At 45.7% G+C, this 1,129,911-nt stretch overlaps 10 protein-coding genes and 2 non-coding genes across 13 annotated transcripts; 7 read left to right on the top strand and 5 right to left on the bottom strand.

Annotated features, from left to right (window-relative positions):
• Positions 1-3,441: 3,441 nt before the first annotated feature.
• Hmgn1 (high mobility group nucleosome binding domain 1) lies at positions 3,442-9,473 on the bottom strand. Its single transcript, XM_051191956.1, has 6 exons — positions 9,323-9,473; positions 9,164-9,193; positions 9,042-9,071; positions 8,604-8,654; positions 5,669-5,791; positions 3,442-3,812 (listed from the first exon to the last, which is right to left on the bottom strand). Exons 1-6 carry the CDS (start codon positions 9,335-9,337, stop codon positions 3,768-3,770), a joined length of 294 nt encoding a protein of 97 aa, XP_051047913.1. The 5' UTR covers positions 9,338-9,473; the 3' UTR covers positions 3,442-3,767.
• Positions 9,474-19,694: 10,221 nt separating this feature from the next.
• On the top strand, positions 19,695-27,493 carry Get1 (guided entry of tail-anchored proteins factor 1). The gene is made up of 5 exons (XM_051191958.1): positions 19,695-19,809; positions 23,633-23,798; positions 24,674-24,741; positions 26,675-26,789; positions 27,405-27,493. The coding sequence occupies exons 1-5, from the start codon at positions 19,708-19,710 to the stop codon at positions 27,476-27,478; spliced, it is 525 nt and encodes a 174-aa protein (XP_051047915.1). The 5' UTR covers positions 19,695-19,707; the 3' UTR covers positions 27,479-27,493.
• Positions 27,494-30,490: 2,997 nt separating this feature from the next.
• Positions 30,491-53,253, bottom strand: Lca5l (lebercilin LCA5 like). The gene is made up of 9 exons (XM_051191957.1): positions 53,172-53,253; positions 44,939-45,014; positions 43,492-43,823; positions 39,837-40,351; positions 38,317-38,454; positions 34,378-34,462; positions 33,246-33,349; positions 32,804-32,921; positions 30,491-31,370 (listed from the first exon to the last, which is right to left on the bottom strand). Exons 2-9 carry the CDS (start codon positions 44,941-44,943, stop codon positions 30,703-30,705), a joined length of 1,965 nt encoding a protein of 654 aa, XP_051047914.1. The 5' UTR covers positions 44,944-45,014; positions 53,172-53,253; the 3' UTR covers positions 30,491-30,702.
• Positions 53,254-58,664: 5,411 nt separating this feature from the next.
• Positions 58,665-80,484, top strand: Sh3bgr (SH3 domain binding glutamate rich protein). The gene is made up of 8 exons (XM_051191955.1): positions 58,665-58,795; positions 63,517-63,702; positions 70,039-70,119; positions 72,987-73,058; positions 73,625-73,696; positions 77,285-77,323; positions 77,794-77,902; positions 80,126-80,484. The coding sequence occupies exons 1-7, from the start codon at positions 58,751-58,753 to the stop codon at positions 77,869-77,871; spliced, it is 573 nt and encodes a 190-aa protein (XP_051047912.1). The 5' UTR covers positions 58,665-58,750; the 3' UTR covers positions 77,872-77,902; positions 80,126-80,484.
• LOC127227578 (U6 spliceosomal RNA) lies at positions 71,768-71,875 on the top strand. The gene has a single exon (XR_007834997.1). It is a non-coding gene; the product is annotated as a U6 spliceosomal RNA (small nuclear RNA).
• Positions 80,485-151,710: 71,226 nt separating the features above from the next.
• B3galt5 (beta-1,3-galactosyltransferase 5) lies at positions 151,711-154,116 on the top strand. The gene is made up of 2 exons (XM_051191952.1): positions 151,711-151,785; positions 153,113-154,116. Exon 2 carries the CDS (start codon positions 153,113-153,115, stop codon positions 154,037-154,039), a length of 927 nt encoding a protein of 308 aa, XP_051047909.1. The 5' UTR covers positions 151,711-151,785; the 3' UTR covers positions 154,040-154,116.
• A 32,391-nt stretch (positions 154,117-186,507) lies between these two features.
• Igsf5 (immunoglobulin superfamily member 5) lies at positions 186,508-227,013 on the top strand. Of its 2 annotated transcripts, XM_051191950.1 has the most exons (9): positions 186,511-186,766; positions 190,523-190,600; positions 201,191-201,508; positions 206,062-206,361; positions 211,371-211,502; positions 215,507-215,531; positions 218,993-219,093; positions 220,573-220,646; positions 226,290-227,013. In XM_051191950.1, exons 2-9 carry the CDS (start codon positions 190,543-190,545, stop codon positions 226,383-226,385), a joined length of 1,104 nt encoding a protein of 367 aa, XP_051047907.1. In that variant the 5' UTR covers positions 186,511-186,766; positions 190,523-190,542; the 3' UTR covers positions 226,386-227,013. The 2 variants fall into 2 exon arrangements, with proteins under 2 accessions (XP_051047908.1, XP_051047907.1); XM_051191951.1 differs by lacking the exon at positions 211,371-211,502 and having other exon boundaries at positions 186,508-186,766.
• Positions 227,014-353,635: 126,622 nt separating this feature from the next.
• LOC127227382 (NADH dehydrogenase [ubiquinone] 1 beta subcomplex subunit 4-like) lies at positions 353,636-354,023 on the top strand. The gene has a single exon (XM_051191673.1). It carries the CDS (start codon positions 353,636-353,638, stop codon positions 353,975-353,977), a length of 342 nt encoding a protein of 113 aa, XP_051047630.1. The 3' UTR covers positions 353,978-354,023.
• Positions 354,024-368,400: 14,377 nt separating this feature from the next.
• On the bottom strand, positions 368,401-874,820 carry Dscam (DS cell adhesion molecule; the record flags this gene model as incomplete). The annotated part of the gene is made up of 33 exons (XM_051191959.1): positions 368,401-368,898; positions 382,933-383,235; positions 385,040-385,237; positions 393,909-394,058; positions 397,129-397,244; positions 404,327-404,357; positions 414,790-414,966; positions 417,774-418,064; positions 418,791-418,979; positions 421,839-421,937; positions 423,344-423,507; positions 425,239-425,356; positions 427,255-427,408; positions 444,442-444,575; positions 449,296-449,451; positions 454,936-455,082; positions 456,550-456,790; positions 468,076-468,146; positions 476,545-476,712; positions 482,353-482,481; positions 482,986-483,082; positions 484,980-485,176; positions 534,150-534,323; positions 549,597-549,716; positions 560,608-560,886; positions 580,377-580,652; positions 581,393-581,689; positions 585,778-586,053; positions 587,012-587,290; positions 590,928-591,074; positions 769,965-770,111; positions 784,137-784,454; positions 874,379-874,820. Coding segments are annotated over 33 exons (6,441 nt in total), but the record flags the coding sequence as incomplete, so codon positions are not given.
• Positions 811,228-811,333, bottom strand: LOC127227586 (small nucleolar RNA U13). Its single transcript, XR_007835002.1, has one exon. It is a non-coding gene; the product is annotated as a small nucleolar RNA U13 (small nucleolar RNA).
• Positions 874,821-1,024,031: 149,211 nt separating the features above from the next.
• Bace2 (beta-secretase 2) lies at positions 1,024,032-1,096,336 on the top strand. Its single transcript, XM_051191960.1, has 9 exons — positions 1,024,032-1,024,370; positions 1,060,802-1,060,890; positions 1,066,651-1,066,867; positions 1,071,188-1,071,316; positions 1,072,395-1,072,529; positions 1,073,754-1,073,855; positions 1,080,707-1,080,856; positions 1,083,227-1,083,395; positions 1,095,876-1,096,336. The coding sequence occupies exons 1-9, from the start codon at positions 1,024,071-1,024,073 to the stop codon at positions 1,096,127-1,096,129; spliced, it is 1,545 nt and encodes a 514-aa protein (XP_051047917.1). The 5' UTR covers positions 1,024,032-1,024,070; the 3' UTR covers positions 1,096,130-1,096,336.
• A 7,260-nt stretch (positions 1,096,337-1,103,596) lies between these two features.
• Positions 1,103,597-1,120,111, bottom strand: LOC127227566 (interferon-induced GTP-binding protein Mx1). Its single transcript, XM_051191961.1, has 13 exons — positions 1,119,934-1,120,111; positions 1,117,861-1,118,053; positions 1,115,982-1,116,119; positions 1,115,386-1,115,540; positions 1,115,022-1,115,160; positions 1,113,453-1,113,651; positions 1,112,711-1,112,789; positions 1,111,601-1,111,723; positions 1,111,148-1,111,289; positions 1,109,740-1,109,898; positions 1,108,096-1,108,172; positions 1,106,710-1,106,943; positions 1,103,597-1,104,442 (listed from the first exon to the last, which is right to left on the bottom strand). Exons 1-13 carry the CDS (start codon positions 1,120,060-1,120,062, stop codon positions 1,104,212-1,104,214), a joined length of 1,998 nt encoding a protein of 665 aa, XP_051047918.1. The 5' UTR covers positions 1,120,063-1,120,111; the 3' UTR covers positions 1,103,597-1,104,211.
• Between the last annotated feature and the right edge of the window lie 9,800 nt (positions 1,120,112-1,129,911).

Raw genomic sequence — 1,129,911 nt, forward strand, 5'->3', positions numbered from 1 at the left:
GAGGCTGCTGATCAACCATGAGGACTGGAGTTTGTTTTGGGTCCCAGCACCCACACGACAAGCCAGGTGTTTTGCCCCAGCTCTGATGTGGGCAGAGACTGGAGAGGTTCACTGGGGCTTGCTGGCTTTCCAGCCAAGACAACACAGCTCTATCCCAAAGATACCGTTGGAAATGACAGAGGGCACCTGACATCCTCCCTGGCTTCTGTACATGCATACAGGCACATGTAAACAACACATACAGATAGAGGAATCTTTGGAAAAAACATTACTTAATACTATGTGTACTTACATGTGTCTGTGTGGACCTGTGTGCGTATGAGTACAACAGGTGCCCCTGCAGGCCAGAAGCATCAGACTCCGCCCCTCACCCCCAGAACTGGAGTTCTAGGCAGTGACAAGCCATCTCACATGAGTGCCAGGAATCACTGGGGTTTCTTGAGGACCTGGGTTTAATTTCCAACACTCACACGAGGATCACAACTGTAACTCCAGTTCCAGCGAACAGGCACACTTCTGACCTCCAAGGGCGCTCGCTAGGCATGCTTGTGGTGTAGACGCACATGCAGGCAACAAGATTTAGACACATACTATTGGTGTTATACTTAAATGTCCCCACAGGCCTACAGTTCTCAGCTGGCAAGGCCATTTGGGGGTGTTTGGACCCTAGCTGGAGGAGGGGGGTCACTGGGGGAGACTTTTGAGGGTTAGGGTTATTTTTAGCAGTCGCTCAGCTGCCATGCCTTTCTTGTCTGGGTGGACAGACCCTCTGGCTGTGACCCCAAAGTAAGCTCAGAGACCCACCTGCCTCTGCCTCCAGTGCTTGGGTGAAAGGTGTGAGCCACCACCGCCCAGCCAGTTTTCATTTTCTTCATGTATCATTGTTTTGTCTGCATGTGTGTGCATGCCCCATACATGTGTGCCAAGTGTCAGATCCTTGGAACTGAATCCAGGTCATTTGCAAGAGTAGCAAATACTCCTAACATTTTTGGATAGAAAGATACCCCACTAGTGACTCTTCTTAAGGTCGCACCTCCTTTTAGAGCAAACACTCTGGCCATGGCATCTTTTTCTCTGTAAATTGTTTCGTTTTGATGATGACTAATACCAAGACCCATCCACGGCAAGGGGGAGGGCTTACCTCAGCAGCTTTGAGGCCACTTCACCACACAGACACATTCAATTAACTTCACTGAACTTAATATCCAGTTCACATTGGTTTCAAATAAGCAGCAGAAAGTAAAAAGTCAACAATAGTTAAGGCTTAAGTACATTTCTTTTGGAACACCTCACTAGTACCAACAATCCTGCATATTTAAAACATTTTTGTCTTTAGTATTTTGCCTTCTCATGTGTGTGTGTGTGTGTGTGTGTGTGTGTGTGTGTGTGTACCATCTGTGTGCTTGATATCTAAAGACTCCAAAAGAAGTTTATGATCTCCTGGAGCTGGATTTACCCATGGCTGTGGCCACCATGTGGGTGCTGGGAGCTAAACCCAGGTCTTCTGCCAGAGGCTCTAACTGGGAACAAGGGCTTGGGGTTTTAAAAGTTCAGTTTCCCTCCCCAGTGACATACCTCTGAATCCTTCTTTCTCAAGTTCCTGCAACTGGGGATGCATTCAAACATGAGCTTAAGGCGGCATTCTCATTCAAACTACCACAAAAGCCATTTCCCATCAAGATAATGGGCATCTTGAACAGGAGTGGTCCACTCCAAGGACCCCCTTACATGGTTAACGGTTAAACATTTTTCCCCTTGTTCGACAACTCTCAACAATACAGTTTCAAAGTAAAAACCCATCAGGGATCTAGAGTGCCCAGCTTGCCGCTCATCAGGGACACAAACTACAGCAGTCACCCCAAGCCCCACCACTTCTGTGAAGCCCTTCGACCTCTCCGTGTTCTTGCCATGGTGGCACATGGTGCCACATTCGGTGGCAGTCAGGTACTGGGGAATGGAGCAGCAGGTAACATACTTATCACCGCTTTCCGACTGACAAATGCTTACCAGATACTTAGCCACAAGCACAGCACGAGACTTGTGTAGTTCCTGGGTGCTGGGATGAAGGTGCTTGACATGTCAGGGTTATATCCCTTTGTTGTTCCAGATCGTCTCGAGCGACACACTGGTGGTGCTGATGGATGGCTGACTGCACACACAGGTCTTCCTGTGCTGTGCTGCTCTAGGGCACAGCAAAGATCTAATAAAGAGCCATTTAACATATTGCCTGTATGTATGTGTGCCATGTACATTCCTAGTGCCTGTGCAGCTCAGAGATGGGCATGATTGCCTCCTAAATTAAATCGCATCTGAATGTATAGGCCTTTAATTCCAGCACTTTAGCGGCACAGCATGGGTTACGTACATAGTAAGTTCTAGGACAGCTAAGGCTGTGTAATGAGAAGCATGCAGAGCTAGGCTCGGATCCCCACAACTCCCTGGCTGAGAAACTCATCTTTCAGGAATCCTTCAGCCTCAACCCCTAAGGCAGTCAGGCTAGATGCTATTAGACCCAGCTGTAGAATTTTTTCCATATTCATTCCATGGTGTTGGGGAGACTCCAGGGCAGTTTAGATGTTGGGCAGTTCCAGCCCAGATATTTTCCTATATGTTCTTACTCAGGAATATACATTTAACTAGGAGAGGACTTCCCCAGCATGTAATGCAAGAAAAACCAATTCAAAGTCATCCATGGCTAGTAAAGAGTCCAGCCTATTTTGCAAGACCTACCCAGCTGATCAATAACCCAGTTTCCAGTCATCAGCAAGTTCAACACATGTAAAGTAAGTCAGAGGTGGCGCACAACTGCACACCCTAGCACTCCAGACACATAACCTCACACCAAGTATGCGTCTCAAGGGTTAGAGGGGCCATGTGTGAGGACACATCCCTTTAACCCCAGCACCTAGGAGGCAGAGGCAGAGGCAGGCGGATTGCTGTGAGTTTGAGGTCAGCCTGGCCTATAGAGTGACTTCCAGGATAGCCAGGGATACACCATTAAACCGACCAGGCACTTTCAAATACACTTTCACAACTGCAAGTTTATTGGTTGAGGAGCAGAGTACAGAGACATTTCAATTCTTAACACATGCACCCCATCTCTGAAGAGTCAGACACTGTGTTCACGTACCCCCAAGAGCCACGTGTTGTTTCTCTCTGAACTTATTCCAGTCATGTTCCGGCCTCACACGTGTCGGGTTTTCCCTAGTAACACTCAAGTGCTCCCAACCCTCAACCCCACTGACTCACGATTTACTGACACACACAGTACATACTCAGAATGTCCACTTTTCACAGGCATTATCACAGCTGGTAGGAAAATGGACGGCCAAGACCATCAGAGACAGTTCTGACAGGACAAGGACCGAGGAGTGGTTTTTTAGGAAACGGTTCTACTAGAAACACGAGACCAGATACAATTCAAAATATTGCAGACACAAATTTACCACTTAGTATGCTTTATGCTGTAGAATATAAAACTAGCCCCCTCTACGGAATGTTATGGTGACCCCCGAGACAGTCACAGCCTCTCCTGATTCAGCATTTTATTTTCTGGTTGTACCAAAAAATAAACAACCAGCAAATGATTTAACCTCTTAAAAAAATCATTTACACTTAAAAAATGGGATGAGGTGAGATTTCCTCTCACCTTTTAAAAATGTTTCTAGAGCTACTAAAAAACTCGCATTTACAAAATAGTTGATAAAAATATTCCTCTGGATTGTACAAGAAGGGAGGCAGGGACCACTGACAGACAAGATGGATGGTTAGTCGGACTTGGCTTCTTTCTCTTCTGCTTCAGAGGCTGGACTCTGCAAACCACAGGAAAAGCAAAGATCAAGTACGCCATATGCCACAATCTCCACTACTCAACACAGTATGGGTGCACTTAGAAACGTGCCATTTTCTTTCTAGAGACACAGTCTCTCCACATAGCCCAGTCGTATCTTAGAATGTAGATCAGGCTAGCCTCGAACTCAGAGATGCACTTCCTCTGCTCCCAGAGTACAGGGACTGAAGGTGTGTGTCACCATGCCTGGCCATCTTTTTGTTTTGTTTTTGAAGACAGTGTTTCTCTGTATAGCCCTAGCTATCCTGGAAATTGATTTGTAGGCCAGGTTGCCTTCAGAGACCCGTCTGGCCTACCTCTCAAGAACTAGGATTAAAGATTTACGAACCTCCATCCAGCTAAACTCTCTAATTGAGAAGCAAATACCTGACAGAGAGTCAGTGCTACACAGAACCCTGCTACAATACTATTTTAGCAGGAGGCTGGCTGGCTTGGTGGGTAGAGCTAATCCTCAGCACCCACACAAATGCCAGATGGGTGCTGCAGTCCACCTGTAATCTCAGCACTCAATCAAATAAAATAGAGAATAACAGCCACATTGACCTCTGGCTTCTATGCACACTGGGCATACACAAAACTGAACATTCCAATTTGCCTTCCTACGCTCAGCAAATGTAACAGAAGGTTAGAAAAGTAACTATACGCTTGACCAGGCAGTGGTGGTGCACTCCTTTAATCCCAGCACTTGGGAGGCAGAGGCAAGAACATCTCTGGGTTCAAGGCCAGCCTGGTCTACAGAGCAAATGTCATGCCTCCAAAGCTACAGAGAAATTGTCTCCAAAAACAAATCAAAAAAGACTGTACGCTTAACAAAAGCTAGATGGAGGCATGGTGGCTCATTCCTGATATCCCAGCAGTTGGAGGCTGTGATAGGTGGATAAATTCAGGATTAGACTACACAGAGACTGTCTCAAAAGAACGAAATAGCTGGGCCATGGTGGTGCATGCCTTTAATCCCAGCACTTCAGAGAGGCAGAGACAGGTGGATCTCTGAGTTCCAGGCCATCCTGGTATACAGAGCAAGTTTGAGGACAGGCTCTAAAGCTACAGAGAAACAGTCTCGAAGAAAATCAAAACGGGCAAAATCATCTGTTATCAAACCTTTTATTGCATTCCGAGTCTTTTCCTCACAGCTCATGAACAGACTGAAACCAACCTTTTTTTCTGGACTGAGTTATCGCTTAGCCCTAGATAACCAGTTATTCTTTAGAAAAATGAAAACAAAACCCAGATTTTTTTCTTCTTCCCTTCGGTTTTTTGAGACAGGGTTTCTCAAACTCAGAGATACACCTGCCTCTACTCTAGTGTGTTGGGATTAAAGGCAGGCCCAACTACCTCATGGCCTAAAATCTACCATTTTTGTCACAGGGGAAATGAGTCTAATAGTTTCTGTGCCCAGAATTTGCAAACAAGGAGCCCAGCACAAGACCACTGCAGTGTAAGGCAGAGAACACTAGTACGTTTGTTCCAGCAAAGCCTTACAAAGTAACTTGGGAAAATCTTTATGACCTCTGCATTCCATTCCCAGTGAAATTGGCATAATTTCTTATTTACACATTGAAATTCACCACATTCGAATAAACCGCAATTCACAAAAATAAAAAAATATATAAAAAATAAAATCTGAACCAGGTGGTGGCACATACACCTTTAATCCCAGCACTCAGGAGGCAGAGGCAGGAGGATCTGAGAGTTTGAGGACGGCCCGGCCTACAGAATGAATCCCAGGACAGCCAGAACTACACAGAAAAACCCGTCTGCTACAGGAAAGATCCAATTTAGCATCTGCTGCTCAAATCAGCGCACGCACACACCCACCTGGTTCTCCGTTTCCCCGTTCTCTGCAGGCAGGTCTGTGGTTTGCTGGGCGGCCACTTCGGCCTGTTTGCCTTTTGCTCCCCGCTTCCCTTTTGTTTGCACCTTTTTGTCTGATGATTTATCCTAAACAGGAGTAAGAGAATACTTTAGTAATCTTTGTGTCAGGCCAATGCAGACTATCCACAACCGGTATCACAACATACACCAGGAGCCAACCTCAGCAACTCAATTAGCCTCGGTACTGGACAACCTGAGTCACTCCAACTAGGAGTCAGTGATTCCTAAGACCTGCCACCACACCTCATTCATTAGCAGGAATTAAACCTAAAGCCTATGCTGTAGTCTTGACAGCCCCACAGCTCAAGACCACATGAGATTAAATGCAAAGGCCTTGAAACCTTGCCAAGCCTGCAATATTTTTTAAGCTCCAATAATCCAAGTTCCACACAACCACCCGTCTTGACAAGACTTGAACTCATGTATGTCGACCATTCACCTCAACAATAGACTATGTTGTAAGGTCATGTTGTCAATCCTACCAAACAGTCCCTTACTTGATACCATACAATGAGTAGTTAAGATCAATTCTGAGTTACCATTTTCACTTGGATATTATAGAATCTGAAAAGCACAGGTTATTAGTATAAAGAGATAACTTGGAATATTAAGCTCAAAAAAACCAAAACCATTACCAGCATGAAACATATTTTTGGATTTTAACTGGCTTATAGAGGAGGAGCCTCCTAAAAACCGCAAATAAACAAAAACAAAGCAACAAAAAAGCACCAGTTCTCTGTAAAGACTGTAAAAGCAGGTCGTATTTAAACTACTCCCAGGCTGGACCACCAAGCAGGAGGACCCAGTTCACCAGACACATGGAAAGAGAATCAACTTCAAGTTCTGATATTCACACAGGTTGTGGCACAAACACACACACATCAATAAAAGAGTACAATAAAAGCCAAACTCCTTACGGTGACTTACATGATTCAAAGGGTCCCAAGATAAACAAGCCAATCAAGAATGTAAGGGAACATGGGATTCCATACAGCAGGACGATTATTAATAAAACAGTACCGTCTTTTCCTTTCTTTTAGGGTTTTCAAGACAATATTTCTCTGTAGCTTTGGAGCCTGTCCTGGAACTCCCTTTGTAGATCAGGGAAGTCTTGAACTCACCAAGACCTGCCTGACTCTGCCTCTCAAGTGTTGGTATTAAATAGAGGCAGCCAACATTACACACAAGTCTTCCCCCCCCCTTGGAGACAGGATTTCTCTGTTGTCCTGGAACTTACAGACAGTCCCCAACTCCCTCCTGAGTGCTGGGATCAAAGGACTATGCAGCTACCATTGCTGCAGCTGGGCATTAGACCCATTCTTAAATGGGTCCATTATTGCTTCTGTATTCAGCTCATCAGCAGGTATAGACTTGGGTTTGATCCCACCACTCTAAAATATGTAAGCCCCACGTGTTGTATGCACACCTTTAAACCCAGCAGGCAGAACGCACTCAGGCAGTATTGTGGTCAGCTCAGTTCCATGACTGGGCAGGTGCAAAGACCTGATAAAAGAAAGACCCCTTGCTCCTTCCTGCTGTTCTCCTGGGCAGACAGGACTTAATACCTACTAGATGAAATAAACCAAGTCTTCCTATGTACGATTAAGCCTTCAAAATGTTTGTTTTTAAAGAGATGACACCAAGAAGTTTATGTAAGCTGGGTAACTAAGGAGAAGGCTTGTTAAAGATGCTCATTAGAGGGAGCACTTCCCCACTCACCTCTCAAAAAGCAAAAAAAAAAAGCTACACATGCTGCCCCAAACACACACTGGGAGGCAGAGGCAGGCCCCCACAAGTTTGAGGCTAGCCTGAACTACCACAGAGTGGGTTCCAGGTCAGCCAGGACGGTTTGGAAGAGAAATCCCATCTCAACAACAAAAAAAGAAAACAAAAAGCTAAATAGTGTACACCTAGAAAATAGGGGGGAAGCACCAGAGAACTGTACACCTGATTGATGTCGGGATTCCCACGGTTTTCGAGCATCAAGGTCTTAGCTCGTATTACCACATCCTGACGATATGTTTGAAGAGACCACAGACTGGGACTGGGCAGAGACCGTGGTGCTCTTCCAGAGAATCTAGGTTCAATTCCCACAACTCACTTGGCTCAAAACTTGTTAGGTCCTCTTCTGACCTCCGTGATCCACATACATGCAGGAAAAATATTCATCCACACTTAAATCATCCACTCAGTATTGGGGAAACAACTCAGTAATTATTCAGGTTTACAAAATGTTCTTAAAAAACAAAATGCAAGGCTCAGGGTGGGATGGCACGTGTCTTTAATCCCAGCACTTTCGAGGCAGAGGCAGGAGGATCTCAGTGAGTTTGAGGTAGGCCTGATATACAGGACAGCCAGGGCTATCATATAGAGAAACCCTATCTTGTAAGAAAAAAAAATCTCTTAAATGACGTGAACGCGTCTGTGCAAGTTCGGGCTGAGCCTTCAGAGGCCAGAAGAGGTTATCAGACCTTATTTATCCCCTGGGGTTATCTGTCACTTGAACAGACCCAGGTCCCTTCTGTAAGAGAAAAAAAAGAAATCAGTGTGCGTGCTTAACCAGTGAGTCATCCCTCCAGCTCACCATATTCCTCCGAGTTTCTGAAAAAGGTCTGTATTTGTATATGAGTGTAGGTGCACAGCATGTACCTGGTGCTGGAAGTCAGAAGAGGGTATGACTGACACCTCTTAAAGATGGAGTTACGCATGCTTGCGACCCGCCCCGTGGGTGCTGGGAACTGGACTCTGCAAAAACCAAATGCTCTTAGCTGCCCGGGATGCACCCAGACGCCCCGCCCCAACCACCTTCTAGAAGCCACTTACAACACTTCACCTAAGCGGCCTGCCTGGACGCCTGGACATCCGTTTAGGAACCTACCTTCCCCGCAGCCTTTTTTGGCTTCGCGTCCACCTTGGCAGGGGCGGGCTTCTGGGGGAGGGGGAAAACCAAAAGGTGAGAGAGTGGCTCTGCAGACTCCCGGCCCTGCAGACCCCCTGCAGGCTCGCCCGCCCCTGCAGACCCCCGGCCCCCGGCTCTCCCGCCCGCCCCTGCAGACCCCGGCCCGCCCGCTCCCGCCCGCCCCTGCAGACCCCCGGCTCGCCCGCTCCCGCCCGCCCCTGCAGACCCCCGGCTCGCCCGCTCCCGCCCGCCCCTGCAGACCCCGGCTCGCCCGCTCCCGCCCCTGCAGACCCCGGCTCGCCCGCTCCCGCCCCTGCAGACCCCGGCTCTCCCGCTCCCGCCCGCCCCTGCAGACCCCCGGCCCCCGGCTCTCCCGCTCCCGCCCGCCCCTGCAGACTCCCGGCCCGCGGTACTTACGGCCGACAGCCTCGCGGAGCGGCGCTTGGGCTGCGGAGAGGAAACGCGGCGTTAACGACGGACGCGGCGAGCGACACCCCCGCCCGTCCCCCCGGCCCTGCCCGCCCGAGGCCCGCGCTCACCTCCGCCTTCGCCGCTCCATCCGCGCTGACCTGCGGGGAGAACAATGCGGCCGCGTGACGTCACGCCCGGCCTCCCGCCGCCCGCCCGCCCGCCCGCACCCCCGGCCGCTGCGGGGCCCGCACCCGCGCCAGGCCCGCACCCCTCGCCGCCGCGCTCACCTTCCTCTTGGGCATCGTGGCGGCGCTGGGCGGGAGGCGCGTGCGATGCCGGACCCGTCGCGGAGCTGCGCTGCCTGGCCTCCACCGCGCGCGAAATGCTGCGACCCGCCGCGGGGGCGGTGGGAGAACCGGATGGAACCGGATTGGAGCCCGCCCCCTCCTCCCTCCTCCCTCCCGCCCCGCCCCGCCAGGGCCGGACCGCCCCCAGCTCCCATTGGCTGCCAGGCCCACCGCGCCCGCAGGCGCCCTAGCTCGCGTCCTCCAATAGGTCCGCCGGCCCGTCACTCCGCCGGCTCGGGCCCCGCCCCCGGGCCCCGCCTCCCCTCGCGCGCCGAGGGGCGGGGCCGAGCCGGCCGACAGCCAAAGTGCGGTCTGCGCGCCGGTTGGTGGGCGCGCGTCACGTGGCCGCCGCGGCGCTTTCCCACAATGCCCCCGGGCGCCAGGCGCTCGCTAGGCGAGCCTGCCCCGGGAGCGTGGAATCTGCTGGAAGATGGTTAGCGTTCGGGGGATGCCTAGGAGGGGTTTGTTGCCATTAGCGCGTGGCGGCGCGGGCGCGGGGGGCGGGGCCGGGGGCGGGGCGGGCTGGCGCGCGCAGGCGCAGCTCCTCCCGCGCGCGCTCCCTGGCTGCCACCCCCCACGCTGGAGTAGTCCGCGCTTCTGAGTTTTTGTGACGTTGTAAAGTTTTAGCGTTTGCAGCTGGTCGGGGTCTCGGGCTGGAGTTCATGCCGGCCCGCGTGCATCATCCCGCCGTGGCTAAGTCTGCGCGGGCATCGCGCCTGCCCCCTCCGAACCTGGTGCTTAGCCCCGAGTCCCGAAGCCGGGGCGATCGCACGTTTGTTTAACTGTTCTTTGTTTAAGGAAAGCAGTTAACAGTGACCACCCTGCCAGAAGGGCCGGGTAGGGGACTCCTACCTGCAGCCATATTACCGCCACGCATGTCTTTACCTACTGTGAAAACTTGTGTGTAGTGCTGAGAATTCGAACCTTTTACTTCTTGCAGCTTTTATGCTGTTTATGCAAGGGCTTTAATCCCCCTACCCAGTAAAACCTTGTTCTCTACAAGGCCCGCTGCTGCGTTCCACAGGTTAGAAGGCCTGAAGTAGTGGACCGAGTCTTTTCGGGCTAACTGATAAGACTTGTGAGGTCCAGCTGCGAGGTGGTAGCACAGTTGGTCCTGAGGACCAGTAACTTAACTGAGATTATTCTCTGATGTAGTAGGCCATGCGGTTGAGGACACGGGGTCCCAGCATGAGCCTGACCAGAATAACACTCAACAGTCTAGCTAATGCTGGCAGTAAGGTGATCAGCCATAACTGATACCAATTGTCTAACCCTTACCCCAACCCCCAACTTACCCCTGGTTGGTTGACATGGAAATAAAATTATCCCAAGGCCATGAAAAGCCTCTCCCTCACCTACCCCCCCCCCCCCGCTCCATTCAATACAAAAGAGGATACAGCTTCCTTCAGTAATGTAGAACTACCTCTGTGAGGGAATTAACTTGGCTCTCCAGCCTGGAAATGGAATTCTTCAAATGACCTAAGTATTTAGTCTATCTGGGAACTGAGTCCCCCAAGGTTTCGATTTCCAGATTTCCAGAACTGGGGTCCATTTGACCTTTATTAACATTTACCCAAGGCCAGTATGAGCTGTCCGCTCTTCTCTGTTATAGGCATATATACCTGGAGGATAACAGAACAGTATACAGAGAATGGGGGTGTGGCTTTCCATTGAATCAGAGGAGGTATGTTTAGTCAGTCCATTACTACAAACAAACCAGGTGATTTGAGGGCATGCTGTAGGTACCTTATCCTTGGTAGAGGATGCATAAAAGTGTAATTCCTAAAGGCATTTTTCTAGCCAGGCTTCTCTACAACCTGATTTACTGACCCCTGTCCCATCTCTAGACCCATAATGTCCCCGGAAGGGACATGAGACAGTAGAGATCAACTCTAAAGATAGTTTCCCTGTCTGTGGTTTTTCTGAGATTCCCCTGTCCAGGTTTGGGGCTGACGGGGATTTGTGTCTCCTAAGTTAGTAAACTCTGAGCATTTTCATCTTTGTCTTTAAGGGGTTTGAGTCCAAGCCCATCTGGCCTTGTCCTTAGCGACCTTTCCCACCCCACATAGGATGACCTAAGTCACCTTCCCAGATCCAAGAGAAGGATAAGTCTGCCATCTGGCAGCACCCACCATCCTTGTTACCTGTTTGGCCAGTTTTCATTTCTCCAGTCAATCTCGCCCCAGGGTGTAATCTCTGCAGCCCAGTAAACTGGGTTACCAGGACTGGAGAGGCCTCGCATTAGACCTGGGGGGGGGGGGAGGGGTTCCATGGCTGACTGATTAAAGCAAGCCATTTTCAGAAGTGCACATGGGACCCAGCAGCGGATTGCCTCCTGCTAAGTCGGGGTTTCAGAGAGCAGCCCCTCACTGCCTTTTGAGGTCCCTTTTACGGGGAAGGGTTAGGGTAGAACAGCTGTTGAGATAGCGGGCTGTTAGCACCTGGACAGAAGTGGGAGGGGGGCTGGTGCTCGGGGCTGCCTGTGTGATGGAAAAATGCCAGAATCCATCGTGTGGGAGGGGAGTCATCCAGGTCTCTGGGAAGAGACATTTTCATAAGGCGGAAGGACAGTTGTGTATCCCAGGTTCAGGAGTGCAGCATAGGTTAAAAAAAAAAAAAAAAAAAAAAAAAAAAAACACAGTTTTTCAGGATACTTTAGGCTTGTTCTTGTAAGGTACGGGAACAAAAACAACACACAACAATGTGGTGCCTGTTCTGGTTTCACACTCACTGGTTCTGGGACCGCTCACTTCCTGTGTGGTTCTATTGCCTCTGGCTGCCGGGGAATCCCCTTTTTGGTGGCTGTGTTTTGGGGACAGCTCAGTCTCCCTTCCAGTTCAGATCTGTTTCTCCAACCAACAGAACTGACCAGAGAAACACACAGAGAGAAACACACTCCCTGAGTAGGGTAGGCACAGTCATACGGAGAGAGACATGGAAAAGACAAACCGCAGTGGCCGCCACACGTTCAGACACCGGAACAGACTAGGGGAGTCGGGAGATTTCTCACACAGGATCTATGGGCATGTCTGACGACTTGTTTCCTAGCCACACATAATAGACCAGACTTAATTCCAAGCAGTCAGTCCAGATGACTTTTCAATTTCCTTCTTCTCTCTTCTGGGTGACACAGGATTTTCTTGGGGCCTCTCAGGGTGCACACTTGCTAAGAGTTGTCCCTACCCTGTGCACTTTTTCCCACTCCTGGGGTCCAGAGGCCCTAAGTGTCTACATCCAGTCTCTTACTGGGGCCTCCAAAATGCAGTGGGGAGCCCACCAGAGAAGAGCACTCAGACACAGTTTATAGTTAATTAAAAATCTTTATTCTAGCAGGCTGAGATGATTATACTCAGATAGTCATGACCTAAGTATAGCCCCAAGCATTTAGACCAAGGGGCTTTTTAAAGGCAAACCCCACATCCTGGTATCTGGCTCTGCAGCTACAGGGGCACTGTCAGTTTAACAGGAGCTAAGATAAGTTAGCTGGGATGTCCTGGCCTTGGCTTCTGGAACGGAGTTGAGTAATCTTCCACGGGATGTCTCTGTCAAAGAGATCAAATCCTAGTTATGGCCTGAGCAAGAATACGAGACAGGGCCCTCGGCAATGCCTCCCCGTCACACAGGTTCACGTCGTCCAGGGATGTTAGCTGGAGTAATAGTCTCTTTCTTCATAACCCCTAACAAATTAAGTGGGTTCTACAGAAGAACGTTTTAATGAAGTATGATCAGCTGGAATTGTAGGGGAGGAAAAGTCATAGCAGCACTTGGAGAAAAGGTTGGAAGCAGGCCCATTAGCCATCATTTAGGGCAAAGTGCCTTGAAATTGAGCAACTGCATAGAAAAAAAAATGAGGGAATCTTTAGACCCTCAACTATGTGACTCCAATTAAAACAAAGACTTCCACCTTCCATTTTCAAAAGAGCTGACCGTTCTCACAAAAGCCTAACATTTTTAGGGTGTCTGTACTCTTGTCCACCATTTTCAACTCTCTCTCTTGTCCCTGCAGTAGGCTGGGCAACCCTCACTTCACAGCCACATTAATTGCCAGGCTGGCCTGGAACTCACAGAGATCCGCCCGCCTCTGCCTCCCCAGTGCTGGGACTAAAGGTGTGCGCCACCACCACCTGGTACCAGCTTCTTTCTATCTGGTGAGAAATACGTTCCCAAACCCTCCCAGTAAGGCTTCCCTTAAATGCCTCATCTGTCCTTTTTAACTTATTTGTGCACTGCAAACGGCAATCTGAAGGGCCTCTGGCAGGGCAAGCATGGCCCTGTAAGCCTTCCCCTTCTCCTATTCCCTCTGCCTTGCTAAAAATAGATCACCTTCCTAAAGCTAGACACCGACATCCATTCCTTTATTTGGCCACTTCCTCCCCTCTGAGGCTGGACCACCAAGCCCCAACCATCAAAGTATTTAAGCCCAGCAATCAAAAGACTCCTTCTGGCCACCCTAATTAACCTGTCCAATCAAAATCAAACTCCTCATCCTAACATGGTGTCTCCATTTTCCTGTATGAACTGTCATTTGCCTGTGGGGCACACCTGTCCTGTCCCTTCTCTATCCAGAGGCAGTTGTGTGTCCCTCTGGGGCAAATATCCTTCACCTTCTCCCTTTTCCCTCTTCCTCTACATCCTGCCTTTGTCTCTTATTCCCCTCCCTTTGTGCTGAGAACGTGGGTCTTGGGGTGTCCTGCGCACACACCACGCCTTTCAACAGTTCCCTGCAGGAGCTTGTTTAAGATTGATTAACCCGCAACTGTGATCTTCAGCTCTGACCAGAATAACAACCAAAGAGAAGAACTTCGTTGTTGCTGTTTTGAGTCAGGATCTAAGGTAGCCCACCGTGGCTTCCAAGTCAGGGTTGCCTGCCGCAGTGTCCTGAATTCTAGGCACACACCACCGTGTCTGCCAGCAAAATGTTCTCCTAACAAAACCCTCACCTTTATACAATGAAAAGTCCTTTCCTGGAACTGTTGTAAGTATATCATTTTGATACAACAAAGGACAAAGCAAAGCGTCATAACTTTTCTATCATTAAGTGACATAAAATGTGGTTTCTATTTGAATGCCTTTTCATTTTTCTCTTTCAGAGAAATAAAAACAGGGCCTGGAGAGATAGCCCAGCAGTTCAGAGCACTTGTTCTTGCAAAGGACCCAGGTTCAGTTCCCAACACCCACACCAGGTGGCTCACAACTTCCTGCAACTCCGCAGAGACCCCGCAACCTCTCTGGTCTCAGCTGGCACCTGCACAAATGTAATTCTCATACTGTTGAAGAATATTACTGTGGTGATATCGCACTTATACACATAAAGCATGTCTGAAGAGCAGAGGATGGAGCTTGCCACTAGCTAACCGTGGAGGTATGTGCAGACAGGAAGTGAGATGGCTAGGCGGAGAAAGGATGTTAGAGGGACGAAACAGGAGCTCGCGCTCTTTTCCTGGGGAAGCTGCTTGCTTCCTTGCATCTGGCTGGTGACTGCATCTCTGCCTGTCCTCTTTTCCTGGGGAAGCTGCTTGCTTCCTTGCATCTGGCTGGTGACTGCATCTCTGCCTGTCCTCTTTTCCTGGGGAAGCTGCTTGCTTCCTTGCATCTGGCTGGTGACTGCATCTCTGCCTGTCCTCTTTTCCTGGGGAAGCTGCTTGCTTCCTTGCGTCTGGCTGGTGACTGCATCTCTGCCTGTCCTCTTTTCCTGGGGAAGCTGCTTGCTTCCTTGCGTCTGGCTGGTGACTGCATCTCTGCCTGTCCTCTTTTCCTGGGGAAGCTGCTTGCTTCCTTGCGTCTGGCTGGTGACTGCATCTCTGCCTGTCCTCTTTTCCTGGGGAAGCTGCTTGCTTCCTTGCGTCTGGCTGGTGACTGCATCTCTGCCTGTCCTCTTTTCCTGGGGAAGCTGCTTGCTTCCTTGCGTCTGGCTGGTGACTGCATCTCTGCCTGTCCTCTTTTCCTGGGGAAGCTGCTTGCTTCCTTGCGTCTGGCTGGTGACTGCATCTCTGCCTCTCCTCTTTTCCTGGGGAAGCTGCTTGCTTCCTTGCATCTGGCTGGTGACTGCATCTCTGCCTGTCCTCTTTTCCTGGGGAAGCTGCTTGCTTCCTTGCGTCTGGCTGGTGACTGCATCTCTGCCTGTCCTCTTTTCCTGGGGAAGCTGCTTGCTTCCTTGCGTCTGGCTGGTGACTGCATCTCTGCTTCCTCTCCCCGGAATTCTCCTACCCCGTAGCCCCACCTGTATTTCCTGCCTGGCTACCGACCAACCAGTGTTTTTTATTAAACAATATGAGTGACAAATCTTTACAGTGAACAACATCATTTCCCCCTTTTTCTTTTCAAAACAAGAACCCTGAATCTAATCTCCTTTGTTTAGCTTTTTTCCTGACCATTACCTATAACAACTTGTAACCAACATGTTAAAACAATGATAAAACATCTGTAATCCATTTTTTGGGCATGTGGTTGTAGTTTTCTAGGCTACTTCTTGCTGAATTTGGGATTATGATCGAGTCCTGACTGGAGTACTCTGAGAGGCTGGATCATCTCAACCAGCAGCCTTGAAGCTGTTCTAGATGCAGAACTCAGAAGAAACTGCAACAGAGGTGTTCTGAAATGTTGGATCATCTGGGCCATCCATTTCCTTCGGAGAATTTTTCAGGGTCCTTCCTTGACAAAACTTTATTTTTCTAATGCAGAATGAATCCACAGCCTCTCATTTTCTATGGAAATAAAAGCAAAGCCTCTTCTCCAAAGTAACATATCTTTTGACTTCAATTTTGAAGTAAAGGCATTTCAAAATGTATATGTTGGATTAATCCAGCAACATGTGTAATCGAATGTCTTTTGGCAGCTGTTTCTTGCTCTTCAGCAGTCAGACAACTCAAAGACAGCACAACACACAGGACCCAGAATCTCTCTGTATTTTCCATCTTTATGTGGCTTTTTGTTTGTTGTTGCTCTATTTGTTTTTTTCTCCCCCTTTGGTTTTTCAGGTCAAGGTTTCTCTGTATAATAGTCTTTGGCTGTCCTGTAGATCAGGCTGGCCTCAAACTCACTGAGATCCCCCTGCTTCTGCCTCCCAAGTGCTGGGAATAAAGGTGTGTGTCACTACTGCCTGGCCTTACTTTTTAAAGGACTTTCTCTATCCATTTGCTTTTCTCTCCCAGGCCTACATATATTTTTTAAACACACCGTAAAACGTTTAGAGTTTTTGTTTTTTTTTAAAAATCTGAATCAGTCTTTACTGTTTATCTATCTTTTTCTGATCACATGAGTCTTTAATCTGCTAAACAGCATGTCTAGCTGTTAGCAGCTCTGCCCCATTCCTTGGCTTCCTGAGAGTGTAGCTTCATAGCGGAGGCTTTGCTGGGAGCCAGGTTTATAGCTACAACTCTTCAGAGTTTGTATGTTCATGTCACCACCAAGAGACATGGCTACTGGCTGCCTATAAACCTCATTTACTTGTTTGGTGGCAGGGCCTTTTAATAGAGCCTTGTGGCTTTTGCCTCTAAGGCTGAGTCAGGAATCCTGTCTTAAAGGAGCCAAGCCTCTGATTGCCTCTTGAAAACAGAGCCCACCTGAGAAAATGCTGCTACCAAGAAGTCGTGCTTGAGTCTGTCCTTTTGAGTTTAGAAATCCTTTTTAAGCTTTTGTCAGTTTTTATGTGGACATTCTTGCCAGATGTTTAGACGCCACATGTAAACCCAAGTTTCTGTCCTGCCCAGTCCTGCAGTCTTTCAGTTCCAAATAAACACACGGAGGCTTACATTAATTATAAACTGTTTGGCCTATATTGTTCAGGCTTATTGCTAACAAGCTCTCATTTATGTTTAGCCACATTGTTTGGTAATTTTTCTCAGTGAGGTATTCTCATCTTGCTTCCTCTGCATCTGGCTGCCAACTGTGTCTCTGCCTTTCCCCTCCCCCGAATTCTCCTAGCCCAAAGCCCCACCTATATTTCCTGCCTGGCTACTGACCAATCAGTGTTTTATTGAAACAGTACGAGTGACAAATCTTTACAGTGAACAAGAGCACTGTCCCACATCATACCCCTTTAATTGTGTAAAGATGTACTGCATTTGTCTAACCTCGCCTGCCTAAGGCACCTGATTGTTCTAATAAAAAGCTGAATGATGGGGGATGTCATTCTGTAAATGTGCTTCCCTTATTGGTTACTGTATAAAGCTCTATTGGCCAATAGGAAAGCAAGATAGGCGGGACTAGGAGACAAGGAGGCTTCTGGGAGATGTAGAGAGTCAAGATGGAGGGACTTGAGAGAAGAGGTTTGGACCCTCCGATAAGATAAGACCACATGGAAACACTTAGATTGATAGAAATGGGTTAATGTTTAAGACAGAGCTAGCCAATAAGAAACACAGCTTTATATCTAATACAGCGTCTCTGTGTGTTATTTGGGGCTGATGCGGCTGTGGGATCAGGCTGGTGGGAAACTGCCTGTAACAGCTGAAAATTCAATAGCTCAACAGTAGAGGGATAGGTGGGGTTGGCAGGCAGAGATTAAGTGGGAGGAGGACTCTAGGTGTGAGAGAGAGAAGGGGGAGGGGGAGGGGAGACAGGGGGCGGGTCGAGGAAGAAAGCAAGGGAGAGACCTATTGCCAGCCGGCCAGGAGGAAAGCTGTAAAGGGAGACAGACATACAGACAGAAAGAAAAGTCAAAACTCCCGAGTCAAAATATAGATGAAGAGAAACAGGTTAAAGTAAGCTATAAGAGCTAGCTTGGGTGGTGGCTCAGTGATTAAGAGCACTGGCTGTTCTTCCAGAGGACCCGGGTTCAGTTCCCATAACCCATGTGGCGACTCACAACTGTCTGTAGCTCCAGTTCTAGGGGATCTGACACATTCATGCCAATGCACATAAAGTTAAATTATTTTCTTAAAAAAGGAGCTAGCTGGGTCATGGTGGCGCATGCCTTTAATCCCAGCACCAGGCTTTAGAAGGCAGAGATCATGTCCTGGCACCTCTCGATTGGCAGGAGGAGGAGATTTGCACACACAGGAAGGTTAAGAGAACCTGTGTTAGCCGGGGCACCTTGACCTTGGGTTCCCAGGTCATCCTGGGTAATTTCCCGTAGGATTCTCATCAAGGTGGTCAAATTGTAGTTAAACCTGAGAGGGCCTGTGCAAGAATACAGATGGAGGAACCTCTGTGTTGTGATGCCCTGTCGTCATAGCAGAATAAATAAGTAAATAAGATCTCATTAGGAGTTCTGCTTACCACGACCTGTTCCAGATCTTGAGCGATGCTTTCAACTTTTATATATATATTAGAACGCAGTCTTCAACTGAGAACCGAGAGAGGTCCACAGGAACCAAGAGCCAGGAAGAGCTGCTCAGCGGCATGTATGTATTACATGATACTCACCGGCAAGTTTGTTATCCTCAGCACCTCCTTCTCAGACTCTGACATGGCAGAAAAGACATTTTATCGCTTTATTCACATGTAAGTGAATCGGGGTTTTTTTTTTTTTTTGGTTACAAATGCGTATTATTGTCTAATTTGGTTAATTTTACACACTATAAAACTCCCCCCCCCCCTTTTAGTAAAGTGTACTGGTGGGACCTAAGACTCCGCACACGGTTGGCAAGTCTCAACCAGTCGCTAAGTTGATTAATGAACTTTTATTTTTCGAGACAGGGTTTCTCTGTATTGCTTTTAAAGGAATACTAATTTATATGTTGTTCGTGTTCTCTAGTGTTTAGTTTTTTTTAAAAAAAAAATTTACCATGCGACAGCTGTTTATAAAATACTTCCTTAGAATCAGGTTTCTATACATGCCGAGGCTTATCCTAAAATACATTTATTTAAGAACAAAAGTGAAAAACGAACAAAGGATAAAAGTGGGTTGCCCGGCGGTGAGTGAGGGCGCACATCTTTGGCGGGCGGATCTCTCTGAGTTCGAGGCCAGCCTGATCTCCTGAGCGAGAATGAATGAACGAATGAATAAACAAATGTGAGTTAACTCAGCAAGAACACAAACATTTCCGGGCAACTGCAGCACCGGTTCTTACGGTAGCCGGGAAGGGGAAAAAAAAGGCAAGCGGGGTCCTGAGTAGCGTCCGTCCGCTTCGGCCGCGGCAGAGGAGGTGTAACGAGCAGGCGCAAGAGCGGCTGGATGCTCGGTTGCCATGGTGCTGCGGACGCCGGCGCAGGCGTAGTTGACGACGCTTTGTCCCAGGCGCCGCTGCAGCGGGGGCGGGGCCCGCAGTGCGCAGGCGCAGACGCTGGGACGCTGGCGGGGCGGCAGTGCGCAGGCGCAGGCGCAGGCGCCTCGGTCCCCATGGCGCTGCCGTAGCGGTACAGGTTGGTGCGTGGGAGCCGCGATGAGCGCGGCCGAGGCGGACCGCGGGGCGTGGCTGCTGGTGCTGAGCTTCGTGTTCGGGTGCAACGTGCTGCGGATCCTCCTGCCGTCCCTGTCCTCCTTCGTAAGTGGCCCGGCCTGCTGCGAGGCTCCTTCAGCCCCGCCGGCCGTGCATCCCGGTCCCCTTCTGCCATACACGGGAGGAGAGCACGCTGCGGAAGGCTGAACCGCCGTGCCCTTCTTGCCCACTCGCGTTTCCTTTTACTCTCTGCTTGAACGCGTATGTGCGCTTTTGCCTGCGTGTGTCTAAGTGCATCACGTGTGTCGCAGTCAGTGCCTTTGAGGTCAGAAGAGGGCCTCACGGCCGTGAGCCTCCCCCCCCCCCAATCGGGGTGCTGGGAACCGAACCCGGGTCCTCTGCAAGAGCAGGAAGTGGGCTTACCTGCTGAGCCATCGCTCCAGCCTTGGGAAACGGCCTTTATAATAAACTAGTGAGCAAGAACGCTTCCCTGAGTTTTGGTGCAGCATACCATTGGAGCCGTGAGAAGGGCCGAAGGAACTTAACTTGAAGCTGGGCTGTGTGACTGACTTGGAGTGGTGACTGGGAGGGAATTGACCCTGACTGCCGGTTGGAGTGCAGAGAGCCTACACTTTGGGGACCACAGCAGCCCTCTGTGTGACTGGAGAATCCCGAGACATCAGTGCCTTCCTCTCCTCTCCTCCGTGTGGCTGGGGAATGGATGTCTTAAATAACCTCCCTAGTGCTGGGATTAAAGTTGTGTCCCATCACCGCCGGATCTCTCTAGCTTGTGGCTGACTTTGCTTTAATAAATCAGATAATATATATCACCACACATTACCCCCGCCCATCACCCCCCCTCCCTCCCCCGATTAGAAGGACCAAGTGTGACAGATTGACAAGAAGATAGTTGGGTTGGAAATGCAGCACGACACCTGGACGTGGTGCTGCCATCGTCACTGATTTCCTCCTGGTGTTCCGGGCCTCAGAGCGGACAGGAGGGGTGAACACAGTCAGTGCTGCATGCACCAGGGTGACTGCTGGGACCGGGCTGATGCTTGGCCTGGATGGAATTTTTCCGAGGGTCTCCCCTTTAGCTTGGTTACAGCTCTCCTAGGTGAGACTGTCTAATTCATAAAGCAGGGGATCCAGCCTTGTGTAAGAGAAGGGGAGGGCCAGGCAGTAGTGACTCACGCCTTTAATCCCAGCACCCAGGAGGCAGAGGCGGGTGGATCTCTGTGAGTTTGAGGCCAGCCTGGTCTACAGAGCGAGTTCAAGGACAGCCAGGACTGTTGCAGAGAGAAAGCCTGTCTTGAACACACACACACCCTAAAGGGGACACATAGGACACACTTCACATGCATGGGAGCCACACCGCCCAGGTGCCCCTGCCTGAACTGACATGTGCAGGTGGGGTGAGGCTCTTCTGACATGCACGGGGCACACAAGGGGTGCAGGTGCCCGTGTGGACTTCCTGACAGATCCTGCTTTGCAGGCAATAGCATGCTGCCTGCACACATGCCTCCGGGGCCTGGCTGGTGTAGCCTACCTCTCTCTGTGTATTCAGAGGTTTCACTTTTTGCTCTTATCCTTGGCCAGCTCCTTCCTAGAGCATCTTCCTTAGAGATTCCCTTTCCACACACCAGCCTCTCAGCAAGGCCTTGCTATGAGATTTTTGGTTTTATTTATTTCTTTTGAGGCAGGGTTTCCCTGTGTAGCCCTGGCTGTCCTGGAAAGTCACTCTCTAGACGAGGCTGGCTTCAAACTCACAGAAATCCGCCTGCCTCTGCCTCCCAGGTACTGTGTTTAAAGGCTTGTGTCACTGTGACTGGTTGGGACAGGAATTGTGGCTTCCAGGTGTTAGGATGACTTAGCAACCTAACAAGATCTACTCCTGGAGCCTTGGCTGAGAGGTGTGTTCCGTGGGTTAGGGTGAAGTGCTTGGCTGACAGGGCCCTGTAGGGGAACCAGCCTCCCTGGAGGTTAGCCCAGCCCAAGGAGTTGCCCTAGGTGACTCTGGTACCAGCGGAGAACAGCAGGCCTCTGGACTTGCTGTATTTGGGTCTTGGTCGCTTCCTGAGATGAGATGGATGTTGGAGGCACACCCACGCTGCTGACCTGGGTTGGTCATTTCTGTGCTTGCCTGTGGAATTCCAGGAGGGAGGAGCTGGGCTGTGCCGTTCGGGCCACCGGCTTTCAGGTCTGTCTGGCCCATGGGTTGTCAGCAGTAGAGTAGGGTTTGACCCTTCCCGGAGCGACTCCACGTTCACTCTTGGACGAGCAGTATTGTAGCAGGAGCCTCGTGTACTTGCCCTGGTGGAAGGAAGGAGGCCCAGCTTCTGTCCTGTGTGTCTCTGGATGCCTCTACCTCCTGAGTCATCACGTTAAAAATTTCAAACTTACTTAGTTCTCGGATTCTGGGTGGGTCTGGCTCCAGGGCATCTGTGAGTCTGAGTCATCTAGAAGATGGCTTCTTTTCCGTTTGAGATAGGCCCCAAAGTGTAGCTCCTGCTGGTGTGGAGGTGGTCCTTGCGCTCCTGCTGCAGCTTCCCAGATGATGGGGCCACGGGCGTGGGCCTCCAGGGCCGGCAGTGCTCCTGGTTCTGAATGACAGCCCTGCGACTTTAAAAACAAATGGTGTGTGGGAGCTGGAGAGATGGCTCAGTGGTTAAGAGCACCGAAGCTCTTCCATAGGACCGGGCTTCAGTTCCCAGCGCACACATGGCAGCTCACAACTGTCTGTAACTCCATTTCCAGGGGACCCGACACCCATGGCAAAAATACCAGTGCACATGAAATAAAAATAAATAAAATTAAAAAGCCCCACCAAAAAATGGTGCATGGGCTTTAAAGTTATTGTATGTGTGTGTGTGTATTTGTCCTGCATGCATGATGTATGTTTGCATAACACCTGCATGCCCGATGCCCATGGATCCAGAAGAGGGCATTGGATCCCCTGGGACTGGAGCTACAAATGATTGTGAGCCACCATGTGGGTCCTGGAGACTGAACCCCGGTCAATCCTCTATTTAAAGGGGAAAAAAATGCTTTTAACCAACCACTTGAGTGTCCCTGCAGCCCGCCCCCCGTGACTTTTAGAGTCGTTGGTCCATCCTTGATTTCGCCTCCAGGGTGGGCCAGGCTGGAGTAACTCCACTTGAGTGGTGGGCAGTGGGCAGCAAACAGGCTGTTTCGCATACCCTCTCCCTTGTACCAGCCTCAGGCATGACGCAGTAGCGAGCTCACTGTGTGCCTGGCCTGTGTGTGGAGGTAAGGGTTCGGTTCTGGCTGTCACTGCGGCTTCCCGTTTGTGTGGCGAGCACTTCCGCTCGCTTTTCATCCTTAAGAAGCTTGGACAGATGTGCACCTGCAGGGGTTAGTCTATATGGTTTAAATCCCCCCCCCCAACCCTTGAAGGTAAGTTGGCGGCCCTTTGGCGAGTGAGCTGAGGTCTTGGCACCAGTGTCGAAAACGTCGCCCGGTCTGAAGGCCTTGCTTCTGTTTGCGGCGCTCTCTCCTGAGTCTGGCAGGGACTGTGCCCTGTCTGCAGGGGTACTGGACTTCATCTCACCCACTGGTGTAGCCCTTCCCTTTGCTGATGAGCCCAGCCACCTGCCTGGCCTGTACCTTCCTGCACTCCACCTTCCCGGGACAAACTGACAGTTGGTGGGTGCCACCTGGTGGCCACTGTTGTCTTGCTCTGGTTTGCCTGGGGGTGGGGCTGTTTCTGTTTCACAACGTGACTCCCTCCCCAGTGTCTTCCGGCAGCACCTAAACCGAGTAGTAGCTGGGCCTGTTGGAAGGTCCATCTTGGATTAGTCCTGTAGGGAGTACATAGAGTCAATCGGCTGGGTCTTGGTGAGCACGTACAGAGGGAATCCACTCCTCTTTAAGCTGAAGGACACTGACGCCAGCCTCCTCCCGCCAGGTTTCCAGGGTGCTGCAGAAGGATGCAGAGCAGGAGTCGCAGATGAGGGCGGAGATCCAGGACATGAAGCAGGAGCTGGCCACCGTCAACATGATGGACGAATTCGCCAGATATGCTAGGCTGGAAAGGAAGATCAACAAGATGACAGACAAGCTCAAAACTCATGGTACGTGTCTTGCAGTCACTTGTAGCCTGGCAGGTGTCATGAGGGCTGATCGGGGAGGGCCGTTGTGTGTGGACTTGAGATGGCCTCGCAGTGATCCGACCTTGTATTTGTATAGAGGGTCTCCCCCACAGCAACCCACTTCTCCTTATCTGCTGGTAAACATGTGTCACTTTACTGAGGGGGGTCCAGGTGAAGACCGCACAGTGGGTCCTCAGGGCACTTCTTCCCACAGTGTGTAGGCGTCAGGGAGCAGCTCCTGTGCCGAGTGCTCCGAGGTAGAGTCAGGCAGGTCTCCTTGAGTTCAAGGCCAGCCTGGTCTACATGGTGAGTTTGAGGCTAGCCACGGCTAATTAGCGTGTGCTCTGTCTCCCCCAAGTATGTGTGCACACACATGTGTCTCCAGAGTGCATTTGTCTGTCCTTCGAGGCCCTACTGGGCTTGTAAGGTAGAGCAAGTTGCACACTGTAGAACAGGCCTGTGCAGGCCTGGGAGAGCTGGACCCCTCCTGCAGGTTAGGGATGTCACAGGTTAGAAAATGGAGATGGCGTTGAGTCCCTTTGGTAGGTGGCAGGTGCGTTAGAAGGAGTCTCTGATGAGTGGCTTGCAGGGATCCCAGGATGCAGTCTGAATAGGCTTGTACATAAATAATGGCGTAGTGATACATCTTTTTAAATTTTGTGTTAGCATACAGAATAAGGAGTTTCACTGTGGCATTTCATACTTATGTGTTGTACTTTGTCCTGTTCAAAATTCCTGTTAATTATTTTGTTTATGATGAGAAGGTGTTTTATAAGGGGAGATTAAGTTTCTGTGTATTTAGATATTTTCTTTAATTTGCAGGACTAGTTCATGTTTCACCTTCTTTTTCCTTTCAGTGAAGGCACGGACAGCTCAGTTGGCCAAGATCAAATGGTTTATAAGCGTCGCTTTCTACATACTGCAAGTGAGTGTGGCGTCGCCCGGGCTCTGCGTGTGTGTGTGTGTGTGTGTGTGCGTGTGTGTGTGTGTGTGCGCGCGCGCGCGTGTGTGGGTGTGGGTGTGTGTGTGCATGTGTGAAGGTGTTTTTTCTTGTATACGGAGGCCAGAGGTGGATGTTGGGTATCGTTCTTGATTGTATTGCTCTCCGTCTTTATATACGAGTCAGGTTCTTTCACTTAAATAGATTTAGCTAATCAATCTAGCCAGCTTGCTTAGGGGACTCCTGTCTCTAACTCCTGAGCTCTGAAATAAATACGGGCTGCTTTGTGCTCATGCATCTATGTGGGTGCTGGGGATCAGAACTGCATGGTAAGCTCTTTACCTGCTGGGCCATCTATCCAGCTCCCAGCTGTGAATTTCTAAGATTGAAAAAAATATATGTCTCTGTTGGAGACCTAGGTTCTCAGAGCTGGTTTGCCTTGCCCCACCCCAGAAGCTCCTGGGCTCCTTGCTCCCTGGTGGTTATAAACAGTGCTCCCCATCCTCCAGGTAGGAAACCAACTTTTTTTTTTTTTTTTTTTTTGAGATAGGGTTTCTCTGCATAGCCTTGGCTCTCTGTAGACTAGGCTGACCTCAAACTCATAGAGATCCGCCTGCCTCTCCCTCCTGAGTATTGAGACTAAAGTAAAGGCATGGGACACCACTGCCTGGTAGATTTTTTTAAAATTGATTTTCATGTGTGTGGGTGTTTTGCCTGCATCTACGTCTGTATAACATGTGTGTGCCTGGTGTCCTTGGAGGTCAGAAGAGGGCGTCGGATCCTCTGGGACTGGGTTTAGAGACAGTTGTAAGCAACCCTTTGGGTGCTGGGAATTAACCCAGGTCCCCTGCGAGAGCAGGCAGTGCTCTTAAATGCTGAGCCATCTCTAGTCCACCAGCCAGTTTTCCTCATTACTTGGCCCCTGGCGTTCTTACCTTCTTGGGATTGTTGGTGCTGCTGGGGTGAGGCTGCACAGCCTCCGTGAGTGACCTGGGCTTTTAGTGCTGGGGGGGGGGGCGGTTCTTTCCTGAGGTAAAACACTCTTGCCAGCTCCCCTAAAGATGAGGTGTGGAGAAAGGCTGAGGAGAGTTGGCTTGAGGCATTCTTACTTGATAAGCCTGTGTTCCACAGAGAGGCGTCTGGCTGGCCCCCTCTTCAGCCTGCTCATTTGAGCAGAGCAGCTGGAGCAACAGAAGTTGCTTCTGGGAAAGAAGTAAAACAGATTTCACCGGCTTTGGAACTAGAGGGGGTGGCGGAGGGATCACCTCTGCTGTGTAGGGAGGACTGTGCTTATTAGGATCTTGGAGTCATGACTGCTTTTATATTTGGCACATAGTTTAGCTGCACATGATAGACATTGTGGGCGGATTCAGTTCATTTAAATAGTGGATTGTGGCTTCTTTGTTAAAGGGTGAAATGTCAGTTCCCAGAATAAGGCCCACCCACCTGTTACCAGTGAATGATGTTTCACCTCAGGTCCCATGAGTGTGTGAGTGTGTGAGTGAGTGTGAGTGAGCGTGTATGAGTGTGTGAGTGAGCGCGCGCGTGTGTGTGTGTGTGAGTGTGGTGTGTGTGTGTGTGTGAGTGTGTGAGTGAGCGTGTGTGTGTGTGTGTGAGTGTGGTGTGTGTGTGTGTGAGTGTGTGAGTGAGCGTGTGTGTGTGTGTTAGTGTGGTGTGTGTGTGTGTGAGTGTGTGAGTGTGTGTGTGTGTGAGTGAGCGCGTGTGTGTGTGAGTGTGGTGTGTGTGTGTGTGAGTGAGTGTGAGTGAGCGTGTATGAGTGTGTGAGTGAGCGCGTGTGAGCGTGAGTGTGTGAGTGAGCGTGTGTGTGTGCGCGCGCGCGCCCGTGTGTCCTCACGTGTGTGTTCACCGGGCGGACTGACCGGGGTGTGAGGCCTCCACTCACTGTATCTTCCTCCAGGCAGCACTGATGATTTCCCTCATCTGGAAATATTACTCCGTCCCTGTAGCTGTGGTACCCAGCAAGTGGATCACCCCGCTAGACCGCCTGGTGGCCTTCCCTACTCGAGTAGCAGGTAGGCAGTAGAGGAGATTAGACTTCCTCCTCAGCATCTCCTTAGCAAGCTGCGCCTCCTACCTCAACCTTTTGGGGTCTGGAGAAGTCGCTTACAGATCATTTGAGTGCTGTGGAGCAGAGATACAGCCCTGGCACACAGAGGCTACCATCTCCTCCCTGTGGCTGCCGCACTGAGTAACTTGGTGCTGTTGGCTGTTGCTTTTGGATCTTAAAGGTGTTTCTGGTTGTGGGGTGGTTTGAGACAGGGTTTCTCTGTGTGACCCTGGCTGCCCTGGAGCTTGCTCTGTAGACGAGGCTGGCCTCTAACTCAGAGGTCCACCTGCCTCTGCCTCCCGAGTGCGGGGATCACAGGTGTGCACCCCCTTTTTTGAGAAGTGACACAGAAATCGTGGTATAGGGTGTTCTGACTTCTCTGTCAGGAAAGGGACATTAGGCAGAACCCACTGTTTGGGGTGATCCAGCTTGGTGCCCAGTGCACCCTGGCTGTGGTCTGTGGTCTGATGGGTTCCTTCTCTTCCTCCTCAACACTTGGGATTGGCGCCTTCCTCCCCGTAAGTTGGTGTCACCAATGTGTTGCCACCGTATCTTCTGACACGAGTTTCTTTCTCTTTAGGTGGAATTGGAATCACCTGTTGGATTTTAGTCTGTAACAAGGTTGTGGCTATTGTACTCCACCCTTTCAGCTGAGGAGGAGATGAGCAGCGTCAAGGCTTTACAGAAAGGATGCCATGGAAAAGATCTGAACGCAGAAGCCCACAGGCTCTTGCTTGTGTTTGGAATATGTTTGCTTTTGTTTATCACCTGGGAGGCTTGTTCGAGTCAGGATATTCTTTTCTTGTCATTGAGCCAGGAAAAGACCAGTTATGACACTCATGTGTCGTTGACCTAGTTTTGGATCCACTGTGGGGCATTTGCATGCTGGCACTTGCGCTGGGCATGGTTTGGTTCTGTCCGCAGCCGCAGAGACTTTCCTAACAACTCCAGTAGAAAAAACACATTTTTTTTTTTTTTTTTTTTTTTTTTTTTTTACTAGAGTTTACTAGAACTCTGCTTTTAATTTCATGAAGTTCACCTGAAAGTGACACTCATGGACGTTGCCTGCCCCGAGTTTGAAATGTCAGGTTAGACCAGGCTCAGGGTGTAAACGTGTGAAAAGTATCGCCATGTGTCCAAGCCTATTAGTTTTTCATAGTGGTTCCTACATGTGTTCACATGAGACCACCCTACATTGTTTTTATTTAAAGAATTTCGAATGAAGTATGTCTTTAAAGCGTTGGGTGTTTATGCTGTGTAGAGTGGAACAGACTTAAGCAGGTTCCAGTTCATCTGAAGTGAGACTCATTTGGCTCATGAACTTACAGGCAGAGTTCTGCCAAGTCTGGGTGTTTTGTTTTTGTTTTTGTTTCTAGACAGAGCCTCTCAGTGCAGTCCTGGCTGTCCATGAACCCACAGAGATTCACCTGCTTCTGCCTCCCAAACACTGGGGTTAAAGGTGTGCACGGCTACACCTGGCCCCAAGTCTGTTTTTGAAGCATTTTTCCTAGCTACAGCCTTACTGCGGGGCAGTGCCCCAGGGCCTGCCTGGCCTGGAACTCACTACACAGACCAGGCTGGCCTGGAACTTAAAGAGATCCACCTGTCTCTGCCTCCCAGCTGCTGGGATCAAAGCCTAGCACTGGGTTTTGAAGGATCATATTTATACCCTTTTATGTTTCCTAATGACCTATCTCATAAATAGCTTGTTTTTCCTGACTGACTGTACTGTGAACAGGCCGAGTGTAAGACCCTTTGGTTTGTTGTCAGATGGAATACCCCCAGAGCAGGCTGCAGAGTCCACTGACTTAAACTCGGCAGACACTGTAGACTTTCCTGGTACCAAGGTTACTTGGCTGCATTTATAAAGGGCACAAAATGCCATGTATGTATGTATGTATGTATGAATGTATGTATGTATGAATGTATGTATGTATGAATGTATGTATGTATGAATGAATGTATGTATGTATGAATGTATGTATGTATGTATGAATGTATGTATGTATGTATGAATGTATGTATGTATGTATGAATGTATGTATGTATGAATGTATGTATGTATGAATGAATGTATGTATGTATGAATGTATGTATGTATGTATGTATGTATGAATGTATGTATGTATGTATGAATGTATGTATGTATGAATGTATGTATGTATGAATGTATGTATGTATGTATGAATGTATGTATGTATGTATGAATGTATGTATGTATGAATGTATGAATGTATGTATGAATGTATGTATGTATGAATGAATGTATGTATGTATGAATGTATGTATGTATGAATGTATGTATGTATGTATGAATGTATGTATGAATGTATGTATGTATGAATGTATGTATGTATGTATGAATGTATGTATGAATGTATGTATGTATGTATGAATGTATGTATGTATGTATGTATGAATATATGTATGTATGAATGTATGTATGAATGTATGTATGTATGAATGTATGTATGTATGAATGTATGTATGTATGAATGTATGTATGTATGTATGAATGTATGTATGTATGTATGTATGTATGTATGTATGTGTGCAGTGGTAGGCATAAGCAGCATGGCCAGGAGGACCTGTCCGGCAGCTCCAGCATTCTTACCACTCAGGAACCACTCGGCCCTGAGAAGGTTGGGACAGCCCTGAAAGCTGCAGGACCTGGGCATCACTTAGGCGTCATTTTGGTTTGTTCCCAGATGTTAGTGCCGCCACATGCATAACTTGTGTTCCCCGTGTGCACAATGTGTGTAAGTCTGAGTGGGGCGTCACTGTGTCTTCTCCTCAGTATTGTATTTGTGTAAAACTGGGTAATAAACATTGAATTTACAAGGCAAAGTGTGCAGTGGGAAGCATGCTCTGTCCTGCCCTGTCGGTTTCAGGCTCCACTGTTAACCTGCTTTTAGGGTTTCCAAGAATATGGTCCATGTTTATGAGTGTTGGTGTATGCACTTAACGCCTCTAAAAAAATTATAAAAGGAAAAAAAATCAGAAAAGTCAGAATTATTAACCTGCTGTAAAAATTTTAATGTTTTGAGGCAGGGTCGTCCTGTGCAGCCCTGGCTGGCCCGGAACTCACCATGAAGACCAGGCTGGCCCAGACTCAGACCACCGTGCCTCCGCCTCCTGAGTGTTGAGATGTAGGTGAGTAGCACGGCCAGCGGCATTATCGCACTGCATTGCCACACTCAGCCCTCGTTCGCGTGCAGTTTCTCAGAGTGTAGATATTCAGGGACCTGTCCCAGGTTAGGAGTAGGTTTCTCTTGTAACAAATGAAGGCAAGTTTGGCGTAGGCTGGGAGTGCAGACCCTTTATAGCTCCAGCCAAAGTGTGACCTGAGCATACAGTTGTCTTAGAACAAGAATAAGAGAAAAGGACATTATGTATCAAAATAATAAATCTCCACAACAAAAATACCCAGAGGGGCTCTCAAAGGCAGGCGCTTGCATGTTCTCAGCCCTGCTGAGCAAGAGGTCAGCAGGGGACTCATGACGCCAAGCTTGAAAACCGATTTTTTTTTTTTTTTGAGTCTGCTGGCTATCTTGCTGGCCAGTGCCTCTTCCATGCAGTCTTGACAATAGTCCTGCGGACCAAGAGTTGCTGTGAGTCCCAGATCTCCAAGCTCAGTAATAAACCAGTCTTCTTGAAAAGAGAGGACATGTTCTACCTTTATAATAAAGATGTAAGTTTGTATTTAAAATGTTACCATTGATCAAGGTACAGTGGATTATTTTATTAGATAGCAATAAAGCAAATTACCCAAATTACCCAAGTACTAAAACAGACACTATGTAAGCCCTCACATGGTAAGTAAGATTAAAGGCACTTAACTAGTACATAAACCAGAGTGTTTGAGGCTACCGTTGCATTTAAATAACTGTTTTCCTGTTTCCTTCGGCGGGTGAGGCCTGGATGGACCGCACCACAGTGGCTCTGGAGTCCCCGAAGGCGTTGCTTGCAGAGGCCTGGCCCGGCCTGAGCTGCTGGGCCTTGCTGGCCCCTTCGCCATTGGTGGGGCCACCCCTGCCCGCGAAGCCTGCGCCGAACAGCTCCTCCATGAGGCTGCTCTTCTTGTCCCGGAACGCCGTCTCCTTGGCCTTGGCCCTGGCCGCCTTGCCGAACGAAGGCTCATAGCCCGCAGGCTCCAGCTGCAGCTCCTGGTCGCTGCGGTGCTTGCCGACGCCGTGGCGGCAGCGTGGGCTGCCCGAGGCCTGCACGCAGGACGTGGGCAGCCCGTGGTGCAGGTTCTCAGTGGCCTCGGTGAAGGAGTAGTGCTTCCGCGGCCGAGGGGTCTTGATCGGGCCGGGCCCGGGCTCCGCATCATCGGCCTCTTTGGCCTCGAACATCTCCCCCACCTGAGCCGCTGCCCTGGCTGGGACCTCGTCCTCTGTGCCCGTGGCGGCCTCGCTTCCCCTGGGAATCGGCTCTGCTTGAGGTGGGATGGCTTTCTGCTCTTGATCTTCCCTTTTCTCTTCTTGCCTCCTAATAGTTTCCACAGAGGCTTGTGGTTTTGGGTGTTCAACCTCCATTGACGAATCTGCATTGGGAAGATAAGATTAAGCGCCCTCAAATGGCAGACAGAAGCAGTACCCCCTCCCAGGTGTGCAGTGGCCCAGGGCCTGAGTGAGTGATGCTATCCCACCAGAAAGCAGAGTCCCAAAGCTGGGGCGTGGCTGTGCCAGAATGTACCCCAGCACTGTGGAGTTGAGACAGGCAGGCCCCTGGCACCGCTGGCGGGCCAGGCTGGCCTAAAGGGAGCTTCCTTCAGCGATAGCCCTGCCTCGAAGCGATGAGGCCAAGAGTAGGAAGTCATTGTGGCCTGCCGGTCTCCACTGATGAATTTGGGGCTGAGAGTGTAACTCAGAAATGGAGCACTTGCCCAGCATGCCTACGGTGCCAGGTGTGATGCCCAGCTCCATAAAACCAGCCAGCTGCAGAGTGGAAAACCTCAGTGGATTTTCATTTGAGGATGGCATGTTAGCACACCTGTCTAGACTTCCAGACAAGCCACTGAAATGACACGGGGTGAACACGCCCAGGGCACTGGCACACAGAAGGGATTAACACAGGAACCATTTCCATTGGAAGCTGACGGGATGGCCCACCGCTGGGTGCGTAAACTGGCAGTTTCTAGTGGAACTTAACTGGATGCATCTCATGTCTAAGAACAAGCCTACACAAACACATGGCTGCAGGACTGTGTGTGCAGTGTAAGCGTGCTTTATAGTTCAGTTACACACTGCAAATATGCCAGAGGAACAGTTGGTGCCATCATGCTGGTGTCGGGGTTCTGCGCAGCTGTGGGTAAGTGGCCTTAAGGGAATGGTGATTCTACACTACAACATGAGCTGTTGGTGTGTATGTGCGTGTGTGCGTGCGCGTGCGTGTATGTGTACACACCTAGAACCGTGCCTCACCATAGTATATGCTCAAACAGAATCTGTCACATGAGCTGCCCTTTCAGAGGACCTGGGTTTAATTCCCAGCACCCATGCGGCAGCTCTCAGCTGTCTGTAACTCTAGTTCCAGGGGATCCATCATACTAGGCCGCATGTGGTGTACATATCTCTCTCTGCATGCAGGCAGAATACCCATATATGTTAATAAAAAATAAGTGGAAACATTAAGCAAACCCTGCTCATGGGGAATGCAGTGACTTAGGAAGGGTTGCCACCACCGTTGCTATTTAAATGATGGTTGACATCACAGCAGAAACATGGCCCTGCCTGGCCCTCCCTCTACTCGGCTCTCAGGCCTGAGGAAGTAAATGCTCAGCCTTGCTGGGTTCCCCCAGTTCCAGAGCTGGAAGTTAGGCATGGTGATCTGAGGTCTGGGGGCGTTCCTTCTCAGACCTCTGCCTGTTTTGGATCTACCCACAGGAGTGTCCTCTCCAAACTGAGTGGGCCCTGAACTTGCTGTGAGGCCCATTATGCCTGGCAGGAGACCCTAGACAGTTAGTTGTTCAGTTACCTTCATGTTTTCTGTTAGACTCCTCTTGCTTTGGTAGTTTACATACATAGTGAGAAATTTCATGGTTTATTTCAGTTGATTTTTCTTTATGACCAATGCTTCCAATTGTCTTTTTACCCTATAATTTAGAAGAACAGTAAAAAGTGTGTGTTTAGTATGTAAAAGTATAATTTTAAATTACATTTAAAAATAAATATCCAAGCTTTTTGTATACAACAAAAGTGACTGCTTTTTAATAATTCTCCCCTGCTCAGAGACAGAGTTTCTTGTCTAACACTCCTGGCTGTCCTGGAACTCAGGGTAGTCTTGAACTCAAAGAGTTCCACTTGCCTCTGCCTCCTAAGTGTTAGGATTAAAGGTGTGAACAGCCACACTCAGCCAGCTGGTCTCTTTTTGTTAAGACATTTTTTTAGACAAGTGCAGGATTTCAGAGTTCTCATACCTTCGTTGTCCATGGCGGGACATCTGACTTTTGAGTTTCTTGGTGTCTGACATTTACAAATGGCAAACTTTTTCTGTCTGCTTGTACTGATTTTGTTGAAGAAACTATAAAATAGGTAATTATATGTGAGAAACATTTTATATTCAGAAGCTTTACTGCTTTTGAATACAAAGTAACTCTTAAACATGCAACATAACCATACAATGTAATATTACAGGACTCATTTTATAAATAGGCAACACTCCTTCTTTTGTCTTATTTTAGGCCTCAGATGTCATGAGCATCTTGGTGTTAAGGGGAAACCAGTGGGTGCTGGGATGAGGCAGTGTTGCTGTTTTGTTCCTCTGGTAAAGGGGTTGTGGGAGGCCAGAGCTCCTGAGGGCTGCCGAGTAGATTGTTCACAATGTGAACAAGAGCCATGAACACTGAAACTTTCTCATGTTGACAGGAGACACACTGTCTTTTCCTGAAGGCGTTACTCAGGGTTACAATCTGGAGTGAAGGGAGGCCAAGATATTGGAGGTTGCTACCTTTGAAAGCAGACCTGGCTGTTACTGCCCTAGAGATGAGGCTTCCACAGTGCCCTCTCAGCAGAACCGGAGGCTGGGAGGGATGCAGTCAGTGCCTGTGAGCACATGTCTTCTATAGCTAAATGCAGGACAGGACCAGTCTGGAGCCACCATGCTGAACCAAGGGAACTGTGGACTTCTAGAACGAGATCTTTGCTGTTGTGATAGGGACCTTGGTGTGTGTGTGTGTGTGTGTGTGTGTGTGTGTGTGTGTGTGTGATTCTGACCAGAGTGATGGTTACACGGCTGTAAGCATTTGCCTAAATGTGCTGACACTGAAGGCTGTCACCAGTACAGGCTGTAAAATGTCCTCAAACAGCCTCCTGTTAGAAGATGCACACTGGCTTCCACATGTCCTTCGAGGGCCGTTAGGCAGTCAGTCATATTGCTTCTGTCTCATCTGAGGTGGAGCAGAAGGCACTGAGCCCAGCAGGAACATGAGCATTGCTGGTTCTTTTGACTGTATCACAACTTCACTTTTCTACAATCACAGGCCCTTAAAGGTTCCCTATGTCAACCTGGAAAATATGCCCAGACACTTAAAAACAGAGACTAAGACATACCTTTTGGGTAATCTTCCTTTTCATGTAAATTTTTAAGTATTCGATTAGTGTAGATGTTCTTAATTTCCAGCTCACGATCCTTCTCCTGAAAAAAGCCACAGTGTCAGTTTTCCACAAACAATTGCTTCACAAAGCTTGATTTAAAAAGCACTGCTGGCTATGGCAGCCACGGGTTACACGCTGTCATTTAAAAGTGGGATAAAGCTTGGGGAGGTGGTGGTGGCTGCGGTGCACACCTTTGATCCCAGCACTCGGGAGGCAGAGGCAGGCCGATCTACAGAGTGAGTTCTAGGACAGCCTCCAAAGCCACAGAGAAGCCCTGTCTCGAAAAAACAGTGAAACATAAAATCAAAACTCAGCCCTCAGTCACTCCCCATACTTTATTGGACAACAGAGCCGGCTTCTGTTGGGCTGTGCTGTGGGTAAGCCCACAACAGGAAGCCACTGCTTAGCTTTATACACAGACATTAATACTTTCGAATAATGGCAAAACAAAAGCTTTCTAAGTCTTAACTTGTTGGGGGTAAGAAAATAACTAAGGACCTAATGTTCTTCCTGACATTATATATTGAGACAAGCCTGCCTGACTCCGTCACTGTCTCCCAGGCCATCTCCATTTACCCTTCCGACCATGAAGACATGTCAGTGAAGCCAACGTTACAGACCTCTGTATGTCTGACCTATAGAATGTAGGTAGGCTTTATGCTCTTACAAGTTTTTTTAAAAACTGTTTTTACATGTGTTTTTGAATGTTTTGTCTGAACGCATGTGTGTGTACCACGGTGAGCCTGCCCTGTGTCTGCAGAGGCCAGAAGGGGGGATGAGACCCCCTGGAACTGGAGTTATAGATGGTATGAGTTGCCTTGTGGCTCCAGGGCTGAACTTGGGGTCCTTTGTAAGAGCAGTCAATGCTGTTAGCCTCTCACACATTGCTCGTCCTTTATTTTTATGCCCTATTTAATCATAAAATTATATTTTTAGCTGGGCATTGGTGGCACAGCCTGGTCTACGGAGCAAGTTCCAGGACAGGCTCCAAAGCAATACAGAGAAAACCCTGTTTCAAAAAACCAAAAAAAAAAAAAAATTATTTTGATATGTATGTAAATGGACAAGAAGTAATATCTTTTCTAGAATGCATGTTCCCAGAAGCAATGTATTATGGTCCTGCTCTCTCATAATTTGATATTTAGCCCAGAGACTGGAAATTCCATCAGAAGTGGTTGTGACAACCTAAGCCCATGAAGGCCAGGAGAAGGTGCTGGATTTCCTGGAATTAGCTAAGATGGTTGTAAGCCACCATGTGGGTGCTGGTAGCCAAGCCCAAGTCCTCTGCAAGGACAGCAGGTGCTTATAACTGATGTGACATCTTCCCAGCCCAGAGTGTTTGCACTTACACCGTGTTAGGTAAAGGTTTGTGTTTACAGGAACACACTTTCTGGTGTCTGGAAAGCTCGGTCCCGTCTTTTGGTTTGATGCAAACATAGTTCAGCAGACAGATTGGCTACTGGTGAGCTGATGGGTGCAGTGTGAGGGATAGTCCTCCTTCAGGCTTCAGAGAGAGAGGTTCAAGTTACCCGTGACAGAGCTGGGCCACACTAAGGCAACAATTTTGGAACACGACCCAGGATACTTGTGTGGTTAATCAACAGAAGAAAGGTAGACCATAACTGAGAGCAAATGTCATCAACGCTTGTAGGAGGGGGTAGGAGAAGGTAGCATCTTGGTAGGTGCTCCCTGGGGCTTGAAGGTCGCAACATCTCCCTTGGGAGCTGAGGAAGGCTGACATCCATCGAGTGTGTTGTATCCTTCATTGGTTTTTCTGTTTGATGTCCTCAGACATGGCTTTTATTGCCCATGTGCTCCTCACCTGTAATCAGATGTTTCTCTCCCATCCACCAGTTCCCAAATAGCGACACGGAGGCTTATATTAATTACAAATGCTTGGCCAATAGCGCAGGCTTATTACTGACTAGCTCTTACATTTTCAGTTAACCCATACATATTCCTTATTTATGCTCTGCCACATGATGGTGCCTTTATTAGCATGGCATGTTCATCTCCTGGCGACTCCTGTGACCCCGCCCTTCCTCCTCCCATCATTCTCAGGCTGGCTCTCCTGCTTAACGCCATCCTGTTCAGCTATTGGCCAGTCAGCTTGTTTATTAAACCAACCACAGCGACATATATTCACACAGAGTACGGAAGGGTTATTCCACAGCACTCACCTATAATTTCTTTGTGGGAATGTATCAGTTGGCTCATGATGGTTCCTGCTCAACTTTTGCTTAGGAAAGTGGAGTCACCCAGAATGAGGCACAGCCCAAAGCCACTGTGCTGCACAACATGGGGTGACTTAGGGCAGGGCACAGTCTGAACCCCATACCAGGCAATAGACAGCTCAGACTCACTCGCTTTCTTCTGCGCACCCACCGCCTCTGACTCCACCCAGCCCTGGAGAATGCCAATCAAGTCCTAGTTTTCACTTAACCTTTCAGTATTTCAGGATCTACAACACAAAGGAGAGTTTACAAACCTGAGCACAAGGTTGGGCAGTGGTGCCGAATGCCTTTCTTTAATCCCAGCACTTGGGAGGCAGAGGCAGGTGGATCTCCTTGAGTTCGAGGCCAGCCTGGTCTACAGAGCGAGTTCCAGGACAGCCAGGGCTGTTACACAGAGAAACCCTGTTTGGAAAAAAACAAAAACAAAACAACCCCCCCAAATCTCACCGAAACAAAAAACAACACCCCCAAAATCTGAACAAAATAAAATTATACCTCTAAAATTAAAGTATCGATGCCATCAAATCTATTTTTCACATTTTTGCAATTGTCTTTCAATATTTTTAGAGTTGGTCTGAAATAAGGTCCAAAGTGTCATGGTGAATTACCTAGTGTTCTTTATCTGAGGGGCCGCACACCCACCTTATTGGTGTGCTTTGCCGCTCGTGGGGCAGGCATGGGCAGATGAGCGTTGAATGTTGCTAACAGCTTTTCTGGGAGCCTTTTACGTACTCACTGGAGCTGTGTGTGGTCTGAATCAGGGTAGGCTGGTTTATGGATTCTCTTGTGTTCATGGCAATTAATAGCTATTGACTAGAATTATTGGTTCATTGGGAATTCAAAACCAGTGGTGATATTCTGGCCCTATTGTTCCTTATTCTTTATTAACTGGGATGGTTTTTAAGGAGAAATGGCCCCCTTCACACCTTTCGGTTATTTGGAGGCAGAGTTCACGTGGGAAAGGTAAAAAGGTGAATGAATCTTTTAAAAATGTTTTAAAATGCTGGTTCCCTAGTCGCTGAGCCACTGGTGTGCCACACACGTGTGCACATGTACATGCCTGGTAGGTGATATGCAGAGGACAGAAGAGGGCACGGGATGGTTCTCCTCAGACACTATATTCCTTTGAGGCAGGGTTTCTCCTTGAACCTGAGGTGCCTGTTTTCTGGGCTAAGCTAGAAGCTAGCAAGCCCCAGCAACACCCCTGTCTGTGGCTCTCTCAGAGCTGAGGTTACAGGTGTGCATGGGGCACCCAACTTGTTGCATGGATTTGAACTCCAGTCTTCATGATTGCACAGCAAATGCTCCTAATTGTAGAGCTTTCTCTCCAGACCTAGAGTTTTGTTTAAGAATGATGGATTCTTGGATTTGATCATTTTCAACTGTTCAATTATTATTATTATTATTATCTCTCCTCTCTCTCTCTCACACACACACACAGACACACACACATACACACACACACACACACACACACACACACACACACACACACACACGTTAACATATGTCTGTGCTAAGTCGCCTGGGAGGGCTTTCCCCCTGTACTTCACCACCACCGATGTATTGGGTTTCCATACTTGAGCCTGCTTTGTGGATGCGCTGCTGCCCCTGTTGGGAGACCCTGAAGACACTGTGTTGGGAGAAATACCTTAAATACCTTAAGCTTCTGCTGTAGCTGTCTCACTTCCCCCTGCAGAGTCTTTGTGGCCGTTTGAGCTGCTAGCGTCTTCCGATTTTCTTTGGCCAGCTGCCGACCAAAGGATCGATTGTTCAGCCTCAGCTGTTTTTCCAAGTTCTGAAAACAGTATATATTTCAACTACTCTGTAGCCAGCGTGGCGTCATGAAACTTGACTGCAATGAAACGAGCTACATTTATGACAGGTGCAAAATTTCAACACAGCTTTACTCGCTGGCTTAGGGGACAAACATTAGAACAAAACAAAACGGAAGTCCCGGATCTCAGGGCTGGAGAATAAATATATCTTCTCAGCCCAATGCCCAAATGGTCCTTTCAAACTCTGGACACTGATAAGAAAAAATATTCAAACACATCGTGAAGAACCAGCAAGTACAACCAGAGTCAAACCTAACCATGGGACCCAAATGCATTGTTCTGCTGTCCCTGGCTCCTTTGCTTAGAAGGTCCAGCCTCAGTGTAGACCATGATGGGCTGGGATTCCTAGAGAACAGACCTGAGGGTTGTAATGGGGATCCATGCCACCCTCTACAGGGCTGGGCTGTAAGACGGGGGGCGACAGACACCGCTGGGGGGCCCAGATGCTGACCTAGCTATAGCAGAGTGACAGGGACTACTCAGTGCTGCTGGTACCTAACACCCATCCCATGGGAGACAATTTTCTTTGAAAGAGAACTTTTCCAGCAGAACAGTAGCATGAAAATGTGGATGAAACAACCTAGTACTTATGGTAGAAAGTATTTGTCACCATCGAGTGTCGAAGAGTTGAACAGTACATCGGCTCCATCTGTATTCATGTCCGTGAAGATCACGTGACACAGGCAGGAGCCTGTGTGATTAGGGCCCCCTCCCCACTGTCTCTTCTGGTCACACCCCTGGCTTTTGACAACCAGGGTCTGTTGAGGAAAAAGTCTATGCACCCATCTCTTCAGTTACTTTAATCCCACTCCTCCCCTCTCCCCTCACCCCTGTGCCCTTCCCCTTCCCCACCTCTGTCCTCCTCCCTCCCTTCCCCTTTCCTGTCTTCTTCCCTGAGAAACATCATTTTGAAACAACAAAATGTGTGGACACAAGCCTATAACCTGTCAGACTGAGGGGAGACAATACAAGCAAAGGGAGCTTAGACAGACAGACAGGCAGGCAGACAGACAGACACAATGCTCTGGCAAGGGGAGGCAGCTTCAGTAGGAGCTGAAAGCAGGTGTTCATTTTACAGGGTGAGTCCCACAGCACACAGCACACAGCACACCTTCGGTTCGCAGGAGATGCCCAGTGTGGCCATCAGACCAGCTGCTTCCAGACAGATGACACCACCTGCTCACTCGGGCTCACTCAGCTCTGAGCCTTGAGCTCCTCCTTCCAGCCCCGCCTTCCTCCCCACGGTGGGCGCAACACTCACAGTGTGTGGCGAGGGTGAGGTGGCTGGCAGCCCCTGCGTGTGACTTGAGCGTCCCCCCTTCTCCCCTTCTGAGACACAAACCTGTATTTTTTTGTCATTTGCCTCCATTTTGGCTGTAAGAACAGTCAGCCTGTTAGTGAGCTCCTCTCTTTCTGCGAGGTTCTTGTCTTCCGAGAGTCTCTGCAGGGCCTGCAAGGCATCTTTGGTCCTCAGCAGCTCACTGTCAGTTTCTCGGAGTTTCCTTGACACGGTTCGCTCCTTCTCCTGGGACTTTCGAAGCAGCTGCCGCAGGCTCTTCACCTCATTCTGGTGCTTCACTGTGATCTGAGGTAGATTGTTCTGTGAGTTCACGTATTTCCCGATGGCCTTCAAGTGCCTGAGCTGAAGCTGTTTCAGGAACTGGTTTTCTATGACGGTGGCTTCCAGCTTCCGATGTATGTCGGCTAGCTCGTTCTTCAGCTCCTTGATCTTATGAAGCCTGGCTGACAGTATTCGGTGTGTCATGGCGCCTCTTCTTTTGGCAATCGTTTGGACCTGAGAGTTGAAAAACGAAGCGTTCCAGATGTGCTTTTTCTCCGCTGGGACGTCCTTCTGGCCTGTGTGAGCGACAGTGCAGACGGTTAGCCACAGCGCACACAGGCGTATGAATATGCACAAGCATGGCGACCCTCCAAACACGTGTAAACGCCATGGCACAAGGAGGCCAAACAAGGCCCGCTGAGTCTGCCTGCTGCTGACTAGGCCCTTTACACACACGTGTCTCAGTGACACAACTCTTCAGTCCAGTTGCATCTACTTTGTATCTGCAGCTTTATTTTAAGTCACCCAAGGTTATATATACAGCCATGAAGTGACAGAGAACGGATTGAAAACTACACCTTAGGCGCACGCCTCTAGTCCCGACATGCGGGAGGCAGAGGCAGGAGGATCTCTGTGAGTTCTAGGAGACCAGCCTGGTCTGCAAGAGCTAGTTCCAGGACAGCCTCCAAAGCCACAGAGAAACCCTGTCTCGAAAAACCAAAAAAAAAAAAAAAAAAAAAAAAAAAAGAAAAAGGAAAAGAAAGAAAAGGAAGACAGAAAGAGAAAACAAAACTACATCTTGGTGTCTAAGTCCTGTGTTTAGGTATCTGCTATAAAAGTTACTCAAAAACCTTGCCAGGAGTAGAGGCATATCCCCGTATCCCCGCACAGCCTGAACTGAGATGCCATTTCAAACAGAACACAAATATTAAAATCTTGTGCTGGATGGTTTTATGTCAATAGCACAAGGTGAAGTCATTTGAGAGGAGAGATACTCAATTAAGAAAAAGCCCCCGCAAGATCAGGGTAGAGGCAATCCTGTAGGGCATTTTCTTAATTAGTGATTGATTGGGGAAGGCCCAGCCCATTTTGGGCAGAGCCATCCCTGGGTGAGTGGTCCTGGGTTCTATAAGAAGGTGGGCTGAGCAAGCCAGGAGGAGCTAGCCAGTCAGCAGCATCTGTCCACGGCCTCTGCATCAGCTCCTGCCTTCAGGTCCCTGTCCTGTTTGAGTTCCTGTCCTGTTTGATGATGAACAGTGCTGTGGAGGTGTCAGCGGAATAAATGGTTTCCTCCCCAACTTGTTTTTTGGTCCTGGTGTTTCACTGCATCAATAGAGACTTCAGTGTGACATATATCAGATATTTAAGCCATCACAAAGTTCTTCCAGTAAGTTCTGAGATGACTCTCTTCAGTCAAATGTTTTTATTTATTTATTTTTAACGTGTATGAATGTTTTGCCTGCATTCATGCATGTGCACCACATAGGTACCTGTTGGATTCCTAGAACTGGTTGTGAGCCATCATCATGATCTTGAGAATCAAACCCAGGTCTTATACAAGGACGAATACTCTTACATGCCAAGTCACTCTCCAGCCCCTCGTTGAATATTTTTCTTTCCTCCTCTTAATTCGGGTTCCAGAAGCTGGGTGTTCAAAGGCTTGTACATGAGGGGCTCTATAATGCCAGGGCCTGCCTAACCATGATGTCATTTGCTATGGTCACTTCTTTGAAATGCTCCAGGCTCCTGACAGCATCTCAGCATGAAATAAAGAAGTGGGTTTCTCATGTTCCATATGAGGTTCTGGGACTGGATGAGGTCCATCCTTGCCCTACTAGAAGGGGGATTTTAGCCCTTTGAAACCCTGTTGAAAGCTATGGGTATTTCTTTCTGGGAAAGCTCAGAATACATACAGATCTCCAAAGGTGTAAGATGTCTTGTGGCTCACAGACACACCCATCTTAGAAGAATGACTCCTCCCACTTCAGTTCTGATGGAGAACTGAAGGGCCTACTTATCCTGACATGGCACAGAGCATCCTGGAGACCTGGTATCAGCAGGCTGGGGACAGGCAGTGAGTAAACATGGCAGAGGTAGAGGAGACCCACAACAGTAGGTTCTCCATCAGCTCCTTCCAGCTGCCTTCCTAAGGAGTACATACTTATCGTGCATTAATAAGGATGGGGAAAACAGGCTGAGTAGATGTTTATTCAGGGAGAAATAACTTACAACAGAGACAGATGAACGCCATTAGGTCCCCGTCCCAAGGATGCCTCCGGATGCTCTCTGTCCCTGTCCAGCAAGCAAGGGAGCGCTCAGGGCCCTTTCCCCGGACCTAGTAGTTCCCCCAGGTCACATCCGCCCCTGTCCCCACCCCAGTGGGCGTGGTCAGTGCCCGTTGCCTCAAATAGACAAGAGTAATCCAGCAGGAGGGATGGGGTGGCACAAGGCTGGTTCTAACTGGGACAGCAGTTGATGTTGTTAGTACTTTTAAAGTCCACAGGGAAGCCAGGCAGTGGTGGCGCGCAACTTTAATCCCAGCACTCGGGAGGCAGAGGCAGGGGCAGAGGCAGGAGGATCTCCGTGAGTTCAAGGCTAACTTGGTCTACAGAGTTCCGGGACCGTCAGAGCTACACAGTAAGATCTTGTCTTTAAAAACAAGAAAGTTCAGAAGGAGCAGGCATCAATAACAGCCCAGTGAGTGGTGTCGGTGTTAAAGATTGGCAACACCCTCACCACACTTGGGACACTGTCTTCTTGGGGTGTTAAGATAAGACACTGACATTTCATTGACTCTTTAGCTAAGACCAATGGCTAAAAGCTAGAACTTTGTATTTGTGATGAGGTTGCCCATTAACTAAAACCGGAGCCCTCACAATTAGCAGGCTTGGAGGGTCAGCTCTGCTGGGACAAGGCTACAGCTTCTTGTTATTATATAATTACCCTTAATTTATCTGTTTCCCAGTTCCTTCTATAAAAGTTCACCCATTGTGGGGGTTTGAAAGAAAACGGCCCCCAAAGGAAGTGGCACTATTTGGAGGTGTGGCCTTGTTGGAGGAAGTGTGTCACTTTGAGATCTCTTTTGCTCAAGGTTCCCTCAGGGGGATGTCAGTCCACTTCCTGTTGCCTACAAGCTGTAGGATGCTCAGCTCCAGCACCACGTCTGTGTTCTGCCATGCTCCTCACTATGATGAGAATGGACTAACTCTCTAAAAACTGTAAGCCAGCCCCAATTACATGTTTTCCTTATAAGAGTTGCTGTGGTCCTGGTGTCTCTTCACAGCAAGAGAGACCCTAACTAAGACAGCTGTGTATGGGATATTCAGGAACATACACCTGTAGCTGACTGTGGACCACTACGCGATACTAGCATTAAACAAAGGTGTCGCCGTGGCCAGGGCTGCAGCCTGGCATGGACGTCTGACTGCTTGCTTACCTTTAAGCTGGGGCATTTTAGAAATGCTATACTTTCTTTTCTCTTTTTCTCTCCCCAGTGGCTGCTGTAACTGATGTCTGCTGGCGGTTGCTTCCGAGCACTCGGAAAGAAAGCCTTCTGAGTAGTCATAGTGGGATGCCAGGCTTCTGTAGGAGCACTGCGACCTGCTGTAATCTACGCTGCCATTAGAAGGCCCGCTGTTGCGGGACAGGTCGCCAGCGTCTGGGCTACTCCTGCCTTCTGCAGACCTCCTGCTGCCTCCTAGTGCCAGGCTGGGGAAGTGCTCATTTGTGTGTGCATTTGTTGTGTCAGCCAAAGACATAGTCCACAACCTAGCGCGAGAAAACCATGCTCAGTCTGTGGACCGTGGCATTAACACGGGCCCATGCTGTGGTGCATTTTCTTTACTACAGTGATTAGTTAGGAATGTCAAACAGTAGCCTCCCCCCCCTTTTTTTTTTTTGAGACAAGGTTTCATTGTGCAGTCCTGGCTGGCCTGGAACCTGCTATGTAGAATAGGTCAGCCTCAGAGTCACAGAGATCTGCCTTTCTCTGTCTCCCAAGTGCTAGGATTAAAGGCTGTGCCACCATCTCCAGCTCAGAACAATATATTATTAAACAGCATTTTCTGGAACGGTCTCGATTTGGTCTACATGTAGTATAGGACCTTGGGGTCAAACTTTGAAATATTCACAGGGTTTATAAAACTGTATCTGATAACAACACCGGCAACTCTTTTTGGATTTATTTATTTTTATGTGTATGATTGTTTGCCTGTATGTGTCTGGGCATCACATAGTACGCAGTGCCTGTGGAGGCCAGAAGACAGTGTCAGATGCCCGGAACTGGAGTCACACATGGCTATTGTCTGCTGTGTGTGCTGGGAAGTCATCGCCCCTTTTAAAGGTGGAGCCCAGAACAGCATCACTTTATGTTTAAAAGAGGAAAGCAGAGGCATTGAGTCCCCTTTGCTCATTGGCTCTTCCTTCTGAAGGGATCTGGAGCCCAGCCCAGCATTATTAAACATATTTTAAAAATCTATTTACAGATGTGGACGTCAGAGGACAACTTTGCTGGAACCAGTCCATCTGGGCACCTTCATGCTGTCAGGCTTGGTGGTGAGCTGCTCTAGCTACTTAACCTGCCACCTCTGACCAGGCTGGCCTCAGCTTTCCCAGCACTAGGATTATAGGCATGCTGTCATGGTCAGCTAGGTCTTATGGCTTGTTAAGAGCTGCTGAGTGACCTCAGAGGTGGGTTCTCTCGGTGTGTGCTATCGCAACTGAGCATCCGAAATGGATAGGGCAGGAAGTCACACACAAGAAAAGCCCCCAAGGCATACACTGAGCACAGTTAACTTGAGCTGGAGCGCAGAGGCTCAGTACTTCTTAATGAGGCTCTGAGTAGGGCAGATCAGGCTCCTGGAAGTGCTTGCCTAGTAACCTACCTCATCAGTAGGATGAAACAAACCAATCCATCGCAGGCATCTCTAAAAGCATCGCTTTTTCATTCAGTTCTCAATTCTGTTTTATCAAGAAAGCAAGAGAGATATTAACTGATGTAAGGTCCTTTGCAACAGGAACACAAAACTCTCTACTAGGAGCTTCGGGTTCTCTGAGTTGGTTTCTGCCTTTTGGCTGCATATGCTTAGTGCTTTAAGCCTTCTCCTTGGTTGATAGAATGTGTTATGCAAATCATATTTCCCCACTAAGAGTCTGAGCCATATGACATGACTAGAGACACTAGCATTGGATTAACTGTTGTCTCTACGACGTACAGACCATGCATGTGCCCAAAAGAGGAGGCTCCGATAGGTCAGAGAGCGACCACCCAAGCTTTGCAGCTCAGGCCTGGGTCCTTTTCTGCTTCCACAATGTGGACAGCTAATAGAACTTCACATAATCCCAGCACAAAGAATTCTCCTCCCAGAATTCTCCTTTATGGGTAGCAGTGGCAGCATTCCAGGCAAAGATCCGGAGTTAGTTAGCACTGGGTGATGAGGTACTGCTTACATCAGGAGTGTTCCAAATTAACCCAAAGCTTGCTAATAATGTTACACGTTTTTTTTTTCTTTTTCTTCTTCTTTCTTTTTTGAAAGAAGGTTTCTCTGCATAACCACCCTGGCTGGTCTGGGACTCACCTGCCTCTGTCTCCTGAGTGCTGGGATTAAAGGTGTGTGCTGGCTTGAATGTTTAGGAGTTTTATCTAAACATCCATTTATGAACTGAGCAGTGGCCAGCTATGGTTTGCATGTCCAGGCTCTGTGGGAAGGGCTTAAAGACTCTTATTAGGTGAGTGAAGAAATTGAGTAAAGAAAGCCACTACAGCCGTGAAGCAGCCTCACGTGACTATTCACGTAATCAGAGGTTAACCTAGCAGTTTAAAACTGGCGAAATCCAAGTTCCGTTTCCTTCTATGCTAGTCACTTATAATCAATGCTTTTAACTTGAATTTGTCTAGTTCTGGATTGGGGCCACTCGTTAACTGTTTTAACAGGACACAGAAGCAGCAACCTTGCTGTCCACTACTGGATGCTGAGGATCCTTGGAATCTGACACCAACTGATTTGGAGAAACAGACAAGTGATTTCTTTGACAGATCATCTTACCCCTTCCTTGAATTAGGGAGCAGTTGAGCCTCTCTAGGGATAAAGAAGGGGATCACAGCCAGCCATGTTGAAATTTGCTTTAATCTTAGTGTTGGTGAGACAGAAGCAGGTAGATCTCTGAGTTCAAGACCAGCCTGGTCTTTGATTTTTTTGAGACTGGGTATTCCAGATCTTGCTGTGTACAGACCAGGTTGGCTTTGAACTTGATGAGATCTACCTGCTTCTGCCTGTGCTACCTATGACTCCTGGCGGATGAGGAGGTCAGAGTTGGTTCTGTTCTATCTTTACGTGGGTTTGGGGGGGTGTTGAACTCAGGTCATCAAGCTTATGTGGTATGTGTATGTGTAGCGCATGTGTCTGGTGCCCTCAGAGGCCAGAAGTAGGCACCAGACTACCTGGAACTGGAGTCACAGATAATTGTGACCTGACGTGATGCTGGGAATCAAACTTGCATCCTCTACAAGACCAGCCAGTGCTCTTAAGCACTAAGCCATCTCTCTAGCACCCACCAAGCCTGTTTCTTGATGGTAAGTTTACATGAACATAGTTCAGAAAGCACAGAGATGGAACATTAGTGTTCTGGGATTCCCTGGACCTGTAGATATACTAACTACACTATACTAACATTTCTACTGCTGATGCTGAATACGGCTGTTTGGGTTCACCTGTGCCAGGAGACAGGGTTAAGGCCCATCACTGGCAACGTGCGCCAAAGAGTGACAGTAGTTTCGGCTCTTGCAGGCCACTGTGGTCGGCAATGAGATGTGCCCTGCAGAGCGCCAAGTGCTCTCTAGAGTTTATAATATGCTACATTCCAGTTTCATCACTATCTGTTATAAGTCCCACATGGGAATTTCTGGTTGCATGGCACACAATGTCCTGGCTCAAACCCCAGTGGACTTCATTAATTAGTACAACCAGAGAATGTTTCTTTACTGCTTGTTAGGTTCCGGGTTAGAAAAGCAAACTGTCTTCAAGATGCTGAAATAAGCAAGTCAGTGCTGCCCAGCACCTGGCTTTGCTCTGTCAAATCTGAGGAATGAGTGTCTAGTTTGAGTTCTTTTAGCATTTTGAACCATTGGCGCTTATCGTATGATGGTGTCTGCATTATTCGCTTGATGAACATTTTTGTCTCTGTAGTGCAAGCTGCACAGGTTTTTCCTTGCTATCATGACCCAGAAACACAATCCAAAATGGTACCAGCTGTTACAATGAAGACTCTGGTTGGTGTCAGCTCAGGGACTGCACCAGACCAAAGGGATCACTGCTCACGATGGCAGCAGACCTTTGTGTTTGTCTGTTATGGAGGGAGACATAAGAATCTTATAGATCAAGGCATACACATGAATTATGATTCTACACTGTTTTTTTTAATCCTGATTTTGCAATAAGGCAGATTAAAAAGAAAAAAAAAAAAGCCTGTACTGAGGTATTTAAGAAGGAGTTACTGCATACCTGTTGCTCTTTTTCAGACTCATCCCCTAAGGTGTCTGGAGATGAACCATATACCTCATGCGGAGCACTCTTCACCACGGGACTCATCAAGTTTCCAAGGTAGGACCTTTGACATGTTCTAGTCTCTTTAGACAATAAAGACTATTTCAGAAAACCCTATAATATTACAAAAGAAAAACGTTAATCCCATTGTTGCTATGGTTTCTTGTCCCGACAGGTACCAGTGCCTCTTCAGCCCCAAATAAGCACACAAAGGCTTATTAATTATTAATCTGTTGGCCGAATGGCTAGGGCATCTTATTGGCTAGCTCTGTCTTAATTATTAACCCATAACCACTACTCCATGTGTTTCTACATGGCCGTGTCTTACCAGAGAGCATGTCCTCTCCTCCCAGTCCCTATATGGTGTCTCCTCATGGCCTCTCTCTGACTACCTTTCCCAGAATTCTCCTTGCCGCCTCGTCCCAAACAGTGTTTTATTCATCGACCAATAAGAGAAACAGAAGGACGTCCTCCATCAATCTCACAGACACACTTGTCTAGGAACAATATGCATCTACCATCTGCCTGAGGTGGGTTGAATGAGGAGGCTCGTCTTCAGGCCTGTATTCCAATGCAGGCGGTGGAACTGTTTGGGGAGGACTAGGAGGTGTGGCCTTTACTAGAGGAGGTGTTACTGAGGGTGGTCCTCAGGCTTCCGGATCAGATGTACAGTGTCAGTTACTATGTCAGTGCCACGCTGTCTGTTTGCTGATGTGCTCCTTACCATGGTGGTCATGGGTTCTAGTCCTCTGGGACTGCAAGTCCCAAAAGTAAGGGCTTTCTTTTATCAGTTGCTTTGGTCGTGGTGTCTCTTCGTAGCAACAGTAAAGTAACTAAGGCACTGTCTATGTTCGTTTGCACTATAGATCACTGTGTACGTCATACATTTTGGCCTTCTTTTTCCAAGGAGAAATCAGCTATTGGCAGTTGTAGTCACTCTTCTTAAAACTTATTATGTGTCTGGGTCTTCTTTCTGCACCATGTGTGTGCCTGGCGCCCAGAGGAGAGAAGAGGGAGCTGGACCCCTGGAACTGGAGTTACAGATGGTGTGCACCACCATGTGGGTGCTGGGAATTGAACCCAGGTCCTTTTCTACAGCAGCCAGTGCTCTTAACTATTTCCCCAGACCCCAACTGCAATTATTTGTGACTGCCAACTTGACAGGATCTAGAGTCACCTAGCTGGGCATGACTGGTGAGGGTTCTTCTACAGATTGATTGAGGTGGGAAGACCTACCCTAGACATGGGTGGTACCATCACACAGGCTAGGGGTTTGGTGGGTAAAAAGGAGAAGGCTAGTTGGACACCAGAGCTTACTCCCTCTGCTTCCCGACTGGATAAGATGCGACCAGACAGGGTCTCATGCCCCTGCTGCCTGGCCTTCCCCGACAACGACTGCCCCTCAGACTGCAGGCCCAAACAGTCCTCTCCTCTCTAAGCTGCTTGTCAGGAACATGGCATTGCCTGGGAAATGCCTGGCTGTGCCAGGGGACAGCTGTGTGAAAGTAAGAAAGTAAGACTGCAAGAGTCATACAGGAGCCCGTGCTTTAGCTGCCCGATCCTTTCCCTCAGTGTTCAAAAACAAAACAAAACCCTACTGTACCATGTGTTACTATAAATGACAGAATGTCAAAGGAAAGGCCTGTTGGCATGACTCCTAGGCTCTTGGTGTTATTTTAAAGCAGGGATACTGGTTGGTGATTATTACATATGATTCTTCTCAGTGGGTCTCATAACATACAAGATTCTGACCGTTAGGATTATAACTATAGCCCGCCCCCTTCCCCCAGTGCTTGGGGTCCACCCAGGACCCTGTGAGAAAAATCCAAATACTGTGCACTGAAGTGATTACTAACTCCTATGTACAGTTTACATGGCAACAACTGCGTTTCTTTCTCACATTATCCTATGGTGAGGTAACTGTCAGCCATGCCCTGTCTTCAGATCCCTGTCCATACGCCCTAGCAGGCAAGGTCAGTGGGAGCAATGAGTAACTGTGCACAACGTGACAAGAAGTCCACCACAGACTAGATGGTACCTGCAAATCCCAAGTGAATTCCTTTTTTCAAATTTTTATTTATTTATTATGTCTATACAGTGTTCTGGCCAGAAGAGGGCAGCAGATCTCATTACAGATGCTTTGAGCCACCATGTGGTTGTTGGGAATTGAACTCAGCACCTCTGGAAGAGCAGTCAGTGCTTTTAACCACTGAGCCATCTCTCCAGCCCCCAAAGTGAATTCTTAATGCATTCCTTACCCTAAAATAATTATCTGATGGATTTGATCTATACATGTTAAAAAATATCTTAAATGAAAATACGAGATTTTGGCTGGGTGGTGGTGATACACACCTTTAATCTCAGCACTCAGAAGGCATATTTCTGTGAGTCTGAGGTCAGCCTGGTCTATACAATGAGTTCTGTATAATAATACAGAGAAGCCCTGTCTCAAAACCCACCCTTACCCCACCCCACCCATCCAAAAAAGGAAAAAGAAAACACAAGATTTGGCTGAAATGGAAACACTCAATAAAACTGATGACATGTAAATGAAAACTAATTTCCTTAATTTATAAAGAACTTATAAAGCAACCCTTTAGTAAATGAGGCAGAGGCCAGGGCATCTTCTGGGACAGTTAATGGCCCCAAAAGCTCTTCCCTTAGCTTATACACCGTACTGTACTGGTGAGGAGGGTCAGGATCCTAGGATTTTAAAGAAAGCCTTCCAAACACAGTATCTTTTGATACTGTGTCTAATCTCTGGTTGACAAAGTTGCTACGGCAATGGCTTCTAAGGTCTGACTCTAAAATCTACAGGTGACCCAGGCATAGTGTAGCGCACCTTTAAACCCAGCACTCTGCAAATGGACTGGGCCGGTGACCTCTGATTTGAAGCCCGCCTGGTCTACACTGTGAGTCTCAGGCCAGTCAGATTTGCACACTGAGATCCTGTCTCAAAAAAAAAAAAAAAAAAAACAAAAAACAAAAAAAACAAAAAAAACAAAAAACCATCAGTGAAACACATTTTTCCCTCCTCTCCTCTCTCAGACAGAAAGACAGGCAGACGCACACACCCATCTTCAAGAGTTACAACACGAGAAGTGTCAAGTTCCTATCTTTGGATGGTTATACACTGGCTTTGTGGGTTTGATCATTTAATAACTGCATGCATTTACTCAGTTTTGAGTTCACAGACACAGCAAATTCTTGCCTTCAGAACTGGAAGCCCAGCCTCTCTCCTCCCACCTGGTGGTGGCAAATGCGGTGCCATGCCCTGCACAGAGGACACTGGAATGGGCTCCAGGAAGACTACAGGTCATCAGAGAAAGGCCTAGCTCCTCTCAGTTTACTTTTCCCCGTGTTTATTTATTTATTTATTTATTTAACTATTATTTTCCTTATATTTCAATGGAATTGTATTAGAACACCTAGCAATTAACGTCAGTCTTGTATGTACTGGACGCTCATTTCATCCACTGTTCTAAAACGTTGTGTGCCAGGCGATGTGTCAGGAGATGATGATGAACACAAAGGCAAGTGAGCAGCTCTGGGGGTATTCCCGTGCAGGCAACAGACTAGTCTCAGGGGCTTGCTGTGTTGTAGAGAGATGCACCTCTGGGAGGGTTACATATGCGGGAGGAACATGATTCAGGAGGGATTGTGGTCCTCACCACAGGTTCAAGCAACAGGGCCAACTGACCAGTGAAACCTCTAAATAACCCTGTCCACAGCCGTCAGTGTCTGCTCCCCAGGGAGGGTGAGGCCTTCTGTGGGGAACACTCAAAGTCTGTCATATCATTTGGAGCAGGGCCTAGGCCTTCTACTAGTAAGGTTTTATGGCATGTGGAATTCATGCTTCCCATAGGTAAAAAGATTTTTAGCTATGGAAAGCTGAATGACATGAAGTGGCAGGACCCACCACCAAAGCTAGGTGGTTTGTGAGGTATTGTGTGAAGGGCAGAGGAACCCTGGTTTACAATGGACGAGGTTCCCGTTCAGTCCGCTGTGAGGCCCTGCTCACAATTGGTGAGTTGGGTGTGCGTCTAAGTAATTTAAAGAAGTGATGGCATTCAGCTGAGTGCTTATGGTTAAGGGCTTAAAGCTGTAGGCACGGAGGAATGCTTGGTATCAGGGTCTAGGAGGCCGGAAATGGACACTGACCTTGAGGACCCCATTGTTAAGGATCCTGGGAGAGAAGGGATGAGGGTGGAATGAGCAGTTAGGGTTAGGAGGCAGCTCTGGGTTTCACTTTCCTGTACAATTCCTTTTAAAGTTCTCTCCACAGTTTGAATCCAGGGGACTCACATTTTAATTGTCAGCCCTACCATGCTTAGGTAGTCTTGCCTTATAATTGGGAATTTTCAAAAATATACACTAAGATATTGGTTTTTGTTTTCTTCCCCCCAAGACAGGGTTTCTCTGTATAGCCCTGGCACTCAGTCTAATTTACAGGGATCGGCCTTCCTCTGCCTCCCAAGTGCTGGGATTAAAGATGTGTGCCACCACCACCTCCAGGCCTAAAATATTGTTTTTACTTACGGGAAACATGAATTTCCATATGCCACAAAACCTTACTAGTAGAAGGCCTAGGCCCTGCTCCAAATGCTATGACAGACTTTGAAGATTACCCCCATGGAAGGCCTCATCCTCCCTGGGGAGCAAAAGAGGGATGGGATGGGGGGTAGGTGGGTGAGGGACAGGGGAAGAGCGGAGGCAGAGGGAACTGGGATTGACATGTAATTCACTTAAATTAAAAAAAGGAAAAACAAAACAAAAAACCCTTACTAGTGTACAAAATGGCCATGCTCAAGTAGAGAAAGGGCATACCCTGGAATCTGGGTACTAACTGTAGTGACAGCGGGGGCTGGGAAAAAAGCCACAACTATTGTGAGAGGGTGTGCTGATAAAGTCAAGCTAGACACCAAAGCTCGGTTAAGTGCAGGAATGGCGTTTCCAGCAACCGGGTGGGTCATGAGTGTGACGGGAGCCTGGCTGCAGGGTTATCAGGCACCGTCTTGGTGACTGAAGGCTGGCACTGAAGGACAGGGTCAGGGCTGCGGCTCTGCGTGTACACGTTTTTTGGGCTCGCTGGCGTTTACGTGGGCCTTGCAGTCTCTGGAACTGGATGGAGTCATCCATCTCAGTGATTGGTGTAAACAGAAAACAGATTCAATGTCACGTCACGCAGGCCAACAAGAAGCTGGCCCGATCCGGATTAACTGTTTGCTGCCAGGGTAACTTTACGGCACTCGGGTGGAAAAAACAAGCGGGGGAAAGGTTTAGCCTCCCCAGGGCCGCGCTGGGAGGAAACGCTAACCCGCCGGGTGGTAAATGCACCGCGGGGGTTCGGGATTCCGATGCGCGGGGCACGGCCGCGTTCTCCGCGCTTTGGGGACAACGACCAGCGACCCCCGGTGGCGGGAGCTCCGGGGCGTGCAGGCCGCTCTTGCTGAGCAGGGGCCGCCGGCGCTACGTTACCAGCTCCGCCGAGGCCCGAGCGGGCGAAGGGGCCCGCGACGCCCGGCGCCGGCTGCCCGGGACCACGACCGCGGGGCGGGGGCGGCAAGGCCGTTACCTGCTCCGCGCTGCTCCCGCAGCTGCCTCAACCCGGGCCCTAAGGAAGCGCGGGCGTCGCCATGGAAACCGCGCGGGGCCTCCTGGGACCGGAAGCACAGGCCGCCCTCCCCCCCCGCCCGCGCATGCGTACTTGGCACTGCGAGAAAGATGGCGGGCGTCGGCGAGGTGCTGTGCGCGTGCGTACTTGGCGTTGGGGCAAAGACGGCGGCTTTCGGCAAGGTGCACGCGCACGCGTACCTGGCGCCGCGGCGAAGATGGCGGGCGTCCGCTAGGCGTGCGCGTGCGTACTCTGAGCCTGGACGCCCACGCCCACCCCCGGGCGTGGGGGGGGCGGGGCGGGGCGCCGGGCGCGCGCATGCGTGCTTGGGTTTGTGGTCCTGCACGCTGGGGAGTCGGGAGAACGGCGAGCAGGCTGTCTGTCCCTGCTAGCTTGGTTTTGTACGTGCGGGGGCTTCTTGCTAAGACTACATGCGAGCACAAAAGCAATGGAGAATTTACAGACAAAAGAGTCGCTCGGGCCGTGCGGTTTGATCGTTGCTAAGCGCCCGTTACTAAGAAGGGCAGGTGGTTTTTAATAGTTTTTGTCGGTGCTGCGCAAAACAATAGCAAGCCAGGATTCTCACCTTCCAGGGAGGAGGTGTTTATTCTGGAACTAAGTACGAGTGGCCATGAGCTGGGCGCCACAGATTTCTCACCTCAGATATCATGTTCCCAACATGGTAAACGTTTTGTGAAGTTTTCATAGTTACAGGACAAAATAAGTCATAAGTCACTTGTGAAATATCGGATTCCAAGCCCGGTACGGCAAACCAGGGACATCTGTAGGCCTCAGGTATCACCGGGACTGTGGAAGCCAGGGGTCTGTTTGTACTTCCCAAAACGATTTACCTGGCGGTCATGAAAACGTTGTGTCAATGGGGCTTGTGCTAAAGACTAAAGATAGCCCAAGGCACTTTGGTTCCAAACCAGTGGTGATCCATCTAGCCACAGTTATGTAACCTACTTAGCCAATCGGACGTTAGAGTCTTTAACGTGGGTGTGGTTTTTCTTTTGGGGGGCCGGGCAAAGTTCACAGTGCCCATTATCCGTATTTTGTAACCGCGCCCCTCCCCCCCCATGGAACCAGGTGCTTTAGGATTTCGATGTTTAATTTTCACTACATGATCCAGACTGGCTTCAGTCTTATTAACCCAGCCTCCTAAGTGGCCTGGTCTACCAGGGCCCAACCTGACCTTTTAGCTGACACGCCAGAAGAGGGCATTAGATCCTATTGTAGAAAGTCGTGAGCCAACATAGGGTTGCTGGGAATTGAACTCAGGACTTCTGGAAGAGCAACCAGTGCTCTTAACCACTGAACCACCTCTCCGGTCCTCTCAATTACTTTTATATATATATTTTTTTTACCCACAGTGTCTCTCTCCATGTATAGGCCAGGCTAGCCTTGAACTCTTCTGAAATCAGTCTTTCTCTGTTAAAGATATGTGTCACCATGCAGAAAGTCATCTTTTGTTTTCAAGTGCATGTAGAGTCAATTTTGTACTTGTATACTAATAATCACCCTCCAGGAATTTAACCCTTGGTTTCCTTTTCCAAAAATGTTGGAATTACAGTCTGTCGTCACTGTCTGAGTTACTTTTGTATTGCCATTGCGATTGCTAAAGAAACTCCCTTTTATGCCAGGCACCCATCTTGGTGCTCACTAGCTGTTTGTCTCTGACTCCAGTCCCTGTAAGATAAGTGCCCAGTAACCCTGACTCACTGACACCCCCAACCAAAAAGTGTGCAGCCATGACCACTTGTAATGGTATAACTAATTGCTTTTTGGCTTCTGTAACCCTGCAGACATTCAGGGACTTTTGAGGTTGCCTTGACTACCTGATCTTGGCAGAACAAATAGCCTTCGGTTGGTTGTGCAGCTACTCAAGGCTTTTGCCTTTCGAAATTCTTCCCTCACTCCCCTTTGCGTGGAAATCTCAACTTTGGCTCCAAGACGGTTGTCCTGGTAGCAGTAATTAATAAATCTTTTAATTATAATTGGATTGATTCTGTGGTCCTTTCCCAGTGGTCAGGAACTCTATAACACCGTGACCGCAACCAAGGCACCCTTCCCAGTGGCACACTTCCTCCAACAAGGCCATACCTCCTGATAGCGACGCTGCCTACAGCCCTACGGGGAGCCATCATTTTCATTCAAACCATCACAGTCATGAAAAAGAGCACAAACATGGCAGAACTTCACTTGTAAGTCATCACTCAAGTGGGAGCTAAGGTAGGGTCTTCTAGATCAAAGGAGGGGCGAACGCACAATACCCAGAGCAGCTATCCCTTCAGCCAGCATCATTCCCTCCGCGGGCCTTGCAGATGGCAGTTGGAGGGGACGCCGTTATTGGACACATGTTTTATTCTCTGAGCAGGGGTGTGTGTTCTCCACAGAACACGAGAATGCAGCCACAGTTTACAATTCTAATGTGCACAGCCATTAGAAAATACGCCTAGCTTTAGTACAACCATCCTCAGTGGGGGTGGGGGAGAAATAGAATGTTCATTTAACGGGCTTTAAGATATAAAAAGTGTTTTTGCGTGTAAGAAAAATAGCTTATAAACAGTGCAAGATATTTTGAAAACAAAATTGTAACACGGATAATAAGAACCCATTGACAGAGTTCTTACCTCTACCAAGGCTAAGACCGGGTGTGTGTGTGTGTGTGTGTGTGTGTGTGTGTGTGTGTGTGTGTGTGATCCTATCCTCAGAGTGACTGCAATGCTGTCCAGATCTCAGACAGCTCCCACAGTCTGTTCCTCTCTAGTGCTGGGATTAACTTCATGTCTTCCCAAGTGCTGGCATCAAGGGTGTGAGCTCTGTTTCTCTTCTAGAGAGACTCATTCTCATGTAGCCCTGGGTGGCTTTGAACTCACAGAGATCCATCTGCCTCTGTCTTCTCAGAGCTGGGGTTAAAGGTGTGGCCACCACTGTGTGTCCTCTATGGTTAACTAGTAGCTTAGCTCTGCACTCTGATCTTCAGGCAAACTTCATTAGATCATAAACAAAATATCACTACCAAAATAATAATCGGTTTTAATCTTCAGAGGCCTTAAAATAAAAAAAAAAATAGTTGAGAGACAAGTTCGCAGAGGGTGCTTCTATCTACATGGAGGACCTAATTTTGGGAATTGTTAACTTTGCATGTTCAAGTCTAAGCTCATTTTTTGTTTTGTTTTGTTTGTTTTTCGAGACAGGGTTTCTCTGTGGCTTTGGAACCTGTCCTGGATCTTGCTCTGTAGATCAGGCTGGCCTCGAACTCACAGGGATCCACCTGCCTCTGCTGGGATCAAAGGCGTGCGCCACCAAAGCCTGGCTTCATTTAAAATTTCAAGCTTTATTCTTTGACAATCTCATATGTGTATATAAAATATCTTGATTATATCCACCCTTCTCCCCCTAGGACTTCCCATCACATAATCCTCCCACTTTATGATTATTTATTTACTTAACCCTCTGAATACAGTTAGTACTCAGTGTGGAATCATGCGAGAGCACACGGGGAATCTTCTAGTGCCCACACTCATAAAGAAATGGCTTTGCTAGCAGCCACGCATTGCCAATAGCTTCTTAGCTAAGGATTGGGTCTCAGGAGCACATCCCCTCTCCAAGCTGGGACTTTTAACTGGTTTGATCCTGTGCAGTCTTTACGTGGGTGACCACAGCTGCTGTGAGTTCATGAGCTGGACAGCCATGTTCATGCCCAGAGGACATTTCAGAGCCCTCCTCTCCAACCTCTGACTCTCACATTCTTCCCTCTCCTCCTCCTTTCATGTTCCCAGAGTCTTGGCAAGAGGGTTGATATAAATAAATGTCTTGTCTGTGACTGAACCCTTCCAGTTGCTTGTTTTCAATACTTTTTAATGGTAATGTGTCTCTGATTTAACCACTGAAATAAGCTTATATATGACAGGAAAGAGTGGGGTGAGCAAGCACTGGCAACTAAATAAGAGGGTGGGGAGGAGGGTGGGGAGGAGGAGGGTGGGGAGGAGGAGGGTAGGGAATGATAATCTACAGATGTATGAAGTAGCCTTATGAAACCTCATTTTGTAACCTAATTAAAAATAAAACCATCAAAAGAGTTTGAACATTAGTGAGCGGTGCGGCTCCTTGAAGCCTCGGGACAGTAAAGGAAAACCTCAGTACTGGACACGGGTTACCTCCCTACGAGTCAGACAGACCCCAGAGGCTCCCCAACCAACACGGGCTATTGCCGTCGCTCTTGCTGCTCACTAGAAATAGCTGGTGAGACCCCGTTACTAAAGTCAGCACACACCTTGGTTAAAGAGAAATCAGTCTTGAGCTGACCATGAAACTCTACATTCTGCTTCTGGCTACTTCCATAGTCCTGGAAGGTGCTGTTCAGGGTGCTGCTGGCAGAAAAGACATCAGCCCACCCAGCGCTGGGCCCTTCGTGCTACAATACAAACATGCCAGGCAAGACTGTCCATCGGGGCAGCCCTGCCCTCCTGATTGGATTTGAGACCTGCCCCACAGGAAGGAGTACAAATCCGTGCCTCCGGAAGTCACCGGCCCTAGGGGAGAAATTACTGATGTTGTTTCTCTAGATGGTCTTGTTGTCACTCTGTCTTCTAAACTGCATATACTTTTCCTTCCGCTATGAGGTTCCGGGGGGTAGGGGTGTAGGGGTGAAGCTCAGGTAGATCGTCAGGCTTGGAGGCAAGTGACTTCAGCCCAGTGAGCCATCACGTGAAACCCATCAAGAGAGTCTGGGCTCGTACCGTCTGTGCTTCTTTACTAGTTTTGTATTCAGATTTTTGTTTTTAAAAATGCTATTCAAACCACCTGTGTAAATAAGACGCGCTGGAGCTTGCTATAAACATCCCCATACCCCCCCCAAACCACCTTTAAAATAGGGATGATAATTTGCTAGTTGCGGTCACCCGGGCGGCCGCGGCTATTTCTCTGCCTCCGAAGGCGTCAGTGAATTTTTACAGCGCCAGACAGCTGGTAGAGAAACAGGCCACTCATAAAGGGATCTCTGTCGTGTGACAGCTCACTGGATTAAAAATAATAAAATAATAATAACCTTGTAGAAAACTTAAACAGGAGCTGCTCTTTAAGTGGCCACTGCGGCCGGCCGTTTGTCCAGAGCCCTCCTGGACAAGGCGGCTTTTTCTGGACTTTTCCCTAGGCTGCCCCCTCTTTGCCACAGCCCCCGGGTTCCCCCAGGCTCCGCCTCCCCTGCACCAGGCATCTCTCCATAAGTCTGCGATTGGTGCGCTCTCGAGCTCCATCCTGGCCTTTTAGGGACTGTTGTCCGGCCTTTAAAAGTGGTAAGGGAAAGGGTCCAGCGGCCGCTTTTATCAGCCAATCATTTCCCTGACATCCCAGACGCAGGGGAAACCCAGGATGCGTCCCAGTTGCTCCGTCGCCTCTGGGTTGGAGGGCAGGGCTGGGAGCCGACCAGGCACCGGCTCCCCAGGAGAGCGAGCGAGCGAGCGTCACCTCGGGGTTTGTCTAGTGACTTCCCTAGCAGGGGTGTGTTAGGGGGAGTGCTCTTCCCGACTGTCGAAATGGTTATCAAAGTGTTTGTTGCCACATCTTCTGGGTCCATAGCGGTAGGTGTCTGGGGGCTCTGTGGGCTTTTCTTCCTGTGCGGACTTTTTTTTTTGTTTTTTTTTTTGTTTTTGTTTTCTTCTGGAGGAGTGGGCATGCCCAGGCTTCAGTCTTGAATTTCGTTTTTTTTTTTTTTTTTTTTTTTTGGGTGTGAGTCAACTTCACACCGCAGCGAGCATGATGAGTGTGCCCTTGGTTTTTCTCGTTTGTCTTCACGGGGCGTTTGGAAAAAGTGTGTGAAGTGTGTAATCCGGCAGGTGGGCGTAAAAGGTGCCTGGAAGGAGGAGTGTTCCAGGCTCGGTTTCAACCTGTGCTGTGTCCTGTTGGTAGTGCGGTGTGGTATTATTTACCGACCGGCCTTTTTTGAGTGCTTTACCATTCATTCTGTAAGACGCAGACTAAAAAAAAAAAAAAAAAAAAAAAAAAAAAAGACCACAGGTCGGGGAGAGCTGACTCGGATCGCCAAAATGACCTCAGGGCGTAATTCGTCCCGTATTCGGAATGGCTGGAAGCATAAACCTAGCGGGTGTGATGCTATTATTTGTGGAAAATGATGTCAGAATGACAACAGCAAACCCATCTGAGGCCACAGCTCTTAAACTCTCTCAGAGTGTGGGCCCAGTTCCATACCGTGGCTTTGCCTGGGTTTCTGGGTTTCTGGAGACTACCCATCTCCTGATTCGGGACTTTCGTTCTCTGCCTCTGTGTAGACCTACCTGCCAGAGAAGGGCAATTCAGGGACTCAGTTCTAGGAATGAATCAGAGATTGACTTCAAGCTGGAATTTAGTTTCTGCCTGGAGTGAAGTTTTGGCCAGTGTTTTAGGAGAAAGGGAGAGAGGCCGTGGGAAGAAAATAGTTTATTAATTCTGAGAGTTAGAGACCAGAGAGGGGGCTGTTTCCTTTAATAACTACTTCCTAGAGGGTCTCAGGTTGCAGCTGGAATTCCGACAGTCTCTCAGGAGAGATGTTTCCTGGTCTTGGCTAGGTACCAGCCCCAACCACAGCTTGACTCGGCCAGCACTCCCAGATCTAAACATTTAGGAGTGTTTCCAGAGAGGGCAAGCAGAAAACAAAAGAGTTTGCCAGTTCCACCCACCCATCCCCCGATGGTTTCTGTGATTCTATTCATTCTGTAGGACGTAGACTTGGAGATAACAATCCCCTAATGACCTCTGACCCAGAATAGGACAAAAAGAGGAGCTCACATCTCGAATGGAGAATTCCAAACACAGAGACTGCAAATGTAAATCTTTGGTGGCTGTTGATGACTATGGATATAAATAATATATGGATATAAATAGCAAGGGCACTTTTTGTTTTTGCAGTGATGGATTTAAAACTGGGGCCTCACACATGTGTTGTAAGCATGCTAACTTACCATTATGTTACATCCTGAGAGTGCATGTTTGGGTTTTTCAGATTGAAAATATTTTTTCAAGAACAATGACTTTGGAGTGGGTTTTATTTGTATTTCTTTTAAAGGTTGAAAAAGTAATTTATTTTATGTGCATTGGTATTTGGCTGCATGTATGTCTGAGTGTAGGAGTTAGATCCACTGGAACTTAAGTTACAGACAGCAGTGAGCTATCATGTGGGTGCTGTAAACTGCAGGCATGTGCCTGGTGACCATAGCATCCATAAGAGGCTTCAGATTCTCAGGCCTGGTTTACAGTTGGCTGTGAGCCACCATGAGGAATCCAACCCAGATGCTCTGGAAGAGCAGTTAGTGTTTTTAACCATTGAGCTGTAGCCTCAGCCTCTTCTCTGTTCTGACTGTGTGGTTGTTTATATTCTTTAGACAACAGGGATTAAACCCACAGACTTCTTTGTTTTGTTTATGGTCCTGCATTCTAGAAGCCTGGCAGTCTGTTTTGGCCTTGGAGATTCTGGAGGGTCTCCCTTCTCTCAGGGTCTCAGAGTTGCTGAGTTAATTGTGACTCCTTAGGCAAATGTTTCAGTGCAGCTTGTAACTCTGTAACCTTGGAGGAGGTATTTCTCCTTCCTGAGCCTCGATTTCCTTGTCTGTAAAATGAGGATAAGAATAGTGTTCACCTCATAGCTGGGTCATGAGGACTCCTGAGGCACCACACTCGGGTGCCCAGCACCGTGCCAGGGCCTGACTTGTAAAGTTTTGTGTAGTCATCGCAGCTGTTCATGTAAGTTGCCATTCTAATTCTTATTAGCCACCATTAACTGATATTAATGAGCATTGTAGTTGTCATCATTATTAGTTACTGTGATTATTGGCAACTGGTTTTAGTAGCTCTAGGGCTACGATCATTATGTATTAGAAGAACTGTCTAAAGTCAAGGAGGCAGAAGGGCACCTTAGACTGAACTGAGAAATCACCACCCCACATCTGTGCCGCCGAGTGTTCAGGAATGGGGAGTTTCACCCAACAGCTCCTTGGCAGGAAAACTGTGCAAGGGCTACTCACGTTCCTACTACACGTGTGTCGGGTGGTCTCCGAGGTCACATGTTCAGGAGATAGATGAATTCTGGCCCAACAGAAAAATAGCCAGCGATCTCTTTGATAGGAACTGAATACATGCTATGCATCAGCCCCATTGTAGCAATTACATTCAAAGATCTGGGCCACGTTGTACCATGCTCGAGAGGATTTTGGCCTAAGGGGACACGGGAAGCAGGAAAGGGTGTCTTCGCCCCCTTCCTTTCTAGAAGGCTGCCGCTTCTAGAAGAGGAGAGAGGATAGTCTTTACTGTTTCCAAGGCGTTCATTCCCTGCCGTGACAACCCTTATGACAGACAATGGGGACTTCCAGCTCTCTGAGTCCCTTCTCCCACTAGACTGACGGTGTAAATGTGACAGGAAAAACGGGACTCTTGTGCGCATGTGCGCACGTGTGTTTGTGATCATGTGTGTGCATATATGCATGCATTGGCACACACACGCAGAGACCAGTGGAGGACGTCCTGTTCTATCATTACCAGCCTTAGTCGCTTGAGACGGGGTCTCTCACTGAGCTGGGAGCGAGTCCAGCAGCCTACAAGCCCCAGGAGCCATCCTTTCTCTGCTCCCCACAGATTGTGGGTACATGGATGCGTGTGGCCACACCCTGCTTTTTTATTCCCGTTCAGGGATCTGAACTTCTGCTTGTGCAGCAAACACTCATCCATTGAGCTCTCTCTCCCTCCAGCACCCCCCATCCAACCCCCAAAAAGAAAAAAAAATTTTTTTGATCCTGGTGTCAGTCTTGGGAAACCTACCAATTCATTGCAAACTTGTTAACGTCCGCCCCTGGCTCCACCCACCAATGGGCGTGGTCAGTGCTACAGAAGGAGACAAAGTGAATATCCCACTACAAGTAGCAATGAGAGCATGTATCTGGCAAACCAGGCATGGTAGCACACTTGTAATCCCAGCACTCAGGAGGCCAAAGCAGGAAGAGCATGCGGTTTTTTTTTTTTTTTTTTTTTTTTTTTTTTCCGGTCAGCCTGGGCTACATAGCTCGGACTGTGGTGAGACCCTGTCCCCAAGCAATACCCCAAGAGTGAAATCCCCACATGCTGGCATGGCCAGCCTAACTGGGAGAGAATGGTATGTGCTGGCTGCTCAGCGTGTGCAGGCGCTCGGCTACCACACAGAATACATGGCCACACATGGTCCCGCCGCGTTGTCGCCAACACCCCAGAGGAAGGTGTCTCTGTGTCTGCTTTGCAGACGAGGGAATCAGAGTCCCGAGCCCTTGCCTGAGAGCAGCACCGTTGGAGCTAGGACATAAGCCCATCTGGCAGGCTTCACGCTACAGTATGGTGACGTCACTTGGAAAGTCTCCTCACTGTATCAGACAATAAAGGAGAGGTGTCAAGTAAAGGGCTTTGGGAGGTGTGGCTGTGGATTCTCAGTCACGCTGGAGTGGCCAACAGTGACTGGTTGACCTCAGGACAGAGACAACGTTTAAACGACACAGGATAGGGAAAGAGTTCTAGCCTCCACCGAGGTCCCCAAGGCTCCAAACAGTGACCCAGCCCCCAGGGATCTCCAGGTCCTGCAGACCTATCCCTCAGGACAGACAGCCAGTGTGGCCTGTGGAAGCAGCAGGGCCTTTGATGTCTCAGCGGGACTCGGGGAAGATGTGAGGTCTTGAGGAGATCTGCTGGGGTGCCTCGAGGACCACTCTCCCTCTCCCGGTCAGGAAGGGGAGGAGCCCTCTGTGGCTGTGTGCATGGGGGTCAGCTCAGGAGGCTACCTGGAGACGAGCAGCCCTTTGGGAGGAAGGCCCAGTCAGAGTACTTGAGCAAGGTCCCACCAGGGGGAGGATAAGATAGGTACCCACCTGCCCCCTCCTTCCCGCTCTGAGCTTGACTCTAGGACCCTTTCTTCTCTCGAGCTCCCAGGCCAGGCCTCCCCATCTTGTTCCAGACAGTCCAAGGAGATTGTTTTAAGTGGTGTTTGGTGAGTCCAAGGGCAAACGTTTCTTCTGTTTCCTTGGTGGGGGGGCAGGTGCTGGGAACAGCGCTTAGCATAGTGTCAGGAACTTACTTGTGCCAGGACCCTTTGCCCCTCTGTTGGTCCTGTCTAACAGAAGGGCGTGGCTTGATTGTTCCCTTTGTTTTGATGCTGCACACAATTGTTTGTGCTGTGTAGTTCAGCTGAAAGGAAATGACTGAAGTGTAATCGTGTCAGCAAAGCAGGATTCAAAAGCAGCCGTAACACAGCATTATAACGCAGTAATGATTATCTTCCTCTGCCCTTCACCAGATAAGGAAGAAACAGCAAGAAGTCGTGGGCTTTTTGGAAGCCAATAAGATAGACTTTAAGGAACTGGACATAGCTGGGGATGAAGACAACCGGAAGTGGATGAGAGAGAACGTTCCCGGGGAAAAGAAGCCTCAGAACGGGATTCCTCTGCCTCCTCAGATCTTCAACGAAGAGCAATATTGCGGGGTGAGTATTCATCGTTCTTTTGCGCATTTATCATAATTAATTAATGTATGTGGTTTGCATGTGTGTGTGTACCTTCCATGCGTGTGTGTGTGTGAGAGAGAGAGAGAGAGAAAGAGAGAGAGAGAGTGTGTGTATATGTAGGCCAGAGGTTGACACTGGGTGTCTTCTTCAATCACCTTCTACGTTGTTTTTTGAGGCAGGGTCTCTCACTGGACCCGGAGCTCATTGATTCAGCTAAGCTGGCTGAGTTGTGTGAGTCAGCCCCTCCCTGTCCCCTGTCCAGCATGAACAGACATGAGCTGCTGTGCTCTGCTTCTAACATGGGTGCTGGGGACCTGAACTCAGCACCCCGTGGTTGCAAGGCAGGCACTTTATCCACTGACCCATCTGGTCATTCCCTGTTTGCCAGAAATTGTTTAAGGCAGATTGTTTTTTGAGACGCCGTTTGAGATCGTTCACACATGCCAGGTCACGATCTCTTTCTTCTATCCATCCAACATTTAAGAGTGAGAAGTTGGTGGAGCAAGCTGTACAACGATTCAGCAGATCTGGGGGCATTTTAGGTTCTGTATTTTGAAGGATAGAAATAATTTGTTTACACAAAATCTGCACTTTTGGTAGAAAGGGATGGATTTTACTTAGCCTTGGGAAGTGCATACTCAGTGATAAATTCTTTTATTTATTTATTATTTTACATGTGGATCCCAGTTCCCTCTCCCTCCCTCCCTCCCTTCCACCCTCCTTTCTTCTCCCTACCTTTCTTTCCCTCCTGCCCATGCCCCCTGATCCCCTCTCTCGTCCCATTCCCCCCACCCCCACTCCACAGGGAGGGTTGTGCCTTCCAGGAATGGTGAACAAAATCTATCAAGTCATTTGGAGTAGAGTCTAGGCCCTCCCCACTGTCTCTAAGCTAAGGGAGTATCCCTCCATGGGGAATGTGCTCCTGAAGTCCTTTTGTGCACCAGGGATGCATCCTGGTTCCACCATCAGAGGTCCCTTAGACTGCCCAGGCCTTGTAACTGCGATCCATGTTCAGGGAGTCTGAGTCAGTCCCATGCTGGATTCCCAGCTATCAGTCTGGGAGCCCATTAGCTCCTTCTTGTTCAGGTCAGCTGTCTGTGTGGGTCTCTGTAGCCTGGTCTTGTCTTCCATCTCTGCATCTGGATTCCAATTCGGCTCAGTGTTTAGCTGTGGGTTTCTGCTTCTGTTTCCATCAGGTACTAGATGAGGGCTCCATGGTGGTAGATAAGTCAGTCATCAATCTCATTATCAGGGAAGGGTATTTATGGTAGATAAATTCTTAAAAATTGACTAGCAGACGGGCAGTCCTCATGCCAAAAACAGGGTGAATTTGTTCAAACTCACCCAGTTAGTTTAAATGTGTTCTGAGCATTTGATGACAATGGCAATTTTCATTTATATTTAATTTTTTAAATCACCTTTATTTTGTGTGTGTGTGTATATGTGTGTGTGTGTGTGTGTGTGTGTACGTGTGTGTGTGTGTACGCGTATGGCTGTGTGCAAGCCATGGCATATGGGTGTGGAGGTCAGACGAAATTTTTGGGAGTCAGTTCTCTCCTTCCCCATGGGTTCTGGGGATTAAGCTCTTATTGTCGTACATGTCAGACTTTACACGCTGAGACAGTGCGCTGGCCTGACACCCTCATTTGAAGGACTTCAGAGTTTATTTCAACATAAAGCCGCCTTCCACAGACTTTACAGGTTCTGCATAAGAAAGCAGATTGCTGAAAGGAACCATTAAAGAACAAAAACAAGCCCGTGGACTTTTGCTATGAGAAGTGGGCATACATACAGCGGGTCCTTCCTCCTATGGGGGAAGAGGGTGCTGTCAAGCAGAGGGAATTGTCCCGGGTGCGCTGCGTCTGGGATCTGGGCCCAGGTGCGGGATATGTGGTCACATCTGTGCTCCTGCCTTGGAGAGCTGTCTGTCCTCTCCATCTGCGTTAACCAGACACAGGCTGACCCCTGCTGTTGAATGCCTCAGTCTCACTAGATCCCACCCACAAGAATTCATTCACCAGTCACCTGGCTCAGCGCTGGGAACCAAGATCATACAAGCACACAGCCCAACATACTCACCACATGGTCTTGTGTGTGTGGTGTGTGTGTTCTTGTGTAGGCGTGGCTGCATGCCAGAGGACAGTCTTGGGTTTTGTTTCTCAAGCACTGTCCATCTTGCTTGTTTGAGATGGGAGTCTCTTACTGACACGGGACTTGCCCAGGCTGGACAGTAGGTGCTAGGATCCACCTGTGTTTGCCTCTGTGGTACTGAGGTCCTGGGTTTCTTTTAAATGGGCTCTGGGGATGGAACTTGTGGCCCCAGGCTTGCAAGGCAAGCCCGTCATTGATTGGTCATTGTCTCCAGACTCACTGTCTGCTCTTCTGCACAATAGCTTTTGGGCTCTCATTTGAAGTATGAATTGTTGCTCCTAAGGGACTTAGGTTGCCTGCCTGCAGCTGCACTAATGGACTGCCACACGCTCTGTGGCTTAAAAATATCAGATATTTATGCTTTCACAGGCCACGATCATACTGGTGCATGTTGGGGCCTTCTGGAAATTCTTAAAGAGAGCCTGTTCCATTTTCTCTCCCCCTAGTTTCTCAGGTTTGCCAGCAGTCCTTGGTTTGTAGAAGTATTCCAGATGTGGCTGGCCTCTGGGATCCTCCCTGCGTACACACAGAGCCTCCACAGGGCCTTCCTGTAAGGATGGAAGTCACTGGAAAAGACTCTATGGTCTTATCACAGCCACTATAGCTGCAAATACCTTACTTCCAAATAAGGTCGCTTTCTGGGGTTCCAGGTGGACAAGGGCTTGTGGGAGAGGCGCGGGACTGCAGGAATTTGCAAGGCTAGATTAGCTTCTTGAGAGGCTTACTAAAAAAAAGCCTGGTGGGTGAGAGTGCTCTCAGCCTGATGTGGTCAGTACATGATATGGGGGAGCTTTTACTTGGGGCCTCCCAGAGCGGAGAAAGGCTTTCTTCTGTGAAGAGAGCCCTCCATCCAGTGAGGTGGCTCAGTGGGCAAATGGATGTTGTTGGTTTTCCTCTTTGCTCTTTTGGGGGCCTGCAACCCAGCTCCCAAAATAATTACACACAGAGACTTAACTCTTTATTTTTTATTATTATTTTATTTAATTTTATATAAAAGTCCAATTAAATGAAAACAAACATTTATAGACAATATTTGGGAATTTGGGCGTCGTTCTTTCCAAACTACTTCCTGCTGGTAAGGGGCGCTGTCATGGGGGATTCGAAGAAGATGCAGAAATCCTGGCTGTAGTCTGTAGGGCTGCTTTGTCCAGCTGTTTTGAAAGTAGGATCACCTGGTACTCTGTTTCAGGCGGTCTGGCGTGATCAAACCACATTAGTCTGGAAGGAATCCACATCTTTTCATTTTCTGTGGAAACAAAAATAGAAATCCTTTTCCCCAGTAACTTGTCCTTCAACTTAAATTTTGGAGTCAAAGCATTTTTTTTAATTTAATTTATTATTTTACATGTCGATCCCAGTTCCCTGTCCCTCGCTCCCGACTTAACTCTTTCTTATGGATGCCTGGCCTTAGCCTGGCTTATCTCTAGCCAGATTTCCTTCACTTAAATTATCCCATCTACCTTTTGCCTCTGGGCTTTTCCCTTTTCTTACTTCTGTATATCTTATTGTTGCGCTTACTCCGCGGCTGGCTGCGTGGCCGTGTGGCTGGCCGCTAGTGTTGTCTTCTCCTTGTTCTGTTGTGCCTCTTTGATCTCTCCTGCCCACAGATTTCTCCATCTTTTCATTCTCTCTGCCTGCCAGCCCTGCCTATCCTTTCTCCTGCCTCTCTATTGGCCGTTTGGCTCTTTATTAGGCCAATCAGGTGTTTCGGACAGGGAAAAATAACACAGCTTTACAGAGCTAAACAAATGCAACATTAAAAAAAATGCAACACATCTTTGCATCCTTAAACAAATGTAACACATCTTAAATTAATATTCCACAACAAAGCACCCCTGCCAAGCCTGATGACCTGAGCCCTGTCTCTGCACCCCGTATGGTTGGAAGAGGACTCCCAGGAGCTGTCTGCTGACCTCCATACATGCACGGTGGCATGCTCACCTCCCACAGTAATATATGAAATCAAAATAATAAAAGATGAGAGAATCCATTCTCCACTCCACTCCCACAAAGAGAAGGCTAATGCAGGAGACGGTTATGGTGGCGAGGAATTTTGTTTTTTCTGCAATAGATCCTTTAAAATAAGATAAAATTTACTTACTTTTACTTTTGAAATTTATCTCTCTGTGTGTGCTTGCACCCATGCACCCGTCTGTGCACATGTGTGTATGCACAAAGTACCTTCAGGGGCCAGGAGAGGGCTTCAGACCCTCTGGAGCTGGAATTGCAGGTGGTGTGATCCATCTGATGAGGCTGCTGGGGACTGAATTCAAGTCTTCTGCAAACACTCTCAACCACGGGGCCATCTCTCCAGCACACCAGTGCCTTTCAATACGAGAGAAGTTAGAGAAACCCATACTTGCACACACTGAAAGATGAAATGATTTCACAGGGTCTTCACGGTTATCTACAGTCCTCCTAGCTGAGCTAGCTCCACGCGCCCATCTGGGAGGTCACGGGGGCTTTCTCTCAGAAGGGCTCTGTCCTTGGCCTAATTCTCTGCTACTGTGTGTGAATTTTTAGCCATGTTTAAGCCAAGGGCCCGGTGGATTTATTTTGCCCTGGCCTCAAAGTATAAAGTAGGTGCTCCTGCTTGGAGGCAGCCAGTGTCGGTAACTTCTTGTTTGAAACGTTCTGTGTGTATTTGTAGCCTCTAAATATAGGAGCAAGGGCCGGGGCCAGAGCAATCTCACTATATAACCTCTTCTATTAATATATTTTAGGAAACCATTTGTCCACTCGGCTTCATGAAACCCTTGGAGATGCCAGGGTGGCTGGGGAGGTGGCTCTGCAATTAAAATCTCTGTTTGTTCTTGCAGAGCTACCTACTTGGTAGCTTCAACCAGCTGTTAACTGCAGTCCCAGGGGATCTGATAGCCTCTTCTGGGCCCTGCAGACACCAGGCGTGTACACAGTGTACAGACAGACATGCAGGCAAAACACTCATGAAATAAAAATAAAATGGCATAAACTGGCTAGTTTCATGTCAGCTCGACACAGGCTAGAGTCATTTGGGAAGAGAGAACCTCAATTAAGAAAATGCCCCGCCAGATTGGCAAATGCCCCACCAGATTGGCCTATGGGCAAACCTGTGATGCATTTTCTCGACTGTTTTAAGTGGGTCCAGCCTGCGGTGTGTGGTGCCTCCCCAGGCAGGTGGTCCTGGGTGCTGTAAAGCAGGGCTGAGCAAGCCATGGAGAAAAAGCCATGGCATCAGCTCCTGCCTCCAGGTTCTGCCCTGTTTGAGTTCCTTGTCCTGACTTCCCTCTAATAGATTGAAAGCACAAGCTGAAATAGACCCTTTCCTCCCCAAGTAGTTTCCAGTTATGGTGCTTCATCACGGCAAGAGAAACTCTAAGATGCTGTCGCCGTGTCCTTCCCCATGTTTGGAATAAAAACGTGGCCATTCAGGTGGTCTCACTGGTTCATGTGGTCAGCCCCGTCCTGAGCCCTATGGCAGCAGCAGGTGTGGGGGCAGGGCAAGCAGTATCTGTCTCTGCACCAGGACGCGCGAGCTCCGGGTGTCTGGGAGTCCTGTGCATCTGCTGTGTAGAGCAGATGAAGCTGTCCAGCCGAGAGCCATGGCAGGCGGTATCAGAGAAAGACAACACCAGGTGGGCAGCCAGGCACAGTCAAGGCCAGGTTGGCCGCCCAGGAGGGAATTCCTGCCGGAAGTAGCAGGCATGTCTGCCAATGACAAGCTGAATCGGGCTGGGGTAACTGCCTAGGCTTGGGCACAACCGAAGAAGAGTCAGTCACTGGCATGAGTCGTTAATCTAGATGTGGATGTCCCTGGTATTCAGGAAAGTGGGGGAGGACAGACTGCAAATGTGGGGAAAAGGCTTCTCTACATCTTGTCATTACAGGCTCTGTGTACCTGTCCCTAATCACCCCCTGCCCTCCAGCAATCTTTCCTCAGTTCTCTCTCTCTCTCTCTCTCTCTCTCTCTCTCTCTCTCTCTCTCTCTGTTCCTTTGCTTTGTTTCATAGCTTTACAGCTTAGTTATCAGTTAACAAAGCAAGCCAAGAGGATGTTTTACATTTGATGACTGACAGATAAGGGGGCTGGGTTCACTATATATATATATATATATATATATATATATATATATATCCAGCTGCCAAGTGCATAACGGTTTAAAGTATTCTCTTTCTTTGCTTCAAGGATTTTGACTCTTTCTTCTCTGCAAAAGAAGAAAATATTATTTATTCATTCCTTGGCTTGGCTCCCCCTCCAGGGTCAAAGGTAAGCTTGAACGCCCAGTATGGGTCCAGTACAGGCTATCATAAAAGATGACAGGAACTGGCAATCACTGGTGCTCGTCAGTGGTGCTCTAAGCCAACACGTGGTTTTTTTTTTTTTTTTTAAAAAAAAAGATTCATAGAATGCATCATGAATTTACATGTCACCCTTCTATGGGGCTCTGCTTTTCTCTATACCATTTCAGTGTGTGTGTGTCTTCATTGAGGAATTATATGCAGAGATACAATACAAAGGTTTCAACCAGATAATTTTTCAGTTATGATTTTATAATATTTAAGAAACATGAAGGCACTCAGGAGGCAGAGGCAGGTGGATGTCTGAGTTTAAGGCTGGCCTGGTCTACAGAGAGAGTCCCCAAGGCAGCCAGGGCTACACAGAGAAATCCTTTGTCAAGAAAACAGCAACAACAAAAAACAAAACAACCCCCCCAAAAAAAACAAACAAATGAAACATGAAGGCTAAGGGTGACTCTGAGGGGCCAGCTCAGTGTGATCAGCTAGGAGGAGGCCCTGGGTTCAGTTCTGAGCATTGGAGAAAAGAATAGGAAAGGGTGGGAAAGGTGTAGATCATTGTGTTGAGTTACACAAGTCCGTCCATGCACGAGGCCCAAAAATGTACCCAGCTACTTGTGTGACTGTGAAGTTACATTGTCACAACTGACTTCTCATCTAGTCCTGAACGCATACTCTGTATCTGCCCTCAGTCTAGTGATTTCTACTTAACATGGATTTGCTTTTTTGTTCTGATAAGAAGGGGACAGAAAGTGAGCTCTAGAATCAAGCACAGTATAGCTTTCATCAGTGTTTCTCTTTAGTGTTGACTCCTTTTTGTGTCTAACCAATGCATCTCCTCTTTGACTGTGTGTATAACCAATGCATTTCCTCTTTGACTATGTATAACCAATGCATCTCTTCTTTGACTATGTCTAACCAATGCATCTCTTCTTTGACTATGTGTAACCAATGCATCTCTTCTTTGACTATGTCTAACCAATGCATCTCCTCTTTGACTGTATATAACCAGTGCATGCTGACAAAGCTCAGCCATGAATATGGAGTTCTAGGTAGAGATGGGCTTCACCCTCTTCACTGACCACTGCATTCCTTACTCTGACTTCCAGAATAGACTGTGAACTGGAAGTGTGAGCCAAATAAACCCTTTCCTCTCCAACTTGCCTTTTGGTGTTTCCTCACAGCAATAGAAACCCTAACTAGGAAAATTGGAAGTTGGGCAACTCTGTAAACCCCCAAAGGTAATCCCCAGTGACTACTCGCTTCACCAAGGCTCCACCCTCTAAAGGTATCATAACCTCAGAGCCACCAACAGAGGACCACGTGTTCACACACAGGAGCCTATGGGGGGACATTTCTCATACAGACCACCACATGGACATTGACTTTAAACTCTAAAAATCGTATTCAGGACTGAGCCTAGAGCTCATTTATGCCAGGCAAATATTCTGTTATGAGCTATAACCCCAGCCCCAACCTGTTATTTTACATCATATATAAAATTAAATCATAGATGGATTAGAAGGCTATATTTTAATAACAAAGAAGGTACAGAACTATTAATATATTCTATAGAAAAAAAAATTAAGATAAATCTGTCTTCACAAAAAGCTAAACCCGTGCTTACTTGGGCAGCACAAATACTAAGATTGGAACGATACAGAGATGCTTAGCATGGCCCCCCGGGCAAGGATGTCACACAAATTGGTGAAGTGTTCCAAGGTCAGCTGGGCTACATAGTGAGACCCTTCTCAAAAACCCATCCAAAACCTTTAGAAATAACTCAAGGAAAATGGTCAAGGTACAAACGAAATTGTCTGAAAAGACAATGCAAGTGATTAAAAGTATGCATGCCCTTTCTTTCTAGTAACCAAAGAGATGTGAGGACAGACAGAACTCTATTTCCACAAACACACTCATACTCATTCAAAAGCACAACTGTGTCAGTTGGTCACGAGGCTAAAGAAAAGGAGGATGTTCATGTATTACAGAGGAATATCACACCTTTAGAAAGGAAGCCTGATAAAAATATCCCCACCATTTTAATTTTCCATACTACACTGTTAGCCATAGAGTCAGAGACACGGGAACATGTTGACGATCCATCAACGAGAATATATTTGAATAAATTATCATGCGCTTAATATTAAACAAAATGGATTAGGATGGTTTTACTTCACCTGGATAAATATTACGCTAAAAAGTCGTGAGGCATAGCATGCCTTTGTTTTTGTTTCAAAGCCCACAAAAACAGGAAAGTAACAAATTCACTCAATAGCTAGTACGTAGCAGAATGACGCTTACATAGCAAATATTGAAGACTAATTGTCATACGAGGATGGCAACAGAGGGTGTGTTTGGAAAGTGTTTGTCATGAAGATAGCCTGATGTTTTACAAAGTGTGTGTGTGGGCATTTCATTCATTACGATCATCATGTGGGGGCTCTGATGTGGCTCTGTCCCGAGCTTGTGTTATGATGCTGTCTGCTTTCAGGCTCTTAAAATTATCTTAATTTTATTTTAAGTGTATGGGTGTTTTGCCTGCATATATGTCTGTGCATTATGGACACGCCTGGTGCCCGCAGAGTCCAGAAGAGGGCGCCGGATCCCCGGAATTGGCATGATGGATGCCTGTGAGCTGCCGTGTCCTCTGCAAGAGCAGCTCCTAACCACTGAGCCTTCTCCCCAGCCACAGCTTTTATACTCTTGCTACTGCAGTGCGGGTGGCAATGACTTCATCTGTAGGTGGGGCCCACTGTTGCAGTGAGTGAGGTGAACCCTGAATGAGAGTCATTGTCCCGAAGAGAATTTTCAAGTGTTTTCAACTATTTGGTGTAGGCGACAAAGTCTGAGGAAGCGTCCTCCCTTCCCAATGGAGATGTGGCGGGAGATGCAGAAGGCGCTGCAGAGGTAAGGGCAGTTGCTGCCAGCGTCCTCAGGGTGGCGGCACGGGCATAACATTTCTTCTTCTTTTTTTTTTTTTTTTTTGTCTATCTATGTCTCTCTCTCTGGGTATCTATCATCTATTCACTTACCTATATATCATCTATCAATACTTACCATTTCTCTGTATCATCTGTCTTCCATCTACCTATTATCTATACTATATCTCTCCATATACCTATTATCAATTATTATCAGTCATGCCTTTTATCTACTTTCCGTCCACCCGTCCCTTTACCTGTCTACCTTGTTCATTTATATTCATCCGTCTACGCATCTGTCACCCTTCACTCAGTAGTTTATGGCTGCAGCGTGCAGGCAGTCTGTTAGAGCTTTTGGGGAGCTTGTGTCAGCATCTAAATGACCGCGCCTAGAGGAGGTGTCTGTTAGCTTCACTCACCTGACGTGGCTGAAGTGGGAAAAGCCACACAGCAGGTGTGGCCAGCTGTTCCCTTGGGAGCTTCCTTCGGCTGGGGGTGGGGTGGAGGGGGTGGTGAGGAAGGTCAGTGGTTCTGAGTTTCTTTCCTAAACAGGGGGCAGAGAAGGCCGAAGGAGGCCCGGAAAGTGAGGCGTACAAAGAGGACAGCGACTCCCAAGAGAAGAATGTGAGTGTTTGCTCAGCTCACAATGGTTTTGCCTCACCTGTCAACCACTGAACTCCTGTAAGGTGCTGAGCTCACAGCTTCGAGAAAGAAAGTGGGTGCTGATGAGAGCATAGCTGGAGGGAACCAGCTGCTGTCATTCCTGTTTTAACTGCTGTGGACCAGGTGCTGAGGGGGCCAGAGGGAGGACCCTCAACCGGGCGTGGTGGGAAGCAGTCCGTGATGGGCACATTCGTGTTCTTGCTCGGACACGGGCCCTCATTCCTTGACTTGAGAGATGAATAACTCCTTGTGAGCCTCCTGGGGGAAAAGGGCCAGGGCATTCGAGTGTTAGCAGAGCAAGCTCCAGGACAGCAAGGGCTACACTGAAAAACCCTGCCTTAAAAAAAAAAAAAAAAAAAAAAAAAAATATATATATATATATATATATATATATATATGTGTGTGTGTGTGTGTGTGTGTACACACACACACACACACACACACACACACTTCAAAGTGCCCCATCAGGGTAGGACTTTGCCTTCCCATTCGCTCCCTCCTAATCACTGGGGTTCTACTGCCCGGCATAGGGCAGTAGCTCAATTGACCCATAAAACTGAATATATTTATCAAATACCACTCCTGCTTCCAATCCTTCCTAAGCTGAGGTCCAATATATTAATTTCAAAAGCTTTCCAACATAAGCTCACAGGGCTAGACAAAAATCTCAACGAGGCAGCTGTTAAAAGGCCAACCACGCACATTGCCTGGACTCAATGTTATGGTTAGAAAATTAAATACATAGACAATAGCGTTATAAAGAGAGCAGTGGGTGCTGGGCCAATGACGTCAGGTGACAGGTGCTCACAGGACTGCAGACAGGGCGCGAACCGGCGCCGAAAGTGTCTTCTGATTGGTCAATAGCCCGGCAGGGATATAGGTGGGACTATCAGGCCAGGAGAAGGTTGGGGACAGGAAGGCAGAGAGAGAGGCCATGAGGACACGCCATGGAGAGACCAGGAAGATAGGACACACCACGTGTTCTCTGGTAAGATAAAGCCATGTGGAAATACATAGATTAGTAGTTATGGGTGAATAACTAAGAGAGAGCTAGCCAGCAAGAAGCCCTAGCCATCGGCCAACAGTTTATAAATCAATACAAGCCTTTGTGTGTTCACCTGGGGCTAACCGTCTGTGGCGCTGGGCTGGAAAGAAACTCCAGCGGCACAATGCAGCTCTCCGTAGGAGCCACCAGGAGCAGACATGGGGACCGAGACATCTTAGACCCTTCACGGCAGCTGCTTCTGTTGGGAACTTAGCCAAGATTTGGGCCACTGGCATGGCACAGGACATAACCACGGGCAGGTGTCAGTGGTGACGAGTGTCAGACATGGGTGTCGACGATGCTGCTGAGGCCTGCCAGTGCGGTCTGAGAGGACAGCTAGCCCTAGAACTGGCAGGAGAGAGAACTGGCCGTGTCCCCTGCGTCTTGGGCCCGAAAGCTTTTTTCATCCACGATGGCCTTGACAGAGGTCACTTTTGTGAGGAGCACCGCCACGGTGGTGAGATTTCAACCATGTGTCACCAAAGCCCAGGGCTTTGAGATTTTCAGACGAAGAGCACCAGCAGGCAACAAGCACGACTCAAAACAATTTGGCCTTTTCTTCCTGTAAGAAAACTTTACCTTGACGAGAGCCAACGCACACACATGTGCCAGTTGTAAAAATTCTCATAATGTTCGAACTGAAACTCTCCCATAGGGAGGCTAGGCCGGAGGCCTGCAGTCCACACCAACCCACAAGGCTCCTGGGCAGCCAATGCCACCCCAAGGCCTCGCCAGCCACATTCCCACCATCCCTTACGGAGTCCCCACTCACGTTACCCCTGATGCTTACATAATCTCCACATCATCTATCATCTCGCTGTCCCTGAGCATCAAATCTCTTTAGGAGCAGGTCCTGTGCACATTTCGGACTTGCTGGGACTTGTAGGTCCCCTGAACGCTGAATTCAGTGAGTTCCCTTCCCAAGGCCGCCGGGCTTCATGCCTCAAGTTCCCAGTGACACAGAGATCCACCCGCCTCAGCCTCCCCGAGCGCTGGAATTAAAGGCGTGTGCCACCACTGCCTGGCCTTAGAGGCTATTTCTAGGAGACTTCTTAGCAGGTGACTTTCTCCAGTGAGTGTGTAGTCCAGGAAATTAAGGACTTTTTAAGAATTGGTAAGGAGGGCTGGGTCCCTCTTCTGCTATTAATAGTTACCTAAGGTTGAGACCAGCGGTTACTGTAGTAAAACATCCCCCACCGTCATCCAAGCTGGCCCTGTGGTTGCCCCATTTTTAATGGCGCCTTGTTTCACTTGGATACGTAAAGTTCTTGGCTTTATGAACGCGAGACACTCTTCAGAACTGATAGCCCTATGGTGCATATAATGGCGTTTAATCTGATGACCCGAGGATAAAGAGAAAATGCAAGTTCTCTGAGAGGCAGATAGCAGGGATGTGTTTCTGCTCCCAGACACTTACTTGTGTTTATAGAATTTAGCACTTGGTTCCACCAGCAGCAGGATCCTAGAGATCCCGAAAATAAACAAGGGACAGATCACACTCACAGGGAGCACGCGGAACAGCCAGTGACGGCCGTGGGAGTGGATCTCAGGCCTGCAATTCAGCCTTCTGGGTTAGGAAACGTCTTTCCCGAAAACCTGATTTTGAGCGGCTTGCTGGGGAATCTCATAGGATTCAGTTTTGCTGAGTAAGGAGGGAGGAGGAGGGAAGCCAGATGGTAGGCAGCCGTGGGACGGGTTTCCGCCATTGTTTTAAACTATAAAGGAGATGTTTAGTAGGAACTCCAGGAGAGAGTCATCAAGGGAACAATGGCCTCTGGGGTCTCCACATGGGAAAATCTTTGATGTAGGGAACAAAGGGGATTTCTAGTTCTCATAGGTTCCTGGGGATGGGTTGGAAGAGTAGACCAGTTCCCTACCATGTGGTCCAGCCTGTGGGCTGGGAGCCAGAAGGCCAGAAGGGGTTAAATAAGAGAATAAAGTCACCCTGGAGTCTGGGCATCAGGGGGATGGACTTGTCCCAGCTGCTGGAGGGAGGGTGTGTGCAAGTCCACGATGGTGTTGCTTGCGGTTCCAACCCAAGAGAGACAGGCGATGGCCTGCTGTACCCAGGGTGGTCACATCCCTTCTCCTAAAGTGACAGTGCCTTTTAAGGTCTGTAGCCTAACAGCCATGCCAAAGCCATGAGTTTGAACGAGAGAAAACGGGGGAGGGGGACATAGGAGGAGTTGGAGAGAAGGGAAGGGGAAATGATGTAATCATCCTCTCACTGGCCTTTGACTTCCATGAGCTGTATTGTAGCTGCAGCAAAGGCCCACTTGTAAGGCTATAAAGACAGAAAAGACATTTTCATTTTGGTCAAAAAACTTAATTGCTTGCTTGCATCTCTGACGTGAATGGTGTTAGATCATCATAGCTTTGCTGTCTACACACCTTGAGGATAAGTAATGTCCTGCTCTTTCAATGAGCTTCCATTTTATTATAGTTTGTTTACTTTACAAATCCAACTTAAATCTTACTCCAGTCTTTTTTCTTTGTGGACTAAGGAGGAAGACGGAGAAGAGGGAGAGAGGAAAACAGAAGGGGTACGGTCTGCCATCTTTAGCGGCAGGTTTCATCAGCTTAGTGGAAACATCTGTTGGTGAACCAGTGTTGCTTTTGCTACATCCCTCTCGTGTGTGTGTGTGTGTTCGTGTGTACATGTGTGTGTATGTATGTGCATGAATGTGTGTGTATGTGTGTGCATGTGTGTATGTTTGTGTATGTATGTGTGTGTATGTGTGTGTGCATGTGTGTGTATGTGCATGTATGTGTGTGTGTGCATGTGTGTATGTGTGTGTATATAGTGTGTGTGTATGTATGTGTGTGTATGTGTACCTGTGTGTGTACTCATGTATGAAGGCATGTATATGTGGTGACTGAAGGTCGGTGTCAGATGTCTTCAGCTGCTCTGTCTCTTTTGTGTGACCTTATGAGTTCCCAGCTCTGGTCTGGCATCTTATTCCCATTGTGTCCTTATGCATCTCAGTAATGCTGTGATTTTTGTACAAACTAGACAGAAGAGGTAGCAGAGGAAGGAGCAGAGGGAGAGGCCGAAGCTGAGGAAGAAGCAGGAGAAGGGGAAGACTCTTAGGCCTTTCAGGCCGGCTCTTCACCTTCCCCAGGTAGGTGCACAGTTCTGGGGCTGAGCGGCTTGGTCCCTGTCGGCCTGTGTGACCTCTCACACACACCTGTGCCGACCGCTCTGGGCACCGCAGGGCTTCAGACTCCGGTGTCCAGAACTTGGCACTAGCGCATGATGGGGAAAGGAGCATGCTGACAGAGGTGGGTTAGTGTGCACACATTTCCTCCTCTACACTGTGCAGCGACAGCGGCTGCTTCCACAGGATACAAGGACAACATGTCTGCAAAGGACAGCTTGTGGCTCCCGTAGTCCTTGTGACCCAGTCTGAGGCAGAGGAGTTTTTCAGAGCTTCCTCACTGTTTTTCTGCCACAACTTTAAAGCAAAACAAAAACCAACCAAAGGAAGAAACCTGAAAAGTGTTTTAGTCTCCTTCCTGTCTATATCACACACACATACGTGTGTGTGTGTATGTGTGTGTGTGTACAGCATGGATACTCTCCCTCAACATTCTCACGGACAAGAAGCTGTTATCAAGATGGTTTAACATGGGCAGGCAGTGATGGCCCACGCCTTTAATCCCAGCACTTGGGAGGCAGAGACAAGAAGATCTCTGTGAGTTCTGAGACCAGTTTACTCTATAGAATGGGTTCCAGGACAGGCAGAGCTACACAGAGAAAGAAAAAGGGGGTTAATATGTTTCCTTGGAGTTGGTGGGAATTTCTGTCACAGTGTTATTATTTAGACAATAAAACTATTATGTTCTGTTTATGTTACAAAGTAGACGTAGGCCACAGCTTGATGCTTCCCTATGGCTTAGGTTCAGACTGTTGACACACAGACCTCTACTTTAAGGTCAGCTGTCTGTCTGTTGTTAAGGAATGACTTTGGACTCATATTTAAGGAAGAGGCAGTTTAATGAAATTTCATCTGAACAGTTGGGAAAAGAATGCAAAACTGATGGTATTTATCATCGAGCCAGCAGCCAAGCAAATGGCCACAGAGACAGAGCCTCCCGAGCACCGTGAGAATCCACCGATACTCACGCCGCTTGCAGGGTTCCTTAAAAGCGATGCAGTTTTAACCTGACGATGATAAAGATACTGAGCATGGAATGGTACAGCAGAGAGAGAAATCTTCCTATTCAGACCGTGTCCAGGCCCAATTCCAAAGCTAAATAGAAATGAAAGAACAGCATTTTGTCTGTTTCTCTGAGGGTGTAAGGTTGGGAACTCAGCACATAATAGTCTGTTAGGTACCTGGGGGTGTGTGTGTGTGGCAGAGTGAACCAGGCAGCACACTCTGCTTCACCCTTGGCAGAAGTGTGTCATGGTTGGTGGCAGGATCAGTCTCTGGGAACCACTCAGCTTCCAGAGGCAGACCTGTCCCAGTGCCTGGGGAGTTCATGCTCACTCGGTTTGAAAACTCGATCTGCTGGAGAACACAGCAGTGAACAGAACAGTGAAGACAGGCTCCTGTCCAGTTTAGAATAAGAATCCAAACTGGTGCCTGAGTCTGAGGAGCAATAGTGTACAGTATTCAGATTCTGTTTTGTTGTTGTTTATTTTGTCTTTTGCAACAGGATCTCATTCTGTCACACTCACTGGCTTGAAACTCCCCACTTAGACCAGGCTGGTCTAGAACCCACAAACTCACAGAGATCCTCCTGCTTCTGCCCACTAAATGCTGTGATTAAAGGCAGGTGCCACAATGCCCAACACAGTGTTCAGATACTGAATTCTACCTCCCCGGGCTGGAGAGATGGCTCAGTGGTAAAGAGCACTTGCTGCTCTTCCAGAGGACCCAAGTTTGGTTCCTAGGATCTACACTGCCTGAAGCTAGCTCCAAGAGACTTGACTTCCTCTTCTGGCACCCATGGACACCCTCATATGTATATGACACACACTCACGCACGTAAAAATAAATTAGTAAATAAACACTACTTCCCAGTGCTTGCCACTCAGCAGTGCCTCCTAACATAACCCTGCATTGTTGAAGTTCCCTCTTAGGGATTACTTAATTGCAGGTGTAGCTTTCCATGAACAAACGGGGGGGGGGGGAAGCTAATTAGAGCTACCTTTCTTCTACGTTAGCTCTGACAGCCAGTTCAAACCTGGCTTGTTTTTTTTGTTTTTTGTTTTTTGTTTTTTTTTTTTTTAATGAAAGAAATGTATTCTGTCTTCTCTGCCTTGGGGCTAGAATTGGTAAACTGTGGTCACGCCTTCCCAGATTGTGCTGAGTCTTCTGATGTTTCCTTTCTTTTAGGATATCTGAGCCACAAGGCCACATTTCAATTCTTTCCACTAACTTGATGAAATCTTGGGCTCGAAGCCTGCACCCTTCTCTCAGCATACCTGGGTTCACGGAGGACTTACGCACAAGGCGTACTTGGGTACGCATGTCACTGTATCCACGTGAAGCTAAATGTGAAGACTGCACACAGCTGTGCCTGCAATCCTTGGTCTTTGCTTAACGTTTGTTTCTATTGCTTAGCACAAGTAGACCTCCCATTGATTCTCTGCAAACAGGAGCTGACCGTGGTGCAGAAGGAGTAAGTGTGTTCTCTGTGTTGTACTGCTTGTTTTCAGCTTGGCTTTCAAAACAAAACACTTCCCAGAGAGCAATCATGAATAAAGAGCAATCATAAATAAAGATTGATAGCAAGAATCTATCCAGTCTTACTGTTTTTTCCCCCCTTTCCATCTGCTCACATCTATGTCTCTTTGTGGACTGGAACTTGCTCTGTCTGTTCAGACCAAGTTCTGTGTACCCGGAGATACTTTGTTGCACTAATTGGTTCAGGTTTTCAAATGGCACTGACTGGGTTGTGTCGCATCTCCTGTTGCACAAAGTGCTGTGTGCCTTGTCTGTGGAGCCTGACTGAGGTGAAACACTGCCACAGGCAGGGATGTGGCTAGGGCTAGGTGTCTGCAGCCTCATGGCCTGTGCATTTCTGAGGTACAGGAACAGGCGCCTCTGCTCAGCAGGATGCTGATTGATTTGTAGCCATTCTGCCTCACTGGGAGCTGTACCCTGGGGTGTGGGTCAGAGACAGCTACTGCAGTCACCTGGCTGTGTTTTGGGTAGGCTGGGCAGCAACACAATGCCTACCTGCCCATGTTACTTTTCCAGAGACCTGTTTCTTCCCAGTGACATTCTGTGGCTCTCCCGTCGCCCTGTCATTCCAGGCAGTGCTTGATGCCTCTGTCTTCTCGGGGGAGGGTTCTGTCTTTGCTGTGCTGTTCCTGTCACAGTCACTGTGTCAGTGTCCCATGGAGTGATACGGACTTTTTCCTGCAGCGTTTAGGAATCACGGGGAGTCTGGAAACTCTGGAGAATAGCTCTTTTCTTGTTACCTTGGTAACAAAAAAGAGACATTTTGAAGAGAAAGTTATTCTTCCCCAGATCATTGAAGTAGCTTCCTTTAAAAACATTCCTCCTTTTGCTAAAAGCAAGGCAAGAGACTGGTGGAATGGAAACTCGCTGACTAAAAGTTAATTCCTCTGTCTGTCTGTCTGTCTGTCTGTCTCTGTCTCTCTTACTTTATTGCACTGGATTATGTTCTAGTAGCATTTTAAAAAGCAGCAACTCCATGTACTTCTTGCTGGTGCTTAGGGCTGATGTTCAGTCCTTCCTCAGTTGAGTCAGAGTGAAGTAATCTAGGCTCGCTGACAATTCACCTCCCAGTTCACAGATTTTTTTTTTTTTAGGCAGGGGGTGGAGGTGGGAGTGAATTCCACCTCCCAGGGAGGGGTCATGTCTTGAGGAACAGCAGCTGAGGCTGACCTCTTGTCTCCATAAGCACATGCACCTGTGTACCCACAATAACTCAAAATTCCACACTGCAACGAAACACAAAACAAAACCAGGAACCCCTCTCAAGAGATTGACTGATTTTACGGTAATCCGATGGGGCTGGGAGATTAAAGCGTTTGATTAGTCTAAAGAAGGCCCGAGCATTCAAGGTAAGATTTCTAATTAGAAAATCAATGATACAAAAGCTAATTTAGTTTTTTCAGCCCCTCTTCCCATTGATTGTCCTCCCTTCCGTCCGTTCAAGAACCTGCCTCATGCACTAAGGACAGCTTGTTTTTGTGATCCAGATTACTGTAGAACAGGCAGACAGTGAGACGTTCTGTCTGCAAAGCATCTTGGGGAATCTGTGAGTATTTTCTCAGAGTCCTCCAGTCCTCAAACCGCTGCCAACACAGGAAGTGGCCCAAGCTGTAATAACAGAGAATTACCCTTAGGTGGCGACAAAAGACAAGCTTCTTAGTCGGGTGTCGCAGCCCCTAGGACCCTCTGCATGTTTGTCCACTGCAGGGTGCTGCGGTGTGAAATCTGCTGTGTCTCAACCAGAAAGAAGGAGGAAGACAGCAGGCAAGATTAAAATTTGTGAGCCAACAAGCACAACATTTACAATGCTTTTATCCAATTTGTTTTGCTCAAGATGTTGTGCAGGTCTAAAATTAATACGTGTGATATGAATATATTATCTATAAACACACACATATCAATCATGAAATAATGGGTTTCATGATGGCGTTTTCATACATACATACCATACATTTTTTCTCCTTATTGTAACTCCTCCCTTAATTTATTTTCTTCCTTCTTCTTCTACTCCTCCTCCTTTGTTTTGTTTGCTTTTTGAGACAGGGTGTCTCTGTAGCTTTGGAGCCTGTCCTGGATTTGTAGACCAGGCTGGCCTCGAGCTCACAGAGATCCATCTGTCTCTGTCTCCTGAGTGCTGGAATCAAAGGCGAGTGCCACCACCAATGGACTAAATTTTTTTTTCTTTAAATGTGTGAGGTTGTCTTGGCTTCATGTACAACTGTGCACCCCATTAGTGCCTAGTCCAGAGAAGAGAGAAGAGGGAGTCAGATCTCCCAGGACTGAAGTTTCAGACAGTTTTGAGCCACCATGTGGGTGCTGGCAATCAACTCTTGGTCGTCTGGGAGAGCAGCCAGTGCTTTTATCCACTGAGCCGTCTCGCCACCCCAACCCGTTTTCCAGCCTGGTTATACCTGGGTATGTCCTGCAGAAGGGTCGCTCAGAACTCATCTAATGCTTAGTTGCGGGATACCACTGGACAGTTGCCACGAGTTCCTGGTGGCAATTTTTAGCAGTGATAACAAGTTCTGTGTGGGAATGACTCGGGGAGGTGACAGGTGTCTAGATCTTGGGGAATGTTTGGTTGGTTGTGCAGCAGGCCAATTTTCTCTGTGGGCCCTTGCTAAAATATTTGTCTAGGGGCCCTAGACAACCCTAGCAAGCTAGATTTAGCCACCTGTCCGCAGCGGCCAATTAGAGACAAAGGAAGGGCTGGAGACACGGCCCAGCCAGTTAAGAGCACTGGCTGCTCTTCCAGACACCCAGGTTCAATTCCCACACCCCCCGTGTTGCTCACAACTGCCTAACTCCACTCCCAGGCACTCTGACACCCTTCTCTGGCCTCCATAGGCATGTGACACACTCATGCGTGTCTGGCACACAGGCATACATGCAGACAAAGCACATGCATACAATAAAGATAAATAAATATAAGGAATGGTAGGTGCAAAGCAAAGCAAGGGATTTCATTCAAGGTGTTAGGACGCAGACCAGACCGCTGCACAGGCCATGACTGCGGCAGCCTCCCCCTCCCCTGCCCCAGCAGCTCCGTGAACCTGAAACTTCCTGACAGGTTCTTCAGGTGCCTGGATTTTCCTGGGGAGGTTGCCAGGCCTGACACATCAGAGGGCTACTGACCACTGTTGAAGAATCAGGGATGGCCTGGTTGCTGGCTCCTATAAGGAAGGCTCCTGACTCAGCTCTATGATCCTGAACTCCTCTGAGGACCTGTCTAACTGCTGTCTGTCCATCTGCTCATGGCGTTTATAACTATTGTAATGAACTTCTTACCCCCAGATGTCTGTCTCCGTGACTTCCCTGAACCATTTCACGGACATGAGGTTTAAGTTTAAACAGAAGTGACCGTATGCACAACTGAGCAGTCCTGGTCGAGGTGTGGGTTCTCCTGTCCTAGCCCTAATCTCTCCTGCAAGATGCTTTCCACAAGTTGTCAGAACTGTATGAAATTTCTTCTTATGGTCCAGCTTCCACCTCTGGCTGGCCCCAGGCTTCAGCTTTTTCCTCCTCCCAGCCCAAGATCCCTGGGGAAATTCCTTCAGGATAATTGTCTCTGTAGCCTGACGGCCAAGTGAGGGACACTCATCTCTTTGTAGTATCTTGGTATCTTCCAGGGAGGTTATGGCTTTTCTGTGAAGAAACTGAGAGTCAGAAATCCAGTTCACCTAAGTCTTCATAGCTAACAAAGGCTGGGGAAGGGACACCAGACGTTTCCTGGCTTGAACAAGCTGTCTTCTCACAGCTTGAATTGACTTTTGTGTCCGTATAAATAATGCACACAGTTCTCTGCTCTGGGATGGGCTGACTGCCCTGGAGCTTGTGTGTCTTTCTGAGCAAAAACAGCCACTATCTTCATGGGATCCCCAGGGACTGCTAGCAAAAGATCATCACAGCCCTGCTTGTCGATTGTTGACATCCCCTATAGTGGGAGGGACCGGGGGCAGCCATTGGACACTCTCTCAAGATTCTGTCCTCTTCTCCAAGCTATTTGTGTGCAATTCTGCCCCAGCTAGCAGGGCCTCCTAAGTCTGAGGAGGTATTTAGTTTATAGGCTGGGGGAAGACTTCCATCTATGGTGACTTGAGGAAGCCATCATCCATGCTGGGGTTGCTGCCTTCTAAGGGACTTGATCAGGTCCTTCCTTTTCTGTGACAATTAAGGGATTAAAAGGCAAGGAATCAGGCAGTAGTAGGAAAAATCTCAGACTCAGCAGACAGGGTTATCCGGTAAAGAAAGGCAAGGCTTTTACTGGGGGTGAGAAAACACAGACACACAGGCACATAGACACACAGATACACACACACACACACACACACACACACGAAGGGAGGGAGGGAGGGAGAGAGAGAGAGAGAGAGAGAGAGAGAGAGAGAGAGAGAGAGAGAGAGAGAGAGAGAGAGAAGAGAGAAACCCTTTGCAGAGCAGCCTGAGGCCTAGCCTCTCCAGCGGGCTGGGGGTTTTAAGGGTCTTTGAGATTTTCTTTTCTTATTTTAGGGTTGGTCAGTTTGAACCAAGACAGGGAGGTCGACAGACCCACAACTTTGGGGTAAACATGTCCCGATTGGGGCCTTAAACTGATCGGAAAGCCCATCCGGTCTTTGTTTCAAGCTTCCAGGTTTTGTCTCAAGTCAAAAGGATGTGTATAGAAAACTTTAAAAGTCCAGCTTCTAAAATTTTCACTCAGGGTTCAAAAGAAAAGGAGCCACAAATAAGCAAAGGAAAAGACTAGAATCACATACAATTGTTCCCCTGTGTGTACTTTTCTTCTTCCTCTTCTCATTTTTTTCTCCTTCCCTTTTTCTCCCTGGTTCTTGGGGGGGGGGGTACGGGTATGTATACATTTACAAGAGTAATTCTTTTTTTTTTTTGCAGTACAACTTGAGGCCTGGGTTTCTCAGGGTTGGCAAGGCAGATAATTACACACAGCAGTAAGCTAAAACTGTTAGGAGAAACTTTTAGCATCAGTTGCTTAGGGCTGTGGTTCAAGGAGAGGGTCTAAGTTCGATTTGCACAGGAAACAAAACCTGGCACTTTCCAGCGCTCTGGCCTCAGTGGCAGCACAGGCCTTCAGAAAAGTTTGCTTTTCCCTGAGGATGAGCAAATGGGCTGGTTACCTTTGTCTTTGTCTTCTCAGGGGAAACAGGAGGGGGCAGTGAATTTCCGAGCTAAAGTCTTGAGTTAATAAAACGAGAAGACGAGAAGCTTTTAGTGCATTAGATCGGGTGTTCGCTTCTCTATCTGCCAGTGAGGTAAAACCAGGGCATGCTTATTTTTTCTGTCTATCTAGGCAGCTGTAAATCAACAACTTTGGGTGTGTAGTAATTCTATGTCCTTGGATATCTGGGAATGCCTTAGGTGGGATGCTTCTGCCTGGGCCCTAAACACTGACCAATGCCTGTCAATAAAGATAATTGCAGGAAGGTAGATCTCTGCAATTGCCTGGGACCTGATAGTGGGAGACACACCTCATACATAGCTAAGGAATATAATCAGTAAACTGGGACTGTTAATGGAGAAGAGGTTTCACACGTAACATCAGCAAACTCCAAGTGCATGGGAGAAATTGTTCCCAGTAAATGATCAGATAGTGCTAAATTGTGGGAAGTGAATCCCAAGTTTGTTGCGGAAAGGAATAAGCTACACATAAAAATTACTTATAATAGTGTGACAGGATGTGGTTAAGTATGTCTAAAAGTTAAGGTTTTGAGTTATCAAAAAAGGGGGGTGTTAGTTGAGAATGCTAGTATTATCTATTAATCTTTGATTAATGGTATTATTTTGATTAATCTGTATAATGATGAAGTATTGTTAGAGAAAGTGTTTACCTGTGTTAGCAGTAAGCATCTTCTGTAGGATTAAGGCTAAGGTTGAAATTGGCTTAATAAGTCAAATTTGTAATCAAGGCAATAATAAACCATCCTAGCTACGGGAGGACAAGGCCAACTATCTCAAAATATACATAGCAATATTTTCATAGCAGAACAATTGTCAGAAATATATATGGAGAATGTCTGATTATATAATATATATATATATATATATATATTACAGGATTATGAGCAGAATTTATACAATTAGTAATAGGGTATTTTTAAAAGACAGTTCAGTCCCTGGGCTGTAGAGTTCAATATTTAAAAAAAAAAAATTGGGGGGGGTGACATAGGGGTATAGAAGTCGCTCATGGTTGCTTCCTGCTGATATGGGGTTTAGTTGGAGGTCTTGAAGGCTGGAACACAGTGGAAATCCAGGAAGAGCAGGCTGTTTTAGGCGGGGAACTTATTGGGTGGCATAAGGGGAGTGTCTAGGGTTTGTAACAGTCTCAGGATTGGTGTACTTTTGGGCTTGGATGACCTGTCCTGTGTTGATTGGTTAACTGGTTGCTATGGCCTATAAGGCCCTCCCAGGGCGGTTGCTCTGCTTTGCACTGTTAACATCACATTTACTATAAAGTGCCACACACAGGTCAGCTAACTTCTGATTGGTTCCTTGCCACGTGGGTTAGGGACTGGGAGGAGGGGCAAGGTCTGGCAGGCCACGTGCAGAGTCTTTTTTGCAGCCTGGCTTGGTGGCTGCTTAAGGGGGTGGGGAGGAGGATCTTCAACATATATATATGGATATATTTGTATAACTGCCTTTTTTTTTTTTGATCCCCTAAATGTGCCAAGTATTGAAACTTTAACACGCCTGCTTCTAAAATTTTCGCTCAGGGTTCAAAAAGAGGAGCCACAAATAAGTGAAGGAACTAGTATCTGAGGGAAAAAAGAATCGACTCACAATTGCTCCTCTGCATGTACCTTTCTCCTCCTCCTCCTTCTTCTCCTTCTCCTTCTCCTCCTCCCCCCCCCCTCAGACATGGAAGAAGCCAGGACTTATCTCTGGCTGCTCTCCCGATCTGTCTCCTTCCAGGGATCTGTCTAACTCCTAGTCCCTCAGGGTCACCCATTCTCCTTCCCGAACCCTTGGCTCGAGCTGTGTAAGTCAGCCTGATGAACTCGCTGGTTCCCCACATGGAACTGTGGCTTTGGTTTGTCGCTGGGACCTTCTGAGGAGCGGATAGGAGCTGTTTGTGTCTCCCCAGGGAACAGACTCATCTTTTGACCGTGCTCTAGGATACCAAGTGGTCAGAAATTGCTTGTGTTTTCACCAGCTAGGTTGAGGATACAGATTTATTCAGGTCTTAAGCTGGAAGGAAACAGTGTAGACTTCTCAAAATCCCCATTTTTTTTGACGAGGAGACATCTGAGGGGTTTTACGGCTGTCCCAGCTGCAGATTTCCCGTCCCTCATTCATGTCTTTGCAGCTCATGTGGCAGAGTCCTCCTGCGGCACTGGGGTACCTGTTAAATGTACTAATTGTGCTGGGTGTGGGAGTGTCTGCCTTCTGAGCACCAGTGAAAAGGACAGATTACTATGTATCAAAGGACAAGGGGAGGTGGGTGGTATCAGGTCTTGGTTTACACAGAGCACTGAAGCCCTCAAAGTGCAAGATCAACCATTTTCTTCCAAGCAAAACACTCCTCACATGGCTTATTTATTCCTAAAAAACAAAACAAAACAAACAAACACACACACACACACACACACACACACAATAAGGTATACACCATAAGCTCATATTTGAGTCTGCCTCGGTGTGGTGTGGTTTCATTATGTCTCTCTGATGGCAGTCTGCTGCATACAGGCTCTTAGTACCACTGGGTTCCCTGGAGCCTCTGCAGGTTTTTTTTTTTCTTTCTTTCTTTTTTTCCTGCTGCCTGCCCATGCAAGGTCCCCTTGGATGCTACTATTCTCTAGGACCTCTGGTTCTCTTTAGGGCTTGCATTAGTCCTTTTCTCTCTGCTGCGACAGAATAAATGATGGACGCCACTTAAGGAAGGATGGGTTTATTTCTGCTCATGCTCTGAGAATGCATTCCGTCGCAGAGAAGGAGGTTTGGCGACAGCTGTGACAGCAAAGCGTGAAGCCGCAGGTGGAGATTGTGAAAGAAAGTTCCGGAGAAGGACCGAAGCGTGCACTGAGCGCTGATTAGATCATCAGTGATGTGGGAAGCTTGCGGTGCTGCAAGTCCAGAGATAAACCGTCGCAGTTCGTCTTCCTCAGGACTGACCCGACGTCTTTGTGACCACTAAGTAGTTCCTGTGGAAGGGATGAACCGGATAACCATGCCTTGATCTATGACTTTCTTTGTTCTCTTACTACAAAAAACTCCTTGGAATTGTTACCACATTGAGACACGGGATTTGAGGCTACCTGAATCTGTGTTCCTGGACTGTGGCCACTCATATTTGGCTCTGGAGTAAACCCTGCCTTATCTCCTTTGAGGTGAGACCTGTGTTTTTATGCTGGGGCTTACTTTCTCTTCCCACTTCTATTCAGTCCCACACCCCAGCTCCCTGAAATTCGCTGCTGTCTTTTGCTCTTCAGTTAACCTTCTCAGGAAGCTCCCTCACAGACCTGTCCAGAGGCTCAGGTGTGTCTCCCGGGTGACTCCAAGCCCATCCCACCTGACAACTGAATGTAGCCCCATTGCAAGGTACTGTGCGTTCTCATCTCAAAAGGAATTTATGGCTATTTCATGTGAATTATGCTTTTTGATTGGTCACTAGTAGTTCTTATCTGATTATATCAGTAATTTTTTGTTTTGTTTTGTGTGTGTTGTGGGGGAGGGGGACAACTTTGAGAGTTGGTCCTCACCATCAACTTTTGTTGTGGAAAGGGAGGGTCTCTTTTCCATCTCTTATTCTATTTGTATGAGTATTTTGCCTGCATGTCTGTCTGTGTTTCCTGCTCACCCTTCTGTCCCCCAGGCTGGCTGCTCCACCACTTTCTGGCATCTTCTGCTTCTGCATGCCATCTCTCCTTAGGAGCACTGGGTTACAGATGTTTGTTACTGTATTTGGCTTTGCGTAGGTTCTAAGGATTTGAACTTAGGTCCTGAAGCTTGCACAGCGAGCCCTTTCTTTACCCACTGAAATGTCTCCCCAGCATTTTTACTTTACTGAAGCTACTTTTCATGTGATTCCCCGGGGGAGACGTGAAGTAGATACGATGCTGATGTCAGTGTAAAGGTGACTATGCCAGGGACACAGCACTCACGGGTCTTCAGAGTCAAAGAATGAACCCAAAAGAAAGTATGTGACTACAAATAAAAAAAAAGTAAACTTGTTTTTATACAAGATCTTAAACTGGGAGGCACCCCATGAATTGTGTTGCTCAATCAAAAACTCATAAGTTGAGCAATTACAGATGGCTTTGCAAAGGCCAGTTTCCATATATCATGTGTGTATATGTATGTGTCTGTGAGTGTGTGAGCGTGTGTGTGTGTGTAGTTGCTTGTTTGTGTCTGGGTACATATGTGTTTAGAGATGTGAGCATATGGGTGTACATGGTGTGTGTGTGTGTGTGTGTGAATGTGTGGTGTGTGTGTGTGTGTGTGTGTGTGAATGTGTGTGGTGTGTGTGTGTGTGTGAATGTGTGTGGTGTGTGTGTGTGAATGTGTGTGTGTGTGAATGTGTGTGTGTGTGAATGTATGTGGTGTGTGTGTGTGTGTGAATGTGTGTGTGTGTGTGTGAATGTGTGTGTGTGCGTGTGTGTGTGTGTGAATGTGTGTGTGTGTGTGAATGTGTGTGGTGTGTATGTGTGTGTGAATGTGTGTGTGTGCGTGTGTGTGTGTGTGAATGTGTGTGGTGTGTGTGTGAATGTGTGTGGTATGTGTGTGTGTGTGTGAATGTGTGTGATGTGTGTGTGTGTGAATGTGTGTGTGTGTGTGTGTGTGTGAATGTGTGTGTGTGTGAATGTGTGTGGTGTGTGTGTGAATGTGTGTGGTGTGTGTGTGTGAATGTGTGTGTGTGTGTGAATGTGTGTGGTGTGTGTGTGAATGTGTGTGGTGTGTGTGTGTGTGAATGTGTGTGGTGTGTGTGTGTGTGAATGTGTGTGTGGTGTGTGTGTGTGTGTGAATGTGTGTGTGCGTGTGTGTGTGAATGTGTGTGGTGTGTGTGTGAATGTGTGTGGTGTGTGTGTGTGTGAATGTGTGTGTGTGTGCGTGTGTGTGAGAATGTGTGTGGTGTGTGTGTGTGTGTGTGTGTGTGTGAAGGCTGGAGTTTGAGGATGGGCGTTTTCTTTGCTTGCTATATACTGAGGCAGAGTCTCTCACTACAACCCAGAGTTTAACGATTTGACGGGTCTAGCTATGCAGTTTGCCCCCAGGGATCCAGTCTCTACCTTCTGAGTGTTGGATTTAAAGGTGGGCCACCACTCCTGACTGGTGTTTACCTGGTTGCTGGGAATCCATACCCCAGAACCCAGGCTTATACTGCGAGCAGTTTACTCACTGACAAATCAGTGTTGTGTATTTGACACCAACAACGAGTCATAGAAGCTAATTTAGTAGCCTGCCGTTCAATTCGAATTTTTGTTTTATTTTTCCTGAAGATTTCGTGTCAAGGTTTAGAGACCCACTGTGGAGGGCAAGCCTGGTAACCATGGCAACACCATCACCATCCACAAAGTAGCTCCCAGGACTCAAGGCTCTCGGGCTGGGGTGGAGGGGTCAGTTCCTACAACAAAGGGTTTTCTGTTCCAGTGGGCACAGGAAGGCTCCTGTTTGTGATGGTGGCCGGGACAAATCTTCGGGCTGATGACTCCAGAGGGAAAATGTAAGTCTGTCCCTTGGTTGTTTATGAACAGGCAAGTGAAAATGCTAGCCAGTAGAGTATGTCCCCGAGAGACCCAGGCATCTTCTTAGCAGTCACAGACTCTCCCTCACGTCGGCGCGGTCAGTGATCTCAAGCTGTGTGTAGTGTGGACACCCCTCCCCCCCCAGTTGCTTTGCTGGGTGCTTCTCACAGACGTGAAGCTGCCTTAAAATTGGGTTCTGAGGTTGTCCTCTGCTGCTGCATCGTCAAGGACATTAAGTGTCCTTTGGTAACCACCCGCATGCTCCAAACTCAAGGCAGAGTACACCCCCAGTTAATGCAATGCCCCCCCCCAGGAGTGTCCAGTCCGAGGCACTGCATTCCCTCAGAAAAAGAGGAGAGTGTGATTTGAGAAATCTAGTGATGTGAAAATGTGTCTGAATTCCAGTTTGTTTTACCCCAGGACAGTAGCTGCCATGCAGGTGTCAGTGCTGAGGTCAGAGACTTCGTAGTCAGAACATGGTTTTCCTTCCCTCCCTATCTTCTGCATGTGTCCAACCATGTTTTGGAAGAAGGAGACCACTCTCTGTTTTTAAAATGCAAATGACAGTGACCTTAGGAATTGGACCATGTACGGAGCAATGACTGTTGCTCTGTTGGTCAGTGGTGGTGGGGTCCCCGGGGGCTGGATGTTTCCAAGGATGGCTCAAGGTTGCGAGGTAGCCAGAACGCTTAATTCAAAGCAGAGTGGTGGTGTGCAAATGTGTTTTATGATTATTGTCTGGGGATTTTCTTTTATGGGAGTCAGAGAAGGAGTTTGATTGACAAGGGCACAGCACAGGCAGTTAAGTTTTGATTGACAGGCCTGGGTTATGTAAGCCTTTGATCCCTTCTCAAAATACCTCTGATTTTACTCTTACATGCATCAACTTTTCCATAGGCACAAAGCCATAAATATGGGGACTCCCCCTAACGGTTCACTCAGAGGATACCCCAAACCAGTCGAGACAGAATTGGCCCATTTTTCTGTGGTTCTGGCAGGTGGGAGGTAGGAATTTATTACAGGGTGTGCTTGAACAGAAACCTACAGCCTCCATCTGTACTCAGCTGTATGTGTATGCATATGGAGGCTGTAGGTTGCTTACAGGTTGCTAGTAGTATTGTTCGGACAGGACTGTGTGTGGTACATAGAGTTCAGGGTCCCAGGGGCATAGAAGCTCCTTGAAGGGCAGAGACCTACTCAAGACCTTTCTCTGGAGGTTTTCAGGCCCCCAGGCGGCACATCTTGTGGTTGTTAACATACTAACTGGCGAGGCAAAGATAAAGTTAGAGCAACCTGTGAGAAGTGAGTCCGAGGTGAGCGTGTAGTCATCCCTTACCTTCAGTAGCTAAGGAAAGCGACTGCTTCTCAATGAGGCATGTCTTCTTAAACTTACTATTTCCTGTCAGCATCCAGGCTCACCTTGGCCCTGCTCCTTGGGAACCTGGCAAGCAGTGCTCTGGCTCTGTACAAAGGTCTCTTTAAGAGACAAGCTCCACAGATTTCTCCCTCTTTCTGCCATGTGTCTGAAGAGGCAGGTCACTGTCTCTCTCTCTCTCCCTCCCTCTCTCTCCCTTCCCCTCCCCCGGATAACCTTTCCACACCAGAACTGACTGACGATGATGGCATATTTGTCTTTCACCTGCCGTGGGGTGGGATCCAAGGTCCCACCTCACGATGCACTCGTAACATTTTCTCTATTATATTTAGCTTGCTCTGTTGCAGACTCACTATGTATTTAACTTGACCTTGAACATCTGATCTTTGTTTTGTTTCATTTGAGGCAGGATTTCTCTCTGTGTAGTCCTGTCTGTCCTGGAACTCACTCTGTAGACCAAGCTGGCCTCAAACTCATAGATCTGCCTGCCTCTGTTTCCTGAGTGCTAGGACTAAAGGTGTGCACCACCACTGCCTGGCTTGATCTTTTAATTTATTTATTTTTTAATAAAAAAAATTTCACACTGTAAAGTTTATTTTTATGTGTATAGGTGTTTTACATAAATACATTTTTGTGTACCATGTGTCCATGAATGCCAGAAGAGGGCTTGGATTTTTTGATGCTGGAGCTATAGACTGGTGTGAATCATTGTGTGGGTGCTAGGAATTGAACCTGGGTCTTCTGGGGAAGTGGCCACTGAGTGCCATTTCCACAGACCACTGCTGATCCTTTAGTCTTTTCCTTCCAAGTGCTGGGTTGCAGGGTTGTAAGAATGCACCTGGATTCTCCATTAGGTACATTTAAAAAAAGATTCATTTATTTATTATGTACACGGTGTTCTGTTTGCATGCATGCCTGCACGCCAGAAGAGGGCATCAGATCTCATCACAGATGGTTGTGAGGCGCCATATGGTTGCTGGGAATTGAACCAAGGTCCTCTGAAAGAGCAGCCAGTGCTCTTAACCTCTGAGCCATCTCCCTAGCATCGTTAGGTACATGCTTAAACAGGATTCCAACAGTTTAAACAGTGTCACTATGTACATTTTAAATACATGCAGGCAAATGTCACCGAGACCCTGTCCCTGTACTGCAATCAGTGGTGAGCAACAGCCTGTTTCTGTATCTATACTTGAAAGTTTTGTCAACCTTGAAAACAACTCATATTTAAAATTTTACCTTGGTGGCTTTACTTATGAGTCAGATTAGAAATATATATTTAGCTGTTTGGCTGTCTCTTTTTTGTTGTTGGGGTATGTGTGTGCCATGTATGTATGCATGCACACACCTGGGTGTATGTGTGCTTACCCTTGTGGGCATGGGTAAGTGTGTGGAGGCCAGAGATTGTTGCCAGAATGTCTTCCTCAGTTGATTTCCCACATCCTCTCTTTTTTTCTATGTATTTCTTGTTTTTAATGATTCATTTATTCTTGTTTTACTTGCATTGGTGTTTTTCTTGCATGTGGAGTTACAGACAGTTGTGAGCTGCCTCTCGGGTGCTGGGAATTGAACCTGGATCCTCTGGAAGAGCATTCAGTGTTCTCAGCCGCTGAGCCAACTCTCCAGCCCCAGCCACCTTCTCTTTTTGATGCAGGGCATCTCACTCATGTTTCAGCTAGCTTGGCTGGTCAGTGAGCCCCTGGGATTGTCTGCTTCTGCCCCATCCTAGTACTGGAATTACAGATGCTTGGTGCCTTGTCTGGCTCTCCCATGGTTCTGAGGTCCTGGTTCTTGAGTAGCAGCAGCACTTAGCCAGCTGTGAGCTACCTTTTACAACTTCAGTTTCTTCCTCGGTTGATGGCTGGGTCATCAATCCTGAACTGTTCTTTGTATAGTGAAAACAAAACAAAACTTTTATCTCCAATTGACTGAATATCCAAACAAGCTTAATCATCCCTTATGTTATGGTCTCTGTCCTATTTGGCTTTATCAACTTGACACAGAGTCATCTGAGAAGAAAGCCTGTAAGCATTTTGATGGCTTGGATGGGATGGACAGGGACTCTGGCACTTGGGAGCCAGAATATGGAGTGTTATGATGGAAAGGTATTCTGGCACTCGGGGAGTCACCGAATACCACAGGTGACAGTAAGCATGGAAGCTCACAGCCCTGCTTCAGGAAAACGCTTCCCCAGCTCTGCTCTGGCAGGAGAGGGTTTCCCTAGAGAAGCTGTTACATTTCAGCTCCCGGTGTAACAACTTAGCTTTGCATGTTCCACTCAGGGTTGTCTCTGCGTCTCTGCTCCAGCAAAAGCAGCAAAAGAAGGTCTCATCCAAACCTCATTCAAGAGATTTATTGGGAGAGAAGAATCCAGGAGAGTGGCTGCCTTCTGCCATAAGCTGAACAGACATGAGGTTTATATAGGACTTCTTAGGGGATGGAGTTTTCCTAGTGAGATTTCCAGGGCGGGGATTGGTCAGATTTCAGTCCTTGAGCTCAGACTGGCTAGATCTCGTGCTCAGGGATTGATTGGTTTTCTGCACAGGTTTAGGGTCAGATTTGGCTCTGGTTTCTGGGCCAAAGTGTGTTTTTTTCACTGGTCTTTTTTAGCCTTTTGGCTCTAACTTTAGGACTAGGGAGTATTTCTTTCACTGGCTCTGATTCCAGGGGTAAAGTGTGTTTCTTTGGAACTGGTTTCAGGGTCAGGGTGCATTTATTTGGTTCTGGTTGCAGGGCCAAAGTGTGTTTCTTTGGAACTGGTTTCAGGGTCAGGGTGCATTTATTTGACTCTGCTCAGGGTGTATTTCTTTAGTTGTCTCTTTCCCCTTACAAAGCCTTGATTGAGAAGTTTCCTAGACCAGACTGGCCTGTGGACCTGTCTGTGTGGGGTAGTTGTTTTGATTATTAACTGATACAGGAGAGTCTAGGCCACTGTGGGCAGTGCTGGGCGTAGGCAGGTGGTTCTGGGTTGTAGAAGAAAGCTAGCTAAGCACGCACCAGCGAGTGAGGAAGCCAGTGAGTAGTGTTCATCTGTGGTTTTGCCTGGGATTCCTGCTTCTCTCAAGGATGGGCTGTGACTCCGAAAGTCAAACTAAACAGAGCAAACTCTTCCCTTCCCAAGATGCTTTAAGTCACAGTGTTTTAACCACAGAAACAGAAAGGAAACTGAGACACAGGACACTCTGCCCCCAGTGTTTTTGAGACAACATTTCACTTTGTAGCTAAGGCTGGCCTCCAAGTCACGACAATCCTCTTGTGTTAGTCTGCCATATACCGGGATTACTACAGGCTTGAGCCACCCTTTGTGGCCCTGTTTTCCCTCTTACAGAAGTTAAAAAAAAAACGGTTTTAAAATCGCCACTCCCTTTATGGTTTGTCTTTAGCCTGCAGGACATCTTGTCCCGGGGTGAACCTTGTTTGAAGGCAACAGTTAAACCATTAAAGAACAATGCCTCTACCCTGACTTTATCCCATAACATTTCAGGAAACCTGAAATATCTACACCTTGCCACTCCTAAAATGACACTCCCTGGAGCGTCCCCTGAATGCTGAGCTGCCGAATGCCTTGGTGGCATTGGCTCAGAAACAGGTACCTGATGTGTTGAATGGCCCTTAATCTGGTCATCTTCAGGGTAACTGCTCCTGGATCTGGACACCGTTGGCAGCCAATCTCCCCAGGTGGCAATTTCTAGGACAGCGTGCAGGGAGACAGCTTCTACCTGCCTTTCTTTTCTCCTTAGCCCTTAGGACAGCCCTGGGGTAGGTAAGGGGTATAGGAATGAGTTAGGGGGATTAATTTCAACACTAAAAAAATGCAGTGTGACTTTCTTCCCAGTTCCCCCACCCTCCCCTCCTCCCCTGTTCCCCCTACCAACCCCCATCCCATCCCCTTTCTGCTCCCCAGGGAACAGACTTCCATGGGGAGTAAAGCTACAGGTAATTTATTTATTTATTTGTTAGTTTGTTTTTTGAAGCAGGGTTTCTCTGTATTGCTTTGGAGTCTGTCCTGGCACTCACTCTGTAGACCAGGCTGGCCTGGAACTCACAAAGATCTGCCTGCCTCTGCCTCCCTAGTGCTGGGTTAAAGGTGTGCACCACCAGCACCCAGTGCTGTGTGACTTTCTTGGGGTAGGTGGGTTAGGTAGAACACCAAGGACAGATGGAAGTCCAAATCCACTTCGGTGAATCCGAAGTTCATTCGTTTTACTTACAGGAGTAGAGATGAGGAGTTACTTGCAAAAGTGCAGGCAACCTCCCCAAACGCAACCTCCCCAAACAGCTGGATCGCTTAAAAAAAAAAAAAAAAAAAAAAAAAAGGCTCATCCCCAGCATGGATGACGACCTCGTGAGAAATGCATCGAAGAGTCTCTCCTTCAGGCAACCTGTGCTTACTCTGTCAACCCCTGAGATCATGTGGATCTGGGGCCCGATTGGGATTGCACATGTCCAGTAGGGGACCAGGAGGGACAGTGGGTGAGATCTCAGGCCAGGGTCTAGTTTCCATGCCTCCGCCCTCCTCCTATGGGAGCGCACGACGGGCCTGTTTTTTGAAGACTCTCCAGCAGGCAACTCAACAGCTGGTCTTACTGGAAGGTGGCCATGGCCATGACAGCATTCCCCAAGATGGAAGAGTGGGTTAGTCAGCCATATATAAGTTTTCCTTAGCCTAAGTTACCCTTTTGGCCTAGAAACTTGCCTCGGGTTCGAGGGTTTGTCTATGAAGCTTCAAACCAGGCTGTGGTCTCCAGGAGGGTTAATATATCCGAGGAAACAAATGACCAGAAACTCTGTGATTTTTAACAGCAAAAACCTTTTCTATAACCTGTTCTCTCTCTCTCTCTCTGTATGTGTGTGTGTATTTGTGTGTGTGTGTGTGTGTGTGTGTGTGTGAGACAGAGAGAGAGAGAGAGAGAGAGAGAGAGGCAGGATGCACTCTGGAAAGCAGAAACGTGCATCTGAGAGGTCTGAAGGCCATCCTCCATCCTCGCCTGCTGGGAGAGATCATTTGTGCCCTTCCCAGGTGGCCCTAGCTTATGGCAGCAACCAATCCCATTTCTGCCTCTTCTTTACACATCCTTCCCTCTTGTCTCTATGCACCCTCCTCCCTCAAAAGGACCCCAGACTCACTCTGCCATAAGGAGGTCTTGCCTTGAGATCCTTAACATAGTTACTCCTGTAGACAGTTTCTGTTCTGCCAGATCCCACCTGGTCCCACCACACTTCAGCCCCAAATAAACACAGAGACTTACAATAGTTATGAACTGTTTGGCCGATGGGTTAGGGTTCCTGCTGGCTAGCTCTTTCTTAATTATTAACCCATAATACTAATCTACATATTTCTATATGGCCTAATCTTACAGGATAATGCCGGCATCCTATCCTCCTGTAACTACATGGTGTCTCTCCCTGGTGGACCCTCTCTTTACGTCCTCTCCCCAGAATTCTCCTCATCACATAGCCCCGCCCACACTTCCTGCCTGGCTACTGGCCAATCGGTGTTTTATTCATCAACCAATAACAGACACGTAGATACAGAAGCACATCCTCCATCATACGTCTTCAGAGACTTTCTCTGTAATGTCACACTTAGAGTTCCAAGTGGGCATGAACTTCCCCCCATTATTACTTTATTATTGCATCTGTGTGGATGGTTTGCCTGCATATATGTTTATGTATCATATGCGTGTATGTATGCTGAGGCCAGAAGGGGCGTCAGCTGTAGGGGCTCACGCCTGTAACCCCAACAATCAGGGAGTGGATGCAAAGGAGTAAGACCTTAAGGTCGTCCTTGGCAACTGTGGTTTTGTTTTTGTCAATGTGTAGCAACCTGTAAGGAGCCTTAATGGAGGTCTGTGTAGATCACGTTCGCCTGAGGTTGTATCTGTGTTCCTGTCTCGGTTTGGGTGGTTAATGTGTGAAGATAAGAGCTTAACAGTGAACAGTCCTGGACTGTAAGAAAGAGAAGATGAGTGTGTGTAACACCTGCGCGTTCATCCTCTGTCCTCTCTGGACTGTGGATGTGACCATCTGCTCCAAGTCCCTGCCTTGCCTTTTCTGCGTGACTGGGATTTGTCAGCGGAATAAACTCTCTCGAAACTGCGACCCCGTCACAGCCACAGGAAGAAAGCTAGAGCAGGGCAGCCTTTGTGCACGAGACCTTGTTTCAAAAGCAAAGCAAAGCAGAGCGAAGAAAACACGTCTTTCTTTCGTTAAGCGGCATGTCTAAGATTTATCTGTGTTAATGTGGCGTCTAACCTGCGACTCTTCCCAGTTGCTACTTCTGATTCTCCAGGAGGGAGGTGTCTTGGTGATCTGTTGCTGTGAGCAGACCCTGCAACTCCTATGAAGGAAAGCCTTTAATTGGGGCTGGCTTACAGGTCAGAGGTTTAGTCCATTGTCATCATGACGGGAAGCGCGGTGGCGTGCAGGCAGATGTGCTGAGGAAGGAGCTGAGTGTCCATATTGGCAGGCAGCATGAAGAGAGAGAGAGACACACACACACTGGACCTGGCTTGAGCATCTGAAACCTCAAAGCCCACTGCCAGTGACACACTTCCTTCAACAAGGCCACCCACCTTCTCCAACAAGTAAGAAGTGCCAGTCCCTATGAGCCTATGGCGACCATTTTCATCCAAGCCATCACACTACCTGTCCCTTCTCCTAGTGGGACTAGAGCCTAGAGTTTCCCATCGCACTAACAAGAGTACTGTGATCCTTTCCCTATGTCATCACAGATGCTGTGCAAAAAACCCCAGGCATAGGGTCTGAATCACCTGGCCTCACCTTGGTTGAGCTGGGCCAGGCTGCTGGACAAATGTTACCTGCTAGCAGTAGAGCACAGCTCTACGTCCCCATCTCCCTGTCAGCTTGGCCCAGCCTGCTGACTGGCACGAGGCTTATAGGTGTGAAATGCTCCTCCTGGCATTAGTTTGCTCGTCCCTGGCTGCCAAATGGCTTCCTATTATTGCTTCCCAAGCCTCCCTTTTGGCCACGCCACACCCTCTGCAATCTGTGGGCATTCATTTACTGCTGGAGTTGCAGTTTTCCCTCTGGTCCTCTGGAACTTTAGGAAGCTGACTTAGCTCTTGATAGGCCTTTTCCCCTCCGCTTCCAAGTTCCTCAAAACACTCCGCCAGAATTTACGAGGTTGAAGGTGGAACGGCGTCTTTATTCGGCTGCTTGTCATTGAAGAGTCATTTTACATGGATCCTTGGCTTACTCATGCTCACTCACGAGGGTCAAGGGTGAACCCAGAGGCCTCAAGAGAGTTCACCTCTCTTCCTGCTTCAGTTACCGGGAATCCACGCCCTCTACAAAACCAAGGCCAATGCCCAGTCTCTATTGAACGCTGGCCCGTGACACCGTGACTCGCTCCAGTCCGCCTTTATTCACATTTGGCGTTCGTGGTAAAATTAGCAGATTCCTTTAGTGTGTGTCCACTGACAGCCTTCTCTGGCTGTGACGTGAGTTTTCCGTGAGAAGCAATGCTGTGTGGAATACCTTGACAGGAGACGAAGCAGTCTGCAAGTCTACGGATGGTGGTGTTGGCAGAAACATTACGTGCAGAAAATGAAAAAAAAAAAATCCATGACCATAACAAGTATCTACTCCAACAAAGACCAACTGTTGCCTTTTCCACTCTGTGGTCCAGTGGAGTCAACCTGACACCAGGCTGATCACCCTGGGGAATAGTGCCACATCAGGGGCTCACTGTTGTTTCCTGCTTCCAGCAGATCTGGCTCTCAGCAGCGGCAGTGGCTAAATCAGCCTTGGCGAATGGAAGTTCATGTTGTCAAGCCTCCATCTCTGCCGCCTTGGCTGCTTTGTTAAAGGACCCGTTCGTTGGTTGACGGCAGAGATGACCAAGGAAAGAGGCTCACTGCCCACAGATAGGCCATCACGCAGGACTTCCTTTAGTGGTATATTTAGGTCTTAGGAAATGACCTCTGGGAGATGACACAGAAGATCTTCAGGATTTGGTCCTAGACAAGGGCTCAACTTGTTGCCTGGTCCCCCAAATTTCCCAGTCTAAGAGGGGCTCAGAGCAATTCTTTGGTTCCCTGGATGCCAATGTCACATAATTAGGAACGAGCCTGGGGTCCTCATTCCAAAGTATGTGGGCAAAGCAAAAAGTTCTACTTCCGCAGAAGGGCGCATTGATATGTCAGATCGGGCAGTCAGGCATGCACAACAGGTGTGCAAAATGGTCAGAGTTTGGCCTCGCTCACATGGTTAGTTCTAATTCAACAGCCAGCAGAGGCAGGAGAATCTCTGAGTTCGAGGCCAACTCGTTCTACAGGGAGTTTCAGGATAGCCAGAGCTACACAGAGAAAGCCTGTGTTGCCTCGAAAAACTAAAAACAAAACAAAACAAAAACCCAACCAGCCAAAGCACCGCCACTACAAACACAGCACTACTTGAGAGAGCGGTGTGCGTCCTTGAGCATATCTTCTGCTCTTGAGAAATGCTGACCCTGAAGGGATTTGGATTTATGCCAACCTGTTTCTTTACATTTTAAAAAATGGGGTTTTGTCTTATTTAATCCTGATTAGGAAAGACAGCTCATTTCTTTCTCAGTCCCCACAACATCAGCCTTGAGGTGTTTTTTTTTTTTTTCTCTCTCTCCTTTTTTCTAATGTGTGCTTATGGCAACACATAACCATATCCGTTTGGTTGATTTGTTTTGACTTTGTAGACCAGGCAACATTCTTGCTATCCACACATGTAACTGCATACAGGAAGATCAGTTGTCTCTACCTCTCCTTTAAAGAACTCTTTACTGATCTTGGGCCATGAAGACTTCTTGTGCATCTCATTTAAGAGTTTTATACCTTCTAAAGTTGTTCTATACTCTCCTTGGAGTTGGATTATGTGTGATGGGAGGTAAGGGTTGTGTATGCAGGTTATGATTGTAGTCACATCTAACGACAGAGACTCCGAATGCATGGAGTCTGGGCTACAACATCACTCAGCAGAGGTTCACTAAGCTGTGACGTTACAGACAATGCAAGGTTCAAAGCAGCTGTTTTTATGCGATTTCCTCTGCTTGCTGAATTTTGCTGTTTTTTTTTTTTTTTTTTTTTAACGTAAGATCCTAAACGTCTAAGATCTGATTGTAGTCTCTTGAAAGAGACAATAACTTACAAGGAATAGAAGTGAACAAATAAAATGCTCGAAGGGCTTGCAAATCATACAGATAAAGCATGTCTGCTTAGATGAGCTCAAGTCCAGAAATGGAGTCATTGCTTCCCAGAACTCTCAGGGTATAGGTAGAAGAGAGAAATTTGGGATGGACCTGTTAACGGCCTGCTAGATTAATGTTGACCTATGAGCCAGTTGGCCCAACTCTGCTAGAAAAATCCTAAAATGTAGATTTCCAGGACCAACTTAAGATCATGACCAGCTTCATCAATCTATTACATGGGGCTGGAGACGTGGTCAGAAATTAAGGGTACTTGCTGCCTCTTCCAGCCTTGATCCTCAGCACCGGAAGAGCGGCTCACAACCATCTGTAACTTCAGTCCCCGGTGATCTGACACCATCCTCTGGCTTCTGTATGTTATGCAGTGCAAATATACATGTATGTGATGATGTAAGGGCTGGTTCACCAGGGAGAGTTGGTGGTGATCTTCCCACAGGGCGAATGTGATAGAGTTGGGCGTGACTTGGATGAATCCATAATTAATTACACTCTGACGTGCTTGAGTTCTCTTAAATAACAGAACAAACAAAACAGCAAGGGTTTGACTGGCATTATAACAGTCTGGCATCCCTGACGGGGTAAGAAAAGCCTGCCCTCCAGCTGTTTGTGTGTGTACTTGACTTCAGATGCTTGCACAAGATAGACTATTGGACAATCCCCAACACATTAAAAATGATAAAAATAATGAATATATTCTCAGACTAACATGGAAACCAAAGAAACAAGTAACGGAAAGGTATCTTTAAACAATCCTCAGACATTTGGAAATGAGAAATAACCCACATGTCAAGAAAGTGACTATAGAAATTAGAACACATTTTGTCTGCACTGAGTATAGAAAAGAAAAAGTCGCAAGAATCGGTACCTTTTTATAGAAATGGCAGCTATTAAAATTCAGTTTAGCTGAATACATTTTCATAATCTTAACTCGTATGAGAACAATGTTAGCGTAAGACCAGCAAAGCAGGTGCAGAACCTCAACAAGCCCAGGTTGATGAGGTGTTCTCTGGGGGAAGTAAGTTGCATGTTGCATAAATCAGAATCTTATGCTAGCATTTTTTTTCATATTGTTATTAAATCAAATAAATGTCTAATTTATAATGCTTCATCCTGACTAAGAATATTCCTTAAAAATCCCTCTCTCCCCTTTCTCTAAAATGTCAACATCTGTGAGTTGGTAGCCTTCCTTCTTATCCAAAAGTCCTCAGAATAACTGACCAAGGAAATGCAATTAGTTCTAGCTGAAACCTTTTTCATTTTAGTGCTGCAGATTCAGTATGGATGCTTTACTTACAACACACGGAGAGATGAACTATTAATTTCTCCCCCCCTTTGGAAATTCTGTTTTGCTTAAAACTTATATAAGTGCTTAAAAGTCTCTATCAAGAAACTAGAACAAAAGACTTTGAAAATAGGATTTACTAGTTTTTTTTTTTTAATTAAAAAAATGGGTGTTTGCTTGAGTGTTTGTCTGTGTACCACATGTGTGCAGAAACCTGATGAAGTTATAAGAGGGCATCAGATCCCCTGGGACTGGAGTCACTGACATGTGGGTGCTGGGGACTTAGCCTGGTTCTTCTGGGAGAGCAGCTAGTGCTCTTAACCACTGAGCCACCTCTCCAGCCCCAGAACCGATTGACCTTTTCTACTTGTTAACTACCCATCTGAATGAGAGTTTGCAGATGATGACAAGGGAGGGTTGGAGGATGGGAAGAGCTTCCTCAGGAGATGGTGTAGCAGTGTTAAATCCTCCAAGCTCAGCTTGCTCTGACAGGGGACAGCAGAAGGATTATCCTTCCAGGGACAGAAGGCAAAGTCCAGCAAAGAGCAACACCAACTAAGACTGACATCTCAGCTGACTCAGTGCTCTCAAGAGGGAGTGCCAAGTCTCAGTGAAGATTGCCACTAGAGTTACAAAATGACCCGAGTGCTGTGAGCACCGAGCTCTGCATCCTCTATGAGACAGACACAGGAAGCCGGGCTGTGCACTGACCACGCCCACTGGGGCATGGGACAGATGCCTGAAAGAAGATGGGGCCCCACATCATCGTTTCCACTTGATTCAATCTGATGCATCTGGACTACAAACATCACCCTAAAACTGGTTGGGACTTGAGACAACTCCAGACTAGCTAGCAGAATGGTGCACCACCTTCTTATTACACCCTGGCCAGAGTTTCACATAAGAACTTCAGTCAAGCATTTCCTGCCACGCAGAGACTAGCTACAAATGTTACAGCTAGTGCCCTCGAGATACTCTGCTCCCATGGAGTCATCATTGTCTCATTTCAGCAGGAAAATGACGCCCACTTTCCCCATTGTTGGCATTAAGGGATAATATTCATCTGCATAAGGTTGGGTTTAGTTACTTAGGGTTGGGTATGGAAGGTGATGCTCAGACTCGGGTATCTTTTTAAATAAGTATAGGGTATGGGTGGGAATTATTAGTTACGTACAACTTACACTGTTATAGATTCTTATATGTTGTAACTTATGTAAAATTAAGTTTGTATTCCTTTTCAGATGATTTGTATATTATATTTTGTCATATTGTGTAACATCTTTCTGTTTATGATGTTTTGTGCACAGTATCTTTATCATATTCTATGTATGTATACCTTTACATATGTTCTAAGCATTTTGTATATTGATACAATTTAGGATATTTTTTTTATCATGTTGCATATTATACAGTTCTACCTCTGGTCAAGACATTTCAATTCTACCTCTGTTTAGAGATTTACATTATATATGTATATAGTTATATTGCTAAAATCATTGTCCTTGCTAAACTACTTAGGGAAGTTTCAACCATTTGTACTGCTATGTTCCTGAGTATTACAGATTATCTTCACCCATGGTTCTTATACCTATGAGATTAGTCAGACATAGATGTTTGATCTTCAAACACTTCATAGACCTGCAGAACATGGCATGTAAATGTTTTAATATTAGTACTTCATTGACATGAGACACAACTGCTCCTGACAGCACTGAGCTATTCCTGAGAGTATGTTGGGCACTGATGTTGCTCCATCTGGAGTCCATTTTCTCTTTGGCTAATGGTTTCTTGGGCAAAGAACTGCCCTCACCTTGACTGACTTTGACATACCTACTGTGCTTGCAGGAGACATAGAAGACTGCTGAACCTTGCCAGTCAGGGTAAGACAGCCTTTCTACCTCCTTCCTTCTGTGTTGGTCAGTCAGATACTTTAGGCCTTAGCCAAAACTGGTTGCCTTGATGTTGCTGTGAGACTTTAGGTGACTGTCCAGGTAGCTTGCTGTTTCTGTCTTCTCTGCACCTTTTGGAAGCTGCTTACCTGCACTTCCTGCCTACCCTAGTATTGCCATCTTCCTTCTCAAGTCTTTGATGAGGTTGAAGATTAGACTGTCACAATTATTGTTCTCTCTTCCTAGATAGAAGTATTAGGTACAAGACTTTCAAGCTTAGGACAACTCTATAGTAATCTCTGTTGTGCCTTCACCCTAGGACTGGATATGTAGTTCTTGCCATTTGTTCTTTTTACCTCACTGGCAATCGGTGTTAAGTTTAAATGGTCTTAATTGTCCTTTTCCTACAGCATACTTGATATTTACTGTCTTTGCATATAGTTTTCCATCAAACCTAAATCCTTTCTTTAGACTAAAAGGAGAATTGTAGTGTGATATCTACCCCGTCCACACCTGTTGCATTGACCACGCCCATGGGGGCATGGGGACTTGTACAGGCGTGACCTAGGGGGACTAGGTCTGGGGTCCTGGACCTCAGCTGGCTCTCTTACTTCCTGGTCGGAGACAGAGAGCATCCAGAGTCATCCTTGGGATGGGAACCTGCGGCGGTCATCTGTTTCCGGTGTAAGTGATTTCTCCCCGAATAAACATCCATCAGACAATATTTTGTCCTGGAACCTTATTTACCACACTTTACCAGGCCTTCCTGCAGAGTTCCTGGGAGGGTGTGCATTTCTGCTCACAGGTTCAGGGTCTTCATCCCAGCCTGGCAATCCCAGGAGGCTCTCCAGGCAATGGCAGAATATACAAAGACCACCAGTACTAAGTAATAGGAAGCTAAATTTTTCCATGCTGACAAGGTCAGGAATGGAGTCTCGGCTCTGGCGACACGTTGATTTCTAACTTCCAGTTCTCATGGTTATCAGTCATTGACTGGGGTCAGGAGGGCTCCAGGATCCCTGCTGGAACCAGCATCCACGCATGCTCAAGTCTCTGTCAGAAGATGATGGAATATTTGCATAAATCCCACGCACATCCTTCTAGACTCTCAGCCATCTCTGGATGAATTTGCACAGCTAATACAATTTAAATAGATGCTGCACTGTATGGGTTTATGGGTTGACAAGAAAGAAAAAGTCTGTATATTCAGAACAGTACAATTCAAGTTGGTTGGATCTGAGTATGTGGAAGCCGTAGACAGGAAATAGTGGTAGAGTCTGGCCCCTTAGTGCATGCCTTTCTCAGGAGTGTAAAGTTTTCCTGTACTTCTTCACTCATGGGGATCCTGACTGACCAGTGGTGTCCTGCTGGGAGAGACAACTGTGTCTCCCAATGTCTGGGCATCGTGAGCCTCATCCTTCCCTGAACTCTCTGGTCTCCATCTACACGATGCACCTTGACCTTTAGTGGCAGGTGGCCGTCCTCCTTTAGTAAATCCTGACCTCCCTTAATAAATAATGTTTTTGTTTTCCTCTTAATACTCTCTACATGGCCACAGAAAGACTACAGATGTGGCGTGGGGCTAATTTTATGTCAGCTTGACACAAACCAGCTATCAGGGCAGGAGCCTCAGGTAGGCAAGCATGTAAGGCATTTCCTTAATTGGTGATTGATAGGGGAAGTCCAGCCCATTGTGGGTGTGGCCATCCCTGGGCTGGTGGTCCTGGGCTCTATAAGAAAGCAGGCTGAGCAAGCCAGTATGCAACTCCCCACCCTCCAAGACCTCTGCATCGGCTCCTGCCTCCACCTTCCTGAACTGCTTGAGTTGCTGCTAGGGACTAATAATGCTCGGGTTCTGTGTGATGGTAGATGGTAAGCATCGCTAGCCACAGAGGCTGAACAGTGGTGGAGCAGAATGATGCTGCGGACTGTTATATGGAAATGTGAGTGAAATAAACCTTTGCTCCCCAAGTTTATTTTGGTCATGGTTTTTAAATCACAGCAATCATAACCCTAGGTAAGACACGCGGCTCCTAAAGTTCCCCTTTCCCCTCTCACTTCGATATTGAACCTGTATGACACAGAGCCGTACTTAAGCAAAACAAGTGAAAAATTAGACGGGTTAAAACTTTATTGCTTCTTCTCGTCCTTCTTTCTGGAGAGTCCCAGGTTGTACGAGTGTACTGTTGGCTTCTGATTGTCTAGAAACATCTTGAGTTTTCTTTTTCCTCTCTTTCTTTTTTCTTTTTCTTTTTTGTTAATACGGGTGTTTACTGTGTTTGTAGACCTAGCAATGTTCAAGTCACCCATGAGACCAATTTGTTCCAACTGTGTCCCTCCACAGAACCTCAAACACTCGAGACCGCCACTATTTGTGAAAACACATCTTTAGACCTTGCATTGTGCCTCAGTCTGCCTTTAGCCAGAGGCCTCAGGAGGGGCCACCCCTGCTGACATCTTGTTCTCAGACTTCCAGTCTTCAGGGTTGGGGACACATGAGTCTGGTTGATAACTTCAGTTGCTAGGCAGATACACACACTTTTCATGCGTCCATTCTAGTTTCTGGCTCCCCCGCCCAGGCAGTACATTAGTTTCTGTGTTCCTCTCCCCATCCCCATTGTGAAGATGGGTATATCTTGGCTCAGCTGACCCTTGGCCCCAGCCTGGGAAGCCCCGAGTTTGTGAGCCAGCATAGGAAGCCCCAAGGCTCAGTGAGCCATGATGGAGACCACAAGTGTGTAGATACGTAAGTCAGGCTCAGCCTTGACTGGTAATAGTGGTGGATAAGAGGTAAATCATGGTCCAGAGGGCACCCAGGGCGGGTTGTCAGGGGGAGGCCTCAGTGTGCGGACAAGAGGTATGATGGAGCCCGTGGGGAGAGGAGCTGGCTATCCCATGTGTGTCTGTGTGTTTTCCTCAGCTGGTCTCCTGGGAGGGAACCAGCAGGGGTGCCCTCCTGGCCATACTACTCTCTCTCCTGACATGATTCCACTCTTACCCTCCTGGGGTCAGATACGCCTTTTCCTTAAGGAGCCGGCATACACCGTGTGTTTTTAATCTTAGTGTCCGGCTCTGCCTCTAGCATTGTAGTAGGTTATGTGTTAGTCAAATGTGGTTTGTGTTTATGACTCACGGGTCTCTGACTTTGCACTGTTGGCTTTGTGGGGTGTCTGGTGTCTCGGTTAGGGTTTCTATTGCTGTGCTAAGACACCATAACCAAAAAGGACTTGGGGAGGAAAGGGTTTATTTGACCTTGCAGCTCAGAGAGAAGACAAGGACAGGGCCTGAGCAGAACATTGCTTATTGACTATCTCCTCATGGCTTGTCCAGTTTGCTTTCTTTCTTTTTTTTTTGAAAATTTCATGTGCTATTTAAGTCATAAATTTCGGCATTAAAATATGACCAGCACACAAGTAATAATTCTAACAATATTTCAAAATACCCCCACATTCATCACTTCCGTAAAAACCATAATCTGTTTTTAAAATATTTTCACAGAAGAAATTTGAGGAAATACAGAAATAGAAAAATGAAAAGCAATAACAATTTTTACATCTGAAACAACCAAGCTTAACAGAAAAGGCATTGATGGTTTGATGGGCTCCATCTTAACCGCAGAATTACAAATGGATTCGCAAGTTTCGCTCCCATGTTAATTCAAGTATTTCCTCAAATGGTTTAGGCATTAGCATAACTTTCTGTCAATGTTAAAAAGTATAGAGCATAGTTAACCTTCAGACTTCGCTTGAAAGTTCTTGTTAACTATCAAAGCAACCTATTTGCTTTCTTATACAACTCAGGGCCTCCTTACCCAGAGTTGGTATCACCCGCAGTGAACGAGGCTTGTCAGTCTGGCCGGGACATTTTTCTTAGTTGAGGTTCCCTCCCTTTTCCCAAACACCTCTAGCTCGGGTCAAGTTGACATAAAACTAGCTAGTACTTACTGATTAAGGTGCGAAAACCAGGCTGGGTTTGTGGCAGGCACTTTAAACCTGTGTTTGGAGTCAAAGGGGGTAGGTAACTTGAGGCAGGACAGAGGGTGACTCACAGTCACCCAGTAAGTACATTCTCCATACCTAGTGCTTTTAGGATGTCTCATGGTAACTGGTCAAGCGTAAAGGTATATTCCGTAGCTTCCTCTTGGCTTGTCCTGTGGGGCGTGGTCAGAAGAGCTGGGCAGAGTAAATTATTGACCAGCTCCTTATCCGTGAGAGGATCTGGGCATGGTAAAGTGGCTCTTACCATCTGTTAAAAGGTAGATACCAGGAAACTAATGGTGTGGGCTTAGTGATGTCATTACCTGGGCTCCAGACACTTCAATCGCTTTCTTTAATATAAGAGCAACGTTTCTTTTACCTGGGCTCCAGACACTTCAATCACTTTCTTTAATATAAGAGCAACATTTCTTTTACAGTGGCTTCTCTAAGATTAAAAGTTTTGGCTTTGAGCTGGGTTGTGGTGGAATTCCAGCACCGGGGAGGCTGTTTCAGGACTGTCAAGGCCAGCCTGGGCTACTTAGTGGAGTTCCAGGCTTTCATGGAGGAAAGGTGGAGAGCAGGGTGGATGAATTTGCTTTCTCTGTCTACAGGGCAGTCCTACTTGCCTGTTTAATCTATCTTCTATTTGTCTGTCTATCTATCTATCTATCTATCTATCTATCTATCTATCTATCTATCTACCTACCTACCTATCTATCTGTGTATCTGTGATTTTACATGAAGCAGAGTCCAGTTCCCAGCTCTCACGATGGCCTGTAACTCCAGTTCCACGGGACCTGACTCTCACTTCTGATGTCCGCAGGCACCCGCATGTATGTGGTGCACAGAACACTCATGCAGGCCGGACACTAATACACACATGGAGATGGAGGTTTCTGTCCCACCTGGACCCACAGCCTTTTAGCCTCAAATAAACACATGGACACTATATTAATTATTAAACTGTTTGGCTGATGGCTTAGGCTTCTTATTGGCTATCTTTCTCCTAATTATTAACCTATTTCTATTAATCTATGTATTGTCACGAGGCTGTGGCTTATCTATAATCCAGCTTATTACTCTTTCCTGTGTTGCATGGTGTCTCTCCCTGGCAGCTCCTCTCTGCCTTCCTCTCCCCAGCTTTCTCCTGGTCTGGTAGCACCTCCTCCCTCTCCCCCTTTTTACCTCCTTCCCTCCCCCACCCCGGCACCGGCCCAAGCTTTCTGCCTGGCTACTGGACAATCAGGGTTTTGTTCATCAAACAAAAAAGAAATGTATTTACAGAAGGACACCCCCCCCCATCACACGCAAGATAGAAATAAACGTTCAAAAGAAAGCTAAGGAGGAATTAGGTGTGCTAATAAAGTATTATATCACAGTGTCCAGTCCTCATTGCGATGATGCTATTTTACCTCGGCCAATGCTTTGACTTCTCTGTATCCATTTCCCTCATCTGCAAAGCGCCATCTGCCTTACGGGAGTGCGGTGAGAAGGGAGTGAGTTACTATTCCAATAGAATCACGAACGACACAGTTATTATAGCAATTAACAACAACAGTTAATATTTTGGCTTTATAAAGGCACTGAAATACGTTTCCCAAATAGCCCTTGATTAACTCTTTTTTTTTTTTTTCCCCCATGTTTCACTCAACAAGATCAACCACAGAAAATGGGTCTCCCATCATGGTGTTGTTTGGATCCACCAAGAGGTGCTTTTTTTTTTTTTTTTTTTTTTTTTATTTGTGGTGTACACAGCCACTCCAAGGACAATAGCTTGTCAGATGAGAGGAGAGGACCCAGAGGACTAGGCCTAGTCTTTCTACCCCTTCCTTCTCCTCCTCCCAAGGGGCTGCTTGTTTAGTGAGCAGCTTCAGCACACGGAAGGCTTGTGAAAAGAAGCCACAGGTTCAGTCGCTAGCTGGTCTCAGTTTCAGGTGTAAATAATACATTCTGCCGGCTGGCGCTATGGGCCCTCAGAGGTCATGCTGGATGCCTGTAAACAATGCCTTGACAGCTGCAGCTTTCTGGCGGAGGATGGCCAATCTTCAAAAGCTCTCTTTAGCGGCTTATTCCTTAAAATTTTTATTAGTGTATGTTGGTTTTACTAAGTGGTGTTTTGTGACCTCTTCATGACAATGTCCCATGCTCTTCGCTGCAGTTACCCATCATTTCATTGTTCATTCAAGCATTTGTGGGTGTGTCATCCCAGCTTTTCAGACAGCTGACAAGAAACTTCTTGTCAGGCCTGTTCCTGTACCCTATCACATGGACCAGCCATAAAGGACTGTTGGAAATCAGCAGCCACGGGAGATGCCTGGGACACTGGGGTGACAAGCTGTTTGGGCTTCCTCTTCCTGGAGCTTGCTTTCTGCATTTTGCACAGGGGTCCAACCGACCAGCATAGAGAGCCAGAAATGGAAGGGAACCGGCCTGCTCTCTGGCCCAGAGCGGTGGGAAGGTCATAAGATGCTGTCCCTGCCATCTGCTGAACGAAGGCCACCTCTGCTAGTTTGTTTCAAGTCCACACACCTTATGTAAGAACCAGAGCTTCCAACTTTTAAACAGAGAGCAGCGGATCGAGCCCTGCTGATGTGTCCCTGTGTGAACCTTTGTCCTGCACTGGGAAAGCTGCTGGCTGCCACTCTGTCCTTCCTGCTACTCATGTAAGTGTGTGTGCATACGTGTGTGTGTGTGTGTGTGTGTGTGTGTGACAAGCATGCGTTCATCATGTTCGGTTTTTAAAGGAAAATGTGAGTTCTGGGTTTCGGAATCAAGCCCTCATCCTTAGAGAATAGTTCAGTACATGAAGCTAACAAACAGTTGGTACACTTCAGGCAAGCGTGAATGGCGGAAGGTCTCATCTCTTTCCAAGCTGTTTGCAGAATCACCGAAAACCTCCTTATCTCTCTGAACATGGACTGGATTTCCATGTGTGTCACCAGCTCACCCAGCGCTACCAGGTGGCTTTTCCAATAACAGTGACACTGTCTCTGAAGAAAGGGTTTCGGGAGAGGGTAGTGGATGCATGAGGAAAGGCTTTGAGGGGGCTGCGGCTTCTGATGTGACAGTACAACTTGGCAGGTATAGAGACTGCTGCATCGTCAAAGGAATAGCTTGTTATTTTGGAATGATGTTTCCCGTTTCCTGCTTAATTGCTCCAGCTATGCGCTTTTCAACTCTGCTTCTAGAAGGTTCTATAGAAAGTCCAGGCAGTCCTTGGGTCTGATTGACAGCTAGAGCCGTCTCGTCTCTCTAAGCTCTGGTTCTCTGTATGTGCATTCCAACTGTTAGTGTCAGAGAGAAAGATATTTCTCATTGTGTGTGTGTGTTATGTATATTCTTGGCTAGGAACATGTCTACATATGTGTGAGTTCGCCAGTTCATGTATGTAGAGGCCAGAGGGATGTTGATGTTGGATGACTTCGTCAGTTACTTCCAACGTTATTTTGTGAAAGTCTCTTAGTGAACCTGGAGTTCATCTAGTCAGTGAGGCTGGACAGCCAATGGATTTAAGGGATCTGCCTGTTTGTGGCTCCCCAGTGCCATGGCATCCAGCTTTTTACATGGAGGCTAAGGATCTGAACTCAGGACCTCATGTTTGCACAGCAAGGACTTTACACACTGAACCACCTCCCCAGCCCCGGCCCATATTGTTTCCATCCTCTCTTCTGGAATTGCTGTAGAAAGGACTAATGGGATAAATCTTCTGTTTGCTCGTACTCAGGAGGAGAGAGGTTCTCCTTTCCCCCAAATGAGCACTGATGGTGTCATCTTTGCATTGAGCAATTTTCTTAGCAGAAGACCATTTGTTCTGAAAGCAGAAGATGAAGTGATAAGCATTGAAGGCGGCAGAAGAAACAGGCAGCATGTGGGGTGCTTACCACATTCTAGGTTCTGGTCTCAGTTCTACTTATCTATCTGTTATTAAATGCATTCGGTGCTCCGTTGCTTTGTCTACCCTCATACCACTTGTCTGAGTGCCCACATGGTTCTTTCTGATGCTGTTGATGTAAACAAAATACCCCGAGAAAAGCAACTTAATGGGGGAGAGGGTTTATTTGCCTTACAAGTCCCAAGTTATAGTTTGTCAACACGGGAAATCCAAGTGTCAGGAACTCAGAGCAGTATGTCACATCACATCCACAGCGAAGAGCAAGGAGCAAGAGATTTATGTGTACACACTCAGCTTCCTTTCTCCACTGAATAAAAATCACATTGGTGTGTGTGTGTGTTGGTCACATGTGGTACAGTACGTGTGTGTGTGTGTGTGTGTGTGTGTGTGTGTGTGTGTTGGTCACATGTGGTACAGTATGTGTGTGTGTTGGTCTGTAAGGAGTATTTGTTTTCCTGCCCGCCGCCTGGTCTGTCCCAATTAACCCACAGAGACTCTGTATTTGATATTATGCTGTTGGCCAGGTGCTAGTTTCTTATCGGCTAACTCTGTCTTAATTATTAACCCATTTCTATGTATTTCCACGTGGTCTTACCGAGAGCGGAGGAATGGCGGTTCTGTTCTCTTCAGGCTCTCCATCTTGACTCTCCTTACTACTTCCTCTTTTCTCCTCGTCTCCTAGTCCCTCCTATCTTCCTTTCCTAATGGCCAACAGTGCTTTATTCATTAACCAGTATGAGAAACATATACAGAATGACACCTCCCATCATTGGTCACATATGGTACAGTACGTGTGTGTGTGTGTGTGTGTGTGTGTGTGTGTGTGTGAAAGGACAACTTTTGGGAGTTATCTCCTACTTCCATGTATACCCATACAAGCACCGTTAGTAGCTAAGCCATCATGTAGGCTCTTCCTCCACCCTCATTCAGTTTAGAACTTTCTGCCTAGGGAATGCTGCCACCCATAGTGCTCGAGTCTTCTTTCCGCAGCCAACATGGTCAAGGTAGTCCTCCACAGATGCGCAGCAGGCCACCTGACCCGACAGTATCTCACCGACACTAGAGTTCCCAGGCAACAGTCTCTGTTAGCCATCACATGGTTGCTCTGAAATGACATTAGTAAGATAGTGACGGTCCTTGCCACCTGGTGAGAAAGGCAGGCATGAAAGCAAACAAACATACCACGTTAGGAAAGCCGAGTGCAAGGCTCCCAGGAAACGCACAGGCTTTGGCTGCATGGCTACTCGATGGTCCCTGCAGTGGACTGGAATTGGTACCTGACCTTTAGATGAAGAAACCAAGGGGGTAGAGCCAACGTCCAGAGTAGGATGGCTACAGACAGTCGGCCAACCCCTTCATGTTGCAACCAAAGGCGTCCTGTCTCTGACTTGGAACTTCTGTCCCAAGATTCCAGACGGATTTTAGTTTTGAAGACCTTTGACTCATCTTAGGGTTAGACTTTCCAGAACCTTCCCCAGATGTCAGAGAGCAACCCAAGGCCGAGGGTGTGGTGTTTTGTACGGACAGCTAGGCCAGTGGCTACAAGTAGATTGTCCGTGTCTAAGTGTGACAGTTAGCTTTAATTGTGGACTTGAAACAATCTAGAACCACATGGGGGGAGATTCTTTATGAGGGGCTTTTCCAGATCATGTTGGTCCATGGTGGTGGTGTGTGTGTGTGTGTGTGTGTGTGTGTGTTTGTGTTGGCACTGCTCCTTGGGCAGGGGACCCTGGGTGCTATAGGAATGGGAAGAATTTCTGCTGCGGGGTGACTTGCTGCTTCAAGTTCCTGCTGAGGCCGTGAGCTAGGAGCCAGGCTGTCTTCATTTGCTGTTACCAAACCGTCAGCTCATCAGGCTGAGCAGGTAGGGGCCCCATCCCGACTGCCTGGGAGGGGCTACCTCCTGTCCTCAGGCTACCTGGCCTTCCCTCTAGAGATAAAGTATAACCTTTCCTCCCCAGGTTGATTTTGTCAAGGCACTTCAACCGCAGCACCAGGAAATAAGAGAGAGACACTAAGTGTGGAACAAATACTTCTATTTAAATACAAACTCTAAGGCGCTTTGTTGTGAGCAAATATGCTCCACTGCGTTCTTTACTCTTTTGTCCCTATGACAAACACCCGAGGGAAACTAGTTGTGAGGAGGTAGGGTTTGTCTGAGTCATGGTTGGATCCTCTGAAGTGAGGCAGGGCACTGTGTCGTAGGAGACTGCTCCCTTCATGGCAGCCAGGATGCAGAGGGAGAGCAAGTGGCCAGAGTCAAAGGGCTAAGGAGATGGCTCAGCTGTGTCTCAGTTAGGGTTTCTATTGCTGCCACAGAACACCATGACCAAAAAACAAGTTGGGGAGAAAAGGGTTTATTTGGCTCACACTTCCATATTGCTGTTCATTATAGAAGGGGGTCAGGACAGAAACTCAAACAGGACAGGAACTTGGACGCAGAAGCTGATACAGAGTGGTACTTCTTACTGGCTTGCTTCCCATGGCTTGCTCAGCCTGCTTTCTTATAGAACTATGGACCCCCCAGCCCAGGGATGGCCACACCCACAGTGGGCTGTGTCCTTTCCCATCAATCACTAACTGAGAAAATGCCTTACAGCTGGATCTCATGGAGGTGCATCCTCAGCTGGGGCTCCTTCCTCTCTGATGACTCTAGCTTGTGTCAGGTTGACACAAAACCACCGGTGTAGTAAGGAAGGTGCACAACAAGCCTGATCCTGGGTTTAGCTCCTCAGAACTCAGCCGTGGAGGTGATGGTTTGTAATTGTGGTGCTGCAGGGTACAAAAGGGAGGATCTCAGACTTGCTGGCCACACAGTCTAGGCAAAATGGCAAGCTTCCATGATAGACCCTGCCTTAATAAGTAAGGTAGATGAGGGAGATGCCAGACATTGGCCTCTGTACACAGATGTGTGCAACACACACACACACTCTGTCACACACACTCACACACACTCTCTTACACACTCACACACACACACACACTCTCTCACACACACTCACACCTTTCCAGGACACACCACCAGTGATTCATTTCTGTCACCCTCTATCTCCCATCATCTCCCATCATGGCTATCGAGTGACAAATCCATCAAGGGACTAAAATCACTTGTCAGGTCAGAGTCCCGGGGATCCAGTTCCTTCTCCAAGAAGCCTTTAAAGGCAGGAGCCTCGGGAAGGGCACTCCGCTTCCCGAGCATCATCCCATTCCTGTGGCTTCAGAGGTAACCAGAGGCCTCCAAAGACAGCCTTCCTTCATTAACCCGACCCTCCTCCTCTCCAGTGTGATCTGTTCAACTTTCCAGAGAGCAGACTCCATCACCGAGCCAATGAGATCCACCTGCTTACAGGGATGAGGGCCACTCACATGGCAGCACCTACCATATGACTGGCCTTAGCCTTGCCTCTCTACCATCGATAGGGGCGGGTTGCAACCAATGTGAGCCAAAGGGAGACTATAAAACCCTATCTACTCTGCCACCCCACCAAAGGACCCTGCCAGGCTGGGTCCTATTTTTCCTATTGGACTAGTTATTAGGGATAAGCAGCTCCAAATGTTATGATAAGGCAGGACCTTGTTGGATTCCATGGTGGGTGAGGGTGACCAAGTCGGAGGGACAAACATACCAGGCAGACAGAGCTTATTGACAAGTTTTAATAGGAAGGGGAGGGAAGGAGGAAGGAAAGAGAAAAGAGGTAAAGAGACACAGAGAGAGAGGACAGAAGAGAAGAGGGAGACAGGAAAAGTCCCGTCTGCCCCAGGGGGAAGGGGGGAGGGCAAGTGGACAGGGGTCTTTCTTTTCAAGGGGTCCTTTGCACCTGCATGGAACCCTGGGCTGACCGGGGCACTGCCTGAGTGCATTCTGCCAGGTGACGGTAGCAGGCCAGCACAATGCCCGAATCCTTACAGTAGTGGTTCTCAAAGGTAGACAATTTTTCTCTCCCTGGGACATTTGATGATCCAGAGGCATTGCTGGGTGTCACCTGTGTGTCTGTGATGCTTGCAGGAGTGGATGGGTACCAGGGATACTGCTAAACAACTTACCACACAAAGAAAGGATGGTGAGACCCAACAACCATCACTCCAGCTGAGGCGGGGGGTGTGCTGTTCTGCGATGACTCTGAAGGACGGATATTTTGATTGGCAGTCCTTGGTACTAGGTTCTGGAGAGGGTTTGGGTCGTGACTGGGCACACGGTGGGGACGCACAGAGAAGAGGTACAGTTTGCATAGCTCCCAGATAGCAAACCCACCCTCATGACAGAAACAGCACAGCTCACAGCCCAGAACGGTGTGAGAATTTCAGACTCTAAACTTTGGATCAGGAGCTACCTACCCTCTTACCAGATGCCTCCAAGGCCCAAGACCAAGCCTAGCTCATTTCCCAGAGGGCTTCCCTGGTTCCAGAATTTGAATACAAGAACCTATCCCATCTGTTGTCTGCTGTTAGCCCATTTCCCACACAGGAATATAGAGTCCCAGGCAGTTACGTTCCCATTGCAGGCCTGGGTCTGGCTAGCCCCTCTTCCTGGAATACTCTCTCCTTATCCTCTCCTGGTGTCTTCATCCTCCTGGTCTCAGCCATAACTCTGCCCAGGACAGGACTTCACCCCTGTAACTCAGGCTGCACCCTCAGAGAGGATGCCTAGTCCTGGTCCCCCCCCCCCCCCCCCCCCGCCACAGAGAACCTCCGCAAAGTGCAGCATAATGTCACAGCCGAACCCAGCATTTAAACTAAGTAAACACAGAGACAAAGACAGGAAACACTCCTGCCTCTGGTCATATCCCTCTGCTGCTTGAGGTCCACGAACTGTTAGAACCAAGGTGCCCCTGGCTGAGAGGCTAATGGGATAGACAGGGAGGTCAGGGAGAGTCAGGACAGAGAGATCAGGTGTGGAGGGAGGTGGCCACTGCCCTGAACCCTGTGGTTAATCCAGCCCCCCCCCCCCGACTGCAGGAGGCTCTGTACAACCTGGTTCTGCTTGTGCACCAGGCCCTGGTTACCCCAGGAAACTGAGCTTCTGCATGAAGCCCTGCGCAAAAGAGCGTGGGAGCTTAATAATTGTGGGTGATGGCGGTGCTTTGCTCTGCTCCCACAGAGACTGCAGTCCCTACAACCCACACATTCTGCCCCTCCTTCTCTGAGAGGATTTCATATCATTCCAGCCGTCCTAAAACTTTGCTCCAAATCACTAGCCCGGGAGCTCATTTGCCTTTCTGTAAAACAAACAAACAATGACATGCTAACTGTAGGCAAACAAGGCCTGGCATTGTTCTGAGGCCACTAAAGACAGGACTTTTGGGGGAGAAGTGACACCCTCTTGCTTGGGATGGGAGCTGTTACACCAAACGTCTTTGGAGCATCCCAGAGATCTCACTATGTGATTCAGCTTAAAGAGTGCAGAGTGAAGCAGTGTTCAGTCGGTAAAAAAACATTGTGCAGTTTTGTAATGAGGGCACATAAATAAATGGACATTTTTTTTTCCAGGCCACAGAAGGGTCTGCCAACACATTTGTATTCCGTTCCACTTGGCCTGTGGCAAGGGGGCACTCCCCAGCACTGACCTCTTAACTTTCTTGTACCTCAGTTTCTGCATCTGCAAAACGGATGCAGGCGCCCCCCCCCCCCAGGTTCTTTGACCTTGCACCACAAATGGTCTTAGACTCTCCCTCCCCCTGCCTCCCTTCCTCTCACTCCCTCTTTCCCTCCCTTCCTCCGCCTCTCCCTCCCTCCCCCACCCTCCGCCTCCCTCCTCTCTTTCTCTCTCTCTCTCCCCCCACCCCCTCTTCTCAGAGATGAAGGAGTGTCGTGGTCTTTGGAAGCCTCTGGGGTCTGGGAAACTCGGGACCCCAAAGCTTGGCCTGCTCTGGAATAAATTCAAAGTTAACTTGGAGACTGTCCCCTGGGAGGGCCAGAGCGCAGAGCCAGCAGCGGGCCCCTGCAGAGGATCTGCGTAATTGCTGGTGCCAGAGACCGATGCTCTGGCCAGCGCTCTCGGGAGGCGGGACCTTCGCAGATAGTTCCTGCTGCTTCTCTGCAGCACAGCTAGAAGGTCTGTGGTCCCGAGGCCCAGGCGCCCACTGACCCGTTGCTGCGCTGTGGGAGTCAAGCGCACCTCCTCCCGCCACTGCGCACCTATCACAGTCCCTGAGAGCATTGCCGTGTGCTCCGCCCACCTGCAAATGCCTGCCCAGCCGGCGACCGCCCCTGCCTGGACAGCGCCTGCGGGCCGCTTGAGCCACAGCTCTACCCCTGCCTTAGCTTCAGCTGGACGAAGGTAAGGGATTGCGGGGGACCCCAGGGCGAGGGTACTGGGGACCGCAGGGCAGACTGACATCCATGTATTCCTTCTTCCTTTAAAATTAAGGCAGAGATGTCACGGAGCTTGGTGCCAGCTTGGGTTCACCGACAGAGACTTGCATACTACACACCACACTGAAGGAAGTTGTGCTTCTGGGGTGGGTAACGGCACACACATAAACGAGGGTTACACATCATATGGACACGGCACATGATTCAAAAAAGCTGCCCGAAATGGAGAAAATAACATCAATCAAATCAAATTCTACAGCGTGTGGGCCCAGGGCTGAAAAAAAAAAAAAAAAAAAAAAAAAAAAAAAAAAAAACCGAGAAAGGAAAATCCATCTTAGCCAGCGGTGACAGCCGGGGTGACAGCCTGGGGTAGGGGTGGCTTTTCTGATCATTTCTAAATATCAGGAGTATTTTAGGCTTGGTAATCAACATTTTCGGGGGGGGGGTTAGGGGAAAACTGTGCTATGATGTTTACCAAGGGTAAACATCACAGGTTTCTAACTTTAGGGGAACAGTCAGCTTTCAAATAATGGAAACGAAATCAGAAGAAAGCTGCTGTAAATTTCTTCTTCACTTTTCTATTTGCTCAACAAACTAAAAAAAAAAAATTCTGCTACGTGTATACGCATCACCTATGCTTGTCCTTCATTTACTATTTCTGCCCTGGGCCAAAGGGATGAGGGGATAGGTTTTAATCAGGGGAACCCTGGGGGAGGGTCTCCCTCCAGTCAGTGCTGGGGTACCCAGTGATTATTCTTGCCCATTTCATGAATGTAGGGAATTCTTAGTTGAATGGCTTCCTTCCTTCCTTCCTTCCTTCCTTCCTTCCTTCCTTCCTTCCCTCCCTCCCTCCCTCCCTCCCTCCCTCCCTCCCTCCCTCCCTCCCCCTCCCTCTCTCTTGTTTGTTTGATACAAGGTTTCTCTGTGTAACATTCCTAGCTGTCCCGAAGTCCTGAAACTCACTATCAAGACCAGGCTGGCCTCAAACTCACAGAGATCTGCCTGCCTCTGCCTCCCGAGTGCTGGGATTAAAGGGGTGTGCCACCGCCACCACCACCACTGGATTCGTGTATAATGAATTTTTTTTCAGTTAAATTATAGCTTTGGGCAAGGAGTATAGCTTAGTGATGGAGTTGTCCCTGGCATGTGGGAGGAGGTTCCAGCTCAGTATTCAGAACTGAAAACAACAAAAAGCTTGTCTGTTTACCTGCCGGTCAATCATCCACCCAGACTTGCATATGCTCTATGTACCTACCTCATCTTTTTCAGTTTCTTGAGTAATATGCAAATTTGTCTTTAAAGAGATCATGTATGTCTTCAGGAGTGACTGTGCAGAGGTCTGTTTTCTGTTACCTTCAGTTTTTTTTTTTTTTGTTTGTTTTTTTGTTTTTTGGTCTTCTCTTCCCAAGTTGTTCATCCAAAAGGGAGAAGCTCAGGGCTGGGCTGCTGGCATCAAGTCCCGGAAGTGATCTTGGGGACCATGCTCTTTCTTCTTCCTCCTCCCCATAAAGGACAGTTGTTCCTTTATGAAGACTCCTCTCAACAGATGTCCCTTCCTTTGTGGGCTCTGGGCAGGTGATCTGAATATACAATGGGCATCTCTGAGCCTGGATCTTATAAGGCCAGGTGTTCTGGCATGCTGCGGAGTCTCCTCTTGTCTGGGCTCTCCTCCTGCTCTCATTCGCTGGTTACAGGCAGTGGCCAGAGCAGAGGGTCCTAGAAGGACCTCCAGAGGCTCTGAGCTCAGAGCTTGCTGTCTGTCCTGTTTGCCCATTTAACTGGGGATTGGAGCCTATTTCTCCCGGGTTTTCTGTCAGGAGTAGATCTTGGTCCCTGGTGCCACCCAAAGATCCAGTGGCTTTAAACATCTGCCTGATGTCCCCAGATAAGGGAGTTGATTGAATCCTTCCTTGAACTTGACATAACTTCAGCTACCAACCATGTCTTTTCCTGACTCTTAAGTATCAGCTATCAGAGGTTCACTGCATTGTGTGTGTGTGAGTGTTTGTGTGTGTTAGTGAGTATGTGTGGTGTGTGTATATGTGAGTGTGTGTGAGTGTGTGTGGTCTGTGTATGTGAGTGTGTGTGTATGAGTGAATGTGTGAGTGTGTACGTGAGTGTGTATATGAGTGAGTGTGTGTGAGTGTGTGTGAGTGTGTATATGAGTGAGTGTGTGTGAGTGTGTACGTGAGTGTGTATATGAGTGAGTGTGTGTGAGTGTGTGTGAGTGTGTATATGAGTGTGTGTGAGTGTGTGAGTGTGTATGTATGAGTGAATGTGTGAGTGTGTACGTGAGTGTGTATATGAGTGAGTGTGTGTGAGTGTGTGTGAGTGTGTATATGAGTGAGTGTGTGTGAGTGTGTACGTGAGTGTGTATATGAGTGAGTGTGTGTGAGTGTGTGTGAGTGTGTATATGAGTGTGTGTGAGTGTGTGAGTGTGTATGTATGAGTGAATGTGTGAGTGTGTACGTGAGTGTGTATATGAGTGTGTGTGAGTGTGTGTGTGAGTGTGTATATGAGTGTGTGTGTGAGTGTGTGTGTGAGTGTGTGTAGGCTGGGGTAGGGTTGGGGGGTGGGGAGGGTGGGCGTGGTAGTTGGGGAGTGACCTCCAGTACTCAGTTTTCTTTTTTCCTGATCCTTATTGCTTGTCTCTGCTTTCTTCCCTGCCGTCGGGGAAATAGATACCTGGCAAGTGATTCTTTTTTTACTTTCCTGATTTAAGGCTGTCCTCTGGCTAGGCTTGGGGGGTTGTACCCCATCAGGCTTTGTGGTTGGCCTCCTGTGAGTTTGAACAACACTTTCCTTTGCTTCTGGTAAGAGGGGATTATCTGGGCTCATGTCTGAAGCTGCAAAGTGAAAGGGTAGGTAAGATGATGGTCGAGTGTAGTGAGATGTTCACTCTGTCCCCACCTGTCCCCACCTCCAATGGGCGTGGTCAGTGCAACAGGTGCGGACACAGTGAACATCTCACTACAGTAGAATTTTGGTGAAGTCACAGACTCTCAGTTTAAAACCAGGATCACGAGAGCAAATGTCACCAGGCTGAACCCTGAAACAGCGGTGACCAGCTGTTCTGCCAGTTGTGTGGCATGCAAAGGTTAAACCCTGGACTCTGCGAACCATAATCCTTGGGTGCTAGCTGTTAAGTTAGTTTGTATTCCCAACAGCACAGCCGATTCCAGATCAATTCTGTCTGGTCTGGATGCCATGTTGACATATCAGGCTCATTCTGATTTCAATATAACGATAGAAACACACCTAGAGGTGTTGAGAAAGATCTGAACATGTCCAAATTAGGGAGGAAAAGAGGAAGCACCTTTACTCATGGAAACCTGCCCCACTCCCATGACAAACTCTGATGCCAGCATGCATGCCACACCCCTTATAACTGGGTCTGAGTGAGTGACCGCCCAGAGCACACCCTTGCCCTGGGAGAGTAGAAGGGTGCTTTGGTGTGTAAGCTGACCTGTGCTCATCATTGGCTGTCTAGTGAAAGTTCCAGCTGGCTCTCAAAACAGGTTAGCCTTTGTAAAATGTACGGAGTAGGGAAAGAACCCGCAGGCCTAGCCGTTTTGACAGAACTGTATAAAATGAGGACATGATTGCTCCAAGGTATGGCTGGGGAGGAGGTTTTTATTGTAGGTATGAGGGGGCATACAGACAGAGAGGTATCTGGAAGACTTCAGAGCAGGAACAGAAAGTGGTAGACTAGACATGACCAGTAGGCTGATCTGGGGTTTGAGAAGAGAGGACGGGGAGATGTTTAGGGGGCAGAGTTAGAAGGGCTGAGAGAAAGCCACAGGAACTGAGTGAGCCAGCGTGGAGGCCAGCTTGTGCTTTGGTATGCTAATAGGCACCACAGATAGCCATTTGGACCTGATAAAAATAACATGGTATTGAGTTGAAAACCATGATCAAGAGTTCATAATGTAACTTAACGATATTCACTTGGTAAAGGTGACAACCAGACTTCTATATCTTATTTTGAATTCCGTTCCACATCCTCAATAAGAGCTAGAAGTCATTTGGGACCCAAAAGGGCTAAAAAATGTAGTCGATCACTCCTTGTTCCCTATGTGCTCATGGAGACAGCAGAACTCAAGCAGATTACTCCAACCCTGTACCTCGGTTCTCTCCGTCAGCACCATAGAGGGTGATAACATCATTTCCCTGGGTGCCTCCATCAACAAGGATTATTGCAACCGCCATTTACCTATCATTTTTCCAAGCTCTCTGCCAAAACTTGCGTGGGTATGGGAATAATATTAAAATAGCCTCTCAAATCATAAAATAACTTGGTTTTAAGAGCAATTGCCAGTTGGTATGACACATATACTTTGGGGCGCAGTTGAACGGCAAAAACAGAGACCGGAGGACACAGTGGTGAGTGTGATGACTCAAGTTTGGATTCTCCTCCGTGTAGCTTTTGATGTGCTGTGTCTAAACTCCCTTCCCAGTGTTGCTGCTCAAGGCTGTCTATTTCTCTTTCTTGCAAGACCTCATTTCTTTGCTCCCTAGGGGTGTTTTAATTTCCACATGTCAGCTCTGCAAGTCCCTGTCTGAATCTCCTGGGTCTCTTGTCTGTTACCCATGCCCATTGTGTTTTGCTGACCCGAGGACTCCCGGTTTCTCTGGGGAGCAGTAAGTTACCTGGCTTGCCTTTGATCCACTTCTGGGGGAGTTCCTTCTTCCAGATTTAGCCCTGTTTCACAAGGGCAGGGTCACCTGCTTGGCTGCCTCTGTAGGTGCACGTTAATTTGACCATCTGCCACTGCCTTCCTTTTATATGGGTTTTATTCGCATTCTTCTCAGAGTTTCACTGGAGCCCCGAGAGAATCACAACCTCCTTCTTTGTTGTCCCAGGCTATGAAAAAAGGGGAGAGGCATCAGGCAGTGTGAATAATTGCGGCGGGCAGATTGCTTTTCAAGGCCACTCAGGTCAGGCAGGAATCCAATTTATATTTCTTAAAACTGCAAACTATCTCAGGCGTGTTGAAATGTCGGAGAGCAGCAGACAAGCTATGTGTGAGCATGTCCCTGTCACATAGGTGGCCATAAAACATTGCCTTTCATCTCTCTGCCCACCTTTTACCCTCTCCCACTGTTCTAGATTCTTCCTCCATCCTCCCTCTGCGTGTGTTTGTATCTTTACACGTGAGTCCTGTGTGCGTATCTTGACATGCGTGTCTGTATCTCACGTCGCTACCATTATCATGCTTTTGAAAATTTGAAATTACGCTACCGGCATTAAGGCATAGTGCTAATTTCTGCATTTTCATCCCTATTGCTAGATATTTAGATGTTTTACATCTTTATATATAAAACACAGTGGTGGGTACTCCTGGTCTGTCTCCTCTTGCACAAGTGTGTGGTTTCCTGTAGATTAAGGATCTATGTGTATGAGCATAACTGACTTCCAGTGCCTATCTGTCTCCATCAGTCCTAGATCCTGAAGGATGCTACTTGGGAGGGTAGGGGGTTGCACTAAATTACACTCCCACCAACCATATGGTTCAGTAACTCCTCAGTGCATGGTTCCCCACAGCTTTGCCAACATTTAGAATCACTGGACCCTTATACATTTGTAACTCAGTCTCATTGCTTTAATATGTATTTATACAATCTGGGCAGTGGTGTTACACACCTTTAATCCCAGCACTCTGGAGGTAGAGGCAATGGAGCTCTGTGAATTCAAGGCCAGCCTGGTCTACAGAGTGAGTTCCAGGACAGCCAGGGCTACACAGAAAACACTGTTTTTAAAAAAACCAAAGAAGAGGAAGAGGAAGATGCATTTACTTTATTCTAACAGAGCTGGTTGTGTTTTATTTATATATTGGTATTAGCCTATGATTTATCTGTCTCTTGTTTATGTATCAATCTGTCATCATCATCTAGTGATTGATCTATCCATCTTTCCTCTATCTTTGACCTTACCATCTATATTTTCTTGTCTATCATCTATCCGTCTATCACCTATCAGTCTTGTATCATCTATGTATCTATCATTCGTCTCTTTTCTATTCATAATATATACCATTTATCTATCATCTAATATCTACCTGGTATATCTATCAATCATTTTGTAATGTATCTATCATCTATCCATATCTATTACCTACCAGTAGTCTATCAGCTATGTTTTCACTAATCTATCATCTACTATTTATAATCTATATAATTTATCTACTATTTTATATCTTTTTGGTATATCTACTATCTACCTGTCATCTACCTATCTTTGATTTATAATCACGTATCATTTCTCTGTCATCTACCATATACCGATTTATAATCTATTTCTCATCCATCATGTATTATCTATCTATCTATCTATCTATCTATCTATCTATCATCATTCATCTATCTAATCTATCCTCATCACCTACCTGTCTCTATCTCCTTGTCACTATAATTAAATACTTGATAAGACACAAGCAAGCTAAGGTCACAGTCTAGAAGGCACAGTCCCTTGTAGCAGGGAAGGCATGGAGAGGGGACCAACTCTTACCTTGTGGAAGCAGGATGATAAGGTCAAATCACACTAACCAAGCAATATAGAGCTTATACAAGGAGGAGGCCAGGCTACAATTCTTAAAGGCCAGCCCCTACCTTACTCCGCTGTGCTGCCACACCAAAGGGCCCATTGCTTCCCTAAGACAGGGCCAGAAGCTGAGGACAAACCCATGCGGGAACGTTTCACATTCAAATTATGGATGTCTGCCTGTCTGCCTACCACTGTGAGTGACATGTTTGTACCTTCTGTCCACTTTTCATTGTGATATCTCTTTCTTAATGGTTGCAGAAGCCTGTTAGAGCCTTCGTTTGCACTTCGTTTACCTCCTTCATTTGGGGCATGTCCTGCTACATTCTATCAAACCATAGCTTCTCGTGTTTTAATTTCATTTTACATATGGGTTGTGTTTTGTCTTACAAATTGTTATTTATTTAATTTGAAGCCTAGATTGGCTTCAGACACTAGGTCTTTCTTCCTTAGCGTCCTGAATGCTGGGATTAGAGGTGTGAAAACTTTCTGCTGAAATAAATGTGTCCATGTGCACTCACAGACTTCACTATAGAAGCCACCAGGAAAGCAGCTTCATCTGTGTTTTGCCTTAAGAAATCCTTTGCATGCCGTTATTGAAGACACTGTGCTAGAGGAATTGGCCACAGATCAGATTGCAAGCCCCTTCTCACTATACACTCAGGGAATTATTTGGCATGTATAGCAACAAAGTTAGGTTAGCTGGAGTTACCTGTGTCCTACACAAAGACTAATATTGATGGGCAAAGAATGGAGTAAAAAGGTGATTAAGGAATGAGATGTCAGGACCTCCCTTTCTTAGAAGAGTTAGCTTGTGCAGAGCCACTATGATGTATACTATGACCAAGGAAAAACAGAATGCCACGATTAGACATATTAACAAATTTTATAAAGATGTAAAATGTAAACATTTTATTATCCAAGAATCTGAATAATAACTGTAGGAGCTTTGGCCTGAGGATTTTTCTTGGGCACCCTGACCATTAAGAGTTAATAATACACTGCTTAGGACATGCCAATATGCCTGGGCTGTCTTGAACATTTTTGTTTTGGTCTAATGTCCCTGTAGCCACAAAAGCAACTACCCGTGGACAGCTTGTCATATGCCTCTAGATTCTTAAGAGATGGGTTATGGGGTTGATGAGTAAAGATGGTTTTGAAAGACAACTGTCTTATCAGTGATGTCAAACTTGAGGGGAAATGATTGGAAATGATAACGCTGCGCTGTCATAGTTTATTAATGATGAGCAAGAGCAAGTGAAAACGTATCCAAAAACCAAAGATGGTATGATCTATGTTTCGGAACAACATGAATGTAACCCTGCTTACTGTATAAAGAAAGAAGCACTCAGGCTGCTAGTCAGTCAGGGTGCAAGATTCTCCCCGTCACCATGGTCTGGCTCACCTCCCTCCCTTAACTACAGGGGATGTGCTTCCGTCCTCTCCGTCCATCTCTCCTAAAATGAAGCTAAGTATCCCGTGTCAATTCCTCTGGCATCCACTCATCCTCAGACCCTATCACACAGTGACACACTTCCTCCAACAAGGCCACACCTCCTGTCGTGCTACCCCAGTCTATGGGGCCATACAAACCGCTACATTCTACCTCCCAAATACCGGGGTAATTGGTATGTGTCAGCATACCTGGCCATTCTGTTTCTTTGAAATCAGTTGTATCACACACACACACACACACACACACACACACACACACACACACCCATTGTTGTTCTTTTAAAAATTTTTTTTCCCAAAACTTGTCTCTAAGTCTTTCTGGGTTGTACTTAGAATGGAGGCAGATCAACTTTACTGTCTGCCGGTTCTTTGCTTATTTAAATTCTGTTTCTTGGTTGACAAACTGTGAATTCGTGATTTGCTATAAAGTCATTTCTGATTTGGAACTTATTGACAGAATTGGTAATAGTATTTTGTTTGTTTGTTTTGCAAGACAGGGTTTCTCTGTGTAGCTCTGGCTGTCCTGGAACTAGCCCTGTAGATCAGGCTGGCCTCAAACTTAGAGATCCGCCTGCCTCTGCCTCTCAAATGTTGGGATTAAAAGTGTGCTCCACCACTGCCTGGCTAGTAATAGTATTCTAATAGAAGCGGTTGTTTTTTTTTTAAATTTCTCTACAATTATGGATATTTTCCATAGACATGTTCCCCACCTTTATAACTTGCTTCTGAAGATGTTACTTAAGCTCATATATAGCTCATTTTCTCCATTCTAATAACTTTATCTTAAAAATTAATTGTCTTTAAAAAAAGCTTAAAAACTTTTGCCTTCGTTGTTTTGGTTATTTTTATTTTATGCATTGGTATTTTGCCTGCATGTGTGTCTGTGTGAGGGTGTGTGATCCACTGGAACTGGAGTGAAATACAGTTGTAATCTGCCATGTGGTGGCTAGGAATTGAACCCAGGTCCTATGGAAGAGCAGCCAGTGCTCCTAATCTTTGAGCCATCTCTCCAGCCCTTTATGATACCGTTCTCTGAGGCAATTGGGTGTGAGTAGATCATTATGTGTTTCCTGTTTGTTACATTTTCTTCAGCTATATTCTGTATTTTTTTTTTTTTGTCTTCTTCACATACTGGAAACTATGTTTCCATCTGTGTGATGTTCATCTTGGATTCTGAATCCTGCCCTTTAGCTATGTATAATACAAGATGTTGTGTTCACATTTCTTTAATCATCAAGGGACCTCTTTGTCTTGTCTGTATTGCCCAGGGTTTGGTAAACATGGTAGTCATTTTAATGGGCATAAACTAAACTTAATCACATATTTGATCCATTCCTATGCTTCTTTTTCTTTTTGGCACTTTAAAGGTAGCTCAGTTTCATTTGTTTAGTGTTAAATCTGTGCTATCCGTCTGTAAGCAGAAGAAGACTCTGCATCTGTTACACATACTGAACGCAAGTTACTGAATCGAGAGGGAGGATGGGTTGTAGGAAAAGTGGGAGAGAAGAAACAAAGAGCTGACTATGTGCTGCCTTGCTGGGAGCTTCAAGGCTATTCTGCTTCCCAGGGAGGGCATAGGTGGCTGATATGGGGCAGGATCTTATCCCCAAACTGTGACCACTTTGGTACCAAAGAGTACCAAAGTACCAAAGAGGCCAAGACATATTTATAGCCAGCCCATTACTACAGACTCACACCATTCATTGGATTTCCATGGTGCCCTTTTTCAGCCTTTTTTTTTTTTAATTGAAAGCCTTAGATTCATCAGTATCAGTTTGAATGGGTGCACTGTAGTATTTCCAGGATGCCACCAGGTTAACTTTAGCTCCACTTAGTCTCTTGCTGACTTTCTTAAATCACTTTTGGTTTGTCTTCTCTCTTGTGTGGCTCCCCCCCCCCTCCAGTCTGTTCAGTGCTGCTGTCCACAAGGCTCTAGCTTCAATCCTATTTTTGTCTGTAAAAGTAAGAAGTCTCTTCCTTCAGCTGTCAGCTGTGGTTATCTCTGCCTCCTTCTTGATCGGTCCCATGGCTTGGTTATATTGCTTTGCTTTCTTCTCCTAACACAGAAGCTCTTTTAGCTTACCCACTGTAGTAGACATTCATCTCTGCAAATGGGTAGAAGTGGAAGGAATCTCAGCCTCTTGCTCTGTGTTCTTTTGCACGCCCCACATCCTGTAATATATACATGGGTTTATGCAATGTCTTGTCCCAGTATATCTGTTTATAATCTTTGGAGCAAGGATATGTGAACTGAAGTTCCCTGGAAAAGGAACATACCTATGTGGGAGAGCCTTCAGAACTTCCTGATTGTGTAGAGTTGGAATGTTAGAGCACAAGAGATAAAATTATCTTACATCATCATGAGTCTCTTTAATAGCAATTTATCACCCACCTCTGTATCTAACCTAAGATCTTTGAGTATCAGGTAAAATTTTTGTAATGTATAAACTTAAGGGGCCATTGGCTTTCACCAACCCAAAGTTAAGAATGTTATTAGGTAGCATCTGAACCTATAGCAAAGATTTTCCCATTCAGCTATAAATATGCCATCTCTACCAATGTACCATATATATATATATATATATATATATATATATATATATATATTTGTTTTTGTTTGTTTGTTTGTTTTGTTTTGTGACTATTAAAAGTAAATGTAACTACTTCCACAGTGGAACATTATTTGGGACAATGTGAATTTATATCCCTTGGCCATGATCACTCATATTTTGCTCATAATAAAGTCTCTCATTCTTTTTTGTAGCGAGAACTATGTTCTATGAAAACAGCTACATGGATGGTAAGCTTTCTACATATGTGTTTAGAGATAGTTCAATCATGGTTTCACTTTTGCATGTTCATTTATCTGGGTATAAAAGTTCTTGCCTGGCAAATATTTCCCTTCAGCATTTTGAAGATATACTTGGCTTATATTTATTTATTTATTTATTTTTTAATTTTACATATTAGTCCCAGTTCTCCCTCTCTCCCTCTCATCCAGCTCCCTCCACCTTCATCTCACTCCAGTCCCATCCATTCCTCAGAGAGGATATGGCCTCCCATGGGGAGTCAATGAAGTCTGTCCCATAACCACACTGAGACCTGACCAAAGCCCTTCCCACTGTGTCTAGGCTGAACAAGGTATCTCTACATAGGAAATGGGCTCCAAAACCCAGTTCACGTACTAGAGATAGATCCTGGACCCACTGAGAGTGGCCTCAATCCCCCACTGCCACCTGCATTCAGGGGGTCTAGTTTGGTCCTATGAAGGTTCTGCAATTGTCAGCCAGGAGTAGTGAGCTCTCACTGGCTCAGGTCAGTTGTTCTGTGGGTTTCTCCATCATGGTCTTGATCCCTTTGCTCATGTTATTGCTTCTTCCTCTCTTCAACCGGATTCTGGGAATTTGACTTAGTGGTTAGTTGTGGATCTCTGCACCTGCTTCCATCAGTTACTGGATGACAGTTTGACAATTATGGTAGTTCTCAGTCTGATTATAGGGGAAGGCCAGTTCAGTCTCCCTCTCCACTATTGCTTAGAGTTTTATCCCCTCACTCCCAATTTACTCAGGAGATCTAGTCTATTTCCCCTTCCTAGGAGGATTCATGTGTGTCTCTCCTAGGGTCCTCTTTGTTACCTAGGTTTTCTAGGGTTGTAGCCAATAGGCTTGTTGTTCTTTGCTTTATGTCTAATATCTATTTATGAGTGAGTTCATATATATTTATCTTTCTAGGTCTGGGTTACCTCACTCAGGATGGCCTTTTCTAGTTCCATCCATTTGCCTGCAAATTTCAAGATGTCATTTTTTTTTTTAACCACTGATTACTACTTCATAGTGTAAATGGTACCCCATTTTCCTTATCCATTCTTTGGTTGAGAGGCATCTAGGTTGTTTCCAGGTCCTGGATATTATGAATAATGCTGCTATGAACATAGTTGAGCAAATGTTCTTGTGGTATAAGTGTGCACCTTTGGGTATATGCCAATAGTGGTATTTTCTGAGAAACTGCTTTCTAGAGTGGATGTACAAGTTTGCATTCCCACCAGCAATGGAGGAGTGTTCCCCTTACACCACATTCTCTCCAGCATAAGCTGTCATCAGTGTTTTTTGTCTTAGCCATTATGATCTGTGTAAGATGGAATCTTAGAATTGTTTTGATTTGCATTTCCCTGATGGGTAAGAATTTTGAGCAGTTCCCTAAATGTCTTTGAGCCATTTGAGTTTCTTCTGTTCAAAATTCTCTGTTTAGATCTGTACCCCATTTTAAATCAGATTATTTGGTATTATGGTGTCCAGTTTCTTGAGTTCCTTGTATATTTTGGAGATCAGTGCTCTGTCAGATGTGGGGTTGGTGAAGATCTTTCCCCATTCTGTAGGTTGCTGTTTTGTTGACTATGTCCTTTGTCTTACAGAAGCTTCTCAGTACCAGAAGGTCCCATTTGTCAATTGCTGCTCTCAGTGTCTGTGCTACTGGTGTTATATTTAGGAAGTGGTCTCCTGTGTTGATATGTTTGAGGCTACTTCCCACTTTCTCTTCTATGAGGTTCAGTGTGGTTGGATTTATGTTGAGGTTTTTGATCCATTTGGACTTGAGTTTTGTGCATGGTAAAATATAGGAATCAATTTGCATTCTTCTACATATGTTGACCTCCAGTTACGTCAGCACCATTTGCTGAAGATGAGTTCTTTTTTCCATGTATAATGGAATGTCATCCTCTTTGTGAAAAATCAGGTGTTCATAGGTGTGTGGGTAAATATCAGGGTTTTCAGTTCAATTCCATTGGTCCATCTGTCTGTTTTTATGCCAATACCAAGCATTTTTTAATCACTGTAGCACTATAATAAAGCTTTAAGTCAGGTATGGTGATACCTCTGGAAATTCCTTTAATGTACAGAATTGTTTTGGCTATCCCAGGTTTTTTTCCCCCATATGATGTTGAGTATTTTTTTTTTTTGAGGTCTGTGAAGATTTGTGCTGGAATTTTGATGGGGATTGCATTGAATCTGTAGATTATTTTTTATAGGATTGCCATTTTTACAATGTTAATCCTACCTATCCAAGAGTATGTGAGGTCTTTCCTTTCTGATGTCCTCTTTAATTTCATTCTTCAAAGACTTAAATTTGTTGTCATACAGGTCTTTCACTTATTTGGCTAGAGTTACCCCCAAGATATTTTATGTTGTTTGTGGCTATTGTGAAAGATGATGTTTCCCAGATTTCTTTTACAGACTGTTTATTATCTGTATATAGGAACATTACTGATTTTTTTTTTTGGTGTCTGTTAATCTTGTATCCTGCTACATTACTGAAGACATTTATCATCTATAGGAGTTCCCTGGTAGAAATTTTGGGATCACTTATGCATATTATTAAATTATCAGCAAATAGCAAAAGTTTGACTTATTTTTTTTCCAATTTGTACCCCTTGATCTCCTTCTGTTGTCTTATTGCTCTATCTAAAACTTCAAGTACTATATTGAGTAGACATGGAGAGAATGGACAACTTTGTCTTGTTACTGATTTTAGTGGAATTGCTTTGAGATTCTCTTCATTTAGTTTGATGTTGGCTGTTGGCTTGCTGTATATTGCCTTTATTATGTATAGGTATGTTCCTTTTATCCCTGGATTTTGTCAAGGGATTTTTAAGCATCTAGTGGGATGATCATGTGGTTTTATTCCTTTCATTTTGTTTATATGGGGAATTACATTGACAAGCTTTCATATGTCGAACCATCCCTGCATCTCTGGGATGAAGCCTACTTGATCATGGTAGATGATTTTTCTGATGTGTTCTTGGATTCAGTTTGCCAGTATTTTATGGAGTATTTTCACCAATGTTCATGAGGGAAATTAGTCTGTTAATTCTCGTTCTTAGTTGCATCTTTGTATGGTTTGGGTATCAGGGTAACTATAGCCTCATAAAAGAGTTACAGTGTTCCTTCTGCTTCTATTGTGTGTGACAATTTGAGGAGTAGTGGTATTAGCTCTTCTTTGAAGTTCTGGTAGAATTCTTCACTGAAACCATCTGGCCCTGGGCTTACTTTGGTTGGGAGACTTTTGATGGCTGTTTCTAGTTCCATAAGGGTTACAGATCAATTTAATTTGTTTATCTGGTCTTGATTTAATTTTGGTATGTGGTACATATCCAGAAAATTGTCTATTTCCTTTAAATTTCCCAATGTTGTATAGTACAGATTTTTGAAATATGACCTGAAGGTTCTCTGCATTTCCTCAATGTTCATTGTTATGTGCCCCTTTTCATTTCTGATTTTGTTAATTTGCATGTTCAGAATTGAGACTTCATCTTGATTGATATTTCCTGTGATGAATATGAAATGTCCTTCTTCATCTCTTTTTTTATTACTTTTAGTTTGAAGTCTATTTTATTAGATATCAGGATAGCTACATCAGCTTGTTTCCTGGGTCCATTTGATTGGAAAATGTTTTCCCAGCCCTTTACTCTGAGGTAATGTCTGTCTTTGGAGTTGAGATATGCTTCTTGTATGCAGCAGAAGGATGGATTCTGTTTTTGTATCTCTTCTGTTAATCTCTCTCTCTCTCTCTCTCTCTCTCTCTGTGTGTGTGTGTGTGTGTGTGTGTGTGTGTGTGTGGGCATGCGCGTGTGTGTATTCACGTGTGGGTGGGTGCATGTACAGAATAGAAGTGGGTGTTTCCCTCAGTCACTCTCCATTTAATTTTACTGGGGTGGGGTCTCTTGTTGAATCTACAGCTCAAGGATTTAGCTGCTATTTCAGAGGACCCACATTTGGTTTCCCACAGACACATGGTGACTCACGATCATTTGTAATTCCGTCCTCAAAGGCACCACTGCCCTCTAGCTAGTCAGGGATGCCTGATCTCTGCCTCTCTATACGGAGTTTTCTGTCCCATCAAGTCCCAACACCCTTCAGCCCCAAATAACTACACAAAGACATATTAATAACACTGTTGGCTGATGGCTAGGGCTTCTTACTGACTAGCTCTGTCTTAATTATTAACACATTTCTATTAATATATGTATTGCCAGGAGACTGTGGCTTATCTATAATCCTTCAAGTTATTCCGTGGGCAGCATGGGGTCTCTCTGCCCTCTCTCTGCCTTCCTTTGCCCAGCCTTTTCCTGGTCTTTCCTGCCTGGCTATTGGCCAGTGTTTTATCCATCAAGCAGTAAGAGAAACATACATACAGAAGGATGTCCTCCATCTTTGGGATTCCAGGTGAATCACTGTGACTACCAACTCTTTCAAAAAAAATAATTTACATACCGACCACATTTTCCCTTCCCTCCTCTCTTCCTGCTCTCTCCCTCCTACCCCTCCTACCCCTCCCCCATCTACTACTCCTCTATGTTCCTGTGAAGAGAAATAGATGAGATTTCCTGGGTGAGCTGGGGGTTTGATAGAGGGGAGGGGATGGGCGATGCTTGCCAAGCTTTTACACAAGTGCTAGAGATCTGAACTCTGATCCTCACACACTTCCAGCAAGATCTTTATCCACTGAGCCTTTTCCCCAGTTCCTCACTCAACTGGTTTTTTGGTTGTGAGCCTAGCCTTTAACGGCTGAGCCATCTCTCCAGCCCAACTCAACTGGTTTTTAAACAAGTAGGATATACATTATCAACAAAATCCCTTGACAAAATCGCTACTTTGGGTTTTCGTGGGAAAACACTTCCAGCATGTTCCCTAACAGCCAAATTGGAAAGCCAGACACATGTGGAAACTTAGGAGGCCTCTTTCTACAAAAAACAGGAGGACTTTCTAACAAACCTATCAATGTTTAACAATTTTAACAAGGTTGTAAAATGTGTCGTCTGTTAGCTGTGAATCATTTCACAGTAAAATCTGTAGATTTCCTAGCAAAGTCATCTCCAGTGCAGGCCGTGTGTTTGCAGCCACACTTGGAGTGATGTGAGTGTGAGAAGCTAAACTGAGATGCCACAAGTAACCCAGATGCTGGGGTGGACAGACCCAGAGTCTGGCGTTCTGTCTAAACCCTCTTTGACAAACGGTTCCCTGCCATTTCCGTCTGAGAGGTAAGATGAAGCAGACACCAACCTAAGATGGGATACAGTTCTGAAAACAGGGCCCTGCTGTCTCCAGACCTTCTGCAATCACCTGTCTTCTGGTCATAACAAAGAAATGGAGATCTAGGGCCTGGAGTGATGGCTCAGCCGTGAAGGACACTGACTGCTCTTTCAGAGGACCCAGGTTCAGTTCCAAGCACATAGCTGGTGATCTACAATAGTCTCCACACCCTCTTCTGACCTCTGTGGAGACTGCACACATATGGTGCACAGACAAAATGCAGGCAACACACACACACACACACACACACACACACACACACACACACACACACATGATAAAGGCTAAAGGAAGGTCTGGGAGGAAGGGAGGAAGAAGCCCACCTCGACAGAAGGAGGTGTGATGTTCCTGTGGGTAGAATTTCACCTAAGGCTGCTGTGGCCTGTCCCACTAAGAGCATGAAAGCAACATGCTACAGGAATGCAGACAACAACATCCGTCCTACCAACTCTCCTGACCCAAAGATTGCCTCTGGAAAGCAGCCTCTGTGCTTTCTCTTAGAAGGCTGATTGATGGATTGCTGGGCGCAGGAGAATGGTCGTTCCCACCCCGCTGTGATAAGGCATCCCCAAGTTAAAAGGGGAAAGCTCAGTTTAAAAGGGTGACTTCATGCTATGTTGTGACATTGACTTTCCTGACTCTGGGGAAACCAGATCAAGCTAGTTAAAGGGTATTGCTATGGGACACCTCACGCAGTCTTGAGCTGTGATCTTGGTGTAAATAGTTGTAAGCAATGCAGTATCTATGTACAAATGCAACTTCAAAACATGATTCTGGAATATTCTATATTCTGTAGTTTGTTTTCTTAGATAGCCTACAGATATACACTTAAGGCTTTCAGTTTACCTTTCATCTTTTCTTCGACGCTACAGATCAAACACCTTGTGCATACCGGGTAAGCACAGTACTGCCAAGCCATTGCATTGTTTTTGCATTCATGTTCATGAATGAAGAACCTTGCAGTCACCCTGTTTTTTTTTTTTTTTCCTTCATATCATGACACTGACACTAAACATGCTGTTTGCAGAGAATAAAGTTTGTGATTGATTCTAAAACCAAGCTTCAAAATGTAGAGTCTTTGCTTTAAGGCAACAATAGCTACTTGCATTTGCAAAGTTCTTCTTAGTTTACAAATCCCTTTCCCCACATTTGCTTTATTCTGTAAATAATTCTTGTGGTGCAATATCATCTTTCTTACTTTAAGCTTGAAGACACAGAGGCTCAAGGTTTTAAGAAACAGGATGGTGTAGGTGGAGAAGCCCCAGTACTGGGTGAAGCTTCACAATCCTGCCTATGGGGTGACTAGCCTGGGTTGTCACTATACCACTGGGGTTGAACCATTGCGAAGCCCTGATGCTAGCTGACTTGGTTCACATACAGTATCTTAGTTCGCCTTCTACTGCTGTGAAAAACACCATGGCCATCAGGAATTTTGGGGGGAGGAAAGGGTTTATTTTATCTTACACTTTACAGTTTATCATCAGGGGAAACCTAGGCAGGAAGAGCTTAAGGCTAGAGCCACAGTTAGAGATGGAACTAGGTTTAGGATTAGGGTTTTGATTGGGATTTAGTTAGGGATGGGTTTGGGATTGGGATTAGTGCTAGAGCTAGGGTTAAGGTTAGTTTAACGCTCATGATTACATTAGGGTTAAATTTAGGCTTAATCTTGGATTTGGATAGGGTTTGGGTTAGGGTCATCTTTTGCATTAGGGCTAGCACTAGGGGCATAGTTAAAAGTTAGAGTTAGTTTGGGTTCTGGTCATGGATGCCTTCTGTGACATAGGGATTCACCTGGGATTTCCTTCTCGATGCCCTGAGGGCAAGGGTATCTGGACATCTCCCCAGACCCTCCTCATTTAAATTCTCATTGTCCACCCACACAATTCCTCAATGCTTTCCCTTCACCTACATGTGACCACTCTCTTGGCATACTGGCTACCTGGATGCCTACAGCAGAAAAAGAGATCATCACATATTGTGGGGAATGTGTGCGGGGGGGGGGGGGAAGACCATGTACAAAGAAATTGCCTCTGACAATTCTATCTGAAGCTTATTAAGCCTGGTGTTGCCTGTGCAGACTGCAGGAGGAAAGGAAAACGGCAGTCAGTGAGTCACCCAGGGGAATAGTCAGAGGACACACAGCCACCAAAGAGCCTGGGAACAGAGGAAAAGGTAAACCACACATGCATGAGTCAAAATGGGGACTCAGAGAGGTTGGTGACAACATTATACACAATCGTTCCCTACCATGCCTGCATGCTAGCTGACCGTTCTCCCTGCCTGAAGGATTGGAACGTGCTAGAAGTTGAATGAGTGTTTTTGAGTAAGGAGTGGGGACATGAAGAAATCTGTGGCTGGCTAAAAGGGGGTTAGGTTGGCTACGTCATCTCCAGGTATGGAGGAGGGGAGCCACTGGGCTCTGCAGCCTGGAGAAGGCAGGAGTCAGAGGCTGATTTCTCCGTGTTCTTGGGCACAGCACTTATGGCAGGCTGTGAACTGTTTCTGAACCTAGTTCAGTCTCTAACTGTAGCTCTGTCCCTAAGTTTAGTTCCAGCATCGACACCAGCTCTGGTCCTGGTACTAAGCTTAAGGGCAGAGAGAAAGACAGAGAGAGGGAGAGGGAGGAGAGAGGGGTAGGAAACGATAATTGAAAGCCAAATCTTAACCATAATCGTTATCTTAACTCAGTCCTAACCTTAATCCTACTTTAACCCTAGACCTACAGTTAACACCACTGCACCACTAGTCTGAGCCCTAGCAGGAGTGAGCATGGGCTTCTCCTATAACGGTATACAAAGTTCCACCTACCTCACTTTAGGTGACTTACTTAGCATGCAAGACAGGATGGTACCAGTCTTCTGTAAAAGTGGCCGTCACTGGAAATCGGGTCAGTCAACCTGCATTTCCTGTCTATTGGCTGGAGGCAGCACCCTGACCCCAAGGTTCAGGGCTTATAGGAGGCTCACCATCGCCGTGCGTGAGGGAACGTGTCCCTGAAATGTGGAAGGATTTCCACAGCCCTTTACACCTGGTCCTGCGTTCTGTGTCAAAGCCTTTTGTATGGTTAAGGATCTTCAGCCCCGAGTAGGGCTGCTTCTGGGGAGTCACCCCTCCCAACAGATGAGGAATCTGGGTCCCTCAAATCCAACAGCTTGTTGGAGGTCTCCGTGGTAGACAGCAGAACATGGGCTCTGCATTCCGGAGTTCAAACCCATCTCCAATCCCCGTTGGCACATGCTCCAAATCATTGCCTTTCTTCCAGCCCCAGACTGAGGCCAGTGTTTTGTCGCAGATAATCAGAAGAATGCCACTAGCCCAGAACTCCTCCCTTTGCAGCTGGCTGTCACCAAGAGAGTGGTTTTGTAGGAATCAAGTTCCAGCTGGCCCTCCTCCTGAGGAATGACCTTAGCCAAACACTTTTTATCTCTCAACTCTATCTCTCAGTTTTTAATATTTATATTTATTTTACATGTGCAAGTGCCTCTCTCTCTCTCTCTCTCTCTCTCTCTCTGTGCATGCACATGCAGATGTGTGTACCATTTTCGTGTAGAAGAGGATGGTGGCTGGAAGAGAATGTTTGATCCCCTGGAACAGGAGTTACAGACAGTTGTTAGCCACTGTGTCTATACTGGAAACCAGACTAAGGTCCCCTGCAGGTGCATCAAGGACTCTTCAATCACCAGGCCACCTCTCTAGCCTCCCCAAGTCTCCCATTTTTAAAAGATGTAATCTGAAGGCTGGTGGACTAATCAGAAGAGACGATGTTCGTGGAATACTGTAGGGGGTGAATAAATTCTAGCTCCCCCTTCTCCTCCAGCATGACAAGAACCCAGTGGTTTCCTCCGTACTCTCTGGAGTGTCTTGCTTGTCTTGAAGGTGGAAGAACAATTCTGAGCCACAGAGACATTTCTGTGTCATTTTAAACATCATACTGGCATTCCCATGAGGCTGACTATGCCTCACTATCTCTGTTTGCAACTCCCTTCTTTGTTAGATGATTGGCCCCGATTACAGCACAGTCAGAAGAGACCATGGGGCCCAGGGGGTCTAGGCTCAGGGTGATTGTTAAACACTGTGCTTTGTAAGTCATGGAGGAAGGTTCCTTTGAGATGGAATCTATGTTGCACACAGGGAAAGATACTGTTGCTATTGTGTCTATGGTCTGGCCCTCAGGTACCAGTGGCACAGTTTTCTTCACTGATACCTTTTGGTTTTCTTTCCAGTCTGGGGAGTCAGTTCCTTGGTTCTTATACAGTAAACACAGCACAGCATTCATCCCGAGGCAGGTCCTTTTTTTTCCCCCCCTCATGTCCTTCCTTCTTCATTTCTCAGCAGCGTGCCAGAATGCACAGACATTGCATCGCCTTCTTGACACAAGCCAATACCCCAGCATTGCCTTGGTTTGTGTCCCAGTGTCTGTCTAGCTCAGATGCATGTAGGTCTTTGAGTTTCCACACCGTGTGGGAGATGCCGATGTAGCTAAAGTGAACAATGATGCCTACATGAGGTTCTCTGTTCAGAGTCTCTGCTGGCCAAAGGCAAGCTGGGGAGGTTGGACTTTTGATTTCTGAATAAAGATAACTAGTTGCTGATCCCAGCTGATCTAGCCACGTTTCCTCCTAGGCAACAGTGTTTGAGACATGCCATGAGCCAGGTCAGGTAGTGGTCAAAGGAGGGGGCGGGGGAGAGAGAAGAGTAAGCATTCCATGTTAGCCTATACCCTTCCATTGTCACCAAGGAAGAAATACTCCCCAGGGAAGTTTTAGCCTTGAATGCTGATCTGGCAGCTGGTGGACACACATGGTTACACACTTATTCTTACTCCCTGAATTCTCGGAGCCAAGCGCTTATGATAACATCAGTCATTAGTGCTCTTTTAAACGTTCATTTTCAACAGAAAGAAGAGAAAACAGGTAGTGTGATAAAAGGGCCTTCCACTGCTCGGGGAAGCTAGCAGCTCTGGGGAGACACTGGAGCACCCCAGTGTTAGGGATGGTTCTTCCCTCCAGCCTGGTCCCACAGCCTCATCAGCCCCAAATGAACACACAAATGTTCGTTACAAAGCTCTTGGCAGGTGACTAGGGTTTCTTATTGGTTAGCCCTGTCTTGACTATTAGCCCATTTCTATAATCTAAGTATATCCACATGGTCTTATCTTATGGGAGAAGGGTCTGGACCTCTAACTCCTTTTACTGCTAAGCGTCTCTGCAGAGGGGAGAGCGATTTCCTGTTTGTCCCTGCCTATATCCTGATTCTGCCCAGTCACGTCACTTCCTGTCTGGCCATTCAGTGTTTTATTCATTCATCAACGAGAGAAACATATACGCAGAAGAACATTCCCCATCACCCCAGTGTTGAATTTGTCCCAGAAGCACACTGGGTCTCTAATCACACCCACCAGCCCCTAAGCCCTACCCCACAAACAGCAGGGAGAGAAACACATGCCTACTTCTTCTCTGCAACAAAGCAGGCTCACCTCTCAGAGATCATCAAGGTCTCTAATGAAACATGCAGAAAGCAAACATACCCGACTCAGTGAACATTTCCGTCAGCAGTCTGCATAAACCCTGTCTTTGTTTCCAAGTGGGGAAAAATGTACCAGAACCACGAAGCGTGACTGGGAATTTGGAGACAGGAATCACTTCCCATCTCATCTGCTGTCTCAAAACTTTCCCTTGGGTGGCTGCGCGCTGAATCGTCTATCCCGGGAAAGTCTACAATAGTGAAAAATGTAGATGGATGAGATCTGTGGTCCTCTGGAGTTACCAGCTAGTGAGAAGGTAGGCTCTATAAAGCACAGATGGGATACAACCTCATATTAGAGCCACAGAGCACAAGGCTGTAAGTGCCCGCTTGAGCTTACTTACTTACCAGGCCAAGGTCACCTGATACAGCCGCAAGGAATCAAATCCAGCCACTTGGAGTGGCCACAGCACAGCAGAGGCTCTGACGATTTTATTGAGAGCATTTGGACTTTTTATACCTTCATCAGAAGCAGAATATAATGGCAGTTGCCAAGATCAATACAGTTGTAGTTGCCAGGAGTCAATGAAGCTTGCAAGCTGCACAGGGCACAGGGGAGAAAAGTCTAAGACCAATTGTCCTGTCAAGTGTCCACGCTTCCTTGGCTTCTGAGGGAAACACAGAGTAACCTGAATGCTTCATTGTCTGAGGGAATGCATTGGTCTCTCAGGAACTGGATGGCACATTGTGCTCCAGGAGCCAGGGCCTCTGATTGGAAAGACCTGTGATGCCTGCCTCTCAAGGCAGCTAGGCCAGGCCAACTCCATGGTTCCCTGTACAACACATTGGCAATGTGACTTAGCCTATGAAGAAAGAGCTTCACTTAGGAGCTGGCAGTTAAGGGAGACATGTGTCAGTATGGTAGAGGTGGGTGAGCATGGGGTGGTGGTGGGAGCCATGCTGTCACCCTTGGTAACGGCACATCGGTGTGTTGCAAATGGAGCTCCTTAGACGGCATGGCCCTTTGGAGAATCCCATCCATTTGGCAAGGACCTATGAATACAGTACTGCAAACTCCTGCACTGATCTCTAATTTTGCTATGCTTATTCTTACGGAAACTCTTAGTTTTGCCTTGTTAGTCCTGATTATGATTGAGTTTACTGGTAACAAAAGTCTTTTATAGAAAAAAATTACATTTCTCTGATCTGTTACAGAAGCAAGTTTCTCCAGCTGTCCCTGGCTACCTTGCAGTCATCCTGAATAAGTAGGAGGAACTCACTAAGTTTAATTACTCAATACCAAAAAAGAGATAAATATATTCCAAAGAACCAAGAAAACGGTTTCTTAAAAGATGACATTGAAAACCTATAGGAACACAGTAGGAAAAAGAGATAGGACATGAAAGGTCAGACATTTCTCCTGCACCAGGATACGAACACTAGAGATATTTTTCCAATATCAAAGTGTCGATAAAGGAATCTAAAGCTCCTAGTTCCCCTTAAAGAAGTGCATTTAGAAATTCCTAGGAAGAACAAAGAAACTTAGTCTCAATAGTTAAAGAGTTAGGTTTTTAATCATTATTCTGAGAACATATATATTAAAAAAATAGGATTATAACTGCAATCCATACAATAGAGTTGACACGCAGATCACTCAGAAACTGGTATACACCTGAAAATGACACTTTAGGCCTCGCAATATATCCAGCTGATCTTATATTGTCAAGAATTAATCACACGGTTCAAATCTCTTACTTGGTAACTGCATGGTTGCTGCTGGCTAGGGCATAGTATGCATGAGATGTACCTAGCTAGATAAACACATTTAGGTACCTAGCTAGATATGTACATTTGGCTTACTGCATAATAATATGGGGTAAAGTCAATGATGTCAAGGGAGTAGGGAGAGAAACTAAAATGTTAATGATTCTTTAATGTGATTAAAGAGAAACGCTTTGTAACCGCTCATGCTTCGATGCATTAGAACTTGAAAAAGAACTGAGCTAGTTGGGGCCACCGTTTGAAAGACAACCTGTGGTCAGACTACTCATTTTTCACCAACTTCACACATCCTTTCTGTGGCACAAGAACCCCGCTGGAGCTGGACTCCCGGCAAAAAACTGGTGTGAGGGCTTGGAACTGGGTAGTCACCGGGATTAGACAAATAGGCTTGCAGACCATGGGAGCCACGTTGGTCAGAGTGCTGAATTTGTTCATCAAAAAAGCCATGAGAGTTAAGTTGGTTGCATGGTTAAAGACAAAGTGCTTGCCTCTTGTTTAAGTTACTTTCGAATTGCTGTGATAGGATATCATGGCCAAAGCAATTTCCCTTTCTTTTTTGGTTTTTCTATGTAGCTTTGTAGACCAGGCTGGTCTCAAACTCACAGAGATGCACCTGCCTCTGCCTCCTGAGTGCTGGGATTAAAGGTGTGCGCCACCAATGCCTAGTGGCCAAAGCAATTTTTAGAAGAAAAAGTTTATCTAGGGCTTACAGTTTCAGAGCTTGAGGCACACCGTCTGGAGCAGTAGCTGAAAGCTCACATTTGATCCACAAGCGTGATGTAGAGAGAGCAGATGGGATGGGGATGGTATGAGCTTTAGAAACCTCAAAGCCCAACCCCAATGGCATACCCCCTCCAAGGCCACACCTCCTAGTCCTTCCCAATGAGTTCCAGTTGAAGACCAAGTATTCAGATATATGAGTGTGTGGGATGTCGGGAGCGGTCATTGCGGGGCTGCAATCAGAGCCAGCAGAGCGGCCCCAAGTCCGTACCTGAGTGGAGGAGTGTGGATGAGGGAAAGACTAGCTATAGATAATAAAGAAAGACAGAGACAGAATAAAGGTCAGGAGGGTAGATCAGTCAATACTGAAATGCCACAATTTTATTTTTCACCACTCTTATATACCTTAACCAAAAAGGGGAACACAGTATCATGTATATGGAACAAACAGACTTTTCTTCCTCACTTGTTCTAAGGGTTCTGTAACCACACCTTAGTTCTAAACTTCTTGTTCTCTAGCCTTGAGGTCAGAAGTAGCCACACCTCAGATCCAACTTCTCCTTCCTTAGCCTTGAGAGTCAGGCGTAGTCACAGCTCAGATTCAGATCTATTGTTCTTTAGACTAAGATAGCTGAAACATCCTTCTGTAGCCACACCTTTGACCTTTAGGTCTTATGACTTGCTGACAGCTTTGAATTCTCTGCCCTTGTGCCAAGATGGAGTGCATCCATCTTTATGGGCACCCACAAATTCCCCTTTCTTAATATAATTAGAAAATACCCGTGCTTCTGCTCTAGGACAGATGGTTGTGTCTGTCTTATATAGTTTTCTTCAACCTTCCAACCTTACCCGTCATGGGAAGCACACATTCTGTCATGTGTGCCCTGCCTTAGGTAGCTTGGAGGCAAAAAGACTTTACCCTTTACCCGTCTCTGACTACCAGCCTCTGTAATAAAGAACATTAGGGGATTGTGCAAAGCTCAATGCCAACATACCTGAGCCAACTTTTCATCAAGAGTTCACAAACAAGCACGATAATGCATATGCTTTTTTGTGGCTATAGCATCTCCTGCAAAAGTAGAGGATGAATCAAAATAAAATGGCCTTTTAAAAGTGGTCTGGGATGTCTTGAGTGGCTTTTGCTATATCAAAATCTAAATCTGCCTATCCAATTGCATTGTATCTAATGATTCATACCCATAATGTCTAAATCTTAACAGAATGAGCTATTTCATTACAACATATCTAGTATAAAAGGTTGTAAACATTAATGATTCCAGTATGTTTATTAACAACTGACAAATAATTGACTAAATTACAATTCTCATAATTTCAATTCAAAGGACAATAAAATTTTTTCATGGTGAATAAAGTACAAACAACTCTACAATTCTGAACACTTTCTTTTTCTCTCTCTAAAGTCCAATGTACTGTTGCTTATCATTTCCAAAGATAATTTTGAGATACCATGGTCCTTGAGTATTAAATATTAACTGCAAAACTTTTGTTCATTGTCAGCTCAAATACTGAAGATGGACTTTTGCCCCACACTATGTCCATAATAGCTCCGAATTGTCCCAAGATGTGGTGCAGCTAACTGATCAATGCAGCGGGCTTGTTGGGAAATTGGAAATTTCCAACCAAACTGAAAGTCTCTAATCTTCTTTCCTTCTGAAAATCTCGAGTCAATTGTTTTCTTTCTCAGACTGTAGAGTCAGGAACACAGGTTCTTATCAAGCCTCACTCTAACTGGCTTGGACAGGTTTCTGAGGTGGTCTTAGGTTTGGTTTTCCTCTGTTCCAGGCATCTCACCAAATGGTCTGGCAGCCACCAGGCTTTATTTTTTTCCTGTGAGAAAACACAAATATGCCCTCGAACCCATTTTAGGATAGTGCATGGATCTTTCCATTTGACTTGAGCAAAAGTTGCTTGAGTTCCATCATGCCAGAATCTGTCCGAGGCAGATTGCTCATGGACATCCACATTTAAGAAAATTAAAATGAGGAGTGCATGATTTAATGAATCATGTGGAGACTGGGGGCACAACTCCCCTCTCCTTATTTTTAGAACTTGTGTTTTCAAGGAGCTGTGAGCACACTCCACAATTCCTTGCCCCTGAGGGTTATAAGGATTGCCTGTTCTGTGTTCAAATTTCCATTGAGCACAAAATTGTTGAAATGCTTTACTGCTATATGCAGATCCATTGTCCATCTTTATAATTTTTGGAACTCCCATGTTAGCGAAACATCTTAAACGTGACTTATCACATGCTTAATGGCTTCTCCAGTTTGTGCAGTGGCCATTAAGAAGCCTGAATATGTATCTATGTATCGACTGCCACATGCACATATTTTAATATGCCAAATTCTGCAATGAGTAACATCCATTTGCCATAAATGATTAGGAAGCAGGCCTCGAGGATTTACTCCAGCATTAGTTATAGGTAAATATTGTGGACACACATCACATTGTTTGACAATTTGCCGAGCCGTCTCTGTAGTTAAACCAAACTGTTTTCTTAAACTATTACTATTTTGATGATGAAAGCTGAGTGACTGATGAACTAATTCTACCTGAGATAAAGCAACCATTTTTGTCAGTCTATCAGCTGACTCATTACCTTCAGCCAGTGGGTTGGGAAGGTTTGAATAGGCTCTTATATGACCCACAAAGCACGGTTATTTTCTTTGATGAATGGCACTCTGAATTTGCTCAAATAGTATTTTAACCTGATTATTACTAGTTCCAATGTACAGAACTGTCTCTATAACTTGAAGAGCTCTGAAAACATAATGACTATCAGTATATAAGTTAAATGAATCATTCATTAGAATGAATTAGAACAGCTTATAACTCAACTATTTGAGCTGAAACTGGATCGTTCTGTACTACATATTCTTTTCCATCAATAACATAAGCTGCTTTCCCATTAGAAGAACCATCAGTAAAAACTAACATAGCATTTTTTATAGGATTACTCCTTACAATTTTAGGGAATACAAAAGGATGTATTAGCGCAAATTGCAACAGTCTATGAGCTGGAAACTGATATCAATTTTTCCCAAAAACTGAGCAAAAGCATTGCCCAAGAATCACTGTTTTGAAATAACCAATCAACTTGCTGTTTGGTATCGGGAACATGTATTACGCTTGGTTCCCTGCCAAAATATCTCCTAGATTCCATAAGGCATTTTTGTACCAGGCAAGCTACTGCTTCAACATACGGATTTAACACTTTGGCTGGGGAAGCAGGTACGTGCAACCATAACAATGGTCCCCTTGCCATAACACAGAAGTCGGACTATGCTGTGTGGGAAGCACATAAGCCTCCCATGGTTTCGCATAGTCAATACAGCATATCTGTTGATGCTGGATTGCATTCTCCAATTGTAGGAGAACTTGTCTACCCTCTTTAGTTAGCTGTCTAGGTGAATTGGGATCACTATCTCCTTTTAGGATATCGCTTAAAGGTTTCAAATCACCAGTAGGTGCATTGAAAAAAGGACGTTATATTCGAATATTTCCCAATAACTTCTGAAAAATCATTCAATAATTTTAAGCTATTTTTTTTCTAATTTTTAAGGCCTAATTTCTTTAGGATGTAAAATATGCCCAAAATACTTTAGAAAACCCTTTATGGGCACCCACAGTGGGACATTTTTATTCAGTCCTACACAGGGGTTCAAGGAATCTTTATTTGCTTTATTTCACTGGAGTTTGGTGCTCAAGGACCTAATACAAAATTCTCATAGTTTCTGACTTGGATGCTCAAAATACCCAGCATGGCTATTGATGTTATTCTGCAGAACCTTAAAAACATTTTTTTTGGTAGCTTTTAATTAGTTTGTTTGGATTTTGCTTTATTTATTTTTAGTGTATTGAAGTCATCAACTAATTTTTCCAAAACAAAAACAACTCAACCTTAAATCTGAAAACATTTTTTTTTTGTTTGTTTCTTTTTTGGCACTGCGGATAAACTCTGGTCAATAAAAATTTCACTATCATCTGGGGTTTTGTTAAAAAAGGAATACAGCAGAAGTCCCATGATCGAAAGACACGTTGTGTGCACCACACTGGGCGAAGGCTCAGCTGTTCGCTGCATGCAAAGTCGGTTCTTTAAAGAAGATGATTGACAGGTGATAGAGGTGGCCGGGGCAGATTGCAGGCTGAGGGACCGATCTTGAATGCAGCACAGATACCCACACCTGTCTGTGCTTCCAGGCAAGATAAGATGACCTTTTCCTCCTCCAAGAAGGAGAAACCTGAGGTCCAAGTGCAGTGTCCCAGCAGGAAGCCTCCCATCTCCTAGTCTTGAAAGGAGCAACACTCCCTCAGAGATAACCCCACCCCTGTAGGATCGGGAGAGGTGTCCCATGACCGTTGGAGATGATTCCTGCGCCAACTGTGTTCTTATGTTAGTTTTCTCAGATAAAATGTAGGTCAGCTTGCTCCTCTAGTGAACACTTAGCTATCAGCATTAGATGCCAGGCCAGATATACCATCGTACGGCTTTTAACAATGGGACCTGGGGATCCAATTCAGGCACTTATGCTTGCTTAGTGGATGATTTACCAGCTGGGCTGTCTCTCCAGCCTCTTGGGATGTATTCTTGATAGTTTGGGGGAGAATAGACCATGGTTGTTCCTGTGGTCCTTTCTGACTCAAGGTAGGCTGCTGCTGCTGTCTTTGGCAGGGTGAGTGAACAGTACAGGCAAACACAAGCTTTCAGTGGGTTGAGGATCCATCTACGGGGGGTGGGGAGTGGGGTGAGGGGAGGGGGAGGGAGGGGTGATGGCGCTACAAAAAGGGAACCCCACTCTGTTGTGTGGGTTCAAACTCTCCTCAGACATTCCCACCATCTTTCCCCCTAACGATAAATCACTCATCCAAAAGAACAGTTTCCCTCAGTGTCCCCCTTGGGCCCTGAGAAGTTTTCAATACAATGCATAGTCAGCTTTAGCTTTCCATCTCAAAACAGCTGTTTGCCTGGGTCAGCCTGGTGTAAACCGAGTTGTATGATATCATGGCTTTGTGCCTCTGTCTGCTTCCTATGTGTTCTGGGTCTGGTGCCTCCTCCACATGCTTCCAGAAGAATCCTTTTGCTACCTCAACCACATGGCCCACCCACCTTTGAGGGCCTTGTATTAGTTACTTCCATTACTGCAACAAAAAGCAACTTATGGTAGAAATCTTATTTTGGCTTACGATTCCAGAAGGTAAGTTCAGTATGGACTGAAATCTTTGTTCTATGGGAAAGTTCTTATAACCCACCTTGTGCGCCATTTTGTCATGGAGTTTCCCGCCCAGTTCTGTAGCCGCCTTTCCCCAAAGAAGCACAGTGACGCCATATTAGTTACAAAGCTGTTGGCCGAATGACTAGGGCTTCTTATTGGCTAACTCTGTCTTAATTGCTAACCCATTTCTATTAATCTAAGTATTTCCACATGGTCTTATCTTAATGGAAAACGGTCCGGGGACCTGTTAACTGCTCTGTCATCCTGCATGACAGTCCTCATCTCCTAGACCTGCCTATCCTGTTGCCCTATTGGCCACAGGGTTTTATCCACTGACCAATAAGATAAACATACACAAAAGACCATTCCCCATCAGGAGGGGTGGCAGCAAATGGCCAGAGCTGGAAGTTGAGAGATCACATCTCAGCTGCTCATAGTCATCAGCAAGAATTGGAAGTGGTGCAAGGCTACAGACCCCCCCCCCCCCAACGCCCAGTGACATGCTTCCTCCAGCAATGGGGGACCAAATATTCAAACACCAGAGCCTACGGAGCAGGGGTGGGGGGCATTTCTCATTCAAAGCCTCTCAGGTCTCGCTGGCAGGGTTCTCGTAAGATAGGGGACTCTCTGCATATGCCGGTCAGGGGTCACCAGGGAAACACTTGAACGCCCTGGAACTGATTATGCAGCAGTGGCTCATGGTTACAGAGGCCACAGATCTGCAATGAGGGCTCAGGATGGCTGTTGGCTTAGCTCCAATCTGAGCCCTGAGGACAGGGAGCCCCGGGAATCAATGGTGTAAATTCCAGTCCGGAAGCCAGCTACCACAGCCACAAAAAAGGAAGGCGTTTCACCTGAACACAGGGAATGGCTGTCAGCTCACGGAGGCAGGGGTCTCTCTCTTCACTGTCCCTTTGACCTTACCAGTTCCTCAGCTGAGTACAGGCGGCTCGCCTCTCACGGGGCAGGTCCACCCATTCAAAAGCGATTTTCACTCCCAAACACCGGCTCAGACACATCCAGAATAATAGTTGACCAAGTGTCTGAGAGTAGCCCGTGGCCCAGTCAGGCTGACATAAATTAGTCATCACATTGCAGGAGCCGGGCAGGCTGCTCTGCCTCATTTGCAAATGCCCTGAACTCACCCAGTGGGCAAAGAGCTGGATTCCAGCTATGAGCTTAGAGCTGATTGCCCGTTTGTGTTCCGGCATTGGTGAAGATTTCACCCTCCCCTGCCATTCCATGAATGCTTGGGTAACTATGAAGGATGCCGGCTCCATCTCGGTCTTGGAGATACTTTTCCTCAGTGTGTAGTTTCCACAGCTCAAATAAATATTTCATCTTTAAGAAGAGAACAATGTGGGGCCTGAGGCCTGCCCTCCTTGTAAATCTGGGACTGTCTTTCTCTGAGAAGGGCTGGCTCAGTCTCGCCTGGTAATACTGGCATGGGATTAATTGGGGGAACCATTGCTATCCTCTGGCTTCAAGCTGTGCATGACCTGTGAGTTCATTCCCTGTGCAGCTCGCTTAGCCATTATCCTCGTTTTCCTCTCTGCAGAGAGGATCTTTTTAGATTCCACAGTTTAAAGATTAAGTGACTTAACACTAGCCATTCATTTATGCCACAGTGCCCACATTTGGTTGACTCTACACACAGTGCCCAACTTTACCTGCTTACCAGAAGCTTGAGGCTGCAATCTGAGGATACATAGTGCCCTTCCAGAAAAAAAATGCTGTCCTAATCTATATTTCCTGATGGTTCAAGTGTCTTCTTCACTCCACATGGGAATATAGTTTCTTGCTGATTCTATTAATGACAGGAAAAACGGCGCAGCCCTTCTGGGAACAGGAAACCTCAGGGAATGCTGACATTCGGTGTGGCATCTGCTTTGGCCATTTGATTTGGTAGAAGGGAGTAAGGGAGGAGAGAGCCCACCCCTGGGAGTTTCAACCTCCGTGAAGTGTCTAGAAAAAAGGTACCTAGCAGGTAAAGGTACTTGCCACCAAGCTTGATGACGACATGAGACCTGGATCGGTGTGATAGAAGGAGAGAACTAGGCTCCCAGCAGGTTTTGGTCTGGCATCCACACATGCACTGTGGTGTAAACACACACACACACACACACACACACACGACTTTTAAAGATGCAGTTTTATTTACTTTTAACATTATGCATATGCTTGTGTTTCTGTGTGGGTTTTCACAGAGAACATCGTTGCCTGCAGAAGCCAGAAGAAAGCTGGAGCTGGAGTTACCGGGTGGTTGTGAGCTGCCTGACGTGGGTGCTGGGAACTGAACTCGGGCCCTTTGTGAATGCTTCTCTGAGCCAGTCTCATTCAAACCCCCCACAGTACCCTCTCTGACCCCCACAGACTCGTAGCTGTACTGCCCTGCAAAAGGGATCCAGCCCAACCGCAGAAGCCCCCGAAGTCCTTCTCAGTCTCAACACACTTTAAGGCCCTTCTGAGACTAAGGCAATCTCTTTACTGTGACCCTTGTAAAAATAATAAAAAAGGCATATTATATACCTTCAATGTGCAATGGCAGAGGATGTACGTTTCCATCCCAAAAGGGAGGAAAAGGCATAGCGAAGAAATAAAAGCAAGATGGACACCGAATGAAGCAAAGTCCAAATCCTGTAGCTCCGTACCCGATGCCACTGAGCTTAGCTGCCCCCTCCAGCTCAGCTCCCTGCAGCTCTTCTTGGAAAATGTCTATGGCTCTGGCGTGTGTGACATCTCAGGGTCCCCATGCAACCCAGGCTCCATTGAAGCAATGGTCTCTTAGGGCTTCTAGCTCTAGCAGGAACTTCCTTCCTTACCATATACTGCCTGACCTCATGGGCTCTCCTTAACCACAGAGGAAGACTCCATAACACCTTCACTCAAGCAGCTTTCTTGCCTGTAAAGCCAGAACCACATGGACAACAGTTCACACATCCTCCAATCCTTCCCAGATGGTTCCACCAACTGATGACAAAGTATTCAAACACGCAGGCCCAGTGAGGCCATTCTTACTCAAGCCATCCCAGGCGAGGCCCAAGAGGATTCCCAGATATCTGTTTGTTACTGTAGGCAGGTGGAATTGTGCGGCTGACTCTATACCTCAGTTGTATCCACTTTTTGAAGTCACAAAAGTTAAGGCCAGGAATGCAACTTACACACTTGCTCAAGGTCACAGGGAGAGGGCAAAGGGCGAAGTAAAATACGAACAACTTGAACTCTGTCGTTACTTATTTATTTATTTATTTTCCTCCTAGTTGTTCCTGAGAGACACGACCTTCATTTTTGGTAGACCGACCAAATCCAGAAGATTGTCTCACCAACTGCTCTTCACAAGGAATTCGTTTCCTCGTGGCTTCTACCCTGTTGGCTTAGCCCTCTGGACAGAGCTAAGTTCTTACCCAGCAAAAGTGAGTGTCTTTCTTTCTCAGTGCTATAAGACAGACACTGGTGATTCCCAAACTTAACCACATTCCAGGCTTCTAGGATTTCAAGGTAACTGTGCAGAATCAGAAAACTGGAGATGCTCCTGTGTTCATTACCTTTCAAGTTGTTATGACCAAAATGCCTAATGAGAAATGACTTATGAGAGGGAGGATTTACTTTGCATCCTTTGTGGTAGGAAGGTACACATACCACTGCGAGCAGCTTTGTAGCTGTGGTAGCTGGAGTGTGAGCCTGCTTGCTTGCCTCTTTGGATCAGGAGGCAGAGGGAGGACATGAAGTGGTCAGTGCCAAAGCCTCAACGCTCATCCCCCAGGACTCATTTCTTGTTAGCCAGGCCGCAGCTCATGGAGGGCCTTTTACCTAGAGGGCCTCTATGACCTTTTACAACAGCACCGTCAGCTTCAGACCATGAGTTCAAACACAGGAGCCTGTCAGGAACTCAAATTGTTACAGACAGCTTTTTGAGCATGCTTAATGAGAGCACAGGAGTCTGTGGCCGGGCCCGTGCGTGACCCAGAATGCACTGCTTCCAGTCCTACAGGCTGTCTAGCTGCATTATGTCATTCTTTGTCATGGAGTCATCAGAGATCACAGCTGAGGATCTGTTGGGAGATCTGGTCCCATCTAGTGAAGGACAAGGAGTCTGAATATACCATCAGTGAAGGGCTGGCAGTTCTCAGGGCAGGAACCAGCATCCGGAATCCCAGGACTCTCAGTGTGGTACTGAGAGCCAGCATGACAGCTGTCCTGTGAGCCTCACTGTTGAGGCATAGCCACTATTTCTGTGTGCTGAAAGATTCCAGAGTTTTTTAAATGGTGGATCTCTTTTTCTATTTCACCTACCTGGCATATCAACTCATACTTTTTAAAAGTTCATATATATATAAAATGATGTTTACTTGATTCACAATTCCATTTCCTTAGAAACATCTACTTTTCCTTTGCGTTTGGAACTTTTTGGGTAAATTTTCTAAGTTTATGCGTATGGACTTTTTGCATGCATGTTTATTTGTGCATCGTGTGTGTGCGGTGCCCACAGAGGCCAGAAGAGGCCTTTGGATCCTCTGGAACGCCAGGTCCAGGTGGTTCCTGGTAGCAAGTGTTCCTAACTACTGAGCTGCCTCTGCTGTCCTGTGTTGGGAACTTTCAAATACTTCTCTGTTAGTTACTTGTAAAATATAAACTCTGGCCACGGTGCTAGGCTTGGGACACCGGAATGGAGCCCTCTGATCTTGTGTTTGGGTATCTGTTTCTCTTTGGAGACCTGGCAGTTTGTCTTTGTTCTTTCAGATGACCTTCGTGAAGATGAGGCTGGTTTATGCTTGCCTTCTGATGATGGGCGCACTCTGCTTGTACTTCAGCATGGAGCCTTTCAAAGAATTTCCATTTGTCCTCAAGAAGGATCACGGGAAGTTCCTCCGGCTTCCGGATATCGACTGCAAGCAGAACCCACCTTTCCTCGTGCTGCTGGTGACTTCATCTCACAAGCAGCTGGCGGCTCGCATGGCCATCCGCAAGACGTGGGGCGGAGAAACAGAGGTACAGGGACAGCGCGTGAGGACCTTCTTCCTTCTGGGGACCTCAGACAGCGCCCATGAGATGGACGCCACAGCCCAGGAGAGCGAGCAGCACCGTGACATCATCCAGAAGGATTTCAAGGATGTCTACTTCAACCTGACCCTGAAGACCATGATGGGCATGGAATGGATCCACCACTTCTGCCCTCAGGCAACTTTCGTGATGAAAACAGACTCAGACATGTTTGTGAATGTTGGCTATCTGACTGAACTTCTGTTAAAGAAAAATAAGACAACCAGGTTCTTCACGGGCTACATAAAGCCCAACGACTTTCCAATCAGGCAGAAGTTCAACAAGTGGTTCGTGAGTAAGTTTGAGTATCCCTGGGACAGGTACCCGCCTTTTTGCTCTGGGACTGGCTATGTCTTTTCCAGCGACGTGGCGAGCCAAGTGTACAACATCTCGGACAGTGTTCCATTCCTCAAGCTGGAGGATGTGTTTGTCGGGCTCTGCCTGGCCAAGCTGAAGATCCGGCCCGAGGAGCTCCACACCAAACAGACGTTTTTCCCCGGTGGCTTACGTTTCTCCGTGTGCCGCTTTCAGAAAATTGTGGCCTGCCACTTCATGACGCCCCAGGACCTGCTCACTTACTGGCAAGCAATGGAGGCCTCTCGGGAACAGGATTGTCCTTCTGTCTGAGGGGAGCCTGTGGCACCTGGGACAAACTTCTGATAACCTTTGGTGATGCTTTGGGGAAGATCTGGGGTGGCCTTGCTGGGAACGGTGAGGGGTAGAGAGAGGAGGAGGAGGAAGGCAAGGAAGGTGCTTGCCCTGCACAGGCAAGAACGACTGTACAGTAATCAGAGTAACGGCTTGTTCCCACTTGGCACCCTAGAGCAATAACAGAGCTCATCTTTCAGGCTTTTGCACTACGTTCTCAGTGATTGAGACATGCCTTCATCTGCTCATTTCAGGACTCAGTGTACTTATGAAGCCATGGATGGGATCATTCCCATTTTACAGGTTAGGAACTAGCAGCCAGGGTCACTTACTAGTCTAAAGACTCACAGCCTGCGGACGGAGCGAGAAGGAGGATCAAGGGCTACCGGAATTCAGTTGGTGGCCCTTAACTGAGCATCCCATTCTTTGGGAGAGGGTGGTGGTGGGAGAGGCTTAGGGTGGGTGTCTTAAAGCTAACTAGCATCCTTCAGTCCCTTTCCCGGAGTCTCCTGCTCCTCGCTTCCAAATTTTTGTGCTTTTATAAAATGCCAAGCCTGGGACCCAACCAGCTTTCTCATGCCTCTCCCTTCTCTTGAATGATGTAGCTAGGCGCGGAGTCTGTTAGCCACTTGGTACCCAGTGCATCTTCAGTATGGTCCCAGGAGACACGCATGCCTGCAGACACTAGCTCACCTCCGTGCTGGAAGGGAACTGGTTATATGACCACATAAACCAGGCCGAGAAGCTAGCCATTGCTGAGCCTTGCCATATAGCCTGCCCGACCACACTGCTGAAATTCCAGTGAGGGTCACATCTCCTCTGAACCTTCTGGGGCAGCGGGTCTCTGCAGAGGATGCACTGATGCACTGATGCATCCTCTGCATCAGTTGCAGCCCCGGAGCACTTCAGACCTAAGTTCAAATTCAAGGCATAGGCATGGTCTGTATGCGTGTCCAGGAACTTTGCTGGCACCTAGGCTGGTCCAAGCTCCTGGGATACAGAGCATGGAGGTAGGCCCAGTCTAGGGGCTCTTCCCCCCAAGTCTGTGACCCTTCCTGACCCTGACTTTTCACAATGGATTTATCACATGATCGTAGATCAGCTGAGTGCTGTGGTTTGGAATTTAAACCTGAAGGTTTTCAGAGCTGGGGCTCATGGCCATTCAGCCAAAGCGACCAGGCATGTAGTCTTGCTCTGCGATTTGGGAGTGATGGCTTTCCTCACTTTGTGTCTTGCTAGCTTTTAACTGTGCTCCTGGAGCAAAAGCTTCGCGTGACTGTGCAACTGTCAGCATCGCGATGTGCTCTCATCTGAACTCAGGAAAACCCACCCAACGGTCAGAGCACCGTTAGGTTGGAGGAGGCTGGAAGCTGCCTCCAGGGTCTCATTCCCACACTTGTTCCTGTCCTTCCTCTGAATCTCTTCCATAACTCTTATGTGTGTGTGTGGGGGGGGGATTCTTCTGTATGTGACATTCTTCAAAATCATACGGCACCACGTTCTGACCCTTTGTTCGGAATGTATAAAAATCTGAGCAAGGCAAAGAGAGAGGGTGATTGTCCCCTGGTGTGTCCTAGGAACGACATGCACCATCGAAACCAAGCGCAGGCAGGCAGATCTTCTTTTGATGGAGGGGAAGCTGAGGCTTGTAACAGCATGGTGGCTTTGTGAGTGTGGAAGAGCTGGCATCGGAACTTGGCACCTGCCGCTCTGCCTTCTGTTTATTTGCTCGTGCATTAGCCATATTTGTTCACTGCATTAGACACACAGTTCACGAGCAGAGAGCAGACCCGTGTGAGCGCTCAGTGCCAAGAAGATCGTCTGGCATGGGTTCTCTTGGTGTAGTCACAGTGCCCTGGAGCAGAAGCAGGTGTGGTCACCTGTGCCCACATTTGCGGTTGTGTTGGAGATGACAGGCACACTTTGTAGGTAGCCATACTCCATGACTCACCCCAGAGCCCAGATGTGGTGGAGACCCAGCCCTCATCCCTTCTCCACTGGCACGCCATTAACACACCTACCCATGTGCTTACCCTCTCAGAAGCTTGGGGCTGGTGTTACCCAAGGAGTGACCAGCATCTCCCTGTACCTGCTCCCTGCCACCTCCGTCCTGGGTGTTGGCTTGAGTGTCGGTCTACTTATTCCGGGTTCTGCTTGATTTCTGTGACTTGGCCCTGGGGTTTATTCATGGACTTCTCACAAATCATTTGTTTAGACTAGCTTTACCGTGAAGTCATGTGCATTTCACACATGCACGACAGATGGCCGGTCCAGGGGTGTCTACATGTGGGACCAGGCTAGTTTTATCACTTGGGATGTGACAGAGTGAGTGCCTCTGCAGTGTGTGAGGTTGCCTTGATCTCCCATTTTTTGCACAATCAGCTAGCTTCGCACTTGTCACAAGGCAAGTGTGTGCCAAAGGCCAGGTGTGCTACGGTGGTGGACTTGAACTGAAGGAGCAGCACAAACCCAGAGGGTGTCTTGAACCCCAGCCTCCAGGCAGCAGAGAAACGCCCTGCTCAGGGAGCAGAGCTTTTACCATTACAATTGCAGCAGCAGAGGCAGCACTGAAGGGTCGGCCACCAGCCTCAGGATTTTGTTTTCTTTCTTTTTGAAAAGAGCAAAGCCAGGCAACCCTATGGATTGCCCTCTGAGTCTGCAGCCTCGTGGCAGACTAAATAATTAATGAGCCGAATTTAATATGGTAGCTGCTGGGCACTGTTTAAAAAATAGATGAGATGAGATGTTATTTACATTTCCCCCAACCCTCCATTTGGGTAGCGTTTACTTTCTCATACCACGTTTTTAAAGTCAAGAATTAATTTCCTGTATTCATCACACTGGGACAGGCATTTTAGCCTTTTCTAGGCTGGGGCTCTCCTGGTAGTTTGGGGCTTTTACTCCTCTCTCTGGCTGGGACTTTGGCTCCCCTGCGGTGCGGTGGGGGAGGAGACACCTCTAATTATGCAGAGGTCCTAAGGGGACTTCTCAAAGGAGGTGTCTGACACCAGCTAAGCTGTGAGGTTGCTGGCCTGGGAGTGGACACCCGTTTCCCTTCTGGCCTGGGTAGGATGGTTCAGTGGGTTAAGGTGTTTGCTGCCAAGCCTGGCAAGTTTAGTTCTGTCCTTGAAACCCACATGGTAAAAGGAAGAGAAAGGACACGTGTGTGCAGGCATAATAAATAAAATGCAGGCAGATAGAATTTGTTTTTGCAAAGGCTCCTTCAAGCACTGACCTCCAAGGCTCTTTGCTTGTTTTTATTTCTTTGAAGCGCTCCATGAGGCAAATCCCTGTGCATGAACACAGGCACACGTATGTTAGAAGTAAACACCCAATTACACCTCCAGGGTTTGCAAGGTGCTTTCATTTGGCTGAAAGCTTGATAGGAAAGTTTGTTGGGGGCTTGCCTCAGGCATCTCCAGTTCCCTGCCTTTTATCCTAACTCCCAGGATAAGACGGATCCTCAGAAGTGGCCTTAGATTGTTCCTGGAGGTGAAGAGTAAAAACCCATCCAAGCTCAGGGTCGAGATGGGCTGCATGCACCCGAGGTGTTGGAATGAAGCATAATAATGGCAAAAAAGGTTTTAAAAATCAATTAAAAGCATTGTTCTCTAATTCCCAGGCATAGCCATTTTAAATACATGTCGAAAAATGGATTCTGTGTGTGTGTGTGTGTGTGTGTGTGTGTGTGTGTGTGTGTTATCACCTTGTGGTTTTTGGTGCTGGGGAATGGAGCCCAAGGCTGCACACGTGAACTCTCCAGCCCCTGTTGAGTTGTTTCGTGTCATGCATTTTGCTACCTCCTCCTACCTCCGTGCAAGGAGGTCACAGGGATCAGCTCCTGATGCCTGCACTTCGGATGCTGTTCTGGGTAGTTGTGACTGTTAACTTGACACAAGCTACAACCACGCTTGAAGGGAGTTTTAAAGAGAAATATCTCTTTATTACCAATCCATGGAGGAAGACCTAGCCCACTGTGGATGACACTGTCCCCTAGGGAGGGTGTCCTGATCCATGTGAGAGGACAGAGCTAGCCAAGGGCAAGCAAGGATTCATGTGTTTATCCTTTCTCTGTTGGGAGCAAGGATGTGCCCCAGGGCTTTAAGTTCCTGCCTTGACTCCCCTGCAATAACAGACTGCAACCTGCAATTGTGAGCCAAATAAACCCTTTCTTCCCTAAGTTGCTTCTGTCAGGGTATTTATCACAGTAACAGAAATGCTCAGCACGCTGCCCGAATGAATGGGTTCTCAGACCTCCAAGTCCCTAGCTGTCATCTCTAATGCCACACACACCTCTGTCCCAGACAGAGGTGAGTCCAGGAAGCTGTGAAGCCCTTCTTACATTCTGCAACAGGAAATATCAGAGGGGGAGAGCTGACTCATGTCACCTGGTCGCACAACATAAGAAATACTCCCCCCCCATGACGGGAAGAAAATCATTCAAAACTGAGGATGCTTTGTGATTAAATTTGATTTCCCAAAGAGGGAAAGAAAAAAAATTAAACATCTGTGTAATTCAGTGGTGTTTGAAATTGTCATTTGCTGATACTGTATTTTGGGAAGGGGTATATGTATTTATGATTTGTTAATAATGATATTTATCTTTAATAAAAGTTTAATATAAGCACCATAATGTATGTGGGTGGTTCTAACTTACAGCTCCTCTGAAGTTAGCGATATCCGTATGATCTAAATTGGGCTATCTTTTTCCCCCCCATTGATGTTTGTGTCTGGAAAAAAAAAAAAACATTTTTTTTTTTAATTTGGCTTTGACTTTGTCTGCTTAGAAAAGTATTGCTGAAGGGTCTTGCTTATCTTTGAAATACAAGAGGACTTCTTGTTTGAATCGTGCTTTTGGGAGCAAAGCCACAGAACTCTTCAGTTTGGAAGGCTTCCAGGGGCAGTTAGCATTAGGGCGAGCAGTGTGGAGTAATTACAAATCCAGACAGTGGGCAATCGTCCTTTGGAATTCTTTTCTCTGGCATATTTTTCTATTGTTTAAGCTTAAGGAACTAATCTTATGAATTGACCGAGCCTTCAGTGTCTTTGGTAATTAATTGCTTTTGAGGTACAGTTTGGATCCTCCACCTCTCATGTGTCACTTAGATGGAAATAAAGTGGATGGACCAGAAGTGGCTCCCCTGACTTTAGCATGACTGTCATGCTGCAGCCCTGGAAATCTCTGGACCCATGATCCGTACTGCTCACTTCCTCTGCCAGCTTTAGAAACCAAACAGAAGCTGGAAGCATCAGGGAGGGCCACAAGGCTTTGTGTGGAAGTGCAGGGATGCTTGGAAATGGCTCCTCTCATTCTCCTACTCACCCCTACACCTGGCCTCTCTATGACAATGTGGAGACTGTCCGCTGTCCCCTTAAAGGCTGGCCCTGGGCCACCTGCAGCCCCTCTAACTAGGCTCCCTTTGCCATCTCCCATCTGCAGCTCTGCTAACCATCTCTCAGCACACAGCATTCAGCACACAGCATGCTCTCTCTCCCTCTGCACACAGACAGTTTTCCAGACCGCCCCCTCTCCAATTCTGCCCCCTTTCTCTTTTTCTCTCAGTGCAAAAACCCTTCCAAAGAACAGACTTCCTCATGCTATCTGCCCTAGCGTTTTCCCTTCATCCCAGTATATCCTGAGCATCTTGGTGGAGGGACAGCCCCCTCCCTCTGGTAACTACGCGGAAGGACAGAGTCCAGCTGCTCCTTTCCTACCTCCCAAGGCACCGCATGCCTACATTCCTTCACATTGTGACAAATGGAGCGGTCTGCACTGGATTATTAAGAAGTCAGAGGAGGTCGTAGGGACAAGGCTCGGTGAATGCAGTGCTTATCACATGAGGAAGAAGACCTGGGTCTGTATCCCTAAAACCTACATAAATCTGGGAGCAGAAGCAGGTGTCTATTATCCCAGCTTCCCTACTGTGAGATGGGAAGGGGAGTCTCCTTGGAAACTTGTAGGCCAAGTGGCCTGGTATACAAGGTGATAGACGCCTCAAACAAGGTGTAAGGCAAGGACCGATATCAAAGGCTGTCCTTGATCTTCACAGGTGTACTGTGACACCTAGGGGCTAGAATTCACTCACACACACAGCACACACACACACACCCCACACGTGCACACACAGACACACACACACAGATACAGACATACAGACACACACACACTCACACACACCCCACAGATGCACACACACACACCCCACATGTGCACACACACACCCCACACATGCACGCACACACACACACACACACATACACACACAGAGCGAAGGAAACCAATTGTGATATAATGATTTCCTTTCCATTGGAGGAGCTTGTTCTCTTTCCACCATATGGGTTCTAGGAAATGCTTGGAACTCCGGGTTAGCAAAAAGCCACTGAGTACTCAGGGCTTAACTGTGGGAGTTTGGAAGGTTAGACTGCTGAGATCAGATTAGGCAATGGAGGCCTGACTTGAGAAGGTCCAGGGAAATTTGAGAGTTTCTCAAAGAGTCCATCAGAATTATTCGTGTGAACTAAGAGCCTGTTGTGTCTAGCCGTGTGAGGCTGAAAAGTCAGATGTGATAGAGAAGAGACCAGCATGAAAGAGAGCCTTCTGGAAACATAGCCACAGGGTCAACACACAGAAGGAAGCTGCGTGCAGAGGGGGCGGGCAAAGCTGCATCGGATGCTGGCAGCTGGTCACGGGCAAGGGCCTTCCACCTGGTGCTGGTTTAAGCAGCACGAGACCTGAAGAGCTAAGGGGATCATGGAGTGCAGCTGGGGCTTGCCGCCGTGACAGACAAGTGCAGCCTCAGTAACAGTGAAAACCACAGCACCGAAGGGGTCATGGAAAGAAGCTGAAGCTTGGGCTGTGTGGCAAAGTGGGAGTCCCCAAAGAGACACCAGGAAGCCATTCATGAAGGTGTAGCCCATAGAGACCTCAGTCCACTGGAGATGCCGGGACCACAGGGTGTCCACCGCGTATGGCGCTGAAGGTGGCAGAGTCGGCCAGGCGAAGTAAGTCCCAAGCCCTGGTAGGAAGTGGTAAAGCCTCCTGATGTGGGTGCTGGGAACTGAACTCAGGTCTCCTACAAGAGCAGCAAATCTTCTTAACCGCTGAGACAATTTCTGGCCCCGTGTGTGTGTGTGTGTGTGTGTGTGTGTGTGTGTGTGTGTGTGTGTGTGTTAAAGATTTACTTTATGTTTGTCTGTATACATATGTGTGTGCCACATATGTGCATGGTCTGCAGAGGCAAGGGAAGCCTGGATTCCCTGGAACAGGAGTCACAAAGAGCTGCCGTGTGGGTGGTGCTGGGAACCGAATCTTGGTCCTATGCAAGAGTCAGCCAGTGCTCTGAGCCACTGAGGTTTGGCTCTAGCTCTTAACTTAGTTTTGATTTTCACGGGAGTCTGCAGTTGAGAGACTTTGAACTCTTTTTAAAAAAGCCTTTTTTTTTTTTTTTTTTTTTTTTTTTTTTTTAAAGAACTTGAACAGTGTTGAAAATTTTTAAAGCCCTTGAGAGTTTTAAAGTTATATTATGCTTTATATTGTGTTATTTACAAGAGATCTTGGAGATAAATAAGACACAAAGGCTATGGCTTAAGAGGGGTCAACTGTGACGGTTAGTTTTTTTGTCAACCTTGCACAAGTTAGGTCATCTGAAAAAGAGGGGACTTCAGTTGAGGAATTAACCCCACCAGCTATTCCTGTGGACAAATCCTCCGGGACTTTTCTTGATCACTGTGGGCGGTCCCGACCCTGGTAGGCGGTCCTGGGTTGTATGAGAAGGCAAACTGAGCAAGCCCCAAGGAACAAGCCAGTAAGCAGGTCTACTCTGTGGCCTCTGCTTCAATTCTTGTCCCCAGCCTCCTGCCCTGACTTCTCTCAGTGATGGGAAGTGACCTCTCTGAGAGTTGCCAGCTGAAATAAACCCTCTCCTCTCCAGGTGGCTTTCAGTCCTGGCGTTCATCACAGTGACTGAAAGGGACCTGGGTTGTGACGGACGTGTTTAAGAAAGAGAATTAGGGCTGGCTACATGGTGCAGTGGGTAAGGGTGCTTGCTGCATGAGCCTGACACCTGAGTTTGATTCCTACGATAGAAGGAGAGGATGTGAATAACAGAAGTCGTCCCCTGACTTCCAAATACATGCTGTGGCACACATATGCGGCATACATGACAATAATAAATAAAACATTTAAAAAAAAAACCCCAGGAAAATAAAAAAGAGTTAATACTCTCAAGTACAGAAGAAGCAAAATAAAGATAACAATACTAATACTAATACTAATACTACTACTACTACTACTAATAATAATAAATGGAACACAGAAAGTGGACATAGAAATCAAGAACATGGCAGTAGAAAAAAAAAAATCTTAATGATATGTTCCCATACGCCAGAAAGACAACCTGATCAGGTGGACAGACTGCTCCTCTCTCCAAGGGTAGTGACCTGAACTTTGTCACATGGTTCATGGAGCAGCAAGGGTTTCTAGAGGATGTATCTCGTCCTATAATGTTGTAACAAAATACCCAAGGCTGAGACACCTGTAAAGAACAGCCATGTACTTCGCATAGTTGTAAATGCCAAGAAGCCCAAGATCAAGGGCCTGTCATCTGCCAGACTTCTGGTCAACCAGTGCCCTGAGCCTCATCAACCTGGTGGTAGCCTTGTGACCCTGGTGGGCTAGCACAAGGTCGTGGGCGGGTCTGGGGCTGTCTCTGACCGAAGCGTCTTGTGTTTTACCTGGGCTGTCCCGGAATGTTCCTTGTTCTCTGGGTTTAGTTGCGGAATCTACTGACTCAGGTTCACCCTGAGCTCCTTTGTCAGATGGTGCACATTGATTCTCTGTGACACGGGACACTGCTCTGCTGCTGTGGTTATGTTGTGAGTGTGAGGGGGAGTCGATTTCCGTTGCGTGTAACCGTATACCCTAATTACCGTGTACAGAAAGCCTACAGAAAAAAAAAAAAATAAAATAAAATCAAACTTCACCGGGGAGGGGGGTGGAGCCAGAATCCCATCTTTAAAAGGGCCTTTGAGGACCACTGACCTTCACTGCTGTGGAACTCAAGCAAGAGCTCCACCGTCTTTTGTACTTTGCATCTCTAAAGTGGCATCAGTCACGTTGGAATTGTTCTCAGCAGCAAACCATAGGTGAGGTCCCCACTAAGGGAGGGGCTCACTTGAGTATAGGTGTGCCCCCATGGACACAGTAGCTGAGGTATATGTATGTACCACTATGTGTGTTAGCTATAACTCAGGAAATGATGGTCGCCAGGGTTCCCCTCTCCGCCTACCCGAACACCTTACCCAATGTAAATGGTTGCCATAAAACAGGACTGGTAGGACATAGAAAGAGTTTTAATTTGGGGAGGGGGGAGGGCAGCTATGTATGGAAACTCAGATAGAGGGCAGCTAGAGCTGAGAGGGAGGGTTCCAGATTTATTTAGGCTTTTATCTCTGTTAGATATGTTTTTAAAATTTTAATACAACTTTATCATATGTCTCTCCTTTCTCCTCTCTGCTTGCTTGCAAATTTATGTGGCCTCTTTTTTCTTCAGTTGTGTATGTGTGTGTGTGTGTGTGTGTACATATGCATACACAAATTATTCCTAAAAACATAATATAACCCGGTTTAAGGCCAGCCGAGCCTACGGTGTCAGAGGTCAGGGTTTGACAGGTTGCCTTACTTCCAAGCCTAAATGAACCAGCCTGGCCTCCTGCAGCTGAGGTTGTTTTCCATAACACACCTCTCCTTCTGGGGTGAGACAGAGCCCAGGTGGGTGAAGGGGTCCACTGGAGGAACAGACCCTCTGCCACCTTGCAGGACCTAGAGAAGGCAGAGGCCGGTCAGCACGGTCAGCAGCCACCAGGCTGAGATGCTGTGTGGCCTAGCTGCAAGCGAGGGAGGGCGGGTGTGTGGAGCCAGGGCCTGGGTGTAGGTGCTGTTTTATTGCATCTGTGGAGCTATGTGTGTGGCTGAGGCTGTGGTGTTAGCAATGGAAAAGAGTGAGACAGGAAGTGAGGAGAGCCTGGGACTGGAACCTACTGCCTCGTCTGTGGTTGTGGTTGCTGCTGGTGGCCATGGCAACCTGCACTGAGGAGAGCGTCCTGAACTGTTTGTTCTTCCGGTTTTGTGCAAATTCCAGGTTTGCCAGCTCTACTCTGGAATTATGCAGAGGAAGCGGTCATAGGAAAAACGGATCTAATTCGATCACTTGGCATCATGGAAACCACTCTTAAGTGTTGAGGCGGTGTTCCCAGCACCGCTGACCTTGTACTTGTGGGGAACCCCAGAGCAAACTTAGCATCTTAACAGCCATCTTTCCTACTACTGTCTTAGACACAAACATACTGGTAATTTTCCATTCCCTTATAACTGTTTTCCTGTTAACCATATGATGCAGCCTGACCCTGAAAGAGTCCCAGCTGCAGACTTATCATATAGCAAGTTATCTTATAGCAGAACACCTGCATCCTGCTTGGAAGGACATTCTGCCTTCCTCATGTCCTCCCTCTGGCCCATTCCATCATTTCTCCACTACTTAAACCCTGTGGTTATATTCATTAATCGAGACTTGATCAGAATACCGTCTTGTCTCTATCTCTCTCTCATCTCTCATCCCCCTCATCCTCCCTCCCTCCCTCAGGATCCCCGTCGACTGACCCCGTGGACCCCGGGCAGGTACAAAAGGAACGCTGCTTATCTTAGCAAAATATTGAAAACGGTGCTCACATTCAAGGAAAAGAAATGTGTAATAAACAATGGGAAAATCATGCATCGGTTCAGGAATAAAACACATGACTGTGGAGTACTAAGCCGTGCATAGAAGGCTAAGACGTACCGCACGGATATGCACAGACTGAGCAGGGAGCAGGTGAAGAGTTCGAGCCTCAGCTTCACCCAGAGCCCGCTGTCCTGTAAATTTGACTCTGTGGCCTATGAATATGTTTCATGGTCACACACGGAAACTTAACTTTAAAAGTAATTTCCAAAAACCGAGGGACAAAATGAAACACATAGACTCTGTTGTTGTGTATTGATTTTGTAGTGGGATTGCCCGCTCGGCAGCCATCCCAGGACAGTAGTAATTGTTCCAGATAGTGACTTTAAGCCTACCACAGGGGTGCTCTCTAGTTGTAGCAGGTGTGAGGGTGAAACCTTGAGCCAATGGGGCATGGAACCAGGGGTTTGGGTGCTGCTAGGAGATGCCAGGCTGAACACATGGCACACTCTCCTTTTAAAGCCCGCTCTTGCTTTCATCTAGGCTACAAGCCTAGAAGCCACTAGTGATCCTTCAGCAGTACAGACCCTTACCGCCCCCTTCTGTGGCCACTCAAACAAAGTGGGCTAAAGTTCTCTGCAGGGGCGACTCATTTCAGATGTGAGACCGGATGTAGAGGATGAGAGTCAGCAGGCAGGAACTGTGGCAGGACTCAGGCCATCATCGAGGAGCTGTGCTGGGGGTGGGGATGTGTACCATGGACCACCAGCAGCAGCAGCAGCTGGTGAAGACTTTCCGGCTGTGTTAGCATCCAGCAGAAGCCAGAGGACCATGGTCTGAAACCACGGAAGCTGGAAGCCCAAAATGAACCCTTCCTCCCTTTGAGGGTGGGGCGCATAAGGGCACTTTTGCACCCACAGTGTGGAAAGGGATCTGCATGTGTATATTGTAAGTAGCCTAGGACATGGTTGATGGCTCATCGGCCTCAATGCCCAGGGGGGTAACTGGAGTAACACAGGGTTAAATCAATGTAGGCAGATGCTAATTAGACTCAGTATTCTAAGACCTGCCTGAGCCAGGTATCCAGAGAACAGGGAAGAATGTAAGGAATGAGAGGAGAGAGAGAGAGACAGAGAGAGACACACAGAGAGAGACAGAGAGAGAGACAGAGAGAGGGAGAAACAGAGAGAGAGAGGGAGAGAGAGAGACCCAGAATATGACTGTGACCACATAAGCAGAGGGGCAAGACTGGGCCTCGGAAGGACTGACTGCCCTCAATGATGTCAAGTCTGGATGTGTGGCTATAGGATGCAAAGGCAGAATTTTCCTGTGGTGTTAACCTGCCTTCTTGGGTCTCTGTCACCGGTGGCTGTGGTAAAGGCAGCAGGGGGTCCGCCGATCAGCTCTGCCTGAAGCTGTCCTGCCTGGTGTCTTTTCACAGTGATGGGGACTACAAAGCCCTTGCAGGACGGGCTCACAGAAGGCTCTTGTTTCAGCTGCAGAGAGCAGGGGTGTTTCCTCCTTCTGTGGTGAGACTCAGAGGAGCCTGTGGACTGCTTTAAGGTTTCCAGAGTTAATTGGCATGATGGGGAATGACGCCCAGCTCCTCTGAGCCTACTGAGCCTTTGCAAGCTCCAGTGCTTTGGACACTGGTTAAAAGGTAGGTCCATAGGAAGTATCTTCATGGCACAACACAACCAGAGTAGTGCAAGCTGTCTGCTTTACAGCCCCGGCTCTGGAATTTTTCCAGGAAGTTCTTCCTAATGAGCCTCCACATCTGCCTGGGATCCCTGCCTGCCAGTTCCCAGGTAGTCCTGTATTACCCAATAGCAACAGAAGAGGACTGGTAAGGTGACTCAGAAAGGCCCCTGTTGCGCAATCATGAGGACACGCGAATGTCCAGAACCCCATAAAGCAGCTGGCTTTGGTGGCATGAGCTTGAATCCTCAGCACTGGGGAAGCAGACACCGGAGGATCCCCGAGGCTTGCTGGCTGGCCTGTCTAGCTGGATCAATGACTGGTCCAGTGAGAGACCCTGCCTCAAAGAGTAAGGCAGAGAGTGATGGAGTGATACACCTGTCACCAACATCTGGCTTCTACATGTGTGTGCACATATGTGCACAGGTGTCAGCATGCACACATGAGCATACACTCACACTCACACACACACACACACGCACGCACGCACGCACGCACACACACACACACACAAAGAAATAGCATCACCGAATCTACATATAGCTGATAGCATCTCCTAGCCTTCTTTGCAATTGGATTAAGATCATGTGATCAGTTATAGTCTTCTGGGTATAGCGCACAGAGTATGTGAGCTCACAGTGCTTTTCCCCCCATATCCTTGGTGGTGGTTCCGGAAGCCCCTTGCTGATACATTAGAGCTTCAAGTTGGACGCGGCTAAGGGCTCAGAACTATGGAGGTGCTACCCACTGAGAGAGACAAAATTAACAATACCCGTGTACGAGATCACAGGCGGTTCCCCTGCGATGTGTGAGTGTACTTCTAGGTGATGTTTCTTCCCTGGAGCTTGGGACCAGTGCACCCTGCTTTCCTATTGTGGGCAGTTACCACTATTAAATACGAATGTCATCAAAGACGAAAATGGATAAAAATGAGACCATGCCTGTAGCTTTGGAGAATTATAAAGAGGGGGGTGGAAATAATAAATACAACCTGGGAAGATGGGAGGAAAGGAAGGGTCAGAGGTTTGGATGACAATTTGCCTAAGGGAACCTGTGGTCCTTCCTATAGTGAGGGTGATGGTATGTAGGTCCCTTCTGTGGGTGGCAGCCCTTCTGATACTGCCTCTCAGGCACTGTCACTTAGTTTACAACCCGCAGGTCAACACCTTTGAAAGAAGACGAAGTGATTAAAAAAAAAAATTTCTCCAGGCAGTTAAGGCAATGTGCCGGCAACAAGGGGGTTTATACAGGGTGGGTTTAGCACACACCTCTCCCTTCAGATGACGTTCCGTAATGAATTTGCACACCATCAATGATTAACTGTGTTTCTCCCTTTGTTCCTTATGACAACTCAGATGAGGTAAAAGGTTAAGATCCCTGTGTTCTCGGGGGGGTGGGGGTGTGGGGGTGGGGTGTGGGGGTGGGGGTGGGCATGATTTCCTATGAGCCCATCCTTTCTTTCCTCAGATTTTTTTCTTCTTGATGCTAGTTGGCTGACTGGCTATGAGCTGTGCTGTGGCTGCATGTGTCCCTGGCTGACTGCCCAATGATCCTCGTACCCCTGTGGATTCCCTGCAGTTAGTCCAGGAGCAAATCCTTCTGGCCTGTGACCCAAGGCAGAAGGCAACTGAGAGACAGTGAAGCCTCTTCTGTCTTTTTCTCTGCTGAGGTGACATTGGGGGTCTTGGGTCCCTGACTGAGGCATGGTACACTTCCTGTCAGTGAAAATGAGTCCAACTGTGTCAGGGTACTGTGATGCCTTATTTTCAGCGCTGTCAAAAAATGTCCCAGCTTGTGAGTCACACACAATATTACTTGTTGTTCAGGGTTTATAAATGCATCCCAAAGAGGCGTCTGCTGAGGTTTCTGGAAAAGATTAGCACTGACATTGGGCTGCAAAATATTCTTGAAGACTTTGAGTGTATTAAGAAAGTGGGTTTGTAGATTTATAGGCTTATACGAGTTTTTGTTTGTTGTTGTTTTTTTTCGAGACAGGATTTTTCTGTGTAGCCCTAGCTGTCCTGGAACTAGCTCTGTAGAGCAGGCTGACTTTGAACTTCATGGATATCCACCTGCCTCTACTTCCTGAGTTATGGATTAAAGGTGTGTGCCACCACCACCACCACCATCTGGCTGAGTTTTATTACAGGAATAATTTTTAAAGATTAATTATACTAACCCAAATATTACCCATTCACAGAGTCAATTCCTCCGTGCTGTAAGACCCACAGGGAATGCCAACAGTAGCCTGTGCCTCCCCCTCCTGCCCCAGCCGGGGTGGGGGGGACAGCTTGTTGCTGCTGGGAATTATGACATGCACACTCATGTCAGCCAACAAGGGATCTGCTCTGTGATGTGTGCTGCCGTGATGGGGCTGGTCGGGTTCTTCACAGTCTTCTTGCAGTGGGGGGCAATGTGCCAACACTGGATTTATTACATGTTATGGCATGATAAGGCATAGTAGCTTTTGATGGCGGTCATCTTCTGTAAGAAGGAATAGGCTCTAAGATGAGGTGAGTGTAGTCAGTAAGTACATGGGTGTATCACTTCATGTTTGTGCATTATTGACCTCAGGCATCATGAACTATTCACAGGTGTGTGTTAGGTGTTTAAAAATTGCGTATTATTCATTTGTGTGTGTAAGAGAGGGAGAGGGAGCAGGAGAGGAAGATGGAGAGGGAGGACTCTGTGAGAGGAATCACACTCAGGCTGTTGGGCTTTGCAGCAAGCACCTTTACCAACACTGAGCCATCTCTCTAGACCCCATGTGCTTTTCTACGATGGGCGTCATTTTACATTTGTGAGTTTTTGGGTGTGCTGTGATGTTGGTGTGATGTCTTCTGGGAAACGCATTTTCAGCTTCATTACAATCTTCCTGGGATAGTCTGTCCTCGATGGAAATGCCATTTCATTATACAGGGGTGTTTCTGAATGAGACACTTTAATTATTACCCCGGGCATCTTAGCCATTCTTTCCCAACATTCTACTTAAGCAGTCAAAGGTTTAGCTACTGTATTTGTTAGTTTTGCATCTGGTGAAAAGTCCCAGAGTAAACGAACAACTCAAGGGAGGAAAGACCAACTTTAATTCTTTTCTTTGGTTTATTAGTGTTGAATTCTATTGCATTGTCTAAATGTTTTGTTTTGTTTTGGTTTTTTTAAATCCATCTATTAGAGGATATCTAGTTGATCTCAGTTTTTACAAAACGTAGAGCTGTTATAAACATGCCTTTGCGTTGTACGAGTTTAAGTCCATTGGGCCAATGCTGAAGAGCGTGGCTGATCGTGGGACAGTTGCACTAGTCCTGTGAATGCCTAGGTCTGCCTGCGGGTTGCAGAGGAACAACAGTTGCTGTTCCAGGGAGTCACAGCACTCAATGGAGTCGGTGTTCTGGGCTAACCATTCTTGAACTGGTATTTGTTGGGTTTTATTTCTACCGACAAAAGTGATGTGTGCTAAATTATCCTCAAGTCGACTTTCACTGAATGGTTTTTGATCAATTCTTATACAAGGTGAAATATGGAGGAAACTTGAAGCCTGTGTGGTTTGTTAGTAGTTACGAGGGAATTCAGGAGGAACATCTGATGATCGGTGCTTGGTCTTGCTGTGAAGTTACACGGCTCAGGACTGAGCTTCCAAGCAAGATGGCTGAGTTTGTCTGGTTTTCTGTTTAGTTTAACAGTCGCAGTTGACATGGAGACAGTCTGTTCTACTCTGGAGCTATCAAAACCGGCCCTCCCACTCTATTTCTGATGGACAGATGAACACTTTGTGTTTCTGCTGTGAACACTCCTTGCTGAGTCTCCCATGACTCATTTATTTAGAAAAGTTTACTAAATTGTTTTTCTCTCCTCCAATTCCTCCTCACCTCCCTCCCTACCCAACATCATCTTCTCTGATTTCCCCTTTCCCAGAAGGTATCCCACTGCAAACAGCTTCTTGGTTAGGAGCATGACTTTGTGTTCACTTCTTGGTTTAGTGATGCCATTCTGTCTGATTTGAACTTGGATAGGTCTGTGTGTACTGTCACGGTCTCTTGAGTTTATAAGTGTATGTGTCCTGATGCGTCTGGAAGACACTTTTCTTAGCTTTGACTCCTTTGTTTGCACATGATTCCTAGGACAGAGATGCTGGGAATAACGTATTTCCAATACCAACATAAAGCATCAATTGGTTTCTAGCTGGGCTTTACTAATTCAGGTCCAAAAGGGAAGCTGAGAGGTCTCGCTGTTTAAAAACCCCACGTCACCTTGTATTCCAAGCAAGTCAGGGTCTACCAGTGGCAGAGGTGTGGTAGTTACGAGGGAACTCAGGAGGAACATCTGATGATCGGTGCTTCGTCTTGCTGAGAGGTGCTGAGACAGGGCTGATGTTATACTGGCTTGAGAATTTAGGTTTTTGGACGCGGTAACAATTTGGTATTTAGAGTGGACATGAGTCCTTAGAAGAATGAGCTATGGTAAGTTGGACACAAGCTCCCCAAAGATGCCCACGGCTACCCACAGCAGCTACAGTTCTACTTAGACACTTCAGGTAAGAGCGAGCTTTTCTAGATCTGTGTAGGCATGGTCATCTTTTTTTTTTTTTTTTTTTATTCTTTATGTCTTTCACATCATGTACCTTGATCCTATCCATCTCCCTGTTCCTTTGTATTGCCCTCTGCCCTTGTACCCATGATAATGGCCAATTGCCCGGCACCACAAGGCTGTAGTCGGGCCCAGTGTTTCCTTTTTGGCGCCCAGGGTGAAGTGCCCTGGGGCATGTGACAGGATCATCTTGATGAGGGCCTTGTGTCTGTGTTTAGAATAATGTCCTGAGATTTCTTTCTCTGTCTCTGTGTAGCGTATTTTATTATTTTTTTCCCGTGGTTAAATAGTGCTGCGTGGCATGAAAATATCCAAATGTGTTACTTCGTGTTCCATGGTGTGTACATTAACATCTTTTCTGGTTTAAGCTGTTGTAAATAAAAGCTGCTGTGACTCATTCAGGTCCTCATCCTGTGTGGGTGGATATTTACATCTCAGAAAACTGAACCACTGGGGGGGGGCAGGTTCTGCACTTTATATTGGCTTTTGGTTGGAACTGTGTACAAAGATTATGGACCTTAAGACTAAATGAATATAACCCTCATAAAGTATGATTGGTGTTTTTGCAAATATTCTTGAATGCACGCAAAGCTCTCATTCACATGGCTCAGAGTGGGGCTGCATCAGCTCGGATTGTAGCAGGATGCATACGAGAAACAAATTTTCTGACTTCTAGGAAGATAAGATGGCAACTTGCTTGTCTAAGATGTTTCTAGGCAGAAGTCCTGTGGCATTTGTCTGAGTAGACTATTACTTTGTTACAATTTACCACAGACTCTAGTCCCTTAAGCACCCTCCCTTGGATCTTGTTCAACTGCTAAATTGCTTAGCAAACAGTTCCTGGAAGGAAGTGTGAGCTAAACATGGAGACATAACAAATTCGTGGCTAATGAGGCCAATTAATGAAGCTGTGTGAGTAGAATTCAGATACCAGTAACTCAGGAGGACCAGCAAGTTCCTAAGATGCTAAGTGAGCTGGTGGGACCAAAGGCTGACACTCAGTACCATGTGTCACAGCTCTGAAAGACAGGCTCCTTCCAGTCACATGGCCCCTGGTAGGAGAATTTTTAAGATGAACTTCACAGAAGGGAGGGGTGTGGTAAGCTAAAACGGTAAAAGAAGAGATCTTAGTTCTGAACACACCAGCAGAGCCTGATGCTCAAACTTACCTATCTTAGCATTAGTCTAAGGAGAGAGAGGCTAGTGGGAAAACTAAATTTCCCCTCCTGGGTAAATAGAATAGAGATGGGAAGACTGCAGAGCCCCAGCCAGGACTGTGAGGGAGTTCTGAGGCTGCAGAGCCCTAACCAGGACAGCCAGGACTGTGAGGGAGTTCAGAGGCTGCAGAGCCCTAACCAGGACTGCGAGGGGGTTCAGAGGCTGCAGAGCCCCAACCAGGACTGTGAGGGGGTTCAGAGGCTGCAGAGCCCCAACCAGGACAACCAGGACTGTGAGGAGGTTCAGAGGCTGCAGAGCCCCAGCCAGGACTGTGAGGGGGTTCAGAGGCTGCAGAGCCCCAGCCAGGACTGTGAGGGGGTTCAGAGGCTGCAGAGCCCCAGCCAGGACTGTGAGGGGGTTCAGAGGCTGCAGAGCATCCTTCCCAGGCGACTCTGCTGGTCTCTGCTTCTTCCAGGGGGCTTGGCTTCTCAGCACTCTTTACTGTTTGCATACTTAGGGAAGGAGAGGCCTAGCGAGTCAGGTCAGTTTCAGGGACTCCCTGAAGCTATTTTGGGGTGATCGATTCCTATAATAATGAGATTCCCTGTAGGGTGGAGTATTTCAAGTTCTGTCGGAAACTGATAAACAACACAAATGTATGTATCAATAAAGATTTTTGTTTTTTTTTTAAAGAGAAAAAATAGGGTGATTATTCCTTGCCATATCATCACTAAGAATACATATACATATATATATATATATATAAATGGTTTAAATCTTACAAGAAAATTGCCATAGATTATGAGAAATCTTGGGGGCCAGAGGCAAGGAGGTTGGGTGTATCTGGGAGGAGCTAGAATGACAATTATCAAATGCGTTGTATAAAATTCCCAAATAATTAAGATGTATTAAAAGACACGAGAAACCAGTTACTCTAGTCCTCATTGTTTTCAGTAAGTTGACCAACTCTGTATCAAAAATCCCATCAGCTCCCAAGTCCCACCCCACCCTCATCACCCTGGGTCTGAGTCACCCTAGGGTAAGTTTCAAAGTGATGGCTGTTGGCTGGGAAGCTGGCCAGCACTCTTGCCCATGGCTTTGGGCACGGAGGACGAGCTGTGTACCCGACAAGGCTCTTACCCCTCCCCCCTTGAGATCTCTGTTGGGTGGATGAGGTGATGTCTCTTGCTCATGTGCGTGTGATCTTGAAAGAGGACAGAAACACGTGCTCACTGGGCTGGGTCCGAGTGCTCACACATATTGGTGAGCCGAGTTCAGCCAGGGAGCAGTACTCTCTACCGAGTCGCATGTCACACTCTACTTGGGATCCACATTTGCTCTAGTGATCCTCTTACACATTTTATGGCTTACAACCCATGACAGAACCATCTGATTCTGCGTAGGATTTCCCCCAAGCTTGTTAAAACGCTCGTTCATTCCCACCAAGACCTGGTAGAGTGCAGTTTCTATAGGGCAGAGGCCTGGTGTCTCTACTTCTTAAGCAGCCCCCTCCCCCCAGGGTGATTTTATGCTCCCCAAAGCTTGGCTATAGGGATGCTGTCAGTGAGTCAGAGGATGCAGGAAGTTGCTCTATCCTGGAAGCCAATGGCAGAACGGGAAGGATGGTGGTGGCTTTCACCGAGTCACATGGTGTGAGAGGAGAGAGTAGAGAGTTACAGATAAGAAACCAGGAGACACTTAGCAGTGAGAGGAGGGGCAAAAGGTCCACCCCTGCTGCGTGAGGGGAATGGCTGATTTAGGGCGAGACTGCAATGGGTGACCCTGCAGTGCCCCCTGTTGGTGTGTGCACAGATAGCACAGGAAGAGCCCTGCAGTAGCAGGCTACCTACTGGGTCTCTTGAGTTCTCAGGGTATACCAGTTGGCCAAGACTAACTATGCCAGGTATAACCATGCTGCTGCTCTGCTTCATTTCCAAAGACTGAGCAGGGATGTCCTTAAGAGGTAAACGTCGTAATAAACAAGCATTTTCACAGGCACTCGTAAGTTTATCTCAGTGTGGAAGAGCAGGTCTGAAGGGACTCACGTGTGTGGTTTCTAAGTGGCAATCGAAGGAAGATGCCAGATGTGGAAAGGGCTATAGCTCTATAGTAGAGCCTGAAGTCAAGGATGGCGATGCCTCTGGAAGTTCCTTTATTGTACAGGGTTGTTTTGGCTATCTTGGGTCTTTTGTTGTTCCATATAAAGTTGAGTATTGATCTTTAGAGGTCTGTGAAGAATTGTGCTGGTATTTTGATGGGGATTGCATTGAATCTGTAGATTACTTTTGGCAAGACTGCCACTTTTACTATGCTGATCCTACCTATCCAAGAGCATGGGAGATCTTTACATTTCCTGGTATCTTCTTTAATTTCCTTCTTTAAAGACTGAAAGTTCTTGTTACACAAGCCCTTTACTTATTTTTATCTTATATGTATCGATCGGCAGGCATGTTTGTCTGTACACCACATGCTTGCGGTGCCTACAGAGGCCAGAAGAGGGCGAGAGAGTCTGGAACTTGAGTTGCAGACAGCTACGAACCCGAGCTGCCTTGTAGGAGCTGGACATTGTAATCCCCTGGCAGAGCGCCGGCCAGTGCTCTAACCAACTGAGCCATCTCTCTAGCCCTGTGGTAAGGGCTTTTACTCACTGAGCCATATCAGTGTCCCCAAAGCCCAGTCCCTTCACCGATGAATCGACACTTAGAGTGTCAGAGAGCAGAGGGATATGGATAGTTTGTGGTGACAAGACCCAGAGAACACTGTATATCCCAGCAGTCACCAGCCCTTGAGCACAGACTCGGTATCACATAGAGATGCCCTCTGAGACCCATGGCCAATAGATGCCATCTGAGCCTGAGGCAGAGGGAGGAGAAAAGGCCTGAGAGAGATAAACTTGTTGACTGCGTTTACCCAGAGGCAACACAGTTTACATTAAATTGCTGAATATTCTGTTAGAGGAGCCCTCTCAGACAGAGATTACATTTAGGTGCATTAAACATAAAAACATGGATGCTGTTTTTATTTTGTTTATGTTACAGCGAAAAAAAAATAGCCCAAAAGCAACTGTAAGGGGCAAAGGGTTTACTTGACTTAAAATTCCAGGTTACAGCCTGCCATCGTAGGGAAGCCAAGGCAGGAATTTTGAGGTGGCAGGTCACATCCATGGCTGAGAGCAGAGGGAATGAACACATTCGTGCCTAAAGTCAGCTAGTTTTCTCCACTCATATGTAGTCCAGGATTCCCTGCCTAGGGAGTAGCTCCATCCACAGTGGACTGAGCTCCCAATATCAACTAACAACCGTGACAGCAGTCCCCACAGACACCCTGACGGCGACCCTAATCTGTGTAGTGGCTCACTGAGATTCTTTTCCTATGTGATTTAGACTGTGCAAGCTGACACTTCAGTCTGTCAGCTAGATGCTCAGCTCCACACCTTTAATCCCAGTACCCAGAGGCAGTAGCAGGCAGATCTCTGTGAGTTCAAAGTCTACACGATGACTTCCAGGGAAGCCAGGGCTATGCAATAAACAACCCTGTCCAAGAAAACAAAACCACCCAAACAACATCCCCAAACCCAAACCAACTGAACAAAACCCACAAAAAACTCCTATGAAAACATCAAACCACTCAACCCCCACAGACCAACAAAGGAATAGATCTAAGCATGGATGCTGTACCTGTTGTTCACCTGAATTTTGTAAATTGAGACATGGATTCCTTCAGGCTTGTGGTTATATGCCAGGCACCGTGACAGGTAATTTTTACCCATTAGGTTCTTGATCACTGAACCATCTCTCCAGTCCCCTGAGATTCTAAGGTTCGTTGCATTTCTTTCCTGAATTCTGACTGGGACCCAACTCTGTTTCACTAGCTAGGTGTGAGGGTTCTTCATTGTCAATGTGGCTGGTGTTAGCATCACTCTTGGAGTGTGAGTGATGGTCTTCCAGAGACTTCAAGTGAGGGAAAACCCCCCTTTTTGTAGCTATCATCATCCCGTGGCCTGGGGTCCCAGACCTGAATAAAAAGTGAAAATAAAGAAAGGGACTGAGTACCGGAGTTTATCTCTCTCTGCTTCCTGACGGGACACGCTATAGTCCTCCTGAGTTTCCTACTCCATGCCTTCCCTGCCAAGGTACACGGTGTCCCTCAAAACGTGAGCCTTTCCCCATAAGACGATTTTTTTTGGGGTCAGGTGTAAGGAGTACAGATTTTTCCTCCCGCCTTTATGATTCTGGAGTTCAAATGCAAGGTCAGGTGCTTGGTCTTCTGGTAAAGGTTGGCGTGTAGCATGAACTGCACAGAAGTGAATGGGGGTGGTGGTGGCCAGGGTCCCACAATTCCTTCTGAGAGTATATCACAATGACCAAAGGACTTCCCTACGGCACCTGCTGGTGCCCAGGCTGCTACCTACGGATGTGGCATTTAACCAGAGCCTGAAGGTACACCACACACATTCTCGAAACAGGCACCTGGTATTCATGAGTACAAAGAGTGCCCCAGGTAGTACTGAACTGCATCATGAAAGGAAGCAGAAACACACTTCTTAATATTCAAAAAATTAAACACAGCTGGTGGGTAGTCATTCATGATTTTTCTATAGAAGTGGAGTCTATAGCTTGTGTTTTTAGGGTGAGCATTCACAGAACATCTGGCTCACCCGTTCACACAGAATGAAACAGAATGTGGTGTGTGTGTAAATTGTGGTGTGTGTGTGTAAATGTGGTGTGTGTGTGTAAATATGGTGTGTGTGTGTGTGTGTGTGTGTGTGTGTGTGTGTGTGTGTTTTGGGGACAGGGAGGGAAACGGCCCAGGGAAGTTACTAAATTAAAATTTCAATGCTGCAGAGATGGCTAAGTTGGTAAAGTGCTTGTCTTGCAAGCATGAGGACCCAAGTGTGACCTCCGAGTGTGACCTCCCAACCCCAGACCCCCCCCCCCACAATTCCAGGTGTAGTCACATGCTCTGGGGAGGCAGAAATAGATTCCTAGGGCTCACTGGTTCCCCAGCTTAGCCAGGTGTGGTGACATGCTAGTATACTCAGCTCTCAGGAGGCAGAAGTAGATTCCTAGGGCTCACTGGTTCCCTAGCCTAGCCTAATTGGCAGGCTCTGGGCCAATGAGAGAGCCTGTCTCTAAGGATGGCACCATCACCAAGGATGCCTCACAAAGTTGTCCTGTAGCCTTCATCTCGTGCGTGTGTGTAACACACAGACATACAGAAACACACACACACACACACACACACACACACACACACACGGATATACATTAAAAAAAAAACTATGCACAATTTTAGTTTCTCACCCTGCAGTGCCATCTGGTGGCATCAGTAAAGCACTGCATTCCAACCTGTGCCTGTTTATGCTTGTCTGCAGTAGCCTCATCACACTAACTTGAAGAGTTCTGAATGGAAAGTGGAAAACAATTAATAATCCCTAGAGTGCCAAGCGTGGACAATTCCCGTCGAGAACAACTGCACCCTGGAGAGGGAAGAGTGGCCCATTGAGTCAGTGAACACGCTGCTCATTTCAAACGCTGGAAGGTTTGACTCTTAGGTTTACTTCACTAATGACCTCCCATGGATTGTGGAACCACCAGGTAAACCATGGGGAAGATAATTACGGATCATTAGTGACTACCTAAGGTTGTTTTCAAATGTTCAGAGGAGCAGCAAATACCCATATGGAACCCAGGTACAGCAGCTTGCTCCTGTAATCCTAGCACTGGGGTCAGATCCCTAGGGCTTACTTACTGTCTGCCAGTCTAGTCAGTCAGCACCCGCAAGGTTCAGTGAGAGACCCTGTGTCAAAAAGCAAGGTGGAGAATAATGGAGGGAGATTCCTGATGTCAACATCTGGCCTCTGCGCGCGTGTGCACACACACACACACACACACACACACACACACTTGCATCTATACACACAAACAAACACAATCAGAATAAACGAAACCTTTACGAAAGTGAGAGATTGAAGACATGTTATTTTTTTTTATTTTAATTAGTTAATTTTTTAATGTGGCCATATGAACTGAGGTTGGCAGAAACAGAGGAGGAGGAGTAGTCGCCTCAAGAACTGTGACCTCAATCAGGGTCACTGACTATGGCCCCCTCTCTGTGGAAGAGAATCATACTTGATATGCAGAAGTCTGTCACCTGAAGATTCTTCCTTTTAAAAATAGCATTTGATATTTGATTTTTATCATCAATTCTGTGTGTGTATGCACACCATGTGTGGGTGCTCATAGAAACCAGAAGAGGGTGCCAAAACTCCAGGAACTGGAGTAACAGGTGCGTGTGAGCTGCTGATGTGGGTGCCCGAAACTGAACTCAAGAGCAGTGAAGGTTCCCTTACGTCTGAATTGCACGTGGCCCAGACTAACCCTGAGCCACAGGTGATATTTGCACACGAAACATCCGTGGCATCTTGTCAGGCTGTGAGCAAATGAGACAAGGTTTTAGACCACTTGGATATTACTCTTTTCTCTGTTCTATATGGTAGCTGCATATCCGCCTGGTGGGATTTAGAATCATCTAGAAGGAATACCTCTAGGTGTGGGTCAAGGATATTTACTGAGAGTATGCATTGAGGTGGGAAGGTTGCCCTCAGAATGGACAGCACCTCCCAGCCAGTAGCCCCATTACAAAGAGGATGCTGTAACCAAGAGACATAACCCAGGGGCTCTCACGGAGGAAATGCATCATGAGGAGGCTTCAAGTCAGGGATCCGGGTGTCAGGAGCCACACTCCCTCCAAAGCTGTAGGGGAAGGGTTATTCTGGGCATCTTCAGGCTTCTGGCGACACAGACCTTCTTTCTAGTCTCTATCTGACACTGCCTGGCTTTTCTGGGGGTCTCCCCACATGGTCTTTCCTATTTGTGTCTCTGAGGCTCACTCTAATAATAACCTTGTTTGAACTCGACTAGTGAGGAATGACTCCATTCCCAAATAAGGAGACATCCACAGGTACTGGCGGTTAAGACTCGCTCGTCTGTATTTCAGCTCATAACGGTTTGCTTGATGGATGTTTCTATTTGAAGCCAAAGTAAATTCAATTCTCCTCCCCAGAAACAAGAAGAGTCCCTTGGAAGCTAACAAAAACATCTGGAGAGTTTTGTTTCCTCAGCAACCAGCAGCTCTGGTGCAAGTACCTACGGCCATAAAAGGATGGCATGCTCGTTTTTCGGCATGCATACCTGTGTGGTGTGCCCGAGGCAAGATTCATCAGTAAAAATAGGACAGAATAAACCAGACTAGGAGGTCCCAAAGGCAACCTATGGCCTTCTCTCTTTTGTTTTCAAAACACATTTTGCCTTTGAAAACCTAATATTCTCAAGGCCAACTCTCGCTTTGCTTTTTGACAATTAAGAGTATGGACTGTGTGAGACTTTCAAGATAACTACCTAACGAGGGAGCTCCTGGTGTAGGGCCAGGGGACAGGTAGAAGTCCCCAAATGTAATACATTCTCTTGGAAGATCTGAAGGGGGGGTGGGGTTGGGGAGAAACACCAATGTTGTTTCAACTCTTTCCCAGGGAGACAAAGGCAAACATATTCCCAAGGCATCAGTGATAAACTAGGTATGATTGTGCCACATCCAACCTGGGGAGCCTATGAGTTTACCGCTTACGGAGCCTGGGTGACTCTCACCCAGCAAGGATGATGGCTTTCTCACAGGAATGATGTCTGGCCTCAAACAAAGAGATCCTCCTGCCTCTGCCTCCTGAATGCTGGGATTAAAGCCACATGCCGCCACCACCACCTGGGCAAATTCTTATAAGACCCTGTCTTAGGGTTACTACTGCTTTGATGAAACACCATGACCAGAAGCAACTTGGGGGGGGGAGAGTTTATTCTGCTTACACTTCCCATAGCCACTGTTCATCACTGAAGAAAGTCAGGACAGGAACTCAAACAGGGCAGGGTCCTGGAGGCAGTTGCTGATGCAGAGGCCGTGAGGGGAGTGCTTATTGCCTTGCTCCTCATGGCTTGCTCAGCTGATAGAACCCAGGACCACCAGCCCAGGGGTGGCCCCACCCACCGCGGGCTTGGCCCTCCTCCATCAATCAGCTGGATCTTACGGAAGTATTTTGTATTTTTGGTTGTGAGCCCAGCCTTTAACGGCTGAGCCATCTCTCCAGCCCTGGAGGTATTTTCTCAATTGAGATTCCCTCCTTTCAGCTAACTCTAGTTTGTCTTGACAGAAGACCAGCCATCACTGACTCTGAGCAGAGAACCAAGCCACAGCAGCCTAGACTTGTGGTCCCCAGAATTTCAAGGCACTGACTGGGAACTGCCCAGGGTGGGCACCACATGTGTGGTGCAAGTCTAGCAGCTTCCATCTCAGAAGAAATGGCCCTGGAGACCTAGCTCCATGCTGAGAAGGAGCCCCTGCAGCCTCGTGGAAGGATCCACATGGAGATAGACCAAGGCCCTCAGATCACCATAACTAGGCTTCTTGGCTGCACCAGCCTGGCTCTAGTGCATTTTTAAAAAATGCGAATGGCCCCATAGACTTACATATTTGAATGTTTGGTCCCTGGTTGGTGGAACTGTTTGGGAAGGATCACACGGTGTGGCTTATTGGAGGAGGTGGGCTTTTGAAACCTCAAAGCCTGGCTGCAACTTATGGATCAGACATGAGCCGCTGCTACTGCCCGAGCGCCATGCCTGCCTGCCCACCCGCCCGCTTGCTTGCCAGCCACTATACTCCCAGCCCTGATGGTCATGAACTAACCCTCTGAAATGGTGAGTAAGCCTCCCACTTACTTCTTCCTTTTATAAACTGCCTTGGGCGTGGCCTCTTCAGAGCAACAGAAGAGTAACAAAAACAGTCCAACCCTGTGACTGAGCCTCCTTAGAAATGGGACCCTCTGAAACAGAAGGGCATCAAGCAGTGTCAGATGGTTGGCCTTGACTGCCAACTTGGGAGGATTCAGAATCACTCTTAACCTCCTCCCCACTCCCTGTAGGTGTACATCTGTAAAATCCTTTCAAGAGATTAACTGATGGGGAAGGACCCGCCCTCCGAGCAGGCACCTTCCAATGGGCAACCTAGAGACAGAGCGGTCCAATGAGAGAGCAGAGTTTAACTGCCTGCGCTTGTCTTGACCTTGCAGCCTCTCCAGCTGCTACCCCATCAGAGTCCATCTTCTCTAGCCTTTCTTTCAAACGGGCTGAAGACTGGAGACTCCCCGCACGGGGTTCTAGGCCTTCACTGCTCAATTGGGTCTACTGAGGGTTCAGCTTCCTGGACTGAGCAGCTATGGGGTTCTAAGCCTCCTCAGGTGCAGACAGCCATTGCTGTACTTCCCAACTCCTATCATTCAACAAAGAAAGCCCTATATATACATACGTGTCCTGTCGGCCTGTTACTCTAGAGGACTCGCCTATTGTTCCTTCCTAGGCTACTTTGTTGACAGACTGTTCGTTTCTGCAGCCACCAAGATTGGTGGTGCTGGAGTAGATGGAATTTTCTGTTGCTTGCCACCAACGGCGCTGGTTATGCCCCTGGTGACGAGGTTGATGCTAACGGTGGCGCATCCATTAAAGACCAAGCTTCTCAAGGGAGGATGCAGCGTTTGCAATCCCAAGGCCACACAGCCTTGGTCTATGGTCCTCCCAGGTGTGGGCAGAGGGCGTTCTTAAAACTTACGGCTATAGGAGGATTTATGAGCCTGGTACTGGGTATGCCACACTCAGAAAAAATAATGCCAGTAGCTCTGCCAAGGGTGCAATGGGATGAACCACCTCAAACCACTCAGGTGGGTCTGGAACTGGGCTGGGAAGGAAATTAATTCTATCCCCGGTGTTTTGACATATGGCTCTAATTAAATGCAAATGCAAAATAAAGAAAAAACCCACAAAAATGAAGCCCCCACCTTGTTAATATATACACACCCATCTCAGTGTTAGTTTTTGGAAACTGGGAACAGCACAATGCTGAACCATATGGGTGTTCCTATAGTCCCTGTGATACATTATAATGTCATTGTGACCATGTCACATAATATTATGGTGCCATTAAAACGGTGTTTGTGAGTAGTTTTTAATGGTATAGAACAATGGTTTTAATAGTCATTTAAAAAACACTATTCTAAAGCATTCAACTGTGCCTACATCTTAACTATTAGAAATATTTTAATTAAACAACTATACTTTTCCATATACTATATAGGAGGACATACTGGTTTTTAAATGGCAATTGCTATATTCATAAAACAGAAATGCTAGTTAGCTACTCAAAAAATAATGCCATGAGAAAACAGAAGCGTATGCATAACTTGTGGCTACATGGGTATATTAGCGGTCCAGGACTGGTAGTGGATGTTGTTAGTGGTCCAGGACTGCTGGTGGAAAGGATGGCAAGTGCTGCTTCTTAAATCAGCAGTGTCTGCCAAGGACCAGGCCATTTGCTAATACTGCAGACCTCACAGTGATTTATGAAAAAAAAATCAATTTTAGGGCTGTGGCTCAGTTAGTAGAGTGCTTGCCTAGCGAGCTTGAAGCCTGTGCTCAAACCACATAAGAGCTGGGTGGAGAGATGGAGGAGCAAGGTCAGTCTTGGCTACAAAGTTAGTGTGAGGCTAGCCGTCGGGGTCCATAACGAGGGGTCTATTTCATCTTGCCTCAATATCAGAGAGTTCAAAACTGTCCTTACACCTGTAAGTCTGTAGCTTGGCTGCTAAGGGATGTTTCTGCCTTGGTAGCAGACATCTTTAACAACAGACTTGGGCTCAGGTGTGTTTAGTCTTGACCCTGAAGGCTGGATGGCAGGTGTGGCTACCAAATACCTGGAGGATTAAGGGAAAGAAGTCTGTTTGCTCCTTATACATGGTAACAAACTTTACGTTTTAGAGCGGCTTTATGTTCACAGTCAAATTGAGCAGAGGACACCAAGAGTCATAGACCCTGGCCCTCTCCATGTGCAGTTCTTACCACTGCCCTCTGAACAGTGGGCCTGTGTGTTGACGGTGAATGCATTGCCTTTCATACTCACCTTGTTTTCTGCACGGTGGACACTCTGGGTTTGGGCAAACACCTGTACTGTGACATGCATTCAAATTGCATGCTTGCTGACACAGCTCTCGCCCTACTCCTGCCAACTACTGAGCTTTCTATCAACTTTATAGCATCAACTGCATTTTCTATGCAGAAATCATTCCGTGAACCTTCCTCTCTGATTCACTCATCACTCACACAGATTAAAATCTCCATGCCCTGGGTGTGGTGAGTGTTAGAACTCTCCTATGACATCAGCTCACAAAAAGGTCAGTGGCTGAAACCTATTTCACATGCAACTAGCCTTGCGGCCTCTAGAGGGCAGGGTACGCTCAATCGTTAAGAACAACACACTTGGGCCTGGCCAGTGCATACCTGTAATTCCAGCTACTCAACTGGCTGAGGCTGGAAGCATCCAAGTCCAAGGTCTGGCCTGGACTACAGGATGAGTTTCAGCCAGCTTGGGCAAGTTAGAATCTATTTGGAAATAGTAAAGGAAAGGGTGGGCATCAGATCCCCTTTGCATTCGTGAGCTGCCGGGAACTGAACCTGGGTACCTGGGTCCTCTGGAAGAGCAGTCAGTGCTAACTGCTGAGGCATCTCTTCTGCTCCTGGATTATAATATAGCAAAGGGTTAGGATCTGGTTACTAAATCACTACACCATTACATTTTAAAACATTACATATTTAAAAAAAATATGACAGACTGTTCATAGTGCTTGTCAGGTGTGGTGGTCTTATATTCTGTTTCAAAAATTTCCTCCTTTTTGGGTCAGTGATATGGCTCAGGGGCTTCTGATAAACCCAAGAACTTGAGTTCAAGCCTCAGAACCCATGTGGTAGATGCAGAGAAATGACTCCTGCAAATTGTCTACACACACACACACACACACACACACACACACACACTACATACACACAGACACACAATCACACATACACATCACACATACACATACACACACATACACACACAGACACACACATCACACACACAAACACACACACAGACACACATACATCACACACATCACATACAGACCACACACATCACACACACATCACAATCTCACACACACACACACCATAACGCATATATACATGCACCATACCACAAACACTATAAGAAATTAAAAAGACATTTTCTCCTTTTCGCTTTCCTTATTTTCTTTTGTTTTTTGTTTTGTTTTTTTCAAGACAGTTTTCCTCTGTGTACCCCAGCCATCCTGGCCTTGAACTCACAGAGATCCACCTGCCTCGGCCTCCTGAGTGCTGGAATTAAAGTGTGAGCCACCACTGTCTGGCTCTTTTCTTATTTTCTACAGTAAACACGTATCAGATCTTTAATAAGGAAAATAATTACAGCTTCTCATTAAAAATTCACGGTGCTTATTTATGTGGGATGGTGAGCTCACCGTGGGTTTTCACTTTCTTCTTCATGTGAAGTTGAATCTGATAGCTCAGGGGTTAAGAACACTTACTACTCTTGTAGAGGACCTGGGTTTGGTTCCCAGCATTCTCAAGGCAGCTTGCAACCATCCATAAATTCCTGCCCTGGGGAACTGGCTCCTTCTTCTGGCCTCTGTAGAGAATGCAGGAATATAGTTCACATACAGACATGCAGGCAAACACTCATACACTTTAAAAAATGTTAAAAAAAAAAAAAAAAAAAGAAGGTTGTCTTGAAAGTCTGGAGTGACACGTGTTGAAGATTTTATTTAACGCACCACTTAATGAGGGAGCTGGCGTGATCTGGAGCAGAATCACCCGGAGTTTGAAGAATGCTTGTTGCCCTTGCTATTTTAGACATGGTCGCTGTCCCACAGCTCTTCCTAAGAACTCAGATGCCCCTACACTCCAGTACCGATGCAAAGCTTTGCCCTCTGTGCCTCTGTATAGCCAAATATAGAAACAAGCCTGGCTAGGCCTTCTGGAACCTTCTGTGGGTACATCTAAGCCCACCCCACCTCTGCCTCTTCACAGTTGGGGCCTTCTAACCTCTCCAGGTTCCACAGAGGCCCTGGCTTCCTTACATGCTGCCTGGTGCACATTTGTCCCTCCACCCCAGGACTGACTAGTTGTATCCTCAGTCCAGCTTCCTTCTCTGACCATCTAAACTCAGTCCTGGCTTCCTGGGGCTTCCCTGGGCTTCCCTTTACTCCTGACTTTCCTTCAGAGCCTCCCCAACATCGGAATAGCCTCATGCCTCATGAATATGCGTTATGCAGATCTGAACTTTGTGAATTTAAAAATAGCAAGGGCTGAAAATATCACTAAAGTTTCTCTTTGTGCTCAGACTTAGAAAAGATGCAAATCTCCCAAACACACACACACACACACACACACACACACACACACACACACACAATGCCGCAGGGCAGCAGACCTTCCGAGACACATTGTTAGAGATCCCTAGGTAGAGTTTTCTTGAAGAGGGGGCGTCTCGGCGGAGTAGAAAGAGGTCATATAGGGGCTGTAGAGTGGACAAATGCTCCAGGAGAATGTGATCCATGGGAAAAGACATCTCTAGGTCCAGAGTGAGTAGGGGATGGATAGTTTATTCTGAGCCAAATGTGAGTCCCAGAATGGAAGGTTCTATAGTGGAAGCGGCCACATGAACTTTTTTTTTTTTTAGATCGAAGAACAAAAGGCAGCCAATGAGTCAGTCAGACACATCGGTGGGACACTGGGAAGGCATGGTACCGTTGACCCTGAAGTCTCTGTTACAGGTTTCAGGTCCTATCTGACAACAATCCCAGTCTTAGTTTGGTGGAAGCAATGGTCTACTAAGTTAATAACTCCAATTCCAAAGGCTTTTTTTTTTAAACTTGATAAGCCAAAAGGATGTTACAGACACAGAGATGGGTGATGAATGGTTACCAAGGGAACTAAAGGTAGCCCAAAATAAGTTAGGTTTTGATCTGTAACATGCTCACTCCCCACAACCAAGGATTCCTACTCTGCCTGTCAATCTGCAAGGGGAAACTTTCTCCAGGAACCTCAGCTCATACTCCTAAAGGCTGTCAGGCCCAGCTCACCCACCCCCTAGGGCTTTGCTTCTCTGGCTGTCCTGGTTGCTCAGGGGAAGGAACCGGTTTCACCAGACCTTGGACTAGAGGCAGGTGGATGGCCAGGCCAATGTATTTTGGCTCAGCCTTTGGGGCTGTATGAGCCTGTCAGATTCCAGCTGGTGGCAAAGGACGACAGAACAGAACGTGGATATGGGCAGCCGTGACCCGACCCCGAAGGGCCGGAAAAGGCTCCACAGAGGAAGAGTGGACGCTCCGCCTCTGTGTGTGAGCCTGGGCCAGGACTTCCTGTGTTTGGACTGGCTAATGGTTAACAGGGAATGTCCCCGCAGCTAGGGGCGCGCACACCATTCTGCACCCTCCGCATTGGTAGCCTGGGCCACTGACAGACAGGACAGGGTCACTTCCTTCCTGTTACCGGCTCAGGAGTGTCCACTCACAAGTGTTCCTGTGTTTGCAAGGAGTGCAGTCAACAACCAGGAAGCCCCGTGGGAATGGAATACAGAGATTTACCTGCTTGAGGTAAGGGAGGCGAGGCCAGTGCCAGCGCGGCTCTCCTGGATCGAGCCTTTTTCAGGCGGGTTTCTTCTCAGGGCTCTGTGGGTGCCTGGTAGACCATTGGTGGGGCTCCCCACAAAAAATGCCCAGAGTGTTTGCCTTACAGTTCCACTGGGTTGAAAATTAAACAGGGTGGTTGCTCTCAGGGTTCAAAAAAAAAAAATCCCAGTAATTTATCAATGAGCCTCCCTCACGCACGTAGTTGTTCAGGGGACACGCCAGGGCTCTGGTGGAATTCAGAGGAGGGTCTGTCTGTCTCAGAGTCGCAAGCTTGGACAAGCTTGCAGATTTGACATCTCCCCTGATGAGTATCTTCATGGGGGTGCCATTGGAGTTCTGAGGGGGCAGGCCACGAGGGAAGGCGGGCAGGGCCCCAGTGAAGAGACAGGCCCCTGTCAGTGATGGGGCAGGCGCCCAGTGAGGTGCAAGACCCCCGGGGAGGAGGGACATTGCATCAAGGAAGCCGTTCAGCATGCAGGTGCACAGTGGCAGGCTCCAAAGTGCGTCAGAAATGCTGGGCATCTTTGCACAGGAGGTCAGGCGGAGGAAGCCTCTTGCTCAGCTTTCCGCCAACCAATTCTGCTATTCCGGAGACTGCTCTGCCCGAAACAGCGATGTTGAGACCTTCTGCACGTTTTCAGCAGCTCAGGGACAAGGAGCATACGTTATGAGACAGCAGATTCGTGGTCTTTATTTCAAGCTACTCGGGAGACCTGTCAGGTTTTCAGAGTGTTTTTCCCTCCCAACTTGTCAGGCCAGTGAGCAGCGGGTAGGATGTTAACAAAATTTAACAAGACTTAAGTTTTTGAAAAGATGGCAGTTTGTTTTCTTTTTAACTAAAAGTAGGTCCTTCAAAGCTTTCTTCAGGAAAATCAACGAGAAGTTGAATCTCACGTTTGGACGTTTTTTTTTGTTTTTGTTTTTTTTTTTTTTTTTTTTTGTTTTGTTTTGTTTTTTTGTTTTTTATTTTGCTCTTTTGGGGACCTGCTGCTCAGTTCTCAGATAAATACACGGAGACTTATTCTTACTTATGAATGCCCAGCTTTAGCTTGGCTTGCTTCTAGCCAGCTTTTCTTGTTAAATTATCCCATCTGCCTTTTGCCTCTGGGCTTTTACCTTTCTTTATTCAATATACTGTTCTTCTTACCACGTACCTGGCTGTGTGGCTCAGTGGCTGGGTGCCTGGTGTGTCCATAACTTCTCCTTTTCTCATTCCTCCCTCTCTTCTCTTTCCTCTCTTTATTCTCTCTGCCTGGCAGCTCTGCCTCTCCCTCTCCTGCCTGGCTATTGGCTGTCCAGCTCTTTACGACACCAATCAGGTGTTTTAGACAGGCAAAATAACACAGCTTTACAGAGTTAAACAAATGCAGCTCATCTTTGCATCATATTTTAAAAAAGCGATCGTGACACATCTTAAAATAATATCCCACAGCATTTAGGTAACCGCCCCCACAAAGGTTTTAGCTAAGGATTTCTGTTCTAAGTCCATATTTAATTATACACGTGATTTTGGCTGCCCCGGGAAATGCCCATTTTTGATGGTGTCACTGGAGGCACACAGGTATCACGTCCTGGTACAATGGTCTCACTGCTGGCTCCTGGATTCTGCTGCTGGCCTGGGACAGCTAAGGGGCAGCTGAGATGGCTGGTCTATGGGACAGACAGAGTGACACTGGCAAAGAGGAAGCTCCCGAGTTCTTCCTGGGTTGAAGGATGTGCCCTTACTCTGTAGCTGACCTGCCTCATTTATCAGTGGTTGGAGCATTTCCTCATGACCTTTGCTCACCCCTCACTGCAGTCTCAGTAATGATCAGTGGCTCTCAGTAAAACATCCAACCATCAGGCTGGGAATAGTGGCACATACCTGTAATCTCAGCACTTGGGAGATGGAGGTAGGAGAGGAGGGTCAGGAGCCAGAGAACATCCTTTGTCCCATAGTGTCTCTGAGTCCAGCCTGGGCTACACAAGACCCTATCCTAAAACAAAACAAAACAAATCAACCAACCAAAACCAAAACAACAACAGAACGTGCAGTTTCCAGAACTGGGCAGCTCAGTTTTCCTCTTCTGCCGGTCGGCCGAGCATTCCAGGTGACTGATAGAGCAATTCCCTTGCGAACTTGTGTTAATTGAGCTTGAAAATCAGCAGATGATTTGGTCATCCACTTTGTAAGACTGGATCTGGGCTCAGGGCTCAGTCTCAGAAGGTTGAGACTTCAGCAGCAGCAGCGTGGCTGCCAGGTGACCCTGTGGAGGAAGAACATTCTTGAGTTCTGACTAGTGCTTCCTGCCCACAGTGGAACACTACCTTAGTGGAGGTGTTTCTACCCTAAGTAAGGTAGGAACGTGGGTAGTTAAAGCTCAGTGCACGTGTGGAGGTTTGAAAGACATCAGAGAGACAAAGGGGTAAAACCCCATCCTAACCCCCTCTCCTGAGCCGGGGTACCTGGGGATGAGTTTAGGTATAAAGGCTGAGTCCCAGGCCTCAGCATCTTTGAGCTGCCCCGGAATGAAACTCTGACTCTCATTTCTGAGGTATGCATAGCCTGAGAGGTGGTAGTCATTTCCTCTGCCAGTTTGGACTCTGTGCTGGCTGTGGTGCTTCTGGGCCCAGCAGAGAAGAAAGGAGAGCAGAGGACTGGGCAGGTGTATCTGCATGTTACACAATCCCACCACCAGAGTCCTGCAGGGATGCAGCACTGCTCGGCTCAGAGAGACCAGGCGTCAGGAGGGTGTGGTGTCTGCAGGAGGCCACAGTGGAAACTTACCTCCCATGTCTGTGCTCTGCAGTTGAGTGCTGGAAAAGAATTTAGGTAGTGACAGTTGCTTCTGCAGATGGCTCACGATGATTCGATTCAGTGTGCAGCAAGTCAGCGCCAAGCTCTCCAGGGGGACCCACTGTGCCCTGAGAAGGGAGAACAGGAAGAAAAAACTGAAGGATGGGGGGGGGGTGAGCATGAAGTCATCAAAGAAGCAGGGGTCGGAAGGAGGGTGGACCCAAGGCCAAGTGTCCGACAGAGCTCACTGCGTCTGCCTCAGCCTCCATGAGAATGACCTTACCCTTGCCACTCTGCCCTCGCTCCGCACGGAACCCTCTCTGTAGTTCCTCAAACATGCCCAGCATGGTTCCACCCCAGGCCCTTTGCATCTGCCATTTCCTCTGCTGCTCTGCTAACATGCCCATGGATGCTGCCAGGAGCCCATCCATGACTGCCTGCTCGAAGTGATGGCTAACACCGGTGCCCTGTATCCTTCCGATTCTATCTCCATTCCCGTGCCTCACTGCCTTCTAATTGCCTCTACAATCCTTCCCTCATGAGGTTGTGAGCTCATGATGGACAGGGCATAGAAATGAAGAGTAGATAACAACACCGTGCTCTTTGGCCAGGAACTCCGAGACGGGTTGTCCTGCCGGACATGTCAGCCATACGTGGGCTTAAAGCCAGGCAGTGTGCTTCAGGGGTTCTCTAAAGTGAGCTACATCAGCGTTCTTGTGTGTGTGTGTGTGTGTGTGTGTGTGTGTGTGTGTGTGGTCTGTGTGAACACAGTGATGGGTCCAGGCTCAGTTTCCCACCCGTGGCTCTGTGATGAGCCCCGAACGCATCTTCTGAGGGAATACTGCCTGCCTAGAAGGCGACTCCCCAGAGGTGTCCAAAGTGTCTGAGCAGCATGGTAGATCCTTTTGGCTTTAAACATCACCTGCTCCTTCCTCATCTTTCAGGTAAGGAAGATCATGCTGAGATGGAGGGAAGCTGGGGAGGTGTCCTGGCTGTGCTGGTCATCCTGGCTGGGCTGACAGGTAGGTTTAGTGTGTGCGTAGACCGTTTGCAGACTTCAAAAGCAGGGCAGGAGGGAGGAAGGGTGAGCAGAAGATACAGCAGCAGGGTAGGCTATCGTTGGTCCTCCTCAGGCACTCCCCTGCATCTCTGTCTCACGGCCACCCCTTCAGGAGCTTTCATTCCTGTTGTAACTCTACCCCAAGAAGGTCCCCTTGGTGCCCCGACCCCCAACACGGCCCCCATTAGGACTTTCCCTTACCTATTCAGTACCTGAGGTTGTCTCATTAATTGTTTCGCTTTTTGAGATGTCTTTCCCGCTTGCTTCTTCTCCTCTCTTCAGTCTCTTTGTGTCTTTTAAAGAGAGCCTGGCTCGGGTGTCTCCTGTCTGTGTCTTCTTGACTTTTGTGATGTCTGTGGTGTGATCCCAAGCCTCATAAATGTGGTACTTCTTTTCTGACCACAGCCTTGCCAATAGAAGTCCTTCAGGACATCAGCTGGGGTAGATTCCTGAGGATCCAAGGCCCATTAGAGTGGGCTGAGCTGACTCCGAAGGTCTCCCAGTCCCCAGAGTCTGTGGACCCAGTTTGGGTTAATTACGTCTTGACTCCTTGACTCCTCTGAGACCTGGCTTCTCATTTCTCTGTTTCTAGTATGGCAACTCGAAGGCTTGCTGTAATAGAAGAGCAGAAGTAAGGCAGGGACATTTGCAGGTACCTTGAACGTCTTGTCACAATCTGAGCCATCCTTGTCATCGCTTTGGAGACAAGAACACCCAATGAATGAATAGCTCTTTCTGTCCCTCCTCTCCCCAAATGTCCACAGTTCTACTAACCGTGCGGGTGGCCGTGTTCAGAAGGATGTGCTGTCCATTCTGGGTGGGTAGATGCTGAGCTTTAAAAGCCTGCCTGTGACAGTGTTAATGGGCAGGTTTGTGAAATTCCACTTTTGGGTGTATTTGCAAGTGAAGCCTAGGAGCTCCTGGCTGAGGAGTCCAGAGGCAAAGGTCTAACAGCACACAGGGAGAAGTAACCTGCAGGACATTGCTCAGTAGAGTGAAGAGGAAAACCCTGTCTGAGAACAGTTTAGGAACTGAGCTTGGAGCTAATATGCCTCCCATAGTCCACACTTTAGGGGTACTTTGAGGTTACAAAGATTCTTTAAAGACTGAGAGAACTGAACTCTGGACTTAGTTTTTCTGATATAAATATATTCATATATATATATATATATATATGAATATATTTATATATAATCAGAAATATATATAAGTATATATATGAACTCTGAAATAGATATATAGTTTTAATATGTATATATTTATGGATATTGAGCCTTAAGTATTGGTTTGAGTCAAGATGGATCTGGCTTGAGGTTTGAAGATGGCTGAATCAGGAGGGCAGAGTATTATGGGCTGGTTTTAGAGTTCCCAGGAAGAATTTATAATATTTCATCCAAGAAAGCCTTGTGGCTAATTGAATCATCACTTACAGACTTAGCTCTACATGCCCACAGGGCTCTTGCAAGCCTTTTCCTCCTCTCTCCTTTCTGTTCCTCTCTTCTCTCATCCCCTCCTTTCTCCTCCCTACCTTGCCCTTAATCTTCTGGCGTACATAGATCTTGGTTACCTCATCTGTTTGCTCAGCAAATATTCACTGAACTCCTGTTATGTGAGGCATAGACACCAGAGCTTAGAGCCTAGTAGGACAAATAGTCATTGAGTGAGAACAAGACAAAAATAAAACAAACAAAAAATTCACCATTGTGACAGTTGCTTTGAAGAAAAACTTCTCAGTGGAGAGCTGATGGTAGGACAGTTTAATAGAAACAGGATGGTCTGGGAAGGTGTTCCCCAGGTAGCATATGACTGGGCCAGGAACCCAGGAGCAAGTGAGACTGGATTCCAAGCTGTTCATGTGCAAATGGCCCTGGACCAGAAAGACTTGATAGATTTGGTACTTTAAGAAGATCTAGTGGCCTAAGGGTAGAGTTGGGACAAACTGAAGATAGAGAGAAATTGCTGTGGGGATGAGTTTGAAGGGCTATCTGGTCTACCCCAAGTGATGGGACTCTTAGATGTCTGGAGTATGGAGGTAGGGTGGGGATGGTCTACACAAACAGATACCTGTTTTGAAATGCTCCTCTTGGCTACATGTGCAGAAATGTTTTTGGTGCAGCTGGTGGCCCAGAAGTGACATTGGCGTTTTCTGTCCTCATCTCAGGAGCCCAGCAGACCATTCAGACCTGCCTGGCGATCCTCCCAGAATCCCCTACTCTCTTCAGTAGGTTCCAGCATATAACATGGTTGATTCTCTCTCCTTCTGAAGGCCTGTCACCAGGGCAGATCTCTCTGTCCTCTACTGTCCATCCTTATTGCTTTCCAGCTGTTCGCCACTTGTCCAGCCTGCTTTCCCATTCACTACAAAGGTCAAGTAAGAAAGGGGCAGTGTGGGGTCTGCGGCTGTAGCATGATGTGAAGATAGAGAGTGGAGGAAGCTACACTGGACTAAGAAAATGGAGAGGTGGTTTGTATAGATGGTAAAGTTTCTCATGTCAAGGAGATTGTTTCCTGTGTGTGTGTGTGTGTGTGTGTGTGTGTGTTTGTGTGGGTGTGCATGTTTGTGCATGCATGTGGAGGTCAGCGGTCATGCTAGGGTGTCGTTCTTCAGGATGTTGTCTACCTTGTTTTCTAAAGACAAATTGTCTCACTTTTACCTGGAACTTGCTGCGTTGGCTAGACTGCTTGGCCAGTGATCCCCAGGGAAACCACCTGTCTCCACCTCCTCAATGCAGGAACTACAAGCATGCACCACCACACCCAGTTTTTCTATGTGGGTTCTTGGGGTTAAACACAAATCCTCATGCTTACACAGCAAGCACTGTCCTGACTGAGCTGCACACTCAGCTCCGGAGTCAGTTTCAGGGGATCAGCAAGAGGTGCAGAAGTTGGCTAACCCTGTTCCACAGGAGCCATTAAAACTGCAATAATGTCAGGGTAGGGAGTGGGAAGAAAGGGGCCCCTGCTCAAGTTCAGGGGTGGCAGGGAAGTTACAGACACACTCTGTAGGGCATGAGAGAAGCCCTGCTCTGCCAGCTGAAGAGTGTGGGTCCCACAAACCGTATAGGAGAAGAAACTCCTCAAGGAACCTTGCAGACACCCCAGTTTTGTTGAGTGACACCTAGAGAAAACTTGCAGGTAGGGGAGACCCCGACTTTTCTCAGCATCCCATTCATACCTTTCTTTGCTCCCCAAGAAAAGAGAGTGGAGGGGAGGAAGGTGAGAGCAGAGGCATGTGGCTGAGTAGAGGTCGTATCTGCAAGGGCTTTACCATGTTTGTTTGCTCTGTGCGAGGCATGGTCACCCGTGCCCTCAACAGTGATGAATCAATCACTTGAGGAAGAAGCAAGGCACGGTGGCTGCACGTTCCTCGTTACAGGTGCAGCTGGTGGGTCCAGAGGGGGCCTCGCTTTGCAGGGGACTGTGCTTAAGGCTCATTGCCACCTATTTCATTGGAAGGTCAGGTGGTGGAGTGTCTACCCGGCATGCACGTGACCCCAGGTTTGTTTCCTAGTACCATATTGAAAGACCCCCAGAGACCCCAAGAGTTTGGAGCCTGTCAGGGGGAAGGCCCTTGCCCCCAAGAGACGAGACCAGACCACTGGATGCAAGTGCAAGAGGTTGTTTATTGTTTACACAGGTACCTGTGGACGCTTCAGTCTTTCGGGGGGACTGAGCGTGCTGAGGTTAAAACTCAGGCAGTTTATATAGGGTTGGGGTGGCAAGAAGCAGGCTTACAGAAGCAGAAGCATGGTTACAGGGATTTCATTGTTTCATCTAAATGTTGCAGTTGTAGTTAACCAAGGACAGTTGGTTATTCGGGTTGGGCACAAAGAATACAAAGAATTCAGTTATGACTATCTCAGCATACTGGACACTGTCCTGCTGACCTTGCTTTGGTCCAAGCTACAGACCACAGATATCTGGTTGGCGTTGGATGAGAGCAGCACCTGGTTCCCTCCTGTACTTTTTTCATAGTTTGACCTTGGCAAATTAGCAAGAGCAATTTAAACAGGCAATAAGCATAGTGGGGGTCTTTCATTCCCCCCTTTTTCTATAAAATGAATAAAACCCTTTATTCATGGTTTTTCAGTTTTTATTTGTTTTAATTGCTGGTACTGCTGGGTCAAAACTAGGGCCTGAACAACTGACAAGTGTGTGTGTGTGTGTGTGTGTGTGTGTGTGTGTATTTTTGAACAGTACCAGTCTATTTAAAATGCATCCAGGCAGCAATCCTGTCTACTTTCAGGGCGGTGGGAGTTGTCAGGAGCACAGTGTAGGGGCCCTTCCAGTGGGGCTCTAAGTTCTTAGTCTGATGTCTCCGAACCCAGAAGGAATCGCCAATCTGGAAAGAGTGGGGCTGACAAGAGGTTCTTTGTTCCTCCCGGGATGCGGCTGCCAGAGGTTTCCAGACCTCTTCTTGGACTATCTGTAAGGCTCATAGATGCACCTGTATGGAAGGGGTGTTTGCAAAATCAGAAATGTCAGCATCAAAGAATGATACAGCTGGCGGTGGACTGTCATATAGTATTTCAAAGGGAGTTAGGCCATGAGGGCCTGGAGTGTTTCTGGCCCAATAGAGGGCCAGAGGTAGGAGTTGTACCCAGTCCTTAAAGCCAGTTTCAAGCGTTAATTTGGATAAAGCCTCCTTAATGGTTTTATTTATTTTTTTTCTTACCTGTCCTAAACTCTGGGGTCTGTAAGCACAATGTAGTATCCAATTTATCCCCAGCAACCTGGCCACCAGCTGACTTACCTGGGAGATGAAGGCAGGCCCATTGTCTGATTCTATTACCTGTGGCATCCCATATCTGGGAAAGATTTCTTTTAATAGTTTCTTGGTGACCATTTTTGCAGTCTCATGTTTGGTAGGAAACGCTTTCACCCATCCTGAAAAGGTGTCTATAAAAACCAGTAAATATTTATAACCATACATTCCAGGTTTGACTTCAGTAGAGTCTATTTCTCAATGGACATCAGGCCTATGGCCACAAAGCCGGGTCCCAGAATTCAGTTTGGTTTTTCCTTGGTTTATCTGGGCACAGGCCAGACAGTTAGCAGTTACTTGTTCCAGTAATAAATTCCGATTGGGAAGGTAAGTTCCAATTTCTTGTTTATCTAGCAAAGTTTTCATATTTTTGGCGCTTAGATGAGTCAGTTTATGGAGGTGGTCTATTAACATTTTTGCCATTTTTATAGGCAGTATAGTCTTTCCTTGGTAGACCCAGCATTGCCGATTGGGGTCATAATCTGCACTTAGTTTCTGAACAATGTCCAAATCCGTTTCATCATAGTCCCAATCTGGAGTCTTAGCTGTTTCCTTTTCAGTCAATATGCTAATAGTCAATAGTTGGGGGCTTAAGGCTGCTTGTTTGGCTGCTTCATCAGCCAGGCGATTTCCTTTTGCCTCCAGGCTTTCCCCCTTTTGATGTCCAGAGCAATGCATTATGCTCAATTTTTTTTAGGAAGGAACAGGGCCTTTAATAATGTCAAGATTTTATTTTTATTTTTAATTTCTTTGCCTTCTGATGTTAAAAGGCCCCTTCTCCGATAAATTTCTCCATGGACATGGGCAGTGGCAAAGGCATACCGGCTATCAGTGTACACATTAAGCTTCTTACCTGTTGCCATCTGGAGAGCCTGAGTCAGAGCAAAGGGTTCAGCTCGCTGAGCAGAGGTGCCTCCTGGGAGTGCAGTGGCCCATATGACCTCTGAGGCATTTGTCACTGCAGCCCCTGCCTGTCTCTCACCATTTAGCAAGTAGCTGCTGCCATCCGTGAACCAGGTGTATTCTGCATCTTTCAAGGGCTGATCAGGCCACATTCCATGCATCTCTGCAAGGATCTGCTGACAGTCATGGGAGGCTGGTTCCTCCAGCAGTGGTAACAAGGTGGCTGGGTTCAGGGTTATTATTAGGGGTGGCTGTTGTATGGCCAGCCCATGCCCCCTGTTTCTGCCCAGGCCAGGGGGTGTTGTTTTAACCATAAGTCCATTCCTTCCTGCTGTTCAGGAGGCTTTTTAAAAAGTCTATATTCATTTTTCAATTGTAAAGTCAATATTTTAAGTGGAGCCCCTTGTGGGCCAGAGACTTTAGCTCCTGGTCCTTCAAAATGGATCTGGGCTTTTAATTTAGTCAGTAGATCTCGACCCAGTAATGGATATGAACAGTCCGGTACATGCAAAAAGGAATGTGAGACTTTACCTGATGCGAGATGAACTTTTCTCTCCGTGGTCCATCGGTATTGTTTTTTTCTGGTGGCTCCTTGTACCCAAGCTGTTTTGGTACTCAATGGCCCGTTCGTTTCGGTGAGAACTAAATGTTGGGCTCTAGTGTCCACCAGGAAGGTGACTAGCTGCCCCCCGACTCTTAAGGTTAGCCTGGGCTCAGGGGGGGGGGGCTCCTGGCCCCGACTGCCCTAGTCTTCATCTAGGGCTAGAAGCTGAGTTGGTCTTTGGGGTCCGTCCCCATGCCTCTGATTTTTAGGTCTCTTAGGGCAATCTTTGACCCAATGGCCTTTTTCTTTGCAGTAGGCACACTGGTCTCGATCTACCCTGGGCCTCCTTTTTTTTTTTTTTTTCCTTTTCTGACTTCCTGCACTATGATTATTCTGAGCTACAGTGGCCAGGATTTTGCTTAATTCTCTCCGGTTCCTATGATCCCTCTCTCTCTCTCTCTCTCTTTCTCTCTCTTTTTTTTTTTCTCTCTTTTTTTTTCTCTTTCCCCCCTCTCTTTTTTTTCTCTCTCTCCTTTAGCTCCTTCTTAAACTTGTCCTCTCTTTCCTCCTGCAACTTTCCTAGTCTTTTTTTTTTTTTTAATCTCAGGTGTTTCTCTCTTTTTAAAGATCTTTTTTGCTTCCTTTACGAGATCCTGCAGGCTATAATCTTATAAATTATCTAGTCTCTGCAACTTAGTCCTAATATCTGGAGCCGACTGCCAAATGAAAGCCATAGAAACATTGCCCCTTTGCTCGTTACTATCAGAATCAAAGGGTGTATACATACGGTAGGCTTCCTTTAGCCTCTCCAAAAATGCAGTCGGAGTTTCCTCCGGTCCCTGGGTTATCTGTCTTACCTCAGCCAAATTCCTGGGACAGCGTCCCAGGCCTGCGGAGACCCGCTGTGAGTAACTGGCTATAAAGTCGTAGGTGTTAAAGTCCCAGCAGGGACGATTTAGGGGAAAAATTTCCTCAATTTTATTTGGCAACTGAGTGGGCTTTTTTATCATCCTCTAAGACGGTTTCTCCCAGGAAGATGCGTTGTTATTTTTTTTTTCCCCCCGAGGTTAGGAGGACCTGCAAAAGCCATATTCAAGTAGGTTAGAGAGCTACAGGGTCTTTGGAGAAGGAGGGGTTGTTAGATTTTTCAATTATAAAGGTTGGACGCCAAGAAAGACCAGTATTGAAATTGAAATTGCCCTCCTAATCCAGCAGCCTGGCGCAGGGGAAAGGCTCAGCAGGTTCCTTCGGTGGCTGGCTCCCTTTGATCTCGGAGTCAGCTGGCTACCGGGGAGTCCAACACAGTTTTTTTTCCTTTAACCAACTGATTGTGAGCTCGGCTCTGTACATCATCAATGATCTAAAATAAACTTAAGGGGGTGGTTAAAGATTGTTTCATATTTTCTTCGAAATAAAGAATCAGACAGATAAACAGAACAGACAAAACACATAGACAGCCGGCACAAAGACACGCTGCGCGTTTTCGGCCGTAAAACCGAAACCAGATACTGAGTTGGAGGCACAGAGGATCTTAAGCCCCCTGGCCCCCCCAAAACCACGAATCCCTGGGACTCGTTGTGGGCCCCGAAAAATCGGGTGCCCCAGATCCCTGAGACGTCTCCCAGGGTGGCGGGTAGAAGTCCGAGCTCGTCAGCTCCTTCTCAAGCCGCCTACAGACTCGACTAGCCTAGCCGATTACCGATCGCTGCGCAACAAGCAACAAGTAAAAGACATATGAACAAGACAACAAAGAACAGAAATTAAGCGCTGGCCAGCTTACCTCCCGGTGGGTGTCAGTGTCAGTCTCTAGGGGGAAGGGTCTCCAATCTCGGTGGAACCTCCAATGAAAGACCCCCAGAGACCCCAAGAGTTTGGAGCCTGTCAGGGGGAAGGCCCTTGCCCCCAAGAGACGAGACCAGACCACTGGATGCAAGTGCAAGAGGTTGTTTATTGTTTACACAGGTACCTGTGGACGCTTCAGTCTTTCGGGGGGACTGAGCGTGCTGAGGTTAAAACTCAGGCAGTTTATATAGGGTTGGGGTGGCAAGAAGCAGGCTTACAGAAGCAGAAGCATGGTTACAGGGATTTCATTGTTTCATCTAAATGTTGCAGTTGTAGTTAACCAAGGACAGTTGGTTATTCGGGTTGGGCACAAAGAATACAAAGAATTCAGTTATGACTATCTCAGCATACTGGACACTGTCCTGCTGACCTTGCTTTGGTCCAAGCTACAGACCACAGATATCTGGTTGGCGTTGGATGAGAGCAGCACCTGGTTCCCTCCTGTACTTTTTTCATAGTTTGACCTTGGCAAATTAGCAAGAGCAATTTAAACAGGCAATAAGCATAGTGGGGGTCTTTCAATATATTCAGGCGTGGTGGCTCACGCTTGTGTTTCGGGTTCCTGGGCCCGGGGGGGGAGGAGGGGAAGAAGAGTTCAGGCACCTCCTTTCTCATCACATAAATTTGGGGCGCGTGTGTGGTCATTGACCCCCTCTTTTAAAAAAACCCCACACAAAAAAAAAAAAAAAAAAACGGGCGGGAAAGATGTCCTATTTATATTTTTACTTCTTCTCTTTCTTTTTTTTTTTTTTTTTTCCCTCCTTGTTTTTTTAGGTACTGTGTGTGGGGGGTTTGCTTTGTTTGGGGTGTGTTTTTTTTTTGTGGTTGGTGTTGGGGGGGGGGGGTGTTTTTTTTTTTTTTTGTTTTTGTAGCAAAAGCACCTCCCCTCCCCTCCTACTACCTTCCCTCCTTTTCTTCTCTTTTCCCCTCCCCCTCCCTTTTTTTTGGGGCTTCTTAGGCTCTGTGTGCTCACCACTCATCCTGTTTTTACACTGGGACAGACAGTGAATGGGGCTGGGGTTTCCTTTTCCCTGTGACATGTGTGTTAGTCTGTTTTCTTCAGTTTGATTGCAGGTTCGTGGCTGGAGTTGACCCAGTGTCTGTAGCTTCCTTGGAGTCTGTCCTGGTTGATTTTTGTCTCCTTGACTCTAGCCAGAGTCAACTGGAGAGAGGGAACCTCAGTTGAGAAATTGACTCCACTGATTGGCCCATTGGCAAGTCTTCATTAATGATTGATGTGGGCAGTGCAACCTCTGGGGAGGATGTCCTCATTGGTATAAGAAAGCAGGCTGACCAAGCCGTGGAGGGGAAGCCAGTAAACAATGCTCCCCCCATGGCCTCTGTATCAGTTCCTGCCTTCAGCTTCTTGTTTTGGCTTCCATTAATGGACTGTGACCCAGGATATGCAAAATGAAATTAACCCATCCCTCTCCAAATTGCTTTAGGTCAGTGTCTTATCACAGCAAACAAAGAGTCATTTCTAGTGTCCCCCCCCCCCCCCCCCCCCCCGCCTTTGGACATTTTGTTTGTTTTTTAGCTGAAGGTCAAGAAGGGTGTGAATCATCAGTAGGAGTTGGCCCAGTGGCCATAGAGAAGATCCACTCTGCAATAGGCATTAGGAACACATTTTCTTTCTTCTTTCTGTCTTACCCTGGGAGCGGTGGTGTGCACTCAACCACTAAATTAGTTCAGGTATCTTCTTGCCTTGTCCTAACTCTGCCTCTTCTAGGCAAGCTGACCTCTCCTGGCCTTATCATCCCTGATACCCTTCCCTCCGCTGGTCCTGGTGTGTGTGCAACCCTCCTGTCCATCCGTGAGTTCCCGAACAAGGAAGTTCTGCCTCACAATTCATTCTGGGTGATCATGAGATGCTCAGGTTTGGCTGTCTGCCACTGAATGGCTCATGCCCCGGGGATGTTCAGGGCTCTAATCAGTCTCCTTTAGGGACTGTATCACATTCAACTTTCAAGGTAAGAAGAAGAGAACTGCTGGCATTTGCCCCGCCCCCCCCCCAATCCCCCATACAAGGAGGGCTAGCATGTTAACTCATAGGGATCATCTAACACCAAGGTAACCTATCCTGACCGATGGGCTGGAGTGAGTGAAGAGAAGCCAGTGGGTCTCCTGAGTGACTGGAGCCAGCCAGGAGTCGGCAATTCAGGGTAGCAAGGCCTGAACTCAGCTCCCAATTCTACTGCTGTGGCAGTAAGTCCTGAGTGTCCCATGGACAGGACCCTTGATAAAGTATGTCTGCAAAAACTCTATCTTAAGTGCCACATTTTGTGGCATGGGTGACTGGGAGCTTGTAGGCAATGGTGTTCAAGTTAGCTGAAGGATGTGTGCATTGGCCTTGTATCTCCTCAGGACCAATAAGGCAGAGAGGCCGAGCCTTCAGATGGACAGTAAGAGCATGACAACCTGCAAACAAGCGTTCAGTGTTGTCATTGACATATGTCAGCTAATTCATTTACTGCCCTGAAAAACTGGTTGCCTTCTAGCGCCTGGATCCAGTTATGAGATCATAGAAGGTCCGCAGAATGTAACAGTCCTAAACGGCTCCGAGGCTCGTTTCAACTGCACCGTGACCCACGGCTGGAAGCTTATCATGTGGTCCCTCAAAGGTGTGGTGGAGCTGAGTATCACTTCCCAGCAACCCATCATCACCAATGACCGCTTCACCTCGGTCAGCTACAACAGGAGTGACCGCTTCATTTCCGAGATGATCATCCACGACGTGCAGCCCGGCGACTCGGGACTTGTGCAGTGCAGCCTGCAGAACAGCAATGTGTTGGGATCTGCCTTCCTCACCGTGCAAGGTGAGCCAGCTACAGGGCCTTCTGAGGCCCACAGCTGCGTCATGACGGCTGGGGTCCACCTTCAGGTATGGTGGCGCATATCGTGATTCTGAACCCATGACGGCTTCGCGCTTATTTGTTAATGTCTCTCTGTCCCTGCATCCTTCTTGCATGTATAGTCTAGGCTTCATTGTTCTGAATATTTTGAGAGAATTCTGGCTTAGCTTATGTCGCCCTCCTCCTCCTCTCTTCTTCCCTCTCTCCCCCCTCTCCTTCCTTCTTTCCCTCCCTCTCTCCCTCCCTCTTTCTCTCCTTCCCTCCTTTGCTGTTTGACTCTCTTTCCTTGTTTACTCCTTTCTTCCCCTCCCCGCTGTGAGACGGGTTTATCGCTTTCCCATCTAATCTACTCCTGTGGTGTCTAGGTGTGTAACTGCCTTTCTGAAACCACCTCCTGGAGCTCTTCGTGTAGCTGATTTGGACAGTTGGTGGTGGCAGCACCGGAACACATTACCCGTGTGGAAGGGTGCTTTGAACGTCTCTGATCTATTTTTTCTTGCCCCAGGGACCATAGCTGTTATGGTCAAAGGTGTGTGTTCTTCAAATGCACCATGTATAGACACTAGTCTATACTACCATAACATTTTTTCATCTGTAAGACCATTACACAATGAGAAAGGCAAAAGAGTGTGTTTTATGACACTTTAAGATAGTCTTACCCAAATCAAGACTCCTTGATACTTTTTGAAAGTGAGTTTATATATTATTAGTAGAGGTTGTGATTAGTGGATTACAATTTCCTTTCAGATTTTTTTGTTTGTTTTGTGGTGTTGGGGTGTGTGTGTGTGTGGGGGGGGATAAAGACCAAGTCCTTGTGGTCTTTATCCACAGCTCTCCGTTTGAGTTGGGCCTTGTCCCTGGGTTTCTAGAGTTTTTATTTCTGTGGCGGCATTTCTCATGAGAACAAGCTGTGCCTTTGAGATTATTTTTTTTATATCCTCTTATTTCCTCACCCCAGTGAAATCCCAGATTCTGTCTGTTGTCAAATCAAATGTGATAATATTTGGTGGAAAAACATGTCTATATATTTGTATTTGTATTTAGAAATGATTTTTACTTTAGATATCGAATTAAACTGGTGATTCTTTACGTTGGGGTATCTTTAACTTGTGTGGTTTAATTAATGGAATAGTGATGTCTTCTAAGTGGTGATTTACACGAAGTTACTTAGAGCTCTCAGTTCAGTTTGCATGCCTAGGGTCTCTGATAGTAATTCAGTTATAATGGGAAGAACACAGGACCTGAGTTCTGCTGTGGTCTCTGTCAGTTGTCAGCCAGGGAGACCCCTGCTCTGGCTCCTTCCTTCCTCTGTAAGGTGGGATGAGGCTCCTCTACTCAGCTCACACATCTGCTGTGAGGATCAGGTGACAAAACCACCAGTGACTTCAAAACTTTGCCCATTTAGCTTGGGGTGCATCCAGCTGGGCATCCAGAGTGGTCAAGCTAAGCATCCAGAGTAGTCCAGCTGGGCATCCAGAGTAGTCAATCCAGGCATCCAGAGTGGCTCAGCTGGGCATCCAGAGTGGCCCAGAAATGAGGGCTTGGGAACCTGGCTGCCTGGGTTCCCATTCTGTCTTTGTTGTTTAGAGCTGCATGGTCTTAACAAAACACACAATGACTTTGGCTCTGGTTTACTCATCGTAGGGCTGTTGTAGCATGGGGGGTGTGTGTGGGGTGGGGTGTGTGGGGTGGGCCAGTAGAAAAGTGTTTTTTTTTTTTTTTTTTTAAATTCCAAGAAAAAGCATGCTTTCTAGGTACTGAGTAGGACCCAAAGATGAATAGAAAGAGGCTGGCTGTAAGGAGTAAGGTTTTTCCTCCCACCGCCAGTCTTGTCCCGCCGCCACGCCAGCCCCAAATAACTTACAGAGACTCTGTATTTGATATTATGCTGTTGTCCAGGTACTTGTTTCTTATCGGCTAGCTCTGTCCTAAGTATTAACCCATTTCTATGTATTAATGGCATCTCCCATCAGCTGGCTCAGTTGGTAAAGTGTTTGCTATGCTAACATGAGAGCCTGAGTTTGATTACCCCCATAACCCAAGTGGGAAATCTGGGTGTGGTCGTGCACACCTGAAATTCCAGCTGGTGGAGAAAGGCAGGTCATTGGGGCTTGCTGGACAGCCAGACTAATCAAATTGGTGAAATTCTAGGCTCAGTGGGAGACTCTGTCTCAAAAACTAAAATGAGGAATCATTAAGGAAGATGCTTAATATTGACCTCTGACCTCTACATAGGCTCTCTCTCTCTCTCTCTCTCTCTCTCTCACACACACACACACACAAACACACACGCACACACTCTATTTTATGAGCATCAATGCTTTGCCTGTATGTATGTCTTGTGAGGCTGAGGTTACAGACAGTTGTGAGTCGCCATGTGGGTACTGGGAATTGAACCAGGGTCCTCTTAACCACTGAACCATCTCTCCAGCCCCCTCCACATGCTGCACTGGTCCAGCTGTTGCCCAACCTGCCATTGACTCGAACATACTCTTGCTTTCTGAGGGCCAGAAGGACCTGAGCTCATGCCCCTCTGTCATTATGTGAGGCAGTTACGTCCCTCCTAGGGCCTGCCATCATCATTTTTTTTTGATGTTTATTTATTGTGCACAAATATGTCACAGCATGCTTGTGAGAGTGGATTCTCTCCACCCACCACACAAGTCTTGGATCTCAAACTCACAGCACGAGGCTCGGCAGCAAGTGACTCCAGAGGGGTTGACAGAAGAGTGAATTTAATGATTTAAGCCACCCCCCACCTCCTTGACTCAGTTACAGGAGTGTGCAAGGTTAGCACAGAGGCTCTAAGATAGCATCCAGGCCCTCCCCCACTCCAGGGCATGACTTCTTGCAGTGGCCTAACACGCTAGTGACTTTTTCAGTTCAGTTTTCCTGCCTGCAAAGGGAGCTTCATGCTGCACGCTGGAGAGATCTTCTAACTCACACTGTCCACGTTCTTGACTATAATGACAAAAACAAGTCACGCAAGGGGGAAAAAAAAATCCAGTCACGTGCCCGATAGGACCATGGTCTAGAGGGAAGGGGAGGGAAGCCCTCACTGTGGCTTCAGGCTTGCTAGTGAGTTTACCTTCAATAAAACACTCCTGTTTGAGTTTTGGCCTGGTGCCAAAGGATACCCACGGTTATTTAAAAAAGCTATTCAACACTCTGTGCAGTTCTGGCTGCATTTCTGTGGGAAGTCAAATATCTTCCTGTACTCTTCAAACAAAGCAATCCCGTAACATACAAATGAAGCTGCCAGCTTGGAAATCTAGGCTGAACATAACAGATTTGCATAGATAGACGTTGCCCCTAGATTTAGTTTTATTTATTTTTTTTTTTAAAAAAATAGTTTAAAAATACAGTTTAGGGGGAAATGCTTTCATTTGCATCAACATGTAATGAGATACGGTTGCTATTTTTAAGTAAACGTTTTAGAACAATTTTATGTAGCTGCTGTCCACACAAAGGAAGTTCTTTGGAGTCTCTGGTGGCTTTGAAAAAGGAATCGAAACCAGAGTGTTTGAAGATCATGTATTCTGGTCAGATCTTCTACCTTTAGAAAATGCAGAGATGGGGGCTCTGAGATCCCAAATTTCAGTGCTTTGCTCCGAGTGTTGGAGTTAACAGAGCAGAGCCATGGAGGGGAGCAGAGTTTTCTGTCCTGTGTTTTTCTCCATTGTCTCAAGCGGCTGGGGGGTGGTGCCTTGTAGCATGTTTGACTGTGAACATTTGAATGCACATGTGTGTCACTAAGGCTGTGTCTTTGCCGAGAGACAACCTTCAGGTTATTTTGGTATTGTCAGCACATGTAAACGTCATTTTCAGATGGGTTCCTTGCAGTGTGAATGCTGCCATCGGCAAGGAGGGGGGGGGGCGTTCTTTAAGAAAACGTTGATCTAAGTCATTAATTCTGAAAGTTATAGCTCAGCTCATAGTCGATTTGATTTTGATGTAATTTATAACTAGAAACGTATTTTAACGGGATGTTCAAGGCAGTTCATTTTTAAAGTTTACTATTGGGTGCACGTGCCTGCCTTCCCTGCCCATGGGAGCTGGAGGCAAGAGGATCTAGAGTCCAAAGCCAACTTTGAGTGATATTCGGGGCCAGCTTGGTCTACATGAGACTTTGTCTCAAAGCAAAACAAAGCAAAAGACAAAAAAAGTTTATGACTCCAAATTATAAAATGAAGGTGATTGGCTCAGACTTAAGGGAAGAGATTTTCGGGGAATAGAATACAGATTATTTCCTGTTTTGCTTCTGTTTCCAGGATTGCCTAAGAGAATCCTTGTAGCTCCATGCCAGAGGCCATTGACTTTTATTTCCCATTATTCTTGGGAGACACCTCAGCAGGTACTTATAGATATGGCAGATGAAACCTGAACTGCAAGTTTCCTGGGATAGACACAGCCTTTCTGGGGCTTGGGAAGAAAGTCTCATGAGATGTAATTTGAAGCTAAAATTGGGGAAAGTCAGGAGGCTGTTATACTTTAGCTTGCTTCTCTCTTCTCTTTAGTTATGGGGACCCTGGACATTCCTAGCAACAGCCTTGTGGTCACCCAGGGTGAACCCTGCAATGTGACTTGCTATGCCCTGGGCTGGACGCCACTCCCAGACATTTCCTGGGAGCTTGAGGTCCCGGTAAGCAATTCCAGCTACTATTCTGTTCCGGAACCGGGTGACCTTATGAGTGCCTTGAGTATCCTGGCTCTCACACCGCTGGGCAACGGGACATTGACTTGTGTGGCAGAGCTGAAGAACCTGCAGGTCAGCAAGTCCTTAACTGTCAACTTGACTGTGGTTCAGCCGCTGCCTGGTAAGTGAGCCTCTTGCCAGCCAGAACGCTCATGGGAGGGTCATGGTCACTATGCCTGTACATGGCCACCCCAGATTTTGACCGTGATGTTGGGTGGAGAGGGTGATGAGGTAAATCCAGTACTGTGAGCTTAGTGAGTCTATAATCTCACCTGTTCTTGAGAGGTTTTCTTTTTCCTAATTGCAAATGAACCATTGAAAAGCCCTGTCCATCACTTAGATATGAAGGCAGCAGATTCAGAGACAAATACTTGACTTAATGTTTTTCAAAAATAAAGCTGAGTGTGGTGGCTAATGCTTACAGTCCTTGGCTTGTAAGCCAAGCTGAGGCAGTAGGCTTGCTGAGAGTTTGAGGCTAACCTGGCTGTGTAGTGAGAGGTTCCAGGGAAGCTGGGTTTGTAAAGTGAGATGGTCTTGAAAACCAAAAATAGCATCTCATTGTCTAACTTGACTTGATGGACACACTTTAAAGTTTTTTGTTCTAACTGGATGTTTCTCTCCTGCCCTCCAGTTCCCGAATAACCACTCAGAGGCTTAATGTTAATTACAGACTGTTGGGCTAATGGCTCAGGCTAATTACTGACTAGCTCTCACAATTAAATTAACCCATTTCTACTAATCTGTATCACCACCTGCCTGTGGCTTACTGGTGTATCATCACCTGCCTGTGTCTCCCAGACTCTGCCTTCCTTCTCTTTGTATCTCTGTTTGGATTTCCTGCCTAACTATATTCTGCCTGGGCATTGACCAAATCATCTTTTTTTTTTTTTTTTTTTTTTTTTTGTTAACCAATGGTAATGAAACATATTCACAGCATGCAGAGGGGCATCCCACATCACCTTGTATTCTAGAGGAATATATACAGTGACATAGCAGAAACTTTAATGACCTCTGGTTCTTTAAGGGCCCTGTGGAGCCTGTGAGCTCTGAGCTGGCATGGGCAGGGGTTCAGGGGTACAGGAGTGATGTGGTAGGACATGAAGATTTATTGTGTGTGTGTGTGTGTGTGTGTGTGTGTGTGTGTGTGTGTGTGAAGGATGCTACTGGCCATAAACCCAGGGCCTCATATGTGCCAGATAAGAGATGTACTAGTGACTGCAACTCCAGTCACCCGAGCCCTGGAGACTCACAGTAAATCCCTTATCTTATGGAAGAGGAAGGGAATCCTAGAGAGAGGCAGGGGGAATCTCTTTAGTTCCCTTTTGTTATTTCAGCCTTCCTCGTATTGTAGAAGGAGCCTTCTGACCCCCAACCTTCATTTTTCACATGGCTCCCACGAGTATGTGTGTCCATATCTCTGTCTCTCTTTCTCTGTCTGTCTGTCTCTATGTCTGTATCTCTCATAAAAATTCAGTTTTATTCTGCCCATTATAGTCTGTTCCTATTCTTCTTGATGTTTAGCCTGGTTCAGGGTCGCCCGCCCCCTCAGGTGTCCTTCTGACATTTTCTTATTAGCGTTTGGGCTCTTGCTCAATCAGATGCTCCATATTCACTGTTTTGCCCCTGTCCAACCCAGCTCTCCTCTAAACTACTTAGAGACAATGAAATCTGGTCCAGGCATTGACAGGGAAGACTGAAAGACAAAATTCTGTTGGCACCAAATAGACCAGAACTGACTGTTGAAAACCCACATTTCACCAACATGATGAGTTAGCATGGCACTCCGGCTCGATGGATGGCCCCTTCTAGTAATGAATCTTACAGCTTGGCTCTCTGCCATCTTCTGAAGGGGGAATGGGAAGGGAAGGGCACTTCATTCTTCCTTAACTGGGACTGCACCTTAATCACAGCAGCTGTAGGCCAGAGGATGGAGGAGGAAGGCTCAGTGGGTGGGCAGCAATGAGCCTTGCTTTATTGGACTCATTTGCAAAAGGGTAATTCGTTTCTAAATTATTCATCAAGATCAGAGCAGCTGGTATCTTGCTCCATGTCGTGTGTTTTATTAGCTGCAGACCTCGGTCACCCTTGGCTGTGGAGCTAGAGGCACTGGGGTCAAGTTCGTGGAGGGTGGAGAGGTGAGCCACCTGTGAGAGTTACCAGACTCCCTTGGGGGTGGGGACCTCAGTTCCGGTCCCGCATCTGCACCACAAGGCTCCTTAGATCGAGCTTAGGAAGCCCAATGGACTCGGGTCATAAAGTGTGCTCTACCTTAGGGATCAAAAGCTCCTCTGAAGCAGTTACGTGGGAAGCCGATGCTTGTCTTCAGAGCTGGTTTCTCACTTACAGAAAACCCAAATTTTCCTAGTTACTGAAATTATACACCTGTGGGGCAGCAGTCCACCACGTTAGGTAGAAAGCAAAGCCCCTTCATCGTGTGTTGGGGAGAGGTGTGAATGAAAGCTTAACTCCCTCTAGATAGGACGCTGGTGATGCACCAAGGAAGTCATTTCATCCAAAGTCTACTTGGGTGCACCAAGGAGTTTATTGCGGTTACCTTACAGGAGCACGGATGACTCAAATGCATCGTCATCTTGATGATTTGGGAGCACTGTGTCCTTGGAACTCCCTGCACAGCTTGCAGGCAGTTCCATTGAAGGACCTTCCTGAAATTGTTTGGGAAGAACCTCGTGAGTCTTGCAACTTTCCTCACCTTCCCTAGTGTTACCAGCGCCCCGTCATGCCCAACAAAGAAATCTTCAGGTGTACAGCGTGGCTCCACCTGTGGCCCTCTACTAAACAAAATAATCCATGTTTCATATGAATAGAGGAACACATGTATACACACATATTTAATAGGAGAGAAATGAAGAACACTGTTAAAATAAGATACCTGTGCAGTTCCAGTGGTGTCTTAGGCTCCCTGATGACCTCAAACATGATAGACTTGATTACAGGAGATTTGAGTTGAAGTGTGAGACTCCAAGGAAGGCTGAACTTCCAGAGAAGAGTGGTCACAGCAAATAGGAAGTGAAAACGAACCACCTGGCTTCTGATACCCATACTGTTTCAATGAGGGGCTGTTGAGTGAGGCTGGGTATGGTGTCTGAATTAAGGAAGATGACAGTGGGTAATACCACAAAGTCCCCCATTCCCTTCTGCACGTTGTCATCAGCCCCAAGAGGTGGTTTTCCCCCTTACACATGCACACAAGGAGAAAGCAGGCACTCTCTACTCAGTTGAGGAAGGTTGTTGGATCCAGCCTGGTTTGACAGAAGGTTGGGATGTCAAATAGGGGAAGGAGAGGCCATGGCAGGAATGACTGAGTAGCTGATAAACATGATGCCCTAGGTAGGGAGAATTCAAGCCTATCTCTTAACGTCAGGAGCCAGGCCTCTCTCTAACCCCAGTTAACTCCCTTATCATGAAAACTTGTGACATTTGCAAACTTGGGTTTGGGAAAGAGTCCATCTAACTCGATGTGGATTTTGTACACATGAGTCCCACCTCAGAAACTTTCACACACATTTCTTGAGTCAGAACAACCTGGTAGAGCAAGACTTGTGGCTGGCAAATGAGCCAGAGGCCAAAGGCAACCCAGAAAGTAAACAGGGGCCACAAAAGGAACTAGGTCCTCTGATGGGAAGCCCAACATGGCTGACAGTTGAGAGGCTTCCACATGGAGATCTGCTTTTCATCTGTACTGTGAATATTGAGAATGTAGCTCTGGACTTTGTAATCTCATTATTGTGTTCTTGGGAAGGGAAGCATAGACCTATACCATAGTGGGTTCTTGCTTGCTTGTGATTTTTTTTTTTTTAATGTATCTGGGTTATTGCTTTCCTGTAGTTCTTTATGGAGTTGGATTTTTTTGCTTACCTGTGGCTCTTTATGCATCTGGGCTCTTGCTTACTCTTGACTCAGAACTGGGGCAGAAGTGATCCTCTGTAAATATTCTATCTATATGGGGAGAGCTCCCAAGAGAGATTTTCCCCATTAGCTTCCCCTGCCCCCTGCCATTGGTTCCAAAGTGAACCCCATGTTCTTTCAGAGGAAGCCTGTTATTTTAAACATTCTAGAGACTAGCCTCTACTTTGTTTTCACTGAACTACCAGTGAGGCAGGCACGGTTCCACAGATCAACACGGTTATCTGTTAGTTTGACTTGTGTGGTTCCTGTTTGGGCACAGAGGCATGAAAAGGTGTTTAAGGCCCCCTTGGGATCATCCTTATTCTTCCTATAAGCCAGGACTTTCAAGGATGGTGGAAATACTCCACCTGGGTTGATTTGACACTTGGGATGTAGGCAGTACAACTAAGAAGCTGTTATATTCAATTATATGCATTGAATTTACATGGCCACCCAAAACCAGCATGTCAGCTCTGAAGACATGGTTACAAAGACCAAACAAACAGAACGACAAAGAACCAAGGTCATTTTTTAAAATTTCCTTCCATATTTTCCTTTCACCCCCTGCCTTTGCTGCCTCAGTATACCTTTGTCTTACTCCATGCCTACTAGACAAAATAAGAGGGCAAAGTAAGATTCTGATGACGTCATTGTCACAAGATTGAGAGGAAAACTCACAGGGCTGTAGGAGAAATGCATTTAGTGGTAGGCTCTGGAGTGGCCTTGGGGAAAGCTGTGTGCTCAGGGCCATTTGCCCTCCATAGGGTATGCCTATCACCTTTGGTTTATGTACTCTCAGAGCATGGGAACATGGATGCCAGAACCCACCATTCTCTTCTGCACAGTTCTGGCTAACCAAAGGCTGTCCCGTCCCGGCATGGAAATGAGAACTCTAACCCTTGGGAGTTGCCTTGCTGGCTTACCCTTACCCAGTTCTCAGGAATGTGGGATGTTTAACCAACTGATAATTGGACCTGGGTTACAAAGCAATTACTTGTGCCAATAAATACTGGGATGAGAGATACTGGTAAGGGCTGAGTCATTAAACACACAGAGGGAGGTTGGCTGAGAATACCCTGCTGTAGTAGGCTGAAGAGTTATGATGTTATTGAAGATACAAAGCAATTTAGATCCCACTCGAACAAATGAGCCTACGAGGTACAGGTGTCACTAAACTCTGTTTTTTTTTCTTCTTTTTCTTTTTTTAAACTCTCGCCATCGTAGATAGTACTGGCTCATCCCTGCCGACCTGGGCCATCGCTCTGCTGGCAGTGGCCTTTTCCTTGCTCTTGATCCTGATCACTGCTCTGATTATAGTATGCTGCTGCTGTGGTGTCTGCAGGAGAGAAAAAGAAGGTATCGTTTTTTCTGTGTGAATTTCTGTGGGGCTTAGAACTTGTGGGACAAGCAGTCCAAGTGAGCGAGTTTATCGACTTCTTTGAAAGGTGAGTTCCACTACAGTGAGATGTCACAGCATCGTGGCAGATGACTGTCGTCATGTAGGCAAAGGACAAGAGCTGACAAGGGATGTGTGCACACTGTTGGCTGGAGTGTGAACAGGCATGGTCACCGCAGAGGTTCCTTAGAGACTAACATGGGAGCCATCTCTCCCACTGCTGCCTGAATATCCATAGGGAATGAAACAAGTGTTTCAGACACGTATGCCTTCCCGTGTTCACTGCAGAGCAGTTCATGATAGATCAGAGATAAAAATCCCTTGTAAGGCAGTGCTGCACACATGTGCACACACACATGTACCTATACATACGAACACACACACATATATGTGTACCATATGTGCACACACATACATATACACACATGAACACACATGCATACATACATGAGCACACACAGAGACATGTACACACACATGAGCGCACATACAAACACATATATGAACATACATGTGTATAGCATACTTAACGTTTATTCACACAAGGGGATACCATTTAGCCTTTAAAGTGTAGAAGACCTGTTACGTGGGACAACATTAAGAGAAATGAGTCAGTTAAGGAAGGACAAGTGTGGTGGGATCTTGCAGTTGGACACACACAAGCAAAGTGGAGTAATGGTTTCCAGAGCTGGAGATGAGGGACCGGGACATTCTGATTAAAGGATACCAGGCTTTGTATGGAGTGAGTATGTCCTGAAGACCTGTATTAGTCGTAACCTAATCGCAACGTGAAAATAGACATTTAATGCTTTTTTCCTTTAAAAAGTGATTTGTGCATGGAATGATGGTTGTATGGATCAGCGTCATCTAGTAATTTCCCGATGCCTACCACATCAACTTGTCACAAAGTACCTGCAAATATGCAAATATATATACATATAATTTCCCCTCCACTCCTATTCTGCCTTAATGAGCTGGGCAGAGGTAATAGCAATGCTGAACAAAGTAAAACTGATACTAAGGCGAGAAGCTTTCAGTCTTTGACAGGAACCATGGGAAGGAGGCAGGGAAGAGATGGTGGCCATTCCCCTAGGACCTAGGGAACCCCACGCAGAGGCCAGGCTGACCCACATTGGAGAAGGTGGCCAATGAAACCTTCTTGCAGATACCTGGGTTTCTAGACTTCTGAACTCATTTGCAAGGATAAGCGGCTGTGGCGATATGTTCTTTACCATGCAGGTGAGGGTGGCTGCAGAGGTAATCAGGGAAACAAGGCACACGCTGAGTTAATGGAAATGTGAGTGAATGGGTCTGTGGAGGCAGTCCCATCTATGTGGAAGCTGTGGCTGGTCTGGAGGCTGGGGTCTAGAATGAGGGGGCTTGTTACAGAGTTTGATAGTCAAAACTTGTGTGACAGCCCAGAGCTCTCTGAGTGCTGAATCTTTGTCTTTTCTCTGATTTGAACACTTTCTGCAGTTGAATTATTATTATATTTTTGTAAGAGCTGAGAATGATGTTTGGGTGCCTGTCACTTGATTTGCCTTGTTAAATTTGTGAACACTGTGTGTGTGTGCCAGGTGCCATCTACTGACTGTTTTCCATTGATCTCTCTCAGCGAGACACGCCAGGTAAATCCCATGGTCTATCCTAAGGATGGGGTCTGGCTGTAGCTCCTTCATGGATCAGGCTTTGATTTGGGTGTTAATTTTATTCCTTGGAAAGTGGAAGTTTGCAGATCAGTGAAAGCCTATCTGTGAACTCAAGGTGAGACTTTTGTGTGGCCGACGGACCCATTCTTCACCTGCTGTTTTATATGGGAATGGTTGAAATGGTCTTCTACGTCATCAAGAAGGCACTGGGGGTTGGGCAGTGCCTTCAGTTGGGGATTCTTGACATGACATTCATGGACTTGGTGGAGAAGTTCTGATGGTTGAGATTTTCTCCTTCTCTTAGCCCAGTGAGAGGATTGTTGGTGGGTGTTGTTCCATAAATGGTCTGAGTGGTTTCTTTTTTTAGTTTGCTTTTCCATAAATGCTGCCCTATAGATTAGTTGTAAAAAATTTAAAATGTGCATTAAGAGTCCCAAGCCAGGTGCAGTGGCTCGTGTGTGTGATTCTAGTACTCAGGAAGCTGAGGCTGGGGGATTGTCACAACTTTGAGGCTAGCTGGGCTTATACAGTGAATTGCCCGCCAGTGTGATCACATAGTGAGACACTGCCTTGAAAAATACTTCTGTGATGCATCTTAGATTTTTGTCCTTTACGTAATTTCAAGGTGAAAAGCCCACTCCAGTGTGAGCTATTTATTTCCTTCTCTTGTCACAAGAAGTCTAAGGCTGTGAACAGACACCCGCCACAGCCTGCTTACAATGTTTACCCTGTCCCATGAGGTCAGATGTGGCTGCCGTGAAATTATACTAACACAGTAGCATAAACGTAAAAATCAGTGACCCTCTGAGTTTTCCCAATATGATAATTTCAATCCATAAAATATATTAAACATTCCCACCCCACCCCTCCCAGGAGTGTTTTCTGGTGCTTTCTTTGCTGGCACCTGGGGAATTCTCCACGTGCCTCTGGTTAATTGAGAACTGACTGAGGATGGCTGAGGGTCCTGCTGACCCTGCTCAGAGGCCTTGGAATGGCAGTGTGGAGAAGATGACCCCAGATCATGCACCCTTTCCCACCTGAGTGGAAACATGTGGCTCATCCCATCACTGGAGGATATCGATGGGGGGAGACTACGATGCGGATAAAAGCGTTTCTGAGTTTAGTTTGAGACCTGAATCAGATGGTGTTATTACAATTTAAAACAGGTGAGACTACTACCTAAAAACATAATAATAAGGGAAAGTGATATTTTCCAGACCTCAGCAGAGCCTGGCTAGGAGACTGAGGGTGTGAAGGACGTGAACTCTGCACATCGACTGGGGAAACTTGGTGTGTGGCTTCGAGTTTTAGATTCCTGATTCCCTCTTGTCCAAGAGTCCATTGGTTGGTACCATTGGCTAGGGAAGGAATGGCGGGTTTGTTGTGTGTAGTGACAACTGTATGAACGGACACTGGTCATGCCTGTGAAACTGATCGGAAATGGATCTTAGAGTAAAGCTCTCAGGGTGTTGGGTGAGATTATTGTAGCGTTGCCTAATTGAAAGCAGTTCCCAATTGTAAGGTCCCTCAATAGAAACCCTTTCAAAATTAAAAACAGAAACACGCCTACATTACCATTGTATATATGTGTTATATAGCCATGCCAAATGCAGGTTTGTTGGTTTTGTTTGTTTGTTCTTTTGTGTTTTTGAGACAGGGTTTCTTTATGTAGCCCTGGAGGACCTGGAACTAGTTCTGGCCACCAGACTGGCCTCGAACTCACAGAGATCCACCTGCCTCTGCCTCCAATGCTGGGATTAAAGGTGTGAACCACTGGCAAATGCCGTGTGCATAAAATGGAGAGTCAGTTAAAAAGAAAGAAAAGAAAATGGATCTTAGTATTAAAGAATGAAGATATGTCAACATCATGGTGTCTTGCTTGATGGACTAGAGTAACACTAGTGTCTGTATCCTAGACTGTTGTAATAGTCATATGAGGACATGCTCTACATGGTTCCGGTGGGTTGGTACACAGCAAGCAACCAATGATTAACGTGGCTGGCTGGGTTACTTAGAGCGCTTCTTGGTGATGGATCCTGGACAACACTTGGGTGTCAAATTTAATCAGCATTCATTGGGTACACAAGGGGCATCTACTATCTACCTACAGAGTATTTATCTTTCTGATACTGAGCCTGTTGTCCTTGGCCTTAGTAGTTTTCCTGACTCAGTGCAGGGTTACTTTTAAATACGGACTGAGTCAAAGTGAGATTCCTCAAGTCAGCGAGTCAATAAAAACTGATGAGTTATTTTTAGAACTACTACCCTCATCTTGTTAATGTGTTTCTTCCTCCCCACCCTCTTTTGTTTTTCAGAATCTAGTTATCAAAATGAGATAAGGTAAGTTGGAAACTTCTTCATCTTTTTGCTAAAACAAAACCAAGTAACCATGGCAACACTCAAGCATGGGACTATAGGGCTTGGGGGGGGATTATGTTCCTCAATAAATACTCAAATCAGACTCTCTGAAAAACATGTCAGTCACAAACTCATAAAGCGAGCTGTCTACAGAGGGCTCCCTTAGGATCTCTAGGGAGGTGGAGGTTTGCTGAGCACCTGACATTTGCAACTCTCTCCACAAGAGGACACTGTGCCCTGTGACTGTGGGTGGTTGTTGTCCTTCCTTGAGCCAATGCACCTGCAGAGATTGCACTGGGACTCGACAGGTATGTTGCAGGGTAGCTAGCTATGCCAGAAGGATGCCTATAAGGCATGTGGCATTGCTTTGGTACACACGTTAGACACCGTGACTCGTCCTGGCACTAAGAAGACAGCAGTGAAGATTCCTCTCATTCCTGCACCATCCAGAGTGTCTGCAAACACGTTTGAGGGAGCGAAGTCCAGATTCACAGGAATTCACGCTAGCTGGTGTGTTCATATGATTGCACAGCAGCCTGTGCGTTCACAGGAATGCATGGTAGCTGATGCGTTCACATGCACACATGGCAGCCGGTGTGTTCACAGGCATGCATGGTAGTTAGTATGTTCACAGGAATTCATGGTAGCCAGTGTGTTCATGGGAATGCATGGCAGCTGATGTGTTCACAGGCATGCATGGCAGCCACTGTGAATATCTGTGGTACTTCCAGAGTTACAGTCACCCAGCATGTTTCAGCTGCAGCACTTTAGCTGAAGGTGTCTGAAACCTTCAGTGTTTATTAGATAATTTAAAGTTTCTAGGCTCTGAGATTAAAAAAAAAAAAAGCCCCATGAATGGACGTGTAATGGTTACCAAATGACCGGTTCTTTCCATTCACCCTCTGTCCCTGGTTAAAACAAAACAAAAACAAACCAAAAAACCAAACCCGGTTCTGAGAGAGGCAGCTTCATTTCTGAGGCATCATGCAGCCACAGTCTGAAAGCTGCCCTGTGGGGCCTGATGTGAGGTGAGGGAGAACAAGGAAACAGATCCTGTGCAAATTCTAGCATTCCTCTTGACCGTGGGCGCGAGGAGGGTCACAGCCTGGATTCCCCCTTGTCCTCCTGAGAAAGGTGATTGCTATCACAACCTTTGGTTCTATTCTCAGGGTCTCACGGGACTTCAAGGCACAGTTGAGCAACCCAGAGTTATTTAGCAAAATGGCGGAGAATGACGATAGGCATGTGTAGCCATGGCAACAGCTAAGCCCCCCCCCCCAATCTCCGCTATACTCATACCTACCCCTTAACAGCTGGGTGCTGCTCCCAGCTCCACACAGGTTTCGGTCTTGCTGGTTTCTTACTCACCATGGTGCATGTCTATGCCTTTTCCATTTTGTGACTGAGGGTTCTGTGACATTTCCCACATTCTGCTCATGGTGGAGTCAGGGATGTAGACAGGGCAGCTGTTGCCAGGGCCAGGTCTCTCATCTATGTGCAGCCCCTGGTTTAGAATGGATTGCCTTGTCCTAGGGGCATAATGGTGTCTCACAGCCTGTCTGATATTTCCCTTCCCATTTTTTTTCTCCAGCCACTTAAATATTTTGTGTTAAAATAACCATACATATTTTTATTGAAGGTTCAGTACCTTCAAGGTTTAGTGTAGAAAAGAAATTAAACACAAATAGACCGAGAAACAATGTTAATGTCACCTTTAGCTCCATTGTCTAGAGGTAATTGCTATTACCTATGTTTGTGTATGTTCCTGTGCAGGTGTGTGTGTGTTCACATGTACAAGCAGACACATACATGCAAGCATTCTGTACAATCTGGACCCTAGCAACTGTTATCTAATTGTGTGTTCTTTTTATCTGACACTATTTTGAAGGTTTTATTTTTTCCTACTAACAACACTTCGGTTTGGTAGTTTTTTTTTTTTCCTCAGATGGTTTTAATTTCGTTGTTTATGAAGATTGTGTATGTAGTTTTATTATCTGCCTTTTCTGCTTGAATAAAATCATAAGTAACCATATCAGCAAACAGTATAGAAGTTAAAACAGTTTTATTAGAGGGGCTGGAGGGATGGCTTAGAGATTAAGGGTACTTGCTGTTCTTGCACTGGACCTGAAATTCAGCACCCATGACAGGCAGCTTATGACCACACACAGCTGCAGCTCCAGAGGACTGGACAAACCCTTTGGGCATCTGCAGTCACAAGTTTGAACCCACACACAGGCACATACATATACACTTAAATTTAAAACGTCTTTGGACATTCTTGTTAGTTAGTATAGATTTGTTTTACAAAGTGATGGGTTTCATGACATTTTCATTCACAAATGTAAGCGGAGGGATGTATACACAGTATGACTGAAGTTCTCAAGCGTCTGTGCTATGGCCTCGGCCAAAGTTCAGAACTAGCGAGTCAGTACCCCACGAGGCTGTCTCAGACTCGCCTTAGATCATTAGATCCATGTAAATGAATCGTCACACATACTCATCCAAGCATGCCTGCCTTCCAGAAGCTTTCCACAGTGAGGCCCATCCACACTGCCATGCGGCTGGAGATATTTTCTGACGACACAACGCCGTGTTCTAGCTGTACGTGGGACTCAGTCTCCTCAGCTTTACGTGGGGGCTTTGATGGTTTTCCGGTTGTTCCACTCTGAAGGGAATAGCGTTCTCTGTGTGTTCTCATGTGTCCCCGTGGAGAGCTTGAGTGCCCATCCTGATCAGAGTTCTGTGCATCTCCATAGCGGCGAGAGGCTGTGGACACATGGTAGCTATGTGTTCCAGTTTCGAACCAATGGCACCGCTGTCCAAGAGCAGTCTAATGTCCACTGTCCCCTGCTGTATTAAGAGCTTTCATCTATTACATTTTTATGGGCAGCGTGGAAGCCTGTCACTCGCTTACGTTGGCCCCTTGGGTTGTCTGTGGCTCATGGATGACCCGTCTTCTTTCAGGCAGACCTTCGCGTGTATCATGACTGTTTTCTTAGCAAGTGCCCTTAGGAGTTGAGGAAGAACATTTCCTTCTCTGGCTATCCATCATCCAAGTTCACTCCCCTAGAGGGGAGCTGCACCAATCTTTGCTTTATTTTGGGGACCAACCCACTTTTCATACAAAGGGGTACACGGTAAATACTTTTGGTTTTGCCAACCATGAAGTCTTTGGCACAACCACTGAGTTCTGTTACCGTGACGCAAAGGCAGCACCAGAAACTGTGACCACAGGCAAGTAATCCCTGGGTTTCAACAACGGATGGTGGAGTAGTTGGGCTCAGGGGTCATAGGTTACTGACCCCTGATTTGCTTAGGGGCTTTTGGGAGTTGAGCCCACACATCTGCCATGATGAAACCCCATCCCTCCCTCTCACTGCAGGAATGCACAGGCTGTCTACCTCTGCCAAGCAGAAGCTGTAACCAAAATGCTCTAATTCCAGGAAAACTGCAAACACGAAGCCAAACAAAACAGATCCCGAGACAAGGTTCAAGAGTGGAAAGGAAAACCTTGGGTACAGTTCGGATGAAGCAAGGGCTGCACGTGAGTACCAGGCAGGGATCAGGAAGACCTTCAGAGGAAGATGTGTGGATTGCCTGGACACCAGCTCCTCAAACAGAAAAATCTATTCACTGGGGGCAACCATTGTTTGGATAATATATATATATATATATATATATATATATATATATATATTTAGGAGAAGTTGTAGAGTTGGAAGCAGACTTAGCAGTATTTCTCTGCTTAATGCCGAGACAGAATAAACGTTAAAACAGCAGTATTTCTCTCAGAATAAACGTTAAAAATTAACTTTCAAGGCCTTTACTCCCCTTTAAAATTATGGGACGGCTCTTTAAATTACTGCAGGTGATTTCTTCCGAACTTAACCCAATTCAAGTACAATTGACAGGCAGAAGTCTGCTCCTGATCAGTCAGACAGGATGGCTGTTGGAAGGCTAAACTACTTTGAGAAGTCGTTTCCGCAATCTCATTTGCGGTAGTGACAATGGGGTAGGGACTCTCTGTAGCCAGTAGGCTTTGAAAGGATGAGGTAGGAGGGCCCGTGACACACACCAGCCCTCAGCACCTAGAAAGGGGTCTCAGCCACATGGGTTGGCAAAACAAATCCCAGGGAAAGACCCTCAGCCAGTTGGCCCTTCCTAGGATTGGGGTTCTGGTTTTTTAGTATCCCCATTCTTTGACTTCACCCCAGCTGGCTCCTTTGTGCACTCCAAATTCTATGCGTCACATTAAAAAGTGCCACAAAGCATGAGCTGCTGCACTTGAGGAGCCCCAAGCGCCTTCAAGGATTTCTTGCTATTGTTTATTCATTAGTGTTTTGAGCATTTTGCGAGTATCTTGACCGAAATCATGACTTAAGCCCAAGCTGTTCCGCCCCATCCTCAATGTGCCTTGTGTTTATTTTCCTCGGTCGAGCTACTGAAGCCATGGGTCATCTTGTGTCTAGATAAGGCCAACGGGTGAAGGAAGGAATTGATTTTTGCGTCAGTTTTCCTTATTTTTGTAGCACACACATAAAGCATGGAGTTCTAATCCTTTGTAACGTAAAGAGATAAATAGCTGTGTACTCACAGTAATTTATCTTCCTGTCACCTGTGGGGCACTGGGCTAAGCAGCCAAGACAGGCAGGAAAGGTTCATTTTTGGCTCACGGTTTCAAAGGCTTGGGCCTGTGTTGAACAGAGCATCATGGAGTGAAGTCTTAACTAGACAGTACTAGGACGCAAAGAGAGAGGGAGGAAGAGGCCAGCGATCCAACATTCTCTTCAAAGACGTCTTCCTTCCCTATGACCCAACTTCTTTCCACTAGGCTCCACCCCTTGAAGGACCCATCATTTCCAGTAGCCCAAGTCTTTACAAGGCCTTGAGGGGCATCCCATATCAAAACTGTAGAAATTATTTTATGTCAGAAATACTTAGAAATCCTAATTAATTATTAAAATATGCAACCTGATTTCTTAAAAAAAATCACGTATTTAAAAAAAAAATTCTTCTATTGCAGAGATTGCTTCTCTCCCTCCTAAATCTGGTGAAGTCAGCCTTCAGGGACAACGCAGCCATATCGCTCCTTATCAGGTATTGTAGAACATCTGGGACGTACATTGAATTTTTTAGCAGTTAAGAATGCATACTTCTGATAGGTACACGCTGAATATTCATGATGGAAGAAGGGCACTCTTCCCTACCTCTGTTTCAAGCAGACAGCCTATCAGGGACAGGGCGGAGAGAGGAAGTATCTCTTGCTTTCCTATAGCAGTGGCTTTATGTCCAGTTGATGGTTTGGGAGGATGTACTCTGACTGGGGAAATAGTCACCTGAACCAACAAAGTCATGAGCAACATGCAACTTGCTGTTTGTTCTCTTTGACAAAGTCTGTAAGACCTGAGTCAGCTTTGTTGTCCCAGCTACCTGGAATCTGCATAATCCACATCTATATTGGAACCTCTTGATGGAGATTTCTGTCCCACCTGGTCCCACGGCTGTTTTTCCCCAAATAAACACACAAAGACTTATATTAGGTATAAAATGTTTGGCCAATGGCTTAGGCTTCTTATTGGCTAGCTCTGTCTTAACTATCGACCCATTTCTATTAATCGATGTATTGCCACAAGGCTGGTGCTTACCCATACTCCTTTGGCAGCACGCATCCTTTCCTCGCTCCCACATTCTCCTCATCTAGTTGCTCCACCTATCTTCCTACCTGGCTACTGGTCAATCAGTGTTTTATTCATCAACCAATAAGAGAAACATATATACAGAAGGACATCCCCATCAGGGGCCTTGGGTGCTTTGTCTCAAGGAAGGATGTTGGGTGCTGGGTTTTGAAAAGCAGGAGAATAAATGTGTTTTGCTGTGCATGTGAGGTCTATGGCCGTGAGGTTGTCAGTGGGCAAGATCCTGTTGGGCCTGGAGTTTGGATGGAGAAGGGAAGAGTCATTGGTCAAGAGTATGGCCAGAACCATTTGAAGGTTGGAGCTGCCACTGACAGAGATTGCTGAGGGACAGAGGGTTTGGGTACCAGACTCGGTGGCCCTACCTTGGTGGGGGTCATGGGTGACTGAGGGGCTCTCTCCCACTCAGTTACAAGCATGGTGTGTAAGTTATGATTTCTGTTGCTGTGACAAGATGCCCGGCAAAAACAACATAAAGAAGGAGCAGTTTCTTTTGGCTCACCGTTTGGAAATACAGTCCACTGTGGCCTCACAAAGCAGGGAGAGATGGGTGCTGCTGTGGTACCTCATTTCTCCGTCTGATTCAGTATGGGACCCACCTCCCATGGGATGGCAGTCTCACATTCAGAGTGGGTCTTCTCTCCTCTTAAGCCTCCTTGAAAGCACCTCATAGATATACTCAGAAGCGTGCGTTTTAGGTAATTTCAGATTCAGCCGTGTTGACAGAGAAGAGAAGCCATCCTGCATGGATACCCCAAGAGCACACTTCAGAAGCCCCCCACCTCCCCAAGCTCCTTTCTGGTTGTCTTTTTCCTATCAAGTGTTTCCTGTAGACAAGCCCAAGTATTTGCCTAGGAAGAGATCCGAATCTGGGACCACTAGATAATTTCGTTCGTAATGTGTCTGGTGTGAGTGAGGAAAATGGGAATGCCAGAGCCTGGATAAGAGAATGGGGAATGATATTTCAGAACTGCAAGGCTGTTCTGAAAATACTCAGGGAGAGTTTTGGGCTACTAACACACATAGCCAGTTAAGCGATGTATTGGTGGAAAAAATAGGGTAGTGGCTGTGGTGCTGAACCTGGTGATGGTGATGGTGTGTGCTGTGTTTCCTGAGTGGTTTGCAAAGATTCAAGGTGAGCTGAGCTTCGGCAAAGAGTATTGAAGTCCATACAACACCAATCAGACCCCAGAGAGAACTGTCTTTGCCTAGCTAGAAACTTAGTGAAGTTACTAAATGTCTGGTTCTTTCTATTCCCAGTGGGGTGTTTTAAGGGAAGCATACCTTGAGAAGGGCAGTCAAGTTTAACCAAAGGGTGTCTGTGCATTGCCTCTAGGCAGTCCATTCTGAGTAGCCAGTGAGCTCGAGGGATGCTGGAGGGAAGGGATGTAGCCAGGTGCACAGCTATTCCCCGTGTTGGGCTTGAAAAGGACATGTGAAAGTTTCCAGCGTGGCCACAACCATTTCTTACAGTGAAGGATGGTTCAGGTGATCCTTAAGTCCAGAGGTTCCTTTGTAGAGCTTCCGGAATCAGGGGCCATGTCCTCATCGCAGTCTAGTCTGGGAGTCTTTAGGGGGTGGTGGGTATTCATATCTTGTAAGGATGTTATAGTCTGCCCTCCAGTTCTCTCCCACCCTGTACTGGTCTGTGCTTCTGCAGTTAGCCTCAGTGTGGCTCTAATTCAGCACACACCATCTCACATTGACATGGGAGCATTTCTGTACATGCACGCCCATAAGTGCTGCCTCTCAGCTCTTCTCCAGCTCAAAATGCTGGCCAGTTAGAGTTCAGGGTTACTGAATACAAGCTGTGCTGCTTTGCAGAACCCTCCTCCCCACCACCTCCTACCCAGATTATAAACCAAGCTCTCTAGCTGTGAGCTAGCCAGCCTGCAGCTGGTACTCTTCCTAGTCTAGGTGATTGGGGAGCTCATTGGGGCAGATAAATGGCCTATACATAGAGACACAGGGTGCCACCAGCAACTGAGGTGCCTGGTTGGTGCTAATAGACCTTGGAAGAGGCAAATCTTAATTCTGTAAAGAGCACAGCAATGCCAAGCGGGAACTAGGGCTATGTAGAACTCAAGAAACTGCAGCATTGGGGGCTATTCAGAGGCTTCCTGTCAATGCCCCAGCTTTACACACATGAGCCTCCATCTCCAGGCTGGTGAGAGCTGCCAAATGGGCATCTTCTCCCTGGCCAATGTGGCAGGATTCTAGTTACGGCCTAGATCCAGCAGTTACCCTACAGGAGGCTCTGTTTTGGAAGGCTAGGAGACCCCATCTCCCATAACTCATTGCTGCTCCTTATCTTTCTAGTCAATGTCTAGAGTGCTGGTGTCCACGCTACCATGGTGATATCATGTGAGGTTGGAGGTGATGCTCTTGGGTCAGACCCTTCCTCATCTTCTAATAGTTTCAGTATAAAGTCCTTGTAAGTCTTCAGGAGGGTTAGGGATTGTCATAGGGACCGAGTCTTAGGGGACAGGTGGTAGCTACAAGAGTGTGCCCCATATAAGACCAGCCATCGTGACTAGGAGCTTCAGGAGGACAGATGTGGGCCAGTCACCACAGAAGATGGTGAGCTCTACCAATGTGGCAAGATGCAGGCTCCTGGAAACACTTAACCCTCTGTTGCCTGGAGCACTTTCTTGCCCAATCCCATTTCAGCTTTTTCCCATTGTGGGGCCTTCCCTGAGTACTGGAGTATTAAAGATTTATTTATTTCGCGTGTATGAGTGATTTGCCCACAAGTGTGTGTGTGTGTGTGTTCCTGAGTGTACAGTACCTTGAGAGACCAGAAGAGGGCGCCAGGAACCCCAGAAGTGAAGCTATGGAAGGTTATGAGCCACCATGTGGCTGCTATGAATGGGACTTGGGTCCACTATGAGAGTAGAATGTGCTCTTACCCACTGCGCACCTCTTCAGTCTCGGGGGGGTTTGACTTAGGGGTGTATATCCTGATTCATGCCACAATCTGATAGAGACCTGGGGTGATAGGGGATGTCCTTCTGTATATATGTTCCTCTCATTGGTTGATGAATAAAACACCGGCCAATAACCAGTAGAGACAGGAAGATAGGCGGGGCTAGGAGGCGAGGAGAAGGCTGGGAGGCGGAACAGGTCCGGACCTTTCTCCGGTAACGGTTTTATAATTATTATAGCGTCTGTGTGCTTTTTTGGGGCTGAGATCTGGCGGAACAAGAAAACTCCAGCAGCACCGGGGGATGTTTCCAAATGCTGGATGCTTGGATTCCTAAAGAATACTTGCTGAGTATGAGGTGCACGTGGCACCTTTAGATGTCTGGTACCCCTGGCATCTCAGTGCAGCCTAACCCAGAAGCTCTTGGGGCCTCTTCCACACTGTCTAGATAAGATCAGGCCTAAGCAACAGTGTTTTCAAAGGTTTTCTGGATGGTCTGCTTGGGGACGGTGTTTTTGTAGACACAGGCCTGTTTCCTGAGTGAGGCTCAAACACCCATCTGTGGAAGCTTTTTTGTCTTGTGTTTTGTTTTTGTTCTCTGGTATTGTAGATGGGTAGAGCCCAGCCCAGGCATTGCACGTCTGGCAAAGTTAGAAGGAAAAACGATTATCAGAACGGACACATGCTGAGTGTGACCACTCTTCATTGCTGGCTTCTGTCGCGATGGGGTGTGTGGTTAGGGCATGGAATAGGCCATTGATTACTAGGTAGGAGCTTGTTGGGTGGTAGGGGGAGCTCAGGTATGCTATGGTCAACACATGTTAGGACAGAGTGAACAAGGATTTAATTTTCCCCACAAATCACAACCAGCTCATAGGACAAATGAACTCTTTCTATTTTGGTCTAAAACCATGGGTTTTAGCTTTATGAATGATTTGTACCTAGATGAATATTTAACACAAATGGCCATCCTTCCTTCCTTCTCTTCTGGGCCTTCACTTTCTGTCAATCAACGCTTCTGCTTTTTTTTTTTTTTTTAAATCTCTTTACCATTCCGTGTACGAGGGCACATGAATGTTTCATAACCCGGCTTGTGCCTTGCCCGCTAATCCGTTCCTCCTGTTGAGATAAACAGAAATAAACCCGTGATAAATTTAGAAAGCGGCGGTGCATTTATGCAAACCAGCCCCAGCTCAAACAGAAGCAAACAACTGCAACACCCTCCTGCACCCCAGCAGAAGGCGCCCTCCAGAGAGACCCTGGCGTATTCAGCACCATCCACCAAGCAGGCGGCCTTTCCTTCACGCGCGCGCACGCGCGCGCGCGCAGGGGGTGGGGGCTGCCAAGGGAAGCCACACCGCAGCTTGAGACTTACCCCCCCCCACACTCAAGATCCACAGCATTCTACCGCAGCTGAATAATTCATCCTGCCCCGCTGTATTATTTAAGACATTTGATACGCGTGCTGTGTCCCCCAGTCTGAACTGCTGCCCTCAGGGCTGGCTGAGAGGATGGGTGGCAACGATTCTTTGCTTTTGGGGCAGGGTCTTCTCCCTGTGTGCCTCAGGTTAATTTGAACTCACGATCCTCCTGCCTCAGTCTCCCAGGCGCTTGGCTTATGGGGCTTGTGCGCACATCTTCCTAAGGGTGAAGTCACTGGCCCTGTAGAGGAGCCCAGGTTAGTTCTGGTTCTGAATGAGAAACCAGCCACTGCACAATACCACAGGAGACACAGGGGCGGAGGATTTCCAGTCAGCTCTTCTGCTTTGCTTTTGCTCTTTTAGAAGGAACGTGTGTTATTTGAAGACCTCCGCAAATATCTTATGTTTAAAACCAAACCAAAAAACCCCAAAACCCTACCAGGTAAAGCAAGGACTTCCACAGGAAAACTGGAAAACAAGACAAAGAATCTTGGCATCTGTAATTTGGTTTGGTAAAAGTGGGTCTTGGATTCTTGGAACGAGTTTGCTCTTTGGGCTTGGAAAGCACCTAGAGTGAAGGAAAAGGAGCAGAGCGTGCGTCGCTATGCAGTTGTTCAACCCTGCTCCCCATACTTCTCAGGTGAGTACTGTGCCTCTGGCCCAGCCAGCGAGCGCACTGACCCTTCCGCCTTTTTTAAAACAGGCACACAAAACACGCCAGCCCAGTGCAGCAAATCATCCACGGGTTTCCTTTGACACCGCGAGTCCTCAGAAGGTCAGAAATGCAACTTTAGTGTAGTGAAGACTTCTCACGCCTGCGCTGTGTACACATCCATCAAGGCGGTGCCATCTTCCTCTCCATCCTGAGACGAGGCCCCAGCTTTGCCAAAGAGGCCGCCTCGGAGCCACCGGAGCTGATGTTTCATGGTGACGGGAAGAATCAGTTTTTTCCTCCACACCAGGGAGAATTTGATTTTGAAATGTCTCATGGTTTTGGTGAATCCCTTACTTAAAGTGACTGAGTAAAACCTGAGGGTCTATCATGGAGATATCTAACCCTTATGGATTGACACTCCTGCTTGCTGATCCAACACAGGGCAGATAGGACCGATTCTGCCATGACACTCAAAATGTTTGTGTTTGTTGTCCTAGGTCATGGGTAAGATGCTATTGATGTGTGTTTTATAGATAGGGACACTGAACCAAGAGCTTAATGATTAGAAGCAACTGGATCTCTTTTAAGTGGGCTGGCGGTTCGGAACTCAGCCAGTTAAATAAGAGGAACTCAGCCAGTTAAATAAGAGGAAGTGGAATGCCAAGGTGGATGTCCAGATGACAGTTGCGGGGCTCCCTTATCCTTTTCTTCATGTTTTTGGGTGAATTAGGTGTGACTTCTGTCTGACAGGGGCAAAGCTCACATTCTGCCAGCATCATTCATATATATATATATATATATATATATATATATATATATATATATATATACACAATATGTGTGTATATATATGTATGCACACACATATATTAATAATATATATTAATAAAGAGAAAGCAAAGCACCTTGTTTTGTTGTTTTGTTGATGTAATTCATCCTTTGAGGACTTTAGATGCATACAGTGTGTTTTGATCCATTCTGTGATCAAACTCCTCCTCCAACTTCTCCCAGGCCCCCACCATGTGCCAACTTCATGTCCTCTCTGTTTTCAATCAGTGTTACCATACATGCATGGGTGTGGGGCACAAACAGCCTGATATTATGGAGGCATTTTCTTAATTCAGATTTCCTCCTCTTGGACGACTACAGCTTGTGTTAGATGACATGAAACTATTCAGCACATCCTCCATGCTGGGATGTTGACTGGCTTGGTCTTGTGCAGGCAGCCATGGGTGCTGAGTTCTTGAGTGCAGTGGCCCTGTCGTATCCAGAAGGCATTGATTTTTACCAGTCCTCCTTGACCTCTGGCTCTCACAGTCTCGCCATCCGCCATCCCCTCTTCTGTGAGGGTTCCTGTGCTGCAACTTTGTGCTGCCTTATTAAGCATTTTTTTTGCGTTTGTGTATTTTTGCCTGCATTAATGTTTGTGCCCGTATATGCCAGGAGAGGGCACTGGATCCCCTGGAAGTGGAGTTAAAGATGTGGCTGTGAGCTGTCATGTGGGTGCTGGGAATCGAACCTGGGTCCTCTGGGAACCTGGGTCCTCTGGAAGAACAGTCAATGCTCTTAACCACTGAGCCATCTCTCCAGCCCTCGTGTTGACTTTCTTAATGCAAAGATTTGGGTGGTAATCCAAAGACTCACAGTATTTAGAAATGAAGCGGTTTCCAAGAAGGAGGTCATGACACTTCAGTGCACCTGTGGTTTGTCTTCTCATACTGTGTAAAACCAACACAGGTGTTAGGATCCAGGATGAAATCCCTGCCCTTTCCAAGTCCCTCTTACACCTAGGTTTGCTCAGTGAACTTCACTTCCTACACCTGGTACAATCACCCCAGAGACATGACCATTATTAATTATCTCAAGTTCCCAACTGGTTGGTAAAGATTTCTCTTGTGGTTAGCAATTAGTCTCAGGTTTAACTATGCTACTGCGAAGGCAGAGTTTGGCTTTTGACAAATGTCAAGACTACCCTTTGAAGACTGAACAAATGTCTGTTCTCCCCAGATAGCAAGTCTGTGACAGACCAAGGTATGGATACCCTCCAAGTCCAACTTGGTGAGGCATGGGTTTTACTGGAGTTACTTACAGGAGCAGAAATCACTCAAAGACCGCTATCATGGGTGACGGCTCACAAATCTGGAAATGTGGGGCATACTGCACAACCTACAGACAGCTCAACAGGTTGTAAAGTGTCCTTCCCCAGCCCGGCTTGTCTATGAGTGATCCGTGGCCATCTTTACTGCTTATATACTCATGGGAAGGGGTCAATCTCAGGGACTCCTTGGAACTATCTTGAGTTGTTTACCTCCTGTCTTAAAAGCTTCCTTAAAGGATGGGATGTTTCAACGTCCAGTAAACATCTTGTATTACAGTGTTTCCTTCGAAAATGGAAGGTTTTAATCTTGGAGGAAACTGCTACTCAACCTCAGACTCTAGTGAATTCTGTTAATTATTATTAAACGAAAGATCAAGATGGTATTCCTTGCCACTCAGCACGCCTGCTTGTACAGAGCCGAATAGCACTATTTAAGTTATTTAAACTAAATAGGATGCAAGATCTTTTCCTTCGATTATGCTAGCCCATGTCAAAGGTTCCACAGTCCTTGTGGCCAGTGGCCACTGTATGTAGACGGTCAGATAACAAGCTTTCATTGCTGAAGAAAGCACTGTTGGACAGTACTAACTTACAGAGAGCTACTTGGGAATGACCTTGATATGCTATGGGTTCATTCACACAAACACAGTCTGTGTTTTCTTCCGTGTGAAAGCCTGCAGCCGACTGGTTTCTATTTAGGGATCTTGCAAACCCCAAGGCAGCTCTCAGCTCAACATGGTGTTTTGCTGATGTGTTAAAAGCATCTTTCACTCAGCAGTGCAGACAGCTGAGGCAGGCTCAGGAGGCTGGGGTGTGTGAGGAGGCAACCAGCAAATGACATGGACAAGGTTGTTTCCCCAGAACATAGATGAGGGTCTCTGGTGATGAAATATGGTTTTAAAACAATCATCCCTCAAAGCCCGCACCATCAAATCCTGGCTAGAGAAATGGCCGTTTGGCTTCCTGACTGATCTTTCTGGGGCCTTCTCTAGTTGACTTAGAGTAGGACCGGAGTGGCGATGACGATAACTAGAAACATTTCCTCTGCTCTGGGTGGCTCTGACCTCACAAAATCATCAGGGAGGTGAGAGTTACTGGCGTCAAAAGTAAACGGAAAAGTAACTGAAGGCCATGGCAGACTAGAGTCAAACCATCAGTGTCTCGCCCCTGACGTCGAAGCGTTTAGGACACGCTGTTTGAAGATGGAAAACCCCTTCTTACGCAAAACAGATGGGTGCCCAAGAGCTCAGAGAGGGAAGAAAGCAAGGGGAAGTGGTAAGCGAAGGCTCGGGACGATGGGGGAAAAGCCGAAGGCCTTGCTGGGGAGGGGCTCTCCTTACCTCCTATTGTGGAACAATGGAAGCAAAATGTTGGAAGTAAAAGGCAGCCACCCATGAAGGCAGGCGTCAACAGAGAGTGGAAATGTAAGTGCAGATATGGCTTGAGGCTATTTTGTTCCCTAAAACTCCTGCAGGGGCTTAACACTTCCAAACCATATGTTAATGGTAGCAAGAGGGTAGAAACTTAATTTCAGTATGGTGGCTAACACTGGGGCTTTTGGAAAATTATCAGATTAGACAAAGTCATCAGGTTGAAGCCGCCATGGTCTTTTGTGGTCCCTTTATAAGAAGAGGGAGAGAGCCCACACAGACAGACAGATACCCATGAGATGTCACAGACAGACAGATACCTATGAGATGTCACTGAGGCAGGGGCTCACCAGAGCCTGAGTGTACTGCCTGGCTTCCAGGCCCCCCCCCCCATGCTACCAGCTAAATATGCCCGCTTCATTATCAAGCATGCTGCACCATGTATTTTGTTATGGTAATGTATCAGTTATTTTTTCTCAGAATGCCTGACCAGAAACAACTTAAGGAAGAAAAAAAAAAAATCTTACATTGGCTTACACAGCTGGGCGATACATTCTGCCGTGGTAGGGAAGACATGGACTTAGGAACAGGAGGCAGCAAGAAACAGAGAGTAGGCCCTAATCATGAGTTGACTTCAAACCCAGGCTAGTTCCAGGACATCCAGGACTACACAGAGAAACCTTATCTCAAAACAAAACAAAACAAACAGAAAAACAAAAACAAAAAAAGAGAGAAGAAAATTAAGTCAACTCATGGAATGATGTCCCCTCCCAACCCCCATTACCACGGTGTCTGCTCTGCCAGCCGGCCACCCTTTCCCACAGAGCCTCAGTTTGCACTGCATCCTTCCTGGGAGGTGGCCTGATGACAGAGTCCCTCAGCTGGCCGCCTTTTCATTTATGGTTCACAGTCTGGTGCAGCTTCCGTGTCACAAACGTGGAGCTGTTGCTCCGGGAAGGTGGCTGGTGCTGTGGCTCTCACAGTTCACCGGGACCTCTCCTGTCATGACTGACTACCTCAGATGCTACAGGAAGTGGAGGCTGTGGATACTGCCCTCCCACTTGTGAAGTAACAGCAGTGCAGAGACCCAGCCCTGCAGTCGGTAAGTCCTGGGGTGGTGACAGTGGCTGGGAAAGGGGCAGGCCACAGCGCTCAGATCCTGGAAGACCCCAGATGAGCCCTGGGATCCAGAGGCATGACTTCAGCCTTCCCCTTGCCCACCAGAGGCCTTGAGGACAGCTCTTCTGAGCCTGACCATGGTGGGGAGGCGAGGGTTATCTGGGCCAGAGTTCCACACCGCATTGTTCCCTTAAGCACAATGCTTACCCAGTGTGACATCTACCAGGCCTTTTAAAGCCTGAGCACCCAGGGAGTCTCGTGATGACACTACTGGAAAACATACATGCTGGATACACATGCATACTACACACATATATGCTACATATACACACACAACTCAACATAAGCACACACCACACACACATATGTAATAGACACACACGGGCATGAACACGCATGCCACACTATCACATACACTACACACATATAATTGTATAGACACATACTCACAGGTGTATGCATACTAGCACACTCCAGACACGTGTACATATCACACGTGTGCATGTGCACACACACGTATCACACCAACAGGACACACAGTCTCTCACACAGGTGAGTCTGGAAGTAGATTTATCTTCTTTAGCTAAGGGATTAGCCTAGGCAAGAAGAGACAGACAAAGCTGGCCCCTGCAGATAGCCCTGGGAATTTCCCCCAGAGCTCCAGCCATACCTGGACCTGTTGGATCTCACAGCCGCCATGGAGGCCCAGAGAGTGTGTGAGACTCTAGAGCCAATGCTGGAGGCCTGTGTACCTGTACCTGTTCTTTAATCACCTGACCACCCCCCTCCCTCTTCTCAGCCCTGGGTATCCTTAGCATGACCCACGGTTCTCCCCGAAGGTTCCAAGGTGCCTCTCCTTGATGGGCGTCAGTACAGAAGGGCTCTGACTGGGGAGTTTTGAAACAGTTTTCTTCCAGATACTCTAGACTGGGGGGGCCAGAGGGGGAGGCCACAGGATCCATACCAGGGCTGGGGTCAGGTAGAGCCATTCCCCTGCAGCTTGGAAAAACCTAACGCGGAGGTGTCCTCTGTGAGAGTTACAGGGACAGGGCCCCCACTTGGCCCCTTGGAGGCCTTGGCTCAGCTGGAGGTTCTTCAGCTCCTTATCAGCTGTTTCTAGGGACTTCTCTGGCAGGCACACCTTTGTCTGGTGCTTCCTCGTCTGACCCAGCTCCCGGGAAGGAGTGGAGTGGCCTGTGGCTGGCTGGTCGCCCTACTCACGGGCCTTTATCTCAGTGCTCTGTGCCACACCTGCTCCCAGCAGTGATGGAGCCATCTCACGGGGAGCAGTGGGCCAGCGGGAGGAAGGGCATCTGCTCGGGACAGCAGTCTGGACACAACGAAGGATTCCCCAACATGTCAAGGATGGGTCGGGATCCAGGGGTCAGTGGGCAGCGGCAGGTTCACGCCGCAGACGTGGGGAGGTCTGGCTTTAGGTATGGGCACCAGTCAGAGAACAGAACAGCACAGCTCAGCTGGCCCTCTCCTCTCCGCCTGCCTCCACCCTCCTCTGACATCAGACTGCAGTTCCTTCAGCTTTCGAAGTGGGTGAAAGACCAGCGACTTCCCAGGAATCCTCCGGGCCTCCAGGCCCAAATGGAACTGCTGAGCACCCCAGCTTCATGGACTGAGCAACTCCTGGCTTCTCAGCCTCTCCAGTGTGTAGATGGCTGTTGAGATCCCACTGTGTAAATTGATCTAATGAATTTCTTTTTATAGCATAGATTCATCCCCATTGGTTACTTTCCTCTCTAGGGCCATGATTGACACAATGGAGTATATGGTGTCCTGGGGTATACTTTCAAACATCATTACGTTTTATTTTGCTACTGAGGCATTGGTCCCAAAGAGTCAATCAACACAGTATTTAGGAGTTCCCCAGAACTGAAATCGATGGTCAAGCCCAAAGGAGTCAATTTTTTTTTGTAGTTATAAAAATGATCAGCTTCCATTTCATGAAAACGTGCTTATGAGATTTCTTTGTTTCCTTTTTCTTGTGTCCAGATTTATTTGACTAAACTCAGTCTGAGTCCTTGGACCTTTGGTTCTTGTAAATGCCATAAAAGGTAACTTTATTACATTCTTTCTAAACCTTTAATTTCTCTTACATGCTTCATGAAATGATGGGCAAAGTTCCAAATCCTGATAAGATTCTGGAGTCCTTATGTTAATACATTGCATTGTTGTTGTTGAATGTGTACTCTCTCATAGAGAATTTAAATTCTAAAATAAGTACACCAAAATTAAGCCTTAGAAGGAAACTGCCTCTCTATTAATCTGTCTATATGTCTGTCTGCCTATCTATAACTATCATCTATATCTATGTATCTATCATCTATGTATCTATGCATCCATCATCTATCTACCTATCATCCATCCATCCATCCATCCATCCATCCATCCATCCATCCATCCATCCTTTATCCTCTCTTTGCTAACCTGCCCTCCATGCACTCTGGATTTTTGTAGATATGGTAACTGAGCCTGCTTATATACCATTCTCCTAGTAAGGATATTATAGGAAGTAGAATAGTGATCCCTTGCATCTCTCTCTTTACAAGGCTGTAACGTTGATTTGTGTTTGTTACTTGTACTGTTTAGTTCTTTAGTCAACTTGACACAAGCTAGAGTCATGGGGAAGAGGGGACCTCAGTTGAGAAAATGCTTCCATCAGATTGCCCGTAGGCAAGTTTGTGGAGGCATCGTCTTGATTGACGATCGATGTGGGTGGACCAACCCACTGTGGGCGGTACCACCCCTAGGCAGGTAGTCCTGAGTGGTAAAAGAGAGTAGGCTGATCAAGCTGTAAGCATGGCCCCTTTCTCTATTCCAGCTTTCAGGTTCCTGTCCTCAGGTCTTGCCCTGTGGTGATGGAGTGTGACCTGAGAGCTGTAAACTGAGACAGACCCTTTCCTCCCAAAGTTGCCTTTGGCCAGTGTCTTATCACAGAAACAGAGACATAGCTAGAGTAGAAATTGGTACCAAAGAGTAGGCTATTACTGTGACACACCTGACTACATTGTTCTGCAGGTAATTCTGGAAATATTTGCAATTTTGGGCTGGAAAATCCACTGCTACTCAAAACTACATGGGTTATTTGTTGGAGCTTGGAAGCCAACACTGAGAACATTCTAGACAGTGGAAGCTAGGCTTGGAAAGTTTATCAGAGTTCCCTGAAGACTCTATCAGGGACATTCATCTTATATTTTAAATTAAGAATTTGGTTTCTGGTCATCTGGAGTTGGAGAATCATCTGGGATTAAGAAGAAACCAGAATCGCTAAAATGAAACCTTTGCTTTCCTAGGGCAATCAGTGTTGGTCAGCTGGAGCTGAGGAGAAATTAGTGGTGATTAAGAAGAGTCCAGCATCACTGAGGTGAAATCTTCTGGGGATATTTTCTCAGGGTCAGCACATAGAAACTGTAGTCCTAGGAGGCCATGGCTGCATCTTGAACTGGCATAAGAACTCGGTCATATGTAGGAGTCTCCCAGGTGGTCCTTGTTTTGAAGATGTGAAAGGGTCTTGGAGAGCAGCTAAGGCTTGGTACTGTGTGACAGAGTTAGAGTGTCCCTGCTTTCAAGGCAGTGCAACCTGGGGGGGGGATGGAGCAGATAATTGAGGAGGCTAAAGTCTCAGGCAAGAGCCAACTTTATTCAGGGCCTCAGGCAATTTATACTCTGAGGGTTAAGACGGTCACACAAGTAAAGTTCTCATGAGTTCAAGCTGTGTACAATGACAAGGACAGGCTGATGTATGTGGCAAAACATTTAATCAAATAACAGCAGCAAACAATAATGACTAAGTAATTGGAAGTATGCACACTCCTATCCCCACACCTGGGAGGAGCATGTAATGCATTCCAAGAGCAATTTTTTTTTTTGAAGAAACCGAGGATACAAGACTCTTGTTTTCTTGGAGTTGTTTTCTCACATAAATCTATTCCTGGACTATGATCTGACACTAGAGGACAGGCCGGGCGAGGGAAAGATGGTAAAATGAAGCCTCAGTTGCAGGGATGACCTCAGAAATGGGAGGTGCATGGACAGTGGGTGACCACCAAGGGCAGCAGCAGGTTTTTGGGGTGAACCCATCCTGAGCCTGTGAGGTGTCAGTGGAGAGGTCTAGATGGCAGTCAGTGCTGCCATTGGTTCACATGAAGGTCACCGGAGATTTTGACAGCGTGGGCATGCTACCCATCAGCTGTAGAGGTGTCCGAGCGATGTTTAATCTGAGGGGCTTAACACGTTTTGATTCTATTCGACTTCCCACTTGCAGGCATGATCAGGAAGGAAGCAAGGCAAAGGACTGGTCTGGAAATGAGTCTGAGAATATCTCAGAAGGAGATCTGTCTTTTAAAGTGCATTTACACACAGCCCAGTTTTAATTTGCACGTTGGTAGGGTTCCTCTTGTTCCCACGGTGTACCAGACGCTGTGCTGGGGGTGTTCCTTGGAACCATGTGAACTGGAAAATAGTCAGATGTCTACCCATAAAAGCAGGGACTAGCCAAGACACACCAACAAGGCAACAAGGGTCAGGAAAAAATCAACGTGAGCCCCCAACAAATTCTGCCACCATGACAATCTAGCGCCTCCTGTCCTCCTCCTTGGAAACTTCTACCGACTTTTCCTTTATATTCTTTGTTTTCGCTTGACACATAATGTTTGCACAGATATCCACAGTGCAGTGCCTGCTTGGAATCACGTGCACATGCTGATCCTCCCGGGGAAATTTCCATATTCATTTCTTCAAAGTTTTATCCATACTGTGAATACTTTCAAGACCCCATCCCCTAGTTTGAGTTTTATAATTCATTATTATAACCTCAGTCTCTTCTTCCAAGGTCTTGTGCATGTTAGGCAAGTACTCTACCACTGAGCTACCCCTTGCTTCCCTGAAATGTTGAATGCGAGCAAACTCACCTGGTTCAGGTGAGCCAGTTGGGCTTAGGAAGAAGACAGGAGTGAAATTCAGGACGGGGGTCTTCCTCAGAGACCAAGCTTATAGGTATGCTTTTATCTTTGCTCCTTCTCTAACCTTCAAGAAATAATTATTGAGGCCTTTAAAAAACTCATTAATTCCCTCATCTGCATAGAGATTGGAATTTGTTAACTGATCATTAATGCATTTCCCCCTTTTAATTAAATTTCATTGCCAGAGGAGAGCATGGGTATTCTGGGGAGATGCATAAAAGGACAGAAAGCTGAGTTAGTCCCCGTGACAGTAGTGTTTGGGGTGGGGACTTGGGTAGTTGTGTGTGGGCTTGAAGGCCTAATCATCCTGCAGTGAGTGGGCATCCCTGCTAAGGAGCAATTGTCTGTTCCCAGTGCCCATCGCTGCATGTCTAGCATCTACACACACCTAGACTTCCTCAGACACTAGGAATGAATTGTGAGCAGCCTTCACTGAGCTCCCACCAGGCCTAGGAAGTGATTTCCATGAACTGTTAGGGGCTCAGGGCTGGCTGCTGGGTCTGTAATCCTGCTGTGTACCCTTGTGGCTCAGGTAAAGCCCACTGACTGCAGATGGGCAACTCAGCGCACCAGCTTCAGTTCTGGATAACCTCATGGGATGCTTACATAAAAGCCATCACCCAGGAGCTCCCTCACCTGTCAATCCACAGGGATGCAGGCATTCATGAATTCTCCTGGATCCCCAGGATGCTCAGGCCAAGCCCAGAAAGTCTAGTGGTCCCCTGCTATCCTCTGCTTGACTCCCATCTGGCAGCCACTGGTCATTTCCCTCTTCTCTTTGGTTTAAATCAGGTGGGGAATGCTTGCTGGGTTTGAAAGCAGAGCAGACCTGGGTGAGGGGACCCCTGTGCACCCCGATCTCGCTCACGTGCAACAGAACGTGGATCCAGAGCCAGGCTTCAGCGCCTCTTTTAGAAAATGAAATTAAGCTTCTTGACACTTCACACAAATGTGAAGCTGTCCCTCTTAATTTGACTCCACAGTGTGTGTGTGTGTGTGTGTGTGTGTGTGTGTGTGTGTGTGTCTGAAGTGGGCAAATGCAGCTTTTATTGTTCAAGGTCATTTTTTGATAATTAAAAAAGGAAAGTTATCAGTGAAGCCAAAAGCTGTTACTAATTAAAATTTTTCCTCCGTCCCTCCCTACCTCTCCTGTCTCTCAACAAGTACTGGGATATGAAATAGAGCTTTAAACATGTAGTGATCTACTACTGAGCTACACACCAAGGTCACACTTTACCTTTTTTTGTTTCTATTAAGTTTTTTTTAAAAAATTGAGACAGAGTCCCACTAAATTGCTCAGGTTGGCTTTCAGCTTACTTTGTGGCCCAAGCTGCTATTGAATTTATGATCTTCTTGCCTCCTGAGCAGTGGCGGTCATAGGCTTGCACTACCAGGCTCTGGTAGCTTAATTTATAATGTTTCTTCTTTCACTTCTACTTTGAAACTGGTCTTATTGTGTTCCTGGAGACACCACCAGGATCTCCTTTTTAATTGAGCATCTGAATTTAATATGTAACACTATCACAATAACATTTTAAAGTTAGAACATGGCTGCTCTTGTACACACCCCCCCCAATTGTGAATGTTTTTACATTCCTCTTCTTCATGGGTGATGAGGATAGCTGTTTTCCTTCCTTGTGTTTGAATTGCCAAGGTGAACTATTTCAGATGAATTATCGCCAATGTTTTATCTTCATCAAGGATAGAATTGCTTCAGCCTAGACTACCGGAATTAGGCTCCAGAGGAATTCCCAGCCCTCAGAGCTAAAGGAACCACGAAAGTAGTAAACATCCAGCTGTTGTCCTTTGTTTTTGTAAGTGTTAGATATCGTCATTATGATTTAACTTATTAGAAAGACAATGCATCATGTCTGTTACACAATGAAGATCAGATTCTTAACTCATCAGACACTTAGGGGAAAGTTTTTGAGACGAAAGGCAGAATTTCCCAAAACTTTTTTTTTTTTTTTTTTTTTTTTTTTGCCAAAGTTGACTTCCAAGTTGACTCATGAACATTCTAGAAAACTTCAAACTCTTCAGAGGTATAACCTGCTCCTGGGGACTCCTGGCGTTACATTTACCTTGGTCTAAATTATTCATGGCCAACACTCTTCTGTGCTGGCTTTTGTTGTTATATAATTTTATAAACTTGACACAAGCTAGAGTCATCTGGAAAGAGGGAATCTCATTAGAGAAAATGCTTCCATCAGACTGGCATGCAAGCAAATATTTTGGGTATATTTTCTGAATTAATGCTTGATGTGGGAGGGTCCAACCCACTGTAGGTGAAGGCACCATGGGCAGTTGGTCCTGGGAGGTATAAGAAAGGTAGCCTGGAGAGCAAGCCAGCAAGCAGCATTCCTCCATAGTCTCTGCTCCAGTTTCTTCCTCCAAGCTTCAGCTCGACTTCCCTACATTACTAACTGTAAGCTGTTAGATGAAAATAAATCCTTTCTTCCCAGGTTGCTTTAGGTGACATTGTTGATCACAGCAATAGGAAGCAAACGAGAATAACCTTAACTTCATTTTTCCTAGTATTTCTTGGGCCGAGAAGAGGCCCATTCAATAACACTATAGTCTAAACTCATTGGCAATGTGTGTGTGAGTTGGCCTGTGTGTGTGTGACACAACTTCTATTTAGACTAAGAGCAAGATATCACCACGTAGTGGGGCCGATGAAGGTAGGAAATGACATACTGACATTGTGGGTAGTTTCCGTGAGCTGTCACCCATGTTAGGGTGGGTTTTTCAGTGGTGTGGCTGCTTCTGAGTCATCTCTGTCCGTGTTGGTAACTCCAGTGAGAGCTCATCGGCTCACCGGGACTTTAGTGCTGTCATTACATCTGTCTGTCGTTCCCTTCCAGGGTCGACTCCTTGGGAAGAGTCTCTCACACAGCTCTAGAGCTGGCAGCCTTCAAAATGTTTTGCTGTCAAAATGTCTCTGTGCGTCTACTGCGTTCCAGGAAATTATGGCCATTGGTCTTCTGAGGAATGGTTGGAAGCACCGGTGCCCCGTCTGGTAGTCTGTGTGACAGTGGATTCTGTTGGATGGGGTTGGCCATCTTTCAGCCAACTGCCTCTGGGCCTGCCAACTGCATCCAACCCTGAAACTGGACAAGGAAGCTTAAGTCTTCTTTGTGTGTGTGTGTGTCTTCTCAGAAAAATTTATTAATAATAGCACAGAAAAACAAACACATTGGAAAAGAGTTTTTTTTAAAAAAATATTTATTCTCCTTTCATATAATACACCCTTGACCATAGCTTCCCCTCCCTCCACTCCTTCCAGTACCCCCTACCTCCCCTGTCCCTCAGATTCACCCCCCCCCCCCGAAAAGGTCAGGCCTTCCAGGGACATCAACTGAACGCTGCACAACAAGCTCCAATAAGACTTGGCACAAGACTGAACTAGACTCCCTTAGTACAGGTGACAGTGGTGTGACTGGGACAATGTATGAGGCCACTGGCAGTGTCCAAGATCTAACACTAATGCACAGACTAACTTAGTGGAGCCCATTCTGTATGGAGAGATGCCTTGCCCAGCCTGGACACGGGGGTGCGGGGTGGGGAGGTGCTTTGGTCCTGCCTCAACCAGACGATGGGACAGACTTAGCAGACTTCCTAGGGGAGGACTTACCCTCTCCATGGAGCAGATGGGAAGTGGGGGGGGGATGGGAGGAGAGGAGGGAAGGGGAACTGGGATTGGAATGTAAAAAATAAATTAATTAAAAAAAAAAAAAGAACACTTGGCACAAACCCTTACATCAAGGCTGGATGAGACAACCCGGTAGGAAGAAAAAGGTCCCAAGAGCAGGTAAAGAGTCCCTTCAAAACACCAAGCCAGGAAGCTTAGGTGCTCATTGCTATGGCTGGGTCAGTCTCTGTACAGCCAGCCACCTGTGATTTCTCATGTAATTTCACATGGACCTCTGTATGTGTGTTCTTACAGATCAGTGTTTCTCAACTTGGTACTGTTGACATTCTGAGCCAGAAAGTCCATCCGCCCTCCCTCCCTCCCTCCCTCCCTCTCTCTCTCTCTCTCTTTCTTTCTTCCTTTCATTCTTTTTATGATTGCAGGACAATTTCACAAGGGCCTTGATCCACGGCCACGGGGGAATGAGAGGCTGGGATGGAGCAAATGGGCTGACTCTGGAAGAATAGTTGCTGTATTTCCTGTGCAGGGGTTTGGAGCTGAGGCGGATGATAGAATTGTCTTGAACTGGGTGGGACAAGGGAGCCAGGCTTCCCGGGGAGTGGCACCTCTGCATGGTGCAGTGGCTTGCAGGTGGTAGCCTTCTGCTGAGTCCCATCTCTGGGAACACTGAGCTGAGCACGGAGTCCACTGCTGGTGTCCACAGCTGAGCGAACATTGCCCTTGGTATGTGAGGTGGGGGGTTAGAGTGTAGGACAGAAGCCATCCTTGACTGTGGCCCGGGGGGGGGCATTGTCAGCTTGGGAAGCTGCAATAGAGTACCACAGACTGGAGGACAAACAGCTGGAATTTATTGACAGCTGCAAGTCCGAGGCCAATGAGTCAGCTGCTCTGGTTCCTCTCAAGCCTCCCTCCTTGGCTTGCAGACAGTATCTTCTCATGATGGTCTCATTACTCTGGGCATGCGTATGTCCCAGTCTCCTCTCATGACCAACCAGTCATGCTGGATTGGACTTATGTACTTGTTTGATCCTGCTCATCTCCTTAAAGCCCTAGTTCTAAAAGAAGGTTGGGGGCTAGGTCTTTGATATATCAAATTCAAAGGAACATATATAAACAAGTGCCGTCCCCAGCCCCCGGTGAGAAGGTTGGGGACACTGTGACGTGTTGACCGGAAGGCTCTACCCGCTCCACAATGGTAAATAATTAAAAACACAACACGGCACGATTCTGTGAGCTGCCATGGATACAAGGGGTTGAGGCACCTGCCAGCAGGGCCCACATTGCAGCCCTTGGCAAAAGCCATCGGCCTTTGTGTCACAGAGAAGGTTGCAGGAGTGATAGGCTGGTTCTGTGAGCCTCGCAGACAGCCCTGGGCCCCAGGACAGTCTTACTCCGTTAATTGGGCTGAAAGACACTGCGGGTTACAAAAATGACCTTTTCCCTCTATAAACAGGGAATAATTCAAAGCTCAAGAAGACGGCCGCTCCGGGTGAGTCTGCAACACTTGAGCTCAGAAGGGGAGCCATGTTCCTCCCCGACAGCTGTCCCACCAGTCCCTCCCCCCCTTACCCTCATAGGATGGGAGAGAAACAACGACCCCGCCCAGCGTCAAGGCGGGGTGGAAGGCTGGAGGCATAAAACACTCATGATTTTAGATGAGAGAGAGCCATAGAGGAGGAAAAGGGGGAGAAGAAAGAGGTATGCAGGGGTGGGGAGGGGAGGGAGTGAAGAGGAGAAGACGACAGAGGCAGAGGAAGGAAAGCTCAGCAAACCCCTCATAGCGTCAGTGAGCAATAAGGCGCGCACGCGCATCCATTACACAGCGGCATAAATGGGACCCGTAGTGTATGGAGATGAAGGACAGGGCAGGACTGCTGAGTCACATTGTCTGCTAAGCCCCCACCAGGCCACAGCCTCCTATATCTGCGGATCCATTTGTCCCATAAAGGCAGCAGAGCTCAGTGATCTAGGGTTGGAAGAAGTTTGATTTGCTAGAGTTTAAAAAAAAAAGTTTTATAAAGCAGGCTTGAAGCTGGCAGCATAGAGAATTTTGAAAGACCCCTTATCACTCGCAGAAGAGAGAATTCTGACGTGTCCTTGGGAAGCACATCTGGAGTTTTCTTTCTTGCATTAGCCTTCACAATTGGTGGCCGCTGGAGTGTCTACGTGTTCTGAAGTTGTTTTGGGTGCCCGTTCCTTGCTGGGCTGTGTGACTCATAAGAGCAGGGTGGGAAGGTGTGGCGCCCGCCCGGCCAGAGTACCGAGCTTGGTGGAGGGTGTTGGGATTGAAACACTTAACAGACCACCAGGAGAGGTGAAGAGGAAGCTGCTGCCCTTTATTACAGAGAGTATATACCCAGGCCAGGGGATGGGCTAAGCATAGGAGGAAATCATGCACCGCCCACACCCGGGGTCAAGGCATGGGCACTGCACACCGGAAAGTTATGAGAACCACCTTGTTTGATCAACCTTGAGAGCACGGGAGTTCTACAGCTGGTCGGGGAGGAAGAGAGCTGTGAGGGACAAGTACTTAAATCTCCCAACAGGAGGGCCTGGCCTCTCTCTCCCTCTTTCAAAGGGTGTAAAGCCCAGATAGGCAGTGGCACACATTGGCATGCCATGACCATTGCCACATGCTTCTAGGAGAACTCCACAGAGTCATCGGAACCAGAGAGTCCGCTGGCTTGGAGCCCAGTGACATCCAACAGGTTGGTAATGTTCAAAGTGGCCGAAAGATGAGAAACCAGGAAGGAGCCATGGGCTCCCCCCGTTAGAGGCGAGGATGCTGGGTCCAGGGACTGCAGAGGTGCACAGGACTGTCCTGGAACTTGACAGGGGAGCAGCCCAGGCAGGAAAAGAAGGGGCATCGTGGAAGTTGGAAGCTATAGATAAGTCCTGCTGAAGTCCCTTTGAGGGGTGAACTGTATTCTTTGTTAGTGCCAAAGCTTCCTGTGCAGGGATTGAATGTGCCCGTGGGTACATAGAGGCACCTGAGCCATAAAGCACAAAGATGCCAGGCAGTAAAATCAGGAAAAGGGAGGGAGGCTGGGGGGTGGCTCCTCCCTCCCTCCCTCCCTCCCTCCCTCTCTCCCTCCCTCTCTGGGGGTTGTACCTGGAGCCTTGCACATGCTGGCCTAGGTGTCTCCTGCTGAATTTCTTATTTTTGGACAGAGGCTCACTAAGCTGTCCAGGTTGGTTTTGAAACTGACATCCTCCTGCCTCAGCTCCCAAGTAGTTGGGGTTCCAACAGGCCTTTATGTAGCTGGGATTACATGAGGCCTGGCTTTAAAAATCCCCCTCCGAGTCTGAAGGATGATGCATTTGACGTAAAAGTCTGGCTAAAAGCCCCCAATCAAAAATAGAGTGTGCCTATGGCTTCATCAGTTTCTTGGCTCAGCTTGGCTACCTAGGCAAGAGCATGTCTCTACTGCATGAGTACACACACACACACACACACACACACACACACACACCACACACACACACACACACACACACCCCACAGCTTACATCAGCAGAGGCAAAGTCTTAGTATCTCTGTTACCTGTGGAGGAAATCGGACACTGAGGGCCAGACAGGCTTTGTTACACCCTGGATTCAGGTTCTGGGTTCCTGGTCCGTGTGGCATCTACTGTATGATGTACTGTTGTGTGATCTATGGGAAGCTGCTGGTTGAGTATCCATGGGCTCCCCATCTGCAGAGTTGGAAGGAGTTGTCTGAAGAAGCATTGCACCTAAGGGGGGGAAGGCTTTAAAAAACTATACTAGAAACCAGTTTGTTTTACATGTCAATCCCAGTTCCCTCTCCCTCCCCTCCTCCGCTGCCTCCCACCAACCCTCTATCCCATCCCCTTTCTGCTCCCCAGGGAGGGTGAGGCCTTCCATGGGGGATCTTCAAAGTCTGACACTAGGGGAGGCGTTTTCCCCCTCGTCGTTATTTTCCAAGCGTTTTTTTGTACAACTGCCACAATCTACAAGTGAACCAGGATGGCAGAAAGGACACAGAGGGTGGGTCCCCTGCCAAGACGACGCCATTTCAGACAAGGAATTGGAACACAGTAGGTTTTGACATCCATGGGGGGGGTCCTGGAATGGCTCCCCTCAGACACTGAAGGACATCGGGACGTAAAAGCAAACAATAACCAAGATGACCCTCAAAGAGCGAGTAGGATAAGAAAGTCTGGGAGGTCTGGATGGAGTGAATGATATATGTGTGTGTGTGTGTGTGCGCGTGCGTGTATGCATATGTATGTGTATTCGTGTGTGTATGCATGCAAGCATGCATGTGTTTGCATATATGCGTGTACCTATGTATGTCCACATGCTCGTGAGTATGTGTGTGCATGTTAAGTGTGTGCACACGTGTGTGTATCTGTCCCTTATCACTGTTTCCCACGGTTCTCGCTGACTGCTTGTCAGAAACAACCAGAAAGGCTAGAGAACATCTACCTAAGCCCCAGGGTCAGAGATTCTGAGATGTTGACTGTGGAGTTCTTTTAATTCTCAGGCTGGTTCTCCAGGGACCCTACAGCCCTGAGGATTCCCTGGCTGCCTTAGGAGGTGCTGGCTGTGGACTTGGTGCCCATGTGCAGGTGGCCCTTGCCGCTAGCATTTGGAGATACGGTAGCTATGTGCTTGGCGCCTACTTACTCACAAGCATGTGCCTCAGCTTTCACAGGCGAGTGTGACCGTGCCTTTGTGGGCACACCTGGTTTCGCTTGTGTGTACCTGTCTCAAACACAACACATGCAGCTCCATACTTACTTGATCGGGCTCACACTCAAGACACTGTGGGTGGATGTTAGGGACCAAGACTTTTCTGTGGTCCCTCCTTGGTTTGTAGATGGTGACTTCTCTCTGTGACCTCCACAGGGTTGTTTTCTCTATGTGCTTTTCTCCTGATCTCATGAGGACACCAAGAATTTTGAACTAGGCCATCCTTACAGCCCATCTGAGCATTGCTTAGCTCCGTGAAAACTCTGTGCCCAGAGCTACTCGGGATTGGTAAATTGGGAAGTTGTGACCAATTCAGGCCATGACAGTTCCCAACTCCCCTTCCATATTAATCCCCAACAATTGTACATCAGACTCACTAATGCTGCAGCCCAGCCTGGCGTGTCCAATCTAAGCCTTTTCTCTTGGGATTCTAGCATCTGTTTCTTCTTCCCCAATCTGCAGGCACACATATTGGTGTGTGTGTGTGTGTGTGCATATGTGTTTGTGTGTGCATGTGCACACATACGTGTGTGCATGTGCATGTGTGTGTGCACATGTGTGTTTGCATGTGTGTGTGTGTGCTAATAGGAAATTCAGGCCTGCTGTAACCTTTGGTGAGCAGGTAAGGACTGGCTCTCAGTGACTTCTCTGCTTTTCCTCTCTGAAGGAGCCCAGGCTCTAAAAACCCACATGGAACTCAGAAGTTTGCCACCGAAGGGTTGTGTTCTCACCATATGGCACCTGGGGTATATATTTCCAAGTGAGGCATCTCCTGGGAGGGAGGGAGTAGTTGCATTCCTGAAGCTACATGGTCCTCCTCTGAGAATGAGTGAGCTTCCTTTTATCTGGGCTGTTTGCAGAGCATACGGCGCTATGGTTCTGAGTCTACTTCCAGGGCCTGGGGATACCTAAGGATATTGTGATCCTGAGCCTTCATCAGGGTGAGTTGGGAGTGCATAGGGGAAGAGGATGCGCTGTTTACTAGTTTGTATACACACAACTAATTTGCGTATGATGTACACACTAGCGTATGTGTGTGCACATACTGCATATCATACTGCCCACGCCTTTCGCTCTGTGAAATGTATATTCTGGTGAACATCCAATGCTTCCATTTGGAAGGTATGGTGCCCATGGCGTCATGGGTACCCATAGGGCTGTAGGCGAGGCTCTGGCCTTCCGCATTCTGTTCCCATTCACACCCACATGCGTGGACGAGAGCTCTCAGTAGAGGGCCTGGCTTTGCTCCTTTTCCTTTGGAGACGCATGGAAGATGGCTGTGCTGCTGGCATTGGGAATGTAAGGCTGACAACTTGGGAATGGTACAGCTGAGCGGAGGAAATATACAGAGGGGTGGAACACACCTTCCGGGTGCAGGGGGCTGCTAGGACAGGCACCGGGGACACCAGGGAAGGTATCAGGGGGCACTCTGCCTGGTCTTTCTGGTTATGTTGATGCCAAGTGGGATCAGCTAGGGCATAGGTGGTGAATACTTCTCATCTGGCAGATGCTACATCACCAGTATGGATATCAAGGCCAAGGACTGAAGGGAAGAAAAAGCTTCTAACCCACAAGGCTAGATGGGACCAGGGTGAGGAGCCCAGGCTGAGAGTCCTGTTTGCTGGCTGGGACTTCAGAACCCTAAGCGAGAGAAAAGCTGTGCCCCGTGCCCCCCCCCAGCCCCACCCATTACTGCCCAGTGGGACTCAGGGTTGTTAGATTCCCAAGGTCACAACAGAACTGGTAAACTCTGTCTGAGACTGCTGCCCCCGAAAGGGAGGGCGGAGACAGTTGCTGGAAGCCCGGGAGGGACAAGAGCCATTCCATACAAGGTTCCCTTTGCTCTTCATTGGGAAGCCAAACCCGTAAATTACAAACATGTAAGATACGCTCCCCGAGAGTGTGAATCTCATACCCCCCAATACATCAACTGTGGCCAGCTGTGTGCCTGTGACTGCTATGTTTATCCCTCCTCTAGACTGAAAGCAAAGCAAAACCTTTCAAAGCAACAGGTTTCCTTACGGCATTCACATAGTCCTTAGTTTTGGTTGGCCTCCCCCACGCCCTCTTCTCCACCATTTCCTTGACCCTCTACCTCATTTATGCTGCCCACGTTCACGCCACAGGTTTTATTTTAGCCTCCTCATCCCTGTCCATGGGACACGCCCTCATTCATCTAAACCTGCATTGAGTTGAAGTCAGGATCCCCCATATCAGCAGGAACGTTTGCCCCCACTCTGAGTCTGGCTCACCTCACTATAGGATTTCCCACTTTCAATCCATTTCCTTTTCTTCCGTGACTGAATAAAACCCGCGGTGCCACAGCTTAATTGCCCACTCATCTGCTTGTGGCTGATTCTCTTTCCTTGCTGTTGTGACCAGAGCAGCCTTGAGCATGGGTGAGCAAGTATCTCTGCGGTAGGGTAGGGTGTAGAATCCTTTTAGGCTGTCCGTGTTGGTGTGTTTGTTCCTGGATGGAAGCTGAGCAGAATCCTGCCACGCAGTTCCACTCTGCTCCACTAGGTGGCTCTTTGCACTCTCGGATGTCTGCGGGCGTTCAGACAGGTGAATGCATCTCATTGGCTGGCGGGAAGCATGATGCCACCCAGCAGCTCTTTTTAAGAGAAAAGCCAGGACCAGAGAAACAGCCACCCCTGAGCATTGCCTTCTGTGCTGGTTCTGTGGGACGTAGCTGCGGAGTCAGGCCAACATGAGTGAGGTAAGAAATGCTTGCCCTAGCACAGGGAAGCCGGGGAGCGAGATGGACCTGCGCCTCTGGGAATCTCAGACACACGAAGGGCGCCCAGTGGGGCTGAGGGGTGGATAGACCCTGCCATCATTTGCTTTGAGGATAGCGTCTCCTGATAGCTTGGTGTGAATGGCAGCGGTGGAAATTGGTTAAGTTTACAACTTTTGAAATTAGCCTTAGAAAGAAAAAAAAAAGGTTAGGTATGTTGTTTTTGATCTATGACTTTGGGTTTTGTAGCTCTGAAGGGAAAGACGGTTGCTCGATTATCCCACGGGGGGTTTGTGCTTTTTCCAGGGAGCGTGTACTCACATGTTTCCTTGGGACACAATCTGAGTGTGAGCAACCTGGGAAATCCAGCCTCGGAAGACAGTGGGGAATGGGAGTGAGGATTTGTGTTGGGGTGGTAGCTCTGGTGGAGTCATTGCCTGTGACAGAGAGAGCTTGGCATTAATCAGTTAACTAGTGCCCCAGGGAGCCTGCAAAGTCCAAGGTGTGTGTGTGTGTGTGTGTGTGTGTGTGTGTGTGACAGAGAGAGAGAGAGAGAGAGTCAGACAGACAGACAGACTGACTGCCTGCTACCTTTGAGGTACAAACCAGGCAGAAGTGATCATTTCAAACTGAAGACCCTTTTCCGACTGTGTGTACATAGAACATGTTATGCTGGGGAAAGCTGTCCGCTTACATATTCTCCTTTGAAGAAGAGCTTGTAATCTCCTTCCCCCATGAAGATTTGGGGTTATACAATGCCAGCCTCCTTTCAGCTAGAAGCCCAGGAAGCCAAGTCTGTTTACATTTTCCCCTCCGCTGATGCTTAACTACTTTGAGAGATATGTTATCGTCTTTGTATTTTATTTAAGAAAAAAAAAAAAAGCGTTTGACAGATGGGCGATCTCTTTTTTTGGAAGTCTAGAGTAGAATTAACAACTTCAGGAATCGAATGCCTCCTCGCCTCCCCGCGGATGGCTGGCTATCCCCTCTTTGATGGGCGGCTTTGGATGCAAACGGTGCAGGAAGAAGGGCGAGGTGGTGGTACATGCTGCACTTGTGGGACAGAGCCAAGAGCTTGGGGAGGGGGAGAGGGAGGGGGTCTGGACTGGGAGATGGGAGTCTCCTGGCAACCCTGGGGACAGGAGCCACAGTGACAGCCATTGGTTGCCTCATGGTGTAAATCCCAAGAGCGGTGCCAAGCACTCCTACACGCGTCTCCTTCTGTGAGCCTCTCAATACCCTGGGCAGTCTGTGACAGTTGGGGAAACTGAGGCATGGAGAAGTGGACTAGCTGAGTCAAGGCCACCGGTTAGCCATCAGGAGATCCAGGATGAGCCTTGTCACACCCAGGTAGTTAGTACCAGGTTCCTGGTGATGGCCGAATGCACATGGGGCTCTTCGAACAGCTGGGGCAGGGAGGGGCAGAAGGAGGTGAGTATCCCGGGAGAGGAAGTTGTGGTTCTGAAGAGCAAGGGCATTGAGGGCAAGGTCTCTTTTCCTTTATGTGTGGAGGAGGGGCTTTCTTCTGTGCTTCGTTAAGACTTCAGGAGCACGAGGCTCAGAGAAAACTCGCCTTGCCTCTCCTGTGTCCAGTTAGCCACCTGGGACTGTGCCCATCCTCTCTTTTCCCCCTGAGGCTCATGCCCAGGGAGGTCCTCCAGTGCCTCCTTGGTCACTCAGCAGATCTCTTCACTGCGTGGGTCTCCAGGGAGCAGCTTTGTCCCAGAGCTCAGCCCACAATTAGGACCACAACCTCCTTTCTGCTGAACCTGTAATTAGGGCAGTCTCAGACAGCCACCCAACCCAGCTGTCACAGCCCGAGTGCTCACTCCTTTAACTCCCATGGGTAAATGTCCCTAAGGTGCAGACTCTGCTACTGTGTTCCCAGTCCCTCAACACCCCATCTTGGCTTCTTATCCACACCACTGCTCCTGATCCCCTCCCTGCTGGCCCAGTCTCCAAGTCCCTGGGTGGTGGTTTTCCTTGGAAAAGAGGAATTTCGTTTGACTAAAACTTAAATCTGCTTTAAAATTTAGTAAAGGGGATAAGCAACTATGGAACTAGGAAGGGCTGAGTCACAAAGGTTTTCTTTAATTGGATGAACTGCACACATGGCTTCTAGTGTTGACAATTCCTAGGCAGGACTGGAGATGCACAGTCATTAATGCACTTATATGACTAGTCGTCGGTCAAAGCAGAGGCGTTGGTTTCTCTCTGCCCTCAGGATTATTTGGGGACAGGAGCTGTGCGTGTGTGTGGTGTGTGTTAAACCTCCTTCTACAGCTCTCAGGGTTTGTTGAAACTCCAGAAACTGCAGAAATCTTTAGGCTATGCCTTTGAGTGAATACAAACTGAGGCTGGACAGAAAAGACCCCAAAAGTCCAAAGGCTCCCTGAGGCCAGCTCTGCACTTGGGGGACGTTTGGGTTCGAAGGGGAAGGGGCGGCAGTAAACTGGTCTTGCAGCTGGCTTTAAACTGGGCAACTTGACACAATTTGGTTTTCATGCCTCAGACGGGCAACTTGACACAATGTGGCTTTCATGCCTCAGACCCGTTATCTATTTATTTACCTACCGCAGGGGGACTGACGTGTGTGGTCACGTAGAGCAGTTTAAGTATAGCAAGGAACTTGAAACGCCATGCTTTGTTGGTATTCATGGGAGACCTGCCCTTTCCTAAACAGAAAAGGAGAAGGAGTGGATGGGGGGGGGGAGCAGGGGGTGAAGGGGGGAGGGACATGGAGGAGAATAGGGAAACTATAACCTGGATGTAAAATAAAAAAATAAATTTATTTAAACAACAATAACTAAGCATAGCAAGCAAATAAAGTCCAAATTTAGGGCAGGGTGAAAATGAATGGAGTGTTTTTTTTTGGGGGGGGGGAGGCGGCATATGCTTTTTGTCAGATGTGCTTGGGGCAATCTAGGAGATGAACTGGGAGATTATTTTGTAGGTCTCTAAATATAGGCTTAGGGCTTGTGACCACATTTGAAATCTCCCCATCAGGGCCCAAGTATACAAAGGGGAAGATGGAAGAGTCTTGCTCTGGGAGCAAGTATGTCATCCTAGGCTCTCATCTGGGGGTTTGTTTTTAAGTGGACTCTTCAAAACAAAAACCGACAAACAACTCATTTAGAAGAGCCCCGAGTGAGATTTCACTGGAGAATGGATTTAAAACATAACATGCACTATCAGCCTGTTTGGAAAGTGTTTGGCGAGACAACCCCATTATACAATACATCAGACAATAGCTGTTAATTAGACATTAGACCCTAAGCCTTCCTGGAGCCCTGTCTTGGGCTCTCTGGTCGTTTTGGCTTAGGTGGGATGGGTTAGCCCAGGGGCCAGACCTTTGTTCCAAAGTGAAAGGGCTAAGCCTGGTGAAGACATGGTTGACCAAAGGCATCCAAGGGCATATGTGCACACACACACACACACACACACGTATCTCAAGCACTGAAAGAGATCCATTGCCTCTAACTGTAACAGTGATCTGTAGGAAGGCATAGAAGATTCATGGGCTTTACAATTACAAGTAGATACTGTTTAAAAATATGTAACCTTGTCTTGGGGCTTCACAAAAACAGATAAAGAGATGAAAGGCCCCAAGGTGAGAGCTAGCTCTGTAGTCTAGGCTCTTAGGACTCTACTGCCAAAGTGAACTGTGGGCCAATGCTCTGTGGGTGATTGGGTTTGGGGAAGGGCTGTGTAGGTTAGGCCAGTGGTTAAGCATGGATTTCGAGAGTTGCAGACAAATACAGTGTTTGCAGTGGAAGGCTGAATGGCAATTTGATTTCTTATGCAATTCTATCCGTGAGCACATGAAGTAGGGGTATGGAAAGATCTAGTGAGAACCACTTAGTGAATGTTTATTACCGTATATTATTTGTACAAAGGGATGTATTTCACAATGTCATTTTCAGATGTGGACTCTGCTCATGTTAAACCACACAATGGGTGGACGTTATTCTCTCCTTCAAACGGGGGATATTAAGTCTTGTTGGGTAGTGATTACAACACAGGCTCCAAGGTTAGGCACAAAAGCATGTTTTCAGGACTGGTGGTCATAGTGGATTTTCCAGCCTGCATCTCATTAACCAAGCTCAAGATTAAACCACCCAGTGTTTCCTCTCTTGAATTCTAAGAATGGATGGACGCAAGGTGCATTGTTATTATTATTAATTATTTTCCAGAGAGAAACCCTGAATAAATGACTCACCGTTGGTTTTATTAAAGGTTCAGTGGAGGTCGTGTGATCAGCATGAAAAAGAGACCAATCTGTGTCTGTGTCAGGCAAAGCCTCTTGAGTCTATGATGGACACAGCCTCTGTGCTAGCATTTGGATTGTAATTTCTTCTCTCAGTGTTCCGAGAGCTCTTACTCTAGTGAAATTTGTTTGTGCTTCCCCAGTTCACGGTCTGCAGGGTGTAGGAGCTGTTTAAGCATAAGCAGAACCACCGGCTTCGGGCTTAGGGTTTCTCACTAATTTCTGCAGAGAGTTTAAAAGGCTGCGGGCATACAGGTTTGTATTCCATTTGTGTGCTGGCTTCCTAAACCCAGCCCAAGCCAGCATCCTCTTAAGGCTGTGAAGGTTTGCTATATGGACTGACGCATCCTTTTCCTACCTGTCAATCTGCTGCTGGGGAAAGGCCCAATCAGGTTGTGTCCAGCAACTAAATGAATTAGCGGGATTCCAGTGTGGATTATCAGCTGCTCTGACTCATGCCCCCCAGGGTTTTTCCTCCAGGCATTCTTATTGATGTAGGGGGTGTCAGCAGGGGACATAGCCCTCCAGCCCCCCTCCATGTGCCCCTCAGATCTTTGGAAGTGGGAAATGGGGATCTGACCATACATGCTCCCGAGGGGAAACCTCAGGAGAAAGAACACTGGACATTTGGGAAATGCCAGGAAATTAGGAGAGCTGAGAAGAGAGGTCATCTCAGACGTCTGTTAACCTCCTCTGAGACTGATTTGCTTCAGGAGAGTTGTGTGGAATCTACAAAAAGAACGTGGATAGATAGAGCCAGGGTCAGCTGGAAATCGGCTCTACCGTATTGACACAGGATAGTCTGGCTGTGTGAGAGGAGAAAGTCTAGGCAGATTTCATTGTAGGGCGTCTGGCATGGAGACAGACATGTAAATCGCAGCATATTGTTGGAGGAAAAATATGTCTAAACAGACGGAAAGCAGGTTGTAGATGTAAATATTTTAATCGGCAGTTAAAATTAACTATCAATAATTATGAAATTGTAGCAGCAATGGAAGCAGGTATTTTACTTAAAACATTTGATTGGTTTATTATCTTATTATTATTAATGTTACTTTTGTGTGTTCATGTGTGTGTGTGTGGGGTTGTGTACTTGTGTGTGCACATGGAGGATGCCAGAGTGTCTAGTGGTACTTACTCTTCAGTCCACCTTTCTTTTGAAAATGGCTTGGAGCTTACGAGTTGGCTGTGCTGGCTGGCCAATGAACTCTGCCTGCCTCAGCCTCCTAGTGCTGGATTACAGGTGCCCACCGCTGTGTCTGGCGTTTTATGAGAGTGCTTGAGATTTGCACTGGGGTTCTCATGCTAGCTTGCAAAGTATTTCGCTGACCGAGTCATCTCCCCAACACCAAATTTTCCTACTTTTGGTACCAAAATATGTTTGGATGTTTAAATACCTTAAACAGGACCATGTCAGTACATGGAAAGTGATCAGCTCAATTGCATTTTCTTGGGGTGCTCTAAGGAAGAGCCCTGTTTATACCCACAGCCCTGTGACAGACCCCTGCCCTGTTGGCCTCAGCTTTCATCTTGGCTTATGCTGTTTCTGGTCTTTAAACTGAAGCCAGGTATGTGGACACATTTCCCTTCAGTTGAGTAGAAACATGAGAAAGTTTGTAGGTACAACAAACAAAACTAGCCTGCCACACGCCTCAGTGGCCCAAACCCATACATCTAACACCTATTTCCAGGGCTGCTTAACATGACCGGTTCAGCCTGTGTTACACACACCCGGCGTTAATTTGCTTGTCATTGTTTGTGCCTCACAAATAGTTCTAAACCTCTGTGTCAGGACCTCACGGCACAACTTGTCATCCAGTTTCCGAGAGGGAAAACACTTGCCCAGATTTATGGCATTGCCAGTGGAGACATCAATCACCCACTAAACCTCCCATGTTTTCTATTTTGTTCTTAACCTACCACCTTCTAAAGGAAACAGAGACAGATTAGAATCACAGGGCATGGAAGCAAGTCTCCATGGACAACGGGACCCATGCACTGAGCATCTGGTTGGGGAACAGGGTGGTGTGAACGATCCACCCTGAGGAAACAGTTTTCACAGCGAGAAGTAGTGACTGGGCACAGGAGAGCACATCTTTCTGTATGGTTTCTGCCTTCCTTTTAGACAGCCTTGGCTGCAACAAGACTCAGATGTCTCCAGCCACCCCAGTCTGTTTCTGACCCTGCAGTAACTGGACTGGGATTTGGGCTGACTTGAGAGATCCTCCTGACACTAAAATCCAAACCTGTTTAGTGAGGTATGACCAAAGAAATCTGTGACCCCCAGAGCACCATACCCATGTCTTGGCCAAATGCTTAGCAAAGTGACTAGCTACTATTTTATTTTATTTTACATAATTGCTGGAAACAGCAATGCACATGAACATTTGTCTAAATCAAATAGGAGTGAAAACACAATAAGGAAACATATGCCCCCCCATTCCTAATATTTTTTTTTTTTAAAGCTGATATACAAGTCTATCACGTGAGTAGATTCCAATACAGAAAAGTGAATAGAACTTGGCACATAGCTCAGTTGGTAACGTGCATGCATCAAGCTGGGACATAAATGCATAAACAGGACATGGTCGTGCAGATCTGTACCGCCACCCGTGGGTAGACAGAAGCATGAGCATCACACGTTCAAAGTCATCTTTGCTCACATAGCAAGCTGGAGGCCAGCAGACAAAATGTTAAAGATTTCCATCTACTCTAACTCGAAGTTTCCTACATGTGTAATATTCTTACTAGGTAGTAACTGTTTCTTTCTGGGTTGTTTTCTTGAGCCCGGCAGACGAGCAAATAGTACCTAGGGTTTTCTTGTCCTAATTGTACACGTTCTTGAGTCCATGAACTGGTCACACGCCCAGCCTGAAGAGTGCTGTGTTCAGGGCTGGCATCTGCACTGATGAGGGGCGAGGGCTCAAGATACTGTGGCAGACACAGAGATGCCCACAAAGGACAAGAGCTCAGAAACTTCCTTTAAAGGTTCTGATCTCTTTCCACATTTCAAAGAGTTTTCCAGGTGGGACAGCACACCGGAGTTGCTATAGCCAGTGATTTGCTGCCCGTCTGTCGGTGTGTTTGAGGACCCCTCCTACCTCTGACTTTCCACTTAGCTCATCGCCCTAACAATGATGCTGTGGTCAGCACTGTTTGGATTGCTCAGGCCTCTTGTAGATACTGACAGGGCAACAGAGTCATGTCTCCCAAGGACCTCAGGGTCTCTAATATTCTGTGTGGTTAAACCCCATCATTGACAAGTTTTGTACATGCATGCACACACCCGTTTTGTTTCTTTTACAGTTGTGCTTATGTGCTGATGTGGTTTAGCTGTGCCCGTGGCACGTGTGTATTAAAAAGACACTTAACCTGGAGCAGGGAGGTGCAAGTAGTTAAAGACAGATGGTGTGATCTGGGTTCTCTTCATGGAGCATGAGGCATCTGACGTGGCACTTTCAGGGCATGCCATCAGGGAGGGTATCAAGGACAGTTTCCAGCGACGAGAGAGAGTCCCATGACACCCCCCTAGAAAGGGAAAATCTGTATCAGTCCGGGTGTTAGCTATTTATGAAGCCCAATCTTTAATGGCTCTCCCCGTAAGCAGATACAAATGTAAACCCTCAATTGTCTTCACTCTCCGTGATTCTGACAGTGACTCACACCCTCAGAAGTATTCATACAGTGGTCTGGGTCAGTGATGTCCCCAGAGTTGTGCTGCGTTCATGCACAGATGAACATGGTGGCTCTGCTCCTGCGCTGGCTTGGTGTTACTTTAAGAGCTGTTGACACAGGGGAAGACTCCAGCGGCTGTATACGGATGTCAAAGGCTTGAAGGAGGCTGTGTCAGTCACATCATTCAAAGTGGACATTTTCATTTGTTATCTGTCATCTATCCACCCACCTACCTACCATCTAGCTACTATTTGTCTACTAATCATCCACCTATCTAACACCTATCTATCTGTCTGTCCGTCTGTCTATCTATCTACTATCATCATCATCATTATCTATCATCTATCATCTTTCTGTTATGTCTGTCTGTCTACTTCTATCCATCTACCCATCAATCTTCAAGGCAAGTCCTTTCAGTATCACACAGGCTAGCCTCCTGGGGACAAATGACCCTCCTGCTGCAGCCTTTCAAATACCTGGGACTTACCAGCACTTTCTACTGGCTTGAAAACACTCATTTTTCATTAGGAGGCTGAGTGACCTGAAATTAATCTTGTTGAAAATCCCAGAGCTCTTGAGGAGAAAGCTGGTGTTGTTTTCTCTTCCACATTTCTCATCCTATTAAATTTCTCATTTTCTGTCATATTCTGGAAGCTACCCATTACCTTTTATATTGGTCTCACATCCACTTACGTCTCTGCAAGAAATAATTGGAAACTGCTTAGTCCTGGGTATTTTTCTTCATCTCTAGCAAAAAAAAAAAAAAAAAAAAAAAACCCTTAGAAGTCTGGACAAAGCCGACTTTCCCACCCAGGTCTCCTCCTGGCTTCCCAGGGGTTTATTTTCTGTTCTGATTTCTTCGCCCCCATGTCCCAGTCTTGTTAACTTTACTATCCCTATGGAATAGTTTGTGGAGACTCTGTGGGTGAAGTTCACTTTGATCTTACCGAGTTTTTTTGACTATGACTTTAGATCAACCATTTCCAAGCCTCACTCACCTCCCAGGGCACTGAATAAGAAAGACTCTTCTATTTCCCCAAGAATTCTGGCCCTTGTCCTGGTCATAGCTGTTGTATGTATCATCGGCAACCACGCATTTAATAAGTCGTATCACTTCCTGACCTACAGGAGTGTGATGTTATAAGTGACTGTGTCTTCCATACTTTTTAATCCCTAGCACACACAACATTGAACTCCCACTGGTGAACATCTGGCCACCTGTCACACACTGCCCCTGACTCTTACAGTGTCAGGGGAGAGACAGAGCCACATACGACTGATTCTATTATGGCTTCCACGTGGAGTACAAGTGTCAGGGAAGTAGTAGGTGATTTGTCACTGTGCAGGGCTATGAAGGAGAGGTGGGACCTGCCGAAGGAGGGGAGAATTAGTTACAGATGAGGTTCACAACAACAGTTAGTAGATCTTGGAGTCAACTGGGAAGTCATCAATAGTCATGCTGCATGAGTGGGTACACACTTACCGTCATGCAAGTCATGCTATACTTAATTTCAAGCTCCGTGTCTTAGTGTCTTTTCCTGTTGCCATGATACAGAGCTCTACTAGAGGAAACTTAAGGGAGAAAGGGTTTGCCCCAAGTATAGTCTATCATGACATGGAAGTTATAGTAGCAAGCGCTCAAGGGAGTTGGTGACACCACATCCCAGGTCAAGACACAGAAAGGGAATAAAGCTAAGGAGATTGTCTCCTTTTATGGAATCTGGGACTCCCTGCCTAGGGAATGGTCCCTGTCCATTGTGGATCCAAGATGGGTCTTCCCACATGAACTAGCATAATCAAATGACCTTCCATCCAGAGACTCCTTCCAGGAGTTTCTAGATTTCTGTCAGGTTGACACTAGCCACGACATGCCCCAGTGTGAAGAATGTCCTAACACATACAGGACACATTCCCATTCTTACTAATAATAAATATGGTGTCTCCATTGAATTTCATATCACATGAAAAATCCCCTGTGATGCACACAGATAACCAGAGTGCAGTCAACAGTGTTTCCCCCCCCCTTGGAATTTTACATATTGCTCTATTTTGTAAATACAATTTACAAATTGTGAGAAATCTGGTGAATTTAGACCTATCTGCAATTCATCTTTCAGGCTGATTCATGAGGGCATATGGCTACATTCTCTGAACCTTAGGGCCCCAGGTGGCTTCCTGACCGCCATTATTATTATTCCGTTCTTTTTAGGCGTTGCCCTCGGATGGACTCAGCTTCTATTTATAATTCAGTCCCCACATCTGCATTAGCCCTGTGAAAATCTCTAGCAAATACAGGGCTATCTCTCAAAAAAAAAATTCTCTCTTCCTGTCACTGTTCTTCACATTAGAAATGTAGGCTATTTTGCCTCTTTTTGAAGAATATTTCTTAAAATAGCTGTAGCAATTTGTCAAACACCCTCCACCAAGCGCCTCCCGCAAGTTCAAGTTCATAGCTGTTTCCCTCACCCCCCCATTGAGATTTTATCTCTCCTGTCTTCCAAACTGGCCTGTTTCATTCTAGGATTCTAGGGGCCCCCCTTTTTTATTTTTAAATTAAATTCTTGTGTCATCATTTCTCTGCTGAGTTCTTGCTGAAAGTCAGACCTGGGGGAGGCTCATGTGAGCATTTCCCTACAGTTGAATTCTAGATGCAGACTTTGATTTTACACACACACACACATACACACACACACACACACACACACACACACACACACACAGAGCCTGAAATGACTTTAGGGCTTTGAGAAGTGGCCTTGGGGACCCCTGTTCTAGCTTGCTGGGTCCCTTCAAAATCACAGTGCAGAAGCAAGACCTGGGCTGTGGCTGGAAGTGACCAGCAGATCTAGCAGAATGGAGGAGATTCAAGGACATCAACTATTAAGCCCACTCCTTGCTCTTATTTCTCTCCCGTGGCTCCTCAGAAGTGTTGTAGCTCAAGGTTGGGGCACCTAAGAGGAATGGGATCAGGGTGGTGACAATTTGTGGGGGTAAAAAAGATACAAATTTCCTTGCTAAACTTTCTTAAGAATATTAGGAAACAACATTAGACCCAATTTGAGGTCATTTTTAGGGTGTAGTTTGTCAGAGTTGCCTAAGTCACTTTACCCTGTGGACAGCCCTGGGTAGACATAGGAGCCTTGGTAGATTTTTTTTTAATGAAAAAAAAAAACACAAATTAAAAAGAAAATGAAAGAAATGAAAAATGAACCATAATTCTGTCTCCCTGGCTGGGTATTTGGCTTTAGACACACAGTCTATAGTTTCCATGTGAACTGGAAGGCTTTGCGATGGCCTATGTCTGCCCTAGAAACAGGCATACTGGGTCTTTTTCCCAAGTCTGGAGAGGCTTCTGGGCTCACTCTAAGAACCCTAGTGTGTGATGCTCGAATAAGAAATTAATTTATTCAGGGGTCAATTGGCTAACCCTGAGAATTGTCTGAGCAATGAGGTTATGGAATTGACTAATGCTCTCTCTCTCTCTCTCTCTCTCTCTCTCTCTCTCTCTCTCTCTCTCTCTGTGTGTGTGTGTGTGTGTAGGTTATCACTCCTGACTTTTCCACGTGGGCTCCAGGGATCTGAAGTCATGCCCTTATGCTTGCAAAGCATGAGTTATCTGCCTGGCCTCTGGCCAGTCCTCTAATCTGTCTTGTTTTTTAAGTATTGAACTATGACAGCTAATTTAGGACAAAGCATTTTCCTTTCTTCTGAAAGTATACAACCTCAGCCTTCTACCGTTTTTGTGAAGTTATTTTCATTTAGTTGGGGGGAAAAATCTGGCAATTCTTTTAATACCAAAAAAAGAAAGTCTCCTGCTTTGGCAGCTTGGCATAGTCTTCCGAGGGAAGTACATTTAGCACCACACAATGCTAAAAAAGCATCTGCATTTAGCAGGAGATCAGGAAGCTTTGGCTCTATGAGGAATGGTGTTCGCACAGGAGTTATGAAGTTCACAACCATGTTACCCATAGATAGGCCAAGAGTCACCAAGGGCTTTTCCCACTCTCAGAGCCCTGTGCTTACAGGTGCCTGAGATCAGCCTGTGAATCTGGTACCATGCTGACTCCGCCCACAGGGGTTTTCACCATCAGGCTCTAAGACAAGCTTGTTTGAAATGTGCTTAGCCCATCTTGTTCCCTAAAATGTCCCAGATGCCACCCTGCGTAGAAGTGCGTGTAACATCATCAATTTCCTTGTGGTCTTAAAATGAGGGGGCACAGATGACCCCAGTCTGCATGCGGATGGACTGAGTGATCTGTGTCACAGGTGGTAGAAGGCACGTCACGGTCAGGCCCTTCGTCTTCTGAGCTAGGCTTTCCACCGTGAAGAGGCAAGGTTAAGGGTCAAGCGCTGGGTCTGTTTAAATTCCATCATACCACTTGGTAGTTACATCCTTGGGTGTATTTCTGGACCTCTTCCCACCTCAAGCTTTGCAGGTGTCAGCTGGAACTCTGGTATTGTACCTTCCACAGGGCTGGCTCTCTAGCAGTGCCGAGTTGATGTGAACATGTAGTCATTTGCATTTGAAGATAGAACTGATAGAGGAAATGAAAATGTGCTTGCCAGATTTGAGGTAGCATCCATTCACTCAGCCATACTCTGGGGTCCCCCTGTGCAGCAGTGGATTCGGCTTGTGTCTTCTCTTTCCTCATATTCCTGTGTGTCCACTTGAAGAAGTTGAGCATAGCAGTTGGTCTTCATTGACTCAGCCACATGAGGATTTATGTGATAGCCAGATGTGGATTGATCTGTCAGCAACCTGGGTAGGTGGCGGGCACTCAGGGAGGAGCGGAGAAAGATTCTCCCAGCTGTGTGTGATTTCATGCAGAAATTATGATGGCTGACTTTTGTTATGAACTTGATGACATTTATCCTGGACACATCTGGGAGGGAATTTCTGGGTTAACTAAGGTAGGAAGGCTCACTGTCAATGTTGGTGACATCTCTGATGTTGGTGATGTCTCTGAATAAAAAGGAGAAAGTGAACTGAGTACCAGTGTTTATCTGTTTCTCTTTCGTTCATCTGTCTGTTCCTCCTTCCATCCTTCCTTCCTTTCTTGTTTTCTCTCAACAGAGTTTCTCTGTGTAGCCCTGGCTGGTCTGGAACTCACTCTGTAGACCAGACTGGCCTGGAATTCACAGACATCCTTTGCCTCTGCCTCCCTGAGTGCTGGAATTAAAGATGTGCAACAACACTACTTCCCAGCCATTTTCTGCTTCTTGACCATGGCATAACCAGCTACCTCACCCCTTACCACCACTGTGGACTGTACCCTCTCACTGTAAGCCCTGAAACTGTAAGCCAAAGTAAACCCTTCTTTCCATTGTTTTTCTCAAGTTAGCAACAGGAATGGTGACTAATGCAGTGGTGTCCAGTTACTCTGTCCCTCTTTGAGTACACCCAGCCCAGCACTTTATAGGGCGTGTCTATGCCGCAGTGGATGGTGGGAGAGGGGAATGATCTTGCTACCGTTGATCGCAGTGAAAAGATGCATCCCTCTCTGTGGCTAGTTTCTGAAATCCCAATTGACCCCACATGAATTTTCTGCTCCTCAGCCTTGGGTTGTAAGAGAACCGAAGGAAATCACACCTTACAGAGGGGGGCAGGCAGAGTTCGTGCTTGTCTTCATTGCCTTACAGAGTGGCTTTCATTCACTGAGTCCTTGAAAATGGCTCCTCTGCCTGTTGGCTTTTTCTCCATCGTCACAAGGTTAACGGCCTCAAATGAGCTGCTGTAGGTGAGCCTTGATCCTGTGGCTGCGTTTGTCTTTGCACTGAGAGTTGTCCACCCTCTTTCTTACTCCTGCCCTCTGGCTGGTCATCCATCACCTCTCGGAGCAGGGGGAGAGGCAAGTGTCTTCTGTCCTGCTCTGTTCCGTGGGTGTCAGGTGCCTTCTGAGTGCTCCGTGACAACACACTCATAAACTGTGGATATCCGAGTGCCTCTGCCTTCTTTGTGACACGCAGGACGAGCATGTACATGGTCTTTACCCCAGCGACCTTCGGCGTGAGGGTACTCTAAGGAAATGCCGCAAAAGCAGTCAGTCAGTGGGGGAGATGGGTAGGAGGAATGGGGTTTCTTTGGATGAAGAAAGTGTGACATTATACATCCTGGGAGTTTTCAAGGAGGCCCGAGGGTGGATCAACCTGACAGTTCTTGTGACCTTCACCCAACCTCAGCAACTGAGTCCACATGTGATGGAGCCATTCAGTTACCCAAGTTTTCCATCCTCAACTGCGTTCTGGCCATCAGCGCATCTCCCCCTCTGCACTGCCCCTTTCTAGAAAAAAAATACAATCTGTAATTTGTACCAGATATCGGAAAGCATATCTGTGGCAGAATCAGGGCTCCAGGAAACCTTCACCGGGACCAACAGCTGAAGAAATGACCCAGGCAGAGGCTGTAGCTTAAACATAGTGTTCTACCTTTGGAGTCTCATAGTAGCTGCGGGGACATGCTGAATTTCATGCTTCTCAATTCTCCTTGAAGACGTTGACTAGGTATAGCAACCACGATGCCCAGGCACACACATTGCATCGTTCAGCCATGAATAGAGCATGGATAGACTGGTTTTTTACTTCTAGCCATGACCTCATCTTCTTGCCTCAGTTGCTCGAATGGTAGAATCGCAGGTCACCATGCCTGTCCCTTCCCCTCCAGATTAAACCCCATGACCTGCCCCTGCTCCTGAGTCTATGTAACTACATTTTGGGGCCATGTGGAGAAACATCAGACACCTTAGAGCAGACAGAAAATGAGCCTTGGGACTAGTACTGGGCTTGGCTCTACGGGGACGATGTGCTTTCTCTGTAACTGTGTCTGTGTCCAAATTGTCCTTCTCATGAAGACACAGTCACACTGGATTAGGACTCGAGAATAGCCCCCGTCTTAGCTCAGTTACCTTGCGAAGGCCTCACACCAAACTGCTTACCTGCTGGTGTGTACAGCACCAAACACACAATGCTGTAAAACTTAAGGTGAACTTTACATAAAGGAACATCCAAACCTTCTGTCATCCCTTTCCAGCGACAGTGGCAGTGCTATGCTCATCACTGTTGAGTCTTTGGCAAGCTAAGCTGAATAAACAAAGCCAAGTGGTGTCATTGGCACAGAGGTCACACATGGGCAGGACAGCTCGGAGCTATGCGTTCCAAATGAGCTTGAGGACGTGGTCCAGACTCTGACACATGGTCAGATCTGTGCAATTGGAGAGCTCCACACAGACCACTGGCTTGTATGTGCTCTTTCACACTGCAATGTGCACCTGCGACAAAATTACATCTATGTGGCACACAGCCACTTCTGTACAACAGACCGTATGTGTGCTCACAAACAAAAGACGCGAAGAAAAGATGCTGGGCTGTCCACAGGACTTCGCCGCGGTTATGGTTAGTTGGCTCTATATATAAGTGAGATTTTTTTTGCTTTCTTCCTTGCACATAAAAATCCCAGGAAGTTCTAGAGGACGGCCATTCCCACTTTCACAGATAGAAAACTGTATTCTCTGAAGATAGGCAGAACGAAGGCTTTTTTTGGTGTGTGTGTGTGTGTGTGTGTGTGTGTGTGTGTGTGTGTGAGTACTAGTTGTTTTTAAATTGTGCATATCTCTGAAAGTACTAATTAAAAAATACACAATTGTGAGGTAGTAGAGTACACAGTGAATTTCATTGTGGTAACCCTTGAGTGCCTATACATAAGGGTCTCTTTGGAGGTTTTTGCTGGAATTACAGGTGTGCCATTTAATTACCTTGCCTTTGGGTCAGCACAGGTGCTTGGAATAGGATCCATGCTGTAGTCGGAGTTTTTGTCTCTGAGTTGAGAACCAGGACACAAAGAAAGAATAGCAAATGTGAAAGAGTTTGCCTTCAAAAACCTCATCACTTTTTTTTTTTTTAACCTTTCCAGCTGAAGTTTTCTTTTGACGTTAATTTCTGCTCCTTTAGGGATTAAATTAGCAGAGCTTTTAATGCTCAAAATTTGGAATGTTACTAGAGGAAAATTATGATTTAAAAATATCAGCAGCAAGAAATTAAAGCTATTCTCTTCTCGTCATAAAATGCAGGCATAAAAGTCTCTCCTGCTCTTCAGGCAAACCCAGGGACTTTGATTGGAAAGGTGCCTTTAATGACATGCTTTTGATGTCCCTGAGAAGCCACTTGCTTAATGATCACCGTGGCCCCAAGCGCTCATCAGCAACATGCTGGCTGACCCAGCTGTCTCCTGCTTCCCTGCTCCTTTAGACTCTGAACATCTAAGAGGTTCCTGGTCCTTCATCAATAAAACATTACACGTAATACCGCAGAAACACGCCTTTTTGTTTCCTTATAAACACGGGGATCAAAAGCAAGCAGAGAAGAACTTTTAGAAGGGCTTGCTGTGATAATTGGGGAGGCTTCTCATTTGATTTTTCTCCTGTGTGGGATTTTGATTCTACAGAGAGGCTGCAATATCCGAACCTTCATTGCCCCAGAGTGCAACATGATATAATGGCATGCAGATTTAAGCTCCTCGCTTTATTTATGACTCATCGGAGGGGTGGCTTGTGAAGAAGCTGCGATTGTAGGGGAGCTAGGGACCCTAAAGCTGTCAGAATGACTATTACGACTCTGTAATGCGAAGGCAGACAGTGCCATGGAGAAAAATAACAAAAGAGAAGGTGCATCGTGGCCGGGGTGGGGTGGGGCCGGATGGTACAAAGCTGCATTGGTAGCAGGAGCTTCCAAGCCACTGGGGCAATGACATGGATGGTTCTCTCCTTTTCTTTGTGGATTCCCTGAAACTGGTTGGTAGGCAGGGGCCAACAGAGACCAGGGACCAGGAAGGGAAGGTGGAATGCCGAAGAACGCCTTGCAATCAGGACTCACACTCTCTTTACATGGGGAAGCCATCTATTGGATGGACCCTGATGATGGCTCTTGGAGAGATGCCATTCACAGATGACCCGAGAAGGGCATGACTCAAGGTCCAGGTCCCTGACATGTGTCCAGAAGGGGAAAGCTGTGAATATCTCTCATCCCTGGGCAGTGGGTATTGAGAATGAAATGCCTTGCCAGTGGGTAGCCCTCTGCTCATAGTCTGAGTGAATGAGGAGCCTATGCCCAGATCTCTGACCACTAAGTGTTCTGGGCTCAGAACACTCCGCTCACATGTTAGTTAGGTTGGTTGCTTTTCTCTCTTTGACCCCTCCAGATTGTGAGCCAGCCAAAGTGGAATCTCCAGGACCCAGCCCAGGCCTGGCTCACTGAAGGCAAAAGCAGCTGATTTTGGAAGAGTCACTGCCTAGGCTGGGCTCTTGGATGCTGGCTGAGCATGTCAGTAATTGGACTTGATTGTCATAATATGTTTGTGTGTACATCTTTGTGAGTGCATGTGTGTGTGTGCATGCATGTACACATGTGCGTGCATGTGTGTACATGTGCACATGTGTGCGCATAGGTGCCTGCAGAGGGCAGGAGAGGGTGTTAAAAACGGGAGTTACAGGCAGTTGTGAGCCACCTGACTTGGGTGCTGGGTCCTCTGTAAGAGCGGTACTCACTCTTAACTGCTGAGTCTTCTCTCCAACCTCCCGATACAATCCTTTAATTTTTTGAGCCAGGAGGACACTAAAGTCCTCTAACTGGGATTTCCCTAGCTAATCAGCTGTGGGAAGCTGACATGAGACCCATGAGGACCTGCTTCCTTCCACCCATGAAGAGCTTGGCCACTCGATTGAGAAGACATTTCTCTGTGTTACGCATTCCTTGTCCCTTAAAACCCAAGACCCCTGTACAAGGGTTATTTGCATTTTTCCAAAATTGCCAAACAGATAAAATCCTCTTCCAGTGTTTGGTGGCTGAGGAGACCTGGATGTGTACAGCCTGGAGGAGGTTAGGAATGGCCTGCACACTTTAGCTCTCCAAGAGGCTCCTTGTTTCCTAATAAAGTAGCTTTTGAAAGGGATGACTGTGTGTGTGTGTGAGAGAGAGAGAGAGTTTTTTTGTGTGTGTGCATGTGAGAGGGTGTGTGTGCACACGTATACAATGATAGTGCACTTGTGTAGGTCAGGGGACAAGATTTCCAAGAGTTGTTTCTCTCCTTTCATTATGCAGGTTCTGGGGTCAAAGTCAGATCATCAGGCCTGGCAGATGCCCTTTACCTGCTAAGAAATCCTTCCGCATCCTTTTTTTTTTTTCTTTTTGAGGCAAGGTCTTATGCAGTTCAAGATGGACTATAATTCATTGTGTAGACCAGGCTAGCCTTGGATTTATAACCCTTTTGCCTCAGTCTGCTAAGTGCTTGCTTTGTAGAAGTGTGTATCCTTATGGGGCTGGACCCAAAGTTTGACCAATGGGAATTCACGTTACATTTCATACCCTTCAAACTTCAAATATTAAAGAAGCCATTTCCTGAGGATGTACTTCTCATTCTAGAGGGCACTCAGACAGATGGGTTTCCAAGTGAGCCCCGTGTCTCAAGTCGGAAATTAGCACAAATAATGGCACTGCTTTTGCTAATGTGACCCCTTTTGTGTAATACAAATGGAATACTGGTGTCACAGGCATGGGCAGTAAAGTGGCAGGTGGTCCTGTGACTTCAGGAGTCTAGAAATCATGTAACAAAACTCAGGAGGTAACAACATCTGTTCTTGTAACTACGGCTCATGATGCAACGACAGCTTTAACAACTACCCTGCGTTGGCATATCTTTCTGAACTGTGGTTATAACTGGCTTTCTGGAAACTTACACTTGCTTCAGGGAAGCACAAGGACTTGTGTTTTCTTGGCCACATGGGAGCCCAAGGTGGAAGGACAGGAGGACAGAAGGACATAATCTCAGTTCTAGCCTTAAAATTGTAAGTCTTTGCTTGTGCCAGCTTAAACACCGCACTCAAGTATCTATCTTGGTTACTGAGTTTCTTAGTGCGCCTATGTATTTTGTCCCCAGGGCATAGTCCAGGCTCTTCATCTTGCATGGTGGTTTTGCGGAAGGGTTCTCAGGGAATAATAGAAGGCCGAGATGTTGTTAAGTCCATTATGCTTAAAGGAAACATAATCAGGGTTTTCAAGAGGCGTCATCAGGGTGTTGCTGAGTGTGCTAATGACGTTTCATTTACTTTTCTACTCAATGTGATGCGGTGTTGTCAACATGTGTGCTCTCGACTGTGGCTCATAAGTGGTAGACCTATATCAATATTCATTATACATGGTGGATAAGCAAACCCAGTGCCAACTATTTCCTAGAAATTGATATGATCTGTTCAACCTATGGACATCTACTATGAAGGAACCATTCATGGTTTTGTAAGTAGGCTGCAAACAATACACCCAGTTAAGCTTATGTGCTGAGTCATCGGCCTCCTTCCTAGGTGCCACTACAGCCCTTACCTGTGAGGGACTCCGTGGCCAACAGTTCTGTGTGGGCTTGGGCACATGCACAGTTGCAGCTCATCATCTCCTGTCCACTCCTCCGTCTCCCTACGCCTCGGGACCTCGCCATCAGCCCGGGTCCATGCCAGGGGTGAAATTGCACAGTCAGAGGCTTTGGGAATTGATGCTTTGTGGGGCATCTCAGATCAGTGAGACAGACGTGCTGGGTGGTAACGCCTGTGTCTCCCCTGCCCCTCATCCTCACTCACAGCCTGCACAGCTCTTGAAGGTGACTTGCACCTAACCATGGCTAGCCTGAGAAAGCATCCTAATAATGAATGCCTCTGTCTACTGCCTCTCACCCACTCATTCACTTCACTCATCACCCTGGCTAAAAGATAAAGCACAAACAATGGTTGCCTCAAACTCTGCTTTCTGGGAAATCCAGACTAAGTCACACACACATACACAAACACGCACACACGCACACACATGCACGCACGCATGCACACATGCATGCACGCATACATGCACACATGCACAAACAAATGCACACACACATCATACCATATACATAACACACACACACATATCCCATACCACACACACACACATACACACACCATACCACATATATACACACATACATGCACACACACACACTCACACACTCACAGACACACACCATACCACATATATACACACATACACACCATACACATAACATACACACATGCACACCATACCACATACACACACACACACATATACACACACACATACACCACATACCATTGAGCCATTTCCAATTTCCTAGAAAAGGGACAGAATTCCTGAATATTAAACAAGGGTTTGCCTGTTCATTGTGTTTGTTTCCTTTAGTGCTTGATGTAATTATAATAGATTATATCCTTAATGTTTTATTCAGTGGACAATGTAGTATCAGGATGACGATGTCATAGTTGGAGCTGGTGTGGGATGGAGAAAAGAGCTGGCTCTTCACTTGCCTTGGGGTGGGAGTGGGGTGGAATGAAAAGGCAGCCTCCTTCCCAAGCGTAGGGGCTTCTATCGCTTCATTAAAAATAACATTTTCCCTCATTCCCCTCTAGAGGATGACAGTTGTCTGTTCATCCATTCACTTACCTACCTGCCCATCTATCCATCTATCAATCATCCATTAACCTATCTTCCCACCCACCCATCCATCCATCCACCCACCCACCCACCCATCTATCTATCTATCCATCTATCCATCCACCCACCTATCTATTCATCCACCCATCCATCCATCCACCCACCCACCCACCCATCTATCTATCTATCCATCTATCCATCCACCCACCTATCTATTCATCCATCCATCCATCCATCCATCCACCCACCCACCCATCTATTCATCCACTCACCCATCTATCCATCCACCCACCCATCTATCCATCCATTCATCCATCCATCCATTCACCCATCCATCCACCCATCCATCTATCCATCCATCCATCCACCCACCCATCTATCTATCTATCCATCCATCCACCCACCCATCCATGCACCCATCCACCCACCCATCTATCCATCCATCCATCCACCCACCCATCTATCTATCTATCCATCCATCCATCCATCCATCCATCTATCTGTTGATCAATTGATCTATCCATCTGTTGACCGACCCACCCATCGATCCATTGATCCATCCATCTATTTATCTATCAACTAATTTACCTATCTACCCCTATACCCATCCATCCATTGATCTACCTATTAAATGATCCATCTACCATCAATCCATCCATCTATCCATTTATTGAGAGCCATTTATTTCATCATGGTCCTTGTGCTATATATAAACTTAAAAAAAAAAAAAAACAAAACGAAACAATCTAACTACCATCCAAAATTCAGCCCTTTATTATTGGTCTGACTACTTCTTCATATAATCCAAGTGTTCTTGATACTTGATACCTGTGGGTGCCAATGAGGTCACATTAACCTTAAGACATGAATTCCCTTCTTTGGTTTCCCTGGCTGTGGTGGTGAGTCAGGAGACACTTGACAAGCAGTGTGAAGAGACACTCCTACATGGTGACTAAGAGCAGGACCTGAGTGCCTGGTCTTTAGGTTTTATAATCCTGGCTCGGCACGTCTCAGCTTTGTGGCCTTGTGCAAAGCTCTGCTTTGTGTCTTAGGTTACAAAGGGTAAACTGAGGCTGCTGAAGCTGATGGGGATACGTACCTCAGTAAAGAGGGTAAACTGAGGCTGCTGAAGCTGATGGGGATACGTACCTCAGTAAAGACGATGCCAGAATTCACAGTCTGACAGCCCCAGGGCCTGGCCTGAATCCTCTTTTCCTTAGTCCATGGACACTGGTCACCCCACGTAGCGGGACAGTAAAGTAAACATGCATGAGGAGCCGACTCTGGGGACCCTCCACGGTCCTCAGTCTTCCTCTGAAAATATATTTTTTTTTAATGTCAGGTTCATTTTCTGATCTGAGAGAGCATCTTCCATGACATCTATCACCTCCATTTTGTTCCCATCATACAAGAGCCGGCATAAAAACCTGAAAGAATGGCTCTTTTTTCTCTCCCATGCACGTCCTACTCCGCCTTCCTCTGGCTTCTAAAATGTGATCTTTTATGGAGCTGGGTGTCATTTATGGCTTCTGAGAGGTATTGGTGTTTAAGGCATTTAAAGATGACAGGGCTGGGCCCGCACCCTCTTTACTCTTGCATCCCATTTAATTTATCTTTATTCTGCCCTGAGAAATCTCACCTTTCATTCTGCACAATTTCCCTCTTTATCTCCATCCATCTATGAATTATTCACGGAAGGGCTTAGACGGTGGGCTTGCTCATACCCAGGGTGGCGGCTGCATCTCTGATTTGGGTGGTTCAGTTTCCTTCAGGAGCCACACGTTCACCAGCTTTGTATGACAGAGGACAAGAGGAGACATCGAATTAAGGACAGACAAAAAGAAATGGCCATCGGTACCTGTGCGTTTGCTCTAGGCAAGGAACGTGCTATCTGGCTTAAGCTAAGCTGGCTATGTTACAGCGTCCTCCAGGTAGGGGATGAGTGCCAGGTTGTCTGTCTGGGGGTGGGGGGTATGGAACACTCTTAAGTCTGTCACTGTGGAAACCCAAAGGTTTCAAATTAAATATGAAGGAGGGGCGGATTTTCTGTGAACTCTTCTTTCTGCCACCCCGTCTTTCCTCCCTGTTCTTTCCAGAGAGGTGTTTGTCTCACTGGGTGGAGCATAGCATCTCTGACCAGGTGGATGTTTGCTTTCAACTTAGCAAGGATGTGGGCCGAGGGTGTTGGTAACACACTGGGATGGTGCCCTTTGGTGTTCTCTCTTGGGTAATCATTTCCTCAGGGCAGAGAGCATTGGTAGGACATTCCGATATCCGTATTTATCATTGACTCTATTTGTTTAGAACCTGCATGAGCTATGTTCATGAGTCACCATTGACCAACTAACCCAAAGATTCCTTGTGACAACGTTGAGCACTGAAGGGCACTGACTCCTCTCCTAGGAGATTGTTTGTGGGCTGGTTTAGGACCCATGTGTGAACTCTGAAGACAGCATTACTTCTTAGGGGGTCACTTACGGTGGCTTGTCCCTTCTGGTGGCTGTCTGTCTTTCCATGAGCCCTTTACTGTGGTTATGTCATGGTGGTGACTTCCACAGCACACCTTTGGCTCCATGCTTCCTACTGGCTCCATTTCCTTCTCCTGGAAATTAGAGTCATTGCAGCCTCTCCCTGTCTTCTCAAACTGATGCTTCCTGACAACTTTCAAACAATGAATTGACCAGATCCAGCTTCCTCCATGGGTCAGAGTAACTGCCCAGGACATGATAAGCTTTGAGGGTACGTGTCTTCTGTTTATGTGTGTTATGTTTCACATATGACTCAAGGACTCTCGGGGAATCTCCCAGACTGACACAAATCTAAACTTAAAAGTTATTTCTTAATACTGAATGTATTTAGGGATGACTAAACTTCACTACATACCTGAATAAAAATGTCAAAGAATAAAAAAAAAAAAAAAGATACTAAAAATATGGCTCATGATGTTTTCCATACTCTTGCCAAATTGGACAAATGGAAATACCCAGGACAGACAATGATATACAAAGTGGATCTGCAGTGGGAAGGAATGATCAACATAAGAGTCCCTACAATCAACGTTAGTTAGAGTCCCCTGTGGCCGGAACAGAGTGGCGTGAGGGCAGCCCTGGGTTGGCATACAGCCGCGGACACGTCTCTCCTTTTTGGATGAGGTTATGCTCAATCAACAACCCTCACCATCTGGCTTTTCATGAAGCTTCTAAGTTGTATTTGGCCAGCAGCAGACACCAAAACGGGAAGTGGTATTCAGCATCAGCAGGTCCTGGCGAGGAGTCACTGTTTCGTGGTCTTGCCAAAACTTGTGCTATAACTTGCTTAGTTGTAGTGACTCTGATATGAGAGATATTTGCATTAGCAGAAAAGACAAAGATAGCCCTAAATACATCTGATCATTCCTTTTCTTGAAATGTTTTCTTTTTGTTTCCCTTCTAGAGACAAAGTGCTGGAGCGACCAATGGAAAAGACAAGACATCGGGAGATAACGGTAAGATGGCAGGAAAGGCCCTGCTGCCCCGCCCCGCCCCGCCCCGTTCGCATCTCTCTGGGCATGTGTAACTCCGAACTATGCCTTCCACCCAGATCAGCTTGCTATTTGCGCATGTGCTGCAGTTTAGGGTGGCTTTTAGCAACTCACAGCGAGAGCGACCCATGGTCGGGCTTTACAAAGGGAAACCGCCGCCGCCCAAGCAAGCTAAATGTGATGGCGAGAGCAGTTTCCTTCCCCAAAGAGGACTCCCATTTTGGGCAACATGTTAATTACAGTGCAAATATAGTTCTCTGCTTTCTTCATTAGGGTTGGTGAGAATCCACCCGAGTTGTCGTGAGGCTAAAATGAGATAAGTGTTTTGAAAACTGCGAAATGCTCCGCTCCTGGACAGAGGCTGAGAAGCTGGGTTCTGCCCTCCTGAGCACTCAGAAACCAGCAAAGGGCTCTGTGGTGGTGCTGGAGCAGGAGTCTTGCTTTTACTGCAGAGAGCCACCCACAAATAAAACTGAAGGGTGCTGGGAACACGCACCTCCCCTCTCTCCAGGCTCCCCTGGGAACGGTTGCAGGAGTGAGCTTCATATTCGTATGGACACTAAACACTGGTTTGGAAGAGCTGGGTTTGGGACAGAGGACACTGCCCAAGAGTGAGCCCCTTTACCCACAACACCTGGGGACTGCGCTAGATTCTGGATGTTCTTAAATTTTATGAGTTGCAAAATGTGATCTCCTTTTGTGGAGAACTCCCTTCTGCCTCCAGCTGGGTGGAACGGGCGTTGGTGTCCCACCCATCAAAGTGTGGGTAACAAATGAAAGTCCAGAAGAGAACCTTCTCCTGGTCAGGGCCAGAGCTTATCAAAGTGGGGGGGGGGTGAGAAGGAAGGACGGTGGGTCTTTCTGAACCTGAGGGTGTCTCATTTTATGTCCAGAAAACTCCTGCCTCCCGTGCAGAACTGAGGGGGAATGTGGGACACTGTTAAGGAGGTCAGAAAGCCAAGGAAAGGGTAAGAAGGAGCTCAAAAGGGAGAAGAGAGGCAGGAGCTGTTAGTTCTAAATGAGGGAGGGGCATCTGTCTGTCTGTCACACCGTCGACCCCTCATTGAGGCTTCCGTTGCTTTTCCTGGTCACACGTTTATATCCACCCTGTCAACTGATGTTTGTATCCACAGTCTCCCACAGCGTCAGGATTGGGGTGTGTGTGTGTGTGTGTGTGTGTGTGTTTTCAGTTCAGTTACTCCTCTGAGTCGCCAACTTGTTACTATAACTTCACTGTAACCCCAGGAATGCCGGAAGCCCTCACAGTGCATATTGGCTTAACTGGAGACGCTTCCTTTTCTGAAAGTGGCAGTAGAACACATTTTAAAAGTTTGCCCATTACTAAATAGGAATAAATATATGTTCATTCAAGAGATTTTTCATTCATGAAGACCCCCTATTTTCAAAGCACCAGACATGTCTAGTGCAAAAAGCAGAGGTGTTTTACGTCTCTTGCTAAAGCCTGCTAACAGACATTTTCCTGTCTGCTTATGCATGCCTGTTGCAATGGCCCGTGATGTACAGCTTTTGGAAAATTCCACCATGTACCTGGGAGAGAATGAAAGCTTAAGATGGGAATAAAACCTTTTTATGACCCATCTGCATCGTTTATAATATCTTTTATGAGATTGTCCCTGGCCCACGCTTTGAGCCTCCTGTTCCAGTATGAGCCTGGGTAGCTGAGTAGCCCGGAGCCTGCAGATGATGCATGGTGATGGCCAAGTCACCACAAGGTCTCCTGTGACCCCTGCTGCTGTACACTGGCTTTTTCCTGCCATGCCACTGGCCCTTTGGGGCCATGTCTGCATGTCCTGGATGTCCTGGGCTTTGCACGCACAGACATGATTGGATCTTATGGAGGATTCACCTTTCTGCTGTTCAAAAGCTAGAATTTCTGCTGGCCAGCTTTAATATATATATATATATTTTAATTTTTTAATTATCTAAAATTATTTACTTTTTAAATTAAAAGTTGGTTCTCATCAGTAGATGTGGAGTGAACCTCTTTTGGAGGTATAAAAATTAGCCAAATGAAAAAAGTCAAGACACTGTGAATAAGGCTTTTCATTATAGAAGCACAGATATTAAGAGATTTTCTTCTAACTGGCAAAAAGGAATTAGAGATTATTTGATAATTATAGGATAATAGCACTGTTTAGATCCATAGCATTGTAAACAAGATATACGGTATACCTTACTTTGAGGAAAAACTGCCTACATATAATGTATTTGTATAGGATACATTTTTATATTAGTAGGCCTTTTGGAGGCTTTTATCTCTAAAAATGAGCAAAGACAAAGGCTAGCAATAGTCCAAAAAAAGACTGAGCTAAAATGTTCCAGAAGTAGGGTAGAACACATTCCCCTAAAGAGTTTAAGTTAACTAATTTCTTATTCTCAAATTTCTGGATCATGGAATTTCTGTTTTAGCTTAATATTAAATCACATTAAAATTCAACTTACTTTACCTTGTCAGAGCAATTACCAAGGGAGATCTATTATGTTAATGTATGTTTCCTGCTAATATTAAACGAAGCTGCCTACACGTGTTAAAGGAGCGAGGACCCGTGAGAACAGACACGTGCGGCATGAAATACCAAAGGGCCGTGAGCTGCATAGCAGTCCTTAATATAAAAGCAGGATTTCCCAGCTCTGTTAGTGTCTGCAAGCCGACATGCTATTATCCTAAATATGGATTTAGTTGAGGCCTCTGTTTGGAGTATAAAGGCATGACATCTCTGAGAGTGATCTGTGGGCCTTGAAAGGATTTGCACCACGAAACACTGGTGTCTCAAAGCTTCGGAAAGGGATTGGCTTCTGGGCTGGGCTGACAAGGTGTAATTGAGGCCACCCCTAGAGGGCTTTTGGCTAGGGATAAGGTTTCCAGCAATTCTTGGTGTAGCTGTCATCGTAACATCTATTGACACAAAAATATGACTCCTATCTGTTTCTTACTGTCCTGAGCACTCTCTCCTGAGATATCAGCCCGCTGCAGCCCAACATCCCTGTGTTTGTACAGTCATTTAAAGTATGGTGTTAAATTTAAAATTTTAATTTAAAAATGTTTATTTTTGTTATTTTTAATTGTGTGTGTGTGTGTGTGTGTGTGTGTGTGTGTGTGTGTGTGTGTTGGGAACTGTGAACATGAGTGCAGTTGCCGGCAGAGGCAGCTTCCTCTGAAGCTGGAGTTACAGATGTTTGGAACCATCTGATGTAGGTTCTAGGGATTTAACTCAGGTCATCTGGAAGAACAATAGTGTGTTAACTGTCTCTCCAGCCCATGGTTGGCAGTTTTTTAAAAAAAATATTAGGATTTTGAGTTCTTTGCTGTGTATATATGCAAGAACATGTGGGTGGACGGTATCTTCCTCTACCACCTTCTTCTTCTTCCTTCTTCTTCTTCTATTCCTTCTTTTTTTGAGACAAAGAGTTTGTCACTGTACCTAGAGCTCACTGCTTTTGCTAGGCTAACTGATCAGTGGACGCGGGAGATCTGCCTGTTTCCATCTTTCCAGAACTTTGTGTACACAACTGCACCGCCAAGTCTAGAAAATTCACATGGGTCCTGGGGATAGAACCGAGTCCCTCACACTTCTTCAGCAAGCATGTCTACCAATGTAGCCATCTCTTCAGCATGGACACTTCCACGGCTCTATGGACAGAGCCCCTGGGCTGTCTGCTGAATCAGACCCTGGGAATCACTTCCTTCTGATGTAATTTTCCACTTCAGTGAAACAATAGTTCATGGCCCCAGTGACAGATCTTTGCCATCTAGACAGCAAAATTAAATCCAAACATGTTTATAAATACAGATGCCGTCTGAATGCATATAACTCATTACTAATCGCATATTTGTTCTTGCAAAATAATATCTCTTTCCTGGATGTTTGACGTGTAACCTGATATTGGACACTCAGAGAGACTCAGGCTAAGTCTCTGTATTGATGAATGTAAGTAGAGAGATACCAGGAGAAGAGCATCTGCCGGGGGGGGGGGCTTCCCATCAAAGGAGAGCTTTATGAGTGATAAACCTTTGGGAAGGCTCTGCTGCTTGCTCGAGCTAAACCGAGTTTCTAAAACTGGAACAGAATTCTCCTTGACTTACTGAGCTATGATGAATTGTTTCTAAAGATTCTGCTCTAAGAGCGAAAGGCAGATAAACCCACCTGGTTCTAGAAAAGAGCAGCTCCCTGCTCTGAAGGGCAGTGTTGTGTCACTATGTTGGGGGGGGGGTCACCCTAGAGTTGGGGATCCTGTAATGAGAGTGAACAGTGCAATACAGCCTCAGACTCATAATCTAGAGGCTTGTCTCTCCTTTCGGGGCTGACGCTGTCACGGAGAAGTTTCTAGTAGATGTGTGGATATTCAGGGAGAATTAGAGATTTTTCTATGATTGCATGGTCACTGATGATGAAGGGAGCAGTCTATTGTATTAGGTTCTGTCCTCTACGTATTTTTTGAATGCAATCCAGATACTAGGATTTCAAATTTATATTACCTTTACTTGAGAGAATCCCCCCACTGGTACAGGAGAGAATACTTTACTTAGTTTTCTGCTGTCACGTAGCTGGGGAAGGTGACTGCGGAGTCACCCTCGTATGCACAAACACGCACGCGCACACACACAGACACACAGACACGTATACTACCATTAAACTGAGTGTGAGTACTAAAATAAGAAATGGAATCAAAATATGCACGCCTTTGCCCTCCTCTCCACACCTTAGTTTTAATGTCGCCCACTAGCCACCAACAGACTTTTCTTGCTTCTTGGTGCATGACAGGTTATCAAGACCTACATGCCGACGTGGGCTGATCGTGCCTGGGATCAGTTTAATCCATCATCGTTTGATTTGTACAAGCATGTGATGTGAGAGGTCACATTTGCAGGGGTGGGCAAGAGGTGACGCGGGCCTCATTTCCATGCTCAGGAGGGAAGACCACTGTTGGATGGTACTGTCGAGGTGATGTTGCATCTGTGTCTAGGACGGCTGACATGGAAGTAAGAGGAAGAGATGTGATTTCAGGAAAGGCTACTGGATGTCTCTCACCCCAGATGCCTCTAAAAGTCATGTGGCCATGCTCGACTTTACATAAGGCACAGAGACAGGGCGGCACAAGCTTCCTGGGGTGCAGTTGTAGTGTGAGGAGTCGGGGACAAAGCTTATCAGTGCATTTGCAAGGTAGGTGGAGGCTGGACCTTTAGTTCCCACTGAGGATCTGACTCCACGCACATTTCAACTCAGTGTTGAGATCTGAGCTTCTCTGGAAAGGGACAGGGACAGGGACAACCTTAAACATACTTCAGAGGCACGTTGTTTATAACCAAGATCGCACCCGGCTATGGAAAACTCCCCTCCATGAAGACATCAATTTCCACAGTGTATGACGTCTCCCAGGCCACTGAGCCTTTTCTGTCTCTGCTACTGCGGTAAATTCTGCACTGCAGAAGCCAGGAGCCCCTGCGGGAGGATTGGGAGAGCAGCTGTGCATACCATAAAAAGAACCTGTAAGCATTCGGGGTGAAATTCAAAGCTCTCTGGTCTCCTCCATCTAGGGTTTCTTGTATCTCCTTTTTTCTTATTTGAAGCAATCAGTTTACACACACACACACACACACACACACACACACACACACACACACGGGAGAGGGAGAGAGAGAGAGAGAGAGAGAGAGAGAGAGAGAGAGAGAGAGAGAGAAAAGAATTTCTGAAACCCAGGGATGAGTCCTTTGTGCCGTTGGCTCTGAGCCCACTACCAAATCTGTATTCCAGAAGGAAGGGATGGATGTCCAAGGTTGCTTGTAATATTGATCCAGATGGGGAAAGAATGAAATTGGAATTGCTTATTAAGCCAGGCCTTTAAGCCATCAGGGTCTGGAAGAAAGCCTGCTTACATGTAGTATTTTTGAACAAGTGGCTGATTTTGTGTGAAGGTTGTCTTGGGTTAGCACTGACTGGGTTTATTGCCATCAATCTGAGTTGGCAGAATGACTTTTAAAAAAAGCTGTTTTGCCCTTTGAGTTGAGCAATGTTGTGACTTTGATACAAGGAGCATCTCAGAGAAACTTGATGTTTCTCTTCTTTGGAACGAGTGCATTTGACATGTTGTTAATCACGTGGAGGAACGTGCTGGGCCCTCACCCTCCGTTCCTCTTCCTTCTTCCCTCTTCGCCCCTGTTTTTCACCCATCTCCCTCCCTTCCTTCCTCCCTTCCCTCACCAATTTCCTTCCTTTTTTCCTTTCCTTCCTCATTCTTTCTCTCCATCTTTTCCCTTTTGACATTGAACAGTGTTTAAGAAGACTAGACCAGATGGATGTCAAACTATACTTCACACCATATGCATTAATGCAAATTCTGAACTGATAATTGGTGATCAAGGCTGCTGTGGGAGATCTTCTTTCTAAGCCCTCAAAAATCCCGGGTTATAACCTGGGAAGATATTGACCTCTGCCCTTTGGAGTTCTTTCCCAAACAGGAGACAGAGCAGCTTCAAATTCCACTTATCATGCAATAATTTAGACATCTCAATGGACTTTGATTTATAGCGCTAGGGTTGGACACCACCTCTGCCTCTGAAATAGCACATGTCTTTAAATGAGCTGACCAGTTTTGTAGACAGAAGGGCATCCAAAAGCAGAACAGATGGTGGCTTGTTCGCTTTAAATTTCATTTTCCCATAAGGGTCAGAACAGAGGGGATCCTCCCCAGCTTTGTACCCCAAACCTGCCTGCTAGGAGATTTTACCACTGTCTCTCCTTATCTGGGGTCAGATGATGCCTGAGCTTTGCTTGTGTTGTGGATGGAGGCACGCTAGGCTAGAGCAGGTACCCTATCCAGACCAGCGCCTTCTCTGCATCTGATCCCACAATTTGTATGGAAATAGTATTTCCTGTGTGCTTGCAAATCTCTCATTTTTTTCCCCAGTAGGTGAAGCAATCCTAATCTTATTTAGAGAATTTATTTGTTTTTTTTTTTTTTGTTTTTTTTTTTCAGGCAATGGTTTCCCAGAGGTGAGAAGTAGTCTGTGTTTTAGCCTGGGCTACGTGATAAGGTGGCTCAGATGAGTAGGCTTCATGCTAGGGAGGTTTGGCAGGGAGCAGCAGGCATGTGGGGATGCTGGGGTGCCCCTGCAATGTCAGCCCTCAGCAGGTGCCCTGTCTGATGTCCTTAAAGAGTGGGCCTCCCTCATGAGCTGGATCTGTGTCTCCAGCTAACTTTGTAGGTTGGATGGAAGCTGGTCTGCTCCAGCTCCAGGCTCCAGGAAGGAAGGTTCAGAAATTCTAAGAGAAAGCTCTCTAAATACACCTTCTGGGGAAAGCCCTTGGGAGAACTGTTGGGAGCTTATATAAATTCCTCTCAACTAAGTTGTTGGCTTCTATAGCATTCACAATGAGTAAGAAGTCAGCTTTTGGTCAATACTAATTAATCATGAAGACCGGGCTCAATATTTTGCTCTGTCCAATCAAGTAGTGGTAGATTTTGTTCTTCTACAATCTTACCCTCCCCTTAAAGGGGGGGTCTCCCTGATTCTGAAGGTGACCGGTTTTCGTTAGCTTTAGGCAGGCTGAGAACCAAGTTATCTGTCCATCATATTTTTAATAATTACTTCAGAATGAGATGGTAGAGTCTTTGGCTCTTTGCTTAAATCGAGCCCAGTGAACTGGCCCACTGCACCATGGCTTTGTCTTGTAGGTGTGCAGGGGTGTGCAGGTTGTCACACACCTCTTACAGGCATCCAGATTGCAGAAGCCATGGGAAACACAGAGCAGGGTTTGTCTTGAGAGTCCAGCGAGTCCACCCTGTCTCTTTCCCACAGGGCCAGTGGCGTTCATTGTAGGGGAGGAATGGGGGCTCGTCCCTTGTTTTATTTTATAAATTTTATTAAATTAGAAACAATCTTATTTTACATATCAATCCCAGTTCCCTCTCCCTCCAGTCCTCCCTTGCCGCCCACCTCCCCCACCTCCCATCCCCCATCCACTGCCCAGGGAGGGTGAGGCCTTCCATAAGGGAATTATCAAAGTGTATCAAGGCTGAAAGAGTAACCCTAAATAGGGAATGAGCTCCCAAAGTCCATTCATGCACTAAGGATAAATACTGGTTCTACTACCAGAGGCCCCATAGACTGCCCAGTCCTCCTTGCTGACACCCACATTCAGGGGGCCTGGTTTGGTCCTATGTTGGTTCCCCAACTGTCAGTCTGGGGCCCATGAGCTCCCATTTGCTCAGGTCAGCTGTTTCTGTGTGTTTCTCCAGCCTGGTCTTGACCCCTTTGCTCATCACTCCTCCCTCTCTACAACTGGATTCCAGGAATTCCGGCTCAGTGTTTAACTGTGGTTCTTTGCTTCTGCTTCTGTCAGCAACTGTATGAAGGTTCTAGGATTAAGCAGAGCATCAAACCACATCCTGTGGGTGCAGGTGCTTTTCACAGCTCTGCTGTATGCTCAGGAGGCCAGCTCTCGACAGGCATCCGATCCAAATTTCATTCTTTAAAAGGTCCATCGACCACACAACGCTCGTTTGAGACTCTGTTTCCATTGTGCCGCTGCTAGGTTGCTATCTTGGTTCAACACAGAGGTAGCTAGAAGTGTCTTGACATTAACAAATAACTCAAGGACTTGAAATGGTGGTAGACACGGTTTGTTATTCACTCAGAAAAAAACGTCACCAAAGTGAGAGGCTCAAGAAATCCGAACCCTGGGGTTCACTTAGGACACCTGTGAATCATCCTGGACTGCAAAACATCACCAAGTGGGCTGCATGAGATTGTCTCAGCAAACAAAAAGTAAATGCAAGCAAGGGGTTGGGCAGACGGTTCAGTCAGTAAGATGCTTACCACACATCCACGAAGACCTCAGTTTGGATCCGAGCATCCACGTAAAAGCTGCGTGTCGCGGCATGTCGTGTCGCGGCATGGGCCTGTAACTCCAGTACCGGGGCAGAGACAGGGAGAACCCTGGAGTTTTCTGGCATGGCCAAATTGGTGAGCTCTGGGTTCATTGAGATACCTCATTTCAAAAAAATAAGGTGGAGAGTAACCAAGGAAGACATTGAGTCCTGACCTCCATATACATGTGCGCACACACATGCATGTGCTCCTCCCACACACTTGAGAGGAGCGTTATACACATGAGTATGACACACAACAATGCCTGTGTGTACAACACACACACACACACCTGCATGCACACACTTGTTACAGTGGTGGAATTTGCAGGCGTACCCCGGCTTTACTGAGTAACTGGGAAGAGTGTGAAGGGGTTGCCGTTGAGCTTAAGGAAGCAGAGAGGAATCCTGAATTTAAAGTTTGGATGCAGATTCTCTGGCCACTGATCACACCTAGGTAGGCACACACTCACAATACACCTGGTGCTTACAGAGCTCAGGGTCAACTTGATCCCTGCATGAGCACCCCCTGCCATGCTGGGGGGGGACTCTCCCTGAAGAGGAACAAGTGTCTCCTAAGCCGGAATCTGAATGCTACTCAGAGAAGAGCTTTCCCAGAAGGAACCGAAAAACCTCACAAGACAGGAATACATTCAGCATAGAAAAAAGCCAAATCAAGGAAAATGGAAGGAAGTATTAATTGGGTTCTCTTTAATTCCCCAAATGAGGCACAGAAGGCCTGTCTGCTATTTTTATTTTAATGAGCTTGGCCGAGACTCCTGGATCCCTGTAGGTGCTGGTAGTGGCTTTATTTGATTTCTTGCTTGGATCCCACCTTGTGGCAGATTAACGGTGGCTACCAGTTATTTGACATCTGGCAAAGTTCGCATCTGGATGAGTTCTGTAACTCATCAGACCCTGAGAAGCCAGCACGTTAGTCAGAGCCCAGCCTCAGGATTGGCAGCATCTGTTATCCTGCTTGCGACTCATCCGCGGAACAAGCCGGTTGCCATGTAAGAAACCCAGCTACCCTGGACTTCCAGGCTAGTAATATGGACCAGCTACATGTATAAAAACCATCTGCTCATGGCTATTCCAGCCACGGGTGAAAAGCCGCGGTGAAGAGGGTTTCTCTCATCTCCCTCCTCCCCTCCCTCCCACTCCTTTCTTCCCTTCCCTTCTTAACCTTCCTCTCTTCTCTCCACCCTCCTCACATCTTTTTCTTCTTTTATTCTCTTCAGTCATTCATTCATTTATCCATCCAGTGTCCCCTTATTTACTGTGTACTACACTCTAATCAAACGTGGTGATGAAATATTGTGTGTGTGTGTGTGAGAGAGAGAGAGAGGTCTGAAATGGTAAAAAAATACCTGTTGTGGTCCCAGGAAAACACTGGGAACACTCTTCATGGATACTACAACGTGCCTCTACCGTGAGGGAACTTTCTACCGAGCCGTGTGGCTGAGCTGAGGGGAACACAGGGGAGAGGGTGTGCCATCTAAGACTTGCCGTGAGATTTTGCAGGGAGAATCCAGAGCCCGGAGGGGTGTCGGGGGTGTTTATTAGGACACTGGGCACGATGGCATTGCAGCAACGTAGCTACAAGACTTAGCAAATCAAAGAACAGCATGCTCACTCAAATTTCAATTTCAGATGAGCTTAGAAAACATCTTTAGGATGCACCTCATGCGCTGTTGGGGATATGGTTCTAGCAAAACCATTTTACATCTGAGATTAAAATTCCGGTAGTCATTCTAGATTGTGTCAGGCAGCCCCAGGTGAGGAGCAAGTGAGGGGATAAACAGCCACGGGCTGGAAAAACCCCAAACAACACCACAGAGCCACTGTGGGAAGGAGCAGAGAGAGGGTTGGAGAGCCAGTGAAGAGAGGGCACAGGAATGGCTGAGCGGGCCCCCGGGGTCCAAATTTAGTTTCCCATGATGCACTTCTCTCTTTCAGTGTTGGACTAGATCACTCTAATTAAATAATGGAGCCATTTGTAGGAATGCACGCATCTTCACAGAGACAAAGCAGGCAAGGTGATGATCCGACTTCAGAAAGAAATAAAACCCACTTTCCCTCCCCGTATGTGGACCCCTAGGTTAGATGGCACATCCCTAGCATCCACTTTGAACCCTCATCCCCACTGACAGGTTATCTAGGAACAAAGCGGGCAAGGCAGCCTGAACGACGGCAGACTCTAGTGGATCCGGGCAACTGAGAAATGGAGAAGGGCAGAGAAATACATTGTCCCAGCAGGTCAGCTTCCTCGGAGCCCATTTGGAAAGAAGAGCAGCTTCTAGACTTCTACGGCTGAGGACCACACCCTGTATGCTTGGAGAGCTCAGTGGCTGTGACCACAGGCTTCTAGGGAAGCTGCCTTCCAGTAGGCTGATAGAGCGCTTGCGGCATGCTCCCCCCCCCCTGAAGGGGTCTGTGGATAAGCTGTGCTGGTCCACAAGGAAGCTGGAGGGTGCTGCTGCAGTGACCACTGCCATGCCTCCTGCGCACAGCCTGGGGTGCACAAGGCTGGGCTAGGGTGTATTTAGTACTGATCTCTCCCAGTCTGCCGTTGAGGGAAGAGATGTTAACGTTGGCCTTGACCTTGCTGGGGAGGATGGAGGAGCCATCTGCTCTCCTTCAGGTCTTTCTTGGCTGCCTCAGATTTGGAACCTTGATTTAAACTTCTAATTAAACCGAAAGATCTACAGCTTAAAAGCACGGCAGATGACCATGACTCTCTGTTAATCAAATATATCTCCTTTTAGTCTCATCTCTCCTCTTGCCATGTAGCTAAGAATTGTTTTTCTCTACACTGCAGAGAGGCTGAAAGGAACAGGACCTTGTTTGTTGTGAAAGATGCCTGGGAGATCCAAAGAGGAAGAGAAACAGAGGTGGTCAGTGAACTGAGAATGAGCAGTTTACGAACCTGACTTATCCCAGCGTTAATTGGAAGGTGTTTGTTAGTATTGCGGTTGTAGTTCAGAAATTGTGGGCTGATATTCTGTCTTTCACTGTTCCTCTGCAGGTAGGGTTTCAAATATCTCCAACTTTGTGCAGCCTTCTACTCGTGGTACAGTTTTTCAGGCGACTCTTTTTCCTGTCACAACCTTTTGGGCACCATTACCATGAACAAGAAGACACATCATTTGCCTATTGCTAGATTTCATTGAATGAGGTTTAAGAAATTTTATCTTGTATCTGCTCCCCCTCTCCTCCGGGGTGATAGCGAAGTCAGTAAAACGCTTGCCTTGCAAGCATGAAGACCCAACTTCCATTCTCTGAACCCATGTAAAAAAGGGGGGAAAAAAAGCCAGGCTTGGTAGCACTCGATTTTATCTTAGTGCTGGGTAGTAGAGACAGGAGGATTTTTGATATTCACTGGTGAGCTGGCTTGTCTTACTCCATAAGTCCCTTGCCAAAGAGAGACCCAGCCTCAAAGAAACTATGTGGATAGGGCCTGAGGAATGGCCTCTGATCCACTGGCTTCCACACGTATGCACATACATCCACACATATACCTGCACTTATGAGCACACACGTGATTATATTTCCCTTGGAAGTTACCTTTCTCCCGGTAACTAAATATGAGCTGCTTCTTAGAAACTCTTGAGGTTCCTTTGCATTCTGGACATGATTTTCTTACCAGGCTAAGCTTCCCCTTTCCTGTGTGGATCATGGGTTAGCTGACATGCAGATGACTGGTAATGGATTCAGATCCGCAAACAGTTCACATGGGTTTAGAAAACACTCCTAAAAATCCCTGGTTATGTTGCATGTATGCCTTCTGCTACTTCTGTGTATGACTTCTTCAATATTTCTAAGCACATTCTTTCCTCCCTATTGTCCTCCTACTGCAGACCCTGCAGATAGCTGAAAACCGAGCCATGCTCTGGCATTCATTTAGGAAATAGTCTCCTCAGATATCAGAGATAATTTTGCAGCTAATGCTGAGGGGAGCAGAGTGGTTTTTGTTTCGGCACTTTCCACTGCAGCCAGCTTGTCTCCAGGAAGGTTCCATATGCATCAAGAAAGCCCACCCCTGGGCCCACAGCATCGCAGTGTTTGGGCCACCATTAGCTGGTGATTTTTGGGACTTCAGGTTGCCATGTTTCAGTGCAGACATAAACTCTCTGGCAGTTTGAATTGATAAGTGCTCAGCAGAGTGCAATTTCCCACCAGTCCATAAAACAGAAGAGATTTTTATAGTGAGCATTGAGGATGGCTGGAACACCAGAAATGGCTTGTGAAATCGTTTTGTTTTGTTTTTTGTTTTTTTTGCTGATTATCAGGTACCTGCTGGTCACTGACGGAGCCTGGCTGCTCTGAGCCCTGTAATTGTTTCCTAAGACTTTCCTGAGAAAGACAAATGTTCAGGACAGACCTCTCCTAGTCTATCTGTGGGTTAGCTGTCAGCATACTGTCCCCTCCTCGCCAGTGCAGGTGCATTTCAGCAGAGGCCTCTCAAGCCTCTCTTTCCTTCTTGATTATTACCCTAACGATAGCAGGCTGAGCCTGCTTGTTCTGAGATCTGGCCATACCACCATATCTGACTATTGATTGGAATCCAAAGAGATCATGCATCAGGATCCAAAGGCTTATTTGTCCCTGTCATCTTATGCCACAGTCACTTGTTCTAGATTCCCCTGTGATAGACCATTGTATTCCTCAAGTCTTTATTATCTCCACACTGTCTCCTTTCTCATTCTGATACTTGATGAGTTTGTGGCTGGCTCTCCTCTTTCTCAGAACACTCTAGAATATCATAATCCCCTTTCCTTCTTTTCATGTGTACATGTTGTATGGCATATGCATGCATATGTGTGTCTATGTTTCTATGTGTGGTGACTGTGTGTGTGTGTGTGTGTGTGTGTGTGTGTGCACTCATGAGTACATACGTGTGGAGGCTCCAGGGTGATGTCAGAAATCTTTCTCAGTTCCCCCCCCACCTTCCAGGATCCGTCAGTCGAGCTCAGGTCTCAAGCTCAGGTTGGTCTAGCTAGCCAACCTTATCGGTCCTGATTCTAACTTCAAGGCTGCAATTATAGGTGAGCCTCGGCACCCACAGGCATTTTTATCTGGGCTCTGATGATCTTAATTCTGGTTCTCTTGCAAGTGTGGCAAGTACTTTAGCTGCCGAGCCATCTCCCAGCCCTGAATTTATTTTTCTTTTTCATGTATCAAGAGAATGTTAGATATGAACTCAAATAAGAGATATGGCAGAGGCGGTGGAGGGGAGATAAATGGGGGAGAGGGAATGCTGAGCTGGGGAATCTCAGTGAACACACAATGACAAATAGTTATTTTCATGTTTCAACAAAACGGGAGAATTTGGTCTAGTGTTTTAAAGAAAAAATTGTTAATCTTTTTATTTTTTGAGAATTGCATACAATATACATTTTAATCATAGTCTTTCCCCAACACACACCACACCACACACACACACAACACACACACACACAATCACTATCACAGAATCTATTTTGTGTTGGCCGGCTATTCCTGAGCATGGAGCCTGCCTGCCCTGGAGTGAGTGTGTTGATATACCCACGCCACGCCACTGAAGAAAACTGCCTTTGCCTTCCTCTACCAGCTGTCAGTCACACACAGCTTCTTGGGGGGAGGGGACTTTGTGCTGTTTTCCTCTGGAGTTTGTCTGACTCAAAGTTGCAATAAAATGACATAGTGCCACACCCATAGTTCAATGCATCCATCACTCGACTCTCCTGGGGTAAGCCACTTGCAGTAGAAGGTTAATACAGAGACCCACAAACAAACCATGTGCAGCCCGGGAATGTTTGCAGCCCTCGGCCATGGACGGGGATGTCTTTGTCAAACCTCTTCTATCAGGGATCAGGGTTCCACATGGGAGACGAGGCAGGAACAGTGTTAGAGCCAGAGGTGATGAATGATTGCAAACACAGCGCGCGGCTGATGCACACGTGAACTCACAGAGACTGTGACGGCACACATAAGAATCCAACCTGCAGAAAGTCGCATTCCCAGCTGGCTGACTGCTGAATGTGAAAAGGGGTTTCTTTTCCTGGACATTACTCCTGTCCGCACGCAGTTTTTCAGGGTGGCTGCTGGGTCCGTGACCATTCTTCAGACGGGCGCAGGCGTAGACAGCGACATCCCCCGACACATCACAGACAGAGGGGGCTTCTCCCACAGCAGTGATATGGACACCTACAATTAAATTTCTGCTGTTTTTTTCAGCCAGAATATTTGCGTTATCTTTTATAGTTTTGTAATTGTTTTACCTGTCAACCAAGGCAGCATTACTTACCTCCAAGCTTTATTGAGCATGTACCAGAAGGGGTCACAGCCTGCCTGCCCTGGTTCTGGTCACAGTTTCAAGTGAGAATTACTAGTTGAAAGATTATCGTGTGCCTCTTTTTATTGATACTCAAATTATGGCTCTGTATGGAAGAGCAGAGTGTAATTTTGAAGTTAGCAGCTAGATATGCTCGTGGGAGAGTGAGCTAAGGTCTTAGAAGACATCGTGAGCAGATACAAACACCAATCTTATTTCTGTTCACACTTCTCATAGTTGGACAAACCCGCAAAAGCCTGCCACTTATATGCCTGGACTTGAAATAGCCGGTAAGGTTTCCTCGGTCGGTCATTCACAGTGGGTGAAATGAAATTCCCTGCTGTACTTTTCTAGGTCCAGCTTAAAATGATTCTTGCCAGCTGGGTGGTGGTGGTGCATGCCTTTAATCCTAGCTCTTGGGAGGCAGAGGCAGGTGGATCTCTGTGAATGAGGCCAGCCTGGTCTACAGAGAGTTCTAGGACAGCCAGGGCTACACAGAGAAATCCTGTCTCAAAACAAGCAAAACCGCCTGTAACAATAACAACAACAACAAAACAAAAACAAAAAACCAGCAAAAGAATGACTTTGCAAAAGGTGGGCTGTAACTGCTCTTGGGAGATGTTTCCATTCTATAGCACACTAATGTCAGATGCATTTTAAAGTATTCTAAATTCTAAAGTCTAAATTATAACCCTTGCCCGTTCCAGTTGCTTATACTTTTGACATAGACAGAAAAACTCCTATTACCTCTGTTAATAATTACGACGTTTCAAGGCATGGTGTTTTAGAAATCTGTTGAAAAATATGTGTTTAAGTTTTTAATTTTTTTTCTTTTATTTCATGCATGTGAACGTTTTGCCTGTTTGCCTGTCTGTGTACCACATGCACGAATTATGTATGCAGGCCAGAAGAGGGTATTAAATCCCTTAGAACTAGAGTTATAAATGGTTGCTAGCCACCATGTGGGTACTGAGAATTGAACCCAAGCCCTTTGGAAGAGCGGCTAGTGCTCTTAACCATTGAGTCATTTCTCCAGCCTCTAAATACAGATCAGGTCACATTGCCTGATACGTTAGTTTATTTTCTGTCGTGATGATAAATATCACAACCAAAGCAACTTGGGAAGGGAAGGGTTAATTTTAATTTACCACTTCCAGGAGAGAAATCACCCAATTGCCCCTTTGCTACTGATGCTCATCTGGCTTTGTTATACAACTCATATCCATGTGCCTGGGTACAGCGTCACAAACAGTAGGCTTGGGCCTCCCATCGTCACCATCAATCAAGACAGGCCAGTCTGATATAGAGTTTCCCTCTTCGTATGGGGCTCCAGGAGTTGTCATGTTGAGATTAAAAGCTAACTAGGTGATGCTGATGGAAATCTCCCCCTTTCTGGAATTCTTGAAAGGACTAAAGGACTCTGTTTTGTCTGTAAGCAGGCTTCAGGTAGCTAGGTGCTCATAGGAATAGTCCTTTGCCTGCAGCTCACATTGCATGATGGCAAAGTAGCTGGTTTTCCTTGTTCATCCACCTGCCCCGATGCAAAAGAAGCCTGGAGCTCAACAGCCCTGGGAAGGCACAGCTGCCTGGAGTTGGTTATCGAAAGTTGTTATGTGATGCTTAAAGCCAACTCTAAAACCGCACAGTCAGTCTTCCTGTTTCTTCTGGGATTTTAGCTTTACTTCGTGTGCGCGAGCTTGTGTGTGTGTGTGTGTGTGCGCGCGCGCGCGCGTGCACTGCTATGTATGGAGGCCAAACTGTGACCTTAAGTGTTATTCCTCAGGCTCTGTGGCACTGTCCACCTTATTATTTTTTTTTCTTAATATTTTTGCAGGCAGGGCCTCTTTCACTGCAGTATGTAAGCTAGGCTGGCCGGCCAGTGGGCCTCAGGGATCTAGGTTTCTACCTCTCTGGTGCCAAGATTACAAGCACATACCACTCTGCCTGGCTTTTGTCCTCAGGTGACCCAACACAGGTCTTTAAGCTTGAAAGGTGAGCTGTCCACTTCCAAGCCTCCTCCACAGCCCAGCTTTCACGTCTACCTCAATGTTTATAGTGTCTGGGCCTCCGTTCCTGGTAACGAGAATGAGGCTTAAGCTTCAGGTGACCCATCTCTAAAGAGTGATTTTTCAACCCATCAGCTAGCGTTTATCTGAGCTCTGGAATCAGCCTTTCATACCAGCAGACAGCAGATGTCTTCATCTCAGATGTAGGGTAGTGGAAGGCTACAGATGTGGGCCTGGAGGCCAGAGCGTGATGCTCAGTTGCCAAGGACAGTTTGGCAACACGCATTTTTGCATGGATAGAAACGTGTATTACTGATAAAGATCCTATTGTTGTCCTTCCTGAGTCAAATACACAAATATTCAACCACGTCTATTGCTTTAAAAACGTAAGGAGAGTACAGGCATTTTCACGGTGATGTCGACTTTTGCCTTTTGCTTCATGGAAACACACGGGAAGTCAAGATTTGAGGCCTGCGAAGGTCCAAGTGATGTGCACCTCTGCTCTGCTCTGTGCAGCCCTGATGGGCTTGCCTCGGGCTGCTTTGCAGCTCCTCTTTCAGAATTCCATTTAGAGATTTGTACCCAAAGTCAAATTCCACACACACAGCGGGCTCATCTGTTTGCATCCAAAAGAGACGGTATGGTAATCTTTGACAGTATGCAAAGGAAAACGTCTGTCTACCTGGATTAGAGGCGCTGAGCTGGAAAGTGGGGGGCAAAGGTGTTCTGTTAGATAGGGCCCAGCTTGGCAACAGTGAGGGCCACAGAGAACAAGGCATTATCGACCACGGGAGGGAAGCATTTTAACCAGGGAGCTGGGAAGGGAAGAGAACGGGGTGGGAAGGGGAAGGGGTTTTGCCCGGTGCAGTGCTTCAGGTGTGTGTGTGTGTGTGTATGCATGCGTGTGTGCATGTTTGTGTGCATGTGTGTGTGCATGCCTGTTTGCATGTGTGTGTGTGAGCGCACGAGTGATTGTTATGGTGAGGTTTGATCTAACATCGTGATATGCCTCTTTTCCTTCTGAACCCTGGTGCGTATGCCCTATTTACCCCGTTTCCTTCCGAGTTGCTGCACCTGCCTTACCCACCTTTTCTGTAGTCAAGTTCCAGACAAGCCATGCCCTTTCAACAGTTTAAAATGAATTGTTAAGTGAGAGGTCGATTGCTGCACTCTGCAGAGGGAACAATCACAGAAAGCAGGCTTTGCCTTGCCTGCGCTTGATGACTGGTAAAGGGCATGCATGCAAAGGAAATGCCGCAGTGAAGCATCATGGGAGATATTCCAGGACTTGCAGCGGAACCCAGAGCCTGACACATGGACATGGCTGGAAAGAATGCTGCCCTTAAGAATTATTCGTGGCCCCTTTAAGAACAGTTTCACTTGAGATAAGGTCTTAAAGCCAAAGTCTATGGGCTGGCCCTGAACTGATCCCCCTGCCTCAGCCTCCAGTGTAGCTGAGATCATAGTTCTACACCCCTGGGCCTGCCCCAAACGGAGGTTCTTAGAGGTGTAACACTGTGAAGAAATGTCCACCCATATCAGAAAGTGAACGGATGCACATGGTGCAAGAAAGGCAATGTAGAGTAATAACCCACTGTGGTATGCCTTTGGGTGCCCATGATTACCTTAAACCCAGTGTCCGGGCACTAGCTGTGGATCGATGAGGGCTACCATTGGAAGCTGAGAGCCCAAGGACCAACAACTTAAATAGTCATATGATTCTTCTCTCATCAAAAGGAGTCTGGAATTTAGTATCTTTCGGGGGGGGGGGGTACCGATGGTCCCTACAACTATTCTTCCTCAAGTTAGGAACTCTCCCCTTTGTGGTCTAACACGGCTGCTTAAGCACTGGCTGTCGCATCCACAGTTCAGCCGGTATGAGGCAGGGGCGGAGGGGAAGAGGTTATGAGGAGAATTTTTCCTGCTCATATGGTATCAGCCGGCATCCACACCCCACGGTAGGGATGCAAAAGCTCTCTTTGGATAACACATGGCTCAGTCCCCAATCAGGGCTTTTATATCTAAGAAAAGAGGATGGATACAGGCTTCAGCGCATGTCACAGCACACACCTGCCCCTCGGGGTTCTTGAACACTTTTGTCTTGGCTGCTGTCTTATGGGGAGGGTTGTGCAGGGCCGGGTGATGGTGGAGGGTGAAGGAGGGGAGGGAGGCGCCTCTCATCTGTGGCTCTCCATCTCACTGGTTTACTACTGTAGAGACGGAACTGCAGTTCATCTCATATGCTGGGGGGAGGGAGCCTTTCAGGATGCCATCCTCACCATCCCCAAAGGTTCTGGCACAGGCTTTCCTTCAAGCTGCTCTTCACTAGGGCTTATGCGTCGTTCGTTCGTGCTAAGGCAGGGGGCCTTGCAGTCTCTCCAGCTAAAGCACAGAATCACTTCCTTATGTAATAATGTTCTTCTCCTGCTCTGTCCCTGGTGCAGGAGGTGAGAGCAAGACCAGAGGTGCCTACCATAGGAAGTGCTTTATTACAGGGCACACACATCTCATAGGACTTCTGGGAAACAGAGAACCAGACTGCTTGGGGCAGAGCTAGACAGGATGCATCATAGACAGGATGTCCCTGTGCTGCTCCAGGGAAACCCCCTAAATCAGGGTCCCGGTGCTGGCTGGAGTAGGGGCCTCATGATTTTGGCCTCTACCAGAGGCTCCCTCCTTCTGCCTTGGATCCTGGCAGTGCACACATCTGGCTGTAGCCAGCTTACTTGGTCAGCAGGGTTCCACTCTCATGGACCCACCTGTGAATTGTTTCCCCTAGCTCAGCCTCCTCAGTGCAGGGAGGGCTGCACTGGGTGAGCCAGCCAGCCAGCTGTTGTTCCTAATAGTAGCAATCTAATCCACCTGGTTAGAGCAGTGTACACTCAGTCCTTGTCCCTGTGTGAACCCAGCCTAGATTCCTGTTCATGTCATTTTTCCAATACAGCAAGGGACGTGAAGGGACCACAGTAAAACCTCGGAGCACACACAGTCTCTGGCCCCTCCTGGTCAAGCTGTTTCTCTCTCTGTATGACTGTAGTCCTTCCTTTCTTCTTAAAAAAAGAAGGGCTTTGACTAGTACCGTGCACTAAATATAGAGGCAGGGGTCTTGACCTCTGTCCCTTCAGGCTCTTTAAAAGTGGTAATTGGGACGTATACTTTTAAGAGGAGATCAGAACACAAGGCACATCCAGTGGCCTGGCCCTCTGAGGACACAGGAAGGGTGCAGGGATCAAGGGAAACCCACTCTGTTTGATCCTGATCTGGGCTTCAAGCCCCAAGGGTGGGGTGGGCGTGGTTCAATCAGTGTGTGTTTCTTAAGCTCCCAGTTCACTTGTGTATTACTGTGCCACGACACATCTGGAAAATGAGAATGATTAGAAGTGAGTTTTTGCCTTTCCAGTGCAAATTTATTTGAGTGATGTGTAGATTGCATTTTTTTGGGGGGGGAGGGGGATGGGCTTGAGGGTCATTTGATCCTGTGATGTCTCTCTTTTTCAATCAATGCCTCTGGATTTGCACACACTCAACTTGATAAGAGCATACAGCTCTCTCTCTCTCTCTCTCTCTCTCTCTCTCTCTCTCTCTCTCTCTCTCTCTCTCTCTCTCTCTGTGGTTATGTAAGTCGGACACAGCTCCATGGAGCTGGAGATGGGATGGTGGTCACGGGAAGCCTAGAGTAAACTGTCCTTTTCAGATGACCAAATTAGGCTTACTGTCCTCCAAAAGCCAAGCCACTCAGCACTGGACAGCAGGTCTCAGGGTACCTCTATTTTAGGACAAAGAATCACTCTCCCTTGGGAAAGGCTGCATGTACCAAAGAAGGGGTAAGTAGGGAGTCTGAAGGAAAGGAGACCTTGTTTTTGTGTAAATTAAGGAAATTGCCATGGAGCAGGAAGTCCACTTGCCTGTTGTGGGCTGATGCTTGACCTTGCACATTAATCTCTGCTTTCTGCAGAGACCTGGAAAATTGCAATTGTTCACATCAGCTGCCCCTGTGCACAGAGGTGGCTGCGGGAGCCAGCAGGGGCTCTGTGGCTTGTGACCACACCTCCTGTTCAGTGAGGGAATGGCCCTTTCTCAATGTCTCGCCAAGGGGTGCACTGTGGACCTCTACAGCCCTATTTGCAGCTTTTAAGAACACTTTGTTTTCTTTTTATTTTTCCTGAGGGCATTTCATAAAATACACTGCTCAATGATCAGTGTCAGCACTGTAATCCACTTATGTGCAAAAAAAAAAGTCTTTTTATTATTAATTTTAGTTTTGAGGGAGAAGAAGATGACTTTGTCTTCTCCAAGCTGGCTGCCTTACTGTCTGAGTATGTCTTCATCCGTTTTGAGGCTTAAGGAATTGAAACTCCCGATTCCTTCGTGTTTTCTTTGTCGTTTTGACTTTCACCATCCCAAGGGCAAGGTTTGGGTCCTCAGAAGGAACCAACGCTGGTTCCCTATGGCTTTGATAAGAGAGAGGTGTGGACTCAGCTCAGGTCCCCCAACTGCTCTGCGTGGATTAGCTTAATTGTATCAAGGGCGACAGAAACCATAGAGTAATTATTTTAGAGTTAACATTATACTTCGAAAGATGGTAGGACGTCCCGCGAACCCTGGCATTCACACACCCTTCTCGCAGGGTGTGCTTAAGTTAAATTCCTGTTATTTCCCGATGGAGTGCTAAGATTTTAGTCCTTTTATAGTACGCTATGTGCTTCGACTCCTAACGAAGGGAAACTCCTACTCAGGACAATTATATCCTAATTTACTGCTTATGTACCGATTTCTGATCTACAGGATTAGGCCTTAGGAGGTAATTAGTTTCTGTCAAATAACGCTCACACCATGGAGAGCTGTGGTTATGTAAATGGAAGCTTTTGCCTGTGTGTGTGTGTGTGTGTGTGTGTGTGTGTGTGTGTGTGTGTGTGGTGTGGGGTATGTTAAAACTGAAAACTGTGTGTTCATGACTTAACTGTTAACACGGTGAGACGATGATGTCATGTTATCATGAATCTGGAAACAATGTATTCAAGGGTTCCTTTCTGAAGGTCAGGGGTAAATATAATATGCTGTGTGTGTGTGTGTGTGTGTGTGTGTGTGTGTGTGTGTGTGCATTTAGTGCTAGGGACCAAACTTAGGGTCTTGCACATACTAAGCCTTGCTCTACTACTGTGCCAAACATACCCCATCTCATAATACATTTCTGAATTCTGCTGCATTTGAAGTGGTTCATCCTTTCTTGTGCTGGGGTGGGATCTCTGAATAGCTCTGTCATGCTCCGGGTGACTTTTCATGGCTGTCAATTTCTAAGGAATTAACGTTAGTTATTTGAAGTCTGCTACTTAGATTGCGACTGCAGGGATCGGGAACAGCTCACCAAATTGTCATTTCTCAGCCACGGAGAACTTTTAGTGGTGCTTCTCTCTCTACCTTGGGAGGGGTTTGGATTGTCCCTCTCACATTGACTCCTTCCTGGTGGCTTACCTGAGAAGTTCTCCCTCTCATACACACACATATCACATGTCCTATGCACATACAGACCATACACCATATACACATATACCACACACGCATACTATACACCACAACACATGCACACACATGCCACACACACACACACACACAGACATATTACACACCACAAACACACACACCACACACAATACATACCACAAACACATACATACATCACACATATACTATACACCACAAACATATACACACATACTACACACATACCCTACACAATATCTATACATACACCACATATACTATACACCACAATCACATATAAACATATATACATACCACACACACCACACACATACACCACACATACATGCACACACCACACACCATACACTCATACACCCCATACATATGCTACACACCAAAATACATATACATATCACACACACACACACCACACAAATACCATACACTGTATACACAGACCCTCCCACACCAAACACACATACCACACCATATAACACACCACAAACACCTCCCCAACCCCCCCAAACCATACAGACACACTATGAACACACATACACACAAACACACATTTTTTTGGGGGGAGCGGGTGGGTGGCACCTTGCTTGCTCCGATTTGGGATTCTCTAAAATTCTACTCTTTAATGAGCATATTTATCTATTTTCTGCTTTCCTCTGGGAATCAGGGGCTTGAGTGTCTTCTCTGCCATTCTCTCGTCCCCAGAGCCCTGGCAGCTCGTTGTGAACCCACTGCTAGGAGATAATACATCCTGGCACACCATACCTGGTCATCCTGGAGGACTTTTGCAAGCTGCTTGAGTGAATCGTATATTCAGACGGGGAGCTGTGAGGTCATGATTTCTCCCAGAGCTGTGCTAATTGCTGCACGCAGGAGTCCATTATCCTGGCTTACATGCACGGAGCAGAAATAATGCAGCATTGCAGCAGACTCACACAGTGTGGAGTAAAACCCGGGGCTGCAGTGTACTTACCAGGTGATCTTGGGTGGGACGTAGAGTCGCCTCTGATATTTGTAAGATGGTGACAACAGACATTCCCCACAGTAGCATACACAGGTACAGAAACCAAGCAGCTAAGTGACTGGAAAATGCATAAAGCCCAGAGTTAGATGAGGCTCTAGTTGGAACCTCGATATGTGACTACATGTGGAGACAGCACCTTTAAGGAGGTGACTAACACTCACTGAGGCCATTAGGGTGAGTGGTAATCCAGGGCTGGGTCTTGTTAGGAAGGGGGTCTCTAAGTATGCAATCACAGGGACATTCTTCACCATACAGGGGCTCAGGAGAAACCGGCCTTGCCGAAACCTCTGTTTCAGATTTCTCCAGATGACAGGAAACACGTCTAAGCTGTGGGGTTCTTCCACAGTGATGTCATTTGACTGATGCTAATTGTCTAGTGGTATTGATGGCAGGTGGGCAGACTGAAGGACCTCCACCACCACACCAGACTTGACGTCTGTTAGAACCCATAAATGTCCGTTCGAGCTGAGCCGGTGCTCGAGACACACTCTTGGGATTTTCTTTAGTTGGTAGCAGTTCCATAGCCTTGTAAATAAAATTACCTTCCTTACCTTTGGCCATCAAATGGTCTGTACAAGAAAACCCACGGAAGCACGCGAAGGAAGATCTATTTCACGCTCAATAGACAAAGACTCTGGTTAGAAGGAGGTCTTTTGGCCGGGTTACCTGAACGCTACCATGACAAGGTCAGACATATTTCCGGAAGCCACTACCTGCCTGGATTTCTGAGAGGGGAAGCTGTGTTTCAGAAGAGCAGCATCAGAAATATCTGTAGTGAAGTATAAACCTGACTAGGACTGTTGCTTTCTAACAGAACCTTTAGAAGGGTAGAACAGAAGCACAAGATGTCCTGGCACTCAGGGAAAGCGGTTTCTTCATTAAGCTTATGGCATTTGCAGGTTTCTGTGACATGTCCTGCTGGTCTGATATAGTTTCTGTTTAGAGGGGAAGGTTTAACTGGCTGGGACCATTTTCCAAGTTTTGGGTTCTTTGATGTGTGTGTGTGTGTGTGTGTGTGTGTGTGTGTGTGTGTCCATGGGTAAGAGAGAGAGGAAGAGGGGACATGCATTGTGATCGGTAGACAGATATATAATGGATAAATGATGAGTAAAATGATGACCAGATTGGTGGAAAGACAGATAGATGGATAAATGGATGGATAGATACATGAATGGAATGTTAGATGGTTGAGTGGTCGGGCTGATGGATGGATATATAGATGAAGCGATAGAAGATTAGATACAGTGATGGACAGATGGCTGGATCAGTGGACACATGGACAGACAAATAGAAAAAAAGATTTATAGACAAATAGTGAGAGATATAGATGATAGATAGATCGTTGGTAGGTAGACAGTGCCCAGGTAGATAATGTATTAGTTAATGTCAGTTGCCCAACCTGGAAAATTTTGATTTTTACTTCCTGTAACATAAGGTCTTCCAAGTGATGAACTTACAACTAGAAGTCTGTGGGATTGGTGGGGGAATCTTGGTCCACGGTTCACCGCAGACATCGTGGCTACCTGCACCCTTGTTTTCTTGAGGAAATGGTCAGGCAGTCAGGGTTGTCTTTATTTTCTAATGAGTAATGTGGGCACGCCTCTAGTCTTGACCACTCGGGGAAGAGAGTCAGCATTTTATTGCCCATGCAGAAGGAAATGGCGTTCTTTCAGAACTCCAAATAATGTCTTTACAATCCTCGGCTGGAGTGTTGTGGGAAAATACTGCGTGTTCAGAGTGATAGAAAGCCGCTGTTGGAGGTGACTGATGTAGGCTTTGCCAGCTCAGGCAGTAGAATCCTAAATAAAAGTGTCAGGTGGAGCCCACCCAGACCAGATAGATACAAGCCTTCAAACATCTTTATGAGACAGCCAATAGAGACACTGCCAGGTGGGAAGGCCAATGATACTTTTTACCTGCTCCTAATGTAGACTTATCACTCTCGCATTGATAGGACAGCTGTGCAGGGAGGCCCCCACTGTGTTTAGTATCCTCCTAGCTATGGTGGCTGGAGTGGGTTCCTCTGCAGTGCCCAGTCTCTCTGTGTACTCTGGCCAGTCTATTGTGCCCAGCACTGGGTGGTGTGGGTGGTTGGTCCTCACTGACTGTGTTTTGAATATTTTCCCATGGCTTGAATCACACAACTGGTCCTCACTGACTGTGTTTTGACTATTTTCCCATGGCTTGAATCACACAACTGGAACCATTTTTTTTGGTAACAAGCCAGACATACTTAGCTGCCTAGGCTGACCATGAAACACATCCATGATGTCATGTGTCTGTTTTTCTCTAACCTGTGATTCACGAGTAACCTGTGAATCACACCAATATGTAGATGTGAATATGTAGATGTGAATGAGACCCCGGGGCTTAAGTACCCCGTGTTTGCCAATATCTCCTATGCCTGCCTCTGCAGCCCTGGTCACGTATAGCCTGATAGTGTTTGTATTAAAGTTTAACTGATAATAAGGTATTGAACTGCAGAATTGGAGGCCAGGGACGGAAGTGATTTGACTTCCAGTTTTAAAAAAGGAAGCCCAGAACTGTGTTAGTTACAAACCTTCCTGGGGTTACTGTGGGTAGAGACGACCTTCAATGTTACTCTTACCTAAACTTCTGTTCTATGGTGGTTTTTCAAGGGAAGATGCACACGAACATCCATTCATCCCAGGACAGCAAGGACAGATCAAAGAAAACATGTCCACCCAAGTCCAGCTTTGTCTGTTTGCTTACAGAGGCCTGAGTAAGGGGTTACATACAAAGTGTGGGTATTTTGGAGGCAGACGCATCATCAAAAAGCCCCACTCATTGTGAGTGACAACTTGGGAAAACCATATCCCCGGCAGACAGCTCTGTGGAAGATGAGCCTTCCTGCCCTAAACTACCCCTTCTGTAACTCTGGCAGGGCCTGGTGAATTTTGAGCTTCCTGTGAGCTTCTTAGCCTCCCTCCTCCTCCTGGAGAGGATTGTTCAGTTTGGAAGGATTAACTCAGCACCCCCCCCCCACACACACACTGGTCTGTCCATGACACTGGGGGCTAGGGAAAAAAATTATTTCTATATTTTAAAAAAGGAAAGCCAAAAACCAAGGCAGTTAAGGACCACCCCCTCCCACCATCATAGCCACGGAAGCGATCCCTAAATCTGACTCTAGCTGGGCTCCATACCTCTAGATCTTGGGGAGGGTCTGATGGGTAGGAGGAGCCAGTGCCTCACTGTAGGGAACACTATGCGCTGTTTTTGTTTATTCCTTGGCCAGATGAGAGCCACAGCCAGTGTCTAGTATGGGTGAAATGTGCACACTGTTCCCCGTTGTCAGTGGAAAATGCTTGGACTATTTTTCCAGGTCTTCTCTGATGCATCCTTACCCGCTTTCAGGTCCCAGGCCCTAGGGTCAGTGATGTGAGGTTACACCTGCGACTCTCTGACCCTTCTTTGGATATCTGTGTCTGCATGCCTGCACCCTGCTTTCTCTTCCTCTTCTCCGAGGCCCACCCCTTTCAGAATGGCTTTCTGTGCCATTCTCCCAAGGTCACATCTCTCTCTCTTCACGTCTTTCATCATCTGTGAACCATGCACCACTGACTGGCCCCACAGTGGCTTTGACCACACACTTCCCAGCCACACTTCCTTAGAGAGACCTGTTGTGGATCCGTGATAGAGGCGGAGGTGGCTAGGACAAGGACCCACTGGCCAATAGAAATTACTTACTGCACGGCGGGCTGGTGGCTTAGACCTCAGGCTAGAGGTGTGTGCTCGCCTGACAGAATTGTACACAGCCAGCAGCTGCTAATTGAACACCCGTTTGGTGTCAGGCCTTAGGAGAGCTGCTGGAACAAGGCAAGTAGGGCCCCTTCCTTACCAGGCTTAAAGCCTGGAAAGGGAGGTGACAGTGAGGACAAATCAGGGATGGAAAGAGTTATCATGATGGAAGTAATGGATAGAAAAGGCTACAGTGAATCACAATGGAGGCCTCTCTCTCTCTGTGTGTGTGTATGTGTGTGGAGGCCTCTATCTCTCTCTCTCTCTCTGTGTGTGTATGTGTGTGTACATGCACATATATAGTGTGCTTTCAATGAATATCACATATGCATGGAAACAAACCCTAGGGTCTTTGGCCTTCCTGTTTACAATGCTGAGAGCTTCCATGACGTCAATAGCAAAAACAAAACAAAACAAAACAAAACAAACCAAAACAAAGAGTGTGCCCCAAGCTCTGCTCTGGAATGAAGGAGAAGGCGGGGGTGGGGTGGGGGTGTTTCCTCAGACATCCTATATCTGAGCTGCCATTGTCAACACTCAAAGGGGACCTTGGGAGGTTCCAAAGATGGAAGAGGCTCTGGAGATGGGAACTTAGATATGGCGCTCCTCAACTTCGGTGGCCATTTTTTTGCTGTTGTTTGGATGCTCAGAGCTGGCCTGTCCTGGCTTCCAGGACCCCCTGGAACCCTCGCAAACCTTCACCTGAAGGAGGGAAAGGCTCTGAAGTGAACAGAAAGCGACAAGTCCTTAAATATCAGAAGTTGCTTTGCAAAGCACTGCAATATTTCTCAGACGTGGGTGGAGTCGATAAATCACTTCTGGTGGAAGATATTAGTTTAAGATGTAATTGTAAAATTGATTTTTATGACCTGTCCTTACTACTGCGTCTTGGATTCCCTAAATATACACAATTTTCTGCATCTTCATTTATCATTTGTCAAAACGTAAAATTATTGTTTTTTCTCCCCCATTATTACAAAAGGGAGAAGATGGATCAGGCCCTTCAAAAACTGTGGGTTGCAGCAACATTTTATTTTATTTTTTTTTTCAATCTGAAAAATAAAAAACCTCTCCAAACCTCCCTTGAATTGCAACTGATTTCCCACATCACCATCAATTTACAGGGGATGTAGGATCCCCTTTGGGAGGGAAGGATCAGAAGTGCAAAGCTCCTGTGACAAATGACAATCACGGAGATGCAGAACCAGGCAGTGTCTATGTTAGTTCAGAGCAGGGCCACTGCATATCTGTCATTCCTGCCTTTCAGTTGAATTTCATATTTCCCAGCATCTACTTGGGTTACACACAACTCCCGTCATTTCCTATGGCCCTGCCCACTGTATTTAGTGCAGCGTGGATCAATATGCCAAGGACTACTCCTCCCAGAAGAATGTAGCCGGAGCGTTCCACCATCTTCTCTGTCTCTGGCCTCATGGATCCTGAAGGACGCTCCCCAACATTCCTCGTACAATGCATTCTAAGTCTCAGCTCCTGCGGTCATGGCAGTGAGTTAGAAAGAAAAGTTAATTGATTTGGGTCACAGACCCATTGCACTAACAAGGCTCACAATGCTCCCAGATGGAAGAGTGCCCGGGTGCTCCAGGCAGAACCTGCTTAGTCTCTAACAAAACTGAGAGGAGCTTGCTTAAGGATCCGCAATGGAAATGCTATATAAGAGAAATCTGAAATAAGTGTGGGTTCTCCTGCACGTCTGTCATCTATCATCTATCTACCTACCACCTATCTGTTAGTCATCTATCTATCTATCTATCCATCCATCCATCCATCCATCCATCCATCTATCTATCTATCTATCATCTACCTTCTGTCTACTTATCTAGTTGCCATCTTTCTATTAATTGTCTTATCTATTTTCTATTTGTCATTTATCTATTATTTATATTTATCATCTGTCATTTCTATCATCTCCTCTCCTCATTCTGTTTTATCTAGCTAGCCTCTCTGCTTATTAGGGAAGTCCAGGATGGCAGTGAGGCTTTTACACAGGTCCTGGGAAGGTGGGAGCTGCTGCTGGCTCCAGCTCTGGCTTGCATTAACCTTAGTTCCTTTTGACTATCTCCTCTGTAGATGGGAGTTTGGGTCTCAAGTTCCATTTGAAAAGGAGTGACAACCTGGCCTCCCTCTAGTCTTAACAAGTGATCAGGCTTGCCCTTATGAGCACCAGCACCTTCTATTCAATTATATAAGAAGTCACCCTGACTCTGGGCTGGGGCCTGCATTCACAAACAACAAAGAAGTGATTCTTTTGATGAGTCCAGTATCCAGCCTTCACTGAGTTGGAGGATGTAAAAAGATAATCCCTTCTCCTTTCTCTGGCAGGAGAGTTTTGCTAATTTATTTACCACCTTTGGTCACTACTCAGGAAGTGCCCAGCACAAAGGCACAATCATCTCACGTTGTATGTCCTGTTCTCAGCAACCATGTCCGTGTAAGCTTCTCTGCCTTAGTAGACACACCGCCCAGCTTGCAGAATCGCAATGTATGGTCTATGGAAGTGCAGTCTTATGGCAACGGTCAAGTAGTGTCATTTGCTTACGGAAATGACCACTACTGGAACCTGAAAGCAATGAGTGAATCCCATTAGCCACACAAGTATCCAGGATGTCACAGCTTTGAACACGGTGACCATCAGCTAGCATTATAGTGTCAAGACTGTTTCAATGACTTTCACCATCCTGCTTGTAGGTGGGGTTCAGAAAGCCAGAGTACTGCAGACTCTGAAGGTCTGGGTTTTGCTTTGCGTACTGGGCCTTGTCTGGGCGGGGCGGGGCGGGGCGGGGCGGGGCGGGGCGGGGCAGAGAATGAACACCCAAGTATACATGAGACCATCCTGCCTCGTGTGTCTAAGCTCCTGCCTGCACTCCTGTGCTTGTTTTATGCTAGGTGGTCACCTTATATGTCTGTTTTTGTCTTTTGATACAGACGGGCAGAAGAAAGTCCAAGAAGAATTCGACATCGACATGGATGCACCAGAGACAGAGCGTGCGGCTGTGGCCATTCAGTCTCAGTTCAGAAAATTCCAGAAGAAAAAGGCCGGATCACAGTCCTAGTGGGGAAGCTGCTTCCTAGTCCACCCGAAGACACCAAGTTCAACCACCATCCATCGAGAGACGAGAAGAACCATACCCTAGAGAGAAGTCACCCACACCATACACACCCCGCTGCAAACCTGAAATGCATGTACAGAAACCCATAGTATTTATGCCCCTGTAGAAAGGCGTACACAATGGAATTGTGGGCAGCTTAATCTGATTATCTCCATTACAATTCCTCTGCAACTATTTTCCTCGATGTTGTAATAAAAAGGAGGTAAGATGAGCGATTCAAGTGTCTGCCTTCATTTGTCCCATTAGATGAGACCAAGGAAGTGTTAAAGGCAACTTCAAGCCAGGCATTTCTTGTGTTCTTAAAGCTCAGAGGCATGGAAGAGTAATTTGTTAGGGTGGAGTTATTCATCTTCAACCTAGCAGTGCCTGCCATCTCACTTATACAGTGCTAGCTGCCAACAAGTGGTGGCTGCCTTTTCTTAGCAGGGGACTGTAGTCTGCAGCCTTGACTGCCCCAGATTCAGAATTTACGCATGTTCAGGCACACACAAGGCATGGGTAGGCGGTGCATCTGTGGTTGGAATGTCACACAGGTGTACACAGCAAGTGCATTTCAGGTCTGCAGAGGGTTGCCCCACTGCACAATGGCAATTTTTGCACCTGTGTGTCAGAAAGCACATGCCCCAAGCTCCTCAGTGCTCATGGTGGTTTGTTACTGGTTATAAGCTTGTTCATCAAAATCTGTAGTATGGAGAAGATGCCTGGCTTTTCTCCAGTGCAAACCTTATGGGCACAGGGCTTCACATACCTCAGGGAGCTCCTACGGGTAACAAAAGTGTTCATTTCCTGGGAAGCATGGCTCCACAGCATCAGTAGTCAAATTCATGTTGGTAGGGTGCGACTGTGAGCTGTCCTTGGGCAGCAAGCACTAGGAAGGAGCATCTAACACCTGTATTACTCACGGCTGCTCATTTGAGCATCACTGTGAGAGAACCTGAAACTGTGAAGCATCGTAGGTTGCTCTGTGCTCTAGGAAGGCACTATGGATGCTGTGGACTTGCTGCTGTGTGACTTTGAGTGGGTCATAAGCACCTGTGAGAGGAAGGGCAGAGTGTGCACACCTGCATGGTGGCATGTGGGTAAACGATGTAGGAATGTGGTCACAGCTGGAGGTGGAGGGGACACTGTTCAGTCACAAAGCCCTTCTGTTAGTGTTAGGAGCACAGGCTGAGAAAAGACTGGAAATCCACGCAGGATAATCCCCCCCACACACACACACACAAATCCATCTCAAATGTGCGTGTTGCTTGGGTAAGGATATCCCTCCTGCCAGGTCTTCCTGGGGTGGGGGTGGGAGGCTATGTTTGAACTCTCCTGTAAAAAGATCCTTTCTGCAATGGCAGCCAATGGTGGCTAAGTGCGACTCCTAATGGGCTGGTCCCCATTGAGAAGAAGACGATAGGTTGAAAGTACACCCCAGAAAGAGTAGTAGAGATAGTGTGTGTGTGTGTGTGGGGGGGGTGGTAATGAATGCCACAGAAATTAGATGGCTTAAGATGTCATCCTCAGGGCTTCCTAAGGCTGCTAATGTAAAGAAAGCTGGGACCCCAATGCTTGCCCATTTAATTATGGCAGTTATCTGTGCCTATGCATCCACACCACTTCCCCATCCTCTGGATTTTTGATCTGGCCCTGATAGCTGGGGGCCACCTGGTCTTAAGGAAGATATTACCTCTTGGGGACTCTGTGTAAAGCAGCGTATGCTAATGTAGTGGCTCTTCTGATGACCCCAAGACTCTGGGAATTCTCCCCCAGCCTGGTGGGGAAATAAGCAACTGCTTTCCTTTGTGCCTTATGGGTGAATTTAGCTTTTCATTTCGTACACAGATCCACATGGATCACATCTCCAGCTGGTTGGGTCCTGATGAGACATTGGTTTCCAACCAAAAGCATGGGTTGGGTGTGTGGAGTCTGAAGTCTAGGTCTCAAAGAGCAGAGGAAGCGGCTTGTGGGCCCAGGCCAAGGAGGACTTCTCCTTCTTGTCGGATACAGTATTCATCTTGAAATAAAGAAGGAGGCCCCTCGGGGTGTGCCACAAGGTGTCTTCAGGTTGGGGCAATGAGTGCTGATTCAATTATGATCCATCTACCGAGCTATTATGAACAAGTACGCGCTGTTGTGGCTTCAAGGCAGGGCAGGGTGCTTGCAGGCAGGCTGATGGAAGAGGGGAGAGAATCCTAGATGTGGAGGATACAGACAGGTAGACCTGGGAACAGTGGCAGCAAAGTAGTGACTGGGAGACCCACATGTGCCTTCCCCAGGAATGTGGACCCATGCAATTCTGACAGCTGGCACAGAGGAGCTCTAGGACCACAGTGAGTATGGTTTCACACTCAGAACTTCAGGTAGGACCCCCAACTACCCCAGTGTTGCAAAGGCCCGTCTTTGATTTGTAAGTTGGTCAGGCCTCCAAGGAGAACTTAACCTGTCATAAGAAGGTAGTTCCTTGACATCAATATGCTGATAAAATCTTGCCTAATCTCAGGGTTTCTATTGCTGTGAAGAGACACCATGACCATGACAACTCATATTTTTGGTTGTGAGCCTAACTTTTAATGGCTGAGCCGTCTCTCCATCCCAACCATGGCAACTCTTACAAAGTGAAACTTTTAATTTGGGCTGGCTTATAAATTCAGAGGCTTAATCCATTATCATGGCAGCGTGCAGGCAGATGTGGTACTGAAGAAGGAGCCGAGAGCCCCGTGCCTGGATTGACAAGCAAGCGGGAAAACAGAGAGACACTGGGCCTGGCTTGAGTATTTGAAACCTCAAAGCCCCACCCCCAGTGAAACACTTCTTCCAACAAGACCACACCTCCTAATAGTGCCACTCCCAATGAGCCTACGGAGCCATTTTTATTCAAAACACCACAGTGGTGTGGCTGGAAAAAAATGTTAAGAATTTAAAATGAGATGGGTAAAATATACATGTGTCTACTGGCAAGGATGGCCATGCCATCCTTATCAATGCTTTGTCCTGGCTCAACTCAAACCATGGGTCTCTGGTGTTTATGGCCACATCCATTTAGACCAATAGATCCTGACCCAAGGTAAGATCAACCAATCAGGTTCTTTCTCCTGAGAATTTGGGCTCATGATCATGGGACTTGAGCCAGTTAAATACACAGTGTTGGTTTTAGGCTCAAAGAGGTTGTGTAGTAAGTTAAAAAATCATTCAAGGTTTGTTTTTTTTTTTTAAATTATTGCTAATGAAATTCTTATTTGCAAGAATTTGCAAGGAGGTATAGGAACATACAGGGGCAGAGTCAAATACAGGATATACAAACTCATGAGAGAGAGAGGGGCAGCCCAGGTTGAGTTAGTCATTTGATTGCTATGAACAGGAACCCACTCACAGTAGCTAAAAAAAAAAAAAAAAAAATAGAGAAACTCCAAAAATGGAACATTCAAGACATCCAAGAAGAAGAAAAAAAAGAATACCATAGGCAGAATTCATGAGATTTATAAATAACCCGGGCCACAGTGTGAAAGATACCTTCGACACCGTCTTTGCAACACTTTACAACTTTCAGTAAAGTTTTATAGTTTTCTTTAAATACGTCTTGAACATTTCTTTTTGTTCTATTTGTGTACGTTGCCAAGTCTTTGTTGTTCTTCTACCTGAGGACTTTATACAAAGTCTTCTGCAGCTGCCTTTGCAGCTGTCTGAGAGACTGACTGGTTTCTCAATATTTCGCCCTGTGGAGTACTCTTCCGAGTGAGCCTCGGCGTGGTGTGATGACTTTTAGTAACTTCCTGCGGCTTTGCAGGAAGACAGTCCTAACAGCTGCAAGCAATAGCTCTGTCTCTTTTTCCATGTGACGTTTAACCCCTTTGCCTTTCCTCTCTCCTCTTCATTGTAACCCTTCTCCATGCGCTAAGGAAGGCTTGTTGTCATTTAAGTCGCTTAGGGTGGTGATGGTGTCAAGCTATCTCACTGAGAAAGCCCCTTGCAAGGGCCGTACCTTTGAGGCTGAGTGGTTTTGACTTCAGGCAGTCATCTTTTTAAAGTCTTATGAACCTCTTAAGTATCACTGTGGTGTATGTACTTTATCAAAGAATGACCTAGATAAATTAGCATGATTTTAGCAAGAGACTGGAGAGGGAGGGCTTCGCATTAGATTTCCGAAGGGTTTGTATTAGGAGAGGATTCATTCTAGTGTTGTGTTTAGGAGATTGCAACCTATGTCACAGATGACCAGCCAGGGATGCTGTGACAAAATGTCATGGTTTTTTTTTTTTTTTTTTTTTTTCCTGACTTAAACTGTTGGCATTCATCTTCACGCTTCTGGAAGCCCCAGGTAAAGATGCTGACAGACTTGATTCCTAGCTATCAGCTAGCTATTTATTTCACTGAAGAGAAAGAAGGAAAGATGAAGAGAGGAAAAATGAGAGAGAGAGAGAGAGAGAGAGAGAGAGAGAGAGAGAGACAGACAGACACATAGACAGACAGAGGGACAGGGAAACAGAGAAGACAGTGTCCTTTGTTTTTGTAGCCTAAGCTTGGATTCACCATCCTTCTGTCTCAAGGACTGAACGGTGTGCCACTGTGCTTGACCTCTTTGCTACTCTTGTAGGACACTAATCTCATCACAGGAGTCCTAGCTTCATAACATTGTCTAAACTTAGTCATGTGCCACGTTCCCTACCTCCTAACATCCTAATATTTGGTGGTGGTGGGGGGGTCAGGGCTTCGCCGTATCAGTTTTATGGCTGGGAGCGCACGGCTGGCCTGTGCCATCTGGCTCACTTTAGGGTTCCATGTTACATAATGGGATCAGGCCAGAGAGGGTTGCTCTTTGTTTATTGCTCAGTTGATTCTCCACAGGCTTTGGCCCTATGCTCACCTGCTGCCTCTGTCCACTTTCTGTTGTTGGCACTGCTCTGGCTCCCTAATAGCTGTGACAAGCTCCTCTCCTTACTGTGGCCTTGCCCTTTAGAGGGTCTTTGTTCTTTTGTTAAAAGGAGCATAACTGAATAAGAATCCGGAGAAAGCAGCTTGCTCTGGTGTGTGTAACCTTTCAGGGAGTGAGCGATCTGCAGAGCTGATAGTGATGGGTTGGACAGGACACACACACACACACACACACACACACACACACACACACACACACACACCCGCCTGCATAACCAGGGGATTATTCACTCTTTTCTCTCTGAACTGTAAAGCCAATTTGAATATGAGGATCTTTTAGACTCAAAGGGTCATGCCATGCTCATCATTTCAATGCTGTAGGTCTTCTGCGCCCTCCCAGAGAGTTTAAAGGGCTACAAAGCACTTCTCTGTGGGTGCTTCTAAGGCTTTCATTTGGTACCTTCTTGTGGGCTTTAACTACAGGATCACTTCCCCAGACTGCCTGAGATCGGATGACCCAGAGCAGTTACTGTGGGTAAGTTCTTGTTCAAGGCCAGGCTCTATTCTTGCCTTAGCCAGATGAATTCCCGCCATCATGAGGCACCTAGACACCCTGGGAATCATAGCTTCTGTTGACGAGGGAGGAGTCTACACTCTCTACTGAGTCCTCATGAGGTGTAACCTCACAAGTATCATCTTGGTGCCTTGCTCCTTGGTGTAGCCCTGGCCACTATCTCCAGGTTTTCCACCCATTATTGTGTTTGGAACCAGTGGGAGACAGGAATGGAGCCTGTGGCTGACTTAAATTATCAACTGGTGCAGAAGGTAATGCGTGAGAGGAAGTCGTCCTTCTGATTTCACCATGCCGTGCCCACTTTTCTCCTTCTAGTAATTCTCCTTTGGCACCCAGCATATGAGTCTGCCTGCACCACCCTTTCCATGATGTTCCGGCTCCCCCCCAACTCCCCCTCCCAGATTCAGTCTCTCATTGGCTACAAGCTTGGGATGGAGCCAGTATCTTTCTTACGACTTTTGGAGACCTGTTAGGGGCCACTACATTCACTGTTTGGATGGTTCCTCTGCTCCTTCCATAAAGTCTCCCCTATCCCTTGTCTAGTTGTTGACTCACAGGCCCAGCTTTTGCGTAGCCCAACTTTGCATCATGGGAATTCCCAGCATTCTCTGGTTCAGACTGACTTCTGGAAAAGATAAGCTTCTAGTTCTGGGTGCCTGTTCACGGGAGAGATTTGGGGTTTGTTTGAAGCAGAGCTAGGTTCCAGGGATCTTGGATGAACTCTATTCTCCAAGTGCAAGGTTTGCGAGGGGTTGGGTATGCAACAACATACACTGGTTCTGACAGCCAATGGATGACCTCTCCTGCTTAGAAAGGTAGCTGGGAGATGTAATCTGTCTGCATGCACCTGGGACAGAGGAAACAGGTTTCATTCACCTTGTCCCCCATCTGTCCCCCACTCCTCTTGGGCAGAGTTCACCCATGGGCTCCTCTTGATGACATTTATTATAGTACAAGTTCCCAAGCATTGATGTGATATTTTGATTCATTCTTGTCCCTTCCAGTCATCCATATGAGGTCAGGACAGCCATTTTACTGGTTTGGATGCTTTTTAAACACTTGTAGCAAGAATGGATGAAGAAGGCTGGCGATATAGCTCACTGGTAAATGCTTGGCTGCTCTGCATGAGCTTTGGGTTCTATTTCCAGCACTGTAAACAAGAATGAAATGAGTAAGTGTGGCATGCTCTGTGCTGATACCATACTCCCCATCTGATGGCCGAGGCACATGATTGGGAAATGTCCTATGCTTTCCTTCAGCTGAGGAAAACCCAGGCCCATCAGAGGTCACAGCATCCAGAGGGTGGTGCAAAGCCCCCGTGGTGTGCATTTTCTTGAAATTCAGTTTGTAATGAATAGACATCGGCATTCGGGACAGACAGGCTCCAGAGCTCAGGGACATGTCAAGGTTTACCTGTGTTTTTTTTCCCTAGAAATCAAGCATGTCTTAAAGCTGTGGCAACCCATTCCAATGCTGGGGTCCTGCACACTGCCTTCTGCGGGTATTCTTTTCATTAGAACAAGGTTCTCCCATTCATCAGCCTCACCATGGACAGGACAGCCTGGGACATGAGAACAGCCTAGCCAGGCTTCAGCCACTGCTGTTGTCAATTTCATCTGGCATCAGTCTCCCCCCTCCCCCTGTGTAAAATGGACATCATATGACACCCCCTCCCCCAGACATACACAACTTGAAGAACATCTGTATGGAATAGTTTCTGTAGTCAGGTTGTAGTAAGCCAATACACTCCTGACATGCATTATTGATCATCTCATGTAATATATGATGTGTCTCCATTCAGAGAAGATGAGGATGGAAGGAAACAGGGTCACCAAACTTGAGGGGTGAAGCCTGACCCCTTCACTGGTTTTCATTTCTCAGCCTGAAGTCTTTGAATCCTCACTTGATGCTGTTTGAGGCGCCGAGCCTGAGTGTGGATTGTAACTCCACACAGAGGACTGTTTGGATCGTGCTGTCTCTGGCGACCCCCATGGTGCATCCTTGTATGGGTCACAGCCTTTGGAGACCTGCAGCCTCTGAATCACAGTGGTAGTGGTTAATAGGAACTAGAGAGCCCAGTGGTTTGTAGATGTGACTGAAATTAGGGTTTTGAAGAGTCTCAGCATCGTGGGGGTCTTTCTGTGCGGGCGCCGGGGAGGATGTGTGATGGGAAAGGAGCTGGGATGATGGAGCAATGGGATGTGCTTTGAGGCCGGGGAAAAGGCAGCGAGCCAGGGACTGCAGGTGGCGAACAGAGTCTGGGAAGACAAGAACACAGATCCTCTCAGTGCCTCCAGGAGGAACCAGCCCTGCTTGACCTTGCACTTTGCATTATAGATTAAGGGCTGGTCCTCTAGAATAGTAGCAGTAGATCTGTGTGATCTGAAGCTGCTAGGCGTTTGGCACTGCATTACAGCAGCAATAGAAGGCTACGCAGTGGTGCTGCATCCTGGCCTTTGCATCTGAAGGCGTCTTAAGGCAATGCTTACTCTTAACATGAGCACTAATCCTGTGTCTAGCTTCAGCTAGAGGGTGTTCCCCGAGAGGGGAGCACACAAGCTATTCAGATCAACTAAATAGAGCAGATGGGGTGGTAGGGGGTGGTGCTACTGATTTGCTGGGCATTAACACTGGCCACAGTAGTGTGAGCTCAGATCCTATGTCATCAGCCCTTATCTCTGAGCCCCACAGTCTGCTCCTTAGGGGGTGCTGATGGCTACAATATGCCATAGGCATTTGCAGCTGCTTGACCAGATAGTGGCATGACAGCTTCGGAGATGGCCAGCAGCCAGCCTTGCTGTCATCACCAATTTTCTCCAGCTTGATGGAGCTCCACCTATTTTGTCTGACTTGCCTGCCATCAAGTCAGCGGCCCCTGCATGACCAGGGTGCTGAGTCCCGAGCTGATGAGCAGGGCTGTGGTGTGGATGGTTTTGCAGCTGCTGAGCTGAGAGCTGAGGGGAAGGATGAATGTGGGGTGTGTTTCTGCCTAGAATGCCACTACTGCTCCTACAGCTTCTGTCTCTCCTGGGCGGTCCTCTCCATGCTACCAGGGTTAAAGGATAGTAGTATGGTAATGCAGAGGACTCCAGGTAGGGAGGAGGTTATTGATTCATAACCGCAGGTGAGCACAGAATGGTGAGGCTGCTCTGTGGAGCTGTTCCTGGGGTTTCCGGGCTCAGCTCCTGTGACCGTGAAGATGGACAGAGGCAGTGGGAAGTTCCCTTCTGAAGGACTCAGCCCAGGTCTCCTTACCTCTGCCACGTCACCCTCCTCACTGAGGAGGTTCATGTTTGTAGATCACGGGCTTTTAGAGCTAATGTGACTTCCAGGACCTCATTAATCCACATCCTTTATAAAGATGTCCATCAAACACAGAAGGTCGCCCATGCCCATGACGGAGGCTGAGCCTTAGCGTGTTGTCCTGTAGGGTTAGCGCATCTTCTGTTGAGGCCTCAGCCGCCTGCCTGGATGATGCTATCCATCTACAGCCTCCTATCAGAGACTCTAGGCGTGCTCCTCGGAGCTCCTAAGAGCAGTTGCTTAATTTCCCTGGGGACAGAAACAGAAGGTGGCTTACCCCATCGCTATTCTAGTGCACATGGCAGATGTGTATGTGTGCATGTAAGGATGGGTGGCTAAGATGTAAGCTCAGCACAGTCGCCAACCCCCCAAAGCAACAGAAGTGCCACCAACAGGGCTCCTTTGCTTCAACACCCTCAAAGGATGCCTGTTACGGCAGCTGTGTGGGCCAGAGGCAGAACTTCGGCCTTCTTCGGCCATCTTTAGTGCCCTTACCGTTCCTCTTGTGTCCAGATGGATTGCCACCATATCCAGATCCAGCTTCAGGATGGGACAAAATGAGGGGCACCTGTAAGGATGGAGGACAATGTTCAATCTCCACCACCTTTATAGATGAACATTTGTGGTGTGAAGTCCCCAGACACTGAGTTCATTCTCACTGGTACTGTGACATTTCCCACAGATGCTCTCACAGTTGCCCACATCTCTCCAGAACATGGTTATATCAATGCTCCCTGCCACAGCCTGCCCACAAGGCAGCTGGAGGTGATGGCTGCCTAGCACAGTCCCTAGCATAGGCATCCCATCAGGATGATCTGATGGACATCCAGCTCTCTTGGTCTTTAGCCTCTCTGAGACTCCAGAGGTCCTTGATGGGAGCAACCCCTCATTATACTCAGTCATCTGCTCAGAGATGCAGTCTTTCTCATGTCCACACTTCACCCACCCAAGATGCTCCCTCAGCCTCCCAAACCAACCACTTACATTCAAACCCTTGCCTCAAGGTTCAATTCTGGGAGACAGTAACCCAAGACATATGGTGAGGAAGATGTGTGGGCATTTTGAGCCAACACTCAGAGGTTCCAAGAATTCTAGAGTCTTCAGAGCATATGTTGTGTTTACATCATATTTTTCACAACTTGGAAGGAAGCAGTGTCTTAAGATAGGAGTGGACACTTAGTTTTCAGTCAACTGAAAGTTGTTTCCCTACTTTGAAGAGCTGGAAGCCCAGCAAGGGCATAGGAGGGTGGGGTAGGATGGTGTGGTCCATCTACCTTGCCAGATCCAAGTCCTGGGGACACAGAGACACAGAGCCTCTACTTTCCCAGAAGGCACTTTCCAATGAGGAGCTGAAGATGCAGATCTATGATGAAGGCGATTAAGAGAACAGGAAAGAAATCTATGAGGCGTCTCTGGGAGGCTTGTGCTTGTGAAAGTGTGGATGTGCTCTTGAGAATTGGAGAGATCTCCATGGTGAGCTGGGCATCTGGAGGCTTCTGAGGATAACCGGAGAGGGAGGAGGAGAAAGGACCCTCAGGGGAAGAAGGCACCATCTATATTGAAAACGTGTGTCTGTATTCCTCACTCCACTTGGCTATTGGGACTTAAACCATCACCCCTCCCCTCTGGTTCTGGTATCTTCCAGGAATATCAACTCTGCTCTCCCTGGTGAGCAGGAGTGAATTTTCAGTGCTTTTAGTTGCCTCCCCTCCCCCCATGATAGAGCTCTACTCTCTGGAATGGGAATTTTTCTCCACACAGGGCATTCTGTCTTGGGGCACTCCGTCTTGCCCTGAGCTCTCTCTATCTGCCCTTTCTAGGAATTCACTTAACTGTTTTTTTAAAGATCCTTTACCCTCAAGTCAGTCTCCAACCCCCCCTTCCTTCACCTATCCATCTGTGTGTCTGTCCATCTTTCTGTCCATCTGTCCATCTGTCCATCTGTGTGTGTGTGTGTGTGTGTGTGTGTGTGTGTGTACACACTCATTCTTCTCAAGGTTCTCATCCCTTAGGGAAATTTCTCCTTTTGCCCTTTACCCATAGTACCCTGGTGTATTCTACCATCCTGTCATGCAATGGCAATTGAGATAAGTTCATAATCCCACAATAATTCCAGTAGACTGTAGGGTAATGTGGGGTTAGAGGATGTATGGGGATCATGCTCTCCTTAGCACAAACTTACTAGAAGCCCTCCATGCTCCTGGCTGAGAGAAACCAGACTTTACCCCAACAGGCTGCTGCAGCTCCCTGAGGCCATGGAAAGCTAGTCAACTTAAAATCAGTTCAGTGTGGGGCACCTCGGCTAAAGAACCGTCTAGATCAAATTGACACAAAGCCATGCCTATGGAGCAAAAATTTCCTTGATTCCAATTGATATGAAAGGGCTCATTCTGTTGTGGGCAGGTATTTTGTTATAAGCACTTTCCCTCCAGCCTGGCCCCACAGCCTCGTCAGCCCCAAACAACACAGAGACTTTGTATTAATTATGAACCTGTTGGCCGGTTACTAGCATTTCTTATTGTCTAGCTCTGTCTTAAATATTAACCCATTTCTATTGATCTACGTGTTTCCACGTGGTCTCATCTTCCCGGAGATAGGGTCTGGATCTCTTCTCTCATGTCCTCCATCTTGATTCCTCTCTACTACATCTCCCAGAATCCTCCTTGTCTCCTAGTCCCACCTATCTTGCCTTCCTATTGGCCAACAGGGCTTTTCTCATTAACCAATAAGAGAAACATATATACATAATGACATCATGGCATCTCCCATCACAGTACTGTTCATGGTCACGTGGTCCAGGGCTGTATAAGTAAGCTAGGTGTACGTAATCAAGCAAGTGAAACAGCAATCAGTGTTCTTCCATGGTTCTCTCTTCAGGTTCCCTCCTTGCATTCCTGCCTGACTTCACTCCAAGATGAACTGTGGTCTAGAAGTGTAAGCTGATTTTGATCATGGTGTTTATCAAGCAACACTAATCTGACTAGGACAGATATCCATTTACATACATATTTTATACACACACACATTTATTTTACACCCCAACTGCAGTTGACCCTCCTTCCTCTCCTCCCATTCTCTCCCCACCTCAATCCACTCCTTCTCTGACGTCTAAATATCCTCTTATGTAGCTATGAAGGGAGGGCCTGGTTTAGACTGGTGCCTGGAGTGAGCCTCATGGCTTCTTCTGACCCAGGATTTTATTTCTTCTCGGTGTCCGCCACAGGGTTTCCTAGTCTCTATTACTATGTCTTACCGTGGAAATTCCTCCTACTTTCTGAGCTACCAGGGATCCCAGTACTAGGTAGGGGTAGTGTGGGATTAGAAGACATATATGAGTCGTGAACCCACACTTACTAAGAAAGGGCAGAACGTGATGCATCCCTGAAGGTGAGGATCTAAGCTGTGTCCTTTCACCTTTTCACCCTCCCGTCACATCCAGATTCCCACTACAGGTCTCCTGGTGCCACAGTTGTGTTGCTTGGGAGCACTGGTACGGGGAGCTCTACCAGGTGATGCTACATCACAGTGGTTTAATGCACGGGAAGAGTGTGTCTCCCTCCTACTTCAGGAAGTGTGTTTCTACGCCTAGCACAGGAAGAGTGTGTCCTGCTCCTAGTACAGGAAGTATGCGTCTTCCTCCTAGAACAGGAAGTGTGTTTCTACTCCTAGCACAGGAAGAGTGTGTCCTACTCCTAGTACAGGAAGTATGTGTCTTCCTCCTAGAACAGGAAGTGTGTGTCCTACTCTAGCACAGGAAGTGTGTGTCCTGCTCCTAGTACAGGAAGTGTGTGTTCTACTCCTAGTACAGGAAGTGTGTTTCTACTCCAAGCACAGGAAGTGTGTGTCCTGCTCCTAGTACAGGAAGTATGTGTCTTCCTCCTAGAACAGGAAGTGTGTTTCTACTCCTAATACTGGAAGTGTGTGTCCTGCTCCTAGTACAGGAAGTGTGTGTCCTACTCCTAGAACAGGAAGTGTGTGTCCTACTCTAGCACTGGAAGTATGTGTCTCATTCCTATCAAATTGAGGAAGGAGCATCTTAACGCTTTACCCAGAACTGTTTGGGGAGGTCAGATTCTATCCCTGGCCACTGGGGATTCATCTTTTGGCTTTGAGAGAAGGAGCTTGGACAATCTCGTGGTGTATTCATTCCCCAGGGCTACCCCCATACAATGCCATGCACAAAGTAGTCTAAACTAGTCTAGACATCTTCTCTCAGGGTTGGCAGGGTTGATAGCGTCTGCAAATTCCAGTGGAGGATGCACTCATTGCTTTTCCCCTGGCTCCTGCAGGACAGAAGTTCTTGGCACTCGCTGGCTCTTGGGTACACAGATCCCTTTGCTGACTTTGTCTTCACGTGCCGTGCTGTGCTTACAGGGTCTCCTTGCTTTCATTTTTTTTTTGTCCCTTACAATGACACCTGCCATCTGGATTTAAAGCTCTCTCTAAGCCCTGGATAACATCATCATCTCATTTCTGACCTACTTAACATCTGTAAAAGCCTGACCACCACTCCGGGTTCCAGGGGTTATGATATATATGACTTTAGGGATATGCCCCTATTCAAAACGCCACACAGGTTAGTTTCATTGCTAGGAGGTGGCACATGTGTACACTCACATTCAGTCTGCAAGGTTAGTGCAAGCCCACAGCCCAGCCCTGGAAGTAGAGGGACCCAGACCCCCTGTGTGCCTCAGAGAAGGCATGGAGTGGGCAGTATCTGGCCAGTTCTTTCTGTTCCAGAAGCTGAGGCTTGGGAGCGATTCCCATTGATCTGATCCCCCATTGCAGGGTTTTCAGAACTGTCTCATTTTCATCCTTATGGCAAGTGGGTAGGCATGCTTAGTTATTGATTTTCAGACAGACAGTCAGTAGCACAAAGACATGGGGCACACTTTCTAAGACAGGGAACCTGCTCCTCCGTTTCCATGTAACTAGACTGTCTACAGAGGTAGTATGCAGTGTATACATGGCTGCCCACTGGTGGTTAAAATAACAGAGACATGTGCATGTGTGTGCGTGTGTGTGCGTGTGTGTACGTGTGCACATGCCTTTGCATGTGAGTGTGTGCACGTGCATGCATGTGTGCATGTGTCTGTATGGGAGCATGTGGATGCAGGCAGGCATGCATAAGTACATATGTGTAGATGTCAGAGGTGAAACATCAGGTATTTTAGTCTCTACCTTATTTTTTGAGATAGTTCCTCACTGAACCTAGGACTCAGGGTTCAGGCTAGCCAGGGAGCTCAGGGGTCTGCTTCCCTCCACCTCCCCAGTGCTGGGTTTATGAATCTGTGCCATTGCATTTGGCTTTTTGCATGGTTCTGGGGATAAACTTGGATCCTCATGTTTATGCAGCCCTCTCCGGACCAGCTCTCACAGAGGGTTCTGTGTCACACCTCTGAAGGCCTCTCCTCACTGGAAGCCTTGTACCTTCTGGAAAACCTTGCCTTCCAGAAGTTTCTGCTAGCTCCCAGTGGCCCTTGTCACTTCTCAGCTCTGAGACACAGAACTCCACTCTCTGCCTCCACCTCTCACTGCACCAACTCCTGGCCATTTGTCCTTGTGAGACATAACTGTCATTGTCCTCACAAGTCACTAAGCCTATTCCCAGATCTTCCTTCTCTTACCCTGAGGCTGAGCTGGCTGCAGCCAAGTGTTTGCTGAATGCTGCCTTTCCTCTAGAACATTCCTTCTCTCATCATGGAAAATGTCTCTTCTTCACCATGCCCTTGAGAACAAGAGCACAGCCACACATTCTTACCTTCTAATTCAAAACTGGTGACACAGGTCGGCAGGAGGGACAGTGCAGATACCATAAGTTGATGGGAATAAATGTTGATCAGTTCATCTGCCAGAGGAGAGGAGCTGGCAGGGTGCAGCCTGGCGTGGTCAGCTTAAACCCAGAGGCGAGGAGACTGCAAACTCATTTCCGTCTTGGCTGCTCTCAGAACTGCATCTCAGCAGCCCTAGCACAATCTCCATCCAGCAGTAAGACATCAATCGGCAGCTCGTTTGAAGTGGATCCAAACTACCTTGTCCAAACAGAACCACACAGCGCATTTGTAACAAGAAGCCTTGGCTTCACAGTGTGTGGGGAGGAAGGGACCAGGGTTAATTTCCCTCCCCTCCAGCTGCCCCTTCTGCTCTGGAAAATTTTCTGCTGCCTTGCAGAAGACCAAAGAGGGGGAAAAAAATGGAGCTTGTTAATATTGCACTTCCCTACTGATTATCGATTCCTATCTTTATTGCACACATAGTCAACAAAACACTAATTTTTAAAAAAAGAAACGATGACTAAGAAGAGGGTGAGGAAGAGGAGAAGCAAAACAAGCATCAAGGACAGGGAGAGAGGCTGGGGAGGAAAGCAGGAACAAAGCAGTAAATAAATAGTGGGAAAGAAACAGCCCCCCTGGCTTGGTGCTGAGGTAGGGTGACCTGCTCCTCACCGTGGTGCTAATGAGTGCTCAGTGAGGGGAACCATGTCTGCCAAGGTCCCCATCAACCCATCATCACTCCCTTCCGAGGAATAAGCTTCCTTCACTCTAGGAGCTGTACAGCTGTGGTCAGTCCACTGTGGGTCAGGAGCACGTGAGAGTGTGAACTTGGGACAAGTCCTGATTGCACCTCCAACATATAAGTCATTGTGCCAAGTGTTCTTGAGAGAGAGCTTCAGCACCCATTGTGTTAAGATATGACCATCTCCAGAGTTTGCTCCCTCGTGGATGTGATGGACGTGCCCATCGGTAAAGGAAAAATGGAAGTTCTTTGGGATATAGATGAAAGGTAGGTAGGTAGATAGATAGATAGATGATAGATAGATAGATAGATAGATAGATAGATAGATAGATAGATGACACACAGATGAAGAATGGCAAGGGGATTGATCAATTTTAAGGAAGGTAATATTTGATGGGGAGGTTGAGGTCTTAAAAGATGGGGAACTGGCCATTGCAGGCAGAGCTGATTCTAGGAAAGGTACAAGTTCTTTTAGGGACCAGTAACTCTTCCCTGGTATAAGTGCCTTGGGACATGGAGGGGAGGTGGGTGAATCCAAGCCTGAAGGATGAGTCAGGTCAAATTGCAGATGGAATGTGGGGTAGAACTGGCCAGCAGTTCACCGGTTTGTGCTAGCCTCGTCTTGGAGACAGCCAGGTGATCTTCCTGGCAGTGAGCTAAAGCTAGGAGAGTAAAACCACAGAGCAGGAGCCACCTTTGAGCTCACTGGAAGAAAACTGTAGTGTTGTGAAGAGACCAAGACAGGGAGGAACCTGAGCTTCCAATGTTCCCATGGAGGGCAGCTGGGTTCAAGCACTTGCGGCCAGAATCTCACTCCACAGCATGTGGAGCATCCCTGAGAACTACTAGGGGTTTTCTATTGCAGCTGTCATCTCCACTTGAAGTAGTGTGTCCATGTACAGAGACTAGAAGTTTCTATTTTATCAGTTGTCAGGGAGTCTTTCTCTCAGGTAATAGAGTGCCCAACATGTGCTCTGGTCAGCCTAAATACCGTGGGTGGAATGATGGGAAGGGTAATCTGTGTGAGAGTCCAGAGGCGAGCAAAACCAAGAAGAGATACCAACAAAGCAAGGTCTAGCAAAGTGTGACCGCCGTGCACAGCTAGCTCTATGATGGCCTCTATAATTGTGCGTTATTGAAGCTCCATGAAGAACGTAATTTTGAATAGAACAAAGGGAACATTCTGTTTAAAACTAATCTGGTGTTTGAAGATTCAACCTACAGAGTAACAGAAAATAAGATGAAGATGGTGTTCACAGTCTGATACTCTGAGTGCTGAATTCCAGCCCTACACCCCCTTGGACTCCATTAATCCCCTTCCTGACTCTGCAGTGATGCCATTTACTGGCCTCGCTCATTACCCATGTCCTTCCCCGTGTGACCCACATTCATCTGTATTCATCCTTCCCCAATGCACCATTTACGTTTCCTGTTTTGAGCCATCTACTCCTAACTTGACCTAATTTTTACCAGAGAACACAGCTTCCCTTACTCTCATGATGCATTGCTGGGTTTTGTTACTAATTTTTTTGTGTGTGTGTGTGGGGGGTTGAGACAGGGTTTTTCTGTAGCTTTGAAGCCTGTGCTGGAACTAGCTCTGTAGACCAGGCTGGCCTTGAACTCACAGAGACATCTGCACTCTGCCCCAACTTTCCCCTTTCGTGTCTCGTTTCCCCAAACCAAGAGATTTTAAATATTTCTTTGAACATTTCCATTTCTCTCCTTATTTCTCAGGTATGCTTATAGGACTTGTCCTAAAATCTTTAGCTCTGGGAACTGTGTGATGGCTCTCAAGGTGACTTCCACTGCCCATCTTCCCTTCACCCAGTTCTCAACAAAGCATATGTTTTGATTTTTTTTATTATTATGCCAACCTTAATTTATGGATGAGTCACTCAGTGCAGACATTGTATTTTCTTCTCTAGAAGTAACAACCTTTTTTGACTTTACTTTTACCGAATATATACTTTCCGTGAACCTAACAATTATTTCATGCTAGGATTTCTACCAAGGCATATCTGTGATTTTTAATTTTCTGGGCTATTTCTGTTCCAACACAAATGCTGTATATCTTTCATCCTGGAGTGCATGTTCTTTATCTCTCATACAGCTGCTTGATACTCCTTCTGATTAGAGCTTTTCCCCTCTTGTTGAACGCATTTCCTTTTCTCGGGTAATTTCTTCACACCTATGATATATATGTTTGAGATCTAAGAAAAGCTATCTAAAGAATGTTTACATTTTTTGGGTGATCATTTGGGTGAATGCTTGTAAATAAATGATGGTTTGGCTAGGTATAAAATTCTATCCCATGAATACTGAAAAATTATACCCTGTCCCCCACCCCCAGTTTTATCGAATATTATATAATAAACCGATGATATTGCTCACTCATTAAAAACATACACATTGTTGTGGTGATGCTTACTTTTAATCCCAGTACTCAGGAGGCACAGGCAGGTGGTTATTGTAGAGCTCCAAATCTATCAGAGCTATATAGTGAGGCCCTGTCTAATAAATAAATGAACATCATCTTATGATTTTGGTAACTATAATTTGTTTCATGACCCTACAACCAAGGTGTAGCTGGTTTTACTATACCTCATTAAAGAATTTCCTTTTGCTCAGCCAAAATAAAACCTCAGTCAGTGACTGTTTTGTTTTGTCTCACTGGAGTCTTGCCTTTTCCAGAATCTTGTACTAATGAAGTCATGCAGCATATGGATGTTCATGTTTATCTTCCCAAATGGCACAATGTCTTTGAAATTCACATTTTATTTAGTTACCAGCATTTCTTTCCTTCCTACGGTAGAGTAGCATTCTAGCTGTGGAGAGATTGCAATGTGTCTCCTCAAACTGTCTTCCAAAGCAGCCATTCCATTTTGCATCATACCCACTGTGGAAACACAGTAGGTCCACATCCTTGGAGATGCTTGTTTTTGTCTCTCAAGGCCTTTGGAAGTATTGCCCGTTATGTCACAACCCCCCTTATTTTCTCAAGAGAAACAGCAGCATTTTGATCCCCAATCCTTTTGTGATTTGGTTGTACTGTGGAAAATTTAGGATTCCTCTCTTCTAATTCTCGAAAACTTTACAACAACTATACGTAAGTCAGTTTCTTCCATCCACCTGTGCTGGGAATTAAAGGGGCCCTCCACTGCCGTCTCATGGCTTCTGTTCATGGAAATTTCCCTAAATTACTTATCTGGTAATTTCTTCTCTTCTTTTTCCCAGAGTTCAGTTTTGTAGAACATCTATTATTTGGATGTCAGCTTCCTGGAACAATCTTTCACTTTGTAATTTGTCCTTCCCATTTTTCATTTCTCTACCAATTTGTCTCACTGGCTAGGAGATTTTTTTTTTCAATTTTTTTCTCTTTTATTAAGACACCATCTACTCATATCTATCAGGATATTAATTACAGGTTTTCTCTAAAGATCTCTTCTTATTCTTGCACCCCACCTTTCCCCTCCATTTCTTTGTTTCAGAGCTCATCTTTCTTTTTATCCTAGATAAGTACTTCACATCTGAGTGGGGGTGTGCTCAGACACTTAACTGTCAAGTGATGTTTGGTGATATCTAGAAATAGTCTCTGTTCACAAATGGGGTGGAATGCTAACGTTTAGTGGGTGAGGCCAGAGATAATTACTAAGCATTTCACAATACACAGAACAGACCGTTAAATCATGGCATTATCAACTACTCATGTTTATAGCACAGGGTTTGGGCAACCCAGTGCTGCTCAGTGCTGTCAGATGGCTGCTGGTTCCTGTCTGCCAGTTCACACTTAGGAAACATTACATTCAAAACTACCTTGCAGGTGAGTGGCTTCAGGTTAGGCAGGTTTGACTGAGTTTTCCCAATACTATGTGTAGACATTGCCCAGTACAGATGAGATGCTTCCCCTCCCAGGCTCCCCTAAGTGTATGGTGGGGATGGGGAATACAACTCTGGCACCCTGGAAATGCTCTAGACAGTAGTGATCATTAGTGTATGGTGAGGTGAACTGGGTAACTATGGATGTATCAATGTTCACACAGCCATTCAATCAAGTTCCTGTGTCTGGTAATACTTGATATCTCACAGTCCATCCTTCGAAACCTATTCTTTCTTACAGAGGTGACAGCCACAAGCTCATCAAATCCTCCTCACATGGCTTCCCTACTTACATATGTATCCTGAAGGCTAGCCCATGGTTGATTTCGCCTCCTGTTTTACGAAGAAAACCGAAGCCATTTGCGATGGTTATTTCCGAGGGATCGATAAGCCCCTAGGCCACCAACGAGGCACACATCTGGGTGTCTTCCTGAGGGATTTTACATAGAAGACTATCCTAGGGCGAAACTCCCACTGGATGTGGGTGTCGTCATCCTACGGTTACCTTTATTAGGTACAACATTGATCCCTCTGTCTCCCCAGTTCCCCCTCTCTTTGGCTCCGTTGTTCCTGTGTGTAAAAACATATCTGTCCCCTTGACGAGGTGCACCATTGTCCCACAGGTTGGATCACACTCCTTCTGGTCTCCTCAAGGAAGATACTCTGCAATTTCCTCCATTTTAATTTGTTTTTATTTTTTTTTTCTTTCTATTCTGTTTGTTTCTCACTGTAGCCTTTCTCTTCTCTATGGATAGGCCTAGATGCACTCTGTGTTCAAAGCAAAAGCTGTCTGACAATCCCCCCTGTTATCTTAGACATCTGTCTATTTGAGTCATTACGGTTGGCAGCCCTGGCTGGCCTGGAACTCAACGCGTAAACCACACGTGTTGTAGAATGTTATTTTAACTATGTAAAATGTGTTACGTTTGTTTATGCTGCAGAATGTTACTTTAACTATGTGAAGGTGTGACATTTATTTCTGCTGCCTTTGTTAACGATGCATTACGTGTTACATTTGTTGGTGCTGCATTTAATTGTGTAAAGAGGTGTTCCATTTGCTTCACCAAGGCACCTGATTGGTCTAATAAGAAGAGGAATGGCCAATAGCTAGGCAGGAGAGAGATCGATGGGGCTGGTGGGCAGAGAGAATGACTAGGAGGAGAAATCTAGGCAAAAGAGAAGACGAGAACACACTGGGCCAGATGCCAGGCAGCCACCAGCCAGCTAACCAGACAGTAGGAAAGTAAGATACACAGAAGAAAGGTAAAAAACCCCAAGGCAAAGTGTAGATGAGGAGAAACAGGTTACATTATAAGAGCTATAGGGGCAATCATAAGGCTGAGCATGCATAACTAAGACTATTATCATTTGGAAGCTGTTTAGAGGCCCAGAAGAAAAAGCCTGCTACATTTGGCACCCCATGTTGGGCACTGAAATGCATTTTTTTTTCCAGTGGCTGCACTTTACTAGCTGCCCAGCCACTAAGGCCATAGCCTGAGGGTGTGGGGGGTGTGGTTGTCTTCCCCCAGACACTAAAGGTAGTTCTAACTAAGTCTCTACCAACCTAATAAAACTAGAGATTCAAAGGCTAGGGTAAAAACCTGTGAGCTCAGAGAGTTAGAGTAGCAACTGGCTGACTTTCTCTCTTTGCTGAAGTCCCTGGAAGCCATTCCCTTTCATACTGCCTCAGTTATAAAAAACAAACAAACAAACAAAATTTTCATTTTGCTAACCTCCTCCCTGCTATTTCCTGGCAACCAGTTGCTAACCCCCACCTCTCTGAGCCCCCAAACTTTAATTAACATGAATGTAACATAGTTAGCATGCTCAGGATGAACACACGTAGCACAACTTTGCATAGTTACACGAATATTTTACAACACACACTGGCCTTGAGTTCACAGAGATCCACCTGCCTCTGTGTTCTGAGTGGTGGGATTAAAAATGTGCATTACCCTTCCCAGCTGTCTGTGCTTCTTAATAGTGCTTACTTACCCAAGAGTTGTGGACTTCCACCTTCATCTCTCCTAGTGGTGATGGGGCAGCCCCTTCCTCTGAGAGACAGCTGATTTCTCCACCCGCTCCTCCCTGTCCTCCCCCTCCCCAACTTCTCTCCACCTCAGTGGCTTGATTCTTCCTTATAGTCTTACTTACTAAAAGTAGGGAAATTACTTCATGCCATTTCTTCTGGCCAGGGTAATCTGTAATGTACCTACCAACTGTGTTCAGTTGGCTTTTAAATTATCATCTCCAGCTTCCTGGTTTTAATATAAGACACAGAAAACCCTTCCCCCAACTGCCTGTGTGTGTCCGTGCGTGTGTATGTGTGGTGTGGTGTATATATGTGTGGTGTATGTGTGGTGTGTGTGTGTGTATGTGTGTGTGTGTGGTGTGTATGTGGTGTGTGTATGTGGCATGTGTGTATGTGTGTGTGTGGTGTGGTGTGTGTGTATATGTGTGTGTGGTGTGAGTTTGGTATGGTGTGTGTGGTCTGTGTGTGTGTGTATGTGGTGTGTGTGTGTGGCATGTGTGTATGTGTGTGTGGTGTGAGTATGGTATGGTGTGTGTGTGGTGTGTATGTGTATAAATATTCATGCAATGTGTAGTCTGGTGACAGTCTCAGCCCTTGTTACTTAGATACCGTCTGGGGTGGTTTGAATAGGTATAGGCTCATGTGTTTGAATGCTTGGCCATAGGGCGTGACACTCTTAGGAGGTGTGGTCTTGTTGGAGGAAGTTGTGTCACTGTGGAGATGGGCTTTGAAGTCTCGTACATGCTCACGCCACCCCCACTGGGATAGACTCCTTCTGTCTGCTGCCTGCTGAGCCAGACCTAGAACTCTCAGCTCAGCTCCTTCTCTTACACCACGCCTACCTTCACGCCCACCATGTTCTGTCATGATGATAATAGACTAAACCTCTGAAACTGTTAGCCACCCCCAATGAAATGTTTTCCTGCATGGTCATAGTGTCTCTTCACAGCAACAGAAACTCCAACTAAGACACTGTCCAACATGTTGTTTTTATTTGTTTTTGAGTCAAGCTCTCTCATTGGCCCTAAATGGGCTACTTGGCCATCAAACCACAGGAATCTACGTTTTTCTGCTTCCTTAGCAGTGGGATTACACATAGTAACCTGCCTTTTTCATGTGGGTTCTTGGGGTCAAGCCTAGGTCCCCATGCTTACATGGTGCATGCTTCACTGCAGAACCATGAGCTCAGCCCAGAACCCACCTTTTGATTTTGGCTGCACACCATTTTATAGTGCTCACATCCAGCTGCCTGGGGAGAAAGTCCTTCCCAAGACTAGCTAATTCCTGAAAACGGCCAACAGCTTCCCCAAGCCAACTATCCAGAGTCCCTACTCCCAACCTCCTCTTCATCTAACACCCACACTTTCTCAACCCTAAGTCACCCCAAGGCCACCCTGTCATCTCGCACAAAGCAGTGTAAGCCGTCTAGTCCTAAGCTCAATCAAACTGGTCTTCCCTGCCTCTTCATCCAATTCCACAGCTGTGGCCCCATCCCTCCTCCTGTGGCCGGCCCGGCAGGCAGGGGGTGCTCCTGTCTCTTGGGATCTGTTCTTAGTAACACCAGGACAGAGATAGAAGCTAAACCTTTGCTGCTGTGGCCACCCCCATGCAGGTTGTGGCCAGCCAGCATCCTGTCAACCTGCAGCAGCCCCTGAGCTCACCCCAGGCAATTGCCTGTCAGGTCCTCAGAAGGATTCCACCTCTCTCCTTTCTTCCATATTGAACCCATATCTCACTTTCTCCCAAATTTGGCACCTTTTTATTACTCGGAGCTATTCACATACTTCTGTTCCCCAAAGTACCCTGAAATTACATTCCGAGGTCTGTTTTTGTAATCGTGTACTCTTTGTAAATTCAAAACAAAAGCCCATTTGTTGTTTGGCCTTTGAGAGTATGGGGGGGCAGGCCCACCTCTTCAGAACTACAGGGCTCACCTATTCATTATGCTGCCCCTGGCTGAAGCCTCGCGGCTCAGGTCCTCCTTGGTGTTGGCTCATGCTGTAATCTCCTGGGGAACATTGTGAAAGCAGCTTTGCTTGTATTCTTCCCAAGCCTGATTATGGGTCTCGGGCATCAGAATTTTTACAAAGCTTTTCGTGTGGTTCTGATGTGTTGACAGACCTGAGGGCCACCGTCACAGTTGGGAATATTTTTCACTGCTCCTTTGTTCTCTTTTGGCACAATTTCAAATCCCATTCTTGGTGGTTCTGTAATTCCAGCACACGTTAAAAGCTGCGTGAAGACGGATTTTGGAGGCTTGCCCTTGGTGTCCCTCATAAAGATCTGTCTGGGCAGGAACTTAAGGATTGACTTTTCTAATATATTTCTGTCTGGTGCTGCTGGTGATTGTCCAGGGTCCAGAGTTTGGGAGGGGGTGGGCAGCAGCAAGACTCAGCCTGTTAACAGCCTGCTGCAATTTGTTTCTGAGATCTAGGGTAACCTATCCAGTCTCCATATTGGTTATAAAAGCCCCATATCTTGCCAAACTCTTCCATCCTGCAAAAACCTGGGATAATCTGCTGCTCAATTTGTTGGCTTCTAATCCCCCTGTAGTTGGAAGTGTGATCACATTTAGAACAAATGTCTTTGTGGGTAGAATTAGTATAAGAACCATGAATTGGGACCACCTGATTCTGGATGGTCCCCATGTCCAATGGCAGGTCGTCCCTTACAAGAAGGAATAGAAGGCATGCTCTTGTGACTATTCTTTTTACTGTTATTGTAGTGACATGCCATTTATGATTTATTAAAGCTTGCCTAAGGATTCAGAAAAGCAAAATCAGCCTCAAGCTATAGAGATCAGGCAGTGGTGGCACACACCTTTAATACCAGCAGCCAGAAGCTAGGAGGTGCTGGTACACACCTTTTAATCCTAGGACTCAGGATTAAGAGATAGACGAGTCTCTGTGAGTCCAAGGCCCACCCAGATCTACACAACAGTGAATTAGTCTAAAAGAGAATTATAGCTCACACCTTTAATCCCAATATTAGGGAATTGTATAAGACAGAAGCAAGGTGTCAGAGAGGTATTCATTCTCCAGCCACACCAAGGAGAGGTTACATACTGAAGCTTGGTGAGAGCTGGTGGAGACAGGTTCAGCCCATTCAGCCTGAGGTAGAGGTAAGAAGCTGGTGGCCGGCTGCTTTGCTTTTCTGATATTCCGCTTGAAGTTTGAACCCCAGTATCAGTCACTGGGTCATTTATTTATTTGTGTTACAGTGATCAAATACTCTGACTGCAACAACGTGGGGGAATAAGAGTTAATGCTTGGCTCACAGCCTCAGAGGGCCCTGCCCACGGTTGTGTAGCCCCATGCACTTGGACAGATCGTCATTTTTGCAAGAGGGTATGGAGGAGGGGGTTTCCTTCTTAACAGACAGGAGCTACAGGACATGACAGGATGGGAGTTAGGAATAATATACCCCCAAGGACCTACCCTACTGACCCACTTTCTCCAGCAAGGCTACATCTCTTAAAGTTTCCACACCCCCCTAAATAGTGCTGTCAACTGGGGACAAAGCTTTCAGAGTGTAAAACCATGGGGCATTTCATATTTAAATCTAATTATGGAGATCTGGCAGACTAGAAGAGGAGGAGGAGGCTGCTAGGCAACCAGAGAGACACAGGATGGACGCTAAGTGCTTGGAACCACCATCAACTAGGAGAGACAAGGGATGGAATCTCCACTAAAGCCTTCAGAAAGTGCACAGTCATGGTGACACCTTGATTTTCTGTTCCCTCAGGCGCCCACATTCTGTTGTTTGAAGCTACCGGGCTAATTTCTAACAGTTGCCACAGCAAAGGCATGTGGTTACACTCAGCATGACTGACCCGAGACTGAAAACACACCGTCTCCATGAAGACTGGGCCTTGACTGATTGAGCCTATAAAAATGCCTTCCAGGGAGAACAGCTAGAAGCCACCAGTGCACACCTAATCTGGTTTATGAAAGTGTGGAGGATAATCTACAGCAGATCATTAAGCAGCAAATGGCATAAACCGAAAACTCTATTAATAACAAATGTGTCGCTTTGTTTTGCTAGCTATGGCTGCCTGGCTATTGGTGCAACACATTAAAATGTTCTGGAGCAAAATGAGAGCCCTGGGAGAAATCTGGAGAGGCCTGAGCACAGTCAGGGCTGGGTTCAGTCTCAGCCCAGTATCACATGACAGCAGGTCCTTCTCAGAGCTCCTCTACACATGGAAGCAACATCAGCTTAAAAAACTGGCCATACCCAAAAAACGCTTGAAAGAGGATAGTTGAGATGTATATAGAAAGGCCCAGAAAGCCAGGTATAGGCTGGCTGGGAGCATTGTTTTGTTAATGGATTCTGGTGTTCCAGCTGCGGTTGGAGACATCCAGCTCCCATTCCCCTGAGTCATGGTTTCTCTTGATCTTCAGCATCTGGATGGTTCTCTGAAGGTACAGCTGTGTGAAAAAACTCATCCAGTCCCTTATATATGCATCAACTGTCTGGAAAATATCCTGTGTAAGCCAAGGGTGGTGGTTAATCCCAGTGCTCAGGAGTCAGAAGCAGGTGGCTTCTTGTGAGTTCAAGGCTAGCCTGGTCTACAGAGGGAGTTCCAGGTTAACTAGGTCTACATAGTAAGACTCTGACTCAAAAAAAAAAAAGTTTGTTGTGGGAGCTAGTACATATTTCCTCCTCCTCCTTCTAAAATGCCTCCTGTGTCTGATGTAAACCTTTACTGTACTCAGAGATTGTAAACAATGCCTTTTTAAAAAGTCTACTATGTACATTATTTTTTAATATACATATACAGGTCACAGTCAAGGTAATAGTTCTCTTATGTCACCTTATTTCTCTATTTCCTGTGTGTGTGTGTGTGTGTGTATTAATATGTACGTACCTGTGTGTCCAGAGCTAGTATGTTCCATCGGCCAGCAATTATACTGTGGGTTTCACACCAGACCTTTGAGAATGTACGACATGTTTTCTGTGACTTTATTGCTCATCCTTTACCACTAGGTTCCTTGGGGATCAGGTTCTCACACTCAGAGAACAGTTGTAAAGAACCGTGTTAAAACATTGGTTTTTAAAGAGCCCTCATGTAGTCCCTTTGAAACATAAAAGATGTGAGATGCCATATTTAGCTCTTGCTGCTGTCTCTACAGCTGGCTGTGGAGGACAGTCTTAGAAAAATCCTAATGATCTTCTTGCTAAAAATAGAAGCAACCTGTCAAGATGCAGTGAGCCCAGCCTTTCTCCCTGAACAGAGTTGATAGTAAGCTAAGACTCTAAGATGCTGTGGGATTTTAACATGCAGGCATAGTGTGCCTTCAGTTTAGGGGAGTTAATATAAATGAGGCTTTGTGGTCAACAACTACAAGATAGATGGATAGATACTAAGGTTTATTTATTGACTTGCTTTTAGACTTTACAGTGTAGACAAATAGTGTGACATTTTGTGTCTTCCCTCTTCCCCTGAGAGAGGGTTTCACATAACCCGGGCAATCTTGCTATGTAGCTGAGGATGCCTTTAAATTTCTGAACCTTCTGCATCCTCCTCCGGGTGCTGGGGTTACAGGGAGCATGTCCAGTTCGAGTGATGGAACCCAGGGCTGTGTTTGTGCCAGGCAAGTATTCTGTTAATCGAGCTATATCCCCAGCACCCAAGAGTAACTGTCTAAGGATTTCTCCCAAACTTAAGCTATCAAAGGCCCAGAAAGAGAAGGATTTAGGAAACATCTCTCACATGCAGATAATGACTGCAAACACCAAATATCTTTATTTTCAAGAACTTTGGTGAGAAACTTGGGGGAAGCTTGATGTTGGTTTCCCTAAATGTGCAGCTGGACCTGTTTCTACTTTCATTATGAGGTCCCAAAACAAGGTTGACATTTGTAAAATGAACTTATTTTTTATTGTACCCAACCATATATATGTATATGTATATTTCAACCTGCCAAACCAAACTAAAAAGTAAGGTCAAGGATAGTCAGACTTGCTGCTGACAAGACCTAGCCCCTTTGCTATTGTTCTAAGAGACCATTTCTCAAATTGTACTTACCTCTCTCCCTTTCATCTCTCTCTCTCTCTCTCTCTCTCTCTCTGCTTCTGATATTGGGAAATTGTAACTCCTGGTAGAACAGAAATAGTTTTTTTTTTTTTTTTAAGTCACATGAGTCTTCTAACTCTTGGGTTAGAATGTAGTTGGTATCCTTCAGGCCCTAAAACCCAAACGTGAAAAGACTAGCTATTGGTGAAAAATACGGTATTCTTCATTATATAAGTGTGCTGGCTAATTTTATGTCAACTTGACGCAGGCTAGAGAGTCATCTGATAGGAGGGAGCTCCAAGTGAGAACAGATCACCATTCGATTGGGCTGTAGGCAAGCCTGTAGAGCATTTTCTTAATTAGTGGTTGACGTGGGAGGGCCGCGTGCATTGTGGGTTTCGTCATCCCTGGGCTGATGGTCTTAGGTTCTCTAAGAAAGCCATGGGGAGTAAAGCCAGTAAGCAGCTTCCCTCCGCCACTTCTGCATCAGCTCCTGCCTCCAGGTTCCTGCCCTGTCTGAGTTCCTGTCCTGACTTCCTTTGATGATGATCAGTAATGCAGAAATGTGAGACAAAAAAAAAATCCTTTTTATTCCCAAGTTGTTTTGGTTGTGGTGTTTCGTAACAGTATAACCCTAACTAAAACAAATTGGTATCAGCTATTGGGGTGTGGCTGTGACCCACCTGACCGAGAGGTTCCGGGGAAGATTGTGGAAGGACTTTGGACGTTTTGGCTAGAAAAGCCATTGAGCGTTGAGAGCTCGGCGAGATTTTCTGTCCGCTCACTTGGTAGTGAAACATTCATCCAGGTGGCGCTGGTTTTGAAGGCATAAAGCAGTCATGGAGAACAGCTGAGTCTTGGCGCTACCAGAGGCCAGGAGAGGTCATTTGTGAAGGTGAAGCCTCAGGAGCAGCCCTAGTTTTGAAGGGGTCTTACAGAGAAGTTGAAGTGTGGTACTGTGAAGATATCCCAGGAGAAGCCCGGAAGGTAAAATTGTTGAGAGTCAAGCAGACAATGGAGGTCTGGCTTGTAAGTTTCACAGGAAAGTTTAAAGACTCTATTGGGGCCGTTTGCTATTTTGGCTTAAGAGTCTGCGGTTCTGGCTAGCAGGGGCTGAAGAATCAGCTGTGATAATAAGATACCAGGACTACTAAAGTGAAACCATTGCTTTGCTGGGATCCTTGATGCTGGTTGGCTAGAGCTGAGGCATTAGAGGTGGTTATGAAGAGACCAACATCACTGAGGTGTGAGGTCTTCCGGGAGGTGTTACCTCAGAGTCAGCACACAGAAGCTGTGTCCCAGAAGCAGCCAAGGTTGTGCCGCCTGTTGTCAGCTGAACTCTGAAGTTGGGAGTGTAAGACTCATTCAGGTGGTACTGGTTTTGAAGGCATAAAGGGGCCATGAAGGGCAGCTGAGGATTGGCACTGTGAGGGCAGGAGAAGCCATTACCTCAGTAGCAGTTGAAGCCCCAGCATGGAAGGGGTCAGGTGGACAAGTTGAAGTATGGCGCCATGAGGAGAGCCCAGGAGAGGCTATTGGTGAACGTGGCCCCAGTTTCAGCAGAAGACCTCGGCATTTTGGAGTTGCCACCAAGAATGGCAGCAGCTATGGAGTGGAGCCTTGGAAGACAAGCTGTGTGTCCTGCAGAGAGTAGAGCTGGAGAGGCAGCCCATGCCCCCTGGAGGTGCCCAGAAAACTGTGAGTGAATCCCAGACCTGGGACATTGAATTGTTTACAATGTTGGGTTGTGGTTTTGCTCTGTTTAGATTGTGCCCTGGTTCTTCCCCAGGGGGAAAAAATTAGCTTACATTTGATGTCATAGGATCCCACAGTTGAGAGACTGTGTTTTAAAGAGATTTTTGTATTTTAAAAGAGACGTTGGATTTTTACAGAAACTGAGATTTTGAAATATGTGCCTTGGTAAAGACTGTGGGACCTCTGGGTTTTGTAATGTTTTATATTTGTGATATTTATTAATCTTAGGTCTTGCGGAGGAACCAAAAAAGGGGCGAAGTTATGGCTTAAAAAGCATTGTATGCCAAGTTGGCAAAGGGTCAATTGTGCTGGCTAACTTTGTCTCAAGTTGACAATAGGCTGGAGTCCTCTGAGAGGAGGGAAAATGTCTCCATAGGATTGGGCAGTAGGCAGGCCTGTAGAGCATTTTCATAATGATGGGGGTGGGGCAGTCCGGTGTGAGTGAGGTCATCCCTGGACTGATAGTCTTAGGTCCTGTAAGTAAACAGGCTGAGCAAGCCATGTGGAGCAAGCCAGTAAGCGGCTGCCCTCCATGGCCTCTGCATCAGCTCCTGCCTCCAGGTTCCTACCCTGCTCGAGTTCCCATCCTGACTTCCTGTGAGGATGAACAGTGATGTGAAAGTGTGAGTCAGAAAACATTTCCTCCCCAAGTTGTCTTGGTTGTGGTGTTTTCCACCACAGCAATAGCAACCCTAAGACAACAAGGGAGTTTGAGATGGGCAGATGGCCCAGCTGGTAAAAGGCTTCACAGGCAAACACGAGGAACCGAGTTTGGCTCCTCAGCTTAGTGGTGTTGGTTGTAACCCAGGGCTTTGGAGGCAGATGCAGGAGCATCCTTGGGCCTCTCCCAGCCAGCAAATCTAGCCAATTGGGAGCTCCAGGGTCAGAGAGAGACCCTGGCTCAAAACGCAACATGGAGAATGATAGAGGAAAACTTCCAATTCTAACTTCTGGGCTCTCTATATATACGTGGTATACAAGGATCACTGGCATTACTCAGTTGTCCTTGCTGTATTTTCTTGGTCGTGCTTTCTCTGAGCTTCTTCGGATATGCACTTCCATAAATACTAATGTTTTATAGATGAGCTGAGCAGCATATTGAATTGGATATTCTTTCTCCCAGCTCCCTTAAAAACATGCTGACCTGATGTTTTTTCTACTTCAAATTTCAAGAACCAGGTGGAATAATTTTGATTTTTTTTTTTAAAAAAAGTTTGTTCTTTTTAGCTGGGTCTCAAAAAGGAAATGGGCAGGCATTTCTAAAGTGACTTTTCAGAAAATGTTATATCTATATTTTTAACAGCTTGAATTGAAGTTTTAGAAGACTGTTGTTGTCCGGGAGGAAGGGAAACCTTTCTTAAAAGTTAGGACTTAACTAAAAAACTCCCACAACACATTGCCCTTTCTCTTCGCTTGCAAAGATAAGAATTTAAATAGAGGAAGAGGACAGGTCTGCCTGGGGCTCATCAGACCCAGGTGGGCATGGCAGCTGTTGGTGTAGTCATTTTTTTCCCCTTCTTTCTGAAATCACCATAACTGGCTCTTTCCATACCTCAATCAAATATAGAATTACTCTATTAATATGCAAATTCCTCACCACAGGCCAGTCTTTGGTCTCCATCACCCTCTCCTACCAGAGGCGTTTCTCATCAAAACCGCTAGTTATATCTCTGCATTTCCTAGTCTTTGGTATCCTCCAGTTGTCCCCAATTGGTCCGTGTTGGCCAGACTTTCCAACTGCCTTTCTTCTAGCCTTCTAAGATCCAGTGTCAGCTGGAATTTCATCATTCTACTTGATGTTGCCTTATACTGGATGGATGCATCCTTCTCTGTGAGTTGCTCTCTTGTGTGTCTGTACACACACACACACACACACACACACACACACACACACACATACACACACACACACAGTGTTTTTTATTCTGGTCTACAGCCTGAAGATGCTATCAGAAAAACATACCTCACGGTGCCCATGCTCTTACCGGGAAAGTATTCTGTATGTTATCAGCTGAGCCACCCTTTCTCAGCTTGCTTATTTATTTATTTTACCATTTATCTTCGCTGATTCCTTGGTGAGTTGCTGGCGAAGGCCAATGTACCACTTCCCTTTCCCATCCCACTCTGAGACTCACTGCGATGATTAATCTTCATCTCCAATTTGATTTGGAAACGTTTTTTTGGGACACACTTCTGGGCATATCTGTGATGGGGATTTTCTGGACCGGGGAGTCAAGGTGGTAAGATCCATCTTGAGTATGAGTGGTGTCGCTGACTGCATGTCACGGGTACCAGACAGAACCAAAAAGAGACAGCAAGTGGAATGTGGGAGTTAATCTCACTGCTTTCCCACTGCCCTAAATGCCAGCACGCAGCCAAAGCTGGGAGCCTTTCTCTCCACCAGGTCTCCTTCAGGATGAGCGGCACCCTCCAACTGCAAGTCAGAACAAAGTCTCCGTCGTGTTGCTTCCCTTGAGTCTTTGGTTGTAGTAATGTGGAAGTAGCCGATACGGTTACCCTCTTCTCTTTGCTCAGTGTTTGAACTCTGGTAGAACCACTAGGGTTCCACCCTCGGGAACACAGTGATTTTATCGTTACGAAAGTAAGCTTGCTACAAAAGGCTGTTTGTGCTACAAAAGGCTGTTTGTGCTCTCTCTTCTTTCCTCTCTCTCTCTCTCTTTTCTCTCCCTCCTTCCATCTCTCTCTCCCTTTCCTCCCTCATCTTTTACAACGAGGAGCTAGACAGCAGGCTTATAGTAGTAAATAATTTTTTTTCTAAAGACAGGCACGCACTAATCACTGCTTGTTAGCATTAGGTTTGAATCTTTGAAATGGTATAAAATCAATTAGAGTTAAGACCAGAGAGCAAAGGGGTTGGCCCAGGCTGTCTGTGCTAGGTAAAGGCAGCCATTACACAGACATTCAGCCTGTATTTTACTGCTTAGTTAGTTTGTAAAGGGGCAGGCACATTGTTACCGGTGAATTCTATCAATTTCGTCATCTCTTCTTCATGCTTTTGTTTTTAAAGACCAAGTCTCATGTAGCCCAGGCTGGCATTGAACTTGGATAATCTTGAACTTGTGATCTCCTTGCTTGTACCTCACAAATGCTATGACTTAGAGATATAAACAACTAAACCTAGTCTGTGTGATGCCAGGGATAGACTGGGGTTCTAGGGAAGTACTCTGCCCATTGAGCTACACGCCTACTCCTTACACTTCGTTAGAAAGTGTGTTTAGAAGATGGTTCTACTCCTGCCCTGCAGGCAGAGAACTCTGGATTCTTTTCTAGCAAAGAGCTATCAACCTCCTTTCATTGAAGGGTCTTCAGTGATGAAACTCTTAAGGCTTTCCACTGTTTTAAGTGACTCTCTCCCACCCCTGCCTAGGAGCCAGCAACCTGTACAGCATTTTAAATAGTCTTTCTGTGTTTCAACACAAGCCTGTCATCAGGGAGCTAAATGACATTTAGAAGTGGTGTCTTGATTTTGATGATATGTTGTTGATTGACTTTGTACTCAGTGTAATAGTTATCCCCTCTCCCCTTGGCGGTGACGACATGCTCACTGTCCTAGGCTGTGAGCCAGAGTCAACGTCCCATGTAAGAAAGTCATCAAGCCCTTTGCAGAGGAAGAGAGATAATAGATTCCCTGCTCCACCTGCTCCGCCCCCACCAGCTGTTGGAAACGAACTCATTTCCCTTTGCAGCCTCAAAGCTAATGGAGTATCTCTTCCGAAATAGCAACATCTAAACTGGTGGGCCCTTGGGGGACAGAATAGCTGTTGGTTGTTTTCTTTGCTATAGGGAAGGCATGGATTCCCATGGTCAGGAGATTCATGGAACGCTTTTAGATTTGTGTTACTTTTCAAAATGTACACACGCCCACACATCATGCAGAGTGTAATTAAGACAGCTAAGAATGTCTTCAGCAACAGTGCTTGGATTGCTTGTGACATGCACTACACTTCTGGGAAGCCTTGTAATTTGCAGTACACATGCTGCAGGGTGAAGTGACTGGCCATCTGGGATGCTGTCCAGATCTTTGACTCTTACCTTCTGTGTTCTTCTTAACACAAGGAAGTACTTAAATTCAGGCACTGGATAGAAGGGAGCCAGACTTCTCACAGATCCCTGAGATGTATGCCGAAGTCACATGTTGCCTACTGGCCTGCACACTGCTGGTGATCAACAGCTTCGTGGATTGGGTCAGGTATAAAAAGCTTTGCTCTGGTGACATTTTGGACATGCATGCAAGACCTAGGAGTTTCACTTGATGTGGCCTTTCACATGGTTGCAAAGTGTTGTATGTATGGACAGAGGCAGGGATCTCCTCTGTGTGTGCGTGTGTGTGCATGCCTGTGGATGTATACATGTGTGTGTGCATGTGTGTCGCGTGTGTACATGTTCTGGTCTCTGAGTTACCAGTCATGTTGGTTCCATCTGATTATTTTACCTAACCCTAACCATCTCCTAAAGGTCCCATCTCTAAATAGCACAGTAGGATGGGATCTCCAACACCATGATAACCCCTGAAGGAAATAACATTTCTTCAACAGGCTGTGGGAACACTTGATCCATACCAGGTGATACCAATGACAATGAATTCAAAAGCAAATACAAATATCTAGGCATCCAGAATTACTTGTGATTTACTGGTTAATATCTGCAAAATTCTATAAGTTATACACGGTATACCCAGATTTGGGCATTCTTGTGAATTTATGGACTCCAGAGTAAATAGATGATTTATGACAGAAGATCTCATAATTGTCCTTATTAAATATGCAGAATTCACCATCTTAATGCATCCCCACTAGTATGTTTAAGTCCTAAGTCTCTACCCAGTGATGAACCAGCTCCAGAGAGTTCAGGATAGGCATCATGACACAGAGCTGCCGCTGATAGCTGTTTTCTTCTCCTCTCTTTTTGGTGAGGTGAGACATCGAGGGGATGTTAAGTGTATCTTGTCCTTAAATTTTGTCTTAGTCTTTTTTTCTGCTGCTATAACAAAATACCCGAGACTGGGTAAGTTACTATAAAAAAGAAACTTATTCCTCATAATCCAGGAGGCTGAAAAGTCCAGTATTAAAAGAGTTGGCATCTGGTAAGGGAATCCTTAGTCTAGCGATGTCATACTAAAATAACATCACTGCGATGGCATCATTGTGTTACTACACAGAGGACAATGCCACCTGACCCCCCCAAAAAAAAACATAAAAACCACACAATCCAGCCCTTCTTTGAAGTCTCTAATGTTATCAGCAGTGTCTCATCCTGATGACCTCATCTAACCCTAAACATTTCCCATAATCCCCACTCTAGTTACAATAAGTACAGAATATTGGAGATTATATTGGGGGGGGAATACATTCAAATATCATGGCACATTCTTTAAAGCTTCATACATCCATGACCTTATTCAAGGAAGCACCATTGAGCTACACATTTCTAGAGTTGCCTGTATCTGAGCTGGAACCATGTCTTTCCTTCCTTGTTCACTGTGAGATTCCCAATGAGGTCAGGGCTCTGTCTAGAGGGCCACATAGGAATGGCCCAGTTGTTGCACCTGCTCTGATATTTGCAGCTTATAGGGTGTGCAGAGAACTGCAGAGTGGGGCCCCAGGTGGGCAGCAAGGTGCACCTCAACTCCGTGCTTGGAGCTCTTAAGTGCCTGCATGTGTGTGGAAAGCTGGGGCAATGGAGTATGTTAGCATGGTGAATCAATGCTACTGATTCACTGGGGCAATTTCTAGTGGAATTGAACTTTTGTTTGTCATTGGGATATTATGAAGAAGAAGGCATTTTTAATCCCATCTTCATTCAGGGAGAAAATTCTCACAACATTGGCTTGTTATAATTCAGGGTATGAATTTAACTGATAGGACAGACACTCAACTGAGGGTCAATGTCTGCTATAAGGTTGGCTTTCTTTGTAATTTTCTGAAGGAACTGACCAGATTTCCCTCAGGTCTGATGAATGAAACAGGTTGGGGGACTACCAAGGGTTTTAATTTATCCAAGTAAGAACAGAAATTACTTGGTGGTCTTTGTCTGGCACTGTTCCAAGAAGGTAGCTGGATGTTTTCACGATCTCTAAGGCCACAGGTTCAATCAATTTTTGCACATCTCTGTTCATAAACCCTTTTCATGTGTTCTAGCTATAAACCCCAAGACCATCTATTCTGCCATTTAGATCAATTATTAAAATGGTGTTTTGAAAAGTAAGACATTTGAAGTTCAGGCATGGGATGCTGGCCTTGCTTCTGCACTATTTCTGGGCACCCTGTGCCCTTAAATGAGCCTCCCATCCATCCTACAAGAAGCTGACTCTATGAAATGTTTTCGTCTTGCTTTTGCAATTTGACTTTAATACATATCAGCTTTGTAAAGTAACTGGTTGCACTGTGGCGTGTCTTAATGAGTTCCCTTCCCTTTCCCAGCTAGTATCCTTCCTAGTCTCTAAAAGTCAATCTTAATTTCCTGCTGTACCTTCAGGTCCCCTTGCCCATCTCTAGTGTCCTCTTTCCCACTCTACGCCTCTACAAAGTTGACTTTCTTGTCTCCAAATGTGAGGAAGAACCAGTGATATCTGTCTTTCTAGATGCTGGAATATGGAAGTTCCCATACACTGCTGATGGGAAGCTAAGTATGCCCCGTTCCTTGAATTAATCCATACCTTAAATTCTAACAAGCCAACTTAAAATTTTCCCAGCTATGGGATTTTCTCCTTGAGAGACAAGGGGAATAAGTGATGGCTCCCCTTTCTCCTAGGGTCCTAATTACAAACCAGATACACTATGGAAATTATCATAGGAGCACTCAAAAAAAAAAAAAAAATAGAAAATGCCAAAACCCAATGATAGATAGCATCTTTACATGATTCAACAATGCCAAGACTGTGTATACACACAAAGAAGATGCAATGTTTATACTATTCAACATTAACCAAAATATGGAACCGGCCCATTTGTCCTTCAGCGGGAGAATGGATAAAATAAAACATGGCAGGGTTATCAAGTATGACTCTGCTGTTAAAAGAATGAAATCCTGTCATTTGCAATAGCATGTGTGGAACTCACATTAAGTCGAATGAAACAACCAGACATTGGGGGAGGGGGATAAAAATCAACATCCTCACTCACTTATGGTGTAACCTTAAATTGCTGATGGATTTCGTAAAATCCAAGCTCCCTTTCTTAAATAGAATGCACCTTAAGTAACTAATAGAAAAGATTCCCACTTTTTTTTTTTTTGGGACAGATGAACATGTGTCAACGATACAAACGTTTACGTATAAAATTCTCAGTGAGCGTCAGTGGGGATTCTCACCCATGTGGCTTAAGCCCCTCGACGACGACGTTACTAGCCTAGAAGTTACCAAACCCATTTGATCCAAGATCTTGGAAACCTTTTTGTAGGTGAGGACATTGTCAGAAACTTTAGGGTGAATACAGAAGCCACTAAAGCATAGATGACTACAATAGAAGCTTCTATATCTAAGAGGAAGGTTGAAAAAACTGGCTCAGAGAAAGGGTAATAACCAAGGCACCAGGGATAGAGCCACAGACTGGCCAGCCTGGATTCCTAACACCAGTATTCTTGCATCCTGGGGCATAGGTTTCCTCCTGCCATGAGTTTAACCCCTGGGGCATGAAGTCTCATTGGCTGAATGGAAGCCATAGGCACCCATATGGCAGCCATGATAGTGGCCCTATTACTGAGTCTTTTACCACTGAAAGATTCCCCACTCCTCACCTGTCCCAGCATGCCCCCTTTTCAAAGACAAATCACAGGAACTATACCCTTGTGCCCAAAGCAGATTTTATGTGGCCCAAAACAAAGGCCCAGGAAGCCTTTGGAGTTGGGGACACTTGCCACAGTGTGAGGGAGCTTTTTAACTGATGAGAGACTGAACTTCCCTGAGAAGTCAAGTTCAAAGTCATTTGTCACAGAATCCTCACTTAAGGAAGTGGATGCCACAATGTCATTATTTTCAGCGATGACAGTCGTTTTACCTTTGTTAGCAAAGAGTCTGGTTCCTTCAGGTCAGCATTTGTGGTTTTGCTATACAAATGAATTTCCTGTGGGTCAGGTCCTCTGCCCTGGGGGAATCGCTGCCTTCTGAGATGCACCAAGCTTTCTGAGGAAGCAGAAGGGTACATGTGGTCCTGTGCAGCTGCGGGATGGGGTCATGGGCTGCTGTGAGGAACGCTGGGATTGAGTGCCCCCTGGGGATGCCATGAGGAATTCTGGGATTGAGTGGCCCCTGGTGAGCATGAGGCATTTCTGGCTCTGCGTTCTAGAACTTCCTGTTTCACCCTCTGTGTTGCAACAACTCCATGCTCAACAACACTTTCTCTTGCCTGAGAGCTTCTTTTAAGTGTTTGTCTTGATGCTTATTTTCTCTTCTACTCATCAACTTTATCTGTTTCTTGAACTTGTGAGTGCACCTGCACCTGTGTGCATTCACGCCTGCTGAGGCCAGAAGTGAACCTTGAGTGTACTTCCTAGGCAGCCTTTGCCTACTTTTCAGCCATCCACTTTTTGAGACAGGGTCTCCTGGGCCCAAGGCTCACTGAACCCAGGATACATCTGTCTCTCAAGCACTGGGATTATGAGTGTGGACCACCATGGGATGGGGTATGTCCTTCTGTATATATGTTTCTCTTACTAATGGATGAATAAAAAAATGTTTGGCCAATATCCAGGCAGGAAGGACAGGTGGGGCTAGGAGAGGAAGGAGTGAGGAGAGAGAGAGAGAGAGAGAGAGAGAGAGAGAGAGAGAGAGAGGAGAGAAGTCACAGAGAGATGCCATGTAGCCAAGGAAAAAAATAACAGGTCAGGACCCATCTCCAATAAGACCATGTGGAAATACTTAGATTGATAGAAATGGGTTAATAATTAAGAAAGAGCTAGCCAATAAGAAGACAGAGCCATCAGCCAGCAGTTTTATAATTAACATAAGTCTTTGAGTGTTTGGGGCAAAGAGGCTGTGGGACTGGGTGGGACAAAAACCTCCATCTTCAACCATGCCCAGCTTTTTATATGGAAGCAAACACCTTAATAACTGGAGTTTCTTCCTCTGTCTTCTACATTTATTTTTGCTTGTTATGTGTGCTTATCCTTAGAATATATAGCTGCATGGGGATTCTAGAATGTCACATTTACTTTTGGGTCCTGGCTTGTCTAGACTGTCCCAGTATTCAGGCTTTCATGTGAACCCAGTCCACCCATGCCTGGCCAAAGCCTCCCAACTCTTGCAATGATGGTCTGTGCTCATGGTTGCCCTGCATAAAGATTCCTCCCCAAGAGAGGGTCAGCTTTAGCTCAAAGTTGTCTCTCTCTTTAAATGAAGGACAGTGCATTCTCTGGACCCTGTTCTCCTGCCCAGGAGGCCTGCTCTGGGTCTTGCCCCTGTTTCAAAGCATGCACGGCCAATTTTAGACGGAAGGAAATTTCAGTAACATCATAGTTTTGGCTGAGCTTAGAGCCATGAAATGCAGTTTTATTTATTTATTATTTTGTGCTTTTTTTTTTTTTTTTTTTTTTTTTTTTTGGCCAGAAGCACATAACTGCCTCTTTAAATTATCTCAGCCAACTTCTGTTGATGGTCTGTGGATAAACAAAAGTGCCTGTTGAATTTGTGGGGTAGTTTCACATAAAGGAGGCTTGTCATTAAGTGAGGGGTCTGTATTTTGGAGCAGCTAATTAGACAGAGCTAACAGAGCCTCTGTAAATGTCTCCCAGGGAGCCTGCAGCCCTGCTCAATATTTCAACTGCATATTAAAGATTCATAGCTTGTGCGAGTCATTCAGAACCCTGGAACAGTCATAAAGGCACGTTCAGCTCCCGGGGAAAATGGAAGGCATGGTGTCGAGTTTAAAATAATTTGCTTTATTAAGCATGTGTAAGAGACATGGAAATACACAGTGGGGGGGCCTTTGTGGCTACCTCCTACTTCCTTTCCAGGATTCCTGACCTCAGCCTGCATGCTGCATAGCTCCCCCCTGTCCCTAAATAGGCTCCTGCGCCTATTGGTTCATATTTGGAAGCTTTTTGATGGTTGAAGACACTGCACTTTGACATGCAGTGCCTGAAGACCAAAACAAAAACAACAACAAAACCAAAAACAACCAACCAAAATGGAGATTCAGAAGGATTCTAGCTCTGGGCTGGTGTCCAGGCTTCATAAAGATGAGAGGATGCAGGGTGTGGGGATGGATCAAGCTTTCTTCTCCCTCCATTGTGAGTGCCCTGGGGCCTTCATCTCTGTGGATCAGACCTGAGTGTCCTGAAACATACTCCTTTGTTCTCTCCAAGTTCTGGAGGTCAAAGCTCATGATCATGGCAACCCTACCTTTCCCTTAGCTGCTATGGCTGACAACTTTAGTGTGCCTTGGTTTTTAGGGACCCCAGCACATCACCTTAGTTTTAGTGTGACATTTTCTGCGTCTGTGTCTCACATCCATCCTTCTGTCTTACTCTTATAAGGTGCAGATGATACTGAATTTAGAACCTACCTGGATAGTCTAGGTTGAGTTCTCTATGTTTGAAAAAGACCATTTTTCCAACCAATTATGGGTACACTCCAAGTTCCAGGTTGACAGTCTTTTGAGGGTATACAGTTCAACCTATTCTTTCTTCTCTCAGACTGCAGTAGACATCAGAAGAGCCATGCCTTTTGTGATCACTTGACCTCCAGGAAGAAATCTGTCAGAATCAAAGGTTATACCTATAGGAGAAATCCTTGCTCACTCCACCTCATGGTCCCTCCTCAAGTGTTATGGTTTAGCTGCAAATGTCCCCCAAAGGCCATGTGCTAAAAGCTTGAAAATGTTTCTTCAAAGGCCATGTGCTAACAGCTTAATCACCAGCCTGTGGTGTTCTTGACAGGTGGTGGATCCTTCAAGGAGTGAACTTGATGGGAGGAAGCTGGGGTGTTAGGGTATGCATTTGTCGAATCCTGATATCTCCCATCTCTCTTTGACTCTTTACTGTTACAAGATTAGGTTTTCTCCATTGTGCATCCAGTGGACCGAACCCTCAGAAACCATAAGCCAACATTTCCACCCTTTGACTGGTTTTCATCAAGCATTTTGTCATAGCAATGGAAATCTGACTGACATCAAGATACTGTTTTCAAATTCTTTGCTTGATGTGGCCTGTGGTTGTTAATATTTGCGAATAAAAGATAAGACCTGAGAGTAAATCATTGGATTATATATCTTGTATGATTGGTGTGTGTGTGTGTGTGTGTGTGTGTGTGTGCGCGCGCGCGTGCGCGTGCATGCAATTCTGTTAGTTCATTTGGTGCTGGTATAATGGAATATCACCTCTCTGTCTATGTGAACAGTACATGCTTATTGTTTCTGACAGAAGGGCCCTTTCTGGTGATGCCCTTGCATGCTGTGACATAGTGGTAGCCATCCCATAGCCAGAGAGCATGTGCAAGAGACAAAGGTGTTTATCCTCCTTAATCTACTATGGGGCTGGGGGGGTCCCTCAAGACCTACACACCTCCGTTCCTGTCTTGCCTCTCATGTTGTTACAGGATAATTAAATTTCCAACATACCCTTGGGGCAGGGCACTTTTCACAGCCTGACAACCACTGAGGTGTCTTCCCAGTTAAACTGGGGACTGCAGAAATAAAAATCATCCCTTAATTGCCAAATAATGGCACTCTGAATTCCAAAGGACTTGGCAGCCCAGCTGGTAGGTTTCCCGGCCTCTCATCTTTAATAACAACTTGATTTTGATCAAGAGAAGGCCATAAAGATACGGCATGACCTGAATTCAAGGAATGTGTCTGCTCCCTTGTTCATAGCTGGTCTGAATGAAGGCCCATCAGGGCAGGGTTCTTGCTTTTTAAGGTAACCTTGGGATCCCAGCTTCCATCACCTGTGTTAGATCTGTCATTTCTGAGGAATGCTTAGAAACATCAAGGCTTTGTGTTTGCGTATTTTTTTTTTTTCTAGTTAGATCCCATTGCTCTTCCATTGACCCAGGTCCTTGCTGTCTTGATTACTTTGTATTTCCATGCATCCAACTGGGATGTGAAGATGGACCAAACATTAAACACTATTCTGGGCAATGCAGATCTCTCTCTATCTCTGTTTCTCTGTCTCTCTCTCTCACACACACACAGAGCTCACAGAGAGAGGAAGACACCTGGCTCCACAGGGCTGTTCATGATGGGGGACAAGAGGCAGATGGACAGGCTTTTTGGTGACCATTGAGTGTAGTGTCTCACAATCCTTGTAGGAGGATGTAGCTGGCTGCTTATCCAGCAATTCCACAGGCTAACAGGACTTAATCCTGTTCTTCATGGGCTCTTAACAGCCCACAAATGATTCTTGGGCCCAGGAGAGGAGGCTTACTGGGCTGGGCCTTTATCTGTAGGAGCAGAATAGAGAGGGAACTTATGCTAGGGACTTTCCATCCTACTATCCCATTTTTTTTTGGTCAGAAGTCAAGAGCAGTGCTTTTTAAAAACTTCATTAAAAGCTTAATCCGTAGCTGTTCACAAGAGCAGCTCCAGGCAGCCTTGTTAAGGTCAAACTACTCACTAAGTGGTGTTATGATGACTCTACCCTGATCTGCCTTCCCTCTACCCATTAAGAAGGATAATAATAGCATCCATTTCCCAGGATGTTGTCTAGAATAAGTGGATGCATACAAGGCACTTGAGCCTTGCCCGGGATTCATGAAGCTCTATCTAGTGTTGTCACGATGGTTAGGCCATGCGTTGAAGTGAGTCAGATTAAGTCCAGGGGGAGCTGACTGCCACTGAGACATTTTACTTCTCAAGGTCTGTCTCCCCTTGTGTAAAGCTGAACAGAATATATATATATATATATGAATATATATATATATATATATATATATATATATATATATATATTTGCAAGCCCCTTGGGAAGATGTTCCAGCTCCCTTCCGTTGCTGTGATGAAGCACCCTGGACAAAGGCAGCTTAGGGGAGGGCAGGGTGTGTGTGGCTTCCCCTGCCAGGTTGGAGACCATCATTGCAGGAAGTTAGGGCAGGAGCTCAAGAAGGATCTTGAAGCAGAAGCACCAGAGGAACGCTCCCTGCTAGCTTGCCCACGAGCTTAGCTAGCTTTCTTGCACTGCCTAGGGAGGGGCGATCCTGTAAATGGAGCTCTTAATTGGTTCACATAATAAAAAGCCAGAGTCGGAAATGCTGAGACATCAGAGAGAAGGAGCAGGTCCCCACCACACCTTACCTCCTAAGTCCACAGCAGAGAATGGTTTCCTGTTTCTGCCCAGCTACCTCACTTCCTGTCTGTCTATATAGACCTCCAGACCTCTATGGTTAGCTAGTGACAAGCTCCATTCTCTGACCCCCAGACAGGCTTTATTTGTGCAAGAAAGATATCAACACACTCTCCTCTACCAATTAATAAGGCACCCCTTATTAATAATAAGGTATGCCCACAGGCCAGTCTGATCTAGGGACTTCCTCCATAGAGGTTTTTCCTCTCAGGTGACTCTAGTCTGTGTTGGAGAAGAAGGCAGCCAAGGAAACCAGTCCCTGAGAGAGCAACCACCCTCTTACCGTGAGATTTTCTCTACATTCCATCAGGGTAATTTCCACGGAAGTCCGACTTTATGCTGGCTGCCATCTCCCATTTACATAGGGGTTTCAAAATTGAAGAAGGGTCTTAGTGGGTTTTAAGGCAGAGGGTCATGGAGACTTGTGAGGCCCTAGGTGAGGCACCATGGGGCCGTGTTTGGACAGCGAATTTGGGGGCTGCTGTGCAAAGTGTGAATTGGGGTCCCACAGAGTGGTGGGGGGAAGAATGGGATAGGAAGCGTGATGGGGGTGTAATGGGGAGGGAACGCCATGGTATAAAGAGCCAAAGACTGAGGGGATGAGGCTGGTCCGGGCTCCCCTCACATGAAAACAAGCACAGACACCCTCCCTCTCCATAGTCTCAAGAGCTATATTCTGTAAACTGGAACACAGGAGCTGCTTACATAATTTCTATAGGAGTAATTTATCAGAAAGAAGGAAGTGTAGAAATGTTCCTTTGCCCTTAAAGTCAGGGTTAGAAAAGAGCTGGAGGCCTCTGGAGGGTCTGAGATGCTCCTGTCACCTCAAGAAAAGTGTCCAAGTCCAAACAGCCTGGCCACCCACGGCCAGTGAGGTGGCGATGCCTCACAAGTTGGGGATATCGCTCTGCACTCTGAAAGTCCTTGAGCAAGTTGGCAGAGCATCAGCCACAGGGCTGGGAGGGGAGCCGTAGGATGGGCACTTCCGGGAAGCAGAATGCGTCCACCAGCAACCTGTGGAACTTAGGCAGAGTGGGAGGCAGAGGATTTTCCAACAGCGGAAAATAAGTAAAAAAATAAATTGCCTGGGAACCAATGCTTGCTGATTTGAAAATAAAGTTGTCGCTACAGTGAGTTTCAGTGCTTTTGTGTTTGTAGATGTAAATATATTTACATGGACTTTGAACTCACTTCCCTTTGCAAGAGTCTTTTGTCTTGGAAAAGCCAGTTTTCTGTCAGCTCCAGTTCCTTCTGCACTAAGCGTGGGGACTTCTGTGACACAGTAAAAAGGGTAAAATGGCACATACAGTGTTCTGGCAGAACCTAGGTATTCTAGTCATAACCCAGGAATCATCCATGTGACTACAGGGCCGGTTGTTCTAAAAAAAAAAAAAAAAAAAAAGCATCTTGAGAGAGAAAAACTCTTCAACAGAGTTCAAGTGGATTTTTTTTGGGGGGGGTATTGTAGAAAGAGAAAGAGGAGTGGGTGTGTGTGGGGTGTGTGTGGGGTGTAGACCAGCCTCTGGGGACAGGAGCAGCAGGAGAGGGGAGGAGAAAGAGGAAAGAAGAGGCAGAGAAGAAAGGAACACACACACACACACACACACACACACACAGAAGAATATGACACACAGAGAAAGGAAGATGATAGAGGGATAGAGAAAGGAACAGAGAGAGAGAGAGAGAAAGGAACAGACAGAGCAAGGAACAGAGAGAGAGAGAGAGCAACACAGAGAGAGAAAGGAACAGAGAAAGGAACAGAGAAAGGAACAGAGAAAGGAACAGAGAAAGGAATAGAGAAAGGAATAGAGAAAGGAACAGAGAAAGGAATAGAGAAAGGAACAGAGAAAGGAATAGAGAAAGGATCAGAGAAAGGATCAGAGAGAGAGAGAGAGAGAGAGAGAGACAGAGAGAGAGAGGAACAGAGAGAAAGGAACAGAGAGAGAGAAAGGAACAGAGAAAGGAATAGAGAAAGGAACAGAGAGAGAGAGAGAGAGAGAGAGAGGAACAGAGAAAGTAACAGAGAGAAAGAGAAAGAAACAGAGAGAAAGGAACAGAGAGAGAGAGGGAAGGGGACAGACAAGGGGAAGGGACAGGTAGACAGACAGAGGGAAAGGGACAGAGGGAAAGGGAGAAAGAGAAAGAAGGGAAGGAAAAAAAGAGGGAGGGGAGGTGGGCGGGGCCCTTTTTGAAGGGAACACTGTGAATGGGCACAGGTGGTGCTCTTAGTGGCTGCAGCTGGGGGCGTGTCCTGTCAGAACCCCAAAGACAAGCCAGCACAGATGCCTGAATACTGAAACATCTTAATGCAAAGACTCATTTAGTTCTTTTTGAGACGATCCCGCGGTAGCTGCATGCTGGGTAATTTTAATTGTCAATTCGACACAAGCTAGAACCACCTGAGAGGAGTTTATCTAGATCAGATTGTTAATTATGCAGACACAGGCATCCTCTGTCTGGGGTCCTGGGATGTATAAGAACCGAAAGGGCTAGCTGAATCTCAGCAGGCAGAAATCTTGAGTGCGCTCCCGTCTCTCTGCTCTTGGCTGATGGCGATGTGACTACAGCTTGAGTTCTTGCCTTCACTTCTCACACAATGGACTGGAATAAATAAACCCTTCCTCCCAAAGTTCCTTCTGGTCAGGATGTTTATCATAGCAACAAGAAGCTCAGAGTAGGACAGAAGTTGCCGGGGTTGGGAAGTGGACGGCGTGGCAATATTCTGGACTTGTAGGGAGGTGTTGTGTTCCTTGGAGAATCCTTCATGATCAGGAGCACCTTCTAACTTCCCCAGAGGTCTACTGTCTCCCCTGTCATTGATGCCAGCACCATCCCTCAAGACCAGCACCTCTTCCTCACAGGGTCCCCATGGAACAAAGGCCACGCTCCTCTCTAGGGGTCACACACCTCCTTTTCTCTTCTCCCCACGTTTCCTGGGCAGACTGCTCCAATAAGGTGGCCTGCTCATGTTAGCCTAAGATTAATACAAAGCAATTAGGAGGTTTAGCCAAATAGTCCTTTCTCCAAGGGCCTCCCTTTTAAATTCTCCAATCTACCTTCTCCCCTACTCTCAGGCCTGATGTCCGGCAATACATTTCTTTTAAGTGTACTTCACCACAGAGCTTTTGCTAGAAGAGGTAAAAAAAAAAAATTTTTTTTTTGAGCTATAAAAATCTAGGCAAAGCTCAAGAACTACCTGAGTGGACCCAGCCCGCCTCCCAGTGACCATTCATTAAGTCCCAGGAAATGGTTTCCTAACTCTAACAACTGCTATGATGAAAGGGGAATTTATTACATAGTTTGGGAGCTGAATGTTCCTTGGGAGTCCAGGAGAAACAGAGACTAAACTCCTGTTCTGTGGCCAGTGTGACCCTTTCTAGCAAGTGAGTATAATCTCTTTTTTACCATTTGGAGCTCAAAACTGACTCTGAAGATCTAGAAGTTTCTGTTTTTTTTTTTTTTTTTTTTTTTCCCCACTCAAAAGAAGCTGCTTCTAAAAGCATCAGAGCTCTGTGTGTAGAACAAATGGAGTTTTGATGGCCTGTGGTGCTATTTGAATATGTGTGCTAATAGGTAATTTCCCATTTAGTACATGGCAACCAAGAATTTAATTCTCATGCTGGCCATCGTTATGGGCAACTGATTTACGTAGATTCCTGACTGGAAGTCAGCAAATTGCCAGGAGCGATGAGGAAATTAAAGAAAGCTATCTTTTTCGATTTGCTTGTACCAGCTGGTGGCACACTCCCCTGATCACCACTCAAACGTCTCCCAAGTGCATTTCCCACTTTTCCAACTGTTGGGCACCCTGTTTGCTATGCACTGCTTTCCAGTTAATAATAAAGGAATCCAATATGGAGGACTTCTGTGGGGCATCAGGAGCGGGGAAATTCAACACACATTTGACTACTTTTTTCCCGAGAGAGCAAGGCCAAGCAGATGACCCAGTACATTGGCTTTGCTTTCAATTAAGGATGTAGACAGACAGACAGACAGAGAGAGAGAGAGAGAGAGAGAGAGAGAGAGAGAGAGAGAGGTGTGGGGTGAGGCACATGGCTGCTCTTGCTGAGGAGGGTACTTGAAGAAGAAGGGGGATATGGGTGGTTTTCCAGGTTTTACATAGGGCCCTCAGACTCGCCAGCTGTGGCCAGCTTTCTCTGAGCATTGATAGGTGAGTTCTCATGGCCTCACCTGAGTCCTTCTGAAGGTGGCATTTCTGACAGCTGTCCTATGGAAATTCTGATTTTTTTCCAGCTAAGAGCCATGATGTTTAAATAGGACCAGGTGGACTGAGCATCGGTGGAGAGCCAAGCTTTAGCTCTTTGGTATTTTCATGTGGGTTTTACCTGGTTTTGCTTTTTCTGCAAAGTGCCAATTTGTTGAGCATACGTAACTCATTTTGCTTGTTTATGAAACAGCTCATGAATACATCTGTAAGTCATAGAGTAATTCCTTCCCTAACTCTGCACCATGGTCCTTACTATCCTTCTGGGAATGATTAGATGTTAGGCGGTATCATTTTCAAATCTATTTCTATTGATTTCACACTTAAGTGATGATGTTCTCTCTTGGTGAAAATTAACATAACCCCTGAGCTTTTAAATACCCTAACAAGAAAAAGGCTGACTCTAGGAGTGTAATGAGGGCTGGATACTGTGGCCTGGTATATTTTCTATTCTCCAGCATGGAGCTGCTCCCAGCATGGAATTCAGCTATGGGTAGATCGACTTCTTTAAATTTCACTGGGACAAGAATATGCAAATACCTTAAAAAAGCACAACAGTTTATTATACCCCCAGAGGCCAGAGGACACCATATCCTCTGGGACTGGAGTGGCAGGTGGTCCTGAGTCTGTATGTGGTGCTAGGAACCGAACACATTTGATCTGGAAGAGCAGGCAGTGCTCTTAACTGCTGGGCTGTCTCTCCAGCCCCAGGCTCTGCTCTTCCGCACATCTGTGTCTGTGGCATCTGGCTGGGGTTATAGCCTTTGCTTGCTGCTGCATCTCTGTGTCCGCCTCTGGCAGGTTGCTGTGATTTGTATTCAGGCCACATGCCATTGGGCATTCGATATTGTGTATGAATTCCCAAGTTGCTGTTACCAGGAGCGACGGAAGTGCACACATCTTCACTTCATATCCTAGGTCCCCGTCTGTAACCAGAGGCTTTGAGGACCCGGCTATTGCCATTAATGCCAGAGCTGATTTTAGAGAGGGTCTCTGTATTCCTTGTACTCAACGTGGTAAGAGGAGAGAAGTGACTTCCACAGGTTGCCCTCTGGCCTTGCATGTACATGTGTATACTACACACACACACATAGAGAACACATCTATGCACACGGACATGCACACTACAGACATACATAAAAATAGAAAGCATATCCATCAAACATGTGCACATTCAATTTCACAAATGAAAATGAAGAATGCATCTACGTCACAGACTAGATTTTTATGAGGGGGACATGGTTTAGGTGTGAGGTCATTGTCTCCCCTCCCCCCCCTCCCCCAGCATTGTCTTGAAGTACGATGACACAGCCCACAGACTGCCCAAGGAGTCTGTCCTAAATTTCAGATTCAAGGCAGACGTTGTTCCTAGCTGCTCCTGTCTGTGGTTTTCAACGGGGCCACGGTGACACCGAGCTTCAAAGATGAGGGATCAGCAATTGCCTGTGATTTGTACAAGTTTCAACAAATCAGCAATTGTTTGCGATGTGTACCAGTTTCAATGTGATTCTTCCCAGGATGTCAGGGGACAATTGCCCTTTGGTGGTTGTCCTGGCTTCTGCCCATTAAAGGATCCTTAGTAAGTTTGTTGAGTAAGACATCCAAGTGAACGAAGGAGGCCACAGCATGGCTTAGGAAACCCTCTAAATTACCTACCAAGCACCCTGCCCAACCAGCATGACCCTAAGTCCCATATACTGTGAAATGTAGTGAGGGGCTTCCAGCTGGGTCAGAAGCTAGGACACTGCTCACCAGAGAACGCCGTTTCTGCCCTCATGCACAACCTTCTGCCCTTCTGTACTGTCTCCCCTCCCCTCCTCTCCCCTCCCTCCTTCCCTCTTCCCTCCCTCTCCCCTTTCTCACACCCTCACCCTTCCCTGTCTGCTCCCTTTGCTCTTTGATACCAAGGCCCCAAAGTCATAAGAACCAGCAAATCATGGGTCAATTCACCGCCCACCAGAAGCACCCATGGGAATCTCTCCAAACCCGAGGACCCGGCTCATGGGATATTTCAGAATTCCTGTGGTCTCATTATCCCCCCCCTCCCCCGTGAAGCCAATTTGTTAAACATATGTAGTTTCCTGTATGCTTGTAAAACTTCTCATAAATACATTCATAAGCTATAAAAATAATCACATTTCTAAATGTGCGGCGTGGCTTGTGTTTGGGAGACACAGATTTTAGGCAAGGCATGGGCAAATTTAAATGAACATCTGGTTGAGACAAGCTAGAAAAACAAAACGAATGTAACCCCTAAATAAGGAGGCTCTGACAATGGCGTGCAGTTTAGAATGGCCTGAATGACTGCCCGTGGGCTCTTGCTCGGTCAGTGTGCTCCTAAGATAGTATCTGGTTGGGGTTTCACCAGGGCTGAAACTGTCTGGTCCTTGAGGCCTCTCAGGCTCCTGCCTCAGCCTGGCATGCTTGCCCCTTTGCCTTTCAAGGTGCCTGCAACAGGGGTCTCTAGCCTCTCTCCTAGGTGACCCACAGACCCTAGGGTGAGGTGGTTGACGGCGATGCAATGCTGACTGGAAAGCATCTGGGACAAGAGTCTCACCTGGGGAACAAACAGGCATGCACGTAGGGTTGGCCTGGACTGACAGCTCAGGTCTGGAGTTGAACCCTAACCTTCAACATCTACTAGCTATAACCTTCGAACTCACCATTCCTCGTGTTCGCAAAACAGGCAACTAACAAATGGCATCCCAAAACATGAATGATGCAGCCTTCAGCACCATGCCTGGCATGCACTCCATGTTGGCTGCTGTGGAAGAGTGGGCAAGCAAGAGTCACTGGGAAATATGAATATTTACAAACCCTTTCCAGGAAAAGGCGAAGTAAGTATGCACCCCATGAATGCATGAGCATGCGTGCATGTGTGAACATGTAAATGGCTGGCTTTAGCATTCCTACAGACATGCGCTTGTGTGCGTTTCTGAACATACATGAGGCTGCTGGCCCCCTGTGCCTTCCCTACTTGCTCCTGTCACATGCCACCCCTGCCTGCCTGTTCCCTGTGAAAACTGCATCTGGATCTGTCTTAATCAATCAGCCTACTTGTCATGCTACAACACATGGTCCATCCCTTTAGCAAGATGACCCAGTGCACACGATCAAGGCCACTCTGACCTTCCTAGACTGAACTGAATTACTTCTCCACATGGCCATGCAACAGATACAATTCATGTCACACATACAGCACACACCACACTTGAACATACCACCAGACAACACCATTTTCAACAGCATACATCACACATGTATAGGCCAACAGACAACACACACACACACACACACACACACACACACACACTGACACACATACCTCATGCTCATATAATACACTACACATAAACATACAGAGATGTCTTTAGTCGGGTACCAGGGAGTTGAGTTTGGAAGCTGTCATGAGTGTCTGAGACAGAAGGAGGTGGTAACCCAGTGACTGTAGGGAGCCTTGACGTGGAGATAGCTAGTTGGGTCTTTTCAGGCAAGGTTAGATCGTCACATCGCTGAGGAGGTGTGGGTGATGGTATTCTCATTACCTGGACTTCTATGATACCACCGGCCACCAACACTAACAGTGGCTTGCTTTAGAGAATAAGGGTGGTCACTCCCCAAAGTCCCTTCCATTCCTGCAACTCTTTAGCTAAAACCCAGTGTAAGAAACTCATAGAATTGGAAAGAAGTGAAAAAGTGTCCTGGACCAAATGCTGCCCCCTGTACATCAGAAAAACAGGAGATCCTGAGAGGGGAAACTTATCTACCCAAGTCAAGTAGACAAGGCTGGAGCCGCACATAGAAACTGTCTCATCGGCCTCTCAAGGCACCTAAGCAACTCATGGCTACGCCTCCAAAAGCAGATCCTCTTCTCTGGTCAGTGTGTGTTATGGAGCTGTTGTCCTTCCAGTAGATGAGAGAGTCATACTCGGTACTTCTTTCCTTTCCCCTCATTTGATCAAGTACCCAATTTCCTCCTAATTCGCCTCTGGAATATCAAGACTCTCCATTCCACCAGCATCTCAAATGAAAATCTTGGCTTTTGAAATTCTTGTAGCTAATGAAAGCCAGGTGTTCAGGAAGTTGTACACAGGTGCAGAGGATGTGGCAGGAGACATCTGTGTAGTTGTGCTCTTGGCAGGCAGCTGTAGTAAATGCTGTGCACACACACACACACACACACACACACACACACACTCTCATAACTCTCTCACACATACATACTCTCTCATACACACACCACTCTCATAACTCTCACACACACAACACTCTCATACACACACACACACAACACTCTCTCATACACACACACACACACTCTCATACATCCACATACAACACACACAGACAACACTCTCTCATATATACACACACATTCTCATAGCATTCATACACATACATACTCTCTCATACACACACATACACATTCTCATAACACTCACACACATACATACTCTCAAACACACAACACTCTCATACACACACACACAACACTCTCTCATACACACACACACTCTCATACATTCACATACAACACACACAGACAACACTCTCATAACTCACACACACACAACACTCTCATACACACACACACATTCTCATAACATACATACTCTCTCATACACACACATACACAGTCTCATAACACACACATACATACTCTCTCTCTCTCTCACACACACAACACTCTCATAACTCTCTCACACACACACAACACTCTCATACACACACACAACACTCTCATACATCCACACACAACACATACACACAACACTCTCTCACACACACACACATACATTCTCATAACACTCATACACATACATACTCTCTCATACACACACACTCACACACATTCACACACTAATACAACACTCTCCTCACACACAGATACTACACAGACAAGACACACACAGACTCACATACACAGACACTCACTCTCACACACACTTGAGCTCACACTCTTCTTTTACACATGCACTCTGCACTCGATGGAAAGCCAACATCTCCCTTCTTGGAGAAACAAGAAGGGATGCATGTCTCACGGCCACTCATATCCCAGCTGGAGGAGAGAGGGGCAGAGGTCTAAGAGTCAAGATGAGGAGAAGGTCCAAAGGACGCCTCGGCACTACAGGTGATAGTGATACCAGGGATTACAGTCTATGGTCTTGGGAAAGCTAAGTGGTGATCGCTATTGGAAATTGTTAATTGTGGTATTTGGGAGAATGCGAGAAGGCAAACACGGCCCGGATGGGTAATAACACAAAGGCAGGACCCAGGGGAAAGCTGCCGGCAATGAACACTTAGGGGGGTCCCAGTAATAAAGGGGGAGGCATGATGGAAACTTTAGGGTATGGGTGGGTCACTCACGTCTAAGGATGTTTTAAGACCTGGCATTTTGGCTGGCAGAAGAGAAAGTGTGGGGGTCAGTCAGAAAGAAATCGAATGTGCGAAGGGAGAAGGAAAGCTGCTCTTGGAATCTTGGTTCCCTTCTTGCTAGGATGGTAGCCTTAGGGAAGATATTAAACCCTCTGGGCTTTGCTTTGTTCATCTGTGTGACTTCTGAGGGACAGCGAGCTTCTACAAAATCCCCGTTTGATTGTATCTGCACACGGGGAAAGAGGAGGCGCCCACAGTATGTGAGGCGTCATTACCCAAACGCAATGCCTATTCACTCATCGAATTGTGTGTACTTAAAATCCAATCATGCGGAGCCAAGATGTCGGGTTCCAGGTATAAGCCTGCGCCCCTGGCCACTCTTCCCAGTACCCTCGAGCGCCTGAGCATAAGGGCCAGGCTTAAACGTGAATATCTGCTTCAGTACAACGACCCCAAACGCCAAACGCTCATCGAAGATCCTGCCTTGATTCGATGGGCCTATGCAAGGTCAACAAATATTTATCCCAATTTCAGACCCACTCCCAAGAACTCACTTTTAGGAGCCGTGGTGGCATCTGGGCCCCTCATCTTCTGGTATTACGTTTTCAAAACAGAGGGGGACAGAAAGGAAAAACTTATCCAGGAAGGAAAACTGGACCGAACACTTAATTTGTCCTATTAAATTTGGCAAGGATGACTATTCTTGCATAAATAAATCTTCTGTTAATTACTGGAAAAACAAAACAAAACAAAAATCCAATCATGCAATTCTCAAAAGACTATGGGGTCCTTATTTATTGTCCCCACTTTATAAATGATGCAACAGTCAGAGAGAGAGAGATTTAGCAACTCTTCAAGAACACAGAGTTAGCAATTGGCGGGGAGACTGTCTTGACCATGGTATCATTTTAACCACCGTGTGTGCAGCACAGCTTCATGCTAAATGGACTTTCGGGATAAACACTGAGCAGTTGATAATAAAGATTGAACAGGAAAAGGGAAGGGAAATCGATGTCACAAAGAAGGCATGAAAGTCTGTGCTGATTATTTAACTGTTTTCAACTTGATACAAGCTAGAGTCACCTGGGAAGAGGGAGCATTAATTGAGAAAAGCCTCCATCAAATTGTCCTGTAGGCAACTCTGTGGGGGTTATTTTCTTGTTTAATGATTGATGTGGGAGTGCCCAGCCCACGGTGAGAATGCCATGGCTGACAGGTAGTCTTTGATGGCACAAAAGAAGGCAGGCTGAAGAAGCCAGGAGGGAGGGGCAAGCAGTAAACAACCCTCCTCCATGGCCTCTTTTCAACTCCCGCCCCCAGTTTCCTACATTGAGTCTCTGCCCTGATTTCTCTGCATGATGCCTGTAACCTGTACGGTGAAATAAATCCTTTCCTCTTCAAGTTACCTTGGGTCATGGTGTTTATGACAGCCACAGAAGCCTAAGTGACGCATTATCAGCTGACCATGCGCATAAGTAGTCACCTGTCAGAGACAAGGAGGCCCTGGGGTGACTGATTATGAGTCCATGCTCATCTGCTGAGGCCAGGAAGATCTAGTCCCACGCTTTTGGTTAAGACAACAGATTTTTTTTTTTTTTCTCTTGCTTAATCCCAAGTAGTTGGTTGCTCAGGCGTCTGGTGGGAGAGAATAGGTGGAGTAACTGGTCCTCATGGTAGCACCAAGTGCTCTCTGGGTCTTGATGTCAGTTCCCTAGCGCAGCAGTGTTAGGTTGTACCATCAGGGTGGCTTAACACAACTGGTTCTAGAGGTCAGAAGTCTGAAACAGGGGCCTGGCCAGGGCTGTGGGGGAATGGCTGGACTCTGCCTTCTCTTGGCTCACTTGTGGCTACCAGTCAGCCTCCCTGAGTGCCTATGGCAGCTTTCTACCTCTTATAAAGACATTGAGTTAGGTCCCTTGCTGATGTATGACCTCACCTTAATTACAGTCTTTAGGGAGCCTAGTCCCACAAAATATCACATCCCCAGGCGCTGCAGTTAGGAGTTCAATGTGTCTTTTATAGGAACCTCGTAGCTGTGATACGTGACCATGCATGGCAAAGAAGCATTTCACTGTTTCCTCCTCTCTGTCCCCTGCCTCTCTACTGGCTTCTAGCAGCTATATATATGTCCAAGCTCTCAGAGGAACAGATGTAATGTCTAGAACAGAGACAAGATCCTTGACTTTTTTGAGTTTCAAAACAGGCTCTTAAAATCCACTGTAAAGACAGGCTAAGAGCCGGAAGATTTTTGGCTGATAAGAACTGGAGTTTGTTAAGAGACCAAAGGATTTGTGAGCTCCTGCAGGAAGCAGAGCACAGAGTATAAAATAAGGACACCGAGGATGGAGAGGGCACTAACTGTGACTCAAGGGTGGATTTCTAGGAGCTCAACAAAAGAAAATAAGAATCCAAGCAGCAAGGTGCTCATGAGGGAACTAAGGAGGCAGGTCTTCGTAACTGAGGAGCATAAACCACCCTCATTCTGTTCCCTACTGGAGTGCATACCCTTTACAGGCAAGAATCAAATAGAAAGGTTTGGGGTCCCCATGAAACAGGGTAGGGGAGGCTTGCTACCTCTGATGGGGTGAGTGCAGAGCCCCCATGATGAGGGGATATTAAGCTGGAGCTATCCAAATGCAGTCTCAGGGTCCTGAATCATGGTAGACCAGTTATCCTGAGTTATAACTGAGCACAGTGGTCATTTGGGATTCCATGGGGGCAAGATGGGATTCTTTCTTCGTTTAGCACAGTATTGTTCAATACAATTTGCTTATTTCACAAAAAAATAGTGTTTTAGAAATAAGAACTCTCATTAAGTCTAATAAGAAATCAATGAGACATGTAGCCACACAGCATTAGTGATGATTTAACATGTTAAACATGTTACTTTCCTGGTAGAAGCCATAGTATAGTGATATGTTATTTATGATTTATTAAAGCTTGTCTGAGGATTCAGAAAGCAAAGTCAGCCATAAGCCATAGAACCCAGGCACATACCTTTAATCCCAAAAGCGGAAGCTAGGAGGTGGTGGTATATGCCTTTAATCCTAGGACTCAGGATTAAGAGGTAGACAGGTCTCTCTGAGTTGAAGGGCACCCCGGGGTACATGAGATTGAAGAGTAACAGATCACACACCTTTAATCCCAGCACTAGAAGGTATAAAAGATAGAAGCAGGAGCTTCAGTATTCATTTAGGAGGCGTTCATTCTCCAGCCATACTGAAGACAGGAAGGCTCAGTATCAAGGAGGATGGGAAGGCATTGAAGTCTCAGGATTCTCCAGCCATACTGAGGAGAGGCCATACTGAGGTTTGGTGGGGACGGGATCATCTTCCAGTCTGAGGTAGAGGTGAGAGCTAGTGACCAGCTGCTTTGCTTCCCTGATATTCAGGTTGAACCCCAACATCTGTCTCTGGGTCTTTTATTTAGTCATGTTTCACAGTAGTTTTATTTATTTATTTTTGCAAGTTTAAGCTACAAGTGCTGTCACTTACACATTTGGGGTACAGATTCCTCCTTAGGGTATGTCCGTATCATTCACTTCATTATCTAAGCTACCCCAGAGGTCAGCACGATGTCACTGGGGGAATGGAAGTGTGTGATAAAACCACAGAAGCACGTGGTTGAATACACACACGAGTCGTTGCATTAGGAATCAAATTCGGTTCCCATGGGCATTTGCCCAATCGAGAGTCCTGTGGGAGTTTTTGCCTTATGCTCGTATGTCCAAATATAACAAACTAACCCTATTCAGCCCAAATGTTGAATCAGTGCTGGGGTGTCTGAGTGGGACATATATTTGTTGGGACATTTTCCACCAGCAGGTGCTACTGAGTATGTGTGGGTTAAAATAGGAACTGCTTGCATTTTTAAAGAATTTATTGTCAGGCATTGTTCTAAGAACTTTAGGTGTATTATCTCATTCTGTATTTACAAAGGGCCTCAAAGGAATCACACCCTGTGGTTGTTAATGTCAATTATCAGCATAGATCTAAAATCACACTGGAGATGGGTCTCTGGGCATGCCTGTGAGGAATTATCTTGATTATTCTCATTGACATGGGAAGACCTTCCACTGTGGTTGGCACTGGCATCCTGGACTCTATTATAAAGGGGCGAAGGGGGCAGAGTACATACGCTCATCTGTTTCCTGACTGTGGTGCAATCCAACCCAGCTGCTTCAAACTGCTACAGTAATTCATTCCCCTCCATGATGGACTGGAACCTCAAATTGTCGCCAAAATAAACCCTTCCTCCTCTAAGTTGCCTTTGTCAGAACAGTTTAGTAAGACGACAGGGAAGGGAACCAGGACACATCATTTCCTGTGCTTTACAGATGAGGAAGATGGAATGTGAGGGACAATTCTCTCAAAATCACACGCTTATCTATAGACTATAGACTATGTCTGGACCTGGACTATAGATCTGAACCCAGCCTGTAGACCCTATGTTCTCAACACAGTCGATAAGTATTTTGAATCCCTGGTAGTGGGTTTCTCTGACAGTGCAGTAAGCCAAATCAAGCCAAATTAAAAGTAAAGGACTAGGTGTAATGTGAGCAAAGCACCACCCCCCAAGTGATCTCAGGGAAGGAAGAAGAGAAATCACATGTGACAGGTCTACGGACTGGAGCTTAAATACCCTGTATGTGTGGTCTTGAGCAGATCTGGGGGAGGAGCAGGTGCTTGGTGGCTTTCTGGTAGGCAGCGTTTGGAGAGGGAGTGTGTGTGTGTGTGGGGGGGGGTGAGGTGTTCCAATCGGAACAACAGTGTGTTAAATTTCTCAAGGAGCTTCTGCACACCGGGAAGTCAACTCAAGGGTCTGGGGTGATCGGAGAGGAGCAAAGAGTCCCTGTTTGGGCTGCTTTATTAAGTCTATGGGTAGAAAGACCCTGCTGTACTGTACAGGAGTACTCTGGGTGCTGGCAGAGTGGGAGGAGACCATTCTCCCTTAACAGTTTGAGCAGGGAGGGTTCCCTGAAGACCCATCCGTCTCTGAGGAACCAAGTTGCTGGGGAACGGAGAGGCATTTTCTTCGGTGTTATAGCCTCCAGCGAGCGAGTTGCCCATGCTCCTGAAAATACCCTTTCACCTGTTCACCTGTAAGCAGCCCTAATTCTTCAGGCTCTTTAGGTCACACAAAAGGCAGGAACAGAAGGGGTGGGGGTTGGGAAGAAGAGGATCAGTGGGAAACAAGAGAGGGTGATGGGTGAATAAGATCAAAATACATTATACACACATATGAGGATGTTACAATGGGACTATTAACGTGGGTAACTAATATATGCCAGTGAAATAAAATCATGGAAGAGCAACAAAGATGGAAAGGTACAAAAAGAAATCCACGTTCTTATGGTTATTATTTTGGGCCAAAATCTAGCTCACTTTAACTTTGTGTGAGGTGTCTTTTTTTTTTTTTTTTTTTCTACCATTTCTCTCTTTTTGGAAATGCTGTGTTAAGCTGCTCGGCTCTCACCAACAAGCTCTCCTAACATCGTAGGTGTTAGAAGCAGTGGACTCTGCTTAGCGGGGAGCGAGGAGCACAGAGCAGCAACAAAGGAGCCTTAAAGGGAAGTCAGACTTGAGTTTCTGGAAACACATTAAAGGTTGTGCAGGTGTGCTCCAGCCTATAAATACTGCGAGCGAGCTGTCTTTCAGAGCCTTTTCTGCTAGTCCAAGTGTGAATCCTCATTAGGTTGTAAGCCCTGAATGGATTTTTGTCATCAAAGACAGTGCTAAGGACAGATGCTTCCTGGCTGATTCCAGTCCGGGAGAAATCAAACAATCACCCTTCGTTGGTTTCAAAGCAGTTTCTGGCTCGCTTTCCCTCAAATCCATCAGTACAGATGAAAGATCCTTTGCCCGAGTGCCTGCTTTGACAGCACGGAACAGTTCTCTTTCTGCGTGAGGGGAGAGCTGAACCAGGGTCAATGCTTCACCTGACTGTCGGGTTGTAGAGTAAGGGACCTCTCCAGAGCCAGTTTCCCCTGGCATTGGGGGGCATTTGTGTAGAAGTCTTCTGAGTTCTTTTAAAAAACACAGCTGAGAATTTTTCTTTTCTAGAGGAAATGACCTATCCCTTCTCTTCACCTAAGATTTATTTGAACCATACATGGAAAAGATCAAACACCCCTCTGAGTAAATCACACCTGGGGAGGGAGAAGGAGAAACATGATCTTGACCTTGGCAAGGCTACCTACTTTCTTACTCATCTGTTCCACCACCACCTTCTCATCAATACTTACCGAACATCGGATACATTCTAGGTACTAGTAGGTTGGTTGCAAGAGTACAACAAAATGAAGAATCTTCTTTAGATAGAATCCGCCAGACATAAAACTTGAGAAGTGCATCGCTAAAGGGTTTCCGGTGGGGGGTGGGGTGGGGTGGGACAGAAATCTAGAGGGTGAGGAAGGTTGGAAAGGCTCTCAGGAAAGACATAATGTCTGACGAACATATGGCTTCAGGTGGCTCCTAAAAGAAGTCCTGGATTTTGTTCCATCTTGAGGCAAGGGGGTTGGGCTTCTGTACTCCTGCACCTGTCAGTCATCGGCTAAGATCTTTCTGGGGAAATGTCAGCTCCCAGGCATTTTGGAAATGTGTATACGAGGACACGCAATCCCCACAGCTCACACGTTTAATCCCCTGGAGGAAGCTGGAGGTGCCACCATCACAGGAAAAGAAGGTGTGCTTGAGGGGTCTGGGTAGTGAACGTTAGGAAGAGTGATGGCTAATCTTGGTTGTTGTCATCTTGACTACATGTGTAATCAACTAAAACCATAGGGACTTTTCTCGGGTTGGATCACTTGAGGTTGGAAAACCCACCTTCAATGTGGGTCACATGGGAGGCCTGCCCCATTCTGAGACAGAGGAGTGGATGGGTAGGAGGTAAATAGGAGGGGAGAGCGAACAGGAGGAGAAAAGGGAGGGGAAACTGGTGGGTTGTATACGGAGGCTTTTCTGCCCCACCTGGTCCCATATTGGCTTTTAAAATAATCATTTAGAGGCTTAATATTAATTATAAACCATTTGGCCTATTGCTCAGGCTTATTACTAGCAAGCTCTTTCAACTTAAACCAACCCATTTCTATTAATCTATATTTTGCCATGAAGCTTCTTGTCATTACCTTTTCTCCAGCACATCTTGTTCTTGTGGCTTGCTGGCATCTCCCTGACGCCACCTTTCTTCACCCTGTATCTCTGCTTGCTTTTCCAGCCTGGCTCTATCCTGCCTTGCTATAGGACAAAGCATCCTCTTTATTACCCAATGGTAATAAAACATTCACAGCATACATAGGGGTTTTCCCACAGCAGCCAGTATACAAAATAAATGAAAGATGTTAATTAAATAAAAAAAAATGGGTCACACCTTATGGTGGTAGCCCGCAAAAGATCCTGGAAGAAGGACAAGGCCAAGGCCGTGACTGTCTAGACATCCAGCCTCATGACCTGAACAATGACTGGATTTGTTGCCTTTTTGTCAGGAGACAGTCACTGTTGGACTGCCCAGACCATATCCTGGGATTAATAAATCCTCTTTTAATATGTGTGAGCGTGCAAAGCCTTCAGAATAAGAAAGCAAATACTAGTGTTGGTTGCGATGGGAAATACTGAGTGTGAACAGGGTGCAGAGGTTTCAGTAGACTAAACAAACTAGAGAACAATCATTGGAAAACATTCCGCAGTACTCCAGTAGTCCTCAAGAATTGAGGAGTAAGGTTTTTCCACCCTCCACTGGTCTGGTCCCTCCGCCGCACCAGCCCCAAATAACACACTGAGACTCTGTATTTGGTATAATGATATTGGCCAGGTACTAGTTTCTTATCGGCTAGCTCTGTCTTAAGTATTAACCCATTTCTATATATTTCCACGTGATCTTATCTTACCGGGGAATATGGTAGGCGTCTAGTATCCCCAGTCTCTTCATCTTGACTCCTCCTTACTGCTTCCTCTTTCCTCCTTGTCTCCTAGTCCCTCCTACCTTCCTTTCCTATTGGCCAACAGTGCTTTATTCATTAACCAGTATGAGAAACATATATACACAATGGCATCTCCCATCATCTCCTCTTTTATGTCTAAATAAAAAGAAGGGTTTTAATCTTAACATGGCAAATTATATAACACGACAGTTATCAAATAAGAATCCCACTTCTGACACCAGATATTGCGGTTAAATAAGGATCAGGATAAACAGATAGGCCGAATAGATGTTTATTCAGGGACGGATAAACACCAGCAAGTTCCACCCGAGGCTCTCCTGTCCGAGTCCCGCCAGCAAAAGAGCAAGAGAGCTTTCCCCTGCTCTTCCTCAGACCTCCTTCCACAGATCACTTCCACCCATGGCTCCACCCCCAATGGGCGTGGTCAGTGTCACAGAAGGAGACAAAGTAACTATCTCACTACAGCTAGGCAGAATCCAGTAGTAGATACTGCCCTGAAGTTGCCTTGATCTAGACAGGAAGTTCCGCAAGAGTCTGTGTGAGGAAGGACAGTAGGGGAACCATGACCTAACCACGTGGGAGGCAAGGGCAGTCAGTGTCTACGAGGTAAGGGGAGGGAGGGATTTTCTTTTTCTGTATTTTTTTAACTTTAATTTTATTAACATCTCCCCCGTTCATCTTACACACCTACCACAGTTTCCCCTCCCCCGCCCCCTCCCCCTCCCCCCGAGTCCCATCTATTCTTTGCCACACCCATTCCTTCTCTGTCTCTGTTCAGATAGAGGCAGGCTTCCCATGGCTTTGAACAAAGCCTGGCCCAACAAGTTGAGGTAGGATCAAGCTCCTTCCCCTGCATACTTCTTATGTTTTGCGTATCAGAATGGAGAGGGTCGGGGTTGTTGGGTGGGTGCTGTTAGGATCCAAGGAATTGGGAGCTGTTACCATCCAGCTCTGGCAGACACTGGCTGTGGAAAGGGGGACATTCCCCTCTTCTCCTGAGCGGGATGGGGTCAGCAAGGGTGTAGGGTCAGAGGGAACAGATGCAGAAAGGAGAGTTTCAGAATTGTCTTGAAAGCTGTGTCCCACCACCTCTTTAGAACCAGTTTGGATGCAGTGGTCTCCCAGGAGCTGGCTCAGCTCTGGTCTTCTAGTTCCCATTCCCAGTAGGAAGAAGGGAGATGTCCTACGGACAAGGACAGCGCTTTGAGGGAGTGAACCAGGACCCCATCATTCTGGACACACCATGTGCCTTTTTACCAAGGCCAGTGACCATGTAAATCACTTCTTTGGGTGAACTTCGTGTAGAGCCCCGACTAAAGGGCAGCTTTGTTTTTAAGGCCCTGCGGAAGGGAAGGTCGGTTTGTCCAGCACCAGCCTGTGAGATTCTGTGCTGGAGTGGCATCTCACCTTGCCAGCGAACTTATATTAGTGACCCCTTGAAGGCAGAGGCTCAGCGAGTGTCACAGAGAGCATCTAAAAAGGGCAGAGACTGCATCTTCTGGAGCAGGAAGGCTGTGGTGGTTACTTACTCTTACCTGTGTAAGTTGTTCCCCGAGAACACATCTGCTTATCTTTTATCTTGGGTCTGGTGAACTCACTTAAACCCCGCGTTCGCTGTGTAACCCACAGTACCAGGCTCTAGAGCCTTTAACTTGGAAGCAATCAAGTTGTTTCCTTTTCTTCTTGTTCCCTCCCCCACTGAAGGACAGACACTATAATCTGAGTGCTCCAGAGGAGGATTGTTGCAAGTTTGAGGCCAGCCTGCTCTACACTGTCTCAAACCAACAGACAGACAAACACAACAACAAGCTGAGTTTACGAGTTTATTAAAAAGATTAAAATCTGCTTTCTACACCAGGCTCATGGACATTTAAACTATGTTTTTACGTCCCACAATACATCCGCGCTCCTATGCTCATTTCACAATGAACCTTGAAAACATTTACCTGCTTGTGCAGAGTGTTAGGAGTACAAAAACAAAAACAAACAAACAAAAAACAAAAGCAAAACAAAATGAGAAATAGCCTTGGCTGCACCATGACTTTCACACACTTGCCCAGGGAGATAGATACTGAGAAGAGATATTTCCCTGCGGAGACATCAGGGTTTGAAGATCTTTTGGTCCAGCCAGCTGTCCTGTACAGTACTCTACAACAGTTAACTTTGCTTGGAATCCCAAGATGAGCTATTGTAGCAGTTGGTGTCAAGCCTTGGTATATAGGAGCACACTGAGTGTCTCTTGCTGCGAAACCATGTACCTTGCTAAATCTCAGTCTCCATACAACTTTTGTGTTCTGAAGAACACATGAGGCAGAGAGGCAGGTTGAAAACCTCGAGGAAGGTCTTTGAATCGATGAACTATTAGTGACCTGACAGTGGGGATGTTCCCTAATACGCTCTGGCACGTCTCTGCAGAAGCATTGCTGGGATTCTCTGTTCAGTGCAAAGCTCTGGCTCCTCTCACTGGGAACATTAGCACCTTGGTGTTGAGTAGTGTGAGCCCTTGCTACTTGAGCGGGTGAAGGGCCACCATCTAATCTGAGACACAGGGGGAGGGCTTCACAGAGAACTAACTAGAGAAGTTAGTTCCAGAAGGGAAGGGACGCTGTCCTATCTCGTGGCCAGTCAGAATGGCCACAGTGCTGGCTTTAGACACATTGACACCTCGGAGACCTACAGTGGTAGGTCTCAAGGCAAGGTCCTGACTTCCATGCGTCTGGCGTTAAGTCACGGTTCACAGCAACATCACTAGTCCACCCGAGAAGTAGGACTTCATAAGACCTATTTGATTTTGTATTAAGGAACCGGTTCCTCTACAGAGTTCAGCTGTAGGGGACCCTCAGCATGAGTCAACTCTGGAAGTTCAACCCTGTATCTTCACATTGTATGCTCAGGGACTCTGCTTGTCTTGATGCTGGGGGTGACAGATGGATCCAGGCCCTGCTGTGCCCAGTGATCCTTCTAAGCACTTCTCAGTCACCAATACACACATAATTGTATGCCCCCAATAAATTTCATTCTCTCTATGGGAGGGCTTTCTCAGAGCTAGGACTGATAAACAAAGTCTTTTTTCTTAGTTTGTTTGAAGTCTCCTGGACTCAAAGGCTCGAAGGCTTTGTTTGGGGAGTTGAAGCAAGCATCCCTGCCAAGTGCTCAAAGTCACTTTCCCCAAGTTTCATGATTTGTTTTGAGGGTTAGAAGCTGAGAAGAGAAAGGGGACAGAGCAACAGGAAAAAAAAAAAAACCCAAAAACCAAAAAACAAACAAATGAAAAACTTGATCAACATTCCCACCAAAGTCAAAACACTTATGGTGGATTCTACACAGGTCTAAGCTGCATCTTGCCCCTACAGAGTCCAGGGGAGGGAGCTGGGGCTGGCTCACTGCCAAGTAAGTCCATGGGATGGTCTGTGTGCAGAGCTGCTCATGCCACAGCAGAGACTCTTGAGTGTAGGGTGCTCAATTCTGCTCTATTCTGGAAACTGAGGACACATGCAAGTAAGACAGACTTCACCCCTGATGGCACGGACAGACATCCTTAGATGGGGAGAACTGATAATAATAATGATAACATCATAAAGGGACTATTGAACAGCGGGTTAGAAGATAATAAGCATGTGGGTAAAGAGCCAGGGTAGACGGGGTTACTAGGACAGGTGACGGTGCTGTGATACAGGAATCTATAGGGAGCATGTAAGATGGGACTGAATTTGGAAGGGAGGGGATGCTCCCTGACACCCTGGATCTTGGGTACCAGTGGTGCTATGAATTCGGACTTCCTCTGTTTATTATCTGGGTGGTTTTAAAGTCTGAACAGGACATCTGGCTACCCTTCCAGGCCATTGCCTCAGAAGGAGATGCTGTTTTCAGTATTTACAACAAAGCCTACCTTCATTCATGAGGGGCATGCTTACTCTCCCTTTCATTTCCTAATCAAACTTCCTTGAACAAAGTTTCTCCAGAACCCCTACAGAGAAGACATTCCTGACTGCAGGGCGCCTGTCGAGTGGCACACCGAGGATTGTATCCCAGAATATACTCCCTTGATGGTACTTGGTGACCTTGGGATGATCCCATTCACTGAGGACCCCCCCCCCTCCGTCTTCTATAGCTACCATCTGAGAAGCTATGGGGGTCTCCAGAGTCCTGAGTATTAGTGTGTTTAAGAGCTGAGGTCATCTCTGGGTCATATTCTTTAGAAGGTTAAACTAAGGCTTTCCAGCATGGACATGCTATTAAGTTCCTTTAGGTCTTTCTACATCTAAAAGTGGACTATGGCAAACTCCGTTCCCCAATTCCAGGAATGCTGTGCATCCTTGCTGGAACGGGTTTATAGCATCTCTAGGATGTCCAGGTTGTTTTAAAACGGGAATCGGATCGGTCCTATACCATGGCACCCGGCCAAAAAGACCTTAATTGAGAGAAGCTGTTTGCTCATTTCAGGAGCCGTCTAAGCAATGATCTGTTTCCTGTGACTTGGGATAGTACCGGTGTCCCTGCCACAGGGGGGCCGAGAGGATGGCCTCTTCTAGGACTCACTGGCCTAGCTCATGAGCAGCTTCATGCTATCTCACTGTTCAGATGTCCTACCCCCTTCTCTTAGCCTTGTGGATGTGGGTGTAATAGAAGCATCAGGCAGACATGTGGGCTTAACAGAAGCACCTGGGCCCCTGATATTGGTGGAAGTGGAGAACGCTCCTCGGCTCACAAATACCTCTACTTGCTTACTTGATGGAGGTGCTATTTTTTCAGTCATTTGGATGGATTAAAGGAAACCAAGTCCATTGAATCGATAGCTTTCCCTCATTCACCCAACAGCTGTTAGGCAGAGGCTAAAGAACGGATCTGAGTTGATCAATCTAGGAGAGGATGTGTTGGTCTGAGCGCTGAGGTAATCCCTAGGTCATATTCTTTAGCGACTGAAAATAAAACTTTGCAAGGATGGAACTTGAACGTAAGTTCCCATAGACATGTGTGAGGGTGTGGATAACCCAATGACCTCCCCAAAATAAACCAAATAGAGACAGGAGGATACAGAGGAAAACTCACTGTTATTGCTGTCATAATGGCCTTTTAATTCACAGCTCTACACCCCCTTGTAGACAGTGTCAGGCCCCCATTTGAGGCAGAGGGGGAGACGGTTTTGATACAGTGCTTGCATGTAGAATTCATTTTTAACAAGCGTTTCCAAGACGGGACTCTTGCAAGCAATCCATTGCAGAGGCAGACATGTCGAATCTTTTATTTTTGTACATATTGGGAAGAAGAAAAAAAAAGAAACAGTACACTTCCAAGGGTGTGGGAACTCTACAACTTTTAGACTTACGGATGCTAGGGTCTGTCTGTCTTTCTCTAGAAAGTAGCATCTTGATCCTTCTGCATCCATGAGGATGTCAAGGAAAAATTGTGCTCTGAAATGATGGCACGCAGCATAGACCTCACACTCACAGAGCCCCCGATGCCAGAGCTGTTGCATGGCTGTGATGGAGTCCTGTGCCTGCTCTGCCTGTGCTATCTCTGTGTGTGTCCGAAGCTCAGGAGGCAGAGTCTGCCTGGAAGATAGATGGGAGGGAGGGGGGATGGTAAAGGATAGAATGAGAGGGAGGAAGGGGAGAGTGAGTGTTGTAATCGAGTTCCCAGTTTTTGCTGATGGATTCCATGGGGGGTGTATAAAGGGAGTCTGAAGTGGTACTTGGAAGTAGGGGGCTGTGGACATGGGGTCAGTGTTTCCAGTCAATGCCAAAACGTCTAATGTGAAGAGCTGGCTCTCCTTGCCTGTTCGGGGAGGCATCTGGAATGGGGTTTTGGCTGCCTCAGAGGATGGCAGGGTCTTTCTAAGGCACACTGTGTAAGAGTCAAGGGATGTGGGGTACGGTACCTCCCGTTTGTGAGTGGGCTCTCTGTTTGGGTAAGCCCTGTGACAAGGCATTTAGACAGAGAGAAAGGAAAAGAAAAAGCAGAATTTGGAGGAACACCATATACGGACTGGTTTTCCTCTGGGTGCCAAGGAGAGGATTGGAGGCAACATTATCTGAAGATGGTCTGCTGTGAGTCTCACTGTTGGTGACAGTGGAGATAGGGCAGGGAAGGAAGGCCGGGCACATCACTTCCTTTCTCGTGCAAGTCAGGGCTAAGACAAGGAACTTACGGGTGTGTGTGTGGGGGGGGGGGGTGAACAAGCATCTCTTGCGAAGAGCCAGAGCACACTCTGGGCTTTGTGTGCCACACAGTTACTCAACTTTTCATCAAAGCACGAAAGCGACCACAGAAAATGCAAATGGAGCGTAGGGCCTTTGGACTTCTTCCAATAAAACTTTATTGACAAAAGAGCAGTGCGCTGGATTTGGAAATGGTCTGCTGACCCTGATTGAGTTTGACAGCAGGTCCTGCAGTGGACAAGGACCTGAGTTCTGTGAGGGGCTTAGAATACTGGATGGAGACCAGGCTGCCTTTTGTTTGGTTTCCAGCCGCAGAGTTGATGCTGTGTCTTCTGTTCAGAGCTTTAGCAATCTGTTTTCCTAGACCGGGCTCCGGGTCCAGTCATTTTCACAAATGCCAGTGTGAGCAGGAAGGAGGCCCGAGCAATGGATAGGAGGTATCAGTAGACATGCAAATAAAGGCGGACCGCCTTTTCTCCTTTATCTCGCTTAGACAAAATGCAGAGTGTCTCATCAAATTAAAAAAAAAAAAATTAAAGCCAAAAAAAAAAAAAAAAAAAAAAAAAAACCAAAAACAAAAACAAAGAAAACCGAATGGGTTCCCCACCCCCACCCTCTCACTGACAGTACTCATCCCTAATTAAGAACAGAAAATCAAACAGAGGACCTGGTCCCTAGCGGGAAGGAAAGGTGTGTAAAGGTGACGGAAGCTGTCCCCTGCCCCCATAGCAATGTTCCTCTTCAATTCACAAATAGGCTAACTTCCCCGCCCTCCCATTTCCTTTCTTGACTCTTGTGTGCTAGAACTTCTCTCAGAAGGTTTAACGAGTCCCCATGCACTTTGTAGAAAATCAGTAAAAATGCTACAGCCTGTGAAAATCATAAAACTGGACTTCTTTCCCCAAAAAAATCAGATGCCCAGGCAGATGGAGCCCACACTCAGACGGAAAAAAAGTAGAGTAGTCTTCGCACTGTCTGTGGTTTCAGTGTTTGTTTCCTTTCCTTTCCTTTTCTTTCTTTCTTTTTTTTTTTTTTTAATATATTTTGGCAATTTTCTTTAATTATAAATATTGGAATTCCGTAAAAAAAAGGTAGCTTTGATTGGATCGTTTAAATTGTATTTACAACCGCTGTCCAGCCGCGCCGTGTGTTATACCAGGGTGTAAGATTTTGCGTAGGGATTGTTGCCTTTTAAATGGCCCCGGGAGTCCAGCAGCGACTCTTGGGAGCTGCTCATTTTAGCTGCCTGTCCCAGCTCTGCACCCTCTCGCTGAGGTAAGGTGGCCACAGCTCCTTGTTGCCAAGGCTGCTGTCCTTCTCTGGTGGAAGAGGTGGAGGGCGGAGCCTCCATTGGGGTGGGCTCAAGGACTGTAGGACGCTTCAGGGTCCGGCTTTTCTGGGGTTCCAAGCACGCTTGTCCTAAACTCAGGTCCCTGCTGGTGCCTGGTGCCCCCCGGTTTAACAAGAAGTCCATTCGAAGGTATGGAGGCAGGTGTATGAGGTCACCTGGGGACAAACACAGAGAGTGAGTTGGTTTCCTTGTTTGCTTAACTGGGCAGGGCACCTTGGGAACACACACAGTGGGAGCTTTGCTCTAGAAAAAGAGTTCTCACTGTGCGCGGGGGGGGGGGCATCTCTTAAGGCACCCCCATTGATGTGCAATCCAGAGAGGCGAGTGGAATGATTTTCACACTTGGCTCCCACGGCCCACTGAACGCTGACTCTATGCAGTATGAGAGCCTGGGACATGGCAGCTAACAAGTCCAAACACCTTTACCTGAACAATCAATGTATATTGGAAGCACCATGTCTACTGGATATGAACTGTGGTTGGAAGTATGGGATGTCTGGGGCCGCAGGACAGAGCCAGGGATACTGAGAGAAGGGACCACTCTCTCTGCTCTTGATAATCTATGGAGCCACGTGATCTCAGACAGTTGGGCATGACGGCCTGAGGTGGAGCCACCAAGGGGGCAGCCTCCTCACCATCCTGGCCATCTCCTTCGTCTCCTATGTCTTGGCCATGCTGGGGTGGAGATCAGAACGCCTTAGACCATAGTGTGACTCTATTTCCTTTGGCTTCTACGGTGACATGCATCACACCTTCCCCTCTCCTTCAAGAGTACTGGCTTTGGGGGAAAGGGGTGCCTTTCTCCACCCATACCCCCACTCACAGAGGCTTCCTTTCCTCTCGGATCCTCCTGTTGTAACAGGCAAGGCTCCCTCCTGCCCCTGAAAGCTTTTCCTCCCCAGTTATCTCCTTCTCCATGATGTCATGTTACCTGGCTACAACCTCCTGCTCTCCTAGGTCTTAGGCCTACATCAGAGCCCTGCACCTTCCCCAAGTCTTCTTTCTTAATGCCCCACGAGAATTTCCTAGCAAATCCTTCGTGTGTCTCAACTGCCTTGCCGTCCATTTCTTGCCAACTCTGAACTGTCTGATGCAACGTCTGTGGCTTTCAGGTACAGAAACATTATCCTGGGGGTCCAGTGGCCACATTGTCTGGTGTCCTCCTGGCCCTCAAGTGCTCCAACCCAGTCAACCTCTGATGTTACCTGCCGGCTGGCCGGCCAGCATTCTTCTGCCCGGGCTCTGTGTCCCCCCTCCCCCCAGCTGCCTTTGTGTCTTCACTGTCCTGTATCCTTTCCTTTACCTCACAACAATACAAAACTTTACAGCCTCACTTGGGAGGTCGCGGGGCTTGTGTCACATTTGTTTGTTTTGTTTATCGATAGTTATCCTTTGCATTCTCCTGAGTCCCGGACATAAACTCGAGAAGCTTTAATATTTGCCTATAGATATCCATCCTGAATTTAAAAATGCCACAGTCTACAAATCCAGCTCAGAAAGGTCAGGCCTCATGCCCACTCAAACCCTAAACGCCCCGTTTTCCTGCGTGCCCAGTATTACTTAATGGTGTCGGCATTCTTCATACATTAAAATCTCCGTCTCATTTGGCACTTTCCCCTTCTGGTTACTTGGTATGAACAATATCTTTTGACTTGTTTTCATCCCCATCTCCATGACCCTGGCTAGAGTTATTAATCCACCCCACCACCCCCTGCAAAGAGTTAGTAACACTGGGTTGAACCTCTAGAGGCAGCCACACTCTAGCTTGAGCTGGACTCGGCCTGGCACTTCGTCTCTGCTATCCTGGAAGCCACACTGATCAGCCTATCTCTGCATCTTACTTTTCTTCAAGAACCCTCACAGGTTAAGGGCTGTTTGTGCATCAGGCTGACATGACCCCCCCCCCCCCCCGGGACTGTTCCTGCGTATCTTGAGGCCTTAGCAACTCAATGTCTTGGCACAAGCACCAGGTGCCAGAGTATGATTGCAGTGTGCGGTTCTCCAGCGGAGAGAATGGGTAGCGGAAGGTGCAGGTCAGAGAGATGTGACCATGGTCTGGTCTTTAGGTGGGGGCAGCTATGGGACATAAGAGAATAATGAAGCTGAGAATTGAAGGACAGCCTCAGATGTGGAGTGGCAGAGGGAAGGTGCGTCTACTGTGACTCCCCTCTTAGGTTTTAAGCTCAGGAGATAGGGTGGATAATGGACTGTGCCATGATTTAAACCTGCTCATACATTGGAGGCGTGGGCCTCACCGTGGCAGTGGAGTCTAGTAAAGGGACTCAGAACAACCGGAGATGGGTCTTGGAAGAGACATGGGGTCTCAGTCTCTCGCTGGCTTCCTGTTCTAAAGGTGACTTCTTCGTCGAATCTCCACCATCTGTTATGGCTCTCTCCAGGGCCAGCACTGTGCTTTTTTGTCTCTTTGTGCTTCAAAACTGAGTTAAAGCAGTGTAGTTTCTTCATAAATTTAACCGGCCTCTAGTATGAAGTGCAGTTATGAAATGATGCTTTGGTGAAAGATGGCAAGCTAGAGGATGGGCAGATTTCAGACACATTGCATCCAGAGGGAGTGGGCCTCTCCCGTAACGCCAGCACAATTCCCATCACACCCCCAGTTCTGCCTAAAATGCCTAAAAAATCCCTGTTTATTTTGCTTCAGAATATTCCCTTGGCCCCTTATTTCCTGTAAGTTCAAGGTCACTAATCCAGACAGCCTGTATCTGGAGTAAAGCCAGCATCCCAGAAAGTTCTCTGCTTTCCTCACTGAACAGTCAGCAGGATATTAAGGACCACGGCCTATGGTTTACAGCTTCTAAAAAATAAATAAACCCAAGGCAAACACCCCAGGAGCATCTTAAAGGACCGTTTCACTTTTTCAAAATGGTACTACTTTCATAAGATTTTCCCCCAGAATAAGAGGAAGGATGACCCTGTTCTGTGGGAATTTGCCAAGTGGTTTTCTCGTGTGTCACACTGACGTGCCTCTTGGTATATGAATATTCATCTGCATTCTCTCACTGGCTTTTTCTCCACCCTATAAGGACTGATGAGAAATCACACGGTTTCATTGAGAATTACCATCACCCAGATGCTCTGGCCAAGCTCACTGGCTTCACACATAAGATTGAGTCCTATGGAAGTCCAGTCATAAACACTAAGTAAATTGACCAGGACCTCCTGGTAGAGCAAATCATACACTGTGCTATCTTTCTCAGCCAGATTTTTGGCACTTGTTGAAATCAAATGCCACCTCTGCAGACACAAATGTGAAACGTACATAAGGATTAATTTTCTCCTGGAAAAAAAAAAAACACAAGAATTTAATTTTTGTTTAAAAAAAAGTGAAACCTTAGGCTCTTGAAAATTCCTTATCGTCGTTATATTAATGGATATATTCTTCCAGCTTTCTCTATCAAAGGACAAATATAGACAGAAGCAAACACAAAACCATTAATGGGGACGCCATTTAGAGGTGAGATAGAGGGCTAAGGAAATGGCCCAGCAGAAAAAGTGTTTGTCGTACCACCATGAAGCCTGGAGCTTTGATCCCCAGGACACAGATTGATGCTGGGTGTGACTACTGGCCTGTAATTACAGAGCTCTGATGACAGAGACAGAGACTCTTTGGCACAAGCTGACTAGCAGAACTAGCTATACTGGCAAGCTCGGGGTCAAGTGAGAGGCTCCGCCTTAATAAGGCAGAGAGTGAAGACACACTCTCTCTATATATGCACAAACCACACTTACAAACTCATGGAAGATAACTAAGACGGAAAATTATTTTCAATGTGGGGGCACTTGCTATATGAATCAATGCATGATACCTGACCAATTTTGAAATGTATGAAATTTTATATATTTAATTCACTAAAAGTGAGTATGCCTAAGAGTCCAATAAGCAAGCTAGACTGATTTACTCTTTTATTCAGTCGTGTGAATATTTTTTTTATTCTGCTGTTCCAATGTGTGAGAACAGGTGGATCACATTTACTCCAGGGTCTTTTAAGGGGTGAGGTTAAGAAGACCTGTGACTTCCCTCTGATAACTGACTCCATATTGCATGCCTAGTGTATTTGTAATGTGCTATGACACGCTCAATCTTTATCCCATTTACCCTCCATCAGAGTCCCAGACAGAAATGATAGCCTGTAGTATTTCAGTCCCAACCAGACTGCAGATTTCTCTGGTCTGGCCGAGCGTGCATGTGCGTGTGCGTGTGTGTGTGTGTGTGTGTGTGTGTGTGTGTGCGTGTGTGTGTGTGTGTGTGTGTGTGTGCAAGAGACAATGGGGAAGGGGGAGAAGGAGGGAGCACACGATGGGGATAGTGTGAAAACACCCACGCCTACGTAAAGAGGAACATTCGACTTGGAATCCTTTCCATAGCTCCCACTCCATTTGTCTCTGCTCACACCACTCACTTGTCTGCTTGTCTAGCTTCCCCCCACCCCCAAATTAACTCAGCCCAGTTAGTGCCTCTTTCTCAAGCCAAAAAGGAGCACAGACTTGGTGGTAGGGAGTTATTGGGGTCCAATCTGGGCCTTTGAAACACAGTCTACTTTTTGACTTGGGCAACTTTGAAACACGCATTTGTACGCCCAGCAAGCATGTCCGCTGTCGGGGTCCATACCCCCGTGTCAGAAGCAATGTGGCGGGACAACTAGGAAGCTGAGGCGCTTTGGGGAAATGGCACCGGGGAAGCCAGAGCTGAGATCGCCTGGGCACGAGGCTGCGCTGGGCGGGGACAGGGCGAGGTGAGGTGGATGGATGGGAGGCAGCCACAGGGGCGAAGACGCAGACAGGGATCAAAGAGATGGACAAGCACAGGAAGATGGAGACAGAGGCCACAAAGAGATGACAGTCAAAGGCGGGGATCACAGGTAGAAGAGAAGCCTGTTCTGACTTACAGGACATAAGAGATGAGGGTGTGAAGGGAGGACCCGTGTATTACAGTCAGTCACTGTACAGCCCCTTCTCAGCTTCTAAGATGTGTGTGATATGCCAGAACAGTACACGCTCATTCTAGGCACCCTTTCTCACATTTCCCCCCCAGACCCTGCTACAGATGGCAAATTGCACCCACCGCTGCCCTACCGGGAGGAGTCCAGGCTTCGGATTTGACTCGTGTCTCAAAGGAGGAGCGCAATTTAGCTACTAACTGGGTGTTATATGCTATTTTCTGATATAATGCTTCATTTCTCATCCTCTGCCAGGGCCCTCTGGGGACCTTCAGTGACAGTAATGTCTCTGGAAGTCCAGATTAAGTAAGCTAGCATCGATTTTCCCCTCTTCCCCTAACTGGCCAGCACACAGATGTAATTACTGCCCCCTGGCCCCTGTGAGACAGAGTTCTTCCTCTCCATCCATCAACACCAGAGGCTCAGAGCCTGTCATCCTCCATGAAGGAAGGGGGCGGTCAGGCTGTCTGTCCTGATGGTGTGAAAACCGCTCTATGCAAATGTTGTCTCCTTTTAGCTAAAAGCTTCCCAAGCTGGCTCAGTGTATTCAGGCTCATGCACAAAGTCTGGGTGTATTTCAGTTCTGGAAAGGGAAGAGCAGAATCCATTACAAAGGCTACAGAAACCCTGGAGTGGGAGTCAGACCACACGTCTTGTCATATACCACACAAGCAGAAGCATCCAGGGACATGTGAGGGGAGGGGCAGGAAGGTATGCTATTAGCATGTATGGGTCAGTGGGCAAGGGGTGATCAGGAGCTGCTTCCCAGCACCTGCCTCGAAATAACCACCTTGCCTTAAGTACTGATATCACTGCTGCGGAGAGCCCTCACTATGTATGGTGAAACTTCACATAACCCTAAGCAGGCCCTTCTCTCCTTCCAAATTCTACATGGGACTTAATGGAATTCAAGCAGCGTAGGGCACTATCCACTCCAGTGTACCAGCCCATGGGAGCTTGACCTTCGTGGCAGACCATGGGAAGATGGTTTCAGCCATACAGTGGTCAGAAACAAAACCCGAGTGTTTCTCTCACTGAGCCTGGTGAGGTCGTGGCTGAGTGAACAGAAAGGGCTGGGGTTTGCAAGTTCATGTTGAAATCTCTCCTTTGCTTCCAAGCGGTTGTGGGACCCCCCTGAAACACCACAGCCAAGTGTGTGTGTGTGTGTGTGTGTGTGTGTGTGTGTGTGTGTGTGTGTGATAGAAATGTCTTGACGTTTTCGGTCTAACAGTCTTCGCTATATGTTAGGCTGTCTCATAGCATAGGTAAAGTAGATCTACATTGGAAATTGCACTTTAAGAGCCAAGCGTCCTTGGATATAGTGTGCAATGGAGATGCCTTTAATGGAGATGCCTTTTCTTTCTCCTTTGCAATACCTTGTTATGCAGGAACTAGGAAGTCGCATGAATGCTGTCCCAAATTCATGGAAAAGCAAGTGTACTACTGTTCTCGGGGGCTCGAATTGCCTCCTGGGAGGCATAAAAAGGACCTTTCATCAGTTTCTAACAAGGCTTTGATGTCTGTGCTTGGATGCAGCTGGATATTGATGCAGAAGTAGGACACAAAGGGCACTCAAACCTCGAGTTCTAGTAATCTCGATAACTTCCATGGAGATGAGCCTTGCAAATTTACACTCAAGGAGCTCGAGAGAGAGGGCGACTGCAGAGTCTGCCCTCAACCTCAGGCGGACAGGATCTAACATGTTTTTAGTTTAATATTAATGTCACGCCACAGTAATAAAATACTTGTAAACCAATCTCTCTGTAAACGAATCTTCACTCCCCCCCAACAGCAACCAGGAAAAGCTCTAAATAAATGATGCTGCATTAATACAGGAGGGCCTGGTGCTTGGGCTTGGTTACTGTTCCTGGCTGGTGCTTCGGAGCCTTCATGCATTTTTAAGGGTACACCGGTACTGTGATCTTCCTTCTTGCTGTGGACTTTAAAAACTGTATGGAGGTATGAGGTAGGACTCTGAATTGGTCACAGCTCATGAGTTTTCAGCAGTAAAGTAGTTTGCTTATATCAAAGTGGGATCAGAAACTCTACCCTGGCTTTCAGGCAGTGAAGAGTTCAAGAGCTGGGGTACTTGATCACCCACTGGGGATACCGGGAAGGTTTCAAGACAGATCTATCCTTCTAAGAGGCCCTCTGGGGAAGGACACAGGGACAATTGACTTGTGCAAGTGGGAGCCTTGGCTGGAGACTTGGACTTGCTTGGTTTATGAAGCAGGCTGAGACGTCTGCATAGCCTAATCATAGCAAGCAACATGGCCTTCCTAGATCCACCCAGAAGACAAGCTGAGTTAGGCTGATGTAAAACAGTTTTACTCTAACTTGGGGTTGCAGGGAGGCCAGAAGTTGGAGATTGGAGAGCAGGTTGGGGAAGGCTGGCAAGAAAGATGGGTTGATTCTTGAGTGTCTTACTGGCTTCTACCCTGAGAACAAACAGTACTAACTGTTACATGTCTTGAGATCATGTCTTCCTTTTTCTAGTTTGGGCTCTGGGATGCATAAGAATGCAGTATTGGCAGAAGTCACATGGAAACCATGTTTAAAAATGGCATTGTCCAGTCTTGTCTCTTACAAAGTATTCTATAGACCTTCATGATACCGTGTGTGTGTGTGTGTGTGTGTGTGTGTGTGTGTGTGTGTGTGTGTGTGCATGTGGGTATGGGCACAGAGTGCCTGTCTTCCATAGTCAGGTTTTGTCCTATTTCTTAGATTTTTTTTCCCCCAAGATTTATCTGTGTTGTACTTTCAAGATCTTTTTTTTTTTTTTCTGCAGCTTCTTTTATGGCAATCTCTTCAGATAAACCAATGAAATTGTGGAGGGGGTATCAGGTAAATTTATTAATGTTTTCATGACTTGGGGTAATATCTTTCTGTAATGAAGATGTCCACTCAGTTGGTCTATCTGGACACACATGAACTTTAAGTCAGCATTGGGCTTTTTTGTCTGTCTTGTGTGGCTAAGGACTTTGGAAGCTGCCCCTGGTTATTCATGAGGGACACAGATAGCCTTGTTTGTACATCACTGGTCCTCTTGGGTATGCTTTCTTGAGACTTATCACCTCTTGAGAGCCTAAAACAGCCTTCAATTCTGGACAACCAGAACCTGGCCCCAGCAGATCAACCAAGCCAGCAGAAAGCTGCCTCAGAAGTCAAAGAAAATGCAGTCATAGCCAAGAACACACATAGTGTGAGAGGAATGGCCAAGAGCCCAGTTGGCAATGTTAGAGCCTCAGGGACAGGAGGCTCCTCCTGAAAGCAGGGAGGGACAGTAGGGAAGGTGGCTGTGGAAGACTCAGGAATGGAGACACTCAACTGTTTCAAGAAAATGGAAAGGCTGGTTAGTTTTTGTTAACGTGACACAAACTAGAGTCACCTGAGAAGAGGGAATGGAGAGAGTGCTTCCAGCTTTCATCAGACTGGCCTACAGCCATGCCTGTGGGGTAGAGTTTTGATTAATGATTGGTGGAGGAGGGGCCAGTCCACAAGCTAAAGGATGGTGAAGAGCAAGCAAGTGGGGAGCATTCCTTTGTGGTCCCTGCCTCTGATCCTGGTTGGATTCCTGTCCTGACTTCCCTCAATAGATTGGGACGTGTAAATCAAATGAACCCTTTTGTTCCCCAAGCATCTTTTGGCCATACGTTTTTATCACAATAGAAAGCAAACTGGGCTGTACACTTAGAAGTCTAAGAATAGGGCCATCGAAAAGTCTTTGCCTAGTGAATGCACTGAGCAACCATCACTGAGAACAGATGAGAATACTAAGGATATCGAAAGTAGCTGAGATGAAACTGCCCATCGGGGAGTTCTGGTTTCTAGGAAGGAACAGAGGTGCACACACTGCTCCACTCAGAAATGCAGAGTGGGTAGAAGAGCCATTCAGAGGCTAGGTCTACTGGCCAGCTCCGAAAGTGGCATCCCTGAGGGGCGTTTGGATGTTCACCTGTGTTTGGTAGGTCAGAAGGATCTCTTGACTCACACTGTAAACATCACGCTCGTTCCCACCTTCCCGAGGGAGGTAACCCAGTTCCCACCTTCAACCTTTACTACAACTCTTCTGTCTACTTGCACCATGGCCCCTCGGGGCCTTCTCTGTGCTCCTTCTCACATATCATTTACATCTCATTGCCTCTCAGAGACTTCTCTGACTGCCTCTGCCAGAATGTCCACCGACAGATTGTACCTCATCCCTAAGATTCTTCTCTTGGCACTTAGCATGACCTAAAGCTACTGTGCTGGCTCATGCAATTACACCATTCCAGCTTCTTTTAAGATGGGGGGGTCTTCCTGAGTCTGCCGAGTACCATATCCTCCACTCCCAAGCCATTCAGCAGATAATATCCACAAACTATCCACAGGAACAAAAGGAAAATGGGGATTGTGAAGAGTACAAAGTAGGAGAAAACACACACACACACACACACACACACACACACACACATTCTAGTAATTGACATTATGTCCCCAAAATTCAAATATCAGACACCATTAAAATCTAAAGCCAAGCTTCAAAAGGCAGTGATCTACCAGGAAGGTGGTGCTCAGAGACACTGAGTGTATGAGCTGTGTATAGATGACTTCGAGCCCATGTATATGTATCTGTGCCTGCACGTGTGCATGTTCCGGCTCATGTGTAGGTATATGCACACATGTGACAGCATGAAAGTACCAGAGAAACTTGTATTTGAAAGGGCGTCCTTCCCATGGCTCTTAGAGTGTCACTCATGGTAGAAATTTCAAATCTGAGGGGTGGAGGTACTGAGCATCCTGGTGAGCATCCCAAGCAGAAGTCTGGGCAAGGAGGTCTAGTTGCTTGGGGACAGCTGTGGTGGTTTGAATGGTAAATTTTTCCAAAATAGCCTTGGACATTTAAATGCTTGGTTCCTAAGTCAATGATGAGCATGTTGGGAGGGATGGGAGGTATGGCCTTGCAGAAGGAAGTGTGTTAACTGGGGATGAGCTTGAGGTTCCTAGCAAGCCTGCTCTGTGCTTCTTGCCTCTGTCTCCTGTCCCTTTCCCCATGCTTTCGCAATGACATCCTGGCATCATAAGCCCAAGTAAACTCTTTATAAGTTACCTGGGCCATTGAGTCACAGCACTAGAGAGATAACTACCACAGGAGGGGGCGGATGAAGCTCTGGCTTTGAGAAGCAGTAGCCATCAAGTTTTCTTGTAAGAAGAGGAGCAACAGACCTCAGTGTGAGGGAGAGTAGAGGGAGGTTGTAGTGTCAACTACTGGCTAGAGGAGAGTTCTGGAGTCTTAATTTTTATAAAGAGCCAGCACAAGAGCCCTGAAGGCTCCAGGGATGAAAAAAGCACATGTTCAGAATGATCGGTAGCCTCGATCAGAACAGTGTTTAACTGTTCAGAGGCTGGCTCATCCTCTAGGCATTCATTCAGGTATGGGCTCTGGGTCTGTCTATGGTGTGGTTTCTTCTGCCTTCTCTCTCTCTATCCCGCCCCCTCCCCCTCCCCCTCTCATATTGCTCAAACTCATACCTTTAGGAGAGGGAGATGAAATGAGAATAATGGATCCTAATGTTATAATCAAACAGCTGCCTTAGATAGCAGCTAGTTGGATGAGCAAGCCATTGACCAGCTGGGACTTCAAAGGCATCTTTGGTGGAGAGCCGGGGTGAACAGATCCAAAGCCAGGTTAAAGAGTATTCAGGTACAGACACCTTAGGCTCCTTGCTTTCTCTGAAGCTGCTGGTCCAGGTGTGAAGGGAGCATGCAGAGCTATAAACTGATTTGTCACCCTCTGAATTGACGTCTCTCGGCTGCAGGCTAAGCACCAGGAATAAAGGACAATCTGTAGCCCAAGAGTAATGGAAAGTGGCTCAAAATACTCCTAAAACCAAGAAGGGGGGGGGAACCCATAATCAGGCACAGGGGGCCCTCTTAAACCCGCCACCGATTTCTCAGAGGAATACAGAGTTTGAACTTCTTTGCATTTTTAAAGCTAGAAATAGGTAGCACCAGCTGAAGAAAGCAAGCACATTCTAGTAATTTACTTGAAACGTACAGTTCTTAAAAGTTCAAATTGGGTGTTATTAAAATGTAAAGCTAGACTCTGACCCACTGGAGGATCATCCTCTCTCTGTAGGTGATTTGCTTGGATTTGTTATGGGCCAGAGGAGAAAATATGTCAGTTTGCCTAAAAATATGTTGGCGTAAACTTCAGTGTTCTTTTTGTTTGGATATATATGACTAATCATTTCTGGTAATTAAAATATGAGCCAATTGTTCAGTCTTGTAATGAATGTAATCACCCATATTTAATAATGTCTATACTGTATATATTATGCCGAGGTATAGCACTGTGCATAAATTCTGCCACTGTTGGTTTATTTGAGACTATTTCTTGAACACCATCTAGGTCCTCACAGGATATCTATGGACTTTGAGAGAAAAAGATAAAGCTCTCCATGACCAGTTCCTTTTTTTCTTGGAAGCATGATCTGATGGCGTTCATGTATGTGACATGATCCCCACTTGTAGGGAATTTGAAGGTTTGGGATCATAACTGTTGGTACTGAAGTTAAAAGACCAGGAGATAAAAGGAGGAGCTAATGGCGAGGAGAGGGGCAAGCTATTCAGGGAATGGTAAGGCTGTACCGCCAACCAGGAAATGAGATGTCTTATCCAGAACGCAGAGGGACACAAGGAAAGGACGGGTTAAAACCGTGGGTTTCACAGCTGCCAGGTTGCATGCATCGTGCAGTCAGCACCAGAAGCGATGGTAGCCTCTGCTCTACACGTCTTCTACTTGACATGAGTAGCCATCTTGACTTGTTTCCATCCCAACACAGCTACCCCTGAATGACCCGGCAAGATCTTCCCAGCATAATAGATAGAAATAGATAGAGAAGACCACTGCAGTGGGATGTAGAGTTTCATGGCCAGATTTTGGGACCAGAAATTGTCAGACTCTTGGTCATTTTCTCAAAAATTCCTGCATTTAGGACTGACAAACATCACTTCTGCCCTGACCTTGTAGCCCACATTTTTTTCTGACCCAAATCAGAAAGGACAACCTGGTCTCTCTGCACCTCTAGACCTATTCTCACAGTGGACCTGGTCCTCCAGAACCAATTCTGCTCCCCCCACCAACTTTAGTTGCACCAAAAAGGAATAACAGAAAGGATCCTGGAGGACAGAATCTCTCTCAAGAACATATTAAAAATCCAGTAATAATCCAGCCCTGAGAAGTAGACAAAACAAAGTTTGTAGACATCAGAACTCACATTGATTTAAGAAATTATTCATATCCAAGGTTATAAAATCGCCTCACTTTAAATAATTCAGTAAGACAACAGCCACTCAGTGGTGATCCCTGGGATGCCCTAAAGGATCCAGGAAACAATGTCATGAACAAAAGTATAGATTTTTGAATAAAAAGAAAAATCTTAATCCAACCATACAGACAACGTGACATCAGAAAGGCCAACCTTTCAATAATTTAAAGGCTTGCAAAAGTAGGGCACTCATCCTACCTGGAAGCACCTCTATTCCCTGAATCGTACTTGAAGAGGACGCAGTGCCATGCTCTCTTCTAGGAGAGCAGAGAGCACTTAGGGGGGTATCAAGAGGAGGTGGGTTCTTTGAAAGAAAGAAGTCCTCAACAACATGTATGGGACTTCATACCTTCACTCCAGGGACTCTAACAACTATCTGGATGCAGGCTGCTACCCAGAGCGTCTGGGTAGTGTCTGTCTCTCCTCTTTGCTTCTCTGCATTTTGCAGTGTTCTTGTGTACAAACCCAGCACTGTGGCACAGCATGGTGCCCACTTATAGTTGCCAGTGAGGCTAAACAAGGTGCCTGCCTAGTGGCTCAACTCCCCCCCGCTGTTGTTCTTGTTCGCCTCTAGGATGTGCAAGGTCCAAAGGTCATTAAGTTTATCACATCTTATCTGTATTCGCCTTTTAAATAAACACCAGGAATAGCAAAATACATGAAATGCAACACACACACACACACACCCCAAAATAGCATCTCATCCTCTCCCCTGCAGAGGTAGACAGAGTAAAAAAAGAAATGAATGAAGCTCTGACTCTTGACTCTTCGTTGCATCTGCCATGACTCTTTGGAGTTTACTTGCTAGATAGATACTTCTTATTTTATTTATTTTAGGCCTTTATTAGGGCCTTATTTCAGCTTTCTCCTCTGTCCTAAGACCCAAAGCAGTGGTCATAATTGAAAAGGGAAGGTACATTAAAAAAACAAAAAACAAAAAACAAAACAAAACAAAAAAAACCGTGCCAGTGTGGGGCTCAGGAAATGAGCTACAATGCTGGATGTGGCTGCTTGCATTGCCCATGAAGGGACGGTTAGGGCGCATCTTTTATAGGTGGGAGGAAGGCAAGAAAGGATTTTCCTCGGGGTGTGTTTCCTTTGATCCTGAGTTTCCTGGGCTCTACTTGGACAATCACCTACCTGGAAGGGATGCCCTCAGTACTAGGGTGGGGGATGGCTGAGTGTGTGTCTCAAGGTACCCCAGTGCTGGAAAAGTGGTTTTCCAGAGCACTGATGCTGGGATGTGCTAGGGTCACAGGAAGTGAGGACCCAATGGGAGGTCAGTAGGTCATGGGATACCTCCCTTGGCAAGGTTCGAGGTGGTTCGGTATTAATTCTTCTCTTAACGGCTAGCTGTTGTGAGCTTTCTTTCTCATTAAGAGGCTTCTGGTCTCACTGTATGGTCTTTTTTTTGTACAGATATAACCCCTCCCCAAAGATGCCATTTACTATGAGACCCTCACTATAGTTAATTGATGGCAGCACCATACACCAACCCTCTAGAACTATGAGCTAAATAAACCTTCTTTCTTTACCAAGTACTCAGCCTAGGGAAATTTGTTATTGTAATGGCAAATTGACAACACAGTTTCCCTACTAACCTTAGGAAGATGGCCATTTCCACTTCCCATCATTTAGAATGTTTGCACTTAGAACTAGCTCACTTTATTAGGAGGATGCTTGGGCCACCTTCCGAGGGGAAGTTGGCTGGTAGAGACTTGGGAGTTGAGTTATCTATCTTGAAGCAGATCCCCACAGCTATTGCTTGCTTTCCCTCCCTAAACCCTGACCAGATCTCAGATTCATGAGTAAAGTAAGTGGCTATTGCTTTGTTCTGCAGCAGTCAGTAAGCGGAGCGCCCACGCAACCCGAGGGCCGAGAGAGCGTTCACAGTGTAGACGGGTCCACCCTGCCCCCTCACCTGGCCGGTGGGCCTTTGGGACCGCCATGTTCATCACCCGTCCTCCATCCTGAGGTTTGGGGGGGGACGCTGTGAACCTGCAGATCCCCGATTCTGAAGGTGTGCTGGAGGTCAGACTGTCCGTGTACTCATTTGTCCCTGCCGTCAGCTGCTCGGAGGACGTGTCGGATATGAAGCACTCTGTGATGGTGAACTTGGCGTGTCTCAGCTGTTCTTCCATCTTGGCGTGTTCATAGGCCCTGGCCAGTTCTTCATAGGTAGAGGAGGCACTTTCTGTGGAGACCATGCTGCTCCTTGCTCGGTCTGTGCCGTGGGAGAGAGAACAGGGGGGTGGGGGTGAGTTAGTAGGTGGCTACTAAGTCTGAACCACCTGCATGACCTTTCCTGGTTTCCGGTTATAATGAGCAGATTCATAGGCTCTAGCAGAGGCTTGGCTGTGTCTGAGGACTCTTGTTCTGCCAGTCTGAGGCCAGCTGTATCAACAGTGCTCAGGGACTTTGCATCCACTCAGCTGCTGCAGTCAGATATCCCAGCCCTAGGCATTTTCGTAAACAAGCGAGGCCTTCCCCTTAAACAATTTGGCTCCGGCAGGGACAAAGCTGCAGAGCCCCTCCCTGTTCCCACCTGGAAACACATCTGCACTGCGGAGACTTTGTAACTGGCACGAACACCCAAGCTCTGCAGTTCAGCTCCAGGGGCCTCAACTTGAGGAAGATGTGATGGTTCTCAGAATAGAAGGCAAGAGGCTGGAGATGGCTGGGTCAGTAAGGTGCCTGTCACACAAGTGTGAGGACCTGAGTTTGCTCTCTAGTGTCCATGTAAGACTGTTTGATAGAGGCAGCAGGATCCCTGGGTCTTGCAGCTGAACCAGGTTAGCTGGATTAGTGAGTTCCAGGTTCAGCGAGAGACCCTGTCTCAAAAAATAAGATGAGGGCAATTGGGAAGGACAGTGTTGACCTCTGTTTTCCTTGTGTACATGTACATACACACATGCATGCTCACACACATGCATGCTCACACACATGCATGCTCACACACATGCATGCTCACACACATGCATGCTCACACACATGCATGCTCACACACATGCATGCTCACACTCACACACATGCATGCTCACACATGCATGCTCATACACACACACAAACACATGCATGCACACACACATGCATGCATGCTCCTACACATTCTCTCTCTCTCTCTCTCTCTCTCTCTCTCTCTCTCTCTCTCTCTCTAAGGTTGACTTTTTCACAAGGCAGAACAGTGTCTGGTTTCCAAGATACATTCTTTTTTGTTACCACTCTTGATGGGAACTAGAAAATAGGACAGAAACAGTACAAACAGGCCTGATAACAAGGCCATGTCAACCCAGCCCAAGACACCTCTGTATTTTACATCTACAGAAAAGGTTTGAAGTCACCTCATGGAACTCTGAGAACCTTCTAAGAGAAATAACAGACATAAAAATAAATTCCCCACAGCGAAACACTGCCTTTGGAGGCCTGTTTTTTGAAGTACATTGTGGAGAGAAAAAAAAAAAATGAAAATGAGTGCTAACATTTCCTATAGCCATTATATTTAGCTATGACTTCTCTTCAAAGTCTAGGGAAGTTCATACTGGAAGTAGTCTTGGTGGCTGACACTATCAATATGTTACCTTGTTTGTCTTATAATCAACATGGTTGATTGTCAAAAGGACTGACTCCCCCCAGGGGATGCTGTGCCCTTGTCATGGATGGAATATCAGGTTCAGGCTCCTAGGCCTGGGGGTGGGGGTGGGGGTGGGTCAGACGCCCTCAGATCACAATCAGCAGTTACTGCAATTGTGCGGGTGGGGATGTAAAAGTGTCTCCTTCTGTAGGGCAGCAACTAAAAGGAAAGAGAAGAGAGCATGGGTGGGAAAATCAAGATGCCTGCAAAAGAGGGATGCTTCAGTTCAGCCTTGCAGAGCTCTGCAAGGCCTTGCATACAGGGACGGCTGAATAGTTGGCCTGAGAAATGGCGGAGAAACCGGTGTCATCTGAAAGGAAGGTTTCAGAGTCTCTCCTCCTACTTAAGGAGCCTGGGAAACCCTACTGTGACCAAGGAAGAAGCATGCAGGGCCCACCTGTGTCTTGTGACGGGCTGACGCTGTAGCTATCACTCTCCTTGTCCACGGATCCTGTGGCCCTGGGTGTGGGCAGTCTCCAGTCCGTGGTGAGGGTGTGTGCGGAGATGGTAGGGTGAGGTCTGTTGAGTGTCCACTGGCTGGCGTACCGGTTTCTCGCTGTGGGTCCAGCCTTTGCATTCCTCCTGGTGGTGGGGTCTGCGAAGAGGGAGGGATCATGTGTGTCTGTGTTCAGGGGTCTAACACAGCAAGCAGCTGTCAGTCATCCTTGCTCCTTTCTGCCTCACTCAACCAAGCCTCTGGGAAGCCTCCCTTGGCTTTTCCCGGCGAAAGCCCTCTTAACCTTCTTTCCACGGCTTACTGAGTTCACCAGATATTTAAATATTTATAAAATTCCATCGGCAGATGAACGTCCCATTTGGGTTTGGAAGCTGTAGGTCAGAACCTTGTTTGTGATCATTAACGATTTCATAACCAGAAACATTTCACTTAAACTTTCTAAGTATTGACACCTCCCATAAGACACGAAGACTTCCGTACTGGTGGAGAGTGAATTACACCCTGCTCCTCACCCCCCACCACCACCATGTTTATGCCCCAGGGACATGGAATGGGATCTCATTTGGAAAAAACAGTCATTACATACATGCCAAGACGATGACCAGTGCCCTATAAAATAGACTTAGGAGGAGACTGCCCCCTGCAGGGAGGACAAGAATTGCATCTGAGGACGACCAATGACCAGAAGCTGAAGCCTCATGATGCTGACATCATTGTCTCTGGAAGGCCTGTTGTTTCATATTGACTTCGTCGGTTTAATCAGAGCTTTCTATGCAGTTATTTAAACCAAAGCCCCTGGAGACAGAAGATCACACCTTCCTTCTATCCTGACATGTCTCTCAATGAGTATCATGGGAACTTGGATGAGAAGGACTTGGATTATTTAATATCGACAACAAATACTTTAACGATTCCTGGGTAACGCGTGTCAACTATCTGCAAAAACATCAAGGCCATCCACATGTTTGCAGGCTGCTGTTGGGTGGTGGGGAGGGTTGTGTCTTTAAGTCTGGAACTAAAGGCAGGCGAGTAGGTCACAGTGCTCTCAACTGAGTTTCCCGTGAACCGAGAAAGGGGACATACTAGTGGCAACATGTGTTGGACCCCGGAATGGGCTAGTGTATTATCTTCCCTGGGAATTCTGGGGACCAGGGGAAGTGTTCTCCCTGGAGGTAGTTTTTCTGAGATTACACCTGAAAGTAGCCTAGGGTTCAGGAAGAGTCTTCCCCTCTTCTGAATTCTCTGTTCCTCGGGATGACGTGGTCTGGCCACCCTGTACTCAGTGCTGGTCTGGCTATCTCAACGGGGCAAACTGAGAGCCTGCTTTGGACATCACAACCTATGCTGCATTATATGAACTTGGGCAGAGGCAAGGGTCTGTCTTTAGAGCTGTCTATACGGCCTACAGTACAGCCTCGAGTCACTTCATGGATGAACAACGGCAGCTTAGGCATATCACAGCTCTTCTGCCTATGTGCTCAGGCACTGTCCCTTACTTGGTCAGATGTGGCCTGATTCTGGCTGTCTGGGTCTGTGGCTAGGTGTGCACATGGCCATGACTCGTCTATAATCCCTGATGGAGCATGAAATGCTGATGCTCAGCATCTGGGGGAAAAAAAAAGCCTTTCTTTGTAAGTGAAAGATTTTTCCCCTTTGCAGGTTTCTAGTTATCAGTCTTTGAACCAATCCATCATTCTGGGATTCAGGAGAGGAACATTAAAAAGATGGCCAAATCAATACATTTTAAGATTCTCTGGGTCATCAAAAGATCCAGTCCTGGTGATTTCAGCTGCATTGATTCTATTATTATTATTATTATTTTAGACATGCTTCATCTCTTGCAGAAACCCATAGAAGAAGGCTTTATTAGAAGAAGTTTTTGGCCTTGATGAGAATGCAAACGAGCTATGCCAGTGTGTCAGGGCCCTGCACACAACAAGGTGTGAACGATTATGCTTTTCCCAGGGAAGAGGAACATCCCAGAGACGTCTTCTACAGGATAGAAAAACAGTGTCATGGGTAGGAGTCTAAATGTCTTTTAATAAGTGGAGCTTAAATAAATACAGCTTGTTATTTAAATGCTAATGAGTCTTTTCTAGAAAATTACCTATCCCCTTACGTAAGTTTTGAGGAATCTCGTGTTTATTCTTTGGGTTTTTTTTTGCAGCCATTCTTGGAAAGGATTCTGGGTTTTCTGTTGGCCTGGATGGTTTTCTGGGGCTAGGTCAGGCTCAAAGTCCCTAACTGGTTTCTCAAGCATCTGGCATTCTTGCAATGTTTCCTGCCTTTGAAATATCCTCAGTGATGGGGTACAGGTCTTCCTTCCCACAAACCCCTTACCCCACTGAGATGTCCCTATTTGGAAAGTTTCTATTTAAAGCTAGAACTCTTTTCAAGTTAATTCTATCCATTATTCTTTTTTCTCCCCCCCCCCCCAGATGAGGATAGTGCTAGCAGTGGCCTGATAAATAGTGAAAATATAGGCCATGGCATTAGTTTTTCTGAGCCGCAGGCCATTATTCTGCTTTGTGCTACGTAGGTGTCCCAGCATTTGAATTGTGTCAGGATGTGGGAAGACAAGGATACTTGACACATTTATTTTGTTTTTTTAATAACCAGGTTTTAGTGATCATTATTTTGTATCTTAATTGAATGAGTTACGATAGCTTCCAAGACAGTGATGTAAATACGTGAATTCTGCTCAGTGGTATCTTTGCATAGCTGAGTAACTCATCTAGGGATTTTTCTGCCCCTTCGTGGAAGATCCTTTGCCAGACTCCCAAACCTCTAATATAAATGCAACTTGGTGATTAAGCAGCATGCTTGCTAAGCAGCCAATGAGCTAGAGGGCAAAGGGGTCTATAAATATCTCCTGGCCTCTCAACTCTGGGTCTAAATCTGCATTAAGTTTCTGTCCAGTGAATCAAATTATTTTAATTATCCTGAATTCAGGATTGGAGAGGATTGCATGGGTAATAGGTTGGTTACAAAGTATGTCATGTGTGTCATGCTTGCTGGATTAGTCATCTTTTAATCCTCTGCTATCTCGTCTCATGTCCTGTAGGTGAGGCTTCAGCTCTGCATGGGGAAGATTAGCAGTTTCTCATGCATAACAGTGGAGCTGACCAGTTACCTATTTAAATAGCAAATGTTTATCCTGGTCTTATGGTGCACTGGACCACTGGGTCACCTTGCCCACAGGAGCTATTTTTCCTTGTACTCTCTAGCACCATTCTGGGTGATACAATGCATATACATATACACACATATGTATACATGCATATTTGATTATATATTATGTATTTCAGTGTATATTGCAACACAATATATTTGGAATACTTCAATATATTACATGTAATATGAAATATATTCAAAGTTACAACATACCTTGGGTGTTTATTGGTGTAAGTTTTTTTTTTTTTTTTCATTATTTGGGTATAACCCACTCACATCTCTTTATTATTTTTAATCATTTCTAGATGACTTAAAACAATACAGTGGAAATGTTACTGAATCAATTATTGTACTGTTAGGGTGTGATATGCATGGGGGGGTTGAATCTACAGATGCAAATGCTGTAGACATGAGAAACCGTTACATACCTATGACACATGTGTATGTATGTACGCAAACACACTCACGCTTAACTCACCCAACTGTGTGTTACGTGAACTCCATTTCCCACATGTCCTTTATGTAGTAACGTCTATACTTGGAGGCCATGTACAGGGGCTAGGGCTTTCACATTGTGCTGCTTAGTTTTGTAGTTTGCTTACTCAAAGGCTATGTAATTCTACCTTCGTGACCTCCTTTGGATAGTTCCGTGTCCCTCATTTCTGAGACAGTGGTGGCAACATGGTCACCTCTAGCTTTGTGTGTTCTGAATTGGCAAAGTGCTCTGGGTATACAAGTCTGTGGAGCCTGAGCACATCCTGGGCTTATTTGGAGGATTTAACAAGTTGGCCAAGGGGGGGGGTGTTGATTTTGACCCATAAAAATCCTAAGAAGCAGACCTCTCAGAAGTCTTATGGGTGCAGATGACCAGGAATGTGCAGGCAGGGGCCAGGCTGAGAGCCCACCTGACCAGGTCACTTTCCGTGGCACAGTGGAAGGGTATGATGTTGCTCTACTCAGAGGTGGTACAGGGCTGAGCCTGGACAGGAGGCAGGCAGGAAAAAGACTTCCTTTTTCCTGGATGAGGCTCAGCTACATCCCCTGAGTTTCTTTTCATTCAAAGGTTGCAGCTTATGGGCTGGGGACTTCAGCATCTGGGGGAGTACATCTACGATCTGGGTCTACATCTGTCAGGGGACGCCTTGGAAGCTAGGAACTGTGGGCAGACACCAGTCTCCAGTGGTGCTTACAGTCTCAAAGACCCAGTGCAGAAGTGGCACCAACCTTTGTAGATAATCTTTAAGCAGGCTGGTTCCTGAGATCTTTCAGGGTCACACACCTAGGATGCTTGGGCTTAGGGATTTATTTTTGCAACAGGTGCAGCTGTCTGGGACTTAAGGGTTTTTTTTTTGTTGTTGTTTGTTTTGTTTTTGCTATAAAGTTGTGGGAACTAGGCAAGTCAGTCCAGCTCTTGCAACCTTGATCTTGTCTATGTGAGATAATTGAATTACAACATGTGACATTGACAATCTGTGTCCTTGGGCGATGTGAGGACCACGTGCCAGCAGGAGCATTTTGTAATCATTTGACTCTCAACATCCACTGGTCCTAAACGCAAGGACCCAGCCAACAACACATTACATATATCTAGAAAACAAAATGTATCCATCTTGAACGTGTAGAGAAGTCTTGTCCCCATTCTCCTACTAGGATGGGATAGCAACTATTCACATAAAGTATATGGCATACCAGGCATTATAAGGAATCTGAAGATTAAAGTACACATGAAGATGAGTACATGATTATACAGAAACACTGGACCGTTGTGTTAGTTATTGTTTTGTTAACACAAGCTAGAGTCATATAGGAAGAGGGAACCTCAACTGAGGAAATGTCTTCATTAGAATGACTTGTAGAAGGGTTTATGGGCCATTTTCTTAGTGATTGATGGGGGGAGGGACAGCTCATTGTGGTTGGTGCCACACTTGGGCAGGTGGTCTTGGGTTGTATAAGAAAGCAGGCTGAGCAAACCATGGAGAGCAAGCCAGTAAGTAGTACTCTACATGACCTCTACATCAGCTCCTGCCTCGGGGTTCCTAGAATGTTTGAGTTCCTTCCCTGATTCCCTCAGTGACGGACTATAGTCAGGGATGTGTAAGCTAGCATACACATTTTCTTCCCCAAATTGGTATTGGTCATGATGCTTATGACAGCAACAGAGAGCAAACTAAGAGCCATTTTACAAAAGGCACTCTGAGCAGCCATGTTTTTTTTTTAGCAACTTGGAGGCCCTGGGACCCATAGATATGAAGGAAGGATGATATTTAATGGATGCTTAGTAAATGCTCTGTGCACAAATTTATAATGAATGAAAGAATGAATGAAGAGTAACTTTCAGGTAAATATGATATCCAACCCCTAAGAGGTCATCACACCTGCACACTTGTTAGTTTTCTCAGCAGATGATCTGTAGGTACCTTTCCCTCAGTATAGGGAGGAAAGGATGTGCATTTTCCAGGAGGTGAGGGCATGCACACCTGCTGGATGGAAATCTCTAGAGATGGATGAAGAAGAGGTCATCCATGCAGGAGGAAGGAAGTAAGCTGAGGAGAAGACATGGCCAAAGGACATGTATTCACACACTAAGAGCAATGAATGGCAAGTGTTTACACTCCCCATCTATACAATAAAAATTTGACATGACTGGCAAGCTAATAAAATACACACACACACACACACACACACACACACACACACACACACACTGCAATGCAATTAATCATGCTTATGCACAACACAGCTTTTGAATGGTCTGGTAATAAATAAAGGCTCTTGCAGTGGCAACATGACCCAAACATAGAGGACAGAAGAATGTTACCTTTTGTAGTTGAGACCCTGGGGAATATAGTTGGATCATAGAAACCTAGGCATCCATCAGGATACCTAAGCCTAAAGATGCTCAAGAAAAAAAAAAAAATGACACAGTGTTTGCATTGAACTTGTGTGTGTCCTCCCACACACTTCAAACCACAGGTTGCTAATAGTATCTAATTTAATGCAAATGCTGTAGGGCTCTGTTCGTTGCCTGCCTGAGGGAACTGTAATCAGGAAGCCTCAGAAGGGTTCTGATCTGTGTGCAGCTGCATCTGCAGAGACAGAACCCCTGGAATGAATCTCTGCAAACACACAGGCTGTAATGAACTGAGCTTATGCCACAGGACCACCAGGCTGTGTGGACACAGATGTGACACCTGGTCAGAGGTGATGGCAAGCTCCAGGGAGCAAGAGCGAGAGGAGGACTGGGTTTCAGAGGGTTCCTGGGCTTCAAGCTTCTGACGCTGCACCCACTGTCTCAATTAAAAACAAAACAAAACAAAGAGCATGAACGACTGTTGTTCTCTCATATTTATAGTTTTGAAAAAATAGTTAATGAGAAAATTAAAAGATTCCAAACATCTTCAATAGAGCTTTTTGTTTTGTTTTGGTGATGGTGCTGAACAATTCTTAGGACAGGAGGAGGGTGATGCATGCATTTGCATAGCTTTGCTCACTGTTGTAGGTATGGCTTAATGAGATTCACTGTAAAGGAAAGAAACATGTTCGCAAGTTGTAGTGTTTCCAGGTGACAGCCAGGCTGGATCCTGGGAGAAGATCATAACGAAACCCAAATGTATGCCCTGGCTTGGACAGCTGTTTCTGTCACTCTCTGGCAGCCCTCCATCATTGCAGGGCTGTATCTATCCCAGCACTCACGAGAGTCTGGGGTTCTTGTTGTCTCCTTCTGATGGCCAGCTCCAGCTCTCCATCTAATGGCCTTGGTACCCTGTGCCCTGGGTTTATGCCTCCTTGTGGAAGTTTCCCCAGAGGACCCAGGTCTGGGAAGCTCCCTCCCATGCTCCCTGCACCAGATTTCCTTGACTCTGCATCTCTTTATCTGTCTTTTCTTCATCTAGCTAGCATTTACAGAGGAAGAAAACATATTCCTTGTTTAATGTCTGCATTCCCCACTAGGACGAAAGCACACATCTATCTTCATTTTATTTGCATTTCCGCCACTGAGTATGAGCCATCTATGCAAGGAGAAACCCGAACAAACATTTCTAAGTGTTGAATGAATGAATTCTTCAATTTCCCCAGTGATGGCTTAACAACTTCATAGCTATGAGACATGCAGCACATCCCTCCCAGGATGCCTGACTGCTTGCTGGAGTACTTGTGTCTGCACATGATGCTAATTCATCTCTGCTGATACTTTGCAAATGCCATTAAAAACCATTTCCCGTTATCCCAGGGGCTCACTCTTCATGCAATTGGAAGTTTCTGGTACATTCCTGTCACTGCCTCTTCTGTGTTAACTACTTGTAAAGGCCGCTGTGCATGTCTTTGCTCTTGTACTATTCCAAGGAAAGCATAATTCTGTGTTGCTTTTTACCTGGCAGATGGGACCCATAGTGTTGTGATCAAGGCAGGCAATGGATGTTTTCTCCCAGATGTGTCTCCCAGATGACTTAAGAGCAAAGAGTAGCCTAGAAATCTCAGAGGAAATTTCTCTGAAGAGGATGAAGCTAGACTGTGGTTGGAGAGAGAGAGTTCAAAGGCTTTGAAGCATTTTAGTAACAAGGCTTTCTAAGCTTGTAGACAAAGGCTCAGCTGTTGTGCTCAAAGGCTACTTTGTATCTTCAGAACAACTTCCCAAGAAGGAAGGAAGCATGCTTCTCACAGGGCACAAACCAAGCATGACTTCAACATGGCCGAAGCCATTCCACAGCCATTCTTTCAGATGATTCTCAGCCTCTGTTCAGTGTCTTCCTGAGTCTGACAAACTGGCTTGGGAAGTGATCAGTCACGTCATGAAGCTCACTGCATGGCACAAGCTAGAATTTTGCAAACCACGGCTTTCAGCAATACGCCATGGATTTTCTCATGATACTATACTAGCCTAGAAAGGTGACCTTTTGCAAAGAGAGTGATTAGGGACTTAAAAGCTAGACAGCGGAAGCTTCCAGAACAACAGCAGTCAGCATGTCAATTTCTCGCCCTTTGAGAGGATTTAAGAATAGTTTCGATTATGAAGGAAACTAGGTGCACATTTAGGAGGCTCAACTTCTTTGCGCTCATTAATTACCATCTATTACGGATGTAAATATGAATAATCTCTAGATTAACCAGAGCCATCATTTCTCTCTGTGTGTTTAGGAGACAAATGTAAGCTATGAGGTCAGGCATGTTTGCAGTGGCTTCCTGACTTCCCCACTCCATGTGTGCCCTGGGGCTGTCTGTCTGTCTGTCTGAAGCTCCATTTTCTAAGACCGAAACAAGGGCTCTGCCGTCAACTTTATGAGTAGGGGACCTTGAGAGGTTACTGTAGATGACACATGAGGGTTTTTTTTTTTTTTCTTCCTCTCCCCAAATGGGACACTGACTAAAGTAAATCACTAAAGTAAATCACCCTTCTTTCTTCCCACGCTGGATAAAACCCAAAGGGTCTGATTTCACCTGAAGTTCCTAGCAATCCCCACAACAAACCAAGACTAATGCTTGTTGGTTTGAGTTGACACGGAACCTCTCTATGCCCCAGCTGAAAGCCTATTACTTAGGCGTGCAACTGAGAAGCCCCAGAGTTTCGTTAGCTAGGGACACGAATAAAGCCAGCACTGGTAACACCCACACATTCCAAGTGCTGTTGACCACTCACTCGTTCCTGGCCGGGCATCTGAAACATCCACGAGGGGCCCCGTGGCCTGGGACACTGATTGATAATGCACCGTGTGGGTCACCGTCAGTGACTTCTGTTTAGCTGCCTCCCCGAAGTCGGCATCAGTCAGCAGGACCGTGGACCGGTCATCTGAAAGAGGGGAACGCACAGGAAAGCCAAGTATGTTAGTTAGACAAGGGCAGGGACACAGGCCGGTACTGCAGCAGCTGTGTCAGTGTTAGAGAGTCTCTCACACACACATAATGGCAGCTACGCGCCTCTCTCTCTCTTCGGACTCAGCTTTTTATGAAGCCAACGCCACTTGGTGCAGCTGATTCCTGGCACACCTCAGGTTTATGTGCACATAGTGTGCAATGTCTGTGCTCCCGGTGATTGGGCTGCCCTGGGGGTTGGGGGGTGGGGGAGGGCAGGCCCCTTTGGCTGCTGGGATACTGTGCAGTCCTCCGCACTGGGGTTGGCTACCACACTGATCCTCAGCCAGTGTTGGGAAGACAAAGGGAGAGAAGGGCTATCCTGAAGAAATTGATGGTTGCTCTCCTCTCCTTTAAAGGGATGAGTCCCGGTTCTTTCTTCTTGCTATGTCTGAGCACGCCGTGACTGACTTCCAGGATGTCTCCCTTGTAAGAGAACCTCCGGTAGGTAGGCTCCCGAGGTCTGGGGAGGCAGGAGTCAGGGCCTAGGTGCTCTGTGTCTGCCTCGGGGTTCTAAGAGGGTCAGCTGTGTGAGGCATGTGCCATTGTCTGAGGACTGCCATTACTTTTCACACCTTCTTTAGAGTTCTTTGACAGAAAGGGAGAGGAGTTTTGGTTGGGATGTATGTAGTTTTCTGTGCATCTTCAAAGGCTGTGGTTCAAGCTAATGTTCTGCTTATCAGTCAGGCAGGACCCTGCTACATGCCAGAAGGGGTGGGGGGTAGGGTACCCGTGCTGTGTTCATAAACAACACGGCAAGGCTTCTGTGCCCAAAAATGGATCTGAACAGAGTGAACCTTACAAAAACCCAGTTGCTCAGGCTCTGGCAGGGGAGGAGGGAAGGCCTCTTGAAGTTAGAATCAAATTTCTTGGCAGAGAACTGGGGAGGAGGCTGCCAAGCTGTCTGTGAGCGTCCCGGCGGGTGGCACCTCACAGGTTGGTGCCTAGGAGTGCCAGAGCTGTGCTGGGAGGCTTGGCTCTGAGCTGTCATTCAATTCGACCCCTCGCAGAAAGTGGTATTTGCCCAGAAATGGAGTCCCACAATTGGAGCTGGCACCAGAGGCCCTCTATCACACTGGTTGGTCATTCATAACACAGCTGTGCTGTGGATTCTGGTTGGCAGTTGTTTTTTTTTTTTTTTTTTTTTTTTTTTTTTTTTGAGATGAGATTTATGGATAGGTTGTAAACCTGTCCTGGGAAATGTCAAGTGCTTGTCTGATCAGGAGGTTAGCCATCCATTCCGGACAGATATGAATGGTGGTCTGATACTGGATTCTTTTAATCAAAGCCTGGATTGTTTGCTAGTAATTAGAAAATGCCATTGACCCTCTATTGGGGAATTATAGGAGGCAAATGATGGTTGGTGACAGATGATGCGGGGCAGATTGTGATGGATCTCTGACTGCAGGTTATGGTGACACACAGAGAGATGATTGGCAGAGCATCTGGTGTTCAGCCAGCGACAAAGAGCCCCTGGAAGCCATGTACCACTGGCAGGTTCCATCCTGTTGTAACAGACGCTTGAAGGATTACAAAGGGCCAAAGGAAGAGCACTTTACAAACATCCTTCATAACGCCTCGTCTTGTTTTCTCACACTGTGACCTTGCCAAGACCATTAGTCTTCCCTGTATTCTAAAGTGAACACACAGGGTGTTGGCTTTGAGAGGTACAAGTCCAAAGGTGATTTCAGGTCAATGAGAGGCATTGCATGAGCCCCAGCAGCAAAAACACAGACAACGAGAAGCAAAGCACACTCCTCTGCCTGCACCGAGAAAGACCTAACACATCCTACTGCGTTTTGGAGAAGGTGGGGCTTTCTATTTGACATGGACCTAAGAATTAGTGGTAGTCAACTGACCGAGGGCTGGACTGGACTGGACTTGGTCATGGTTTTTCCAAATGAGGTTATGCCTAGACTGGATGCTGATTCAGGGAGGGTATCCTAGGCCTTGGCATTTCAAAGCCACCGGCATAAACTACTTCTCAAGGTGGTGGGACAGGAAAAGGGTGAAGGTGACTCAGGAGACTTCCCTTCCACCTGGCCTGCCCTGGCAGCCTTCCTGGCAGGTGGCATTCGGGGACCAGATTGAGAGGCAGGCAGTGTATCCAGAAAAAAAAAAAAGCTGTCCTGGCAGACAATTTCCAAAACAAATGCAGTTTATAAAGGGGTGGCCCAGTGGCTTCCTACTAAGACACTAGTCCATTTTCATGGCTCTAGAGGCCTCATGGGACTTAGAGGATGCTGAAGTAACCTGTTGGCAGTGACTTGTCAATGGAGGTCTGCCAGAACCCCTGAGTCTGCTCCTGTCTGCTAAGCTTGCCCAGCTATGTAAGCCTTTCTACATCTCATATAAAAGCAGTACCTTTCCTAAGAGCTGGTGGAAGGTTGAGCAAGTAACCCACACAAACTGCTGTAAGAGCACACAGGATCCAGAGAGCTCTCAACAAATGTTTGGGACCGCTGTGACTGCTACCAAGAGGAAGGTGGCTGGTTAAGATGTTGGGTTTGTGGGTGGATAGGCCACAGAGCCTGTCTTTGTTCATGGCTTTTCTAAGGCTGGGAAACTTGGGGTGGGGTGTGGGGTGTGTGTGTGTTCCTCTCAGTCAGGATGTCAATGGAATGCTAGGAACATGGAGATGCCTTCATGGAGGCATTTATTTATTTGTGTTAATCAAATTTTGGAAGGTTTATTTAGTGGAGGTTGACCTGTTGGAATTTCCAAGGAAAGCACGGAGGATTTCTAAGATGGAACTTTGGGAGTTGGGCCTCAGAGGCTCCCGGGTTATAAATTTTCATCTTTGGAAGGACAATGGTCTCTCCAGGAAAGCCCCACAGCTAGCAGAGTTGCATTTATTTACTGGTGCTTATTATTCCCTATGGTTTGTCTACTCGTGGGACATCTAAGATATTCTCCTATCAGGTGCTTCCCACGCTCCTAGGTCAGGATGAGAAAGCATGGCTCCGGCAGCCACTCTGTAATGTAAACCAGCAGGGTATTTCTCTCACCTATGGTCTCCATCGTATCTCTCTCCTCAATCAAAAGCTGAGCCCTGGGTATATCGATGTGCATTCGCAGGGTCTGTTGCTGCTTGCTTAAGGTGTCTGAAGTCCGTGTGTTCTTACTAAGGGATAAAAGAGAGGATGCATTAGCCAGTCCAAGTCAATATGACATTACACCAACATGTGTCTCTACATCCATTTGGTGTATTGTTTAAGAGGTGGGAGGGGGCATTACATGACAGAGGGGGGAAAATGCTTTTCCTTAATCCAAGAGAGATTACAATTAAGTTTCAGTAGGCAAAGGAGATTCAAAACACGAATTTCCAATAGACGGGCGTCGAAAAAAAGATCAACCTTGAGAAAAATTCCCATTTCTTGGGTAAAGAGTGCAGACGAAACAATTAGAGAGTGGACATTCAAACAATAACATTCTCATCTTTCAGACATGAGATATGGCGATGACATCAGCGCAGGAAGTCTGTGGGCCAGCTAGGCGCTGGGCGGCTGTTTCAAACAGATCTGTATTGATATCTGGTGTCTTTTTGTTCAAGTGACAAATCGCTTGCCTTGTTAGCATCTCCAACATCACTTTGGTTTCCCTTAGCTGAGCATGTATTTTGAAATGGGGGGGGGGAGGGACCCCTCAATTACTCAAATAATTTAATCTCAAAATTTGTGTACCAGAAAATTACTCTGAGAGCGAATTCTGTAGAAGCAAATGGACGTAGGTGGTGGGTGAAGCTGTCTGGTGCAGTCACAGCCGTTACAGCCTGCAGCTCGAAGCTAAACTTTCATGCTGAACAAAGATCTGAAAGAGCTGGTGGTGGTGGTGGGGCCTTAATTAGCAATTCACTTTAGGGGTGGTTCAGTCTTGTATGAGGATTTGCTAGATGCTAAAATGTTTTCTGAAGCATCCCCTAGCAAGTGGAAGGCACTGGGATACTTCATCGGTGAAACTGTTTATGGCAGCCCTTCAAAGTCTACAGAGGACGGTTTCTGGAGCCGGGAGTCGCTTGAAGGATATTTACTGCCTTCCTCATTTTGTCTGTCTGTCTGTCTGTCTGTCTTTTGTGCCTGTGCTTGTGCATGTGGAGGCCAGAGATTGCTACTAGGTGTCTTCTTCAGTAGCTCTCCATCTTATGCTGTTGAGGGAGCCTCTCTTTGATTCCAGTGCCAGCTGTTTCTTCTAGGCCAGTTAGCCAACACGTGCCCATTGTCTCAGACACAGGCACGCCTGACTTTTTACATGGGTGCTGGGGATTCAAACTCAGGTTCCTCAATGCTTGCATGGCAGGCTCTTTACCCACTGAGCCATCTCCCCAGGCTCGTTTGTTAGTGGGCTTCAAGGGAGAGTAAGAAAGGTCTGCATAGTGCGTCTCAAATGCTTCCCAAGGCCCCGATTCCTATCTTCTTCCTCACCCGCTCCTAGACCAAGTGGCTGATGGAACCTAAACCACCCAAACGTCAGGCTCCTTTGTGAAACCCTGTATGCTACCTGTTGAAGCTGCCTGGGTTACAACTGGGCATAGTGTGGCGTAAACGCAGCACTGCACAAGCAAGGCCCCTTCAGGAAGGTTCACTGCTTCTCTGCATTGCTTGATCTTGAACCAAATTCCTTGGCTCTGCAGACTCACAACTGGGTGTAGCTGAGGGTTATCTACTGCGGGTCGTGGCAGTTACTCACAGCAGCCCCAAATTCAAGCCCTTTGACCTGGTTTTTCACACGGTCTCTTTATGCTTTCAAGTTATTTTACTTTCCGTCGTGCTTGAGGTTAAAAAGAACGGGGAAAAGCGCAAAGATTCGCGCGGTTGCAGGAGAGGAAGAGCATTTGCCATCCTGGGGTTTTGGGGAGGGGGAATTGTGCCTGCCATGCTCCCACCATCTGAATTTCCACGGAGGAGACATACGGGCAGCCTCTCCGCCGTGAATGTCTAAAAGACCCGTTTAGAAAGCGCCGCAGAGGACTTGAGCGCGTCCTTGCACAAAAATAGAGATGCGAGCCGGCTGGGTTCCTTCTCCTCCAGAATAGTTACAAAGCAGTCAGCAGCTGCTCTGACAAACTGAGCCCCCATCCTGTCACAGATTACACTCAAGTAACAATGAAGGGTCCCCTGTCACAGGGACACGGGAAGCAAGTTAGTAACTGCTGTGAAGGCTGCTGCTGGCACCCGGCTGGTGACACTTCATGAGCAAGGACAGTAGTGAGGTGAGAGCCGGAGAGGGAGTCCTTTATCTCAACAGAAGGACTTTGAGGTCCAGGGCCTCATCAGTGCATGCCCCTATGCACACGGACTGTTCCCTTTGGAGGAGGCGCATCCCCAGGCCCACTACAAAATCCTTGTGATGCGTGCTTAAACAGGCATCTTTTCAGTAGGCCAGGCTGGCCCTTCGAGGGGAATCCCTCCTGCCCTAACCCCATTCTCTACTTAATTTAGTTTCCTTGGCACCGTTACTCTCCAGCATGTGTTTAACCAAGTCAATTAAACATATGTAATTGGTTTGCCTTATTCATTATCTGCCTCTCCCACTGGAATCTCGATTCCACAGGGATATACTCATCTCCGCTGGCCCTTCCGTGCCCCTAGAACCATGTCCCTAGAAACAGCAAGGCGGTCAAAGGAGGCACTCAATACATATGTACTAATTGTACCACATTACCTTGGGTGTGACATGAGCTTAGCAACCTACCCCCCCCCAAAGGCTTTGCTGTAGTTGATAGCCTTCCTGGCTTAAAGTGCTGGGCTCCAACTAAGGTGTTTCATGATCATTAATATTTAAAGCCATGTCTGGTTTTCTATTGTTTCACATACCAAGGACAAGCTTCAAAAGCTATTACCACCGGTCACTAGAGCTACGGAAGACCTTCAAACAATGTAATTAGAAGACACCCATTTTCAACCTAGAAGAGTATAATTTTTTTTTTCACTGTGGGAACAAAATGGTGGTATAAAATTACACAGCACAGGACCCGGCTGAATGTGTTAGCTATCAAAATATGACCTCTTATGAACTATTTGACATTTTTGCTGTTTGGTTAAAATGGCAGGGACAGGGAAAGCGGAGGGAGCTTTATGTATAAGACGCAGTCTTTCCCAGGTCATCCAGGGAATTTGTTGTCACTATAATCCTTCAAGGTCTTCATATTTCCCTAAAGCCATATGAGTCAGTATGTGTATCTGTGTATAATTGTATGTCCGTGTGTATCTGTATCTATGAGTGTATGTTTAAGTGTGTGTCTATAAATAAATGAGTATGCCTGTGTATATGAGTATGTGTATAAGTTTGTGTGAACGTGCACGTGTGTGTGTGTGAGAGCGAGAGAGAGAGAGAGAGAGAGAGAGAGAGAGAGAGAGAGAGAGTGAGTAGAGAGTGAGTTAGGGGCACTAGTGAAGATGTACTTGCTCCAAATATGACCAAATGACTCTGAAGTATAAAATAATACCTGTCTGTATGACCCTGTGACACATCCAGATGGGCATCTTGAGATTATGTGTACAAAGATGATGTGAACATGAAAAGTCTAAGCTAATTTAAATCCTCAGTTTGAGTTTTCTCCTCTCTAGCACCAGCTCTCATACTGACACTGGTCTTTGGATACTGACTTGCTCTTCAGAGCAAGGAAGTCTCCCCAGCTTGGAGGATGGCATACCTCCTCCTCTTTTCCTCCCCTCCCTCTTTTTCTTTATCTCTCTGTGACGCATGCATGCATGTCTGTGTCTGTACCTAGTACAGATAGGTATCTTTTCCTCCCCACCTTACTTTTTTGAGACTGTCTTTACTGAGTCTGGAGCTACCATAGCTGTTAGGCTAGCTGCTATGGAGGCCCTGGTGTCTGACTGTCCCCACCCCTGTAGCTGTGCTTACAGATACCCGATGGAAACACCTGGCTCTTTCTTTGCGTGCTGGGAATGCAAACTCAGGCACCCAAGTTTTGTATATCAAGCATGTTAATCACTGAGCTATCTTCTCAGCACACTCTTCATTTGTTTCAGGAAAAAAAAAACAGCTTAAAAAAGAAAAAAAAAATCTTAACAGACATCACCATCTCTCCCTTTCAAAGAATTCCATCTATTAGAAGTGTCTAGAAATAGTTTTCCCAATGCCTGTCGTTCTTTGGAGGACAATCCAAACTGACAATTCTAAGTGGTGGTGGTTGCTACGCTGGGTGTGATGGGTGGCATTTCTCCTCTCTGGACTATGTTGCTAGGATGAAATGCACATGGAGCCTTGCAATGGGTGGCAGCATTGAGTGAGGGATATCAGGAGGTCCGGGTGTCTGTGACTGTGGCGTTGGGTCACATCTTCTTTCCCTGGCTCATACAGCCAACCTTGCTTAGTCGTCACAGACTTGGTGGGACATGTTTCAGAAACACTTGATAAAGGCAGGAAAATTCTGAACACGCTCAGGTAGGCAGAGTGGATGACGTGCACAAGAGGAGAAAGCCAGCTGTTGGCCATGAAGACTAAAACATGGGCTTGTTACTTCGTATTTTCCTCTTAGTCGTGGTTTAAAAACTCCTAAGCTGCCCAGAAAAAAAAAAAAAAAAGCAAAACAAACAAAACAAAAAACCCAGCTATCCAGATTAGGGACCGCAACTCAGAGATCTCCTTTTCATTGATGGATATGGATGACCTAGAGCTCTTGGGCCACCTCCAAAACACAGTCCTGAATTTCCCAGTCTGTGGTGACCTGGCTAGCAAAGCTGTCAGTGTAAGATTGGGCTGATGACGTCACTGTCTGTCCTTCCCAGTGAAGTCCACCACCTCTTACAAGTGCTTGGAAAATACTTCTCCCAATCACTCTTTTTCTTTGGAAGAGAACTAAAATCAGCAGTGGGAAGTGGTGGTGGTTTAATGTTCTAACCAGTGGGAAGGCCGTGACTCATCCCTGCTCAGCGACTGGCCTTTGACCTGCTATCTGCCTGACCAATGCATGTTACTCTTTCCTAAGAGCTTGCTCTGGGGCTGGTGGGGAGGGCTATGTAGGTTTACATTCTAGTCCTCAGAAGAGGCAAAACTCAGATATTTCTTACTAAACAGAAAACACGGACCATGATGTCAAGCACAGGTGTGAATTATGCTTAGGGACACCTAAAGGACATTGGGAGAGATGCTGATGGGAAGGAGGGGCTGGAAGATCCACATAGCAGGGGAAAAGCATCCCACAATTGCCTCCAACTTTCTAAGATGTTGCAGAAGCCCTATTGGGGGCCAGATTAGCAAAATTGCCCCTGTGACAATGGACAGTTGGGGGAAGCAGTGGCCTTACCATTCAGTGCTTCAGGCAACCCTCATCACTCACACTATTGCTTATTTACATGGCAGAGCTTTTGCAGGAAAAAAAAATCAATCTGTATGGGAGATTGCCTCATTTTAAATGTCAATTAATTCATAGTTTTCAAGCCTACATTATAAAATTTGTTCTGCTGAGTCAGTTAGTCATTATAAGTCAAGTAGCTCCTGCTTCTTTACTTTCAAGATGTTTCATCAGATATGGCAAGTCCGGAGGAGCCCGGAGGAGCCCGGATACAACATATGGGACTCCTAAGAATGCCTCTTACTTTCTTAGTGAGCAAATGTGGGTTTCCAGATGAGCATGGCCCTGAGGGATTTTATGCAGATTTGTGTAATCTCTGGAGTAAGTCTGATGTGTTCTGATAAGAACTCTATCCTGAAGGAGATTTTCTTTTGAGGGAACTTGGATTTGTTTGCCTTTTATCCAAGTCCAGACTCTTGTAGCCATCTGTCCATTGGACAAATCCACTGATGTGTGAAAAGAACTTTAAATTCCACATGACCCACACAGGCCCTGTGTTCTGATAAATACCAGCTCCCAAACTCAACCACTAAAAATCAAAATGCCCGTACCTTGCCTCTATGACATCAACACTAGTCTAATTACTGTCACCCAACATTTCAGTTTGCCTGGATTCCTGCCACACTTTTGCTTTACACACACAGGTTTAAAACAGTGTCTCCAACGATGTCTCCGAGAAGCAATCTTGGTGCACTAATGGCGTTCAACCTCATCCCATGTTGCCAATGATACTGGTTACATAGGACGTGGACCCCTTGTGAATAACAAATTGACAACTTTACATGTGGAGGGGGGGGGAGTGGAAGCCAACTGCAGAGGACACGGAGTGGAAAAAGCTACAACTCATCTTCTTTTTCTCCCAATCAAGGCAGCCTGGGATCGCAACCCCATGTTGCCTATTAGGGACTGGGATTGTAGTGGGATATTCATTTTGTCTCCTCCTGTGGGTGTGGTCAGTGAATCTCCCACTACATGGGATAGTTTTCTTATTTTTCAAATACTTATTTTCTGGTTTCATCTTTCATTTGATCATCAAATTTTTAAAAATGCTTTAAGCAAGGGTGTTGGGGGAGAGGTAATACGTCATCCAATTAGCCCGCACGTGTAGCTAGCTGCTCAGTATCACACTGCTCCCAATTTTACCCAGTGCAGAGGTTAGAAAGAACAGAGGGGTGAGTGTTTTGAAGGCAAGGGACTCCGAGGAAGGCAGTAGGAACGCAGTCTGGGGGTACGGAAAGTGATAGGCTCTCCTCTTCATGCCGTTGTCTACCATGATCCCAGGGACATCTACAAGTAAGGCTTGAAAGGAGGTATCTCGTCTTTGACAGTCTTTCTATGGCTTCCACCCATTGCATATACACAACGATGGTGAATAGGGAAGCCACCGTACTGAGGGTAAAGTAGGCAGGCAGGCTACAGCTAGGGACAATAGTAATAGGAACCAGTGAACACACAAGTCAAAGGATGCAGGAGACACCTGGAAAAAAAGGGTAAGAGTCCATCCCAGTCTACCATGGTCTTTGGGATGCTGTGTAGAACATGTTTCCTTTTGGGGCCTTCCTTGGACTGGGCTAACCCTGTAGAATCAAGTCTTGATCTCGGAGGCTGTTGACCTAATCAGAAGCAAAACTTGAGCTCTCTGTAACACTCCCCTGGCGATCCCTGCTTCAGTGCTGTTGGCTGGACTCAAGCAGTAGGATAGCCATGTTTGGCAAGCATGGACATAGTCGTTTGGTGTCCATGTAGCCAACCACCCATTACATTAACGTTTTGGAATAGTTGAACATCAGATCATCCTTATCATTAAGAAATAATCAAGGCAAAGTGGAACTGTCCTTTGACACATGATTCCCCGGGGGGGACAATAAGAATGTTATGTTTCTTACCTCATGAGCATTTCAGCTAAACTCTTTGCATCTGAGGAGAGAAAGCTAATATTAGTGCAAGATCAATAACTCATAATTAATAAACACTTAGAAGAAGTCAACTCATTTATGTAGTTATAACAAAGCCTTCAGTCAGATGGCAAGCCATTCTAAGTGCTTTTGTTTACCAGTGTCACACTAATGATTCCTTTATTTCTTCTACACAGGAGTCTTTTATGGCTTTTATTTATAGGAGAAAGATGCATGAGTATCCCGCAGCCATAAAAATTGCAGACATCTATTAAAGCTTTTATTACAATCTATTCATTTATCACTTCTAGGAAATCCAGTTTTATTTTCAATAGCCAGAAGATTAACATTTAGGAGAAAAATCATTGATGTAGGACAAACTTATTCTTTTCATTACCCAGAAAGGACAAGAACGGAGTGCTTAAGCTTGTACCTCTCTTTAAAGGGGCTGCAGCATAGATCTCTGTGCCCCCTGGGTTGGCCACTGATTTTTACGAACTTATTTTATTTCAGACTCAGAAATAAAACTTTATTGTAGAATCCCAACCCTCCCCAATACACTATTTACAGAGACCTGTATCTCATATCTCAAAATAATGTAGGACAGATTGACTTATTTGGTTACGCTATTTAGAAATGCTCTAAAAGTATGATTTATGCTTTTTACACATTTCCTCATGGCCACAGTGAAGTTTCCTTCCCTGGAATCAAAATTCTCCGCCCCCCCCCTCTCTCTCATTGTTCTTTATGTTAGGGATTTTCTTCAAGAAATAGAACTTCCTGGAAACGGATTTTTTTTTTTTTTTTTTTTTGATGGTGAATGACTCCACCCTGAGGAAAGGCATATGCAGGGATGTTTCTACCTCCTTCTCCGGAGCTGTGATTTATTTGCTTGTTATATCCCATGTGCAGAGAATTAGGGACAACCTCAGATCAGTTATCCAGCACCTAGTACCCCAATGACCCTGAGAGTTCACTCTGAAAGCCACCAGGCCATGGCAGTTTCCTTTGGAAGCCTCAACGTGGGGCCACAGCTTTGTGCACAGATGGGTGCAGTATAAGAAGGCAAAACTTGCCCCCTCTATTCCACCCACATGGAAAAACACAGGAAGCAAAATAGCACTGAATCTCCCAGCTCATGTCTTTATATTTGTCTGCAAAGACGAAGTAAATAGCATGAGTCTCTACTCTTCCTGAATGATTTAACACGTACAAAGTAAATATATCTATGGAATGCCAGAAGCTGGGGAGTAATTAGCTCCATGTAACACCCAACGGTGGCTAGTACAATATGCTAAGAAAGAGGACAGAACTTTACAGAGTAAATACTTGCCTCCAGCGCTCACTGGGTATGTAAGTCGGAGAGACCTGTTCTCCTTGTTCCAGGTCAGCCACCAGTACTCCCTGGTGGCTTTTCACACTGATGTGTAAGGTGCCAAGGCTCCACAAAGGAGAATAGAAATTCCAAGTGCTCCTCTAACTGTATAGACCTTGGCCATAGCTGGCTGGCCTCCTTCCTGGGCTAAGACCATTGTAGGATTGGTCCCCAAAGCTATGTCAGTTAACCCTGCCGAAACCCATACTTGGGAACAGATGTCTTCCTTCCATCTGAGCCATCATGTCCTGATTCCGTCTCAGCTGAAATGTTGGGGAAAGTTGTACTATTTGGAATCACTCTCTTCTACAAGCTACCTGGGACTAAACTGAGCAGCTCAACTTTTTTTTTTGAGTCTGGATGGCCTGGGGCAAGCTGATGTGACCCTGGAGCATGTTCTGAGGACCTGTATCAGATCGTGTTTATTGTCTCGGGAGTGCAGAATAAGTCCCTTTAGTATCACTGTGTGGCAGTTAGAGATGAGGCAGTGGGTCTATGTCTAGTGGTTAGTGGGGCTGCACGTCCAGCGTTTGTGGCTCAAACAGTTTCTCTGCTGTTCTAACGATCCTTTGTACCTGGAGTAGAATGAGTCAGCCCCTGCCCCAGGACACCAAGAAGCACACATCTGGCCCAAGCAGGTTATGGGAGATGTTACAAGGAGAGTAGTGTATCAGACTCATCCAATATGGAGAGAAAGAGAGACTGGCCTCTGCTTGGAAGGGGCTGGGGACTTCAGTGGTTAGACTTGACTGGGCCATCTGCTCGGCACAGAGGACTCACAGCACTGGGGTAATGGACTTGTTCGGAAAAGAACAGGTCTCTTGTACAGGATAGAGGGGTCACTGGTACGGTCATGGATGGGGGTGGCCCAAATGTTGTGGATGTGATTAGCATGGTCTGAAAGGTGCTACCTGGCCAAGATGAGGTTGAAGAAGGCAGAGGTGGTGGTAGAAGGAGAGAGGGCTGTACCCTGGTGTTCACCATGCCCCTTACTGAGAAGGAAGTTGGATAGGAAAAGCTGGGTAATATGTTCTACCACCAGCTTCTCACAGGGGTCCAAGTGAGAACCTGTCAGGACTGGATTAAATGGGGATGAGATTACAATGGGATTCTGGAAAGAACCTGCCAAAAAGTCAGAGCCCTGCTGGCTGGCTGTAGTAGGGACAGACAGGACAGACAGACTGCGCAGAGCCCAGGAAAAAGGCTAGAATTGGGATGCTCAGCACAGGATAGGGCCAGGACTCTAGTAGGACATGGGAGCTTGGGTGGAGAGCTGTTTCAGAGCTAGAGGTGCTGGGTGGGGCTGTTTCGAGTCAGGCTGAGAGTCAGGTTAGGGAGAGATCTGGGCAGAGACAAGGCATGGAGCATTCCATTGTTCATGGTCACAGAGGGAGAGGTTAACAAGCCGATGGCGCATCTTAGACATGCTTTCATTTAGGGAAAGGAGGAAATCTGGAGAAAGTCAGTGCATTTTAGTAAATTTTGGGATATATAGGATCTTAACAGTGACAGAGACTTCCAAAATAAAAGTTAAGATCCTTTCCCTTGGGCCTCAGGCAGCTATTACAATGTATGCTACCTTTAGGGGGGTCCAGAACTGGGGTTGTGGGTCCTCAAAGTAACTGTCCCCTGTTGTTGTATACCAAACACCCCACCACCACCACCACCACCACATTCCAGGACACTCAGAGCAAGCAGCATTCCCCAACATCTCCACATAGGACCTTGTGTTTCATTTCTTCCAGGGCCACACCTATGATTGACACTCTCAAATCAACCCCCTGCAGCAGGGATCTACAGCAGCTCAGTGGGGGCTGATGTGGTGCTTGCTCTCTGGTGTCCTGCCTGCTCTTGATCCCCACCGTGACTTCAACTCTCTCCCCCTCCTGAACTTGCTAAGCTGTGACTTCTCCAAGGCTTGCTCTCTGCTCTCTCCAGGAGCCAGTGGCATCTGCCATTGTGCCTCTTCTCTGGTACTGAAATTCTTGATTCACTTTCCTCCTATCCATAGTGATGGGACCTTCTGGGGGCATCCAAATGGTATTGCTATTCCCCTGTTTGGGTTGAATGTTCTCTAACTGTCTAAAACCCCCAGGCACTTCTCATGGGGGGGGCCTCATTTCTAGGTAATTCCCTACTTAGAACTCTTTTTTTTTTTAAACAAAAGGATTTTGATTCCATAATGTTCTTTACTCAACCAGCCTGAGTGCAGACACTGGTAGTTTTTTTTTATATATTCTCTTCCCACACACTCATGAGAGTGCCACATCCATTATAGGAGCCGCACATGACTTTTTACAAGTCCTATGGAAGACTTTGCTGTTCTGCCTTCTTGACTGTAGCCTTCCAAAGTCCATGAGGCTCACCATAAGTGGCTTGTTTCCTTATCAGTCAGCCCTGTCAAAAAAGAGAGCGGGTCTGTCCCAGACTCCTGCTGGCTCCTATCACATCCCTTCATGGCTCAGAAACCATCCTTTCTATGGCTTAACTCAACAAAACATTCTGAACTGATTAGATACCACCTATCATGTAGCATCTCCCATTTTTGCCTTTGGTGATTCAAAGACGATCCACAAAAATTTGGGGATTGTATGTGGGAAGATTTTGCTTAGAAACTTAAAATTGTTCCCCTGGGGTCTCTCAGGACTTGAACCCTGTGACCTGATTCCTAATCTTTCCTTGGAGTGGGGAGTCTTCAGTGACATACCATAGCATTAATTGGTGTCTCCAATCTTTTACTCATTGTCTTTTGCGACTGTTTTATGTCAACTCCCTCCCTGCAACCTTGGCTACTTCATAGGTTGGGGGGGGGGAGAGAATAGCAGGCTAATCAGGGTAATTGTTAAGCATTTTGAGCTTTCTCTCTCTTTCAGTCCTACCTTCCTTCTTAATTTCTTTTCCTTCCCTCCATTTCCTCCTTTTTATAATCCCTGATCGCTGTTCTGGTTCACATAGCACTCCTGCTGCTGTACACCAGAGCAGAGCAGATGTTGGGTGGCTTTCCTTCTACCTGCCATCTGTTCTGAGGGAACATCACTCAGAGCCCAGCTCTTCCTGCCCAAACACAGCCAGGCAGCCCTGTGCAAAGCTTTCTATATTTTCACATATTTCAGCCCAATAAAAGCTACAGAGTGAGTGACATAACTCCCCAAGTCCTTAGCTACATGTACAGACCCTTATGGGCTCCTCTATTGCATAGGGGATGATGGAGGAAGTGTACTAGGCTAGTCCAGGGATAGAGAAATGTGGAAGAGAGGGATTTTCCAGCTCCCTCGTCCAGAGATGATGATGATCAGGATGTCACTGGTAGTCTGCTTGTGGAGAATAGTTGTGTGTGTGTGTGTGTATGTGTGTGTGTCTGTGTGTGTGTGTGGTGGGACTATGAGGGCCAGGCAGCGAGTGGGAGGCCATGTGGCTGAGCATATGATACTGGCTGGCTCCCAAGAAGTCAATGACAAAAACACTCAAGGAGAATTTTGGTAGATATGCAAGGCACAAGTTATATACCAATGCATCAATAAAATTGGGGACCATTTGACAGGGAGTGATAATCAAGATAAGTGAATAAATCAAACTAAAAGCTTTTGGAGGTGGGGGCCACATTTATATGCTTTTGATCACATCACACGCTTACGTCTGACTCCATGTGTCACTGCTAGTCATTGAAAAGCTACTTGAACTTATTGAGACAGCCTATCTCTTAGTTGCACATGCCAAGTTTCTTGGGAGGACAGGGGTTGAACCAGTGACCTGAACACTCTCCCTCTTTGTTCCAATGTTGCTTTGGACCTTTTAAATCATGACAGAGCCTTTCTGGCTGGTCTTTAGTTTTCAAGTCTACAGGATGACAATGCCAATTTTATACCCCATCAAGTCCCCCCAGGCATTTATGGAAGAACATTCTCATTCTAGAAGTGCACAGTTCTGTCAAGCATGGGAGATCCACCCCAGGTGTTTCAGGAGCAACACAGTTTTGGTCTTGTTTAGTGTCTATGTACTCTCTGAGGACACTGCTCTCTTCCTGGCTGTACACATACGAGAGAGAGTACACCAGTAGATTTGCATAATGTCACAGAGCGGTCCACCCAGGCCCTTGCCTACAGCCCAGCAAGGATTTCTTAAAAGTCTGAGCAGCTTCAGCCTTTAAAAATCTGTATGTTTTAGCCAGGCATTGGTAGTGCACACCTTAATCCCAGCACTCTCGAGGCAGGGGCAGGCAAGATCTCTGTGAGTCCAAGGCCAACCTGGTCTACAGAGCTAGTTCCAGGAAAGGCTCCAACGCAATACAGAGAAACCCTGTCTTAGAGAGAGGGAGAGAAGAGGTTTGCTTGCTTGTCTGAAGCTCCTGAGGGAAATGCAATGTGCTTGGACTAACCTGTCGCAAAGACACTTGTACATCTCACAGCAGAAAGGAAACCATCTATGGACAGCAGCTCTCATTTTACCGCTCCAACTCATCAGAAGTTTCTATTTGCAGGTTCCCTACTGTCAGCCCTACTTCTTGGCGGGACTGAAAAAGGATACCATAAAGCAGCTATTTTTGTAAAGGGCTGTAAACCTGCATTTAGGTTTTTTACAAGATCCCAGCCAGAACTTCTAATCACTGGCATGCTCTTGTGGAAGATTTTAAAGCCAGGAGAGATAAAATATCCCCCCCCCCCAAAGACAGTCTTGCATGCTCGTGATCTGAGAAAAATTGCCAGAGCACCCTGGCAAGCCACAGCAAGGTTCCAGGGACAGCCTGACATCCACGGTGCCTGCTCTTGACTGACCATTGGTGTGTCTGGCTCACCAGCCACCTCATCTCAATGCTTCCTTGTTCCTCTAACCTCTCACACACAGACTCTCATTTACTTGGTTCTGTCTGGTGACTGTAGGGAAAGGGAGAGAAAGAGAAGGAAGGGCTGAATGAAAAAAAAAAAGGCTCCTGATGTCATTTAGAGAAAGAGTGTGAAGTACTAGTTCATGTGTACAAGTGTGCAACTTTGGGTGGAGGCCAGAAAACACTTTTGGGTATTGCTCCTCAGGCACCATCATTCTATCCACCTTTTTCTTTGGAGGTCAGATCTTTTATGACCTGGAGCTTGACCAGAAGGCTGTCTGGCTGTTCACTGAGCCCCGGGAATCTGCCTGTTGCTACCTTCTTGGAGCTGGGATTCCAAGTAGGTGTCGCCAAATACCCAAGTAACTAACACCCGAGGGTCAAATTCAGATCCCCATGCTTATGAAGTGGGCACTTAACATCTCTCAGTCCTGATACCATGTTTTCTGATCTACAGTCTGTTGGCTTTGCCATGAGTCCTCTCTCTTTCTGGGGGTGCCACACTCCCAGGGTGGAGGCATGTTTATTTTTCCTTTCTTCTCAAGCGTAAATGCCAATGTGCTTTGAGGCCTGCCTGAGCTTAGTAGAGTTCAAGTTGCCTTTTGGTTGTTTACAGAGGAGAAAACTTGTCAGTAGAATTAAGAAAAACAGAAATTGACTCCTTGCAGTCCACCCCAAGTCTGTACCTTGTAAGCCATGAGCCCACCACATCCTCTTTGAAATGGCTACCTGTCAGTGTTCAGTTTGGAAATCTTCATTCATTCTGAAGCATGTTTTAAGTGGACGAGGGTGTTTTTCTGGAGAAGCAGTCAAGTTACTGCCATGTCAACTGGTCCTTATGTCAACTGGTCATTATGTGTACCTTATTTGAAGTAATTAATTCTTGGTTTGGCAATGCCAGTTGACCCCTGGCACCAATGCAGGCTTTCAGTCCCTCAAAAATCCTCTCCTACCTAACAGAGCTTTTACTAATACTGGAGGAGAGTACTATGTCTGGGGATCAAGTTTTTATTAGGTTGGGGCTGCTGGGATTCTGGGTCCAGCTGGTGACTCTCTCTCTAACCTTGCAATTCAAAGGATCTAGGAGTTGGGGGAAAACCAGGGCATCATTAAAAGAAAGATGCAGCTTCTGAAGTCCTGGATAAGGATATAGATTTAAAAAAAAAAAAAAAAAATCTAGTACTTGGAGACAATTTAGAAGGTCGCTGTGCTCTAAATTTAGTAAGTCCTCAGGAAGGGAGAATATAGGTTGGCTTAGCTGCTTGAGTCCCATTTTCTTTCATTTTATTTTTGCATAAAAGAATATTACCTTGTACTCCCCTAACTAGGTTGCTCCTCTACACAGCACGATGTGCCATCCACAGAAACATTTTAGTTATGTCCAGCTTTGGACAATACCACTGAATAAGAACAACAATCTGACCTTGAATAACCTTAAGTGCATCCACAAGGCTTTCCAACTATCTTCCCTGATTCAAATTTGCTCGCCCCATTTTTTTTTCATTCCGCTGAGTGGATGTTCACGCAACACTGATGTGTTTGTTCCTAGAAATGTTGACCTTATTTTGGACAAGAAAAGCATAGCGGGAAATGGTTCTCTCTCCGCAGAATCTGTAAACCCATGGGAGCTGATTTGAACGCAGGCACAGGATCTATCTTATGTGGGGCAGCCTTTAATCGAGTGCCACTACTAACCAGTTCTGAGGGGTTAATAGAAACTCATGACTCCAAACTCTATGGCTGAATCTGGGTTGGAAGAGTTCTATGTAGTTAACAGATGTTTCAAGGGGGTAGGTAGCTTGTAAGTCTCTCTGGGGACTGGCCTGGCTTTCCACAATTCTCTCTGTGGGTTCATCACTTGTTTTATTCTTTTAGGGTAGAACTGCTTGGGGTTACAGGGAGATGAGTATGTCTCCCACTGTAACCCTTGATTTAATACTTTTAGAGGATCACTGTCTACAGTCAGAGGGTCTTAGGGATGTTTGGATCCCTAGGACCTTGTCAAACTCTTATGAGCAAAAGTAATGGTGAATAAGAAAATGCTGTTATTTTTTTTAAACATTATATCACCCATGATAGACAACCAACCATGGCTTGCTAAATTAAATCCATCTCAACATGTCTGGCATCAGGAGTGGTGGGGCCTGGCCTGGGTGTCACATTCTTTGCATAATCCCCCCTCTCCTGTCAACTCTTTGTTCTAGAAGACTTTATCAGGCACCTATGAAATGCAATAGTCTTGGTACCCTGGTGCCAGAACAAGCTACTTATCTTGAATTTTTTTGTTCCTTAGCACCTCGTGGGGATATAGCCTGTCTTTCTTGCTGCCTCTCTGTAGAAACCTTCCCACTAGCTCCTCCTTATCTCCTATACAAAGGAAGCAAAACCACTTCAGGGACTGAGAGAGAGAGAGCCTGTGCCCTGACTTCTCCCCTTTATAAGCCCAACTGCAGAGCACCAGAGTGTAGATGGAGAGATGCTAGCTATAAAATGGTAATGCCAGAATATTCTGTAGACACGGCCCCTTGCAAAGCGACAACTAAAGGCCAAGGAACTGGTAAGGAGGACATTCTGAAACACTGTGAATCTTCTACCTGTCTGATCTGTTTAGCACTAGCTTTTGTTGGAAATGCTCTGGGCAAGGAAAAAGGTAGTCAGGTGCTGGGGTTGTAAGTACAGCCATGAAAATTAAGCAGTAGCTGAGGGAGTTAGGGAGGGGTTTGGCAGAGTGCTACAGCCCCAAGAAGCCGTGTCCCAGCTAGTTCATCCTGCTGCTACCACACTCATGTGCATCAACACAGGTCATCAATAAGACACTTTCATGGTTGGTATGAAGAGTCCCAGGCAATTCAAACCCTTCTACATGGAACTGTTTGAGGACTGCCCTGCCACTGGATACCTAGAAGACAATGTCCCCAAAGTCCAGGCCATTGGGATTTACCGTGAGACAAGGGTTATCAAAATATCCATTTGATACTTTAGTGACAAATGAAATGCAACATGATCCTCTTCCTGTTGAGTTTTACTCTATCTTTACGGTAGGCTCTCAGCTTCCTGGGACTCATCCCTACCTCCTTCACACTGATTCAGGATTTGTCCAAAGCCCAGTTTTGGCATGCTTTTGACCTGCTAGATGCTGAGGGACGCACATCTCAGTACTTAGATTCTAGGGATTGTGTGTTACCTTCATCTGTGAGAAGCATCTAGCAAAGTGCTCAGGTTGTCTACAAAATCAAAGTGCTATTGATTTAGGAAGTATGTTTTGATGAGATTGACAGATGACTCATCTGAATTTCTGGGCCCTGGGATATTTAATGGAAAGATGGTTAAAATGTGCAGATGGGCTGAAAGAGACTTCAAGTTGGTAAAGTGAGAGGAAATTGATAGTAACAAGTGGAGAGGGGAGATGGTCCGGCTGTGATTAGCACAGTGCTTAATTATAAGCACTTACTGATGAGGTCCAGGAGTACCATGAATGTGTTTGGGGGGGCTGTTTGAGGGCTTGCTACATAGATACGACATTGCACCACCCTGTCTTGATATTGAAATACAAATACCCAGTGGGTGCCCTTGATCAAACGATGGCTTGGTTTAGGACCCGGTAAGTAGGAAGTAGAGAATTTGAGATTCTTTGAGATCCCTTGCACTCACATTCAGAGTAAGGGGCTGTTGGCCAGAAAGTGTGAAGAGCTTTGTTCCCTAGAACCATACGGGGTCAGACCCTGGAGAAATGGAGTTTATTCACCATGGGTCTCTAGCCTGTGTCCCCCCCCCCTCATTTTCTGCTGCATTTTCCTTACAGATTTAACTCTAATCCAGGAATGGGTACGTTTTCTGTCTCACGGTACCTTCCCTATCTTTGCTTTCAGGCAACATCATTTTCATTTCCAGAGCGAATCTCAAAGCTCCTTTCTTCCTTTTTCTCTTTCTCTTTGCTACAGCCATAATTGGTGGCTTTACCAGAACCGCTGAAAATCAAACAGAGCAGGCTTGAAAATCCCATGAGAAATTAATTTCCTTTGTCTGCCAATATCTAGGATTTAGGGGACTTGTAAGGGCATTGCTTGTACTTCATTTCTGATTGTGCGTGATTGAATGCTTTGGTCCCCCCCCCCCGCCCCCCAGGGCTCCAAAGTCTTACAGAGGCCACAGCTGGCAGAGTAGGCTCCTGGGGGACATGTCTTTCCCCTGGAGAGCAGCTTCTGGCTGGCCTCTCTTGAGGGGGGGCACAGGGTAGACGCAGGTGCTTGGACCTACCTCTCAGCCTCTTCAGCCTCTGTTCCCGTCGCCTCCTCCGCACAACCAGTAGAAACACAAAGAGGAACAGCATGCCAATCAGGATGCACGAGATGGTCACTAGGATCTTGAGCCCTTCGTTGGTGGTCAGTCCTTCTTCGTTTTGGACAACTGACTTAATGAGTGGAGGGATTGTACCTGAAAGCAGGGCCACGATGTTAGATGACTATTAATGGCGACAGCATGGTGGAGTTTTTTAGGGATGATGGGTTACAGAAAAACAAAACAAAACAGAACCGCGCGGTGTGTGTGATCCAAGGGTGTCTGTGTGATGAGGAATGAGAGGAACTTGTCCATGAGTCTCTGAGGGTTGACTAGCTGGCCCAAACTCTAACTCTCCACTCTAGCACATCTCTCTGTAAAGCACTGCAGCATCCTGCACAGCACACTCTAGGATGCCACCACCTGTCAGTATGATGTCTGGGGGCTCCGGCTTACAAAAGCCACATCAATTCACCTGAGATCCAGTGCCCACTAGGCTGTCACTCATAGTGCTTTTGGTGAAGGCTGTTTGAGAAACTGCATATGAAAGAAAGAATGGTAGATTTGTCAGCTGGATGGAAGACCCCCCTGAGGGGAGGATGTAAGCCTAAAGAAGGGTATGTACCCTTTCATCTTTTGAATTTGCTCTTGGTTTCAATCCTAGTTTCACAGCTGCTTTTTAAAATCCCCAGTTTAGGGTAGAAGAACAAAGGGCAGTTTTTCAAAAGGGGGGGGGTCCATTTGGGTTGTTGGAAAGGGAGTTGCTGACAGAGCATTGTTAACACTGCTCTGCAAAATCAAGATTATTTAGAACCGGAAGAAAAAATAGATGTGAACTCTGGGCTGTCTTAAGATGCTTTCCACCCTCAGGCTGGACATGGCTGCAGAGATGTGTGTTTTATGGGGCACACATCGTGCCGTCCTCCATTACATAAGGCATTTCATTCTCTTCCCATGTAAATCAGAGAGCCAGGACTTTAGGAAAAATAATGCCATTTCCCCAAGAGCAAAAAATGATCTTATGTTGCGTTTAGTAATTGGAGCAGTGAAAATATAACCATTGGGCCTGTCTGATCTGTGCTGGAGTCAAGCAGAGTTCTTCCAATTTCACAGCACCTCTGGCAGCAGGACCGATCTTGCAAATAGCCAGACACTAAGAAAGAGACACAGAGGAGGCCCCTGTGAGGCTGGTCTGTGCACAGGACACCACAAGGACACTCAGAAAGTTTTGGTGAAGGAAATAGAGGTGACTCAGATAAAGAGGTGGAGAAGGTGGGGATCTGACTAATGTGAGTACCGGGTTAATTTCTGTTTTCAGTTCACTTTCCTTAAAATGAAAACAGTGTCTTCGGGCACATGTGGCCAAAGAGATGGTGAAGGTGTGCAGCCATGGTATCTCTATTCCTGACACTAACCCTTACCCGAAGCATAGCTCTAAACCTAACCCTAACCGTAGGCTTGATCCTAACACTAGCCCTAAGCCCTGTTATCTATTGTCTTTTTCAAGACAATAGAAAAATACGTATTCTCATTGCTTTGTGCCATGAGATCAATGCACTTTTCTAACATGAACTTGAGTGAAGAGAGAACATTTAAGGTCTGAAGACTATTCGTGACAGAGCTTCTAGTGACGTCATCACATGTGGGCAGGCCATCCGTTTCAGAGAGCTCTCCGGCCTCTGCCCATACAGGAGCATAGCCATGGACCAGAGTGGAGGCATCCAAAGCCACAAGAACACACCTGGGTGTGTGCTTTGAGGACAGGCTTGGGTGAAGCCTTAAGTGCTAAGCACATGATAAAAAAAAAAAAAAAAAAAAAGTCATGGTCTCGGCCCTTTGTTTTGTAAGAACAGAGAATGAAGCCCCTTTGGGAGAAGAAGCTTAGTCATGAATGTTGCTCTGCTTATGCACACAGAGAGATCAGGGGAAGGCAATGTAAGAGGAGCCTGGGCCTTTGAAGGGGAGGACAGCTCTCCAAAACCCACAGTGGCTGTCCCAGAGTTAAGGGTTATCCCAGACCATTGGGTTGAGCCCCCACCTCCACCCCCACAGAATGGCTTCACTGCCTGGGGTCCTTCCCCCAGCAGCAAGAGGAATTGGGTTCCATCTGAGAAGGGCTTTAGAAGCAATGATTGTAGGCAGGAGGTAAACACAAGCAAGATTAGCACAGTGTGCCAGAGAGGAAAGAACAGCGCAGGGTCTACTCGGGCCACAGTCCATCCGGACCACGGGATAGACAGAAGGCTGGTTCACAGCTCCCGACAGCCTGACCAATCACCACTGCTGAACAGAACCCATCCGTCACTGCTATCCCACAAAGGAGGGGCACTGTGAGAGGCTACAGAACCGTCAGGACGTGCTGTAAGCAAGGCCTCGCTGAAGACCCATTAATCAACCCTTAGAGATGCCCAGTAAGAGGACTTTTTCAGAATGTGTGCGCATGTGTGCTTTGCACAGGCCCGCTGAGACCCCATTCCAATTCCCTCGGGGCCCCTGCTTCTGCACAGACTAACCTAACTTCCCTTGCCATGGAAAACTGTTGTGCGCATGCATTTTAAGGGTGTAATGAGAGCAAACAGAAGAGTTGTTGTGTGGGTTGGGATGGGTGGGGGAGGCGGGGTGGGAGACAACAAAAGCAGCGTTAGCTCACAGTCATCTGCAGAGCAACAGAACCATGAGGCAGAGGTCCTGGGAGAAGCCTAAGACTCCCCAGGGAGGTCCCGTTGGTCCTCAGTCCCTTCTGAACGGATGCACCGTGATGGTCACCTGTGCACAATGGACTAGGAGGCCCACGGAGAAGGGGGCTGAACGGCCCAAACCCTAATAGGCTTTGGGGGCACTGCTCACTCAAGTGATAATGACAAGCGTCTCATAGGAGAGTGATTACAAGTGCGCACATCCCTGAGCCACAGACAGGAAAGAAAGCCCGGAAGCCCCCTCCCGCCCCCACCCCCGGAGCTTACTGCCATCGTAGTTCAGCGTGGCGAAGTTGGCCTGCTTCTCCGCACAGCCAGCGCTGTTGCACACTCGCATCTGCAGCTCGTACCACGTGGCTTCTTGCAGGTCGTACAGGATGTAGGACTTGGAGAGGGAAGTCCGCTGAGCCGTGGTCCAGACCGTGGTCCCAAAGGGTCTGTACTCCAGAGTGAAGGAGGTGATGGGACAGCCCCCATCGTTCCAGCCAATCAGATTCAGTCTCACCCGGGTGGTGTTGATGCTGGCGAAGAGCTCCTGCTCCTTGGAGAACTGGGGTTCTGTGGGAGACACAGGCAGCGCTACTTCCAAGGCCAGATCGGCAGTCAGCCTTTCACACCCAGAACGAAGCCTTGGGAACCAACAAGCTTTCCCAGCCATCAGGACCTGAGAGGAGGGGGCTGAATGGACTCGAGCTATTTTTACACAGTGTAGAGTTCTCTGAAGAACAGCTCTATCTTCTTAGGTGTAACCCTTCAGCGGTTCACACACCGCAATGTGTGGAGCTGAATGGCCTCCCTTCTCATGTGGACAACAGCTCTCCTCTATAATCCAGACACTTAATTCAGGGGCCTCTGACACAGCAGGCACAACTCTGCACATTCCCCTGAATCCTTATTTTGTTATCCAAGACCCAGGGGACAGATTCAAATAGTGCCCTCTCTGGGCCTCCCCCCAGAAAGGAACTCAGCTCTTCTTGCTACACAGACAGGGGGCCTTGTCCCCTCAACCCTTCTTTCTGCCCATTTCAAGGCTGCCCAGCCGCTCTTGTTGAGACCCTTCCGGAAGGACACTGTGTTTGAGCTGCAAGTGTATGAATGAGGCAGGGGACCGGAGCATTCTGGGAGGTTCTATCTAGGGTTGCCTTTCATCAATCCATCTCACTCCAGGAACAGTGAAAATTCAAACCCATAAAGCGACTCATAGGTATTTGCTGATCCATTCACGACTCTGCCCCCTTCCTCCTGGGAGATGAGGAACGGCGGGCGGGCGGGTGGGCAGCTCACCTTTCCCCAGAGTTTTCGCTTCTATGATTTCGCTTATGCGCCCTGGGCCCACTCCGTTTTGGGCAGTAAGAGTGAACTTATACCACGTCCCGCACTTCAGGTTTTCCAGGCGGTAGGAGCGCTCACTGGGGCTGATGGGAAAGCTATCCCACTGTTCACTGTTGTCCTCAGAATACTGCAGGATGTAGCCTGTGGGGGCCAAGAAATGTCCCGATTAGCATTTTCTCAACAGGTAAGGGGGTGAGTTCTCCAACTCCGGGTGCTTTTAGAAGAGAGTATTTCTAACTCTTCCTGATCCCAGGAAGTTTCCCCCCACGTTGGGAGAAGTGCTGCGGGGTGTTTGTGTGTGTGTGTGTGTGTGTGTGAATCGATCAGTGACTCATTTTGGCCACGCAAGACACTGTTACTATGGTAACGCTTCCTTCCATGCCCGCTTTAACACCACGTTGGACAGTACTGAATATGAGTACTGAGCCGTCAAGTATCTGTCTCTCAGAGCATATGCCTTAATCTCTGGGTACAGGCCAAAGGTGCTTTGTTGATGATGGGGACAGGGAAGGAGGAGGCCTTCGCCATTACCTCCTTCGTACATATTGCTGGGAGTGGGGTGGGGATGTCTGTCGCAATCTCAGTGGAAATTGGCTCCAAGCCCTGCAGCCGTCCTGACATTTCTATGGCAACCTGGCTTCTCCTCAGGGTGAATGGCTCATCTGGCAATCCGTTTCTCATCTCTCTCCTTATGCCGGTCTCTTCATGGTGTCGTCTACCGCTGACCACCACCACCCGCATCGGACACTGCCCTAAGCACTTGCTTATGTCACCTCACAAAATACCATGAGCTGGGCTCTGATCCCACAGTGCTGGTGACAACAGAGCATTATAAGGTCGAGCAGGGAGGAAGGCACACGCTGTTACCAACAGTGGGCACTGCAATGCCCACCCCTTGCTCTGGAAACTATTTCTCATTAGCACTGATATCTGCAGTCATGTTTCTGGGGTTCAGATGTGTCTATCCACTCTGCTCTGCCCCTTGGCGCTTGGACTGTCATAATCTGACGTGTGCGCGGTGTCGGGGCCTCAGGGGACTCTACTGTCTTCTATCTCTCCGTGGGGAATTGCTCTTTTTAACACAGAAGCCTACTCATGTGCCACACTGCAGAGACTCCATGAACAAACCAGTGCTGTCGTCAGGGCCCGCCACACATATCCCAACTGTCTGTGTACTCTCTGGCTCCCTGAAGCCACAGAGTGCCAACTTCCTGGACCCCTTGGCCCACTTTTGTGCTCCTGACTTGAGCTTCCCCAAGATCGGCCTATCTCAGACCCCAGCCTCCGTTCCAGCTTACATGTATCTTGGGGACCATGATTTGCTTCCGTTTCTTACCACTGAGGGCACTTCTTTACCTAACCAATTTAGTTCCCTGACTTCTGTTCCCCGGTGCTCTTGGATTCTGTGATATCAACATCCATTAGTATAGGTGCCCAATTTGTGATGCCCTCCAATGCCAGTGGCTTTGGGCATCACGATTTTTCAGGGATGTCCTGAAATTCCCTCGACTTGGAAATACATCATCAACCAAATTAGCTTCATTTCCAAGACCTTCTATGCGGGCAGCTACCCAGGTCTCTCTCTCCAAACTATGATACACACAAAATCCAAACTGTTTGGAATATAGATCCTGGATCCCTTGAGCCCATTTATTTTCTCTAAGAGCGCTCTCTCTCTCTCTCTCTCTCTCTCTCTCTCTCTCTCTCTCCCCTTTGTGAGGCCATTTGAAGCATTTGAGCCTAGTTGCCTTGACTGATGTCCACACTTCACTCACTCGTCACAAACTTTGGTACCCTGTGACTCTTCTCTCCAGCTGCCTAACATCACTTCTGATTGCTGTTGTGATTTGACCACCACAATTTGTGCTGTATATCATCTGCAGCTGGGTCCCGGCAGCTTCTTGGCAGCAGTGATTTTATTCCTCTGCTAATGAGTCCCTGTGCCTTGCACATGGCAGCCGTTTCAAAGCTGTCCCACGCTCCTCAAACCCACAGGCACAGCCTCACCCCTAATCATCAGCTATTTTTATAGAGTAACCTCACCTTTTCATTTCTGACAAAAATAAAAAAAGAAAGAGTCTCCCTTCAGCCAGCACCCAACAACTGGCTCTAGAAGAGAGCCAAGTCCTGGCTGGTGGCACTTGTGATTTCTGGGGAGTGTGACTATTCTCAGAGAGGCTGCAATGCTGAGAATCAGGCTGAAGGAGATGGGATGCCATGCTCCCAGAAGCTGGAAGCTGGCTGGGTACCCCATGGCTCCACCCTGAAATATCTGATGACTCTCCCCGTCCTCCTTCATGACCTCTCCCAGTTATAACTCGCCCACCTCCTGCCTCTTTCTCTGGACAATGGACCTTTCCTTGTTGTCTATGGATCACTAGATCGTGCCCCAGCCCCACTCAACCGTAGGATGAGTTATTATCTCTTTGTTCAGTGTCAGCCTCCCTGCTGCAGTGGTTTAAATGCAAACAGGTTGTTTCCAACCTGAATGCTTTGTGCCTTTAATTATGTACAAGGACAGTAACGGGTGGGTGGGCTGAGGTGATGAGGTAGAGCTGAAAAAATTAGGGGGAGAATAAAGTAACACCTAATGGTTGTTTCATGAGCATGTGCTACACTTGTTACAACTTAGTGTCTTTCTCACATAATCCTGGACAGCTGGAAAGGAGCGCAGGTTACTAAAATTGGAAACCAGCAAGACCAGCGTGGCTTCGAGTGAAGAAAACTAGGCGGCCTTCATCATTTCATTTCCCCTTTTGTTTGTTAATAGTGCACTACTATATTAACTGTAGGACTTGCATACACCAGATAGTCTTGAGACTAAGACTCCTTGGATAAACGAGCCAAGTTTCAACAAACACCACAGAAACAGGCGTATGTTTCAGACTCATGCATAGCTAATGGGGAAACCAATTTCCTGAAGTATTTGGAGAGAATAAACTATCACAGAAGAGTTACTTGATGAAGATGTACAGTGGTTTGGACGGCTCATCTCCTTACCTCTGATGGAGCTACCCCCGTTGTCTCCAGGGAGCCAGGAGAGGGTGATGGAGGAAGATGTCGTTTTGGATACAGTGAGCCGAGGCTGATCTGGTGGAACTAGAGAGGAAACAGGTTGTAGAAAACAAGAATTAGTTTTTCACATCTTCAATCCTCTGCAGCAGTCATTTTACCAAAGCACTTGTAACAGCCATTGATTAAAAATGTGTTTTAGGTTGCCAACATAGGCAATTCATTTCTGTCAAACTGTCTATTTCGTTGATATCTCAGGCTAAAGAGACAGAATGTAGTGAATCTTGTTATTTAAGAAAAAGTCAACCACGTTTCTACCTTGAAATTACGTTTAATTCATTTCCTCACCGTCCCTTAGATCCCTGCGTTGTTCATTATGGATTGGAATCTTTAAATTTACTGAGGACACAGGCACTAATTCTCTCTGAACTTCAGCCAGAAAATTAATTGGGGACGATAAGCACGCTCACTTAGCTGTTCTGATTTTCCCAAGAAAAGGGAAGGGAGGATTCATTTAGTAGGAAGAATAATTATAAAAACTTCCATGCTTCAAGGCACAGCATACACACACACAGAGCTCTGAAAACAGTGATTGTGGCAATGTGTACCCAACCTTATACTGAGGGCACACATTGCTAAACAATGGCCTTAATTCACTTCTGGTCAAAACACTAAATTGATTCACAACCAGATCGTCTCAGACTGAGAGGATGTACCAAAGGCCAGGAACACTGACCTATCTGCTTAGAAAAAATAATGGTAGCTTCAACAATTCCCTAGAACTCTACCAACTTCAATTAACTCAAACTTCAGGATAGATTTCACAGTACTTTAAGAACACAGGGTCCCACCATCTTGTCCTGTCTAGGAGAGTATTGATAGCATTTTCATTTGCTGTGATCTATCAACCTGAATCCAAAGAAACACACCCTTTAATTTTCCTCTGATAAAATGTCCCTCCTGCAACTAAATCTGAACCCATTTAAAAGCCGTGTGGGTTTTGCACAATGATTTAATATTACATTATTTGAAGGTTGTTGTGTATATTTTGTGTATTAACAATACATTACCAAATATCTTGCATCAAATACAGAGTATAACAACCAGCTTAGAGCTTCAATCAGTGAGTCTATGAATAGCTGAAACCCTAAGCCTAATGTTACACTGTTTAACTTTGCAGGTGACGCAATATATTTCATTGTTTACTGACTTAATTAGCAGACAAAGTATCACATTCAGAATGCTGTACTGGTTACACATGTGTGTGTAAACTACAAATGAATTGAAATAATCATTAAAGACTTTCTTTTAAAGGAGATGTTCGCATATAGAAATAGGAAACTAGGCATTTTATACTAAGATAAAATAATATGTGACTTTACAAAATGAAAATAGCAAGGGGCTATCTTTGAGTTGGAGCTATCTTTGAGTTGGATCAGTTTTGCTATCTGCATGTAGTAAAAGGTCATTCAAGAGGGCCCCCAGCCTTGTACCTTGTACTTGCAAGTTTAAAATGATCTCATCTGATCCCCAGTTGTTATTGGCGATGCAACTGTAATATCCCGAGTCCTCTGCCTTCACTGTGCGGATGATGAAGCTTCCATTGCTGAAGATACTCCTACGGCCGTCAATCGTCACCAGGCTGGGTGTCCCGTTACTACCTCACAGGAAGAAAAATGCACAGATTAAAGAAATTACAACCCACCTTAGCTGAGGTTGGCAAGGAGCATTAAGCCTTTCTCTGGGGCAAGCAATACATTGCAACCTCAATTATTATTATTATTATTTTTTTTTTTTTTTGCATTTTGATATAACTGTGATGTGATTATGTGATCAAACTACTGACCAGCAGAGATTAAAAAGAATCTGTTAATCTATCATGCAGAAGGCTAGAGTTGTGTCGCTTGCCAAGAATCTAGTTTAACTAGTGGTCAAGTGCTCACAACTGTCTTCACACTTCCATGTCTCTCTTCCCTCTACTATTCAGGTTTTGGGGACTTTCTCACTGTGGCGATTGTGAGAAACTCTCTTGTTGGCAGAAGGGCCAGCTTGACCAAATCATGCACGGCAAACTAAATTTTGTGATACAGACTTAAGACCACTTTCAAATCACAGTTCTTAATGAACTTGACATACACAGCCCAACATGGCATCTTGAGGGAGCATGGAGCTCACCCTCCTGTGAAGAGTTTTCTGCCACTGTAGACAAGGTGGCAGATTGTTCAGTTGACTGGGGTCCCTCCCAGGTAAGGCAGAGTGCCAGCTTGACCCAGGGAGCTTATGATTCTGCTTTGGATTAACCAACTTAAAATGCAATGAGAAAATTGCTCACAGGGCCCAACCCATTATTTCAATCATTTATGCTTGTAAGTGCTTTTGTTTGAAAATAGGCACCCTTCTCAATCTGTTATTTTAAAACTCCATGCCTATTAGTGAATGTTCAGCCCTCTCTTTAGATCTGAATTTCTTCCCCTGAATAGAGATAAAGCATGTTTAAGAGACACGTGGACAGAACTCATGGCTCTCCCTTATATCTTGGCTTTATTATTATAGTAATCACTATTGAGTATGGAGAACCAGTTTTCCTGTTAGCCGAGGCCGAGGCCTAATGTGTTCCATTGCTTTTTCTTGAGACAGGGTCCTGCTATGTGGCCCAGCAGGCTGGCTTCAAACTGGCAATGTTCCTACCTTAGCCTCTCAAGAGCTGGAACAACAACATGGGGCTGTGTTCCATCTCTTAGTTTGCTTTAATTATGTGTGGATGTGGGGAGAGGCATGCATAGGTATATTACCCATGGAGGCAAGAGGCTTTTGGATCCCCCTGGAGCTAGAGTTGACAGGCAGTTATGAGGCACTGGATATGGGTGCTGGGAACCAAACTCAAGTCCCCTGCAAGGTCACTACTGAGCCATCTCTCTAACCCCTGAATTCTATTTCTTAAAGTTCCTTCTTGGGGCTTGGGCCTCAGGTTGTATTGTCCATTAACTCTGAAGGAGAGAGAGCTGGTAAAGCTCCTGATGACTTGAGCGCCTTGTCTCTGTGCCTCAGTAATACAGAGCAAATTCCACCATGATGCTTGGTGGTTATGGTTTTCATGGATTTCAGGGTCTGGATTGATAGAGGACTTGATTAAAAAAAAAACCCGCATGCTTTGAAGCAATTTCTCCTGGTGGTAGGTACATACTGGCTGCTGTTTTTCTACCTCATTTTAGGAGAGTGCTAGGTTTCTTCAGCTTCTATTAATATGCATTAGGTAGGGGTGCTTTCCTAACATGCATGAGGCTCTGGATTTGATACTGGGCATGGTGGTGCATGCACATTAAAAGTCGGACTGCCTGACATACTGGCTAAAGGTCCACTAAAAGGTATATATTGGGTTACTGGTTACCTGTCTTTCATCCACTTTACTGCAGGCGAGGGATCTCCAACAGCTTTACAAGGCAAGACGATGTCCTTCATCCACGGAGTAGTCACTGTCCCACTGAAGGTGAGGATCCGTGCAGGAGCTACAATACCAAAGAGCAGACCATCTACGCAGAGCCCAGATGACCTTCCCAACAGAGCACCACCTCCCCCAGCCAGAGCCAAACAACACTGCAGCTGCCCCTGCTATTCTCCGGTAGGTACCTGCCTTGTGAGGGATGCTCCTTGTTAAGGACACGCTCATGGATGAGAGTCCCCTTTGCAGCGTCTTTTCTACCCGACCGAAATACAAGCAGTGTATTAAACACTGGGAGTCTCCTAAGCCAGGCAACTCCAAGCTGTGCTTTCTATGAGCTCTATTATTTTTCAAGGCACTTTATGAAGCCATTTGTCTCATGCCCCCCCCCCCAAACTGCATTTTAAAATATACTTTTAATATCTGGGAGAAAATAGACAGCACAAAACAAAGTCCAACAGCCAGAGGAAGTAAATCTGGAGCAAAGCTGTCTATTGGCCGCATTAGGGAAAGGGGGCAGTTAAGGGTGGCCATTTGGCTTGGACAGTGGTTCTTCCAATGACACTACTTTCTGTGATTCCAGGGAACAGACACTACTTCCTGGTGTACAAACCCCAAGGCAGAGACTGTTCTTTATTTGAGCCTTCATGCTTGGACACACAATAGAGGTGGGGGTGGGGGGTGGGGGATGGGGTGGGGCTGCTTTTACCAGTTAGCTTTGGTGGCTGTCTGGAGACAGGTGGTGGGGGGCAGCGGGAATTCCTACCCATCCTACGTGCATGGTTGCTCATTTATCCCACAGGGCAGACTTTGTAGTCCGGTTTTCTCATTGTCAGAAGGTATTCAGATATCAGGGCTAAAGAGTACAACGCTCAAGAATTCCCAAATATTTTTTTTTTTCTAAGTTGATGTTTGACCTGCCTGTATTTGTATTGGAACTGTAGCATTTTCTTTTCCCTTTGCCATTTTAAGCTGCCCATTTCCCAACTACCACATCAATAAGCATGTTACTTACCAAGGACTCTTTGAAGTAAAATAAACAAATAAATAAACAAACAAATAAATAAATAAATCAGAAGTTTGGAATGTCTTTTTTTTTTTTTTTTTCTCCCAAGAGGCATCGCCTGACTGGACTGGAATTACGATTCACAGAAGCAGTCTCACTGCAAAGACTGAGCTAGTTGGGCTATGAAAGCACTTACAGGCAGGCTAGTTGGGCTATGAAAGCACTTATAGACAGCAATCTCCAGTGTGAGCCTGTGGCTGTGGCACGTGCCTGCTTTTGATGAGCTGTCTGCTGTCACAATGAGACAGGGCACCGGACTGACACTTAGGGGGCGCCCTGTTCCTTGCCGAATCCAAGTCTCGTTGCCAGAGATGAACTAACTGTGTGGTTATTTGTATGAGAAGTATCCCTCACGGGCTTGTGGGTTTGAGCTGTTGGTCCCCAGATCAAGGTGCTGTTTGGGAGAGGTTACGGAATCCTGGGGGGGGGGGGTGTTGGGCCTCGCTGGAGGAAGTACTCCACTGGAGGATGGGCTCTGAGGGTTCATACAGCCTAGCCTCACCCTACTTCCCGTTCGCTCCCTTTGCTATGCCTCCCTGAAGTGCCAGGGCCCGTCTCTGCAACTGGAAACCAAGATAAACTCTTCCTTCCACAAGCTGCTCGGTCATTGCGTTTTATCTCTGCAAAGGAGGGCAGCTCGTTGGACAGCTGATGGCTTTCTTACCCCCATAACATTTCAAACCCCATACTCCTCTTTAGTAAAGTGTGAACCTGACCAAGCTCAGAGAACTTCCTTGGGAGAATGGCAGGTGCTGGTTTTCCCAAGCGTACGCTTTTACTAGATGCCCCGTGGTGCTGTGTTCACCACCAGGGCTGCCGAGCTGGAATGTGGTGCGCACAAACTTCCTGTCAGACAAAGCAGGGCCGCAGGGTCCTCCCTCCCACTGTGGTTCCCGTACCTTTAGCCAGTGGCTCCACAGTGATAATCTCACTGCTATTGCCTCTTCCTGCCGAGGTCACTGCCACCACCCAGACGCTGTACTGTCGATTCCGACTCAGGTTCGGAATTCGGTAAGAAAATGAGTCGGGGGAGGCTTCGAACTCGCTGATGACCTGTGGGAAGAGACGGGAGAGTCCCCTTACTCACAGAAGCCAGGGGCACAATGGCTTTCCTGAAAGAATGTTTGCTGATTAATGTGTTGCACCTGCAGACAGCCTCCGAAGGGCCGGATTTTCAATGTGAATGGTAACTGGTATAATATTTAGGGGGGCAGAGTCACGATCACCCACCCAAGGAGCAATGAGATGCTTTGTCACCAAAGAACACGGTGTTTTAAAGGTTTTTGCTCATTTGTTAATGGACGGTAACCAACAAGGCTAACTTCAGTTCCGGGGTGTTTAATTCTGAAGAGGGGCTTTAGACTGTGGTGCACGGAGGACCCAAGAGGAGCCTAGCTGAAGGGACAGTACTGAACAACAGTTCACAGGACCCAGAACTAGAAATGGAAAGGCTGGACACAGAGGGGATTCCTGGGATCCAGGGAGGTTATTTGTGGGTGTTCAGGGAGCAGATCTGCACACGCATGGGCAGAGGAAAACTCATCAGGACAGGGGAGAGCCACCAGAAAGATCTGAGTCAGAACTTAGCACTCACAAGGGCTGGAAACGGTGCCTTCTCCCAACTCTGGACCCCAAGACTGGGAGCACCAGCTCAGGACATGAGGGGTTTACCTTGAAAGTAGGAGGTATTTAGCTTAGGATTCAACAGTAGTCTAGCCTGGTCTAACTGTACACAAGTTAACAACCACACCTCAGAGTGAAGGTAAAGAATATTTAAACATCTACCATGCAGATAGGTAACTTTCCTAATGACATCCAATAAACTTGCTCTATAAGAACAACATTATTATTACATAGATGAGCAGATAAATAAAATATGTTATGCTTGCCAGGTGTCGGTGGTGCATGCCTTTAATCCCAGCACTCGGGAGGCAGATCTCTGTGAGTTCTAGGCCAGCCTAGTCTACAGAGCTAGTTCCAGGACAGGCTCCAAAGCAATACAGAGAAACACTGCCTTGAGAATCAGACAAAACAAAACAAAAATGTGTTATGCTCAATCCATGCAGGGCTATTCATAGAAAAGAATGAAGGACTGCTACATACTACAATGCGAATGGATCTTGAAAACACATTGCTAAGTGGAAGAAGGCAATTGTAAATTGCCACACAGATTTAACTGTCTTTCAATTAAATGTTCGGGATAGACAATGCATAGCCAGAAAGTTGAAGAACTCTCAGGGGCAAAGAAAACAGGGGGTGACAGCTTTTATTTTTAGGGTGACAGGATCATTCTCAAGTCAGAAAAAGGAAGGGTCACAGATATGGTGAGCACACTTTGAAAGCATCTGACCTGTGCTGCGTAAATGACCTCTGTATAATGCCAAAAAACAAACAAGCAAACAACGACAAAAAAAAAAAAAAAAAAAAAAAAAACCTAGGAATTCTAAAATATGGAAATCATGAGCCATGAAGAAAAACTTACATCTATCAAAACTGACCCATAATCAACACAGAATGATTTTTTTTGCAAAGTCAGTAAATCACTTTTATAATTATCTTACAGTGATATTACAACTTCATAGGTAAAAAGCTTAAATTGAAGGCTGAAAGACATAAAGACCCATGTTAAACTCAAAAGAAATGATACGCTCCCCTCCACACATATGGGCAGTACTCCCTGGACTTGGTAGGTCATAAAAGAAAAAGAAGGCATGGAATTGGGAGGGGATGTGGGGAAAATCTGGGGAGAATTGAAGGGGGGGAATGGAGGGCAATGCATTTCTATCACTGCATAAAATTATCAAAAATAAGGAAAAATATAAAAAATACACAGAAGACTAGATTGTTAGCAAAAAGGAAGTTTTGGGAAAGTCTGTAGTGATCATTATGGCATCCTAATATGTTAAATGCGGGAAGCAAAGACAAGTGTATAAAGTAACTGCATGAACCAGCTACAGGAGGCTATCAAGCAGGGCACCAGATCTGTGTGTCAACCAAAGGAAGGTCAGAGGTGTTTCTGTGAATCATTAAAGATGACGCACCCGTTCATGTTGCATTTGTTTAACTCTGTGCCTGCCTAAAGCACCTGATTGGTTTAATTAAAAGCTGAACAGCCAATATCTAGGCAGGAGAGAGATAGGTGGGGCTGCTAGGCAGAGAAAATAGAGAAATGATGGGTGGGGGAAAGAGACGGAGGAGGAGAGAGGACACTAGGAGCCAGGCACCTAGCCAGTCAGAGTAAGAAGGAAAGAAATATACATAGAATAAAGAAGAGTAAAAAGCTCAGAGGAAAAACACGTAGTTGAAGAGAAATGGCGTAAATTAGAAAAGCTGGCTATTAACAAGCCAAGCTAAGGCCAGGCATTCAAAAGTATTAATAAGCCACTGTGTGTTGATTTGGGAGCTCAGTGGTGGGTCCCAAAAGAACAAAGAGGAAGGAAAAAACCCAAAACAACAACAAAGCAGCCATCAACTACAGAGGAGCTAGCTGTAGGGAGAAAAGTTGTGGGGAAGAAACATTGAAAATGTTCCAAACTTGAAACCCAGAGACCCTCAGATCGCAGTGAGATTCAGCCAGAAAAAAATTAAAGCCACATAAACAACAGCAAGGCATAAACACTCAAGACAGCAACTGAGAAGCAATCCAGAGACAGCCCAAAGAAGCTGACCATTGATATTGTTCCAAAGCCAACCCAAGCAAGAGGACCGCAGTACAAATCCTTAACCAAAAAGAAAAATAATCATAAGTATACGTTCGCTCAACATTTTCCAAAATTAGAAGTGAAACCTTATATTAACCCACACACCAATGTACACCTGATTTTCAACAAAACAGCTAAAAGAATACAATGGGGGAGGAAAGCATCTTCAACAAATGGTGCTGGCACAATTGGATGATGGTGTGTAGAAGACTGCAGATAGACCCTTATCTGTCGCCATGCACAAAACTCAAGTCCAAATGGATCAAAGACCTCAACATCAATCCAGCCACACTGAACCTCTTAGATAAAAAGTAGGAGGTACCCTTGAACAAATTGGTATAGGAGACTGCTTCCTGAACATAACTCCAGGAGCACAGACACAGAGATCAACAATTAATAAATGGGACCTCTTCAAACTTAGAAGCTTCTGTAAGGCAAAGGAAACACTGGACAAGACCAAACGGCAGCCCACAGATTGGGAAAAGATTTTCACCAATCCTGTATCTGACAAAGGGCTGATCTCCAAAATATACAAAAACTTAAGAAACTAGTCAACAAAACACCAAATAACCTTATTTAAAAAAATGGGGTACAGAATTGAAAAAAATTCTCAATAGAGGAAATCAAAAAGGCTGAAAGACACTTAAGAAAGTGCTCCACATCCTTAGCTATCAGGGAAATGCAAATCAAAACAACTTTGAGATACCTTCTTACTCCTGCCAGAATGGCTAAAATTAGAAACACCAATGACAACTCATGCTGGAGAGGATGTGGAGAAAGGGGAACACTCCTCCACTGCTGGTGGGAGTGCAAACTCCTACAGCCATATTGGAGATCAGTATGGCGGTTCCTCAGAAAATGGGAATTAGTTTACCACAGAACCCAGCAATCCCCTTCTTAGGCATATACCCAAATGATCCACATCCATGCAACAAAGACATGTGCTCAACTATGTTCATAGCAGCATTATTGCTAATAGCAAGAACCTGGAAGCAACCTAGATGCCTCTCAACTGAAGAACGGATAAAGAAGATGTGGCACATATACACAATGGAATGCTACTCTGCTGAAAAAAATAGTGGAATCTTGAAATTCACAGGCAAGTGGATGGAACTTGAAGAAACCATCCTGAATGAGGTAACCCAGTCACAAAAAGAGGAACATGGTATGTACTTGCTCATATATGGATTTTAGACCTAGAGCAAAGGACCACCAGCCTATAATTCACACCACCAGAGGAATTAGGACACAAGCTGTATTCTAAGAGATTCATATAAAGTCCTCACAAAAGGGGGAAGGGACAGGTCCCCCAGAGCACATGGGAAGTGGGGGGGGGCAGTGAGTGGAGAGAGAAGTAGGAGAAAATGAGGGGGAGGAAAGGAAAATACGTGTGACTAGGAAGATTGAGTCAGTGTAGGAATAGAAGACAGAAGAGAGAGAGAGAGAGAGAGAGAGAGAGAGAGAGAGAGAACATAAAAGAGGGAGCCATTATTGGTTTGAAGAGAAAACTGAACCTAGAGAAGGGTCTGGAAACCTACAGGACTGACTCCAACTAACAGTTTGAGCAACCGTGGAAAGGCTATCATAATGCCCTTCCCGGATAGTGAGATCAACAACTAACTTATCCACCATCATGAAGCCCTCATCTAGTATCTGTTGGAAACAGAAGCAAACACCCATACATAAACTAGAACCCAGATGCAGAGAGAGAGGAGAAGACCAGGTTGCAGAAGCACATAGAGACAGCTGACCTGAACAAGGAGGAGCTAACAGGACCCCAGACTGATAGCTGGGAATCCAACATGGGACTAACTCAGAACATGGGTCTCAGCTAGAAGGTCTGAGCAGTCTAAGGGACCTCAGACAGTGGAACCAGGATGTATTTCTGGTGCACAAAAGGACCTTGCGAACACACCCCCCATGGAGGGATAACTGCCTTAATCTAGAGACAGGAGAGAAGTCCTAGTCCCTACTTCAAATGACTTGACAGATTTACATGACCCCACCTGGATGGCATTGCCCTACATGTGGAATGGGGGTGGGGGATGGGATGGGAGGGTGGTTAGAGTGCATGTGAGGGGGGAAAGAGGGTGGGAGGGAGGGAGGGAGAGGGAAATGGGATCGACATGTAAAATAAAAAAGAAAAAAAAAAGAAGTGAAACCTTTTCAGGTATTTAAAAGATTAGATGACTCTCTAGGAGAGACGCAGCCTGGGAGATGCTAAGGGGTCCTGGTAAAGGGTGCCCCCATTCACACAAACCTGGAACCCTCAGATGCCTGGACCCATGTTAGCCTGCACATGCACCTGCATAAATGTCTGCTCTTGTTACACTGCCTGCTCTTGTAAACTTCACGACCTGTCTTCCAGGTCGGGGGGAATCCAGCTTGATTCTTGACAAATTTATGAGGCTGTGTGCACATGTTTGTCCAAGATAAAGCTGGTGCCAAGTTAACTTCCCAACCTTGACCCTGTCTTGAGATACCAAGAGATACCACCGGCAAAAACTGACTTTACCAGCCTTACTAGGGAATCAGTGTCAAAGCTCCCAGTGCCGGCTAGGGTGGCCACTGGGGTTTGGGATCATGGTCATTTACTGAGTTTGTTCTAGCTCACAGATTCTAAGTTAAGACAGTGACTTGGCACACAGAGGGTTAATTAAGAATGAGGCAGGATGGTGCTCTGAGAAATCCTTATTGAGATCCAGAAATAAGGCCATCCAGAGTTCCCCCTTTTAAAACGCTCCCTGTCACAGCTGAGGACATGGCTTACTCTTCAGCAAGATGTCTTGGGGGAATGGCAGCGATGTGTGCTTGTTTTAAATGTATATTTATAGAAAAGTTTTATAGGACTTTTGACATGTTTGCCTCCCCAGACGGTGTCCAGCACGGAAAATGCAGCTGTTGGGATAAATCGTGTGACATCCAAACAACTGCCAACATTTCAGTCACTCTGTTCTTCTGCATTAGGGTCTGCTGGGTAGAGTCCTGGATCCTGTATACTATAACTCTGCTGACTGTTCCTTGAAAGAGGGCAGAACCACCGGAAATTTCATCGTCTTATAGTGCGTTGTCTGGGTCAGTTTTATGAATGGCCTCTGTTGCCTGTCTTCATTCATAGTTATTTCTGCCTTTTGGATGCCGGGATCATCATTTCCCTTTTTGTGTATGATTGTTTTCACAGGTAAATAACATAAAATCAACCACAATTAAGGATGTAAGACACACACACACACACACACACACACACACACACACACACACACATATTTCCAGTAATCACAGATTTTATGGAATGGTTGCTGAATTCATTCCCCTGTCGTCTCCATTATTTTAGCTTACTGAATGTTATAAAATCCCCTCCAATCCTCCATCAGGGCCCTTTTGTGGCCTTACTTTATATTTCTCCTATGGCCTCTCCCTCCGTCTCACTGTGGGCTCTGGTCTTGCCAGGACTTGGCTTACAACAGAGGTCACTCACTGAGGGGTGGAGTTTGCCTGGATCCTTTCTCTATCTTCAGCCTCTCATGGGGTCAGCACTCACCAACGAGTGACTGGGAAGTATCAAGGAAATGCTTGTTGTGTTAGGAGAGTTTAAAGATGACCCAAACATGGTCACATTTTTGAAAGGGGATGCTGTGTGTGTGTGTGTGTGTGTGTGTGTGGTGGGGAGAACCACAATGTAGCAATATGCTCGGATTGCATTATTTACCCTGTCTGTCAGATGATGATCAGTAACAGAGAGCTTGGGGGGGGCAGAGGGTGTGGAGGCCATAGAGTCTGAGGAGGTCACACCAGAGGTGGTAACAATGTTAAAGAGAAGTGTGTTAGCCTGGCCCAGAGATCACTGGAGATGCTGAACCACGCCTGTCTCCACTGGCTGCTTTCTACAGAGCCTTTCAAACGCAACATATTTGACTCGTTGGATTTTCAAATGTAACAAAGAATTGCTATTACACTTTGCGGTGAATTAAACTTTTAGTATCCGGAAAGACCATGAAAGAAGACCGCCTAGAATCAAGGTCATTGTCTCTCATTAGAATCCACATGACAGCCTCTTCTCTTTTCTAGGCTTTTCCTAACCATATGCCCTCCTTTCACTACCCTGTCTCCATTGTCACGCCACCTGCCACACTAATTACCTACCTGTCAAAAGTGCATTGTTAGTCTCACTCACGGCTGTCACCCATTCAGTGACTTCTGAACAAAAGAACAAACTTAGCATCCTGCAGCTTCTCCCAAAGAGAAGAAACTCAGTGATGACTATTCTTGGTGATAACAGTAATCTGGGCGTAATATATAGCACCGAAAAGGGTTAACGCGGATTTCCATTACTCTTAACTGGAAAACATTCGAGCCCCACTTACTTCCTTGAATAGCGCAGTACGTTTGCAACCTCGGAGAGATCAGATGTTTGCAAAGCCAGAACGTTTGAAAGATTCCAAAGGCTGGTCAAGAGGGCAGAGCATAGAGGATATCTAGGGCATGAAGTGTTTTGGAATGCTATGACAATGTTGAACCCACCAATTACACGGTTGCCCTGACCCACAGGGTGACAACCAATAAGGGTGCCCTGACATGGAGCATGGCCTCAGAAGGCATCAATAACAAAGTAGGGAATCATTTGACTCCTGTTGTTGCAATTGGACCTCAGGCCTGACTGGTGTGTGATGACGACACTGTGACGAACAGACGAGGCACGGTTTATGCTTCCTTATCTAAAATTTGTCTAAACGTTAGAATTGATTTTTAAAGGGCATTCTAGCCTACATGCCCTAAGGAAGCTGTAGGCATTGGGGGGGAGGGGAGATGGCATTTACTGCCTTCGAGGCTGAGTGCAAGCCATGTCAAAGAACCATTGTTGGAAGCGTATCTCACAAGCAGGGCCAGTATCTGATGGGTTTTGAAAGAGTTTTCCTGAGCTTGCTTCTATACAATGCCATTGGCATGTGTGCTCAGATCTCCTTGACTCTAAAACATAAGATTAGGTCCTGGATTCCCAAAGTCAAGATAATCCCCACCCTTCTGGTATGGGCCACAGGCATTCTAACATGCCTGTTAGTACCAAGAACCACTGATGACACACTTAAAACTACAGAACAGACTTGGAAGAAGGATCACACAGTGGTTGACTGGCTGCATGGGAGGGAAAGATCTTTTCTGTTTGTTGGTTTTGAGACAGGGTCTTACTGTGCAGTCCTGACTGGCATGGAACTGGCCATGTAGACCAGGCTGGCCTTGAACTCACAGAGATCTACCTGTCTTTGCATCTCAAGTGTTCCCACCATGCCTGGCAAGAAGGTCATTTCTGAAGGATGAGCTTCTGAGTGACAACAGATGACCCAGGGTGTAAAAGGATTGACGTACAAGCATACAAACCCAACTACCAATTTTGAGCACTCACATCAGGCCTGTTTATGTAGTAGAGAGGAAAGAAAAAGTAAGGTGGAGAGAAATAGACACTGCATTGACCTCCGTCTTCTACAAGTACATACGCACATGTGCATTCTACATACACACATGTGCATGCCCACACATGCATGTGTGCACACAACAGACATGCACTACAGCATGGAAAGTGTACAGAAAGTTTAGGATCATATCCTTCAAAATTAGCTATGAAGCATAGAGGGATTTGCAAGGAAGCTTCCAGAATGCAGATCCCAATAGTTTTTTATAAAGCAGAATTGATTTTTTTATGGCTGGAGTGCTTAGATGCATCCTCCCTTCTGTGAAATATTTCCAGGTTTCCTATAGCTCAGCTCCATGTTTGGCATCGGGATGCTAGAGGTTAGAGCTACATGTGTTCCCAAGAGCACAGAGGACCCAGAAAATGTCTGCAGCAGGAAAAAAAAAAACTCAACGAAGATTTTATGGACTTGGTAAATTGCACATGTACAAATGAAGCACAAAGGTCTATTCTTAGACTGACTTGGGATGCTGCCATAACTTCTAGTTTTGCTATTCAAGAACAAAGGGATGCACAGGTAGGTCACTGTGGGAGAACAGAGGAGGAATGATTCCATGCCGGCCGTGGAAAGCTCAGGCATGTAACCGGCATTCTTCCCATGCAGAAAGAAGCCATTGTCTGCAGAATGCTTTCCTGTCTTGGTGAGGAAAACTCAATACTTGGTTCAGGCCCCCCCCCCACACACACACCGTGACTCAAAGTCACAATCTATAAAATTTAAAATATTCATCTAGATATCTCTTGGGCATGTCAGAGACTAACAGTACCTCTCTTACTCCAGAAGCAGAGGCTGGGCCATGCTTATGTGGAACACTGCCTGAGTTACTTTTCTATGGCTGTGACAAAACATCACAACCAGGACAACTTAATAAAAAGAAAAGTTAACCGGGGTTTACAGCCCATCCGTGTGGGGAGCATGACAGTAAGCAGGCAGACATGTTGCTGGAGAAGAGCTTTCTTCCATGTCAGCAAGGAGGAGGCAGAGAGAGGGAGCAGAAAGAGAGGGGGATGTAAAAGGAGAGAGGGTGGAGAGAGAGAGAGAGAGAGAGAGAGAGAGAGAGAGAGAGAGAGAGAGAATGCTCAGGGAATGGTTTGGGCTTTGAAACCCCCAAAGCCCACCCCCCCCCCAGTGACATACTTTCTCCAACAAGGCCACACCTCCTAATCCTTCCCAAATAGTTCCCATATCTGGGAACTGGCATTAAAATATATGGGTCAATGGTGGCCATTCTCAATCAAACCACCACACACACTAAGTAAGGCACAAGGTCTAAGTACAGAACACTGAAATTGAAACCTGTTGTTAGGGGAAAACCAGGCATGATGGGGCTGAGCCTGGCTCCGTGCTGTGTGCAGAGTGGTGGTGTTCTATTCATTTCTGTATTTGTTGAACAGATGAATGAAAGCTTTGGTAGTCAGCTAATCTGACGAGGAGTGGTAGACAAGGAATCAAACCTAAGTCTGGACACTAGTCAGAAGGTTAAGAACACGGTTGGATGGAACATTAGCAACCCTAGGAAACAGGAATGGATGGGCGAGGATGAGTCTGGGCATACTGGATGAGGCATACAGGTCATCTCTCTCTCTCTCTCTGAAGACATAGTTGCTAGCAAATTAAAAGGACTGAGTGCTTCACAAGACAGAACCCATAGCTGGCACTGTTAGGAGGCTAAGATTCTGTGGCTAGATGTGTCCCACGCCCAGGGGAGTACCCAGTACTATTATACTAATGTTATATTACATTATACTACTATTACACTATAGTACTAAATGGATTCCTAATGAATTATTGTTATACTCATACACTCACGCACCTCTCAACTTTCATCAGAGAAGTATCTTCTTGCGGTAGATGTTGACTAACACAGAGATGCACAACCAGACAACTTGCTGCGGAGGATGAGAGGCTACAGAAAGCTAGTCCTCAATGGGATGTCTATATTATACTCCTCTCTCCCAAGGCTCAGTGACCGTCATGAAAGAGGAGAGCAGAAAGACTTTAAAAGCCAGAGGAAGTGGATAATTGCAAAAAAAAAAAAAACTATGTTTTTCTTCTGGACACGACATGACATGGCAGTTGCCTGTATGAATTCGTAGCATTTGGGACAGCATGCAACCCAAGACAGACAAAATCTTAGCACACGGAGGGGGATGTGACACACTAGTAGCTGCTGTGCTGGGGGAGGAGAGTCAGCTTTGTTAAAGGTGTGCCTCCGCCTTCCCCCACCGTAGGGAGATACACTCTAGGGCAGCAGCTCTCAACTTGTGGGTCCAGACACCTTTGGCAAACCTCTGTGGAGGAAAAAACCATTTGCGCTACGATTCATAACAGAAGCAAGATTACAATCACGAAGCAACGACGAAAACAATTTCATGGCTGGGGTCACCAGGACATGAGGAATGGTGTTTAAGGGTCGAAGCATTCATTAGAAGGTTGATCACCACTGCTCTAGGGGACGGGCCCACACCTGAGGTATCTGCAGCAGAAACTGGACTCAGAAAAGGGGACAGGAGGTTGGGTTGGCAGGGAGCAAGGGAGTGGATCTGGAAGGAGTTAGGTTGGGGGAGTGAATATGATCAAAATACTTTATACACGATTCCCCGGGAATTCATGAAACACTATTTTTAAAAGGTTGCCAGGGCTGGAGATAGAAATGTGAACTTAGCTTCTTCGGGTTAAAGTGTGAGAACAGAGCGGATGATGGGAAGAACAGGGGCGGGGTCAAAGAGAGAATTCTAGGACACGCCCACACTTGAGGGCTCTAGATCCTGTAAGGCTAGAACAACTTGGCAAACAGGGCGGGGCTCTACTGCAAGCTCAGTGGCCATAGCAAGGGCGTGGCCAGCAGCTCCTAGGACACTTAGATGCCATCTGACAAGTTGTCTTCCCGCTCGCTCACGTTCGGCCTTTGCTGCCGAGGCCCCTGCTCACTGCTCAGTGTAGGGACTGGAGTGTGTGGGGGGGGAACCTCACTGTCTGGAGTTAGCTGGGGAGGATGGCTGGGGCCGGCTCCCTCAGCAATGCATGTAACACACCTTTCGCCTGCAGCAACTGGGTAATTTATGTCTGAAACTTTTATTTTTGTTTGTTTTTTAAATTTAGTTTTGTTGGACTGCAGCTTCCCCTCCCTCCACCCCTTCTACCGCCCCTGACCTCCTCTCCCACAGATCCACTCCCCTTCCATTCCCCTTCAGAAAAGAACAGGCCGCCAGGGATAGCCACGGAAAACAGCGAGACTGGGCGTAAACCCTCATAGCGAGGCTGGGCCGGGCAACCCAGTAGGAGGAAAAGCATCCTAAGAGCAGATGAAAGAGTCAGAGATGACAGCCTTACCCACACTGTTACGAGTCCCACAAAAGCACCAAGCTAACAACCATAACACATATGTAGAGGGCCTAGCACAGACCCATGTGGGCTTCATGCTTGTTGCTTCAGTTTCTGTGAACCCATATGGCATCTTAAACTTTTTTAAAAAAGGTTACCACAATGGACCTGAGTACTTCATCGGGTAGGATGTTTTTCTTGAATGCAGGCAGCCCTGAGGTTGACTGCAGGGTGTGACTAAACTGGGAGGAAGTTCAAGGCCATCCTCAGCTACATAGTAAGTTTGAGGCCAGCCTGGGCTACACGAGTCCTTGTCTCAAAATATAAAACAAACAAACAAACAAAAAATTCTTATCTGAGATGGGAACAATTGGTGGAACTCACAGCTCGTGGATGATATAAATTTTAATGCTCTTTATATGTTTATTCATCATGGATGAGAAATTTCTGCTGCTTAATTTCACATTTCTGAATTTAGTGTTATGAAGTAGATAGTTACTATAGCCTAATGCTTATAAATAATTTTTCCCAGGTGGATTTTATAGACAGGAAGTTAAGGGAAATGCAGTCCAGCTACCTTCTAGTCTGAGACTTTAAATGAGTTTTATTTTACTGTTTGCTGTTTTGCCTGCATGCTTGGTGCCCTTGGAGGGCAGAAGAGGGACTTTAGATCCCCTGGAACTCGAGTTCCAGGTGTTTGTGACCCGATGCATGGATGCTGAGAATTGAACCTGAGTCCTTTGTAAGAGAAGCAAGCGTCCTTAACCACTGACTTTAAAAAAGTTATTTCGCCTCTTTGCGTTTTTATTGTTTGTGAAGTTTTAAGATTATCTTTTATTATTATGCCATTATTATCATTTCATAGCCTGCACCCCGGGGTGCTAATTACTTGAACTTGGGGCCTGTGCTGCCGTCCCCTCTGTTTGGGAGATGCTTGAGGTGGGATGAATGTTTTATTAGCTCTGCAATGTTTATTAGCCAGCAAACAAACCTGGTTAATGTACAGTCAGTGTGACATGCCTGACCACGTTCAGGTTCTCCAATGATGTTGTCTTTTGCAGATATGAACTGGGAGAATAGCATGATATAATTGCCTACTGTTAGGTGGGGTTATCTATATTGGAGAATGCAGTGCCTCTTTTAAGGTCTTATGGAGCAAGGAAGTTCTGCTTGGGATCTTGTAGTGGGGACATTACAGAGGAGCTGCGCCAAGGGACTCATGAGGGAATATCAAATTAAAGGGCACACCATGTCCTGATTTATCTTCCCATGTTCTACATTCAACTATGAAATCATTTCAAAGGTGTGGGGAGGTGGTTGGGGGGGGGGTGGACGACTTCAGGTTGATGCACAAGAAAAATGACTAGAGCTTGTGCTGCCCTCTGCTGGCCATCGCTGCACATAGCAGAAATGTTCATGTTTCCAAAAGAAAAGGAATTATTATTACACTTTCTGACTACTGTTCACAGTGCTAGAAGTTGCCGCGCATACTACCGGAGGAGAAAAGCAATCATAAGTCTCTCCCAGCTATGAACCCTGTGAGCTACAGGAGAAGCCTGCCTGTATGACGCGCTTACTGATGCAAAAGTGATACAAGTATCATGGGAATAACAAACCATTTTTAAAAAATGGATTTGGGGTCCACTTTATAAGCTGGAAGCTACACCTGACCCTTTTAATGGAGGCTGGGAACATAAGACTAGATATATCATGGGCCCTAGGGGGAAAACCTGCTACTATTCTGCTAAATTAACACAGCAACGAGACAACTCCTAAATAGTTAATACCTGTAGATCCCCAGATGGTCTTTATCAAATTCCTCCCTTCAAGGTTCAGAGATCTATGTGGGGCAGGAAGGAAGCTGTAAGGGCCAGAGCCCAGGGGGCCGGGCGGGGCATGACTCCAAGGAAACGGTGTCTTCACCATTGATGCACATACCAGGCTCAAAGAGATTGCAGAAGCACACTCAAGACCTGCACAGCTTCAAGCCAGACAAGAAATCCCAGCACATACAACGGGAGAAGGGGAATAAAGTCCTGCTCCTACCTAACCAAGAATCTATTGGCAGTGTAGCTACTGGGAAAGAGAAAGTTTTCTTCAACATAATGTCACTGGGTATAGCAAACACACTCCATGGCAGGCCTCATGCCCAGGAGTATTGGCCAACACAAAAAGGACTCTCTCTCTCTCTCTCTCTCTCTGTGTGTGTGTGTGTGTGTGTGTGTGTAGGAATTAAGAATCTGGGAGGAGTCGAGGGAGCTCAAAGAATACAATCAAATATATTATGTAAAAAGTTAAGAAAAAAACTTAGGAGGAGCTAAAGATAGGAAGTGCTTTCTGTTTTAGCAATTTAGTTTCTCGTTAACAGACCAACAGGTGCTGTTTACAGGGGTTCACCCTCTGACCTTGATCTATAAAGACATTGTTAATTATCTTTGCTTTAAGCAAGCATGTCTCAGACAGTCACAGTAAAGCAGAGGCGTGGCTGTAGAGATGGAGCAGGACCACCCGCAGTTTGCTTCACTTTATTACAGACAACACAAGACTCCTGGCCCTTCCTGTAAAACTTGGTGCCTTGTAGCCATAGTAGTTTTGTATCTGTTGTGAGATTTTTTTTCCCCTCGTTTTTCATTTTTTTTTTTTTTTTTTTTTTTTTTTGAGACAACATCTTCCTATACATCCCAGGTTGGTTTTGAACTTGAGATTTTCCCACCTCAGGCTCCCTGGTGCTGGGATTGTAGGCATACACCTCAACATCTTAAAGTTTTGTTTTGTGTGTGTGCGTGTACATGTGCGTGTGCATGTGTGTGTGTTTAAGGGTGTTATGTGTACCATGTGCATACAGGAGCTCAAGGAGGCCAGAAGAGGGAGTCAGATCCCTTAGACCTGGAATTAAGGCACCATGGGGGTAACAGGTCTGGGCATTCTCCAGTAAGCCAAGACTATGTGGAAATACATAGAGTTATTGACGTGGGTTAATAATTAAGACAGATCTAGCCAATAAGAAGCCCTAGCCATCAGCCAACAGTTTAATAATTAACGTAGCATTTTGGGCTGAAGTAGTGGCAGGATCTGGTGGAACAAGAAAACACTCCAGAAACACATGCAGAAATAATTCTAGAGTGGTTTTGAGGCAACAGCTAGGTTCTGTCTCCTGTCACTTTTGAGAAGGTTCTGGTGTGATGAAGCCCATGCTTCATGTATGAAGGGACAGTAAGAATCCTCCTCCTCCATTCTATGACTGCTGGTGAATGTGTGCAGGCCACAGACTCTTTCTTTTTACTGTAGTGTGTGTGTGTGTGTGTGTGTGTGTGTGTGTGTGTGTGTGTGTGTGTGTGTGTGCAGGCCGAAGGTCAATCTTCAGTGTTAATCCTCAGATGCCTATCTACTGTCCACTTAGATTTCTCAAGACAAGAGTCTTTCTCTGGGACCTGAGGCCTACTGGTTAGGCTGGCCAGGCAGTGATCCCCAAGGATCTGCCTGTCTCCAGCACAAGGGTTATAGGCATGTTCTGCCATGCCTAGCTTCTCACATGGCTTCCAGAGACTGAATTGGAGTCTTTGTGCGTTACAAGAGTTCTACTGACAGAGCCATCTCTCCAGCCCCCATGGTGTATTCTTAGCACCCTCTGGCACATCTATCCCTCAAGCAGCTATCACAAAGTCAGGTTGTGTTCATTTTCCGAGGTGAGGAGCAGTCTGAGGCAGTGTCAGCTGGTGTGTTCTCTGAGCTCTGCCAGTGTCCTTCAGCTTCTCGAGTCAAAATAGCAGAGCTGACAGGTTCAGCAAATGGATGAGTGAATGAGTGGATGAATGAATGAGCAGAAATAAGGAAGCAGTTTGAGTGGACGGCCAAGTGCTCTGCCCATCAGAGACAATCTACCTTCTCTTTTGCACATTTCCAGACATGTTAGGACTAATGATACAAAAATCAGGTGCTGTGGCTAGGGATCCTTATTCATGCCGGTGCCTTACAGAGAAATATAACAGCAGGTGTTTCATCCTGGAGGAAGACTGGCCATACTCTCTGAGTTCTGGGAGAAGGGCTCAGTGGCTGACAGTAGCATACTTGACAGATAAAGACAGGCATCACAGACAGTTTGGAACCTGGCTCTGACAGTCGGGGATTTAAACCTGTACTTCATGGCAGATGGAGGTGGTGGTACACACGGAACACACCTGTGGCTGTCTCAGCAGGGGCTGTAGTTGCCCTGGCCATGCACAAGCCCCCAGGCTCCTACCTACTCATGCTCTGTCACCAGACCGCAGGCTCCACCCCCCCCCCCCCCCAGAGAATCTGGACTTGGGAAACGAGGCACTTTAAGGAAAGGACGTGTAAATAAATTTGGTGATATTCTTCGGTCTCAGGGAGAGTAAGGCAATTCTAATGCTCCCTCCCACATTGATGGAACTTGAGACATTTGGATTCCTGAAAACAAGCCCAGTCACAATGGGGCAAGGTGTACAGGAGCCTGCTGATAGTGGGTCCCTAGGGTTGTCGCATTCAGAGGGAGATAAAGTAGTACTACCTGCCTTCAGTTTCAACTCTGACCCCCCCCCCCCCCCCCCCCCGCCGTGAGGGACAGTGACATGAAGTATAAGCCAAACAGACACTTTCCTCTCCAGATGCTTATCATGGTAATAGAAACCTCGCTAGGACTCGGTAGCAAACAGACTCAGCTAGACTGGCTGGCTAGTAAGTGCCAAAGACATGCCCATCTCTGTCTCTCCAGGGCTGCTATATCTGGCTATTTTCATGGGTACCAGGGACCCACACTCAGGTCCTCTGAACCGCTCCCACAGCCTGGCTACACGTTTTTAAGTTTTATGCCGGGAATAGGGGATATAAAGACGTGTTGGACATGATTCCTACACTCTGAAACTGTCTTAAAAATCTCCTTGAAAACATTGTAAATCGGAATGTGCTAATTTTACATTTATTTTCTCCAAAATTCCCCCCCCCTTTTTTTCTGATAAGCCCTGGTATCTGGCTGCAGAAAGTTCAGATCGGTAGTTATTATTCAGCAGCGCTAACAGTAGCGATATTAAGTATCACAGTTTGAGATGGTGTCTATTTTAACTTCCAGAGCCTTCTCTAGGCCTGCTGCTGCTGTAGGAGAGGGCACAGGTCCCTCACTGACAAGCTTTGCACAGCAGGGGTGGTTCTGTCGCTCCTCAATGTGGGGTAGGCCAGGGAGGGAGGGTAGGTAGGAGCATGTGGGGGAGAAGGAGGGAGAGGGAGGGACTGAGTGCACTTAATGCGGAGCCCAATGGTGCGATCAATGGGTGCTGTCCACTGACTATCAATTAAGGCGCAATTATGGCCCCTGCACTCAGATTTTGAGAAGTCCCTGGCAGTGCCTGGGAAGCTGACAGATAAACAATGGCTCCAGGCAAACTGCACCCAGTGTAATGATGCAGGACTCCTCTGCAGTGAGGTGTAAATGAGGACTTTGCTTTGCATGTGGAGGCAACACAACCAGAAAAACCAACCGAGAAGGGCAAGCAGGAGGGAGGATGAGAGGAAAGCGCATCGCATCCCTGGCGAGGTTCTGGAAGAGGCTGGAAAAGCGCTTGGTTGTGCACCAACTTACTGTGGGGTATGGGTGGGAACAGAACACTGTGTACTTCCGAATGATGCCATTCAGCTTGAGCGGGGGCAGCCAGGACACGAAGACCATGGAGGCCGAGGCTGCCGCCGCCTTGACGCCAGCAGGAGGACCTGGAACTAGAAAATCCAGGGTTAGTTACAGGGTGAAATGGAGCCTCCCGTGGCTACCCAGGTGACAGCTCCTCCCCGGCGGCCTCTCCCTGCTCGGCTCTTTGAGGACCAGTGTTTAAGGGTCCCAGAGTGGCCCCACAAATTGAGCCACGTTCATTCGTACTTTGAGTCCCAGCTCTGATGCTTCCCGATGCCACCGCATTTGGAAACAGGATCTTTAAAAAGGCAAGGCTCAGTAATGGGGAATTGGGAAAGACGGGGTGGAAAGAATACAAGAGCTCGCAGATGGGCTGGGATCCTTTAAAAGAGGGGTTGGGGGTCAGAGACAGAGATGTCAGAGTTCTGTGAAGTCAGAATCTTCTGTTGCCATGCTGCTAGGTGGTGGAGAGTCAGAGTGGGGGGTGAGGGGTGGGAGGGAGGAGAGGACAGGGATGAGGGACGAGGGCTGGAGATGAGGGCAGGGGTGAGGGGTGGAGTTGAAGGTGAGAGTTATGACGGGATGCAGAGGACACATGACACACAAGGCTGTTGTGCTCCTGGCTTACACCTACTGCACAGGGCACATCCCTGTCTTCTGAGGTACTAGAATTCTAGGAAGAGCTGATATACTCACAGGGTACAAAATCTCCAGTACCTACTGAAGGGCTGCATGGCTGGTGATCATGTGAGCACACATGCACACGCATACACGCACAATGCATTCACACCCATACACATGCATACACATGTACGCACACATGCATTCACATGCACACGTGCATGCATTCACACACACACAAGCACACACATGCATGCACATGCATTCAACCCACAACATGCATACACATGCATGCCCACATGCATTCGCATGCACACATGCATGCATTCACACGCGCACACAAGCACACACATGCATGCACACATGGATTCACATGCACACGCACATGCATTCAACCCACAGCATGCATACACATGCATGCCCACATGCATTCACATGCACACACATGCATGCACATACATGCATTCACACACATGCATTCACATGTGCACACACACATACACACACACACCATCTTTGGGTTCACTAAGGTACAGTCGCACATAGCTATACTCTCTATTGTGGTTTGAGTGAGAAATTCTTCTAAAGGCTCCTTGTTTGAACAGTTGGTCCTCGGTAGCTGTTCAGGAAGTTATGGGATGTTTAGGAGAGGCAGCTTCCTGGAGAAGGAAGTGCATTACTGAAGGGGTAGGGTGCATGTTGAGAGCTTGCAACCTCACCCACTTTCTGCTCTCGCTCTTTACTTCTTGTGTGAGGAAGCTGTGTGGTCAGCCAGCTTCCTGCTCCTGCACTGTGGATTCTCTGACTGTGCCTGCCTCATCATGTCGGACTCCGTTTTTTGAAGCCACATGCCATAATAATAATAATAATAATAATAATAATAATAACAATAATAATAATGCTTTCTTTCTGAGGTTGCTTTTGTCAGTAGGTTTTCTCACAGCAACAGAAAAGCAACTGATATGCTCTCAATGCTTTCCAGGCTACACAAAGCTCAGGATTGGGTGGTCAAAGGGTTCTGCACACCGTGATGTGTGTACACTCAGTTTTTCCTTTAGATGTCTCTCCAGAAAGATGCTGCTCTGATGCTATGTGGGGTGGACACAGGGATCATATTTCCCACCCACTGTTGGCCTCAGAGACTCACATGCATTAGTGACACACTCAGTAAATATTTAAATTTAAACAGAGCTGGCTCTGTGTATACATACACCGTGTGTACTTTTTTCATAAAGGGATGGAGGTTGAGCTTAGCTCATGCCTCAGAGTGGAAACAGCTCCTGGAAATTAATAGAGCCGGTTTCGTTTGTATTCTTGTATCATTATGCTTAGGTTATAGTTTGGGCAAATAAAATAATGTTAAGATTCCACCCATGCTTCAGAATTCAGAGGGCTCAAGAGAATAAAGCTGTTTAGCAGTTCACCTCTTACGCTCTTTCAGCGGTGACAAATGCGCGTGTTTTGATTGAGCTGAGGGTTCTGAGAAATACACCTGAAAGCTCAACAGTTCCCACCCCAAGACGATGGCCGTGGACTCGCACTGCAACTTACAGGTCTGAGACTCCTATGCTCGGACCTTTGGATATGACCACAGGCCTGGGAACATGCCTGTGAGCCCAAGAATCTTGAGGGATGGAGGACCTGGACGGGAGAGTTGTTCTCACTGTATAAACTCCTGCTCACATTAGACACCGAGTTTCTGATGGCCGTGGACAGCACACTGCTGTGCTGGTTAGTGCTTTGTCAGCTTGTCACAGACAAGGGTCATGTGGGAAGGGAGCACATCCACTGAGAAAGTTCCTCCATCAGATAGCCTGCAGAGCATTTCTTTTTTGATCAATGGTTGACACGGGACTGTCCGGACTACTGTAAGCAGCGCTACCCCTGGAAAGGTGGCTCCCCCATGGCCTCTGCGTCAGCTCCTGCCTCCAGGTTCCTGTCCTGACTTTCTTCACTGATGGAATGTGATGTGAAAATTGAAATAAAGCCTCTCCTTCCCCATTTTCTTTTGGAGGCCAACCAGGACACCTGGCATTTCTAAATTACGAAATCCTCCTCCTGTCCAGGCTCTGCTCCATTTCACTTCAAAGATGCCAGCTTACCCTGAATAAACACTGACATGCAATTCTGAGTTCCCTTTGTCCCACAGCACCAGGAAGAGGGGGATTCTCCACCTCCTCCATGGGGTCTTGAAGAGTCATCTACAATCGATCAAGTCTCTATACACCGCCTGAACCAGATATAAAAGCAGAGATCAGTGGATAGGCAGGTTAGACCTTAGGCCTCAGGGTCCATCACTGAGGTGGCAAACTACAGTTTCTAAAACTGGATGATCAATTAAAAAACCGATCCCAAATTTCCAGTCGATGGGAGGTGGGGAGGCCTTCCCTTTTTATTGGAGTTGCATACATTCTCCTGAAAAAATGCTAATGTCTAATTTTATGCTGCAGATCAATTTCCTTCTTAAATAAATTCTAGAGATATTTGTATCGTCACCGTCAGTGGTGAAAGAGATGACTTCACCATGCGCTGTGGGAGGGGAGAACAGAATGAACCAAGGACGTTGGTAGAGGCAGCGACCTTTGGCTGCTGAGGTGTGGTTACTTCACTTCCGTTTCCATACACACAACAGCGTGGTCTGAGGGATGTAACTTGGCTCCCTGTTGTTCTGAGAAAGTAAACTACTCTAAGTCTTGTGGGCAGCTGGGCACAACACCAGCATCCACAGAGCTCTCTGCCACATTTTGCAATTAAACAACGGGTCTTCTCATTCAGCACTTAGCTTTGTGGATAGCTCAAGACAAGAGAGACTTCCGGATGGCCCTGTACTGTGACTTTAAATGATCCAATGTCACTGGGTAGAACTCACTAACTGTTGGGCAATGGCCCCGTGCCTTCCAGAAAAACTAAAGGAAGTGAGGTCTGACATGTGTAGACACCTCAATGTAAGGAGGCCTGGAGAGTTGGTAGAACACCACAAGGGGGTGGGTGGAGAGATTGTGGGAGAGCAGGGTGGAGGTCGGTGAAGGCACCCTCTAGAAGTCTGGTGATCATGGGGATGATGAACAGGATTGGGAAGGAAAAGGAGGAGGCCCCCTCTTTGCATCCAAACCTGAGTTTCAAGCTTTGCTTCTGGGACATATGTGGGCTGGAATGGGATCCTTGCAGGTGAGGGGGCAGAGACATCAAACCTCCCCGTAACAGCTGATGACATAATGGGCCACAGCGAGGGTTCTCCTCCCTAACCTGCCTCCCCCCCAGTTCCTGGGGAGGAAGATGAATAAGTTCAGATCACATCTACCCAGCCCTTGGGTGCTGCCATGTCCGCAGTCAGCCTGTATGGGATGCTTCTGGAAGGCTTCTTGGGCATCCACTGATACTGCTTGCTTCTTTCTTTACTGAGCAACTCCTCATGCTACTCTGCTGGGCAGGAAAGGCTAAACTGCTCCTCAAACAGCTCTGACAAGGACACAGGGAGTTTTCCTCAAAATAAAGAAAACCGCAGGCCGGCCTATGTGGGGCTGCTGGTCTGGGGCCAGAGGGAAGTTAAAACCTATGTAGTCAGCATGAATTCTCAAAAGAATTCATAAAAACAAAACAAAACAAAACAATGCATTGAACAGTCAGGCCTGTCATGTGGCGAAAGACTTAGGCCAGTCCATAGTTTTCAAGCCAAAGAGCTGACCCTGGTACTAACTGGGGTTATCTAGGCACAGAACATAAAGCAGGCATGCGAGCCCTGGGAGAAGAGGTGTTTTTGTTTTTTTTTAAAATCGAAACAAACAAACCAAAATGATAAAGACAGACACAGAGGAAGAGGGGAAGAGAGGGGGAAACAGGAAGGAGAGAGGCAGAAAATGGGGTGGGTGGGGAGGAAAAGGGGAGAAGAGGAAGCGGGAAGAGCAGGAAACTATTTACAGGAGGCAGGATCAATCAGTGGTTACATCAAGCAAGGTGGCTAGCTGCAGGCCGAGGGCCTGACTCATGTCGGACTAGGTAGAAGGGCAGTGAAGAGGAGTAAATGCGGGCAAGAGGAGACTGTTGGGCAAGGGACCAGGGCAGGCCCTCTGACCTCCCCTTCGGCAGTGGCTTCAGCCCAGGCACGAGCCCAGCGTGTCCCGGGGGTGGGGGGGTGGGGGGGGGGTTAGGATCTGGAACTTCCCGCTCAGTGCCCACATTATGTCTCACCATCCTCTTTGGTGCGGGTGAAGATTTGCTCACTTCGGACGCCATCCCCTGCACGGGTGAAGGCCAGCACCTGGATACTGTAGTTAGTGTATTTCTCCAGTCCATCCAGCTCCAAGGAAGGCTGTGTGGTGGTGACGTTCTTAATCTCGCCCAGCTCTGGAGGACGAAACCCGAAAGACAGGACCTCATTACCAAGCCCATCACACTCCCTGGCTGACCTTCTACGCGACACACAAACTACAGAACAAGTGTCTACAGGACACCACCACCATGGACCATTTGCAAGAAAAATAATCCCCTATATCAAGATGTCCGAATGGAAAGTTGATCCGGAAAAACAGCAGCCCACTCGGGAAATCAAATCCCAGCCTCATGATGCCACTCTTGGAAGGCCTCACTCCAGCGAACAGCGCTGTGTACCTCTCCCCAGTGAGCTATCTCTATATACCTGATGGCTATCTACTTCTATAAGGCGAGATCCCATAGGTGTGTGTGTGTGTGTGTGTGTGTGTGTGTCGTGTGTGGGGTGTGTGGTGTATGGTGTGTGGTGTGTGGTGTGTGTGTGTGTGTGTGTGTATATGGTATGTGGTGTGTGGTGTGTGGTGTGTATGGTGTGTGGTGTGTGTGGTGTGTGTGTGTGGTGTGTGTGTGGTATATGGTGTGTGGTGTGTGGTGTGTGTGGTGTGTGTATATGGTGTGTGGTATGTGTGTGTGTGGTATGTGTGTGTGGTGTGTGTATATGGTATGTGGTGTGTGGTGTGTGGTGTGTGTGGTATGTGTGTGTGTATGGTATGTGGTGTGTGGTGTGTATGGTGTGTGAGTATGGTGTGTGGTATATGGTGTGTGGTGTGTGTGGTGTGTGGTGTGTGTGGTGTGTGTATATGGTATGTGGTGTGTGGTGTGTGTGTGGTATGTGTGTGTGGTGTGTGTATATGGTATGTGGTGTGTGGTGTGTGGTGTGTGTGTGTGTGTGTGTGTATATGGTATATGGTATGTGGTGTGTGGTGTGTGGTGTGTGTGGTGTGTGTGTGTGTATGGTGTGTGGTGTGTGTGTGTAGGTGTGTGTGTGTGGTATGTGGTGTGTGTGTGTATATGGTGTGTGGTGTGTGTGGTGTGTGTGGTGTGTGGTGTGTGTGGTGTGTGTGTATGGTATGTGGTGTGTGGTGTGTGGTGTGTGTGGTATGTGTGTGTGTGTATGGTATGTGGTGTGTGGTGTGTATGGTGTGTGTGTATGGTGTGTGGTGTGTGTGGTGTGTGTGTGTGTATATGGTGTGTGGTGTGTGTGTGTGTGGTGTGTGGTGTGTGTGTGGTATATGGTGTATGGTATGTGGTGTGTGGTATATGGTGTGTGTGTGTGGTGTGTGTGTGTGGTATGTGGTGTGTGGTGTGTGGTGTGTGGTGTATGGTGTGTGGTGTGTGTGTGTGGTGTGTGTGTGTGTGTTGGTTGATGTAGCTAGCGCCATCTGGGAGGAGGGAACCTCAGCTGAGAGAATGCCACCATCAGACTAGGCTATGGACATGTCTGTGGGATGTTACTTCATGAATGATCCATGCAGAAGGGACGAACCCACTGTGGGTGGTGGCATACGAGATGGATGGTCCTGAGCGTCTGAGGGAGCAGGCTGAACAAAGCCAGGAAGCAGTGTTCCCGCCTTGAGGGTCTGACCTGACTTCCCTTCATGGTGAACGACAAGCTCCAAGCTGAAATAAACCCTTTCCTTCCCAAGTAGCTGCTCATTGGTGAGTTTTATCCCAACAATGAAAATCAAACTAAGACACATATTTTGCATGTGTACAGGTACGTGCATGTATGGTGTGCACATGTACACGTATGTTTTGATCATCGAGGCAGGGTTGCTCAGTCAAACCCAGAACTCACTGATATACCTGGCCTTACTTGCCAGATTGCCTTGGAGATCCCAGTTTCTGCCTTCTAAGAATGAAGGTCATTATGCCAATCTGGCATTACACTGGTTATGGGGATCTGAGCCTCACACTTGTGTGGTGAGTGCTTCAACAACCCAGTCAGTTCACAGGTTCATCATCAACTTCCACTGTAACATATTCAGATTTCAGATACACAAGTTAACCTCAAATATCTGAGCTAAGGCGCACAGCATGGGCAACTTCCATCTCTACCCTACACCACTGGCTACGGTCCCCCAGGCATCCATAAGATCCCCAGAAATCTGGCTTCCGCAACTAAGCCTGCACCTTGGACGACAAGAGGAGCCCTGACTGTGAGAGGTGACAGATCAGCAGTCTGGGCAGACGATGGAGAGGGCTTTCTCGAGGGGCGTGTATATCAGGGTTTCGAGATGTATTTGCTTGGCCGCACCGAGGCGTTCTTGACTGCGCCTGCTGCCTCAATATGACCCAATGAGCACTTAAAGGAGCCTTGCGTTGGAGCTGATCCGAGTGGCTCAGCTCCGTCCTCATTTTACCCTGAGTGAATTCTTCTCTGTGTCACTGCTTGAAGTGACAGGTGATGCGCAAGAACCTTGGCGTGTGCTAAATCTGCCTTCCTTTCCTGAGTGGGATCCGACAGTGCTATCCAGAGGTGCAGCACCATGCCTCCGCTACCTCAGGCAGAAGGCACATGGCAAGTAGAGTGATGCTGCAAGGGTCTACACAGTTGCCAGGCCCTGAGTTTCCAATAGAAGCCGGCCACTCCCAGGGGCAGTGGCAGAGCAGAAGGCAAGCCTGGGGTCTGCCTGCCCCGGGGTGCAGTGTCTGTAAGCAGGGTAGTTGGCAGCACCACATGATGGCCACCTTACAAAGGTGAGACTGAGGTGAGAGGCAGAGGCCCAGCTGGCTTCAGTGAAGGACACCTTTGATATGTCCCAAAAGTATTGAGAGCCGTGTCCCTGATCTCCTGTCTCAGTGGAGGTAGGGACACGCCAAGCCAACTTCTTCAGGCACCAGCATTGCCTGTAGGACCAAGATGGACAAACCAAGCCAGCTCAGCAATCCACAACTCCACACCCATCATCTGAGAGGCAGGGAGCTAAGGGATAGAAAAGCAATACCTTGCCAGGACAAGGCTAAGATCCCCGAGAGCCTGGACTGTGGTGTCAGGCTGAATGGCCTCACATCTGTCACACACAGTCTTGGATACTGGGTCCTGGGCACTTGGTAAACACCGGGAGATGTAGCCAGAAGCATGTGCTACCCAGGTAGCTTTGGCTGCCCGGTCCATTGCTGTCTATCCATCAGCATCCCACCCAGAGGGTCAGATGTCAGCAGCCACTTGCTTTGAGATTATGACATGTGGTATATGTGGACAGTGTGTGTACAGTGCGCCTGTGAAAAGGGTATGTCGTGCGCTGCGTTACGATGTATGTGTTGTGTAGTAACTGTAGTGTTTACACTGTGTGTACACATGTACGGCATGTGTGGCTTGTAATGTGTGTATGGTATGGCATGTGTGGTGTGTGTTTTTGTGGGGGAGCTTAGCAATGTAGTGTGTGGTAATGTGTAGTTAGTGCATAGCACATATGGTGTGTGTGGCACTTATGGTGTGTGTGTGTGGTATACTTGATGTGTGTTGTATGTATTGTGGTATGTCTAGCATGTGTATTTTGGTGTGTCTGGTGTGTGCAGTGTGTGATATGTGGCATAAATGTGTATATAGTGTGTACATGTTATGTTGGGAGTATGTGGTGTGTGTGTATAATGTGTATGGCATATTATATATATGTGTGTGTACACATATATGGTATATGGTGCATGTGGTATGTGGGGCAGGGTATATATATATATATATATATATATATATATATATGTGTGTGTGTGTGTGTGTGTGTGTGTGTGTGTATGTAGTATATACATATGTCATGTTGGGAGTATCTGTGGTATGTATAGTTTGTGTGGTGTGTGTAATGTATATGATATATTTATTATATATGTATACACACATGGTATATGGTACATGTGGTGTGCGGGTGGGTATATATATATATGTGTGTGTGTGTGTGTGTGTGTGTGTGTGTGTGTGTCTGTTGTGTATATGGTGTATATGTTATGTGTGTGTTGTATGTGGTGTATTTATATATGCTGTACATATGTTCCCTAGGTCAGGCTTTCCTCAAGCCACTCCATGCTCAGGTTCTGTGGGATCCAGGGTTGGTGCCACGGCAAACACACACCGTGCCCTGCTGACCCGAAATGCATTTCTTAGAGGCTGCCCTCTGATGCTTTCTTCCCTAGCTTTTGGAGGCCATGTGTACAATGTCTGCAGCAGACACCAACCACACTGGATTGGCCCTAGTTCTGTAAGTAGAAAGAACCATCCTTAAGAACTGTGTTTAGAGATGTGTGACCATTCAACCCTTAAAGCTTGGTACGTATAAAGACACTGCACAGCGTACGGAGCAGTCTCCTATGCTACCCAGTCAAAGTGGATGATGATCACAGACATTGTTACTCTGCACTGTGTCTTCTAAAGCTCCATTTGCGTGAAGACTGTAGTTGTTTTGTTTCTGCCCCCTTTTCGTGGGTAGCATCTGCTGGCTTGGTCCACGTGCGTTAGTGTCTGGCCCCTGCTCATCAATCTGGAGCCCCCTGAGAGAGCCTTCCCCTCTCCCATTTCACAAGCTCTGCCTAAGAGACGTTCAGTTAATTTGGGTCTGCTGTGGATCTGGTACATGAGTCTGTCTAGGCTGTCTCCCAGTGCAGGGTAGTGTGGGAAGTGTGAGACTCTCTACTCCAGAAGGAACCAGGCCTGGCAGTCGGTTCTGGAAACGCGTCCCTTAGAATATGCACAGTAGAGGGTCACACACTGGCAGTGACTCAGCAGAAGGCAGAATTCGCAATCTGGTGACAACTGTAGAGACATCCGCAGCTGTGGGGCCCAGTGTGTCCCTTATTGTTTGTGGATGGGACCTGCTTAGCAGAACAGACACAGTAGTCCTGAGCAGAGGAACTATAGACTATAGTACTTGAGTTTTTTTTTTTTTCCCCAACTCAGAGGAAGGCAAGAAATGTAGTCTATATCCAGGCAGAGGAACTGAAGGATGCTCCATGACATGGGGGAGGTCAGGAGAAAGGGAGACAGGATACCAGGGGACAGAAAAGTGAGAGTCGGGGAGAGAGGAGGTGCGAAGTGAGGGGTGGAGAGAGAGGGGACAGGAAGTGAGGGACAAGAAGAAAGAAGGCAATGGGCAAGAGAGAGGCATGGTAGGTAGAGGGGCCAAGGCATGGCCGGGAACGGAGACCTTGGAAAGATGTGCGCGCTGTCTAAACTGGGGTTTTGTATTTAAATGGCTCCTCACGGGGACATGTTTCTTGGGGTGCTGTGGCATATTCCTGGAGCTCTTACATACTTCTACTATATAAACTTAATATTTCTTTGCCGGAGAATAAAGGAGTGGTGTTTCAAGGGCACACATTGTGTATAACACTCTAAATAGAGACTTACGGTTGAAGATGCCCTCAGTTTTGATATACACACTCACAGTTTAGAAAATACATCAATGCCTAGTTTTCCCAACTGCCATTTTTTTGGTCTGCCTTTTTTTTTTTTTTTTTTTTTTTTTTTTGTTCAATGGAAAAGGGGACCCCCAACCTAGGAAGGGTGTTCGTCGGCTGTGTGGGACATCCCGTGGAAACATGCTCACCATCCCCACCATGTCCTCTTACCTCCATCCATGAGGTTGGCCCAGTAGATGACCCTGAACCCCTGGAGAATCCCATTCAAGGCCTCCTTGGATAGTGTGGACCAGGAGATTGATATGCTCTCTGGTGATGTTGCTATGGCTTGGACGTTTTCGGGAGGGTAACTGGGCACTGGAATGAAATAATCAGAGCCTATCATAGCAGCGGGTGGTTCTATTAGCAAAGCAATACTGAATAAGCGGCTGATCTACTATTCTCACAGGCAAAGTAAAGGGGAAACGTTCTCTGCTTTGCAAGTGAAGGAAAAGCAGTGTAGTTCCCCACGGGTCTTGAGGCTACACAGTTGCCATGAAGGGTGCCACACTTCCAGGAACTCACCCCACACTCGAACGGAGTGCATTTCAAGTCCTAAAGAGTGCACTGTTTGTCTGCTTCACACTGCCGCCCTGGAAAACTACCGCTTTCACTTACACTTAGCACACACAGCGCTGGATTAGGAGGCAGCTGGGAAATGTGGGAGAGAAGAGATACAATCACACAGCTGCCCCCCACCTCATCCGCCAAGCCTCCTTTTCAGAAAGGAGCACAACACAAGGCTTTATTAGAGGCCAGGGAGACAATGAAATTGGTAGTGTATCCTCTGTACTCATTGACTGATAGGGTCTCTCCATGCACCTCCGGCTGGCCTGGAACTTGCTCTGTAGTCCAGGCTAGCTTCAAACCCACCGAGCTCTGCCAGCTTCTGTCTCTTAGCTGCTGGGATTAACAGTGTCCACCAACTTGTACACTATTTTAGGTACTGACTCTATGACAACTTTAAATGTTGGGGTGAGGAGAGGGTGCCAAATATTAGCTGAAACTAAGTCACCAAAGTACAAACAGAAAGGCAGAGCTAACCCCTCCTGTGGAGTGTGTAGACAGAAAACATTCTGGTCGTCAAGGAGCCTTCTCTGGTCTACAATCAAATGGCTCATTGTGCCAAGGGTTCTTTAAATGGCAGTGTGATGAAGCCACCATATGCTGAGGCCTTCAGACAGGAGGGTTCTCTGTCATCAAGCACTGTTGGGCTGTTTCCTGGCCTTAGAGGAAGTGTGCATGAATTCATGTTGGTCACTAGGGGGCGCATGATCACCATGGGATCTGCTCCAGAGTACCTGGGACTTTCCAGTGGGGTTTTCTGTGGTCACAGAATGCTTGAAAATGGAAAGTAGCCATCAGAGAGGGAGAGAGAGACAGAGAGACACACAGAGAGAGACAGAGAGAGACAGAGAGACAGAGACAGACAGCAGAGAGACAGAGAGAGACAGAGAGAGACACACAGAGAGAGGAGAGGTAGCAATAAAATTATAATAATACACTGCAAAAATTTCCAAAGGTTTCTTGACGCTGATTTTTTGGTGAAAGATTGGGAAAATTATATTCCTGCTCTCTGGATGGGGACAACTTTGGTTTCACTAATACAAAGCCCTCCCCTCTTTTCAAAAGTCCTGAGGAAGACTCAGGAATGCACTTGGGCTTTTGAATGCAGACCCACCCAGGGAAGGAGTGAATTGATGTGGCCGGTTAGGCCAAGCGACGGGGGAGACGGGATGCAGGACGGAGAAAGTTATGCCGCAGTGTGTAGATGCTCAGACCTACCGTCCTCCAGGGTGGTGGTGATTATCTCCTGAGAAGAAGGTCCTGTGCCAGCACGGTTGCAGGCCTGCACCACCAGGCCATACTGAGTGAACTTGTTCAGGTTGTCCAGGGTGTAGACCTCGCTGTCGCCCGTGGTGTCAATACTGATGATGTTGAACTGGAAGTTGCCCCCTGTGCTGTATTCCCGGTAGCCTATTTGGTAGCCACGGATGATCCCATTTTGTAAGTGTTTCTTGGGAGCCTAAGCAGGAAAGAGAGGCGTGTACTCAGGGGAACGGAGGCAGGCGATTCACAACGTGCGTGCCAAACAACTTGGGAAAGAGATAAAGACGACAAGGGCAAGTTGCAGCAGGCAGGCTGCGAACTCCTGCATGGCTCTCCCGTGGCTGGAACCTAGGCTTGACACCTAACCGCATGTCTGCTCTTCCTCTGTGTTGATCCCTGCAAGCCTGTGGTAACTGTAATTCCTAAGCCAGGCACTGCAGGGAACTCGCAATTGTAACGAATAATGAAGATATAATAGAATTAGGTCAGTACATTATCCTAAGGGTCATTCAAACTTACAAACAGCTTATTCCTGTAAATTTCTACTTAATATTGTCAGGTCATAGATGATGGGGGTAGGGGTTGTGTAATGGAGGCCACGCAAATTGGAGTGTTTCTTCCCTGGCCACCCCTCCTTCGCCTGCACGCACAGCATCTGGCCCGACCTCCTCACCCTCCGCTGTGCTTACCCTGTGACCGTCAGTTTTCATAGGATGCCAGCCACGTTTAAATGGCAGGAGGACACATCAGAAACTGCAGCATCTGTGATCCAAGCCCTTAGGTCTGACTGCTGTGGTTAACTTGACTCACTGATGGGAACACATTCTGCATTTGTAGTTTTGGAACACATACCAGATATCTCACTGTGAGGCAGTCTTTCCTGCTCATTAGTTAGTGATCTATCTAATAGTCTCCTATCATCTATCTATCTATCTATCTATCTATCTATCTATCTCCCATCTATCTCTCTATCATCTATCTATCATCTATCAATCAATCTATCATCGTCATCTACCCATATACCACTTTTTATGTCATCCATCATCTTCCATCATCTATCATCAGTCTATCATCTGTTATCTATCATAATAGATCTACCATCTCTCATTTATCATCTATCAACCTATCTATCAGCCAATCAATCATCTATTGTCTTCTATCAATTTGTCTCTATAAGTTAATCACAAACTATGGATCCAGATCTCTCAGGTTGTATGAGCCCTTCTGAAGCTCCAAAGAGCTAACAGTGCTGAAGGACAGGGAAAGTAAACACAAGGGCTCTGGAGAATTGTGACAGGCTGACTGAGTGCATGGCTGCCGGGTCAAGCCCAGCAGGAAATGGCAGGTGATATCTGTGAGAAACGGTTCATGGATGCAGAAGTCAGGTGGGCTTGTGAGTGTGGCCTAGGCTCAGCAAGGAGAGTTGGGGGTGTGTAGAAGAAGCTGGCAGGAAGGGGCAGGGGATAGGATGCCCACAGGCACAGCAGTGAAGCATGGTGGCAGGGGGTGGTGGGTAGAATTCCAGGGCAGAACGAGTCTCTGGAAGTCAGATAACAAGAGAAACAAAAGGCACTAAGTAGGGAGATGGCCTGGATTAGCTCAGCAGATGCTGCGTATAGCCTGACATGCTCTCCTCCAGCAGAACAGATGCCCCGGGCTGGCTTCAGGACACAATCTGTGTCACAGAGAACAAGGTTCCTTTCATTTATTTGTAACATTTTAAACTTTAAATTAATGCACAAATGCTGCAATATCAGCCCTTTATGGGACCCATTATGCTTATGGGTCCTTCTTACAGCAAATCTCTTCCTGTGTGGTTTCTGTGGGATTCAGTTGCTGTCCTCATCTGCCAGGCTGTGTGCACACGGGTGCATGAACTCACAGCTGGAAACCAGCCATGTTGGCCATTTACTATTTCAGTAGGTGTGGGGGGTGAGACACTGATGTAGGATACCATGCTTGCCTCTCACCTTTAACATTGATGGGCTTTGCTGTTCATTTTGTCTTCCAAAACACCTAAAGATTCTTATCATTTTAGAACCAGAGCCTAACAAAATTGCTACACTGCACCTGCCAGCTTGTAGGTATAACCCCTAGCTAGTTAATAAAATTAATTTTCCTGTAAAAATCATTATATTATGCAGGCCAATTTTACCGACAAAGAGATTTATTCTATTTCATGTAGATTTTTTGTAATTATCAGATAAGTGATTCAAGTATAAATGATAATTTTTGCAAATTATATTCATATCCATTAAGCATGCCTTCTAATTGTTCAGCTGGCTCCCTGCAAAGCTTCGAGAGAAAGCCAGTCCGAATCACAGCAGGAGGGCTATGCAGGCAGGTATACAGTGGCACCAATGCCTACCAGACACTGGTCTAAAGTAACTGGCTTCAGAACCCTGGACGCAACCATGGGAGCGTCTTGCTGAGTCATCATGCCTCAAGCCTGGTGGGGCTAAGGAAGATCATGGTCCCTGTCTTTGTATCTAGTTTCCTTGGGAGACAAGTGCTCTGCTCTGCTAATTTATAAGACTTTGTTTAAAATGAAAGCGACATTGCTGCACAAGCCTGAGACAGTTAAAAATCTCAGCACAGTGAAGGAATGGACCAGACCCTCACCCAGCCCCCTGCTTTAGCAGTCATGACAGGCTGCAGAAAAGACCCAGCAAGACAAAGACCTCTGACTCAGCAACATATGCTGAGTTCCTGACCCTCTCGTCACTAGGAAGCCAGATACCCTCCATGTGGCAAGGAACCAATCAGAAGCTAGCTGGCAGGCTCTGGATGTGCTGTACACTAATAGTGGAGTGCAGAGCCTAGCAACTGCCCTGTCGAGGGCCTATGGGCCATAGCGACCTGGCTGCAGCTGCAGCTGGCCAATCTCTCAAGCCCAGAAGTGCACCAATCCTAAGACTGTTGTAGACCCCAGACACTCCCCTCGTTCTACCCCAATAAATTCCCTGCCCCACTGTCCCTCTGGGTCTGGATGGAGGACAAGAATTAATACAGTTAACTCATTAAATAATTAAAGATTCTTTGCTTCTGCATCGTATTGGGTCTCTTGGTGATTTGGGGGTTCAGAATTTAGGCACAACAGATAAGAGACCCCTCTTAGCTGAGGAGCTATTGGTTGCTCCTGGGTAAGGTAGAATCACTTTTCCTTAGGATTGTGGCCACCGGTAGGTTCTCCATACCGCCGCTGAGTGATCCCACACCCATGTGCAGGTGGGCAGCACTAAATGAATGCAGCAGGTTAAACGTTATACCAGAAAGATGTGAAGTTGAGAGGGAGCTGGGATGGTGGTCCTGGGGGAGCTACAAAGAAGGTGTGAGGTGTGGATAACATCAAGATAGGTCGTGTACACATACGGAATGTTCAGAGAGAAAATGACAATATATTTAAAGTTACATTTTCTTAGAAGATCTACATTTCTGTCCTTATTCTGGAGTAAAGGATATTTTCCTTACTTCATGCTTCTGCAAAATATTGCTTAGAATCATTACTTTACATTGTTTTGCTATAGGAATCCAAGGTGAGTGTCCCACGTGAGCCTGTGCACATGTGATCTGGTTCGTTATTTTCTTAATTAAGGTGAGACATTCCCTCCCATATCCTCTGCTCATAGTCTACAACTCTGTGCCAGGTGACAGGGGGCAGGCCAGCATAATGCCTGAACCCTAACATTTCCCACCTTTGTTTATTATTAAAAAGGTAAACGGTCAGGCGTGGTGGGTTAGGGGGTGAAGGCATTGGGTTCTCAAGATGGCTCCCTGCAGATCTGGGGGGTTGTTGACCATCTTTGGGGGGCCTGAGCAAGCTGGGGTGCTGCCACATACTGGGGTAGCTAGTTGAGCTCACTGTGGTCCAGGCTCTGCCACCCTGCCTCCGAAGCATCATGGTCACCGTTAGCAACGCTAACTACCCAAACCTCCATGGCCCCTGCCTCGCCCAATGCCACCATTCTTACTTCCGTCGTCTCCACCAGCATCCACGACATCATCTCAGTTCTCCTGCACAGTTCATCTGAGACACATCTGCTGCACTAAGAATCCTCTCCTCCATTCCACTACCTGAACCCGGGTCATTTTGAAGGTCAGTGCCCCAAGGCCTTTCCCCAGACTCACTTCAGCAAGGAGCTTTCTACCACACGGTGCTTCCTAGGGGCTGGCTCTGACCTGAGTGCCAGGCTTCCCGAGGACAGGGTAGCTCACATATGTCTTCCTCTCCTGCCCAGGACTGGTCCTGGCATGGACTTTTGAAACCCCAAACCCCACCCACAGTGACACACTTCCTCCAACAAGGCCACACTTCCTGATCCTTCTCAAACCAGTTCCATCACCCTGGTGACTAAGCGTTCAATTACATAAGCCTAAGGAGGCTATTCATATTCAAATCACGACATTAGTGAGACTTGTAGGCTTATGGGAAATCCCACTCTGCAGCTACATCTCTTAAAACACATTAAAGGATGGGTTATTGAGAACAGAAAAAGCAGGATAACTCTGAGGGCTTGTCCCTGCTCCACATCCAAGCCCAAGAGCCTTGCACATGAGCCCTTTTGCACCAGGAACCTGGTGTTTTCATGGTAATTTCATAAGTGAGTGGCATCACTTCACCCTTTCCAGTATCCCTTTGAAGGTGTTGTATACTCTGAGGCAGAGGTCACTGCTTGCCATTTTGCTGCTTGCCACGGGTTAATTATTTACCCCAGGCTACGTTTTATTCTTTCCTTCTCCCTTTGGAACTGGTAACCGTCCCAATTTACTTCTCTTATTTGTTCTCTGTCCTTCTCCAGCCCTGCCCCTCCAGGTGCCCTTCCTGCTGGACTCTTGACTCCTCCCAACTCCCACATCCATAAGGACCTCTCTTTGATCTCCATGACAACACCACTACCCTGTGTCAATCCAAGTGACTGGATCTCATGTGTCTTTCTCAAGTCTTCTTCATCCTTTAGAGAAACAGAAACAGCAAAGAGGCAGGGATGTGGAAAGGCTCACAGCTTACGCCATCACCATGGATGCCGGCGGCTCGCACGGGCAAGCCTTCCTGATCTATCTATCCCATCTCCCTGACTCCATGAGAAGCCTTTAAGGAACGCTGTCTTCTTTTCTGGTGCACGAGGAGCGAGTTCCTCGGAAAGTCAATTGAAAATTTCCCTGAGATGCCGGAAAGTCCTCTCGAGATGCACGCCTTCCTCTTGCCCTGCCGTTACTGGGTGGCAGGTGTCCCTCCCCGTCCCCGTCACCATGTTCCACGTACGCAATGTCTCTGCAGTGAAGTGCTTCCTAAGATATGCAACACGCTGGGCAAGCATGAGCAGGGAGCCTGCTTGACACAAGGCTTCATACCCTGACAGGGATGTGGCCACTACCACCTTGTGCGAGGCTTACTTACACTGTCGAGGGCTAGCCTCTGGCACCGTGTCAGACAAGGAGTAGGACATCTGAGCCTAGAGATGACCCGACAGTGATCAAAGAGAGGAAACACAGGTGACCCAGGATACAAGAGCTCAGCTCAAGGCTGAAGTGAGGTGTCTCTGGGGATCCTGGTTTTCGGGAGGATGAGAGGACAGAGTCACGATTGGGAACTCAGGACCTCTGAGAGAGAGCAGCAGGCTGTTAAATGCTGGGTCACCCTCTAGCCCCAGGCATTCTCTTTGTACACCCCCCCCCCACCTCCCTGACTCAAAGGTGGGAATTCCAAGCATTCAAAGGTGGGAATTCTAAGCATTCAAAGGCCTTCTGCTTGTAGCAGGGGTCTCGGAGTCAGGCTGGGCTCAGTGCCTGCCATTTACACCCCAGTATGACCCCCAGATAGGGCTAACTACCTCTGCCTTCCAAAGGTACTCGTACTTGGGCAATGGGAGGCCCTTGACTAAATTAGAGGGATTTCAGGCAACCACACAAGGTAGCAGACAGGAACATAACCTCAAAAATACATTAGATAAGCCATTCTGTTTCCCCTCTCGGAAACATAACAGAATATCCAGGTACAGAGCAGTGGTGCAGCTTACATGTGGGTTTGCTGAAGTAGCAGGATTCGCTACTTGATGTCTATGGTTTTTTATACAAAGAAACCTTCCAATCTGAGATTGGGTAGCTACTGGCAGAGCAAACAAGCATGATACTGTATCTTATGATGGCAAAGCTATCATCTAGTATGTAAGTATAAAGCATCTTTGTTATTTCCTCTTGAGGCTGGGCACCTGCTTATTCTGGAAGGTTTGCCAAGAGCTAGGGGCTTCCCTAATCTGACTTGCTTGATGATGGCGGAGGGAGGGAAGGAGGCACAGAGCACAATCCAAATGGAAAATAAGCAAGAGGTTCCTGAGGGATGTGTGGGTTTTAAATACACACAGTATCTGCAATGTGGATTTGTGACTCAGGTCTTTCTGTGGCGAACAAAGGTTTTCAAGCAAAAAAAAAAAAAAAAAAAAAAAAAAAAATGGGTATGTGTACCTTTTAAAAACATACAGCCAAGTGATGGCTTGGGATTCATGCATTTCTTTAAGGAATACTAATTTCCTTCCTTCTGAGGAGCGAACCCTCACAGAGCCTGCACTTCCTGGTCCACCTTGAGGGTCCAGAAAAATCAATTCTACTCCATGGGGATAAGGAAGGCTTTGAATCCAGTTGCTTTTTTCTTGTCTCTCTCTGCCTCCCCCACCCCCAAGTCTGTCTTGTTGAAGGGGAAGAGATTGGACCTGCTAATACAAGAAGGGCTAACAATTCCTTACATATCTATGAGACATGTTTGTATTTTTTAACAAAGCGCCTATAACCCCCAACCAGAGCCAGTGGGTTAATTCATGAAAGCAAATGAAAACTTGTAATCTCCCATAGCCTGAGGATTAAGAGGATGGCTGAAAAAAAAATTAAAATGTGTTTCAAGACAACTTTTTTTTTTTTAATTTCAACTTTTGTAGGAGAGGTGAGTGCTGAACTGGGTCTATAATTTGGAAATAAAATGCTAGTAGGAGAATGTAGAATGCAGAAACTTTTTCTAGCTTCACTGTGCCAGGTGACATTTACCCCCATGAGGCTGGAAGGCTGAGTAAAGGAAATTCATATTTATCAAGGCATGAGCTATCCAAATGCTGGTCCCCAGCCTGACACCTGTCCACCAGCTTTCAGATTCTGCACAAGCCTCTCTAATATGAGGCTCATTCCTCATCCACTTTGGCTGTATCAGTGCACAGAGTGAGTGACAGGATGGGAGGGAGTTTGGAGCTTGGTGCCAGGAGAGGGTACCAACTCAGAACCACAGCAGATTCCCCAGGGAAGCAGGGGGGTCCTAAGCCATTTCCCCAGTGTGCCACAGTTTCCCAGTCAGAAGGACTTTGATGGAGCAGGCACACAGAGTCTGCAGTTTATTAAACCTTTCGGAGCTGTCACCAGCAATGCAACTCTGCAGTTTGTTTTCAAGGGACGGGCAGAGCTGTCTCCCTTGTGTGAAGTCTCACTCTGAGATGTGGCGATAATGCCTCATAGCACAGGACACTGGGTGTGTGTGTGTGGGGGGGGGTGGGCTTGGTGGGAACCATTCTTCTGATTAAAGGAATTCACTGAGATCCTAATGGAAATCATTTAGAATTTGAAATGAGAATTATACACACACAGATACACACACACACACACACACACACACACACACACACTGGATGACAAGGTTCAGATCAGCCTGGGTTTTATAGAAAACTCAAGGTTTGCCTGGGCTGCAAATTGAGAATCTTGGTCTCAGAGACAGAGAAAAAGATGCTTCAGGAAAATAGATTATGACAGAATTTTCTAGGGAAAAAAAACCCTAAATACTATTTTGAAATATTTTATATAATGAATGTCACTATTTGGTCACGTTTAATGTTCGTTCTGATTTTGGATCAGAAACAAGCCTGTAATCTGCAAGGAAACCTTTCCCTTCTGGCAGCCAGAGCAGAGCTAGGGAACTCACCATTGTCGTCTACTTCTACTGTAGCTGGACATGTTTCTTCAACCTCTGCCAAGCCACTGCTTTGTGGTCCCACCTAAACTCAGAATGTGCAGCAGCTCAGTCCTTTCTGCACATCCACCTGCCTCACATGGGCACTGCAAGACAGGACTGGCTCTTGGGCGCCCTCCTGAGGGCTCACGGCTGTGGCTTGCACCCAGCTGTGTCCTGGGAAAGTACTGCAGATTTTGGACCCTTCACCTTCCAGTGAGTTTCAGTGGAAAAGGTGCCGGGTGGCGCAGCTCTGCTGCCCAGCATGCTCTGTACACAGCATTCCACCAGAGCCTGCGGTCCGCTATTCTTCCCCGCGGTTTGCATCTGAACATCGTGGTGTCCTCTCCATGGCTGCCTCTGAACCCCACGAAGCTTCTCAGAGGCTCCTGTGCCGTTAATACATGGCCCCACAGGCTCCTTCCCTCCACCCTGCAGGGGCTCTGGCCCCTCCATCCTGTCCTCCATCATTCACCCACTCCCTCACTCCCTAGTTCATTCACTTGCTCTCACACTCACATATTCACCCACCTACTCATAAAGACACTCATTCATTCATTCTCTCGATAGTCGAGTCTGTTACTTACTGATTATCCCTTCACTCACTCAGTCACTCAGTCACTCAGTCAGTCAGTCAGTCAGTCACTCACTCACTCACTCATCCACCATAGGACGACAAAGGCAAACTATGACTCTAAGGGGCCCACAGAGTCACAGAGGAGAGGTGCAGGGGACAGGGTATGCAGTGAAGTATGTTGGGAATGCCACAGACAGTTCCACGTTGGGGATCCACCTCTCTTCATCGAGCTTCATGTGTAACTAGAGCCTTGATACTCCAGACCTGGACAGGAGAGGCGTCATAGTACCAGGTGCATGATTACAGGGAAGAAGGGCATCTGGGATCAGGGGTATGAAGATGGCTGGGCAGCAAGGGATCCTAGCCTGAGCAGGGTTGTGGGGACTGATGTTGGAGGTCTCAAGTGTCTATGGGATTGGTCATATCCTCAGATCATGGGCAGCCTCGACTAGACCTGAAAAATTTCAAATCTGACTCTTTTCTTTGCTGAAAGTAATAATTAAAATAAGAAGAGGCAAATAATTTATTTTGATTACAGAGATTCAGCAGGAGGTCTACATATAAGCTGATGAGTTAAAACTTTCATACCTAACTCCAGAGTAACTGAAAAGGCATTAGTATGTTTTCATCTTTTAGGGATGTCAAGTCTAAAATGGCTATTACCCATTCAAAATCAAGAGCCCCTCTCTCCTCTTCCTCCCTTACCTACACACCGGGCACACCTTTCAGCCCTGACCACCTGTTCCACGGTGGTGAGTGAGTCCCCACACACATCCAAGCCTAACTCCCTGACACAGGGTCTCCCCCTTTGGCTGACACCACCCCATGTCTTTCCCAATCCTCTCCCTTTCTTCTCCCTCTGTGGGCTCCTTAAACAAAATGTCTTCTACCGTAGAGAGGCATGTTCGATAGCACACACTGCCTCTGCATGTCCTTCAGATCAGTCCACAGCTTGCCTGAAACAGTGATGCCCTTTAACATCTTTCATATCACCGGGCGGAGCAATAAGCTTAGTCTGCCGGAATCCCCAGTGGCCATACTTCACACGGTGGGGCTGATCACCGGTATACCTGCCTGTTTGCCCAACAGCCAGGCAATGATGCCTGCAGGCAGGGCTTTACGCCTGCACAGCACCAACCTAGTAGTTTTAGGGAAGCCAGGTGTGCCGTGCACCCCACAGCACCTCTGTCCCTTCGGCTCCAGGAAGAAATTTAGCGGGAATGCACTAACTTTCACTGTGGTACTTTATGTTAGGGCACAGTTCAAGGTCCCAGAAGATTCCAATTTTAGCTGCAAGAGGTAGATGCTCTGCAGACAGACACATCCTTCATACGGGACCCCCCTAAAACCTCTCAAGGCCATAGTAAAATCTGGCCCTTTCCAGTAGCCCAAATGCAAAGAAATATATGGAGCAATTGGCTGAAACTTCACAGCCTCTATTCAGGGCAGACTGAGCCAGCTTTCTGATTATAGCACAGAGGCTGGGATGTGCACAGGGCTGGGGCATGCTGAGAGCCTTTTATTGTGCAGTGTGTGGTGCTCACAGGAGTGGGCTGGTCACAAAGCCTGAGGGCAGCTCAGTCACACTCCCAAGCCACATGGTCTGCCATGCTGCCTGCTGCAAACACAGCTCATTGGCCAGGGCTAAAAAAAAGCTGACACACAGGGACTCCCTGCATTAACCTGTGTTAGTACCCGAGGTGAGGCACACCCTCACAGTGGGACCCTCCTTCTACTACACATGCTCATCACCTTATGACAGGGCCAATGGGAGGGGGGAGAGAAAAGGAAGGGAAGGGAAGGGGAAGGGAGGAGGGGGAGGGAAGGGGAGAAGGAGGGAGGGGAGAAAGCCATGCTAGAGACAAATGCAGACCAGAAGCAGTAGGTACAACTTCATAGAAGCACGGACACAATAACAGCTCCCTAGATGAAACAGCATTTGAGCCATGTGATCACTGCCAAGTGCATCTCCAGGGACCTGGTGGCCAATTTCCAATGTACCCTGCCCACAGGTAAGTGCCATAACTTGAGTATCTGTGAGTCAGTGACAACTCAAAGCACCACCGGTCTGTGACAAGCGCGCACAGAAGACAGACACCGCCACCTCTTTTACTGACAAAGTTCATCTTTAAGGCAGGCCCTGTCCTGGCTTAGGCTTGCTCCTCCTTGTCAGGGCAGCCCTCACGAAGCTAAGCAGAAACTAGTCTGTATCTACCACCACACTCTGGCATGGCACTGTTCAGGAGACAGCTGCTCCCAAAGTTCATGCTGCTGTGGTCGTGGAAACCCCGGTGCCTTTTCAAGGACACAGCTAGCTAATGTACAGTGAGGTTTCTCTCCTTCCTGCCGTCGTGCGCCGAGGACTACACGGTGCTTTCTTCACTGATAGGAAGCACTTAGAGGTTTTTCTGCTTCGATGGAATTATAACACTCCGTCCAGGGGTATCAACCTCACTATCTGCATGAGACTGATCTGAGGGGCCTTGATAAAATTCTAAGGATAAAATTAATTGGACAGGGCAACCTCATTCTTTAGATATGTGTAATTTACAATAGAGGAATTCAAACTGTGGATATCAAACATGCTTATGCCATGGAGCAGTGTTTCAGTTGAGGATAGGCTGACTAACTGCGGGTGCAATGACCGTTAAAGGATTTGAGTATTTAGGAGTGTCACAGCCAGCTTGTGTAAATACATTCCATGACGATTTCACAGTAACGCAATCATCCAATCCAAGGACATACTTCTCAGGATGAATCCTTATCAAGAAACTATGGTTGTATTGAGTCATGTATACCTATAAATATAATTCTGAAAAAATAAACTTTCTATAAAATGGTAGTATCCTGGCATCATGACAAGAATTATGGGGTTCATACAGTGAGGGAAAGTGTAAAAGACACATGTGTTGGTTCAGCTTACCTTCCAGGTAACCCTGATGCTCTGGGATGATGTGGGTTCCAGGTGAACTTCCTGAGGCGGGCCATCAGGAGCTGTAGGGACCAAAAACACACAGCCAGGTTATGCATACCAGATGTAGATTTTTTTCCTATTGCAAGGACGCAGACAGAAAAAGACCAACACTAGTCAAGTCACCTATAAAATGGTATAAAACTTACATGTAACATAGGCCTGTGCTTATGTATACTTTAAAACATTTTTAGGAGACCCAGAACACCAAATGTAAAGGCCATACCAAGAGTTGTGATTCTGTACCATTTACAGAATAATGCCAGAATAAAAAAAAAAAAAATCTATGTGTGTACAATCCAGAGGCAATCTTTTTTTTTTTTTTTTTTTTTTTTAAATCTTTCCTGTCTGAAGCTTGAACCTGCAGAATGCAGGGATGGCTCTAAACAATGGGCAAGGCTTGCATATTAGAATCCAAGAAGCCAAGAGAGAGCTATAGGCTTTAGGCCCACAGGAACAGCTTAGGAAGTTGCAATAGCCCATGGAAAGGAATGTGCTCTGAAGCTCAGACCCAGGGACTCCCAGGGTTGGCAACCACCGAGTAAGGTAGCTCCAAGAAGAGGTGGATTGCTTGGTTACAGCTTTTAGAAGAGTTGGAGACAGTAAGGGAGGGGTAAAGTGTCACTGGCTGGATGTGGTTGGGCAGAGACTCTGCAGAGGACAGAGGGCACCATATACCCACTGCTAAGGATGTTGACCAGTCCAGAGGCTGTGCAAAGTCAGTTTCAAGGTTCCTTATAAAATCAACCCTACCGTACGATCCAGCTACCCGACTGCTGGGTGGTTGGGTACCCAGCAGACACCAAGCCACCATGTCATGGAGACGTTTGTCCATCTATGTTTACCGCAGCACTATTCAGGATAGCCCAGTTACGGAACCAACCTAGGTGCCCATCAACAGAGGGGTGGGCCGAGATAATGTGGTTTAGATACACAGTGATATTCTACTCAGCCATATGGGGAACAGAGCAAGGAAGTGTAAGCAACCGGGGTTGGCCACATTAAGCAAATGAATTCTGTCTCAGAAAGAAAATACTTACATATTTTTTTTCTTTACCTGTGGGTCCTAGAGTTTAATATATATAAATCGTTTGTGTATAGACGACATGAAAGTAGAAACAAAACTGTCTAAGAGACAAAGGAAAGATGGGCTGAAAGGACACAGCGTCACGAAAATGGCCTTGTATAGCCCGGTTTAATAAAATGACATAGGGGGAGAGGAGGAAGAGATGGATGCTCAAGCTGCTCATCAATGAGAAGGCAGGCCGACAGCGGCCCTACAATGTGGGGTGGAAAGGACAGAGGGGTTTCTCAGAGAAGGGCTTGTGGGAGGGAGAGAGAGATGTGTGCAGCGGGGGCGTCTAGAAAACAGGGCTCACTGTATTTTAGTGCTGTGCATCTGAGGCCAACCGGGGATTCCTTCCATGTTGAGTACTGCAGAGAGGAGGGACTTCAGCCTATTGCCTTGTTTTCCAACTCACACCTCATTCCCAGACTTGTTCATGCCTTCCATGCAATCTGCCACCAAGCCAAGCTTGCCTCTGCTTTCTCTGTCAACATCAGGGCTCCCTTACCCTGGCACCCTCCTGTAGCTTGGCCTCAAAAGCTATCCTATTTCCTCTTATATTAATTAATTAGGAGGGCTGTGGCTCCAAAGCACTTGGGAGTTCCCATCAATCCTAGTTACTGACCACTCTCTGGAGGGGGGGGGGCTCCCTTTTACGTCATGGTATCCTGTTCATTTATGTCTTTTCCATGTCCCGTGCTTTAGCAGGATCAAAGCACACAGGCCCCAGCAGCTCTGAGCCTTTGTCCTTGGACTTTAACTTCTGACCATCAAGTTCTGCTATGGCAGCATCTTGCCTTGCCAGTGAACTTGTAGTGGCTGCCACATCCTTTGGGTGCAGACATGACCCATTGTAAGGCAGAGGAGGGACTGGCTCATGCTCTCTCGGGTTACAGAGAGCTTCAGAAGGGTAGAGACTGCATCATCTGGAGCAGGAAGACCATGGTGGTTGTTTACTCCTATCTGTTTAAGTGCTTTCCTGATAAATACCTATTTATCATTTATCCTGGGTCTAGTGGACTCATTTAAATCCTGCCTTCATTCTGCTCCCTCGTCTGGGTGCCTCTACAGGCTAGGGTGCACACCAGACCCTAGCATCCAAGTCCTGCATGGCTTTGGTCTCCAAGGGTCTCTCAGGAGCTGAGTTCAGAGGGAGTCCCTTCCTGGCAGGGGAAGAGGATTGTGCAGATGTGAAAACAGTCCTCTCCTTCTCCTCAACTGCTGCATACCTGGGCCATGCACAACCTTGGGTTTTCTAATACACCAGTAAAAAGGTTCTCCTAGTATCAAAGTTACTTCCCAGCATCCAGCCACTGGGACCCTTACTGACAGAGCTCTGCCTCTGATTTCTGCAAATCAAACACTTCACAGGGGAAGCTATATCAGACCTGATAAAAACCCCTGGAATATATTTCTTCTCACCAGTTACAGAAAAGCATGTGGCTCCTTCATCAGAATCATTTTTTAAAGATATTTATTTTTACTGTTTTTAATTATGTGCATGTTTGTGGGTATGTGAGTATAAAAGGAGTGACCACAGAGGCTGGGGCTATCTGATCCCTGGAGCTGGAGTCAGAGGTGGCTTCGAGTCACTTGACATTGATGCTATGACCTCAAATTGGGACCTCTGTAAGAGCAATGTGTGCTCTTAATTGTTGAGCCATCATCTCTCTAGACTTCCTTAAAAATCATTCCTGCAGAACTATTTTGGATTGACCTTGTTAACTCTCAATCTCTCTCTCTCTCTCTCTCTCTCTCTCTCTCTCTCTCTCTCTCTCTCTCTCTCTCAGAGAACTCAAGGTTTTTAGGGGGAATTACAGAGGGGACTAACTGCCGTTTCTGCATTATCATGAGAAAGCTATTTTAGTCAAAAGAAGGATTGTTTAAAAGATTTATTGATTTATTTTATGTATATATGTATTTATGAATGTACACGTCTACAGCAGAAGAGAGCATCTGATCCCACTGTAGATTGGTTGTGAGCCACCATGTGGTTTCTGGGAATTGAACTCAAGACCTCTGAGCCACCTCGCCAGTCCTAAAAATTATTTTTTAAATGTAAACCTTACTGAGCTTCAAAGGCCCTTACAGAATCGTAGGCAGCTTCTATGAGGTGATGTCAAGACAGAGAGAATCCCTACCACTGAAATGGAGAGAGCAGTTCACAAGTTATCCTGATTAGTGCTCTAAATTTAAAAGTCATGATGTCATTTGATACTTAAGAATTGGCTTACATATCCTAAAACTGGAGCTGTAACGCACAAAGGAGTTTGTTGTTGCTGTTGTTGCTTTAAATATTTAATTTTACTTTTAAGTGTGTGTGTGTGTGTGTGTGTGTGTGTGTGTGTTTACATGTATGGTGTATACACATGAGCGCAGGTGTCTAGAAGAGACTGTCAGATCCTTTGGAGCCACACAATATAGGTGTTGGAAACTGTACTTCTGCAAGAGATGATATTCAGGCAAGGAAAAGAAACTGAAGAGGGAGAAAGGGAAAGAATACTTTAGAATACCCTAGAGCATTTGTTAGAATAAAACGCAAGGGGAACCTTGTTGGATTCCATAGCAGGCAAGGGTGGCTGAGGTGGAGGACAGATATCCAGGCAGGCAGCGCTTAGTGAGAAGTTTTATTAGGAAGGGTAGGAAGGGTGAAGGAAAGGGAACAGAGGTAAAGAGACACAGAGACAGAGAGAGGACAGAAGAGACAGACAGGAAAAGTCTGTCTGCCCCAGGGAACAGTGGGAAAGAGAGAAACAGAGAGCAGGAAAAGGAGTGTAAATAGGAGGAGGTATGTCTTTTAAAGGGGTCCTTTGCCCCTGTGCTGCCTGAGTGCATTATACCTGGTGATAGGAGCAAGCCAGCATGATGCCTGAATTCTTACAACATTTTCATAGCACACAAAGTTATCATCAGGTTGATGCTCCTAATGTACAAGAAACAGCAAGAATACTGATGATTTCTCTAGAATTAATTGCTAAGGTTCTCCCCCAACTAAAGATGAAAAGAATGGCAACAGAAAACCAAACCAAACCAACAACAACAACAACCAAAACAAACAAACAAACAAACAAAAAAAAAACCAAATCAAAAAACCAGAAATAGCTAAAGGCTCTGTCGTGTGCAGGGCATGGCTGGTCCACAAAGACCCTTGACTTAGGCCAGATCTACTGGAAAGCCAGCGCTTTGTTGTGGCCTCCCTGAAGCCCAAACCATCCATCTTCTGCTACTCTGGGAAAATGCAATGACATTCAGGGAACTTCAGCATAAATGAACTTCTGTATTGCCACACGGATCCATAATGAAGATGATGGAAGGGATCAGCCGCCCTACACTCGGTCACAGGCACTCACTCAGTGTCATACAACCTTCAGGCTTCAGCTGCAAATGGGAAGTGGCTCTTTGGCTAGAGTCAGCCATGGCGTGACATGTCTGATAGGTATCATGGAGCCCCCCCAGGAAGTCGGAGGCACTTCTGGTCCATTAAGAGCTCATCTTGTCAACTCTGATAGTGTCTCTACTCACTCTGACTTCTTCTTTTGGGGGCACAATGGACGGGGGAGTCTAGAAGTGTGGTAAATGGTGTGATCTTTGCTACATACTTGCTTTCTGAGGTCAAGAGCATTTAAGTGGTATGATTATTCACGTGGGCACTTTCGCATAAAAATACCCAGAACTGAGGCACAGAAGCAGTGGTTATTTCCAACATTAGGAAGGAGAGCTGTGCAAATGACGGCAATTCCTTCTTGAGGCATCTTTGTGATGGATGGACACTTCAGGGGTCTTAAATCAATTTCCCACGGGGTGAACACGAGAGTCCAAGGCCTTCAAACTCTTCCATACAGGGTCCTATGCAATCTTAATTATGCTTTCCTCTTCTTAACTACAAAAAATTATTTGGTAATCTCATATACACGAATACAACATATTTAGATGACATTATTCTTGTTACTGTGTTACTGGGTGAAATTTGCCTTCCTTGGTTAGGACAGGGAGAGACCCTTGTCAACAACAGGCCCATCAGAGGGACTACGGCACTGGACTCCAGTTGAAAGCAGCCGGGCACAAGGGACCAACAGCAGCTGGGAGGTTAGATGGTGATAGTAAGTGCCTCGATTTTAAATAGCGACACCTCAGTTAGATCATGAGCACCTAATGAGATCCCAAATGGCACCTCCCTGAGGCCAGACTTCTCTGTAAGTTATGACCTGGGACACAGGAGGCGGAGTAGGAGGAAGGCTCTGGTGGTGGCAGTCAGAGCTGTGGTGGGAGGGTCTTACTCCATTTTGCCTATCAGGTTTCTTGCTTTGCCTTTGCCTCTTTTTTTTTTTTCTTCCCTGTCTCACTCTCTCGTTTCAGTCTGCTCAAGCTACTTTAAGACTACGCTCAGCCAAGTGTCCCCTAAGCACCATAACTTTACTTTGTACAGATATTGGTCTCTAGACCCTGAGGTGTCAATACCAAGGTTCCAGAAGATTGTGTTTTGGTGAAAGTGTAGACTGGTGCATTTTCACTGTACCCACACATGGTGGTGGTGGCGGGGAGTTCTCCTTTCAAAAAGCATCAGATAGGTCTCCCCAGGTGGCTTCAGTTCCCCAAACACATGCCTTCACAGCATCACTGGCAAGAGGTGGCTTCAGCATCTGTAGCCACTGCAGTCAGCTCTAAGGAGGGACCGTTGGTCAGTGCAGTGGCATGCCTACCCATGAGTCACACATGGAAAAGGATTTTCTGAATCTAGTCTTGCAAACCCTGCCCCAAGATAAAGCCTAGCTGCTATTCTATTCTTTTTCTTGCTCATCTGAATGTCAAAATCAGATCCCAAGGGGGGATGCCCAAGCCAGCACCTAGGTAACATCCAAGATCCTGGTCAGGAAACCAAAGGAGACAGACTCTGTTTCTGTCTGCAGAGACACCAGCAGCCAGAGCTGTTCACCTGGCCTTCTGGATGCAGGGAGAGAGGCTGTCATGGCAACCAGAGGCTGCTTCAGAGGTGAAGAGGAAAGGACACAGCCTGCAACAACAGTAGTGTTAATAAAGGCCATCGGGGGGAACAGCTGCAGGAGATACTGCTGGAAAGAGGAGGTGATGGACAGGAGGACACTGGGCATGTGGTCAAAAGATACACATTAGGTTGAGGAATGTGGGGAAAAAAAAACTTAATCCGTGAATAGGCAGCAGACTGTAACTCCAGGAAGTTAGGGACAAGTAAGCATGTTAATGTACTGTTTTTGCTGAAATATATGCCAACGTTCAGTTTTCAGTTATTTCTGAGAAGATCAAAGTACTTCTGGAGCTTGGAATTCAGCTTCCCAGTGATCAGGTATGTCTGCATAAGGAGGAAAAGGCCTCTTTTACAGATGAGAAGACACGAAGACAGAGTCCAAGGATCAAACATGAAGGTATCCTGGCATCCGCCCTTAAACAACGTTTTCATGACTGAATGTCTTCCTGCACTGAGAAACAGGGCCCTGGTTTGTGGCCTTGAATACACCCAGTCTTGTCTGATCTTGGAAGCCAAGCAGGGTCAGACCTGGTTAGTACTTGGATGGGAGAAACGGGTACTGTACTGTTCACACACTTAAACTTATTTCCTTAAGAGTTAATACTGACCACACAGGAAAGATGTACAATTCTGTGGCTGGGATGGTTCAAAACTCACACTTAGAAATCTACAACTAACCAATGGGCCAAACTCCTGGAGTACAACCGAAGTGAGGGAGGAGTGATAGTATGAACAAAGGAGTCAAGACCATGATGGGGAAACCCACAGAAGCAGCTGACTCCAAGCTAGTGAGAGATCACTGACTCAGGCCTGACAAATGGGGAACCTGCATAAGAATGAATGGACTCCCTTAATACAGGTGACAATGGTGTGACTGGGACAATGTATGAGGCCACTGGCAGGGGGTCCAAGATCTAACACTAATGCACAAACTGAATTAGTGGAGCCCATTCTGTATGGAGAGACACCTTGCTGAGCCTAGACACAGGGGTGTGAGGGTGGAGGAGGGTACCTTGGTCCTGCCTCAATGAGGTGATGAGACAGATTTAGTAGACTTCCTAGGGGAGGTCTTACCCTCTCCATGGAGCAGATGGGAGGAGAGGAGGGAGGAGGAACTGAACTTGGAATATAAAAAAATAAATTAATAAAAAAAAATCTCACACTTTAAATTTAGCGTGGAGAAATAATCTCGAAAAAGACGACAGGGTGCTTGCTATTGCAGAGTTTACACTAAGGAAAAGTTGAAAATGAGCAACATATCTAACCACGTGGACTTTGTTACATATGCGGTGGGGTATGCCACTGTGAATCATAGAAAAGTATTTCAGAGATACAAATACAGTGTCTATGCAGAATACAGAGTAGGTAGTGGGAAAGTCAATAGCAACCTGGCTGGAAGTTGATACCAACTTCTAGGTGAGTCACAGTCACTGGAAGATGACGGCTGATGGTCTGACCTTGGATCAAGCTTATGAAAATCTTTGGCAGTGGAGAAGCAAAGGTAGGTTTGGGTAGCAGTCACTCCTCCCTTTCTAAGAAACAAGCCAGATATTGGCTCCTTGTGTCCATCTAACAGAAGCCCAAAGGCGTTGACTTCCTCTCATCCTCAGTCAGCATCTACCAGCCACAACCCAGATTTTCAGTCTTCCACTAACCAGTTAACTCCACCCAGGCAGGCTGGAGTAGACACACATGTTTGTGTGTACACACATGTGGGTTTGCATGCTGGTGAGCATGCTTAAATGTGTGTGAGATTGATGAAAGAGGTCACAAAAAAAAATGACCTAGAAGGTTCTGGCAACCTGGCCCTGTGTCGGCTCCACATGACAGGGTGGTAGAAGTTGCTTTGTCTGTTTCAAAATGCTTATTTGTATCTTCAAGGTTTCCAACATTCAATAAGAAACAATTCGTTATGGTGGAAGAGCAATAAAGTGATTATGCCAAACATTAAGTAACCTGTGCCTCTCCACTTGCCCGCAGACAAGTTTCTGACTTAACACACGCTTCTCTCATCCCACACTTGAACTCATGGGTCTTGGGAATGCACTCATCCTTTTTCCCATCAACTTGGGTCCAGTGCATCAAATCAAGGGGCTGTACAACAACAATGACCCTTGAGCCCCACACCACTGACAGCTTCACATTTCTATATTAAGAACCGTGACCATATGAATGGCAAGAATGACCTCAAAGCTGGGCAAGGTGCTGTGGGCATTTTTTATATGGTGTGGAGCCATGGGAAGCCCACATCAAAGGACTTTATCAGGAGCAGAGACAGGCCTGGATCTACAGTTACATGTTTAAGTCACAAGAGTGCATTGCTGGACGGCAGGTTCTAACCAGTGCCACCTACCCGCCTCATCTGCCGTGATGGTGATCTCGTTGCTGGGCTCGCTCTTGCCAATCCGGTTCTTTGCGTACATGCGGATGCTGTAGGTGGAGGAAGGGTGGATGTCAATGATGGTGGCCGAGTTCAGCTGAGGGGAAACATCTTTGGTTCTCTGAGCGGAATCCCAGGAGTCTTTTGGGTTTTGTTTTTCAAAAAAGAAGAGATAGAGATGTGAGTTTTTTTTTACTCTGCCTTTGAAAGTTCACAACAGGAATTTAAAAAAAAAGAAAAAGAAAAAAGATAAAGAAAGAAAGAAGAGAAAGGAAGGAAGAAAAAAAAATACCCCCAAGGCGACATTTTAATACAACGTTTCCAGCTTCTAGTAAGAGCTGGTGGTGTAATGGGGTCACCATGTATTACCCATGCCAGTGGGTAAAGGACTGAGGTGAGCTTGGGACAGGGAGAGAGCTTGAACAAACACAGAACATATGTGGGGGAAGAACGGAATGGGAAACACAGGTGCTGGAAGCTGGTTCCATGGAAGCCTTGGCCGCACACAAGAGCTTCTCCTACAGTGCACTTTGATAAGCTATGCTTTAGACATTGCTCCCCATCCAGGTCCCCAGTCCTACACTGTACAAAGGCTTAGCAAAGCTCTTCACTGTATCTGACCCTTCCTTCCCAAATCAAGTGTGACAAAACTAAGATCATTCCACCCAAGCCTCAGTGTAAATACCACAAAGTAAACACTTTGATGAGTTTTAATTTTTAAAAACTCATCTTACCCTGAATCTTTTGTGGCGGGAAAATTCTTTTTTTTTTTTTTTCAGTCTCACCTATTTTGAATGTCAGCACCTCCCTATCGTGAAGAGATGTCATGGAATATGTGAGCGGAAGGATTTCGGGGCTTTGGTAGAAGATAATGAGATCAGTTAAGTTTCTTATATCAGAAGCTTTGGGCCGTTGACTGAGTGTGGGTAGTCATTAGCAGGAGTTGTTGTAGGAGAAAAGACACCCTGTGGCCATGGATGGAGAGGATGTATACCTGCCCACCACTACCCAGTCCTGTGATCTTCAACATACTTGAGGGTTTTCATGGAGTCTTGGCAATGCCAACTCCTTTGTCTCACCGGTGATGAGCTTAAGGGGACTGCCTGATGCCAAGGCAAACTAAAACTTAAAGAAACAGAAATGCATAACTTCAGTCTGCTTGTAGGGATTTTTCTTCTTAAGGAAATCACACATAATGGAAAAGGATCATCACTATCAAAGTATAGGCATGTTTTGAGTTGGGAAGACTGGAAGTAGGGATACTGCCATGGAGAAAATGTGGCTGAACACTAAAGGGTGAACTCGATAGAGGATGAGTGAGGGGGAAGAAATTTATGTCGATGAAATGATGCCTAACGATGAGCCTGTCACATAGAGAGAAGCCAGGTTTCCTGCAGAAGACGTTTCAGTACAGGGAGGAACCATTAGTATTGCAAGGTACAAAGAAGCATGGTGATACGCAGGCATTTGGATGGTTGAAGGTTCTATCAAGATAATAAGCGAGTTTCTGAAGATGCAAGGACCAACGGAGACACAACTGTTTCACTGCAGTTACACATGCAGAACGTGGAAGAGACCGAGAGCGTGGAGAGGCAAATGAATTATGTACTGACGTCTATTCTTCCTTGGCCTTCCCAAGTCATGTGAAAACCAAGGAGGGGAAAGACACTATGGGTCCAGCTAAGTACTCAGAGGGGCACCTGCTAAGTCCCTGTAGGAGATCCAGTTGCAAGACAACCTTCCAGTTTGACTAAGAAGTCTCCCTCTCCCCAGAATTTGCTTTTACCTGTAGAAAACACAATCCCTCCAGACGTTGGGCCGGAAGTGTAAGATGTCCCCAAAGAAATTTTATTGCTTTGCTCTGCAGCTGTCCCCAGACATTCCCCACTCAGAGACTGCACACTCGGATTCTGGTCTGCATGTGTGCATTTTACCTTTAATTCCACTCTTCCATCTGGGCACGAGGCAGGGCACCTCATAAACACAGGCTCTCTATTCCTGTGGCTCCTGGGTCTGTGAGTACACGGGAACCCTCCCCCCCGGGGGGGGGCTTGCCAATGTCTGTGCTTTTACGCTTGTCGGATCTCAGTCTTGGGGATACTGTGCCTACAGACCTTTTTGGAAAAGATACTTCACTATCTGGGATGCTCTGATATTGTTTGGAATAGCGGTCTCATTTGATTGAAGCCATAGGATGCCTGACAAGCTAAGGATTTGGTTTTCAGTGAAGATCGAGGAGCCCAGTCTACACACAGATAGTGATAAGTAGTGGCTGGTATTTGACCTCGACTGTGCTGTCTCAAGCTCAGGCTCCTGCTTCTACAGCACTCGACCTTCACATCTTCTCCCAGGCCTTTCATGAGACGACAGTACCAGACGCCTGCTTCAGGACTGCTACGCCACAGTAACATCGCTGCGAGGTCTAGGCTTACAGGGTAGGAGGAATGATGCATGGACAGTTGTATCAGATATAAAAGAAGGCAATCCTGGCCAAAAGTTATAGAAATGCTACGTGCTTGCAGAAGGTAAAGTTCAGAGAGCAGCGCAGGACCGGACTGTACAGCCCGTTTCAGCAAGCATACGCTAGAAGCTTCCACTGCAAAGTGTCAGGCCCCCAAGTGGCTTGTGGGAGAAGAAAGCAGAGAAGTCCAATATCCACTGCTGACTCCACAGCTCCAAGTACTCCTGGGAAGGCCTGGAAAGCTGACAAATTCCGCGAACACATTCAGCTTGGAGGTCAGATGCGTGACCCCAGAGCATGGCAGGCTCACCAGGGACACCAGTGAAGCAGTGGACTTGGCTTACAGAGATGTGTTAAAGGTCAAAGATCGGGATGTGAGCAGGGGTGACTGGAACTCCTAGGGAAGGACATAGAAGGCTTGAACATAAGGAGAGAGTTCAAAGGAAGACGGCCGCACAGGGACACTGGGAAACGTCCTCCTGGTGAAGCTTCACAGTCCTGGTGAAGCTTCAGGAGAGGAGGTTTGGAGGACAATATCTGCCCCAAGGGATAGCGTGTCTTGGGCTACAAGGCAACAAGCCCTATTTGCCCAGGACTGACAGGGAGCTGACGCTCTTGGTTTGCTAGGCGCTGACCAAGGTGCTGAAGCTCTCCACACTCTTGAAGGTGGAAAGAGAGGAGAGGCCGGCAGAGCAGGCCCAGAAGAAAAAGGGGCTACGCCCCTTCCCAGATGAGAGCAGAGAGTGGATGTTACAACTGTAGTCCAGTAGAGGGCAGAGCCCACACGAGCAGATGTATGGGCTGAGGAAGCCTTGTGTGGATGAACCCAAGCTACAGCCTGTAAAAGGGTACTCTGAGGAGATCTTTGCTCTGTGGAGAATAGATAGCAACTAGTTTGGAGCCCATAGGGATGGCTGGTAGGGGAAGACTTCTCAGAAGACCTGAAACCCGGAGGATGGGTTTTCTATGAACTTAGCTTAGAAATTGTATTCATTTATAGATTATGGCAATGAGTTCCCGAGGAAGGACATAGCTCATGATTATGCTGACAGACACATGGTTTACAGAACTGCGTGCAGCCACTACCTACTAAGAGAGCGGCTTTGTCCTCCCTCCAGGGCTTCCTACTCTAAGGCTGAAATCTGTAAATTAAACACAGGGAATGTTTCTTCCACGTTCTATTCACACTAGACAATGTACCAAGTGCCAGGGACCCGGAGAAAGAAGGATAGCAGAGCCCAGCTCTGAGAAACTTGCAGGGCACCGAGAGGGGCATGCACTGAGATTTCTTAGATGGTGAGTTAACTCCATCAAGGTGAGCTTTTGTAGGTCTGCATCTTGTAATTATTTTCATGCCTCTCTGAACAACTCAAAAGGCTGCACTTGTCAGGGCGACCGTGTGTCGGAAAATGAGCGAAGCATTTTAAGCGCAATTCTGTCTCAAGACTCATTAAATATCGATTAAACGTCCACTGCCCGTCAGGTATTCAGAACAATGGACAGTGTGGGGACAGCCCTAGCAGGAAGAGGGGGTCCAACCAACTTCCAGGCTAGTGGAGTGACATGCATGAATGGATATGGCAGTTGATACACACAGAGGTGCACACTTGATGCATGTCACAGGACCAGCCAGGGAAAACGAGCACTAAGAAGGAATGGGGGCTCTGTGGTCCAGGGGAATTAAGTCTTCCTGCCAGAGGTAGCCTTGACCTCTGTAATGGCCTCCATTTTAGCAGAAGGCAGACAGACAGAGGAATAGCAAGGTTAAGCTCAGGCCAGCAGAGGGCCACCATGAGCTGGATCCTAATGTTCCCTACTGTTGGTTTGGGTGGGTACCAGCTGTTGGCGTGGGAACCTTCCCTGAAGGCAAGCATAGACCTGGACTGCTCTGCAGTGGGAGGCTGCTGTGTGCTCCATTCGCAGGAACACGGGCAGTTGGTGCTGAGCCTGTGGGAAGGTGAGGGCTCCTCTTGCCACCAGGGTCCTGTTGAATGACTCCATTCCTGCCTGCTTCTCTACTGGCGCTCATCACCACCACCTGTTTCCACTGTTTTCTTCAAGTCCTGCCTCTCAGGACTCTTCTGTGCTCCATCTGACCCTTTTCTTCAAAACCACCCTCTCTCCTAGTTGACCCGGGGAGAAGCCCATTTGTCACGACTCTGAGGCCTAGGTATTGCTCCACTGCTTTCCCCAGGGACATTGTGGCTTGGAGCTGCACTGCCCACCTCAAGGGTCTTCCTGGGGTTGCATGCATGCAACATTCCCATCTGAAACTCTGAGACCAGTGAGCCTGTTCTTTTATGCACCCAAAACCCAGCTATCCTAGATAAGATCCTTAACCATAGATCCACACTTGACACTTTCTCTGAGTCCCCCAATTCTCCTTCTTCTAATTCCTCACTTCTGCTAACCAATCCCTGGTTCTATCCCTGGCACACTGCTAGTGATACATCCTGCCCTCTAGACCTGCTTTTTTCCAGCTGTCTTGAGTTTGATTTGTTGCTACATCTCATCTCAAAAGTGACCAAATCACCCCTGACAGGGCAATGTGAAGCAACACATTGACCTAGAAAGAAAGAAAAAAAAAATACTCTTGTGCCTCTAGAAGTATATTAACCCTTCCAATGCAGATTGCTTTCCGGCCCCATATCTTCTACAAGACACAGTAGAATCCTGGCTAGAGGCCACAGTGGTGTTATTCTGTCTGCAGCCAGAGAGACGATGAGATTCTAAGTTGGCCTGTAATGGCCTCTGGAAAATTGCCAGTGAGAATGCCCGGCTGGCGTGGTGCTGCTAGCTAGGTCGTTTTTATGTGTTGGCTGTGGACAGATTGAGTGCTCCCTGGCCTGTCCCTAGGGCATTTTAAAGGAGACTAGCCTTCCTCATTCTGCATAAACTTGTTGTACGCCACATCCTACAAACACTGGCATGGTGGAGCTTGGACCTCGGGATGGAAGACCCAGGCTTGTACTCTGGGTCAGTCACTTATCTGAAGGCAAAGGAGGCTGGCGACCAGGAAAGACCATGACAGAAGCCTATTTCTGTTGGTATTCATGGGCAGGCCTGCGGTGGCGGGAATGCCTGCCAAGACCAGTGGGGATCGAGGCTGAGGTATATAGCCAGGACACTCAGAAAGGGGCACAGAAAAACAAAACAAAAACAAACCTGGACATAACCATGGGAGAAATGGACAAAATAGAAAGAGCATTCTGATATCCATAAGTATGTAGAGGAGCTGTGGACATACAATGAAGAAACAAGGAGGAAGGAAGGAGGGCGTGCGAGAGGGAGACAACTCAGGGGGAGAGTGAAGAGCTTACCTGATTTATTTTTGCATTCGATGTCGTAGCCTGTGATGGGGCTGTTGCCGTCGAACCCCATGGTCCACCTGAGCGTGATTGTGCGTGCTTTGACGTCTTTGATCTCAATCTCGGGAGGGTCTGGGGGTTCTGTACCATCGACAGAAAGGCCGGGGTTAGTTCAAATCAAGCCTGGGCATAAACTCCAGCGTAAGAGCTGCCTACAGCTAGCAGGCGCTTCTTGGTTGAAAGCTTTTGCCAGCCAATTATTTTCTGATTAGACAGAAGGCATTGCCCCATCCCCATGAGACTCCGTTTGCAGCACGCTCACTCCCAGATGCTGGGCTTCAGTTTCATCCTCCTGTCTAGTACTCAGGCTCCCAAGATGGAGTGGAAAACACTGGCCACGCTTGTCTGCACTTGGCCTGAGTCTCTGACCTCTCACCTGCTCTGGTTCCCACGCGGGTCTCCCTCCTTGCATCCCAGGGCTTCACCCTAACATAGTCATACCCTCCGATAGAAGCCAGATTTGTGCCACTCTCCCACATAGACAGGATTTCCTGAGAATTAAAATGCTCCCAGTTGATTGGGGCTGCTCTGCTTCTTGAAGTGAGCACACCTCGCCCCGAATTCCTTTTGCTATATCCGCCCTACCTTGCACCGTGAGTTGAATTATTCCACGGTCCTCCCCGTAAGAGTTGATAGCATGGCAGGAGAAGAAGCCAGAATCTTCTCTCACTGTTGGTAAAATCTGTGACCAAAGCAGAAAAGTAGTCACTTTAGTTGGTAGCGTTAGCTGGAGATCAGCAGACATGGCTTCCAGTGGGAGAATAACCCTCCCTTCCTGCTATTCCCAGCACTTATTACTACTTAACAGACATGGACACCGACACAGAGACACACATAACATTAGCACTCTAACACGGAGACACACATACACATGGACACGCACAGACACACAGATACACACAAAGACACAGGCATACCCACACTCACTCACACTAACACACATCAACACAAACACAGACACACACACAGCACATTCATGAACACAGAAGCATTCATACACGCTCAAACATATATATATATATATGCACACACACACATATATATATATATATGCGTTCTTGTCACACGTAACACACAAAGAGACACTTCTACACACATTTTCCCACCCACACACGTGGACAAACACAGACATACAGAGATACACAATCATATCCACACACACTCAGATACAAATATAGATGTACGCATACGTATCCACTTTCATAGATGTACATACAAGCTCACACACCCATGTCCACACTCACAGACTCACCTGCACATATGCACGCTTGCCCACAGACACACTGACAGTGGCATACTCATCCTCAGACCAACACAGACTGATATAGGCTGGCATACACAAACCCACACACGTTTACATCTCCTAAGGGCAAACTACGTCCATGAAATTATAAGCATGCAAGCAGGCCTGCCCATCTTGCTGGAATGGATGTCTGATTTACGTGGGCTGCTGTGGTTAGACTCCATATATTTCTCTCTTCCCCCCCCCCCATGCGGTGTGATTTTAAGGAAGCAAACATCTATGAATGTGTCAGTTTTCTGCACCCACCACTCTGTTCCCACAGACGCCTTTTGTGAACACACCGTTTCCTTTCAGGATTTTCTACGGCAGTTCCACTCATTTCCCATTGTGTCTGCTATGCTTAACAGAGCAGAGTGTGTTCAAGTGTGTGTGTGTGGATGCGTGCTACACGCAAGTCTATGGTGTCCATATAAATGGCTGCAGCATCCTCACTTCTGGATGCTGGTGTCTGGAACTAAGGCACGGCTGTACTGCCTGTGTCCTCAGGACCCCACCGGTGTTCTGCACCATCGAGGCTCGGGGACTGCACCCTGGAGGCAGAGCCAGCATCTGTTCCAAGCCAAGCACATGGCTGTAAATCACCCTCACGTGTGTGCTTCTGTATCAGCATCCCTCATTACGAAAACACTGTGCAGTCAGGGCAGACACCCACAGTGCTCAACGGAGAACACACACGCTTCCTTCTAGCTCTGCTGATTCTAGATTAATGGTGGGATATTCTCCCTGCTGGATTTTCCTACGAAGAAGGAAAACATTTTTCTTTTTCTCAGAAATCATTTTGTTCCCAGTTACATGTACATGTCTTGGGGCCTGGGTGCATGTGTTCACGAGTCCCTGAAGACTTAGATCTAGACGTTGCGAGCCACCTGACGTGGGTGCTCGGTACTGAACGCAGGTCCCCTGGAAGAGCAGCACATCCCACTGACTGCTGAGCCATCTCTCTAGCTCTCAAAATGTATTTTTGTTGTGGGCTTTTTGTTTTGTTTTTGCCTCAAAGCTCATGCTGTGTTTTATAGACGGCTGAACGTGCACATTGCACACACTCTACCCCTCTGAGGACAACTCCTCTAAAGAGACATCTTTCAGTGTTTTGCTGTTTTCTGTGGACAGTGGCTGTGAAGCTCTACTTCTGAAGGGCACTCGGTGACCTTGTCCATGTAGGTAGGTCCAACAGGATAGTCACAAGTCATTATGGTCATGCCCAGGACTGTGCAAGAGGCTGATTGATGGCCCCAGAACTCCTCTGCCCCATTTCTGTCATAGCTGACATCTTTACCTGCAGAGTAGAGATCACCTCCTCTCCCGCCTCCTTGGTGGAGACCAGGTAGCGGGCCATTTCGGGGTTTATGATCCTGTCTTCTTTCTCCCAGCGGACGATAATGGGTTTCTCTCCATGCGCTGTGCAGCTCATCTCCTTCTTTTGACCCTGAGTGGCCAGGGTAGTGTTGGGATAAGAGGTTATCATGGCAGGAACTAATAAAAGAGAAAAAAAAAAAAACACAAAGAAGACAGGCCTTGTTCAGCAAAGCTATATTCTCGATTCTCCCTCCGCCACCCACATTCAGTGATGCTTAAAGAGACAGTTCTTTGAAATAAAACGTATCTGAGAAAGTGCTGAGCAAGAACTAAGAGGAACAATAGACTGTGGTGGGCCCAGAGCACAAATTGCCTTGTCGGGTCATATTCAAGGGTTTGCAGTACTGTTCCAGGCCTGATGGGGCCAGATGTGAGCCAGAAGGCGGCATGGCCTCTGTCACCAGAGCACACAGGCAAATGATGGTTCTTCAGCTCTGGGGAGGAAGCCTTACTTGTGAAATTACATCAATCCTGGTAATTACTTCTCACACTGTACTTGGCTCACATATCCGAAGACACACTTTGCAAATAGCCATTAAATCTTTCCCTAGAGACCTCACACCTAACCTACCTTGCATAACTTCCATGCCTCATCATCAACTTGAAGAAGAGGAGGAGGAGGAGGAGGAAGACAGACAAGAAGACAACCTTTATTCATGAAGCCTGCATTTCCTTTCTTCTTATTCACACTTAATCTGTATGATTTTGCCCTCATCCATGGGTGGCATAAGATTCCATTCTCAACTATGCAAACAACTTGGAAATCTGGAAGCCTGTTTTAAAACACATTTTCTGGGATTTATTCCAAAGTTACAAGAAATTGAGAGGGAAACACGGGTCAAAACCAAAATGGACCCTGGAAAGCTACAAGCAACATGGTGTCGGTGCTTTGGTTATCTGAGAATTCTCATGTAGTGGTGCTTTGGTTATCTGACAGGCAGAGAGTTAGGAGGCAGACTTTCTCATTCAGGTGCCCCAAATCCTTCACCTTTAGAGAAAACGAGAAACAAAAAGCCAAAAAAAAAAAAAAAAAAAAAAAAAAAAAAAAAGCCCAAATGACTAACAGCACTGATGACCTTGATGACCTTGGCTCGTGCCGCAGGGAGAGAATCTGACACTTGTACAGCCTGACCTAGATTCACAATAAACTCATGCTAGAGAATTAAGGTGGGGATGACCTTCCTTTGGTAATAAGCTTGGGGAAATTCAGCAAAAAGCAAACCAGAACACACCCTGGAAGGACTTGATCTTCTGCCTGCTCTGTTGGTTTTCTGCCAGATGAAGGTGGCCATGAGCTCTCACACCACAAGTACAAAAGCAACCTCTGTACGCTTGAGTGATTGAGAGTTATCTCCTAATGACTCAAGATGACAGAAAGATCAGATGCAAGTTTTGAAGTACTAGGCTAAATAGATAAATAAATAATACATAGAGGTGTATTTCAAAACAGGGGTAAGGGATGCAATGCCTGCAAAGGGACCAGGAATCTCTTGAGAACTACCAAAAACAAATCCACATGTCCCCATTTCTTCAGTCCTAGAGAGAAAGACCTCTCCCTTGTTTCTAGGGTCAAACTTGAATTTGTGTTCGTCCAAGGTTTGTGAACCTTTGACCCCTCATAATATGGCGTTCTGTGGAAATGCGGCCTTGCAGAGGTAATTAGTCACAACCAGGGTCTTCTGTAGTGCAGCCTGTAGTGTGGACAATGTTACATCTGCTGTGAAATGTTTCCAGAATTTGCGGGGAGGTTGGCTCTACTCAACAAGTATGTGTTTGTTACCAAATGTACAATATATGTACATATACAATACTAACTACATATACAGGTATACACATTTGTACAATATGGAAGTACATATATAATGCATAGCCTTTCAGGATCTCACAGAGTTAAATGATCCCACACCACATCAATTTCTAACTAGCATTTACATTATTCTAACCCAGTCACTTCACTGTGTCTACCCCAAGGCCATCATTGTCTACCCCAAGGGGATCATTGACTTTATTTTAAAATTTTTATTAGCTTTTATATATTTATTCTCTCTCTTTCCCTCCCTCCCTCTCCCTCTCTTTCTTTCTGAGTGTGTGTATGCCACAGTGCATGTGTAGATCATAGATAACTTGTGAGTATATATTCTCTCTTTCCAGCATGTGAGTCCTTGGGAGATTGAAATGAGGTCATTATGCCAGGCAGCCAAGTGCCCTTATCCACTAAGCCACTGAGCTACCTTTCTGGCACCAAGTTCCACTCTTCTGTGTCATTTATGGGTATGTCTTATAAATGGGACCATGCGATGTCTGCCCTCATGCTAGCCTTCCAAGTTCTTCAAGCATAATGGGCTCAGGGGTCATTCACATTGTGGCGTGTTTTGAAATTTTATTTTTTTCATTGCCTAACATGGCTCTCTTGCATGGATCTTCCATGCTTTATGGTCTTAAGTGTCTCAGACTCATGGGTAAAGTTACCCACTACACAGTGTCCGTAAAAAAGGGGATTGGGGGGCAGGAAAAATGGAGGTTTTGCCCAAGATTTTCTTCCAGTGTTAGTATTTAGAGTCCAGTATGAGTTCAGGGCTCCTGCCTTCCTTGGGGTTTTCTGGGCAGGAGCCCAGGGCAGTGGGAAGGCTGGAGTGTCTCAGAATGCAATGATTTAAAATCTACTGAAGAGGAGGGAAAAGTGCTCTATATAAACAGAAGCACTGCTATGAGGATTTACATGCCTTTTTCCATTTCCTTGAAAATATCACACACACACACACACACACACACACACACACACACCACGGCACATATGTGGAGGTCAGAGGACAACTGGCAAGAGCTGGCTCTCTTCTTCTACCATGTGAATTCCAGGAATCAAATTCAGGTCACAGGGCTTGGCGGCAAATGCCGTGACCTACTGAGCCATCGTTTGGACCTCTACACCTTCCTTTCTCAGGCTGTTAACAAGCTCTGCTGCACACTATGTGGGAGACATGTTTCAACACACCACGCGGCCTGGGATTTTTCTCGCTGATGCTATTCTGCCAGAGACCATCCTCATTTTCAGTCATTTCTCTCTTTTGGGTGAGAGTCCCGTCAAGATGGGGCTTTTAATTCTGGTAATGAAGCCAGCGTTTAGTCAGAAACACTCAGCTAGCCTGTGCTTCCCTATCCTGCTTAGAATGGTCAGAAGGACCCATTTGTTTTAATGAGCCACCGCCATGGCTTCTTTGCAATGCTGATGTTTGGAGGCATGGCGACCTTTTCACTTGTCACAATCCTGGGCGCTGAGAGATGACAGCATGCGTGCGTGTCAGTGCAGCTAGCTACTCTCTCTGCCACGATTCCTGAAGCATCGCAAATGGATGGGGGTCATTTAGCAGGAAGTGGTTGGTACCAAGGAGAGGCTGTGAGAAAACCTGTTAGCCTCAGAGCAAATCCAGGCCCAGGATGGCTTCGGCTAAAGCTGCGTGCTGTGAGCTTTCCTCCAAAATTACTCATTAAGGCAGGTGTTGTTTTACATCAGGAGAACCTGGTTCGCAAGCTCCGCTCATTAGCTACCCCATAGCTCCCTAACTCTCAGCAAGTCTGCCTTCTTGTGTTGTGTTGGGAGCGTCTTCTGACCTACTTTCTTGCAGCTTAAAGATTCAGTCATGCAGGATTGCCGTAGCCCCTGGGCAGACAGAGCCATCGGGGCGTCTCTCTGCTTGACTCACAGCACAGTGACAAGGGATGTGACCACCTTAATTTGACACTGACATTGGTGAGGGTGTTTGTATCACCGAAACGGGGTAAATGCTAGAAACTGGCCTTTCTTCACCCCCTCCCATCAGCAGCTAACTATTAAGATACTTATGAAAACAGTACCTGAGAGAGTGCTTCTCACTCTATTCAAATGACTCAACTCTCCAGCCGAGAGACTAGACCAACCTCAAAGATCAACAGGCTTCACATCTCGGTTAACGGTTAACGGGACTCAGCCCTTCCACCTTGCGAAGGACAAAAGAGAAACGTGGAGAGGAGTGACTGACTATAAACATTTCTAACTCGTGTCAAACAGGGCGGGACCCGAATGGGTCCCCTTCCGAGCTGTAAGGTCATCCCAGACACAGCGGTGGTATCCTGAGTCATCCGAGATCTTCCATGTTTGACACCTCCAAGTCTTTCCTCCTTAGGAGTCACAATCTCTCCATTCATTCAGATTAACAAGTCAGGGGAGCATAGGGAGTCTCTGGAGATGTTCTGAGTCATAAGGATATTTAATTTCTTTATGCCCACGGATGCTTTGCCTGAATGTATGCCTCCATGCTATGGTCATGCCAGTTGACTATAGAGGGCAGAGGAGGGCCCTGAACCCCCTGGAACTGGAGTCACAGACAGTTGTGAGTCGGCACGTGGGTCCTCAGGATTGAACCTGGGTTCTCTGGAAGAGCAGCTTGTGCTATTAACTGCTGAGCCATCTCTCCAGTATGAACACAGTTTTGAAGCTTTATTTATTTATTTTTTTTTACATCCCCAAATTCATGTAATCGTGATGTAATTTCAAATAGACAGAATGGCAAAAGAAACTACATATCTATTGCTGGATCCACAGTCAGGCACAGAGTTTGCGATTTATTTTTCTTATTATTCCATCAGAAAACCAACATCTGTCAAATATGTAATTGTCACTATTCTATTTCAGTCCCTGTTAAGTGAAAGCATGATTCAGCAAGAGTCTTGAAGATGAGACTTAAGGATGGAAGCTGTCTCCAGGGACCCCGCTGCTTCAAGTGGGTAACAGGGGAAAACTTGCTGTGTCCCAAGTAGACAAGGCATTGCTCACAGGGTGGAAGATCTGTCCTGGGATGGGCTGTCTTAGGATTCTTTTTGTACCTGTCACATCCAAGAAGTCACCAAAGAGCCTGGCTTCCACCTCATGCAGCATGGTGTTGTGTGGATGTGCTTGACGGCTGGAGGCTTTCATTTCTCATTGACCCCAGAAAGGTGGATGGGATCAAATGCTCTCAATGGGTGTACTAGCGATTTGTCTCATTAGCGGCCAGAGTATCATACAGGAGAAAACTATGGGAAGACAGCCCATTGTAGTGGGAAAGGGTGGACAGTCTATCATAGTGTGGATGGGTAGACAGACAGACAGCTCATCATAGTGGGGAGGGACCGACAGACAGCCCATCAAAGTGGGGAGGGATAGACAGACAGACAGCCCATCATAGTGGGGGAGGGACAGACAGACAGTCCATCATAGTGGGGAGGGACAGACAGTCCATCAAAGTGGGAAGGGACAGACAGTCCATCATAGTGGATAGGGACAGACAGACAGCTCATCAAAGTGGGAAGGGACAGACAGCCCATCATAGTGGTGAGGGACAGACAGACAGACAGCCCATCATAGTGGGGAGGGACAGATAGACAGACAGCCCATCATAGTGGGGAGCTTTGTGGCAGGAGGTTGTTCACATGACAGTAGATAGAAGTAGGAAACATGGTGGGAACCTTTAAAAGCCTGTCCCAGTGACATTCCTGTATGAGGTCCCACACTGTAAAGGCTGAACAGTTTCAACCTAGCTCCACGAGGGTCTGGGGAGATGCTGAGTAAAGCCTGAGCAATGCAACTCAATCCCATGGTAGCCCAGACTTTCTCCAGCTCAGAACTCTGCCCTTCCTTCCTTTCCTTCCTTCTTTCCTTCCTCCTTTATTCTTTTTATTTTTATTTATTTTTTGTTTTTAGGTTTTTGAGACGGGGATTCTCTGTGAACAGCCCCGACTGTCCTGGAACTCGCTTTGTAGACCAGGCTGGCTTCAAACTCACCGAGATCTCCCAGCCTCTGCCTCTCAAGTACTAGGATTAATGGCGTGCGCCACCACTGACCAGCTTTTTCTTCTTATGCGTCTTTTCCGGAAAGTTTCTGTGTGCATGGTCACAACTTCACCACAACAAGAGCTAACGCTGACACATGGCTATCCATTCAGAACTTCCATCTGTGTGATGTAGGGACCTCAACACTAATGGATTTGTTTTGGTGAGCATAGCATCCTGAGGTTTCATCTATATCACTGAATATGCCAGAGTTTTCTTCTTTAGAAACAGAAATAATATTTCAACAAAAGCCTAGACCAAATTTTCTATCAACGGACACTTTGGGGCTGGTGAACAATTTCCCTATGATTTTTGATGGATGGAACATTATTGTTTTAAAAGCCTGCAGAAAGAACTGTGTCAATAAAACCGATGGAAGATTTTTGCCTGCTTTCCCTCCATCTGGTTAAAGACCAAGCCTTTTACCTTCTCAATTTGGGATCTCACTCCCTCTGCTCCATTTCTGTTTCCTCATCTGAGAAAACAAAGAGGCCCATGGCTCCCTAGGCTCTGATGACAATTAATGAGATTATGTTGGAGGCACCAGTTTACTACAGGGTGCCGGAAGAAAGGCTGTTCGGAATCCCAGGTCCTGATTATCACTGCTGCAGGATCATAAATGCCTCCTGTCCAAATACTTATTGTTCATAAAAGTTTTAGCAAGAGACGCTGCCTCCTAGGCAGCTCTAATCCCTATAAAGGAAACGATTCCTCCTGCCGGGAATTAATAAGCTCTTAGCCACACTGAAATATCTTCTCGGCTGGGTTATTGTACTTATATAATGAAGTTACTTTGATTATAACCATTAATCAGGTCCGTGTTTCTGAGCTAGAGTGGGCTGTACTTGACGCTGGGCTTTAGCAAGGACAATGTCCCCACTTTCCTGGCAGGCTGGCTGACATGATTAAACCTGTCAGGGCAATGACACAGAACGCTTAGACTTCATATCAGATTCACTCTGAAGTTGCTTCTTTGTCCACTATTGGAAGGAATTTGATTTATTTTGCATGACAAGCATGAATATTAACCAAGAGATATTAAAACGGTATCTTCCCCCTCCCTCATTCACAAGGAGATGCAGCAAGCTGTTTCTTTCTGATATATATATATATATATATATTCTTTCCTGTCTGGTTATATACATTGATACTCTGCTTTTGCCTCATAGGAAAGCTCATTAATAGAGGAAACCAAGAGACTAGTAAACAGACCTGCATTTCCTGCTGAAGTGACACTAAAGATGTAAGTGGAAAACTTGTCATGCAACATGGCTTTACTCAAAAGGAGATCAGGAAAGGGTCACGGGTGGTGCTTTGATCAATCTCCTAGACAACGGCCCTCCTGGAATTTGCACTCCCTCCCTCCCACATCCTCCAGAGCCACCAGACCTCATGTTTAATAGGATACTGCTGAAGTAGTGGATCATCACTCCAGGAACAGATTATAGGATGTCTGTGACCTCCATCTTAGGCATGGCCTTCCATCACTGGCTGCAGGGAAGCCTGCTACAATGGCATCAGGGTGCTTACTTAGGCCACCATTGCAGGACCCCGGGAGAGATGGATGTCAGGCTGCCACTGACCCTCCTCGAGCTTGGAAATGGATTCCCGCCCGCCCCCCCCCCCCCAAGCTACTTCTGTCCTCATCAAGTATTCCAATACAGTTTTCAGAAAGCAAGCAGTTTCCATGGAAACAGAGCCAGCAGTTTCCAGGTGGCTTGGGGATGGACACAGTGAATCAATGGGCCCCAGGCTGCGATCTGGCTTTTGAGCAGGTGCTTCACAAGTAGATGCCGTTTGTTCGTTCGCCGTGGAGAAACACAGGAGAACCATTGTCCTCACTGAGAACACTGGTGGGTAATCCATACCACACTTTCTCATTGCTTTGCCTCTTGGGCACCTGGCCTGAAGGCTCCCTGGCAGCAGAATGCAGCCCCCCCCACTCTCTCAGGTATCCTAGGGGCTTCCTGCACCTACAGACTTGTCAAAGGAAGGGGCAAGCCCTAAGCCTTCTGTCCTTCCTGCCTTTGAGTTGACGCACTTCTTAGAATCTTTAAGTTTCAGAAATGCCATCCCCATGTAAAACTATTCTGACCACATTTGGGCTCTAACAGTGTCAGCATCCAGAACTCCCTCTTCACGTTAGCCATTAATTGGCATTCCCGTTCAGTTGTATGGGGATGCTGGTGTGTTTGTATGCGGCCGCCACCTTTGTGTCGTTTTTTTTCACTGAGTGAGTGCCTTCATCAACCGACTACACCAGCATCACAACAGTGATGGCTGACGTCTGTGCTCACCATTTTTTATAAGCGTTTAGTCTTTATAGTGACTCTAGGACGTAGGCGCTGGCGTTCAGAACGTGAAGCACAGTCAGGCTCACTGTTCCAGATCCTGGAGGCAGTTAAGTGCCAGGGGGTAGAACTCTTGTCCACAAAGCTGACGGTTTTTCCCACCCGTGTATGAATTCATGAGCAACTCACTGTAGCCTTGCCTGGTTCCGAATTGTTTATAAAATAGCACCACAGTCCTGCATTCTTCTGTCCCTTGCTTTTTTATTTTGTGTTACATGTGCATATATATATATGCGTATATATATATATAGCGTGCATATGCATGCATGTTCACATAGATGTAAGTACACACATAGACGTGTGTGTGTACAAGTGTCACCTGCCATTTAACAGGCTGTCATGGATCTGAACCCTAGTCTTCAGGCTTGCATAGGGAGTACTTCCCCTACTGAATAATATACCCTCTCATACCAGTTTCCAGACCATTGCCAACACTGAGCACTGTTGTGGGTAAGGCACAGGTTTTTTATTCATGAGTTTCCCTTGGGTTGTTAGAGAGGATTTCCTGATCTATGAGTATTTTTAAATTTACAAGACTATGCAGCTTTTGAAGATGGCTGCACAAACTTTTAGCTCTCCGGGCACATGTGCTACTCATCTGTTTAAAAACTCAGGTCTCAAGGAACAACTGAACTGTAGCATTCAACATTGCCTGGGAACTTTCTGGAAATGTGAATTCCATATGTCCACCCCCAAGAAATTTGAAGAAATCCTCTGCTCTTACTGTACTTGCTGAAGCAGGACACTACCTAGGCCTATTCTCCCCTCTATCATGGAGGTCAGAGCCCTGGCTCTCACCAGCCCAGGAGCTGAATGAAAGCTCCTTCTAGCTCACAAGCCTAGGCGATGCCCTGATCGAACCCCTCCCCATCTGTCAAGTGAACACAAAGCCAATGCTTCCCTCTACCCAGACACCGGGAAAGTCCCCTAGTCTGAAATATGCTTGATTTTAGTAATTCTTCTGGCTGAGACTTAAGTTCCCAGTTGCTTTCCCCAAACCTATTATATACTGTTTTTTTTTTTTTTCAACAAACAGGTTTTAAATGAGTACATACAGAAATTCAGACTCTAAGGAAAAACAAAGAGCCATGCGAAGGTAGTAGCCTTAGAGCAGCTGTGCAGGTTTGAAACTGTAGAGTAGTGTGTGTGTGTGTGTGTGTGTGTGTGTGTGTATGTGTGTGTATTTGTGCATGAACACACCCATGGGTGAGCCTGCATGAGATCAGAGGTTGACTTCAGGTATCTTCCTTAGTCTCCATTTCATGGTAATTGTGCTCTTGGCCTCCAGCACAACCACACGGAGCTGTGAGCACAAGTCCGGGCCAGATCTTACACACGCAGCTGCACATGCACATGTGGACACACGGTGCACTCGTAAAAGAAGAGTGTGTGAGCTGTGAGCTGGCACACAGGCAGGCAGCTGCCGGCAGGGGCATGCTCGCACACATATATGCACACACATGTGCCCTCTGCCGACTCACAGCAGTAGTCTCTCTGGAAATAGCTGTCTGGGAAATCCAGCAGGAAATCACCATATTCTTTTCACTTGAGTTATCGTAAAGTCTTCCTCCCACCTTTTATACAAAAACCAAGACGATGCACAAGTTTTTGTTTTTTTAGCGCCTATTTGTAAACAAACACGGGAGCGCAGGCTTCGCATTTAGGAGTTCCCTTACACCTCTACAGCTCTGCAAGCTTGCCGGACTTTACAGGTTCCATGAGAGGATCCTTGGCTGAGTGTCTGTAGAGTCACAAGACAACCTGGATGAGTGTGCATTGAAAGCACAGCCTCAGGAGGCACTGTGAGCTCAGCTTGCTCAGTAGGAAGTCACCACCACCCTTCCCTTCCTCATTCAAGGTGTGTGTGTGTGGGGGGGGGGGTAGGGAAGGGGATAGAATTCTGCTCAAGTACAGTACCAGCGATAGAGGCTGTGTCCTGGCTTCTGAACAAATGCCAGGAGAAGCATGTGCAGCACGCACGCATGCACGCACGCTCACACGCACACATGCGCACACACACCCCCCTAAAACCAAGGCTCTTCCCTGTACTATGGTAAATCCATGAGCCTAGCTGTGCACATTTAGCATACTCTCAGAGTACCCAGTCCGGGCAGCATCTTTCCAAAGCCTCCTGTCTGTCAGTTGTTTCCTCCTGAAAGGAAGACAGAGGAGGAGGGGCTTGTCAGCAAATACCGCTGTTAATGAGGAGGTATTTTATGACCTGGCATTCTCAGGGGGGTTTTAGGTTCCAGAGGCCTGTGAAGGACATGTGTAACTCTCCCTCCCAAGGGAAGCGAGCAGGCACTAATTGAGGTATTGACGGTTCTAAACGAAGCAGAAACCTGCTAAGAAGATCGAGTCCCAGTGAAAACGGGAGGGGGGGGGGTGTGCGGAGTGAGCACCACTGCTGGGTGGTGCATGCCGGAATCCCGTCTTTCAACCGCTGCTCATTCATGCACAGAGTGTGTTCCTGAACCCAGAGACTGTGGTCTCCCCAGGAGCAGTGCAGCCAGTGGAGGCCTGGGGGAGGAACAAGAAACAGCTCCCCTCCCCCTCACTGTTCTTTGTCCTTCCAGATGAAGGTCGATATGGAAAGATCCCATACAGGTGATTCCACACACATGATCCCAAACATGCCACCCACACATATGATCTCAAACACAGAACCCCCACACACAATCCCACACACACCATCCGATACAGACAATACACACGCAGGATCCCATACAGATGATTCCACATGTATGATCCTACACATATAAACCCACGCATATGATCCCACACATTAACACACAAGGCAGGGGCAGGCAAGGCTGACTTCAGCATACTCGAGAACATTAGATAATGCTGTCTTCTTGTGAAGAAAGCCGACAGGATTACCCTTTTCAGTGTGTGTGTGTGTGTGTGTGTGTGTGTGTGTGTGTGTGTGTGTACTTGTACATGAGTGTGGAAGCACAGGACAACCTTGAGTACCCCTCACTTGTCTTGGGTTCAGATAAATAAATAAATAAACAAATAAATAAATAAATGTGGAGAGAGTCTGAGGATTGTCAACCACATATCTGCTTATGTGTACACACATATTCAAACACCACCGAACACATGAATGTGCATGCTCCTACACACACACACACACACACACACACACACACACACACACACTCACTTATAATAACAAAATAAAATGTTTTGCAAACATATGCATGGAGAGAAAAATCAAATTTTATTCTAAAAGAACTGTGTTTACTTACCTTGGCTGGGGAGATGACTCGGTGGGTAAAGTGCTTGTTATGAAATATGAGGACCTGGGCTTGGTCCCCAGCACCTATGTGATAAAGCTAAGTAGATCATATTCTTGCAACCCCAGTGCTGGGGAAGTGGAGCTCTAAAGGCTCACTGACCAGCTCATCTAATTGATCTCATGAGCCCCAGAGTCAGTGAGAGAGCCTGTCTCACAGAATAGGCGAAATGGAGCTGAGGCATACACTTGACATTGAGCTATGGCTTCCACGTGTGTATTCACATGTGTGTACACAAGTATCCACATACCAGCACACACACACACACACACACACACACACACACACACACACACACACACAAGAGCATGTAAACATACACGGAAAGTACATTTGTGAATTCTTTCTTCTCAACTCATCTCTTTGTGTATAATCTATATCACACAAAGATAAAGAAATAACATTGCAATATCTTTAGAGAAGAGTGCACAGTACATCATATTCAATTTTTCTGGCTTATCTGAATCCTTTATATTAAACACACATCATTTCTGCAAACAGGAGAAAAAAAAAACCCAACTGTTTGGCTTGTGTGTGTGTGTGGGGGACCCAAACAAAGAACAAACAAACAGCCCTCGTTTAGTGGCTCATGTGTATAATGCCCTGAAATAGCTCCTGGATGGGACTGGCTGCTTTTCAGCAGCCCTGCATCCAAGCTGCATCAGGCACAAACCCAGATCAAAGGAGACGACGTCTGTGTAGACACACAGAACCGCACAATGCATTCCCTGATCCCAGAACTTCTCCCCTGCATTTGCTCATTGGCAGAGGACTCATCCAGCAGGAAAAAGGCTGGAGAAGATCTAGCTTACACGTAAAGGGGGTTTCCAGTACAATTTGTGTGTGCGGAGGAAGAGAGCTGCAGGCAGCAACTGCCCACTCCACACTCTCTTATCACCACCTCAGACGTCAACCTCAGTCGGTCTGACACTCCAGAGGGGTTCTACGAGAACTGTGGCCGACACAGGAAGTGTCCTTATGGGAACTAAGAAAGGATCCCTCGATGCAAATAGACCCAAATATGAGGTCTGAGCTATTGTGACTTCCTCTGGGAAGCTTGGAGAACAAAGGAGCTGATGGCTAGATGAGGGGGTGCTATTCTGAGACCTGCAATCAGGATTAATTGTAGGGGTGATGATGTTCTGTGGACAGAGAGGTGGCTTTAGCCACTTGGACTAAAAGTGATTTTGCTACCCATCTTCTTCTGTTGCTGGGGACCTCAGAGTGGGTTGCTATGGTGGAGGAAGTGCACCTGATGATTCTGCCTTGACAACAGCCATGGCAGGAGGTTGCCAAGGAAGCAGAGAAGGGAGGGCTGATAAGAAGGTAAGGTGGGGAGTGCGGCTCAGCCCAGACACCTGGGACCACCCAACTGATAGGCTCTAGACAGCATGGTCATAAGAAAACAACCACTATGAGGAATGGCTTCATGTTTCCTAGACTCTGTAGGTGCCCCCGCACTTGTAGGGTTTCTGACCTCCCTTACCACCCATCCTGCCCAATCTCAGCATTGTGGAGGTCTTCTGTTTGGGTTGGGTCATTTATCGATCGTTTGTTTTGAGACCGAGTCTAACCCCGTAGCCATGGACCCCCACCATTCCAGCCTATGGGGTATTCTAACCATCACTCTGAAACCCAGATTACCCTTTTCTAAGCTTTTTTTTCACACTTCCAAAACCTGAAGGGTGTTTTGACTTGGTCAGCATGTGGTGGTGGGTGACAGGACCCACATGGAACCCCTCGCCGTCACTGGTTACCTGCATCCCAGACAAAAGCTTGGATAGCTTCTTGGACCCACAGCCAATCAGGGACTTGAACCTTTAATTTTCTCATTCAGACTATTTTTCCCATTGGATTTGTCCTTCCTCATCACCCTAGCTCAAGCCTCAGTCGGCATGTGTGGGCTGGGCTGTGTCCCTCCAAATTCAAGGCCCCATCCAGGCTCAGTTTCTTGAATCGCCATTTCTACCTACCGCGTCTTTCATTGCAATGCACAAAGGGCCTTGCTATCCACCGGGACTGAATACCCATGGCCTGTAAACAGACACCTACTCATCCCATTGCAACCCTATCCTAGTGACCAGCTTCCCCTCCTCCACCCAGCCAGTGACCTCTACCCTTGGTTACCTCCAGTAGTTTTCTATGTTCCACATAGTATGCTGCAGTTTATGAGAGATTTCTTCCTATCCAGGCATATCTACCCAGCACTATCTGGCCTGGGATGGGGGGGGGATCTCTATTATCTAGGGTCTAAATACCACTGGTCAGCTCATGGTAGCCAACTCATATTCTATCTCTCCCATCATATTTCTATGCTGATGTGTCTTCTCTGGGGTCCTGGACTTTTAATGAACATACACAGATCCACCTGTGGTCTCCTGGTATTCATTTTCTTTTAATTATTCATTTTGAAACACAAATCTCAGAGGAAGTTGCCAAGCTGCCATGCGGTGGTGTATACATTGCTCCCAGCTCTCCCCATATTGTGATATGTGTGGAGTTATGATATACATTAAAGCCAGGAAATTAGCATTAAAGAATTAGCCTTCCAAGTTGCATTCTTGTGTGTGTGTGTGTGCATGCTGTGTATACATGTATCTATGATTTGTGTGTTTGTGTGTCTGCATGTCTGTGTGTAGTGTGTTTGTATATTTGTATACATATTTGTGTGTACCTGCACGTCTATGTATATAAAATTCCATATAACTTCAGCCCATTGCAGTCAAGGTACACACAGACACCCATTTCCCTAGAACTCCCTGTTAGGACCATCTGAATTGTGCGCAACCTCATCCATAACTTGTCCCTGTCTTCTGGGAATTGCTTCTTTAATTTCTGAAATACTTTATAAATACAACCTCTTGAGGATGACTCTTTTTAAAAAATGTATTTTTATTGTTTTATGTGTTTTGGTGTTTTGCATACATGGACATCTATATACCATGTGCATATCTGATGTCCACAGAGGCCAGAAGAAAGCATTGGATCACTTGGAACTGATGCTACAGAAGGTTGTGAGCTGTCATGTGGATGTTGGGAACTGAACCTGACCTCTGGGAGATTGGTCAGTGTTCTTAACCACTGAGGCATCTCTCCAGTCCTGAGGTTGACTTCTTAAAAGCTTTTTACAATGTTCTGAAATCCATCCAGTTTACTTTCTCAATAATACGTTCTTTTTTATTCAGCTTAGCTGTGGGAGGCTTTCTTTGCCAAGGCAGAACAAGTCAACTGTGGCAGGTGCTCAGGGCTCAAAGGGGAGACCCCGTTCTTTGAGATCTTTGAGATATTCAGAGACTCTAGTTCTGTACCAAAGGTGGGGAGGAGAGGGGGAGGAGCAACATGAACCCCTCTGCCTGGGGGGGGGCATGGAGCAGTGGACAGCTTACCACTCACTGCAATAGCGCGCACTCTCTCTCATCATATCTTAGAGCGTTTGAACCTTAAGTTGATCCCATGGGTCACTACTGAGTCCCCAGTTTCCCAGTAGCAGTGATATCAGCAGAATGCAGAGATCCACAAGCCAATCAACAGCTTGGCTTGTTGTGGTACTGACTGGGACTGCTATGTATTCCTAGTTACAGAATGTACACACAGCCACATTCTTGTGCTTGCATATTGACTACTGTCTCATACATTCATAATTAATTAGGAAATCTTTCAAACATATAAGAAGAGAGTAGCTAGTGTTACTCACCTCTGCCATTCTAACCCTAGGATTGTTTTGTGATATCATGGCCATCAGGGCTGGACCATACAGGGAGAAGCCTCACATAGCAATTAAGGTCATAGTGCGTGCTCATGATAGACCGGCTGTGGCTGGGAATGTGCGTGGCGATGATAGGGCACAGTGATGCTGAGTCTAGACTTTCTTCCTTCAGAAGGTGGTGTACGTATACACGAGTGAGTATGCGTGTGATATTATGTGCATGTGTATGTGGTGTGCGTATACACGAGTGAGTATGTGTATGTATGAGTATGTTTGTGTGTGTGAGTATGTGGGTGTCTGCACATGAGTGAGCATGTGTGTGAATTGTGTGTGTGTGTGTGTGTAAGCTCATATGTGAATGTGTACGTGTGTCTGCGTGTTTGTGTATGAGTACAGGTGTGTACATGTCACAGTATGTGTATGTGGTAAGAGGAAACACCAGGCTCACCTTCCACCTTGTTTGATACAGGGACCCATTCTAACCCTGTGAGTGAGCTGAATTGTGACCATCACAAATATACCTACATCCTAAGCCCCAGAACCTGTGATGTGAAGTTCCCAGCTTAAAAAAAAAAAAAAAAGCATCATCCATGCTAAATATTCTACAAGGTGACTGACTGGGTATAATTTTGTGTTTGTAGAGAGTTGGAGTTTTACATATCCAGAACCAATTATCTTGGAACATCTTCAGCCTCCCTTAGAGTAATTGACTGCCCATCTCTGAGTCTGACCTAATGTCCTGTGATAATGAGGTGACACCTTTCGAGAACCATAAATAGACCATTGCCTCCCACCATACTAAAGCTAAGGGTGTCATCGCATGGCCTCTAACATCCACAGTAGAGATTTCTTCACTTCCCTGCACACTCTGCCTTATGTTCCCACTAGTATATTTTAAAATGTGTTTTGAAGGCTTGAAGAGATAGCTCGGCAGGTAAGAGCATGTATGGCTCTCGCAGACAATTCAACTTCAGTTCCCAGCATCCACTGCAACTTCAGCTCCAGTGGATCTAGTGATCTTTTCTGGTCTTTGAGGCATCTGCAACCACACACACATAACTCCACGGTGGCCACACACACACACATACATGTAACTGAAAAATAAACCTTTAAAGCAGCTTTGATTGTAACTCTTATTATGTTAATAAATACATTTTTGTTGTTGTTGTTGTTGTGGAATACAGTATTTGGGGGCAACTTAATTCTGTGTGTGCCATGGCCACTTAAAGTTGACTCTAAAATAAACTACCACATGTTCTCTTTGTAGTGAGACTGCATTTTGCAACAAATCTCACAGAGCTGGAGAGATGGCTTAGAGGTTAAGAGCCCTGGCTGTTCTTAAAAAAAAAAAAAAAAAAAAAAAAAACCGGGCTAAATTCCCAGTACCCACATGACAGATCTGACACCCTCTTCTGGATCCTGCAGGCACCAGGCACACATCTGTTATAAAGACATACATGCAGACAAAACAGCCAGATACATTAAAAAAATAACCAAACCTTAAATGGATGAGCAATGAAGGTAAGGATGCCTAATGGACTCATATTTTGAGTGAGGCCCAAACCTAAAAGAGAATGTCCTTACAACAACCACTCTGCATATTTTGCTCTGGGTTGTGTCTCATCATTTCCAGGGAGCATTTTCTTCACCCCGGAAGCGTGAGCACGAGACGTATGGCAGATGAGTGTGCTGGCAATGAGAGGAAAGAGCTGCCCTTTTTAGGAGATACCTCCTACCCCCATGCTCCCTGTGCATTCCCAGAGCTGGTGTCAGGCATGAGGCTTGGCACCCAAGACAAATGGCTTTGCTAGTGGCTTTTAGTTACCAAGGCATATGTGAAGTCATTTCCGCTACAAACTGTGACTCCTTTCCTATTTGTACCCATGAGTGTTTGTAGAAAGGGAACTAGTGATACCGGAGTCTAAATTGTATCTGTTGTGGTTTCACTAGGATCTTATGCAGATGGAAACTCAGGAAGCCACTGTAGATTATTTTAGAAGCTGTGAAATGCCACTCAGATGTTGGCTCAGAGATGGGAGACGAGAAGCCAGGACGCGCACCCCGAGGCAGATCCTGACAGGCCTCCTTGTCACCGAGGAGAACCCTAAATAAACTCCAGGTTAGCATGCTCCATTTGCCCTTATTTTGTAGACCACATAGCTAGGGGATGCATTTCCAGTCTCACTCTAGCTCTGCCACAGATACGGCCTCTTCTGTGTGGGTTATGAAGACAAAGGTTGCCTAGGTGATGTCCTAGGGCCTCTGAAGCTGCTTCTGCTAAGGGTACCAGGTCTCCCCACAAGTTTGCAGATATGCAGTAGGCTGGCTGACACAAGATGAAAAGGTATTTATTCACTCTTCATATTATGTCTTTCTCCTTAGTAGCCTGAACTGTTACAACCAGTTTTCCCACCAGCCTGGTCCCACAGCCGCATCAGCCCCAAATAACACGCAGAGACGCTGTATTAGATGTAAAGCTGTTGGCCTGTTACTAGCGCTTCTTACAGGCTAGCTCTGCCTTAAACATTAACCCATTCCTATTAATCTCAGTGTTTCCATGTGGTCTTATCTTACCGGAGAGAGGGTCTGGACCTTCTTCTCTCAAGTCCCTACATCTCGACTCTCCTCTACTACATCTCCCAGAATCCTCCTCATCTCCTAGTCCTGCCTATCTTGCTTTCCTCTTGGCCAGCAGGGCTTTATTCATTAACCAATAAGAGAAACATATTTACAGAGTGACATCTCCCATCACTGAACCTTGAGGGTAAGGGTGACGGTCAGCTGCTGTGACCTGAAATGCCAGCCCATGAAGGGAACATACATGTGGTGCCTTACTTCCTGGGAAATCTACACTCATTTCCAGAAAACCCGTGGGTATTTCTACCCACGGGTTGGTGATTCCTCAGGACCCCACAGTGGAAAGGATAACTGGAGAGCTGGTCCTTGGTGTTCTCTTATCTTACGCCATTTATGTTTGTTATGCTTTATCAGGAAGTAACAGGACTGATCCAACTTTTCACTTATACTCACTGTCATGGCTTCAAATGGCTTTTCTGAACAAGGGGGACAGCTCTGAGAAGGACAGGATTCTGGTGACCTCACTTTTTCATTATCCTCTACTCTTCCCTAGCATCCCAGGAGCCTTCTCCCAGGTACTGGGCAGCTGCCATGGTACTGTCACTCATTGTCTCCATGGACTTCAATTCCTAGGCAGACAGTAACCAGCTAGACCATGGCAACCAGGAAGAAAGGGAGGCATCTCTTGTTCATTCTCTGGAGAGCTCAAATGGCTCACACCCAGCCCAACTTGATGGAAAATATCATCTTCTGTCTAGCTTGTCACATGTGCCAACCTTCCTGGCTACCACAGGAAGAGAATCAAGCACTCATAGGATGGGGCCCTTTATTCTAAGATACAAGTGCTCCAAAAGCTCACAGGTAAGACCACAGTGTGGTGAACATAGATAACATACAACATAAAGATCTAGTCTGCTATGCTTCCAGGTATATAAGGAAGATTTTATGCTGCTAGCATTTAAATTAGGAAGCCTGTGCTTGGCTAAACGAGTAGAAGCAATGCATAATGAACAAATGACATTTGTCTAAATGGTTTACAGATAGGGTAAAATGGCCTCTTCCTCCTTTGTGTAAAACTGTGATGTTTATACCCAAGACTCTCAAGATAGGTCCAGTCACAAAAGTGTACTCAAATATCCCTGCTGTAGAATATTCAATAAGCAGCTCGACACACATAGTCATTTCTTTTGGCCTCCAGCCCAAAACATGATCAATTTTTTTTATGAAACTGATATGAAAACAGTTGCATCTGGAAAGAACTAACAAAATGTCTGTAAGAAAGGTATGCCTGTTTCAGAGTCCTGCTTGAAACCAGAGAATTTGTTATATCTGATAGAATAAGACTGTTATCCATCCACAACCAATAATAGCAAGGCCAGTGAGAGTCACAAACATGGAAGTGTTGACACACTGTTGGAGAGTTGTATCATCACTCGCATAGCTAATTCGCTGGGAGATGGATTTTGCACCTGGAAGACAGGACAGGTGTCATAGCGCAGCACAGGTGACTATAGCCACCTTGACTGGGAATTTATAATGGTCACTTGATTCCTCACCTGAACTGTCACCCACTGAGCATGTGATGGCACAGACACCTTCCAGTGTCCTTTTGAGGCTGACAATTCTGTGTCCCTCCTTTATATTTCAAGTTAAAAAACAAAGATAATTGGGTGTGAACAGTCAAACAGAGCAAAGGATCCTGTTCTCATGCCAAACAAACTTGGTGGATAGATTGCTCATGCCTGACTCAGAAACACAATATGGCTTTCTAAAGAGAATATAATCTGCTTGGTGGATAGACTGCTCATGCCTAGCTCTGAAACACAGCATGGCTTCCCAAAAGAAAGAGAATTTAACCTGCTTCACCAATATGATAGAGCAGAGAGTTATATTTCAAGACTGTCTAGTATTCAACCTCCCAGAAGACATTTATTTCTTAATATCCTTGTTATATTTCTTGAGGCTGTTTTTTTTTTTTTTTTTTTTTTTTTTGCTGATTATGAACAAAGTAAAGCTTTATTTCAAAATCTTTAGAAAGTATAGTTGATGGTGCAGCTTATGGATAGAGGGGTCAGTATTTATGAGGCTCTAGGCTCCATTGTCTAGTACCAAAATGAATGAATGGATGGATGGATGGGTGTGTAGATGGGTGGATGGATGGATGGATGGATGGGTGGATGGATGGATGGATTGATGGATAGATGGGTGGATGGATGGCTAATGGATGGGTGGATGGGTGTGTAGATGGGTGGATGGATGATGAATGGGTGGTTGAATGGATGGATGGATGATGATGGATGAGTGAATGATGTATGGATGATAAATGGGTGGATGGATGAAAAGATGATGGATGGATGGGTGGTTTAATTAGTGCACAGATCTATAAAGAAATACTCCAGGGAGAAACAGCTACTTGCCATGGTCAGTAACTTTTCATGGTGAACATTTGCTTTCATCACATTGTGAGAATTATACTATTTCTCTTCAAAACCCCACTTTAAATGACTTATCCTTATACCCATACACCTCTCATCCCTCATCCAAGAAACTTCTGTTTCCAGTAAATGGTGATTTACACAATGGCCCACAACTGGCTATGGTGTAGGGAATGAAGATACCAAAGAACGCTCATCCCTAAAGGGAGCATGTGTACGACACCAAAGTGCTCACCCCTAAAGGGAGCATGTATACTGAAGCCCTCCTCCCAAGATTAGGAAGAATTAAAGATTAGGAAGAAAGAGTCTAAGAGCTACAGCCTGTGAATGACAACAAGGAAACACTTTCTTTTAGACAGAGCAGGGTGAATACACCTATGAAACCACAAGATCCATGAAAGCTCAAACCAGACCAAAGGTAAGCATGGAGGGGCACACAATCCCATCCCAACCAAATAGCGATGATTGACAACTAATCCCATCCTAACCAAATAGCGATTGGCAAGTGATGGATGCTGGGAGAGGGAAAGGCAGTTTTCCCTAAGAGGGAGGCCCCTGACAAGTTAGTAATACTACAGTAAAAGACCACACATCCAGGAATATTTGGGCAGCAAATATAGGTCCCCAAGGATTTAAAGAATGTGATACAAAATTGGTTGAGTAGAGAAAGGAGAGCAGGAATAGAACTTGGAGTGAATATGATTGAAACATGTATAAAACTCTCAAAGAAGTAACAGAAAAATGATAGAAAAGAAAAGGAGTCTTCTGTGAATATTGAGAGATGTTTTCCCAATCATGCTCCCCACCCCCTCGTTCATATGACCTCTCCTCCCTCCCTCCAGCTGAACCCCAGGAGCTCAGCCCAGCGCCTGGCTGTGGCTTTTTGGGTCCCATTCACTATGGTGAGATACCTTGCTCAGCCTCCATACAGGGGTGAGGCGCTGCTTCAACTTGGTGTGCCAGACTTGGCTGACTCTCCAAGGAAGGCCTTACCTCCTCTGAGGAGTAGATGAGGGTAGGAAAGAGGGAGGTGTGAGGCAGGAGAGAGGGAGGGTGGGGGGGGACTGGGGTTGGTATATAAACTTAAAAAAATTTAAATAAAAATAAACATTAAAAAACAGATTGTGTTAGCTACTATAAACTGTTGAATCAGAACAATAAACACTCAGATGCTCAAGTACCATTATGAAATGGTTTGTGGGCACTAGGTGTGTTAAGTCTCTACGTAATACCTTTTTTCTTCTTTGCTATAGGTAATCAGGATGATGTATTGGCTCCACAGTGGTGGGCATTTTATGACTATTTTACATCTTTTCAAATTGCCTCAGAGAAAATTTCCTATCAAATACTACAGAAGAATGAAAATCTTTGTTCCTGTCTGTCAACATTCTTTATATCCTTTTTTTTTGTCTTTCATACACACATTCATTAGTAATGTCAGTACTCCATAAAATGTGGTATTCCTCTCATAAAGCATTGTAATTCACTCTAAAGTTAATACCAGTGCCAATGATTACATCTTACCGTATGCCTAATTTTGCCATACATTACAAATACTACTTATTGAATATGCTCATACTAAATAGTTGCAGAAAAACTCAAAATAAAAAATAAAAAAGACGCCTTTAACCCTAGCATTCAGGAGGCAGAGGCAGGTGGATCTCTGTGAGTTTGAGGCCAGCCTGGACTACAGACCTAGTTCCAGGACAGGCTCCAAAGCAATACAGAGAAACCCTGTCTTAAAAAGCCAAAAGAAAAAAGAAAAAAAATGATTATCCTGAAACCCAAGGAACTTATGGTAAACTTTCTCCAACAGCTGAAAATGGTTTATAAAACCAACAACAACAACAAAGCACCTGTTGACTTAGATCTCTCTTTTTTTCTCTCTCATTACTACTGGCAGCAGAGCTTAGAATCCTCCATAGTGTGACAGTTTTTCTGGTATGCAAATTGCAAGAGGTACAGGGTCATGGAGCTTGTGGCAAGGTCCCAGAAAAAGGCCTATGAGGCCAGTCCCAGAAACAAAGCCCAGATGGACACCAAGGGGTAGCTGTGTGTTATACCACACATAAGTAATACACACTGTCTTAGTTACTTTTTTTTTGTGCTTTTGACAAAACACCATGGCCAAAAAACAAAAACAAAAAAAAAGCAACTTATGGACGTTTATGGAAGGACTTTATTTTTGCTTATGGTTCCAGAGGGTTAAGAATTCATCCTGGCTTTGGAGGGATGTCAACAAGCATCAGGCATGGCAGTAGGAAGAGAAAGTTGAGAGCTCATCTTTCCAGTCACTAGCACAAAGCAGAAAGTGAATTAGGAGTAGGTGAGCTTTGCCATCTCAAAGGCCACCCTCAGGAACATACTTCCTCCAAAGTGATTTGCACCACCTAGACCTCCCCAAATAGTGCCATCCACTGGTAATCTAGTGTTCATGCATCTGAGTCTATGGGGGTGGGGGTGGTTTGCAATTCTCATACAAATCACCACACATACACGTGAAATAATTAGAATTCCGTCAACCCTTGTCAGGCATCCTCTGTAGGGCATTTTTGAAAAGATGTCAGACTTAAGCTATTTTCAGACTATCAGTAAGACATAATTTTCTTTCATAGGAACAAGGCAAAAGTTAAGACATGCCTGGGCCCTACTATGAACCACACATAGTAGCTCCCAGAGGTACCAGCTGCAGTGTAAGGAGGCTTGGCAACACGAGCTGTGCGGTGCATGGTGGATTTAGCTTTTACTCCCATAGGCAAAAAAAAAGGTTTATGGGCACCATGCTGCCACAAGCTGCTTGGTGGCGACATGGAACCCTGCTTCCCAGAGTTGGTGAGTATGGCTCCCAGAGCTTTCGGTAAATGCACCTCCACCATGTTGGAAAGACAAATGAGGAGAACCAATAGCCAAAGTGGCTGTTTTGGTCCTAGCCACGCCTGCTTAGCAGTTTAAAACAGTAATCAAAAAATTATCACAGATACGCAATAAAGACAGATTCAGATAAAAAGATACCTCTAAACGGGTAATAGTATTTTTTTTTCTTAATGTACATAGGCTTAAAAGAGAAAGAAAAAGGGTATGAACAGTTATAGAAAGAAATAGATAATTTAAAAAATAAAACAAAGTCTTTAAAGAGACAGTTGAAAACAATAATTTAAAAAAAGCCATATAAAGATTGAGAAATACACAGGAATCTGGATTATGTGTATTATTGTGTTTTCTTTGAAGTTTTTGACTGTTAATGAGTTAGCTACAGAGAGATATTTGACTGTGGGGGCTGCTAAGATAAATCAACGTATCTCCCTTTCTCTCTCTCTCTCCCTTTCTCTCTCTCTCTCTCTCTATATATATATATGTGTGTGTGTGTGTGTGTGTGTGTGTATGTATGCATGTATCTTGACTTTGAAATTTGGGTTCAAGAATGAAGTTGTGGATTCCTTCCAGGCTAATATGGTTTGATCAAGTAAGACTCCCCTCCAACCCCCAACAGGAGAGGTCTCTGGTGGGAGTGATGGCCCAGGTGATCCAACATCCAGAATAGCTTCAAGGCAACTGGCTGAGACAATTCAGACTCATAGACAAGTACAGCTAAGATTTAACCATAATTCTAAATTTTCTCAGGATCCCCATAAGAGTACCAATGTCTTCAATCAGCAGAAAGTAGTCTGGCAACTTATGCCCAAATTTCCAAAATATTGTTTATGAATGTCTGTTTTCATTTAAAGGGGGTTGATTATAAATGGTTAATGGTCACAGTCAATCTCTAAAGAAAAAAGGGGGGATATATTATAGAAATTATGAAAAATGTAGATTATTAAATCTGCTTTAATCCAAAAAACAATCTCAAAATACTTTACATTGGTAAGAATTTTGCTTTACTGACATGGGTTTAAGGTGACTTTTGTTATACTATATATATGTCTCTACTTTTGTTTAAGTTATTATGTTTATGCAGCTCATTTAAAAGTGTAATATATAATTAAATACAAATTAATAGTCATCTACAATAATCAAACTTATAGTCATGTTAGGTTTTCTAGTTATACAGAGATTTATTTATTTTAGATGGGTAGGTAATCTTCAAACACTTCAAAGACCCAAAGAATATGGCATTTAAAGTGTTTTAAGAACTTAGAGTTTTCTCAGCAGTGAGACATGCTTATTCCTGGCACTTCATAATGATGATGGACATTGAAGAAGCTCCTTATGGAGTTTGCTTTCAATGTGGCAAGGCTAGCCATTTGGGCAAGAAACTGCTCTTGCCTGGACCGCTTGACTGTATATTGTATAAATTGGACTCACAGGTCCCACAGCAAAATGACCGCTGAACTTGCCAAAACAAGATGGGACCGCCCTTCAAGGTTCCCACTTCATGAAAGAGTCTGCCAAATCTTCTGCAGGACACAGAAGAAAGTGACTGAAAAATTTTGCCAAAATAGGGGGGATAGTCCTTCAAAGTTCCTGCTTTGCTGACAAAGATGGATGCCCCAATGTTACAGAAAAACTTTGGGTGACTGTCCAGGAAGCCAGGTATCTCTGTCATTTATAGAGTTTTGGAAGTTGCTTACAATGCACTTTCTGTTTATTCAGGTCATATTAAATCCTTCTGGGGTCTTCGATGGAGTTGAAGACTAGATAGATGTAATTATAGTTTTCCTTTGTTATAATAAAAGATAAATTAGATATAAAACTTTAGACTCACAAAGATAAGATAGATGATAGGGTGTTTTCTTTAGTTTTGTTAAATACAACTCTACTAAATAGTATAACTGTAATTCTTGCTTGATAACTGTTATGTTATGTGTAATTTTACAATGCTGAAGTCAAAACCTTCCTTTTTAACTGGACAGAAAAGAGGCGATCATGTTGGGGGTGGGTCCCTTCTCTATGCTGTGAATATGTTTCATTACTGCTGGTTAATAAAGAAGCTGATTTGGTCAATGGCCAGGCAGAATCGAGTCAGGTGGGAAATCCAAGCAAAGATTCAAGGGGAAAAGAAGGCAGAGTCTGGGAGACGACCACTGGAGAAGCAAGAGGTGAAGTAATAAGCCATGGGCCTCATGTCAATACACAGATTAATGTAAATGGGTTAATTTAAGTTGTAAGAGATGGTTAACAAAAGCCCGAGCTATTAGCCAAATATTTATAATCAATATAAGCTTCTGAGTGGTTATTCGGGTGGGAGAGAAACTCCCGGCTGCACCATGCTCACCCTTAAAAATAAATGACAAGGCTGGAAAGGTGACCTAGCAAGTAATAGCACTTGTTGCTCTTGTAGGGAACCTAAGTTTGGTTTCCAACACCCATACAAGGCAGCTTGCAGCCACCTGCAACTTCAGCCTAAGGGGCATCAGAGTCTCTGGCCTCAGTGGGCACCGGCATACACAAGCATATACCCTCACACAGACACACACACACACATAATTAAAAATAGTAATAATATATCTTTAAACTAAAGCAAGCAAGCTAGACAGTGATTGCGCATGCCTTTAATCCCAGCACTTGGGAGAAGGCTGGCAGATCTCAGTGAGTTTGAGACCAACCTGGTCTCAAAGTTAGTTCCAGGACAGCCAGGACTGTTACATAGAGACAATCTGTTTTGAAAAAGCAAAATCAATCAATCAATCAATCAATCAATCAATCAATCAATCATTTATTCAATCATCAATGAATCAATCAGATGTGTGCCAACTTCACTTAAGCATGTCCTTGATGACACAGGTGTCTCAGAAAACCATGTCTCAAATACAGAAGCATATATGGACACATACATGAATGCATACAGCATAGACACGTGCAGAACACATGTGATTACATAAGGGGTATAAAATTTCAAAATTAAAAAAGAGGGTGGTATTTTTGTCTTAGATTGAATTACTCGCTGAGATATTGAATCTCAATCGACTTTGAACTCGACACTCTTTTAAGGAGGCCCGTGCTCATTAGAGTGCACATGTGTGTAACATGCCTGTTTCCTGTGCTCACTAGTTGCTCATGTCATTTGTTGATAAACACTGAGAATGTCCAGTTCAAAGGAGCTTAGGCCAAATACTTGAAGGGCATGACTCCTTCTGACCAGCCCTGCCTCCTGATAGTGGGTATGCATAGCGAGCGTATGTGTATATTTGTGTAAGGCACGTGTCATTCTCTTCCTGTTACTGTTGTCCACTTGTTTACGGATGTGTCTGACACACACCTCGTGTCTGAGGGTCATCACCGGGCAAACACGTCTTTGGAGCAACCTCAGATATAACCTCTTGGAATTATCTTTAGGGAATCATATTTCACTTCTAAGAGCAACATCAAGTATCAGAAGATAACCGTATTAAAATGTTACAGGCTATTACATTTGGTTTATGGAATGGAAAGGAAGACGTGGGCTAGAGATGAATGGAGACAGCTGCAGGCCAAAAAATAAATAAATAAATAAATAAAATGGCCCAATTTTACTCACTCCTGGTAACTCCAAATTGTAATAAATGAGTCCACCCGTATATAAACACCTCCTTGAGGCAGAACATGCTTTAACCTCCCTAAAGGTTAACTTTGCACAGATGTGATTCATGTTTGAGAAATCTCTTGGAATTTGTGGGCAGGGTAAGACTTCATTTCAAGGTCAGGGGTCAGTGCTCAGGTACTATGTGTTATGATGAACTTTCCATCATCGTGAAATTTCATTCCACAAGACAGGCGGCCTAAGCATTTGGAGAACAGAAGCTTCCAAGAGGGCCAGTGCACCACAGATGACTGCAGATTCCCAATTCCTTCAACACAGAGGAAGGCAGCTGACATGTCTACATCGGCAAAGAGGAATTTTCCTGTCCTGACCCCACACTGAAACTGAATGCTATTTCACTACTCTGGCTCACCTGGATACATTTTTTTTCCCAGAACGGAGATCAGACTTGATATCAAGGAGACCTTGGAACTCTGTCTCTGCAAATCCCATGCCCTTCCTCTCCAAGATCCTAACTGGAGACTAGGGAGGACGCCTCCCCTTATGTTTGAATAGAAAGGACTTTACGTTTCAGAAAATGCTTACCTTCACAGACAATAAGATGTATACAGATAACGAAGCAAGCTCTCGTGTTCTATTGAATTAATGAATGAACATCGCAACACTAACACAAACCCATGCTTTGTTTAGACATCCTTAAGTAGTGATTTCGGTTGTTGATATTCTGCTTCACCATCTTGTCTCCTTGGGCCCCTCTAAGCTGTGACAACATCTCTGGTTTGTGTGTATGTGTGACTGTAAATCTGGATGGGTGGTCAGGAATTATGTGGACCGCCCTTCAGTGTTTGATCTTCCTCAGGGATTGGCTTTAGAGTATCAGCTTCTTGGGGTTAGAGTGGGAAGGTCCACACCATGAGCTGTGGCAGATACAAACTACCCGTGTGACCTGTCACTGTGCATGCTGACCTGGACCGCTGGCTGTGGAAGTATCAATCTTGTTCCTTTCACAGAAGACTCTTGTCTTCTCCAGAAGGAGTGAGAGCTATGCTCTGTCTCCTTGGCAGTGTGGCTGCAGCATTATTTGGAATCTCTTTTGATGGGTGTTTGTTCACTGTGCTTTGTTTACTCAATCATCTGTATTAGCATGAGCTAATACTTCCCATTTCCTTTTTTTTTTTTTTTTACCCCCTCTCAAACTGTTTTATTTTGTACCTTCTCCCTGTAGTAAACCACTGAGAGCTCCTTCCGTTTATCTGGCATATTACTCATACTACTGACCTTCCCTTCCTTCTTTTTGAGAATATGGGTTTAGGTTCAGTCCTTTGGATGTTTATATTTGATTTTTACTAGTATCCATTGTTGGAAAGACTATGCTTTCTCTAAGAAAGTGTTTTTGTTGCAGTCAACTCTGCACAGGTCCAGTTCTTGGTTTGATGCTATTGCATCAATCTGTATATATTTTTACCAATAATTAATAATAATTAATAATTACAATGATTAACTCTTAATTCCCACAGCTTCCCGTTAAACACTGAAGTTAGAAGTGTGAGGTTTTAAAAAGAAACTTTTCTTCTTTATAATGACCATTTTCTCAGTTATCTATAGAATAGTGCTGAGTTGGATTGAGCCAATCCATCAATTAATCAACATATCTATATATTTCATGAGTGTACAGAAATGGTCTTAGTTCTTTCTCAAATGGTCTGTATAATCTAATGATGAAGCAATCTAAGTATTATGTCTTCTTATTTTTAAATGAGTTTTCAAGTTCTTTTATATATATATATACATACATATATATACATATATCAATAATCATTATGGTTATGTATTTCTCACTTGACCTCGGAGGCTGAATTATTTCATATGAATAATAAAATCTTTGATACAATGTTGTTCAGACTCCTGCCTCTGGGGTCAGCAGTAGTGACACCTCTTTAATTTCTCATTTCTGTCTCTCATTTCCTAAAGTTGGGATTCAATTCTTTCTTAAATTTTGAGATCATTTATTTTTTATTTGAGTGCATACATTTATTTTCTTTAAATTTTACTTTAAGCACAACTGTTATTATAGCCCTCAAATTTTAATTAGCATTAAACATGTCCAATTTCTACTTTAGCGCATGTGGTTGTTTAGAACGGTTGTATTTTTGATTTTCAACTATCAGGAAATCTCACTGCTCTCCATATACTGGTTGTTTCCTGTTGGTAGTTATAGGAGTGTGGTTAGGGTTGCTCTATAGTAGTTGTTCTCAACCTGCGGGTTGCAACCTCTTTGACAAACCTCTGTTTCAAAAATATTTACATCATAATTCACAACAGTAGCAAAATTATGTTAAAGGAGTGGCAATAATAATTTTATGGTTGGAGGTCTCGGCATTAGGAAGATTGAGAACCACCGGTCTATAGTCTTATAATTAACCCTTGGTGTTTTGGTGGGCTAGTTAGTGTATCAAGGCTGTACTTCCTCTAGCACACAGGTTTATATTCCCTGCTGCAACTGTGGCGTCCCTAGTCTGTGGCTTTGAAATACTGATAATCAGGCTCTCTCTCTCTCTCATTTTCCATCTCTATGTCTCTGTCTCTCTCTCTCTGTGTGTGTGTAGTCTCTCTCTCTCTCTCTCTCTCTCTCTCTCTGTGTGTGTGTGTGTGTGTGTGTGTGTGTGTGTGTGTAGTCTCTGTGTATGTGCCAGGGAGGCTTTGGGAGGCTTCAAGAGGAGGAAGCTCTTTCCACAAGATGAACTTGTATGGTTTAGGTCTAGAAAAGCCCTTCTCCATAAGGAGTAGATGCTGCTATGGAGAAAACCGAGGGCAGTTGACACTGGCTACTTGCTGAATTCCCTAACCACAGCCCTGAAGTGTCTTGTTTGATAGTAACCATGGGAAGCTCGTAAGATCCAACCGACCGCATCGGTGCGGAACATGTGCTCCTTTGTGCCTCTCGTTGGCTACCTTGTGATCCCCCAGTGCCTCTCCCACACCTCCTCTTCTCTCACAGCTTCCACAGGAGGTACTGGCAGTGAAGAGTGACACCAAACAAGCTCCGCCCCAAGTCCACATGCAGGTCAGATAGACCCAAACTTACCCATGTCCTTAATACACTCTATTAGCATAGTAATGACTGTTTGGTTAATCCCTTCACACCCACCATTTGTTTTTTGAAGGCTTGGCAGTTATCAAATCGTGCTACTCAGGTCAAGGATGTTATAAAGAAGGTGGGCTTAGGACATGTGTGGTGCTGATGTTGGCTCCAGCCTATAAGCAGTTAGTAAGGAAGTGATCATATGCTTGGCCATATGTGGTATAGATCTTATAGCTCGCACATGTGGCTGATGCTGGACCTTTTGGGAGAAAGGACAGATGGAAACTCACACCTCTACTCTTCTGTGATTTTGCCATCTCTCTTCTTTTGTTTACCTGTAGTCACGAGTCCCATGTCCCTCTTTATGCTGCATGTAAGTCTCTCTAGTTGACACTTTGTAGGGCCACAAATAACACAGTTCTGCTTTTGCTTCTGTTGCACCCCGAGTGTCATTATTCTGGGTTATTTTCTCTGGCAGTACAATGGGAATGTGTGACATGTTGTGAACCCCAAGTTCTGTTCTAGCCTGAGCTTTAGTTCTTCTCTACAGCCAGTACCTAGAATCTACTGAACTCTTAGTCTTCTAACTCTGACCTCTGTGAGGTCAAGGTCTTATAAGCTGGCTGTTCTGTACCAATTGTCCATAAAATCATCATCACCATTGTGTTTGTGTGAGAATGGAACAACCAGATCTCAAAGATCCTCTGAAGAGCCCACAAAGATGCTCATCAGAGCAAAGTAGAGTCTAAACTTTGAATCATTTTGTGACAAAGGTGATGCCTTCATCCATACAGGAATTCAGGATATGGATGTGGGCCAGACCCTGGCCAGAGAACAAAGACAGACGAGACCCAGTCAGTGGCCTCACTTGACCAGTGTTTGCTAACTATTTATGTTAGTTCCTACAAAGAACACTAACTCCCTTACGAGGTGGTGGAAACACAAGAGGAGGGAAGTGTCGGGTTTGCGAATGCTCAGTCATTTATTTTCTCTCTCATCTAGCCTGAAGAACGTTATGCCAAGACCTGTAATCAAGGCTACGAGCACTATTGCTTAAGTCTACCAGAACCTCTTTCTGAGTGCTTTAATCACAGAGAGCCTAGCCAAAGGCAGGAAACAGAATTCATCCGTCAAGAGCCATCGAGAGGGAAGAAAATGGTGCCTCCTACATGAGAGTCAAAGGCTGTCTTCTATTCGGAGAGATGCTCTGCCCTCCCTACACCCTCCCAATGTATTATCTGTAGGAGAGTTTGACCTTGCTCTGGATGACAATGCAACTGCTTTTAATGAAGATGCACAGAGACTGTATTTCTTTTAAGAAAAAAAAAATCCATTCACACCAGACTGAAGGCCTTCGTCCTCCTCGTGTGGAGAGCTTGCTCCCACCAACTGTGACAAGCATATGCTTGTTTCATTCACGGGGCTAAGGAAGAAGGCTCATTGTTGCATGGCCAATTTTTCAATTATTCCCCAAGTAAGGTTGCTTGACTAAAGAATCAAAACCCCCATATCCCCCAAGTGATGAAGTAGGTCTGTCAAAGGTTGAACCCTGTGGCTTGTGATACATTTCTGCTGTTCAACGTCTTTTACGAGGTGTTCTTGGACAGCAATTTGTTTCTTCCCATGTATACAGTTGTCTAAAAAAGCACTCGAAAGCCTTGAACTTGGCTGTCCATCTCTCCTGCCCACATTCTAGAAACTGCTTTTGGAGGGCAACTGGCTGAAGGCTTCATTCCATATAGTATTTCACATACCAACCCCAGGCTTTAACCCAAAGGGGAGACTTAATTAATACCTGATAACTGAATTAGCCAAAATCTGCCTCCCTTGGGGCCCAGCTCCAGCTCCAAGAGCATCTAAGCCTTCTAAACCTTCCTACCAAATTACAGATCCCTTCGGGCTATGGAAGAGGTGCCTTCCTGTTCTGGCTGGTCTATGTGACTAGGAGTAGATTGTTGGTTCAACACTTTTATTGAACTTCTGATTCTATGAGGTGTTATTGCAGTTTGATAAACATAGGGCCTTAGGCCAAAGCAAGGAACAAACCTAGTCCAGGGCTGATCACACAATAAGGTTCCCAACAGGCTCCTGCATGGGACAGAATTGCAATCTTAGGTTTTAGGTAGGTTCTCCTTATCTCTGCTTCCTCATCTTTAAATGGAGGTAATAATAATACCCATATCTGAGGATGATCTGAAATCAGAATTTCTTGAAATTCTTACATAGAAGTATGAGTCTATTTCCTGCCAACATTGGAGGTTTATTCAAAGGAAAACAAATTCCACCTCTTGAGATCTCTGGATGCCTTCAGCCTAAAACTGACCCATTAAGACTCACCATGACATTTTATAGCAATGGCTCTTGGGCTCCAGAGAAGCAGGATATAGGAGACCTGAGATGATGCAATGGTTTGTTAAAAATGTAATTTATTCACTTCAAAAATGTGTCACTCAGGAAGCTTTGGGGGGTGTTCTGAAAGTTCCAAATTTGAAGGCTGAATATGTGACTCAGCTGATAAGAGTGTTTGCTTAGAACACAAGAAGTCCTGGGTTTGGTCTCCAATACTACTTAGACTGGGCCTGGTGGTAGATAGAGATGTGAGACCCTTAGAGCCATCCCCAGCTTCAGAAAGAGTTTAGCATACCCTGAGCTATATGTGAGACACTGTCTTTAATAAAACTTTTAAATTTCAAGTAGTGTGTGTGTGTGTGTGTGTGTGTGTGTGTGTGTGTGTGTGTGTATGCCTGAAATCTTATCTACCCAGAAAGTTTAGGTAGGGAGATCTCAAGTTTGGAGATAGCCTGTGTAACTACGCAAGACCTATTCTCAAAATACAAATAAATACATAATAAAGAAAAAGGGCTAGGCTTGTAGTTCAGTAATCTAGTACTTTCAGAGAACTAATAAGGCTTAGGGTTTGATCCCCAGAACAACAACAACAAAATCAAATCTAAATTTCAACATCTGTTAGCTCATATGTCAGAAACCATGTGTGTTCTATATGGAAGGAATATGTCATGACTACATGGTGAGGAATTTTAACCCTTTCTTCTTAAAAAAAAAAAAAACCCAGTGACTAGTTAGGTAAGAGACTTAGATTAGGTCATAGATTGCTCCTTCAGGTTTCAACTTTCTACTCATGGATGGCACATCCCTCAACACTCATCCCCTATCCATCAACTGTGAAACCTCTACCCTCATCCCCCCATCCTTCAACCCTCATCCTTCATCCCCATCTTTCAGCCCTCACCCTCAATCCTTCATCCCTCATCTTTCGACCCTCATCCCTCATCAGAGAAGCTTCTTTTAGCAGAAGACAGTGATTAACACAGTGATCTACAACTGGCCCATATGCAGAGTAGAAGAGACTGTGGGATGTTCAGCTCTGAATGAGACACCGGCACCACACCCACCTTCAAGGCCCCGGGGGACCATTACAGAGGACGGGCAGGAAGAGTTTTTAAGTCAGCAAGAGTGAGTTATGTCTGCTGTGAAAACGAATCTGCCAAACATGGCAGCGCAGCGGCACATATGAATTTATGGTAGCTGTGACTGCAATGCTTAAGAATCGCACAGGGCAGTCAGCAATATCCCAGTGTGGACCAGGGAGACACTCATTAGGCTCCACCCCCATCTGAGGAGCCTTTGGTGATTGGAGCACTAAGAGTCGGTTTCTTCAGGGATGCAGGCCTGATAGGAAGCCCGTGCTCCAGCAGATGGCCCTGCACACATGCGCACCACTGAATACTCAGTGAGTGTTAAAAGAATGTTTTAAAAGGAGAGATCAGCACATGAAGCTGAGAGGGAAAACTGATAAAGGGGTAGGGGAAGAATTACAGGAGTGGGAAACAGAGTGAATTTGATCGCAACACATCAGATCCTTGTTTGAATAGTAAATAAAAAAATATATATGTATATGTATATATATATACATATATATATATATATATATATATATTTATATAAAAGAGTTGACATCCTGCCCAGTGGCATCTCATTTTGGAGTTTGAACAGTAGAGAATTCTGCATGTTCACTTGGCTTACCCGTCCCCATTAGGGACAGTCTCTGTACACACTCAGACAAACCAGCTCAATGTGGCGGTCCAAGTTGGGGAAGTGAGAGCTGGGCCAGCTGGCAGTCACAGAGCCTCTTTGTAAGCAGTTATACACAGACTTCAGTGGAGAGTTTCAGGGCCGGGGCTGTGGGATTGCTGGATGCTCCAGGGACATCCAAGCCTACCAGCAATCAGCAGGGATGGAGGAAGTGTTTGAGTCATGAAGACTAGCCGGCAGGTGGGCTGGCCTCAGTGGCTTCTGCAAGGAAGACTAAGCCATCAGAGGCACCAAGCAATTCGAAAGATTTACCACTGGCTCCTCCTCTCCAGGAAGGAAGGAAGTTACACGCGGTGCACAAACAGCAAGGCCACCCAGCCCACAGCTTCTTTTTTTACCACACCTAGCCCAAACCCAAACGGAAGGTTGGGTATCCCTAATCCAGACAACTGAACTCCAAATCCTTCTCAGGAACACTTGGGGCAAGGGATACTCAACTTTTACTAGCTCTGCATGGTCTTAAATGAAACATGGCTATTCTTCAATGGCGTCCACCCAAGGCGGAAGCATGGGCCCTGGGAAGATGAAAAGTCCTCTCCACGAGTTTCTGGAAGCTTAGCCCTTTCAAGCGATAGCATCTCCCTGCCCTTCTCACCTGAGTCTCTGACAGTGATGTCAGCCCCCACAGGAGGTGACAGTTCAACTGACTTCTATTGAGAGGAGAGAGCTGCGGTTTCTCTCTAAAGAGCAGTGGATTCCACAATGCACGTGACATGTCTCGTTCACCATCTAATTGTCAATCTTTTAAACTCTCCCCATGAATGGCTTCAGAGACAGAGAACAGTCAGGTGTCAGCGCAGAATCAGGCAATTATGAAGGCTTTCTGTGGCTGCTCGCCAGCCCTGTCTGTCTCAAAGGCTTTCAGCAGAGAAGACTATGCACAATTTCAGATGTCAGATCCTAAGTTCCCGATGCTGAAAGGGTATTTGGTGCTCTTGTACAAGAGAAGGAACTACTGGGTTTTCTCTTTCTTTCTTTCTTTCTCTTTCTTTCTTTCTTTCTTTCTTTCTTTCTTTCTTTCTTTCTTTTCTTTTCTTTTCTTTCTTTCTTTCTCCCATGAGAAGACACAAAGGCAGAACACACTGGAAATAGAATACTGGATGGACCACATAAATTTCTCAGGAAGAGACAACGGCAAGGACAGTCCAGCTGGCCATGGTACTGCCTTAGATGAGAAGTAGGTTTTCCCGTGCTCTGAAGATCAGTTTTCTTAAATACGAATTTGTATTCTCAGCAACACTAAACCTATAGGCACCTTCTAAGTCTTTCAGGGACAAAGGAAATAATTCCACAGGTGGAAGAGAAACCTGGAATGCGTTTCCTGCATAAGGGAGCCCGATCATTCAGTCAGGTGGGTGTTATACGTTGATTGACAGGTGATTCTGTCTATAGTTCTAGAGGAAACGCCAAAATGCCATTGATGTAGAAAAAGAGCTTACTATGTTCTCCACAGATGGCACGGTGTTCGGGCAATAGAGAGAGCTCATTGTCTGATGCTGCTGAGAGTCAAGGTCCTTGGTGACAAAGGATTTCCCATCTACATAGCACAGGTCCCATGGGTCCCTTACTCTGCTTCTTTTCACTTTGGGTTTCTATTCCCCAACTGTGTTCCCGTCTCCCTGATTTGTGGGCCTGATGCTGGGCCCTTATTACCTACGGAGTAGAGTCCCCTGGATCTGGGACTTTGAATACCCTGGGCCTCCAAGCTCACTGCTGCACGCTCTAAGCTGAGCTTTAGACGCAGCCCTGAGTCTACAGTGAGGGTTGCTATTTGTTCACTTGTTCAACTTTAGAAAGTTGAGAGATCTCCCTGCCGAAATCTAGTTTATGATATAGAATTAAAGAAAGTGAACAACACACACAGAGAGAAAAAAATATATCTTCAAGAGGTGATATTTTCAGTAAAAGAATTGGTCCAGGGAGGTGGTCCAGTGGGCAAAAGTCCTTTCCCGGAAAGCATGAGCTCTTTATTTGGATCCCCAGAACCAACATAAAGGCCAGACGGCGAAGGAAAATCCTACCACTTCTATGACAAGATGAGGGGGAAGAGACAGAGGAATCCCCAGAGGCCCAGGGGCCAACACAGCACATACAGTGATGAACAGCAAGAGATCCTGCCCCAGACAAGGTGGAACATGAAGAACAATGCATGAGGTCTGCTGACCTCTCATGTGTACTGTGACATGCATGTATTCATTTACATTTACACATGAATGCACCTGCACGTGAATGCCTGTGGCCTGTGCAGAAGCATGCATGTATGCGTGCACACACACACACACACACACACACACACACACACACACACGGTGGGGAGAATCAAGTCTTCAGGGGAGGAAACAGGCTAAACTACTGATTGATTGTGTCCCTTGGCTTTCATTGATGCTTCTGGGATTCAAAAACGCAGAATCTGTTTTACACACTCACACACACACACACACACACACACACACACACGCAGATATGTCTGTCATGCAAATATGTGTGCAAACATTCCTTTTTTTTTTTTTGCTAGTGAAGAGGAAGCAAATTGGAATGGAACTAACGTCTTTATCATTTTCCTTATATCTATTAAAACTGGGCGAGGGGGGGTGAGTGAGATCAAAACATGTTGTACAAAATCTCAAGGAAGTAATTAAAAAAAAATCCCACTAAACAGTCAGCTCTGGGTTGCAAAATAGGATGAGACTCCTGTTTCTTCTGAGGCTTGTTTCACTTCATACCCTTAAGCAGCAGGCACAGATGCAAAGTGTCATTGTGGAGCTCCCCGTCCAAAATTATGAAGAAATGATGAGAGGGAGACAACAATGCCTTAATTCAACATGGGTTCTTTCTGAGCACAGCCGCCCGTTGGGCAAGCACACACGTCATCAAGCCAGCTGTGAAGCCAGCCTTGACTACAACGTAACAGCCATTCAGGATTTTAGGATGTGCTGCTTTTACATGTTATTTCAGTATTCTATTCCATGGCCTCTAAAGGGCCAGGGCTCTGAGCTGGGTGAGTGAGCTTATATAGAAGAAGAGGGAGTCACAAAGAAAGAGAGGACTCCTCTGGGATATCCACTGCTACTTCCTACCACGTCAGCTTCCCCCACAGGGTCCTAGACATAGTGACACACATAGACAGCGCAGTGGATGGGGTGGGCAGGGGGCTCTGGGTGGTCTACCCCTCGCATTTCCGTTTGTGACGGGCGTTCCAAACCTCCAACCCCAGAATGCTCAGATACTGGAAAACAGATGATGCACAATCCTAGAGGCCAAACGCTGTTAAATGACACAAGGAGACCCTTTGTAATCTGCAGGGAGCCTGGCCACTCTCTCACCGTGGCTGTGATCTGCTTTATCACACATACTCCAGTCCAGGTCTTACGAAAATTCACAAATGCACCACAGCGGACTATTCTCTATCCCCCTCCTTAAGTCTCTGTGCCTCCTCTGCAGTTTATTTGTTGTGACACAGATCGAAGAGGCCTCAGAGATGAATTCCAAAGGAATGGGGATAGGGGTGGGAGCTAGGAAGATAAAGCAAGTTGCTGAAGGCATCCTAGACCCTAGCTGATGAAGCAGCAGCCTCTCTGCTTAGAAATCCCCAACATCCTTAGTGAGAGCCATGCACAGTTGGAAGTGAGCGAGGCGAGGCTGCAAACATGTCATAGACCTCAGCTTCTGTCCTGAAGTCAGGGGCAGGGTGCACAAAAGCAGCATATATATATATATATATATATATATATATATATATATTCATATATATATATATATATATGCGAGAGAGGTAGAGGTGTGGCTCATCAGGGTGCATTATGTACAGGCACGTGTAAAGTCGCTGAAGCCCGAGGAGAATTAATTGAAAAGAAGTGATCAGGTACAGACAGCCTTGCTGTGATTGCTTGCAGAAGAGCTAGATTCTGCCCTGGCAATGTCCCCGTAAGACAGTGCTCCTCATTGCTGCTGCTGGCATCAGGAAAACCTGATCAGACACTAGTAATCTCTGGGAAGAGAGATTTGAGTGGCACTGACAATTCTGTCCCCCCCCCCACACACACACACACTAGCGGTCCTGTCCCTGTGCAAGGCATCGTGTGGCTGCAGCCATGCTTCAGTTGCCAGCACACAGCTGTGAGGGAAAGTAAGCAGAGGATTACTCCAGTGACCACCAGTGACATGCAAGTCATGCGAGCTACCACTGCCTACTGGGATGATGGACACAAAGTGCAAATCCTCAAACCAAGGCTGCATGGATTCGTTGAAGCCCTGAAGTGGAAGGTCTTCATTACTAAGTGGAGCAAGCCTTATATCCTGCAGCCCCCCTCCAGGGGACGGGCAGCTCCTGGGCTTCCTGGGTAGTTAGCTAAGGGTTCTAGAACCCAGCCCCTGTGCCTTACACTTCAGTCCACTGGGCACGCCTGACTTGCACTATCCTTTACCTGCACTACGCCTTGTCCTGTGTCTTCTCCCTGCATCTCCCCATGCCTGCGCCTTCTCCCAAGGCACCCACCTCCTTCTGATTCTCCCCATCCTCATTTCCCTCCACAGGAACAGACCCACCTGGGGTGGGTCAAACACGTGTTCAGATGCCTGAGTTGCCAGCATCTTTTCTCTCTCTCTCTCGTGGCTGCTGGACTGGGTGGGGCTTGACCTCTCCTTTGTCTTGATCCCAGCCACTACCAAAGGAGGAAGCCTTAGTGCTAGACTCCTCTGGCTGGTGGAAGGCAGATTGCCGCCATCTCGTCACTCTGCAGGGGCAGTCTGAAGTTTCCAGAGACAGGAGGAGGGAATGGGTGGTTGGTGTAGAGCAGCCCTAGTGTTCTGGTGAGCTCCAGGCTCTTGTTGCTTAGGGTCATCAGAAAGTGCCCAGAGGTCTAAAGGGATGGAGTGAAAGCCTCACACCTTCCTCAGGGTAGCAAGTACCAAAGGGAAAAATGTCCCCTAGGCAGCATGTCCCCTGTGCAGTACCAATGAGTAGAAGGACCTCACAGCTGGGCCAGGAGCCACTTCTCCACAGACAGAAAGGGAAAAGGACAAGTTGATTCATATGTTGAGGTGGCAGCAGAGGCTGGAGGTAGAAATGAGACTGAGAGTTAACATGCCGGAGTTTGGAGCACCAAGGAAGCTGAGCAAGATGGCTTGAAGGGGAGGGGTTAGAGGACTTCAGGGCTGAGCCTGTGGCGGCAAAGGTCAGACGTGAGGCTCTACTGTCTTTCTTGATGTCCTTTCTTCTAATGCAGCTAATTGTAGCAGACCCAACTGGAAGGGAGGATGGCTTTCAACAGGAAGTTTCCACCTAGGACACCACCCCAGACCACTTCTGAGACAAAGACGAATGGACAGCAGCAGCTAGAGCTTGGGGGTTGTGGTAGACTTTACCTATTCCTACCCGGGCACACAGCACATTAAAAACATGCAATCATCTCCTTGGTAAAACCACGGCATGTGTGCAGAGTGTGTGGACCCCACCCCCCTCTGGCCAGACTCATCATAGTGCAGAGATGAAGGCGGGTTTATGGAAGCTCACAAACACCCAGCTAAATAATTAACGGGCGTTCCCACACAATGATGGTAAATAACCACCGCGGTCTCCCTGCTCCTGGAGATGCAGCCTCTGCCCTTCAGGATGCTCTGACCGAAACCCAAGAGAGCACAGGCCGGCCCCTAAGGTGTGGCAACCACCCCAAGTCTACTGGCAGAAAAAAAATGCAACTACACAGAGAATTAGCCAACCTGGAGAGGGATATCTTGCCTTTGTCCCCAGCACGGCCCCATAAACACTGAAAAAGGGAGATTCAATGTTAGCTCCAGCCTGACCTGGAGATTTGAGGGTGCGTGGGGTCTGTTGCAAGCTTGGTTCCTGCAGCATCTTAGCATCCCCCCCTTTTTTCCCCCTTCAGGCTTACAGCATGCCTGCAAAAAAAAAAAAAAAAAACCCTGCAGCCTGCAGTGGGGAAGGAGCTTGGTTGTTTTAAATAGAAACACGGGCATGGATTCAGATATGGGGAGAGGGACAGGCTTTTGCCTTTAAGAAAGGAAATAGAAAGACCTGTGAAGATGGGGCAGTATGTGGTCCATGTGGAGAGCGGAAAATAAAGGTCTCAAGCCGGGTGCTATATCATCAGCGGTCTGCCGTAATTGCTTTAAGATTGCACACTGACGGTGGACCTGGGCGTTCTTGATTGATGGCTGCTCACGCAATGTAATACACGGCCGTTTTACATTGCCCACTGAAGAATCGACCCAGCATTTCTCAATCCCCTGACGGCTTTTCTGTAGTCCCCTTTATCTCTGCTGCTCATCAGAGAAAGGGCAACGGGCACGTTAAGACACCCCTGACGTGTCAGGCGACAGCTCAGTGATGGCTGCTGAGCTGCGCTGGGCCGGGGCTGACATCCCCAACCTCACCACTAATGAGAACGTTTGAAAGATTACTGACATCTTCTGCCCACAGAGGTTGCCGGAAGTAATTAAGCACCACTTCCACCAAGGGCTGCTTCTGGACACATAGGAAAGAGAGCAAACGGCTGCTGGGTTGTGAGCTACCTGGGTTTCCAAGCCCCACCCTTATGACTCCTTCCCTGCTTACCAGGCCAGTTCTAGGATTCCTAAAATCACCCACCACAGGCACTCTCCTTCGGCCTGTATCATGGGGAGGCAGAGAGCCATCTGCAGGTTGCTAGGTTCCTAGGCTCCTTGGGCTGCAGCATGCTGTTTATCCTTTTTCCCATCACCAGGGAAGCAGGGCGTAGGATGCTCTGCTGCTGCAGAGGCTGCTGACCTTGTGAAGGACCCATGCAATGCACATCAGGCCATCAAGGGCAGGACTACATACTCTCTAGGCTACGCATGCTGCAGGGCATACAGAGCAGTAAAAATCACATGCGGGATGATACCGCATGACACACAAACAGTCGACAGACACAAAGAAGCCTGACTGGGATGGACTGTGAAACAGCATCCGGATGTTTGCAGTTATGGGAAAACAGACACAGGCACAGTTTGCCAATGTGGTGTCTGTAGATTTGAGGGGGCAGTTCCTATCATTCCCATGTTTTCTGCTATGCGAGTCTGCACTGATGACGGAGTGCTCCTTGTTTCTGTCTCTTGTATTGAGGTAAATTTTTGCATTACTGTAATTCAGTGCCTTTGAAAGGCTGATGATATAAAGGGAAGAAGGTTATTTAGGTAATAAGGTTAGAGATTCTGTGAGTGAGGGGTACCATAGAGAAGGCATAGTCATCTATCTCTATGTCTTTTAACTTGGAGACTGTGTGACAAGGAGTCTGAAACTTGCTTATCGAATGGATCATATATATATTTGGCTATGTGACACAATGAAAGAGTATATCTGGCATTTATTCTGGTTCCCTGGATACAGCTTCAAAATCCCTTGGAACTCCCTGAATTATGAATGCATTGTGGTACCTCCAGTAGCCCCTTTTGGCCATGCCTGAGTTTGTGCTGTTGAAATGAGTCATGATGGGACCAACTAGTCTCCAAGGATGGGCTACCCGTCCCAGGAAGTTCAAGGCTACAATTGGAAGACTGAATGTTCAGCCCCAACCTTAACACCTGGAATGGTAGTTCACCCAGGTGGCCAATGATTAACCAAATCATAGCTCTGGGCAGTAAGACTCAGAGAGATTCCTTGGTGATGGTGTAACAATATCTTCTCAGGTCAAACCTTCTTCCATGTTGAAGGGAAGCTGCTTAACATTCAGGATGCTCTAAGTGCTGGCCAAACATTTCATGCTGTGGGGAACCCTCTTAAGCTCGTGAGATAAACAATTCAGTATCTCCAGGAAGTCCCTGAAACCAACAAGAACTAACTAGGTCTGACACGTAAAGCTGGCTGAGCTACCTAGAAGAATACTCTCTAAGCTGCTGAGGTACTGGCAAGCTGTGTGGTGTCCTGCAGGTGAGTGTCACTCACGCTGGGGGCGGGCTTTGGAGAGACAGCTATCGTTGAGGGATTTCTGTTCCTGTCACTAACCCTCCAGCCAATATTTCTGCAAGTAACTCCAGTAAAGATCATCGGTTCACCAAGTTGTACGTGGATGGTTATTTATTTGTTTGCCTGTTTGTTTGTTATGTTCTGTTTTTGCCTCTCCAGGAACAGTGGCAACATCAGTGTTCTGGGATAGGGACTTAGCCAAACCCACAAGCACAGAAATTCCTGAACTTTGGGCTAAGGACCCTTCCAGGACTCTTGATACATGTCTCCACGTATCTGGCTGTCTGTCTGGATCCTCTGTAGTAGTGTCACTGAGTACAATTTTGAGTTCCACAAGTTGTTCTAACAAATTATCAAACAAAAAGAGGTCGTGCGACCCTTTTAACTCAGGACTTCCCAGGCAGAAGGGGAGGCCATCTGAGAACTCCAATTATTGCTGGTGTCTGAAGTGAGGGAAGTCTTGCTGGGACCTGACGCTAACTCCGGGTCGTTAGGGTAAGAGCTGGACTGAATCACAGGACACTGACCGGAGTACGGAATGGTGTTAGGATGTAGACGGTTTGTCAGACAGAGGGCTTTGATGGTTAGTAAGCATTACAGAAATAGCCAGAGCCAAGGCGAATAAAAGGTCTTTTGTCCCCCACTGTCTTCTTGTGTCAACCCCAACACAATAGGAACAAACAGTCCTGAATGAAAAGACTGGATGTTCCAGGCCAGGGGAGGGCAGAATATCATAGTTTAAATTGGACTGACCATTGTGATGGACTAGAAGATAGCCCAGAGTGCATTCGAAGTCAGTGACAGGAGAACACAGAATTAATCCATTCCTAATCAGGACCATATGTTTCCGTTAGGTTGATGTGTAAACATATCTGTACACTCACTGATATGAAGAGCGTTGAAAAGTCTTTAGCTGATGAGGCCTATTTGTATTATGGAGGGCAAATATCTATATATGTATCTATATCTATCTATCTATCTATCTATCTATCTATCTATCTATCTATCTATATACTTTATTCATCAGCTACCAAATTAAATTAATAATATCAGTGGTAGACCTTCATAATGTCATCTAGGATGGTGTCTGACCACTCATTGAGGAACCAAGCCTAGCAAGTTGACACATAAAAGAACCAGAGGCGGTATAGCCTTCAAGTCCCACACCCAGAAACCAACTTCCTTCAGTTAGGACCCACTCTCAAAAGTGGGAAGCCTAGTCAGCTCACAGTTCTAGAAACTGAAAGTCCAACGACTAAAATGCTGGCTCCAGTCATAAGCCCTGAACAGCATTCACAGCATGGCCAATGTCATCACGGTAGGGACACTCCCAATACCCGTGGCATTGTTAATAAGATTTAAGCCAAATCCCCACCCCCACAACATCCCAAGGCATGCCTGTGGACTCAGAATGGCAGACACTCTCTCAGCACATTTCAGTCCTAATGATGGCCCATTCTGTATCCAGCCTACACACAAGGCAGGAAGATGAGGTCCCCAGCCTGCACGGGAGGCAGGAGGTGTCGCTCTTTAGTTGTGTTTAGAAATCCATAGAAAGTGGAGAAATGAAGGGAATCTGGCAGCCACATTTCAAAGCCTCCTCTCAGTACCTGTCATCTGTGGTCTGGTGTCTCTCCTTCCCACTAGTTTTTCATTTCCAGAGTAGCTGATTTCAAAGGGAATGAACACAAGACATGGTCTCCGGGATCATGCTATTGCTACCCAGCCAGGCACTAAAATACTGCACAGCCAGCATGAGGACTGAGATAGATTCGTATGCATTTATCTAGAAAATGGAGGAAGGAGACGTAGTCAGTGAACTACACTGGGAAGAAGAACAAAGATATTTCCATAACAACTCCCTTGCCTTGTAGTATGTCTTCAGGGTCCTGGCAGGAGGGTTGAGTTTAATAGAAGGCAGGAGATGTGTATATCTTCTCAGCCCTGGTTAAAGTACAGTCCTGCCCACCAACATCATCCAGTCTGTCCTACACAGTGGTTAGAGCTGTGGGTTATCTCTCAGAGAACGTTGAGGAGGAATCCATCTCCTGTGAAGTCTCCCTCATGATGACATCTGCTATATTGTGGTGCAGTTTAGGGTTCATCAACTGAATAGGACTTTAGTCTTTCAGCTTCCAAAATTATGACATGACTAGGCTTGTAGACAGCTAGGCATCGGGTATTTCATTATGTAACTAAAATAGGCTAATGATGCAAACACAAAAATTGGGATCACCCGAGTAGCTTTGACCTTCTAGCCCTCTCTATGGTGTAGATGAATACCCACACTATATTTAACAAAATCCTGTGTATCTCTTTTTTAATATAACATACAGTTCTCTGGTATGAAATGAGCTACAAACTAGTTCACCAGCTTTGTGATGATGATTTTCTTGTTGGCCTGTGGTTATATGGGCCACTCTCCACTGCTGCTGGCTTTAATACTAATAGATGAGTGGCAAGACATAAAATGTGGACTTTGACTTTGCATTCCTAAATCCACTGGTTCAACAGTGTGGGAATATTGCCAACAGGAAGAATGTGTGTGTGTGTGTGTGTGTGTGTTTATGTGTGTGTGCGCGCACGCACACACCCAGAATTCTACTGTCTCCACCTGCCTCTGCCATCCTGCTCAGCCATGTCTGAATTACAAAGAGCAGATGGCTGGTTCCTGCCCTGATGGCCTGGGACACCCCCATCATGACCTGCCCTACATCACAAAAGCTCATCAGCAAATGTGCTCTGGACGTGCTGACTTTGAATATGTTCTATAATACATACATTCCAGGTTGTCCCTGCAGAGCTGCTACCTGCGTGTCCTCAGGGCGGTGGGGTGTGGGTGGGGAGTGGGGATGTTGGGGAGGGGGAAGAGTCATGGCCAAATCTGTGCTCAACTCTGAAGGAATTACAGGAGGGAGTGCTCCAAATTCACCTTTCCAGGAGTGCACGGGCATGCTCACGGTGCCCACAGGACCCATGGGGTTCACGGGACTCAAAGGGCTCCTTTCAGATGAATTTACAGAATAAAACTGGCCCAGGGACCTTTGGAGGTAACATGGGTACAGGGCAAGCCTATTTCAGTCATAAATAAAATCGGGCACTGTTGTCTACATCCTTTCCAAGACAGATTCAGTTTAAATTAAAGGCGTGATTGCAAAGATGAAAAGAAGTAAGAACATAGAAGGATCCAGGATCTGGCCAGGAAACACCACTTGGACCTTCCCGTTCTCCCGATAAAGGCAAAGAAACGTCGGGCCTGGAGACGGGGCTCCCAGGATGGAGCTGAGTGGAGAAACAGCTACTCAGGACATCAAGGAGGCAGCTGCTTGGGCACACACATGGGGCTTGTTTGATGGTATTCATGTTATTGTCTGTGTTCAGGCACAATGATGAAGGGGCTGTCTTGTGAATTGTTTCAGCTACATAAGTAATAAGGGAAAGCATATCACTTTCTAATGGCATAAAATTCCATCAACTGAGAAAAATTAATAAAAAATAGCTAAACCATAGACAGAAGAAACTGTACCTCTTTCTTAGGGGACATCAAGAGTCCTAGAGCAAAGGAGAGGCTAGCTTCACATTTGGGCGCATCAATTTTAGACAACGGTAAAAGGAAAGAATGATAAATAAAGGGGTCGAGGCGGAAAAGGACATACCTCAGCACGGCTTTAACATAAAAAATGCAAATATTTAAAAATGCCACGATCCTGATGTGGAAGTGAAAAACAAATCAAGAAATTCCCAGGATGAGCCCCAGTAGGTAAAGGCACTAGTCATGCGTGAACTCTGTGATTTGAACTGGGTAACTGGAACCCACATATGACGGATGGAGAGAACTATCCCCACAATGTTGTCTTCTGCCCTGTACATGTGCCAGAACACATATGGCCCTACCCACCTCACATCACACACACACACACACACACACACACACACACACACACACACACACACACACACAGTACTTAAAAAATTAAAAAAAGGTCTACATGAGCATTGAGGTATTGAATGCAGCAGCCTCCACCGGTGAGGGGCCAACCATAACTCTGACCTTGTACTGCCAGAGCATGCCATCACAACTCCTGAACATCCAGGCAATTAATCCCACCCTACAGATAAGGACCATGAAGCTTTTGAGGGTGTTTTAATTTTACCCAAGTTCACACCAGTTTCTCAAAAAGTGGGACTCGGGAGTGAAACCAGAAAAATCTAACCTCAGACCTCAAACTGTTGAGAATTGCTACAATCCATATCAGAAATTTCTAATTGTAACTGCCCTGAAAAATGATGTCATAAGATAGCTCTATTGAAGTATAACTTGCATTCACGTTTTTACATCACACAATGCAACGGGGTTTGCATATTTACAGAGTTGGGCAACTGTTCCCACTAAAACTACAATATTCTTATTTCATGGACTAATCCAAGTAGGGGCTCCTCTCTCGTTTGATCCAAGGCTTCCAGTAGCAGCATAAAGAATGCTGTCTAAGAATAGATGAAGATCTACATGGAAGAGAGAATAATGGGTTATTTTCTCCCCAGCCCAAGATGTCCATAAAGACATCGTGGGACTTCAGGGGTAGGATTGAGAGTTGTGGAGACCCCAGTGTCTGTCTGGTAGAAGTCAAAGACGTGCTGTTAACATAAATGTGCACACCCAGCAATACAAGTGTGCCTGACACCGGCTAGGGTCATCTTGGGAGAGGGGACCTCAATTAAGAAAATGCCTCTGTTGGGTTGGCCTGCAAGGCAAGTCTATGGGACATTTTCTTAACTCATGAGTAATATGAGCGGGCCTAGTCCATTGAGGGCAGTGCCACTCCTGGGAAGGTGGCCCTGACTTGTATAAAGAAGGCAAACTGAGCAAACCGTGGAGAGCAAGCAGCATTCCTCCATGGTTCCTGCTTCTGCTCCTGCTCGAGTTCCTGCCCTGACCTCCCACTATGATCATCGGGACGTACAAGCCACATAAACATGTTCAGTTTCTTTTGGCCAGTGATAGAAAGGAGAATACCACACACTCCGGCATCACAGAGTTCTGCCCAGGCTGAGTATGGGGGTGGGGGTGGGGGGTGGCAGGTCAGGCTGTCCTGCGTCCTGAGGGTTGCTCTGGGGCTGCAGGGTTCATCAGATCCCAAGAGTAACTGTCTCTCCAGGGATGCCCCTGCCCCTGTTTGATAAGTTATGTTCTTTTACACTGCATGAGGGGATCAGAAAGGACTGAAGCAGAGAGGCAGACAAACGACGAGCTGCTCGCTCAGTGTGAGTGGCTGCAATCAGTGTTCCTGGAAAGATACAGCCAGTGGCAGAACTCTGGAGGGGGCAGGTGCAATTCTTTGGCGCTAGGGGTGACTTTCGTTTGGAGAATTATTTTCTTAGAAAAATCACCATGCTCCTGAGACTCAAAACAGGAGGCTTGGTCTGGGTGGCTGGCTTGATTTTTGCATTCTCTGCCCATGGCAGTTAGAGGTAGCTGTGGCCCGAGCCCAGGCTTGATCAGAGGCAGAGCCCTGCTGTTCCTGTCTTTGCCACCAAAGCTCCCCTAATGTTAGATTTCTTTTCCTAAGGGGGTTTTTGGTACAAGATAAATTAGAACTGAGATGGCAGTGTGGACTCGGAATCGGGAATGCCAGCTGAGTTGGAAGCGTTTGCACAGATCAATCTTCCACCCTATTGATGGCTTTCCCTGACAGTTCCCCACTGTCTGCCTGCTATCTGCCAGGCACCTTGTGTAGGCTTTCAGACAAAAGAGGGCTGTGGTGGATGTTTGTCACTAAAACGCCCTCTTTTCTGACTGAGTTCTCTGTGTGCAGTAAGCAAGCTGGACAGAAGGCTAGACAGTGCTCACCCCCAGTTTCTGGCTGTAACCCCAATAGTCCTCACTAACAGGTGAATGTTTTGCAAAACAAATGTTTTAAGTTTAAGCTAAGCTCCACTGTGATTGCCATTCTGGGAGCCCCGAGTTACCCTCTGAGCAGCCACCTTTATATCCCCTCACATTGCCCAAGGAAGCGGCAAGCTTTTTCACATAGAAATACGTGCAGGCCCTATATAACAAGACCAATTAACTAGAATACATGAAGAACTTAAAAATAAAAGTGAACCCCACCCAAGTTATCCAACCAGTAAACGAACAAACAAATGAACAAAAAACAAGTTAAAAACCACCAACAAATACATGAGGATTATTCCCCTAGTCACCAGGGAAATGCCAAGGAACGCTACATTGAGATTGAGTTTTATCTTACCCTAGACAGAATAGCTCAGTTCAAGAAAAAACCAGTGACAGCAGGTGCTGGTGAGGAGTTGTGGGGAAGGAGTCTTCACACAAGGTTGGTGGGGAGGATGCAAATTAGTGTAACCACTATGAAAATCCTTCCAAAACTAGGAATGATCCAGTTAACAGTTCTCCTGGGAATATGCCCGAAGGCACCTAAATTATCATACCATGGGACACCTACTCACCCACGTTTGTTGCAGCAGTATTCGCTACAGACCAGCCACTGGGTCAGCAGCAGCGACCCTAAGCCATGGCTCCACTCATGCTATGTTGTTGGGCATGGGGCATCCAGCTGCTAGCTTTACATTTCTTTCATTTATTTATTTTTCTTGGGGGGGATAGAGGGTGAGCATGGGGAGTAGGGGGAGACTGTAGGGATGGGGGAAAGCATAGGGAGAACGTGGCGATGGGGGAGGGCATGATCGCTAGGGGGAGAAGTACATGCACCACAGCAGGCGTGTGGAAGTCAGATGACAACTTGCAAGACTGATCTCCCATCCTCTCCTTCCACCATGTGGGTTCTGGGGGATTGGACTCAGGTTGCCAGGCTTGGCAGCAAGCACCAGAGCCGATGACTGCATTATAAAGGGAATCTACGGTCAAGCCAGTCTTCAGTGAGATACACCAAACAGGCTTCCATGAGAACATCTGCAAGGTCATGCATTGGACTCGTCCACAGTTAAGATTAGTGCATGAAAAAAAAAAAATGGTTGCTAAGGCTCACTGATCAGTTAGGGTACCAGAGCCTGAGGTCAGCGACCTAGAGAAGCAGCTCAGGAGAAGAATGTTCTACACCCAGGGTGTGGGGGAGCCCCAGGTGTCTTCTGACAATCCACTGGCATTTTCCATCCTTTTCAAAAGTATTCCCAGTGCTGACAACTGGAGGTACCAGCTACAGATAAACCTGTTTTGTTTTTCTCTGAGACAAGTATGCATTGAACCAACCGAAAAACTCGGCCCCCAAAGACCTACATAGGTAAAACAAAGCATTCTTCCTCCTTACTTTTCACCGTGAGGTACATGGACTTGCTGACGTCTGCGCCCACATCGTTGCTGACCTTGCAGAGGTAGTAACCACTGTCTTCCTCCACAACATGCTTGATCAAGAGTGAGCCATTACTCAGGACCTGGATTCTGCCATTCAGGGCAATGGGCTGGAACTGGGGGACCCCAGCACCTGGAAGAAAATCACGAAAAGGAACCATGAACCCAAGGAGTGGCAGCCTAAGATGTGGCCTAAGACTTCCTCTGGGTGTGTCTGTGAAGGCATCCAGAGAGCGTTAGTGGAGAAGGGAAGGACTCTGTGTGGGAAGGGTTGTCCTATGCACTAGGATCCTAGACTGAAAATAAAGAAGGAATGGCCAGCTGAGTGCCAGCCTTGCATCTTATCAGCTTCCCAGGCTTCTGACACATCCCAGTGTCATTAACTCCATGTTTACCTCGTGGTAGATCATATCATATATCATATGAAATTGTGAACAATTCTTTAACTCACTGCTTGTGTTTGGCCACAGAAGTGAAACAAGAATGAAGGGTACGATGGACGTAAACACGTGAACAGCAAGCTCAAGTTCACCTTGATACAAGGACACTGAACACACCTCACAGGGGCAGTCTTGGGATATGCCAAGTCACACCTTCTCTCCTGTAATGTACTTAAAACGACAGTGTTCCAGAGGATGGGATTCAAAAGGAGGAGTGCTTACATACATTTCCCCTCCCCATACAATGCCAAATTTGATGAGCGTTAGCTAAGCAGCGGATCAATTATTTAAAGACATCATAGTTAGAACAACCCCAGAGTAGACGTTGCTCGTCTTGTGAACAAAATTCCTTCTGTTCCTGGGATTTGATGTGGATGTAAACAGGGGAGTGCTCCTCTGGGGACACGCCATTTAAAACTCTCCCCTGATGCACTTGTTGGAGGCTACGAAAGGAGTGCACACGGTTACAGCGGAGAGCCATGGTGAACTTAAGTAAGCATAGGACTCTGTTGGTTTATGTAAGTCAGGTCACTGAGAGAAGAGAGCATTAAGACACTGTTCCCTAGGAGTGTTTGCATATGTAGATGCTAGGACCATGGGTTTAGAATAACCCACATGAATGGTCTGGATGAAACTATCTAGAAAAGAAAGGGTCCTAGGAATATAATACAAGAGAGGAAGAAGACCCTGATGGATGTCTGAGCAAACAGTGGCTCGGGATGACCTATCACACTGACTGGGGTGTGCATGGAAGATGTGGCCCAGGCCATTTGGATTTCTCGGCCTCTCTTCTCTACGCTGTGAGTCTGGGTACCAGGTGGTGAGTCAGTGCAAGAGTTGATCTGATCTTTCTAGAGGAAACTCACAGTGTGGGCCAAAGACAAACTCTAAACTCTAGCCTAGGGTCTCTAGCCTCAGAACAGTCATGGAGCTGACTGGATCTGCTGTGTCCACCTTTCTTTCACTGGGATCTTCCAAACCACACTCAAAAACCCTGGACTGCATACACTGGCTGTTCCTCCCCAAAGATTTCTATGTGGGACCTCAGAGCTGGGTCTGAGCCTCTTCAGAGAGACAATGGAAATGAAGACTGTTACTGAGAGCTCTTCTACACTAAGTAAGAACAAACAGAATCCCTGCACGGGTTGCCCCTGTGTAGACAGAACTTCAGGAGAGAGAATGTACAGCAACTTGAATTAACAAGCTCAAAGGGGGCTGGAGAGAGATGACTCAGTTGGTAAAAGTGCTTGCTGTCCAAGCATGGGACCTGATTGGTTCCTAGCATCTACTCACAACGTCAGGGTCCAGGGTGTGTTCCTGTAATCCCAACAATGGAGAGGCAAAGACAGAGATGGAGGGACCCTGGGACTGGCTGAGCAGCCAGCACATTGGGACTGGCCAGTTCCAAATTCAATGAGAGATCCTTCTGGTACAATAAAGTAGGCAGAGCAATTCGGGAAGATATTCACTGTTGACTTTTTGGCCTCTTGGTGTTAGTGTGAGTACACACCTATGCACAAATACATGAATGTTAAGTAACCAAGTATCCTCTCCCACAATGGCAGCTTCCTAAGATGATGGCCCAGTAACACCCCAGGAAGGACTCTGACCAAGTAAACAAAAGGATTCCTTCTGGGTAAAGAGAAAGCTAAAGTCAGCATTCTTCAGGAATCTCATAAGGCAGATTTCTGTTTCTCAACTACCTCAGGCAAAAGTCTTCTAAAACCCGATTAACCCAGACAGCCCTGCTACCACACTCTCTTACCTGCCCTGACAAAACTGACAAGGCTTTCCTTCCTTGCCCAGCTGCTATTCTCTACCCTCTGAGGCAGCCTGTGGTTTTGTTGTGCTTACTTACAATAAATACATGTGAAAAACACACACACACCCCACACAACACCACACACACACACACACACACACACACACACACACACACAGCCACCCACCCCCACACACAACACCACATACAACACCACACACACACACACACACACACACACACACACACACACACACACACACACACGTGAAAGATATTCTACTTCTGCTAAGAATGAAGGAAGCCAGAAAAGGAAGCTCTCTGCTCAGCATTACAATTCTATGTTTTTTTTTTTTTTTTTTTTTTTTTTTTTTTTTAGAGTGAATCTGAACACTTAGGTCCCAGGCAACTAGGTAAACATAGTTGAAAAAGAATTAAAATGATGCCTATAAATGAGATATGAGCTCTGTAAAGTAACTTACCTTTAGCACAAGACAGAGTGAAGTCTCATAGGTGTAAAATAGAGTAGAAGGTAAGGAGTAGGACCTACTTCAGTCTCCTGTTTGGACCAGAAACTACCAGAAAACTATGCGGCTTAACCCTCTCAATAAAGCAAAGAGAAAGAGGCATGGCAGAAACAGAGCTATACCAGAAACAGAGGAAACCAACGGGCAGAGGTGTAAATAAGAGCTTACTAATTTGCACAAACGGGTGGGTGGGAGAGATTCGGATGAAATATTAAAACCTATCAAAAAGAGACAAAGTAACAGAAAAGAAAACTCAACTATTATGTGTGCAAACGGATTCACGGAGCTTAGTAGCAGAGTGGGCATAGAAGAGGAAATGACTGGGTCAGCAGAATTTATCCATTGTACAGCAAAAGAGAACAAAGGAGGGAGAATGGGAATAGATGAATTCATTCAAGACTCTCAAAAACTTGCATAGTCTGGGTAGTCACTGTCTTAGAAGGAGAAGAGAGAAAGAGGTGGGCAGAGAAATAATTTTTAAAACAGAAAAATTTATTAACAGTACCAATTGATTTGATTTAACGGACGTTTATAGAGCTCCACATTCAGCAACAGCAGGGCAGATAGGTTGCAATCTCTGCAAGAGATAGAGTGCTGAGCACTAAGAGACAGTGTTCCTGAGCTCTAAGGGACAAACAAACAAAAAAAACGAGACAATTGAAATAACACACAGCGCTGGAAGCAGAGGAAGGCAGCTATGAATCAACGTCTTCTGGGGAAGGTACGGCTGATGCACACACAGCATCCATGGTCACCTGTACAGACCTGCACAGGACCAGCCCCGCTGAAGAGTCCAGCAAGCACAGAGCACAGAGCAGGAAGCAGCTCTCAAGGCTCATACTCAGCTACTGCAAGTGAATGGCTGCCAGGAAGAATCAGAATCATTGTTCTTTGTGGTTGTGGTTGCTAGTAGGTTGGCCGTGTTATACTGAATGGCTTCATGCCCACTCACACAAGGTCAACACTGGACACGGGGCTCTTTAAAAAGCAGGTATCAAGTGTATGTATGTGTGCACATGTGTGAGTGTGTGCGTTTGTGTGAATACGCACACACACCAGACTGGAAATTAAGGCATCTCAAAAAGTGATGACATTTATAAACTATGTAAGACTTTGTTTTAAAAATTCTGAAAATCCAGAGTGAAATTCTGGTGGGCTTTGAGAGACATCATACAGATCAGTAACACATACTTTATGTATTTTCCTCAAAGAATACTCGCTAGAAAAATACTTTAAATGGTGGAGACATTTATGCAGAAGAATTACAAGATAGACAGTGGACCAGGGAGATCTATTAATTCCTGTCTGGCTGGACATGAGCCTGTGCATTATTTAATAGATCTAATGAAGATGGAAATAAAGTCTAAGTGCATTTGAATAACATTAAATCTTTGCTTCATTGGGGAAAAAAATGAGCCAAGTTGAAAGGTTGCGGCATGTGCTGCTCTGAGCATGCCTGCTACAGAGAGCCAGAACTTGCCACTAGCTAGTCTGTCCACCAAGAGGACCACAGACAGACCCAAAGGCTGACATTCATCAGATGTGAGGATGCGGCCTTCAGCACGGCTTTATCGAATTCTCTGCCCTCTCCTTTAGAGTCATCATTACTCCAAAGAGTGAAACGTAAATCAGTGTGTACAGTTTGCAAATTGATAATTTTCTTAGCATAAGGTATGCACCTTATGACCTTGTACAGCTGCCAAGAGGCGGGCAGTAGGCAACAGTGGTTGGTAATCAAGAGCTGTCAATTTTCTGTGGCCAGCTGGGGTGGAGCGGGGACAGTTCTGAACTTCATCACAAGAAATGAAATGATAAAGCATTTTGTAAGTTCCAGACTGGATTCCCAATGATGTTAACACCCAGGTAACCTTTCCTATGAACTGGGAAGCTACACCTTACTGTGTGTACTGGGAAGCTATGCCTAGCTGTGTGCCCGGGTGCTGAGGTTTCAGGAACAAGACTTTAGAGGTCAGCACAGGAAGCAGATGGTGAACTAGGTACCTGTTTCCTCTCCCTCTCTTAAGTTTTGCTGATCACTCAGCGATTGCTTGTCTGATAAACCCATGTTCTAGTGCCCTGTGAATTAGCCCATGGGGCCTATAGACAAATGGCTGACTCTCTTTGCATCTTTATACAGAAGATGAGAAATATTTACAGACAAGATTGTCTGTAACCAAAGAAAATGAGCTTACAAAATTGTGAATGTAAAGACCTACAATTACATTCAGAAATAACTGTTCAAAGAGAACATTTATAACTGCCTGTCATGGTGGAGGGATGGATGAGGTGGATTGAAACAGAGCACAATGGGGGAGGGAGACTCTTGGTTCTCTTGACCATATCCTACTGGAAGGCTGCACACCATTCCCTCTTCCCTCCAAGGGGCAGAGTGTACCCCTTTCATCCTTGTGGAGAAGGGGTGTTCCCTTGAGGAGTGAGCAGTTTTTACCTCAAAGAGAAGTTTCCTTTCCTGGAAAATAGTTGTTGGTGTTGGGAGTGTCCCTCAGCGACTGATCATGGTATGGAAGTATAAGATGAAAAGACTCTTTTCTCCACAAGTTTGCTTTTGGTCAGGGTGTTTATCATAGCAACAGAAGGTGAACTAGGACCCCCATCCCACCCCGGACTGTCACCAGGCTCTGGCTTCTAACTTACGAGTGAGGGGGACATTCAAAATGGCATGCAAGGAGCAAGGAGGAGGAAGCCACCCTTCTCCTCCACAGGCCGTTCTCTTTCACAGGCAAATGCTGTGTGGAAGATTATTAGTCCCCTTGAGGACTGTCTGCAGATCTCAGCTGCAGGCATGGATAAGCTTCTCAAGGTACCCACATTTCTCAAGTAACCACAGGGCAGCTTTCTTTTCTCCCATGCATCTCTCCTCAGATGCTACGCTCTCAAACCCCCGTGTTAAACCCTCCCTTAGTATTGTACCACAGCATCTAAGCAGTACTCTTGAAATCTGAAGTTATGTCCAGCCACCTACCCTTAACTCCATCTTCTTTCTTTCCTGTAAAGAAACGTATCCACTTAAGACGACGAAGCCTCCTTGGAGACTTCCTTGGGTTTTCTCTGGCTTGGGAGGTAGGTAGAGTTTGAGTTTGGCACCCCCATGTCCTGGTTGTAATTGTGCATCTAACAGGAAGGAATTGTTTCTTTATCCCAGAGACTCAAAACTGGCTCTGCATTCAATTAGCATAAAGTTAAACTGTGAGGCAGTCACATTCGGCACTTGTTGGCGTGGCCCGTGACACTGCGGGGAGTGGAGGTGGCTAGATATTGTGGATGCCACCTCTGCTATGCAGTGGGACTCTGAGAAGTCCTGCATCTGGGTTTGTTGGCCATGATCAGTACCACGCACGTGCTGGATAGTTTTATGTCAACTTGACATGAGCTAAAGTCATCTGAGAGTAGGGAACCTCATTAAAAAAAAATTCCTCCATAAGATCGGTCTGTAGGCAAGCCTGTAGGTTATTTACTTAATTAGTGATTGATGGGGGAGGACCAGTCCGTGATGGGTGGCGCCATCCTGGGAAGGTGGTCCTGGGTTCCATAGGAAAGCAGGCTAAGTAAGCCATGCGGAGGGAGCCAACAAGCAGCACCCCTCCATGGGTTCTGCATCAGCTCCCGCCCCCCCCCCCAGGTTCCTACCCTGTCTGAGTTCCTGCTCTGACTTCTTTGGATGATGAATGGCAACTTAGAAGTGTAAGCCAAAAACAAACAAACAAAGGACAAACGAAAACCCCCTTCTTCCCCAAGTTGTTCTGGTTATGGTGTGTCATTACAACAGCAGACAATGGAAGTTCTGAGACAACACACTTACAGAAAGGCTCCCTGGATATTTGTATTTGGTATGGCTGCCTCTACCCACAAGAAAACGGCTAGAGAGTTTCTGGAGAGAGGACACAGAAGAGGAAACCTGGAGGAATGGGAGGACAAAGGAGGTGAAGTCTGTCTGGAACCCTGGGCTGGTTGGGCTGGGAGCCTCACTAGGTTAGACAACTGCTGGTGATCCCTCCCCTCTGTGGCACCGAGTGTCCACTCACGCCAGCTCAAAGAAAGGAGGAGGCTCCTGTGTCTGCCAAGTTTCTTCTACTATCATTGGAAGGGAATGAATGCACCAAGCACCCCTTGCTTATTATACTTCCATCCCCTTTCAAAGAACACATTGGTTCATGAGGCCCGTGGTTCTCCTGCTTGGGAAGCAAAGGTGGCCACCTTTTTTGTGTGCTTAGGATTATCACTGGGCTTTCAGGTTAGTTTCCTGCTTGGGGGATAGGGAGACATCACCGCCTTCTGTTCACAGACTTGAGGTATCTTGGTGGGTCAACTTAGAATTCACCTGACATAGCCATGCTTAAGCAGGGAACATGGACATTGGTTTTAATACCTTCACTAGGCTGCTGTGCTTTAGGAATATAGCAGAAGAGGTCTAACCATGAGATAATTCTAGACAATACAGAGAGAAGGAGCTGGTACAGCGGGAGCCCTGGGTGGCAATTACAAAGACAGGAAGATGGGCAGGTGGAACTCTGGCTGTGTAGTGGCCTTCCTCAGCCAGGCTTCTGCTAGAAGCTTGATTCTATCTTCACTGGGAAGAAAAAGACAAGAACAGAATTAGATTGATTGGTCTGGGGAGATGTCTAAGACAAGATCTGGAAATAATGCAAATTCAGAAAAAAAACTTGGGTTCAAGAATGGGGATTTGAAAAATACGTACCAAAGCAAAGTCCATGGGGCTAGAGGTCAAAGTCAGAGTGTGGACATCTCTGAGGTAAAGACAGTAGGCTATGTGCCTTGACAACGAATAGGATGGATGCTTGTGTCTAAGGCTAGAAGCAGTGACAGACACAGACATGGGAAGGGACCCTGAAGGAGCAGCAAGCTGAGGGTCACCCTGTATGGGCCTTATGGACCAATTTCCCTTATTATCTTAAAATTAAGCCTCCTCCCTACACTCTGAAGGCCATGTTTGCATTTGAGCATTTCTTCTTTGGAGGGAGAGGGATTTGTCCATAACATAAGACAATCTGTCTTCTTGTCAAGCAAGGAAGGAGTGATCCCAGTAATTCACTGAAGTCTGAACTTGGGGTAGAAGAGACCATGGTTCTACTGTAAACCTGCTCAGGGCACTCAGGCCTGTCCTTTTATCCATGTTCCACATAACTCTGAAATAGAGTCTTTACATTTTTGGAGGTCCCAGGGAATATAACCCTGACATTGAGCAACAGAGTTTGGCAAGACCAAGGGAGGAAGCCTGGGAATAGCCCCTGATACAAGGAAGCCCTGGAGAGGGTGGGTGACTTGGGCATTTTGACCAAGTGCGTGGATCCAAGGACTTATTTCTAGTCTAGAATTCTGTATGGTGGCATCCAGATAACTATGCTGCAAGTATGGCTTGTTTCTATGGATTTCTTAACAGAAGACAAGTTTCCATTAGTTCTACAAGGAGTCTGTAGCCTATGGGAAGACTTCTGCTGGTGTGTTGACATGAAGTGGAGACAGGTTTCTGGTGATGGAATGTAAGGTATGGTCGGGCCACACTTCATGAGTCTAGAAGGATATGACCTTCAAGACTTTCTCCATGGTAGGAGGAGAACACAGTGTGAAATCAAAATACACACCACCCAATAGGGACGGACTCTGTGTGTTTTCCAGGGAAAGCTGGTGTTGGAGAGATGAGGATCCTAGGTGAATGGCTGTAAGAGCTGGAAGGAAACAGGGAAGGGGCTAGAAGGGAGGTACAGCTATTGAGAAAACAGGTAGGAAAAGAAGGGTCCCAGACAAAAACAACTCAAGGGAGAAAGGGTTTCAGAGGGTCAGTGCCCACCATGGCTAAGAAAGTATGAAAACAGCGAGGGAGGACAAGGAAGCTGAAGCAGGAAACTGGCTGATTTCGAGCATCCATACCCGGGAAACAAACGTGGGACCTCAAATCTCACCTCCAGTGACATCTTTCCCCCAGCAAGTCTCCCTCTCCTAGTTCTTACAACCAACCTCCGCAGACAGCACCACCACCTGGGAAGCAAGTGTCCAAGTACCTGAGCCTATGAGGGACATTTCACTGCTAGCCTACAGCACCATCCCGGTTTGAACACCATGTACGCATTGAGCAAAGGAGATCTGAGAACCTAAATGAAGGATATCCTGATCTCCCTCTTATCAAGACTGGGAGATATGTTCACCACAGAGGGGCAGGAGCAAGGGGCCATTGCTGGTAAGACCTTTTACTCATAAAACCAGAGAGGAAGAGATAAAACTGTAAGCAGTAGCTGTTGCATCCATCCTCCCCCACTGCCTAGAACTCACAATGTAGATTTGGCTAATCCCATGCCTCAGCCTGGCAATGGGCTGGGACCACAGGCATGGGTTACCACAGTTGGCTTTAAGCATCAGAGTCGTATTAATCTCTATATTCTGTTTTGCATGGAAGGAAACAGGCTCACACAAACTGAACAGTTTATAGCAGGGATACAGCAGATAGGGCTGAGCTGGGTTTCTTGTCTATCCATTCTGTTAGGCCCTTGAATCACTTCCTTTTCTTTTTCCTCTCTCTCTCTCTCTCTCTCTCTCTCTCTCTCTCTCTCTCTCTCTTTCTTTTCGAGACAGGGTTTTTCTGTGGCTTTGGAGCCTGTCCTGGAACTATCTCTGTAGACCAGGCAGACCTCAAACTCATAGAGATCCACCTGCCTCTGCCTCCTGAGTGCTGGGACTAAAGGCGTGCGCCACCAACGCCTGGCGACACTTCCTGTTATGAAACAAAATTCACAGCTAATTGCAATTTACATACAAGCTGCAGGGTTTTGGAATGGAGGGTAGAGGCATAGGTCAAGATTCTTCTCTTGAATAAAGAATGGTGAAAACTGCAAACTCAGTTTTGGGAGAACTAGGAAAGAGCTATCATGCCAATGATAAATGGGTGACAGCATGGCCATCCAAGTATAGTGAGCAGAGGTAAAATGAGACTGGGAAGATGGGTGCCGCCATCTTGGCCATCAGTGACAAAGTACGGTCAAATTTGATAAGGCAAAATCTACCTCGAGGGGTGGTGTGTACAGGCTAGGTGTGAGCTTCAGGATCAGACAGGCAGCTTTAAGCGGGGGAGGGAGGATGGGGGGCCCTGTGCTTGTTTATGTCCATAGGGAGTGAATTGTCAACCACTAAAACTGTAGGAAGAAAGCGGAGAGCAAAGCGATGCTATGGAAGACAAGGCGCAGAGTTCACTGAATAGCAGAGGTTCTTCTAGAGAAAATAACAGGAACTGGAAATGCAGCGAATTAAAATGAGAACCCATGAACAATCCATCAGAGGCAAAGGTGACAGCTGCAGGTGACAGGGGGTGATGTCTGACAATGGAACTGGAGGGTATGGAGAATAGGGTTGAAGAGTATGAAAAGAATAAACATTTATGTCAAAAATTCACAAAAGTCCTAGAAATAAAAAGTGACTTGAGTTCAGATTGAACAGGCCACACCGCATCTATAGAAAAACTGACCCTGCGTGGACAGCTCCAGGGAAAATCACTGTAAATGTCTAGACTTCGTGTTGATGCTTGGTGCACACAAGGAAAAGACCAAGCTTCTGTGAAAGGAAATCAAGGCAGCGACTCCCTGTTCCACACCAGGGCACGAGCCACCAACCTACCAGTGGCTGGGGCTTTGTAGTGAAAGGGGAGGATGGAAGGGCTTGGACGGCTCTTGCAGAAAATGCTGTGCCGAGGGACATAAATGTGTGGAGAACTCAAGTGGGACCTCTGGTACCTGGGTAAGATGAAGAATTGAGGAGACCTAGATAATGGGAAAGGAAGAAAGAAAGGAAGGAAGGAAGGAAGGAAGGAGAGAGAGAGAGAAGTAGAGGAAAGAGAGACAGACAGAGACACAGAGGCAGAAGCACAGACAGAAAAAGTAATAGAAGAAAAGAGGAAATAGACAAAGAGGAGGACAGTGGAGCAAGGAAGGGAGAAAGGATAGAAGAGAAAAGAAGAGAGAGAGAGAGGCAGAGGAGAGGAAGAGTAAAGGAAGAAACAGACAGAAAGGAGAGAGAGAGAGAGAGAGAGAGAGAGAGAGAGAGAGAGAGAGAGAGAGAGAGGACCGGGAGAAGGAAGAGAGGCAAAGAGTAAGAGAGAGAAAAAGTAGCCAAGGAAGATAAAGGGAAGACAGAGGAAGAGAGGCAGGAAGTGCAGGGGAGAGGATGGAAGGGATTGAAGGGACAAGGGAAGGCAGGGAGCGGGCACTTAGGACATAGGGCATGGTTGCTATGGGAACTCGTGGCAAGACAAACTCCTTCCCTCCTTCCCAGCCTCAGATCTGCTCCCTGGATGGGTCCGTTTCTCCTCTCGCAGCTCAGGACAAAGACCTGGGCACATTTCCATCACCCCCCTTTCCCTCACACTCCCAGTCTGCCAGCTAAAGAAAGCCAGCTCCCAAGACCTTGCCTTTCTGCCCTGCGTAAAGCCTCATTGTAACATTTGTTTCTGAGTAGCTCTAGTGTGTTTCACGCCTCTTTCCCATCTGCTTTGGGCACACACCAGCAACAGTGTGTGGCTCCGTTATGGCATGGACTTCTCTGGCTGCCTCTAACTTTACAGAATCATCACCACCAGGGCAGGAGCCCAGGCCCCTTGGCAGAGCCCATATGCTCACAGCGATTGACGGAGGAGTCTAACCCCTGTAACATCCTGCCACCTACTTTGCTCCAGATACTGTATCCCCCTTGATGTTTCTGGAACATTCCAAGCATCATATCCTGTGAAGGTTAATCTTGAGTGTCAATTTGATTGTCTAGGATTAACTAAAGCCCAAGCTTCTAGGCATGATTATAAGAGGTTTTTGTTTGTTTGTTTGTTTTTTGTTTTTGTTTGTTTGTTTTAAGGAGTATTGGTATTAGGTATTATTTGAATTTCTGGTAGAATTCTGCACTGAAACCATCTGGCCCTGGGCTTTATTTATTTATTTATTTATTTATTTATTTATTTATTTGGTTGAGAGACTTTTGATGACTGTTTCTATTTCATTAGGGGTTATAGGCCTATTTAAATTGCTTATCTGTTCTTGATTTAATTTTGGGAGGCCTGCCTCTTCCTGAAAGATTATGGAGGAGGGATAGATTGGGGCGGGGTGCTGTGGAAGGAAGGATGGTGGCCAGGCTATACAATTAATTAATTAATTAGTTAATTATAATTATTTTATGAATGTGAGTATTCATATGTCTGTGCACAATCTGTGTGCTTGGTGCCCACAGAGTCAGGAGATGAAGTGGATCCCCTGGAACTGGAGTTACATGTGGTTATGAGACACCACATGGGTGCTGGGAACTAAACCTGGATCTTCTGGAAGAGAAGACAGCTCTCAACCTTTGAACCCTATCTCTCCAGTCCTGCGCTCTGTTATATTTAAGGGAAGTTGACTTTTGCCTCCACTGGCTATCAAGATAATTTTTATCGTGGCATCTTCAATGCTTCATCAAAATAATGACACAAACATCCTTCTACTAGACTGGAAGGCATTAAGAACCAGGCGTAAAATGCAGCATTATTTTTTTGTTCCGGGAAGCAGGCACTACTTCACACTTAGGACGTCTGTGCAAATGAATAAAATGCTGGCAAACTGTCAATGTGTCTAAAAGCTATAAACATTGTTTACTCTTTGAGGCAGCAGTTCTACTTACAGAAAATAATCCCAGGGGAAAAATAAACACATCTACAAAGATCAATGTAATGGAACGCAGCATGACATTTTCTAAGAATAAAGAGCCGAAGAAAAGCAAAACACGGTGAAGTACTAGAGATACCTGAAACCTAGTAAGATACTGTGCGATGGCGTGATAACATGCCTAAGTACAGCACAGCTTGCTGGTTGCTTTTGTGGTGTGGATGAGCTGACCAGGGAGCCAGGGGGATGCTAACATGCTCATTAATGATGGAGTTCTGGAACAATCGTTAAATGGAGCAGACCTAGGTCTGAGAAGTAACCATTCCTCCTGGCCCTTCCTCTATGGGACTGCAGAAGTTGATTTCCAGCTTGGGAGCCCTCTCTTGATGATAGAGGTTTGGGGGAAATAGCATAACTCCCCGAAAGGTATGAGGTTAGGGTCTCTGATAACTTAGGCAAGTCAGTGAGAGAGTTTGTCATTTGTGATGACATGGACATGACCAGAGGGCATCGTGGTGTTGAGTGAATATGGAGGGACTAAGACAGTGTTATTGGACCTCTCCCAGTTATGGACTACAAAGAAATTGACCTCATGGAAAAGGAAAGTAGAGTGATGGACATCCAGAGGCTTGAGATAGAGGCTAGTGTAAGACTGAACAACGGATTGCAGATCGGACTGGAAAGGACAGATGCATCTCAGGACGACTCTGGAGCAACGATCTACCGTGCATTTCAGAGCAACCAGGGGAAAGGACTTTGGAGTGTTCTTATTACAAAGAAAGAAGGAGCGGGGATGCCGATTTTGATACAACTGTGACAATGCACACAAGTATAAAAAGCACACATTGTATGCTATGCACATGCAGTTACCTGTCAATCAAAAGCAAAACTTAAAAGCACAGATGAAAGTCTAGTGCTTAGCTTGCTACATACACGGGAAGAGTAACTCTTCCAAGACTTTGTTAAGCTCCGTTCTTTTGTTTTCCGAGACAAGAGTTTCTCTGCACAGCCCTGATTATCCTAGAACTCACTCTGTAGACCAGGCTGGCCTTGGACTCCTGCCTCTTCCTACTGAGTGCTGGGATTACAGGTGTGTGCTACCACACCTGGCCTATAAACTTTGTCTTAACTCTGGCAGGGCTGACTTGTTAAAATATAAACTCAGGTATCCTGAGTGAACATCAGCATGTATCCTGAGTGAACATCAGCATCTGGTGCCATAATAAGAGATCCACCACAAATATGATTACAAGCCAGAGGGGTTCACATGATCAGATGTTACAAACCATTCTGAACCTATCTGCTACTGAGGACAGGTCTGACAGCCCTGACTTAAAGCAACAGCCATCGTTCTTTCTTTCTTTTTTTTTTTTTCAATCATCCTGTTGTTTGTGAGGTATTTCACCTTTCTAGAGACTTGTTTTTATGGTTTTCATTTGTCTCTCCAATAATCTGAATTTTCATGGGAAATTTATAGGTGAAAAAGCTACTATGATTTAATGTGCATATCAGCGATGGGAAAAGGTAAACTGACCTAACCAATCAAGGGGTGCGTAGTCTGCACAGAGTGTGTTCACTCACAAGCAGGACGCGGAGATAGGCATGGGAGCACCAGGTCTCAGGAAGTCCCCAAGAAGGGGACAAGGAATGAAACATTTTAAATACAATTAGTAATCTACATGTGCAAATGAAATGGAGAAGTGATTTTTATTCACTCACAAGAGTGTAAAGATAATACACAAGAAGAAAGTCCTTATCTACTGAAGAAAGAAAGGGACACACCCTGGTACTGTTGGCGACAAAGTCCCCTTGGCTAAGACAGACTAAGGATCATCCATAGAAACCATTCTAGGTCGCTGCACAAAACAATTACTGCCATGGACACTGAGGTGGATGGAAAGAGGTTTACTGTAAGGGTGCAAAAAGTCTGGAAATAGCATTGGGGAGAAGCAATCTTGGGTGAGTGGCAACATTAAAAATAATTGTGACGGTAAATGTCAAAGAAAATGTTCACACCATCAAGTATGCTGTGGGCAGAGCGAAATTAAATTTGCTCTGTTTGTCCATTTCAATGTAATAATGCAACATGAGGCTCCAGACATGGCTTAAAATAAGACTCAGGGGAAGAAACTCTAAGTAGCAGCTTTTATCTTCCAATAAGGTGATTCCCACAGATAGAAGAAAAGCTAGGACGGAGAAGGGCCTTCCTTCCTTCTTCTCTTCCTTCCTCCTTTCCTTTCTTTCTAAATTAATTCTCTTGCTTTCCTAGTCACTGCCTGAAGGCCTTTTGTTCTCACAGCCTATCTATACCAAAGAGATGATGGCAACTTCAACACTTGCTTTTTTTTTTCTCCCACTGTGATTGTTTTCATGGGAAGAAAATAATTTATTGTAAAGAGAAATGCCTAGGTTGGAAATTGTAGTTAAGTGAAAAGGGAAACAAATACACTCATGACAATTAAACACGAATTAATGAAGATTAAACCATCTTCACTGGTTGGAGGAAAGATCATGATTGACTGGCTGACTGATTCATTTCTCAATAGGTGCCAGGATCTTGGTGGTTGGATGACTCAGTCACTGAATGTGAATAGAGAGAATTTCCACGTTCGGAACAGTTGAGGGACCTTGCCTGGAGAAGACTGTATCATGAATGGAAATGATTTTTCTGATGTCTAAAATGGTATTACCTTTAGCTTCCACAGCATACATTGTAACTTAACAAATGCTCACTATGTGATCTACCAATGGGATGAGCCACCATCCTCTTGAAATGGCGGCGGCATGGTGTGTTTTGTGGAAGCAGGGAACCTCAGACACTCACCTGAGGACTGCTTCTGAAAGCAACACCCTGGGGCGATGATACATAGTATCTTACCAGATAAATCTAAAAAGTCAATTATTTATGAGATGGGTTAGGGTGAGAGAGGGTGACGTAGCTACCTGCAAGAAATATCTCCAACAGGACAAGTATTGTTGACAACACACTGTATAGTTAGCGTGCACTAGACGGCTCAAGCAACTTCATACCTTTGGAGAATTTCCACACAATCGTAGGCACAGGATAACCCTCTGCGGAGCAATTGAGGATCACTGCTTTGCCATAGATGCCGTCCTGGTCCCGGGGCTGCACCACAAACTTAGGAGGAACTGCAAAGAGAAAAATGTTGTCTTTCAGATGGGGCCACTGGTTTAAAGTTGTGATTTAATGAAACAGTTATCCCTGCAAACCTTCAAATAAAAAGAATGCTTCACACAAACACAAAAGCAATTGTTGTGTTTGCAGCTCAGGATAAATGGGAGAAACAGTCAGGGTCCTGGTGGGCCTTCTATGAATTGTTTTTAGTGGGAATTTTGTTTTGTTGTAGGGAAACTGGTCTTTTACAGATGTGAGGGGCATTGGTGAACTCAAGACATGTCATACTCAAGACTGTCTGGAATTCATTCCACACAGAACAGAATAATAGCCAGTGTATAAGGAAGAGGTTAAATATATGTTCCCCAAATTGTACTTATCAAGGGTGTTTCTTTGGTTATGAAATGTTCAAAGTCTTGCCGACTTTCTCCCAGAAAGAACTGACAAGCAAGCACCCTGAGAGGTAGTAGAGAGCATGGTGTGTTGATCAGCTTTGCCCTAGATGCTTCACCAGGACACACGAGCCATTCTTCCTGATGTGTCAGTACCAGGCAGGCAGGGCCAAAGTAGAATCGCAGAGGTTGGTCAGCGGGAGGTGCCAGGATCGCTATAGCGTACTAAGAACCCATGAGATTCAGAACCTAGTTGTGTCGTGAAGTCTGTGCGGTGCTGGATAGGTCCATCCCGACACACAGCACACTCAACACTTTACTTAGCGCTTTGTACTAAACTAACAGGAGGTTAGTAATGTTCGAGCCTTAATTAGCAGATCAGCATTATTCTAGGAGTGGTGGCACCTGACAGTGGCCTGCTCTCAGCACATCTGCAGACTGGACTGGAGGTCCCCTGCAGGGTGGACTCTTGAGATAGCTGTGCACTGTGGGAGGGATGGGATGGGTTACATCCGCTGCAGATTAAACACGTGGCATACAAACAAATGGTGCTCCCTTCCTTCACGCACTGAGTAAGATTAATCTTGGGTTTTTTTTTTTTTTTGATTCCAGAATCCCCAATGTTAAAGACACGTGTGTGGACCTCAGTGCTTCAGACAGATGGGAATTCAGCTAGCACACGCCATGGACTGGAGAGGTGCCTAGGATCTCACTGGAATAAGCACTTTAGAAACACGCTGAACATATTCAAGCCACAGCGAAGACCAGTCAGGCCATGAAGTAACCAAGGACGAGGGAATTATATCAAGACCAGAGAAGCATCCAGAGATGGAACTCAGGCTAATGTTTCTGCAGAGAATAATCACGGTAGCAAGGAAGAACACAGATCAGGATGGGCACACTGGTCTCCAGTTCTGTTAATTCTTGTATTTGACCTTGTACAGGTTACAAAATGCCTCAACTTCCCAATATGAAAATTAGGGATCACTGGGGTTCCCCTTTCATAGGACTGTTATGACTGGAGTGAGTTGAGGTTCAGAAAGTTCAGGACTTTGCTGGAAGAAAAAAAATCATTCTAAGAGTTGTTTCCTGAGGTAAACTCAGATGCTCAGCTTTGAATTAAGTACAGCACACAGCAATGGGATCTGGTGTATTTGTAAACTGCCTGGCAGTTTTGCTTCATGTAAACAATATCTTGAGAAACATGCATTTGATCAAATGTGTGTGTGTGTGTGTGTGTGTGTGTGTGTGTGTGTGTGTGTGTATGGAATGAATTAATAAAAGCCAAATACCTTAAGGCCAGGAAATTATTCCTAGGGAAATACTAGAGATTATATATGGCTATTTTCCCCTTTCTTTCTTGTATTTCTTCTCCTCCATATTTCCTTCCTTCCCTGTCTTTCTTCCCTTTCCTTTTTTCTTCCTATCTTTCTGTTTTGTTCTTTTTTAAAATTTCTTTTCAGAATTTACATGTACGGACATTTTGCCTGCATGCCACGTGTTCAGGGACCAAGGAGGTCAGAAAAGTGCACTGTGTGGTGATGGGAGCTGTCATTCTGCATATGCTTCTCATAGTGGTTGATGAATAAAGCACTGCTGGCCAATAGGAAAGGAAGGTAGGCGGGACTAACAGACGAGGAGGAAAGAGGAAGTAGTAAGGAGGGTCAAGATAGTCTGGAGAAGGCAGAACCGCCAGCCGCCTCTTGCTGGTAAGACCACGTGAAAATACAAAGAAATGGGTTAATAATTAAGACTAGTACCTGGCCAACAGCATTATATCAAATACAGAGTCTCAGTGCGTTATTTGGGGCTGGCGCGGTGGCGGGACAAGACCAGGCGGCGGGAGGAAAAACCTTACTCCTTACACTGCACTAGACTCATTGTCGGTGGTGTGTGAGGCAAATCCCCAGCTCATTCTGCCAAGAGGAAGAGCTGCTTTTTCACTGGATGAGACACCCAGCTGGCACACTCTGAGTTATCACTCATCCATGACCCTCCACACAATCTGGCTCTAAGCTAAGAAATTCTGCTTAAAAGCTCATCAAAGATGTCTATATGGGGTATTAACACATGGCAAGTATAGTGTAATTACAGATGGAAATGGTCCCTGATTAGTAGAATAATTCTCTTGTGTCATTACTCGAGAATTTTCCAGATATTGGCAAGGACAGCCCATGGTTTCCCTAACTAGGCTTTTCTCTTTCATAACAGAACTCCCTCTGCTGATTCTTCTGATTCTCATGATTTCATGAAAACCCAAGAAACAAATAAGCAGGTTTCTGAATTTTTATGGTAATGAGAATAGTAACTAACGGATCAATTATCCACTTTTCATATACAATGGTACTTGAGACAACATGGACGAAAAAGTATACCACTGAGCTCGTAACTAAACCATATCCCAACCCTTCCCATCACAGAGAGGACGGGATGGGGTTTGAGGCAGAGTCTCAGATTTTGCTTTTCTTATGATCTCCCAGATGATACCACGGCTACAGGTCCAGACATAACACTTAATAATCACCATTCAGGATAGCTCCTTAGAAAGTGCCAGGCAGAAATGAGCTCTAGTTAACAACAATGGCAACTCACTTACTAAAGCAACTTTTTACTGCTTTCTGTTTTCTTTGATGCTAATCTTTCCTTCTCTCTTACTCTGGAATCACAGCAGGATTTGCATCCCAGCTGAGTGATTTGTAGCCAGTTCTGATTACGCTCTGCTCTCAAGAGAAATACAAATAGGTAGGGTGAGGGCAGTATTGTCTCTTATCTTAAATGGCTTCCATTTGGCATTTATCTCTGGTACTCGGCTTGAATCCCTTCTCCGCCCAGTGATGTAAAGGATGCTTGGGAAACCATCACTGGCCCTTGATCATGAACGGGCTCCTAAGATGCTTTGCGGGCTCTTAGACTTTTCTGAAGCCATCCCAAAGTTCTTCCCACTTACTAGTCCCCAGGATGGTCTTGCTTGGGTCATTCATGCTCTTCTCCGCGCCTTTGTCCGATGTATTCCTATTTGTCATTGCCTCTGTCTCAGCAGGAAGGTCATCCCTACTCTGAACCCTATTCCCCATCCCCACTTTTACCTGAGCTGCTTGGTATTGCTGCTCTGATTGACTGTCTCTTGCATCAGGTTCTGCATCCTGTGAGAACAGAGTCTCAGAGCAAGGGATTGGGTACTGTTTTGATCATAGGACATTGATTAAGCTTAGGGGAGATGGGAGCTTTGCTAGTCACCACACATGCCAGTCAAAAAGGTTGTTAGATCCTTCCAATCCCTGGAAGCCACAGGCTGACTCCCACTATGTTCAAATGAGAAGGTCAAGGCTCAGAGAAGTCAGCCATGTTTCCAGGATCACATAGATAATGCATACAGAACAATGTGGGACAGGTCAGCCTACAGAAAAGCTGTAGTGTCCTGTCTGCACCCTCTCTTTCTTCCTGAACGGCTTACACATCAATGCCCACAGAGTGCATTCCTCTGTGAAATCTTCTGTGATCATATCAAGAACACCAATCTCCCTGTTATCAAGGTAGGTTTTGCTCTTGTAATTAATAGCCTGTCACTCCCAAACCACCCTCTCAGTGACAGGCAATTTTAAGACCTCTAAACTCCTCATTCTATTTCTACCTTTCCCTCGCCACATCTCAGACCAAGACTTTACAGCATGTAAGAGAGGAAGACATTTCTCAATTCCAGTGAAAGATTAAAGTCACAGAGCAATTTGCTACACGTTTTTGTACTTTTCATGTGATGTGTTTCATCAATTTACTGTTTGTGTCCTTCATGAACCTTCATGCCAGCTTGTGTTCTGAGGTTAATGGCTAAAGCCCTAGTTTGCCAAAGGCTCTCTGGACAGTGACAGTGAGCCTTTCACCTAAGAGTTCTATTTCCATTTTTCAGTACAGGCTGTAGCTAAAGCAATGATTAAAAAGTCCCCAGCCCAACTTGGTCATTTACATCAAAATCTGGAATTCTGAACACAGACCCCAGGGAAGGGCTGCCACTCACAGTGGGTGGGTGTGAGCCTGGAGAGCATGACCTTCCTCAGCTACTTTGTATGAAGGACAGAGGGGGATGGCACCATCAGGAAGACAGCTCAAACAAACACCCAGGTTGTGTGTGTGCTGGCTGCTCCCTTGGGGAGATCTGCATACAACTGGTCCCCAAGGGCAACAAAGAACCTTCTGCAATGGCCCTGGATCTTGAGTCCTTCCTGCAGCCACCACCTGGGTCCTATGTCTCTGCTTCTCATGGGGAGCAGGAAGTATTCTGCTGTAGGTCTCTGTGATCGCCAGCTCACTTCATTCTAGAAGGCGACCCATGCTTCTAACTGATTCCCATGGCCTTGAGACTTTTCTTAAGACCCAGGACCTTGAGTAAGTATTTGAGTCAGCTCTGCAGCTAACCCTCCACACAGATTTCAATTAGTTCCATCTGCTCTCTGCCATCTCCCTCCCTTAGGGGCAACGGGCCTTCTAGAACACGTTTTTTCTTGCTGTCATCCAATCTAGTGGCTGTTTGCTTAAACTTCAAGATCTCCTCACCGTGTTCCCCTTAGGAATCATTGTATGTGTCCTCTAAACCAAGTGAAGTGACCCTTCTTCTTCAGTGGAGGGTCTGCCGCTTGCCACGTTGCTTGATCTGTTACCCATTTCTGCCCTACTGGCCCAGGAGCTCCTACAGCCTAGGTGAGTTTCTGTCATCTCAGTGGCTATACCAGGGTCATGTAAGTATGCAGACTAAGTGGATAGTTGCTAACAATAGAGGAAGATAGAAACGAAAAATAATTAGGAAAAGCATTTGAAAACAAGTATAAACCATTAGATTTACAAAGGCCCTAAGAATAGTTTCTTTTCTCTTCAGGAAGGAAAACAGAAAACACTGAAAACATTAGCGAGATTTTTAAGGAAACAAAACAAAGACTGCTGAGGATACTTTGTGACTGAGAAAGTGCTCGCTGAACTTCATATCCCACATTTATTTCTGTCAGATTCTTGCCTTTTAGACATTATCTTGATGAAATAATGAGACGGCAAACAGCCAGAAGGGACCTTGCTTGTAGGGTGGTTGTTTGTTTCATCAGGTGATTTTTTTTATTTATGTGCATGTTTATTTGACTGTGTATATGCACTTTATGCATGCAGCACGTATATCTACACACTGTATGTATGCACCATGTATATGTATGCATTGTATGCATGCAGCATGTATTATTATGTATGCACTTTATGCATGCAGCATGTATGTGTATGTAGTTTATGCATCCAGCACATAAGTGTATGCATTGTATGCATACAGCATGTATGTGTATGTGCTTTATATATGCTCTGGAGCCTCCACATGGATGCTGGGAATTGAACATGGGTCAACTGCAAGAACAACCAGTAACAGCCGAGCCATCTCTCCAGACCCAGCAGCCAGTTACAAACTATTCAGAGCAACTTGATTTTTATGACAAGACAATGACGTATCACAAAATCTGCATGATATAAATTCCCAAACTGGTTATGTTGTACTTTTCAGTTCAATTTTAACCAGAACAATTTTTTCTGGTAATATTTTTTTTTTTTTTTACTTTTTCCTCCCTCCAAACCCTCCCACAAATTCTTATATGCTCTCATGGCCCTCTTTCAAATTCATGGCATCTTTTTTATTGTTATAGGAGATGAGTGTGTGTATATATATATATACACACACTCAGTCTCTATAATGTTACTTGCTATTGTATGTATTTTTCCAGGTTTGTCTATTTGGTCTAGACAACCAGTTGGTGTGCTTTTCCCATGGGGAGACTATTTATCCCACCCTCAGAATTCTTGTAGTTTCCTTACGTACAGTTGAGGCCTAGTAGGCTTCTCCCCATCCACCTTGGGACGTTTGTTGTTGACCTTGTTCAGCCCACATTTAGGTTGTCATGTTGGTGAGACTATGGGCAATCTTATGAGGTTGCTAGGGGAACAATGGAAGCTGAAATGTCTCAGGCTCGTACCCTCACCTCTCCCATCATCGTGGGGCCCTGTGACGCTCTCGTTCCCTCATTATTAGACAAATGTGTGCTGTGGATTGAATGCAAAATGTTACTCATGTGCTATGTGCTTGGACACTGGGATCTGAGCTGGAGGCACCGTTTTAGAAGCTGTGGAGCTTTGGGGTAGGGGAACGAGGCTGGTGGAGGGCTGTCATTGGGAAGTGGGTCTTAAGTATTACTCCCCATGCCTTGTAGCTCAGCTAGTGTCTCACACAGCAGTAGTGTGATAATGAAAACCTACTATGGTAGAAGCTTCCCATTATATATACATACATAAAAGGGGTTAAAATAGTGTTACCGTATAACGTGGCAACCGTGCTCCTACTATAGGCTAATAAACAAAATCACAGTACCGGGAATGGGTTACCTCTTTTAGAGTTGTTGGCCAGTGAGCTTATAAAGACCTACAAACACTATAGCTTATTGCCAATAGTATTGGTTGCCCCCCCCCAGAACTTGACAGTAAGACCCTATTACTGAAGACAAATATAGAACATGGAGATGCCAATCTGGTACACACTCGGAAAGCATCATCCCTACTGGCTAGCTTCCTCAGTGACAAAAGTTACTCATCAGTCTTAATAAGCTATGAATCTTGTGAGCTACAAATTAATGACTAGCCCGGCAAGACATACTGACTGGTATAATTGTGGTTCAAACACTGTGGGAATAACCAACTATTTTATGGTTGCATTTAAGGTTTACCCCATAAGGTAAAACACATACCTGGATCAGCCACTGGGTCAAAAATGGACATAATAGTAAGCTAGTTCCTAATGCTTTATCGGTATACCCATAGAGATATGCATCTCTCAACTCTCAGAGAAGCTTAACCAGTTGTGAGTCTCTGTGTTTATCTCTTTGCAGTGTATAGTGATTAACAGAGGGACCTACAGCTGACCAAAGTTCAGAGAACAAGAAACTGAAGCGTTGTCAGCTGTACTGGGACATTTATATACTGTACCCCCTCCCCAAGGCTGAGGATGACTACGGAAGAGGGGACAGAAAGACATTAAGAGCCGGAGGAAGTAGGAGAATATATAGAAACAATGTCCTCTGGATGCTACGGGGCAACTGTGCCTATGAACACTCAGTGATTGTGACAGCATGAACAAGACCCATGCAAGCGTAAACCAGAACCAAAATAACCAAGACAAAGCAAAAAATCAAACAGAACAAAACTAAAATGAAGCCAGGCGCTGCAGGTGCTGGGTAGGCAGGCGGCAGGCGTGCAGCGGGTGCACGGCTGTGAGCTGGACTGGATGTGCCCGCGCTGGGAAGTCTCTAGGTCTGGGAATGTGTCCTTTGTCTAAATAAAATCTGGGTGAAACCACCAAATTCAAAGAAAATGGTCTTAGGGATTACACCATTGCTGCTGGATGGAGGGGAGTAGCAGGGAATCAAGTGTGGCCTGCTCACTGCAGGCAGCTGGTGGCTTTCTCAGGGCCCGGACTGGGACCCTCATGGGGCGATTTGCCCCTGTCTTGCCTTTAATGTTCTGGCCATGTGGGCGCCAATATGTAAAAGGAGTTCTTAGTTGGTCTAGATAATAAAAGGCCGGAGTCCGATATGGAGGGAAACGCTGAGAGATCAGAGAGAAGGAGCAAGCCACAGCACACCTTACCTCCTATGTGTCTCTGCAGAGAATGGAGCAAGTTCCTGCTTGTCCTTGCTTACTTCCTGTATCTGCCTAGCTGTATCATTTTCTGTCATCTGTACAGATCTCCAGCTAGTGGCAAGCTCCATTCTCTGACCGACAGACAGACTTTATTTGTGCGAGAAAGATATCACCATAACCAAAACCAAAACCTAGCATGGAGAGGGAAGGTGGGCATGAAGTTCTACTCCTAGCTGAGAAGTTATTGGCAATTGATAGTTACTATCAGAGGAACAGTCAGTTTTCTTTAAGAATGTAGCTCTTGTAAGTTGACCACAGCCTAGAGGAAGGCCAGACATCCAAGAGTATATATAGGGCAGCACAAATTGATGGGTGTTAAAGAAAAAAAAAGACACAAAATTGGTGGGTAGGGAAGATGGGAGGGTGGATCTGGGAGGAGATGGGAAGAGATAGATAAGGTCAAAACACATTTTTCAAAGTTCTGAAAGAACTATTAGAAAAATAAAAAGATATATCAGTCTATGTCACCACCCTGGTCAGATTCTTGGGGTGGGAGTAGACTTGTGAAGTAACCACGTGGTCTAAACACAGGCACCAACAGAGGACAAGCCAGAGTCAACCTGTAAGCTTCATGAATGGTCATGAGTGGTGCAGACCTGGTCTTCCTCTAAGATGGCTGACTCCTTAGCATGGCCTACATCCCAGAAGCCAGACATTTACAGCTCCCTGAGACACTGTCAACTTTGGCAAAATCTGAGAATCACCTATCTAGTGATTTTGGAGGAAGAGTTAATAATTTCCCACGGAGATGGGAGACAGATCTATTTTCAAAGATGATCATTTAATGGATCTGGCTTAGGACTAGGAATCCCAACACGAGACATTTAATGTCCTGGGGGATTCCACAGTGCAGTTCATGTGGGATCCTGTCCCACAATGCCTTGTCTTCTCTGACATTTGAAGTCACAGTGGCCACTATGTGAAGAGTGACCACCCATGTCATAACTTTGTCACCCACCTGCTGACACACCGCACCCTTAACAGAAGCTAATTTTTGAAGAACAAGCCCACGACCAATGAGATTAAAATCCACTTTGTAATTTGAAGAGTGAGGTCAATTATGCTTCAGATGACCTTGGTCTTGGCCAAAATAATGCTGGTTTCTATTTCTACTATCACAAGTAATGATAATGATGATGATGATGATTAAGAAAACCCAGCATCCTCTATATATCTACTGCTTTTACTTCCTGACCTCGATCCTTCAGAATGGATTATATTAAAGACAGTCAAGGCACTAGTGACAATTCTGCTTGGAAGGAAGAACTGGGGGGGCAGAAACAAAAAATATTTCTATTTTTATTTATCTTTTTAAAAAGTAGGGGAAAAGGGAGAAGTTTCCTTGTTCCCATGCGTATCTTTTGCTTATTTCTAAATGAAGACCGAGTTTCCTGCTTATTCATTACAAGAATATTTGCTTTGTTGACTTCTTCCCAGGCGCACAGCGTTCTCTGTGCTTTGTTGGTGAGTTTTAAGAAACGTACTCATTTCTGCCAGAAAAGGAGAGGTGTGAGGTGCCAGAGGACACAGCTCCAGTCAGAGGAAGGATGGGGGACCCTCCGCTCAAGGAAGTCTGCTAATGATGGTCCTGAAGATAACAACCGCACAGAGACCCTAATGTTTGGGGATTTAAAATAACAAATAATCAGCATTCATGGTAACCTTTCCTCCATGGTTACCTTCTCAATGCACATGACTATTACACCCTTAGGGAATCATTAAATCACATCACATCTGCGCTTGTTAGGTCGACGGGTAACTGCTATTACGACACTCACTCTCACAGCCTGAATCATCGTGCAACTCTGGGGTCTGCAGTGAAGATTTGCAGGAGAACCAGTACATCTTAGGAGGACTGAGCTCACTGTCAAGTTTTCTTTTTTCCTTCCTTTCTTCCTTCCTTCCTCCCTCCCTTCTCTTCCCTTCCCTCCCCTCCTCTCCCCCCTTCCTTGTCTTTTGAGACAGATTTTCTCTGTAGCTTTGGAGCCTGTCCTGGAACTTGTTCTGTAGACCAGACTGGCCTTGAACTCACAGAGATCCACCTGCCTCTGTCTCCTGAGTTCTGGGATTAAAGGCATGCGCCACCACTGCCTGGCCACCAGTGTTTTCTATACACTAGACTATCCATTTTTAATTGTTTCCCATAGATTTTATGACAGTAATCTTTATTTAAACCATCGCAAAAGCTTCCCCAACCAATGACATATTTAATACTAAACAGAAGTGAGGATCACATCTGTAAAATCACTGCCATGTTGTAGCTCTTTAGAAAAGCTGTGGCCTACAGCACCGTCAATGTTATTTTTAAAAGGTTAGTTTTAATTTTGTTATGTGCATGGGGGGGCTGGGGCTGGGGCTGAGGGGAGGAGCTGGGGTTACAGTTGTAGTTGTGAGCTACTGGACCAATGCTGGTCCAGAATTCAGTCTTCTGCAAGCATAGTGCTCACTGTTAAATACAAAGTCATCTCTCCAGTCCCGTAAATGTTCAACAGTTATGAATCCAAATGATAAAATATATAATTAGAATAAACAAAATAAACCCCAGGCCTAACAAATTTTTCTCCTCAAAAACATACATGTTAAGTGAAAGCCCTGTTGCATCAGACTCCACAGACTTCCCTTGTATATGTTACCAAACTGTTTTATTGGACGTATTATTAGAGATTAGACAAGCATAAGTTTGTTTCAGAATTTAGAGGAACTCCTTCTTGATTTATACAATTTCTGTCCCTGGTTCTTTCCACATTATTCTGAGCCATGCCGCCATTGGATTCTACCACATGGGCTGTGTATCTCCACTCACCTCTCACAATCAGCTGGCTCTGGTGTTCCACGGCTGCGGCCTCGTTCCGGGCGATGCAGGTGTAATTTCCATTGTGCATCAGGGAGAGGTTGGAGATCCTCAGGGAGCTGGTGAAGTCAATGTTGTCAATGGTCACCCCGAGGCTTGCGGGAATCGGTCGGCCATCCTTCTGCCAGGTAATGGTGATGGGCAAGTCTCCTGAGACCACCACACAGGGGATGAAGACCCTCTGCCCAATGGAGAATCTTGGGAACTCAAAAGGTTGGATGAATGGTGGGACTAGGAAGAAAAAAAAAGAGACAGAGGGAAGACAATAATGAGTAGCTAATACTTTATCTTAAGCCATTTCCCAAAGAATGTGCAGTGACCCATGGGTACTTTCCAGGAGCCTAGGACTACAGAAGGCTGGCAAGGGTGACTTTGCTACTCAAAATTTCTCGGCTTGTTGAGTGCAAAGCAGGGCTCATTCGTCATTCAACAAATATGATTCATCTAATTTCATTCAATACAGCTTGAAACAGAGAATTTATTTTTGCCTGGCAACATTTGAACCATTTTGCAGTGTGAAGACCTTAAGAGGGCCTTGGGTGTGGCGTGTCTGTTTTTATGCATGGTGTGTGATGGAGGCGCCTGCTCTGCCACCACTGGCGCTGCACATTAGTAACCAGGATTATGCATTCCACGTTCCAATGTCAGTACTCAAGCTCATCTACATGACTAGCTAGTAACAACCACACACTGTAGCCACTTACCCTAGGTAGCTGGAGTGTGTTCCATACCCCTTAATCCTGCATGTTCTGTATGCAGCGTTTTAATTTACTAACAGGCCCATGGCAAGGTGCCTGAGTTGTTGGAATGTGTCACGCTGTCATCCTGGCCAATCAGAGACCCAGCTACACAGTATAGAAGGGGCTTTCATAATTTAATCCCTCCATAAACTGTTTCTTGTGTTCCCGCCTCAAGACCACGCCTCCTTGTCACCTTCTTTGATGACCTAGGAGGCTCTTTACATTGTAGACTACTCAAAGTAGAGCCAGAGGGACCAGTTGGAATGGGCAGGTTATTAACATATTGTCTATAACCTCCCCGCAGATGGGAAAATAGGGCCTCCAACAAGGTGTGCTGTGCTTAGACTTGAAATGAGTTGGCGTTTTCAGGAGGGCTCAAGCCATTTCCATCTGGCTGAGGTTGGAGCCTATCTTGCAAGTCATTGCTGTATTTTTTTTTTTTTTTAAGAAAAAGAAACCTCTCTCATTTTTAATCTGAGGGCTTCAAGATAACATATTATACAAACTAAGATTCTAAAGCTCAAAATGACTTGTGGTGAAAAGACACTATGCCAGATGAATTGATGGAAAGGGACTCAAACAGAAAGCTGATATCCCAGAGGGTCTGTTCATTAATCTATTATAGATTCAGCTCTATTATCAACTCAAAGGAGATGTTAGGGACACAGTTAAGAAGTCCCAGCAAACTTAAGTCCAAATGGACCAAAGACCTCAACACTAATCCAGCCACACTGAACCTCTTAGAAGAGAAAGTAGGAGGTACCCTTGAAGTTATTAGCACAGGAGACCGCTTCCTGAATATAACGCCAGTGGCACAGACACTGAGATTGACAATTAATAAATGAGACCTCCTCAAACAGAGAAGCTTCTGTAAGACAAAAGACACAGTCAGCAAGACAAAATGCCAGCCCACAGACTAGGAAAAGATCTTCACCAACCCCACATCTGACAGAGGGCTGGTTTCCAAAATATACAAAGGACTCAAGAAGCTAGTTACCAAAACACCAAATAATTAAATTAAAAATTGGGGTACAGAACTAAACAGAGAATTCTCAATAGAGGAATATAAAATGGCTGAAAGACACTTAAGAAAGTGCTCAACATCCTTAGCCGTCAGGGAAATGCAAACAAAAACAACTCTGAGATACCGTCTTATACCCATCAGAATGGCTAAAATGAAAAACACCAATGACAGTTTATGCTGGAGAGGATGTGGAGAAAGGGGAACACTCCTCCATTGCTGGTAGGAGTGCAAACTTGTATAGCCACTTTGGAGATGAGTATGGCAGTTCCTCTGGAAAATGGGAACCAGTTTACCTCAAGATCCAGCAATTCTACTCTTAGGCATATACCCAAAGAATGTACATTCATACAACAAGGACATCTGTTCAACTATGTTCATAGCAGCATTATTTGTAATAGTCAGACACATGAAGTAACCTAGATGCCCCTCAACTGAAGAATGGATACAGGAAATGTGGTACATTTGCACAATGGAGTACTACTCATCAGAAAACAAACAAACAAAAAATAAAAAACAATGGAATCATGAAATTCTCAGACAAATGGATGGAACTAGAAGAAACCATCCTAAGTCAAGTAACCTAGCCACAGCATGGACATCAGACATAGAACAAAGGTTTACCAGAATACAATCCACACCTCCAGAGAAGCTAGGAAACAAAGACTCTAAGAAAGACATACATGTTCCCCCAGTGAAGGGGAAAGAGACAGGAGCCCCTGAACAAATTGGGAGCACGAGGGGGGGAGCAGAGGGGATGGAGGTAGGAAAAAGAGGAGGGGAGAAGAGGAGGGGGAGGAAAACATGTAGGATCGGGAAGATTGAATGGGAGATGAATAGAGGAGAGCAAGAAAAGAGACTCATCAATAGAGGGAGCCATTGTAGGTTTAAAGAGAAATCTAGGGAATTGTATAGAGATCCACAAGGATGACCCCAACTAGGAATCTAAGCAATAGTGGGGAGGCTACCTTAAATGTCCTTCCCCTATAATGAGAATGACTACTTTATATGCCATCCTTGCCCTTCCCTTATAATGAGAATGATGGCTACTTTAAACACCATCCTAGAGCCTTCATCCAGTAGCTGATGGAAACAGAAGCAGAGATCCGCAGCTAAACACTGGGCAGAAATCCTGGGAGCCAGTTTCGGGGGGGGGGGGGAGTGACAAACAAAGGGGTCAAGACCATGCTGGGAAAACTCACAGAAACAGCTGGCCTGAGCAAGTGGGAACTCCTGGGCCCCAGTCTGACAGTTGGGGAACCCACATAGGACCTCATCAGGCCCCCTGAATGTGGGTATCAGCAAGGAGGACTGGGCAGTCTATGGGGCCTCTGGCAGCGGAACCAGGAAGTGTCCCTAGTTTGTGAACGGACTTTGGGAGTCCCATGGAGGTTTACTCCCCCATGGAGAGACTCCCTTAGCCTAGACACATGGGGTTGGGCCTAGGTCCTACCCCAAATTACTTGACAGATTTTGACGATCCCTTATGGAAGGCCTCACCCTCCTGGTGAGTGGATGGGAGATGGGATGGGGAGTTGGGGGGGGCATGAAAGGATGGGAGAGAAAAGAAATCGGGACTGATATGTAAAATAAGATTGTTTCTAATTTAAATAAAATTTATTAATAGAAAAAGAAGTCCCAGTAGAGAACCAGGTTCTCAATCTTTCATTCATTTAGTGAAATAATGTTGTTCAGTAGGCACCTGGCATGTGCTTGGCCACCACTGTATGTGATGAGCCCAGTAATAAACATAGCTTATGGGTCTCTGCCAAGTGCAGTATTCATGAAAATGTAGGCAGCAGATAGCAACACAGCAGGGTCATGGCTACTTGGGGACTTGACATTATTACTGTTGCTACTACATTCTCTCAGAAGCAGCTGCCAGCCAGAACTCAGAATTGCAAACACAGCTTACAGCTAGGAGGTTTAATCTTTAGGAGGCTTGAGTTAAATATATATATATATTTGAAACAAGCTTGTTTTACATGTCATTCCCAGTACCCACATCCTCCCATCCTCCCCTGTTTTCTCCACCAAACCCCTCCCGTCCCCTTTTTGCTCCCCAGGGAGGGTGAGGCCTTTTATGGGGAGTCTTCAAGGTCTGTCATATCATTTGGAGCAGGGCCTAGGCCCTCCCCTACGTGTCTAGGCTGAGAGAGTATCCCTCTATGTGGAATGGGCTCCCAAAGTCCATTTGTATACTAGGGATAAATCTACTACCAGAGGCCCCATCAACTGCCCAGTCCTCCTAAATGACACCCACAATCAGGGAGTCTGGGTTTGTGTTATGCTGGTTTCCCAGCTGTCAAGGGGTCCATGAGCTCCTCCTTGTTCAGGTCAGCAGTTTCTGTGGGTTTCTCCAGCCTGGTCTTGACCCATCTTAACCAGAGAAATTTAGAAACAAAAACAGCGGAAGATACCAATAAGCACAGCCAATGTCCAAAGCGTTACAGTTTCCCAGTGTGGGGTCCCGGATTTGGGTCTACAAAGAGCTGGTCTGATGCTAAGGGCAGGGTCTCAGGAGGATACAGCCAGAGGCAGGCAGGTGAGATGTGACAGTAGCAAGGGACTGGGGAAAATACCAAAGGGCCAAGGACACTTGTATTTCCTTACATCTTGTTTACTACGTGTGCAGACAGTATTGACAGTGAATGGGTTTTAAACCTTTCTAATGTAGAGGACTGCACTATTCGACTTTGGTTTCTTACACACACAGAACGCTGGGGGTCATCATACTTAGACGCCGGCCCTTGCTGGAGGCTTGGTGCTTGGTCATCAGACGAGCAGATCGGTTCTCTAAGGTGAGAGCTTTGGAGCTAGGCTGCATAGCTGCCCATCTAGTCTCCGAACCTTGGTTTCCCTGTCTATAAAGTTACAACCAAAGCCCCGAGTCCTTAACCAGTTGCCGTAGTGATTTGATAACCGGAGTTGGCATTCAAGGGAATTTTTTTTTAAATGTTTGATTCAGTTTATATGTCTTTAAGAAGAGAAAGGAAACACACACACACACACACACACACACACACACACACACACACACACACCCTTATTTTCTATCTACTATGGCAAACATGGAAAACATGTAAAGTAAGTGTGTGTGTGTGTGTTCTTATGAGAGTATGTGTGAATATTGGCAGGAGAACATCCTAGACTATTGTTCCTCAAAAGTGTCTTGTCTGCTTTGCAACAGGGCCCTACTTTGGTCTGGAGCTCACCAATTATGGCAGGCTGGTTGGCTGGAGAGCCCAATGGACATCCTCACCAGTGCTGGGATTAGAAGTGTGCCTCAGCATACCTGGTCTGTTTCATGTAGGTATCAGGGATTGAACTCATATCCTTATGCTGGCCAGATAAGCACTTTACTGACACATCTCCCCAGCCCAAGGAAGGCATTTTCACATATCGATTTAATGACAAAACAATAAAGTGCAGAGTGTTAGTAATTGGCAATGGTCCCTTATATACCGGAGGGTTTTAAGACAGGAAAATGATACGTGCCTACTATGTTCCGATAGTAGGGAGAGAGAAAATTAGGTACAGAGGGGGAGCAGCATTTAAATCCACATGAAAACCAAGGCAGGGCATGGGGAGTCTACTCAGGTGGTAAGAGTACTTTCTGCACAAACACGGAGACTCAAATTCTAATCCCCATTGTCCTCATAAACAGCCAGGCATGGCCTTGTGTACATTTGTTACCTCAGTGGTGTGAGTGTGTGTGCATGTGTGTGCTTGCATGTGTGAGTGTGCATGCATGCGTGTGTGTGTGTACGCATGTGCACATGCATGCGTGTGTGTGCATGCGTACGTGCGAGTGTGCATGTGTGCGAGCATGAGCGCGTGTGCACGTGTGTGCAATCACCAGGCATTCCTGGCTGCCCATCTAGTCCCAGGTTCAGTGATGGAGACTCTATCTCAAGGGAATAAGATGGAAAATTGTGGAGTAAGATATCCACCATCCTCCTCTACAAATAGGTTTGTGTACCTGCACAGACATGAACATATGCCATGCATACACACACATACACACACACACAATAAAAATAAAAAAAAAAAAAAACTGAGTGCCTTCCAAAAACCTAAACTACTTCATCAACACATGAAATTATAAGGGGCCCAACTCCAGTTTTGTAAGTGATTTCAGACATGGCTTGAAGCCACACTCCTAAAATGTAGGTCCAGAGGTGTGCATTCAACATGCTGAAAAGCAATACTAAAAGCCGGAGGGATGGCTCAGTGGTTAAGAGTAGTGGCTGCTCTTGCAAATGTTCAGTTCTCAGCAACCACATGGCGGCTCAACACTATCAGTAGCTCCAGTTCCAGGGGATCTGATCGTTTCCTCTAACCCCCATGTCACCAGCACAGATGTGGTACATATACATACACGGAATAACACTCACATACACAAAATAAAATAAATCATATATGTGTGTGTATGTGTGTATCTGTATGTGTATCTGTATCTATACCTAAACCTATAGCTAAACCTATATCAAGAGTCTCACTTATGCATACCACTCAGAAGACAAGCATTCCCTTCGAACACCTTATTTTAAACTGCCGCACCATTCTTGATTGCCCATTAATCACAACGTGATCTAACTAGGTGCTGAGTGACAAGGGATCCTGACGACGGCCTAGTGAAGAACCACAGTGAGGAGCTAAAGGGAGTGAGAAGTCAGGCACATGACGCGTCTGGAGTTGCAGAGCACTGTACTGGAGCATACTGCTCCTGACTGTTGGTTTTTCTGTATGAATCGTAGACTACAACAGAGGCAGAATCGGATATCATGGTTTGTGTATTTAAACAGACAAGAAGTCATATTTAAATGGCAGTGTGTTTAGAAGTCCAGGATAGTTAACATGCAGCGGTTAGGGGAAAGTCCTTCCCCAGACAGTATCACAGTCAGGTTTGCTATCTGACGTCGTGCGGATCACCTGCTACCTCAGAACGGGCCTCCTCTTTAAATCAGATCGACTACCCACACCACTCACTTCACTGCTGCCAGCTCTTGCTTCAGCTAGAGTTACATTTTCAATGGTATAACGATGGACATTGTGTCAAGGGCCCAACACGGAGGTCCTGCATTGGTGAGGTATAAAAAATTAATTCCCAAATTGAGCCAAGTAATATCAACACTAATAAGTAATCATTAATCGTAATCACCACCGTCATCCACCACATCTCTCTTCATAACTCTTCAGAATGCTGAACCACATGATCAGGATATCCTGACTCTTCAACCTAGTTCAGAGTATCTTCCCCTAAGTGAGGCAAAGCTCCCAAATCCCGCTGACAGCAGAGAGCTGGCAATATTACAGGAGTGGGGCTTCTGAGCATGATACACACTGGGTTTTGACATAACCTTTCTGTAAGAAGTATGTAAATAATGGTTAAATGTCACCCATTACCAGGTTTGTATGTTTAGTAAGGTGGGGGCTGAGAACCTTCCACTCTTGCAAATGCCAGCTTCTGCTCTTATTCCTTCTGAACTCAAATTGGGGGATGTTAAATCAAGTTCATCCGTTTCTGTTTTTAGCCCCAACAATTAAAATTGTATTCTGTTTAAGAAGGAGCCCAGCATATTAATGAAAGATCATGGGTTGAGTGCAGGTCAGTGATGAACAATGTGATCTCAACTCAGGGTTTGGTGAGTTGGGTGGAGGGTGTGCATGCTCACAACTTGTAAAATATATGAGGATGGATGCTGGTATTGGGATGGCTTTGTGATGGCTTCTCTTTTGAGACAGGGTTTTACCACTTAGGTAGAGTGACTTGCCACTGACTGAGTTGTGAGATCTATCCGTTTCCCTCACTCCAAATACTAGAGTGACAGGTGCTGGTCCTAATACCCATCCTTCTGTGGTGCTGGGACATCTTTTGTCTCAGTCCTTTTCTTCCTATTTTCTTTCTGTTTTATATACTGCCATTTCTTCTTATGCTTCAGAACACTTTCTTTTCTGTGTGTGTGTGTGTGTGTGTGTGTGTGTGTGTGTGTGTGTGTGTAGCATATATGTGGTAGCCAAGTACATGTAAATGTGAAGAAGTATCTCTTTCAATTTTAATTCATTTAAGGCAGGTCTCTCCTTAATCCTGGAGCTCACCAAGTCATCTAGACAGGCTGGTTACCAAGACCCAGGAGTCTTCCTGTCTCTGCCTCCTCAGTTCTGGGATCACAAGTTTTGAAGCTATAAAACACTGGTCCTCATTTTTGGGCGGCCATCACTTTACCAATGCGCTATTTCCTCAGCACCCCACCCTGCCCTTCAACATCCCATCTCTTTTTGGCGAGGACTGCATCTTCCAAAATCACTCCTATCTTCAAACTCTATTATGTTACAGAGAGGCAATCCCCGTGAACACTGTACCAGGGTTCAATCCCAAATGACACACTGTCTGAATGGCCATGCCCTAAGAGAGCTGCTCAGGGCTTACCCAGACATCTCACTGGCTACTGTCCATGCATGTACCAACTGCAGCTCCAACACAGCCAACAGCATGAGGGTGTTGACCTGCTGGGCTTTCGGCCAAGTGCACCAGCCCAAGGCTGTTCATAGAGACTCTGCAGGCTTTAAATCTCTCTACCGTTAAAATACAGACTCAGTAGGATCTAGTACATAGGATACAACTGAGCCCTGTTCTCATTGCAGGAACCTGCGCTTCAAAAGTCACGTTTATGGCTTATGTGATTTAGCGATATAATGTAGAATCACCCAGGATGACAGGAGACAGATCAGGTTCCTCACATTTTTAATTGCGTAATGATGATGAGAGCGAGCAAGATTTTATGCTCCGAGTAGTGAACCATCCTGAAGTCCTTAAGAATGACTTAAAATAGAGAGTGAGGCACATATGTCTGAGATGTCACAGTTGGGACATAAATAGGAACAGACATGTATAGGCCATCTAACTCCTGGGTTTTTGCATCCACAGGGGAAATGGTGGTAACACATGGCCTGCCTTACATGGAATTCACTCCTCTGGCCTCTGACCAGCCGCTGAATGGGTTCACAGTGACTTAAGCTGTTGGGGTGGGGGGGGGGTGGGGTGCCCCTGCTCCAGGAGAAGGGCACTAGGCCCAGATTTGGGATGCAAAATGAAGGAAGAATGTTGCACCTAAAGGAACTCAGAAGTCAGACAGAAGCACGTGCCCGAAAGCTTGACTCTGTGTGGGCTCTCTCTCTGAGCTGCCCTAGGGCTTCAGGATGAACTGATATTAAACGACACTCAGATGCTGACCTAGAAAAATAAGCAAGGACAGTGAGAGCCAGAAGGGCATCCTCAAGTTCTGCCTGCTGTGGGGGAAGGATGAGGCATCCTAATGCATGGTGGTGGACACCCTTGGGGTTGAGCTACAGGATTTCCTTAACATGTGTCTTGGCATACTTCCAACAGTCCAAACCATGTAAAGCCGCCTAAGATGTTAAAAATCCCTGCTTTCCTCAAAGGTATTCATGACTTAATTAAATAGGATTTGGGGATTCCTTTAAAGAAATTTTGGGGTAAATTTAAAGAAAAATTGGGATATATTTAAATTCTTTGATGCTTGCTCAAGTAAAAAAAACAAAACAAAAAAAAAAACAAAAACAAAAAAACCCCCAAAAAACAAACAAAAAAACCCAAAAAACAAAAACAAAAACCCCCAAAACAACCTACCACTCTGAAAGCCGACTTCCTATATAATCAACCTAGAGGATGCTTAATACAAAAGAGAACATACATCATTAGTAACCATTAAGCTGTGTCTGTGATGCTGCCTGTGCACACTGTACCTTTTCACCTTTGTTTTGCTTATTCTGTACTATGACTGGAAAAGAATTACCATGTGGGCAATCTCTCTTTCATTTTGACCCTTCTGTACCCGAGCTAGCAGTGTCTCGCTAGCTTTCTTAGGAACAGAAAAGGAGGGAAGGATGCTGGGGAGGGAGACACAATTTTGGAGTGTCTCAGACTGTTTCTCATTACCTTAGAGAGGGGAAAAAAAAGTGACTGATGCTCCTGTGTTTGTTTGGATCTTTTTACTTAGCTTCTCCAAGTCCAGTAAGCACTGAAATACCACCTTTATCTGTAATATTTGTAATAAACCAAGTATTTAAGTGGCTCACACTTACAAAGACTGATGTCAGTTAGTGCTCAGGCTGGTATCTGTTTTTGAGCTACCGGATCGGGGGAAAAGGACTATAAAGCTGTCAGCTGGACATGTGCAGCAGAAGGTCAGGAAGGTAGCATCTCTCCCCCAGTCTACTTAAAAAGCTCAAAAATTCAATGGGAGAAAAAAAATATTTAAAGTGTTTTTTAGAAATTTTAAAAAGCTCTTAAGGCACACTGTAGAACTCTAATAAGGAGACACACGGGAACTGGTTTTTTTTTTTTTTTTTTTTTTTTGATGTAAAGAAGGGTGACGATAAGCCGTGTGGTGTCTGGGGATTTAAGACAGTCAAATGCACTCAGAGGAAGAGCAGCTCCACCTTCCAGGGAAATCCCAAGATGCGTGGCACAAAAATGGGATGTTTAGAATACAGTCTCCCAGACGCCCTGTGGGAGACAGGGAGCATGGATGGCTCTCAAAGCAATCTCTTGCCTGTTGTGCAAGGTGTTTCTAGAGCAATGACAAGATTACATTCAAGTGCACAGCATTTCTATGCTTAAAGTGATATTGCGTAGACCACGAGAGGGCAGAGTCGCCCTGGGTGGAGAAGAAGCCCAGCTCTCTTCTAACTCTGCAGAACTCTTCTGATTTGCCCCTGCTAACCCGCATCTTCACTATGGTAACAGAAGCCACCAGATCCCCAACAAATAGGGGAGAGACAACTCCATCATGGTTTACTCATTTACCCAGAAAAGTCTGCTCTGGTGGGTTGGAAAGATTTCTGTGTTTATTTAGATGTACATCCTGTATGCATTGGTCTGGGTGAGTGTTTGTGCAAATAAGTGTGGAGGACAGCTTAGATGCCGTTCCTTAAGTGTCTGAGGCTTGACAGGTTAGCCCAGTGGCCATGGAGCCTCAGGGATCTGTAACCCCTAGCTAGGAGGACAAGCCCATGCCGCCATACCCAGCTCTTATTGGTTTTTGTTTATTGTTGTTGTTTTCATAGGTTTTGGGAATGGAGAACAAATCCTCAGGCTTGAAAGACACGTACTTTACTAACTGAGCCCCTAGATGGAATTCTGATGCACACATACAAAACAAGCACCTAGTGAAACTATGAAAATAGAAGATATTCATTGTCAACCTTGGTAATGGAAGAGAAAACTAAATGAAAATACAGTGTTTACACCAGCTCTGCCTTCAGCAACCAAAAAGGCAGCTGAAAACTGTCCACTTTGTGGGCAGCAACAGAGACCAACACAGGAATTTTGAAGACTGATCAAAATCAGTTAAACTCCATGATCTACGAATTCTACTTTTATTCCTAAATTTCTGTGGATACTAGGCAAGACATAGCTACAGGACACCCACACCAGCATGTATTCCAGAGAGGTGGAGCCATGGGGACCTGATTAGTCTTTGCATTTTTTGTCATATATATTTGCCTGACAGTGGGAGTTAAAGGCACAGAATTTTGTTTAAAATAAACATTTCCTACATTTAAACATGTGTGTAAGAGTGACGCCAATGTTACTGGAATTTTCAAAAACAAGTTAAAAGAGAACAAGATAGGGGCTTTGCCTGGACAGATGGCAGCAGTGTGGACCACACACAAAGTTGACAAAACGAAACACAAATCCCAGTAGGCAGCACTGTCAGGGGCTTTGTCCATGACTTCCAAACCATGGCCGCACAGCTGGCTATGCCTTCCAACAAAGAGGCCCATCCTGCACGGTAGAGGTGGCCCTCTCCTGTCCCTCTTCAACATCAGTAAATGGCCGGAGGGCTATGTCTCTTTGAGTGTGTGCTCACAAAGGAAAAGAGCTGTTGAGCTCTGCAGCACAAAACACAGCTGATCAATGTGATGTTAGAGATGGCCTCTCAGGAATGCATAGGCTCCCTGTTTCATGTAGGGACTTGACTGGTTTCTCTGGACAGAGGCGAGAGCTGCTGAGGGCTGCCCTGCAGAGGGAAACTGGTCCTGGAAGAAGGGGAAGTTATACCCAGCATGGGGAAGTGTTATGGATATGCACATCCACGTAGAAAGAGAGAGGACCAGGAGTGCAGAAGGCTGAGCCTGGAAGCCCCAGGGTGCAACCTGTAGCATGAGAAGCATCATCGGAGGCTGGACTCCACAGCTCCAAGTTCATCAACATCCCAAAGAGGCTACTATGATATCTAGGTATATGTATAAAGGCATATATTAGATATAGTACTTAATGCTTGTTGATACATGAATGCAATATACACATCCATGATGGTATATTCTACCATTTGTGTTTTTACCACATTAATATATCCTCATATTTACAACTAAAAGTAATATAACTATCACTGGCCCATGTTTACATAAACTACATTATTTTCATTGAACTTATATATCTGGGTAGTTATTTATATATTATATGAAGTATATATATATATGTATATATATACACACACATACATACATACATACATATGTACATACAAACCATCATACTGACTTAAAATATCATTATCAGGGACTGGAGAGATGGTTCAGTGGCTCAAAGTACCAACTGTTCTTGCAAAGGACCTGAGTTCAGTTCCTACTACGAATGTTGGGTAGGTCACAACTGCCTGTAACCCTAGCTCAAGGGGAATGTGAGGCCTTAGCTTTTGCTGGTACCCATACTCAAATTCACACATGGATACAAGGCTACAAGTGCATGTGTGCGCACGCGTGCACACACACACACACACACACACACACACAGAGAGAGAGAGAGAGAGAGAGAGAGAGAGAGAGAGAGATACATGCACACATTATACACACACACAAACAATTAAGGGTAAAATAAATCTTCAAAAACAAGTAAATAATATATCCTCACCAGAACATGATGATCAGTACCACCTGGAGGCTTTCCAGTTTGTATGCACACATGACCATAGGCATGTGCATACACATGTATGCTTGCACAGATATATGTACACATGCATATTTGCAGAAATTGTGACTTTTTACAAGGAAAACATAATTTTACTCATTTTATTTTTTCCTGTCTCATTACTAATTGCTTCCTACAAATTTCCCATGTTCAGCAAGTATACCAAATATTGCAAAACATTTCTCCTATACCCAAGAATTTTCACTAAATTTGACATCATAGTGGTCTCCTTGCTTCTGTCTAAGGGAAAGCACTTGGAGATGGTTTTATTAAAAACATTCAATCAAGCGTTTCCTTGAAAGATACCTGCTTTCTCTTTTAGAATAGAGGCAGCAAATCATAAGTAAAACAGCCTCAGGGAGGAAGTCTGATAAAAGGAGGTGTGTAAGTAGCATCCTGAGCTCAGCTCTCAAACCCTACACTGACCAAATCAGGTCTGTGGTGGATGCTCTGAGCAGACCTCCACAAGCTGAAGAACTGCAGCCATTCACTCTAACACATGCAATCCTTCCCTGTGGAGTTAGAAAGTGAATCTGGACAGTCCTATCCCATCAGCCCATTGAGACACCATCACAGTACTGGTTTAAAGGCTAGTCCAAATCCCCGTTTGTGACACTAAGTTACCACAGACCATACATTTAATATGTAACGTTTATGTTGCCACCCACCATTGTTTCTTCTGTATTCATTATAACATAAACTATGCATCCCCTATGTATCTGTTGGAAAAATCAATGCAAACACTTAACTGATACTATTTTTCTGTCACACACAAAGACCTCTGCAACAGTACTGAAAGATAAAATAACCTGAAAATGCTAAGCTTTCTATAAAAGATACCATGAGTCTCTCTGGCAACTAAAGAGACAGCAGAACCTTGCAGAAGAATGTGGCAGCTGTCAAGAGAATAGTTTCAGGCCAACAAAGCTGAGTCTGGACACTTGTATCAATTGGTAATGTTCAGAGTAAGTCAGCAAATGAGCAACTGTCAGAGATCTTGAAGGCCATCTGCCAATGTTGTTTCTGTAGGCCTGGGCCACATGACTACAGTTGTCAGAGGTTCTGACAAATGACATCATTAGAAGGTGACATTTCAGCTTTCCGGACCCTGGCTGGCCTTGACTTCTACATCTTGCTGCTCCTGTCTTCTGAGTGTTGTGATTATAATAATTCACTACCATGCCAGGCTCAGCACGGTCATTGCTGGTGATGGTGAGTGTGTGTGTGTGTGTGTGTTATATGTGCTATGTGCACGTATGAGGAGACCAGAAGATGTCACGTCCCACTATATCATTCCCCACCTTTACCCCAGAGGTAATGCCTTCCAGAGAACTGTAGCTATCTGGACAGGCATCAAGCCCCAATGATCCTATCTCTATCCTACAACACGAGGGTTATATTACAGGAGTGTGCACCCATGCCCAGGTATTTATTTGGGTGCTGGGGATTCAAACTCAGGTTCTCATGTGTGCACAGCAAATGCTTTTACATACTGACCTATCTATCCTCTACTCATGTCCCAACTTTAATTTTCTCTCTCCTGTCATCTCAGATTGGGTCCCCATGTTGTTCTTACTCTAGTTTCTGTTGTTGATTTGAAACAGGGTCTCATTCTATAAACCAGGCTGCCCTTTGACTCAGAGCCTCATCCTCCTGCCTCGGCCAGGTTCTACATTTTTAGAAAACAATATTCTTGGCTTTTATGGAAACTTCTTCATAGGCCCTTTGGTTTCATTGCTCTTTAATGAGAAATCCATGTGTCTCTGATTAAGGGTATCAAGGACTTAATAAGATATGAAGGGGGGTACACTCATGAATACTGGATATGGTAAATCAAGTTGCAGTGTCCATGGAAAGCCAGGGACCAATCACACACTGCTGCATGCCACCTGACCCATCTTTATCACCCAATAGAGCCATCTCCACCCTCCTTCCTCATAAGAGGTCACTTAGGCAGACAAGACCTCTATCAGGCCAGATAGCCCAAGGTCATGGGTGGATTGAATATCCACTACACTGCTCCTTGCTCCAACCTTGACTCCTCATGCAACAGGAGCTACTACTAAAAGACATGGATGTTCTGGGGTTGAAAGCCTTGACTATACTACCAGATGACTCCTTTCCTTTCTTCTGATTCTCTGATTATGCTTTAACTCCATGACAGAGGCAGTGTGAGCATTAATTAAGATGACACATAGGAAAGTGTTTTGTAAACTATGAAGTTTTATATCAATATAAATAGAAGGTGACATTTTTTTTATCTAGCAGCCAATTAACTTTCTTGGCACTGTTGGCCTACAGCAATTAGAGCACTCAGTCATGCAGTGTTCAAGTTCAGGGAGGCACTGAGTCAGGGAGAGAAAATTCTTTGAGATATGTTACATAAAACACTGCCTAAGATGAAATGAAAGGGAGGTCCTGACTTTCCCTTCTGCCTGTGCATTGAGAGTCAGCACAACCACACTGCTAAGTATGTTGAACATATTTCAGAACTGCTTAGCCTCAGCCATGATCAATAATTAGCAGATGGAATCAGTTGTTGAAGGATACCACCTCCAAATATCCAGACATATGCAACAAAATAAGCTGAGGGGCCATGACGATAATTTTAAAAATGATATACCAAAAATATTGTCTTCTATAAATAACATATAAATACTCATGAATTGACACATGCGCGCACACACACACAGCATGCATGCATATACACACACACATGTGTATTCAGTGTCTTGGAAGAATATCCTAGAACAGGATAAACATGGTTTGTTTTTATCATTTATAGCAGTACTATAGGAGTTGAGTGAGTCCAAGTCTATTTCCCAAGGAAATCAACTGTGTGTGTGTGTGTGTGTGTGTGTGAGAGAGAGAGAGAGAGAGAGAGAGAGAGAGAGAGAGAAAGAGAGAGAGAGAGAGAATGTGTGTGTATGTCTTAATGCCTTTGTGTGTGTCTTTGTGCATATGTTTGTGCATCTGCTCATCTTTGTCTTCATGTGTATGCATTTCTGTTTGTCTGTGTGCCTTTGGACACATGTCTATGTGTGTGCATGTGTTTATATGTATGATTATGTGTATGACTGTGTTTCTGTGTGTTTGTGTGCATGTGTTTATGTATGTGCGTGTTTATATGTGCAGATACATGCATGTATGTAAAGGACAGAGGATAATCTTGGTTATCTTCCCTCAAGTGATATCCACACTGTTTTCTTTTAGACAGTGCCTCTCACCACCCTGGGTCTAGATAAGCAGGCTAGGATGGATGGCCAGTGAATACCAGGTCTCTCCTGATCTCCACCTCCCCAGTTTGAGGATAACAAGTATGCATTACCATTCCTGCGTGTTTCTTATTAGTTCTCTGAGACTTTCTACCATGTATTTTGATTATATTTGACTCTCCTACATCTCCTGCCGATTCACCACTAGTCCCTAAACATCCAACTCTGTGCTCTCTTTTTAAAAAACTCCAGTTTTTGCTGCCCATATATTCTTGGATGCCTGGTCTCACGCAGGACTGTGGTAAACTTACCAGAGGCTTCAGTCTTAAAGCAAGCCCATTTTCCCTCTCTCAGGAGCTATCGCTTGCCAAAAGACCCGCAGCTAATGGTGCGATTTTTTGTGCCCCTCCCCATTCCAAGCTGGTATTTGGTATGGTTTGAGCTTGCTCAGGTCAACTGTACTAAACAGCTGGCAAACGTCTATTGCTGCAGGAGTGTGGCATGAACATCACAGAAACAACCAACACCTTATTTTCAAATGAAGGTCCTGAGGTTTCAAACTCAGGTCCTTGTGCTTGCAAGAGATGCACCATACGGACATCTCTCCCCTGCCTGGGGCAGCAGCTTATGAAGCTTCACATCGGCTCCTCTGAAATAATTCAATAAAGCTAAAATCGTTAATGGTACATAATTGTTACTCGTGTGAGCAACCAGAAGTCACCCTCAAACAAGAAATGCCACAGGCGCCTTCAACCAATAACGACTGCAGACATCTCGCCAGGGTATACACGTGTGAATGCAGCCTCAGACTCACAAATGCCCTTGTTGCCAGTTCTAAATCCAATTCAGGTTGTGTGGCTTTTCTGTCCAAAATTATCTGTCAAGCTCTTTCCAACTCAGAGAAGCAGCCCAGGTCCTCACACACCAAGTCCTGGCCTCCCACATCCCCTGTGGAGTGGACTCCTGTCATGGAGTTCTTCTTATGCTATCAGAGTGACTACCCTGCTTTCTCCAGCCTGCCAGGAGTATCCTTGACCATTGTTCCGTTTATGCTTGGTGCTTAGACTATTGTACACACCTGCACTCCAGCATCTCACTGTCTCCTAGACCCTTCCTTGATCACATACTTAAACGCTGCAAATGTGAAGATCTAGCCAGGCCTGCCTGCCAATATCCACTGCCCCAGAGGACACTGCACCGAAATACAGCATGTGATAACAGTTTCCTCTGGATATCCTCATATTGCAACTGATAATTTTGTAGTGCATTATGCGTGCTTCATAGAAACCACTAAATACAAGACTGCTTGGCTAATGTTTTTTTCTAAAATCATGCATATTGATTTTATAAGACCATATTATTCATTTGGGCCTAAGATATTTTGAGTTTGATTTTGACAGTTAACAGGACCAACATTAGCAGATCAATTTATACTGGTCTGGCAAGCTTTAAGACTAAAAGCTAATTATTGCATTGGCCCTTGCTTAAATTTGTGTCTCTGGAATTCAGTATTAAGATATTTGTATCAATCCAAATGACCATGTTTCCATCAGGTGCTCTGGAAGGAAGGGATCTAGAATTACAATCATTAGAATTTAACCATAGAGTGGGAAATTAGTAGCCGGCTACATTTTAAGCTATTTTTAAATACTTTCAAGTGTAGCTTTGAGATTTCTGGGGAATCTGTGCACATGTGAGGGGGTTCACCAGAACAAAGCCTCTCCCATTATGGCGTTGAGATGTTTCCTGCCTGTCCCTCTGTGTGGTCATTTGCACTAATGCTGTCACAGTGTCGTGAATGACATGACACCTCAGTCATCTATGGTAGTGGTCCTGAGACACAGCAGTGATCCCCAAGCGTTTCCCACTAACAAACTGAGGGGTTTGTTTCTGGGTCTCGGGTGGTTTTATTTGACCACTTGATGGAAAAAATGGCCAACACCCTAAGCAGCGTGAGAGGACAGTCATCTCTGAACAAAGTACCACGACCCGTGTGAATTCGAGCCACTATCTGCTTTGCTCGTGAAATTCCAACTGCTCTGCCCAGAATGGCTCCCTAAAATGACAACCACGCAGAGTTGTGTATCTGGAAGGTTCCGTTCTAAGAGAGAGGTGTGAGGTTGTCAACCTCTGGAGTCACAGTTGAGGGTGCCACAAATAACGAAACTCAAGTTCCGGTGGCTATGAGAGCGTGTGTTATTAATAATGTGGTATTTTGATGTTATACAAAGAACCATGTTAATATCCAAAAGAGCCTCACATCGCAGTGAGCCATTCATCTACAAATCTACAAATGTTGAGCCCAATCAGGAGATGGTGTATGGGTGAAGCACTCACCCGAGGGTGTGATGTATCTTACGGAAGTGAAGTGAAAACATCCACTGATGTGGCTCCCCTGTCTCCATGGCAACAGGCCCTTAGACTACTGCTGTGATTTCATTTTCTGCACGGTCATGCACACACACTCAGGTGCTTTATGGCTTATGTACTTGGCGTTTACATTTGTTTGATGGCTGCCTCTCCTGAAGAGAAGATCTTCCCAAAGGAAAGCTCACATTCCCAGTCACTGTCACATCCAGTGCTCAAGGCTGGTACCCAGCACGGCACAGATGCTTTACAAGTGATGAAGGCTTGAGCATCGCCAGAAGAGGACCATGCTTTCATCGAGCGTGATTCTGCTTTTTACCGGGGATTTATAGTTATTTAAGGAAAAATTAAGGTATGAGGAATTTAAGAAAGATCCAAAATGCATAGGTACAAATGTCTACTGTGCAGCCTTCCACATATTTTGCAATGAAGGGACATTTTTCTGTGAGTACATGTGTTTACAGATGCTCCTTAGACTAACAGTAAATCTAATATGTTTTGAAGAAAAGGAGGTTGGGGACATCTGTGGTGAAATCGATGCAGCTTTGCCACCAGGGAGCTAAAAGACAATTCCTAGCACCCTGAGAGAAGTCTGGCAGCTCAGGGAGGCAGCTCAGCATGGTTGGAGGAGGCTCATGCCATATGCAAGCTGTTTTAAAACACAGCAGAACCACTTTCATGGCGTATTGCTTGTAAAATGTTACATTGACACAAAACCTTTACTTTATGCTTGGCTGAGGGAGCTGACTTGGTAGGAAAAGGGGTGGCTCCCCCGGGCAATCCAATCTATGTCCTTGGTGGATGTGACACCCTGACGCTTGTTGAGGGCAAAGAGCTTTGTGGTTGTGTTGCAGAAACTTCAGAGATGACCCTGACTGTTGAAATCCCATATAGTATATGACATGATGCAATGGCTAATTTAGTTAGAAAGACTCTCTGGGGACCTGTTAGCCACAGACCCCCATGTGAGCCATAGGAATGCTGACCCTTCTCATTTGTCCACTCAAGATGAGTCCCTGTCCATCATCAAAGATCTCTTGCCATTGGTATCTAAAGAGCCTGCTGATGGTGTCTTCAGAGGAAGAAGGATGCATGCTCCAAAATGGTCTGATAGAAAACTAGACAGCCATGCCAACAACGAGTCTTCTGAAAATTTCAAAGCCACAAACTCACCTTCAGAGGAACTGGCACCAAGTTCAAAGCCTGTGAGGATCCAGGGTCATGGAGACAATATTTACCATGCCTCCCATCTACTAGTCTCCATGACTACCCAACTCTACCCAGATTCTGAGATGGCCCCATCCTAAGAGCTGGGCTCATGACAAGGCCAGGCTTGGAAAGGAGCGGTGTGTGTAGGATGGGTAGGGGGGCAGGGTTACCTTTCACCGTCACGTGGACACTCTGGCTAGTGGAGAGCTGTGGCTGTACCAGGACATTGCAGGTGTACTCCCCCTCATCAACTTCTTTCTGTACATCTGAGAGTTTCAGAGTCCCATTGTTCTCAAATGCCACCTGTCGGTGGTTGAAAGGAAGCAGATTGGCATTCTTGTACCACTTGATGGAGTAATACGGATAGCCAATCACACGGCAGTGGATGTATGTGTCCCGCCCTGCTATTGCAGTGATGTTCTTCATCGGTCTGATGCTTGCAGGCCCTGGAGAGACACAAGGGAACTCTTGAAAATAATTTAAGGGCGCATCTCATGGGAGGAAATGGGTACACCTTTCTTTTGGCGAAAACCAATTATTTTTACGTAAGTACACCTTTTTCTTTTTCATTCTTTTTTCTTTTCTTTTCTTTTTTTTGTATCAGATTCTTGGCATTCGGCATTTTCTACTAAAAATAAATCTTTTTCCTTTTACTACTCTCAAGTGAGTCAATGAATGCTCAGGTCTTTTCATGGGCTACATCTATGAGGATATTTTTGAACTGCAGGACAAAAGGCAGTTTGACTAATAAGGAGCAACTAGTCTACTCTGCATGGACATGCTCTTCTAGTGAAAGCACTGGCAACAGCTGATTGACTCTGTCAGGCGGGCAATGAAGATGGAGGTTATGCCGCTGCGCTAGGGATGTGCGTTGGATACCGTGGATGGGAAGGCTTACCATGGATGTCATGAGATGGGAGAAAAGGAAAGAGAAAAGGGCATGCAGAGCATGGACAGGTGGGTGTTAAGAGGACGGAAAATAGACAAGCTGACTACAGAGACCAGAATGCCATTGCCAACACCGGCCGTTCAGCGCCATTCCTAAGTAGGGGAGGAGAGGGCGGGGAGGAGGAGGGACGGCTCCTCCATCGCACGCACGTTGCAAGGCTCAGCCCGGAGCATGCAACACCCATCCCTGCTACAATGAGTTGTGTGTGTTTGTTCGAGGAGCTGATTTGACAAGCACCTCTTACGTTTATTCGAGCCTGGTACAGGACGACTCCGGCTGAGTTGTTGGCAGTGCAGCGGTAGACGCCCCCGTCCCGGACCTGGGAGCTGGAGATGTTCAGGTAGCTGACCACATTGCCCTCAGATGTGATCATCTGGCTGATGCGGTGGCCACTGCCCTTGAGAATGGGGTCATCATCCAGGGTCCAGGTGACTGTGGGCAAGGGTGTTCCCTTCACATTGCACACAAGGGACACTGGCTCTGCAGGACTCACCACTTTCTCGCTAAAGGCGGAAATGATTTTGGGAGTTCCATCTGTAGGGAGACAAAGCAGGAAAGGAACTGGAACACACACACATAATAAACTTCTGCTAGGTTCGTTGTTTATTGCTCGGGAGAAAGATGAGTGATTGGTCAGCACCTCCCCAAAGGGTCCTGCTGTAGGGAAAAAAACCAGTTTCCATAGGGACAGGAAAGAGTGCCTGGGAGATAACATCTCTTTCCTGATGGCCTTTGCAAGAAGGGAGGGTGATGCGATTCAAAAGCTTTGGATAAACGATGAGAGATCCTTCGACTGCAGTTCAAAACATGCATGTGCCCTCCCAAAGCTACAGATGAGAACTCTGCACACCCCAAGGGCTGCCCTCTCCATTTCCCCTCAATGTTTCTTTTAGAGATTGCGCACAGGGGACAGTTTAGAATAAAGAAAAGAAAGGTTTTGGGAGAGATGCTCTTAGCCTTGAACTCCTGTACGCTTCATTTCTCTGCACCAGGGTTCCTGAATGCTTGCTTGCTCGTTCCAGCCCAAGTGTTTGTGGCCGGAGGGGGCCCACAAATATGTCCCTCCTATGTGCTGGTTGGCAGCATAGAACCTTCGGGATGCAGACATTTTACTTCTATTTTCAGTGATGAAAAAAGAATTTGAATGGGGAGGGCCTCTGCCCTGCCCCGAATGATGTGCCAGACTTTGATGATCCCCCATGGAAGGGCTCACCATTCCTGGGAAGTGCATGGGGAATAAGATGGGGGGTAAGATGGGGGGATGTGAGGGAGGAGGATGGGAGAGAGAGGAACTGGGATTGGTATGTAAATTAAGATAGTTTCTAATTTAAATAAAATATACAATAAAAGAGAATTTGAAAATGTTAAAAATATACTTTCCCAGTCCCATGGGCATTACATAATATATTTACATCTATGTCTCTTTAATTCCCTGGAACTTAGAATATTCTTGAATGTTTCATATCTTGACCTGAAAAAATTTGAAGGATATTTTTGGTTGTTTCATGGACTGACTAGTTGTGCGCGTTTTATTTTGTTCATTCGTTTGTTTTGTTTTGTTTTATACTGCGGATTGAACCTAGGGCTATGTGTGCTAGGTAAAATTATTATTATTATTTAGAATTTATCATTTGTGTCTTCATTGAGGAGTGTCACTCAAATTTTCTCATCAGACTGACTTTCAGTTTTGGATTTGTAGATGTTTTCAAAATAATTTAATTTTTAGGTTATTCACCCTATTTTACACGTGTGGACATTTGGCTACACGTCCTTTGCATCTGTGTCCTGCCTCTAAATTACGGACAATTATCCTGTATTCCTTTAACACATCTATGGTTTAATATTACATGTTCAAGTCTAAATTGTATTATCAAATCATTTTTTTTTTAATGTAAGTTCTGGATGTTGGTTGTGTTGCTTTACTCACTTTTATATATGCTTGTTCGCATGGCTATTACTAGCTGTCGAAAATATTTCCTTTGCCTGTTGAATGCCCTGTATCCGTATGAAATTCAAATGACTTCTCCTGTGTGGACACATCTTGAGCTCACACCTACCACGCTCCATAGTGAGGGTTCAAAACTAGTAGAAAGAATCATCCAGCTTGGTTCTCTTTCCAAGCTGTGTGGCTTTTAGTCCTTTAGCCTCTTATATTTACACTGTAAATCAGCTCCCCACTATAAGGTCCCCCACTTTAGATAAGGCCTCTCTATGTAGCCAGGGTGGTCCCAAACTCGTGATTCCTCCCGCCTCGCTCTCTCACGCGCCGGTTTTTCTTATATGTCCGTTCCTTATAGGCCTGCTTTTGTTTAAACCATCAGATATATCTCAGTCGACGCACTGGCATCCCTCATCTGCCGATCCCGCTTCTGCTTTGTTTTGTTAGTTGCTGCTGCTTTCTTTTTAGCATGCCTAGTGCTTTTAAGTTGTATAGTTAGATTCCCATCCACACCGCGCAGACCGTGTGTGTCAGCCAAGTTTCCTAAGGTGGCTCATGAGAAGGTTAGGGGGGTTTTCTTACGGCATCTTTCCTTCCTGTAGGCTCTGGCACTTTGCTTCTCTTCCAGTGTCAGCACCACTGGACTTGGAGGCATCCTCAGAGGGAAGTTGAGCCGGTTGCAGCCACCTCTGTCCCTTCCTCTCAGTAGGAAGCCCATCACGGCTGTTTGCTCTGGGGTTTTCTCACTCTCTACACGATGTTTGTGCTTTCTAAGTGCCATTTTCAAATGCGCAAACGCTCACCTGGCTGCCGCCGCCCCCCGTTTCTTCACTCCTAGAACACGGACCACTTATCTCTTGCTTTCATTGTGTTTCCCTGATGTTCCGGTTCAACCACAAACCCACCGTTACGGGTTCCAGGGAATTCCGCTTCCTGGCAAAGGCTCCTAGAATGTTTACTCCATCCACAGTCATGGAGACTTCGCTGTATGCTGAATTATTATAATTGTGTTTTAATCCGGTTCTTATAGTGGGAACTATGAGAGCTGCCCGAGGGGATGCTGATCTGGCACGGCTGTGCATTAGGAACTAGATACGTATTCTTTCTTTTGTGACATTAGCACTCCCACCTCTCAGAAGACAGAAAAATGAAATGAATATTCTCACCCAGAACAGAACCTGCCACGAGACAAATAAGTTGCCGAATGTTCTTGCCCCTCCACCCCCACTTTTTCTATTAGAGTGGCTGGCTTTGTGGAGATGAAGGCAGACATTATTTCCCCAGTGCGACCAGGGAGTGTTTGCAATCTGCCCAGCTGTCACTTGGGTAACAGGAACCCTTTTGACATCATTGTGGATGATCAATATGCTCTTTAGGTTTTCTTAGTTACCCAAGGTAACAGGTTCTAGACAGGTAATCTCTTCCTTTTCTTCATCAGAGAAGCTAAAAATAGCGACTCCAGGAGGATCAGGTGGGCATCCTGACTAGCAGTTCCAGCTCCATGCGAACCAATTACATTTTTTTACTCTTCATGATTACGTGTGAAGTGGCATCAGGCATTTAACACAAGGGCTGTGCCTGCAAGTCATTTCACCTCTGCATCAAAAATCTCACTGTCTGCAGTAAGGCCTGGGTTAGCTTGCTGCTCCTTACAAAGTATCTGGGTTAGAGGCACAATAGTAGAACTATTCTCTTAGCATCAGGCAGATTTAAGCTTACTCACAGGAGATGATGGGTTTTACTTATTCTATCCTTGGGCTGTACAAAAAAATAATGCCATCACTTTCACCAATTGGTAATGGACGAATTTTAAATGATAGCTAATGATACAATTCCCATCAAGGCACACAAATACACAGGCAGGAGCCATTTCAACTCTTTGATGATGAATATATGCCTCACTTAAATGTCACCCGTCACAGATCCGTTCCCCAGAAGATGGATGAGCTGGAAGATTTAAGTACTCAGTAACCAGTTAAGAAAAGTAAACAGATTCTATGTTATTCTACTCCAAGGTGATTCCTCCTCACACATTAATCACAAGTAAGTCTGAGGACCAGGCTACAATGGCACCAAGAAGAGTTCCTATTTCCCTCCAAACAAGCATCAGTTGGAACTGAGGTTATTACTGACATTAACGTCTTCTCAAGTGTGTGAGAGTCCTGTCCATTCCTCACAGCTCAGGGAAGATTTGCCCATATCTGGGGACATTTAGTTAGTGTGTGTGTGTGTGTGTGTGTGTGTGTGTGTGTGTGTGTGTGTGTTTGGTCACAACTTGAAGGAGGAACTGTTGGCATCAAGAGGGTCAAGGTCAGAAATGCCCCTAAACACCCTTCATCGTACCTATCGGGTAGATCCCCCAACAAACATCTTATTTATACATCCCACGGCCCCCAAACAAAGTATCACTAAAACCACACACATCTGGAGGGTAATGAATTGGCAACAGAAGCCAAGGCTCTAGTTTCAAAAGTTGGTCTTTTTTAGCAAGTGACTTCGAACAGGAGTGGGAAGCATTCGTACAAACCTAGGTCATGCTTCTCATCCAACACTCTGCCATCCTCCCTCGTCGGCACCCTGTCTCGGCCTGTCTTCTCCCCTGAGTGGCCCTACGTGGCCCTCTCCCCGTCCCATGCTCCACTGGATTCTGTTTGGGGTGCGCCCTCCGATGCTGCCCACTGACCTTCAAGGACCACCTGGACGTAGTCTTGAGCAGACAGCTTATCCTTGCGCACAAAGCACTGGTAGGCGCCTCCGTCACTCTTGACCATGTGATCCATTATAAGGTTTGCGTGGTTCAGTCCTGTGATCCTCACATTTTTCCCAGGGTTGAGGATTTCGCCATTTCGGTACCAGGAGAGTTCCTGGTCCTCGTTTCCAGTCACGCTGCAGGACAAGGAGACCTGGCTGCCCACGCTGCTTTTAACCTTCCTGGGACTGATGGTGGCTTTCAATGGCTCTGGTGAGTTAGGAAAGACAGAGAAAAAGTTAAACATCACTAGGTTTGGGCATCGCTTAAATAACACACCCGGCTTTCGCTGGGGCCAAGGTATAACTGCCAGGGCACTTCATTTGGATCCCACATTAGTTGTGTTTGTGGGGAGGGGTTCCTATGTTAGTGCCATTTGGGAGGACCATATCAGTGTTATGTGGGGTACCACTTTGCTTGGAAAGACCCTCCTTGCTGTTCGGTTGCAAGCGCCCTTCTGGGCATGTGAAGTTGGCCAATTCACTTTGTTTTGGTTTCCATATTAGTAAATTTGAGGATGTTGGACTAGGTCAGAGTGCACTCCACAGCTCTGCATCCCTGCATCCCAACAGGTCATCAGCATCCCCTGCACATTTCTCCAGGCCATAGCTAGGCCTTGGAGATGAAAAGAACATTCTGTACAAAGTACTACAGAGCCAATTACTGACATCCACACATGAGCTATGACACATTAGTGCTTCCCTCACACAAAAAAAAAAATAAATATAAAAAGAAAGAGAGAGAGAGAGAAACTGTGCCCAAGTCTCGTGTCTGCATAATTTAGAGCCTACATTTCTGCAGACTGAGAAATTTAAAGTAACTTCTAGAAAGAGGCTAAGACAAACCATTTGCCTGATTTCCATCACTAAGCTACCAACCCACCCTCTCCCTTCTCTGTTTTCAGAGGTGGCCACTGTGAATGACAGCTGTGTGGTATTTTCTTGGGAAGGCAGCCTTCCTGTGGCCTCATGAAAACCTCAAGGTGTGGCCATCAGACAATCAATTCTAAGTTCAAAACCAGGCTGTGTAACCATGTGTGCAATTTCCCATCTTCCAGGGTACCATGGATGTAGGTCGGATGCAGTCTATAGGGAAAGATGAAGATTAGCTTCTGTACAACACCAACCATGCAACCAACGCCACCTTTTCCAGTTACCGTCCAACTTACGTTTTACGTACAGACGGCCTATCACCTTGGCAGTGCCGTATCGGTTGGATACTTCGCACACGTAGCTGCCTGAGTCTGAGGGGCGGCTGTTCTCAATGAGCAGCCCCGTCACTGTCTTCTGGAACCTCCCAGAAAGTTCCAGGGGCATGTTGTCCTTCAGCCAGCGGTAGTCTGGCTCGGGGTGCCCAAGCGCTTTGCAGGGCAGCTCCACACGCTGTCCTGCCATGGCTTTGCGATGGTCAAACCCATCCAGGATGGATGGGGCTGAGTTCGTTGGGTCTGTAGAGGGAAAACCAGACTATCAAAGGCCAAGGATGGGGAGTATGTGTGGCCACTGGGAACCACGCACGGGCTTTCACACAGCATCCTTGCATCTCCCACCGTGGCAACGAATCTTTAAAACAGACAGACAGATCTATCGTGTTCATAACTCACGAAAGCCTAGACCCTCGTCAGAGCTCTGGCTCGTGATTCTTGCTTTGCAGAAAATACCCAGAGTCAGTGTGCTTTGACAGGAGTTGTCAGCTCAGCTAAGAGGGGATTATATTTTGGTGATGGAACATATCACACAGCTCCTCTCAACAATGGCAAAGAGAGCTGTTAAATTAGCAAAATTCATTTCACAAGATAAAGGGGTTTAGATTAATGTTTCTTTATTCATCTTAGATGTTTTAGACTTATTTACCTTTAGTTAGAAGTATTGACTGTACATTTTTGAGGGGAAGTTGGTATAATATTTCAATAGATTCGTACAACTGGTACTGATCAAATCCAAGTTCAGTTTGGGTTTGTTGTTTAAGGGTCACATACAAATGGGGACACAAGGTCCTTGCCTTTTTCTGCTTGACTTGTTTTACTTAATATCACAGTCCTACTTTTGTCCATGGGGCTGCAAATAATGGGATTTCATTTCCCTCCATGGCTAAAGAACTCCATACTGTGTATGACACATTTTTCCTTGTCTTTTTTCCCCCATCTGTTAATAGCCTAAGTCTATGTCACATCTAAGCTAGTATACACAGCTCTGGAATCAATGTGGCCATGCCAGGATCTCTGTCACATGCCATTTCTGTTGGGTCTATACCCACAAGACTGGGAAAGCTGGATCAGGAGGCAGATCTGATTTTAGCTTTGCAAAGACTTCCCATGCTGTTTCTGTGGTGGTTATGCTAATTTACATTCTCACAGTGGGAGAAGGGAGTTCTTGCTTCTCCATGCTCTTTCTAACTAGATTGGAAAAAAAAAAATACTTACTAGATATTCAGCTAACACAGGCTCTATATCCAGCAAAGGTAAGGAACTCCAGAAAACAAACAAAAAACATTTAAAGTGTTAAGAAAATCCAAATAATAATCAATTTAAAAGTTAACAGATGTTTATCAGAACAAGAAATACCAAGCGACAACAGGTATATATCAATAGCAAACAGGGAAATGCAAATCCAGCTGCAGTGAAACTCCATCTCACATCGAAAGGCCAGTTTAAAAAAAAAAAATCATCCCTTTTCCTAACAACCAAGGCCCTAACTGGGATCAAAGTCAAGAAGTCAGCTATTTGTACATGTCCCAGAGGTGGTAAAAGAAAGCACCTGCCACCACCTCCAGACACCCAGCACTTTATAAAAATGGACAGTGTTCTGTGTCCCCAATGTCCTTCCCCTACAGAATCAAAAAACAGCTCATCTTGAAAAATCAACTTAATCCCCTGCTTCTCTCCCTAAGGAAACCCAGCCACTTTCCCTACTCCTACCTACAAACCCCACTCAAATCATACATTCTCTCCCACCTGACCATGGTGTGTCCAGGCCTTGAGGTACCCAGAGTCTAGGGCAAGCACTCTAGAGTCAGAAAGGGGAACATGGAAGAAGAGACAGCACATCCTGTCCCTTGCAGCCATTACCTCAGAACTGAACCTTTCCTTCGGGAGGGAGGAGGGATGCTTCCAAGATTCGGGAAGCTCATGAAACTTTACGGGACTCGGCAAAATTCAGAAGTCCCAGAGAGACTAAAAAAAGGAGGAAGCAAGCTGGACATGAGCACCGGGAGAGAACACGCAGTTCATGTTTCCACTTGTTGAAAGTTGACCCTCGGTGATGACAGGTCTCCCCTGTCCCAGATTCCACGTTAATTTCAGGTATCCCTCAAGTCTCCCTGTTCTGAGTCAACCTGACCCCCGGCTCTGTGATGGTGTAAGTGCAAAACATCAGTGGGGAAGGGGTTGAATCATTGTACCATTAAGAACAGATAGAAAGAAGACAAACTACTAGAGTGACCCAGGTCACTATTACTTATCCCATAATTTAAAAATGTCTGCTCTCTCTCAATTAGGAGCTGGAGCTGACTAACCAAAGAGTACTTCCCTACTAGATTTCTGCTGTGCGTTTATGTGCCCCTGGCTTAGTATTACCGTTGTCTGCGCTCTCTGCCAGGCCACTCAGTCTAGCCATGCCTGCTGAGTCTGAGCTTCTGCTTTGATGCTGCATTGCAATCTTCTGCTTGTCCGTACCCACCTCTCGTTTATTCCTTTACTTTTGCTAGCATTCACAGCTCACCATTCAAAGCACAAAGCGCCAACTGTCATAAGCCATTCCAGACTGCGCAGAACAGGGGCCAGGCCCATCCCAGCTTAGGTTGCACAGGGCTTTCAGTCTGGGTGTGCACAGTGGTGCCTTCTCACAACACAGCAGGCCAGGGAAATGGAGAGTAGACTGGAGTCAGAGGCAGGCTCCCACTGCAAAGGCTGGGCCTGAGACCTTGGTGCCCTATTTTCACCTCTCAAGATCCACCTCCTAAGGGTTTATCTCCTGCTTTCCAGGGAGTAAGTCCCCAAAATACAAGCCTGTGGCTGACTTCTGAAAACTACAGTGTTGCTGATCCTGGCCCCCAGAGGCTCATGGCCATCCCATAATACAAGATTATCTGGTGCAACTTTAAGAGTCTCCCTAAGTCTCAAAGTTCAAGGTTTCTCCAGAAACTGAAGGCAACGTCTTAACTGTGAGCCTCTATAAGCATGGCAACTCAAAAGAGAAAGATAGAAACTAGCAAGGAAATACTGGACCAAAACCTTTCAAATTCCAGGACAGCAAACACCAAATCCCGGGGTTCTACAGCCTGTATCCAGGGCAAATACGGTGAGAACTCCAATAGTCTTACACAGCCCTGCTATCACAGCCTTGGACTCCTCATTACACATGGTCTCCTTCTTGGGCCAGTTCAACCCAGGGCCTTCAGCCTCCCTAGAAAGATCTCCCACTTCCCTGGCATCTCTGACACCCCGGGAACTGACTACAACTTCGTCTTCACCTTCATGAGTAGTCTGCTCAGGTGCTCTCCACAGGGAATATGACTGCACAATGCATTGTGTGGCTTTCCAAGCTTTCCTTACAAAAAAAATTAATCTTGGTATAAATCTCTACGCTCCTGTACCTGACAAAAAGTAGGGCCGACACCACATTCTGCTGCCTACTTAAGGCTCTGAGAGCCTAGGCGCATGATCTGAAAAGAACATGTCCCTAGACAGCTTTGTCCCAACAGGGCCTTTGAGTTAGCAGGACCAGAAACAGGCTGGTGCCGGCTGTGTCCCTCCATGATGAACAAATAAACATACAAACATGGAAGACAAGGGCATGGGGCATGCCTTCCAAAACTGAAAATCATCTCAGAAAAACAAAAACAAAAACAAAAACAAAACAAAACAAAACAAAAAAAAGAACGTACAGCCTTGCAAACTGTAAAATGAGCTGTGTGTTCGTATTGCTATGTGGATGCTGGCTTGAAGGACGTTTATGATCTACGGACCTGGAGGCAGCAGCTGACGGTTTCCCCTTAGTCACTGATCCTTCAGTTTTGGATGAGGCATCAAGGGCTAACAGAAGGGGAGCACAAAGCAAGGGGCAGCCCCGAGACCAAGCTCTCACCTGACACGAACAGTCTCGCGCTGTTGCTTTGTCTTGTCTCCCCTGTGTATCTGTGCCGCGTGATGCAGCGGTAGTTGTACAGCCCGTCTTCGTTCTGTACATCTTTAATATACAAGGCTCCCGTGGATGTGATGAGAAATCTAGATCCTGAAACAGACAGAAGAAATGACTTTGTAAGAAAGAAAAAGAAAGAAAGAAAGAAAGAAAGAAAGAAACAAACAAACAAACAAACAAAGAAAGAAAGAAAGAAACAAAGAAGGGTAGACACGGACCCCTATAAATGTTGCGTTAAACCTGCAGGTTAAGTGTCTCTCTCAACCCTCATCAGGAAAGCTTCTTTCCACAGTAGACACGGTTAACACAGAGGCCCACACAACTGGTCAAGGTGCAGGGAATGAGGCTTCAGGACTCTCTCATCCATAAATGAAACACTGATTTCTCACCCCCTCCCCGACAGCTCAGGGATCTTGCAGAAGGGTTAGACTACTATCCCTTTGAAAATATAGACTCCTAAATTTACACTATAAAAATATAAACTTCTAAACACATCACACTGTTCAGTTAAAACCTGATAGTAAAACAAGGAAAGGTCTAGAAAATGCCCTTGGCACGAAGTCCTTGTCATCTACAGGAGTGTGTCTTAGGCCACTATTATCACTACTGGGATTGTTTGTGGAATATTTCTACATGGGATATGATTCCACCTGAAAGATAATGGGATTTGTGTCTGGGAAAAGACTAGAGTACAAAATAATAATAATAACAACAATAATAATAATAATAATAATAATAATAACATCTTTCATTTCTGTTTTCTTCTGAGTTCAGTTGAAAGCTTCTCTGGTTTATTGTTGTATAATTATCAGAAGTCTTGATTTTATAGACACACACACACACCACTCTGTGTGTGTGTGCGCACTCATGTCTGTGCAGATGTACATACATCTTTATATCTGTGCCTGTTCATACGTGTGCAAGTTGTCATGAATCTTCATATCTGTTTATATTCACGTGTATGGCAGGTATACATGCATCTTCATATCTGTGCATGTTCATGTGTGTGACTACATAAGTGAGTTTACATGTATCTGGAGGCCAGATAGTATTGTCATTCCTGAGGAGATGTGATGGCTCATATTAATTGTCAACTCAAATTGATCTGGAATCAATCAAAATGCAAGTCACTTGGGTTTTCCCTTATCAGATTATCTGAAGTAGGATACTGTTACAAGTAAGGTTTTCTTGCTGGCCTGGACCTACCATGGCGCCAGCCCCAATTAACACACAGAGACTCTGTATTAGATATAATGCTGTTGGCCAGTTACTAGTTTCTTATTGGCTAGCTCTGTCTTAAATATTAACCCATTTCTATTAATCTAAGTGTTTCCACGTGGTCTCATCTTACCAGAGAGTGGGGCCGGCATCTGCTCTCTCCAGTCTCTACATGCTGACTCCTCCCTACTACTTCCTCGAATCCTCCTTGTCTCCTAGTCCCGCCTATCTTTCTTTCCTATTGGCCAACAGTGCTTTATTCATTAACCATTATGAGAAACATATTTACAGAATGACATCTCCCATCAGGATACCTATTCTAAATACAGGCATCATCTTCTACCCAGATGGAAGAGGGCAACTGTGTTTATTCTCACTCCTTCTAGCAAGCTCAACTATCCCAAAGATGCTGTATTTATTTGCTGATGCTAGACCTGGCTTTTTTGGGCTCAGCCCACTGTGAGTGACACCATCCCTTGACAGGTGGGCCTAGACTGTTTAAGAAAGGTAGATGATAAGCTAGTAGGTAGCATTTCTTTGTTTTTTGTCTGCTTCATGCTCTTGCCTTGAGTTCCCACCTTGACTTCCCTCCATAGATTGCAAGCTAAATACTTTCTTGCCCAAGATGGTTTTGGTAATGGTGTTTTAGTTTTATCACTGCAGAAAACAAGCTAAAAAATGGTATGTTTATCACACACATACATACATATAGAGAGAATGTGTTTCTCATTAACTTGGAGCTCACTGATTCAGCAAGACTGACCATTAAGACCTGAGGATAGGCCTGTCTCCACCTCCATGGTTTGCAGGCATCAAATTCAGTGACTTAATGCTCACAAGGTGAGTATTTTGCAGAGAATGATTTCCAGTGTCGAGTTTCACTGATTTGGGGGGTCTCAAATATTTCTTCTGCAGGCATTATTCTCTCATAATCCCTGTCTTGTAAGTACCCCACATTATTCATAAGGAAGTTGCACTGATAAAATGGAAATAGCTAAATTCTTATTCAATATAAAAGCAATTCAAAAATAACAAACATGAAAAAGGTCAATAAAGACAAATCCTGCTTTTGCATAGAGCTTAAAATTTTTGGAGGCAGCATAAATATATTTAAGTAATATTTAAATTAACATGGAGACTATTCTATAAATCCATTTATTTTAAAAATGGGAAAACATGCTTAAATGATAGTAGGCTAAAAAAAAAAATCCTCCAAGTTCTGTACTGTCAAAAGAAATGCAATGAGAAACCTTTTACCTCCCGTTGTGTATCATCATACTGCAAAAGTATTTATCAATATATATTGTGTAGAACAGAAACGTTTCTTTTTCAACATATTTTACATGGACATATAGTGCTTCAATAACTCCATCGTTTGTAGTGCAGTGACAGACAAGAGGGACGAAAAGGAAACGTGCAGATACTGTCATTTTTCGAGTATGGAGCATTTCCACGAGAATTGGCAGGGCAGCAGCAGGGAAGACATTAGCGGATGGCCATCTGTGATGGCTCTTGAGCAGAGGAGGAGCAAACCCTCGGTGGCAGCATCAGAGCTGCACCAGTCCTGGGCACGCTCCCTCTGCGCTGCTAACTTGGCACATGAAGCAGACTCATAGGACATTATTTCAGAAGAACTGGAATCTTCTTTTGCTGTGAACACTCTCTGAGGAGTTCAGAGAATGGAGAAGGAGCTGACCTAGCTTGACTTTCATGACCTCTCCTTTGCCACTGGCCACTGAATTCCATCTTGAAACAGATCGATATTTTAAAAGTGAACACAAGATAGAAGAATAGAGGCTTTTCATCGTCATTAGGCATGAGAGCCCATGGTTCCTGGGCTGTCTCAACTCCAAGGTGTGTAGACCCTTAGGGGACAATGAGAAGTGAGCAAAGCCCTATGATGCACTGTCTCTTTGGTCCCAAGAACTCCTCCTCTGTCCCTTGGCTTTCTCCTGCCCATTGCCTGCTGCTCTCCATCAGAGGCTCTTGAGTCATGCATAACAGATGGTTTGTTCGTATTCTTATATGGTTCTAAACTTATTTTGACTTAAGTAAACATGGAAGCATGGATTATTAGAGGTATTAAAATATGACACTCCTACACACACACACACACACACACACACACACATACACACACACACACACACACACACACCTTGACTCTTGAAAACTCCTGGTACCACAATTGCCCAAAGGCAAATTTTATAGTTATCGTTATTTTTTGACATAGGTCACAGGGAGAAGCAATAGAGTTTTACAGGAAATATTAATCAGGTATAGTTTGTAAATTTTGGCAAGTTAGACACTCTGCAAACCAGCCACCAGGAAAATAGCAGTGAGTGGTCTTTGACTTTGAGGTAGTCTCTGTGAACATCAATGATGACTGCATTATGCTGCTATTATGGGATGTCTGAGATACATCCCTGGCTTTTCAACACATATGAAGTAGTCCCTGAGCTCTTAGGTACTTAAGCCCCTCAACCTGATATCCATTGCTATTCTGCTGCTTGCTTCTCTACCTACCAGACTGTTGTCAGTTACCATTGCCTAAGTTACTACTACCCTTGTCCTGATACTTGTGTGATGTGTTTAGTGTCCAAAGTGAAGAAACAGGTGCATAGTTAGGACTCTGAATAGGCTGTAGGGGGTTCTTGAGGCACCCTGCAGTCTTTTAATATGAGCATTGTTCTAGGACCACTAAAATAAGTCATTGACAAAGTCCTAGTCCAACTGGCCTGCCTAGATGCACCAAATGGGTTGGTAGTTTTCTATCTAGAGACACAGGACTATCTAAAAGAAATGGACATTTGCACAGTGGCAACTGTAGGACCCCTCAGGATGGGAGTTCTATGGTCATGTGCCTCCCTGTTGTGGTGCTAGGGGGTGGAAATCCCACAGGACAATGTTGTCTGAAGCTAAGCCATGGTTTGTTCCAATTGCACCAAAGGCATAGATTAAAACAACAGGCATTCGAGAGCTCTGTTTTGATGTAGTATGGGTAGTAGAAAGCCCCAGGTTTAGCAGCTGAGCTGCAAAAAGCTGGTGTGTGTTATGCTTGATGATTAATGCTCCTCTGCTATATATAGATGAGCAGGTAGCCAGGGCCCAGCGGCATGCTCATCCCTTGAACTAGCAACACTCTGAAGTCCAAAAATGCAAACTGGCATAAGACAATGCCCTCTCATCAAGGGGCTTCTATCTTAAACAGTCTTGAGTTTTAGGTTTAAAAACATGAAAGAAGGGAGGAAAGAAGTTGAAATTTATCCTCAAAAGTGTGTGCACTCTTTGCATCAATCTAAATTTTTAACTACATCTAGTGATATCTATTATTAATTTTCTCTACTTGGCTAATTTGGATCAGTCTCTTATAAATAATCAAACTGTAAACTCTTTTCAGTTGTATGAGGTGGACCAAGCTTCCCTTCTTTGAGAGATCTCCCAGGGTCACAGAGAAAACCCAGGCTCCAGAATCCAATAGAAATGAACACTAAGCTATCTCGTAGCTTTCCTGCTGTGTGATGCTATTCAAAATATTCAACTCTCTAAACTTTGGTCTGTTCTTCTAAGACAGACAGGAGATCAGTTCTAACAGAAGGTTAGATGATGGCACAGATATCAGGCAGACAGTTGTGTCTCCAATTTCATGCGAGAGAAGTAATAAGATGTTGTATATCCTGAAGTAACTATGAAAGAGTAAGCTTCAAACAGCTCATCATAAAGAACGCTATGTAATATGGTAGATATGCAAATGAGCTTGATTTAATCATTTCACATTTTGTGCACAGATACATACAAAAGATTGAACTTCATAAATATGTGCAATTGTGATTTGTCAACTAAAATACTATTGATAAGAACATGCAAACATAAACATGACAATGAATAGCATGATCATTCTGATCTGATAAGGCATTCATCAATGTGTGTAATCCATGTTGTCCCCATGAACATTGGAACACTGACCCAAATTTGGTATTGCTCATTTAAAGAAATATATATAACATATATATATATTATTTCTTTTGCCTTTATTCTTATTAGCTCTTTGAAAGTTCCGAGTTTCATACACAACGGTTGGCTTTGTAAGTCATGACCACTGGTCTAATAGTGGCACAAATAACACAGGAGTAGCCAACCACTTTCTAGTTGGATATAAGCCCAGCTATACAAGAGAAAACCCAAACCTGATTATCTTATCAGAGCTAAGGACGCGTGGATAGATCATGGGCCCTAGGAAGAACCTAATACTATTGAACATAGTGGGACATAAATGGACATAATATTAAACTGACTCCTAGTGACTCATCATTATTCCTGTAGATCAATGCATCTCTCATCCATCATATGGGAAATTACATTTTCAGTAGATGGGGACTAACACAGAGACCACAACCTGCCAAGGGGCAGAGAATAAGAGGCCAAAGAGACTACAGAATCTCATCTCTAAAGGGAATATATGTACTACCACCCCCACCCTCAAAGGCTCAGGGGTCATTGTAGAAGAGGGGGCTGAAAGAGCTCAAGAGCCAGAAGTGGAGGATGACTACAAGAAGGTATCTCCCTTAGTGGGGCAGCTGCACATAGGAGGTCACAGGAGTTCATTTCTAAGTTGTGGTTTCAATCACAAGAGGCAACCTCACGTATTAGGAAAGTCTAGCCATGGGATGGACGTGGAAGAGATTTATACCACGGTTCTGCCATGGGTACAGCTCAGCAAAATGCTGGCCTAGCTTGCATGAGGTCCTGGTTTTGAAGCACCACAAATATACATGCATATGTGTATGTTTATGGTATCTATGTATGTGTTTACATATATGTGTATGTATATATGTATGCATGCATGTATTTCTGTCACTTGTTGTCAACAAGATGAAATGTATGCCAAACCTCTGAGCCAGTGTCATATTACCTGGCTGTGTTAATAGGGGTCTAGAAAGCTATAATATGTCCAAAGACGTCTTTATGTATCTCAGTGACAGGCTGTGGGGCATGAGAGTCACATAGACATCTGTTTGACATTCAATGTTTATCCATCCAAAAGGCACACAAGGAAGAGCTAATCTACTCTTGAGACAGTTTTCAAAGGTAAGGGTTTGGGAAAGTAATTGGTTTATATGAGAGCATGTGGGTGGGCCTCTGCAATGGTGTTTGTGGCCTCATATGAAGAGGAAGTAAAGCAAGCTCATCCTCTCTGTGGTGAAAAATACAGGAAGGAGGCAGCCACCTACAAGCCAGAAAGGGCTATTTAATAAGAAATGATTAATCAGACACCCTCCAAAACTGTGAAATAAGTATTATGCCACTATTATTTAAGCCATTTATTTAGTGGAATTTCATCACAGTAGCTTCTTCAGAAGTCTTTGCAACTAACCAGGGGGATCATGGTGAGAACTCCAGAACTTCTTCTAATGTGGCTGTCATGTTGCTTAAATTGGCGGACATGATACATAGTATCTAAACATGAAGTGTGCATCAAGTAGTCCTGAAAAGCAGTTATTCTGCATGCCTCATGTGCAGCCAGTTGCGAGGCTCTCTCTTACCACCAGCAGACTAGTGATTGATTCATCTGCATGCCTGCTGTACACTGCATGGTGTATGTCTGTGAATACTCAGTGCCAGGTCTACATCTCTAGCCCATTTTCCACTCAACCTTAAGGACTTTTGTAATCATAAAGACATGACATTGACATCCTTAGACGTATGATGGGAGTCCCACCATAGGAAGTCATCCCTAGATGGTGTGATGGGAGTCCCACCACAGGAAGTCATCCCTGGATGGTGTGATGGGAGTCCCACCACAGGAAGTCATCCCTGGATGGTGTGATGGGAGTCCCACCACAGGAAGTCATCCCTGGATGGTGTGATGGGAGTCCCACCACAGGAAGTCATCCCTGGATGGTGCGATGGGAGTCCCACCACAGGAAGTCATCCCTGGATGGTGTGAGGGGAGTCCCACCACAGGAAGTCATCCCTAGATGGTGTGAGGGGAGTCCCACCACAGGAAGTCATCCCTAGGTGCTGTGATAAAGTTCCACCACAGCAGGTCACAAGTGCTACCTGGTAAGGATTGTACTTTTACCACATCCCTGTAGACTCTCCTCTATTCTTCTTTCTCCTATCAGACCTGAACACTCTTCCCTTCTTTCAGTCGCCCTTCTCAGAATCTTTGAGCCTCCCTCTCCCTAGATGTCCCTTTAGTACACTGCTAGCCTCCGCTCCTACATTACATTTTTAGCAGCGTTATTGACATTCTCTATGCCCATGGCCTCTCCTTACCCTGGATGAGGTTTATTATATCTTGATGAGAATTTATGTTGTGCACACACATGATTCTGGTTCAGTGTCCCTCTTCTCCCCTCAGGACAGAATGCTGTTAAGCCACCCAAGAGTGAAGTAAGTATCCATGTGAGGCAGTCTGTCATCACAGCTGTGTTTAAAATTCCTCCCTGGGGTAGGGAACAGAAGAACTTGCCAGACAAGCATGAGGACTACAGTTTGTGGGGTGACAGCTTTAATTCTAGCACTCAGAAGGCAGAGACAGGGCCCCCCCCCAGGGTAGACTGGCTAGCTTGAGTAGCCATAATCAACAGGCACCAGCTTCAGCAAGAGACCCTGTCTCAGAAAATAAAGTAGAGAGTGATCAAGGAAGATGATGAAGATCAAACTTGAGTCTCCACATATATGTGCCCATACATACTCATGCTCCAGCTTACCTGTGTGCCCACTACATACAAAAAGTATATGCATACATATATGCATACACAGCACGTACACATGTAAAAACATTTTCTATTTAGTTTTATCTAAAAAGAGAGCAAGCTAAGATATACCATTTTATAATCCAACATGATTATTTCCTCATGTATAAAACGTTTAAGAAAAAAAAAGTACTTTGACCCTTTCCTGGAATGAGCTCACTTTATTACCTGAAAGCAAGCCCATTTTAGGATTTGGGTGTTAATTATTCCTTCTTTAGACTCCCTGGCTTTTTTGCCGTGCAGCTGGGTTCGGTCTTCAATAGGGCTGGTACAATTTGCGAAAGGATTTTAAAAGCATGCTTGCTTTTTTCACTCCAAACCATTTCTTCAGTTTGCTTTCTTTATTCTTTGCTACTTCCGTCTGAACTGAGCCAATAATAATTAAAAGAGCAGATGGCTCTGCTAATCAGATGTTGCTTGGTAATGCCACATAAAGAACCTGTCTAGGCTTTGCCTGCCACCTCGTACTGACAGCTGCACCCCCGCATGACAGAGCTTTCTCTAGGTTCTTCAAGATACTTTGCACAGCAGTGTCAGGAAATCAGGGGAACCGGAGTTGGAATCTAAGTTCTAAGTCTATATGGTTAGACGACGATCCTGGAAACGAATATATAACTTTTTGGAAAGTGGAACGCTCAAATAGCATTAACTAAATTAGACGGGGGAACAGGATGCCTTTCAAGCTCTCAATTTCTCTTAGTTCGGATGTAGGTCAGAGAGGAATTAGGCTCCCGGAATTGTGTGCCCTCTGCTCTCTGTGTTAGAAGCACCAGCAGGAACTGCAGATGGGACCTCAGGAAACAGCCCGAGGACGATGGCTTCTTAAAGAAATGCATTGGCAGCTTCATCTGAGAGAGCTGAAGAAGGGGTGCATTAAGATGGCCTATGCACGTTCTTCATCTAACATGATATGCTAAAGTTCTCTGAACGGGACCTTTATTTGGAAACAAGGCCATTGCCGATGGGCTACTTAAGGATGAAGTTACACTGGGAGTGAGTGGGCCCTGATGCTCTGTGACCGGGATCCTCACAAGAAGTAAAGGTTCAGGCACAGAAATACCTGAGTACAATGGGAATCCTGATCAAGACAGAAGATGCTGAGTTCTCAGTGAGGGCCAGAAAAGACCTCTGGGTGAGGGACTGTTGCAGAAGAGTCTCCTAGAGAACACCACTATAGAAGCAGGCTGCATAGGAGCTGACCTGCCTGCGGAGGAGCAGCCTGTCTCAGACAATGATGCTCAGAACACTCCCGTGGGGGGATAAGAGGACAGGGACAAGTTGAGACCCAGCAAAGGAGAGGGCAGGAGACAGAGGGCCCAGAATACTGATCAGGAGGCCCCAGAGGAGAGACTTTTGCAGGCTACAGCAGCTACTGCAGCCTCAGCCCTGAGCTTTCCTACTGCACGGCCTGGGATATACATGTAGCTCAGGGCTGGCTTTTCTCCTCTGCACCAGGGTGACACCAGGGTGATGTTATCTTCTTGGAAGCGTTGTTGCATGAAGTAAGAACTTAGAAGAAAGCCAGGCTGTGTCACAATCTGACTATGAAAGATCCTACTTCTAGACTATTAATAATAACATTAAATACCTAGCTATCAATGTACAAAATAAGCTTAAAGAACACTCTAAACTATTCCCCAGAACAAAATAAAAAACTAGGTTAAATAAGATGCCATGTATTCTCAGAAGTACTATCAGACTTAATAGTATGAAAATGTCAATTTTCTGAATGAAATTCATCTTCCTCCATTTCTAAACAGAGTCCAGTTAGAGGTCAACTTCATTGATGGCAATTAAAATATGCTATTTCCACCAAGAAGATTAGGGGGAAAAATCAATAAGACATTTGAGAATATGTAATCTTGGCAGGGGTGGAGGGAACTGAACATGCTTTAGGGAGTATAAATTGGCAAAGCATGTCTGGGGACTGAATATGTGATTAATTTTAGTAGTAAATATTGCATATACTTCAACCCAGTGGGTCCTCTCCGAAGACTGTCCTAAGTAAATCTTCAGATACAGCTTCAAAATGCACTGAACTATAGTGCCCTCTGACACTTTAGAAGCAGTAGAATGCTGAGGGGTAATTGAATAAAAAAAATAATAATATGGTCAAACTCATGGTGATTGAAAGACAATAAGGTAGAGCTACCATAGTTCTGGAAAAATCTCAAGGCAATATAGAGTAATAACAAAAGATACATATATGGACATCTACAAGCACACATTTTCATATGCAAATGAACAGAGGTACGGAAGTAGCTCATCTTCACTGGCTGAGCTGGGAGAGGAGCAGAGTGCATACTCTGTTTTATAACTCCATGCTCTCTTACACACTCTAGTAGCTGGCACATACCACACGTAGACCTAAGCACTGGCATCATGGCGACACAGGAGGTTCAGGGGGGCTGGGATAGGCAAGGTGTGCCAAAGGTGACCTGCCTTCTCTTGCTTTCCAAGCTGGTCTACTGGTGAGTATAGATAGCAGAGACTGATGCCTCCAGCATTCCTGTGACCTTTGTTGCCCGTGCCCTCCAAACCCCTAACTGGCCATGTTCTCACCACTCACGGCTCCCTCCTGACTCTGTACCTAACCACATCATGGTTCTTCAGTTAGAATGTCAGACATGACAGAGCCACCCTCCCGTTTCCCCTTGTTTCTATCCTTTCCTTTCCACTCCGCATTAAATGACTGGATATTCAAGATATACAGATTTTTGACAACCCCCCCCCGACACACTGCACCCAAATGGGATGAGTGAATAAGGCATTCTAGTTCCGACAGTGACCTCATCTTGTCACAACTCTTTGCTGTAACCTGTGATGTTAAAGGAAGCATCATCAAGGCCAATGGACAGCACAGGCTGAGCTGCCTGGAAGAAACCACCACACCGGAAGTAATAACATACCCTCTGTCACAGAGGACATGTGAGTGTCTGGGCTAGCTTCCGAGTCCAGACTCCTCCAGCATACACACTCCGAGAGCAATCTCACAAAGACATTTTCCTCCTGTAACTAAGATTTGCTCAGTGTACTTCTCCCACAGTTAAATGAGGCTCAATTACACACTGCTAATTTAAGCCCGCACACTGCATTCAACTGTGCACCTAATTACCCTGTTTAGCTTGTTAATGATCAGAGCTTTGCCTGTGCAGATCTCGGAGTCTACTATTAATCTTTACTCTAGTTAGATTTCTTGTGATTTTCCAGAATATATATCCTTTGGGGGAAAAAAAAGAAATTAGATTTTAAAGGGATTATTTAAGGGTTAACAACAACAATCAAAGAAGCTCCAACAGCTTGAACAGTACTCATTCATTCATATGATGAGGGGGCACTTGCCACTCGCTGTGGGGACACTCGCGTCTAGGGGGAAATGTTTTAGTTGGAGACAAGAAGACACAAAAGAGAGGAAAGGGGACAGGGGTGGGGTGGGAGAGAGAAAACAAGCAGAGGAGTGGGGGGAGAGACTTATGACTCGAAGGGAATTTGGCAGGGTAGAGTATCAAAGAGTACTAGGGAAGACAGACATGATCAAAATGAATGTAGACGAGGAAGGCAAACCCACCCACCCATCTGTATAATTATGCAGTCATTGTAACTTTTAAAATAAATACCCCTAAAGCGTTAAATCTAGACAGTTATAACTATTAAAAAAAAACATGTTCAAAAATAAACAGCAGGCAGAGTTGAAGAGGACGCAAACCTCAGTGACGGCCTCCCTAGCTCTCAATAGAACAAGCCACGCAGCCATGCCAGCCTGTTTTCCTGCTGCTGTTATAAAAACACCCAGAGAAAAACAGCTTAGGGGAGAAAGGGTTTGTTCCATTTACAGCTCCGGGGTGGATACAGCCCTTCGTAGCTGCGGGAGCCTACAGACTGCCAGGCAGTCAGAAAGCGGGAAGGTAACAGGAAAGGCCCAGCGGCACACCCCCAAAGCCCCCCCCCAGTGATGATGCACTTCCTCCAGGAAGCTCCATCTCCTAAAGTTTCTATAGTCTTCCCAAATAGCACACTGTGTGTGTATGTGTGTGTGTGTGTGTGTGTGTGTGTGAGTGTGTGCGCATGTGCAGTGTATAAATACATGAGTCAACAGGGGGCATTTCACATGCAAAGCACAATGGAGCATGAGATGTGTTGGGAGGGCTGTTCTATCCACATAGATCCTCAGCCTCCTCAATCCCACTGACTGATTCAGACAAAAGACCCCAAGGACCTGATCACCAGTGTCCACCCAGCTGCCCCCAGTATGTGATATCTCTCTATTCCCTGCTTAACACATGCTATATTTCTTCCTGTAAATAAAGGAAAGTTGATCCATGGCTTAGAGTCTCTGGGAGGTAATTGCATTAACCAGACATCAGTATATTTGCATTAATACGTAGATGGATGGTTCTACTGACTTTACATTTAAAGGTAACAATACAAATATTCTTCACACATACTTTCCTTTAGACCAACAGAGCTATTTAGAAAACAATAAAGAAGTAGGAGCGTAGACGGGGTTGGGTTGATTGCAGGTAACAGGTAATCCTGAATGCGGTCCGAGAATGGTCTAGAATTGGGAAGCTTTGCATCCACGTGACTTCTAAGACCAGGTGAGTAATACGTCCTTAATGTGTGAAAGGGGGCGTCTGACGGCTTGCCGGAAGGGAAAGATGGAATGACCCAAAGGGATGTGGGTCGAAAATATCCTGTTGTGTGCATGTTGTTGCAGAAGGCTAGAGAGTGAGGGAAGCACAGGGAAGACCTATGGTTGAGGATGTAGAAGCCGCACCTCTGCCTCGATGAATGAATATGAGGAGGAACCAAAAGCCCCAGGGTTTGGAGCCTGGACCAAGGTAGATGATTACTATTTCCTGACGGTGCGACAAGAGATAAAACAGAACGAAATAATGAAATTGGGTGTAAAACAGGTAAGGCAGAAGCAGAGCCCACCAGGGGTGGGTGATGCGGCACCTTGGACTAATGGAGAAAGTCAGAACGAGAAGACTGCTTTCAGGATACAGCGGAATTTTCCTGGGATAGGTTAATTCACAGTCGGTCCATTAGGGGGAGCCCTAGTGCCTTCCCCTGCCCTCCCCCAAGGCCTTTCTCCCATGTCTTAGTCTGGTAAGTATGTACCTACCATGAGGCCCTCACATTTAGTAATTTACTTTTAGAGCCAAACCGTGAACTCGTTCCATTGCAAAAGTGCCTTCCTCCACGGAAGAGTCAGACCACGAGCCCAGGCACAATGCATCCAGTCCCGCCTAAACAGCCTCCATGGAGGGAAAAGCCCTCAAAAGAGTTAATTAAACATGGGGTGTGAGTTCCATGCTCCGGAGAAAGCCCATCCTGCCCCCTTGTTTCATCTTCGTATTTTCCTTACCATATATTTGTACTTGGAAACAGTTTATATTAGTTTGTTTTGTTTTGTTTTCGCTTTTGGAGACAGGGTTCTCTTTGGAGCTCACGCTGTAGACCAAGCTGTGAGTTTGAGGCCTCTGCCTCCGGAGTGTTGGGATTAAAGACATGGACAGTTTATATTAGTTTTTGCATCAGCAGAACACACACATTCTGTACCGGTTTTTCTTTAGCAAGTCTCATGGTAAATGCCAAATGTAGCACACCACCTGGTGCCTTTCTTACACCCTCAGAGCATAACCCAGAGCCGTTGTCCACTCCTCTGAGGCAATCCGACATGTTTTTAATAAAGGTAGAATTTCCCTACAGCAAAAATGAGCGAACGTCCCCAGTGTTCCAAGTCAATCCTCCCTCTTCTTGAGATAGATTACAAAAGACTTTCCTCAGATGTGTATCTTACTTATCTTAATATCTCTGAAAATTACTCTCCTGTCATGTTGGGGAAACTTCAACTTGACACTTAAACAAGAACAAAATGAGGCCATTTTAAACGACGTGAACTGAGGCTCTTTTCACTTCTTGATATTAAATTTTAATTAGAGGATATCGTTCAAAATAACCAATATTTTATCCTGAGAAATAGTAAAATGAGGACCATAGGAAAAGGTAACATTACTTTTATTTTAAACACTATGTATATTTGTATGTGTCTGTGTGAACATTCACAACAACCCCCTATCACTGATGATTTAGTATTAATACTACCCTGATACATTTATTAAATAACTTCGGTCAATCTCTCAGATCTTGAATGTCATATACAATAGGCAGGAGCCTGACCTTTTATTTTAAACACTATGCATATGTGTATGTGTCTGTGAGAACATTCACAACAACCTCCTATCATGGATGATTTAGTATTAATACTACCCTGGTACATTTATTAAATACTTCGGTCAATCTCTCAGATCTTGACTGTCATACACAACAGGCAGGAGCCTGACAACCATATCCTAGCCAAGTCCTCAAATCACTAAATCACTTTATCCTTATGAACGTGGTAAGAATCTCACCACATAGATTATAATCCCAGGCTTCCCTGCCTCAGACTAAGCATGTGAAACCACACATAACATTCTGAAGGGATGAGAGGTTGATGGGGAATACCCCAGAACCTTCTCATGTAGGCGTAGGTCATCAATGTTGCCTACATCGCCATTGAGGAACCTCCCTACAAATTGTAATCAGCGTTGGACAGCAGTGATTGTAGATGGACCTGTAATAGACAAGTAAGAAAACATAGTCCTTCTCTTCCTATGGGTATGAAGGAGATTTGCATGACTCATGGAGAGGGAGGCTGGCTGGCTGGCTAGACTTTGATGAGTTGACTTCTGTGACAACTCCTTGCAGGTCTGCCAATGGATTCACCGCTCTCTAGAGTGTCTGTGTAACTTTCCCCAGGTTGTGGTAGCAAAGATCTGCAGATGAGGTGATTGAAAACAGGTATGAAGATACATATATTCCTGGTAGCCATGAGTTGTGAAATCAAGCCATCCACAGGGCTACAGTTCCTGCCAGTTTTTGGACTGGCCCTCTCCAGAATCTTTTAGCTTTTGGTTGCTGGTTTTATGGCAGTGTTATGCTTATCTCTACCTCTGCTTTCATTGGGCTTTGTTCCTTTGCATCTGTGTCCAACTTCTCCTTTCTTAAGGACAGGAGTCACACTGGATCAACAGCCCATACCACTTCACTAAACCATGTAAGATAAATAATGCCTACAATGACCCTGCTTCAAGTAAGATCACATTTTTTTCTTGTTTTGACATCCTAATCAAACTTCTCTCCCCTCTCCTCTTCCCACCTCCCACCCCCTGCCCCATTCACTCCTCCTCCACTGTTTCTCTTTAGATACACACAGGCATCCTATGGATACCAGTCAAGGGCACCACAAGCAAACCTACAGAACCCACTACTCTGGGCTCACACAAACTGAACCTACAACCAGGGAGGATGCAGGGGATTGACCTCTGCATATATGTTACAGTTGTGTGTGACTTGGTTTTCATGTGGGACTCCCAGCAGTGAGGGCAGGGATGTCTCTGAGTTGCTGCCTGCTCTTGGGACTCATTCCTCCCGCCAAAGTCACGTCACATTCTAAGGTCTAGGGGACGTTAGTGGCCGTCGGGAACATGTCTCATCCTCTGTCTGTGCCACAAAGAAAAAGTCTAAAACAGGAGTGGAGAAGACGGACCATTGTGAGGCATGGGCAGGAGGAGCTCAAGTCCAGCGTGAGAAACACAGTGAGTTTGAAGAGGCTAGCCTGGGCTAAAGGAAACCCTAGCTAAAATACAGCACTTGAGAGACTATATTTATAATTTCCCCTAAAGGCGTAAAGAGGGATTTCCCCCAAGGAAATATAGCTTTATTATAGCAAAATGCCAAGGGTTGTAACGCTGCTGTCAGATGAGGTCGACTGCAGAAATCGCCAGTCTTTGAACTGTGTGGAGCCCCAGCTCCTCCACAGCTGCTGCCACAGCAGTGGTTTGATAAGCACAAGTATTTGCTGCTTCCTTTTCACGTCTATGGTGATGAGCAAAGGAGAGGGTCTTACTCCAGATAAACTCCAAAGGAGCCGGTTCTGCATTTATTTGAAAACCTGCATGCCTCGACACCAAGCAGACATCTGGAGGCAGATGGAATATCAACAACTCACCTCACAGGCCTCCTGTTCGCATTAAAGAACGTCAAGGTGTGTTTGTCAACTTCCCATCACTGTGACGAACTTCTGAGCAAGGCAACTTGGAAAGATGAAGTTGAACTTGGTTCACGGTTTCAGAGCTCCAGGCTATCACGGCAGGGGGTGGTGGTGTGGTGGGCAGCTCACAGCATGGTGGACAGGAAACACACAGAGGGAATGCTATGCTGCCTGAATTTCTGCTTTTATTCTTTCTCACTCTGCCTGAGCACTGGATGTGCAAAGGGCCTCAGAATAATGAGAGAACACCAACCTTCTAGGCCTGTCCAGGGCCCTACCCTGTGGAAAGGTGCCACCCACACCCAAGGCAGGTCCTCCACTCCACTCTAGAAACAAACTCACAGGCAACCTGGGGTTGTGTTTCACTGGTCTACGAGCATCCACGTCAATAACGTTGATACGCAAGAGTAACAACCACACAATTCTTAACACAGGTGACAAAGCAGTTGCCATGAATCAGCCGGTAAAGGCACTTGCTGTGCAAACCTGAGTTCAGACCCCAGGATTCAGGGTGACAGGGGAGAACTGACTCCTGAAGTTTGTCCTCTGACCTCCACTGATGCACCATCACACACTCACTCACACACACACACACACACACACACCATACAGACTCTCTCACACACTAATAAATAAACATGATGAGCGTACAGATCAACGAGAGAAAATCTGAGTTGAATAAAATGAACAACAGCTTGAGTGTACTTAAGAGCTACAGCTCTCAGGGAGTCTAGTGTTTCTTCTTTGTTTCTTTCTCTGGGGCAAACAATCTCATCAAGCTTCATGCTGTGACATCTCCTTGCCTCCAGTGGGGTTTTCTCTAGGCAAGTATAAGAGCGAATGCATCTCCATGGTGGGACACACCATGACTATACTAGCTCAAGTCAGTGGCCCCACCCCAGTACCACATGCCATGTGACACAAACTCATTTAATCAAGGCTCGCTTAAGAATGGTAGCTAGAGAATGGTGCCAGCCCAGTACTTCTTCCGGAAATTCCCTATTGTAAATGTCTAAGAAACCCTTCACTTGAGAATGTCATTTTAGCAGGATACATTGCTAAAACCTTGGATTGTGACTCTGGGTATCTGTTGGGAATCTAGGTATCATTGGGGGTTTCTTTGTTCTCTGGGGGCAAGGGGAGAGGTACAGAGAGACAGATAGATAGACACAGAGACACGCAGAGAGACAGAGAACTTATCTGTAGCAGACATGTAGAAAATAACGACGCCAAACACTCTTCAAAGACAGTTGCTTATGTCACACTTTAAAAAACGAAACAAAATGTACCATCCTTCCCTTGGAATCCCCATGACCATCTTATATATGTTTAGTAAACACCTGATGCATTTCATTTATTTACTGTACCATCCCTCCCAAGACTTTGCTCATGGAAGTTAAGTTCCTAAATCTGGTACTTCATTATGGAATAAGAGGAGGAATTACTGTATTTTAAATCTCTGCTGTTTCCCAAATAAGAGAAATCTATTAAACTTCTTTTAAATATCTCAAACACATAGCAATCTTCCTGTCTTAAGCTCTTAAGTGCTGGGTTATAGATGTGAGCCTCTCAACATCTCAAGTACTCAATTAAAATTATTTTAACAAACATTTAGAGATCTTTAAATACTAATGAAGCAATCCTCAGATAGTCTTGTTAGAGGCAGTAGCTTTCCAAAACTGAAATGTATTTTTAAGTAGTTACAGATGATGGTTGGCCAGAAAACACCACTCTTAAAGCATAAGCTTGCACGGCTTTCTAAGGACACGCCTTAATCAAATGTAGGAAATGATATCACAGGAATACATTTTAGATACCCATCAATACATGGGAAGGGTGACCACAGGTTTTTATAAGACCTGAACTCAGCTTCACCAACATGAGTAAGGCACTTGGTAACAAGAGTAACAACCTGAGTTCAGTCCTAGGGACCCACAGTGTAGAAAGAGAACCAACTCCTCTGACTATCACTTGTCGTGATACACATTCACATGCATATGGGCTCGCTCACACACACACACACACACACACACACACACTTGTAAGGAGTAATGTTTTTCTGCCCACTGCTGGTCTTCTACCACCACCGCACCAGCCCCAAATAACGCACAGAGACTCTGTATTTGATATAATGCTATTGGCCAGGTACTAGTTTTTTATCGGCTAGCTCTGTCTTAATTATTAACCCATTTCTGTTGATCTATGTATTTCCACATGGTCTCATCTTACCACTGGAGAGCCAGCTGGCGCCCTGCTCTCCCCAGTCTCTCCATCTTGACTCCTCCTTACTCCTTCCTCGTTCCTCCTCGTCTCCTAGTCCCGCCTATCTAGCTTTCCTATTGGCCAACGGTGCTTTATTCATTAACCAGTATGAGAAACATATTTACAGAATGACAACTCCCATCACACACTCCTCTCAATAAATAAGTAAATAAATGTCATGGAAAAACTGTTTAAAGACCTCCACTCTCCAAACAGAGGTCTCCTGTGCCAATGATTCACCAGGCACAGACCCAGCTCCCTTCAGCATCTGGTCCATACGCCCAGCCTCTCTCACTAGGCCAGATGATCTCTACAAACAGAACAACCACAGAAACCAGACGTAACCACCAGAGCTCTAGAGGATGCTCAAACCTGGGGCACAGACGAGCACTGTGAGCCTATGCCAGCCAGCAGCACCTGCACTCAAGTCTAGGTCCCACCTCCACCATGAAAAAGGTCTGTAGTCACACCACACCATCTTGACATAGCACAGTGACTCATGGAGTAGATGCCCAACCATTTAACTAACATACCTAAGCTTGGGGAGCTTCTAATATTTGCCCACATTTTTGATCATCTCAAGGTGGTTCTATGAAGTTTCTGAGGTTCAACCTAATTTCCTCTTAAAGAGAGACAGTAAATGAACGGATTGCTAACATGAGGTGTATAATAAGGTTATTGAGTGGCTTACTGATCTGTGCTTGGTGATGTGCTCAGGGTCCAAACACAAGACGAACATCCGCATTGTCAGCCTCCTCCAGAACATTTATGAGCACAGAGAGAAGAGAGGCACTGTGTGTGACCTTTGCCAGTTGCCACACCCCAAGAACTCATATCAGTTCTTTTAATCCCCCAATTCTGTGAGCCTGGGAAGGATATCTGAGGTTCTTGGTTCAATAGTTTGGGCATGAGGTCACACAACCTAGGTTTCCCTGACTCTGAGGAACACTCTGCAATGCATCAGACTGGATGACAAGTCACGCTATCAAGGTGAGAAACTTAGCCACCCCGTTCTCTAAAATATAGTCAGGCTCTCCCTATGCACAGACCTCCACGGCTGGGAACACCCAAAGCTCAAGGTGAATGGGTGTTTACATGTCAAAATGTGTGACAAAACAATTCATTTATTATCATAGTTCATATACATATACTGAACCTGGTTAGTCTAGTTTAACGTGTGATTTCCTGGACTTGTGAGGGAAAAAAAATCTTGATCCAATAACCAACGTTACAACATCAAGTTCCCGCCTCCTCCCCGATTCCCTTCCCTGGATGGTTCCAAATAAATCATTTCACGTGGGGCCAGATTTTGAACCTGAGAGAATATTCTGGGATGTTCTTTTGTTATTTTTATTTTGATGAGAGTCAGACTTGAAAACCAGAAATTTCCCTCCTCAAAGGTCAGTTCTATTTTTACTTCCCTTCTGGATATGTTTTTAATCACAACTTCTATTCTCATTGGCCCCCAGACTTGTTACAAAGCAATTTTGTCCACCTGCGAGTATAACATTTTCTCTATTTTAAGCTGAAATGGTTGAAAGAAGTTTGTAAATGCGTGTATTTCTCAAAGGTCCACTGTGGTGGGAGTGTGATTTCGTGGTTTGCACTGGGATCGTGTAATTAATTCTCCAAGAAATTTCTTTCTTTTTCTTTATCTTCAATCACAATACTTTCCAAAAAGCAAATAATGGCATGTTTACCTTTCTATTAATGAACTTTTAAAAACGTGTGCATTGAAACAACTTTAAAAAGGATTTGCTTGCCAGGCAATGGTGGCACACATCTTTAATCCTAGCACTCAGGAGGTAGAGGAAGGTGACTCTCTGTGAGTTTGAGGTCAGTCTGGCCTATGGAGTGAATTCCAGGACAGCCAGGGCTACACAGAGAAACCCTGTCTCAAAAATCAATCAACCAATCAATCAATCAATCAATCAATCAAAAAGGATCTGCTTCTATGAACAGAGGCTTGGCAGAACCTTGATCTTGATTGTTTTGCCTTATTCTTCACTCTGAGTCCTCATGAGAAGGGAAGGTTTGGGGGATGTTGCCATTTGCCATGTGACTTGGAGCATTGCAGATCAAAGAGCACAGCTTTCAGCAATATGGAAACAGTAAGTTAAAAAAATGGTAAGGGAAAATCCTAAAAACTGAGTCCTATGTCCACACATTCCATTTGTGATATGACTTCGCCTTGAATTATAGATTCCCACACTTAAGTCTGGGATAGAATGATAGAATTTTTTTTTTTTTTTTGGACACATAATGTGTGTACTTCTCTGAGAGTTTCATTCATCCTTTTGGAGACTATGGCTTCCATATTTGCTGAGGTGGACCTAAGAAACCTCATGTATAAGCGAATTCAAATCTAGCCCCTCGGAACATCTACTTGAGGTCCTGGGCATCAGAGTACAGGGAGAGGCCATCCTTGACACTTCACACCCCCATCCCCGATTCACGACAACATCTGCAGCAATGGCAGACCCCCCTCAGAGCCCTGCTTACCTTCCTGCCCAAAGAATGTCAGATATACAACAATTACAGCTTAGACACTCAGTTTCAGTGACTTTATACATCAGTTGACAAGCTCATCTGTTTCTAATATGAATCAGCTATTTCTAAAATCAGAGTGAAGTTGTATTTTTTCAAGAGTCCAACAAGGTATCCCAGGGCCCACAAAGAATAATAGAAGCCCAGGCTACTTCAGTGCCCAACCTGAAGACAAGTGAAAATGAGAATTGAAAGAAATTTGATTAAAAAAAATTAAAAATAAAAGAACTAAGGGGGCTATTAAGCCTAGACCCTGACAACTATGAGATATTTGGATGATGAGGACGGTCACCTGAAGGCTGAATCTGAAGGTCTGAAAGGGACAGGCAGACAACATGTGGAGCAGCATGGTTCACTGCTGAGAAACCAGCAAGATGCACCATGGCCAGGGACAAAAACACTCAGTGCCATGGAGGCCGGGAAGCTTCAGGGTTGATGGACAACTTAGAGGAACACGTGGAGATCCCATTTATACAGTACATAGTGGGTATACTCTGCAGTTCAGATGTAGTGCTAGGAGGCCGTAGCTGGACAGTTGCAGGGACATAGTAGAAGGGGGATATCTACAACTTCAAAGCTGAACATCTGTTGACACAACATCAAACATTCTTTGGTCTTAGATGTTTCTTACAGGAGGCCCCTTTTTCTATCGTATAGAAATTCCAGGAAACTATGAATGCTATTTGAAAGTGAATATCTTGCCCATATAGATGTGTTGGCGATTCATAGAGTAATCACTAAATATATCTTTGAACAATATTATGACCCAATACTTTTGTTTGTTTATTTATTTCTTTTAGGTTCTGAGGACAGAACGGCTTCCTTTATGGTCTGAATGTGAAATGTTTCCAATGAATACTTGGTCCCCAGATGGCAAATTAGGTCTGTAAATACACTCTTGTCTTAAGTATCTTGGGGAAGGCAAGGGTTTCATTCAACAATGGCTCAATGGTTTGGAGCACATGATGGCCAACCTGCACAGAGGAAAACAAATGATCTGCCATTTATGCTTTCTTCATCCAACCCCATGGACAGAAGAGAAAACAAACTGCAGAGACCGTTCAACACAGGAGCGAAATAGTTAAGACCATCTATATAAAATGGAAATAAGACAAGGTGGGTGAAATTAAAGCAAGACGGACAAGACGAAGAAGAGGGAAGATGCAAATATCTGGCCGTGTGAGGTATTCTTCCCACAGCAGAGTGAGATGGACCAGTTTCTCTCATACCCTTTGTGATGTGGGCCAGTTTTTTATAATAGCACAAACTACCAACTCTCACCTGCTAGGCAAAGACAACCTTGGTAGTTGAGATGGAGGATAGGTATGTCAACTTGACACAGACTATAGAATACCAATGAGGGACTGTCTAGATCAGGTTGACCTGTGGGAGACTGTCTAAGTTTAACTGATATAGGAAGAATCAGCTCCCTGTGGGTGAGCACAAACACATGAGCTCCTGACTGCGGGTGTGGCCAGCTGTCTCAAATTCCTGCCCTGAATTTACTGCTGTGGTGAGCGGTGATGTGGAATTGTGAGCTAAAATAAGCCCTTTCTCCACAAAGTCACTTTGCAAACAAGAGAAATTAAGCCTAGGAGAGTAGTCATGTGACTACTAACGTCATTGAATTTATACTTTAAAATCATCATCAAAGTGCCCAGACAGGTTTAAGAGTAACCTTTTTCAAATGTTTAAGCAGGAAATATCAGGATTGCACAGCCTGCCTTATGGCAAACAGAAAGAAAAAGCACTCCTGATCTTGCTTAATGAGGCCAGTATTCATCCTATTCTAGAACTGAAGTCACTGCAGGAAGAAAATCTTTTGCAAAATGCCAGTAAATTGAACCCAGTGAAATCTGACGAGTAATATGACACAGCCAAGTGTGCTTTATCCTGAGAAAAGCTAGGCTCAACATCTGAAGAGCCAAGTGGTGCCTCATGCACCACAGCAGACTGTGTAAAGCCACACTGTCCTGAGGCGCCTGCCAGCTAATGGCTGTTGGTGTTCATTATCAAACGTCAACTAATCATTTACACACGTGTTATATAGACATGTGTGCGTGGTCTACTTCTGAGCTCACTACCAACCCCATTGTCTTTACTATTATTTTTCTGCCGTAACACCCTGTTTTAATCACATTACCCTGCAACAAGCCTTGAAGTAAAGCAGTCAGAGCCTTCACTTTGTCCTTGTTCAGTAACGTCTAGAACTTCTCTATCATCATCATTTCTTTGCAGACCAGAACCACCGTCTTTGCTTGCTGGGATTGGGGAACATGTTCAACGAAAGGAGGGATAACGGAAGAGTTGGGCCCTTGACTGTATTTAAGTTTCTAATCCAATCATAATTTATTCTTGCATGTGCTTAATGCTGTTTTCATTTTCTCTCATTAATATTTTATCCATAAGTTTTGGTACCTTGAAATTTGTCCTAAGTCTATTAAGGCAATTGATGTCTTATAAGTGGTCTTATTTTTATAAGTGTTGGTTTCTCATTTATTTATTGACAATAAACAGAAAAAAAAAAACGATTTTATTTCAAGTGTGAACTTATGTGTGTGTGAGAGAAAGAATATAACAAGTATGTGTGTGTGAGAGAGAAAAGAGTGTGTGTATGTGTGTGTGTGCATGTGTGTGTGCAAACACATGTGCTTGCACGTGTGAAAATCATAGCAGAATGTTGAATGATGGGTGTCCTACTACTCTATCACTTTTATGTCTGTTTTATTACCTTCTCAGTGAGCCTGGAGTTAGGCTCACGTTCAGAAAGCCCCAGCTCCCCTCCTACCTTAGTTTACATAAAACACTGGAGTTATATAGGTGTACATAACTGGTTTGGACATTTTTAATTTTTAACAAACATGGTTGTTTGGGATTTGAACTCAGGCAGGTCTTCATGCTTGTGGAATAAACACCCTTACCCACAGAGTCATCTCCCTAGCATAGAAATCTAATTTACCTGGTATATGAATTCTGTAAGTCTGTAAAAATCAGTTATTTCTGGCATTTCCTGTGGCGAGAGATGAAGTTCTGAGTGAGTGCGTATTGTTGACGTGAGCATACTCATGTCAAGGACTCCAATGCCTCAAACCCATGGAAATGCCAAAGCTTCTCCCTTCCTAGCCTCCAGGTCCCATTACCTGGCGCAGAGTCTTGGCAAGGTCCAACAAGTCAAGGAAGGAAAAGAAAAACATGTGCAAATCAATACTGTAAGATCTGGATATCCATCTGAAAGACATCCAGACATCCATGTGCCAACGGGCTCTTTATTATTAATTAATCAATTTTTAAAATTTATTCAATGAGATTTTCACATCACTCATCTTGATCCCATTTATTCCCTATCCTTTCCTATCCACCCTCTACCTCTAAACATCCCCAATGAAACAAAATTAGAGAGGAAAAAAAAAAAAGGATGAAAATAAAATAAGAAAAATCAAAAACGGGAAGGAACTAAAAATCTCATCATGGAAGCTGCAGGTACAAACCAACAAGCCACACTGTACACTCCTTTGTCCATATACCTCTCTATTTGCAAAAGAGTCCATTGCAAAGAGTCATTGCTCCGGTTCGAGGCCCCTGGTCTCCACTACACGTTCTATGCTGGCTCCCACTAGGACTCTCCCTGAAGGTCCCACTGCTGCCCTGTGATGGGGAGATCCTGCAGCTTTGGGTCTGCTGGTCAGATCCCTTCACGTGCTCCAGCAGATCATAGATGGGGATGTCGGGCCAGGCCAAGCAATAATCCTGGGTCTGTCTAGGCCTGGGCAGCTGTAGGGTTGGTGTGCCAGATGGGAAATAGGTAAAGCTCTTTCATGATCACAATTTCAGGCTGGCTCGCCAATACCTGCGCTAACAGCGTTGGCTCAATTGTGCTGCCCTGGAAAGGTGCACGGCCTGCTCTCCTGAGAGTTGCAGCTGGTGGGGGTCAGGGATGGCGCTCCTGCTCTTACACCCACAGGGCCATCTCTCCCATCCGCCTCAGGTGCTGATGGGCATGGGGTGGGGCTCTCCTCTGCCCATGCTATCGCAAGTCAGATGGGTGATGGGGACAGGTCTTCCATGCTCACAGTTTCAAGCGTGGCTCACCCATGCCTGCCCTATCAGGGCTGGCTCTACGGTGCTGCCCTGGAAAGGTGCAGGGCCTGCTTTCCTGAGGGTTGCTGCTGGTGTGGTTTAGGGGTAGCTCTCCTGCTCTTAGGACCCTAAGGCCAGCTCTCTCACTTGCCTCAGGCAATTATGGGGTGGGGAGGGGGGCAAAAGGCTTTCATTACTACCACTGACTGAGAGAAATTGAAGTGGATGCTGAACTCACCTTAAGAGCTAAACTTTCCATTTCTCAAAGAAAGCATTAAAAAGTGAATGCGCCACCCTTGGAGTAGGCAAAGATGTTTTACTGGGGGCATAGGAAAAAAAGCAAACCGCAAAAGGGAAGTCTTCATGAAGTAAATTTAATGGCGATGGAGAGAACAGCAATGAAAACCTTTGCTTTTTCAAAAATACCATTAAGAGATGGAAAAAGCCAACTGCAGGTTCAAAGGAGACACTCTCCAAGCATTGAAACAACTCAAGGAGTCGTCTGTAAGACAAATATCCCAATTCAAAACATTCATAATATTTGAAGAAGCACTTCCAAGAAAATATAAGAATGGCCACGAGCATATTTTAAATGCTTGTGTATCTATCAAACAAAAATGCATAATAAAACCACAGCTTGATACTAAAGAAAACAATTCATTTTCCTAAAAAACCAAGGCCCCAAACTGGGCTTCAGGTTTCAGAAACCCAGCTATTTGTACATTTCCCAGAGGAGGAAAAACAAAAACAAAAACACAAAGCAGCTGACCTCAACCTCATAGCAGTGGCGACAAAGGCAGATGACAGTCCCATCCTTGCCTGCACAGTCACAAGCAAGCAAGCAAGCAAGCAAGCAAGCAAGCAAGCAAGCAAGCAAGCAAACAAAAACCTGCTTACTTTCCTCCATCCTGCCCCCATTCAAACCTGTTCCTTTCCCTTCCTAGCTATAGACCCCTCTCAAATCACATACCGAGGGCTCCGGATATCTGGGCAACCTGGGTGTACAACCTCTTGGGCTATGAGGTCAGTCTGAATTTCCATTCCTTGCTTCCTCTTATAAACTTAATCCTTGCAGATACAACTATATACCTCCAAGATGAGCTACAGCTCTAATGCATTGGTGAGAGAGTGGAACAACCATATCTTCCACCTGTTACAACCATGCAAAAATCCTAATTAAGTCACACACAGGGCATCCAGTCTGATGACCGGCTCATTCCACTTCTCTTCTGTGTCTTCTTCTAGAATTACAGATTCGGAATCATCACATTCATCTCATCGCTCAACAATAGGTGATGACTTGCAGTTTAAAGGGCACAGATTCAGGGTGCTACACGGGTGGGCACGTTTGAAAATGACAAGGTCTTATTATCATAGCGCAGAGATCTTGAAGGGGCCATTCACCTGCCAGCGTGAATCTCAGTACTACAAAGCACTTGGGCAAATCACCAGGCTCAAAGATAAAAAGATTTCTCCAGATGTGGCACAATGGAAGGGGAAACTGGCATAATTCTCTCGCTCTCAATCACATCTATCTGCAGTAACAACTGCCATGGCTGCAGTGTCTGCCTGGAACTTCCTCAGGGCCAAGGCGATAGAAAAGTCATTCGATTTAGTGCAAGCAAATGGAGGAACAAACCAAGAGACAGACACAAAGGGTCATTTTGAACACGTTTATACAGGGTTGGCACTCAACACAGCTTACTTATTTGTATCAAAGCTACACATTAGCTGATTCCTCCAGTCTGGGGCTGTAATTGTAATTGAATGAAGGAGTCACAATTTTATCATAATTTTTAAAAAATGAAAAAAAATAGATGTCTAACTGGCTTACACTTTCCAGCAAAATATAATAGCATGACATAGCTTACTGGGAAAGGCACTAATATGTTCTCTCCTTGTTGGAACTTTCCAACAGGGGTAAGTGCCACTGCTGGCTTGTGATGGACATTATTGGTTGTCAATTTCACTACATATGGAATTAATTAAAACCCAAAATAGAGGGCACACCTGTGAAGGATTTCTGCACAACTTGAAGTGGGAAGATCTTTTCTAATCTGATCTTTGAGGAAGGAAGACATACCTTCAATCTAGACCTTCAAGCTAAATCTAATCTGGGCCACGCCCTGTGCAGGAAGCCTATGGAAAAACATGAAAGAAGGAAGATTTTGATCTATTCCTGCTTGTTCTTTCTCTTGGTAGCAAGCCCATTCCTTCACTGGCATTAGAGTCTACTTCTTCAGGATTCCAGTGTACACTGAAGACCAGCTGAGACATCCATCCCCGTAGACTGCACAGTTCCTGGATTCTTGGACTTTCTATTCATGGCTAGCCATTGTAAATTCCTTTTCTATACATGCCTAGAGAGAGTCATTCTATAAATCCTGGTACTCCAGAAAACTTTGACTAATGGAAGCCCTTCATTTCTACTAACAGTTAATATACTGATTCACCATGCACTTAGACAGACATTAGCCAAATAGTGGAGGGACTGGACAACTTCTCTGATCAGAATGGCCACACTGCTAGCAGTGGGGAAACAGACCCCAAGTTTACAAGGACTGTGGTATAACTCGTGGTTTTGGTTAGTAGGCAAAGTGGTGGATAATGGAACTGAAGTCCAGAATACTTCAAAAGGACAAGAGATCCAGAGTAGGCCTATATGTCACAGACATCACATAGCGCTTAGAGAGCCCTGCACAGCTGTCCCTTATCCCTAGAACTCAAATCCTATACACTGTCAAGGGACCACTGTGAGATGCCAGCCCCATCTTAGGCAGGTGAGATCCAGTTGGGAGATTCCCCTCAGCCTGTAGAGGTCCCTTCCTCTATCTAAACCAGTGGTTCTCAATCTGTGGGTTGAATAACACTTTCACAGGAGTCACCTAAGACCATATGCACAGCACGTATTTGCATTATGATTCATAACTGTAGCAAAATTACAGTTATGAAGTAGCAACAAAAATATTATGGTTGGGGATCACACAACGTGAGGAACTATATTAAGGGGTTGCAACATTAGGAAGGTTAAGAACCACTGCTCTAAATGTTTTCACTTGCACAATTCCTATGGCCAGAACACTATCTCTGCATCTCACATATACAGACTGAACTAGCTATGGATTCAAAATAACCAGGAGAGGTATGCTTTATGCTGAACATGGACAGAAATTTTGCTTGCCATTATCCCCTAAATGGGTGATTGTCAACTGTTATGAACTGTAATGTAAATATCTGGTATGCAGGATATCTGCTATGGGACCCCTGTGAAAGGATCGAATCCCAAAGGGGTTGTGACCCACAGGTTGAGAACCACCACCATAAAACGCATCGTGGCTAGCATTTGCAACATGTCTAGAAGACTCATGATGCTAGAGAATGTACACGGGCTACAGGAGGAGCATGGAGCATCCTTGGATTGTGATGTAGCAGAATGTTCAAGTGGCATGGCACTCAGTCCCATAGCACTTGTCCTTTGAGGATGCTTCCTGACCATTCCCCTTCCCTTCCCTCCCCTCCCCTCCCCTCCCCTCCCCTCCCCTCCCCTCCCCTCCCCTCCCCTCCCCATAGTGTCTTCCTTATGACCCAAACTGGCTTCTTCCCCTTTGGAAACTTGGTCTTCGCTGATCCCTCAACCATTCTGTTCAACCTGAATTTCTCCTTTTCTTTACTGCCCATGTATTAGCAACAAAGAGGAAAAATCTGGTTGTGTGATCATGTGGAAAGTCAGCCTCAGTGGTAACCAGTACCTGGTCTATCTTGTGTATTAAAAGACACTCATTGAATTTACCAAAGAGATCAAGTGAGCATTCCCCTGGTCATCTCTTAGGATAATGTTATTACTTTACAAAGTAAAGTAATATATAGAGGATGGGCACAGGACTAACACATTTGCATTCTGTTTCAGCACAAATTAAGATTACACTGAAAAAGTATGGATAACTCCAATTTGAGGTAAAAAAGACAACTATTTTTGAAGTTACGGGGTTGATATTGAGGCCAAATGATGTAGCACAATTAGTTAAATAAAATAATAAAGACTATGGAAAACTTAAAATATTCCAGAGCTGGTGATGTGGTACTAGACTACTCTCTAGTGGCTGTTTACAGAGCAAGATGCTTCCAGAATAAATTCCAGATTTCATATTAATGGAAAAAAGGAAGGGAAAATAGCATTGACTCTGAGTCACTGAGGTCTTTATTGAACATCTTTATGCAAAATATGCTGGAGAATTTTAAAAGTCAAGGATTTGTGTAACTAGTTATTCTTGGAGGAGCCAGCTAAAAGATGGAAGATGTAATTTTCATGCAGATTGTGTTGATGGAATGTTGACACCGACCTGACTTATCTAAAGCACTTGATTATGTCTATAATTGTGACATTCATGCTTTATTTCCTGTGACAGTTCCAAACTTACTGGGGAAATTTCCCCCAAACTACCCCATGAATACATTCTAAAAGTTTTCAAGGTTTAGTAAATACCTTTAACATCATTTTTTTGCTTCTGTTTTGATTTGCTGATGTATGATATTTTATATAGCTTTAAAGATCTCATTTCTTTTAATTTAAAATCATTTTCATGACCTTATGAGATGGGAGTGAGAAGCTATAATTATACAACAGAAAATTTGCAAGATAATCATTAATTTCTAAGTATGATAGAAAACAAACTAGACTTTATTTCAGAAAACTAACCACAATCTAAGCGTTGTCTCTAACATTAAAGAGCAACTATAAAATGCTGGTATTTGATTAAGACTAAATAAATAAACAAACAAATAAATAAATAAATAAATAAATAAATGACACACAGAACTGGGTCCACATCCATTTCACAAGGCAGAGAGGTCACTCAACTTTTGTGATATTGTTTTAGCATTAAATTAATCTGTGGTAATTATCTGGCTATTTCTATCACAGTTCCTGTGAATAAATCATGTTAAAATCACTTTAACTCAACAAGTAGTAGTGTGCTTTAATTATTATTAATAAAAAGAACGATAGGTTTCTGAAAGTTAAACTCTCTGCTAGATAAATCAGTCAATGGAGACAAAGGACATGGCTTACTGCCATCATATAAATCTTTGATCATAGACATGATCTCATTCACTCCTAAGGGCAACAGCCCTGTGTTCTCATGACTGCCATGTATGAATACACAAAGCAATGCTTCGTTTGATCCAGTCTGCTCCCCAGAACTCTTCAGTGAGGTAATGGCTCACTGAGATGTGAAACTGGGACTCTTGGGTGAGCACATCTTTTCTTTTTCTTACACTGAGGACCAGACTTTCATGGGAAAGAACTAAAAACTATCATAGTCCTAATGAGAGAGAGCCTCCACTTGCATGAAGTAACCAGATTATTCCAGAGTATCAAGTGGATTGGGCAGGAGATTTCAATGTTACCCACCTTGGATTTTGGTTATGAAGTGTCCTAGCTAGCTAGCTTTAACCATCGGTTTGACACAATCTAGAGTCACCCAAGAAGGGAGTCTCAACAGAGGGATTGTTCAGATTATATTGTCCTGTAGGCTTCTCTGTGGGGTGACTCTCTTGACTGTTAATTGATGTAGAAGGCCCTGCACATGATAGGCAGCTAGGCAGGTGGCCTTGGGCCATATATGAAAACTAACAAAGGGGCTGGAGAGATGGCTCAGTGGTTTTTAAGAATATCTGGGTTTAGTTCCTAATTCCTACATGGTAGTTTACAACCACTGTAATTCTAGTTCTGAGGGTTCTAATCTCTTCTGGCTTCTGTGGATACCATCCATGAATGATCATGGTACACAAACATGCATGCAGAGAAGAAACTCATGCACATAGAATAAAAATAAATATATGTCTGAAATTTTACATGGCATCTAACCATAGGGATAAAATGTAGGGACAGCTTTCTCTAATTGCATCTGGTTGCTTCATATTCAGAAGGCTCTTATTCTCCTCTGGGCTCTTACAGTGATTACTCAGAAAGAAAACCTACCAATACTCTCTTAGAACAAAGGAAGAGTTTAAACAAACTGATTGGTCAGTGACTGGAAACTAATTTTAAAAATCATAAGTAGAAGAAAGAATTCAGCATATAGGATGTGACGGCCTTAGGTATTAACTGAGAGACAATGCAAGGTAAAACAAAATAAAGTGACACAACAGAAAACTTAAAGCTGGACACAAACATTCTATATATTTTCACCAAAAGTTCGAATAGCTAAGAAGCAAAAGGAAACAAACAAATAAAACTATATTTCAAGGTTGAAAAAGAGCTCAGATAGTATCAGGCAGTTTATCTGAAAATAGAATATTAAAACACACATTGAAGACATTTTAAAAGAGAAGTTAAAAATCTCATCTAGTGTTCAGCCTGATAAAACAGGTTTATATAAATGAACAATACTGGCTTCAACATCTAAGGAAAACACCCCACCATCCTCTGAGTACCTCCTATGCACAGCTCTCTTACCCTTTGTATGTAAAAGACAAGGAAGAAATTAATCAGTTTCACAGTCTGACCAACTATATCACCCATATATGCAGAAAAATGTCACACACACACACACACACACACACACACGGCTCTTTATGAAAAGATGTAATACGATAACTAAGAATAATAGCATGATTTAAAACTAACTCATGTCAATGTAATAGTCAAAATATATGCAATGACATGCTAATAAAGCTTAGTAAAATTGGTTCTACCATCACCACACTGTCACCATCATCACTATCAGCAGATCTAAAATCACCAATACCATAATTATCACCATCATTGTCATTATCACCACAACAATCACCAAAATTAGCATCATCTCACAATTAAAATTATTATAATCACTATCATCATCACCTAAATCACCATCATCACAACTACCACCATCAACATCATCATCGCCATCATAATCATCAATATCAACACCATCACCACTAACTGCATCAGCATCACCAGTATCATCATAACTACTAACATCGACATCATCATCAACATCATAATCATCAACACTATCACCAACAGTTGCAGTCACAGTGCTACCATCATCATGACTACTAACACTGACATCATTATCACCATCATAATCATCAGCATCAACACCAGCATCAGCACTACCATTATCATAACTATGACCATTGACATCATCATCATAATCATCATCAACACCATCACTATCAGCTGCAGGAGCATCACCAGCACCACCACCAACATGTAACAACCACCACCATCATCGTCATGTAACGCTCTACATTACTGCTATTGAAACAATGAACTTCCTGAAACAGTAAAAGAAGCAGAATCCTATTAAATTTCTCTATGGATCTCAATACAAATGTGAATGCTTCTTTATTCCTGGCTTTGGTGAGTGAGAAAAGTGCACATGTACCTAATAATAGGTTGAAAGTGGTTCCCCCTCAAATCCCCAAAATGACAGTGTCACTGACAATATCATAGGTTGTAGTCTGGGCTCTCAGCTGGATTCTGACCAGGTAAATAGCAGAGCTGCTACTTAAAATCAGCATTCCCAAGAAACCTTGTAAAGTGAGTTTCTGTTTGTCAGGAAAAGCCACTGTTACCCTTATCCATCTGTTACAGTGAACTACCTCTTGGAAGAGCATTTAGTTCACTATTAACTCAAGCTTCCAGCAGATCAAAACCCTATGCTAGTTCCCAGGCTGTTGCCTCCTTCCCACTGCAACATAACTCCTTATAACTGATAAGACTCTTCCCACCATTTTGCTTTGATCTGGCTCCCAAGAGATAGTCACAGCAGCTTTGAATTCCCCCAGATGAACCTTTTCTTTTCACCCATGGGATGGTCTGGCTTGCTGGCCTCACTACAGCCTTGCTAACATCCATGGACTTTGAGTATTTATTCCTGAAGATTTAACACATGCCCTGAAATTCTTCTCAGAAAAAAAAGATTATGGAAATATAGCCATGTAGAAAAAGTTTCTATGAAGGACATATTAAAGGAGTAAGAAGAGATGATATAAAACCATTAAGCATAAAACAAAATAACAAGAAGTCTACTGTGATGACTTCATAGCTCATCAGGACACATATTTTCAGCACTGTCGAACAATTTGATGAAATGATTATAACATCATAGTTGGTGAAATTATCTTGATCATAAATTATACATAAAGTTCTATTTTCAAACACATCTATAGTCATCAGAAAGATGGGAAAACACGGTTACACATGAACACAGAGGTCTGGTTGTGGCTCTGTGTCTATAGGTAGCAGTTCTGTGATTTTCTTTGTGCCGTATCCTCCACAACTCCCTAATTTTCTAAAACCAGAATGCACAAAATTTATAACAAACAACATCCTTTTAAAAGAATGATACAATTAAAATCCCAAAGAACTGAGGAAATTAAGAACTCAACGGAATAAGAGAGGAGAATTGCTGGAAATCACTGCAAGTTCACAGAGATGCTCCTACGAAATTTTCCTTTGTTGGGAGAACTATGGGCTCATGGCCACAGCCCTGATTGGGACCTTGAGGTGGGGGATCATTACAAGAGATGGGTGATGTGTTAGCATGACTGGGGTCATAAAGGGAAAGATCCATCGATTCCTGGAATGTCAGTGGAGACAGAGAACATCATAGTCACAGGCAGCCATGAGGGGCCCTAAAGGGAGAAATAGGAACCTCTAGGTCACCCAGTTCCCTTCAGATTCTAACAAAAAAGCCAGCTTATGGGAGTGGGCAAGCCCTATACTATTCAACCTAGTCTGGCTAACCTGCATACCAGGAGTCGAAAAGGCATTGACCAAGTCTAATCATAACTGAATGCTGTCTCACAGCTGCAGGAGAAGGGATTAACATCGAAGACAGCCTGCAGGGGCATGGCCTGTATCTGTGTGACAGAATAACATCTAGGAGATTTGTAAAGTAACAAGCATAAAGAGAAAGGCATGGCTTATTCAAACATGGGCATTGCTAAGGAATGAGCTATGTCCTTTCAAAATGTCTATGCCCATGTCCTAACCCATTATTTCAGAATGCAACCTTATTTGGGAAGAGTGCCCTTGTCCATGCAATTAGTTACACTGGTTGGGGTGAATACTTATACAAGGCAGAGTTTGGACACAAGAATGTCACGTGGAGATGAAGGCAAGAGATGGGATAATTTCATGTTTGCCAGAAACCCCAAAAGCTGCAAGAGAGGCCCTGGCCAGATTCCCTGTATCATTTTTCTGTGTCAAAGGCAACCATGATGAAAGGCAACCTAAGGAACAAACAGTTCATTTTAGTTTACGGTTCCAGAGGGATACAAGCTCGTAGTGCTGGGGAGGCATGGTCGCAGGTAGGGATCTTATCTTCAACAACAAACAGAGAAGTGAACATGGGACTATCAAATACCAATGAACCCCTACCTCAAGCAATATTCCTCTTCCAGCAAGATTGTATGTGGTACAGTTTCCATAACCTCCCCAAATGCCACCGCCTACTGGGGATCAAGTATGCACATACCTGTGCCCATAGAGACATTTCTCTCCCCCTCTCGGAACATCAGAAACAGTCAATGAAGCTAACACCTTAACCTCAATCTCTAGCGTCCAGAATCATGAGACAGAGTGCCTCTGTCGTTTAAGCAACTTGGTTTTGTAGCATCTTGTTATAGTGGCATCAGCAAACTAACGGAGCTATGAGTCATCTCCTGTAGAGATAACCTAACTGTCATCAGAGAGCCTTCATCCAGTAACTGGTGGAAGCAAAAGGCAGAAAGCCACAGCCAAGCACCCGGCCGAGCTCTGGGAGTCCCGTTGAAGAGAGGGAGGAAGGACTGTACAAGCCAGGGTGGGTCAAGGTCATCACAAGAACAACTAACTTGGGTTCAGAGGAGCTCTCAGACTCTGGACGGACAGGCAGGGAGTCTGCATGTAACCAACCTGGTTCCTCTTCTTAAGTGTGACAGTTGTGTAGCTTGGGTTTAGTTATGGGACTGCTAGCAGTGGGATCAGGGCCCTGTCCCCAACACTTGAGCTGGCAATGCTTTGTTGACACCAATGGGAAGCCTTCAGGTCTCTAAAGGGAAACAGAGGAGTTGATGGGGTGGGGGGTGGAGAGATGGGATTGGGGAGGGAACAGGAGTCGAAGAGGGATGGAAATTGTGGTTGCTAAGAAAAATGTAATTAATAAAGACAAATGAATGAGCCTGGGGATAGCTGCACCCTTGGGCACTCTGAAAAGTGTGAGGTTCTCAGCAATTTTTCACGCAGTATGTTAACCTGACAACCGCTTCGGCAGTATAGCAACAAAGAGCAATGGCCTTCAGGAAGCTTAGTGTTTGGCAGAGCAAATTCAGCTCATTCCGAAGATGGAGTGTGGCTTCCGTCTACAAGCTTCGGGCAGGCCCAAGCTTGCCCCCTTTGTGGAAAAGCATGCTTGTGTGCCAGCTCTGCTGTGCACTCTTACGATGACTCCAGGGGCTAGAAAAGTATGAGTTTCCAGTCTTCTCCAAAAAAAAACAAAAAACAAAAAACAAAACAAAACAACAACAACAACAAAAACCACTTCCACAGATACGAAGGCACTATGACAGCTAACCCTGGCCTGGAGGCTATTCCAATATTCCAATCACCATCCCTAGTCTTTGACTTTTCATGATGAGCACCTTGTGGATGGATGTGAGGAGTTGTAGCTTGCACTGTGACCAATCACTATTTTAAAAGACTCATTGACTGAGAGAAAAGGACACCAAGGTAGGGAAGAATACTCAGAGCATGCTGGTCTAAAGGCAAATGTTGCAACCACTCCTCTTGTGACCAGAGTGAAACCAACAGCTCCATTGAGAGGTGGCCCTTCTGTTTACCTGGGTTCCCTGCAGGGAGGTAGGCCGGTCACAGGTCTAGAGAGCTGCCTCCTTTAGAAACTGGGTTTTGGTTTCAGTGCCAATGAACAGCTATGTGTTGGATGTCTCTGTGTATGTACAGGGCAGATGGGTGGGGTGGGGTGGGATTCTCAACACAATACCTACCCTACCTGGATCCTTCTTCCATTGTCTTTTTCCCATGGGGTTGGATCAAGGATGGTAGCTACGGCGCAACCACTGTCACGTGACCTGCTCACACCCAGGGCAGACTACACTCCTTTCTGGTGAGCTCAGATAAGACCTGCTATGGATACAGCTTGGATGTATCTCCCAGGGGGTTCACCTTCTGGTAGTTTGATCCACAGGGTAGCCACATGAGACATAGTGGAATGAATTTTCAGGAGATGGGACCCACTGGGAGGTAATTAGGTCCCCGGAGGCATGTCAACCTTGGAAGGGATTAATGTAAGTCTTGGACTTTCGGACTCCACAGCTATGAGGTAAGTGAGCCTCATTTTATACCGTGCTTATCCTCAAGTGGATTACTTTAGCAAAAGAAAATGGACTAACCCAAGGCCAGGAGCACTTCTCAGCTTTGTAGTCCAAGCAGATACTACACTGGAGTGGATCTGGCATTTCCAGTCTTTAACAGCATATACTCCAAAGGTCAAAAATGTGTGTTGACATACTTGCATATTTAACCTCATGTATATGAATTAAAAGCCTTATGTGAAAGTTACTGTGTGAAGTCTAACTTTAAAACATTTTATACAATGTTATTTTATAGATTTTTAGATAACAACTTGCTAAAATCACATTTTTTTTTCCAAATGTGAGAGCCTTAAGCTAAAATCTCCACATTTCAGGTTTTAAATCTTGAAGAAAAAAAAAAAAACCCTCACACTTTCAAATATGCCATCAATATAACATGTAATAAACCACACACGCGTGTCCATAGATACAGACCACTGTGCTCTAATCAGGTCCTTTGCTAAGTAATTACCATGACATGACTTTAGCAGTAGAGGGTAAGCATTTTCATCTGAGTGGAATGTGATGAAATGAGTCTTGATGCGGTAACTACCATTTGTCAGTGTTAGTGCAGAGGCTGTTGACAGGCTTGCCGTCTCCCTGGCAACACCACAGTCCCTTTTCTTTTCCAGTAACCTTGGACATTAACGAGGCATGCCAGTCCAGGGGGGCATAAAAGGTATTTCTAATCGGTTTCCCTTTTTCTGACTTGACCGGGCAGAAGCACACAGGCTTGGCTGAAAGCATTTGAAGCAGAGAGGCACCTGCTCCCCAATTCTGACTCGCCCATGAACATATTAAACAGAAAGTGTACACACACACACACACACACACACACACACACACACACACACACACACACAAAATGTTCAATAGCAAAAAGCACTACTAAATTTAAAGGGAGATAGAGAGAGAGAGAAAGAGAGATTTAAATTATAAATAATGTTCAAGTAAATTGAGGCCAGGTCTGAAACGTAACTAAAAGTGAACTAGTAAAAGGTGCTATGCGTGTGACTTCAGCATAAGCCAAACATACCTTGAGCATTTGCTGTTGATACACTACCAAGTTTAAGCAAAAACAAACAGCAACAAAAAGGAGAGAATAAAAAGAGGAAGAAGAAAACATCAAGAGCAAGAAAACACAAACCCAACCTAAACTTACCTGACTAGAAGCTGCCAATAATCCCTTAACCCCCAGGCCCTGGCATTGCGTGGGAGCAGACAACACTGGTTGAAGGATTCATCGCTTGCCTTACAGCTCTTCGCTTTCCCCTAGAAAAAGCCAATGCCACGCTCCCTTCATCAAGCTTTGATCTGCATCTCTCTTGGAGCAGTCTAATTTGCAAAATAACTGCATGTCCTTTACAATTTATGGTGCCTCCGTTTACCATGTTGAAATTGAATATATAAATTTCTGCATTTCAAGTGTTTCTAACAACAAACACCCAGGGCCCAATCCACTCAAATGAAGCGACGGATACGTTCAAGTCTCAAAGGACGATCTGGTGTGTTTGAAGCCAGCCTGGAAAGGGAGTCTAATCCAATGGGACCGGTGTCCTTTCTAGGTTTAGAAAAACAAATGCATGTCTAGGGGAAGTGAGAGTAAACACAGGGAGGAGGCTGGAGAGAGACTCCCACAGGCCTGGTGGGGCTGCCAGGGCCACAGGAACCAGCACAGGCTGCAAAGGGGCTGGGAAAGAGCCTCCTCCAGAGCCTTAGGGGTTAAGTATGGTTGACTGACACTTTTATTTCCAAGTCACAGCCATGAAAGATTTGAATAAGTTGCTTGTCATCTTAATCCACACACTCCAGGATCCAGTACTATGTAGACTGATCCAATCATGGATTAAAAACAAAACAAAACAAACAAAAACCATGGTTAGTCTCACCCTCTTATTCAGGGGACATAGCGAGGGGAGTTTCCTAAGGGAGTGGAGTCTGGGAGAGTGTAAGTGATATGTACATTAAAATGGAAGACACTGGAAGAGGAAAGTTGAAACAGGAGTAAGGTCTGGGGGGAGAGATGGAAGAGGGAGGGAGAGTTAACAAAAGATGCATGGAAAACTTACTGTTTTCTAAACTAATTCAAATATAATTTAAAAGTAGCCAGAAAAAAAAAAGAATATCTTGCTCTCAAAATCTAGTTTCCAGTCCCAGACCCCATGAATTTATCAGTCAAGGAGGACCCCTAGGTCCCCTGTATAATAAAGGCTCTTAGCATGCTTCTTGGCTGTCCCCTAGAACTAGCTAGCTAGCAAGTCTTTACTGCTGAGACATCACATGCCTTGATTGCAAGATGCAGGAAAAAAAAAAATCAGACTGAATCTGAGATGGATGCTTGTGCTGTTGGCCATCTCTCACACTGCCAGCGAGGTCTACACAGCCTGTTGGGGGAGAAATGGTATTGCTGGGCTTACTCACCCAAGAAACTACAAGGCTAACCTTCCAGTCAGGGTGCTCCCACAAGCGCACTGGTGGAGTGACTGTTGCAGGGGTAACCAGGTACTTTCAGCTTGAATCTTGGGTTTTCTCCACAAGAGGGAGAAGAACATGCCTGGCACTCTAGCCCAAAACCCATGGCTGGAGAGATCATAGTTCCTTGGGGGATATCAAAATGCCTTCTAACTCTTATTTTTCACCAGGGATAAAAGTTATTCTCAACATTACCCAAAGAAGTTTCTCTCTGCAGAATACTGCGGGAAGCACAGAGTCATGGCTGCTTAAAGCTGCTGAGAAGATGCTATATGGCTGTGTGGGTGAGGAGGGAGATAAGCGTGGGTGGAAGGTAAGAGCAAACAGCACACTGCACACACGTCAATCAATAACTGTCAAAGAACAAACTTAATAGGTAAAGAATTTCGTAATTAAGAGGTATTTTTAAAAGGTGCATATGCACTGAGCATGCAAGCATTCGTTTGTATTGTTATTTTATCCCTAAAATGCCGTAAAGGCCCATCACAGGGCATCTCAATTGTACCCGGTGTTGGAAATAACCCATTGCTGTGGGATCTAACAGAGGGTGCACACATTCTGGGCAAACGGTGTGCTGTTTTACACAACGGATGCGGGCACTGTGCAATTGTTCCTTCAGTAGCTGAAGCAAGCCTTGATCCTTGTGGAAATGAGTGTAATGGACAACAGTCCATTTGGCTTAGCATAGCCAGAGAGCACTGAGCACAGATGGAGAGCACTTAGCAGTGCCAGGGAGCACTCAACACAGACAGTGAGCACTGAGCACAACCAAGGAGCACTGAGCACAGCCATGGAGCACTGAACACAGACAGCAAGCACTGAGAACAGGGATCACTGAGCACAGACAGCGGCAGGGTAGGTACCACTTCTGTGCTAACTTACTGGTCCTTTTGCTACCATCATGAGAAAGAACCTGGGTGCAGGGGATGTAGTGATAGGTGACCCCTCTGTGATGAGAAAACAGATCCCTCGGACCCAGACCCAGAGTTACTCATTTTGAACATGACACTATAGCTTTCTACATCCAGAAGTGCAATGGCGTAAGTTACCTTTTGTGAAATAAAGGTATTCTGCAAACACTTGAAGACCCCCACTTCACAATGAAAACATCTTTCCTTTGATAACATGGCGGCTCAGGTTTCTCTATGACTTTAAGCTCCCTGACATCAGAGACATCTCATGACCAGCTTCATTTACCAGCCCTGCTGACACATAAACTCTCTTGGCCTGAGGTTCTTCTTCACTTCATAAACTTAAGATGAATATTACAACACTTTCCGCTTTAATAAATTCTAGAGCATGAATTACGTCAAATCTCACAGTTCCCAGTCTGTCTTTAGCATAGGTCCACATGGCCACACGTGCATGCTCATGCACTCATGTGTGCTCACACCCACACCCACAGAGGCTCATACATACATATACGTGGGCAAATATACATATACTTACTGGTACACATGTCTGTCTCTGTAAAAGCCATGTGCCTATGCAAGGACATACGCATGTATCTGGGGTGCAAGTGGGAAGACAAGGAGAATTTTAAATACATTTCCTTTGCATCATTCCTTACATTACCACTTTCCAGCTGTCCCCCTCGCTTCTCTCCTAGAAGGATCTTGTGGCTGTGTTACTCACTCCTTACTCTGATAGTGGGGGACGACCTCCCACCTCAAGACCTCTAATGGAATCACATCTGCCAAAGCCTTTTTGGCATCTAAGCAGACATTTATAGTTCCCAGAATTTAATATGTGGTCACCTTCACGTGAGGCGAAGTGATTCGTTTTACCCTAAGGTAGAAGCCAAGAAGTGAGCTGTAAACAGGTGTAACAGAGAAGTGATGAGTACCCTTTGCTTTGCCATGAGTACATCATATTAAACATCAACGTAGTCCTGGGGCCCAGGCATCACCATCCATTACAGAGTGTCCCTGGGCTGCCAAGATGGAGCTTTGTTTCCTAGAACTGGACCTGAAGCTTTCTCCCTTACCTAGGGTGGCATGCCCTCCCTTTGTTCTTTCTCTCCTGTCTGTGAAGAGTATTTATCTTCAGCCATCAGCATTCTACCAACACAGCAAAACACAACCACATTCCTCTTCCCTCAATGTGAACCTCGGATATAAAATGAGATCATCAGAAATAAAACGAAACAGACTCTGACTACAATGAAGCGGTGAGGGGCACAGAGAAGCTGGTATCTGCCCACTGGGCCCTGTCTGTCCTGCTGGGCAATGTCACATCTACAGCTGCCTGCATACAAATATGTTTTTCTTGGAAAACCTTTTGTCTACAGTCTAGCCAAGCACAAGGGAAGGCAGGAGCTTGGGGAGGGCTGGTTTACCCACTCTGGCTGTCTGCTGGTTGCAGGCATGGGCTTGGTCTTTCATCCCCCCCCCCACACATATGTACCCCTGGGTAGGAAAATAATGAATCTAGGACTGGGCAATGTCACCCAAGAAAGATGATGTCACCTGAGGTGGACTCCATTCACCTGATGTTAAAATTATCACCTAAGAAGTTGGCCCCCTTTAAGGAAGACATTATATAAGGTAGAAGATGTCACCTGAAGTAGATGATGTCATCTGGGGTGGTTAATATCACTGGAAATGGACGATGCCATTTGAGGTAGATGATACCACCTGAGATGAACCTTGTCATCTGAGGCACACATTTCACCTGAAATTATGTTCTGAGGAGAGTGACACCATCTGAGGTAGACATTGCTGTTTGAGACTGAAAGCAACAGCTGGGAGGGAATTAACACCTGAGATGGACTTGACCCAACCCAACACAAAGCTAAAAGTATTCACCCTAGAGGAGTCATGCCATTCAAGGAATTCTGGGGGCTCTCTTGGTTCCAAACAGCCTTTCATCCTAGCCCCTTGGATTGCCTGTCCTGAGCCTATAAGCCACTGCCCCAGGCAATTACAGTTGAAATAATCATCCCCAGCATTGCCTTCTCTACAACTACATCATCACTCCCTCCTTAACAGGATGCAGTGTTAGGAACATGTTTGCACATAGTACCACACAGCCACTAGGAGATGACATCATAGCAGTCATCTTGATGAAAATGAAGAGACGCCTACCCTTTCATCTGGCATCTCCAAGATCTGGGGTGGCAAAAATTCCCAGGCGGAAGATCTAGTATCACCATAGCAATACTGGGAAGCTGAAGACGTGAGTATGAACCAACGAAAAGAGTAAACTAGCAAGGGTCTCTGAGTTAAAAACAAAAAACAAAAAACACTGCCTTATATTTTGGAAACAGATATTTTTATTTAGGCTTGATATCAACTATCTGAACCTTTTGGCAAGACCACACTCTGGGGTGTTAGCTCAGTTATATGGTGGAGACATAAGACGCTGCTGTAACCAATCCTCACAAAGGAACATTATACAGGAAAAAACGACATGAGCAATTTTCCCTAATCAGGCTGTCAAGTGAAAATAATTAAGCAAAATAACGCACACTAATTACAAAAACTGATTCGGATGTGCCGTGTTTAAGGAAGTGGGGAATATGCTTTCAGTTGGACAATTACTGATTATTATAAATTCACATTGATTACCATCGATGTTCCATCACAAGAAACACTAGATCCCCAGTAAATACATATGATGACATGGGGTGTGTCCCACCTCCACATCCACAGGACCACCCCCAGCTCTTAAGAATTGAGTGACTTCCCAGCAACCTGAGAGTAGCTGTGATTGCACCCATTACAAAGGGAAGTCAGCGGGAGGCAAATGTAAGAGCTTAGCCTAGGATGCCATTTCCCTCAGGATATGCTAGAAAGTTCCCAAATGATGAGGTGGACAAATGTCAATGGCACAGGTGAGACCATTTCACAAGACCTGTGAACGGGTCAGACAAATCATTGTGTTCTGGGACTTAGGTTATAGTCTACAAGCATAATCAGCATAGATTAAAGGAACCTTCTAGAAGTCAGCCAGTTCCTGTGCATATTTGCCCTGGTCCAACCCCAGTGACTGGCACTTCTGGGTAACTTGCAGAGCTCTTTCTGGCTTTCAAATTCTGTAAATTTCAATAGACTTATTTGGGATTACATAGTAACAAAACAACACGCTTTATACTTTCAAATGCTATACTCAAGTCTATGGTTAATTGCTTTAGTTTCTATATTAATATAAGACACAGGCTGACATGAAGGATTTTTGCTTTATCTCCTTATAAATGTCCTCCTGCATCTGTATCAGTTTTGGAAGTCACTGTCTTTGCGTCACTGAATCGATCATGCCTTTGTCAGCAATAGTGTGGGAACCGTTGTATGGGTCTTTCTCTGGGGAGATCTGCTCTGTGTCTATCCCTCTGCCTATTGTGGAGATTTCTGACATGCTTATGTCAGTCCAAAACATTTATATATCACTAGTAATAATGCATTTCTTCACCTAGAGGTAGACATATCATCCAGAAATCTACAGAAAGACTTGAAGACACACCCTGAATTGCTCAGCTTACCCAAGAGGCAGCCATCACTTTGATGTTTATGAATGTTGCTAACGTTGCTTTCGGAACTCTCTTACTATATGGGAACATGGTTGCATAGCACCATTTTCTAAAAATGCATCATTTTTTGTTTTTGCATATAACCTATACACACTTTCTCACATACTTAGTTATCTCTAGATGACTATATCTAGATGATGCATTTTATTAAATGCAATAAAAATGCTGAATAAACTAGCACTGGACTGTATGAACTCTTTAAAATGGCGAGAAAATTATTTGCACATTTTCAATGTTGACAGATCCCCTCCCTCCCCACACACACACAAAAAAAAATTGATCTTAAGTTTGTGGAATCTACAGACACCTGGGATTAACTGCTAACTTGTATTTTCTGATTGCAGTCCCCTACAGAATTCTTAGGGTTACACGCTGGAACCCCGCTCCTCTAAACAGAGAGCTCTGCTCATTGCCCTGGTGAGGCTGGCATGCAGTGTACGTGTACACACACACACACACACACACAAAAGACCCCACTCCTCACATTTAACGTTTGTGGAATGGGTGTTTAGAAGCAGATCTGGGCACAAGCCAGAAGCCATGTTTGGCACATCAGTTTGTCTGTAAATGAGAGGCGACATTAGGGCCGGTTTACGAGCCTAGAGGAGCCAGCATAAATCAAGAGTGCAGCCCCTTTGGGAGAAATCAATTAGCCATAGGATGACATACCCAGCATTAGCTTCATAGGGTAGTGAAGCCTTGTGTGATTGTCCAGGTTTTATATCTAGGAGGCTGGGCTGGATGTTTCTGTCATTTTCTTCCCAAACATGCTATAGAACTCATCTTTCATTATGGCATGCCTAAGTTATTGCACATTTGGAGTTTCCAAAAAAAAATATTAGTTTTTCAAATAGGTTTGCGTGTGTGTGTGTATAAATTATATAGAAAATGGTCTGTTACATTCTGTGCAAATATTTCTGATCCTATAATAAGATGCAATAGACACAGAAAAATGGATTTTACTTAAGTGAAAAATAATTCATATTTAGTTTTCAAATTCCTGAAAAGGCTCAACATCAAGAACGTGGAAACAGCTCCTTTAAAGCGAAATCTCTTAATTATTACGTTTGGACTTCGGGAGCTCATTCTCCATGAGGGATAGATACTCCCTTAACCTAGAGACAGGTGGGAGGGCCTAGGCCCTACCCCAAATGACTTGACAGATTTTGATGATCCCTCCTGGAAGGCTTCATCCTCCCTGGGGAGTGGGTGGGGAATGGGATGGGAGGGGTTGGGGAGAGATGGGAGGGTGGGAGGGAGAGGGAACTGGGATCAATATGTAAAATAAGAAAAAATAAAAAAGTGAAATATCAGTACTGGAACTAGTCTAGAAACGATTCATAGAAACCTCCAAAGGGGGTGAGGTCTTTGAGCAGCCCCATTAGTCAGTGAGGAGGAAAGGCACCCAGAGCTTGAAAGTCCTGTAGCAGCATCTAGCCTTGTCAATGTATTTGTGTTAGTGGCCACACCCCCCGTTGGGCGTGGCTTCTGGTTCTGACACCCGATTGTGCATAGAGCACTACAGCCCAGAACTCCCAGACTGGAGCAATCCTCCTGTCTCAGCCTCACGAGTAGCTGGGACTACAGGCATGAGTCCCCTTTCGCATGCTTGAAAGGAAGAGTCACACTGGAGTCGCCCCTGGCCTGAGAGGCTCAAGTCCGGGATTAATTTTCCATGAAGTCCTGGCAGGGGTGACATATTAGGAAGCTGTGGATACAGAGTGCCATCTACTGTCTGCATAGACTGACCGTGACTGAAGGACACCATTGTTACTGGGGTTGTTTGTAGCCTAAGGTAGTATTCGAGTCCATTTTCAACCCTAAATTCCTGTAATCGCATTTAGCAACCAAACACAATGTAGAGTGTATCTTGAGATTCCATCCAAGCAAAATTACCACCGAATACAAGCCAACGAAGATTGTGCCTGGCATCTTGCACATAGGGAGCACTCAAGGAGTCTGAGCCGCGGCAGATCTTGAGCTTATGGAGCTGGTAAGTGAACCGTGAGCGAAGAAGTGAGCTGCATGAATAAACAAGATGCAACAGCGGACCACAGAGCGCTAAGTACTGTCTGCTCGCATTAAGTCCCCAAAACTGTGGCATCACGCTGGCTCTCGTGATTCATTAAGGACTTAGACAACCTCAGTGACAAAAGTCCCACCACTACGAGACATACCATGTCACATAATAACATTCTACGAGGTTACTGGGTAGATGAACACTTACTTCATTTGCTGTCCCTTGGTGTCAGCAAGTAAAGAAGGAGCCCTCCCCAAGCTGAGTGACATCCTTGCTCTCAGAATGCTGTCAAAATAAGTGGACCTTAATTCTCCCAGTCCCCAAAGGCTGGGATGAGGACAGGGCATGGTCATGGACAAGCTATGTGTGCTGAACAAGCAGGCATCACTATCTAAAATGTAGATGGCAGTCGACATCGTGTCCCCAGTTGGTTTTAGTAACAAAAACAACAGAAGCTCAGTGTCCCACAATGCGGAGGGTGAATATGTAAGGGTAGATCCATCAATGCACAATGCAATGGAGGGATATTCCTCTTACACCTCGGTCTCCTGAGCTTCCTTCTGCCAAGATCATCCATGTGCTTCTTGTTCTGTGAGGGTTACTCCCTGCCTCTTGCCTCAAAGGTATGAAATGGTCTTCAGCATAAGACTAAATGTGCTGTCTCCCTAGGAAGCCTCCTAGAAACCTTTGTGTCTTTATATCTCCATCTAGCTTCCTGTTCCCCTTTAGTCATGGGGCTTGTCCACACACATCTCTGTGTGCATGCATTTTCTCTCCCTCACTTACCAGTGCCTTTCCTTCTTGGGGCTTTGCTCATGTGGGTCACTCTGACTGAATTATTCTCCAGCTCTTTGATGCCTCCTATTTTTCTCTTCTTCCAGGGCAAACTACCTCCCCCCCCTCCACACACATACCTTTCACTTCATCTGTTTGGATTTCAAAGCATTTCTTACAGTATATGACCATGTGGCTTGCTTGTTTGCCTAATGCATGTCCTCTCTCCTTAACCACATTCAGAGCACAGAAGTCATGAACAAAACTGAATAATTTCACCTCCAAAGGAGGAGGGGCAAAGGGCACATTGTTACAGTGTTTGTTAACACAAGAGAGCAATTTATACTAAGCAGATGCAGAAACAGCGTGTCAGGAAATGTTAGGCTATGTGTGTTCATGTTAAAAACATACCAGGAAGGTTTATTTAATACCTATATATGATCCTCTATAAGGTGATGCACAAAACCAGCATGGAGAGATGGAAACAGCCTTGAAATATGTCTCCAGTAGTGGTGTCAGAATTCTTTTGTTAAGTCAATTAGTCTGCATGTGCAGGTGTGTGCTTGTGCATGTGAATATATGCATTTGTGTGCTCAGGCATGTTTGTATTTGTGCAAGAGTGAGTGTGGGAATGTGTGTACTTGATGTGTGTGCTCATGTATGCATATATGTATACATGTACACGTGTATGTATGTATGTATATATGTGTATACGTGTATATGTGTATACATGTTTATGTGTATACGTATATACACATGTGTGTGTGTGTAAATGCTCATGTATGAGTGCATGTGTGTGAGTACCTGTATGTTTATATGTACACGAACAAAAGCACAAGGCAGCAAATGCAACACACGATTCTCCCTCTTGTCAGATACCATGTGGTTGCTGGTGAAACACTGGATGCCAAAGGCAGTGTGTCAGACCTTTCGTCACATCCGTGTGGCCCTGCCACGAGGATGGGATGTTGAGTATCCTCTAATTTATGCATGCTACTTAACTACGTTATCTTCTTTTACTAGCATATAATGCTAGCTCCTTTCAAAATAAGAATTCCAAGCAAAGTTTTAATTAACTTTGTACCACTGTGAGCATAAACACGTGTGATGTTCCTGGCTTGGGTTTATGCTGCGTTAGCGTGTCCACAAAGCCACCGAGAAGCCTTTCTTTCTTTCTCTGAGCAATATTCGGTACCTGGCAAACTATAACGTCTCCTAATTAAGGAGACTGCTGCATATGGCTTCACTGAAAGTTAGAAGGCCTGGAACTCCAGCTGCATTCGGGGATGCCAGTCGGGTGGTCTGTGTTCCCATCTGTGTTCCTGCTGGGGAAGCCAGATCCCTGTGGCACCATGTCTCACAACTAGGGTCCTTTGTCACTGAGATAAAAAGTCAGGTTCGTGTGGGAGTGAGGGTACACATGTCTGTAGAATACATGCACAGGTGTCCGTTCCCATGTGGAGGTCAGAGTTCAACCTTCAGGAGCCTTGTATGTTGGCATTTTTTAGGATTTATTTTTAAAATTGTGTGTGTGTGCATATGTGTCCTCATATAAGGGGTTTGGGCTGTGGAATCAAGAATGTAAAGGTGAGGGCATCAGAATCCTCCAGAGCTTGAGTTAAAGGCAGCTGTGAACTAGCCAGCATGGATGGTGACAAATCAACTCTGGTCTTCTGCACATTCCTTATGGTTTTCACCCAAGACAGTGTCTCTATGGTTTGGAGATTACCAAGTAGGTGAGGCTAGCTTGCCAGTGATCCCTGAGACCTGCCTGTTCCCACATCCCCAGGCCTGGGGTTCTTGCCACCCTGGCTGTCTTTCTGCATCCAGGCTTGGGGGTCTGACCTCAGGCCTTCGCACTTGTGCAGCAAAACTCACAGTGCTGGGTCTGGAGTTAAAGGCACTGGCTTGTCTTCCATAGAACCCTGCTTCAGTTTCCAGCACCCCAGCCCCCACAGCGCAGTTCACAGCAGACTGTAACTTCAGTTCCAGGGAATCTGACTCTGTGTTCAGGCCTCCAAGGCTTCTGCATGCATGCGGTGCATGTATGTGCAGGAAGGCAAAACACTCAAGGGAAAATTGATGAACCCTTAAAAGAAGCTTAAGACTTCACTCTAACAATCCATGGCGTGCTAGGTCAAGGCCATTGCATTAGTGGGACAAACAAGCAAAACACCTGCTCTTTCCTGCACAGACGCCAGAAGTGGTGTCAGGCTCACTGTCTCGGCAGAACTTAACTATGCTTAACTAGTAAACTTAACCATTTCCCCTTAACCGTGGGGATAAAGCGTAAGCAGGGATATCTGTCAGTTTCAAATTTCATTTGAGGCCTGACTATCCAATAGTCACAGAAGAAGTGACATCAAGATTGCCTAAGGTCCTTGTGGGCCCCACATGTCCCTGGAGAATCATTCAGTTCCCATAAGTCAACAGTGCCAGGATGGATTGATTCCCTCTGGAGCCAGGAGCAATGATGAACTCTCCCTTAGGTCGCCTTGGTCACTGTGTTCATCACAGCAACAGGAAAGCAACTAATACAGGAGGCAAGGAGGGGCTGAGGCGATGCTCAGCGAGTTGATCAATCTAACCTGTGAGACAGCCAGCATTAAAAGTTGACTTCTCAAGAACTGCTACCTCTCACAAGCTGGTCTGTGTGTAATACGTGTAAGAACGTGAAAAGGTTTAAGCCACTTGCTGAGGTGGATTTTTAAATAACGATACCACATTCAGCTCTTACTTCACTTGGTGTCCTAAGTCTGTGGCCGGACTCCAGCACCTGTGTCAAACACAGCAGATCCCTGGAGCTCGCTAGCTAGCCAGACTGACTCAAAAACTAACATGGAGAGAGATAGGTAACTGGCATACCACACCCATGCACATTCACATGAGCACATACTTCCCACATGTGCATACACATATGATCACATATGTATACATGACACAAATCAATAATCATATTTACCCTAATAAACCTAGTTTTAATTGTATGCAAAGAATGAAGCACACCAGTTGACTGCCAATAGGAAGTTCCTGGTTTTATTCACACATACTGTATTGTGTCTGTGCAGTGGAGAGGGGGCGCTATGCTTGAGACATCAGTCTGTGGGAATAAACACCAGGATCGTCTCTATTTTTTTTTTTTTTTCCTTTCCGATACATGAGGCAAACAGTTCTCCATCAGAGCTGGCACCCAGTAACCCAGCTGCAAAGAACGTCTGAGCTAGGATCTGTGCCAAGAGCTGTACTAGATGCAAAAAAAAAAAAAAAAAAAAAAAAAAAAAAGGACTCTGCAAAATCCTGGCTTGGGCTGAAATTAGTAGCTTGTGTTTCAGTTGAATTAGATATAATCAGATAATTCCATATTAAATTCAAAATGAGTTTGGAAATATGTTCTGATATTTCCAATGTTTTTTTGCATTAGAGAGAGACACGGCTTTCCCAGCAGCTTCTAAACACTTTATGCATGTGTATTTTGTGTGTGCACATGTGTTTTGTATGTGTGTGTGTGTGTGTGTGTGTGTGTGTGTGTGTGTGCTCACAGGTGCCTGTGCATGTGTGTGTTCATAAACACATTTTGCACAGCCCTCCATACACACATACTATCACATACATGTTATTGGTATGCAAAATAAAACCCAGTGTGTCAGCTATGCATCTTGTTTCTAAGCTCAGGGACTCACAGATGACAAGCAACTTCCCTCTCCTTCATTAGGTGTGCTTTCCTGAGAAGAGAAAAGGAAATCCACTGAAAAGCAGTCCTCACAATTCTGTCACATAGTCCCAGTGTGACAAAAAAAAAAAAAAATCTCCTGGCATGTTAGGCTGGAATAGGCCACCCTGAAAAACTAATGTGTTCAGTGATGATGGATTTTGTACTCTGACTGTGACTGGTAAATGACTTCATTTCTCCTATGTACAGAGTTCCAACGCCAACAAAATGATTTTTTTCCCCTTTGCATTTTCAAAACCATGTCAGAAAGTTTCTACTACCTTCTGCTGTTTGCTGCTGGGCTTGGCATTCTACTTTCATTCTGTGGCTGTGTTAAAACACTCTGACCAAGAATATCTTGAGAGAAAGTGATACACTCCTGCATTTATAGGTCAGAGTTCATCACTAAGATGAACAATTCTCCCCCCCCCCCCACGCATGGCCACAGGTAAATCCGATCTGGGCAATCTCTCAATTTTTAATCTCTCTTCTTGGGTGACTCTTGATGGTGTTGAGTTGCAACGAAAACTAACCAGAGGACTCTAGAACCAATGAACACAGCCTGGCCCAGCACTTTGTGACCAGAGCTTTGCAGTCCACCTGGGCCTTGGTTGGTGCTAAATGGTAGTGACACACTTCTAAAAATGACAGATAAGTACAATCTAAAATTGCAATTTGAAAGGCCAACAGCTGGTTCTTCAAGATCTCGTCACATTCCAAGAAGAATTTAAGGACAGATGACCTTCAGTTAATGATCACTTCCCATCTAAAAGTGCTAGTTACATGGAGAATAAACCATTCTTGCCCTCCTGAGAAATGGCCATACCAGAAAAGATCACAAGACGAATGGAGTGTTCACTAAAGGGCAGAAGAAGAAGTAAAGTTGGTCTTCAGATTAGCCAAGGCTGCCCATGGTTTCCATGGTAAAGGAAGTAAGAAGGAGTCTTGGCTGGAACTATTCACACCTCTACTCCCCACAAGCTTCTAGTGCAGCATTGATGTCCATAAATGTTAATGAAGTCCCCACCAAGTTTGGAGCAAGAACTCCATATAACAAGTAGGGTGGTGGACCACATCAGAAAGACATTTATGAGGTACTTAGGCAACCTATCACCATGGTAAGTCGACTCATGATAAGTAAGGGTGACTTCCTAGTTCCTCTGATCTACTCCAGGGGTCACGGTAATGCAATCTTGAGGCTAGAAGAGGTGAGATAAGAAGAAAATGCCAGCAATGGAGGTTGTTGCCCTGTGAACCAAAGGACACATGCACAACTTCAAAGACAGTGGTGCAAGTGAGCTTGTGTGCACACCTGTGATCCCAGCATCCAGGATCTTGAGCAGGACTGCTACATGCCAAGGCCAACTTGGGTTACATAGTGAGTTCAAGGATAGCCTGAGTTATGTCTTAAAACTTTGACCAAATGCAAAAACAAACAAATAGTTAAACAACAATGAAGTCTTGAATGAATAGGGACTGAGAAGACGATGGGAAGCAGGCTAAAGGACAAGAAAGAGGAACTAAAGAAAGTGATTGAGCTGAGTGCCACTTTGTAGTCAAAGAAAACAGACTTTGAGAATTGGAGCAGAAAGTTAAAAACTACAGCAAAACCATAAAGATAGGTAATAAATCAACAGATAGCAGGTAGCTGATACAGATGTCAGGGAGCAATAGATGACAGATATATAGATAGATAGACGAGGATGACGGCTGCTTGATGGATGGATGATAAATAAATGGTATACAAATGTATATAGACATAAATGGCAGGTAGGTGATAGATATGTAGATGTCAGATAAATAGATGGTGATTGATAGATGATCTATACATAGATAAGTGATAGATGACAGATTATACACACACACACACAAGATAGATAGATAGATAGATAGATAGATAGATAGATAGATAGATAGATGGGTGTTACTATGTGGGTAGGAAGATAGATGATAGATGGATAAGAAACACAAAGAGAAAAAGACAAAGAAGCCCCAAACCTTCCTAACTTAAAAAGATAAAGAAGCCCCAAACCTTCCTAACTTGAGAGCCTAGAAAACAGAAGGCTGCAAAGGAACGGAGATGTAGGATAGTGTTATTTTACAAACCACACACACACACACACACACACACACACACACACACACACAGGTGCTCAACTATAAAAAGTTACTAATGTACAGATGAAATGGCCCCAATAGTCAAAATTAATATGGAAGCAAGAACTGTTTATTATTGTGGGGACAGGTGTGTGTGACATCACGGTGTCACATGGAGGTCAGAGGACAACTGTGTAGGGATGATTCTGTCCGCGCATCTTCTTGTGGGTTCCAGGAGTTAAAATGGGTCAGTGTGTTTACTTGGCAAGCACATTACCTGTTGAGACAGCTGGCCTGCCCATAGGCAAGAACTGATACCTAAAATAAGCCTTATTTTCTTGGACTTTGGGAGACATATACAAATAGTTTATGATCAGAAGAACCAAGGGAAAAGCCAGAAAACAAAGTCAATCAAATTTACAAAGGTCTCAAAAATTGCATGGATTGCAGAGATTTTCTCACAATAACCTTCAACCTGTGAAGAGAGTGGGACAGGAACCCAGTACAAATGTGATCGAATAAAGCTGGGCAGGGCTCATGCCCACCATCACTGCCCATGGCTGATATCCTAGAGACGAAGGGTAAGTACAGCCTACCACTTTGTAGTTGTGTAGTTAGAGCTAGCCGTTACAGCCACCAAGACCAGCCTGCATTATATATACACTCAGCAGCACAGAACAAAAGAGGAGAAACCGTGGGCAGAAAGGCTAAGAAATAGGTGTGTATATGCACCTACAGCCATTCCCCCACTGCATTGCAGACAAGCTCTAAACAGGGTCAAGAGCATCCAAGTGACAGGGCCAGCGTTTATGAGGACACAGAGTGGAACCTGCCAGAGAAACAGAAGAGATGTGAGGGTCTGTTCCTCCTGCCTCTCGGGAAAATAAATAAAGCACAATTTAAGAAATAAAGGAAAAAGCAGAAGCCTGGTGGCAGGTAAAGAACAGACAGGATACAGCAGCAGCAGAGACAGCAAAGGCTTAAACAGCAAGGTGAACAGACCTACTAGTAATTTATGTAAAAAAAAAATATGTCAATCTTGAAGACACTATGTCAGAGAGAAGTTCATTAAACTTCGGCAAGTGGAAGTGATAGGGAGCAGAATATACTCTCAACTGTGTGTGATGAAACCAACTTCACAGGATTTTCCCACCTGGAGCCTCAAAGGAAACCAAAGTGGAGATTTGAGAACGTCGAGAAAATTGGTCACTGGCTTATCAAAACCTGCGTGGTGCGGCAAACACAATAGTTGGAAGCAATCTCATCATCTTGTACATTGTACAAGTAACTTGAGTGAAAAGACATGATGAAAGCAACTGACTGAAAGCTGTAGAAGGATGGAGAGAAGATCCACACCGCGAAGCAAGAGGATCAACGCGCTTATAGGCAGCCCTTAGAGTCGCCAAAGACATGGGAAGCCATAGGAGGACAGGAAAAAATTCAAGCCCAAGAATCCTTGTTAAACAGGTTGAATGGATGTGAGAAGTGACATGCCAATCTAAAGTTTTAAAATTATTAATAAAGAAGATGCATTCTTGGCTAGCCATGTGAAAGGGCCACACACAAAAGAAGATCAGAGGTGGAAGAGATAGATAGCAAGAGGATGTTCAAGCATTCAGCTCGATAAGGTGAAATTAGAAGCATGCATATTTCAAAAAGAAGAGGGCAATTATCACTATTTGCATACAATGAAATTGCATAAATGAAAAATGCATGAGCAGTTGGAAAACTGTCATAAACAGGTAATTCTGTGAATCGACTCAAACAGCCAAAGGTAGAGAGGGGCTGCCCACATGCAGGCAACCACCACTCTGGAATATGGATTTCAGATGTCATCCCCAGCAGGGAACAAAGGCATGAGGAACTTGTAACAGCCACATGAGCACTGGACATATACCTCTGTTAGCAGGACGCTGGCTGAGTAGAAGGATCCACTGAAGATGCCAGTATTACCAAACAGGCTCATGGGTTTTTATGTTTGACCCAGCTGTCATCACTGTGTGAGGGAGGCTATGGAGACTTCAGAAGGTGAGGCCTCACTGAATCAATTAGGTGTCAGACCTGAAGGACCATACGCTGGCCCAACTAGATCGGTAGTTCTTTGTTTACTGGTCCGCCAACGTGTAAGCAAGCTGTCATTGGCTCTACAAAGCTCCAGGTTCAGGGAGAAACTCTGCCTTAATGGATTCGGTGGTGATAGAGGGGACATATAACACCCTTTTCTGGCCTCCATGTGTGCACGTGTACACACCTACATATGCATATGCATACACACACACACACACACACACACACACCTTTCACCTGACCAGTGAGGACTCAGTTTAATGACTTCAGCACGCACATTGCTGAAACTTTGATACCGAAGAGGGAAATTCACTTCCAATGAGGGGTAAACTGAGGCATAAGTGCTTGAAAACCCTTATTGAGTTAACACAGATCATTTCCTAGAGTCTACATGCCATTAAAAATTATCAGATTAACTCCCTGCATTCATTCCCTCCAGAATGAAACCATATGCCGCCTTCCAATGTCGTTACGGTCAACGGGTGAAACTTGAGGGAGGGGCACTGGCCTGGACGATGTGATCAGTTGTTATAAACACATTTGGTTAAAGACATTTTCAGGATTGTCATCATCTGAGGTGTGTTCCCATTTCAACACATAGGAGCGGAATAGCCGACCTGTGGTGTTCTGTGTGACACAACTGTGTCCATGAAAATCTCACAGAGACTGAGATACCCAGACATGGGCTTCAATACAAAGGCAACTTTTAATTCACTAGCAACAACAGCCTCCCACAAGCCTACGTAAAACTCCAAACAACCGTATGTTGAGCAGAAGTTATCCAGGCTTTTATACGCTCGGAAATGCCACAAGGCAATGTACATCCTGGATATACCTGCCTCTCTGCAGATTATATCTCAACCCAAGTGTAGCCCTGATATTGGGCACAGTCTCCTCAGCCCCTGGAGGGAGAGGTGCAAGGGTCCCTGCCATCTGGATACACCTGGAACAGGAATCCCACCCTTACTGCTTCTGAGCAATGGGATCTGTCCTCTGCTTCATCGTTCAGTGATGGGGAAATATTGCTAAGTAGCCTATCTCCATTTTAATTAAAAAATGTTTTTAAATGCTAATTCCTTCTTTCCATGGACATAAAACCTTTCCCCAACTTCTCCTTCTGCCTTCCCTGACCACGGAAGGAATATAATCCTAACAAAGATGGTGTTTCTGAACACACAGTTAGCCGGCAGACACACTGGTCTGCACATCCCTCCCTCCACTCAGGGACTCTGAGATGTCACGAGTCCATTCCTCCAAGGATGCTGTTCTGCTCTTGGGCTCAGCATGCCCCTGGTACCTGCTGCAAGTGACCTGATGCACTTGCAAAGACTTGGCTGTGCTGGCCAAGATCACTGGCATTTCCCAGATGCAGCTGCACTGTGAAGTGTCTGGTACTTTGTTGGTTCTGGTCATCTGCTTTGTTGTCTTTTGTTCTTGTAGTGCTGGAGGGGGGGGCTGGACATTCCCACCCCTACCCCCAGGCTCCTGCCTGGTACGCAAACTCCCTACCCCACGTCATGCCTCAAACATTTTCAATAGCTTTAACATAACTGGATCTTGAGAACAGAATTTAAGCCAGTGCTGCAGAAATACCTCGTCAACAGTCAACATCCAAAGCCATTTGTTTTGGCCACCAGAGGGCTCCCACATTTATCCTGAACTCTGAATTTGTACTGAAATGGCTCAGAAAATGACACTTAGAAGGTTCAAGCAAGCTCATTAGAATGTGAGATGCTTGCTACACGAAGACATAATTTTTATAAAACCATTTGATTAACTTCTCTCTTCATCCAATGCAAAGCTCCAAAAACTTGCCCAGCACATCATATGCACAACCAGTTAATCCCTAAAATAATGACCATGGTTTAATTGATCTTCATGTATATACTGATTGAAGCTTTTGCTACCCACTTTTGACTGCATCCTTGTATTCCATCAGAACGGACACTTTACTTTCAGAAGTATGTACTTGGTTGAAAGCAGATATTTTTAGAAGCCGGAATGGGAGCATGGAACTAATTGTTATCATATTGAAAACCAGTTTTTAAAGGGATAATGCTTAGTGTGTGTGTGTGTGTGTGTGTGTGTGTGTAGGGGTAAACCAAAGAATTGACACTTTTTACTGCATGGCCTTATATGTTTGCAAGAGTGATGTGTTGACTTTGCTGTACTGTAGAATGAGTTTTGTTTTGTTTTTCAAACAGTGGCCTGTTGAGGGGTTGATTAAAGAGAACAGGCTGGTGTTGGAATTCTTATCAGGAGCGATGGAAACAGTAGGAGTGAGGGAGGGAACTCCGGCTAAGCAATGACAAACTAGTTCAGCAGTAACTAGAAAACCTTGAAAAGGAAGGGTAATGCCATTGAGAGACTCACAATGATTCTGAGTTAACCATGAAATATCCATAAACACAATTCCCCTTCTCTGAAACCGGGAACTAAATGGGCTGATCGTAGAAATCTACTTTGGTAGATTTCTGGGGCAGGGTTTTGGTAGAACCCTGGGGCAATTCAGGACTTGGAGCTACCAGGCATGGGTAGTAAACTTCACAGTGAGGTAAGAGTTGAAACCCCAGGACCTCATCTCCAACCTCCATACACACTCAGCTTATCGGGAGCCAGACCATTTATTTGGAAGCTGGGAGGTGGCACAGGTGTTAAATGTCACACAAAGCATGAGCATTTGAGCTCATATCCTCAGGCCCCAAGAAAAAGCCACCTGTACATGGCAACCTGCCTGTAATCCTAGCTCACAGAAGGTAGAAACAGGCAATCCCATACCAGGCTGTGAAATATGTTTTGTGTCAGTGATTTGTTGCCTGGAACAGCCTAGCTGAAATGTGAACTTTGGGTGCAGTCCCAGTAAAGATGCTGGATAATAATTGAGAACAACACCCAACACCAACCTTGGGCTTGGATGTGCATAAGCATACAGAGGCATGTGCAGTGCCCACACAAGTTCATCCACATACAGGAGGAAGGACAGGGAAGGCCCAGTCAGTAAAGCTCTTGCCATGCAAACATGAAGACCTGAGTATTATTTCAGAACCCACACACAGGTGGCAGAAGGCCGGCTCTAGGAATAACCCCAGCATGAACAGGTCAGATGTTCAAGGCCATCCACGTGGCCAGCTGCCTCAAGCTGCTGTTCCTAGAACAGTGAACTTAATTCCACCATGTGATGAGCAAAAAATAAACCTTTCCATCGTTAAACACGGCTCACCACAAAACAGCTCTCCACAAAATGAAGTACAACACTCCAAGCACAGGTGCTCTAATGGGTTCTACAGAGGAAAGTATTTTAGGAAAATATAGTTCTCTACATGTAGGAAAGTAACCGAGCAAGTGTCTTCCAACATGTTTAAAATCCTCATCCCCTGGGTATAGAACTGAAGGGGCCTCCCACTTTCTAAACACCCGTTTCTATTTTCTGAATTTTATTTTATTTTTATTTTATGTGCACTGGTGGTTTGCATGCATGTATTTCTGTACACCACATGCATCTCTAGTGCCAGCAGAGGCCAGATGAAGGTGTCAGATTCCCTGGGACTGGAGTTACTAACAGTGAGCCACCAGATGGATGCTGGAAACCAAACTCGGGTCCTTTGAAAGGGCGAGCAGTATTCTTAACTGCTGAGCCACCTCTCCAGCCCTTGCTTTATCTAGCAAAGTTGTTACATGCACAGGTAAACAGACAGTATAAGAACTTCCATTCACCCCCTCTACCAGCAGGTCAACCCAACCTCATTTTGAGTTGGCCTTGTCTGTGAAAAATCACCATGAAGCCTCTTATTTCAACTAATGGTTGACTTTGTCTTCATTGTGGATGCTGTCATGATATTTTCTCCCTAGAAGGAATGGTGAATATTCACCTCTCAGTGTATCAAGAAGGTAAGATAACTGGTATGGATCCATCCATGAATGGCATCCTCCACAGAGGCAAGGTTCAGATGCTGGACACTAACTCTGAGTGGTTAGTGCTCCCATACATGGAGACTGTCTTGTGAAGGTCTTACCCCATGGGTAAAATGGCATCCTGTTCCCATGGCAGAAGAAGACTCGCGTCCATGATGAGAAATCATTTTTCCCCAGCTGGCAGGGACAGATGACTCAATGAAGTCCAGGTCTACGAGGGTGTGTTATTTCTACGAGGGTGTGTTATTTCCATCTGTGATGAAGCTATGCCTCCTGCCACCAGCTAGAAGCAGCAAAAGGGACTCTTGTTCCCAGGAGAAGAGAAGCTAACACATGATGCACGCAGTAGACACTTTTTCATAAGCCTTTGCCACATGCTTCATGGGAATTTAATAATTTAATACGCCACAGCCACCTGATTTCCTGGGTCCTGTTTGTGAGGTTTAATGAGATGATGCGACCATCAGAACCATGCTGAGGCCAAAAGACAAAGCTTTATTTGGGGAACGAACTGCTGGGCTACCTCCAAGAGAAAGGAGAACAGACCCGCCAAAAAGTGTGGATTTTTATAGGGCGACTTTAGGTGAGTGGGAGAGTAGAATGGGTGGGGTGTTATCGGAAAAGTAACTACTGTGAGCAAATTTTACATTAGGGGACCTCTGGTTGTTAAGATAGCAGGATTCTGTGAGATAAGGGTCAGGTGACTTCTGGGATCTACAAAACATTCTGTTTACATTCCTTCCAAAGTGGGCTGGTTCTCACACTGGTCATTCGTCTTGATGTCTTAGGGGCCAGCCTAACGCTGTTTTGTTTTTTTTTTTTTTTTTTTTTTTTTTTTTACTTGTTTTATAGATGGGGAAAATGAGGCTCCATAACATAAGCCACGTCCCCATCTATATCACGTGACTAAGAAGTTCTGAGCCTACACCAGATCCACAGAACTTCTTATCCAGCAGAGCTGCCATTCAGCTTGAATGAAGGGGAGCCTGCCCTATGTTCCTCATGTGGCTCTGCTGAAAGGAGGGCAGATCTTAAATTGTGGGGTGCTGATCATTTGTCTCTTTGTGGCTGTTTTTGGTTCCATTATGTCATTTGCACGTGTTGAAGAAATGAGCTCATGTTTGCGCACACACAGGGGATGTGGACACGATGTCCTTTCCTGCTCACATTTAGAAGGCAGGATTGCATCACATTTCAAAGCATATGCTTCAGAGAGGTTTTTTTTTTCCTCATCCAATGATATTTTAAATTCACTAAGAGCTACTTAAAGCTATTGTAAAGAAAATAATTTCTTTAAACCAAAGAAAACTTTGGGGAAGTAATCATGTTTTATGTTATTGCACAAATTCTAAAATTTCTTTAAAAAAATTTCTTTTGTGGTGCTGGAGATGAAACCCAGCGCCACACGCATGCCTGCCAAGCACTCTGCCCAGGTTACATCCCCAGTCTGGAGTATAAATCTCCATAAATTTGTTTTCTTTACATGGGCACATACACACACACTTAGATACATTGTTTCCCGAACAAAAGCCTGCTGGAATCACTTTGAAACAGTTTCACCTTTTACTTTTAGTAGCAAGATCATCTTACAGACTGAGGGATTTGAAGTGGTCTAGCAGTTCAAAAGCAGATATATGGGCCTTTGTGTGTGTGTGTGTGTGTGTGTGTGTGTGTGTGTTGGGGTGGTCTGTTTAAAATGTTTGTGTGATAAAGTGCTCATGTTTCTGTCCAGTTGACTGAAACCTTCCATTATGTTCCCTTCTTAGATAACTAACGTTCATGACACAGAACCTGGGTAGCACCTGATGCCTGTGACCATGGGGATGGATATAAGAAAAGCATGCACAATTCCCCACACTGACTGGCACAGGCATGGACATTCACTTGATGTGTTTGCTGCTTAGGTCACATGGGCCAGTCTTCCCAGCAGGTGTTCAGCCTATTTCCACAGCAAATATAATAGCCATGTGGACGATGGTTTATTTAGGTAGGAGCAACATCAGTGACTCTAGGAGGAGAAAGGCATAATTTACCAAACCATCAGAAATTTAAAAAAAACAACAGCTATATAGCAGCTTGGTATACCCATCAGCAAGGTGTGGACTTGGCAGGCAGACTCAAATAGAAAACATGATCTGTGTAGCATGAGAGAGTGGCTATTCTCCTTGAACCAGATCCTGGAATCCCTGAAGAAACTTACAGGCAGTCACCAGGAGCAGGAGGACGTGTTAAAAATCTACCCTGCACTGGAAGAGCTAACCCATTGACAGCCAGGCCTGCCATTCCACAGAGGGCTCTCTGTCTCCTTGGCCAAGGTATCTATGTCAGCTTCATGGGAAATGTTCAAGTGTCGGCCCTGAGGTCATCTGTGAAGTGACCTTACAGGTCGGTGTGACCAAGAATGTGTGTGTTCTGCCATTTTTAGATTATATTATGTATCCAGCCATGCCCTCCCAACTCACATACTGAACCCTCAATGTCTTGCAGTGCAGCTGCATTTGGAAGAGGTCCTCTGAAATGGTGGTCAAGGGTGAATGAAAGCATGAAAGTTAGTCCTACTCCAGTGTGCCTGATCAAAGGAGACAGAGATCCAGACACTCAAGAGACAACCATGTTTGGACACCGGGAATATGTAGTTATTGCTGTGGTTTGGTTGCAGTTTATCCTGAGGTCCCTGTCAGCCTGAATCTCAGACGCTAGAACCATTAAGAGGGATCTAGAATGAAGTTCTTGGTCCTTGGGGTGTGTCCTTGTTAGGAGTTCAGGTGGCTTTGGAGGATGGCTATACTAAGGGCTGAGCCTAGCCCCACCCAGAATTCCTCCATTTTACTTATATAAGCTCTCAACATGGGCAGTACCAACACCTGATTTATCCCAGAGGACCCAATTGGGAAGCAAACAAAGTAGAAGCCAGCCTGACATGCCACCAACATAAGAGGAATAAGACTCTTTGCTTCATTAGTGCCCTGACCCCTGAGTTTCTATTATGGTGTGGCAAAGCTGACTCTTATAGCCACCTACAAGCCAAAAAAGGAGGCCTGGGAAGGAATGAAACCAAAACCTGCTCCAATCTCCACACCAAATCCCTGTGAAAATAAATTCTTCCTGTTTAGCCACACATTGCTGTTGTTATGGCAACTCTCAAATGAGTGTAGATGGCCCTCAGAATGGACTCACAAAGTGTGGGATACAGCTAAGTGGAAAAGTACTTGCCTTGCATGCACAAGGCCCTGGGTTTCATCCCAGCACTAAACAAAAAACAAATAAATCAAAACAAAACCCCTGAGCACACATGCATGCCTAGAAAATGGTCCAGTAATTTGTTAGTATATTCCTTTGCATCAGGGGTATTACATTTGAGATGGAATGAGGGAATTCTTTTTCTTCTTTTCTTCTTTACAGAATACATGCACTATCTTTACCCAGAATCTTCACAAGAGTAATGGACAAACACAGAACCAAGCAAGCTCAGAATGGAGCCTCTGCCACAGGAGTTCTGCCCTCCTCCTGCCTGGAGTCACCACAGCCCCTGGGGCTCCCATGAAGCCCGGTTTGAAAAAATGCTGCTTCTATCTCGATGTCTTGCAGAGATCTAAGATGTCAGCAAATTACCTCCAGTTCCCACATTATCGTTAATCATGGGCCTCGTGGGATGACAGTGCTCCCCCAGACATGATAAATAACGATGACCCAGAGGCTCCTGTGTGCAGATGTGTGCCTGTGTACCTGTTAAGGGGGTGAGCATTCAGGAGAGATGGAGAGAAACTTTGTTCTTAATGCCTCCTCTGGGGCTTCCTGCAAGGACAGTTGATGCAGACTCCATGCAGGGAGGCCACTCACAGCATCCTGCCCAGAAATCTTTCCAGGGACCCAGAGGTGCTCAAGGACATTTGAATATTTCCAGGTCTCTGGAGAAGAAATGCCCACCTCACCAAACAATGAGTCATACTGTCACCTTACCTACTTTGGATTTTACAGAGCACTGAGGGGCGGGGGCTGCTGAAGCTCCCCAGTGAGCAATCTCTGCAACCTCCCACCCTCTGTCCAGTTAGCTAGCAACAACCTTTCACTCACTGCCTGTATGCTTAGCACTTCAGTCAGCTCCTCAGGAACCCTCACTCCTGGGTTGACCTTGTGGTTGATTTGGTCTTCACTATCAGGCCAGTGTCCTTCAGAGGTCACGGCGCTCTTGCTGATGTATTTCCCAAGGCAGGATGCAACTAACCTAACTGGGCTGTGGTGAGATGTGGTTCCCGGGCCTCTGCAGTGCTGGACGGGCCCTCCTTGTGGAGATGCTGGCCTTTCTGCCTTTTCCATTCTATCCTGGCTGCACTCCATGCAGTCATGTGACTTTACCTCTGACAAGTATGAGATTCCTTAGGATCTCAGCCTGTGCTCTGGACTTTGGAGGGTCTTCAATGACCTGATTCCACACAGGCCTCATCTGTGTGACTGATTCATTTACAGGATGAACTGGGAACTTCCAGAGAGAGAACACCACCCTAAAACTCCTTTTTTTGCCAATATACAACAACCATTTTAGATATAAAACACACACACAGAGAGAGAGAGAGAGAGAGCAACTCTGAATCTCATTCATTCATTACAAGTTGTGAACTTTAGAAAAACGTACTTAATTTCCTTGAAGCTCAAAGTTGAGGCTAGTTGCGTCTGAGTCTGAGGAGTTGTATGGCTCAACTGTTTGCTAATGCTAATGTTTATGTAACATGCAAAATGCACAGCTAAGTACCTGGCACACTATAATCTACTCATAAGGACAATATTGATGGTGATAATTATTGCAAATACTTAATGTGATGCAGGTTCAGAGTATGGGCGGCTCACAGTGTAGTATGTTAGCTAAACATGTGTAGCCTTCACTGAGCAAAGAACTCAGTGCCAGCAATCACCACAGAAACAAGAAATTATAAACTGGAGCACAAGGTCAGGGGAGGCTCAGAGGTTGTAATGACAGTTTGCTCCCTTGACTTAGTCCTTTATGACAGGGGAGTTTTGTTTTCCTTTCCTGAGACAGGGTCTAGCCATATAGCCCAGTCTGGCCTTGAACTTCCCTGCCTTAGTCTCTGGGGTTGCAGAGTCACAGGCACGTGCCGCCATGCCTGGCTCTAAGCTACGCTTTATGACAAAGAATCATAACTTTAAAAATGGTGAACCCTTATCGCGGTAAATAAGGATCAGGATAAACAAATAGGCCGAATAGATGTTTATTCAGGGAGAAATAACTTACAACCTAGACAGATGAACACCAGGAAATTCAACCCGATCCAGTCACGCCAGAAAGAGAGCGCCAGAAAGAGAGCGCCTTTCCTGGCCCCCTCCTACCTCCTTCCACAGGTCACTCCGCCCATGGCTCCACCCCCAATGGGCGTGGTCAGTGCCAGAGAAGGACTATCTCACTACAAACCCTCCATATCATTGAGAGAATTCACACAACTAATTATAGGTACAACACAACAGATAGACCCTGAGGCATCTGGTGTGTCTGGTGGTGCAAAGCTCTGTGCCACAGGGGTGGTCAAGCTCTCTGAAAAACTTTAATTTGAAGATCTTCCCTGCCGCTCTGCCTAAAGTATAATGAGGCTAGATACACATGCTGGGAGGCATTCCAGAAGATGGCAGAACTTTCCCCGACCTGACAACACACACACACACACACACACACACACACACACACACACACACACACACACACACCCTAGTTAATAACGACACCATGTGAGCATAACAAAAATGAATCAGTGAAATAAGGCTTTCTGTACCATGCTGCTCATCTTCCTGTGTAGAATAAAAGGCTTCATGGTAGTATTTTACCCCCAAACCCCGTGAGCCAAGACAGAAGCTGCCTCGGCAAGACCTGAAGCAGCAGATGAGCAGCCATTTCTCCCTGAGTCTGTGGGACCGTGTGGAGACGGTTTGGTGGGTAAGAGCGCTGCTACACAAGCGAACCTAGATCTTCAGGATGATGTTGGTTTTGTGGCAAGAAACATTGGATCTTAGCGTTCATACACATTTATCTCTGATGTAATCAGAAAATATTTCAGTCACTTTACCCATATTCCTGATATGGGAAAGAAGCAACACATATGTTTAAAATTGTTAGGCTCTTTTTTCAGGCTTCAACGGAAACTCCTTCTGTGGAAATCCGGAGTCGAGGGTATCCTTGCTGGAAAACAACAACCTGCCCTCAAATGTCCCAAAATCCTTAGCAGTGATGGCCAGAACCCTCTCAGCAAGGTCACGAGAGCAGGTTTATTGCTGTGTGCGGTGAGGCTGGAAATACTTTCCTGTGAGTTTACCTGCATGTGCACATATATACATGTGTGATGGGGACCAGAGGTCAGCATCCTTTACCACTTCTACCTTAACTTTTTGAGACAGGTGCGGTACAACTGGAACCCATTGGTTTGGCCGGACTGGCTGGCCAGCATGCCCTAGGGATCGTCCTATGTCTGAGGCCCAGCACCAGGATTATGGACACGTAAGACAATTACGGACACACTAAAACAAGGCTTTCAAGTAAGCGCTGGTAGTTACACTCATGGGCTTTTGTAGCAAGAGCTTTGCCAACTGACCCATCTCTTCAGCCTCAGAGCCACTGCAGTAGCGCCAAAGAATACATCTTCACAGTAAGCTCATGCCACAGCTCAAGAGCACTTACCAGGCTACTCCCTTGGAATTGGGGATTTGGGGGGAGGGGGACTCCATACCATAACAGGTACCTGTGGCAGTGAGACCAGTATCAACCGGTTCTGGAGGAAGAGGCAGCAGAGTGGAAAATGGAGGGGCTTCAGGAAGCCACCGACAGATGGCTACTGAACCAGAACAGCACACAAACCCCCCAGATTTCTGATGCATGGTGGGTCCTCTCGCCCACACCCACAGGCTGTTGGTGCCAGGCTAGTTAGTTGGCTCACACACATACTACTGATGACTCAAAGCTAGGGTAGGCAGTGGGTTCTGGATCTAGAATGTCTGGTTCTCTGTGCTTATGTTAAATGATAGTCCCCTCCTGTTTCCCCACAAGAGGACCAACAAAGCAATTTGTAACTTTTAGCACTTGGCCCTGACATGGGTGGAGGTGTAAAATGCAGAGGCTGGGGTGACATAGTGCTGAGGTTCCCTTCCCACAGCTCTGTACTTGCAAACGAGGTGAGGACATGTAAGTGCCACCAGGGAGGCTGATGGCAGGCAGCCTGCCTGCCTGCGACCGACCGTCATGAAGGCAGAGCATCTGCACTACACAAGTAATGATGTTTAAACGTACATTTGACTTGTATTTTCATGGAGATTAGGGATACAGCTCAGAAGATTTGACAACAAACAACATTTTTTTTTCCCTCCAAAATCACACGTTATTTGTAATTTTCAGGAGGTAAAAACGTGTACTAAAAGCAAAGATGCAAAAGAGACGCCCATGTGTGCCCAAATAAGGACTGGTTCCTAATGATCCCGCCTTACCTATAAATTAGCAAATGTTTTATCTGTGAAGTTTCTGTAAGGGTTTTCCTCCTTGGAAGTTTTGCTTTAGTTTAATGTTGAATCTATTCACACAGTAAGTAGGAAAGCCAGCCCCTTTACCAGCCAACCTGCGATGAATAAATGCCATTTGAGGCATTTAACTATTAATAGCATAAAATCAATTTAGGCATTTAATTATGGTGTTTTTTATTTGGAGGGATAAAATCAAGACAGATGGTCAGTATGTTTATTTAAGAGGTTAACTTTGCTCCATTATTTAATTTAATTTAATTTAATAAGGGCCCCAACACATGAATACCATTTGAATATTCCAAAAGGAATCCTGCTCCTAGTTGATTCTGTAAAATCAGACTCTTACACAAGGCAGTACATGTTAAAAGGACAATGCATATTAAATGAAATGGCTACAGGGATGCCATCTTGTCCTAACTCTATTTTGGGTCTACTCAGACACGATTCAAACACACACACACACACACACACACACACACACACCACTTCAACAGCCATATCCATCTTGGCAACACTTTTGCAACTGTCTATGACCCTGACTACAGTCCAGACATATTAACCAAAATAACTGATGTTTGTGCAAACTAAAACATAAAGATAAAATAATTAAGAGAACATATGTAAACAAAAAATAATTATCATGCAGTGTCTAGAAAATACTATTAAGTTTGTAAAAGAACAGATCAACAAATAGTACTAGGATACCCCAACCCCTCACTGATGCAATCAGTGTGTGTGTGTGTGTGTGTGCTGTCTTTAAAACTGCTGCATCCACGAGCATGGGCACAGAGACTCTCTGAGGCATGAGCCTGCTCTTGGTCGACAGCCTAATAAAAGGACTCATATACTTTTAATTGGCTTAATTAGCATGGCTTCCAGTAACAACCACATTTGTATTATTTCAGTAAACAAAAGAGGGAGGAGGAAGAAAGGAGGAGAGAGAGAGGGAAGGGGAGACTGCTGGAAACACAGGACCCTCCGTATCGGAGGCCTCCTCTCTTGATGGCATGAGCTCTCACTCGCAGTCCCATGCGTTAGCGGGAAGGAGCACAGTGCCTTGCACTGAAACTGAGGCTTTTTATGGCATGGAATAAACTGACGTCCTAGGAAGACATGCTGAGCATCCCTCCAGTCCCTGAGGTGACCTGAATGACGTCTGCAGTCATCAGAGCAGCGTTCAGCACCAGGCAGGGTTGAGCTTCACTGGAGTGGACATTTGTAGGCCATCTGCACCCAAGAAGGCTCCCCTGAGCTAGAGCCGATACATGGCTCTTGGAGTGTGCCATTCTGTCACTGCCAACCTACCCCAGGCTTATGAGCACTTACTTGTGCTGGACTTTAGCAGCCCTGACTGCCATCCAATGGTCTCCTAGCAGACTGGAAGCTCAGAGTAAGCAAAGATAAATCAGCCCTAAAACTGAGAAAATTCGTATGTCTAAAAAAAAAAAAAAAAACTTCAGACAGGATCTGTGTGTGTGTGTGTGTGTGTGTGTGTGTGTGTGTGTGTGTGTGCGCGCTTATGAACAGGTAGAAGGGAAGTATCCCAGACTGTGACTAGTGAAGGAAGCTATTGATTTACCTAAACAGGCCTGGTACTGCAAGAAGTGACAAGCAGGGCTTCGGGTGGGTGACATCGTCACGGCCTTAAAGGTGGCCCGGGACTCCTAGAGTGATGGGAGCCACTCTAGCACACTCAGAAGAGGGATAATGGAAGCAGACTGAAATATCAGCAAAACCAGCCTGAGAAGTCCTCAGAGCAGAGGCACGGGGGGGGGGGGGGGGGCTCAATCCCAAAAGCTAGTGATCCTAGCAAGCCAACAGGAGCAGATAAATGGGGAGGGCGGGAAAGACTGTGGTGCTGCTCACTCTTGAATGAATAAATTCCCAGGCCCCTGACCCTGGTGTTAACAGGTGGGTCTGGTGTTCACAGAAGCGAGAGACCCTGCAAATAGAACTGGACTGTGGTGAGTAGATCAGCTACTGCTCATAGAGTGCCCGATCCACCCACGCCCTTGTTCTTCTGCTGGGGCTGCTGCTGCTGTGGCTGCTCCCGCCGCCTTCGCCGCCGCACTGCGGCATGCCTGGGGTTTGAATGAACGCTCTATCTCCACTGAGAGCTTTCTCCTTACACAGTATCACTTCCACAAGAGTATTACCAGCAGCCAGCTGTACTTCGGCAGAATTCATGGCTGAGCACACTGAGGAAAGCCCTGCACAGCGAAGGAGGCTCTCCTGCAGTGCCTCCCGATGTCCTGCAAGGTCTCCATGGTGACTGTGGCTCCTCCCTTTGCAGGGGATAGGAGAAAGCACACTTTCCATGATTGGTGTCTATGCGTGCAGGCACAGCAACGCTCAAGGTTTCCATTCAACATCAGAAACTCTCTCTTCTGAAGTCTGAAGTGCTCCCACTAATGGGTAGAAGTGAGGCCTTTCCCCTTCTCTAACTCTACCAGCACAGCGCACCGCGTGCAAGGCCAACAGGAAGAGAAAGCCGCCCGCCCAAAGGGGAAAAGTCACAATCTGTCTGTCTAGCCACCAAGGAGATGCAACTGAAAACCACAATGAGACGTTACCAAGCTGTAATAAGGATAGCTGTCTTCAAAAAGAGGACAACAGGTGCCGGAAGGAATGTGAACAGAAGAGAGTCCTTGCACACTGTCGGGGATGCAGATCACCACAGGCACAGGGAAATAGCACAGGGTTCCTCAGGAAATATAAAATGGAATTACTACATGATCCTGCTACTGGGGACATAATGTCCAAAGGAAATAAAATCTATCGATGGGAGAGACGTCAGCAACTCCATGTCTGACGCAGCCTTATATCCATAGCAGCCAAGAAATGGAACCAAGAAATGGAAACAATTAGAGTCCACCAGCTAACCAGCAAATTAAGCACATGTGGAGCATATGCACCATGGAATATTATTTGTTTATAGAGAGAATAAAGTCCTGCCATTTGTGATGTCATGGGTGAATCCGGACATCGTTTTAGAGAATGAAACAGCTCAGCTCTTTCAGGAATTTCCACTTGATCGTCCTTGTGTGACAGATGAAACCATTAATTTCATAGAGTACCTTGGGAGAGTAGTCACCAGATGGACTGACTAGTAACTTGTCCTCTTATGTCAGTTAAGAAAACATCCCTCAATCATCCCCACAGGCCAGTCTGATGGAGGCAATTCCTCAGCTGAGGATGCCTCTTCCTAATTTACTCAGAGTTTGTGTCAGGTTGACAACAGAAGCTGCATCACTAGGCTGAGGGAAAGGCGTTGGGTGTTTCTCTGTAGAGACAGGTGTGGTTAGCTTGCTGTAAACATCACACAGTGGCTGCCTGTGTTGAAATGTAACATGGCACTCCTTGGCCGTCTTCGTGTGCATGTTAAAATAGCTGACTTTACATAAAGATGCTACGTCACTAAAAGCACTACTCTGCTGAGAATCCTCCATATTTCCGCGGAGCCCTCTTACCCATGAGGGTGGCTGGAGTTGGAACGGAGATGTGGAAAGCCTTCATCTCAGAAATTTTCTGATCCAACACATAAACTTATGGAAAGACTATGTGCTCTCCATTCCCTTCGTTTCATTTCTAGACTCATCATTGCTACACACAATTAGAATTTTTTGCCAGTTCTCCACCAAACACAGCAAAGGCACATTCCAGAGAGCTCATAGAGATTTTAAAGAGCGTACACAGCAGTGTGCCAGCAGGGGGACAGGATCTCTCATGAGGTTCATATAAGCCACAGTGGCTTGCAGTGATAATGTATAATCCAGGAACCAAAGAATCATGGACATCACTCTAGATTCATGCTTCAAAACTAGCAAATTGAACAAAGTGACACACCCCTATAGACCCAGCAATTGGGAAGTTGGTCCTTGGCTGAGATGCTAGCTCAAATAAAACACACCCACTTTAAAAACTACTTTATAGTCACTTTAAAACCGACATACTTCTTAGCCTATAATATCAGAATCTCAGCCCTTCTCTTAACATATTTATAAATCTTGAAGGGCTTGAAGATAAAATTTTAAGTTGAAAATTAATTGAGTTGCACACGTCAAAAGCAATCCTCTTTTAAGATAAATGTTTTATCAGAAATCTGTTTTTCTCTTGGACAGTTAACATCCAAATGACTGGGGAGTCATTAATAAATTTGAACACATACATTCTGTGTAAAGAGGCTGAATTAATAGCAAAGTCTTTCATAGGTACACAACAAGTCAGAGTGGTAAGAATTAACAGAACGGGTGCCAGGCCTAAATGGGGCCATCTACATACACCCCCCACCCCACTGCCAGGCTCAGGGAACATCATGGAAGAGGGAGAGAAGAGAATGCAAGAGCTGGAGGATGGGGAGGAGGGCTGCAAAGCTCTGTCTTCTAGAACGACGTGGCTGCTACACTGTGAACTCACAGAAGCTGTGGCTACCTTGTACAAGATCAGGCCAGCCGACATCTCATAATAGCCAGCGTAGATGACCTCCAGTCCTCACCCTGCACTGTGGAGCTAGTGCAGACAGTCACTGAGAGAGGGAGAATCATTATTTCATCCCTTGGCAGGTTGCCCATCCTCCGGTGGACAGCCACACAACCATGCACCTGTTGGCAGCACTGAGTGGATTTAGTGGGTTGTCAAAAATAAAAAATAAAGAGGGACTGTAACACACACACACACACACACACACACACACACACACACACACACGACCCAGAGACAGATATTTGGGTTCAACCTGAACATCAGGGAAGCAGATCAGCCAGCCACTAGCTCTCACCTCAAGCTCAGGCTGAAAGGGCCGATCCACGCGCGAGCTCTTCACCAAGTCTCAAACTGCTGCCTCTCCTCAGTGCGGCTGGAGAAGGGGTACCTGATACTGACTCTGTTCCTGTCTTAAATACCTCTCATGGGTCCTGGGATTAAAGGTGTGAGCTATAATTCTCTTTTAGACTGATTCACTCTTGTGTAGATCTGGGTGGGCCTCCGACTCACAAAGATCCCTCCACCGCTTAATCCTGAGTCCTAGGATCAAAGGTGTGTAGCATCACCTCTTAGCTCTGGCTGCTGGGACTGAAGGTGTGTGCCTGGCTTCTATAGCTTGTGGCTGACTTTGCTTTCTGAATTCTCAGACAAGTTTTGATAAATCATAAGTAATCTATCACTACAAGAGACGTGAAGTTGGGACAGGGGTGGGAATGGAGGACATGAGAATTATAGGGGAAATGGAGGGTAGAAATGGTAGTATTTTGTTATATACATACATGTATGAAAATTCTCACAAAGAATTTGAGTCTCTCATCAAAGAAAAATCTAGAAATGATCAATGTTTGAAAGGAAAATGTGTGAAACCTACAAGCTACATCATGAATGACACATCACTTTGTAACCCATAAACACACACAATTCTTACATTTGTATATACTAGCCAAGATGGGGGATTGGGTGAAAAGAATGTGGATATCTACACTGTTCATACATACATACATACTGTTCCAAGAACAAATAAAAATTAAAATTAAAATTTAACTTACATACCGTAAGGAGACAGAAGGAAGCCTAGGAATCCATGGCTGCCGTTCTGTGTCTCAACAAACATCAAGGAGGAACTAACACAAATTTTTCTCGGGCTCTCCTTATAAAATGACAAATTTATTTTCCAAGGACATCATCAGAAAGAATAACACAAGAGAAGGTTTTATGTCCATAAGCATGAAGATTAAACACCAAAGGCCTCAACAGAATACTAGCAAATTGAATCCAACAGTAGCATATCATCTCCACAATGAGGCAGGATCCATCTCTGGTGTGGGAGCAGGGTTTGACATATGCAAATCTGTAAATGTGATGCTCATAGTTTTATAAATGAAGGGGACAAGGCTGGAGGCCTTGTACCACTGGTTTCAAAACAGACTACAAAGCTATAATTATCTAAACAGCATGGCTTTCCCATAAAAACATAAAGGTCATTAGAGTGGAAACGTGAGAAATCATTACATTTATGCTCAGATGATTTTATAAAAGGGTTATGAGAATGCACACAGAGGAAGTGGTGGTCTTTTCAACTGACTGAAAAAAAAAAAACACCTGAATATCTCTATGTAGAGATATGAATAAACCCAGGGGCTGGAGAGATGGCTCAGAAGTTAAGAGTACTGGGGTACTCTTCTAGAGGTCCTGAGTTCAATTCCCAGCAACCACATGGTGGCTCACGACCATCGATGATGAGATCTAGTGCCCTCTTCGGTTGTGCAGGCAGAACAGTGTACGTAATAAATAAATAAATCTTAAAAGAAAATAAAATAGACCCTTGACACATATAATGAGAAATGACACCTCACAATGGATTATTCACTCAAATGTAAAACTTGGAACTAAAGAACTGGAAGAAAGTACAGAGGGATGGCTGGGTTTGGCTCCGAGGATGTGGCACCACACATCTGTAACCAGGGCTACAAAGACCCCTTGAACTTACTGGCTCATTGGACAAACGAATATAGTCCAGATTCAGTGAGACCCTGTCTGTCCCTTTAAAACAAGGCAGAAAATGGTCTTCACACACATGTATGTACATGTAAACACATACATGTATCCACACACACATCCACTACAGCCCCCCCACACCCACACACAACCCCCACAACCACCATAGAAGAGAAAACCAGGGCATTTGCCTGGACAGTAATTTTTTTAATACAATCCTAAAAGCACCTAAAATGATATAAAAATTGGCAGGTGAGAGTATATCAAAGTAAAAATCTAGAGTATCAACTGATTACGTCTTGCATGCAGCAAGATAGTGTATTTGTTAGCCAAACCTACGATAATCAGTTATTATCTGAAATATGTAAGGATTTAAACAATTCAATAGAAAAATAACAAGTGCAAAGGGCCTGGTTAGACGTTATCGAACACGCAGATACACACATGGCCAACAGGCATATGAAAGTATGTTCACCCTGTGCAGTTGCTGGAGGCAATAAGTTAACGTTATCAAGTGAAACCTCCTATACCTGTTAGGATGGATCCTGTCCAAAAAGAAAGATTAACAGAATCTGGTAAAAGGTGTAGAGACAAGAGGACCCTGGGTCACTGCCCATAAGAATGAGGGCTGGAGCAGGTACTATTGTATTGTCATGGCCTCATTTTGCAGTAGGGGGTGGGAGGGAGAGCAAGGGGGTCAGAAGAGAGAGAAAGAAAGGGAGTGGATTTTCTACATGCCAGGGTCTCCTGCAAATAACAGAATCTAGGAATGTCCAAACCGTGTGTGTGTGTGTGTGTGTGTGTGTGTGTGTGTGTATGTGTATGTTTCCATATATATGTTTGTATGTATATCCATGTGTGTGTATGTGTGTATAGTATATATATATGTGTGTGTGTTTGTGTATCCATGTATATATATATATATATATACGCATATATATAGTGTGTGTGTATATCTATGTGTGTGTGTTTCCATATATATGTTTGTATGTATATCCATGTGTGTGTATGTGTGTGTAGTACATAAATATATGTGTGTGTATGTGTTTATGTATCCATGTATATATATATGCATATATATATAGTGTGTGTATATCTATGTGTGTGTATGTGTGTGTGTGTGTGTATTAATGAGTATTAATATAAAACACATAGAGAAAATAGGCTAACTCTAAAAGGAAAGGCAAACCCTCATTTAAATCCAAAATGGACTTGAAGATCCACACAACTTGGATTAGAACACAGAATGACTCCCCTTCATAGACATAATACAGAATCCACTCTTCACCAAGTGAGTGTGTTCCCACCATGTAGGAGGAACCATTGCTCCTGGCAAAGTTAACGGGGAAGAAAGTAGATTGCTGACATGATATTAAATAAAACGCTTTCTAGATCAGAGAGACTCCAATGAGACAAGCACATACACACCTAGACTAAGGGGTATGGAAAAGGCAGCTATTCTATCTGGGTCTGTGGCTATGAAGCATGTGAGGCTGAAGCCCAGCACGCCAGACATGCAGACAGCTGGCACGGAATCCCTGCTCAGCGGGGCCAGTCATCCCAGCCACAGAATTCCTCAGACTTAAATAGTTCTGACAAAAGCCATCCATCCCTTCAGCTGGCTTCTGTCCTGCCCTTCCAACACCTTCTTCAGACTGATTCAAACAAACAAACAAACACACAAAAACCAGGGACTCTACGCCATCTAGGATGGAGAAACTGGGCTCCAGAGTGCAGCATCATGCACACGAATGGCTGGGCTCTTAATTAAGAATCTTCCTACTGGCAGAGTGCTCATCCTGTTTAATATGTAGGTGACACCATGCTTCAATACGCCTGCTAATTCTCTGGGTAAGGTTTAGAGAGATAATGAGGGGATTTATTCCTAGTTGTCTCCCCACCCCCAACTCATCTTTTAGACAACTAGGTCAAAGAGCAGAAATACAATTAAATTTAGCAAATAGTCCTCGAAAGCCTAATAAAATTGCACAGAAATAAAAACTAGCCAAGTCTCAGCTCTTTCTGAAGAGAACTCGGTAGCACTCGGGAAGAAAAAAAGAGCCCAGACAGTGGGAAAGGAAGCTACAGGACAAAACACAACAGGGATTGTACTTTTGATCTTTTTTATTATTATTATTATTTCTGAATATTTACTACATGCTTGCTAAATATAATACTTAAATTTTCTGATTAGAAAAGAAAAATGATCCCCCTCCCCCCACACACAGGCATTTCCCGTAAAGAAGAGAGTTATCATTTTATGAAAGATGAGAGAATTTCAGAGAGAATGGCACGCTCCCCGGGTTGTTTCTTAACCTCTCTCAAGTGAACCAAGATTCCTGCTTCTCTTCATTCTTCCAGCAACACGCCAGGAGCAGATAGCATCTTATCTGCTGGACAAAGTGGCCATCGGGACCTCCCTGTTTGAATGCCAGCTGTCTTTGGAGCCTGACTTTCCTTCCCATTCCTTCATGGATACAGATGTATCCCCTGTCCTTGGGCCTCTGTCTCCTACAGCCTAGAACAGTGTTCTCAACCTTCCTAATGCCACAGTAGTTTAATACAGTTCCACATCTTGTAGTGACTCCCAACCATAAAATTATTTCATCGCTACTTCATAACTGAAGTTTTGCTGCTGTTATAAATTATAATATAAACATTTGATATGCAGGATATCTGATATGTGATTCCCAAAGGGGTCACAACCCATAGGCTGAGAAACACTGGTCTATAGGGAACAGACCTACTTGCAAGTCCCCTGACACCGAGGGAGAGTCTGATAAAAGGGACAATTTTTAAAAGCTGGTGCAGTGACCTGGGGTCACTACGTGGCTCAAAGCTATTCCCTCCTCTAGGCCTCTTGGGTGATAGGAGGCTGAGGTTTACAAACGACTTGACAAAGAAGGAGCAGATGAAAAAACAAAAACAAAAAACAAAAAACAAAAAAAAAACAAAACAAAAGAAAAACAATCAATGCCAGCCAAGCCCGCTCTCCATTGCTGTCTCCTGCTGATGCTCTCATTGGCTGAGCTTAGTCAAGTCCCTGACCAGGAGCTCCCTAGGTTGTGGCTGCAGGAGATGCCTAAAGGATGTACCTGGAGACACACATGACATAGGCTACTCTGCACACCTAGCAAGTTTAAAAAGGAAACATCTACTGCAAGCAACACTCACTTTTCAGTCTAGATTGAAGGGGCTATTTTCTTGTTACAAGATTATTGGGTTAGCTAACAAAAACACAGAAATCTGAAGTCCTAAATTCAGAGAATAGACAGAATTTAGAGTAAGTATTGTTGCAGACAGTATTTGGGAAGATACATAGTATTCCTTGCTATTTATCAGGGCTTCACATTTTGTTGGGTGCCCTGTGTTTTATCTGACAGAGGCTTCCTCTCTGAAATTGTTTCTATCCCAGAAGATGAGTTTCTGCCAGGCCTGCACAATCTACTCAGAGTCAAGCCTGTGAGTTTCCTAGTGTTTGCTGTCCTTTCCACTGAAACTGTTGGCTCCTCCTCCTTAAAAACAATGTTTCCATTTCTATTCATTCTGATCAGTAAAGATGGTCTCCACTGGTTTCGTATCCCATTGAGGCCATCTGCAAACTTCCTTCCTTTTCACAGACACACATTTTAATAAAAAGCATGAAGTCCAGCATTCTGTGAGCCTAATGTTACCCATCTCAGAGCGCAGACGGGGCACGGGGATTTCACAAATGAATCGTCCTCTGGGGACCTTCTGTAAACTTCCTTGGAATTCAACTAGGGAGAAAGCAAGGCTGTGGCCCATAGCTTTCTCAGGATTATAGCTGTTATTTGAGGAAAGATCACCTTTCTGATGGATGGTGTGGGAAGGTTCTGGGACTCTGTGTTGTGACCTGTCACAATTTCCTTACCTTGTTTGCAGAGGGGGATATTGGAGCTGAATAGGGGCTCTTGTGTCCAGGATGGGAGGGAGACGGTAGAAGTGATGGGGTATCAGGTCCAAGGCTGTGTCTGTCTCTCTGGCCAATGTCCCCATCGTTCGTGGCCTGGCTGCTCCTCTCTCTCCTCCCATGCCTCCCTCTTCCTTCTCTCCCTTCACTTTTCTCTTCTACCCACACGGACCCTTCCCAGAATCTGCACACCCGAAATTCCCTCTCCCCCTTCTTACTCATCTGCTTGTTACCGCCTTCCCCAACCATCTCCTTTAAAATAGAACCCTCGTTCCTTACGCTAATATCTTGGTTCATTTCTATCGGGGCCACCAATCACTCATAGATACAAAATTAAATAAATTTAAAATTAAACAAGAATCCTATGTTTTATCTCAATGAACCCAGTACCAAGAAGTGAGAATGATCTGAGTAACCTCCTATCCCAGGAAGAAGGGACTTATACCAATTAGATGCCAGTTAGTTAATTACAGCTACGTAGTTCTAGGCCAGGAGACATTGAGGAATCATCTCTTATGATTTCATGTCACACAGGCATGTGTAAGTGAACATGACTTAAAAATGATTCATCCTTCGAGCACAGGTGATTGTTTAAGTCAGTGAAAGTGTGATGCTCACAAAGGACACTGGACGCCCAGGAGAAGCCTAGTCAGGTAGCAGTCCTTAGCGTTCTACAGATTCAGGGTGGGTGGAAGTGCTCGGTCTGCCCAAACCATACTAAGTGAAGGCTGTGACCCAGACCACTAAATCCCAGAGCAGGAAAGCAAGAACTTAAAACAAAACAAAACAACAATAACAACACCAAAAAAAATAAAGAAGGGGCAGAACCTTGCAAAATCCCCCCTTCCACACTGACATGTCAACTGGTATGGCCCTTACGTTATGTAGTTCCTGATTAGGCAGAGATACGGTTGAGATTCATGAGTGTAGCTTCCCTGTCATGTCTAGTGACATTATTTAGCAGAAGACACCCTGGCCTAATGTGCATAAGAGAAATCTCACAAGGCCCCATCCTAGATGAAATGCTACAGAGACAAACCCTCTGATAGGTTACCCAATCCCCATTGGTCGTCTTGCATAAGAACCAAAGCCATGGACCCAGTCCGGGTATCCCATAGCAGAAGAGCAGGTGAGGAGCGCAGGGCATACTTACACAACGGAATTCTTTTCAGTTATAAAGAATGACGTTATGCTGTTTGTAGGAAGAGGAACGCAAATGGAGATAGGTTAAGTGGATGAAGAGTGTCTCATGCAAGGTATGCACCCCCTCGCCTATCTGCAGGTTCTAAACCTCATACAGCTACCACCTATTTGTAGGTTCTAAACCTCATACAGCTGCATGAAGCATATGTGCTTTGGCTAAATAAAAGTAGAAATGAAACTGTCTATAGGAACAAACAAGCTTGATGTGAGGGAGAGGGTTCACAAAGGGGATGGGGTGAGGGAAAGTGGGCAGGGGATACACTCAACATGTAATATAATCCAGTGAGAAAGCCAGTTTTAAAAGTAGAAAAGCATTCTACTTCAGAAAAGCCAAATGTATCTGGATTTTTTTGTTGTTGTTTTTGTTTCCAAGAATAAGTGCACAAGTGTTGTGAAAATCCAGTTGAAGCTAACACACTTTTTTTTTTTTTTTAATTTGTGGGCTTTTTTACTCCTCATTCCAAGGAAGAAAACAGTAAAATTTTGGGAAAGTCAAAGATTCATTTCATTTCCAGGCACTCAGCATAACCAGTAGAGTCTTGTACTTCACACAAGGAAGTATAACATTTGTTGACTTAGAAACTGATTCTGCAAATTACATTTAGTGGCTGTCAAGAGTCTGCGGTGTCTAATAGTATTTGATATTATATATATATTTATATACATATATGTATATATATACATACATATATATGTACACACATACATACATATATATTATATATATATATATATAATTTTTTCTTATTTTACATATCGATCCTAGTTCCTTCTCCCTCCCTCCCATGGCCTGACCCCCCCTCCAATCCCATTGTCTCATTCACACCCCCACACTCCACCCCGAGGGTGATGCCTTCCAGGAGGGATCATCAAAATCTGTCAAGTCATTTGGAGTAGGGTCTAGGATCTCCCTCCTGTCTCTAGGCTAAGGGAGTATCCCTCCATGGGGAATGTGCTCCCGAAGTCCTTTCATATAATTTTTGACTAAATTTACATCGGTATGCTAAGATCCATGTGTTTGGCAACCGGCCGTATTATTAAAGGGTAACATGGGATATTTAATCTCCTTCCAATGATGAGGTGGCTAACAGTTTGGGTGGATTGGTAGAATGACTGATGACATCATCTATGAACTAATCAAAGGAAAACCAAGACCCTCCAAACTGAGTTCTACTGAAATTAATTTTTAATAACTGCTTGGTTTGTATCACTACTTCCCCAAATGCTAATTAATTCTAACTCTAAACTATGTAATTATAATACTTCTGCTGAAATACAAATTATCTGGTGCCCCAGGGTGAAGGAGTTAGAATACATTTCATGTTCCATTCAATAGAGGAAACGCGCTGCTTCCTCGACCGTGGAAACATGAGAGCCACACTGACTCACCACCCTCGAGCCTCTCATTTCCCTTCCTTTCCATTTAGCAGGAAGACGGACCCAGGTTGACAGTTGGCATCCAGCAGACTTAATGCCTCTTTCTGTGGGGTGGCGAGGGATGGTGGCCTGCCAGGTTATTTTTGGCTAGGCACTGCAGCATGGAGCCTTCAGAGGCCTTCATTCAGTCAGCGGCCTTAAGTGGCAGCCCCTGTACCTGCAGAATGTGAATTGACGTTGCCATGGAGACAGAACAACTTTTCCTGGTTCTGTCAAAATCTATCTTTCTCTGTGAGTAGGCAGGGGTCAGGAAAGAAACCCCAGTCGGTGCCTGGGAGAAGATGGGGGGGGAAGGGAGGGGCTGTACAGTGCCCTCCAGGAGCTTTCTTTGCTAAAATGGTCCGTACAGATCCCTCTGTCTTCTGTCTCTGAGTATCCAAGCAAGCCCTTGCAGGACAGTGTAACATATTAGAGTCTCTATGTCCTTAGCTGTCACAGATGATAGGGGAAACTCTCAGCCCATGTGTGTGTGTGTGTGTGTGTGTGTGTGTGTGTGTGTGTGTGTGTGTGTGTGCGCGCGCGCGCGCGCGCGCGCGTGCGTGTTACCACATCCAACTGCTTTACATAGGTTCTGGGACCCAAACTCAGGTCCTTATTTCTTTTAAAAAAAGCACTTTACCCACTGACATAACCCCCCCCCAGCCCTTTACCCTTTAACTTAAAATTAGAAATCAGTTCGTCTAATTAAACTCTGTAAATAGCATTACTAAAAGCTGGATTCGTGACATTCATATCTATCTCTCTTCCCATCTTCATTGTTAATATGCTTTAAGTTAGCCCATCTGTAGCTTTAGCAAGAGTGTTGAAGTAGGGATGCATACATACATCTCACTCACATATACATGAAAAGCACACAAGAGTCTGGAGACACGACACAATGATTGTCACCCATGCTCTCTTTGGGGGTCACGTCTTCCATGTCGCTGTGGGCTAACACGCAGGTCCCTAAGACATAGCTCCTGAGATGCAGGAGGCTGGTCATAAGTGTGGCGTCCAGGCAGCTAAGGTCCTGGCTTCCAAGTTATACTCATGGGCAATTTTCCCTTGCTGCCTATTCTTGTGTGGTTCTGGATTCAGGCCAGCAGCCTTTTCCTGAATCTCCTGTTTGGCCTAGAACATGGCTCTGAGCATGAGCTTCATCTTGCAGCCACAAGCTCTGGTGTCTCATCTGGACTTCTAGCCTGCAGGAACAGTGAGGGAGTATACCCAGACTTCCAGGGTGCCAGGGTGGAGATATGGAACCTTAACAACATGTGTTAGTAAGTGCGTGTGAATTATCAATATTCTGGTTTAGTAGGACTCTGCAGGAATTGTAACATGAAGAGGGGTTTCATACTTCAATTCTAATCATTTCCAAGAGCCCCCAAGGACTGGAACAACCTATATCAGATTTCAGTGGGACCCAAGCTTAGGCATTAGCTCACATGTAGCATCCAGAAGACTGCATACAATACCATATATGTTTTCAAAAAGGATCTGCCCTTATCAGTCAGTCACCACCCAAAAACCCACACAAAGGTTTAACTTCACTACATTTTAAAAAGGAAGTCCATTCATCACACTATTTATGGGTCACATAATTCAAAAACAGGACAAAGTAGCCTTCCATTTTCCTCTTTCTAGATATATTTATACACAGATGGTGAGGTTTGTGTTGGTTGGCCAGGCTGTAGAGTCAAACTGCTTAATCAAATTCTAGGTACTGACTGCCACAGTGAAGATGTTTTGTAGACACAGAAAACAACAGTAATCAAACAACTTTACATAAATGTGATCAGCCTGGACTTGAGAGGTTAGCCTCATCTAGTCAGTCAGTTGTGTGCCTCAAATGAAACAGCAAGAGCTATGTTATGAATGCTTATGTTCCATGGAAGTACATGTTGAAACCTTCACCACAGTTTAGTGGCCCATAGGAGATAACTACCACAAAAGAGACTAGAACGAGTACCTCCTCACCAATCTGAGAATACCCTGAGGTGTCACATGTGAACCAGAAAGCAGCCTTCACCAGAGTCAGCCTGTAACATTTCAAACCAAAGACTGCTATCAATAATCGAATATAATACATTCTTGATACATGCTTCTACTGGTTTTTAAGGCAGAAGAAAACCAGGACACCAATACTAAAATTGGAATAGATGAAAAGATCAGAAGTATGTACTGGAGTAGAGCAAAGGGCTGTGTGTGTGTGTGTGTGTGTGTGTGTGTGTGTGTGTGTGTGTGTGTGTGTCCATAGGACCAATGTGGGCAGCTGAGCTATCATCTCTCAGACAGGCTAAAGAAGCAAGTGACTTAAAAAAAATCTCTCTTCCTTTGTTTTCACATTAACCATGGAAGCTTTGCCACTTGTTGTTCTTAAGCAGAGCCACTGTGACCTTCAGGGAACACTGGACAATACTTGGGGACATCTAAGGGTCTCATAACTGCAAACAGAAGTTAGGGGGTCTTGACATCTCATGATGGAAGCAAGGGGTGCTTCTCCTAATTTAAAAATTCTCAAGAAAACCTCTCTTACAACAGAGAATCACCTTGCCCAAAATGTCAAGATGTTGGCCTGTGAATCCTGCTCTAGGGTTGAAGTTCACAGGTAGCGTGTGCTTGTGCGGATGAGGGACCAAATTTAAACTGAAGAGAGGGGAGAATCCAGGGTTAAATCCAGGATCACTGGAAAGCACTGAGGAAATAGGAGGCTGGTCCAAAGAAAGAGTCAGATGTCAGTCTGCCCTTAGGATGGGAGCCAGCAAAGAAAGGCCACCCAGGCACCGCCACGTGCCAATTCCAATCAGCAAGAAGGGACCCTGCAATGCAATTTGTTCTACTTGATTATAGCTCGTTTGACTCAGAGTCCATGTTCATGGTGATGAAGTGCAAATCCTATAAACTGGGTTTAACAAGAATGTGGTGTCCATTAATGCCTTCATTAATTTGATTTCCTCCTTTAAAACAGAAACTGTTGATAACTAAATCCAAGCCAAGCCATGCCTTTGAGCTCCAGGTCCTCAGGCTTCAAGCCGGGGGCATTCAGAGGGGACCTTGCACATCCCAGTTGATCTAAATGGATGTCCGAAGCATAGTCTGCACATTCTTGTGGATACTCAGTGGCAAGAGAAAGTCATCTTTTCCCTTCTAACTTTTGACATCACAGTCTAAAAACCTGTGGCCAACCCATCTTTACATCCAGAGATTTTATAATATTATATCCCAATAAGAATTTTGTTTTGTTCAAGGCAGAAGGCAGACCACACATGCTAACTCCATATGATTGTTCATATCTTATTTCCTGTCTTTTTGTTTGTTTTGTTTTTGGAGACAAAATTTCTCTGTATTGCTTTAGAACCTGTCTTGGTACTAGCTCTGTAGACCAGGCTAGCCTCGAACTCAGAGATCCACCTGCCTCTGCCTCCCAAGTGCTGGAATTAAAGGTATGCACCACCCATGCCTGGCTTGCTTTCTGTCTTTTTTAGCAAGGGAAAATGCCTGTGGTGCATCTGCCAGGGATTGAGAATTTCATGGTGCAATGTGGACTTAGGTATATTTCTTATAATTGTCCTATGACATAAAGTTAACCACCAGTAACACAACAGATACTGACGGGCAAGTACATTGATGGTTTTTAAGGTCAAAGTTCAAGTAGTGTGAGAAATTCTTCACTAGAGAGTAAGAGACCAAGGCTCTCGGGAAAGCCTTTTAGCTCTGTGTGTGTGTCTGTGTGTGTGTGTGTGTGTGTGTGTGTTTGTGTGTGATAGAGAGAGAAAGAGAGAGAGAGAGAGCACATGTATGCACATGTATGTGAAGGCCAAAGAATCAATTTATAAATAGCATCTATTTGTTTGCTCAGACAAGATAAAGTAAGGTGAAATAAAACAGAAGTGCACAGTCTCTATTTGACCATGGAACAGTCAGTTCCTCAGAAGCTTTTTGTGTGAACAATCAGGATTATTTTACAACATGAATTTGATTATAACAAAAGATACGGACTCACGTTATTTAAAGTAAAACAATCTCTTAGTGACATTCTGAGATACCTTTCTTTTCCTCCCTTGGAGGTGATTCTGGCCTTCTGTTGCTTAGTTACACAACAGATAAAAGAGAAACTTTCAAGAAATTTCATAGTGCAAACATTTCACAGTGCAATTTCTATATTACTGCTAAAGGAAGCCCACCTTGCCTCTGAAGGAGGGACCTGTTTCCAGCCTGTGTGTGCCTCTCCTTTCCTTCTCCTAAAGCTTACACTCCCCCAAGCTGTGGAAACCCAAGCCTAAGCTTTTAACCAATCATCTCCAGACAGGCCACTGAGCAAGGGGACAGGGGCTGACAGCCATGCTCTCCAACTGGCATGGTTCCATTTTGAAACTCAAAGTCAAAAGCAAAAGTGAAGCCACTCTGGCATTGAGATGGTTCCATGACCAGGACCGCAGTATTTCAGCAAACAAGTTATAACTGATTTGACTTTATAAAGATCTTCACAATGTTGGCGCAGCTACAGCCATACTCTACTTAATATTTGATGGGGATCCGTTCACTTGTGCCTCAGGGTTGACATCCAGTTACTCAAAGGGCTGAAATGGAAGGATCACAAATTCAAGTCCAACCTGGGGCATCTATATAGTTCAAGGTCAGCTTTGACAACCTTGCCTTAAAATTTTTAAAAAAGTGGAAAAAACGGTGGAGGATAGTGGGGCTGGCAGTTAGTAGAAAAACATTTGCCTGGTGTGTGCAAAAGTCAATCCCTAGTAATTCAATAAAAATAACAGTAAATAATAATAATAAAATCACCTCAGTAAAGATTTTATTATGTGGGAGAATTTCCCATCTGTGTGGCTTAAATAAGACATAAAAGAGATGCAAAGAAAGACCCTATTAATTTAAGAACATGGCTATCAAAATGGAATCAATTTTTAATATTAATCCTTGGTATTGTGTTCTGCATGCTTAGATTGTATAAATCAGATCTACAGACAATGCATAGTCAATGTTCTATATTTTCTAACAGAGTGCTGGCTTGAGCCATTCCTGATCACTGTATACTGGATGGCTACTTCTTTCCTTGAAAGAAAGAACTGCTTTTGCTAGCCCTAACATATCAGTGACCAGTCCCTTCTTTCTGTGATATGTGGCTGACAAATTTTGCATGTTAACTTCTCTCTCCAAAGAAGAGATCAGTTGTTTCAAGTTCCAGTATCCAAGGGGGAAGGGCTGATTTTGCAATCGCTACCCCAAAGCTTCTCTCTTGTGGGACATTTAATATGCATGTTCTTTGTCTTTGCTCCCACCTACTGAGTTAGCTGTCACTGTTTTCAGAACTGCAGATAAGAGAGGGGAAAGTGGTCACCATTAGCTATGTTCACAGAAGCCAGCAACCTCACAAGATGGAGTGAGGCCATGCTTTATCCTTGGTGATGTGAAAGTGTCCTGTTGTTAGCCCCTCCTCTTGCTCAAAGTGTTCTATGACTCACCTTTGAAAGGTCCACCCTGTCTATTGATGCCTCACCCTGTCTACTGATGCTCAGAGGCATCAGTAGACATCCAACATCAGGTCTGCAGGCTTCCAACCACAGAACAGGCTGGGATTCTCAATAGGGGTAAATAGACTTTGTCTTTTTACAAAGATGATGCTTTGGTAGTGTTAGCTTGTATTCATTAAGATCTGCTTTCCGCCTTCCAATCATTCCAGTGCCTTTCAAAGCCACACACAGCAAATACCCCAGACTCTCAGTAAAACAAAGGAGTCTGTGCCCTGGTCCCCAGAGACCAGTCCCATTTTTCCTTCAATAGATAATGGTCGGCCATTGCTTTCACCCTAGCTCTCACCTGCACCCTCATCTGCCTGGTAAGAAATGATCAAGTTAAATTCCCAAGCTTCAGTGAAGCTTTTCAATATAAATATAAAAGCTGTGAAAATACTGCAGACAGGGCTTTGAGTTTGAAAAGACTCCATAATTGGCTGCAGAGCCTATCCTTCATACAGCAAAGCTTTCTTTCATTATAAAACATCAGAGACCTGGGTTAATCTTGGCCACTTATTCCCCTGGGACCTTCTTTCTTCCCTGTCTGTGGGAAGGAAGAGGGGAAGATGGTTTACCTTGAAATCATGGTCAGAAGACTCACCTGGGTTTGTGGACTTGGCCTTGCCATTTACTCTCCCAACTCCCTCTAGCAGCTCTTTGAAGGGACAATTTCTATGTCACTGACAAATGCTTTAACTCTGAGAGTGCTGTCAGTCCTGAGGACTGCCTCCCTCTCCCGGAAGAAGTAAGAATCAAATAGAACTTCAATCTCCCCAGTCCCACTTCTCGGCTACTCCATGGCTTGGCCTCAACAGCGGCTTGACCACACAGAACACTCCAGAATGTTCTAGAATGTGAATATATTGATCTACAAACCCAGTAAAAAGAAAGAACCCCATCCTCTCCATGTAAGGCCATCTTTTAAGGACCATTAACCCTGGGCTGAATGTGAAGTGTCTTCTTAGACGCTCTCTTGCCTCTGACTTACAGCAGTGAGCAAAGGGGTAGGTTAAAGCTGTTTGCAAATAGCACAGACAGAGTTCCTGGCATCTTTGTTGACCAGTCATCTACAGTAACTGATCCACTGGGAGCTAACTAGAAGAACAAAGAATAAAGAACTTAAAATCACATTATCTTTGTGTTTGAAATCCCCTATCCAGAGACAGTCTTTCCTCTACTTGAAAAATCCTGGAGCGGTTCAAAATCAATCACAACAAAGGAACCAAAGGCTCCATCAGGAGAAGCCAGAACTTTCTCCCTCATTTTGTGTCCTGCCCTCTCTCAGCACCCGCAATGTTTCCCAGTCCGTGTTTCTATAACATGCCTCCTATTTCTGCTATCCCCATGCTCCTTCTACCTTGGACTGCCTGAGGCTTCCTTGGACATTGACCCAAGTTTTCCCATTTCTGTTGCTCACAGGCTCTGCCACACCTCTTCACGACATAAGATTACACTGCAGATGTGGTCAGTTCTTTCCATCTGCAATACCTCTGTGACCTTTTCCCCATACGTAAGATGTTGTGGTTTGTTACATGCTGAAGTTCATAGTTCAGCGTTCAGCAGCACCGGGAAGACGCACGGCTTGACTGAACCCTGCCTCCCTGTCTCCTGGTTCAAGGGCCTCGTGCTTCTGTCTGTTGGAACACTGCTGCAAAAGACATCTTTCTACACCTATCTCAGTGGTCTTCCAGGCCTCAGTTTACCTACCTTTCCTTCTCAGGACACAAAAGTCTCCCAATGTTTTGTCACAACCCCTTTGTGCTACAACCTGGAGTCCACAGCCCCTGTCTTTGTTTCCCTTACCCGTGGAATACCCACAATGTCTCAGTGAACGTGCTTGGGGAAGAGGCCATCAGAGGTGGATTCTACCAGGAGATTAAAGCCAAGAATTTTTCCCATTAGCCTCCAGAAAGAGAGTAGTGTGGACAAAATGGCTCAGTCCTTGTCTCCATGAAAATACTAGTGGCTAAGTCAGGTAAAGTCTGGCCATGTGTGCTAAAAGAAAGAACCCATTTCATTTGCTTGCTTTATAATAAAATAAACGGAGGAAACTCTGCTGATAGATGCTGAGCAGGGAAATTGAGTGAAAAGGGGATTCATTGTTTCAGCACCTTATAGAAACAATAAACGGCACTTGCTGTCCTGATTTAAAAATGATTAAATGTGACTTCAAATGCCTGTGTGTGTGAAAGGAAGCAAAAATAATTTTCTTTATATCGTTACACAAATGTTAAAATATATAGTATTTGTATTTTAAATACTTTACATTTTCTAAATCCATCAAAATGGTTCTTCCTTCAGCTTCTTTATTAAACATCCAAAGCAATAAAGCATACCCAAATGTAATATTATTGAAAAAAAGAAATTAATCTAGCCATATGTGTATTTCTCCATCATCTACATACCCATTCACTGACCCCATCCATCCATTGATCCATCCATCCATCCATTGATCCATTTATCCATCATCTGTTCATCTATCCACCCACATTTTCATCTGTCCAACCATTTATTCATCTACCTACTCACTCCTTTTATTTATCCATCCACCTGTCCACCCATCCAACCACCTACTAATTTATCCATGTGTTCATCAGTTTGCCCATCCCTCCATCTGTCCATCCGTTAGTTTGCTCCTCCCTCTGCACATTCATCCTTTCAGTTCACCTGTGCACACACATCCTTCCACTGACCACTCATTTCTCCTCTTGCTTAACTAAGTGTGAAAGTAAAGTGTCTCATTTAAGTGATTACATCATGTTACCACTTCCAATATCCTAGCGTCTTAGAGGATAACATCCTTCATTAAGTTTTCTAAAGTGATTCCCTTCAATTAGCTTTTATTGTTAAAGATTTTATTTATTTATTTTGTGTGAATGGCTGTTTTGTCTTCATGTGTGTATGTATGTATGTCTACTGCATGTAAGTGGTGCTCAAGAAGCCCAGAAGAGAGTGTCAAGTTGCCTGAAATTGTGGTTGTAAACAGTCCTGAGGGGCCATGTGGATGCTTGGAATTGAACTTGGGTCTTCTGTGGGAGTATCAAGTGATCTAATCATGGAGACATCTTTCCAGCCCTCAATTATTTTGATAACTACTCGCTTACCGATGCCGGCTAAATCAGGCATTATGATCTTATTTTAAAGCATTTTGTACTATTTTAAAAATGACTTTGAGAGAACTGGTATCAGTTTCACTGCTATTAAATGTCAGAACTTTAGGAAATAAAAAGCAAAGCAAAATATCAAAGCTTTGCATTTAAAAAAAAATCAACATTGAAACAGGCAACTGTATGGTTTTTATCCCTTGCAATTAGGGTATTCCCAAGTTAGAGTGTAAAAAAAAATTTTTATGAAAATTGACTTATGACTAGAATAGAAAAATTTGACCCCAGGTGGCAAAATCAATTCAAATTCCTTTTGACACTTTCTAACCTTGGAATTTCTCCAGGAGCAAGAAGCTGTATAAAGATGATATTCTTGGATATTAATTATTTCTAGTAGTTTCTTTGGGGAAAAAAGTCAATGTCATTTGTGACAGTGCAGAAGAAAGTCATGCCTCTTCCTCCTCTCATCTATAAAAAGGGGGAAATAGAAGATTGACTAGGAAACGCACAACTCTTGAGCGTAGCTGAAGGGAGCCTCACCATCAGTTGCAGTCACAGGGAGATGACAAGTGCAGATCTGCCTCCTCGGGAGGGAACCTGAGGCCCTGAAGGCACCTCCCCAGCACTCGCATTCCCTCTGCAGGGCAGCAACACTCATCATTAAGTGCTCATGATTATGAATATACTTCTTGCCTGCTGTCTTAAACGATATGCTCCTTCTTCTGCCCCCACTTCTCTGTTCCCTTCCCTCTTCCTTCTTTCCTCCCATCTTTCTTATTCTTTTGATTTGCTTTTATTCACAGGGTCTTGTTGTCCTGAAGCTTACCATGTAGCCCGAAGCTGGCCTCAAACTGAAAACAAGCTCTTGCCTTGGTCTCCTTGCATGCTGGGATTTTAGGGGAGCAAAACCATGGCCAACACGGTTTAATGTTCTCTTTATTTATAGATAATTTATCTTGCTACTGTTCAGAACAATGATTCATGGGACTTACTGATCTCTTTAGACGTATCTATCAACATATGTTACTGCATGCCTTGACATACAAGGCAGTGAACCAGATTATTTTCTGTAGTGTGTAAGTCATGGTACCCGCCATGTGTTATTCTTTGATGTCAACATCAAAGAGATAACATGATCTCTCCCAATGTTACTTGGGGAGTCTTAGCCTTTAAATTGGGTTTCAGAACATACGCTGAATAATCTAAAAGGGGACAGGTAAAACAGAAAGCTCTGGCTTGGGACCAAAGAAGGGACCTTTGTGCTTGTGGTGAACACATCTGATGGGGGTCATTTATCCAAGAGGTAGCCATCTTTACTAAAGTGTAAATACCCATGGTGCCAAGTCACTGGATTCCTGCTGGACTGAGATCCACACTTTACCTGATCTGAACATTCAAACACTCTCTGTATGGAACTATTCTCATTAATAAAATGCATACCAGAATGCAGGACATCTTAAATACCGGGGGAGGGTTAAATGAGATGGATACATCTCATCTAGAAGGCATTGGAGGAGAGTTAAATGAGGTGACACATATTAAATGCTTAGAATTGAGTTTAAGAGAAAGGTAGTTGTTAAAAACAAAGAACTTGCTTTCTCTCTGTTTTTGTTTGTTAATCTAAGTGGCCTCAAGCTTACTATGGCTTGTTTTGAACCTTGACTTTCATGTCTGAACTTCCCAAGTGGTAGGATTACAGGTATATGCCACTACCTCTGACCTCTCCTTTTTCATAAAACGAAAGAACTTAGGGAAATAATTCCCGTAGATTTATATCCTCAGCCATAAATTCAGGCAAAATTACAAAATTAGGGAGAAGTTTACATAAGATAACATATGACAAATTCTTAGCATTTCTTTGCTTTGCTGTGTTTCAGCTCTACTATATTTTAGTCTCCTTTTAAATTCCATTCCACATTTACTCACCAGCATGAGAGATTTATGATGCCCACTGGGATTAGATAGAAATCATTAGCATCATGAATTGTGAGGAGGATTGCCTTTAACTTTCTATGTGCAACACCATCTTCAGTCTCTTTTATTAACGCATGTTAGGGAAGTATCTCACATCCCAGCAACCCGCTAAGAGCGGAGGATGCAGGGACACATGACGGCCAGCCTCCTGACCTTGAAAAGATCAAAGTCTAGTGTGAATGATTGGCAGGTGTGATACTAGAGGGATGCCAGGAGGACCTTCAGCAAGGTGACTGACTGGGATTGAGATGGAGGTGGGGGGACTTCCAGGCAAGGAAACCTACCAGTGTAGAAGGAATTTAAAGTAAGATTCCCTAGACACAGAGTACACGGGGCTCATGCTGATTTGGGAAGAGAGCATCGACAGGGTTGAGAACTGCTTGTAGGAGAGGACCAGCCAAGTGATGTGGTCCAGCCTCCAGGAGCTGCACCAGCCCTTTCTCCTCCGTGATCCTGCCCTGAGAGAAGGCATTCCGTCACTTACAAATTCAGTCTCAGGTCACCTGCTCATCTGCCTGAGTGTTCCCAAGGGGGAGTGGGCGCCCATGTGTGCGTGTTCTGCTTTACACATGCGGAAACAGCAGAGATGGGTCTGCAGGAGGCTGAATCAGAGTGCTGTGGATTGAAATGAGCTCACCAGAAAAATCACATGCTGGAGTCCTGAGTCTCAGTACCCCACAAAGAGTCTTCCTTATAGTAGGGTCTCTGCACAGGTTACTGTAAATCAAGATCCTCAGAACATGCAGATTAAAATAAACATTAATCACTAGATTCTAATTTAGTTCAAGCTCACAATGAACACGTGAACATATTAATTTTTTTTCTTTTTTTATTAGCAGCACGCAACTTATGTCCCCCCTCCCTTATCCAAGGTTTCCTGTTTTTGCAATTTTAGTGCCTCATGGTCAAGAGTGGTACCAGAAGAAAACACAGAAAGTTCCGGAAACAATTAACATTCATGTAACCTTTGTTACAGCTTTTGTTGTACAGCATGATGGTTAAGTGCTATGCCTTCCTGATGTGGTTTGTTTATAAGTACAGTGTCACAGTAGGTATGCATCTAACCATAGTTCTGTTTTCCGTGTGAGCGTAACAGTCTAGAGAGAGTCTTGCAACAAACAGCAAGAGAGGGAGCACTATTTTACACAAACTTACAGTTTTAGGATGGGTAAAGATGGGCACAGTATGTTTTGAAAACACAAAGACATCGGAGGTAAGTCAGCCCCAACGACTCTGGAGGCAGGATGCTAAACACTTCTTAACTCCTGTGCTCAGAACATCACTGGCTCTGTGGAATCTGCTCCTGGATTTCGAAGCTCTCGGTCGATGATGAGTATTTTGAGTGAAGGCTTGGAGTGTTTCCTCTCCTGTTCTGACCATCAGTCTCCTGTATGGTGGCGACTGCTGCTTGACCTGACTCTCCAGGAGGGCTCTCCCTGGCACAGTGCTACCTCAGAAGGCTCTGGCTTAAACCCTTTGAACTGTGCACTCTTAAGTGCCTCAAAACACTTCTCTCCCACTGAACTCAGATCCTCGAGAGAGTCCCTGAAATATTCTATCCACTCAATGCAATTTAGTATGGAAGTATTGGGGGCAGGGAAGGTTGAGAACAAGTCAGGGAGAGACAGAAAGAAACAGACAGGTTGTTTCATGGTGCAGTCTATAACCTCTTGTATAACTATCCAGACATGAACAATGCTCCCGAGAACCCAAAGTCCAAGGGAAATAAAATTGTTACCTGATTGGTGAGATCCACAAGGAGAAATTAATTGGAAAGAGTGAACCATTTTTCTGAGTGAATGGAGCCTCTCTAGCTCTAGCTCCCATCCGAGCATCCCTGCGCTGACATCTCTATTCCCAGGACCTTCATTTTTACTAGGAAGTAGGATTTGTAGAGATGTAATTAGTGGGGGGTGGGATGAGCTTCTGACCCAACAAAAGTCATAGCCTTACAAATAGAAGAAGCTTGCATAAAGAAATAGACACACAAGGGGAAGACCGTGTTTGGATGAAAGCAGAGATCAATGTGGTACCTCTACGAATCAATGGTGGCCCAAGGAGGCCAGCACCCTCCAGAGTCTGAGAGAGGCAGAAGAGTCTGAGTTCTAAGCCTGAGGGAACCAGCCTTGTTGATACTTCCATCTCAGACTTGCCAGACTTCGAGTTCATAGCTGTCTGTTTCATGACCCAAGGCCCTTGCACCTGGCATCAAGTGGTCCTCATCCTCCTGTATGGTGTTTCTGGTCCTCGACAGAGGCCCAGGTGCTGTGTGTGTATGACTCTAAGAGTATTCGATACATACTCAGCAATGGTGAGGAAGGGATGGATTTTGAAGAAGGGGGGGGGAATGAGTGATGATGAAGGAGAGTAGGTACCCAACAAGGACAGAGCCAACCCTCACAGAGAGCCCTTCAGCTCGCACAGATGCAAGGGTCTGCTTCTCTTTCATTTCTGGCAAGAGAGGAAAGAGGGTACTTGTAGAGTCCCAAGCACACCTCTAAGAAGTGGCAGTGCCTGAGTAGCGAGTTCCCATCAGCAGCGCTCCCCCACAGGAGTGTGAGCTGTCCACCAAGGGCACATATACCTCTTTCAGATATGTTCCTTATCATAACCTCCACAAGTCTATAAAACCGCGTTTAAAGTAATTCTTGGGAAACAGTGAATATTTGGAAAAGGATACCAATCTCCTTCTTTTGTCTCTAAATAGAATTTGGCCCAAACCTAAAAGAGATCAAATCCCAATTACAAAATCACAACTTGCTTGCTCCTTAACTTTCTGTTTGCCTGTGGGATACAGAGTAGTGGTTTATTTCACTTTATTCATCTTAACATTATTTTTAATATGCAGTCTTGTAGGTAGAATCCATGACCTCTCACAAGCTAGGCAACTGCTGTACCACTGAGATGTTTCTTTGGTCCTCTTGTATCATTTATTGTGAGAAAGAGTCTCACTGCATATTGTCCAGACAAGGCAGAGGACTATTGGTTTGCCTCACTTTACCCCAATGGACTCATTGATAGATAGATCATTTCTCACTTACACATACGTATTGTATGTTCTTATTTTCCTCACATGCTATGAGAAGTATAATAAAAAGAGATACTGTCCCTGTATATACAGCTTCTATTGTGTTAGTGGAGAATAACCTTGGCCAGAGCCATATGTAAGTCCTACCCTACATGGGGATGCTTCATGCTCGGCTCCATCTGTCATTGTGTCATTATCACAATCCATGAGTCCCTACTACGTGGTGACTGACGATCAGCTGTCAAACTTTTCAGGCTGTCCCTTCGTCTTTTGATGTCTGCTTGCCTCCCTTTCCTGTGCAGCACTGAGGTGTGCAAAGCAAAGCGATCTCAAGAATGTGTTCGCCAACCATTAGTTAAGCTTCCTCAGGAGGTAAGCTGTGGGTCACGTGGCAGGTCCTCTTAAGAAGTCATGTTGATTTCTCAGGCAGAGCTTGAACGTCTGTCCCTTTCTCACTCTCGCGAGACCCAGGGGTTCTATTTTCATGCCCTGCATATCTTCCCACTGTCACTATCCATTACCCAATCACTGTGGCCCTCCAGCCACTCTACACAGGTCCTGGAAAATGGACTGCTCTGCATCTACAGAAACTGGCTATTTGTAGAATACACACACACACACACACATAATTTTCTTATTTTTATTTTTTTTTCTTGACACTGTGGGTATCACAATGAACAGTATAGTATTTGGTTAAAAGTCTTAAAGCATGCTTCCCCAAATGACAGGAAACTGTGGATAATTTCAAGAATGCCGCCTGCATAGATGAGCCAGCACAGGCAAAGAGAAAGCCAGGCCAAGGCACAAAAGAAGCCAGGAAAAAGATGGCATTGCCCAATGTTCTCACAAGGGCACCACAAATTTTTTCCACCAAGGTCACATTGCCCCACGGCTGACTAACATATTTTCAAAGATGCACTTGGTCATTCCCTGGATGTAGGTTATTTTCAGAAATAAGCACTTAATTTCAAAAATGGGAAGGCAAAGGCTTTTAAATGAACCAACTCTATGTGCATTAGAAGTAAGAATATTTTCAGGAGCACATTTGGAGGCTTTTAGTTTTTGGAGAAACAATAGCAATGGAGCCCAAGAGATGGATCAACAGTAGGGTGCTTGCTACCAACTCCAACATCCCAGGTTCAATTCCCTGCCCCTGTACCATGGAAGGAGAAGCCTTGGGGATGTGAGGGTTAGTTTTTGTATATTCAAAAGGACTTGTAAGCTAGCTCCCCACTCCCTACTCTAGACAACGTGGGGGCACTGAAGTGGGCCCTGTCCTTATGCTGGAGCTACTAGCAATCAGGATTCCTAACTGTCAGGCTTATGAGAAATAATTGCTAAAGATCACACAGTCTGTAGTACACAGGTCAGAAAGAACACCAACACATATATTTCCCAGTAAGGAAAGACGACTCACAGAGAACAAGATATTTAAATGCCTACCCCTTCATATCACAGCTAGACTTTGAATGTCTGGAGGCTGGGCCCATGTCCTGTGGTGTGGCTAATCTGGGGAAGATGGTGAAAAGGAGGCAGCATCTCTATCTGCACACCGATAGCCTGCTGCCCTGGGTACATAGTATATTTTTCTTTTCACATTAAGATATTTGTTTGACCTAATCTTAAAGATTGCACACTGAATTTACTAGAAAAAAAAATCCTGCGTTGAGGATTCTGTGAGACCGAATGACCGAACTTCGTAATTAAGGAGAGTTAAAATGTGTCGGGTCAGAGCCAAGTTATCTTGGACTGTTATCAGTCCCATTGGAAGCCATCCATTGGCCACCCTGTGTCTAATCTAACACTCTGATGACTATTGGAACTCCAATGTATATACTCTTAGGTGACTCCCAGATTCCAGCATCCTATGCTAACAATGTCACCGGATAGTGTTTGATCTATAGCGGAGCTTTGTGTACTTTAATTACCTATGCTGTGAGCTTCACCTATGTTTTAGTAAATATCTTGGTTTGTGACTGTCTTCTGTAATTGAAAAATAAGATAAAATGTCATTTATCCACTTCCACAACTAACATGATATTTGGGGCAACACGAATCCCTTTTCCTAGGTCATGGTCACTCATACTCAGCTCCAGAATAAACACTCTGTTATTCATTCTGAGGTGAGAGCTGTGATTTTACAACCAGATAGGCAATCAGTAAGTTCAACAAAAGGTAGCTGACCCAAATGGCAGAATTTATAATATCTTACAAGCCAAGAACCTCAGACAAGAAAATGTCTTTCGCCAGCTGAGAGTATTATAATGCACAAACAGTAAAATAATCACACGGTCATCACTAATATGTTGATTGTACACATGTCTTTATATAGAAAAGTCCTGCCTAAATCAATGAATCATGGAAACAGGGACAAAGAATGCAATGGCGGCCCCTCGGAGCTTCCCTTGGACCCAGGTGGTTTGTAGTCAGCCAGATTCAGGCACACTGCCCTCCAGGCCCTGAACCAGAATCCTGAGCAGACCATGGCTGTCCATTAAGGGCCATCTGAGTGAACTAAAGCAGAATGGGAGGACTTATCTAGAGAACTTCCTTCAGGAACTTTGGCCCCAGAAACAACTGGGGGAGAGGGGAGGTGTAGCTCTTTCATCCTCAGTAGCTTTTCTAAGTTCTTGTCCACCTTAGCCCATCGTGCCCAAGCCCTCTTGTGTGTCACCCTGGCGAATCTTATGTCCCAATTGTCATGCTCTACATGGGGATGAGTGGACCAAAGTAAAGCTGGTGCTGAAGGATGTCACCTGCCTGGACACAGACCCTGACACAGGACAGCAAATGAGCAAATGATGGGGGGGGGTTCCCTTCCCAGTCCACACATGTGTCTTGAATGTGGTGGGTGTTTATATGAATGTTCATTTTAAAATCACAATTGACTTAATAAAAGTCTGTGGGTGCCTTTTCCCAAAGTTGGAATTGCGTGTGACACTGGCCTTACTCCAGCCACATTCAGGTAAAAGAGACTTCCTGGCCATTCTGTGGGCATTCATGTTTGCTCCTGTGTCTCTCGGGGCAGGGCTGTGAGAAGGTGGCTTTGCTCCACGTTGGGGCTCAGCAGGGGCTGCAGGGTCCTTTACAGAGTTCAACACCCATCATGGGGAAGGGATGCTGAGGGGAGGAGCCACTGGGCAGCATCTCTTCTTTCAATCTAAGCCAACCTTACCAGAAGACCTCTATGCCTCAAGTAAAACAAAGATGAGTCCAGATCTTGGTACGAGTGACCCTGCACTCCACTCTCTACCCACAAGGCCACCTACCTCAGAGGTGACACACCAGAGACAGAACACAGGAAGCGCCCTATGCCGCTTCCACAGGCCAGTCCTTTTGCTTTGCACATTCTATCACGCCCGCCACTTCTCCGACCCCTTGTCTGAGGCCAGTGATTGGGAAGGTCCCAGACCGGGTGACTAGGAGGAAACACAAAATGGTCTTCCTAATTGCAAGGGCCCAGATGCCACCGCGCTCCCCGTCTCCTGCAAGCTCCTGAAAACTAATTCCTCTAAAATCAAAGGCCGTCCACTCCGCTTCAAAGCCCTGGGAACCAGCTGTCAGACCACATGAAAGCCATTCTCCTCATGGTTAAAATTTTAATGTACCACTTACACAGGGAAGCTAGAGGGGTTTGCATAATTAAGAGAGCACAGGAATCCACAGACAACACGAAATGCTGCTTAGGAGAAGAAATAGGAAATAAGACTTGAAATGAAGACATGCCCCTCCCCCAACCGCTTTCCTACATATCATCAGGGGTTGCTGTGGAGTTCAACACAGGGGACCCCACTCAACATCCTGCCCAGCCTTACTCCCTGGACCTCTGCTGCTCGGTTTCCATAGCAACACCTCCAGCATCCTTCAGAAGAGCTCCATTCACACTGGCAGACCAAACTCAGGACAGCTCTGACATGTTCCCTGAACAATGGGTGTCCTGACTGGTAGGAACGGGGAGAAGGGAGGCAGAAGGGGGGTGTTTCCTGGCATCCCTGACTCTGGGAGGAAATCCTTGGCTTGGCATCAGCAAGGGGCACTAGCTCTCAGTCTGCTTGCTCAGCACAGGCAGCCTGGCATATGGTGTCTCCAATTTTTCAGTGGCAAGCGGTATGTTAGCATCACTGGGGAGAAGCAGGGGGAGAGCCAGTTGGCTGATCACTCCCCGCTGCCTGCACCCTCAGGCAGAATCATATCACTTTACGCAGATGAGTTCCTAACAGTTTCCTCAATTTGGCTTTTATAGAAAGATAGAAAGAAAGAAAGGAAAAAAAAAAAAAACCCAACTCCTCTTGCAGAGTCAACAGCCACCCGAGGGCCTACCACTTTACAACACAAGCGTATTACTATTTAAAGTCAGGCTTTTAGTTGAGCACCAGTGCTGCCTTCAGAGTTTAATTACCACCCTCCCCACGGGGGCCCAATGAGCCATACATGCCTCTCAAGGGGCTTTCTGCTAGTGGTAATCTTTAACTAAGTCAGGAAATTCAAACCGCTCCTCTTAAAGCGCCCTTGTCTAACGCCTCCTCTGCCACAGGACCATGGGTGCAGGTCTGTCTGTGAGTCGCAAGCTGCTGAGAATTTCCAACTGGAAATGAGCCGGCAGAATATCTGCATGTAATACGCAAAATACGTGATTTGATATGTAAGTATATTCGATTTATAGCTCGCCTCCCGAGACACCAGAGAAGGAGTTCAACCGCAGAAGCCAGACCAGCCCCCCGAGTCCAGACCCAACGCTATTAAAGCAGCAGTCTTACCCTGGCCAGGAGGGTTCTCTCTTTCTTTATCAGTGCATCTAGCTCAACAGAATGTGTTCAAAAAGCCAAGGTTGCCATTTTCCCATTCCCTAAATACTCATCAAATCACGACTTCGAGACATATAATTGTGGCCAGAAACAGATTAAGATGTCAAGGGCCATGCTATCTGAGATTATCTTCAGAGTTTAAGACCACAGCATTTCCTCAAACCACCAGACAGTCAAGTGGAGTAGATGCAAAACATCTTTCATCCATTGTTTTGAAATAACAAAACATATGTAAAACAATGTCAATTAAAAGAAGGCTGGTGGAGTAGCCTCTGGGTGTTGACTGAGCCTGTGGCATTAGATGGTATTCTTAGACTTACACAAATACCTAGTCCCCTGTTCTGTACAAAAGGTGTCAGCTGAAGGGTGGGACCAGAGGTGTCAAAGCAACTCTCTCCTAAGGAGTGCAGGGCGTGGCTGCCCCCAAAAGGTTCTACCCCTCTTCCTGTCCATTCCTCCTGAGACTCAATATGGCATGAGGACTATTACCTAAGGTCAAGTCAGGGTGAGGAAAACCCTATTTTTTATATATATATATTGTGTTAGCTGGAAGTATTTAAAGAGAAGGGGTGCTGGAAGATTGTTAGAGAGTGGGAAATGTGGAGAGGAGACCCTGGAGTCTAGTGACTGAGGGATCGACATCTTCCCGGAGAACAAGGTTAGGGTGAGCAGAACCAGAGACATGGAAAAGGTGTCCACAGACCTGGGGTTCTGACCTCTGAATATGCATGGTGATAGCACGGTAGATGGTTGATGCTTTAACCTCAGGGTCCAGGAGGGGACCTTGTGTGACCAGACCTCTAAGCAGGGGCGCTGGACGCCGGCACTGGTGACATCCAGGAGCTCGGAGGAGTCTTAGAAACCATGACTTTGCAAACACAGTGAGGAGAGGATGCTGTCTCTCGGGTGCTCTGTAAGAGAGGCAGCGGGTGGGAATGGCCACTTCTCCTCCCTTTAGTCTCCTGGCCCGTCTCCTAGCCCATCTCCTAGCCATTCTGAGGCTGATGGAGCAGAGGAAGAATGTGGATATTCTGTAGAACCCACAAGGGCTATTGCAGTGCAGAGAGCTCTGGGAGTTGGAAATGGTCTACTTGACAGAAGGGCCTGTGCGGTTCTTTTCTATGCCTATGAAACATGTCCACAAAAGCTAAGCAGTTTGCTGGACTATCATCAACCACACATCATACACCTGCATCATCAGATGCCTAGTAGAGCCACTCAGTTATGCCCTGGACCTTATAAGGCTGAGTCCTCTTGTCGAAGGCCTACCTAATTCGTAGATGGCTGCTGGAGGCCGTGTTCTTCTCTGTAGAACCATCTGCCTCCCTTGACTGCTAGCTCCTTCCCTCTATTACTTCTCTTGCTTCGAAGTCTCTCTCCCAGGTCTGATGGGTTCACGTGCTATTACTATTACATCGTCAGGGACCATATGCCCACCCGTGTAGCTGTTTTTGCATACAGATGCCACTCAATTTATGATGAGTTTGCCTTTTGGTAGAATCATTGTAAATCAAGAATATTCTATGCCGAGATGGGACCTCTCACTGAACCTGGAACTCAACAATTTTGCTAGACTGGCTGGCCAGTGAGACCCCCGGATCCCCCTATCGCTGCCTCCGAGAGCTGGAAGAACAGACTGCCATGCCTGGCTGTTTCATGGGAACTGAGGATCTGAACTCAAGTCCTCAGGCTTGGGTGACAAGCACCTTCACTGATTGCGTCACCTCTCTAGCCTCCATGGCTTTTGTCATAGAACCACAAATGGGGTAAATAAACATAACACCAGGCCCCCAGAGAGGTGGGAGAAGTAACAGCTCGGCAGCAAGTGGTAAAATACACGTCATGGCAGTTCCAGACCATTCCCCAGACAGCTCAGTGGAGGAGACAGAACTCAGACATCATCACACCACATCCCACAATTCTTACTCAGCCTCCCTAGGCAGGAGCACCTCTCTCTGAGGAACCTCTGTGGAACCATCTACTTCTCTAGTATTGGTGCTGTGAGAACCTGCACATTAATGATATTTCCATCTTCTTCCCTAAAAGTCTGTATCAGCATTTCCAGCTTTGGCTGCCATCGATGGTTAAATGACTCATCTCCACCCACCCGAAACAGATAGTAAAAGCCACATTTAAATTCAACACGACAGACCAAGCCACAGGAGCCATCTTCCTTTATTTTTCGCTGTTGTGGAACTGGCACTCACGCAAACATGTGTCTCTTCACCTCGTGGCCCACCTTTGTGAACCGATTTCACCACGATTCACGCTGTACAGATTGTTCTGAGGTAACCGTTCTGCACAGAATCTAAAAGCTTTCCCTTCTCGCCACATAATCACAGGCATCAATTCCTCCACTCAAGGAGTGAAGCGACGTCTTGTGACTGCAGTTAAAGAACAGGAGGGAACATCTGGAGAGGGCTTCCTAATGCTTTTAGACCAAGATTAGGATGTAAATCCAACCCGGAAATTGAACCCTTGCTAAGCGCCTTTGTTTATCTGATTACCACTCAAAACCATCTGCACTTAATTGTAAGACAACAAATTATTCCACAATCAGCCAGGACTAAAGAACCGAGCCTCTTGTAGATAGTTTTCTATGGGTGGCATGTGGAAGTAAAAGAAAGGGCGCGTGTCACTCTTATCTAAAATTTAGAAAACCACCACGTGTTTTGTTTGTATGTTTGAGTGGAGGAAGAATATGTCCCAAGCTTTCTGGTCTACCAAGGGCATGTAAACTGAGTGGAGACCTACTCCTCCCTTCTGAGAATCCGTGGTGGGAATGGGTTACAATAGGTATATATAGTTCACATTGGTATTGGGGTACTTGTCAAAAGCAGAAAGCCACCATACCCTACCACTGTGGGGGGTCTACCAGGCATTTCATGTAAAGGGCACATCCCAAGGCCCTACAATACTTATTTTCTTAACTATTGGCAAACAAATAAGACTTGCACATGACTGTGTCATTACCCAAGGCCGTGTCTATCTTTCTTCAAGAATCCTTCAACCAGGAAGGGAAGCAAGGCATCTAAATGGTTCTCATTGTAAACTATCAAGATATCACACCGATTTGGACCCCCAAGTACTATATGCACACTCAACACCAGCACTTGCTTCCATTCTCACAAACATTTCTACCTGCAATTATCTGTTTTGAATTATTTCTTCTGACATCCTAAGACAGAGTCATGGCATCACTCAAAGGAGACTTAAAAATGGCAGGATACAGCAGGGAAGTTGCATATATGAACTCACAGAGACTGTGAGAAATGCACAAGATCAACCCAGACCAAAAAAACCCAGCACCATCAGGAAGCCCCACCCCTAACTGAGGAGCTGTTGACAGTCGATGGCTGCTAAGAGAGAGAGAGCATCAGGATGAGGCCCCATGTGCCTGTCGATGTCCCCACACACATGCATCCTGAGAGTGCTAAGTGGACTCCTCAAGTTAAAAAAAAATAACAAAGAGAGCACATGAAATTAAGAGGGAATAGTGGTGAGGACAAATTGGAGGGGAGGGAATAAAAGGAGGACTTGATCAATATCAAGAATATTCTATGCTGAGATGGGATCTCTCACTGAACCTGGAACTCAACAATTTTGCTAGACTGGCTAGCCAGTGAGACCCCCAGATCCATCTATCACTGCCTCCGAGAGTTGGAAGGACCATTACATGCGCTGGCCACCCAAAAGAAGGGGGAAGTTCACATGGCCTTGAGTGCTTAGCATGCATGGACCATTCCTCAAGAAGTACTTTACAGACGCACATAGACTCCTTTATAGATAAAATTCAAAGAATAATTGTCACTTCTCACTGCCAGAATTGATGATGTATCACCTTGACTAGAGTTCCCGAGGACCCATTTAATTGGCTTCTGGAATCTGCTCAGAATCAAGGTTCACTTGAGGTAGCACCTCTCAGTGATGCCAAAAGAAATATAAATCAAAATGAAGTTGTGATCACAGAACCACAGACTACCCTATTTCATTATGGAAGATGACATATTAATTTAACTTTCACATATGAAATGATTGCTTTTTAAGTGAGCTCAAGACTTCACTGATTAATTTTAAACCAACTCCTGTTCCAGTAGTAGCAGATTTATCAGCTGGATGACAGAGATACCAACTGAAAAATATCATAGCATTGGTATTTAAGAAGCACTTTTGTGAGAAAAACAGGATCACAGAAGAAGAAAAAGTAATTCATAACCTATGTTTAAGATTGCTTCCTCCTACTTCCAAATCCAGACCATTCTAGAATCATTGCCTGTTACGAGCACTTCCCCACCAGCCTGATCCCAAAATAACACAGAGACTCTATTAGTTATAAAGCTGTTGGTCAATGGCTTGAGCTTCTTCTTGGCTAGCTCTGTCTTAAATATTAACCCATAATTACTAATATATGTATTTCTGTTTTATCTTACCAAGAACACCAGACTCATGTGTCTTCCCCACCCAAGATCACATCGTGACCCTGTCCTGTGTTTCTCAGAATCCTCCACCTCTTTTGTCCCGCCTATCTTGCTTCCCTATTGGCCAACAGTGCTTTATTCATTAACCAATAAAGAGGAACATATTTACAGAATGACATCTCCCATCAACTGCTTTTTAATGAAGGGACGGGCTTGATGCCTACATTGACATAATGTCTAGTAAAACACACATATATTCGTGTACACCAATGTACACAAACATCTCACTGGTACCTCACTAGAACATGCCAGAAGGATACAATAAGGGCCATTAGATTTTTACTGGCAGCATTAAGAATCTTTTTTATGGTCCTATTGTGTTGTGATTTGTGGCTTCGTTTTGCTTCCACACTCTAGGAAAAGTACGATAGGTCAGTGTTTCTTGTGTCTTTACCACTGACATTAGTATACTTGAATAACCAGAATCTAAGTAATTTATGCTTGTATATCTGTATGTATGTGCATATGAGTGCAGTTTTCTATAGAGGCCAAAAGAGAGTGCCAAATTTATCTGAAAGTGGAATTACAGGTAGTTGTGAGTCTTCTGACATGGATACTGGGAACTGAACCAGGGTCCTCTGCAAAAACAATAAATGCTCTCAGCCACTGAACCATATCCTCAGCCCCTGAGGAACTAGAGTCTGGAGAACATCAGTAAATCTCTGAGTACCTCTGCCTTCCCTCTCAGAGACTTGATATCATGATAGTGATGTCACTGTAAGACAGTTACCACTAAACCAACCTATGCTGTAAGTACAGACTCCTGTCCTGCAGGTCAGTCTGTAGTGAGTCTGCTTGCTAGCAAACAGAAGCCAGTCTGTGCATGACAGCCAGACAACTTGGGGTCCATTCCCCAGGACAGGTGTCAATCATAGCAAGGCACTGATAGTTCTTGCCTCACAAGACATGACATAACACTGCTTCTTGCCTTCAGCTTTGCAGGAAATGCCCACCCCTTCTCTCTCTGAAGTAAGTCTTAGAGATCTATACCAATTCCTCTCTTTTCACAAGCCATTCTTCTGACTCTGTCACCATTGGAGGTAACTTTGAAGCTTAGTGTTTATTGACAGCATGTGAAGGCATGGCCTTTACTAGCATCACTGGTGAAGTTAACTGATGAGCCTGTAGCACATCTGAGATGTGTTAAGAGACACCTTGTGTCACATGTATCAAGCAGCCCCAGAACACAAGGCAGAAAACCTCCCCTAACAGATAGTCTGTGGCACTACAACCCACAGAGGCAGCCTTCCATTATCAAAGTTCACCTCAGGTGAGGTGCAAAGTTTTCATAGCGACACCTTAAGAAAGGCTACAGAACATGTATTTGGAATAATATGCAGTTAAGGATAGCAAAAGTGAAGACAAAGGATTACAAGCAGGATTACTAAGGATTTGATCTCCATGGGGTTCACAATTTTCATGTTCATGGACTGACATCCTTCCTAGAACTAAGTAGATCCAGAGTACAAGTCACACAGAGAGTCACGATCCATCGCCACTGCAGTCAGATGCATGTGACATAATCATAAAACCATAATGCGGTGAGTAAAATCATGTTTCACTGGATCTAGACAAGCACAGTGTCTCCTGCTAAATTGTGTGATAGGAGAAGAAAAGAGAATATGGGAATTCTTTTATGCTTCATTTTGTAGTCTTAACGGAATTGGCTAATTTGAAACCCACAATTAAGGGAAGACAAAACTATAGCCTTTGGCTAAAGATACTGCAAAGGAAAATAAGTCAGGGAAAGGATGAGCTCAAATGGTGAGGGCATCAAGCAACAGGTACATTGCAAATTGTTTGGGGACATTTTATAATAGTCAACACAAATGTCTCATGACTTGCATGTTTTTAAAAATCCCATACATTCATCTTTTACAAAGACACACATGTGTACAAATATGTATGTGTATGTGTGTGCACGTGCGTGCACGTGTGTGTGTGTGTGTGTGTGTGTGTGTGTGTGTGTGTCTGTATGTATGGGGATATGTGTACAAGTGTTATGTGTCTGCATATGTTGTATGCACAAACATTACATACTTGTCTGTCTCTGCACCGTCTGACACTGAAGACGTCGTCAAGTCTTTCAAGAGAACATATGACCAAGAGCAGAGGGTACCAAAGTTAAAGAGTCCCAGTGCTCATCCTCTTAAAATCCCATTGATTCTGAAAGCGTTCATACTGGAGTGCAATGGTGTGTGTAGTGTGTCACACGTGATGTCTGTGTTTGCAGGATGGGTGTGGATGGGGAGGCAGGAAGCTCCAGGCACCTCTTCATGTTTAGAGTTCTTTGCATGGTTACTATGTTGTTTCAGTCATTTTTTATTTTTTCTCATTGATCTGACACAAACATTTCAGGGAGAAGATATAACTTTGTCTCATGGTTTGAGGGGACACAGTTTGCCGTCATGGGATAGTCATGGTAGCAGAAGCGTGAGCTAGGTGACTGCATTGCATCCACAGTTGGAAAACAGAGAAATGAAAGGTTCACTCAGCCGACCTCTGCCTGTTCCCCATTTTATTCAGTTGAAGACCCCAATAAATGGGCTGACCCTACTTACATTCAGAGGATGCCTTCCCTCCTTAAATAAACTTATTTGGGAGCACTCACACAGACACATGTGTCTGCTAGGTGATTCTAAACATGGCCATGAAGAATAACCATCATCGATGTATTGTAAAGGTTCCGACGTTTTGATCAAAAGCCCAGCAAAGTTTTCTAAAGCCCAGGCCTAGTTCCTACTCGCTAATATGGACACCACCAGATAGGCTGTCACCTAAACACATCCTCTCATCTCCTAGTGAGAAGCAACAGCCTGTCTTGTCATATTTCTGGGCAAGTGATACCGGGGAAGGGAGGGATGCCCACATCAAGAAACCAGCATGGAGTCAAGTGACTTCAACCCCAGCACACTGTCTCACACGTAGAGCAGGGATGGAGCACTCAGTGCTTAGAGTCCAGCCCAAGGCTCCCCACAATGCTGGCTGAGAAATGAGGTCATCTCCAGCTTGGTCCTGGTCACTGTTGCAGATTCCCTTTCTCCTGTTTCACCCCTGTGAAGGAAACCCTCTACTCAGCGAGATTTTTGACCTATTGCTATGGGAACCTGCATCTTCGCTTCCTCCAATCAGGGTTTCTACCGCTGTGATGAAACATCATGACCAAAATCAAGTTGGGGAGGAAAAGATTTATTTGGCTTATACTTCCAGATCATAGACATTCGTTGGAGGGAGTTAGGGCTGGAACCCGAAGGCAGGAACTGATACAGAGGCCATGGAGGGGTGCTGCCTATTGGCTTGCTCTGCCTACTTTCTTATAGAACTCAGGACCACCAGCCCAGAGATGGTAGCAGCCACAATGGGCTGGACCCTTCCCAGCAATCACTAATTGAGAAAATGCCACTTAGCCTGGACTCAGCTAGATGTGAAACATGGGCGTATTCGGCCTTCAAGTAGCCACATGTTGAAAAAAGCAAAAGGCGATAGGGCCTACTGTGATTATGGAGTTGACAGTAAGGTCGGTTCTGCATTAGCCAATGTTGATAAATGCTACTTTGAAAGGGGAAAAAATCCCAAAACATGAAAATGTTCAGCTCTTGCCAACTTTATACCAAGTGTTTTGATCAATATATAGCTGGACTTCATTGCTGCATCAGTTTAAGGACCTAAGCCAACCAAACCCAGCATACAAAGAGAGCCCAGTAAAGACAAATATTTGAGCATGTGTCTACTACCAACATTGGTTCTCTTCAGAGGACAGGGACTTTTGAAGATACAAACACCAAGAGAAATTTCCACGTGTTGGCTTTCACCATTTTGTGCACTACACATGCCCATGTCTGATTCTGAGAACTCTGGGTCCGCAATGACAGCCAACTGCTTACACCTGCCACTGGAGACATTTCTTTTCCTGACTGCCCATCAGCTTTGGCTCAATGAAATGATGCTTATATTGCCTGAGCTACTCTCTCAATGGTCTGTGTCTTTTTTATGATGTGGGTTTGGGATGCTTCACGGCCATGGGATAGTTTCTACCTTTCCCTTCAGTTCAGATCCTAGGTTTCTCACTCAAGGACTTGCTTTCATGAATCATCATGCTGGTGGGGGTGGAGGATGCTGCTGCCTGATATTTAGGATATGCAAAGGCAGTGCAGGGAGTCCATGGAACTACTTAAGGAAGATATATCCCAATCATATGTAACATCTGGGCATGCTGCATGCTTTAAACTCTTCAAAGCACTTATTATTATTATTATTATTATTATTATTATTATTCATGATTTGTGGGCTCAGTGACTAAGATGGAGACAGGAGATGTGCAAAGCAAACTGGGTAAATAGACTAGACACATCAGCAAGCTCTGGGTTTGATCGAGACAGCCTGCCTTAACAAATAAAGTGGACGAGTAATCAAAAATGACTCCTAACAACAATCATGGACTTTCACATCCATGTTCACACACATTTTCACATGTGCACACCACACACGTGCACGTGAAGATGAAAAAGGGGGGAAATTTATGCGATGTTAATGACATCTTCAAGGGTTGAAGAAACCTGGCCTCCGGCCCATTTTCCTGACTTCCCCCATGGCAGCTCCTCCTGATGTCTGTGCTCATCCATGTCCCCTGCTTTCTGTCCGTCTGCCCAATCTCACATCCACAGCCCTTGTCCCACACACAGCTCTCTCGAGGAGAAATCAGGCCTGGATCCCCAACTGCTTGCCCCTCTCCTCTACGCCAGCCACTCAGCTGTTTATCTCCTGACATTATCATCTCTCCCCGAACTGCTTTTCCTGACACCTCTGAAAATAACAGCTCATTAGAAAGTGATCAGAGACTGAGTGAGCAATTGGATGTAATTACGCAAAATTACACAGATCTTAACCCAGGCACTCTACTGTGTCTCAGCTTGAGAAAAGCTCAAGGCCTTTATTTACTGGCCAGGCTTGTGGGGTCACCATGGTAAGTCCCCAAAGGGAAAAGGGGGATGACTCCTGGATGCAATTTGCAGGAACCTAAGAGTTTACTATTCTAGGGAAAGGAACATAGGCAGGGAGGGAATGAGAGAGAGAGAGAGAGAGAGAGAGAGAGAGAGAGAGAGAGATGGATGCCTGGAGATGGACACAGAAAAGTGAGCAGACAGCAGCATTCAAAGAAAGCTTGCAGCAATCTGGCAGCAGAGGTGCCACAGAGCTTTCAATCCATGAAAGCTTTCATAGAATGGGCCGAGCGGCCATTCCCCCACACCTCAAAGTGATAGCACAGCCAGGATGCTCTTAAATCCTAGACCCCCATTGGGTGGCTCACTCCCCCCATTTGCCCAGGGCTGTCTGTATTGGTCTCACCACTGAGAGCCTTGCAGCCGGGCTAGCTGCTGGGTCCCTGCTGAGCCAGGAAACCTGGTCACCTGTTCGAGGCCACATGAGTTCTTGCAAATTACTTACGCATGGTATGCAAAACGGATGATGGAAAAGTCATTAAGTCTATGAAATTCTACAGGATTGTAGATTCTTACCATGAAGCATCCTTTCTTCATAATGCTGAGTACAGGAGGTGTCTTACGATATGATGTTTTTCAGACTTGGGAATGTGTGCACACACATATCTTCAGGTCAGAATCCAAGTTTAAATATAACATTTTGTGTCTCAGATGCCTCATGCCCAGAAGGCAACTTTACACGGACATTTTTAAATATTTTTGTGCAAGAAACAAAACCTCACAGTTTAGGATTTCCCACTTGAAGGTCATGATGGTACTCAGAAATTTTTGAATTAGGAGGACTTCAGATTTAAATTTATAAACTGGAGTTGTTTGTTCAACCTGTGTCACCTGGCATTTGGATGTGTGTGTGTGTGTGTGTGTACATACACATATATGTATATACATATATACTTACAAACATGTTATATTTACTATCCAGGCTCCTAGGGTTACCTCAGTAGCTCCAAAGAAAAATGGAATGATACATTTATAAATTTGATTTATGTGGCACTAGACATCAAGCCTAGAACTTTGCACATTTTAGGCAAGCACTCTACTGCTGAACTACATCCCAGAACTAAATTGTTTTGTTTTACAATTTGTTGCATTTATTTGTTTTATGTGAGTGTGCACTTGTGCACTTGCATGCTTGTACACACGCTACAATATAAATATGGAGACCAGAGGACAACTGTGGAGATTGGTCTCTTTCCACCGTGTGGATCCTATGGACTGAATTCAGACTGTCTGTCCGTCTTGGCTGCAAGTCCCTTTACCTGCTAAGCCATTTCACTGCTACCTAGAATCCCTGAGTGAAGGAAGCCTTGCAGATGGATGGTGTTAATTTGCATAGTCAAACAACAACAACAAAAAGCCAAGGAAAGAGGATGTTTAAAAGTGAAAGACTTTTCTATTAGTATACATTTCAGTGAAGACGGACATATGCAGGGAAAAGTTGGAGCCCTGAGTTCAAGACCAGGTCACTAAAGGAGAAGGCGAGGGATAACTGTGTACACTTCCCACTGGAAACCAAGTGATTTGGAGGCCATTTAAAGCAGACTAGCCACAGGCCAGGAGTCATCTCAGAGATGTGTGTTGCTTCCAGGATCAGCACAAAAGCCTGGGCTCACTCACTTCTTCTTCATGGATACAGGTTACTAGTTGTCACACTGAACACGGACAACTGTCCTGACTTTGGTCAGAGACAGCAGAGTAGAGAGCAAGAGGCAGGGTTGTTCCCATGGTCAGCCTGCCCACCTTCACTCCCTCCTTTCTCCAGCTCAGTCTTAATCAGTACTCTCCCCCATCTTGCTTTGTAGATTGTACCTAGGATGCAATGAGGATGGAGTTGAGTTCTTCACCTGTACGCATGCACGGTGCCAGCCCTACCTCCTCATGAGGTTGCTTTGAGCTATTCTGCTTTCTGAGCCTTGCTTTGCTTCTGGGAATATATCCAAGACTCACGGAAGGGGCTGTGTATGTGGCTCAAAGAAGAGGGTGCCAGCCTAGCATGCAGAAAGCCCTGGCTTTGATCCTCAGTATGGCAATAAGCAGGCCTGGAAGTGCATACATGTCATCTTGCACTTAAGAAGAGGTCAAAGCCTGAGAATCAGAAGTTCAAGGTCATCCTTGTCTACATAGTGAGTTGTAGGCCAGCCTGGTCTACACGAGACCCTGTTTCAAAAGCAAAAAGACTAAAAGAACCGAAAAATCAAACTATGGGTGTGATGCTTGACAGAGGATGAGCCGTCGACATTGTCTGCCCCTGTGGCTCTTACCCACGAGGCTGTACAATCCTCAGGCAGGTGCCCTGGAAACATGGAGGCTTGGTGTTTCCATTCTGATGGGACCACAGGCAGCTGCAGAGTGTGGGGAGTCAAGATCTGAAGATAAACCACCCTGCCAGCTTCTTAACATTTAACATCCCGTGGATGTTCAGGTGAGTGAAAACATTGCTAATCTTTATCAAAGCCCCTAAGACTCTGTTTCAGTTACAAACAGGGGCGTTTGTGTTGGTTTTCTTCCGTAAGCCAAATTTGCCATGAGTCCAGGTCCTGTGTAAACTGTTCATTTGAATACTGAGTTAGAGAAGAAGTTACTTGCTTCTCTGAGTTATTTGTCTGGGCACTGGAGATGAGTGGGTGGGAACGGGTAGGAGAAATATTTATTTATACACTCCAGGATGCTTCAAAGTATTTTCTAACAGAGTAAGTTTGGTTTGAGGATGTTGGGAATAACAGATATTATTTCAGTAGATCACCACATGCAGTTTCTCTCATTTTCTCCCTCTCTCGATCCATCCATCCATTCTTCCATCCATCTATTCTTCCTTCCATCCTTCCATCCATCCATCCATCTATTCTTCCATCCATCCATCCATCCCTCGGTTTGTATGTGATCCTGTGCATGACCAAATTTATTCTTGCAGACAACACTGTGTCACTTTAGAAATAAGAAAACTGGGCCTCTGAGAAGCTTCCCGATGGCCCAAGCTCTTACCCTGATGCATAGCAGTTTGGGATCCATACCCGGTTCATCTGCCTCTGACGCTTCTCACCTCACTGACATAGAAGTGCCATTGAGCTCTGATGTATCCTAAAGCATGGAAATATGTCCTGGCTTTCACATTAAATAAAACCACGTGGCTCTCAAAGCTTGTTTGAGGAACAACTACATATCCCTGCATTGGAATGTAAGAGGAAAGATGATGGGAGAAAATTGCACAGAGCAGAAAAAATGGCCTTGGGAAGAGAATGATTTGCCAAGTGCAATTACAAGTTAGGATGACCAAGCTACTCCCATCATCCATAGCTCCCCACCGCCAATCAAGGCATTCAGTAAAACTGCTCCCTCCATAATTTTCTCCTGAAGGGCAATAAACTAAGCTTGGATATAGCTATCTGGACAGAGATAGGGCAGCAGGAGGGGGGGGTGAGTCTTGTCCTGGATGCTCAGCTACATACCCTGTGTTCTGAATGGGTGACCATAAAGTATACATAGATATGAGCAGATTGGAGCACGATTCAGAGAGAAAGGAAGAGAGGTTATGTTGGCAGGGAGAGAGCAGCACAGAGAGACGGGCACCCTGAGGGCCTCCTGTCATTCTGAGATTGTGATAGAACCTGACAAGGACAAAGACTCTGATGCCCTAACACAGGTGCTGGATTTCTGGCTGTTTTATGTCTTGCCTTGAAAATGAGTGAAATCGCATTCAATGCAAAATGTGTGATGTATGCAAATAAACCGTGATTTATTCAAGTACATGATTAGGGTAAGAGACAACTTGTCACTAACACAAAGCGGTGTGCCACCAGGATGCCCCACATGGATCTAGTTAGATCACCTGTGCTCAAGGGTTAGCCCTGGAGACTGGAGGTAAAAAGAAGGAGTGGGTGGAAGGGGGGAAGAATTCTTCTGCTTCCTCTCTTCACACACCCAACCTGTGCCTTTGGAATGGCTTCTCTAGGTAAGATAACAATGTGAGGACACATGGGGGGGGGGTGGGTCATGAGCATAGACTTCCATACATGTGTTCCCTCTGTCAGTCAAACGTGCTCTGGTTTTCCATGGTGCTGGGCATGTAGGGCGCAGTGACTGAAGTGGCTACTGAGATACACATCCAGACAGTTTAGCAGCCATTGGAGGCAGCTGGACAAGAGATGTCACGTCTCAGAGGAGACAGAAAAGATTCATCTGCTGTTAGTCCCACCACCCTGCAAAGGCCCCATAGAAATGTAGCAAGTAGGCTCTTTGTCTCATCCTAACTGTCGTGATACACTAAGCTATAGAATACACTTTATCTTATAAATAATACACCATATACTGTACTATATACCATGTACCCACTATAGACTATACACTGTACCACACATTATATGCTATGTAGTATTCACTACACTAAACATTATATACTATAATATTATATGTCAGTATACACTAAACTCTACCCTGTCATCTCTTATTCCTTATTTACTACTTTTATTTAATGGTGTGTGTGAGTGTGTGTGTGTGTGTGTGTGTGTGTGTGAGTGTGTGTGTGTGTGGTCAGCTATCTTTCTCCATCACACCCTACCATTTTTGGTTTTGTTTTTGAGACAGGCTGTCTCACTGAACTCTCTACTCACCAGTTGAATAAACTGCCAGTGAGCTCTGGGGCTCAGTCTGTCTCCACACCATTGCCTACTCCCCCATAACCCATGCTAGGGTTAGGCTTGCAACCCCAGCTGGCACTGTTATGTGGTGTTGGGGACCTGAAGGAGGTCCCCAAGCTGTGCAGCAGACACTCCTGTCACCGAGCCATCTCCCCAGACAGCCTTCTACCTCCCCCACGGAACATAAGATCCCACAGGGCTGGCATCTGTGGACTTGTGTTACTGTGTACCATCCCAAACAGGTTAACTCTTGGTAAGCACTTGGAGATTTGAAAGTCACTACAAAGACTCATTCAAACATATTAGAGTTCATCCTTTTAGAGATTTGTTCCTGTCTGTGAACCCAGAACTCACTGTGTCAGCAAGTCTAACTATCCAGCTTGCCTTAGGAATCCCATCATCTCTTCCTCCTCAGCATAGAGGTTACAGGCAGGCCACCATGCTCATTGAACATTTAGGTTCGGGTTGAAATGATCAGCTTACAATTATATAATAAAAGCTTCAAAAGTATAGGAGATTAGAAAAACAAAAATGAAATCCTAATCCAGTATGAGAAATGGTACCTTTTGATATCTGACGTCCCAATCTGTACCAGAGACTTTTCCTAAGCAGTTGCCCATGACCTGAGCATAATCTGGGAGTCTGCTCAAAGAGCCTGAACAAAGGGCCCCCTTGGCGGCAGCGGCTCCTCTGAACCTAGGAAGTCTGCCTCTGAAAGAGGCTGCTTCTGCCCACGGCAGGGTCACAGTGTCTCCATGAACCAGGTGATGGCTGATTAACCCAGACAACACTAGCCACAGCCACAGCTGATGCCTAGCCCTAGAGGGATGCTCACTCCCTGGTTGTTGGAAGCTTTGAAGAAGAGCGAGTCCAAAGCAGTAGGAAGGTCCTTCAAATGGACATGGACTGGCCCATCACACAGAACACCTCCCTGACCCAGCATGTCTGTGTGAAAGAATCATCCATCATTCAATTCCCTCTTGTCTGTATCTTTAAAGCATCCTCAAACAGCCCAGATTGTCCCAGACTGACTTATTTGCTTTTTTCTTAAATCACCATAGTTTGTAATGAAGAAATGTCATTAAAACTGTAAGGGGGAGGGAAAGAGAGACTAGGCAGCAAAGTATCGGCAGAGAAGTATTTGTACTGACTCTTCTCCTTTAAATGCATGTCTGGGTGTCTCGGCTCTTTGGAGATACTATATCCCCCTTTATTTAACATTGAACATCATTAAGGATTCCAAGAAGAAATGCTTAGCTCCTGGGGTGGGCACACCCCTTTCCCAGTGGCAGTTTAGCGTGTAGTTGTGCTCCTGGAGAGCTGAGACCTTCAGCTACATCCAGTGGCCCACAGGCAGCAAGCACACTTTGTGCAGATGAGGTCAGAACTCTGCCTGCAGAGGCCTCAGGATCTGAAGCCTGGCCTGACCCTGGGCATCTCTTTGTGTCAGCTTTGTGAACCATGGAGAGCTCCCTTTCCAGTATGCACCCTGCCTGCAGCCCTTTGAGTCTCTCTAGTCCCATCACTGGCTCTCTGTATCTGGGTTGGGGTAGGATGAGGTGGAATTTTTTACTTTTTTATTTTTTTATTTTTTTGCAACAGTTCACTATCTCTGCCTCAGCCTCAGTTCTGTAGGGTCAGTGTTATGTACCTGCTAGTACTCAGCTCAACTTTCCTGCCCAACCCTCAGCTCCTATAAAAAAAAAATATATAAATGTGTACATACACACACACACACACACACACACACACACACACACACGTGTGTGTGTGTGTGTGTGTGTATATATGCCTTAACTCAAGCAACACTAAAGAGACTCATCAGTGTGTGTGTGTGTACTAAAAATTAAAAATAGTAAGTCATATAGACTGTGATGGTTAAAATTACTGTCAATGCTGAAATTTGGAGATAAAATGGGACATTACAAATAATCATGCATTTCTGGCAAGAGTTTAAATTGTACGTTTTGATTTTTCTTATGAAGTTAAACATGCAATTTCAGTCTAGTATTTACCCAAGAGAAATGCTAACATATGTTCACAAAAAGATTTCTATAATAATATTCCTGCTAACCTTCTCATATTAATCAAACACTGGAAAGAGCTCAAAAGTCTGGGAACCAAAGGATAGGAGGTGTGTGTAAAGGAAAAGTTCTTTCTGAAACCAACAACAACATGTGTAATTTTTAGTGGTATTGTCTTGAGGACAAGAAACCAAAGAAAATACACACACACACACACACACACACACACATACAACTTGATTCTATTTATATGGCAGATGGACCAAAGCAATCCATGAAGACATGTGAGAAAGGGAATTTCACTAAGAAGGAGCAAAGAAACATGCTTGGGTGATAGGAGTTGAAACATTCTCCACAGTGCTTTTTGGGTGGCATTGCACTAAGTACAGACAAATGACAAAAAGACATTGAGCTCAAAAAAAAAATCAGTCATTTATACTTATATCATTGCAAGTCAAAATTCACTTAATTATAAGATGGTGGCACACACGTATATATTCAGATCACTCGGAAAGTTGGGGCAAGAAGATCTCCCTAGATTCAAGTCCAGCTTGAACTATGTAGTGAGATCGAGCCTAACTTGTTTACTCAATGAGACCGTGGGCAAAGTTCACATATTTAAGCAATAGGAGAAGAAGGTATTTGCAATGCCTGAAATCATTAAAATGTAATATTCAGAATATATACCAGCCTCCTAAAAGTTGAAAAGGAAGAGATTCCACCTATAACTCAGACAAAGGCCAGGCAAATTTTAAAGTGAAAACTCAAAAGCTACCAACGAATACAAATAAAATCCCCAAACTAACAGTAAGTTGAAGGAATCAAAGCAACAAATAAAAAGATATCCATTAGTTGTTTTCACTTATCGAAGAATGGAAAGAGAGAGGAGAAAAGCAGGAGGAAGGGAGGAGGAGGAGAAAGAAAAAGACAAGAGACAGAAAGAAAGAGGAAGTCTGCTTCAATGTATTACTGCCTGAAGCTTGGAAGAAGACAGTAAGAAAGACAGTTCTGGAAGAGGGAAACCCTGGAAGGGATCCCCAGAATTCGTAAATACCTGAACCCTCAGGTTATAGGAAAAGTTCAGACCCAGAATTATTTCAAATCCGTATCTTGAGTGTATGAAACACAAATCAGAGATTCTGAACAGAGTCAGTCGGTATGCTCAAAAACCCAAGCCTCAACAAACAAAAAAGCCAGTATTTTTCTATACCCTGTTGTATCACCACTCGCAAACAGAGCAGAACAAGATACCCCCACACAAAGGCTTCTGAGTCCTCACAGAAGGACCTGGGGAAGAGACTGAATGACAAACGGGAAGCTACCCTTGGCTACCCTGTGTGAAGGCTGCCCTATAGTGATGCTGAGATAAACAGGGACCAGATCACGCTGGACCTGGATGATTCAGACCGCCCCATGGGTGAGATGGTGAGCGAGCGAGGAACACCATGAGTATATGAGTAACCCTAGCTCTGCCAACTGAAACTTTTAAAAGGACCAATATGGGGCATTATTCTTATTAAGTATTGTTTTAATTATACGCATACATGGGGTACATTGTGGTATCGCCATATCTACTCAATATGTAATGCTCAACTCAGGGCAATTAGTATACTCTGCTCCTTAAATGTGCATTAAAATTTTTATGAACATGCAAAAAGAAAAAAAAATTAAAATTCTAGTCAAAACACTGAAGGTTGGAAGAGAAGTTCAGAATTTAGTGGGCCAGAGAGAGGGCTCAGTGGTCGTCATGTTTTATTCCCAACATCCACACTGGATGGTTAGGGTCTGTGAAGTTATCCTTTGGCTTCTGAAAATGTCTGCATTCATATGTGCACACACACACACACGTAATTAGAACTAAAAATAAAGCTTTCGAAGAAAGTTTAAGATTTACAAAGTGTCACGCTCTGTGCTCACTAGCTTTATGGTTTTTTTTTTTTTAATGTTATGTAATCGTTTCATTTTATTATCACCTTTTTGTCTCTAGCTTTAAGTTTTACAAGTCGGGTACACTCATGAAAGCCCTTAGACTCAAGAAGACTAGAAGCCCAGCAATCCCCAAGAGGATGGCAGGGAGGTGGGGGAGGGGTCCAAGGCAGAGCACCAGCTGCAACAGACATCCACAGAAGTGCAGATGCGCACACGTGATGTAAGACGATCCTAGAACTTTGTTTTATTTATTCTCTCATGTGTATTCATGTGTTGTGCGTGCATATGAGGGTTATATGTACATATAAACATATATGAGAGTGTATATGTACATATACATATATATGTATTATGCATTATATATTATATAGTATTATATATTTTATATAGCTTTGATCATATTCCCCGGTCCCTTATCTCCTCTTTCAGTCATGCCAAACTCCTTCCTCAAAAGTTACCCTCCCGAGTCCTTGTCATATTTATTTATTTATTCTGACATCTATGCCACCCTCTCCAATGCTCAGGAAACATTACAGAAGAGGAAGTGGGGAACTAAATTATAAAACCCAGTGGGTAAACGTTGTGTTCTTGGACGGCTGCACCGTAGACACCTGCTTAAGGTCTACACAGGTCTGGGCCAGTCGACAACCCACCCGCGGTGGATAGGAGTGGCCCCACCCCTCCCCGAGGAGAAGCACTTATTGGTTGCTGGAATTCCTCGGTGGTGTAACCACTGGTAAAGTTACCCTTGCTCAAGTCATTAACTCCGCACCCATGGCCACAGAGAGAACCCTATTAATGTGCAGCGGCTCACAGGAAAGCAAAAGGCAAAGGCATTTGTGCAACAATCCCACTGAGTGCTGCCTCACTTGTGGAATGCAAAGAGATGCATTGCTTGAAATCATATCCGTAGGGATAGGAAACTACGTCACTGGGTATTAAATTTAGGAAGCCAGAAAGGAGATGCAAATGCCAGCACGCTTAACAGCACAAGAGTGGAAACAGGAACAAAGGGAAAAGAGAAGCAATGAGGGAAGAAGGAAGCATCGAGTCCTTGGGCCCTCTGGGTCTTCCCGCTCCAGGGTGACAGTAGGAAGCCTAATGATCAGTCCAGACCCTCAACGGTCACCTTCTGCCAATACCACTGAAAGCTGTGGGCCCAAAGTCTTCCCTGGATCTTTTGGAATCTCCCCTGTAGCCAAGGAGCAGATCATTCCATCCTTATTGTCAGGAGTGTTGAACAGTACACCAAGTGCATTTGGCTAGCTCACAGGGAGCTGGGATCCAGCCCAAACTTCCCTTCCTCATTCCTAATACCAAGCTACAGAATTATTCTCGGTCATTCCAGAAGCGAATGCAGGGATCCAAGGCTAAGACAGAGACTGGAGGACAGTGCCTGGAAGGGAAGAGGGAAGGTTTACACACAATGATGTCTCCTCAGGAACCCCACATCTGACCTTCCTGCCTGTAGGGAGTACATGGGATATCCAGTCTTCCCAACATACTATGAGGCTCACCTGGAAACATCTCAAAGTAGGCCATTCACACCCAGTGTTATTCCACTCCAACACCTTCCTATTACCAAGAAACATTTTGTTTTCTCTTTAAATAAACAAGCAACTCATTCAAATCCACTTGCACTTCTAGAATAAAAGATTACGGCCCAGGGATACTGTAAAATGCAATTTATTTGATCTGCTTATTTTTTAAATCCCTCAACCCATATGCTGGTGAGATTAGCAGAGAGCGAAATAGGGTGGACCCACAATGTGATTACTTCAGAGAAATCATCCTATGGCTTAGGATTAGGGTCCTGAAGCCCAGGATTTGAACAAACCCAGGTGAAGAAGCCAGACATCGAGTATACTGTATTTTGGGTGGGGGTGGAGTTCTGACATAACCACACAAGGTAAATGCATTCAAGGACCAGTTGTTGTTCTGCATTAACAGTGGTATCAGATAGCAGCAAGAAATACAAGGCAGACTATTTCTCGATCAATCCTGTGTTAAAATGTCGAGGACGAGGCCACGGAGATGGATCAGCAGATAAAAGGTGCTTGCCGCTAAGCCTGAGGACCCAGGTTTGATTCCTGAAATTGATGTGGTGAAAGGAGAGAAATGACTCCCACAAGGTATCTCCCTATTGAGAGGAAAGTCAGATGCCAGGTTGTGAAGGATAGAAATCCTTGCATGAAAGACTGAAGAGGAGTGTAAATCACAGCCTTGTATGTACTATCTGACCTCTTTGTCTCTGCCATAGCTGTGATCCCCACACTCACTCCCGGAGCAACTGAGAATAACTTAGTGTGGCCACACACAAACACACACACACACACCCCTAGTGATGATGATATGAAGAAGATAACTGGTACATGGTATAAAATCACGGGACTGGCTCAAATACAGATTAATAAAATTTTATTTGGTGAGAAATCACTTACACACAATGCAGATGACCGCCGCAAGTCCCTGCTCTCAGGATCCACACCGGCTGTGACCGGATCGGGAGCTAGAGAAAGTCTGTCCCAGACCCCAGTCAAAATACCACTCGCTCACCACCCAAATGGGTGTGATCAGTGCCACAGGTGCTTGAGGTTGGATCTCTCACGACAATTCCCCTTTTAGTCTAAAGAAAAAGATTTCTATAGTTTTGTTACAAAACTACATACAAAGATAGAAAATACCAAGTATGCTCTAGGAAGAGAAAATGTAAGAATGTACACACGTAAACCCTGCTGCAGTGAAGCAACAGGAGCAAAATGGGAAGAGCTACAATGATGATAAATTAATTTTTATAAATAATGAGAATGATTATTGTTCAAAACACATTCCAAAGAAACAAAACAAAACAAAACAAACAAAACACCCGTGTCAAACTTTCACTGTGACTTTCACTATTTCTCTCTTTTTTGTTTTAGGCTTATTTTATTATTGTTATTTTAATGATGTATATGCTGGTGGAGTATATGCATATGAGTATGGAACCCTCAGAATCAGAACAGGACATTGGGTCTCCCTGGAACTGCTGTTACAAGCAGTTGTAAGCCACCGTGGGAGTGCTGGTAGTTGAACCCCAGTCCTCTGGAAGAGTAAGCATTGTTCTTAACCACTGAGATAGCTTTTAAATCTCAAATTTTGACATATCTTTTAAAGAATAACCTCTTATGAGGATTACATACCTTAAGACCTCACAAGAGCTACCTTGACCTTTTGAGCATACACAGTGAGTTAGCAACACACCACTAGGCCACACCTCTTAAAGGGCCCAACATCTTCCAACATTGCCATACTTGAGACCAGCTTCCAAAAGACACGATGAAACTATATTAATCCCTAGAAGACACTATAGTGACTTTGATTGACAGGATCATGATGGATTAATGTCAATCATCCAAACACACAGAATGTATAGCAGCAAGGTGAACTCCAGTGTAAATGACAGCTGATGAAGTAACATGTTGGTGTGGACTCACGGACCCTATCAAGTGCAGTGCTACATGGGGGGGGGGGAGGTGCGGCTACACTAGCTAGTCAACAAGCCTCAAGGATCCACTATTTCCACCTTCTAGCAATGGGATTGCAGGCAGGATTACAGACACTGAGTCACAACTCCCAGCTCATTTATGTGTGTTAAGAGATCCACAGTTAACACCTTCATGCTGTGTGTGTGTGTGTGTGTGTGTGTGTGTGTGTAAGAGATCCACAGTTAGCACCCTCATGCTTTCAGGACAAATACTTGACTCTGAATCATTGTGATATTCATTCAGTGACAAAACCACTTTGCACAATGCAAAATGAAGGAAAAAAAAAATCAAACCTCCACCAACCTTACAGCTTGATTCTAACCTTCTACTAGTGAGTCACCTTCTAGTCGCATGCACTGTGGCAACATCTGTAATAAATGCAGCTCCTTGAGCTCTGGGGCTGGAGTTGAGCCTCTCTCCCTGCATTCTTAGGGAACATAGGAAGCTCAGTTCAAGCACAGAGAGTCTCAGCTTTAAAGCCATTATTGCCCGATCCTGGAGTCCCTGGGTCAAATCTAAGAATAAATAAGCAACATGATTCTCAACTCTGTCTACAAGAGATAAAGGGGGGCAACAAGATGGCTCAGAGGGTAAAGGAACCTGCAGCAGATCCTAATGACACAAGTTTCATCCAGGGGCCATGTGGTAGAAGGAGTGATGCCCTCAAGTTGTCCTCTGATGTTTACTCGTGTGATGTGGCATGTGCATGTGCATGCATGTATGCACACACACACACACACACACACACACAGAGAGAGAGAGAGAGAGACAGAGAGAGAGAAGAGTGATAGAGGAGAGAGATGTGTATAAAATAACACTTTTACAATATTCTGATGTGAGCTTGTGATATTTAAAAATATAAATAAGTTGATAATATGCAGAAACTGAAAGTTTCGAGTTGCAACCAGGAGCATTGCAAGGGCTCAGGAGTGAGCAGCAGCAGACTGGGAGCTCTAGGAAAGGCACACATCTACCTATGCAATCGGAGAGAAGAACATGACAGAAGAAGCAGAGCGCAAGATGCCCTGTGGGCAAAGTGTGAGGTGAGGGAGGACACTTCCGTGTTCATCACTGACTGGGACCAAAAGGCTCTACCTTCCACAGATCACTGGATACGTCCATGGAGCTCTGCCCAATTGCCCAAGTTCTTGGAAACAAAGACCCAAGGAAGCACTAGAGTCAGGGCCCGTGAAGCCTGGGTTACTGGATATCCATCCTGGAGAGTCTGATGAACCACGGGTGAGAATACAAAATGGTTATGGAGGTGATAAGAGGCACCAGAGCTCATCATAACCTGTGTAAGGACTTGGGCATTGTGCTGGCCTGCCTCTGTCACCTGGCAGAATGTACTCAGGCAGTTCCCTGGTCAGCCCAGGGTTCCATGATTGTGTAGTCTGAAGGCAGGTGCAAAGGACCCCTTTGAAAGAAAAGACCCCTGTCCACTTAATCCTCTCTTTTACCTCTCTCTTTCCTGCTGTCTCTTTGCCGCTGTCCCCTGGGACAGGCAGGACTTTTCCTGTCTCCTTCTTCGCTTCTGTCCTCTCTCTGTGCGTCTCTTTTCTTTTTCCTTCCCTCTCCCTCCCCTTTCTAATAAAATTTATCACTTAAGCTCCGTCTGCCTGGCATGCCTGTCCCCCGCCTCTGTCACCCCTGCCAGCCATGGGATCCATGCAAGGTTCCTTCTAGGTGTATTCTGACAACCAGGACGGGCTAATAGGCGCCAGAGAAAAACGATCACAGTGTAACAGGTCTGCCGAGCTACGCCGTGTCTCTGTTTTCAGCACACCCATATTATGTTGAGAGATGGGGGCTGTTTCAGAAGGGAAAACACTTCCGGCGCCTCTTAGCAGAATAGGCTGATGAAAGGGGATGGCCAGATGGATGGATGCCCAGTGACCCAGAAGTACACCTGAATCAGCATGACAGCACACTGCATGGGGGAGCAGGGCATGCTGGGATGCATCATCCTCTGTGATTAGGCTGAAGGACAGAGATATTTTAGCTCAGAGTGCCTGCTTCTCCGACTGTAGGGAAAAAAAAATCACTTATTAAATGCCAATGTATTTGTCCTAAATAGGCGTCCATACACAACTGCTGAAAGATTCTCTGCAAAGTGGGGCCTCTGGGTATTCTGAACTGCAGCCCCTGATTGCTGTACAGGCAGCTATCACCTGAAGACACTGGTAACCAAGCAACTGAACATCAGCCAATCAGAGCAGTCCATCCTTCAACCAATCCCAACCTAAAGACCCCAAAATCATATCCAAATAAGACAAGCCTGGTGCTGCACCCACCGGCCAATCTCTGCACGTCATTTCTTGAACTGCAGCTGCAGAAATGGCTTCCTTGCTGAATATCACATCTTCCCTCTGGGATGCTTTCCTTTCTTTGACTAACTTTTGTTCAATTCTGACTGGTACCAGTCTGTCTCTGAACTCAGGAGGGTTTACTGGAAGGGAGTCTGACTCTGAAGGTCTCATCCAGGCCTGGGCAAAGCTTCCTGTGAAGAACCCAGTCAGCCTCAATCTTAGGCTTAAAATCCATCTTGTTTTAAGACAAACTGGGTTCATTCCTGCTCATGATTAAAACGGTTTCTCAAGGATTGGGCTGTGCCCCACCTGTAACATTAACTGCAACTGGTTCTGTGCTGCCTGTTCCAGGATTGGCAACCATGTTTTTGTTTCAAAAAGTTATTTATAACCATCTTGCAACCCTACCTTTGTTTCAAAAGGTTATATGACCACCTATGACTACCTTGCTACGACTAAAACTACCTTTCTATGCCCACCTTGCAATCATGTCCTTGTTTCAAGAGGACATTAAGGCTAAATTGTTCATCCTGCTCCTATAAGCCTGCCTATTTTGTCTTCCAAATGCCCCTATTTGGAAAATCCCCACCGCTGAGCTATAAAAGCCTTGTCTTCTTCACATCCTGTGCTGACCTCTCAAGCCCCACCTTGGTAGGAGGCAGCGGTGTACAAGAATAAAAAACAAGGCTTGCTTTAGTTAATTGCTTGTTTTAATAAATTTGGACATGGTGGTTTGGTTTGGTCTTCTCCCATCCTTTGTATTATCACTTGGTGATACTGATAAATGCAGACCCTCAGACTGACCCCATGTCCCTGACAATGCAGCTGTAGGCAGCCACAGGAAGGCAGGGGGGGGGGGCTTAGAACCTCTGAAACCCAACTTTGAGCAGAAATAGCAGAATATCACCTCCCCTCCTTCATAGGTATGCAGGACTCAGTCAGCTTCGGAAGTAACTCCTGTTGCCTAATAACTGCATAAAGCTTTGTAATGCAAAAGTAGATCACAGAGAAATGTCGGGCCCTCAGTGAAGATGGCCTGGCAGAAATGAAGATATTCTAAAAACGGTACTTCCTCTCTCTCTCAATCTATCAGATTGTTGAAACAATGGACTCCAAAGAAATGGAAACTTCTTCAGGAACTGCATGCTATGGAAGAACCGGTGCCAAGCAGAGGGGCAGCTGGCCTACCTGAAAGAGAATTCTCAGGGTTCTAAGAGTTTGCCAGAATACCTCATTGGATGAGAATGGAGCCCAAGATAAGGATGGCCAGTGGAGGGCAGGGCTACACCTTCATCAGCACAGCTTAGATGTGCATGTCCCTGGCCCTTTATTTAAACTTTGGTCCCACTTCAGGACCCCAGTGACAGACCTAAGTAAGGGATTTCCTGGGCTCTTTGTCCCTCTTCTCGATGTGGCGTCATTGAATAAATCTCCTTTTTATGCTTTCCTTTTGTAATTTGACGCTTGAAATTGTTTTCTTGAGGATGAGTGGCCAGACCTGACCTGGGGTGTGGTTTGTGCCCCCCCCCAAGTTTGATATCATAAGTAGTAGAAAAATAACATGGGCAACTGTAACTACATCAAAGAGGTACTCACAAATGAAAATGAGGCACCAGTCCCGTCACCAAAATATGAGCAGATGAGTGATGCACATACATTCATGTAGGAAAATTCTATATTCATTGAGTGTCACATCAAATTTTATGAACATCAGTCACTTAAGGAAAAAAGGTATCAGTGTCCATGGCTACAGCTCCATGTAGAATGCCGGATAAGTATACATGTGTCGAGGCATCCAGGTTCAATGACTATTACTTTAAGTGGATAAATAAATAATGATAGCATTTGGTCTTTTAAGTGACAGAATTACAAACAAGTGAGGATATAGCTTTTATTTAAAATAAGTAATTTATCATTTGAGAAATCATGCCTAAATCCTAATAAGACCTCCAGATAATATCTCTCTACTTAACATGCATCTCCATTTGAGTTTCTACGCGTTCACTGGGATATTTTTTAAATTGCTATTTTCCAATTTACGAGGCAGATTGCTCTTTCAATGCACTCACAGAGCCTTGGGGCCTAAGCTGGAGTTGAAAGTTAAACATCTATTTGCATTTGGGTTAGGAAATCCCTGTCATGGTTCCATGAGACTTTAGCTGTCTCTGTGGATTTGGCTAAGATCAAAGCCTCAGCATTAAGTGATCCTGGATTTTCATGCTCCCAACAGCCAATTGCAAAATGCTATTCCTGCATACCACGTGTATCACGCTCACTGTCTGTCTAGTATTTCCCTCAGCCTGTGTTCACCTGCTTCCATTTGAATGGATGCATGGGTGCTGATGTGCAGAAATCTGCAAAACTCAGAGTAAGCAGAATCTGAAACATAGCCATGTGGAAACTAGACTCAGTGCATATGCAAAAGCCTGTCCTTATCCTGAGGGGGTGGGGGTAGTGCACAGCCAGCCCACAAGGGCCTCCAGCTGCTGGTTCTCAACCCACAGGTATGATTTGTGGACACAAAGAACATAACTGTTACATCAAAATGAGTAAGAGGCAGTTTATTCTTCCCCAGCTAAATCTGAGTGTCTACAGCCTGCAAACACATATTTAGGTTACTCTAAATTCCATGTTCCAATGTGGAAGCACATTCATGAATTTGTATAGTTCTACAGAACAAAGAAAAGTCTTAAATCAAATCAAGGGAAGTTTAAAATACAATTGCTGGGCACATAGAGAGGCAAGGATACCGAGATGGGTCAAGCTTTCCTATAGTTCTTTCTCAGATACTATCTGATCACATTCTTAGATATGAAGTTGGTAGAAACCATTTTCCAGGTAAGTTAATAGATTATAAAATGATTTTATCCTTGAGTCACGGGATGTTAGTTCTGGCACTTGGGTGGGTAAGGAATGGATGTCCAGAAGGCTGAGGCCAGCCTATGATAAGGTATCATTAGCCTTTACGCCTGCAACATTTCAACCTCTCCACATTACTACGGTCAGCAGCAATCATTCTCTGCAGACACAGCTTCTTCCTAGGAATTCTCCTCAACAGGTCCTTGGCAGTGACTTCAACACTCAGGAAGAGGCAGAATCCTGCTGGCCCTAGCATGTACCTCCTACACATTAATAAGGTATAACATGAATACCATACACCTCCATATGCTCAGCAAAATCAATAGTGTGGTTATTCTTAACATAGCAGGTAGGAATTTTTAAATAGGATATTTTGCCTTTGTAATTACTCTCAAACAATTACCCAGGATGGTAAAGGCATTTATAACCACTAATATTGAATCAACAGAGGCAATCAATTTCACTTGAAGATAAGAAAACTATGAGATGGAATGGATGTTTCTAGAACAACAGATTCTCTCTCATTGCTATTTTTTGTTTTATTGCAGGCTCCAAAAAAAAGTGATGGATAAAAATGATTACAAGGTGATAAATATGATCTTGTATAAATGCTTGCAGTATAGATGGCTCCTGTAGATTTCCTTCCCCTAAGCCATGGGCAAAAGAAAAATCAAATGAACTTACTTTTCTGTGGATATACTTAGTCTGTGCTATTCTACATTCAGGGGAAGTATTTCACAAGATAACTGAATGAGGACAAAGAAAATTATGTTGACCAAGGGCAGAGACGGAAAACCTTGCTCATGGAGAAAAGAAAATGAAACCATATATTTCAAGGAAAGGAAATGATACTCGGCTACTGCCGCTGGGTGGTCTAATTTTCAGGACATGCATATTCCAACCTAATAACTAAGAACTAGAGACTTGCATTTGTGAGGCAAAAGGAGATGGGTTTGCTAGTGACACGTCACAGCCCTGCAGGAGCGTATGTCTCCTCATTCTTCAAAACCCATGAAAATAACTGCTTTTCTGCCTCATTCTTCAAAACCCATGAAAATAACTATTATTCAAGGCAGAATTGCAATCTGTCTGCAAGCCACTTTTCCGTGGGGGTAATCAATGAGAAGCCAGCAATCTACCCCACAGCTCTTACCTCCAAAATACAATCTTGAGGACTTCGATAGCCAATTAATGTTTAATTCATGTTTGTTTTCCTAAAGAAAATGAACCCCCAAAAAAAAACAAAAAACAGCACCTAGCTTCTAAGATACAAGTCATCAGAGCTAATGAAATGCAACCTGGAGACTTTAGAAGTCATCTCTGTCTATGTATGATCCTGTGGTGTGTCCCTGCTATGGTGCAGAACTTGGAACTTAGAGTCCCAAGCCTACAGCCACTGAACAACTATCTCACTCCTGAACACCAACCATTTGGAAATAGATACACTATAGTCCTTCACCCTTTGATAAGTTGGGTCTGAATGATATAGCTTAGGAATCTTCATGAAGGAACTGGTTCTAGGCCTTAAAAGGAAGGCAGAAAAACAAAATATAGAAATTGGAGAACAGAGACATATGTTGCAAAGGCCTCTTCTGAACAAGGCATGGTGGTTGCAATCGTGAACTCACTGCAGCTGTGATTCCTAGCACAAAACCCGTGCAAAATTGGGATGTCAGCATTTTATCCTGGAAAGTAGGGAAAGTAGACTCTCCTTGAGAGTCTACTGATAGATGCTGGGTGAAGGGTACCAGAAAAACACGCTGAATCAAAAGTCAAAAGTATGGTGGAATGCTGAGATCTGCCTTTTATAACTCATTGAATGACATCTTAATTCTGCCCATCTTGTTTAGCCATCGCCATCTCCATCTTTCAGATCAGGGGGTTCCATAGATGGACCGGGCCTTTGTCTACGTCATCCTCTCACGTTGGGGTCCCAGATTCCTGTCCACAGTAATGCCTTAAAAAGTTATGTGACAGAATATCACAAACTGGATGGGTAGGAAATGCATTCTTCACAGACCTGGTACTGGGGGGGTGGTTCTAAGGATAAAGAATTAGTATCTTGTAAGGGTTTATTTCTGAAAGATGGTACCCTTTCCATGCATTCACATGGTAGACCAGGCAGGGAATTTCACTGGGACCCAACTCAGCTGTGAAGTTCTGCCACGTGACTTACAGAGACAGACACACACACACACACACACACACACACACACACACACACACAGAGAGAGAGAGAGAGAGAGAGAGAGAGAGAGAGAGAGAGAGAGAGAGGAGCTCATACGATCGGCTCACTGGGCGTTTTGCTAACATATAAACCTTGGAGAACACAAGTATCCGGATCATGGTAAAGGTCCAAGTGGAAATGGCAACAATCCAGTCTCCATCCACTGAGACCACAGTCTCAGGGTGTGCTATGCATGAGGACAATTTATCACGTTTTGAAAAAAAAAAAAAAAAAGAGCTTGGGGTGATCTTTTAGCTTTTCCCTTATCTACCTAGGTCTCTACACTATCCTCCCTTCAGAAACAAGGTGAGAACATATGGTACCTACAGTGCTGACAAGTGGCCTATGCAGCTGGGAAACAGATGTGGTTGCCTTCTGCCTCCTGGACCAATGACCATCCTTAGATGGTTTGGGGACTGACTGCAGATCTGCCTGAGCTAAGGCCGTTTTCCTCAACTTACAAACTGTGTCTATCCCTCTACTCCTGTCCACTGAGCATGGAGGGCTTGCCACCTGCTGGAACCACCCATCAGCGACAGCAAGAATGCTATGGAACATAGGTTCTTACTTGTACCAGAGAAGCTAAATGATGCGGCTTCCTTAGAACGGTCTGTGAGGGAAAGACTGCATACATGAAGACCCGGGATATTTGGAGATAATATCTCAGCTTTGTATAGGCTAACCAAGAAGTCCTCCATGTGTCAGCCTGTGGAAACACACAGTAAAGAGACAGGGCCTCACACAGATCCTGAAATCCAGCAGTTGCCTGGGGATGTTCAGTTAGGTGACATGGGCTGCATGTGAAGGGAGGGTCTGCATCTCTGAACTAAGTGCCCATTTTATTATATTTTCTTTCCAGGTGGAAGATTACCCTGAAAACTCAATTGTTCCTCTAAGGAGTTCAAGAATGGATGCCATCTATGTGGGGTGATGGCGAAGAGCCCCTTTAGGGAACTGGCAATCATCGAATAGCTACATGGACTGTGTACTTTAACATTTAACATTTTTAATCAAAAGAGGTGGCCACACGCTGGCAAAGAAGGTCAAGTCATTTGCTTTGTAAGGAAGTTTCCTGCTGTGATTTAAATAAAATTCAAAGGCATACAAGGTTTGCATAGCTACAATGCTCAGCTTTTTTTCGCCCAGCCTGCCTGTACCACTTCTCTATAAAATGTACTCCAGTAGACTGTCCCTCTAAACAACTTTTCTTCCCCCTTCCCATGTTCAGAATTCCATCCTGCCTCTGCACACTTGCCCTGCTATTTCTCCTGTGAGTCTCTCGGGTCTTAGCTAAATCATCACATTGCCTGGGAGCCTGCAGAGGCCTTTCATGACCATCCTACCTGCCATCTTCTCCCAGACATCTCTACTTCCTTTCCCTGGATTAGTTCCCTCCTCACAGTTGTAGGAATCACCTTTGAGCATAGATTGTTTTTCTGTTTCCCTCATATGTTTTCCTGATGAAAGCACAGACCTCAGGTACTGGAGAAAGTTGAGTGCTTGTCTTGCAAGTCTAAGGGCATGCATTAGATCCCCAGAACCGAAGTGAAAATACACAGTGATGTATGCTGTAACCCCAGCCAAAGGAAAGCAGAGATGGGAAAATGCTACTCAGTGCAGTCCAAGCCTATAAGGGAGGTGAACCAAATTCCTGAGATCGTGCTCTGGCCTCTACACATACACGCACATTCCTTACTGAGTACCCCAGACGTTGAAAGATGGTCCATGGTCCTCACCTTAATTCTGGGAACAGGGTTTTCTAGAGGCCCTGCTGTTTAATGCACAGTGAGGATCCCAGTGCTGACAAGTCACAGCTTAGCTCAGGGTGTGCCCTTCTAGATGACCATCCCCAAGCTCCTCAGACAACTTTCCCATAAGTAAGGGCTAATTTTCTTTCCCGCATGCAAAATTTATCACCAATTTTGGGGGTGGCATGTATCTAATGAACGTGTTCTATTGCAATCTCTTGTCCACTGGAGCCCTGACTAGCTAAAGTTCATCACAAAACAATAAAGTGTACTATTTTAATATATCTAAAACAAAGCCATTCATCAGAAAAAAAGGTTGTTGAAAAAGCAAAAATACATAAACTTGTGAATGTGTGTGTTCACTTTTATTAGAATTACAACACAGATTTACTTAAATTTTTTTTTTTTTTAGAACCAGGAAAAAGTAGAATTTGGTTGGTTAATTTTTATAGATAATTTTTTTATTTGTTTGATTTTGTTAAGAAAGGCTCTTACTCTATAGCCCAGACAGCTTTGGAAATCATTCTGTAGCCCAGACTAGGTTAGATCCACCTGCCCATGCTTCTCCATGAACCAGTATGCATGGCTTATCAGTACTTGGTTTTTGTTTTGGAAGGGTTTCATAAGTACTGTGCTGTGTATTTGCATGAGAGAGATCTGTAACCCAACCTTACAGATGAGGCTTGGGGAACATCATGGAAGGGACAGGGCAGAGAGGAAAGCTTCTCAAGAGTCTGGAAGCCTGGCTGTCTGTCACATGACAGCTTCTCCCAGACAGAAAAAAAAAAAAGATCTTAGTTCCATGAATTCTCAGCAATATGACTGCCTGCACAAGATCTGCAAAGACCATATCAATGTCAAGATGAATGGAAAGGGGAACTGGTAAGGCTCCACGGCTGGTGAAGAGCTACAGGTTTGTTGGTACTTTATAACTGAAACCCTTCTTTCTTGGGGAAGACCATAGTCGGAGAGAACGTGTTACCAAGTCCGCCTTGGTTCACGTCACAAACCACGGCGTCTTTGTTCTGTATATGCCCATCCCCCTTCTCATCATCAGGCCCCACAGACCTGATTTTCCTTCAAACAAAGACCAACACAAGGTAGGTAAGTAAACTGCTTCTGAACAGCAGCCTTCTAGGGGCATATTGATAACATTAGACATGGCGTGCCCACCTATGCCTGTGCTCCTGCAAAGCATCCCAAGAAACTCATTGGGTCATCCAAAAACAGGGGGCATGGAAATAGAAGGGGTACTTAGTCAGTAAAAGCAAAGGATGGATGGGAATGGCAAGGGGATAAGAGAGGGTAGCGGGGTGGATGTGAATTCTAAAAATGCATTATGCTTGTAAAAATGCTATGATGAAACCTATTAAGTGTAATTAACATCTGCCATCAAAAACTTAAAAACATTTTAAAGCCAGAATTATGATACTTGCTGGCTGATGCTGGTGCTGAATCTGAGCCAAACGGAGGCTCTCAAGGTCACTTTTTTTTTTGGGGGGGGTCAAGGGTTATTGAGCTTGGTAGTTATGATTTTATTCAGGTAAGAAGAAAGTGCTGTCTGATCAGAGTTCTACAGCTCGGGGAACACAAGTCTGTGTGGGAAGGTAGGAAAGTGTGCACAGGCTACGAGCTCACCAGGTAGCCCGTACAGCTCCATGGAAATTCTTCCCAGCAAGAGAACATCTTAAACACTTCCACCCAACACCCCCGGTTGTTATTAAATACACCACAGCGAGAAAAACTACTGAACTCAAATAGTTTTAAAGGGAAACGCAAGTGAATTAAGGGTGGGCTCACGTTACAATTTTATAGTTGAAATTACTCTTTGGGGAAAATAAAATTGCCCATTTGTGCCTCGTGTCTGGGAAATGTCGTAAATATGTATAGGTGAGCATGGCCCATCACAGAGTAACAGGGAGTTAACAGGAGGCCACATAAGAGGCAAAATCAACAGCCTGTTTCTGCATTTGTGTTTGCCCCTAAGATGAAACTCCTTGTCAATCATTCATCCTCTAGACACCAACCCTTAAAAAGTCATTCCTACTGATTGCTTTATGTCGTCTCCTAATTTGCCAACTTATAACAGATTCAGAAGCCACCATCTCCGAATACAATGTTCACCTAGTAAGATGGAGGCACTGCTAATCTCCTGGGCTGCACTGGCTTAAGCCACTTTGATCCGACCAAAGGTCTCATGCTGGGTCTTCAATGCAAACAGTAGATAGGGTGGATCAAAATAATTCATTTCTCTAATGATGACCTTGGATGGGGAGGCCCTAAGTTTGAGTTTGATTTTAGGGGATGATGTTGCTTCTGTGGTTTTTAGCTACAGAAATGGGTGACATTAGTGGTGACATTGACAATCCTTATACATAGATGCACGGTTTTCTCACTCCTTCAGTCACAGACGCCCCAGCCAGCTTCAAGGGAATTTTACAGCACTGGATGGTGGTTTGCAAAGGTTCTTTTTGCCTATTATTCTTGCATCAATAAAATAATAGATTAAGAGACAATTTAAGTTGACAGCAAAGAACAATGATCACTGTTTCTTGCCACCCCTACATAATGTCCTTGGTTATGGAGACACTGCACAGGTATCATAAAATTTACCACACGTGGGTATAGTAGCACAAAATGGCAATGCATCTTCTCATGAAGCTGAAGCTAGAAGGTCATAAGTTCAATACCAGCTGGCCCACAGGGTGAACCTAGGAACAAATGGTCAGCTTACCAAAAATAGTCTTAGAATTTGTTATAAAGGAGCATTGTGCTCACCTAGAATACCCAATATATAAAAACAAATAAGTGATAAGTTCATTATAGCTGACAATCCTATATTGATCAATATCAATTAAAGTCTATCTTCCAAAATAATTATTTCATGTGTGCACGTATGTAAAGGAGGGGAGACATGTGTACATGCAGGTGCACAAACCCATGTTTGCACATGCAGAGGCCAGAGCTGTGTTCCTCTGCAATTTGTCATCTTATTTTTTGTGACGCTGTGTCTTACTGAACCCGAACCTCACTGATTTGGTTTGACTGCCTACAAGTGAGCTCAGGGACCCTTCTGCCTCCAACTCTCAGTGCTAGGATGATAGGCAGGTGAAAGCGGGCTCTGATTTCTACATGGGTTCAGGGAATCTGAACTCAAGGCCTCATGCTTGCACATCAAACACTTCATCCTCTCTGTGGTCTGGCTTGTCACAGAGCTTCTCTACCTTGTTCACACTATGGCTTTGAAAAATGGGCAACGCAAAGCATTGATTGACAGGATAAGACGGGACAGAATCAAAGAACATTCTTCCACCACACCCTAAACCTATTGAGATTATTCGGCTCTCCCTGCTCTAGGCCCCCAAATACCTGGAAACCACTGATTTTCTTACTTACTTTTATAATTTTGCCTTTTGCCTCTTTTGGAATCTTCTGTAATTGGAATTATATGGTTGGAATCTGGAAGCATTTTCAGATTGACCTCCTTTCTTCGATAACACACATTAGTAACTTGACTAACGTCCGTTAGTTAAATCCTTCTTACTGCTGAATGATACCCCGTTCTACGAATGTATACAGCTTTATTCTTTTTTTTTTTTCATCCCTTTAATTACAGAACAGCATCCCGGTTGCCATTTCGGGTGGTTATAAATCATGTGTACTTCGTACTTCAGACGTCGACATGCAGGCATTTGTGTTCCCTCTCCTGCATTCATTGAACATTCGCTGCTCTTCTTCTAACTGCCCCACAGCCCCCAGATTTCCTGTTTTCTCTCTCTCTCCTCTTTTCATTTTTCTTCCTCCTTGCATTTCAGGTTGAGGAATTCCTATTTGGGCATCCCCATGTTAGCCGGTTCCCCTCCACTGTGTCTGGTCTTATGCTGGGGAACCTACAGAAGACACTGCTCGCTTCTGTTTGTGTGTCTAGTGTGCCTGTCAATCCGTCTTCCACACCGGCCTGCCACCAGGCAGCTCCTTTCATGCTGTTTACTGTTTCACTGGCACCTCAGTCTACTGACCATGGCTTAGTTCGGTCTCTACACCGTCCCCCAATCCCTGCACTATCAGAACCTAGGCTTCATGTTCCTTCTTCCTTTCCATGTGAATTCCAGCTTCCCATTTACTCAAAGTGTTGTTACTGATAGCCAGCCCGGATCTCCTGGGTATCTGGAGACAGTACACTTTTAGGCTCTGAGTGTGGGCTTCTGGGAAGCTGGTGGGGAACCGTGTTTGTTACACTACGGGTCCAAGAGACTTTAGTTTTGTCTCCCCACACCGTCTCCTGGTGTCTCGGTATTATTCCACCAACTCATTCTTACAGGTTTCTGGTCTGTGTCTGCTGGTCTCTTAGTTGTGGTGAATGGCTATTACTCGGGGTCCCATTGGTGTTGTGGTGGGGTGCTGGGAGGGGAAGCTTTGTGCTCCTGTGCCCACATCTCTGCTTTGAGCATACCTGAGCCTGAACGAAACGACCCCCAGAAGGGTTCGAATTTGGGGAGTTCTCCCTGACCCCCAACTCCCCGAGCCCCTGCCTTCTGGTCTTCCTCTTCCTGTGAGGCTAGGAAGCTAGAGGGGCTGCCACATCCGGCTGATTGTCCTCCCTTCAGGTCTGTGAACTTTGGGGAAAGGACAGACAGCAAGTGTGTTTGGCTCTGAGGAACACACGTTACCTCTGGCAGCCGCTCAAGTGTGGCACTGTCATCTGGGAACAGCTATGAGCCAGTGCACACTGGCCATGAAACAGTAAACCAGCATTTAACAAAAGGAGGTGGGGGCCAGGCTTGCTTGGCAAACCACAGTTCCCCAGACCCGACTCTGGGTCAAAGGCCATGAATCAGAATGCCACCAGTCTGGATCAGCTTTAAGTAGAAAAATAAGATATTATTTAGTGAATATATACTATTTAGCAAATCTATACTTCCTAAAGACACTGTTGGCATAAGATATACTCTATCACATTTTTCTTGAAGGAAATATTTTACTTTGGGTAGAAATTATAAACCAACACAATAGAGAGGGTGAGGGTGTTGGAGACCAGAGTCTCCACTAGCAGCTGCTGGAACAGGGAGGAGGGGACACTCGGCAAGAACTAAACGTCTAGACACGTTTCTGTTCTATCAGACTCAGGTTGTCAGACATAGTGGCAAGTGTCTTTACCCACTGAACAATCCTACTGGCTCCAAATCTAGACTCTTACATGGCCATGGAATAACTTAAATATTGACAAGTTCAAATATATCTCCCAACATGGAATAAGATAAACAATGCATAGACCAAACAAATGCTCAGAGTGACCTTTGCTTGAAAATGGACTCCATAAGGAAGTAATTAAAGTAATTAAAGACCTCTAAGATCACGCAGCCAAGGGACAGCCGGGATGCTCGGTGCTGACGCCACCTAGTGCACTGCCTCACTGGATCAAAGCACAGGTCCCACTCAAGTGGGCCTGTCCTCCTCCATGGAGCTAGTGGTTACTGTGTAATCATCACAAATCGCCTTCTCTCACAGATAATATCAATGGTCTCCATGTTTACATTCTTAAATGACTTTTAAAAATAAACTAACAGCCTCATTTGCCCGCCCCCCCCCCACAACCCACCAAGGAGCACAATTACCTTTTACTTAATCAGCAAGGGAAAAAAAAATCCTAATCAAACAGTCACCATTTTGCCTGTGCTATAAAATCACAGCAAGAAAAATGGTTCCGATCAGCCGCAGGTCATCCATGAAAGACCGTGGCATTTAATCAAAAACATGCTTCAAGCTACTTAGACCCAACTTCCCTCGGCTTCACTGCCCACCTCCCCCCCCCCCCATTTAATTCTGAATCATCCTTAAACATTTCAGCTTGCCAGGCAGGGCAGCTTCCTACAAAGCAATGTTAAATCTCGGTGATCAAAATGAAACACAGATGAATGGGCGGAGCCACCCAGCTTGGTCAGGTCTTGCCCGCTATGTGCTGTCCTCGATGGACAGTGGAGGTAGCTGAGAAGAGCCTGAATCACTGAGATGTGTCTGAATGAAGGATTAGGAGGGAAAGGTGGGTGTTGCATCTAGGGAGTTTCAGGAGATGGCACCCTCTATACAGTATTGCCCACACACTCTTAGTCCTGTGACTGAGTCCCACAAAGACAGATGAATAAACTAACAGGCACCAGAAAGCCAGGGAGATTAGGACTGAAGGCAGCGTTGCTACTGAAGCTGTTCAAGCCTTAAATGTAAAGGAAAAAAAAAATCTATTTTATTCTGTGTGCATTGTGTGCGCCTACAGTTTGTATTACACCATGTGTGTCCAGGTTAGAAGAGGGAGTCTGGTCTCTTGGAACTGGAGTTACAAGTGGCTATGAGTCACCTGATGTGGGTACTCAAGTCCTCTGGGAGAGCAGTAAGTACCTTGAACTACCCAGCTATCAGTTTGACACTGCAATGTGAGGTCAGCACATATTAAAGTTAGCAAGTATATACAAATATACACAGTCATAATAAGCTCTGCCAAAAATATTCTTTCCGTTGGCAGCAAATAGAGAATTGCCCTGGAAACCTAGTAGCAGGCCATCTCATGACAGACATGCCTCTGCTTAGCGTGACCTCACGCCTTCCTAACCCTAGCATTAGTTTGAAATCGTCAAGCACAAAATGCATTTAGTATGCCGGAGGACCACTGCACAGGGACACAGAACACAGTGGAGGGTGCGCTGTGGCTGGCTGGAGACTGCAGATCACCGATACCACCCATGGCATAAAGTCATGTTGCAGTCACACTGCTCGCCCAGGCAAAGGCTGGCATTCAAAACTGTACTGAGTCTGTAATCAACAACATTCCGATGTCACAGGTCATGCGCTGAGCCACTGTCATTCAAGGGAAGACTCTCTTTTATCCAGTGGCGGTCTTGGCATGCTGTAGAAGTGACTCATCACAGAGGTATCTTTCAATCGAGCACTCTGTGATTGAATATAATGGCTTGTGCAGGGGGGAGGTGCTGAGCAAAGTATCCTCAAAGGAGCTATTGCCACACATCTCAGCATCCCTTAAGCCAGCATTCCAGTAGAACTAAGAAATACAGCTCAAAATGAACTGAACTCTGTCCAAATCGGCTTTGGTAATGAAGCCCAGCATCGGTAAAACAGGCTCCGTGCCATGGGATGGATCACAGAGACTGCTGACTGGTCTGGCTGAGAAGTCAGGTAAAGTATGCAACAGAGGCAACAGGAAGCACCTAACAGAATCACCTTCCTGCTGCACTTATCACAGTCCACCCGTCTCCACCCACCCGCCCGTCTCCACCCACCCGCCCGTCTCCACCCACCCGCCCGTCTCCACCCACCCGCCCGTCTCCACCCACCCGCCCTTCAGATCCCATTGGTCATCCAGGCACACACTGAGCTGAGCTACTTTTAAATTGTTTTTAATCCTTTATTTTCATTTTGTACAACTGTACAAGGGTCCGTGTGGTGAGATAGTCACTTTGTCTCCATCTGTGGCACTGACCACGCCCACCAGATATTGCGGGTTTAATAAGGATCAGGATAAACAGAAAGGCCAAATAGATATTTATTCAGGGAGAAATAACTTGCAACCTAGACAGATGAACACCAGCAGGTTCCACCGGATGCTCTCCTCTCTGCCTTCCAGCTCCTCCTCAGATCTAGTTCCACCAGTCACTTCCACCCCTGGCTCCACCCCCAATGGGCGTGGTCAGTGCCACAGAAGGAGACAAAGTGAATATCCCACTACAGGTCTGTGTGTTTATGCCATTTGTACAGCTTCCCAAGGTGGCCAGAACTCCTGGAACCAGAGTTACGGATGGTTGTGAGCCACTGTGTAGATGCTGGGAACAGAACCCAGCACCACTGAGCCCCAATGGAGGACCACTGAGCCCGGCTTCTAAGTTTTTTTCAGAGAAGCGGTTGGTGAGGCACAGAATAGGAAATGCAGCATTTTAGTTGGGGACATTTAAACAAGGTCAGCAAGTTTGGGTCTCCAATTGTCACCTCTTGTCCTAATTTAAGACTACTGTCTCTATAGTCTATCCCTGGTTCACACCCATGATCCTTCTGGGTAAAGTGGCTCAAGCTGGATGAATTGCTTCATACTTGTAAATTAGCAGGTCTGGGCCTCTCCCCGAACAGGATCCAGAATGAGCTGAAATATGCACATCATGCGGAATTTTCAGTGCCAGAAGCAGCAATTAAGCAAAATTATTGTCATAAAATTTACAGTGAATGGAGTGAGAACACCTGGCTAAGTTATCAATTAATTCCCCTCATAATGTCCAGCCTGGCTCCCTTTTTCTTTGTCTGCTATGATAACTTTTGGGTGGGGGATGTTTGTGGTTTACTGCTGGGATGGATGGTAGTTAAGATTTTTGTGAATAGGAAATGCTTTCCCCCCTTCCCCCCTGCCCCGCTCTGGGTAGATTAGATTCACACACAGGGAGAGGGCGACAGTTCAGAAAGGGCACGGGACACGGGACTGGCTGGCATTTCTAGATGCTCTTACTAGGGAAGGCAGGGTGACTCTGGGAAGCAGTAAGTGAAGGGAACGGGGGCACAGAAGGGACCCACCTTTGTAGGTGCAGAAGGGAGGCTGCTTTGGTGGGGGAGTAATCCAGAGAAAGCAGGTGTGAAGCCACTAAGATGGCCTGGGTGGCCACTACGAAACTAGCTATCTAGAGGTATAGGAACCTACTCAGATATAGTTTGGAAATTGATATTCTGTCCGTTGCTCCCTTTGCTTGTGTTTTCGGGGTCTCGCAAAGGTTTGAGGGGGTCACATGGCTATGAAAATAGTGCAGGTTCGCTATGACTAAACCGCAGCCCAGGAAGACGGCTTTCCCTGAAGAGAGTATTCAAGTATATTTGAAAACCACACGGCACGTAAAGAACAACAGAAATCATTCAGGGATAGAATACAAAATTAAGCACCCTACCTCACTATTGTAAATGAAAAACCACCACCACCACGTCTCTAGGTAGGAATGCATGTTACGAATGACATCGTGGCGAGAAGGAAATAGCCCTCATTTCCCCTGAAGCAAAGCTGCCCCTGGCACCATTCTAGTAAACATGCAAAGAGCTTTGCTTAATTGAGTCTTTTAGTTTCATTTATGTCTGACTATGGTGGTTTTACATGCATATTTTATATGCTTAATTGTGTACTGCATGCATGTGTGTGTGTGTGTGTGTGTGTGTGTGTGTGTGTGTGTGTGCATGCACTCTATACACACCACTCACGTGCACACAGCGGAACAGGGAGTTGTACACGCCCATGAATGTATCTATGGAGGCAGATGTCTGTGGAGGGGGAGGAAGAGGGTGCTTGAATAAGAGCTCAAGTCCTCTGCAAGATCAGCAAATATTCCTAACACTGACCCAGCACTCAGGACCAAGGTCACAGCTTTTAATCCTTCAGTGTGACGATGATGAATTATAGTTGCATTTTTAATGGACTGTTGCTGCTATCAGAACAGGACACAGATTCAAAACTTGCTCCTGGCTGTAGCAGTGTTGAGAAGAGGAATCATCTCCCACTTTTCCTCTTTACAGGATGGGGATCTGGAGCCATTGGTTTTTCTTGAGGAAGCAAAACTGGCTGCACCTGGACACACTATCTGCTTGCCACAGGGAGTCTCATGCTCATGGGCTATCATTTAGCAGACAAGTAAAAAAGGAAGGAAGAAAAACAGAAAGAAGGAAAGGCAGCAAACAAATAAAAACCGGCAAGGCAATTAAAATGAAATGCATCACTGGGCACCCATCACCTGGCTGATTGCCAGAATTTATCTTGCATTTAACAGACACCGGGTAATTAGAACAGGAAGAAGCACAAAATAATCAAAATTTAGAGGTCAAATTACACCCCCACACTCTTTGCACATGAGAGGAAGCTCTCTTCAAACCCCAGGAGAAAATGCAGAGAGGTTTATAACTCATCTGAAAGCCACAGGAGAATGAAAGAATAGCCCCCAACTCTCCAACCAGACCCTGGAAAAGTACCCCCGTAGGGCACACAGGGCAGACCCAATCCTAGGATCCTCAGGAACATGCTCACAGGAGAACAAGCTCAACCACCTCCAGGGCCCACAGGGGCAGGCCTGTTCTGGGCTCTACTCCCCAGGATCTGGGAAGCCTGCCAGGGAACTGCCTAAGGGTTGGTTTCAGGCCAATGCTATTCTGTATGGTGGTTTTCTATGCTCTGAAACTAGAATGGGCTAAAACACTGGTGGAAAGTTAATAGAAGACTTAGAGCCAGTTGGGGTTCTCAATCAATCAAATAGAGGCTACTTTACACATAATGAAAAAGGACAACAAATTATGGTGGCCTTTCTAGAGAAATTCTAAGTGCTCTCGTATGTAGGTTGTGAAGAAGTTTTACTCCAAGACCCCAAAGGTGACCTTTCCTCTGATATTGTAATTCCACCACTGAGACTACAGAGAGAGCAGCAAGGTGGCTCAGAGCTACAAGGCTTGTCAGGCAAACAGGAACAACTGAGCTCACTCCCTGGAACCCAAAGGGCAAGGAGAGAGGGACGGAACCATCTTCCAAACGGATGTCCTTTTACCTTGACCCACAGGCACACAAGGTCATGCACGCATGCACACGCGAGTGCACACACACACTACTACTACTACTAATACTACTGATGATGATAATAATAATAACAATGAAATCCTAGGTGTCCTCATTTTGTTGTTGTTGTTGTTGCTGCTATGATAAAATACCCTAGAGGAAAAGCAACATAGTGAAGGGTTAGGGTTCATTCGCCTTCCCATTTCAGCTCACAGCCCATTATTTCGTGGAACTTAAGCAGGACCCGAAGCCATCACGTCTACAGGAAGCAGCATATGGAGGGTAATGCTTGGCTCCTTGCTTTATTGTTTGTTCACTCTCAGCTAGCTTTCTCCTCTTTTCAGCTACCCATGACTACCTGCCTAGGGAATGACGCCACCCATAGTGGGCTGTGTCTTCCTACACTGATTGTCACTCAAGATACCCCCCCCCCATGTAGACATGTCTACAGGCCACCCACCCTGATCTAGATAATTCCTCATGGAAACTCTCTTCCTGGGGTGATTTCCACATTGGGCCAGGATGACATTAAAGCAACCAGCACTGTGGGCGCACACGGATTGACTAAGGACACTGTTGCAGATGACATGGGATGGGAGGTGCTGTAGGTCCAGCAGCAGACACTCTCACTGCGGCACAGCAGAAAATGCGCACTCCACAATGAAGGCGAGTATTCTACGTCACTCAGTATCAACAAGTCACGTGTTAATAGAGTATCAGCAGCACCCGAGGACACACGTTACATTCAAACTGCAGAATCTACAGACTGTACGTGCACATAGCAGCCTTACACCATACACACTTCGTCCTCACTTGTGAACTTGTGCACAGAAGGAGCTGTTGGTAACTCAACAAAAAGTACAGGTACTTCTATTGCTGCTGCTGTGATAAGACGTTCTGACACAAAGCAGCTTCAGGAAGGAAGGGTTTTAATGGGCTCACAATTCTAGATGCAGCCTCTCATTTCAAGGAGAACTAAAGTAGCTTGTTGTATCACATCCACGGTCGAGAGCAGGGAGAGAACAAGTGTGCACATGCTTGCTGGTACTCAGCCCCCTTCCTACTCTCATCCAGTATCCTCCCTGCATAGGAAATGGTGCTACCCTCAGTCTCCCCACGTCAGTTAATGTAATCAAGGCAGTCCCCCACACACATGCCTGCAGCCCGACCTGATAGAGACTCATCGAGACTCTCAGTTAATGATACTAGGTTGTGTCAAGCTGATAATTAAAGCTATTGCAATCGTTGCACGGAAGCTGTAAAGGAAAGCCGAAAGGAAGCCGGCTGTGACGCCAATGGGTTACATTATCTCCTGAGATCAGCGTGGGTTTCCATATTATATGCCACTGCTCACTGACAATTCCCAGCACCCGAGTCAGGCCGTTTACAACCACGGGATCGTTCAGTATTTTGAAGGAGGTTTATCATTTCCTAAGAGGTTGGGATGTGTGTATAGCACACCAGTTCTTTCTGGGGATGTGGTTGTTTTTGTATTATGTGACAGATGGGATATCTGTAGCTACAACAGTGCTAGGCCTTGTCCGTGGCCTGGGATGTGTGAGAGACACAGACACATGAAGCTAAAGTCAGCTCTCTGCCCAGATCTTCATATTACCACAGACCCCAAATACAAAGTACACAGTCTTCACATGTATCCTCACCCTAGATCTACCCAAAAGAATAAAGAGTGTGCACATATTTTTAATTTTCCGTGTGTATGTGGTATGCATGCTTGTGTGCAAGCATGCGCACGTGTGTTACTGCACATGGAGGTCAGAGGACAAACTTAGTTGCCATTTCTCAAATGCTGCCCAATGGTCTGGGATTCAGTAAGCAGACTAGGCTGGCTGGCTGGCGGGCGAGCCCCAGGCATCTGCCTGTCTTTTGCTTCTGCGGCATTGGGGTATGTGTAAGGGTGGCTGCTGCATTACTGCACTGCTGGTGAGACTCTACTGCTGTAGGACTCGGGGTAGGGGATGCCCCACTGCTGCAGTGCTGGGGTTGGTGTGGGGGTGGGGTTACACCACTACAGACTGGTAGAGGGGGGGCCTCACCCTACCCCTGCCCTCCCATCTGTACCTTCAACCTCACATCCTTTCAAAAGGGAGTCACAAAGCCTCTACCCTGAGTCTGAGTTTGCTCTGCCCAGGAATTTTCTGCACAATTGTACTTTGTCTGATCTAATTTTCTGCTTGACCTAGTAAATTCTTGTTGACTTAATTTGAATATTATGAGTGCCTAAACGTTATCTAGTTAAGAGGAACCCTCCAGGTACATGGGCTCAAAGTCAATCACTATCTAGGCATAACAAGGTTTGTTGGGTTACTGTTATTGTTTTGGTTTTGTTTGTTTTATTTTACTTAACTTGTTTCAATGAGGTCTTTTATGTTTTACAAGGCCTGGATTTTGCAATCCCCCTGACCTATTATACATGGGCTATAGGCATGGTACCACCATGCTAAGCCCAGGGACACTGATTTTTAGATAAAATATAATTCACTCTATTTTTATTATAATCCATATTTCTCCATTTTCCACACGTTTAAAATAAGATATTATACTCATTAAATTATCCCAATGCATAATGAAATTAATTATTTAAAAGAAAGGAAATTAGGTTTGTTTGCATAACTTATTTTCATTGAACCCATTGTGTCTTTTTTGATTAGGACTTTATTAAATATCTACTTATAATGAGGCTACAAATAATCTGCTCAAGAAATTCATTTTCCATTATATCTGTAAGTGTTACAAATATGACCATGAAGACTTCTACAGCTAACAACCCTTTTTTATTATAAGATTAAATTTGAATTGAAAACTATTTTTAAATAGTCGATATGAACAACTCTATATGCCAAGAAATGTAATGAAAGAAAGGAAACTGACAGACCCTGGACACATACTCCATTAATGAGAGACTAAATCATGAATGAAAACAAAACCAATGACAAGTAATGACTGACTCAGTAATTTAATCCCCTCCCGAAATCAGAAAATTTCACTGTTTGATCCTACTAATCATTGAAGGTAAAATGATACCAATCCTTGTTAAATTATTCCAGAAACACAGCCGTGGGTTCCCCCAGATACATTCCAGAAGGCCAGTGCTATCGTGACACTAAAACCAGAGGACACCAGAAAAAACATTTTTCGGCCAATACCCTCAATGAACATTGGTGCAAAATTCCTCAAGAAATTAGCAAACTAAGTCCAATGGCAGATTTAAAAATGTATTTGCCATGACTAAACAAGTATTACCCCCAGGAATACAAGGATGGCTCAATATCTACAAATCAACAAACAATATAGCACATCTACACAGTGACCATCCATGATAAAACCTGAATAAATGAGGTACAGAAGAGATGTAATTGAACTTAATAGCACTGTGTGTGAATGAGAGAGAGAGAAAGAGAGAAGAGAGAGGAGAGAAAGAGAGAGAGAAATCAACAGCTGACCTCATGTTGAACTGAGAAAATCCAAAGACTGTCGGTTTCATGTCTAGAACAAAATGAAGACATGTACCTTCACCACTTTTATTCAACATAATACTAGACGTCCTCCCAAAGCAATCAATCAAGAGGGAGAAACAAAGGCATCCGGATTAGAAACGGGGATGCAGAATTGTCACCGTCTACAGATCACGTGATCTATCTAGGAAATCTCAAGGACTTCAACACAAACTTCTGGATCTAGTAATGAAGTCAACAAAGTTGGCATACAGAGATGAGTGGCATTGCCGTGAGACAATTACCAAATAACCTGAAATAGAAACTAACCTCATTTCAATTACTAAAAATGACACTAGAAAGAAACTTAACCAAAGAAGTGAATGATGTTACAATGGCATCTATAAAACATTGATGAAAGACACAAAATTAAATACTCAAGACAGAGAGAGGTCTGTTGTTCAAGGACCACAACAAATCATTGTTGCCAAAATGTTCAGCCTAAGCAATGTATAAACTTGAGGCAATTCTTATCAAAATGGTAATGGCAATCTATGCAGTGCTACAAAGAACATGGCCCATGTTTGTGATGGAGTGATGAAGGACAATTTAAAATTTCTGAATAGCCAAACAGCCTTGACAAAGGAGAGAATAAGGTAGAGTATTCAAAATGGACATGTATACCAAGGAGATAGGACAGGGATAATAAGCAAGTCTACAACCAATTGGGTTTTAACAAAAGTGCCAAGGACACACATTGGAGAAGAGAGCATCTTTTAAATAGATGTACAGAAGAAACTAGCTTTCCACATATAGAAGAATGAAGTCACACAGATAACTCCAAATGCATTGACGGCTTAATGGGAGGGTTTCAAACTGACATCGTTATCTGAAAACTTAAGTGGTGTTTTTTTCGGCGCATTGGAATGGACAACAATTTGGGGGAACAAATCCTCCATAGCTCAGCAACCAAAAGAAAAAGATAGAAAGATGGGATCCCATCGAGCTAATAAAAGCCCACAGATTAAAGAAAAATAAAACGAGGATGCTTTTCACATGTACAGACACACCACTCAGAAATCTGAGTCTGTGCTTACATAAAAGCCTGCCAGTGAATGTCTACAATGGCTGTGTCTACAATCTCCCATAACAAACGGCCCGCCCTCTTCCTCTCCCAGTGAAAAAATAAACAGTGGCCCATCCATACAGGAGTCCCTCAGCAGGAAGACATGAGACAGATGCATTGATGGAGAGAAGCCAGGCCACGTGGGGCCACCTCCTACATGCCCAGATACCCTCCTTGCCCCACACAACACATGGGGTTGAAAACCACAGCAGAAACTCCAAGGGCTGAGTGTAGATGAAGAGAGCACTATGGAACTGGCACTGAGATTAACCATGCTTGTCACCCAGCTCTCCTTACATGTACAGCATTTTGTCAACAGTATCCTGGGTACCAGCCCCACCCGCAAAATTAACCAAGTCAATTTAGAAGTCACCAACCCCCTTTGCAGGAGGCACAATTTTTAAGAGGGAGGGGACTCACGAGGGAGCCCTTAAATATATGTTTAAGCGATTCAAGTGGAACTCGTGAAAACAGCCTTCATAGTGGGGTTAAGTGGTCAACACCTTTACAGAACAGAGACCCCTTTGTTTCCCTAAAGTGTTCCCTGAGCCCAGTGAACTTATTAGACACTTTGATGTCACAAAAAAGTGTGACGTGCATATGTACAAATGATCCAAACATGGCAAAAAGCAGCTAAAATAAAAAAAAATCAATAAAGCAGCTTTTTAACAAATGCATTTCTGCACTGGATCAAAGAGAATGCCGGGCAGCTACACGCTGCAGATCTGACACACATTATTTTTCCATTTCAGGGAAGACAGCTTGCCAAGAGGAAGGCAAGGCCTGTCTGCAGTGTCGTTTGTAATGAACTTCTCTGGGGCAGAAGCAAAGATGCTTTTCAGACAAAGAATGAATGCACACACAAGCCAGCTTCTCCCTGTGGAGAAGGCTCCTTCCAGCAGCTTCTGGAAGACACAGAAGACGGCTGCCCCTTATGCAGGGTCTCCTTACACTTCTCTTTGCCCGCAGAACACACTTCAGATGTAGGACTGTAGTCGGGAGAAAACCTTCCCCTAGGGGACTTTTGTGTTCTTCAGGTTTTTAGTTCTTTAAAGCATTAAACCAAGGAAACAGGCTACAAGCAAAAGCTCACCCAAGCCTGGTGCAATGGGCACCTCACTGCCTCCCTCTCTCACTACCCAAGGACTGTGCTAATTAACATAGGAGCTGCCACAAACATGGGGTTTTTGAAAGCACTTCACTCCCAAGGCTAGTTTCCAACAACTAGCCATCTGGGAGGCCATTTTAGAGGTTCACACTGGTAGACAGACACTCATGACAAGTTCTTACCCAGAGTTGCCTAGCTCAGTAGATACCATCCCTAACAGCTCTCGGAGAGAGCTCACTGAGCCTCAGTTTCCATTTCACTGCCCAGACAACCAGACATTGCCTATATGTTGGGTTCAGAGGACACAAAACGGGACCGAATCTTGTTGCTTCCATCAGTGAGAGAGAGAGAGAGAGAGAGAGAGAGAGAGAGAGAGAGAGAGAGAAAGAGAGAGAGAGAGAGAGAGGAAAATCAGCAACAGTGATCTGCTTTTCCACCTGTCTGACCCAAGCATCTACCCAAAGGAGAATGCCACCAGATCTGCTAGAGTATAGCTGGAGGGGACAAAAGGGGACAGTGGAGACCCAGTAGGTGTGAGCAGTGAGCATTTCTGCTAAGTCACCCAGCCACCCAGCTGCCACGCCCCATCCCAACATGGCTTAGGACCTTCTGCATGGCTCAATTCATAGGACTGAGCCAAAAGGAGTGTCCTGTATGGCATGTGTTCTGAGAGATGGGTGGCTCTTCCTGGCCAACTGCTTCCTTACCTTTGACCCAGTTGCTGCACATTCACTAATCCCCCTTAGTTCCTGTGTTTCATCCACCTCTTCCTCATCAAACTACTTTCCTTACCTTTCAAAACGCACTCGAATGTGACTCTCTACGCAAGCCCTTGGGTGGCATTGGGCTCCCCTTGGCTCCATCTGACTAAAGGCCATGAGTCACTTCTCCCCAAAGCATCTCTGCCCAGCACCATTTCCCAAGATCCTCTCTGCTCCACCATGTCTCCCGTGAGTATAATGACTGGGATTGTAGGAAGAAGTCACAGTGTAAGAGTCTATCACAGAAGCAAATGGACTGTATTGATAGGTGCTCAGAACTGAAGCAGGGCGAGGAAGAACAGGAAGACTAAGACATCTAACTCGGACCCATGTGCTGTAGCCAGATAACCAGACTAGCCATTGTTGTGCTTTGTAAGAGCTTGTTATCTCATAAAATGTATAATAGATATGAAGTAGAGTTTATAATAAAGTTAAAAATAGAACAGTATTTTTTTTTCATCAGTTAGGATGCACAGAAGTTAGTTCATGTCATAAATGGAAGATAAGGTGAAGGAAGGGACACACACACACACAGCATATACATACATACATGTATTTATTAAAAGTCACACAGGACTGGAGAGATGGCTCAGTGTTTAAGAGCACTTGCTGGTCTTGCAGATGACATGGATTCAGTTCCTAGACCCCACACAGTGGCTCACAATCACGTGTAACTCTGGTTTTAGAGGATCCTATGCCCTCTTCTGACCTCTTCAGACACTGCATGTGATAGGAGATGTCATTCTGTAAATATGTTTCTCATACTGGTTAATGAATAAAGCACTGTTGGCCAATAGGAAAGGAAGATAGGAGGGACTAGGAGACAGGAGGAAAGAGGAAGTAGTAAGGAGAGTCAGGATGGAGAGCCTGGAACCGCCATTCCTCCGCTCTCGGTAAGACCACGTGGAAATACATAGAAATGGGTTAATAATTAAGACAGAGCTACATGCATGTGGTACCTAGAGGCATATGCAGGCACAAGATATATGCACATATAATACTTGACATTTTAATACTAAAATAGGCACACATTTTCTCTTGTACTTTTGTATCTTGTAAACCTTGCCCAATAGCTGAGACATCTCTCTAGCCGTTGGCACACATGTACTAAAGGGTAGTTCCGAATACGCACAACAATACATTTTATACACAAACATGTGCATATTCACACTAAAGAATATATACTTATATATTAGTAAAACCAATACGCAGTTTGTGTGCCACAGACGATTAGGGTAATTGCCATTGCTCATTAAATACTACAAATGGATATAAGATGTGTGTCTGTTGGCAACCTTATCATACTCAAGTCCTGAAGCTACTCAGCTCGAGTATGTAAAGGGCCCAGCCTCTTCCTTTACTTCCACAGCTGTGGCTTTTTATCCTGACTAGATTGTGTGCAAGAGACAGGGACCCAACTCACTACACAAGGGTGAATTCAAGTTGCGCAGCCTAGGACTGGAGGGAGCTGTAAAGAGTACGTGTGAATCCTCTTTGCACAATGAGTCACAAACGTTGAGTCACGTTCAGTACAACACTCCCAGTATTTGCCTGCTTCCAGTTCTTAATACATATGGCTTTCCATTTCACCCAACTCCGTGGAATTTATTCTCACAGATTTTCTAAACCCATGACTTAGAGAGCCAATTATTCATCTCTTGACCATCGCCTACATTAGCTGTTCTGTCTTGATTTCACACACACACACACACACACACACACACACACCACACATTTTTTAGTGTTTTTATTGGCATCTTGACATAATATGGTGCTCTCCTACTTACTATCTCACCAGGACTAAAATAAATGTTCAAATGTTTTTTGCCTGGATGGAATTCAACTGTGAGTGTGACGCTGGGATGCTGGTAGAGAAGGGACATCGATGACATTTTCTGTGGATCCACAGGTGGTCATTCTTTCTACACAGGAGTCACACCCCGTGTGGCCCCTATAGGCTCACAGGGAGTGGCACTGTTTGAAAGAATTATAACAAGTAGCTTTGTTGGATTGATGTGACCTTATCGGAGGAGGTGTGTCACTGAGAGTGGGATTTGAGATCTCAGAAGCCTAAGCTAGGCCCAGAGGTTCACTCTCTCTTCCTGCTGCCTACCAATATGGGTATAGAAGCGATCCACTTCAGTACAGTGTCTACCTATGCACTGAAATGCTTCCTGCCATGACAATAATTGACTAAATCTCTGAACCTGTAAGCCAGTCCCAATTAAATGTTTTCCTTTATAAGAGTTGCTGTGGTCATGGTGTGTCTTCCCAGTAATAGAAACCCTAAAACGTCTTGTATAGTAAAGGTGATGGCCCCAGGAGGAAAACCACATTTGAATTAACCAAATAAGCAACTGGAAAAATAAAGTATGTACAGATCTAAGACTGTCTGTGTTGCTGGAATTCTTAAAGAACGTTATTGATTCAAACAAACTTGTGGGAAGCCTGTAAGCCCAAACAAAGCAATGACACTCACGTGCATACACATACATACAAGTTCTCTACCTGGGAAATTAAAGAGATTACTATCCTTAGGGGCATCAGTCATAACTGTTGACCAGGGAAGAAATGAGGTAGTGTATCAGAAGTTCAGTGCTTTGTGACCAATAAAGGTAAGGCAGAGAGTGATTTTCTACAAACAGATAACATAGTAAATATTCTTACTCTCTCTTTTTCTATCTATCTATCTATCTATCTATCATCTATCTTCTGTCTATCATCTATCTATTATCTACCATTATCTATCATCTATCTTCTATCTATGCTCTATCTTCCCATATCTATCATCTATCCATCATCTATCTATCATCTACCTATGATCTATCTTCCTATCTTCCTATCTATCTATCTATCTATCTATCATCTGTCCATATATCTTCTGTCTATCATCTACCTATTATTATCTATCATCTATCTATGATCTATCTAGCTATATATCTATCTGTCATCTATATCATCTATCTGCCATCTATCTATGATCTATCACTACCATCTATCTATCATCTACCTATATACCTATCTACTTACATAACTGACAGCTCTGTGGGAGGACTATCATTGGCTGTGGTCCCCAGTAGGTTGCTGATGGCCCCACACCCATGCACACATAGGCAGCACCCATTGCGCTTATTGGAGACAAGTGAGGGGAGAGTTGAGAGGGAGTGGAAAGTGTATGTTGAATGCATCTGTGAACTTCCCAAAGAATAAGTAAATGCACCTTTTTATAAAAAAAAAGCTTTGGTAAAATAGTGCAGATGAAAAGTTGCTAAAGAGTTAAAGAAAAAAAATGAAAACCTGTTAATGAAAACAATCTAATTAATGAAAGAAAGAGGGAAGGAAGCAATGGCTGGTGAACCTTATCAGTCTGTAACTGGGGAAAAGTATGGTGGGAGCCATGCCCCCCGCCCCGTGTGTGTGTGTGTGTGTGTGTGTGTGTGTGTGTGTCTGTGTGTGTGTGTGTTTGACACACCGTGGGCTAAGAACTAGCTTCATTGTGGTTTCCCCATAATCCAGTTGGTGAAACCAACTTGCAGCTAAAATGTATGTGCTGTGGATCTGCCTTCTCTCTCTATTTCTATTCCAGGAGATAAGATGGCACAATTTTCACAACTGCAGTTTATTTAGGGCCTTTTTAGATAAAAAAAAATTTCATAATCACTCAGAACTAAGCTTCCCAAGTCAAAAGAACTGATCTAAACACAGAAAGGATACAGGGACAAGGTCAGTCCTTCAAACATTACCCTGCACACAAAATAAATATATAAATAGAAAGCCCTATGGGCCCCCAAGATACAGGCAAAATGGATTCTCTGAAGAGAAGAGAAATGCATTTTGTCCTAATAGATTTTTTTTTTTTTAAATATGATAAGAAGACTGGAAGAAACCTAGGTAAATCTGGATGGATTATGCAAATACTCATTTCATTCTTGTGATTTGGGTGAAGTAGCTGGACCACTTTTCTGCAGGCTGTAAACCCTAACACACCCTATCTCTGCTTTGCAGCTGGTGAGCAGAACCAAAGGATTAGGCGTCATAAGCACGTGATGCCTCCAGGGATTCAGAGGAGTTTCAAATGCACAGCCCCCTGGGGCTTAGGATGTGGATTTTAAAACGCATTTCCCCAATCTTTACCAGCTTATCTCAAGTTAGAGGTTCAATATTCTCCCCTTCAGAGAGGGAGGGGATGAAAGGGACCTAGGTTGTGCTGCATCTGTGGCAGGAAATGACAGAAACTGTCATCTGTAGGTTATCCCATGATGGAGAGACCTCCCACCTCCTTTGGAAAGTGTGAGGTTTACACTGTGAATAATCCATACAAGTTTACCATGATAGCTCTTTTTTTTTGTCAAGGCTGTGTCTTATTAGCCCCTCACCAACCCAGCATCTTTGGGGCTAAAAGGAGGATGAACCCAGCTTGGTGAATCGTCATCATCTACAGATTGAGAGCTCAGAAGACTCAGTTGCTTCAAGCACCTCCTCTCCTGTGTGACCACACCAGTCCAAAAGCCTAGGGATGTCTCTTCCACATCTCATTCAGCAAATACACAATATTTGCCATCAGCAGCTCAGTACACATCCCAACTTCCCCAGCAAGGCCCAGGAGCCCAGGGACTGAAGCAGAATCAAGCATCCCTTGTTCTTACAACACTATCCTTACCCGCCAGGAGCTAGAACAAGGGAAATGCTAAAAGTAAGTCAGACCAGCAATGTTTACCCTTGAGAAACAGTCCCAAGCTGGGACAGATATCTACATACTCCATTTTCCTGATAAAACATAACAGAAATCAGTCCGTCTTCAGTGAACCTCAGAGATAAATTCACGCCTTGGATGGACGCATGGATCACAGCAGTCTGTCTTTATGCTCTGATGAGGACGAACACAGGATTAAGGAAATTTACTTTTTACTGTATTGTCCTTCTCATAGAACCTGTACACCTGTGTATACAACACCGTGGTGATACCCCAGGCTTCCTAAATGATACTGTATGATCATAATATGCCAGCAGAACCACTAACAGACAGCTGGATAGAGATCAACAGAGTGTGGACTCCTGGGGATGTCATCTAGCAAAGACGGCTTTTTGAATGTACCATCAGGGATGGATTTCAGACGGAGAGCCTAAAAACAACAACAACAACAAAAAAAATCAACTGACACTGAGTCGGAATCACAAGCACCAAGGTCTTACACGTGGGGTGATGAGAGAATTGGGAGTGGCTTTGCCTAGTTTTCGAAGGCGGAAAGGGTTAATGGCTCCTTCGTGTGACTCTGGGGCTCCCTGGTTTCAAGCATGGCACAGGGCTGGGGCTCTAATTAAGAAATGGGTAGTGCTGTTCACCAGTTGTGTGTAAGCTTTAAGCTAATAACTCAGCAATTACGAGAAAAATGAGCAGTAATTACACCATTTCACTCGCGGCTAGACAGATGGAACGCTCTCTCGTTATTGGCAAACTGTCACCACATTCAGTCCCTTTTGCTGTTTACTATTTTTGTATTTTGATTAAGAGTAATTATAGGCTAGAAAAATATGAAAAACATGAATGTTGGGCATTCTTTAAAAATAGAAGGCCCTTCTCCCGTTCTGCGTTGACGGGTCTGCCACGAGATCCCTTACACTGCTTCTGATATCACAGCACCCTGCATCCTGGAGATGGTTGGGGCTTGAGGCTCTCTGTGTGAGTCTCAAATGGCTTCAAAGAGATTTCCAGGCTGGTTGACTGTATGATTTCCACAGAGCCCCCAATAACCCACATTTGGGTTTTGCTTCTGCTTTTTGATTTGTATTTATGGCTCTGTAACCCTCATGGTCTCCCAGTGACCAAGTGCAGAACTCTGGGTGCATATGGAAAGAATTTACAGTGGGAGAGCTCTCCTGATTGTGATGTTCATGGCTCCGGGCCACAGGTGTTCTGCCCTCACTATGGTGAATAAATTTAGTAAGTTTGTCCAGCCACAGTGATGCTTGGTGTGGCCCACACATCTCCTTCCAAGCCTTTGAGTGCCTTTGAGCAATACCAGCTAAGGACATTCGAGGTTGACTCACTGGTTCCTGACTTGTGACAACATGGAGAGATGCTATGGGGATTCACATTTAATAACTACAATTCTAGCTGGTAATGTCGATGCTCGTGTGGGCTGGAAGTGATTTAAAAAGAAGTATCAGCGACATATGGGCACATATTGAACACAAGGACTTATTATTAGTCAACAAGTATGATTTTAGCTAATATGAAAAATGTCTTACTTTTAGTTAAGTCTCAAGTGTGAATGAGTGTACTGTTTTCATGGTTCTATATGAGTGAGAGTGTGTGTGCGTGCGTGCGTGTGTGTGTGTGTGTGTCTGAGAATGTGTGTGTGTGAGAGGGGGGGAGAGGAGGGTGAGGGAGAGAGAGAAGAGAGTTGTGTGTATGTGTGTGCGTGTGTGTCTGTATGTAGGAGCATGCATGTGCATGTGTGAATCTGTGTGTGAATACCGTTGAGCCAGGGCATCATGATACCAAGTCTGATGCCTGTGAAAGTGCCCAGGGTGCTCTGATCATACGGCTTAGTCCATCACAGCCCACACTAGGCACGACTTGCAGACAAAATTACTTTTCCCCTCCTAAAATGCAAACCTAGGAACACATAAGCAGCTGTTTGTGGTGCGTTTTCTTAATGGGAGAAAAATGGGGGCTTGTTCTACACAGGCTGCATATTGATTCACACAACGGCCCTGTGTTCACACTCCCACTTGGTAATGGTCCCGCCTGTGTGGCGATCTGCTGAGCCAGCAAGAGGCACAGAATTGATTGGTTCCTTTAAGGAGCCCTGGACTGTGCGTCTCCAGGGCTGGATACACAGGTCAGGAAGCTTGTGCAGACCCTCACAGCAGCCACTGCACAGGAGCCAAAAAAAGCGGCAGGGACTGAGGGAGGGCTGGGGTGGGCAGGGAGAACTGTGGACAGGTTTTTTTTTTTTTCCCTTTTTTCTTTTTTTCTACAAGATTCTGCAGCTGCCACATAGCTGGCTTTCTCCCAAGGCTAGAGGGAAAGGATCAGAGCTGTGACCAGGTGCAGCCTGGGAAGGGGACCTCAAATCCAATCCTGTTCTCCCTGCTCCTTGTCACCTATGCGGCCTTACACCTCCCTGGACCGTCATTTATTACACAGCTCAGGGGAGGGGCTTGTGCCTCCCCATCTTCATTTCTGTACAGCTGCATCAAGAATGTTTAACCAAAAAGCAAACAGTGTAAAGTAATTAGGCAAGTCAGCTCAGCTAATGGCTTCCCAATGATTGATGGGTGAGTGAGAGGGAGGTGGAGGAGGGGTGCCCTAGGAAGCCCGTTGCTAAGGGAGCCCAGGGGTTGCACCTGGTGCAGAGAAGAAATAGTCTCAGATCCGTTCAACCATGCCAGGGCCCATCTGCCCTTATCGTCTAAACGTTTGCACTATACTAGCTGAGAAGGGCCGGTAGGATGTGCAGGGTCTCCCTCCCTCAGCCTAACCCCCTCCATGATACTAGAATACACCACACATACAGACAGACAGACAGACATACCTAACAGAAACCACAAGTGCCACATACCCATGTCATATGCATTATGTGCACACTCTACTGTTTACCACCAACCCATGTATATGAAAATTCATAGCATATACTACAGGGCACACATATCACATACACCAGGAGATACAAGCATCCCCCCCCCACACACACACACACAGACTCAGAACTTCCACAGTTTTAGCGTTTTAGCATAGCAGGTAGGGTTGTCTGGTCAGTTTTCTCTTCTGGCAGTCAGAAGCCGTAGCTTACAAAGACATTCTCTTTTCACCTCCTTTGTGAGCTTGTATTCGCATAAGTATCTACTTGTCCAAATGGAAGCCAGATGGCAATGTTGGGTGTCCTTCTTGGTGACTTCGATTTTTGAGACAGGGTCTCTCTCTGAGACTAGTAGCTCCCCCATTAGGCTAGGCTTTCTGTCCACTGAGCCCTAGGAATACCCACCAGTCTCTGTCATCCCTGCTCTGGGATTAGAAGCACACACCACCACACTTGACTTTTATAATGCCTTCTGGAGCTCAAACTCTGGTCCTTGTGCTTGTAAAGCACACGCTTTGCTGACTGAGCCATCTCTCTGGCTTCAGCTGATCTTTAGAATGGGCAACATGAGACTTCATGTGAAGTCTCAAAGTCCCCAGAAGAAAAGTGTTAGGATCTCCCCTACCTAAAGACAGCAGACTTTCAATACAGAAGAATTTCATATCCTCTCAGTAGACTCTGACTCTGAATTTAAGAGCCTGGATAGATTGATACGATCAGGTCACTGCCGTTTGAAGATAAATAGTGGTTAAAAGAAACTGAAGAATCATGACTGAAATTGTCTACCCAGAGTAGTGAGTCCCAGTTTGGGTCTGTCTGCCTTGGAACCATCTGGAAAGATTTCAAATGGATCAGTATTTCTGCACACAACTCCTCTGCTGGCTTTGTCAGTACAGGACTCCCCTGTGGTTCTGATGCACAGTGAGGATGGCAATAGGGAGGATCTGGGTATATTCTGGTAAGAGCGTGGAGCCTGGGACAAAAGGGTAGACATGATGGTTGGGACGGAGCTGAGTATTCCTGAGGGTGGGTTGTTGCAGGAAAGTTGGGTTAAAAAGGGAAGTGAGGCTTAGGCCCCTGAGTATGTGAAGCTATTTACATGTGATCCTGTTGTGGTTCTCATGTGACACCCCCATTCAAGTTCTGGAGCACAGGCTGTCATGAAGACAGTAAGCATGGCCCCTGCTGCTACTGCTTTCTGTGTGGAGATGAGATCACCTCTTTGTTATCTGCCACCCGCCATAAGGCCCTTCACCAGAACTAACCACTGTGTTCAATAAAAGACCTATAGGGAAGACATCAGGCCTGTGATATTATCATCCTGAAAATCAGTACAACCCTCTGGGTGCTTTCTTATTGGCAAAGAGAAATGGGTGTGGCTATGTCTGAGCCACGCAGAAAAAGGCTGGGAGAAAATGGAAAACACAATCAATATAAGAAGAGAAGCCCAGCTGAGCTGGATTTTAATGTGAGTGACACAGCCTAGTCTTGATGGGAGATGTCATTCTGTATATGTTTCTCATACTGGTTAATAATAAAGCACTGTTGGCCAATAGGAAAGGAAGATAGGAGGGACTAGGAGACAAGGGGAAATAGGAAGGAGGAAGGAGGAGTCAAGATGGAGAGTCTGAAGAAAGCAGTATGCCGCCGGCTCCCCGGTAAGAGAAATACATAGATCAGCAGAAATGGGTTAATAATTAAGGCAGAGCTAGCCGATTAAAAACTAGTACCTGGCCAACAGTATAATATCAAATACAGAGTCTCAGTACATTATTTGGGGATGCGCGGCGACAAGACAAGACCAGCGGCGGCGGGCGGAAAAACCATACTCGTTACATAGTCTAATGTGGGTATGGGTTCTGATGCCAAAGAACACTAACTACTATACCCACTCTGCAATTCCCCTTCCCACCCTCCAGATGAACAGGGACACCTTCAGATGCCACCTGAGCTCTTAACCACTGAGTCTTCTCTCTGGCCCCTAATCCATATATCCATTCTGGGTTTTTTTTTTCAATATTCTGGCATTTCAGAAAGATTTTAGCTTTAAGTTAAAGACATAAAGCAAACTGTGATGTGTGACAGTCAAGCTCATGCAAGTTTTGCTAGTAATCAAGAACTCTGAATTTCTATACATGAGCTATGTAGGTCAGAGTCCAGTTCCTCACCAATTGTTATAAAACTGCTAGTAATAGACAGGAACCCAATAACTGCAGTACATTTGAAAGGCAGATAATCTACGTGGGAAAAATTAAACTTGCAGAGGACTTGAATCTTTCCCATTCAAAAATTCATTATGAAACTATTTACCTCCAAAACTCACCATAAATGTCATCGTAGTTAGAAGTCATTTCCCCTTTCACAATGCAGAAGCTCTTGGACTTTTCAGCTTTAATTAAAAAATGTGGCTGGTTTATGGGATACTGCATATCCACATGAAAAAGAGGACATTGCCAGCTGCTTCTAAGAAACCAGATGCTCTTGAACGATCTGCCCATGTGTCTTGCACACATTGAAAGCGCCACACATGCAGAGTAGGAAGAAATATGTTACATACAGGAAGGATACTGACATTTGCTTCCGAGATAGAAAATGACTCAGTTCCATGCATGCAAGACAGTGTGTGCCTCAGAGTGGTGAAGAAGAGGAAGAGAAACAGGCCAGTTTATATTTTGACATCAAAAATTACATTTGAAATGTCAAGTCAAAGATTCAGTAGATGCTGCCCCACCCATATTCCCAGGGGTAGGTTTGAAAATGACCAAGCAACCCATAAAATGCCTAAATTGCATTTAAGTCGTTCTAACTATGCATTGACACCCAAACCAAAGAGCTCAGCTGGTTACTGATCCTGGAACCCCACCTGCCCACCAAATCACTCCCCTTTAGAGGTTGCTAGTGGGACCTTTCCTTTTTTGCAGAGGCCTAAAGTTACTGATGTCTTGGCCAAGCTATCATCTGTCCTCTTGCTCTACAAGCACCTCTCATTAAAGAGAAAGTATGAGAAGAAATGGCTGGAGAGTGTGTTAGGCAGGGCTCTGTGTAGGAACTGTCCAAGTTCTAGAAAATGGATGTGTCAGGCTGACCAACTGTCCAGCTCAGATGCAGGTGCCTTACCCATACCTGAGGAACAGATTAGATCTGGCCTGTGACATCAGGCCTGAGATTCAGGGTAGGGTGCCACCGGGGCTTGCAGCTTGAGCCACTCAACCTGCCTCCAGGATAGCGTTGGCAAGTGCTAGGGCTGTCACAGTATTTAAGGCTGCAAGCAATTGCAGCTATTAAGACTGATTGTGGTGCACAGTTGTGAAGACAGAGGCTAAAGGAAACTTTGCAAATAGTAGCAGAAATTTAGTATGTGGTCTTAGTATGTTCTCTTTCAGTATCCTGCAAAGACTCAACATGCCTTGTGTGTGGTAGGAGCATATATGTGTATTGGGGAGGGTGCCTATACCTGTGTGCATGACTACAAAGGCCAGAGGCTGGCATCTGTCTACCGTACTCCACCTTATTCCCTTGAGGCAGAGTCTCTCGCTGAATCTTGAGCTCACAAGTTTTCAGCTGGGCTTGCAGTGAGAAAGCCCAAAAGATCTGCCTGCCTCCACTCCTTGCCTCCTGACCCAGTGCTGTGGCTGGATGTGCACTCTATCATAGTTTGCCTTTCGCATGGGTCCTGGGGAATCTCACCTCTGCTCCTCATCTTGAATGCAAGTACTCTGACCTATTGAACCATCTGCCTAGCCTCAGAATGCCCTTTTGAGCTGATTAAAGAGTTGTTGAGGAACTTATCTGAGAAGCATATATATCCTAGATATTTGTTTACATCCCAATTGAATTATCCCGGAAATTATTTCTGCTCCTGCCCACATTATTTGCTAATGCAACTCACCTGTTTCCCCAAACGGCAGCACCGTCACACCTGGTCGTTTAACACAGGATGCTCTGGTGCACTGAAAACTGACTTCACAGCAGCTTAACAAGGTGCAACACACACCACTAGCAGTGTACAGCACACACTGTTGGCTGATGCCCCAAGAAACATGTTGGTTCTGCTTTGGTAGAAACATGATCAGATTTTTGGAAGATACACTGTGTTGATTTTAGTCAAATGCAACAAAACCGCACTCCCTCTGCTGGTGACTAGTCTCAGGTGAACAAGCATTGCAGCCATTTTTTTTCCATCCGAAATGCCGTTTCAGGAATGAATGACCTGAAAAAGTCCTAAAGGCAACAAACCCTCCCAGAAGAGGCAAAATCGTTTCCTTGCTTAGCGGGGGACAAGGCGAGAAGCCTCATTCTGCTACTGGACACTGTCTGCAAATCTAACCGCTATCTCTTACAGTCACAAGCCCCCACCCATGAGCTGTTGTCATTCTTTCCTTTGGAAGAAAACATTGGAGATTTTAAAAGAATGAGACCGTCTTTAGTCGGATGGCAGGCTCCCCCCCCCCCTCTCTCTCTCTCTCTCTGTGTGTGTGTGTGTGTGTGTGTGTGTGTGTGTGTGTGTGTGTGTAGATTTTAGAGGACAATGTTGGGTGTCATTCTCAGGTGCTGCCCCCTTGTTTTTGAGACAGGGTTTCTGGTTAGGAGCTTGGCAAGTCGGACAGATAGGTTTCCCAGTGAGTCTGAGACCTGCCTGTTTCTGCTTCCCTGGCTGATCACTATTTATACTTGTTCCCTCTCTCCCTCCTCCATTCCCTCCCTCCCTCCTTCCCCCTTCCCTTCCCTTTCTTTCTTTCTTGCTTCTTCCTTCCTTCCTTCCTTCTTTCCCTAATGTGGATTATGGGAATTAAACTTATATTTTTGTGCTTCCCAGAGAAGCACTTTATTAAAGCCTTGGTTATCTCTCCAGATCCCAAGTCTGAATTTGAGCCTCAGATACCTAAATTTTATATCCTCCTGGACATGCACTAATGGTATGAGCAAGAGACTCCAGGCAGACAGCATATTCTAATAAAGGTGGCTTTGCCCAGCAGAAGCCTGGTGAGCTGATGACAGGATCCCATATGTGATCCTTGGAAGGGGTCATTCCTAGAGCAGCCTCATCTGATAAAAGCATGAATAATACGCAAATATAGGTATGGTTACCAGAGAGTCAGGAAGTCTGTGCTCATGTGAAGGAAAGGGTTAGCTCAGCAGGCTGGAGTGTCCAAACCTTACACATGTTAAAGGATGGAGGCATGTTCAACAGACTTCCAAGGCCTTGAAATACCCACCTGATAGGGTCTGTATAGTTGGGGCAAGGGCTATGCTAAAAGGTTAGAAGTAGCCTTTCTTTGTTCCTCTTGGATCCTGGTCCATGGTGTAGTTACTAGAGTCTAGTAGGTCAGGCTTGGAGATGCTGGGACAGGGCAGTTTAAGGTCAATCAAATGAGCACTGTACAGCTATGTTGCTGACCCCTGATTTAAAAACAAACAAACAACAACAAAAAAAAAAAAAGAATAAAACCACCAGGCTTGGCATAGAGTTCCTGATGTCCCGTCATGTGCTGTGAAACATGTTTCTCTCTGGGTTGGATGACGTGGAAGATGGTGATGCTATAAGATGACATGACTTGGTGACCTCTGTGAGGTTTACATAATGATGGCCTTACCCAGGGGTGTCCCTGTCATCAGGCAGCACACTCACACATCTGCTAGGAAGAGAAGATGCTGCTCCCACTTCAAAGGAGAGGCAAGTGGAAGCTTTTGATTTGAATGTGACGTGTGTAAATACCTGGTCCCCAGATGGTTATACTCTGTTGGAGAATGTTGATTCTTTATGGGGATGGCGTCTTGCTGTAGGAAGTGGGTCACTGGGACCAGGATTTGGAGTATTACAGCCCGACTCTACTTCCTGCCTATTCATTCATTGCTTTCTGATTGTCAACACAGCTCAACAGGCCAGCCTCCTGCATACCTTCCTGCTTTCTCAACCATGACGGTCTGCGTCCTTTCTTAAGCTGTGAGCCCAGTTAACCCTCCTCCTCCAGTTTCTCCCTGTCAGATGTTTGGTCATGAGGACAGAGAAGTCTCCCAGGCCCTCACAAAGTGTCTCTTCTGTAGATTTTAACCTTAGGATTCACAAGGTGAATCCCAACAAACTCTGACCTTTCTGCACGGTTCCTACTGTAATGTGGAAAAGAACTGTCTCCCAAAGGCCTAGGTGTGAACGTTGGTCCCTGAAAGTGAAGCCACTGAGAGGCTGTGAAGCCTCTATGTGTGTGGGTTTCAGTAGGAACATGTTCTCCATGTAGGCAGAGGGGCCACGTGCCTCTCTTCCCCTTCAGTCTCCAGATGGGCTGTTCTGCTCTACCATTACTATGTGCTCCCTGGCCACGGGCCGGACAGCAACAGGCCAGTCAATCAGGTGCAGAGGCCTCTAAGACCTTGACCCAAAATAAACTTTCTCTCTAAGTTGCTTGCCTCAGAAAGCTGAACAGCACAGTTCCCATTGGTGCCTAGGAGCATAGATACTGCGTGGCCACTTCTCAATGAGCATAGTCAGAGAGGCCTAAGCCAACTGAGACTTCTGCATACAACTGAAGGCCCCTGAATGGTGGTGTGGGAGACCCTGAGTTCAGGGATCCAGTCCCGGAATTGACTGAGATCACCACCAAACTGAATGGAGTTGTTAGCACTCTGCCACCTGGTGTACTGAGGTGTATATTACAAACTGACTGAGCTACACAAAGACAAAATATTATTTCTAACGCACATAATGTTTGTGCTACCCAATCAATCACGATATTCCTAGGACTTTTATTTTTCTTTACAGAGCATATTGTAGCAAATAAGCAAGGCAGAGTCCTGTTAGCTACACAGTGGAGAGGTAGGGCCAGACGCATCCTGAGGCTTTGCTCGGGGAAGCACGCTTTCTAGAGCCAGTGCAAACATCCATGGTTTCCAGGAGCCTCTCTGACCTCAGTTCACCTGGCAGGTTATGTAAGACAAGAGGTCCTTCCCTGGCAGTTTTCATGGTATTAATTTTCTGTTGCTGCTGTAATTAGATATTGTGAACTCGGAGGCTTAAAACAACACCAGTCAGGGTTTTCTCGGTCAGTAAAGTATTTGCCTTGCAAGCAGGAAGCCTGAGTTCCATCCTCAAAATTCACATTTATAAAGGGGACAGGAAGTCGCATGTTGTAATCCCAGCACTGGGGAGGTGAAGGCAAGCAGATCCCTGGTACGAACTGACCAGCCAGCCTGGCCTACTTTGGAAAGCCAGCTTGCTTTGGGATCTCCTACCTCTGCCTCACAGGGCTAGGATTACAGGTGAGCCACCACACCCACCTGGCATTTATGTGGGCTCCGGTCGGTCCTCTGGTCCTCTCGTTTACACTTTAACTGCTAAGCCTTCTCCCCTTTCTCTGTTAAAGAACCACACAGCACATTCTTCTGCCTTCACACAGCACAATTCCTCATTACTTTTGTGAGAGTTCCCAGAGCATTTTAACAGTCTCCTCTCTCCTCCTTAGCGGCCTCTGATGCTGTTAAGGGTTAAGTTAATTACATGTGATACATGGATAAAATGGTCAAGCTAACTCCTTTCAGCCAGTGAGGAGGAGGGTTAAGAAACAGAAGCCAACCAGAAGGTTGGGAAACAGCTTTGTCTGTAAAGTGTCTGGACATAGGGATGAGGACCCATGGGTGTTTAAAAATGAAAAAGAAAAAAAAAAAAAAAAAAGGCAGATCTGTAACCTAGCACCAGGTTTGCAGGGGTGGAGACAGGGGGATTCCTAAAGCTCATTGGCTACTGGGTGCAATCAAATTCTTGGGCTTCATATATAGTAAGAGATTGTCTCAAAGAGGGGTGAGTAGAGAGAGAGAAAAAAACATTGAACATTGAGAAAAAGATCTAACATAACCTCTGTCCCCCTACAGAGAGAGAGAGAGAGAGAGAGAGAGAGAGAGAGAGAGAGAACAACAGAATAGATAATATAGTCTCATTTTAAGTGAGGACAAGGAGCCACAAAGTGTCAAATTTTATCCTGTTTTGCTGTGAGTTAAGTCAAAGGTGGGACTGCCGTCATTTGTTCAGTGAGCAGGGCCAACTGCACATGGGGAGGGCAGAGTATACTTACAGGGACCCATTTATTCAGACAACTGCATGTCCATCTGTCTGCCTATCCAAAAACACTAAGAAGACTAAACTCAACACTTGGGGATTTTAAAGCATGGAATTTTTAAAATAATTTCAAATCTTCTAAAACACAAACCAAAAACAACCTTTTGCCACTGGGTACAGCTTGGCATCTGTGGCAGGCTGTCTACACACCCAGTGTCTGGAGACTCTTCTGGGCCACTGTGGTCAAATGAGCTTGACAGAGAGGGGGAGGTTGCAGCCTGCAGGTCAGGAGCAGCAGAGGTTCTCGGGAAGGGTTATTCTGCTTAATCTCCCATCTCTACAAGTTCCCTTTGAGCTTGCCTAAGGATCACATCAGTCACGACCATTAAGATGCAAGTCTCTGTTGGACTAATTACCCAAGTCATCTTCATAATCAATAAAAACAAGTAACTAAGGGCACAACCCCATCTCTCGGAGCTTACCCCAAAGCGGCAGCACACTCACCGTTTTCCTGAAATAACATTACAAAGATGAACAGATAGCTTCTGCAATGTGAGAGCTAGCTGGGAGTTCTTTGGAAGGATCCATGATCCTGACGCAACTTGATGTATTCTGTGGGTTTGTTTAAAACAGTGTTTCTAAAAAGACACACAGCTAAAGGGTGAGGGGTAGGCACCTAGAAATTGGGGAAATAGAGGCTGGTCTGGCTAGAACTGGGTATTCGTTTGAATTCTGAATGATTGCCTATTTACAAAAGGAAATAAAATAGCACAAGAGCAAGCAACCAGCCACCCACAGTTCAGAAGATGCATCTCTGTGGAGACAAATGGGACCAGTGAGGCTTTCCTTGGGAATCTTTGAAGCAACGCTGGCCTGTTGTTAGCCCATCTATTTGGTAGATGCAGGGGTTCTACCGGGAACGAGAGAGAGAAGTAGATTCATTCCACGACTGTTAGGATGAACCCAAGTACAGAAGAAAGAAGCTGAGGGAAAGAGAGGGCTGTGCACATGACATTTCCCTGGTGTGCAGCATGTGCTTTACGTTCTGGGCCTCAGATATGGAAATCACTACCCCCCCCCCCCCCCGTGCAACACACTTTACCTGAGGGTCACAGTGAGCTGAAGGAGGGTTCTGCCATGAGCCCTCAACCTCACATCACAGAGCATCATGGGGAGTTCCTAAAGAATTTTCGTATTCATGGAACTTAATTATAGCAAAATCGCCGATCTGTGAAACTCGTCTGCTTTTGAGCACTACTTTCAAGTCCGAAGCAGAGCAAAGAGACAACAGCCCTCCCTACCCCCCGCCCCACCCCCCACCTGGAGATTCCCACAGTTTGCCTAGAGAAGCATAAGAGAGAGGGATGTGGGGGAAAGGTAAGGAGGAAGGAAAATACAAACACATCCAGAGGGGTTTTATCCACCCAGAATACCAAAAGTCCCAAAAGAGACTAGAGGTCTTATGATGACCCTGTAAGCCACCATAACGCACAACTGCTGGATAGATTAGATCATGTCACCAGTTTAAGACATTAGCCCTAAAGAGGCCACAGACTTCAGTCCCTGGGTCCTGGAGGAGGCCGCCTAGACTACAGGCACGCTGTCTGCTCTGATAACTGGAAGCTTAATGCGGGTTATTTAAGCCCCTTCGGTAATCAGCAGAGGTGCAGAGGGCACCTTGGAGAGGAAGGAATACCACCGGAAACACCCTAGTGTCTGAACTTCACAAGAAGATCCACAGGGTCTGCCAACACGCAGAAACGAAGTTACACGTATGCTTCTAATCCTTTGATAGAAATTGAGGCAGTTAGGTTGTGGTGCAGCTGTAATTTCCTACCAAAGAAGTATTCATAGCCACAGCCTGGCACATGGCTCTTCCCCACTTTCAGAGAGACCTTGGCAAGCTCTGATCCAAGGCTGGTGTGCTATTCACAAACTTGACTCTGGTGACACTCACCCCCCCCCCCCGCCCCCAACACCTTTAATTGCCTTTCTATCTATACCTGGGGTTCTTACTTAGCCTGTAACACTTGAAAGTTTAACCTCAGGATGGCCACACAGTGTGCAAGAGGCCTTCACCCCACTCTTAAAGCAAGGAGAATGGAACACAGTGGATGATATTTTCAGACGGGAGACTTTCTTTTTTTCTTACACAATTTATACTTAACAGGTACAAAATACACACCAGGAACCTAAAAGAAAATAGATCAGAACAAATCCATTGTTCTGAAGAGGTCAGCCAACCCCACATGGTGTCATAAGAGACCAGCAGCAATGGAAACAGGCACCCCTCTCTGAATAATGATTGACTGGGTTGTGACTTTGCAGCGCCGTAGGTAAATGTGAGGATCTACCCTCCTTCTATGGAAGCTGCCTAGATCAAAAGTCAAAGGTCACACCCTCAACGAGAGGCAGGATTCAGCCACAATCCTGCTTCAAAATATAAGTCCTTAGACACTTTACCTGGCTGACTCGCTTCAGTCCTGGAAAGGAAAAAAAAAAAAAAAATGACCAAAGGAAATAGGAAGAAAGGATAAAAGGGAGATGCTGAACAGTAGCTGAAGGTACCAGCAGCAGCAGGCCACAGAGGGTTTGGACTTGTGCTATCTCTGCAGAAACGTCAGCACACTCTTCCATCTCTCTTCTGCGACCCTAACACCCCAAGGCACATCAACAACACAAAACTGGGTCCAAAGGGACAAAAGATTTCATGGGATCCTGGTTGGTTCCAATTAAAACCAAAAAGTCTAAATTCCGTTTCTGAAATGATGAGTCCTTGCTGGTTGGTAAACCCTGGGGGAGCATGGAAAACATGTACACTACAGTGTGAAGACAGACGCAGACCTGGCTAAAAGCCCAAGAAATCAGAGACCCGTGGCTCCTAAGGTTGGCGCAGGGCTGAGAGCCAGTAGTAGCGTCTGCTGACCAGGAGTCCTTCCATCCTTGGTCCTTGTTAGTCAGAAGAGCCAGAAAGAACCTGTGGCCCGAAACAACCAACACAACCAGAAATACAATTGAAACTCTATCCCAGTCAGCACCAACTTGCTGAGCTCTGATGTCATCCTGTCTGTTTCTTAACTGCTGTCAATATGAGCCCTCTTTCTATCTGGGTCCCCAACCCTTAGCCCTGAAGGTTTCAACAAAGCAGGGCATTCTGCTGTGTGGTTTCCACTGCAAAGTAGAGTGGCTCTGATCTGAAAGGCTGTATAAACCTTCAGAGGTTATTCATAAGCATGCAAAACGTCATCTACACACATTTAAAGAAACATTATCAGTGGATCACTCCCACAGCTCACAGATTCACAAGTATATCCTAAACATGCCCCAAACACACACAGGGAAAATGTCAGTGGGATTTTAGTTCTGGTCCATATTATTCATATATTGTTTATGAAAAGCAAATTAATTAAATGGGACAAAATACAATATAAACATTGGCCTCTGCACTGCGGTTAGTGCCTGTTTTGTTTTTTTGTTATCTGTCCCTTCCTACTCATTCATTCCATCGTGTGTGTGTGTGTGTGTGTGTGTGTGTGTGTGTGTGTGTGTGTGTGTGCACATATCGCAGAGAGTAGATGTGGAAGTCAGAGGCATACCAGGTGTCCATCTCTGCATTCCACCTTGCTCAAGACAGAACCTCTGCTATGTTTTCCACTCTGCCAAGAAGGCTAGCTCCTGCCTCCGTGTTCCATGTTCCCACATGTTCCCACAGGAACACTTTGTGTCACATGTTCAGCTTTATGAGTCCTGGGGATTCGGAGTCATATTGGTGCACCAAGTACTTGAGTTAACCCCTCCAGCCCATTTCTCTTCTCTTGAGATGTATTAACTATGAGAATGACAGACACTGAAGGCCTGCTTAGTGCTAGGCGAGAAAAGTAATTTCCTAATTAAAACTGAAAATTCACTGTCATTTCAAGTATTACCTTCAGGTTAGGAAGAAAACTGACTTTTCTATTTTTTGTTTTGTTTTAACTTGAGAGAGGAGCTCACTCTGTACTAGCCTGGAACTCACCAAGCTTTTTTTTTTTTTTTTTTGGTATATGTACTCATACAGCCTGCTGGGTACATAAAAGGTTTAATTCTGGAATCTTTAAAAGAAATGTTTTTATTACATTTATTTATTTTGTGCATCTCTGTGTGTATGTCTGTCTCTGTGTGTGGGGGGGGGGTGTGTGGGTGTGCGCGCGCACACATGCACGCATGTTGTCTGTCTGTCTACCTGCCTGCCTGTTATCAAGATTATTGTCACCTGTGTTTGGAGAGATTGCTCAGCAGTTATGATGAGCAACTGCTCTTCCAGAGCACCTGGGTTCAGTTTCTAGCATTCAACGTGGAGCTCGTGATCATCCGTAATTCCAGTTCCAGGGGATGTGATGTCCTCTTCTGGACTCTAAAGATACCAGGCGCATATATGGTGCACAAATATACATCAAGCCAAAACATCCATGCACATTATGTAAAATAAATATTTATTCTCACCAAGAATACCCAGGTCTCACCTATTCTCTCCCACCACATGTACATCTGAAGATTAGATATTAGGTGGAATCCTCCTGAACAGACGGCTCTGTTAGGGCACCTAATGAAAATGCAGTATTATGGGGTGCTGTGGATTCAAAGTCTGTGACCCACCTCCTTCCAGCATAGTGCCCTGGGATGGGGGTGAATAGGATGGGCAGCTTACAAAGGCAGGCCCTCAAGAGCCACAGGAAGAAGGCAGCCATTTGCAGGTGGACACTTCTAACTAGAACCCTGGGACAGGAGTACGTAGCCCTGCTGCATCTGACCCCTGGCTTGTAGCCTTCCCATCCAGCTGAAAGACATGTCACTTGGATCTCCCATCTTTGCTAAGGTAGCCTGAGCAAACCAGGACAGAAACATGGTGGGAATACGGGAGAGGAAGCATCCTAGTATCGCCAGAAGCCCAGAGACATCTGTGTAACAGTAGCTTCCTATGGCTGTCTCTGATGTCCCTGTTCACAGTGCCATGTCTGTGCAAATGTGTGGTATGTGTGTGGTGTGAATACCTGTGTGATAAAAGCGGTATCTGTGTAAGGCTGTTGGACTGGTAGAAGTGCCATGGCCTGGCAACTCAGCACCCCAGTGTGGCCAGGACAGCCACAGCTCTGTCCTCACCCACCTGTAAGCCTTAGTTTATGGACCTATCGCTGCCTTTGCCGCTGAGCAGATACTTCCTTCTCTCAAGGGAAGAACTTCTGGGCTTCTTCCAAGGCCCCTGCACTATGGGCTCCATGGTTATTCAGCACTTTGCCCCTCAGTCACAGATGGGGATGTGATGTGGTCCAACTCAGGGTCTTTGGAAGAGAACATATGCCCCTAAGGAATGCAGCTGCTACTGAGCCCAGAGCCACATTTGGCCTGCTGAGGCCACAGTTACCCAAAAAGAAAAACCCAAGAGCAGAGAGATCAATAGCAAGCCAGAGTGGTGTTCCTGTGAGCTCTCTTGCTATGAGAGTCTCTGCTAACCCTTGACGCAGCTAGATCTGCAGGTGGTCATGGCAAGAATGTTCATGAGCCAAGGATTCTGTTAGTTTTCACTTATCATGTGTGGTAGCTTCAATGTAATTGTCCCCTATAAGCTCATAGGGAGTGGCATTATTAGGAAGTGTGGCCTTGTTGGAGGAAGTATGTCACTGTGTCAGTGAGGGTAGGGGGTATAAGGCATCCTCTGCTCAAGCTACACCCAGTGTCTCTGTTCACTTCCTGTTGCCTGTGGATCAAGATATAGGAGTCTCCGCTCTTTTTTTAGCACCGTATCTGCCTGCACGCCACCATGTCCTACCATGATGACAATGGACTAAACCTCTGAACTGTAATCCATTCAATTAAATGTTTTCCTTTGTAAGAGCTGCTATGGTCATGGTGTCTCTTTGCTGCAGTAGAAACCCTAAGATGCGTATATAAACAAGAGTCTTGCCTAACATAAGTTACTGCCCAAATCATGCTGAAAAACAAAACAAAAAAATCCAAATAATCACCACAATATTTTTGTGCTTTTAGGTTTATGTATATTCTGTTTGCTCAAAACATAATTGGGATATAGTCTCTGCATACATGGCACATGTATATCCTAAGCCAAGTTTCTATTCCTGTGAGTCAAGCGATACCTGGGATGTCCCTGCCCTCTATCTGTGCACTCATGATTAAAGCAGTAGGCTGTAATGAGCCAAAAAAAAATGCCTTACCTCACTAACCACATCTCTGCAGAGTCATAGATGAGCCTGCAAGGAACAAGTGCTTATATGGAAGGTACCTTCACCTGCTTTCTGCGTCTATGACTTGATGCTACAGATAGAGTAATTCACAAAGGAAAGGGGTTCATTCATCCACAGCCCCAAGGGCTGAGAAGTCTGAGATTTGAAGTCAGCAGTAAGAAAGACTTACGTTGCAATGGGGACTCTGTTGGGCCCTGAGCACCATGTGATCTGATAGCAAGCTTGATAGATAACTTACATCTGTCTCTTCTTTTATGAGATATAAGGCCTCTTTCATGACTTCATCTAATCTTCATGTGTGTTCATGTTCGTTCCTGTGTAGGTGCACGCTTATGTGCAAGTGTACATACATAGAAGTCACAATGCAGGCTAGGCGCTGGACAGCAAGACTTGTGATCTTTCTTTCTGTCTCCACCTCCCCAGCACCAGGAAAACAAGTATGTGCCCAACTTTTTATACAGGTTCTGGGGATTGAACCTGGACCCTTGTGCTTGCAATGCACACACTTTGCCAACCAAGCCACGTCCTGGGGCACCCCTGTGTTTTTCTGTCTCATCTCCATAATCTACTTGAATTATTTACTCTGGAACAGGAAACACTTAGCAACCCAGAGCTCAGTGATCAGCAACCCTGTGATAAATAGACCCGGGAACAGTATGTGTCTAGGAGTATTGTGTGATTAGTCTAATCTCCTACACCAGATGCTCCAAGAGTAATTAGCGCACACACAGACCCTGCCATGTATTCAATAAGAAAATATTCTCCGAGTTCACACCATGCTCCAAAAGCTGCTCTCAGCATCCACACACTGACCCAGCTCCAGTGTGGAAGTTCCTATCCTGGCTCATTTAATTCAGGCTCCACCAAGCTAGAGACAGCACAGAGTTCCAGGAAAATCACACCAGTCTTCTCCAAACATTCTTACAATTGCCATTTCTACCATTGATTCACTTTTCATGTCCTTGTAGCTTGTTTTCAGTATGTGGCTGTGATAAAACAAACAAAAAAAAAAACTAACCCAAATCGTCTCTGTCTGTCTTTCTGTTCTCTCTCTCTCTCTCTCTCTCTGAACTCTTGAACTGATGGTAATCCTTCTGCCTCAGCTTCTATCTCAGTCCTGAGATAAAGGAAGGGTATGAATGTGCATTATTATCTCTAGCTCAGTCACATTCTTTTACCTGCTCTAGGATAAACTTTTATGACTTCATTTGTTTACAAACTATTAGTTCACCACTTCATACTATTCCTTAGCTAAATCTTATTTATTTAAAATTTATTTTATTTAAAATGTATTTTACATACCAACCCCAGTTCTCCCTCCCTCCCCTTTACCCACCCCCCTACTTTCTTTCCTCCCCTTCCTATTCCTCTCCACTCCTCAGAGAAGGTAAGGCCTTCCTTGGAGTTGAGGCAGGACCAAGCTCCTCCCCCTGAGCCCATTTCCTATGGTGGGATAACTTGCTGGTCAGTTTCTTTTTAAGTCAATTTGACACAAGCTAGGATCATCTAGAGAGAGAGAAAGCCTCAACTGAGAGAATGCCTCCATCAGATTTTCCTTGCAGGCAAGCCTGAAAGGCATTTTTGTTTGTTTGTTTGTTTAACGATTGATGTGGGAGGAACCAGCCCCACTATAGGTGGTGTTACCCCTGGTCATGGGTGCTAGAAGAAAGCAATCTGAACATGTCACCTGAAATGGACCCTAGAGTTCATGGGAGCCTGCTGCAGAAGAGTCACGGGCAGAGAGAGGCATGACCAGCAGCGTGATGGTGGCGACTGCACTGACTGGCTCATTTCTCCTGACTTATTGGCAAGTGTAATATTATGGACACATTCAGGAAATCCTTGTAGAGGCTAAGATACACTTCCTTCAGCACTTCGTTATTCCTAGAAAGAAGATGAAAATGGACAGCTTGCAAACCTCGAATCCTGGGATAATATTGTTCAAAGAGCCTGCTCACTTGGAAACTCGCGTTATCGTGCGAACCAGTCCCCGGTGCCCTTTGGCGCTCCACCAAGGGAATCTGGCCTGGCTGTGTTCCCATCTGGAAAATGGCCCTCCTCGATTTCAAGTTCATTTTGGCTCTTTTCAATGATAGGGTTGGTTTCAATTCTAAGGGATAACAGTGCTAGGAACTAAAAATGTCACTGTCTAATTAAGGAAGGGGGTGCACTGTGTGCCTTTCTCTCCTAATATAACCTTTGGCCTGAAAATGACTCCACGAAGGCTCTTTATAAAGTCCTTTCTTTTCCTGGCGTAAGAACAATGGTAGCAAGAGATGCTGTGGGCACAGGAGGACAAAAGAATACTGCAGAAAATGAGCAAAAATGCAAGAGTAAGGGAACTGTGAGGAGGGGGGGGGAGGTGAGGCTGTTTAGCCAGAGCAAAGGGTGCATTTGCCCTCTGTGTGCATGAATCTCCACTCAGCCCAGGAGTGGAGAGTATGTATTGCCAAGGGGTGGCCTGGTGGAAGGGAAGTATAGAAGGCTGAAAAGTCATGACGCTCGGGTGCTCACTGGTTTCCTGGCAAGCCGCCATTCCACTGACCTCATTATTTGACCGTGTGTCCATCATACAAGGCAAACTCAGAAAGCATTCACCTACAGAAGCTCCCATCTATCACAGGATATTCGCATGCCGAATTGTCTGTGTGCTCTCAGACAGACTCCTAAGTTGGAACATGAACAGGGCTGGAACTTGGGGAAAGGATGAGATCATGAGGACTTGATTACAGTCCACATGAAAGGACCCCAAAAGGGCGCTTTACCCTTCATATTGTGCAAGGATACAAGAACACAACTGTGAACAACGTACCTTGCTAGGTAAACCCACCCAGCACTGTGATCTGAGATTCTCTAGGGTTGTAAGAAATAAATTCCTATCCTTATGTCATCCAGCCTAGAGTGCTGTGTTACAGTACCTAAAATGAACAAAGACAGCGAGTGCTGTAATGCATGCATGCATGAGCACACATGTATACGCATGTTCTCGTGCACATGTGCAAGTACATGAACACACACACACACACACACACTTTATCCACAGAAACATTAGAAAAACACTTGAATACATATGCACAACTTTTTATTCACATCAAAGTGTAATTTAAATACTTGATATTAAAGTAAGCTCTGGGTTCTAATCTATTTCCAAAGTGATTCAATACGGTACACGTGGCTTTCAGTGAGCCGTTAAAGAAAATAGCTTTCAAACCACCAATCTCTGTGGCTCCCCCCCCACCCTCACCCCCACCCCCACCCCCATCCCACTAGTACAGCAGGCTCACCAGCATTAAACAAATTGCTCCCGGCACATCTCCAATTCACCCCATGCCCTCTGTAAACAGATGGTGTCATTTTTCTTTTTTTTTTTTTCTAAGTGGCCGTGGTTACAGTGGTGTCTTATTCATCCCATGAGCTTAAATCAGTCATGAAACAATTTTAAGTGGAGTGTAATGGCAAAAAGAGAAATAGCCCACAGGATGGCCCTGGCTGTGCCCCTGTTCTGTAGTTACAGAGCAGGTGGCTTAGACTCTCTGGATCTTTTCCTCGTCTTCATACAACTTTCCAGCACAAACACAGTCCTGCAGTGAGATGAGAGGATGCTCTTGATCCATCTTCATCCTCACTGTCTGCCAAACAACTATCCCCCTTACTTCTCTCACCACGTGACCTTCTCCTGTCTCTTTTGTCCAGGCCATAAAGTTGGTCTGATGTCCTTCCACTCACATCCTACAATTTCAAAACCCATGATCATCAATGGGTGTAAAACACCCATCACTGTGTGATGCTATATGGGTCCATATGCAAATGTCATGCATGCAGACTATCCCTGCAATGGAGGGACGGGTATAGCTTAAGGATTGCAGACACAGCTATGCGTCCAGTGCATGGGAAAATACCATGAAGCATCTCTAAAGGTCTTAGTGTAAGCATGAGTCAGAGTTCCGCTGCCCTTGAGCCCTAAGCAAACATACAGACTCTATATTAATTATAAAATTTTTGGCCAGTGGCCAGCTCTATTTTAATTATTAACCCATTTCTATTAATCTATTTATTTCCACGTGGTCTTGTCTTACCGGCAAAGGATCCAGACCTGCTACTCCTTTTCCGACTAAAAGGCGACGACTGACTGCCTACACATCCCGGAATTCTCCTCCTCCTCCTATACTTCCTTCCTGGCCAATCAGTGTTTTTATTCATCAACCAATAAGAGAAACTAAACGCAGAAGACAACCCCATCATCTTGGCATCATGTGTTTAGGTTCCTCTGGCTTGGGCTATGCTTTGATTAGATGTTGTGACTTAGATTTTTTTTTTTTTTTTGAGACAAAATTCTCAAGAATCCCAGCCTACCTCTAATTCACTTTATAGCCCAGGGTGACCTTGAACTCCTGATTTTCCTGTTATGATCCCAACTGTTGGTGTGTGCCACCACACCGAAGTCATGTGGTTTAGGGAATCAAACGTAGGGCTGCATACATGCCAGGCAAGTTCTCTATAAACCACGCTGCTCTGCGAGCCTTCAATGATGCAACTGAATATATGCCGCAGTGTGAAACTGAAAGGGGTGTGACAAAACAAGTGTTTTAGGAAGATAACAGGAAACGGCGCTCACTTTGGGAACAACGGATACTGGCCGTTGTGTGACCCACTTTCACATTTGGCCATGGAGTATCGCTAGGAGATGGGTGTCAGCTGCAAAGTCCCAAGATGCCTCTGATTTGCCAACAGAGACACTCTTAAGAAAGGTTATGTTAAGTCGTATTTTGCAAGAAAAAATAGAGAAAACCAAAAGCTTTTTCTCAAAGTATTGAGAATAATTTGAAAGGAAAACACCAGTACGTTTTTGACAGAGAAGTCTCACGTTCAAAGTTTACTCATCTGTGTCCAGCACCCATGTAACAATATCCTTGGTGGATGGGAAGGAATGACTAGAGATTGACTTGAAGTTAAACATTACCTTTCAGGCTCCTAAAGAAGGAAAGCCATCATGTTTCCTACCCAGCTATGGGCCCTGTGTGCCATGCCATCAACCTGTCAAGCAGTAATGGCACACAGCTATGGCAGTTACCAATCACTTTCTGAGCAGACTTGATGCCTGTTCCACAGAAAGGAGTTCATGGCTAAAACCCTATGACTGGGGATGTTATAGACCCCATGTAGAAGCCTACTACGACTGCTTTATTAAATGGATATGTTATCCAACTGACTTCTATATATTTATTCTTATATCCATCTACTAGGGCTACGTTCAGCCTTGGTCAAGATGTTTCTTTTTGTAGCATGTGTCAGGCAGTTCATTCAGATTCACAACTGGTGCAAGTGATGAAAATAGGTGACTATTGAGTTCCCAGGCCTAAGTGGGAGATTACATCATGTTGGGGGGGGGGGAGGTCCTTCTGTATATATGTTTCTCTTATTGGTTGATGAATAAAATACTGATTGGCCAGGCAGAAAGTACAGGCAGGGCTACAAGAGGAAAGAGAAGAAGAGAGGGGAGTGGGGTGGAGAGAGATGCCATATAGAGACTGGGAAGATAGGGTGAGCCAGGCATTCTCTGGTAAGATAAGGCCATGTAGAAATACATACTTTAGTACAAGACCGAGCCCTTCAACATTCCATCACGAATGTGCGAATGTTTCGTGAGAGCTGGCCCCCTCTGAGGGTCTAATGGCAGTTAGTGATTGTAGGGGAAGAACTTTCTTTGTGATCCAATAAATAAACTCCCTACCGTGATCATGTAAGAAACCATAATTAAATTAAGCGGTATACATGCATACAAATGAGGGGGACTTACTGACCAGAAGAGTCTCAGCACAAGGAGAAGGGGACTAGAGGGGGCAATGGTTGGTAAAATAGTCAAAATACCTTAAATAAAAATTTTAAAGTTATCAAATCTTAAGTAAAAAATGTCAAAATAAAACAACACAAGAGATACGATGATGGTTATGCAAATTTCTCTGGTTTGGTCATCATTCAATATATAATCTAAATGTATTATTATACTTTATTCATGAGAACAGTTCTATATCACTAAAATATTATATAATAAAAAGATTTTTATCTTTGTCTTAGGCAATTTTGCATATTTGTTTTTGTCCTTTAGATAACATACTTTCAAAGACATTGGTGACATTACCCTGAAAACACAACTAAATACCCTAAATATATCAAATATCGACAGTTAAATCCCGGCTTGGTTCATGTACTTGGTTCATGTAATAGCTCTCTTGCTTTAATAAATCCCTACCTTAAGACTTGTTACTGTTGTAAGTGGCAGGCCATTCAGCTGGTGATGCTACCTGTGTCATGGGTGAGTTATGGGATTTCTCTGGGCCTCGGTTTCCTCATCTAAGAAGTGGGATGACGAAAGTAAACAGGCTCAGCATGGGTGTAGCCTCTGGGCTCTAGCAAGTGACCAAAGCTGGGATGATCTTAGGAACCCTTGATACATGCACAGAGTATCTCGGGAGAGTATGTCTAAGAAGGGGAGTGATTCAGACAGCAGAGATTTAGATGGGAGTTAAGAAACATGGAGTTTCAGTCTCCTGTGGTTTATGGACCTGTGAAGCCATGAGTACACACACACACACACACACACACACACACACACACACACACACACACACACACACACACACACACACAGGTCACATACCCCATTAAAAAAATGTATACACAGATGGACACTTCCAATGCCACTCCTGGGACAACCCCAAGTTCAGGCTAAATTTGCTAACTCACTTTCGTTTCTTTCTCTTTTGCAAAAAAACACTGGCATGGCTGTGCCTTGGGTCCCTCCTCCCTTGGTTTGGGACTCTGATCTACAATGCACAACTTCCAGCACTGAGGGCGGAATCCCTCCTCTTGGAAAGAGACTTTGCTGCTCAGGGTCCTTGTGTGCCTCCTGGGTTGTTCAAGGACATTGAAACCAGCTATTGACTACACATGACCCTATCTCAGAGTCCTCAAGAAACCCAGCAGAGTTACGGCGGCCTTGTTCTAATCACTCTTGGGATGAAAGAACACAGGCAACCTATTCAGTGAGAAATAGACTTAGCTAAATATAATTTACAGTTTCCAAATGGAAGCCCTTCCCTTCCTTCACACGAGCTTTCTCGGGAAGCATCTCCAGCAGGCCAAACACACCATATCCCCCAAGCCTTCAGACCTCAGCCCCTACACTACACTGAGGTCATGTTCTGTGCTGTAAATGAGGTCCCTATTTGCTAAAAGTCAATGTAAGTAAAATCCGATTATATACATGGATAAAACCTGGACTTCAGAACGTTGCTCTCAATTTTCATTGGGTCCTACAAATTCTTCATTAATGTTTCTTTCACTCGGTGACTCCCTGGCACGTTTGAAGTCGAACAGGAGGTTTGCTGGTGACAGTTTTGTCCTTTCCAACATATGAATGGTGACCTCATTAACCCTTTGGCTGTAGAGCATTATGGGTTGTCGGTGGGATGACAACCTGGCTGGCTGTAAAACTAAACTCTCAACACTAAGAAGAAAGTGGTCCTTTCCAGATTGTAGAGCATGCCCACACACCCACACCTCCACTGTGGAACTGCTTTTGACCCCAGCATCTTGCCCCAAATGAGAATGGATTGTATCCAAGCTACCCTCAGCATAGCTCGGTAAGATGCACCAAAGGGAAGCTTTTCCAAATTTGCTTGACTCTAGCTACCTCTTAATTATTACCCCTTCCTTGCTAAAACTCAAAGGCTTTTTCTTAAACACCCATTTTTTCTGGAACTTTCCCTGCTTCCCCAGGCAACATCATCGGCGACCTGAAACCTTTTGCCCATTTTCCTGCAGCCCCTCCCCAGTATGCAGCACTCTCTAAGCTCTTTAGGACAGAGACCATCCCAACAGGGGTTGCTACTCAGAATCACCTCCTGGATTATCTATGACATACAGGCATGGTTTTATCCCAATTCATACTCATGCAAGCTGCAGTCTATGTCTTTTTTTTTTTTTTTTTTTTTTTTTTTTTTTTCCCTCACAGGGACAGAAAACCATTCCCTTTTATCCCGAATGTAGAAGACAGACAGTCATCCTTAGACCTGCACTCCCATCAGATAAAGTTCTTGGGTTGCCCCGAGACGGGGGTCACCAGCTAGGAAATGCTACAGAGGGGAAGCATCTGCTGTGGAAACAGTAGCGTCTGCTTTCTCCATTTTCCAAATCTGGTCCCCTTGGGCTGTGTCTTTGATGTCAGTGTGCCCGAGCCCCTGGGGAGACTCTCACAACTTTATCAGCAGAAACAGAGATGGAGTGCACAGGAGGAAATCCTCAATGGGCACCACAGACAAAACCCACAAAGAGAGGCAAGGCCATTGTTCTCCAGGATTGCGTCTTTGGGTTCTTGACAGCAGCAAGGACTCCATGCACTGTGATAGCCAAACCACTGTGTTTTATTAAGGGACTACATTAATATTCAAAAGGGCATTTGCTGTTTTCTGCAGGACAAAAGATGTGACGAAATGGCATTAAATCAGGCAGGCAGCCCCCATGAGTCACTATATTTGTTTCAGTAATATAAGAAGACAGTGGGTCAGAGTCTACTATAATTTACAAGGACGCTGGGTTTATGGTGTGTACCTGTCCTGTGCACACAGAGCTCTAACCCGCTATATCCGAATCCGAGCCATGTGGGATGAGAGCTGCCCAGGGGACAGCAATGGAGTCATCAGGCATTGTGACCTTTGGGGTAATTATAGGGGTCCCACTCTTAGGCTACCAAAGTAGTCTTTGCAAAGATAATCCAAAGGAAATTAACTCATTCATGTCCTGGATATTGGGAACTTCAAGAATAGGGAAGAAGCAAAATCTATTTCAGAGTGGGCCTCAGGCCACCTGCAGCCTCCACCATCCCCAGTCCTACCCTACCCCAAAGAGAAGTTGGTACATACGGCCCCATATGCAGTGAGTTCATTGAGACACGTCAGATGCTCATATCAGAGTCCCCTGGACCAATCCTGTTTCTCCTTGCTTATTTTCTCAGCCAAGATAAAGGAAAGCAGTGCGCTGTGGTATAGACATCCTTCTGTTACCTCTTGTAGCAACGCATCAGTGATTCAGATTTCCTTTCATTGAAAAGCAATTTGGAGGGGCTGGCGACAGAGACCTCTAGCGAGCAGAGCATTGTCGATGCAAGTGTGGGGACCTGAGTTTCAATCCCCACATAGAGCTAGAGGCAGAAGCCAGTAATCCCAACACACCTATGGAGAGATGGGGGTATGGACAGGAGAATCCATGGAAGCTCACAGGGCAGGTAAACCTAGAGTATAAGGCAAAGCAGCAGTGGGCAACCAGAGACTTTGTCTCAAGTAAGATGTACGGAGAGAACCTACACTTGTGGGCTGTGGCCCCAGTCTGTATGCAAATGTGTGTGTGTGTGTGTGCGCGCGCGCGCGCGCACACACACACATGCGTGCACACGCCCTCCCAGAAGAACAAATATCCATTTCCAAAGACCCTTTGGTGCACAAATGTACACAAACCTGCTGCTCACATACCCATAGCACTTGAACTGCGTTGAATTCAAGTGGCCTCCAGACCTTCAAGGGTGAACCCCACAGCACCCTGGAGACCGGGATGCCCAACTTGCCAAAAGCCTCAGGAGGCACTATTCTTGACACCACCCTTAGGACTCTCCTGCACCAGCCCAGTGCTAGGGAACTCATACCAGTTCTCCATGGGATGAGTCACTGCTAAACTGGGAAGTCTTCTCCAAGGAGGAATGCTTTCTGGGACAGATGTTCCAATCAGACTCATGGAGATACAGGAAAGGGAAAGCTGGTCTGAACAGCACTTGCAGATGGAGTGCAGGAAACATGTGATCTCACCTTCTGGGGATCGTCAAGGGGACATGTGGCATTGTACATCTTTTCTGGAGCTCAGCTTCGATTCAGAAGAACTTTGCTGTGGCTGGGACCTCAGGCTGTGCAAGGTCTCCCCATGGCAAAGAATCTGGGAGCCACCCCAGCAGTTCAGCCTATGTACCCCACCACCCCTCATCCCCAGCACGCACAGTTCCTCCAGAGAGCTGCTATGCCTGCACATGCCCTGTGCCCTGTGTCACATCCAGAGAGAAGCAGAGGCCTTCTCCATCCAGGACATCCCAAACTAGCTTGTTTATGAAGACACTGGATGTTGTTATCTGCTTCCGTCACCTCCAGTGGCCTTATGACCTTGCCCCTTCAGTAGGCCCATGGTTCCCATAAGTACCAGTGGGTCTTACCACAGATGTACACTCCCACCCACCTCTGCTGACAGAGCTTAGCAGGCCCTGGAGCCTTGAAGGAATCAGCCTAATCGTAAGCCTGTTGGATTCAGGCTGCATGACTAGAGTCTGTCTCCAAGTAGCTGGTATGCCAACAAATGGCTGTTTATTGATGGATTCCTTCCTAAGACAACATCCCAATTCCATTGCTCCACCTCTCTCTTCAGGCCCACGCACCACGATCTCATCACTGGACGTGTGACTACCTTTACGAATTGCATAAGAACAGAGGTGACATGTGTCACATCCCAGCACACCTTCTCCCAGGGAAGAAGCCGAGGCCTGAACAGGATGTGTTGTTGCTATGTGATGGTGGAGTAGCCTTCGGTCCAGCCCCCAGTGTGGGGGGCACAGTGATAAAATACAAGATATTCTCCTCTTGGATACACTCTGCCTACCATTCAGTAAGAGGAGGTTTCCTCTCCTGGGAGACACAACAGCTAGTCATGTCAACATAGGGTCATTCCCTTCTTTCCCAGGATACTCTCTGCTTAAGCGTGTCAGTACAAAGGCCCTTTCTCTTAAACGCTGATGGCCTCAGAATATCCGTGTTTGCCATGCAGGCTCCTAAGGAGAAGAAGCGTAGGCCATCAAACCATGAATGGTGGAGGGCAGAGGTGTGCAGGAGAGTCTTAATTTCTCATTACCACGATCACCTCCACGTCTGAAACTCAGCATGTTTCAAGACCATAAGAGGTTACATGATTAATCAGCATTGCAGCGATTGTGTATCACCCATTGGAGTGTGATAGTGTCAGGGTCTAAGCTATCAGGCTTGGTGTCACGGGTCTGTAATTCTAGCTATTCAGGACAGATTGAAAACTCAAGGCCAGAAAGGATAACTTAGAGAGACCCTTCTCAAAATGAAACGCCCAAAGCACAGGGTATGGTGTTTTGTGTCTGGATGCTCCATGAGCATGTGTGAGGCCTGTGCCCAATCCACAGGACAGAAAGCCAACAGACAGAAAAGCAACATAAATGAAAAGAAACAAACAAACACTAAATTGAAACCTCTGGTCTGTCCTGTGTTTCTGTATTTCTTCAGTGTGTTTTCGGGATGACATACCTTCATTTTCATTAGGGTCTTTCATGAAATGACAGGTGACAGATCTCATCCAGGTAATTGGTGAAGCAGAAACAAAAACAAGACATCTCATGAAGAGCTGAGCTACTGCATGTCTCTATGAAGTGACAGGATGCCATAGCTAGTCAGGAACAGCACAGGAGAAAGGGTGTGTGTGTGTCTGTGTGGTGAGTAAGCATGTGTGTGGTGTGTGTGTGTGTAGTGTGTATGTGTGTGTGGTATATGTGTGAGAATGCTGTATGTGTATACGTGTATATGTATATGTACGTGTGTGTATATGCACATGGGTATGTACATGTGTACACTTCTCCAGGTCCTTGCCCTAGTTCATGGAGACCACCAAGAGCAAAGCAGTTGCTTCCTGCATGTAACAGCACTCCATGCATCAAAGTTATCCCCCACAGCAACAATACATTTTTAAGACACCAGAAATCACCATGGAAGGAGACACGAGAGAGGAAATCTGGTCATTACGTCCAGCTGGCTTTTCCAGGTCAAGAACACAGGGCAAGAAGCCAATTTAAATACTGCTAACAGTGGATACACTGCAGCCTCCCATGAACTGAGCTGGCCTAGCACTTCTGAACACCCAATACAGACCCAAAAGTTATTCCCTTGCAAACACCTATTTCTGCATAGAACACAGATTCTCAATAGAAATGGCGAGTCCAAAGTCAGTGACACCATGTGACATTACTCTGACCACACTTGGAAGGACCAACAGAACAGAAACCAAGGCTTCTGCTTCCACCCAGTTCCAGAATATCGGCACCTGTGTCACTGAGCTGTCTCGGGGACACAATACTCACCTTACCTGATTTTTTACAAGCAGAAATAAAACCACAATTTTCCCATAAAAGTTAGGGCTGTGTGCACAATACAACTAACTAATGTCCCTTCATCAGCCAATTCTTCAGTAAGTATGGGACATGGACCACCATACACCAGGGGGTTTGGTGACCCTACCACACACATGTCACCAGACTTATTTATAATATGGAGTCAACCAAGGCAGGCTCACCCTTTTATATAAGCAACCAAGGTATTCTTCATTCTATCACACACAAGCGGAGGCCCAATTCCTACCTCATGACAGGAAGTAACGCTCAGCCTACCTGAGACAAGTGAAACCGTGTCTTTCTCCCATGAGACGACAGTGACGTACGCCTCCACCGAGGAGGGGATAATGCACTTGAACACCGCAACATTGCCTCTCATGGTTTTCTGGTCCTCCACACGGACTGTATAGGGCTCCCGTAAAACTGGAAGGCAGAGAGAGGATCCTCGTTAATATGCATAGACAATGGGTCCATCCCAGACAAGATGATGCTATTCTAGTACAAAGGGCGTGGCGCATAGGTAGCAATTGCATAGCACAGACCCTGGAAAGAAATCAGCAAATGTATCCATCTGTCTTTCAACACCTAAACATCCACTTCATTAGCAATGCATCATGGCCTATTCTAAAGGAAATAGTCCAACCTGAGTCACTGTACTGACCCCCTAAGGAAGGCATCAGAAGGCATGGGGGGGATGGGGGGAGAGTTGTGGGCTTTATGTAGAAGGAGGGGCAGACTCTAGGGATTCCCTTCCCTTAGTCCTCTGAAGACCAAGGTATAATGGTAGTAAGGAAATGAATGCAAGACTCAAGAATCTCAGGCTGGGCAAATGACTACTCAGTGGGTAAAATGCTTGCTGAGCAATTGTAAAGATCTAGAAACCATGTACGGCTAGCAAAAATAGCACACGGCTATAATCCCAGTGCTCTTAAGGTCATACGGGAGGCGGAGATAAAAGGATCCCAGAAGTGTACAGCCCAGTCAGCCTGATTGTTCAGTAACCAGAAAACAAAGAGACTCCTCTCAAGCAAGGTGGACTGCAAGGACTAACAGTAAGGGTGCCCTCCAACCATGGCACATGGATGCCTGCACTTCACATGTGAATATGGAGACCCCCATACACACACACTCTCTCTCTCTGGCTCTCTCTATCACTCACACACACACACACACACACACACACACACACACACACACACACACACACAGAGAGAGAGAGAGAGAGATCCTCAAAAACAATAAATCAAGGGAAATAACTAAACTCCAGACACATAAATTCTTCCAAGATGTTTAAAACCTGTGTAAAAAACCATCATTGTTCTGGGGAACTGTCCAAATACTCTCAATAATGGGAATATTCCAAAAAGAGTACAAAGAGTCTTCTCTGCATATCCGCGGCATTATGGGAAATGGAGTACTCAATGCCCAACTGCCTGGTTTCAAATCCTATTACCTGCAAAGCAGAAGAAAGCCCCCGGCTCCACCTGCACCAAGCATGTGATAATGGAAGGCCTCATGCCAGGGGTTATTGAGGCAGCCAGTGATGCAGCCTTGTGTCTGCTGAACAGGCTGGGTGAACCGCCTGCCCTAGAGATGGGGATGGACCTAGTCTCTGTGCCACGGTTAATGAGATAATGGTGAACCAACTTCCTACCCCCAGTTTTAAATCACGCATGGTGGAAAGGGCATCTTCAAGGTGTTCATTCTGAGTCTGAGATTTTCTAGATGGGTAATGAAATACCCCACCATTCAATCACCTTCCTCGAAGGATGCCACTCAGTGGACAGACATGGGCCAAGAAAATGATTTCTAGAGAGCCTAGCACTCCAGGGAAGAGAGCGGATGTGCCCAGTGGAGTGTCCAGTGTGCTGAGGGGACTGTGTCTAGTAGGGGCCTGCTGAGGGAGGCCAGCAGTGACATGCTGAGTGCCTTCATAGAAGACATGGCATCGGTGACACTGTTGCCTCTCAGCTTATTAGTGCGTTCTCTTTACTCTCTGCCCCACCCTCTTTTATTCCCCTCCCACCCGTCATCCCTGGATCCCTCCTCACTGGTCTCCTCCCCACACCAACATTTTACCTTATGATCCATTGTTCTCTTTTTTAAACATTCCTATTTGATCTTTTTTTTTTTTCTCAACTTAGAGAATGCCTTCATTCCTACCTCAACCAGAGGTTGAGCATCTTCTGAGGTCCTGTGCCTGCTCTGAGTGTGGCGTGACCTGAAGCTCTGGGTAGCATACAAAGCCCATGCCTGCCTCAAGAGGTCCATGAGGCACAATGGGGGGACACCCCAAAAGCATGTTCTCAGTACATCACTGTGGCCAGGGGAAGGGGAAGCTTTGTGCAATTATGATTAGAGCCCAAGGAGAGCTCAGGTCTCATTTCCAATTTGGAAAGGGGCTATAGAGAAAAGAGATTGGACATAACTCAGTAATGAATAAGAACTCAGGCATCAAGGAGAGCAGAAGACAGAGGAGATGATGGGGATGAGGATGGAAGAGAAAGGGCATGGATAAGAAGGAGAGGGAGAGGCTGGGGCTCCTAAGAATCTGACAAGTGTCTGAGTCTCGTGTTTTGTTGTCCTTTGGAATCATTCAACTTCCTTAGATCTCCAGGACACTCAGCTTTACATAGTATACAGGGTACACCATACATGGAAATGGTTATCAGAAATCAAGTCAAGGAACCTCATTCCATGTCAGCCAGGAAAGAGAAAATACTACCAAGGAGACACAAACAGCATCTTCACAGCCTGTGCGTCTTAGCTGGGGTCACTGTTGCTGTCCAAAGCAAATTGGGGGGAAAAGGTTTATTGAGGGTAAGTTTCCCATCACTGTTCATCACTGAAGAAAGTCAGGACAGGAACTCAAGCAGGGAAGGGTCCTGGAGGAAGGAGCTGATGCAGAAGGGAGCTACTTACTGGCTTGTTCATCATGGCTTGCTCAGCCTGCTTTCCTATAGAACCCAGAACCACCAACCCAGGGATGGCACCACACACAATGGGCTGGGTCCTCCCCAACCAATAACTAATTAAGAAAAGCTCTACAATCTTACCAAGGCATTTCCTCTATTGGGGTCTCTTCCTCTCAGATGACCATAATTTGTGTCAGGTTAACATAAATCTAGCCAACACAACTGTCAATTTGACACACAAACACATCACTGTAAAGCCATAACTTTTCCTTTCTTGTTCATCTCTATTAATAAAAACATAATATAAAACGATTTACAGCCTGGCAGTGGTGGCACACACCTTTAATCCCTGCACTCAGGAGGTAGAGGCAGGTGGCTCTCAGTGAGTTTGAGGCCAACCTACAAAGGCCAGTCTACAAAGTTTGAGGCCAGTCTACAAAGAAAGTTCCGGGACATCCAGGACTGTTACACAGAGAAACCCTGTCTCAAAAAAAAAAAAAAAAAAAAAAAAAAAAAAAATTTACAGGCTGAAAATGTCCCATAGTCTTACAAACACTCTATAAAAGTTTTCTCCTTTAGAATCCCAAGTCTCTGTAAATTACAAAAATTTCATTTATAAAAGTTTGAAGTCTCTCAACTGTGGATCCTATAAAAGCAAAATAAATTAGATACTTTCTTACTTAAGAGGGAAGAACCAGGGAGCAGCCATTCACATTCAAAGCAAAGCCAAACTCAACTGGGTAAATAACTCAATGCCCAGTGCCTGTGATACATTCACAGCTCTGTCCTCCAAATTGTTTGGGCCAAGCCTCTAGTTCTACCTGCTGCAGCACGCACAGCTGCTTCTGGAGCCCTGGCTGGCTCCACTCCACTGTGGACTGCTGTTCTTGGCAGTCATCCCATCTCTGAACTGCTGGGGTCTTCTGTTGCATCTGGGTTGTGTGTTCACCAGTGGCCTCTCCTGGGCTCCCTTCATGGTGCCACAACTCAACCTCTCTCTGTGTGGACCCTTTACTTCTGTGCTTTCAACTGCTAGAGGCTATGCCTTCACCAACAGCCTCTCCTGGCCTCTCACAGTACCGAGCCTCAGCTGCTCTCCACGACCCAGTCATGACTTCAAAACCAGGTACCACCTGGGTGACTCTTAACACTGCCAAGCTTGGCTGCTAGCATGAGGTACAACCACGGCCACCTCTGGAACACAGCTTCTGTGTGCTGAGTCTGAGGAAACACTTCTTAGAAGATTTCACCTTGATGAAATTGGTCTCTTCTTAATCGCTGCTAATTTTTCAGCTCCAGATGACCAGCATCGATTGTCCCAGTAATGAAATGGTTGCTCTTCAATGGTCCTGGTATCTTGTTAAGCACAGCTGATTCTTCAGGCACAGCTAACCAGAGCCACAGATTCTTAATTCAAGCTATGCGATGGCCCTCGTAGTCTTTAAGTGACTCTCAGACTTCCCCCTGGAGCTTCACAAGCCAGGCCTCCATCCTCTGAATTTCTCTCAACGTGCTAATCTTCCACACTTCCACAGAACATCTAATCAAGGTTTGAATGCTCAGTGGCTTTTCTAGCCCAAAGCTCCAAAGTCCTTCCACAATCCTTCCCAATATAGACGGTTAGGTCTGTCATAGCAATACTCCAAAATCCTGACCCCAAGTTCTGTCTTAGTTAGGGTTATTATTGCTGTGATGAAACATAGCCAAAGCTTTATTTGGCTTATACTTTCATATTGTAGTCCATCGCTGAAGGGATCCAAGATAGGAATTCAGGTAGGGCAGGAACCAGGAGGCAGGAGCAGATGCACAGGCCATGGGATGGAGTGGGTGGGTCTTTGATTGCTGATTGTTACTCATGGCTTGCTCATCCTGCTTTGTTATAGAACCTAGGACCAACAGCCCAGGGATGACATCACCCAGAATGGGCTGGGCATTACCTCATCAATCACTAATTAAGAAAATGTTCTACAGGCTTGCCTGCAGCTGATCTTATGGAGGCATTTTCTCAGGGTTCCCTCCTCTCCAATGACCACAGTTTGTGTCAAGTTGACAAAAAGCTAGCCAGCTCACTGTGCAAGACTGTTCCTAGGCCTGAATTTCAGGCCACAGGTGACCAACTGCAGCCTATTTCACGTGACCCTTTCAGCCAGGGCCCATCTCTTGGAAGGCTCTTTATCCTCAGGAACCTGCACATATACTGTGGAGTGACTTCTTTAGCCACCGGCTGGCCTCTGCAGTGCAAAATCTACCTTGAAAGTTGTGATTTTAAGCCTCTGTGACTATTGCTTCTATCCAGGTCCTAAGGCAGTGATGTCACTTGGTTCACTAAATACCTTGTGTCCAAACACCTCCCCATATCATTCATTCTAAAGACCATCAATGGAACAATAGAGCCTGGAGAGATGGCTCAGTCAGTACAGTGCCCGCTGGGTAAAACAGAGGACCTGAGTTCAGATCTCCAGCATCCATAGAGTGAGGGGACAAGGAGACAGGAAGACACCCAGAGCCTACTGGCAGCCAGCCTAACAGAGTTGTTCAGTGAGAGACTGTCTCAAAAGATAAGTTAGAAAACAATTAAGACAACTAACGTCGATCTTTAATTTCCACCTGCCAAGTATACATGTGCTTCATGTGCATCATGAAAACAAACACACACACACACACACACACAACACCATTGTAAATATTTCTAACACAGGCACATAGCAAATGCTCAGCAAATATGGCCATCCCTTGATGGGGGAATGTCCTTCTACATTCTGTGAATATGTGTTTCTGTTCTTGGTTGATGAACAAAGCTGTTTTAGCCAGCAGACGGGCAGAATTTAGCTAAGCTGTGATCCTGAACAAAGAGGCAGGGAAAGAAAAAGGACAGTGGTTATGGAGCCACCTGGGAGGCAGAGACCCCAGGGAATGACCTATGTAAGCCAGGACCATGTGGAGATACACAAACTGATAGTAATTGGTTAATAATCAAGAGAGAGATAGCCAGTAAGGAGCCTCAGCCAATGCCCAAACAATTAAATCTGAGTGGTTATTTCTTAAGCAGCTGTGGGGCCCATTGGGTGAAGGAAAACCTGTCCAGAGTAACTGAAACAGAAAAATCTCCCTCCAAAATCCCTCCTTATCTACAACCCTGTGTCAGCTCCAGCGATTATTTCTCTGTGTGTTTTTAGAATCAACTTGATTTTTATTTTTCAAAAGCCTTCTGGGCTTCTTGAGGTCTTCTCTTGAATTCATAGACATTTTGGAAAGAGGAAACCAACACCTTAACACATAGTCTCCTTTTATTTTTTGTCTCCTTTACTTGCTGCAGGCTTTTGGAATTGTATGTAATAGTCTTTCAAATTTGGACAGAGATTTTTACTAAGTACTGCTTGGTTTTGAGCATAATATAAATAGTACTTTTAAACTCTCTAGTGATTGTCTGTGTGCTGAGTTGAATATTCTGGTTTTGACCGACTTACTTCTTAGCCCCTGTAGTTTTTTGTTTTAATGGATCATATCAGATTTCCTACATTCATAACTATATTGACAGAAAAGTATGAATAAGTATTTTTTTACTTGGGGAGGGAAGTAAGGTGTATTGTGTGTGTGTGGTTGTGGTTATTTGATGTATACTCATATATGTGCACAGGCATGTGACAGCCTGAGCTTGACATCTGGAGAGTTCCTTAATCTCTACATTATCAAGAAAGGGTCCCTTCATGAGTTCAGAGCTCACTTCTTGAGCCTGCTGCAGATATACCAGTTGAAATACAGGTAGCCACCATACCTCCTGGGCACGGAGTGGCGATTCTAACACCCTTCATTCTTGTATAGCAAACTTTGCCCACTGAGTAGGGTCCTGTTATGAGCATGTTTTCCCCTAGCCTGGTCCCTCAGCCACACCAGCCCCAAATAACACACAGAGATGCTGTATTTGATATAAAGCCATTAAGCTGTTACTAGCATTTCTTACTCGCTAGCTGTCTTAAATACTAACCCATTTTTATTAATCTAAGTATTTCCATGTGGTCTTATTTTACCAGAGGGCCTGGCATTCTTCTCTCTTGGTCCTACATTTTGAATCTCCTCCCTCCTACCTCTTGAATCCTCCTTGTCTCCTAGTCCTCCCACCTATCTTGCTTTCCTATTGGCCAACAGTGCTTTATTCATTAACCAATGCAAGAAACATATTTACAGAATGACATCTCCCATCAGGGTCCCCATCCTAAACTTGGGTCTTTGCAACATCTTATTTCTTTTGTTATACTGTTATGACCACAACTTCGAAAGAAGAGACAGTCAAAGCCAGAACCTAGTATGGTTCTTGACTTATGGGGAAGCATTTACTCTTTGCATCACTTCTGATGTTAGGCAGACCCAGATTTCTGCTTTTATCAGAATGAGAAAATTCTCGCCTACTCCAAGCCTTCTGAGACTTCCTAATCATGAGATGGGGAGCTCTCTGATAATTTCCCCATCACATGGAATAATCTACTTGTTTTCATCTTTAATATGGCAGTAGAGTAAATTAATTGATCAGTTTTCAAGTCTATAAATCATCCTGTCTTTCTTGTCTCAATTTGCTAAAGATATGAGAAACTTTATATCGAGTTTTCTTTTCTCATAATACATGTGCCATGTTTGGATTAGGTTAATGTTGACCTACAATAATTTGATGAGATTAATTTGATTAGGTTAATTAATTTGATTAGGTTAATGTTAGCCTACAATAATTTGATGAGATGTTAATTCTTGTCCAGTTTAGACTTATAATCACCTTATAATTTTAGACTTAGAATCCCTTAGAATTTTTTTATTATTTCTGCCTTAAATGTTTACCAGAAGTCAAAGTGAAGTCACATGATCCTTAGATTTTTACCAGGAAATTTTTAGCCACAAATTTAATTCTTTAATTATCAAGAGTGTTTTGAATTTATTGATATACATTTGTTCACTTAATATTCACTTACAAACACATATATATGAATATATACACACCCCTCTGAAGGACAATACCTGAGACTTCTAGCCTACACATGCATGCGCACACACCTTCACATACACGCATACACGCGCGCACACACACACACACACACACTGCATCCTTTTTTAACTACCTTTCCACATGACGTCACGGTATGGTTTGGAAGTATGAGTCGATGGGTATTTATTTATTGTTGAATGTATTGACATATATAATTGCTCTCTTATAATCACCTTAACAGTTTTAAAATGTGTGTGGGTGTCTTCCCCGGCATAGAGAACTTGCTTCCTTTATTCTCAATATTTACCAACCTCTCACATCTGACCAGCAGCGTGTACATTTTATCAGTTCCTTTGAAAGAACCCACTTCTAATTCCCAGACCATTTTCCTTTTGCTCCCACTCCAGTCTTTGTTTTCTTTGGTTATTTTTCTAACCTCATCTTTTTGTTTGGGATGGAAAGTAAGATCACCTTTTGCGGATCTCTCTTCTCATGTAACACCATAGGTGTCGAGAGCTATGCATCCTGTACTGCTTCGGGAAGATCCAACTATTTTTGTAACATTTGTACTAGCATATTATTAATTGTGCATAATTAACAGGTTCCATTACATTTTTTCATTGATCATATATACGCCCTATTATCCTCCCTTGTTGTCTTCCCAACTTATCCCATCTTCCTTCCACTTTCCCGTGTTTTATTTCCTTGGTGATCCAATGCATTTCATTAGGGTTGCTTACAGGGATGTGAGATGTTATTACAGGAACAGGAGTCTCTTCCCAGTGGCTACAATACTAACGAGGTGTCTCTTCCTTTCCCAGCAACTGTCATCTACCAATAGACTCTCAGGGATAGGTGGGGCCTTATGGGTCCCTTTCCCTCCCGATATATGATCTTACAGGTCAGATCTTACAGGCAATCACAGCTGAGTCCAGGATTGCTAGAAAAACAGCATTCTACAGCGCTCGGCCCTCTCCTCCAGCTCCTTTAACCCTGCTTTTTTTATTTTCTTGTGGTCCCAGGGATTGATCCAAAGTTCTATGATTTCTACAAACTTCTAACTTTTCTTCTGTGTCTTTTTAAAAATAGAGATAACATTGTTTATTATCACTTATGTTATGCCTATGTCTAAGAACTTGAATGTGGGTGACCACAGAAACCAGAAGAGAGTTTTGGATACCCTGGAGCTAGGGTACTAGTTGCTGTGAACCACCTCTCATGGATGCTGGGAACCAAACTCTTATTTCTCTGAAAGAACAGGAAGTACTCTTGACCCTTGAGGTATTGCTCTACCACAAGACATATATCATTTAGAAGTGCATTTTGTACCCAAATATTTGGTCGTTTCACAGAGAGTTGTTACTAATTTCTAATTCCACTTTGATCAAATAGCATGAATTTTATGACTTAATGGTTATCTGAAACTTGTTTTACTGCCCGGGATGTTATAATAAATGTTTGCATATTCCAGAAGAGAATGCATGCTGTGCTGTGGGATAGACCATTTTTTATTAAATTTTGAGCTGACCAACTTGACTGCTGACCTCACTAAAGGGCTCTTTGTTCCTAATTGTTCTGTTTCTGCTTCTATCAATCACCGGCAGAGGAGCACTTAGTTCCTCAGCTACAATTACAATTCACCTTCTTTTTGCTGATGTTGTACCAGTTTCCAAATTATGCACTTTGATGTTCTGTTATCAGGTGCATAATTATCTTAATTATCTTCTTACCTTATGAAATGACCTCTTTGTGTATTATTCTTAATAGGAAACATACTTGCCTGATAATAAACAGTAAATCTACTCCATCTTTCAACTGTTGGTCTACCAGGACTTTTGCCTGGCTAACCATGGTTATCCTTTTATTTTGAACCTACTAGCTGTGACTTGGACCTGAGAGCAGTATGCTCACTGAAGGTCATGTTCTGGCATCTTCCCTACTGTGATGGTGATGATAGGTATTAGAAGCTTAACGAGGTGTCATATAGTGGGACATGTTTGGGTTATCAGTGGTGTAGTATCTAGATGGATCCCAGTCAGTTCCCACCAGACCTGGCCCTAAAAATTTAAGCTTCTTGCCTGCCCATGTAGTAACTCCCTTTTCATTTTCTGCCTAGGTTACAGCCGGGTTAAGTGGCCCTCACCAAGAGCAGACATCCTATCTTGGACTTGTAGCCTTCAAAATTGTGAGCTAAAGAAACCTCTTTGAGAAACAAAGTCTGTGGCTTCAGGCACTTAGTTAAGCACCAGGCAAGAGACAAATAAGCTATCTTTTCTCCAAGGGGATTTCTCTTACACAGTGTTGAATATACAGCCTTGCAATCCCTGCCTTGTGGTTGACATGACTTGAATGTTTTACATGTGACCCAGCACTGGATATACTTACATTTAATTTCATTGTTTTGCTCTCTGATTCTTTTATCACTGATATCTGCTTAATTTTTCTCATTTTCTTCTATCTTTTGGGTTTTTGTTTATGTTTACATGTATGGGTGTTTTGCATGCACTGACAGTATGTAACAAGTGAGGTCATCAGAGCCCCTAGAACAGGACTCTTACAGTGGGTTGTGAGCCGCCATGTCGGTGCTGAGATCAGAGCCCACGTCCTCCGTAAGAGCAGTCAGTGCTTTAACTCCTGAGCCATCTCTCCAGTCCCAGGTTTTAAACTGTGGTTTTAATGACTGCAATTTGCCTTCGTGGTTGCCTTATTACCTCTAACTCTCTGGTTTGTCGCTTTAATATTGCTTCAGACTTAATAGCATATATCTTTAACTCATCACCATCTCTAGTAGGGTAGTACTATGCCATGACACACTCAGAAAAAGAATCGTATTATTAGATTTCCCTGACTTTATGCTAGGTTTTAATGCTCTGGCTGCCAGACATTTCCTCTGTGCATACCACATAAGACACTGGTATCTACTTTGCTTAAATGTTCAATTATGTTTTCAATGATATAAAAGTAGTTCAAAGAGACACCGAAGATAGGTAAATTCTTCCTAAACTAGCATATTCTTGCTATAGACACACCAAAAATGTATGCATTAAATGAAACAAGCGTGATGGTGGTCAGGAACTTGATCATGGTCTGGCTTAGCAGGGTTCCCTGCTGTAATTAGACACTAGGCCAACAGATATGGGAGGCCAGGGTTGAGTCTGGTTGAGAAGACAGGACTCAGAAGGTGACCATTAATATAGAAGAGACACTTCATCATTACCTGCCCCCTTTGAAGGGTAAGAGCTCTCTCCACAGGTCTTGCTCTCACACCTATGAGTGAAGCTGCTCTGAGTATCAACATGTAGATTTCTGTGCCCTCCATCAAGGAAGATGAGATAATACAGAGGCAAACCCCAGGCTGATTGGTTCTTTTTCCTCCAGGGCCCAGGCTGGGAACTTGTGGGTCTATGTATTTGTACATTTCCAGGTGCTTCCTTTGTTTGCTTTGTTGTTGGTTCAGATAAAACTTCTCCTGATACTCTACCCGGGCTATAAGTTAATGCTGTCAGCCACAGTTTACTCAGGTTGAAGCATGTGCTGGAGGTGTTTGACCTTCCTGAGTCCCCAACAACTCACTGCTATTTGCTAATTGGCACACACAGACCGGCAAGAGACAGCACCACCACAGTGGCCCAGGTGCGCCCAGTCTTTGGACAAAGAAGCATTTTTATGTTAGAACTATGAATGCAAATTAATGAGGCATGGTAAAGAGAAGCAACTCCACTTTCAGGTGCCCAAGCCTCAGTCAAAATCGTGCAAAGACTAAAAAAAGGCAGAGGTCAGAGAGGATCAGGTCTGTTGCACTCAGAAACTCAAGTAAGCTGTGGTTGCCCGTGTCAGACCTACACAACATAAAGCCATCCAACACTTCCATATGGGGGCAGAGGGGGTCACAATCCCTACCACCCCACTAAAGCATCAGGTCACTGCTGGAGGAGGGAGAGGTGGTCTTCCTCAAGAGTGCGGTCTGTGATAATTTGGCTGTGCTCCTCACGATAGCCCTTGACACATGTACACATGGGCGACACTAATCGGATTCAGTGTGTTATCAAATAGAAAAAGACATGAAGGAGGACACTGAGGTACATCCAGGAGGAGCTGGAGAGGGGAGAAAAAATGGGGGGGGGGAAATGTTCTCAAAATACATTGCATACACGTATGAAGTTTTCAAAGGATAAATTTAAAAATAAGTTACTGAACACCGATGAGAATGCGAGCCCTATCTGTGAAAGAGAAGGCGTGGGTGCAGCGGATCATTCCAGATTCAACACAGATAGCAGCCTGGAGGGACAGTTCTGATGGCTGAGACCGTGTGACTCCATGAAGGGAGACTCCTTTAGCTCCGGTCTGTGCCTCACTGTATGAGGTGACATCGCGCTCCCTCGTCTTCCCCTGGAGGACCACATGAAATTGTCTTTGCAGATGGGGGAGAAGGGGGGGAGGGAAGCATCTTCAAGCATTCAATAAACAATCTAAAAGATCACAAAGGTGTTGGGAGGCTTGCTCGGCATGTGGCAGTGCCCGAGTTCAATTCCCAGTACTGAAGGATAATTAGATGAACAGAAATAAAGAATTAATCGAGCATGCATGATGTGTCCATAACAGGAAGCCAAGTTAAATGAGAAAACATGGTGTGGAGACATGATGTCCATGTCTCAAGTTCACCAACAGCAACCGTGCAACATTGCAAAAGGGACATCGGGCATGCTGGTGCCACATAAATCCCTTCAAAGGTGCAAGGTCCAGCACAAACGATTGGTTCTGTGATAAATTTAGAGGAAACTGAAGTGAGGGTATGGGGGTGATGGTTCTGTGGCTAAAGTGCCTGCTGCATCAGGACCTGAGTTGGGATCCCCAGAACTCCTACAAAAACTGGGCAGCACATCCTTGCAATCCCATTGCTGGAGTTGGAGGGTGGGCAGATGCCTGGAGCTCAGTCCCAGATAGGCTACTTAAATTGATGAGCTTCAGGTTCACTGAGGGATCCTCTATTACAGAATAAGGTGGAAATGACTAAGGAAGACACCCAATTAAATGCCAGAGCAGGTGCACATGTCCATATACAACTCACACCACCAACACTGAAAACAAATGAGCATTGAATCGGTCCTCCTGACAGAAAACCCAGGTCAGAAATCATGGATCCAAACACAGAGAAAGCTATGTGAACTCCCAAGTCTTTCTGTAGTTGCATTGTGTTAGACTATAAATAAATGCTCTTAGCACCTCACCAGTATGCTCAGCTGCCAAAGGCATCCAAGACATCAGGCTATGAGCTACCTACCCAAGTTTCATTTGCTTTATTTTAGCGATTTGACACATTTTTGTGTTCCCAGATCCTGACGAAAGCCAATCTTCTGCTTGTTCTAAGCACATTCTTTGCAGGTTGGGAAACTGAGAGGCTGACAGTGTGAGTCACTGCTGAATGGATGAGTGTTTATATCAAAGTGATCATATGCAGACTTCCCAAAAAGCATCACGTGTTCCAGCAGCACCTCCCCACCCACTGTAGAAATGATTCTTAAGCTTCCAGCATTGACCGAGACTACCTGATCGTTCAATTATGTTATGTTACCACCACGGCCCCACCACTCAAGCATTTCAGACACCCTGGTTCTGTGTGCTAACAGGGCTTTCCCGGCTAGGAGTTTGCAATCACAGGGCTTTGTTCACACCATAGAGGGTCATGGTATGTTCTGTGCTGAAAGCCTCTAAGGTCTATGAAATCTTAGGCAGGTTCCAGGAGCTGACTTTGCAACAAAAGAACGAGTTTTTAAAAGATAATGCTGTGTTGTTAGAAGGAACACATTTCAGTAACATGCGATGCCACCAGGAACGTAATCACAGCGAGACTCTTGGATCGACTCTCCGTTACAGTATACATTTGGCCTACGTTTGTTTTCTTTTATGCTCAAATAGTGGCCTTCATTTCTCTCCTTCTGCCCTCCCTCCAGAAGGGGTGGGGATAGACAAGTAGGGAAATGGATGTAAGCCACTGAAAACATGAGTCAGAGTACTGTAACGTGAAAATGCGATAAAGTTGCCATGGGGCTTGATAACCATTAAATTCATGTGAGTGCATGAGTGTAGTATTTGGAGTATGTGAAGACATATACTTAGGACAGTCCTGTTCTATGGCTTTCTACCTTAATCCTCCTGAAACAGGGACTCTCTGTGAGCCATGAGCTAGGCTGGCAGCCATGAAACCACAGAGATCCTCTGTTTCCACCCTTCACAGTGCTGGGGTTACAAGGATGTGACCACATCTGTTGTTGTTGTTGTTATTATTATTATTATTATTATTTGAATGTTGGTGACAGAATACAAGCTTAGGTCCTCATGCTTGTATGGCAGGCACTCCTATACACAGAGCCTTCTTCCCTGCCCACAAAACATACTTTCCTAGATTGAGTTCCAGCACTCCAGGACACTGAAATCTAGTGAAGAAACACTGTGACCATCAGCATCAGCAGTGCCCACAAGAGCTGATGACATTCCCAGGCCCTCAGCCAGTCTGTCATCCTCCTCCCACCCAAGCAGGCCCAAGGAAGAGGGGGTACTCACCAGCCTTGATGTGGACATCCTGACTTCTAATTTTCCCTGAAGGGTTTTCAGCTGTGCAATAGTAAGTATTATCGTGGATTAAGGTGCTGAAGCTTGAAGGAGGGAAGGGGAAAATTTGGAGAGTGCCGTTGGGGTGGACGTGGCGGATCCCGGGGACATCGTAGATCTCCTCGCCCGTCGCTAGGTACCATCTGAGAGTCACAGGAGGGATGCCTGCAGCCGGGCAGGGCACCAGCGTCCCCGACGTGCTTGCAAACACTACCTCTTGCAGCGATGCATTGACAAAGTAGAGGCTGGAGTGGGGCTCTTCACTGAAAACTGAAAGAGATAACACAGACCTGTCAGTCAGCCTGGCCTCTCAGGGTTACTCTGAGAAATGATAGGGAACTGCACTAAGACTAGAAGGCTTAGCATTGCTCAAAACACTCCAGAGAGTCTGGGTCTGGGAGGCAAGGAGTGATACTAAGTTCATACTCTGTATGTAGCAGACAGGCCATCTGTTTAAGGGTGAACTTAAGAGTCTTTAATGCATGATCCATGAGCTGTTCTGTCTCTGGTGACCACAGATGTATTTTGTATTAATTTTAGATGCATGGATTACCCTTCTCTTCCTCAATAGAACCTAAGTTTCCTAGAGACCAGGGCCTGAAGGTTTTCACCATCTTCTCGGGCACAGGGTCCAACTACCAATGGGCCTTCCATAACAACAGCAGGAAGTAAATTCCCACTGCCAGGCTAGGATCTAATGCTCCATTTCCCAGCTACATGGAGACCCATGAAATAGGCCACAGTTTTAAATGGTAAAAACTGAAAATGACGCATGAAACATTTTTAAAGAAAATGAAATGTCATTGCAGCAATGCATATTTTATTGAAAATTTTTGGGAAAAAGGGGAACTACGACAAAACATTACCCCATACTTCCACCCTGCAGGCTCTGCTCCGACCTGGATGTGTCCTTGCAGACAATCTACCCAAGTGCCTTGCCTATGTAATTACAACATCATACACAGAGTCCCATGTTTCTCTACAGAGATCATAGGCGTGTATTCATAGTACGTGTTTGACATGACATTACTTTCAGAACTATCTTACTCATCTTTTGATTTAAACCATTTCTGTTTTAATGCCCACGAATCAAACCTATAAACCTGTCCATACACATCTGTTGGTTTTGTTGTTGTTGTTGTTGTTAGCAGCTCATTTAGTGAGAATATCTTCGTTTCACTCCGTGTCAAATGCATGAGGAGTAGTGAAGCTAAGAAACTCGACTGCTAGAGCTCAAAATACAAACGTGTGTAATTACAGTGAACAGGGCTGCTCAGATGCCCTCCTTTCTACAAGGAGAAGCACACCCAGGCATGCACCTCAAAGAGAGAGAAGACTGTGGGTCAGGGACAGGAACACTAGTGGGGACTACCTGTTCTAGGGACCAGCACTGGGACCCATGATGTCATGCCACCTGAACAGCAGTGCTGTGGAGTTAAACAGAAACTCTCTGCAGAAGACAACCCTGACGTTCTGATGAGTGTCCTGCTGAGAGACAGAGCTACGAGTAACAGAGCCAAGGTTCCATCTTTCTCTTAGGATTTATGTTTTATCCTCTTTGGATTCAAGGCGCCAACAGCTTCCCTCCTGTGTGGGGGGATCCCAAGGCTGGTCCTTACAGTGGGTCAGGACCTGCCCTTCCTCATCTGGTTTTTCTCGGGACTGTGTGACAGAGGAGGTGTGGGCTTTGAAGTCAGGTACAGTTGCTACTAAGTCTGATAAATGAATGCACCCTGTTACTTAACAAGTACTCAACTGACACAATTTGAGATGAGAACCTGAGCACTGTTTATATAGAGAGTGGGGCTAGAGAGATGGTTTGGTGGTTAAGAACACTGGCTTCTCCTTCAGAGGACCTGGGTTCAATTCCCAGAACCCACATGGCAGCTCACAATTGTCTGCAATTCTACTTCTGGGGGACCCGACACCCTCACACACACATGCCAATTTATATGAAATACAAATAAATGAATAAATAAAGATAATGGAGCTGGTTTTAGACAAGCAACACTTAGTCTGCTCACTAAGTGCAAAGGTACCGTGGGGCCACATGCTGTGATTAGCAGAGCCTCAGAGCTCTGGAGGGAGGCTGCTTGTGGCTAAACAGTTAAACAAGAGCACTGCATGTGTAGGCATCTGTCTTCCTGCCACTGAAGATGTCGTGTGGGCTCCCTTCCAGACTGCAACTTTGCTACCAATGTCTTCCCACACTCCCCTGCTGGAAATGCCTTCAGTGTTGGGCCTTATGTTGATGATACATGACATTTGCCAGACATGGTCTACCAGGTTATTGGTTTAACTACTTCTGGTATGCACATTCTAACAACGTACATTAAAAAAGGGGCTAGTAGCATGGCATGCAGCCTGACCTGGAAGCAGCCTAGTCCTAGGACTGACCTAGTCACATGATTATCGTCGTGAACCCTTATGCAGATCTACAGTGAAAATGTGCAATCTGGGCAAAGAAAAATACAAATGTACCATTTGTAGAGGAAAGGCACCAGGATATATAATGCTGGAGCCAAGTTCTGTGTTCATGGAGATATAAAAAAAAATATTAAAGAAAAGGGATGCTAAAGGGAATAAAGGGAATAGTAAGCTAGAGCAAGACACTACCCACCTAAGTTTTCAAAATGTGAAAAGGCATTAAAGGAAATCTTAAGCAGTGAAAGAAATCATCAACAAAAGAAAGCTGATGCACATGTTACCCATGGAGGGAGCCAGGTTACAGCCCTAGCAAGCAGAATCTGGCAGTTTTAACCAAATGGTTCTGGATTTAAAGTCAAGGCGGGCACAAGAAAGGGGTTGTAGGATCTTGTTCCACAGGTAAGGAAAACCACTGAGATCAGGTTTATGGTAGGAGGTGTCCCTTCATAGAGGTCCAGGAAGACCATTGCCTGAAGCTGTGAAGATGAAACCTACATTATGTAGGAGAGTTGAAGATGCCAGGGCCATGCCAAGGAAAGCTGCAGGCCAAGCATGGAACCAGCCCAAGAGAGAGAAGTGTGTTTCAGTCAACAAAGCCAAAAGCCAAAAGCTGATGAGTACTTTGCCATTGGGCATGGAGATACAGAATTTGGGAGTTCTCCCCGTTGAGTTTCTGTCTTGCTTTGGTCCAGCATTTCCTCATTATGCCCCCTTTCCTTCCTTTTGGAATAGTAATGTTTATTCTGTCCCATTGTTCCCTGGAAATATGTGATCGTCTTTTTTATTTTAATTTTACAGGGGGTTACGGTTAAGAGATTGCCTTGACTTTCAGAAGAGACTTTGGGTGTTTAAATAGCATCAAGACTGTGAAAAACTATGGGGACTTTTTAAATTGGACTAAATACATTTTGCCTTATGACATGTCTACAACCCTATGGGAGGCAAGGTGTAGAATGTGGCTGTTTGAATGAGATTGGCTAATAGGTTCACATATTTGCATGCTTAGTTCCAGTCTGTTTGGGATGTATTAAGGCTTGGCCTTGTTGGAATAGGCATGGCCTTGCTGGAGGAGATGTATCAGTGGGCATAGGCTTTGAGATTTCAAAAGCCCTAATCCCCTGTCTGTCTGTCTGTCTGTGTGTATCTGTCTGTATCCCCCGCCTCGCTCCTTGCTGCATGTGTATCAAGATGTAAAGTTCTCAGCACGTAAAGCTCTCAACTACTTCTCCAGTACCACGCTTGTCTGCCTGTATGCCACCATTCCCGCCATGGTAATAATGGACTGAGCCTCTGAAACTGTAAGCAAGCCCTAAATTAAATGCTGTATCTCTTCGCAGCAATTGAACACTAAGGCAATATTGCTTTTTCATGTCTCTTGATCATATCAAGAGGTCAACTCAAGCCATTGACCAATGCCATCAGAACATGTGTTCATGAACTGTTTGTGGGATGTTTCAAAGAATGCATCCCCATCACTAACTGACACAGGACTGTATTTACGGGTGCCTTTATTCTATAAAATTATGCAATTAATTACTGTTCACTTGATTGGACTTGGGATCTCCAGGATACACACCTCTGGGCAAGACTGGGAAGGTCTTTGACAGAGGTAGGAAAACCCACCCTGAGTATAACTGATGCTACTATGGACTGGGGTCATAGACAGATTCAAAAGGGCAAACACAAACAGAGAACCATATCTTAGTTTCTTGACTGTGGACACAGTATGACCAGCCACCTCACACTCCTACTGCTATGACAAGTCCAATACAATGGATTGTTGCCTTAAACTGAGCTGCTTTTGTTGTGGATTTGTTACAGCAAATAAAGAGGGTAACTAATGTATCGATGTGATTTTACCGAACTCTGATACATAGCATTCTAAAAGTATCTAACAAATGCTACTTGTTCGCCATTGTCTCCATTGCCTCATCTGGTATTACTGTGGCAATGCAAATGCCCATTCATAATCTGTCAATCTTTTGCAATTTTTCTTATGGAAATTCTGTTTCACAAAATTACATCTGTTTTAAAAATTCTGGGATCGTCATTCACAAAATAGGGAACTTACTATTTATGGAAGCTGAGAAAGACAGACCAACTCCCAGCAGACATACAGGTACCCAGAGATCCAAGACAAGCCCCAACCCTTCACTGTAGAAACGAGGTGAGAGTTTGCTGCCACGAGGCTTAAATAGTCTAGATGATATACACTAGAAGATGCCATCAGTCTGTGCATCTCAAAACACCTGGTGGTGAACAGCATCAGACACCAAGCTTCCCAAGTCAGAATATGGAAAATGTCACTAGCAAAGAGATCTACTCAGATGTGAACAGAGACTGTGGTTCAACATTGCCGTTTTCAACTCAAATAAAAACGTGGATGCTAGCACTGTAATTTTACATTTGAGCTTTCTAAGAAACTGACATTACCCCAAACATATTGTTAGGAATGAAGTAACTGTCATTCTTCAGGGCTAATTAATTCCACCCAGATTTCCGGGGATTTTTTCCCCCGCATTAATCTTCTGCCAACTCAATTGTGTGTAATGTGAACTAAATAAAACTTGGTCATATCTGAATTTATCCTTCCCTATCCTGAAAGTAGTCTTGCCAAGAATAGCAAAATCTTTGAAACTATAAATGTATATAAGAAATATTGCTCAATTAAATGTACAGTTTGCTGTTGAAGGCCACATTCCAAGAACCAGCTTGTGAAATCCTTTAGTGACTATACAGAAAAGGTTAAAAATAAAGAAATAAGGGATGTGAAGGATTCTGGTCACTCCTCATATTTTTAAAGCTTTTCATCCCTCTTTGACTTCACAACAATGGTTTCAGTAATATAGCATAAATGTATTCTTTAAGCTATGCAGCCAAGTATGGTGGTGAATGTCTTTAATTCCAGTTCACAGTAGGCAGAGGCAGAGGGTGGCAGATTTCTGTGAGTTCAAGGCCAACCTAGTCTACATAGTGAGTTCTAGGACAGCCAGTGCTACATAGCTAGACACTTGCAAATGGAACTCCAAACTTGTTCAGAAAGGTTTTGTGTCTACTATCTATGGGCCCACTTGTAAACAGAATAATGGAATTTCATGCTATGAAGCAGCCCCTGGTTCCTCTGTGATCTGTGCTTCTACTCTGGGGATCAGCCTCCAAGTGAATTATATATGTTAGAAACAACAGAAAGCTAAGCAGACTGTTTGGCATGAGCTTATGTGAGATCCTAGGGAACCCACTGAAAGCAGCCAGAGGGTCGGACTCCAGAGACATCTTCCTTCAGCTGCAGACTTGGCACTATGTTACAGTTACCACATATGGCACAGGCTCCAGTGACAGAGAATGTTCCACACAAAAGAAAAACAAATCCATATTCAGCTTTCTTAAAATGTAGATATGGCTGGGTAGCATGGTAGGTAGGGGGATGAATCATACAAAAGCAATAGCAAAAGTCATCCCATTGGGGACATTCACTCATACTAGCTGTGTACCAGGCCCTAGACTACACACACGTCTAATGCCATTCCCTGGGACAGTTTAGCCTGGAGGCCTAAGAAAATAGCATTCTATCCTCTGAGCACTCCAGGAGCATGCATGACTATGCAATCCAAGTCTGGGTAGGCGAGAAGGCTTTCCAAGCCATAACAGAAGATGTAACACTCTGGGACTCTGAGTGTCACAGTCAGCAGAGAACTGGGAGTCCCCATCCTTGGCAGTTTTAACTGTCAATTCTGTTAAACCAAGAATCACATGGGAAGTCTCAATGGGGAATGGTCTAGACCAGGCTGCCCTGTGGGCATGTCTGTGGGAGGTTGTCTAGATTACTAAGTGAGGTAGGAAGACCCAGCATGAAGTGGTTAGCACTATCTTATGGGCTTGGCCCTGGATTGTGTAAGAATGAGGACACCATCTGGGCCTAAGCAAAGAGCAAGCATAGGAACAAGGACCCTGCTCCTGTCTCTGCTCCTGACCATGGATATGGCACTTTCAATGCCTGCCCTGACTTCCCCACAGTGATAGGCTGTAACCCGGAACTGCAAAGTGAGTGCACCTAACCCATTCATCACAGCAAGAGGAAAAACCAGAATAGCACAGAGCACAGCAGCTCTTCAGGACACGGCTGAGCCATATAGAGGAACACCTCCATCTTGAACTGGAGTACCTTCGAAGACCCAAAGGGGACCCTTGTAGGAATGTGACTATTCACAGCCCCACATGGAGGGAGGAGATGGGTCATGAGGAGGTGTCCCATGCGATCCTCAGGAGGCCCATTCCTCCCCTCTCTTGAGATTGTAAAAGAGGTAACAGATAAGTGGGATGGGAACTGAAGAGACCTCTTCCTTTAGTCTGCTGGTGCACTCTCTGCCTGGAGTGAAAAGATATTTCTGTCCCCTCAGGAGAGGCCCTGCCACAGGAAGCCTAAAGCCCTTATGGTCCCCTTTTCTATAAATACTTATTCAGCACACTCCAAGTGTCTGGGGATGATTCAAGATGTGGCCACATCAACAATCAAGGCTCATGGTGTCACCAATACCATGGCTATATCAAAAAGTCCCGACCAAAGGCTAGATGGCTTGTTCTCTGTTCTACAGAAAGTAGGGCGTTATACCAGTAGGCACATTCTGGAAAGAAATGAAAATATATGTCCATAACATAAACCTGTGTACAAGTGTTCAAATCAGCAATTGCTTATAACAACCAATGTGGACACAATCTGTGTTCATTAGCTGAAGAGCTGACAAATAAAACGTAGTTTATACATATGTCGGAATGTTACTCTGCAATTAAAAAAAAAGCAATTAAGTACTAATGCAAGCTACAGTGTGGCTGACCCTAGATGATACTGTACTGAGATTTGAAAGCCAGCCACAGAAGGGCTCAGCCCATGTGGTGACAGTCACATGAAGTTTCCAACAGAGGAAATTCTAGAGGCAGAATGTGGGTCAGTGGTTTTCCTGAAACAGAATAGGGTTCAAGGGACCAGGGGCTCACAGAAAATGGTGCAGGGTTTCTGTCTGAGGTGGTAAAAATGATCCAAAATGGACAGTTAGAGGCTGCACATCACTGAATAACTTGGTTCATTTTATGGTAAGAAAATTACATTAAAAAAAAAAAAGCTGTTTTTAGACGTTGAGAGTCATTCCAAGTTTTGAAACAGAGCAGCTCTCCAGATCAGAGTTTGAGAAGGAAAATAGCACAGAAAAGGCCAGAGGCAGGATGCCTGGATGTTATCATGCCAGCTAAGAGGAGAGCGGCCTGATCACATGGACACATCTGATCATAATCTCCCCAGAGTAACTGGACAGAGCCCTGGGAGAAAGTCCTTTTGACCGAAGGGTGATGATGGCTTGGATGTTTGGCCACTAAGATGAGCCATTAACAAAAGGGATAATCAAGGCAGAGTAGAGGGTAAGGGGTAGAAGTAACGGCTTGCGTCACCCAGTGAGGCTCAGGGCACTGCCCTTGGGCACACATTAGTGTATTCATCCAAGGCACCACCAAGTTTTCCCAGCCTGGTAACTGCATGCATTAGGTCTGCATCCTTAGGTCTGATATCCTACAGAAATCACAGGATGGCCTGAGATGGGTCTGCAACCATGGGAAGTTTTCAAAAGTTAGGGAGAGGACACTTGACAGAGGATTTGACCCCAGATACAGGTTGAATACTACATGCTAATCACACACACACACACACACACACACACACACACACAAAGAAACTTTAGTAGTCACTTCACAAATGCCAATATATAAATGGTCCCTAGCCTACTAGCATTTTAAAAACAACTTTGGGTCAGTCCCTGGAACCCCAGCAATGGTGGAAGCAAAGAACCAACTCCCCAGAGTTGTCCTCTGACATCCACATCTTTGCTATGATATGTACACACCTACAAACACACACAAATACAAACAGAGAAAGATATTCACCTTGGAGCTAGATTTAGGTGTAGAGAGATGAACTGGCACAGGACGGGGTAAAGGCTACCCAACTGCTGTCCTACTTTGTCTTGGTCTGGATACTCTTCCCTTCAGCTAGCAAAGATTTCCCTGAGCTGTACACTAGGTTCAGCATGCAGTGACAGCGTGACTGTTGTATTATACTTAGAAAGTTAAGGAAGCAGGAAAAAAAAAAGATAGGAATACAAAGGAGATAGAGGAGAGAACAGTATGGCCAAGAACCCAAACCTCAGAGGGAAAAAAAAAAAAAATGATGTATTTGGTAAAAAAAAAAAAAAAAAAAAAAAAGGATGGAAGCCAATTCAGGGGCTCATACCTGTAACTCCAGCACCTTCTGGAGGCAGAAAGATAACCATGAATTTGAGTTCAGCCTGGGCTACATGGTAAGTTACTGGCCAGCCTGAATTTTTGTCTTTTTATTTATTATTCTCTCATACAATACAACCCAACCAGACCCTCCACCTCTCCAAGTCCTTCCCCTCCCCCCTTCCACCCTAGATCTGTTGCGGAATGTTTGTTTATACTGTGTGAAGACTGGTTTGATAAAGAGTTTAATTAAGAGTCATTGTGATTGTTTTAATAGAGGCCTGAATGGCCAATAGCTAGGTGGGAGAGATAGGAAAGATTTCTGGGGAGAGAGAGGAAAGGGATGAGGAATCTAGGCTCTCAGATTAGGCCAGAGAGGTGCCAATGAGATGCAGAACAAGATGGGGTGGAGTACAGAATGAAAGAAAGGTAAAAAGCCACATGGTAGAATGCAAATTTAAAATGGGCTAATATAAGATATAACAGCTAGTTAGGAAGGAGCCCAAGCTATAGACTGGACTTTCATAATTAATGTAAATGTCATTATTTGGGAGCTGGAGGCTCAAAGGAAAGTCCAGTTTTACAGATCCACCACTCTTCTGTTTCCCTTCAGGAAAGAACAGCCTAAATTATGAAGTGAAACCCCCTATGAGCTCTCACACTCCCTAAAAGAAGAAATGAACAGAATGGCATTATGGAATGTCACATGCCAATGGCTTCAGAGATATCAGAATGTCTGAGAAACAAGGCGGGTCACCGGCACTCACTCTGAGTGGACATGCCATTTGGGTTTAAAATACCTTTATTGATTTCACAAGAATCTATGAGTGGATATGTATACTGATTCCTGTAAAGGTCTTCCAAAGTGAAAGGAATGTAACTCCTCCTTGGGCAAATACATCAGGGATACTGACCCGGAGACTCTCAACTGCGTTATGTGTGAGTTAATGCCTTCAAAGTCAGTGCCACTGGGATCTGACCGCTGAAATCTGATGAATGGTGGTCTTATCATGACCTGGAAATTACCCAAGCGTTTGGGAAGTAATTCCAAGTGAGGGTATGAAGGTATGCATTATGTGTTTCCATAGAGAGATACATACCCCATCACATCCACACCCCAATGGGTGCCACCCCACCTGCACCTGTTGCACTGACCATGTCCATTGGGGCAGGGGGCACAGGTGTGGGCGTGACATTTCACTACATGTTTCTGCAACAGCAATGATAAATTCTGATGTATGCTGATGGTATTTGCTGGTCCCCAGTACTGGAGCCCTGGTTCAAGTACATCCTTGTGAAATAAGAGCTGGATGAGACTTGACCTTTGCAGACAATGCAGAGAGTCCCACGTCTACTGATAAAAATAGTCACAGGCACAAAACTAGAAGCTGGATTTGTATAACCAATCACTCAGGTAAGACAGGCAGGGAAGCATGCAGCAAACCGGCCAGGGTCTGCTTACTTTCTGAGATAGTTTCCAACATTAATCCATATAGGGAAATAGAATTTCTGAAGAGTGAGCTCACACCATGGGGGTGGACACAGAAATGAGAGCTCAGGAAACCATCAACTAGAGACATTGAAAGAACTGTGATAGGAGGTCCCACAATGCTCCAGCCAATACAACAGAAGAAAAGTATGCTGGTATGGACAGGACATAGTGAGCGGACACTTCGTCAGCCTCTGCCCAGCTATCTACTACCTTGTCTTTGGTTCTCTGCTTGGACACTGCTTAGGAATTCAGTTCTGATTCGCCTCCCAGCTAGACACCACGCCTTCCTCTAGTCTTCCTGAGTCAACCTGTCATAGCCACATTTGTACCGTCATGTAACAGAGAGCCCCTACAGACAGCTGATGGTACAGCCTTGGTCTCGGTACTCAGAGCACAAACCTTTACTTAGCAGAAGTCTCCACATGTTTATTGAATCATTAAAGTCTAAAAGGGGAAAATAGGATTTTTTCAAACTCTACATAACTGAGTAATTCAATTATAAAAAAAAAAAAAATTCCTGATGTGACTTCCTTAGACATCATCTGTCACAACCTAAAATCTATCATCTAGCTCCCAAGGACCATGAGTGACTGAGACTATTGATTCCTGAGATGGCCTAAGAACTCACTTCTGAGATTCGAGCTGCTTTGTAAAAGTGTTCTTTATAGCCAACATTCTTACAGATTTTACAACCCGAAAAATGAAGGTTCATCTTTCATTATGCGTTTTACAAAGCTCCAGAGGGAAAAGTGTTTTATCCAGAAAACTGCTCTGGAATGTCTGTAATACCCTTCTAGAAAATTATCTCATGTGTGCACAGGAGTTCATTGCATTCATAAAGTCTCTGAGTCCCTTGGGACACCTGGAAGTTGCTGTTAACATGGCTGTGGTTAAAAGTGTGCATTTCAGGAGAACACAGGCCCTCAAGTCAGCCATGTGCATGTTATATATGACATCCCAGCATGTAAGTTTTAAGTTTACAGGTGTCAAAGGACACAAAAGTGATCAGCAATTCAGAAGAATTGGAAGCCCGTGGAGGAGAGGTATTTTCACGTAGCAAATGGACTGATCTAAATCATGCGACTGGTTCTGCCATGGTTTGAACGGGATCTCAGTTGTCCCCTGAGGTCTGTGTGCTAGAAGCTGCAACCACGTGCAAGGTTGCCATAGTTATTTCCTGCTGCTGTGACAAAATACCATGACAGAAGTAACTGAAGGAAAAAAAAAAAAAAAACGGGTTTGCTGGCTCACAGTTTGATAGAGAAGTCAAAATGAGGCAGCTGGTCACACGGTACCCACAGACAGGAAGCAGACACCCATGAGGACCTAGCAATCTCCTGTTTATGCAGGCCAGGACCCAAGCCCAGGGCATGGTGCCAGTTATGTTTAGTGTGGGTCTTCAAAGTTCAAGCATTCTACTATTTTCTAATCAAGCGGCATAATTCCTTACAGGCTTGATCCAAAGCTAAAAGACTTCTCACGGGAGTCTGGAGGCCTGCCTCCTGGGTGATTCCAATTCCTGTCAAGTCAGTAATGGGCACCAGACACCACAGTGTGGCAATGTGGAGACAGTGGACACTTCAGGAACTGGCACCTTGTGGGAAGTTGTCAGAGTGTTGGGATTGCTACCCTGGGACTAATATCATTCTCATGGGTTTCTCGTTAACAGAGACTAGTCTTTGGTCTTGCTGTCTCTGCATGACCTCCGTCACACACATATTCTGCAGGATAGAGCTTGACAGAGACAATGCCATGATATATATATAATATATCCCAAACAAGCCTCATTTCTTCATATATGACCTAGCCTCAAGTATTTTGTCACAGTAATAAAGAACAGACTCAGATTCCTTGAAGTTTGGAAGCATAGACACTTGGTGTGGGGAGTGGAATTGTAAGTTAATGAAGAAAGTACGATGAGAATCATGTGAAAAATCATGAATGAAAGGAACAGGCCAAAATAAGATCACAGGAACTAACACTAACACTGTAATCACGTTGAGAGGGCTGCCTCTTAATTATTAAATACCAGTGGGAGACACTGCGGCAATTACCAATGAAGGTGTGGCCTTAGACATGGCAAGAAGAACTGTCATCCAGCAAAACAGCAAAGCAACATGGGGATGGAAGGCTACGTAAACAGAAGCCACCAGCATCCATTAAAGGACCGAATGAGCCATAGCAGGGTCTGAGATGCTGTCACCACAGCAAAGCCTACACCCAGAGACCACATCCCCAGCACCAGTGTGCAACTGCAAGCTGGACGCAGTGACGGAGAAACATGCAGCTTCCTCAATCTCACAGCTCATGGGCGTCCTCTACTGTTTTCCATTTCTCTCTGGCCTAGGGGATTCCTGAAGTGTAATTTTGAAATGGTTTATTTTGGCCATTTTTTTTTTTTAAGTAAGCTATCGAGGGAATGACTGTAGTCTGACGTCTTTTCCACACGATGGGCTGAAGCGGTGATCTGTGTGGGAAGGGTGTGGAGCCCTTAGGAGGTAGAGCATCTCTTCCTGTCCCTCTGCTGCCTGCCTGTAGATGCAGTGTGGGTGCTGGCAGGTGTCTTCACAACCACAAAGGTCTGCATTCCTTCCTAACCAGTTCACAGGATAGACCTTACCCCTCCCTGAAGAAGCTTCTTGACAGTTATGTGGCCACAGCAGCAAGAAAGCAACCAATACACCAGGATCCCCATAGCTGAGTGCAAACTAGTCCGTGCAGGAACAGAAGTGGTGATTCCCCCTGTGCCCCCTGCCCCCACCAACTCCCCAGACAGCAGCTTCTGAGGAAAAGATCAGTGTTCACAGACCATGATGTGTCTGAATGTATTGGGAAGGGAATGGTTTCTGGTGAAGAAACCAGAGGGTGAAATTAGTAGCTCGTGCTGTAAAAAGTAAGTAAACAGAGAAGCAAGTGATTATTTTTTCCTCTGGAAAGCACAAAGCTATAATAGAAAACTTCCTCTTGATTGCATATGGTTCCACAGTAGTTAATGTTTACACAGTCAAACTAAGGTGACATAAGTTCCCAATTCTGATTTTCCTATCTTACTATCATACTCAAAGGACAGGGGAGGAGGTGCAGGATCTGGAATGTTAACTAAACACCTAACCTGGACCTAGAAGATGATTTCTGTGTAACCAGATAATCTAAGAATCTGGACTGAATATGAGAAGACACCTTGACAGGGGGTCATAAAGGGCTGGAGAGATGGCTCAGCTGTTAAGAGTGGCTGCTGCTATTCCAGAGGACTGTAGTTCAGATCCCAACACCCACATTGGGAGGCCCACAACTGGCTGTTATTTCAGTTCTGAGGAATCTGATGCCCCCTCCTGCAGCCTCCATAGGCACCTGAATATGTGGCATCCATGCACACCTATGCATAAATAGAAGTAAAGTGTATTAAATAAAACAAGGGGGTGTATATTGTTAGCTGTATGCATTGGTGATTGTATCTATAGACTGTTTTCTTTCCCACTTTGGTCAAAGGCAGGGAATGCCCACATTGTCATGGAACTGTGTACATGAAGGGACCACATTTCCCACACACGATTGATTTTTCACTGTCTGTCAGTCAACATAAACCCTCACAGGGCTCTGGGGGACACAGATGGGGATGTAGAAATCTCACCTAGGGGTTCCAGATGAGGATGTATGTGCCTGAATGAAGGCCAGAGACTGATGACATGTTCCCCCTCATGTGCTGTGGGCACATACGTGTGCCAAGGATGCTAAGCATCTGTTTCTATCACTCTTGGCCTTATTAATTTAAAATAGGTTCTTCCACTGAACCTGGAGCCGGGATGGTGGCCATAAGCCATGGCAATTCTTGTTTTCATCCCTTAAAGTGCAGGGGTTACAGAGGTGTGCACAACCATGCCCAACATTTTCTATGGGTGATAAGAGATTTGAACTCAGGTCTTCTTGCTTTTGGACATTACACAACGAACCATGTTCTCAGACCTCTCTACCTTACTTTTTGAGACACAGTCTCCCGCAGAACCTGGTGCTCACTGACTTGGCCAGGCTGGCTTTCCATAAAGCCATCCTGTCTCCACCTTTCCAGCACCGGCATCATAGACATGTATCTCCATATATTTATGTATGTTCTGGAAATCAAAATCTGGTCCTGGTAAGCCATCTTTCCTGGACCAAAATACTAGATTTTTGCTGGAACTGTCAAAGGTCATCATCCATTTTCTTGATGGTTGCTCAAACTACTTTCCTTGCATCTTGAATTTTAAAAACTGCCACCTTCAAATCTGCCCAGACTCTTCTACTGCCCCCTCCTCTTACCTCTTGCTTCTGGTCACCACAGCCTTGCACCTTGACTTGACTCTGTTGCCTCTACAGTCCTAGCCACACTTTCTTACCTTCCTCCCTTCTAATGCAGCTACAACCAGGCCCGTGATCTCTCCCCATGCTCTGGGTAAAAACTAGTCTTGGTTTTCCTACAAGCTCTCTCCTCACTGTTATTTCTTGGGGGCTGCCTCCTGCCTCCTCCATGTTCATTCCCCACCATCTACAAGGCCCCGTAGTTTCCTCTAACTATCCCCACAGGTTCATATCTCTGGACCTCTGTGCTTATTCTGCCTCTCTCTATGATGTTCCTACTGTAAAAGCCATTTTGCTTATTTCCTTACCTTGTTGAGTCTTTGCTGGGTCTGTCTTTCTAAGGAGGACCCCTCTTTGGTCACCGAGATCACAGCATCTGCTTCTATCCTGGAGCTTGGGCGTTGTATCCCACTGTGCACCTTCCTATCTATTCATCTGCTTGCATGAGCTGTCTCGACACCCACGTAAAATGGCTTCCTTTTAAATCACTGATATTTTAGGTGCCTTTGTACCCTAATATATCCTCCATTCCCAGGATCTCAATAAATATTTCTTTGCCACATGACTGTTGGGGTAAATTCAATTGCATATAATTATATCTCAGTGACAGATGATACTTCAAATTGGTCTTTCCCTGCAGATGACTCATTGTACCATTTATGGAGCATTTAAACACTTCCAAAACTTCTATCCCTTCCAGAGACTCCACACCCACTCTGTCTCCTCTAATCACCAGAGTACTTGGTGTCACAGACTCAGCTGGTTGAGATACAGTGGGGGGGAAGGGGCTTAGTTATCTGAGTTCCCATATGTTCAGCTTGCATAGTACAGTGACAAGGTGGGTCGATCCTGCACACCTATACATGACATTGTGACTTCTACTTCTGTAAGTGCCTAGCCTCTCTCCAAGACACTGATACCAGTGTGTCATGAAAGTTTATAAGGCTTTGGAATGGGCACCAGAAAACACAGTGTGTGTGTGTGTGTGTGTGTGTGTGTGTGTGTGTGTTCCTAGTGCCAGCACATGTCCTTGTGAGAGAGTCTTAGAGCATCAGCCTACAATACTGTTTGCAAACATGGGTCAGAGCTGTTACAACATTACTCCAGAATAATGATTTATCAGTTACAGGGTACAACAAGCTCAAGGGCAGCCCATGTTATACTACTGAGTAAAATCACATCTCAAAAACAAAACCAGAAAAAGGGTCTGAGAAGGTGGCTCATCTTGTCTAGTGTTTGCCACTCAATCAAGCACCAGAACCTGAGTTCTAATTCCCAGCACCCAGATCAAGAGTTAGTTGGGTGTGGAGGAAGTCTGCAACCTGCCATGTGGAAACAGGAGGCTTCTGAGGCTTGATTCCTTTTTTTTTTTTTTTTTTTCTTCCCTAGACAAAAAAAAAAAAAAGTCAGCTCTAATCTCAGTGAGAGACCCTGCTTAGAAAAATAGTTTAAAGAAATTCTGAGAATGCTCAGCATTGACCTCTGATCCCTGCACAGATATGTATCCTTGCGAGCTCACACACACCCATGTGCACACAGAGGCTGCCCTCTTCCTTTATAATCTTCTATGTTTGGATAGACTGAGGCGCTGCAGAATGTCATTCCATCAGAGCGCAGCAAAAAATTTAATAAGGAAAATTCTGCGGAGGAATGTCTTCAAGCCCAGCACTTATTTTCTATTTCTTCTTGTTGTTATTAGTCTATAGAATCCACATCCTGCATAGGTCTCATAATTCAAACTAGGGTCAAGAATGTAAACAACCAATGCAAGAATCATGCTTTCCAAGGTGCTTTCTTCCTCTAGGTCTGAATCCCAAATCAAAAAATGTCACACATTCCAAGCACAGTGGCATCAAAGCTAACTTAAAGTCACACTGGGTTTCCTTGGAGAGACCAGGTCTCAGTTGGAATTCACTGACATTTGACAGTTTGCCTTTCACATAGAATGTGATGTGCTGAATCACAAAAGCTCATCTAAAGAGGGAAGGATCACGTTTCCCTTACCATGAAGTATCTGTACAAGAATAGATCTCAAACATCCTTCAGGCAACAAGACACTGCATCAATGACCCTAGAACCTGTGAAATAGATCGTAGGCTTCACTGAGCAGAGACCCAGCAGCCACCCAAGATATCTCCTCATACTTAAAACCCCAGTGTCAGCCATGGAAGAGCCAGCTGTCCTATCCCACCCCACCCCCACACCAGCCACACAGGGAAAGCTCATAATGAAGCCTATTATCCCGTGGAAATTTTGAGTTGATTTGGACTTGACACATTTGAAAAAATGTGCCAGAGACACGTCTTTTCTAGAAGGCTAGGTTGGCCTGGAATCCTTCAGAACATGTTTAAATGAAATAAGACTTGTAAAACATTTCTTTGCTGATAACTTTCGAAAACCAAATTGAGCTGTACTGCCTGGAAGTTACTACCAGAATCTTTCAAATGAAATAAACTCAGGATCATCCATTTCCAAGAGAGCAAGAAGACAGCATCAGACACAGGATTTGCAGAGTTTGGTGAAAACCTCCTTTTAATAAACAAGGCTGAGATGCTACAAGGAAGAATCCCTTCAGTCCTGCAGGGGATGCCCTGTGCCCTGGAGCCAGAGTAGGTATAGTCCAGCTCTCATTCCACGGCTACTTGCACATGAGTGAAATCTACTGTGAGATATTGCAAGACTGTTGCTAAGGCAACAATAGTGCAGGAGATAGAGAGTAGAAGCCAGAATCCGTGCATATTGCTACGTCACCAACGTCTCATTTGTATACAAGGGGTGGTAAAGGCATCACATTATAAAGATCATGCATACATCTGGCCTAGCTGTTGTACGGTTACTCTTCACTGACAAGTTGACAAGATTTAGCATTGCCGTGGAAACACACCTCCATGTATGAGCATATATTCTGAGAGATTTAAAGGAGCAGGGAAGACCCATCCCGAATGTGGGCTGTTCTTTCCCATGGGCTGGGTTCTTGGGTTGGTTCAAAAGGAGAAAGTGAGCTGAGTACCAGCATTGATGTCTTTGTTTCCTAACAGCAGCAGCAATGTGACCTCATACTCCTGCCACCACGCCTTCCCCACCGTGACAGACAGACTGCACCATGGGAGGCAGAATAGCCCCCTCCTTCCTTACGATGCTTGTTGCCAGATATTTCATCACAGCAACTGGACAGTAACTGAAACATAACAGTGGGATCGCCAAGGCCCAATATAAATACTATAACAAAACAGGATAAGGGCTATTCGTAATGTCTTTAGAAAGTTAACCTATGTCACCACCACCCCCAAGTCACTAACAAGGGAATATTTTCATGTCTGCATACACAGATTAATTTTATTGTTAAAAAATAATCTAGGTGATGGTGTTGTTTGTCTTAATACCAGCACTAGGGAAGCAGATGGATCTCTGAGTTCAAGGTCTACAGAGTGAGTTCCAGGACAGCCAAGGGTACACAGGAAAACTATGTCTCAAAAATAAAATTAAACAAATCAAAACCATGAGTTTTGACTCCTTTGCTCAGCATAAAAGGACAGTAATTTGGAGAATGCCAAGGCCACACAAGTACACCTTAAGGAGGAGAAAAATGGTGAGAGCTGGCTTCTTGGATGCTCTGAAGAAGTAAGTCCTCCTCAGGAACCAGTGAGCCGACCTCCCTGCACTTCTGAAGAGACACAGGACTGAACTTAAGCGACCAGAATGATATTAGCAAGAGGTGACTAGCTACAGTCTGTGGCACATGCTGTTCAGTATTTTGTGTGACCTCATCAGCCCCCATGAAACAGGTGTGCTGTGTTTCTTATCACAGGAAGGAAAGCAGAGGCTAGACAAGGACTATACCTCATGGGGATGGAGGGTTTATGAACTTGTTAGATCACTCTGACAAAAACACCCCAGGACCTGGTAGCTTCAACACGTAAGTGTATTTCCTTCCACTCCTGACACAGTTTCAAGATCGAAACGTTACTGTGCTTGTGCGTGCATGTGTGTGTGTTTCTACATCCTGACCTCCACCTCCCATAATTACAAGACACCCTGGTAATCTCTTTAGGTTTGATCACCTCTTTCCAGGTCCTTTCTCCATATATTAACACTCTAAGGCACTTGGGTTTATGGTTTCAACTTAATGAACCTTGGGAGACATTTTAATCTATTAACGTAAAACAAACAGGGATGGTATCCTGACATGGTGGTGACAGAATCCTGGATATGTGTAAAGAGTTCTCTATTCAGGAAAACAGGATGTTTTTACATAGCCCTTTGGACATTAGAAGCCCGAGTGAGGCAGGTTTTTGCCTCCATTTATACTAAGATGTTCTACCAATTGGATCCCCCAGCACTGAAGGATTTGCAAAGATGTCTCCAATGTACAGGCAAAGTCGGGGTCCTTAAAGCTTGATTTGGCAATATCTAGGTTGTCTTGCTTTCCCAGGAAGGAGCAGAGATTAATGAAGCTGAAAAGTGTCCTCTGCCTTAGAATAGACATCATTTCTATAACTTCATCTCTTCGGAGACTCCTTTCCTAGCTGATGTGAACAAGGGTCCCATAATTAATTACATGTTAGCTCTCATTCCTAAAATAGCATATGCAATTATTGAGACAATTTCAAGTGAACATGCTTTGCAAAAATAAGTTACTTTTGCCCCTAAACTAGTTTTAATTAGCTACATGGATCATAAAACTGGAAGATTCCAGCTTGGATTCAAGATAAAAGCATAAGAATGATGGCTATAAAACACTTCTAGAGAAGAGTTGGAATGGAGAAGGCTGTGTGTGATGGTTATCACTATTTAAGGACACCTGGTGCTTGTCCTTAGCCCCATGGATGTGAATATCATTCCCTCTCTATTCTTCCACTGCCTAAGAATATCTGCCTTTCCCTATGATTGGCAGGTCATATTAATGGGTAGAATGATTTGAAAGAATAATGTTGACAACTGATTATTAATAAGGGGATGTGTCCACTTCTAAGTTTTTTTTTTACAGTATCTGAGAAACTTTCTCTTTGATAAGCATCCTATGACATGTACACTTGTACTTATACTGTATGAAGGACTGTGCTGGCCACAGGAGGAAGGTAGAATTGTAAGCAGATGAGGAGGGAGGTACAGACGAGTGGCTGTGGTCCCCATCTACAGTGGACAGTTAACAGAACTTGAAAGGAGGGAGGATGGGAAGTATAAGAATGCAAGAAAGTTGTTGGGGAATAAAAAGGGAGGCTGCTTCTAACCCACAGCAGTAAGCACTCTGCTGTATGTGGTATAAATTCTACATTAAATCCCTCATACTGAGAGAGAGAGAGAGAGAGAGAGAGAGAGAGAGAGACAGAGAGAGAGACCATAAAAGAGGGAGCCATTATAGGCTTCAAGAGAAAACTGACTCTAGAGAAATGTTCAGGGACCTACAAGACTGACCCCAACTAACAATCTGAGCAACAGTGGAGAGGCTACCATAAATGCCCTTCCCTGACAATGAGATTGATGACTGACTTATCCACCAGCATAGAGCCCTCATCTAGTAGCTGATAGAAACAGAAGCAGACACCCACAGCTAAACACTGATCCAAACTGGAATCCAGACACAGAGAGGGAGAGGACAAGGCCAGATTGCAAAAACACACAGAGACAGCTGACCTGAACCAGGAGGAGCTCATGGGCCCCCAGACTAAGAGCTGGGAATCCAGCATGGGACTGACTCAGACTCCCTTAACATGGGTCTCAGTTACAAGGCCTGGGCAGTCTAAGGGACCTCTGATGGTGGAACCAGGATGTGTCCCTGGTGCACAAAAACACATTCCCCATGGAGAGATACTCCCTTAGCCTAGAGGCAGGAGGGAGGGATTAGTCCCTACTCCAAATGACTTGACAGATTTAGATGACCTCTCCTGGAAGGCACCAATCTACATGTGGAAGGGGGAGGGTGGTCAGGGGAGGCATGGGAGGGTGAAAGAGAGGTAGGGAGGGAAGGAGAGGGAACTGGGATTGATATGTAAAATAAGAAAAATAAATAAAATTTTAAAAAATGTAAAAAAAGAAATAAAAATAAAATAATAATAATAATAATAAAGAAAAGTTCTCTTTAAAATCTGAGGGCCAGAGGAGATGGCTCAGTGGATTAGATCACTCACTGCTTCTACAGCAGACTAGGGTTTTGGTCCCAACATCCACATGATAGCTCACAACTGTCTTTTAACTCCATTTCTAAGTGATCCAATGACTTCTTTTGACCTATGAGAGCACTAGGCACACATATAGTGCTCATCATAATACATACATACATACATACATACATACATACATACATACATACATACATACATACCTTATAAAATTTAAAAGTTATTCTAAGGGGAAAAAATCCTGATAGGCTAGAGGCTGGAATCCAACATTTCACACAGAAAGAGCAAAAGTGTCTGTGGTGGGGACGTGAGGGTTGTCACATGTCTTTCTCTCAACTGTTTTCCCTCTCTGTGGCAGCAGGGAGTCTGCACTGACTACAAACAGAACTGTACCCTGTAATTTCTTCCCACGGATGTCACTTGAGTTTGCCATACCACCAGCAGCACAGGACCATCCTCTATCCCATCACCACCCAGCAGTTCAGGACCAGCCTCCACCCCATCACCACCCAGCAGCACAGGAACATCCTCCACCCCATCACCACCAGAAGCTCAGGACCATCCTCCACCCCATCACCACCCACCAGCTCAGGACCATCCTCTACCCCATCACCACCCACCAGCTCAGGACCATCCTCCACCCCATCTCATCCCCAGCAGCTCAGGATCACACACCACTCTACCTCACCCCCAGCAGCTCAGGACCATCCTCCACCCCACCACCACCCAGCAGCACAGGACCATCCTCTATCCCATCACCACCCAGCAGTTCAGGACCAGCCTCCACCCCATCACCACCCAGCAGCACAGGACCATCCTCCATCCCATCACCACCCACCAGCTCAGGACCATCCTCTACCCCATCACCACCCACCAGCTCAGGACCATCCTCCACCCCATCTCATCCCCAGCAGCTCAGGATCACACACCACTCTACCTCACCCCCAGCAGCTCAGGACCATCCTCCACCCCACCACCACCCAGCAGCACAGGAACATTCTCCACCCCATCACCACCAGAAGCTCAAGACCATCCTCCACCCCATCACCACCCACCAGCTCAGGACCATCCTCTACCCCATCTCATCCCCAGCAGCTCAGGACCATCCTCCACCCCATCTCATCCCCAGAAGCTCAGGACCATCCTCCAACCCATCTCATCCCCAGAAGCTCAGGACCATCCTCTACCCCATCTCATCCCCAGAAGCTCAGGACCATCCTCCAACCCATCTCATCCCCAGCAACTCAGGATCACACACCACTCTACCTCACCTCACCCCCAGCAGCTCAGGACCTTGGCCTTCTCGATTTCCCACACCGTTCTTTCCATTAGTGTGTCATCACCCTATGGACACCAGATGAAATTGTAAACAATGGAGGGAGACTCTCTGTTGATCCCATGCCATCTCCACACACCTTCTGCATTTGTGGACTACTCCATCTTGAGCTCCAAAGGTCCTCAAATATGCATGGATGGAACCATAAGTGTTTTTGGCAGATAAAGTTGACGACATTAGAGAACCCAGGACTCAGCTCCCCCATCTTGCACTGTTATGTGCGACCGAAAGAAGAAACAACTACTAGTTCAAGTTTAAACTGGTCAACTTGCATGTCAGTTTTCAAAATTCCTAGGCAGTTTCTAGCACACTAATAAGGAAGCTATGCACCTCGCCCCTTCCTGTGTACTATCCTTACTAGACACAGCACTCTGCAAGGAACTCCAAGCTACTCTCATCTTCTGCACACACTAAAGTATGTTGACCTGGGGGCTATATTCCTATTGGACTGCTAGATCCATATCAGCATCACTCAACTGAGTACCCACCACCCAGAGCTAGTCACATAAGCACTGGGTGGGAACAGAAACCTGTGTGTGTGAGACTCTGTCATTGTACTCCATGAAGAAAAGGCAGTGATGTGGATACTAGTGGCGAGTGGATCATCTCTGTTACATGCCCGGAGCAGGCCATCTATCGGTCCAGTGAGTTCTGTAAATCGTGACCCCTTTATTCGGGTTCTATCAATGCTTGCTCTCTGCAGATTGACACTGAAGGTGGGGGCTGTAATCCCTCTTCTCGTCACCTTTCACCCAAGCCTTAGATAGCCAGAAAGACAAAAGGGATCAAAGTAGAAACAGGGCCTGTGGCTATACTGAGGAAGCTGAGATCTACCTACTTGAGAGAGCAGCGACAGATGGCTGCTAATGAACCAAATGGTGAAATCTCTATTGGCCCAAAACTCTACACTTTAATACACTGAGATCCCCCAAGCTACTCAGGCTGCTGTGGCAGTGTGCCACACATCTAAGTGTTTCAGTGACAGATACTTCTAATCCAAGGTCAAGGTGTCTCCAGGGCTGGCTCCTCCTACGTCTCCTTACGTATCTGTATCCTAACTACATCTTAAAAAAAACAAAAAACAAAAAAAGGATATGTTCAGCCATTCACTATCATAACACAAAACATCTGCAGAATCACATCTGTATAGATCTTTCTTGATAACCACAATTGAAAAATACACACAACACACACACACACACACACACACACACACACACACTTCAAGTACGTTTACTATCTTGCATTCATATCTATCCCTGGCTTGATGCTGTGGGCCATAGGTTGGGCAGACTTGAATCACCAGAGCCCACACTGATGGATATTTACTGCAGTTACTGCTACGAGGATCTTGCCTCTGAATCTGGTTATATAAGGTTCAGGGTGAGAGCTTCCTTACAGAACATCTGAGAAGCCCAGGTCAGCCCATAGTTCTTAGGATATATGATAAGGTTTTACTTCCCTGAGTCATTTACTTTCTCTAGCAATAGAAGTTTCATTGTGACTGATACTTTTATCTCAGTTGCTAAGGTCCCTCCAGTCTTTGCTTTTCAAAAATAATTCCTGTACCCCCTTTGTTCAGAAAAGGCTATCTGTAGGCATGCAGGTGAGGCTTCTTCTCCACAACTGTGAAGCCAAGTGCCTCAGGCCCTTACCAGATCCTTGCCGTTAGTGGCCCTTAAGTCTCACCTCTATAGGAAAGAAACTCCTGTGCTGACAATACCATTGATGGGAATCTTCCAAACTCAAGCTCTGTGGATTTTGACATAAAACTCAAATCTTATGAGAACAGGAACTCAACATGAACATCTCCATCCAGATCTGAGACATACAGCCTCCTGTATTCAGTTAGCTCTGGGCCCCCAAGTAAGCCTCCAAGAGATATAAATGTGGGAAGGGAGATGTAGGACTTAGCAAGAGACCAATGGTGTTGTCTCTAGTCTCCACTGGCCATCCAGATAAGGAAGCAAAAAAAATAAATGCCCATAACATTGATGTCCCTCCCTGCATTCTTCCGTACTCACTGGGAACAGTAAGCACCTCTTTCAAATTCAGTATCAGGCCTCATTCACATTCAAGAGCAAATTACTTCAATCATACAATTTTCTGCATCTGTGCAGTGTGGCTGCATTGCAAGAACAGACCATTTTGGACTGGGAGAGTGATGGACAGGATGGCCATTTGGACGGCCTTAGACCTAAGCAAGCCAGCTTGACTTCAGAATGGCTGGTGAACGGTTGGGAAAAAGAGGACTCAGAAGTACAGAGAAGCCTGGCGTGGGTGCATTCAGCTTCCACATCTCTACCATTCCATATCCACACTCTATACCCTGCATTCTACATCCACAGGTTCAGCCAATCATAGACAGACCTTGGGGATGGATTGCATCTAAATATGTGCGGACCTTTTTTTTTCTTAATGTGATTCTCAAAACAACACAGCATTTTGCATGGCAGCTGCATTGCAGTAGGTGTGATGGGTACAGAAGAGAAGATGTGCCTTTGTTTGGTGGGGGAGGTGAGAAATGGAAGGGACTAGATTTGGGGTGAGACTAGGTTCACAGGCAGAGCAGACCGCCCTCTGAAACCTTGCTTGAAAGCTGTCAGAGAAAAGGTGCAGCCCTGAAATGTCCTCTGTAATTTCTAGAGATCCCCATAACGTTCTGCTCAGCAAACCTTGAAGTAGAATCATTTCCCGAGTCTAGGGTCTGGTAGATCAGGTTGATCTAGGATACCCTGGCTAAATAACCATTTTGTACTCTGCAGCAGGGCAAAGGCTATTCCACCAGCCCAGAATCTGTGGACTGTAAGGAACCTCTCAACAAGATTCATCTGGCATCAGAGGCAAAGCCTGATTGCAAATGGAGAGGAGAGTGAGTACAGAATAGTGGTGGTGGCTTTCATTGGGTTCCCAAGAATGAGGGCCGATGACACTCTGGGAAGATTCCAGTGTAGTTCCAGCTATATGGGTCACCTTTCTGGTTTTCTACCTTGACCTTGGGGAGAAGGGGGACAGTAAAGGCTAAACATTCCTACCTTCAGGCTGTTGGGCTAAAGGAATGAAATCACATATTTTAAAAAGTACAGAATCCTGACTGGGACTGGAGAGATGGCTCAGTATTTTAAGCACTGGATGCTCTTCCAGACTGAGGACTTTGGTTTGATAACCAGAACCCACATGGCATTCACAACTATCTGTAACTCCAGTCCAAGGGGACCTGACACTCTCTCCTGGACTCCATGGGCATTTCATATGTGTGGCATATAGAAATGCATATAGGTGAAAAGCACACAAAAATGATAAATAAAAATGTTCCAAAAAAGTACAAAGTAGTTGTTTAATATCTATCTGCATGGACACATGACACCCCCACTCCTAGAATGACATCAGCCATTTGGCCCTGTGCATGCTAAGGGAATTTCTTTTACGCCATGTCCTGACCAGCAGCTTTGAGAGCTCAGTGTCCCACATCCTCAGCCTTACCAATAAGATGGCTAGATATGCCTACCTCTGCCTCCAACCTCACATCTGTAGTGTCACAAAGTCAACTGTGATTTTAACAAGCCTACGCAGCTGAATAAGAATCTCAGTTGATAGGACCTAGGCTCAACCCCTATATTTATTTATAGATCTCCTTTGTGATCCTGTTACATAAACTCTTTCTTATGGGAGGGGGGCACAAACACCTTCCTGCCCCATCCCCCCTAGATAGGGCACTGAGGGTGATCAAAGTCCAATTTCACCAAAGCCCAAATTGGGAACCAATGATCTTACTGGGTTTTGCTTACAGAACACGAATGGGAGGTTACGCACAATAGCATGTCACAACACCATAAAGATTCACACGGTATGTCTAATGACTTTCTCATAGCTCCGTAGAGAGAGTAACCCTTCAGTTACTCTTTAACACTCTACATTCATGCCAGGACTCCTGAGAGAGGCCAACGACCTACTGAAGTGTGCAGACTGGTATACGAGTTCTACGTAGCAGTTTCCCCCCAGATTGGACACTCCATCACACAAGGAAGCTCCTTAATTCAGAAGGTAAAGAACTTAAGATAGCTTCAGGAAGTCCCTGAAACTGACAAGACACGCTAGGCCCCCACCCTCCCTGGATAAGCAATTAAGCAGCTGAGAGTCCCTCTCAGACAAGCCAAGCAGCAAAGACGACTCTGGAACCAGACCAGCTTCTTGGAAGCAGAAACAGGCTGAGCTGTGTGCAAAGTTTTAGGCAAAACGAGCCACTCAGAACACTCTTTAACCTGTGGAGCTGCCTGCAGGCTGTGCAGTGGGCTCCAGGTTCCCAGCTTTGTGAGCTGGCACCCATGACAGCATGGGCTTTGGTCACTCAGCTGTCTCTGGGTCATTTCCGCTGCTATAAGTTATGCCTTACCCATATTTCTGTAAGTAACCCTCAATATAACTCCCTGGACTTTGGTCTGTTGTGGGCTCCCTTTCTAGGATGAGTAGACATGTGTTTTGCATCCCCCCCCCAAGAAAACTACTGTCACATGACAGTCAGGGAGAGGTATGATGGAAAAAGTGCAGAGTTGAGTAAAAGATGCTGGGTATATTCATTAACCAGAAGTAGAAAAAATTTGAACACTACTTCTCATTATACAGAAACCAACCACAGAGGAACTAAAGACATGGCGAATTAAATGGTAACATAAGATTTGGTTGGCCATCCATATCCTTGGATTCTGCATTGATGGGTTCAACCAGCATGAATCAAAACTATTTATACAGTATTAGTATCCACTGGACATGCAAAGAGTCTTCTCATCTTCATTCCCTACACACCGCTGACACAGCTCTGACATAGTATTAGGTGTTAAATCTAGAGATGATTTAATGTACCCAGGAGGAGGTGTAAGGTCACATAAAAACACTACACTGATGTATAAAAGGCATCTGGATACCCATGAGGCTCCTGTACATAAGGAGTTCTGAAAACAATTCCTGGCAGATAATGAAGACCACTATATTTGGGGAAAAAAAATAATGTTTTAAAATACCATTACAATCCTCTGGTGGGAATAGATTTCTTTCCTTTTCCTTTTTTTTTTATGTCAGACAGGTAGTGCACCCACATCATAACAAGGTTTAATGGGCAGCATAATATCATGCAGTGGTGTGAATCTCCAATCCTCACTCTTACGAACCAAAAAACGATTAGGAATGGATTTTTAAGATGAAATATACAAGTTGGAAAACTATAAGATTAATTGAGGATCACTTATTCTCCAAGAGATATTAGCATCAAGCCAGTGATATTTGTATTATCTGTAATGCACAATTGGCAACAGATTAGCATAGAATATAACCATTTTAGTAAAAGAGAGAAATAGTAATAAACAACTCAGTCACTGGTGGGAAGATACTAGGGGACATTTCCCAGGTGAGAGACAGTCAGTGCCCACACAAAGCATCTCCTGAACTGAAGGGAAATGAAAATGACTGTTGAAAAGGTTCCACTTTTCACACACTGATTTGGTGGTAAAAAAATTAGAAAGCTGGATGGTACCAAGTGCTAGGTAATGCATGGACAATGAGAATGGAGATATATAACTATTGTTCACAGAGCAAATACTCCTCCAATGAGCAAAAACCAGGAACTGTGGAAAGGCAGCACACAATGGAATGTCCACGGTCTCCGACTCTGCAATTAAGTAAACTCTTGAGTCTTAACTCTTCACCATTCCCTACTTCAATTTCCATATGCAAATCAGGGGCCTCTGTCTCTGTGGGCACTGGGATCTTGAACATGACAGAGACAAACAAATGGGAAGGAATTGTGGTGGGTGTTTTACCCTCCCTGGGCTGAACTTCCATCAGAGGGGTTCACTCTTCCTGCCTATCACACAGATACCCTGATTAATTCCTGCTTTGATTCCCACACAAGACCCTCCCAGGACAACAGCAGCAGGCTTTCTCACCAACCCACTGCTAATCAGTTATTTCTCAGAAAGCACACACAACTGAGGTGGTGGTCATAACATATCAATTACCCAGAACACCCCTGCTTGGAGGTTTGTATGAAGATAGTGAACTTGAAAGTTCAGCAAGGACAGTGGCCAGTGCTCACAAGTGGGTGTCATGCCATCACTGCACGAGCTAAAGCTCCTGGGACACTGGAAACCTCTGTACCTGCTTGAGTTCATCACGAGTGTAGTGTGCATACTCTACTGTTCTCAGAGGCCAGTCTCAGGCACAGCCCACATCCCAGAGTCCTGGGCTGAAGTCTTGCTATTGCACAACTAGACCAGGGAATGGACTGCAGTGAACGTTCACAAGCACCTATGCACCTGCTACAATGAAGGGCCCTCAAACCCTGCAAGTCTGGCTCAAGGGAACAGACCCAGGGAATGTGTACAATGCTTCAACTCTTCTGAACATGCAAATGTCCCTGGGTTTCAGAGGGAGATCGTTCTGCCAGTCCCTCTAGCTGTGCTCTCCATGGTGCTAAGCTGTCTCCTAACCCGGGGGACAGAAGTTTCTCCAGCCAATGAGATATTGGTAAATGACAGTGAAGCAGAAGCTTGGAGAGGCTTGCACCTTGGGGTCTTGTTCATTAGAGTCATGACATCTGGGTAAGGCTGAGCACAGCCCCCTGGAAGCTGAGACGCATGACAAGGGGCAACCTTTCCACACAGCCAAGTCATTTTGGAAAGCTGCCTGACTGACCCACGGAACTCCAAGAAGTACTAAAAGTCTCTCGCTTAGATCACTCATGTCTGGCAAAGTAAGAAGTGTCACTGAAGCCCTTGGGAGATTTTATAGAGACAACACCCTTCTAGGCTTGGCATTCAAGGCTGTCCCTGAATCAGACTTGTTACTATTACTTTATCCCTCCCTCCCACACTAGACATTGTGCCCTGGACACAGCCTGGTCACCAACCCCAAAATACATCTTATGCGTCCAGATTATTCAGCGTGCTACTTTTGAAGTTACTGTTGGCCCTGCAGTCAGCTGCTTGGGTGAACATAAGGAAGCTAGCTTACATCCCTTGAGGGTACCATTCCAGCCCCTCCACTAGGGGACTTTACATACCAAATTCTCTGGACTCAAGGCAGACCCAGTGGAAGAAAACAAAAACAAAAACAAAAACAAAAAAACGCTTGTATGAATGTATTAATATGCGTGTGTGTGTGTGTGTGTGTGTGTGTGTGTGTGTGTGTGTGTGTGTGTACACATGCATGGATGCCATAATTAGGGTTACTATTGCTGTGATGAAATGCTAGTACCAAAGCAACTTTGGTTTATTTGGCTTACACTTCCACATCGCTGTTCGTTGCCAAAGGAAGTCTACACAGGAAATCAAACAGGGACAAACACAGAGGCAGGAACTGATGCTGAAGTCACAGACAAGTTCAGCCTATGGGCTTGCTCCTTCTGGCTTGTTCTGCCTGCTTTGTTATAGAATTCAGGACCACCAGCCCACGGGTTGCCCAACCCACAATAGATTGGGCCCTCTCCAGCAGTCACTAATTAAGAAAATGACCTCCAGGCTTGCCCACAGCCCCAGCTTATGGCAGGAGGTTTTTCCACAGTTGACATTCCCTCCTCTCAGATGAATTTACCTCGTGCCAGGTTGACACAAAACTATACAGCACAATTGACCCCTTGACAACTTGACACACATGCATCACTGTAAAGCCATGACCTCTCCCTCTTTGTTAATCTCAGGGTTATACACTTGTAAGATAAACTAAATTAAATACTTATTTCAGGAGGGAAGAACCTGAGCACAGTCACTATCAAATCACATCGAAAACAAATCCCAACAGTGTGAATCACTCAGTGTTTAGTATATCCACTCATGATCATCTGGGCTCCTCCAAGGACCTGGTTCGCTTTAGCAGATCCACCCTCTACAGCACACACAGCTCGTCTGTCTCCTACATACACTTTCTGGCGGCCCTGTTTCTCAGCTGTCTTCCCATGGTACTGGCACCTCCAAACTTCTGGCGTCTTCTGCTACAGCTGGATTGCACGTTCCCCCATACCCTCTCCTGTGCTCTATGGTTTGAGGCCCCCACTTTCTCCATGGCCCCTTAAATCCTGGGGCTTTTACTGCTGTTCCAGCTGCAATTTCACTAACTGATGACCTCTCCCGGCTTCTCACCGTGCCAAGCTTCAGCTGTTTTCCATGAGCAACGTGCCTTCAAAAATGCATCACCTGGGAGATTCTTACACTACTACCAAGTCCGACTGCCAGCACAAGCCTGGCCACCTCTACACACAGCTTGCATGTGCTGACTCTGAGGGAACACTTCCCAGAGGTCAACAATGCTGGTCTCCTCTTAATCACAACCAATTTCTCAGATCCCTCTAAGCAGCAGCACGGATTGTCCCAGTAAAGGTTTCATTACTTCAGTAGTTCTGGTATCTTTTAAGCTCAGTTGACTCTTCAGTCCCACCTGACCAGAACCAAAGACTCATAATCCAAAATAGCCAAAAAGCTGTGGTAATCATTGCGGGACTCTTAAACTCCCCTCTGAAACCTCACAAACCAGACCTCTATCGCCTTCGTTGCACTCAGCATTCTCATCTCCCAAAGCTCCCACAAAACTGCTCACCAAGCTTTGAACATGAAATGGCTTTTCTTGCCCAAAGTTCCAGTCCCCCCACAATTCATCACAAAACACCACCATCAGGTCTATCACAATACTATCCTGGTACCACTTTCTCTCCTAGTCAGGACTACTATTTCTGTGATAAAATACCGTGAACAAAGCAACTTGGGGAGGAAAAAGTTTGTTTGGCTTACACTTCCGTATGACTGTTCATCACTGAAGGAAGTCAGGGCAGGAACTCAAGCAGGGCAAGAATCTGGAGAAGCTGATGCAGAGGCCGTGGTGGTGTGCTGCTTGCTGCCTTGCTCAACATGTTTTATTACAGAACCAGGACCACCTGACCAAGGGTTGCCCCACCCACAACTGACTAGGCCCTCCCCCCATTAATCACCAATTAAGAAAATTACCTGCAGGCTTGGCTTGCCTGCAGACCTGTCATAGGGAAGCATTTTCTCAATTTCTGTCCCCTCCTCCCAGATGGCTAGCTTGTGATTGTGACATGAAATGACCCAGCACAGTGTGTGAGTGTGTGTGTGTGTGTGTGTGTGTGTGTGTGTGTGTGTGTCATACTCAAGCATGTGAAAAACCAGATTATAACACTAGATGTATATAGTTGTTTGAGACAGGGACCTCTTAATGGCCTAGAACTCACCAAGTAGGCTGTGCACTGAGCCCTGGGCATCTGCCTGTCTTAGCTTCCCAAGTCTGTGCCATAACATGTAGTTTTTTCCCCCATGGGTTCTGATGATCAAATTTAGATCCAGCACTTTACAGATTTAGCCATCTCCATAGCCTCAAAGGGGTTTCAGAGAAAATCCTGCTGAGAGGGCTCTTACCATTACAGGAAGGTATCAAGGATATTTAGCCCTTTATCTGACCACAAGAAATGTTTATCCCAGTAAAGCAACAATCACGTTGGTGAGGATGTTTCTGATATCCTCCGTGCCTATGTGACTGCCAACACAGGCCTGGTCTCATCCTCAGGGTTAGTTGTTGAGGCTGAAAGCCCAGAAATACTCAGAAGATGGGCTTGGAGATTGGGTAACTATGGCGACTGCCCAAGCCTCCTGAGTTTGCTCCACATCCTTCCTCCTCACCCTTCCAAGAGCTTGGCTGAGACAGCTGGCTCATAGCATGGTGTTAATTCCTGCTTCAATACCACCATCCTCCGCAACCCCCCCCCCCACGCGAACCACTGAGCAACAGCAAACCGTAGCCATGCTGTCTGTCTGCAACGGAGACAACTGAAGAACAAAAGAGGTGAGTGGTACTTCACCTCTCCCCCAAGGAGATGGTTCTCCACTCTGTATCAGTGAGCTCCCAACGTTGCTCCCATTTTCAGACAACTAAACTGAGATTGGGTACCCTGGCTTCGGCACAACTCTAGAATGTCGCCGTACTTAGAAAGCCCACCATTCCTGAAGCTGGATTTACCAATGCTCATGGCCACTGCCACTAAGCTAAGTGGCTGTATTTCACTTCCCATTATTCATGACCACTACCCTGCTTTGATGTCCCACCTCCTGGGGAGTTAGATGTCCATCAGATTCATGATTAATGCCCTTCTCCCAGCACCCACTACTGTCCCTGTCCCAAACAGTCTATCTTTCCATCCTCCTATCTGAACATCCACTGACCCCCAAGACCCCTGAGAGTCATCTCAGCCATGGCTGCTGGGGGGGGGGTTTGAGGAGGGAGCTTCAAAGAGGCTGAAAGGACTTCCAGAAAACCACAGATTCTCACACTCTAACTCATTCTCCTTCCTCCCTGGGATGCTGGCATCACTGTGCAATTGTCCACCCTCTGAACTTCCTTGCCTCCAACCTGACCTGGGAGTTCAATGGGGAAAGCAGCCTGGCACTTGAGTCAGTGGAACCTTGGCAAGGGTCCTAGAAGGGGCCCAGTGAGCCACTACAGGACAAGCCTAGGCTGCATCATGCTCTGTCTAAGACACTGGAGGGATCCATTATCCTTGGCCACGCCTTATGGAAGACATGCAGCCAGGCGAATTTGAGGACAGCTCTAGGCCACTCCACCTATGCCAGCTCACTACCTGTGTTGTTTCCCACGACTTACTGACTTTAAAAACAGTCCAAATGTATAATCATACAACTCTGTAAGGCAGAGGTCCAAATGTCTTGACAGGGATGCTTTCCTACGGGAGACCCCAGGGGAGAATGTGTCTCATTTTTCCCTTATAGAAGCTACCTGAGTTCCTTGGTCCCCTGCTTCAGTCTCTAACTGCTAAGCCAGCAGCAGAACAGAGCTACATTTCTTCTCATCCTCCCCTCTCCTGCTCCTTTCTCCTTTTTCCTCTCCTTCTCATCTCCATCTCTGTCTCCTGACTCTCTCCCCTCTCCTGCTTTTCCTACTAGGAGATAATCCAAAACAAGGAAGGGACCAGTCAATTCCTTCCCCGGAGGCTCTCGAAATAGATCAGTGCCCTGAACAACTAGACTCCCCTGGCACAGTGAGTTTTTCTAGGGCAGGCCATCTAGATTTTCGGGCTTTGTTGCATTAGCTATCACACCAACACAAATAGAAAAGTTGATAGATGACAAGTATTCTGATGCATTCGAATAAGAGAAATCAAATGTGTGTGAAACTTTATGCAAACAGCAGCTTTAATTACCATTCTTTGGAGAGGTGTCGGGGCAGGGCAGGTGCTTAGAGCTCAATTTCTTAACCAACCCGGCTGTCATGAAGGTTGTGTGTTTGTCTCTCCCAGGGGAGCTATGGGCATAGCCGAAGCAGCTGCCTTGGCCTCCTACCTCCCCACAGAGATAGCCTAGAGAAGAACAGCAAAACAGCCTAGTCAAGTCCAGTCTCTTGTGTGTCGTCCCCCCTCCCACCCACATTTCCCCTCCCAGCTTTCTCTCTCTTTTGAAGCAAATATAAACAAAATCCCAACCTATAAACAATGACGATTGCTTCATGGGCTAGAGAGATGGCTTGGTGTGAGTACTGAAGTTCAGATACTCAGAGCGCACTTAAATGCCGCATGGACATAGTGTAACTCTAGCACTCCATACTAAGTAGGTGAACACGGGGGATCACCTGAACAAACTGTCTAGCTGTCCTATCCGTGTCAGTGGGTTCTGGGTTCAAGCGAGAGACCGTGTCTTAACATATAAGGTGGAGAGCAATGAAGCATGACTCTGACATCGGCCTAGGGCCTGCACACAAGTGTATGCACATTTGCATGCACAAGCACACATGGGAACGTACATGCACATACTATGCACACCACACACATACATGCTTAAGAAAAGATCACTTTGTTCCCATGAGAGATAAATTGGAGGCATCATCCTCGCAGACAGGACAGCTCCCCCGCAACCCCATCCCAAGACCGCTACAGACACCCCCAAAATTTGCAGGATGGCATTTTCCCAGAACAAATTAGTTCAGGGACATTTTGCAAGGAATAGGGCAATTATCTACTGGAGACTTCCATAAAATCAATGTGTGTTCTAATTTCCAAGCCACCGACCCCCAGATACTCGGTGTCTTTTATTAAGGGCACAGTGGCCTTCATCTCCGTGGTGTGAGTCTCCACTCTGATCCCTGCTCTAGACAGGCCTCAGTGGTCCTCTTGCCCACTGCTGGTCAATTGCGAGGAAATGACGGGCCTGCGTCTATGCTGTGCTAATTACGGAGCGCATGCATCATTTACTCAGCCTGGCAGACTGGGCCCTCCTCCTTCCCTCCTTCACAAGCCCTCAGAGGCAGGCAGCGGATGCGCGTGGTGACAGCTGGCAAGCCAGCCTCTGGGAATAAAACATTTTAGCACTTCATAAATTTCTAACAAGGTTTCAAATTGCCGCCATTTCCCTTCTTCCAGCTCCATCAACTAGCAAAGGGGTGGGGATAGAGACTAATTAAATCTACAGGGGGGGATGTTCAGCCAGTAGGATGGATACTTATTAAAAATAATGAACTGTTAGGACCAACCTGCAAAGTAAGTCGGAATCCTCCCTGTAGCCCTGACATACATAAATACAAAATACAGACTCTGGCTTTGGGATCATTTGACATGGAACTTAGAGATGCCACAGAATGCAACACCAGCTGGTAACAGAGTCACTGAGGGATGACCTTTGTAAACCTACCAGAAGGTGACATATAGCTAGAATGCTATAGGACGGTGAATGGAAACAAGTCTGGCTTGTTTAAAAAAAAAAAAAAAAAAAAAAAAAAAAAAAAAAGGTTATTTCAAATCCATTCCAATCTATGATAATTTTACTGCAAACAATTGACCTATGGTAGCTGGGGCATTAAGCCAAAGCAACACAATCTTCAAATCCTCGAGAAGTGATTATGTCCAAGGTCTTTTTATTTTTTTATTTATTTTTTGATAATTTCATACATGAGTACTGTATTCATATCATTCCTACCCCATAATCTTCCCCTCCAGTTCCTACTGTGTGTCCCCCACCTCCCTATTTACTTCAAGACCTCTTCAATTATTAATGCATATACATCATATACTACACACACACACACACACACAAGTGTGTATATATAATTTGATCACCATCCATTACTTTGGAAAATTACCAGAAAGCTACAGCAAATAGCCCTCTTCATTCTGTACTGTAATAGGAATGACAGAAAGTATGCACCCAGACAGCATGGGTAAGAAAAGAGAGCATGGAAGCCACACAAAGATGCTTCAGAGACAAAGAGGACAAGATAGTAGGATATAGGAGAGAGGTGTGTGCAGACAATGGAAAGATTAAAAAAAAAAATCTCAATTTTTCCACTGAGGAAAGGCTGTAGTATGTGGTTCCTCCCCTCCAGCCCAGTCCCACAACCACGTCAGCCCCAAATAAACACAAGCAGCTCTCTGGCCTGAAATCCAGTCACAAGGGTTGGATTGGTCATGTGAACACACTAGCACTGAATCATGGCACTGAGGATTCCCAGCAGTCACTCTCTTACCAAGCACTAAGCAGCCATGCCCTCAGTTTCCTGCACAAGGAGGATGTTCCCTGGCCTTCCATCTTCCTTTCCAGCCACAAGGCCCTGCGGTGTGGCTGGGGATGAGGGTCAAGGTGCCTGCTCTTCGAGTGTTTTTGAGTAAACAGCCTTGTACGTATCAGCCTTGTAAGTATCAGTTTGGCTGCCACTGAGGACAGAGTGTGCTGGAAATGACATCTCCAAGCTGCTCCTGGTTGAAAAGCAGGTTGAAATGATGTCTTCGTATAAATTGCCGTCTTGCTACTGTTTGTTCCTGGGCATCACATGGGATGAATTGACAGTCCTGCTTATGATGTCTTCTGTGACAGACATTTGGGACAGAACTCAAATGATTTGACGTGGCCAACTTTGCAAATTAGTATCTTTGGTACAGGTCTCATCTCATCTGTGTGTGTGTGTGTGTGTGTGCGCGCGCGCGCGCACGCGTACACACATGCAAATGGTTGTATAAACATGTGTATGCATGTGAGTGTGTCTGTGTATGTATATTTATACATGTGCATGGACATGTACCTGTGTGTACACATGCATATGTGTACACATGTGTGTATGTGCAGCTGTGTGTGTTCACTAAGGATGAATACTATTTCATTTTTCCTACAAATGCACAGATTTGGTTTCAGGAACAACAACAAAAAAAAAAAATCAAGCATAGTAAAGAGTGTGATGAAGCAGAAAGCTATGCACCTATAAAATATTTTGAGGCCTGTTGAAATGACTCAACATGTAAAGGTGTTTGCTGCTCAAGCCTGGTGGCCTTAGTTTGTTCCCTAGAATCCATGGAAAGGTGGGAGGAAAGCAACTACATGAAGTTGTTCTCTGGCATCGACACATGTGCCACAAATCGTGTATATCTGCACTCATGCATGCATAGTATGCACAATAATAAATAAACTAATTGGTTGAAATAAAGACCATTGTGATGTTGAGAAAAGAATCAGGAAAACATCTGAATGTAGAGCACCACACAGGCTGTGACTTAACTAAATGATACACAGTAATCTAGCCCCACACCAAATCCAAGATTCCATGCCTCCAAGCCACGAGGCTGCTGTGTGATCAATACAGAAACAGGACCATGACATTCCTGTCTCACATTCTTCTACAAACTCCCAAGGAGTCTTCTGTGCTCATCCAATGCAATGTTTCCTGTGGTTATAATGGAAACCCTTGGTGTTGCTTCCAGGGAGTCCTACAGGGCATAACTGATGAGGACAATAGTAGTCCTGGCTGGTGTCTGAGTATAACAATCTTCTCTGAGCTTATTCTCAACAGACACCATGCCTATCCTAATGATCCCAATGGTGAGTGAACATGTGGCCCCTAATATACCTGCGGCCACATCTACCTGAACACTTGTGTACCTGACCACCCAAATGGAGAACGTTCTCTAGGCCAGAGCAGCTTCCAAGGAGCACATAGACTGAAATCAGCAAAGTAGAGCACAAAGCAGTAGGCAGATCTCTGTGAGTTCAGGACCAGCCTGGTCTACAGAGTGAGTACCAGGACTGCTAGGGCTGTTACACAGAAAAACCCTGTCTTGAAAAACAAAACAACAACAACAAAATGAACCCAAAGCAGTTAGTCACTGGGAATTCAAGCCGAGTCCTGATCTGTGAAGGGTCTCAGAGCAGGAGTGCTCAGGAATGTAGAAGGGTTCCACCATACCTTGGAAATAAGGTGGGTAGAGACCCCTGGAGGGGAGGCTGCAGCTCACTCAACAGGGAAGTGGATCCAGTGCCCAAAGCTGTGGTATTAATGACCAGTTAAAGACATGTTTTGATATCAGGATGACTATGTTTGGGAACCAAAAACTTAGAGCCTCCTATAAAGGGTACTAGGGATCTGTTCAAATTAGCACACAGGCAGCCTTGATCTTAGAGGTTTTCCAGAATTCTTGCCCTGTCATTAACCATCTCCCACCCTATAGGAACACTTCAGAACAAAGACTGACATTTTCAGTCTGTGATGAAAGACTTGTACACAATGGTTCCATGTTCTGAGCTAGGTGTTACATGAGAGGGGATAGGGAACATAGAAAACTCTAACAAAATGTGGGAATTTGCAGACACCCTGCACTAAACACCTGGCCTGCAGAGATGCATCATGGGGTCAGAAGAAGTGAGGCTGGTGGTGTTCTCTGGTATATACAGATGAATGTGGCTGACAACTCAAGAGCCCTTAAGACCAGCCCAAATGGAAGCCAAGTCTCCTGGGACCAGTGAAGAGCTTCTATGTGCCACCTTGGCCCTGTGCCTTATACCTAGCTGTAGAAAAGCGACAGCAGATATTCTCACAGTGCAGCCTCTAGGTGGGCTCCTTTGAGCTCTCCTTGACTAACCACACATTTTCAACTTCTTAGTTAATTTTATTTTTTTACAGTCTCCAAGTTTAGCAGAGGTGATAGATAACCTTGGTTGCTAACTTGACCATATCTGGAGTCAACTAAAATCCAAGTAGGTGGGCACACCTGTGAGGGATTTTCTTGATGACATTATTTGAGGTGGGAAGATTCACCCCAAATCTGGGTCACACTTCTTGGTGGCGGCACATATAAGGGGGTATGGAAGAAGGAAGCTATGGCTTCCATCTGCTTGATCAGCAGCTCTCCAGGAACCCTCTGGGACTCCGAACTAGATTGGAATGGCTCAGATATTCATCGGGAAGCAGCCATCGTTGGCCTATTCAGACAGTAACCTGCAAGCTACTATAATAAATCCCAATATATTTATTTCAGTTATTTCTTTAGAGAACCTAATACAAACACTGCAGGATTCCTGCCAAGATAACAGAGTCACCCTCAATATTTGATCACCTGGGATGTCTGGATGGGTTTCTTGGCCTCTACCATCACTTGGCAACGCCTAGTGACCCTGGCCTGCCTTCAGCAGGAACCCTGTCAGGTCAGGCTAGCCATATGCCCCTCAGCAATACCATCTACTACTGATTTTCCTCCTAGACCCTGGAATGTAAATGCTAGCTCTCCTTGCTACATTGAGAGGTAAGCCAGTTTCTCTGCACTGCAAGCTCCCTGCTTGATCCTTCTGTCTGTTGACCTCACTTACTTTTCCAGTAATAGCTCTGAGCTCTTCTATAGAAAGAGTGAAGGAATGGCCTTTGAATGCACCCCATGAAGCTTCTAAAAATACAAGGGACTTATTACATCACTGCTTCCATTTTTTTTTTTTTTTCACAGCCAAAACAGGAAGTTGCCTTTGACATTTCTTCAAAGAATTTCCTTCTTTCTTTTTTTTTCAGTTTCTCACTTGTATTGAACTATGAAAGCCAAATTTGGAATCGGCTCTCAAATTTCTTTACACTGTTCCCCCTCTGTCAGCAGAGTAGTATCTAAGGATAAAGACGTAAAGATCTGATTTTAAAGTTTCCCATTCCAACTTCAGTGCCCAGGGAGATAGTAAATGCTGTCCCTGAGGCCTGTCTCTGAGGCCCCACCATGAGTGCACGGACCAGCTTGTGGTTCCTGGAGACTCACCCAGTGTTTGATTTGATGTTTCTTCATGAAATCAAGTCAGTGTTGCCCAAGTCCCTGGACAGTTCCAGGCTTTCAGCACAGCCGAGTACATGGACTAACAGGTAGCATTTAGCATCTGCAACCTACCTACGGGACACTGGCACATCCTTCGGTATGCATAGACTTTCCTCTCTCTTATACCAACATGAGATAGATGAAGGTACTGAGGTGCAGGCCACACAGCTGCTGTGGAAGGGAACACAACTACAAAACTGAACGCCAACCCTATCTGGAAATGTATCTTAGTAGTTATTTAAAAAAAACATAACCATTCTGGGGGGGGGAAGTAAAATTACAAACAGGAGTGTGGGAGAACCTGGGCAGCCTTTTTCTTCTACAAACTTCCAGAGGATACGGAATGTCTTGAAAGGAATGAGACAGACAAGGGAGACTTCTTGCAAATCTGTGATAGCTTCGGTCGGGCCTGAATGTGTAGAAAGCTTGCTACTCACAGCTCTGCACTCGGAGGCTAGCTCCCTCCTGATGAGGCCTTGGGGAAACTGCAGTCTCGGCAAGTGGAAAGCACAGTAGACAGTGGTAGACCCTACTTGATACTGCCATGCAAGCCTTCTGTTTGAGGAACAGCAGGAAACAGCATGGCCGTACCCAGCCACTGTCAGCAGAGACCCAGGTGACTTCTTTACCCTGTTTGGCAGAGGATGGGTGTCTCTAGAGCTCCCCTGACCTCAAGGCTGGTGCCATAGCTCTGAGCGGTGATGGAGGGACCCAGATGGGGAGAGAATCATTAGGATTGATTGGGAACCCAGGTCACCTCAGACAATTTCAGAAGCGAGGCACTTTGAAATAGAATCTCATGAGCACCAATGCAGGTGCCTCCCCCAACCCCGGACGGTGACCAAATTCTCTTCTGCACCTTTAGATCCAGGACCAGGCTAGCTGTTTGGACCCATTTTCTGGCTCCAGAACCTGTGTGTTTCTTCTCTACACCTTCACTGCAGGCTCCATGCCAATCAAGCAAGGCTAAAGAAGAGCGAAGGTACAGAGAAGACAGGACCACACACTTTGCTCTCAGTTGCAATGGTTTGTCTGATTGGTGCTGCTGTTATTACAACCTTCAAGCCTGAAATAAATTCCAAGCAAACATGGTAGGAACAGCCTAAAGCAGGGTAGGTAAGTTCATCTTACATAAATGTTTTATTTCCAGGGAAAATACGCACATGCCACACAATGGGGAAAGACGGCAGAGGCTGGAGTTGATCATGGAATCTCTGTGTATTTATCTTACTGCATCATAACATGGGGCTATATTAAGGGGACTGAGGTCACCAAAAAAAATATTCGTTTTGGCTTCTTATGCCGATCAAATCATTATAAGGCAAATGAGAATTGGCATAGAACTTATGCAGAAAAGATTGATGACACACACTAAGTGTGTCAATGCAAATTAAACTCCCAATTATCCCTCTCTACTATGGGTTGGAGACATTTTTCATCTGGCTCCCCACAGTCCTGCGCAATGTCTACTCTGTGTGATGGTTGACATTGATTGTCATTTTGACAGGACCTGGAATGATCTAAGGGACAAACTTCTGGCATCCCCATGAAGAAGGGGTACAGAGACTGAGCAACCTGAGGTGGGAAGACCCACCTTACATTGGGGCAGCGACATCCCACATAAGTTGGGATCCCCTGGCTGCACAAAAACCAGAAAGCGAGCTGAGCAGCAGAATGTGTATCTCTGCTTCCTGACTGCAGGTGCAATGTGACAGCCACCTCGGTCTTCTGCTGCCATCACTTCCCTGCAATGGCACGCCGTACCCTCAAACTCTGAGCCCAAGTCAACCCTTCCTTCCTCCAAGTTGCTTCCTCCAGGTTTTTGGCTATACGATAAGAAGAACAAGTAATGTATGCAGTTTGGGAAAACACATGAAGCAGAAGTCCCCATTCTCCTCCTCCTCCTCTTCTTCTCCCCCCCTCGTGTGTGTGTGTGTGTGTGTGTGTGTGTGTGTGTGTGTTGATCTGTGTGCATATGAAGGAGGGAAGACATCAACGTAACTTGCCTTCCTCCATTGCTTGTTATAGTTCATCTGGATGATGACCAAACCCCACCATGAGATGCTCCTCACCCTCCTCTGCCACAGCCAACCACACGCCGACTGCGCTCACAGGCTTCCCTGGTGCTATGAGATGGGATGATTCACAAGGGGAATCCTGGACCCCAAGGTCTCCTACAGGTCACCGTGAGGCCATGCCTCATCTGAAAAGTGCCCTTGCTGAGGCAGCCCCCCCACTCCACCCCACAGCTGGCCTTCCAGACAGTTTCCCTCACAGAAATGCCCTCCCACCCCCAATCAGGCTCTGCTTCTGGGCACTCTGTGATAACCAACTGCCACAAACCTGAGGCTTGATACAATAGAACGCTTAATCCTGAGGTGTGGGTAACATGAGTGTTTCTGCAGGCTTCAAAGGAGGGACTTCCTCATAACTAGTCACCCTCTAGACACCCCTTGACTTGCTGACTTGTCACTACAGTTCCGCACAGCTTCATTCCTATGAGCTATATTCTTGAGTCCACACCCATCCCTTTACAGGCACAGTGGTTTGTTTAGAGTTCATCCTAAATCTTAGCTGACTTAGCCTTCAGATCCTTAGTTATATATACAAAGGCTCTGTTTCCATCGTGCATTATCAGATGACCACAGATCTGAGAGATCACCTCTCAACCTCACTCATTGCATCATCCCGAGACACCAAGTCAATGCCTATAACCCAGGCTTATCAAGGGCAGACTCAAGTCTCCTGGTTTCCCTCTGCCCATACCAAGAGACATTTGGAACCACGACATTGCAGTTGGTAGCTGTGTACCTGAGAACTACAGATGCAGGGTGTCAGCCATTAATCCGATTTACATTTTTATCAACAAAAATAAAAAGTGTCAGTGGTCTTGTAGACAAGAGAGCCGGCAAGATGCTGAGCACTGGGAAGAGTGGGTTTAGCTGCCAGCTGTTTGCAGTCATTGTTTAGGGAGGCCAGATGCCCAGCATCTAGGGTCCTTGGGGATTCCATTGAAGCTAGGTCCAGATGCATCCTTACTTCTGGGAAGGAAGCCATGGTCCCTTGGGAAGCTGAAACTGGGTTGAACCCTACCTACTGAGAATAGTGAAGCATTCCAGCTGAGACCCTGCACAATTGAGAACTTCATCTGAGAGTAGGGACTCTGACACCACGTCAGGAGTGACAGACCGCCTGGTGTTAGTTTTCAACACACAGATTGTAGGGGGACCAAACACCCAAATCATTGCACACTTTAATGAAACAGTGTCTATTTCAAAAATCCTGAACACTTACATAAGTGTATCCAGTTTCTTTTCCAGGCTGTAATATAGTTAGCGAACATCTAAAAGATATCTGTCTGCAGTAAAAAAGGAAGCTTATATAAACACACACACACACAAGTCGGATGGAACAGTATTTGCAAAATAAAATAAAACTATAATTCCAAGAATTAAAAAAGATAATTTGCAAAATAATAATGGACTTGTGATGGAAACATTTTTAAAAAAGACTTTAAAAGAAACAAATGGATAGAAGAAGATCAACTATACATCAAGCAAGAATCTTAGAAACACAGAAAAAGGAAAAAGAATTCAAAAGAAAATAATATAAATATTTCATTTTTTCAGTAAATGTGGATGAAAATCCAAGAAGATCAAATATTGATGAACCCAAATAATACATATGTAAAAGGATAAATGAAAATAAATGCATTATTACATGCACCTTAACAAAAGGAAAGCAAGCAAAACTTGAATTACATAACCAGTCCTTGGAATAATGCATGGAAATGGGGACACACCATTGCTTCCCACTCTACTGGATGTTTCCATTTCAGTCCTGATCATTTTGAAAGGGACAAACTTTAAACAAGAAAAGAAAGTGTTCTTGGTTAAGTATGGAAAGATAAGACTCCTGTCAGGGTGCTTTTGGAGAGTCCACTGTATGAGGAGCAACTGCTATGTTTGGATCTTAAATGTCCTCTTGTTAGCCAGCCTATGGATCTAACAGGAGGTGATTCCATCTTCAGGAGGCAGGCCTTGAGAAGAGGGTTAGGTCTTAGGGAGTTGCTCTTGACAGAGATAATAGGTGTTCTCTGTCTCTCTTCCTGTTTCTCTATCCCTCTACCTCACAATCTCCATCCCCTCCTTATCTTAATCTCTCCCACCCTCTTTTTCTCCTGCTGACTTGATATGACCAGTCTTTCTACGCAATATCAGTGACTTTCAAGCCATAATTGCTTCTTTACATGTAACTAGTCTTTTACTTCTACAGGACCTGTCTACTGCCAACTAAAAACAATTAAAGACAATGTGAATAACTGGAAAGGCATCCCGTGTGCATACGTTAGAACTAAGAATACTGTTAAAATGTCTGTACTACTCAAACTTATCTATAGACTCAATACAATTCCTATTGGAACATCAGCATTATTATTTATGGCAATAGAAAAATATCCAAGAATTGTATGCAACCACTCAAGATTATCAATAGCCAATGCAATCTTGATTCAAAACATCAAAGTCAGAGAAACATATTGCCACACTTCAAAACATAGTACAAAACTATAATTCAAACAGCATGATTCTGGGAGAAAATGCACCAACCATTGAAACAGATAGTCAAGAATCCATGCATGGGGCATGTGCCTGTGTTATCTTAGCACTTGAGGGCTGGGACTTGGAGAACTCAAGTTTAAGACAAGACTGGCTTACACATAAAGACTCTGTCTCAAGAAATGGAGAGAAAGAGGGATGGAGAAAGGGAGGGAAGGAGGGAGGGAGGGAGGGAAGAAGGGAGGAGAGGGGGAAGAGAAGAGGAAGGAAGGAAAGCAGGCAAGCAACGAGAGCTAAGAAACAAACCTTCACTTTTAAGGTCAATCTATTCTCGTCCTTATTTTCCTTAGTTCATATTCATCATATAAAATGATGACCTTCTCCTTCACCCAGGCAAATTATGTCATGTTGTGTGCTTATGTGAACATCCCACTACACTTTGTTCACCCCCACATCAAACTTCTCCCTGTCCTACTGTGTGTGTGTGTGTGTGTGTGTGTGTGTGTGTGTGTGTGTGTGTGTGATGGATTCAACATATGTCAGAAAACCAAGTTAGATGAGGAGAGGCTATGGAGAATGTTCTCACTGAACTGGTGGGTAAGCTTTCTCTGGCCTTTGCGACCTTCCTAGTCCTCATGTAACTAACTCCCCAAGGATCTGAATCTTGGCTTTTGAGTTAGCCTTTCCTTCCCCACAAAGACCAGCTAGATTTCTTTTTTCTTCTTCCTAGTTTTCTTTCTTTGTTGCACACGGAAGGTGCCTATGGTTTGACTGACCCATATCTGGGGATGGCACAGGAATCCCTAATGGTTTTCAAACGGCCACAGCTTCCTCCTGTCTTTCCCTATCTTCTATTGGAAAAGGCAGGTTTATCAGCTGGATTTTAGTTCTGTTCTACAGAGTCTGGTGAATATGCCCCTTTAACGAGGAGTCCTGGCACTAACTTATTATAGGTTACAATCACAGTCTAGTTCCTCTGTGGGAAACACTCCAGAGCAGTTGGAAAGGCCTCTAATGTAAAGACAACAGTTGATGAGAGACTAATAATTTTTGCCATCTGGGAAATGCTGAGGATAGGGTCCCCAGTGTAATGTTGTCTCAAAAGCATCTTCAAATGTTGATCCTTCTTGCCTTATTTCCTGTAAGCCATTATTCAGTTGTGGGGTCAAATTCAGGGTAAAGGCATATGCCTTGCATGAACAAGGGTCTGGGTTCAATCACAACTACTATGCACCCAAGTTCAGTGGAACACATAAAATGCACACTGGACAGTGGGGTTAGAGATAAGCAAGAACCAAGAGGCAGGGGGGTTGGGTTTTCATTCAAACAGCTAAGATTAGGCCAGGCATATCCATGGAAGATGCAGATCAAGCCAGAAAACATCTTTTTTACACAACGGTTGTGTCCAGCCCTTGATAAGCAATGCTGTGAGCTTAGGGTTTCCTACTTGCCCTGTGTCTGTTTATGACACAGACAGTTGTAGATATCACCATCTCCATTTCCTCCATTCTCACACTGAGAAACCAGGACTCATGGTGTGTGTGTAGAGTCTGGGTTTAAAGCCACACGGTACTTGCATAATTATATTCTTCCTATCAGGAGTCAAGTAACTACTGCCCCTAAGACTAGTATGATGAAGTCTTAGAAGTGAGCACATATTCGCCTGTGGTATATATATATATATATATATATATATATATATATATATATGTGTGTGTGTGTGTGTGTGTGTGTGTGTGTGTGTGTGTGTGTGTGTGTGTGTGACAAGGAGTTCAGTATTTTTTTTTTTTTACAGCATATGATCCTTTTCCTTGCCTATGGTCACATTGTCCACCAGATTATAAGCTGTCTTACTGATAAACAAAGGCAATTATTACAAGAAGCTGGAGAATAGAGATAAGGATGGACTCATCTGTCAAAGGGAAGTCACTGTAAGATGGAAGTAAACTTGTTGCTCTTGCAGAGGACCCAGAACTCAGGTCCACCAGCTCACAAGTTTCTTCTGATTGTTGAGCATTTGTAAGGTCTTGAATTCACTTCTCAAAATCACACTGCAATAGTTTCACATGAATCATATGTGTAGGTCAGTATATAATGTCCATATGCTTTAGAAAGACAGAAGATAAAACTATGACACAGTTTTTGTCATATATACCCTATGATTTCATGTTGGTGGACATACACAGACTTGGTTGTGTTGATGGCTTTGTTCTGTCTTACTGTGGTCCCCTTGAGTTTCTCAGCTTGCTCTCTTATACTACCCAGAACCACCTGCCCAGGGTGATGCCATCCATGGGGTCTGGATCCTCTCACATCAATCATCAACCAAGAAAATGCCTTGACTTGAAAGGCATTTTCTGGATTAATGAAAAGTGAAAACTACATAAGCATTCAATATAGCAAACCTAAACTAGGAGCTAGCTGGCTGTTTCCAGAAGGAATGCTGAGAACTGCATCCTTCCCCAAGGCTGTACCAGTCAACAATCTACCAAAACTACTGACCTGAACATGGGACAAATTTACACTTCTACCAGAATGTTTGTAGATTAAAACTGTTAGGAACACTATGCAGATTTCTAAGTGTTTTCTGGGCTGAACTCATTGTGTTTGCCCATTCTTGTGGTTTGCTTAATTCCGTACCACTGTTGCCTCATTCATCTTAAAGACTACAACAAACGGATATTTCTTTGCTATATGAGCCATATGTTATCACAAACATTCTAAGGAATTCCAGTGCTCATGTAATATTTATTAAATATTACATCATTTGTCTCATATCTAAGAAGGCATTCCCTAACAAAAGATTATTTAAACAAAATATCCTTTTTTTTAGAATTTTGGATCCACATTTTAAATATAGACATTTATTTCATCTATAATGCACTTGTAGATAAGGACCAATAGGCAGATTCAAGTTTATTGTTTTAAATAATTACTAAATGACCTACCTTTAATCACTAAAGCAATCTTCCCCACCTAGACTGGGGTTCAGACATGGCTCTGGACTTTATTACATGACATGTCACTGACTCTGCACTTGAGACAAGTGATGACAGTCAAGTCAGCATGGTGCCCACTTGTTTCCTTATATTTTTCTCTTCTCAAAAAGGCAAAGAAAAAAAGGCTCAAATCCTGGCTCTTCAGTGACTGACCCTCTATGCACCTCACCGGCCTTACAGAGAAAATAAGAAGCCTTACACAGATGTGAAGAAATCCTATCACACACAGTTCTAAGTGAGCATAACAATAATGATGTAAATGATTGTCCATGTTAGCCATTGCCATAATTAACAAATCATTATTTTCCTCTATGGATTTTTGTTATTTCGTTGCATGCATCTTTATCTGGTAATTTTGAAATCTATGTTTAGATTGAGTACTTCCCATGAAAATATTTTAATTGCAAATGATATTAAGTTGCTGTTGCTTAGCTTAGTGAGCTATTAACTTGATCTAACATCTTTCTTTTCCAGTATTCCAGGTTTAATGTACATCATTCCATGCTAAATATTTATATTTTATAAACATGCTTCTATAGAAATGAGGCTTTAAAAGTTCACCAGCATTTCTATTATCGCTATGTCTGTAGATATGATGTCTTTTGTATTATACCTTGTTTTGCTGGATTTTATATCCATCTCTGGGATGAATAATGTCTCCCAAAGTTAATATCTCTTGAAGTTGTAATCCTTCAAATCTCTTCAAATCTCAGAATGTAGTTGTATTTCAAGACAGAGCCTTTTAGAATGAAATTAAGATAAAAGGTTCATGAGCCAGGCCCTAATCCAATATGAATAGTGTCTGTATTTAAAAAAAAAAACAGATAAAGGGCTGGCGAGATGACTCTGAAGTTAGGTGTACGGTGTACAGGATGCTCTTCTATAAGACTCAGGTTCAATTTCTAGCACCCACATGGTAGGCACCATCTGTAACTCCAGTTCCAGGGAATTTGACTCCCTTTTCTGGTCTCTGAGGGCATGAGATATACATATGGTATTTAGACATACATGCAGACAAAATGCCCATATTCATAAAATAAAAATAAATAAAAACTAAGGAGATCAGCATCTTTATATACAGACCGAAGAGTAACCATGAATAGTTGCTACTAAAAGAGAATGAAGAAAGGAGGCCTTGGGAAAACTCAAAATTGCTAATATTCCTCCAATCTCTGACATACTTCATAACAATCCAGAAAAATTTATACCATGCTCCCAAGTAATTCTTGGGAGATACTTACAATGAGAAAGTATTTATTGTTTGTTTGAAACTCAAATCCTGTGTTTCTCTTTACTACCCTAGCATTCCTACCCTCCACCAGTCTTCTCCTCTCCAGATTTGGCAGGATGGAAAAATGTTCTTTTTCAAAGAATTCCCCCATTAAACCTTTCTGGCCCTAGTACTCAGAGCAGGGGTGAAGGCTGGAACAAACGGCTATTTCCTGAGGTAGCCTGACACGACACTCCTCTCCTGGAGAGAACCCACCTTATAGACTGTGACATTAGTCCTTTCCATTGATAGTCTTTCCTGGCGTCCACTCTGCTATTTTACTCAGTGTATTTATGTGTGGGGTGGGGACCTGTAGTTCTCTCTCACCCTGGAGTTTGCTCTCAATTACATTATGCGGAATTGTTAATTAAATGTGATAAGCATGAGTGTATTCATACAAAGTTAGAGCTAAGCTCTGATTGCAATATTTTAATTAAAGAATAATCTTCCTTGGCCAAGAACAAGAGATGACAACCAACACCCCCCCCCCCGCCCCTGCAACCACCAAGTACAGATATAGGTGTAACCAAGAAGTTGCTGACAGAGTAGGAAGTTTCATGCCATGAAAATCCCAAAGAATGGTCCTCCAAGTTAAGAATTATTGACAAGAGTCATCGTTTCTCACAGAACTTGTTTCATGTTGTATATGGGAATACAAGAATTCTCTGAAAGGTCTAAAGCAGGGAGAGGCAAACTACACCAACAGAACTGCAAGAACAAACAACACTTGCACAGCCCTTAAATCATACCAACTACACTTGGTGTTTTATATATTTACTCATTTAGTGTTCACACAGGACTAGAAGCCCAGAAATTTTCAAGAACACACCCAAGGCCATTATTACCTCCATGAAGCAAGGCAGGATTTTAATTTAGACATGCCAGCTACACCGGGTCCTTAAATACCATGCTTGATGCCTCCTGAGCAATTATAAATTTCGTCATGACGTTGACTCATGACATCATTGCATAGAACGACTCAAGCATGTTCTACTCACAGATGCCACTTATCCATCTCAAGTCCTGAGCTACCCACCAAGTAACCATGGAAAATAGTCTAGTCTCTTCTCTCTTTCTTTTGAATGAAGATGAAAAAGTATACATGATTTGAAGAAAAGAAGGCAGGAGAAGTAAAAAATGTGACCTGAATTTACAATGATTTGGTTTGTCTATAGATTCACTAGAGGCTCCTCTATAAGGAACTCGGTTTCCTGGGGAAGACACAAGGAGAGCCTGGTGGTTTCCCATCCACCATTAACAGGTGGCGAGGTCCCAAAGCAGATCATCAAATAATGACTCTGAGATCTAAACAGACAATAAATAAGACAACCTGTTGCTGAGACAGGGTAGTTTGACAACAGGGTTATTAGCATAGCTCCACCCCCAAAATGGCACATGTATTACCTAAAACCAGAAGATGAATCTGAGATGGCCTTCTCAGACTAAGGCCTTCACAGACTTTGAACATGATCGTTCCTGGCCAAGTCCTCTAATTCAACTGTTTCTTAATAACAGTGATCTACTTTTCTGTCTTAATACCTCAGGGAATGAAAAGCCCAAAACACAGAATATTTTCACCCAAACTGTTTCTTTCCAGAATGTCTATGCTCAAGACCTGATCCCCAACTTACAGTGTAACTGTATTTGGAGGCAGAACTTCAACAGTTGACTATGGTAAGATGAGTTCATTAGTTTAGGCCCTAATCAATTTAACCGATGTCCTAAGAAGAGATACAGGCATATTCAGAGATGACTGTGTGAAGACACAGGAGGAGGATGCTATCTACCAACCAAGAACAGGTTGATGGGGAATGTCCTTCTGTATGCTGTGAATATATTCTTATGGGTTGATGAATAAAGTTGCTTTGGCCAATGGACAGGCAGGGTGTAGCCAGGCAGGACGTATAGGTGGAGCCACCAGACGAGGAGAATTCCGGGAACAGGAACATAGAGAGTGAGTCATGAGACAGACACCATGTAACGACCAGGAAGATAGGATGCCTGGGCTTCTCCGGTAAGCCAAGACCACATGGAGACACATAGCTTAATAAAAATGGGTTAATAATTAAGAGAGAGGTAGCCAATAAGAAGCCTGAGCCATCTGACAAACAGTTTATAGTTAATATAAGCCTCTGTGTGTTTGTTTGGAAATAAATGACTATGGGACCATGTAGAACAGAAGCTTCCATCTACAACAGATCACAAGAGAAACCAGATGTAGTCCCAGCTTGGTCACAGACTTCTAGTTTCCAGAATGATGAAAAGTAACTACGGTGTAAATCACCTGGCTCGTGGTGTTCTGTTACAACATTCCTGGCAAGGTAATACCTGGAGCATTTAAGCAAATGGAAGTTACAAACACTAACAGGAGTACTTTTGTGGCCACATTTCAAGTCATATGCTTAGAAATCAAGACAGGTCATCAAGAGTTTATTAAGAACTATTATCAGTAGTTTAAAGACAATAATAATACTGCATTTATCTTAAAATCTCATCATATGTTGATTTTTTTTTTAATATCTAAAAAGCAGAAGTTCAGACTTATACATGGCTGTTATCACTGCAACTCTAATATTAGAAACCACTATGTTTCCATGAATGCTACCTAAGCTTGACACTTGCTGCTTCTTGGGAATCTCAAAAGTCATGTGGCTTTTAGATCCTGTGGCTACCAAGCCCTACTTATCATCACTGAAGCTACCGCCACCTGGTTCATTCTCGAAGTCTAGACTTGCAATGCCTGATACTCTAATCCTGTTTTGGATAGGAGGTGGAGGCCAAGGCCAACTCCCCTGGTACCACATCTGGGCTTTTCTACCAATCATAGCAGCTCTGTCTTCTTCCATTCACATTTTACCTTGAATCAACATTGGCTGTTCATGTTGGTTATTGAGGAGTCAGGCATCTTATTTCTCCTACTAGTCCTTACCTCCTAAGGGAGGTGTGGCTTATGATTCTTAAGGCACATTCTGATTTGTTCATAGCTGGGGTCCAATATACAACTACTAATTGAATGAATTTCAAGAATTGGTTCTCTATAATGCAAGTAGCTGTCCACGTTTTGTATGCAGGTGTGTGTATCTATGTTTGTGCGTGTAGAGAACAGAGGTTGACATCTAGTATCTTTCTCTACAATTCTACACCATATTTTCTAAGAGAGGGTTGCTCATAGAACATGTTCCTTGTTGTTTCAGCTCAACTAGTTGGCCAGTGAGTACCTGGCACCCACCTGCCCCACCCTCCCTAGTGCCAGGATTGTAAGCACACATTTGCCACACCCAGTTTTGTTATTTGGGGGGGGGGCAGAATCTGAACTCAGATCTTTATGCTTGTGTGCCAGGCACTTCACCCACTGAGCCCTCTCTGCACCTCTGCTTAATATTTACAATACATTTTGGCTTAGAAATTCAAGTAGTCCTGCCTGAGATTGACCACCATGATGACAGTTCTCAAGTCTGATAGGCTGATACATGTCAACACTTTACCTAAATAATTGCTTACATGAACAATTCAACATGTTCACTAATGGCTCAGAGAAGACCAGCAAGAAGGAGGCTCAAGACCTTTAGCACCAGCATTGTATAGGAGCTTCATTTTAAATTCCTAAGAAGAGCAAACAGTAATCCAAATTGCAGATTTGCAGGTGACTCTAATGCAAGGACAAATATGAGTGTACATATAGAATCATATTTAATCCTTTGCTGATCCACGAATGAGCTACTGCAGCTCTCGTTATTCAAATTAGGAATCTGAAGGTTGGAGAGCTAAAATACTTTCCCATGATGGTGCTGCTGGCAGTTTGCTAACCAAGATTAGAACCCAGCCCTACCCAGGCCCAAGGACCCAGTATGATGCCAATGACTTTGTGTAAATACTTTCATTTACCTAACTTCCTCTGGATAGTGCAGCTTTCATCTGCTATGCAGAGATCATGTAAAACCAGTGAATTAGCCCAGAAGAGTATTCTGCAGAGACACAAAAGCAAAATACACACAAAACTTGCCAAAGAACATCAGGACTCTACTCAGGATCATGTCATCTTCCAATATGATTTTAAACATGTGACTTGCATTCTAGCCAGGCAGATGAACAAAAGCCACTACAGATTTTTCTCCAAGCCTGAGATATTGATTATAACCTGTCAAGTAATTTCTCCTTTTATTGGTGCCACTATCATATTTAACCCATAACTCAAAAATCACATGGGACATAATACAGGCACACAGGGATTTCTGTGTTCTCTTCCTATTATCAGTAGGCTGTCTCTCAAATCAGGATCCTGATCCCCTGCACACCATTTCTCAACTATAAACATACCATTCTCATGACATCAACATACCTAGATCATATATATTTATAACTGAATAGTGGTGCATCTTGGTACCCACTTGGCCATGACTACTTAGGTTCAGCTACCTTAATTACAATATTCCACCTGTATTTGTTAGGTTCCCACTATGCACCAAGAAGCAGTTCAGTACAACATAAGATTGCTCATGTTAATGGTCATGAAGTCATGCCATTATGGTGTCATAGCAATACATCCAGCAGTTGAGGCCATTATCTGTGTACAGAAGTTAGGCAGGTAAGGATTGGAATTCCAGATCAGATAAGATGTGAATAGAAGAAATCAGGATGTGTTAGCAACTTTGCTCATCATGGTAACAAAATACCAAACAGAGCAACTTAAAGAAACGAAGTTTTATTTTGGCTGGTGGTCTCAACGGTGACAAAGAAGTTCATGGAGGGGATGCTGTGACAGGTCTATGGGATGCAGATGACAGGGGTGGCATAAAGTGACAGGTCTGTGGAGGATTGACAGGTTAGTATGGACGACAGCTCTGTGGAATATAAAAGGGATGGCAAGGAGTGACAGGTCTGTGCAGGGCAAAGCATGTGATGGATCTTTCACATTATAACTACCAGCTAGGAAGCAGAGAGCTAGAACAAACCCAGGCTAAATTCCGACTCCCAAGGACCACTCCCAGTATCCTGCCTCTCTCAGTGATGTCCTAGTCTTAAACCTTCTATAGCCGCCCATGAGAGTAGCACTAGTTAGGGGTCAAGGGCTGAAACACAGGAGCCTGTGAGGACATGTGAGACCTCAACCATAACAGAATATAGCATTACTCATACCCACCATTCCCTCAATTTTGTCTTGAGAAAATTTGTTTTAAATGATTCTTAACACTAGGACAAGAAGCCACAGATAAATATCCATCAGAGTGCACAAACTGGATAAAAGCATACACCTGGCTGTTAGCCATATTCCCATGTCGGGGCTGATGCTGGCTCCCTAGAAAGCTGTGACTCTTCCAATAACACCCAGGCAAATTAGCACTTGAATCATCTCTGTTCCTCTCACATCTCCTCTAAGCATCCCTGAAATACCCACACTTAAATGTTGCTGGTTGTTTTTATTCTATACTCTTTTATTCTTTGTTCATTGCTCTTGAGGGGTGGAGACCCACAACCCAGCTCCCAAATAAATTACACATGGAGGCTTATTCTCTATTATGAATTCCCAGCCTTAGCTTGGCTTATTTCTAGCCAGCTTTTCATAACTTAAATTATCCCATCTACCTTTTTCCTCTGGGATTTTACTTTTCTCTTACATCTGTACATCTTACTTTCACTCTTATTTCATGGCTGGTTGTGTGGCTGGATGGCTGGCCTCTAGCATCATCCTCTCTCCTTTTCTCATTCCTTGATCTCCTTTCTCTCCTTTTCTCTTTCTATTTATTCTCTCTGCCTGCTACCTCGGCCTATCCTTTCTTCTGCCTTGCTATTGACTGTTCAGCTCTTTATTAGACCAATCATGTTTTTTTTTGTTTGTTTTTAGACAGGCAAAGTAATACAGCTTCACAGATTTAAACAAATGCAATATAAAAAGAATGCAACATACCTTTGCATCACTAAGCAAATGTCCCACAGCATAACAGATCTTAAAATAATATTCCATGGTGCTTAAGTAGGTGTGCCTAGTTCTAAAATGAATCTTATCTACTAAGAAAGCAGCCAGTTGATTTGGACTTCTTTCCCCACAAATTGGACTTTTCTAAATTAAAAAAAGAAAAGGAGCATTTAGGGGTAGGAGAGTAGATTCAGGGGTTAAAGAGCACTTGTTGCTCTTATGGAGGACCCAGGTTCAATTCCCGGAACCCACTTGGTGGCTCAAACCCATCTACAACTCCAATCTGAGAGGATCTGACTCCCTCTTCTGACCTTTGTGGCCACCAGGCATGTATCTGGTACACATACATCCATGCAGTTAGAATGCTCATACACATGGAATAATAAAGTAAATGAAAAACAACTTTTAAAGGAACATTTAACTGGCATACATTTCTTTTTAATTTAAGGTGACACATTATGAACATTCGGGCAATGACCTTATGGCCATGCCTGCCCTTGTTAACTGGTAAGAAAATCTGACTCCCTTTAGATTAGAATATAAGTTTGTTCAGCTTTCACTTCTTTGCAGCAGGGACAAACCATCTCAAGGGCTCGGCTGGTCATGATGGACACACACCTCATCTCTGACAAAGCCTAAACCAGCTGTTCTTGTCTCTAACTTCCCCAACCTTGAGCCAGTAATGTTAGGTGCCTCTTGAAAATCCCTCCTTCCTATTTCCAACATCACATCAAGATAGTCGTCTGCACACAGTATGTCCATGCCCTTATAAGACATCACACATGGACTTTTAGAAATAATGGAACCCTCTTTTAAAGGTTTACATGGTTATCTGTGTGAGAGTATTTGTATGTGTGTGTACATGGAGGGTAGAAGAGGGCATCAAAAAAATCTGTCACTCTTCACCTACTCCTTGGAGGCAGAGATGCCCTGAATTTATGGCTTGCATTTTCTTAGCTAGGCTGGAATCCAGCAATTTTGGTGCTCCTACGCACCCCTCGGAAACTGGAGTAGTGGGGCTGTGTCAGAGGCCCATCTTGTCGTGGGTGTGCTAGGATTTTAACTCTGGTTCTCAAGATTGCACAGCAACTTCCCTTAACCGCTGAGCCACCTCTCCAGCCCCAGAAGCGAGTCCAGTGAGGATTTCAGTCTATGCTATGCTGTGATTCGACTTCTAACGTAAAACAGGATTACTAATAGGATATACTCTAACAAACTCTGAAAATTTATCACTTGACCTTCCCAACACTACTCTGTGAACTCTGACAGTGGCACAAGGCTGTGACTGAAGATGCAGTCTTTAAAATTGTTTGCTACTTGGCAAACCAAGTAGAAGGATGGTGTCTCTGCTATGAAAAACCCCAATGTTTTATGTCATTATTCAGCAGGCACCTGGCACACGTTGAGCCAGACACGGTAACTAAACATTGCTGAGGTGCTGTGGAAAGCTTTTCATTGTAAATGCTTCTTCCTCCCTTCAGAGCAATGAAAGACAACACCCAATTGCTGACAGAAAATGGTAAAGTGGGCAGGTCTGTGAGCACTGGAAGACAGAGGGTGAGGTCAGAACAATATCAAGGCAAGGAACAGGACAGAGAGCTTAAAAAATAGGTATTAGAAAACTCAGATAAAGGGGATTGTGCCTTTGAAGAGTAGATAAATGTAAGGAATAGCATCAAGCAAAACCAGTCCGAGTATCTGCTCTAGAACCTGTGTTGATTGGACGCTATGCTGTGAAGCCAACCTAACTGTGCTGTCTCCTGCCTTAAATAGCACCCAGTAATGCCTTGGCAAGATGGGTCCTTGGTCCTGCAGGTGTAACATTAGTAATCACTATCCTGCTTTTTATTAGGTCAACAACAAAAAGCATTCCTAAGTGTAGGGGGGGAAAGCAAATCAAGTAAAATGCACCAGCACAGTTACTGTAATTTTAAGATAAAATTTTGTGGTGCAGAGCTGACAGTGTTTTGTGGTTTTGATTATTTTTTAATTAATAGGTGGATATTTTTTTCCTTTTAAGGTAAACAATATTCTGTGGGAAAAGGCTAACCTTGCTTGGCGCTGCCTCTTTTTCCCTTGGGATGATTAATATCTTTTTAATAGAGTTCATACTACAGAATCAAATTTTTATATCACAGAGGGATTTCCAATTTATCTCGAGTTGCATGCTCTCCGTCGTCTATCAAACTGAGTTTAAGTTTCTAATTGAAATAATTTTTCAAGTGTTGAGCAATAAAGAGGCAGCAAGTGATATATTTAAATTATTTATCCATCTTATTTATAATTAATTCACTTTCTTCCTTGCTGCACAGTGAGTCTAACCCACTGCATTTGATTTTCAATTCTTTGCTATCATTAGGCAACAATACAAGTGGCCGATCACTTTCCACCCCACTTGTGTTTCATTGGTCTCTGGGGACTCAGGCAGCTTCAGCTTAAATCAGCTAAATTTAATGCATCAGTTCTGTTTTACAACACCCACCCCCAAAAAATCAAGAGCACAGTGAGGAGATGATGCCTACTCACAGACAAACCGGAAAGAGGGGGAAATCGGCCACCTGATAAGATGCATGACACGCTCTCACCCTGGGGCTTACAAGGACTAAACATCCTCCACTCTACCCACTTCCTTTTATTATTAATATTATTAATATTGGCATGGTATCCTCCATTGTAAGGTAGCTCTAAATTCCTTACATGTATGCATTTCAGGAAGCTTCTACAGTAGTAGTCTTTCATATGGCTTTTCAAAAGGACTTTAGTTTAGTTGTCCCTCTCCATATTCCCTCCTTTACCTTCCCATTCCCCACTAAATGTAATATTCCTAGTGTGGTTTCCCTTTTCCTTTTATAACATTATTATATAGTTCCCCTTCCTCAGAAGATCCTCTCCTCCACCCAGCCTGGTCCCTAATTAGCTACCAAACTTCTATGGATATTTTGAATGAAATACACTTGTCTAAACTTTAAAGGCTAACATGCACACATAAAAGAAACATGCAATGTTTGTTTTTCTGGGTCTGGGATACCATACTCGGGATGATTATTTCTAGCTCCGGCCATTTCTTTGAAAACTTCATAATTCTATATTTCTTAGCAGTGTAATAATATTCCATTGTGTAAAGCTACCATTAGCTGATGGACATTGAGGCTCATTTCAGTGTCTGGAAATTATGAATACAGCAGCAACGAACATGGTTGAGCAAGCAAGCACCTTTGTAGCAAGATGTAGAGGACTTTGGGTATATGCCCCAGAGTAGCTGGATCTCGAAGTAGATCAATTCCCAGCTTCCTGGGGGAATCTCCACACTGATTTACATAGTGATCATACACTTTACACTCCCACCAACAATACATAAGTGGTGACCTTTCACCTCATCCTCTACCACATGTGCTATCGTTTGTTTTATTAATCTTGGACACTATGACTGTTAAAGCATCAATTATGCAGTTTACCCTCTACTCTTTGTCCTTTATGTGGCCTTGTAGGTTATCTGAACCATTTCCCAGTATCTCTTTTTTCTTGCCCCATCATCAACACTTCTCCAGCCTCTGATCATAAACATGGCCGCCTCCCTTCCTTACATTCCTCCAACCTGTGTTCTTTCTTGTTATGACACCTTGATCACCTTCAGAGCTTTGCCTTCTGTATACTCAGATAGCCACATCCCATTCGCTCCACCACACTCTGGTTCACACTCCTGTGATCTCACTCCACCAACAGACCAAGTGCTGTCCATTTCTGGCCCCCTATGCATACACATACCAAGCCTCTAATCGTTTCCTAGAACATTTTCATACACTTGTCTTGACGTGAGCCTAGAGTGTGTTTTCTTATCTCCTAGGATATGCTTCAGGTTCCCAGGCTCCCCTTCACTCAGGGTATGTCCCATATTCCCTCCCCTTTCGCCTTAGGGTTACTGTTGCTGTGATGAAACACCATAACCAAAAACAACTTGGAGAAGGAAGTGTTCCTTTCACTCACAGCAGAAACAATGGGCTTGGTCAGTCTGCACAACTCTTGATCATAGTAGGAGCAGGAAACCGGGACTCATACCACATCTCTGACTTATTAATAGCAGGCCCCATATCTAGAAAGGGCTACAAGTCTACTCAGTTTAGGCCCCACCCCCTCCATCCTGGAATCAGTGTTGTCTTCACTGTGTGACCCAGGACCCAGAAACAGTATGTGCAACTCTTGACATCAGGTTGGAATTAAGACTCAGCCCCCACTCCAGAACATGTATTTTAGCTAAGCCATCTGGAAAGCATGCTCATCCCAAATTCCATGAAGTGCTGCATTCTACACTGCGTAAAACACGCCTCTGGGGTTGGCAAGAGCCAAGAGTCATGAAATGGAAATGGGAAGCCCAACCACGTCCAAGTCCAGTGTGCAGATGGGGAAGGCAACACACTCGTTTCCTCGACACATGGGGATTATATGGCGGCTATGGCTCATGTAAGGGTCATGATGTTGCTTTACAACATGGTAGCACTTGTTGCAACCTACCAGCAGGTCCCTCTGATGGGGCAGCTCAAACCCTGCGCTGGCTTCACAAGCAGCTCTCTTCACAACCCATCTGCTTGCCTCCGGCCTGTCTGTCTCCTCTAGGAGCTGTGGAGAAGAGATCGCCTACGCTCCTTTCTCTACACTTGCCTATACCAGGGTCCTGTGGTTGGTTTTTCACCATTTGCAGGTATGAAGTGGACCTGTAGCCATAACAATGAATAGCACCCGGAGAGGCTCTGAGCTAGGACATTTCTTTGCTCAATCCTGCCACTCAGCACAGTGATCCTGAACATCCAAGAAATAACAGAAATGACTACTGGTAGTTCAAGATGGCAGGAGGAGCAGGCAGAGAGTTCCCTGTGTCTCGGAGCCATGCTTTCCCCCAGTGAGCATGAAGGCTTTTGACAGGCTGGTTTATGAATAAAATCATGACATGAGACTTTTCCAAAATGTCTGTTAAGAACCACTTCGAAATGAAGTCATCAAAATTACTGCAAAATGTAGACTTTAAATGCAAACAGCCGGGGGAAGGAGTGAGCTTGTTATGCAGAATTCATTATCAGTGTTTCTGAGTGCAGCCACAAGAAGCATTTGCATGGGACTGCTTTTATGCAATTGCTTGGAACATGAACAGAGAAAGAGCTGAGTGTGGATATTTCAGAATCCCAGGGCTTACTCAGGTTTGAGTTTTCTCCTGTCATGTCAGACAAAAAAAAAAAACATATCTTACATGTACATTTTTTTCTCTAAAGTCCTCAAGTTTTAATACAATAACCAATCTGATTTTATTTGTCTAATTGATTGGGTAAGTTATTAACTACTGGTACATCACTAAAGTGTGGGGGGTGGAGACCATATATTTGAAGGATTTGATTAATATATCTAATCAATCATTGGATGTAAGTTACTTTTCTTAGGAATCTAATGATAATGTAGGAGTGTATACACATAAATTCACATGAAAGTTTCTACAATAGATGTGTAGACTCTTCTTAGATCTGAAGACCTATGTGAGGGTGAGGTTGCCCAACAGACTATAAACCAGGAGGATATGCAGGTAGAATTATGTTAAGTATAAAACTGTTGTTAAAATGTAATGATTCAAGTGGTGGGTAGAAGATTCAAAGCAGCCCTACCTGCTACAGAGAAGAAGGTGGGTATTTCATATCAATAAGAAGGTACTTTGGATCTGGTGTCATGCCATCAATAGGAAAGGAATGAGTCTTCAAAGAAAAAAAGAATAAACAATAGCCACAGGAACACCCCCAAATGAAAAGCCAGGCAGTTCAGGTTATGTAAATCTAACTAAATTTGCATGTAGTAAACTCACCGTGACCCAAACTCAAAGGCAGATGATAGCCATCAAAGTTTGAACACATGTATTCAAGAAAATAACTAATACACAGAAAGGAGGAGGAAGAAGGGAGCGAGGATGGAGGAAGAGAGGAAGGGGGAAGATGGTGAGGAGAAAAAGAAAGGAGGAGGAAGAGAAGGCAGAGGAGGGTTACAGGCCTACTTCACAAGTCACTTGCTGGAAAAGGAAGGGCAGGATACATGGACTAGTAACACAATTCCAGCATCAGCCTGAATGCACGTACACAAGAGATTCTGCCAACCAATAAATTTCGTTAATTATAATAAAATAGAAAAGACGCTTGCCATTAGAAGTCTATCAGAGAGGAAATATGCTAAGACAGAAAAAATGTTCATGAAGCAGGACAGGAAAAAAACAACAACAAACAAACAAACAAACAAACAAAAAAACCAAAAAACATGGAAGGAAAGGGGTTGGAGATGTAGCTCAGTTGACAAATTCCTGCCTGGCTCACAAAAAGACTTAGGTTCAGTCCCAAATACCACACAAACTGGATGTGGAGGGCTGAGCCTATGACCTGGTACTCAGAGCGGGAGAAAGGGGATCCATCAGGAGGTGGAAGTCTTCTTCAGCTACACGGGGGATGGAGAGGGGCGGGGGACCTGGGCTAGAACCCCTGTCTTAGAATAAGAAAAAAATCAGAAGGGAAAAAGAAATTAAGGAACCACCAATTTCAAATATCTGACCAAAAAAAGAAAAAAAATCCCCATTTTTTTTTTTAGAGAGTCTGATATGTTAAAATTTGCAAATGTTTTCTATTTCTTTCTTGCTTTTCTTTTTGTTTTTGATTATATGTTTCTGATAGTTTACAACCTTCCTATAGCCAGAATGTCCTGTCTTGTTTTATTCAGAAAAAAAAGTCCTAAAACAGATTTAATACTAAAACAGCTTAAATTTAAGAATTTAACATAGATTCAGGATAATTCCATTTCCAATCCTATAAAAATATAGGATAAGCCTTAGGGATATTTTATGTCCAAGAACAAGCCTGTTTGCTGGCAAAAGACAATACTGAGACACATCTGTAAGGAAAAATCTTCCATTAAAACAAAAAAAATTAATTTTCCTTATTTCAGAGCCTATGTGGTACTCTTGAGTTCTAGAGCAATCAAGTTAAAAATCTAGATTTCTGGGGCTTTATAGTGGGTCAGTTCTCATTAGCTTTCAGCCCATAACTGCCAATCAGCAGAAATGAGATTTAAGGTACAATTGAGTTTATTATTTCCATTACTTCTCTGTGAAGGGTGATAAAAACATAAATTGATCCAGGTAAGTGACCGAGAAATACAAGGAAAAAAAAAAAAAAGCAGGAGTGAATTCTCCGACAGTGTCAGTTTCCTTTTAAGGCTGTAACTAATTTAATGCTTGAAACAACCCATACTCATTCTCTCGAAGTTCTGGAGGATAGAAGTCTACAATCAGTTTCGTGGGGCTGAGTGCAGAGGGAAGCAGTCAGGACTCCAACCAGGGTGTCTGAGCAAAAACCCATCACCGTGCCTTTTCCTGCTTCTAAGGATTTCCTGCATTCTGTGGCTTGTGACCCATTCCTTACAACGCCCAAATTGTTATTCCACCATTACATTCCTTACTGTCCTGGAGTCCGGCCTCCCTCTCCTAAGGATGCCTGTGTTTGAGCGTGTCTAGCCTAATGAATAACCTAGAATAATCTTCCTGTCTTAAGAACCTGGATTGAACACGTCTTGCGGACTCTTCATTTCCACTCATGAGCTTTGAGGTTAGAACAAGATGTCATCACCCTGTTGACCACACCCAACAACCAGATAGTGAGGCATGGGTGACCAGGGCTCTTCTTGGAACAGCGGTCTGGTTGGTAGATATTTATTTGTTTGCTTATTATTTCTTTGGGAGAACTATGTTAAAGGTAAGCCAATTCAATTTCTAGAAAAAGGAGTTGTCATTCCTAAGCCTCTCCCTCCTTCCCAAACCTTCCAAAGGTGCTGCACAGCTGACAGCTCACCCTTATGAAGAGCAATTACAGAACTTCTGCCATATGGCAGATGCAGATGTGATCACTGGCTTTTGCTTTACAAATGAGAATGATGCCTCTGAGTCCTACCTGATCTCATCCCCAAAAAGACAGCAAGAGGGTTAGGGTGCCATTCCAACAATTTGCCACTCTGCCATGTGAGTACAAGAGGCAGAACCTTAGTAAACTCCCAGGAAGGATGATGAAGGTTGGTGAAGGCATTCAATGAAAGTGACTCACTTTCATTACAGGAAATATAACATATGACATAGGAAAGGACCACGGCACAAGAGTCTGATCACTCCTGAGATGCTGTGTTTTCCCATACTCATGGTATCATCTGCTCTCTGACCACCAAGCCTCCCCTCTCCTCTGGATTCATTGTAAAGACAAGCATACTTGTGTTGAGACTCAGAGTGTTTTGGTGAAGTAAAAATTATTAAAAATATTACCGTAGAATTGTACAGATGCTAGAATACACCCTATTGTGTTAATCAGGTTGCTGTTGCTGTGACAGAATGCTTGAAGCAGTTTAAAGTAGAACATGACCTAGTTTGGCTCATGATTGCAGGGTGTGGCCCACAGAGCCTAGAAGCACATCAAAGACAAGAAATGATAAGGTCAAGATACGCCCTTCAATGGTACACTCTAGTGTCCTACTTCCTCCAAACAGGTACACCTTCCACTGTTCCAACTATCTTATTAGTGCATCTGAGGTGTGATTCCATCAATGTATTTAACTGTCCATTAGAGCCAAGGCTGTGGTCTAATCACTCTGGGAAATGGCCGTGGGTGTGCTACAGATCTCCTAAGTACCCTTCAATCCAATCAAGCTAAAAGTCAAGACTGGCCATCACAGGCCCACCCCTAGCCAACCAGATACCACAGCACACTACCTGTCTTCTCCACCTCTTTTCAAGCCATGTAAAATCTCAACTAAAAATAATGAAGCAGTAATCAGTCCTACCCTGATGCAATTGTGCTGCATACAACCAGAAATATGTTTGCCTTTCCCAAAGGCTTAACATTTGGAGATTGCTCGGTGGGTTGGATTCTGCCTCACAGCATTGGCCCACTCCTACTCTATGCCCTGAGGGACGACCTGACCCTCCTGAGATACTGAGTCCTCATCTGCAACCACTTACACAGTGGAAGCCTATCGACTTTGATAGGTTAGCACATTACCACAGTGAGCGCTCACACCACTGGGGTCTCTATGCAGAAGAAGCACATTAAGGCAGACTTGGAGAGTGCAAACTCATCTGCAGGCCAGCTCCCGGCTACTCACACTACTTCAGAATTCAGTGCTGCCGCTTTCAGGAGCTTGGAGTGTCACGCCTCTCACTTAGAAGTGCGGTGTGCAAAGTAGGCTGGCTGCCGGGTCACGCCTGCATTTTTTCCTGTAACCAACTTTGAAAGCTGTTAGCTTGAACTATTCTTGAATAATCCTTGACCCTGTGGATTCCTCAGATAAAACCATGCCCCACCCTCTGAGTCAGGCCACACCTACCAGCTCCCCGCCTCACAACTCAGCTATATTTCAATGAGCAAGAGGGAGAATAAGCAGATGCCAAAGTTATTTCCAAATTTAAAATACCACGTGACTTCACTCTCGCTGAAATGCCTATACACGTAAGATCATCAATGCAATGCTCACAAAGATATGATGCTCTCATTTTGAAAAATACTTTTGGCATTTCTTTAAATTCTACACAACAGCTCCTCATGCAACCCAGCATCTCAACTCTTACGTTTCTACCTAAGAGAAATGAAGGGGTTTGTAGCAGAGATGCTTTCTCTCCAGTGAGCCTTGAGGATACCGTGATAGCTAGAGAAGCCAGGGACAGCAGACCCTTCACAAATGAATCCGTTTCTGTGACATTCACAGAAAGTCAGAACGGAGCTGGGAAGAGTGTGTGCTGGGCTCGGGGATGGGGAAAGGCTGAAAATGTACACAAGGTATTTTGGGGTGACTCTAGGAGTAGATCTCATTGACAGACTTGCAGCACTGTTAAACCAGCTAAGTATTAGTGAATCACACACATGTGTATACGCACACTCATAAATAAAATAGAGAATTGGTGGAGTGCTTGGCTTAAACAAGTGAATCATGGTCTGTGAAAAGCAAACCTCAATGGAGATGATAAGATTAAAAAAACAAAACTAAGTAACTGAGTAAATGTCTGATAAGCTGAGCCTTCTAATTGCCCAGCGCCAGCCCTTCCTGCTTCACACTGTAGGGTTGCATATCTCCAACTCAACATCTTACATGAGAGATACTTCCACTGGCCTCTGACCCCTAACCATAGGCCTTCTACCACAGCAGTCACACCAGGGCACTGTGACACCCACCTCTCTTCACTTCCGGTGATATGTGTAGATGGTCACTCACAGCAGACAGTTGAGTTTGAACCCGTGTCTCTGAGGTCTAAAGATTGTGGTTGAACTAGAGAATTTGTGAAACTCAATCTGTAGCCATCAGAGACACACAGACAGAGTGTGAGACAGATCCAGTCATGGAATCTTTTTGTGCTGTTGTTTTGGGGTTTCTTTGGGGATTGGGGTTTCAAGACAGGGTTTCTCTGTATTGCTTTGGAGCCTGTCCTGGAACTCCATCTGTAGACCATGCTGGCTTCAATACGAACTCACAGAGATCCTCCTGCCTCTGCTGTGATTGAAGATGTGCACCACCAATGCCTGGCTCCAAATCATGGATCCTGTTAATCCCTGGGAAAAGTTCAGCACTCACTGCTGCAGCCCAGTGGCCACTAATGTCTAAGAAGAAGCAGGAAGCAGAGATGTGAACATAAAAAGCACAGAGCCATGAAAAATGCAACTGGAGCATTCAAAAAAAAAATAATAATAAAAACAGCTGCATGTGTGCCGGCCAGCAAGGGGAGGTTTCCTCCACCAACCCAACCCCCAACCACCAGTTGGGAACACTGCCCAGGGTTCCTTTCCTAAGACTTCCAAAGCTCTTTCCCAACATTTAGCCTGAGGCTAAAGTTCTCACAGGCTTACTTAGTGTAATGTCTTCAAAATGATAAGACCAATTCATGCGGAAGTCCAAACTCTTACAGTAGAAGGGGAAAAGCCCAAACTGAGTAGTGTTGAAAACTCCCCAGAAAAGAAACGACATGAGAAAAGGAATATTGTGTTCTCTCTGTTGGATGTAAGAGCGGGTTTTCGAAGTCCATGTGGAGAAGGGGACTGGCGTGGAAGGCTGCCTTTCTTGTCAGTGTGAAGCCTGAACAGCAGCGATGAATGATAAATGAGTGGTCGACATGAAAAGACTTTCCCAAATGCTGAAGATGCCTAGGCAGCGAGCAGGGATATAACAGAACAGCTAAATGAGCTGATTATGTGTGCATGTGACTGACGTGGGTCGTACCCCGCCGGCACGGGGAGAAAGCAAAAACACCTTGACCCTTCTGTCACGGGAAGGAGATCAGAAAATGCAATGGCACGAGCCCCACACTGATTGGCCTCCAACTTAACGAGGGAGAAGGCTGGAAAGAGCGGCTGGCCGCATATTCATGTCGCTAACCAAGTGACATGTGAAGCGATTGCAGTATTTGAAAGCGGAGGCTCAAAAATAAATAAAAATATTCAGTTGACAAGGGCCATGAGCATAATTTTCTAAACTTTTTTGATCTGCATCAGAAGGATAGTACTCAAAAGCTACAATGCTGGAGGGCAGGGCAGCTGGGAGGGCAGAGGCTCTTCCCTGCCAAATCCCACCTTTAGGTTTATTTATTTTAGTTAGTTAGTAAGTTAGTTATTGGCTTTGCAGGTGCCCCAACCTCACTGGACATAGATCACGAGGGGCCAGTCCTCCTGTGATTATCTCAGAATGAAAGATAAAGGACATACCACCATAGTCAAGGTTACCTTCTCCCACATCAGGCTCATCTATTCCACCAGAAGGACCCTCCTTCATGCAGCTACAACCTGGACAGACAGATAAAGGTTCCAAGGCAGGCTGTTTGGAGATACAGAACCTTTTCCACGTGCAGGAAACAGATTTGGGTCCTTTCACCACCCTGGATAAATCCAGCACCTATTCTACCAGAAAACTAGAAGACAGATGTATCAATGCATGCCTAGGATCTCCCAGATCAGCTATGCTTAGGCCTTCTTTCCAAAGAAGACCTTGGAAACATAATAAGAACACAGTGACAGACACCTGTCATTTCCCTTTTCCCAGGGTGTTTCCACTCGTGTTATGACCATTTTGGTTCACTTCATGAGGCGGAGATTGGTAACAATGTCCCAATGTTGACTTAGGGTTGCTTCTGTGACCCTGGGCAATCCTTTGACCTTCTGTGATGCAGGATGGTTTTCTGTGAGAATCAGAAGTCTTAGCATGGAGCCCATCGTTTACAAAGGGTTTGGTACATCAGAACCACCTGTGACCCATTACCCCAGTAAGTCAGTATGGCCAAGGTCTCCTGAGACCCCAAAGTCAGAAACACAACTAGAATGGTGCAATCCTGTCACTCACTCCAGCCTGCCATGGAAACGATGTCAGAACACACAAGAAAAGAAAGTTGGCCTTAAGGGAAGGGTCTATGTTCACTATGACTTTTTAAAATGTCAGAAACCACTGTGCTGTTGGAAGGTAGTGCAACGTAAAACTTGGACAGAGGTTCAAAGGTCAACTATCCATCCTATATTTTTCTGAATCTTGTAATGGATAATTGAGGCTTGGAAATCCTCTCTATCCCCAAGTAGGAAAAGGGGGTCACTGGTGATCTCCATGACAGAGGAGCGGAGAGAGCTGTTCATGTCCCCTTCAGAGAGAGACCATCTCTTCCCAGGAAACCTGGCCCTCACCCACTATTGCTGCTGAAGGAGGTTTTTAGGACAAACCCGTTTTCTTTCTCATTTCAAAATTCTGGTGTTCATGCTTTGAATGTGCAACTACTATTCCTGCGCGTGTGAACACTGTGCTTTTCCCACAGAGGAGAAGATTAAAAACACAACTCCGAAGGCAGATATGAGCCTGATCCTTTGTGGCTTTCTATCCGATGCAGGTGATATTTGGAGCCTTTAAAAAAAAAAATACTCTCTTCACCTCCTCAATGGGTTAAAGATTGAAATCTGAGACAGCCAAATAATGGGTTATCCTTACTTAAAGACATTGAGTAAATTAGATCTTTTTATTTTTTTTTTCAACTGGTACCAACAATTAGGAATGCATACTTCCTGTTTCTAAGCAATTTCAGGTTTAATTAGGATTCTCTAAGCCCCATTTGTCTTAACAATTTGACAGCTCTGGCTTCCCCTTCTTCTCATCCGAGCTCTTCCTCGTTTGTAGTATTTTATTCCGCACAAATGCCAGGAGGGAAAGGGAAGCCAGCAGCCAGCATGAGTGCAGACTGCACCGCTCGCTCCCTTCCCTGGAACACGCCACTTTCAAAGCACCTATGATAAAAGGTTATTTCCCCCTGACTGACAATGATCTCTAAGCTAATTATTAAAGTGTCTTACTAAAATGTGTGTGTTTGGGAGGCTTCCAAGGGAGGCAGCCTCGAAGCTCCTTGGAGGAAGAATATGGCATCACAGGGGTAATGCGCGGGAGAGCACCCGTTTGTCCATTTAAATTAGTTTCATCATCCATAACAAGTGTTTAAAAGGCAGAAGAGCAAGCACCATGCATAACGCACTGTGTCACGGCGCATAATAATCAGCCCAGCTTGCTCCCGCCACCCAGCCTCCCAAGACTTCTAAATCTCTTCCAGTAAGCATTTTGTGAGAAAGGCTTTGATAAAAAATGCCATTTAGGGACTTTCAAATTTACAGCCAGGCAATTTGTCATCATTTAGAGGAGCGAGAAGAAGGAAAACGGAATATCACACTCTCATTTCCCAAACCTCCCAGGGGCAAAAGCTCCTGGCTTCTCTGTGGAAGAGCACTTGCCTTCCTTAAGGGACTCCATGCGGGCCCTCCCTGCACACTTGGCGAGTATTCTTTTAAAAACAAGACAGTCTTTAATCACACACACACACAAAAACACACACACACATTCAACCTGCTGATTAGTGCGTGTGTGTGTGTGTGTGTGTGTGTGTGTGTGTGTGTGTGTGTGTGTTTAGGACTGACCGCTTGGGATTGGATAACTTTCTGGGAGCTTATCCCAGGAAAAGGTAGATTCTTCCTCTGTTATCAGCCATTTGGAAGAGGGATGGTGACATAGAAATGATGTAAATATGGTACTCATGTTCTGACATTCTCAAAAAGAACAACAAAATAAATGTTTAAGCAAAATAAACATTTAAATAAATGTCTAAGATATTTATCTAACTTCCAGTGAACCTTCCTCTGTGCTTACAACAGGCAATTATCCAAAGGCTTAGAAACAAAAAGTCCCAATGTCACCTGCTCTTCTTCTACCCTCAACTCTCCACAGAGGTTGAGGTGGAGACAGAAGAACATTAAAATTATCTGCCACTCAAAAACAATATTATCTAGAAGATGTAATAAAATTTAAGGTAGCACAAACTGTCCATACCGTAAAAGTGAACTCAGAAGGAAGGGGGGGAGGGGTGTTCTTTGGAATGAGACTAGGTTTACTTTAAATTGAGCATGTCTTTATTTTATAAGAAAGAGGTTTTCATAGGGTGAAAATATGATTTAGTAAATCATTATCCATGGAAGCAGAAAAGAGTTTTTGTGGTGCCTGATAAGCCATGCCTGGAGCAGACTTCCAACAACCCAGGGCCTGTACTGAGAAATAGCCTAAAGTTGTGGGCTCCCGGACCATGGCCCTAAGCTAATTGTGCAGAAAACGTCTAACAGGTGACAGAAAGCTTAGCAGTTGAAGGCTGGTTAGAATGGGTTAACACGAGTGATTCAATTATTGAATGATTAATGAAGTCTAAAAGGCAAATTCAAGTGACCAGAAAAATTGTCTTTCAGCTAATTTAACATTTTGCCATAATTGAACACAGATCGCCTCAAACCACAGCTGTGGTTTGTACCCAGAGAGGAACACTTTGCAACCAGATGACTGGGACAGGCTGTGTCATCAGGCCATCCTCTGGACTTTCACCTTAGCAAGCACACAGTCCTGGGGGAGGGGGAGCCATGTGAACAGCTGTGTGTGTTTCCAGTAGCAGCAGTCAGTGCCCACTCAGCTGGAGATTAAGGAGTACACAGCTAATGCCACCAAATTACAAATTCCTGAAAACTTCTAAAATGAACCTTTCTCCCTCTGGTAAGGGCGCTATGGGTTACACAGTTGGATTACACCATGCAATATACCATGCATATATTGGTCTGCACTGATTTATAGAGTGTGTGTTTGTGTGTGCCTGCCTGTGCACATTGGTGTGTGTATGTGTATATGACTGTGTGGGGTTCTTGTGCATTGCATCTGTGTGTGGGGACATGTATATGTATGCATGCATGTATATAGAAGTCAGAGGGCAGCCTTGAGTGCTGTCTTGGAGGACACAGTGTTTGCCTTTCTGTCTGAGAAAGGGTTTCTTACTGGCCTGGAGCTCACTAACAACAGCCACCAGGTGTTCAGAATCCACCTGTTTCTGCCACCTTGGCACTAGAATTGTAAGTGTATACCACCATGTCCAGCATTTGTTTTAACATGAGTTCTGAGGACTGAATTCAGGTTCTCATACTTGCAAGGCTAATATATTGACTGAAGCTATCACATGACTGATAGCTGTGCTGAGCTGTACACATTACCAGGGAGGATTCTAATTCCTCAAAATAGCCCTCCAATCACACACTTGGCATGATGAAATTATTAGCAGGGAGAAAGGTCAACTTCATTTGGGTACTGGCTATGTCCAAACCATACTGGGTTTTGTTGTTGTTGTTGTTGTTGGCATTATTTTGTTGTTTTGAGACAGGGTCTCACTATATAGCCTTGGTCTCACTGTATAGCCCTAAAGCTGTCCTGGAACTCTCTATCTAGTCCAGATTGACCTTGAACTCACAGAAGTTCTCCTGTTTCTGCTTCCTAAGGCCTGGGAATAAAGATTAGTGCTACCGTGCGTGCTATACCATCTTCTTAAAGCCGTCAATTTACATCTTCCATATTCACCTCCCTCTTGTCCCCAAACAGGTGACTCCTCCACCTCCTTCATCTCAATCATTCATGGTCCTAGCACAGGTCTTAGCCCTCAAAGAGGCTTGCCACCACTGAAAGTGACTAGGTGAGGTGTGAAGGTGACACTCTGTAGACAGAGATGATATATGTTAAGATAGGCAAGTAAAAACCTTGTTCATGTGAACAGCAACCTAAAAGGGCTAAGCCATAAAGGCAGATCAAGGAAAAACGGAAGCAAGACTGAACCCCTCAACCATGAGAAAAAATGTGGCAAAGCAACTGATACTACAACAATGCTATCCCTACTCCTAAGGCTCAGAGGATATCTTGTGGAAACATTGTAACAGACAGAGTAGAATACCAGGATAGTTACATAGTGTCTAGACGTGACAAGGGAAGTTGTACCTGGGAAATCTCAATAATATGGTTCTCCTATACCAGACCTACATGGTAATACCAGTTGACATGATAGCCAACATGCATGGGGAAAAACTTTTCCGGATCCACCCCTATATGAAGAGCTACAGGCAATCAATGACTGCCGTAAGAAAGAGAATGAGCTTTCTCTAGGGGAAAGCTCCCTGATAGTTTGTACAATCCCCAGTGGTCAGTGCTAAATATATGTACATATGAGCAACATTTAATATACTCAATAAGCAGGGTGAGGAGGGGGAGCGGATATATGTTTGTGCGTGTGTGCGTGTGTGTGTGTGTAAAACACAGTGATAATTAAAGATGTGGTAATGGTGTTTAGAGGAAGGGGGAACACAGGAGTAGTTGGAAAGAGGAGGAAGAAGGGTTGTAATGCTATAAATATAATAATTAACACAGAGCTAGCCGATAAGAAACTAGTAACTGGCCAACAGAATTATATCATATACAGAGTCTCTGTGTGTTATTTGGGGCTGGCACGGCGGCGGGACAAGACCAGGCGGCGGGAGGAAAAACCTGTACTCCTTACAGAGAAAGGGGACTGTTTTGGTTTACAGTCCCAGAGGGGAGGCAGTGCATAGTGTGAGGGAAGGCACAGCAGCAGGATCATGAGTCTGGCCTGGAATCAGAAAGCAGAGGGAGCAGACTTCATCCACACACAGGAAGCAAAGAGAGGGGGAGGAAGAAGAAACGGAGGAGAAAAAGAGAGATGATTGTGGGGAAGTGGCCCACCCCCAGTGACATACTTCCTGGAGCAAGGTCCCATGGCCGCCTTCCCAAACTGCATCACCACCCGAGGACTCGTGTCCACCACATACACGAGTCTACAGGGGGCATCTTTAATCCAAACCATGGCATCACGTATAGGATGCTTCCTTTCGTATATGGAATCTAGAGGTGAGAAAAGCATGAAAGTAGACGGGCTATCAAAGAGTACAAAGGGGGAAAAGAAGAAAAAGAAGGGGTAAGGGTAGTGAATGTGATCCAAGTGTGTGTTTCTGCACAAACACGGAGATGTCACCATCAGACGTGTCACTTTGCATGACTGGCATGTGCTAGTGAAAATAAAATGTGGGAAGAGCAAGGGGGATGGAGGGATGGCACCGGAACTTCTGTGTTGGGCGACAAGCCAACAGTCATGTAGATTTGGATGGCAAAACCATGAGGCAGGAGCATGGAGAGAGATATCCGACATGTCTGCACCTGTCCCCAAGGCCCAATTGGGCGTGGTCAGTGCAACAGGTGCAGACAGGGTGGGTATCATACCATATGCATCTGGTGACATCTTGCAGAGTAAGCAAGATGATAGTGAGAAAAAATACCAAGCCGCATAGCTAAACATAGATGAGAATTATGGGTTAATTTAAGTTGTAAGAGTTTGTCAGTAATAAGCCTGAGCAATAGGCCAAACAGTTTATAATTAATATAAGCCTCTGTTTTTATTTGGGACTGAACAACTGCAGGATGGGGCAGGACAGAAACTTCTGTTAACAACATCAAAACTCAGTGGAGAGATGTGGACATGGCTTTGATCATGGTAGTCATCTCAGGAATAGATTTCACTCACTCACTCACTCACTCATTCATTTATTTTTTTCATCCATTCATGCATGCATTAGATATCTGTGCCTAACCAGGATGCTTAAGGAAGGGAACTGAGCCCATCTACACTTAGAGTCTCACTGGGATGTTGACAAGAAGAGCTCTGATGAAGTGGTAAAGGTGGTAAAGGCTCATGGCCAAGACTGAAAGAAGGACAAGGGCAGAAAATGAGTCAAGCTGGCCTCAAAGAGCATGCCGGTGTCTTGTCTGCAACAAAAGAAACAGAGAGACACTGGGGTACAGCTGTGACAGTGATGTGCAAGGCTGTGATATGCAGGCTTGGTCCACATGACGGTAGTTTTGACACACACACAGCAGCAGCAGAGTGTGGAGCAGGACTACACATCCATCTGTCACAGAGGGAGACTTCAACGGGGATTCTCACCTGAGTAAGCATAAGGGGCACCCTCTTATAAACCCATTCTTTTCATACTTTGGTTGCAAAAAGCATCAGAGAAATAAATGAACAAAATGTGCTGATGGGGATGGGACCTTTATTTCTTGATTCATGTAGAGAGACTCCAGCATGTTAGTACGTTGGTCCAGAGGGGGAGGCCAAGGCTGAGGTCACACACCAAAGATTAAAGTTTTGGGGGTATGGGAGTTGAAGGATGCCAATCTGAGCTTTGATAGGGGCAATCCTGGGGTCTATACCATCCACATGGATAGGCAGTATGGGTGGGTACTTCAGCATGGGGTCTGCATTTAAGGTTCAATATTAAATGCTGTCTTAAATTAATAAGAAACAAGAAGAGTCGCAAGTGACTTACTGATGCATACTCTTGTTCCTCTGTTTCCATGCGTAAGGTTCCCAGTCCACACATTCCTTTTAAATTGGGCCAAGAAGATGGCTTTAGCTTCAGTTCCCTGATGCTCTGAGGAATTTGTCCAATCCAACAAGCCAATCACATCTTCCCAAGGCAACCACATAGCCTCACTTCCTACAAGTACAAAGACTGCTTTTCTTGGCCTCTGGATGTTAGACTGATCCTGTATAAAGCCTTATGTGACACTGTGTGGTATGCCTGAAGTGTCCTCACCAAGGATGAGAGGTCATAAGGATAAACTATTGTTGCACATTTCACCTGGCTTGTGATGTGTCCAGTGTCCAACCATCTCTGCAGCAAATACCTCCTTCTCCGTGGGTTCAAAGGCAGATGATGATAGAGCAAGTATGGGTGCTTATAAATGAAAAGCTAAGGGGTCACCTGAGCATGCTGGGACAGTGACATGGTCTTTTGGTTCTTTTTTTATGTCTTAGTCAATGGAAGGAGGTCGCTGACTGAGAATCTGGAGTGGGAAAGGTACTGTGAGATCTGGGAAGGAAAGAGAATGTCTGGAGGGGTCAAGGTGGGGTCTGGGAAGATGGGAAGAGGAATTAGGAGGGGGAGGGAGCTTAAGGTGGAAGGAGAGGGACAATGTGGGTAGGAGGAGGTCTGAGGACGTCAGTGGAAGCCTGGAGAGGCGTAAACAGAGTGGTAAAGTCAGTCGTAAAGTCAGTCATCTTCTCACAAAGTGGAAGTGAGGGCATAGTGAAGACCATCTCAACCCTGTGATCCTCCTCAGTGGTCTAGGGGAGCTGGGAGGCAGGCAACGTTTATCCAGTGGATGCCGGCTGCCCTGAAGAGAGGCAGACAGGCTCACATGGTTATTTAGCGGATCTTAGACTTCTGAAACACAGGAATTCAGGGAAAGTGTAATAGGCCAGAGGGAAGTCAAGCTAGTGAGGATGGAAGTCAAAATGCCTACCTGACAGGGTAGTATTTTCTACTAAAATTGGGAGGTTTTGTTTAACTGGGAGGTGTAATGCAAATGCCACATAAATGGGTATAATAGCATGAGGGGAGATGAGTTAGTTGGGATATGGAATCGACGTGGGCTCAGTGGAATGGCGAAGGTAGAATGAGATTGGCGGGACCCTAGTGACCGAAGAGCCTACCTAGGTGGTTGAGGTGGCTGTTAGAGATTCTGTGATCAAAACTAATCCTGAGAGCTGGAAATGTCCCTCGTGACAAGGTGACAAGGCCTTGGTTCCAGCTCAGCATACCATAAAACAGGGTGTAGGGTGGGTGCCTGGGAGGTAGAGGGAAGGGGATCAGAAATTCAAGGTCACACTTGGCTACATAACACATTTGAGGCCAGCCAAGGATCCATGAAATGCTGTCTCAAAAACAAACAAACAAATGACTCCCCAGTCAAGCCCACATTGTGATACTTTCTTCCAGCATTCCCCTTTAAGGAAACACAAAAGCAATGTTTGAATATTTGCACCCACTGGCCCAGCTTCTGCCATAGTATATCTCCAACTCTCTGGGCGAACACTGCCACTTGATAGGGTATTTGTGCTTCATCTCCAGTGTCAATGGCAGGAGCTCATTGTTTGATGAGTGCCAAGTTTAAGCTCAACTCAGGTTCTGAGATTAAACCACCCAAGTTCAAAGTCTGCCTCCACCAGCAACAGCCTCTGTGGCTTTAGGATAGGTCCTTCACCCTAGTGCCTTGGTTTACTCTGAGTGTCAAATGGGGACAACACTAACAAGCACTTGAGGACTTGTTTTTACAATCAAATTATAAGTAAAAAGTTAGCCTAGTACAGTTCCCAGAACATAGTAAAGGTCAGCAAATATGATAAACAGGTTCACCCAAGAAAGGGACTCTATCAATACCACTATGGCATTCAGTTCTTGATCACTCATCCAGCAGAAAGGAAATCAAGTAGCCTTTAAACACTCTGCCATATGGATCTTCTAGGGACAAATACCCAAAGGTGCACGGGATGGTTGAGAAGACCACAGTGAGGGGTGGGGATACAGAATGCAACTCCATAGCAACACTATGCTAAGCAGATCCACAATTGGAGTGTCACACAGAGAAGATACACAGATAGATCAAATGTCACACTCCATCACCTTGAAATCACCAGCTAAGACCCGGTACCACCCAGGAGGAGTTGGTACCAACAGCACCTGTGGATGAGTATATGTGCACTGTACACACACACACACACACACACACACACACACACACACGACGGTGCACATGCACGCAGGCGCACACTATTCTTATTAGAAGAGCTTCCGTTTGAGTTGAATACATGAGAATCCCTAGGCAATGCTTTCTAAACTTATCAAGGCGTGTGTCCCAGATCCTTCACTAAGACACATAGACAATGGCACTGCGGAAGGACTCAGACATGTCTTAACAAAACCGATCTGTGTCTCCTTCTGATGAGCCATCACTAAAAATACATTCCCATCTAATTTTGGTCTCCAATTCAAAATTTACTAAATGTTTTGATTCTAACGCTTTTGGCATTGAGAAAATTGATGTCTTGTTCAGAACATCTGAAATGCAAAGTGCTTTGAGAGAGACTTTGAGCTTAGAGTTGGAAAGGTCCTGGCAGGTAGCATGCCTGTGATATAAATTTCAGTCTCTCCGATCTCACTCTTCAGCGAGACCCAGAACCATGCGGGATTTCACCAAAGCTTGGATACAAGTCCATTAGCCCACCCTTTAGTTGCATAACTTAAACAAGGTGATGACAAGGAAAAATAATTTTCCATATGTTTATAATGATTTCAAAGTCAGTATCTCACTTGCTCAACATGACTCTTAATTGCTGAGCTTGAAAGCAAATTTCCCATGGCCATCTGCAGCGTAAAAAAAAAAAAAAAAAAAAAAAAAAAACTGCAAAGGAATCAAAGTGGCAAATTTACTGTGAAGAAAGTAAAAGCCATTCTACTATACCCTATCACCTGGGCTCTAAATGCCTCTGTGGAGCTGCAGATGACCGGCCTGGGACTGGAATCTAATGACACATATCAGACTTTACCCTCGGTGAAACTGATATAGAAGTAGAAGACACAGGGAAGATGCCAGGACCCTCACTCGGCTGTAGTCAGCCCCTATTTAATCCCACCTGCTTTACTGTTTGATGGCAGCACCTTCCTCCCAGCTCTGGGCACTGTAGGAAACATTCTGGATAACCCCTTAAAGTAGCACCTCAGTTCCTTTGATGAACAGCAAACCTCAGCTACGGGCAAGTGTCACTATTATAGGGAACAGGCATGGCTGATGTCATGTGGTCACAGAAGCACTGACACCTGGGGCTCCTTGCGCTATCATACTTTTGTGTGAGAGGAAGAGAAGAATTACAAGACAACTCTCTTCAAAAGAAGGTGAGAGACTTTAATATCTCTGAATGAGACACATATGTGGTGCTCACATAAACATTTTCCTCTCTCTCCGTGTGTGAGTGTGTATGTGTGTGTGTGTGTGTGTGTGTGTGTGTGTGTGTGTGACTATGCATGGGTATGTATGCATGGATGTGTATGCATGGGTGTGTATAGAGGCCAGAAGTTAGTGAGGTTAATGTCAGTGACTTCCCCTATGACCCTCCACCTTATTTCTTGAGGCAGGGTCTCTCACTGAACCTAGAACTCACAATTCTACCAGCTGTCTGGCCAGTGAGTTCCATCTGTCTCTGAGTTCTCAGAGCTGGGGTTACAGATGCACCCTGCCACATCTGGCTTTAAAAAAAAAAAATTATGCCTGCTACAGCTCTGAACTTGGGTCCTCAAGCATTACATAAGAAGGCAACCGATTGCTGACTGAGCCACCTCTTCAGCCTACACTGGTATTTTCTACCTGCACTTTCTTCGGCTCATTGATTCTGATAGCCCAGTGGCTCTCACAATAATGTAAGCAGCCAAAGGACAGGCAATGCCCAGAGCTGCCTAGTCTGAAAAAGAAGATAGCATAAATGCCAGCCAGACCAAAGCGCATGTACGCTTGGATATTAAAGGTTAAAAAAACTCTTGGTATATTCCAAATGCATTCGCGGCAACCAGATAGATTCCCTCCCTACACTAACATCAAGCGGGGGGGGGAGTGGGGGAGTGGTAGCATATGAAGAAAAACATGAAAATCCTCAAACTACACAAGGAGCTGAAACCTCTGCCCTCTGGTTTCCTCGCCCTCTCTCCTAAGCATTTGCCATTTTCTTATGTATTTTACCTTCACAAACTTTAGTAGCCTCTCACTCAGCTGATATACTCAACACCCAACACATGAGCTTAGCAAGGGAACCAGCACCTTAAGCTGTATCGTTACAAAAGCAGAGCCAAATGATGGGGTTCATCAGAGAACACCCATCTCGGGGCCGGCGGACACAGGCAAACAGCAGCACCAGAGGCCAGGGAGGTCACCCAGAAAGATGACCTAAAGCACTTTCTAGTCCACACAGCTTCCACTGGGTATGGTTGCTCTCATTCCCAGCACATTCCACATTGAATGTTTCCAAGTAATTAATGATTTCCATCTAGGGGTGACTTGTGTCTAAGGGCTTCTCCACTCTGGCCTCTGCCTGAGTAACAGATGACATTAATATCCCGTCCTAATTGCTAGGTAACAAGACTCAGAGCACATGGGAGACAAATATCGGAGTCCACAGCGAGAGCAGGCCTCCATCAAGCAGGCAGTCCTGGGCACTCTAGACACAAGGCAGCCAGATGAAGGAAAATGCATTCTGAGTGGTTAGCACACAGGGTTAATCACATTGTAATTTAATCATCTGATCAAACACAAATTAGCATAATCACTTGAGGAAAAAAATAATGTCTGGCAGAACCCAGTCTACCTCCAGGATCCCTGTCCTTAATGATGTAAAAGGAAACATGGATTTGGCTTTCTTTTTTTTTTTTTTTAATTATGAAAAAATGGCAAGCAGTGGATAATGGATACAAGCTCTCATGAGCTATGATTTCAGTTGCTGAGAAATTATAACTGAGATTTGATTGAGAATATCACCCTTTCTCCTTCAAAGGTCATTCTAGAACTCACAGTCATAATATATAACTGGGGTCTAAAGATGAACCAGGCATAGAGAACATACCTCAGGTTGTGATGGTAGGAGGCCCAGGAGCTCAAAGTCATCCTCAACTATGCTGTGAATTCCCACCTGGGATAGATGAGATGCTGCTTCACATTAAATAATTGTGTTATGTGTAGCAGGGCTCAAAGTTAATGTGCAGGGCCTCAGTGATAATAATAATCTGGGCAAGATCATTCTTTGCTCTGAAGGCCATCCTGAATATCATGGGATGCGGCTCAGCATCCTTGGTTTCTACCCTTCCAGTCAAGTACCAACCTCCAGTTTCCATCCAGACCTGTGACAATCAAGCATTGTCCAATAACCCTGTGTCTGCAAAACTGCCATCAGAGGAAACTAAAAATGAGGACGTCAAGAGCATATTTCCCTTAAAATAACCAGTTCTGTGAGAATGAGCGTCGTGGGGTTTTTTTTGTTACCACCTGTCCCAAACCAAAGAACCCAGAATGAGCATTAACCGGCTTTATGAATTCCACGTTATATCTCTCTCGGCTCTTTCCGAAGTGCGGTAATAACCGGTGATGTCCATGCCCTGTATTGAGGAAAAAAATAAATCATTCAATGCCAGTTCCCCTTGCCTGCATGCAGACGGGGGCATCTGAGTGGAGTGCACAGGCTGAAGGGTCGTGACACGTTGCTCTCAGACTGAAGCAGAACCCCGGCAAGTGAGAAAAGACAGCCATGTCTCCAACTTCCCTGTAGGAGAGGAGAGCAGATCACCCTGCATTTAGACAAGTACGGAGCCTCCAGGCTCTCAAGGAAACAATGCCATTTTCTTACACTTGACCCTTGTACAAGGAAGTGCTGATGATTTTCTCCCAACACCCAAGGAGGGAGAGAGGAAGTTAAAAAAAAAAAAAAGAAGAAGAAGAAAAGAAAAGAAAAGAATATGGGTTACAAATGGAGGCAGCCCCTCTGTAGCTTTCAAAAGGCCTTCTACTCTAACAGATGTGTCACAGGGTCACACACCCCCAGTGCCCTGGAGTCCTAGGGACATTCATGTATACTGAAAGGTGTTGGAAGCCCCAGCGAAAACCATTCTCAGTAAACTACACAAGAGGCATTTTCCATGGGTTGAGGAGATTTGTGTCTCATTTTTATATTCTATCTAAAAAAGTGCTTCCCTATTTACAGTCACTCCTGGGTTCCTCGCGGGCTATGAAGGCTGGTGATGGAAACACTTATGCCCTTTCTGTGAAGGAGAGATGAGAAAGGCTGACCCACTCCACTAGGAACTTCCAAAGAGAACAATGTATGCAAGCTTCAAAGTTCCCAATCAGAGAGGACCCAGTTCTATTTTAAACTTGCATCATCTCCCACGAATTCCCTCAGAGCTCTAGACTCCTGAACATAATCTTCTTTCTTAAAAAAAAAAAAAATTAAAGACACAGAGGTTCAGGAGCCTATTGCTGCAAAGAAGCAGGCTTTGGCCCAACTATCAGTGATGAGTAAGCAAAAATGACAAGCCTTCTTTGGCCTGCAAAGCTTTTTTTTCTTCTTCTTCTTTTTTTGTTCATTCTCTGAGGCTTCAGCTAACAACAGCTGCCCTGAAGGGTCATCTCTGAAGTGACTCAGTGACTCACAATAAAATGGCCAATGATTAGAACATAAAACTCTTTTAAGGAAAGGAAAGGTTATTTTTAATGTTATCTAAAATAATACCTTAGAATCAAAAAAAAAGGCATTTTTAAGGGTTCTTAGATTAGGCCTTTCACCAGCACATATTCTAATCTATTCTAGAAAAAAAAATCAAGAACACAGTATTTGGAAAAGATAATTCCACCACTAATCAATGCCCTCAATATTTGCATGTGTGGAAAGGTATACAGTGAGTGACAGAAGAGTTATCTCTTTTCTGACAATATAGTGGATGGTATATGCATTGGACAGCAGACACAGTTAATGTGGTCACTCGTTTATAAGAAGATACCAAGAAAACTCCATAGCAGAAATGATCCCAAGTCCCTACTATCTGGATTTGATATTAGCTTGTGCACAGACACTGGAATGTAGGCATATGCAAGTTCCCAGGGAAGCCTAGAATCAGCATCTCTAACTATAAGTAGATCCATTCCCCTAGCTGCCTCATCCCAATCCATCTCATAGTCCGGTTTGTTCAACATTGCAACCTAAAGGATCTCCTACTGCCAATCTTTTGCCTAGAGAAATGTGGCTCTCTTTAGACCCCAAGGGGGCTTCTCTGCTAGACTTCCAGATGCTGATAAAAGGAGAAGGAATACAGCAGGGTCAAGTCCATCAGCAAAGCCTCTGATTGCAATTAAGCAAAGCATCAAATATACTGGATAAATAGTGGAATAGAACAAAGAGATTGATAAATCAATAACAAAGAACAGGTGGAGAGATGGCAGATAGATGAATAGGTAGATAGGTGATAGATAAATAGATGATAAATGATGATGATGATGATAGAGATGGTAAATAGTTACAGAGATGATAGATAACAGATATAAAGATGGATTGTAAAAGAATAGATAGATGACAAATAGGCATGTAGAAAGATGATTGATTGATAGATAATAGGTGGTAGATAAATGATAAAAACTGACAAAATAATAAATGACAGATGAATAGATGATAGGTATATAGAAGACAGATAACAGATAGACAATAGGCAAATATATAATAGATAGATGATTAATAGGCAAAAGCTAGATGACAGACAACGATATAAAGATGAATGATAGATAGCTTGACAGATATATAATAGGTAATGGATAGATTAAAAATAGATAATAGAGACCAGGAAGTCCCTCCCTTAGTAGATATTTTTGCAAAGGTGTGCAGTGGGGCAACATAGATCAAAACATCCAAAGGCATAAATTCCCTAGATGACAGAATCATACTTTCTAGGGAAGGAACTTGACCACTATATATGAAACTATATCATCTGTAACTTGAGATGCCCCAGAGGGAGAGATGAAGAAAAATGACAAAGCACTAAGCAAAAGCAGAAATGCTGAGGGATCATTCCAATATACAGACCGCCTCGAGCTCCCAGCTCCTGGCAATGGCAACAGGGTTTGCAGCTATGGACCTAATGCATTAGCCTCTTCCGCCATCACCATGTTATTCCTCTTAACCTCTACTTCCGCTGTCTCTGAGAATCTTACACCACTGAAACCTATAGAACATTCTAGCCTAACCCATCACCCCTTGGGGAGGGAAGGACAGAGATGTTTGGCTGGCATAGAAGGGAAGGATGTGGGATTTCTTGTGGCTGTGATACCAATGAGGTCGCAGCTCTGCTGTGAGATCCCAGAGCAACTAACAAATGAACTAATCCCTGAGCAAAGCTAAGTACCTAAAACCAATACCAAGATCACCTCTGGCTCGATATTTTTCTCCCCAGATTATTCCATGAATTTCCAATCAAACATATTCTAAACAGTATGGAGCAGAGTTGGAAAATACTGGTTTTTATAAGTCCTAACATACATGCACTCATGTAATTTCCCATATTCCTCAAAGTCTGCTGTCCTGGCAAGGCACCAGACAGACTGTCAATTTAACTACCTTGTAGAGAGAGAGTTCCAGCCCTTTGAAAGCACTTTGTGTCTTCTCTACTTTTCTTTCACTAGGCAAAGACATAGATGAATGACTTCCCTTGCTGGAACTGGCGATGACACCCTGGCTTCACTTCCTATAAATAAATACCCTTACAACAGCAACCCTAAGAGAGAAAGGGTTAGGGCTGGAGAGATGACTCAGTAGTTAACAGCTCTGGCTGCTCTTATAGAGGACCAGCTTTAGTTCCTAGAACCCACAAGGCAGTTCACAACTATTGACAACTCCATTTGCAGGAAACCTGACCATCAATTTCTGGTTTGCATGGATACTGGATATGTATATAGCATTGTTACAAGAAGTTTTTCCACCCACCTGGTCCCAGAGCCTTGCCAGCCCTAAATAACACACAGAGGCCCTGTATTAGATATAAAGCTGTTGGCCTGTTACTAATAGTTTTTATTGGCTAGCTCTGCCTTAAATATTAACCCATTTCTATCAATCTAAGTATTTCCATGTGGTCTTATCTTACGGAAGAGAGGGTCCAGAGTTGTTCTCTCTCCATCCTACATTTTGAATCTTCTCCTACCTCTCCCCGAAACTTCCTTGTCTCCTCATCCCGCCTATCTTGCTTTCCTATTGGCCAACAGGGCTTAATTCATTAACCAATAAGAGAAACATATTTACAGAATGACATCTCCCATCATAGCATGATGCATACATTCGGGCAAATACTCATATGCATAAAACAAAAATAAATCTGTTTAGAGAGGAGGTGTTCATTCAGCTTACAAGTGTGTCATTGCAGAGAGTTCATGGCAGGGACACCAGGCAACTACCCACATCCACAGTCCAGAGTAACAAGGCCACATGTGCTTACTGCTTGGCTCTCAACTCTCAGTCCAAGACCCAAATATGGGAATGGTAGTGTTTGCACAGGACTCAGAGTCCCCACATTAACACAACCAGGACAATCTCCCATGGATATGCCCACGGGCCAACATGATCTACACAATCCCCAACAAGGCTTCTCTTCTGCATTGTTCTAGATTCTGTCAGGTTGACAATGGAAACTATCCAGTATCCCCAACTTAGGCATTTACTTTTCATTAGCCAAAGAAATAGACACATTAAGTGACCGCCACTTACAGGAGTGGACCCAGTAAGCAATAAGACCCAGTAAGAGATAAGATAAGGAGGAGGATGGTAGCTATAGCGTCTTCTGAGTGTTACACGGCAGCCCACTTTGCCACCGTTGCCAGTTGCTGGGTCTCTAGTTCCTTCCTGAATTCTCACAAGTCATATAATGTTGCATTGTTATTTGTTCCCCCAGCCTCTGCACATCACTTATTAAAAACTGCTCTGCAGCCAATATTAGGAAATACACAGTGTAATTAAGAAGCCTGGGACTTGGGGTTCTCAGCATCCTAGGGGAATCCCAGATCAACTCACACCACAGCAGGGTGGCTGTGGAGAGAAGAAACCAATGTGGAGTTTCCTCAGGAGAAATATGTTTACTTAACGTGCAGTCTCCACAATACTGCAAGAGAAATAGGATCTGTACAGAGATGGGCAGTGCCCCCCCCTCATCTCCACCTGCACCTGTGCACACATGCATGCATGCACGGGCATGTGTGTGTATGGATGGATACGGCTGTGTGGATGTGTGAATGTGTGAAGGCCAGAAGACAACCTTAGACATCATCCTTGAGAATGAATCTACCTCCTTTGAACATGGAGCTCACCAAATAAGGCAAATGCTCTGGCCAGCAAACTTCAGCAACCTTCCTATCTCTACCTCCCAGGCACTAGAATTACAAGCATGCATCTCTGCACCAAGCATTTTCATGGGTTTGGGGGTAAACTCGGGTCCTCACGCTTGCAAGGTGAGGGTTTTATTGGCAGCCACCTACCTAACCCCAAGTTTTTTTGTTTTTAAAACAAATACATTTTAATTTGGACATACCTAAGGGACTTGGAAGACACTCTGCTAAGTGAAATAAGCCAGGCACAGAAGAGAAAATGACCATGCTGTCATGATACATGGAATATAAAATAAAAGGAAGACGGTTGTATCTAAGAGATAAAACCTTTGTTCAGTAACATTCATGTCAATCACACAGCCGTTGGCTGTATCTCCTGCCCCCATCAGGTCTGACCAGTTAGAAGTATGTGTGTGCCAATCTAAATCTCCAGAATTTAATAACAGGTGAGCAGGGTGGACCCTGTGGCAATCATGAGATCCTCAATGTAAGCCCTTCTCTCTCTCTCTCTCTCTCTCTCTCTCTCTCTCTCTCTCTCTCTCTCTCTCACTCTCTCTCGCTCTCTCATTGCTATTCTCTGGAAGTGTATGCTGATTCCATCCCTCTGGCGTTCTGCTACGGAGTCCCTGGGGGGGGGGCATGCTTATTGCGGAATAAATATTAGTGGCAGTACCACAGAGAAGATGTCCTCCCTGAGCCTCTGAGCTCCTGTTCTGACTCACAAGAGTCTCTTCCCAAGCTGAGGAAGGACTTAACGCTGAGATTGCACGTCCAGAACATTCTGTAGAGTCGGGAACAATGTCTCACTATTTCCACCAGGGTGATTTGCGTTGTCTCTAGGATAAAGTGTGGTACAGTACCAGGAGCGTGGGGGGGGGGGGGAGCCCACGTCTAGAGTGGAGGCAACTCCTAGCAGTCTCACAGTTTCTCTTCCTTCCTTTCAGGTTCTTTGCCTCCTGCATTTCAAACTGGACTTCTATAAATAAGACTGCTTGCTCACTCTTAAGTCGTACTCACTGGCTCCTGAAGAAAAAAAAAATATATCCATACCTTAAATAGGGCTATAGGCAGGATTCATCAATCCCTGTCACTCCATCTTCCTGAATCTCCTCTTCCCTTTTATCTCGTCATATACCTATTAAGTTGCATCCACCCCTTCTCAATTATTAAGTGGTTTTAATATTTATATATTTGCATAATCTAAGAGAGTTAATCATCCATGTTGATCAACACAGAGTAAATGCTGAGCTCTAAAAATCAAAAGAAGTTGGCTGTAAGCTTTATAACATTAGATCCTTATTTATAACACTGGGATTTTAACAGTGATTAAAATACAATCTCTGATGAGATACCAACTTTATATTAAACTCTGCTGCAAAATAAGATATTGACAAGAGACCTGTAGCCATCTGAGACTTAAGGAAATAGTAGTGGTGTGATTTTTGTAGACATGATTGAGGCTTAAAAACCTTCAGGGCTTTATTATTATTATTATTATTATTATTATTATTATTATTATTATCAGGAACTGGTGGGTAGCTTCAGTGTCAGGTTGCTGTTTCTAGCTAGAATCCAGAATGGACAAACAAGTACCCAAATCTTGTCGCTTGAGAACAAGGGTTCCCATGCTTAGATGAAATCACTGGCTGGGACACCAGCCCCACTGCATTCCAAGAAGGGCACCTGGGGATATCGGAGCAGGCTGTGTCACCAAGAGGAAGCCCAACCACTTCCACATGTGAGTCACTTTTGTGAGACAGCAGGCAGCCCCAGAGTCATTTGTAGAGCACAAATGCTTCTCCCTCCACTGGCCAGCTGCCTGTCAGAAGGCAGAGGCAGGATGAGGGAAGCTGCCAGAGACTCACCCACCCTTCTCATACAGCTGAAGCAGAGGCTGAAGGCAAGAGAGCAAACTCTGGGTGAAGAACCTAGGATGTGGGCCAAGCTAGAATGGATCAAGAGGAAAGGTTAGGAGAGAGAAAGAGACAGAGAGAGAGAGAGAGAGAGAGGAAAGCTATGTCTCACTTTACTCTGTGCAAAGGACACACTTGGGCACAGTGAACATCTCAGCCTGTTGGTCGCTTCTGAAGTGAGCCCCAAATTGGCAATTTATAGGGCTTCCCTGAAGCCATCAGAGAGGAAGCCAAGGCTTTGGGAAGGATGATGGAGGCTGAACCCAGACCTTTGAGCATCTGGACAGAAGCATCTTCGTGTGTGACCTCTGAACCAGCATCAGAGATCTGTCCTTCCCATTAGCGTTCTTCCTGCAGCCCAGGTGGAGAGCTTGCAGTCTGCAGAAGGCACTGGGGTGCTCCCCTTCAGAATTCATAGCAGCAAGTATACACCACGGAGCTGCCAGGATCTTCCATTCTCTCGGGGCATTTAGCAAAGGAAACGCAACTTTGAATTAGCTTGTGTTTTCAAAACATTAAGGGTTGGGGTGGGGGTGGGGTTGGAGGTGAGGGTGGGGGGCAATCAGAGGTGAACTGAGGATTTCTGCACCCAGATCCTTGGAACATGAAGAGTTAAGGATTGGTACAGAGGAACGGATGCTGTCCAATTTGCTGCCATGGGGGTGGGGGGGGTGCAGCTCCAGGCCCCCCCCCGAGCTTTCAGCCACAGCTGCAGGAGATTGACGGGCTATGGACAAGCAGCATGCCAGCATCACCCCTATCACCAGCAGCAGAGGAGAAACCCCGCGGTCCTGGAATGACATTGGAAGGTCAGCCAATCGGGCAAGGAGCTGCCCACCCTCCAAGATGCACACGCCACCACCCCCCCCGGGCTCCCTCTCCTGTATGCAAGGGGGGACCTTGTGGACTCTGGACCGCCCACTGCCGATACCTCCCTTCCTTCTGTGAATCTTCTTAGATTAGAGATATTGCTCCAAGCTGTGTCCTTCTTTGCACGGATGAAAACAAAGCCTGCAGATCTTTCCTGAATTGCCAAACCCTGAACATGATCCCTGTGTGTAAACCTCCACCTCCTGAGCCACGGAGTCTGGGGAAATGAACTTGAGGGACACTGGAGAGGCGGCTTCTTAGGAAAGCCCTAGACAAGTGTATGGAGCATCCTCGGAGGCGGAGGTTTGCCTGCTCCATCGAGAGCTTGCTGCAAAGAGTCTGGCGTGGTTTGCCGCCCACTAGTGTCCTACGGCGGGGACACAATTGACATGCAGGGAGCAGCAGCTCTGTGTCTCCCAAGCTGACAGTGGCTGCCACCTAGGCCCAGCATGCACCTGGGTGCCATGACCAAGAAAATGCCCACTGTGTGCATAGGCAGCCCTAGGGCACCTACCTAGCTTAGGTGAACCTTTCCTAGCCAGGAGAATAGGGATGCTCATTCTAAAAACATACCCCATGTCCTACTATTACCATCCTAGCTATGCTTAACATTGATAATCGAGGTTTTATAAGTACAAGAAGTGGGGGGAAGCTGTTGCTTTATTTAAACACAGAAAAACAAAAAACATGCATTCCCATTTCCCACAGTGCTCATAGCCTCCCCCTTTACATCAAGTTTCTATGGTGCCAAGCTGACTCCTGTTCAGCCTTAGCCACCTTCCTTGTTTATTCCATACACATCGACAATAAAATATTTCCTTAGCCGTGTGGAGATTCAGGCCTCGGGGACTTAAATGGGCAGGGGTTTTTGTTTTTGTATTTTTAGTCAAAATTACATTCCCCAGCAGTATGATATATGGTGCAGGGTATGCCCTGTGATTTTCTGATTCTCCCAGGCAGCAGGGGACCCTTGGTGACACCCAAGTGGCAAGGATGACAGTCAAGGAGAGGAAGCAGATTGGCTGGCATTTATTAAAGGTCTGCCTGGCATTTTGTTTTCCTACAGAGGGCATCTTGTAGGGGCATGCAGCTTATGTGTGAAGGCCTAGCAATTTTAGATGAACTCTTGAATATGAGAAATAATCTCACTCCCATCTATAAATATGGGGGATAAATAAATTTGTAAATATTACCTTGGAAGCCTTCACGATACACCAGGACTTTCAAAGGCCTACTTCTGGGGTTGAATAAAATGCCAGGTATCAGGTCTATAATGCCCTGCCTCGTGATCTGCAGAGTCCCGAAGGTGCTTCACACCCGGCTTGTCCTTGAGCCACTCAGCACCGTCACTCCTCTCTCTCTCTCTCTCTCTCTCTCTCTCTCTCTCTCTCTCTCTCTCTCATAGCTAACTAGGCTTAGGGTGCCTGAGAGCACAATGCAGTGAAGCTCGAAACCTCATGGCCGAAAGAGAAGTCAATGTGAAGAGTGCATGTGTGTAAAACCAGATGCCAGGCTGCAGCAATAACGCCATCTCTATAAACCGAGCGCTACCCCCACCTCTGCTCTCACTGGGGTTAAAATCAAGAGACCATGCACAGAGAAACGATGCCTCCGCTGCGTGTTCTTCTGAGTGTACATGCAACAGCGTTATGTCTGTGCTGTGAGTATTCCCAGGCTGTCGGACAGCACACTGACCACCTCACAGGCTCCCTGCATCTTCTCAGGTGAGGTCGCTTACAAGCTCTTAACCTATGCAGGGACTGGTCTCTTTGCTTGCTGTCTTTGCAACAAATACTCTCTGCAGCCTGTCCAGCGACAATGCTTTAATTAAGAAATGAACGTGCACCCCCCCCTCCCCATTACAAGCTTTCTACTGTTTATATGAAGGCAGGATATCTGTTGAGCTGAGCGTAGCTAGTCCTGCTTCTTATACCCTCCTCCAAATATCCATTTGCATAATCTTTTACAAATGAAAAGGGGAAATGACTGTAATACTGTAATGGTCATTTTAGTGTTTGGGGCCTAGCAATATAGCAATATTCAGTTTGGAAATTTTTCAAAATGAAGACAGGCCAAAATATTGCAGTTGCTAATCAAAAAAAAAAAAAAAAAAAAAAAAAAAAAGACTGTCCTTCAGATAGCATTTAGTTTCATATTTTTAAAATATGGTCTTACCAAAGGCAGCATTCTAAACCAGGCTCTTATTCTGACACAAACATATTTTATAATATTTTGCATAGTGCATCTTGAACATCATCTCTGGAACCCCCCCCCCAAAATGTAAAAGCCCAAATCTCCAGAGTCAGACCTTTCTCTTACGCTTGTTCATATAAAGGAAGGGCCATTTTTTTTTACATAAGGCAGCTCCCTGGCCTTCAGCTGATGGGGTCAGAGCAACTTGCCTGTGCATTTTACTGCAACAATAACCAATTCTCACAACAGATGTTAAAAGTCTTGCAAATAATTCTTGCACGACTCTACCCAGGTGCACGTGAGCAATCTATGCATATACTTTCCATATGGTAGATTTCACTCAATTTGAACACTGCATAGAATTCTTTATATAGTATTTTTTTAGTTATGAAATGCTGACTTAAAAAATCACAGACATTTATAGCTTCTATGTATCAGAGACTATCATAAATTTCTTCTTTACCTATATATATATATATATATATATATATATATATATATATATATATCACTGAAAAATAGATACCAGCTGGCTGGCAACCGGAACGGCCTGGCTCACCATCCAGAATCACCTATTTCTCCCCAGAGTGGAAATCTCCCTTTATGCAATAGTCTAGGCCTTTGCAAGAAATGCAGATATGTCACACTGACAGGGGAGACAAGCCATTAAGGCTTGTTGGCTTTGGAACACATCTGCAAACATCTGGGCCCTTGCTATGCTTTCCCACTAAAGCAGCAAGCAGCAAGGACTGCTCTCCAGACTTGACTGCATATTCAGAAGCACATCTCTCCCCCAAGGTAAATTCCCTGGAGGAGGCAGGACAGGTATAGTGCCCTCTGGGAATGGAGGGTATCTTGTCAGAACTTGTTCTAATTTTTCTACCATGGGAGGAAATCTCAAGATGAAAGCCCCTGTCACTTTGCTTTTGGTTATAATAAAGACCAAAGTGCCATTTTTATGTGAATTGAGGGGTACCTTCTTCATTCAGCTCCATCTTTTCTTAGTCATCATTTTTTTTTTTCAAACCTGGGAAGCATCATGTCCTTCCTTTGGCTATGGGTTGGCTGCTCTCTAAGTACTACCAAGGTCTGCAAAAGAAAATGCAGCCAGTGCTTGCAGCTTCCCTAGGGTATCTTCCAGAGAAATCCTACAGCCTCTCCTTGGACTCTCCTCCTGTTTTCTTGTAAGGCCCAGAGATACTCATTCTCATTCTGTCATATTCATATACACCCCAATCCCATGGGTATAATGGTTTAATTTTAACTGTCAGCAGGTTAGACGTTTTATGCAGATGTTGTTCCAAAATTTGAAATGGGGATTGAAGCCAGGATGCTTCCAGGCGATACCAAATTATGGTGACAATTCCCTCTCTCTCTCCAACATGAGAGAAAGCCATTCATACATGTAAGTTCATATTTATGCTCTGTGTGACAGGCAGCCTAAGGTACACACACATATATACTTACTAATTGGGTCTGACTCTATCAAGAGTAATAGCTTTCTAAATACCAGGAAGAAAGCATCTCAATAAGCAATACTCAGCTGAACAGGAGAGGGGAAACCCATGTACAACATTCACCAATTTTCACTTTTTCTTACAAGTATACAGGTGATTTTTAAAAAATTGTCAACACTACAGATGATGTAATGCTTAGCAGTGCATATTTTTACATACACTACTGCGAGGAACATGTAGTGTCCAGGGGATGAGGGGGATGCGGGGAGATGCATCTTTCCCACTGCCTTCAAGGATGAACTGTAGCAGACTTAAAGCAGAAGCTGTAAGGCTCAAGAATGCAGAACCTGGAGGCTACTGTCTTAATTGATCCCCGCACCTGCCTGTGCTCCTAAGGCCATGTCCTTTTTCTGGTTGTGATATTCAAAGTGGCGATCGTCCCCTCTCTTCTTCATTCCCCCAAACCTGACTGACTCTGATGAGGTAGCTGTCTAGCTCTGGAGTTGGGCTCTGAACTGGCACTTGGCTAGCTAGCTAGGTAAGCTGCTTCCAGCGAGATTGCAGAGCAATGCCTCCCGGGCCTCGTCTCAGTACCGACTAACCTCTCCAAAGCAATGCAAATATATTTTTAAAAAATAAATAAATAAACGCATGCATGAACATTCCAACCCGGATAGGGAAGGAAAGAGGGGAAGACTTCACCCATGCATCTAGCCCCCGACACCGCACCCACCCCCGGGGCCCCTTCCCAGACAAGAATCAGCTCAGACCGCAAGGCTCACCATTCGCGAAGCTCTGGAACAAGGAGAGAGCCAGTATCCACATGCCCCTGCTGCTGCCCGGCCTCCCGCGAGCCAGCGAGCCAGCGAGCGAGCCACGCGCCGGCCTCGCCCCCCGCGCTGCGCTGCGCTCCGCCGCGCCCGGCCCGGCTCCGCTCGCCGCCCGCCACCTGCCCAGGGGCCGCCCAGCCGCCCGGCCGCGCTCCCCGCACGCTGCGCCCCCGCACACCTGCTCCCGGGCGCCGCGCCCTGCGCCACGGACACAGCCCAGGTGCGCCGTGCGCTCGGCTCGGCTCAACGGGCCCCGGGCAGCCAGGCGCGGGCGCACAGCCGCAGCCCCAGGCGCGAGCTCATGCCGGGCGCCCCCCGATGCGCAGCGCGGCCAGGCGGCGGCCTCCGGGGCGCCGGCCTCACCCTCCGCAGCCAGGCAGCAGGCGCGCGGCCAGGCTCATCCTGCTGCGGCGGCCTCGGGCGCCGGGTCCCCTGTGCTGCCCTTCCCTGCCTGAGCCCGGCGGGCCGCGCGCGGAGGCGAGCGGGGACCCCTCCCCTGCTCTGGCCGCTGGGGCGCTCTGCAGTCTTAAAGCAGCAGCAGAGGAGTGTGGCGGATCACGCAGTCGGCGGGACCCAGGGCTCAGAGGCTCAGAGACTCGTCCCCACACAGCCCATCTTGTGCAGCTCGTTCTTAGAGGTTGCTAATGAGATGCGGCCGGGGGCTGACCACTCCGGAAGGGTGCCAGCTAGGCAGAGGTGACCGCGAGGCCTTGGCAGTTTTGATGTGATGTGCAGCAGGATTCGGAGTCCGTATTGACTCTCTGAAAAGTCTAGTCCATCTGCCTAGAGGGAAATGCTGCCTCCCAACCCTCACAGCTCCTGGGAAGAGCTCTCTGACTTCACTGGCTGATTTTTAATTATCTTGAATACATACTAGGATACAAACAGGAGCGATTCTAATTTTGATCTCTGAGTGATGCATAAAAACTGATTAAAATAGCTGGTACTGTGTGTGAGCCCCAACATGCAACCCCTTTCTTGGCACTATGCAGACAGTAGACAGTGACCTAAAGGGCCTGAAAAATGATTCTGAAGTCTTGATATCATTCAATAAAAGCTCTTGAAAGAACACTTGTCCATATCCAGCATTTTACAAAATAATGACCTACAGGGTCAGAATGTGCCCCAATTTAAGGTCTAAGATTGAATACACACACAGGCAGGGCTGTGGACTGGGAATGCTTTGAGGGAAGGTGAGAAGGGACCTTTTCATCAAATGGAGACCGTTTCCCAGTCATCAGGCATCTTCCGCCTGGACTGCATGTGCCTTCCCAGATCAGGCACCCCTAAGATGGCTCATAGAATAACCCAGCAAAAGCAAATGTCAAGGCAGAAATAAAATGGTGCTTTACCAGGGCTGGGCACAAGATGGCCAGGCCCTGTGTGCTTGGAAGGGTCAGCTGAGCCCTGACGTGCACTGGCTGCCATTGCTCTGCAGCTGTAGGTGATCACGTGCTGCCGCCCACTCAGGCTGCGCCTCCAGCCACACATAGAACCCCAGTGTCCTCTGGCTTTGCATGCAGAGGGTGTTCGCTCTCTGATCCTTGAAGCTGTGTTTGGAGGCAGGTAGTGGGCCTGATTTCCATTCCTGCATCCTGGGTCTTTAGTCCACAATTCTTCATGCACTTCAGCCATCTTAAGGCTCAGCAAGGCCTTGGTAACCAAGTACTTAAGACAAAGCCAGGACAGACATTTCAGGCTCAAACTGCTGCCTCCACTTACCAGACCTGTTAGGAGTTGGTTTCACCACAGGCCTGGACCCACCGCGGTGCCAGCCCCAATTAACACACAGAGGCTCTGTATTAGATATAACGCTATTGGCCAGTTTCTTATCAGCTGCTCTGTCTTAATTGTTAATCCATTTTTATTAATCTAAGTATTTCCATGTGGTCTCATCTTACTGGAGAGTGGGCCCAGACCTCTGTTCTCCCCAGTCTCTACATGCTGACTCCTTCCTCAGCAGTTCTAAGGGCTGTGGTGTTCTGGGGCCTAGCTTTGTGCCTGGTCACCATGGCCAGTAGTGGTTAATATTCTGTGTTGGAGCATGGCTGGCTACATAAACATGGGGATCTAGTATGAAGTAAAAATGCAAATGGGAGGAAATGCACCATTTACAACCCCCTAGTGAAAAGGCTGCCCCTGTCACAACGTTTATCATTTAGTGTTTACTGTTTCACTGTTAGGGACAGGTGTGAAGGGCATAACTACACAGAAATGCCAGGCTGCTACAAAGTAGCTCTTTGTTTCCCTGCTTTCCACCTGGTCCATGTACTGGGCATAGCCATGATTGAGAGTAGGCAAACAACCTCCACTCCCCATGGAGTGGGCTCCAGGAGATGCCAAAATGATTACATGTCCATACTGGGAAGCTGTCCTCAGTACCTGGTTCAGAGGTGGCCAGAGGCTTAAATGGCTTCTGAAACAGCATGACCATGTCACTCTGGGGTAAGACAGTCATTGCCAAGCCTTACTCTGGGGGGGGGGTGCTCCCTACACACAGGCAACCTAAATCATCCAGATCTCCGTCAGGGACAGTGAGGAATGGCAGAAAACAGACCTTCCACCGAAAAGAACATAACACACAGAGAGGAACAGACCTATAGTAGTAGAGCCTGGATAAGACCAGGAGACTATGTAGAGGAGTGGGGGGGGGGGGGAATGCTGTCTTGTTTTCTTGCTGTGAAAAAAAAAAACTGGTAAAAACAACTCAAGGGAGGAAGGGTTTATCAGCAAACATCAGGGTACGTGCACTCAGCTCAGTCCCTCTTCTCTCTTCAGTCTGGGATCCGCCGAGCCTCGGGAACGGTGCCACTCTTTCTTACCACCTCAATTAACCCAGTCAAAATGATCTCCAACAGCACACCCAGAGGCCCATTCCTCAGATAACAATTGAGATTAGCCTTCATAGATGGTCAGCCCAGAGGCTTCCCAAAGAGACCCTTATGGTCATGGCTTCAAAAACGAAGCCTCGTTGATGTAGGAAACATGTGTCTAAGAGCACTATCATTAGAAAGTTCAAGTTGGCCAGTGCAGAGCTGCCTGTCTTCTGCGCAAGGCTCTCAAGACTCTCAGATTGTGGAGGGTGGTGAGATAATCATGAAGGACTGGGTCCAAACCTCTGTGGTTGGCTTCCAAGTGCATCCTGATGGGTTTGGACTAGAGACCTTTCAGATGTATTCACAGCAGACACTTGAGTGTGTCCCACTCAGCTGTCAGCCTCATGAGAACAGAGAGGGACTCGCTTCTGGTCAGCCATAAACCCTGAAGCCCTGGCTCATGGAGGCACTGTGTTGGTGAATTTGACTGGATAAGGAAAGCTTAAGAGTTTAGTGAGACACCTCTGGGACTAACTGTGAGCCTTTCCAGATTTGACACTGAGAATCCTGACCTGATCAATGGATCAATCTATAATAATGGCCTTCAGAAGTGGTGAAGAGAAGTGGGTGTGGCCTGGGTGAGGGAAGTAGGTCACGGTGGGGGCATGTCTTGGAAGCTATATTTTACCCTAATTTTTTTCTTATATGCCTTCTTCCTACTTTGTGTCCATATTTGAACAATGTCCTCTGTCACATACTCCTGATACTGCAATGTTCTACTCAAGCATGTGGTACCAAGCAACTGTGAGCTGAGCCCTCTGAAACTGTGAACTAATAGCCCGCCCCCACCACACACACACACACACACACACACACACACACACACACACACCACCAGTATTTAAGTTGTGTGTATCAACTATTTTGGTCACAAACTCGGAAGTTTAGTAAACATCCATGGAGCAGTATGGGAATCTCTACTGTAGGTGGATCGGGAGCCCACCCCACAGAATGCACACACAAACACTGGAGATTCAGGACTTCAGATCACCTTGCCAAGAAGCATTTGGAGAATATTATAGGCAGAGTTTCTGTGCGTCCCCATGAGCACTTCATATTAACCATGCTGAACTTTAGTATTAATTATAAATGATCAGCCAATAGCTCAGGTTTGTTGCTAACTAGCTCTCAAATCTTAAATTAACCCACACTCCTTATTTATAAGCTACCAAGCGGTGGCGCCTGCATAAGCATACCACAGTCCTCCCCTGCTCTCTCTGCATCCCCTAGGATCTCCTCTAACTCCGCCTTTCTTCCAGCATTCTCAATTTGGCTTTCCTCGCCTAACCCCCTCCTGTGCAGCTACACACCAGTCAGCTTCTTTACTAATCAATAAGTGATACATATTCACAGTGTACAGAAGGGTTATTCCACAGCGTTTCCCCCTTCTAGTCTAATTAAAAAGGAAGGTTTTAACCTTAACATAGTAAAGTATATACATACATAACATACATACATATATCAGGACATAGCATGGTCATTGAGACCTCCAGGTCCAGTAAGATTTCACATGCAAAATTGAATCAAGAAATCCCCAAGGATTTTAAAACAGTTAAAACCACCATCATAAGATACCAGGTCCTACTTCCTGCTCTCTCTCTCTCTCTCTCTCTCTCTCTCTCTCTCTCTCTCTCTCCCTCTATCTCTCTCTCCTTGTGGGTGTGTATGTGTCTTTCTGTATCTTCTATCTATCTATCATCTATTCCCCCCCCCGTCCGTGCCCCCTGCATGAGGATGGGGATTGGAATGCGATCAACCTGTTTCCAGTTTCCTGGTCCTGCTACGACGGTTTCGCTGCCCGGTGCCATGTGTTCCTCATCATGATGGATGCTACAAAGCAAAGTAAGCCTGTCTCCTTTACGTTGCTTTTCCCAGAGTATTTTATTACAGCAACAGGAAAGCTACTAATACAGGAGGGTGGAACGCGAGGGTTTCCGGAGTTATCGTCTCTTCAAGACCGAGAGGAACTGGGATGTCAAGACACTCAGAGAAGTGAGCGAGGGGCCTGTGTCCCTATGAAGTGTGCCATGGGCCACGGTCATAGAAAATATGGCCACAGCACACGGCTTTGCTTGTAGACGTACACAGCTGTGGGCCCCAGAGGATGTGCCACAGAGCAGCTGGCATGTGTGAGTGACTTAAACCCATCTAGAGGAGTATCATCGAACAGCCAGCAAGAAGCCGGCAAACATAGGTGCAAGAATTGTTGTAGCTGTGGTTGGTAAAGTTTTACGCTTGATGTGAAAGGGCAGAGGAGAGGGTAAACAGCCACACAAGGAGAACTAGGAAAGATGGGACAAAGGTTGACAGGAAAAAAAAAAAAAAAAAAGAAGATAATTTCCCTAGGACCTCCTTCTAAGTCACGCTAGTTCCATTTCAGGAGTTTGGAGGTAAAATTGGACCCACACTCATTTCAGACATTAAAAAAAAAAAAATGCTTAACTTAAAAACCTAGCAAAGGTTGGAAATGTAGTTCAGTGGTAGACTGCCTGTGGAGCATACCACAAGGCTCCAGGTTCGATCCTCCATACCACAATAAATAAATGAATAGTTTAAAATAACCGAAGATTTAAATATGCATTATTCAAATGCCATGTTTAATATTTAAATATTTCATTTGACATTTAAATGACAAGAATAATAAGGGCAAGCAAATCGGGTGGAAGACTATTCTGGAGAGTATGGGCCAGGGATACAGTCTAGAACAAGGCAGTGATGCTGTCTTTATGCTCTAAAGCTTGCGAAGAGAAAAACAAAGCAAAAAGAGGAGGAAGACGGCAGGAAGGAGAAAGGAGGGAGGGAAATTGTTTACCGTATTATTTAAGTAAAAAAAGAAAAAAAAGTACATGTGCCATTTTTTTTAAAAAATAAATAAAATCCAGTTTTTGTTTTCTCTTTTACCACCACCCACACCCCCCCGCCCCCCTGCTACTCCCAGACATGCAGAGAGAGGAAGAGAACCTGTCATGGGTACAAAGGTTGCACACCAAATATACACACCAGTTACCTGGATGGCTGAAGTGTATGCTTGAGGGAAAAAGAAAGGAGAGAGAAACAGCTGGGAGAAAATGAATAAATGAAGAAAGTGGTTCATCAAGCAAGAAGCCACGCGTACGGCACACTTTGCGTGCGCCTATGCCCACGGACCGTTGTCTCTGTAGTGGTGTATCACTTCTCGTCTGTTAATTTGGAGCTTTACCCTTGATTAAAATGTCTAAAATTAAATTAAACTGAGTGAAAAGCAAATTAAAATGCACCATGTGCCGTGACAGAAGGGCGCCGTCTGAGTGCCCATGACGGACCTGCATCCCTGATAGTCTTGCCTTCACTTGTGGCTTTTCTGGTCCGTCCCCCCGCCCCCGCCCCCGTGGAATGTGGCACACCCTAAGGAAAGGATAAAGCTACCAGCTCCCTTCTCCCACAACTGTGGGTCCACAATCCCATTTTCCCCACAGTTTGTCACCCGTAACAGCCTGGTAGCCTCATACTACCCTGGGTCTCCCACACTACTGAACCTCCTCACAGAAGCCACAGGGTGAGATGTGATTCTGTTGGTGGGCATCTCTCCAGCAAAACAGCCAGTGAGATACATGGATCCTATGGCAGGATGTATTTATCAAGATAAAAGCAGGCTGCAGGGGAAGTCGGGGGAAGGGAGAGATTGGTTGTAGGGGCTGGCTTTCATGATCCTGGAAGCTGTAATTCTCATATCCTTGTCCTCTGCAGGCTGGAGACGCAGGAGAACTTTCAGGGGGTAGACAGATAGAGAACTGCCCCAGCTCAAGTTATCAGTCAGAAGCTGGGTTGAACCTTCCTCTGCCTTAGCACCTCGGGATATTAGAGGGCTCACCACACTGAGGAAAACCATCATTTCCCTCAGCCCACAAATTCAACTGCTAACGGCCTCTGGAAATGCCTTAGCTACCTGAGCACCCCCAGGACCCAGGAAAGTTGACCTAAGAAAGTAACCAACATAACCCTCCTTCACTCTGGATTCCCACATTTCTGTGAAGGAAAAATCACTTGATGCCAGAGGCATTGAGTCAAAGTCCCACAGAAACAGCACTCAAAGAGGCAGAGCACATGATTATAGGGAAAGGGTCCTGTTTCCTTCAGTGATGAAGTTGGTTCAGAGCATGGAGGGGTACTGAGAAATAATGGATAAACGGCAGGGTATACATGGAGGGCTGACAGGGAAAAATATGGCAGGGAGAGAGGAAGGCCAGGTCCAAAATTCACGTTCGTTCTTATCTTGTCCACGGGATCCGATTGCCATCTTACAAGAGTCATATTAGTTATCAATCTCATTATCAGGGAAGGGCATTTAAAGTGGCCTTTCCACTGTTGCTCAGATTGTTAGTTGGGGTCATCCTTGTAGGTCTCTGGACATTTCTCTAGAGTCAGTTTTCTCTTCAAACCTATAATGGCTCCCTATATTACTCTATCTCTTTTTTTCTCTCTCATCTATTCGTTCCCCGGACTCAATCTTCCTGGTCCCACATGTTCTCTTCTCCTCCCCTTCTCTTTCTCCTAACTCCCTCTCCACTCACTGCCCCCCCCCAAGTCACCTGTGTTCTTTGAGACGTTACCCTTTCCCTCAGAGCTTCAACATTCTACCAGACTCTGGGGAAAAAAAAAAAAAATAGGCTGTTGAAAATCAAATCAAGATCACAGTAGCTCCCATATAGAGTAACTATAATCCCTGTAACAGAAAACAAACAAACAAAAACAAATCAAAAAACTAGAAAAGAGATATCATAATAGAGAGGGCCATTATAGGTTTAAAGAGAAATCTCACACTAGACTAATATGGATGACCCCAACTAATAATCTAAGCAATAGTGGAGAGGCTACCTTAAATGCCCTTCCCCGATAATGAGACTGATGATGACTTTATATGACATCCTAGAGCCCTCATCTAGTAGCTGATGGAAATAGAAGCAGACACCCACAGCTAAACACTGAGCCGAACTCCTGGAATCCAGTTGCAGAGAGGGAGCAGTGATAAGAAAATGGGGTCAAGACCAGACTACACAAACCCACAGAGACAGCTGACCTGAACAAGGGGAGCTCATGGACCCCCCCAGACTGATAGCTGGGAAACCAGCATGGGACTGACTCAGACTCCCTGAATATGGGTCTCAGTTAGAAGGCCTGGGCTGTCTAAGGGACCTCAGACAGTGGAACCAGGATTTATCCCTGGTGCATGATAGGACTTTGGGAGCACATTCCCCATGGAGGGATACTCCCTTAGCCTAGAGACAGGAAGGAGGGCCTAGACCCTACTCCAAATGACTTGACAGATTTCGATGATCCCTCCTGGGAGGCATCACCCTCCCTGTGTAGGGGGAGGATGGGATAGGGGTCAGGGGCCATGGGAGGGAGGGAGAGGGAACTGGGATCAATATGTAAATTAATAAATATAATAAATATATTTATTAAAAAAACGAGAGTCATATTAGAGTAGCCTAAGCACCCCAAAATTGCACTTGAGGTGAGTGTCTGTGGAGTGCTTAGCCGCAAATGGGCATTTACATCACGCCTCCTCCAAAGGGTCGGGAAGAAGAGGGGATAAAAAGATTGTGAGAGCCCTTTGGGAGAACATGAGTAAAACAGGGTCTCCCGGTGATGACTGACAGGGTCTCCCGGTGATGACTGACAGGTGACAGCGCTCATGAACTCACAGCAGCCGCGGCTGCCGGCACAGAGCAGGCCACAAGGTCAAGCCAGTCATCATTCCAGATGGCAAAGAAAGTGAGTGGCTCACAAGCCCTAACCCCTAACTAAGGAGCTACAGACAGCTGAGGACTTACGTCACCCCTGAGAGGTCAAATACCACGCACGCAGTGGGCAGCCCCGCTGCCAGGCGTAAATGAACAACATAAATTGGATGCAGCGGAGTATTTACAGATTAATTAAAAGGACACAAAGTTGGAGGGTAAGGAGGTGGAAGTTGATCTGGGAGGAATTAGGAATAAAAGTGCGGTGAGTATGTTCAAAATACCTTGTATAAATGAATCAAAAATTAAAAAGAAATGTTTTTAAAGCCTATCATCTTGGGACTAAACCTTCCACGCACGAGCCTGTAGGGGACATTTGTAGATTTAAGATATGGCAGTAATGAGTCCTCTCCAGGGACTGAGCTATTGAAACTGAATCTTCCTTGATGGCCAGCACTATCATCAGAGTCTGCTGCTTAAGACAAATGCAACCCATTTCATCTTTAGCAGATCCTTCTGAAGGCACTGGACCGACTCCACACATCACATTTAGACAGGACATCTATTCAGTCATTAGCAATGACTGCTAAGCCCCTGCTCCTTTGGGGAGCATGATCACACAAGGGTGCATTGAGAACCAGGAGCATGAAGAGTTCATAGGTGAGACGAACGGACAGACAAAAACTGCTTCTCTCATGACATATGAACTCAAAATTACACTTGTTGAGGGGTGGTGAGACTCAGCAGATAAAGGGCATTTGCCACCAAACCTGGTGACCTGAGATCAAACTCTGGAACCTACATAGTGGATGGAGAGGACTAACTCTCACAGGTGGTCTTTTGACCTCCACTTGCATCACATGCATGCATGCACGCACACACAGCATGCACGCACCCACGCATGCACGCATGCGCACACATTCACAGAGACATGAATAGATAAAATTTATCAATTCATACCCATTTTATGGAAACTCACTCTAGTTTATTTATGAGAAATTCCAACAAGGCAACTTGTTAAAACCTGAAAGACTTGTACTGTGATTTCTTTCCTTAGTCGGTTTACAACCAGAGAAAACACTGGCCTCATTGCACATACAAAGATGAAAGTGAATGGTTACTGTGGTGCTGTTTGAGAATAACACAAGCCCCCACCCGTAGAGCGTGGGTTAGATCAGTCGTGGTGTATGTGCTGATGGAAGATTATGTCGTCATTGAAAAGTCGCCTAAGTGGAAGAGATCAAACGTCAGGATGTGCTGGATCCTCAGGATGCTTTGAGCAAAAGATGAGTGGGAGAGAAGCACGTGCATCCCCATTTACACTCAGAGGTGTGCACATGCTTATATGCTGTCTGTCACATACATGCAGTCCCTCGATGCCTATCTACGGAGTCATAATCCATCCCAGGTAGAGGAAAAACGCATCACTTCATGACACAATTGTTCCTGTGAAATGCGTATTTCCCCGGTAATTTCAGTTTGGCTAATTTGACAGTTAAAAGACATTAGCACAAGAACATCTCAGTGAACTTCAAGAGATTGCTGCACATAAGGCCAATGAGATGGCTCAGTAGGTAAAGGCAACTGCCGTGAAGCCTCACCCTAACCTGAGTTCGATCCCTGAGACCCTCAAAATAGGAGAGGACCAGCTCCTACAGATCATCCTTTGGGGTTCACGGGTATGCACACACGCATGCATCTACACACAATGAACAAGCAAGCAAGTAAATAAGTTAAACGCTAAGAAATACATTACTGCATGCAATTCAACGCTTTCCAAACACACCAGCCGATATCCACATCGGTCTTCTTAGACTTAAATACGAGGTAATAAAAAGAGCATTCAGAATGCTACCTGAGAACATGGCACTGTCCTAGAATGCTAGCACTCAGGAGACCGGGGCAGGAAGGCCATGGATGTGAGGCCAGCTTCACCACATGGCAAAACAATCCCCAAACAAATAACAACAGTAAATGTATCTCCTCAGTTGTGACATATTTCCCATGCCAGTCACCACACCCAGCTAGTGACGGCCACACAGAAAGTCTCCACTATTATGAATAGTAATTTGGGATAGATAACCTCAACCCAGAACCTCTCACAGTCTCAGAAGATGCAATCCTGGATGTTGAATACAAATCTCTGAAATCTCAGACCCCCACACTCACAATCCTCAAAGGTTAGAATTCCAAAAGTTGAAAGAATTTCTAAGAATTCCTTAGAAAACAAAAGGGTGTGTGTGTTTGTGTGCTATTTTGCTTTCATTCTGTTGCTGTGACAAAAAAAATAAAAGTAATTAATAATAATATTTAATAATAAAAAACGAGCAGAAAGCAAGTTAGGGAGAGAAGTTTAACTTGGCTCACAAATCTGAGTTGTAGCTCGTTACTGAAGGGAAGTCAAGGTAAAAGCCTGAGGCAGCCTATTGTATCACACCCACAGCCAATAACAGGGAGAAATTATTGAAGAGATAGTGTCGGCTACCAGCTTCCATCTAGCTGAGCCTTCTGCCTAAGGAATGGTGCTGAATACATTGGCATGGGTCTTCCTATGTCAATCAGCTTAACTAAGACAATCCCCCAGACATAGATTTAAATAGACTTAAATCTTCCCTGGACATCCAAACAGGGCTCTTGTTCAGCCAGATGCCCAAAACTACACAATGTATGTGCATTCAGCTCAGAAGTTGCAAAGACAGGAAACACAATATCCGTCTATTTATTTCTTTATTTATTCATCAAAGGGGTCTGCATGAAAACTAAATATGTATTGAAATGTACACTTTTCAATCATTATTCAATCTACTTCTATGAAAAATTTTAAAGTAAATGTTAACAATGATTCACAAACAAGACACAGGGTAATCACTACCTTCATAAATGAATTTTTCCTAATATTTTTTTCCTGTTATGGGGAGAAAAAGAACTTCGAATAAATATGGCTGTCATTGCTATTACACAGCATCATCTTCAGAGAGAAAAGATACTGTGTCTAGAGAAACAAGGACATGGTGGTTTTTAGATGAACATTCAAAGACCAAGATGAGGTCCAAGTAATCAGAAGCATGATCATTGAATTGAGAATCCCAAAGAAAATATCGTATAGGAAGCAAGGAAAACTTAACGGGAGGAAACCAGAGAGTATAGGCAGATTAGTGGACTAGTCTAAGAAGCCTGACATGGGAATCCAGAGAGTTACAGGAAGAGAGAACCTCTTACAGAAGGAAGAGACTATGAAAGCAATAACCAAAGAACTTCTCAGAACCAAATGATGCGATTCAGATGCCCCATGCAGCAAAAGGAAACGGGTCTGCATCAAAGCATAGTCACGTGAAACTTCAGATTATCACAGCAAAGCTTCTACACAGCAACGGGGGACAAGCAGACTGGATTCAAGAGAAGCAATACAGCTATCCAATTTCTTAAAATGGATTAAGAGTCAGAAAACAGAATATCAAGCTGCTTGAAACTGAAGAAAATGGTCCCTTGCTCGGAATTCCAGGCTCAAACTCTTGGTAATTATAAGTGTGTGTGTGTGTGTGTGTGTGTGTGTGTGTGTGTGTGTGTGAGCAGTTGGTGAGCCCTATGCACTCTGTCAGGGGGTGACTGCAGGTGGATTCCGCTAAAATAAAACTGGAAACCAGAAAAGAAGCTGCAAGTAACATAAAACAGAAGGCCCAAACCAAGATGGGAGGAAAGGACTCCCTAGTGTGCAGGTACAGACCCCGGTGCAGCTTGCGCTGAACTTTCTAGGCAACTTGGCAGGAGACACAGCAGAGGGCATTGTTACTGGAAGGGGAAGTAGTAAAACTCTCTTTGGGAGGGTCTTGCATCCTTGTGGAGAGTCCACACTGTAACAACCTGAGCAGGGATGGAAAAATATTAAATCAGCATATAGAACTATATTGCTCTTTCTCTGCAGTTTCACCAAGCCTAGAAATGAAACGGAGGTGAAGGTCATTACCTCACAACATCATCAAAAGGAACATGGAAAAGCACAAAAACAGAAAAACCGGGAGTATGTTTTTCAAAGGCATGCATCATAAAGGCAATAAAATGATAAATAAGACCCAACTGAATATAAAATGTCCAGGGTTCATGAATCGGAATTGTTGAGATGTCACCCGATGCTTAACATGAGTCAATCAGGCTGGCTAGATAGTTGCAGGTGCCTTGTTTCTGGATGTGTATGTGAGAGTGGTCCAGACAAGATGTGCGTGACTTGGGGCACTGCGTAGGGCAGACACCTCCTGTGGGCAGTCGCCACCCTGTTGACAGGAAGTCGGTCAGAAAAAGAAGGAAAATTGTCTCTGCCGTTGCACCTGCAGAGGGGTGTGCCTTGCTGTTGCACCCGCCACAGTGACTGACTTTGGACGTAGACTCCAGGTTGGTTGAACTTTGGACCCTCACACTTGCACCAGCAGCCCTCCGTAACCACAATGTTAGCTTCCTGGGTGTAAGGCTTCTGAACGGCCAAGTTGCACTTATAGCTTCGTTGACCCTCAAAACCTGCTTATTTGTCTCTCTACTTCACAGATCGTCTCTCATGGGGCTTGTCAGCCTCCATGATCACTTGACTCCTCTAGCATGCTGTAATACTATTGGAATTAATCTATATGTTCAATGGAATCACTGACAAAATATCAACTGTCTTTTTCTCCCCTAGAAATCGATAGGTTGAGCCTAAATTTCATGTGGAAATACTAGAATAAGACAATTTGAAGAAAGGAATAGAATAGCAAAGCTATTTTCAGTTCCAGACTAACACCACAGCTATTGTAACCAAGACAGTATGGTACTGGACTAAGGACAGGCATGGAAGTCAATAGAAAGTAGCTGAGCTCACAAGTAAACCTCAACAATTAGAAGCAGGTGGCTTTCAACAAAGGTGATGAGTAATTCAAAGAGTTACAGTCAGTGGCTAGAGACAGCTATATGTGAACACACTAAAGAATAGAGTTGAATTTCTGAACCATCTCTAAAACTCAGCTCAAAATAGATTTTAGATCTAAATGTTAAGTATTATCTGCCAAACTCCAAAAAAGAAAATATAGGAGTAAATATATACATCATACATTTATGTATATAGTAATACTTAATATATTAACTTATGTTAACTTAATATATTAAATATAATAATTTGAATTAATATGTAATGTGATATATAGATGACAGACATAGATATAACTTGCATTAGATGGGTCTTCTTAAATACACCAAGAAAGGCATACATGGCCAAAGGGAAACTTTTGTAAAACTGATTTCCACAAGATTAATGTCTCTTGTGCTACAAGTTATTTGATCAAGGAAAGTAAAAATGCAGCCCACAGAATGGGGGAAATGCTTCCAACTTTTATATCTGAAGAATGGCTCGTATTCAGAATTTATAAACAACTCTTACAACTCAATAATTAAAAAAAAAATAACCCAATTAAAACAGTGGCAAAGAATGTGATTAGACATTTCTCCAAAGGAAAATATGCAAATGGCCAATAAAACACAAAAAGGCTCTCATCACTCATCAGTGAACACAAACAACACCCACAATGAGATGTTGCATCACCAATCATCAGAGGTTCAGACTGTCTTTGTGTTGCTGTAACAAAATACCTTCATTGCTTTACCCAGCGTTTCCACGCCTTATACACTACTTGCCTGTTGGCTACTTAGCCACTGTCTCAGACATCAGAGTGCCTGCTGAGTATACACTTCTTGTGCTTAAATACACCTGTTTTCCTTAAGAAAGTCCCAAAGCACAGAGATACCAAATTGGAAACTCATACATGTCAAATAAAACAGGTTATGGATGTAGCTCTGTGGTAGTATAGACAGTGCTTGCTAAGCACACAGCCCTGGTTTAGTCTCTAATACCACAAGAATTTAAAAAAAATGAAAAAATGTTCTTCTGTAGTTAAAGGTATAAATTCTGGGGTTGGGGCAATGACTCAGTGGTAAAGAGCACACACACTGCTCTGGCAGAGGACCTGAGTTCAGTTCCCAGCATTCATATTGGGCAGCTCACAAAACCATAACTCCAGCTAAATGTAAACCTACAAATATGCACACACACACAAACACACCACACAGACACACACACCACATACATCACACTCTCACAACACACACACCACACCACACACACCACATACCATACACCACACCACACACACAACACACAACACGCACACACCACACAGACACACACCCCCACCCCCAACACACACTACATACCACACCACACACACACACATAGCACCAAGCGCATCCTGGGAGCCTCTGCCCCGGAACTGTCTCCCCAGCAGCCACAGCAGCATGCCCCCTTCACCCAACAGCTGCTTGAGCAGTTAAGAGATTATGGTGCCATGGAGGTTGTAGATTGGAGCGAATGGTCGGTCCCAGCGGTGGCTCAGGAAACTGTGGAGATCCTAAGGTGATGCTATGAGATGGTGTGGCCTGGAACACAGTCTGCAACTCTGGCCGACTATTTGGCTTGAGCCTGCTATGCTTAGCTGGCCGTGTGTCATGAAGAGAGCGCAGTGATGGCTCGTTCTGACTACGAGTAGAGGACTTCGGACGATCCCATCACAAAGCAAGGCCATGTATCTCCGATATAACTGACAGACCAACCAGCCTGATCCTCATCAGAAAAGTGTGTACATGCACTGAAACACAACATTAAACTCCGTAAAAAACGCAGTTACCATGTGTCATTACAAACTATTAATAAAATAATGAATTGGATAGACTGCCGTGAATAATATAAATACCTTTAGCCCTTTGTACTAGTGGGTTCCTCATCCATGAATTCAATGTTTGACTTTTTTATTATTAATTAAATTTATCCATTTATGTTACATCCTGACCACAGTTCCCCCCCTCTCCTATATTCCTATTCCCTCTGCTCTCCCCCTCTGCCTGCCACCCCCGCCCCCATCAACAGGGGAAGGACTCCTATGTCAAGTTGAGGGAAGACTAAGCTCCTCCTCTTGTATTAAGGCTGGGCAAGACAACGCAATATGAGGAAAAGTTCCTCCCTTCTCTCCCCCTCCCATCTCTCCGTTCTTCTTTCCTCCCCTCCCCATTCCCTTCTGACTATGGATGTCATGTGACCAGCTGACTTGATGGACTGTATCCTTGATCTGCAGCCAGAAGAAACCCTTTCTCCCTTAAATTGCTTCCATCCAAGCAATTTATCATAGCAACAGGAAAGTAACTAAGACATGTAATTATATAATGGTGATAGATTCATTGCTAGCTGCTGGATTTCACACCTAAAAGTATTTAGTTCAAAATACTCATATTTAGAATTACAAATTAGATTATTTCATGTTTATTTTAAATGGCACAATGAGAAGTTTTAGGGCTATGAATCATAAAATATTGACACCAATCTAATCTAATCTACCATCTCTCAATTTAAGTTGATCAAAATCCATCTCATCTCATCTATTGCTGAAGGACTAGAACCCTAAGATCTTGAGAATGGTCCCTGTCTGCCTCTTACTTCCTACTTGTCCAGAATCACAGTTGTACAACGTGTTCATAATCTCATTCCTTCCAGGTGAGTGGCTCACATGACCTTTGTGAGTCCCCTCTCCGTAGGGAAAACCAGGTACCCTGTGAAGGACAGAAACAGCTTCAATTTGGTTAAGAATCAAATTTCATTATAAGCCACATGCTTGAAGCAGGACTGGTGGCCACCCCTTTAATCTCAACACTCCAGATTCAGAGGCAGGAGGATCTCTTGAGTTACAGGCCAGCCAGGGCTACACAGTGAGACCTTGCCTCAAAAATTAATTAATTAAATTTAAGGAAAAAGGAATTTTGATTGGGATAACATTGACACTGTAGACTGCGTTTGATGGATGGCCATTTTTACAACATTAATTCTTTCAACCCGTAAGCCTGGGAGATTGGAAAGTATAAACAATCCAGGGAGGGAAGGGACTTGGCGCACTGAGATGGTGAGGATGATAGTCGTAGCTGCAGTGATTATGCTGACAAGAATAATGACAACACATAGTATAGATATTAAGTAGCAATGAATTCGGTGTAGACAAATACTAGGACTGCACTGGGTTGAGACAATGGAACTAGCTCTCCCTGTAGGACGATGTCAGTGTGAGCTAGTCTCCAGGTGTCACAGAGATCCTGGCACAGCGGATCACAAGAACACGTGACTGTTTCTTTGTTCAGTCCCAAGCACCAGCATTTTAGTTGTAGTAGATTCTGACCCGTGATTCCATCCTAAGTGGAATTAATTTAAAAAAAAAAACTGTCCATTTGCTTTTCTCACTTCAACCCCATCACTGATCTGAAAGTTATCACTGATTTTCTCCACTGCTGTGGATGTTGGGTGTGCATTCCCATGCCACCTTGGGTGCCCACCAGGACAGAACACTGTCAGACCGAAGCATTAATAGCCCCTATCTTCTGGTGTCTGGCTCCTGATCCATCTTTAGGACATGAGGAAGTGGCCCATTGAAACGCATGCCCAGGACACCTGCTCATGGGGCACCTAGCAGAAAGGTACCATGTTCCCAGGACAGAGACCACAGAACCTAAATGAGCTCCTAAGTGAGGCTTCTAAATCTACCCCTCCACCAGTGGTGAGACTTTGGACAAGTCACAGATTGGCTGTCCTTTCTATGTTTCAGCAATGTCTGTGTGTCCTGGGTATTTTCCTTGCCGCTACACAGTGGAACTGCTTTAAAAAATGTCGTTGCCACATTTCTCCACCACAGAGTTCTGGGTACAGTCTAACTATGAGGCTCTCACCAGCTGTCTAGAGGTGGTCCATAGGTCAGGGGAAGGCAGGTGTGTGTAGGCACCAGTACAGGGCAGATGTGTGGGTCTGCCTATGCCAGTGGCTGCCAAGCCTTGCCTCTGGGGACACACACTTTGTACCTGGCAGCTCATGTGAGCTGCTAAGAGGAGGAAGGCAGGCTTGAGGACAGAAAGTTCTCAGAAGCACCCTGAGCACACTGTAAGCAAACAGTAGATGCCACCTGCTATGACAGGTTCATGACTGTCTCAATACAACTAGCCCATCTGTGCAATTCAGGATAACGGAACTAGCAAGCAGCTCAGATGTCACCCACAGGCCTGGAAAGAGCCCATTGTACTCACCACTGCTCAGCAACACAGAGACCCTGTGAGCACAGGGCCCAGGCAGAGCAACTCAGAGATGTGCTGGGGATTTAAATGATATGAATGGATCGCATTCACAAAAGCCAGTGAAGTCTTCTTGTTGATCTCTCTTTCTCTCTCTGCAGCTGTTCCAGAGAGAAGTTTGGCTACCAAATAAACACAAAGCACCCCTCACAGAGACCCCCCCCACTGTTCAGCATCTCAAATGGGGCTCATTTGTGGAGAACAAGCATGAGAATCCAGCATGATGTCAGACTATTTTTTTTTTTAATTGAAGACACCTCATACAGACAAAGTAAGTCAAGGAGCTTGAAGTTAGGTCATAGGAAGCAAAAGCTATGAGCGCTGTAGTCACCAACTCCATTTTAAGTGGGCCAGTTGTATCCAGATCTGTGGTTCATCCACGACACGGGTGATTAAATCGGCATGACTTGCAAGCTGGCTGTCCTCAAAGGATGTACATGTGGATACTGTGCCCATTGTATGCTTGCTTGAACCACTGATGGGACAAACACACACGTGTGCTAGGGAGAACAGATGATAAGACTCAACACTGAGCCTGGAGCGATGGCTCAGTGGTTAAGAGTTCTTGCTGCTCATGTTGATTCCCAGCAACCATGTTAGTCAGTTCACAAACACCTGTAACTGTAGCCATAGGGAATCCAACACCCTCTTACAGCCTCCGTGGGTACGTGCACACGCATGCTCATATATACGCGTACACACGAATAAACAATCGCATTTTTAACACCACCCCCCAGCCATCTGTACCACTAGGGTGTTTTTCTTTTGGAGAAAGAAAAGAAACAACTCTTTCCAGCCAGGTTTCTCTGTCTCCGCCTGGGGAGACGACCTGAAGGCGGATCATTTATAGATTATAGAAACGTGTTTCTCCCTCTTCTGAAGGCTGGGAAGCACAAGATCAAGGTCCTAGCATTCAAGGAGAACTGTTGTCTGCCTCCAAGATGGTACTGCAAATGCTGACTCCTTGAGTGGTGAAAGTGGAACAAAATAGGTGTTGCAGGCTGAGATTTTAACCCTCAGGTTTGGGGAAACACACTGAGGCCACAACGAACTTCAAAGGTTTTGCTTTAGTCAATTATCTACTTATTTATGTCATGTGTACGCGGGTGTATATACGCATATGTGTGTGCAGTGCCCATGGGTGGCAGAAGAGAACAGTCGGTTCCCAGGAACTGAAGTTGCAGGAAGCTGTGAGCGTCTGTGTGAGGGATGGGAATTGAACCCAGATCTTTCTGCAGCAATAGTGAGTGCTCTTAACCACCTAGCCATCACGTCAGCCCCCACAGCTGAATATTTTAAAAGCAGAAGCAGGAGCCACTGGTGTCAGATACTGCTAGTGGCTCCTGGTTGAGGCGGTGAGGACAGTTTTCAGTCTTTGTCATTCAGCCTCGCCCCTCAAGTGGTTTTTTTTTTTTTTTTTTTTTTTTTTTTTTAACCCCTACTCGTCACCCCGGGTTTTTATGACACTATAAAAAAAAGAAAAAGAAATGTAATCTTATTTGACTACTTAATATAAATAACATAAAAGGCTAAGTTTGAAAAAGTAAAACATGTTCTAAGAATTACACAGACACACAAGTGAGCTTCATGAGAAAATAACACGTTTCCAACCTCATACATTCTTAATTGAATTGGATGTATGTGACGACAGGCTGATTTGGAGAATCAGAAGAATGAATGAAAAGAGAGACAGGTTTTAAGAGACCTGTTGATCTCACTCCGTGGACTTTGATGCCCCAAAATAAATCCAAAGTGTCAGTGGCCAAAGAAAAGAAATTGCACATCACATCCCAAGGGGAAAGTCCAAGTCCTTAGAAGGATTTAATATCCAGACTCTGTGCTCCATTCAGGACCCGCACTCCAGAAAAGAGACATGATGGCGGCAGATTTACTAGTGTGATTGTTAACCTTTCCAGGATTCAGCACCCTTCTGTGTTGCTCATGTTTCTTAATAACTAGCTGTTTTGTCAAACAATCATGAATGGGTCCTCTACTAGATCCTGGAAGGTTGTAATGAACAAGAGAGAGGTGGTATCTGGTCTGTAGCCATCACATACATACACAGGCAAATATTATCCAAAGGCAGTTTGTGATTCATGACTCAGTAAGGCTTCGGGCTTCCAAGAAAGCCTTGAACTCCACCTTCCCAGGCCAGGTGGGAAGCATGTGTGCAGAAAGGAATGGTATCAGACTGCACAGGATGGAAGATGATGATCAACCATCGAAAACACAACATGATTGACAGCATAGAAATTCAAGAGGATGCCAATACTGTGGTGACCCCAAACACAGGAGTGAGTGGCAGTGATCCATTTGCCAAGTATGTCTCTGACATGACTGACCTACCCACATCTCATCTGGGAGCCACTTCTGGCTCCATGGTTGCCTGAAGCCTGACAACTGAGGTCTGGTGTCTGCATCAGATGGTCTAACAGTCACTCTCTTAAGTGACGTATGCTTTGTCTTTCTCTAAGTATATGTTTTTTCCACAGCACATTCACCATCAGATGAGAGATGATGTTTCTTGGTAGTGGTTAGGAAGACAACAAAGGAAGATGACATCTTGGAATGCACCCTGCATTTCACCCTATGAGACACAGCTTTGTTTATCCCTACTGCTGAAGTGACCAGAGGTAAACTCATCAAACCATTAGGGCATCGCCAAGATCAGTATAAACATGACTACCTAAATCTAAAACAAGATGGCATAGTGACTATCCTAGTTAGGTTTACCATTGCTGTGATGAAACACCATGACCAAAAGCAACTTAGAGAGGAAAATATTTATCAGACTTAGACTTCCACATAATTGTTCATCATTGAAGGAAGTTAGGACAGGAACTCAAACAGGGCAAGAACGTAGAGTATTGCCTACTGACTTGCTCTACATGACTTTCTAAGCCCACTTTCTTAAAGGACCCATGACTAACATTCCAGGGATGGTACCACCCACAATTTTCCTAGCTACCCCCCACCATCAATCACTGATTAATAAAATGTCCTATAGGGTTGCCTACTGCCCAACCTTATGGAGGTATTCTCTTGACTCAGAATCCCTCCTCTCTAATGACTCTAGCTTGTGTCAAGTTGACATAAAACTAGCCAGCACAGTGACCCACTCCCTAAGCTAGGCATCGTTTTACAGGCACATCATGGCTTATGTACCCATCGTGGCTGACGGGCATCTCAGAAGATTTCAAGGCATGCCCCCTTTTACCAGAGTAATATGGTGTGTCTCTCGGTAGAGGACTGAACAAACGGAACAGTATAAAGAAGAGACAAGAGCATGAGGAAGGATGAGAAGGGGCATGAATGACCCTACTGTGTCTGAGTCTGATCACTGAGTGCTAGAGTAGGCCATTTCATTTATCCAACCACTTGCATGAGTTTCAGGCCCAAGTGTGTTCTCACCTCCAGCCACTGTGTCTATTTGACATCCCCACACTTCCTTTTTGGGCCAACTGGCACAATGCTACCCCTTCAGTGTTTGTGCTCCTTTTCTGCCTAAGAAGAAAACAAAATTAACCATACACTAAAGATGAGCTATCAGCTGTCACCCACGTGGATAAATGCTGTTGGCAGGGTCTGGATGACCTCAGCTGTCCAGTGGGTAAAGGTATATTCTGGAGCTAGTGTAGGAAGAGGAAGACCTCTAAGTGCACTAGGGTGGGGTCTTCATTCCTTTTTCTCCTATAGGCTTCTATAAATCCCTCCTATAAGGAATTTGGTCTGCATCACACACTTGAGCTAAATGTATCTCTACCACAAAGGCCTCCTGGCTTCCACCCTGTGTCTCACCATTCTCCATTCCTTTTCTATGCTGGCCATTCTTCAGCTGGCCTCATTCCAAGAACCCACTGTTCCCCTCTTGAGTTGTGGCTCTTCTGGTCTGGCCACTGCTGGTGCAACTCTCATGGTGTGGAACCTGTACCCTACCTTCCTATCCTGTCTTGGAAGTTCTTATATTCTACAAGGGACACCTTTGCCTCCCACAAATTGGTTTTCTTTTTTCCTTTCTTTCTTCTTCCATTCCTTCTTTCTTTTTTGATGCTCATGTGGTGGGGGCTCACCTGGAGAGTGAGTGACAGCTACCACACACACACACACACACACACACACACACATCCTAAAGGACATTTGTAACCTGCTGTTTAAAAGAGCTCTGGAGGTTGGGTTAAACCAAGGTCCCCTCTGAGCATAAGTCAAACCACACAAGCTTGATAAGCTTTGCTTCCAAAAGGTGTGAATCTACAGTTCCAAGGGCACACGTAGATTTCAAAATGCCAAGCATGCCAACCCAAGATGGTGAAGTGGTTTAGTCATGTCTACATTGTCATTTTGAAGTTTTCAGCTATAGACCAACCATGTTAGGAGGGAAATTAAATATCACCAATTAAGCCAAGAGGTAGTATAAACATTAAATAAGTCACAGGAGACATGGTTAGCCCAAAATATAAGCAGAGATCTGATGTCTTCGTCACTCCCAGAAAGTCCCCCAGTCTCTAAATGTCTATCTAAATCAACCATTCCAATCTCCCCAACTCTGTCCCAAGATGGCTGAGAGGCTAAAACTTTGATTTGTGAATCTGTGAAATGAGCATGATATTGCTACCCATTCCTGTTTCCCCCAAGGCTGTTGTGGGTTCACCGAGGCCAGTTATAAATTTCATTAACTCCTAAAGATGTGTTCAGCAATGGTTCATTCTGTTGCAGGCAGGTGCATGGTCAGATATATCTCTCAGAAAGGATCCATTATTGGAAGTTTCACAACTTTAAGAAAGGGCTTAAATTCATTCTAACAGTGACTTCTGGCAATGCAGACATGGGAAATGAAAGTTTTTAAGCGACCCAACCTGTGTTGGGAACACAGGAAATAACTCAATACTGAGGAAGCGCCTTTGTGGTCACCTGAAGCTTCCAGTTCAAGCCCCTGCTTTCCCATGGTTGAAACAGTAGGATTCAAGGCACTTTTTCCCCCTCCATAAGTTCTCTTCTTTACTAGAACTTTCTCTGGATCGTTTTACTTGGTAAGTGTAGAATTTGGTCCCCCTTTATTATGGAGAACTGTTTTGGTTTTCTTTTATTTTTTCTCCTCCTCCTCATTCACCTCTTCCTCCTTCTCCTTCTTAAAGGAGGTCTGGATGAACTTCCTATGAAAATGAGCAGCTGTGTTACCTCATGTGAGGAGAAAACAAATGTGTAAGAAGACAGACCTGGCATACTTAGCTGGAAGTTCTGAAAGGAGGAAATGGAGTAATGATTGTATTTTAGCTGTTGAGGTGGCTTTGCGAATTAGCTGATACTTTTTAGTTACTTGCAGAACAATGGTTAGCCCGTTTCCAAGATGTGGAAAATGAGGCAGAATGATAGAAGGTGATACAGGCATTATATCAAGAATGGTTACTGTTTTAGGATACATGTACGACCTCCTCTCATTTGAGATGATACAACAAAGAAGGTGAAGTAAGAAGAGAAGGGACTTCCTGTGAGGACCCTGGGGGGGAAAGGCACCTCCTTGTGGGTCTGACCCACAACACTGGGGGTTTCCAATGTAGGAGCAGAAAGTGGAAATCCCCCCAGTGTGGCTAAGAATCCTACCACCACATCAATTCCTTTTCAGTGGGCATTTATTCTAACTGCTTTCTGGAGAAGACACCCACAGAGCACAGACCAAAGAACTTGAACACCAGACCAAGGTAGCCTTGTTGTAAGCTCAGCTCCTGGGCAAATTGCTTCACCCAGTTAGAACTCATCCCTCATCTTAATACATATGGGGTAAATGCTGCTTATCTCAGTGGCTATGGGCATGAGAGAGTTTAGAACAATGCCTGCCAAGGGGTGCATGATGTATGAATGTTTGCTAAATAAGAATTGTTGAAGCCCCTTCCCCCAAGCTTTGGAAGAAACTGAGTGTGGGGTTCTAAAGTCTGTAACGGTGCAAGGAAAGCAAACGTGGAATAATCCGTAGAGATCAGGCTGGTTTAGAATATACAGACTCGTTTCTAGAAAATTCCGGAGGAAAGCCAGCAGTGAATGTCAGCACCTGAGAAGCTTTAAGATCTGACGGGAAGCCATGATACATGATACACCAGGCACCCTGACTAGGACACTGAGTGGCAAGAGCAGGCCGGGTCAGACCACAGGCCCGCAAAGGGATGGAGCACATGCTCAGACCACCTCTTCAGAGATGAGGATGCTAGTTCTCTCATTTACAGCACAGATGCAGGCATGCTAGCTCATTCTCCTGAGATAAACAAGTAAACATGGTAGACACACACAGCTCATCTTTGCAGTGTGTTTGAAAACAAGGGCAGGTACAAGGTCACAAAGGGAAATTCTGCGGATAACATATTCTTTGTGAGGCAAGATCCCTGGGCTGCTGGCCCAAATCTGTTGGGCCAGAGGGAGCTATCCATCTATCTCAGAGACCAGCAGAAAGGCATTAAATTCAGCCACTGCTCTGGTTAAGATTTTTCTCACATTTGTGTAGGCACAGTCAAGATAAGAGGAGACATTTAGAGCTGCAACGCTGGCCAATGGCTGCCACTGGGATCAGCGATCCCTACTGTCATCTGAAGGGACCGTGACCCTGACTCTGTGCACGTGGTGAGAGGTGGGAAGGACCCTGTGTGTGTGAACAGCTGAGTACCACATTGAGTGGAGAGCAAACTTCAGAGCCTTGCTGTGAGGTGTGCAGTCTCAGTACGGGAAGGTAAAAATGTGAATGTGTTTAGTGGAAATTTCATATTTTTTTTTTAAAAAGGCACAATTTTGTTGTAGATATTTTCCCACAATGCAAAAAAAAAAAATAGTATATTTAAGAGAGACTGATCAGCTAAGTGAATTATCCCCACAGCTTTATGCTATCAGAGATACAAAGTACAATGTCTTGTCTAACCTTAGTTGTGACGAGTGTGTCGAATTTCAGCTTACACATTATGAGTTTGAAAATTGGAACAGCTTGATATGGGGATGGGGGAACCCTGTTATATGCTGCTTGAATCTAATGAGGGCATCTTGTAAAGCAGGGACTCTAAACCCTCACTGTGAATGATATAACAAATTCAAACCAAAATGCTATCAAAATTATGCTTGAACTGTTCATTTATAAAAGAAAAAAAGTATGAGTGAGCTACTCTTAGAAAATGTATTGGTATACAGACATTTTGCTTATAAGTTCAAATATATGAATTTTATGAATGCATTTTCTTTTATACTTTATAGATTTAAAGATTTGTCTCAAGTGTGTGTGTGTGTGTGTGTGTGTATGTATGTATGTATGTTTGTGCTTGTAATGAGTGGGTACATGTGAGTGCAGGCACCCATAGAGACCAGAAGAGAGCACTGGATGCCTAGGAGCTGGAGTTACAGGCTGTTGTAAGCATCCCCTCATAGGTGCTGGGAACTAAGGTTTGGTCCACCTCAAGGCAACAAGCTCTCTTAATAGTTGAGCCACCTCTCCACTCTATGTTTTATTTTAAGTCTGTTTGTTTAACCTCTTTTGCTAATTTTAACTAGATGTGTCTATAAAGTGTAAAAATATTACCTCATTACTTGTTTCCAGTATCATCAAGGTTAAGTCCATCACATACTGCACTATTGATGTGTAAAGTAAATCCAGCTTGTTGCAAAACTGGTTACACAACTAAGAACAGAATTCAGAGCATCTCAAGATAGATAAATGACTGTAGACAGGTTTTAATACTCCTTTCAAAGCCTTAAATTGGGGGTAGAAAGAAACTTTCCCCTTGCCTCGATATTTAAAATGGCATGCGCTTGCAAACAGCGTCCAGAACACAGGTTGGAATTTTTTACTGAGAAATAGTCACTGCTGGATGAGTGACATGGGCAGGAACCCTGAATGAACACTAGATTCTAGTCTGCCATGGCTATGTGGTCAGGATGACCCCGCAAAGGCCCATTTGACCTGAAAAGACCCTTGACGAGGACTCTAGAATGTAAAACTGACTGGAACAGGGCACTTGGCTTCCCTTCCTGTTTGCCCTTTACTGAAAGCCCCACATGCTGAGTTTGGGGCAGAGTGTCCTGAAGCCTAAAGGGGATGGGAAGCCTTGGGCCTTCAAGCCAGGTGGAATCCTCACTTCACTCAAAACAGTGGAGAACCCTTTTCCCTGCTTCTAGACCCAGTTTCCAGAAGCCACTGTCCCCAGCCAGTACACGGACTCCTCCAAGATTCTTCGTCATGGCTGCTGCCCAGTTCCTCTTTAATAAATGACCTCTTTATTTAGATGCATTAATACCGTCGCTGGGTTACTACTGTGGGTCCCAGAAAGTGTCTGTGCATGTTAGAACAGCGGCAGCTGAGACAATGTCACTCCAATCAATCTTCACGTAACTTTCAGGCTCCTTTAAGGGAATCCACAGACCGAAGACTTGCTATCAGTGACCAAAACATATCCCAGAAAATGCACTTGAAGTTCTAATGAGCTGGAATATGTGGGCTTTTATGTTGTTGGGGTTTTGTACTGAGTTTCTGTGTTTATTAAGGCCCATAGCTAACCTCTCTGTTCGCAGTGCTCAAATGGTGACTATCAGCCCACGTAGGTCAGGGGCAGTAGGTATTTGTACTGGCCTTCCTTGGAGTTCTGACAGAATACACCCTCAATTGCAGCCACCAAGAGCACCACCTGTGCCTATTTATTATATTCCCATTTAACAGAGCCCTACCCACCCCTCCTTCTCCCTCTCCTTCTCCTCCCTTCCCCCTCCTCTCTCTTTCCCTCTCTCTCTCCCTCTCTCTTTTCCTCTCTCTTCCTCTCTCTCTCTCCTCTTTCCCACTGCTCCTGTCCCCAGAGGCTGGTCTCACCCCCCCTTCCCCCCTTCCTTTTTGTTTTGTTTTTTGAGACAGGGTTTCTCTGTGGCTTTGGAGCCTGTCCTGGAACTAGCTCTTGTAGACCAGGCTGGTCTCGAACTCACAAAGACCCACCTGCCTCTGCCAATAATAATAATAAAATATTAATAAACCTTTACTTAAACTCTGTCCCATGGTGTCTTTCTCTCTCTCTTGACTAAACTCTGTCCCATGGTGTCTTTCTCTCTTGAGCTGCCTCTTTTTTTTTTTTTTTTAAATTACAACAGCAGGAATGGCTGGAAAGGCACAGGAAACATCTGTCATGGACGAGCAAGAGCAAAAGCCAGAGAGGCAAACATATGAGCAAGCAGGGCACCTCAGCTACCTGCCTCACACCTCTTTCAGGTGTCCGGCTAAAGAAGTGACATGTCTTCTGCACTAACTCTGCCTGAGAGCAGGCATGTGATGAGCAGACTGAGGCCAGAGAATGTCTACTCCGTAGGGCTCAGCTGTCCAATTCCATCAATGGCTCCTAGCTCAGAGCCTGATCCCAGGCCACACACTCTTATAGCTCATGGGAATACCTTGGAGATCCAAAGTCATGGGCTTAAAACTTCATTTCAGCTCTTCCTCCTTTAAAAACAGCTGCTGTGCTCTGGGATCTGGGGTGGGGTGGGGGGGTGGGATGCATATACAGAGTATGGCTTCTTGTAATGGCTTCAATTAGTAAGACAGCGTGGGGTGGGCAGAGGTGGGAATAAGTCCTCCGTTAGAGACTTGTCTAGAATGTATGAGAACCCAGATTCTGATGCGGCAGGGAGGTAGCAGGGAACTAGGAGAGGGGTGTAGGGTGGGAAGCATGTTGGGATGGTGCTCCAGCCCTACATACTGATTCCACGAAGTCTCCGAAAAATGAAAGTTAGATTGGTGACTTACTAGCAAGGTAAAGGGGGCTCACTGTAGGAGTCAAAATATGGGAGTCACAATGCTGTTGGGCAGACGTGGCTAGAAAAAGAAAGAAGTAAGCTGAAGTTTGCTTGTGCTCACTGTGGGGGGCGCATGGCGAGGCTATAAAAGGCCTACGTGAGCCTGGTGCTTATGCCACATTGGTAGTTGGAGTCCTTTCTCTCCAGCATGTGGCTGCTGTGTCTACCATTTGCCCATCTTGCTTAAATCCCCAATCTCCCCCCAATCCACAGTCCTCAGAAAAGAGATGTTGCCGCCGCCACCTCATTGGCCTCTAGAGAGGCTGCCTAGATAGTGATGTGTGTTCACTGATGAAGCCTGCACCCCATTCTCCCATGCCACACTCCTGCCTGCCCTATATGTCACAGGTCCTGAACTGACCAACCTAAGGAGACACATTAGACTCAGAAAGGGAAAAATAGGGCTTCTCTTCAAGACACCTACTGCTGGGAGAGGTCATTCTGTAACTATGTTTCTCGTATTGGTTAATGAATAAAGCAATGTTGGCCGATAGGAAAGCAAGGTAGGAGGGACTAGAAGACAAGGAGGATTGAGGGAGAAGTAGGAGATTCAAAATGTAGGACGAAGAGGGCAGAGACCCTGATCCTCTCTCCGGTAAGATAAGACCATGTGGAGATGCTTAGATTGATAGAAATGGGCTAAATATTTAAAGACAGAGCTGGCCAATAAGGAATACAAGTAACAGAGCAATAGCTTTACATCTGATACAGCATCTCAGTGTGTTATTTGGAGCTGGTGCAGCTATGGGACCAGGCTGGGAGGAAAACTACTCGTAACAACCTAGACCCTCAGGGTTATGTCTTCATGACGTGGAAAAAAACCAGCATTGTGAGAAGACATGTAGTACCGCACACATGGACAAACAGCGATGATAGGAAATGACCAGGAGCTCCAGTCCTATCCCACCTGGAGACCCTGCTGTGCTCCTGACATTCCTAGTAGTTTGTTGAGGGAATGGACCTCCCAGAGAGTTCTCCCTCGTCTAGTATGAATCTAGCTAGTTCTCTGTTGCTCAAAAATCATATAAATTATGAAATAGTTATCACTGGTCTACCTAGCCACTATCCATCTATCTATGCATGATCTATCACTCATATATCTATATAGATAGCTACTATGTCAGCTATCAATCTCCGTCGTCCATCTATAATGTCTCTCTATAATTTATATATCTAGCTAGCTGGCTACTACCTTCTATCACCTGTCTATCAGTTACCCAGTTATCCTTTTCCCTCTCTCTTTCCTCCACCCTGCCCTTTTACCTCCTCCCTCCATTTCTCCCTCTTGCCCTTTTTCTCTTCATTCCATTGACTCTGTCTAGAAGACTTTGATGAACTCTTTATGTCAACAGCGTGAATACTTGCCAGAGAAAAACAAAATGTTGTCTTGGTCTTACTTTAAGATCTTTCTGTGACTATGATGCTGTGATTGTGTCCTCATACTGCACAGAAGGGGCTCTGAGGAATTCCCAGAGGCCCCTGGGCCACGCTCAGAGGATGTTGTCCAAACCCGTTTCTTCTGTCATCTCTGCAACCTCCAGATTTAGTAACAAAGCAGGTAACTGGCTCCACTTCAAACATGACTTGTATGAAGAGATCAGAGTCCTCGAAAAGACCCCAGACCCTAACTTTTGTGCTTCCTAAGCTCCTATTATAGCCAACCCTGTCCCTGGCATCTGCTCCCCCAGGTCCCCTTGGTGCAGAAGCTTGTGTGGTAATTCTGTTTGACAACAAAGTTCTTCAGGTGGCACAGCCATGCATATTTTATTCCTGTAAATTACCACAAATTGAGCCATCACTGCAGAGGAATAAAGCAGGGCACACCAGGGCCCTCTGTGTGTCTCTAAAGGCTCAGCACACTCAGCAAGAAACTGCATGACACTGGGCAGGTGCCTCTCCCCTCTGCAAGATCTCAGAAAGCTCTGGCCGAGCGCCAGACCACCTTGGGGAAAGGGAGGAAAGGAAAAAACAGTGCACAGTTGGTGGTAAAACTGTCTGTTCGCCTGGGGGGGGGGGAGGAAGTTCAGCATTGGAGTTACTGACTACAGTGGCCCCTCTGGCAGTTGGCTGTGAGGACCCATTCATCCCATTGTAAGTAGATCAGCACGATGCGACTCCTTCACATCTCACGTCCAATTATTCCATGTGGGCGCATGATTTTTAATGCTCTCTGCGGTGACTCTGGAAATGCAAAACATCTACTTATTTCATTCTTGAGGCTCATCTCTAGCTTGTCTTCCGGACTTCCTCATGTGTTGTTTCTTTGGTGACCAGTGATCTTGCTTAGGATTAAGGAAAGTGATGAGGTGCCCCTTGAAGTTTTGAATGCCAGCGAAGACCTGGCATGGGAGTGCGGGGATAGTTACTATTCTCACTCAACACTCAGCCATTTTAGTATTACAAAAGCTTGAAGCTGGAGAGACTAGAGTCAGTCCTGGCTTTGTGAGCCTCTGGGAAGAAGAAGGGCCATTAACACCCAGGGACACACAGCTGGTGTTTACAACATCCCTGTATTCTGCCAGGGAACAACACAGCATAATCCAGAATACTTAAGACTGTTAAAGAATGTGGGTGACTTAAATGCTATCCTGGATCTGCCCATCCCAAGGATGAAATCACCCCCAAAAGCTCTGGAAGTGCCAAGTCAACACCCAGAACATTCAAACACATTAGCATCTACTCTCTGGTGTGGTGGATGCTAGTGGGTTTTGGGAGGATGATCTGAATGGAAAGATAGAGACACACTACCAAAACTAGGTAAATGCAGATGATCTCTAAATGGCAGCTGGTGGTGGACCCCAACCGTAAAATTATCTCCATTGCTACTTCATAACTGTAATTCACTACCCTCCCACGGAGCCTTCCCTTGACAATTGTTTTCTAGGCTAGACTCTCCTGGTTTCCATAGCAACTGCTAGACAAGCTGCCATGGTCTTCATGGCATCACACGGAGGCAGCTTGTGTGCATGGACAGCTCTGAGCATCCATCCACTCTTACCGCAGCTTCCAAGATGTCAGTGTAGCACATTCACTTACCATTGCCTAGCTGCACAATCAGCCTCTGGAAATTGCCCCCTCCTGTGTAACTGCACCTCTGTGTCATGTGACTGACATTTCTTTCTTCGGCCCCCTGCTCCCCAAGCACTGCAGAGATGTGGTGATACGCAGCAGCAATCCCAGTCTGTGCCTTAAAGCACAGAGCTATGCTTAAGCCTTCAGCTATGTTCCTTTGCTTGTTTAATTCAGCAGTCACCAGAGCTGCTGGGCTTGGCCTTAGCTGGAGCTACCCTGACTCCTCACTTCTCTCCTGACACAAACCCTCTCCTTCCCATTTCTTTACCCTGCTGCTCTTCATTATGTAGCTTTGCTGATTGACTGTGTAAGTCATGTGTTAGTCTTACCGTATAGTCATATGCAAGTGTTGAAATTAAGTTGTCTACAGCTATAAATGTGCACCAAGGTGCTGCTTTAGCTCTTCCCCACTATTAGTACATATGACTACCTATTATAGTGATTTTTAGAATTGTTGTTGGCTTCCCACTAATTAATTATATATGAAAATAAAGTAAGTGTTTATTTAAGTGTCAAAAAACATTTGATTCTGCTATAAAGGTGAAGAAACGAAGCAGATGAACTACATGAACATTAAGCATGGACCTTAACCAAGGCAGTTTATGAAACGCAGAGAAACCGTAGGATAGGAGAGGCAAAGCTGTGAGTTATGAAGTGGCTTATGACATAGATAGAATGGAGATATGTGCTAAATATGGAAAAGGAATTACCTGTGGGGCACATCACAATTAGACTGAGGAATACCTTAAATTAAGAAAAATATATATATATATATAAATACACACACACACACACACACACACACACATATCTTACAATGGGGAGAGGTGGAGAATAGCTCATGTTCATATCTCCTCCAGCCTGCTGCTGGCAGCTTCCCCAAAACCTGTGCTCACTGACCCCCACTCTGGTCTCACTGTAGTTCCTGTGCCCAGCCGCAGAAACACAGATGGCCCTCTCTGCCTTCTTAGCAGAGTAACTAGTAAGCCATGAGGCCGATGCCCCTCAGAGCTCATCATCAGCATGAGATACCCATCCACATGCGGAGGCAAGGGAGGCATGGAAGGCCGTAAGCAGGGAAGTCACATGGTTGGATTTATGTTCATGAGCCTGTACCCAGGCAATGTGAGAGAATGCTAAGGCTACTAAGATTGAGACACGGCAGAGCGATGAGGATGATTGATGGGAGATGCCATTCTGTATGTATGTTTCTCATACTGGTTAATGAATAGAGCGCTGTTGGCCAATAGGAAAGGAAGATTGGGGGGACTAGGAGACGAGGAGAGAGGAAGGAGTAAGGAGGAGTCAGGATGGAGAGTCTGGGGAGACGAGACGCCAGCGGGCTCTCTGGTAAGAGCACGTGGAAATATTAGATTTACAGAAATGGGTTAATAATTAAGACAGAGCTAGCTTATAAGAAACTAGTACCTGGCCAACAGCATTATATCAAATACAGAGTCTCAGTGTGTTAATTGGGGCAGGCGCGGCGGCGGCGGCGGGACAAGACCGGCGCTGGGAGGAAAAACCTTACTCCCCTTACAGATGATTGCCATGGGATATTTTGTGTTCTGACAAATGAATCTTGCCTGGAGATCAGAGGGTGGGACAAGCTACTAGTTAACCATAGAAACCTCGCTCGCACCTTTAATCCCAGCACTAGGGAGGCGAGGACAGGAAGTGGTAAGATGTAGATAGGATCTTAGCCTTTTGGGTCAGAGGAAGGAGGCAGGCAGGAAACAATTGGCAGCTGCTCCTGGTTCTCTGATCTACCAGGGTTTTACCCTGAAATCTGACTCCCGGGTTTTTATTGATTAAGATTAATTAGATTAATGCCTCGGAAGGTAGCTTCAGAGACACCATTGGGGATGCCTTCAGAGATCCGAGGCACTGGCCAGATCATCCATGGTCGTAGAGATGCCTGGAAGGAGAGCAACGTGTTTCTCCAGAAGCTGGGCTTGTAGGAGGGGCAGGAAGGGTCAACAATCCTGTGTGGCAGAGCAGAACGACACCAGCAGGTGGGAGGCGGCGCTGACTGCATGCAGAATGGAGTGAGTGGCAGGTGAGCACGTGGATAGGCCATGTAGAGCTGGGTAGCAAGTGCAGACTCACTGGCTTCTTCTGGGAAGAGAAAGGACAGCAGGTCACGTGACCCAGAGATGGTTGTTGGCTTGCTTTGCTTTTGATTTGGTTGGTAAAGGAGTGGTTTGTTTAACCCCTCCCCCCTCCACCCGGAAAACATGCCAGTAAAGCAAAGAGCGCCTCACCTTCAGTCCCACTAAAACCATACCCCATCACCAAACACACCCATCTCCTCATAAACCATCCTGTCACGGGTAAGATTAGGACCCTCCCAAAAGACTTCTGAGCCTGCAGCCTCAGGACTTCCATGTGTGGCCTGATCTGGGGGAAAAAAAAAAAAAAAAAAAAAGCTGTTTAAAATCAAGACAAGGTCACAGTAGATCACAGTGGCTCCCATATACAGTGATACAGTGACTACAATCCCTGTAAGAGGGAAAAAAGGATGACCCCAACTAATAATCTAAGCAATAGTGGAGAGGTTACCTTAAATGCCCTTCCCCAATAATGAGATTGATGATGACTTTATATGCCATCCTAGAGCCTTCATCCAGTAGCTGATGGAAGCAGAAGCAGATACCCACAGCTAAACACTGAGCTTAACTCCTGGAATCCAGTTGCAGAGAGAGAGAAGTGATGAGCAAAGGGGTCAAGACCAGGCTGGAGAAACCCACAGAAATAGCCGACCTGAACAAGGGGAGCTCATGGACCCCAGACTGATGGCTGGGAAACCAACATAAGACCGATCCAGACCTCCTGAACATGGGACTCAGTTAGGAGGCCAGGGAAGTCAATGGTACCTCTAACAGTGGAACCAGGATGTATCCCTAGTGCACGAATGGACTCCAGTAGCACATTCCCTGTGGAGGGTTACTCCCTTAGCCTAGAGACACGAGGGAGGGCCTAGGCCCTACCCCAAATGATTTGACAGACTCTGATGATCCCTCATGGAAGGCCTCACCCTCCCTGGGGAGTTGGGATGGGGGGGATTGTGGGGGTGGGAAGATGGGAGAGAGAGAAAGAACTGGGATCGATATATAAAATAAGAAAAAAATATTTTAAAAAAATGTTCTGAAAATCAAAAGAAAAACCATTGGTCACAAAGGGGACACATGTGGAAAGCACCACATAGTAACAGGGATTGTAGAGAGGCATCCATAATCTAGGAACACCAAGAATCAAGACTTCCATCAGCACCTTGGAGGCCTCGCAGAGACAGCATGCACTCGTCTGTTGCTCCAATGCTGGAGTCGTAGCCCCTAGAACCATGGGGGTTGGTTTCTAGTGTCTAGGCCACGAGGCATGTGTCACTGACTGCCTTGTCTAGTCCCTCCCCAGTGTTAGAAATGAGGTGCCCCTTCCTCCATCCCTTCCCGCAGTGCCCTCCTCCATGTATTTATTGTCTGCGCTACCACTGACACCCCCTGATGGAAATTTTTCTCCACCATTTTGTCGTGAAATCCCCTGTCAAGCATAAAGTCTCTACAGAACATACCTTCTCTGTGTCCCCAGCACATTCTGTGGGTACAGAATTGTCGCTGACCACATCGTGTTCTGCACAACGCACTTGTGGAATTCCCCATCTCTGTTGTTAGCCTCTGAAGCAAAGACTAAGCTGCGTTTTTAATCTGTGTTTCACTCACCCTGATTAGGTGGTATATCTGCCAGGGTCTAGCCAGGGAAACAAAACTCTTATCAGATAATCTAATATAACATGTAATCTTGAAAACTGAATACCCCAAAGAAAACAAAACAGCATTAGGGAAAGTAAGGCAACCCAGAGAACTCAAGAGGTGGCTATCTCCTCCTCTAGGGTAGAGGGGCAGAGGGAAGGACCATCTCCAGAGTGGGGCCAGCAGCAGAGGGGAACCATAACACAGAAATAGCTGATGCCAGGAGCTCAACTTGACCACTGGAAACCTGAGTGGGGCCCTGAATTTCCCTCTACCTCCCACCACCCGCCCACTCTCAAAGTGGCTCTTGAGGGCTAGAAGGCAGGAGGGCTAGAAGGCTAGACGGTTCAGTCCTATTAGATAAGAACCCATGACAGCAATGAACCTGAGAGAAGACAGAGATCATCACACTCCATAAGAGCCTGGAAACTTGTAAGGCACGTGAGTGGGCAACTGAAATCCTTGTTTCACAACCCTCTGCTAACTCCAGCAAACAGGATAGATAAGACACACCTGATGAGGGGGGCTAGGTAGGCTATACAGGGACTCCCCACAAAATACCCATGAAGACTGAAGACCTCAATCAATGATGCAAGAGTGTGGAATTAATGTGGGTTCTTCAAAAAAGTGACCCCTTTCTTATTTTCCTAGTGAACCTCAGCATTCTTAACACAGCTCAGAGTCATGCCCCTATGGGGACCTGCCGAATTCGTGATGGCCCAGATGACAAATGACCTCACATCTGCGAGGAATAGTCTTGATTGTTCATTAATGTGGAAGGGGCACCATTCCCTGGACAGGTGGTACTGAGCTATATAAAAGAGCAAGCCTGAGAGCCACCCAACAACAGCATCCATCATGGCCCCTGCTATATTTCCTTGACTATGAGTGGGTTCCTTGACCAGAGGCAATACTTCGTGAAAGAGTAACCAGGCCTGTCTTCAAGACTTGCCTCAGTGATGGACGGTGACAAGGAAGTGTAAGCCAAATGAACCCTTTGCTCCACTAAGCTGCCTTGAGTCAGTGTCTTATAGAAGCATCAGTGGGAACTGGAACAGTGCCTCAGCATCAGATGGCTTGTTTTCTTCTTTGACTTCCACTGGCTCGTACAGACCAAAACTTCTGTGAACATCCATTAGATTTCCTAACACAAATTCAACTTTAAATGAATAAATAAAACTGATAATGTGTCATTTCAGTCACAAACCACTGTACATAAAAATCTCTAGGTGTAGTCTGTCTTTTGATTCTATTTAGTTTGAATAGGTAGTTGCCCCCGTTCCCGGACAATATTCTTGGAAGCTCTTTATTCATTCTGGCACCAGGAGGCCGGCCTGGGATTTTATCACGCTGATGTGTTTTGTTTAACTTTTAAAACTCCTGATGGGAAGTCGCCTCCAACACACTTTATTCTGTCTAAATTTACAGCTAAATCCACCCAGCCCACATAGTTCTGGTTTAAAAAAAAAAAAAGTCTCTAATTTATTTTAATTTTTTAAGTGCATTTACATTAGTTTGAAAGCTTGAGCCTAACCAAATATTTCTCTAAGGGTTCAATTTTAAATCAGGGCTGGAAGGAGCCAAGAATGGGATAATTTTCACATCACAGCCTTCCTGGTCTCTAGAACACACAATGTTGCCATTGTTAATGTTGACTGGTGCACTGGTAATGGGCGACAGGCTTGTTCATTACTGCAAACAGGCTCCAATTAGTTGGATGGATGTATTGTTAGAACTGTATATCATATTTAATGTCTCTCTCCAACCACTCATTTAATCTTTTAAAAATATAAAAGATTTTCTAACTGGCTCCCAAGGTCATGGATGGGCACCAGGTACCTACGTTTTATATTCTTTCTTCCCTGTTTTATTCCCCCCCCCATTTTCACATTTAGCTATTTTATATTTGTGGTTTAAAGTCTGTAGGCATTGAAAGTGGCTAGCAAGTTAAAACTTTTACTATGTTAAACCAGCATGACCTCTGGTGATTACAGCTATTATTATTCCCAGAAAGGTTGATGTGAATTCAGGTTGTAACAGAATGCTTCCTGGCACATGGCTGGCTATACAAGATCCTGTGCCGAAACAGAAGAGAAACTACGTGGCTGGAATAAGGAGTGTGAGACCCAAAGCACAAGGTCCAGTGGCTACACTGAAGCCCAGAACCTGAGGTGCATAGTGTGCTCTCAGACACACCAGTTGGAAAATAAAAGAATAAAACAAAATCTTTGCTACAGAAGAGATCACCCACCTTGGGATGATGTTACAATTTGGGTTCTTTGAAACACCTGTTTCAAAAGTCAAAAGAGTTGGTTCCCTCCTTCTACCATGAGATCCTGGGATCAAATTTAGGTTCCCAGAGTTGTATACAGGCGATTTTACCAGCTGAGCCACCTTACCAGTACCCAAAATACTTGTCCTCACAGGAAAGGGAAAAGTAAAAGCAGACGTCATCAACCGTATCAGCATCCGGTTTCGTGCAGCACGTGTGATGTTTCTGTTTCTTCTTGAATGTTACACAGTGGTATACCAGCTGAAGGCCTCTAGGGCGGGTCCTTCCTCTCTGCCAGCTCAGTCACAGCCCTTGAGGGCAGCTGGGTGCTCTTCAACCTAAAGGGAACCTGGAGAAATGACCCTGAAGAGAACCAAAGACTCCAGCATGAGGGTTCCTTTGAGAACTTGAGAGGGTCCTGGAACCCATGGCCCATTGATCAGCTTTTGCTCATGACTAACCTCACCTGACAGTGTGGTTAGGAAGCACAGGAGAGCTGTGCAACAGGGCCTGGATCCAGACTGGAGGAGCTACATCCTCAGTCCAGACCCTCCAGATACTGGCCACACCGTTCACTTTCTAAGGAGCTCCTCCTGGTCTGTAGAAAAGATGTCCATCAATTGACAACAAAGGTCACATTGACTATTGCCTTGCCTGAAGGGTAGCTCCAGAATGGATTGGCTATATGCCACAGTCAGCCAGTCTTGCTCTGCCTAACATTCCATCTGGTTCACTCTGGTGAGATTGGACAAGACTCGCTCTTCACACAAGTAGAGAAATGAAACTTAAGTCTTTAAGAGCATCTTTGAAGATATCAAAGGGTGTTCTCCTCATAACACATAGTTCCTCCAGAAGTCCTTGTCCTCTGTATCTCTTGCTTTATTGTCTCAAATCACTCAGTGTCCTTTGAGAGATGCATTAATATGGAGGGATGAGATCTCCAGGTGGGTGCTAAACTTTGGAGCACACAAACCTTTGTAGTAAGTGCAGCTTTTGTTGCTGAGCAATTATTTTTCACCTGCTTGGAAGCCATATGGACCACATTTGAAAAGCATGCCCAAGTAGGCGTCAAGGCAACGTGCTGGGTTAGTTCTTTCCAAAGGTTATTTCTAGTGCTGACCCTCAGTAATCATGAACATGACACCTCATCTGTAAATAGAGTCTTTCTTTACAGGTGATCATTAAATGGTCATTTCAAGTGAAGTCTTCCTGTCATAAGCAGGCTTACATCTGATGTCTGAGAGAAGAAGGTGAAGCCCTGTACACCATGGCAGATTAAGTGAGGGGTCTACAAGCCATGACACTTCAGAGAATGACTAGGGCTCAACAGAAACCAGAAGGCCTAGAACTCCCTGCCAGAGCCTCAGTACATAGCTCTACTGCCCTCAACAGCCAGACAGCAAAGTTCTGGGTTTGAACCTCCACTTTGTAGTGATTCCTGCAGACACAAGAACTCAGTCCAGGGGACCTCTCAGACTCCAGGAAAGTCTCTGGGCTTCATAAGTTTAAGCTGTGAATCTTCCTCATTCACCTGACCAGAGCCTCAAATTCCCTCTGTGGTCTTGTTAATATGATCTCTTCTCCAGCAGAAAATACAACATATTAGTTGTTTTACACATGGTAGTGACAAAATATATTACCAGTAGCAACTTAGGGGAGTGTTCTGTCTCCATTTCTGTTGCTATGATATGACAGTTTAGGGCAGGAAAAGGTTTACTTAGCTTTGGATTCCAGATTACAGTCCCTCAATGAGAGAAGTCATGGTAGAACTCAAGTAGCCCATCATACCACACCCATGCTCAAGAGCAGGGAGAGACAAAAGGATCTGTGCTCACTTTCTTATCTGCGTGTATAATCAGCTAGCACTGCTCACATTTATACAATTCAGTGCCCTGCCCATGAAACAGTGCAGCCCACACCCAGGGCGGGTCTTCCCATCTCAACTAACAATCAAGACGATCCCCACAGACATGTGCCCAGGATAACCTGATCTAGACAGTTCCTCAATTAAGATGCTCCTAGTTAATTCTAGATTGTAACATGTTGAGACTCAAAGCTGACCATCACTGAAGGAAGGACTTCCCTTGACCTAAATTTCCAGAAGATGCAGAGGAGAAAGTATGGGGACTGGAGTGAACACTTACATAGCGATGGAACCCAACGGGCCAACTCCTGACACCTTCACGGATGAGGAAGCAGAGGGCTAGACCGAAACCAACAGTGGTTAACACTTTCAAGACCTATGTTCATCAGCTAGGTATCATCCCCCTAAAAGTACTATAGCTTTTCAAAACAGCACCACCAGCTGGGTACCAAGGGTTCAAACACATGGGCCGATCCGAGACATTTCCTGTTCAAACCATAACACCCAAGCAGCATTCTTCTCCATAAGCTCTCTCCATAAGCTCCTCACTTCTGTTATTTCTGCAGGATTTTCGTCTTTCATGAAGACAGGGGTTCTGTAGCCCAAGACGACGAATGCCCAACCGCTCCTGCAGTCCTCTCCTCCCCTTCCAAGTCCGTTCTAGCAGCATCCACTATTGTTCAATGTCAGTCATTACCTGATGAACCTATGGCGGAAATAAGCGATCTCAGTACTGGCATTCATCATGCCCGACTTCGGTGCCGCAGGTGCAATGTGCCCAGCTGCTACCATACCTTCCCCCATCGTGAACGGACATATCCTTTCCCCATAGTGAAAGGACATATCCTCCAGCTGTGCCAGACTAAACCCTTCCCTCCTTAAGTTGCTTTTGCTAAGTCTTTTGTCATGGCAAGGAGAGATGTGACTAATATAGACTTCATCCATGTTATAATGCGGCAGAGCGTGTGACCTCATTTATAAATGGGGTCTTTGCAGGTAACAAGGGTGATGATCTCAAGCGAGGGACGTAAGGCTGGGCTTCTCAGCTGCCTGAACCGTGAGAAACAGAAGTGCATGAATCTATACATAAGTTGTCTTTAGTGCTCTGCTGTCCCCATGCAAATGGACCAAGAGAATTCTGGTGCAGAGTTCCAGGCACTCTTTATAAGAGCAGGATCCCTCCCTCCATCCTTTTCTTCCTTCTCTCCCCACCCCACTCCTGCCCAGTTAGATTTATTTCTTAGAGATTCTGAAACAAGTTACCACACATGTTGGGTAGTTCAGAAGAAGAGATAATTATTCCCAAGGACTTTGGAAAGTGGTCAGCCAGAGACAGGACAGCTATATCACACCTCCTCCCTCCAAGGCTCAGGGATCTGTGGAAAGAGGGAGCAGGAAGACCGCAAAAGCTGGAGGGAGTGGACAGATGCAAGGAGATGGTATTTATAAGCCATGACAAGGCCATTGCAAAGAGGAACTCATGGTACATGGGACTGCTTGTACAAGGTTGGCACAAAACCAAGCCAAATAAAATCCGGGCTTGGGAGAGGCTCATGAAGTCCCACTCCTAACTGATGAGCTATTGGCAACTGATGGCTTCTAGGGGAGGGAAAGTCAGTGTTCTTCGGAGATGTCACTGCTGCGAGGCTAGTAATGCTCCAGTAGATAGATGGTCATACTATGGCCATGAGCATACATGCAAGCACTAAATATTTTTTTGTTTTTTTTTTTTTAATCACATAAAATTGGGAGGTGAGAATAGGGGAGGATTTGGAAGGGAGGGAAGGAGTAGATTCAATTAAAATGCACTATGCATGTTTATGAAAGTTTCAAGCAACAAAGAGTTAATGTCATTGTTCATTAGGTCAGAAATCTGCTACCCCAGGTCAGTAGGGTTGGCTGTTTCTGCAGACTCTGAGGGAGAGTCAGGATTATGCTTTCTCTTAGCTTCTTGTTGCTATTGGTAACCCTGAGTGCTCCTGGGCTTGAAGATGCCTCCCTCATCTCTGCTTCCATCATCTTCTCTCCCTCTCCTCTCTCCCTTTACTTCTTATAAAAAGAAGATGCATTACTCATTTAGGACCCACCCTCAGCTAGAATGGTCACTTTTATTTCATCTGCAAAGATCTCTTTCCTAAACAAAGCCATGTTCACATAGACACACCTTTGGGGACCACCATTTTGACCCAGCATACCTGACATACACCAAAAGCATATGCACACAGATATCCCAAATATTCTCTGCAAACGTTCCCATCATTCCTTCATTCACACTCACAAAGTTATCCCCAGCTAATTCTCTGCCCTGTGTGATGCAGCTGGATCCCCAGCATATGAACTTGTAAGAACTGACACCCTTCCTCAGCAGCCTTGAAAACAAGTCTCTTTAACAGGCAGGGGAGGGGAGGGTGGTAGAGGGTCATCTTTTCCAGTCAGCTGCATCTCTTTCCACTGAGTAAACAACCAGGGGACCATTTTCTTCCTTTGTCAGTGACAAGACTCCAGCCTAACTCATCCAGAATTTTCCACGGTCATCTGCTACTGAGGCTGGATATTCTGGCAGTCTGCATGCCAGCATCTCAGAAATGCATACCTTTGAGGTGATGTTGGTTTTGTCTCTTGGAAGCCCTCCTGATCCTTGAGATACAGTAATAAGTGTCTGATGTGACATCCAGTCATTAAGAATAAATGATGGACTATTTTTGTTATTTTGTGACTGAGTGCAGATTTCAGCTCAGGTGCCCCGGGGAAATAACAGCCAAATACTTGGAACCCTGTGTGTATGTGTGAATATGAAGATGGCTGTCAATTTATATCTTCATAAATACCCATACATGTTCACACGGGGTTTGTCAATTGTTTGTAGAGAACACCACGCCTATTCTTATGCTTTCCTTAATCTGTTTATATTGTATTCAGTCTCACAATTATTTTCCTCTCCAATGTTTCTCATTTTCAAGGAAATTCTAAGGCTCAAACTGAGAGTCTCTTTAAACATACTGCTTGTAACAACTGTTTTCTATTTCACCAATCAAGTATGTAACACATTTATTCTGTTATTTCTTGCTTTTATTAATTTCTGATGAATTTTATTGCTGTATTCTTTACTATGACAATATGTGTCCTTGAGTGTTGATGTCTCTTAATTTGCTTATTGTCCATTTTGACATGTTGGGTTTAATGATCATCCCAGTTGTTATCCAATTAAAATTTCATCCTATCTATTCAAGGGCCAGCCATGAATATATCCATTTAATAGCTATCTAGCTTATGTATGGGCGACTTTATCAGGTATCATCAACCAGGGGTTGTCAAAGTGGAATTCCTAATGTATTTTGTAAAGTTCTCATTTATTATGTGAACTGGTCCCATAGTCATGGAGAACAAAAAGCAGGTCAGTGGCAGGCAGCTTCAGAGGGCTGGTGTTCTCTCCAAACTCTGTAACCACAAAAGCATGGAGCATCACATTGCTTCCTGTCCTGTTGTGTTCCTAAAGTCAGATTCCCGGGGATCAAGCTTACTCAGAACAAATGAACACCTGTGTTTGGGTTGTGCTTGTTGATTTAGGGACTAAAATGCTTCACAGTGGGTGAAACATTCGAAAGGGGGAATCTGGTGACAGCTTTACAGTGAAAATATCATAGAGGGATGAGCGATCCCCAAATGATCTCAGTGATCCCCACACACACTAGGTTCTTGAGTCCTTTGCACCAGGAACACTTACTATACACTGTGAAGAGAACGAAAGGGGGTAAAATGGCAGGGTTTCTGGTCTCTGAAAATTCTCTGCGACAGGAAGCAGGTTGATTAAAAAAAAAAAATTAACAGGAAACAGGGATAGCTTTTAGTGTGGAAGAGAATTTCAGCCTCAGGGTGTCTCACAGAGTGGCAGAGCCTTTCTCAGCTCTGATTGTGGTTATCTGGGGGAGGGGGAGATGGAGTTATGGAAACCCAACAGCTACCAATGCCATCTCTGGTACCTCCTCTCAGTTTCAGACAGGTAGTCACACACACTGTAGGCAAAGATGCCCATCAAGGCGATTACAAGTAACCAAGAAACAGACTGTGCTTCTGACATCCCCAGCCACCTGCAAGGACATTTTTTTGGAACTGTGGACATTCTTAGGTTACTTAGTGTTACTGTTGCTATGATGAGAGGCTATGACCACAAGCAACTCGGGAAGGAAAGGTTTTTTATTATCACAGATCATTGTAGGAAGCCAAGGCAGGAACTCAAACTGGGCAGGAAACTGGAATTGATGCAGAGGCCAAAGAAGAGTGATGCTTACTGGCCAGCTCAGCCTGCTTTCTTACAGCACATAGGACCACCTGACCGGGGATATCATGACCTAAAATGGGCTACCTACCCCCACCACGAACATCAATCAGCAATTAGGAACATATTCTTCAGCATTGCCTACAGCCTGATCCTATGGAGGTAATTTCCCTCCTCTCAAAAGACTCTAAGTTGCTAGGCCGGGCTCCCTCCCCTACCAGACCGGTTTCTGTGCCCTAGTCTTACCATTTTCACAGCATAGGAAAGATGACTGGGGATGAAGAGAGCCTAGTGGCCCCAGCCAAGAAACATGGGTCAGGATTCCAGGCTTGGAGTCCTGTAGGGTTTGCTCTGTGTGTGTGTGTGTGTGTGTGCGCGCGCGCGTGTGTGTGTGTGTGTGTGTGTGTGTGTGTGTGTGTGTGTGTACATATGTATGGAGATGTTATTACTCTTGTGTTACAGAGTTTGGACAGGATATCAAGGATATCAGCCTCAAAGCCCCGACTCTGATCTGCTCAATTCTCCCAATCCCGAATGAGTCAGTTCATAATTCTAACTGTAGCCTCACGTTGGAAAACACATTTCTGTTTGCCTTGTGGTGTCCTGAGAAGACAACCCAAGAGTTCCAGGATGAGCACTGGATCTAGGAAACCCAGAGGTGACAAAGGCGAGTGGTAAGACATTAACTTGTGCGGATTTGTTACGATGGTAACAAAACTGGAACACACCTAGGTCTCTGAAGTAAATGCCTGTCCACCTCGATGGCTAAGACAAGCCCAGGTCCTCTGGATGCTTCTAGTGTTCCAAGAGCAGGCAGAGCAGCTTTGCATAGTACCCATTTGCATAAATCACATCCTCTCTGACACAGTCAGGGAAGAAAATATGACTCTACCACTTTCATTTAAAGAATGCGCACTGTCAATGACATTTAATCACTCTCAACATGTCCCCTCCAGCACTCTAGGTTGGGTAACAAATTTTACTTGAAGTTAGAATAAGGCTCCAGATCTTTATGCAAATCCTTTCCCTAAGCAAACTCTAAGCCTGGGGCTTTCACCAAAGCTGGCTCTAAGTGGATCGGTGGGGACTACAATAGAGGAAGAAGGAAAGGTTCCATGACCTACAGCCAAGGTCAAACAGGATGGAGCCACCAGTAGGCTTCCAGTGACACTTGGAAGCAGAGCTGAAGGCCAGGCAGTCCCAAGGACAACACTATGAGACCCTATTGTGCAACTTTATTTTTATAATGCGCCCCCCTCTTGTTAGCTGCCCTCTGTAGCTTTCTTCCCTGCTCTGATTTATTTTTTTTTTTTATAGAACTCACTAATGCCTGACTCTAGCCTAGCGTATAAATTCTATAAAGACAGGCATTTACATAGCTGTGCCAATCATGCTGCTTAGACTAAATGACTCATACTCGAAGAAGGAAAAATGGTTCCCAGAAACACAAAGAAAAAAAAAAAGGAAGAAAAAGAAAGGAAGGAAGGAGGAAAGACAGAAAGACAACCAGTGAACACATTTGAATTTCAAAAAGATTAGCAGGATTCTGGTGTGCAAACCTGTAATTCTAGCTGCTGGAGGTGGTTGAGGCGGGAAAGTTACAAGTCAAAGCCAGCCTGGGCTACCTGGCAAATCCAAAGCCATTCTGAGCAACTTTATTAAGGCCCTCTCTATTGAAGAATACAAGAAGGACTGGGGATGTTGCTTAGGAAGAGCATTGCTAAGGGTGTTTGAAGACTTAACTAAATCTCCAGCGTGACAGAAATGACAGGACGTGGCAATAGGCACGGGGAAGATCCTTAGACATCTAATATTGACAGCTGATTGGACCGCGGAGGCTGGGGACATCCCTGAAACAGGCAGGCAATAAGCCTGATAGGGGACTGTCCTTCTGTATATATGTTTCTCTTATTGGTTGATAGATAAAACACCGATTGTCCAGTAGCCAGGCAGGGATCAGCCAGGCTGGAGAGAGGAAGACAGAGAGAGAGGAGCTGCCAAAAAGAGACGTCACGTAGAGGCCGAAGGAGTAACATACAGGGGCATTATCAGGTAAGCCAAGAACACGTGGAAATACTTAGATTAATAGAAATGGACTAATAATTACGAGATAGCCAGTAAGAAGTCGTAGCCATAGGTCAAACAGTTTATAAATTAGTATTAAGTCTCTATATGTGTCTATTTGGGGTTAATTGGCTGCGGGAGCAGGTGGAACAGAGACTTTCGTCTACATAGGTCCTCACAAAGGTTATGGTGGAGACCTAGGGTACCATGGAAACTGTTTAATGACCAGCTCTTGAAAAGTAGAGAAGCAGGATCTGGGGTGTCCTCGGTGGATAAGGTACTGGGAATATAAGTTTAGGGACCTGAGTTGGGATCCATAAAACCCATGGGTTTTATTTGCACTTTATTTTGTGTTCTTGTTTCTTAATGTGTATGAGTGCTTTTGCCTATATGTATGTATGTTACACATAATGTGTATGCCTAGTGTTTGAGTCCAGAAGAGCACATTGCATCCCCTAGAACTGGAAATGAAGACTGTTGTGAGCCTCCAAGTGGGTGTTGGGATTTGAACCCTGATGCTCTGAAAGAGCTACGGGTACTCTTAGTCACTGAGACATCTTTCCAGCCTCTACAAAACAAAACAGGCAAGCAAGCAAGCAAGCAAACAAAACCTTAATAGTATGGTGGGCATGTGAAATCCCAGCCCTCCTGCAGCAAGACAGGAGGGAGAGGACCACCTGGAAGGAAGGTTGCATGCCAGCGATTCTGGGGCACATGGTGCAGTGGCAGAGACATCTAAGAGGCCTCAGGTGGGAAGTGAGGACAGACTCCTGAAAGTTGTTCTCTGAATTCCATGTCTGTGTTGTGCGCTAAGTGCTTCATGCTGTGTTTTGTTTTGTTTTGCTTTTTTAATATCTGGGAAGTACAGAAGGGTGTGTGTGTGTGTGTGTGTGTGTGTGTGTGTGTGTTTATGATGCATATGCAGTGTTAAGTCTGAATTTGCTCATATAAAGGGCACAATTTACAAAGTACACCCTATGCGACATTCTTATTATGAATTCCACAAAGCACACTGTCTCTCACGATGTGCTTTTATTCATTCTAGCAGAATTCTTTTTATGTCCATAGAGAATTTACGATCCAATTGATGAGGAGTTTAGATCTGACAATGACCAGGGCTTAATTTAGTGTGTGAGTCCGTGTGTGCATGTGCGTGTGTGTGTGTGTGTGTGTGTGTGTGTGTGTGAGAGAGAGAGAGGGGGGGGTACAGACAGACAGACAGACACAGAGATTTATGCATCCATGAGGGTGCTGCGCGCGTGCACGCATGTGTGTGTGTGTGTGTGTGTGTGTGTGTGTGTGTGTGTGTGCATACATTAAAATCAGGTATCTTTCTCAATCATCTTAGTTTTTGAGGCAGGGTTGGTCCCTGAACGTGGAGCTCATTGGCTAATCTGGCTGTCCATCAAGCCTCAGAGACCCACCTGTTCCTGCTTCCTCAGCACAGAGAACACACACATGTGTCACATCAGATCCTCAAGCTTCTGCAGTGAGCACTTCACTGACTGTCCTAGTTTCATTGCTGATGCTGTTATAAAATTTCTTGACCAGAAAGGAACTTAGGGGAGAAAGGGATTTTTTTTTCTTACAATTCCAGGCTGGAACTGGAGCCTGGTATTTTCATTCACATTGACAAGATAGACAAAGCATAAACAGATGTGTTTCAGAACTTCACTCACTGGAATATTTTTTTTTCTTTGCTAAGTGGTATAATAGTTTTGCATGTGAGGTGTCTGGGGGGGGGCCTCTAAGTTTTTTCTGTTCATATCATAATGGTAAAGAGCCCTACCATATTTTTATATTTAATATGCATCTGCCAACATTTTCTCCAGTACGCTCATCTACCAGACAAGAAATATTAACAGTAAATCAAGTTCTGGTTGGGGAGCATTTGCCAGAATACAAGATGAGAATACACTGCCCAGGACTGATTTCAAGCTACCTCTGTGACATCACCTGATGCAAACCCAGGCTGTCTGCCACGTGGGTACCACAGCAGGTGGTACACATCCCAAGATCACAGAGGCAGCACTAGGTAGTTAGGATCCCAGAGCTTTAATTCATTAACTCTCTTTGGGTGTGATTTTGAATGAAAGTTGATATTGTAAGTCTCTCCCTCTTGATCCTTAAGCCAGAATAAATCTTCTCCTGAAAGTTGCTTTTGGTCAAGGTGTTTATCACGTAACAGAAAACAAAACAAAACAAACAAACAAAAACCCACTCATACAGGAAGGAGTGAAAGTATAATCCCAGTGCACATCTACTTAGAACTCCCAAGTGGTGTGTCTAAAAGTGATTACAGAAATAACAGAATTCTTGCAATTATAAAACATCAATTTTAAGTGGGAATAAATTTAACAAGACATGGGCAGGGACCCTGTGAAGAACAAGAAGACACTGAAACACTGAATAGTCTATGATATCCATAGAAACTGTCACAATAAAAACATGAGTGGAAATTCTTTGCTAACTAAATATTCCAAAGAAGCAACATAGATCACAAAATGCTGAAATGATAACACAAAATGACTCACTGAGAGAGCCTCTATGAATAAGATTAAAATAATTTGCAATTGAAACTGCATAGCAGAAACACAAACACACAAATAAGCCAGTACAAATACAGATGCATGGAGGGTGTTAGAATCCATGGTGGCATTTTGTATCATAAGAGAAACCTGATCTGAAATATTATGGACCCACATTTAAAATCATAGAGAAAAGAATTCTTAGAAGTTTGTAAGGACAACCAGAAGTAGCCTCCATGAGCAGGGATGGACTGTTTCTAACCATCTTCAAGTTCAATTAGATCTTGACCATGGTGAAAAAACTAGAAACAATGAGAGGTGACAGAAGACTTGTCTATAAAATTTAAAAGAAAATAACATATGGAGAAAGTAAGATAAGTGAACAATTCTTTTTAAAGTGTGTGGTCTAACTTTCTGAGGTCAGAAAAAATAAATCTATATAGCTACAAACAAAATAAACAGGATATCGGCTAAATAGGTAAAGTAAGTATATTTAAGAAAGAAAGAAAGAAAAAAGGAAAAACAAGGCTGGTAAGATTGCTCATTGGATAAAGGCAGTTGCTTTTTTCAGTCCTGAGTTTGATCCTTTCCACCTGTTGGAAGGAGAGAAGTGACTCCCACATGTTGTCCTCTGACCTCCACATCCATGTGTATGATTAAACGACAGCTAATGCCACTCTTTACCATGAGTTGTGCAAAATGAAAACCCACTGTGGTCAATATTTTATGTTATCAGAGCTTTTGCATAGTGCCTTCAACAAGGTACAGGAAAATGGCCATTCTGTGCTCAACTCTTTCAGGTGGTATCTGACCATGCTGTGGGGTCATTCTATGGCTGATGAGCTGTGAATTTGCAGTGATACCTCTTGGATGTTACCCCATGGCCTCACACAACTATACCTGATCCACATCTGAAGATGTAGCTCCAGAACTGCAATGGTTGTTATAGCTGATGTTCTGGGGTGTATCAACGGGTGTGTTGCTTTCTTCCCTCCTCCCCCCTCTCTCTCTCCTCTCTCCCCCCCCCCCCTTTCTCTGTAGCACAGAAAATAACATGTGCTCTATCAAGGAATTGAAGATTTCATGATGTCCATTTGGAGATATTTTTCTTTATGACAGGATTCAGGAAAGACTATGAATCAGTTCATTGTGCTGCCACTCAAACAAAAACTTAGAATTTATGCTCACTATTCAGATTACATACTCACATTCAGTCTATGAATTCATATAGCTCAGGCTGACCTCCAACTCACAGCCCTCCCTGCCCCAGCCTTACAAGTAACTAGGATCAAAGGCATGCATCATCACACCTGGCTTTGACAAACAAATTCATTAGTGGATTCATATAGTATGTCTATGCATATGTGTGCACATACATAACATTTTGCTTGCTTGCACATGTGTATAATTACTGTATGAATGTGGTACTCTTAGATGCCTCAAAAAAGGAGCTTTATCATCTTTAAAAAGTGACCACAATTATAGCTGTGTGTGGTGCTGCACACCTTTAATCCTGGCACTTAAGAGGCAGAGTCGAGTGAATCTCTGTAAGCTCAAGGCCAGCCTAGACTACACAATGAGTTCCAGGAGAGCCAGAGCTACAGTGAGACCCTGTCTCAAACAAAACAACAACGAAAATAACCACAACTGTCGATGCTCTGGCCCCTGCTTTGCATGAGTTCTGCAACCATGTGGCCTGCAGACAGAACTAAGCACTGGGTCTGAGGAATTAGAAAGGGTAAAGCAGCCTCCACTGCAAATCATTCCTTATTCTGAATCTGGCTGTGACAGAAGCCCCCCATTCAGCATTAAAATGTCCTTTTTCCTTGTTCTTTGCAGTATATTTAAAAATCACAAAAGCTTTTTTTTGAAAGTATGTTTTAAGCCAACTGGACTTAGACTAATCCAATTCTAATGAACTTTGTAAAAATCCTTTCTATTTTTCTGATTACAAAGGAAACATGTTCTCAGGGGCAGGGAAGATGCATTCTAGAAATTTCTGTAATAAGAAATGGAGATCTTTTTAGCAAAGGAGAGAGAGCCATCAGAATGGGCAGGCCTGTGTTCAGCTGTGTTTTGTATTTCAGAGAACAGTGATTTTTATTGTGTTGACAAAGTCATTGTGACCCAGCTAATGTCAAACAGTGGCTTCAAATGTATGTCAGAGTGTCCTGTAAATAAAAAACACACATTGAACTTCTGTGCTGTCTGTACAGGTATGGTGTCATGACTAGGGCCACACAACAGGCTTCAGGTCTATGTATGCAAGCTCCCAAGACCATATGCACATCCTTATCATCAAGGTCAAAGTATGTAAGATGTTAAGTTCTTAAGCTAGGCACCCAACATCTTGATAAAGTCGGAACACTTTTCCGTTGTTCAAGTATAGAGAGGAGGCTTGGGAGATGGCTCTGTCAGTAAAGCGCTCAGCACACAGGCATGAAGACTTGCTAGTGACCCAGAACCCATATAAAACATTGAGCACAGACACACACTTGTAATCCCCGCACTGAGGAGCTGGAGATCGGCAGATCCCTGAGGCTCACTCTCTAGCCAGTCTAGACTGCAAAGCAAGCTGTAGGCAAGTCAGAGACTCTGCCTCACAGTGACAGTAATAATAAAGTGGGTATTATTGAGGGTTCCCCCTGGACACCATATGCATGTTCACACTCACCCTGTATGTGCACGTGCATCCATACACACACACACACACACCACACACACACACTAAGCTACATACACAAAGTGGCACCACAGCACCAAGAATATAACTGGGCCAGAATTGAGGTTTGAAAAAGATGATGACTACGGCAGGGAAGGGATTTAGGCTGCTGGGGTAGAATTGGGATACACAGGGATATCTATCCAACCCAAGCCCCCAGGGTAAGATGGCTTTGTTGCCAGGGCAGCGTGACCTTCAGGAAAGCTCCACTCAGCTTTTACTGCAAACACACATCTCAATACAGGGAGAAAAGTACATGGGAAAAAAAAAAGCAAATAAAACCCTGTGTTTCTTTGAATGACCGTTTAAAACGTGACGCTCATATGGTCTGCTGAGGGCTTCTGGGAAAGCGTCAGTCTCATTCATCATCTGTACCAGGGCTCATCCTAAAACTGCTTCGCCTGAGGCCTCAGCCTGCAGTCCCTGCCACAGCCCTTTCTACGCCAGCTGTGTCAGCCTGCCTGTCACTCTTACTGCGGTCCTGAGGTTCTCAGGCACACCTCAGCCCCTGCTTCACAGGGAACCCAGACAGAAATGGCTTCATGAAGACAGATCTCGCAGGATGGGTCTAATGCACCCACTGGAGGTGTGTAATTCAAAGCTTTCACCAGGTTCGAAATCTCCTGCAGCCAGCTGCCCCAGCACTTCTGGGACATTTCCATCAAATTGTTGCGCCCCTCCAAGATGTGTATGCCATAGCTCTAAGCCCAGTGCGTTGATGAGTTAGGGAGTGGGACCTTTAAGGGGAAATGGGGGGGGGGGCTGGTCGTGTGAGGAGGGTGATGCACCTAAGGCTAGAACCCATAATAACAGATGCCACAGCTCCCTCGCATCTCCATTTCAGTAGCATTGTCGGCCACCTCTACTGCCTCCTGTCTCTCTCTCCTTTGGGGGGGAGGGTCCTCTGTTTCTTCCTCCTCTTCCTCCTCCCCTTTCTTCTGTTGTTTCTCCTTTCCCTCCCCCTTCTCCCCCTCCCTCTGTCTTTCTCTTCCTGACACGATGAGAAGACATCCTCTGTAAGTCTTGGGCTCCCCAAGCCTAGAACCGTAAGGGATAGTTGCCTGCTGCAGCCACCCCTCACTCTGTCTGTGGTAGGGGAAGCTGGAACATTTCTGCTTCGTCGACCTGTGACATACCGCCCAGCCCAGCTTTCCACATCACACCCAGGGCTTTCCTTCCTGTCGTCCGCCCCAGCTTGTCTCGAAGCAGATTTGCAGCTGAGAGCCATGCTATTTCCATTGTTTTTGCTGTCCCTGCTCCTCCCGAATGTCCACATTAGCGACATGAGTGGGAACAGCCTTGTGTTTGGACACTCTTTGTTCTTTCTCTGATTCCTGTTCACATCAGTAATTCATTCCCATTTTTCCCCCCCTAAGAACATTTCCCAGGACCAACTGTGGCGTGGAAAGTGGTCCTTTCCCTCTGATTCCAGATAAGGAAAGCTGTAAATAATTTAAAGTCCCCACTGTGCAAAATTGCCCAAACAGAAAGTGCATTTTTTAATGCTTGGCACTGAGGATGGTAAGATAAGAAATTGTGCCAATTTTCCTACAGGTAAAATTTTAGCTGCTTTCTAACATAAGCACTTTGACTCGGAAATAAGAAACATAATGAGATTCCTTGCAAGGCATGTCAGCATTAATGTGGGGCCATGGAAATAATAGCCCACTTTTACCTTTCTCTCTCACACACACTCAGAAGAAAAAAAAAAAAAAGACACAAAATTACTGTGCCTGGGACCATTAAGCCACACCCCAGGGCTCAAAGACTGCACTTGCTAATGGCGTCTACATTGCCACTGCAGTCACTTCTAATTTGCATGAGAAGATATTGTTCTGCAGCACAAAATCCTGATGGATACCCTATTGGAGTATCTGCACACTACTACATTGTAAAGCCTCCCTGTGACCTGCTTTCCTTACTCTTAATTGTCAAGTCACTGCAGAATGAGGTTGCCTCTGGTTTCACATGGCCTGGTGTGCAAGGTGACCTCCACAAAATGCCCTGTGGTTTGTGGCAGGCAGGACAGCTGGGTTTCCCTCCTTCCTGACCGATATGCACAGATGATACCAAAGCTTCCTGATAGAGGAGGAAGTGGGGGAGGGGACAGGAAGGAGGAAGATGAAGAGGAACAGTTGAATAATGCCTTCCTCCTGTTAAATGGCCTCTGCAGAATCTGGCAATGGGTATCTCTGACCTTCACTGACTGAATCATGTAAAAGCCTGCTTGTGTCCAGGCCCTGGGTCTTCCTAGCATGAGTATCTGAGATATCATGGGGCCACGCTGGCTGTGAGGCATGCATGAGTGTCTGAAGCTCCACGGGGTGCTGTGGGAGGCAGCATGCACATCTCACACTGCCTTTGGGCTCCAGCAAGGCTTCTCCCAGACAGGTCTTTCTCTTCTGAACTCATTCTTAACTCCCCAGCGGAATCGCCTTCTGTGGAGAAAGGAGGGGCATCCCCTGGATCACCTGTCAGCCTCTATCAGCCCTTAACACTATAAATGAGCTTGGGGAGCTCAGGAAATACATCTAAGTTCATTTCCATAGAGTAAATAAAGTCATTTGCATGTAGTATGATCCTTTGCACGTAAGTAACCAAATGGTGTTGCCCTGAGTTCAAAGGTAACCTCTTTGGAATGACCTTAGACCCAGATGCATCAAGTTTGAGTGTGCTGCGATGGCCAGTATCATGATGGAAGACTGGTCTGAAATGTCTTCAGCTTCCTGTTGACTTGAGCACACTTGGATCCCAGGAGACACAAATCTCGCCCAGCCAAACTGGAGAGTTTTGAAACCCTCTGCCCCTGCCTTGTCTTGAGGCAGGGCTACATTTACTGCCATGGGAACTTTAAAGATTCTGCCACCTGGACATATCATAGTCCAAATGAAACCCCACTGAAGCTGATTTGTTTTAAACTCTATTCCAGAGACAGACACGTGACTTCCCCCTTCGAGATTTTTTTTTTTTTCTAATGCTGACTAGAAGTTTAAGGGAGAGATGACTTGGGCTGTCTTCCTTTGGGAGGCGAAGAAGCATTGCCAGGCAGACAATTAACATTTGACAATGAATGGCGCCCATCTACGCCAAGCTCCCACTAAGCTCAGTCTACTTTGGGGGATATCTTCTTACGACTTAAGAAAAAATAAAATCCAGAATGGGTTTGTCACAAAATAAAACCACAAAATAGAGTACCTGACAGCTGATCTATAAAAATTGGCTGGCATCACACCTGCACTCCCCTGAAGAGAGGGTCTTAGCTCTGTAAATGGAAACTGATGGCCTGTTTGTGTCAGGACTTGGAGCCAATGACCATCACATTGCAACATTCTGCGGGAACATCAGGGGTACACACAGCTTCTGGTGTCTCATCTGTCTCTCGCCGGCGGATACAGAAGAGTCCGAGGCAGGGTGTGAGTCACACATTTCAAATTTCTCGCCTTCAAGCTTTATTCCAAGAATTATGAATCCCTGATTTCTGGTATCTGCTGTGAAGCTTCCTCAGCCCTTGGTGTTTAGGACTGGCTTACTGCACGCACCATTGTTTTAGCTCAGAGCACATTCACCCCCAAATAGCACACAATGGGGGAATTGTTTAGTGGGTTTCTTTAAACTTCAGTGTTGTCATTAATAATTCCTAAATGGTGGTTCATGCCCCAGTGGTATTTCATCATAAAGAAGGCAGCACAAGGTGGGGTGCTGGCTTGTGATGTGCCTACACTTCCAGCACTTGAGGCAGGAGGATTGAGGTGAGTTCAAAGTCACTGTGGGTCATATAACAAGATCTTGCCTCAAAAATAATAATAATAATAATAAATATATAAATAAGGCAAAAAAATAACCCAACTCAGACAGATGCCTGCCTTTCTTTATATGCTTCAGGCAGGGCAGCCACAGTGGGGCACAGAGCTTTCAGTCACTCAAATGCAAGTGACAATGCTTTGGGACCAGGACTAGAGGCACTGAGAAGCATTCATTCTCCAGTCAGCCTCAGGGGTCAAACTCTCGCCCTGACATAGCCACCTACTAAAGACCGTCTTAGTCTTTTTCCTATTGATATAATGAAATACCCAAGGCAAAAGTGATTAACAAGGAGGACATGTTTATTTGGCTCCTGTTTGTGGAGGCAGAAATTTCGCAGTTTTGCAGGAGGGTTTGCGTGAGAGGCAGAAAAGAGAGTAAGTGGATACCAGTGTGTGTGTGGGGGGGGGGGATGCATGGCAAAAAAAAAAAAAAAAAAAAAAACGCTGCTGATGCAACTAATCCAGCGGTGAACTTCTGCCATCCAGTCGTCTTCCTTAAAGACCTCACTCACCACCTCTCCCATGTGTGTGAATGTGTGTTATGCGTCCAAGTGCATGAGTACTTGTGGATGCACACTTGTGGAGACGGCAGGTCGGCATTGGCGTCTCCCTCAACCTCCCTCCACCTTATTTTGAGACAGGGTTTGTGTTTAAACCTGGATCTCAGACTAGACTGGCTGGCCAGAAAACCTCACCCAGAGGTCCTCTCATATCCATGTCCTCAGTGCCAGGGTTACAGATGCACATGCTACCATGTCCAGCTTTTGTGTGGGTACTGGGGATCCAGACTCACGTCCTCCTGCACATCATTGACTGAGCCATTTCCCGGCATATTACGTGTCAATCAAATCTCAGACTGAGCTCTGGAGGGGACTGACCACACTCCAAAGGCAGAGGAGGTGTAGTCTCCTAGGAGTAGGGCAACCTTAGCCAAGCTCTATCTAACTTCACAGGCTTTTTAGAATTACATTTGTGGGCAGCATCCTAACCTGGTGTCATATTGAAGTGCTCGGGATATGCAGCAATGCAGCTCTCCTGTTGGGCAGAATCCACTTTACATGGGAAGGTCACAGAGGGACGGAGTAGAAGGGTCAACAGGAACCTTCAGGCCATCCCCATAGCCCCTCTACAATTACACGGAGAGAAAGTACTTTCGTGTTTCTAAAGCCAGGGCTTTCTAAATAAATTTTTCCACAGATTTGGAACTCTAGGCTCAATTAAAGTCTTGGGAATTAACTGTCCAATGCATATATAATGAGACATATATAATGAGACACCCTAAATCTGTAGGTTGTGTTTACAGCAGGGGAAATGAGCTCTGGGAACTGGGGGCAGAAGTAGGACATGGAGGCTGGCCATGACACTTGCTTTGTTCTTGGTCACAACCTGTACTCCAGAACATGACAGTGAGAACCCAGGACCCCTTGTCCCACAGCCCCAAGGGACAGGTACTTCCCCAGCCTTGATAGAGAGGCGGGAAGTGGCTGTGTTCCCCTTTCCCTCCTGTAGTTAGAAAGTTCAGTCCTCACCTGAGAAACAGGCACCAAGTGTCTGGCCTGACACTGGGGTTAAGAACCAGGGCATGAGAATCATGTGGGCCTGCATGTCTCTCTAGACCGTTACTGATCACCTGACTGTAATCCAGAATATTCGATGTGCCCACGCGTGACACATTACAAAGGCAAATACCAGGAAGCCAAAAGAAACTCAAAGCAGAGGGAAGTAGCAGACACAATGCCCCTTTAGCATGTTGCTTGTGGCCAGGAACAAACACGGCGCTGAAGGGAAATCAGGGAGGGAACTCTTGGATCACCTATTCATGTTTTCTTTGCCAAATGAATGTCATTGAGCTGAAGTTCATTTTGTCAGTTTCTCACCTCAGCCCTGGGTGGGATAATTCTTTATGGGAAGAGGGGCTTCCCTGAGCATGCTGGGACACTGAGAAGCTACCTCTATCTCAAGCCACTAGATACCAACAGAGCATGCCCACCAGGAATGGGTCCAGACACAGCCAAATGACCAGCACAGGGATCAATGAGTTCTGCGAACAGCAAACTGCTTGGCTTGCATAGTTTTGTTTTTCAATGTTTTCTTTCATTTTTTTTTATTCACACATAAAATTGAATATATGAAGTATGTGTGAACATATAAGAATATGGGGCCTACAGTAATGTTTTCAAAGTATAACAGTATATAGTAATTAAACTAGGGTAATTTATAATAATGTAGTTATTAGAGCTATCAGTTCTTCATAATGAGCATCTTCAAAATTCTTTGCAATGGGCTGGAAAGATGCTCCTCCAGAGGACCCAGGTTGGGCTCCTAGCAGCCCACAAAGTGGCTCACGACTATCTGTGACTCCAGTCACAAGAGATCCGATGCTTTTCTCTGACCTGCAAAGGGGCACGAGGCACACAGACAATACACATACACACATACATACGACCATGTTGTGATCATGTTTAAAATGTTTATCTTTTAAAAATTAAGACTACCATATGATGCAGGCGTCACACTACAGAGTACATATTCAAGGGGAATTAATTCAGTGTGCTGGAGAACTACTGTGTGGCAGGTGTATGTGGCATCACTGTCTCTATACCTCTCCTATGTGTGAGTCACAGCTGAGATCACAGAGGCTAAAAGAGGCCACACTCAGGGAAGGGCTCCCCTTGGATGCTCACCAGGGTGTGCCCATTAGTGTCCTATATCTGTCCCCATCTCTCTTCCTAGATACTTGCATTCTTGCCCTGTGAGCTTCAGACCCTTTTTCTTGCCCTGACCTCACACTGATCCCTAAATGACTTGCTTAGACCATGTCCCCCTCCGTCACACTCTGTGATGGTCAGCGTGGACTGGTAACTTGACAGGATCTGGGATCACTTGAAGATAAACCGCCCAGCATGTCTGTGAGGAGTTTATAGATTGGGTTAAGTGAGGTGGGAAGACTCACCCTAATGCGGTGACATCATCCAAGAGGCTGGGGCATTGGATCGCATACAAAGAAGAAAGCAAACAGCGCTCTGTCTCAGTCTCTCTGTCTCTCTCTTTCTCTCTCTCCTTCCTGATTACAGACACGATGTGGCCCGCTGCCATGACTTCCCAACCAGCTGCCATGACTTCCCAACCATGCAGGAATGGACACTCAAACTGTGCATCAAGATGAACCCTTTTTCCTTTTAAGTTGCTTTTGCCAGATACTTTGTCACAGCATTGAGAAAAATGGCTAAAATACACCTCTTCTTACCATAACCTAATGACTCTTCTCCCTGGGCACAACACATGGTATTTACCAAGTGTCTAATTTAACTTCTTCCAAAGCCCTGTGTCACAGAAACTATATCTACCTCTCCATGGGGCCACAGAATCTCAGAAGGTTCCGTCTGTCTGTCAAGTGTGATGTCAGGGTGTGACCGCACTTCTGACTCCAGACCCCGTGCTCTGTCTATGGCTTCTGCACAGCAGCCCATAGTCCTTCAATATTCTACAGCATTAATGACTTCTAACATCCTGTTACTTTTACCCTGACATATGCATACACATGTCATATAATTAATGCTTGGGGAAAGAATGCAATATCTGTGTGTAAAGCTGGAAACAGATCACCTTCCACCCTTTCTTCACTGTACAGACTCATGCTGGTGCCTGTGCAGGTGTACAACTCGCCCCACACTTCCAACAGGCAGGTCTCTCAATCTAGGAAACCCCGTGCCAGAGTGAATAAAAATCTGTTTGCAAGCACAGACCCCCACCATCACTGTCCTGTCCACCCTGCCCTGTGGCAATCTGAAGACCCATCACGGGCTTTGTTTACCCGTTTCCTGTGTTCCCTGACAGCTCCCATCTTTTCAAGTATACTAAGGAATTAAAGCTGTGGTTTCTTTTTGTTGTTGGTTGGTTGGGTTGGTTGTTTATTTGTTTGTGTTTTGTTTTTTTCTGCTACACGATGACCCACTGCATGAATGTTGTAAAGACACAACTTATGTCCCCTCTCTCCCTTGTGAGTTCCTCTCCCCTGTGACTGACTAGGTTCAGCATAATATTTTTTGGCATACCTTGGATCCACACTGGGTGCTTTCGGTGCATTGCGTTGCTTCTAAAGAAGCTGCAATTTTCTGGGTTCTAATTAAAGTGCCCCCGCACACAAGATACTCAACTTCTCTTCTGCTCTTATAACGTTGTGCACTTTTTATGATGCATTCTGTTCCTCTTGATGGATTCTGAGCTCTCCTCTACCCTGTTCCTGAACTACCCATAAGAGCCACTGACATCTGTGGGTTTTTACTTTTCTTTTTCTGATAAAGGAAAAACATTTCATTGGGGTGGCTTAATTTTCAGAGTTCACAAACACTGGGTCCCCACTCTTGTTGACAGTCCAACGTGAGCAGGGAGCACGACTACTTGGTCCAGCCACTGTGATGAGCCCATGAAAGCAGTATGTGCTGCTCTCCTAGGATATATTCTAGAGACATCAGAGATGGGGTCCATGGCAAACCCCAACACGAATCCTAAGCCATTTTATTAAAAATGTCCTCTGCCCTCCATAGACATAGTAGGGTGCAATAAACCAACACTAATGAACGCTACATTTTTATAAGAACTAGACAAATTACGTATCTCCAGGTTTTAAGGACTGGAAGCTCTGTGGCGCTAGGGTTTGAACGTGCTCCCCTGAGTTCATATGTTGGAAACTGAATTTCCAATGTGGCAGAGTTGAGAGGTAGAGCCAGTGAGAGGTGTTTATGCCATGGGGACCTGTAGTGTCTCTGAAACGACATTGTGAGAGTTGGTTTCTTCTCCTCTTGTCCTTCATTTCCTCTCTCTACCACGAGATGAAACAGAAAGAGGACCTTCACCACTGTCTTTCTGATTTGGACTTCTCAGCCTCCAGAACTCTGGAGAAATGCATTTCCATCCCCATTAAATTGTTTTAGCATCAAAAATGAAATAAGACGTAATGGCAATGTTGAAGAATGAAAGAACACAAGCCAGAGACGCAGGAGCACCCCTTCCAGCTGGGGTGGAAACTGCTCACTATCTTATGCCCTTGACCTGAGAGCCAGTGCTGAACATGACCTGGAGGTCAGGCTGGCACTAAACCGAGGGATCTACTAGGAGGCTTTGGGGAGTCACTCCCAGAAGGAGTGCTAGCTTGGAAACTAGCAAAGCCTCCACACATATTTCCCCCGTGAGGTTTGCAGAGCTCTGTAGTGGCACTGGAAATAGAAAGCCTCGATGCAGACAGGGACTGACAGTGTAAGAGACCAAGCCTTACTACAGTGAGAAGCTCTGCCACAAGTACAAAGCTGGTCTCTCTTTCAGGTCATAGCCTTGTGTGTGCCTGGGTTAGGGGAGAGCTAAGCTCAAAATCTCTCAAGGGCAGAGAGATACTGGGAGCTGTGGAGATGGAGTGAAAACCTTGAAACGCCAAAATCCTCTGCCCCCTCCAAAAAAAAAAATAGATTAGCAGATGTTAAACAAATTTTAATAAAATTTTACTACAGGTCTGATCTGATCTAAGATAATTTTAACTGGGAGAAGAGAGGTCTCCCTCACTGATGCGGGGGCAGGGGCACATTACTTAGAACACTTAAGGCATTGTATATGCAATGCCTGTGATAACAATACAAATATCATTAGGAAGGCAATACTGAACCAAGAATTAAGAAAATATAAACATAAAATTGGAGGCTTCAGATTTCTACTGTGTCTTGTGAAGAACTTGTAAGTTATCCTCCATACTTGAGTCAAGAGCAGTCTAGACAATGGGAAAACAGTAACTGCATGAATTCACCAGAGGATTTATGTCACCAGGTAAAGCACCACCAAGAGTAGACTGGTAGATACATACACAAGAATCTCAGCTAAGAACTGTTTCGACGGAGCACGAGCCACTGCAGATATAAGCTGATAGAAATGTCTGCATAGGGATTTTGTTGGATTTCCAGAGGTTGAAGGTGGGCTCACCTGACAGTGAGCTGCATAAGGGGCCTCCAGACACATGTGAGCTTTCCTCAGGTGTGAGTGTTGTTCTGAGTCCTCAACTTGATTTGATTGGGAGAATTGGGAAGATGGCTTACAAGTGTGAAGTCATAAACACACACACACACACACATGCACACACATGCACACACAAAACTAATGACACTAAAGACACCATGAATCAGAAAGAGTAAAGAGAGGTATATGGAATGGCTTAAAGGGGGGAACAGGAAGGGGGAAATGGAGTAATAATATTATAATCTCAAAATAAAATTTAAATACACTACAAAGATACACCAATCAAAATATTGTTGCCCACATAAAGACACATAGATCAATGGAACAGAAAAGACCCCCCCAAATATGTATAGTCAATGCTTCTTCAACAACCCCATGTCATTATTACACACTAGAGACAATGTCTTCAGTTAAGAACACTGTATATCTACAGGCAAAGTAATAAAGCTGGGTCTCTGCTTTTCGGCACATATAAAGATCAACTCAACATGTTTAAGACACTAAATATGTGAAACAGTAAAACTTCAAGGAGAAAACATTGGGGAAATACCTTTTCTTAATTGGGCTTAACAATGACATCTTGATTACTACTCCAAATAGCACAGGTAACAAAAGCAAGAAAAAAAAATAGGCATTGGGAGCACATCAGATCACAAGGCTCTGCACAGAAAAGGAAAAACCATAAAGGCAACATAAGGGTGTTAGAAAAGACGCATAGCTGTATTAAATGGTGTTGATATGTAATGTGTAAGGAACTCAGTTCTCTCCTAAACATGTCTGTGATCCTTGGATGAGAACACAGCAATGGTGGAGTGTATTTCACATGTAAACCATCACAGTACTTCCTTCTCTCCATTTTAATCTAAAGTTATCTTAGTGTGGGCCAGAAGAGTAATGTGTGCTTGAGCCAGAATCTCAAGGAAACATTCATTACTCCAGCACGACGACGATGACGATGACGACCACCACCACCGTGCTTTCTTGCCCAGTTTACCGAGGCTGCAGGAGTGCTGAGGATGGACAGCCTCCCTCCTGAGAAGCACTGGGTAGCACACACTCCTCTGGAGTTAGGGAGAACATGGGTGGGGGTTTCTGGCTCTCCTGGTCTCAGGTGACACTGTGAAAATCAAATGAGACAGAGGGTAGGATGCAAGGCAGCCTGCAAGGTTGAAATCCTTATAAAGTATTCCTTAGTGCTGTGATGGTATGACCAACAAGGGACAAGACTGAACAAACGGGTTTTCTGATGTGGAGAGCCAGAACAAGGCTAAGGATTGTGTGAAGGATTTGACACCGGAGGGACAAGCCTCAACTTGATTGCTAAGAAACTACGTGCCTCTGAACGCTTTTGCCAGGAGAGTACTTTGAAGAGCTAATGGTCCTTTCAGCCCTGCTTGGCCCTCAGGATGCCAGGATACTACCTATGATGAAGCCACCAAAAGGTGCATGCTGATAGAACCAGATTGCCCTTCATGACCCAAAGTAGACACACAGAATGGGACCAGCCAGGAGTCTGCTGCCATGCCCCTGCTGCAGTGGAGGGAGCAGGGCACATGACAGCATACAAGGCTAGATTCCTTTTAAGGTTCCCTTGCTTTGCAGGAACTTGAGTTACTTTACCTGAGTCTTATCAGCATCTCCAGAATCCTCTTTTTTAGGTGAAAGCATTTTTCTCTGCTTGATCTAGATCATAAATTCAGGTAACATACCCTAAATATTTATGTAGTGCACTCCCCAGGGACACTTTTATGGGGAGAATGTGTGCTTTCAAATTCTAGAAGATCCCAAACTGTGGGCTGTTGCGCAAAGTGCATGTACGTGCAAACACGCACAATATTGCTTTTAATACGTGCAATGTTTGTGCAATTTACACTCTGGCAAGTGAGAATTTTGCAATTTGCCCTAATGTGTGTGTCTTTTACATCCTATTACAAGGTGAGAAGACTTGACATCTTCACAGTACTGAGCCTTGTGGGTATGAAAAATGTAAGATTTGTAGTTTTCCACACATAGAATGGGTGACAGCCTGGCCTGAGCACAGTGAACTTGGGTGTATAACAGTAGGTCTAGCTGTGTGGCTGTGTTAGCCTTGTCTATCTCAGGCCTTGCCTGATTTTCAATACTCTCTATCTTGGTAACCAATATTTCTGTCCTTTCCAATTCATTTTAATATTTGATTAAAAAAATGTGGAATGATGTCTATAACTATCAGTCCATACCTAGTTGAATACATCCCTAGGGAATTGATAAGATCCATCTTGCTAAAGCTGAAGGGCTTACATGACCCAGATACCCTCTGAGAGACAGGGCAGCAGACCCAATTATGCCTCAGTCACCAGCAACACAATCTACAACACTGCCTCCTTGGGTCAGCTGTCAGCTCAGGTAGGCAATCAAGGGGTTGCATGAAATTAATTGACAAGGTTATTTGAAGCCCAAATTACAGTGATATGTGGGTGCTATTCCCAGTGTAATCTGAATCCAAAGTTTCAATTCAAGTTCTTTATTCCAAGGGAAATTAATATTCTCTAGGAAAATAAATAAATGTTCTTAAAGAGCCTTCCTACATCATAAATACAGCACATTCACATCAGCCTGTACTTTCTGAGACTGACTGTCCAAGGGCCAAATAGAGACCTAGAAGCCTCCACTGCTAAGAGAAGTCTTTCCATGCTTAAGATTCCAGGCCTGTTGCACGCAGTAGGCTTTGAGGGAAGATTAAGAAACTAAGTGGAAAGGTGTGGAGACAAAATAAATGGAGTTAGATCCCATAGAAGAAAACACTGGAGAAACTCAAATAAGCACCTTATAAATTCCCAGGTGAGGGTGTACGTTTGAGCAAGGGTGTAGGGACCAGCCAAGGACAGTCCAGAAAAGATTCTCAGAAGCAGGAAGAACTTCAGAGGTTAAACAGCCCCTCCCAGCCCCAGCCTATCACTCATAGTCTGCAGAAGTTCCTAGCACAGCATCTCAGACAAGCTGTTGGCCCGGGGGTGGGACAAGGATAGGGGGAAGGGGAGGAAGTGGTCCAGAAGATGGCCTGAGCCAGCTCCAGGGAAAAATGGTACATCATATCTATCTCCACGGTTCCCACAGAGGGCCATCCTCCCTTTGTGCTCTTTCTCCTATGCAGAGCACCCCTTATGCTTTTCCAATGGTCAAGTCCCCACTTATCCCCAAGCTATGGAACACTGCAGTTAATAAGAACTCTATGATGGGATATGTTGCCTCCCATGGTAGTAGCAAGATCCTTGAGATAGGGAGGACTCAGGCCAACTCTGCACGAATACAAGCTGAGAACATGCTAGAAGCATGCTGTATAGGGAGACAAGACAGAGGCTCTCCATTCCTAGAGAAGGTAAAGCTATTATGGTGCCAACTCCATGATGTTCTACATCTATTCGAAACATCTTTCTTATCTTTATGACAGATCGGGCCGGTGCTGGACATCACTTACGAAAGGCTCACAAGTGTGCTTTGCTCAGCGTTTTACACTCCGCCTGCTACCTGGGTACAGAAGGACTTGGTATTTATTTATGAGTAAATGGAGGAATGAGGTGTTGGATAAACTGGTGGGTAGGAGGGTAGATAAGCCTTTTTAAATGCCCAGGATAAGTTAAAGATAAACATTTTAAACTCTAGCACAATGGAAACAAGATTTTAGAGACATGACTAAAAATATCTGGAAACTCAGCAGAAAGGGTACAACTGAAGAAAACAAAAAACAAAACAAAACAAAAACAAACAAACAAACAAACAAACAAACAAACAAAAAACAGTGCCTGGAAAGAATTGCGGGTTTTGCTGTGGTCATACCTGGCTGATGGGTGAAAAGGCACCTACACCCCACTACCACCCACCCCGCCACCCTGCCACCCCACCCCACCCCCACCTCTCCCACCGCCCACCCCCTGCCTTGAAAGCAAGTTCCTCACATAACTGCTTAGTCCTAAAGTCCTAGTGAGTGTCGAGGGTCTCCGTTTAGGTATTTCTCAGGTCAGACTGGCCTATGGCATATCTGTGAGGGACTGTCTTGACTGGTGATTGATGTGTGAGGATTCAGCCATCCCTAGGCATGTGTTCTCTGGGTTACAGAACAAACCTATCTGAGCACGAGGCAGAATGCCAGCCAGCCTACAGTTTCTCCATGGTCCCTGCCTCTGCTCCAACTTTCACCTCCCTTACAGCCTGACTCTGGCCCAAAGGATAAGCCTAATGAAAACATTTCCTTCCCGAAATGCCACATAAAAGCAAACTAGGACCAGAAGGATTCACACAACGGGAACAGGATCATGTGAACTTAAATCCCTGCCTCTGAACATCAAAGAAACTCATTCAAAACTGCCCAGACCTAAAAAATCACCCATGTCTAAAATTAATGAACTAATAAACCCACCACGGTACGCACACCTGAATATCACAGCCAGGAAGAGGCACATGAGTGACCAGCGTATCCCTAACCAGCGAGGCTTAGCCGGTCCCACAAACCAAGTTCAAGCTGAGACACAAGGGTGAATAGAAGTGTAACATGAAGGCCTCCATGGGACCTGGAACCACTCGAACCCAGGACACCAGAAGAGCAGTCCCGAGCAATGGCTGGGCCCAACCTGCGGTGACTTTACTTGTGTGGAGTTGGTGGCCCGTGCCTGGCAGCCGGGCATCCCTGCCTGAGTTTGTCTGCCCGGGATCATTCACCTGCTGAGCCTCAGAGACTGTGCCTCCTTCAACACGAAATGGCGTCTCTCCCCCAGTGTCTTTTTGAGAGGATTAATTGCATTTCTGGGAGTTGGGAAAATTGTGTTGCAGTTGAAATACGGGTGCTGATTGCCTACCTAGGCCCATTCAAGAACCTTCCTCTGCTGTTATTAAGCGTGGAGGGCTTCAAGAGGCCCCATGCAGAGGTCTGAACTTATCCTTACCCGGGTGGGCACCTGCTGAACTAGGGGGCCCGACTCCGCACTCAGGGTGCCCAATTAAGCGCTGATTGCAACCTTGATGCCTGCCTCCTCTGAGGTAATCAGACCCCTCTCCTGGCTGCTTTGGCAGACTGTGGCCCAGTATCAACAGGTGTGGAACACACACACGTGGGCAACATCAGCCTACTGACTTCAGACTTCAGAGAGAAGGGGGAGTGGGGAGGAAGAGAGGAGAGACAAGAAGGAAGGAGGGAGGCAGGCAGGGGTCGGAGGGAAGAGGAAGCGAGGGGAGGGGAGAGGAGAGATGGAGAAAGGAGAGACAGGAAGGAGGAAGAGACAGACAGCCCAGCAGCCTGCTCACAGAGACTGCCTCCAGACTGTTTCTGAAGATTTAGTTGCCTGAGTTCATGCACAGATGTTGGTAACATTAGGACCAAACGCGTCTAGTTTGTCTCTAGTTACAGAGCTGGCACTCATAATTCTTTTCATAAAACAGGATGTGGTGGCGTTTTTAAAACAAGACCTCGGGTGTCCTGGGTTGGCCTCAGACTCACTAGATAGATAAAAATGACTTTGAACTTCTGACCCTCCTGCCTCTACCTCCCAAGTGCTGGGGTTGCAGGCCTGCACCACAACTGATTCAATTAGTGCTGGGAATTCAACCCAGGGTTTTGTGCATGGTAAGAGAGCACTCTGCCCGCTGAGCCACAACCAAAGCCCCTAACATGGTGAGGTGTTTCATTTTTCATTGTTTTGAGTGAAGGTCGACGAGACAAGCCACCTCTTAACCACCATCGTGATGCTTACATGTGAGTCACAGGGAAGGACACACGATGGCCCCCCTCTCTCCCTCCCATCCCCTTTTGTGTCTATCAGAAGTTCAGGAACAGAGGACTGTACCCATTCATAAACCCAGAGGCCAGAGGTCAGCATCAGCTTGCAAGATGGTACCCTCCTGGCTTTAAGAGTAGAAGAGGAAGCCATGGGCCAGGACCTCTAGAAGCTGGGAAAGTGGAGAAGACACATTTCCTCCTGGAGACTTCCAGAAACACCAAAGGCTGCTGGCACCTTGATTTGAGGACTGTTCATCTCCAAAGCTTTGTGAGACCCAAGATAGGTTGTTAGAAGCTGCTAAACTTGTGGCATTTTGTGGGGGATCCGAGGAAAGCCCCAAGGGGATGTATAACAGAGGATGAAGACCAGAGAGACTCTGAACTGTTTGACTTGGGCACAACCATAGCAAGGACCCCACACCCATGGGAATATCAAACCTTCCACCCCACCCCCTCACACACACACACACACACACACACACACACACACACACACACACACACCCTCCTGTGCTCCCCGGGTGAGTGAGACTCGGGAATGTCAAAGCTTTCCTCTCCTGTGAGTGTGAATGTTGACCGCACATACAAACAACAATGATGCTCCGTTAGAGTGTGTGCATCCCACTTGGCTCCGGATTTCCTATGGGTCTGTCTTCACGTCTGTCCTTTCGTCATTCCCTTGCCACCCTCTTGGGTTTCTATGTCAAGTTCAAAACTGTGGCAGGGCATGGAAGTATTTTATTACAGCAACAATAAAACAAACCATGCCAAAGAGAGGAGGTTTCAGCCTCCTTCCAGGCTCAGCAGCCCTAGCTGTCACTGCACTTAGATAAGAAATGCCCTTCCTTCTTGCAATCTGAGGTGGCTCAGCAGGTGAAGGCACCTGACACCAAGCCTGGTAACTTGGGTTTGGTCCCCAGGAACCCACGAGGTCAAAGGAAAGAATGCACTCCTCTACACTCACATGGTGGCAAGCACATGCCCACACACAGACACACACACATGCACACAATTCAATAAAATGTAAAAAGTCCTTCTCTGCCTTTCAAGAAAGTCAGCTGTACCCCCTCAGACCTTCATTCTTAATCCTAAAATTTGTATACTTGAAATGTGATGGCTTTTCAGATCCAGGCTCAATATTTGACAAAGAAATAACCAAATAGACACTAAATGTAAGGATTAAAGGCTTCAAACATGACATTCTAGAAGTTTTCACAAGGGCATATCAGGTTCCATCTCCCTAGAGTCTGTGGGGTGAGAAACCCACTGTGAAGAGCTGAGTGTTTCCTAGGATGGCATAGACTCTCCTGTCAAGCTGCTGAAGAAAGAGGAAACTTTTTCTTTCCCAGGAGTCAAGTTCCAGAACATGGTATCTCAAGGTAAGACTTACTGGCATAGTGAAGGCAGTTTAGAAATAAAAAAGACCTGTGCATTCTGACTCAAGATGCAATTAAAACATGCACCACTGTGGAAAATCGCTGACTCTTTTCCCTGATCATGTGATCTGTGGGTGTTTCCAGGACTCTGCCTGCCGAGGAAAGAACACATCACAGGGGAAGTGTGCAAACCAGAGTGCACTGCACAGATCGATCATGCAGCCTCTCTACAGAACTGCTTGTGCATCTGTCCCCTGCTACCCCAGTATCTGAGACCTCACAATGAGCAAACAGCCCGTCCTCCCCCCCCCCCACCCGCCATCACCAGCTTCTCTCTCACAAGCACACAGGGTGGCCATCAGGGCACCACTCCTGCTTAGCTTAGGAGCAGCCTCTATCTCCTCAGGGGGCTGGGATGTAGAAGCTCAGGAGTACAGTGTTTGCCTCGCATGCACAAATCCTAGCTCCCTGATCCAGAAGAGAAAACTGTGGTCATCATCATCATCGTCGTCGTCATCCCAGCTTCCATCAGTACTGGCCTGCCAAATAAATGAGGAAATACATTTGCCCTCCCTGAGGTGACGCCCTCTACCTGTGGAGGTCTTCTGCTGATGCAAACACTGCCAGGGAGGAAATCCTACATCTACAGGCTTAACAGATAAGCACTCTCTCAGGTGAGCTGCAGAATCCTTAAAGGGGCTGCAAAGATTTGGGGCCTGAGATGACTAAGCAAGAGAGGAAGGCCTAGTGCACAGGAAGCTACCTACCTAGGTACAGAGACAGAGCACAGCTTCTTGAATGGCCCCTGCAGGATAGAACAGGATGGTGGGGCAGACAGGCTTCCCAACATGACTGCTAATAGCCCAGAGCCTCCTAACCACACCTCTCTTCCCCACGGGGACCCACCTAACAGTGGGCTCAGGGCTTATGCATCATCTCAGTTGCTATGGAAACCTGTGGCCTCCTCCAGCAGAGACATCATGGTTTTAGTGAGCTAAACCAAGTAACGATTGCCCATCGGCTATAAAGCCAGGACAGCAAGCCAGTGCTGAATGCCTTAGCCTTTTTAATATGTTTTTTTTTTTTTTTTTTTTTTTTTTTTACAGAGCCCTGTTGTTTTTTTGTGTTTTGTGCTTTTGGTTTTTGTTTGTTTGTTTGTTTAAGAGGATAGGAGGATAAAGGTTGCAGGGCAGAGATCATTCAATGGGACTTGAATGACTTGAATGAACAAAGGTTTCTGGGCTCTGGATCCTGGTCTGAAGCCCAGCTCACCTTGGCTCCACCCTCAGATCCAGAAAAAAAAATAAAATAAAATAAAAATAAACAGGGAGGTGGTACTTAGAGCCAATTAAAAGAAAACAAATTCCCTTTTCAAAGAAGGAAGAGATAGGACTTTCCTTCTTTCCCCTTCTTTTTGTCATCTAGACACTTAAAACCATGGCAGAATGTTGGCCTAGGTCACTCATCAAAATGGTAGCAACATTATCCAATTCATGTCTCGGATGGAAAAACTGAATAAATAGTAGAAAACTGAGTGGATCAAAATTGTAGGATATCCATCAATGACTGTAGATGTCATGTCGGCAGTGTTGGAGAAGATTCAAGTAGAAAGGGATGGAAGCTGCTTGTGAAATTAAGACCTGGAGTGTGGGGAGGATTGGAGTTACACAAGGGTGCCACAAATGGAGGAGGGGTGGTGAGCGCTGTTACTTTGTTTCATTCATCTTTTACATCTTGTTTTAGACAGTTAAGTAGATGCATTGCTTGTGTAAAAGAGGGGAGGAAATGCATGCTTTCATGTTTAAAGGGATGTAGCTTTAAAAAAAAACCACACAGTTACAATAACAAGTTTTTGCGCTGTAACAAATACTGTGACTGGATACATCCTCGTCCTCCTTTTACATCACTGAATGCCAGAAACAAGAGAAACACAGACTCATGGGGGCATCATGTGGGAAATGACTTCTCTAGGTTCCTCTGCCAGCATGCATTAACAGAGCTTCAGCTCTGGATTTTGTACCCAGGGCTCAGGCCTCACACAGACAATGCAGTCACTTACAGAAAGCTTGTTGTTACCAGGAAATGGTAAGGGCACTGTGTGTTCTGCCCAGGTACAAGAGAAGTGGGTAATTCTGTGTTTGGACCTGAACTGTCCTCATGGTTTGTATGCTTACACATTTGGTCTCCAGCTGGTGGCACTGCTTTGATAGGTAAAACCTCCAGGTGGTGGAGACTCACAGCAGGAATTTGTCACTGAGGGTGACCCTTAAGGTTTATGACCTGGTCCTACTACCCATCTGCATTCTGCCTCCTGACAATGAGATCAGCCACCTCATGGTCCTGCCCCTCAAGGCAGACTGTAGCCCCTAAAACTGATAATCACTCCAGGTATTGATTTACGCCAGCTGACAAGCTGGCAAGCTGAACTGCTCAGCGCAAAAAAGATTCCTGATATCCTATCTGCACTTGGTTGAATTGGACGGGCCCCTACTCCCCTGCTCTTTAGACCCCTTAGCCAAGGGAACTGGCCACTTGCGCACTCATGATGCTAGATCAGAAAGCTCCAAGAGATTACACATGCACCTTTAAAAATGTTATCAATCATTTACAAAGTTCTCTTAAATATTAATTCAAACAGAGGACATGGTCTACTTTTGAAGCCTGGATGGCGGCAGCAGCAGCTGCTGCTGCTACTATTTGGGGGTGGTATGGAGGAATAACTTCTTCCTAGGCTTCCAGATAGAAGATTTGCACACTTAGTCAAAACCAAGAAACCACTATTTTCAATGTGTTTCAAGGTATTTCTCTAACTAACCTGAATTCAACCAAAATCAAAAATGTCAGACCATCTCTCTATGCCTTTAGAGAAGCTTGGGAGTGTTTGCCAGCTTGTCCCCACCCTCCTGAAGAGTGCCACAGAAAACCAACTGTTAACTCTCTTTAATGAATCCTTATTTTTAGAGTTATCTCTCACTAAAAACCTCCATATAAGCTAGGCAGGAGACAGAGAGTTCAAGACCAGCCTAGTCTACATAGAGAGTTGTTCTAGGATAACCAGGGCTATTTAGAGATACCCTGTCTCAAAATTAATAATAATAATAATAATAATAAATATATGAAATTAGTGTCTTTAGTTATCAAGTTGTTGCATTGCCCACAAATAAAGAACTATTAAGACTTTCAAAAACTTAGTAATTGTTGATTACAATCAGAGGCAAGAGCTAGGTTAACCAAAGCCTTTAAATTCCTTTTTGTCCTCACTCCTACTTATATTAATTACTTCCTGTTGCTGTGACAAACAACCATGACCTGAGCAACTTTTAGAATTTATTTGGGGTTATAGTTCCAGGGCAATAAGAGTTCACCATAGCGGGAGGCATAGAAATGGAAATCTTCTAGTTGATATAATCGAATCTCCATAAAATATATCTCAATGTGTTCTCTCCCATGCATTATGACAAGATAAAGACTATGTCAGGAGTTCATGTGTATGTTTGGCCCTGGGGAAGTTTCTTCTAATGTTCCCTCAAAATCATATTCCCTTGTGTTTGTTTTGTTCTCTTCATGTAAAATTCTGTTTATTGTATTTTGTAAACAGATCTGTGTTTCCTCCTCAGTACCTGGACATACCCCAGCCCTCTGTTTAGTCGTTTTCAGCCCACTTAATACATTTCCTCAACTCCCCTTGGTAAACTGTCTGTCGAAGTTTTTACTTTGAAAAGGATTTACTTTTCTTTCCAATATGTCTTTTATCATCTTACATGTTCTCTGGTAATCTTTTTTAAACATAGCACCCTGCTATGTATTGTGATCTATATACTTCCAGGTCTTCCTGCTCATACCAATGAGGATTTTTTTTTTCCACATATAATTTTATTCCCTGAGTAATTTGTCTCTTGCTTCTTATTTAATCTGGTTTTTCTTCCCATTGCAGACTTCCCTCAAAAATTTCATACCTTAAAACACAGTAACTGCATGGTTGAATTTTGTGTGTAGATGAGGCTCCTGGTCTGGGGTTCCACCCACACTGTGGGCAGAATAAAAACATGCTGCACCCTGGGCTCAGGGAATGCTGTGGGCTCAGCCCCTCTCAGGCCACCCTGCTTCCTCAGACACTTTGTTTAGCATCTCTTGTCAGCAATCCTTTGCTCTTTGCCTGAGGGATAAACATCTGCCTATTGGCTGCTCTAAGCTCAAAGGTTGCTAAGGAGCGCATCGGGGTCGACCCTCCTGTGTAGCTCCTTCACCTTCAAAGATATCTGAGTTCAGAGCCCCCAGAAGAGTCTACAACTCTTGGGGGTCCCCCTAGTTACCTGCCCCACATCTTCCTGTAATCATCAATGGCTGTTGCCCCGCCCATTGTCATCATCAGAAAGGACCGAAACCCACCCCTCCTCTTCCGTTCTCTTTGTGGCTGTGAGGAGATACATTGTTGTTTTCTCACTCTCCTTATAAATGTATCTTGAGGGGAAGAGAAGAGATTAAACAGGGGAGAGTGGGGGGGTACATGTGCTCGGATTGCCATTTGAAACATAACCACCTCTCAGGCCACCCTGCTTCCTCAGACACCTCGTTTAGCTTCTCCTGTCAGGATTAAACTTCTGGAAGAAACCAATGTCTGCTAAAGAAATAAGATTTTCATGCACACAGGGTGTGTGTGTGTGTATGTGTGTGTTTTATTTGTATTCATGTGCATGTATGTGTGAGCACCCAGGGAGGCCGGAAGAGGGTATCAGAATACTGGAGCTGAAGTCACAGGCAGCTAGCTGTAAGCCACTCCACGTGAGTGCTGGGAACCAAACTCAGGTCCTCTAAGAACAGCAAGCTCTCTTAAGCATCTAACTCCTGGTTAATTACATTTTATAAAAGCAAATGAAATGAGAACATCTCACTGAGTAACATTGTCAGGGGTTCCTGCTTTGTTCAGAGCATAGAAAGCCTCTGATTTTGAATATTTGGCGATATGGTTCTCATCCCTATGGAGGTTGTATTCTTCTAGTGCCAGCAGACAATAGGCTCAGACCATCTCCACTATATGCCTGTTGCTGCCCACAGTCTCCACAGTCCTGATTATCTCCAATGGGCCGTGGCCTGTATTGCAATTGAGGCTCTACCTTCACCAATGGTATCCTGACATTTCTTCAGAAATTCCTGACAACATGGTGCTAACCCTCAGCTTCCCTCCATAACCTTTCAGACTTTGAAAACCAATACCATGTGGGACTCTGACACAGTTAACAAATTTGACTACCATGTTAAGATGCAGCCTTACCCACCACCCCCACCCCCACCCCTGGACCACAGCTTTTGTGAAGAAAGGCTCCTAGAAGAACTCACCTGAACGACGCCGGTCTCTTATTAGTCACATCTGACTCCAGCTAAGAAGTCACCTATTATTCCAATAAATCACAGAAGGTTTCACTTCTAGAGAGTCTTATTTCAAATGTATCATACACAGCGTCTTTGGGGGGGGGGGCCCTCAAGCTTCCTTCAGAAACTTCACAAGTCAGGCCTCTATTGTCTGTGTTCCTGTCAGTACTCTTAGCATCAGCAAAGCTCCCACAGAAGAGCCCATTAAGCTCTAAGTACTCAATGGCTTTCCCAGCCCAAAGTTCCAAACACTTCCACAACCCTTCCCCAAAATACCACAGCCTGTCACAGCAATGCTTCACTCCTGGTACCAATCTGTGTTCTAGTTTACTTCTCTGTTACTATGAGAAAAGCACTAACCAAAATGAACTTGGGAAGGAAAGGATCCATGTCATCTTACACTTCTGGCTCATAGTCTACTACTAAGGGAACTCAGGACATGGACTGAAGCAATGTCCACGGGAGAATGATACTTCCAGGCTTGCTACCCTTGACTTGCTCAGCCTTCTTTCTTATTTTATCTGGGACCACCTGCCCTAGGGTAGTAACACCCACAGTGGCTAGGCCCTCCCACAGTAATATTAAGCCAAGAAAAATGCCCTCACAGGCATGCCTTCATGCTAGTTGAATGGAGGTGATTCCTCAACTGAGGTTCCTTCTTCCCAGGAGACTCCAGCATGTGTCAACTTGCCAAAAAAAAAAAACCTAACCTAGACACTTCAATAAAGATTTACCAGATGGTGAATAAGTACAAAAGAAAGCCAACAACTTTATTCTTCATCAGAGAAATGCAAATTAAAGCCACAGAGAGGAGATATACAGTGCTACATTCAGAGAAGACCAAGGAAAAACTGGGCTCTCGCATCACCCTGGTTGGACTACGAACTGGAAAATCCCTGTAGGAAACGCAACTATTTGCACTGCACTAAATATACACAAACTGTAACCTAGTAAGTAGGTCTAGAACTAAAATTACTCTTGGAAGATAGGTATATATGTATGTTCACAAAAAGATGTGCACAAAGTTGTCATAGTAGAACTGCATGAAATTGTCGAAAGCAAGAAACAGCTCACCTCTTCATGAGTAGAAGAGTGAGAGCTACTCCTTGGAGTATTTCTGCACAGTTAAAATATCTTACAGAAGAGAAACCGGAGAACCCTTTCCTACCAAAACACAAGTAAATCTCACAAACAGTGTCAAAGAAAGTCCATTCTTGTGTCTCTCCATAGTCCTTTTTGTGAAAGATACGGTTTTTATTTATAAAGGTAAATAACTTTGAAAAGTTGATGATATTAAGCTAGAAGGGATAATGTTGAAAGGTACAAATGTGAGCTGTGGGTGTGGGGAATGCTTCATTTATCCATATGCAGCTGCTTTTGGGGTGTGTTTGGTCTGGGAAATTCTATTTAGCTTCTCGTGCGTGCTTTCGCTCACAGGTCTGTTTCCAAAATAAGAAAAAAAGTGAAATGGGAAAAAACATAGGTCAAACACAAATCATTTGAGAATTTTATTTCAAAGGAGAAAACTAGGTACCGGTCAGAGATTCCTTAGGAATGGGAGCTGCTCCCTATTATATTACAGAACCTAGAAAACTGGCTGGCACAGAGTAGAAAGATGTTCAGTGGGGGGGGGAGGAACAGGACAAAAAGGAGGAAGGAATGTTTGTACCCCTGGCCTCTGAAATCCAATGCTATTCACCTGTTACCAAGCACAGCCTCGCTGGGCCCAATATGCCTCCTCTTCTCCACCACAGAACCACTGTAGCTGCTGCCACTATTCTGTCTCCCATTACCCCCCATAAACTCCTTGGTTGGCTCTTTCTCTACCAACTAAAACAGTGTCTGGCCTCTCAGGATGTTCATTAACTCTTTGTTGAATAAACACCCCTTGTCATTTGTGCAGGTCGTGGTAGTTTGCTGGGGAGGGGGAACGGTCCCTGAGAGGCACAGAGGAGTGGAACTCTCTGGACCGCAAACCTCTGCTGGCCTCCCTGCTTGCAGCAGGCACACAGGTGAGTCTTCTCCACAGCATCCCCATACTCTTGTCTCCATTGCTCTCTTTCTACCCACACGGGTAGCAACTGCCACTATGCTGAAGATCATGACCCAGCAAGATGCAACGAGCTCAAACAAACACTGATGAAATAAATTCTACTCTCTCTGGGCCTGTGGAGCCAGATCAGCATCTCCAGGATGCCCTTGCTCTCATCGAGGGGTGGAAACCCTGCCTTTCTGCCCTGCTGCAAGCCAGGAGAGGTTTCTGAGAGAATGAACAGCTGCTGAGGCTCCCCCAAGGGTCAGCATCCCCAGCCTGTGCAGAGTTTTGCAGCTTCCCTTTATTCATTTTTACTCAATCCTAAGCTCCTTACAAAAGTGTGCAATTACTTTCTGCACTTGGAGTTGTAATAAGATTTAATGACTCCGCTTGGATCCTCCAAGTGAGCATTGAGACTCTGGCTCCTGGTTTAAAATTCAGCTTTGGCAACAGAGAGGATGGGAGGGGAAGGCTTTTTTGAGATTTTTTTTTTTTTAGCTTAAATATGAGAGGATAGAACATCTCATCTTTCTTTTGTTTTGTATTTCAGGAGGATTTTTTTTTGGGGGGGGGGTCACAGCAGCCGAATAAAATCCTAACAGGAAAAGTAGGCCACGTGAGCTTCTTTTTATTTTGCTTTTTATTTCTTTAATCTGTGGGGTTGGGCATGCAGTGGTTCCTGAGTGGAGGTCAGAGGACAACTTTGGTCAGTGGTCGTCACTTTCCACCTTGCGTGAGGCAGGACCTCTTGTTCTTTACTGCTGGTACTGCAGAGTAGCTGGTTTCCGGGTTCCCGGGACTCTCCTGCCCCTGTCTCCCAACCTGCTGAAAGAGCATGGGATACAGATGGGTGCTGCCATGTGAAGCTTGGACATGGTCCTGGGGACCGAACTGAGATCTTCAGGCTTGCACAGCCAGTGCTTTACCCACTAAGCCACCTCCCCAGCCCTGAACTCTCAGTTAAGACATGTTACTGACTGTCTCACAAAGATAAGCTATTTGGTCCTGGACAAGCCCTTTACTAGGCCTCCTTCCTAGTGATTCTAACAAAGTGAACCTCCCACAGCTCCTGGAAGATGCTGGCTCAATGGTTGAAGAGTTAATAATTATGAATTCAGTGCATGTGTGTGTATGTCTTTCTTGGTGTCAGCAACTGTCCAGAGTGTCAGATGTTCTGGCAGGATCCCCATGCATTCCCCATTCCAGACACCCAGAGGTGCTAAGAGCGTGTCTTCTCTTTGAGACCATTGAAAAGCTGCGGTGTTCTTATTGAGAGGGGTTCCAGGTTCCCGTGAGGCTGGTGCAAGCCACCCAGCCCAACCCTCTGCAGATAACAGAGAGCACACTTCACCACAGCTCTGTTCAACCTTCTGTGGATTTTGCTGTGCAGGGTTGCGCCACGAAAGACACACAGGTGCCTGACCCACCTGGGAAGAGACTTCCCTCATTCCAGGACTCGAAGAGGCCGTGTGGACTGCCTGGATAAGAGAGAAGGCCCTGACATCGCAAGTCCTGGTGACCACTGAGTCACTGCAGCCAGGCAGCTCACGCTCTTTCTGCGGAAATGAGGGAAGCAAGTAAGTTAGACATTGAAAGGCAGATACCAAATGCCCCCCTCGTAGACATACGCACAAATAACACCAATGTGAATGCAAAACGGTGCTCATTAGAGGGTAAGGGTGTTGGGAGGGAAGGTAAGGATAGAGTTATATAAGAGCCACCAAGATAGAGAAGTAACAAGCCTGAGTACATACAGCACAGTGGGGTTGCTGCGGCTCACCGCATAGGATTAATTTCAGGACTAGATGAGAAGAACATCAAGTCTACAATTCAACGATGGAATTGAAAGTGCTAATTACCATATTCAAATAAGCCTCTCTGAATAAAATGCTGTACCTCATACATATGTACAACTAAAATAATGATATAATGGGGCCACCAAGATGGCCCAGTGGGTAAGGGCATCAGGTACCAGAGCTTTGCCACCTGAGTTCCATCCCCAGAATGCTCATGATGAAGGAGAGAACAGTCTCCTGCAAGCTGTCTCTGCTGTCCGTGGGCATGCTGTGGCGCCACCACCATACACACACAATTTTAAAAAGTGCAAAATGAGCATCGAAAAATATTAAAACAAAATAATGTTGATAGAAGTTTAGGTGAGGCACTGTAACTCAAGGGAGGAAGAGTTTTAGTTCACAGTTCAAGATACAGTCCATCACGGAAGGGAGGTGGAGGCAGCAGGAGCTTGAAGCATCTGGTCACATGACATCACAGGAAATGGAATGATGAATGTGACTGCTGCTCACACAGCCCAGGATCCCCGCCAGGGAATGGCGCTACCAACGGTGAGCAGGCTTTCCCAACTCAATAAAATAATAATGTGGACAATCCCACAAACTCATGCCCAGAACCCCACCTCTGAAATGCTTTTAGAGTCTGTCAAGATGATATTTGATATTAACCATTATGGATATTAAGTACAGTCTCTCTTCTAGATCTGTCTTAGTTAATGTAGAATGTGTACTTGTGACCAAGTACAAGACAGAAGCAATTTAATGGGAGGAGGGAATTAATCTTGGCTCATGGTTCCAGAGGGTTCGCTCCACAGTCACTTGGCCCCCCACACCGGGACAGAACATCATGGCTGTGGAAGTATTTGGGAAAACTGTTCTCTGCTTCTTGATAAACATGAAGGAGAGGGAGTATTAGGTGCTGAGAACTGCATGTAACCTTCAAAGTCACAGCCACAGGGACGTTCTGCCTCTATCTAGCCCCCACCTCCCAAGGTTTCCAAAACCTCCCAACGGAAAGCCACTGGATAGGGACCAAGTATTCAACACACCAATATTTCATACTCAAACCGTGGCAGGAGTCAGGGAGAACCTGTTCGGAAACCCTTGGAGACCCACACCTCCAGATGCTCAGGTCCCATTTATAAAATCACATAGGTTTTACGTGTAACCTGTGTACACCCCACATATACCTATAAACGATATGTGCAGGTAATCGATGTAATGAATTATTTTCAGAGTCATCTACATTCAGTAAAAGTCCAATTTCTGTTGAGTATTTTCTGTCTGCATGTGGCTGGATCCTCGGGTGTGGAACACATGGGTGTGGAGGGCTGACTACTGTGTGAAGACATAGACCAAAGACAGAGAACGCCTGAGACTAAGGAGAGGAAAGTTCATCGGCAGATGTCCCCACGGATCCTGAAGGTCTGTGTGCCCAACCCCTGGGACGAAAGAGGTCAAAATCTTTTGTGAGAGAGTTCCTCCAACTGCTAGGCAGACCTGAGTGTGATGGGGAAAGGTGCTTCTTGTTACGAGTGGGTTTTCCAGCCGGCCTGTTCCCAGAGCCGCGCCAGCCCCAAATAATACACAGAGAAGCTGTATTAGATATAAAGCTGTTGCCCAGTTACTAATTTCTTATCAGCCTGCTCTGTCTTAAATTTCTATCAATCTAAGTATTTCCACGTGGTCTTACCTTACTGGAGAGAGCGGCCGGTGTTCTACCCTGTTGGTCCTACGTCTTGAAACTCCTCCCTACTTCTTCCTCTCGCCTCCTAGTCTCCTAGTCCCACCTATCTTGCTTTCCTATTGGCCAACAGTGCTTTATTCATTAACCAACAGGAGAAACATATTTACAGAATGACATCTCCCATCAGCTTCTGACATCTCCTCAACGGTTGGTACAATCCAAATGATACCCTGGGAAGTGACTGTGGCAGTAAAGAGAGGGAGACAGGAGAAATCAGATCCTGTTGACCAAGACAGAACTGTGGTTACTGAGGGGTGTGTTGGAACAGTGGCCATCTGAGCTGAAGAGTCCATTTGTCTTTCAACTCCATGACCAACAATTCGCCAGGAATACTGGCCTCTCAGATAAGTTATCTTTGCTCTGTGGGCAGCTTCCCACCAAATGCATACTTTCCAGAAACCCTTCCGGGTGCTTGAGTCTCAGTTACTGCGCTCAAAGCAAAACCACCTACGTGGAAAAATAACTCATGCGGATCATTTATTTAGTCCATTTGGGCACTAAGTGTGACCTAAATGGTGGAGAGGAGGCAGAGTGATTCTTCAAAGGCTGCTGCTGGGTTCCTGCGATGGCTTCCTAGCTAAGAATTGCAGACTTGCACAACTCAGTAAACTTCTCTCTACCAAAACTTTGATTACTTCAGTCACCCATATTGACTCATTTATGCTCGATGCAGATTCCCCTCTCACATTAAAGACTTGATAGCTTAGCATCTCACACAGGGAACACTGGAATGGCAGGAAAACTAATGAGAAAGAAGAAAGGCTTTCAAGGTTTGTTAAGGCAAGAGCCTAGGAACAGGACAGTGCGCGCAAGGTCTCAAGTTGGCAGATTTGAGCATCTCCTCTAGTACTGCAGTTTTAACTGAGCTCTGTGATACATGCATGCAATTGCTATTATGCCTCTATTTGACAGGTGATACAACTGAAGAAGGAAAATGTGAAATGCACGAAGCTGATCCCCGAGACAACCAGGGCTCAAGCCTGGAGTTCTACAGGAACAAATCATTTGAAGATGAGTTTTTAAACTTTTACAGGCGATAGTATCAAATGACATCAAGTCATGGGAATAACCTGACAAAATCTGTGCAGGACTGCCATGGTGAGAACGAAGATGAAAGGAAGCCTGAAGGAATGGAGGAATAAATTGTTATTATAAATGGAAAAGCTCAAGGTTTGCATAACTTTTCACCCCAGATGGTCTATACAGTTGGCCAATATTGATTAAAATACCAACAGAAGTTTGTGCATGTGTGTGTCTGTGTATATGTTTATATGTATATGTGTATTATGTATATGTGCATATGTATATTTGTGTTGTATGTATTTGTATGTGTCATGTATATGTTTGTTTGTGTATGTGTATTGTGCATGTGTATATATGTACATTTGTGTGTGTTTATGTGTATGTATTTGTATGTATGTGTATACTGTGTATATGTGCATATGTACATATGTGCATTTGTGTGTGTGAGAGAGAAAGAAAGAGAGAGAGAGAAGGTGACCATGAGCTCTGTCTTAAGATGTAATAATCTAGGACAGCAAAGACAATCTGGATTAAAACAGCTAGAGGACTACATTACCACATCTCAACACACCCTGAATAAGTTACACTAATTTTGAATTGGCTCAAAGCTGATAGAGAGGTGGGAGAGTCCAGAAATTGACCCACACACTTGCAGTTTCCTCATTGCAGCATGGGCACCAGCACACCAACAAAATGGAGAAAGGGTGAATCTTCTAATTGTATGGAAGGAATTAGATACCAATTCAGGGAGACAAGAATCTTGAGTTTATATCACACACAAACTTTAATTGGAGATGGATAGTTGAGAAATTTAAACCTCTAAGTATTATGGAAGAACATATAAGAAGGTCTTCCTGGTTTTAAAATAGAACAGAATTTCCTTATTTCTGACCCCAAAGAAACTGACTACACAAGAAACAATTGCTGTGTGTTATTTAAGGACTTCAGCAGGGTGGTGGTGGTGCACATTTAGTCCCAGCATTTGGGAGACAGAGGCAGGCAGATGTCTTTTGGAGTCTGAGGTTAACTTGGTCTACTAAGTTACACAGAGAAACTCTGTCTCAGAAAACAAAAAGTAAAAAAATCGGAGACTTCATATTTGTCAAAATAAACTGCTTTTAAAGCGTTGAAAACGAGGGATGAAGAGAGAGCCTGGTCAGAAAAGCGTTTGCCATGCCAGCATGAAGACCTGAGTCCAATGCCCAGAACCCACATTTTAAAAGTCAAGTGTGGTTGCAAACACTTTTAGTCCTAGTACTGGGGAGTCAGAGACAGGCAGATCCTTGGGACCTCACAGGCAAACCAGCTGAGCTCCAAGGCAATGAGAGACCCTATTTCAAAGAGAAATAAAAAGCCGAGCAGGAGGCCCCTAGAGAATAAAAATGACACTCAAGTTTTGCTTTTGCCTGCTCAGGGTTGGTTAGTAGATCGACTATGTAACTGCACAGTATATGGTGACTATCAGAAGATGCAGTTAAGTTGAGCACAAGAAATAGTTATTTACTGCAGGTCTCAGAAAGATTTCATTTACTTCTAATTACACAAAAAAATGCAAATATAATCAATGGTGTTTAAACTGTGTGGTTATTACCTCTTAGGAAACACTCAAGCAAGGCCACATGAGTTAAGAAGAATAGTCAAACATAACACCTAATCACCAATAAGGCTAGTGATCCAGGAACTGACCCAAAGGAAATAAAATCTGTGAACTGCCAGAAAAAGACTTCAATAAACTCAATGGGATGGAAAAATCCCACAAGAAGACACTGAAATGAAAAACCAAGGAAACAAAATAAGATGGGTAACAAACAGTAAACATGAACGAAGAGTCAAACAGAAATCCTAGAGCAGAAGAATACAATGAAAGACGCTCAAAAGTTCCATCAACAGCCAATGTTGTCACCAAGAAAGAACCAGCCAAACACAAAGGATTGGAAAGATGCAGGTAGAAACTGTGGAAACACATATTGGAACTACGGGATGCTAACAACTACACACAACAATGGAACCCTCAGAAGCTAAGAAAGATCACAGGAAAACTGCCCAAATCTCAAGAGGATCTGGACTTTCATATCCATGAAATGCAGAATGTCCTATGCAAGATAAACTCAAAGATTACCCAAGACACGTTATAAGCAAACTTGGGTGGGGGTGGGAACCAAAGGCAAAGGGAATTTTGAAAGCAACAAGAGAAAAACCACTAGTCACATTAGAAATAAATCCTATGAGGCTATCAGCAAATTTCTCAGCTGGGGTGTCCCTGCAGGTTCTGGAAGAAAATGATACATCCTGTTTTTTTTTTTTTTTTAAAAGAAGAATATTATGCCAGCAAAACTATCCTTCAGAAATGAAAGAAGTATTTTCACCATACAACCAAAAGATAAAATTAATTTATTAAAACCGGCGCAGAGCCACCTTATGAATCACTTTTTTTCTTCTTCAACAAGGTCCCTCATTAAACTTACCAATTAGACTAGACTCCCTTGCCAGTGAACCCCGGGGAGCATCATCTCCCCTTGCCCATTGCTGGGGTTATAGATTTGTGCTGCCACACTTACGTTTACTTGGGTACTAGGGATCTGAACTCAGGTCTTCATGCTTACACAGCAAAGGTTGTATTGCCCTAGCCATGAAACTATTTTTAAAACTGAGATATCACCCAACTAGCAAGTTTGCACAGGGGAAGATGACAACCACAAAATGAAAGGTGACCCACAGAATGGGAGAAAATATTGCATTTGATGATAAGGCACTAATATCTGAAATTAACAACTCAGTAAGAGACCAGCAATGGGCAGACATAATCTGCTAACAGGTAAATGAAAAAGTGCCCAAATTGCTGTCACTGGGGTGTGCAAACCAAAGCCACAGCGGGACACTATATTCGTTTAATTTCTGCTGCTGTGATAAAATACCCTAACAAAAAGCAACTTGAGACGGAAGGGGTTTGTTCTGATTACAGCTACTGAGAGGTAGAATCGACCCTGGTGAAGAAGGCCTGGCAACAGACAAGGGGAGCTTGCAAGCAGGAGCAGGAGGGTAGCTGGTGAAATTTTCCATACCATACAGGAAGCAGAGAGACGGAGAACAGAAGTGGGACAAGGCTATAAAAACCCCAAAAGTCTGCCCCCAGTGACCGACCTCCTCCAGCAAGCCCGAGCCTCCTGAAGGTTCTGTGACCTCACCAAACAGCTTCATCAACTGAGGGAAAAAAACATTCAAGCACCTGAGCCTATAGGGGCATTTCTCATTCAGACCACCGAGTACCATCCTACGCCTCAGGATGCTGTTACCAAGGAGATGAAAGGTGTGGACAGTGAGGTGGAAAAATTAGGACCTTCATACTTTATGGGCAATTTAAGGTGTTGTGTGTTCTTTGTGGAAGATGGAATAGTTCCTGCAGACATTAGAAACAGCCTAATGGTATGACTCAGCAAATCCCACCCCTGCCAATCCTGCTGAACTAAAGTTTGATCCCCAGGACCCACATGATGAAGGGAGAGAACCAACACCTACAAGCTGTCATCTGACTTCCACATATGTGCCATGGAACACAAGTAACACACACGTGTGCACGCGTGCACACGCGCACACACACAAATAAATAATAAAAAAGAAAACATGAGATGCATTTTATACATTACACAGATGAAATATTTCCATCCATAAGGAAAAGGAAATATTGACATTTGTGATTGACTGCAGATGAAGGAGGAGGACACTCCTCTAACTGTAGCATGCCAGAGGGGCAAACACGGATCAGTGGCTGTGGCTCGGTAGTAGAGCACTGCCTAGCGCATGCAAAGCTCTGAGCTCCACTATCCTCCACACCGGAAAAAAATAATAATAATAATAAATAAATAAATGCCAACTATGACACAATGCCACATACAAATAGAATCTAAAACAGGTGTGTTGTACGTTGTGTAAACAGCAAGTAGAGCAGAGGTCCTAGGGCTAGAGGATATGAGCACTGAGGGAAGACTGGCGGAAAAGTTCCAGCTTGTAGTTGCAACCTGAATGGGCTCTAGGAAGCTAGTGACACCAGGGTGGCTACGGTACAAGTAGCTGCCATCTTGTACTGAAATTTGCAGAGTACAGCTGAAACGCTCTCAGCACAGAAAACAATGGGTATGCTAATTAGCACAGCCAATAATTGCAGCTCAATCTATGCCAAGGCCAGACGATCACTGTGCAAACCTAAGTACACACATTTTTTTAATTTACTTATCTTTATTTTTATGTGCGTTGGTGTTTTGCCTGCATGTATGTCTGTGTGAAGATGCCAAATCCCCTGGGACTGGAGTTACAGACAGTTGTGAGTTGCCATGGTGGTGCCGAGAACTGAATCCAGGTCTTCTGGAAGAGCAGCTAGAGCTCCTCACTAATGAGCTATCTCTCTGGCCAAGTATATCTATTTTTAAATTATTCTCTTTTTAATTATGAATATGATGAGTGAGAAATGCCCCCTGATGTGGGATACTCATTTCACCCTGCTTTTCACATCTCCAGTAAGAGGTGATCTCTCAGCTTCCTGGTCCTGACACTGGATTCCATGCCTCTTCCCACCACGATGGACTCTTATTCCTCTAGAAACACAAGCCAAAATAAACATTTCCTTAAGTTGCCTTTGGTCATGGTGATTTGTCACCGAAACAGAAAAGTAACAAATATATGTATACATGTTTGTGTCTGTGTATGTGTATGGGCAGGTGCCCACGGAGTCCAAAAAAGGACAGCAGATCCCCCTGGAGCTGGAGTTATAGGCGTTGTGAGCTACCATGTGGGTACTGGGAACCAAACTCAGGTCTCCTGCAAGACCAACCAGTGCTCTTAACCACTGAGCCCTCTCTCTCTCAAGCCCCAATAAACCAAAATTTTTGTTCCCCTTGTATAGCTCAGGTAGGCTGGGACATAATGGCTAAGCCTTCACCACTCAATCACAGATATTCATATCTGTCGTCACACCTACTTTGCAGGAGACATATATTAAGCATCTTAGAGGCAGTGACTCCTAAATGAGCCTCTGTGGGTGGCAGAGAAGGGTTCGGCACGTGCCAGACGCGCGCCACCCCCCTTGTGCTCTGACCTTTCCCCCCGGCGGGGGGGCAAGGGGGAAACACACGGGGGGGGGGCTGCTCAGTGGTAAAGCATCTGACTGCAGAATCGTCTGCTAATGTAGGCAGTGGGTAGAATAGTCTCTCTGAGGATCTGTGGGGAGCCTAACCTCTGTTCCTGGAGCACACTGACTGTATCTGAAAAAAAAAAAAAAAAAAAAACTTTCTGCAGACATGGTAAATCCATACTGGGTTAATGTGGCCTAAACCCAAACACAGACAGGACAGGAAAGTGTCAGCAATTGCCACCTTCCTGTACAGAGACTATGAACCCTGGCTTTCTTCCTAAGTGTTTCTCCGCAATTTAAACATAACAACTGAGCCTAGACACTTTACAAAGGAAAAGGATTCATTCAGTGCACAGTTTTGGATGGCCAAGGCACAACTCCAGCACCCTGGCCAGCACACAGGGTTGTGGCATCACAGAATCGCAGGGTAGAAAAGAAAGCATGCAGCCACATCCAGATGCAGAAGGGACCCAATCTCAAAGTGTGGCCTTACTTGCTGACTTCTGGAGAGCGCCAACCCCTTCCCAGGGTCCACTGCTATGACCTGACTGGGCTCTCACTGGGCTCCACCTCTCACATTGCCACACCTGGGACCACACTCCTCTACCCTTTGTGGGGTGAAGAACAAAAATCACATGCTGGAACGATTCAGTCTCGCCACAGACCTAGGACCTGCTCACATGGTTACTACGTTTTTGTTTTTTTGTTTTTTTTCTGATTAGCTGAGTCAAAATAAATAAATAAATAAATAAATAAATAAATAAATAAAATGCTTCAACTCGGAAGTGTGAGCCCTCCAGGCGAAAGAATATGGTAACATACTGAACCTCACACAGAATCAAGGGAGAGGAAATGACCATTTCACATGTGACCAAGCAGCTGCAGGATCCTGGCTGAGCAAACCCTTACTCAAGATTTGACTTGCTGGGGAAGGCACAATAGGGGTAAAGCCCAGACATGCTGAGCCGAGATGCAGGGAGAGGGGGGGCCCAGACTTCATGTTTCAGAATGGGGTATGCCTCTCAGAAATCACACCGGTGTCATTTCACACACCTAACAAGGCACCGTGACTGAATCCTCCCTGAGAGGTCAATCCCCACATTCACAAAATCTGGGAAAATCTGGGGATATGACAGCACAGCCAATTGTCTTGCTGTCTAGAGTGAGTGACAGGGGCCAGTGCCAGGAGTCAGCTTCCTGAAGAGGGATGTTCTAATTGAATGTCTAGCAGACTCCTAACTAGGACAGCACCTCTAGGTGCCTTGGGAACTCGGGCATTTTAATTGCCCACACTGCTGTTTATTTGGCAATAGTTGGTCTGGCTCGGAGCCCTTTTGTAACAATCTCATTTGACCACAGATCATGTGCAAGGGGGGTAAAAAAGCCAGCTGTGTTTTCCGTCCTCCTTAAGGCAGTGGCATTATTTTATAATGTTTGATATTTAAATTTTAATGAAGGTGGAAGGAAGACGGACTCTGCACAAAGAACCTATTTATTCCAGAATAAACAGGTCAGCTGGAAGGTAGGGGAGGCTTGGGGACCCCTAGTCCAGGAGTGCACCTGCATGTAGGCAAATGAGATTTGGCTGGAAGCCGGTGTTCAGAAGGGAAAATGGCTTCAAGAGCACAGAAGAAAGACTTGGGTGGGTCATTCCTCGCCTGGGCTCGGGAGCTCTGCAGCCTCTGCAGCTGCTCTCCTGGTGAAGCTTCCTTGCTCTGCAGACACAGGAGGGAGCCATCCTTCTCCCCCACCTGCTGGCAGTTTCCCCGAAATGCAGGGTACGCCTGGGCCATAAGCAGGCTTCCCCGTCCCTCAAAATTCCACCCTACTTCTCCTTCGGAAAACAAAATGTGGCCCAGAAAACAGGCCCCCTCTGCCAGATATTTCACAGCTGGTACTTCTCTTTCATGCCGTGTCTAAACCTCTGTGGTTCTGAGTTGTACACGGAAGAGGGAATTGTGGGGTGGGTGGGTGGGAAATACTTTGTGATGTCCACTGCTGGGATGCCTATTTCAATGTTTCACTTTTTTTAAAAATAGCATGTTACAGTGCGATGATGTTCCTGCCCAGGTGTACAGTGCGTGCTGGATAGAATCCTAAGTCCCTTTATGAAATCCCCATTTCTTTTTAACTTTAGTTTACTTTATAGGTGTGTGTGTGTGTGTGTGTGTGTGTGTGTGTGTGTATACAGTATGTATGTTCACGTGTGTGCTGTATGCATGCGTGTTCACATGTGTGTGGGGATTTGTGTGTGTGGGTACAAGTGCACATGTATGCACATACATCTGAAGACCAGATGTCTTTCCTTAACCACGCCCTTGGAGGCCCCAGACATCAGATCCCCTGGAGCTGTTGTTGCAGGCTGCTGTGAACCACCTGACATGAGTGTTGAGAACCAAATTTGGGTCTTCTGCAAGAACAAACTGTGCTCCTAACCACATTTTATATTGGGGTGGAGTTTCCCACTTATGCCCAGAACTGGCCTAGCTAGCCAACTCACTGGAGGATCGCCTGTCTCCACATGCCATGTGCTGGGCTTAAAGAACAGCCATACTTTGCATGAGTGCTGGGGATCTGACCTCGGGCTGGGCAAGCTTTACTGGCTGAGCCATCTCTCTGGCCCCAGAGTTGGGGTCCCAGCTTGTATACAGAACAGAAACGCAGACAGCACTGTCTTTCTGAGTCTGGCTTATTTCATTTAACACAATGCCTTTCAGTTCCATCCAGTTTGCTACAAATGGCAGTGACAAGGCTACATAGTTGCATTCTTCTTATGTCTGCATAATTCTACTACTGGCCACAGGTTTTTGTTATTGTTTTTTGTTTGTTTGTTTGTTTTTGAGTCAGGGTTTCACTGTATAACCCTGGGACTCACTTTGTAGATCAGGCTGGGTTTGAACTCACTGAGATCCGCCTGCCTCTGCCTCCCAAGTGCTGGGATTAAAGGTGTGCGCCACCACCGCCTGTCGGGTCACAATTTCTTTATCCATGTATTCAGTTATTTGCCTATGTTAATGGACAACCTGGCTGTTGTCAGCAGTGCAGCAATGGCCATAGGTGTGCATGTGTCTCCTGCACAGACTGAGTACATTTCCCTCCCTGTGCTTGCGGGGGAGGAAATGCTGGGTTATATACACAGAGCATCTATTTCTAGTTTTCCTAAGAAGGCTCCACCGTGTTTTCCATAATGATGACTATATTAGTTTACCTTTCCACTGACAGCATCTGAGAGCCCATTTTCCTTGATACCCCAGCCAGCGTTCATTATTTTTTTCAACAGTCACTATGTCTACGGTAATTTTGAATATAAATTGATGGGAATGTCCTTCTGTATACATGTTTCCCTTATTGGTTGATGAATAAAATACTGGTCCAGGCATTCTCCAGTCAGCCAAGACCATGTGGAAATACATAGATTTATAGAACTGGGTTAGTAACTAAGACAGAGCTAGCTAATAAGAAGCCTAGCCATCGGTCAATAGTTTTTATAATTACTATAACATCTGCGTGTTTATTTGGGGCTAAGCAGTGGCAGTAGGACCTGGCTGGAAGAAACTTCTGCCTACAATAAATCCCATCCAAATCCAGAACTATTCACCTTCTCTGGAGAGTCCAGCTCTTTAGAAATGTAAAGGTTTTTATGTCCCCAAATCTCCCTATTTTTGACACTGAAGGGGGTTTTTCTCTCTTGAAGGGTGCTGGTAGGAGTCAGGGGTGGTCCCTCTGGTCCCACATCCACCCCTCACATTAGCAGCTATGATTGCTACAAACACCCGGGCTGCAGAGGGGTGCAAAAGAGCCAAGAACAGGTCACCCTGTTGGTATCCTGGCATTACGCTGATCCCGCCCCTGGACAATGGGCAGGATACTAACACTGGCATTCAGGCAGATACTTAGACAGCTCAAAGGGCCCTGTGTTACGTGGCTACATCATGGCTGTGTCACGCGTTTCCTGGCTGTGTAAGGACTCTGTGTGCATGTGCAAGCTTTCCCTTTGAAGCGAGCACCCCCCCACACCCTCCCCCCTCCCCCCCCCCGCCCCCATGCCTTCCATCCCTTCTTTCTCTGTTCCTGGTTAGCCAACACCTAGCCCCCCCCCCTGTTCCCTCTCCCCAGTAAACTCCATGTGGGTTTTGTTGAGTTTTGTGGCCCGTGTTTCATCACCCACAGCCACAGTTGAAGCAAAATAACAACGCACCCCACTTCTCAGATTCACTGGGTCTCCTGAACCGGACACGTAGAGCTGTGAGTCGTGGCTAGTCTCCTTTCCTGTCTCCTGACCAAGAAGCAAATGGATCGATGGTCTGAAAGGAAGACCCGGCCAGGGGCAGTGGAGAGCAGCTTTGGCTGCCAAGGACTTAGGGACAGGAATAGGCAAAGGAAACTGGGCAGAATGGGAAAGTATACGTCAGTAGCTGCCTCCACTGATCCCTGAGCTGACTCTGTGCACCATCAGGGTGTCGCCCAAGGCCAACATCCCCAGCTGCACTCACAAACACCTGAGCTTTGCAGGAAGATGAAAGTGATTTTCCTGTGCTTCTCAGGGGTGCCCTGCAGATGACCTCTGCCTCTTGCCCCCCATTGGCAGGTGGGGACTGGCATGAGGCAGGGGGCTGGTAAGCCTGTCTCTTCTCTGTCCTCCTGAGGAGCACTCCCTCTGCACAAAGTTCTGGGGAGGGGAGGTCTCCTCATCTGCTCTGCTGGAATAGATTCTCCCAGGTAGTCTCGTGACCTTCCTATTCCATGTTGCTGGTCATTTTCAAAAGGGCTGAAAGGGGCTCACTCCCACAACAGACAGGTAGGGAGCAGTCCTTTATCCAACAAGTCATTTGCACACCCAGGCTTGTGGGACTGAGACCCTGCACTGCCTCTTGGACACAAGTTACAAGAGATGGGGCTGGAGAGATGGCTCAGTGGTTAAGAGCACTCGACACTCCTACAAAGGATCAGAGTTCAGTTCCCAGTACCTGCCTTAGATGGCTCACAACCACTTATAATGCCACTTACAGGGGATCACGCACCCTCTGATGGCCTCTTTGGGTGCCTATATGTCATATGCATGTGCTTGCGTGCACATACACATACACACACCACATTTTTACAAGGATACAAGAGATGATAGTGGCCACTCATCTGGCATTTGACATTTGTATACTACCTGCTACTAAACACTTTGTACACACTTAGTCATTTGTTCCTTAATGATCTCAATGGAGGAGCTACCAATGCTGCCTCCATTTCACCTTCATAAACACGGCATCCCAGAGCCATAAAGCTACTAAGGCCTGGAAGGAAGACCCACTACCCAGCTCTGATGAGCCAGGGGGAAAAAGTTATCTCTTGATTGTCTGTTCACTCACTCTCAGTCCCAGGACATCCCTGGAAGCACTAACGAAGCAAGCACTTGCATGTGCTGAATTCCCCAGCTCCCAACCCACAGGCAGATGTGCTTCTATTCTTAGGTTACCTTGGGTCTGCTGGGTCCATAAACTGAATGTTTTGGATGTTTTGGAGGCATCTGCAGAGACTGATGACTTGTAAGAGATCACAGCACTCGGAATCACTCTCTGTGCTATTTCTTATATTGCTTCACCAGAGGCTAAAAGCTAAGAGCTATCCAAAATGTTCAAGGCATTAGGAGAGAGATTTCAAGGGGTCAGGCATGCCCCAGTCAGTAAAGCATTGCCTTTGCAAGATAAGGACCTGAGTTCGATCCCCATAACAATGCTGGGCATGGTAACACACATTTAAGCCCAATGATGAGAAGACAGAAGGATCCCTGGGCCACAGGCCTGGCCATATAATCTGGAACTGCTAAGTTCCAGGCCAGTTAAGGGGCCATGTTTTAAAAGTGATGGATGGTATTCGAGAGGATGACACTCAGGGCTGTCCTCCAGCCTCCACACACTGTACACTCGCACCTGCACACACATGTGCAGGGCACACGCACGCGCGCGCGCACGCACACATACACACACCTAATACATACATTAAAAATGAAAGTCCTGGTAGCAGAACACAAAGCAGAAGGAGGAGGACAGAGAGAAAGTTAAAGGGATGATTGAGATCATGGGAGAGGAAAGAGAGAGCGCACAGAATCGGCCCCTGAAGCAGACAGTAGCAAGCCCATGCTCCCACCCACGACATGGTCCCTGGATTCCTCATTTCCTCCCAGCTCTTTGATCCATTTAAACATGGGCCGGCCCTCCTGACTGGCTAGAGCAGACCTCGAATTTGAATTGTACTAGGAGTATCCGAGGCTCACATCCCACATTGAAAATGACCAGATTTGACTGTAGTCATCTTTGGATATAACAATGAATCAGCAAGCGTGGGAGCTGGCAAAGTCCACCACAGGGGAACCAGGCAGGAGCGCAAATGCAATTTGCTTCCTGCATTACTCGCAATAAACAGTCCTTTATATCATCATGTAACATCTAAAAATAGTTCGTTTTAAATTTTGAGCCCTTGTACATGATGAAAGGAGACTGCATAAAAGCCAGTTATTCATTTATTCCCTACATTAAAGGCTTCGACAGTAAGAGCCCAATTAACAAAACGGGCCAGTGGGAAATTACACACACTGCTTTCTGTTTATTATCAAGAGACTCATAGCCCACTGCAAGGAGATTATGCGCATGGCTTACGTAACTCACACACGTGGAGTGTTTACTATCTCTGAACTTAGGGCACTCCAAAATGACCATGCAGGAAATAACTGGAGGTAAGACATGATTTCAAAATGACAGCTTTGCTATGCCATTCACAGCTGACAGTGACATCCCCTGCCACCGTGCCCAAGGCCAATACCATAGCCATGGGCAGAGCAATTTTCAAAGATATGGTTCCCAGGCACTAAGACTGTCACTTGGGAATTCTTCATTCCAGTCCTGAGTTTACCCACGTTGTCTCCTCAGCCCCCTACCGTATGTACGAGTATCTAAAACTTACATAAAATTACATTTTATCACCTACAATGATTATGTGGATAAGGACTCCAGGTCTAAGGGCTTGCACCAACTAGTTAGGACAACCCTGAGCCTTGATCTCCTTTCCTGACACAGGAAACAGTTTACAACCTCTTTGTTACTGGGTGACTTCTCAAGGACACTGGAGTCATTCTCGGGAGACCCCATAACTAATAACTAACAGGGATTCCACCTGGCCCTAGGCATACAAGTCTGTGATCTGACTGTTCTGATCCCCACATGCATGGCCTGTCATTCTGTGTGATTTTGCTGACAAGCTATTTGTTCACCAGCTGGGAAACATTCATAATGGAGCAAACCATTTGGCTGGAGTGAGCCTGCTGATGCTCAGTGTCCCCAACTCCAAAAACCCAGATGGCTCTCTGTTCCATGTCACTCCTGACTGTGTCATCCTGTGAGCTGATCAGACTCTACCTCTTCTTAGAGGAATGAATGTCTGCAGAAACTAGAACTATGGAGAAGACACTGGTCCTTCCCCGGGGGACAGGGCAGATCATCCTAAAGAACATAGTGATCCTTCCACAGAGCATGGCTCTCTCACTTTACCGTGGGCTAACCTACCTACCACTACCACTGAAGACCTTGTAAAGTACCTTGTAAAGTAAACCTAAGTATAGAGATCCATTTACAATTAAACATGGCCTTACGAGTCACTTCAGTTAATTTCCACAATTTCAAACAATAAAAACATTTAACCAAAAAGATAAAAGAACAAAAAAAAAAAAAGTGGACATAGGCTGTGAAGTTAATGATTCCCATGGCATGCCAGGCACCTACTGCACTCAGGTAGGAGTGTCTGCTCAGAGCAAACTACAAAAATCCCATGACCAGTAAAACAAAGTACTCAACATCACTGTAATAAAAGCAGCAAGGCTTGTTTTGATTCACGGTGTGGTGTTGGTGTCAGATTGCTTGGACCCGTCTCTTTCTCGCTAATGTACAGAACACCATGGCATAACGGTGTTGTGGAGGAAGTTGCTCACCTCACGGAAGCCAGGAAGCAAGGCAAGAGAGCAGGGGGCAAAGGTGGCAATGTCACCATCAAGGGCAGGCCGTTTGTGGCCTCACCTCCTTCCACTAAAGGTTCTACCACCAACAACACACACACACACACACACACACACAAAATAGCAACACAGGCTGCTGCAGACCAGGCATCCAGTGTGTGGGATTGTGGGGCACATTTAACAACCCAGGTGTCAAAGAGAAAGACTTCTTTTCCAATGCACTTGCAAAACATGATTTATGGTTTACTGCCTAATGGCTAATTAGATTCTACAGAATTTTTTTTTTTTAGCAAAACACACCTGTCCTTTGCCTGTTTGCTCATGGAAGTCAGACAAAATCTGACATCTAACCATGACCCCGGTAACCATTACACACCAACACGGAGTCGACCAAGCTCTTCATCAGGACTATGCTGCTTTTGACTTTGTTTTGCATGCTTACCAGTGACTCGGGATTCAGTGCGTGAGCTTGGTCAGTGTGACAGGGGTGAGGCCTCTATCTCACTACCCATGAGCTAGCTCTTGACCTAACGTTTCCACCTCACCTCTGATGGGCCTGAGGGAGGGATCGGAGTGTGATTACATTATATGCTGGACTTCCTTGATCTGATTGCTGAAACCAGGAAAAATCATACATGCACCTTCTGGTGGCAAGCCCAGATAAAAGGCCATGGAAAAAGGCAAGTTACTGTTTTTCGCCTGCTTGTCCTCACTCCGGCAAGTTCATCTTCCTGCTCTGGTATCAGAACCCACCTCTCAGGGTTCCAACATAGACTGAAGACCAACAACTCCCAAAATATTTCAGGGTTCCAGCACCAGACCAGGACTAAAGAAAAACAACTACCTGATTCTTGGCCTCTCTGGTGTGAGGCAGACATTTTTGGACTACACCGATAGCCTGTGAACCACTCTAATAAATCCTTTTATGATGTATGTTCATCCTGTCAGCTCTGCTCCTTTACAGAACCCTGACTGATACACACACACATATACATTCATATATGTACACACATATGTATATACAAGTGTGTGTGTGTGTGTGTGTGTGTGTGTGTGTTTTCTTGGATCTGACTCTGAGTACCCCGACTAGTCCAATATCAAATGAAAATGAAGACATCAGATGTTTCCTTAACACAATCACTGTGCATGGAGGTGAATGAAAATTAACTCAATCTTCAATGGGAATGAGAAGCAGGGCAAGGGCCATGAATGCAGAGATGAGCCAGGCAGGTCTCCCGGGCGGCGGATGGATGCTCACAGCTGCGTCAGCAAGGAGGAAGCAGCAATTGAGGGGAAAATAAGATCATGTGGGGATTCCAAATTCCATGAGAAATACAATGTTTCTAAAGCTGAAAACACACACAGCGTGGATTATAAATACGCAGCTATTATCCACAGCTCTGTACAAAGTGTGTTATTATCTAGATTATTAAACTAGTGGCTTAGATGTAACCATTATGAAATGATTGCAGAGGAGGAAGATTGAGGAGTGAGGCTAATTAAGGCGGAGTGCGGGAGCCCGGGGGAAGTCAAGGCCAGATCCAGGCTCAGGCCTCCCTGTGGCCATGTTTTGGACTGTGAACGTGTGAAACAAAGAGGGTGTTTCCAAGCCCACATACAATGTCCGTATGTCACCCTCTATAATTACAGTATGCACATTCAATAGGTGTCTGGAAAAACTTCGTTTCAGTAATTCTTCTAAGCAAATTAAATCATGCCTTAAATGCAAGAAGGGAGATGTAATATAGAGAAGATTGCAAAGTACAAAATATCATTTCTTAGCCACCATCAGGCCCCCACAGCTGATCGCAACCATAGATATGGTTTGATGACAAAAATCACAGTGTAAATGATAATGGTAATATAAAATATAAAAGTGAAGTGTTGATGTCCATCTTCCTTGATCACTCTCCATCTTGTATAATGAGCCAAGGTCTCTCACTTGAAACAAGAGCTTGTTTGATTCAGTTAGTCCAGCTAGGCAGTTTTTTTTTTTTTCAAGGATCCTTCCACGTTCTGGGATTTCTGAGCTGTGACACCTGCCTGCACTTGCATGGGTGCAGTAAGCACTTTATCCACCTATCCATCTCCCCACCCCATATTTTACATTTGCTTTGTTTTGTTTTGTTTTAACCAGGAACTGACTCCAGTGCCTCTTAGGATTACATACTATCCTGAGGCAAAAAGACAGAAAAAGTCCAAGGCCTGCCTGGGCTACATAGCAACACTTTGACCAAACCTGTATTTTTAAAATAACCACAAGCAGGGTGATGGTGATAGAGTATGAAGTCCTGAGTTCAACCCTGAGTACCACAAAATACTAGTAAGATAAAAAAAAAAAAAACATTAGCAGGGCAAAGGCTCCCATGCCTGCCCTTGAGAAGCCAAGGCAAGAGGACTGCAGAGTTTGAAGCCAGCCAGAAGAGTTCCAGACTATAGAAGATTTCCAGGCCGTCTTTGGCTATAAAGTAAGATCCTATCTCAAAACACAAAAATAAAAATAATAAAAAAGATAAAAACGTAAGATGACCTGACCTCTCGCATCTAGGAACTGGGGCCTCCAACACGCTTGTCCCAACAGCTTCATTGACTTCTTTTCCTGTGGGAAGCCAGAAGGGAACACATGTGCAGAAGAAAGAGACAACCCCAAGACACAGGCCACTAGCTGGATATAAGCGGGAGATCAAGCCATGGGAGACTAGGCAACTAGGAGATATTAACATCATTATATTGTGTCAGACAAGAGCAAGCTGACTACCACTAATGCAGCCTTCCTAGGATAAGAAAAACTGGAGGAGTCAAACCCCTGAACATCAGCGTTGAGGCCCAAAGACTTGTATATTCATTGGGTTGTGGGGCCAGAAGGTGTGAGGAAGCCCTTTGCTGTCTATACATACCTGCGGGACATCTATTGAAACCGAGGTCCCAGGTCCGAAAAGATAGAAGCAGAATGGAAGCCCTGCCATCCACTTCTCAGCCATGTTCTAGTCAGGGATGATGGCCTTAGCGATACCCATGGCCTCCTTCCTGTGCTCCTGCAGCCAGCCATCCACAGGCAGCTAGGGGCTCACTGTCCTCTACTCACTCTCCCAGATCAGGCATGTTGCCAAGATGCTATCTGCTGGCCCAGCTACCACCATGGCCTCCACAAAACACCAAGCACACTGAGTCTGTACTTGCCCTATCTGGACACTGGGAATGACTAGCAGGGAGAGGAATCCCATTCAGAGTGGAACATTTGCAGAAAAAACAACAACAACAAAAAAAAAAATACATTTGCTGGAAACAATCAGCGGATCACGACTAAAACATTCAGAGGAAGGTTGGCCCCTGTGTAAGATGCTCAGAGGCTGTCAGAGCCCTGGATATCTGAGAAAAACTGACACTTGACCTCTAATGCAGCAACGATTTGTATAGTTACAAACAAACATGTAGCCAGACTGGAATATGGGAAGGAATATGGAGGTGCATGTTGCGCTTGTACCCACACTCCAAAGCATAGAATATTCATTCTCTCTTTGGAGAATAAGATGGTCTCTGAAAACAATGCATGTTCGACCGGAAATATCTAAAGGGCCAGGGCTTGGGGAAAAGCTTAATCAAGTGTTCATGAGAACCTTGTGTGTGAGCCCCGAAAGCCACATAAGAACGACCGTGTGGTGGCACATACTGCCGGTCCTGGGGAGGTGGAAACAAGTGGATACCTGCTGGGTTTCGGGCAAGACAATGATGTAACAATGCCTGAAGAATAACACCCGAGGCTGACCTCTGGCCTTCACATGCATGTACACCCACACGCATTTACACATACACCTTAGAAAACAAAGCCACCTCGTTACATGATACAAATCGCCAATGCATGCTTTGATAGCCACTTTCCACAGTCTTGCCTAAATTCATCCAAGAACATGACCGCATGAGAGCTTGCAGCCTGGGTAAGAGCCAGGGACATAGCTGGTCCCGGTGTCACCTTTTCTTCATATGTGAGCAGCTGTCACCTCCACATTAGTCATACTTTCCAGCAGGAATCCCACCAGGAGAAGTGCTAGGTCAGTTACATGTTAACTACAAATGTACAGCAGAACACAGATGCTGCCACGACGTGCCCAGTATAATCACCTCATACTGATAACATGATCCACCCAATTCCTTTACCATCCCTTAGGCAAGAATGCTCACCAGGCCCCAGCCAAGTGGGCGAGCACTCCAGACACAGCCAGTCTGAGCTTCCTCCCACAACTTCCAGGAAAGGTCATGAAGATGCCCAGGCTGTATACAGGGTCCTCCAACCTCAGCAGGGTGGGGGAATGCCTGTGCGCATATGCAAGGAGCAGGGAAAGGGAGTGGTTTGGGGGGTCTCAGTCCCCACCCCCACCTCCAGGACAACAATCACATCCATCACCCTCACTTTGGCAACCAGAAAATAGGGACGTTGTCATGGACACGGAAATTTTAGGTGAGGGACATTCGTTCTCCCCACGACTTTTCTTGGCAGACAGATAGAAAAGCCAAGATGGGAGCAAAGCCCCACAGACTCGGTACCTTTCCACAAAGCCGTCTTTGGTCTCTCGGTCCTGGTTCCAGGGTCTCTGCCCCAGATCACTGTCCCCGGCATCCTGCTCCACAAGGACTGTCTCCAACTTTCATACTTCAACCCTCCCCAAGGCTCTGACTTAGTCACAGTCCCTGGCCACTCTCTTGTTTCAGATTTCTTCCTGCCCAGCACTATATCCAGTATGGCCCTGCCACATCCTTCCCTTCTCCATACAGAGCACAGAACGTGCCATTCCACACAGTTGGTACGCTCATGTGTCACCTTGTCTGTCCTGTTTTATTCTAGGAGGGTTTGGGCTGCAGCTGCAGCTTCAGTACCTTGGAGAGCACCCCGGGGGCCAGGCAGTGTTTTTGCCACCATGGGTGAGTTTCTTCCAAAGCTATGAGCTCCAGAGCCAGGCTCTCTACTTATCCTTTAATTGTGGGCTTCTCCCACAAACTCTTCCACCAGAAAGAAAGTACACACACACACACACACACACACACACACACACCACAAAGCCTAACTAAGCATTCTATGTGCTTCAGATATGGGGACAGATGGATGGACAGGTGGGCCCATTAGATGGGCTTAAATTATGCCTAGGGCTGTGACCTGGGTGGGTTCCATGAGAAAATTGTTTTGTGTTTAGAAGTTAATTCATCCATCCCCTCAGTGGGCTATGCAGATACTATCAATGCTGACCACAGACAAAATTATACTTAAAAAGAAGTCCTTGAGTTGGCACATCCCACTTTCTTCTAGGTTGTAATTAGCCCTGGAATTTCTTCCAGTCTGCAAAGCCTTTTATTACCCTGAAATTCTATCTGCCTCCTTCTCCTGCCATAAACAATAGGTGGGATGCCCTCAAGTCCTCAAGTCCCTCCCCAACCTGTGCAGAAAACACAAAAGACCCAAGTCAAGCCAATCCCCTCCCAAACCCAACTGGCATAAAGCAGGGAAGTAAACACAAGCCCGCCCACTTTCTCCTGGCCTCATTCCTGACTTCCCTTAGACCCGGAAAGGTTCTTAGAACTCCAACCCAGCATGCATCCCCGTGGATAATTTAGCTACCACTGCTGTATTTATGTCACAAAGTTCTCGATAATTTAGGGGTTTCCAGCAAAATTTTAACAGTCTTGATTTCCTTTGGCCTAAAAAGAAAGAGGAAGGTGGTAGGGAGGAAGGAGGGCGAGGAGGAGGGAGGGATGTGGGGGGGGGGGGAATGGAGGAGAGAATGAACAATGAACTGGACTCCATATGTCATTTGAAGAGAGAGGGAGACTAACAATGCGGGTACTATAACACATGGTGGATAACACTAACACTAGATGCATTTGTATTAGAATTACAGTATTTTCCGTTTAGAGACATGAGACAAGTTAATTGCATAGTTACCACGAAATAAACTACGTGGCAATTACACAGTAACTCCTTTGGAAACTGTGGTAATTACACTGAACTGAGCATTCTAAAATAGACTTAAGGTACCAAGTTCACACACAATGAGATGCTCAACCTGAGCCCGGGCCTCTCCAAGACAATGCAGCTCAGGCAACAACTGCTGGTGCCAGTTTTTAAAGGTGGTGTATCTATAAATACAGACATATACCTAGGAAGGGCCCTCAGCACAACATGTCTTTTAAGCCAATGACAGAGAGAACTCAGTCATGGGGCACCAGGCAAGAGACAAGTTGACAGCAATGCCTTCTCTGAAGGTGACAATTCTGAGGGGGGAAAAATGTTAGCAGTAGGGTTGAGAGGGAGTGAAGTTTGCTGGCTTAAAAACTTGCATAATGTCTGTGGTGCTTGAAAGGACTCTGTGTTAGGGAAAACAGCTCTGTAGAGCAGTGAGTGGAGACAGTATATTTTGTACCTAGCACCGATTTCCTTACGAATTAAAGGCGTGGGATGCAGCCATTCCCCAAAAGGATACGAAGTAGCCGCCTTGGTTTTCCTACTTTTCCCAACTCATTATGCAGTCAGCCTGGAAAATATGGAGGGTGTGAAGTAGGAGGGAGAGGCAACCCCAAGAAATCTGAAAGGAGAGAAGGGGCCGGGGCTGCCGGAGCCCAGGAAACCGAGCAAAGGTGTTTTTGAGGCTACTTCCTGACTGGGGTGAAGTCTTGGCTATCACAGGGGTGGTCACCCTTCCAGAAGGAGCAGGGTACAGATTGGCAACAGCCCTCGATATTTCCTTGGGCATGAGTCAGCTTTCTTCCCACCTGCCAGACAGGATGCAGGAGCATGGTGAAGCCCTGCATTCTTTCTTCATTCCCAGGTCTGGGAATTGGCTGCAACCCAGGATGGAGACAACGTCAGGAATGGATTTAGCACTGGCTGCCAAGGCCTTTGTGAATTTAATTTTAGAGGCATAGCTCTGCAGAGCTGATGCCAAGCTATAGCTGATGAGCACCAGAGGAAGAAATGAAATTAGAGATGGGTGAAACCAGATGGAATGGATGTGGACCGAGTGGGGTTCTAATAGTCTTTCATTTAGACTTTGTTTGTATAGGCCATCTGGTTCCTAACAAGCAGTAAGATGGGTCTAGTACAAAGGTAGTTCTGCTAAACCTTGACCTAAGTTATGGCTTACCCTCACAGGGGGATACCAAGTCCATTATTTACAGAGCTGTGGGCTTGCCCACTGAGCCATGAAGTGGAGCACCGTATCCCTAGCGATGACCTTCCTCCAATGAGACCACACCTCCTCCTAAGTCTCCCAGAAGAGCACCATCACCTAGGGACCGAGTAGTCAAGTGCCTGAAACTGAGGGGTCACATCTCAATTAAACTGCCAGTTGTGTTATCTTTCCCATCTTCAGAAGTGAGCAGGAGACATGGAGGGCCCAAGGGTGCCCAATGTGCTCACCAGGAGGCCTTGGTTACAGAATACACGAAGGCCCACAGTTGAAACACACACACACACACACACACACACACACACACACACACACACACACACACACGCACCGTGATGATCTGGCCCAGGTTGGCCTCAATAGTGCCCCATCTTAGCTTGGCACAGAACTGCCTATGGGATGTGAATGACCAAGGCTGTCTCCTAGAGCAAACAGAGACCAGGCAATGATTCTTCTCCAAGCTTCCCCAGCTTCATAGACTTGAAACATGCCACACATTGGAGCATGTGTTGAACCCTAAGCCAAGTATTAGATTGAACATGCCTGAAGGAGACCCCTTCATGCTGTTATGACCTCTAGGCTTGTAGCAATACAGCAACAACTCTGGAATGTTCCTTAAATCTGAATTCAAGTTTTTATTTATTTATATATTTTGGACAAGGTCTCACTATGCACTCCGGACTGTCCAGAAATTTGCCCTTTTAGTCCAGGCTGGTGTCAGGTTCACAGAGACACACTTGCCTATTCCTCCCAAAGTACTGGGATAAAAGGTGCATACTACTATGCCCTGCTATCAAACTCTTTATAGCAACTTTGATCTTGGTGTGATAACATTCAAAAAGAAGACTTCTTCTTGGGTAAAATGGCCCTGCAGATGAAAGCCGTGAGCTAACAATTTTGGAAAGAATCACATTTTTACACTGAGTCTTCTGCAAGGCTGGTGGATTAGACCAGAGAGGTTGGGACATTGGAAGTTCAAATTGTAGTTTCTCTTGGACTCTCCTCCTCCATCCCCTTACTAAGCTATTCCTTGCCCATGTCTTTCTAACCTAGCATCTCTGTTACTTAGCGCTGAAACATCTACCAACCCCAGGTTAAGAATGTCATCAGCTCAAACTAAGGCCTGCAGCAGAGGGTCCCAACTTCACCAAAAACCGCCTGACTGATCACCGGTGTCTCAATTTACTTTCTGTAATCTGTTGTTGTAAAATCCTCCTATGACTGTTACCCCCATTCGAACATGAACCTTTGTAACCAGAATCTGTGACTTGGTCAATTATTATTCGTATTTGGCTCACAACAGAGCGTCTTATCTCCTTTCAGGCGAGAATTGTGGTTCCAAATCCATGAAGCATTTGCTCAGCCAATCCCTGGGACCCACGTGAAGGTAGGAGAAAAGAACCACCGCTAGAGAACTGAACTCAGGCTTCCAATGGGCGCCATGGTGCCCATGGGCACACATGCAGGTAGGTACATACTCGTTGTAAACAAATAAAGTCCTTAAAGTCCTAGAAATCTAGTTGTTTCTCAAGTTCTAGCTGTCATGGAATGTTTTTTGTTTGTTTGTTTGTTTGATTTTTTTTTGTTTTGTTTTGCTTTTGGTGGTAGCTATAAATAGTAATCTCAGTTGGTAAGGTCAGCTCAGATTCATGTTTGCAGTTCTAGATGTGAGTGCTCAGCTTCCTGCCCTTGCCCCATACCTTCATTCTACCACCATGGGTACTAACCCTCACAGCAATAGAAAAATAACTAAAACAGCAACCACCCTAGAAGGCTCACAATGAGGGCTCTGAGGACATCAGACCCCTGACCCTGTAACCACGGCTGTAGATACAGTTGGGGGGGGGGGAACGGACTGCTGAGAGGCACAGCTGGACTCAGGCAGCAGGAACAGAGCCTCCATACTAGAGACAAGCACCCAACTGCTCCCGGGGTGGGTCATGGCATTGCTCAGAGGGGTATTTGCCCCTTCACTACCTTTGAAGGAGCAACTAGATCTCAGCTGATAGTAACCCACTTTTGCAAAGAGACACCTTTAAGAAAGGGAACACCGTGAATGGGCACAGGTGGTGCTCTTAGTGGCTGCGGCTGAGGACGTGTCCTGTCAGAACCCCAAGGACAGTCCAGCACAGATGCCTCGGTACTAACAGAGACAATGGGGTACTATTCAGCTATCAAGAAGAATTAAATCTTGTCATCCACAGGAAAAGGATGGCTGGAACCAGAGTTCATCAAGTCAAGATAAACCAAACACAAGGAGACAAGACAAAACAAAACGAAAACCATCCAGAACTTTCTGTAGGGCTGGATTAGTTGGTAAGCATTGTTTAGATCTGGTTTCGTCATGGAATATCAAAAAACAAAAACATGCTTTTCGCTCATTCAGAAGGGCTCCTAAGGGCTGGCCGGGGTGGAGGGTGGAGAGAGAGGAGGGGCGGGGAGAAAGGGAGGGTATGATCTATGAGAAGCCTGGACACACATAAGTGCCACCACAAGCTGGTGTGCACAATTTGATGTAATAATTTAACACACGTGTGCCTTTGTTTGCTGCTGTCTGTGGAGACCTGAGGCCGGGTTCATGTGTCCTAGGGTGCATCTATCTTAGTTTTTGAAACAGGGTCTCTCACTGGACAGTGAGCCCCACGGAGCATTGCCTTTGTGAGCTTGGAGCTACAAGAGTGGGCTGCCACACTCTGAGACTCAAACCCTGGTGATTACGCTTGCACAGCCAGCACTTACTACCCGAGCTGCCTCTCTGGCCCTAAATGAAAAATAAGGACATGAATAAATTTTTAAAATACATTTGAAAGAAAGATTAAACTCTTATAATTTTATGCTATGTGTTGTTGGGTATTTTTCCCCCTCTTTGGGATTTTGGGGCTTGGGTTACAAAACTATAACCCAGTGGGTGGGGTCTGCCTCCCTGAGAGTTGGATGGAACAATCCTGACTCCTCCCAGGGCCTGTACAGCCTGGAGCATGGAACTCTCAAAGGGTAACTGTGTGGCAACAGGTATCCAGGCATTCTGCCCAGTGAAAGGGCCCTGACTGTGCTGGGGGAGAGTGAGTGAACAGTGCAATCACACTGGCTCCTCCTGAGCATCAGTCACTATGCAGAAGGCTCGGTGTCCCCACAACACCACAGCCCCTGGCCCAGGCTCTCAGGAGTCCGGCTCCGTCTGCTCCCAGAGCTCAGCTGCCTCACTGCCTGCCTTCCCGTTGCTTAGTAACAAGATCACCTAATTATTCTACTAAGAGGTCAAAGAAATGCCAGCAACCCATTGCCTAGACCAGGAAGTCAAATGGCATAGCCTTTAATTTGCATAAAGAAGGTTCTTTTCAGTTAGAAATAGGAGGGAAGGGAGCAGAGGGTCTCACAGTTCAGCCTGCATTTGCTAATATCCAATCTGGATGGCCTGGCTATGCAGCAAAGGGCGGCAGCAGCCAGTTGCAGAAGCTGCGGTAGAGTTCTGCTCTTTTTAATTCCTAGACTTGCTCACAGACAAGGAGTAGTAGGTGATCAAGAATTAGAACCTATTTTTTTTTTTCCTGTTAGATAATGCCTCGCTCCTGCTGAGGCTTCCTGGGGCCCTAGGTGATTTCTGGTTTGGAGGTAGTAGGCTTAGACTGGGAGCCTTCACATTTGGGTTGGGGAGAGTGGTTTTTTTTGTTTTTTTTTTTTTTGTTTTGTTTTGTTTTTTTTCATAGCTAACTCGATTGTGTCTGTCTAGGGTGTTTTATTTTCTGAACACCACACCTATTAGTATTTTGATATTGAGTACCTTATGGTGTCTGCAAGGGGCCATTCAACTGCCTTGCAGATGACAGCGTCCCCAAGCACTGGCTCCGAACACTGAGCGGACCGGGCTGCGAGGGAAGAATTACCGTTTTTCGATTGGAATGCACGGGGAAATAACTTTATGCTATTGAAAGGCTGTACACCTATGGGGGGCTAGCTATGAGAAGCCAGCTTTTGTCTTCAAAGCTGCCTAGCCCCCAGCCTTAGTTCATCCTCCCTGAGCAGTTCTGCAAGGGTTGGTCCTCTGCTGCCATCTGGTGGCCTGAGGGGTGATGACCTCTGAAATTTTTCCCATTAATTTTAAAGATGGGTTTATTGAGATTTAAATGTGACTCCAAAATGCACCCACTGAGTGACAGAGTGCAGGATATAATTCACTATTAAAGCAAAATATCACTCATTCACACACACACACACACACACACACACAAACGATAAAGACAGCATGCTGCAATTGGTTTAACTGTGCAGCTCAATACTTACGATTAAAACTGAAAAAGAGTGACATAAGGACACCTTGAGTTCCTTGAACACTTTCCTATAGACCAGAACTCCTGAGAGGTCACCTTGATACCAGGCAGGAGGGTGCTGGGGCAGGAAGGAGGACCAGGGCCTTTGAGAGCTGATAAGGTGTCAGTCACAGGCCAGCACTGTAGCCCTCTGGTCACCCCACCTGTCTCCCCGATGTCCCCAGAATGAAGATGCATTTGAGGGCTGATCCTATTTATTATTATTCTATTGTTGTATTGTAAATGTTTGAAAAGGAAATCGGGAAGCTGAGGGAAAGCACAGAGGCCTTTGCTGCACCACCAACCAGGCTCTTAGGTCTCAGTGGCAAGTACAGGCCTGGATAATAATGATCCATGCAGCGGGTGAGTCTGTGCATCTCACGGCCACCCAGGAAGTCCATTGTGGGGTATTGCATGTTCTTGCTCTGTGTAAACCTTTAGTGTGTGTATGTGTGTGTGTGTATGTGTGTGTGTATGTGTGTGTGTGTTTGTGTGTAACATATATGTATACATAAACCTTCAATATATATGTGTGTATGTACTAAATGGGGGATAAACTATCAAACCATCTCTTTATGTCTTCACTGAAACCTGTGTTACAAATTCTAAATTTAAGCTCATTTTCTCCATGTGTGTCATAACTTGTTCTTTTAAGAAAACAAAAAAACAAAAATCAGAAGGGCTGTCTTAAAAAAAATAATAATAATAATCCATGGAGAAAGACATGGGGGACACAAGAAATTTAACAAGGTGGTGTGGCAAAGCCATGTCTCCTGTGAGAACCAGAGTCTGTCCTGGCGTGTAATAGTGGTGGGTGCAGGACATCACGGAACAGACAGACTCAGCCAGAGCATCCCTGATGCACAGCAGACACAGCCTAGAGAGAGAGATCAGAGCCACCCATGCGAGCACTGGAACCTGTCCAGTTTTCTGCTAAGCCGGGCTCCACCTCAAACATGTGATGGGACCCTGCATCCCTCTTGTGTCCCTGGGGCCCCCCAGAAAAGCCACTACCCCTGATGCACCTGAGCCCATGGACACATCTGTGCACTTCCTGAGGGAAGGCTACCAGTCTGTGGGTGAGTACACCGGGCATAGAAACCATGGTGGTGGGAACAAACAGCTCTGGCCGTGGCATCAGGAAGCAGCTTGCTCACATCCTGGTGGTTCAGGAAGCAGGGAACAAACAGGAAGTAAGGCCTCAAGTGAAACCTTCAGACCCCGCCCCACTTCCTCCCACAAGACTCCACTTCCTAAAGGTTCCACACCTTCTAAACTAGAGCTACTCTCACAGGACGAAGCATTAACACATGAGCCTGTGGGGACAGTCTACCCCCACCCCAGGCCATGGCAGAGGGTCACCTGTAGAAACGGATCTCCTGTGTGCTCCCACTGAGGAGGTGTGACGTCTTTGAGGGTGCACCAGACACAGGTGCAGGCTCTGCTGACCACCTATTATTGTTCAAGGCGGGGAGGAGCTGGGCCTGCAAGCCAGGCCAGGCCCTCACTTCAGTCTGCAGGGTAGTCCTGCCAACAGCCTTACCCAGGGCTCTTCACAGCCCTGGGAGATCTCACCAGCCACAGGCAACCCCAGAGAGGGCGGACAGGATGGCTGTAAAGCCACGGTCATACTTTTTAAATCACTTCAATTATCTATGTGCATAATTATTCATGGAAACCTTTCCTTTAAAAGATTAGAAGCATCTAACGACCCCTTGGCTGTGTTATTAAGTTTTCTGTTGCTATGATAAAAATCCTGATAAAGGCTCACAGTTCAGGGCATGGGGGGGGGGGTGGGGTGGGGAACAGGAAGTGGAACTAGGCTATAAACCCTCAGGACCCCCCCACCCCCACCCCCCGTGACAGACTTCCTCTATCAAGGCTCCACCTCCTAAAGATTCCTCCACAGCAAATCTATGTTGATGATGCATTTAGATCTGCCATTCAGGCATCAAACCTCAGTGCAATTTCCATCTAGCCTGGCTGTTTGGGAGAAGAGACAAGACAGATCCTCTGACATTATGGGGACAGGATGGAAACAAGAGCAAGCTATTAAGAAATGGAAGAGAGTTAGCCAGTTCTCTAGACCCAAAGTGGAAAGCAGGGACCTCAGCACGATGGGCCAGGACACAGACCACGTGCTTATATCCTATGCTGGGCCCACAGCAGTAGCAGCAAGCATTTGTAATGGTAGGCATCGTTACCACGGCAGCCACCACAACAGCAAGGTGTAATTGTGTTTAATTTTCTGAGTAATGAGTCAAAAACTAGAGAGTCCTCCAATTTCCCTACTAAAGAATAGAATAAAAGTTACGGTGTTTCGAGTCAAGTTAAAGTGCCAGTTTTACTGAAATATTACCAAGGTAGCCACTTTACCCAGCCAAGATGGTGGTGTTCTGTATTGATATTTGATTTGTTCTGTATTAATAGTGACTATAAAGGGAGGAAGATTCCACAGAGTACCTAGTCACACAGAACCCCATCTCTTGGCCTGGAACGTTCCATGCACTTCGTCACAGAGTGTAGCAGAGAATCCATCAGGAAATGTTTGTTGTAACTGCAGTGATCCAATTAGAAATGTTCCGGCAATCTCTGAGACAAGTGTGAAGAGGCTGAGAAAGTTTGAAGGGAGCAGAAAAATGCAGAAGCCATCTGGAAGTCTTAAATAGACGATGGTAATTATTCGGCTGTTTAGAAACAAGTCCTAAACAAGAAGTCTTGAAGCTGGTCTCTCATTTTCTGCTAAAATAATTGCCTGTTTGCTAGTCTTACAGTTGGGATTTTGTGGTATCACTAACCGCCCACATCCCCTCTCCTGTGGACAGATTCCATATGTCAAGTCCTTGGGGCCACGAGGCACCTCAGCCCCCCCACAACACCCCCGTGCCAAGGAGGCATCGCCCCAGCTCTGAGGCCCAGTGCCTGTCTGGAATGAGCTTCCTGCTGTACCAACACTGATCCCCAACCTGCAGGTTCAGTCATGGCTCCTGCGTCCAGCCCTCACACGGTCCTGCTTCCAGTGTGAAGAAGGTGAAGAGGCTCTGGTTGGGTAAGGATGTGATGGGAATGCGAGTTTGCTTCTCTTTTAGTGCTTTCCCTGGTATGAGTCTAGGCAAGATCTGCTCAACACCAGCCAGAGAATACCAACTGGGGTGAGAAAGTCTCGTGTTCTCCTGTTCGTGTGGCCAAGGCTTGCTGTGAGTCCAGTGGTTGCAGAATTGGATTAAAGGTTTTGTCTTGAAAGCATGGCAACCCGAGTTTGAGCCCCAAAACCTACATTTTGGGGAGGCCAGGAACATGCTTGATATCCTAGTGCTGGAGGGTGGAGAAGGAGGATCTCACTGGCTGGCCAGCCTCACACTGTTGGTGAGCCCCACTTCCCAATGGGTGGGGTGAGACCCCATTTCAAAAAAAAAAAAAAAAAAAGACACCAAAACTAGGAGGTGGTGCACACCTTTAATCCCAGCCCTTGGAGGCAGAGGCAGGTGGATCTCTGTGCGTTTGAGGCCAGCCTGGCTCACAGGGAATGTTCCAGGACAGCCAGGGCTACACAGATAAACCCTGCCTTAAAAGCCAAGACACAAATAACAACAACAGAAAGAGTGACACCCAAGGTTGTCCGTTGGCCTTCACACACAGACAGACATACATGAACACACACATACATGCATGCATAAGCATGCGCATGCACACATGAAAAGCGTAGTTCAGCCACTCCAAGTGAGTCTCTGAAGGCCACAAAAATCTCTTGGCAGGGTCCCACCATCCATAACCAAGATCTCCTGCCTGCCAGGAAACCCTGAACTCCCCTGTGCTAGTCACAGCACCTCAATGCTGCCATTCCCCATTAACCGAGTGCCCAAGGTGCCTCAGCCATGCTCTGACCCCAGCCTCTTCCCACAAAGTTTATGCCTTAGCTCCAAGCTCAATCTACCTTACCATGGTGGTTCAGGCCCAACAGGACAAACCTTCTCATTTGCAATAATCGCCTCAGATGTCCCCAGACTCCAGAGGATGCCAGGAGACAAAGACTTGCACCGAATTCTATACAGGTGATAGTTTCCCTACTTATGAATAATCTGTGATAAAGCTTAATTCTTGAGTTGGGCGTGCAAGAAGTTAACGATAATTATTAATAAAGCAGATACTATAATAACAAACTGTCCCAAAGGTTTGCAATGCAAATAAGGCACATGTCACCATGTCACTCAAACACAAGCGCTATGATGCTGTGATAGTGAACCAGGCAAGGAAAGTTACCAAGCCATAGGGAGAGAGCACGCCCTGCAGAGATAGGCTGCCCAGCAGACAGTTCACAGACGCCCTCTGCCCTCCCCCCATCCCGTATTCCCCTCTTTGTCTCCCACCAAGAAGCCACACTTTGTGGGGGAAAAAACAACGGAAGGTTGTAAAGCACTAGGGTGCAGAGATAGCTGGGCTATGGGTCCTCCTAACATTAGTGTACTGAGTCTACTGTGACAAAGGGACACAGACCAGAGATGTCACGACAGCAGCCAGTGATGGAGGCCGGGTGGTTGAGAGCAAGGTGGCAGGTCTGGTCCCTCTGGAGACCTCTCCTTAACTTGGTCCTCCTGGAAGCCTCTCCTTGTGTCTTCCTGGGCCATCTCTCTCTCTCTCTCTCTCTCTCTCTCTCTCTGCCAGTGTCCCGTCTCTTCTCAGAACTGAGTCAGACTGGATCAGAGCCCCCCCCCCCACCCATGAGAGGGGAGGAGTTAGGGGAGGTAGGATGAAGGCAAGGAGGAAAGGAGAGCCTGGCATACAACAGTGTAGGAGGGTCTTGGGGCATGACAACTTCAACTCTGCCCCCAGAATGAGAACAACCAGCAGCAAGCTTCACCGCAGACATCCAACATGTAGGTGCTTCCTTAAGTCTGGTGTCAGGGGTGAGATAGAGGCACCTGTGTCCTATGCCCCCCCCAGCACATGGAAAGGCACATTCCAGCTCTACAGTTCACACCCCCATCGTCCACGCAATACCCTTTGAGACTCACACGAAGGGTGGGGGTGAGACAAGCTTCCCTAGGGTGCAGCAGTCCACTACAAAAGCATCTGTCTACCCCAGGGGGATTTGGTGAATGTTTAGGTTCCTCGGCCTCTAATCTCAAGCCTTTGAACTAAAATTCCCAGAAAGAACCCCTGTCCGGGCTGAGCATATCACAGGGGCTAAGTGATTAGAACTTCATCAGCTGGGGAGAGGGTTGGAGCGATGCAAGTCCAGAACCAAGCTGCCTTGAGCGATGCCTTTCGTCTCCTTTATCACTCGCCGCCCACCTCTCTATGAGGCTTGTAGCTGTCAGGTAAATCCTTTAGAATATAGAATTAGACCCTACCTACCACCAACTGGGAAGCTAAGCATCACCAGATAGCTGCCGAGGCTGAGGCTGTAGCAGAGGTGTCTGCTTTGCTGTGGTCTGGCACCTGATGCCCTCACCGATGTATTTTTAAAAATGTTTTTGGTTTATGACTTCCTTTGTTCTGTTACTATAAAAACTTCACAAGACTGTAACCATGTCAAGCATGTCAGAGTGACCTGAATCTGCATTCCCAGGCCATGGTCACTCATATTTGGTTCCAGAGTACACTCTCCTCTCCTCTTCAGATGGGCGCTGATTGTTTTAAAATGTGGCCGCCGTGTCAATGAGCAGATTCATAATCAAAGCATGAAGTCTGGAGATGGCAAGGGAAATACTAACTGTGTGAACCGCAGAGGCAATAAGCAACCTACTTCTACAATGTAAAGTGCAGACTCTAGAAGATGGTTTTGTCAGGGAGCTCCCAGGATGCTCTGGGAAGGGGTGGGTTTCACCAGCAGCCAAGATACTTCCTGGGGGGGTGGGCAGGGGTTAAATGAGAACATGGTGTGGAAGATTAAGCACCTTCCCTTTTCCCAGTTATGTCCTGATTCCAAGGCTGTCAAATGTCCCAGGCCTAAACCTGGACTTGAGGGTGTGGCCTCTGTCTTTGTGACTTTGATGGAAGGGGCAGACTTGGCTGAGACTGAGCTGAGTGGAAGGAGGAGGATGAAAGTAAACACCAGCGCAAGTTGTATTCTTCACAACAGAGGACTGTAGCGTCTTCAGCGCTAGGCAGTAAGTGAGATATAGCCCAGGCAGCTATGGGCCTTGCCCCTGGCAGAAACTAACTGCCCCCCCCCCGAACATGTGAAATCTATCTGCCTCAGATGTTACTTTCGCTGATGAGTAGAGTCTCTTCCATCCAAAAAAGAGTGAAATCACGGACTCCTGTAGCTGGGAGAACAGTAAGAGAGGCAGCTAACGACAAGGGAGATCCAAATGTGCTCTGGACCTGCGTAATTAATTCCAGAGGATGACTTAATTTTGGCTCTGGCGTGAAGGGATACTACCTCTAAAGTGTTGAGGACACGCCTCAGGTGATACGACAGACTTTGCTGGTTCCCCATGGGAGGCCTCCACCCTGAGGAGTGGATGAGGGGCAGGGGGAGAAAGTAGGGTTACCGGGAGCATGGGAAGGAGAGGGAACTGGGGTCCGTATGTAAAATAAGATTGCTTAAAATAATAATAATAATAATAAAAAGTGTTGAGGATACGCCTCGTTGTCCACTGAGATGTACCTGTTTGTGATTTTTCCTGACTTTAATGTTAAGTCAGTACAAAGCTGAGCTGTACGCATCCTGTTTCCTGAATGGTGTTTGCAGCGGCCATGGCTTAGGGTCTCTGACATGCAAGCAGTATAATTTTGAGTTCTCTGTGCATTGTAAAGTGAATTTCTGCTTGTTAGCAAATTTCCCTCCCAAAGTCACCCCGCTCTCAACTCAGGCTCTCCACGGTTTTACGTCTGAGAACACCACAAAATTTGCACAGAGTGACAGCGGGTGCCTGGTCCTGTGAGCCGTGACACTGGGGACATTCGCTCCCAAGTTCGCTTCACTAACCAAAACAAACTCGGTAGCTTAAAACATCCTATCGTCCACAGGTCCAAAGAACAGACATTCAAAGCCAAGATGTAGGTAGGCACCCTCTACCACCGAACCCCACAGAGGAGAATCCTGCCAGCTTCTAGAGGCTGCCAGCAATCCTGGGCCTGTGGTATCACAGATTCAAAATGCTGTTTCACCTTCCCATGGCTTCTTCGTGTTTTCCCATGTTCTCCCTTTCTGTGCCCTAATAAGGACTCTCTCAAGAATTGCATATGTGTTTGGGGGGAGGGGTATGTATGCAGGTATGTGTGCACATATATGTAGACGGGGTATCTTTCTCTATTGCCTGACTCTTTAAAGACTGGGTCTCTCACTAAACCCAGAGCTTGTCAGCAGACTACACTGGCTGGCCAGCACGCCCCAAGTGTCCTCCTGGCTCTGCCTCCCAGCACAAGGATTAGGGGTGCACACACATGTGAGAGCAAGATTCAGACTTCATCTTTCCATCTTTATCTAAATTACACCAGCAAAGACCCCGACTTAAAATATTTTTGAGGCTCTGAGAAAGCACGCATTTGAGGAAGCCACTTTCAGCTCATTACGCCAGATAAGAAAAATATTAATGAAACAGAATAAGGAATTTATAAATAAAAACAAATGTCATCGATACTCAGTCCCTGATTAAAATGACATTTCAAACTTGTGGAGAAAGAGGACTCTTTCATGAATATTAATGTAAAGACTGTCTGATTATGAAAACTAAAAGAGGGTTTCTGCCTTGTGTATCCTAAAGCCAAATGTTTAAATAGTAAGTTCTGACCTCGAGAATGAAGAAATGGCAGTGCTGCTGTTTGACCACCAGGAGGCACTCTCAAACACAGCAATGGCCAACAAGCAAGCCTATATGGAGATTCAAACTGCAAGACTCCTAGGTGGAAGCCCAGAGGAAAGGCTTTATAGGATTGGTCTTGGCAGTGAGCTCATGGCTTTGACACCAAAAAACCCCCGCAACAAAACAGAAACAGAAGGATGGCAAGCCTCCAAGAAGTTTCTGCACAGAAGGGAGACCAACTGAGTGGCAACCACATAAGGGGACAGAGTGTGCAAGCCACATGGTGGATGGGCTGACGTGCAAGGCATGAGGGACTCCTGCAGCTCACCGGCAAGTTAACAAGAACCTGACTTCACAAAGGAGTTGAGGGCTTGCAGAGACATCCAGAAGAGGTGTGGCCAGCAGCTGTGTGACAGCATGGATGCTCTCTTGTCACCAAGGAAATGCAGGTGAGACCCAAGAGCACTGACTGGTAAGCTTCAGTCTGCTGAAGATGCTCAGTCCACATCCTTCCACGTGCATTTTACTGTGCCTACCCCTCCTGTCTACAATAAACCCTCTCCTCAACCATACCTTGGAGCACTGATGGCCTCGTTTTTCCCATTCAATCACTACCACCATTCTACACTTTGTTAACCCACTACCCTACGGTCCGCTTAGAGGTGGTGATGCATTGTTCTTCACAAGAGTATGATGTATCAAATGTATCCATGTTGGGATGTGTATTAGGATAGACTTTCATAGCCAAATAATAGTCTGATGTGTATACCACATTGTGGAGTCATTTATCTGTTCCCTATTTGGTTTATGCGCCATCAACATATAAGTGCTTTCTGAACAAAGTTTTTTAAAACAGTATCCCCATCGTACACAGAGGCTTTCGGACAAGATTAACCATCAGTGGACAAGATTAACCATCAGTGGACTAGAAGTCACCCACCTTCCTCACAGCGGTAGTTGACACCACCCATTATCATAGTGAAAGTCCCTTTTTACAAGTATTCCTTGCTTACATGGCCCCTTCTAACATTCCATCTTCTATAGGTTAACACTGAGCAGGGCGTCGACTCCTGTCTTCATTGCCACAGCTGCCTGAGAGTTGGCCACTTATTAGAAGAGATTTGATGGTGGAGGTGGGGAGGGAGAGGAAGAGAGACTCTGCAGTCACAGGCTTTTCCTGGGTGCCAGGGTGGAGCCAACGAACTCAGACTTCAAGACGAGTGTTCCCACAGGAGATGGAAAAACAGGAGGCACAGTAGAAAGACTGGCCAGTGAGTCCCTTCCTGGCATTGCAGGGTCAAGGAGGGGCACACCCTAGATACTCAGCCCTAATAAATACACGCATGCTGGGAGCCAAGCAAGACTAGCTTTCGGACCACTAAGAATTCTCACCCAGAAAGCTCTAGGATACTCCAGAGAGATGCAGACATAGTTTAAACAGGATTTTAAACCATACTTGCATGTAACAGAAGCACACAACACAAAATAGAATGACCAAATCAGTTACCCTCTCCTGCTTACACAGCCAGGAGAGTGAGGCATGGTGCAATTTGGGAATTTCAGAGTGGTAGTTTCAAATTTCCCAAAAGTTCCAATCCTATGGCATCACCCCTTTATGTCTTCTGGGTTTTGTGTTAACCTCCTGAACCCCAGATCTAGAATAGTGCTTTGCCCCAAAGTAAGTAATTGGTATCACTCTGTCCTGGCATTTGTTACCTTCCCTAATTCCCCCTCTGTGATTACAGCTCAGTGTCTTCATCGTTGAGGCCTCGGCACTAAGAACGCTGCCTGCATGAAGTAGGTGCTCAACAAATTAGATGCCGAAGGTACCCCAGCAATTTTCCCATCTGACCCCATGCTGGGTGTAGATGGGAGCATTTGGCCTCAGCAATGAGCTTCCTTTACAGAGGGTGCAATATGGAGTTCTCCCAGTAGAGGTCACTGGAGGGCCATGGAGAAGGACTCAGCCTCTACAAAGAATATGGCTACTGGAGCCCCTATGTGCCCCCTGATGCTTGGTGATGAACTTGCTGTCTATCTTACCTGGATCAGATACCAAACCTCCCATACAGTTCCTTGTTTGGAAGGACACAGCACTGTCCACACCATGTCATGACCTGAAGCTGACTCAAGGGCCTGGACCAAGCTACTTGTCCACTGGCTGGACACATCTTACCCCATGATGTCTGGTTTGAAGCCCTTTGGAGCATGTGTTGTCCTAGCCACTTCCTTTGTCTCTCCACCCCCACCCCATTCCACCTATCGGTTACACGCCAGTATTTACTCTACCTCCCTGGGCTCAGACTGCTGAAGGTGACCACTCAGTCTTCAGTGTCCTGTCCCAAGGCCTACTTGGGATCCAGCATTTACTGCTCTCTAACCAGAAAGGCCAGGGATGGGGGGTAGGATGAGCAATCAACCCAAAGAATAGTCTGTCCATCAACCATCCCATTAAGAAACAGCCACAGACCTGGGTTGTGGGAAACATATTAGTCAGATGAATTATTCCACCTCTTTCTCTACATTTTGATATGTGACAACCAGCCTAGTCCTGTGGGGGACCATCCTCCAAAGGTTACTGTGAACATTTTGTACATATTAACTAACTTGTCCCTCACAACAGACCTGTGGGGTGTGTTACCTGTATCAGCCCAGCTTTACATAAGCTAAAACAAACACATGGACACCTAAGACTCGGGTCCAGGCCACACAGGCTATTAAGTAAACATGACCATGGACGTCCTTTCTTTATCATTTACATACAATTTAAATTTATGGAACACACAGCAAGAAACACAAGTAACTTTTCTAATTACCTTCAAATTGAAAAATATTCCATTATGTACATCAACCTAATTGCCTTTAGAGAAGGAGGAAGGAGCTTATGAACACACACAAAGAAAGGACAAATGCATATATGAAGGGGAGCATTGGGCACGTGGTAAAAGCAGAGATGCTGAGCCAGCACCAAGGGGGTCTACCACAAATGTGGGGGCTCAAATGCAATTGGCAGGAGCAAGATGATTCTGACCCAGGACAGGGGTTTAGGGAGAGCCCTTGAAAGGGCAGCTGCTGTCTGTTTGGATTTAGAAAACTGGACCCGCTTGGCCGAAAGCTTCTTGAGGGTGAAGATTCTGTTCAGTGTCTAGAACACAGTCTGCCACTAGATAACTGTTCCAAGCTAATGGACTGGGGGGAGGGGGGGAGAAGGAAGAGGGGTATAAAACGGGTGGGCAGGGTGGGAGCCGATGACTTCCTGGGAGGTTACAGGCTAGATATCTGGCAAGATGGAAGGCACAGGAGAGGAGCAGCCTCTGGGGGCAAGAGGAGAGGACACTTCCATCAGGGATAAAGGCACCATACCTAGAGCCAGCATGAACGCCTGCTTCATGTCTTTCAAATGTCTGGCATAAACAGTTCAAAGAGTACATGTATGACTAATGATAATTTTACCTTAAAACACATCATCAAGAGAGCAAATACTTCTCTTTCTCTTTTGATTTTTTTATTTATTTTTATTTTATTTTCGTGGGATGGGGCCAAACATCTAATACTAAATTAAAATAGGGAAATGATTTCAAATGCTCACATGGAATTATCATCCATCAAGATAAGATGATGCTCTTAGAAATAGCTGCTTGTGTTACTCTCTAGCTAAATACATTCCCCCTGAACCTGACCTGCATCTGGCTGCTGGGGTAAGTACAAAATTAATAGGTGCTTCTATATAGTACCCTTAATAAAACCTGAGGAGGCATTTAAAATCTGAGGAGATAACTGAGTAATAAATATACATTCAAGGATGTAAATGTTACATTGGTTAAGGGCAATTGTGAATATAAATATTTTATTTATATAAAGTTAACAATCTGTAAGTTATTTTTCACACCAAATTTTTATGCCATGCATATTTTGGTGAAAAATTCTTATTTTACATTTAAACAGATTTTTTTTTAAAAAAAAAAACTAAAGTAATATGGAAATGGTTTAGGAAAGAGGGCTGAGACAGTGTCATTTTGATTTATTTTACAGATTATTAATATCAATGTCTGCAATGTAAATGAACTGTTTCACCTTAAAAATACTTGGTGACAAATTCTAGAGTCTCATGTTAGATATTTATGCTGGTTTCCACTGTATAACTCCCTGTCTAGTCTGTCGCCATTAATTTTAGATGCAATAAATTTGGTTGTTAGATAAAAAATAATAATAAAATAAAATTTGAGGAGATGAGATTATTAAAATCACCATCCACCACTATCTGAGCACATGATGGGTCTCCAAGCCGGTGCACGCCTAGTGTAGACAGTGTGACTGCACCAGGAAAAATTCGTTTCTTATTACATTTTGTAGTCATTGCCAAAAAGATCAGCTTCCCCGATGCTGCAAAGTCTCCCCTAGCTTTTGTACATGGTCATTTGAATCTCATGTATGGAATTCTGCAATGCTGAGTATCTGACTACACGGCCAGTGCTCAAGGAGGAAGGAGTATCCAGCTGCTTTCTCCAAAGTACTAGCCTTGGGATGCCATGGCTGATATTTATCACTGCACTTGGAAGTCCTGTAGAGCCCATGGATGTGATGGCATAATTATGATCCACTGGCCACCCATGTCAGAGTCTTGAATTGTTTGTCCTGGGACAGAGAAGCTATGAGCAGACTGAGTGTAGTCCGAGGACTGAGTCTGAATTGAGACCACTTGTTAAATTACAACCACATGTGCCCCGCAACGGTAAGCCATCAGCTCTTCTTGGTCCTGAGAGGTGAGTCTGGAATGATCTGCCTGGGTGTCTACACTCCTTACAAAGGAGAGACCAAAGGGAGAACTCTAGGAGGGGTAGGGGCTGAAGGGTGGAGACTGGAGAGTAGGAATAAAATATCTGTGTTCCTAATTACAGACATGGTCTCATTTTCAAGGAGAGAACATTGACAAGTAAAATAAGAGCTGTGGTTTGGAGGAAAATGACTCCTACAGGTTCATATGTTCAAATGCTTTGTCTTCAGCTGGTGGACCTGTCAGTGAAGGCTTGGGAAGAGAAAGTGTGTCACTGAGGATGGGCTTTGAAGTTACCAAAAAAAACCTATCCTATGCCATTCCAGTTGGCTCTATCTGACTCATAGTTGCTGTCTCAACATGTAAGTTCTGAGCTATTGCTCCAGCATCATGCTGCCTGCCTGTTGGCTTACTCCTTGCTGTGATGGTCTTGGACTCACACCTTCCATAACCACGGGCCCCATATTGAATGCTTTCTTTTATAAGTTGCCTTGGTCATGGTATCTGTCTTAGTTATGGTTATAATTACTGGGATTAAACACCATGACCAAAACAATCGGGGAAAGGGTTTATTTAGCTGATATTTCCATATCACTGTTCATCATCAAAGAAAGTTAGGACAGGAACTCAAACATGGCAGGAACTTGGAGGTAGAAGCTGATGTAGAAGCCACAGAGGGGTGCTGTTTACTGGCTTGTTACCCCATGGCTTGCTCAGACTGCTTTCTTATAGACCCCAGGATCACTAACCCAAGGGTGGAACCACCCACAATTGGCTGGGCCCTCCTTCCATCAATCATTAATTAAGATAAGGGCCTACAGGGTTGCCTACAGCCTGATCGTATGGAGGCATTTTTTAATTGAGGCTCCCTCCTCTCAAATGACTTTAGCTTATGTCATGTTGGCATAAAACTATCTGGCACAACTGACTCCTCATCAACCTGACATACAAACACATCACTGTTAAGCCACAGCTTTTCCTTTCTTGCTCATACCCAGGGTGACACGTTGATATCAATACCACAATCTAAAACATTTTATGAACTTAAAAAAGTCTCAGTCTTTACAAATTCAAACATTTTAAAATTCAGTCTCTTTCTGAAAAATCCAATGTCTCTTGTAAAACCTAAAATCTTTTTAAGTATTCAGTATTTGATTCTGAGCTCCTCAGAATCAAAAAACAAGTTAAATACATCCTTACTTCAAGAGGGAAGGACCAGAGCACAGTCACAATCAAAGCAAAGCAAACCTAAGCTCCAACTGTGTGAATAGCTCAGAGTTCAATGTCTGAGATCCACTCACCATCATCTTGGCTCCTCCTAAGGGACTGGATCACTTCCCTGGCTCCTTCCCCTGGCCACACACACACACACACACACACACACACACACACACACACACACACACACACAATCTCCCAGGCACACAAACAAATTATCTCCCAGGCTCAGTCCAGCTCCACTCTATACCTGATGCTGTCTTTGCTGATAGGCCCATGACACTGGCATCTCCAAAACGCTAGGGTCTTCTGTTACAACTGGGCTGCACTTTGACCAATAGCTTCAGGGATTCCAGCCCTGCATTACAGCCCCAAGCCTCAGCTGCTCTCCATGACCCCTTCATGCCATCAAAACCAGTATTGTCTGGGTGACTTTTACATTACCAAGTTCAGATATATAAGTCTGAGGGACAATCATGGCCACCTCTGGAACACAGCGTCTGTGTGCTGATTCTGAGGAAACAGTTCCAGAAGATTTCACCTAGATGACACTGCTCTCTTCTTAATCACTGCTAATGTCTCAGCTCTATCTGACCAGCATCGATTTTCCCAGGAAAGAAAAAGTTTTACTATAGTAGTTCTGATCTCTTGTTAATCACAGCTGTATTTTCCTTCTCAGCTGACCAGAACCAAAGACTCTCAACTCAAAATAGCAAACAACCTTGCTAGAGTCTTTAAACTTCCCTCTGGAGATTCATAAGCCAGGACTTTGGTGTCAGGACTGCTTTCAACATTTTTATTTCCCAAGCTCCTACAGAACATCTCCCTGAGCTCTCGACACAAGATGCTTTTCTAGCCCAAAGTTCCAAAGTCCTTCCACAATCCTCCCCAAAACATGGTAGGGTCTGTCACAGAAATACCCTACTATGCTAGTACCAATGTGTCTTAGTTACCACTGCTATTGCTGTGATAAAACACCATAACCAAAGCAACCAGGGGAGGACAGGGTCTGCTTGGCTTATACTTCCATATTGTAGTCCATCACTGAAGGAAGTCATGACAGGAAGTCAAACAGGACAGAACCTTGGAGGCAGGAGCTAGTGCAAACATCATGAAGGGGGAATGCTTGCTGCTCATGGCTTGCTTAGCTTGCTCTCTTATACACCCCAGAACTACCAGACCAGGAATGGCACCACCCACAATGGGCTGAGCCCTCCCCCATCTATCATTGATTCAGAAAATCCCCTCCAGGCTTGCCTACAGATCAGTCTTATGGAGATTATTTCCTTAATCAAAGTTCCCTCCTTACAAATAGCTTGAGTCAAGGTGACATAAAACTATCCAGCACAGTGTCTCTTCACGGCATTAAAAAGGTAACCAAGACAAAAGGCAAGTGGTTTATTTTTCAAGATGGTGGATGTGTGCAGACACACCTGTTCATCCAATAACCAGACGGCAGCTGCGCAAGGATGCAGGGCCACCAGCAGGTGCTTTCCAGGGCTCTGAAGCTCTTCACAGAGCCACCACAGCTCAGTGAGAAAAGACCTAGGACTCAAAGAGCTAGGACTGAACCCAACCAGTGAGAGCTCATTCCTGACACTTAGTCATACAACGTCTAGATAAATGTCCCCATGACTGCTGGTGGAGATGACTTCTCTAGGGTCATCCTGTTAAAACTCTCTGATCTTTTGACTCCAAGAAGCTAAGACTTGGAAGAGACGGGTATTACACAAGGGTTGATTCCACAAAGCAAGGAAAATCTGACTCTCAGATCAATGTAATGGGGACTCTCTACATGTGTCCATTGGGCCAAAAGGCCTTCTTACAGTAGCATCCCATGCCACGCCCCTTTCCCACTTTTCAGCTGTCTTTTGAAGGGATGTCATTTCATTCCATATCATCCCATGTACAACAAATCAAAGAATTATCAAGAAATGGAGCAACTCCTTGCTAATTATTATAAAAACATGAATATTGAGTCACCTCAGCTCCTTCCGTGGTTTATCAATTAGTCCCTTGAGCAGATATTTATAACTGCCTGCATTAATTCCCCATGGCTGCTACAAACGCAGAGGCTATAACAACAAAAGTTCATTCTCTCCCAGCTGTGAAAATCAGAAGTCTAAAATCAAGTCATCAGCAAATGTACTAACTTTAGTCACAGTGACGAAAATGCCTTCGAAACTGTCCATGGTTGGTTGTCTCCATTGCTTTTGGACCTCTAGTGGGCGGAAACATCACAAGGCCAAGAGGGCTTGGAGGAGAAAGCTGCTCCTCTGCTGGCAGCCAGGAAGCAGAGATAGACAGGAAGGGGCAGGGCACAAGATGCGCCCTTCAAAGACACAACGACCCCCAGATCAACCTCCTCCAGCCAGTCCACTTAGCTACAGACCCATCACTGGATTAATCCTTCCACGAAGGATTGCTCTCATAATCCAGTCCTCTCTGTATCAGCAGCAGTGGCTTGAGCCAAACCATCAACATAAACCTTTGTGGGCCACTTCACATTCAAACAAGACAGCTTCCAGACTCCTCCAAGAAGACAGTTAGTGTCCTCACTTTCCCCAGGACGTAACCACCTCCCCACCCCCTCCACTGGCCAGTGCACAGCTGCTTGCTCCATCTGGCTCTGGTTCCATTACCATGACAACGTGGGGCCTACCCAAATAATCCCAGGTCTTCTCCCCATCCCAAGATCCTTCATTTAATCACATCTGCAAAGTCCCTTTCAACATGCAAGGTGACACATTTTGGGCTCTGAGGACTGAGGCATATCTGGGGGCCATTATTTAAACTACTGCCATCATCAATCAACTCAAAGAGCTAACTTGAGTCAAATAATACAAAGGAAATCATACCAAGGAATATCATAATTAAACTGCTGATAACTCATTCATATTTTGTTTTAAATAATCACCTTAAAAGCAACCAAAAGAAATATGTGTTCTGTGTGTATGGGCGGTAACGATAAGAATTTTCTCTCTGTTCTTATCCGAAATAAGACCACGGTTCAATAAAACGTCTTTGAAGAACATAAAGAAGCCAGAATAGACAATGCCTTGGTCTATTTTGTGCTGTTATAACTCAGAATATCTGATACTGGGTCACAAAAAACTTACAGTTCAGGGGCAGAGAAGTCCAATGTCCAGAGCTTGCGCCAACAGATGTCTGTGTCTACATCATCCAGTGGCAGGAGGTTGGAGGGGAAGGAAAGGAGGGAGGGGGAAGAAATTACCATAGGTCTCCAGACTTGCAGGGAAGCCCCTTTACCCTCTGAGTTATCTTTCTGGCCCTGCAGCTTTTTATCTTCAATGTCTCTTTAAGGTTCCTGTCTTGAAGGTTTGGTCCTCAGTTCGTAACACTGTCTCTGATCTCTACCCTCTTTCCAGTCCACGCCCCCAGATTTCCTGATTCAGCACAAAGATACTAGGATACCTCCCCTTACACCAGGGCTTAATATTTTTTATCCAGGGGAAATTTACACAACTCCAGGAGTATATGCTGTGATGGCTGGTCTTAATGTGGACTTGCCACAGATTGGAATCACCTGAGTAGGGAGCCTCACCTGAACGTTCCTGATTGCCTGATTAGCTGATGTGGAAAGAACACCCTGAGTGTGGGCAGCACCTTCTGGTAGCAGCCCATATAAAAAGGTCTTAGCAGAAGGACGTAACTTGGTCACTTGTATTTCCCTGCAGCTACCATTCCCTACCCTTGAAAGCAGACGGAGCCTTCCCAGGTTTCTGTAATTGACTAAGGAACCTACTAAATAAAATATCTGAAACAAACAAAACACCCTGCTAAGCCTGGAGCCTGTAAATCGTCTGGGGTCCAGACAGGCTGCTAAGTCCCTGAGTGTTGAAGTCAGGGTTCAGGGAGCTGGGCTGTGCCTGCACACACAGCGTATTTTCTGGAGGCAGGTACTTACATGAGCCTCTTTGTCTGAATGCTTTGTATAATGCTTATCAGACCTGTGAAGGCACAGAGGATATGCGCGTCCTGCACACGCTACTCTGAGGGCGTTGGTGTAATGATTTCACTAGACTCAACATAAATGATAAATGGGTGTTTAATTGGGGAACACTTACACAGATTAACATAAAGAACTGCCCAGCGCTCTCTGCCCTTCCCAATGGATCCCAAGCATGAAAGAAGCCGCCTCAAGCATTCCTCTTTCCGCTTCCGGCTGCCTGAAGCCACGCCCAAGGGGTGGGGCCACCGTTACCCGTTCACCTGCTATAGTACTCTGCAGTGGTATCGGTGGGGAGGCAGACACCAAACTCAGCCACTTTGTCTTCAAAGAGGCAACTCGTGCTACAGTGCGGAAGGAATGAAGGAAGGAAGGAAGGAAGGAAGGAAGGAAGGAAGGAAGGAAGGAAGGAAGGAAGGAAGGAAGGAAGGAAGGAAGGAAGGAAGGAAGGAAGGAAGGATGCTCCCGGAAAAGTCAGCATTATTTCTCAGCTTTCTGACTGAGGTCCCCGCGATGGAGTTCTGAGAAGATGAGTAACCTCTGTTCTGTGACAAAACTTTCCTGGAAAGATAGAACACACGTATCTACTCACCCCAGATAGGGAGCCCACAACAGAAGAAAGTACAGATAACACCAAAGTCCAACTTGGTAAACCAATGAGTTTTATTGGAGTTACCTACAGGAATACAGGTGAGGGATTACTTACAGGAGCAGAAATGATCGCTCCATCCCAAAGCCCACCCATTAATGAGTGGCAGCTCACAACGCTGGGAAGCTGGAGCACTATGCACAACCATCACGAAGCCCAACAGGTTGGAGAGTGTCTTCCAGACAGCTTGTAAGACCCGCGGAGGGTGTGGACCCTCACGCCCCGACTCAGGAAAGGCGCCCCCCCCCAAATCACTCACGAGAAGCGGTCTAGATGCAAAAGCATGGGGTTTTTATATTCCAGTGCACTGGGGTCCGCAGCCATATTCCACGTGGGGTACAGGACTGGGCACCCTGGGTACAGGGTTCAGACAGCTTTTATAGGGTTACAACAAAGCCTGCACATTACAAACCAATCATCTCATAGCATCCAGTGTGGACCAATCAATTTGAACTATCCAAGCCCAGCCAGCGCTTTGCCCAGGAAGTCCGCATTCGCTGGGGCTCCTGGGTAGTGTGGCACGGCTCATTTCCTGTTCTCATTCACTCACAGGTGCTGTCAGTAAACCCACCCTGTGGTAAACAGTCAAGAATGACCTTTTGCCTACTCACTGCTAGGGGGCAGAGTCTAGGGAAAATTAGGCTAAATTTTTCCATCCTTACAAGCTCAGCTGGTTTCTGCTTCCGCCAGGCAGCTGGTCTGGTCTCAGTGTTTGCTTTGTTGCTTGCCTGCCTCTGCTCTTCTGAGAGAGACTGCTATTTACTCTGGCAGGGAGAGGCCTAGTGAATGTGGTTTGTTTCAGGGACTTCCTGAAACCATTTTGAGTGGTCTGCCTTCCTGCTGAATTGCTTCTCTGCTTGACCTCTGTGACCCATGCATTTCTCAGTGGCTCTAAGGAACTCTCCTCCTCCTCCTGGGAGCAGCTCTGAGGAACTTTCTTCCTGCCCTGAAGATGACCACTCTGAGCACTCTGGGCTTGGCTTTTCTGAGCTGCATGCTATCTGCCAATCACTGCAGCCATGGCCAGTGCTGCTGTCAATTAGCTCACAGAGCCATCAAAATCCTACAGCTGTCCAGCTGTGGATCATGCCAGAACACATGAGAATTGGATGTCTCCACGGTGTCTCAGCTCCTGGGTATGTTCCTTGTGTGGCGTTCAACTGGGGTTGATTGTGCTAAGTCCCAGGAGAACAAACACCATTCAGCCCAGTCGAAAGTAATGCCCAGCACCAGCAGACACACAAGTGGCCTATTTTCATAACAGGCTCCAGAGCCACGGGCACTTCAAAAGCAGCTGCTTGGGGGTTTCTGGGTTAGAGGAGCCTGGCACAAAGTGACTTCTCTTCCACACAGATAGCTAGAGCCTGCTAAGCATACGAGACACGGCACTCCAGCTTTGTCTGATTCCAGAAAGCAAAGGACAGACTCTACATCATGGGAAGGCAGAATTTGGCAGTCCCTAGGTTGAGACCAGCATTGTACTGGACATAGAAAGGGATCCCCATAATGCATATTGTCTGCAATACAAACGTTCCTGATTTCTTTCACAGCACCAAAGTTGTGGGAACTGCCACTGTCACCTTTCCAGGTGAGACAAGAAAGTAGGGTCTCCTGTCTGTATTCTGCTCCTCTGTACAGCCTGCCTCAACCATCACCAACTCCCCAGGAAAACTGGCAAGGGGGTCATCCAGCTGCCTGGTTGTTGGTTTTACCAGGGTGGGTAGAAATCTGGTAACCCTGACAACCAGGGTTCTTGGGTCCTCTCCTTTAAGGTGGGGACAACTGCAACACAGTGATGCCCGTGGTTCAGGCAGCTAGTAAGTGGGTATAGACCTCAGACATATGAGACTCAAGGTCCCACATAGGAAGGTCTTGATATAATTTGGATGAGGAAGCTGCAGGGTTTCCTTGCTTCACCCTTGCCCTTCCAAGGCAGGGTAAAGGTGTGGGGCTACCTGAGGAGGTAGTAGCAGCCTCTCCAACGTTGCCATACTTCCCAGAAAGAGGACAATGGCTGTAGCTCTATGTACATTGTTTCTTAGGCCCTAAAATGACAACTCCCATGTTCCAAAGCCAGAGAGAGAGAGAGCAAGGGAGTGCCTGGGAATCCAAAGCCCTCTGCTATGTTTAGAATATGTCCCTTGAATGTGTGGGGGACTTTGTCACCAGTGGAACCTTTGAGAGGTGACACAGTCAGAGCCCTCCCAAGAGGACAAATGCTCCTCTGTGGGTTGGTTGCTTTTGGGAATGGGGTCATGGGTTTGGATTGCTCACATGTTCTGTGTGGCAGGCACGCGTGTCTTCTCGATCTTCCACCTGCCATGAGATGGCCCAGCATGAGTTTCCTTCACCTTGGATTTGCCAGCCTCTAGAACCGCATAAAAATAAATCTCTCCTCTATAAATTCCTAAGACCCGGGTACTCTGAAATATCATCACAGGCTATTGTGTTTCCCAGTGCCTCAGAATATAATCTGGATTTGAGTTTAGGTGAACCTAATTCCCACAGAGTGCACAGCATGGTGCACTCAGAGGCCTGCAAAGAACCCAGTAGGCCATGTCCACAGTGGGGGGTAAAGAGTCGGAGGAACCATCCGTCCTGTCCAGGTCCTGATTACAGGCTTGCTGGATGTGGCCCTTCCTTACTCCCTGAGCCCTACCCAAGATGGATGGGTCCACGTGAACTTGCTTCCCATTTTCTTTGTTGCTTCAATCTCATGGCCTAAACCAGTGTCTGTCTAGTGGGCCTCCAATAAGCATTTGAGCTAATCAAACAGTTGATTGGAAGATTGGCCTCTGTGGCCTAAGAACTGAACAGACCAAAGCCTGTTATCACAGAATTAACCCCAAGCTTCTCCTCACTGTGCTCAGTTTGGACACTTGGACCTAATATGCCCTTGCCTCCATCTGTGTCTCTCTCCTACAGCATTCCTTTGTGTGTGTGCACGAGCACGTGTACGTGTGTGCACATGTGTGTGAGTATGAAAAACAGAGTAAGCCTCAGGAGCCGTCCACCTTGGGTTTTTGGGCTTAGTTTGGTTTTGTGAGATGGGTTCTCACTGGCCTGAAACTCATCTAGTAGGCTTCCAGTGAGCCAGAGTGGTCTACTGTCTCTGCCTCCTCAGTGCTGGGATTGAGCACACACAACCATACCCTGCCTTTTCTTTTCATGCGCGTTCTGGGGATCTAACTCATTCTCCCAAAGCAAGGACTTCACCCACTGATCTGCCTTCCCAGCCGGACTCTCCACATCTGGGTAAGAAGCTTCCCAGTCCTTACAGAGTACAGTACCTCAACACATCTCATCAGGGGAATAAAACAAAAACAAAACCAAGATTTGAAATGTATCTGTATACAAAAGGTCTCAAAACATAAAATGGGAGAGGGGGGGGTGTTTTTCACTGTTGAGGTGTGTTTGAAGTTGGCTCAGAGAGGAGTTTGAGAAAAGCCCCGAGCATCTGTTAGCTAGCCTTGCCAGCCAAACACTGATCCATGAGGGTTGAGTGACGCTGAGAATTCACGGGTAGGCACAGCAGACCTCATCCAGCCCACTCAGCTGATCAACTTCCAAAACAGCCTCTTGCCAAATGGCTGCATCCACAAGAACAGCCATCTCAGCCACTGCTCAGAAGAGGCATTCTGGCGGGCAAAGACATCCACAGGGCACATCTCTTGATGAGTCACACAGGTGACACAGGACTGGAGGCCCGCAAAGCCCCCTAGCGGCCTTTCCTGGCACTACACCCACAGAGACCCTGGGCAGCTGCCAGTGGTCTAGGCGATTCTCAGACAGCCTGTGTATGAGGCTGCCCTCCACCTTCAGTAGTTCAGCTGTGTTCCTTGCTTTTGCTGCGCTTGTTGACTGTTCACATCCCCTCATAAGAGGAGGCCCTCTCCTATGTATCCAGCTGCTCCCCATACCTGCTGTGTGCGCTGTACCTTAGCTGAACATGGTGGAGGTGGGGGTGGGGTAGAAGATGTGGGCCTGGGGAGACTGGGGGAGGGGCTCCATCTATGTGGCTGTGGGGAAGCCCTAATCCTCACCGGGTAAAAGACTTCGCAGCGAGGCCGTTTTGGAAGGGACGCACCCACATTCTGGTAAATAGCCTTTCACCTGTGGTGTTACTGTAAGGAAGCCCAATGAACTCGCTGGTCCCCAGAGTGAACATCTGCAGAATTCCCGAGTGCATCTTCGGGACCTACAAGGAGGAGAGGACATTGTGCATATCTTCCCCAGGAAGTGTGTGTGTAAGGGGGGGAGGCGGCTTTAGCAACATCACATTTTACAACTGATGTTTGCAGGACTTACCATTTTCTGGAACCCATTTGCAAATGCTTTTTGTGTATGAACGCTACACAACCTGTAAGATCTGGACCGCTGGCTATCCGTTTACTGAAGGAAAAGTCAAGGAGTGCTCTCAAGGATGCACAGTCAATCCAGGACTCCCTCTGTACCTGAGCTTTAGCAGCATGGGAAAGCTGCCACAGGGTGGGGGGGGAGGGGACTTGTTTCTCATCCCTCCAGAGCCTAAGAGGCCATGAGCAAAGCTGAGCAACCTGCCTGTCATTAAGAACTAGTAGGAAGTCTCCAGAAGTTTCTGCACCCAGGACTTTCCAGAACCTACTCTCTTCTAGTTGGTCTTTCGCCTGGAGGGGACACTCAGATGGAGGCTTGTCTTAGTTGGGGTTTCAATTGCTGTGAAGAGACACCATGACCATGGCAACTCTTATAAAAGAAGACATTTAGTTGGGTAGCTTATGGTTCAGATGCTCACTCGGTCATCATCATGGTGGGACACAGTGGCATGCAGACTAGCATGGTCCTGGAGAGGAAGCTGAGAATTCTACATTTTTGCTCCACAGGAAACAGGGAGTGGTCTGAGACACTGGGTGTGGCTTGAGCATATACCTCAAAGCCTACCCCCACAGTGACAGGCTTCCTTTAACAAGGCCACAGCTCCCTTTGGGGCCACTTTCTCTCAAAACACCACAAGGCTCTTCTGAATACTAAAGACCCATACACTCACGCACACTGGCCATCGTGTGCCAGACTCTGCCACGATGAGAGGTCACCATATTCTAAAGAGCCTCAATCAGCCCTCTCCCTTCCTCAGTATGGGGGCTGTGACTAACCGGGTGGACAGAGATACCTATGTGGAAGTGAAGATTTTTCTCACCACACTTAGAAGCCAAGTGTTAGCAGTGGAACCTACACAGAGTGTATGTAAAGCCTCAGACTCATGTACTCAAGTTTAACCACGGTTGGGCCCCACTAACTTTGTGATATTTCTCTTTCTCTCAGCTGTAGGCCATGGTGACCTTATGAACACTTGAGCTGCTCCACCTGAGGAGAGAAGAGCCTGGCACACACCACAGTACAGAAAGCCTCATCTTCATCAATTATGCCTGTGACATTTGCAAACACAGCCGCATTCTGAAACCTGCAGCGTATAGAACACAGCTCATCCATGTCAATTCTCTGGGGAAGATGTTTCCTTGTATTTGCCATGCTAGGAGGGTACAACCCAGTGCCTTGCGTGTTCTGGGCTAACATTCTTGCTCTGTGAATCACAATCACCCTTAGACGGATAACAGTTTTTTTTACCTGTTTGTTTGTATGTGTGTCTGTGAGAATGTATGTATGTATGTGTATGTGTGTACCACATGAATGTAGCTGCCTGTAGAAAAGGACATTGGATCACCTGGAGATGAAGTTGCAGACAATTGTGAGCCTAATGTGGGTGCTGGGAACCCAACCTGGGTCCTCTGCAAGAGCAGCAAGTTCTCCTAATGGCTGAGCCATCTCCCAGACCCCCCCCCTGCAACCCCACCCACACCCCTGCCAACTAATGGTTCTTAATCAACATGCGGGGCAGGCATTGGATCCCAACCTTCCTGCCTCGTTCGAGGAGTGAAGAGGCATGGCTCCTTTTCCTCTCTATAATATAGCAGAAAGCACTTTCTTCTTATTTAAAACCCAGGAAGAGGTAAAGAGTCGAGCCCCACCCCCCCATAGTCTCTCACTGGAAATGAGGACTACATGTGTCACTAATTGGAAATAACAGACACACACACACACACACACACACACAGAGAGAGAGAGAGAGAGAGAGAGAGAGAGAGAGAGAGCCTATTAATTCTGCCTCCTCCCTCATTGAAAGTATAATGGAAGACTTCTTCAAACCTTTGGGGGAACCTGGCCATATACCTCAGAAAACTATAAACAGGACAATCCTTGGTGGAACAAAGTGTAATGTCTGAATCACCCTACTGTGGGATGGTGCAGGACTTCGCAAGCCAATCCTCAAACACTTACTCCTTGGTGTCTCTAAAATTACACTAGCTGAAGCTTCTAGAAATGCATCCCTGACAGCCCATCAGAGAGTACTATAGCACAATAAATAACAGACCCAGAAACTGAGTTCAAGCTTCAAGCTGAATATCAGAAAAGCAAAGCAGCCAGCCACTAGCTCTTACCTCTACCTCAGCTCAGACCAAAGGGGCGATCTTCAAACTGCTCCCAACTCTACGTCTCCTCAGATTCACTCAGACTGCTATGCTCTGAGACTAACCCTCAGACTACATGCCTTCCTATCTTCAATGTTTCTGGAGAATGAATGCTAGCTTTGAGGCCCTGTTCCTGTCCTAAATACCTCTCATGAGTTCTGGGATCTCGAGTGCTGAGATCATCTTTGTGTGAACTGTTTCTCATAGCACTGGATCAATTGCATGTAATCAGTGTGACCTTGAACTAACAAGAGATCCATCTACCTCTACCTCCCAAGTGATAAGATTAAAGGTGTGTACCATCACTGGTGGATCTTTATAGCCTGAGGCTGGTTTGCTTTCTGAATCCTCAGGCAAGCTTTAATAAATCAGAAATAATATATCACCACAGAGACTAACCCACCTGCTAAAGCTTCACTGGGTGCCTTTGGGGCAAAAAGGCAGAACCCATGATTGCCTGCCCACCATCTGCCCCCATGGAAAGAGTGAGCCTTCCTGTGACTTCACAGTGTGACAGGCCAGACTCTGACAGAAGTAATACCATGGATGAGCAATGGTCTGGCAGGATGTAGAGAATGCCTGCAGGGTAAAAGAAATCCCAGTGTGTGTAGTTAGGAAAGTTCAGCTGTGTTAACTAACTGCCAGCAACTACGGGGCCATTGTTTATACTAAAATGATTCATTAAACAGTAACATTAGAAAATAGAGAATCGCCATCATCTGGCAAACTTGACCTTCAGAACAGAGGGTAAAAGGACCCTCTGTGTCTGCAGATATGGGCAAGCTTCTGAGGCTATTCTGAAGTCTGGGTCTGAGCTAACCAGACCTCACATCTCTGTCACTTCCCCTGTCAGCACCTAAGACCAAAACATCAGCACCTTTTCCAGGTGAGCTGATAGGAGAAAGTTGAAGTATTTGTTTTATTTAAAATATAGATACTCTGGGCTAGGGAGATGGCTCTGTGATTGAAGGGCTTGCCATAAGCATGAAAACCTGAGTTTGGATCCCTGCACCCATTTAGGGGGAAAAATCCAGGCATAGCAGCCCATATTTATAATCCCAGCCGTGGAGAAGCAGAGCCAAGAGAATCCCAACCTTTTCTTTTCATGTACACAAAAGGGACAGAATGCCGTGGGATATTTGTACACTATGTAAAGATGTATTGCTGTGACTGGTGTAATAAAAAGCCAATAGCTAGGTAGGAGGAATAGGCAGGACTTCTGGGGAGAGAAAGAGGAGGAGGAATCTAGGGGGCAGGAGAAGCCGGAAGACACAGAGAGGAAACGGAGGTACGAGATGGAAGAGAGGTATTGCCACATGATAGAATGTAGATTAATACAAATGGGTTAATTTAGGTTATAATACATAGTTAGGAACAAGCCTAAGCTATAGGCAAAGCTTTCATAATTAATAAGAAGTCTCCATGTCATGATTTGTGAGCTAGTACCCCAAGGAAAATCTCAGTTTCATGAGGCCCAGCACACCTGAGAACCCAGAGGAGTTGAGTGTTGATTCTTAGGCTCTGAGCTCCTGGGTTCTCTAGGATTCTGACCCGCTATAGAGAACAAGGCCACCCAGGGCCGCTATCCATCCTCGAGAATCTCACGGTACACAGGATGGACAAGACATCACTCCCACCATCTAGTACCATGGCTGACAGCAGCCGGAAGACTCCTCACATGTCCACACAGTGACTGAAATTGCACACATGCACACATATGCACACACAATGCTGACAGCAGCTGGAAGACTCCTCACCGAGGTTTTAAGGCTGTGGGATGGGTGCTGCTGCTGCTGCTGCTGCTACTGTTGCTGTTGTTGTGTTGTTGTTGTTGTTGTTGTCTCCTTCCTGGGCTGAAGTCACAGGATGGTGGGATAGCTCTTGTTATTTATTTGTTTGTTTGTGGGTGTGGTATATGTGCATGTGTGCAAGTTCACACACTGTGTGCACACACGGAGGACAAAGGATGCCAGGTGTCCTTCTCTGCCGCTCTCCATCTTATCACCTGGGCGTAGGGTCTCCCGCTGAGCATGAAGTGCTAGTCTAGCAGACAGCAAACCCCAGTTTCCTGAAGCTGACTCCCACAGAGGTTACAGGCAGGCACAGCCATACCTGACTTTTTTATATGGGTACCAAAGATTTGAACTCAGGTTCTAGGGCTTACACAGCAAGCACTCTTACCCACTAACCCTCCCCCCCCACCCCCAGACAATCAATCTCTCAATAATTCTGCAGAGAAATTCTGTAGAAATCTGCTTCTACCCACCTCCGGGCTACCTCCCATCTCAAGCCAGAAGACCATGTTCAGCATATACACTTCCACAGAAGAAACTGCAGAAAACATGTGAGATATCAGCCAAATCATTGTACACTGAGTGAGGAGGCAGCTGAGTCTGCGGGACAAGGGAAACCTGTGTGGGACAGGTGGGAATCCTTTTCAGTCGGTGTCTAGAAACCAGAGTTTTAGGATAGAAACTGGATTGTTACATCTATGATAGATTCTCTATATTTAGAATGCATATGCATGTGCGTGTGTGTGTGTGTGTGTGTGTGTGTGTGTGTGTGTGTGTGTGTGTGTGTATTCAAATTCTAGCCCTTCCACCAACTGGTCATCGGTGATTCCAAATCATCAAACCGCTATGAGCCTCAGTTTCCTCTACCCGTAAACTGAAGTCCACAACTCTTGCTTCTCCCTCCCTTAAAAGGTAGTTGACAGGAACAAATTTCACTGGGAACTGAATGTAGTAGTTGTTAAGTATGAATAGCTATGGAAATGTAGAACATATATTCTCTCCCTGTGGTAAATAGGAAGTTAAAGACACATTGGTGCTGGGTCACTCGCATCCTACTCCTGAGCCCCGTGAGAACAAAGATGTAGTATACATTAATACTCCTTCAGAAGGGTCTCATCATATATTGATCAACAAAAATTATTCTTACACATGTGAAGCATGAGAAAACATGATGCTTCATAAAGGCATCCATACAAAAACAACCAAGTTTATACCCGTTTCTTCTTAAGTGGCTACCATGAAGACCAGAGGATTATGCAAAGGAAGCCACCATGCTCTATGAACTCTGGGGGGGGGGGGAATCAACACCAGTTGTAGCTAGTTTTCTGGCCTGTCTTGTTATATGTATTGGTTTAGTTAGTTGGTTGGTTGGTTTGGTGTTTAGTTTTGAGATAAGGTCTCACTTTGTAGCCTGGGCTGGCCTGGAATTCATGGCAGTCCTACTTCAGAATCCCACTTGAGCGCTGGGGTTGCAGGAAAGGGACACCGTGCCTGCTAGTTGCAAGTTGTGATGCACCTGGCCAGGCTTAAATGCACAGTATGAACAAACAGCCCCACCAGGGCCTGTGAGAAGACCGAAGAGGGAGAGATGAGTTAAACTGACAGGGAAGAGGTTAAGTGGAACTGGGGAGCTGCCCCTGAGGGACCAGTATCCAACATGGAGAGGCAGAGAGCCTAGAGGGACCCTCCCTGGCCCCTGACACCTACCATTACCCACTCTCAAAGAACTCTGATCTCATAGTGGAGAAAGTGTCTGAACGGGCCCTTCCCCATTAATCAGATTAGTGACTACCCTAATTGTCATCATAGAACCTACATCCAGTAACTGACAGAAGCAGATGCAGCCAAGCACTGGTCTGAACTCCTGGAGTTCAGTTGAAGAGAGGGAGGAGGGATCATATGAACAAGGGGGTTCAAGAATATGATGGGGAAAACCACAGAGACAGCTGACTCGGGCTAGTGGAAGCTCATGAACTTTAGACTGACAGCTGGGGAACCTGAATGGGACCGAACTAGGCCCTCTGAATGAGGGTGACAATTACATGACTTGATCTGTTTGGGGGGGGGTGTCCTAGCGGTGGTACCAGGACCTATCCTGGGTACATGAACTGGTTTTTGGAGGAAGGTTTTGGAAAACCTCAGCCTTGATACAGTGGGGAGGGGCTTGGTCCTGCCTCAACTTGGTATGCCAAACTTTGTTGACTCCCTAAGGAAATCCTTATTCCCTCTGAGGAGAGGATGGGGGTGGGAATGGGGGGGTGTTGAGAGAAGGAGAAGGGGGAAGGAGAACAGGGGTTGGCATGTAAAATGAAAAATAAATGTTTTAAAGAAAGAAAAAAAGAATTCTGCTCCCAGTGGCATATGGTGGACACTTGGTATGCCAAGGGTCAAGAAGGGAAGGAGATGCCAAAGAACTGTTCTTTGCTCCTGAATACTGTCGTAGGCTACACACAGGACATGGATATTCATTCCTTGATCTGCAGGACTTCAAATCCAACAGCTTGTTAACCACCCAACTATTGTTTTTAAGGATCTGACTCCAGCAGATAAATGCAATTACCATGTCCCAGAGGCTCCAAAGGCCAGAATATCCCACTCGTGAAGGATAATATCACAGATGACATCTGAAAGGGTATTAGGTCAGCTGTCAACCCCCATGAACCTCAAGATGACTATTAGGCACACTCATCTTGCTAGGGACAAGACAGGCTGTGAGGGGTTTCTAAAGGAGCTGTCATCTTTTGAATGCTCCTTGACCTGGCTCTACTAAGCAAGAAGTGCAAAGCTTTTTATTCCAAATAGTGAATTGATCATTAACCTAAATAGACTAATTAAGCTGTGTAGTTACATACCATCTTGGTCCAGGAGTTCCCAGAAACAAACTAGACCCATGGTAGTCCCTGCATATCCCCAAGGGTCCTGCTTTCCGTCAGAAGTCCCCGGAATGGTACCCATTAGGGATGGATTTAAGAACTATCAGGTGGGATCCTGAACAGAGTTCAGGAAGTCTGCTTTTCAGACCAAGCATTGTGGAATGGGAAATGACAGGCATTCTCCTGGAGGTGGCATTTGAGGAAGAAAAAGTAGATGCAAATGGGCAGGCGGTGTGAAACAGGGTCTTCTTAGCTATGTCCGAGGGGACTCATATCCTCAGCCACTGACTCCTGGGAGGGTATCGCTTGTGTGGTTGGTTATACCATCTCCCTATTGTTCCTTGGAAACAAAGAACAGAAACATAAGATCCTTCCATTACCTGGTACAGTGCTCCATGTGGACACAACAAAGGGCAGAGAAAAGCCTGGGCTCTCGGAACAATGAGGAATTCACTGCCCCTATGAAAGAAAGGCACACAGCCGCCTTTTTCTTTTCTTGGACCCTTTCTTTCTAAATACTCTGGTCAGAAGAGAAAATTTGATTCCGGGAAGGAAAAATCACCCGGAGACTTACCTTGTTCGAACAGATGTGATATTTGCATATTCTGAAAAGGATCCAGGGCATAATCTAGCATTGCCCAGGGAAGTAAGGGGACCCTGAGAAAGGGAGGAAATGGCAGAGTGTGGTTGGGACGCCGAATGAGCAAGAGTTGGTAAGAGGAATGTGAAAAATCTGCTTGAGTGTCGTGGGGTGGGGTGAGTAAGGAAGTGTGGGTGAGCTTGTGTGCATGCACATGTGTACACACGTGGGTGGATCTCAAAGGCTGATGTCAGGACTTGTCCACTATCACTCTCCAACCCATTTTCTTTGATATAGGGCCTCCTGCTCAATCTGAAGCTTGTTTGACTGCCACTGCCCAGGACCCTCCAGTGTCCACGGCACTTGGTTACAGGTGCAAGTTGCCACACCTAATTTGTTACACAGGTTCTTGGAATTGTTGATGAAAAATAAAACCACAGGAGAAGCATCCTATGTGGAGAGCCACATCCATCAGTGCTGCCTACTGTAGTTGTGTTTTTAATACTTTTTTGGGGGTCCACCACCTAGCTCCCAATAAATACACACGGAGGCCTATTCTTACTTATAAATGCCAGGCCTTAATTTGGCTTGTTTCTTCACAGCTTTTCTTAATTAAATTATCCCATCTACCTTTTGCCTCTGGGATTTTACCTTTCCCTGTTTCTGTATACCTTTCTTTACTTCTTACTCGGTGGCTGACTGTGTAGCTGGGTGGCTGGCCTCTAGCTTCCTCCTCTCCTTTTCTTGTTCCTCCTTTTCTTTTCCCAGATTTCTCCTCTTGCTTATTCTTTCTGCTTGCCAGCCCCGCCCATCCCTTCTCCTTCCTGCCTTGCTATTGGCTGTTCAGTTCTTTAATAGACCAGTGAGGTGTTTTTTGACAGCCGGAAGTATCACAGCATCACAAAGTTAAACAAATGCAACATAAAAGAACACAACACATCTTTGCATCATTGAAACAAATGTTGCACAGCATAAACAAATGTAACACATCTAAAAATAACATTTCACAACCACCATCCAGAGTGGGAGAGACAGCAGCATGGAAGTTGGGAAGCTGGGTCAGCAGAGGAGCAGCCACAAGCCTCGGAAACAGCCAAGTGACACAGCCCCTGTCCTGGAGGTCCTTAGGAAGGCACAAATAAAAGCCTGTGTGATCACAGCAAGTAAAGTGAGAGCAAATCCCAGGTCTCTGCCAGCAATCCACCAATCTCTGTTGATTGATCAATGAGATGTGGGAAAGCTGCATGTGGCATGTATGTATGATATGTTTAGCTGTGTGTGTGGTATGCGTGGTATATGTAGCATACATGTGATGTACATGATGTACATCTGTGGTATTCAACATGTGTTTTACATGTGCATCATGCATGTGTGGTGTGCTTGTATCGTTTATGTGTGGTATTATTTGTATGTGTAGCATTGCAGTATACATATGGTGTGTGTGGTATATGTGTGGTATGCATTATTTGTGTGTGTGTGTGGTATGTGTGGTTTATCTGTATGATGTGTATGTGGTAATCACGTGTAGTTTAGGTGTGTAGCACGTTGTGCCTGGGTAGTGTGGTATGGTATGTAGTGTAGGTATATGTGAAGGTATCCTACACGTGTAGTGTCTGGTGTATGATGAAGATGTATGTAACTATATGTGTGATGATGGGTTGTGTCTGTATGTGAGGTATCTCTATGTGTGTTGTCTCTAGGCAGTGAGGGTGTGTGTGTGGGGGGGTCATGTGTGTCTGTCAGTGTCAGACTGGGATATCTAGCCTGGGAGACCACAGGAGCCACTTTGTATAGAAGGACAAACCAGATTTGATGGCTGTTAGAAAAGCACACAGCCTGAGTTTCCCTCAGTCACACAGTCAGAGTATGTGAATGAGTCTGGTCTGGCTGGAGTGGAGAAGACCCTGTCTGAGCCCCAGGCCCTGAACATTCTCATCTGTAAGCCCATGGTAAGGACTGTGGGTGTGGGTCAAGGTGCATCTGCACACCTACCCAAGAAGGGGAGCTCCACGGGCTCTCGGCCCTTAATGATTGTCTTCTGTGGCCTGAAATCCTGATAGTCTAATGCTGTAAAATATTAATGCAGTAAAATACCTGACTCAGCCATAATCCATTCCCTGTTCTCTGGAGATGCAGAGACACAAAGCCCTTGTTTTTTATTTAAGTTTGTATGGATATTTACACTTTACAAAGTATCCTCAAGACAAAATCAACTGGCAGTGACCTGCCCCCCATACCCACTTTGCTGTGGCTAACTTTGCGATCTGATCTTCAGTGCCTTTATTAGATTATTAACAATGTATCACCACAGTAAGAGTCACCCAGGTGGTACTGGCTTTGAAGACATGCAGGGGTCATGGGGAGCAGCTGAGGGCTGGCAGTGGGAGAGGCCAGGAGAGGCCATTGGAGGGGGTGCAGCCTCCATAGCCCCCACAGTGAAGGGGTCACGCAGAGCTAAGGCAAGGAGATCAAGGTAAAAGAACTACAAATACCTGGTTACATCACAGCCATAGTCAAGAACAGAGAGAAATGCATGCAAACCCAACACTAAGAGGCTGAAAGGAAAAGAGTAACAGACATTAGAAAGTGAGAGAGAGAGAGCTAAATCTCACCAACTTTGTGATAGGGCTAAGAGCAAAGATCCCCATGCCCTTGATTTTCCTTTCTTGGATAATTCAAGCTCATATACCCAGAGTTTACACTATATTTCTATCAAGTTTAATGTCTACTGTTGGCACACAGATCCAAGAAAATGAGCATACATATTTACCTTCAAGAACAAAACCAACTCAAGATCCACAAAGGAAGTTTAAAAAATAAAAGCCTGCAGCCACTATAGTCTCAAGAAAAAGAAAAGCAAGTTCCTCCCTCCATCCCTCCCTCTGTTTGCTATAATAGGCACACCCTCCTATAAGATCTTTATCATACACAGGAACTTCGGTTCACATTTTGTTGGGTACTTTTTGGGATGCAAGGGCATGGGCCTCTATGCATCTGAAAAAGGCCATCTCAAGGTCCCAGGAAGTAAAGCAGATAAACCTTCCCCTCCAGCCCAAGGTAACCAACATGGGCATCTAGAGGTAAACCCAGGATCCAGTTGCAAGGCTAACCAAGAATGGTCCCCATCTCCAGCACTCTGGGATCTTCTCTCTATTGGGAGAAGAGCTCCTGATGAGTTCTCTGAAAAGAATTTTAAACTATGTTCTAATTCATGGTATCATGTCACTGAGACAAACAATAATTATTAATTGAAGCAATACCCTTTGACTCATAGTTAAAGCTTGGAGTTTTTATGTGGGGTTATTGACATGCTATCATTTAGTGTTACAAGTAATCAGTGAAGCCAGCTTTCTCTCCCATTCTACAGCAGAGGAAGCTAAGCTGTGGGGAACGTGTCTCAGTCTATAGGAGAATATACAGCGAAGGTGTCAGGATTCAAGCCTTGCTATGTATCGTGGAGAGTCCCTCCCAGCTAAATCCTTCCCATGAGCACCTCTGGTCACAATAACCATCCTTACCCAGGAAGGACTATGTCTCTTCATTTTTTTGTCTCCTCATGTTCATCCCCACCCCCTACTGAAAGACCTACTTGAAACAATCTGGAATATACTTTGTAGCGTGTGTTTTTATAGCAAATGTGCTGTACCTCCCTCTACTCTTGCTCACTGGACAATTAGCTTGGCTGGGTAGGATTCCAATTTGAGTCCCCTTTACTTCTGACCTCCTATTCTGTCCCTACTGTTTAGTCTTCTGGAGAGATGTCCAGACCAATTGAAAGGCACATGTGAGTGTGGTAACTTCTCCTTTTTCTTTTATAGGAGGTGCTAGGGGCGGAAACCAGGGCTTTGTATGTACTAGGCAGGAAGTATACCTCTGACCTACCCTCTAGACCTTGTCTTTGAAATTTGTTTGTGTCTTTTTAAAACTTGTCTGGTATTTGGTGAACCCCAAAGAAAGCTTGCCTGGTTGACCTTGCTTTACCACTGTCAATTCTGTTCCTTCCATGGCCTTCTGCGACAGGAAAGAACGGTCTCTCAACCTCCCTTGTCACAAATACACTCTTTCATTATGTCTGTCTCTATGCCTTTTTGGCCCTGAGCTACAATAATTCCCTGAACTGAATTACATGGAGCCACTAATCCATCACAACAGATTTTACTTCCAACCCTCCTGTCCTTTACAGCCTTACTGTGCTTGTCTTTTATGCTCAGAAATCATGTTGTTGTTGTTGTTTTTAATCTCCAATGATTCTTTTGAGCTTCAGTTGCTGATTTTATTTTAACAATAAAAAGTCTTATTTCCTTGACACAATAGCTTACAAAATTTCCCTGGGGGAAACTTGAGAATTGTGTGAGAATTTCTCCACCACCCTCTCAGTGCAGGGTCTTCATGCAGTTAGCATTCCTGGTGTGTCTGGGTTTTTTTTTTTTTTTTACAATGTCTACACATGTGGGTAACTGGATGATGATATTGATGGATACTGACATTTAATGTGAGTATCTGAGTTGCCCACTCAGTGGACTTTGGGAAAGAATAGGGGTGAATTGGAGAGTGGGAGCAGACCTCACACTGTCCCTGAGGTGTAGTGAAAATGGATGGCTGTGAGTCAACTTACAGGCTTCTGGCTACTGCAAAGATTCATGAATGGCACTGGGCACACGAGTCTACAGAAAGCAGGACCATGTCTCTGCTAGAATGACTGAATAGCTGCAGGTTCACTCACCCAGCCTTGAGTCTCTTGTTGCTGGTGAGATATGAGGGCCATCTTGGTACATTCAAGGGAATAGTCCGAGTAGGGCTAAGCATACTTGGGCACTGCTGCTTGAGGCCTCCTTCTGTCTTCACTTTTTCCCTCTAATATGTTCATCAATCCATACAAAGAACAGCTCCAAACTCCAAGCAGTTCCCACTTAAATAGACTTTTGGAGGTGGCAGAGGAAATTTGTCTTTGGGACTCAACAGCAGAAGGAAGTGCTCAAGCCCTTTAGACAATGACATAATAACTCAGCCCATGAAGGAAGAAGCTACCCTCTCAGCCAGTCTGTCTGCTGCTAGCAGCACACCAAGAACCCCATCGCTAAGCCTTCTTCTTTCTTGCTTGGGTTGGTGATCAGAGTCAATGATGACAATGCTTTCAGATTTGCCCGGCCCTGTGAAGGATATTCCACTCTCTCACCGGTGAGATCATCATCAAGTGATTCTCTGCCTGAGGAAGGGGAGGGACTGCTGTTGGTGTGATGGGAAGGGTGAGAAAAGAGAGCATTCAGAACAACCCTGGAAAGGAGACGGGAGGGAGAAAAACAGCTAAGAGAGGTTCCCACGGCGCACATGTATGCAGCCCAAGACTGGGCTTCAAGCCCAAGGCAACCTTTTCAAGGCATGTTGAATGACTTCCCTGTGACATTATTTCACCATCCTTGATGACAGGCATATGTGTTCCTTATATTATAGCAGGAAGCTGTGGCTATGGAGCCCAGATATTTTGTTTTCTACCCCAGGGAAAGGTGGTTTCTAGCTCAGTTTGACATTTTTGCGACTGAACTCAATTGGTAAATTATTTTTTTAATTTAAAAACTACATTTATTTATTTAGAGAGGGTGGGTGGACATGTGGACGTGTGTGTGTGCGTGTGTGCGTGCGTGTGTGTGTGTGTGTGTGTGTGTGTGTGTGTGTGTGTGTGTGTGCGCGCGCCACAGCATGTGTCTGGGCAGGTCAGAGGATAACTTGGGAGAGTCGATTATCTCCTACTGTATGGATTCCAGGAACGAACTCAAGTCATCAAGCTTGGCAGCAAGCCCCTTTACCTACTGAGCCATCCCACCAACCCTAACCCTAACCTTGGGAACCAAGTTTCAATCCTACTTGTCCTCTCTTAGCTTTCCATGCATGTCCTCTGGGCAGTCAGACCTAGAGCTGCAGGAAGCTCTGGAGTAGAGGGCATGGAGCTGTGCCTGATTCAGTAACAACCTGTCTCAAGCTTGGTGGCTCGAGTGCCATTATCCTCGACGCCCACACTCAGAAGCTTGGCAGCAGTCTGGCACCTGTAGAACCAGCACTGCTTTCCTTTCTGGTGGGTCTAGGAAGCCTTTATTTTCCGACCCGTATCAGTTTATTGGGCATTCCGTGGCTCACAGTCCCCTCCTAAACTAGCAAAGCTGCACCTCCTTTGCCCCTGCTGCTGCAGTCATGGCTACCTTTGATCATTTCCTTTGAAGTGAACGATAAGTAAGTAAGTAATGAGAATGAAGGCTCCGAGATCGTCCTGATGCTCTCTCCACTCAGACCGAGATCAGCAGCAGGTATTTAGAATCTTCGATGGGAATAGTAGGACACACCTCCAGATAACTTTTCCTGAGGCGTTCAGCTGGCGCCCCCTCCTCCATCACACTAGTGCATCCTGATTGTGTGTGTGTGTGTGTGTGATGTGTGTGTGTGCATGAGCAAGAGGGGGGTGGTATGTGTGTATGCATGAGAGTGAGAGGTATGGTGTGTGTGTGTGTGTGTGTGTGAGAGAAAGATGTGTGTGTGGTGTGAGAGAGATATGTGTGAGAGAGAGTAAGAGAGAGATGTGTGTGTATGCATGAGAGTGAGAGAGATGTGTGGTGTGTGTGTGTGAGTGTGTGTTGAGAGAGAGAGGTATGTGTATGTGTGCATGTGAGAGAGAGATGTGCATATGAGAGAGATGTGTGTGTGAGAGAGAGAGAGATGTGTGTGTATGCATGAGTGAGAGATGTGGTGTGTGTGTGTGTGAGAAAGAGATGTGTGTGTATGTGAGAGAGAGACATGTGTGGTATGTGTGTATGCATGTATATGGTGTGGTGTGGTTCATGCATGTGAGTCTGAGGTATGTTGCACTCATGTACACACATGCGGAAGCCAAAGACTCTCTACTGCTTATTGCCCAGGTCTGTCGCTGAACATGAAGCTTGCCTTTTCTTGACTAGACAAGTTGATCAGCAAACTCTCAGGATCTAGTTGTCTCTACTCCCTTCCCCCAGTGTCCCCAGTGCTGGGGTCACAGTCATGCCCAGTGGTACCCAACTGGCTTAGTTTTCTTTCTGTTGCTTTGACAAACACCATGATCAGAAGAAACTTGAGGAGGGGAGAGTTATCCCACCATACCGGTCGGCATCACAGTCCATCACTGAAGGAGTCAGAGTGAGAACGAGTGCAGAGGCCACGGAGGCCACTGACTTGTTCCCTGCAGCTTCCTCATCCGCTTTTCCTGGGGCTGCTAGAGCTCACAGTGGCTGTACCTTCCTACATCAACCATCAGTGAAGACAATTACACACACAGAGCCACGCCACCGGCCAATCTAATCTGGGTAATTCCTCAGTTGAGGTTCCCTCTTCCCAGGTAACTTTAGGTTGTATCAAGATGACAACACAATCTATCACACCCCAACCCTGCCTTGGTGCTGAGGATTTGAACTCAAATCTTCAGGACGGCTGAGTAAGCCTCTTCCTTACTGAGCCATCTCCCTAGTCCTTCAACCTCAGGTTTTGGACACAGAGTAGGGTCTCTCGCCAATGCAGCTAGACTGGCTGACGGTCCAGCCTCTGCCCCCCTTCCCAGCATTTGCTTATCTCTGCCTCCTAGCACTGGTGTTACCACGCTCAGCTTTTCACGTGGATGCTAGGGATCGGGTCCTCATGTTTGCATAGCAAGCACGTTGTCCTCTGAGCCATCTCCTCAGATCCCCCCCATTAGATGCCATAAGGAGACTGTTAGGAAGAGAGCATGCGCTTTGGAAGCCAGCTGCCCAAAGTTCAAATCCAACTGCCATTGCTCCACGTGACCTCAATCATCAACGCTGTCCGTGTGTCCTCCCGTGACACTAGTAACTGCATACCCTGTCTCCCACGACTTGAGGACAAAAGAAAGTAAGACTGGCATCCACCACCAGCAAAGTGCAAGCAGAATGGCTCTAGCCAGGTGCTTATGGACCACAGGTGTCAAAGACTGCTACTAAATACCTGACCCAAGCAACTCAAGGAAGGTGGGGGTTATTTCTGCTTACTGCTAGAGGCAACACCGTCTATCATTGTTGGGGAATGCCCCACAGCAGGTAGGGATGGCATGGCACAGGAGGCCTACTAGTCAAATCACAACTGCAGCCGGCAAGGGAAGAGCAAAGGAGTGGGACTAAGCTTGAGCTGCAAGACCCATGACAAAAGTCTCACCTGTCCCAGCAAGGCTCTGCCCTATACAGGCACCTCCCCAAACAAGCCACCAGCTGGGCCAAGTGCTATGCATGCAAATCTAGGGAGCCATTTCACATTCCAAACACAAGAAGCACTCCTAGGTAGGAAGCCCTACCCAGCCAGCTGCTTGCTGTGTTTTTACAGGACTCAGTCTCCTGAACCCAAATACTGCTCTGTCTTCTGGGTCTATAGACATGGCTATCCTGTCCTCTAGGCCCAGTGGCCTAGAGCTGCCAGGACCATTACAGTCACTTCTAACTGGCCCTCCTGTCTCCAGACTCACCACACTTCAATTCCCTCCACTTGCAAGCCAGGTTAGGGTTTCCAATGAGGAAAGGTACCACAGACTGCTCCATCACACTCTGCTGGGTGTTACCATCCTCTAGGGGCCCAGGTCTATTGAGTGACAGACAGGTACTCTGAACTAGTGAGGGTGGCTACTGTCTGTAGGGCCACCAACCCCTTTCTCCTGCTCTGGGGCCTTCCATGATGGGCCATTCTGTGGACTTTCAGAAAGATCACAATAGCACTAGCACTGTGATGAAGAATGCAGGGTCTGCAAATTGGTCCTGAGGCTGTGAATACCATTCTTGCCACTCTCCAAATATTAACTTCATGCCTCAGTTCCCTTAATATGAAACTAATGAAGGACAGACTAACAGGGAGGGATGTTTGTTTCTAGAGTGATAAAGTACACTTCAAAACTTGTTTAAAGTGCTCCCAACAAACTTAATATTGAAAAACAAGCCTCATTTTCCATCTCAATGTGGAGGTACACATCTCTGCTGGATACTCCTTCACACACACACACACACACCATTATTATAACTGAAATCATTAATAATAATATCATATATTCCCACCAGTGTTTACATTTCTGTTTCATAGTTAACTTTCATTTTGTTCCAATGAGGTTTTATATACACACATTGTGATTGATTGACAGGGGCATGAGGACCTTTTAATCTTCAATGAAATGGATTGCCGGACAAGTATACTTGAGGCTCTCTGGGTCATATAGTCTCTGCTGCAAACACTTAAGCAAATGAGTATGGGTGTGTATCTCTAAGGCTTTATATTTACAGATTCAGGCCCCAGGAAGTCATCTACCAACTTGTGGCAAACTGGTTTGGTCACATTCAGACTTTCTTATTTGGGTAAGAATAAGCCATGTGTAGTATTGTATAGTTCATTTTTGACCCCCCCAATCATGTTCTCTCTCTCTCTCTTTCTGTCTCCTGACCCTGTATATATAATCCATATATACATATGATTTATATGTGGATGTTTAATCTATATATACATATGAATTATTTGTGAATGTTTAATCCATATATACATATGAATTATTTGTGGATGTTTAATCTATATATACATATGAATTATTTGTGAATGTTTAATCCATATATACATATGAATTATATGTGGATGTTTAATCTATATATACATATGAATTATTTGTGGATGTTTAATACATATATACATTATTTGTAGATATATAATACATATATACACATGGAATTCACAGGAGTTGTTCCAGTTTCATTTTTGTTGCTATCATAAAATATCCTGACAAGAACAACAACTTGGGGTGGGGGCTGGGGAGAGAGCTCTGGGTTCAAGGCTGTGTTCTGTTCTCACAAAGGACCTTATTTCAGCACCCAGGCTCCCAACTCCAGTTCTGGATCCAACTCCTTCTTCTGGCCTCTTCCAGCATTTCACTCACATGTACATACACACACAATACACACACACACACACACACACACACACACACACTACACACATCTACATATTGTTTTAAATATATAGTAAAAAAATCAAAAGAACTTAGGAGAAATGATTTATTTTAATGCACGATTCCAGGTTAAAGCCTATGGTCATAGGGAAGTCAGGGAAAGAACTTAAAACAGCTATGTACAACACATCCATAGTCAGAAGCAGAAAGAAATACACAGCCATGCCCACTTGTTCACAACTCTCTGCCCAAGGAATGTTGCTGGCTGTGGGCTGGCTGTGTCTTCCCACATCAATTAACTTAGACAAACCCCACAGGCCAACACAATGTAGACAATTTCTCACTGAGACTCTACCCAGGTGATGCTAGGTTCTGTCATGGTGACAAAGTTAGACATTACAGGAACATACAAATGGCAATATTCTAATTGTATCCTTCCTTCTCCATGCATGATGGGCAATGTATGTCCATAACGAGAAGCATGTCATCATCCATTATCTGTCTGCTTGTGTAAGAGTGAAGAAAACAAATGTTTGATTCTTGTCTTTTCTTTGCCAGCTTTTAAGTGTAATGAGTTGGGCTCCTGAGCACTCTCCAAAGCTAATCAATGTACCTTTAAAAAGAACATTCCGAGCACACAGATTTTTAGCATAATTGAAGTGTTTGGAGCTACTGCAGTCACTGTTTCTCATGACATTTAAATGTCCCAGCTTCACCCTGGTTGCAATAGGGCCTGGGCCTGAAAACTCTTTGATAGCAGCCCTACCTTCTGGTGTGACAGAGTGTTCTGGGTTAGCTCATTCACTTTATTAAGTCAGTCTTTTCCATCTTGCTTCTTGCATAGGAAGTAGTGCTGTTTAAGAAACTAAATCTCAGTAGCAGGAGCTCTCACTTTCTGGAAACTTCTAGTTTGTTTGTTTTCAGAATAGAAGACCCTGGGACTAAACACTGGAATTTGAAGTCAATCCAGAATTTCAGTGGACAGTTGCATCTCATATCTTTCAGGTTCAAACCTCCATTTTGGCCAGGGATGTGTTGTTTTAATTCTAACAGTTCCGGATGCTGCCCCACCCCCACAAACCCCCTGAATGGAGTTGTCTGGTGAAGAGCTGAAGCCAAGATCCTTGTCTGGTTCTGATAAGCACAAAGTCACAAGGAGTGAGCAGTCACCAGAGTGGGGTGCTGCCCAGGACTGTGCTGTCCGAAGCCAGGCTGAGAACTACCTAGGGTAAGCCACAGGATATGAGATAAAGAGTGAAGATAAAGCTTTTAATGTGAAGTATAGGAGTAGTTGGAATTTTCTTTGGGCTGCCAACCAGCTCCCAAATAAAGACACAGAGACTTGTTATTGATTATGAATTCTCATCCTTAGCTTAGGCTTGTCCCACTGGCTCTTTTAACTTCATTTAACCTGTTGCCATTCATCTACATTTTGCCTCAGGGCTTTTTACCTTTTTTTCATTCTGTATGTTCCATTTTCTTGATTCCTCGTTGGCAGACTGGCTGGCCCTTGGCATCTCCCTGGTGTCTTTTTCTTTCTTCCCCCACCCTACATTCTACTTATTCTCCCTGCCCAGAAGTCCCACGTATACCATCTCCTCACTATTAGTCATTTGGTTTTTTACTAGGCCGATCAGCTGCCTTAGGCAGGCAAGGTAAAACAGCAACAGGTCTTTACATAATTAAGCAAATACAACACATATTTGCATAGTTAAACAAATATTCTGCAACATACAGGGATGGGGAGAAGTTCATTTTGTAAAGAGCTTACCTTGCAAGCAAGGCCTGAGTTCCATCCCCAGAACCCACTTAAAAAGGTAAGTACAGCAGCCCACACTTGTAATCCTGTCTGTCACAGGGGAAGTGGAGACAGGAGGATTCATAAGACTTACTGGCCTACCAATTTAGCCTCATCGACAAGTTTTAAGTTAAGTGAGAGACTGTCTCAAAAAATATAACGTGGAGAAAAATTGAAAAAGACCATATCTTGGGCCTCCAGAACCCAAGTAAATAGGTGTGTGTGTGTGTGTGTGTGTGTGTGTGTGTGTGTGTGGCAACCTGCCTGTAATTCTAGTCTTTGAATGTAGAGGCTTGGCACCTCTAGAGCGTGCTGGTTGGCTGGACTAAGTATGTAGTCAAACTCTAGGCTTCATTGAGAGAGTCTACCTCAATGAATAAGACAGATAGATAGTGATCAATAGAGAATGGCTACTAACGTCATCCTACAAATAGTAGGCTATTTGTTAGTATTCTATTTATTTACTTTGTGTGTGTAAAAGTAAATTCATGGAGTGTGTGCATGTACACATGTACTTGTGGAGGCCAGAGGTCAGCAACCTTGGGTAATGGTCATCAGGAGTTATTTTAGTCACTGTTCTATTGCTGTGAAAAGACACCAAGACAAAGGCTACTTGTAGGAGAAAACATTATAATTAGGGTATTGCCTACAATTTCAGAGGGTTAGTCCATGATTATCACAGGCATGCATGGCTTGGAAGCAATAGCTGAGAGCTTACATCTGATCCACAGTCATCAGGCAAAGTGGGGGGAGGTGAGCTTTTGGAACAACAAACCCCACCCCTGTTGTAAAATATTATTTTAGCGTGTGTCTTATATTTGTCTGTGCTCTGGAATGTTTCTTTAATGGTGTAAAGATGTGTTGCTTTTGTTTATGTTGCATTTGTTTAACTCTGTGAAGCTGTGATTCTTGGCCTGTCTAAAAAATCCAATGGTCTAAAGCCTGGAAGCAAAAGGTATATAGGTTAATTTTTTTAAAAACTGGCAGGAAACAAATCAAGCTAAGGTGGGGCATTTAAAAGTAATGATAACAGTCATGTATGATTTACTTGGGAGTTGGGTGGCTGCCTCCCCAAAAGACAAAAGAATAATAAGAGTTAAAGAAACAAACAAACAAACAGCTGCACATGCCCAAGACCACACCTCCTAATCCTTACCAAACATCTCCAACAACTAGGAACCAAATATTCAAACATATGAGCCCATAGGTGCCATTCTCAAGTACTGTCTACTTTTCTTTTTATTTGAGACAGGACTCTCACTGGAACCTGGAATTTGTCAACTAGACTAGACTAGAATGGCCAGTGAGCCCTAGGGATTTGCCTGTCTCTGCCTCCCCAGCTCTGGGGTTACAAGGAAGTATCACCATGCCTTGTTTTTTAAGTGAATGCCTGGAATTAAACTCAAGCATTTTAATCAATTGGGACCAGGCATGTTGTTACTTTAATCGTTAATGCTTCTTATTTTGAATTTGCAGTTTGGTAAATAGAAATCAGCATACTGATCTTGCCTTGCCAGTGAACTTGTAGCAGTGGCCACACCCTTTGGGCGTGGTTTCAGGTACAAACATGACCCCTTTAAGATGGAGGAGCTGTGACACACTCACTCTTGGAATGCGGAGAGCATTAAAAGGGCAGAGACTACATCTTCTGGAGCAGGAAGGCCGCCCACGATGGTTATTTACTCTTATCTGTGTAAGTTGTTCCCCAATAAAACACCTATTTATCGTTTATCTTGAGTCTGGTGAACTCATTTTAACCCGACCTTCACCGAGGTCCCCCAGTCATTTGTAACAGGGTAACTGGGTCCTTAGACCGGAAGTGGGAGAACTTCTGGTTGGATATACCGAGCCAGCGATCTCCTGGGGGGGTATCAGTTAGAAAGCCCATCCCAAAGGGATGCTATGCATTTAGGGCTCACCTCTTCCTGCCTGGCATTGCTCCTGAGCCCTGTGGGAAGTAGGCTTTTACCTGGAAGAGCTTCAAGCCTGAGCAGTTAATGGGAAGGAAAACCAAGGGTACCTCGTGAGGGGACAGCGGATACTACTTTCCAGAAGACAGCTGGAGGTAAAGCTATTGTCTCTCTAATCCAGTGGGCATTTCAGTGAAGATGGCAGATTCTAAGGCCAATCAGAATAAAGACAAGGTGTCCAGTGTAGCCACTTCAGTACCTGGCCAGTGCTTTCCGGCAAGATAGTCCTACCACTGGTTAAAACTGCATGTGCTCCTGACCCTGTGTCATTATGCAGTTGTTTATTGCCTCCGTTTCACCAAGAAAAGCTTGGGGTATTCGTGGTGCACAGAAGAGAAAGTTTCAAATGCAAGCTTTAATTAGACTTGAGTTTTACAGGTTTCCCTCATGTTTTTATGAACTCTTAAAGAGAGCAAATGTCTTTATTATTGACCCTATACCGTATACATCGCATAGCACCTACATCAATGTCTGATAAATTCTCTGTACTTCCATAAGGCTGCTATCCTTCTGAGAGCTGTCTGGGTGGTTTTCTGTTGTTCTTGTTGTTTGTTTGTTTTTGAGCCCTTCAATACTGGACACCAGGGAGCATAATAGTCATCTCTTCAAAATTGCCCTTCCCTTACAATCTTCCGTTTGAAATGTGAATACATGAATGTAACTGCTCTTGATAACTATGCAGATTTATGGGGAATAACAATTTATTTAGATTCTATCCTGGGATTCAGCCAGGCCTTCCTTCATGAGGCTAGGGATTCCTTGGAGCTCAGATACAGTTAGGGAGGGGGACGATGTAGCTTATAACTAGAGTCATTTAGAAAGCAGTATAGATGAAGATTTTGGACAGAAAGGTCCCTGGTACATGAAGATGGGATTCTGCCATTGGGAAGGTGGGGATAAACATGGAAACCAGAATGGAAGTATCTGGCAGTCCCAGTCAAGAATCAGGGAAGCTTTATTTCTGTTCCCCATTGTTTGAAGATGGGTTTATTTGTTTAAAAACAAAACAACCAACCCCCCAAAAAAACAAAAAAAAAAAAAAAAAAAAAAAAAAAAAAAAAAAAACCAGCCAGCATAATTCAGCTAGAGGAGACACAGATTTCTTCTATCCCCTGTTTCAGCAGAAATCGATGAGTTTAGCTAGTGTAATTATCCCCCCTGTGTTCAGTACCTGAAATAAAATAGCCCTCTGAACGCATTTCTGGGGCTTCTGCGTCTGTGACTAAACAAGTATTAATTAGATAATCCACGGAGAGCTGGTGGGTGGATAAGAGAAGGAAAGGACTGGATGGCAGCCGACTCCTCTGCAACCTCATCTGGGACCCTGATAGTAATTCACTAACTAGGTGACTGACTGGATTCCTGCCAGACTGAACTCAGCTCCTAGCAGGATGAGATCTGCATTAAGGACAGGAGCCGGGCTTGAACACCAGGCCCAAAGGGACCTTCCCAGCCTGCTGCTTTGGTCAAGCAGGCTGGAGCAGTAGCAGCAATTAGACCCCCCCCCAGGGATCCAAAAACCTCTCTCTCACCTACCTCCCCTAGCCTCAAGGCTCCCAGCCTCCATTCTCTTAGAGAATCCCCTAACTCCCAAGGAGAGAGTTGGAAGGAGAGATCCCGAGTGGGAGAAGCCCTGAGAGGTTGACAGACACCACCATCACCACCACCACCACCCCCCTTTGTAAATGCGCTTGGCGAGCTGAAGGCCGAGGTCTTTCACAGCAACCTGCTTCGCACTATGACCCGCGCCTGATCTAGGCAGTCCAGTCTCTGCAAGGCCAGGGAACCCCTGCGGACCCCTTGAGCGCGTGGCCAGGAAGCCAGTTCGCACCTTCCCTGTGCCTTTAAGGGTTCCCGAAACTTTCCTCCAGCTCTCGGCTGAGCCTCGTCATATCCGTTAGCCGTGGCCTCCCGGGCACGTTCCGAGGAAATTCTGCACTCCGGTTTCCCAGGGAAGAGGCGCGGCCCCGCCGTGCGCCCCAGCTCCCCGCGCCCATCCTTGACCTTGGTCACGGGAGTGGGGGGAGCGAGGAGGGAGGGGGTGGAGGATGGGCCTGCGGGGCGGCGGCCACCAGAGGGGGCAGCGGCTGAGAACTTGCTCAACTCGGCGCCGCCCTCTTTTGCCTCCTCCTTTCCGCCCCGCCCCGTCCCGCCTGGCCCCGCAGCCCCGCGCTTTCGCTGACTTGCCGAGCCCCCGCCGCGGGGATGGGCGCGCAGCTCCGAGCGCTCCTGCTCCCGCTGTTGGCGCAGTGGCTTTTGCGCGCAGCTCCGGCGCTGGCCCCGGCACCCTTCACGCTACCCCTCCAGGTGGCTGCAGCCACGAGCCAGGGAGCCTCGGTCGTTCCCGGGCTTGGGACCCCTGAGATGCCCCGTGCAGATGGCCTGGCGCTAGCGCTGGAGCCCGCCGGGGCTGCCCCCAACTTCTTGGCTATGGTGGACAACCTGCAGGGGGACTCTGGCCGTGGTTACTACCTGGAGATGCTGATCGGGACTCCGCCACAGAAGGTAGGACTTGGCAGGGGCTTCTGGAAGCTGTCTCCACGCGGCTTAATGTTGTCCCTAAAGCAGCAGCCTTCCGGTGAGAGAAAGAAGGTCTGTGGGGAGCATGGGTTGGATAGGGACCTGCGGCGCGCGCTAGGGACGCGCCAGAGAGCGCAGCCTCTGCTCCAGCACAGCTCAGGGGGTGTGAGCAAATGTTTCGGAACTTGGTCGCCCTCCCCCACCCCGTGAGCCTGGCAGCTGAAGGGACCTGTAACGCGCTTCCTCTCCAGGAGCGACGCCTCCTTCCAGCTAGAGCGGTACCTCCTAGGTGGGTGGGTGGGTGGAGGGGAGTCTTGGAAGAAGGTGCTGTTAGTTGGAGGGAAATCACTGGAGTTGATACTCTCCCTCCATGCTGTCTCATTGCTAAAGAGACTCTTGGCCGGCATCCAAGGCGCAGTACCTTTAAAGAGATTCTCCATGAGCTCAGCTAAAAGATACCAGGTTCCGAAGTGTCTGTTTGCCCCGCAGAATCGCCCGCCTTCCTCGGAGTTGGTTTGTTGGCTTCCTCGCAGTTGTCCAGCATCCAGCCTTTGGGTGCGGACCACCGCCAAAATATGCACCCTGCTGGGTTGGAGAATGTGAATGCCATTACCTACTGGGGGACTACACCAGGCACGAGCTTTGCAAGGTGAAGACAAAACCGCAGTACAACACAGGTTTCCTTTCTCCCTTGTCCCGATATTCAATTAACACTTCGTGTAGCAAAGAACACAGACCCCCTCCGAAGCACGGAGTCTGGCTAGGAAAAGAAGAGCCTCCCAGAAGCGATCCGACCTTCTCTGATCTACGCACTCGAGTTCAAGTTCTCTCATGAGTTGACTGCACCGAATGAAGACACTTTATTTTTTTTTATTTTTAACATTGTCGTTGGGGTTCTTCATGCTGATGTGATTATCCATAAATAGAACGTGCTCATGACTTTTGTATAATTCTAATTAAATTATTCAAGACTTTAAGAAGACACACCATGCTAAATTTTAAAAAGAGAAACTGCAGAATAACTTCTGTAGTTGTTTGGTTTATAAAACAAAACAAAACAAAACAAAACAAAACAAAAAAAACCCTTAAAGAGTGTATTATTCTGCTCAGAACTTTGGTTGTGGTCGCTGTGCACAGCCCAGGAGTGGCTGCAGGGCAGACTGAAGTGGGGCCTGTGTCAGCTGAAGGAGCTTAGGTGCACCCTGAGCAGTCAGACCATCATGTGAGCATGATCACAGGTTGGTGGGATTCCTGTGGACTGTCTTTAGCAGGACTGCACAGAACAGGAGGGTCCTCTTCCACGCCATACAAAAATCTTTTATATGCAGGGCCTGACTGATTCCACACTTAGGAAACTTCTTTATTTAATTTTATATAACAAAGTCCAATTAAATGAAAACAAACATACACAATATTTGGGAATTTGGGCGTCGTTCTTTCCAAACTACTCCCTGCTGGTAAGGGGCGCTGTCATGGGGGATTTGAAGAAGATTCAGATATCCTGGCTGTAGTCTGTAGGGCTGTTTTGTCCAGCTGTTTTGAATGTAGGATCAGCTTGTACTCTGGGAAACTTCTAACTTTAAGAATGAAAATTCTTGGTTTTAGGGCAGAATGGAATTCTGTCTCCTGTAGTGAAGAAGGCTCTGGAAGTTCCAGAGCTGAGAAAGGAGAACCAGAAAAGGCTTTGAGGAGGAGAAGGTGCCTCTCACAAAGCTCTCCTCAGCCGTTCACTGCTCGCCTTTGTTGATAATTCAGTGACCTTTACTTCAAACTCAGTGATGAAGTTTAGTTAATTAAATTAGTCCAGATGTAACAAGCGCTCAGGTTTGTATTTTAGCACAGCCAAGGAAGTAGTTCCTCCAAGGTTGTGTATCAGTTAGACTATAGCGTGCTTTTTAAAGAAGACTATTCTGTGACAAACACAAGTATCATTTTTGTGTCCCTTAGGCGTGAACTATTATTCTGTATGATGGCACAATGGAGGGACAAGCTATCTCGTGGCAAAATCTGTACATCTGATAATTCCACTGTAAACGCTTTGCAATCTGCCCTGTAATGTCTCTCACACCAATAGGGTTTTGTTTTTGTTTTTTCCTCTCCATATAGTTTAGTTTTTTAAAATTAATCCTTATTTAAATAAAAAACAATCTTATTTCACATACCAATCCCAGTTCCCTCTCCCTCCTGTCCTCCCATTTCCCCCCACCAATCCCTCATCCCAACCCCCATCCATTCCTCATAGAGGGTGAGGCCTCCCATTAGGGATCATCAAAATCTGTTACATCATTTGGGGCAGGACCTAGGCCCTTCCCGTGTATCTAGACTGAGAGAGTATCCCTCCATGGAGAATGGGCTCCCAAAACCCATTCATGACTAGGGATAAATACTGGTTTCCCTGCCAGAGACCCCATCGACTGCCCAAGCCCTCAAACTGACAACCATGTTCAGGGGGCCTGGTTCAGCCCCATGCTTGTTCCCCAGCTGTCTGATTGGGGTCCTGTGAGCTCCCACTTGATCAGAGTTTCCCCAGCATGGTCTGACCCCTTTGCTCATCACCAGCAGCGGTTTGTATCTGACTAGGGAAGGCAGTAGGGAGGTGACTTCTGAACCCCAGAAACAGTTCCTGCTCTAATATTGGGCACAGGGTCATGCATACATATATTTTTCTTTGAATTCTCTAACACTTCATATAAAATTGCTTAGAGGGAGAAGCAATAAATTACCAAGACTTTTTTTTTTAGGTGTTAATAGCTGTAGATAGTGTCTTCAGCCTCCATTTGTGATGACCACCTTGACAGATGTTTTTTGTCTCATACCCTTATATCCCAAAGGACTTGTGGGAGGTGCATGTATGTATGCATGTTTGTTGTATGTGGGGTGCGTGGGTGCGTGCGTGCGTGCGTGCATGTGTGTGTGTGTGTGTGTGTGTGTGTGTGTGTGTGTAATCCACAAATTTGGGAGTTATTCCTAGGGAGATCTGGTCTCCTTGATTTTTGAGATAGGCTCTCTTGGTGGGATTAAGCTGGCCTCCTATCTCTGATTCCTGGTGCTGGGATCATAACCCCAGCTTTTGTGCTAGCAAAAGCCTTGAGGGTGGTAGAGGTGAGGTTTGGAAACACTGAATGACTTGCTCAGGCAATGGGGGAAGAAAGAGGGAGGGTGGAGATGGAGCCCAGGTCATTAGACTGAAGAAACTAAGGTTTGAGCTACAGGCAGATCATGGTCCCAGTGTTTCCTGCTTGCCTTTGCTTGGTTTGTGATACAAGGTGTCCTTCCTAGGCAGTGATGCCTGACCTCCAAGTCACTCATTCTCCCTTTTAAGGCCTTGCTGTAAGGAATGAACCGTGTGGGGATTTTGGACAAGGGGCTGAACATGAATCAAAGCTCATCAGACTTCCTGCTGTCCCATGGGAAGGCCAGTCATGAGGAGTATGCTAACCCCTGCCCTGCATGTTTTCATACAAGAACTGGGATCCATTATCCTGCCCACCGACTCTGTGTAGAGTTACAGGCTTCTGCCCAGCAACCTGAGAGAGCCTCAGAGCCCTGTACTGGTAGGCAGGCCCATGTTGGCATGGAGATGAGAGCCCAGGGTTGCACACTGATACCATTATTGTGACTCCTACCTAACGGGAGAACCAGCATCCACTGGAACCATGCAATTTGGTCTTATTAATAATAATAAGGATGTTCAAAAGTGATTATCATTATAGCAATTTCCATTATTAAAATATACTTTCGTGCTAACCCAATAAACCCAACTGAAGATAGCAAAAGGTCTGCGACTATATGCTTTTTGGTGACTCGGAAAGGGCTTCAGGGGCATTTCATTGCAAGATTTACTGTCATCGCGTTGATGTGGATGAAATAGCTGCTTAACTATTTTCACATTTAAGCTTTCAAATGTAAACATTTAACAAAGTACTTTGGCACACACGAGCTCGGTTATTGATCAACCTCTTAGCACAGCAATTGAAAGTACAGAATGGGCTATGTAATTTAAGAGTTTTCATCTTTTTTTTTTTAAGAGTAACTCACCTGGGGTGCCCCAATCACATTAAACTCACAGTAAATGAGGCTGGAAAAGGGAAGGCAGCCAGACAAAAGTAAACCAGTACCTCCCTTTATTTCTTGTGTATCCGATGTAGGGTGTCATGCTAAACATTTGTTTTGTGGGGTGTGGGATCAAACCCAAACGACAAAAGCATTTCACCATTGAGTGTGATTTTCATGCCTTCCTGTGGACACTGTACAATCATTTGACTTAATTTTAAGATGGAAACTTGGACTTGTGCTGAGTCAGTCATGTCCCCACAGCCAAGCTGTGAAGGGGCAGGGTGGGGTGGGTGTGTCCATCCCATCAGGCTCCATCTGTACTGTGTCCCTGTTGGTAAGTCCCCCATCTCAGTTGAAGTTGCTTTAGAAAAGAGCTATCTTCCCTTTTCTGAGTGGTTTGGTGTTGAGGACACTGAGGTGCTTTTGTATCAGAGATGACCAGGGCCAAGTGGTTCCCCTCTCTGAGCCCTCAGCCCCCCATGGTTGATGTTCTGTTACCCCTGAATTAGTTTCTTCGTTTCCCTAACAAACCTCCATAGCTCAGAGACTTTAAAAAAAAAAATGTGTTCTATTTCTTCATGGTTCTAGAGGCCAGAAGCCCAAAACTAGGGTGTGAGTGACAGGAACACCCTAGGTCTGGGGGCCACAGGGGAGCATGCTTCATTTCCTAGTCTTAGCATCTCATATCCTACAGTTGCAGCTATATTGGTCCAGCCTCTGCCTCCATCTTTGCTGACTTTCTTCCTTCTGTGTGTGTGTCTGCATACAGCATAGTCATTATAAAAGACACCAGTCGTTGCAAAGACTCACATTGACTGACAAGGTTCTGGGCTTAGGTTTCCAACTTGTACCGTCATGCTCCACATAACAAAATTTCCATCAGCGCTGGGCTGAACAGACAATGGTGCTCCCATAAAGTTGCATGGTCTGTGATGCTACAGCCATCTATCTTAGTCACTTTACCTGCTGCTGTGATAGAAGACTGATAAAAGCAAATTAAAGGAGAAAGGATTGATTCTCTGTCTCACAGCTCAAGGACAAGTCCATCATGGTGGAAACGACAAGGTGGCCAGTGCTTGAAGAAGTTGATCATATTGCTTTCAAAACCAGAATGCAGCAAACAAGGAATGTATGCTACTGCTTATCTCCCCTTCTGAAGTTTGTATAGTACACCCTTCAGGAAATGGTGCCAGCCAGCTACAGTGGACAGGTCTTTCCATCTCATTTAACAAAATCAAGGCAATCCTCCACAGGCTTGTTCAGCAGCCCATCCCCCAGGTGATTCTAGATTCTGTCAAGTTGACAGTGAACCCTAACAATCACACCATCTGAGTGTGTCTCATACTCTGTGATCTCTACACAATGACAAAATTGCCTAGTCAAGTCTCAGAGCATATCACAATCCACAAATGGTACCCGTGTCTACTTGGGGCCATACAATTTTATTTCCAAGTCCTCTTTACACTTATAATTTCATAGATCTCACTCGTCAATAATTCCAAGTTGGAGTTCAGATGCAGCATTCTTTAAGATTGATGAGCAGATGGTGGTTTGGGTTGTATTAGTCAGGGGTCTGTGCTAAGACAGTGAACTGGAGAGGGGGCATGGTGGGAGGGGGGCTGTAAGAGTATGGTTTTTTCAGCCTGCTGCCTGGTCTTGTCCCGCCGCCGTGCCAGCCCCAAATAACGCACTGAGACTCTGTATTAGATATTATACTGTTGGCCGGGTGCTAGTTTCTCATCGGCTAGCTCTGTCTTAGTTATTAACCCATTTGTGTTAATCTATGTATGTCCACGTGTTCTTCTTACCGGGAGCCGGCTGCCGCATACTGCTCTCTCCAGACTCTCCATCTTGACTCCTGCTTCCTCCTTTCTATTTCCTTGTCTCCTAGTCCCTCCTATCTTCCTTTCCTATTGGCCAACAGAGCTTTATTCATTAACCAGTATGAGAAACATATACAGAATGACATCTCCCATCAGGGGGCTTTCTGATGCTCTTCTGCATTCTTGTATGGTTTCCCCATTAGAGAATGGTCATTAAGTGTTTGCCGTGTCCCTTGTCAGGTGCCTGATTCTAGAATGGCTGGGATTTGTGTGTATTGGCTGAAGCCACCCAACTTCTGCAAGGTCAGATCATCAGTATTTAAACACTCTGGGTGAAGTTTGTGTTGTAAAGACTATCAGGTACCAGCCACCCCTTCAAGAATCAGGACATGTTTAACAGGGAGTCAGTCCAAGGTCTCTTTCCTGACACACCCTGAGTGTCTGTTTTCCCTGAGTCAGAGATGGGCCAGCCTAACCTGTTGTTTGAGGTTAGCTGCCCGATCTTCCTGTTTCCTTCGGGATACTTGCAGTCCTCACTAAGTAAACACCAAAAGAGAAAGTAAGATTAGCCATTGCTATCTTTGTTTGCTTTCTGTTGATAATAGCAAAATACCCCAGATTGGGTAAGTTATGGAGTTTATTTTGGCTTGTGTTTCTGATCCAAAGTTGAAGGACCGTGTCTGGGGCTGTCTCCTTATCGGCAGAGTCCCAAGGAGCCATCACATGGAGAGAGTGAACCAAACTGGCTTTTGGAGCTGATCTACCCTCGAGCTACTATGTCACCAGCCATTCTTTTACAACATCAGAATGGATTCAAACACTCATACCAACACAGCCTAGATCAACTCCTAAACGCCATACCTCTTTCTGTATCATAGTAGAGGATACATGTGAACACTAAGGTTGGAGGTGACCCACTGTGTCAAACCATAATCATTATTTTACATGCTGATGTAGCTCTGGGTGCTCTGATCTAGTGGATTTCTCAGTCTCTGAAAGGTCTGTTCATCTTAGCTTTTGGTTTCTGGGGTCAAGGCTTTGGCTTTGAGTGCAGGGTCCACCCAGGCTTGGAAATGCTAATGCCTGCCTCCTCACCATGCAGAATTCAACAGGAGAAGGATGTCCCTATACATGGATGAGAAAGATGACTCCCCATCCCACCTAAGCCTTGCTCTTAATTTTTTTAAAATTTATGTATTTATTGTAAGAGGGGCATGAATATGCCATGGGACATTTGTGACATCAGAGGACAACCTTCTATAGTGTGGGTCCCAGGGATCAAACTCAAGTCATCAGGCTTTGAGGACAACCACTTTTAGGCCCTGCTTAGCCATCTCTCTAACTCACATCTCTTTTTTGACCAACAGTGGGATTTATGCTTCTTTGGAGGTCTTGCTCTCTGCTTGGCTCCCTCCTCGTTACCCTGTTCTGCTATCCAGCCCTGGGCGGTCAATGGTTAAGTTGTATATACAGGCAGAATGCTTCTGTGAGGGGAAATGGCCCCCCTGGGCTTTTCTAACTTCAGGCTGTAGCGACACAGTTGTGGGTGGTGTGTGGGGAAGGGTGAATATTGCATATTCTATGTCACTTTCCTGACCCTGTGAGTCTATGCGTATGAGGCACAGGTGAACTGGACATCAATCAGCTCCTTTTAGTTCATGGTTGACATTATTTCTACTCAACAAAAATGGTCATGTTTTAGAATTTACCAAAGAAGAAAAAAATGCCTGGTCATGCTGACACACCAGGCTGTGAATAAAAGCAGTGCTTTTGAGTTAATGACTGGCCATCCAACGCAGGTTCCTGGTTGGATGTTGGGGTTGTATTAGCTGGTACATTGTATACTTGTGCCTGGAAATACACCATGTCAATGCTGCTGTGTTAGGAGAATGGAAAGGGATGTGTGGGGTGGGGAATCGGGGGATGCCCTATATCACCTCCATCAATCTGGGGGGCCATGATTGAGGTGGGGAAAAGCATCTCTTTCGATTTCACTCTAGCTTGAGAGTGTCAAGGAGCTAAGCAGACTCTCTTGGTCCCACTGCAAATCACCGCTGGCTCTACGTTAGAAGTGGCTTTGGCAATGGGAAAGAAACAAGTTCTGTGTGCCATGCATTCCCCTGCCATAAGCCAAAATCACAAGACAGAAAGTCCTGTGTGCCGATGTCTGTGACAACACTGAAGTCACTGGGTTCTGACCCTGTTGACAGAGACTTGATGCTAGATGTAAAGTTGCATCTTGCTGAAGGCGGACATAGATTCCAGGTGTTTCTGGAGAACCTTTCCACCCTAATTGGTGCCAAAGAGCTTTCGCTGTTGGAAGTCCTTCTGGGCATCAAGTGTATCTCTGTGATGTGGTACGCCTAACATTTTGATTGCTGAACCCAGATCTGTTATTTGCTGGATATTGGGTGCTGGGAGGAAGTTAATTAACTTGTAAGCTGAAGTTTCCCAGCTTACAAACTAGGGAATTTTACTCAGCGATCTAAGGTTTCATGGAAGTTTGGACCCTCCTCTGTCCTATTGGCCAGAACCTTTGATGAGTCATTTGTGGGAGCTGAAGAAAGGCCTACCACCACACACACACACACACACACACACACACACACACACACTTTGTTACATATGTGGATCCCTTTATTTTTATTTTCCTTAAGATTCACTTTTAATTTTTCCTGTGTGTGTATGTGTGTGTGTGTGTGTGTCTACATGTATGTGTGATCATGTGAATACTGGTAGACTCCAGAAGAAGGCATCAGGTCCCTTGTAAGAGCCTCCCAGCTTCCTGTATTCTATTACTTTTTTTTTTTTTTTTTTTGAGACAGGGTTTCTCCTGGCTGTCCTGAGACTCTCTCTGTAGACCAGGCTGTCCTCGAACCTGGAACTCACAGAGATCCACCTGCCTCTGCTGTCCCACTCACAGCTTTCTTACAGTGTCCTGTCAGTCATGGCTTCAGTGTCCACCTGTGTTAGAGACCACGGGAAATGGCAGGGGATCTAGACAGGCAAACAGCTGTCTCAAACATCTGTGTTCTAAACTCTGCCTGTCCTTACTAATGGGTCAGGATAGTCTACCAATAAGCTTCAGGTCAGTTAGAGTCTATGCTAGTTAGTTTTCATCCAGTTGACACAAGCTACAGGCATTTGGAAAGAGAGAACCTTAAGTGAGAAAATGTCCCACAAAGATTGACTTATAGGGCAAATCTGTGTGGAGTTTTCTTGATTAATGATTGGTGTGGGAAGTACCACCTCTGGGCAGGTGGTCCTGGTTTCTGTAAGAAAGCAGGCTGAGCAAGCCATGAGGAGCAAGCCAAGTATTCCTCTGTGATCTCGGCTTCAGCTCTTGCCTTCAGGTTCCTGCTCTCCTGGTATTCCTATCCCAACTTTCCTCAATGATGGATTGTGCTGGGGTGTGTAAGTCAAACAAACCCTTCCCTCCCCAAGTTGCTTTTGATCTTGGTGTTTATCATAGTAATGGAAAGCAAACTAATACCCAGACCATCTCCCCCCCCCCAAAAAAAAGTGACAACAAATGAGAAATAACATCCAGCAGTGTATTCTGGCCTCTACATGTATAATACACACATGCACATACACATGCATTCACGCGCATGCTCACGTACACACACATACACACACATCTGATATGTGACAGCATGGGCAGAGGAGAGATGCCCATCAATGCCAGAGACAGGTGGAGGAGCTGGCCCTGAGAGCATGTGAGTATGAGAGCTATCCCTGCTTCTTTCTCGCCAGCTGCAGTATTAGGGAGAGTGGGCCCTGAACCTCTCCTGGGCAACACAGTAGAGCTGGTCCTGATGGTGTAGGTGTGGGAGAGCTGACCCTGAGGATGTAAAAGCAGGAGAACTGGTGGGCAGACCAACCCTACAGCGGCCCAGGCCCAGAACCAGCGTTATGACTTGGCTGCCCCAATATCCACCTCTTCTATGATCTGCTGGAGCATATGAAGGGGCCTGATTCACAGACCCAAAGCTGCAGGATCTCCACAACACAGGGCAACAACAGGATATCCAAGAAGAGCCCTTGTGAGGGCCCAGCATCGATAGTGTAGCAGAAGCCGGAGGCCTCCAACCAGACCAATGACTATTTGCAAGTAAAGGTACATGGACGAAGGGGTTTACTGCCTGACTCACTGTGTCTCGCTGCAGCTTCCATGACGAGGTTTTTACACCCCCCTTTTCCTTTTTTTCTCTTAAATTTTGTTTTATTTGCAGGAGGGTGCGGGGGTGGAGGGAAGATGAGAAGGGACAGGGAAATGCATGGGATCAAGATACATGATATAAAAGACATATAGAATAAATTTTTAAGAAGTAACACACACATACACACACACCACGCTCATATCCACACGCACACACTCAAGGGAGCTAATGCACTATTAATACATGTCCAGGAAGACAGGGTCAGTGCAGATAAAGCACATGCTTCCTACTCATTGGGAGAAGCAGCTGTGGCCAGATGTTCTGGGATCTTAGTGCAACATCAGGGTAAGAGTTGTGGAAACTTGAGTTCTAGTGAGCAGAGGTAACACTACTCAAAAAACAAACAAACAAACAAAACAAACAAACAAACAAACAAACAAACAAAACCGGTAGCTAGAAACCTAACAAAGTGGGTTTACATCCCAAAGGAATCTGAGCCCTGTTCTCCCGTGCAAAGTCAGGGGTTCTATCACCAGGGCAGCACTTTTCTCTCCATCTCCAGAGGAGGTAGAAAGGGTTGCTGCCTTCGAGAGTCCAAACAGGCCCATACAGGAGATTCTTAGCTTGGGTGGTTGCGTTCTGCTCAAGGGATGTTGAGGGTGTTGGAGCTGATGTAGTTGCACTGGCCTCTACTAGGTGAGGTCAGATGTTGGACAGCATTGTACCGTACACAGGATGGCCACCGCATACCGAAGGATCTGATCTGAGAGCAAGGCATGCTGGTTATGCTGTGACTCAAGGGCTAGCCTGGAGCAGCTGCCCAGAGCAGTGGGGAGAAATATGTAGGTGCAGGACACTTAACAGAGGGTCTCCATGCCTGCTCTGTGACCACCGTTGTTGCTGCCTTCTAGTGTTCCTGGAATTAGGCTTGTCACAGATACAGTAAGCCATTAGGAAGGTTAAAAGTCACTTCTGCCCAAACTGATAGGAGTCACAGAGGGAAAAGTAATGTTGGACTAGATTCAGGAAGATGAGTGTTCTTCTGCTGTGGGTATTTATTACGCCCCTCCTGTGCACTAAGCCTGGGATCGACAGTTAACTGCACAGAGAAGGCCCTTGTTTTTACACACGCAGTGTTCGTCTTCGGAAGACAGATTGTAAAGAAAGCAAACTGTTTTTGAGAATGCTGTGCCAAGGTGCAGCCTGGGAGCCCATGTGGGGGAAAAGACTACCAACAAAGGCTCGGGGAAAGACACTGCTGAGCAGGTGCAGATGGGGCTGAACTGGCGTGCCGAGAAAGACAAGCCTGGAGAAGACGGGGCAGGGTGAGCCAGGAGGTACAGGTAGCCTCTTCATGCTGTATGTATGTGTGTGGGGGGAGGGGGAGATTACATGTGTGTGTATATGTATGTGTGTATGCCCGTGTGTACAGATGTGCATGAGTGTGTGTGCCTTTGTGTATATGTTTGTACATGTGTGTACATGTGTGTATATGTGTGCATATATGAGCTCGTGTGTGTGCATGTGTTCTCAGACCCTGCTTCAGCAGGCAGGAGATCTTCTTTCAGACACTTTATAAACATGCTTTGGGGTTTGGTTTATAAAGAGAAAAAACGCCTTACATTATTAGTATAATGCATACATTATACCATACCACTTATGGTCAGTGTGCATGTGGAGGGGGGTGGCTAAGTTGTATAGGGTATAGTTAAGTATAGATGGCCTGAGTAGTTTCTGAATTATAGAGAGCAATTAAACTCTGAGTGCCAGAGACGCAGTATGGTAGAGACTGTTTATCCCATTATGTGTGATATTTGTCAATCTCTTCATTGGGGGCACTCAGGACAGGCTTGGAAGGAGGGAATGAGTGTGCCTGGTGTCCTTAGGATGTGATCTCAGGAGATCCTGGGAAAGCTGTGTGTGTAGGGGACAGTATCAGTAGTGGATAGCTGAAGCCCCTCTCCTGATGGGAGGTGTATTAGTTACTTCTCTGCTGCTGTGATTGAACACCATGGCCAAGGCAGCTTATAGAAGAAAGGCTTCTGGTTCCATAAGAATAGGAGTCTATCACCATCACCGTAGGGAGGCAGCAGGCAGGTATGTTGGTTGGAGCAGCAAGTGGAGAAAGCACATCATTTATTGTAAGCAGAAAGAACCAACTGGAAGTGCTGAGAATTTTAAACTCTCAGCCCACCTTCATTGACGCATTTCCCTTACAAAGGCTGCACCTCCCCAAACAGTACACCAACCGGGCTTGGAGAGTTCAGATCCATGAATTAGTGGGGACATTCTCATTCAGATTACCACAGGGGTCTCTGAGAGATGACGTCAAGTAAGCACACCAGGCTGGGCTAAGGACAAGGGCACCAACAGTGCCACCACCCACTCCTGTCACTCATGTGCTGGGACTGACATCGCCTGCCACCAAACGCACAGAGTATAATTCAGCCCTCTATCACACATCACCGGGAACCCGGTTTTGAGTGCCTCTGTGAGTCAGACAGGAGTGGGCACTAGGTCGGGCTTCTCTTTGAACTTTTTTTTCTGGGAGATGGCAGTATGTGTGGGGTACTGAGCAAGAAAGGGTGGCTGGTGGTCAAGGAAGGTTATGTTTGAAGCTAAAAAAACAACCACAAACCCACCTTTGAAAGACAAGCGTTCTGCAAGTAAAGATATCCAGAGGCTTTGGAGGAGTGGGTGCCTCATCCTGCAGAATATTGGCACAGGAAAGGCTCGGGACACTAAAGGCGTCTAATCCACTGACTTCCTGTGACCCATGACCACATTTAGCAAAAGACCTTTCTAGTAACTTTCGCACACAGAAAAATCTAGCATGCCACACTTTTATTGTACTCTTATCAACACAAATTAAGTACAGACAGACCACACACACAGAGGTGATCACGAAAGCATGATTGGGTTAAGCAGCTATGATCGCCTTGATGCTGAAGGCATTGTGGGATCCCAGCACAGGGCATTACTCTCATGTTGATGGTAAAGCTAACACAAATTGCATACCACCCATCATAAAGGTGCAGCAGTGCAGGTTAGAAGTATATCATACTTGAGAAGTGTAATGGGAACACTATTGGTTTATCAGTGTACTATGTTCTTATTGTTATTTGGAGGGTGCCTATTTCTACATATAATAGAGAGGTAATAATAGCCACCCTCAGGCTGGCTGTTCAGCTGGGATGCCAGAAGGAAACATACCATCCTAATGTGGTAACTCTCAGGCTCTTCTAGAGGAACCAGTTTGTAGGAGCAAGGTTGTGATATTAACGAACTTGACCCTGTAGAAGCCCAGTTTAGTCTGTCTATTTGTGTCTTCGTTTTTCACAGAAAGGGTTAAACAAGGTTTTTATATTTTAGTCTAAAAACAGGACAGGGGAGGCTGCTCAGTGGTTAAAATTTCACATAAGTTCTGGGTGGGCATGGTCTTCTGCTTATAATTCCAGCCTTGAAGGTGAGGCAGAGGATCCTCAGAACTTGCTAGAGAGACTAGATGTATTGTATGAGTTCTGGGTTTGGCTGAGAGGCCCTGCCTCAGTGAATACATTGGAAGAGCAATTAAAGGGTGATTTCCTACATGAGCCTTGGGTCTTCATATTGCACAACCACACACGAACACAAACACTACATACACATGCACACTCTCACACACAAACATGCCTACCACATGCACAAAAATGCCTTAAAAGTGAAAAAAAAAACATGTAAATTAAGGATTCAGTGAAGGAAATACTTTGGGCAGTGGCACACTATTTTACTAGAAAAGGGTAAAATGACAACTAAAAAGTTTATGAAGTAAAAGATAAGCATTCTGGAAAGATGGTTTGTAACTGAAGAAAGAAAACTGTTGCCTACAAACATATGTGTGGTATCTTCACAATCTTCAGTAATGGTACATCAGAACAGTTAGCTGAAGTGATGATACTCTAGAGCAATTTACTGAAGATGTTTCCTGAAGTGGTACAGCCAGGTAGCTTATTGAAGCAGTACCCTGAGGTCCACAGAGTCGGTCCACCATGGTAGAAACAGTTCATTGAGGTGGTACATTGAAGCTGTTCTCTGAGGTGCTGGTCCACTCAAGAGGTACATTAGTGGAGTTTCTTGAAGTGGTACATGGTGGGCCTTCATTCCTGCTTGCTTCTTGCCCTGTGGCTCATCCACAGACACGTTGGTTCTCCACACTCAACTCGTGCCCTTTCTTATCTACTATGCTGTGTTTTTACACTGCTATCCCTAGGTATGGGTAGATTTACAAACCTTGGTATAGTGCTCAAAACAGAAATGGGCTCATATAGATTTATACCCAGGACCAATGTCTACACCAAGGAGCCTAGGTGTGTAGTATGCTGCGTTGTGTGGGTTTGTGTAGATACATGCCGTGATGTTCCCACAACACACAACCAACCTAACGCATTCTTATTGTTAGGTCGCACGACTGTATGTAAACATCAAGGTATGTACTATTTTAAAATAGTTTTTATTAGGAAATACCTACACATTCTGACTTAACTATACTATCTGCCATGGCGCCCCGCTTTCTTGTTTCTCTCCATCCACACCTCCTCCAGTTCCTGGCACATGTCTTCCCCACCACCGTGGACTGTGCCTTAAACTATGAGCCCAAGTCAACCTTCCTCCCTTAAGTGTCTTCTTGTTGGGTATTGGCCACAGCAGTGAGAAAAGTTGCCAGGGAGTTCAGTCGAAGAACTCTCCAGGGATGATGTTCTCTGCTCCTCTTGACCTCCCTGTTGTCTAGACATTGAACCATCTAGTCTGGTGGCCCTGATTCCCAATCTCCGTCTATTGAGTCTGGTTCTGCGTTTACTTGACACCGTGGTTTTTAACTTCCAGCTGCACGTTCTGTTTCCCTGAATGATTTCTGTGGGATCGTATTTGTGTTTTGTCTGCATTTATTCTTTCTCAGGGGAAATTAATAATGATTTTGTTTGACATGTTCTTCCTGCCATTTATATTTCTCCTCGGAGAGCCTTTTCTCAGTCGAGGAACTCTTAACATATTCATCTGCTTTCTGTTCCCATCTGAAGGAGAGGCGGGAGGGGGCTTGTTGGGATCTCAACACTGTGCATACAGGGTCTTGAACACATTTATTGACACCCATGTGTAATGTTAGAGATATGCAGTGACAGGAACTCAGTGTGATGTGACCGTGTGCGTTATTAAGAGACTGAACTCAAGTACCTTCCATCTCTTCTTCAGACCCAAAGCTCCCTCTGTGATACAGGTCAGAGCTTCCATAAAGGACTTAGGGAAATAAAAGGTTGTTTTCCTAGTCAAAGTATAGGTGTGGCCTCTTTATATTATTTTAATTCTTTTATACTTCTAATTTATATAGTGTGTGTAGATGGAAGTTTCTGTCTCACCTGGTCCTGCAGCCCTTAGTCCCAAATAAACACACAGAGTTTTCTTTTAATTATAAACTGTTTGGCAGATGGCTTAGGCTTCTTACTGGCTAGCTCTCTTTCTCTCTCTTAATTATTAACCCATTTCTATTAAACTATGTATTGTCATGAGCCTGTGGCTTACCCATAATGCCACATGGCATGTTACTCCTTTGGTGGCTACACGGTGTCTCTCTGATGACTCTCTCTCTCTTTCTCTCTCTCTCTCTCTCTCTCTCTCTCTCTCTCTCTCTCTCTCTCTCTCTCTCTCCTCTTCCAAGCTTTCCTACTCTGGTAGCCTGCCTATACTTCCTGCTTTGCTACTGGCCAATTAACACTTATTCACCAACCAATAAAAGAAACATATTCACAGTACACAGAAGGACATCCCCCCCCCATCAAGTGTGTGTGTGTAGCGTGTGCCATAATTAGCAAGTGAGTAGAGGTTTGAACTTTCAGAAGTTGGTTCTCTCCTCTGTCATGTGAGGCCTGGGGACTGAATGTGGGTTTTCAGGCTTGGTGGCCAGTTCTCTTTCCTGCTGAGACATCTCACCATCTCAACCCCTCTGCCTGTAATGAAAATACAAGACCTTTATCAAAGACAGCCAATGTCCAACATATAGACAAGAGACACCAGGAAGTTTGAGCTGGACATATCTCTGAGATATTGATCCAATTCTAGCTGTCTCTGGAAGCTTTTCCACATGAAGAAAAATTAATCCCCACTTGCTCAAGTCACTCCAAATCAAGAAAATCCCCATTTTTTCCATTTCCTCAAAATGGCCAAAGGTTTTGTGTGTGTGTGTGTGTGTGTGTGTGTGTGTGTGTGTGGCTCAGGCTATCACAGAACCTACTATGTAGCCATGGTTGGCCTCCAGTTCATAGTGATCCCTCTGCATCAGTCTTCTGAATGCTGAGATTACAGTCTAAATATGGCCCTCAAAGACATTTTAATATTGTCATGGTGATGCTAGTAGCAAGATTCTTATTTCTAGTAAAGACTATATGAGTCCTGTTGAGAATCTAGACTGTGAACGCTATGAGAAGTTTGCCCAGGACTTTCAAATGATGTATACTTGAGGTGCAAAACAGTATCCATAGACAAATCTTGTCCATAGCCTCATTTTGTAAATAAAGTTTTATTAGAACATAGACATACATATTTGTTTGCTTACGCATTGCCTGAGGTTGCATGTTAGTTCATGAGCTATAACTGAATTCTATGGGCTGAATAATTTGTGGAGAATAAGTTTTTATGTAGCTCATGGTTCTGGGGTCAGAAATCTTAAGTCAAGGCACTGGCATCACGTGAGGACCTCTCTCTGTGACATGACATGGCAGAGGGTATTGCATGTAAATACAGGGCAGGCATGCCCGCCAAAATCTCTTCTTATCATAAAGCTACCTGAAGCCTGATAACCTCATTTTATTCTAATTGCTTCCCAACTCCAAACACCATTAACACATAAACATAAAGGTTTGAGATTAAGTTTCTAACATCTGAATTCCCATGGCCATATCCAACTCTAGCAGAATGCAGAGTGAAGAGGTTGCAGCAGATGTCTTACTACCAAGCCTAAATTAAAAAAAAAAAAAAAATCTGGAATGATTCAGGAAGCATTTGTGGACTCTGGGTTAAACTGTCAGTTGCTGGTGGCCAAGAGAGGGAGTAATAAGGAGCTACCCCAAAAGGAAGCTTCAGATGGGAGGCGGCCAACAGTGAGTGTTGGCAAGGAGGAAACAGTAGCTACGAAGAACCCAGAGTGCCCCACAGAGGAAGGAAACCACACCTAGGACACAAGATACAGCCTAGGCAAATCACATAAAGGCTTCCCCCACCCTGTACCTCCATTCTCCGTGTTCCAGGGCTGGAGACACCAGTGCAGAGTCCTAAGTGGGGAAGTAGTAACATACCTAGCTGCACCACCTCCCTGCTATAGGTGGCAGAGTGTAAATCAGGCCCATTTCGTTAGAAGCCTGTCACTCTCTGGATGTGGCCTCCCCTCAGAAAATCGTATGGTGGAAGCTGCTTCCCACTGTCTTCAAAGATAATTCCTATTGGGCTGTGATTGGACTGGGACTGACCTTATGAAGGGACTGGTGTCTATCCCACAGGGTGAGGTGGGTCTCCCAGCAGTGGATTGATTCCTGGGAGGGTGAGCAGGTCCTTAGGAAAGAATATACCCATGGAGGAAGAAAGAGGCAGCTACACATATGCTTTCTTTTTCACCATGTTGTCGGGAAGCCAGGTGTTGACATATCATTTGTTAGGGATTTCCAGCCTCCAGAACCACGACCACAGTGAACCTCTTCTCTTTCCATATTACTCAGCCTCAGGGATTCTATTATAGGAACACACCATGGCTGAGCTGACACCAAGCAGAAGCTTTCACAATTGACAGGACTGGACTTGCAATGCCTAAAGTTGGTGTATTTCTACAAAGCTAATGGAGGGGCAGGTAGTATAAGCCCTGTGGAAAATGTTATAGCACATGTTTGAAGACAGATGCATGGTAAAAGAAACTTCTGTTGCGATGTCCCATCATGCAGACACCATGTAAAGTAGCTTGGAAGTGTCTAGAGAACTTGCATACGCATTTATCTTCGGATAGATCCTCAGACATCTATTTCTGGGACTTTTATGCAAAGGTTATGCCAGGCGAGGTCCCAGTGTTGCACCAGCAGCAATGACAAGTGATAAGAGCCTCACACCATGGGGGGCTCCATTTAGCAATCTGTGCATTGCTGATACACCAGTACCCCATGGGATTGAGAAGGAGAATCCAGATCACCAATCCTACTGCTCATCTGATCGAAGCACCTAGCAGAGACAGGGGCCTCGGTCAAAAAAAATCCTCCAGGATAGTGGTCTCCAGAATTGTAATGGATACGGTTCAAGGAGCTTGTAGTGACCCTTTGGGAGACAGGAAGTAAATTAGAGAAGGCATGCCTTGGTTTTTACCTGGGAGTATGCAGAATGGGGCTTTGCTGAGTTGTGATAAACTCAGATAGGGTGCAGGTCACTGGTGACTGTGGTCCACCAAGGCATGAAGCTCCTTGCTGGCCTTAGTGAACAGTCATCCTGGTATAATTGACCTCTTGTTTTTCTTTGTGTTTTCAAAAATAAAGTCTCTAAAGAAAGGTATGTGTGTTTTCCCTCCCAGAAAATCAGGGGTTGTAGATTTGCTGCCTATTCTTGTCAAACAGTGTTGTTCTATTTAGAAATTGCTGGAAGGACTCATAAACACGATTAAGTCAGGTGCCTCTAAGCTGGTGTTTTAACACCTCGAGAAACTACTTTTGTATAAACCTCGTGCTGTGGGCTGTCTTGAGCTATTATCTGTAAATGTTTCCATTATTACAAAATGATGTCAGTTTACTATCTGTCAAAATACTTTTAAAACCTTGAACTGGAAACAGAATTTTCTACATACATAAAAAACTCCCAAAGATGTTGGTCATTATAAAAAAAAAAAAAAAAAAAGACACCAGAAAGCCAGTGATATAGTCTAGTGGGCAAGGGCACTTAATGTTAAGCTAGATGACCTGAGTTTGATCCCTGAGACCCACCTGGTAGAAAGAGAAACCAATTCCTGCAGGTTGTTCTCTGACGTCCACAGTTGCATGTGGCACACACATACACTCACTAAGTAAGTGTGATGAGACAATAATGCTAGAAGAAAAAAGCATTACCTTCTGCTATGTGACTACTTTGATGGATTGTCCTTAGTAAATAGCAACTTCCTGGTTACCATCTCCACTGTGCATATAAGGAAACTGAGGCACCAACTGGTTGCCTTGCTGAGGTAATGGATTCATGATGGTAGTGACGAGAGTTCAAAACAGAGTGTGTACTCTGGACCAATGTGCTGTTGTTACATATTTGGTGAATTTCATATTTGGGCCAGCATAATTCAGAGGAAGGACACACATGAGTCACAGGTGCGTACACAGAGGAGCTGAATATGCAAAATTGTTTTCATTAAGGTGTATTTCCAAAGTCTCTCATCTGCAAAGGTTCCGGAGGACTTTAGAGAAGGATGGGCCTCATTTGATTAGAGACAAAGTGCCAGTTGACTACTGGGGTTGTTGTGTCTTGGCTCTCAGTCATGCTAAGATAAATAATGGATCCTCAGTAAATATTTACTCATAAGCTTCCATGAGGGATTATCAAAATCTGTCAAGTCATTTGGAGTAGGGCCTAGTACTTCTCCCATTTCCTCTGTGTCTCTTGGCTAAGGGAATATACCTCCATGGGGCTCCCAAAGTCCTTTCGTGCACTAGGGACACATCCTGGTTCCACTGCCAGAGGTCCCATGGACTCTCCAGGCCTCCTAACTGAGTCCCACGTTCAGGGGGTCTCTGTCGGTCTTATGCTGATTTCCTAGCCATCAGTCTGAGGTCCATGATCTAGCTCCCCCTTGTTCAGGTCAGCTGTCTCTGTGGGTTTCTCCAGCCTATTCTTGACCCCTTTGTTCATCACTTCTCCCTCTCTGCAACTGGATTCCAGGAGTTCGGCTCAGTGTTTAGCTGTGGGTGTCTGCTTCTGCTTCCATTAGCTACTGGATGAAGGCTCTAGGATGGCATATAAGGTAGTCATCAATCTCATTATCAGGGAAGGGCATTTAAGGTAACCTCTCCACTATTGCTTAGATTATTAGTTGGGGTCATCCTTATATGTCTCTGGACATTTCCCTAGTGCCAAATTTCTCTTTAAACCTAAAATGGCTCCCTCTATTATGGTATCTAATTTCTTGCTCTCCTCTATTCTTTCCCCCAACCAACTCAATCTTCCTGCTCCCTCATGTTCTTCTCTCCCCTCCTCTTCTCCCCTTCTCTTGAGAGACAGAGCCTTTTCAGAGGTAATTAAGTAAAAGGAAGTCAGCGGGGTAGCCCTGATCTTGTCTGCCTGGTGTCCTTATTAGAAATAATCAGGACACCACACTGACATGTGCATGCAGAAGACAGCCATGTACAAGCCAAAGGGAGTAATCTGCTCACTCCTCGGCTTCCAGGGTGCATAGCTCTGCTATGGTGTGAGCCTAGATCTGTGGCATCTTGTTACAGCAGCACCAGCAGACTCACCCCAGTTCTTGCTCCTACGGTGACCCCTCCAGCTCTGTCCACATTCTTGTAACCTTATACCCTTCATAGCAGGAACCAACTGGTTCCCTCTGTTACCCCATCTCACCATTCCACCTTGACAAGAATAGGAGGGGGCATCTCCCAGGACTTTAGGACCCCCAGTCTGCCTTTCTGTGCTATAAGGGAGTCTTTGTTCTACATGTTAAACATCATAGAAACTTACCCATCAGCCACCAGGCACCAGAAGCCATTTGGCTCCCATCACACCAGGCTAAGTTTTAAGAGAAACTTAATAGAGTTAAAGTTATTTGTTTTTTTGTGAATCAAGATACATCCACTTGGGGCAAAATCGTGACTTTCTGGTGAATCTGAAATTTATGGGTTCTTTTATAGCCAATCATCCAGGAGCCAGGGCTGTCTGGCTGCCTGGGCTCTGAGCACTTGAAACAAAAAGGATTGGAGTGTTTGGTACAAAACCCGGCACTTAAAAAGCATCAGGCTTTCAGATGTGATGTTCCCAATGTCGCCTGCTTCTTAGCAGCTCATTGATCTCGAAGCCCAGCAGCCTCCTCCAGGAAGAGAAGATTTACAAGGATAGGGCAGCCAGCTCAGATCTTCACTTTGTCCAGGAGCTGAAAGGCATAAGAAGTGGGCTGGTAGGAGCATCCTCATGCTCTCCCCCACCTGCAGCCTGCAAGGTTCTTCTGTGTATAAATCAGAGTACAGAAGATTGGGTGGCTAAATCTTATTCTCTAAGTCTGCACTTAAGACCTTTTCTAAAAGAAATCAGTTTGGCATCAGAGGAGATAAAGTTTGAGTCAATTTTGGTCATGTCAAACAGTAACCAATATTTTTTCCAAGCTAGCAGCCACAGAGATTTTTTAAGGTAATTAGCAATGCTTAAAACTAAAATTCAGTTGCTTTTAAGTCTCTGGGTGAATGCTGACTCCTGGCAGCTGTGGATGGAATGGGATAGAGGTATTGGAGTGCTGAGCAATTAGTGTGTGTGTGTGTGTGTGTGTGTGTGTGTGTGTGTGTGTATGTGTGTATGCAGGTGTACATGTATGTGTGTATACATGCATGTAGAGTCCAGAGGACAACCTTGGATATTATCATGAAGGCTTTTCCCACCTTTTTTGTTATGTTTGTTTGTTGAGACAGGGTCTCTAAATGGCTTAGAACTCACCAAATAGGTCAAGCTGAGTGATCAGCAATCCCCAGGGGCCTACCTGCCCCAGAGATTTTTAAATGTGAGTTCTGGGGATTGAACTCACACCTTCATACTTGCACAGTGAGCAGTTTACTGACTGAGCCTTCCTCCAAGACCTTTGCCTAAACAAAGTTTAAGAGGAAACCCCATCTTCGTCTGGCATGAGGTTTTGTAAAAATGTCAGTGTTTTAGGAAATTATAAAACACAGTCTTCATAATGAGTGATTCCAAAGCCTTCATGATGATCAACTGTGACTTTCATGGGTATATGTCATGGTATGGATGGTGTTTAGCTAACATCTACATGAATGAGTAGTGTCATGTGTCACGTAACAGTGGGGTGTATTCTGTGAAACTTATTCCTGGCTCCTTAGTGAATACACTTTGTTACTGAGCATGGCAACAGAAGCACAGTTGGACCATGGGTAACAGTTGCTAGGCGATTTCATCCTTGTAAGAACATGCAATAGTATGTCAGTTCCCTGAGATGGGCATTAGACGCATGAAATTGCTGTTGACATGACACAGCAGGCTGTTGTTGTTGTAAAGGTGTACACTCTGAAACAATGACGTAAAATGGTGTATGTGGATCTAGGGAGATGTCTCAGCAGTTAAGAGCATTAGCTGCTCTTGCAGAGGATCCAAGTTCAGTTCCCAGCACCCATATCACGTGGCTCAAAATCTCCTGCAACTCCAGTTCCACAGGTTCTAACACCCTCTTCTGGCTTTCATAAGTACCTGCCCTCATGTAGTTGAAGGCTGGGAGCTGACTCCAAAGGGGACCTAGAGTTAATTATTTTTCCTGTTGCCCTGTTAAAGCATCCCAACAAGGGCAGCCTAAGAGAGGAAGAATTTATTTTGGCTCCCAGGTCAAGGGTATAGTTCAGGGTCAGGGAAGTCGCAGCAACAGGGGCAAGAGGCAGCTGGTGACATTGCATTTGTATTCAGGAAGCAGGGGGAAATAAATGCTTGTATTCAGCTCACACTATCCTTTCTTTCTATGCAATCCAGTATTCTGACCTAGGAATTGATGCCACCCACCATGGATGAATGTTCCCAGTCAACTCACCTAATCAAGATAATCCTCCATAGGTATACCCAGTGGCCATCTACCAGGTAGTTCTAGACCTTGTCAAGTTGACAGTTGAGATTAAACATCTCAGACTGAGCCAGAACCAAAGGCAGGAATCTGTGTCACTCCAGGGAGTGTGCAACGTGACTCTCTCGATCCCAGAAGTAGAGACTCTGGTGCCATAAGCTGCAAAGCAAAAGAGTGAGTCACTGTTGGTCATCTGGAGAGAAGTCAAGGCTATGACAGAGCTAACTAGATATACCTGCGACAGACTATGAGTCCTTCTTGTCAACTATTTGTCCCAGGATGACAAGGTTCCTGGCGTAGAGTGGGGCTCAGTAAATACTAACTGAATTAAGCTGATAAAGAGGGACTATTGTGAAACTGGTGTGTTGAGTACACCTAGCTGCTGAGGATATCAACAGAAACATGGTTGGGCCGTCAGTGGTAACTGACACCTGTGCTGTATTGTGGGAACTGGTCCCGTCAGGGGTATCCACACCTGGATGCTCATTATTCACCTGGGAACCTATTAATGGCCCAGAAGCCGGTTGTGTTTGTTCTCTGTGTTGGAGATCATCGAGGACAACATGATAACCTCCTAATATCCCTTTCAACTCTTTGACTTTCATTCTTAATAAACGCTGATTAATTGGGCCAGGCAGTTACTGTGACACCCCACGTGAACTAATGTAGTCGATAGAGATCCAGGAGGCACTTGGCATTGGCCTGGCCTGTGCAGGGCGGTGAGCACACAGAAGCGAGCAGGTGAGCAGAAGTCCTGCCTTCCTGGTAGGGGAAGACAGACAAAGCAGCCTGTTGTGAAGGCGATGGTGGAGACTTCGAAAAAAACACTAAGATATAGACAGAGGAGTAAAGGAGTAGAGATTTGTTACTCTTTGTAGTGATGGCTCAGCAAGATGCTGTCCAGTGAAGGCCCCTGGGGTCAGGCCTAAAAAAAGTGGTAGGGAAATGAGCAGAACAGATGAGAAGGTCCTGGGGCAGACATGAGCTTACCTGTGGGAGAATTCCAAGGAGGCCCATGGTGAGTGAATTGTCGGAGAGAAGGTTGGAGAAAGGGGCGTGGCCACTGTGGGTAGTTTTAGAAATGCAAAACTGAAGCATTTAAGAGTCCATGGGCAGCTGACTCTGCTTCTGGGCCTCAAACCAATTGGCCCAGGCAGATATTTCTGTTCAGGTGTCCTCTATGTAGAGATGTGTACGCACACACTCTCCCACGGAACACGCCTAGACAGAGAGGAAGGGGGGGGGGGACTGGGACATCCCAGCCACAGATGTGGTCGTGAGATGAGATCGCTATAGGCCGTGAAAGGAAAACCAGAGTAGCACAGTGTCCTGGAAACAGAGGGAGGAAAAGGGCCCTTGGAGATGCCAATCCCATGGCCTGTGGCTAGTGTAACAGTCTGAGGGTCATTGTTGGTGGAAATAGCTGTCTTCGTGGGGTACTGGGCTCAAGTGAAAGGGCAGGGAGAAGATCTGGAGCCTAGGAGCCCAGGCAGCTCTCTCCAGAGAATTGCTATCGAGGAGAACAGAGAAATGGGCCAGGACTAGATAGAGATCAATGACAGGAGGAAATACCATATTATGATGGAGAATATTGCATCCTTCGTATAAGCAGCTAAGACTTGTCCTGGCTGGGGAGTGGGGATGAAAATGAAGAGGAGGATGGAAGGCCAGAGGGATGGGCCAGCATCCAAGAGAAGGCCTGGAAGCTGGGTGCAGCTGGGAATTGTCAGTGGCTCCTCAGATGCATGGACCAATGATGTAGGAGTTCTCTAGGGTATGTGGCTGAGAGTCTGCCAATGTCTGTATGTTGTAATGTTTTCTCCAAATCATCTTTGTTTCTTCTATTTCTATAACGTCCTAGAAGATCTCCATGTAATTTTTCTTAACCATCATTAGGAAGACATCTGTGTTTAACCTGCATGGATGCAAAAGAAGGACACATCTGTTGTTTCTCTTCTGGGTTTGTGTTCTTTCAAAGCATCTGGATGCCATGAAGATATGCAGATGCCTATGGGACCCTCATGCCTATCCTAAAAAGAATTTACTTGGAAGAAGGTCTTTAAAAAAAAAAAAAAAAAAGCTCTTTGAGCAGAAAAATGGCATCTTTGATCACCATATGCCCATTAAAATTGTTTTTCTTTTCTTGTGAGCTTAACAAAAAAGAAAAAAGAAAGAAAAGTCTTTTATGAACCACATAGAAATAGTCTGTTTCTTAAGTAGCTGCTTGGAGTTGGCAGAGGGAGCAGATTGCAAAGAGTGGCCTATCTGTGTTACTCATTCCAAGTTTGGCTGAGCAGAGAGGCGTGAGGAAAGATGGGTGTAAGGGGGGGGCAGGTGTGTTCAGCAGTCCCCGAACAGAGGAGACTGGGATTAACAGCCACCATTAGCATTCTGGAATAAATCAGCAGTGCAGCAAGAGGTGTCTGCTCATTTACGTCACTCAGAACCTGCAGCCTTTCTGTGACTTCAAGTCACTTAGAGATGGTCCATATTTTCACAGATAAAATCAAATTCCAAAAGGCTGGCCCTTGAGGCCAATCAGCAGAAGAGGCAGGTCATGGTGGTGCATACCTATAGTACTAGTTCTGGGAAGCATACACAGGAGGATATGTGTGAGTCACTGGCCAGTCAGTCTAGCCAACTTGGCAATATCTAGGCCAGTGAGAGACCCTGTCTCAAACAAACAGCGCCAATGTGAACAGTGTCTAAGGAATGATAGCCAATGTTGTCCTCTGGCTTGCACAATACACAAATACACACACACACATATGCATGCGCACACACATACGTGTGTGTGCATGTGTGCATGCGTGTGTGTGTGTGTGTGTGTGTAAGGGGGGAGAAGAGAATAGAAGAGAGAGAGTCGACTGGCAGAGGAAAGAACTTGGAAATTGTACCTGTGGCCCAGTGTATAATATGCAGTGAAATGTATTTGGGCTCTTCCCCTTCTCATAGCTAATTCAAAATTAATTGAAAAGAAGGCTGGCCCTTTATCCTCACATAAGGTCGCGACTTCTAGGAAGAGGACCCCAGATCCCCATCAACATTATGATATGAGGACCTGCTCACTATTTTATTGAGCAATTGAGACTCCACCAAAGAGTTGAAAGCGAGGTCCACAATGGTATCTTTTACAGTAGCAAAAGGGTGGAGGCCATTCAGGTTTCCACTAACAGATAGATGAGTGGACTCAGAAGTGTCTATCAGTATGCCTTGGATCAGACTGCTGTAACAAAATGCTACAGACTGGTTTTCTTACTAAAAGTAAATTCAGGTCTCAATGTTCTGGAGGCTCAGATCCAAGATCAAGATGCCAGTGTGGTCAGGCTCTGATGACTTTTCTTTCAGGTCACTGCCTGTTAACTTCTCATACCCTTGAGTGGCAGGAAGAAGGCAAGAGAGCCCTCTCCGGGAAGATGATCTCATCATGAGTTATTACTGCTCACAGGTGCCACCTCCTCACACCATTCATTGTGAGGGCTAACATTGCAACACAGCGACACGGGCACTCAGCCACAACTTATGGAGATCACCAAACTGAACACAAGGAGTTCTGACACTTGCTACACCACAGGTGGATAGGTGAGCCCCAAGCCTCAAGGACGTTGTGAAGGCAGCCGGTCTCCAAAGGCATTCCATTCATATGCATGGTCACTAGGGCAGCATGCCCATAAAGATAAAATTTAAAGTCGGCTGCTGGCAGGAGTGGGGTGGGTGAGAGGTGGTTTGATGAAGGTGAAACTTCAGTTTTGCAGGATTAAGCCTTCTATTCTGGAGAGAGCTGGAAATGATGCTCGCATATACCACAGTTTGGAAATGCTCCATGGCACCGGCCTGGACATTTTATGTTCTGTGTATTTCGCTGTAATAAAAACAAATCCCTAAAATAATTTCAAGGTGTAATATTTTTAAAGGAACTTGAAACCTTCTGCTGCAGAGGTGGGCGTGTGTACTCTCTTTTGTGACATTTACTGAAAACCATGACAATATTTGAGTGTTGGGAACTGTAGAAAGTTAACTGTGTCCTTCTAGGGAAAGTTTGTCTCCCAAGTCTTCCTCACCAGCTCTGAAGTAAAAGGGACACCTGGGAAACAAAGAAATCAGTGTGGAGGAAAGCCTGTTTAAGCCCCTGGAAAGTGGACAGAGGAGGTCATTTCTAGGTATAAATGGCATCTCCTTAACCCCTGGAATTCTTTATACGTTTTTAGAGGCACGGAGGTGGGAGGGCAGGGGAGGGGAAGGAGGAATGCTGGTTGTCTTCTTGGAAAGAAAAGGCTTAAGAAACAACTGTGTCTGTCCCCAGTGCCCCCAAACTGAGGACAGAGTGTCTTTTGTCTTCGTTATACTTTCTTTACGGCGGTTTAGCAAGGAGTTTCTTTTCTTTGGGAAATGGATCCTTGCTTTTTGTTAGCCAAGGTGAATGGAGTCCAGTCTTGTGACAGACTCATGACTGGCAATGTCTGTCTGCATTCTTTTTTTTATTAGTAGGCTCATACCCTGCAAAGGATGCTGAGTGTGTAACTTCAGAGGCTCAGAGAAGCTTTGCAGCCCCCGGGGGGTTCTCCGGAGAGAGGGCCCTTTGTTTTCTTCCGCTGAGCCTCCTGCCCTCAAGTCCTCTCTCCACAGAGAAGGTTGTCTAAGAGCAAGAAGGACAGGCCAAACAGACCAGCCACCACTCATTTCCATCACACAAGGGATATGAGAAGCTGGGTGGACCTGAGGCTGCTTGTAACACCTCCCCTTCCAGTGCATGCTTCCTTTCTGTATCCGTGAGGCAGAGTGACATTGAGCCATTGGCAAAAGGACCTTTGGACCTAGCCTGCCTGGCAATGCCTGTCCCTACTCAGGCAGCCATGAGCTGCCATGACATGTTCCTGGGACCTTGGGAGCTTGACTGTTGCAAAGGGAACCTGTGGCCATTATCTTCATTCTCAGCATCCTGAGTCACTGAGTGGAGCCTTCGGGTACATTTAAGGACAGTAGACATAGGGCTGCTATCTATTTCTTTGTGTAGGGAAGGCTGTCATAGTCTCCACCTAGGCATTTGTGGCTAGCCCACACAAGACCCATCTCTGAGGATGGAAAGAGTTTCCAGTCCTGTTGATCTTTTCTACTTTGCTCCTCTGGTACTGTGTTAAAACAAACAAACAAACAAAAAAACAACAGCAACAACAAAAAACACTTACTAAAAGCAACTTGTGAAAGGAAAATTTTACTTCATCCTACAGTTTATAATCCATTAGAGCAATGACTGGTTCTCAACCTGTGGGTCCTGACCCACACAGGGGTTAGAGGTTACATATCTATCCGATATGCTTCATTTCAGATATTTATATTACACACGACAGAAACAAATAATTTATGATTGGGGGTCACCACAATGTGAGGAACTGTATTAAAGGGTCGCAACATTAGGAAGGTTGAGAACCACTTGCATTAGAGGGAAGTCAGGGCAGGACCTCAAGTAAGGGCAGACATAGGAACAATGGAGGAAGGAGCTTATTGGCTGGTTCCCCCTGGCTTGCTCAGCTGTCTTCAATATATAACTCAGGCCTACCTGCCTAGGGAGGGTAATACTCACAGTGGCTGGGCTCTCCTACATTAATTATGAAATGTCCCATAGATATCCACAGGCCATTATAATGGAAGCAATTGTCTAATTGAGGTTTCCCCTTCCAAGTTGGCAGCCAAAATTAGCCATCACGGGTTCTCTAAAGCAGGGGTGGGTCTTATGTAACTTGCCATCCATGGAAAATGAATGTACTCTGCTCCCACTCATGGGAGAGACTTTTCATAGGTTCTAGTTATCCAGTGGACCTGGATGCCCCTCAGTAGAGAAGAGTCTTTTAAACTTATTTTTCACTTATTTTGTGTTTTTATTTTTATATATTTTAAAAACTGATTTGGGGTGAAATTTACACATTATCCAACGTATCCATTTAAATGTACTCTTCAGTGGTATTTAGCGTATACACACTGCTGTATAGCCACCTGTTGGGTTTTACCCTGTTTGGACACCCCTTGTGGGAGGCTTCAGGTGAAAGGAAGCAGAAAAAGGGAAGCTGGAGGCGTGGCTTTCCTCCAGTCCTCTCTTCTGGTGGGTCAGCCGATCCGGTAGGAAGGCCAGGGAAACGCTCCAATGGTTCTTTGTATTTTTCTGTGTAATTGTTCCCCAATAAACACCATTTACCATTTATCTTAGCGAAGTCATTATAACCCCACCTTTCACCGTGATACAGTTTGGGCTGGGCAGTGAGGTCAGTTCTGTAGGAATTCCTCACACCATAATTCAATGTCTTCAAGAAACCAAAGTTCAACAAGGTACTTCTATAGATGTGGCATTCATGTGATCTTTGCATGGCAAGCTTGGAGAGGGTGTTTAGACCTCTAAGATTACACTGCCAGTAGCAGGTTAATCTGGGGTTCAAATCCAGGCCCAATAGCCCCTAAATCATTTTTTGTTTTGTTTTGTTTTAAGAGAACACTTGCAAGGTATGCATTGAGTCCAGAGTTGTAAAATGAACTTGAATCTGTCAATCAGTGGATCCTTCAAAGCAGACTGATTGCCAACGTGCACCAAGGCATTGGCTGAGGGTTTGGTATAGATTCTTTCTCTACCCTAGAAATTCGGCTTTTGTACTCTGAATAACCAGGGTGCATTCAATGTTTCCAACATTTCCAGACTCCCTTAGCTCCCTGACCACTGGCAAGAGGGGGTGGAGGTCTCTGCTCCTCTGCAAGGCTAGCAGCAGCTCCAGGGCTAAGGTGGGAAGGTGGGCCTTGGGGTTCAGGCTTCAGGTGACTCCTTGGGTTCTGAGAGTAAGTGCCTTCTTCACCAAGTGCTGCTCTCTTCCAGCCTCTTCGCCTGCTGATACCAGACATTCCTCGGGCAAGTGGGACCCAGACACAGATGCTGCAGCTGAGCCCCCACCCACATGGCGGTTGGTGGCAGCTGGGGACCTGCATGTCCCTCAACATGTGTCTTTCTAGTAGGGACCCAGTGCCACCAGAGCAAAACCCAAGCATGTGTGACATAGCCGGAATAAATTGTGTAACCAGCCTCCTCCCAGCCAAGTTCAGCAACATCTGTTTATGTTAAGTGGCGCTCTTTGAAAATGATTTCCACCCCCACCCCCTGTTTATTAAAATAATAATAATCTGGGGTTGTGGCAAAATGGTACATGACAATTATTTTTGCTCTCTTTATAAAGATACGTTTAAGTCTATGGGACTTAAGTGTTTAAATAATGGGAACCTTGGAAGAACCCAAATAAGAAAATCAGCACCTATAATCGGCCCCCCCATAAGTGAATGTGGGCAAACAGCCCCAGTGTCAGGGCAGGAAGGCCAGGTGGGTGCTGTGGGCTGGGTTGGCTGGCAGACTCCAGCAGATGGGCTAGTATAATGCAATTAGGAACCATTGTGTTAAATGAGCCATTATTTAAATTATCTGCTGCTTTTCGTATCTATTAACCTGCTGGGGAAGAGACAGTGGTATCTGAGAAATCTTGGGCTCATCGCTAATTGGATGAATCACCCAGTTTTTCCCTTTAATGCCACATTTTACCTTATTGCAGCAATTAGCAAATGGCTCTCTGCGGGGTTATTGCCCAATGCATCACTGAAGATTAGAAGAGGTGCAGGCAGGAAAATGCATGCTGGTTTGCAGCACGAGGCAGGCCTGTGGCTCGTCACATGGTTCTCATAACTGTCCTTATTTTTTCCATTCTGGTCTCCTGGTTAAGGGACATTTGTTCTCATCTGAGGCTACAATAACAAATACCTATTCTGGGTGCTTCTTAGCAGCATACATTCATTTCTTATGTTTGGGAAGTTCAACCAAGGTCAGTGTGTCTGGTTATTGGTTGCAGAGGCATTACTTTCTTGAGAAGAAGGGGAGATGTTCTCTGAGTACTTTTTAACAACACTAATCCCATTTGTGAGGCTCCCTTTTGTGGGCTCACCACTCACTCACTCGCCCACTGAAGGCCCTGTTCCTAATGCAAGTACACCAGGGGCTTAGTCTCAATACATGGAATGGATAAGGGGTCCAGACTGGAGTGTAAGGTGAAATTTGTTTGAGTCGATCTCCTGCTTGCTTCTCCTGGCCCTCATGTGGACCCTGTGTCAGGGAGGGTACCCTACACTGGGGCTGTCACCTGTAAAATTTAGATTTCAGTGTGGTAACAATGGGTACAGAATCCTTACCATGAAATGTTAGGGGAAGGGACTCCTGTGACGGACAGGCAGGACGACAGTGGAATACTTCTGAACCATCATGGGTTTTGGTGCTGTCTGGAAACCACATGAGCAAAGGTTTAAAGTGCGCATTAGCATGGAGCAGTGAGGTATTGGTGGACTTTCCTGGTGTCTGGTGTGTGTGTGTGTGTGTGTGTGTGTGTGTCCAGCAGAGAGGCCTGGAGACTGGAGTTGATTGATCCATGTTGGTGGGAACATGTGGCAGCTAGACACATGGCTGTAGAAGCAGAAAACTCAAGCCAGAAGTTGGGCTATGCTATAAACTCTCAAGGCCCCCATTGACCTAGGCCACCCAGTGAGCTTCTTAAGATAGTACCGCCAGATGGGATCCAAGTTTTAGGCACATGAACCTATGGGGGACATTTTACATCCAAGACGTAATACTTAACTATTTGGAGCAATCTCTCTTCTCCTGAGGCATATTCCAGGAATAAGCTAAGAGAGGGGTGTGCTTGTGGGGCCCTACCTCTGAATTGAGCAGGCTTGTACTAAACTTGCTAAGAAAACAAGGTAGCACAGAAGGCCTGGGCAGTTGGAGTCACACAAGGTTTTGCTTGGGTTGGTTTTGTCTCGACTTGCGTTCTCAGCTCCTACAAAAGGAGGACAGAGAGCAAGGATGAGGGCATGAAAGAGCCGTGTTCATGGGAGCCTGCGGAGGCTAGGAGGAATTCCTGACCCTGGAGAAAGGGTGGAATGTCAAGGGAGAAAGCCCCCATCACTGGGACCATTGTGTGGAAGACAATGATCCTGCTGCTGCCCCGCCTGAGCCTAGACATGAAGGAGTAGTCGGGGTGAATATGAAATGCCAGTCTGCCTGGCAGCACAGAGTAAGAGCAGGCTGGCATTTCACGGGCTTCCTGCTTGCTGTCAGGTGCATGGTTGCCAGTGAGACCCCAGAGACATTTGTGCTGTGGCCTAACAATGATCGTGGGAGACAGCCATTCGTGTTCAAGAATCTGTGGTTTTATTGTCTATAACTTTTAATGATCTGGTTACTGGTTTTAGGTGATTTGTCTTTTGCCGGACAGCCTGTCCTCTTCCAGAGGTCTGACACTCATTGGTTGTGTCAGAAGACAATCCCAAGTGCTCAGGGTCTCTGTTGCTTTCTCTCAGTCCTTCAGCTCTGTATCCCTTCATCTACCCAAGCAACTTTAAGCCACATCTCCTGTCCAGCAACCAGGAGCACTTAGGTCTGTTGGTTACATGGTATCAGCTGATGGTGTCTGCTGGTCAGTCAGAGTGAGGGGCTTAAAACAGATCCCTGATGGACAACCAGAGAGGGAGAGGACCTACAAATAGAAATACAAATGACAAACTTCTGGCTTCTTCCTCATGCTTTTGACTGGAAACAAAGGCCTAACCGAGGGCTTTTTCTCATACCAGTAGAGCCCCTCTGCCAAAAAACACTTCTGACAAGTTCAAGGCCAGATTGGAACATGCTTACCTCAAAGTTGTGAGGCTATCAGCCTTCTGTCTTTGTTCAAACCGACCAACTCTAAATCAGGAGAGGAAGACTTTCCTCCCCTCACCAACCTTCAAGGAAAAAAAGATTCTGGGCTCCCAAGTCTCCCTCTGTAGCGAGTCACTCTGTGTTTCTTCATCCCTCACTCTGTGTTTCTTCATCCCTAATAAAAGCCTTCCTTTACCAACTGATTCTGTCTGCTGTGTCTGAGATTTCCCCAACTGCTACCTATTGTGCTTGAGATTTTCCCCTGCCTTTAAATTTCTTAACTAATAGAGAAAAACCAGGTCAAGACCCCTAGATGGTAACAAGTAGTCTTGGTACTGAGCGGGCTTTATTTCAAAGCCCCTTCCCATGATGGGGCCTCCCTTCTTCCACATGCACCATGCACTTGATTTTTGCTCCTGTGTTACCCTTAATCTTGCAAAGAATGGCTCACAGAAGCCAGTTCTACAGACAGTGAGTGGACTCAAAACAGCCACCTTGAAGATAGACAATGTGATCTAGTGGCAGGTGTCTAAAGCAAGTCATGGCAACTGTCATAGAAAAGTGGATGGGAGACCTGGAAAACATTTTTCTAACAGCCTGAGGTTTCGGGGTATTGAGCAGAGGTCAAAGAGGCAGGAAGGACCCTTCTCAGGGGAGCGTGTCTATACCTGACTTTGGTTGTCTGGGTTCCAGCAATGTAAGAATGAGTGCGTGCTGTTTAATGCCACCCAGTTTCTGGAAAGTTGTTATGGCAGCTGGTGGAAATTTAAGCCCCATGGCTTAGGAGAATTGAAACAAACCTGTCTGTAGTATTAAGATGCATCAATGACACCATGGAGCTTTTCAGGTAAGGGAAGGATTTTTCAGGCATCCAAAGAGGAAAAGAAAATCACCGTGTAATTAGGGAAAGTAAGAGAGGCCTTGGATTTCTCATCAGGTACTGGGTGTTGAAAGACACTGGAAAAACATCCATAAAGTGAGGACTCCACAAAAGTCACCCAAGTCTACAAAACCCAAGCAAGCCACCCTTCCAGTGTGAAGACTTTGGTGAGGCATCTGAGAATGTGGAACTGCCTGGAGAAGATGACGCCCACCCTGGGGTGCAGGCTGAGCTCCCCTGAGAGGACCTCAGGACACAGCACAGAGCTGGGTGAACAGAGTTTGGACCTGGGGCAGGAGGTGATGAACTTACTTCCTTGTGGGATGCCTCAGCCATTGTGGGAAATACAGTTTTCAAAAGCAAACCTCTGAGCCAGTAAGAAGGCTCTCTGCAGTGGCCACAGTTCCTGCCGCCAAGCACGACAGCCTGAATTCACTCCCTGGTACCCACATGACGGGGGAGAGAAGCAAACCTCACAAGGAAGTGTGTCTGTCTTAGTCAGTGCTCTGTTGTTGTGAAGGCACACATGACCATAGCAACTCTTATAGAAGAAAGTATTTAATTAGGGCTGGCTAATTTAAGGTGTTTAGTCCATTGTCATCATGGAAGAAAGCATGGTGGCATGCAGGCAGACATTCTAGAGAGTAGCTGATAGCTCTGCATTGGATCTACAGGCCCCAGGCAGAGAGAGAAATAGAGACCAGGCTTGACTTGAGCACTTGAAACTCCAAAGCCCTCCTACAGTGACACACTTCCTTCAACAAGGCCACACCTACTCCAACAAGGCCATTCCTCCTAATCCCTGTCAATTAGCACCACTCCCTAGTGACCAAGCATTCAAGTCTATGAATTTACAGGGGCCATTCCTATTCAAACCAAAACAAAGTGTATGTATACACACACACACACACACACAATATATATATATATATATATATATATATATATATATATATCTAGAAATCTACATGGTGTGATATATTGGCTTAGCAGTTAAGAGTACTCACTGTTCATCCGAGGACCTAAATTTGGTTCCTAGCACGCATGTCAGCTCCAGGGGATCCATGCATGTGTGTGCGCGTGCGCGCACACACACACACACACACACACACACACATTTTTTTTTTTTTAAGAAGATGTCTAGGTTGATAAACTCCCATGCAGACATGAGGACCTAAGTTTGGATCTGTCACACCCACATAAAAATCTGGGCACAGTAGTACATATTTATAACTACAGCCCTTGGAAGGTGGGTAATAGAAACAAGCAATCCCCGGAGCTGATTACTCAGCTAGCCTAACTGAATCAAGGTACTCCAGGTTCATAGAACTTACATTGTGCTAGATACTGTAAATAAGCCAGAGGTCATTTCATGTATTTGAGGCCAGGTATGGTGGTAGATGCCTTTTATCTCAGCGTTCAGGAGGCAGAGGCAGATGGATTTCTGTGAGTTTGAGACCAACCTGGTTTACATAGTGAGTGAGTTTCCAGGCCAGTCAGGGCTACATAAGTGAGACCCTGTTGATAGATAGATGATAGACAGACAGACGGACAGACAGATGTAAATAAATAAAGTATATGAAAAGGTGTGTGTAGGTCCCAGTTGTACAGCATTTTATGTCAGGAGTTGAGCCTTTGTGGATTTTTTATATTTACAGAGGGTCCTTGAACTCAGTGGATATTATAGAACATCTTTCCAATATTTCCATAGCTATCAGGATAGACATGACCAGTAGTGCCATGGGAGCAGGAATGAGGAAAAGAAGTTGGTGGTGCTTGCAGGGACAGGGATGGAAGCTCAAAGGGTGGTCAGTCCAGACAGCCTTGTCTAATAGCCTGAAGCTAGAGGTATCCCAACTGCCCAGCAGAAGAAGCAGAGGAAAGTGATGACCAGCTTAGTGGTATAAAGAAAAGAGCAGATAGTTCAAGGCATGTACGAATCCCAAAAGCAGCTGAGCCAAAATAGAAGAAAACTGCATGCTTACAGAATGTTGAAGAACAGATGAAGCTCACCTGTTCCAATAGAAGACAAAGACCAGCATCTCCCAGGGAAGAGGGCAAAGAGAACACATGGGACATGTAGGGATAATCGGGGGTTTAGGACTGTCTTGGCTTGGGTGCTCAAGCCTAAACTCACCATCAGACCTCTGGTTTGAGCTTTTGTTTGCTAGAGACAGGATTTCACTGTGTAGCCCAGGATAGCTTCCAATCCACCATCCTCCCTCTCTGGCCTCTGTAGTCCTGGGATTGCAGACATACACTACCACAGTCTCTTCGTTACTCCAAACTTAGACTTTACTAAAACTGAAAAAGAGACGGCCTGTTCGCTGGAACCAACACTCAGCAGTTAACAGCACTGACTGCTCTTGCAGAGAACCCAGGTTCAGTTCCCAGCACCCACAATGCAGTTCCCAACCATCTGTATCTCCAGTTCCAGGGCCTCTGATACCCTCTTCTTAACTCCATAGGCAGTATGCACACATGCGATGCATTTACATACTTCCAGGCAAAACACCCATGAAATGAAAACAGATTCTAGTAAGGAGAAGCTGTGATAAGAGTCTTCTGGGACTCAGCAGGAAGATGATGGAGGAAAAACTAACATTGAGGGAGGTCCCTGGGGAACAGAGACCATGGTGGATCTGATGCTCTAAGAAATAGTTGGACAAGCAAGAATTTCTCAGCCAGGCAGGGATGAACCTGAGTAAAATCCCATGAGTGACTAAGGAACTAGCTGTGTTAGCAAGTATTAGCGACCCAAAATCCCTCCACCCCAATAACCTGAGGCAAATCCCAATAGGCTGAACTGTAGCAGCGTCCTTCTGAGCTGTGTCGGGGTTTTCATATAATTTTATATGTCATTTTCTAACAACATTTCTCCCTCAATCAGTGGGTTTTTGCCAATCAACAAATGGCTGTGCTTGGGACTTCTTCAAATAACTAGAAACTTTCCATTTCTTTTCTCCTTAAAAAACAAAAGCTACAGATTCTTGTGGATACCGGAAGCAGTAACTTCGCTGTGGCGGGTGCTCCTCATTCCTACATAGACTCCTACTTTGACTCAGAGAGGTGAGTGGTCTATCCACAGCTTCAGTGGCTGGCCTTGGAGGTGTGTCCTGGATTGCATCTTTTAGAATGTATTAGAACAAAACAGCCAGAAGAACCATCTATCTCATTACAAGGGAGCAGTGTACATGGTTGCATGTTTGTATATCTATACATGTGTGCACGTATGTGTAAATGAATATACACACACAAAAAATATGCACGCTTCTTCTTCCAGGCAATCTGTATCAGCTTCCCCTGATAGCCTTGGGGAAATGTGCCTTATGGAAATTCAAGTGTAATATGTTCCTTGGTTACACAAGAGCTGCGTTTCAGAGTGTGGGAAAGCAGTTGCAGAGCAAGCCTACCCACGTGTCCCACCCATAGCATATCAGGCTCCAATCAGGTGCCAGGAATGTCAGGGTCTGCTGTTTACACAGCTGAAGAGAGGGCCGTGGCGACCTGTGCCAGGTGGCACCTCAGTACAATAGCTCCAGTCCCTCCCTCAAGAAACACAGCGCCTCTGTATGGCTCCACGTAGCGATAAAATGTCAGATTGATATCCAGGCATGACACCTGGCCAGTGATTGTTTTGTACCCAAGATAATTAAGACATGCCCAAAAGTTATTGTTATACTGTGAGCATGTGTGTGAAGTGGGTGGAGTCTCTGTGTGTGTGCCAGTGGGGTTGGGTTATGTGTGTGCCAACAGGTTGGGTTCTGGAGGTTTTGCTGTTTTGTCCTGGTAAAACTGGTGGTTCACCCAGGCCTCTCCCACTCCACCCCACCCACTCCCATCACACTGTCTGGACTGCTGCCCTGGAGTAGGACAGACCTCTCATATTTAACCCTGGGAGATAAAGGAGTTTTACTGAATTCCGCCTTAGCCCATGCAATGGCATCTTGCAACAAATGTTCCTACATGACATCAAAGACCTTATAGCTACCACATCATAATTCTTACAAGTCTGAGATATTGCATACATATCTGATCCAAAAAAACCTAGAATACTCCTAAAATGCTTTGAGTAGCCACTTGATCCTGTAAATAGTAGATTCTGCTACTGACCTCAGGCCAGTCACAACACAAATTTAACAAAACTACTGCATGCAGTGACCTTCTCAGGCCACGTTTATCAGGTGTGTGTGTGTGTGTGTGTGTGTGTGTGTGTGTGTGTGTGCGTGTGTATGAGAGACAGAGAGAAAGAAATGAAGTTTCATTTTTAGGTATGGATCCCCTTTCCCCAGGCATCTCGTTATGTATATGCAAACATTTCAGAAAAACTTAATCTGAAATACTTCTGATCTCAAGTATTTGGGGGGGGGGACACTCCATCAAGCCTTAGGGACAGGAATCAGGGGGCAGGAGTAAAGTACACAGGACACCATATGAGCATGTCCAATGAGAGGCATAGAGTGGATGCTGGAGGCCGCACACCAGTGTGGATGTGGGACAGTTGTGACACAGACCTAGTATAGGCCATTTGGGCAAACTGGCTTAGACCAGTTACCTGCTTATCTTGGGTAGTTGATGGGATTTTCTAAAATGAAGAAGAATCTTCGTGAGCTGAAAAATACAGTGTCAACTGCCTTCCATTCATGTATTAGTTAATGATCATGAGTTAATTAGTTGATGGTCCAATGCATGATATTTAGGGTGAATGAGAAAGGGAGGTTCCCCCTGGCTCGTGCAAATAGCTTTCCACCCACGTGCATATAGGGGACTTGAGGAAGCTCTGTGGCAGGTGGGCGGTTCTAGATTTTTTTAAAAGGAGATGCCCTGCCTCTTCTAGGATTGTACCATTCTTGGCACTGAGCTATCAGTAGTCCAAAACAGGGCAGCACCTTCCATTCCAAGATCCATTCCCCTTGCAGACCAGGAAGTCCCACGTCACAAATCCGAAAGCAGGTAAACTGCCCACCCTCCCAGCAGTGCGGTAATTCTTTGCTTATCTCACATCTGTTGGGGTAAGGTTCATAGGAAGGAAGCCATAAAGCTGGAGCTGGCGTGAGTCAGGATCATGAGGACATGTAGGGGCCATATGGTGCAGTGTAAAGGCAATGTCCAGCCAGGAGGCAACTATCTGGCAGCCCCTTGTTTGGGGGCTTCATTTTCAGCTCCAGCAGGGCCAAAGCGCACCCACCCAGGCATCCTACTATGCAGGTTTTTTTTTTTTAATGTGCCAGGGTTAAAAAAAAAAGTCACTGTTGCTGATGTTGTGTACTCTACCACTCAGTGTTACTAGTCAACTTCAGACAGCATGACTGCTTTCTCACAGACCTCCTGCTGTGTTTACTGTTAGGGTGTTCTGAGTTCACTCAGGCTCCAGCAGGACTCACTCTCTCTCTCTCTGTCTCTCTCTCTCTCTCTCTCTCTCTCTCTCACACACACACACACACACACACACACACACACACACACCATCTCTGCTGCTGCTGCTGCTGCTTCTGCTACTCTGCCTTCCTCCTTCATGTTGAACTTCGTGCCTCTGGCCAGGTGTGTGGGAGGTGAGCCACGGAAATTCGCCTTTACCCTGTGCAGTGAGCTGGGCTTCTCAGGCCTGCCTTCATCCGAGTCAATAGGAGCTCTCGGTCTTTCCACTGTTGCTGTGATCCTTCAGCCTTCCTTCCTGCTAGGCCACAAAAGGATAGACACCCCCTCAGCCCTGCTACCTCAGATCTCTATCCCCTGCTAGGAAAAGCAAGACTTCCCTCTGCGCTCTGTTTTTGCCTTTTCTGCCTTCTCCCCAGCGAGGACTGTTGAGATTAGGGAAACCTTGTTTGCGCTTAGAGTATTTGCCCTCCGTGTAAATTATCATTTGTCTAGCACTTTTGCCGGTGTTGGCCATGGTGAGGTTTTTTCCAACCGCTGTATCTGATGGAAGCCAGACAACGGTCTCTTTCCTTCTGGATCCCTGACAAAGGTGCCTTTGTGGAGATGTGGGCCCCTGCCCTGCAATGTTTGAGTATCGATGTGGCCCTCTGATTTCTTTGTTATCATAAGGCTTCGGGTTGGGCATGGAAGCCTCTGATTCAAGCCCCCAGCCTTTCAGATGTTCGGGTTTTGTACTTCCCGAAGCATGTGCAGTAATTGGAGATTTGGCGCAGGGTTCTTTGAGAAGATCACTTTGATTTATGGAAGACGATGGACCACTGTGAGTCATTTGTGTGACTTGTCCCCATCGTTAGCCCTCTTTGCAGTTGTTGGACGCCCTGGTGTATAACTATGCAGCAAAAGGGAAAGAGGTACTTTTTTTTTTTTTTTTTTTTTTTTTTCAAATGCATTTTCCTTTAGGCCAATAAAATGGCCTCCAACAATCCGGCTTGGTAAAAGACCAAATGTGTACCTCATTTAACCCTCTGTCATTCAGGAGCCTAAGCATGCTTGTCTATTAATGTTGCCTCATTCCTGCACTCCATCTGGCATGAAACCCACAGAAACACTGAAGCAATGAATCAACTAATTTTATTTAAAGATGCCTATAGGTGAGATTAGAGAACCAAAGGACCACCTGGTGATATCTTTAAGGAGGTCAGAGGGACAGACACACAGATGTCTTCCTATGCAGTAGGTGACAATTCTTTTTTTTTTTTTTTTGCTCAGATAACTTTTCGAGACTGTCTGTGGTTTACCTGTCCATAAGGAGCTGGCTTCTTTGGAGCCAGAGGGCTTGAACCACCAAGCCAGGCTCAAGGCTCCCTTCCATTCAGCTCTAGTCACTTCTGAAATCACTGACAAGTCACAAGGTCCAAATCACCAAGACCACTGATGCCAAACTCTGTAATGTGCACAGAAGTTGTGTGGAGAAGCCTGCAGGAGCCTTGGCATTCCCTGGGTGGGGAGAACCGGAGCTGACCCAAGGACATGCCTTGGCATTCAGCAACTCTGCCTCTCCACGCTCTCTGGAAACAATGGTGGCTTTTTCTTGAAACAAGATGGCCTGAAGTTCTGTTCTTGGCTTCAAGTGATCTTTCTTTTAGTCCTGCTTTTCCCTGAACTCTGATCAGAGGCAGAATGTCTTCCAAATCTTTTTCAAAGTGGTTTTTTTTTTTTTTTTTTTTTTTTTTTTTGTGCTGTGAGCAGACTCATTCCTGGCCACCCACATCTCTGACTGTTTGCCACGCCTGAGCATCTGGAATGGGGGCCTTGCAAGTAAGAAGCCCATCCAGGGTTTTCTCTTGATGTGACTAATGTGGAAAGCAAGGGAGAGCAGAGACCCGGCGTCAGGAAAAGTAGGATGTTATCAAATGAAGATGCGGAGTTCACTTTAAAGTGCTGGAGATAGACTAATAACCTTCAGGGCTGCTCATGATGCCTCCCAGGGCCCCCCCTTACTCTTTCAGATCCAGTAAAGGAGCCCCAAAGAGGGTGAGCTTACAATTAGAGCTTTCCTACATTCTCTCAGAAAATGCTTTCCATGGGGCTGGCCACTGATCGTGTGGAGCTGTTTAAATTAATTAGTGCTCAATGAAAGGAAATGAAAGTTCAGCATTTGGGCACCATCACATTCCAGTAGCTGCCTGTGGCTTCCATAATGGGCAAGAGAGACGCGGAACAGCACCATCACCAGAGCAGGTTCTGGTGGATAGTGCTGGTCTGGAACACAGCCCTGGACTGTTTAGAAGCCTGCTGACCAGGGACCTGAAACAATACCTTCTGCCCCTTCCTGCATTGTCGAATTATCTTCCATATCAGGAATGGTTGTCCCCCTTTTAAGAGGCAGTCAGGACTTTAAGTTTAGGGTGCCCAGTGGTGTCATCCTATAGGTATATTTTCTAGGACAACCTTGAGTTTTCTAATGGTAGCTCACAGATTGGAGAAAGCCAGGAAGCCCTTTGATAATTACACTAATTGTAGATGTTTTGTTGCAGACTGGTTGGGAGCCAGGATTTTGTTCTAAATTCATCGCAGATTAACCTTTCCAGTCTACATAGGTAGTCTCAGGAGGTACAATCCTGGCTTACCCTGGAATATTAGGGGACTGAAGCACACAACTCAATAGCTTGTACCAGAATAATACAGCTAGCGAGTGAGTGAGCCCGTATGTAGAATGTGGTACTATAATTCCTACTGCCTTTTCAATCTCTGCAAATGGCATGGAACTAACCAGAACTATCCATGTAAGGCAGCAGCAGGAAGCTCAAAAACATGTTGTGTGGTATGGTGCTGGGTCAGGTTCTTATTCTAAGGAACATGCTGAAGCCTAGATGAGATGAAAATAAAACACCATTCAAAGCCCAGCTTGGGGAAGTGATGAGGGAAGACAGCTACTTAGCTCAAAGGGTCCACAGTTGTAAACAGTGGGCCAAATCTAACTGGATGCTGGTTTGATAAATAAGGTTTTATTGGGGCACAGCCACACACATCTATGGCCATTCCCTTGATATGGCACCACAGCTTGGTACCTGCTACCGAGATTATAAGGTGAGCAAATCTGAGACCCAAGGTGTGCCCAGATCTGGGGTCCTTCAGAAAAACGAAGTGGCTAGATGAAGCACCTGACTCAGGGGTTTTACTTAAACATGGGGGAAGAATTCAACTCCAGGGTTGCATGCCAACCTCATGACATCCCTTCTACATGGCATGGCCATGGTTCCCAGATTGCCCATGCTTATGTCTTGTGTATAATGGTGTCTTGTTCAACAGGAACACCTCTTTCTACCATGCATCATTTCCTGTAGACTATACAGGACCGCTAACTCTGATGACCAGCTGTACCACAGTTGTAATCCAAAGAGCACAAGCCTACAGACAGAATACTACGGACATTTCTTTCTTCTGCAGATCCAGTACATACCACCCCAAGGGCTTTGATGTCACTGTGAAGTACACACAGGGAAGCTGGACTGGCATCGTTGGTCAGGACATTGTCACCATCCCCAAAGGCTTCAACAGCTCTTTTCTGGTCAACGTTGCCACCATTTTTGAATCTGAGAATTTCTTTTTGCCTGGGATTAAGTGGAATGGAATTCTCGGACTTGCTTATGCTGCCTTGGCCAAGGTAAGGCAAGTCTGTTCAAGTTAATCAGATGAGGTGATGGGGCTGTGAAAACTGGTTATTAAAGGGACACACACAGGGTTCCTGTGTTATGCTGGATGCTAGCTGCTAAGAATCACATAGCTAATGAGATGAAGTTTCTAGGCATGTTTGCAGCTTAGGGTAACTTCCTTTAAGATATGTTAGGTTTTTTTGTCTCTCTCTCTCTCTCTCTCTCTCTCTCTCTCTCTCTCTCTCTCTCTCTCTCTCTGTGTGTGTGTGTGTGTGTGTGTGTGTGTGTGTACATGTGTATAAGTGTTGGGTGCTGAGCATCACATAAATGAATAGAGACCAAGAGGTTGTATTAGGTGTCTTTCCTCAGTTACTTTTCACCTTATTTTTTTTAGACTTTCAGTGAACCTGAAACTCTCCAATTAAGTTAGGTTGATTAGCCAGCAAACCTCAGGGGACCCTTGTCTCCACCTCCCTAGTGCTGAGATTATAGGCATGTGCCACTATATCTGGCTTTTTACAATAGTTCCGGGGAATCAACCTCAGAGCCTCATGTTCCTGCCCTTTACCAAGTGAACCATAGTTCCAGCTCAGGTTTGTTACTGTTTTGTTTAATTTCTGTTTTGTTTCTTTTCTTTAATGTTAACAGAATGTGAGCCCTGTAGATTATGGAGATTTGCTTAGAAATGTTGATGAGGGTGGCATTAAAGGGAAACATACATATAATTAATCCCTCAGGATCATATGAAGACGAGGCCTATAAGTTACACTAAACCTTCAAATGGTAGAAATGCTCACCCAAAGCTGAGAGTACTGCTGTCCTCTCATCCAGGACGAGTTGATAATGTCCAGGAGACATTATCAACTGGTACATGATCAAGTGTCCTGTGGATAGCCAACCCCTGCAGGATGTCCAGGGGAAAATGCTGGAATGTTGTGCTTACAAAATTGGAGCCGTCCCAAGACAGGCTTGGGTCATGTCCAGTATGTGTGCTTGGATCAATCCAAAGAAATATTGCTATAGAAGAGGGCAGGCAGGGGGGATCTACCTGGGGCAGTTCCAGAGGCAGGTGTGTAAGGAGTAAGGTTTTTCACTCCTGCCGCCGGTCTTGTCCCGCCGCCGTGCCAGCCCCCAAACAACACACTGAGACTCTGTATTTGATATAATGCTGTTGACCAGTTACTTGTTTCTTATCGGCTAGCTCTGTCTTAAGTATTAACCCATTTCTATGTATTTCCACGTGGTCTTATCTTACCCGAGAGAGAGGGCTGATGGTTCTGTTCTCTCTCGTCTCTCCATCCTGACTCCTCCTTACTACTTCCTCTTTCCTCCTCGTCTCCTAGTCCCTCCTATCTTCCTTTCCTATTGGCCAACAGCACTTTATTCATTAACCAGTATGAGAAACATATTTACAGAATGACATCTCCCATCATCTCCTCTGTTCTGTCTAGAGTCTTGGTGTGTTATTTGGGGCTGGCGCGGTGGCAGGACAAGACCAGCCTCAGGAGAAAATACCTTACTACATACACAGGTGGATTCAGAAAAGGGCTGTATGAGGGAGACAGGCAGGTATTATGCACTTCAGCAAAGAAGATGGAGTCACCTGTGCTGGACCTGCTACTGGGGACCACTGTCTGGCTCAGTGGCTTAGGCCTAAACTACAGTGCACCCACAGGAGTCATAGACCTGTCTAGATCAGAACAATCCAGAAAAGATTGTTCACCCACCCTGTGGAACATGTGCTCAGCTCCAGTTTGTTAACAATGGTGTGTGGGGGCAGCAAATGGGGAATCCTGAGCTCTTAAAGTCTCCTGAAGAAACAGGGGTTACCAAGTGTCTGTCAGACCCCAGGCAGAAGACTTCATAAGATAGCTATTCATGCAGCTCATGTCCTGTGAGGCCCTCGTGGTTGCTTCAATGCAGAGGTTTATATCAATTGAAGCACAAGCCCCAGGCCACTCTCACTCTATTGTAGAGCCAGGACTGGCTCAAGAGCCCCTTTGTCCTAGGCACTGTGGACAGACTTCATAGATGTGAAGACTGGCATGGGACCTGTGTTCCCAAGTCCCCTCCTGCTGACAGTGTGGCCTTGGGCAAATCATCTTTGAGTGGTTGGAAATGGAGGATGAGATGATTTTAATGCTAATTGTTCTGAACAACAATCTCATATTAAATGGAAGTAATCGTGTGTAAAGCCTTCATGAGAACAGACTACTTTGGGGTTTCTGGGGAGGCGTCCAGACTCTCCACATGACCCTTTTATCTTTTTATCCATGAAATCCGCCATTGGAGGATCTAGTGGTAGTCTCTGCATGGAGTGGGCTGCATCTAAGAGGACCAGTCAGGTGGCCTGGGTTAAGTGTCTGAACTCCTGAAACAGTGTGGCTGGCCAAGGACTGGATGGTGATCCTTGTGTGAGGGAGCCTCAGATAGTTCTCCAAAGGGTACACATCACAACCACTAGGGGGCATCTTATGCTGCAGATGCCAAGCTCCAATGTACACCTCCTTAGATCTGGATCCTTCAGGGTTGGCTCTGACCAACTCTCAATTTTATTTATTTATTTGTTTGTTCCTTTATTGTCTTTGAGAGATTCTGAGGCCCAAGGCCTAAGGAAAAGAATAACACCATGTCTGAGCTATGCATGTGTCAGGCAGTCATGAATCTTCCTCTGTCCTACCAGCCAGCTCCCAAATAATGACAGAGACTTATCAATTATGAAAGTTCTGCCTCAGCTTAGGCCTGTTTCTAACTAGCTCTTATAACTTAAATTAACCCATTTCTATCACTCTATGTGATGCTGTGTAGCTCGTGGCTTTTACCTCTCCTCCACCATGTCCTGCTTCCTCTGCATCCAGCTGACGACTCCCCGTCTTCTTTCCAGATCTCTCTTTGTTGGGAACTCCCGCCGGTACCTTCTGCCTAGCTATTGGCCATTTAGCTTTTTATTAAATCAATTGCGATGACATTCTTTTACATGGTGTAATTAAATATCTTGTAACATCAAGCTCTATAGATACAAGGACCTTGGGCCTCTTAAACCCCAGAACAGGTCTGACAGGCAACTGTGGTCACAGTTTCCAGATAAGGGAGAAAAGACCTAGTCGAACTAGTCAGGACCTGTCCAAGGATTGGCCAAACATGAAGCAAGAGTTCATCCTCTGCTGCCTTTCAGGAAGGGGGACCAAGATAAGTCCCCACAAGATCCCATCCAGCCTTTGTTGAACTTTGTCTTTCAGTCCATCCAGATACAAAGCCTTTCTACAGAGATCACATGGGGAGATTGTGCTAAGCCCAGGGTAGGATTATAGGAGCAGAGACAGAAGGAGTAGGTGGCCAGAGAGAAATGAACTGAGCAAGTGAGGAGGCTCCTATCTCATTCATGTAACGGAGCTCCGGATTCTCGTGGCTAGTAAGCTGCCATTTCTTCAGAGTGAACATGGGCACTCAGCTGCCACAGCTGGGCAATACATTAGTCTGAGGAAACTGACAGCCCAAGCAGGTGCTGCATACCGGTAACCCCAGCCAGTCCCAAGGTCAAAGCAAGAGGATTGATTGCTGAGTTTAAGAGCAACCTAGGCAGCATAGCGAAACTCCGTGTCAAATGAAAGCAAAAGACCAAAATTCTGGTAACTCATGGTAGCTGGCCCTGGTGTCTCCCAGTTGTGAAAACCAAAGTCTGAACTAACTTCCTTCATTACATCTGCAGTGCTTGTCTTTTATAGCTCAAAGCTGTTTGCAGAGCGTCCCTTCCATCTTGGACACTGTTGTGAGATGGAGCTTTGTCCTTCAAACATGTAGCTCTGTGCAGGCTACTGAGCAAAGGAAATCTGCAATCCTGCAGTGGGGAGTGCCCTGACTTATTGAAGCCCATGATAGCTGGAGTACCAGGGGCTAGGCTACGGATGCATAGTCCTTGTAGGTTAATGGTTGTTTGTATGTTGGGTGGCTTTGGAGGTAGGTAGGACTCTACACACCACAGGCTTATATTTGTATGTTGGGTGGCTTTGGAGGTAGGTAGGACTCTACACACCACAGGCTCACACACCTCCTGTACTAAAATGATGATAAACAGCTTGGCAGCAGTATCCTAATAGTCCCTCGAGATATCATACTTTTGTGGTAGAACCTCAAATGCCAGACAGGAAGAAACAAGGTGGGAGACTTATGGAGTGATCACACCTGGTTTCAAGCATGTGTGTTCATTAACCATGAAGACTCTTAAGTAGAAAGACCAGTATTACCAAAGGAGAGGGATGCTGACTCCACCAGGTCACCCTTGTCTTCACAGTGGTCACAAAGCAGTAACTGCCTCTCCCTCCTTTCTGCAGCCATCAAGCTCTCTCGAGACCTTCTTTGATTCCCTGGTGGCCCAAGCAAAGATTCCAGACATTTTCTCCATGCAGATGTGTGGGGCCGGATTGCCGGTAGCCGGAACTGGTACCAACGGAGGTAGTCTTGTGGGTATCTTTTAGTCTTAAAGGGATGAAAAAAAAAAAACACAAATTGATGGGGTTTCTGTTTTATTAAAAACAAATCAGAACTAATAGACACACAATCTAATATAGGTACTAGTCGGGTACCATATAGGAAATGTTTAACCACCACTGAATATTAGGCACCATGACAGAATGTAATGATAACTTAATAAACCTTGTCATACAACCTTTAGAAGATGGATAATGGTCCCTTTTTTTTTTTTTTTGCTTCTCCAAACCTCACTCCAGTTGTCTTATTGTCCTTTGAGAATATACAAAGCAGCTGGCTTTCCATGGGACGATGCAACAGTGTGTAAGGGACAGTGGAGAGGTGCAGCAGGTGGTCCCTCCTCTAGGCAGGGCATATACACCTATGATTTCCACATACTTGATGGGAAACAGAGCCACTCTCCTGTCTTCCCTCCTCATTCACACCCTTCCTTTATTGCACCCCCACACAGGCACCCAGCACCCAGCAAAAACATTTAGAATGAAATGGAATCAGGGCAGTGTACCTCATGGGGATGATTCAAGCCAACCTTTCCTGCAGAGGAAGTCAGAGTACCGAGAAAGATAAGGAGGGCCCCCTCTTTGAGAGGTGTGTCTAGTCCCCGTTCTCACTGCAGAGGATTAGCACCAGCCATTGCCTTCTGCTAGCAGTCCAAGTACTTTTGGCCTAGGAAGTCTTGTGGTATGTTTCCCTCATCTCTGGCTTCTAAGGCAGTAAATCAATGCCAGTCAGGATGGTTAATGATTCCACTGCATTTGTTTGAGGGAATTCTCAGTATCATAAAGGTGGAGCCATATGCCTGGGATACCAGTAGAGCATCTTTGTCAGAGCAAAGTATTGTAGGACATGATCAATACCCCCCCCCACACACACAAAGCCTTCTTTCTATAAATGGGGAATTTTCAAGCATCACTATTAGCTGGAGCATCAGAATAAAGTGAAGGTACTGTTTTAAACAGTGTTTTACCCTAAGTAAATGCTTCTCTGTGGAAGCTACTGATGAATGACATAGTTTTCATTTCTTACATTTGTAACTGTTTTTCTTTCCAGGTGCTAGGTGGAATTGAACCAAGTTTGTATAAAGGAGACATCTGGTATACCCCAATTAAAGAGGAATGGTACTATCAGATAGAGATCCTGAAATTGGAAATTGGAGGCCAGAGCCTCAACCTGGACTGTAGAGAGGTGAGTATCTTCCAAATCCTATTGGATTCTGCCTGCAGGTACTGGGGAAGACTATTTAACTAGGAACTGGGCATGAACTCATAAGGTGTTGTCACATTACAGAGTAGCTCAGAAGATCCTTACAGGAAGACCTAGTCTTTATGATGAGTTCAAATCAGTAAATTGTGTGCATGCATGTGTGCATGCAATTTCACACACCACACACGCACGCACACACACACACACACACACACACACACACACACTATAGCCTCTGGAAAAATTAGTATAAGGTGCTGAGTATTGAGGACAGTGTCCACCTTCATATTCATCTTCCCCAATCATCTTGGCCGGCTTCATCCTCCTTAAACACCCAACCACACACACACACACACACACACACAACTTAATACTCCTAAAAGCACAGCAGTTTGACAATGCCACCAGGAAGCCATGCATGCATCTCACATTAGCCACACACCCAACCTCACTCTGTGTTTGGCTCCTTTTATTTTATGGTATTAAAACTATGACAGTCTGGGGAGGCCTCAGTCCTGTGTGCCAGTTCTAGAATGGCTTGTGAAACTCACCAATCAGTGCCTGTACAGCTCCTTATAGCTCCCCTCTTGTTGGCTCTCACCTGTCTCCACACTGCCCCAAATCCTCATGATTACAAAATGTTGGTATACCCCAGTGCTATAGAGTTGGGTCCCAAGTACACATTTCTGTACTGCCAATGGCCCTTAGTTATCACTGAAATCTCCAGGCAAACTTGTTTCTTATAGAGTACCAAAGTGTGTGTTATGTGTGTGTTGTTTTTAAATTTCCTTCCCAAATGCAAATACGGGTATCCATCGAGAGTTGTCCTTCTCTTTTCCTACTGGTCAAATAATAGAAAATAGTGGATTTTGAACAGTTGGTAGGAGTGACTTTTAAAAGGGCCATTTTAATCTCTATAGTCCAGTGGCCCATCCCTCTGCCCAGCATGAGGGAAGGGCAACTTGGACAGCTCCAAGAAGGCAAAATGCTCTACCTGGGAACTCTGGGTTTGGTCCTGTCCCTTTCATGTGCCTCAGATTCCTCATCCATGGAGTGAAAACAGTGTCAAGGTTGGCCCCGGGAGATACAATGACTCATAGTCACCACTGAGCTACTGCGGCTGCCATGAAGCTGTCAATGACAGACCAAGGGTATGCGGATGAGAAATGCAGCCATGCTCCCTGTCTTTTCCCTTCCCTGTCTTAGTATAATGCAGACAAGGCCATTGTGGACAGCGGCACCACACTCCTGCGCCTGCCCCAGAAGGTGTTTGATGCGGTGGTGGAAGCTGTGGCACGCATGTCTCTGGTGAGTCCCAAGGTGATTGGGAATTTTCTAGAACACAGTTTGTGTGTTGTAAGTCTCTGACCCATTGATCGGTGTTCTGAAGCAGTGTAAACTGTTGCTTGTGAAGCTCACTTAGGTTACACTTTTATGTGAGTCTACCTACAAGCAATACATTCACATCAACGTCAGAGGTTTTGGTTCCGAGTATGCAGTAATTCCGGGTGTTCTAACTAATAATTGAGTTGGCGCAAGAATTTGTTTTTTTAATCTGAGGTAAAAATCATCTGTGGTATGATTACATCATGTGCTTCTTAATGATAGAAATACAGTCTGGGGACAGTATTGCCAAGTGATACTCTTGTTACGCAGACGTCATGGAATGTACTTGCACACAATTGGGTGGTATGGGCCAATCACCAGACAGAAGGGAGGATAAGATGGCTCATTGGGTAAAGGTGCTTGCCATTCAAGTCTGAAATCCTGAGTTGGATCCCCAGAACCCATGTAAAGGTGGAAAGAAAGAACCAACTCCGGGAAGTCGTCCTCCACATGGATGCTACACCTCCCACAATAATAATAATAAAGTCTAAAATCAAATGAAACCTAAAGAACACAACATTTGCAGCTGCTGCTGTGTAGCACAGAATATGGCTTTGCAGTAAAGTTTATAAATAGAAGTACACAAAACAACCGTGAAAAGCCTGGTATGTCAATGTGTAAGCCAGTCACAAAGCTGCTTGCCATCACTCGGTATGGGAGTTGTGCCGCTCTGCTTTTACACAGCTGTCAGTACAGTAGGTACGCTCACACCAGCATCACCACAGACCACCACACTGGGCTGTGATGGCAAATTGACTGTGATGTCTCAAGGAATGGTCCCACTCCATTATAATCTTGGGCCACCGCTGTTTCCTGATGCTGTCATGGGTATAAAAACTTATCTAGCACACGACTGTGTGATAAAGTAACGTGAAAGCAGAATTGCATTAATGTCCTTTAAAAGAAAACTAATAAGCCCCAAGTCTCTTCCCTCTTTGGTCTTCATCCAAACTGGAATGGCGTCTAGACACTGTACAGAAAACAAGCCAGTTGGCCAAAGTAATATTTGTTTGATGGTCATATCCTGAAATATAAATATGTCCTGGTTGAGAACGGTGTATTGATCAGGGTTCTCTAATGAAACAGAACTGATAGAATGAGTATATATGATTTATTAGATTGAGTCAGGGTAAACCAACAATGGCTAACAGCTGACAGCCAAGACTAGCCACTAAAAACAGCATAGATTTTGAGGCTTGCCTGCTGCTTCTCCCAGCATTGCCTCAACCTTCCAGTCAGTGCAGGCCAATAGTATAGACCAAAATCACCTGTCTAGGGCAGGGAAGATGGCTCAGTTCATGAAGCACCTGCCCTGCAACCATGAGCCCTAGAATCCATGTCAGAGCAGGCGAGCGCAGTGGCTTCCGTAATTCTGCACTGTGGAAGCAGCAAAGGCAAGAGCCTCAGAGCAGGCTGGCTACCTAGACAAGCTGTAATTGGTGAACTCTGGATTCAGCAAGAGACCCTGCCTCAACAGAGTGAAGAGCTACTGAAGAAGGCACTCACATTAACTTCAGGCCTCCACACATACCTTAGGATTTTTACTGCTGTGATAACAGCAAGACCTAAAGAAATTTGTGGAAGGAAGAGTTTATTTTAGCTTACATCTTTCAGGTTACCATCTATTACTGAGAGAAGTCAGAGCAGGGACTCATGGCAGAAACCTGGAAGCAGGAGCTGATACAGAGGCCATGGAGAAGTGCTACTTACTGGCTTGTTCCCCATGGCTTTCTCAACCTGCTTTCTTATAACACCCAGAATCACCTGCCCCAGTGGGGTGGTCCTACTGACAGTGAGCTTGGCTCTTCTACATCAGTCATCCACTGAGAAGGTGTACCACAGGTTTGCTCACAGGCCAATCAAGTAAGACTCCTTCTCAGATATTTTTATTGACATAAAGCTAACCAGCACAACACACATGTACACACCTGCATATATGAGCACACACATGCAGGCATGCATACTTTCACTCATTCATTTCACATACACACGTGAAAAAAATATCCAGCACTGGGTGTCGAACAGTGTGTCGAACAGTATTAGTCACTTGCTAGGACACAATCAATACCTTACAGAAGGATTTGTGTTGTTCATGGTTTCAGAGGTGCCAGTCCACCGTGGTGGGGAAATGGAGGCAGAGCAGAGAAACTCATGTCATGCCATCCAGGACACAGATAAAGGGAATACAGGAGAGGGCCAGGGCAAGATAAAGTCCTATACCTTTCCAGGTGCCCTCTTCCAGCTGGACTATACCTCCCACCTTAATGACCACCCCACGATGCCGTGATATTCTGAATCCCTCAAGGGAGTAATGTCAATTAGGTCAGATCCCCAGGATTGAATCACTTCCCAGAAGCCCAGCATATGGAGGAACACTCCATATTCAGTACATACCAAGTAAAACTAAGTCCCATCACGTTTCCTCCAATTGTAGCAGGGGACCTTCAGGGAGGCGCCCTGATCCCATCTGTGGGGTTGTTTCTCTGTATATATTGACACCTGTCATCTATATCTGTCACCTGTGTATAACTGTGCCCTTCCCCCATCATGACTTCTCTCACAGCTTGGCTGCTATGTTGGATGACTCATCAAGGGCTACTTGGGAGGCCACGGTACCCAGCATTTCTTTCATGAAGCAGTTTCCTTTCGGCTTACACAGCTTGGCCAGCCAGCTGTTCGGCTGCCCCTGCTGCCATCTCTCCATGTTGGCTTGGCCCATGTCCCTAAAAGTATGAAAGAAAAGACCTCCTAGGAAGAGGCCTTTTATGAGACCAAGGCTCCAACACCAGGGGAGGCAGCCCCAGAGTGTGTCTCCCTGCTGACTGCCTGTGTGAACCCAAACAGGAACAGCCTGCTTGCACAGCTCAAGAAGGGGCGTTCAGGCCAATCAGCATTTGTTTGACCACTAACAGACATTTTCTCTGAACCAATTGCAGCCATTTGTTTGGACCTTGCCTCTTAACACCTGTCCAAACAATACCTTTTCTAGACTACCAGGAGAACTACTCCTTGCCTGGCTAAGTTGTCCGTGGCTACAGAATCATCTAGAGTTCATCCAGGCTTGTCACAACAAAAAGTCTGGTAGTAGATGTTTCAAACAGCCCTGGCTTGGGTGGTGTTTTCATAGTGGGCAGTTCCTGCCATCTTTGCTTAGTCTAGAGGCATTTGTGGAATGTTCTTTGTGGCTGACACCAGTTAAAGTCAGTCCAGCTGGCTGCTAGACCGATAATTGCTTTGCTCGGGACAGACAGAGCAGCAAGAAGTACTCCATCAGCTGCTAACTAAGGAGTTAAATTGCTCTGTCCCCAAATCTTAGCTTCTTTACAGGAAAATGAACATCAGGGGTGTACTTAAAATACAAACTTAATATTGACCAACTCTGTAACTGGTTTTTACAAGGTTAAGACCTCTCTGTGCCCAGAGACACATGGGGTATCCCTTGTCTTTCTCATGTCTACTCAAGGCCAAACTAGAAGGCCGAACATAAGCATGTTGTGCCCAGGGCCTGCATTTGATGCTGGCAAGAGGCTGGAATGAGACCAAAATGGCCAAATCCCAGCCACGGACAGGAAAGCAGGTAATCATGGCCCTGTGTCAGATTCCAGCAGAAAATTAGACACAAGAGGGGCTTCTGTTATTCTGTCTCCAAATCACAGAAACCTGGATCTATATGGTAAGAACACCCAACAAGAAAGTGTGCACAGGTTTTAGTTTCCAGTGTCGGGCAGTGGTCCCAAGCAGCCATGCCAAAATCAGAGCAAATCCGTATTTTTGTCAACAGCTGCTACACCCAAAAAAAAAAAAAAAAAAAAAAAAAAAAAATGCCAAGTCAGTCTTTCCATGCTGTAAAGTTAGAATGCTTGCTTAAAATCAGACCCTACTTAAAATAAGGAGCATATGCCCAGTGCTTAAATATAAGTATGTCCTCCGAGGGAGTAGTGTGAGTGTCTTCAGGCTTTATATTCTGAGCTCTGAAGGATTTACAAGAGTCACGGGGACTGCAGGGCTGTCAAGTGTGCAGCCAGCGAGCCGCAGCCAGCCCTCACTTGAACCTGGGTAGGTGAGCGGAGGGATGAGAGGTTGGTACCTTCAGTTCATCTCAGCATCTGATGACTTAAGCAAACCACGAGGCAGAGGCAAGGAGCTTACCGCATTTGTTGGCTGTGTCTAAAATTACCCCATGATTTCACTGAGCACCTGCATCAGGGAGGAAAGGCAGGAGATTGTCAACCTTGGATAGGGCAGTGTATATCCTCGCCTTACAGTGCAGGGCCTCTGGCATTGGTACCCTTTCCCTACAGGGCTCATGGACGCCCATGCTCTCAGACTGTGTGTTTTTCCTAATTAAGCGGAGGGCTGGAAGGAAATATAAAGTCTGAGCTCTGTCCCTCTGTGGGTGTTGTTCAGGCATGGTGTGGAAGGGAATGGTTTCTAGGTCTGTGTATGAAAGGGATCTTCTGGAGCTCCAAGCTCCATCCATCCCAGCTCTGGCATCTCAGCTTGGCTCAGCCCAGTACCTCTTGGCTGTATGCCATCAAAGTGTCTTCCAACTTGCAACCTGCCCTGAGGCTGGGATGCAGCAGCCCCTGGGTAGACTGTCCGGCGTATTTTCAGGAACAGAAAATGCACATCCAGATCTGATCTGTATCATCTTGATCACTTGCCTCTCTAGAACTCATTCTTCATTACACAGTGGAGCTGGTCATATGCTTCACTGGAATACTGAGCACTCCCTAGAGGCCCAGGCACTCTAACCCCTGTCAAATCCAGCAAGATGATAAGTCCTCCATCCTGATTAGCTCATCAGGGATAATAGGGTCCTATGATACATATTGGTGATCCATCGCTTCTGTAAAAGACAGAAGTGTATTAGCACTGGCATTAGAACACTTACAACTCTACCATTACTGTGTGGGAGGATTTACAGGGGGCCTCCTGCCCCCAGAGAGTGGGTGGTGGCACCTAGTATGTGCTATTGTTGCACGGCAGCACCCACCTGGCATTCGGGGTGTGGGTGTCACCTGTTTCTCAGGTGGCTCCTGGCCCTGGCTTCTCCCAATCTCACGATGTCATCCCCCATCTCCATCTGCTACTGGTTCTAGGGTACATATCCATCCTTGCCATCCTCTAGAGCCCAGAACTCAGGGCACAGATGAGCTGCACACATGTCCACTTAGTCACACCTGCATGCTTCTGAGTACAGAGCCGGGTAAACGGAGTGCGGGCTGTGATTTTTCCACGGCAGCACTTGATTCTCTCCTAGCCTCCTCTCTCCTCTCTTTCTGCCACTGGCACCCAGTGGGCAGGTTCCTGTGGACGACTTTGCTGTGACTCTGCCTACCACCTTTCTCTTACTTCCTACCCAGACCTTCTTGATAGGAACGCTCCACCGGTAACAGTCCACCCCCTTGGCCACATGTATCCCCATAGCTCGGTCAGACACGTTCCTTCCACCAATGTGTGTCTCGGGCACAGCCCAGGACCCGAGGCTGAGACAGTACAAGCCTGAGGAGTCTGCTCATCTCCCTGCAGGTTTTAAGCGGGTGGGTGACACCACCACCTTTCCTGTTCTTGATGGGAGACACAGATGGCCTACTTTCGATCCTGAGTGTCACTCATTTTGTTCCCCACATTCTTCAGTGCTGTGTTTGTGTGGGCGTTGGGCCCACATAGTGAGACATACTCAGGCACAGGCAGGAGACACTGTCCCTGAGAAGTCCTGGGTCCGAGTACAGAATCATTCATCGCCAAGAAGCAAGCTTTGTTGCCATGGATTTCCCCAAGGAGAGGCCAAGGGAGAGAGGTCTGGAACAGTGTTCTAATGTTGTCAGGAATCAGGGAGGCTTCCTGGATAAGGTGGGGTCTGGGATGAAGTCTTACGGAGGGATGTTTAAGATCACTGCATTAGGAAGCAACTGGTGTAATGAGTCCCTGGAGTCCAGAGGCAGCCAACTGCCCCAGAGAGTCTAGGAGGCCACTGCGATGGGTAGTTTTAACTGTTCTATTGACACAATGCAGGCGTGGGAAGAGAACTGAAGTTGAGGTTGACCTGTGGGCATGTCTATGAGGGTTATCTAGATTGTTCATTGGTACGAAATATCCAGCCCATTGCGGGTGGCACCATTCCCTAGCCAGGGCCTGCACCGTGTAAGAGAAGAGAGAAACCTGGGAAAGGTAGGCAGGCAGCACAAGCCAGCTTCTCTCTGCTCTCAACTGTGAATACAATATGACTGGTTGCTTCTCGCTCCTGCTGCTGCCATTTGTTTGCTATAAGGAACTGCAACCTGAATTGTAAGAGGAGTAGCCCACTCTCTTATAATTCAGACGAAACGCCTAAGTTGCTTTTTTTTGTCAAGGTATTTTATCGCGGCAACAGAATGAAACTTCAATAGATACTTTTAGAATCTCTTTCTTCTAAAGGCTTGTTGCTGTACGGCCTTGGGGAAGTTGTCATACTTCTCTGTGCTTCGGTCCCCTCCCTAGTAATGTGAAAGGGAACATTACCACACAGGTTGGCGTGTTGGAAGGCTAACGTCGTCATTTGCCAAGTGTTTTAGCAGTGCCTAATCCCAGGAAGTGATCTGGGTGTCTTAGCAGTTTTAATAATTATAATTGTGTCATCACCGCATCACTCTTCCAGAAGACTGATGTCCCTGTCACTCTGTCCAAATGAGATGTTGTTTATCCCCGTGGGCGTCTAGTGCTGGGACCAGGAAAGTGGAGAGCTGTTTCCTGTTATGCACAAGGCTAGTCACAGGATCTGTTTTGTCTAGATTCCAGAATTTTCTGATGGCTTCTGGACAGGGGCCCAGCTGGCATGCTGGACAAATTCTGAAACACCATGGGCATATTTCCCTAAGATCTCCATCTACCTGAGAGATGAGAACTCCAGTCGCTCCTTCCGAATCACCATTCTGCCGCAGGTACAGATTTGGATTTGTGGTCTTCTTATTTTCACAGGTAACTCACAGAATCAGGTTTCACATATAGCCAGGTATCTGTGGCAACAATGATACCACTGCTTGTTCGTGATACTGAAGGTCTGTTGGTCTCTGTCAGTTTGCCTCATACGGCGCTCGTCAGCAGGGAATGGGCTGAGCCTGCCTTGGCCTGCCTCTGCGATTTCCTGGCTCACCTCACACGTGTGGGGCCATGCTAATGGCATCACAATCCCACGTGTCTCTCATCACCAGATAGCATGGGTGACAATAGGGTTCTGAGAGAAAAGAGCCACACACGGCCCTGGAGTCTTAGCCCTCTTCCCTCCCTGATGTCACCCAAAGGAGCCTGAAGTAGGCCTAGATTCTAGGGCTGGGTCACATTCTCGCCCTCTCAGTGTGGAGATCCACACAGCCTCAGGGCATAACTACAGGAGGGTAAAGCCTCTGCACCAAGTCTCTGCCTAACTTCCTCCCTCCCTAAAATCTAGGGACGTCAGATTCAGGTTCCTGTCACCATAATCTTAGGACAGGGTTTTGGGTGTGCACACACGTGTGTGCTTGCGCTTTTGTACACACAACACACACATACATTTATTTATTTATTTATTTATTTATTTATTTATTCATTCATTCAAAACATGTTCTAGCCCAACAGGAAATTCTGAGTTTCTTCATACACACCTTGAGAATGTGCTTACTTTCGGTCAAAAATACTGCCAGTTGTCTGTTTATGCTACTTTAGTTTAAGGTAGGCAAATATTTTTTTTTTCTGAGATTCAGCAAGACTCATTGTCTCATAGGTTACCAAATGTATGCTCTGTAATTCTTTAACATTTATTTTAGGCAGTGCCTCACTAGGCATGCCAGACTAGCCTTATACTCAAGTTTGCCTGTTTCTATGTAGTTCGTTCTTTCAGTAGTGATGAGAGGTGCATTCTGCATGTACTTGGGCAACCTCCAAGCCTTAGGTGCAGGTGTTACTGTGGAAACCAAGCACATGATCCCCCACCTTTCCTTGATTTAAGTAGGTCCTCTCTAGAACTTGTGTGCCACATTTAACACTGGGCAAGCTTCAGCCTACACATTCGGTTAACACACATTTCCCAAGGCCCTACTCTAGGATAAGATGCTAGGGAAGAGGTGAGTGTCTCCCAGCTTTGAGGCAGTACTTACTGACAGATGGTCTCAGGGTGCAAGATGGGTGCTGTAGATTCAGTCCTCTAGGGAGAAGCACTACATCCATGCACACAAACCCACACTCAGAAACGTGCACAACTATGCTCAGTTGAAATTAAAAATAAAAATCTTTAAAAAAATTAAAGTTTATTGAAACATGTTTTTCTTCTTTTTTTTTATTTATCCTGTTTTTCACATCATGTGCCTTGATCCTATTCATCCCCCATCCCTTCACACACACACCCAAAATAAAATTTAAGAATAAAAAAGAAAAAAGAAAGTAAGGAAAAAAAGGGGGGGGAGGGAAGGAATTTTTTTTTTTTTTTTAAATCTCATCATGGAAGCTTCAGTTTGACCTAACAAGACACACTATATTATCCATATTCCATACATCTCTGTTTGCAAGAGTTCATTGCAAAGAGTCATTGCTCCGGTTCGAGGCCCCTGGTCTCCACTACATGTTCTATGCTGGCTCCCACTAGGACTCTCCCTGAAGGTCCCACTGCTGCCCTGTGATGGGGAGATCCTGCAGCTTTGGGTCTGCTGGTCAGATCCCTTCACGTGCTCCAGCAGATCACAGATGGGGTGGATGTCGGGCCAGGCCAAGCAATAACCCTGGGTCTAGGCCTGGGCAGCTGTAGGGTTGGTGTGCCAGATGGGAAATAGGTAAAGCTCTCTCATGATCACAATTTCAGGGCCGACTCGCCTACACCTGCGCTAACAGCGTTGGCTCAATTGTGCTGCCCTGGAAAGGTGCAGGGCCTGCTTTCCTGAGAGTTGCAGCTGGTGGGGGTGAGGGATGGCTCTCCTGCTCTTATAGCCACAGCGCCATCTCTCCCGTCGGCCTCGTGCATTGGTTGGGGAGAGGGGGGTATGGAGGAGCAAGGCTTCATTTCCCTGCCCATGCCACCACAAGACAGATGAGAAATGGGGACATCTCCCTCATGCTCACAGCTTTGGGGCTGGCTCGTCCACTCCTGCTGCTCTATTGTGCTGCCCTGGTGGGGTACAGGGCCTGCTTTGAGACACTTTTGATCTCCTGTCCCAGATGCCTGGGATGATATCATCGTCTTTGTCTTCCTTGATCTTTGGGGGTTCTGAGCAGAATGGGACCTCCAGAGTTAGGCACTTGTCTAATCCATGCTTTGTTCTTTCCCTCGGTTCTTCAACAAACAGCTCTACATTCAGCCCATGATGGGAGCTGGTCTCAATTATGAATGCTACCGTTTTGGTATCTCCTCTTCCACAAACGCACTGGTGATTGGTGCTACCGTGATGGAGGGCTTTTACGTGATCTTTGACAGAGCTCGGAAGAGAGTGGGCTTTGCAGCAAGCCCCTGTGCAGGTAAGTGTCACTTTCATGGCACAGGAACTCCCTGGAGACCCTTGGTAAATGTGCAACAGCCAGAGTGACTTGCCAGGTGCTATTGAACCATTTGACATGTACTCATTTCCAGTGACCAGATCTTACCACTGAAATGGTTCTTGGGCTTGTTGAATGATGAAATGAGGTGATCCACATGAGAGAGAGAGAGAGAGAGAGAGAGAGAGAGAGAGAGAGAGAGAGAGAGAGAGAGAGAGAGAGAGAGAGTTACTTAGGGTTGAACCCAGGTTGTACACATGCTAGGGTAGTACCTACCACTGAACTATATCTTCAGTCCTTTGCTTCTTAACTTTTTAAATTTTAAAACTGGTTCTTTGTAAGTTGCTCAGGCAGGCTTTGAACTTGAGGTCACCGTGCCTCAACCTCCCATCGAGCAGAGATTACAGCGGTACCACCAGGCTCAACATACATACAACTTTTCTAGCTCAGGCACACAAGCAGTTCTAGGAGAGCGCTAGTCATTGTAGTTGCATGGAAATCACTTCCCATATAGGAAATAAAAATGCCCATGAGACTTGCTGTGGAATGACGTTTTGATTTTATTCTGGGGTTTCTGGGCTCAAGCAGACTAAGCCCATGCCCATCATTAAACTGTGTCCAAGGCCATGAATTACAATGTTTTGATAGCTGGTGCAAAATTGATAAAGGAAAGAATTCATGAAAATTTGGGTCTTCCTTAGTAAGAAGTAGAGATCTGTGGAAGCTGTTTCTTAGAATCCTAAAATAGTAAGGCCAAGGAGTAACTATCTCAGAACATGTTGGGTGGAGTAGTGTGAGAAGCCACAGTAGAGTTAACCTTCAGAGTCCTGGGAGGACTGAGGCCTGGATGGAGCTCCACAAGGAAGCTGCTAGAGTAGGCAAGCAACCTCCAGATTGGCAGCTGAAGGTCTAGGCATGTGATTAAGTTGCTAGAGAGCGAGGAAGGAGAAAACCTGTGTCACAGACAGTGATCAGGATGGCTGCAGAGTTTCAAAATAGCCTTCCAGGAGACTGAGAAAAAATTTACAAACTGAGTGTGGTGGGCCATGCTTAATAATCCCAGAACTCAGGAGGCTGATGCAGGAGAATTGCCTTGAGTGAATTTGAGTTAGAACCTGTCTCAGAAAAATCAAAAGTTTTGAGGGTTGAATATGATATGTAACTCAGTGGTTGCCTAAGGTAAAGGAAGCCTTGGCTCAAGCTCTACCACAAAGCATATCATAAAACACATGTAATGACATGTTTAGAACCTCAGCTCTCAGAAGATAAAGGTAGGAAGGTCACAAGTTAAGGATATCTTAGCCTGACCAAACCAACTTAAAAACAAAGTTCTTATTTGGCTCCCTATTCCAGGTTGTAGTCCACCATGGAAGGGAAATCAAGGTAACAGAAGCTTGAAGCAGCTAGTCACATCACAACCACAGCCGTGAGTGGAGAGCTCACATGCTAACGCACAACTCACTTTCTCTACTCTTACACGGTTCAGAATCTCCTTTCTAGGGAATGGTGTAGCTCACATTGGGCATGTCTTCCCATCTCAATTGAGAGGACCAAGACAGTTTCCCACAGACATGCCCACAGGCCAAGCTGATTTAGGCAATCCCTCACTGAGACACTAGACTGTGTCAAGTCCACAAATAAAACTAAGCAGCACAAAGACATTGTAGTAAGTTTAAGGGGAGCTGCTATGTGAGCACCAGTGTCTCTGAAGGTGTGGTAGACATATGGAGAATAGAAGGACCATGTTTTAACATGGAAAAACTACATCTGGTATAAAAGGATAAATAACTCAGTCTTACACAGTCACACAGCCCAAACACACATGTGACTTCTCATCTGACTTTGTATGAGATTTGTAATTCATGACTTGTCCGGTAGTGGTAGTAGAATGTCGTGTGTGTGTGTGTGTGTGTGTGTGTGTGTGTGTGTGTGTGTGAGAGAGAGAGAGAGAGAGAGAGAGAGACAGAGAGAGAGAGAGACAGAGAGGGAGAGAGAGTGTTCTGTGTGTTCCTGTGTATACAGGTGCACATATTTATGACAGAACCTGTGTAAATGTGTATACATGCATGTAGAGGACAGAAAACAACAAACTCCTCAGGATGCTATCTACCCCTTGCTTTTTGTGACAGGGCTTCCCCGTCAACCAGGCATGCACTAATTTAGTTGGGCTGCCTGACCTGTAAATCCCTTGGTGCTAGGATTACAAGGGCCTCCCATCATATCCATCTTCTTTACATAGGCTCTGAGAGATCAAACGGCATAGTGAACATTTTACTAGCTTAAAATGCTTCCCCACCCCATGAAAAGTGTTTAACGTTGGGGCATGTGTAACCTATCTTCCCAGTTGCCACTGAGATCTTTCCCTGTCTCATAGGTGAGACTGTGGCCTGAGATGTCACAGTATTCTCAACTCTGAATATTTTATTTCTTTCAAGGTAATCTTAAGAACTCAACCATTTTCCCCACAAATCTTGTTCCTATGTTAAATGTTATTAAACCAGGGGTTTTCTTTATAGCAGCTGGCATTGTGTACACATAACACGGCCAGGTGTGATGGCAGTGTGTTGTCTAATTGGACCACTGCTGGGTGTGATTTCATATCATTTCACAGTGAAGCAGTACAACTATATTGATTTTACTCTGAACTGTGTTAGATGTTGCGATACAAGTACTTTTTTTCTTCCTTAGTGGTATTTAAAAAGTATATTTAAGGCCTTGGCACTTACACATTTGATTTCACCAGCTGTGAGAAGATACCCTGGTATCTGTCTCCTCTTCAACACAAATCATTTAGCTATCAGAGCCAATTCCTTCCCTGGGGGCTGCAGTTACAGCAGCCAATCTCTGAAGCCCTGTGAGAAATGGACTAGACATTCTGTCTTTCTTTGTCATTTTCATTCTTAATTATATAATACTTTAAATTCTAGAACGTATTCCTTCATTCCCCAGTACCCTTGGGAGGAGGGTCGCATAACCCCTCTCAAGTATCAGTAACATGGTGCTGTAGACAGGTAGCCAATGTTCGCCACCCAAATACTTTAAACCCTCTATATCTTTAGTAATACAGTGCAAATGCCATATAAATGGTTCCTGTTGTGCTTGCTTGGAGAACAATGGGGACACAGCTGACTGCATTCAGACGCATCTTTTCAAATATTTTCCATCTGAGGTTGCTTGAATTCACAGATGTAGGACCCATAGACCCAGAGGGCTAGCACTGCATAAGCCATGCACACTTACAGAAAAGTCCAATCTAATAGATTTTCTAATCACGTTTTCTTCAAAAGCTTGTAAATGTGGCTAATGCCCCTCCCTCAGCTGATATGGGTTCTTCTTACCATTACTGCGCATCAATTACTTTGTCAGACAGGTGCAAGCATGTTGTATTAGACATCTGTTTCTGCCTAACAGCTTTCCCTGAACTTGGCTGCTCTTTACTGTAGTTTCTAGTGCAGTTTCTAAGGATCAGACATGGAGACTGGTTGAGCTGACTGGGTCTGGCTCTGAGTCCGATCACCACCTGCAGCTTCCAAGCTCACACACGTTGTTGTTGGCAAGCTTCCCCATAGGTTGCCATGAGGGCATGAGTGTTCTCAGAATAGTACCTGGTCTCTCTCTGAATGAGAGGGTGCCATGAAACCCTTAAGACATAAGCTAAAGCCAGGCATTGGTGGCACACACCTTTAGTCCCAGTACTCAGGAGGCAGAGGCTGGTGGATCTTTGTGAGTTCAAGGCCAGCCTGGTCTACAGAGTGAGATCCAGGACAGGCTCCAAAACAATGCAGAGAAACCCTGTCTCAAAAAACAAAAAAAAGACGTAAGCTGAAGACTTCAAGTGCTGTTATTTATGCCATGTTCTGTTGGTTCTGCAGTGTGGAGGAGTCTACATGGGTTACATATCAGGAAATGGATCTCAAATGGAAAGGCATCTTAACCTGAATTCTGTCTACCGTAGAATTGATGGTGTTTCATTTTCATTGTCAATTTGACACAGCCTGACCAGAGAAGAGAGCACACACAAGATATTCTCTAGGTCAGGTTGTCCTGTGGGCACATCTGTGGGAGATTCTCTTGATTACATTAATTCAGGTGGGAAGTCCAGCCCATTACGGGTGGCACCATTCCCTTGGCTTCAGTCTTGGACTGTGTAAGTGTAGAGAGGAGGTTACATTCAAATAGACATGAGTGAATTAATTCTCTTTCTGGTCTTGACTGTGGACATGATATGACCAGGTGCTTCAAGTTTCTGCCTGAACTCCCTAAAATAATGGGCTGTGACCTGAAACAGTGGCAGAAGAAGACACTCTTCCACTAAGTTGCTTTTTGTCATAGCAACAGAAGTAAAACTAAGACGGGCTTGTATCAAAACACACTTGTTAGTTGATTGGTTGATTATTTTCAATTTATGTTACTATTGTGAACAATGTGTGTGTTCCCTGTCAGCTTAATCTCTTTGCTAAATAGTATGTGTTCTAAATGTTCTGTGTTACTACTCACTTTAACTGCTACATCATCCCACATTGTCCGAGTATACCACCCGAATTATCTAATAAGCCTTATAGAGAAACAGCACAAAGTTTTAAAGCAATTACTACTCTATCACTAAACTAAACTAGAGTTTGGTTCCCACAAAGGGTGACTCACAGTTAACTGTAACTTCAGCTCTAGCAGCTCTGAGGCCCTCTTCTGGCTTCCACAGGTGTACACACACACACACACACACACACACACACACACACACACACACACACTAAGATAACATCTCACTGAACAATTACATAATCTTATTAAACTGCCATCTTCATACAAGTATGCACACCCAAAAGGAAAATGGGTGAATAGCTTTTATACTCTCTTCAGGAACGTTTCCCTGATAAAAGTCTCAAAGCGTGATTATTTTCTAAAATGCTGTGATTTGTGTCTCAGTTGTAAGTTTTTAAAACTTTGCTTGTGGTGCATTTCAACATAAAAATGCTTCTTGGATGTTTAAGTTTCTGCTGAGTACTAGTGAGAACTTCAGGGTCTCTACCTTGAGGGTGGCGGTTCAGAGTCCCGCCAGGCTTGGTGAAGGTAGAGAATCCTCCATTTGCTCTCAGTCCTTCTTCAGACTACAGGCAGCCAGGCTCCCTTGATGGTCGATTTTTGAACTCTTTTTACTGATTAGCCATACTTTCACGGGCACTGTGGCTCTAGCACACACGTCTACAGTGTTTGGGGTCAAGTTTCTTGCAGTATGAGATGGAAATTTCACATATCCAGGGGAGATGTGAAAATGCCTATGTCAAATGCATAGGGGATGGATAGACAGACCAAGGACGGGGCCCATCCAGTCCAGCATGGTGCATTATGAGTATATTGGTGTTGCTCACGGAGGCATGGACAACCCATGGGGATGGCACCATTGAAAACCTCACAAAGCCACAGCTCTAGATGAAGAGTTACAGGAGATTAGTGGCTGCCGAGAGAGGAAGAATCAGTCTTCTCCAGAGATGAACTCCCTGATAGGTTACCCACTCCCAACCAACTGGTCAGCCCGATACATATGAACAACACTAAATGACCTTAGCAGGTTGTATTCATACATATGTACATACATATATATTCATTTATGTATACATGTAACAATGATATTTTTTAAACAAAGCCATGGATCCGAGAGAAGTATGGGGAGTGAGGCGTGAAAGGTATTGAAGGAAAGGGGGCGTTGATATAAATCAAAAGAAGAAAAATGGAAACGCCCCAACTCTTGTTGGTCTTTGCCTTGTATGTATTTTTGTACTTGCAAGACCATCTATGATTGCACAGAATGGAGTGGGGTTTGCAATCTTGGGGAAGGGCTCGTGAGGTCCTGTGATCCTTCCTCCTCACTAGTTAGCAGGCAGTGTCCATAGAACTATCTTACACAGAGGCCTGTTTGTTGCCATGATTGCTGGATAAGGTCTGTCACCATGGCCACCCTGCATTGCCCACCCTTCATAGGCATGGTGATTTGGGGGGACAGCCTCATTTTCTTTTTATGTCTATGTAGACTGGAGGTTGTATGTAGGTGTTCATGTGTGGATGCTATTGCATTCCCACATGGGTTCGTGTGTATGGAGGTCAGAGGTCAACTGCAGGTGTCTCTCTCCGTGTCTCTCCATCTTGTTCTTTGAGACAAGGTCTCTCTTTGGTCTGACACTCATCACGTAGGCTAGGCTGGCTGTTCAGCAAGCCCCAGGGATCCACTTATCTCTGCCTCCTCGTCCCTGGGATTATAATAGCAGGACACTACACAGGACAAATTTTTTCTTTGGTTCTAGGAATCAGATTCCTACTTTGCTTACTCAGCCAACACTTGCCATCTGAGCCTTTCCCCAGACAGCTTTTTTCTGCTGTCTGTGCTAGTTCCAACCCCCCCCCCATCCTGCTGGGAACCCCAACTCAAGAAGAGCTGTGCAAATTACATGCAGACTGTGGGGCAATGTGGAAGTGACCCCCCCCACCACCACACACACACACACCAAGTCTTTGGCATATCCCTAAACAGATACTCTGGGTGCTGGGCCTCTTTAGCTGCCTCCATGCTTCCTTGTCCAAGCATGTGCAGCTAAGCAGATAATAATAATAGTGTTAAATTGACAGCTCTGGTATCTTAATGCCTCCAGGGCTTCTGAAATACCATCCATCTCTTTTTATAGACTGAGACATTTAGCACTCAAGAGCTATATAGATTGCAACTCATACAACTTGAAACACATTGTAGATTGTGGCAGTCATTCCATGGAATTTTTCTTGCTGCAGGTTGAAAGTGGATCATCTGGTACAGCTCATGTTTAAAAATAGGGTGAGTAGTGTGAAGATGAGCCTTAGAGATATGCCTGCGCTTATCTACTTAGAATATTGTCAGAGACACCAAAGCTGAGAACCATAAAGCCATGGGCCTGTGCCTTTCACACCAACTGCAGAGAATATTTATTGGCCCAGGGGCTTTGGAGATGGCTTAGCCACTAAAGTGCTTCCTGCACAAGCTTGAGGACCTGAGTTTAATCCTCAGCACCCATGTAAAAAGCAGATATGGTGGTGTGCACCTCTACTCCCAGCTCTGGGGAGGGGGGGGGCAGGACAGAAGAACTCCTGAGGTGTAGTGACCAGCCAGCCTAGACACTGGTAAACCAAACATCCCAGTGAGAGAAATGCAAGATGTGGAGGGCTCTTGAGGAGTGACACTTGAGATTGACTTCCAATCTACACACACACACACACACACACACACACACACACACACACACTGCAGAGTATTCTTCCAAGCAAACCAGGCATTTGCACAGAGTGTCTTCCTCACAGATCTTCAGTTTGGTGGGGCACTTTGTTTCATTTTGTGTTATGGGGGGAGGGAGGGGATCTAAATAGCATAAACATCATCCTTGGCAAAATGATGTCTTCCCAAGCATTTATTATCAACCAGGCCATGGCCTTCTAAGAGCAACAGGGAAAGCAAAGAATTAAAATTGTAACCTGAGACGTTGATAAAACAATTAAAATAACAACATAGTAACAGCTGCCACCTAGCACTGACATGTACCCAGGCATCATGGATATACTCTTTCAACCGGGTTGACAGGGGCAGTTATGCCTCCATTTTATAGATGAGAAAAGTGAGAGTCAAAGCAATTATCTGAGACCATAGAGCAGACAGGGCTGTTAAGCCGAATGTCACAAGTCCCCAAGACGGAGCAGGGATCTGAAGCCAGAGTCTGCTCCAGGTCCCAGGTCCGTTCCCTTCCCTGCAGGGGACGGTTTCCTCTCATATATAAGTCCAATACAGCAAAGTCAGCTTCACAGCACAATTATTGTATTAATAAATGCACAAACACCTAGTGAAGGCCCGTTCATCCAGAAAATAGCTTCTGTTCTTGTTTTTGAGAAAGCTAACGCCAACCTTCCTCTGTGGCCTAGGATGACCCCCCGGGCTTCCTGCTTGCTAGGCAAAGCTTGATACCAAATGAGTCACATCCCCCGATTCTCAGCCCCAGTTTGCAATCCACCTTCCTCCAGTGCTCCAGAGAACATTACGTTTGTGAACAAGTAGCTGTTTCTCACTGATGTGTTATGCCTGACAGCCCGAGAGTGATGCTTCCTCCCCCCCACCAAGAATCTTAAAGTAATATGATGAATGAACAAATGAAGTAAGAGGAGGACAATGACTGCTCCTAAAGTGTGGAGAAGACTTTTCTTGTAGATGAAAGGGAGAAAGCAGGCAGAGAGAAGAGACCAGGCTGACCAGGACTTTAACGGGGGAGATGGGGAGGGAGAGCACGAGAGGCAGCCCCGGCCCAGAAAGCTGCAAGGTGGGGGAGGAAGCCAAAATGCCTGAGTGGTGGTGGGGGGTGGGGGAAGAGAACCTGAAACTTGGTCTGGGAGGAGCCACAGGCACTGAGTGACATTGGGAGAGCCAGAATATGTTAATAGGCACCTCAGCCTTTTGTCCCAGGTTTCTGAGCCTTAAAACTGACTTTAAAGTAACAACATGTACGGGGAAGAAAAGTTGATTTTGTTTCGGGTTTTTTGTTTTTTTTGTTTTTTTTTTTTTGGGGGGGGGTGAGTTTTGTTGTTGCTTTTGCCTTTCTATTCTGTACATGCCACATACAAGAAAAACACAGACACATAACAGGCATTCGACCTGAGGTAGAGTTCTGGAGTTGCTCCCCTGACCTTTGTGTCTGAGATTCAACATTCCAAGCATTGTCACTTCTAGAACTGTTACTAGCATGTATTATTAACTGTTTATATTAATCAGTCAGCCTGATACTCTCACATGTGCATGAATTGTTGTGAATCAAATCCCACCCTTATTCTTCCACCGTACCCGGACGCTCCTTTGTGTGTGTGTGTGTGTGTGTGTGTGTGTGTGTGTGTGTGTGTGTGTGTACATGTACATGCGTGTGATTCGTGTGTGTGTGCTCTGCAGGCTATGAATTTATATATAGTTCACATTAAATTCTGAAAACTTTTAGTTACTATTCCTTCTTTTTTGTCTCCTGCTCCTTTTTCTTCTTTGGGCTCTTTAATTATGTGATTAAGCAGTGTGAAGTCACCTGTATACACTGATGTTCCCTCTTTATTGGGTTTCCAGTGTTCTCTCTGTATGTCCATTCACATTGTTTCTGTTGTGATACCTTTAATTTGAATGGTCATTTCAAAAGATTTGCTTCTTTTTATTTTCTGTGTATGTGCATCACGTGTGTACACTGCATGCAGAGGCCAGTAGGGAGTTTTGGGTCCCCTAGAGCTAGAGTTAGAGATGTTTGTGAGGTGCCATATGGACACTGGAAATTGAACCCAGGTTCTCTTCAAGAACAGCCAGTGGTCTTAACTGCCAAACCATCTCTTCAGCCCCGATTGGTCTTTTTCTATAGTGCATGTGCCATTAGTAACTCAAATGTGTTTTTCATCTTATATATTGCACCAGGAAGTTTGACTTAGGTCTTCCAACATCTTCTGAATCTCTTTCATGTTAAATATTCCTCCAACTTCCTCATTAGAATATGGTGATAACAGAGGTTATAATATCCTGGGTGCAACTGAATTCATCTGAAGCATTTCTGGCTAAAATTCCTCTTTATGAATTGCATTTCCCTACTTCTCTGTGTGAGCTATAAAGGGTGTATCCCATCTCTTTGCTGTGGTCTGTCCTATAGACTGGATATTCAATACCCTCCAGGATTCCTCTGTGGGAACCTAGTATCCAACACAAGACATCTCCTAGCTTGGAAGTAGAGCCTCTGCAACTGTGACCTTAAAAAAAGAACTTTAGCAAGATCTCTCATTCCTTCCACACAAGAAACCACAGAAGCTGGCCATCCAAAAACTACGGAACCATCTCCAGACAGGGTTTGCTTACATGCCGCTTGCAAGCCTTCTGGTCTATGATATTCTTTCATAGTCCCTCATCAGACTCTGCATTTTGGCAGCAAAAGTCAGATGCCTCACAGTGCAAATTTCACCTTGTGGAGGACTATTTGTGTGCTCTTAATAATACTTGAGATTTGTCCTAGGTCAAGATTAAGTTGCTAAGAAAGAATCGTTGCTTTCTCGTCTTTCTTTTGGTGGTCAGAGTTGTGTTGGGGTCAGTGGTTAGAAGTACTTCCTCCATTGTGGAAGAAAGGTCCCCTCTACTGCTCCATCCCCTATCTATCTGTTGTCCTATAAACTGGGGACACAGAGGACACAGGGAGCTGCTGAGGATACAGTCCTCTCAGACCTGAATGAACCCTTTTTATATCCTTTTCCAGTGGCCTCCATGGGTCTCTGATCAGTGCTCGCATCCTTCAGAATCCAAGGGATGAGATCCATGACCCTAGGAGATACTATGATTCAAGGATGCACAAGCCCCTTCCATAAGATAGTGCTTTCCAGTGCCTGTATCATCTCTAAATGATGTCACACCTAACAGTATCAGGTCCCTTTTGTGAGATGGCACAGTGTCTCCACAGACTATGAGCATCGTACCTAGATGACATCACACCTTACACAGTGTTAGGTCCCTTTGTGAGATGGCATAATGCGTCCACAGAACGTATGCACCACCCTGCACGTGGCCATCTCTAGATGATGTCATACTTCTCTCTCTATCAGCACTGTGTGTGTAGTTGGTATTCCTGAACACTGTTGTTCGGGAAGTAATGACAAGAGAAAACAGTCTGCATGGTTTCAGTCTAGATGTCATTATTCTTCTGGAATGGTCTGTGATTGGTTGAATGTGGATGCAGGACCTTGGGGTTTGAAGAGCTGGATGGACTCCCTGCTGAAGGCTGCAGGAGATCTGGACCCTCTGGAGGCTCTTGGTCTCTGGGTGAGGTGTCTCCCCAGCATGACACTGCACTGCAAACCCCTCAGCCATTGTTTCCCCGGACTTTTGCCTACTGCTCCTGATGGGAGCAGAGCTTCCGGGCAATCCTCCTTTGTCTTTCATCCTTTTGTAACCTAGTATCATTTCACTCAATGTTATATTTGTTTCGAGTGAGAGGTCAAGCTGATCCACTGAGCCGGCTCCCTTCATTCCATGCACTGGCTGACACATCTCATTCACAAAGTAAACTTGAAGAAAGGCAAATGACCTGCTTGGTAAAGACATTCACAACCCGAAGAAAGATCTTACTATCAGAAAGGTTTTACTATCTGACAGGTTTGTACAAATCCGTGAGAACAGAGGAGTGAAAATACAAGTGGCCAGTAAAGCCTCAGGATACTGTAGTCCCGGAAGGAGCATCAAGCCCAGTGCCCCTTATGTTTGCTTTCAGAATTCCTTGTGGCTTCTCCCAGGATGTTGCTGTTCTTTTGGCAGAGTGAACCTGGGAGAGTGGAGCCTAAAATGTGGAGGAATAGTCTCATGCAATAGCCATCTTTATTCAGGTGCCAATTTGTATTCTGAGAATTAGGCAAGGTCGTGTGAGCAAAGTTCACTTGAGTTCAAGGTGAATACAGTCACAAGGGCAGGTCACATATGTTTAGACTGTGTAGTCACACGTAATTCCGAATAATGGGTAAGATGGTGGGTAATCTGAAGTAAGCCCTCCCCTATTCATAGCTGGGAGGGGCAGGAAACCACATTCCAAGAATATCCCATGTTATGGAGGAACAGAGGGTATAAGAAGACTCTCGTCTATTTACATAGTTTTCTCACAAGGTCTCAGAGATGTCCTCACACAGCTTCAATCATGGACCGTGCTCTGACACCAGGGTCTTCAGCAGAAGCCATTTTGGCATTCTATGATTTTATGTCACCCTTACTAACCACAAGCCAGATGTTTGCTAGTTTATCACTTCTGGTTCATGGACCTTCAGATATGACATAGGATGGAAGAAGCGGACCATCCTAAGCCAGTGTGGCTAAGAAAGTCTTGGAGCCAATACGAGTGAGTTGGACCGGGTGTGGTAATTCACCTGTAGCACCAGCATTCGGGAAGTCTAAGTAAGGGAACTGCCATAAGTTCAAGGGTAGCCTGAACTACATAGCAAGTTCCATGCCAGCCTGGGAGAAAACCTGCTGGAAGAAAACCAACCATACAAAATAGTATCAAAAAGACTAGGTTGGTCTCAATAAGTGTTACATGGGGTCAAATTAACTTTGCCAAGAGGCCCCTCCCCCGGGCACCCAAGGCAGCTTCTGCTGAACTTTCTGAATGGCATACTTTCAACATCTTCATCTTCTCCCTGAGGAACACCACAACCTCAGTGGTGCCTCAAGGCACTGGCCGATGTGATGTCACCCACAGAGTGAACATTCCTAGGGAGCACAGGTCTCCATTATGCAGACACAGCAGAATGTACTGAGGATCCTGAACCCCAGAGAGCACGCTACCCTTGAGCCGTCCCTAATCCATGACACTGGGGCCTGAGTGTCACCAGCCATGAGCTCAGTGCCCGCTGCCAGTAGTGGCTTCTTGACTCACAGCTGAGACCTTTCCCCTTCTGTCTCCTCAGAGATCGCGGGTACCACAGTGTCTGAAATTTCCGGGCCCTTTTCCACCGAAGACATAGCCAGCAATTGTGTCCCAGCACAGGCTCTGAATGAACCCATCTTGTGGATCGTGTCCTATGCCCTGATGAGTGTGTGTGGGGCCATCCTCCTGGTTCTCATCCTCCTCCTGCTGCTCCCGGTGCGCTGCCGACATGCTCCCCGTGACCCTGAGGTCGTTAATGATGAGTCCTCACTAGTCAGACATCGCTGGAAATGAAGAACCTCATCTGAACTCTAGCAACCTTGAACTCAGCTCTTCCAAGAGGGATGTCTCCAGTCGGCTTCTCTGTCTGTTCATCTGGAATCTCGGCTGTGTATCTCAATGCCTTCTAGACTCACTGTATCTTGATTACTCTTGACTCCCAAGCTTCCAGATCTTTTATACTTCAGAGGGAAATAATAATAAAAAAACACCTCATTGTGAGCCAAAACAGTGCATTGGGCTTCAGGCTTTATGGGACTGGTTATGCCAAACTGCCCAGTATACCACTAAAAACAAAACAAACAAACAAAAAAAACCAAAAACCCCAACAGGAAAATTGAGTGCATTCAGTTGCTAGTTTTGGTATTGACCATATTAGAAGGTATTTTTCAGACTATTGCCTGGTCTAGAACAAATGAAAAGGCTTTCAATATCCTAGCAGAAGGAGCAGCCTTGCACCTGAAGAGAAAATCACTCAGTCTTCTTCTGAGCCTGACTGCATGCAGGCCTTTGGGTAGGCCTTGGGCTCCACACAGAATGAGAATTGACACACAGATCACATCCCACACAAGGCCTTGCCAAGGGGAAAGTATTTTGCCCGTCTAGGTAGAATAGGATGGAGTTTTAATGAAATGTCTGTGGTATCTTTGGCATGAAGGTAAAGATACCTCTTGTGTGGCTTGGGTGGAATGCAGGCATCATTGCCCTGGCCCATGAGGTGAGGCAGAGCAGGTGCTGGGCTGCATGCCACTCTTGACAGTCTGTCACCGAGCTGGTCACAGTCGCACACACTTACTTGGATTTCACGTTAATTAATCATGTTTTAATGAGGAAAACAAACTCTTCTCTCTCTCTCTCTCTCTCTCTCTCTCTCTCTCTCTCTCTCTCTCTCTCTCTCTCTGCCACTGTAATTGTTTCTTTTCTCCAAATCTCTGAAACTAAGTTGGTAATTACTGATCTGGGAAATGGAGACATGGCCAGATGCCCATGCTTCTGACCAGCTGTCGGGGAGGGAAGACTCGTGACTTGGAGCCGTTTTAGTTTTCTGAGTCCTTTGAAGGCATGTGCTTCCTTCACTCCGTAAAATGCCTGGGGCCCAAGTGTACCATCCAAAGCAACTGGAAGGCCTGTGTGGTGTGGCTCGTCTCTCTGGGGGAGCTAAAGCCTTGGCAATGGGGGATCAGCAGTGTCAGTATTTACTGCCATTTGAGGCCTTGGCCAGAGAAAAGTGAAGCCTGTAACTCCATGTGGCCACTCGTTCATAGTGGGACATAAATTGCCATGCAAAGCAAGTCTTGCACCCAATCAGCCCCATTCCTGTGCCAAGTTCAATGTTCACTTTTTGCTGCCTCTGGGATGGGCTGCACAAAAAAAAAAAACCTTCCTCCCAGAGTGCACTAGCAGCATTCCCTTACTGCAGGAGTGCCTTTGGTGTTGCCAACAGACCTTGTGGGGATGTCTCAGCCATCTGTGCTACTCACCCGGTCACCTCCGTATTGAGAAATACATGGCTGTGCCAGGGACATACAGGAGCCATCCAGGCATATTGCAGTGAACTGGAAAACTCCCAAGCAGCCAGAGGAACCTTCTGTGAGATTCTTGTGGGAGAGGAGTTGAGCTGTCGCAGAAGGAAAATCAAATAGAAGCAGGGACAGCACGTGCCCAAGGATATGTCGGGCCTGCACTGGCTGAGAGTGAGTAATTCCAAAATTCATTACAGGGTTAGAAATCTCTAGAAGTGGGATTCTGGTCTCGGGTTGATTTTCCCATTGATTCTTGACTGCTAGGCAGGCTTGCTTGGAAATGAACCAGGTTCTCCCAGACTCTGCCGCACTTCCCTGTGCTGTGAGGACTATGATTCCCTGAAACAGAAAGGGAACTGCTCAATTTTTGCACTCACCATATCTGGTTCTTTGTATTGGGTCCAGGTTCTAAAGTGTGGGAGGTCCCTGCCACACCAAGTTAGTAGGTACCCATATCAAGGTGGAAGAGTACCACTATTTTCTGTATTTCATATCACATGTGTCTGCCGTTGTATCTCAGATACCACTGGATGTGACATTTTAATGGGTATACTTAAGTTACAAAAACATAGAATGAAGTAGACTGTTGTATTTGGGACATTTCCCTGACATGTACTGCCTCTGAATTCAAAGTTGTGGTGACGCCCACCTTCTCGAGTTCTGCAAATTGAGACTTCACTTGGCAGACTCTCAGGAAGGTTTGCCTCAAACAGGAATCAAAGTAGCACCCTTTTGAGAGTCTCGGTTTTACTTCTGATAGGATGAGGAAATCACTGGTATTAGTGGGAATGCCTCCTGCCTGCAAGATGCAACTTTGCATCCGTTTGTCATAAAACGGGATGCCAGCTCTAATGAAAAACGAGGCTTCGCTTTGATGTAAACAATTATTTTAAACAAGCTGTTGTTTTCTTCCTGATAAATTATTTAGAAGTATGGAATTAGCTGGGCGGTGGTGGTGGTGTAGCCCTTTGATCCCAGAACTCAGGAGATCTGATCTCTGTTGACCTTTGTGTGTTTGAGGCCAGCTTGATGATCTACAGAATGAGTTCTAGGACAGCCAGGGCTACACAGAGAAAACCTGTCTTGAAAAAAACAAAACAAAAATCTGCAAATAAATCCTACCTTCAGGTAACTAAAGTTATTTTTAAAACAATAGCAAGAAATAAGATGGATCTGTCTCCCCAGGTTGAGAGACACCCATGATCTATGTCCATTCTCTTGGTATGAGCTGCATTTTTGTCTTTTTTGAGCCAGAAACAGGTGCCTGGACTTAAAGAGACAGCTGTGCTGCACATGACCATAGGATGTGTTCCTCCCAATACATCCCTCTTCTGAGCAATTGGGAAGGAATTTATCCAGCTGGTCCTGAAATCCAGAGGTTTGGGTCAGAAAACCATAAAATTGATGTAATTTCCAGAAAGCAGCACTAAGGAGCTTTGAGGAAGAGGTTTTATAAAATGGATTCCATTCTCTCACTTAAGAGGCGTGGGGGGGGGGCTATTTAATGAGTTAATTAAGAACGGGAATTTGCTAAATTGGTCTTGCCATTTTCTTACCCGGTGGAAGAGCTATGCCTGATTAGGTTTTGAGTTCCTGTTTCCTCCCTGGGAATAGACCACTGCCCAGAAATCTGTTCCTCCGCCAAGGAAAATTGAATTTTACAGATCTTATCTTTATTAGTAGAAACCAAATAGCTGGACAGCATCCCAGTGTTACTTTTGCATGAACTTACTAGAATTGATTATTGGCAGATCCATAGGGGGAAAAATCACCACTATTTTCTAAGGAAAAATAACTAAACACCACACAGTTTTTTTACTGCCAGGAAAAGTCCACATGGATATGTACATCTCCAGTAAGTTTTAAGAATTACAGACCTGAGCTTAGCAGCTTATCAATTAGACAGCAAAGCAGTTTGAGAGGGTGAGACAATGGAGAGATAATGTTATTAAAATAAGCTCACAGAATAAGCAGGGTTAACACTGTTGGAAAATGTGCTTCAATTCTAGTTTTTAACTCTCTTTCACCTTCAATTTTGCTTAGTCTGTCAGAGGTGTCATTTCATTTTATGGAACTGCCACCCCCAACATGTGAGGGGTCAAGCATTGAAGTCAGCCTTGGCAAAGAAAGTTTGTGGGAGTAGCCTGCATGATGCCTGAGCCAAATACAGGTTGGTCAGTTCCATCAGCAGAGTCAAGGATTACTGGGAGTTGATGAAGTCTAGACTCTTAGAGGGGTAAAGGCCTGAAGGAGTTTGGAGAGAGGCACGTCCTTACCTCAGTCTGCTGTTCCTCGGTGATCTAGAGAGCCTGGATCCCCCCGGGGAAATGTGGGCAACCACTTTACACTGGTTTTTCAGTGTGGCCTACATTTTAGGAATATCAAAAGGGAAAGCCCTCAAGATGATCACTGGCCACTGAACAGACATGCAACAGAGGGTCCTGACAACTGAGGTTGAGCAATTGCATGATAGCCAGCCCTAATGGGCCACCCATCCACTGTAAAAGTCACCAGGCCATGACTATATTCCTCCAGGGATGACTTCCATCAGGGGCATATCCAGAGAGAAGAGCTTGAGTGGGCAGAGCCTCCCTCCTGCTGCTGTCAGCTTTATATATGTGCCTTGTCTACAGAGGCCCTGGTCTTTCTTCAGGAGTAGGTCTCATGGACCTCAGGATGCAGAAGTATCCAGTCTTATTCAGAGTCAGCATCTGCATGCATTACAGCCTGGGCAAACACACTGGGTCAGAGAGTGAACCGAAGCAGTCGCCATGTTGCTAAAGATTTTGAAAAGCGAGACAGTCTTCCTGGTGACACCCATGTGTCTACAAAGCTCCTGAGTGAGGAATTGATTAAGGGTGGATGAGCACTTACAATGTCAACCACAAAGGATGGTGATTTTTTTTTCTCCCAACCCACTAGCTTCTTTTGGATTTTGTATCAGATGTTATAGCCAGATGCCCTATGTTTCTAAATTTAACTGTGCCCTATAATTTTTATAGTACAGTTACTCTTAAAGGAAAGATGGTAGGTGAAGGCTGGACCATAAATTCAAACCCCCGTGAGGGATTCCATGCTCCTTGGCCAAGCCTCCCATTGTATTTGTGTCCCAGTGACAGCCAGAAAGAGTAGGATATTTAGTCATCCATGTAGGAATGGAAGGGTCAGGCACACAGACCGCCATTTACAAATGGAGATTTACTTGTGCGAGATCAACTGGGGATGCTCTAAGCTGTAGCACAGGGTGTGCCCCCCACACATCAGTCAGAGCAGAGCACACAGCCAACATGAGTTTTCACCTGTATGCTTCATAATGACAACGCTGGGCACAGTTATGTTCACATTGGTGTCTGTGAAAGGAGACTGACCAGGGGGTGGGAATTAGTGCATCTATTCACAACAGATGCACAGATCAGAGGAGGGGGCCAGGCTTGCTATTTTCTGCTCATTGTTCTTTATGAACATTGCTAGAACCTTCCGAGACAAGTAAGCTGTAGCATTCTACCTGGGTAAGAAAACTCTTAACAGGGACCCCACACTGTCAGAGTGGGTACTGCTGAATGAAGAATGTAGTGTTAAGGGAGTATTGAGTAACCCCTTTCAGAGATTAAAAAAAAAGAAAAAGAAAATGAAAAACAACAACAGACATAGCTAATTAAGGCTCTATTGAGCAGTAATAAAAATCACAAAATATAAAACTTCTTGGGGTTGGGAGTGTAGTTCAATAATATAGTGCTTGTATAGCACTCACAAAGCCCTGAGTTCAAGCCCTGACACAGAGAAGAAAGGAAAAAAAGGGAAAGAAGGAGGGAGGGAAGGAGGGAAGGAAGAAGGGAAGGAAGGAAGGAAGGAAAAAAGGAAGGAAGGAACTGTCTTCCTGGTTTTATGAAATGTTGTCCGTTGCCCCTAGGAATATAAAATCAGGATGCCTCCCCCTCATTTCACATTTGTGGCTGAAGTGTCACACATTCTTAGCAGCAAGGGCTGAAGATCTTTTGAGCAATGACTCAGTTAAAAAGTGCACCGAGTAGCTAAAAAATGCACATGTGCTAATGGAAGCCGAAGTTTTGAAGTATAAAAAGGCTGTTTCCTCCTACCTCAATTCATCTGCACAGTTGAGTATCCCAAGGTTTAAGATGCACCGAATGGGCCACCCATGTCTCCTGGTTCTTTGGCATGCAAGGTTTGGGTTCTGGTTCAAGAGCTCTAAGCCATGTACCAGGCATGGTAGCACATGCCTTTAATCTCAGCACTTGGGAAGCAAAAGCAAGTGGATCTCTGTGAATTCAATGCCAGCCTGGTGTACATAGTGAGTTCCAGACCACCCAGAATTACATGGTATGACCTCGTCTATAAATAAACAAACAAACAAACAAACAATCTAGAATAAAAATTCTAGAAGGGGCAGAAAGTAGTGCTCTGTAAAACAAATTTTATGTAGCTCTCATTTTTTCACATTTTCATATACAGTTCTTGGGTATAAATTTTATTTCTGAAAATGCTTGGGGATCTCCATTTGTCTTTCTGAGCCTGGACACTGATTACAACTCAACGTGTGGCTTGAATAATGTGTGGAACATAGAGGCATTTGTGCCACTGAGTGACTTCCTGGCTACTGACAAACACCCACATGATTGCTGGGCCCTCCAAACCTGGAGTTTTCTAGAATAATCTTTTTTTTTTTTTTTTTTTAATTTGCCCATCCCACTAAGATGAATACCACTGAAAAGAAGTGAGATTGTCTGGTTCAGTCTGAATAAATCATGCTTTCTACTTATTGGGTTCAGAACTGTTTCTTTAGCCTCCCCTCCATAAGGGTTTCTGGAAAAGACCAAAGATAAAATGAGTGGAAGGAGGGCCCACACTCAATGATGAAAAGGTAGAACATGCCAGAATGGGAGGAGAGGTAGCCCTGTAGAACCTGAAAATCAGGTACAAGGCATAGCTCAAGGATGCACAGCCACTGGTGGGCCCCTCCCCTTTGATCACCTCTAAAGAACTCCCACACCCTGAGCCAAGTGTGGTAAAGATCTGGCTTAGTGGTCCAGCCTCTAGAAAAGGCCCCTCTGGAGAACAGTCGAAATATTCAGCAAACCAAAGAACAGTATCTGAGAACTGTGATTTAGTTTTTTAAAACAGGCGCTTCAGGCTTGAACCCTTTTCCAGAAACAAATAGAAGCAGATGCAGAAATCCACAACTAACCAATGGGCCAAACTCCTGGACTACAATCAACAGAGGGAGGTACAAAAATATGAACAAAGGAGTCAAGAGCATGATGGGGAAACACACAGAATCAGCTGACCTGAGCTAGTGAGACTCAGGTCTAACAAATGGGGAATCTTCGTAAAACCACCCCATTTGTGTCTTTGCAGGTGTGGTTTCAAATATCGGTCACTAGGTGGAGCTGTTGAAAAGCTTTGTGGACAGACAGATTCTTAGCTATTTGTAAATTTATGTAGCTTTTCTCGGGCAGCTTTATCAAATGCCCATCATCCCACCCTGCTGCTTAAAGGTCTTGCCCATACTGTTACAGATTTCCAGATCAAGTTTTACCTTTAAATTCACTATGTGCATTTTGTGCTTGACCGTTGTGATGGAAAGAACATTGGGGCCCAGAAGGGTGCTTTAAAGTCTCTAAGGTTCTCACTTTCAGTGGTACGGTCCATAATTTTTTACAAACACAGTCTTGTAGGACTGGAGAGATGGATGAGTGTTACAAGCCTGAGGACCTGAGTTCGAATACCCAGAACTCACATACACGGAGAAATACATAGACATATGTACATGGACAGACACAGACTTATTTTAAAGTTTGTCTCACTGCTAGATCTATTGTCTCAACCCCATGCAGTTGCCTTTATGTGATTGAAGAGAACTGTAAGGAGTAAAGTTTTTCCTCCCGCCGCTGGTCTTGCCCCGCCGCCGCGCCAGCCCCAATTAACACACCGAGACTCTGTATCAGATATAACACTGTTGGCCAGGTACTTGTTTCTTATTGGCTAGCTCTGTCTTAAGTATTAGTCTATTTCTATTTATCTAAGTACTTTTACTTGGTTTTATCTTACCGGTGAGTCCGGCCGGCATTCTGCTCTCTCTCGACTCTCCATGTTGACTCCTCCTTACTACTTCCTCTTTCCTCCTTGTCTCCTAGTCCCGCCTATCTTGCTTTCCTATTGGCCAACAGTGCTTTATTCATTAACCAGTATGAGAAACATATTTACAGAATGACACCTCCCATCATCTCCTCTTTTCTGTCTAAAATAAAAAGAAGGGTTTTAACCTTAACATAGCAAAATATGTAACACAACAGTTATCAAGTAAGAATCACAGTTAACAATATTTAGTCCATTAACATTTAGCAAGATTTAAGAAAATACTCCATCAGTGAACAAACAAAGAGGCTCGGGTGTTTGTTTTTAATTTGCTAACTCCAAACGGTAACAAGTAAAAGGTTCAGACTACACAACATTAAAGGGATACGATTGATGGAGTATAGGCTGAAGCATTTTTCCCTCAAAGCAACCCTTGGTCCACACCATGCCACAGATATATAGGGCAGGCTGGAAAGCTTGGTTAATAAGAGAATTTGGCAAGCTTGTGCCGAGCCTGGTCAAGCCTTGAAAGCCGCCTCTTCAGGAACTTCCTCTTCTCTGTGGTGTCTCTCCGCTCAGCCAGGAGCTGGTTGCAGTTAACCTTGTCCTGTAAGAGCTGAAGCATGGCTTTCTCCATCTCTTCCCCAAATCTTTGCAGGATGAAGTACTGGATGATCAGAGGGATCTGTCTCCCAATGTTCCTACTGCACTCCTAGGAGGGGCAGGTCACAGAGGGGTTGAAAGTGGAAAGAAAGAGCTGTGAGTGTCAGAGGGACCCAAGTTTCCAAGTGGGGGGAGACCCTAACAGGTACATGGTACTGGCCTGGTCTCAACCCCTTTAACATACAAGCAGAGCATGGCCTGGACAGGTATCAGTTTTTTGGGACTCTGCCCTGACCATCAAATGGAAGGATGTTCAATAGAAAAAGGTAAAATGAACCAGAAGATGGTCCACAGATAGCCCAACTGCTGTCTTCAAGTCTCAGACTTTTCGAGGGGGGGGGGGGAGTCCCCAGCAGAGCTCTGAGTTAGCTGCCTGAGGGAAGTCGATTTCCACCTGAGAGTATTTTTCTCCCAGCTCTACAGTCTGCCCAATTCTTCCTGTCCTGAGACAGGGTGGTGTCCTAGATACCCAGTACTGGTGGTTCTACAAGGATAAGTACTTCTCTGGAATTCAGTTTCTTTTCCTGGGATGCAGGGATACCATGAGCACAACCCTCTGGGGATGGTTAAGCCAATTCACCATATTAAAGGATACCAGAGTAAAAGGAAGCTAGACAGATCACAAGTATCTAGTTGACAGCTCAGGGAAGTACTGCAAGATTACATGCAGCACTGGTATATTTTAGAACCAAAGACAGCCAGAATATGGCTTATCTCCAAATGGAAGTCCAGAACAGTGATGGAAGATGTCATTCTGTAAATATGTTTCTCTTATTGTTTAATGAAAAGCCCTGTTGGTCAGTAGGAAAGCAAGATAGGTGTGATTAGGAGACAAGGAGGATTCAGGGAGAGGTAGGAGGAGAGTCCACATGTAGGACTAAGAGAGAAGAACTTCGGACCCTCTCTCCGGTAAGATAAGACCATGTGGGAGTACTTAGATTGATAGAAATGGGTTGATATTTAAGACAGAGCTAGCCAATAAGAACTGCTAGTAACAGGCCAACAGCTTTATCTAATACAATGTCTGTGTGTATTATTTGGGGCTGATGTGGCCATGGGACCAGGCTGGAGGGGAAAACTGCTCATAACAACCAGGGATGCAGGGTGCCCCTCAGGTGGCATGAGGATTCAGACACCCAAACATGGATACCTTGGGTGAGAGCAGAGCCACAGCTATAAAGAAGGGCTGATACCTGCAGATATAATGCCCTCATTTCCTCTACAACATGCAGGGACCTCGACATTACACTCTGAGAAATAAGCCAAGCAGGAAGGACAGATGCTCTGTGATGCAATTGCACTGGAAGGAGGTCCCTGGGGGTGATCACACTCCCAGATAGAAAGCAGAAAGGTGGCAGGGGCAAGGAGACTAGAGTCAGTATTTAGTGGAGATAATGTTGTTTGTGGCTGATGAAAAGGCCTGGGAGGGCATAGAGCAATGTAAAGGCATCTACTGTCTAAATGATTGCTCTGAACAGTAAGAAGTGGGAAGGCTTGTGTCATGCACACTTTACCAGAGTTAAAGCAAAGAAGATAAGTTAAAGCAAAGAATGGAGTGCCAGGAGGCCAAGCTGCATGGTGCACTAGACAAGGAGCCATCCCAAGGGAACACACATACAGAAAGGCCACACTGGAAAAGCACTGTACCTAGGAAACCCAGTATACAAACAGGTCAGAGGGCCTTTCAGAGTGAGGGCCAGGACATCCTCTTAGGACACATGCCAATGCCTGATCCTGCTTGATGCTGAAGGCTAAGAATCCAGGTCTGTCAGAGGTGTAATGAAATTATGAAGCACTTTGGAGTCTAACCTGGGAGGACCCCCACCCCAGGAGTTTGGGGCCACCCTGGGCCTTGTGAGTTCCAAAGCAGCCTAGGCTACAAAATGTGATACCACCGTTTAAAAAAATAAATAAGTTAGTAAAGATCTAAAATGACTTAAGATGTACAAGAAAATCCTAGGAACTTTGCTGGAACCCCGGAAAGACAAAATCTGTTTAAAATAAAACAAACACAAGGCCGGGAAAATAGCCCCTCCACTACTGAGCTGGGTATTTCTGAGGCTAGTACTGTGGAGGTGGTGTGTGGAGACTACCAGCTGACCCTGGGAGGTCACCCCCTTTGTGGCTGAGGACTCTGAAGGTCAGTTAACATTCCCTGTGAGGAAGGAATCCTTGCTGGTAGATTCTTTACACACACACACACACACACACACACACACACACACACACACACGCACGCACGCACACACACACACCTGCAGAAAAGGGTACTGAGGATAGAGAGTGGCCTAGAAGCCCAGCCATTCCCACACTCACCTCATAATAGGCATTCAGGTGCTGGGTCATCTCAGTGGTAAACAGTTCCCCCTGAGAAGGCTGAGAAGGTTTAGAGTTATGGTGAATGGTAGCCGCATCCTTCTTTCTGACATTCTCCAAGGCTCCTTTGTAAACTTGGTCCTGGCAGTAGACAACCTGTTCCATCTGGAAGTGAAGTCGGATCAGTTTTTCAGCTTCTTTTTCTTGACTTAATCTGATGTCTTCAATTTTGGACTGCAAGGAGAGAAAAGCATTCAACATCCTGTTGTGGGATGTGTGTACTATGGGGAGATGTGCTGCAGGAATTGGTGTAATAAAAACCCGAATGGCCGATAGCTAGGGAGGAAGAGGTTGGGTGGGACTTCTGAGGACAGAGATAACTCCGCAAAGAAGTAAGTCGGAGTTGGCAGCCAGACTCCAAAGAAGCAGGATAGAGAGTATGGAGATGAGGTAATGCCACTTGGCAGAACATAGATTATATAAATGGGTTAATTTAAGTTATAAGAGCTAGGTGGAGGAAAGCCTAAGCTAATGGCCAAGCTTTCATAATTACTGAGTCTCCTTGTCATTATTCGGGGGCGGGATGACGATCCAATGATAGTCCAACAAGAAAGCTTTCTACAACAACCATCAAGAAACACATGGTACAGGGTAAGATCCCAGGATGCCCGATGCATCCACAAGCATCAGGTCACACAACAAGAACACGCACAGGTATCACAGGGGAGCAGCCTCTGTAGCCCCTTTTCAGCTCATCCATACCACCTTAGCAGATGAGGGTGGGTACCAGAGGTTAGCCTGAGCCTTTGGAGTGGCTCTGGAGACTAGTCTCTGAGGTGTTTCCAGAAAGTTTTGACTGAGTGCGATGGGAAGACCCACCCTACTGAGGGCAGCACTATCCATGGAGTGGGGTTCTGGACTGAATGAACGGGGGGGGGGGAGAGCTGAGGGCACTACTCATCTTACCCTGCAAGGGTGGACTGTATCCCCTATAACTGTAAGCCAAAGCAAACCCTTTGTCACAAGTAAACATCTGTCAGGGAATGCAGAGAGTGGCAGACAGGATCTTCCCGTTTTTATTACATTTCATGTTCCTGTGGAGTATCCGGAGTAGGTTTACTTCCTCTGCAGGGAACCATGTTCCGCCTAAGGCTGAATCCATGCCCACCCCCACCCCTCCGCTCTTTCACTTCCCATGTCTGCTTTAACCAGAAGAACTGTAGCATGTGTCATAAAGACACAAACATAAACTTGGGTCTCCATTTTTTTCTGAACAGAGAAAAGAAAGTTGGAATGATCTGAAACCAAACCAAACCAAAACAAAACAAAAGCAAAAACAAAACATGCTTATTATTTTTTTAAAAAATTACACATACTTGGATTTACCTTGGCAGCACTGTGGAGGTTAAAAAATTCACCAAAATTGTTTAACGAAACCATTCTGAAGGCGATTCGGACCATGTCTGATGAAAGAGGAAAACGTTCAATATTGACAAGATCATCTGTACTCTGTATAGACTAACGGGGGAAAAGTGAGGTTAACGTGGATAAAATCAAAAGTTTCGTTCCTGTTCCCTCTCTGCCTTCTCCTCTACCTCTGAGGAACTCTGCAAGTATCTGAAACCTCACAATCTCTTGGCATGGATTATGTCCTGTATCCTAACTAGCTTCAAAGGACATTTCTAGCAAATTATAAATACAGCAATGCCTTGACCAAAACCTGTTACCTCCATCTCATTCCTGTCTGTGATCCCAAGTACCCAGTTATCTACATGAAACAAACCCAACCGCCATTTACAGAAGTTGGAAAGTTAACTTTAGTTCCTTTACTCTGGAGAACTTACTTCTGTTATGAATGTTGTCATATAAGTCATTAAAGCCTAGATGTCATGCAGGGCAGTTTGTAGACATGATAACTGCACAGAACCAGAACACAATTCGGATGTCTATCTTTAGACGATGTCCAACATTTTTTTTTTTCATGAAGCAGGGTCTCTAACTGGCCTGGATCTCCCAAGTAGGACAAGTTGGCTGGCTAGTGAGCCTCAGGTCCTCCTCCCACTATCCCCATTTCTGACTCCACAGCGCTGGAATTATAAGTGCTTGTTTCTACACTCAGCTTTTTATGTAGGTTCTAGGGATTGGACTCAGGCCCTCATGCTTTCAAGGCAAACGCTTTACTGAATGAGCGGCCTCTCCAGTCCCTGTGATCTGAGGTCTTATATAATCTTCCCCATTTTTGTCTTTAAAAAAAGAAGAAAGAAAGAAAGAAAGAAGTTTCCATTTCTCTGTTTCCTCACATACATCCAACACTGACTGTAGTGTCAGGTCCTACACTGTACCTGTGAGCTAGGAAGGAGGTACACCCCAACCCCACAGTAACAAAGCCTCTGCCTCACAATGTCAGTGAAGCCTGTTCCCAAGTTCTGTGATCACCAAACCTGAAAAGAGGGTTGCAAGAACCCAGATTTAGAGGGAGCCAGCCAAGGGAACAGGAGGCCTCTGAGTGCTGCTGTATTGAGGGGCAGTGTTTGGGGACCTGTGGGGTCTGTACCAATCCCAGGTAGTCAAAAGTGCAGGATAGTTGAGGTTCAGCTGGGCAGCAGAAATGAGTTGGCACTGAGCCCAGGAGATAGGGCTACTATCCAAACAGGGGCAGGAGTACTGCAGTAGGTTAGGACCGTGCATGAAGGACTCTGGCTGTGGTCTTGGAAAGGTTCAGCAAGGGGCCTAGGAGGTTAGGTGATTGACAGCAAATCCCTGCACCTGCACTGAACACCATAGTGGTATCGAAAGCACAGAGCCCCGGATGAGAGCTCTGAGGTGTAGAGCTGCCTTGGCTGCTGATGCCTCCTGCTCCAGAAATAAAATGGCAATTTACAGAAGCATTTCTCAGTGACCCTGTGTACCGCTCAGCAGTGACCCTACAGGACCTCTTAGGGAACCTCAGTGGCCTTGCACAGCATTCCTTAGTGACCACTCAGCAGTGACCTTGTGCAACACTCCCCAGTGACTCAGTGCAGCACTCACTGGTGATCTTGTGCAGCATGACCACAGCAGGCTCTTCTAGGGCTGTTATCTGTTTTTTGATGATGTTCTCAAATGTCTTGTAGTTCACAAACCCAGGGAGCTCCCGGCCACGATGCTGATTTTCAAATACATGGATCTGGTTGTGTATATCGGCAGAACCTAGGGTTGAAAGAATTGTTTTGACAGAAGCCATCTTGCATGGCTTTATAAATAATAAATAAATAAATAAATAATCAAACTCTGGTCTTTCTAAAACTGTGTCAAAGGTCACTTCTCTCAAAGTGAAATGCACTGCCACAGGCCACAGCAGAATACAGCAAGAGGAAACCAGAGGGAGATACGGCCTCGGAACAACCTTGTGTGTGAGGGTTTATGAGTCCATTTGGATTTGATCAGAGAAGAAGGGTCAAAGCACGGTGTGGGAGGAGGCAGTGGTGGAGTAGATAGGCACCTGGAGGGCCCAAGTGTACATGAAACAAAATGCTTAGTTCCTTTCCCTGCTTCCAAAACTACTCCTGTGAGAGGCTCCCATCCCAGCAGGAGCAGCACCTTCCACAGGCTTCCCTTGTAGACCTGACGGTGTGCTGGCTATCCTGTCTCGGGATAGGAAATGTCTATGCCGTCATTTCACGTGCAATAGAAGTCATTTACAGTGAGCCAGTGGCTTCTGGCATGTCACAGGCCTGTGCTATGTATGACCCAAACTGCCTGTTTCTGACACTTTTCTGTCACCTTGAGGAACTGTTGCTCTCATCGAAATCTGTCCTTCACATTCTTCTCTCTCTCCAGCCCTGTAGTTGTCACTGTTTTTTGCCGTCTACCCAGACCACCATGTCCATCTGCTTTCTATTCAAGGAGCATAGATTCTTCTAAGAGCCATGATTAACTAGGGTGATTAACCCACATTTTTCTCCAGATGTCCTTAAGAATCAGGAACAGGTAGCTTGGGGGTTGTGACTCAAAGCAAACGTGGCTCCTTTGTTCACAATCCAGCCACTCTCATCCTGTGTATAATAAATACTCCAAAGTCTCTCCCAAATCCCAGGCCCTCGATGGTCCCTGGAGTCCCTGTGGTTGGAGGGACATATCCCCCCAGTTTATCCCTACTTCATCCCTACTGCGCTGGCATTGAAAAGAGGGCCTTTAAAAAGCGACTAGCACATGCTAGCCTCACCCTTGCAGATGGGATGTGTGTCCTCAGAACAAATGCCAGAGGAAGCTGGCTACCATCCTCCACACATGAGGACCAGCTATATGGTGCCATCGTGGGAGCAGAGATGGAGCCCTCACCAGACACCTCATCTTCTGGTGCCTTGAATTTGAACTGCAGACGAGACCTTCTTTTGACTATAGCAATCGAATTCAAGATACTGAAGTATCAAGTACACCAACCCAACTGGACACTCACTTTTTTCGAAATGTTTCTTAATATAATAACTCCAATCAAGAAACTCATTTCTCAGGTTGGTAAACAGACGACTGCCTCCCGCTGGTATGGTTTCCTGGGCTTGTACCAAAGCGGTGATATCCTTATTGAAGGCATTAATTTTCTATGAAGGAGATAATTCACATACAAGGAACAGGTGGGTAGAGGACATGCATACCCTGACAGTTATTGAGACAAATTAAATAATGGGGAATTTTTTTTCCTTTGGCATCAGAAAACCCTGCCCCTTATCCCAGTGCCCCCCAGTCCCCACCAGCCCCACCATGCTTTCATCCATTAGTATTGGTCCCCCTCATAGTACTAGTGATGGCCAGAAGTGTTTCTGTCCATCTTAGGAAACTGAAGATACAAGAGACCCCTCTAAGACAGTGGTGTAGGAATCCTCCTCCATGGGAAGTCACAAGTAATACCCACCTCAATCAGAAAGAAAGTTCTCTCGTTAGTGTCTTCTGGTATGTCTGTGCCATACTTCTGCAGCTCCTCACTTGCATTCTGGTAACTCTCCTTTATTTGATTTTCCAGTAGTGGCAGCGATTTCTTAAGTAGAAAAAATTAGTGGGGCATAGACATACAGACTGCTTAGAAACATGGCTGCTACCTAAGCTGTTCGTCCCCTTACTCGGTGTGGACTTTGTATGGCTCCTCAGCGAGTGAGTCTCGGCAGACATGATTTCCTGCCAATGCCTGTATTGTTCTGACTGTTTTTGAAGGTTTCCCTGGTGCACGGTCATGCTTTGGAGGTGCCCTTGTCACCCAGGTCTACCCCCCACACCAACTCTGTAAAACTGCCCACTACACATGGTTCCTGCTTAAAAGAACCACCCAGAGACAATCCCTTACATATCAAAACACAAACTCTCTGCAGAGACACTCCACAGAGCATCTTCTAGTAGCTTTTGAGACAAGAGCAGATGAACTAACATGAGACCCTTCAACTCGTGTATTATTTTCAACAGATCTCTACAGCTTGCTATCTCCAGGCAGCTCAAGGCCCAGAGCTCAGCAAGAACAGGCCTGCCTCTGTCTGCATCAAGCAAGCCCAGAGAGCATCAACGTCATGGTGCCCTGCAGACACCCTGATCTCCACCTGCATCCCGAGGCTGCAGGATGACCTTGAACAGGAAGAAGAGCCCAGAGGAAGAAGATCACCACTGAATATCTTTCCACAGCAGTCCTCAAGCAGGTCTCCACACTAAATCCACATGTGCTGTGTATTCTCAACTCCCCAGGTGGAGAAGTTTCAGATGCAGACTCCTTCAGGTCAGAGGAAGGGAACATGGCTTCTATCTGAAGAGCCTATCTGAACTCAGGCTCTTGAGGTCAGCTCCAGAATGAGGGGCTCACAGCCATGCCACCCAGACCCCAAGGGTGACAGCAGCAGACACCAGCACAAAGCCTTCTGATGCAGGAGTCACTGACTCCCAAACACAACATGTCACTGCAAAGAGATCTTGGCCAGCTTGTGTGCCCAGGACTGTCCCAATCCCAGCTCAGCTTGATGGAGACACAACCATCCCAGCTTACACAGATGTGTGAGATGAGCTCTGTGGTCAGTCTCTCTGCCAGAAGGGGCACTGTGGCTTTCCCATCCTCCAGAAGAATGCTGAGGGGATAGGAGAGAAGATCCCATTAGACTTTGTCCAAACACAAGTCCACAGCCTGTTGTGGGGAGACCAGGGCCAGTTTGGGTAGTATCAATGAATGGGTGCCTTGAGACTGGTACTCATGGAGTACTCAGAGATGGTTTTGTACAATGATACAGGGGAGCCAGCTAGGATAGTTCCACAATGGGCTGCAATGACCTCCCTCAGCACATTAATAATCAGAGTAAACTCTGTTCTCCAACAACCATGTACACAACTACAGATATGTTATCATAGCACAATATCCCCTTCTATGTGTGACGCAAGCATACACACATATCCTTCTGAGTGTGATTTGTGAGTACATATACACACGCACAGTTCCGTGTATAATACACATTTTAGCATACACACACCCATCCATAATAGTCTACATATATGAGTACATACATCCAGATGTTCATACATTGGGTAGAGGTGCCTCCCTCCGACTCTTACCACCTGAGTTCAATCACTGGATCCCCCACAGCGGAAGAAAAAACCAATTCCCACAAGTTGTCCTCTGTTCTCCACATGTGCACTGTGGTGCCTCTGCATGTTCATGCCACAAACTACCTCCCCTCACACACACTCCTCATGTCAGGTCTGCTCTTGACCAGCATGGAACAGCATAGTGGAGGCACCTGAAGTGTGAATGCTCCTTGAAGAAGGCTTGTTCCACCTTCAGCGCCTCAGCCAGGTTCAGCCGCTTCTGGACATCCTGCTGGCCTCTGCACTTGACTATCATGTAGCCCTTCTTCAGGTGGTACACCAGGTTCCGCACAACATCAACGACCTTGTCTTCAGTACCTCTGTCCACCAGATCAGGCTTGGTCAAGATCCCTATGGGAAAGGCATTGAGATCACAGAGCATACTGCCCCAAGATGTCCGGAAGCCCAGCCCTTACCAGCCACCAGCAGCCAAGGGCCACTTCCCACATGTGCTGGATAGTTTTGGATCAACTTGACACAAGCTAATGTTATCTGGGAAGTGGAAACCTTAATTAAGAAAATGCCTCCAACCAGGCATGATGGCTCATGTGTTTAATCCTGGCACTTGGGGGACAGAGGCAGGCAGATCTCTATGAGGTCAAGGCCAGCCTGGTCTACAACTTGAGTTCCAGGAAGGGATGGAGGGAGGGAGAAAGGAAAGAAAAAAAGAAAAGAAAAAAAATGCCTCCATAGATTGAGCTGTAGGCAATCCTGTGGGGCGTTTTCTTAATTAGTGACTGATGGGGAAGGGTCTAGCCCATTGTGGGTGGTGCCATCCCTGGGCTGGTGGTTCTGGGTACTATAAGCAAGCAGACTAAGCAAGCAGCACTCCCCCATGGCCTCTTAATTAGCTTTTGCCTTCAGGTTCCTACTCTGAGTTCCTGCCCTGACTTCCCTCAGTGATGGAGTGTGTGTCCTGGGACTGTGTTACGGTTCTTATTGCTATGAATAGACACCATGACCACAGCAACTCTTACCAAGAAAACATCCCATTGAGGTGGCTTGCTTACAGTTTCAGAGGTTCGGTCCACTTTCATCATGATAGGAGGCATGGCAGAGGGCAGGCAGACATGGTGCAGTCGACAGTAAGTCAACTGACAGTCAGACTGAGGGAAGCTTGAGCAAACGAGACCTCAACAGTGACACACTTCCTCCAACAAGGCCACACCTCCTAATAGTGCCACTTCCTTTTGGGACCATTTTTCTTTTTCAAACCATTACAGACTGTTACGTGGAAGTGTAAACTGAAATATACCCTTTCCTCACCAACTTGCTTTTGGTCGTGGTGTTTCATCATGGCAATAGTAAACCTAAGAAACCATCCTTTATGAGGTAGACAGGGTAGCTAGTGGACACCCATGCAGAATGCACAGAGATATGTGCAGGTGTCCTTAAGAAGACAATGAAGACCCTCGATCAGCTGCAGGCTCCTTCCTGGCACCTCTCCATAGCCACCACTCAGAGGAGAGGCAACAGCTGTGCATGCTTACTCTCTGTGTGAACTGTACCATGGCTCCTAAGCCACTGAGTCTCAGCAAATAAGTTTTCCTCCCCATGCTTGCCCACCTCTGACCCCTCATCTACCAGGGAGATGAGATGAAGGGGTCACTGGATCCCAACTCAGTGGGATCCTGGATGTGCAGTGAGCTTGGTCCATTTGGATGCAGGGGATCTGTCCCCACTGGCACCCACACACCACTGTTATCTCCCATTCTCCTCACCTATGGTCCTGTCCCCTTCAGGGTCCACCTCCCGAGCCATGCTCAGTGCCTCCGTGGTGGCGATGTCCACATTACTGGGGACCACCACCAGGTTGATGGTCTCCTGTTTCTGGATGTATTTCTTGATGAGTTTCTTGATCTGTAAGAAATGAGATGGCAACTCCTAGTTATGGAGACAGAATTGAGCGTGATTGGTTATGACTTGCTTCAGGCCCTGGCTTCCATGGACTGCATGGCTCTGTAGTGAACCCTGGCCATCCAGTCTCACTCCCACCTCTACAAAGTCCCTCTTAGACACAGCCATGGACATACTGCAGTGCCCTTTGTATCCCAGTGAGGGTCAGAGTGGAATCTAGAGTCTCACCTGGTGTCCAATGTCTGCAGGTTGGTTGCCTACAGCCACCCTGGTGATCCCAGGCAGGTCAATCAGGGTCAGGTCTGGGACATTCGGGGAGCTGACATCCAGGCTAATGAGCTCATCACTGATCTCCAGTCCTTCCCCAGCAATGATGTTTTGGGCTGGGAGGAGGAAAAGGGAATTGTGGTCAAGCTTGGTGGGGTGGGATAGGGAGAATGGAGGGCAGCTGTCTGTTAACAGACATCATTCATCTCCTTGCCCTTAGACACAGAAGCTAGGATGGTAACCCTTGCATCAAGTTGTAATCTAAGTTCGCCCTACTCTGCTCAGCAGTCACAGAGTGTTTAAGATATCTTTTCCTCTGATTAAGAATGTACTTTGAAAACACAACTAGCATGTGTAACAGGATTTGTTTGTTCCAACGGTCACATAACACTAAACGAGGGCATGAAATTAAATGGTGATGCTCTAGATCACATGGGCCCAACTGCAGAAAGGCTCCCAATGTGGAAAGGCCCAGAAATCGGAAAATGTGAACAGTCATGGAGATTCCCTGCCTACTGCCTGACCAGAATGAGGAGTCAATGTGGGTGTGTACATACCCTTATTGATTTCTCCTTCCACTTGCATGGGGTCTGAGATCTCAACCTCTATGCCCTTGTAGGTGACCTTGCCTCTCCACTCCTCTCCCTGCTCCAGTTGCTTCAGCTTCAGCACCAGAGGGCACCTGGTAACGATACCTAGGATACAAGAGCCACATCAGTCTTGTGCTCTGCCATAAAAAGCCTTAGACAGCTGACCCTCACTATCTCACGCATCCATCTGAAAACCTAAACCTTTCTGGTCTCAACCTCATTTCCCTGATGCAGTAAGACTCCAGGCCTATGCACTGGGAACCAGATAACTTTTGTGCACTTGTGTTTGTAAGCTACATCTGCTTGAGGCCCCTTCTTCTTCACGATGTCGTGGAATATAGATTTCTCTTATTGGTAGATAAATAAATGCTGATTGGTCAATAGCCAGACTGGAAGTATAGGCAGGGCTACCAGGCTTCACAGAATTCTGGGAAGAGGAAATTCAGGGAACAGTTGCCAGAGGGAAACACCATGTAGCTGCCTACGAGGAAAGAGTCCTGGGCATCACTAGTAAGCCAAGACTACATGGAGATACATAGGTGAATAGAAATGGGTTAATAATTAAGAGAGGGCTAGCCAGTAAGAAGCCTGAGCAATCAGCCAAATAGTTTATAATTAATATAAGCCTCTGTGTGTTTATTTGGGACCAAAGGACTATGGGACCAGGCGGGACAGAAACTTTTGTCCACAATGAGATGCTCCTTTGTGTTTATTAGGTTGTGGGCTTTTTGTTGTTGTTGTTGTTCATTTGTTTTTTGTCAACTTGATAAGCTAGAACCTCAATGAGAAATGCCTCCATCAGACTGGGCTGTTGGTAAGCTATGAGGTCTGTCCTTGGCTAATAACTGGTGTGGGAGGGCCCACCTCACTGTCAGTGTCGCCGACCCTAGGCTGGTGGTCCTCGGTGCTATAAGAGAGCAGGCTGAGCAAACCATGAGGAACAAGCCAGTAAGCAGCGCCCCTCCATGACTTCTGCTTTAGTTACTGCTTCCAGGTTCCTGCCTTATTTGAGTTCTCTTGGCTTCCCTCCATGACAGCCTGTGATCTAGACAAGTAAAGCAAACAAACCCCTTTCTCCCCACGTGGCTTTGGGTCATGTTTTTTTAATCAAGCAACAGGAAGCAAACTAGGACACCCCAACTCTAGAGGCATCAGACTACAGTGGGGAACCATTCACTCACATGCAAACATCTTCTGTACCCTCTTACACACCCACTCACTACATCCCTCAGGCGGCTATCGCAGTCCCCCATCACAAATTTCTGCCAATTCCTATCTCCCTGTCACATCTCACCTACATTGCCAGAGCAGTTCCGCTCTGGCGTCACTGAGCCATCACTGACCTCCTAGGCCTTAAAACTCAAACAGCAACCGCAGCCTGAGCACCAGCCTCGGGAATGGGCCGTTCCTGGAAGGGGCTCAGAAAAGAAACTGTGTTCTTGTGTACGTATAGTTCTTGGCACTTAGATCTTCCACAAGCTAATATTCCACAAATGTACAATGGAACAGTGCAATGGACTGAAAGCTGCCCCCCCACACCCAGCTCATGTACTCAGCCCCAACACCTACAGATATACAGAGCCCTATAGAAAGGAGGTAACTTAGGCTGATGGAGGCCTTGAGAAGCTGCATGGGTGGAGCTCTAATCCCTGAGGCTGGTACCCTCATGATTGTGAAAGCAGGAAGAAACTGCAAGGCTGTACAGAGGAAAGGCTGCCCACAAGCCAAGACGGAAGGCCACCTTGACCTTCATTGTGCTGTGAGCCCAAACCGGGAGCGGATCTGTTTCTGCCTTTTGAGTCCCACATCCCACAGTCTAGCAAGGCAATAAGCACCGAGCTCTCACCACTGCCTCTGGGGAGGGCCACTCCTGACAGTGCTTCCAGCACAGAGCTCTTCCCTGAGCTCTGGTCCCCGATGACAGCGATGGCGGGTAGGGCCAGGTCCTGCTCCACACCCAGGGCCCGCAGGGAGTCGATGAGGTCAATGCAGGGCCGCACCTTCTCCTCATACTGTCTGCAGAGGTTGTTCACAGAATCCTAGATGAGGGCAAAGCAAGAGTAATGCCATACTCCGTGGAAATGCTCCAGCCCAGGCTGCTGAGTTCAAGGACTATTATATACAGTGTCAGGACCCTCATGACAGTGGTAAATGGGCAGAAAATACTTGAAGAAACAATAAATATGGATTTCTCGATCTTAATGACAACCATAAAGATCTAAGAAACTCAGACATGGGACACACTAATGGAGGTTTATATTTATGTTAAGGATTATTAGTTTGGATTTTTTTTCTAATGAGAGAGGGTAAGAGTTTACGTTAGAGGTAAATGTTGAAGAGGGTACTGAGTACTTTGCGTGCATTCTCTCTCCTCACCCCCCCCCCATAGGACAGTTAGGACAGTCGCTGCTGTTGTTACTAAACCCTATAATACAGATAAGAGAACTTAGAGTTGGAGAGTTGAGCAACATTGCCAACATGTAATGGTCAGTTTGAGATTCAAACAAAGCTACCTATTTCCTACTCTTAATTTCTCTCCTGTGTTGCTTTCATGGGCTCATACATATGATGACTAAATACACACAGGTTTTTCAGATAGCCAAATCCAAACAAACTCATCCCCAGCACACCAGCACTGCAGGAGCTGTGAAAAGCATTCTGTGTGCAAAGGAAAAGTGACAGGTGAAGAACCCTGAATCTGTACAATGGATCAGAGGCCAGAAATAGTGACTGCTATCATTGCTTATAAATTGACCATCCTTAAATGATGCCTGAGCACAAACAACAGCAACGCATTGTGGGTTTTCTGGCCAATGGAAAATAACGACTAGGACAGATAGGATGGAGGGTGACAATGGCATATGGAATCATAATCCTACTACTTATACCTCCTACACAACATATGGTATTGTGTCACCCAGAGGTGCTATATGCCTTTCAGATTTTAAAAAGGACATTAAAAACATCAAAGGCACAAGCAGTCAACAGAGAGCATGAACTACATTCACCAAAATACAGTGTTTAATCAAAAAAGGTGAAGCATATCAGGAAAGGGAGAAACAACACAGAAAGCAGAAAACACTGTTCTCAATCAACAACAGCACATCACATTAAATATAAATGGCTTAATTTCTGCTTCAATAGGCAATTGCTCTAAGAGAGAGGGTGGCAGCCCCAAGATGTTGAAAAAAAAAAAAACTGTAGTAAGAGGGCATGGTGCTTTACAGGACAGAACAGAGCATCAGCAGCCAAGGCAGCTCCACACCTCAAATGAGAAAATGCCCCATCAATTGAAGTTCACTTTTCTCAGATTACTCCAGCTTGTGTCAAATTGACTTAAAACTAGTCAACATAGCCCTAGTTTCATAGATATGATCCCAAAGGCAAAATTAATGAAAGAACTTATCAATAAATAGAAAACTAAACACCTGGTAGAAAAAAATGTAAATACAAGCCATAGTAAAGGAATGTGTATTTACAAAGCATGTATCTGAGCAAAAGTCTGTACCTGAATATATAACGAACTATAAAAACTCAACAATCATGAAAATTTACCACATGGCTTCTCCAGGGAGGCGATAATATTACAATAAGACTTCTGAGAGTTATAGCTGGAAACTAAATCCTATAAAGAAGGAACTCCAGGACTCAGGGCTCTGGCAGTCCCCGATAACTCCCTGGTTTCCCAGACTAAGATTGGAACTAACAACATTCGGTGAAGGAGATAAGCCACTGTTCTCACCTTGACCCAAGCAAAGTAAGCAAACTAACCAAGATCACCATCTTGCCCCCAAAAGACAAGAAAGCCACTCTGTCACAGAAACAGCAGCCTTCACTCCTTTCTAACTGCATAAGTGACCCTTTTCTCCAGCAGGCACAGCTCATGTCCTGGGGAGAGTGGCTCTTGATAGCAGCTTACCATTGCCTGACTGTCCTCAGGGTGTTTATGTGGTTTCAGGTGACAGGATGCAGAAGTCAGCTCTTTCTGACTGACTTTACAGGAAGGAGTCATCCTTGTATTTTCCCCTGGTGATTTTGTATTGGACATAACGGGTTTGGTTCAGAAGAGTCTAGAAGCACTGACACTGGTTGGGCCCCTGACTGAGAAACACAAGAGACACCAATATTTAGAACTGACTGGCCTTCTCTGTCTGCCCCGGTAGGGCTCTATGCTTCCAGCAGCACATCATCATTTCCTGTTATGGACAGGGAGTTAGATGCATTCTTTATGTGAGTTAGGAGAGGAATCATGAAAAAGGAATAATTCTAAAGACACTCATGGAGTCTCAGTCTAAAAATTTTGTCCAAATATGATTCTTACCTCCCCTGACTTTGAAAAGACCTCATATTTCCAGAAAATCTCGGTTCTAGAATGAACATCCCCTTCACCTTCAATGAGCCTTGCCCATGGTTCCATGACTGTCTCTGTTGGTCTTAATGCACCATCAGGTGCAATCACCGGTCCCCAGAGCTTGTGTGCCATGACAAAGACTACATATCTACAATAGAATTTGGAGACTTATTTTCTCTTCTTTTTCCTTCTCTAGTATGTATCCTCTGGGTTGTGTCTGCAAACTAGTGTGTGCAGTTTTCTTGAGTTAGTTTTGAGACTTGATGGATCTCAGAGGCACAGAAACCTCAGGGATCACACCCACTTCTGCTCATTCAGTGCCCTAGGTATCCAGCTATACTTTCAGTCCCAGACGGGCACATCTGCCCACCTAGATCTTGTTCCCATCAAAGGGAGGAAGCCCCCAGCTGCAATACCACCCCATTTGTGGTAGGTGCAAAGGGCATCTGCACTTCCACAGCTTCTCTTAACTAAGAGCCCATTGCACAGAAACCATCTAGGCTGCTCCGCCACATTTCATGTAGGTCCCTGCCTTAACTAAGGTAATGGCCAAGCATACGCAAGTAACCAGTTATGCTGTTCCCTAAGCATTCCTATCCAAGCAGGCTTGTGCCAACTTTTGCTATCCTTGGGGTGATTGGTTACATTTCCAATCTATAGGAGGCACTGGGCATTTGCTAATGGCCCTCATGTGCCATATACCATTTAGTATGGGCAAAGATCCCGATGGCAGGGCTCCCCTAGGTTTCTGTCCTCTTAGGAAAGCATCCTCTTCCCAGTTGGAAACAGGATGGGAGTAAGATCCAGCCCCCTTCGCTGTTAGAACTCCTAACCACGCCCTACCCTGCAAGTCCAGGAAGACTGAGATGATAAAGGGTGGGAGCCTTCCCAGACCTGTCTGGGTGTTAAAGTGTCTACGGAGAGACACAAGAGCCCTTCCGTCTCCCAGGTCCCTGCCCTCCGTGTTCCCATTCAGTTGAACCTCCACACATGCCCTGTGGCATGTCTGTGGGACACCCTGCACTCTGAAGTGCACCCTGCACTTCACTCTGGAGACTGGGAAGACCCTGGGCAGGTACATTTCTCTCCATGGATTCTCTGTCAGCCCTTCCAGAAGGCTCTCCTGCCTGTATTTCAAAGACTCCCCCTGAGTCACCTGGTTTCCTCCCACCCTTAACGGGAGACTTCCATCTGCTTTCCCATGGGCTCCTGGCCCATGCTGTAAGGGATCTGAAACCTCTCATCTAGGCCTTAGCCCAAGACCCCAGAGACCTCCCCCAGGACCCCAACCTCTCCTGCAGCCTCCTAGCAGAAATATTGGAATTTATGGGGCTATTTCAAACTGCCCCCTGAAATCAGCAGCTGGGTGGGACCCACTGGGTCTAGCCCAGTAGCCCAGTGCTAGCTATCACCGACCCTCTTATTTTAATAGCACTGAGAAATGTCTCACAGTGCCCTCTAGGATCTACAAGGAACCCAGAGGCATCCCCTAGCCCTGAGCTACAGGGTATCCCCTAGTGCTGTTTGCTACTCACCAGTCTTCTGCTTAAAGATGGAGTGTTTGGCTTTCTGGGCTTCCGTGTCTTTAAACAGTGTTGGCTCCTCCCCTTCTGGGGGTGGGGGGAATTGAAACTTAAGGCGACTGTCTCAGCTTTCAGCCCAGACTACCACTGCACCACAAACACACACACACACACACACACACACACACACACACACACACACACGCTGTCACTGTCCCCACTATTGTATTAGCACCAAAAACAAACAAACAAACAAAGCCTTGCTCACCAGGGTCTACAAATATCCAGAGGAGGCATCCCCTAGTCCTGCACAGAATCCTGCGCTATGCTCACCACTCCTGGCTCCCCTAGAGTGTGCAGCTGCCAGGGCTCTGAGCCCTTTCAACAGTACTGACTCCTGCCATTCCCAGGGAAAAGAGAAACAGTGAAATGACCTCCCTGACCACAACCAGAGCCGCCAGCCACAAACAGAACTCAGAAACGAAACTCACCCTTAGGGGCTCTGGTGGGTCCTACAGCCACAAACAGAGCTCAGAAACGAAACTGAAACTCACCCTTAGGGGCTCTGGTGGGTCCTAAGGTACTGAAATTGCCCATGGCTGCCTGCTTTCTCTCAGGACTAGTCCATCTCTGTGCTGCATGCACTTTATGCTCTAACAGTGACTCGGCTGAACACAACCTAGACAAGCCTTCCCTTTTCACTGGGTCACTCCAGCTGCACTCGGATTTCCATAAGCTGTCTCAGTGGCAGCAGGTGCTCTCTGGTTCTAACCCCAACCTCCGACCCTGTCACCTCCTCCTTTCCATTGGTTTGTTCCCTTCAGGCCTCCCTGTGAAGTGAGCCTCTGATTTGCCCTGGTTGAAGATGAGCAGATATGATGGCCTCCTATGGGACTCTTATGACTGTGTACACTGATACCTCCTAGGAGTTAACATTGGGTCACAGAAGTCACTGGTCCCCCAACTCCACTCCCTGGCAACCAGCCCCCACAGACTGCTATTATGAAGGAGTATCAGCCTGTACCCCAGCTGTCTAGGGGGGGGTCCCCGTGGCCTGGATGGAACCAACCCCCTATTGTGTAAGGGAAGGAGGCTGAATTCCCTTTGCTATGCAGGGAAGGCCAGAGAAAAGCCATCCCAGGAATCACTGAGTAACCCTGCCAGCCTCCCTTGTGACAGCAGGTCCTAAGGGTTGAACACACTGCTCCTGCAGGGCTGGTGAAGGTGACAGGTGCTGGCCTACAATTAGGACCTTGCCCTACTCTTCAGAGCAGACCCCTGCTCGGCCAAGGACTTCTCCCAGCTCAGGGAAGTAAGTACCTCTCCCTAGAGCCCAGGGAGTAGCTGCAACTATATCCTGAGCTGCCTGCCCAGGGAACTGGCAGGACGGATATCAGGCTCCTCTTGAGTCCCCTAAGGAGCAGAGTCCTGTCACAAGGTTTTGACCTCTGAGGGAAGGTTTGTGGCCAGCACCCTGTCCATGCTGGTGGCTCTTGCAGATGGAACCTAGCATGGTTTCTGTGGCTCACAATGTCTCTGTAGCTCAAGAAGGCCTGGTGAATAGGGAAGGCAGATTCAGTGACCTCAGGTGAGCTCCCAGTGTTTTACATGCCCTTCATCCCTCTGCCTTCCTCTCCCCCCCCTCCCCCTTGCATTTCCCAGTCACTGGTTTCAGTTTTGTTTCTCTTTGGCTCCTAGTGACTCAGTTCAGTCTGTGCTGAGAAACTGAACATCATGCAGGCCTCAGACTCAAAACAAAACAAACAAACAAACAAAAAAAAAAACAAAAAACAAAAAGGGTGGGGGAAATGTCTGAGGAAGGTGACAATGACTAATGACTAGGGTAGGGGACAGATGGTGAGTAGGACCACAAGGAGACCCCCACCTAACTCCTAGCTCCAGAATAAGAGACCTGGATGCACAGAGGAATGTCAGGACCCAAGTCCTAGCTAGTGATGTCACAAAAATGCAGGCTGGAGTTCTGTGTCTGAGACAATCTTAGAAAGTGCTCATTCCCTGAAGCTTACATCTGGGAAAGGGGATGCCCACTCTGGCCAATCACTTGGCTCTGCAGAGCAGCTAACTCTCTCTCTGCTTCTCCTATGTGGTCTGTCCATCTGCCCAGGTCTGGGATGCTGTGTCTGAATGCAGCACAGCCAGCACCTCATGTCTTTTTGCCTTCCTTCCAGCATAAGGCCTCAGGTGCTCAAAGGGGGTTCTGGGGAGCCAGTAAGATGACTCAGCAGGTAAAGGCACTTGCTACCAAACCTGCCAACTTGAGTATGATCCCTGAAACCACATGGTGGATGGAGAAAGCAGTCTTCCAAAGTTTTCTGACTTCCACACATGCATATCCATCCCTAGGCAGTGGACAGAAAGGCTTCTTAAGCTGGTGACTGCTAATCAGAAGAGACTGGAAAGCACCACTAGGTAGGGGCAGCAGGGGTGAATTAAGATGCCCCCCAATTCCTCCTCCTCCTTTAGACGGGGTCTCACAGTATATAGCTCTGGCCGGCCTGGAATTCAGCTTCCTAGTTCTCTCTCTCTCTCTCTCTCTCTCTCTCTCTCTCTCTCTCTCTCTCTCTCTCTCTCTCTCTCTCATGAATAAAGCCATGAGCTCTTGAGGGTGGGGGTGGGGCTCCTTTACTCTGCCGTCATGGACTGAAACCATAAACCAAATTTGATGCTAACTTTTATATAAGTTGCCTTGGTCATGGTTTGTTAATACAGCAATAGAAAAGTAACCAAGATGCTGGCTAAGACTATATGACCCAGGCTGTAAACTGAATCTCCATCTCTCCCTACCTGCTCTTGTTCTTACTCTGCAGGGCCATGCAGAGTATTAAGGTACATAGCTCTCTGCTGAGCCAGGCAGCCAGAGACCAGAGTGAAAAAAAAAAAAAAAAAAAATCAAACTCCTCAGAAAGTGGAAATGGTGTGAGAGTCTCAGCTGAATTTCCCATAGCAGCAGCCACCTTTAAAGCCATCTGTCCCTAACTCTGGCAGATCTACAAGTGACTGGCAAGCAATCCCAGTACTCTATGGACACATCCTCACCTGCCTGTCACCTTTATTTGCTTGCACGGTACCACTGGCATCTGCACAACAGCAGATGGTAAATACAGACTGTGTGCTTGTACCTTAGTTTTGAATGGGGATGTATGTACATTAAGATCTAATTATTAGTCCCTCATCAGTCACAAATGTTGGGCACTCGGCTCTAAGTGGGATGTCTCTATCACACCTTACCACAGGTCTCAGAGATTGTCTCAGTACAGAAAGACTGTAACAGCCAGAGGTAGAAGAGGATTGCAGAGAAACTGCACTCATGAACTCACAGGGGCAGGGGCTACACATGCACGAGATTAAGCCAGCCAAAACCCAACACAAATCAGGGAGGGGCTCATTAAGTTCCACCCTTAGCTAAGTGAGGGTTGACTAGCAATTATAGTTGCTATGGAGGAAGAGTCAGTTTTCTTCTTCAGGATATACGGCCTCTAAAAGGCTGTCCATGCCTCACTAGATGATCCTACATCCATGCACATACAGGTAGTACTAAATAGTACTTGAGTGGGTTTTTTTGGGGGGGAGGGTGCCAAAATAGCTAATCTGATACTATTGTTAAAACAAATAAACAACAAAAAAGCAGGTTAGAAAGTCTACATTATTTTATAAAATACAACTGTAGTCTTATGCTATCTTACAACATCCTTTTATTTATAATAAACTATCAATTCTATGTCCTTAAGGCCAGTGTTTATAAAGCAAAACTTCAAACTAATCCATAGATATATACATGTATACATTACTGCCATTCAAAACTGAAAGAAAAAAAAACATTTAGAGAGAACAAGTTTCTCGTTGGGCTTTTAAAAAATGAAGTTGAGATAAAAAATTGGTGGCAGGATTAGGGGAAGGATTGGAGGGGAGGGGATGAGGTGGATTTAGTCAGAACACAACATGTCCATATATGAAATTCTTAGACAGTAGATAAATATGCTGATCACTGTGTCCCCAGGAGACATGTGACTCAAAAAAACAAGGGTCCCCAGGAGTTTCCATCTCATTATAGCAGAATTCAACTCCAAATCTTATTTTAGGTGAGGGGGCCCTCAGTACCAGGGGACATTTAAAAATTTCCTTTTGTGTGGACCCCTGTAGCCAGAACCCTAACATGATGAGCAAGCAAACGTTAAAGCTATATTGTCTCTCTTCCTGCTCAATGCGTTATAAAATGGACCCAGCCCCAAGAGCACAGGGAGTCTTCAGTGCCACCTGGCTCCTGCAAGAATTGGCCACAGTGGGAGTATTTTCACCAAGGAGTTTGGGCCAGGATGTCACTGTGCCCGTGTCACTGAACTATGGACGTTACAATACAGGGACCAGGCTTCAGAGTATTACACTCCCTATCCAGCTCCAGGGTCTTTGCCAATAAACAATGACAGACTATGTAGCAAGACACAGAACAAGGGCCACTCTGTCCCCGGCCATTGAATGAAGGGCTGGCTGGCAGCCAGAGCCTTGCACCATGCACTGGAGGCTTACCACCAGGCAAGCCAACCAGGCAGATGTCAGGCTATTGGAGAAACTTGTCTGATTCATCTACTATATTTCAGGTGTCCTCCTGAGCACTTGGAGGATGGGACCAGGCCATGCTTTCCACCCTCTGCTTTGCCTCTGTCCGGATTGTGTACTCCATCACCAACAAACAGTAAGAAGGATGAACCCCAAGGTTCCGGCTGCAGCAACAAAGCTGAGTCATCAGTCAGCCTGTGCTGGGATGAACACCCGGGAGGGCTCTAACAGCAGCCTCTGGAGGTCCATCCCAATGTGCTGAGTGATCAGATGCTCAGGGCACTGCCCACCTGCTGGGCCCTTCCTGGCTTCCCCTGTTATTTGTCATTACTCTCTGTAGCAGCGTTTTACACTTTTGTAAACATTTTTTTTTAAATTCTGTTTTGAGACAGAAGTCTCCTTGTGTATACCGGACTGGCCTTGAAGTTAATAATCCTCTTGCCTCCGTTTCCCAAGTGCTAGAATAACAGTGTGCGTTTCAATGTCCGGCTATAAACACTATTTTTAAATTGTTTTCAGGCTCATGGCAAACTATAGCAGAAGGTACAGAATTGTATATGCCCCCTCTTCATCCAAGTGCATAGCTTCCCATTGCCAATGTCTTCAGCAGAGTAGATGAACCTACAATGGCACTCTGTCACCCGGTGGTCACAGTCAACATTTCTACATCGCAACCCAGTGACAAGGACCACAATTATCGTGTCACTCTGTGGACCATCACTACCCCCAAGCCCTAGGACAAGGCCCACCATGGCAATGTTACTCAGAACATCATCATAGACCCAAACCCGCCAGGTTTTGGCTGTGTCTCCCTGCCCCTACCTTTGGTGACCCCTGAGTTCTCTCCTGTCCCCATTACTGTGCCTTTTTCAGGAATGTTACAGAATTCACTCAGCAGCTTTGTGGTAACCATACCAGTATGGGCTATATGACTGTCTCTGTCTGGTCTTGAGTCTCAGAATTGACCCAGAGCTTAGGACAATCAGACGCTCATGGCTGGGGCCCACAGCTGAGAATAACCCTTGGGCTGGAATTCTCTAGGTAAGGCCAAGGTTACACCCAAAGGTATGGCCCGGTTCTTTATCCTCTGGAGGGTTCCACGCTCACCAGGTGAGCAGCAGAAACAATGTTGTAAGAGCAGGTGCTCCAAGCCCTAAAAAGTCACAAGACCCTTCTCAGTGCTGGGTCATGGGCATTCATCACAACACAGCAGTGACATTCATCACAGATGCAGAGGCACCTACTTGATCTAACATGAGTGAAGCTGCTGCAGTCAATGCTTGTTGAGTTTCCTCCCATGCAACAAGGTCTAAAGGGGGCAAACAGAGGGCCAGGTAGAGAGAGCTGTCATGGAGTGGGATAAAGGGCTGGGTTCCCAGAGCCTGTCTCCTTACAAATGCCGTATCAGGAGACAGAACAGAAATGCATTCTCTCCTTTCTATCCCTGAAGGTATATGGGTATGTAATAACAAAGATTGTCAGCTTGGTTAGACTGGTAACCACCTAGAAGACAAGCCTCCAGACATGCCTGTGAGGAAGTGTCTAGAGTAAGTAAACTGAGGAGGGAAGACACACCTAGAATATGGATGCAATATGGCTAGCCGCCTCAATCTCCAACTGCCCCGACTTCCTTTCTGTGGTCAACTGTATTCCTAAACCTGAAATCCAAACTCTTACGTTGCTTTCGTTAGTTATTTTGTCACAACAATGAGACAAGCCACTAATACAGGTACCAAGAAGTTTCAAGCCCAAAGGTGTCTGTCCAATTATTCTTAGACATAAATATGCTTGTCTGAGCCCAAGACATGGGTGATCTAACAGGAAGAAGCATCAGGCCCAAGGCTGAAAGCAGTAGATCTGTGCTCTCACTGAGATCCCAAGGTTAGAATCAGGCCCAGGGCTTCCCATCTAATGTCAGTCACTGGCATGCATAGGCATCCCCTGCTTGTAGAAGCATCTCTGGACATCTGCCTGTCTTCACATGGTGCTCGACATACATGTTTATGCCCAAAATGTTCCTGCTTATAAGGCTAGCAATCATGAAGAAAGGACTGGCCATACTCCAGCAGATCCAAGTCCTAACTAGTTATGTCTGTGGTAGTCCTACTTGCCAGAATACCATATTCTGAGGCTCTGGGCATCATAGGAATTCGTGGGAAAGCAATTGTGCCTACATTCAAGCCTGGGTCAGGATCCTGTCTGTGATCTGCAAGGGTCACTGCAGAGACTGGACTTCCTGAGGAACCTGTGCTCTGAGACCCTTGTACTTCTTCCTGGGACAGAGGTCTGCTTGATGCCCAGTGGTCAGCCTCTGCTGACCTCATCTCCCTGCCACGACCATGTGGCTTACTGTGTCCTTACAGCTGGTGTATGCTCTGGGGAGCTGACCTAATATATCTGGGGGAGGGGGCATGTCCAGGAAGGAGCAGGGTGGGGCAGAAAGCTTCTGAATTTCTGCTTTCTCCAGTTTCTGCATTGGATAGGAAGGGTCCAGCCAACTGGATGCTGGTGTCCCATGCATCCCAGGGAGAAATCAATGCACCTGTATGGCAAGAGACTGGGATGGATTGATACACCAAGGATGTGGGTTTTCAGGGTAGCAGGTGTTCTCAATTACATTCATTGCTTGTGTGTGTGTGTGTGTGTGTGTGTGTGTGTGTGTGTGCACGCGCGCGCACACACACACACACACGTGAGCAAGCCAGAGATTATGTATTGAATACTGTGGTGAGGTCAGAGGTCAAAGTCAGATAGCTTCTTCCAACACTCCTAACCCAATTTATTCATTTGTAGTTATACCTTTGTGTATATATGTATATCCATCTCTATGTGAATTGTGGAGGTCAGAAGTTGAAGTAGGGTGTTTTTTCTCTTTAACTCTCTACCTTTTTTTCTGAGAAAGTACCTCACACTGGCCTAAAACTCCCTGGTTCGGGAGGCCATGAGCCTCTGTGTGCCCACCAGCACTGGGATTACAGGTGCATGCCACCATAACTGACCTTTACATGGTCCTGGGGATCTGAACGCAGACAGGTTCTTGTGCTCATATAGGAAGCGTTTCCCTAACTCAGCCATCTGCCAAGCTCCATATAAGGACACGGTTTCTTGCTGAGGCTAAAGCTTGCTTCTAGACTTGCTGGCTTGTGAATCCCTGGGATATTCCCATCCCTCCCTCCTGTGTGGGTTTTGCAGGTGTGTGCCACCATGCAAAGCTTTTTACATGGCAGTTTGTGTTCCAATTCAGTTCTCACATCTGAGCAGCAAGCATTTTCATCCACTAGATGTTTTCCCAGATCTGGCTGCCTGATTTTGAAACCATTCTGCTGATGACTCCCTTGCTTGGAGCTGAGAATCAGTCACATTGGCATGCAGGCTAGTGGCTTCTCTGGTGGCTAGGTACAGAAAAGAGCTCTGTGCAGATTCTAGTTAGTTCCTAATCCTAGTCACT

This window comes from Phodopus roborovskii, unplaced genomic scaffold, assembly GCF_943737965.1.
Source record: "Phodopus roborovskii unplaced genomic scaffold, PHOROB, whole genome shotgun sequence".
Lineage (NCBI taxonomy): Eukaryota > Metazoa > Chordata > Mammalia > Rodentia > Cricetidae > Phodopus > Phodopus roborovskii.

What these genes read in the sequence shown, in the direction of transcription:
- B3galt5 (XM_051191952.1), top strand. Translation starts at nt 153,113, where the DNA reads ATGACCTTCGTGAAGATGAGGCTGGTTTATGCTTGCCTTCTGATGATG.
- Igsf5 (XM_051191950.1), top strand. Translation starts at nt 190,543, where the DNA reads ATGGAGGGAAGCTGGGGAGGTGTCCTGGCTGTGCTGGTCATCCTGGCT. An exon ending in GGATGAAGCAAGGGCTGCAC is followed by an intron (nt 219,094 to 220,572) that starts GTGAGTACCAGG and finishes CTTCTATTGCAG; the next exon opens with AGATTGCTTCTCTCCCTCCT. An exon ending in GCCATATCGCTCCTTATCAG is followed by an intron (nt 220,647 to 226,289) that starts GTATTGTAGAAC and finishes TTTTTAAAACAG; the next exon opens with GCACACAAAACACGCCAGCC.
- Bace2 (XM_051191960.1), top strand. Translation starts at nt 1,024,071, where the DNA reads ATGGGCGCGCAGCTCCGAGCGCTCCTGCTCCCGCTGTTGGCGCAGTGG. An exon ending in GTACCAACGGAGGTAGTCTT is followed by an intron (nt 1,071,317 to 1,072,394) that starts GTGGGTATCTTT and finishes TTTTCTTTCCAG; the next exon opens with GTGCTAGGTGGAATTGAACC. An exon ending in TCAACCTGGACTGTAGAGAG is followed by an intron (nt 1,072,530 to 1,073,753) that starts GTGAGTATCTTC and finishes TCCCTGTCTTAG; the next exon opens with TATAATGCAGACAAGGCCAT.
- LOC127227566 (XM_051191961.1), bottom strand. Translation starts at nt 1,120,062, where the DNA reads ATGTCCAATACAAAATCACCAGGGGAAAATACAAGGATGACTCCTTCC. An exon ending in GGAAGGAGAAATCAATAAGG is followed by an intron (nt 1,115,541 to 1,115,981) that starts GTATGTACACAC and finishes TCCTCCTCCCAG; the next exon opens with CCCAAAACATCATTGCTGGG. An exon ending in CTGCAGACATTGGACACCAG is followed by an intron (nt 1,115,161 to 1,115,385) that starts GTGAGACTCTAG and finishes CATTTCTTACAG; the next exon opens with ATCAAGAAACTCATCAAGAA.
- Get1 (XM_051191958.1), top strand. Translation starts at nt 19,708, where the DNA reads ATGAGCGCGGCCGAGGCGGACCGCGGGGCGTGGCTGCTGGTGCTGAGC. An exon ending in TGCCGTCCCTGTCCTCCTTC is followed by an intron (nt 19,810 to 23,632) that starts GTAAGTGGCCCG and finishes TCCTCCCGCCAG; the next exon opens with GTTTCCAGGGTGCTGCAGAA. An exon ending in AGACAAGCTCAAAACTCATG is followed by an intron (nt 23,799 to 24,673) that starts GTACGTGTCTTG and finishes TTTTCCTTTCAG; the next exon opens with TGAAGGCACGGACAGCTCAG.
- LOC127227382 (XM_051191673.1), top strand. Translation starts at nt 353,636, where the DNA reads ATGTCGGGTTCCAGGTATAAGCCTGCGCCCCTGGCCACTCTTCCCAGT.
- Lca5l (XM_051191957.1), bottom strand. An exon ending in CAAATGACAAAAAAATACAG is followed by an intron (nt 38,455 to 39,836) that starts GTTTGTGTCTCA and finishes TACTGTTTTCAG; the next exon opens with AACTTGGAAAAACAGCTGAG. An exon ending in AGCTACAGCAGAAGCTTAAG is followed by an intron (nt 34,463 to 38,316) that starts GTATTTAAGGTA and finishes GGCTTTTTTCAG; the next exon opens with GAGAAGGATCGTGAGCTGGA.
- Sh3bgr (XM_051191955.1), top strand. Translation starts at nt 58,751, where the DNA reads ATGGTTATCAAAGTGTTTGTTGCCACATCTTCTGGGTCCATAGCG. An exon ending in CATCTTCTGGGTCCATAGCG is followed by an intron (nt 58,796 to 63,516) that starts GTAGGTGTCTGG and finishes GCCCTTCACCAG; the next exon opens with ATAAGGAAGAAACAGCAAGA. An exon ending in ATGCAGAAGGCGCTGCAGAG is followed by an intron (nt 73,059 to 73,624) that starts GTAAGGGCAGTT and finishes TTTCCTAAACAG; the next exon opens with GGGGCAGAGAAGGCCGAAGG.
- Hmgn1 (XM_051191956.1), bottom strand. An exon ending in CAAAAAAGGCTGCGGGGAAG is followed by an intron (nt 5,792 to 8,603) that starts GTAGGTTCCTAA and finishes ACTCCTGTTTAG; the next exon opens with GATAAATCATCAGACAAAAA. An exon ending in ACGGGGAAACGGAGAACCAG is followed by an intron (nt 3,813 to 5,668) that starts GTGGGTGTGTGC and finishes TGTGGTTTGCAG; the next exon opens with AGTCCAGCCTCTGAAGCAGA.